General features: G+C 41.1%; 7 protein-coding genes across 7 annotated transcripts; 4 read left to right on the forward strand and 3 right to left on the reverse strand.

The window, feature by feature from the left end:
• Positions 1-1,668: 1,668 nt before the first annotated feature.
• Positions 1,669-154,842, reverse strand: TTC6 (tetratricopeptide repeat domain 6). Its single transcript, XM_065403290.1, has 32 exons — positions 153,679-154,842; positions 140,755-140,770; positions 139,747-139,863; positions 136,068-136,213; positions 126,433-126,654; positions 125,149-125,291; positions 119,757-119,966; positions 94,307-94,466; positions 91,230-91,334; positions 88,327-88,431; positions 72,862-73,289; positions 70,866-71,358; positions 68,366-68,495; positions 60,494-60,669; positions 58,933-59,069; positions 48,094-48,263; positions 46,701-46,821; positions 40,598-40,748; positions 39,870-39,952; positions 37,918-37,994; positions 36,298-36,458; positions 30,995-31,129; positions 27,972-28,121; positions 22,013-22,153; positions 21,208-21,321; positions 19,220-19,339; positions 14,056-14,129; positions 7,577-7,787; positions 5,508-5,660; positions 5,119-5,289; positions 3,676-3,901; positions 1,669-1,805 (listed from the first exon to the last, which is right to left on the reverse strand). The coding sequence occupies exons 1-32, from the start codon at positions 154,840-154,842 to the stop codon at positions 1,669-1,671; spliced, it is 6,147 nt and encodes a 2,048-aa protein (XP_065259362.1).
• Positions 154,843-174,297: 19,455 nt separating this feature from the next.
• FOXA1 (forkhead box A1) lies at positions 174,298-178,187 on the forward strand. The gene is made up of 2 exons (XM_065403738.1): positions 174,298-174,372; positions 176,925-178,187. Exons 1-2 carry the CDS (start codon positions 174,298-174,300, stop codon positions 178,185-178,187), a joined length of 1,338 nt encoding a protein of 445 aa, XP_065259810.1.
• A 47,043-nt stretch (positions 178,188-225,230) lies between these two features.
• On the reverse strand, positions 225,231-501,257 carry MIPOL1 (mirror-image polydactyly 1). The gene is made up of 13 exons (XM_065403050.1): positions 501,180-501,257; positions 448,410-448,538; positions 446,954-447,033; positions 421,541-421,769; positions 418,320-418,452; positions 415,645-415,750; positions 393,613-393,742; positions 385,402-385,435; positions 384,971-385,141; positions 341,333-341,440; positions 290,794-290,888; positions 250,796-251,026; positions 225,231-225,348 (listed from the first exon to the last, which is right to left on the reverse strand). Exons 3-13 carry the CDS (start codon positions 446,970-446,972, stop codon positions 225,231-225,233), a joined length of 1,374 nt encoding a protein of 457 aa, XP_065259122.1. The 5' UTR covers positions 446,973-447,033; positions 448,410-448,538; positions 501,180-501,257.
• On the forward strand, positions 501,053-859,497 carry SLC25A21 (solute carrier family 25 member 21). The gene is made up of 10 exons (XM_065403051.1): positions 501,053-501,276; positions 725,071-725,119; positions 778,403-778,486; positions 827,432-827,498; positions 837,246-837,305; positions 840,407-840,514; positions 844,251-844,415; positions 853,804-853,985; positions 854,828-854,880; positions 857,843-859,497. The coding sequence occupies exons 1-10, from the start codon at positions 501,210-501,212 to the stop codon at positions 857,902-857,904; spliced, it is 897 nt and encodes a 298-aa protein (XP_065259123.1). The 5' UTR covers positions 501,053-501,209; the 3' UTR covers positions 857,905-859,497.
• Positions 859,498-863,788: 4,291 nt separating this feature from the next.
• PAX9 (paired box 9) lies at positions 863,789-885,201 on the reverse strand. Its single transcript, XM_065403291.1, has 5 exons — positions 885,198-885,201; positions 883,812-884,438; positions 882,232-882,234; positions 880,628-880,767; positions 863,789-864,043 (listed from the first exon to the last, which is right to left on the reverse strand). Exons 1-5 carry the CDS (start codon positions 885,199-885,201, stop codon positions 863,789-863,791), a joined length of 1,029 nt encoding a protein of 342 aa, XP_065259363.1.
• A 70,555-nt stretch (positions 885,202-955,756) lies between these two features.
• On the forward strand, positions 955,757-957,425 carry NKX2-8 (NK2 homeobox 8). The gene is made up of 2 exons (XM_065404375.1): positions 955,757-955,919; positions 956,887-957,425. Exons 1-2 carry the CDS (start codon positions 955,757-955,759, stop codon positions 957,423-957,425), a joined length of 702 nt encoding a protein of 233 aa, XP_065260447.1.
• Positions 957,426-1,032,262: 74,837 nt separating this feature from the next.
• Positions 1,032,263-1,034,470, forward strand: NKX2-1 (NK2 homeobox 1). Its single transcript, XM_065404137.1, has 2 exons — positions 1,032,263-1,032,629; positions 1,033,800-1,034,470. The coding sequence occupies exons 1-2, from the start codon at positions 1,032,263-1,032,265 to the stop codon at positions 1,034,468-1,034,470; spliced, it is 1,038 nt and encodes a 345-aa protein (XP_065260209.1).
• Positions 1,034,471-1,153,433: the final 118,963 nt, after the last annotated feature.

Raw genomic sequence — 1,153,433 nt, forward strand, 5'->3', positions numbered from 1 at the left:
GTGTTAAGTTTCTATTTTATTCTACACAGGTTCTTATCCCACCCACCTCACAGTAATATCCGAGCATCTAGCTGTATGGAACATAGCTGTACATTACAACTAGATATGGACCTAACTTGGCAACTTCAATGTATGAGGTTGGGGGTTGACATTTTTTTTTATTTCTGTTCATGTAGAATTATACCCTAAATTTCAAATCTGAATGAACATGATCAAAGCAAAATTCTGCTGAACTAACTTCTAAATCTCATTCTTAAGGCTCAAACCCCAAGATTGTGATCTATTATTTAATTCACTTTGAAGAAAAGTACAAAATACATGCTGAGTGTTCATGTCAATATTTTATTTTATGTACTTAAATCCTTTTCCTTAATCTGCTTTTCTATGACATCAACCTTTTCCAACATGGGAGTGTGGATAAGTGGACAAATTTCTGTGTTTCAGATTTAAATTTGGAATAATTAGGACACATTTATACCAATGGCCCCCATCCTCCATTCAGATAGGGGGATGTTTGAGCCAATTGGCAGGGGACAGACAAACTCCAGGTCCTAGGAAGAGGAGGAAGGGAGGGGCTGGCTTGGCTGCTCTGGAACTTTGCCCCACACCCTCCCTGCCCATAATGCACCTGGACACTGCTTGTGTAGAGATTGGGGAGGGCAGGGAAGGACAGATTTCTCTGCTTCCTCCTGCCGCCCATTTGCTGGACTGTAGGAGGAAGGGATAGCTGATTAGCACTCATACACCACCGTCTTCACTGGCATGCAGCGGGCATCCTATTGCTGTTGCTGCTTTGCTCCCCCATCCTCTAACTGAGGGAAATACAATTCAAACTATATACAAGACTGCAATGGGTCTGACTAGATCACCAGCAGCATCCTGGGGCCTGTTTTAGGTTAGTATAGAGAAAGAACAATAATTTACACATTGTAAATTTAACTAGTGGAGTTTGTAAATTTTGTTGCAATTTATAGCTGGTGTCCAGTGTAGGTAAGAACCTCAAAGGGGCCAGCTCTCGGGGCAAATGTGTAAGAGGTCCAGGATATGGCAGGTGGACCATATTAACCTAAAGTAGAAAGGAAGACCTGAAGTCAGCAAAGACTCAGGTACACCTTGTGTGTACGCTCATTCCCTATCACTGGGAGAGGGAGAGAGGAATCAGAGGTGGGCTGAATCCTAAGGGTTGGATGAAAGGGGGCCAAACTTAAATATTGGTTATTTTGCCATTTAACGTCACATTGGACCCAAGTAAATAAAGATGAGGCCTTCCCCGATATTTATTCCTTTGTCTGTGTTTCGTTCTCCAACTGCCATTTGGTGCCAATCAATAAAGAAAATCTAATGTTCGCTTTGTGAAATTACTTCTTTAATGCTAGCATTCTGTTCTTAAATAGTTCTGTTCCATTTTTGCACTGAATCAAGCAATTAAATTATTCAGGAAGATAACATGTGCAGAAGTTCATCTAAAAATGAAGATGGTTTATTACAGTATTAACAATTTTTTCTTGTATACAAAACTAACCTTTTGTGCCAAGCCTAGTGCTAACATAATACATTCTTCTAAATAGTATTTGAGATATAATTAAACAAATATCTCTCATTTAAATAAGGCAAATCTCTGTAAATAGACCTAACTTGTTATCATGTTTTGCAGGAACTAGAATCTTTTCACATTGCATTGATCATTTCTTGAATGCTGATTGCTTGCTTGTAATCAGCAATGGCTTCTTCACTGAATCCCATTTTACCACGAACATCAGCTCTAAGTTTATACATCAAAGCGTCATTAGGTTGAATTGACAATGCTGTAAAAATGAAAAATAAATGTTAAGGCATTTTTAAATTTCAAAAGATTGTTATGATTATTATTATAAAAAACAGCACATGCTAAAAGCCCATCTGAAAGTTGAGACAAAGTATATTTCAAAACCCACATGCTCTCAATAGGAAATACATATGTCCAATTCATATTATATTTATAGCAGGAGCTAAGTAATTTTGTTAAGATATTTACACTCTTACGGTCTCCCTTGGACTCTCCTTTTTCTCATCTTGATGTTAGATATCATCATGGCATGTTTATAAATCTGACTCTAGCAACTGCTGAAGCATCAGAAGCCACATTCTTCCTCCCAAATCAGGTTCAACACCAAAACAAAAATCAAGCAGTAGGAAACCATTATCAATCTATTCCTTGGTGCCAGCAATGCACATTGTCTCAGAGTCAGATTTCCTATTGTTCAAAGGTATTTAAATAACTAACTGTTGGCAAGTATTTAATCTGTTGTTTAAAGAGTCTAGTTCCCAGCAAACTCCCTATTTTACAGTAATCAATTCCGTAGACAAGATTTCATAGTTATTCTGTTCTGACATCATGAAAATCTACTTTTAATAGAAAAAATTCAGTGAAAATAAGGAATTTTATACATCTTTACCCAAGTCATGTTTTCATATAATTTAGACAAACTTATATTGTAAGCGTGTACCGGCTAACTTCTCAGTAAGACTTGATCATATTTATTGTTGGTGGAAAAATTATTGCACTTGCAATCAACTATTATTTGGTTCGAAGTACAGACAGTAGCATAACAATGGTACTCTAGTTTGCATAGGGCTGTGATTCAAGGACTTTGCTATCAAAATCCAATGAAATAACTTCATTTTAGGAACGGTCAAACAACCTGACCATGGCTTTGTTAGCTGAGATCGAAAGACAGGAATTGGTTAAAGATGGGTGGCAAACAGGGATGCACTTAGCTGGTTTGCACACACAAATGTGGGATTTGTGAAACTTAGCTCTATGTATACATTATAAAATTAATTTTAAAAAAATCTTTATCTTTAATTGGCTAAAGCAGTAGTGACTGAGTAGGTAATGAACTCAGATGCCCTCAGGGTTTGTGAGGGTAGCATGAGTGCACATCTTTCTGCTACAACTTTCTTTGAAAATCTGGCTCAGAGTTCAGCTGCTATGGTACATATTACATATGACACATTTTCTTCTAATCAGTAATTGGAAATAAACAGATAATGGAATTTTTTGGTTTCGTGGCTGAACTGAACCCTCCTCCCCCTCTCAAAAAAATCATTTTGGGTGAACCCATAATAGTTGTTTTAGGTTTTTTTTAACCAAAACAACCATCTCCCCCATCCAAAAAAAAAATAAATTACTCACACATTTAGGCTTTTTGGGTTATAATCCTTTTGGGGGATTTTAAATTAAATCTAGCTAAATTCAAAACATAGCTTTCTTTAAAAACAAAAAGTCAAAATGATTAATTTTGAAAACAGTGAAAGGAGACATTTAGACTTTTTCAGAAAAGTTTGTTTTCCGGCTAAAACCATTAGTCAAATTCAGCTCAAATTCACAAGTAGTTTCTGTTGACCCAAAACTGCATTTTTTGGCAAATAAAATTATTTGTCCAAAAAAAAATATTGCCCAGTTCTACTAGTTAATTTTCATTAGAAAAACAATAATAATTTTTAGCTGGCATTTTCATTACAACTCCCTTTTCAATCTCATAGCCACTCCTATAGAAGTTAAGAACTTAAATAAATATATTAAATACATAAACGGAAATAGTTGCTAATACTTTCTGAACTGTGAAATAGAGGCAAAATAATTTGTTCTTATTATTATAACTGAAACTATGCCAGGTACTGAACAAAAAGTACCTGTTGAAATATCCTCCTCAGCTAGCTCATATTGCTTTAATGTTCTATAGAGGTTTGCCCTGTTGAAGTACACTGCTGCAGAGAAAGGGCAGAGACAAATTGCCTTCTCAAAATCTTCTTTTGCTTCTTCGATATTTTGTAATAATGTATTTGTAATAGCTCGATTCAGGACTGCAGATTCATTTCGTGGGTCAAGCTGTAATGCCTTGGAATAGTAGGAATTGGCCTGTGAAATATATAAAATGAAGATATTATGTACCATGCAAACTTCTGAAATGCTGTATATATTTTTATATTGTATTAATAATCAAGGTAGCAGAAATCCACAGGATTTATGCAAGAATGACAAGGTTTTTGCAAGGATCTTTGAGAAGAAGAATTCAGCCACTCTTTCGCAACAGAATGATTTACTATTATTTATTAGTAGTACTATGGTAACACCCAGAGGCTTCAATCAGGATTGGGTTCCCATTTAGGGTTGCTACCTTTCGAATAGCTGGTAACTGGACTCCCCAAACCCCCTCCCCCTGCTCCTCCTCTTCCCCCAAGGCCCCGCCCCTGCTCCACCTCTTCCCCCAAGGCCCTGGCCCTGCTCTACCTCTTCCTTCAAGGCCCCACCCACTTCTCCACCTCTTCCCCCAAGTACCCACCCCTGCTACACCTTTTCCACCCCAGATTTTTAAAAAAACAGACATCGGGGTTTGTTAAATGGCACCCGGACACCCAAACTGTCCAGGTGAAAACCGGACGGGTGGCAACCCTATTCCCACTCTGTTAGAGGCTGTACAGAAAGTATGAAATGGTCCTTGCCTCCAAAGAGCTTACTAGGAAAATGCAAGGGGAACTTCGGTGTTTGATTACCTCAGGCCCTCCCCAGGCTATTTCTGCAGAAGGGAGTGATTCAGGACTCTGAGGGTACTACAACAGGGAGAAAACCTGGCTTAGTAGTTAAAGCATAGGCCTGTGAGACAGGAGATTTGGGTTCTACTCCTCACTCTGTCACTGAATTACTGTGTAAACTAGGACAATTACCTGACTTCTCTTTGCCATAGTCTCCAGGGCAAAAATTTCAGACGCACCTGGCTGATTCAGTAGCCTAAGTCTCATTGAAAGTCAGTGAGATTTAGGTTTCTAAATTACTTAGGAATTTTTGAAGATTTTGGCCCCCATCTATAAAATTTGTGAGTCTTTATTCATAAATATTTGTAAAGCACTTTGAGATCATCAGATAAAACGAACAGTAAAAGAACATAGTAGTATTATGTATTACTTATTACTATATATTAATTCATAACCTATCAGAGTGCAGCTAAATTATTAAATTAAATGTTAAAAGATTCAAGTAAAATCTTACATTTATACACTAATTTGTATCAATGACATTATTCCTTAGTCAAGGAAAAGTGTTCTAAGAATGGTATGAAAATAGAACATAAAACCTACCTGTGAAAATTGCCTGTGATGAAAGTAGATATTTGCTGCATTGAAATAGGCTAAAGCATAGCCAGGGTTGATGGAAATTGCTTGCTGATAATCTTTCATAGCACAGTTTAAGTAACCCATAAACTGGTTAATGACACCCCGGTTTGTAAGCAGCTGAGCAGTGGTAGTGAGCTGAAATGTAATAATATATGCACTCTTATTTGAACAAAGTCCACATTTCTACATTAATAACAAGACTCTTTCTTTAAAGGAAACGTATAAAAATAGAAAGCACCTCCTAATCTAAATCTACAATTATTCATACACATTTCTTCAAATTTATGTGCATTATTTAGTGGCCTAATAATAGCAGGTTCATATTTATAAATCAACTGAAAACCAACATTTACCTTTAGTGCTGCATTTGTATCTTGAAATGCAGCAAAAGTATCACCCATCTGAAGACAGATCACAGCTCGTCCGTCATAGGCAATATGGCATTTTGGATCAATGTCAATGGCAACTGTAAATTGATTCCAAGCTTTCTGAAACTTTCCAAAGGCCTAAAAAGAGTTTTAACATATGAATATTATTAAACATACCACATACCAATGGCCATATTTTCAAAAATTATAGGCATGTGGGAAAATTGCACATGCCCCTATGTTGCCACATTCAGTTATTTAATTTTGTGCACAAACTGGGAAAAGATGAATGCAAATAGCTAGTTAGATATCCACACACCCACTGCATTTACATGCTACCTTTGCAGGAACTGCACATGCGATTGCTGTTGTACCTGGGCTTCTATCCTCAAGTTTTAAATGTCTGGCCTTGTATGATAATATAATGAAGTGAAGACTCATTTCTATGCACCTGCCTTCCCACAATAACATCAGAATGTCTTGGTGTGACCCTCTCTCCCTGGAGATATTAAAATAATAACAGTAATAATCCTTGGGTTACACACTATCCAAAACTAAATAAGTTAGACCTAGTGAGAGCCACTCACTAAATACGAGAGAATAAAAATGAGAAACACCAGCATAATTGTTCAAACCAGTATATGAAGAAAGCACAGAAATTCTGTTAGACAGCAACAATATCTCACTTTCATTTACTTGTGAATATGAGCCTATAACCTTAAAATTGGGAGAGCTATGTTTTATTGTCATGTAGCCAAATTTGAGGTCTTAGCTGCCCATGGACAAGTGATCTGATATTTTATCCCCAGACTGGAAGCAGGCCCAGCCCCACTGGTTATGGAGGAGTAAGAAATGCGAGACTAAAAGGGGGATGGAAATATACATGGGGCAGGATGAGCTGTTGAGTGAGGGGGAATAGAAAGATGTGAGGGAAGTAAATGGCTAGACCCCACTTCTTCAAGTTCTGATGACTGATTCACTGGTTCACTAACATTCTACCTTGGAAGACCTGGATTTGAATTTTGACGGAGTACAAATAAGTTTGGTAATCTTATCTGATTCCCCAAGAAACAGTCACACAATTTGGATCCATTCAGCAGAACCAGCACTTTGTTGTTGAAAGAGACTTCCTTGTATGACTGAAAACAATGTCAGAAAGGCTGCTTTTTAAGACTGATGATAACACTCAGCACTTAGAGAGTACTTTATAAAGCACAGTGCGAACATTAATTAATTAGAATTAAAACATATTTGCAGAGCTGTGAGGAAATTTGCACATGGCCTACCCAAGTAAGCCTGATGCAGGCTGATAAAATTAGTCCCTCATTTACACAGGCACAAAATTAACTCACAACTTTGTTGGAAAGAGGGTTTTTTCAGACAAATGGGTATAACAACAAAGCACAGTAACAATGTTGTAAAATCATGGGAATTAGAGAGGAGAAAAAACACACGATATGTCAATTCATACATGACTTTGCTAATGCAGGATTGTTCTTTTTGGGGTATAGCTAAGTGGTTTTCAGATTTCATTATATATAAGCCCTTTTTGAAGGGGCTTAATACATTTGTTAACATTTTGTTTTGGATTGACTTAACATACAAGATTTTCCTTTTACATAGATTCACCAAAAATATCTGAGTCACTTTGTACGTAGCAGCCTGCTGTCTAGTGTTATTGATTACAATACCATTCAAGGTATCTGGGCATGATTACCAATACGACTCTATTTTTCTCTGGGCTGACTAAGGAGATCAAGTCTCTTGGTACTCAACAGTAAATCCACCAATCAAGTAAGATGCAGCACAGACAAATTTCAAAGGGAATTGCAGCCTATCTCTTTAGTTGAAAAGAATAGTTAAAGTGAGTAGGGGGAAAAATAGAGAGTAACAAAGAGTTCCATTAAGGATACAAGTTATTTTATCTGGCTGAACAGTGTTTAACTAGTTTGCAGTATTACTATGTATGGAGTACGGACTAAATTTTATATATGAAAAATAATGCTCCTCTCTTTGTCACAGGATATTACAGACTATGATCTTTGGTGTATTACCTGTAAATTGTATCCTAAGCAAATTCTGGCTTTCACACACTTTGGGTTAAGATGCAGTGCTTTCAGGAAGTCTTTCTGTGCGTGGGTGTTGCCAACTTCATGACCATATTCCATGTATGAATTTCCTCTTGCAACATAGGCATCCAGAGAAAAGGGATCTAGTTTAAGCACTTGGGTAAATGAATTCACAGCTTCTTCATACTGCTCAAGTCTAAAAATAAATATACACTTGACGGTCAGTGTTTTATTAATTTTTTTAAATCAGTGATTTTAATTGTTAATGAAAGGTGCCAGATTTACAGCTCTAGAAACTTAGGTTCTCATTTCATCCACTAAACAGAAAGCACTGGCAGTGCACACTTCCCCAGCCTGTCCTGAGAAAGTACATTAATCCTGGTTTTCAGGGACAATGGTTAAAGAAATATGACTATGATTAATTCTCCATGCACAGTCCTTTTCTTGATCATTACAGAGGCCAATGCTGTTAGTCTGTGAACTTGTAAAGACTTAGGGTGAAATCCTGTCCCCAATAAAGTCAATGGCAAAACTCCTGTTGACTTCAGTGGAGCCAGGATTACACTCAGCAGATTCCAATGTGGCTTGGTTTGTTCAGGTTCAGATTTCCAGCTGAACCATTCTCACAGCCCAATTTCAATACCAAACACACTTTGTGCCAGTCTGTTCAGACTCAGCTGTTTCAACCAAGCGTAGTTTACTTCTACCATAAACCTTCTTCTTCCTGTTTCCTCTTACTCCCTTCACTCCTCCAAGACTCACTCTCACCAATTCCTTTCATCTTTCTCCCAATCTCATCTCTGCCCCTTCTTCTTCATGTCAGCCTGTAAAATTTGGAACTGACTCCCTCTTTTTAGTCCTGATCCAATGCCCATTAAGACTCCCACTTATTCTGTTCCTCAGACTACCTTTTCTCCTTCAAATACACTTTATGCAAAGACTTTCAGCTATAACATCTGCACCACCTCAACAAATACAATTTCCCAGTGCATTAAAAATGTCTGAACTATTTGATCTATTTCTAAACTATACTGTAAACTCTTTGGGGTAAGTGCTGTGTCTTCTTATATGACTGCACAGCTCTGGGTGCGCACAAAGCTCTCAAATAATAAAAAGAGAGGAAGGATAGTATTGCATTTAAGGCACTGGGACTCGAGAACTGGGTTCAGTTCCTGGCTGTGCCACACATTTTTGTGCAACTGTCCTGGGCAGAGATCCATCAAAATGCTTGTTATGAACATATATATCCAAAAGTGCAGAATTTGATCTTCAGCATTCAAGAGTAAAACTCTTCAAGCATACTTTCCTATTTGTTTAAGAACGGTAATGTATATGATTGAAACATTTGATTTATTGTGCTTATAGAGGAGGACCTTTACTCGGTGCACAGAGCCACATGTATAGACGCTTGAAGATTTTTCATTTTCTATGATTTGTCAAAGTAACTTTATAATCACGTGTATAACAAGCCTATTGCTTTGCCAGATCTGGCACCAGTCACACCATAGGCAACATGGGCGGGGAGATGGGGGGTCAAGTGCCACCCCAGATTTCTGCTTGGCCTGCCAAGGGGGAGGCAGAGGGGCTCCCTTCTCCAGCTGCACCTATCCCCCAATACACTCGGCCTCTGTCCCTAGCAACCGGGCCTAGGCGGAGAGTGGAAGGGGTGGGGCCAGCCACTTCTCATGCCGGCCACTCCAGATCACTGCTCTGCGCTGTGTGGCGGCTGCCTGAGAAAGAGCCTGGCTGGGGCGGTGGCCCTGCCCTCTCTGCTCCCCGCCTGGGCCCAGCTGCTGGGGACAGGGGACAAGCAAGTCAGAAACATGCTGGGGGGTGGGGAGGCACCAGCTCGCTCAGCCCGTCTCCGGCAGCTGGGCCTGGGCAGGGAGCAGAGACGGTGGGGCAGGCTGCCGCCCCAGCCAGGCTCTTGCTCAGGAAGCCACCGCGCTGCACAGAGTCAGCAACCCAGAGTAGCCAGCTTCAGCTGTGTGAGAAGTGGCTCCATCCTGCTCTCCAGGCCCGGCTGCCAGAGAGAACGGCTGAATGTGCCAGGGTGTGTGGAGGGGGGGGGGAGAGGCGCAGTGGGAGAAGGACAGAGCTCCTCCCTTCCCTGCCCCCTGCAGGAAACTCTGGCGGAGCAGGTAGAGTGCGGCGGCCCCAGGCTGGGCACAGGGCAGGGGGGTCACTGGGCAGAAGAGACACATGGGGAGACACGTGTCCTCCCCTTTAGATTGTGCCCCCCCAGTATTATCAAGAGGCATGAGTTGTCTATGAGTCACATATGCTGCCTAAGGGATGTTGTCTCCTAGCAACCACAAGAAAATGACCAGAAACCACTACCGCCTAGTTCAAAGTCATGATTCCCAAAGTTCCAAGAACAAAAAATGTAAAGGGGAAATAAATGCAAGAAAACTTTTCATTTTATGATTACAAAAGATGTTTCAATGATTATACTGTCCTCACCCTTAACTCTTGTCCACTCTATGGAATATTTCCTTAAAATTCATTCTGCAGTGTTGGCACTAGAGTTTCAGCTCCACTAGTGCCATCAATAGTGGGAGCAATGGTATAGACAAAGCTCTGGTGTCAGCTAACATTTCAAAGCCCCGTGTTGCACAGACCTGCGCTGGGCAGGATTAGACAACACAATACTTAAAACATTGGTAGCCACCTGGAGCCCTGGCCTCCCCTTGGTGCTAATCCAGAGCTGAAACAGTATAAGCAACCATGGAAAATTTGGGGCCAAAAAAGCAAAGTGTAGACACCCCTTGAGGCAATACAAATATATTAATATTAGTAACTTTAAAGCAACCTTTTGGAGCTGTTGCTCAAAACCAACACTTGATGTCTTATGTGTTTCTTATTAGTATAGATGATGTGATGGGTTTGGAGCTTCTCTATGATAATTTATAAACACTGTATGTTGGCCTGGTTATTGGGTGTTTTGTAGTCATAGAGTTTAAGGCCAGAAGGGACCACCAGATCATCTTGTCTGACCTCCTGTATAACACAGGCCACTGACACCACCCGCACACTAAATCCAACAACCAAAATTAGCCTAAAGTATTACAGTCTACAGAAGACTAGACTATTATGTGCCAAAGGCAGAGAACAGGAGGGATTGAGGTGCACCAATGCCCAAGGCCCCAGCAATGGCATGGAAATGATTACGTGAGATATACCCACATAATATGGCAAGTGAGCCGCACCTAAATGGGGCAGAAGAAGATGAAAACCCACCTAGGTCACTGACCTGACCTGGAGGAACATTCCTTCCCAACTCCACATATGGTGATCAATTAGACTGGAGCATGTGAGCAAGAACTAGCTACCCAAGCACCTGAGAGAACAAGAATGCTTGGTGCCACCTCAGGGCCCTGACCCACCCAGTCCAGCATCCCATCTCCAGCGGTGGCCATCTCTGATGCTTCAAAGAAAGGCGAGAAAAGAGAAAAGAATACATTGGATTGGGGAATAAGAGGGAGAGTCCCTTCCTGACCCCACAGGTGGCTGGCTGAAAACCTGAAGCATGAGCTTTTGTGAACATAATATATAAACTGGAAGTGAGCCCCAGGGCTACTGGGCACTGCCCCCTACTATCACAAGCAACCCTGTCATAAAATTGCTCTCTCTTCACACTAATTAAGTTGTTTCCCCCCACAACTCTTACTGGGAGGTTGTTTAAGAATCTCACTCTACTGATGGGTTTCAAAGTAGCAACCGTGTTAGTCTGTATCTGCAAAAAGAACAGGAGTACTTGTGGCACCTTAGAGACTAACAGATTTATTTGAGCATAAGCTTTCGTGGGCTACAGCCCACTTTTTCAGATGCATAGAATAGAACACTGATGGTTATAAATCTTCTAATTTCCAGCCTGAATTTGTTCATGGCCAATTTATACCCATTTGTCTTGTGGCAACATTGTCTATTGTCTTAAATAGCTCCTGGTATTCTCCCACCCTGGTATTCCTTCCCCTCCCCACCCCCACGCCTGCTGTTGCATTTATAGAGATAAATCATATCCCCTCTCAGACTTCTTTTTGCTAAACTAAACAAGAAAGCTCTTCCAATCGCCACTCGTAAGATAGGTCTTCCATTTCCCTGATCATTCCAGTAGCTCGTCTCTGCACCTGTTCCATTTTGAATTCATCCCTCCTGAACATGGATTTTCTGTACGACTATATTGTTTTAATGCAACGGGAGTCTGGAAAAATATGCAGGAAAGAAAACAATGGCTCAAGATGCCACCTCTTGGCAAACATACACGAGTTGTTAAGGGGCAATGACAAAACTATTTGTGCTTTGATGATTCTGCCTCTGTCTTCAGCAAACCTACAAAGCTGGTTTTGATCACGGCAGGAAAAGGCCCACAAACAAAGAAGAACAAAAGAACAATAGCAGGAATAAAAAGAGTCACTCTCTCAAGAAAGAGGCGCTAGTTATTCAGGGAAGAAGAAGGGGGGGGGGGGGGGGAAACCAGACCTATTCAAAAGATCCCACTGAAAAAGATAGGCCTGCCTAGGTTACCAATAGGGATGGTAAGTCTTTAGATAAGATAGACATGTGTGTAGAGTGTTTATTGTTTTTTTAAAAAAAAAATCTTTAAAAGCTTTGTTGCCACTGCACAAAAAAACAATAAGGTTGTTTGGTCACAGATTCCAGAAGGGAAGAACTGCATAAGCCCTGAACTGTGTCGGACCTTCTGGGTAAGCACCGTAAACAAACAGGATACTGTAGCCCAGGGTCTGGGCTAAGAGTGGGAGAACTGCTGAATTCCACCCCAAGACAGGAAAAGGCAGGAGGCCTGACATCTGAGGAGGTGCACTGATAGAGACCAGAAAAGAGACAGAGGTGCAGCTAGCCCTTTAACAGTGACAGATGAATACAAAACATATTTACCCTATCTGCAAATGGCAAAAATGTGTATTCAGATGGTGACATAAATAAATGTATTTTAAAGGGATCAAGTCTGCAAACAATCTGTGCATGGAACTCTAATTTATGTCAAAAGCTCTTTTATGTATGGAGGTCAAGATTGTGCCTAAGTGTGTAGTCATTTTACCAAGGAGACGCTGAAAGATATTAGATGTCCATGTTCTACCTGAAGCATAGACTGAATTCTTTACTACACAGAAACAGCTCTAACAGATATGGCTAAAATGCAACTACAAGGATTCAGGACAAGGATTTTGTTATAAATCTAAATAATTTTTTAAAAGTAAAAAACTGTATTAAAACCATAGTGCCAATCTCTGAGATGGCCCTTTTTGCACTCATGTAAGCTCAAGGGAGGGGGATTCCCTGATTCTGGAGTTATAGGATCAACACCAAGACGTAATTTAGAACAGCTGATAATGGGCCCTGAGAAGCTCTTTTAGAAGTTGAGGATCTCTTAGTCATAGGGATACCCTCATCATAGGAACACCCCAGTCATACCCACAAACACAGTGCCACTGTGTCAGGTCTATGCCCTCTCAGGACTCCCCTGACAAAGGAGAATCAGGGAGCCAGTTATATCACCAGAGCAGCACAAATCAGCCATAGCCAGGCAAGACTCAGGATGACAGATCTTAAATATGCCCACCCAAAGACTGCCTAAGCAGCACTTATATAATACAGTGATAGGTGCTAGAGAAGACCCTAGAATACAATAGATAAGAGTAAATTAATACACAGTTCATCAACCAACATCACACTATAACCTACCTTCCTTTCCACATTAAAAAGTAGAGACTTACCATTTTTACTGATTATCACTGTGATAAAATAGAATAACTTAAGTGTACACTCTAATGCCTCTAAATTATATACTTTTTAAATGATTAATAGGTTTACTTCAAGCTTTCAGAATATATCTCTGCTAGCTGAGACTAAACATGAAAATTTTCAAGTTAAAAAGTCAAAGGTGGTTTTGTAAAAAGGAAGAGGCATAGGCTTAAAATGGAAATTGTGTCTCTACTAAAATTATGGAGATACTAACATGGTGCCATAATTACAAGCATTACTGGCTCTGTTCTACCTCCTCACCACCTTTCATTCTATTTCATCCCTCTTGGTTCTCTTCTTAGCTTTACTTTTTCTGTCATGCCTTTTTTTTTTTCTCTCTGCTGCTATAAACATCTTATTGGTAGATAATGGATGATCCCATGTGAGACCGGAACATCAATGGCAAATCTGACAAACACCTACCAGGGCCGGCTCCAGGCACCAGCCCAGCAAGCAGGTGCTTGGGGCGGCCAACGGAAAGGGAAGGACCTGCCACCGAACTGCTGCCGAAGAATGAAGCGGCAGCGGTAGAGCTGCCGGCCTTGACACCTACTCATCTCTCTCTTTTCTTTCCCTTCTTCCTTTTCTCTTATCCAGTCCTCACTCAGACTGTTATTAAAAGATACATTGGAACATTATCTAGCTCCCTCTCTATTTCTCTTCTCCTACCCTATGCCATACCGAACCACATATCATACCTGTGGTAGCAGATTCCAATAGCTTGATAGATCTCACTATTTCTTGGATTACGCAATGAAGCCTCTTTAAAGTCCTGAAAAAAAGATACTCAATTATATATGTTTGTATTGTTTTGTTTTGCTTCAATAACGTGGCCTTAGCAAATCAAATTTTTATCAACAAGGGGATGAAACCTAAACAAGAACACAGTATGTTTTCAGTAGAACTGGAGAGTTAATGACTAACTGTTTTCCATTCCATAATTAATGCTCAGGGTCTTGGGGGAACATAGCCTTTCTAGTCAGACAATATATTTGATATCTGGGTATTTCCTACAGAGCTGGATGCAATATTACTTCCAGTATTTTTTATAGAAACACCTATATAATTGCAATTAAATATACATATTAAAGGGTATGTTATTTTCTGATACACAATCTCATTACAAAATCCAGTAATAAAAACATAACCTTTTTTCATTCCCTTCTGCTAATGTATTTATAAACAAGTAAACTGAAGTAGTTTAAAAATAAATGATCGGATTAAACTGAGTGATTCTTTGGTTAGAGTATCCTGTTCATAATCTTCCAGCTAAAGATGTGTCAATATTTCCATTATAAATCACTAGTTTAGAGATTTCTAACTCTTCTTTTAACCAAAATTTGGAATACCTTGTCTGTGTGGTTTTGATATAAGAGATTTAAAAGGAAAATGCAGTTTGGATGTTTCTGATATGGGGAAAACATCTTTTAACTTTATAATAAGGAAGTAGTTTAAGTCCTTGCAAGGGAAAGTAGGCTTTATACAGTCTACAACACCTCCCGTCAACATATAGAGACAGGAACAGTTTGGCTTTGCAACAGCACTTGTACTGATGCACTCAATGGAAAAATAGTTTAGAGGGTATTTTCTAGCTCTTCAAATGGAAAAAATAAATATCTCACTCTCTATAGAGATTTAGCGTTCAAGAGACTATAACATTGGCCTGATATTGTAATGAGATGTACACATATGTACAGAAATGTCCTACAGTAACTCCTCATTTAACGTTGTAGTTATGTTCTTGAAAAATGCAACTTCAAGCGAAATGATGTTAAGTGAATCCAATTTCCCCATAAGAATTAATGTAAATGAGGGAGTTAGGTTCCAGGGAATTTTTTTTCACCAGACAAAAGACTATATTATATATATATACACACACACAGTAAAAGTTTTAAACAAACAATTAATACTGGTACACAGTGATGATGATTGTGAAGCTTGGTTGAGGTGGAGGAATCAGAGGGTGGGATATTTTCCAGGGAATGCCTTACTGCTAAATGATGAACTAACAATTGGCTGAGACCTCAAGGGTTAACTCTCACAGTCTACAAGGCAGCAGGAATGGAGGGAGGGGAGAGAGCATCGCAGACAGAGAGAGAGACACACACTGTGTGTATGAGAGAGAGAGATGCGCATTTCCCCTTTAAGTACACTGCCTTGTTAATTAGATCGGCTTGCTGAGACCGCAGCTGCTGCTGCCAGCAAGCTCCCTCTGTCCTGAGCCCTGTCATGTGTCCCCCCTGCTATATGGAGAATGGGGTAAGTTGGGTACAGGAGCAGGGGGACACCCTGACATTAGCCCCCCTCTTCCCTCTCTCCCTCCTGCACAGCAAGCAGGAGTCTTGGGGAGCAGCTCCAAGGCAGAGGGCAGGAGCAGCACATAGCAGTGGGGGGAGGGACAGCTGCAATTTTGCTAGCCTGTTGGGCAGCTGCTGCACAGGGAATTTAGGGGAGCGGGGAGCTGATGGGGGGCTGCCGGTCCACCCTGGTTCCAAGCTCCCACCAGCTAGCTGCAACGGACTGCTCTTCCTGCAAGCAGTGGACAAAGCAGGCGGCTGCCAAACGACATTAGAAGGGAGCATTGCACAACTTTAAACGAGCATGTTCCCTAATTGATCAGCAACGTAACAACGAAACAACGTTAACCGAGACGACTTTAAGTGAGGAGTTACTGTACTATGTTAGTACAAACCTCTCTTTTGTAGTGACAATTTTATTTTACTTGTGTAACTAAAATATTGTAAAATAAAGGCCCACTCCATACAGAGCTGGACAGTCTGTCCCAACCTACCAAAGCACTTAAACGTGTTTAGCTGTAAGCACACAAATAGTTCTAATGAAGTCAATGGCACTGCTCACATTGCGCACATGCTAACTGATTGCTGGATCACGACACTTACCTTCACAGATCCAGTAACCACTCCAAACACACCAAGAGACCTGTTATCTACAGCCAGGCACTCACATACCACAGATTGTGCTCCAAGAAGAGAGTCTGGGATACACACCTTAACACATTTAAAACTGCCTTCACCAAACAAGGACACTCCACCAGAGAAGTAGATGGCATCATGGAACAGGCCACCCAAATACCCCAAGACAACATGCCTCAAGACCGGGGGGGGGGGGAAACCTCCAACCACACACTCCTAGTTGTCACCTAGCAGCCCACACTGGAACCCATACAAGGTATCATTAAGCAATTACAATCCATACTCTATGGGGACCATATCCTAAAAGAAATCTTTCCTGAACCCCCCATCTTCTGGCCTTCAAACCACTCCCTTACCTTGCCAAATCCATCAAAAGAAGCAAGCTCCCCACAGACCAAGACACATCAACACAAAGCGGCATCAAACCCTGCCACAACACATGCAAAACCTGCAGACATATCTTCACTGCTACTATGATCAACACTCCCCACAACACACCTTTCAAGATGCCTGGGCCTACACATGCCTATCACAACCTGTGATGTACCTCATCTAGTTCACTAAATGCCACAATAACAACAACTATTTGGGTGAAACCAATCACAACGCCGTTGAATGAACTCACATAGAAAAATGATAAAAAGACCATATCAACTGTGGGCAAACACTTTTCAAAAACCATTACTCCATATCTGATCTAGCAGTCGTCATCCTCAAAAGAAACCTGCACAATACCTTCAAAAGATAGGCCTGAGAGCCTAAATTCATAACTTTGCTAGACACTAAAAATCATGGTCTTAATAAAGACACTGGATTTATGGCTTATTACAATAATCTGTAACCTATTAACTTCTCCTCCCCCTTTTTTGTCCTATGACTGCAGAGGTTTTAACGGCCACTTCACCTTGATTGGTCTCTTACAATATGTGTTAACTACTTATGATAAACAATCTGTTCCACAGTGTGTGTAGTTATGACACTCTGAGTACCTTTCCCAGACCTGAAGAAAAGATTTGTGTAGCTCAAAAGCTTCTCTCTTTCACTTTCACCAACAGAAGTTGCTCCAACAAAAAGTATTACCTCATCCACCTTGTCTCTCTTGCTAGATCATGGCAGAAAATATCTTCCAGAATTGAGCCCTAAAAGATTACCTCCTGACACAACAGCCATAGTACATATGGGTGCTCTGAAAGCTCCTCCCAGCAGCACACTAGCAAAACTGATTTGTACACCAGATTCTCTAAATTACATGTAGGAAGAACATAATCTTGTGAAAATATTTAGCTACATGGGATGCATTAGGATTTTGAGTCTCTAACGTTCAACTCTCATTTTGTAAATCAGTCTTCTCTAAAATTCATTCAGGAGTTAACACTTTTTCCTGATCATGTTGGTTCTACCCCATTACTATGAGTCCCTATTCTCCTTTCAGGAGCCCCTTCACATCAAAATATGTACCATCTGAGTCTCTCCATTGAGCCTCTCTGATGAATTACATTTTGTAGCATAAGACAGAGATCTATACAGTAATTGTTCTGTTTCAGCTATTTCTATGCAAGGTCTACCAAGTGTGAAGGGCTTTTTCCGTGCATTTCTAGTGGGACATTCCTGGGTCATCACAAAGGTAGCCGTCTTCATTCTTGCATCTACGTAGGATATCTATCTTTGAAACAAATAAACTACCCAATTTTGCAGCGTGCCCATGCTGAAATCATTGCTGTCACATGAACAAAAAATTCAAAGCCTAAAGTTACCCATCCAAAATAAAAACACAAACAATACTGAGAAAAGTATTCCTTCTAAGTCATAACAAATGACAGCTTTTGGGAAATTATACTTTAAGAATGAAAAATGGTATCTATGAGACTATTTAATATGTTTAAGCCTCAGTCCTGCTATTGTTTTGCAGGCAGAACTCCCAATGAATAAGAGGGGAGTCTGGATTATGGATCAATGACAAGATTGCAATCCTTTTTCTGAGAACCTGAAGAAAAAAACTCAGGGCCCGAGTCTCCTGTAACTTTAACCTTGGGTGGTCATTTCACCTTGTGCAAAGAGAATGTAAAACAAAACCAAATCAGAATCCTCCATTCACTTACACCTGTGGCATCAGCTTACACTCACCTTGTATAAACAGAAAATGATTATTCAAGGTGCAAGGCAGTGGAGGCAGGCATTCACTTTTTAACTTAATATACAACTTGCATATTTTGGTCCTGGTTCTTGTTTACACTGCGGCCATTTCACACAACTCTGGCAGTGTAAAGGTGCTACAAAAAGAGTGTAACTGTCATTTATGCCCATGCAACACTGACAGACCCCAGTCGTCGGCGGGCAGGATTGAACCTGGGACCTCCGGAGCTAAATGCATGAGTCTCTACTAGATGAGCTAAAAGACACATGGCTCTTAGCTAAGGCTGTAGCAGACTCATTAATCTCTAAGTGGTCTCGGTGCCACAAGATGGGACAGAACACCACAGCCAGAAGGTGTGTGGGTTGCACAAACGCTCTACACTGCCAGATTGTTGTAAAGAGGCCATAGTGTAAATGAGAAGTAGGCCTTTAGTACTTTAGGATTTATCCACACTAGAAATGCTACAGTGGAACAGACACTTACTACAGTGACGGAATAGGTTCTTCCATCACTGCAGTGAATCCACTTCTTCAAGAGATGGTAGCTAGGTTGATGAAAGAATTCTTCTGTCAACCTAGAAGTGTCTACACCAGGATTTAGGTCGGCTTAATTACATTGCACAGGGCGTGAAATTTTTCACAGCCCTGAGCAATGTAGTTAAGCCGACCGAATTTTGTAATGTAGACCTGCCCTTAGAAATACTCTAACTTTGCACATTATTCTTCATGTCAGCTATATGTGTCATAAAATAAACATGAAATGTGAAATTTTGTATGTACAAAGAGAATCTTATACCTCTAATGCATTAGAATAGTCTTCCAGTTCCACATAGAGTAGTGCACGGTTAATTAACACTGTCAAGACAATTTCCTTACTCGATTCAAGAAGAAGAAGAATTCCATAGTCTTTCAAAGCCTTAAAAAAAAAATTAAAAATATTTAATTTTACTGAGAAGCATACAATGATACTTAAGTTTACAATCTAAAGTTCCAGTCCTGCAAACACTTATGTCTTATTTTAAACACCTGAGTAGTCCTACTGATTTCAGTGTGACTACTCAGATGCTAAAAGTTAAGCACATACTGTACTTAAATGTTTGCAGGACTAGGGCCTAAATAATAAAGAGGAACACAATACAGCAATTATTTTCTTCTCACAGTGTTGCCTATTCCTCTCTGTACTTTACTCTGTACTTAGATATACCCCTGTCTGCAGAACACAATAGCAAAGAGACTAAGTCTGCATTGAGGCTACAAAAGTTTTATGTTTAGAAATAAAACTGCTATTCTTTCTGTATCTAATTTGGTCTTTCCCATATTCGTGTTTAAATTTTATTTTATTTTTTTAACTTCATTTTAGATGCATCAAGCATTTTTAATATAAAGTTAAGAAACTTCTGAAAATTAAATGTCTCAAAACCTAATTTAAGACTACTGGAAAGTCTTATTAGTCTAGTTTTATTAACTAAATCTCAGTCGAGAGCACAATGGCATGAATAAGTGGAATGGAAATGCAGGTATCAATTCACAAACTTATCAAAGTTGGACAGTATCTCACCAACCCTAAATCGGAAAATAAAGTAGATGCCTTAAGTCAAGTGATAACTAGTGTGGGAAAATTAGGACAGTTTAGGCCTTCATATCATGAAAGGCTTCCTGATAGTATTAGGCTGTACAATAGTCTCCCAGGGGAAGTCCTACTGCTAGTGATATTTAAAACTAGACTAAGCAAACATTGGATTCATCTAAAAGGTCTTTTCCATCCCTAACTCCTGTGAGTCTACGTGAGTTGATGGGTCAGCTCCACTCTCACCACTATTTCTGCCACTTCCTGATGCCTATTGGGATGGGCTTCAAGGACTGGAGTGGTGATTCAACAAGAAAAATTCTGTAGTCCCTTGGAGGTGAGGGATGGGGACTGAGGTGTCTTTGGGTAGCAAAGAGAATTGGGGGGAGAAGGCTAGACTGAAGACCTGTAGGCTGGAACAAGTATTGGGGAAGCCTTAAGAGGCAAATAAGTATTGCAGGGAGCTCAGGGTAGTAATGTTTTGGCACCTTTAGAAGCTATATAGGGGTAACACAGTTCCCTCTGGAGCGAAAAGATCTGCAGGGAGGAAGTAATCAAGCAAAAGGCTCTGTGGGGCTGTTGACACCCAAGTCCCACCTCTATGGTGATGAAGTCCCAACCCCACCTCTGTGGAGATGCCATCTGTCTTTTTCCCAAATGAAGTGGGTTTTGTGGAGCTTCTGTCCCAATCCTGCTCCTCTGAGCAGCGGATAAAGACAGGGCCACAGAGGACCAGGACTAGATCAATCCCACAAGATAGAGATGGGCTCAAATTTTTACAGTACCCATTACTGCCTTAATCTTGCCCTGTTCTGCTTCTATGCTCCCCTTCTTTCTTTCCCCTTTCTGAACTCCCCTGCAAGATTTTGGTGGGTGGGTGAGTGGGTGGGCGGGCGAGTGTGTGTGTGATACACATATCACAGCAGAAATGCATAAATCTGAACAACACTACATCCTGAAATAAGCACTGCAAATGTTAGTGATATAAAGGCCAGATTTTCAACCTGACCTTCACTGAGTAAATTTATTGTCATGTATACATCCAAGTACCTGATTTTACCCACAAAACAAGTACTTAGATCTTCAACTGACAGCAATGCAGTTGTAAAGGATTGTTGATGCAAAAAGGAAAGCTTGCTACTAATGTTCAGAAACAGTTTATTAGCATTTCTGAATAACTGCATAATCAAGTGCTCTTGAATAGAAGGATATAATACCTTTCTAAAGTCCTTTATTTGGTGATAACAGATTGCTCTGTTGTAATATGCCAAAATGCAGATTTTGTCCAAGTCAATAGTTTTGGTTAAGTCTTCAATGGCATTTTTGTATGTCTGCACATAAAAAACATTGCATATAAAAACACTGTATAATTCACAGCATCATATGTTCTGTCCTAAAGAACACAATAGTGTAAATTTTGACCATACAGTTTTACATTTCTTGTCTCTTCATCAGTACTGGAAGGCATTCTATCATATCAGTTTGTCAATATGGGCCAATTATTGCAGTCTTCCCTTAGGTAGGATTTCTACTGATATCTATGGGATTTTGACTGGACCAGGACTGCACAACTGAGCCTTATTACTTTATGTTTTTGTCATTGTCATGGTTGTATTACTTAGTCAATCATTAATGTTATCTAGCTATATTATTCTTTACCCTCTCTTTGACCCTTTCATGATCACTTTGTATCATCTCCTAACATGGATGGTAGTTTATTATGGAGTTGCAGTTGCTCCTGTGGCCAAATTCACTTATGGGAGCTTCCTCCATGGGTCCTGGAGAGGTAAAATCGAGATAAATCTAGCTAGCTTAGCCAACCCAATCCACTGCACCCTTTCCAGAACCACAGAGCCCCCCACAAAGTGGCTTCCAAGGCGCTGGGGAAACTGGAAGTATGCTATTTTGGTGGAATTCCCCACAAGCCGAGATAGCATTGGTCCCCCGACTTTTAGCTCTTTCTACAGGTGAATAACAAAAATATTTCATGTACTTCATCCAAAAGATAAAATACGTCTCTACCTTATTATGATATTTCAAAGTTCCTCTGTAGAGATAGGCTCTCACACTGTCAGGATGAATTTTGATAGCCTCATTACAATTCAGAATGGCCTTGGAGTATCTTCCCTTGCTACCATAGTAAGCAGCACGACTTAAATATGCCTTTATAGATGAAGATAGAAACATGCTGCAGTACAAGTACTAAAAAAACTTTGATAATACCTTGGACAACCACTGAGTAAAGGTAAGAAATGACTTTTTTCATAAAGAACTTAAAACTTCTAAGTATAGTGGTCATAAAACCAAGCAAATTAAATGAACACTGGGTACCTTGGTTATAATAATGGAAAACAACATGAATATTGAAACAAGAAATAACTTATATTCCATTAGACATAACAAAAATCAAATGCAGAAAAATGATCTTTGGAATTCAAAAAGAAAAAAACAAAAACAAAAGGAAGGACACAAATAAAACAGACTTTAACAAAACAATACTAATGATGTCCAACTCATCCCTTAAAGGGAAACTACTAAGCTGTTTAAGAACAAAAATGACCATTTAGAAATTGTTATTGTGGCTCAGGCAGACCAAGCACCAGCTCGTGCCAAGGTCCCCATGTCTCAAATGAACACTGACAGATAAATATCTGGAATCTCTCTGGCTCACTTGTGGGTTAATATTAATATGATAAATATTAGAATTATAAGGAAGTGCTTAGTGTTTGGACTCTGTCCAATGCTTATGAGTTGCTGCATGCACTGATCTTCCTTGTAATATCTGTATTCCATATTGTAATGTAGTATGTGAATGGGTGTAGTGGGAGCCTCTGTGACTCTATGAATCACCATACAGGAGAGGGACATTAATTAGTGTGAAGAGCTGCTCTTCTATAGAAATCATTATGCCCCTCCCAAAAGAGGAGCCCCATTGATACCAGACAGGCTACGATTGGCTCTTACAACTGGACACTCCCTATATCTGGATTGAGGAATCGTCAACAAAAGGACTAAAGATTTATTGTTGTTCTGTTCTCCTCCCTGTGAAGATGAGTCATGCAAGTGAACTCCTCCCACCAGCTGAGTTTTGCAGCTGAGAGCATATGGCAGGACAGGAATCAAAACCACAAGCAAAAGGAACTAAGAATCTCTATGTTGCTGGGACTCTGAGGGACAATGAGGTTTCTAGGCATAGAGATCATCAACCATTAGCATGGATTAACCCTAAAGGACAAAAAGAGCATGCTGATTAGAAGAGCCTCTATTACCTTTTAAAACCTACGACTGTAATTCATTTGTGTGTCTTGTGACAGACCCAGACCAGTGGGGTACAGGAGTCTGGTAGAGGGCAAATATACTGGTCACTGGATGAGTAGTTTTCTGTTCCCTGAGTGACCAGAGCAGGGGCTGCATTAGAGTAATCAGGAACCTGCTAGAACCAGTTAAGGCAGGCAGGCTAATTAGGACACCTGGAGCCAATTAAGAAGAAGCTGCTAGAATCAATTAAGGCAGGCTAATCAGGGCACCTGGGTTTTAAAAGGAGCTCACTTCAGTTTGTGGTGCGAGTGTGAGGACCTGGGAGCAAGAGGTGCAAGGAGCTGAGAGTGAGAGGGTGTGCTGCTGGAGGACTGAGGAGCACAAGCGTTATCAGACACCAGGAGGAAGGTCCTGTGGTGAGAATAAGGAAGGTGTTTGGAGGAGGCCATGGGGAAGTAGCCCAGGGAGTTGTAGCTGTCATGCAGCTGTTACAGGAGGCACTATAGACAGCTGCAGTCCACAGGGCCCTGGGCTGGAACCCGGAGTAGAGGGCGGGCCCAGGTTCCCCCCAAACCTCCCAATTGACCTGGACTGTGGGTTCTTCCAGAAGGGAAGGTCTCTGGGCTGGTCCCCAACCCACATGGTGAATCTTTGAGGCAAGAAAATCCGCCAGTAAGCGCAGGACCCACCAAGATAGAGGAGGAACTTTGTCACAGTCTATATTCACTTGCTTTAATCTTGTAAATAACACTCTAGTTACCTTTTTTCTATTTAATAAATCTACATATAGTTTATTATAGGATTGGTTACAAGCTTTGTCCTTTGTGTGAGATCTAAGGCACAAATGATCTGGGGTAAATGACTGGTTCTTTGGGACTAGGCATAACCTCAATATTGCTGTGATTCTTGGTCTTAAGAGCCATATATAACAGAAATAACAGGAGTACTTGTGGCACCTTAGAGACTAACAAATTTATTAGAGCATAAGCTTTAGAGCAACCCACTTCTTCGGATGTAGCCCACGAAAGCTTATGCTCTAATAAATTTGTTAGTCTCTAAGGTGCCACAAGTACTCCTGTTATTTTTGCGGATACAGACTAACACGGCTGCTACTCTGAAATATATAACAGAGATATGCTCAGCTGAGTGACAAGAGAGACCAGAGGACCCAAGGAGACTGTCTGTGACTTCATTTAAGGCTGTTAATATGCCTGAGGAGTTTGCACTTGGTGCAGTTGGTTGGTGAAATCTAAGTTTAGAATTAATGACCAATTTGGGGTTTGTGTCCTGGTTCTTTCACGGTTTGCCCTGAGTTTGGTACTCACGTTCTTGCACCTCCGTTGGGAGCATCACAGTTATAACCTGATGGAAAATGTACTCCAGATTTTTTAATATCCATCACCCTACTGCAACAAAACAATAACTGTTTTGTGCAACACAACAAAAAAATAATGTGTGAACTCCCTCTGCTACTTTGCTTCAAATAGTAAACTAAAACATACCGAGAGCACTACGTATTCTTATGGAAATTATGCTACTGGTGTATAGACAGAGAAGTAAACAAAATCCTCAAATCTTAATTATTTCTCCATCAGAAGCACAGCAGAAAAATAAATAAAAGTGATTAACACATGGAGGACATAACTGTCAGGAAAATACATAAAAGAGATCAACACTGTGTCTTTCACATATATCAGTATATGAAGAACTTCATAAGAATATAAGAATGGCCATACTGGCTGAGATCAATGGTCCATCTAGCCCAGTAGCCTGTCTTCTGACAGTGGCCAATGCCAGGAGCTTCAGAGGGAATGAACAGAACAGGTAATCATCAAGTGACCCATTCCCTGTCATCCATTCCCAGCTTCTGGCAAACAGAGGCTAGGGACACTTCAGAACATGGATTTGTATCCCTTCCCATCTTGGCTAATAGCCATTGATGGATCTATCCTCCATGAATTTATCTAGTTCTTTTTTGAACCCTGTTATAGTCTTGGGCTTCACAACATCCTCTGGCAAAGAGTTCCACAAGTTGACTGTGTGTTGTGTGAAGAAATACTTCATTTTGTTTGTTTTAAACCTGCTGCCTATTCATTTCATTTGGTGACCCCTAGTTCTTGTGTTATGAGAAGGAGTAAATAACACTTCCTTACTTACTTTCTGCACAGCAGTCATGATTTTATAGACCTCTATCATATCCCCCCTTAGTCATCTCTTTTCCAAGGTGAAAAGAGCCAGTCTTCAAATTCTTTTTTGGCCTTCCTAATTATATTTTTACACTTCACTTGCCAGAGTTTATACTCCTTTCTATTTTGCTCAATAGGATTTAACTTCCACTTTCTAAAGGTTGCCTTTTTGCCTCTGCTTCTTTTACTTTGTTGTTTATCCACGGTGACACTTTTTTGGTCCTCTTACTATGTTTTTTAATTTGGGCTATACATTTAAATTGAACCTTTATTATGGTGTCTTAAAAAAGTTTCCATGCAGCTTGTATGGATGTCACTTTTGGCACTGTACCTTTTAATTTCTGTTTAACTAACTTCCTCATTTTTGTGTAGTTCCCCTTTCTGAAATTAAATGCTACTGTGGTGGACTGCTTTGATGTTCTCCCTCCGGGATGTTAAATTTTATTATGTTATGGTCACTATTACCAAGCAGTTCAGCTATATTCATCTCTTGGAACAGATTCTGTGTTCCACTGAGGACTAAATCAAGAATTAGGGGGTAGCTGTGTTAGTCTGTTTCCACAAAAACAACAAAGAGTCTGGTGGCACCTTAAAGACTAACAGATTTATTTGGGCATAAGCTTTTGTGGGTTAAAAACCCACTTCTTCAGATGCATGGAGTGAAAATTACAGATGCCAGCATTATTATACATGAAGAGAAGGGAGTTACTTTACAAGTGGAGAACCAGTGTTGACAGGGCCAATTCAATCAGGGTGGATGGAGTCCCCTCCCAATAACTGATGAGGTGTCAATACCAAGAGAGGGAAAGTTGCTTTTGTAGTGAGCCAGCCACTCCCAGTCCCTATTCAAGCCCAAATTAATGGCGTTAAATTTGAGGAGGACCCAACCACATGAGCCACACCATCAGGGACTCATTCACCTGCACATCTACTAACGTGATATATATCATCATGTGCAAGCAATGCTCCTCTGCCATGTATATTGGCCAAACCAGGCAGTCTCTACATAAAAGAATAAATGGACACAAATCAGACATCAGGAATGGTAACATACAAAAGCCAGTAAGAGAATACTTCAATCTCCCTGGACATTCTATAACAGATTTTTAAAGTAGCCATACTTCAACAAAAAAACTTCAAAAACAGACTTCAAAGAGAAACTGCAAGAACTAAAATTTATTTGCAAATTTAACACCATTAATTTGGACTTGAATAGGGACTGGGAGTGGCTGACTCACTACAAAAGCAACTTTCCCTCTCTTGGTATTGACACCTCCTCATCAATTATTGGGAGTGGACTACATCCATCCTGATTGAATTGGTCCTGTCAACACTGGTTCTCCACTTGTAAGATAACTCCCTTCTCTTCATGTATAATAATGCCGGCATCTGTAATTTTCACTCCATGCATCTGAAGAAGTGGGTTTTTTACCCACAAAAGCTTATGCCCAAATAAATCTGTTAGGCTTTAAGATGCCACCAAAATCAAGAATTGCCTCTCCTCTTGTGGGTTCTAGGACTAGCTGCTCCAAGAAGCAGTCATTTAAGGTGTCAAGAAACTTTATCTCTGCATCCTGTCTCAGGTGATATGTACCCAGTCAATATGAGGATAGTTGAAATCACCCATTATTATTGAGTTTATTTTTATAGCTTCTCTAATCTCCCTGAGCATTTCACAATCACTATCACCATCCTGGTCAGGTGGTCGATAGTATATTCCTACTGCTATATTCTTATTATTCAAGCATGGAATTACTATCCATAGAGATACTATGGTACAGTTTGGTTCATTTAAGATTTTTACTTCATTTTACTCTATACTTTCTTTCACATAGAGTGCCACTCTCTCAGCAGTACGACCTATTCTGTCCTTCCAATATATTTTGTACTCTGGTATTATTACTGTGTCCCACTGATTATCCTCATTCCACCAAGTTTTTGTGATGCCTATTATATCAATATCCTCATTTAATATGAGGCACTCAAGTTCACCTATCTTGGTATTTAGATTTCTAGTATTTGTATATAAGCACTTTAAAAAATTGTCACTTTTTAGCTTTCTGCCATTATGTGATGTAATTGAATTGGACTCTTTTTCATTTTACTGTTTTTCATCAGATCCTACCCATATTTTATCATCTTCCATCCTCTCCTCCTTACTAGGATAAGGAGAATCTCCATTAATAGAGCCTCCCCTAAGGGATGTCTCTGTTGGAACTACGTGCTCCTCCAGACCTGTTGGCTTTCCCCCAGCCCTTAGTATAAAAACCGCACTAAGACCTTTTTAATTTTATGTGCCAGCAATCTGGTTCCATTTCGGTTTAGGTGGAGCCCATCCTTCCTGCATAGGCTCCCCTTTCCCAAAAGGTTCCCCGGTTTCTAATAATCTAAACCCCTCCTCCCTACACCAACATCTCATTCACGCATTGAGACCCTGCAGTTCTGCCTGCCTAACTGGCTTTGACTTCAGAATTCTTTAAAACTGCTCTCAAAACCTACCCAAAACAAAACCATCAGAATTGTAAATTCAGTATTACCTGAAAATGTTTTGGATTAATGGCAAGCGCTCGATTGAAATCTTGGATGCACTTAGCTTGGTTGAGTTGCATTCTGCACAGCCCTCGCTGATAAAAAGCATCAGAATAATTTGAGTATACCTTGACAGCAAGAGTAAAAGCTTCGTAGGCCTAAAAGATGACATAATGGTTTAAATTAATGTAATCCACTTGCACAATTGGAATCATAGACAGAATATCAACTTTTAAAACCCAGTAATATTTTTTCTTGTGTTTTCACTATTTTACTCCTACTTTTTTAAATTTTAATACAACATATGAGACAAACACAATAAGTGAAATTCTGCCCTCATTTCATACTTACCTTACTCCATTTTCTTCAGTGGGACTACACTGGTATAACCAAGGGCAGAATTTGGCCTTGTGACCGTAAATAATTAACATACTAAAATTATTTGCTACATTAGAGAACACCTAAAATGTGATTTCTTTAAGGTCCTTCTGCAAATTTTTTTTTTTTTCATACTGGAGTATAAAAACAGATTTTTCTGGGATCTGCTAATGTGGTGGCAGCCACATATTCTAAAGGGAAAGTAATCTATTCCTAGTGGTCAGGGTATGCCACATCAGGTATTTCAGCCACTCTTGACTATCATTTATAACTGTCTTGGAAAAGGAGGCTAACGGGGTTATAAAAATAATGATGTGATACTACTATGTTTGGTGAGTCTCTCAACATTGTAATACAGATATAAGCTCTTGTTCTCACAACTAAACATCAAGCCAGATGGGGAATTTAAAGTGGCTATGATCTGAAGATTTAGAGATAACCTGAGCTAACAGATCCATTTTGGAGGTAAACTACAAAACAGAAGGACCATTCAGCTCAAATATTACTCCCTTCTCTATCCAAAACAGAACAGTTAGTATGAGGGAAGTCCCTATTCCAGGTGACATTTCAAATTTTAGTCATATATAATAGTGACACTTTGAATATACTGTAGATATTATTCACTGGTCTTCTGTGACTAAAGAAATTATTAATGTTTATATTGTTATTGTTGAAATAATGCCTGAAGCATGCTAGGCACTATTCAAAAATAGGATTCCTACCTAAGGATATCAGTCTGAGATCCAGTCCTGTAAACACTTATACATTTGTTTAACTTTACTCATACGAGAGGAAGGTTGGCCTAATGCAGGGGTCGGCAACCGGCGGCACGCGTGCCAAAGGCGGCACGTGAGCTGATTTTTAGTGGCACTCTGCTGCCAGCCAGGGTCCCGGCCGCCGGCCCCGCTCAGCCCGCTGCTGGCCTGGATGGACAGAACCCCGGGCCGGCAGTGGGCTGAGCCGCTCAGTCCGCTGCCAGTCTGGGGCTCCGTCCGCCAGCCCCTGCCAGTCGGGGTCCTGGTCGCCGACCCCGCTCAGCCCGCTGCCGGCCTGGATGGACAGAACCCCGGGCCAGCAGCGGGCTGAGCGGGGCCGGCGGCCGGGACCCCACCTGGCAGGGGCTGGCGGACGGAACCCCAGACCGGCAGCGGACTGAGTGGCTCAGCCTGCTGCCGGTCTGGGGTTCCGTCTGCCGCCTGTGCTGCCAGTCTGGGGTTCCGTCTGCCTGCCCCTGTAAATGTAAAATGTATTACTGGCTCGCGAAACCTTAAATTAATGAAGACTTGGCACACCACTTCTCAAAGGTTGCCGACCCCTGGCCTAGTGGATAGGGTACCAAACTGGGACTCAGGAGCTCTGCATACATTTCTGGCTCTTCCATAGTCTTCTATGTGACCTTGGCAAGTAAATTTAGGCCCGGATGTAGCAAAGCAGGTAGGCATGAACTTTACTGTAAACATGCATAGGCCCATCTCTACTCAGCAAAACACTTAAGCACTTGCTTAGGTCCCACTGATGTCAATGGGACTTATGCATATGCTGAAGTGTTTTGCTGAATAGGAATGAACTTAACAAGTGCTTAAGTGCTTTCCTGAATCAAGGATTTAATTTTTCAGTTCTTCAGTTCCCCACATGTAAAATGAGCATAATAATTTTCCCTTTCACCCACGGTTGTCTCTCATGTTTACATAAGAGTGTAAGCTTTCCAGACTAGTGACTATCTCTTATTGTGTTTTGGAACAGTGACTAGCAATATACGCCGATCTTGCTTGGGACAGCTAGGTGCTACTGAAATACAAATACATAATGATAACTAATCCTACTGAGGTCAAAGACATTATAAATGTGCATAAATGTTTGCAGGACTAGGCTCTAAAAATAGAATATAGGAAAGAATGGTGAAAAGAGATGCAACAATAATCAAAAAGGCACTCTTAAAAAGATTTTCTAATGTCAATTTTGTAACGCTTCAAAATGAGGGGAAGGCTAGGGTTTATAAGCTTTTTGAAGTTGGCATTATTAATATATAAAATGGATCCTACTCATATAAGGCCTGATCCAAAGCCCACTGAAGGAGTCCCATTGATTGCAATAGACTTCGGATCAGACTGTTAATGAACAAGACTATAACTGTAGTTAAAATCATAGAAAGAACAAAAAAGTCCTTTAATATTAAAATGCACCTAGAAAAATGTATTAAATTACATAACAAAAAATACATAGTTTAAAAAAAGATTTATATCATGTGTAAAATAAATGCCAAAAACTGAACTAGTTTAGGATTGGTTGGCTGGGGGATTTTCTTAACCTCTGTAAAAGTACAGCAATCAGATAACTAAGATGCTATTCACAGCATGGCGTACTTTGCTTATAACAACAATAGTGAGAACATTAATGTACAGATAAGATATTCATGTTGATTTCACCACCATTAGAAACACAGCAAAAGGTATGCATAACTAATTAAATATGGTAATACTGGTATGGAAAAAAATTGTTCACACACTTGCAAGAAGGTCTGATAAAAACTAAAGAGTAAAAATATGTAAAAAGTAGTGGAAAGTAACCTTTAAAATATTTTAAATTTTTAGACAATCTTGTTTCCAGCTCTTAAAGTCACAATGCTAATATGTTCTAAATAATAAATACATACCTGTAATAAACTGACTTGCTCCATATAGCACAGGCCCAAGAAATAATAAATTTCTGCAGCCTCAAATGTATTAGGCAAGATTTTTGCTGAAGAAGTCAGTATCTTTAATGCTTGTTGAAAACTTTCCACAGCATCCTGTAATAACAAAGGATATTATTCTAATACAGGGGTCGGCAACGTTTGGCACGCGGCTCACCAGGGTAAGCACCCTGGCGGGCCGGGCTACTTTATTTACCTGCTGACGTGACAGGTTCAGCCGATCGCAGCCCCCACTGGCCTCAGTTCGCTGTCCCAGGCCAATGGGGACAGCGGGAAGCGGCGCGGGCGAGGGATGTGCTGGCCGCGGCTTCCCGCCGCCCCCATTGGCCCGGGACGGCGAACCGCGGCCAGTAGGGGCTGCGATCAGCCAAACCTGTTGCGTCAGCAGGTAAATAAACTGGCCCGGCGAGCCGCGTGCCAAACGTTGCCAACCCCTGTTCTAATATTTGTAAAACAGTTAGTAAAAAAAAAAAAAAGTCTGTGTTTTAAAAGCGACATACACCGAATTTTTTTAATTGGGTTTGTGCCCTTTTCGCTTCTTTATTATATGTAAAGAAGGCCTGGAAGGTACTTTTGGTTTTTTAGCCTTATACATTTAAGAAATGTGAAGGCTGCTCTTCCTTGGTTTTGCTGGAAGTTCTGAATTGCTGTAATTGAAGGTGTGGGCATGATTAAGTACAACTTTTTTTTCAAAATGTTCATTAGTCATTGGTTTAAATAAGTATTAATAAAAACAAAAAGTAGAACTTTAAGCAGTCTGACTAATAATCTTTTCCTGTTGCAGTTGCTTAGCAACTTTCAGCCTCTTGACTCTTTTGGAGGACTCTATCTTGGGAAGCAGCAACTCTGAAAAAGATTTGGAAATTCAGACCAGAAATAAGAAGTAATATTTTAACAGTGAGAATAATTAACCATTGGAACAATTTACCGAAGGTCATAGCTGGTTCTCCATCACCGGCAATTTTTAAAATCAAGATTGGATTTTTTTAATATATATACTAGTTCAACAGGCATTACTTTGAGGGAGTTCTATGGCCGGTGTTGTACAGAGGTCAGAGTAGATGATCACAATGGTCTTGTAGTGGGATGACTGCCCCACTCCTGCAGAACAGGGGTTAAAAGCAGCCAAGGCAGGCTGATTGGGGAAGCAGCCACAGCTGTGGCCAGCTCAATTAGGACCCAGCTGGCCCTGATAAGAGGGCTGTGGGCCAGAAGCTGGAGGAGTCTGTCTCCAGCCTTGGAGGGAGAAGGACGTGGCTGCCTGTGAGCTTAGGGTACAGGGACCAGAGCAGGGCTGGGGAAAGGCAAGAGGAGCTGGGGAGCTCCAGCCTGGCAACTCCCCAGGCTGCAGGCCTTGGGAAAAAGCCAAAACAGGTTCTGGGGTTGCAGAGGCTGCAGCCCGGGCTTAGGCAGAGGTCTGAACCCCTTGACAATGATGAGTGGACATTACAGACTGCAGTCTGCCCCAGTGAACGGGGGCTAGATGGTGACTGGCAGTAGCCACTGAGGCAAGGTGGGTGAGAGGGTTGGGGGCTCCCCTGGGAGGGGAGACCCAGAATGTGGTGGGGTATCGCTGGGGCAGAACCCCAAGGTAGGGGGCACCGCGGTCCGGGAGGGACATGGGGGGGCCTGAGGCAAGCGAGACATTGGCCAGCAGAGGGCGCGCCGAGTGCTGGATGAGCTAATTCCCAAGAAGACCAGCAGGAGGTGCTGCGCCAGTGAGTCATCGCTTCGCTACAGGTCCCTTCTCTACAGGTCCCTTCTGACCTTGGAATCTATTAATCTTTGATGTCATAACTTGACTAATGCTCCAGTCAGCGGAGAATCTTCCAGTGAGACATCACCTGAATTTCTAAAGCAAACAAGCAAAACAAGCCGACAACTTTAAAAAGCCAAACCTTTTAGGCCTTCTTTACATATCTGGCAGAGGCAAAAAAACCCAATGTGTCCCTTTCTTTTCAGGTCACATTTTAAATATTTGCTTTTGGGTTTTCTGTGCGAACAGTGATAAACTATGTATAATATTAAATTTATACCCATGAAACATCTCAGTTATAATACAATGGTTAAGGGCTAATCCCACAAATACACAGAGGTAATTTCACCCAAGTGAGTAATCTCACTCAATAAAGCTACACACATACATGTGTGATGGATGTGGAGCTATTCTGTAATAATTTATGAATACTGTATGTTGACTTTTAGTTATTGGAATGTTTACTGTCTGAAAATATTGGTTTAATTTAATGGGGGGCTACAAGGAGAAACAAACAGGAAGTTAAAGAACGGTACGAGATAAGCCAACCTAAGGGACAATGACAGAGCCACTGGTTTGGAAGACTGGCTCTATCTCCTGCTGAGCATACCGACTGGTTTGGTCCAGAAGGCAAGGCCAAAGCCTAGGTACTCAGAAGAACAAAAAGGGCTATAGCAGTTTTAAAAGGAAGACTTTCTCAAGAGAGTGAAGGAGTTGTTTGGAGGAACCAGACTGAGGAACCAGACCATCAGAGGATTGTAAGACAAGGTGGGTGAGATAATATCTTTTACTGGAGCAACTTCTGTTGGTGAGAGAGACAAGCTTTCAAGCTTATACAGAGCTCTATTCAGGTCTGGGAAAGTAAGGCTATGTACACACTACAGTTTACGTTGGTATAAGTTATGTTGCTCAGGGATGTCAATAAGCCACCCCCTGAGCAATGTAAGTTACACTGACCTAAGCGCCAGTGTGGACAGCGCTATCTTGGCGGGCGAGCTTCTCCCGCCAACATAACTACTGCCACTCGTGGGGCTGGAGTGATTAAGTTGATGGGAGACCTCTCTCCTGTGAGCTTAGAGTGTCTGCACTAACAGCGCTACAGCGGCCACTGTAAGCTCTGTAGTGCAGCCATAGCCTAACTCAAAGTGTCACTGCTAAATACAAGGCTTGAATAGATTATTTAGCATAAGTAATTAACACATATTTCATGGACCATTCAAGGTGAAGTAGCCTGTTAACACCCCTCCAGTCATAGTAAGGAAAGGAGGGGGAGAAAATGCAGCTGAGGGCAGTTGTTAGTGGGTTTATAGATTGTTGTAATAAACCATAAATCCAGTGTCTCTATTCAGTCCATGATTTTTAGTGACTAGCAAAACTATGAATTTAAGTTTCCTTGCTCATCTTTTGAAATTGTTTAGCTTTCCTTTGAGGATGAGGGCTGATAGGTCAAATATAGAGTGATCACTCTGTGAAAAGTGTTCACCCAGAGGTGATAGTGTTTTTGTCTTCTATCATTTTCCTGTGTGAGTTCACTCAAGAGTGTAGTGATAGCCTGGCGACACCCCCACATAGCTACTATTGGAGCATTTAATGCACCGAATGAGGTATACCACATGCTGTGATAGGCATGTTGTGGGGGGTGTTGATCATCATAGCAGTGAGATATGTCTGCAGGTTTTGCAGCTGTTGCTGTGGCAGTGTCTGGTACCACCTTGAGTTGATGTGTCCTGGTCTGAGGGAAGCTTGCTTCTAATGATGATCTTGGAGAGGTTGGGGGGGTGTTTGAAGGCCAGAAGGGGTTCAGAAAATATTTCTTTTGGAATGGGTTCCCATCAAGTATGGGTTGTAGTTGTTTGATGATACCCGGTATGGGTTCCAGTTTGAGGTGGGAGGTGACAACTGGGGTGTGCAGTCAGAGGGGATTTTATTTCTGAATTGAAGTAAGTTCTCTTGGGATATTTGTGTGGCCTGGTCCATGATGCAATCTACTTCTCTGGTGGAGTGTCCTTGTTTGGTGAAGGCAGTTGTAAGTGCATTAAGGTGTATATCCCGAACTTTCTCCTCAGAGCAAATTCTTTGGTATCCGAGTGGTAGGACAGACATGCATATAGACGGTTTGTTGTTTTAAAATCCTCTCTCTCTAAATGCTTTATTCCTACTGTTAAAATAAACAATACTTTGGTTTTAAGAAGACTGTTTGGTCACTGTATACCACTGGTCACATACACCCGAAGGTGCCAGAACTCAGTCAGACCTGATCAGCAAGCATGGTCGATACAAGGACCATTCTAAGAGTGGGAGAATTGCAGAATTCCACTCTGGGAGAGGTAAAGGCACAAGGCTTGACATCTGAGGTGGTGCACTCAGAGAGACCAGAAAGGGGATAATGGTACAGATAGACTGGCAACCATGACAGCATGTTTTCAGGATCTATCCCTAATGCCTAGAGTACGCTTATGCTGAAAGTTACTAATGGCTGCCATCAAGGGGCCGTTGATCCAAAAACTATCACGGCCATGGTTAAAGCCAATGGATGAGATAATCACCTTTCTCTCAGGTGCAGTATAAGGAAAAAGTTAAGCCCCTTTTCTGTGGTGAAATAGATGTAATAATGGAGGCTACTGCCTAAGGCACTAGGCTGTATGATGATATGGTTCAAGGGGTTTTGCCTAGTGGAAACATAGGATGTAAGTGTTTTGTTTCTGCAAGCTATGTGCATGTGTGTGCAATACAGGAGAAAGCCAGAGAAGCAGTTATGAGCATGATCCTGAGACGAAGCAGAGGGATGGAGCTTCTTGGACACAAAACTTGCTAGAGAGGCAGACTTGGGGATTTCTGAACAAAGAAACTGCCAGGTACAGTTTGTTTCTAGTGTGTTTGAGGAAACAGGGCTTGCTGTACATTCTTTGTAAATAAACAGGATTGCACCAAAAGAAATGCCTGACTTGTATCATCTATTCCTCCTCCTAATGAAAATATCCCTGCAAGGCCATGATTATTGTCTAACTGCTTGGGTCAAAGGAGCAACAGTATGATATTTCTACTGGTAACGCACAATGGGAAGCAAGTACTGTATTCACAAGGCTGAGGGACTAGTTATACAATAACCACTCTGAAAATTCTTGTACATTCGTTCTACAAATATGAAGCAACCAAACTTTTGTATTGCCTCTAGCTCAATTAGATATTACAGTATTTGCACACTGCTTTCTGTTTATGTTTTGAAAAAAGCAACATTATGAAATTTAACTGAACTCCAGCCTACATAATTATTTCTGTTAACTAAATTTTACATGGTTTTAAACAACACCGTGTAATACTTACTGAAACATTAGTGCAGGAGCATTAACCTGAAAAGAGTGTTACTATTCCCTTTTGTAATGTAAACATTGAAGTTCAGGGAATATTTGATCAAATGAGATACTCTGTAAAGCATCAAGGCTATAGAAACCAAGACATTGTATTGCTTGGCATTTTACTGTAAATAGTTTAAAAAGAATTTTCTAACCTTGGTTTTCTTGGCTTTCATTTGTATTTTTCCTAGCAGAACAAACATGGAAGGCGCAGGCTGATTTGCAATAACCTCAAGTAAGCACTCTATAGCTTTACTGTGATTTTGACAAAATGACCGAACGAGCGCTTGCTGAACAGGAGAGGTTTTAAAGGATACTGAAAATAAGAAAGACAAACAAACAATGGTCACAATATTATATTATTTCACACTGCATGTTCTAAATATAAGGTAGTTTCATAGGATAAACAAACTTTACATTGTTCAAAAATCCATGAGACTCCAAAGTTGTTTGCTTTAACTGCTAAACCAAAACACAAACGATTTTTTAAGAATTGAGTTTTAATCCTTTCACATCAAAGCCTGGAGTAGAAAACTTCAACTATAAGCAGCAAAGTTAGAGTCAAATCACGGGCATCTGCAAACTTCCCCTCTCCAAAGAAAGAAAGGAAAAAGACAACCCCAAACAATTACACAGGCATTGCTGAGGGGTCAACGGAACAACAGAATCATCCCCCCACTGAGGGCATGGGGCACTTGTTCTGCCACTCTGAGACCACTATTACAACCCACAAGGGTTACTATAGCCATTGTAGTATTTTACCTTACAGGTATGTTATGAAGTTTAATGTTTGTAAAGCCATTTGATATCTTAGTAAGCAACGTCCTAAGTAAATACAAAGTATAACCATAAATTCCACATAAAGTTCTATTACCAATAAGTAAGGCTGCAAATTTGTCATGGAGGCCCGTGACTTCTGCAGCGGCTGGTGTGGCTGGCCGCTGCTGGGGCAGTCTCGGGCCACCGCACCCCCTTCCCCAGCAGCAGCAGAAGTTTGGGTGTGGGAGGGGGCTCAGAGCTGGGGGTTAGGGTGCAGGAGGGGGTGAGGGCTCTGGGTGGTGCTTATCTCAGGAGGCTCCCCGGAAGACATCCCTCGGCACCTAGGCAAAGGCATAGCTAGGGGTCTCGGCATGCTGCCTCCGCTTGCAGGCACCGCCCCTGCAGCTCCCATTGGCCATGGTTCCCAGCTAATGGGAGCTGCGGAGTCGGCGCTCAGGGCAGAGGCAACACGCAGAGCTGCCTGGGCGTACCTCCATCTAGGAACTGAGGGAGGGGGATGTCACCGCTTCTGGGGAGGCGCAGAGCCAGGGAGGGAGCCTGCCAGCCCCACCAATCCTCCCCCTCAGCACCTGCGGGTTTCCTGGGCTGTGCACCGCTGCCCACCTACCCCCCCCCCCCCAGCAGCAGCAAGGGTCTCGGGCCACCCCCGAGCACCCGTGGCACCCCCCCCACGAGCAACCCTAGCACCCTCGGGCTGCCCCCACCCCAAGTTCTAGTCAGAGGTCTATAGTACATGTCATGGACAGGTCACGGGACGTGAATTTTTGTTTACTGTCCATGACTTTTACTAAAATGTTACTAAAAGGTAGCCTTATTTATAAGTCAAAATATAAACATAAACAGCACAAGTAAAGAAAGGTAAGTGGAAAAAACTGCAAGCAACATAAGGAAGTGTCACAGTTCCTTATAATAAATTACAGTAGTTAAATTACTCCTTACATTAGGGCTCAGATACTATGGTTAATAAGAACCTAGACAATTAAAACTGACTTTACCGTCGCCCATTTCTGCTACTTGAAGAATACAGAAGCTTGCAAGTTTATATTCCTTCATCTCAATTAAATATTGTCCCCTGTAACAAAAGAAATTTTTGTTGTATGTAATTTGCTCATTATGAAACCATTTTTTCAGGCTGAGATTTCTTATTTAAGCAGTATTTTAAAAGTACAAATAATGCAGGAGTAAGTAAAAGTCTAAAGTTTCTAGTAAGAATCACATCTTCAAAGGAATACCATCCAGGTTTTTCCTCTTGTTCCTTCTGCACATACTTTTTTAAAACACTATCACCAAGAAATTTTAAAAATGTATAGCTATTCAATTGCAAGGCTCACAAAAAACACATTTTCTGTGGGCTCCACAGCAAATAGAGCACACACACTATTTCTAAAATCAATGTTGTTTTGCCATAGAGTGGTTGTAGGTAAATTCAATCTGATTCTGAAGGCCATGCTAGGTTTCTTTCTTTCCCATGCATCACCATTAGTAGTAAATGTACTTGCAAGCCAAATCAGGCCTTCAGAGATACCGGCACAACCCCACTCTTGCTATTGGGGTAACAGAGGTGGGATTGACTGAAACTTAGTAAACAACTCTTTTGATGATGAACAAGAAGGACTAACTTTTTGCCCATTCCCTCTTAAGTTTGTTGCAGCTCTATAGTACTGATAAAAGTAAAAAGCAGTAAAAATTATTATTGTTCCTAAAGTAAGCAGAGAGGACTTGAAATGCACACAAGGAATATTGATTAAGACTACAATTTCATATATTTACTATTTAGAGTTCAGCCTCACTTTAAGTCCTTAATGTGAGTTTTAATTGATGCATAGAGCAGTGAGTGGGCCTTCTGCACTGAGATGAGATGACAATGAGATGTCCTCACTTTTTTAACATTTCCTACAGTTTATTTGGTTCCCCTCAGATGAAAACTGGCTTATCTGTTTGACTTAGCAAGGGCTGGTACCTTTCACTAATTTGGGAGGAGTGGAGTGAAGGAATTAGTTCATGATTAAAATTGTATTTTATGCATGCATTAGGAACCATATGGATTCATTAGTCAATACGTCAGTTTTCACAGAGTTTTGGAAATCCACACCAGCCAAAGGAGAGTTTCTCAAACTGCACATGCCTGTAGTGACAGGCAGGATTTAGATATGCCAAATGGTGCACTGGTTCTAGACAAGCCATAAGAAGCTTGTATAAAAACCACCAATTCTGCAGAAAATACTAAGGACATTCATGAACAGTCTGGGAAGCTCAGATTTGGCTTCTGAGACCAAATAAAGACCAGAAAAGGAAAAAAGAGCAAATGGTGGTAGAATCTTGAGATTCTCCGAGTATATAAAAAAGACTAGGAGAGGGAAGAGCTTTAGTAAAATTATTTTCTGTGAAGACAGAAACAGATTTACAGAGAAAATGAGTGAAGCTACACATAAATGGAGCTTTTAGGCTAAGCTGGAGAGAACAGCTAAATATCAGGTTTGAAATATTTACTCTCTCTGAACTCATAGGTTCAAGCCTAGGGGAAAGGCTGGACTCAGCACGTCACCCTTATTTTACTGTGTCGTTTCTTCAGATAGGACACTGAAATATTTATCCACTCTGAATGGACATTTAAATTATTAATTTAGAAGAGTATAGGTGTGCCCTGTTGTCACTGTTCATATTCACACTCCCCCTTCCCCATACCTTGCATGTACTTTGTCATGCAGCATCCTGTATATCATGCTGGATCCTTCTCTCCATACCAGAGGTAACACCAGTGAAGTGCTACTACATGGATATAATTTGTAAAGGATGAAAAGTGCTTTTAAATTTTATTACCATCTGATTATCATCATTAACTAGGCTTGTTTAGTAGATGTGTTAATATAGTTGATGTTTTTACTGTGTTTCAAACAACAGTTGTAAAGTGGAATACTTGTTAAGTTCTAAATGATAATTTTCCTACCTTATTATGCATAAATAGGATTCAGTTGGATAAAGATGAATGGCTCGATTTATATCTCTTAATGCACGCTGTAAATTGTGCACCTGTTATTTACAAAAAACAGTTCAGTTACTCGTACATACTCTTTAATCACTTTTTCTACCCCACTGAGTGTAAAACAAAATATTTGCTAATGAGCTTCTGCTTTACTTATCTACCAACACCCAATTTCAGGATTTTCTATTCTCCCTACATCTAATGGTGACACTAAAACAAATGCCTAAAACACCACAGAGATCCTTAATCCTGACAAAAGATACAAACATGCAAACTTCCTAAACTGTTTTTATAATATTTTACAAAAGCTTATCTATTAATCTTATCTCTTACTACTATTACTTTATCCATTCCACTGTTTGAGGATTGATTGATGGCAAGGTAAGGCCCTAAAAAGCCCATATAGCTCTAAATATTCAGCTCATGGAGGAAGGCTTTACAACTATAGTTACTACAGATAGGATTATCTGTTATTGCCTTTGATCCCAACCCTGCAAAGATTTACATATGTGCTTTTTATGCATTGCACATAATCCCATTGAAATCAATATGGGTACTTATTGTCCAAAAAGTTAAGCATGTAAGTCTTTGAAGGACCAGGGCATAAGTATCTATTAAAATGTTTTTCATAGCAACTATAAAATGTAAATGTAGTGTTATAATGATATAAAAGACCAAAAAGAATAAAATACCTGATGATATGCTTGAGCTCTACAAATATAAACTCTAATGTTTGTGGGATCAACTTCAATGGCTTTAGAGAACTGTCGAATAGCTTCATAGTAATGATCCAGATGTAACAGTAATATCAAGCCAATATTTATGTAAGCCAAGGCAATACCCCTAAAAAAGAATAAAGATTATCTTATTTTTCATTTTGTCATACAATATAAAATACTTTGTTGTATACATCAATGTCCAATACAACATGTTTCATCTAATTACTATAGTATTATAAAAACACATCTGTAGGCAGTCAAAAGGTAGGCTTTGAGTTCCACCTATTTGCTTGCATAACACACATCAAATGCTTTACTAATTCCCTTTTTAATTCCCTTGAACACTGGTAGCTGTATATATGCATGATTAGTGACTTCTCCAAAACATGGACTGCACATTTTTTTGGTGGATGTTTATTAGAAGGCTGAGATATGCAAGTCTAGTTTCATCAGCATTCCTCTGATTTCCTCCTAGATCCCTGTCTGTCTGGTTTCAAGGCTGAATTTAATACAGAGGGTTCATTAGTTTCTTTGGTTGTTGATTTTTTGCCACCACGTCTCCATTCTGATGTTATTCTATCAGCTGCCTTTGATGCTATAGACCATGAAGTGCCACTGCCCCCCTGGGGTATTGTGAAGGGGTTGACTCACCACTGGCACCACCTTGTGGCTGGGCATGGCATAGCAGCTCACTCCCCACTGGGCGTCTCCTGCCGATGGCTGCTCCGCCTCTGTGGTGGCCTGCTTCTTCCTGTGACTTGGCCTCCAGTCAGGTCACTTTAAAGTCTCTCTCTTTCCCAGGTAGTCCATGAACAAAAAGCAAGGGGAATTAATAAGAAATAGAGGGGAATGATTCCCTCTCAGGATGCGTCAGAATCTGGCCCTTCGTTCCCTCAGGGAGTGGCCTTCAGGCAAGTGGTCATCTGGGAAGCTCCTGCCTTCAGTCAGTCCTTTCCTCAGGAGCTGAAAAAGGCTGAAGGTCTACTGTCTTCCCTGGTCCGCCAACATGTGAGCTGCTCTGTTCCCCTTTTAAGCTCCTCCTCCAACCTATGCATGCCTTACAAGTGTGATAGGACTAAACTGTCTAGGCCCAGAGCAGCTCCTTAGCCCCTTGTTGTCCAGTATGGAGTTTGTATACCTCATCACATACCCTCCCCCTCCAGATGGTATCTGGAGAACCAGAGCCAGCAGACTGTCTCTGGTGCCCCCAACTCCAGGGGGACAAAAATCAGCATTTTGGTGAGCTCTTCTCACTCTGTGCTTGCAGTTCAGATAGAGTACAGGGTGTTCCTCTCCATTTATTTCCTGGGACAACATTTTGCTTAGTCTCACTTCTGAGGCATCGATTTGCAAAATGAATTCTTTTGAAGAAGTCAACACTGAGCAAGACAGGCTCTTTGAAGAGGTGGTTTTTCAACTTCTGAAAGGCTTTTTCACAGGCCTCAGACCAGTGAACGTTCTTGGGGCTACTGTCCTAATTAGGTCTGTGAGCTGGGCTGCTATCATCGAAAACTTGGTACAAATCGGCGGTAGTAACCTGACAGTGCCAAAAATCTTTGGACTTGTTTCTTCATGGTTGGGATAGGGCATGCTTTGAAGCCTGGACTTTGTCCAAGAGAGGCTGGATCTGGCCCTTCTCCAAAGTATATCCCAGGTAGGTTGTCTCTTCTTTTCCAATCTTAGACTTGGCTGGGTTTGCAGTTAGCCCAGCCTCCCATAGGAACCAAAGTACAGAGGCGACTTGAGCTAGATGCTCCTCCCAATCTCAGCTGTGGATGTCCACATCATCTAAATAGGCTACTACATATGAGCCAGGTGGTTGAAGAAGTTGATCCATGAGCAATTGAAACATTTTTGGGGCACCATAGCGGCCAAAAGCATAGTCCTAAAATCACTGAAGCCGAACAGCATAGCGAAGGCATTTTTGTCCCATGATTCTGGTGAAGTGGGATCTGCCACCTTCCCTTGGTTAGGTCTAACAAGGTGATATATCAGGCCTCACCCAGTTGGTCTATTATTTCATCAACTCAGGGCATAGAGTAGGCATCAAATTTGGAGACAGCATTGATCTTTCTAAAATCTATACAAAACCAGATAATGCTGTCCAGCATTCAAGCTTTGGTACAGCTGTTGAGGGATTCTTCAGTGATCCCTGGTTCCAACATTGCATGGACCTTTTGCCAAATGGCCTCATGTATTTTTGGGGAGAGTGGTCATGGGTTCTCCCAGAAAAGTTGCCCAGGCTCTGTCTCGATATGGTGCATGAAATGAATCCGCCCCAGCTGGGAGATTAAACACTGTCAAAGCTTTTACTAGGCTTCTTACTTGTACCCTCTGTTCCAGGCAGAGGTGTTTCCCCCATCTGTATAGGGTCTGGGATCAGTGAGGTGGACCACTTGGGGCCCCAGCTCAGGCTCAGGGGGTTAAGGAGTGATAAATAAGCTCTCCCGCTCCTTCCATGTCTTCAGAATATGGTATCCTCTTGTCAGGTTGCCTGATTTAGTAGTTAACTGGCCCAACTTGGTGGACTACTTCATATGGCCCTTCCCAGTTAGCAAGTAAGTTGGACTCTGCGTTTGGGAGTAGAAGTACCCAATCACCGAGATTAAATATGCATTCCTTTGTTATAGGCTTGCTCCTGGGTCCATTGAGCACTGAGGAGGTTTTCTTTTGCAAAGGTCCATTGTGTTTCAAGCCTCTCCCAGAGCTTCCAGTATGTACTATATAACATTCTCCATCCTAGCAGCCTGGACTAGGTCAAGAATTCCCAGAGGCTGTCTCCCATATAAGAGTTCAAATCCACCCAGTAGATGATTGTGGAACTTCTCAAACAGCAAATAACGGGAGAAATCAGCTGATCCTAGTGATGGGGGTCCTGAGCAAAAAACTTCTTTAACATCCTTTTCAGGATCTAGCTGAATCGTTCAACCAGCACTTGCGGATTGTAATCAGAGGTCCATAATCTTTATTTTTAGTAGACCACACACCTCCTTCTGAAGCTGAGATGTAAAATTGGTGCCTTGATCAATGAGGATCTTCTTAGATATCCCTTCTTTGGCAAAGACAATTAGCAGTTCCGCTGCATTAGTCTTTGCATTGGGGCTGTGCAGTGGGATTTCTTTGGGATAGTAGATGGCGTAATCAAATATAATTAATACGTGTTTATACCCAGCTCACTTTTTTCAAAGCACCCGCTGAGGTCCATCTTATCCTGTCGAACAGGATGCCTACTATGTGGTGTCAGGATGTGGTCTCAAACCCTGGTCCTGAACCTAGATCCACTGGGGAAGCGGTCTTGGCTGTTGCGCCATGCCAACTCATCCAATTATCAGGGAATTCGCAGACTTGGGTGGACCAGCTATCAGGATTCTGCAACCTGCTTCCTGACTGGCCACATCATCTTGACCCGGATTGGTTGGTGACCATATATAAACTTCCTGCTTCCTTTCTAGCCTTCTCTGACCAACAAGCCATTGTCCTCTAGTTGCTCCTTGGACTCTGCCTTTCTGCCTCACCTGATCCTGCCTTGCTGCATTGCCTGACCTGAGTGATCCCTATGCATGACACCCAGAGACCTAGCAATTGGAGTCATAATGCTGTGGTAGGTCCCCTGAAACTCTGGAGCAAGATGATAAAATCTTAGCTTTTCTGAAATCTTTCTAATGATGAGTAGATCCTTGCTACCAAGGTGTCTATTTCCATCCCCAGATGGGTTATTCTGGTGAATGGAACCAGGGAGCTTTTCTTGGCACTGATGATTAAGCCATGCTCCAGGAGGAGATTCAACATCCAAGATGTGACACAGTGTGTTGCTAATTACGATGGAGCTCTGATCAGAATGTCATCCAGGAAAGGGTACAGGTGGGTCTATCACCTGAGTCTGGCTACTATCTCTACAAACATCTTTCATAAAATAACCGGGGGAGCCAAGGACAGGCTGAATGGAAGTGTTCAGTACATTTCTTACCATAAGCAAACCTCAGAAGTATGAGGAGACATGATCTGATGGAGATATGCATCCGTTAGATCTACTGAAGTCAAGAAGTCCCACTGAGACAGGGATGACACCACAGAGGCCAGTGTCTTCATCTGAAACTTCATTTTCTTCATCCACTTGTTAAGCCTTTTGAGGTCAGCAATGGCTTTGATACTAGTCCCCTACCCCTGCCCCCATCCTGTGCATTTCTGCACAATTAAAAAGATGTAGTAGAACCCAGAGTATATAGCTGCCAGGGATGCTTGGAGAGTGGTGGAAGAGGCTTCAAAATCCTTTCTGAGAGTAGCCTCCATCTTTCTAACCATGGAGTCCTTAGAGTAGATCTCCTCTTCTGAGGGAATAACCATATCTCTGGTGAAGGATGCTACAGTGGCGTCCACCTTTGGTAAGTCAGCAACAGAGCCCTTTGGTTCTTGAATGTTCTATAGCCTGAGGTGACTCTTGTTAATGTCTTATCAGGCTTGTTCCACTCATCACTAATCACTTCCATGAAGAAGGAGTATTGCTGCTCAGGGGAAGATTTTGAGGGGAGACTCAGGTTGCATTTGAAGCCTGGAAACAATCTGATTGCACATAGTTTGAGATGTCTTGGGGGGGGGGGCGGGGGAAATCTTTCCTGCATTTCCCCCCCATCCTGTTTCAATTCAGAGTCAGACAGCTTACCTTCCTTGGTGGAGGATGAGGAGGAAGAGGAGCCAGAGGACTCATACTTCCTGACTTTCTGTGCTTTTTCTTTCCCTTTTGTTCCTTTTAAATTTTTTTTAACCTTTTTTGTGCGCTTTGGGATTATAGAAGCCCTGCTGCAGCTCTGATGAGGCCTTTTGCTGTTTGCCTTCCTTAGTGCCTGGAGCCCCTTCAAGAGGTCAGTCTCAGAATCCTCCCTATTGTGCCCAACCCCCCGGGAGGGGGAAACTCCTCAGTCAGAGCCTTCTGGGTCATCTTGGGAGGGAGTGGGGCTGATTAGAAGGCCTGCTTCTTTCCTCAGGGTGCTTGGGACCCACTTTACAACTTGAGGGATCTGTGGACCCACAGACTCCCCTCTTTGTTGTGCAGGGGTCTCTTGGGACTTACCCCCGTTGTTGAGTGGTCTGGGTCCTCCTTGCTTTTAGCGCTTCTCCCTGCTCTGCACTGGGGTTCCTGGTCCATTTTCCTTCAATGGAGTCATGGCTGCCTTGATGAGTTGGGGACCCTACCTGCCTGTCTGACTCGTAGCCCTGAATCCTAACAGAGATTAGGGACAGAAGGCTGGGTGCAGGCTGGGCACCACTCACCCTGGAGCCTGCCTTACAAACAGAGCACTGTTTGGATTTAACCCTGTGCTTTCTTGGCTGCTCGCCACACCTGCAAGGGACAGAGGAGCCAGCAGTGAGACACTGAAGCGGAGGCTCAGAAAGGGTTAAACCCCTCAGGGGTTAACTGACCCAGGGAGGGGAAGGAATGTTGGAGAGGGAGAATGCTGTCATCCCCGCCCAAAAGCTGGGTAGAAACAGCTCAAATTGCAAGGTAAGAGCAGGAGCAACAGAAACTGCCACTGTCTGTTGGCATGGAGCCAGAGACTCTAGCAGCAAGCAGGAGCAGAGGGATGTGGAGCCAAAACACTGATCTGTCTCTGTGAAGCTGCAGACTGAGGTGAGCAGCTCAGATGTCCAGAATTGTGGGAGATGGTGGGCTGCAGAAAATACGTATAGTTTTCCAACAAATAAGAGGAAGAATAATATTGCTTAAGGCACTGCACCGGGATGCAGGAGACCCTATTTCATTTCCAGCTGTGGCACAACATTCTCATGTGATCTCTGGCAAGTCAATGAGGGTGGAATTTTCAAAAGGTGCCCTTAAGTCACTTAGACACTTTTGAAAATCCCACTCTTAATCTCTCTGTTGCTCAGTTCCCTATCTCTAACATAGGAATAATAATGCTTTCCTGTTTCATAAAGGATAAATTCATAAATGTTTGTAAGTCTACATTGATAGGGGTCATAGCAGTACTTAGACAGACGGACATAGATTGATGGATATGAACATAAGTTTTCCCCCTTAGCTAATTCAAAGTGGTATACTCTATATTAAAAGTCCACTCACCTGTCCAGAGCCAGTGCATTTTCAAAGTCACAGATCGCTAGTGACCATTGACATTGTTCTGAGTATAAGATCCCACGGTGAATGAAAGAACTGAGATTTTCAAAAGAGTCATTGAGGAGCACTGGGGGGAAAAATATATTTTAATTGTAACTTTTTGATATTCACATTTAAATTTTAGTTATTATATAGCTTATCTGCATATTACTTTTATTCTAGCTTTCTTAGTGTTATATTTAATATCATAAGTGAAGTATAAACTAACTGGTGGGACCACCATGCAAAGAAACCAGTTTATGTACCATGGAAAATGGTATGTATAAAATGGAGCAAGTACATACAAATATATAATTATAATTCTTTATTACTTCTACTCTCAAATGATTAAAATAAAACAAAGGGGGAATTTGGAAACAGTGGGAAATAACTGAAAATGGCTAACAGCCAATATCCAATACTAACACTAAATTAATACAAATTAAAAGGGACAAAGTGCAGAGTGAATACAGCATCCCTGACCATCTTGGTTTACAGCCATTGATTGACCTATCCTCCAGGAACTTTTCTAATTCTTTTTTGAACCCAGTTATGCTTTTGGCCTTCACAACAACCCCTGGCAACAAGTTCCACAGGTTGACTGTGCATTGTATGAAGATGTACTTCATGTTTGTTTTAAACCTGCTGCTATTAATTTCATCGTGACCCCGAGTTCTTGTGTTATGTGAAGGAGAAAATAATACTTCCCTATTCTCTTTCTCCATACCATTCAAGTTTTTATAAATCTCTGTAATGTCACCCCTCGAGTCATCCCTGAAGCAGTTCCATACCCCTAATCATTTTTGTTGCCCTTCTCGGTACTTTTTCCAATTCTAACGTATCTTTTTTGAGATGGGGAAACCAGAACTGCACACAGTATTCAAGGTGTGGGCATACCATGGATTTACATAGTGGCAGTATGATATTTTCTGTCTTATTATCTATCCCTTTCCTAATGGTTCCTAACATTGTTAGCTTTTTTTGACTGCCACTTCACACTGAGCAGATATTTTCAGAAAACTATCCACGATAGCTCCAAGATCTTTCTTGAGTGGTAATGGCTAAATTTAGACCCCATCATTTTGTATGTTTAGTTGGGATTATTTTTCCCATATGCGTTACTTTGCACTTATCAACAGTGAATTTAATCTGCCATTTTCTTGCCCAGTCACCCAGTTTTGTGAGATGCCTTTGTAACTCTTTGCAGTTAGCTTTGGACTTAACTATTTTGACTAATGTCTGCAAATTTTGCCACTTCACTGTTCCCCCACTTTTCCAGCTCATTTATGAATATGTTGAACAGCACTGGTACCAGTACAGAACTTCTCTCCCTTTCAGTATTGACAGTAGGAAATAATACCAGAAACACTGAAGTCCTGCAGAGCTTTCTTTGGATCAATCTTTCGCAATATGCAACCTCTGCAATAGAATGCTAACCAATTAGAAGGATCTAGATGAACTGCAGCAGAAAAGTCTTCGGTTGCATTTTTATACTGCTGTCGTTTAGCATATGTTCTTCCTCGATATATCCTAGTATAGAGAAAATTAATTTTTTTTTATTTACAATTTTCCATACAAAAATTATACTTACAGAATGAAGCCATATGAAGCTATCTACTATATGAATATTTGGATCATCTTAGCATTAATAGTACTTAATGTGTTTCTTTGCTGCATAGTCTCAAAGTAATTATCTGAAGAAAAAGTCAAAGGAGAGAATAAGTGTTAATGGTAGTTTTAGTGGTAGTAAGAGTTTTCTTTCTTTTGTCAGAAGCATTTTCTTTCTTGTTTAAAACAGCAGCGACAAAACAACTCTGAAAGGTTCAAATCCTGCCTATGGATTCATATGGGCAGACTACTGCACCAGCACAAAGCCCCACTGAAGTCGATGGGTCTCTGCATAAAGGACCCTTGCACCTGCATGGAGCTTCACATGGGGCTCTGTGTGAGTGCAGGTGAACACTTGTGCAGAGCAATGTGCAGGATCAGACCCATACAGACTTACTCAGTTCACACTGATTTAAAAGAAAAGAAATGAAGCTCTGCTTACTACCACTAAAACTGCCTATAAACATTTATTGTCATTCAATATTTCCTTCAGGTAATCCAGTTTACAGAATTGGTACCCATCGATGCCTCGTAATTTCACAATATTACTACCTTAACTTCAATTAACTAGCAACATACTTAAGTAAACTGCAGGTTCAGATGAAACAGAGCTGACTGGAAAGCCCTGCAGTTAAGATTCTTTTGGGAAAGTTTTCCATTGCTATGTCATCCAGTTGGACTTATGCTGCATTTCATAAAACATAATAAAAGTACTTTACTTCTATTCAAAAAGGTCACTTAAAATATGTATTAACCCTGACCTACTAAAAAGACACACAAATTAAGACTGTGTTCCTTTAAAGATTTAACCATGTGTTTAACTTTACGTACATAGAGTGAGTTGTCCCACTGAAGTCAATGGGACTAGCCATAGGGCAAAAACTCATCTGCCTCTGAACTTCAGGGGCGGGCAGGGCCGCCGAGAGCAGGTTCAGGCCCGGTGGAAAAAAAATTTCGGGCCCCCCCCAGCAAGGGCGGACTGGCTAAACAGGGCCAATGGGGGGGGGGGGAAGCTGGGCCCCGGGCCCCCTTCCAGACCCCCAGGCCCCGGTAATTTGTACCGGCTTCCTCCCCCTCTCGTCGGCCCTGGCGGCGGGGGGAGGATTTCAAGGATCTTGTAGCTCTTGATCCTGCACAGTCTTACTCCAGTGTAAGTTAGAATTGCTGAAGAGCAACTGTAACTTACATCAGTGGCATAAGGTCTCTCAGTGACCATATGCCAGAGAAGTATTGGGTGTAGGGGACCCTACATGGACTCTACCATGTCCCCTATGTTGGGGGATGGGGAGTGGCTGGTGCAGGAGGCAGCTATGCCCCTTCCACCACTGGAGAACTCCCCTCTGCAGGTGGAGAATTCTCTGCTAGACATTTCTTGCCAGCGTATATCCACTTTGGAGAGTCCGCTCCAGAGTGTGATTGGTACCTAAAAGAGAGAGCAAACTCTATATTGGCAAAAACATATGGCTTATTCCTTAATCCACACAACTCAAACCTCAAATCACCACTACAACATAGAAACAAAGAAAAAACTTAATTCAGGTTTTGATGCTTCATAAAAAGAAATACTAAAGAACTAAGACCTTAATTCAGCAAAAGCACTAATGCTGGAATTTTCAACTTAACTTAAGGGAATTGAGAACCCAACTAAGCTGAAAGTACATCCTTAACTTTAACCAGGTGTTTAAATCCATCCCTATTCAGCACTTTAGCATGTGGTTAAATCCAGCTGACTCTGTAGTAACCTCTTCAACTAGATTTAAGCAGATGCTTATATGCTTTACTGAATCGGGATCCAAAGTCCATCAAATCAATGGACACACTCCCTAAGGAACATCTTAGCCTAGAAGACTTACTTTTCAACTTCCATGACAAATCTCTTTGGAAACTAAATTATTTGTATTATTTAATGCATATTTGTCAATCCTATATTATTATTTGTATTACTGTAAGACCCAGGAGCCACAGTCATGGACCAGGACCCCACTGTGGAAAGCACTGTACAAACATGAAACAAAAAAACAGTCCCTGCCCCACTGAGTTTACAATCTAAGTCTAAGATAAAAGACAACAGATGGATACAGATAGATGATGGAGTACAAGGAAACAATGAGACAATATGGTCAGCATGGTAGGCTATGGTCTCAGCACACCAGCAGTCAAACCATTGTCTATGTTTTCATAGGTCTCACGGCAAAGGAGAGAGTTAAGGAGGGTGTTGAAGGAGGATGATGAGGTTTTTTTGTGGATGTTTACAGTGAGCTTGTCTCAGGCATGAGATGCAGCATGGGTGAAAGCACAAATGTGCTTATTTGCAAATTTAGGCAATAGAGGCTAACTTCATGGGTCGATCAGAGGTGGGAGTAGACATTTAGATACTGAATGAGTGATGACAGGTAGGGTGGAGATAGCTCACTAAAGGTCTTGACAGTGAAGACAAGAAGCTTCTGTTTGAAACAATAAAGAAGAGGGAGGTGGTGAAGGGATTCAAAGAGGGGGGACATAAATAAAGTGATGGGCTTGGGAAATGATTTTGCAGCAGTATTCTAAATGGATATCAGTGGGGAAGACTGTATTTGTCATGGCCAGAAAAAAGGATGTTGCAGTAACTGAGACAAGACGATGAGAGCCGGGACAAGTTTTAGCTGTGTGGATGGACAGAAAAGGCCATATCTTAGAGAAGTTATTCAGAAAGAAAAAACTGTTACTCACATTTTCTTAACTGGTGTTTGAGATGTGTTGCATATGTCCATTACACTGTAGGTGTGTTTGTGTCCCATGTACCAGTGCCAGAGAATTTTCCCTATCAGTACCCATAGGATCAACCCCATGAACAGCTGAGCTCCTAGTGCTCCAAAGTGAGGATATAAAGGGCAGAACTGCCTCACCCTGCCCCTTCTTCAGATCCTTCACACTGGAAGCTGATGGTAGATGCTAGGGCTGTCAAGCGATTAAAAAAATTTATCGCGATTAATTGCACTGTTAAACAATAATAGAATACCATTTATTTAAATATTTTTGGATGTTTTCTACTTTTTAAAATATATTGATTTCAATTACAACACAGAATACGTTTACAGTGCTCACTTTATATTTATTTTTGATTATGAATATTTGCACTGTAAAAAAAAGAAATAGTATTTTTCAATTTACCTAATACAAGTACTGTAGTGCAATATCTTTATCATGAAAGTGGAACTTACAAATGTAGAATTATGTAAAAAAAACTGCATTCAAAATAAAACAATGTAAAATTTTAGAGCCTACAAGTCCACTCAGTCCTACTTCTTGTTCAGCCAATCGCTCAGAGAAACAAGTTTGTTTACATTTGCAGGCGATAATGCTGCCCGCTTCTTGTTTACAATGTCACCTGAAAGTGAGAACAGGGGTTCTCATGGCACTGTTGTAGTCGGCGTTGCAAGATATTTACATGCCAGATTTACTAAAGATTCATATGTCTCTTTATGCTTCAACCACCATTCCAGGGGCTATGCGTCCATGCTGATGACAAGTTCCCTTCAATAACGATCCAAAGCAGTGCGGACTAACGCATGTTCATTTTCATTATCTGAGTCAGATGCCACCAGCAGAAGGTGATTTTCTTTTTTGGTGGTTCGGGTTCAGTAGTTTCCGCATCGGAGTGTTGCTCTTTTAAGACTTCTGAAAGCATGCGCCACACCTCCTCCCTCTCAGATTTTGGAAGGCACTTCAGATTCTTAAAGCTTGGGTCGAGTGCTGTAACTATCTTTAGAAATTTCACATTGGTACCTTCTTTATGTTTTGTCAAATCTGCAGTGAAAGTGGTCTTAAAATGAACAACATGTGCTGGGTCATCATCCGAGACTGCTATAACATGAAATATATGGCAGAATGTGGTAAAACAGAACAGGGGACATATAATTTTCCCCCAAGGAGTTCAGTCACAAATTTAATTAATGAATTATTTTTTTAACAAGCGTCATCGTCCTAGAAACATGTCCTCTGGAATGGTGGCCGAAGCATGAAGGGGCATACAAATGTTTAGCATATCTGGCACCTAAATACCTTGCAATGCCGGCTACAAAAGTTCCATGCAAATGTTTCTTCTCACTTTGTAGTGACATTTTAAATAAGAAAAGGGCAGCATTATCTCCTGTAAATGTAAACAAACTTGTCTGTCTTAGCGATTGGCTGAACAAGAAGTAGGACTGAGTGGACTTGTAGGCTCTGAAGTTCTACATTGTTATGTTTTTGAGTGCAGTTATGTAACAAAAAAAAATCTACATTTGTAAGTTGCACTTTCACGACAAAGAGATTGCACTACAGTACTTGTATGAGGTGAACTGAAAAATACTATTTCTTTTGTTTACAAATATATGCACTGTAAAAATGATAATCAAAAATATACACTTTGATTTCAATTACAACACAGAATACAATACATGAAAATGTAGAAAAACATCCCAAATATTTAATACATTTCAATTGGTATCCTATTGTTTAACAGTGCGATTAAAACTGTGATTAATCATGATTAATTTTTTTGAGTTATTCATAGGAGTTAACTGCGATTAACAGAAAGCCCTAGCAGACTTCGATGCATTGGGAAAGGAAGGTAGGTCATGTAATGGAGATATGCAACGCATCTTTAAGAACAACAGGTACAAGAAGATGAGTAACCATTTTTTCTTCAAGTGCTTGCGTATGTCCATTACACTGTAATTGACACCCAAGCTGTTATTCCACGTGGCGGGACTCGGAGTCTCGTCACAGAAGGGAATGTAGGATTGCTTTCCCTACATTTGAATCTTCCTTTGATGCAGTGGACAGTGAATAATGTCTGGTAAATGTATGAATGGAAGACCACATCGCTACCCTGCAGACGTCCTGTAGTGAGTCAGTGTGGCTCCCCTCCTGCCCAGAAGAGGGAGCACCCTTGCAGGCACCCGAGTGGGCGGAGCCACCGCCGCCTGTTCCCACCCCCCGGAAGTCAAGGGGCGGGACAGGAAGTATAAAGGCCGGCCACCGGAGCTCAGTCAGGGCCTGGCCGCCGCAGGGAGCGGACGTGCCGCCGGGAGCTCGCGGCCGGGAGACCGCTGAGACCCAAGACCGTTGCCCTAACTGGCCGGAGCTCCCCCGAGCCCACTACGAGGAGGAGCCGCCGGAGCCCCCCCGCAACCGGTATTGGGAGGAGCCGTCGGACCTGCCCCACGCCAACTACGAAGGCGAGGAGCCCCCAGAGCCCCTCCGCCCCTGTTGTTACCCGGAGGAGCCACCGGAGCCCCAGTGGCCGGATTTCCCCGAGGAGCTGACGGACCTGCCCCCAAGCCCTGGACGAGAGGAACCGATGCTGGTGGACTGGCCCGGACCCGGCGGCACCAACGAGGTAGGCCCTGAGGGGGAACCAGGAAGTAGCCCGGGGGTAGCCGACCCCAGTCAGGCTACAGACGCATGTGAGCCAATGTCAGTGTGTTTCGGTCAGGACACCCCACTGACCCGCAGCGGCAGCGGCCGCTGCTAGGGCCCCGGGCTGGGACGCAGTGGAGTGGGTGGGCCTGCGTCCCCCCTGCCACCCCCGCTCACGGGTGGCAGGCTTCCCCCTCACCCAACGCTCAGTTGTAGGAGCCTGGGCTTACCCCAACTGTTATACTGTTGCTCAGCCCCTGCACCAGAGGGCCTGAGCTGTGACTGTTTGTGCCCCGCCCTGATCCAGGGCCTGGGCCTTCCTTATCTGCTTGTTTGCTCAGCCCCTGCACCAGAGGGCCTGGGCTCCTTAACTCCTTGTCTGCTCAGCCCCTGCACCAGAGGGCCTGAGCCCCTTAACTAACTGGTTGTCGTTCCACCAGTGGTGAGTCGGTGTGGCTCCCCTCCTGCCCAGGAGGGTCGAGCCCCGGCGCGAACCTCTTACACGTCCTTAATTGGAACATGTGCCACAAACACTGCCAAGGCCAAATGTCGTCTGGTCAAGTGTGCTGTGAGTCTGTCTGTAGGCGTGACCGCTTTGATAGCATAACATACTAAAATGCAGCTGGTGATCCATTTTGAGAGTCTCTGAATTGTGGTTGACTGCCCTTTCATACATTCTGCCTAAGAAACAAAGAGCTGGGAAGAAACTCATAAGGGCTTTGTCCCACTGAGGTAAAAAAAAAAAAAAAAAAAGAGTTCGACAAACATCCAGGTTGTGTAGCCTTCACTTGAACTTGCGTGTATGTGGCTTTGGGAAGAAAACTGGCGGGTGTATAGATTGATTCAGATGGAAATCAGATACCACTTTTGAGAGAAATTTAGGGTGCAGTCTAAGCTGAAGTTTGTCCTTGTAGAAAACTGTGTATGGTGGATCAGTGACCAAATATACTTAGTCCTCCCACTCTCACAGACACTAAGAAAGCTACCTTCAATAAATGGTTGTAGAAGTGAACGTGATATTAAAGGCTTGAAAGTAGAATCCATCAAGGCAGACTACACTAGAAGGAGTTGGGTCCCTGTTAGATGGAAAGAATCTATGTAGACCTTACAGGACTCTGCTCATGACATGATGAATAAAAAGTCTTACCATCTGTGCAAGGGTGGAATGCTGAAATGGCTGCAAGACACATCCTAATGGAGCTAATGGTTAGACCTGACTCCTTAAGATGCAAGAGACAGTCCAGTATTGTTTGAATATTAGTCTGAGTGGGGAGACGCATTAAGTAACTCCTGTGGAAGATTTTGTGCTGTTAAGAATATTCTGGACTGCCACTGAGAATGTGCCTCTTCTGCATTCAACTACTGACATGCAGCACTTCGGGACTTGGGTGCAGCACCCGACAACGGTTCTGTGTTATGAGGCTGGTTATCAGTAGCAGCATGGGCGCCTGAGTGGGCAGTTTGTGGAGCTCTGAATAGCAAATCTGTCTTGGCCAGGCTGGAGTTTTAAGGCTCATTCTGTCATGATCTTTCTTGAGCTTGAGAATTATGCTGCGAATCAGCAGTATTGTGGGGAATCAGAGGTGGGTATGCATACAGCAGACTCCTGTCCCATGGAAACAGAGAAGCATCTGATATTGATCCGGGGCTGTGACCTGCTTTGGAATAGAACCAGGGCACTTCCTGTTCTGCCAAGTCACAAACAAATCCACCAACAGAAAAAACCTTGTGTGGAACAACCAAGCTAGAATGTTCATGTTGAGAGACGATTTGTGGTCTAAACTGAAAGATCTGCTCCGACGATCCACTAGACCATTCTGAACCCCCAGCAAGCGAGATGCCCTGAGAGTGTCTGAGCTCCAAATGCACGTTACACAATTTTACCGCTTCCTGACAAAGGCTGTTTGAGCTGGCACCCCCTGGCTTGTTCACATAATACACTACTGTGGTGTTGTCAGTGAGCACTTGGACAGTTTTGCCCTGAATGTGAGGCAGGAACTGCTGATATGCAGGCAAATTTGTGTGCAACTCAAATATGCTTATGTAACCTGGCCTCGTGGGCAGCTCGTAAACCTTGAGCCTGATAAATGCCCAGATTTGCACCAAGCCCCATGGCTGAAGCATCTGTTACCAAAGTCTTGGAAGGGAAAGGAGGAGAGAAGGGGACTCCCTTGGCTCATCCACTGAGGTGACAACACCTTGTCAGGAACGCATACCAGCTTATCTAGATAGTGAATCTGAGGATAATAAACTGACTTGAGCCATGCCTGCAGTGCTCTGAGGGGGGTCACACATATACATGAAGCCATGTGACCTAAGAGCCTGAAGCAATTCCTCACAGGATGGTCCTTGAGGGATGCTCAGAGGTCCCATAGAGTCTGAAATCTGGAAAGAGACAGAAACACCTTGACAGAAGTCAAATCCAGGACTGCCCAATGAATTCTACCTTTGCAAAGACAATAATATCAACTTTTCTTTGTTTAATTTCAGGCCCAGGATGTTGAACAGACACAGAGTTTGATGGACCACAACATGCACCTGGCATCTGAAGCGATCCCAAATCAACAAGTTGTCCAGGTAAGGATAACAGTGATGTCTCTTCCATGAAGACAGTCTGCAACTACAGCCATGCATTTCGTAAAGACCCTCGATGCTGACGACAGGCTGAAGGGTAAGACAGTGAACTGGTAATGGTCATCTCCTACGACAAACTCAGAAACTTCCTGTGGTCAGGATGAATCTCCACATGGAAACAGGGATCCTGTAAGTCAAGGGCAGCATACCAGTCACCCAGATCTATGGAGGGGATAATCATAGCCAAGGATGCCATACAGAATCTTATCTTCCTGATGTATTTGTTGTGGTTTCAAAGGTCTAGGATGGGTCTGAGAGTTCTTTAGTGTGTGCAACACCTCATCTATATTAGGTGAGAACAATGCACATTCCTTCAAGAGGAGTCCTCAACTGTCTGTGGCACCTGCACGGGAATCCCCAAGGACTCCAGCCAGGAAGATCAGCACATAGTCACTGCTATAGCCCTGGCTGTGGAATCCGCCGCGTTCAAAGAAGCCTGAAGAGCTGATTGAGAGACAAAGTGGCCCTCAACAACAAGTGATTGAAATTGTTCTCTGGAATCTTCCAGCAGCTTGCTCACAAACTGAGATATTGCCTCCCAGTTAGAGAAGTCAGACCTCCACAACAGAGCATAGTGATTGACAATATCGAGGTGTGAACTTGCCATAAAATAAATTTTACTACCAAAAAGGTTGAGCTTTCTGGCATTTTTGTATTTGGGGGTAGCCTTGGCCTGGTCCTGCCAGTTCTTCTCATTCACCACAGCCACTACCAACGAGCCAAGTGTGGAATGTAACTAAAACTGTTCAAACCACTGGGTCAGAACCTGGTATTTACATTCCATTCATTTGGCCATGGGGGGAAAGGAGGAAGGGGTTTGCCAGAGTGTTTTAGCCAGCTGCATAATGTCCTCATTGATAGGCAAGCCTACCTTTAATACCACATCTTGGCAGCTGTGCCAGTGCTGGATGATGGATTTTGTCCTGAAGCAATGGTGACCGTGGTAGCAATGGACATAAGTCCCTGCTATGGCCTAAGCCTCTGGTGTAGTGAGTACAGACATGGGTTATTGTCCCGCAAAGAGCAGAAATGACTGCTCCATTGCAGCTGGAGAGGTAGCTAATCTCGGTGGTCCCTGGGAAGGCACAGGCGTTGATGGCTCAGGTCTTTCTATATGAGCCAGGACGAGGAAGCAGCGAGCCAAAGGGCAGACTCTATCACTAGTACCAGAACAATCTTCTTGTTGTGTTTTTTTTGAGGCCAGATCTGCTCTGAGTCTTGGACTTCAAAGAAGACAGTCGTGGAGACAGAACTGTCCTGCAGCTCCTGTCTGTGGGCATAGCTGCAGGAGCACTTTGGGAAGGAGTCATCGAAGAACTACCTTTGGGCAACCGAGGAAGTTCCAACACCAGTCTAAGAGCAGCCTTCAAGAGGATGTAATGGAGATGTTCCTTCCTCAGCTTCTCTGTCCTAGCCTTGAAATCAGGGCTTTGGAGCGGAGCCTGGAGCTGGAGCGCAGAGCAGCTCTGGAGCAGTAGAGCTCCAGGTTTTTGCCTGGAGCTGGAGCGGAGCCGGAGCATAGCTCCAAAGCCCTGCTTGAAACCACAACAAATAAAGCACTTATCTCTAACATGATCCTTGCCTAAGCACTTGAGACAATGCAAATGAGGGTCACTGACATATATAGGTTTCTGCAGCCTGAGCAAGGTTAAAAACCCAGGGATCTTGACACAGGCTCCCCTGGTCCCAAGCAGGGACTGGAGGCCCTGCTGACTGGAAAAAAACTATTAAGAACTAAACATTTTTGAAATGAAATAAAAAAATTTTAAAGCATCAAGTGACAAAAAGGAGTACCATTAGGTATTACAGAGTAGACTAAAAGTTTTTGTTAACAGGGAACACAAATACTCTGACCACCAACCATGGATGGTAAGAAGAAACTGCAGGAGCGGCGGGTTGGCTCCGCACTTTATACCCTCACTTCAAAGAATGAGGAGCTCAGCTGTGAGGGGGGCTGCCCCTATATGTACCACTACCGGAAAAATCTCCAGCACCTGTGCCTGGGACATGCACACACCTACAGTATAATCATCAATATACAAGCACTTGCAGAAGTATCTGCAAGAATTAGACTTAGCCTGGATGTGAGGACCTAGAGAGAGGCTAGAGTCAAAGATAACACCCAGATTACAGGCCTGAGCAATAGGTAGAATTGTGGTGTTCTCCACCGTGGTCAAGAAAGAAGGTAATGGAGAAGGCTTGGGAGTAGAGTTGCCAACTCTGGTTGGACAAATTCCTGGAGATTTCATAACATGACAATCTTTAATTAAAGATTAATCTTTAATTCCTGGAGACTCCAGGACAATCCTGGAGGGTTGGCAACCCTTGGGGGATTAAGAGCTCTGTTTTAGCCATGTTGAGTATAAACTGATGGCTAGACATCCACGAGGAGATGTCAGTGAGACAGGCTGAGATGTTAGTTTGGATAGACAGACAGGTCTGGAGTAGAGACAGAGATCTGTGAGTCACCTGCATAGAGATGGTAGTTTAATTTGTGTTTGCAGATGAGATGTTACTATATTATTTTTAAAGCTATTGTAATAATCGAATAATAATTGCAGACTATATATTTTACCTTGCTTGAACATTGCTGGGATCTTCCTTAATCACAGCTGTAAAATCTTGAAGAGCTATAGTCCAAATTGATTTCTCAAAGAAATGTATTCCATGTTTCATAAGTGCATCTGTTCTTTTTGGATTATACTGAAAACACTACATTGAAAAATTTAAGAAGCACAGAATATTTGCATAATAGTTATGCTTATTTTCCTATAAATTAAAAATCTGAAATGAAAAGGTACCAAAGAATATATACTATTTTTTTTAAAGTATAAACTATCTTCCATTCTTTTAAACATTTTCCTTGTCCTTTAATTTCCTTTGCCATTCTTTTCCCTTCAGCTGTAAAACTGGAACACATAACCAACTAGGCAAGCTTATAAACTGACTCTTAATTTAGCTATGAATCCTGTCCAGGATAAATTACAGAAAATATGTACTAACTCCATCACACGGAATGATTTGTTTGATTAAAAGGATATAGGTTTCTGAAAGCTATGTGCCAGATAAATCCAAATATTTGTACACTAACTCCTCACTTAAAGTCGTCCCAGTTAACGTTGTTTCGTTGTTACGTTGCTGATCAATTAGAGAACATGCTCGTTTAATGTTGCGCAATGCTCCCTTATAACGTCGTTTGGCAGCTGCCTGCTTTGTCCAATGCTTGCAGGAAGAGCAGCCCGTTGGAGCGAGCTGGTGGGGCTTGTAACCAGGGTGGACCGGCAGCCCCCATATCAGCTCCCCGCTCCCCTAAGTTCTCTGTGTGGCAGCAGCCCAGCAAGCTATCAATTGCCGGGCAGTTCAGCTGTCCCTCCCCACACCGCCATGTGCTGCTCCTGCCCTCTGGGAGCCTCCTGATTGCTGTGCAGGGAGGGGGAGTGGAAGAGGGCTAATGTCAGGGTTTCTCCCTCCCCCCTGCTCCTGCACCCCACTGAGCCCATCTCCATAGAGCGGCGGGGGAGAGGAGGGACACGACAGGGCTCAGGACGGAGGCAGCAGCTGCTGTCTCAATTTCCTGATCTACTTAAAAAGGCAGTGTACTTAGAGTGGGGTCAGCGTATTTAAAGGGGCAATGTGCATCTCTCTCTCACACGGTGTGTGTCTCTGTCTTGGTCTGCCATGCTGTCTCCCCTCCCTCCATTCATGCTGCCTTGTAGAGTGTGAGGCTACATTAACAACAATGGGTTAACCCTTGAGGGCTCAGCCAATTGCTAGTTCATCATTTAGCAGTAAGGCATTCCCTAGGAAATATCCCACCCTCTGACTTCACCACCTCAACCAAGCTTCACAATCATCATCACTGTGTACCAGTATTAAATTGTTTGTTTAAAACTTATACTGTGTGTGTATATAATATAGTCTTTTGTCTGGTCAAAAAATTTCCCTGGAACCTAACCCCCCCCCCCCACACACACACACACCATTTACATTAATTCTTATGTGGAAATTAGATTCGCTTAACATCGTTTCGCTTAAAGTCGCATTTTTCAGGAACATAACTACAACGTTAAGCGAGGAGTTGCTGTAATTCAGTGATGTTACTATAATAATGTTACACTACAAAAAGGAAAACCTACTTTGGCATAATCATCCATTGCCAATAATAAATCCTCTTCCTCTTCCAACAACTCAGCTCTCCTGAAATAAATGTCATCATCTGTAGGGTTGCATTTCACTGCTAAAGTGCAATTTATGATTGCCAATGCATTATTGCCTTGATTTCTGTAAATTTCAGCCTTTGACAGATATGCATCTAGAACCAATAAAATATAAAATACAACATTTAGCAGCACAAAATATTGACAATTCACCTGCCATCTGCAGAAAAATAATACAAGCATGAAAGTAAAGCATGACCAATTCTTTTTCACTCTGGGTGATGTACTGGAACTTCAGCTCTGTGCTCAGTCCTCTAACTCCGTAGACCTCCTGACAGGTAGCTTGTGTAAGATTTCTCAGTCTTTGCAAACTCAGATTAACGTAAAGCACTTCAAAGTGATCCAAATATTCAAAGCCATTTTAGCCTGAGTAAAATAACCTAACTGGCCTATTTTGAATGTTTCTTGACAACATTCTAATCTGTAGATTGAGCAAAAAGATCAAATAAAAAAACCTGTGCATGCACAAAAAACTTCCAGCAACTTCAAAATTACTACACCAATTTATTTCAAACACAGCATGTTTCCTTAGCTCTCCTTAGAATGTATTACTCAAAACAAAGCAAGTTTGAGCAAAATAATATCAGTCACAAGTTAGTTATGTTTGTGTAAAATTCCTGATTAAAACTTATGGCAGAGTGTTTACACACATATACACACACACACCTCAAAACATTGAACAGATTTTCTGGAACTTTGCAAAAACAATTTGCTTCAGGAAAAGTTCAAGCATTGAAAACTGCAACCTAAAATGAATTTGTCTGTTTAGAGCAGTTAAAAAAGGGAGTTAATAACCAAAATTACATTTTAACTGTAACATACAAGGGGACAAAATTAAGGGTGCATGAACAACCGTAAATTTGTTATTTTGTAACTTTCAAGTGCACCCTAAGTAACATTCTTTTCATGCAGGTTTTATTGTATGCAATCCCTTAGGTTTCTGTTTGTTTTTAATGGAAGATAAAAAATTACAACAATCTCACCTAGGGTTGCCAAGTGTCTGGTTTTCAACCAGAAAGTCCAGTTTTAAGGGGACCTGTACAGTCTCCAGTCAGAAGTACTGACTGGACACCAAAAGTCTGATTACCGCAATTTTCTATCTTCTTCTCCAGGAGGCAGCTGTGACCACGAGGTAAACTCCCCAGAGGGTTCAGCCATCGCCGCTGTGGGTCAGGGCGGAGGAATCACCCCCAAAGGTGGAGGAGGAGAAGCCATGTACCCCCAAGGCTGGGAGGATCGCAGCCACCACACCCAGGAGAAACGTAGGGCAGGTTGGTGAATCTCTTCTGTCGCTCTGACGTGGCATTCCGGAAGGTATGCTGCCTGTCAGGGGCCCGTATCCGAGATGTTACTGAGGGATTGTCGAGGATCATCCGGCCCTCTTACTACTACCCCATGCTACTCATCCATGTGGGCACTAATGATACTGCGAGGTATGACCCTTAGCAGATCATGAGTGACTACAGGGCTCTGGGAGCAAGGGTGAAAGAGTTGGGAGCACAGGTGGTGTTCTCTTTGATCCTTCCAGTCAAAGGTAGGGGCCCAGGAGGTGAATGCCTGGCTGAGAGGATGGTGTTGCCAGGAGGGCTTCGGGTTCCTTGACCATGGGATGCTATCCCAGAAAGAAGAATTGCTAAGCTGAGACGGGGTCCATCTATATAGGAAGGTGTCATAACTATAAAGGGAAGGGTAACAGCTCTCCTGTGTACAGTACTATAAAATCCCTCCTGGCCAGAGACTCCAAAATCCTTTTACCTGTAAAGGGTTAAGAAGCTCAGGTAACTTGGCTGACACCTGACCCAAAGGACCAATAAGGGGACAAGATATTTTCAAATCTTGGGGCAGGGGAAGGCTTTTGTTTGTGCTCTTTGTTTTGGGGGTTGTTCGCTCTTGGGACTGAGAGGGACCAGACATCAATCCAGGTTCTCCAAATCTTTCTGAACAAGTCTCTCATATTTCAAACTTGTAAGTAAACAGCCAGGCAAGGCGTGTTAGTTTATCTTTGTTTTCTCAACTTGTAAATGTACCTTTTGCTAGAGTGTTTATCTCTGTTTGCTGTACTTTGAACCTAAGGCTAGAGGGGGGTCCTCTGAGCTCTTTAAGTTTGATTACCCTGTAAAGTTATTTTCCATCCTGATTTTACAGAGATGATTTTTACCTTTTTCTTTAATTAAAAGCCTTCTTTTTAAGAACCTGATTGATTTTTCCTTGTTTTTAGATCCAAGGGGGTTGGATCTTGATCCACCAGGAGTTGGTGGGAGGAAGGAGGGGGGATGGTTAATTTCTCCTTGTTTTAAGATCCAAGGGGTTTGGATCTGTATTCACCAGGGAATTGGTGAAGAGTCTCTCAAGGCTACCCAGGGAAGGGAATTAGCTTTGGGAGTGGTGGCAGCGGACCAGATCTAAGCTGGTAGTTAAGCTTAGAAGTTTTCATGCAGGCCCCCACATTTGTACCCTAAAGTTCAAAGTGGGGAAGCAGCCTTGACAGAAGGCGAAGAGCATATTTGGATACAGACTGGCTAATCTCGTGAGGAGGGCTTTAAACTAGGTTCGAAGGGGGCAGGTGACCAAACCCCACAGGTAAGTAAAAAACATAGAGACCTGAGAGAAGGGTCAGAATGTGGGGAGGGAGTATGGGCTGTTATAGCAGGGATAAGGGAGAGACAAGACAGAACTCAGAGGGGAAATCAAATCAGTATCTTAGATGTCTGTATACTAATGTGAGAAGTATGGGGAATAAGATGGAAGAACTCGAAATGCTAGGACAGGCAGGGGGAAAGGGAGGAAGTGTTGCCTTGTATATTAAAAATGTACACTTGGACTGAGGTTGAGATGGAAATAGGAGACAGACTTGTTGAAAGTATCTGGGTAAATATAAAAGGGGTAAAAAACAAGGGTGCTGTCATAGTAGGGGTCTCCTACAGAGAACCTAACCAGGAAGAAGAGTTAGATGAGGCTTTTTTTAAGCAAATAACAAAATCATCCAAAGCATAGGACTTGGTGGTAATGGGGGACTTCAACTACCCAGACATCTGTTGGGAAAATAACACAGCAGGGCACAGATTATCCAACAACTTCTTGGAATGTATTGGAGACAATTTTTTATTTCAGAAGATGGAGAAAGCTACTAGGGGAGAGGCTGTTCTAGATTTGATTTTGACAAGTAGGGAGGAACTGGTTGAGATTTTGAAAGTGGAAGGCAGCTTGGGTGAAAGTGATCATGAAATGGTAAAGTTCATGATTTTAAGGAATGGTAGGAGGGAGAACAGCAAAATAAAGACAATGGATTTCAAGAAGGCAGACTTTAGCAAACTCAAAGAAGTTGGTAGATAAGATCCCATGGGAAGCAAGTCTAAGGGGAAAAACAATTGAAGACAGTTGGCAGTTTTTCAAAGAGACATTATTAAGGGCACAAGAGCAAACTATCCCACTGCATAGGAAAGATAGGATGTATGGCAAGAGACCACCCTGGCTTCACCAGAAGATCTTCAATGATCTGAAACTCAAAAAAGAGTCCTACAAAAAGTGGAATCTGGGTCAAATTACAAAGAATGAATATAAACAAATAACACAAGTATGTAGGGACAAAATTAGAAAGGCCAAGGCACAAAATGAAATCAAACTAGCTGGAGACATAAAGGGTAACAAGAAAACACTCTACAAATATATTAGAAGCAAGAGGAAGACCAAGGACAGGGTAGGCCAGTTACTCAATGAGGGGGGGAAAACAACAGAAAATGTGGAAAAGGCAGAGATGCTTAATGACTTCTTCGTTTCAGTTTTAACCAAGAAGGTTGGTGGACCTCTAACACAGTGAATGACAGTGAAAATGAGGTAGGATCAGAGGCTAAAATAGGGAAAGAACAAGTTAAAAATTACTTAGACATGTTAGATGTCTTCAAGTCACCAGGGCCTGATGAAATGCATCCTAGAATACTCAAGGAGCTGACTGAGGAAATATCAGAGCCATTAGCAATCATCTTTGAAAAGTCCTGGAATCTCCCGTCTTCCATAAGACTAGCACTATATTTGCCCTTTTCCAATCTATAAAAAGGGAAATAAGGACAATCCGGGGAATTACAGAGCAGTTTAACTTCTGTACCCAGAAAGATAATGGAGCAAATAATAAAGCAATCAATTTGCAAACATCTAGAAGATAATAAGGTGATAAATAACAGTCAGCTTGGATTTGTCAAGAACAAATCATGTCAAACCAATCTGATAGCGTTCTTTGACAGGGTAACAAGCCTTGTGGATAGAGGGGAAGCGATATATCTTGAATTTAATGAAGCTTTTGATACTGCCTCGCATGTCCTTTTCATAAATGTAAGCAGAGTCAGGATGAGCTCTACCCTGACATCTGGTGGTGAATTATGGTGAGTGTGGAAAAGAACTCCAGGGGCTAATCTTGTTTGCATAGGCACACCCACTTGCCTGGCATGAAACAACAGCAACTGAAAGTGGTTACTTTGGCTGGTGTGGGATCCCCAGTTTCTCTGTTATTGGGGCAGGAAGAATAAAGTTTTGTTACCCTGATTCTGTGAATCAAGGCCAGTGGAACTGTTGTATGACAGAAGGACTGAGTGAGTCCTTCACCATTACCTAAGTAGCACTTGCTTGACAAGGGGCATGGGTTACAAAACCCAGTGAATGGAGAGAGGATGGGGACAGGTATTTGTACCTAATGGTATGGGCCCCCTCTGAGGGTTTGAAACACCAATTGCACCACCTCCTCTCTCCACTGTTGAATGTCAGAGCTAACTTTGATTCTATTAGGAGTCTAGTTACAGACTGCTGAGCTGAATTCACTTTGGGCCAATGGTGCACCAGCACTGGGGCTCCCCTACTATACTATGAGCTGAAATCGCTAAGAGCTGAAATCACAAAAGAGCTAAAGTTATTAAGAACTGAGATCATTGAGTGCTGTGTTAACTAGTGGGGGAGCCTGAAGCTATATTGCTCAGCAGCTGGCGGAGCAATTTGTGGGGACGACTGGAGGAGCAGCGAGCGGTGTGGAGCCTTGTGGGGCCGGTTGGAGTGGCCCAAGGAAGGGCGAGCGGAGCTGTTTGCAGGGACGGCTGGAACGGCTCACAGGTCGGTGAGCGGAGCGGCTTGTAGAGCGGAGCAGTTCGTGGAATGGCAGGAAAGTGGACTGGCTTGTGGTGAAGGCTGCGGCGGAACCCCCATGGGGAAACAGACGGCTGGCCAGCCTCGGATCACGTAAGGTGCCCCTTAACACCCTGTGTGCCCCCCCCCTTTTACTCTGGGGCTGCACTGACCAGGGGCAGACTTTGGGGGTTGTTGGACTTTTGGGACTTTCGGTGGTTGCTGGACCCAAGAGACTTTCGGGGTGTTGGACTTTGGGGACTCTGGGTGATTTTTGGGTTGCTGGATTCAAGAACCAAAGGGAAAGGACACAGCCCAATTTGCTGGGGTGGGTGTTGCTCATGGTTTGTGTTATGAATCCTGTTTGTGGTGTTTTTCCAATTTTATGCTGATGTCGTTTACCTCATGTTATTAAACATTTTCTGTTACACTCAGACTCCGTGCTTGCGAGAGGGGAAGTATTGCCTCTTAGAGGTACCCAGGGGGTGGTATGTAATTGTCCCAGGTCACTGGGTGGGGGCTCAAGCCGGTTTTACATTGCGTTATTGAAACGGAACCCCTAGATACAGAACCCGGCCCTTGTTGCTGCCAACTTAGATGGGCAGAAGGGTTACATAAACAAACTAGGGAAATGCAACCTAGATGGAGTTACTATAAGGTGCGTGCATAACTGGTTGGAAAACCATTCCCAGAGAGTAGTTATCAGTGGCTCACAGTCATGCTGGAAGCATAATGAGTCCCGTTCTGTTCAATATCTTCATCAATGATTTAGATAATGGCACAGAGAGTACATTTATAAAGTTTGCGGAAATACCTAGATGGGAGGGGTTGCAAGTGCTTTGGAGGATAGGATTATAATTCAAAATCAGCTGGACAAACTGGAGAAATGGTCTGAAATAAATAGAATGAAATTCAATAAGGAGAAATGCAAAGTACTCCTCTTAGGAAGGAACAATCAGTTGCACACATACAAAATGGGAAATGACTGCCTAGGAAAGAGTACTGCAGAAAGGGATCTGTGAGGGGTCATAGTGGACCACAAGATAAATCTGAGTCAACACTGTAACACTGCTGCAAAAAAGCGAACATCTTTCTGGGATGTGTTAGCAGGAGTGTTGTAAACAAGACACGAGAAGTAATTCTTCCGCTCTACTCCATGCTGATTAGGGCTCAACTGGAGTATTGTGCCCAGTTCTGGGTGCCACATTTCAGGGAAAGATGTGGACAAATTGGAGAAAGTCCAGAGAAGAGTAACTCAAATGATTAAAGGTCTATAAAACATGACCTATGAGGGAAGACTGAAAAAATTGGGTGTGTTTAATCTGGAAAAGATAAGACTGAGAGGGGACACGATAACAGTTTTCAAATACATAAAAGGTTGTTACAAGGAGGAAGAAGAAAAATTGTTCTTCTAAACCTCTGAGGATAGGACAAGACGCAATGGGCTTAAATTGCAGCAAGGGAGGTTTAGGTTGGACATTAGGAAAAATTTTCCAACTGTCAGGGTGGTTAAGCACAGGAATAAATTGCCTAGGGAGGTTGTGGAATCTCCATCATTGGAGTTTTTTAAGAGCAGGTTAGACAAACGCCTATCAGATGGTCTAGATAATACTTAGTCCTGCCATGAGTGAGGGGACTGGACTAGATGACCTCTCGAGGTCCCTTCCAGTCCTACGATTCTATGCTTCTGACTTACTCTGAGCATGTTTGAACCCTGTACCTTCTGTACCACAGCATAGACTTCTACCATTTGCATTATAAGAATAACATTAGTTAGTGGAAGAAGAAGGCTGCAATCGCAGTTGGTGGGAGGGAACAAGCCACTGGAGCCAGCTACTGGAGCCAGGAGATGGTTTTGGGGAGCCTGGTCCACCTCCCTCTCTCTCTCTCTCTCTCTCTCCCCTACCCTTTGTGGGAGTTGGGGAGCTCCTGCCCCATGTGGAGCCCCCACAACAGGGAATGAACCTCTGGGACCATTTGCTGATCCAGATAATCACTAGGTGGAGTCTGGCTTATCTCTCTTCCACTTCCCACCCCAGAAGCGGGGAATCTCCTGCCCCATATTGTGCCCTGGGAGGACAGTGGATGGGTGGTTGGGGCCACATGCTGGATTCAGATGGCTAGTTGGGGAAGCCTGTGTTTCTTTGTTCCCCACCAAAGGAGTTGAGGAATTTCCTGCTGCATGTAGTGCCTGGGTCTAGAGGGAAGGCTGGGAGCAGAACACACACACCCCCAACCTCACCCATGCTGCTGCAGCTGCTTTGGGAGCTCCCAAGCACTTTGAGTAACATCCACTGCAGCTCCTTTCCTTTCCTTTCCTTCCACAAACAAAAAAAACAGGTTGAAAGAACACTTTATAATAGAAATCCTTAGGCAGGGTCATTACCAGCTTTCCCTGAAATATTAATGGATATAATGTCATGACAATTGTGTATGTATTGAAATAAAACATTTAGTTATTGTTTTAGAAATACTGATTTAGGCTCCAATCTTTCAAAGACTTATACTCATGCAAAACTTTACAAACTACAAGCAATCCTATTGAAGTAAATGGGACTACTCGGTGCATAAAGTTAGGCATGTCCATAAGTCTTTGCAATACTGGGGCCTAATACAACTGAAGAAACAGCATTTGTGAGAAAAAACTGTTTTAAAAAAATCAGTCATATTTCAATAGATACTTACCCGCATTATTTTTGTTCCATTTAATTATAACATTCAGGTCATCCAAGGCAGCTTGATTTTTTTCTTGAAAGAGGTAAATCAAATGCCTGTGCCAATAAGCATTAAGTAGAAGTGGTTCTAAGCTTATGGCCTACAAAAGAAAATAAGAAATAAATAGTCATTTATTATTTAGATAGTGATAGGAGTTTCTTAAATGAGCTAGGAGCTCCCTGAATACAGAGGATGTCAAAGACTCTGCTCTGCAGAGTATACAGTTCTATACATTTGAAATACAGATATTATGCCAGTAAAATGTGAAGTCCCAATATTGCAAACACTTATGTGCATATTTAACTTTAAGCATGAGTAACCCTATTGAAGTCACTCATGTTTCAAACTAAGTACGTGTTTAAATGTATGCAGGATTGTCCTGAATTTCAGAAATATTCAGTCTGAAATATATATTAGCCGGAGAAATCATCATAGTTTATCACTTTTTAACAAGTAAAACATACTTGAATTCTAGGGGATAAACACAAAATTGCACATTGCTGACCTGTCTGAAGGTGATAAATAATTGGCATTTCCCAGTTTATAAGAAAATGTCAGTGTTGGCCATATGTGAACTGTATTATTGCTATGAAAAACATTATTGATTCCTTAAAAGAAAGCATTTGACTGTGATCTTACTACATTAATTAGATCTCACCAAGCAAATAATTTCTTATGCATTTTATTCATGGTGCTCATAATATTAAGCTAACATAAGCATAGGGAAAATTTACATGAGTATACAAATCTGCCACTGCTCTGCTAGAGTCTGGCCTTGTAAACCTGCCAGACACACGGCAAGGTTCACCTGTTTTCTAAGGCTTTGGAGGATGATAAAGATGGGGAATTAAAAGGATAAACTGAATATCCTGTGCAGGTAATTTTAGACAGTCTAGAAGATATCTAAGAGATTATAGGTGATATTGTGTATTGTAATGTACTGTAAAGAGTAAGAGCTTGTAACAAGTATCAGGGGGTAGCCGTGTTAGTCTGTATCTACAAAAACAACAAGGAGTCTGGTGGCACCTTAAAGACTAACAGATTTATTTGGGCATAAGCTTTCGTGGGTAAAAACCGCACTTCTTCAGATGCAAACCAGGTGAAGAGATTTTTACCCACATGCTTTGGATCTATGCATAATGAGAACAGGTGATGTGAAAGATGAGCAATGTGGATATGGAATTTATAATTAGTGTACCTATCTAAAATAAACACTACACCTCTACCCCAATATAATGCGACCCGATATAACATGAATTTGGATATAACGCAGTAAAGCAGTGCTCCGGCGGGGCGGGGCTGCAAACTCCGGCGGATCAAAGCATGTTCGATATAACGTGGTTTCACCTATAACGCAGTAAGATTTTTTTGGCTCCCGAGGACAGCGTTATATTGGGGTAGAGGTGTATTACTGATCTGAAGACTATTTCATCAAGAAATGCCTTGGTGATAGGCACCTTAGAAATACCTAAAATAGATAAGTAAATTGAAGGAGCACTGCTTGGATAAATTTGAATTAATGAAGAATAAGATCCCCCAACAAAGACAGACTGAAGGGTAAACCTTTTTCACATTGTAGCTCTTGAGAGAGCAGGACAGCACAGATGATTAAAAAACATGTGTAAACAATTTATTTATACTGAGGGGGCTGGGATGAATTATCATCATCATAATCATGATTTAACATTTATATTCCAGTAGTGCATGGACACCAAGCAGGTTGGGGCCCCTACATGTTAGATGCTGTACAAACATATAGTAAAAGATAATTATAAATATGAAGAACTATGCTATTGGCTGTAAGTGAAGATTTTTGCGTTAAATACACCTTCTACCCTCAAGTAATGTACTTTAGATTTTATCTTTTTATTTTTGCTGTTTATAATTTATTTTAATCCTTTTTTTGTTATGCTTAGTTTAGATTGTGTAGTTTCTTGGGTGGAGGTGAAGAGTTTCTCTATGAAGTGGGTATCCTCTAAATTACTTATAGACTTAACAGTCGTCAAAAACAAACATACCAAATACCAATGTTAATTTATAAATATTAATTATTGTAAGAACATTTATTTTAATAATGCATAATAACTATACTGCACTTTATAGAAAATAAAGGCTTGATCATCAGCTGTGCCCAGAGTAGTGCTTGGAGCAGCTGGGAACAAAAAAATTTACTGCCAACTTTCTACACTCTCTCTTCCCAGCCAGGGACCAATTCAGAACTTCTCTAGCTTGAGACCGCTATTATGGACTCCAAAGAAACATTATGGTGCTAGAGCACAGGGTATTTTAGCCCTGCATCTCCATTCTCCGAATATGTACCTGGGACCATCCCATTCTGGGAGAGAGGCAAAAGAAGGTGGAATAGAGCTGGCTATCAGCTTTCTACCAGCCCTGGGAGAACTCAGATGCCCAACAAGGTAACAAAAACTACCTAGTTCTTGGTAGTAAACAAACTTTGTATTAAACTTACTTTTTCCAAATCATCCATGGCTGACTTTAACTTGCCTAATTTCCTGTTTATTGCTCCACGTCTACAATAGTGAAACGCTGAGGAATTTCCTTCATTTTCAATCAACAGTGTTAGTCTATTGATTTCTGTTTCCAAATCTTCAATATCAGCAAGATCTTCTACCAAAACAGGATTCGCTGAGTCCATTAGATCTATTTCTAGATCAGGTTTTCCTTGTTCTGCAGAGTCCACCTTCTTAGTGTCTGTTAGTACTTTAGCATCTTTTTCCTCAGTAGAAGCCCTACTAGGAGGGAAAGCCTCATCGAACCAGCTATTCCAGATTCCTCTGACCCACTCACGATCATCAAGGTCTTTTGGAATTCCACCTTTACTTTTTGCAAACTTCTCAAAATCTAACAAACAAGGGAGACTTGGACTTCGATAATGTTGGACTGCCGGAGATACTCTGATACTGAATTTATTCTGTATATGCAGTCTTCCAAGGGATACAGAGCTGAATCAGGAGGGGAAAAATGATTACGTTAACTACAGGTTCTTAGCTATATTGATGATACGGAGAATTTGGCGATCAATAAATATTCAATTAACCACTTTACTAGCTTAATTAATAACTCTAATATTTTTGGTCTAAGAGCCATTTATTACAATATAATTACAAATTAGTCACAAGTGAGCACAGGTATGATAAATGATGCTCACACACCAAAATAAATCAGTACCTGCTGCTCAGTTCCAAGCACACACACCTCCTCAGAAAGTTCTCAACAGAGGTATGTAAAGACAAAGCTAGACCTGAGAAAAGGACCAAATTCAAGAGCTGCATAATAATCTATAAGATTAGATAGATGGATGAGACACACTAATGGGATTCTGAGGAGGCCAGGGAATGTACATCTAGGTGCATCATCCAAATTGTAATGCATGGAACATGCTAATAATCGCCAAGGACAGTGCCAAAACCAAGCCCAGAGTGATAATTTCTTTGTCAAGTCAGTACATAGCCTCCAAGCTGAGTCTCGACAATGTTCAACATCAAAATCTGCTGATTGTGTCAGATTTAAGACCTATTTCAAGCCACTCAATGCCAAAGAAATATAGAAGTCTTTATCTGTAGCTGTAATATTCTCTGTGTCACCAAAATACAGAGTGCCAAAATGGAATGTTGAGATAATATTTTACATTTATCCAGACTCTTTCATCTTAAAAATCCCAATTAAAACAATATCTAATTATATACAAAACCACTGAAATGTAGCCACCTCTAGGGTGAAGGACACGCAGCACACTGTACAGAGGTAGAAAGCCCTGACTCTCAGCAAAAGTGCTATGAAAACTTCAGTCTCAACAAAAAGCACAGAGCATCTCTGTTTATAAGGTTATCCTGAAAACAAACCACCACTTCAATGTACCATCACAGTAAATCACACTGTACTCAATCACACTGTACTGTTAAGTAAGAGTATTAACTTTCTTTTACTGCATCTATGGCCTTTTAAATACTTGATTACTTCCTAAAGTCACATCTCTTCTATATCCTATATAATAAAATGAATAAAAATAAGCAATGATAATGAATATATTTAGAGTGATACATGAAGTCTGAAGAGTAAAAAGAGAACCCCTTCCCTTGGATGTAAACTGTGCAACCTCACAGAACACAAGAGGGTAATCCAGCCTAGGATTTCAATCTCCTGTAACCTCAGGATTTCTTTCTGTTCTTTCAGAGGAAAGAAATCTCAGTTTAAAGTGTGCTGTTATAACAACTAGACTAAGCTTTTGGCCACACTACTTTTTAAACTTCATTAATCACTGGCTATTGTTCTATAAATAAGTTAATTAATTAAAGTATAGGATTCCCTTTTTAATGAACTGAACATAATTCCTATGTTTCAGAGTAACACTTCACATTCAAAAAGATTAAATACAAAAATCAAAAATATGACCACAAATTTAAATAAATGGTTTACAAATGCAGTATGTATTAATTAAAGAAAACCTTTTAAGAATCTTCGAGGGTTGTTTTAATCCCTCAGCCATAGCTTCTAATTTTCCACGGTCTATCATTTTCTTTGATTTCTTTGTTTTCTTTTTTTTCGGGAAAATAATGTACTTAATCCCAGCTTTTCGAGCTCTCTCAGCAAGAACTATGTCATCATCACTATCCTCTTGTCCGGTCAAAATAGGTGTTCTTTCCATTGGTATGTCTACCAGTGTTGGTAAAGGCTCATCACAGCTTTTAGTCAATAGGTGCATAGTAGGGGAGCTTTTCTCAATCTCTGTCTCAACCTCTGGCTCAGATATCTTTTCCTTCATAACCTTCAACTCTTTCACGCTGGTTTTGAAATTAGCAGAAATCTTTAACACTGTTTTGTCTTTGAAGGCAGACATATCTGGTGCAGAGACTGATCTTTTAATAAAACTTATCTGTTAGAAAAAAGAAAGCTGAATTTATTTGATGTTCATTTGAAACAAGATTTATGTATTACATTTACAGAATTTTAGTAGATTGGATTTTAGTATTTAATTTAAAAATAATAAAAAGATACATAATTTCATAGAAGCTATACTATTCAAAACATTTTTAAAATAGTATTTAACCTAAAAAAAACCAACTACGTTATATCTACATTTGTCAACATGTTTTTGAAAATATGTAAGCCTATGCAGTAATACATCATTATTTGAAGCTGACAGAAGATGTTAATCTTAACAGCGAAGTATTACAAGGAACCAGAGATGAAGATGGAGCACTCATATCTTTTATTCAAGTTTAATTTTATTCAAACTAAAAGATTTACACCAGAGGAGCCACCTTCATAGAAACGTGTATTGAGACAGGCCTGGAATCAGCACTAGTGAGACACTGTTTAAACTAGACACATGGAAAGAGAGGCAAGATGAGAGGAATGTGGTTTAATAAGACCGAAAATTTATTACTTATCTGGGAACTACCTGGTGATAATTTGTACGATGTAGGCCATGATTCCTACCTTCATTATTTCTATCTGGTGGAGTGCTGCCATCAGCCACTGTACCCCTCCACAGCTAGTCTCAGCCCATTGCTGTGACCCCTATCACTGTCCCTTGTATGAGGATTAATGGGCTAGGGAAAGTGGGTTGTCTCCTCCCTGTACCAGACATTAGGAGTCCCAAGCCCATTCCCCAGCTACTTTAGGGAATGTGTTTGTAAAAGATATGGCAATTTCCTGCACTATCCTTGAAAAACCTTATTGAATCAAGTGTATGTATCTTTGGAGTACATTGTATTAATGCAAAGTTCATGTATTATTGTGGGTCTGGATGATCAAAGGACTATATTGAACAGTGTGGCAGACAAAAATAGTTTATTGCAGTGCTTCTCAAAGCCAGTCCGCCACTTGTTCAGGGAAAGCCCCTGGCGGTCCGGGCCAGTTTGTTTACCTGCCGCGTCTGCAGGTTCGGCCGATCGCGGCTCCCACTGGCCGCAGTTTGCCGCTCCAGGCCAATGGGGGCTGCAGGAAGGGCGGCCAGCACATCCCTCGGCCCACGCCGCTTCCTGCAGCCCCCATTGGCCTGGAGCGGCGATCCGCAGCCAGTGGGAGCCGCAATCGGCCGAACCTGTGGACGCGCCAGGTAAACAAACCGGCCCAGACTGCCGGGGCTTTACCTGGCCAAGCGGCGGCCCGACTTTGAGAAGCACTGGTCTATTGGGACATATGAAGTGAATTTTCTGGGAAGTATCTATGGGAGATGAATGCAAATTCCCCACCTCCAATTATGCAAATACCCAGCCTTTTGAAGCTACCCCATGAGGAGAGGGCCTTTATCTTCTGGTCACCTGTTACATGAGGCCAAGATCAAAGATCGATGCTGTATCAAGAAAAGACTCAACTATTCATGGTTGTTCTCATTCTGAGCCAAGGCTGGTATGAACTTGTAACCACAGAAAAACCCCTTTGAAGGACTCGCTCCTATCAGAGCCCTTGTTGCAGTTGGGCATGATCTCTGGTAAGCTTATTAGCATGCACATAGATTATTTTGTTGTTTGAATATGTTTTCTCTGTAATGCTTTCACTTTAAGATTAAATGTGCTTGCTTAGAAAAAGCTGTGTGGTAATTTGTAACTGCTGGCAATTACAGCATTTCATAACCTCTGGAAAGAAAACAAAGCACAGACCCTAGTCTGATAAGGCAATCTGGCTTGCTGGGGATATCACAGTATAGGCAGGGAACTGTACAGCCTGGAAAAACCCCAGTCAGGAGGAAGAGAGGTGATGGCTGAGGAACCGGGAGATTAGAGTGGGTGTCATCGAGGGACCACAGAGGGTGAATACAGGTGTAGTTGCGCTAAACTGTGACATCCTTCCCCTAAATCCATTTCCAATTCTGATTTATCAGGAAACTGGATGCTCTTTGAGATGAGTACCTGCACTGGACACCTTATACCTGCTAAGCTGTTGCAACTTGACCCATACCTCCTGGCCTACCCTGTTAGGTCTCTGAGTTGCTAGGGGAAGGTGAAAAAACCCACCCCATTCTAGCAACTCTGGCAGTGAGAGAAAAATCCCTTTCCTGTCCTCAAAAAGATGAAGAGCACAATGCTCACAGCAGACCAAAAATCCATTCCTCTGCTAATCCCAGGGATAGGAGGGTGGGGAGCTGCTAACTGGGCATGAGAGGGGGCTCAGACTGGATGGACAAGGTTTATATACCCTCCACTAGATGTGCAGAAGACAATGGTTTATCTTAGCCCTACTGGCCTGCCCACCATCTGAGGTGATGCCTTCTCCCCCCCACCCAAATCTGGAGGGGGGTACCCCTAAAGGAGCTACTACCCTTTCTTCCCCACCAGTCCAGACAAAGTCTCCCCACCTTGAGGTTGCAGGGATTGCAATTTGTGCTACAGGGAAACAGAGTCAAAGTGTAAGGGGAACTGTACACTGCTATACTTTGTGTAAACAGAAAAAACACAACCTGATTACATCCAGGGATACAGACCAGCTGTTTCGTGCTGGTGTTTCAACTGAATAATTATAAATCAAGTTTAATTTGCAATAATAAAAGTCTGCTTTGCCATAAGATTTTACATTGTTAATTCCAATTCACTGGTCTACTTTAAAAATGTACATAGACTGCAGGGTAGCCCTGCCATGCAGACTGACCTGGGGCCAGGTACCCCAGGTTTCCAGAGTCCACAGCTCAAGGGCAGCCCTGCTATGCCAGAGCTTCAAGGGGTTCAAGGCTTCCTGCTGCTAAGCTGGGAGCCTGGCAGTCCAGGAAACCTGACTCAAGCAGGGGTTCTCAGGATTTTCAGGGCTCCCAGCTCCACAGCAAGGAGCCCGGAAGCCCTGTTTCTAACCGGGGCTCAGTTCCTGGTTCTACAGCTGGAAGCCCTGAGAACCCCAATCTCATGGCCAGGTCATGGGCCAGACCTAGCAGTCAGAACTAAATTCTGCAGTCACGAGACAGAAGTGAAGAGCTGGGTCAGGATACCAGGAGGTAAGAAGCAGGAGACAAACTGGAGATCAGAACCATGAGTCAGAATACCAGAGTCAGACAGGGTCAGAATACCAGAGTGTCAGAGGCAGAAGCGAAACTGGAAGTCAAGAACCACAAGTCATATGCCAAGAAGCAAAATGGGTCAGGATGCCAGAAAAATCAAGCTGGGGGAGTGGGTAGCAGAGTGGAGCTCAATTGTTCAGACAGCTTCCTGTTCCTGCTGCTGACTTACGTGGGGCCAGCAGGCCTATCAGCCACTCTGGCATTCTGCCAGCTGGACCTCAGGGGTGGCACCTCACACTGGGGCTGGGATTTGTGGGTCCCAGGTAAGGAACTGTCAGCAGGCTGCTAGGTGGAGGGTTGAAGCATACCTGCTCCCATGAACCCTGTGGGCTGGACTCAAGAACCACAGGTCATATCACCATCCCTTCCCCTAGTGGCACTCTCCAGGTGACATGGGTTCAGGTTTCTCAGGGTGGCTCACATGGAAGGCCCGAACCAGGATCGGAGCATGAATGTTTTTAGCTGGCTCCGAAGTTCATTGTTCTGCGTCATAACCTTCTCAATCAGTTAAGTACCATAATTTGCCCCGCTCGATCTTAGAGTTGAGAACTTAATGAACAATGTATTCCTCCTGACCTGTACTTTCACCGGTGGGAGCAATGATTAGGTTCTATGGGGTGTATGGTTTTAGAAGTGAAACATGGAATATGGGGTGGACTCTAAGGGATCAAGGGAGCTGGAGCTCAAAGGTGACTGTGTTGATTTGTTGCCATATCCAGTACGAGCCAAGGAATCGGTGGCCTAGTTTCCGAGAGGATCTGTCCATGCAGATGTGTTCTGTAGAAATCCATACCTTTTGTCCTACAGATCATGCAGGGCCCTGTTGTCTACACTTGTCCACATGTTTTTTGTAGTCCTCCTTCACCTTTTTAAGGTGTCCCATCACTTCATCTTGTATGTGATAGATGTGTAGTACTAGGTCCAATGCAGAGTTGGCAGAAGATGTGGGTAGCTATGGTGACATCAAGGGTGCTACCCACAATTGATAAAGAAGGAGCTGCGGCCTGTGGATGCATGGTCTGCATTACTGTACAAGTACTCAGCACAGGGAAACAATGAAGACCAGTTATCCTAGTAATGGTTGATGTGGCATCATAAGTATTGTTCGAGGATCTGGTTGATTCTTTCTGTTTGGCTCTTAGACTGAGGATGGTAGGCAGAGGACAGGTGCATATGGACTCCTGTTTAATGAAGGGCTTCATGCCAGAAGAAGGCAGTAAACTGTGGTCCCCAGTCAGAAGTGATGTGATACTAGAGACTATGAAGGCAGATTACATAGTTTATGCAGTCAGGTGGTTTCCCCCACAGAGGGTAAACCCATGCAAAGAATGAAGTGAGCCCTCTTAGCAAAGCAATCTATCACTGTCAGAATGGTTGTGAAACCACTGGATTTTAGTAGTTGCACCACAAAGTCTAAGGAAATTTCCTTCCAGGGCCAAGATGAGGTATCCAGAGATTAGAGGAGACCACACAGTTTCTAGCATGGAATCTTGGTGTCGACGCACACCTGGCAGGAAGCTATAAAGGTCTCTATCCGGGGGCACATTCACGGCCACCAGAAGAAACAGGACATTAATCGTCAGGTTTTATATCGCCCTAAAGTGTCCTGCCAGGGTGGAGGCATGGCACAGTTGAAGAACCACCACTCTTTCAGGTCCTGGGGGAACACAGATGCAGTCACTTTTAAATGTGATCCCCGCCTGGATGTCATGTCATTTTCAGTTGATAATGGCTATCTGATGGGGTGAAATTCCAGAGACAGGCAAAGTGGATGAGTGCAAGCAGGTTCTGGCAGCAACTCGCATTGAAGAACTTATGGGACTTGAGAACGTTGGCTGGTTCTGGACTGAGGCCTTCCTGAGTCACAGCCACATCTTCAGGACAAGGCGTTGGCCTTGCCATTTCTAGTTCCGGGCTGGTAGGTCAAATTAAGTTGAACAAGGAGAAAAATAGGGCCCACCAGAGCTGTTGTTGGTTTAGGCAGGGCCTTGGCCCTGCACAGGTACTTCAGGTTCTTATGATCAGTAAACTCTTGGATCCGAAGACAGGCCCCTTCCAAGTAGTGTCCTCACTCTTCAAAGGCGGTCTTAATTGCCAGGAGCTCCTTGTCCAAGATTTTATAGTTTCACTCTGCAGGGGTAAGCTTCCTCAGCAGTAGGGGATGGGGTGCGGTATTTTTTCAGGTGCATGCCTTTGGGAGAGGACTGCCCTGATTGCCATACTAGAAATGGCTTCCACAATCAAAGCTTATATCATGTCCGGGAGGGCCAATACAGGAGCAGTAGTGATGGCAAGCTTCAACTGTTCAAATCCATGCTGGGCCTCTAGCAAACAATGGAACCAGGCATTTTTCCAGAGTAGGACAGTGAGGGACTTGGCTTGTTTTGAAAAATTCAAAATGAATCTCTAGTAAAAGTTCACAAAGCCTGAAAAATATTACAGGTCATGCACACATCAGGGGGCTAACGAGTCGCAGACAGCCTGGACCTTGCACGTATCCATCTTGATTCCTTCTGGAGACAGGATGAAATCCAGGAACTCGGAAGAAGTCTGATCGAATGTGCACTTGTCAAGTTTAGCATACAGTCTGTGTTGTTGTAGTCTCTCTAGGACTGTACAGACATGAGTGGTGTGTTGGTCCAGATCATCTAAGATCAATATATTATCTAAATATACTATTACAAACTGGTCCAGTAGGTCTTGTAGCACATTTTAAATAAAGTGCTGGAACACTGCTGGGGCACTAGTCAGTCCAAATGGCATACCTAAATATTCAAAATGGCCATAGCAGGTCTGAAAGGCAGTATTCCATATATCCCCTTCTCAGATACAGATGAGACTGTAAACTCTCTGGAGATCCAGTTTAGTGAATATGCGGGCAGCCTCCACATAGTCCAAGAACTCAGGGATCGGGGTAGTGGGTAATGGTTCTATATTGTTATCTTATTTAGGGCTCAGTAATTGTCCCAATGTGGAGAGAGGATTTCTGCATTGTTATTCTCAAAGACATATTTGTGGTGCTTGGGAGGGAAGTTCCATCATTCCCCCAGCAAGTGTTTCAATGCAGTCAACTACACCTACTTGAGTCTACTTGGGTTTGGATACAACATTCACTGGTCCCTGGCCATGCTGTCCACCAAATTCTGACAGGAAAATGACCTTCTGCTCTCGCCAGTGAATGAAGTTCAGCCAGGAGATGCCAAGGATCTGGGAAAATGCAGGGAATGGATCACATTGAATTGCATTATTTCTCTGTGTCCCTCAATAATGGCCTCCAGTGGGAGAGTATCTTCGACAACTGGACCTGAAGACAGTTTCATTAAGAGTTTCACTCATGTCAGGCATGGCCTTGCACAGCAGGAATCTGTAGGACCCAAGCTGTACCTGCATCCATTAAATTGTCCACTGCTCCCGAATTGATGTGGGCCTGTTTAGGGGCATCTGTTGTGGGTCCCCCAGGATGTGCAGCTGGATAGGTACCTGCGAATGAAAAGTCCCTGGATAGGGCTCTGGGTGTGTCTCAGTAAGGGACTAGGGTATGGGGAAGTTCTCTTCTCTAAAGGCCCAACTGGAGATCAGAACCACAAGTTGGGAACCAGAGTCACGCTGGGTCAGGATTCCTTGGCTTCAGAGACAGAAGACAAACTGGACATCAGAATCATGAGTCAGGAACTAGAGTCAGGCCGGGTCAGGATACCCGAAGGTCAGAGGCCGAAGAGAAACCGGAAGCCAGGAACCACAAAAATTGCCAAGTCAGATGCCTGGAGTCAAGCCAGGTCAGGATGCCAGGAAATCAAGCAAGTGGAGCAGTTGCAGGAAGCACAAGGCAGAAAGTCCAAAGAAAGGTGGAGCAGGCCAATCAGCAGCTCTGGGACTCCGCCAATCAACCTCAGGTTCCAAACCTCACACTGGGGATGAGCTTTATGGTTCCAGGTAAGCGATTGTCAGCAGACTGCTAGGTGGAAGGTTGAAACGTGGCTGCTACCATGAACCCTGCAGGCCTGGGTTTGAGAACCATGGGTCATAACACCCAAGAAATTTTAGCATTTCAATATTTGGTTTAATTCTGAATAACAAAACCAAATTTTTCAAAATTTCTTGCAAACCAGAAACCCTAAAAAATGTTTCAGAAACAGCAACATATTGTGTTTCTGAAATGAAATAAATTCCCAGGTCGAGCAGTAGTGCAGCAGTGAAACTGACAAGAATGTCAATTTCAGTAAGCAACTGCTGAGGCTCCTTGCCCCAGTGTTGGGTATCCTAGAGCACCAAGATTCCCAGGCCAGCTTGGGAGTTGACTTCCCAAGGAGGTGGGAAGCCCTACCTCTTGCCAGTTGCTTTCACATTCTCCTCCCCACCATACACACACACCCCTTTCAGGCACCATGTTACATCCCCTGCAATCTATTCACAATCCCTCCCGTGTTGAGTGCTGGCAGGAAAGGGTCATCTTAAATAGAGTCCACAAACTGATCTGCTTTAATAAAATATTACCCTTATAATGCTGTTAAGGTCAAAGTCTTGCATAGGTTGTATGATTGGTAAACAAAATATGCATAATTTATTGCTGTCTTATGCAATGTGAGAGGTTGCTAGAAATATTATTTATTCCTATAGTACCTTAAATGTGCATGGCACTTTACAGATAGAAAAAAACCCACAATGTTGCTATTCCAATCTGTTTAGAATCTAAGAAGCAAACCTTTACTCATAGATCTTGTCCAATTTATATGTGATTAAGTAGGTAAAGACTACTCACATGAATAAAGGCCCTAACCAATTCCCTCTGAAGTCAACAGGAGACTTTCAATACAGACCTCCAGCTTTCTGTTTTGATATTAAAAGATTCCAAGCAATCCACTTGAAAGAGAATTTTGATTTAATCTCATTTTTTTAATTAAGCAGAAAGGAAAACATTAGAAAAGCAACAAAGAGTCCTATGGCACCTTATAGACTAACAGACGTATTACTTATGCTCCAATACGTCTGTTAGTCTATAAGGTGCCATAGGACTCTTTGTCGCTTTTTACAGATTCAGACTAACACGGCTACCCCTCTGATATTAGAAAAGCAGTTAACTTTAAATATTTCTTATATAGTAGTATTATGCTGGAAGTATTCTTTCTTAAAATTTACTGCAGATTGAAACAATCAAGCACCAAAAGGATAAAAGTTGGTCTATAAAATCTAAAGGAAAAAATAAATAGAAGTGACTAAATTACAGTACCTTTAATTTTTCAGTGGCATAAAAATCTGGGCAGGAATGGCATCTTCTTAGTGTGCTTTTTGCCTACAAATAAATCAAAATGAAAATAGGTCTATCATAGTCCATGCCTAGTAAAAGTGGAGTCTTCATTTACTTTGTTCTTAATTACACAATTTTCAATAAGAATGATAGTTCTTCCTGACAAATTTTCTGTTTTAGAGCTGGTTTTATGCTATGAATTCATGCAAAAACTATTTTAACACAATGCTAGGATTACAAAGTTAAAATTAAAACAAAAGCAGGAAAACGTTAAGTGGCCGTGTTACACATATTTCTTATTATCAAATCTTGGTTTTCGTGTTAGATATGGAGCTTAATATAGCTCTAGTTATGTTATTAAGTACAGACCATAAAATATTACCAAAAACAAAAATTTAGTTAGTTTGACAGCTTAGGTTGCATGAGGACACACTCACCTCTCTTAAAGCTTGAAAGCATGTAAATAAGAAGCGAAAGGTAAAGTCTCTAAGGCCTGGTCTACACTAGGAGTTTATGTCGAATTTAGCGCCGTTACATCGAATTAACTCTGCACCCGTCCACACCACGAAGCTATTTAGTTCGACATAGAGGTCTCTTAAATTCGACTTCTGTACTCCTCCCCAACGAGGGGAGTAGCGCTAAATTCGACATGGCCATGTCGAATTAGGCTAGGTGTGGATGGAAATCGACGCTAATAGCTCCGGGAGCTATCCCACAGTGCACCACTCTGTTGACGCTCTGGACAGCAGTCCGAGCTCGGATGCTCTGACCAGCCACACAGGAAAAGCCCCGGGAAAATTTGAATTCCTTTTCCTGTCTGGGCAGTTTGAATCTCATTTCCTGTTTGGACATCGTGGCGAGCTCAGCAGCACTGGCAACGATGCAGAGCTCTCCAGCAGAGATGGCCGTGCAATCTCAGAATAGAAAGAGGGCCCCAGCATGGACTGATCGGGAAGTCTTGGATCTGATCGCTGTGTGGGGCGATGAGTCCGTGCTTTCCGAGCTGCGCTCCAAAAGACGGAATGCAAAGATCTATGAGAAGATCTCTAAAGCCATGGCAGAGAGAGGATACAGCCGGGATGCAACGCAGTGCCGCGTGAAAATCAAGGAGCTGAGACAAGGCTACCAGAAGACCAAAGAGGCAAACGGACGCTCCGGATCCCAGCCCCAGACATCCCGTTTCTACGAGGCACTGCATTCCATCTTAGGTGCGGCCGCCACCACTACCCCACCACTGACCGTGGACTCTGAGGATGGGATATTGTCGACGGCCGCTTCCTCGGACATGTTAGCGGACAGGGAAGATGAGGAAGAAGATGAGGAGGACGTGGCAGTCGACAGCGCTTACAAGGCTGATTTCCCCGACAGCCAGGATCTCTTCATCACCCTTACAGAGATCCCCTACCAACCGTCCCCAGCCGTTAACCCGGACACAGAATCAGGGGAAGGATCAGTCAGTAAGTGTTTAAAACATCTAAACATTTATTTTTTACAGAACAGGAATATTAACAATATTAACAATGGGTTTTGCATGATTACTTTGCCCTAGACGCTTAACGGTTCAGTCCCTGGCAGTGCAACTACTAAAAAAAATCTAACAATGTCCGGTTTAGCATGATTGTTCTGCCCAAGCCGCTCTACTGTTTAGTCCCTGCCAGTGCAGCTACAGTAAAATCCGGTCTATATGTCCGGGGATAGAGCAGAAATCCTCCATGGACATCTCCACAAAGCTCTCCTGGAGGTAATGGGAAAGCCTGTTCATCAGGTTCCTGGGGAGAGCGGCCTTATTGGGTCCTCCGTAGTAGCAAACATTTCCGCGCCAGGAGACAAGCAAGTACTCCGGGATCATTGCCCTGCAGAGCATGGCGGCATACGGCCCTGGTCTTTGCAGGCTTTCCCGAAGCATCCTTTCTTTTTCCGTCTCTGAAATCCTCATCAGAGTGATGTCGCTCATGGTGACCTGCTTTGAATTAGGTAGGGGAATGTTAGTATTGGGACTGCTTGCCTGTTCCTTTACAGAACTGTAACCGGTGGTTTACAGCCCGCGGTGGAGGCGGGAGAGGGGCAGCATACAGGGATCTTTCCCTGGGACAGCCGCGAGGGGGTGGGACAGGGGCAGAGCTCATGCTTGCCGGATTGCTGGCAGCAGGGACTGGCATTGCTTTCAATGTGAAAGGAGGCCAGTGCTACTATTAAAGTTTTAAGCAGCCACAAGTCTACGGCTTACCATGTCGGCCTGCTACACAAATTCCGGTGTCCTGCCCCGCTTCTCTGATCTGCACTGCAAGACCCCAGGCACTGAATGCGAAGGCCGAAAATTCGACCAAGTCCTGAGTGTGCATGTGATAGGTGCTGTGCATGGTCTTGTTCACAGAGAAAGACTATGTTCTTTGTTCACAACTAAATTTATCTTTCTGAGGAATTCACTCCCTTTTTCCCATTCCCACAGCTGCGACTGTCTCCCGACCCAGCCTGGCATCACACTCCCAGAGGCTAGCGCAGATTAGGCGTAGGAAGAAGAGGACACGGGAGGACATGTTCACGGAACTTATGGGCTGCTCCCGAGCCCAGGCAGCCCAGAAGACCCAGTGGAGGGATAACTTGTCCCAAATGCACCGATCACACATGGAACGGGAGGAGAGGTGGCGGCAGGAAGACCAGCAGGCGACTCAAACGCTGCTTGGACTAATGAGGGAGCAAACAGACACGCTCCGGCGCCTTGTGGATGTTCTGCAGGACCGGAGGCAGGAGGACAGAGCCCCGCTGCATTCTATCTGTAACCGCCCTCCCCCGCCACCAAGTCCCATACCCCCCTCACCCAAAGTCCCAAGAAGGAGGGGCGGCAGAGTCCGTGAAAACTCTCACTCCACCCCTGCAGACTGCTCTAGTACTAGAAGGCTCTCATTCCCCAAAATTTGACAAGTCCTTTCCTTCCCGCCTCACCCAAGCCCCCGTCCAAGTTTCACCCCCCAGTTTCATGTGTAGTTGCTAATAAAAAATACGTTTCTGTTAATTACTGTTTCCATCATGTTCTTTTAGAGGAGAGTCTGTCTGAAGAGGGGGAAGGGGGTTGGTAATTGGACAGGACAGTCACCTTTACCAGGGTACAGAGGCGGGGGCAGGTTCAGCAGCAGGGCATACACACAGTGCAGTCACTAGTTACCCTGGTCAGTCTGGGAGGTGGTTTTCATGTTCTGTGGTGGGGGGGGTGGGGGTTGCTCTGTGACTTTGTGGCGGGGGAGGGCAGTTAGAGATCTTATGCAGCGGTCCTTATCCTGGATCACAGAGCCACGCAGCAGGGGATCTGTAACCGTCCTCCCCCTGCCACAAAGTCACATAGCCCCCACACACACAGAGTCCCGAACAGGAGGGGTGGCAGGCTCCGTTGAAACAACCAGTCCACCACTGCGGAGCCTGTCATTCCTGGAGTTTAGAAGCGTCATTTGCATCACTACACTACACCCGCTCCCCACCACAGTCTGCGTCCCACGTTCAACACTTTCCCGCGAAAACAGTAATAAAGAAAACGGTGTTCATTAACAAAATTCAAGTGATTTTATTTTTAAACGTGTGTTGGAAGGGGGGAACGGGGTATGTAACTGGAGAGGATACTGAACATTTAGTGGGTAAAGAAACGGGGGCAGGTTCAGCTTCTCTGTACACAAACTTAAAAGTCACAGGTTACCCTGCTCGCTCAGGAACCTAGCTTTCAAAGCCTCCCGGATGCACAGCGCGTCCCGCTGGGCTCTTCTAATCGCCCGGCTGTCTGGCTGGGCGTAATCAGCAGCCAGGCTATTTGCCTCAACCTCCCACCCCCCCATAAAGGTCTCCCCCTTGCTCTCACAGAGATTGTGGAGCACACAGCAAGCTGCAATAACAATGGGGATATTGGTTTCGCTGAGATCAGAGCGAGTCAGTAAGCTTCTCCATCTCCCCTTGAGACGTCCAAAAGCACACTCCACCACCATTCTGCACTTGCTCAGCCGGTAGTTGAAGAGTTCTTTTTCAGTGTCCAGGGCGCCAGTATAGGGCTTCATGAGCCAGGGCATTAGCGGGTAGACTGGGTCCCCGAGGATGACTATAGGCATCTCCACATCCCCAAGAGTTACTTTGTGGTCCGGGAAGTAAATACCTTCCTGCAGCCGTCTAAACAGACCTGAGTTCCTGAAAACACGAGCGTCATGAACCTTGCCCGGCCATCCGACGTTGATGTTTGTAAAACGTCCCCTATGGTCCACCAGTGCTTGCAGCACCATTGAAAAGTAGCCCTTTCGGTTGATGTACTGGCTGGCCTGGTGGTCCGGTCCCAGGATAGGGATGTGAGTTCCATCTATAGCCCCACCGCAGTTTGGGAATCCCATCGCGGCGAAGCCATCTATGATGACCTGCGCATTTCCCAGGGTCACTACCTTTGAGAGCAGTACCTCAACGATTGCGTTGGCTACTTGCATGACAACAACCCCCACGGTAGATTTGCCCACGCCAAAGTGGTTCGCGACTGACCGGTAGCTGTCTGGCGTTGCAAGCTTCCAGAGGGCTATGGCTACTCGCTTCTGGACAGTCAGGGCTGCTCGCATCCGGGTGTCATTGCGCTTCAGGGCAGGGGACAGCAACTCACAAAGTTCCATGAAAGTCCGCTTCCGCATGCAAAAGTTTCGCAGCCACTGTGATTCATCCCAGACCTGCAGCACTATGCGGTCCCACCAGTCCGTGCTTGTTTCCCGGGCCCAGAATCGCCGTTCCACAACATCAACATGACCCGTTGCCACCGTGATGTCCTCGGCGCGGGGTCCCGTGCTTTCTGACAGATCTGTGCCACTCTCAGACTTCAGGCCCTCACCGCGCTGCCGTAGCCTCCTCGCCTGATTTCTCTGCATCTGCCTCTGGGAAAGGTGGATGATAAGCTGCGAGGTGTTGACAACGGCCATAACTGCAGCGATGGTCGCAGCGGGCTCCATGCTCGCAGTGCTGTGGCGTCCGCGCTGTCACTGACCAGAAAAGTGCGCGAACTGATTTCCCGCCGGCGCTTTCAGGGAGGGAGGGCGGTAGTGACGGACGGATGACGACAGTTACCCAAAAGCACCCTCGACACATTTTTTTACCCAGAAGGCATTGGCGGCTCGACCCAGAATTCCAATGGGCAGCGGGGACTGCGGGAACTGTGGGATAGCTGCCCACAGTGCACCGCTTCCAATGTCGACGCTTTCCCCGTTAGTCTGGACTCACAAAGTCGAATTACTGTCCTTAGTGTGGACATACACATTCGATTTTGTAATATCGATTCCACATATTCGATTTAAGTAAAATCGAACTACTCTCGTAGTGTAGACATACCCAAACATTCCTTCCTACCTTCACATTACCTACAAAGTGGTCAATGACACACTCCAATATTCTATAGGGTATTCACTTCATCTCCAACAGGTATAAAAAAGCAACTCCATCCAATTCATAATCTAATGCAAAAACTTAATAGTGACCTCATATGTTTTATATTTACAGATTAGCATATCTGACTATCACATAGTCCATTCATTTGGAAAGTTATTCTGCCTTAATTCTGCTGAGATTGCCATCACAGTTTTGCACGTGAGCATGAGTTGGATGAAGCTGAGGTATATACTCCTTTTCAGTAGGTGTGTTCCAATGAGCTAATGCAATTGTCCCAGAAGCAGTATGTATGACTGCTGGGCTCCTGGTAAGGCCAGAATGTGCAGTGATGTCATTAAAGGGCTATTCTTTACTTGAAAATTAAGTTAGAACATGCCTTTGAGGAGTTGTATTAGTTAACCTGATGTTAAATGCTGCTTTGCAGTAGACAGTAAAGACAGGGACAAGCCATGGTTAACATTGTGTCAGCTTGTCGTGGTTAAATATATAGTTCCAGTAGTTTACCCACAATCAGCTGACACAATGTTAAACACAGAGATCCTTGACTGCAAAGCCATGCTTAACAGCATGTTAGTTAACACGACTCAAAATTGTGTTCTAACACAACCTACTTTTCTAGTGAAGACAAACCTTGGAAGTTAAACTCCTTTCAGTTAAACTTCTTTCCAAAACAACTGTTAATTGCATTACAGAGAGTCCTACAGTATCATATAATACTTTTATAATAATGTGAAAGGGTGAACCAGGCCCTTTGAGGCTCCCTCCTGGAGGCCTCTCAGTCCTACCACACCTTGCCCCAGGAAAGGAGCAGTGAAGGTTGGTCCTCCAGGCCTGCCTAGAAGGGCTGCAGGGAAGAAGCCAATCAGAGCACAGCAGCCTCAGATAAAAGGAGCTGCAGGGGCTGAGCAGGGCAGTTCCTGGCTGGGACCAGAAGGGGGAAAAACATGGAAACAGTTAATTGACACAAAGTGTCCACAAGTACCTGGAATAAATTGCCTAGGGAGGTTGTGGAATCTCCATCTCTGGAGATATTTAAGAGTAGGTTAGATAAATGTCTATCAGGGATGGTCTAGACAGTATTTGGTCCTGCCATGCGGGCAGGGGACTGGACTCGATGACCTCTCGAGGTCCCTTCCAGTCCTAGAATCTATGAATCTATGAATCTTTGAGTATAACAAATTTATCCAAAGATTAAAAATGTTTTTGGTAAGCCCTTAACTCTTGAAAAGGAAGCAATTGGGAATAATTTAAATTGAAAGCTATCTTATTGAGATACATACATACCACCATATAACTGTAGATGTCAAGATCATCCTCAGACTCTGAGTCTTCTTCATCTTGAAGGTCAGCAGAAAAGTCTTCAGTTACAACACCCTCAATAACATTGCTCTGTAATATTAACATATTTAATATTAATTTTACGTTACTATTAAAATTTTAGTCAGCTACAGTAAATATAGCAATATGCCAATTACTAAAGAACATACTATAGCTAATCTAAAGTTTAGGGCTGTCAAGCAATTACAAAAATAAATTGCGATTAATCGCATGATTAAAATAATTAATTGTGATTAATTGCACTGTTGAACAATAATAGAATACAATTTATTTAAATATTTTTGGATATTTTCTACATTTTAAAACATATGTATTTCAGTTACAACACAGAATACAAGGTGTACAGTGCTCACTTTATATTATTTTTATTACAAATATTTGCACTGTAAAAAAACAAAATAAATAGCATTTTTCAATTCACCTAGTACAAGTACTTTAGTGCAATATCTTTATTGTGAAAGTTGAACTTACAAATGTAGAATTATGTACAAAAAAAACTTCACTCAAAAATAAAACAATGTAAAACTTTAGAGCCTTCAAGTCCACTCAGTCCTACATCTTCTTCAGCCAATCACTCAGACAAACAAGTTTGTTTACATTTGCAGGCGGTAATGCTGCCCGCTTCTTGTTTACAATGTCACCTGAAAGTAAGAACAGGTGTTCGCATGGCACTGTTGTAGCCGGCATCACAAGATATTTATGTGCCAGATGCACTAAAGATTCATATGTCCCTTCATGCTTCAACCACCATTCCAGAGGCCATGTGCCCATGCCAATGACGGGTTCTGCTCGACAATGATCCAAAGTGGTGTGGACCAATGAATGTTCATTTTCATTATCTGAGTCAGTTGCCACCAGCAGAAGGTTGATTTTCTTTTTTGGTGGTGTGTGTTCTGTAGTTTCCGCATCGGAGTGTTGCTCTTTTAACTCTTCTGAAAGCATGTTCCACACCTCCTCCCTCTCAGATTTTGGAAGACACTTCAGATTCTTAAACCTTGGGTCGAGTGCTGTAGCTATCTTTAGAAATCTCACATAGGTACCTTCTTTGTGTTTTGTCAAATCTGCAGTGAAAGTGTTCTTAAAATGACCAACATGTGCTGGGTCATCATCCGAGACTGCTATAACATGAAATATATGGCAGAATGTGGATAAAACAGAGCAGGAGACATGCAATTCTCCCCTAAGGAGTTCAGTCACATATTTAATTAACACTTTTTTTTTTAGCGAGCATCATCAGCATGGAAGCATGTCCTGTGGAATGGTGACTGAACCATGAAGGAGCATACGAATGTTTAGCATATCTGGCATTTAAATACCTTGCAATACCGGCTTCAAAAGTTCCATGTGAATGCCTCTTCTCACTTTCAGGTGACATTGTAAATAATAAGTGGGCAGCATTATCGCCTGAAAATGTAAACAAACTTGTTTGTCTGAGTGATTGGCTGAACAAAAAGGAGGACTGAGTGGACATGTAGGCTCTAAAGTTTTACATTGTTTTGGTTTTGAGTGCAGTTATGTAACAAAAAAAAAATCTACATTTGTAAGTTGCACTTGCATGATAAAGAGATTGCACTACAGTACTTGTATGAAGTGAACTGAAAAATACTATTTCTTTTGTTTATCATTTTTACAGTGCAACTATTTGTAATAAATAATATAAAGTGAGCACTGTACACTTTGTATTCTGTGTTGTAATTGAAATCAATATATTTGAAAATATAGAAAAACATTCAAAAATATTTAATAAATTTAAATTGGTATTCTATTGTTTAACAGTGCAATTGAAAGTGTGATTAATCACGATTACTTTTTTTTAGTTAATTACATGAGTTAACTGTGATTAATCGACAGCCCTACTAAAGTTCTTATAGAATAACTATTTAGTTCATATTTAAGATGCGCAGACACATCTGTCTGTTATGGTCAAAATCTATTTGGTGTGACAGCGAGTGAGGCTACCGCCAAGCTGGCTAGTGCTCCCTGATTCTCTAAACAGCTCCTCCATTGCCTCGGTAATTTATGCCAGCAGGCAATGGTAACAGTTACGGATAGCCAGAGCACAGCTCACTCTGGCTGTACCCCCTCATGATGAGGCTGAGAGGAGTGGCATTGGAGCTAACTATGCCAGGTTTGTTCCTGCTGTAGATTCCCCTATGCATAAGAAAGAATGTCTCTTTTTTTACTGCATCTCTTGCACTGGAGTATTTTATATGGATTGCTGGCTTCTCTATAGCCACTGGCCCCGGCACAGAGTAACGACTTTGAGTGCCAGCACCAGGCACTAGATATGTCCATTAGCTTGGATGGCATGTCAGCTGCCAAACATGTTTGCATTACGAAGATTTTATTGCACAACATTACAAAGTTTAAAAACACACTGACATTTTCTAAAATTGTTTTCTCTGTCTAAAATGCTGGGGGGTGGGGAGGAGGGGTTATCACATTTTAATAGGAACCAGTGATAGGATACCATACAAGAGACTTCATGTAAAGTAGCTTTATAAGTTTTTCTAAAAGAAAGAACACACATTTAAAAACAAAGTACTAGAATATAAAAGCATTAAGGGGGGAAAGTAGTATTTATTACTATGTAATTAAAATAAACACTATACGATATCAAACGCGGCCACTATAACATGTAGCATAATTACTACTGGAAATTCTATTATTCCAGAAACTGAACTTAAAACCACAGCAAATTATGCAATACATACAACAGATCATACATATTATCACCTATAGTTATTAATACAGAAACTCTAATAAAAATAGTAGTATAAATAACTACAGTAAGAGTGGTATGTATCTTCAAAAGGTAGCAATACACAAAAAACATTTAAAATATTTACCTCATACGTAGGAAATAAGGTTTCCTTCATGAAAGATAGTGGAGCAGAAAATTTTGGTGGAGCTGGAGCCCAAAACATTTTTAGAGTTCCCGGATAAACAGAAACCTTCAAAACCAACAAACTGCGGTTAGCTACTAAAACCGAGCCAAACATTAAATGTCTTTATATTATTATGATCTGAACATAACTGTTTGGTGACAAAATGCCAAAGTCCACTTCATATGCTTTTGAGGAAAGCTGCAACCAGAATAATGAAATTTCAAGAGATGAGACACACTTCTACGACAAAATAAACTATTCAGTGTCTCTCTCTAAATTTTTAATTCATTGTTAATTGGCATTTCTCAACCTAATGCTGGCGTTGGCTATCATGCAGAAAAGTGAGGTCATTTTTGGCACTAGAAACATGAAGGAACTACAAGTTTCTAACCTGTTTTACTAATCATTTAACAATTAAAAGAAACCCTAATACTCAAAACAAATATTTTCAAATGTAAATATTAAAAGTTTTCCTTCTTATTGCTAAATCAATATAATAAAGTAGATAAGAAACCAACTAGCAGATTCTTATGGCTCACACACTGCCAATATTACAAATGATATCATTTTCAGAAGATGGCAGGTTCCCCAGCATTTGGCTCAGACATGATCAATGTACTTAAAAACTTAGCTTTATAAAACCTTAAAGTAGGGCTGTCGATTAATCGTAGTTAACTCACGCGATTAACTCAAAAAAATTAATCGCAATTAATTGCACTGTTAAACAATAGAATACCAATTGAAATTTATTAAATATTTTGGATGTTTTTCTACATTTTCAAATATATTGATTTCTATTACAACACAGAATACGAAGTGTACTGTGCTCACTTTATATTATTTTTTATTACAAATATTGGCACTGTAAAAATGATAAACAAAAGAAACAGTATTTTTCAATTCACCAAGTACTGTAGTGCAATCTCTACCGTGAAAGTGTAACTTACAAATGTAGATTTTTTTTTTGTTACATAACTGCACTCAAAACCAAAACAATGTAAAACTTTAGACACTATACATCCACTCAGTCCTACTTCTTGTTCAGCCAATCACTAAGACAAACAAGTTTGTTTACATTTACGGGAGATACTGCTGCCTGCTTCTTGTTTACATTACCTGAAAGTCAGAACAGGCGTTTGCATGGCACTTTTGAAGCCGCCTTTGCAAGGTATTTACGTGCCAGATATACTAAATGTTTGTATGCCCCTTCACGCTTCAACCACCATTCTGGGGACATGCTTCCATGCTGATGATGATCGTTAAAAAAACAGTGTGTTAATTAAATTTGTGACTGAAGTCCTTGGGGGAGAATTGTATGTCTCCTGTTCTGTTTTACTCACATTCTGCCATATATTTCATGTTATAGCAGTCTCGGATGATGACCCAGCACATGTTGGTCATTTTAAGAACACTTTCACTGCAGATTTGACAAAACACAAAGAAAGTATCAATGTGAGATTTCTAAAAATAGCTACAGCACTCCACTCAAGGTTTAAGAATCTGCAGTGCCTTCCAAAATCTGAGAGGGACGAGATGTGGAGCATGCTTTCAGAAGTCTTAAAAGAGCAACACTCCGATGCGAAAACTACAGAACCACCAAAACCAAAAATCAACCTTCTGCTGGTGGCATCTGACTTAGATGATGAAAATGAACATGCATCGGTCTGCTCTGCTTTAGATAGTTATCGAGCAGAACCCGTCATCAGCATGGACACATCCTCTGGAATGGTGGTTGAAGCATGAAGGGACATATGAATTTTTAGTGCATCTGGCACGTAAGTATCTTGCAACGCCGGTTACAACAGTGCCATGCGAATCCCTGTTCTCACTTTCAGGTGACATTGTAAACAAGAAAAGCGGTCAGCATTATCTCCTGCAAATGTAACCAAACTTCAGCCATTGGCTGAAGTAGGACTGGGTGGACGTGTAGGCTCTAAAGTTTTACGTTGTTTTATTTTTGACTGCAGTTATTTTTTTGTACATAATTCTACATTTGTAAGTTCAGCTTTCATGATAAAGATATTGCACTAAAGTACTTGTATTAGGTTAATTGAAATATACTATTTCTTTTGTTTTTTACAGTGCAAATATCTGTAATCACAAATAAATATAAAGTGAGCACTGTACACCTTGTATTCTGTGTTGTAACTGAAATCAATATATTTGTAAATGTAGAAAACATCCAAAAATATTTAAATAAATGGTATTCTATTATTGTTTAACAGTGCAATTAATCAAGATTAATATTTTTAATCGCGTGATTAATCGAGATTGATATTTTTAATTGCTTGACAGCCCTACTTTAAAGCAAACATTTTGGTTTATCTATGGCCACAAATATTTCTTACCATCTTAAATATTTGTTGTTCAGTGCAACCAAAATCAGTGGAGTTTCCCTTTAAATAATAAGTTGGCAAATTTAAAACAGATATAAGGAATACTTTTTAGCAAAATGCACAAATAGCATCTGGAATTCATTGCCTCATGATATAATTGAGGCCAACAGCTTAGGAGGATTCAAAAAAGGTTTAGAAAAATGTATGGAGAACAATAATATCCAGAGTTATACTAGGATATTATATTTTTAAAATTAAGTGTTGGATGGGATACAAGTCCTCACACTTCAGAGCACAAGCCAACCTCTAATTATTGGTGGTTAAGAGGAAGCCTCTTTGGGGAAAGGTTATCCCAAAATCAGCTATTCCAAGGATTCTTGCCCCTTCCTATGAAGCATCTGGTACTAGCCACTGACTGCAACAGAATGCTAGGACCACATCTGATCGAGTAGGGAAATTCCTATGTTCCCATGTAATAATATTTCACATAAAAAACTGGGGATGAGCGTGATTTATTACAGCATATAAAAAACTGCATATTACAACATATAAATGACACATAAAATGTGGCATTAGTGCGTGTCATTTAATTCCTGAATGACACACACTAACAAAATAATTTAGGAATTTGTTTTCAGGCTATGTGTAATTATTTGTAAAACTGCACAAACAGTGTACATTTTTATCAAAATTAGTTCTTACTTTCTCTCCTAACAGTTCCAGTCGTGGCTTTTCAACATAATAGGCAGCTACTTTTTGCCATTCTGTTAGACTTTTTGATGTATGAGGAGGCAAAATATTAATTCCATCTTTCTGATTATCCTGGTATAGTTCTGAAACAGGAACTCCATAACAACAAATTCTAAAGTGGAACAAAACATGAATAAAACTACTCAAATGTCAGTTACTTGAAATATTAAGAAAAATAATGTAATGTTAGTTAATTCAAATTTTAAATTAATTTTCCTTGTGATTAAACCAAAGGTGAAGGAATAAATAAAATAAAATTACTCAAGTTCTTTCCTTAGAAGGGGAGAAGTCAAGAATAAAATGGTTACCTGCCTTTGGGTAACTGGTGTTCTTCAAGATGTGTTGCACATGTCAATTCCACTGTAGGTGTGTGCGCACTGTATGCACAGTTGTCGGAGAACTTTTTTCCTCAGTGGTATCTGTTGTGGCATCTTGAACTCCCTCTGTTGCATACACTACTGCGTGCTGGTATAAGAGAACGGAGCTGCCCCTAACCCCCTCAGTTCCTTCGTACCAGGTGATTCTAATAGAGAGGGGAAGGAGGGCAGGTCATGGAATGGACATGTGCAAAACAACTCGAAGAACAACAGTTACAGAAAGGTAGGTAACAATTTTTTCTTCTTTGAGTGCTTGCACATGTCCATTCCACTATAGGTGACTCACAAGCAGACAAACATGGAGGTGAGCTCGGAGTCTACCTGAATAGTGATTGAAGGACAATCTGTCCAAAATTGGTATTGTCTCTGGACTGATAGGAAATGGCATAATGAGAAGCGAAAGTGTAAACTGATTACCAAGTTTCTGATTTACAAATAGCTATGATCAGTACTTGTGCCAAGAAAGCCACCGGAGTTGCCTGTGCTTTAGTAGAATGCATCAATATTCTAGTAAGTGGTAGCATAAACAAATGCACAAAGAGATCCAGGATGAGATTCTCTAAGTGAAAACTTAACCCTGTCCATAACCGTAATAAACAGCTGCGTGGAGATTCTAAAGAACTAAAGTACTCTCCAGATAAAAAGCTAAAGCCCTTTTCACATCGAATAAATGAAGTCTTTCCTCATCTCTATGCACATGGGGTATCAGGAAGAATGTAGGCAAAAAGACTCCCTGGTTAGCATGAAAATTAAAGACTCCAGTAACTCCTTGCTTAACGTTGTAGTTATGTTTCTGAAAAATGCGACTTTAAGTGAAACGATGTTAAGTGAATCCAATTTCCCCATAAGAATTAATGTAAATGTGGGGGTTAGGTTCCAGGGAAATTTTTTTGACCAGACAAAAGACTATACTATATATATATATACACACACACACACACACACACACACACACAGTATAAGTTTTAAACAAACAATTTAATCAGTGATGATGATTGTGAAGCTTGGTTGAGGTGGTGAAGTCAGAGGGTGGGATATTTCCCAGGGAATAACTTACTGCTAAATGATGATCTAGCAATTGGCTGAGACCTCAAGGGTTAACACATTGTTGTTAATGTAGCCTCACACTCTACAAGGCAGCACGAATGGAGGGAGGGGAGACAGCATGGCAGACAGAGACACACATCGTGTGAGAGAGAGAGAGAGAGAGAGAGAGAGAGAGATACGCATTGCCCCTTTAAGTACGCTGACCCCACTCTAAATACACTGCCTTTTTAAACAGATCAGCAAACTTGAGACAGCAGCTCCTGCCAGCAAGCTCCCTCATTCTACAGGCCATTATCCTCTGATCCCACTGAGGATTACCTAAAGAAACTACACCATCTGCTAAAAAAACTCCCTGACAAAGCACAGGAACAAATCTGTACAGACACATGCCTAGAACCCCGACCAGGGACATTCTATTTGCTACCCAAGATCCATAAACCTGGAAATCCTGGACGCCCCATCATCTCAGGCATTGCCCCTTTAAGTACGCTGACCCCACTCTAAATACACTGCCTTTTTAAACAGATCAGCAAACTTGAGACAGCAGGTCCTGCCAGCAAGCTCCCTCATTCTACAGGCCATTATCCTCTGATCCCACTGAGGATTACCTAAAGAAACTACACCATCTGCTAAAAAAACTCCCTGACAAAGCACAGGAACAAATCTGTACAGACACATGCCTAGAACCCCGACCAGGGACATTCTATTTGCTACCCAAGATCCATAAACCTGGAAATCCTGGACGCCCCATCATCTCAGGCATTGGCACCCTAACATCAGGCTTGTCTGGTTATGTGGACTCTCTCCTCAGACCCTACGCTACCAGCACTCCTAGCTATCTTCGAGATACTACTGACTTCCTGAGGAAACTAGAATCCATCGGTGATCTTCCAGAAAACACCATCCTGGCCACTATGGACGTAGAAGCCCTCTACACCAATATTCCACACACAGATGGACTACAAGCTATCAGGAACAGTATCCCCGATAATGTCACAGCTAACCTGGTGGCTGAACTCTGTGACTTTGTCCTCACCCACAACTATTTCACATTTGGGGACAATATATACCTTCAAGTCAGCGGCACTGCTATGGGTACCCGCATGGCCCCGCAGTATGCCAACATTTTTATGGCTGACTTAGAACAACGCTTCCTTAGCTCTCGTCCCCTAACGCCCCTACTCTACTTGCGCTACATTGATGACATCTTCATCATCTGGACCCATGGAAAAGAAGCCCTTGAGGAATTCCACCATGATTTCAATAATTTCCATCCCACCATCAACCTCAGCCTAGATCAATCCACACAAGCGGTCCATTTCCTGGACACTACTGTGCTAATAAGCGATGGTCACATAAATACCACCCTGTACCGGAAACCTACTGACCGCTACACTTACCTACATGCCTCCAGCTTCCATCCAGGACACACCACACGATCCATTGTCTACAGCCAAGCTCTAAGATATAACCGCATTTGCTCCAATCCCTCAGATAGAGACAAGCACCTACAAGATCTCTATCAAGCATTCTTAAAACTACAATACCCACCTGCTGAAGTGAAAAAACAGATTGACAGAGCCAGACGAGTACCCAGAAGTCACCTCCTACAAGACAGGGCCAACAAAGAAAATAACAGAACACCACTAGCTGTCACCTTCAGCCCCCAACTAAAACCTCTCCAGCGCATCATCAGAGATCTACAACCTATCCTGAAAGATGATCCTTTACTCTCACAGATCTTGGGAGACAGACCTGTCCTCGCTTACAGACAACCCCCCAACCTAAAGCAAATACTCACCAGCAACCACACATCACTGAACAAAAACACTGACCCAGGAACCTATCCTTGTAACAAAGCCCGATGCCAACTCTGTCCACATATCTATTCAAGTGACACCATCATAGGGCCTAATCACATCAGCTATACCATCAGGGGCTCGTTCACCTGCACATCTACCAATGTGATATATGCCATCATGTGCCAGCAATGCCCCTCTGCCATGTACATTGGCCAAACCGGACAGTCTCTACGCAAAAGAATTAATGGACACAAATCTGACATCAGGAATCATAATACTCAAAAACCAGTGGGAGAACACTTTAACCTGTCTGGCCATTCTTTGACAGACCTGCGGGTGGCTATCTTAAAACAGAAAAACTTCAAAAACAGACTCCAACGAGAGACTGCTGAGCTGGAATTGATATGCAAACTAGACACAATCAACTCAGGGCTAAATAGGGATTGGGAATGGCTGAGCCATTACAAACATTGAATCTATCTCCCCTTGTAAGTATTTTCACACTTGCTTCTTATCAAACTGTCTGTACTGAGCCATCTTGATTATCACTTCAAAAGTTTTTTTTCTCTTACTTAATTGGCCTCTCAGAGTTGGTAAGACAACTCCCACCTGTTCATGCTCTCTGTATGTGTGTGTATATATATCTCCTCAATATATGATTCACTCTATATGCATCCGAAGAAGTGGGTTGTAGCCCACGAAAGCTTATGCTCTAATAAATTTGTTAGTCTCTAAGGTGCCACAAGTACTCCTGTTATTTTTGCCGGCAATTGATAGCCTGCTAGGCGGCTGCCACACAGGGAACTTAGGGGAGCAGGAGGCTGATAGGGGGGCTGCCAGTCCATCCTGGTTCCAAGCCCCCACCAGCTAGCTGCAATGGGCTGATCTTCCTGCAACCAGTGGACAAAGCAGGCGGCTGCCAAACAATCTGATCAAACTCTTTAGGAATCTGGTAACAATGGGTTGGAGAAAAGAGATTTATTATCCACCGAGATGTGGAAGGCTGAGATAGCTGCCAGATGTACTTTTACAGAGCTAATCTCCAAACTCTGATGTTTTAGGTATAGAAGACAGTCCAGTACGAGGTTCAGGGGTGCATGTTCTGGGGATATGCCTTTCTGACAGGATGAAATGGAGAAGCACTTCCATTTACTAAGGTACATGCCCCTAGTTGTGGGTTTTCTGCTATTCAGAAACACTTCAGGGACATCCTTAGAACAGGATCCTCCAAAGCTGTGTTAACAATGCATTAGCAATGAAGCCATCCATGCTGTCAGATGGGTGGCTGGGATGGAGCAGGCAGCTGCAAAATCACATCTAGATCCAATGGGAGAGACAGAGGCTTGACTGACAAGGTCAGTAGGGTCAAGAACCAGTATTGTTGAAGTCACGCTGGTGCTATAAGGATGAGATGAGCATGGTCTTGTTTGACTTTGAACGAATTCTGGACAGCAACAGAATCAGAAGGAAGGCATAGAGGAGGGGGTCCTTCCAGGGTAACCAAAAACACCTGGCAACGAGCCTGGTCTGACACCTCCCTGGAAACAAAACCAATGGCATTTTCTGTTGGACTTTGTTGCGCGCAGGTCCATGTGAGTACTCCCCCAGAGCTGGAAGATGGATCTGGTGATATCAGGGCATAAAGACCACTCATGATGATCAGAGAAGTCCTGTTCAATCAATCTATTAATGTATTCTGCTTCCCTGGAAGGTAAGCAGCCATGAGATTAACTGAATTGGTTATGCAAAAGTCCCAGAATTTCCTGGCATGACTGCGCTCCTCCCTGTCTGTTTATGTAAATCATAATCGCAGAATTGTCTGTTAAAATTAACAAGTTCTTTCCTTCTATATGTCAGAAGAAAGCTGAGCAGGCTAGTCGCACCACTTTTAACTCCGTGATACTTATATGAGCAAGCAGATCCCGAGGCATCCAGAGACTCACGTGAGCCCTGCAACCCAGAGCTGATGCATCTGTGACTAAAGTGAGGGCTGGTAGCAGAGGAATAAAAGGGACCTCCACACAGACTTTCAGAGGGTTCATCCACCAATCCAGAGACAACAAAACTGACACTGGCACATGAACCATCTAGTCCAAATGATGATTACTTGGGGCTTTCAACGACACTAGCCATGCATGCAGCTTTCTGAGATGCAGCCTGGTATGTTAACCCACATAGATACACCTTGACATGTGACCCAGGAGGCTGAGGCATCTGTGTGTCATGGCGAGAGCTTATGCTTTCAGTCAAAGCACCCCAACAGTCTTGTCTGGCAACAAGGAAAAGGACAGCACAGGATTCCAAGGTGGTAGCTGCTCCATGACTTGTGATGAGGAAGCCACCTTTGTGACCTCAGTGCTCAGTACCAGAGAATGATACTCTCGGTGCCGATGCCCCCAGAGTAATCTCAATGACAAAAGATAATATGGTTGCGGGGAGGTCCTTGCAGGATCAGGGACATCCCACGGTGTCCAAAACGACTGCTGATATGGGTCTGGAACCGCACCTTGACCGGGCCATTGCTCCATAGGAGAAGAAGACCAGTGCTGTGACTGTTGCATGACCCAAGGTCTGATGGAGGGTATGCCCTGTGTCTTGGATGGGACACAGAGGAATACACCTCTGAGTATGAAGAGGAAGAATCTGAAACGTCTGACACTGGGGGTGCACAACCAGTTGGGACTGTGGTTAGGTAGCCCAAGCTTGGAGATGATGGATGTGGTACATTGGAGGCTTGCCCTTTGACTGCACCAGTCTTTGTGGAAGCTTGGGAGGTAACAGTACTGTGAGTTCCTGACATGGAGAGGAAGGTGACGCAGGCATCAGTACTGATTGTAAACCTTCTTGCACCTCCGGGGACACCAGTACCAAAAGGCTAAGTAGGTCCCTTGTGACTGCTTATGCCTCTGGGATGGTTGGGAGCGGCAATGACTGATGGCTCTGCTGCAGAGATCTTTCAGGGGATGCCCTCAATGGACCTGGCACAGCTCTGGAGGTGGCAATTCCTTCTTCTTAGCTGAAGAGTGCTCCAGTGAGAGACTCTAACCTGACTGTGTCTTAAAGTCTCTACTTCTACTAGGCTTTGGCACCAACATCCCCAAGTGAGGTACCAAGCCTGAGGAGGGTGTAAGCCTTTTCTTCAGTACCAGCGAATGGGACTGAGGAGCTGCAGACACCTCCTGTGTGTTCCATACCGAGGCTGATGTACTTGGGGTTCTCTCTGCATGAGACAAGTCCGATAGGGGGCAAAGTGCTGCCTCCAAGAGCAACATATGAGCCTCACCACTCTAACTCTCCTTGAGCGGAGCTTAAATCCCTTACAAATGTGACTTTTGTCACTTATGTGGGATTCTCCCAGTCATTTCAAACAGGCGGCGTGTGGATCACTGACCAGCACAGGTTTAGCGCACGTGTGGCAGGATTTAAAACCCGGTAAATACGGCATCATTTCGGTACCGATCCCAGTACTGAAAGACGAAAACTAGTCCAAAAACACCTATGACTAAAATCTATCACTAAAACTAACAAACTTAACTAACTAACTACTTCCTAACAATAAAAGAGAGTATATATACAAAGGAGTGAGGGAAGCTTATGACAACAAGTCTGAGATTACTCTGACAACCATCACTGGCAGTAAGAAGGAACTGAGGGGGTTGGGGACAGCTCCGTGCTCTTATACCAGCATGCAGTGGTATATGGTGACAGGGGGCATTTGAGCCGCCACAGTGAGTACCATTGAGGGAAAAAGTTCCGACAACTGTGCATGCCCACACCCACAGTGGAATGGACATGTGCAAACACTCCAAGAAATGATTTCAGGAAAGCTTGTGAGATCAAACCCATGATGTGCATTATGTGAAGACACAAGAGGGCCACACTAGTGTTTCACATGCATGTTGGACCTACAGACCTGAGCCTGCAAACACTTATAAATATGCTTAACTTTAAGCATGTGAGTAGCCCCATTTATTTTAACCGAATTAAATTTAAGCATGTGTTTGCAGCATTGAGGCCTAACTTGTACATGCATAACTTTAAACATAAAGCGTAGTCCCACTGAAGTCAATGGAGTTACTCACATACTTTACATTACATTACATATTTAAGTTCAAAGTGCAGTAAAGTCAACAGGAGGGTTTCCGTTGACCTCAATGGGTTTTGGATTATACCCTAAGTGATTATCTTGTCATTTGGATTCTGATTTTGGGAGGGTTTTTTTATTTTTTATAAAATCACCTACTGCAAATGCCACACAAATGGAATATCTCACTTTAGAAAGTGACATTCTCAAGTATTTAAGATAAGAAGTAAAAAGCCATGTGTCTTGAAACATTTTGCACCTTTTATAATGTTTCAGATTAAAACTTACTAACCACTTCTTACATAATGTATATACAACTGTCAGATTGAATAACCATTTTTGCCATTCTCTACCTCTATTCACTTTGTGCCTGGTACCTCGCCAATAACAGATTTGGAGTGGGGATGATGGGGTTGCCCAAAAAACACTACTATTTTCATTCTTCCAGGTTTGATTAATATTTATCAGCTAAGTAGCTATTTTTAAAAGGCATTCGGCTTGATAAATGATAGAGAATTTATACTGATGGAGAATTTCTGCATCATATTTTTAAATATATTAACTTAATAGAAAGTAAGGATTATATTTATATTTTTGTTTTAATTTATATTTTTGTCATGATTTCATAACACACTGAATACTCAACCTTTTGGTTATAATTGGTCTTTATGAAAATAATATAATTACAAAAAATATATAACCAAATGGAAATGATGAAACATAGTATATATATACAGAAGAGAGAATTTATTGCTAAATATCTATGTATACACAAAAATATATATTATGTTTGACTCTTGATCATTCTAACCTCATTAGTACATGCTCAGAGTGACATCTGCTGGCTTTATACAGTTTTGTTTTTTGAAAAGACTAAACCAGTGGTTTTCAACCTTATTTCATTTGCGGACCCCTAAAAAGATTCAAATGGAGGTGTGGAACCCTTTGGAAATCTTAGACATAGTCTGCAAACCCCCAGGGTCTGCGGGCCACTGGTTGAAAACCATTGTTCTATGGTAACAGCAACCTTTCATGGACCCCTTAGACATAGTCTGCGAACCCAGAGGGGTCCACAGACCACAGATCGAAAACCACTGGACTAAACTAACAATGACATTTCTCTTTGTAGAGACATCGTGAATGAGGTAATATTTGTGTTAACTACTTATGCTAAACAATCTGTTCCACCTTGTATTTAGCTGTGCCACTCTGAGTACCTTTCCCAGACCTGAAGAAGAGCCGTGTGCAGCTTGAAAGCTTGTCTCTGACCAACAGAAGTTGGTCCAATAAAAGATATTACCTCACCCACCTTGTTGCTCTAATATCATGGGGCCAACACAGCTACAACAACGTTTCTCTTTGAATTCATAAATTAAGTTTCTATTATTTCATCTCATATTTCTTTGTAATCTAACTAACATACAGTATAGTTGGCCTGATTCTCATTTACATTATGTAATTTACTCCCATTTTAAGACCTCTTTACACTACCAGAGCAGTGTAAAGGGGCTTTAGCATACCTGAGCACAGGGCTGGCTCCAGGCACCAGCCCCCCAAGCACGTGCTTGGGGCGGCGCCTGGAGGGGGGCGGCGCGGCGGGGCGCTCCGGCCCGAGAGGGGCCGTGACTGGGCTCGCCGCCCTCCCCGCGGTGCTCCGGCCGCCGGGGAGAGCGGAGCCGCAGCGGGCTCGCCGCACTCCCCCAGCGCTCCGGCCGGTGAGGGAGAGCGGGGCCCCGGCCGGGCTCGCCGCCCTCCCCCCGGCGCTCCGGCCGGTCAGGGAGAGCGGAGAACCGCGGCGGGCTCGCCGCCGGGGAGAGTGGAGAGCCCCGGCCGGGCTCATCGCCCTCCCCCCGGCGCTCCAGCCGGTCGGGGATTGCGGGCCCGCAGCCGGGCTCTGCGCCCTCCCCTGCCGCAATGAGGGGGGGGGGCAGTGGCTTTTTTGCCTAGGGCGGCAAAAAAGTGAGAGCCGGCCCTGCCTGAGCATCAGTTTAAAACAAAGTGCCTTCTAATTTGGAGTGATTAATTTTTGAAAGGAGTCCTAAAAAAGTAACTTTGGGGCAAAAGAAGCTGCAATCCTTACTTAGGGACTCAGAGAGAAAGGCCTTGGACCTGAAAGTAATGTGATCTTGAACAGTCTCTGAAATATATCTGAGATTTCTCTTTCTTCAAATAGAAGTCTTAACTAAAGATCTGTTACTTAACTTGATGGGGGGAAAAACTAGCTTTTTGGCAAGTGTCTGGCCTTTCATCTGTTCAAGTTTCCGCTTTATTTCTAAGATTTTGCAGGTTCTGACTCCTGTTGAGAGTTTGTATAGAATGAATATAAATTAAAATGATAAAAGATATAAAACACCCTTGAGTAAAACACACTTTTAACACCTGAGTTAAAAAGTAATTGAAATGAGCAACAAAAACTGCACTTTTGATCAAAGTAGTTTTCAGATTAAGAAGTCAAACAATAAAAAGTTGATATAACCTGAAATGCCTGAGAGACTTGACCTTCTGGAGACAAAAACAAACTGAGGAAAGTGCTAGGAAGTAGTAATACTGATGTAACAGTATTGTGTTTCTATCTGCTTGCAAAAAAGTAAAATCTGCACTCCCAGAGAAGTACAGAAATTCTTACTGAAAGGAGTTTTATTAGGGTTACCATATTTCAGCAAGCAAAAAAGAGGACGGGAGGAGCCCTGCCCTAGCCCCGCCCCTGCCCCTCCCACTTCCCACCCCCCTCAGAACCCCCAACCCTCCCCCCGTTCCTTGTCCCCTGACTGCCCCCAACTGCCCCCCAGGACTCCACCCCCTACCTAAGCCTCCCTGCCTCTTGTCCCCTGACTGCCCCCTCCTGAGACCCTCCCCCCATCCTAACTGGCCCCCTAGGACCGTACCCCTTACCTGTACCCTGATTGCCCCAACCCTTATCCACACCCCCACCCCCAGACAGACCCCTGGGACTCCCACGCCCCATCCAACCACTCCCCACCCCCTGACAGCCCCCCCCAGAACTCCCGACCCATCTAAACCCCTCTGCTCCCTGTCCCCTGACTGCTCCGATCCCTCTCCCCACCCCTGCCCCCTGACAGCCCCGCCCCCAGAACTCCCAACCCCCCCGCCCCCCGCTCCTTGTCCCCTGACTGCCCCCTCCTGGGACCCCTGCTCCTAACTGCCCTCCAGAACCCCACCCCCTACCTAAGCCTCCCTGTTCCTTGTCCCCTAACTGCCCCCTCCTAAGACCCCCCCCAACTGCTCCGCAGGACCCTACCCCCTACCTGTACCCTGACTGCCCAAAACCTTATCCACACCCTCCCTCAGAAAGCCCCCCCCGAACTCCCGACCCCCCCCCCCCGTCTCTTGACTGCCCCCTCCAAAATCCCCCTGCCCCTTCTCCTGCCCCCTGGCCCCCTTACTCTGCCGCTCAGAACACGGTGTTGGGCTCTGTGCGGAGCCGGACACGTGGCTGCGCTCCCCAGCGCAACACACAACCCGGTCCCACCCCACCCAGTGCTGCCGGAGCGGGGCGCTGGGCAGCAGGGGAGGAGGAGCTGCCGAGGCCCGATGCGATTGGCCCGGCAGGCCGGCCGGCTCAGAATGCGGGGGAGGGGGGGCGGGGAGGAGGAGCTCTACAGCTGCTCCGGAGTCCAGCCCGGCAAGCTGCGGGGGAAGGGCTCTGGCTGCCAGAGCCCCATGCGAGCGGCTGAATTTCCTGCAGCCCTCCCAGCCGCGCCTCGCTCTGCATGGGGGGGAAATCCTGGACATTTTAGTGATTTACAAATTCCCCCCCGGACGCTATTTTTAACACAAAAAGCAGGACATGTCCGGGTAAATCCGGACGAATGGTAACCCTAGTTTTATAAAATACAATATCTATGACATTTTTTACAATTCTTGTAGGATATTTTTGCTGGAAATGGGGTGACAAAATACCTCTTTTAATATTTAAATTGAACATATTGGTGCATAAGATAAACAGAAGAATGAAATAAGCATTACTATCTTAGGCAAACTTGAAGCTATAGTTTTCTTGATCAGTCCCACTATAAAATTCTTTAATAGACCACTGCAGATTTCCTTGGTCTTTATTACAAGCAAACAAATGTCAATCTCAGTACTTAAAACTAGCACCAACACATGAAGAGAACTAAACTATTGTTATTGTAAGTGCAGACATCAGTATAATTTGAATTTGACTATCCATTGCACAGAAAAACATGTTTGCTCTAATTTGATTCTTTGTATTTGTAGAATTTGTCAAATGCAGGAGCTAGTCATGTCTCAGTAGTTTAGTGTGTGCAATTATATTCTGAAAGAAGCCTTATCTAGTGTAGGACAAATTGTACCTAAGAGATTGTAGGTTCATGTGACACGTAGATTTAAAAAGATTTAAAACCAGGCAACTTCAAAGCAGTAGTGCCACAAGATGGCAGTGCTCCAGAGGATTCAGTTTTCTATACTTCCTCAATTCAGCAAGGTCGGGCATATGCTTAAATATTTGAGCATGCAAGTAGTTCCATCAACATCAATGACATATAGATAAAACATAAACATAGAATATAATGGTCACTTCTATGCCTAGTAAATAAAATAGTGAAAAACTGAGGCTATAACACAAATTGAGTCGCATGAAATCTAGAAAACTAGCCAACTATTGAAAATATTAAAATCATCAAAAGTTGTTCTAGATTCTTGCATCCAAGATACAAAAGCATCATATGTTGATAAATATTTTTACTTAACATTCTCTGACTCACAAATCTTAAACTGTTGGGATCTTTCCAGAAGTCGCTAGAAAGAAAATGAGGGGGAGGAAGAGGAATTATAGCTAATGGTTTAGGAAACTCTGGCTTCTGCTTTTTAAGCTGCATGCCACATACACTGGGATAATGAGTCTTCTGAAACCAGATACTGATGTGAAAGCCTTTCTAAGTAAAGCATTTTCAACTCCTTTGCCTTCTGTACAGAGGTCTCCACCTGTTACCAAAGAAGTTCTCTATGAACTAGAATAGGTTTTTGAGATTTTTCTGAACCTCCCAGTGGAATGCAGAAGTTTGCAGCCAAGTGCACCTGCTGGCATCAAACTGAATCAATAATTTTCTGTACTGTATCACCCCCATCAAGGAGTGCCAATGCCTGGTGTCAGGCCAGGTCTGCACCTTCATGAACTAGCTTTTTAGGCTCCTGGTGCTTGTTCTGAGGGACCTTAATCTGCCTTTTAATCAGGAAGGCAAGACAGACCACAACAGGAAGGGCTGCAGCAGTAGTAAACCCCTTACTTCAAATGAATCCTATAACTCAAGTTTAGAGTTCTGAGGTGTAGTACCACATACTTAGCTGGCCTTTCCTTTGGCCACGGCCGTTTCAACCACTATCCTTTCATGCAAAAGGTAGGACCCATAGCTGGCAGCATCCTCAGGGAAGATCCTTGGAGACAATACAAGATGGCAGCCATAAATGCTTCACCAGCTGGTCCAACATACTTTGCAAAGTCACAGCAATCCTATTGCATGGCTCAGTTATCACTTGGCTACAACCCTTGTAGATTCCTGGCCCAGTGCTAACTGGGTGAGCCAACATAGCCAGCTTTTTAAAAAACTGGGGGAAAGTCAGACCCTCTGTCGCAGAGTTGCTATCCTCCTGCTTCTTTGCAGCAGAACCATATTTGGCAACAGATTAGAACATCAGCCCATTAGAGTACAAGTAGCAAACATCGTCTCCCTGGTCACCACTCTGCTCCAATTTGGGTACTGATTATGATGCAATGATGGAAGCTCTAGGAGAAATGAGCTCTTCAGTACACAAGGTACCAGCAGCACTGGTGACAAGGCCAATGCTCCATGCAGTGATGAATTGCCACTGGGCCAATGGGGCCCATGCCCAGGGGCCCCAGACAACTGGGGGACCCCAGGAAAATGGGCAGCCTTGTGCCCCGCTCCGCCTGCCCGGTGCTCCTGCCGGGGAGTGGTGTCAGGGTGCGGAGGCTTGCCCTGCTCCACCCAGCACTCCTGCTGGGGAGCAAAGGAAGTCCCCACACCCCAACACTGCTCCCCAGCAGGAGTGCCAGGCGGGTGGGGCAGGGCAAGCCCCAGCATCCTGACCCCACTCCCTGGCAGGAGCGCTGGGCGGGTGGTGCTGCCCCCGTGCCTCAACCCCATTTCCCCGGCAGGAGCGCCAGGCAGGGGAGGGGGGACTTCAGGCAGAAGGGGTGGAGCGGGGCCCTCACTTGCTCTGGCCCAAGGCCCCACAAACCCTTAATCCGTCTCCGGCTCCATGCATCAATTAAGCCATTAATTGGAGAAGGCCTTCTGATTATGGTCTGAAAGGAATTGACTGAATGGTTCCAAGGACAGAGTTTAGTTTATGGGTGTTATGCAGCCAACAGTCTACACTACGGGATTAATCCGAATTTATATAATTCGAATTTGGGAAACAGATTGTATAAAATCGAATGTATGCAGCCACACTAAGCACATTAATTCAGCGGTGTGCGTCCATGTACCGGGTCTAGCGTCGATTTCTGGAGCATTGCACTGTGGGTAGCTATCCCATAGCTATCCCATAGTTCCCGCAGTCTCCTCCGCCCATTGGAATTCTGGGTTGAGATCCCAATGCCTGATGGGGCCAAAAACATTGTCGCGGGTGGTTCTGGGTATATCCTCCCCCCTCTCCAGGGAAGCAATGGCAGACAACCGTTTCGCGCCTTTTTCCGGGGTGAACAGTGCAGATGCCATACCACGGCAAGCATGGAGCCCACTCAGCTCAAGACAGCAGTCATGAACATTGTAAATACCTCGCGCCTTATCGTGCAGTTTATGCTGAACCAGAACCTGCAAAACCAGGTGGCGAGGAGCAGGCTACGGCAGCGCGGCGGCGAGAGTGATGCGGATATGGACATGGAATTCTATCGAACCGCGGGACCCGGTGCTTTGGAGATCATGCTGTTAATGGGGCAGGTTATAGCCGTGGAACGCCGATTCTGGGCCCGGGAAACAAGCACAGACTGGTGGGACCGCATAGTGTTGCAGGTGTGGGACGATTCCCAGTGGCTGCAAAACTTTCGCATGCGTAAGGGCACTTCCTTGGAACTTTGTGACTTGCTTTCCCCTGCCCTGAAGCGCCAGAATACCAAGATGAGAGCAGCCCTCACAGTTGAGAAGCGAGTGGCGATAGCCCTGTGGAAGCTTGCAACGCCAGACAGCTACCGGTCAGTCGGGAATCAATTTGGAGTGGGCAAATCTACTGTGGGGGCTGCTGTGATGCAAGTAGCCAAAGCAATCACTGAGGTGCTGCTACGAAAGCTAGTGACTCTGGGAGATGTGCAGGTCATAGTGGATGGATTTGCTGCAATGGGATTCCCTAACTGTGGTGGGGCGATAGATGGAACCCACATCCCTATCTTGGCACCGGAGCACCAGGGTACCCAGTACATAAACCGCAAGGGTTACTTTTCAATGGTGCTGCAAGCACTTGTGGATCACAAGGGACGTTTCACCAACATCAACGTGGGCTGGCCGGGAAGGGTTCATGACGCTCGCGTCTTCAGGAACACTACTCTGTTTAAAGGGCTGCAGCAAGGGACTTACTTCCCGGACCAGAAAATAACAGTTGGGGATGTTGAAATGCCAATAGTTATTCTTGGGGACCCAGCCTACCCCTTAATGCCATGGCTCATGAAGCCATACACAGGCAGCCTGGACAGGAGTCAGGAGCTGTTCAACTACAGGCTGAGCAAGTGCAGAATGGTGGTAGAATGTGCATTTGGCCGTTTAAAAGGTCGCTGGCGATCGCTACTGACTCGCTCAGACCTCAGCCAAACCAATCTCCCCATTGTTATTTCTGCTTGCTGTGTGCTCCTCAATCTCTGTGAAAGTAAGGGGGAGACCTTTATGGCAGGGTGGGAGGCTGAGGCAAATCGCCTGGCTGCTGATTACGCGCAGCCAGACACCAGGGCGATTAGAAGAGCACACCAGGAAGCGCTGTGCATCAGAGAAGCTTTGAAAACCAGTTTCATGACTGGCCAGGCTACAGTGTGAAATTTCTGTTTGTTTCTCCTTCATGAAAACCCGCCCCCTTTATTGACTCATTCTCTGTAAGGAACCCACCCTCCCCCTTCCCCCAGCTTGCTTTCAAAGGAAATAAAGTCACTATCGTTTAAAAATCATGTATTCTTTATTAAGTGATTATAAACATAGGTAGAGAACCAACAAGGTAATCTGGGTGAGGTTTGGGAGGAGGATAGGAGGGAAGTAAAAGGCCACTGAAAAAATTCAATATAATGACAGCCTTTTGGTTGGGCTATCCACTGGGGTGGAGTGGGAGGGTGCACGGAGCCTCCCCCCCCCCGCGTTCTTACACGTCTGGGTGAGGAGGATATGGAACATGGTGAGGGGGGAGGAAGGTTACACAGCGGCTGCAGCGGCAGTCTGTTATCCTGCTGCCGTTCCTGAAGCTCCACCAGACGCCGGAGCATGTCCGTTTGCTCACGCAGCAGCCCCAGCGTTGCAGCCTGCCACCTCTCATCTCGAGCGTCCCTCATGACCTCACGTTCACTGGCATCTTTCCTAAATTTAGATACCGTGTCCTTCCACTCATTCAAATGAGCTCTTTCATTGCGGGTGCATTCCATTATTTCTGTGAACATGTCGTCTCGCGTCCTCTTTCTACGCCGCCTTATCTGAGATAGCCTTCGGGACGGAGGAGGGAGGCTTGAAAAATTTGCAGCTGCTGGAGGGAGGGTTGAAAAAAAGGAGAGAAGTTTTTAAAATGATACATTTTACAGAACAATGCTTATACTCTTTCACGGTGAACAAAACTATTCACATTACATAGCACATGTGATTTCAGTACAAGGTCGCATTTTCCATCTTAATATTGAGTGCCTGTGGCTTTGGTGTTAGAGATCACAGACGCAGGTCCGGGCAACAGAATTCAACTTGCATGCAGCCATGGTAAGCCATTGTCTTTCGGCTTCTGCGCGCTCCTTTCCCACATACCAAGCAAATCCCGTTGACTGCTGCGGTTTTCCTGTTAACCTTCAGCAGCAGAAAACAAACTAACCCCCCCCCCATCCAATTCTCTGGGATGATCGCTTTATCCCTCCCCCCACCGCGTGGCTGGTAACAGGGAAGATCCCTGCTAGCCAAACGCGAAAAGCTCAGGGCCAATTCCCCCCACCCTGCGCTTGGCTAACTGCGGGGAAGGATTTCTTTTCAGCCACAGGCAAACAGCCCAGTAGGAACGGCCACCTCTGTCCCCTTAATTAAATTCCCGTATTTCAACCAGGTTACCATGAGCGATATCACTCTCCTGAGGATTACACAGCGAGATAAAGAACGGATGTTGCTTGAATGCCAGCAAACACCGGGACCATACGCTGCCAGGCTTTGTCAGGCAATGATACCAGATTACTTGCTGCAAGCATGGCGTGGTCAAGTGTCCTACCATGGAGGACGGAATAAGGCTGCACTGCCCAGAAACCTTGTGGCAAGGCTTTTGGAGTACCTCCAGGAGAGCTTCATGGAGATGTCCCTGGAGGATTTCCGCTTCATCCCCAGACACGTTAACAGACTTTTCCAGTAGCTGTACTGGCCGCGAATGCATCCCAAGTCCTCAGGGCAAAGTAATCATTAAAAAACGCTTGCTTTTAAAACAAGTTTTATAGTTTAAAAGGTAAACTCACCTGAGGTCCCTTCCATGGGGTCATGGTCTTGGATACTGGCTTGGGAGGGTTGGGAGGGTACTTCAGTCAGGCTGAGAAAAAGATCCTGGCTGTTGGGGAAAACGGAGTGCTGGGTGCTCTCTGCAAGCTCGTCCTCCTCCTCCTCCTCTTCCTCAGGTGTAGCTGATGAGATTATCCCTGTCCCGGAATCCACGGTCACAGGTGGGGTAGTGGTGGCAGCCCCCCCTAGAACTGCATGCAGCTCGGCGTAGAAGCGGCATGTCCGCGGCTCTGACCCGGAGCGACCGTTTGCCTCCTTTGTTTTTTGATAGGCTTGTCTGAGCTCCTTGACTTTCACGTGGCACTGATCTGAGTCCCTATTGTGGCCTCTCTCCATCATGCCCTTGGAGATTTTTTCAAAAGTTTTGGCATTTCGTCTTTTCGAACGAAGTTCTGCTAGCACTGAATCCTCTCCCCATATAGCGATCAGATCCAGTACCTCCTGTACGGTCTATGCTGGTGCTCTTTTTCGATTATCGGCCTGCATGGTTACCTGTGCTGATGAGCTGAGCTATCTGTGGTCACCTGTGCTCTCCACGCTGGGCAAACAGGAAATGAAATTCAAATGTTCGTGGGGCTTTTCCTGTCTACCTGGCCAGTGCATGCGAGTTCAGATTGCTGTCCAGAGCGGTCACAATGGTGCACTCTGGGACAGCTCCCGGAGGCCAATACCATCGAATTGCGGCCACACTAACCCTAATTCGAAATGACAATATCGATTTTGGCGCTACTCCGCTCGTCGGGGAGGAGTACAGAAATCAATTTTAAGAGCCCTTTATTTCGAAATAAATGGCTTAGTTGTGTGGACGGGTGCAGGGTTAATTCGATTTAACGCTGCTAAATCCGAATTAAAGTCATAGTGTAGACCAGGCCTAAGGAGCATGACTTGTCTTCCCAGCCATGACCCTTAGGGGTCAAAAAAACTTTAGGGGCTTGGGAAGTTTCACCTGTCATGTGTTAGAGAGCTTACTTTACAGAAGATTTTTCCTCTTTCACCATTTACTTCACAAAGTTTCACCAGGTGGCATATTTCCAGGTATTTGATAGCCTGATAAATCCTAGCTGTCACCATTCAAAAACAGAGTCAGATATTTCACACTGTTAGGAACTTTTTATCTACTTTATGGAAATGATCAATTAGATTTGGAATGGGATGAACACATTAATTGGGGCAAATCCACATCTGGGAAAACAAACACAAAATCTCTGTTTTGCTTATTTTACTCACTGGGGTTCTAAGACAACTTCACCCCTGGTGAATACCCAAATTGAAAGGAGCAGTATTAGTCTGCTGGGAGGAAAAGAAGTCTGCATAGATCAAAATGAAAGAAAGGGCCTAACATAGTAGCCTGACAAAAATACTCAAGAAAAACTCCTGTCATCTTGATAGCTCAAGAGTTTTCATAGACTCACAGATTTTAAGGTTATAAGAGATCATTATGATCATCAAGTCTGACCTCTGGCATAATACAGGCCATAAAATGTCACCAAATGATTCTTGCATCAAGTCTATAATTTCTGGTTGAGCTCTAGCCTATATTTCAGAGATATTCAGGCTTGATTTAAACACTTCAAGTGACAGAGAATCTCACATTCCTTTGTTTGCTAAATTAAAGGCTCTCTTTAGAAACCTTCTCCCCATGCAGGTGCTTATAGACCATGATCAAGCCACTTCTTAACTTTCTCTTGGATAAACAGAATAGACTGAGCTTTGTTAATTTCTCACTATAAGGCAAGAGGTTTTCCAGACCTGGAATCATTCTTATAGCTCTTTTCTGAGCCAATTTGTCAACATCCTTTTTAAAAAGTGTGGACACCAGAACGGACTGCACCCAGGAGCCGGCAAACAGGGCTGCTAACAGGGGAGTTTAAGTGGGAGTTTACAGGGGGAGGTGGAAGGGGAGGCAGGAGGGCGCGGTGTTCGGTGTGCTCTGTTTCCCCAGAAGCAGTGGGCAGAGACCATAGCAGCCATGAGCCTAGCGGCAGGGGACACAATGCAGATGATTGCATGTGGCAGCTGTGGTATGTACATGGTTCTAGCAGGGGCGCCTGAACAGAGGTATGTCTGTATGAAATGCCGCCTAATAGACCTGCTAGAAGAAAAGATCCGAGGGTTGGAGATGCAGGTAGATACCCTGGTAGAGTTTAGAAGGGGGTTTGAGCAGCTAATGGAGCAAAGGCAAGGAGTGGCTGAAGGGGAATGCTCAGGGGCGCAGGTGGAAGCAGGGGCTATGGTCTGTGAGGGAGGAATGTCAGGGGGAGAACAAGAGCAGTGGAAGCATGTGACCGTGAGAAGCAGGCCAAGGAAAAGGAGGGCTAGTGAGGGGGAAATAGAACACAGGAACAGGTTTGGGTGTTTGGATAACGAGGAGGGGACGCAGCAGGCGGTAACTGATGCTGGGAGGCAGAGGAAAAAGAGAAGAGCAGCTAGTCCAATAGAGAGAGGGGAGGAGTTGATGGAGACAGCATCAATACTTAGGCCGGGGAGGATACAGGATGGCACTAGGGGGACTATATGGGAAAATAGAAACAGACAGGAGTTACGACTACAGGGAACAGGGGATAGATTAGTAGATCGCACTGTCACCAGGCAAAGGCAGGTTTATGTGATTGGAGACTCCTTACTGAGGAGGTTAGACAGGCCTGTGACCAGGGCGGACCCAGAAAACAGAAGGGTGTGCTGTCTACCGGGCGCTAAGATACGGGATGTGGACCTGCGGTTGAAAAGGATCCTAAAAGGAGCAGGTAAGAACCCCTTGATCATCCTTCACGTAGGAACGAATGACACGGCTAGGTTCTCGCTAGACAGAATCAAGGGAGATTATGCCAGGTTGGGGAAGACGCTTAAGGAAGTCGAGGCTCAGATTATCTTCAGTGGGATTCTGCCTGTTCCTAGAGAAGGACAGCAAAGGGCTGACAGAATTGTGAGGATAAATAGCTGGCTAAGGGAGTGGTGCTATAAGGAGGGCATTGGGATGTATGGCCACTGGGAGGCTTTCGGGGACAGACAGCTGTTCTCACGGGATGGACTTCACCTGAGTAGGGAAGGAAATAGACTTCTGGGAGGGAGGCTGGCTCATCTCATCAAAAGGGCTTTAAACTAGGAATTTGGGGGAGACGGTTGGGAGATGTCCAGTTAATCTCCACGCCAGATTCCAACTCTGAAAAGGAGGGTGAAGAGATAAGCACAGATATAAGTAGGGGAAAGGGATTGGACATAAGAAGGAGGGGGCAGATGGACAGTACGGGGTCCGTACCAAATTGCATAACTAATGGAAGAAAGGATAAACAGCATACAGTAAGATGTTTATACACCAATGCGAGAAGCCTAGGTAACAAAATGGAGGAATTGGAGCTCCTGGTCCAAGAAATAAAACCAGATATCGTAGGAATAACCGAAACGTGGTGGAACGGTAGTCATGACTGGAGTACAGGTATGGAAGGGTATGTGCTGTTTAGGAATGACCGGAAAAAAGGTAAAGGTGGGGGAGTGGCATTGTATGTCAATAATGAGGTAAACTGTAAAGAAATAGTAACTGATGGAATGGATAAGACGGAGTCTGTCTGGGCAATAATTACACTGGGTAAAAGAACTACTAGAGCCTCCCCTGGGATAGTGCTTGGGGTGTGCTATAGACCGCCAGGATCTAGCCTGGATGCGGACAGAGAACTATTTAATGTTTTTAGGGAAGTAAAAACTAATAAGAGTTGTGTAATCATGGGGGACTTTAACTTCCCAGATATAGATTGGGGAACAAATGCTAGTAACAATAATAGGGCTCAGATGTTCCTAGACGTGCTAGCAGATGAATTCCTTCATCAAGTAGTAACTGAACCGACGAGGGGGGATGCCATTTTAGATTTGGTGCTGGTGAGTAGTGAGGACCTCGTTGAGGAAATGGTTGTAGGGGACAACCTTGGCTCGAGTGACCATGAGCTAATTCAGTTTAAACTAAATGGAAGGATTAACAGAATTAAAACTGTGACTAAGGTTTACGATTTCAAAAAGGCCAACTTTAATAAATTAAGGCAACTACTTAAGGAAGTGGATTGGGCTAACATACTTAGGGATCTAAAGGCAGATGGCGCCTGGGATTATTTCAAATTGAAGTTGCACGAGCTGTCTGAGGCCTGTATCCCAAGAAAGGGAAAACGGTTAGTAGGCAGGAGATTTAGACCTAGCTTGACGAGTGAGCGTCTCAAAGGGGCGATTAAGAAAAAACAGAAAGCGTACAAAGAATGGAAGAGGGGAGGGATCAGCAAGGAAACCTACCTTATTGAGGTCAGAGCATGTAGAGATGCAGTGAGAAAGGCCAAAAGCCGTGTAGAGTTGGACCTTGCGAGGGGAATTAAAACCAATAGTAAGAGGTTTTATAGCCATATAAATAGGAAAAAAACAAAGAAAGAGGAAGTGGGACCGCTGAAGAATGTAGATGGAGTGGAGATTAAGGATAATCTAGGCATGGCACAATATCAAGATTAGGCTAGATAAGTTCATGGAGGGAATGGTTTGATGGGATAACGTGATTTTAGTCAATTAGGCAATAACGTGCCATCGCTGGTAAAATGAGGGTCCGGCTGGAGATTCTTGCCTGTATGCTCGGGGTTCTACTGATCGCCATATTTGGGGTCGGGAAGGAATTTTCCTCCAGGGTAGATTGGCAGAGGCCCTGGAGGTTTTTCGCCTTCCTCCGCAGCATAGGGCAGGGGTCGCAAGCTGGAGGATTCTCTGCGACTTGAAGTCTTTAAATCACGATCTGGAGACTTCAACAGCTGAGTTAAGGGAAAGTGGGTGGGTCAGCTTTTGTGGCCTGCATCATGCGGGAGGTCAGACTAGATGACCACAATGGTCCCTTCTGATCTTAAAGTCTATGAGTCTATCTAAATGAATATTTTGCATCAGTCTTTAATAAGGCTAATGAAGGGCTTAGGAATAGAGGGAGCAGGACAGAGGGGAATAAAGGAGGGGGGGTTGACATTGCCATATCAGAGGTGGAAGCCAAACTTGAACAGCTAAATGGGACTAAATCGGGCGGACCGGATGATCTTCATCCGAGAATATTGAAGGAACTGGCGCCAGAAATTGCAAGCCCCTTAGCGATAATTTTTAATGAATCTGTAAACTCGGGGGTGGTACCGTTGGACTGGAGGATAGCTAATGTGGTTCCTATTTTCAAGAAAGGGAAAAAAAGTGACCCGGGTAACTACAGGCCTGTTAGCTTAACATCTGTAGTATGCAAGGTCTTAGAAAAAATTTTGAAGGAGAAAGTAGTTAAGGACCTTGAGGTGAATGGCAATTGGGACAAATTACAACATGGGTTTACGAAAGGGAGATCGTGCCAAACCAACCTGATCTCCTTCTTTGAGAAAGTAACAGACTTTCTAGATAAAGGAAATGCGGTGGATCTAATATACCTCGATTTTAGTAAAGCATTTGATACGGTACCGCATGAGGAATTATTGGTTAAATTGGAAAAGATGGGGATCGATATGAAAATCCAGAGGTGGATAAAGAACTGGTTAAAGGGGAGACTGCAGCGGGTAGTACTGAAAGGTGAACTGTCAGGTTGGAGGGAGGTCACCAGTGGGGTTCCTCAAGATTCGGTTTTGGGTCCGATTTTATTTAATCTATTTATTACTGACCTCGGAACCAAATGTAGGAGTGGGCTGATAAAGTTTGCGGATGACACAAAGTTGGAAGATATTGCCAATTCGGAGAAGGATCGGGATATCCTGCAGGGAGACTTGGATGACCTTGTAAATTGGAGTAATAGTAATAGGATGAAATTTAATAGTGAGAAGTGCAAGGTGATGCATTTAGGGATGACTAACAAGAATTTTAGTTATAAGCTGGGGACGCATCGGTTGGAAGTAACGGAGGAGGAGAAGGACCTCGGAGTCCTGGTTGACCACAGGATGACTATGAGTCGGCAATGTGACGTGGCTGTGAAAAAAGCTAATGCGATCTTGGGATGCATTAGGCGAGGGATTTCTAGTAGGGACAAGGAGGTGTTGCTTCCGTTATACAAGGCGCTGGTGAGACCTCATTTGGAGTACTGTGTGCAGTTCTGGTCTCCTATGTTTAAAAAGGATGAACTCAAACTGGAACGGGTACAGAGAAGGGCCACTAGGATGATCCGAGGAATGGAAAACCTTTCCTACGAAAGGAGACTCGAGGAGCTTGGTTTGTTTAGCCTAACCAAAAGAAGGCTGAGGGGAGATATGATTGCTCTCTTTAAATATATCAGAGGGATAAATACCAGGGAGGGAGAGGAATTATTTCAGCTCAGTACCAATGTGGACACAAGAACAAATGGATATAAACTGGCCGTGGGGAAGTTTAGGCTTGAAATCAGACGAAGGTTTCTAACCGTCAGAGGGGTGAAATTTTGGAACAGCCTTCCGAGGGAAACGGTGGGGGCAAAAGACCTCTCTGGCTTCAAGATTAGGCTAGATAAGTTTATGGAGGGAATGGTTTGATGGGATAACATGATTTTAGTCAATTAGGCAATAACGTGCCATCGCTGGTAAAATGAGGGTCTGGCTGGAGAATCTTGCCTGTATGCTCGGGGTTCTACTGATCGCCATATTTGGGGTCGGGAAGGAATTTTCCTCCAGGGTAAATTGGCAGAGGCCCTGGAGGTTTTTCACCTTCCTCCGCAGCATGGGGCAGGGGTCACAAGCTGGAGGATTCTCTGCGACTTGAAGTCTTTAAATCACGATCTGGAGACTTCAACAGCTGAGTTAAGGGAAAGTGGGTGGGTCAGCTTTTGTGGCCTGCATCATGCGGGAGGTCAGACTAGATGACCATAATGGTCCCTTCTGACCTTAAAGTCTATGAGTCTATGAGTCTATAATAGTCTCTCTAATTCCATACACAGTGGTAATATCACCTCCCTACATCTATGCAATATACATCCAAGGATAATGTTTGCTGTCTTTGCCAGTGTATTCCTGTGGAGTTCATGTCCAGTTGATTATCTACCATGACTATTAAATCCCTTTCAGAGTTATTGCTTTCCAAAATATAGTCCCCCGTCCTGCAAGCATGACCTATATTCTTTATTCCTAGCAGTATAACCTTACATGTGCCTGTATTTTTAAAGATGCATGTTGTTCAAGTGAGCCCAGCTTAGAAAGCAATCCAGATTGCTGTGTAGAACTGACCTGTCGTCATTATTTACCATTCTAACAAATGTTTGAGTCATTTGCAAACTTATCAGAAATGATCTTATATTTTTGTAAGTCTGACTGGATCTGGGGATATAAACAGCCCATAAGAAGGAAACAACCAGTCTGAAAATTGTGAAGGAATATCTGAAAGTATTAGATGTGCAATCCTAAATCTCCTGAGCATCAACAGAACACAGTAAGTCAAAAATAAATACAGCAAAAATGTAACTAAAATAATCACTACACAATGAAGGTGAAAGATAATTCTCATTTATATTTAACTTTTTTTCAGTTAAGAGAAAGGAACTGCAAAAACCTGTATGAAAATCAGAAAGAGATTTAGGAACTAATCTGAATGACACTGGAAAGACATAAATTAGTGTTGTGACAACACTACAAAACATGAGTAGGCGGACAACAAAGCAGAGTACTGTTAACGTTTCATCACTGTTCCTTGTAAAACAAATTACCTGGTGACAGATCATCCTGTTATTTGGTATGTTGTACTATCATTGTTAACTTGGATTTTTTTTAAATATTTTACATAACAGTCACTTCATTTTAAATAAATTACTCACAAATTAAAGGTTAAAATCCTGCAACACATTCTCCCATGAGTAGCCCTTATTCATGTAAGTAATCCTGTTGAATCTGTGCTTAACTTTATGTACATGCTTAAAGGTAGACAGAAATGTAAGTGCTTCCAGAATCAGGACTTGTGTGAGTAAGGTCTTCTGTGAGTTAGGATTTGTGGGACTGAGCTTTAAAGTCCAAATTCGTATAGGCATGCTTAACTTGACTCCCTTAAGTAGTCCTATTGACAACAATGGGACTGCTCAAGTTTGTAAATTTAAGCACGAGCATAAGCATTTACAAGACTGAGGCCAAATCTGCGAAATATTCACTGAAAAAACAACTAAAAATTGATTTGTTTTAATAAGTCAAATGCAAAACAATATCTTTAATGTTCTGAGCAATATGAATTCTAGGTGTTTGTGGTTTAAAGATTAATATAAACAAGAATATTAAAATATGTCTATAGTACCAGCCTAATACAGAATCTATTAAGACATTTTGTTTCCAGAACATTTCTTTAATAATAAAATATTAAAATAATGAAGCCTTCAGAAAAGTTATTCTTTAACTAATATTCATTTAAACTAAATTATAATTACAAAGATAAAACTGAAAACAGATTATAGAGTCATACCTATTTCTTTCTATTTGTTCTTCAAAAGTAATATTTTCTGAGCAGAGTGATGCTTCCTCCTGGTGGTCCAGATCCTCTGCTGTAAATAAAAAATAATGCCCTTTTCTGTCGAAAGTATGATATACTCTTGAAGCCAGCTGTAGATCAGCAGGCAATGCATAACTAGGAGAAGCAGTACACAGGTGATGAATAACTGGATAATGTTGACCTCTGGGGGACAAAAACATAAAAATCAACTATTTTAGCATTTTCACTGACTTCTGACATCTAGATTTCACATACACGGATTACTCTACTACTGCATTAGAATCACACAGACTGTATTTAAAGTTTTAATACCTATAATTAGTAGAAATTATTGTACAGTTAACAGAAAAGAAGATGCTAAAATCCTTGACAATAGCTCTAAAATAGAAATTAATTACATAGGACAAAGTCTGACTCTCCTGATTCAAGCACAACTTTCATGAGCTTCATTGAGAGTTTCACTTGTGTAAGTACTTAGGATCAGACCCCTAAATTGTACACATATGTAAATATGCTGAAACTTTACACAAACTCATGAGTAAGACTATGGGTGTGTGTACCCAGGGTGGGTAGACAAACACATGCTAGTTCTGCTGGAGCTAGAGTGCTAAAAATAGCAGTGTAGCTGGGAGTAGTATGAACAGCAACTTGGGCTAGCCACCCAAGTATGTAACCAAGGAGTCAGGTGGGTTTGTCCTCAGGCAGCTAGCCCAAGCTGCTACCCATTCTACCCTCAGCCACACTACTATCTTGAGCAGAGCGAGTGTGTATCTGTCTACCTGGGAAGCACGCTCCCAGCTGCAGTATAGATGAACCCTAACTCTTTTGACAGAGTTCCTTGAAAATAATGTTTATAACGTTTTGCAGTTAATTATGTTAATGAGGTGCTATCTTCACTTGAACATTTTCCTAACTTCTTTCAGTTCATAAATCCAAAATAGTCTGGCACATAAACTACACATTCATTTTCATCTGTTAAAAGCAACAGAGTCTCCTGTGGCACCTTTCAGATGTATTGGAGCATAAGCTTTCATGGGTGAATGACGAAGTGGGTATTCACCCACGAAAGCTTATGCTCCAATACATCTGTTAGTCTTAAAGGTGCCACAGGACTCTCTGTTGCTTTTTACAGATCCAGACTAACACGGCTACCTCTGATACTTGATTTTCATCTGTTGGCTTTGTAAGACCTGATGCCGTTGATTAACTTTGGAAAGTTAAAATTATTTACTTCCACCATTTAAGATCCTGATCCAAAACCCCTTGAAGTCAATGAGACTCTTTCTACTAACTTAACTGGCAATGTGTCAGGACCTAAAAGACATTTCCATCCATTTTATGGGTTCCACAGAGTTAATAAATGTTCAGGATGCAGACAGCTATGATGCAGGGGGGCTGGCAGGCAGGAAACCTCCTGGGGAGAATGAGGATGGTCTGGGAAGTAAAGAGGATCCAAGTGATGATGCAGAGACTCCCACGTATCCACGTTACATGCACCCCATCATCTTCCAGATGCAACGAAGCCATCACCATGAAGAAAGAAAATGGGTAGCAGAGACCCATGAGGGGGTTAATAGGGAAGAGGCATTTGGTCAGAGAGTGAGTGAGAGAAAGGGTGGATTTTAGAGAGGGTGGATTTTTAGAAAGAAGCAGAATCCATCCCTGTGCAGGTTACAAATTCTACCAAAGGTCCTTTCACTGAATTGTTCTTACATATATTGTTTTTTTGTTTTCGTTTTAGGATCTAAGGAAATTAACAGGCAAACACAATTATTAAGTATTTAGAAACTTAATTCCAGATTATCAATTACTTAAGGGAAACATCTGTATGAAAATGCTGGAAATTCAAAGTTAAAGTTACACTGAGTAACTTTCTTGATACCTCACAGGGCTACTCCTGGCGTCATGAAGCTTACACATCACCCTCTTGCTCAGGGCTGTGCCTACCTCCACAAACTAGAATATAATGTTTTTTATTTTATGAAGGGGAAAAGCAGCACTAATGACAACAATGAAATCAGAAAAATACAGAGGTTAGTATAACCCAGAGCCATATTTGTCATGTTCTAAAATAATATTTTATATTTATGTTATAAAAATATTACAAAAAGAATTAAAGCAAAGAGAAAAGATAAAGAAGCCATAGAAAATGAAGACAAGGTGATATGCATAACATATAACACCACTCAGAAGAAAATAATACAACTCAAGAACCAGAAAATTGTTATCATACAGTCCAGCAATGACATCAATGGATTTTAAAGAAAACTGCAACACCCACTTTGTCAATATCTGAAAAACCTTAAACTACAGTTTAATTTTTATTTGGGAATATACTTCAATATGTTTTAATTAATTGTTATATGAAAGAGAAACCACTTCTGGTGGGAAACCAAACTATTTATGTCTATTCTATGCAAAAAGGTTAGGTTTAACTAAAGAAGTGTTTTTTAAAATGATTTAGTTAAATTAATGCAAAACCTTGTGTGGACACTCTTTTTCATTTTAAATCTGGTTCATACTGATTTAGCATGTGTCAGTAAACGTACAGGCACAAGTTAAACAAATATAAATATTTTTCAGCCAACACCCACAAAAGCGTTTGGACCAGTTTAACTAAAATAATTTAAAAACTGAATTTAGTTAAACAAGTGCAACTTTTGTGGTGTAGACAAGGCCTTAGTTCCCTCAACAATGCAAAATGCAACAATGCAAAATTTCACCACATCCTACAACCCAAGCAAAAGCTCACTGAACTCAGTAGGACCTTTTCCTGCATAAAGAGTACAGGATCAAGCCTTTGGGATAAAATTTAAAAGGATAAAAAAGAAAGGAGTATCCATGAAAGAAGGGGATTCACAGGCATGGCACACATGAGATGAATGGGCTAGTCTGGATTAAAGGATACCCCCTGGAAACCCAAGCAGTGGAGGGGACATTTTCAGGACAAGATTTCATAAGTTTTGCAGTATAGTAGGATTGAAAGCAGAGTCAGCTTAGATTCAGGAGAGTGAAATTGCAGACCAATATTTTAATGAGAAGCTTACACAGTGGTTTATTTTAGAGAAGAGAAGAAAGATTTCACACGGTATTTCTAAAAGGGGGAAATATTGTATATACTCCATAAATTTATGCAATAGCCTGGCTTATTTAAATCCATGCACTAAAACTACATTTTCCCCACAGTACAATTCACCTACAAATTAAAAAAATAACAGAGATAAGACTTCTAAGGGCAAAGAGTTTCTTAAATTTTCTTTAAAATATAATAGTTTCAGTAATTTCTGTAAATAAAGAAAAATGAAATAACTGAAAATTTGTCCCAGAACATTGATCAGAAATTCTCGTTTACTTATTTAAAATAGATAAAAACAGTCTGAGTATAAATTTAATTGGGTCATGTTCTTACTCTTCTAGTACAGAAGTTTATCATTTCCCTAGATGGACAAGCTGGAAGTATAAGCAATAAAAACTAAAATATTTGGGGCATGTTGCAGGTAAAGGTGTGTTTTTACAGCACACAGTCTCCCTTAAGAAGACTATTTATCATTCTTTGAAAAAGAGGACATGAAAAAACAATACTATGTGTGTGGCCTACATTACCTTCATCTAATGCACTAAATAAAGTTTTGTTAGAAAATCATGCAGTTTCTGCACCATTGATAATCTGACAATAACTATTTATTGAAGGTAAAATACTCATTGTCTGCAGTCACTATTTGTTTTAATATATAATCTTGCTAACCAAATGATCTTTAAGCCATGTAGATAAGCAATGGCATGCAGAGGGTCACTTAAATGCCAATTTGACTGTTTCATAAACTTAGGCATTCTTTTCCCATGAGTCTAGTCTCAGCTACTTAATTGAAAGTAATATCCATTTACAAACTTTAGGCCTGCCATAAAAAGGCTCTCTTCTGTGTCCAGCAAACCTTTCAGGGCCCTAAGCCCAACAAAAGCTAATAATTAAAGCCTTTTTTTTTCACCTCAATAAAGAGTGAAGTGGAGGCGCAACTTAAGGTACACCAAAACCAATCTGGCCATAAAGATCTAATTGACAGGGAAGACTGTAAAACCAGAGAATCTCACTTGTCATGAAGTGAATAGGATCAGACAAATTAGTGTACAAACTGTACTTCTTTCTATACCTGCACACATGCTACAGAACGACATATGCCACCTATGACAACAACAGGATAAATAGGAGCTGTCCTCAAATTACAGCTCTTCAACTAAAAACTGCTGAATAGAGCTGTGCGAACATCTGATTTTTTGGTTCGGTAGCTGAACCAAAAAAAAACAAAATTTTTTTTTTGTTTTGAGTCAACCCAAAACAAAAAAATTGTGGTGAATCAAAAAAGTCTACAAAATTTAGTTTTGGGTTGATAGAAATGTTTCATTTGACCCAAAATAAATCATTTCATTTTGCTTGAGGGTGGTGGATTTTTTCTGCCTTTTTAAAATAATTAAAATGCAAGTAAAATCTGAAATGAAAAATAATTTCCAATCAAAATATGAAGATGTGTTTCATTTCAAAAATATTGAAACAAAACATTTAGTCTTTTTCTGAATTTGTGTTTAATATGGCAAACTTGACATGAATTAAAGAAAGTTTCAGTCAACCTGAATCTACATTTTTTAACTAAAAATATTTCATCCAAAAAATGTCACCTGCCTCTACTGCTGAATCTGAAATAATAAGCACTGACTGTAATACAAATACAAGTCAATGAATTCTTAGTACATAAGTAAAGAAGATGGCTTAAATCTGGAATTGTTTACATTACATTTGTGGTATTTTCCATTGTTTGTTTTTTAGTATTTTAATTAGATTATGCTTGGGATTGTATGGACCAAGTTCTACCCCAGCATAAGTGCCTCCAACTCCTGCTGAGTCAATGCCAGGGCTGAGTTTGGCCCTGTGTTTAAAAAGTTGTAACTGAAAACTACACCTCTACCCCGATATAACGCTGTCCTCGGGAGCCAAAAAATCTTACCGCGTTATAGGTGAAACCGTGTTATATTGAACTTGCTTTGATCCGCCAGAGCGCGCAGCCCCACCCCCCCGAAGCACTGCTTTACCGCGTTATATCCGAATTCGTGTTATATCGGGTCACGTTATATCGGGGTAGAGGTGTATTTTAAGGAGATAAACAGCAAATTCAAACTACAGTTGATTCTGAGCTACAAAGTTTGGATCTGATCTTCCCCAAAGTTCTGGGTGTTCAGATCCAGGGTTTAGAAAATGGCCCTATGCCTACTTTAAACATGTACCATACTCATTTTTTCCAACAGTGTTTAAAATAACTGCAAAAATATTTTCCATAATATTCACTTCATAACAATGAAATGTTCTAAAAGGTACTTGATCTCTGGAGTCCATGTGGACAGCGAAGACAGTGATTGCTGTTGCTGGAGATCTTCTTCTGATAGCTTTTGCTGAACTTCAAATGGTTTAGCCTTTATGATTGCTTCTCCTTTCACCTGTAGTATGTCTGAGGATACAGCCTAAAAAGCAATAAAACTGAAGGGTAAAAACAATGTTATAAGAAACTAAATATTATATGCATTTTTTTTATCCATGTTGAAGTACTCTGAACTCTGGCAATTGTACACTTCAGAGCAAACCATAGCAGACAGTTAAGGTTGCTATAAATTAGAGTAGCCATAGTGACTGCTGTAACTTACTCCATTTGTTACATCAGCTCCAGGGGAAATCCAGAATCTGGGAGGCACAAATTTGCCATGCTCCTCCCCAGGCTTTACTTTATGAGGGTATATCTACACAGAGGGCTGGTCTACACTACACAGTTAGGTCAACATAAGCTGCCTTATGTCAGTGTCTTCACTACAGCCTTCCTCCCACCAATGTAAGTGCCCTACTACACTGACTCCACCTTCACGAAAGGCTTAAGACTTATGTCGGTCTACTTAGGGCGACGCAGTGTCTGTGTAGACACTGCATTCCTTACATCAGCTATCTTGACAATTTCACGGTGGGGAACGGGGAGGAGAGAAACCCCAGGCAGCTTCCCTCCCGCTCCTGGCGAGAAATGAAGGGACAAGAAACTCCAGGTGGTTTCCCCAGCTCCCTGCCAGGAACAGAGAGTAGGGGTGGGGGGGAGGGAGCCTGCCAGGAGCCCAGGAGCCTGTGGGGCAGCCAGGCTCCTGTCAGGCTCTCAGCTCTGCACACTGCCCCTCTTAGGTTAGTGGAAGCGCTCCTGGGAGGACATGCACCACCAACCCAAGGAGGGTAGTGTGGACATGCACCACCACAGTAATTACACAGTCAACCTAATATAGGTTTGTAGCACAGACATACTCTGAGATTGGAAGTGTGCTTCCCGACATGGGTAGACAAACATGCTAGCTCTGCTTGAGGTAGCGCACTACAAACAGCGGAGTATCTGGGGATTACATAGAATACGTATCTAAGAGGTCCAGGAAGGTCTGTACTCAATAGTCTGTCCCCAGATGCCTCAGCTATGCTGGCTATGCTGCTATTTTCAGCACAATAGCTCAAGCAGAACGAGCACATGCCAGTCTACCCACGTGGGAAGCAAGCTCCCAGCTGCAGTGTAGACATAACCAGAGAGGCACAACACAATCCACCTCTAAGACTATAATTAAGCAGATATACAAATGTTACCTCTAAAGGCAATGTTACAGTTGTCTGTGATTCTTGTTTTCTCTCTTCATCCTCTGAAATTTTAGGCACTGGAAAAACTGGTTCATATAAGGGTGAAATGTCTGAAGAAGAGAACTTTAATTTATATTCCTCAGTTTCTACAGAATTAGGCATATCCTCTGAAAGTGGATGTGAAGTTCCTGGTGCCTGAAAAGGAGTTGTTCCACTAAGTGATTCTTTGGTCTAAGAGAGGAAAACAGTTAAAATTTTATTTTTTGTAGACATGACATGTTAATACTTCTAATATGACTTTTCTGAAATATACAATGTAAACACAAAATCATCAAAAGATCATTAAAATCCTAAAATTAATTTTCAGAACAGTTCAAGGTATTTTAGCCATGAACATACCTATGATATCATGATGATTTTTTATGTACACAAGAAGGGAATTGGCGGGTTTAGGCTAAAAGTTCACGACTTCTCAGGAGTCTTCTTTTAGAGAGCTAGATCCTTCAGAACAATTATTTTAAGAATCCATGTTCTTGTGCTCTTTTCCCATTGCCCCTCACTATATGCTGACAGCAGAAGAAAAGTTGCAAAAGTCCTTACTAAAGCATTGATTAATGGTACTACAGACAATGAGGATTCTACTAAACTTCACTTAGATGCTTGCCCATGAAACGGTGGAGAGTGTAGAGAGGTAGTAGAGTCAAGAAACTGAAGAATGAAAGGAAAGAGGTAGCTAGTAAAACAGAGAAGAGAGGAACAATATCAAAATGGAGGAGGGGAAGAAAAAGACTCAAAAACCTTACTAAGGATCCAAAAACTCATCTCCTCACTTACATCCCTAGGACTTTCACAGGTGATCTTTGGTTCAGTCCTCACAGCCAGTTACCCCTGGGACCTGATCTTTGGCCTAGATGTCAAGATAGAAGACATAACAACCCAGTCACTGTCTTGGACAGACCATCACCTCATTAAAGTACTGGTCAGAGATCTTCCAGTGCCCAGGCAACCAGAAAGACCAATTATCCTGATTCAACCATGGATTCCAACAAATTACAAAGCCTGCTAAAGGATGACAGCACTCCAGCCATAAGATCAGGAGCTGAGGACCTGGTGAATCATTACCATTCTACACTAGCCTCAACAACTGACATGTCTGCCTGCAAATGGCACCTTTCTTCCCATCACTCACAGATCTCCTTGGTTTTCTGAGACCCTGCACCAGCTGAAGAGAGAAGAGCAGAAACTCGAGTGCTAATGGTGGGGGAGAAAGGCTCATTCTGACAAGATGAAACGCAATAATTCCTCAAAGCTGAGGCTGTATAACAAGCCAAAAGAACTTTTCTTTCAGCCTGCACTGAGGCTGCCAAATGCCACCCCAAGGAGCTATCAAGGGTGGTAAAGTGTTTTATCAATCCTGAATGCCCACAACCTGCATTAGAGCTGGGCATCAAGCACCACAAAGAGCTATCATCTTGCTTCTCTGAAAAGATTAGACAAATTCAGGAAGCCTTCTCAAACAGCCTGGATCCATGCTGCCTATACCCACTATCCAACAGCCCACCTGCATTCCCAGAGTTCAGAACATTCCCTCATCAAGAAGTTCTGGACACCCTAAAGGAGTCTCAACCCAAAACTTGGGAATCTGATCCATGCCCTTCCTGGCTTCTGAAAGAGAATCATAAACAACCGTTACCACTCCTGACTGAAATAGATAATCATCATTCAGAGAAGATATAAGAATGGCCATACTGAGTCCAACAAATTGTCCATCTAGCCCAGTATCCTGTCTTCCAACAGTGACCAGATGCTTCACAGGGAATGAAGAGAACAGAGCAATTTATCAAGAGATCCATCCCATCGTCCAGTCCCAGCTTCTGGCAGTTGGAGATTTAGGAACACTCAGAGCATGGGGTTGCATCCCTGAACATCTTGGCTAAAAGTCATTGATGGACCTATCCTCCAGGAACTTATCTAATTCTTTTTTGAACCCAGTTATACTTTTGGCCTTCACAACATCCCCTGGCAATGAGTTCCACGGGTTGACTGTGTGTTGTGTGAAAAAATACTTCCTTATACTAGTTGTAAACCTGCTGCCTATTAATTTCATTGGGTGACCCCTGGTTTTTGTGGTATGGGAAGGGATAAATAACACTTCCCTGTTCACTTTCTCCACACCATTCATGATTTTAGAGACCTCTATCATATCTCCCCTTACTAGTCTCTTTTCTAAGCATAACAGTGCCAGTCTTTTTAATCTCCCCTCATAAAGAAGCTCTTCCATACCCTTAATCATTTTTGTTGCCCTTTTCTGTACTTTTTACTTTACCAAGGGCTCTGTTCCTCTCCCTCACCCCATAGCAGGGCCCCCCATTCTCTGCACCATGCCAAGGGTACAGTCCCTCTCCCGCCATTTCCCCCTTCCCTCACACCAAGGTCCCCTCTTATCTGCACTGTGCTAAGGGCTTTGTGTCTCTCTCGTCCCTCTGCCCCCAAAGTACCTTTCATTCCCCTAGATTGGGAAGAGTGGATGCCAGGAGGGGCTCTCTCCCCACACCTGGTACAGGCTTTGAGGGGGCAGGACATTACAAAGCAAGGAAGAAAGATTTCTCTCTCCTCTCTCTCTGGCTTCCCCTACTGGCTGAATACCTGCTCAACAGCTCCAACCAGAGAGAGTAATTGTTTCTCTTTTGTCATTCAGGGTGTCAACATGTTGAACTCTATTGGGAGAATGATCAGAGGTATTGTTATGCTGCAAAGTATTAAACAGACGATAGCAACTCCAAGTGACCCCCATTTTTCTTTTTCTTTTTTCAATGTTCCCATTGCACCCAGAATCACCAGGGATTCTGGCCACAGATGCCTAGAACATGCCCCGAAATTTGGGAAATGATCAGGTTTGGAATTCAAAAGTTATTGTGTCACAGACAGACAGAGAAATGTCATCAAATTGAATATAATGCCTTCACAAGCGCAAGCAAAAATGGGTACCAGTTATATGGGCCTTTGGGCCAAGGCCCCACCAATATCCTGGGGGTGGATTAGAGCTGACACCACTTAGAGGGAAAAGGCCCATACCAGAGCTCAAGTTGTGCCAGAACACTGTGTAACAGCGTTCCAGCACTTTTTGGGGGGAACCAGAAAATAGTCTGGTACTTCTGACTCAGCTCACTGCTCCAGAAGTAGAGATGGTGGCTCATTTAATGAGCTGCCCTCACTCATAAGAACATAAGAGCTGGTCAGACCAAAGGTCCATCTAGCCCAGTATCCTGTCTTCTGACAGTGGCCAGTGCTAGGTGCCCCAGAGGGAATGAACAGAATAGGTAATCATCAAATGATCCATCCACTGTCGCCCATTCCCAGTTTCTGGCAAACAGAGTCTAGGGACATCATCCCTACCCATTCTGGCTAATAGCCATCGATGGACCTATACTCCATGAATTTATCTAGTTCTTTTTTGAACCCTGTTATAGTCTTGGCCTTCACACCACCCTCAAGCAAAGAGTTCCACAGGTTGACTGTGCGTTGTGTGAAGAAATACTTTCTTTTGTTTGTTTTAAACCTGCTGTCTATTAATTTCAGTGGGTGACCCCTAGTTCTTGTGTTATGAGAAGGAGTAAATAAAACTTCCTTACTTACTTTCTCCATACCAATCATGATTTTATAAACCTCTATCATATTCACCCCTCATCGTCTCTTTTCCAAGCTGAAAAGTCCCAATCTTATTAATCTCTCCTCATACGGAAGCCATTTCATACCCCTAATCATTCCTGAACCTTTTCCAAATCCAATATATCTATTTTGAGATGGGGCACAGTATTCAAGATGTAGGCGTACCATGGATTTATATAGAGGCAATATGATATTTTCTGTCTTATTATCTATCCCTTTCTTAATGATTCCCAACATTCTATTCGCTTTTTTGACTGCCGCTGCACATTGAGTGGATTTTTCAGAGAACTATCCACAATGACTCCAAGATCTCTTTCTTGAGTGGTAACAGTTAAATTACACCCCATCATTTTATATGTATCGTTGGGTTATGTTTTCCAATGTGCATTACTTTGCATTTATCAACATTAAATTTCATCTGCCATTTTGTTGCCCAGTCACCCAGTTTTGTGACCCTTCATTTGTAGCTCTTCACAGTCTTCTTTGAACTTAACTATCTTGAGTAGTTTTGTATCATCTGCCAATTTGATACAGCTGTCTACAGCTTCTTCCAGATCATTTACGAATAAGTTGAATAGTACAGTGGTCCCAGTACAGACCCCTGGGGGCACCACTATTTACCTCTCTCCATTCTAAAAACTGACCATTTATTCCTACCCTTTGCTTCCTATCTTTTACCAGTTATCGATCCATGAGAGGACCTTCCCTCTTATCCCATGACAGCTTATTTTGCTTAAAAGCCTTTGGTGAGGGACCTTGTCAAAGGCTTTCTGAAAATCTAAGTACACTATATCCCCTGGATCCCCCTTGTCGACATGCTTGTTGACCCCCTCAAAGAATTCTAGTAGATTAGTGAGTCATGATTTCCCATTACAAAAAACATGTTTACTCTTCCCCAACAAATTATGTTCATCTGTGTCTCACAATTCTGTTCTTTACTATAGTTTCAACCAGCTTGTCCAGTACTGAAGTCAGGCTTACTGGCCTGTAATTGCTGAGTAGGGAGCCAAATCCTGGGGATGCCCCTGGGTTGTCCTGGAGACTGCCCAGGTGACTGAGCTGCCATCTCTCCTTCCAGAGCGGGAAGCCAGGTCTGGGGGCCCCCCAGGGGTCTTCCCAGGTTACCAAGCCACCATCCTTCCACTTAGGAAGGAACAATCAGTTGTACACATACAAAATGGGAAATGACTGCCTAGGAAGGAGTACTCTGGAGAGGGATCTAGGGGTCATAGTGGACCACAAGCTAAATAGGAGTCAAAAGTGTAACACTGTTGCAAAAAAAGCAAACGTTATTCTGGGCTGTATTAGCAGCAGTGGTGTACGCAAGACACGAGAAGTAATTCTTCCACTTTATTCTGCACTGATTAGGCCTCAGCTGGACTACTGTATCCAGTTCTGGGTGCCACTTTTCAGGAAAGATGTGGACAAATTAGAGAAAATCCAGAGAAGAGCAACACAAATGATTAAAGGTCTAGAAAAAATGACCTCTGAGGGAAAACTGAAAAAATTGGGTTTGTTTAGTCTGGAGAAGAGAAGACTGAGGGGGGACATGATACCAGTTTTCAAGTACATACAAGGTTGTTACAAGGAGGACAGAGAAAAAAATTGTTCTCTTTAACATCTGAGATTAAGACAAGAAACAATGGTCTTAAATTGCAGCAAGAGCAGTTTAGGTTGGACATTAGGAAAAACTTTCTAAATGTCATGGTGGTTAAGCACTGGAATAAATTGCCTACGGAGGTTGTCATTGGAGATTTTTAAGAGCAAGTTAGACAATAACCTGTCAGGGATGGTCTAGATAATACTAACTCCTGCCTTGAATGCAGGGGACTGGACTAGAAGACCTCTCAAGTCCCTTCCAGTCCTACGATTCTATGACCTCTCCTTTTTTAGCTTGAGATGTATTTTGTGCTGAGACTGGAAAATTTCTAACAATAACTTCCTTTCTGCTAGGAGCATCTCCCACAATTCTGAACATTTGGGCTAAAATAGTCTCTCTGCAGCTCACAGAGGTGGATCGGTGTTTTGGCGCCACATGGTCTGACCACACCCACTCTGCTCCCACATGCTGCCAGATGAGTTATTCCCATGCTGTAAAACTTGCATAACACCATTATTAACAAATATTCCAGAGATAAGTAAATAACTATGTACATTAGAACAAGGAAGACTGTCATATGGTAATGGTTCCACCTAATATCTGGCCCTTTGTTCATGAGCCATCCAGGGTGGATAGAACTGTGGGAGACGCTACTAGCAGAAAGGAAATTATCAATAAGAAATTTTCCATTCTGAAGCCCAGCGTCTCCCACAATTCTCGATGACTGGTAAGTAGCGAGCAGTGAACAAATATAGGAAGGGTTATGAGACAAAAGTTTGGTAGGAAAGAAGTATCCCCTTTTTTATGAGGTCATGCAAAAGTTTGTATTATTTATGGGCTTCTTCCTGCAGCGTCTTCCTGCCAAAGAAGACCTTCTGTAGAAGACAGAAGGTCCACCTTTATGTGAATAATAAAGTTGTTAGCTGTAGACAAAGTGGCTGCTTTGCAAATTTCTGAAGTGCACACACCTGTTTGTTCTGCCCATGATGCTCCTAATGATCTCGTGTAGCGTGCCTTGATACCTTGCAAGACAGGAACCTCTGATTTGAAGGATTCCACAATACATAGTTGAATCCACATAGCAATGGAGGGCTTGGAATTTCGCATGAAAGGGCACAAATAGGGAACCTGATCCTCTCATGGATTCTGCTGCCTGAGATGGATTTTTCAACACTCATCTGATATTTAAGGTATGCCATGCCTTTTCAATTGTATCTTGTGGGTTTGGACATAATTAAGGAAGCACAACCACTTTGGAAGTGTGTAAGGAGAAATTTATCTTAGGAAGAAAGGATTCTGGTATTCTGAGCACCAGCTTGTCCTCATGGAACAAGCAGTAAGGCTCCTGTATAGATAAGGCTGCCAGCTCTTACACATGCCTCGTGAATGTGACAGCTACTAGGAAGCAAGTTTTAATGGATTTTTAAAAAAGGCTAACACTGGAAGGGATACCTTGGCTAGGCCCTCAAAACTAGTGGAAGGTCCCATTTTGGGAAGAGTGGCCTAACTAATCGGGGAGGAATAGCTCAGTGGTTTGAGCGTTGGCCTGCTAAACCCAGGGTTGTGAGTTCAATCTTTGAGGAGGCCATTTAGGGATCTGGGGCAAAAATCTGTCTGGGGATTAGTCCTGCTTTGAGCAGGGGGTTGGACTAGATGACCTCCTGAGGTCCCTTCCAACCCTGATAGTCTATGATTCTATGACTGCCAGTGCTCAAAGGAATCTGGCTACCTGTGGATTGTCTTGCCAGGGAGCCCAAGGATCCTGCAAATAGTATGCTACTAAGAGCAGACAGCTGATGTGCACTGGTACTGGGCTAATCTGTCTACAGCTTCTTGTAGAAAGTCCAAAACAGATGGAATTCCTGATTTTCTGGGATTTGCATTGTGCTCTTGGCACCAGTTGATGACTCTGGACCAGATAGAAGAGTACACTTTTAGTGTTGATACCCTCCTAGATTAAAGCAATATCTTAGTAACAGTGAAGGACAGACCAAGACCTTTTAGTACTTCCCTTTCAATAGCCAGGCTATTAGGTGAGCTGTTTCAGATCCAGATGAAGGAGAGGACCGACCTTGCAAGAAAATGTCCGGTCTCCATTGAACCTGGAGTGGGAGCTTTCATGTCAGCTCTATCAGGTCTTAGAACCACGGTCTCCTCAGCTAATGAGGAATTATCAGTATTACCATCTCCTATGCTCATTTTATTTTCTAGACCACCTTCCGCACTAGAGGAAAGGGTAAAACACATAAAATAGGCCCTGTGGCCAACTGTCATATAAGGCACTGTTCCCATGGCTCCGGCGTCTGCCTTGTACGTGAAATATTTTGGCCTCTTTTTCTGAACAGGTCAGTTGAAGGGAGGCCAAACACCTGAACAATGAGATAGAAAAATTGATTCAGGCACCACTCAGAGTTGTTGACCCTACACCTGCTGAGCCAGTCTGCTTTTTGGTTCAGGACCCCTACAATATGGATAGCTCTGAGGAAAAGGAGAAACTGTTCTGCCCACCTCATTATTTCTATTGCTTCTGCGTGTAGTGTCAGATTCTTTGTTCCCTTTTGACTGTTTAAATACATGACAGTAGTTGTATTGTCTGATTGAGCCAGAATGTAGTTCCCCTTAAGGGTGGCTAGAACCTTTTCAGTGCTAGCTTGACCTCTCTCAGCTCTAGGAAGTTTATCCTGTGAGACTTTTCCTCTTCCCTTCAAAGGCCAAGGATCTCCAAGTAAGCTCCCCAGCTCTCCACGCTAGCATTGGTTGTGAAGACTAAAAGATCTGGAAGGTAGATCAGCATGCCTTTACAGACCTTGTCATGGTCTGATCACCACTGTAAGAGTTGAACATCTATGTTGGGACCCATACTTGATCTTTCATGGGTTCTGTAGAGTGGTCCCAGACCTTTAGTATGAAGGCTTTTGATGTGTGACTGCCCATGGAGCAATCCCTATGCATAACAGTCCTAGCACTTGGAGATATAGTTCTATGGCGGGCCTCCTGCGAATCTGGAGCAAGAAAATAAATTCCTGGGTGGAACCAGAGAACTTTTCTTGGCACTGATGATGAAGCCATGCACCTGGAGGCAATTCAACATCCAACGTGGGGGCCTGTGCACTGCTGACTGTGATGGAGCTCTGATCAGATGTCATCCAGAAAGGGGTACAGGTGAGTTCCTTGCAACCTGAGTCTGGCTATTATCACCACTAATATCTTTATCAAAATCCTGGAGGCCAAGGACAGTACTGATGTCTCCTGACATAGGTGAATCTCAGAAGGCTGTAGTGGCATGGTGTGATTGGAATATGGAGATATGCACTGTTAGATCTACTGAAGTCAAGAAGTCTCCTCCCCTTACCATAGGTATGGGGGGGGGGGAGGTAGCACCATAGATGCCAGTATGAACATCCAAAACTTTCATATTTTTCATCCACTAATTGAGCCTTTTGAGGTGAGCTCTGATACCCCCCATGTATTTCTGTACAATGAAGAAGATGGAGTAGAACCCAGAGAACTTTTCTTCTGAGGGAACACTCTCTATTAGTCCGATATCCAGAAGATGAGATATTTAATTCTGGATCAGATTGTATTATATGGCATCGTTGTAGCTGGATGAAGAATGCATGGGGTGGAGCCTGTAACTCGGGGAGCATCCCTGGTTCACTATTTCCCTGGCCCACTTTTCTGTGGTCAATGAAAAATTCCTCTATGAAATGGGAAAACCTGCCCCATAGCGTCTGTTCTGGGCGGAGGCCTATGCGATTTTGTCATAAAGTGGATTTTTCTGGAGGGCTGAGGTCCCTCTGGATTTCCCTCCAAGACCTCGATTCCACTATTTTCCATTGGGGAATCTATTGTCCTCACAGAGATACCAGCAAAGGGACAAGGAGAGAAAGGAGTGCCTCCCGCTGAAGACTGGTCTATAGTCTCTCCTGAGGGCCGTTAGTGGGGAAGGGAGAGACTGTTTGGATATTGTTGTGTCGTCAGCCACCACCTTTTCCAGCTTTTCTCCAAAATGGAGGGAGCCTGTAAACTTGTCCAAGCATAGGACCTGTTTAAAGTGAGCATCCACCTTCAAGGGACAAAGCCATAGGTGTGCCCAGCTAGTGAGCTGGAAGCCACGGATCATGCTGAGCACCTCATGGCATCCATTGATGCGTCAGCTGCGAATACTGTTGCTAGGGAGACTTTATTTAAAGTGGAGCCAAAGTCAGGGTGATCTCTGCCCTTAAAGCTTTGAGATCGTTCAGCCAGGAACAAGATGCTCCTGCAAAGCAGGTAGTTGCCATGGACACTCAGAGGAGGCTTCAAAGTCCTTTTGAAAGTGGTCTCCATCTTCGTATCTGTGGGGTCCATAAGGTAGAACTCCCCGAGGGAATACCATATCCCTGGCAAAGGATGCTTCAGCGGCATCCACCTTCAGTGTGTCTGCAATAGAGTCCTTTGGTTCTTGAATATTATATAGCCTGAGGTCACTCTTGTTAATGTGGTTGCCCTTATCAGGCTCGTTCCATTCATTCCTAAACACTTCATTGAAGGCAGAGTGAAGGGGTATTGCCATCTCAGGGGAAGTTTTTGAGGGGAGAAATTTACTCTGGGGCTTATTCACAGGAACCTGCTCAGGTTTCAGAGGCAGACAGCTCACCTTCCTCAGAGAAGGAGGTGTGACAGACCCAGACCAGTGGGGTACAGGAGTCTGGTAGAGGGCAAATATACTGGTCACTGGATGAGTAGTTTTCTGTTTCCTGAGTGACCAGAGCAGGGGCTGCACTAAAGTAATCAGGAACCTTCTAGAACCAGTTAAGGCAGGCAGGCTAATTAGGACACCTGGAGCCAATTAAGAAGAAGCTGCTAGAATCAATTAAGGCAGGCTAATCAGGGCAGCTGGGTTTTAAAAGGAGCTCACTTCAGTCTGTGGTGCAAGTGTGAGGAGCTGGGAGCAAGAGGCGCAAGGAGCTGAGAGTGAGAGGGTGTGCTGCTGGAGGACTGAGAAGCACAAGCGTTATCAGACACCAGGAGGAAGGTCCTATGGTGAGAATAAGGAAGGTGTTTGGAGGAGGCCATGGGGAAGTAGCCCAGGGAGTTGTAGCTGTCATGCAGCTGTTACAGGAGGCACTATAGACAGCTGCAGTCCACAGGGCCCTGGGCTGGAACCCGGAGTAGAGGGCAGGCCCGGGTTCCCCCCAAACCTCCCAATTGACCTGGACTGTGGGTTCTTCCAGAGGGGAAGGTCTCTGGGCTGTTCCCCAACCCACATGGTGAATCTCTGAGGCAAGAAAATCCGCCAATAAGCGCAGGACCCACCAAGATAGAGGAGGAACTTTGTCACAGAGGAGTGAAGGAGTAAGAGGAGTCAGGGAACCTATATCACCTGGATTTTTTGAACTTTTTCTTTCCCTTTTTAGATTTTTTTGAAACCTTTTTGTGCCCTTTGGGAGCACAGAAGCTCAGAAGCTCTGCTGCAGATTTACATAAGAACATAAGAACGGCCGTACCGGGTCAGACCAAAGGTCCATCTAGCCCAGTATCCTGTCTACCGACAGTGGCCAATGCCAGGTGCCCCAGAGGGAGTGGACCAACAGGCAATGATCAAGTGATCTCTCTCCTGCCATCCATCTCCATCCTCTGACAAACAGAGGCTAGGGACACCATTCCTTACCCATCCATTAATGGACTTAACCACCATGAATTTATCCAGTTCTCTTTTAAACGCTGTTATAGTCCTAGCCTTCACAACCTCCTCAGGTAAGGAGTTCCACAAGTTGACTGTGCGCTGCGTGAAGAAGAACTTCCTTGTATTTGTTTTAAACCTGCTGCCTATTAATTTCAATTGGTGATCCCTAGTTCTTGTATTATGGGAATAAGTACATAACTTTTCCTTATCCACTTTCTCCACATCACTCATGATTTTATATACCTCTATCATATCCCCCCTTAGTCTCCTCTTTTCCAAGCTGAAGAGTCCTAGCCTCTTTAATCTCTCCTCATATGGGACCCGTTCCAAACCCCTAATCATTTTAGTTGCCCTTTTCTGAACCTTTTCTAGTGCCAGTATATCTTTTTTTTTAGATGAGGAGACCACATCTGTACGCAGTATTCGAGATGTGGGCGTACCATCAATTTATATAAGGGCAATAATATATTCTCAGTCTTATTCTCTATCCCCTTTTTAATGATCCCTAACATCTTGTTTGCTTTTTTGACCGCCTCTGCACACTGCGCGGACATCTTCAGAGAACTATCCACAATGGCTCCAAGATCTTTTTCCTGACTTGTTGTAGCTAAATTAGCCCCCATCATATTGTATGTACAGTTGGGGTTATTTTTTCCAATGTGCATTACTTTACATTTATCCACATTAAATTTCATTTGCCATTTTGTTGCCCAATCACTTAGTTTTGTGAGATCTTTTTGAAGTTCATCACAGTCTGCTTTGGTCTTAACGATCTTGAGCAGTTTAGTATCATCTGCAAACTTTGCCACCTCACTGTTTACCCCTTTCTCCAGATCATTTATAAATAAGTTGAATAGGATTGGTCCAAGGACTGACCCTTGGGGAACACCACTAGTTACCCCTCTCCATTCTGAGAATTTACCATTAATCCCTACCCTTTGTTCCCGGTCATTTAACCAGTTCTCAATCCATGAAAGGACCTTCCCTTTTATCCCTTGACAACTTAATTTACGTAAGAGCCTTTGGTGAGGAACCTTGTCAAAGGCTTTCTGGAAATCTAAGTACACTATGTCCACTGGATCCCCCTTGTCCACATGTTTGTTGACCCCTTCAAAGAACTCTAATAGATTAGTAAGACACGATTTCACTTTACAGAAACCATGTTGACTATTGCTCAACAGTTTATGTTTTTCTATGTGTCTGACAATTTTATTCTTAACTATTGTTTCGACTAATTTGCCCGGTACCGACGTTAGACTTACCGGTCTGTAATTGCCGGGATCACCTCTAGAGCCCTTTTTAAATATTGGCGTTACATTAGCTAACTTCCAGTCATTGGGTACAGAAGCCGATTTAAAGGACAGATTACAAACCTTAGTTAATAGTTCTGCAACTTCACATTTGAGTTCTTTCAGAACTCTTGGGTGAATGCCATCTGGTCCCAGTGACTTGTTAAGTTTATCAATTAATTCCAAAACCTCCTCTAGTGACACTTCAATCTGTGACAGTTCCTCAGATTGGTCACCTACAAAAGCCGGCTCAGGTTTGGGAATCTCCCTAACATCCTCAGCTGTGAAGACTGAAGCAAAGAATCCATTTAGTTTCTCCGTAATGACTTTATCGTCTTTAAGCGCTCCTTTTGTATCTCAATCATCAAGGGGTCCCACTGGTTGTTTAGCAGGCTTCCTGCTTCTGATATATTTAAAAAACATTTTGTTATTACCTTTGGAGTTTTTGGCTAGCCGTTCTTCAAACTCCTCTTTGGCTTTTCTTATTACATTCTTGCACTTAATGTGGCAGTGTTTATGCTCCTTTCTATTTGCCTCACTAGGATTTGACTTCCACTTTTTAAAGGAAGTCTTTTTATCTCTCACTGCTTCTTTTACATGGTTGTTAAGCCACGGTGGCTCTTTTTTAGTTCTTTTACTGTGTTTCTTAATTTGGTGAGGACTTTTGTGGCTTGTCTTCCTTAGAGCCTGGAATCCTCTCAAGAGGTCTGTCTCAGAATCTGCCTACTGGGTCCCATTTCCTCTCAGAGCAGGGAGAGAGAAACTCCTTGTCAGAGCCCTCCTGAGTTTGGGAGGGAGGGGGCTGATTAGAAGCCCTGCTTCTTTCCCCATGGTGCTCTGACCCACTTTAAGACTGCGGGGGACGGGACTTGTGGCCCTTTTTGTTCTGCAGTGGTCCCCTGGTATTTACCCCTGAGTCGAGTGGTCCGGGTCCTCCTCGCTTTTGGAGCCTCTCCCAGCTCTGCATTGGGGTTCCTCATCCATTTTTCCCCAATTGGAGTCATGGCTGCCTCGGTGACTGGGTGACCCTCGCCCGCATGTCTGACTCGTAGTCATGGGACTTAACAGAGGCTGGATGCAGGGTGAACACAACTCACTATCTTCCAAGCCTGAGAAGGCTGCCTCATATATAGATGACCACTTGGATTTGACCTGGTGCTTTCTTGGCTGCTCTGCCATGCCTGTAAGGGGCAGAGTAGCCAGCAGGGAAGACACTGTAGCGGAAACTCAGAGAGGGTTAAACCGGAGAAGTTAACCAACCCAGGGAGGAGGAGGAATACAGAGAAAGGAGAACGCTGCTCCCCACTGCCCAGAAAACCCAGCAGAAAAGTTAAAATAGAAGGAGTAAGGATGGAAGCAAACGAAACTGCTACTGTTTTCTGCTGCAGAGGCAGAGAATCTGGTGACAAGCAGAAGTACAGTGAGTTTGGCCAGACCAGGCAGTGCCACAACACTGATCAGCCTCCATGAGCTGCAGAGAGATGTAAGCCGCCCAGGCATCCAGAACTGCAGGAGACACTGGGCTACAGATATTTGTATCCTACAGGACAAATTTCTCAACATAATGTTTCCTGCTGTGCAATTTTTCCTTCATTGCCTATATTTATTTTATACAGCATCTGCAATATTTGATAAGTTAAGACTAAAAGCAATCAATTCCTCTATGGATAAATGGACTTACAAAGAAAGGTGGAATAGTAACCAAAAGGAACTACACTAAATATTAATACTAATGGGGATTTTTGCTCAAAAATTGATGGCATGGTCTGGTCTATGGTTCCTACAACGTGTGACCTGAAAAGTTGAAAAGAGATATACAACAAAGACATATAATACTCAATACATTATATATCTCTCAGCTGCTCAGTTTACAACTGTGAGCAACACTAAGAACTTGTCTAAGCTTAAATGTGTAACCATATACAGCTAGAATGTATGTTACAGAAAAACAAAATATACACACAAATATATAAGAACTTTTATTTACTCAAGGGCCCACTCAATACAAGCAGTTAACTTGAATAATTGATTAATCATGTTTATTATTTGTAGTGCTTAGGGACCAACCAAGAACAGGGCCCCCTTGTGCTAGGCACTGTACAAACAGAGTAGTGTAATGTCCTGGCCCTCAAAAGTACTTGCCATTGATTTCAGTGGGATTTTGCATATGTCCAGTAGTAGGAGAATCAGATCCAGGGGGAGACAGAGAAAAAAAGTAAGAAAAAGAACTGCATATTTGACTTTTATGCAGTATTATAAATGTTTTAAAACACTGTTTCGTTTCCTTTCACTTTTATCAGTTTGAAACATGAACTGCCTATCTGAGCAAGACAGCAAGCAAACACAAGCACAATAACTTATTATGTTTTAACATTCCTAGATAACACTGAACTTTACCAGGCTCGGTTGCTGAAAACTTGTCACTATTTCTTCATTAGCTTGAGATTCAGTCGTCTTTTCCTGAGATTCAGCTGATGTCTGCTTTGCAAACAAGAGAGAAAATTAAGTATGATTTTATGACTTACAGTATATTTTTATCCTACAGAACAAAACACCAATAAAGTGATATATTTTCATAAGCATGCGTTTTGTTTTTCACTGCAAATGCTGATTAATTAATTTGAAACTAATAAGTACATTTATGGACAAATGATCTTAGGCCCCTATCCTACAAACACTTTTGCACATGCTTAATTTTACTACCATGAGTAGTCCCTCAATGGATGGACTTATGGTAGTAAAGTGAAGCACATGCAAAAGCATTGCAGGATTGGGGCCCTCAAGAGCAGGATGTTGAGTAATTTCTTGACAAACCACCTCACATGCAGAATTCTGTAGGCAGAGCCAGCAAAAGAGTTACTACAGGGTTTAAAAGGGTGCTCAGCTCCTTGCAGAACTACTCATCCTCTTGTGAAGTTGGGGTGTGGAGTCATACCATGTCTGTGCTCAACATATGCCATTTTGTTTCTGGTGCACCAAACTAGAAGCACCAATTCACCATGTTAAGTAAGATGTGCATTTCTTTACTCCCCCACATGGTTGCTTCCTATGCATCTGCCAAGTATGTGCAGATAACTCACCAAGTGTGCATTTACTCTTTGTGACATATAGGGGCTTTGGGGGGTCAAGTCCTAAAGACAGCACTAGCTAGTGTGAGTTTTATAGCTAAAGCTATATTTTATTTCAGAACATTTCTTAAAAATGCTTTAAAAATCACAACAAAATTAGAAACATTTATAATCTAAACAATTCATAACCACAAGTAAATGCAAGAGCTCATTAAAGCCTTCAACAAAACATGTTAGAGAACAAAAATGGAAGAACAGATAAAAGAACCCATCAGCAACAAAACTCCTACTGGGATTGATACCACTTATTTTCAAGTTAAATGTACAATTTTTCAAGACAATGCAGTTTTCTCTTATTGGGTACATTTTCAATCTAGCATAGTGAAGATTTTAAAATATACACGCAAACAGTTTTTTGCATGCAATACTCAATTTAATTGTAATCCACCGAGTAACATTTCATTGAGAGTACATTAAAAATAAGCATCAGAGACCATGTATTTTCAAAATTGTGACTTATCAATGATGTTGAGTAAAAAAGCTGTCTGCTCCTATCCCACAAATTTAATCTGAAAAGCTATACAATGTTCTGAAAGGGACCCTGATGTATGTTTATTACAACAACCTTTATAATTCACCAATGACTTGCCACAACAAACAAAACTATGCTTTTCAAGGCATTAGATAGTTTTTCCCTGCTTCAAAGGCAAGGAACTGAACTGTGCAGATAATTTATTATAACTAAAATAAATTCCTCTGTTTAATCTCCCAGTTCTATTTTTATTTCCTAAAGTCATGCTCATGTTATCAACCTTTAATAAATGTATCTCACTATATATGAAAATTTTATAATTTACATAGCAGTTTTATTTTACCCAAGAGATCACATTTGTGCTTCAATAAGATAGAAAATGTTAAAATAAGTTTAAGGAAGAATCTATATTTATATTTAATCTATATTCTATTTATATGCACTAAATAGGCATGCCCTGAAAACCTAAAGACCAGCACTTCAGCTGTACTAAATCAGGATAGCTCCGCTGATTTACACACGCTGAATAACTGGCCCAAAACATGTTTGCATTCTGTGGGAGTCATAACATGGAACATACAACATGAAGATCCCACTAACACTTACATTTTGAGTAGTAGGTATGCTTAAAGCTTCAGGTTTCCAATAAAAGAATATAAAGAGGTTGCTATTCGTCCCACTAATGATCAAAAAGTGTATCTTAAAGCAGTGGAATGAGATAATAGCTCCTGACATATAAGAATAGGTAGAACACATTCAACATCATCTTCCCAAGCTGGAACACACAACCTTCTTCCATTTGCAACATCTGCACATATTTCAAGCACAGTCAATAATGGACTATCAATTACTGGCCACCATCAGTATGCTTAGTAGTATACAAAAATTTACCAAGACATAGTCATTTCCCCAAAGAGCTCACACAATCTAATTCAGAAAAACAAAATAGTAGTTATGCACCTTCTCATTCAACCACATTGATCAACTCATCCTCTAAACAACAATAGAATTTATACTTGCATATTTCCACTGTATATATTACTTTTGTTGCTTTATCAAAGTAAAAAATATATCTAACCAAACAATATCTTCAGTCCCAATAATATAATACATGTTTTCTGAGTGCCTTCTAGAGAGCAGCTCTCATCTTCTCCCAATAGGAAGAATTGTGGATATGGTGCAGCGCTGTTTTTTTAAAATAGATTATATGTACTATGTGTTTATATTACAGAAGGCAAGGTCAAAGAAGTGCACTTTGCATTTGGAATGGAAGATGATGAGGTTTGTTCTACAGTGTTCAACTGGCTCTGTTTTCTGCACAGAGGAACTTTAACTTTGTGATGGAAAGTTCCATTGTACCCAAGAAGCAATGTTGTCAACCACAGTCCTCTTTAGATGATCACTGAGGTATCCTGGACCCAGACCACTGAGTGCCTTGAAGATAAGGACCAAATCCTTGAATTTGGTATGTTATTTTATGAGAAACTGGTTTAGGACAAATCTGACGTGTTTACAATAGTCTGTGTTGCTGAACAGATGTACTGTAAGTATTGATGTTAAGGAAAAGACATTACTACATTATTAATTATACTAGAACTTACCTCACATTCAAGTATTTTCACCAGGTATTTTTGACTTCACTATTGACAGATATACATTCCCCGAAAATGCAGTTTTCACTTTAACTTTGATGATTGTTCTATCACACTGGTGATGGAGACTAAGTAGGTGACAAATGATACTAAGGGCTTGTCTGCACTTGCAAGTTTTGTGGCCAAAAACTGGCTTTTGACGACAAAACAGCGATAGCGTACATACTGCAAGGTCACTTTTTTCAGAAAAAAAAACACGCCTAGATTTGGTGACAAAAAACTTCCACTCCTGCGAGAGACTTTTGTCTTTTCCCTCCCTTTACTGTCGACAAACAGCCAGTATAGACACCACAGGTTTTTTTATTTTATTTTATTGGCCTCCAGAAAGTATCCCACAATTCCCATGCTGCCACTCTGGTCAGCAGTTTGAACTCCACTGCCCTGCAGCCAACCCGCCCCTCCCCCTTGCAAGCCCTGGGAATTTTAAATCTCATTTCCTGTTTGCTGACTTCCCAGAAGAGCATGGCTGGCTATCACACCAAACGTGCTCCCGCTTGGACCACTGCTGAGTTGTTGGATCTCATCAGTAAATCAGGAGAGGAATCTGTTCAGTCGCAGCTGCGAGTGACCCGTAGGAATCGGGACACATATGGGCAAATTTATTGGGGCTTGTGCGAAAAGGGATATGATCAGGACACGCAGCAATGCAGAGCGAAGATAAAGGAGCTGAGGCAGGCATACCATAAGGCGCGGTAGGCAAACCATCGCTCCAGTGGTGCACCTAAGACCTGCCGCTTCTATAAGGAGCTGAATGCTATCAACAGTGGTGACCCCCACCTCCATCGCCGATTGCCCCATGGATACTTCGCATGCAGCTGAAAGAGGGAGTAACCCAGAGGTTTAAATTGTGGATGAAGACGACGAGCTAGAAGAGGATGTGGTGCTCCCAGCGGGGTCAGCCAGTGGAGCAGGCAGCCAGGAACTTTTCTCCACTCCAGAAGTGCTCAATGGGGAGCAGGAAGCAGATGAGATTCCGCGTAAGTTGCTGTGGCTTGTGTAGGGAATCGAAAAGTGGGAGGCAGGCAGTGTTTTCTGTGATCTGGACATTACCCTGTGTAGCTAATCTGCATGGCCAAGCAGAGTGTTGATGGACATCGAGACCTGCAGGGAATCCTCCCGAGAGAGGCTCTGGAAAGTTTCCAAAAGGTACTTGTTAATCCTCTGCTGCAGATTCCAAGGGATTGCAGCCTTGTTAGTTCCCCCATTGTAGGAAACTGTACCATGCCATTTAGCAAGCACTGGAGCTGGGACCAAAGCAGCACATAGCTGAGCTGCATATAGACCGGGGTGAAAGCCGCAAGCATTCAGCAGCTGAGCCCTGGTTTCTCTGGTCACCCTCAGCAGCAAGATGTCAGCCAGCAGGTTGGCCGCCTGTGAAAAAGTGTGGGATAATTTTAGAATGAGATCCCTGCAAAGGTGCCCTGCAAGCCGTGACCTTTTTGTCCATACGCACAACAGCCTTCCCCCACTCCCGAAACTCACCATGACTGGAGTGCTCGCGGAGCTGTGTGCCTGCCTAGAGTCTCAGAGAGAAAGTGATTTCTACTAGCAAAATACCCTTTTTACCAAAATGTTTCAATAGTTTGCTGGAATGTAACAATCCCTTTTCTGTTCAGCACAGACCTTGAAGAACATGCCACGCACCCCCGCGGACTGGCTGCGGCACATAAGAAAAAAGCCTAGGCGTAGCAAAGAAGACATGTTCCGCGAGGTTATACAGCGCGATGAGAGACAGACCAGGGAATGGAAAGAGTGCTGGGAAGCCGAAAGGCAGGACAGAAAAGAGAATGCTGCTTCTGCTAGGCAAGCGACACAGCGGATGATAAAAGTTATGGAGGATCATACAGAGATGCTCAAGTCTCTGTTGGATCTGCTCAATCTGCAGCTGTGAGTTCAAGCGCCACTGCAGCAGATGTACAATTCTTTGCCAACCCCACCCCCCTCTATGCCCACACATTCCTTTTCACTTCACAGCACTCCTGAGTTTCCCCATCACTCCACCCACTCTCACAGCTTGCACAATGCTAGCTGGAGCTACACACAGTTGTGAGGTTTTACCCTTTTTAACAATAAATAAAGGCTAAGGTATTTAATGGTACAGTGTTTTTATTCTGTGTTCTACAAAAGCATATAGCAATCAATTCACTCTCGGGAACAGGTTCCTAAAGCATTGTGTTGCATGGATCTTGGGCCCCAAAATTGTACATGGATGCAACAGGGAAGCAACTCCAAAGCAGACATGTGTTACTACCCCTCATTGTCAAAGTTCCTCAAAGCCTCTCTGATGTTAATAGCAGCCCCCAGGGTCCTCTGACAGCCCTAGCATCTGGCTGTTCAAACTGTGCAGCCAAGTGCTCTGCCTCAGTGCTCCACATCTGAGCAAATATTTCACCCTTAGATTCACACAGATTATGCAAAGTGCAGCACGCGGCTGTGACCATGGGAATATTATCCTCGGTAAGGTCTAGCCTGCCATTTAAACACCTCAAGCGAGCTTTCAAACGGCCAAAGGCACATTCGACTACCATGCGGCACCTGCTCAGCCTGTTGTTAAAACGCTCCTTGCTGCTGTCCAGGTGCCCTGTGTAAGGTTTCATGAGCCAGGGCTGTTAGGGGTAAGCTGGGTCTCCCAGGATTACTATGGGCATTTCCACATCCCCCACTGCGAACTTGCGGTCTGGAAAGAAAGTCCCCGGCTGCAGCTTTCTGTCCAGGCCACTCTTCCTGACGATGCGTGCGTCATGCACCTTTCCAGACCAGCCTGCATTGATGTCCGTGAAAAGCCCCCGGTGATCCACAAGCACCTGCAACACCATGAGAAGTATCCCTTCCTACTGATGTATTCAGAGGCAAGGTGGTCTGGCACTAAAATTGGAATGTGTGTGCCATCAATCGCCCCGCCACAGTTAGGGAAACCCATCTCTGCAAAGCCATCCACTATTTCATGCACATTTCCCAGAGTCACGGTCCTATGCAGGAGGATGCAATTTATTGCCCTGCACACTTGGGGTATGTCTACACTATGAAATTAGGTCGAATTTATAGAAGTCGATTTTTTAGGAAGCGATTTTATACAGTTGATTGTGTGTGTCCCCACTAAGCGCATTAAGTCGGTGGAGTGCGTCCACAGTACCAAGGCTAGTGTCGACAGTCCCGAGGCTAGCGGAGCGTTGCACTGTGGGTAGCTATCCCACAGTTCCCGCAGTCTCTGCCACCCATTGGAATTCTGGGTTGAGCTCCCACTGCCTGATGGGGCAAAAACATTGTCACGGGTGGTTTTGGGTACATGTCGTCAGTCGCCCCTCCCTCCGTGAGAGCAACGGCAGACAATCATTTCACGCCTTTTTTCTGCGCAGACGCCATACCACGACAAGCGTGCAGGCCACTCAGCTCAGCTGCCACTGTTGTGTCCTGGGTTCTGCTGGCAGCAGAAGGTACAATAGGGCTGCAAACCATCGTCACGCTTGCGCTGCCACTCTGCTCTCCTGCAGACGCCATACCACGGCAAGCATGGAGCCCGCTCAAATCACCGCAGCAGTTATGAGCACTGTAAACACCTCGCGCATTATCCTGAAGTATATGCAGCACCAGAACCTGCAAAAGCAGGCGAGGCGGTGACAGCAGCGCGGTGAAGAGAAAGTGATGAGGACATGGACAGAGACTTCTCTCAAAGCACGGGCCCTGCCAATTTGGACATCATGATGGTAATGGGGCAGGTTCATGCCATGGAATGCCGATTCTGGGCCCGGGAAACAAGCACAGACTGGTGGGATCGCATAGTGTTGCAGGTCTGGGATGATTCCCAGTGGCTGCAAAACTTTCGCATGCGTAAGGGCACTTTCATGGAACTTTGTGACTTGCTTTCCCCTGCCCTGAAGCGCAAGAATACCAAGATGAGAACAGCCTCCACAGTTCACAAGCAAGTGGCGATAGCCCTCTGGAAGCTTGCAATGCCAGAAAGCTACCGGTCAGTCGGGAATCAATTTGGAGTGGGCAAATCTACTGTGGAGGGCTGCTGTGATCCAAGTAGCCAACGCAATCACTGAGCTGCTGCTATCAAGGGTAGTGACTCCGGGAAATGTGCAGGTCATAGTGGATGGCTTTGCTGCAATGGGATTCCCTAACTGTGGTGGGGCGATAGACGGAACGCATATCCCTATCTTGGGACCGGAGCACCAAGACAGCCAGTACATAAACCGAAAGGGGTACTTTTCAATGGTGCTGCAAGCACTTGTGGATCACAAAGGATGTGATCATTACAAAAGAATGACAGTTGGAAAAATGGCGTGAAAGGAAGCCAGAGACCTTTGGAGGGGTGGGACACAAAGCGGTGCACGACGGTACATTTTGCACATCCCAAGATGCGCTGCGCTCTGTTTCCGCATTCCCACAACACCTAACGACGGATGTTGTCGCCAGGCACTGTGGGATACATACCCACAGTCCAGTGCTCTCACTGTCGACAAAGCATAATGTGGACACGATCTGTCAACAGAGGGAGCAAATGTAGACACGCTTTGGCGACTTTGCTTTTGTTGATTTTTCCTTGGTGACATTAGTTGCATCGAAAAAACTTGCCAGTGTAGACAAGCCCAAAGAAGTCAAAGGTCTGAATCTGAGAACATGCCAAGATTTTAAAGCATTCCTGTCAACGCTAAAAATATTATTTATACAGCATCATAGGTAAACATGATGATTTATGGGTACCAATTATGACAAAGGTCCCACTCCTCAGGAGATTACATTTTAAGTTATTATGATTATTAATTATTTATTGTATTATATTGTATTGTATGTATATTACTGCAGCACTTGAGGGCCCCAGTCATGTTGTGCTAAACGCTGAGGTAAAAGTTGGTCCTTGCCCTGAAAAGCTTGCAGTCTAAGACAAGATGTAATAAGTGACTGTAACAATCAGAAGGAGCTGGAGAAGGAGTCATGGGGGGAATCTGGATGTACAAAGGCTCATTGGGGGGGTGTTTCCAGGTGCAAGGGCAATGGGACTCTGCAGAAGTTTCCAGGTGAAAGTGGTTGGGGCTCAGTGGAGGGGTCTGGGTGTGGGGGTCTCAGCAGGGAGGTCTGGGTGTTGGGGGAGCGAGACTTGGTGGGATGGGCAGTCTGGGTGTAGCTATTTGGGGGTCAGTGGGGTGGGGGTCTGGATGTAGGGGCTCAGGGTGGTGCAGGGGGTGGGGCATCAGAGGAGGGGTTTGAGTGCAGGGGGCTCAGTGGGCTGTGATCTGGGTGCAAGGGTGGGGGTCCGGAGGCAGGGGGTCTGGGTGCAGAGGGGCTTCAGATGCAGAGGTTGAGGTCCAATGGGGTGGGATTTGGGTATGGAGAGCTAGGGGATTCTGCGTGTATGGGGTGGGCTTGGTGGGGGTGTCTGGGTATGGGAGGTCTGGATGCACAGGGGTTGGGCGGATGAGGGAGCACCTCCCCAAACGGGGACGCCTCCTCCCCACAGCTGAGGAGCAATGGGGGCAAGAAGCAGGGGAGGATGCTGAGCTTCCTGCAGCTGGGGGAGGTTTCTGGGCGTGGGTCTGATGCAGCCCCAGCCACTCCTTGCAGGGGAAGAAGAAGTCCCGTCCTCTCCTGCCTCCAGCCCAGCCGGGATTAACACCTGATCCTGGCTCAGGGTAGGAGCCACTGGCTGGGATGTCCCCAGCCCTGTGTTGATTTACCTCTCCACTGGCTGCTCCAGGTGCCTGAAACGATGTACCTGCACAGCTAGGGAGTGGTGTGTGACTGCTCTTGCAGCTTCCCTTTGCTTCCCTGTCAAAAAGTCATTTTTCTACGGGGAAGCAAAGAAATCTTCAGGGGACATGAATTCTGCACAAATTCCCCCAAGAGTATATATCACAGACCACCAACAGCACATAGGACCCGCATACTAAGGATGAGGGAAACAGTAATAAGAACATGTGTTTATATAGAACATCTCTTTGCACAACTAGATTATTTTGAGCTGATTAGGGTTTTTGTTTTTGTTTTTTTGAAGATTTATGCAAATAAGTTAAACATCAGAGGTCCCTACCTCTAGGCCACCATCACCAGGCAATTTCCCATAGCATCATGACAGAAGTGTGTATTGAAGAGAAATTTGGAGGAAATTGAAGTGGCTTACCAGACTATTTCAGGGACAGTTTACCATGCATAAGGGTTGCATGGAAGATTGTGTGATGTTGCTTGTGAAGCAAGTGAATAATTGGGCAATGTAGTATAAAGAACAGCATTATTAGTAGAGCATAGGACATGAGGCGTTGACACAATAAAGTACAAGTACAGATAAGAAGGATGGGTCTAAATTGAGAAGGGCCTTAACAAGTCTGGAACAGACAGCTTCTGAAGGGGAAGCCAGTGGAAGGACTCAAAGAGCAGGGTGATGTGTTCAGACATACGGGTCAGGAAGATGACCTTAGCAGCAGTATTTTGAATATACCTCAGGGAAGCGAGGGTGAGTGTCAGGAAGACCAGAGAGAAGGAGGTTGCAATTGTCAAGACGGGCAAGAATAAGAGCTTAAACAACAGTGAAAAGACTGAATTTTAGAGATGTTATAGACATTTGGACACAGTCTGAAATGGATGCTCATATTTGCATTCCAAAATAATGTTACCATTCCTTTAGCATTTAAACTAAAACGCAGAAGCAGTAGAAGAATGAAGAAAAGGACGGACATCAGTTCCACGACAACAAATAGCCCTGGTAATCGCACTTGTAATGAAAAAAACATTATGTTTCTTTTACAGAAGAACAGTGAGGAGCCAAGTAGGAGCCGAGTCCACAAGTCTACTCTAACCAGAAAATAAAGAAGATGCAAAGAGTCTGACCTTCCTGCTTAAAGGCCTGATCCAAATCCAATTCATATCAATGAAAAGTCTCCCATTATCTTCAACGGGAGTTGAATTGGGCCTCAAGGAAACAGTGAAAAAGAGAAAGTTTAAAATATCTGCATATAGTCTCTGTCTGTATGAAACTGTTCTCACTTTACCAGCAAGCAATATATGAAAAGTGGTTAATTGATGGAAAATGCATGCTGTCAATTTCAGCATTGCCGCTTAAGCTTGCAGGTATAGCTATCTTAGTATTTATACATTCCACAAGAATTCCTTCTCAATTAATGGTGCACCATACATAGATCTATCCAAGAAGTATAAGCCAGTTATGTCTGAACTATAATTTAAACCTCAACTAGAACATAAAGAATGTAAATAGCAAACATTAAAATAACATAAATATCATGAATGGATGTAAATGTCAAAGGGAAACAGAGTTGGTCAACGGTGGCTAACCCTTATCAACCTACTTCTAAAGCACAGTAAGTGATTAGCCAAACTGTTAAGCATAATGGAGAAGATCTCAACAGGCCATCACTCTACCATGGACTCACAGTACCCAGAGACAGACAGAAACACACACACAATTTTAAAAGATAAAAGTATATTTGGTATTGGTTTGATACTGTTCATTACACAGTTCTTGTTCAATAACAATATTTGCATGCGCAATTTTTTGTGGTTATTTTACCATGATTTTTATTTTACTAACAAAACGGGTTTTCTTCCATCCATATACTCCAGAAGGTTATTTGGACTGCCAAAGAATTATTGTACTGTAAAAAATAAAGATGATCAGCTGCAGACTGTTAAATGCTGAACAAAAGAAATACATTTCTGCAATGAATATAAACTCCCTCTCATAGTAACTTGGTAACTCAGTATATTAAGAGTTAGCAAGCACTGACAATCAGATTAAAATTATTATTTAAATTCTACTTCTCAACAAAACATGGTGGGAACTATTATTCATAACTACTGTAGTTCCCCTTGAGGAATCCAAAGAAAACATGGTTGACGGGTCATGTCCCACTGCTGGGCTGGCATACCTTTCCCTGGATAACAACAGTCTTTTTAAGGCTGCTGGGTAAATTGTGGTCAACCTTGTAACATTATAATAAACTATCAACATTAAGTAGCCAATGCCAATCAAGGGGAAAATATGTAAAATAAATAAAATCTCATTTAATTACAACAGCTTGTTTTCATTTCAATAAATGTATTTCTTAGATATTTCCATTTCACCTAAAAGAACAAATTTCATACCTTGTTTGTAAAGGCAAGGACTGAAACTCAGCAATATATATTAGATAAGCTATGCATAACAGATTAAAAATAATTGCTAAATTCTTCATCCTATTTAAAAAGTCACTTCAGTTGAGAAAATACATGCAGCAACTGCCTTTAAATTTACATAACTTAATCAACAATTGTTAGAGCAGCATTCACCCTTGTTAAGGCTCAGATCTTCTAGATGATGAAAATGCTAAAGAACAACCAGACCTGCAAAGACTCTCCTCCATTTTAGATTTTTTTTTTAAACCTGCACCTGTCAATGAAAAGTTTAAGTGAAAGGAATTCAAGATCACTGTACAGATTTTAAAAAGTGCTCTCCGCCCAGCAACTCCCACTGAAAACAATGGAGAATCTCTCCGCCCCACCTCAAACTGGGGACTGAGCTTTTTTAAAAACCTGGCCACTTATTTAGGTGCCTAAATGGGAACTATAGGTTGTTGTGCCCTTTTGAAAATCGGGCCTACGACGTGTAGTTCTTATAAATAGGTGACAAAAAGTACTGTAGCATAAAACTAATAATAATTTGTAATGCAAATTGAACGGGAAATCACAATGGGATGTGCTCACATATATTACTGTTTAAAATTGAAGTTCAGTTAATGTACACAGTTATTGCTGCTGTCCTTCTAACTTTTGCATTTAATCAAACTACATGATGTTGGTTATCTCAAGTGAATGTAATGATCATAACTGCATTCCATAGGGAATGATGTTCTCTGCCTAGCCATAAAATGCATACAGTCACACAGCTCCACTAATTTGCCTCACCTTGTTCTAAAGCAACCACCTCTGGATGAAAGAGTAGTTCAGTCTCCCTGCCCATTTATTCCTGGGGTTCTCTGATGATATTACCAACATAGGTGGGTGCCAGTTGCAATAGCGGTTTTGGTGAGGGAGCTGGACTAGATGACCTCTGGAGGTTCCTTCCAGCCTGAATTTCAATGATTCTATGTGATCACCTGACCACTTGGAAATGGAATAAGATCTTCTTTCATCAACTTATTTCACACAGGCCTAAGAGCCATCTGACAGTAATATCTACTGTCCTGTTTAGGAACTGAATCAGTAATTGCCAAGTAAAAGGCTGTGTATACAATTAACAGTCTTCTGAAGCATTTTTGTAATGCTTGATGCCTTATTGTAGTCTTTTACTGTAAACACTACTACATTAGATGAGAGGAATCTCTAACGCCACATTAATAAATCTAACAGTAACATATTAACAATTTTACAGTGATTTCACAATACTAAGCAATAACTCAAAACTGACACCCTTAATATTGTTAGCTTATAAATACATTTAACACTTCTGTTAATTTGTCAATATCAAGCATAGCCCTTTAAAAGGGAAACAGAAAAACCATCTAGATTATAAGCAATGTAATATGACCAGTGTCCAAAAAGAGGCCCTTAAATGAAGTTATATTTTAACTGGTTTTAATATTGGCTTGATTTTACTTTTAAAGGACACTGCAAATTGACAGTAAGAAACAATGAAGGAAGTTCTATGACACATCAGTGTTTTTATCCATTTGTTTTGTCTGGCCTCTGTGTTATAACACATTGTAGGATCTGAAAAACAAATATACAACTTTTCTAAAAGTAATATTTACTCAACAGAAAATATTGCTCTTGTTCTGGTTCACCTACTTCCATTTTTATGCTGTAGTTCCGGCCAAGAACACTCTCCAGGAGTTCTTTGATCATCTGGTCTGAGGGAGACTGAAAAGTAGACTGCAGAGAAGCAATTATTTCATCAATAGACCTTGCAACCACTCTCACAGGCAACTTTGGTGTGGAAGTAAGCTCTTCTGGTTTGCTCTGCTGGAAGTTCTCCTCGTATATTTTTGAAGTGTCTGGTCTAGTTATGTCTCTAGCCTCTTCCAACTGCTCTGAAGCAGACCTCACACTTGGATGGCTGCAGGAGACACTGCTTCTTTTACTCAGTACTCTTCCCGGCTCAACAACTGAATCTTGTTGACTTGCTTTTGAAAGTTCTCTGCCTACTTTCTTATCTTTTTTCCTAATAACTTTTTTCTTTTTAGAAGCCTTTTCACTTGAATCAGAATCTGTAGAACTAGATTCATCACTTTCTTTACTGTCATTGCTAGCTTCTTTGGTTCTATTTGTTTTTACAGTCTGAATGTTTATCTTTAGAGAATGGGCTCTACTCTGCACTTTTCTAGTATCTTTGACTTTCTGTAACAGAATGGGGGTGTTATAAGTTACTAGTCTTGGACGAAGAATAAGTTTGCGATATTTAGGCTTCAGAGGTGGTGCTGGTTGTTTTAACATAGTGATTTTTTTAGTGGTCCCTGCTAAAGATGCTATTACTGGCATCTTTACACTTGTACTTTCATGACTACAACTACTATTTTCCATATTTATTTTTTCAGAGTAACTTTTCTGATTTTTGTCAGCACTGTCCTCTTTTACAGAAGATTTATTTCTTTGAGTCATCGTGCTGAGATCATGAGTTTGTTTTTTCATGTCTCTTACTTCAGGAGAGATCCTTACTTTTCTGTGAATTTCAGAACTGCCAATTAATTCATTAGGAACATTTTTATTTATATTAGTGATAGGCTTATGTGGACTCTCTGACCTCTGAAGATGATACTGCTCTAACTGATGTGACTGATCTGGTGTTAAATCTTCCAGGAAGGGCTGAGTGCTCATATTTGTATGAGCAGTAGCTACTGCTTGTTTGAATTTAAGAAAATCCTGCCGAGATTCTTTGCATATAATCTCACGCTCCTTAATCATATTTAGTTCTTCTAGATAACTTAGTCCAAAGTGCTCGTGTTTTCTAGCCATTTCCTCTTAATGTATGTGGCCTGTAAAGCAAAACAGAAATGTGTTTAAATATGTTATATACAAACATAGACCCCAATCCTGCAAAGACTTGTGCACATGTTTAACTTTATGCACTGTGAGTAGTTCCATTCATTTCAACAGGACTGCTGACAGTATGTACAGTTAAGCACGTCTGACCAGCCACTAGCACTTTATCTACACCAACTCCAGCCATTGCTACCACTGCTAGCAACTGCTGGAAATCTAGTGTAGAGAAGGCCTAAAAACGAGAGTGCTAAATGAAATGAGAAAAAAAAAACGGGTGGAGCCTTCACCTGCAATAATAAATGATCCCCTCCAAAAATATACTACTCTCTCCAATCAAAGAAAAAGATCCCCCTAAAGAAACTTCCCTTTAAAAAAGTATATGGAAAAGATACAGCCCCAAAGGAAACCAGCTACCCCCAAAAACAGATACAACCTGACCTCCCCAACATGAAATATACCACCCAAGTCCCCCAAATGGGACCCCTCCTAAGCACGCACCCAGCCCCAAATGTACCCCTGGCCCGCCCCAAGACACCCCCAAAAGATACCACCATACCCCGATCTCCCCCCAAAATAACGCGCCCCCAGGCTGAACGACAGCCTGTGGCGCGGAAGGGTCAGTGAGGCCCTAGACCGAGCTCTCTCACCTGCCCCCGGGGAGACAGCTGGGCACAGCTGGAGGGCAGGGAGAGCCACAGCCACAGCCCTTCCCGCGGGGCGGCGGCTCTGCCCAGACACTGGGCCGGGGGCGGGGGGACGCGCTCGGGAACCTAGCAACAGACCCGCTCGGCTCGGTGCGTGCGGCCCGGCGGGAGAAGAGAGGGGCCCGCGGGGCGCCTGCTTCTCGAGAGCGCCCCCTGCAGCCGGGGAGGGTCCAGCGCCGCGCGCCACACGGGGGCAATGGAGGGCGGAGGGGAGGATGCTCCAGCCCTGCCCGGATTAACCTCCCCCGGCCCCGGCTGCATTTCCCCGGCGGTAGCTGTGCTGGTCTCAGCGGGGATGCAAAAGGCGAGGCAGCTCGCGCTGATGAGATCCAAGCTTCAGCGAGTAGCGCGGGGCACCGGTGCCGGACTCACTGCGGAGTGGGTCCAGCTCCTCCAGCAGTCGGTGCAGCTGCACCCGCTTAGGCCAGCCGCCAATGTGGCCCCTGCTCTGCTAATCTCGGGGTCACCCGACGAAGGGGGACACTTGGCTTCCGAGGCAGGCGGAGCCATCTGGACACCGGGCTGTGTGAGGTGTGTGTCCTCCCCAGCCCCGCGTGGGGACGCAATGGGAAACCTTGTAGCTGCGATCCAGCTTGGGAACTGTGCCCTGAGGTTACCCGCTGGCTGAGGGGTCGGATGTCTCCCAGCCACGAGAGCAAGCAACCTTCAACCTGATCCTGGATTTTCCTTCAGCCTCTTTTCTTCTCTGTATAAAGAAAACTCTGTTGCGCGGTGGATGATGCTGTGCACTGGCTCCATGACATTTCTACTCTGAGACTGACTGTCAAAATGGCATTCATGGGGTTTCATATTTATTACGTCTCAGAGACTTCCAGATAAAGTCCAAATACGTCTTTCTAACGGTCAGCCCTGCAAACTCAGCCTGGAGCTGAAGGTCAAACTTGGCTCTTTCTGGCTCATTCATCAGCAGCAATAAAGTTTCGATCACTGGAATTTAACTAAAAAGGTGGCTGGGGACCCGTGGGACAGAACAGAATCCATTCCTGCTCCCAGAACTGTATCCACTTTGCAGTGCTAACGGGAGTCAAAAGTAGAGAAAACAGTTGTGAATGGAGCCTTCCTAGTGCCTGTGGTTGTGGATAATAACCTAGTTTCCTATCCAAGAGGGACCCACTATACCTGATATAGCTAAGATCTATAAGATCTATGAGAGTTCCATGTTAACACTAATCCTTTTGGAGATTTCTGATTTGGGAGGATGGGGGTCCCTTCCTTAAAATAATCACGCCCAATGCCATAGCAAAACCTTTTAGATACTTATCCAAACTGAACCTGGGTATCTCTGAGGCTGGCCCATCATTGATGTAAATGGTCTTCGCCACCAAGGTTTATATATCATTCAAAATGAAAGAAGAGCAATAATTCTCACAAGAGAACCCAAAAGACAGAACCCAGAGAAAGAACAGAGACAGATTAATGAATTTGAACACTTATGCCCTTCCATTGTTTCTTTTGATAATCCATCTAAGCCCAGAAAATGCCTTGTTATTTTCAGGAAGATGTTTACTCCCGAGATGGAAAATGATTCTCTCCTCTCTAAGAGGGTTTGTCATCATTCACTGCATTTAGCTTTAAGGTGGGAGGGGAAAGAATCCAACAAGAAGTGCCAAAGAAACTGCCTCAGCAAGTGTTGTATCTTTCAAGCTAGAAGAATCATAGATGAAACATTTCTGGTTCACAACATCCGGGAGACAGGCATCAGGTGCTTGGTGATGAATCCACTTAATTCAGAGACACTCAGACCCAAGTGACAGATACAAAGCAGAATCCCTGTCCTTCCAGTTTTTATGCTTATTCCTTCTATTTTCACTTAATGTGCAAACTATTTGGAAGGCTCTCAACCTAGTGGTTTTGCTATGTACCACAGCACTTACCCTTATTAATATTTATGTACAAAACAAACCAGGTTGCTGGGTAGCCCAGGGGTGAAGGCCAGTGTGTGTTACAGGTCCCCCCTGTGCTGGATCAACAAAGGATTTGAGTTTGCTAAGGCCCCAGCTACAGAGCTCTTTAGCCCAAGCTCTAGAGATTTGCACTTCCAGATCAGTTCAGTCTCTAGTGTTGGCCAAGATGGTGGCCATCACAAATGCATTAGAAAAATATACAAAGCAAAGCCCCACATAATTTACCATAATCTGAATTTAGGTGAAGGGTTTAGTACTCTCCACTCCCTTGAAAGGCAGCAATTCCATTGCACTCTAACAAGATTCTAATGACCTGACTTCTACCTTACTGTGTTGCTCCAAGCACCAAATTTCTGAAGTTCAGCTAATTCACTGGCTTGTATACCCTGCACCTGCTTTTCTATAGTCCTTTATTAATTTCTCCCTTTAAAATAATCTCCTTATATTAAACATACCAGATAATACCCCGGGAGGGGGGATCCACCGTCCAGTTATCCCGGGCCTCCTGGTGCTCTGCAGCATCAACATATAAGCAGGCAAGTGTCCCACTTTTGTGACATAGAGCCACAGTTGCAACTTGCCAGGAGCCTTGTGGCTGCAGCAAATTTGCATACCTGTTTGCATAATCTAGTCATGTCTGTGGATTGTCGCTATAAATGGATGCTTTTATTTCACCCGTCATGGTCCCCAAACAGCTGTCTGATAATAATGAACTTTTGTGATAAGTTACTTGCACCAGATTCAAACTAGTGACCCAAGTGGTGGAAAGGCAGTGAAAAGCACAGAACCAATATTATGATGGTTTTATATGGTAAGTATCTTTTCAGATTATTCTGCTTCTGACTGTATAGCCTTGAGAAGCCTTTTCTACCTATTTGTGTTCCTGCAGCTCAAGGGAGTAACAAATGTATTTCTTCCAAATAGTTCAGGTTAGACTAAGCAAGAAGATAGAATTTTACTTTTTTCAGGCAACAAAGGATGGGTGAAAGCACAGAGAACATGAGTCTGTCACATTACACCCAGGATTCCTGGAAGGGTTCCTTCTATTAGCAAGGTAAGTGATTAAAGCTTTAAGAACTTTTGCTTGCTCTGAGGAACATGACTTCAGCATGGAGTAGTCTATCAATGTAGGGTGCCCTCTGCAGCCCATTATTTTTCTATGTAATTTGTTTCCCCTTCTCCCCAATACACTCATTAATAAATAGCTATTTGTTTTATGTTGCAGTAACCTAGTTAATCATTCAAGCCATCATGCTACTATTCTGCACAATAGGAATGCAAGCAAAAGTTGATAGAGATTGCTTTCTTCGTAGAGGTAAGAATCATTAGCTGAGCCATATAGTTGGGATTCTAGGAAGCAGCTCAGTCCCAAACTAACCTAATGGTAAATAATAAATCAGCATCTCACTTTATCTTTGATAGATCTTCTCTGCAGGAGTCACTGTGGGGCATGGAAGAGAGGGCACTGAACATGAGGAGGTATTTGCATCAGGAAGTTTAGGAAGATGGCACTGAATGGAAAGAGGTATTTGCATCAGGAAGCTTCAGGAAGGAGGAAAAAACCTTAGCGATTGCTTCTTCCAGGTCACGGTTGTGATACAATGGTGGAGCACTGCAGGAAAATTAGCATTCTATGCTGCCCATCCTGTATCTGTTCTGTTCTCGGGACTGATTCAAGCAAAACTGGGATCCCCTTCAAAAGTATTCATTTGGGCTGCAAGAAAGACCCAAGATTTACTTTGCATATGTTTTCCCCTTATTCCACCTGGCCTCAATGCCATGCAAGCTAGCTGGGGTCAGCACCCATGCAGGGCCGGCTCCAGGGTTTTGGCCGCCCCAAGCAGCCAAAACATAACAAAACAAAACAAAAAAAAGCCGCGATCGCGATCTGCGGCGGCAATTCGACAGGAGGTCCTTCGCTCCCAGGCGGAGTGAGGGACCGTCCGCCGAATTGCCGCAGAATACCTGGACGTGCCGCCCCTCTCCGGAGCCGCCGCCCCAAGCACCTGCTTGAGAAGCTGGTGCCTGGAGCCGGCCCTGCACCCATGGCACCGAGGATGGAAAGATGAAAACGAGCATTGCAAAACATTTGTGGGGCTAATGTCAAGTTAAATAGCAAATATCATTTAGTTTCCTTTGTGAGTAGGGCTGTCCTCAGAGGCTAGTCCAAAAGGCAGCGCTGCCAATTTATCACCTAGTGATTTACTTGAATTCCAGATGCTACAGTGTCTGCATTTCATGGACTAACTCCAGAAGAAAGAGGGCTGTTGGGATGTCATCAGCATGATATTATGCACATATTGGGCTGTTATTTTCTATCTTCTGTTTCAGCTATATTAGGGTTGTCCCTTAGCCTCTAGGCAGATAGTGCCATTATCAAGGTGAAAAGCAGAAGGGACAGGGGACAACCCTGTGTTGACACTCTTCTAAGCTCTGTTTTTTATACCAGTGATTTTAATAGTATCAAAAGGTTCTGTCTACATAAATTCAATCCAATGTCTAAAACTAGATCTCAGTCTAAATTTAAGAGCTGTATATAGGCTCACTGAGCCTGGTTGAAAGCATCCAAAGGAGATTGTTCTGGGGAGGATCACTTATATATGACATAGATAAAAGTGAGGAAAAAAATACCATTCAAATAAAATGTTAAGAGAGATAAATTTGCAGGGAATGGGAAAACATATGCCAAGCTGTAAAAGAACAAGTAGTGTTACAACTAATTGATAACAGTGGGAGTTCTGCATGTGGAATGACAAGGATAGAAGCTGACCTACTGTGAGCAGTTTAGGAAAAATATGAACAGTCGGCTCTCAGCTGTCAACTGTGATTTCATCAGTTCCAGGTGTTTCCTCTAGGGTGACCAGAGGGCAAGTGTGAAAAATCAGGACAGGGGGTGGGGGGTAATAGGTGCCTATATAAGAAAAAGCCCCCAAAATCAGGACTGTCCCTATAAAATTGGGACATTTGGTCACCCTAGTTTCCTCTCACTTTCATTTCTGAGAGCACCTTGCCTTTCTTCGTCTGCTTAAGGGTGGCCATGATACCTTTGCTGTTTGCCAGTCTGAGATTATCCTGCAGTGCAAGCCCAACAAGATGATCACTGAAAGAACTCTACCAGAGAAAACATGTTCATGGACATGAAACAGTGAATAAGAATGAGCCCTAGAATAAAAAAAAATGGAAATGACTGGTAGGGGATTCAGAGCTGTCAGGAGCATCTTTAGAAATTTAGACACAATGAGACAAATAAGATTCTGCAGCATCTGACTTTCAGCTGAAGAGAAGGAATTTACCTAAGGAGCAGAGATATGAAAATTAACCAAATGCACTGAGCAGCAGATACAGATAGTGCTGAGACGCTTGATATAACAGATTCTAGGAACAGCTAAGAGAAAATGCAGAACAAATGCCTGGATTAAGAGCCCGGCAAAAGTCAGAGGTGTAATGGAAAAAAATCAGAAAAGTTAGTAATAGTATTGAGCAGGACATTTATCTTATGTCCACGACTGCAACTGGTGACTGAACTGATCCATTGATTCATTTTAAGGGGAATAAAGACAAAAGGCTATCAAAAGTACAGGTCTGTTGAAATAAAAACATATAAAACAATAACATGGATGAGTCTCGCTGAGACAGGGAGAAGTAAAATAATGCTGCAGATAGCTTTCTCCATGCCTTGGATTAATATAGCTGCTGAAGATATTGCAGTGAATTGTCTCCATGGTACTCATCCTAAGGACAATCACATCAAAAATTGTGAGTAGTTTTTTGTAGGAAAAGTATGACATACATATATTCTGGTAAGAAACTGATCTGTATTTCCTAGCCCTAGTGAGTTGACACAAGACAGAGTATACAATAGCCACTGTTACAATTTTCATTCCAAAAAATATCAAAGCACCAATTTGGGCCCAAACATATAATCCAAGCAGAACTTCCACTGTAGTCAGTGAGTTTTGCCTGCATGAGGACTACAGGACTTAGCCTTTTCTCATTAGGTATACTATAAAAGTTATACCTGAATGTACACCTCTACCTCGATATAACACTGTCCTCGGGAGCCAAAAAAGCTTACCACGTTATAGGTGAAACTGCATAATATCGAACTTGCTTTGATCCACCGGAGTGCGCAGCCCCACCCCCCAGAGCACTGCTTTACCGCGTTATATCTGAATTCGTGTTATATCGGGTCGCATTATATCAGGGTAGAGGTGTACTTAATGACATTCTCTGACACTCTGCATACTTGTTTCACATGCTATCTAGAAAAAGTGATGTGACTTATTTAGTACTGTAAGGTTATTCTTCATTTTGGGCAATAGGATAGAGGTAATTTATCATAAAGTTAGGCTGCAATAGGCACTAAGACACTTGATCCTGTTCCCAATGAAATCAATGGCAAAACTTATATTGATTTAAATGGGAGCAGCAGGGCAATTAGATAGGACTTAGTGAGAGTCTAATAGTCCCTTCTGCAGAAAATTCACAGGACAGGATTCTGGGGAGGAGGGGGAATGGTTTTTACCTCCTAACTCTCTGTTTTCCCTCAAGACCCATATAACTCTCAGAAGCCCAGGGCCGTCTGCACAGGAGGCTCTGGCTCTTAGGCCCTGGCTGCAGAAAATACAGAAAATACAGCTTCTGGAACCCCCTTCTTTCCCCAGACTTCCCTGCAGGGCTTGGGGGATGATGTGCATCCTGACAGCCCTCCCCCTTCTACCTCCACTCTACTCACACATCTGCCACCCCATGAAAGGCCTTTGTGGCGTCCGGGACAGAGGGTACAGTGTCATGGAGGCAGGAGCGCCACCAGCTTTTCTGCCGCCCTAGGCGGCAGAAGGTCCCGCCCCGAAATGCCGCCCCCCACAGAGGCGGCGGAAGGTCCCGCCGCCAAAATACCGCCGCGGTCGCCACCCCCCAAATTGTAGCGCCCTAGGCGACCGCGTAGGTCGCCTAATGGGTTGCGCCGGCCCTGCATGGAGGCAGCTGACACCCCTCCACCTCACCCCTAGATTGCAGTTTTGTGCATGGAGAGTCCTCTATACACATGGACACTAGGAGGGGGATATCCCCTCTTCCCAAGTGCTAGTGTGTGGCTTATGAACTTCTCTTAGCCATCCCAGTCATACCTGAAGCCTAGAGGAGGTTGTTGTTGTTTTTAGTGTAAGCCATTTAGTTGAACAGTTTATCCCTTGTCTCAATAGCCTGCTTAGTCAAGGATTTAATCAGTAGATGAATCTCAATACACGTAGCTGGATCTAGATCTGGAAAACCTTGTATAGTTTAGTCCCTGTGTACACACTATTATTTTTCTAAATTATACTTCACCATATCACTAAGCTTTCTAATTTCATATAAATTGTACCTTTTAGGTTAGCAGGCTACTACTATTACAAGGAAGGCTTTGTTCTTTTAAAAAGAAAAGTGATTTTTAAAAAGTGTTCAGTTGGCTGGAGAGAAAATGCAAATCAGTTTCCTTTGTTTCTAATTAACACAAGCTCTTTAAAGAAACATTCCTAGGAAAGCTAAAAAGTAATAATTTTAAAAGAAAAGAAATTGTCTGCTTTGTAGCAAAAAGCAGTAGGTTTGCACAGAACCACCTGTCTATCCAACTACTATAATAATTAATAATATTCTTTATCACTTGTATATTATTTTTCACTAAGAATCTCAGAGAAGGCTAAGTAACATTATCCCCATTGTAAAGATTGGAAAACTGAGATACAAAGTGATTACATGACTTTCCTAAGGCCACAAAGAGAGTCATTGTCAGACTCAATAATTGAATCCATGTCCCCTAACTTCTAGTACAGTGTTTCTCTTCTACATCCTCTATCCCAGATAAATAGGAAAACGTTATAAAATTACTCAGATTGTAATCCTATATTTGCTGTTTAAATAAACCAATAACTCTATTTTAATATTTCAGTTTTCTCATATATACAAATAAAATAAGCATAAGCATCCCAAAGACAACTTCTTATTATTAAATAAATACAGTGAGTATTAATTCTTGAAATACCATAATCCATATGTGTGGTAATTAGCTAAATAAATTCCAAAACAAACCACTATCCAGTTTAACCTTAGGAAACTGATCCGTTCCTAGTTGCTATAATTTAAGACTACCTCATCTGCAGTGTTTTAGTGAAGCCACTTGTGCTGTGCAAGGGAGTATCTGTGGTACTGGAAAAAGGGGCTGAGTTGGGCATCTGCCCTGCAATGAGACCTGCTCTGCCTCAAAATCATTGTCACCTGAAATGGGGTTTTATTATGACCATTCTACATAGCATTATATGGATTCCATGAATTCAAGCAAAAGTGCTCACTCATAAACTTGTAAGTTGCCTGATTTAGAACTAAATTATGTCTTCTGTGTGTTACCTTAATGGGAACTGCAAGTTCATAATCAATATTTGGCCTATAATCATTATTGTAGCAAGCCCCAAACTATCCTTGGAAAACAATGTTATTGTCATTGCTTGTGTATAGCTGCAACGACATTGCAGTTTTTAAATCATTGATGAATTACAAAAAGGTAGACTGTAAAATAATGCACTTTATATTACAGGCAAAAATACATAGTGGTATTCAAATTACCTGATTTAGGGCCCAATCCTGTAAATGCTACCTCTTGAGAGTAGTACTTACTATTATGAGTTGTCCCATTAACTACAAAAGCCTGATCCAGCTCCATTGAAGTATAAGGCATTGGTAGCTTTTCCAGTGTCAGGGTATGGGTATTTGATCAACCCCTATTGGAATTACCTATAGTGATACAAAGTAGTAAGTGTCTAACGTTTCAGTACCTTAAGTAGCTCAGTCCATCACCTTCTGAGAGTTATGGCACTTGGAAAACTGTAATTCTTCTAATCATTATATCGTATCTCTGACTCACAACAAATATTCACACTCTTCTTTGATAAGCTCCTCTGTGGTTCCACAATATCTGTGCTTGCCAACATTATACCAATAGAAATAGTTTTGTAAATAAATATCTCTTCCTCCTAAGTGATTAGGCTTTACTTTATTTGTTTGCCAATTTAAACATATTATTTAAACACTGGCATGTCCTTGACAGCAGCAGAGTTGCTTAAAAAGTTGGAAATTTGATGATGACCTTTAATTTTCAAGCAATATTTTTAATGAGACATTATGACCACTTTTAGTGAACACAAACCAAACATTTATATTTGGTAGATTTTAACTGTGCCATTCATAATCTAAGTAAGTGTCATATTATTACGCACCCTAAGAGACAATATCTGATTTACTTTTACAAGTTAGTCGTAATCTTTACAGTGAGAAGGGCAGAGCCTCTCCTGTTTTGATAGAAGTCAAAAGCAATAAGTAAAAATAAAGCATTTTCACTTAGGTAATATGCTATCCTATTTATCTATTAAGGCTCAGATCGTGCACTGATTCAATGAGACTATGCAGGAGTTTAAAGTTAAGCCCCTGCAGAAATCTTTGCTGGATATAGCCCTGAACTTTTAATTTAGATTTTAAAGGTTGACCTTATTACTGGCTGCTCTCCACTTCCTTGGCGTTATCCTGGCAAATTCTCCTGACTTCAGTCCCAGTCCATTTCATCTGCTCCCTAAAGGGTCACATTTCGACCTTGAATATATATGTGTGTGTAGTTCTCATTGACTTCATAGCTGAAAAGCTCAGTCTTTTGGGGCATACAAGCCCCATACGTGCAGACTATGCAATTAAAAGGTCAACCCTATGCATAGAGGGGATTAAATCTGCTGTGGCTCCAGCAGTACAGAAAGGTTGGAGAGTCCAGGGCCAAAGTTGCTAAAAAGAATTGTGGGGATTCTGTTTGTGAGCCTGCAGAGGCTGAGGTTTGGTATGAGAGCGACTCCCTGATAGTGATCCTGCAAAAGCTGTTGGGGAAAGGGCCTCTTGCCCCGACCCTAAGATGATAATAAGAAAAGATTCTGTCCACAATCCTGCAACTAGTGTGGGGGAGATAGTCCCTAATCACTGCTATTGGGAAGGGTTCTATCTGAGAAATTTGGGTTCCCTCCCCTCCATCACTGTTTTGGGAGCTTTCTCTCACGCATCATTTAAAGAGGAAGAAATCTGAAGCTGGGTAGATTCCAGAATCTCTCTTTAAAGAGAGCTAGCTCCCTTTGGAGCTGTCACCCTGGGGGAGGGTCTCGTGCTGCTTGACTCTTCACTGACTGCCTGTTAGCCAAGGAAGAACTGATGCCACATGAGGAGGTTAATTAGTGTGGTAAGTGCCTTTCCTGATGTGATTTCCTAGATCCTGAGTATCGTAAGAAGCTCCATCCCTTGGTTTGGGGAAGCTGTGTAAAGCCAAAATCTGCTTCACACAGCCAGCTACAGGGGAGAACTAACCTTCAGAATAGGGAACAGCTAACAGGGCTGTGGCGCTCAGGAGGTTCACAGAACTTGGGTGATCCCTGCAGTCACTGGGGCAATAATGAGCTGGATAGAACCCTAAGCAAAACCAGCCTCTGCATACTATGCCATGGAACCTCATTGGGACTCCTATTCTAAGGAAATATCACTGACATTCACTTCCCCTCAGTAAAGTCCTTTACTCCATGGACTCCACTGGGCATGCTCAAAGGGGGGCTACAGATGTTCCACTGCAGAGGCTAGTGGTGGTGGAGGGTGTTCCTCTGATAGATGAAATGTCACACCTGCTCCTGCATATGTGATCATACTGCCCCACAATCTACAGTGCATGAGCATTGCTAACTCAGCTCAAGGAGATTCATCTTTATCTCATTTGTGATAGGGCCCTGAATTTTTTGTAGCAGAAAGTCTTGTGTTTTATGAACTGTGAAATGCATGAGTAGCATTTCTGGTATCATTAGACAGGGAGGAACTTTAAATAAACCACCCCTGTGTTTTGTTATATTCAACTCTTCTATTACTGTGAATTCAAAATTGAAATCACTCCAGGACAACCATTTATGACAGCCATTGGTCTCTACCATTTATGACAGCCATTGGTCTCCATCCCTCTAATACTGATGGAGAGCTAGAGGCACACAGCTGAATTAAATCTGTCTTCCTAGCTGACTTAAAGAATAGGCCCCATCAGCCCAGGAAGAAAGGTCCAAACACAGTCCTGTGGGGTGGGAGAATTATCGGGTGAGGTGAGAGGGAAGAACCTTCCACAATCCCCATCACCCAAAATGTGAGCTACCAAACCCACCCTTCCCTCAAGAAGAGCCATTTCACCTAGAGTTAGTAGCATTTGCATAAGCACTGCCAGCCACAGTCAGTTCTGCAGCTTGTGCCTATAGTGGTACAGAATTATTTGATTTATTATGGCCTTTAAAGTTGAGCCAACCTTTCTCTAGGATAGGTAAACCTGCTGCAATTCTAGGAATCAACATTTTGCCTGGAAAACCACATATATTGCCTATTTAATAGGTCCTTTGTTAGGGCTAAAGGTCCAGTTCAATAACTGTGATTATTTTGCTTCCTTACCTCTCAGTTGAAAGCCCCACCTGAACCCTGAAACATCATGTTTGTTGTTTGAGTTGGATTCCACAATAGGAAACCATAGAGATTTGTGCATGTTTTACCCAAATTCACTCCTTAGCTACTGCTAGTATGTTATTATAACTCCAGAGACAAGGTGGGTAAGGTAATACCTTTTATTGACCAGCTTCTGTTGGTGAAAGAGACAAGCTTTCCAGCTCACACAGAGCTCTTCAGACTTGAAAAAGAGGTCTGTGTAAGCTTGAAATCTTGTCTCTTTCACCAACAGCTGGTCCAATAAAAGATATTACCTCACCCCCTTGTATCTAATATCCTGCCACCACCACAGCTACAGCAACACTGCAAACAATTATGACTCTATTAACTTTCATAATAAACAATGTGTTTTGAAAATTGGATTTGTGAGAATGGGTACAGGGCACCCAATATACAAGATAAACATTTATTTTTACAGTTCCATAAATTATAATATAAACATTACACCCAACATTCAAAATAAATGCTTATTTTTGACACTGGTGGGAAAAAAACGATGTATTTTAACAGGTCTGTTTCCATACTTAAAAGGATCCACCCCAGACCACATATAAATGTGGGCATCCTGACAATTTGAACTATCCAAATAACATGTATATATCTAGCAGCATTCACAAAAATTAACTTAAGGTATGTATTACATAGCTTGATTGGATGGTAAACTATTTAACAAAAAGTATGTTGCTTTAAACAAATAAGACATACAGTTCCTTATTATCCTATGGGTCTTCGTGTCCAATTGTAATGATTGGACAGGCACTATTTATTTGTAGTTTTAATTTTAAAGATTTGTTCCCCTCTGTAACTGGTTTAGTACACAGATATTCTCTGATCGGTTTTAGAGCAGGAATGTCGACGATGTAACCAAATGTATTCTGATACCTAAATTACACCGGAATTAAATCTAGAAAAAGAATGGATGCTAACACATCAATACAAATCATAGAATAAAAAAAAAATCCTGGCAGTACAGCATCGCTACAACAATGTGCAAAGCGATATCTCCTATGACTGTGAAAAAAAGAACTTTGTTACGTGACTAAATTGTCACAATCAAGTAATTAAAGAATCCGGAGTTGTTAGGGCCGGATCCTTAGCGGTGTTGTTGCGGATGCTCAACATCTTTCAGAAGCTGCTCAGCACCGATCAGGATCGGGACCAGAAGTGACTGTTTTCTAAACCAATGTCTTCTTTCATATCTTCCCCCCATCCCCATACTCCATGAATCTGATGGACCGGATCCTGTTCTCACCGACTGCAATGTCAGCAGGATCGAGCCCTGTGTAGGCGAATAACTTATCGGTGAACCTTCAACTTGCAAAGTTATCTGCTTCATTCAAAATAAAGAACTCGGGAACCCCTACTAGTACTTGGTGGGAAGAATTCTTGTGCACCTGCGCTACAAATTCTTTGCTTCCTCTATCAGGAAAGCATACTGTCTAGTTTGGGGTGTCAGAGAGAGAGGGAATACAAGAAAACAGGTTAAATGTTGGAGACTACTCTATTATCGGACAATCTGATCGGCGAGTCAGTCACCCAATTGGCGCGACAAAAATGGGGGTAGGAGAGGAGGATGGAGACGAAACACGCGAATTCCCTGGTGACATTTGTGTTGATTTCATTAATCAGACTTCCTGGCAATTCTCCAGAATCCTGATCAGGGTAATAGTTAATTACCCATTATTAATAACACGTGAATTCCAAAAATTGATAATTTTGCAGAATTTATCCTATAATTTGTCCCCTTGATACTTGTATATAGTTCCTCTTTAAAGGAGTGACTCTAGACTGTATATGTTGTCACCGTCTATATTTATAGGCGCCCATTCCATTTGGATTTATTGTAATATGGAAATAGCACTAATCCCTGGCGGTTGACAACAGTTCTTCTTTAATCCTGTATTTTACAATCATACCCCTTTATTTGCATGAGATTGAAATTAAAGGTAGAAAAATCGATTCATTTGAATAGCTTAATCGAGATTCATTTTTCAAATGCATTATTGTATTTGAAATGGGCTTTTGCCTGTAGACACCAGAGGAGATAAAGGATTCAATTCAGAACGAAAAAGGGTGTTGTCCGTGTGAGTGGAACCATGTAGTGTAGTTAAATGTCACTTGTACAAGTGATTCATCAGACATTTAAAATCTACTTCCCTGTATGTTCACTTTAAGGAGAAGAAAATTCTTTTTACAGTTTAGCAGAATAAACAAAACAAGCAGAAGCTAGGGGAAGAGACACTCCATTATTTCAAGGCACATCATTAGTTAAGGAAAAACTACTTAACTGACAAAATCCGAGGCAAGAAAAGTTCATGTGGAAAAGACTAAAAGAAACGGTTGACCCAATAAAGTGTTCTTACCTGTCTAGGCAGGTAAACTGATCCCAAAAGAGAGGAAAGTAAATGCAACCTTATCGCATCTCACCTGTTCGTGAACTCCTCCTGCTGAGCGACTCAGAGTTCAACCCTTAAATCAAAGACAGATTCGAAAATGGGTATCGTGTGAGTCTCAGGCATACTTTTAAAACAAAGAGATTTCATATGCTGCGCTGGCCTGGGAGGTGTTAAAATGCACGAAGCTATATTTGTCCCAAAATTGTTATGGTGAACCTTTTCATCACTGTTGACATTTCACTGCCGACGTGGTTTTATTCGGTCTAGGTCCTTGCATAAAATTGCATTTTGTCTTGGTATTTACCGGATTCTTCGTGGAATTCAGATGCTCTTTAAATCAATCGAAGTACGTTCTGGGAGTGAGAAAGGAGGATTCAGGCTTTCACAGTTTGTGTTGTCTCTGCCCAGTATTTAAAAGAAACACTTGCTACAGCCTGTGATCTGGCAACTTCAGGATTTTCGTTTTATTGCCATTCGTGTGCGTTTTGTATGAAATGGAAGTAATAGGATTTTCTTATTTCTGCTTCTTCTCTTCTGTAGAAAAGAAGTAAGCTGCTTTTTCCAGATAGATAGATAGATAGATAGATAGATAGATAGATAGATAGATAGATAGATAGATAGATAGATAGATACCATCACCAAGTTTAGACCAAACAACTTTAACCCATCCCCATAATACTCTAATAATATGGAAATCCTTTCTGATAATGACCAATTCTATGGTGCAGATCTGCAATTAAATTTATATACGGGAAAATGAAACGAAGTCTATACATTAACGTAGAAGAAAAATATCCTTAGCTGAATGGAAAGCGACAGATGATTGAAACAGCTGCACATGTTAGCGATGTGTCCCTTAACAGAACATTTGTTTAATGTCGATCAGACGATCTCATTTGGCTAAAACTAAGAAGCCACTTCAAATTAAATCTGAAGAATTACCTGCAGGTCCTGTCCATTTCAAACGCAAACTCTCTCCTAAATTAAGCGGCAAAGTTATTTTGTTCTAGGAAAAACAATTAAACAGCTTTTTCCTCTTTTTAAAAAAAAAATAACTCCTGATAATTTAAAGGTTTGTTTCTGGGTTAACAGGGTTTGTGAAGAAATGAAACTGTGGAGAGGTTGGAATATATAAATAACTTTTATATTTGGCAAGTTAGTGTGAATGTAAAACACTAATTTCCCCCAACTATATTCTTCAGTAAATGAGATGACAAATAGTCCAAAAATACGCCATTTCACCTTGTTCATTGTCATTTTTTCCCTACCTGAGGCCTGCCTGGAATACCCTTACTCAGAAATAGTGCACAAAACTGGCTTCAACAATTGTGTGTTTTCTGTAAAATAAGTAGGATAAATTGTGACTCGCTTATAAGAACAGCTTCCATTAACGTCTTTTCTAATTTTAATCCTGTTATTCTCTCCCCCCGCGCCCCCCCCCCCATCTGCAACATCCTCCGATTTCTGATGCGGAGAAATCACTGAAAGGAATTGAGACTCTGGCCCCCGTTAGACAATTCAAAGCAGAGTCCCTCCCTGTTCTGTATTATTACACTGCAAAACAAATTATCTTTGAACAAAATGATTTCAGTGATTCGTTATAAATAGGCATAATCCGCACTAGTTCGATAAGAGGGAAGGAACCCTATCACTTGAACCAGGGATACACTGTTATAGCCTAGCAAACACACTTCGGCAACTAGACTCATCCCAAGAGGTTTTATCTGGAGTCACCCACTCACATCTTAAGAAGTCTCCTTTCTTTCCTGCCTAAAGTGATTTAAAAGTATGCAGTTGACGTCCAGATCATCAGGCATGTTATTACATAGAGTTTCAACAGCTAGCTGGCTAGAGCGATCAATTGAAAAGTACTCTTTTTAAATACCCGCAAAAGATAACGCCCTGATCCTCAAGGTTAGATCCACCGCTACACTCAAAAAAGTATATTGGAAGCCAGTCTCTCAAACAGCAGGCTGCAGTGCAGTAAAGGGGAGTGGGCATTGCGGGAATTTCCAGTAGCGGCCGATTCTTTGCCTCAGGCAGTTGATTTGTAGAAGTGAAAACTGTTGTAAGAAGATTATAAACTGCACTTATTCATGTGCTATTATACCCAGTAGCTGTGTTTAAAACAGGTTTGTGAGTTTGACGTAGCAGCTGGACAACAGGAGGCGCTGTGACTTTGTTCAATCAAATAAGTCTCCTGTACACCTATAATTTCAGTGAAACAAAATTGTCTTACAGTTGCCTTTCAGTAGAGGAAACCTACTATTTAAAAGGGGGCTGATTCTTTAATCAGTTATGTGTGCTGATATCATTGCTTATGTTTTTTTAGATGGACGGAGAATGTAATTTTAAACAGGTTGACTTTTGAGCCAGCTAATATTTCTGCTACACTTTGCCTTGTGACTTTTCTATATATTTTTGCAAGTGTATCTAGCAAACATGTGGCGTCGACAGTCATCTTCTTTTCGTGGGTTTTCGCTGATCTCTTTTGGGAGCTAATATATTTAGGCAGTTGTTCACTAGAATTACATTGCTGCGGAAAATAGGATACTATCTTGCTTATCTCACACAAACGAAGAATAGTTTGTAGTATAGTCACCTGAAAAAGAGAGGACCTTTTGCTGCTGAAAACCCCGCCAGTTTCATAGTGCATTTGTGTGTACTTGTATGTTATCCAAACAGAACCAAAAATATTGAAATAAACAAATGACTCAAAAAGTACTAATTCATAGATTGGTTAGTACTCATATGATAGATAGATAGATAGATAGATAGATAGATAGATAGATAGATAGATAGATAGATAGATAGATAGATAGATAGATAGATACTGCATTGTTTAATGATATTGTCTCTTAGTACGTTCGATGTGGATTTTGTTTCAACCTAAATCTTTTATTTACAGTGGGGCCATTTTAAAAAGCGGATTGTAATCCAATGCCTTTATCTTTTCATTTCTTTAACGTCACATTTTCATCCCTTGTTCTCGCCTGCTGATTTCAGAGTTTTGTTTGTTTCAAGGATTTAATTTAATTCTGTTGCCAGATTTAAAGAAAAAAGGGAAAGAAAAAGAACAAAGAAAGGGATAACAACGCGTTTACTAGACAAGTTAAAACCTATTTCTTCAAAGCAGAGATATTATATATGAGACTATATATTAGAATGTTAATTTATTTTAGGTACTTCAATAAGAAAGTTGTTTAAGGTGTGATGCACGAGAATTTAGCACAGTGTTAGTAAAAAATACAAGGACAGTTAAATGTGGAGGCAACCAAAAGCCGTTGTACATGTCCCATCTGATAAACAACTGGTAAAGAAATTCAGATCACTTGTGTATTTTTAATCTGTTTGCTATGTTTCGTATATAATCGATTTTCAAACGCCCAGGAAATTGTAAGGTGGTTTATTCCCGGGCCCCTGACTTTCCCCGAAGGCTTTTTATTACAAAGTAATACAAGTTCTGTCATCGGGACAAACATAAAGGATGTTGCTAAGAAACCCAAGAAGAGTCTGTGATCTTGACATCAGATCAGAGAATCACAAAAGCTAGAAATTGATATCTTAGTTCACCCAGTTCACCCCCCTACAAGGGCTGGATGGATCGCTCACGTGCTTTTTCACCTTTTAGCCAAGTAAGCCCCTTATCAGGCAGGCACCCGCATTTCTTATGAGAAGTCAGAATAATGCACAATTTAAATTACTAATCCGCTACTCATTATTATCACTGTTACTGGGTGACTATTTCCAAGCAAGCTTCTGGGCTGAATGCTTTCTATAACAAAGATATAAAATGGTTTCAGTGACTCACCTGTTGTTTGTCAAATATAGGTTAATGTCAGTGGATCCGCATTCAAGACGGTGTTCGTGTTTATTGGGTGGCTTAGCGTCATGCCTCACCGCTGTGACTCACATGGCATGGTTTCTAAACGTGTGACACAGTAAAAGAGAATAATAACATATACAGCTACATAGAAACCTTGTATGAAGGACTGGACAGACTTTAGCCCATGAACATGTCAATAGAATTTTGGAAACATATGTTCTAGAACTTTGATTGAAATTGGAAGCACCAAAGTTATTTGCCTTGGTGAGTCGGGAGGCGAGGGGGTGGGGGTAGAAAGTATTGTGTGATGTGGTCATAAGACTAGTTCTCATTTCTTGGTGTGTGCTGGCTGCAGTGCTCAATCAGTACTTCGAAATATATGCCGGTCGCCAAGTTAAAGGAGCATCTACTGTACTTTAGTAAACACAGCCCGGTAATCTCCGGGTTTGGAGGATGGGTGGCCTTTTGTATTCTATTCAAACAGCGGGGGCTGCCCTTCCTTATCTACTTCGTGTAATTTCCAACGATCCCTGCTAGCATTTCTACTGGCCATTTGAAAGGAGGGTATTTTCCTTTCCTACTCTCCACTCCCCCCCCCCCCATCCCTCCTCCCACCTCTGTCTCTCCTTCTTTCCCCGTAGCTTAAACCAATTACACTGCTTTGCAAATAAAGTGACGCCCCGGGGGAGTTGCAAGCGAGTGGAACTGCCTTGTTTGCAGGTGCATCTCCGGCTTTGTAGGTGCGAACGTCTTTGTGCGGCGGACAAATGGGGAGAGGAGGAGGAGGAGGTGGGCACTTCTGCGACGTAAGATCCACATCAGCTCAACTCCACTCATATTCCAGCCGGCACTTCCTCACTTTCTCAAGTGTCTCGACCCACACCGCTCCCTGACTCCTTTTTGGCTTATTATAGACCAGATCTCAACCCCCTTCCTCCCCCACACCCCCTGAGTTGGCTTCTTGCTAGGCTGGGGCTGTGTCACGCTCCCTTTCCTGCTGCCTGTCTCTTGCAAAAAGGCTGGATGGTTACACCGGGCAGGTTGGCTCCATGATGTTAGGTGCTGTGAAAATGGAAGGGCATGAAACTAGCGACTGGAGCAGCTACTACACCGACAATCAGGAGGTGAGTGAATCATAAGAGCTCCTTGTTTGCTGCCCCTGAGCCACTGTAGCGGGCGAGGGGAGGAGGAGGGAGGGCTGGGGGGCTGGGGGTGTGTGTAACAATATGGGGAAGCGGTTTGCACTCTAGATCCTGCCAGTGCAAACGTGCCTTTTCCAACACTGAAGCCGGCCAAGCAATAAAGAAATCGCCACGCTTTCCAATAGCCCAATGGCGTTTCCGTGATAATGGGGCTGCTGCTTGTGCTTGTAGTGAGTGGGAGTGCAGGGGGGAGTTAGCGAGCTCGTTTAAGGGGCGTCGTTTGTACTTTTGCACACACAAAAGCGCCCCGTAAACTCTTGGCTCGGCGCATAGGACTGTGCCCGAGCTCTGAGCGCCCTCAGCCCTGGGCTTTCCAGATGGTGCAGTGTGAGGGCCACGAGTCGCAAAAACCCTTGAAAAAACACTAGCGCCTTCCGTCTCCGTGGACTAGCTTGAATTTTAAGGCCTTCTTTACCCACAGTTTTCAACGGCCTCACCTGTTAATTCTGGTGGTTTACTGGGCTAAATAATCAGTCGTTTGTACTTTGCAACAAGATTTTTGAAATGTGGGTGCGCTTCTGCCTGAGACCGGAGGGTGGCGTTGCTGAGAGTCGGATCAGGCTGGCACCGGGGAACCTGTCTCTTTCTCCATTCCCTTTGCATTTCCATGTTGTTCTTATTTTTACAATATGCTCAGAAGGAACAGAAAGAAAGGATCAAACATAAACAAATGAACAATGATAGAGGGCAAATAAAACACCATTACGGAGTGAATTACCTCCCCTTGGAATATGGATTAAAACACAACAGCGATTGCTGTTTGCACATTTGTGGATGTGGCCGTGTAGCTTTCACACTGGAATGTTTGTGAAAAACAACACACTTAGCATTAGACAAGTAACAGAGAATATCTAAAGTCATGCACAGATTAGTACATAAAAAGGAGACACTTCACAGTAGAATTGTAAATGTGTAGGGCTAAAATGCGGAATATACTAAATATTTGCACACACATATGAGTGTATATGTGTTCCCATACACTGATTTTTAATGTTGAAGGGGAAAATAAGAGTCATATTAAATACTTAGCTTTTCTGTATTCAATATTCACTACCATAAAGTTCTGGAAGCCTCCCTTTTACTATGTTAGTGACAATAGCTTATCCTTATTTGTTACTATAATAAACTCACTGTACAGATTTTTATAAGGGAAACGCATTCCTGTTTTAAACTGTTCTGGGAAATAATTATCTCAATATAAATTAAAATCAGGCTTGTAAGAGAAAAAGGCATGGTTGCTTATAATAAGTAGCTGCAGATATTACAGTCCATCAACAAAATAATTAAACATAGCTTTTACTTAACAGAATTGCATTTGTTCACTCTTAATTGTAAATGAACGAAAAAGGCCTTGACCCCATTTCTATTAAATTAGATTTAGCACCGGTTTATATACCTTTACTAATTCTGCCGATAGATTTTAACAGTTCTGAAATGTGTTAGAGTCGTAGTTATATTGCACATTAGAAGATTATAGAAAATCATAAGGAAACACAATATAGAATTCAGAGTATTTATACTTTGGGAAGTGTTTTTAGTGTTAAATAATGTGACACATTAGATATAAAACAAATAACTGTACACGCGATGTCTTTCAGAAATGTATAAATGAAATAATACGGTCTGAGCACGAACTGCTGAATTTCTTGTAATGGTATATTATTAGCTTGTTTATCAAAAAATTCAAATACATGGCAGCCATATATATGATGATTCTTTTGTAGCAAAAACCTAGGCAATTTAATTCAGCCTTGTCTAAAATTTAATCGGACAATGCACAAGTTTGTTCATTTTTATTAGTTGTATTAGTTTTATTAACTAATCAAAACATTAACAATATGGGAACATTCTAAGAGTAAAATCTGTCCTGTTTTAGCCAATTGTTTTGCCATTATTTGTAAGTATGGTGTGTGTTCGACTTGTTTTGGTAAAAAAAGGTGAGATTGTAGTTTAGCGTAACTTTGTAATATAACTTTATACTGCATCAGCCGTTGGGGATACAAATACAAGCGCTTTTTCCAAATAACAGAGTAAAAATATTTAGCCTTCTCACCCCACTACCTTGTGCACGGAACAGCTGGAAATAAAAATAGCATAGTTTCAGTATTACAGTAATGAAATGACACAATATTAAAGGCAAAAGGTATTCACGTTGGCTGGCCGTTTGTAAGACACGTCAGCTAATACTCGTTTTTATATATTATTACTTTTTATATGTAAATAGGCTGGAGGTACAGAAGCAAATCTGTTTCAATGAAGCCTGAGTGTCTTGTCTTGCCCCGGATAGTCAGATCGCCTCAAGAATCGCCGCGGTAACTTTCCTGGTGTTCGGCGGCGTTCTTGCTTTGTGTAAGGCCGGCAGGGAGACATTGCCCCGGCCCCTTGTGTAATGAACTCTTAGGGGGTCGCTTTCATAAAGTGTCCTGCCTTCTCTTCTGCTAACCGCCTCTCTTAATCTTGTGTCCCTGCTGTAGGCCTATTCCTCTGTTCCCGTCAGCAACATGAACTCCGGACTGGGATCCATGAACACCATGAACACCTACATGACCATGAACACTATGACTACCAGTGGCAACATGACATCCAGTTCCTTTAACATGTCCTACGCTAACACAGGGCTTGGGGCAGGACTGAGCCCAGGCGCCATGGCAGGCATGTCTGCTGGCTCCACAAGCGCCATGAACAGCATGACTGCCGGGGTGACGGCCATGGGGACAGCGCTTAGCCCGACCAGTATGAATGCCATGTCGGCTCAGCAAGCTTCAATGAACGGCCTGAGCCCTTATGCCAGCATGAACCCATGCATGAGTCCCATGGCGTACGCTCAGTCCAACCTCACCAGGACCAGAGACACCAAGACCTTTAAGCGAAGCTACCCCCATGCCAAACCCCCCTATTCCTACATATCTCTGATTACAATGGCTATCCAGCAGGCTCCCAGCAAGATGCTGACGCTGAGCGAAATCTACCAGTGGATCATGGATCTGTTCCCCTACTACCGGCAGAACCAGCAGCGGTGGCAGAATTCCATCCGGCATTCCCTCTCCTTCAACGACTGCTTCGTCAAAGTGGCCCGCTCGCCCGACAAACCCGGCAAAGGATCCTACTGGACCCTGCACCCCGATTCAGGCAACATGTTTGAAAACGGCTGCTACCTTCGCCGGCAGAAGCGCTTCAAATGCGAAAAGCAGGCGAACGGCAAAGCCAGTCAGGAGGGCAGGAAAGACCACTCCGGCGCCTCCAATTCCAGCTCCAATTCCCCTTTACACAGAGGTCACAATAAACCCGCCCAGCTGGAAACCGCAACCCCCGTTTCCAATCCCAACCCTTCCACCAGCCCCCCGTCTATGGACCACAATGGAGCAAGTACTGAGCTTAAGACCTCGGCTTCCGCGGCGTCCTCTACCATTAGCTCAGTCCCAGCCTTGGCGCCTATCCCTCACCCGCCGCACTCCCTAGCCCATGAGTCCCAGCTCCACATGAAAGGCGATCCCCATTATTCCTTCAACCACCCCTTTTCTATCAACAACCTCATGTCCTCCTCGGAACAGCAGCACAAGCTGGACTTTAAAGCCTACGAGCAGGCTCTGCAATATTCTTCTTACGGGGCGGGCATCCCAGGCGGGCTGCCCCTGAGCAGCGCCTCCATGGCCGGTAGGAGTAGTATTGAGCCCTCGGCACTGGAGCCTTCCTACTATCAAGGTGTGTATTCCAGACCTGTGCTAAACACGTCTTAGCTCTGCTCCGTCACCTCCCGCATGGCGAGCCTGATTCTCCCTCTCTCTAGCCCTGTAACAAAACTGTCAAGTCTCCGCACGCTCCGTGCAAAAGGACTGTTACTTTATTATTGTATTCAAACGCGTTGTGTATGTTATTATAAAACAGGCCCTCCTGCGAACTTGAGCGAACCCCCTATTGTACATACTCCCCGCCCCTCGCCTCTGCCCCTCCAAAGATCGCTGTAGCCTTTGCAGGGTGTTATTAACGTTAAAGAGAGAGAGAAAGAAAAGGTTGTTGAGCTTGTAAACTATTTGTTTGTGCTTTCCATCCCCACCCACTCCTCCCTTCTGTGCTCTATAATCTCATGCAAGTTTACAGGTATGTGGCAATACTTTTAACAATACGGAGATGAAGAAGCAAGCAAGTAGACATATAAGGTTCTTTTTTAATTAAAAAGGTTGAAGGACAATACTGCAGTGAAGTAGCAAAACACTAATCTCTAAGCAACAAGAAAACTATTTACTTTCTCAGATTATCCTTTTGATACTTGCAAAATACTCTTCGGGTAGCAGAACAGGCATCAGCACAGATGCCATGGGCCGGATCCTGCACTCTCATTGATGTCAATGGGCGCTTTGGAGCGCAGAATTTGGGCCAGATATTTCCAAGCGTTACCTGTCTTGGGATTTAATATAAAGTTACAGAGGTCACAGTCAGTTGGATTTTTTCTCTCCCAAGCTGTTACTGAAGATTCTCATTCATCAGGAACTCTCTTCAACATGTGGATGATATGATTATTTAATTTGAGTTTCTTCATTGTATACAGACTAGACCTATATATGTATAACAACGTTATTTTTTCCAGAAAATATTGAATATTAGCCCAACGCAAAGAAAGAGGAGAGAGAGAGCTCTCTCTCCTTATATCTGTTTCAGAATGACACATCCAGAATTTTTTATGGCCGTTTAATTATTGCCATTGTTAGCTTGTTTCATCCAGTGTTAATGCACTTTCCACAGTTTTACACGGTGTTAGCATAGACAGACGGGTCTTCTTATTATTCCTGTTCGCTTTCTCAATGTTCTTAATTTATTGCATGGTTTATATTTTCTTTCTTTACAGCTGAAATTGCTTTAAACAACAGTAAAAAATTACACATGAATTTTTTTTTAAAAATGTTAATTTTATAAATGTGATTGTAATTGAAAAATATTTTGATTTAAAATGATAACTGAGAATTTAAGCCGTGAAGTATGTTTTTGATCATTTGCAGTTAAGGACTTTAAATAAATCAAATGTTAACAATGAATGATTTCTGCTATTTTCTTTCAATTGCATATGTGCGAAGGATAGAATAGACTTACATAAAATATAAAAATAGAGGGTGGATATGAAGGCATAATAATTTTAAACGAAAAACTTATTAAATGTTGATAACTCTAACATTGTGAACCATAATGGGGATGCTAGCGTTAATAAGGTAAGCGATATCTGCTTTATTAGATAGATAGATAGATAGATAGATAGATAGATAGATAGATAGATAGATGTACCACACAAGCTCTCTATATATAGTAAATATATTAATGCATAAACAGCCACGTCAAATTTAAAATTCACTCGCTATGAAAAAAGTGCAATTAGATGAAAGTATAATATCCTTTTTCTTTAGAGTTTTAAGATTACAGAGTTTAGAAATTATCTTAACCGGTGCTTTGAATCTTTTGTCATTTTAGGGCGGGAAAGAAACTGAAAGTATATCTGTGTGTGTGTACTGTTTACTAGGAAAGTAAAACTAACATTTTACACAATATCCAAACGGTAAAAATCCACAACAGAGGATGCTTTTATTTTAAATGCCATTAGATGCCCCCTACTGTATATTTAATCTGTATTTATTGCAAAATATGCAGATGATTCCGAGTCCAGCTGTGGATAACTAATTTAACAAAATGTGCTTGTCCTTCTTAACGCTGTTCCTAAATATTAATTGGTCATAGCTAATATTGTTATGTATGCCAGCGTGCATTCCTCTCTGTATTGAAATGCAGCAGAACTGTTTGCAGTATAGAATGCAACACAGCTGTGTGGTTTTGTATAAACACATTTTGTACTTATTCTTCTAAAGATGCAGTTTCCAGGAATTAAGCTGTTGGTCATTGTTACACTTGAAGAAAATCTCTTAAATGCAACTTCACACCAACATGCTGCTCTAAGTCACAAAAATCATTAATCTCCTTAGATACTAGGCTCAGTTTCCAGTCCACCTACTTCTTTGTAGATCTTGCTCAGATTGACATCAATAACAACAACAACAGCTCTGGCAAACGCTGATCCCCAGCAAGCAGCACTTGTTTGTGAACAGCATCATCGCGAGGGGTATGAACTTGAACAGATTTTACTTTGATCAGCCTACTTCATACAAGAACACGAGATAAAAGAACTGTGTAATTCTCTTAATTATCACATAATTGCCCCCTGACTGGTCGGGGAAATTGAAGACAAACTAAATTGGGGGGGGGGGGCGGACCTCAGAAATCCCATAGCAAAACCAATTCTTCAAACCCTGCGGTCCAGCCAGGAAAGAAAGGAAAATATATAAAAGGCAAGCAGCTCTGGGCTTTTAAAAAATAGTTTGATCATTCCCTGAATGAAGCCCGTACTCTGACGGGGGTGTAAGGACATAGACACACACAGTGAAATAAATTCCACCTTTTGCTACATACTTCTATTTGATCAAATATAGATTTACAAAATGAGTTTTCCAAATGATATATCATGTATTCTAGAACCCTCTGAAATGCAAACCGACACCTGGTAGGCAACATGAGATGTTTAGCGGTGTATCTAGATGACATTACTTTGCAGCCCCTACGCATAAGCTCAGCACCACTGCAAATCAGGCCAGATGAGCCCTAGTCTGCCGTCCTAACTCACTCTGTCAAAGGGAGTTTTACCCCAGTAATTACTTACACAGTCTAGTCCATTTTAAGTAGAATGTAACTAGTCCTCCATAGACCAGTGCTATAAGATAATACTCTACTTCAAAATGAAAACCTGGATGTAGTGCTTTGGGACTTTGCACAGAAAACCTAAATTGACCCACAGCGGTTAAATATCAGGATTCAGACCTTAGCTGTGGAATACAGCCAGGATGTAATTGGCCTGGTAGAAATACTATGGGTGTGTATAGTAAAATGATTAACCAGACCATTCTGGTTCAAAATTATCTATCTGGCTGTCTAGGTATCTAGCTATAATTCAGTCTATACTATAAATAATATATATTTCCAGGATATGCATTAAATATTATAAACGTTAGAATCTCTGTTTTCTAGAATGGAGCAACAGTGACTACGATGGGGAAACCATATAAATGGAGTAGAGGGGAAATTATTCATTGCCAGCATGTAAAAAGTATATATATTTAAAATATAGCGAATACAGCTTTTGTGTTTAGTTCAAGACAGAGTCACCAAAAGGAAGGGAAGTCGTGTATTTTCTGCTCCATGCTCAGCTATCAAGTTCTGTGGTTCCTGCTTCTTCTGCTCTTTACACCTCTGCTCAAGAAGCCTTCAGTAATAACAGAAAAATAAACTCGAGACAGGACTGCATGGGAAGGAGTGCAATGCACCACTTTCGTGCTTTTATTTTCAGCCAATTCTATTGTTCTGCCAGGATCAAATTAATTCTATAGAGCATGATTTTACTATATTTCAACGCCTGGTGTTTTAGCCCTGTTGCCTTACAGGACGCCAAGGAAATGGGTGAATTCAGGATTAGTCGCGCTGTGACTTTCGGACATTATTCCAGTTTATCTGGGAATTTCTGCCTTTTAAAAATGCAGTTATCTTTAATCAACCACATGCTAGAAAGCTAAAACTATTGGCAACCATCAGGTTCATTTAACCTAATTAAATGCAAATAGGGAGTAATTCAGTATATATGGGAACCTCTTAAACGGTTTAAGTGGATTTTAGATGGTTTGAAAGATCCAAATCTGGAAATCGATCATGCTTTCCTTGAATGGGAATTTTTGAGTTCGCCAGGAATACAGGCTCGGATTCGTGTCTTGTGGCACAACCTAAGTAGTGCCAGTAATTTTTTTATTTCATCATTTAAAAAAACTAGGTAAATCGTACCTTTGGCAAGTTTTATAAGCAATGAGAAGAAACACACACGCCCAGATTTTCATAGGTCTAAAAGGAAATACGGATTTTTTTCCTCCATAAAGCAATGTGGGCCCAATCCTGCTCCCACGGAAGACGACTGGAGCTGTACTAGTAAACTGCAGCGAGATCAGGATCAGGCCCTAAATTTGCATCACTTTTTAAAATGGGGAAATCCTTATTTTTCTTTGAAGGGGAATGAAATCGTGAGAATCAACGAATGGGCAGGAAGAAAGACACATCGATATTAGGAAAGGAATATAACAATATCCCTTCGATTTTGTTTGATCTATAAGGTCAATATTGGTATGTGTAACAGCAAAACCATTGTAGGGTGGATATCTATTGAAAGAAATGAGTTAAAAACCGCTATATGGAATCATGAGAGAAATAGAATTTTCTGTTATTTTAGCTTTAAATTTTGCTGTATCAATAAAGTATAAATATGGTCAAATCCTAGAAAACACATCTCACTTTAACATATGCCCATGCCTGGTTTTAAAATGACTGGGGGGAGGGGTTGATTTTTTTTATTGGTCAATGATCAGTCAATACAAACCAATGCATCCTGCACTAAGTGAACTATCCCCGCTGTAACTATAACTAGCCTTTAAAATAATCAATTGAATGGGTGTTGATTTTGCAGCAATATTATATGTAAAAACACTTGATTGCAGTAGCAGTGTACATAATAACTGTTCCTTTTTGCTATGAAACAATAGTGGTTCTAGATTTTTAAAAAAATACTCAATTTGGAAACAGTTTCTTTAAAAACACACAAGAGAGGAAAGACACTTGTTAAAACACACTTGTTAGTGCACGTTCGGTTGTTAATTTTGACTTAATGTTGAGCCAAAATTACCCTCTTATATACCGAGAGCGGAATGTTCTCTGAGGATATAGGATTTATATGCATGCATTGCATGTAGTAACATATATATTTAATATGAATTTGTTTCCACTGGAAAAACACATGCAACGGAAACATATACAAATAAACAAAGTAGCATTACATGACAATAGCTTCTAGATACTGATTGGTGTGTGCAGTTAAGGCTAGATTTTCCATTCCTAAGGCAAAAACTCCCAATAAACTGGGAGTTATGGGGTATAGAATGTTTGATGCTGATCAATAACTTAAAAAATCAGTTAACTTGGTGACTAAATTTACAGGTGATGCTGTAAATCAGATAATTTCTCCTTAATCAAAGCACAGGAATCTAAATTTCCCAGCAAATACAGCGTAATAACTAATAACTATAGAATGAACAATTGTCTATAATTTCCAAGGTCTAAAGGTCAATTTTCAGGAGGCAAAAGATTGAAAAACGAGTTAAAAAGGAAGGGTGATAAGGAAAAATACTGCCTTTGTTCTGGCTGGTTATTTCCCACTAATTATTCTACCCTTTGTGACAGAGTAACAGTTAAAGACAGATTAGTCCAAATAACCTCACATTTCATTCTCAATATAGTGCAACTTTCTGGCCCAAGACATTCCATGCTGTTTGTGTTTCTCCTCTTCGCCTCAAATAGAAACTCATTGAGATTTCACATCTTTGAACTTTGGACAGTTTACACTACCAGCCCTCACCTTTGTTTTCAGTCTTTAGGGTTTAAAACACATGCAGTCTCCTGACAAAATCCAGCTGGGTTTGAGGTAAAAAAAAAAAAGGGGGAGGGGGACCTTCAGTCCCCTCACACTGCTCTCCCCCAAACTATGAAATGAAATTTAAATAATGTAAACACAATTTTCTTGTTATGGCACGACGGGGTCATTTTCACTTGTCAAATGGGCTTTGCAAAATTGAACAATTGAAGAGAGAGCTCGGTGCAATTGTTGACCATTATACAATTATTTTTTAATTTGTCAAATGAACATATGTAAAATGTCTCATCATTCTCAAATCTTCGCATTGCTCCAAAACAGCTTCTCGCAGATGGAGAATTGTTTTTTAAAAAGTGTTTCCCCCCTACGCACACACACACAGCGGGCGGGATACATTTTAAATAGTTACTCGTCCCAAATCTCAGCCTTGTACTATGTACTCTCCGCTGGAGCCCTGAAAGCATGATGCGGTGTGTGTGTGTGGGGGGGGGGGGGGGGGGAGGGAATCGCTAGCAAGCTAGACAGGCAAGAACATCAGTTTCTGGAAAACAGCTGCCTTGCAATGATGCATTGCAGCTCTCTTGCGCTACAGCGACTATAATCCGAATAGAACGCGCCGCAACTACAGCGCACTACGATTATATTCCAAGTACATAGGCAACTAGATCGAATGGCCAGAAACAAACCATGCCCAATTCAGGCAAAACTCCCCTAGAAGTCGAGCCTTTACATTGAAGCAATGTGATTTATCATCAGGTTGAAAACTGATTAGTTAAAGGCGATTCCCCCCTTCCCCCATTTTTAATCCCATTAGCTCTATATTTGATAGAGTTGATGACGCTGAGAATCATTTGCGGCGAAAGAGCTGAAATATCTGCCTTGTAAACTAGGCGCCAATAATTCCCAGAGACCTCCTGAGAACGCTTCCAGGTGACTTTAATTGAACTAATTTCTGCTTGCGGATTCTGTCCTGGATCAGCTACTTCATACCGATAAAATAAAGCAGAATTAGTCGTTATTTGAAATGAAATCACCCTCCTAAGCTGAAGGCAGAGGCATCTAGGCTCCCTTTTCTCTTCGAGGCGTTATAAATGAACATTTAAAATGTCCCTGCAGTGAGTGTTTACTTGGGTACCTCGTGACCCCGGAGGTCTGTCTCCGTTTATGCTGATTCAGGAGGCTTTATAAAGCCCGCACTGTAGTGGAATCAGAGCGGTGGCTCGCACATATTCTGTGCTTGTGAATCTGCGAATTCATGCGAGCAGCAATGCCCGACTGCCACGACAACACTGATACAAAAGTGCAGTTGGGAGCCTGACTCCCCCTGGGGCAGATCCTGCCCCCATTGAATTCAACTGCCAAACTCCCTTTCGGCTTCAATAGAAGCAGGATCTGGCCCAGACACTGCAGCACTATAGCCATTGTAAACATTGCCTTTGTGTGTTAGACTTTCAAATACTCGCCGGTTAATCATCTAAATCTGAAACGAACTGTGCAGTGGCTGACATACATCTTTCCCTTTATCCTCTCTATTCTCATAGCCAGCCATGCATTGACAGCGGACATACATTCCCTTCTGGTTATGACTGGCGAAAAATGTAAGCATATTGGTGACTAGGAGGTGGGGTTCCTCTTTATGAAAACTTGGATTTCTCCATAGTTACTCTCCATAGTAATAATGGACTCCGTTAGCATAAGAAACTCGCGGGGGCGAGGGATCTTTCCATGGCTGGAGGAGCGTGGGGCTTGGAATAAGAGACTGTATGAACTTAACTCAAATGTATGCAAAACGTTTTCTAGTGACGAGATTATCTGATGTGACTAAGATATTTTCCTTTTGTCCCTTGTCTGGCTGCTTTAGCTAAGGAGATACCTTACAGCCTGTAGTTGTGTAACCATGGCATATAAAACGAAGAAGGGACGCAATACACTAGCTGGCTCTACATTCAGTTTCATATCTATCTAAAATCAAATTCCACTCAAGAAACGCAGGCTCACCCTCGACATCAAACACACACCGCACAAGCCAAGCCCCCAACAAAAAAAGTGCTGGTCCCAAACTGATAACCAACCACCCGACAGCTAGGGGCAAATCTATGCGTTACAGCCGCCAAGGTGAGTTATATAATGTGCACTCGAGTCCTGCCTTGAAACAATACAATCTAGTTCTCATGTGTAAGAAACATTCTGCCCTTCCATACCAAAATAGCTGGCCAAGTAGAATGCTCGATTCAAAAACAACATGCAAGGCAGAACCTCATCAACTCTCCCCTCCAATAGCCATACTTAGTGGCACAGCGGTCCAGAGAAAAAGCCTTTAGCCGGTGTAAGCCAGGCTAGTATCCCCCCTGCCCAATTGTTCCCTTTGAGCCCCTATTAATGCGGGACATATGTTATCCACAGGCAGTAGGCAGCAGTAAGACACTGCCATCTAACTTGTTGCTCAACTTACGAGGCGGTTCTCATCTTCTCATCAAAAGCCGCCGGTCTTTCTTCAGCCTTATGGACAAAAATTTGAACAACAATGCTCGACCCCCTTCACTTCAAAAGCCGCTATCAGGGAGGCTACCCAGAGAATTTTCTCCCGGCCTTTCATTCCGAGTTTGAAAAAGCCACTACAGGGCCAAGGCGCTCCTAATACTCTTTGATGGGGATTGAATTCATTATCTCCAATAACACAATTGTGCTTGGCCAACGAAAAGAGCAAAGTAATACTCATCTAGAATTAGAGAGAGGGGGTGAGAAGAAAGGGAGGGGGGATGTGGAGACATTTCAAAGGCAAGGGGGGGGGCGGGAAGCAGAAAACACCTATATCGAAAATCGGCTTGGAAGTGGGTGTCCCCGGCAGTTTAAATTACAGAAGTGTATTAAGTGGCGTATTGTGCGGATCAGGGCGCGCTGGTGGTCTGACTGCGCATTCCTGCCTTTGCTGGCGGAGCCGACGCTAAACAAGTTGGGGTTCCTGACATTTCTCTCGTAGAGATAGGTAGGTAGCGTTGAGAGGTGCAGTCCGGATCTGGGACCCGCCTCATCTAAACCTTACAGCAATTCCTATGTAAACGGACCGCATTTCAGGCACTAGATGCTGCACTCCGGGATGGCTTGAGGCTGGAGGAGGGAGAAAGGATCCTATCCGGCTGAACCTGCCATTGCTAACCGCTCCTGATTTAAGTGCAATATGAATGTACCTACAGCTCACTGCACTGGATGGCCCGAAGACACCCAATCTTACCACCCCAACTTTACAGAAGAGCGTTAGAAGCAATAAACTGGACTCTGTAAAAATTGCTGCTCCATTGAGCAGAGCAAAACTCAGGAGTGTGCCCAGGAGAGATCAGGGCGGTGGGAATGTGCCTAAGCACAGAGCCTGACATCAAACATTATAGACCGTTAAATGCGGCACAGTTTGAGGCAAATGATTGTAAACAAACTCAATCAAACGTTAACACTTCCAGGGAAAACAGGAACAGCCAACCCTTGTTCTGATCAAATTCAGCTACCACTCCACTTGGTCATGGGCAAGACTAACGACTAGCTTAAAATGAGGGATTAAAAGAGTTCCCTGCTTCTTTGTTTACAGCGTGGCTGTTTTCTATCGGATGTTATTCAAGCAGGTTTCCTTTCAAAGCCAAGCAATATAGAGATGAATGTCTAAATAAATAGTGTGTGTGTGTATATATATATTTATATTTGTGAGGGGTTTGGCAGTGTGAACAGATTATATATATGTGTGTGTGTGTGTGTATATACACACACACACACAACTATTCACACTGCCAACCCCCCCCCCCATACATAAATATGTTTAAATAAGATTATGACTTTGTATAAGGTAAATATGTAATTAAAATATTTGAGGAATAAGTCAGGGAGACCAGCACATAGCGGATAATGGTAGGATAAAGAAGGGTTCAGAGTTCAAGACTCACCCTCAGGGCTATATGGTGTCATTGATTTCTAAGCAGAACTGACTGGAGTGGAATCCATGGGGAGTTCTGCATCCCCCCACTCCATTCCCCCTTAAATATGGATGGTACAATATACAAGACCCTCTCCTTAGCTCTAGGACTTGTTTCACTGCACAGGAGTCCCTTTATTCTACAGCTCTTTAGCACCCTTCTGGCTGTCTTTGGAGCAAGGTTCATATGAAGAACCATCACTCATTGGATGGACCAGACCTCAAAAGGTACTGAGTACTTTCAGCAAGGAGCCGAGCACCCCTGGGAAGTAATCGAGTTCCCACGGAAGTCAAGCCCATTAACTGCCATGGGATTTGGGGGTGATGAGTACCTTGGAGGACAGGACCCTAACAAGCCAGGCCTCACAATCTTTAGGGGACACCTTTATTCTAAATTTTAAAAACAAGGGGGGGAATGGGGGTGTGGGGGTTGGAGGGTTTGGAGGTGGGGAGAAGGGAAAGATCATTGCTAAAATTCTAGTGCCTTGGAAGTTAACACTTAAATAATTGTATAATTGTGTGGGCAATTCTCTCTAGTGTTAAGGGGAGTTACCTTCATGGTGGTGCTAGGGGGAAAATGTGAGTGTGTGTGTAGGGGGAAATCTAACTGATACTGGAGGGAAGGTCAACTGCTAAGGCACAGTTTAGAATCTTCTGGCTTCCATGTATTAGTCAGACTTTTAAAAAATTATTCATTTTCATGAGGGGAGTTATCTTTTATATTTTAAATCTTTCATGGAAGGTTATAAAACATGTATTAGTTAAACAGGAGACTGTCTCTTTAGGCTAATTTGTCCTTTAGATAAGACATAAAAACCAAGGTCTGACCACTTGCAGTCTATTAACGACCCCATGACACATTTCACAAGAGCAGGGGTCCCTGGCCAAATTCCACTTTAGGTCACCAAGACCTTCTTAAACCCCCCTGCTGTTCCAGTTGAATATGATAGAATCGGCCTTCAGTTCCTAGTCTAAACTAGGGCCAGATTCTGCATCCTTCTAGAAAAACAAAACAACCCCCCCCCCATAAAACCCTCTCCCACTCCAATTGACTTCTGTGGGAGTTTTGCCTAAGCAAGGACTGGTTTAGGTTACTTGGCTGGGTGGGGGAGAGGTCAGGGTCAGGGGAGAGATAGCTTCTTCCAAACCTGTGGGGATTTCCCCATGTGCAATAAAGCTGACCCTGTCATCTTTCCTTTCATGAAATAGGGCTGACCTTAACAGGATTATTTTATGTGGATTCCCACTCTGTGTTCTCAGGTATGCCCTGGAGGGTTGTTGTTGTTGTTGTTTTTTGGCCCAAGTGTGAGTGTGGAACCACACCTGCATTGACTTCAGAGGGGGTGCAGGGTATTCAGGGAGTTCAGTATCTTTCCCACAGTTTGCAAAGCACTTTAGTTTGCTTAGATATTTAAAAAACAAAACAAACAAACAAACAAAAAATGAGATAAATAGGAGCTCAATCTTTCTCCCATTGCGGGCAGTGGCAAAACTCCCCTTGTCCTCTATGGGAGCAGACCTCACATTCATAAGACTGAGGTAAGTATATATAGGCCAGCATGAATATATTTCATCTGGTAAAGTACAGATTTTACTGTGCATATGATTTGCCTCATTACGTATAATGACTCCTCCAAAATATATGAAATGACCACATACTTCATGTGCAAGAACTGTCTTTTTACAAGGCTAGTTACCCTGAATGTCAATATTCCACTACACATTTTCTAAATAGGCATTTACACAATAGATCTTAATTGCTACAAGGGAGCCCTTTGTCTATGAGAAATAATTTGTCTTATGCCACAGCACAAACCAAGGATTATGATTTTCAGGTGAGGAATAAGAAACAGGTACTAGTTAACTCCTAATTCAGATTCTGTTTTCATGCAACAGTTTGTACTAATAAAAAGCAGGAGGTGACCCCATTCTCACTTCCTGGATATCTGAAAGTAAAATTACAACACCAATGGCCCTGGTTTTTTTTAAACTGGCCCTGTTTTTCCATATTACTACAAGTTACCCAGAACACTATGCAGTGATAAGTGAAAATAAATAAGATAGCTTTATAGAAAGAGGGAAATCTATTACATTAAACATAATCACTATTTTAAAAAAATCACGAATCAGCAAAGAATGAGTGAAGCTGTGCTAGAAACTTGCTATTTTCAATTCATTCAATAAAAGGTGATTTATTTTTAAAATATTCTTTCCATTTTTTATTGATAGCTGAGTTTTTCAAGCACCAATACACACCAAATTTTATTAAACCACAATGTTTAAAACAGAAAGTTCCCTTCCTACTCCAGAGGCATGTAAAATAACTGCTACCAATCAATGGGATATTGTTAAGGGCCCAATCCTGCAAATACATATGCGTAGTCCTGCATTTTAGTGGGACTACCCATGTGAATAAGGGTTTTTGGGATGATGCCCTTACTCTTTAGGCTTCACATACTGTTGATTTTTAAATATGGAAATTGACATTGATAAATCACATTTGGTAGTTTGCCTGCATATTAGTGTCCAAAATATTTTCATCTAAAGATATAACCATCAAATGCAGTATGTATGAAAGCATTTTACGTATTTTCCCTTTTTCAAAAACAACCTGCCCAATCAACCTGTATTTAAATGACCATTAAGATTGTTTGTGACAACCTGATTAAAGCCAGATGATTCTAAATTAAGGGTCACATTATCTTTTCAGTTCCGTCCATTAAGAAAAATGAACAAAACCAGCAATACACAGTAAGGTATAATTTCCTTTTGAGGAACCTAATGGGAAATACCTGCCAGTACTGTACTTACAGACTAGATTTACCCCCTTCACCATTATATCCCTCAAATTTCCCCCTCTTAACATGGAATTTCTTTGTTTTGGTGTCTTTTGTTGCCAGGGTAATGTTAAAGATGGACATTGGTTCTTCTGGCATTTAAAAAGTAACTAAAGTTCAGTTCCTGCTAAATGGAGGGGGTGGGGGAGAGAAAAATAGGGAAACAAATCATATATGTATTTACACTGTATACTTTTGGGAGGGGCTCAGATACCACTGTGATGGGCACCATGTCTGGACCTAGATAGATAGGGAATCGATGGATAAGCTATACACAGAGAGCAAAATCTCCATGAATGAAAACACACTATCTTACTGCCTCTACCTCCTGGTTCAAAAGTTTTAAAATACCTTCCCCTACCCCTTAGAACAGTATGGGGAGAAAACCAATTACTGGGAGGAATATACTGGTCTCGCCTCTATAGGGCTAAAGTAGCCAAAGAGGTGCCTTAGGGTACTGAGAATGAGCAGGAGAGGGATTGTGATGCCACTAATTTCCACTCTCCACCTGCCAGCAGAGTAAATCAGAGGTTTATTTTTCCTTTTGCTGTTTTTAGGAAGCTAGGGCAATCTGAAAGGGTGGTGAGTTCCTTTCCTATCTTGTCCCATTGCCAAGGTGGAACCAGAGCAGCCCAGGAACTGCAAAATCTGCACAGAACCCTAAGTGTTCAGTTACATTGCTCATGCATAAGGCAGGCTCTGAGGATAAAGAACTATGGGTATCACAGGCTACCACTGAGGTCAAAGGGAGTTTTGCAAGAGATTTCAGTGAAAGTAGAATGGGCTTTATTAGGTGCTGTGTGCCTTCAAGTCCTATTGGAGACTGTAAACTCTTTAAGACAGGGACTGTCTCTTTACTATATGTTTGTACAGCATGTAGCACAATGGTCCAAATACAAGTACTACTGTAATATAAATGATAACATGAAATAAATAAACAATGCTGCTAAATACCTCTAGGAGTTGATCAACACCTTGCAGGATGGAGCCCTATACATATTGCTGTCAAAGTCACATATCAATAATTTGTAACAACTGCTTGGACTCCTGTACTATCTTAAACACTTCTGTTATGTATTGAATAGATTACTGAAGTTTCATCTTGATATGAAAATCATAAAAATCCAGTTTTGCACATAACATACAGGATTTAAAAAAGAAAAAGAAAAACAGAAGACTATCTCTTTCATGAGAGGCCGTAAAATGGGGATTATTTGCTCAAGAGTCCGGAACTCCTTGGCAAATACATATTTATCTGATAAACCAGAGCATTTACAGTTTGGTCTATTGAGTGTAAATATGTATGTAGGCAGTTTTTACAATGTCTCTTCTGTTCTGGATAGCCTGGCACACTTAAATATGTATTAATATACTTTTCTAAAGGATAAATTTGTATTCTTTTTGTGGAAATGCTTATCTAGAACAAAAGCTATGGGACAGAACGATAAGGAAAATCTTTGTGGAAAGTAGTTATTAGATATGAGCTAAGTTGCTTTGCAATCGATTTTAATTTTGAAAAGGAAGAGAGACATTCTACTTAATCAGGTAAATAACATACAACAAAACACTTTTTAACCAAATAGATTATACCTATTTCAGACTAAATATTTCTTACCTTTAGTTGCTGTGGAAATTATTATGTCATAAACTGTGGAGTCTGGCCCTATGCAATATGCAATAAGCAGCAGGATTAGATTAACTACTCATAAAATACAACAATCCTGTTTTCATGCAAATATCTTTAACAATAAATAAAAATGGAAATATAGACAATGTAATTAGCTTTTAAAAAAATATATTTTCCCAATATATTCAGCATTGAATTGCACCTGAAATCCTATAAAAGTGTATAAATATATATGCCCAGTAATATACAGATCTACATTAATATACATATACTCATCTACAAGATCCTGTGTTTTATTGATGATGTGGACTATGCATAGATATAACACACCTGAGACAATATCAGCTTAACAAGAAACTTGGAAAATTAAAGACCAATAATGAAAAAAGTGTTTTTTTAAAAATGCTACCCTCATTTTAATTGTAACATTATTTTTAAGATTATTGAACACTGGGGCTTCAAAATTATTCTATGAGAAATGAAATCACATTTCAAGCGTAATTTTTCATAAGGTCTAAAATAAATATTCAATATTACGTCTCTGTCAAAATATGAATTTGAAGCTTGGAAAGCGAAGGGTGTGGAAGGACAGCACTTAGTATGGGCCTGGCTCCTGGGTGGTGCTGAGTGTCACCAAATCCTACTGATCTCAATAGGGGCTGGAGCTGCTCAACATCTCACAGGATGGGTCTTTTAGAAAAGGCCAGAAAGAGAAAAAGAGAGAGATGAGTTAGCTTAGCAGCAGCAGGTGTGGGCTGAAGAGTAGATGGCTGGATGGACAGATTGAGGGGTTAATAGACAGATACACATGTGAATTAATGGCTGGAGAGGGCGAGATGGAGTGTGCTGGGGAAGACAAGGAGTGAAAAGATTTGGCGTAGTTATAGCAACCAGCTCAGCCCTGTCCGCTCCCCCCTCCTCTCTAAACCCCTTTCAGCTCGGGCTGCCGGAACACGTTTTTAATTAAAGCGTATAAAAAGTTGTTTTGTAAGGACTGCTCCTCATCCGATCGGTTTCAAAATGGTTAATCAGGCTTCATCTCCTTTTGATGCTCAGAGAAGCATAGGCCGCAGAGGGGGCTCACTGAAACTGCTGCTGAGAGAGTTATCTCTCAATCAGACTGGCCGGGAGGGTGAAACGAGCACATTGACTCGAGTAAGGACTGGAGGATTTGGCCCCTAGTTATTTATTAACACCGCACATGAGCACAGTGCTGCCTGTGGGCAAGTTGCTCTGAAATACAGAAGGGACATTAGGCAGCCTGTGCCTTTAGCACTATAGGAATTCCCCCAACTCCAATGTATGGGGGCTGCAATCTACAGCAGCAGGGATAATCTGCCCTGGAAAAATGAGGGTGGGAACTGGTCCGAAGGTTTTGGAGACTAGTGCCCTATAGATAGAGCCAAGGACGCAAAACAATGGGGGAGGGGAGGAGGCTACTCTAAGCTTGTCACACATTGAAACTTATTGTGATGAAGTCTCCTTCAATGGCACTCAACTTCCCAGCCACTTTTCCTCCTCCATTTCCTTAGGGCAAGTGTTTCCATAGAAAACATGGGGGCTCTAGTCCCCCCCCTCTGTCCTCGCCCCTCAGTCTCTGGATGCTGAGGCAGGTCTGGCTCATCTCTCCTGGTCCTGGAGACAGCAGCCTGCTCAGTTCTAGCAAAGGGAGGGAGGAGTTCCCCACTGGGTGTGTAAGGGCCACAGAACTGCACACTGAGTTATTTATTTACTCAAGGACTCCTGTAAAAATGAAACAAACAAACAAATAAATAAATAAAAGAGTATATAGTAAACACACACAGTTCTTCATCTCTGTTAATAACACCCTATTTGATTAAAACGGAAAGAATGTTTAGTACCCCTTACACTTCTTTGTGGTCACTTTTCGCATTTCCTGAAAATCGTTGAAGTCAGTTTCACGTTTCTTTGCAGTCAGTTTCACTTTCAGGTCCATAGTGCCCTAGTGTCTGAGTTGCAAGCTCTACAAGAAAGTATTCTGTTGTTTTTTTGTTTTTTAAAAAACCCTGTCATCAGTATAGGCTTTTTATCATGAAAAATATTTCTATTGATCTTCAATTTTGTCAAAAAATATTTTTACAAAACCTAACTTTTAGGCCAAATTTAAGCTAATCATTTGTAACAAGCATGAAACCAACTGAACTCTCCTTTTGAGTGTCCCTGAAAACTGCCAATCAAGTCTGGGGAGGGACTGGTTGTGAAACCTGATCTTGCTTCTGGTTCAGTTGAAAGCCCCAAATGTTTCATGCATGACAGTGTCTTTTAGATATTTCTTATTTAGACTTTTTTCCTTCTTCCTCCTTCCAATTTCCTTGTGATTAACAAGAAGCCCTTACAAATATAAACAGTGTAACAACTATGCTATAGGCAGCAGTATTCCCTTGAAAATTTGTATTACTGTTTTTTTTTCATTCAAAGACACAAGTGTTTGACATAATTGTTTATAAAACAAAAGCAGCCAGTTACAAGTAAAAAAACAACTGATACATTTTACAATTATCACAGCATTTTAGCATTGCTACCCATATTTGGCAACATTTCACAAGATTTTGCTTTTATTTTAAGCATTCTGATTAATTTCTGATTTCTGCCTTCAATGTTGCCCTTATCTAAAATGACTGCAATCTCCCATTACTCGCAATAGGACCAACACCTCCGGTTTCCCTCAGTGAGGTGGCCACCACTTTGCAGGTGAAGTCGACACTGCCCCCAGAAAAGATGGCCAAGTGGAGAGCCAGAAGCAAACAGAGAGGGCTAAATATAGGGAGCAAGGGGGAGACTGAGGAGGTACACAGGGCAATGTGCCATGGCAGACAGAGACTAAAATGAGTAGCACACTGGAAGGAAAAAAGGAAGGAAATACAGGAGGCAAGTGAATGTAGGGAGTAGGTGGGGACAGGAGTGGGGAGGGGGAGGACATGGAGACATGGAGACAGAATGTGAATGGGGCTGCTGCCTATCCTTTCCAGGAAGGGAAAGAGAGAGCACAGCAATAGAACAGCAGCTCCCCACACTCCAGAGGATAGCAGTAATTCAGTGGAATTCCCTGTGAATAGTGAACAGAGAAGCCTGCTTTTTGGGTGTGTATGTAAGGTTACATTTTGACGCTGCGATAACTGCACACAAAATGGGGGTTGGCTGCTTCCCCTAAAGATGAAAAAAAAATCAGAAGTCAGGCTAAAAACTTGATTTATTAAATATCTCCTGATTTGGGGGCTCTGACTCATGATTTTTGAGTACTTGTTGGCAAAACTATACTTTTAAAATATCACCTTTACCACAGGTCAGGAATTATTACTGTTCTTTATTATTTACTTGCAATAGTGCCCACTATGTACTAAGCACTTTCCAAACATTTAAGACAAACACTCCCCTGCTCCAAGGAGTTCACAATCTAAGGAATAGTTTAATAAAAGCAGGGTTAATAGGTTATTTCCAAATATGATATAGTCATGTTCTTTTCTAGAAGTCCATTTTAAAGCATGTAAGAGCATGCAAAGTTTACTACTGCAAAAGTTATAAAGCTATTGGTAATAGAGACTCAGGTTAGATAAGGGACTGTATGGGTGGAGCAAGTGAACAATGCACTCAGAAGTGCTTTTCTTTCACTGATCTTGGTTCAAATTAAGGTTACATTCCAAGGGGAGTGTCCTTTTCTTTTTCTTTTTTTTCTCCGGGAAGAGGATTTAAAATACATCATTTTTAGTTAAAAAACAACAAAAAACCCTATACATATTAATATGAATGAAGCATTCAGCAGTGGAAGGAATCAGATTAGTCTTCCTCCTCATTAAGGGTTGATCCTGCCAATTTTGAGCACCCTCAGATCCAAGTGCAGTCAAAGCAGGTTGAATAAACTCAGCACCTGGCAGGAATAGGCCTGATCCTGTGCCCCTTTTTGGTGTAAATAAGTCCTACCGAAGTCAATGGACTTCTCGTCCTGATCCTGCAAGATGCTGACAACCTGTCCTATAGGTGCTGTGTGTTCTCAACTTCCAAAGAAGTCAGCAGAAGTGACAGCAAGTAAATCATTACAGGTTCAAGCCCCACGTACTTCTGTCTATGCATTAGAATTACACTGGCTCCACTATATTCAGGGTGCTCTGTGATGATGTGATTGGACTTGCCCTGTAAGAAATAAAATATACATGCTGAGGTGACATAGGCAAACACTCACAGACATCTGCACTCAAGCACCCCCCATAATAAGTCCAGTTTGTTGTATATATACATATGTCAAACATTTGACATGTTTGTGAAAAATATTTCCTCTTTTCCCCCCATCAAAAGTCAACATTTGGGGTGAAAAACATTACAAAATAGGTTATTATTATTGTCACAAAATACCTATGGGGTCCATAGGACCATAACAAGACCTCATATGGGACATCTTCTTTTATGGATCCTGAAACCTTGGAGACATTACAGTCTGACATATCAATAAGTTCGAGAAGAGAAAAAGTGGGTGAGGCAATCTCTTTTATTGGACCAACTGCTGTAGGTGAGAGAGACAAGTTTTTGAACTTACACAGAGCTCTTCTTCAGGTCTGGGAAACTTACTCAGGGCTTGTCTTCATGTACAGCACTTTAGTGAAGACGCTAGTACGCAGACGGGAGAGTTTCTCCCGTTGGCATAGTTAATCCATCTCTCGAGAGGTGGTAGCTATGGCAGAAGGAGAAGCTCTCCCATCGACATAGCACTGTCTACACAGGCAGTTAGGTTGGTACAACTACATCACTCAGGGGTGTGGATTTTTCACATCCTGAGTGATGTAGTTATACTGATATAGGTCTGTAGTGTAGACCTGGCCTCACAGTGTCACAGCTAACTACAAGATGGAACAGATTGTTTAGCATAGGTAGTTAACATATATTTCAAGGGACCATTCAAGGTGAAGTGCCTGTTAACACCCCTCCTGTCATAGGGAGGAAAGGAAAGACCGGGGAAGGGGGAGGGGAGGACAACCGGGAGGTGGGGTTTAGTGGGTTATAGATTGTTTTAAGCCATAAATCCAGTGTCTCTATTCAGGCTCTTATGAAAGCGTTGTTCAAAAGACGAGCCTGGGAACTTAAATTCATAACTTTGCTAGTCACTCACATGGACTGAATAGAGTGTTCTTGGTCTGCAACACGTGGTACCAGGGACTCAGGACGTGGTGTGGGTGCAGCAGGAGCCTGAGCTCTGGAGGTCATAAGTGAAAGCAGCCTCTCAAACAGGTCTTTCTGCAGGCCTCTATCGCCTTACCTCAGCCAACATTCCTGCTCCAGAAACTGCAATGCAAGCCTCTCCCTGCATGCTGAAACTCTGTCCTCACTTTGCAGCTTCTCTGTGCCTTTCCACTTCCCTTAAATCCTTCTCCTTGTTGGCCACCATAAGTTCATCATGGAAATGCTTCCACTTGGATCGGTCTGTGACAGTTCTGAGTCCCAGGGAGCTGCTGGAATGGGCCCGTGCTGCTGAGGTGGAAGGATCAACAGAAGTTGAAAGGCCACCTCAAGTGAGGCTGTCGTGAAGTGCTGGTGGCTCAGTGCTTGGCACGGTACCCAAGCAAACTCCTCGTAAAAGGGACAGGATGATGGCGAGTGCCCAGAAATGTGGTTCTCATCCCTGGCTTTCTGGTAGTCAGTCTTGAGCCACAAAATCCTCTCTTTGCATTGTTCACTGGTCTGGTGAATTCCCAATGCTGCCTGCTTCTTTGCTATTAGCTGGTCCACATTATCTTCCTGGAACTGCTGCTAAAGTTGAACTGTTTGCTTGCCTTGCACCAGAGATTAACCAAAATCTGGCTGTGCTCCCGGGATCAGCTAGCAGTATGCTCGGTAAAGGACTTCTTCATATCGGTGGACATTACAAATGCAGGAGTAGGTTCACTCTGCTTGCAGCTCAGCAGTCAGAACAAAATGGAAGGGTTAAATGCCTCACAGCTGTTCTTGAACCAGGGGGGTGGCTTCCATTTCCTAAGAGTCGACTGGCCAGTCTTGGGATAGAAGGGACAAAGGACACTGGCCCATGGGATTGTTGCAATAGCATTGATGGACTCTCAGGACCCAAGTCTGGGGGTCCCGGGCCTGAACTGCATTCACACAGCAAAACAATGGAGTATGGGCCCTTGCCCCCACCGGATTCAGTCTCAAATCCCCCAGCCCTAAGGGTAGAGCCCTGCAAATCTGTGGATATCTGTGGACCATTTTTGCAGATATGGATCAGATGCAGATACAACTGTGCAGGGCTTTACTCACTGACGGTGCCTGGCCCACGACATCTGGCTCGGGCAGCCGGGGGGGACACACCATGCTTGGGGCTGGTGGTTAGCAGCCAGTGGCTGGGTGGCAGGCCGGAGTCAGAGCTGTCCAGCACCCACTCACTGTGCCGCTTCCTGTCCAGCAGTTCGGGCCCCTCGGGGAGCGCCAGCGTCCCCGCCAGGGAATGGTCTGTTAGCACTGGCTGAGCTCCTGGCCTGCCGGCTCCTGGGCAGCAGGGCCCGCCCCCAGCTGCGAAGATTGGAGTAGGCAGGGCCCCAGTGCCCCACACCTCCGCCCTGCTGTGATGCAACACACACTGCTGCTGCTGTCGCTTGCAAGCACCTGGGAGCAGCATGCGATGCAATGCCCCTTCCCCTCACCCCCGTGCCACCCCTTCTCCTCAAGACCCTACCCCCCTGCTTGCTCAGCTCTGTTCCCTCCGCCTTCCCCCCCTCGCTAGCCCTTGTGAGACGGCTTGCTGCTGTGGATGTGGATATATATAAAAGACGGCTAGTGGATTGCTGGTTGGATGCATGTTGATTCTGGCGCATGCGGACGTATATGTAACGCCAACAGATCCCGGTTGTCAGCAGGCGGGATCGAACCAGGGACTTCTGGAGCTTAGTGCATGAGCCTCTACAGCAGTGATTCTTAACCTGGGGTGAACGCACCCCCTGGGGGTGTGAGATGCCCTTTCTGGGGGTGTGAGACATGCCAGATTTTTTTAGAAGGTCTACAACATGAGGTCAAAACCAACTGGCTGTTAGCTAAGGCTGTAAAGCAGACTCATTTAACTCTCTCTCTTTAAGTGGTCTCGGTGCCACTAGAGGGGACAGAACACCCCACCCAGAAGGTGTGTGGGTTACATATAGATAGATGCAGCTTTGGGCTTGAGCCTGAGTATGAGCCCAGGCTTACACTGCAGTGTAAATATACCCTCTGCCTCTGATCTATCCCCATTCCAGCCCATTCAACACACTGCCATTACATTCCTTCGCAGTCACTCAGGTCATGTCCCTCCCCTACCTTTATGAGTCCCTCCACTGGCTTCCCTACTGGGTTCAACCTCAATTTCATGCTTCTTGACCTCACCCTTAGCGCTCTGTGCAGTGCTGCTCTTGCCTGCATCTTGGCTCTCCTCACTTACTACACCCCCATGATGCATTATGATCTGCCAACTCTGCCCGCCTCTCAGAAGCTTACATCTTCACACTTTTTTAACCCTGTTCTCTATGCCAAGAAGAGCCTCCCCCTCTCCTGAGAATGCCACGCAAACATCACTGTCCTCCTTCAGATCTCTCCCGAAAATCACTTCTTCCAGCTTGCCTTCCACTAGCAAGTGCCCACCCACTGATTTTACAATACGTCACCCAATAATCCTTTGCTTTAGCTCAGATTACAGTATAATTAAAATCACCATAATACAAAACCAAGCTAACAAGATTAACTGCTCAATCACTTAGCTTTTATGTTGCATCCTTTCTGTCCATCTCTCTGACTTTGGCTATTTAAACTGTAGGATCTTTGCAATCCTTACATGTTTGTGAAGCCCCATGGCACAGCAGCAGTGCTATAGAAATAAAAAAATCATCTGTAATAATTAATAAATACATAACATAAATAAATAAAACAAAGGTCATTAGGTTGTGGGTTGTTTTACTCCTATTTTGCCAATCCACCTTCCATCCTACTCTTTCATTAGTTATCTCCATTACTATTTTATTTTCCTTGTTTTCTATCTAATGTTTTCACATCTTTCCTTGTCTCTCCTTTCTCTCGGTTCTGTTTCTCTTTTCCCACTCCCAGCTTTCCGGTCTGATTGGTGTCTCCCTTTACATGCTCCCCCCTTCATCTGTTTTCTCTTTTTTTCATTGTAGCCTGTCTTGTTTGGCTCTTTTGCACCCTCTCCCCCATCTTTTTATATTCCCTCTCTCATTCCTTTGTGCTTTTTTCTGTCCCACCTTCCTTCCTATTCTGTTCATTGGCTGGTAACTGTACCTCTTGCTTCTCTTCTGAAAAGTCCTCCTTATCTTTTTCACCTTCCTTTCACCCATTGCCAAAAACCTCTACTTCCCCTTCAAGGCTCCCAATTTAGTTTTACTCTACCAATTATACAAAGCAATCTGGATCACTTAGCAAGGTGGGCTCATGTGAATGTGCGGTTTAGACAGACAAATGCAAGTGTAGACGTCTGGGAACAAAGATTGTATGTCACGTTTACGGGTGGGGGACTGTATCCTGGAATGCAGTGGCACTGAAAAGGAGTTGGAGGTCATGGTGGATAACAAGCCAAACATGAGCTTCAAGTGTGATGCTATGGCTAAGAGAGCTAATGCAATCCTTGGATATAGAAGCCTGGAAAAAATCAAATAGAAGGGAGTTGGCATTATCTCTGTATACAGCATTGATGAGGCCATTACTAGAATACTCTGTCCAGTTATCGTCTGCACCATATAGTATAGCACCGTGGGAGCTCCAGTGGGTGCTCAGCACCCACCAGCCACAGCTATTCGGTGGTGCCCCTGATGAGCTAATGGGGGGTGCCGCCAAACAGCCGTTTGGTAACATCGCCAAACAACTGATAGACGGCGGCTGCCGCCAAACAAACTGTTTGGTGGCTAGGGGAGGGACTTGGGGGAGAGCGGAGAGCAGCAAGCGATGGGCAGTTGGGGGGCCTAGGGAAGGAGGTGGAAGGGTGGGGTCTTGGGGGAAGGGGTGGAGTGGGGTCAGAGTGTCGGGGTGGAGGTGGAGTACACCCGGGGAAAACTAGAAGTCAGTGCCCATGGTGTTCACAATTCAAAAAGGATGTTGAAAAATTGTAACAGGTTCATAATGATTCCAGGTCTGGCCTGTGTTATGCAGGAGATCAGCTTAGATGATTATAATGGTCCCTTTGGCCTTAAAATCTATTAATCTGTTCCTTTTCCCAGAATTATTTTGAACTCTATTTTCTCCCCCAATGCTCAGAACAGCTTGAGAATGATGTTGATATCGCCACACCTGGGGAACAGACCTTTAACTAACACACATATTTATCTCCAGTCTGGCTTGGAACCCTCAGATCTCTACAAACATACAGCACCACATTTATCACTGGCTTCTTCCCAAAATGCATTTCACCTTCCATCTGTGGACCCCCACCCTTCCCCTACAGAAATGCACAAGCACACCTCCTATTTTGGTGCACTGATTCCCTCTTCTCTTGTTCCCTGGGTATCTCTACATTTTCTCTCACTCTCTCTTCTGTCATAGAATCATAGAAATGGAGGTCTAAGCCCAGGGCTGGATTTACACTTTACACACCCCCAGGCACAGCATCTTCAGCGCCCCCCCCGGCCCAGAGACCCCTCCACAGACCCCACCATCACAACTGCCTAGCACCCCAGACAGACCCCCCATTGCCCAGCGCCCCAACACAAACAGACCTCCCCAACCCCCACTGCCCAGCACCCCCCACAAACTCCCTACTGTCCAGCGCCTCCCCACCCCCTCACTGCCCACCGTGACCCCACAAACTTCCCCAGAGAGCCACTCCCCCACACCCTGCCCCCCGGCCGCACTCACCAGCCCTGCTGGGAGGTGACTGTGTCCTCTGGGCTGAGCTGGCAGCACAGCCGGGGCCAGTTGGGGATTCCTCTGGCCCCTCAGAAGCAGTGCGATCAGCCAGGCTGGAGCAGGAGCAGGTCCTGCCCAGGCTGGGCTCCTTCGGGACCCTCTTCCCCTGCCACAGGGGGCTGCTTCGCCTTCCCTGCTGGCAGGAGCGCTTCGGCAGGGCTGCGTGGCACCGTCTGCCCTCAGCCAGCACCGCCCCCTCTTGGGACCCAGGAGTGTAAAGCTTTGAATTTTTAGGCACCTCTAAGCACGTGCCTACTGGGCCTAATTGGAAATCCGGCCATGTCTAAGTCCCCTGCACTGAGGCAGGACCAACTATACCTAGACTAAGATAATTCTTTCCTGGGTGCTGGCTGGTGAGTCTTGCCCACATGCTCAGGGTTTAACTGATCGCCATATTTGGGGTCGGGAAGGAATTTTCCTCCAGGGTAGATTGGCAGAGGCCCTGGAGGTTTTTCGCCTTCCTCTGCAGTGTGGGGCACGGGTCACTTGCTGGAGGATTCTCTGCACCTTGAGGTCTTTAAACCACGATTTGAGGACTTCAATAACTCAGGCATAGGTTAGGGGTTTGTTACAGGAGTGGGTGGGTGAGATTCTGTGGCCTGCATTGTTCAGGAGGTCAGACTAGATGATCATAATGGTCCCTTCTGACCTTAAAGTCTATGAGTCTATCCCTCACAGGTGTTTGTCTAATTGGTTCTTAAAAACTTTCAATGATTGGTATTCCACAACCTCCCTTGGAAGTCTATTAAAGTGCCTAACTATCCTTATACTTGGAAAGATTTTCCTAATATCTAATTTAATTCTCCTTTGCTGCAGATTAAACCAATAACTCCTCATCCTACCTTCAGGGGACATGGAGAACAAATGGTCATTGTTCTCTTTATAACAGCCCTTAACATATTTTAAGATATTAAACAGGTTCTCCCTCAGGGCAGGTCTTCACTACGGGGGGGGGGGTCGATTTAAGATACGCAAATTCAGCTACGCGAATAACGTAGCTGAATTCGACGTATCGGAGCCGACTTACCCCGCTGTGAGGACGGCGGCAAAATCGACCTCCGCGGCTCCCAGTCGACGGCGCTTACTCCCACCTCCGCTGGTGGAGTAAGAGCGTCGATTTGGGGATCGATTGTCGCGTCCCAACGAGACGCGATAATTCGATCCCCGAGAGATTGATTTCTACCCGCCGATTCAGGCGGGTAATGTAGACCTAGCCTTAGTCTTTTAGGCACATTTAATCTGGAGGATCTGCCCCCTGTGGAACCAGCAGCAGTAACACAAAAGGAAGTAGTCGTCCCTGAGCTTGGTAAGTTTCTGGTACCATGTTTGTTGTTATTGATATAGGGATGGGAGCGATTTTCGGTTTATTACCCAATGCAAAATTTATTGCAAATCACAGGCAGTCGAGTGTAGCTGCTAATGGCAGATAGCAAGCCAGCACCTTATCACCCCTGCCACCACCATCCCATGGAATTCAAAATGGAAACCGGGAAGCGCAAACAAGTGAAAGAAGCATTCACAATTAAATTTTGACTAGAAACTCACACATTCTTACAGAGATGTGCCTATGTGTTTAAAGTAAGACTTTTATTGGCTTCCCTGTTAGTATTCATAGCCATACAAATCAGGCTACAACATAATAAGGCATCTGTAAAGAAAAAACTGTCCCGAGGTGGGGGTGGAGGGGTGGAAGGTTAAATGTAATTCCTGGGTGATTAAATCAATGTCCAGAGTGTGGCTGGGAGGTTGTATGCAATCCAGAAATGTACTGGGGGAGGGAGGATGGTTGGGTAGTTTTTGTAGAGTCCTTATTATCATGCATATTTGCATGTAGTCCCTGGGCAGATGCATTCAGAGCAGCCTACATTGAGAGCCATACAGAGCCACAGGGAGGCAATCATCCATGTGGATGTTAATGCAGCATCCTGTTGATGCCACCATGAATGTTGAGTCAATCCCAGGTGCCAATGTAGTAGGAACTCCAGAAGGTAGTCACATTTTGGGGAAGGGCATATTTCCAAGGCCATCCTCTGTAGGTCATCAGCCCACTCCACTCGAAGATGTGCTGCCCTATCACTGTAAGTTTCAAAACCTCTATGGTATACATGGTTGGCTTGTAATTTTTCAGGCCCCCTCCCCATCATCTAGTCCTCTGTTAAAGTCACTTTTTTATACCTACCTCTGGGCTTTTGTCACCTGCCTCCTTTAAGCCTAATTTAAAGCCCTTCTCATTAAGTTGCTGAGTTAGTGTGTGAAGATACTCCTCCACTTCTTGGTCAGGTGGACCCCATCTCTCTCCTGCAGTCCTCCTTCCTGTAACAGCATCTCATGGTTAAGGAAGCAACCCCCCTTCTTCTCTCTTCCATCATTTTTGTTTTCCCTCCTCTTTATCTCTCCTCCTGCCATCCATTCTCTCTCCCTTTTCTCTATGCTTCCCCAACTGGGTTTACAGGGTGGTGAGAGGGTTCTGCTGGCACATGGTGATAGTGAGTATGGCAGTGAAACACATCTCTTCCTGTTCCGCTCTGCACATGGGCTTCATTTCAGCTAGGAAATAGAGCAATCTGCTCCCTGCTAATTCTAAGCAAGTTGCTGGAAACAGAACATTGCTGGAGGGGAAGAGGAGGTCTTCAAAAACATTTGGTGGCCCTAGAGAGAGCAATAGAACCATCTGTTGGTTAAGACTGTCATAGGTGGATGTATATTGGAGCAGGAGGTGGAGTCAGTAGCTGGGGGAATGGAGAGGAACAGAAGAGCTTGATAGCTGGCCTCAGTCCTGTCCAGTTTTGTAACATCAACATTTTGCATTCATTGTATCCATTCCTCTCTGATAAGGAACTAGCCATTGTTATCTAGACTTACAGCACCTTCCAGTCAGAAAACTGCAACTCACTATATCTGATGACAACTGTGAAGGTCATACGGAAGCCCCAATTTGTGCAATGCAGCAGCCCTACCTTTCAGACCAACAAGAGGACATTATACCAGTATAGTTTGCTCTCCACTGCCTCTCCATTTAATTCTAGGTCAACATTAAGGTCCTCGACCTAATCTTTTGAGTTCCTTGTGGGCTGGGCGTAGCTATTTTAGAGACTCCCTTTCCAGCTACAACCCCCTGATATAGCTGCAAGGATGCTGTGATTATTGAAAACCTAGATGAAATTTTATTTGGTGTCTGGATTTCCCAGTGGTGAGTGAATTAGAAAAACACTTAAATGTAAAGAAAATGGATGCACTTCAAATGTTCTTTTCATTTTGAAAAATCCTACCAGATAGAGAAAGATTCCTTAAACTTAAAATGAGGAATAGCTCTGAAAGCAAAGAAACTTTTTAAGCGTACACACACACACACATTATAATAATTAATAATCAATCATAATAAATACATCTATATAACAGAAGAGGCACCAAAACCAAGGTTTATATTTTCTTCTAGCAGGAGATGATTTAGATAATATGAGCATAAAAATGTAAATACCCATGAAAATATTAGACACATAATAGGGGACAAAATAGCAGGTCCACATGATAACATACATTTTTAAAAGAAACGAGGATACAAATGAGTGAACTCTTAAATAAGAAATACCTTCACTGATAATGTTAGCAGTACTTTTCAGTTTCTCAATGACTGGATAATTACAAACATTATACCATTTTTCAAAAAGAGGCAGTTAGATATGTGAATGCATGGGAATATTGGAAACTATTCTGTGAGATTCTTGAAAACATATCGACAAAAGGCATAATTTGATTAGACAAAGCCAACATAGATTTACACGAGGGAAGGCTGGCGTTAGTAACTTGTTGGAGTTTTTAGAAGATAAAACTGTCATCGGTAGGCAAGCAAAACGAAGAGAAAGCAACACACATAGATTTTTGAAAAAATTTGATACAGATTTCCAAGGTGTGTGATCAAAGAACAGTGTAATTGTTAAGCTTTCTGGACTTTTTCCAGAGAACTTTATGATGACTGTCTCTGGCGGTTAATAAATGTTTGATAATGTGGAACAATATATGTATTATTCACACTAGTAAGAAGGTGCAAAAACCTGGAGTATAATCAAAGGTCAAATTCTGGCAGGATACTGTGCACAGACTTGTTAGGCTGAGTCATAGTCTGGCCTAGTAGTTCATTATAAGTCTATAATGAAATCAAATGAAACCAAGACCATTTTTCTTGCCCTGAGTGCGTGAAACTTACCAAGTTTTGATGTATATATGTTAATCCAATTGTATGGCTTGAGAAATATAAGAAGGAGAGGATGTATTAATTGCTTAGCAAATAAACACAGTATAGAATATAATAGATAATCAACAATGACAAAAGTAAGATCTATAGAGAGCTTTAATAATACAATATTTCTTTACTAACTAACACTAATGATGGAGTGAGGTAATTGTGAATGACTGAAGTTTGCAAACTAGTAATGGCCAGATTCTACGACCTTTCCTCATGCCCAGTCTCAGTGGGGCTACTCATGGAGTATGGTGTTACTCAACATCAAGAAAGATAGTAAAATCTGGCTCTAATCACCTAATTCTTGGCCAGTGGAATGACTCCCATTGACTTCAGTAGGTTTCAGTTAAGGCCCTACCTGAATAAACACAATAAGTAAGCAAGCAAATAGATCACCAAATGCACTTTTAGGATTTATTTTGCCAATTTGGGGATAATAATATTTACCACCCTTTGTAAAGTACTTTCAGATTTACTGAAGAAAATGCTATATAAGAACCAGATATTTTTAAAATTATAATTCAATGTTAATTATTTATGATAATACATCACAACATACTAGTGAGTGTTTTATAGGATGGAAGCCTTAATAATATAGTGACTCACTGCAACCCCCAGCTAGTCAATCTTTGAGAAGCTGTGGAGAGATTGACAGCTTTTTATACCAATTATGAAGTGCCTGAACCAGCAAAATGTGAATTAGCAAGGTACTACTCTATTATAAATATGGAACTGGGTTTGCCAGCTTCATCAAATAAGAAGTAAATCAAGACAATGAATACAGATAACCAACATTTTCAACCCGGGTGCGCCTGAAAATAGACTCCTACAGCCACATAAATATCTAAGTAAAAGAGTACCTGCAACTCTCTTTGACTTCAGTGGGGTTTGCCAGTTTGCTCGGCAGTTCTGAAAAGCTGGCCACTTTTATTTATGTCTCCAAACAACTGCTTTTCATCCCATTTTTAAGTTTTAAATAAAGTTTGCATACTCATGCACAAGTTGTGTGGTTAGCTGTGGGGTTGTTCTCCAGATGAAGTTTAATTTATGACTTGTACTTGCTGTATCAAGTGCATTTCCTCAGTGATAATGGGGTAGTTTTGCTATATGGATTAGCCCTTTGCTTGTCCATGGGAAAGAGTCCAGTTTCTGGAGATTCAAATTTTAAACTGCGGAATTCCTAACATTCTCCTCCCATTGAACTGAACTGACTGGGTGTTCCACTTGTTGATTGCTTGTAGGACTGGATCCAAAGAACACAACATGGTTCTTGTTCTCCCCAGACTGTTTGGACTACTGGCGAGGCTAGTGCCCACAGGGGCAGATATGGCCTGGCATGGAGCACAGATGATGCACCCTTTTCACTAATGGCATAACTTCCACACTCCCTGAAACTCCAGGACTTATTGTGCCTGCTTGAGGCACCAATTATACAGCACCCCAACACGACACTGTGCTTTGTTTTTTCCGACGTGCATGTAGTTGGGATATTGGCTCAAGACTTAGCACCATAAACCTTCATGAGTTATGAAATGTCACTTTTAGTGAGTTTTTTGATGTCCACATTTTCAACTGCTGCACTTTATGGTCATCTTTGCACAGAAAGTTGTCAGTTGGCAATAAAACTGTTCTCACGTTCTTTAACTTTACATTTCAATCTTTGTTCTATAGATATCATAATTACAACAGAATTAATGAACTTACATAAGCAGATGCTTTTGCAGAACACAAGACTACAAAAAAAGATAGTGCTCAGTCAATTAACTGAAAGAATGAACATGCCAGTTTCAATGTTTTAAATGATCCAAAAACCGACTTTGGTGAAAGAACTGCTTAAGTTTTTCCTCAACAAACTATTGTGTTAATCATGATTCTTATAACTGCCAAGTGGGGAAACCTGATGGTCAAAGTAATCTTCCCCAAGTTTTGCCAAACCTCTGGAATATCCTGTTTAGAGGACAAGACCCTCTAAAGCAAAATGGATGAACTGGTGATTGAACAAGGATTATAAACTATAAGACTGGGGGTATATCAGACATAGCAGAGAGTACAGACTCTGAAAGACTCATTATCACAACATTGGTTTCTTGCTAAAACTAATTTTGATTGATCAACTGTTTTGGCTTCAGAGGCTCCTTACCAAGAAGGCCTCTAGTGGTATACACTGCTCTGATGAGCAAACTGAAAAGTGAATTGAAAACAGGAAGAAAAATTACCCCAAATAAACAAAATAGGAGGATTTATAAAAGTCAGAGGAAGTGGTAATCTGACCTCCACAAACCTAATTTGCATGGCCAATACTTTATGTGCCAGATAACCACTCACTGATGTTGGCACTACTAGAGGAGAAATATTATTACAAGGATGAACAAGTAATGTTTCCAGTTTATTAAGTACCAACATGTTTTCTATCAATACCAGGCACAAACATATTCGTCTTTCACTCCTTTATTTTCAAACACACTGGAGTCATAGCATAAAATCCTCCACCCTCTGCATTTCATATTACTACAAACTGATGCAGCAATGCAGTAGTTGATCTTGCCTCAATCTCTGTCAGTTCTTGATCTTCTTCAATAGCTCAGTGCAACTGCTAGTCTTTAGTGATCTTCATTGATAATATTCCTGTTCTTCATCAGCTTTATTATGTTAGAATCTGAGGGTGAAAGTAAAATTTGCTCCAATGTGTGAAGTGGATGAAACAAAAATAATGATACTATTGGACATGTTAAGATATCAAGCATAGTGGTAATGCGAAATCTGAGCTGATGCAGTTTTCCCAGCATTAGTTACTCTCTTTTTGGTCCAGTATATTCTGATAGAAGTATACTCTGATACACTGCTGCTTTGATGGTTAATAAAGTATAAAGTGAATTCACCAAGTAAACTTAATGGCTACAATGAGAAATCAGTTGTTTTATTTTCTGAAAGGAAGGGGATTCTAACCTGTTGATAGCTGAAATCCTGCTTAGACATCAGTATGTGGCCTCATATTACAGAGATTGATTTTTATAAATAGCATACAGAGAACACACCCATTGGGCCACATAAAGAATTTGTGAAACAATAAAGCTACATCTGTGAAAGTCAAATACTGAAAAACAAAACTCTAGGTCTCCAATCTGCAAGTTAGAGCAGTTCCCAGGCAGTGGTTATTGATTTATTTATTTATTTGTTTTATCGTGCATTTTAATATATGGAAGTCTCTTTGAAAAGGTTTGCTTCAGAAATTTGGTCAGCTCATATCTGTCTGTGACAAATGCACCATATTAGAGTTTCTACCCTTCTGAACTCCTTGGGATAACAAGAGTTATTTCTTCAATTTTATCTGGGAATATAGTGTGCAAACTTACTTATAGTTTGGATAAGTATCAGTTGTTGAAAGTTCATGTAATTAATAAATGGATCTCCTCTCTTTGGACACTGTATATCACATGTTCTCCTTAGCACAACCTCTTGGAACTTGGGAGTGGCCTGTTCCATTAGACATATTGCTATTTTATCTCATGACAATGAAAACACCTGTATTATGTACAAAACCAATTTGAATGCATATGAACTTTTCTGAATGCAATGCAGTTAGCAGAGGTGCCGACTTCCTAAGTTCCCGAGGGGGACTCGACCCCCACTCTGCCCCAGGCCACGTCCCCACTCCTTCCCTTCACCCAACCCCTCACCCCACCTCTTGCCACCCCGTTCTGTCTCCTCTCCTTGCCTCTTCCTGCCCCGCTCCTCCCTCTCCCCCAGTGCCTCCTGCACACCGCGGAACAGCTGATCACCCGTGGGTGGGAGGTGCTGGGAGGGAGAGGAAGGAGCTGATCAGGGCCTGCTGGCGGGCGGGAGGTGCTGTGGGGAGGGGGAGGAGCTGATCCACGGGGCTGCTGGTGGTTGCTGAGCACCCACTATTTTTTTTCCATGGGTGCTCCAGCCCTGAAGCAGTCAGGGCCTATGGCAGTTAGAATCTCTGGGTCAAATTTAACCCTGAAGTAAGCATGCTAAATTCTACTTGAAGACAATGGGAGCTGTACTTGTTTCCCCAGAGTTCAATCTGACCATTTGCATTTGGGTTCTGATCCAGAAGAGCACTGAAACACATGCTTAACTTCAGTGCTTTGTTGATTTGGGGTCCTGGTAGGGTTTAAACAAAACAAAGGTATACTTCCATGTTCAATCATACAGAGGAAAAAACCCAACACAAGCCAACCAACTAGCCAAACAGAAGAGTCTTTCTACTTAATATTTAAGAGCAAAAATTAAGTTTTACCTCTAACTAGAGCCACATGAAAGATGGTAGTTTCAGTTTGCAGTAGTTTTCATCTCTTGAGTTTCACTATGAAGTTCAGGTTCAAACTAACCAGAAAATTCAAAGCAAGTTTAGTTTTTACTTTAAATTATAAAAAATTCCCTATCACATGTTGGAAACAGAAAAGAAGGATTTCTTTTTTCTGAAGTTATTCTACTTTATCAATAGACTACACAGCCAAACTGTCTGCTTATAGCCTGATCCTGCAAAGTAGTATGGGTAATGCTTACTAACCCACTGTAAGCATTACTCCTAAGAGGAAGGGTCTGTGGGATCACGCCCCTAATATATTTTATTCATTCTATGAGGAAGAAATCTGGGCCACTGACATGAAGCTTCAGATTCCAAAAGACATTTTTGAAATTGCATGTCTGCCATTGCAGTTAATTTTGACTCTCATTAGTTTAATGACAATATTTTGTGTTACTTCTTAAAAAAAACCTTTACAAAGACTATTTTAATGAAGGGATTAAAAATACAAAAAACAAAGAGACAGGTAACATGAGATGCAACTTTGGAATGTATAGGGCTAGTTCAAATGTGCAAGCTTGAACTTAACAAATGTTTAAAATATTTGAGTTTTTTAAACAGTGCCAAAATAAACCACATCTTTTCTAAAGACTACATATTTAGCTAGGCACTGGCAATGCAAATCTTTCAACCATTCCAAGTATTTGTTTAAAAGCCTCATAGAACACGTGCGCTCCCACAAAACTGAAGAATGAAATGTTTAGACCACTGAAGCCCAGCAGCTGACTTACGATCAAGCTAAAACAAGACAAACACTTTGTTTTTTGGATTTGTGAATCCATTTTTTATTGACCAGTGCAGTGGAAGAAAAAGGAATATTTTGCACAGACCTTATGTTAACTGGTGTAATGATAAAAGCCAGATGTACTTCATGTAATGCTGCAACTCTGTCCAGTATAGTACAAGAGGAACTGCCATTCATTTGTTGCAACAGTTTTCTCTGCCTCACAGTAAATTGTTTATTCTGATACATGGGGTACAGCACCCACAAAAAGCAGCTTTCAGATGGCATTATTTTAAACAAAGAAAACAAAGGCATGTAGAAACTGACATTTAGATAGCAACTTCCTTTTTGTGTGTGAATTAAAGCAATTACAATTCAAGGTCACCTAATAAGATTTTTTTATAAAACCATTTTAATTTGGAAACTAAAGTGAATGAAAATCTTATAAAATATCCTATAATTTGAAAAAAAAAAGGAATGTCTCTGTGACAACACATTGACATTGTTAAATTATTTCAATATGATAGCTTATTTGTAAAAGCAGTCTTAAAATTCTCATACATTAATAATTAACTAATGAGTCTACCTATCAGCTGAATATATTTAAAGAGGGTTATAACTGATTTCATCTATAGGGTTCCACTAACAAGACTGAGTGGGCTATGAACTTTTCAACTATCAGCAGCTTTCCTGACACCAATGTACAAAACTACACTATGAGATTTTGGCTGTGGGCTGAATGAAAAACAGTACTAAATGACTAAAGGGCCACAGTTCTGTTCTGTTAAAGTTGACTTGTCACAATATTGTTAATTAGTGAGGGCTTAGGGAAGGCTTACTATGAATATAATTACAGTGCTGAAAAGCATTAATAACATTCTTATCCGGTGACAACGTGACACTATTTACATATTTTATCATGGCATGCATCATGAATGGCTCCCAGTGCTGTCACTCGCTGCACGATCACATAGAGAAATGCACCAAATCTCATGAGGGATATGAAATGCACATATATCTCCATGCTACATCAAAGTAATGGTGACACTGCTTACACCAGTAATTACCATTGTCATAGTCTTTGCCTATGGAAGACAAGCCCTTACTCTGAACTGGTGGCAAAGGAACTACCTCTACCGGGATGTAATCTGACAGAGCCTCATCCTTTCCCCATAAATAAGGAGACTAAAAAAAAAGACTATTTTGCAGTTATATAGTATTTTACACCTTCCAAGTGCTGTACAGAGATTAACTAATCAATCCTCACAACACCTCCGTGAGGAAAAGCAAAAGCAAAATACTATTATCCCCATTTTACAGATGGGGAAACTTAAAAGGGTGAAATCCTGCCCCCCATTAAAGGTAATGGCAAAACTCCCCTTGATTTTAATGGGTCCAGGAATTCACCTACACTACAGAGATTAAAGGCCTGATCCCACACCACTGAAGTCACTGGGAAATGAACTGTTCATTTCAATGGGAGCAGGAGCATAAATCAATTTATTTCAATGGGAGTTTACCTAGGCACTTTTGAAAATCCCACTATGTGCCTATCTGCATCTTTAGGTGCCTAGATACCTTTAAAAATCTGGCCCTAAGTAACTTGCCCAAGGCCACACACCAAGCCAGTAGCAGGGCAGGATTAAAACTCAAGAGGTCCTTCACATTTAGATGAGCCTTCCCAAGCATTTTCCCAAAGAAGACAAATATTCGTAGCTGAATTTTTAAAAAGTGATGGATAATTTAACAATGAATAAAAGTCATTTGTAGTTGCACTACAAAGGTGCTAAAAATCCATGCTAAAAGGTAATCTGATCTCATGCTTCATGGTGTAAATGGTAAAACAGAGTCAGGAAGGAATTTTCCCTCATATACAACATGGCACAATTGTATTATGGACGGTTAGCATCTTGCTCTGAAGAATCAGCTATTGGCCACAACCAGAAAGAGTATATTTGACTCAATGACTGCTGATCTGATCTTGTATGATCTATCCTACTTTCCTGGATAAAAGGGTAGGATGGAAGCATGATTATGTAAAGTCTGCATGTAAAGGACTAGGAGCTCTTTCATTAGGGAGTCTGTTTTTCATTTTGGGGGGTTTATTTTTAGCAATTTTTTTTTTAGTTTTATGTAGCTGTCCAAAAACCAGGGTAGATTTTTTTTGTGGGCTGTCTCTTTATATACACTGCAATGAGTGATGTATATTATATATATTACTCATTTACAGTATATACTACTGTATATACTGTATATACTGTAATGAGTAATTTCTTTATAATTTTCCCTGGTGAACTTGAACACAGTACTGTTTCAAACAGCATTATGTCATAGCGCACTAGGGAACCTTTTGTGCACGCCAGCTGCGTCTACATGGACCAATTAATGTGCAATACATTATTAGTGCGCTTTAGAAATCACACCCCACAGTCCACATTATTGCTCCATGTCGGCAAGTCCTTAGATACAAGTAACCATTTCCGGTGTTCATTGGATAAACACCAGTTTCATTTTTTGTACTAAGAGCGCTGTACCAGTTAAAACTGAAAATCAGAAGCCCTACCCTTAAGAGTGAATCAAGGGGAAAATTCTAGATACACCTAGATAAATGTGAAAGTGACAGCTAGGTCACTCAAGCATGGACAACAACGACTTCCTTCCTTATTTGGCCATTTCCCTCAAGCAGAATTGGGACAAGGGTGTCCACAGCATGTGGCACGCCACTCAGTACACCACTGGGGGTACAGTAAGGGTATTAGAATAGGGCAGTAGTTGCTTCCAATCTAGTGAGAGCAGCATCCTCAAGACAGTAATTACAGGCTCACTTTGAGCACAAGAGGAACTAGAGCCTGGTGCAGCAGTCATAGGTTCCTCTAGGCAGGGGCAGCTCTAGCTTTTTTGCCGCCCCAAGCACAGCAGTCAGGCAGCCTTCGGTGGCGCACCTGCGGGAGGTCCCCAGTCCCGCAGATTCGGCGGCATTTCTGCGGGAGGACCGCCAGTCACGCAGCTTCTGCGTACCCACTGCCGATTGCCGCCGAATCCGTGGGACCGGCGGACCTCCCTCAGGCGCGCCACTGAAGGCTGCCTGACTGCCACCTCGCAGGGCCAGCAGGGCGCCCCCCGCGGTTTGCCGCCCCAGGCACGCGCTTGCTGCGCTGGTGCCTGGAGCCGCCACTGCCTCTAGGGTTTTACCAGCTCCCAGATCTGGAAGCATGAAAGGGTCATCTGTGGTTTAATGACTATGGAGGTTCAGAAGCAATAATCACAGTCTGACTTGGGGCAGAGTGGGTGGTTAGGAATCACTCACAGAGTCTCCTGGGGCATAACAAGTACTATGCACTGCAGGTAAATCTACCTTCCCCTGCAAGTGGCCTAGTTGGGAGACTGAAACCAAAAGGAGCCTAGGTCTGCAGACAAAGAATGCAGAGTACTGCAGTGGCTGACCAGAAAGACGGACCCTGAGTCTGATTCTTCACATTAAATGGCATATTGCAGATTTCTTTCCTTCATTCTTCTATTCTCTTCTTTCATTGCATCTATAAAAACAGTCACTAAAGAAAGAAGACAGCAGAAACACACAAAAGCCAGACGAGGGGGGCTGAGCAGAATGTTCAGTGCTTCCATTTCAAAGGAGGAGGCAAGAAGATTGATATAGAAGAGCTGAGGCTGTGCCTTACACAGTGGAGGTGAACGGCAGTTCCTTTGCCCCAGCAAGGTGGAGTATTAACCCCGCAGAGATTTTCTTTCGTAGGAGAGGGAAGAAGAGCGACATATAACAATCAGAATAATCGTCTCTACAGCTTCAATACTGATCAATGTAACTACATTTTTACAAATTAACGAATCTACTCTTTTAGTGAAATCTAACTGTACATACATGTTTATAAGGAGCTGAAATGGATCTGGAGTAGGATTCTGTGCTAGCTATAGAAAGTCTTTTTAAAGCCATGTGTCTACCTTCCCCATGATGCATGTACATAATTCTGATTAACAATTACAATACAGAGGGATTATGAGTGTGCATTATGAGGAAAACATCTCCATGATATTAACATAGATAGAACATTGAATCTGAACCTCTATTATCAGTAAGAAATACATTCAACATTAAAATATTCAATTGTTTGCGGATTGATAAATAGCATTGTAGCTTTACACTTTGCAGGACTGGCCCCTGAAGCAGGCCGTATGTAACATGGCCGGGCTATGCCTTGCAGCACACTATAGTCCGACAATGTTAACTGCGTGAAGAGACTATTGTTAAAACAGCACACAAATGATTTCCACAATACTCACTGACCATACCACAATACAGCTGCTTAAAGCAAATACATGTTTGCAGAGATACAGTTTGACAAATAACACAACTCAGCAGCAAAGTGGTTAAACATTTATGATTTGATTTTATCTCAGTCTGGAATGTCATTGGAGTGTCCCACTTCTAACAACTGTTTGCTAAGTTAAGGCTTTAGTGTTTACACAGTGCTGAATGAAGCAGCCTGGTCACCAGATGTGAATACTTCCCTAGGCTGGAGCTTTCAATCAGATCACAGTCCTAATGGTCCCTGCTCCAACCTTCTTCCTCAGGACGTCCACCAGCCTTTCCAACCTGAGATGGGAGCAATGGGGGGAAGGGAGGGAAGAAAATAAAAAGGAAGCTAACATTAGGAATGTTCTGGCTGAAAGAGACAGTGTTTGCACTGAACCAAGCTGTCCTGGTGGTGGTCATGCTAAGAAACAAAGCATTACTGTAAAAGACAGACACTAGGGCAGAATGCAGACAACTTGAGAGAAACTTTTAACCTACAGCCCAACCCAGTCACAGTCAGAGGTGTATATCAACTCATCTTCCCTCTGTGTAGTACATACAGTATCTGAGACCCCCATGACACACTAGTTTACACAGGACTATGAATAAATCTTGCTGCAGATATGCCGCAATACATGGGCAGCACATTCAATTCCTGGAGGAAAACAACAACCCTATTCTGTGGCTGTTGACTTCACTAAACACAATACTAATTGTCTTATTTTCTTTTAGCATTTGGTACTAAAGCTATGTGTACACTACAAGTGGTACAGTGGCAAGTCTGCAGCACCCCAGCTATGCTGATGTAGCACAGGTGCTTCCTACATTGACAGAAGGGTTTTTTCTGTCACTGTAGTTAATGCACCTCTCCGAGAGGCGGTAGCCAGGTCAACAGAAGAATCCTCAGCTGCACCTACAGTGGGGGTTAGGTTGACCTAACTAAGGTGCTGAGTGTGCCAAATTTTTCACAGCCCTGAGCACCGTAGCTAGGTCGATCTAATTTTTAAGGGTAGACCAAGCCTTAGCTCAATTGTGCAATGTGCCTTGCACATACTGTATGTTTACCTCTAAAAATCCCATATGTGTTTATATCAAAATCTCTTTTCAAAATACATGATAAGTCAAGTTTCTGAGTTGAGAGTGTATAAGATGTTATGTCTACACTGGTTCATATGTTTTGAATTGATGATACAAACAAGAGCATACAATAATTTAGGGTCAAATCCTGCAAAATGCTCAGAGTCCTCAATTCCCATAGACTTCAATGCAGTGGGAGTGAGGGTGCTCAGTGCCTCACAAGATCAGACTCTTCCTGGCACATAACCAAACCCAAATTCTAAATTTGTCCAGGAGTTCTCAGTCACATGCATTTTTCTTAAGCACTCCAATGAAAGTGTATTTAGCTATTTCCTCGGTTTATCTATTTTTTTATGTAATCCTCCAATGAAGGTTCTCCCACAAATAAACACAGAGCATAAAGCTGGACTTTGAGGGAAAGGGAATATTTTCAGTGCCTATGCCAGTTAACAAGAGTTGTGACTTGTGAGTCCAATTAGCTGCACACAACACTGAAAGTTCACCATCTTTTCTGGTCTGAGATGATTTTGTGTGTATATGTGTTGTATACTGCACAACATTGGTAACATAAATACATATATACACATATATACTGCACAGCACTGGAACATAAATTCAATATAAAAGTAATTCAACCCCTTTAAAGCTGAAAAATGCATTTGACCTAATGGATGCATTAGTGACTTCAGTGCAAAAGGATTAGTTCGTGCTTCTTGGATTTACGGCCACAAGTTATAACATCTGATACGCACTAATGTGTACAATTAGGTACTGAAACACTCACATTTTCCAGGAACCTTTGAGCACCATGAAACTACACCTTTTATTGTGCTATTCAGATGGCTTAAATCCTGAAACTAGATTAGGAATTCACTACCCAAAAGCAATTGAGGGGAAGATTATCAACAGGCACCAGGAAATGACACATGGAAAATTTAGATGGTACTAGTTGCATTTTCCACAGTGAAGGTACTGGAGATGCAGTTTTTATGTCTGTGTAGTTTCACATTTTAAGTATTAGCATAGGTAGTATCATTATAGGTTAACTATTCCTCCTCCTCCTCTTCCCCCTTGTCTATATATCTTTGTCATTTTTTCTTTTGTCTTTTATTTTCTATAATTTCCATTATTTGTCATAACACATGCATCTACAGGAGTTCATCAAACTTTTGGGGGTGAGGGTCAGGCAGGAAACAACTTACCCACCATGATCAACACAACTCTCATAAGTCAGTTCTTATGTAGTTTACCCTAACCAGAAATACTTTTCCAGGCTGGCTAAGTGAGTGGCTTTTAGGTCCTAGAAGATCTAAGGATTTTACCTCATAGCTACATGATGGGCCATATTTTTCTTCCCTGTTACTTAGAAGTTCATATATTTTATCGTTTCCTATTTCAGGGACAATACTTAAAATAATTTGGAATATAGCTGTGAAAATTTTATGATGTAATGCTTTTCTTTTGGAAAATGCTGATTTGACAAAATCAAAACATTTCATGGCAGTGCATCTATTTTGTTGAAATTTTTGATGGGAAATTATTGAAACATTTCATAGGGATGAAACAGTCCATTCAGACTTCATCATTTTGATAACAAATATGTTATTAATGAAATCTTTCAACTTTTATAACAGTAAAAATAATAAAATTATAAAAGTCAAAATGATAAAGTTGAAACAAAACGATTTGACCTTATTGAAATTAAATCTTTTAATAAAGTCCAAATGAAATATTTTGTTTCACAAACAAATTCCAAGATTTCTACTCTTCGTCCGAATTCAGGATGAAACACAATTTCAAAATCTTTTCCCATGGGACGGGAATTCCATTTTTCAACCAGTTCTAATTTGAACAATTGAAGTCAATGGAGTGATACCAATTCACATCAGCTGAGGATTAGACCCACTGTATCTTTTCTGCTTTCCATCTGCAGGAGATATCCCCTCTTTCATTGAATAGACATCAGTTCCCTATCCTTCACCAACCAGGAATCGCCTAATGTCTCTGCAAAAGATCTGGGAGATATCCAAGAAGAGCAGCTTTCCTTTGATGGCTTTTTTAGGTTAAGGGTTAAGATGACATTTTAAATCTTCACGAATGGGGGCTGTAGGCAGGGCCAGTTCTGGGCAAGCAGGGTGGTTGTCCTGGGTGCCAACTTCCAGGGGTGCTGAAGTGCTGTGCTGTTTTTTCCCCGACTCTGATCCTGACTGGCTGGTTGTGTTTTCTCCCACTTTCAGCTGCTGTTGGGGAGCATGGTCCTAAAACATTTTCTGTCCTGGCTGGCAAAATGGCTAGGGCTGCTGCTGGCTCTAGACCTGTTCAGGCCCACAAAGCTCAGTGTTATAGGAATATGAAAAGGGAAGGAGGCCAGGCCTGATTTAGATGTCATCATTCACCTCCCTTTACTTTCAGCAGCTGCTAGGACCTTTGGATGTCACAGATATCTTATTTATTATGTTCAATAGCATCATAACAACCTTCTCAGCCACTTTAAGCACCTATGAAAATCTCTCTCATACTAGTACTTGTCCCCAGGATAATACAATCCCTGCTATGGAACAAGAGGGATGAAGAAACTAATCTGACACACTGAAAGTCTGAGATTTGAGGGTTCATTATTTTTTGGAAAACAGAAACACTTGATAGCGTGATTATTTAAATCACTGTTGTATTAAAAGCAATGCTATGCAGCTGCACACCTGGGGGGAAAACTACAATGGTTTCAGTTATTTAAGTACCTTTAAGCTCAGACGGTAAATATGGAATAGAGATCAATGTTTAAACTTTCTCCTGCAAGCGTGCTTAGCTACGTAGATATTGTCACAATTTTGTGATCAACCAATGGCAATGGACACCAAAGTAGACAAGTTAGTGAAGAGTTGCCCATATTTGAAAAGAAATACCAGTAGGATGAAAGTTGCTGTCTTCTGTTTAACCTTGCAACTGTCAGGCCTCATTGAAAATAATGAGGCTTAACAATCATAGCTTCTGCTCTTCAGATGAATGATGACTGCAATCATCAAAATGAGGTATCCAGCACCAAGTACAAACTATGCAGAGCTTATGTGTCTTTTATTTCAGTCCTGTATGGATTTGCATTTATGTATTGATTATTAGAAAAAATGATTATTAATAGTAGGAGATTAAGAAACCACATCTCTAACATGGATCTAAACAATTCTGTGAAATAAAAAATAACAGCTAATTATGAATTAAATCACAAAGAGGGTGAAATTCACCTTTGTGCAGAGAGCCAGCAAAATGCCTACTTGTACCCCTAAAAGCCCTCTTAATCCCATAAAATAGTGCTATGGCCTAAATCAGTGGTTAACAACCCCTGGTACAAGCCTCAGGACTCACTTTTGGGAACTATAATTCTATGTCCCTGTTGTCCATCACAGAACCCAATTCTGCCACCCTTACTTACAGAGTAGCACCTTTCTCTGTGAATAGTCAACTAAAGTTAATGAGACTACCTGTGTAGTAAGGTATTACCCAGAGTGAGTAAAGGTGACAAAATTGGGCTGCTGCAGATTTCCTGGTTGTGCCGTCTAATCCACGGTGGAGCTTGTTGCTCCAAATGCCATTCTTATGACAGAGATAGTAGCCTAAATTCCATTGTGCATGCATAGCTGAATGGGAGGTGTAGGAAACTAGTTGGTACACCAGATCTCTTAATTTAGGTAATTTTTTATAAAAAGGATGGAGGCCAATAACCTATAGGAAGTAATATTAAGAACATAAGAATGGCCATACTGGGTCATACCAATGGTCTATCTAGCCCAGTATCCTGTTGTCCAACAGTGGCCGGTGCCAGATGCTTCAGAAGAAATTAACAGAACAGGGCAATTTATTGAGGGATCCATCCCCTGTCATCTAGTCCCAGCTTCTGGCAGTCAGAAATGTAGGGACATCCAGAGCATGGGGTTGTGTCCTTGACCATCTTGGCTAATAGCCATCGATGGACCTATCCTCCCTGAACTTACTTAATTCTTTTTTGAACCCAGTTATAAAGTTTTGGCCTTCACAACATCCCCTAGCAATGAGTTTCAGTGGTGACTGGGTGTTTTGTGATGAAGTACTTCCTTATGTTTGTTTTAAACCTGTGGCCTATTAATTTCATTGGGTGAACCCTAGTTCTTGTGTTATGTGAGGGGGTAAATTACACTTCCTTATTCACTTTCTCCTCAACATTCATTATATACCTCTATACTATCCCCCCCCTTAGTCACCTCTTTTCTAAGATGAACAGTCCCAGTCTTTTTGCTCTCTTCTCATATGGAAGCTGTTCCATACCCCTAATCATTTTTGTTGTCCATCTCTGTAGTTTTTCCAATTAGTATATATTTTTTGAGATGGGGTGACAAGAACTGTATGCAGTATTCAAGGTGGGGGCATACCATGGATTTATATAGTGACACTATGATATTTTCTGTCTTATTATCTATCACTTTCCTAATGGTTCCTAACAGTGTTAGCTTTTTTGACTGCCGCTGCACATTGAGCCGATGTTTTCAGAGAACTATCCATGATGACTCCCAGATCTCTTCTTGACTGGTAACAGATAATTTAGATCCCATCATTTTGTACATATTAGGGCTGTCAATTAATTGCAGTTAACTCACGCGATTAACTAAAAAAAAAATTAATCGCGATTAATAGCACTGTTAAACAATAGAATACCAGTTGAAATGTATTAAATATTTTTGGATGTTTTTCTACATTTTAAAATATATTGATTTCTATTAAAACACAGAATACAAAGTGTACAGTGCTCACTTTATATTATTATTTTATTACAAATATTTGCACAGTAAAAATGAAAAAATGATAAAAGAAATAGTATTTTTCAATTCACCTCATACAAGTACTGTAGTGCAATCTCTTTATCATGAAAGTGCAACTTACAAATGTAGATTTTTTTTTTTATATAACTACTCTCTCTCTCTCTCTCTCTCAAAAAATGTAAAACTTTAGAACCTACACGTCCACTCAGTCCTACTTCTTGTTCAGCCAATCACTAAGACAAACAAGTTTGTTTACATTTACAGGAGATGCTGTTGCCTGCTTCTTATTTACAATGTCACCTGAAAGTGAGAACAGGCATTTTGCATGGCACTTCTGTAGCCAGCGTTGCAAGGTATTTATGTGACAGATATGCTAAATATTCATATGCCCCTTCATGCTTCGGTCACCATTCCAGAGGATATGCTTCCATGCTGATGATGCTCATTAAAAAATAATGCATTAATTACATTTGTGACTGAACTCCTGGGGGATGAACTGTATGTCTCTGGCTCTGTTTTACCTGCATTCTGCCATATATTTCATGTTATAGCAATCTTGGATGATAACCCAGCACATTTGTTTTAAGAACACTTTCACAGCAGATTTGACAAAACGCAAAGAAGATACCAATGTGAGATTTCTAAAAATAGCTACAGCACTTGACCCAAGGTTTAAGAATCAGAACTGCCTTCCAAAATCTGAGAGGGACAAGGTGTGGAGCATGCTTTCAGAAGTCTTAAAAGAGCAACACTCAGATGCAGAAACCACAGAACCCAAGCCACCAAAAAAGAAAATCGACCTTCTGCTGGTGGCCTCTGACTCAGATGATGAAAATGAACGTGCATCGGTCTGCTCTGCTTTGGCCGTTATCGAGCAGAACCCATCATCAGCATGGACGCATGTCCTATGGAATGGTGGTTGAAGATGAAGGGACATATGAATCTTTAGCACATCTGGCACATAAATATCTTGCGACGCCTGCTACAGCAGTGCCATGCAAACGCCTGTTCTCACTTTCAGGTGACATTATAAACAAGAAGCAGGCAGCTTTATCTCCTGCAAATTGTAACCAAGTTTGTTTGTCTGAGCGATTGGCTGAAGTAGGACTGAGTGGACTTGTAGGCTCTAAAGTTTTACATTGTTTTATTTTTCAATGCAGTTATTTTTTGTACATAATTCTACATCTGTAAGCTCAACTTTCATGATAAAGAGATTGCACTACAGTACTTGTATAAGGTGAATTGAAAAATACTATTTATTTTGTTTTTTACAGTGCAAATATTTGTAATAAAAATAAATATAAAGTGAGCACTGTACACTTTGTATTCTGTGTAGAAATTGAAATCAATATATTTGAAAATGTAGACAACATCCAAAAATAATTAAATACATGGTATTCCATTATTGTTTAACAACACGATTAATCGCGATTAATTTTTTTAATCGCTTGACAGCCCTAGTACATATGTATTCATTTTTATTCATTTTGTATATTTGTTTTGATATATTTTAGGTAAGTTGCAAACATATTTATTACGTTTGTCTATGATCTTGCAAAACAGGATGAATTAATCTTTTCACTGCTGTGAGTCTTATTCTGTGAAGAAATACCTTGTGGAGGAGGTGCTCTTCTGAGGATAACTGAAATGTATAAGACAACGCTTATCCCAAAGAATAAGCATGGATCATGACCCAATTTGCTTCACCTCTTGAAGCTACCCAAAGAGGACACTCAGGAAAAAGAGATTTTTCTGACCTTTTAGTGAAGATTGAACATGCATGACTGCCTGGTGGAAAAAAAATCAGCTCTAGTGACCAAGGTCCAGATGTTTAAAGATATTTAGGGCCCTGAAGATAACAGATAGGCTCATAGTGGAGTTCTCAAAAGTGCCTAATCTTGTTAGGCACCTAACTCGCATTGATTTCAATAGGACAGGCACCTAACCTGCTTAGGTACTTTTAGAAATTCCACAAGGCACCTATCTGCATCGTTAGATGCCTAAATGCCTTTGAAAATCTAGCTCTAAGAGATTAATTCACCTTACAAATATCACTTTACTGGTGTGCAATTTCTTTTTGCTATATTGTATCTATGTATTCAAAGACCTATGTTAAAAGAAAAAAAACCATTGGGCCAAATTATGTCCTCATATGGATATGTACTGCTCCACCTTTAGTCATATTGAGCTGCACATTCCAAGGGCAATAAATTCCATTCTTAAAGGATGGATAAAATTTGCCATATTTGAAGAGCATAAAAAGGAGTGAGAAATATTCTTTATCTTATTTCTATAGTGCCTACCTAATAACCCTGCACAATAAGAAAAGTCCTACAGTTTAAAGGCAAAGACATCTGCAAAGCTGGTACATGAGTATTTCTTACTTTAGCAAGAGATGTATTGCCTTTAAGACTCTTGAGTTGTGCTAGACTAATCATGCTCTTTTTTTATATGAAGTTGGAGTTAATTCTAGGCCAAAAGCAAGGAAATCTGTGGCTGAATGTAGTAGCAAATAGCTTTACTGGTGGGGTCTGCTACTGTGATGTTACCAGGTGGAATAAATTCTTCATGAAATGTTCATAATCTTTGAGAAGAAGGTCCCATCTACAGAAGCAGACTGCCTAAGCAGTCAGGGATTTCTTTTCCAAGACATAGTCTGCTTGCTTGCTTATGCAGTTACTTTAGGTTTGTGCTCTCTTGTCCCTTATGTATGCTGTTCTGGTTTGAATACTGGATGTGGTTAGACAGTTCTAAGTGCTTGACTGATTTGATTTTTAGTAGATTTATGGATTTTCCTTCATTGATGTTTCCTTTTGGGTTGCCATACATTGGAGGTGGGCTCCAGATTTCCAGAGGCTGATGTCTACTCTGATTATGAATAATTCTGAATTATATAGAAGTTTCCTTATTAAAATAAATTTAAAAATTCTTGATGACAGAAACTTTAATATTAGCTATAGGGCTCTAGTCACTGCTCTGTCAGTTCACCCCTCCTACAGGAGATCAGATAAGGGAATACAGCTTTAAACTGGGGTTTGGACTTACTATAAGATCTACTGACGAAGGCTGAGAGATGTGCTGAATCAGCGCATTCCCCCCTGTGCCCCTTCTCTGGCCTGAGCTGCCCATTTTATGGTGGACAGTGACATTTAGCCACAAACCTTGAGTAAGGGCTTGTGTAGAGCTGCACTGCTCCAAGGGGATCACTGGGGAGATTACAGCTCAGGTCTACCTAAAATTTACCTCTACTAGAGAATAGCATCCTTCAATTAGCCTTATGTGCTATCTGCACAGCAATACATAGACTAGGGCAAAACAATAGCTTCTACCTGCAGATGGATGATAAAAGCAATAAAAACAAAACCCTTGTGGATTTTGAAATACTATATAAAGGCTTATAAAACTACACTCTAACCTTTGGTTATCTGTCCAACAGATTAGATTAGGCTCAGGCCATGAAGATGGCCTTACTTGGGTGCTTGATGGTTTCTTGTGGAATGTATTTTGCTGACATTAATGCCTCTCCCAAACCCAACAGTTCTGACACATTCCATGATGAGTAAGAGGCAGTAGACAGAAAGAGCGGGAGATGTCAGTGTTCAACAGATCAAGTGGCAGATCTTTTACAATCCTGTAATAGATTATTTATTGGATAAAGTCTTGATATGGTTTAGAGGCATCATGCGGCTTTCCTCACACTTAACAAATATTCTTCTACATCATGCTGTTTGATGTCTTTCTGAACAAAACACTGGGCTCAGTCAGAAATTATGAACTGGATGCAGGAATTACTGGGTGACATTCTAGGGCCCGTGTTATGTTGGAGGTCAGACAGGATGAATAAAATGGTCCCTTTTGGCCTTAAAACATAAGAATCTAAGAGACTGATTGAGCAGAGCCTGTTAGCTCTAAATCACATTACACCACCGTGATGAATTAACCTACTCCAGGAACTGCCACCAACTACTGACTGGCCAACACTGTTTGTTATGTCCCTCCAGTAAATATGTTCCAATGAGCTCCCGGGCTTAAATTTGGCAGTGGAAGTTATTGTCTCACAGTTACACAGTGACCTAAAAACAAGCATTTCTAATAAAACTCCTTCAGCGGTTTCTCTACCAGAAAGAATAATTTTGTACTGGATTAAATTTAGAGGTAAATACAGCCAGTTGGGCTCCTTTCAAAATAAATCTGGTTTACATGGGCCTTGGCTAAAATATTAAATATTGTTCTGTGGCCCACAATAGCTAATCTTGCCAAATAGTTTCCCCCTATACCTTCTGTCTCAAAGATTATGAGCCTGACATCAGCATTGCCATGTACCTTCTACCATCACTTACATCAAGGAAAAGTGAGTGTAAAACACTACCATTCTGTTTTGATAGTATTTTACTCCCAATGGAGAATTAGGCCCTGTATCCGTATTTGGGACTTAAGTCATTCTTGCTAAGGGTACAGCTGTTCCCCTATTTTAGAGTACTTACGAAGAAGTGCATTTACAACTGGGTTTCAGTACAACCAGCCTCCCATGTGTTTATCTTTTGGAATGCATGCTCTTTGGAGCAAGGACTGTCTTTATTTGCTGTACTGTACCATTCTGTGCAAGTTGTTGACACTAAACAAATAATAATAATTAGAATAAATGATAGATTCACATATTTAAAGGCCAGAAGAGACCATTAGATCCTCCTGGCCACAGAATTTCATTGAGTTATCCCTTTATGGAGCCCAATAACTTGTATGGTAGCTTCATTAGTGGCCTACTGATCCCACATGTATATTAGAAACCACTTTTTAAATTCTTTCTATACGTATGACTTATTTTATACTGGTTTCTCCATGACAGTTTGTCACTGACAATTATTGCTTCAGGTCATTTTGTTCCATAGTTTGTTCTCTTCCTTGTAGAGTTCATATAAAAAATCCTGGCATCAGAACATGTGTCTTGGAATGACCACATTTTCACAGCTTTTTTGCTTACATTAACTGGGAGTTTATTTGATTTACATACCAAATATTTACTGGAACAATTCTCTCTGTCACATGCATAAGAAAAACTAGCAGTTTTGCCTTTCAGGTCAGATAGCTTTACCATAGAAAGCCTTTGTGCCAAAGTATTTATTGGTTTGAAGGGAGGAGAAATCACTACTTCCTATCAAGCACAGAAGAATACTAGCCTTTCATTTTGGTAGTGCTGTTTGATGTTATTAAAAAGTCATGAACTCCTGAAAGGCTCAGTCTCTCTCCTAACAGCTCCCCACCCTTCTCTCAAGAGCATTCCTTCCAGAGAAAAGCTGCATGTGTATCTAGCTGTGATATTCACGTGCCGCACGGCATTTAAGGGCAGATTCTCAGCTGGCATAATCAGCATATTGACTCCAACAGAACTAGGACGATTTACATCAGCTGAGGAGTTGTTTCAATAATACTTCTGATAGGGTCACTTATTTTCTGCAGTGTCCTGTTATATACAATCCATTTAGCAAGACAACCAACATTCTTCTTAGGAGTTGTATTTACTGCTGCTAAAGCAGGCCAGCTGACAGGTGTCATAAGATACCCACACAGACAAAAGGCAAGTTACTGGCAATATGGAAGAACAGTGTGGGATACCAGTAGCTCTGTGGGATCTTTCAAATCTAAGATAGGACCCTGGGGTGGTTGCAAGGTCCCAGATGAGGGTTTTTTTGTTTGTATGGCTGTTTTAAAGAACTATTCTTTGGATCCTCTAGTATTTCTACAGGTTACAGAACAGATAGTACTTATCTGCAATGGCACCAAAGGTAAGCCCTTGCTTAGCCTGCTGGGCAATGCCCCAAATCCATTTCTCTTTCTTTTTAAAATCAAAACTGACTACCACAGCCTGCTGTGGCTATTGTCACCATGTAGAGTATTCATAAACTCTAGGTTGAAGTATGTGATCATGGAACAATCATGGAACAGTATGTGGATGTTTTTCTTTCCATAAGAGATGAGGTTTGTGATCACAGAGATTGAGACTGATAGTGAGAAAGCTTGCCTGCTAACCAATAAACTGAACCAGTACGAAGCTGAGAAAGCTAATAAAGCCATACACATATTGTAAAGTAATAAGATCAAGAATACGAGGGGCTCATTTTTTGTTTTGTTTTTAAACCACTGAAAAAGAATAAGATGATCAAAGCAACAAGATCAGGGTTTGAAATTTTCTCTGTTTCTAAGTCTGGTAGTTGCTATATTCAGTCTTGGATCAGTGCCTGCTAGACTGAGGGACAGTGACCGATTTTAATGGCCCACTGTCTCCCAAACACCAGGGTTGGAAAAGAATGTGAGTACAATTATAGCGAGCTGAGAATTCTGCCCTTTCAGTGCAGGGCTAGCTCTAGGGCTTCTTATGAGGAATAGGCAAACGTCCTGCAGTGACCCACACTAGCAGATACTTAAAGTTTTGTTGGGCCAGGAAATTATTCTGTACGGGACAGCAATCACTATTCCAAAACACCTGTCCCTCCAGGGATGCATGTTAGCCCCCCACTAGTAGTGGGGAGGGCTTCTAATAATAAAATACTAAGGCTAAGATTTTGTCATGGTTATTTTTATAAAAGTCACGGACAGATCACAGGCAATAAACAAAAATTCGCAGAAGCTATGACCTGTCTGTGACTTTTGCTGCTCCATGGTTTCCCCCGCCACCGTGGGAGCTGTGGGGATCCCCCTCCGCCTCAGAAGCTGGAAGCTGAAGGGTGGGCTGGGAGCTGCAGGGTGGTCATATTTCCCAAAGAAAAAACAGGACACCCCCAGCTGCTTGCCCAAGGTGCCCCCTCATTCTCCCCCCACAAGAGGCTGTCGCCCGTCGCTGGAACCCTGAGGAGGGACCCCCTCAGGAGTCGGTCACCTGTAGCTGGAACTTTGCAGGGGTTGCTGCTGTCGCCGGTTGCTGCTGTCGCCTGTCACTGAAACCCTGCCAGGGTTCCACTGATTGCCAGCTCCAGAGTCCCGCAGTCCCTGGGGCTGAAGCAGAGGATGTCACGGAGGTCTCTGGAAGTCATGGCTTCTGTGACTTCCATGACTTCCGTGACATAAACGTATCCTTAACTATTACCACTACTTAGCACTTAGAGTGCATTTTACCATAAAACTTACCAAAAAAAAGTGCTTCACAAAGGCAAGTGAGTAACATTAGCTCTATTTCTCAGATGGGAAAATGGTTGAGCAGAGAAGTTACCGGTAAGTGACTTGCTCAAGCTCAAACAATAAACCAGTATGGCCCCAATCCTGCAAACACTTAATGCATGTGTTTATTCACAAGTAGTCTCATTGAGTAGGATTGCTCATGCGTGCAAAGTTAAGCACATGCATAAGCATTTGCAGGATCAGGACTGAAGAAAGCTGGGAATAGACCCCCTCTCTCTTGGCTCCCAGTCCCATGGCCCATCCATTGGACCACGTTCATACTTGGGGATCTAGAATGCTTCCAAGTTTTGAGAACTCTCTTAATGATATGTATCAGAGGGTATGTGCTGCAGGAATTGGAATTAATAAAATAATATCTTCTGTTGGAGATTTTTGCCCTCTTTAGAAATACTCAAAAATGACCTCAAAAAATCTGACAACTGTAAAAACTTTTTTAAGCATATAAATCAGTTCTATAGTATTTTGTGTTAGTTACACAGTAAGCCAAATGGTGTATTTTTAAAAGTCTCTAGGGAAGCTGTGATTATCTTTAAACTTTAAATGTTAATGCCATCATTCTAATGCCTCTCTGCACGCTTCAGACAAGTCCTCCTTGTAAGACCAGATCTGACCTTCTTGTCTGTCTATTTCATGTCAGCTCCACCTCTTTTATGTGTGCCCTAGTCAAATCTTGTTTACAATGAGGTTTGCAAAATTGCAAATACTGTTACACTGCCCAGGTTTGTGTTTCTCAAGCGCATCCCACCAAGACATAGTTTTGGCGGTCTCTGCTTAAAACACTAAACACCCTCTTGACACTGTAAACAATGAAGACAAGATCATGTTCTTTCTTGATTCTGTGCATATTTTACAAACACTGAGGCAGACTCTTGGGCTCTAGACAGCTCTTATTTTTCTTCTCCCTTCTCGTAGGTACCATTATGACTGAGAGCAATGGGGAGTCTATGGAGCAAATTCTTCCTGTCCTCTCACCCCAAACCACCATCAATTTCCCTTCAATATACTTTTAGAAAAAACCTTTTTTTTAGTACAGGCGTGATGTATTTTAGTTGATTTTCCCTCCTGGCATAACTGAGGTGATGTTGCCCAAGCTGAAATGGCAGAGATGGTGCCATAGAGAGATCAAATGACAGTGGGAAAGGGTTTGGAGGCACAGGAGCATAGTTAGTTAAGCTCTCACTTGTGATAACTCCCTCATGACAGACAATAGATGAGTAGCCCAAACTGCCCAACCTTCTGGCAGAATCCAGTGGCATATTCCGAGCCATACATCTTGCCCATAGACCTTTCAGTACCTCTGGATTTGGAGGCATTCACATTTGGTCAAATCCTGCAAACCATTTCTTGAAAAAACAACCGCAGACTATTTATTACTAATCTCTCAATAATGTAAGGAAAATGCTGTGGATGAGCCATTTCTCTACCTACGTTATCTATTTCTTGTAATGTTTTAAAAATATTTTGGATGGGCATTATTAATGGAGAATTAATGACAACTGGGGCCCCATAGTGCTGGGTGCTGTACAAACACAGACAAGAATACAGAGGTGATCACTTGCACACAATAGAAAAAAAGATCGCAAAGGCACTGTTTGAGGATTAACATTACTCAGCAAAATGTGCCATCTGCACATGCATGGAATTCTCCCTCAAATTATGCTGCAGACATGCTGCCTCTCCACATACATTCCTTGTTTAGAATATTAGAACCTGCTCAAAGTCTTGTGGGAAAAGCTGGCTGTTAGTTTAGTCATTTAATATTGGGTTAGAAATATGAAAAACTACCTTTTCTTCCTAGAATTGGGTAGGTTCCACCTTCACAAAGCACTTACACCCCTGGTTAACTTTAAGCAAGTGAGTAGTCCCATTAATTTCAAGTCTGTTTAAAGTTAAGCATGGGCTGAAGTGCTTTGCTGGATTGGGGCAATAGTTATTTCCATTGGCATTGTAAAAAACAAGAGTGACTAGCCCAGCCATTCAGTAAAACTTTATAAGTAATTCATAAGCCTCCAAAAAGTCTGAATTTTTGCTGAGTTTTTGCAATTACAGTTTTATCTGGCTACAACGTTCAAGTTTTTGCATATTTTCAGAAACAATTTCAATATTATTAAAAAATACCCTTATTTATATTCCAACAGCCAAGTCACAAATAAATTATTTTTTACCTTTTTTGATAAATGGCTTTGGCAAGACAATTAAATATCATTTAGTAACAGCAATATAAATGCCATGGGCATATTTTATTTGGATAGAAATTATTAAAGCTAATGGTTATTTACTGAGACACTTACTTTTTCACCTGGGAAAAAAAGCAAGTTCCACGAAAAAGTTTTCTTACTTGTCTTCAAGGGGTATTTAGCGTGTTTTCAAAAAGGTAATTTAATAGTTTGTCATAGAACAGTTGACTATATGCTTTAAAATGCTATGTAAATATGCTTCTTGGTACTGGACAAAGTGTACAACTCCAAGATCTAATTTGTTTGTGTTATTGGTCTTACTAAATATTAGTCTTTGCTGGTCTGGTTTACACCATTTATCTTGACTATGCCAACATTCTGATTTTGTTCTGAAGTATTCCACAACAAGCTGATGTTATACAATACTAGCCTTAGAGCTAGCTTTTCCAGTTTACTGAGTATACTTAGTATATTTTGTTACTGATAAATCAATAGAACCACATTGTAATGTACAAACTTCCATCTCTGTGAAGCAGCTATAAGCAAACTGTAAATGAACACAGGTCAAAAAATGGGATGCTGTGATTATGTTGACTCTGAAAACATTTGATTTTCATACATTTTACTGTATAGGAAAAATAAATTGTAGCACTGCCTGCATTTTCTTGAACATTAAAGTGATAAATATTCAAATGATGATAAATATGTGTTTTTAGATCCTAGTTATTCATGTTTAAAAACAATTATTGTGAGGATGTGTGTTGCAGGCCATATTTTATAGTAGACAAGTAAAATAAATGTACAAGTAAGTAGATAAATACCTGACTTAGGCTATGTCTATACTTAAAATTGTACAGCTGTAGCAGTCAGTGTAGTAGACACTTACTACAGTGATGGGAGGAGCTCACCCATCACTGTGGGTAATCTACCACCCCTAGAGGTAGTTGCTAGGTCAACGGAAGAATTCTTTCATTGACCTAGCAATGTCTACACTAGGGGTTAGGTCGGCTTAACTACGTCTCTTAGGGGTGTGGATTTTTCACATCCCCAAGACACGTAGCTATGACACATGTAACTTTTCAATGTAGACTAACCCTTACATTCTGAGCTTGATTCTGCATCCCATATGCACCCGAAATTCCATGAAGGCTACGTAAGTTTGGGCTGTGCAAGGAATGCAGAAATATCTCTGTAAATATCTTGAGGACAGAGTCTCTTGACTTCATTCTTATGTAGATCACTGAACATAAGGTTGCCATTCAACACAAGCCATCAGATGCCAGAAATCTCACTTCAACCCATGGCATCGGGGATCTCAAGAGAAAGATATCCCAGAATGTATCACTCTCTGACACCCCAGAGACTAGGCTTGCTTGCAATGAGACTTTTGGTATTTGATTTCAAAGACAGATGCATTATGAGTAAGTGGGGAAATGGGATACCGGGAGGAAGCACGAGCAGGAGAGTGCAAGAAGGGAGGACTCCTGTCTCAGACTGAGAAAGCGGGACAATCAGCGAGTTATCTTAAGTGCCTATACACAAATGCAAGAAGCCTGGGAAACAAGCAGGGAGAACTGGAAGTCCTGGCACAGTCAAGGAACTATGATGTGATTGTAATAACAGAGACTTGGTGGGATAACTCACATGACTGGAGTACTGTCATGGATGGATATAAACTGTTTAGGAAGGACAGGCAGGGCAGACAAGGTGGAGGAGTTGCATTGTATGTAAGAGAGGAGTATGACTGCTCAGAGCTCCGGTATGAAACTGCAGAAAAACCTGAGAGTCTCTGGATTAAGTTTAGAAGTGTGAGCAACAAGGGTGATGTCGTGGTGGGAGTCTGCTGTAGACCACCAGACCAGGGGGATGAGGTGGATGAGGCTTTCTTCCGGCAACTAGCAGAAGTTACTAGATCACAGGCCCTGGTTCTCATGGGAGACTTTAATCACCCTGATATCTGCTGGGAGAGCAATACAGCGGTGCACAGACAATCCAGGAAGTTTTTGGAAAGTGTAGGGGACAATTTCCTGGTGCAAGTGCTGGAGGAACCAACTAGGGGCAGAGCTCTTCTAGACCTACTGCTCACAAACCGGGAAGAATTAGTAGGGGAGGCAAAAGTGGATGGGAAGCTGGGAGGCAGTGACCATGAGATGGTCGAGTTCAGGATCCTGACACAAGGAAGAAAGGAGAGCAGCAGAATACGGACCCTGGACTTCAGAAAAGCAGACTTTGACTCCCTCAGGGAACTGATGGGAAGGATCCCCTGGGAGAACAACATGAGGGGGAAAGGAGTCCAGGAAAGCTGGCTGTATTTTAAAGAATCCTTATTGAGGTTGCAGGAAAAAACCATCCTGATGTGTAGAAAGAATAGTAAATATGGCAAGCGACCAGCTTGGCTAAACAGTGAAATCCTTGCTGATCTTAAACACAAAAAAGAAGCTTACAAGAAGTGGAAGATTGGACAAATGACATGGGAGGAGTATAAAAATATTGCTCAGGCATGCAGGAGTGAAATCAGGAAGGCCAAATCTCACTTGGCGTTGCAGCTAGCAAGAGATGTTAAGAGTAACAAGAAGGGTTTCTTCAGGTATGTTAGCAACAAGAAGAAAGTCAAGGAAAGTATGGGCCCCTTACTGAATGCGGGAGGCAACCTAGTGACAGAGGATGTGGAAAAAGCTAATGTACTCAATGATTTTTTTGCCTCTGTCCTCACGAACAAGGTCAGCTCCCAGACTGCTGCACTGGGCAGCACAGTATGGGGAGAAGGTGACCAGCCCTCTGTGGAGAAAGAAGTGGTTCGGGACTATTTAGAAAAACTGGACGAGCACAAGTCCATGGGGCCGGATGCGCTGCATCCGAGGGTGCTAAAGGAGTTGGCGGATGTGATTGCAGAGCCATTGGCCATTATCTTTGAAAACTCATGGCGATCGGGGGAGGTCCCGGATGACTGGAAAAAGGCTAATGTAGTGCCCATCTTTAAAAAAGGGAAGAAGGAGGATCCAGGGAACTACAGGCCAGTCAGCCTCACCTCAATCCCTGGAAAAATCGTGGAGCAGGTCCTCAAGGAATCAATTCTGAAGCACTTAGAGGAGAGGAAAGTGATCAGGAACAGTCAGCATGGATTCACCAAGGGCAAGTCATGCCTGACTAACCTAATTGCCTTCTATGAGGAGATAACTGGGTCTGTGGATGAGGGGAAAGCAGTGGATGTGTTATTCCTTGACTTTAGCAAAGCTTTTGATACGGTCTCCCACAGTATTCTTGCTAGCAAGTTAAAGAAGTATGGGCTGGATGAATGGACTATAAGGTGGATAGAAAGCTGGCTAGATTGTCGGGCTCAACGGGTAGTGATCAACGGCTCCATGTCTAGTTGGCAGCCGGTTTCAAGCGGAGTGCCCCAAGGGTCGGTCCTGGGGCCGGTTTTGTTCAATATCTTCATTAATGATCTGGAGGATGGCGTGGACTGCACTCTGAGCAAGTTTGCAGATGACACTAAACTGGGAGGAGTGGTAGATACGCTGGAGGGTAGGGATAGGATACAGAGGGACCTAGACAAATTAGAGGATTGGGCCAAAAGAAACCTGATGAGGTTCAACAAGGAGTCCTGCACTTAGGACGGAAGAATCCCATTCACTGTTACAGACTAGGGACCGAGTGGCTAGGCAGCAGTTCTGCAGAAAAGGACCTAGGGGTTACAGTGGACGAGAAGCTGGATATGAGTCAACAGTGTGCCCTTGTTGCCAAGAAGGCTAACGGCATTTTGGGCTGTATAAGTAGGGGCATTGCCAGCAGATCGAGGGACGTGATCGTTCCCCTCTATTCGACATTGGCGAGGCCTCACCTGGAATACTGTGTCCAGTTTTGGGCCCCACACTACAAGAAGGATGTGGAAAAATTGGAAAGAGTCCAGCGGAGGGCAACAAAAATGATTAGGGGGCTGGAGCACATGAGTTATGAGGAGAGGGTGAGGGAACTGGGATTGTTTAGTCTGCAGAAGAGAAGAATGAGGGGGGATTTGATAGCTGCTTTCAACTACCTGAAAGGGGGTTCCAAAGAGGATGGATCTAGACTGTTCTCAGTGGTACCAGATGACAGAACAAGGAGTAATGGTCTGAAGTTGCAGTGGGGGAGGTTTAGGATGGATATTAGGAAAAACCTTTTCACTAGGAGGGTGGTGAAGCACTGGAATGGGTTACCTAGGGAGGTGGTGGAATCTCCTTCCTTAGAGGTTTTTAAGGTCAGGCTTGACAAAGCCCTGGCTGGGATGATTTATTTGGGATTAGGTCCTGCTTTGAGCAGGGGGTTGGACTAGATGACCTCCTGAGGTCCCTTCCAACCCTGATATTCTATGATTCTATGATCCTCAAAGAAGCAGGAAGTGTCAGGAGGGATTCAGAGATGGGAAATAGATTAGATAAAATTTATTTCTGTGCTGAAGGGTCTCCACAATCTGGCTAGTAGATGGTGGGGGAGGCATTCAGCACATGCATCAGTTTTCATTTTACCTTAGTTCATATTTAAATATTTTGTATTGATGTATTGACTTAGATATCAAGGTGATGTAGCAGACTCTACCTAGTTAATTTTAATCAGTATGTATCAAATTGTATTAACACTGAAGATAGGCCAGGGCTGAGACATACTACTTATTGAATAGTAACATAGATAGTCTGCCATCAGAAGTGCTGCTTTATTCTTGGAACACTAAGGCATTATTCCTGGACCACTAAGACATTTCAGGTGTTGGAGAAAGATCCTGAATTGTGTCTTTTACATCAGCTGTAGAATCCACCTCCGTGAATTCCTCTGTATATGTATGTTTCAGAGTCCACAGGAACCTTCAATATGTTTTCCAAATTATTTCTGAACTCATGTCCACTGTGTAGTTGTACTGTACAGGATCTGGGAGTATTTTCTCTGACCAATTGAGAAGGTTTCAATTTACCTCCTGAAGGTATCTCTTCTGAACACCAGCATTTACTGGAGGGCAGTAGCTTTATCATCCTGCTGTATTAATTTTTCAGCATCTATTTATGAACTATCAACTTCTTTCTTTTAGTACAGTCTCTCTTGCTTATTTTAAATAAGCTAATTGCAACTGGAAGTCTTGTTTTCAGATATCTACCCATTCATAATTGGACAGATGATTCTGATTATTCTCTTTTCTTGAGTATATTTTTTGACCATTTTTTTCTGCTAATCCTTTTGACGTTGGATATTTTGAACTGGGTGTAACATGCACAGAAGCCCACTACTCTACAAATGCTATGCATTTTGTACTAGTACGTAGCAGACCATTATCTGAACACATTTGATCAAGAATTTCATGCTTTGCAAAGATAGATTTTCAGGTGACTAATTACTGTTTTACTCAGCTCAAAGTAGCCTGAATATGAGTGATATATGGGAAGAAAATCTAAGCGAAAAAGGAATTCAGGAGAGCAGGCAGTTTCCCAAAGAGACAATATTAAAGGCACAACAGAAAACTATCCCAATGCAAAGGAAAGGCAGGAAGAATAATAAGAGGCCAAAAATGATTCCATTAGGAGCTCTCTAAACCTGAAAATCAAAAAGGAATCCTACAAAAAAGTGGAAACATAGACAAATTGCTATGGATGAGTATGAAAGACTAGCACAAGCATGTAGAGACAACATCCAAAAGGCTTAGGCACAAAATGAGTTATATCTAGCAAGGGACATAAAAGGCAATACGTTTTATAAACACATTAGGAGCAAGAGAAAGATGAAGGACAGTGTAGGTTCTCTACTTAGTGGGGAAGGAGAGCTAATAATGGGATGACATTAAGAAAGCTGAGGTATTTTTTGCTTTAGTCTTCACTAAAAAGAGCAATTGTGACCAGATACTTAACATTAACAAGGGGAAAGGAAAAGAAACCAAAATAGGAAAAGAACAGGTTAAAGACTATTTAGATACGTTAGCTGTATTCAAGTCAACATTGCATTTCAAAATATACAAAGTATATATTCATAAATCAAATGCTAATATGTTCTCAAGCAGCATTTTTCTTACTTTGACTATTGGTAAATTTTTATTATTATTATTGATGGGGAAAAAATTTCATCAGTTTGTGTCTGGTGAAATAGCCAATTACCAATACAAATCTAATCCTACCAACTCTACCTGTGAGGAAAATTTAAAAATCGGGTCACCTTTAGTCTTGAGAAAAGAAGACTGTGGGGGGCCCTGATAATAGTCGTCAAATATGTTAAGGGTTGTTATAAAGGGAACGGTGATCAATTTTTCTCCATGTCCACTGATAGTAGGACAAGAAGTAATTGGCTTAATCTGCAGCAAGGGAGATTTAGGTTGGATATTAGGAAAAACTTTCCCACTATAAGAGTAGTTAAGCACTGGAATAAGCTTCCAAGGGAGGCTGTGGAAGCTCTGTCATTAGGGGTTTTAAAAACAGGTTCTACAAACACCTGTTAGGGATGGTCTAGGTTTACTTGGTCCTGCCTTAGTGCAGGGGGCCGGACTAGATGATCTCTTGCAGTCTGTGATGGGGTTTGCATATGCCACACTAGGTGAGATAGGGTTAACCCCATGTTAGGAGCCTCAGTATATAAGGGAGCCGCCCAGCTCATTCTGGGCTGACCGCCGGGGAGGAAGGATGCTCGGTGGAGGCTCCAGCCCAGGAGCCACTTCAGCTCCTGACTGCAGGAACCAGAAACCCTGAAGCCCAGACAGGAGACTGATTGCCTACTGCCAGCCGACAGGAGTCCCAACAAGCTACCAGCACCGGGGAACTCGAAGACCCCAGTGATGAATGGACCCCAACTCCAGGACTCATGGCAGGAAGTGGCCCAGGGAGGTGGGGTGAGTGGTATCTTCCATCCGAGGAAAGTTGGCATGTTGTGGTAGGATCTCCACTGACTGGGTGGTGACCACACTCACTGCCGATAGGGCCCTGGACTGGGACCCGGTGGAGAGAGAGGGCCCAGGTCCTCCTACCCCAGCTGCCACCCACCCCTAGGTGGCAGCCCACTTCACTTATTCTGCCGCACAGCCCTGAGCCCAAGGGCAGCTGTACTGACTCTGGCCACTAGGCTGCGCAGCCCTGAGCCCAAGGGCAGCTGTATAGACTCCAAATATTAGGCTGCCCGGCCTTTAGCCCAAGGGCAGCCATTTTGGCCCTGACCACTGAGCCATGCTGCCTTCAGCCTAAGGATCGTCTGATAAGATGGTAGTTGCGGTGATATCACAACCCCACCTCACCCTGAAATAGGACGGGGTGTGCATACTCCGCGACACAGTCCCTTCCAGCCCTACATTTCTATGAGTCTATAAAACAGGTCTTGCCTTCAAAGGCAAAATGTATCAGCTTTACCAAGTTTTTCTCGTATATAATGAGGATAAAATGGTTCTTTAGGTTTTTCTGATAACAACATTTGATGAAAGCAACAGAGAGTCCTGTGGCACCTTTAAGACTAACAGATGTATTGGAGCATAAGCTTTTGTGGGTGAATGCCCACTTCGTCGGATGCATTCACCCACAAAAGCTTATGCTCCAATACATCTGTTAGTCTTAAAGGTGCCACAGGACTCTCTGTTGCTTTTTACAGATCCAGACTAACACGGCTACCCCTCTGATACTTAACATTTGATGAGTATGATTTTCAAACCGTAACAACCATTAGTTTGTTCATACCAGGCCAGTAAATGTTTTCTCTGGTGCTTCTTTTACATAATTCCATAACCATATGTTCTTCAATAAGGTTCTTTCCCCAGTCTGCATGAGATCACTCATTTTTCTCCTGAAAATTACATCACTAACAGCAGTTACTGCATTACAGACAAATCGGCGAAGAAGGGATGAGCCATTTCTCTTTGCCACTAGTCATGCCTCAAGTATCATTCTGTTCAGAACATGTTTTGCAGCCACACAAGTTTCTTGCATCTACCAGTAGAGACTTGAAGGTGCGTTAACTTGTACTGCTGTGTCGTGGTCCATGGTAAAGGTAAACGACTGTGGTAATAAATTTGAGGTCTGGTAATTGTGCCATAAATAGTGCACATGTTGCAGCCAAGATGTCACTTAGCACATGGTTTAGGTTAAACAGATACCTTTGCAAGCTCAACCATATATACTGTACTTTATTCAACGTTTTTAAACAAAAGCCTCTAAGGTATTATGCTCAGTTTATACCAGGAATTCATTTCCATAAATGTATTGTTGGAATCTCTCGGACAAAAATACTATAGCAAGTTATCTTTTTTCTATGACTGGGAGGTTTTTTGCTCCTCTTTGAATCATTGGTATGGAAGCAAAGGGAAATGGAGCAACAATCAGCATTATCCACTTTGTTAGGCAGCACCTGCCAGTCCATTTGTTTTGATATAAATATTGCAAAATAAGGGCTTTTATTTACGATTTCTTCACTATTTTAGTGTGTTTCAATTTCCATAGTTATTCACAGTACTTCCTTAATAATTCTTTAAGTGGCAGAGTTGCTGTGGAACTTGGTAGCACGAATTTGGGAAAGTACATAATCATTCCAATCTGTCGTTCCTATTTATTTTAAAGTTAATAGAAGTTTAGTGATAGACACTACTTTAGTGTCACCCTGCTTAGTGACGTTTCTAGTTAATACAGATGGAAATGTTTTACCCCTATTGCTGGCTTTGCAGCATTTGCCTTTATTTATTAAATCTAAAGCCCTATTTCCTTGCCACAATTTCTAATATTGTATTCCTTTCTTGGGCCACAAAATCAACAGCATCAGTGATACCATCAACTACTCCTAACACAGACTACAAAATTCTACCTGGACACTCACCTGGGGTAAGCAATTTATTTTTATAGGCAAGTAAAATATTTTTAAATTATCCTCAGTCAACACGGGAAAGGATGGGTGATTAGATTTTATGCCTGGGCTAGTCAATTTTAATGAGAATTTTGCAAGAATGGCCTCTACTTTTTATGGAACATGAATAGTACACTAGATATACTGAGAGAAAAAAATATATACCAAGAGATGTTGGAAATGTATTATACCCAGAACATTCTCTAACTATTTGTGATGAGTGACTGCATGCATCTAACACAAATTAATATTCAGCTCCAGTCCAGTCTATTACTTATTTCTTCAATAGCTAAGAGAGGAAATTGCTTTCACTTTATAGCTTTATTAAGTTCCTTTAGATCTAGGCATACCCTCACCAACTTGTTTGGTTTTTCTACCACTACAATTAGACATACCTAGATAGTTGGTTCACTGATTTTCTTTATAAGTTGTAATTTCACCATGCATGTTAGTTCCTGCATTCCGCTATCAGTGTAAATGGAATTTTGCTGAGTGGAGTAATAATGGGGATTAGTTTAGGGTTTAAAACAACTGTGATGTGTGCAATTAGTTTTAAACATCTAAATAAATTCTGTTAGTACTGTAAATTGCTTTCAGTTAGATGACACATGAACTTCTTTATATATTTCAATTACTCTTCATTCTTCACAAGTCTTAAACACTAAAGCAGACAGAGTTTCCATACCCACTGTCACAAAATCTAGTGACTTTACACTCCCTCTATTCAAACCTTACTTTTGTTTTCTATTTCAGACTTCCTCATGTACATATCCATGCCACGCAGGCCTAAGAAAGCTTGCATTAGCTGTGCCACACTTTGTAGAGTTCCTTTGGGGTGCACTGTACTTTTGTGCATTTGTAAATCTTACTACTGACTGGTGTTGCCTTCCCAAACTATAAAAGCCAGCAAGGGGAGATTATACACTTCATGGGGCCCATATATATTGTAATACTCACTTGTAGAAAACAATAGATTTTTCTATTGGGACACTGCAAGTAACAACTCCATCACACACAGGCGGGACTGAAAACTTCCTCAAACCTCCCCTTCCCCAAAAAGATACATCATAATTTCAAAACAAAACAACTTGCCTCTAAGTTACATCACCACCTATTGGTGGAGGTGCTATCTACACTGATCATACAATATACATAATCTGCTTTTAACAACTGCATTCTTTCAGGACACCAGTCCTCACCTAGCATTTTCTCCCTAGCAGATCCTACCTAATAACTTTTGATCCAATTATGAAACTCCATAAAGTTGTTAATTTTCATCACTGTCAGTATTACACTAGTCTTATCAATCATAGACCTTCCACAGAGCCAGACACTACTGACACCGGACATCAACTCTATTATCTTTGAAAACAGTGGAAAGTTCGTAGAACCTCTCCAGATTCAGCCTTTACTCAGTCATCTATTTTAGCTAGTTTTTTGAGTATAGACTATCTGTTTAACTATAAACTATGGGTCAGATCCTCAGTTGGGTAAATCAGCATAGCTCAACTTAATAAAGCTACGCCTGTTTACACCAGCTGGCCCTATATTTATATTCTTCCATAAAATAGCAGAGCTTACTTTATGTTCCAGAACACCAGAACTCATTACAATTACTCTCACAATAATGTTTAAAAAACTATCAATTATTCAGCACCAGTACAAACTTTCACTAACACAGAATTATAGCATTCTTCTTTAAGATCAAACCCACTTTTGACATTATGGGCCAAATTCTTTGCTGACATAAATGGGTGAAACTCCATTAAAATGAATGGAGCTGCACCCATTTACTCCATTAGATAATTTGGTCCTATCATCCCCCAAATTCTGTTTTCTAATTAAAGGGAAGAATCCAGTCTAAATGTAATAAAAGACTTTGAACATGTAATCATTAAACATATTACTAAACTAACAAGAACAAACTAAATGTTGTGAAAGCCGCAAAACAGAGAAAATTATTGGTGATATTTAAAGTAAAGCCAGCTGAGTTCTCTAATACTGGGTGATTTCTCCAAAACAAATAGCTTTTATTCTCCATGAATGTACAACTTGTTTCTTTTGCGCAGTGCTTCTGCTTGTAATTTTTAATTAACTAGAGCCATCCTTATCTTTGAAGAATGACTGAAGACGTACATGCCACCCCATATTCTTCAACTAAATATATTTAGGTATGATTTTTATAAGGAGATAACTAGTTAATAGCATTTACATGGAAGAAAAAGACTCAATCAGCATAATAATCGTGAAGTCTAGTTTTTATCTGTTTCCTGTTTAACTGAAGTTGTAGTCTACAGAATATAATCTGTACATTAAAGATATCATGCTTGCAGTTAAAAATCTCAAAAGACTTTAGACCTACAAATAAAAGATACCCATTTTATCCTTTTCTGAGACACTGACCTGTATCCTCATTTAAAAATGAACACCACATCTTTATGTTATTAAATCTTTGTTTTGATCTGTTAGTATTCACCAAAGTGCCATTTTATAAAACCCCACACTGAATAGGCAAGGCTGGAGGTAACCATCTGCAGCTTTAGAGTCTGCGTTTGAATTGATGAAAAGAGCTTTGTGTTTTCATTGCCAAGTTTGATTCTTCCAGTCATTAGGCATTCCCCTCAGATCGCATCAATGAAGCGGACTCTCTTACACCCATGTGTTAAATTCTCTTCTCCTCATGGTTTCCTTTGCCAGCTATACTCCAGAAAGACTACTGGGTCTTAGCCACATTCTTCTCACAGCTGTGTTAAAAAAGAGCATCAGAGCGTCTTCCCAAAACCCATATGTGTATCTGGTCAGTCCCCTGTCTGGGGGTCACCTCACATTGTGGTGTGATTATTCAAAGATTCATTCTTGTTCTTGAACTGCACTGCTCAGATCATTCTGAGAAAGATTAGACCCTCCAGTGGGCACTAGAGAACGTCTTGGACATTGATGTGAAATGCACACAACTCCTATACTCAGAAGGAAGATTAGTTTTACTTTCAGAGGCAGAGGAGTCTACTGTTTATTAAATGTTCAGTACTCATTTCTTTTCAGTTTCACATTCTTTTCACGTGTCAAATGCCAGTATAAAATGAAAAGAGAAATATTCATTTTTGTGTGTCTCATTAATGGATATATTTGTCATGCAAAGCAAAGAAACAAAACAAAGTTGTATAGTAAAATACCTGAAAGCATAAAGAGCTTGCACACCAGAAATGCAATGGGAAAATGCAGGACTGTGCAAAATGGGATATGTTCCATTAACAGTAAGGGTTATGCTGGCAAGGAACATGCAGGAATTTTCATTCTATTTTACACTAAAAAAAAATCACCAAAAAATTAGGCAAATCACTGGTAAGATTAAATACATCTTGTGTAGGGTATTGTAAGTCCCTTTGCTGAAATTACCTAATTATATATGATGTACTTTAATTTTGTCTTGCATTTTTTTCCAATTTAAAAGCAGAAACAGGTTTGGATTTTTTTTAGAAAAGAACTGAGCTTCAATAAACAATTACAGATAAAACAAATAAGAGTGTTATCACTTTTATATTTTCTTAGTCCATTAAGAAAACTAACTTGGCAAAATGTATGTACAAGCATTTATCACGGTTTGTGTTTATTTTCTTAGATTTATATTTTAACAGCCAACGTGAATGTCCATTCTACTTGTACGTATGTCATTTCAGTTGTATGTGTAGAAATATTTTGTGTGCACGCACACACACGCGCACACCCACACACAGAGTCAGACCTTACTGATCTATCCAGTGTCATTAAATTACTCTTTTACCAATAAAACCCCATAACTAAAATCTCATACACTTAAATTCACATTATCCTCAAAACTAATGTTATAGAAATGGAGATCTTCTTAGGGAAAATACATCATAACCACATCAGTCTTTACTGATAAATTATTAACATTGATTTGGCACTATATTAGGACCTCTTCCTGCTTTTAGTGAACTCGACTGCCACTGCCAATCCCCAGCAGTTCCACCAGGGAGGACCACTTTAAAATCCACCCTCGGCTTCATATGATCCAGGTTGGCAGGGGCACTAATTAATTCACAGCATCTTCCAGCTGGCTTGGCCCCACCTCCTCCAAGTCAACCCCACTTTCCTTTTGGGGCTGCAACAGCTGGGCCCACCAGCAGAGCAAATTTGTACGGGCCTTCTGCCTATGTGCCACCACTTCAGGTGGATTTATGCCACTGCCCCAAATGCTTTGTTGATCAAAATGAAATAAAAAATTTATTTATAGAAAATTATATTTATTTTTACAGTCTGGTAATTACATATATTGTTGCAGACAGTTTTAAATATTATTTAAGTCCCTAAGCAGAGCAGGGCAAATAACAAATTTGTTGGTTTGCTGGCTATTCCAAAAAATTGGTAAAAATTCATTTGGGGTTGAACCAAAAACAATTTTTTTTAAATAGTTGGCAACACCAAAAGCTGAATTTTTTGCTTTGTTTTGGATCAAATGAAACCTTTAGTTCTACCCAGAAATAAAATGCTTCATTTAGAAAATTTAACATTTTTAATTAAAGAAAATTAAAGGATGTTTTGAAATGAAAAGACGTTTGAATTAAAAAATGAAACCTTTTTGTTTTGAAAATGTCAAAATTAAACAGAATTTTTAAAAAAGGTTTTTCCTCCCCAATGGAAACAATTTGGAGAAATTGACACAAATTCGCAAAATGTTTCGGTGTTGCCAAATCTGTTTTTTTGACCAAAAACAATTTTGATCAAAAAATTCTGCCCAGCTCTCTACATAATAGATCTTATCTATTAAGTTAATATTTACTCTATTTCATATTATATATATGTGTGTGTATATATATTGCTATTTATATATTGCAATGCATTGGGGGGGAAAAGTGAGAATTTCATTCTACCTAAGTATAAAACTGTACTTTTGCTATATCCAAGTTTGCTATAAGCAAATTCCACTGTATCCCCCTTCTGGCTCACAGCTGCTGCTTCACATGGGGTGGAATCCAGGAACTTTTTAGATGCTTTGTGTCCTTATGCCAAAGGACAGAGCACTAATTTATGTGGGATACTAAATTTAAAGAACAACAATTACAGGTAAGTAACTTAATATATACACAAATGAATTAAACCCAATAGTGCCACCTTCGATGGAGAAATGAAAGCTATGTGTTTTCTAAACTGCTGACATAACATATATCGTAAGAATTAAGATTTATTTTAAAATCTTAATTTCTTTATACAATGTCAAAGAACCGGTCATCTAAAGTGTGGTATATGGCAGTAAAGGACATTAAGAAAGAAAGATTTGCTTGCCAGACTTGATTTTGACTTCTATTAATGACGTGACCCTCTGAATTACATTCTTCCTTAATCAAGCTCATGATTATTTCCCTTTTTAACTGTAAGTCCATTACTAATGTACATTATTAAATAACACTGAAAAATATAAAATAACTTAGCACATCACCAGAAAATACTTCACTCACAAATCAGAATTACACGTTTTTTGTTGGCAGTTTTTTAGGATGTTATGGAGAAGAAAAGGTAAGCCTATACTTTGAATTCTCAATTGGGCTATGAAGTTTAGTTTCATATTTTAAATAAAAATCTCTATAGGATAATGATAAAAAATAAAGACTAATATAGCAAAAAGCCTTCCAGCTGGTTTTAAAACTGTCAGTCCTTTTTGAAATGTAGAACATCCTACATCTTAAAAAAAAAAAAATGTAAAGCTAACAAACTAGTTCCTGCCTAATTGCCAAACACCGATTTGAATGAAGCAGTTGAGGTTACAAAGAAATTGTGAATTCTCAGCCTGGTTTCCCTGCTGATGAGCAGGAACTGTCTGTGTAGTTCTCCCAGAGGTGTCAGTGGAATCTCTATAGTGTCACACAAGGGTTCTTAGCTCAGAGTAAACACACTTTCCACAAACTCAGCTGCTTAATCTGTTTGCAGGTTGAATTATAGGATGGGGGTGGATGACTGGGTGCTGGGAAGATGCACTGAGCATTTCCACAGTTTCTTGATAAAAAGGGCATGCTATTGTCATCAAAAGACTTCAACCAACTGTTTAATTTTGCTAGAGGACTGATTTTAGCAATAATGAAACTAACCTGACAGAGATTTTCCCAAGTAGTTATGCATGTTAAATTGAATGAATTCTTTTCATTATGGCAGTGCATTGGACCACTATAGTTCAAGTTGTGTCTGCACTTCTATAATAACCAGTCTGGTTTCAGGGGATTAAAACATGACTGAAAAATATTATCTGGGACAAATATTGGCCTATAAATTCCTAACTTACAAATAGCAAGTGTTTTTTTTTTTTTAACTAAAATGAAAAACAATAACATGACTGCTTTAAAATTATACTAGTGCAAAGGAAGATTTAATAGATGTCAGGACATGGACTATGAGTGCTCCAAGTTCTATACAGCACTGAGCACAGTGTTGGCACTGAACAAATAATATAAATAGTTTATATTAATTTGTCAAAAATGATATTAAAAAGCAACTCCTGCATATGCACTATATCTATTTTTCGTAAGTTTATTTTAATTATGCATGTTTTATATATATAAAAAGATTAACCCAACAGGGAAAAAAACGTATTGGGTGCCTGAAATGAATTATGGACTAATTTCTGGTTGCTATGTGAGTATATTACACACACTAGGAAACTTGTTGGCAGATGTGGAACAAACAGGGGGAAATGTTGCCCTGATTCAGGCACCACCACCTAAAAACGTGTAGGGAGTTAATTTCATTTTGGAGCCCCCAGGTGTCATAGAGGTGCAAGTAGGGCCAAGAAATGAAGGGGTATGGGCTGCACGTTTGCCCTGATCCAGCAATGAGAATTATGGACAAAGAACTTACAGGTATAATAAATAAAAAGACAACTCTTAGGATTTTGTCTGTATATACAATATATAACACTAGACCTATGTTTTGACCTCAGGACATTAATATTGATCAAGAAAGTAACAAGACGGAACAAAATAGATCACATCTTTCTTCAGAAGACGTGGGTGAGTGTACTTCACTGAGAAATAACAATACCTTCAGAGAACAACAGTTGAATCCCCTTTGATTTCAATGAGAGCAAGACTAAATTTGGAGTCTTCACATTGGAGACTATAAAGTCAGAAATTTAGAATTAACATGCACACATTCCTCTTAACAGTAAACTGTATTATTTCTGTCTGTGTGATTTATTTCTCACAAGGTTGAAAGAGTCTGTTAGAGGAGCATTTATGGCAACAGGCTAGGTAGTATATAATCTTGCAACTTGTGAAACATATACTAAAGCAAATATTAGGAGTATATACAAATAGTCTAATTTAAATTCACAAGTTGAGTTTGACTTGCAGTGGCTATAATAATTCTATGTAAATTACTTTAAAGCAGACTACAAAGTCATATCTTTGTTTTATCATCTAGTTATTAACCAATATTCAACTATTGCTCGTAATTATCCAGATAACTGTCATTATGACTGTAAGATCTCATGTGTGAAATCCTGGCTCCATTGAAGCCAAAGGGAGGCTTGCCATTGACTTCAGTGGAGCCAGGTTTTCATCTAGATCAATTTTTCCTAAACTTAGGAGTCGCTTGTGTAGGGAAAGCCCCTGGCGGGCCAGGCCAGTTTGTTTACCTGCCGCGTCCGCAGGTTCGGCTGATCGCGGCTCCCACTGGCCGCGGTTCACTGCTCCAGGCCAATGGGAGATGCTGGAAGTGGCGCGGGCTGAGGGACGTACTGGCCACCGCTTCCAGCAGCTCCCATTGGCCTGGAGCAGCGAACCACAGCCAGCGGGAGCCGCGAACCGCAGCCAGTGGGAGCCACGATCGGCCGAACCTGCGGACGTGGCAGGTAAACAAACCGGCCTGGGCTGCCAGGGGCTTTCCCTATACAAGCGGCGTCCCAAGTTTGGGAAACACTGATCTAGAGTGTTGTACACTGACTAAAACAACAAGGAGTCTGGTGGCACCTTAAAGACTAACAGATTTATTTGGGCATAAGCTTTCGTGGGTAAAAACCTCACTTCTTCGGATGCATAGAGTGAAAGTTACAGATGCAGGCATTATATACTGACACATGGAGAGCTTTAAGGTGCCACCAGACTCCTTGTTTTTGTAGATACAGACTAACACGGCTACCCCCTGATACTTGTACACTGACTGTCACTAAGATATATTTCATATTCAACTTTCACTATATAAAATTGTTTGATCGATTATGCTGTGTTTCCTCTCTAAAAACCTGCTACATGGAGCAAAGAACTGTATGTGTACTAACTAGTACATTGTTAAAAGGAAACTTATAATGGACTTTAACACAGCTGAACTCCCGGCTCAGAGTTTAGGAGCCTTCTAACAAGAAGTCTTACGTTACGGAGCACTGTCATTTACCTGAACATAGGGTCCAATCCAATGCCCACTGAAGTCAACAAGAGTCTTCCCATTCATTTCAGTGGGATTTGGATCAGACTCGAACACCTGGCCTGAAACATATCAGGTATGAACCAGACAAAAACTGATATATATGTACATTGCAAATATTCTTACATGTAACTATAAATTGTTGTAGGCAGTGTTGTTGTAGCCACGTTGGTCCCAGGATATTAGAGAGACAAGGAGGATGAGGTAATATCTTTTATGGGACCAACTTCTGTTGGTGAAGAGCTCTGTGGAAGCTCAAAAGCTTGTCTCTCTCACCAACAGAAGTTGATCCCATAAAAGATATTACCTCACCCACGTTGTCTCATGTAGCTATGAAGGCAAATATAATACTGCAGCAGGGATTCCATGTGTTCCAAGAACACTGAAAACCATTCCAGCCTAACAGAAAATACTTTAAAGACTCTTGGGTATGTATAAAAGCAGTGTCCATATGACATTAAGGGAAAGCACATCATGAATCCTACTATTTCCTTACAATGCTGTTGAAATAATCAGCATCTAGAAACCTTTAACACTTGTAGCCATGGATGTCAGAGTTCTGGCATGAGAGGATTTAATTTTGCTCAGTCACTTATCCAAAATGATCTGTCCCAAACTGAAGAGTAGTTTTACAAAACTCAAAGATAAGTTGCTTAGAATCTAGAGAGCATAAAAAACTATGGGCCTGATCAGTGGCTGCTGGATCTGGGCCAATTGGAGCAGGCAAATCCCATTCAGCTCAACATCCCAGTTTCTTTTAAAACACTGTCATATTTTGAAAAGTGACTATGTAAAATTGGCTTTGTGAGTTTCCATGTTCATTGTCTCTTATTGACTTTCATATACATCTGCTAAATTTAGAAGTGATGTTGCCCTGGATAACTCTGTACACTCACTCTGCGATCTGAAAGCCAAGTTGTGTTCACCTTTCTAGTTTGCGCCACAGCACCATAAAAATACTACATGCAGGGCCATCCCTAGGGGGGTGTGGGGCCCAGCACAAATCAGCCTCCCCAATAGTCTCCTTGCTGTCCGCCCGGCGCCGCTTGCCTCCTCACTCGCCTGCCTGCTGCTCTACTCCCTGGCTGCCTGCCTTCTCACTCCACTCCCGCCTGCTGCTCAGCTCCCTGTTCGCCTCCTCACCCCACTCACCTGCCTGCCTCCTGCCTCACCTCCCCATCCACCTCTTCACTTGAATATTGGGACAAATGGCGTCCCGATCGTACATTGGTTGGGACACGGGACAAAGGGCTAAATATCGGGACAGTCCTGATTTTATCGAAGTGCGGGGCCCTCCAAAGCGCAGGGCCCGGGGCGGTCACCCCAATTCGCCCTACCCAAGGGATGGCTCTGACTACATGAACTCTGACTCTAGCTCGTTGTCTGGCTATGCTGGTAGAAGGACAGAAGACACTGGATGTGGTTCAATTAGGCCGCAACTTTATTCTTAAATGTCTGGGAGTACCTGGCAGATAGAAGTGTACAGTACAGGTAATTCCATAATCATTTCAATATATACCCAGGGAGCTTCTGTCAGCCTTCCCTCTTACCCATTCTGGTCCCCAGCCAACCCGCTGCTGGGACATCACCATCCCCCCCATTCAAATGCAGATTAAGGGGGGGCTATTAAAAAGGGGGCTGGCTCTCTGCTGTACCAGTAATAGGAGCTCCGAATCGCCCCAGTTTCTGCTCCCTTAAAGAATAGCACTTTAAATCCTTTACCAATCCATTTTATCTGATCACTATATCCCTTCCCTATGTAGTACCTGCACTGGACATCCGTCCCACATTTACATAATGATTTGCAACATCATAGTCTAGCTCCCATTTCATGTTTGCTCCCAAATAAGCCACTCCCCCCCCGAACCCGCTGTGGGGGAAGGCAAAAACCCCCAATCTGGCGGTGAGGGAAAAATTCATTCCCAGCCCCCGAGAAAGGAGAACTAGCACAGTGCCTATAGAGAATCTCAACAAAACCCAGTATTTCACCACTTCCATGGGTGGGAGGGTGGGTGCTGCTCTGTCTGGTCCAGGTAAAAGAGGGCTTTTTCTGCACTGGCATGGACTTATATAGTCCCCCCTCTCTTCTGGTCACATGGGGGTGGTTGGGTCAGTGCCCCCATGCTGACTTGGCCTGCAGCTGCCGCAGAAAGTCACTCCCTGGCTCTCTAGCCCTTAAAGGGGCACACACATTTTCCAACAAGCCAAACAACAACCCCCACCCCTTAATGTGCAGTGAGGTCATTCTCCCAGAGGCGGGTTGGTTATACAGCGCTAAGGCAGTAGTAGTGTTTTGTCACTAAAGCAGCAGAAGTGACTCTTGACTATACAACAAGAAGCCAATCTGTGAGTAAGACGAAGCCACTTTTAAACAGCCACTTTTGTGACAACCACACTGTAAACATCAGGGGGAATAATGTCTCATTCGGCTGTCAAATGACATTCTTCCAAATGTAAAGACAACTGACTTACGTTTGAACTTTTTCGTTGGCCTCTTGTGACGCTTCTAAAGCTTGCTGAAGCTTTAATTCCATGTTTGTTCGCTCTGTTTGGGCTTGCTGCAGTTGGGTAGCTAGCTGCTCATTTTGGCGATGTGTGATGGTTACAATATCCTCGCTGCTTTTCAGTGCATCTTCATATGTACTAAGAGTACACTTAAACTGATCCTTAAGACTCACTTCTTGGGACAGAGATTTGTGTAAACTGGGAAAACAAAAATATACATTTTATTGACTCACAGTATAAGCTTTGAGTTTGAACTGCAAGAATACCACACTTAAATTATATTAATGTATTTAAAAATATTACACTTATATCAATATAAACTAATTCTGGAGCAAGATCTTTATTATATAACAAAATAAGAAGACTGGAAATGCAGAGATGTAACACTGAGCTGGAAAATCTCTTGAAGGAACCTATAAACTAAAAACAACATATAATTTTTAAAAGCTTATTTTCAAGCGTACAGAAGATATTTAAAAATTCCAAAAGAAAACAAGAGTGAAAAACTCAGATTAAAAAAAAAATAGAATACATCCCAAAATTAACTCTTTAAAAATAAAAACTGTGCCACATTTAAGCATAATTTTTCTATGGGTTGTATGATAAAGTTGGATGTGTGATTTACAAGAAATTGAATTAATCACCATGAATTATTGAGTGTGCAATAGAAGATTCAGCTGTTTTCTCATTAAATATTGAAATAAGTGAGTAGAATGAAACAGAGGGATAGATTCTGATGCCCTTAACTCATTTTGGACAGCATGAGTTGCCCCATTGTCTTCAATGGGATCACTTGTGAAGTAATTACTCAACATGGGTAAGGATATCAGAATATGGTCCAAAGGGAGTAAAAATACAACTGACTAAAATAAATTCATGAAATTAACGTACTTTTCTGAAATATAGTTTGCATAGGCTAGCCCAACTCCAAACAACCTCAGTCAACTTTTCAGTGTCAGAAATCTCAAATCCTTCCTGATTCTGGTATAAATAAGGATAAACTGTTCTTAAATAAGTTTCTCTATATTAGGTAGAAATAAATATGTTACTTATCACTATCAAATGGCTATCACTGGGCCACTTCCATATCCATAGCTCTTTGCATCATGGTAATCACAATTTCTTGCCAAGCCACGCACAGCCACCATTTTGAATTCATTTATATAACAAGTAAACCACCTTTAGCAACTATTTCACATAGAAAAGCCTCTATCAGCCGTGGCTATGCATTCACCCACTGTATTCTATATGACTTTGGGGCTGTATTCATGGAGACATCAAGTCATGGAGCATGGAGGTAATAATCCTTCACTGCAAGATCTGGAATACAGTATTCAGCTCCTCAGTACCAGGAAGCTATGGACAGAGTTAAAAAACAGCAACAAAAGTGACTATATGTACACAGCAAAGAAAAACCTGCAGCTGGCCCGTGCCAGCTGACTTGGGCTTGCAGGGCTGTTTCATTGTTGTATAGACTTCTGGGCTCGGGCTGGAGCCCAAGCTCTGGGACCCTCCTACCTCACAGGGTCCTAGAGCCCAGGCACTAGCCAGAGTCCAGAAAACTACACAGCAATGAAACAGCCCTGCAGCCTGAGCCCAGCGAGCCTGAGTTGGCTGACACGGGTCAGCTGCGGGTTTCTAATTGCCGCATAGACTTACCTAATGGGGTTGAAGGGACTGATTTACGAGAAAAGATTAAAAGAACAACATATGTGTAGAGTGATTAATAACTAAGGGCTTGTCTACGTAGCGATTTAGTGTGCAGCAAGCCAGGGCGTGAATCTACAGTGCACTAGCTTGCTGAGCACTAACTGGCCATGTGAACCCTGCAACCATGTACTAAAAGTTCCGTAGTATGCTTTGATGTACTCCCATTGATGAACATCCCCGCACTGACCAGGTGATGGACTAGACAGTAGGTCTGCTCCATTTCTATTTTCCATTATTTTATCATTTACCTGTGTGTGAAATGGGACCAAAAGTAGAAGAAATTCAGGGAGCACATTTACAACGAAGGTGGGAGAAATAAAAACCTTATAATGAGTAGGCAGTTTATATCATAGTTTAGGGTACTTCAGAACTACTGCCTGTATACTAGAAACTGATGAAAGCTGTTACCATATTGATGAATATGACTTGAAGTCATGTCTGAATGATAACTATGAAAATATCAACCGTTCTTTAAAGTGTATTGTCCTAATCTCCTATCCGAAACGCAGAGTGAATAAAACATGCCAGCCAAACTTTGCATCCAGGGTGTTGGTATGCAGTGGCATATTTATATTCCTTTCCTTTTGTTAAAACATTTATACAGAAAACATCCCCCCGTCAAGCTATATAGGGAAATCACATACAAATTAAAATATAATATACATGCATAAGTAAAATATGGATGAATTAATAGAAATCTAAAAGTTAAAGGTTAGAACATAGGTATGTCATTACACCTAGCACCTGAGGTTGTTTGAAAATGGTGTGAAGCACCTATTCAATTAAATCACGACATTTTGAATATATCCATAATTCACGAAGGGACATGACAAATCCACAGAGGAGAGGCATTAAAAAAATAAAATCATATTAGTAGCTGCATATAAAATATATTGTCTGATGTTTTATTCTAGTGGGCAACTACTGAGAACTACTAGAAAAAGTAAACATCAACATTTGGAAGTAGTGCTAAAAGCTGCAAATTGAGGATGCTATTGCTCATTTTTATACTCCTCAGCCAAGATTTTCACAAATGGGAGCCTAAAGTTAAGCCCCTCAGGGTATGTCTACACTGCAATTAGACACCTGCGGCTAGCCTGTGCCAGGTGACTCGGGCTCGCAGGGCTCACATTAAGGGGCTGTGATGTAGATGTTTTGGCTTGAGTTGCAGCCCAAGCTCTAGGACCCGCCGACCTTCCAGGGTCCTAGAGCCCAGGCTCCAGCACAAACTTCGATGTCCACACTGCAATTAAACTGCCCCTTTGCTGGCATGGGCCAGACGCGGGTTTTTAATTGCACTGTAGACATACCTTAAGTCAGTATTTAAGTACCTAAACAAGTGACCTGATTTCAAAAAGTGCTGAACATTCAACCTTCCCCATCACCTTAAATGGGAGGGAATGGGTTTTTCAGCACTCGTGAAAATCAAGCCATTTATTTACATACTTGAATATAGACTTGGGAGCCTAATTTTAGACACCCATTTTGAAAATATTGGCCCTGAGCAATACTGTGTCTAATGTTCACTGTTACACGTTTCACTGCAGAGGTGATTGCATTTCAGTCATGGATAAAGTGATTCTGACGCGCTATGTACTGTAAGCCAGTCTAAGATCCTTCTAGATGAAGGCCCTATTGTGTATAAATGTAAGTTATTTTCATTACCCCCATATTTTTCAGACAAACATGATCACAAAATTTCTGTCTATATGTGTTTTGTTAAAACCTCTTCTCCTTAGGACAATGTGTCAGGAGTAAGGCCCTGCAGCTGTGCCTGCTCAGTACTCCTGACGCCCTAACAAGCCACCTAGGCTGCCTGATGTACCAAGCTGCCTGATTAGCTGAGGAAGCTAGCATGTCAGTTCTTAAGCCCAGAAGCAGCAGTAGCTTGCTGGCTGCTCACTGCACACACCCACGGACTCCCTATGCTCATGTCTCTGTAATCCCTGCTCCTGCTTTGCTTCTCCCCGGCTCCAGCCCAGATCCTGCCCTGCACCTAGTCTTATTCCTGTCCTGGCCCAGCCTTGCTCCTGCCTGAGAACCAGCCCTGCTCTTGCCTTCCTTGATTCCTGTAATCCGGTCCCAACCCTCAGCTCTGACTCTTGACTTCGATTCTGGCATTCAGCCTCTGATTTCAGCTCTGACCCTCAGCCTTGGTTCCTGGTTCTGACCCTGTCTCGACCCGTGGCTCTGACTTTCGGACTCCAACTACGAGGCCTGACTTCCGCTCTGACCACTAGGCTTGATCACCTGCGACCTGGTCCACTGACACAATGGCACGTGCTCATCCTCTTCCAGCAATTATGTATTTATTGATAGAAATATTTATTTCTTTATAATTTTAGAGGAAAATGAATCCCAAGTAAACCATTTTGATGGTATGGACCCATGATATATGGGAGGCCTAGGTTGAAGAACAATCCATTTCAACACCCAAATTATTTGAGGGTGAGGAAGGTTCAAAGGTTTCTGCCTCTTGGGTTGCTGTAGTACATACACCTATCAATTTCCTGGCTGATCTTGGATGTGATGGCTTCAAATAATAGACCTGTCTGAACTGTGTCCAGGTAGGGAGAGTTGTGTGTCAAAAGCAGTTGTATGCCACCTATGTACTCCCCCAACCACCTACACAGCTGAGGGTCATTCAGCCCTCAGTGTTACAGCATCATCATGACTATTCTAACTTACACCAGCTAAAACAGTCTCCAAGAGGCTCTTACATTGGCGGGGACCACTGGAGTACAGCAGTGCTCTGGTCATGCCCCTTCCCATCTCACCAAGCATACCTCTGTCACACTCCCTATTTGTTTATAGAGTGCCTTGCACAAAGGGGTTCTGATCTATGTCTGGCCCTCCTAGATGTTATCATCATCATCATCATCACTCCCATAACCACATTGGTCATTGGGGCACCATCACTAATGAGCAATCAACCAATTGTCTCCACCACTTGAGTCTCCGCAAAGTCCATTCCCATCCACTCTTTTGTGTGTCAATCCATCTCTTCTTCTGTCTACCTCTTCTTCTCTTCCCCTGTACTGTCCTTTGGAGGATGATCTTGGAAGGCCAGATGATCTTGTTACATGGCTGTACCACTTCAGCTTGCACTTCTTCACGGTCGTCAGGAGGTCTTCATATGACCCAGAGCATTGGGTGATGATGTTGCGGACCTCTTCATTAGTAACATTGTCGAAGTAGGAGATGCCCAGGATTTTACGGAAGCATCTCATCTCTACTACCTGTATTTTCCATTCAAGTTCTGCCATAAGGGTCCATGTCTCGCACACATACAGAAAAATGGAGATGACCAATGCATGCAACAGTTTCAGTCTGGATTCCACAGAGATGTTCTTATTCCTCCCAAATTGGCTTTAGCTTTGCCACTGCTGCTGCTGTTTGTGCAGTTTTTGCCAGAATTTCTGCCTTGGATCCTTCATCAGTGATGATTGCCCCCAAATACTTGAACTGTTTCACTGTCTCCAGCTCGTGTCCACTGACAGTGATATGTGAGCTGATCCCATCACGTTTGTTTGTCATCAGCTTGGTTTTCTCTGCACTGATTTCCATGCCATATTTTGTGGAGGTTTCATCCAATCGTTTCACAAGGTTGGCAAGTTCATCTTTGCTGCCTGCCAGGCCATCAATGTCATCAGCGAACTGAAGATTTGAGATTGTTTGTCCCCCAATGCTGACTTCTAGGGCATCAGTCATGATGCGCTCCAAGTAGATGTTGAACAGTGTGGGTGAAAGAAGGCAGCCTTGCCAGACTCCAACAGTGTTGCGAATCCACTCTCCTATTGTGCCATTGACGAGAACTGCACTGCTGGCCTTGGCATACAGTTGTTTAATGTTATCATAATATAAATAAAATAAAATAAAACAAAAACGACATTTGGGGGAATCCTCACCTGCCCATACAGGGGAGATTTAGGGCACTTTTGCACTGCTGTTTTATGGCCAACTATCTAGCCCTATATCTATGCTACATCAATGCATTACCTTTGTCTTATTGGTTGCTCTATTTGGCTACATTCATGAGACCTGAGATCTCAGTATGTTCTTTAGTCTTGATAACATTTTTGCATTTTGAACTTTGTGAAGAGAGTCCTGAATCACTTGAGATAACAAGTGATTAGGTAAGGTAGGATCTGAGGAGCTGATGGAATAGTATCCCAAAGGGAGTAAGTCTCTCTGATAACTTCTTTGTGACATATTTCTTCAGGCCTACGAGGCCTACAAGGCACATGCATCTGAGCTATTTTTGCTGCAAAAGAGGGTGCAAAAATGGTCAAATTTGGATTATTAAATGTAAGCACGTTTAATTGAAAGTCCAGCAGCCATTAAACAACCACTAGAATGGACTCCTCTGCCACAGGTGAGTATCTTGGAGTCTGCTATTGTACGGTTTCCTCCACAATTACATGAGTTAAGGTCACATTAACAGTCTGACCAACACTGAAAAGAACACCTTGGATACACTGGTTCTAGTCAACTGCTCTTCAGTGGGCCAAACCTTCTGTTCCTGAGCAAGCTCACAAAAGAAGCTAGCCAACAGCTATTTTCAAGCTTATCTAATTGAAGCGAATATCCTAGACCTGGCATAATCTGAATTCAGGCCAGGACATGGAATCAAAACTGCGTTAGTGGTACTGGTGGATGATCTGCTATCAATGGATAGATGGCAGATAACCAGTCTCGTCCTTCTGGACCTCTCTGCAGCATTCAACACTGTCAACAGAGAGGTGGCAGGGGTCCACAGTAATGCACTAAAAATTATTTGATTCCTTCTTAGAGGGCCGCATCCAATGAGTCATGATGAGAAAAATGCACCTCCAGTACTAGACCCCTTACTCGTGGAGTTCCACTAAGAATTCTCTCTCCGGTCCTAATCAACATCCATAGGCAGCTACTAGGTGAAATAGTGAAATGAGAGACTCAGGTGCCAGCAATATGGAGATAAGATACAGCTCTATCTATCTTTCACCACATACAACCACACGATTACCACCAAGATCACTCTGTGCTTGGAAAAGATCAGCTCATGGATAAAGAACAGCTGACTGAAATTGAATCTGATGAAGATGGAGGTGATGCTGATCGGCAGAGGAAAGCATCTGAAGAGTTTACAAACCATGGTTCAGTCTTCTTCGGTTGAAGGTACACAGCCACAACTGGTAAGTTCTGTCCACAGTTTGGGTGTGCTCCTGGATTCCTCATTGACACTAAGTTTTCACACAGAAGTAATTGCTAGTGATGCTTTCTACCACCTCCACTTGGCTAGGAGACTCCATCCAATCCTGGAAAACTACCTTTATTCATGCCTGACTACCGCAATGCAATATATCTGTACATGACTCCTTCAGCACTTAGGAAATTCCAACTAGTACAGAATGCTGCAGCACAACTCCTCAGCAACTTACTGCAAGCTCATCAAACCTGTCCTTTGCTCCCCCTACAGTGGCTTCCTGTAGGATATCAAAGGTTTTGGTCCTTATCGTCAAGGCGCTCAATGGCCTGGGTCCAGGGTATTTAAAAGATTGGTTAAGGTTCTGGGATGAAGACTGTGGTCAACAACTTCACTCCTTTGTCACATGGGAACTTTCTACAATAGAGGCAAAGCTTGCCTGTGAAGGAGACAAAGCCTTCTCAAAGGGGCTAACTGCACACTATGGAATGAACCCCACAAGAACAGAGCATTATCACAAACCTCACCACCTACTGTTCTAAGTGCTAGGCACATTTCTTTGACCTTGCCTTTTCCAGTAATATATACACATTCATCTGTTGCAATATATTATATAAAAAAATCCAAAACAAAATGCTTGACTGAACACACTTCTAACTCTGGGAACAGGACAAGAGAACAAACACGTGACAGATGTTGGTCACGTTGCTTAATACACTACTTGGAGACGCTCAGATACTATGGTGATGAGTGCAGTATAAGCACCTATATAGAACAGAACAGGATATTCTGGATTTGCTGCCTTAATTCTGAATTTTCGTGTGTGTGTGTGTGTGTGTGTGTGTGTGTGTGTGTGTTTAGATTACTGATATATTTTTTAAAGATATCCAAATACGTGTACCTGTTATTTGCAATGCACACTCATTCATATGTTCTAATGTTTCTTTGCTTCCACATTTGTGGATTTTGTTTTCAAATTAGTGCAACTGCAATTGTTGTGAGTGCCCATTGTTACTTATTACATTATACACCTACATATTTCTGTGAGTAAACTGAATGTTTCTGTTGAGCTTTGATATAGAACTGGCTGTTCATAACGTTCATAAGAAACAAAGTATACAGGGTTTTGTACAGAGACAAGGTGGGTGAGTTAATGTTGTTTATTGGACCAACTTCTGTTGGTGATAAGAGACAAGCTTTTGAGCTTACACAGAGCTCTTCACCAACAAAAATGTGTCCAATAAAAGATATTACCTCACCCACCTTGTTTCTCTAATATCCTGGGACCAACATAGGTACAACAACAGTAGGGTAGCTGCATACAGGGTTTGGTATAGGCATTCACAAATCTCTGCATCCTTAAAACTCAGACAATCCTAGCATGTTGCAGTCTTGCACCAACTGAGAACAAGACAATTGCAGTGGTGGAGTCATGCCCAACCTACAGAGGAAGGCACACTTCTTTAGAAAGTTTATAGAGTTGAGGCTGAAGGAACAAAGAGCATGAGGCCGACCATGAATGAGGTTGGAAGATGCAATTTTGAGGGATTTAAGAAACCTAATTCCTTCCATACTGACTTTTGCCACTGGAAAAAGACTTGCAAGAGACTGTTCAAGATGGAAGTTCATGCTATGTGCCACCGAGGCTACATCATAGCCATGTGACTCCGCTGCTGCTGCTGCATCTTTGAAATATCCCTTCTGACTAGGTAAAATTGATCTTAAATTTGCAGAATGGCTGCATTTTGAATTGTGCCGTCTTTGTTTTATCCCACCATTAAAAGTTATAGAAAAGATTTTACCTATCTTTTATCTGCTATTTATTGTCAATTCATGTAGTCTAGTCACCCTTAAATACTTACCAACTGCTTTTGGTAACTAAATATCTTTAACTTAGTATTTGCAATAATCTAATTGTTTAGCTAATGCATCAAATACTGAGGTAACCTTTTCTATTAATCAAAGGTAGAACTGGCAAGTCGTTAAGAGTGACCTCAATATTTAAAGAAAAAAGATGTTTAAGATGTTTTCACGTATAAAATCTATCAGAGAAAGCTGATTATTTTACACATAAAGGGCTAAGTTAACAGCTGCACCAGACCAGAGCTTAGGCTGACTGGGGTCAAATGGACCTCTAAGTGCAAGTTAACTTCTGTTGGCTTGTGGAGGCCACTACATTAACTAGAACTGTTAGAGGCCAACATAGTGAGGTACTGCCCCCTACATAGGGAAGTCTATATGGATGGGTGGAGTAAAGCCAGCTACACTGGCTTTATGTCAACTGAGAAGTTGCCTTTGTCAAGGGTTTACAGCAGCACAAATGGGTCTGAGGATGGGTCTGAGGATCTACTCCAAGGGTTTAAAAAGGTTAATTTTTTATACTTAGTGTGTGTTTCTAACTACACTAGTTTCAAAAGCAGCGCATAGTTTTGCTAAAAACTGAGCACAATTTTTTTAAAAACCCTGGTTATATATTAAAATATTGCAGCTATTTTTATGCAAATTAAACTTGGTAGAAAATAAAAAGTAGTAGATATTATCTTCCTTTATTTATCCTTATTATGAGTCTGATTCTGCAAACTGTTTCTAGCTCATGTGAGGATCAAGCCCCAGAGCTGCATCCTATGAGGTGTTGAATGTGTTCTGGGGGTGCAAAGCCCCCCTCAATTCTTACTGACTTCACTGGATGTTGAGAGTGCTCAGGAAACTGCATGTTTGGACCTTGATTCCCCTGCGGGGTCAGGGCCCAGCACCATGACATATGTGGTCGAAGGCTTTAATAATCTGTGCTGTTATGGTTGCTTGACTTTACATCAGCACACATACCTAAGAATACCAAATTGAGAATATATACATGGAAAATAAGATTTGCTTTTTGTTAGGAGTTGCATATAAAAAAAATAAAGGGCACAAACAAAACCAACCCTAGCCAGGGCCGGCTCCAGGCACCAGCGAAGGAAGCAGGTGCCTGGGGCGGCCAATAGAAAGGGGCGGGGGGTCCTTCACTCCCTCTCTTCCTCTTCGGCGGCACTTCGGCGACAGCTCAATGGGGTTTTTCTTTTTTCTCTTTTTTTTTTCCCTGCCGCTTGGGGCGGCAAAAAAACTGGAGCCGGCCCTGACCCTAGCTTCATGAATAGTTTTAAAGATTTATTTTTTAAATAGGAAAAGCCCTCCCTGGAAAAGAGTTGTCTGTCTATAGTAGCATATCACTTTGCTCTATTTGATAAACTGCAAGAATAATAAAGATGAAAGGAATAAGAATACTGCCTCTGAAAACTGAAGTACCCAGTAAAGTGTTCACTCAGTTAAAAGCGATACTTATGATATATCAGCAGTCTGATAACACTGGAACGTATTATAACACAGGCAGAATAGCCTAAAAAACAAGTTCAACTTAATGACCATCCTGTGCTATTTACTTTTATTTTCGTCTCCAGGGAATACTGTTTACCTTGCTTTAAAATTTATATGAGTCATTGTTATGTGCCTTTTTTAATTAGTTTGAAGGAAATAGTCATTTGGGAGAGACAGCGGAAATCAATTCTGATTCGATATTGGTAGCTACTGTGCAATGTAAACCGTGTGTCCTCTCTAATTAAATGTAAACATGTTCAGTTCTAAAGTCCAACAGCGATGACAACAACCACTAGAAAGGATTGCTTAAGCACTGATCAACTGATTCTCCTGAACCTTTTGTTCATACCGTAGGTGCGCTTGTGCAATCTGTGGCAGGGTGAATGCCAGTTGTAACTGACTTTATTTTAGGTCATCTTCAGAGAAAAGAATTGACAAGAATGTGGAGTGTTCTGTAATACCTCAAGTTACTCATTAACTATGTCCTTCTGATAGCTAATCAATAGCATCGCATGGAGCCAAAAACACTGCACTGAACTGCCCCTCTTCCAAAAGCCAAGTCTTGGTAAATATTTAATGGCAGTAAAGGTGTTTTGACTGTTATCAAACTGATATGTTAAAGAACTCTTAAAAGAAACTTTATCTTGCTTCTCTCTGCATAAATAATTTGTTCTGTCACCCTACAGTCCTGATGCAAAAGCACTTACATTAATTCATTTAAATCAGTGCTTTGGAGAGAGAATACTGAGTTTCACTCTGTGTGGTGAAATAATGAAAATAGCTTTGTTGTCACAAAATAACAATGAAAAATCAAAAAGTTTACTTCCTTGGCAAAATGCCAGCTCCAAATACACAGCAAGCAGCCCAGCCCTTTATACTTCAGTAGTGAATACTGCACCAGACTTGTTCAAAACCTGTTATACAAGTGCATGCTTGAGGTTCTCTGACAAGGTTTCTCTTGTTATAGAATCTCCACGACCCTCTAGAATCAGAACGGGCCTGGATTTTCATCCCTTATCCAATACAGGGGACAAAAAAAAATCCAGTTTTAAACAGTTGCCTTAGTTCCTGCATATTTTTATTTCCCATGACCATCCCATACAGACAATGGATATGTCCCCCCCGAACTGGAAACATCCTTAGCCACTGAATCTTATTAGGAGGTCTTCCATTTGTCATGTTTTTCTCTATACAAGCAGCACATATGGAATTTTCAAGCATTTAAGCCTTGATACATCAAAATATAGTATGTGGGCTGACTGGTACACCTTACCCACTACCCAATTGATTTCAAAGGGGTTGGTACAGGCACACCAATGATATATGTTGCAGGATCCAGGACTTAGATACACCTCTACCCTGATATAACGCGACCCGATATAACACGAATTCGGATATAACGCGGTAAAGCAGCAGTCCTGGGAGGGGGGCCTGCGCGCTCTGGCGGATCAAAGCAAGTTCAATATAACGCGGTTTCACCTATAACGCGGTAAGATTTTTTGGCTCCTGAGGACAGCGTTATATCGGGGTAGAGGTGTATTTGCCCATTAGAGGATCAGATCATCAGGTAAAACCTATGTGTTTTGAAGACATTGATTCATCAACAAACTAGTTTTTTTTTCTTAGAAAATAACTGGGGAACATAATATTGAAAGTGCTTCAGCCTCTGAAATTTAAAACACTAACACTGAAGAAGTATAAGCCCTTATATTTATATTTGTAAAGGACCTCTTCACTGCTCCAGGAGCTAGCTGTCCAACAGATAAAACTATTGATTCATTATATTTTGGAATTATTCCAATATACACAGGTAAATCAGCCACCCAGGAGTTTCCAAATCAATAATAATCATCTTAGAAGAAAACAATATTAATAAAATAATAAAAAATATAAATCAATCAAACAATAACAAAGTGCAGGGCATTATATGGGAATGAATGACCAGTTGAAGAAAGGAAATCATTGTCATTAAATGCTTTGCACTTAACACATTATTATTGTTATAAATCAAGTTTCAGAAAATATTTGTCAATGGTGAAATTATGGGTCTCATGGTTTGGGCATAGCAGAGGGGTGGCTAAATGTGACCCTGAACCAGAGCAGAAAGGAATTCATGGATTGGATTGGAAACCAGCCCTGCCTTCCATCAACATCAAGCCTGAAAGGGGGAAGGTAGGAGTCTCTCCAGATGGAGAGAATAAAAAAGATGGAAACGTACTTTAAAGCTGGGCTGCCCAAATAGATACTGAGTTTGAGCAGAGAGGACCTAGTGGGTGGATTGAGTAGCCCAGAAACAGCGACTCCAGTGGTAGCCAAGCTTGGGTGGAAGACTTGCACTGAACTATGCTATCTTATTATTCATTTATTAATAAATACAAGTGGTCAAAACTTTTTGAAATTAAGTATTAAAATTTAAAAATGCTCTATTTGACAATTAAATTTTTCACAAAAAATTGTCAGTTTTAAAAAAAATGTGCATGACATTTCATCAAAAGTGCTATTGAAGATATTATAGGAATTTACAGAAAACCCTTTGATAACAATTTTGATGTTTTCAGTAAAAAACACCCCAACAATAAGGGTCTGTTTTGAATCCCGCAAAATAAAAATAACTTTGAAATTTTGGTATTTTTCACAATTTCCTCCTGCCATTTTTCACCCAGCTCTATCAGTAAAGTCAAGTCCCAGGAATGGAGCAAGTTCTGATGCTAACCAGGTTGTGTGGACTGCGTCTGAGGGCTTGTCTTCACTACCATGCTACAGCGGCGCAGGTGCACTGATGCAGGTGCATCAGTAGCATGATGTAGCGGGTCTGATGAAGACGCACTATGTTGATGGGAGAGCACTCTCCCGTCGATGTAATTACTCCACCTCAATGAGAGGCAGAAGCTATGTTGGTGGGAGAGCGCGGTGTACACACCGGTGTAGACACCGCTTTAAGTCGACGTAACTTACGTCGCTCAGGGGGTGGTTTTTTCACACCCCTGCACAACATAAATTACATGAACTTAAGTGGTAGTGTAGACCAGCCCTTAGAAAAATCACCTGCTCAAAGGCATGCAATGAAGATCAGCTGCACTTTAATCCTTATATTTTACTTAGGGCCTGCTCCTGCCAAACCCTTGCTCATAGAAGCCACTTTGTTAAGTGGACATATAGATCTGGGAAACAAAAGACAGTTGAAATGCCAGCTCAAAATGATGAAAGGGAGGGGGAATGCCTGGGAAATCTAATTTGTTGAAAGTCTATTCACCAACATACCAACCATTACTGAGACAATTGGCAGACTTGTCTGGGCCATCCCCCTGAACACTAAGGCATTATTCGAAGACTTGGGAGTGGGAGAATGATCTTGTGGTTGAGGCATTGGACTAGGATTCAGAGATCTGGGTTTAATTCCTGGTTCTGCCACATGCCTTCTATGTGACCTTGGGCAAGCTACAGCCTCTTTGTGGCTGAGTTTCCCTTCTTCAAATGGGGAATAAGACTTCCTTTCTCCCATACTTGGTCTGTCTGGTTTATTTAGATTATAACTCTCTGAGTCAAGGACTGTCTCTTACTGTGTATATGTACAGCACCTAACATATGGGGGCCCTGACTGTGGCTGGGGCCTTTAGGAGCCATTGTAATACAATTTATTACTAACGACGAGAAGACTTGAGTAAACAAATTCACTGTAGGATCGGGGCCCAAGTGACTCACATGTAGCTTATAGGATATGGACTCAACCTGCCATTTCTAGAGAAAATCAGAGAAGCAGCAGCAGAAGACTCCAGGAAGTAAGAGTTGGAAGGGGGCTGAAAACAGATCTTGTATCCTGGAGCTTATAAGTCAGTTTCTCTCATTTCTTTTCTCTTCCTTTTTTCCTGCTGAGTCTGACTGCTGAGTGATTTAAATGATGTGGGGAAAAACCTATGCTGTCATGTACTGTAAGTGAGTCTGAGTTAAGAGGAAGACATATTATATATACTTAATGAGGCAAGAATTCTGATGAAAAACTGCAGGTTGCTTCTCCGTAACTTGTAGGTAAAATATAAATACAAGGAAGTGTGTTCATTGCATTAAACCAAATGGTTAATTATTTCTGAGACCATGACAAGGAAGCTGAATATAGGATCCATCTGAAAACTAGCCAATGCAGTGTGCACTGCAGTTCTTTTGGGAGAGGACAAGGGAATAAGCTAAGTATGAACATGACCTAGAATATGTTTTGAATCAGGATTTTGCTTTTTTCTTATTGGAATTATAAAACTGCTCAAAAAGTAGAATTGAAACCATATCACAGGCCACTTGTTTTACCATTATAGCTAAAATGGAAGTAGGAAGATGGGCTTCTTATCAGGCTCATTTTTGGTTAGATAGAGTTAGAGTTCTCCCTTTTTAAAGGGGAGAACATGCGTCCTCTGCATCTCTATCAAAAAACTGAGGAACCAGCTTTAGCTTGTGGAACTCACTGTTGCAAAATATTCCTGAGGCACATAGCATCTGAAGTCAGACGCGCGTGGATAAAATTACAATCCGTTCAGTCTTGAAGGTCCAGGGGTTAAAATAAGGGGAAGCAGGAGGAATGGGACAGGCAATGGGGAGAGGGGTTGAGCACAACTCCCCATCTTTGCTAAAAGCTCTCTTCTTCCCCTTGGCTTGCAATCACCAACATCTCTCCTTTCTCCTTGCCTACTGGGATGAGAGCGCCCCATCCTGTTTCAAGCTACTGTAACCACTGTGTAGGTCATTAGTGGATCTCCTTCTGAAATCAAAGAAAAAGTTTCCCAGCATTATATTATTATTTATTTGTATTCCCATGGTGGCTAAAAGCCATAGTCAGGATTAGGGGCTCTTTTTGCTGGGCTCTGTGTATAATACAATTAGATGCATTATGGAAAATTCTACTCCTTCCTCTTAATCTTTCATGAATGGCCACACTTAGAACGAGGATACCGGACTAAAAGGAACAATTCGGATACTTCTAAAAGCATTTTAAAAAATCGAAAAAGAGGGACAATATGAAAAAGTTCTTTCAAGAATAAGAAGAATTACTAAAAGTCTAGATGCTTGGAGTTTGACATTAACCTCATTTGCCCCCTAATAGCCAAGAGATGGCTATGACACAATTCCTCGAGGGCATATTTTGTACTCTATGTGCAGGCCTCTTACATTAATGGGAGGTGCACAGTTCAGAGCCCATGAATCAAGTTGATAATATGCCCCTAAGTTATTGTTTCATGGATAGTGGGTGAACTGATGTCATTCCTCTGTTCAGTCAGGAGTTAAAACATGTACAGCAATTCCTTATTTTCACAATATTCCTTCTGACAAAGATAACCATGAGAACAGCTCCCAGCTGGCTAAACCTGACATACAGGTTTTGTTAATAAAAAAATGCATGACTTAATTAATGAAATGGATCTATTAAGACTGTCCCCCAACCCACTATGGCTGCCCCACCTACAGCTGAACTTCATATGACCTATCTTATGCAAAAAGAATTGTAATAACTTGTACTAAAAGCTATTACAGAGGAAAGGGTGCCATGAAGATAAAATATGACTCAGAAATGCATACAATGCCCCTAGAGGAGAAAGCTAAGTAAATTCACGTTTAAGCAAGGTTTACTTTTACAGTGAATAGATAGTTGACATAATTTTGTTAAACTGCATAATATTATTTCATCAGCTGCAATTATATTTGGTTCTATAAGTACTTGATTATACTGATTGTGCATTCAATCCACAAATAAATGTCCATAAATAAATCTCAATAGTATTAAAATAAAGTCAATTACTAAGGCATTAGTGGAATAAATATTTTTTAAGAATTCTACATTTTTATAAACTCCTCCACAATAATACCCAAAAGAGAGACCATGACACTGATAGCTTTTTGTTTTCAAACTGTACATCTTTACTTAAATCTATAAGTTCAAGATCTTTAAACCCAAGAACAATTTGCCTGTTTTGCCTCAGCAAGCATAACTCTGCAGTAACCTACTCATTTTACAAGTTTCTCTGTTCTTGTCTAGCGATCCCACGCTAAACTGGTTTTCAAATCCACCTCCATCAACACTGGCAGGTTCAACCCCTCCTTCTCTCAACCAGTATTCCCCCAGTAATGCACTGCCACATTACTTGGCAAAGAAAAAGAACTCAGCTCTATTTACATAAACCAAGTACTACATATGTTCATGGACTGACCATGAACATTTTCCAAACCCGCACTTATACAATAATAGGGCTCGCCTATTCGGAGTGCAGATGTTCTTTCTCTGTCTCAGAACAACATCGTCTTTCAAATGAGGCTGTTCCAAACAACCCTTGTCCATACGTAGAAGAAATGTTAAATATATCTGGGAATAAATTCTCACTCCAATTGATGGATGCTACAGGCCCCACCCATATGCATGATGGTGAGCTGACACCTCGCTCCCCTTTATTGTAACTTGTATCTTGAGAGTAATCTAGAGAAACCAGATGGAACTGTTGGTCATTAAGTATCGCATATAATAACTAGTCATTCACAATGCATCATTTGCCTGAAAAATGCAGATTAGTGTTCTCTAGTCTTGGAAAACTGGATGCAAAGCAACAGCTGCCACAGAATACTTTTTTACCCCACCTAAATTGTAGCAGAGAGTCTAATAACGAATACTTAAATTTATATAGCCCTCACAGTACTTTCCAATGATGAATGTGTCATTATTCCCATTTTACAGATAGGAAAACTGAGATGCAAAGAGATAAAGAACAACATTTTCAAAGGTTGCCTCTGATTCTGGATGCCCAACCTGAGATTTCCCGGCTGTGATTTTCAGAGGTGCTGAGCACCTACAGCTCAATTTAAGTCACTGGGAGATGAGGGTACTCAGCAACTCTGAACAAAGGCCTAATGTCTCTCTAGTTGAGAACTGCCAATCACTCAGAAGCATGTAGGAAACACACACCTCTGAGTTTATGCCATCCCTGAAGACCTGCTTGGTTCTCCTGGAGACCTCAGATCCTGGGGCACTAGTTGAGTGTCATGTGACATCCTCTCAGTAAGTGGTAAGTTTAGGAATCGCGTTTCAGTAGAAGCGCAGCCTCAATGAGCTTTGCTTACAGTGCACAGCCTAAGCAAAGATTCTCTTGGTGCTTTTAAAGTTACATATACCACTATATACAAACTCTCTAGAAATGAAATGTTATTTCAAAGAATTTGTCTCTGACTAGGCCAAGGTATGCCTAGTAAACCATCTATATTTTGCCTGGTCTGATGAACTGATGATTAATTTAAAGTATGCTATCTTGGGAGCCACCAGAGAAATTAATGCTATACACCAATGGAAAGCTGGGAATCCTTTTATTTTTCCCTAGCCTTAGTTATTCATGATATATCATGTCTTAAAATGACAACATTGTGATAATCATCTTGACTTTTCCCCTCCTGCTTCAATTGTGACTTTAGTTAGGTGGCTGCTATCTCAAATTGTCCCCGAGTCCTATGAGCCTTACATATTGTCAAATAGTTGTAGTGCTGAAAAGTTCATTGAAGTCAGTGGAAAGACCCCTTCAGACTTCAATAGACTTTGGATATAGTCTAAGGTGATGATATTCATTCATAGGGGAAGGAAAGGATGGTTGTATACTGGCACTAATAGGAGGCATGTTGCTTGTGCCCTGTGCTTTCATCATAGCCTTGTGGTCTGTGACCCAGGCAGCCCACTCCAGGAAAAATACAAAGTTGAGTCTTTAGCACCATCTAAAACTTTGGAAAAGAAAACAGTTCACAGACAGAATCCAAAGAGCAGAGAGTGAACAACCAATGTGCCTAGAGCTATATGTTTTCCAGGATGAAAGTAACCTGGTTCAGGAGTCATCTGTCACAGCAGAGCAGATGACAGGATTGTTTATATGGTATACAAAAGACGTGGTGTACACAATGCACAGATACTATACAGCAGATGAAAAATATCAGTCAGATCTCTTAAACAATCATTCTGGCTGAAAGAATCTAGAGTCTCAAAAATGTAAATTTGCAAAAATAAGAGTAATATGTTGCCTATTTCTACAATAAGTAAAAGTGGTTGGCTGTTAAATTTGGGGCACGATACTGAAAAACCTTAACAAGGAGATAAAGGAAAAGAGAAGCAGAGTATGTAATTCTCAAAGTAACTATGGTGTGGAGAAGAATTTCAGCAGCCTGCCTCATCAAGTACTGACAAATGGAATGTGAGAACTATCCCTTAGATGAAAGAAGGCAGACTGAACAATCCAGCTAATGGGATCGCATTGAGATAATGGGATCACTCTGACTTTTTTTGCTTCTGTTGGTGTATGTCAAAACTTTAATGTTATTTTAAGGTTGTTCCTTTTATTTTTATATTCATTAGCAGCGGGCCAGAACTGGCTTAAAAAAAATTGAAGGGATTGGGAGAATAAACACATCCAGACACTGTAAAAATTCTGGGGAATACTGAGCCTTCTGCAACAAGGCTGCACTGCAAACTTCTGCTGTTTTAACATGGTGAGAACAAATTTCTGTAGCACTGTTACTGAAGACAAAACAGAAACCTTGAGGTCTTTAATATCACATTAAACAGATGTTTACTGCTACTACAATCACTTTGAGATGAGAAGGTTACAGATTGTTTGCATTCAAATAAGCCCGCAACTGATTTCTTATGTAACTCTCAGGTAGGCAAGAGAAGGGTGAATAAAATCAAACTGTCCTTCGGACACGGCATAGCACCATGTAGATTTGGTGTTCAACATTATTTGCATAATCTAGACATTATGGCTCCAATTCTGCTTCTGCTGAAGTCAATAACAGAAGTTCAGTTGACTTCCGTGTGTGTACTGGGCTCTATGGTTAATAGCTGTGTGACTCCTGAAGATGTAAATGAGTTATGTAGTTAAATCTCTGTGCACTGCAGATCTGTACATCTAGCACATTTGTGGGCACTATAAAATAATATGATGATAATGATTGCTAGAAGTTCTGGACTACTTGTATGACATGCCAGCATGAAGGGGGTAAGCACGCAGTATGAATTTTGGATGTTTACACTCAACTAATTCATGAGGCTTTTTTAACAAAAGTAAGATGAGATCAAAATGTTCAAACCTAGGAGCCTAATGTTTGGTACCTAAATGAGCAGCCGGCTTTTCAGAGGTGCACTTGCAGTTCCCACTTAAGTCAGCACCTTTGAAAATCAGGCCACAGGCTACTTACTAAGAATATTTCTACACTACAAGTGCTAGAGTGGCACAGCTGCAGTTACACTGCTGTAGTACTGTAGTGCAAACACTTGCTACAGCGACTGAAAGGGTTTTCCCATCACTGTAATACATCCAACCCCTTGAGAGGTGGTATGTAGGTTGACTGACAAATTCTTCTGTCAATCTAGTGAAATCTACACTGGGGCTTTGGTCAGCTTACCTACATCTCTCAGGGTATGAATTTTTGACCTAAATTTTACATGTAGACCAGGCCTTCGTCCCTAATAGAGTTAGGTGCCTAACTTTATGTATCCAAGTTTGAAAATTTTGGTTTTATGGTCAGATCTGCTTGTAAACAGATCTTTAAAAAAAAGCCTTAAAATACATTGGATTCTGTGCTATCAAATCTAAAGAGACTGTTCAGAGCAAGCTACATCCTCATTGGCTTCCAAAGTTATGATTTTCCACCTCGTGAACTTTTATTGACTAATGGCAGGTTGAGTACCCAAATCAAGTCTTGTTTGGAACATATATTAATCATTTTGGAGTGCTAGCAGCTATCTGTCTAAAAAGCTGTGGGCAGAATAAAAGCATTCCAAATTGTAGTTGTCTATGACTTCAAGACTGATTCCTAAAGTCACAGGAAACCTATGGACATGACAACTCTGACACACTGTTCACTGAAAAACTGGGGTCAGTGAACCCCTGCTTATTAAACCTGGAGATCTGCTAAGATTACTTTTATTATCTACCACATCATTAGTTTTAATGATACTAGTGATTACACATAGATAAGCTTAAGAGATACTATTGTTGTCTCCTATCTTGTAACAGTAGGTATCCTATTGTGACTTCACACTGGTCAGCCCCTAAACCACACTTTTCTTTCTTACTATTCTACCTTAAAAGAATAGGCTAATGAAATAAAAATAGCTTTTCTGATGCAAGCCACTGAAATACAAAAGCAAAACAGTATGAACAAAATACTAGGAATAAATACTCCACAGTATGTTTTCTCTTGGTTTTCCACAAACACAGAAAAAACACAGAAAAAACAAACAAAGAACAATCCCAAATAAGCTACTGTATTTGTAGTTTAGTCTAATGTTAATTGAATCTTATTTGAGCATACTGGCCCAAACCCAACAACATGGAATTCAAATATAAGGAACAGATTAAAAAGGGAGAGTTTGCTGTAGTTGTATGATTGCCACTAAGAAGTCAACATTTGCCAACAAATTTTACACAACTGTCACAGTTATTTCCTAACTCAAGTATAAAGAAAAAATCTGGTATCAAAGATTTTGCTGTGTGTAATGTGTGGCAAACACTATTGGCCACTACTGAGAGGTGTGGACATAAGTTGACCCCTGTTGCAAGTCTGGAAACAGCCAAGAAGCCAGACATTACACAACGGTATTTAAATTCCTAGGCACAAAAAAATAACCCCCACATGAAAAATTAAACCTTAAAGATAGTAGGCTGTGGGGGTGGTGGTAAGCATAATTCCCTTCTTGGTTTTGGTGCAGACATACAATCCCACCTGGAATGCAGGCTCAAGAATTGTGGAAAGAAAAAGAATACATTGTATACTGAGTTTAGTCATCTGTTTAAGGCTACAAAAAATTTGAGGCTGATATATTTGAGAGTTTTAATGAGAGATGATGCTACGTAAGCCTGTTGGTGTGGTGTGTTCTTTTAGGTGTCATCAAAGCAGGAGTGGGTGAAATCCAAGACTTGTGAAATATTTTGGGGCTACCACAAAAAAGAAATCTTTTCAGTTTTGACAGAAATATCATCATAATTTTCAGCCATTTTTGGTGCTATTTTACTGCTCAAGAACTATCTTTCTCACAGACAGGTGTGGCAAAAGGTGCAAAGTCTCACTTATTTGATTTCAGTGATTTTTCCACTTGGAACAAATAACCAAGAACTCATGTGATGAGTGATATCATCTTATAACTGTCATAGACTGTGAGCAAGGAGGCATTGTGTTTACAAACCAAGGAAGTAGAAGTGGAAGATTTTCTTCTTTTTAATTGCATGCCAAAGCTGAAGCTCCAATGGGGTTCACACGGGCCAGTCAGTGTGCAACACACTAGTGGGCACTAGAACGTACACTCCTCTAGTGTAGGCTTATGCACCATGTAGACAAGCCCTCAGAAACCAAAGAAAAGTCTATAATGGAAAAGCTGATTAAGAACAAAGTCAATAATGGAAAATCACAGAGAGAAAAAGGAAGAGAATTCCCTTAGACGTAGAACAGAAAGTTGGTATGAAGGGAGAAATAGAACCATGAAACCACATCAACATCCAATTGCAAACAATTCCTTTGTCAGGTCAACTAATGACCCAAGACAGCTCTTAGATGACCACCCGAAAGAAATCTACAACAGCAAAACTGGCAAAAAATCATTCTTCTAGTTAGATTTACTAAAAAGCAAAACATCTGACATTTTCCCTTGAATAGTTCAGTCTGATGAAAGACAGCATATTACAGATGGAGACTGCCTTTTGCCTTTGTGTTGACTGGAAGATAAATGGTAGGTTCCTGCCTTGCAGATTTTATAGACCTGACATTTTTCAGAGGATTTAAAAGTAGGTGAGGAAGCAGAATACAAGGTATAAAATGTAACGTCTCTAGAATACAGAATATTCAGTAAGCAATTAAAATTGCATTATACAACAATTAAGATCTGCATTGAATTGAAAGGTTTCAGAGTAGCAGCCGTGTTAGTCTGTATCCGCAAAAATAACAGGAGTACTTGTGGCACCTTAGAGACTAACAAATTTATTAGAGCATAAGCTTTCGTGGGCTACAACCCACTTCTTCGGTTTAAAACTGAGTCTGCAGCAAAGGTAACCAGGAAGTGGACTACAGCTTTCATTTGATTAAGTCTTTGCTACATGAATGTCATGAGGCAACTCATTATTCCATCAAGAAGTTGGAAATTTATGAAACACCTTCAGGAAATTGTGAGTGCCCGCTCTTGCTCAATGTTTCTATAATTGCTTTAGTGACGCATCAGGTAAAAATAGTGTATTTTTAACAAAGTGAGGACCGAAGCTTACATTCCTTGCATTGCCCAAAATTCCCACTGAAATCAATGGGACTTTACAGATTGAGAATAAACCAAGACACATCACATGGTATCCTGCATAGGTGGTACCTGCGATTTTTAAAAATAATGAAAGACAAACAAAAAACTCAGCATTTCCTTACACTTCCATTGTTCTATATGAGTTGTGTTGTATCACACTGCAGTGGGTTAGGCTCCTTCACAGGAAGAGAATAACTCATAAGACATATCACATCGTGTCCCACTGCATAATGCATGTAAACAAATACCTCCTCTTCACTTTGGTAGAGCAGAAAAAGAATCCTTCCCTCCTGTGCCCTGAAACTATAAGCACAAGAAGAATATTTGGAGGCAGCATGTCTGTACTTTATGGAAAACTAGTCAAGAAAGGAAGTCTTTATAGTACTGAAAAGAACTCCCACAAAATCAGAATGAAAAATAAGAACAGTATTATTTATCAGTATAACTGTTGAACTAAAACGCTTTTAAAGCCATTGAGACTGATCTGTAGGGGAGAGGAGAGAAAGGGCAGGAGGGTGGGAAGGAGGAGGAAAGAGAGTCAACCCTTTTTTTTTTTTAAAGCCACTATAGTTTTTTAGTTACGATTTTTAAATTTTGACATTTTTCCACATCAGTTTAAAGGAGTGAGAAGCCGAGGAAGCATCTTTGTTGCAGGCAAAAAAATCTTGAAAAATCTAAATACAGGAGCCAGTCAGAGCTGAGTTGGACAGTTGGACAGATCTGCATATTCACAATACTACTGAGAAATAACCATACATTAATTATGCAAATCACTGTATTCTGAATGGCTAATACAATTAAAATACAGTCAGGATATGATTATTGAAAAATTGCACACAACTATATACCACCACAGTCCCCACAATCAATGTGTAGGGAATTGTGTAACTGGGCACAAAATCATGCAATAATGTATCAATTGGTGCACAGAATCCAAGTACTATGATGGGCTGAGGTAATCTTATTTCAGTGTAATAATCCATAATTTGGACCATGAAGCCATAAAATGTAAGTAAGTTAAACATGTACCATAGTACACAGAGCCTGAATTTTGTGAAAAGTGCAAATACTACCCTGCAAAGCATCTTTCTTCTTTTACTTTTCCTGTTACAGTGTGTTTCAGTGCTAATATTTAAAAAAAAATCTAGTATGTCTCCTTTACACTACACTTCTACTTTTGTCACTGGAAGAAATTGACAAAAATTTTGATTCCCTTGTTTTTCAAGTCTATCAATTTTAATCTTTAGGAAGATCAACCTTCATGTCACTGTACAGTTTGCAGAAAAAATATGCAAAAATCCATAAAATTAATTGTTTTTGAGACTGTTTGCTCATGCCACTTAAACTATGAATTCTAGCTTAACTGAAGCATCAGAAACTGACTTTATAGAAATGCCCTTGGAGTAACTACATCACAAAACTAGGTTAAGGAAATACAATAGCAGGAGAAAATTTAAGGCAAAAAAGAAAGCCATTCAAGTGTGGAAATAGTACCTCCAGCTGCTTTTGGATTAAAATTTTAATAAATCTCTTCAGCAGTACTTAACTCTTAAAAGTAACAGGACTGGTTAAAGAGTTGCTTTGCAACAATTCACATGAGGAAGCCACCTGTACTAATTAAGGGGCTGATTCTATTAATATTTACTACAGGCCCTACAGCTATTATATAGTGAGTTGTTCCACTGAGGTTATCACTGTGTGGTTTTTGAAAACAACCACACAGATGAGTCAAGGTATCTTCTCTGCTCTCTGCCTGGCTATCAATAGCACAATGTTTTCAATGACTGTGCAGTATGTAAATCCCTTACTACTGCCCTCAGGACTCCCCGTCTATATGCCAACAACCAACATGGCTGCCTCAGCTTTTCATTTCACATTGGTGACAGAATTATATTTTAAAAAAATCCGATTCTAGAGGAACATTAGTTGTAATGCAGTTGTACCACCCAGGGCCGCCCAGAGGATTCAGGGGGCCTGGGGTCTTCGGCGGCGGGTCCCGGGGCAGAAGGACGGCTTCAGGGCACTTCGGCGGCGGGTCCCGGAGCAGAAGGACCCCCCCCCCGCCGCTGAAGACCCGGAGCAGAAGAAGCTCCGGGGCTCTGGGCCCCACGAGAGTTTTCCGGGGCCCCCGGAGCGAGTGAAGGACCCCGTTCCAGGGGCGCCGAAAAACTCTCGTGGGGACCCCTGCGGAGCCCGGGGCAAATTGCCCCACCCTCTGGGCGGTCCTGGTACCACCTGAAAAATGTCTGCTCCTTAGCTAATTTAATAAAATCTGTTCATTAGAGCCGGTCAGAATGTTTTGGATATTTTGAAATTTCAGTTATAAGTGGCAAGAAAATTTTGATAGACAAGATGGGGGAGGTAATATCTTTTATTGGACCAGCTTCTGTTGGTGAAAGAGACAAGCATTCAAGCTTTCACAGAGCTCTTTTCAGGAAGAGGTCACATGAAGAAGAGCTCTGTGTAGGGTTGCCAACTTTCTATTTGCATAAAACAGAACACCCTTGTCCCGCCCCTTTGAGGCCCTGCCCTTTCCCCGCCCCTGCTCACTCCATCCCCCTTCCCTCCGTCGCTTGCTCTCCCCCACCCTCGCTCATTTTCACTGAACTGGGGCCTGGGGTTGCTGTGTGGAAGGGGGTACGGGCTCCAGAGTGGGGTCAGAAATTAGGGGTTCAGGGTGCAAGAGGGGGCTCAGGGCTGGGGCAGGGGGGCAGGGTGTGGGCTCCGAGTGGGGCTCATCTCAGGCAGCTCCCGGAAGCGGCCGGCATGTTCAGCTCCTAGACACAGGGGCGGCAAGGGAGGCTCTGCAGGCTGTCCCCGTCCGCAGACACCACCCCCACAGCTCCCATTGGCCGCATTCCCAGCCAATGGGAGCTGGCTCTTGGGGATAGCGCGTGGAGCCTCCCTGATCACCCCGTGCCTAGGAGCCAAACATGCCAGCTGCTTCCGGGAGCTGCACGAAACCAGACAGGCTGCCTGCCTGCCCCGCTGAGCCACCAACCGGACTTGTAATGCCCATCAGCCATGCTGACTGGAGCCGCCGGGGTCCCTTTTCGACAGGTGTTCCGGTCGAAAACCGGACACCTGGCAACCCTAACTCTGTGTAAGCTTGAAAGCTTGTCATTTCACCAACAGAAGTTGGTCCAATAAAATACAGTACCTCACCCACTTTGTCTCTCTAATACCCTGGGACCAACATGGCTACAACAATACTATTAACAGAATTTTTTAATAACATTTTTGGTAAAAAGTTTTTTTATTGTAGCACCCTTAAATTATTGTTAAGTTACTGCTGGTGCATTTAAGAAAACAAAACAAACTAAAACACTAAATCCTACATTAGGGCCCAGCCTTGTATTTATTTCTTGGAATTGTACTTACTGCCATGAGTAGCCTCATTGCAAGGTAACGTATACTAATATGAGTTTATATATACTTTATATAGTGTGTACAGTTAACAGTAATGTTAACCTCCATATGTTGGGACTGCATGATATGATTATGGAGTGTTACAGTTTCTGATCACAATGTAACTTTTGAAATATGTAATAATATGTTAATATAATAACCCCCTAATGTTTCATAACTTTGCTTTACCTGTTTATTTTTACACTGGTTTTCTGGTTTTGCAGTCCCTGTCTTCAATTTCTGTTTGAAAACAGGGATGAGAGGTGCAGCTTTGATCTCATGTCATCTGAGGAGGAGCCATCATATTAACACCAGGGCACAAACAGGCAGAACCTTAGGCGTGAGGCGCTCTATCACCACCTATCAACAGTGCAATCTTTCCTCTAACCTCACCCAGCATCCACACATGCTCTGTTGCTGTAACCCCACCATCTCCTTGTAACCATTGCCACCCAGCTGCTTACTCCCTAGCCAGAAACTCTTTCATCAACACATAGGGAAACTCAGCAGCCTGCCATCTCCTCCATGAGATGTGGTGAGTGTTAAGAGCTGCCTTCAGGAAGCTATTTATACTGCATAACAACAACGTCATTGATCCTACAAACTTATCAACAATGCTGCATATTCTTATATCCCAAGAGATGGAACTCTTTTTATTACCCTCCTTTCTGCAGGCATGTGTAGATCTTTTATTATATCAAAGAAAACCACAATAAAGAAGAGTTAAAGTTACAAAGTGAAGCACTCAAAATTTCGGAAATGCCAAAATAATCTAGTCCCTTTATGTATATACGTTATGATAGCGTTACAGATCCCAGTGAGCACTCCCTCCCGGCCACCCACTAGGACTGCTGTAAAGAGAATGCAAGCCTCTGTGCTCTGGATCCTCCCATATGTGTTACGTTTCTGGCGCCTCAGCAGGTTGCAGCACTGGTTTCTCCTGTGGGCTCTCTGGCACATTTTCTGGGCACTGACTCAGTCTGCTACTATTTCTCAGAAATGGGGCTCCTCAGCCCACCTACTCTAGCCCCCCAGGACCAGTACTGATTCCAGAGATACCTCAGTTATTTAAATACACCCCATCCCAGAACTCCATCCCAAAGGTGTGAAGCTTCTAATTTATTGTTCAAGTCTCTCAGGGCACACAATAGGTGTAAAGCAGTCATCAGACGTAATTTGCTCAGTCTAACACCTTTATGCTCCTTTATACTTAATCATGCAAAACAAAGGAGAGCACAGAGCATACCAAACACTAAACACATGTCCTTGCCTCAATTTTCTCAACACTCCAGGCATTCTTTGGGCTTGGAACTGAGTGTCTTGGGGTGCCCAGAATCCTTGAGGCTATCTTGGCTCAAGAAAGCAAGTAGGGCCTTGTGCCCCATGCTAGTGCCCTCTTCTTTCTGGACCCCTTACCCAGTTTCTGTGACCTTGCTCCCTCTTGCCCCATTTTGCTATTCCTCTGTAGCTCCCCGCATTCCTCCATGTTTCTTTATTTAACACCCACCCCCTCGCCCCCCGGTCAACTGGTCTCTTTTGTTCTAGTCCTGGTAAATTTCCACTACTCTTACCTTCCCCCCAGCCCTTGGGGGGGGAGGGGGAAAGGGGGAGAAAGAGGGGTTAACTTAAAACTGGATTTCAAAGCCTAGTGCTGCTTTTTAGCTTTATGAGGTCTAAATATTGTCGCTAACCTTAAGTATTTCCTACTGTTCCTGTCAGGTGTGTATCTGCTTCAGCAATGGTGGATCCACATACATAATAATAACACACTCATAATACAGCAGTTTTTTCATAATACAACTTTCCTATATCAATCAGAATTCATAACTTGTACTGATATAGCCCCAGTTCATTACAGATGATCTTTAATTATATGATCACATACTATTTTTTCTACAGAACTTCAAACTGGTAGTAGTACAAGCTGTTATCCTCGATGGGGACTGGCAGTTAGAGGGGTAAGAGAGACACATTTTGCCAGCGAGATCACAGCTATATGCTGACTACAGAGAAATATGAGCCTCATCCCCTCCATTGAGCCTATTCTCCTTCCCCGGCTTTTGTTCCTGTGTCCCTCAACTTTAGGTTTTACTTGAAAACAACAATTCCATTTTGCAAAAAATTTCAAGGTTCTGAAATTTGTTTTCAATCCAATGCAGAGAGCACAAATGAGACCTTGTAAAAGTTTTTGTGAAACAAAGAAAGGCTCTGATTTACACCAGGGATTTGAACCTAGGTTTCCCACAATCCAGGCCAGTGCCAAAGCATAGGGCTAGAGAGAGAAAGCGTCACTTGCTCTTGTTTTGACCAGAGTGATCCTAGACCTTAGAAACCTTCCTGATGACATTGTCCTAGAAACTGATATCTTTCTATGAAACATTTCAGTTTTGACAAAACAAAATTTTTAGACTGGAAAAAGTTCTCAAAAATATTCTGACCAGCCCTATTCAGTCCCTATCCTCTGATCCGCCTGTCCCTGTCCCCCTTGTACCTATTACTCCCAGCCTGCAACTATTCCTCCTCCTCATTCCTTTGCACTTCTCTCTCCTTATTGATGCCTACAAACTAGTAAGAGAACAGTGAGAGCACAAGAGAGAGAGAGAGTCTTCCTATTTGGTTCTGGTGCCACAACAGCCCTAGAAGACAGGAGGAGCAATGCAACCCTTGCAGCCCTGAGGTGGAGCATGCTCAGTCACTCTCTGGGGATGCAGCATACTCAGTGCAGATGAAAACTTAATTGAATAATACTGACAGCCTCTATCAAACTTCTATTGAGTATGTACAAACTGCAGTTTTTCAGAGGCTTATAACTTGGGCAATTTTTTACAGGGACAGCAAATGGTACACTTCTGACATCAGGGTGACCACCCCACCAAATTTGAAGTCCCTGCTCCAAAGCATGGAGGTGCTAACGCTTCTCAGTGAAATGATTGTAAGAAATTTTTTAACTTTGAAAAAAATAGCATATGTTTCCTTAACCTCTTTCTCAGAAATGGCTGAACTGTTTTAGCTGAAACTTTAAATAAATGTCCGTCTGAGGCAGACAGACAGCATGGAAAATTTCAGCTCCAACAGTCTGAGTTCGGCAAAGTTATAACCAACTGAAAACAGGATCTTATCATAGGACATGTCCTGCAACCTTAACTATGGGGGTCACTTTGGGCACCTTCTATAGCATAGAACTGTGTGGAGGTGGAGCTCATCAGCAGCAGGATCTCTCATTCTCTGGGCCCAGAAAAGTCAGGGGTAAGTCCAGCAGCAGATTTTTCACTCCTCCCTTCCCCCACACTACCAGAGCAGTGAGAAAGTAGGGCTGGTGGGCATTTTATCTTTCCATTCCCTAGAAGGCCAAAGAATTGGGGACTAGGGCCAAGGGCTGTCTTAATTTTCATTTCTCGATTCTCAGAGATTAGGGACTAACATAGGATAGGGAAGCAGGACCAACAAGGGAAATCCTGGGTTGTCTGGTGGCCCAGTTTAAGCTGGTGGGGAGAAAAATGGACTTGGCAACTGTTCAGCAGCTCTTACAGAACTTACATCCTGTAGTTTCAGCTGTAAAAAGCCCCCCAAGATCAGCCAGCGCTTCAGCTCCGAAGTCCAAAACTTGAAATCTGGCATTTTTAGACTTACTCACATTCTTGTGGAAGTTAAATAGAAAGCCCCGACAACAATTCTGTAGTAAAATGTGACATGCTATTTTGATTTATATAGACTTTTAAATAAAAATAAAATTAAAAACTGCTTGTACAAAACTGATATAGATCATGCAATTAAAAATTATGCAAATGAAAGAAAAATATACTTGATAAATTCAAACAGTGGAACAACCTGAGAGGATGGACAGTAATGTAACCCTTCTACACAGTGCAAAACTGATTATTCTAACACATCCTTCATCACGTCATTCAAGTTTCTATGATTTGCATTAATCCTCAGCCTAAAGGATACAGTTCTGAAAGAATTAGAATAACTCAGCTGGGAACACTAACTCATAACTGTTATGCAAATTTTATTTTAGATTCACATTTCCAGGTTATGCATCAGAAACTGCGATTTTGCTTCTGAGCTACAATACAAGAAAAATAAACAGAGAGACAAAGAACTTGCCTAACTTCATTCTGAGCCAACTTTCTTCTGGCTTGTATGATTGAATTTGATTCCCGATATATATTTTTTCTCATTTCTCTTTCCTTTTAAAGCATGACGGAATCAATTTTTGCTCACCCTCAGTTTTCAGAAAACTGAAATTCAAATTGAAATATATTATCAACTTTGGTCTTTCCAAAAAATTTCATTTTATTTCCTTTCTGAAACTCTCATTCCTTCTAGGAGTTGCTCTCCATGTTCTTTGCATGGGAGCATGGCCTGCAACAGTGGCTTCTGGCAGAGAAACAAATAATAGTTTCAAAACAGCAGCAGCCTGATCACATGATATACACAGGGAAGAAAAAAGGAAGCACTGCCAGGGGCTCAAACATTCAGATATTTAGAAGGGTGGAAAGGAGGGCAGATAGCATTTGTGGCCCAACACATTGGGGATCTGGGAAAGTTGGGAGAGAAATACGTCCCCAGTAAACTAAATAGAAAGCTGATCTGGGAGGGAGCAGGAGATGCATTGCTATTGGAGAGTCGGGGAGGGTGCATAAGGAAATATCGCTGCTAGGGAAAGGGGCAGTACTCTACCCGAGGTCAGTGCCAGTTAGGTTATAAAGCCACCCAGGAGAAGTGAAGTAACTCCTCTCTTTCATACCACATGGACTGGCTGCCTCTGTCCTCCTCCCTTGCCAGTGAAAGGACAGGGGTTTCTGCCAGGAAGGGTATGTCAACACTGCAAAAAAACACAAAAACAAAACAAACCACAGCAGTGAATCTCAGAGACCATGTCTGCAGATTCGGGCTTGCGCTCTGGATCTAAAAAATAGCCATGTAGATGTTCTGGCTCAGGCTCTGAAGCCCAGCCTACACCCTGGACTTCCTAGCCCAAGCTCCAGCCTGAGCTGGAATGTTTACACAGCTATTTTTTAGTGCTGGAGTGTGAGCCCTAGTCTGCAGACCTGGCTGCTGAGATTTGCTGTCTGTTCCTAGGCCCCTGTCTGCTAGCATAGCCCATTCAGGACTCCCTATCTTCTGTGAATTTGCTGGGGATGGGGGGAAGCAGTGAAGGAGGGGAGGGGGGGAAAATCACAATCATAGGCAGATTTCCTTCTAGGACTATGTCCTCTGGCTTCCAGACATCTTAGAGGTGCAGGAGCAATCTTTTCCTCTGGCAAAACCAGACTTTTGATTTTCAAAAGTGCTTCAGCTCCTCCCCCACTTAGTAGGCGAATGTACACATACACACACACACCTGACCTCCTTCCACATCAATTTTATATCATTATAACATGACTGTGATGAAACTACTTCATCAGTTAGAGAATGTAAATTAGAGAAGAATCAGGCCGTATATATTTATAAGTAAGCATATACACATATACTCACTCACCACTAGATATGTATACATACAGTCACTACACTCCCCAGCCCCACAATGCTGCGGCTCTCTAACTGGGGGCCTGGTTGTTCTGCTCGTGCACGGCTCTCTGCTTTGGCAGCCCTTGCTCCCTGCCCTAAGGCTCTGAGTGCCAAGAGGTGCTTTCCTGGCTACAGTGCATGAGGGAATCTCTTGGCAGGGGCACTGCTGCTCTTTAAGTGCCTTCATATTACGCTGCCTGCATTTTTTTAATATCCTTTTGCACTCAGTGCACGCCCCTGGAGTGGGTAATGGTGTTTCTGATGCTCTCTCAATTTCAGGATGACAGATTCCGGGAACTTGACCCACTGGCCAGCAGGGATTCACAGGTGATGTCCCAACAACTGGCTGAAGCTATTCACATCCAGAGGAGACATGCAGTGGGATCAGCTCATACCACTTTTGCACTCACTGACAGGCAAGGGCTGGGAGCCCACGTGGACAAGGCTAGAAAGAAAGTAAACAGGGAGGTCACCAAGCTATTCCTGGAGACCCGGAGTTCAGTGAGACAGCATAGGGACATCTGTTTACAATCAGCTGGAAGTTCTCAGGGATGATGGCGTACATTTGTCAGATGGAGGTATATATTGGGCAGGTGTTACCATAGATACCATGCAGGGTGGTTGGGTGTGGGAGCGGCCAAGCTAGTCACTGGCACCCCCTGTGGCCAGTTTCCAGTGAAGTTAAGGGAATAAAATGAGCAGATCCTAGAGAGAAAAGATCTGGGATTTTGGTGATGGACCGTGGGTGAGACCTTGTGGCCTTTGTGGGCCCAGGTCCCCACCCTGATACACCCTCTATCCCTCTTGCATGGGAGAGGGTGCTAGGACTCAGAGAGAGAGATGAGTCCTGGAGAGTAGGCTGAGGAGAGTCTATTCCAAGTTATGGGTTATGTGGTAAGGAGTCCTGTAACCCCTGCACTGGTTTCAATTAAATGCCTGGTATAGGAGAGTATGGGTGATGGACGGGTAGCGCCCGCCCGCCCGCCCACGCTGTATTAATGTTTAATAAAAGTTGAGGCCTTCCACTTAATTCCATGCATGTGTCTGTCCTCATTTTGCTGCTGTGTCCACATCAAATGTGTTTGTATAAATACACCTCTACCCCGATATAACGCGACCTGATATAACAAGAATTTGGATATAACGTGGTAAAGCAGTGCTCCGGGGGGGCGGGGCTGAGCACTCCAGCGGATCAAAGCAAGTTCGATACAACACGGTTTCATCTATAACACGGTAAGATTTTTTGGCTCCCGAGGATAGCGTTATATCGAGGTAGAGGTGTATATACACACACATACACCATATATGGTGTTCATGTTATAGATCATTGAGCCATACATTTATACTGCTCCCAGTGTTCATTATTTTCATGAGTCTCATGGTATTTGTTTTTTTTAAATCCCCAGTTCCTGGAGTCAAATGATTATGTGAAAATCTCAACTTCCTTTTAAAAAACGAGTAAGTTTCCTTCACGGTTGCAGAAGAAAGTTTGAAAACGTGAACCAAGTACATTCTAAAAGCTCTGATACCAGAATACAAATAACTAGAGGGTTGCACACTTTGTTGCTTCTGTAGGGTAAGTGCAGTAACCACACCAGGACCCCCTTGCATTCCTCCATTCCTCTCCCAAGCTCCCTGTGTGCCAATCCTCCAACCCCCGCTATTTCAGGGACTCCTTGCAATCACCCACTCATTCCAGGGGCTCCGTGTGCCCCTCATCTCCACCTTCCACCCTCATGACAGGGGTTGTGTGTGCCCCTCATTTCTCCACCATGCCAGGGGCTCTATGTGCCCCCCCCTCCACCACATGCCAAGGATGCTGTGTCCCCCATGTCCCCCATCCCCATATCATTATGCCTTCTTTCTCCCCATGCCAGGTGCTCTGTGTGCATCCCATTCCTTTTCTGTCTGGGAGAGAAGTCTTCCAGGGTGTCAACATTTTTAAACTGTATTCAGAAGATGGGCAGAGCTGAGATGGGGGGGGCGTTATGTTGAAGGTACTAATGGCCATCATCAACCGCTTCGTTGACCACTAGATAATTACAGACCTCATTAAAGCTGGAGGGTCTGTTAACCAGATGCCAGGGGCTCTGTGTGTCCCTCATTTTCACCTTTCAGTTTTTCCAATTTTCACCAAAATCGGTAGGGTTCTGCCCATAAATACCTAGAACATTTCCTGAAATTTTCAAATTGATCAGATTCAGGGTTCAATTACATTGCAGGCAAATAAAGAAGCAGACAGTCAGAAATCCACTTAGCTGCGTGCCCTTGTTCGCTTGGCCAGAAAGAACCCCAAAATGTATTATATTTTTAAAAATCTCATTATTTTGAGCCAACATTGTGATTTTTTTGAGGCTTGACTCATGATGTTTGAATGCTTGGAGTTGCCACATATCTTGGACAGCCTCATCTGCACTCTGTTTGCTAATCCATCCCCCACTTGGGAGATGTGTAACATTTCAAACTTTGAACAGCTTTAGACAGTTGACATTAAAATAAAACCAACCTGCCACAAACGCATTTTCTATTTTCTCCCCACAGGTGGGATTCTTTCTACACTCCTTCCCTTAAGAAAAGCCCAATTTCCAGAATGAATATTTTAGTCCTGGACTAGTTATACAATCTCTCATGACCCTTCAAGGAAAGAAATAGCAACCATATATACACCACTGGAGAGAGGAGATCTCCAGCTTTTCAGTGGAACACAAAGCACTTGCTAGTTGTAGCCCTGGTAGGTCATAAGATAAAATGTATTACTTTCAGTTTAATTATGTATCTAAAAGCTTTTTATGTACTCCCCCCCCCCCCCCAGCAAAACTTATTAGTTATACTTTTTCTTCCTCAGAGGCCTATGCTGGATTTATGTTAATTAGCCTGGTTTTACAGTAGGAGAGAGAAAAAAATTCAACCCAATAAATATTTTAAAAACTCAAACATTTCTTAAATATGTTGCACACCCAGAATACATGATAGTGCCCTATAAAGATTTTATTCCCACTCTGGTACTCATTTGGGATGACCCCAAAATCGAATCCTAGAATATCACTCACACATATGGTGGCCATCCCAAACTCATGCTGATACTTCTTTCAGTGTTTGCACATATTATATATTTGCATATCTTCAGAATCTGGTCACTTTCTCTCAGTGTTTAATGGCAACAGAGAGATACAATTTGTTATTCCACAAAACTTTCTAGATTCAGCCCCCACTCTGTGAGCACCTTCAGACCATTTACTGTACTGTTTACATTGCACTGAATGTAACCTATTTTGTCTTGAGTTTGTATTTGTAAGCTCCTTGGGCATAGATCTTGTTCTTTGTCTGGCACACTTGCCAGTTTGTAAAGCATGACACACAATCTGGGAACGCTATATAAAATGACAGTCATAAGGCTAATATGTTTCTAATTATTATCACACTAACACAAGTCATTTCTGACGCAGGCAGAAATAAGATGAAGGCTTCTAAAAAGGCAAAGAAGGATTTTCAGGGACAAGAGGGGAATATCCATAAAGAATATTTTTAAAATGTTTTTCGTGTACTTTTCCCATCTGGCAAGTAAGCAGTCAACTCCACTAACTGAGAGGTTCTGTGGAAAGTACTCAAGTGGTAAGGTTTTAGCAGCAGGCTGATTCAAATACAGCAGAATCTGTAGTGTATAGCATAGCTTGGCGTGCAGTGAGAATCAGTAGTGAGCTGACTAAGTGGTTTGAAATGAAATCCAGAGTCAAACAGGGATGCATACTCAGTTCAATACGTTTTGCTTTATATTTAGAAACATCTTGTCCAACTCCCTAAGTAACATTGATGGAGGCTGCATGATATTGGGGCAAATTATCTATCATCTTGACTTCACAGAAAATATCATCATGATAATGTCTACAGAGGAATACAACCAAAAAGGATTGGACAATCTGTATACAACAGCCAAACAATGGGGATTAAAACTGGATGAACAAAAGATAAGAATAACAGAAATATCAAAAATCAAGAAACAGGCTAAGTTAGTCATTTATGATGTAGATGTCGAACAAGTAGACAGCTTCTGCTTATTTGGGTTCCATCATAACACATGGCAGCCAGTGTGACGAAGATATCATCAAGTTGAAAGTTATTGCAGCAGAATGTTTGTGTGCTTGAATAAAAATGTTTGGAACTTCAAATCAGTGTCCATGACACCTAAAACCAGATGATATATTACATTAATTTATGGTTGTGAAACATGGGTGCCTACAAAGCATCTGGAGCAAAAGCTGCAAACATTTGAAATGAAGTGCCATGCCGTATTCTAGGCATGACAAGGCTAGATAGACTAAGAAATGACAATATCCGTAAAAGACAAAGTGTAGTGTGTGACTACAATCATCAAAAGCCGCCAACTGCAATGGTTTGGCCATGTTGCTAGAATGACTCCTGGGGGAATTCTGCACCATTGCACAAGCACAGAATTAATGTCCCCCACAGATTCCCCCCCCCCCCGACACAGAATAATTTATTCTGACAGGTAGGCAAAGGGAAACTGAAATTACACCTTTCTCCCACCAAGGGCTGATGTGGTGCCAGAAGAGAGGGAAGCTGGCTCACAGGCCAGAGCAGCTAGCTGCAGAGAGGTAGGGGGCAGAGGCTGCCTTCCTCACAGTGTCCTGCCTGCAGGGCTAGGTGAGGAGGCATGGGATATGGGGGGGGGGGGGGGATGGACAGACCGGGGCACACAGGGCTGGTGGTGGGGGGTTGCACATACTGGGGTTCAGAAGGGCTAGTGAGGGTACAGACTGGGGTGGGGACACAGGAACTAGTGGGATGACAACATTGAGCCAGGGGCTGAATGGGAGTCGGGGTGCAGGGCCACATGGGGACAGGGGGTGGGAGGGTGCAGGGCCACATGGGGACAGGGGGAATGGGGGTGACTGAGAAGGGGTTCAGGAACACATGGGGACATGTGCAGATATCCCTGGCTGAATGGGGAGTGGTGGCGCAGGGACACACAGGAACAGGGGCAGATGTGCTTGACTGAATGGGAGAGGCTAGGGGTCAGCCAGGATCTGCATGGGGGAGGCTCCCCAATTCCCTAACAATCCCCCCCAAAAAACACCTGTTCCATACTTGTCCCACTCACACCCAACAACCCTCCAGGTTCACGTCCAGGTTCCTTCCCAGCAATTATTTCCCTCTCCCTCAGCTCCTCTGTTACCCCTGACTCCCCCAAGTCTTTGCACTGCTTCTGAGGGGTGTGGGAAATACAGTTCTGTGATGTAGTTTAAATGAATTATTACTCAAAAGTTCTGTATTAATATGCCTAGTAAGGAATCTATTTGTCAAAAAACATTTCCTGAATCTTTTTTTGTTGTCTGTACTGTTACAGAGATACTTGAGGACAGGTATTTTGAAATAAACTACCAAAATAATTGAAACTGGCATGATTATATGGTGTTATTTTGACAGGTAAAATATGCAGAATTTTAAAATACTGTGTTCAGAATTTTTAATTTCTTGGCAGAGAATTTTCCCAGGAGTAAAGAGCATGGTGAGAGAGACCGTGGACATCAAAGGAGACAGTGGTATAACAGAATATAAAACCATCCAGGGAACCCCCACAACTTGCTCAAATGGTGGCTCAGAATAGATGCAGACGGAATCTGCTCATAACTTTGGCCCTACCCAACCTCGGTGTTGGAAAAAGGAGATGAGGATGATGAATGGAAGTGGGACAGAGTAGGGGTTTGTCACTTGTACTATTTTTGCTAGTGAAAATAATGAAATTTCATGTTGTGTCAAGTTTGTACATTCTTTTATATAGACCTTTCTCATTTTACCACTAAAATATGGGAAGCAAAAAGGGAAGATATCATACCCTCTCTTCACCCTCTAATGAACTTGTGTCCAACGTGTCAACAGAAAACTTCATATGTGAGATTACTACTAAAGGTAGCACACTGTGCACTGGGAAAACTAGACACACCCTCTAAAAAGGTTTAAAGAACACTGAACTACTAGTATCACTGTTATTACTTAACACAATAAATCTTGTTCTGATGGCAGCAAACAATAGGATTTGGTTAGTGTTTGATTATTTCAGTTTGCCTCTTTTCTCAACAATAGGAAATATAAGGAAGCACTACAAATCAGCAAAGAGACTTAGGCGTACTCTGTATTACAGAAGAGGATGTCATTATTATACTGGCTGAGTCTTGGAATGTAGTGCTACTAGTTTGTGATAAAAAAAATATATATCATGTACTGAACATGACTCTGACCCCTTTAAGTTTTATATTCTCTTCCTCAGTGAATTTGTTCAGGCCCAAACTAGGACAAGTGGCTATCCACGGCTATTATAAGCCGATTTATTCCCCAATGATAAACAGAGGTGAAACCGCAGAAATGTTCAATTTAACTTTTGGGAGTAAACTTAATCCCTTTTTAGTCTTTATTATTATATTGACTTTTACAAAAGTTATGGAGGTAATATTAAAAGCTGCATTGTAGCTTTTCTTGATGACATGTATGTATACACACAGGACTGAATTCTAAATGTGCTAGAAAAAAGCAACCACTTAAGACATCAAGGGAGAAATGGCATTTACTGGTCAAAAGTTCTCTATTTCTAACCTTATAAAGGACTCTATAACCTAGTTACTAGTTGGTACTGAAAACTCTAAGGTCAGAGGATATTATTTTAATTCAGTTTATAATTTCATATATAAATTCATATGAAATATATATATATATTTATTTTAATTCAGTTTATAATGATACCATACCATAATCATCATAGATTATCAAATACCATAATCAAATTAGCACTAAAGTGAAATTAAAGGTCAGAACTTAGTTAACTATGTGGTATATTCAGATATGAATGCTGGCAAGTAGGTAATATTCATGTGACTGGAAGTTAAGTATTTGCATCAACAGACTATAGTCTATTGTCTGCTTTAATGTCTGCTGCAGTGGAACTTTTTAATGTTAGAATAAAAGTGTACTCTGAGTCTTCATGCTTAGAGACCAACTCAAATTCTGAGCTTGAATTTTTGAAGTAGCATGATAAAAAAGTAAATCAAATTATTTTTAGTTACTTAGAAAGGACTTGGAAAATAGTAATGTTGTTTTGTAATGCATTATTTCTAGTTTACTATAGTGTATCAAGGAATTGCTAAACAAATTAGTTAAAAGAAATACTATCAGATTCCGTGGAGTTTCTATTGACTAATAACCAAAGGCAAGGCTTTCAAAAATGCCGATGAGATTTAGGAATACAAGTTGCTTTTGAAAATCTTCCCCCAAGTTTTTAATAAACATAAGGAACATGGGAAGCATTAACGGCTACTAGAAACCTGCAAATGGAATCTCCATCTCAACTGAAACATTGTGTGGAAATACAGAAGACAAGAAAAATACTGTGTAGTTGCAAGTTATTTTTTTTATCTGTAACCAACTAGTCCCCTTCTGTTTTAAATGAACACAGCATTCATGTATCACTGTATTATTTCTACATACCATGTCCCTTGTAATAGCTATACATTCAACATTCAGATTTTCTTCTTGTACTGATGTCAAGACTTCTGCATCTAATCTGTTGCCAGTATTGTAGGCTGATAAACTAGGAGGTCAGAATGAAGAGAAATAGTAATACAACTGCTCCCCCATAAAACAACCTAACTTCTTCACTGGACCACACAGCAGTTCCCTTAGAGACTAAACAAATCCAGTGATCCATGGAGAAGTTTTTCACAGGCCTCCGAAATTAATGAGAGAATGGCTGTCCCCTCCACTAACTAATGTAGAATATAAAGGCAATACAAATTCTGCATTACATAGGAGTCTAGAAAAGAAAACACAGTTCTAGAATTTAACAGATTTTGTGTTTCCTAAATTAATGCAGCTAAAGCTAGTTAAGTGCAGATAATCAAGAAAGAAATAGTCTCCGTCCAGGGGTGCTGGAACAAATGGTATAGTGGAGGTGCCGAGAGCCACTGAACCACGACGGAAACCACTTCAAGCCATGCGGTGCGGCAGCACCCCCAGCATCCCTAGTTCCAGCACCTATGGGTCTGTCTGTTTTTTGGTGAATGCATTGCTGCATCACAACTTTTTGAATTTCATCAAGAACACTGAATGAGAATTACTATACAGAAACCCCCCCCCCAAGCAATAAAGAGCAGGACTATTGAAACAAAACCATATTAGCCATGCAACCATCTTTATTAAAAGATACTTCATGGCACTGAGTCATTGTTAAAAAACAAACAATCGCAGGAGATGACACCTTGCATTTTGGAATAGGGCTTGGAGATCAGAAAGGTGGGAAATCTAGAAAAGAAATCTGCTAGCTTCATACTGTTTGGAATTTAAGGCCCATGGAACATGTATAACCCAAGGCAGTTATACATGTTCCTAACAAATACCTAAGCAGTAAGGCCATTTCCTCACTTACAGTTATAAAGCTCTGCAGAAAATTTCCCCTATGAGTCATCACATATACAATAATATAAATGATTTTACCTGTAATAAACACGTAGCGTCTGAATTTCTTCTTCTAGTTTTTTATTCTGTTGAACAGCAGTCTCTCTCTCTTGTTGTATAGCTAGCAACTTTGCCTGCAAATAGATAGGTGATAATTATTTAAGAGAAGACTTGCTGTTTTAAGCACAATGAAAAAATACAGCAATCCTTTATGAATGTTAATTTCAGCTCTATTGTAGGTTTGATTATACAGAAAATGGTAGTCCTCTGTAATACTACCCATTTGTTCATTACAAAGACATTCTTAGTTAGTTGGTATACTATTGTAATTGTTTGTAAGTATTGACATCTTTCAGTCGGTAATGTTCTAAACAAATTTCCCTATTGCTTTTCTATATTCCCAGTTCCCATATTAATTTCTTCTTCAATTTTATCCAGCTGTTTGTCAACAAATATATTTACATGGTATTCAGAATGCTAAATCTTGAACTAAAATACTGTTTTTAGAGTGCTAAGTAAGGGTATTGACCAGTTCCTGTGATTGTCTGAGAAGAGGTCTGGAGAAATAAGTGCACGTATGTTTCATATAGCACCATAGCTTAATCACTTTGAATATTTAAAAATCTAGTACTAACAGTGATTTAGGACTCCCCAGAGTACTCAGGTTTTATATCATTTATTTAATATCTCACAGGATGATTAGCGGATTTAACTACAAATTATGACTGGGCTTGCATTGCATTTCTATCATACATGTAAGTCTGAGCACTAGGTAGGCTTCCCTACCATTCAATATATTTTTTCTTATTTTGAACATTATACAGCTACTGCGGATCAACCAATTACCAGAAGTCATAGGACATAAAACCAAAAAGGGTGTGTGCAACTCCTTAGTGTATTACCATGTGTGAATTCTGTCAACGTCCCTGGCTTTGCACCCACCAACTCCCTGAGGCTGCAAAAAAAAGGTCTCAGTGAATTCTAGACACGATAGATGAGCTGTGCATACATGGAGTCGAAGGATATGCTTCAGGCATTGGATTGGGACTCAGTAGATCTAGGTCTGCCAGACTCACTGTATGTCCTTGAGCAACTCAATCCCTCTGTGCCTCAATTTCCCCATCTGTAAAAATGGAGATAATAATACTTCCTTTCATCCACCTTTCTTTTGTGTATTTAGACTGTAGCTCTTCAGGGCAGGGACTGTCTTTTACTATTTATATGTACAGTGCCCAGCAGAGAGAGGCCCTGATATCAGTTGGACCTCTAGGTGCTACTATAATATAAACAAATGATAATAAGCTGTTAAGGGAATAACAAGCACAGACTATTTTACTACATGCACAGTCTCTTTTAGCCTTGAAAGTGAAGGGTGTTAATGCTTAACCTCTCAGTAACACTGATTTAGAGCTCCTGATCCTGAACGGCAATGCACTTTGCATTAGCACTTGACGCTGGCAAGCCCTAACTCGTGGCACTAAGAGGTTAAACTACTCTCCAGGTGAGCTGTTTAAGTCCTGAGCCTGGTGCTGCTTACAGCTCTGCAAACAGAACTCACAGAACACAAGAATGTTAGCCAAACCAAGCTATTTTCTATAATTATACCGTATTGTCGGTGAAACAACATACTTAAAAATTGGAAAAAACATGCTTGAATCAAAGTAGGTGGTTTGTTCTAGAGGCCAATAATTAACATCCTTGCCAATTTTCAGCATACTGTGAAGTGTGATTGAAATGGTAGACTGGAAGGAAATGTTTGCAGCAGACACACCTACGCACAGAGAGATTAACGGCTAGTCTCTTTAGGGAAGTATACAAAAAAAGTACACCTAGCATTCAATTCACACTTTTCAGGACAAAGTTCAGAAGACATTGGGGCCTGAGACTCTTATTTATGCCAACTTTGTACCGGTCTAACTCCACTGATTTCATTGGAGTTTCACCTGATTTACACCAGCATAAGTGAGAGGAGAATCCAGCTCACTAGACTCAATATAGTCAAAAACAACAAAAACAGAAAAGTAATAGGCATGTTGCCAATCTTCTCAGCATGTGATTGGTGGGGGTGGATAACAAAACATTTCAGCTTGGGTATGTGATCACGACAGGGCAGGGGGACTTAGCTGGGAGTGGGGTGAGAGAGAGAGCAAGAGCAAGCACCAAGCAGTGAGGGTACTTATCTGGGATGTGGAAGACAGGTTCAAGTTCTTGCTCCAGCTATTCTAGGGTGGTCTTTCTCCTCAGTTGCGTCTGGTGGAGCTATTCCACTTGTATAAGTAATCATAGCTCTGTGGTTATAGAACTCACGTAGGAGATCTGGATTCAAGTCCTTGTTCTGACTGATTTGGAGATTAAATAGAGGAAGAGAAAGCCCTGAAGATTGTTTCAGTAGTGGATAGGCTCAATGGTTTACACTTGGTACAGCTGTGGGGTGATGAGGACATATGAATCTAAGCTTTCTTTCTACTCCCTCAATCCTGGAGTTAAATGAAAACTGGCAGCACTTAGCCAGCAGAGAATTGCCCTGCATTACAGATACTCCCTTCTGGCCTAGGTGTGCTGGCTCCATACCCTACACCCGATGTCCCCCTCTAAGATGTGGGAAGGGGTGCACTGCATTTATACTCCACTAGCAGAAGGTCCATTAAGGGCCCAAAGCTAGTGGTGGAATTTAGACCTCTCTCACAACAGATCTAAGCAGAAATGGAGTTAGAGCTGGCCTGAGAATCAGGATATTGTAACTGGCTCCCTGACACAACTCTCCTGTGCCCAGCAGAGATCTGGTGTCCATAAACTTAAGTATGTGCATGACTTAAAAAATTGCTGAAATGTTTGAACACGATGGAAGGTTGTTACTGTGCTCCAGCAACAGAATTTTGATTAAACTGAGGAGAGAAGCGGGCATGGAAAATCAATGTTAATTTGACCTAGGCGGCAAATTTTACAGAGTTCTGATCTTTCCTCCTAAATTTTGAAAGTGGTACCAAGATTCATCTATGTATATCCTAATGATCGAAGTGATAGTCACAAAATAAAGGACCCTGCACACTGCATTATCTGGGGATGCTTTCTAATTATTTTAAAAATGATCAACATACTGAATAAAATTCTGACCCCTTATCTGCACTATGGGACATCTATGGCATGTTACACACATGTATCACATGATGAACTCCTCTTGACATCAAGGAAAGCTTCTCATGGGGAATAAGGCTCCAAAGTAAAGTACTTAAGTATGTGCATAACTTTAAGCCCTTGAGTAGTCCCATACATGCTTAAGTACCTGGCTGAACCGGGGCCTAATTGCAGAGCATATAATAGAAATCCCAAGTGGTGAGGACAACTGTGACTTTATATTGCCCACACAGGCACAATTTCTGAAGAGTACAAGGAAAGAGGTGTAACCAGCCCTCAAGTGGTTGCATATCTAGGGTTAAATCCTCAGAGCTGCCTTTGGTTGCTTTGCATTGCTGAGGTAGATCAAAGCAGCCAGAAAGCTATCCTAAAGGGGCAGCTGATGAGTCCCCCTGGCCTGGGTGGAACAAAGTTGGTGTAGCTGGCTTATGCCACCTGTGCCCCCACTTGCTGGAGGAGGCATGGCAGGATTTAGGGGGTGGTTCAGATCCATTGACTGTCTGACATTCCTCAGGGGCACAAACGGGCTAGGTCTCAATAGAAAATATGACTCTTATTAGTTTGTATCTAGAAATTGTAATCAGCAGGAACAGCAAATTAAACTGTTTTACTCTGCAATCTAAGACCATGCTCCCCAACCCAATCCTTACTCTGTTATTTAATACTGTTCAGGGATATTTGCAGCAGACATGTAAATGACAACACTGGTAGGGGTCTGTGTTTTGCATTAGTCTTAAGGTTGCAGACAACAAATCCTGCATTAGAATTCCCTGTCTGTCCCACATGCAGGGCCGGTGCTACCATTTAGGCAAACTAGGCGGTTGCCTAGGGCGCCAAGATTTGGGGGCAAAAAAAGTGGTGCCCCCAATTTTTTTTTTGACAGCGTTCCTACGTCCCCTCCCCGAACGCGCGGTCGCCACTCCACTTCTCCCGCTTCCCAGGCTTGCAGCGCCAATCAGCTGTTTGGTGCCGCAAGCCTGGGAGGGGAGGAGAATTAGAGCGGGGGTGGCGTGCTCGGGGAGGAGGCGGAGCAGGGGTGAGCTGGGGTGGGGAGCTGCCGCATGGCTCCCCGGGGGGGGGGGGGGGGAGCTGCCATGGGGGGGCGCCTCAGGGCAGGGGGGGGGGGCGGGGAGCTGCCGCAGGGCGGGGGGGGGCGCGCAAGGTGGAAGTTTCGCCTAGGGCGCGAAACTTCGTTGCACCGACCCTGCCCATATGAATATTACTGCTACATCATATGATCATTCATTTCCGAAAAGTTTGGTCCTGATTCAGTGTTATGGAAATAGGCCAGAACAAACATTTTCCAGATAGTACAGTCAAGGAAGAATATGGCTTTTATTGCTCTACCAAAGAAAAGGAAAGGGCTGAACAGCAATTTTGAGCAGGTAGTGCACACATATGATTTGTTTCATTGTAATAAAAGCAAATTGAGTCTGATGCTAGTTAACCCAAGCAAAGAAAGATGTTTTGCAACATTTTGTTTATGACTTTAGCCCCACAGTCTTCCCTTATATGATCACCTCACACTGGGGAGTGTGGCATAAATTATTATTATAGCAAATATTTTACATGTAGGAGCTAACTATATGCCCATAAAAATACTACATGCTAATTCTAGTATGTTATCACATTATGGAGGCAAACTGATATATGAAAAGTTCACATTATTCTGAACAACAGTTACCTTAAGAACCTGCCTATTTTATCTTAGATACATTGATAACGTTTCCTCAGTATCTGCAGTAACATTTTTTAATATCCTATACTTTAGGAAATACCTGAAATATTGCAAATACAGAGGTAAAATGAGTTAGTTATCTCAAGTGCAATCCAAGGCAAATACGCGTGATTAATACATGGAATGTACCACCCAGAAATATTTTATTGCATACGGTATTTCTGAAAAACTAAAGGACCATTTTAATCACACAGTGAAGTGACATAGGGTGAAATCTTGGCCCTACCGAAGTCAATGGAAGACTCCTACGGACTTCAGTAAAGCCAGGATTTCACCCTTAGTTTCTGTGGATTTAAGCACATAATCTCTAAAACCCAAAAGTCACACGTAATCTATTCAGCACATATGGATTATTACATATGCAAACTAGATAGTTTATTTCAGGCAGAAGCCCATGTTGGTTTCAACAAAAGTGCTTCAAGTGTCACAGCATCAAGTAGTGCATTCAAAACCAGATGTCAGATTGGTTTCTGCAGGCAGGTAATGTTATATGCAGAGATGATAACTGATTCCAGGTAGAAATAGTTTTATTATGAAATCTGGCTGCAGGCAATTTTTTAAAACAACAAGAATCCTGTATATGGAGGCCTAGCAAGTAGTTTCTTGTATCACCAATCATAACACAAACTGTGAAAAGGTGAGAATACCACAGACTCCATTTGCATATATCAGCAAACAGTTATTCAAAACTGTAAGGTCTAACTGATTTAGAAGCCCGTGTCTCTATTAGGCTCCTCAGTGCATGAGCCACTTTTGAAAACAAGACTTGGGCTCCTAAGTCAGTTAGGCCTTGCAGTGCTGAGTGAAGCACCACTTAAACACCTTTTAAAGTCTGGACCTTTGTGCTTGTGACAGGTGCTAGCTTGATATCGCAGGTGACAAAGTGGTGCGGGAAAGTCAATGTTGATACCTGTTGTCCAAAGAAAGGGCTTCAGTAACCTGTGATATCAAGTTAGCACCTGTCACAAGCACAAAGACCAAGACTTTAAAAGGTAGTTAAGTGTAGCTCCCCACAGCTATTCAAGGTCTAACTGACTTGGGAGCCTAAGTCTCATTTTCAAAAGTAAATTAAGCACTGAAAGTCAGTGGGACTTAGGCTCCTCAGTGCTTTTGAAAATGAGACTTGGGCTCTTAAGTCAGTTAGACGTCGCAGTGCTGAGCAAAGCAATGCCTAAATACTTTTATAAATCTGGGCCTAAGTTTGTTCATCATTCCCTGTTCCAAAATACACCACCACACATCTCTCTTGGAAATCTTAAGAGTGACCAAGGACCGAATGGCCATATAAAATAAGTGAACAATCCCTCTAGCATCCAGATCAGGGTTGAAGTACATTGATGGGGGGACCTACAGAAGCTAACACTGCTGCTGTTATAGGTTATATTTAGGCTTGGATTTCACCGTACACGCACAAACAGAGGAAAAATATTTCCATCAATAATCAAAATTTACAGTTATGCAAAGTAAGAAAAATGCTGTTTGAGAACTTGTTAGAGTTTGATTTAAGCAGGTTTAATTTGTGTATTTTGATGTGATGTTGATAATTTGTGTTTTAATGGTTATAAAGCTTTCACTTGTAAAATCTCAGTGTCTGTCATTAAATACTTAGGGTCTGACCCCCTCATAATTTCCCACAGCTGTGAACATTTAAATTGATAATCTAAAAAAATGCTTAAAAATAAACTGATACTATCTTTCAAAATTATAAAAAAATAAAAATCAAATTCTGCCAACTCTAGTTATATTTGTGTTGTAGAGAAAGTATCAGTTTTCAGAGCTGTTAGTCCAATATTTTTCACAATCACTAAATTTCCCTTTGAAAGGAAAAATACTCACATTTAAATTCTTCACTCCTCATTCAAGTAAAAAAAAGTCAATTCAGGTAATTAAGCAAAATACTGTACTCAACGAAACGTTTATGCTAAATGGTAAAACATAGTTTTTGCTAATTCCATTGAGCAAACAAATAATTCGTATATCCCAAAGTAGTACTTTTTCATTCATATGGCCAAAATCATATAGACCATTCTGTTGTTCTCAGCAGAAGTACCAGTGTCAGAGTTTTGTTGTTGTTGTTGATATTGACTATTTGAAACTATTAAATGAGACCATACCAAAAAATTCAGTTACATCATGAACAGTTCACAAAGATCACAAACCTGCAAAGAATCACAAACATGAGTAGGCCTGTTGACTTCAGTGGCACTGCTCATGTGAGTAATTTTTTTGCAGGATTTGGGTAGGCAAGGAGGGGGAGTTTGGGTTAATGTCTATTTGTATATACATGCCCTGTGTCCGTGAAAGGGAAATTGAGCTATTAGTATGCATAGGCACACAAAAAAAAATCTAATTAGATATCATCTTCTATACATAATGCAGAATCAAAATGCTGAGTTTAATACTAAGACGTTAGACAAATATGTCACTCTTAAGAAAAGAGCAAAGAAATTATCAACACAGAATCAATATATCTGTGATTAGGAAAATTAGGATTAGTAAAGAATCAATGTTTATATCTCAAATAAACAACAGAGGTGAGCATGCTGCAAGTATCAAGACACTTATCACTATAGGAGCTTCTTTTGCAATGGACTTGTATAGGAGCCCATTTTGTACGTGTGTTCTCCTTTGATATTTGAGGCTCCAATCAGACCACCTAGCCAAACATTTTGAGCTCGGTCCCCAGCTGGGCCAAGCTCTTGCTTGGCATATTTGGAAAGGGAAGGAAAAAGTAGATTTAAGCCATCTTTCCGCTTTCCCAAACCTGTGACTGCCTGGGGGTTGAACTTCTCCCTGGCTCAGTTTAGAGCAGCCTAAGGGCTGCATTAACTTGATCCATCTCATAATGACACTGGTGAAGACTGCTGAGACACAATGTATGCAGGCCCCTGGAATGTCTTGTATGCTGGAGGAATCCTCAACAGACAATTTATGGTAGCTTTAGGGTTCCTTGCACCATTCCAATGATACAAAAGGACCAATCAGAGTGGGGTTATGGATCTGTCCTTTATGATTTATCATAACCTGTTCTGAATATAAATATCATCAAAATCTTTATTCTGAATTATGCTTTTTTCTCACCCAAATACAAGTCCAGCCAGAGATTCTGATTAAGATATACCTTTTAAAACATTATGGGAGCCCTCCAAAAAACATGTAGCTGTTGCAGAAGATGCTACTGAGGATTCAATAGGTGACACTCTTCCTCCTGAATCCACATGGGACAAACACCTCCATATGGGGTTCTGGAGCACTATACTGCAGGAAATGCAGACATACAAACAAGCTTCTGATGCTAAAGATTCCTGGCACTTTTTGTGAGAATGGTGGATATGTCCTTAATTAAATTTCAGTTGAGGTAACTGCATTCTTCCTTACTAAATTTCCATGTAGCTTCAATTGGAAACAATCTTCTTTTTCAATTGCTGTCCTAAGCTGTGGTGTGTAGTTGCTGTGCACTGTTAAACCTCTGTCACATTTCAACGCATGGCTACATTTCAGCAATGAAAGAAGGAATCCCTGCGTATTTGATAACACTTATAAGCATTTGAAATTTGGAAGGGGAAAAGAACTACAACAAAATGTTAATATATTTTATTTAAAATTACAGTTTTGCAAAGCCAAGCAAAACACATTTGGAAAAATAAATCCTTTTATTAACGAACTGTCAAATGCTCTGACACATTTCCATATCTATAATCCAGTGCAGAAGGCATAATTTTTGCATTATACTTGTGAAATGCTATTGAGCCCATTTCAGTCACCACAGACAAAATTATAGTGTGCAAAAGTCATGTCTTGTTAAACCCACACAGTAAACATTTCCCTATATAACAGTGTCCTTCTACAGTTAGAATTTTAGCCAACAGTTTTGTTTTTGTTTGTTCAAAGGATCTCTTATACTTTCTCACTGCACCTACTGTACCCTTCATCACCTGAACACCTGCAACTAAACTGGTCTCGCCAACTAAATTTTTTAAAATTATGCAATCTGTATTCTGTCAATGGCAAGCACTTGGGTAGAATTTCCTCTATACCTTTCAACATAACTAACAGACAATTAAATAACTGAATGTATAGAAATATTTGCCAACTGAAAAGTTAGGGAAACAAGTTTAATCAAGTGATCTTCACTGACATTTTAACAGTGTTTTTGAGCATTAGCTGAATGTTTTAAATATAACGTATGAGGGTTAACTTTAAATACTGGTTCATGGAAAATATTTTATTGCCTAACTCAGGCTATAGAATCTGTCGTATGGATCTGACTTTCTTAATACTTGAGGCACAAGATCCATTAATATTTGAGAACCTTCTTTGCATGTGTGAAGCATGCAAATAGCATGCAAATAGCCTCAACTTTAAGAAAATTAGGTTCTTAGAGAGGAATCCTGCCCCATATAAGTCAATGGGAGTTTTGCCATTAACTTATGTGTGTATTCAAACAACATCTATTTAGACATAGATGTATCAAGTAAATATACAAATGCTGTATTGTATGAAGGGAAAAATATATAGGATAGGTATGTGTGCGTGCTCTCTTTCTTTCTCTGATTTTATGTTTACTGACAGATGCTATAAATGTAAAGACTGTAGAATTATTTCCAAACCTATACTATGAAAGCTGAGGTGCTATCTATTCCACAGTGGTAAAGGATTTTCACTTTTAAAGTGACCAACGCACATAGATTTTTTGGAGCAATGAAAAGATCCTGGTTCCATTTGCACAACCCAACTTATGAAAGACCTGGACTGCAACAGTAAAATTCTTCAGATAACCAGCCCTTTAGAATGACAACATTGGGGTGGGGGGTGGGGGGAGGAAGGGGTCCAATGATATAAAACATATATAGAAAAGGTGACACCCACCATCCTCTTTTGGAGTTGGCAGCCCAATTGCCTAGGCACACTGCTGTGGATTTCAGCCGTTGTATGGAACTCTACAAAATGCTTTTGATCCATTTTATCTCGCAACTTAGCAAAGAAATGTTGCAATAAGAAACACCAAAGATCTGAAAAACCTAAGCTCTGGATTACCATATTGTGTTCTCCTGCCATTCAATGCGTCAGACAGAGGCAGTGGTGTTCAAAGTAGAAAAAGAAAAAAGAAACTGGTCACAGAAAGTGCAGAGCACAAAGTAAATAATATTCCTCCACATCCCCACTCTTTCATAGATTGGTTGTTAAAAGAGTTGCAGCAATTAGGCTTTTGTTAATTACCAGCTGTTGAAACAGATGTGTTGACTGTGCTTATTAGCCAACAGCTGGGACAGGAGAACAATTGATGCTCCCTAAAACCAACAGCCAGCTGCTTTGCAGTAATTATCTCCAATCAATAATACAGGTGATAAAGGCAGTAAAAAGCTTATATCTATGAATTTCAATAACTAAGGCACTGTTCATATATATTACTGGAATCTATGGTTATTCTTAGAAAATGAGAAAAATAGTAACTTGCTATGGCTGCCATCTGCATTATTTCATTTAAGGGGCAAGTGTCATGCAAACACTAACTGAGGAATACCCAGCAGAAACAGACACTTTAAATTCTTCTAACTAGCTTGCCATATTTCAAATGTCTGCCTATCTTTAAGGTCTGTCCCCTCTCTCTCAGCTGGTTCTGCGACTGATTTTTATTTACATTTAAACGGACATCCTTGCCATATGCCTTTTTCCTAACTTCACTGCACATCACTTGATTAAAAAAAAAAAAATTATATAACACTAATTCTAGCGGTTAGGAAACGTCATTATACAACATATAATGAAAATGGTATGGTCTAGTGGTTAGGGCAGTGGTTTGGTTCTCAGGAGAGCTGGCCATACCACTGCCTCCTGAGGCAAATAATTTACTTTGTGCTCAGTTTCTTCAGCTGTAAAATGGGATAATAATGCTTGCCCACTTTAGTATACTATTTTAAGATTCTTGGCTACCAGCTGCTATATAAATGCAAAGTATTACAGTATCCTATTGTGAAGGGACATTATAATTTTCTCTACTATTCAAGTAGGTCAAAAGGATCAAAATGCATAACACCATTCAGATCTACACTGGTGGTGGCCACCTGCATAATAGAAAATATCCAAATGGATCATACTACATCAGCATAGTCAGTCATATGGGTTTTATTTCATTTTGTTCCTGCTTTGTTTTACATTTTCTCATCTCCATGGCCTATTAAAGTGCATTAAAAAAAGAAAAGCAATGGAAAATAAGAGTTTTTAGACCATTTATATTAGCCAGGCAGTTCATCTCAGGCCAACAAAAGACATGTCTACAACAGTCTACAACCATGTCTATTCACTAATTAGTCTGTACTTAAAGACACTGCCTTACTGAAAACAAGGATTAAGGCTGGTTGAATACTTGCCCTTTCATAGACCTCCCTTATGTTTCTGTTGGGTCATCATAAGCAGCTTGTTCACTCAGCTTTAAGTAGAGAAGCTTGACAATCAGTTCTGCCCTCATCAGTAGGCACTGGTGCAATTTATAGGAACTAGAGAAACTTTAAGAAACCTATAAAGAAATCAGCCAACCAAAAGTGTTTCATCTAAATGTATTTGTAAAACTGCAAATGCTTTATATGTAGTTAATATGGAATTAATGTAAGAAGCATTGTAAACTACATGGTACAGAATCCTAAAGTAAAAACAAAGTCTTTCCTACTCCAAAAGAAAAAGAAGTGCTTTTAATGGAATCAAGAGTCATGGAAACAGATCTCTGCACATACACCTTTACATCCATTAATATGATTTCAGTTCATACTGTAAAAGAAACACCCGACCAAGCATGAGTATAAATGTCAGTTTTCTGTTTTTAGAAGAATGCCTAAATCAAATTAACGCCCTCTCTTCAGCTACTTTAATTTCCATTAGGAACAACTGTACAGTGTTAAGAGAGTAGACAAACAACACAACAATATGCCACAACAAGGTGTTTTTCAACCATCCAAGAATTGTGTCAATAGCTTAATAATACTAATACATATTGATGGGACATTGCTATTAGATTTTAAATGTAATTGAAGTTAAAAAACCAAAACAAAACCCTTCCAGTACAAAACATGATTCGTGGCAGAAATAGAACAGAAAAAAGTCAGGAAAAAGTGCACTCTGTCTTTACTATTTTGGAGCTTACACAGATCTCTTCTCTAGTGTATTCTTACTTTTCTTTCTTTGTACTCCCCAAACTGCCTAGACTATTTGGACTCCTCCTCTTGTACCTATTCCCCATGATTCCTGCTGACCTTTAAGATGCAGTTTGTTTCTCCATATTTCTATTGTAGAAATTAAATTAGGAATATTAAATATCTTCCAAGTTAGATTTTAGAGTAGGAAATTACATCTGAAAATGGCACAATGGTCACAAACTGCTACCTAAAGGTTCCTGAGGGTGGGGTGGAAGGGTGAATAAGCAGTTTTAAACCACCACTTTTCATTCTCTTTTCTCCTCCCTCTGAATAGATGCCTCTCCCCTACAGTACCCATCCCTGCAGTTTCTGGTCCGTCACACAGCTTTCCCCCTCAGAAGGCATGGTTTGGCTCCCTATATTCTCTTTTATATCCATGAATGATTTGAGGGGAACAAGGAGAGGGAAAGAGTGCAAGTTGTGGCCTTTCTCCACTCTGCTAAGAAATGACTAAAATCTAGATTATACTGGAAGGGGATATCTGGCGGAGTAGTGGACAGCATGGTACTACTCTTCCCTAGGGAGAGCTCAGGGAAGGATTATACCTAAAACTGAAATACTTTTAGTTAAATTAGGTTAGATCTGCAGCTGTCAGGACATTTTTCGAGTTTTATCAGTTTTAATGGATTTTTTTAATTGACTGATGCAGCAGCAACAGCAATAGTAAGTGGGAGCGGAAAGACGAGGAATTCACTATTAGCATTAGGAGTTGACACACCCCAGCAGGGACAAAACTCATGACCTCTGGCTGTAGATGAATACCCTTTGGGGTTGGGGAGGCCTTACCTGCCTAACACTCTAAAGTTCTCAGAAGCTGGGATGACCAAACCAACTGCATGAATTTATTATAACCAACACTTTACCTCTATAGAAAAAATTACTGGAACATAATCTAACAGTAACAAGCTACTTTATAGTGTGTACTGTTTGGCCTTTAGCATACTACTGGGACACTTGAAGGCACCTAGACTTAGAGGCCTCATAGCTTGCAACAGTCCCACAGTGAGCACGAATAGTCTAGGAACGCACACCCTAACTTGGCACAATTAAGACAACATTGCACAATTAAGACAAACCTTCTTAGCCTTAAGAATTACATGAAAAGCAAACTAAAGAACTGGATGAAATTAGGATAAAGTGGGTGCACAACTGATTGAAAGAGTGTACTCAGAGTAGTTATCAATGGTTCGCCGTCAAGCTAGGAGGGAATATCTAGTGGAGTCATGCAGCAGTCAGTCCTGGATCTGGTACTATTCAATATTTTCATTAGTGACTTGGATAATGGAATTGAGAGTATGCTTATAAAATCTGTGGATGACACCACACTAGGAGGGGTTGCAAGCACTCTGGAGGACAGGGTTAGAATTCAAAACTACCTTGACAAATTGGAGAATTGGTCTGAAATCAATGAGATGAAATTCAGTAAAAACAAGTGCACACTACTATACTTAGTAAGAAAAAATCAAATGCACCACTACATGGGGAATAACTGATTAGGCAATACTGAAAAGGATCGGGGGATTATAGTGGATCACAAATTAAATATGGGCCAATAATGTGATGCAGTTGAGAAAAAGGCTAAAGTCATTCTGGGGTGTGTTAACAGTTGTGCCATTCGTAAGATGCTGAAAGTCACTGTGCCGCTCCAATATGCACTGCTGAGGCCTCAGATGCTGAAATGTGTCCAGTTTTAGGTACCACACTTTAAGAAAGATGTTGACAAACTGGAGAGAGTCCAGGAGGAGAGCAATAAAAATGATAAAAAGTTTAGAAAACCTGACCTGTGAGGATATGTTACAAAAACAAAAAAACCTGGGCATGTTTGGTCTTGAGAAAGGAGTGGGGGGGGGGGGGGGGGAGGGGACCTGATAGTCTTCAAATGTGTTGAGGACTGTTATAAAGAGGGTGGTGATCAACTGAACTCAGCTGAAGGTAGGACAAGTAGTAACTGGCTTAATCTGCAGTAAGGGAGATTTAAGTTAGATATTATGAGAAACTTTCTGACTATAAGGATAGTTAAGCTCTGGAAGAGGTTTCCAAGGGAGATTGTGGAATCCCCATCAATAGAGGTTTTAAAGAACAGGTTGGACAAACACCTGTCAGGGATGGTCTTGGTCGTTCCTCAGCATGGGGGACTGGATTAGATGACCTCTCATGGTCCCTTCCAGACCAACATTTCTATGATATGCTCTGAATTCATACTCAACAGGACCACATTCTGTCTTCTGCTACAGTCATGCAATCCCACTGAATAAGGCTCCAATGCATTTTTATATTTCTTAATCTTTACTTTGCTAATGAAACACGTTTACGTCAGCACTGAACACACTATGGGGGTATCCTATTTATCCAAGTCTATAGTATGTCATAAACAATAAGAACAGTTCCCTAATAAAACGTTAAACTGATGCTTGTGACTATAACAAATCCTTTTTGATATCTCATAAAATGTTGGTAAATGTTCCAATCAACCAAGCTCTCAACAAATTTTACCAGGCAACAGCTGCATTGAAACAAAGTTACTGCAGCAACAGGTAACGTCACAATGTTAATAATTGACATGCAAAGAATGAAAAGGTGAGCAAGGGATAAAGAGGACAAAGGAGAGATTTTAGTATGAATTTATCCTGCTATGTAATCAATCAAAATTAAGATTCAAAGTATCTGCATTCAGCATTATGTTAAAGGCTGAAGTAAATTTGATGTTTTGGACACTTTTTTTTTTTAATCAATATATGATAGAAGTTGATTTGCAAAATGTGACAAGCAAATCCTTCACTGATTTGAATCTTCCTTCATTTGATTCTTTCAAGACACTAAAGAGAATGACATACTGTAGCTCCGAATGTTTACTGTACCTAAGAAAAGTGTGGTTCAATTCCTGGTTCTACAGGTTAAAACAGGAATTAGTACTGTGGTGGTAATAAATGAGCTTCTAGATTTACATATATCTATCAAGAGGTCACACCCCTCTGAGGGAGGAACTAGATCCTAGTGACACTGTTTAGATGAAGCTGATTCGCATGACTAAATTATCAACAGCCTTGGGTGAATTCTGCTATTGTATTAACATCCATGACTACTGTTGCTAGAGGCACTGCAGCAAAGAAGCCTTAAAGAAAATAAATTAAAAAAAGAACAAAAATAGTGAACTATGGATCCTTCAACACCACATTTTTTTTCTTACATGCACAATATGATTGACTCAGTTCATATATAAAAGTTTTAAAATGTCAATTTCCATGCTTCCAGTTAAGGCTATGCAGTTTTACACTGCTACAGTGACATTGGTAGAAGTTACATTTACTATGCACTATAACTGCATTCAGAATATTCTACAAAACATGCAAACTAAACATAATTCAAGTATTGTACTTAATAAAGTAAGAAAACGTACATTGAAGTTAATTACTACAAAGGTTCTTGCAAAAGTAAGGGTTTTGTAAGATCAGACCCCTAAATTGTTTCCCCCTGAAATTATACATAAGCTACTGAAATTCTGTCAATTCTATTCAAAAAGATTCTGCCTTTTAGATGGATTCTTTGACTACATTAGAACCTTGCTATTTATTCCACACTTTTCGGAGTGCACACAAAATACTGGTCATTTTCCCCTGTCAGCAAAGATTTATTAGTAGATAGAGGCTATAGTTCCATTTTATAAAATATACTACAGATTTAATTCTACTTCATGAAATGTTGACATAAGTAATTAAAGTTGAACTGTGATTGTCAAAATAAGTTAGCCCCCAAGTATATTTGCTCTTTTGCAGGGGTTATTAACTTAGGGCCTGATTCTATTCCCACTCAGGTCAGTGCAAGTCTTCCCAATGACTTTAGTGGGAGCAGGATTGGGCCCTTCCTAGCTAGTTCACAATGGTCTTCACAAAATTAGAGAAACAAGGTAGGTGAGAGAATATTTTTGTTGGGCCAACTTCTATTGGTGAGAGATACAAGCTTTCGAGTCACACAGAGCTCTTCTTCAGACCGTGGTTGCTCGAAGGCTTGTCTCTCTCACACCATAAAAGTTGGTCCAATCAAAGATATTACCTCATCCACCTTGTCTCTCTAATATCCTGGGACCAACATGGCTACAATTACACTGCATACATTCCCAAAATTAGACTTAATAAGGGTCTTCTACATTAGTAGAAATTTTCTACAAGGCTTCATTAATATTTCATATTAAAAGGAAACCATACTTTTCCAGCCACAGCAATATTATTTTAATACTAATATCTCTTATGGCTCCAGTCTCTAAAATGCCCTCTTGTAACAACTCATTAGCTTTCTTTTTAATCTGCTTCACTGTGGTACTCTTTAAACAGGGGGGAATTTGTAAAGTAAGTATCTGATTAAGAATCTTCCACAACCCTTCCCACCCCCATCTTTATAGCATCAAGACTCCAGGAAAATGAGTGATTTCACTGAACACATCCACTTACAGAATAAAGAATTTACATTTCTACTGGAAAAATGTCCACCTCAAGAAACTGATAATAGGTAGAAATCTTTCACCTCCAGGTAACCACTCATCTGACTGAGCTCCCAGCAGCTCCCACTGCTTTTACTGTCTCTCAGCAACTTTAATATTTTAAGGTAGCTTAATTTTTGGACATGCTGTGCAATCTTCCCTCAAAATGTCTTTGGATATCAACAGACTGACAATGTTCGCTAAAAACCATCACCACCACCATTTAAGATTTAGGTTGAGAGAGTTGTTGCTGCAAACTGGCAGTTAGCTTCTACAACAAACTTTACCACTAAGGGCAAACCACAGAAAATATACATTAATTACTTTATGATACAATGATCTTATAGAGTTGTTGCTTCAGCAGTCGGTCAAGGTGACTACCAAAAACACAGGATTTTTCATTTTACAATGAGGTTTTCAAAAGCTCCTCAAATGATTTCATCTAAACTTCAGTTTTAGCTGATCTCACACCAACTCTTTCATCCTACACACAAACCTTAAGAGACAAATTGTTTTGCAGAACAAAAAGATCAACATCTTTTGCTAGAGCCACAAAATTGTCTCATTAATTCTTGTACAGTATATAGATTTGAAAAAGCCCACATCACTACATATTTTTAGCCTCACAGTTTAGATGTTAATTATGGTTAGGAAGACCATTTTGTTAAGAAAAGTATTAATGCTTTTTGTACCTAACATTTATAATTACAAGAAAAAGAGAGCACAATGCTATATAAACCTGTTTCAAGGTTAGGCTAGTCCGCTAAACATGTGTCTTATAAAAGTGGATAGATTTGGCAACTGATTAAGGTAAAAATAAACATACTACTGGATTTCCAGAGAGCACATCTTACCATATTGTCTTTGTTTCATTTTAAACAATGAAGGACAGAAATCAGACATTCCTTGATTGTTTAACAAGTCAGTCTTCAGATATAAACCCATTAAACACAACTCACTTGAAACTCCTGGGCTCATTCAAAGTGAAATACTATTCTTTATCAACCAGGATAATCTCTTTATCAGTGTTATAACCATATCACATTATTGAGACTATCTGGGGGACAGAAGTGGTTCTCTCCAAACACTAAGGAAGCAGATTAAGACTTAGGCTACATTCTACAGTTCAATACAGGATGACTGAAGCACTATTTCTGAGGCCTGATTTGAAATATACTTCAACTACAACTAGGAAAATCACGATTAGTATAAACTATAGAAATAGGTTAACACACTACATATGTATGTAGATGAATATATACATGTGTGCATATACACACAGACATATATTACACACAAAAAATAATGGTTAAAAAAGCATTGTTAAGATTGCAATATCAAGCACTGAAATGTTAGGAAATGCCACAATTAAGGTTGTCTCTGCAATCTTAATTCAGTCCCCTTGTCCGTTTACATTATGGCACAGTCTTTAATTATATGATTGCATACTATTTTTTCCACAAGACCCTTGCCTTATTCTGTGCACAGGCTTAACAGACTTTCTATGTGATGTCACTTAAACCAAACTTTTCACAGGTGGGCACTCAGTTTCTGGATGCCTGATATAAGACCCTGAAGTCTGATTTTCAGAAGTGCTGAAAACTCACAGTTGCAACTGAAGTCAGTAGGAGCTGTGCTTTGAACATACAAAGTGCTATATAATGCTAAGCATTCTGAAAAATCAGGTCTAACATGTCTCAAATTGGGCACTTAAAATTAGTGGCTACTTTTGACCCTACTCCCTCTTTTCTTCAGTTCCCCACTTGTAAAATGGACATTTTAGTGCACCCTGATCTCACAGGGGTGTTGGGAAAATAAATTCATGAATATTTATGAAGGACCCAGATACTATAGTGATGAACAGGATAGACATATGAGGAAATTAATAATTCTGTCTTCAGAGCATGATTTGAATAGTGAACAGTAAAATAAGGCCTGGGCCCACACACTGAACAAGGATAAAACAAAATATTGAATAGCTGCTCACTAAATGAGCATCGTCCATCCTGTGCACTGAATGAATCATGTGTTGTGTGGAAAAAGAGTATGTAATCATGTAATTAAAAACTATAATAATGTACAGGGACATGGTATGAGGCAAACCAGCAACTAGACTTGGATTGCTCACTCGGTTGGCATGACTCATCCCTCCAGCACAGCCTGCGGTGACTCAGCCCTTAGGCATGCTGCAGCAGCCTATCCCTGAGCAGACCCTAGGTCAGATGACCCCCCAGGCACAGGTATTACACTGACTCTCCCAGAGCTGAAAGTTAGTCTGTGCAACAGCACTACATGGCCAGGAATCCTCCTGCTACCTTGCAGTGTTACAGACTCCTAGGTTTCCAATCTGCTCTCGATCCAGTTCCTGTTCCTGCCCCCTGCCTCGCCCGAGCCTTGTTCCAGCTCATTTCAGCTTTGTTCGTACCTTACCCTAACCCTGATCCTGACCTGTTCCAGCCACGCACCCACCTTCTGAACCCCAGGTCTTTGGACCAACCCAGCTTCAACCTTTGCCTTGCTTCCTGACTCTTGACTACAATCCTGATTTGGCTTGTCCATGGACTCTGACCGCAGTTCTGACCCACAGCCTGACCCTGGATCCCAATTTCAGCACTGCCCTTGGCCCAGTCCCAACTCTGGCTGGCTTCGACCACCACTCCAACCACCAGTCCTGATCATCTAGAACCCAGAGCCTGACACAAGGGGGCCTAAGGTTGAACAGGCAACCTTAATTGTGGCATTTCCTAATCTATGAGTGCTTGACTTTGCAACCATAACAACATTCTTTCAACATAGTTTTTACTCACACATGCACGCATGCAGGATAGTCATAATCTGACCAGATAACCTGCTTTCCTGAGAATGAGGAACTGTGTGACCAATTCTACTACACTTTGAGATCTATGGATGAAAAATACTATATAAGAGCTAGGTATTATAATTACTGAAACCAAGAACATTTGGCCATCCTGTCTTATGCTGCTCAAGTCCCCTGCAGTTTCTGCACTGTGAATATAGCACAACAGTGTGTCCAGTGGATACCAGAAGGTTTTTCTCATCCTGCCCACTGCCAGCCACTTTCCAGTTGCTCAGTGTGGACTTAAAGTGATCTTTGTGCTTCACAGCTCAGCTAAGAGGAACAAAAAATACCAATGTCTTAGCTGCTGCTCCCAGCAGGGAAGAAAGGTCTTCAGGGCTGTTGAGGCTGGCCCAATATTTGGGTAGGCTGTGGATGAGGAAGATGGGGGGAGGGGGAGAGAGAGCATGAGAACCTGAGGAAAGGAAGAACAAAGGAGGAAACCTACAAAGAAGGAAAGTGGGAGGGAACACTTCAAGGAGGACCATAAAGGAGACCTGAGAGGTGCCAAGCAGATGATGTGAAGGTTTAGGGCAAAGAGAGAGAGGGAGGAGTAAACAGCACTACCTTCCTTTCAAAGCCGGGCAGATTTAAATTTGCAGGCCCACTACAAGATCCTGAATGTCAAGACATAGAGGAAAAAATAAAGGAAGAATCAACAAAGGCAGCGACTCCTAGGGAAAGGGGCATCCCTGTGGGGCAAGGATCTCCCTGAATGGCAGTATATACATCATAAAACCACTGTATAGTACATGCTTTATGCTTTTTTTCAGTTACTTTATTCAAAATAAATAAACACAAAAACATGGAAGTCATGTTCTCTTTAAAAAGAATTGCATTTCCCTTCTCTCATCTAAGGAGTGGCGATGTGTCCTAGTCTCATAGGAAGAAAGACATAATGAAGGAAGGATAACCTACTGATTCTGATGAAAATCAAGAGGGCCCTTGTGCACTAAGGATGGAACAGTATGCAGAACAACTTTATCCGCATGGAAAATTTAGATAGTTTCTTACCAAAACAAAACAAAAACAAAAGACCTATGTTTGTAGAAAAGGGGTGTGTTATAGCAGGTCCTTACCAGATTGCTCCCTTCCCATGTTGTGTGGTGCCTCAGCTCACCTGGTCCCTGCTCTGCACCACCTCCAATGCCTTCTGGGTTGTAGAAACTTAGTCCTCCAGCTAGGTCACTTACAGTTCTAACCCTGCTGGGATACTCAAAATCCACAAGTATGAAGCAACATAAAAACTCTTCCTATTCCTCTGGGAGATCTTCTAGGCATCAGTCTTCCACCAGTCCGTGACCTTAGCCAGCCTTTTCTCCCGTAGTGAGAAATCCACATCAGCTCCCCTCCTACTGCACAGGGCTCTTCTATTTAAGCCACTCCCTGGAAGCCTACCTTCTATTCCAGGTATCTCAATTTGAGCTGATTGGACCTTCTGTAGCCCATTAACCCCTTCCTGCCTTGAATGGTTGCTTGCATGCTGCATTGCAGGCTGCCATCTCAAAAACCCAGTGAGCACAAACAAATTCAACTCAAAACAGGACCTTAAGGGTTAAACATTTTAGAGGCTCTCCAAATGAGGAATGCAAAGAACATATACTAGATTCAGCCTCCAGACTGGAACCAGCTGGTTCACAGGAGGCTTAAATTGAACTAGGGCTTCTAAACAACTGTTTCACAGAGGGTATTGATTACCAATATATAGTTGAGCAGTGTCCCTATTCATCCCCAAAGCTGATGCCTGATGCCTCAGGGAGCAGATTAAATTATCTTCATAAAAACCCTGTTGGGAAAAAGTCTGGGACTTTACTGAGAGAGGGTTTGGTAGGTTTAATGGATCTCTTCTTACCTCTATACTAGAATCTCTTCCAGACTCTTTAATAGGAAAAGAACGTAGAACAGCACCTGAGATCTTAACAGGGTCTCAATGAATCTTCTTCAGAATTAGAGATACATTGAATCATAGAATATCAGGGACCTCAGGAGGTCATCTAATCCAATCCCCTGCTCAAAGCAGGACCAATCCCCAGACAGATTTTTGCCCCAGATCCCTAAATGGCCCCCTCAAGGATTGAACTCACAACCCTGGGTTTAACAGGCCAATGCTCAAACCACTGAGCTTATGTGCTGGGCTGTCAGAGATAGTCACTGAAAGTTCATGTGAAAAACCACCTCTTGCTGTTTAAGTTATGCTATTTCAGATATATTCTCTGTCCAGACTAACATTGGCCTGTCTGATACAATTTCCATGAGGCACCGTCTTTTTTAGCTCATATCTCAAAGAACATGTATCTGGAACCTTGCTTCCAAGCAGAATGATTTTCTCTAAGTCATTTTGCCTACAATTGGTCAGACTTGCATCTATTGCAATAAAAGTCCTTCGAAGACTTAATAGAAGTCCCAGAACCAATCAAACAAATTTTAAACAGAAAATGCAGTTTTGTTGAAACTGAAACGTTTTGTGGGAATGTGCTGATTTTGAGAAAATTCTTTTGACTTCCTTGTTTCATTAATTTCAATCATTTTAATTTCAATGTCAAAACATTTTGTTTCAATGAGGTTAAAATATTTCATTTCAACTTTATCATTTTGATTAATTTTGTTTCAACTTTATATTCTATTAAATATTAATTTAAATTGTACAGTACATTTATATATGATATTTAATATTAAATATAATTTATACACATATATTTAAAAGTCAAAACAAAGTAAAGTGAAATAAGGTAAAATATTTCATTTGGACTTCATGAAAATGACATCTATACCTTATTGAAATGCCACATTTTTACCTTATTGAAATGAAACTTCTTGATGGTCCCAAATAAAATAAATCAAAATGTTCACTTAATGGGAAATTTCAGCTTTTTGTTCTGATTCAGAATCCTCCCCCCACCAATGTCAGGTTTCTCCATGGAATAGAAATTCTGATTCCTGGCTGTCTCTACTTTTAATGGATTGAAGTCTTGGATCCACCATGAGAACATTTTATCCAGAGATATTTTATCTATTTGTCCAACTGCGGCTCCTAATTCATTCTAGCTCATAGACAAAACAACTGTTGAGGTCAGAGCTGCACGCAAGTTCAGAGGATTACTTTGAGCAGGATACATGTAAATGAAGACAGGATACATTGTCTGATGACGTGAACAATGCTGTAGAGAGCACAGAACTTCTGGATGTCAGACTTTAATTGTCTTTTCTTCAATAGAAGAATTCCTTCAACAGTGATATGATCATGGTGGAAAAGAGTCAGTAAGGTTTGAGAGGAAGAGATCCCAAAAAATCGTTTTACAGGCCCACCACAAATGCTAAGGCTGCCTCTGTGTTGAACTGGATTCCCAGGTGAAAATTCTTGATGAGATTTAAAACTAGGAACCAGAACAGACAAAGCCTGGATACTGCTGGCTGCATCTCATGCAAAGAGTTGCACAACAGACAGTCATCTAAGACTTCAGGAAGTCTAATGTAGAGTCAGCAAAGTTGTGCTTTTTCTTAAAAGACTGACTGCTTCTCTCTTAAAATTATCACGCATTTGTAAAGACACTGGGGCGAAAGAGAAGCCAAAGGAAGGATCTCACGTGGTAACCAATTCAGTATTTAACTTTCCTAGTAGTTAGAAAATGTTTCCTAATATCGAACCTAAATTTCCCTTGCTGCAGATTAAGCCCATTTCTTCTTGTCCTACTGCCAGTGGAAATGGAAAACAATTGACGACTGTCCTCTTTAAAACAGATTAAGCCCATTTCTTCTTGTCCTACTGCCAGTGGAAATGGAAAACAATTGACGACTGTCCTCTTTAAAACAGCCCTTAACATATTAAAAGACTTATCCGGTTTCCCCCCTCAGTCTTCTTTACTCAAGACTAAACATTCCCAGTTTTTTTTAACCTTTCCTCATATGTGAGGTTTTTAAAAATATGTTATCATTTTTGTATCTCCTCTGAACTCTCTCCAGTTTGTCCACATCTTTCTTGAAGTATGGCACCCAAAACTGAAAACAATACTCCAGCTAAGGCCTCACCAGTGCAGAATACAGCAGGACAATTACCTCCTATGTCTTACATATAAGACTCCTGTTAATACACTCCAGAATGATATTAGCCTTTTTCTCAACTGTATCAAAATATTGACTCAGATTCAATGTATGATCCACTATAATCCTCAGACCCTTTTCAGAAGAACTACTGCCTAACTAGTTACTCCCCATTTTCTATTCATACATTTCATTTTTCTTTCCTAAACATAGTACTTTGCATTTGTCTTTATTGAATTTCATCTTGCAGCTTTCAGACCAATTCTCCAATTTATCAAGGTCATTTTGAATTTTAACCCTGCCCTCCAAAGTGCTTGCAACCCCTCCCAGCTTGGTGTCATCCACAAATTTTATAAGCATACCCTCCACTTCATTGTCCAAGTCATTAATAAAAATACTGAATAGTATTCTTTGAGTATGTTTTTTCAACCAGTTGTGTACAGATACCTTACAGTAATCTCATATAGACCACATCTTCTTAGTTTGCTTATGAGAATGTTATGTGGGATTGTGTCAAAAGCCTTACTAAAATCAAGATACATCACGTCTACAGCTCCCCCCTGACTCACTAAGCCAGTAACCATGTCAAAGAAGCAGGGCTGCCAATTAACTGCAGTTAACTCACGTGATTAATCACACTTATAACAATAGAATACCAATTGAAATTTATTAAATATTTTTGGATGTTTTTCTACATTTTCAATATCGATTTCAATTACAACACAGAATACAAAGTTCACAGTGCTCACTTTATATTATTTTTGATTAAAAATATATATACTGTAAAAATGATAAAAGAAATAGTATTTTTCAATTCACCTCATACAAGTACTGAAGTGCAATCTCTTTATCGTGAAAGTGTAACTGACAAATGCAGATTTTTTGGGGTTATATAACTGCACTCAAAACCAAAACAGTGTAGTCTCTAAAGTTTTACAAGTCCACTCAGTCCTACTTCTTATTCTGCCAATCGCTAAGACAAACAAGTTTGTTTACATTAACGGGAGATACTGCTGCCTGCTTCTTATTTACAATGTCACCTGAAAGTGAGAACAGGTGTTCGCATGGCACTTTTGTAGCTGGCGTTGCAAGGTATTTACATGCCAGATATGCTAAACATTTGTATGACCCTTCATTCTTCAGCCACCATTCCAGAGGACATGCTTCCACGCTGATGATGCTCGTTAAAAAAACAATGCGTCAATTAAATTTGTGACTGTACTCCTTAGAGGGGAGAACTGTATGTCTCCTGCTCTGTTTTACCCGAGTTCTGCATATATTTCATGATATAGCAGTCTCGGATGATGACCCAGCACATGTTCGTTTTAAGAACACTTTCACAGCAGATTTGACAAAACGCAAAGAAGGTACCGATGTGAGATTTCTAAAAATAGCTACAACACTCGACCCAAGGTTTAAGAATCTGAAGTGCCGTCCAAAATCTGAGAGGGACGAGGTGTGAAGCATGCTTTCAGAAGTCTTACAGGAGCAACACTCTAATGTGGAAACTACAGAACCCAAACCACCAAAAAAGAAAATCAACCTTCTGCTGCTGGCATCTGACTCAGATGATGAAAATGAACATGCGTCAGTCCGCACTGCTTTTGGATTGTTATCAAGCAGAACCCATCATCCGCACGGAAGCATGTCCTCTGGAATGGTGGTTGAAGCATGAAGGGACATATCAATCTTTAGCACATCTGGCATGTAAATATCTTGCAACGCCAGTTACAACAGTGCCATGCAAACGCCTGTTCTCACTTTCAGGTGACACTGTAAACAAAAAGGAGGCAGCATTCTCTCCTGAAAATTGTAACCAACCTTGTTTGTCTGAATGATTGGCTGACCAAGTAGCAGCACTGAGTGGACTTGTAGGCTCTAAAGTTTTACATTGTTTTATTTTTGAATGCAGTTTTTTTGTACATAATTCTACATTTGTAAGTTCAACTTTCATGATAAAGAGATTGCACTACAGTACTTGTAAGATGTGAATTGAAAACTAATGGTTTCTGTTTTTTTTACAGTGCAAATATTTGTAAAAAAAATAAATATAAAGTGAGCACTGTACACTTTGTATTCTGTGTTGTAATTGAAATTAATATATTTGAAAAGGTAGTAAACTTCCAAAAATATTTAAAATAAATGGTATTCGATTTTTGTTTAACAGCACGATTAATCATGATTAATTTTTTTAATCGCTTGACAGCCCTACAAAGAAGGAGATTAGGTTGGTTTGGCAAGATTTGTTCTTGACAAATCCATGTTGGCTATTGCTTATAACCCTATTATCCTCAAGTGCTTACAAAAGGTTTAATATGTTGTTTCAGAATCTTTCCAGTTATCAGACTTAGGCTCATTGGTCTATAAATACTCAGGTCCTTTTTGTTCCTCTTTTTAAAGACAGGTTCTATGTTTGCCCTTCTCCAGTCCTCTGGGACCTCACCTGTCCTCCATGTATTCTTGAAGATATGGTTCCAGTATTGCTTCAGCTAGTTCTTTAAGTATGGTAGGTTGAATTTCATCAGGCCATGTCAACTTGAATTCATCTAATTTCTCTAAATATTCTTTAATTTGTCTTTTTCCCTAATCTGGCTTGTGTTCCTTCCTCCCTATTGTTAATATTAAATTGTGTTAAGCATCTGGTCACAATTTACCTTTTTAGGGAAGACTGACGCAAACCAGGCATTAAACAGCTCAGCCTTCTTGGTATCATCTATTATTTAGCTCTCCTTCCCCACTAAGTAGGGGACTTTCCTTTGTCTTTCTCTTGTTCTTTTGCTGACCCCACCTCAAAGAATTCTTTCACAGCAAAGATGACGCCACCACAACTACCACACTCCCATGGTCAGTCAGAAGAAAAAAAGAATCATTTGACTTGACACCCCACATTGGACGAAACCACCCACTTGATCATTACATTGATTGCTTAAGGGGGGGAAAAATGACGGTGAAATCCTTAATAAACAACTTCCTTCAGAAACTCTGCAGCATTAACAACCTCCCTCAGAATACCATCTTTGCCATCATAGATGTCACCTCCCTGTACCCCAACATCCCTCACAATGACAGAATCACTGTCTGCATCACATGTCTACAAGACAACGGACAACACTCAGATATCCACCCCAAACACATTGCCAAACTCATCCATTTCATCCACCCCCGTAACAATTTTACATTCAACAACAAACATTTTGTCTAAACCATGTGAACAGTTCTGGGGACTAGAATGGCTCCCCAGTATGCCAACCTCTTCATAGGCCACCTCAAGGAAGAATTTCTGGACAAATGCATCACAAAAGCAATGAAATCTCTCAGATACACTGATATTTTCATCCTTTGGACAGACAATCTAAAATCCATCACAGATTTCCAGAACTTCAACCACCACCATCCATCCATCAAACTCTCTCTCTAGAACACTCCAACAACAGCATCAACTTTATATACACCACAAAATGCTCTTCAACAATGGAACCCTACAGACAAATATATACAAGAAACTCACTGATCACCACATTTACTTTCACAGATCCAGTAACCACCCCACACAAACTAAGAAATGAATTATCTGTAGCCAGGCACTCAAATACCAAAGAATGTCCTCTGAGGAGAAAGTCTGGGATACACATCTTAACACACTTAAAACCACCTTCACCAAACAGAGGACCCTCCACTAGAGAAGTAGATTGCATCATGGAATGGGCCACCCAAATATTCCAAGAGAACCTGCTTCAATACAGAAAACATAAAAACGTCTGACAACACCCCCCTAGTTGTCACCGAGCACCCTACACTGGAGCCCATACAGGGTATCATTAAGCAATTACAAACCATACTTGTTGGGGCCGACATCCTGAAATAAATCTTTCCTGTACCCAGTAGCAGATTAGCCACTGGGCCAACGGGGCCCATGCCCAGGGGCCACGGCCAATTGGGGGCCCCCAGAAAAATGGGTGCCCACGTGCCCCGATCCACTCCGCCCACCCAATGCTCCTGCCAGGGACCAGGGTTGGGGCACAGGGGCTTGCCCTGCTCCACCCACCTGGTGCTCCTAATGGGGAGTGGGGCAAGCCCCTGCACCCCAACCCCATTTCCCCAGCAAGAGCATGTGTGTGTGTGTGTGGGGAAATGCAGGCAGAAGGGATGGTGAGGGGCCCCACAAAAGCTTAATCTACCTCTGCCTGTACACCCTCTTGGGGCCTTCAAACAACTCCAAACCTCACCAAGCTCATAATCAGAGGTAAGCTCCCTACAGACCAGAACACACCAACTCGAAGTGGCACCAGACCCTGCCAAGACAACGGATGCAAATCTACAGACATATCTTCACTGCTATGATAATCAATATCCCCCATAACACACCTTTCAAGATTTATGGGTCTTACATATGCCTATTACTACATGTGGTGTACCTTATAGAGTGTACTAAATGCCCCAATAACAACTATGTGGGTGAAACCAGACATCACTACGCTTTCAAATGAACTCAAATAGGAAAATGATAAAAGACAAAAAACACCATATGACGTGTGGGTGACACTTCTCACAAAATGATAATTCCATATATGACCTTTCAGTCTTCATCCTCAAAGGAAACCTGCACAATGTTTTCAGAAGACAAGCAAGGGAGCTTAAATTCATAACTTTGCTAAACTCTAAAAATCAGGGAATCAATAAAGACACTAAATTTATGGCAATTACAACAATCTGTAACACACTAACCCTCCTTTGTCCTATGACTGTAGAGATGTTATCTGCCCACTTCCCCTAAAATGTTCTCTTTTCTGTTAACTGCTTATGCTAAACCATCTGTGCCACCTTGTATTTAGCTGTGACATTCTGAGTTCCTTTCCCAGACCTATGTAAGCTTGAAAGCTTGACTCTTTGACCAATTGAAGTTGGTCCAATAAAAGATATTACTTCACCCACCTTGTCTCTCTTGCTCTTAATGTATTTATAGAGCCTCTTCTTATTGCTTTTTATGTCCCTTGCTAGGTGTAACTCATTTTGTGCCTTTTTGATTTTGTCCCTTTGTGCTTGTGCTCTTCTTTTGTACTCATCCTTTAACAATTTTTCCACGTTTCCATTTTCTGAAGGATTCCTTTTTAATTTTCAGGCCATTTAATTTCAAGAGCTCCTGATGAAGTCACATTGGCGATGACGATGATGACGACTTCTTCTCCTTCTTCTCTTTCCTTCTCATTGGGATAATTTGCATTTGTGCCTTTAATATTGTCTCTGAGAAACCGCCAGCTCTCCTGAACAACTATTTCCCTTAGATTTTCTTCCCATGGGATGCTACCTACCAGTTGCTTGAGTTTGTTAAATGCTGTTTTTTAAAAAAAGTGCATTGTCCTAATGTTCTCACTCCTTTCTTTCCTTAGAATCACAAAAATCTATCATTTCAGGATCACTTTTACCTAAATTGCCTTCTACTTTCAGATTTTCAACCAATTCCTTGCAGTTAGTCAGAATCAATTCTAAAATGGCTGCCCACCTGTTTATTTCCTCCCCCTTCTGAAATATGTTGTCCTTAACACATTCTAAGAACTTATTGGACATTTTGTGTTTTGTCATATTACTTTTCCAAGAGATATCTGGGTAGTTAAAGTTCCCCATTACCACTAGCTCTTGTGTTTTGGATATTTCTGTTTGTTCTAGAAATGCTTCACTCACTTCATCCTACTGATTTGGAGATCTGTGGTAAACCCCTACCATGACATCACCTTTGTTATTTTCCCCTTTTTATTTCACCCCGAGACTTTCACCTGGTCTGCCTGTTATCACCTTCAGGACCTCCAAACAATGGTATATATTTTTGATGTACAATGCAACACCTCCCTTCTTATCCTGCCTGTCCTTTCTGAAACAAGCTATAATCTTTTATACCAATATTCCAGTCATGAGATTTATCTCACCGAGTCATCTGAGATACCAATTAAGTCATAATCTAGCTTGTGTACCAAGACTTCCAGTTATTCATGTTTATTCCACATACTCCTTTGCATTTGTGAATAGATATCTAAGATGTTCAGCAGATTCCTCTACTGTTATCCCATTAAGACGTCAGACCAACAATATTACAATAACTGTGTTCTGGCCGATAGGTTTTGATCAAGGGTTTCATGTTGTTCTTTCCCCTACACTGACTCTGAAACTGTCAAGCAAACACAAAATTCTAAGGAGAACAAAAAGTAAGAGGGATATAGAGCATAGTGCTAAGGCCAACAGAGTAACTTTTTCTTTCACTCTCCTTCAAAAGCACAGAAGTTGATCTAGATTGAATAGTTCTTAAGGAAGAACTATTGCTACAATTATGAGACAAATTCTATAGTCAAGAATACCAGGCATTGTAGAAAGGCAAAATAGAGGTCTAATTAATTAGAAAATATTAAAGAAAGCAATTTTAAAAAAACAATAGTATCAAAACACACCAGCAACATTTAAAGGGAACAATAAATGGAAACTGGAAGCAGCAGTAGACAAAAATTTCATCCCATCACAATATGAATTTCTAAATAGTAAGCCAAAACAAAATATTTCAGAGCTCCAGCAACACTATTAAAAATACTTGTTGAATTTCCATTTTTAAAAAGAGTGTGCAGGCTACTGTAGTTAATTTTAAAGAGATAAATCAATCCAGATGGCACTGAGCTTAATTCTCTGATTGACAACAGAAGGATAGAAAAAATATCATCTACATGATAAAATAGAGGCAGACATATTACCCATTTTTTAAAAAAATGTTTCTTTAAAATAAAACTCTCCATTCTAAAAAGAGTTCTAGATTAATTTTTTTACTGGAGGATAATGTGTACAATAAACCTTTTAAAAATACGATGATATGATGTTCAACATTCAACAAAAAGCCAAGTTTAGATATTTTCTTATTTCACCTCTAAAAAATAAAATTGACAAAGATACAGATAATTCTTACCACACAATTCTGTAAGGTACTAAAAAACAAAACAAAAAAACAAAACCAGGGTTTGATGGTTTGTCCCCAACTTTCTCTATGCAATAAAATTTCAAATAGAGACATAAAATGTTACTAAAAAGAATAAAATATTGGTAAGACTAAAATTAGCTACATAGATAGATATGATCTGGTATCCTACTAAATGTAAGAAAAAAATCCTAGTGTTTTCAACTTGGGGTTAATGATTAGCTGCATAAAGAGGTCTGATGTCTCTCTCTCTCTCTCTTTTTTTTTTTTTTGGTATTGCAAAGGCAACACAGACATCATGCAGGTCTGTCTGTGTCATTCTTAGGCCACTTTCAGGCAGATTGAGAAAAGCTGGAAAGTAAACACAGGTGTTTTAAAACTGGAGCCGCTGTCAGGGACAACCACAAACACCCTCAACTCTGGTGTGGCAACGCCTCTTTCCCGCCCTCTCCTTTTTTAAAGCAATGCCCAAAAAGAAAATGTCAAATGTTTCACCTTTCACCACCTCAAAATAACTTGGAGCTTAAAGCATTGTTTGGCAAATCTCAAACAAATAGATCATTTTTTTCATTTCTTTTCAAATGTAGCCAAATAAAAATTATCCACATAAAAATAAAGAGTCATTTTATTTCTATTTTATTTTCAAGATAAGTTTGCTAGTTTAACTGCAAGCACTGTGTTGCAAATTGAATATTTTTTCCCACAAAATCTAGTTTAGATTGCTTGCTTCAGTTTCAGCTAGAAAATATGAGAGGGAATTTTGCAATGCCTAACAGATAGACTTAATCCAAAGGATAAGAAGATAAAAAAAAAATCCATGGCTTTTTGGTCATTGTGCAAGAACAGATGCAACACTGTAAAAGTACTAACTTGTTGTAAGTCAGCTATCCCAGGAATCTGCACATCCTGTTTAACAGCCACAAAGAAGTATTGGCACTAGATAGCAAAAAATATGGTAAGTAAAAGTAGAACAATTCACCACCAATTATGTAATTAGTCTCCACTTAGGCAGCCAAGGTGTTTAAAAAATCATTTAAAAATGTAATAGCTATAAAGAGACTTAATATTTCACCTTCAAAAACAGGCAAACTAAACAAATGTGGTTAACCCTGGACCAAAACCATCAACACTCCTCACAAAGTCTATAATTGGTTCATAACTTAAATATGAAAAGATATGGCAGATAAACCAAGAAATCCTTAAATGTTATATTCAAAGTTGAATGAAACTTCCTCTCCTCCTCCTTGCATAAGCAGTTGACATACTTCAAAAATTAGTGTTGTTAAAAAAACAATGCCTATCAAAACCAGGTAGAATATTACTTATCTTAAAGGATGGTTTTTCTTGTCAGTCTCCACATCAGGACTCCAGAACAATTTTCTTTTGGAAATAGATGCTTACACACCCTGAACGGTTTTAAAAACCAGACACCAGACTTACTGTGTGTTCTGTGTTCTAAGTTAAACAAACATGTGCAGTACTTCATGAGCTAGACAGTGCTCATGCATACATTTATTTATGTTAGAACACAAGCAGTTTGGGGTTGGGTTTTTTGAATTTCTCAGTATGGTGAAGGGAACATATTGCTTTCAAAAGATCTGGCTGAGTGATCCTTAGCACCCTCCCATTCAGTTAACCTAACTGGGAATTCAAAGGTGCTCAGCATGTCACACATCAAGCCTTAAACAAGCATCACTAGGTAACTCCTGAAATTTAAATTATACAAGACAAATCAGTTGTCACATTTAGTCATTTTTAGGCCATGTTAGATTGATATTGATTCTTCATGGAAACCTGGATTCACAAAACCTATGAATTATTTTCTAATGTGGTATTAGAAGCCTGAAGGGGTAGTATTTTCAAAGCTGCATTCTGTCAGGAACAAGAGGCAACAGAATGTAAATGAGAGTAAAACAGATATCAAAATTCCATCATCTTGCAGGGAAGCATCCATGTCTTGCATCACCTCACACATACAGGGTGTTAACAGACAAAACATATGCAATGTTAAAATTGTGACCTAATACATAAAGAGCAAATAAATTAATCATTTAGCATTAATTGTCCTTAACTCCGCCCCCTGCACCAAGCATAATACACATGGACCGTAATATCACACACTACCCTGAAACCGCTGCACATAATGGGGCAAAAGTTAGGGAGAACATGTCAAGTTTATACATATATGTTAGCTTGTTTTACTGGTTGGTGTTAAACTTAATTTTTCATAAACATAAGAAGGATTTATGCCTTCACAACCTCCCTTTCATGGTAGTTTTTAATAAAAAAACAACAACATGTTTTTTTCAGGCGTCTTTGTTTTTTTTAATTCACACCATAGAACTACAAGATGCAATGTGAATTTTGCGTCACATCTCTCATATGCATACTTGACACTAAAGAGAAAAAAACTCTAATTTAAAACATTTGGATTATGTACAAGAGAATTTACAAATGATTGTTTAATAGTGGTTTTAAACTGTGTGATATTTACCTAGGGGAGAGAAGCAGCAATTATGGTCCATTACTTACCTGTATGTCTGAAAACATTTAAAAAGTGTATTTTTAATCCTATAGACTGGAGTCGGTTTAGTTTACCAAGTCACTGGCTACCATTAAATAATGAATGATTATCTTTCATGCACCATGCAGCCGTCCTGGATGAAAACTAAGTCCTTCCAAGCCTTTGTGCTCAAAGTTATTACCCGTGCACAAAAGGAACCAATTTCCTAAGCAAAAAAACCTCATGCCCTGCTCATTTGCAGTGCTGAGCACTCACAACTGCCACTAACTTTTATAGCAGTTGGAGATACTCAGCACATCTGATTAATTACTGGATATACCTGCAAATTATTTTTGGGCAGACTTGTCATTTTCTGTGTGTCTTTAAAGCACAGTACTGTGGTGCTGAATAAAGAAAGATATAATAAATTTTAATCAATTTTTGTTACAGAAAACAAAACTGTTTTTAATAAATAGTAGTAGATGCTTGGCTCATTTTATCTTTTAATAAACAAGAAAAAATATCAAACTGATTTTTAAAACTAAGGCCCTGGTCCTACAAGTCTTATTCATGTGAGTAATACTTATTCACATAAGTAATCCCATGAGTGAAATTTACTGAATTAGGCCCCAGTTTGTGAAAATGTTGTTTCTGGACTTGGACGTGCTATTCTAAGTTTCAGTCTGGAATGAAGTTTTTACTGTTGAGTTCTTAAACCCAAAAGATAGGAGCTTAGAATGGAAACAATTTAGTAATGTGAATTATGCTGCTGCTAGAATGTCAACTCTGCTGGGCAATTTTTTCAAGTCACTAAAGAGAGGAAACGAAGTCTGATGTCATTTTCTTACAAACATAAACAAATCCCAGCAAGACTGCAAGTCTCTTTTTTTTTTTCCTGAAGAATAACAGAAAAAACAAAACTATGAGAGGCAGACATTCCTTTGTAAGGTTAAAGCTAATAAAGCATTTTATGTTGGAAAGTAGACATGACACAATTTGAGTTTAAAGGTGCATTCAGCTTTGTCCTAATATTTTAAATTTGACAACACTACATGTCAAAAGATGTTAACGTTGTTTTGTGGTCCGACAAGTCACTCTGCAAGAATAATTTTTAAGCAGCTTTTCTTTTTGTTTCAGTTAAAATTAAAATCCATGCTGTCTAATCCTTGGAGTCAATCTGTAATTAAGGGGATTTGAAGAGAGACCATGCACTGCATTAATGATAAAATTTAATATCTGTTTTAATACTCCAGCATAAGAAAAAAACTAAGCAACACACAAAAACAATCATCTCTCTGTTATGTGTGAATACATAGTATATGCACCATTTCTATGTGTAGTAGCAATGCTATATTTGATGTCAGCTTTTTTGTTTCTAGAGTGAATATTTCAGGATTTAGTATCTACGCAGCTTAAAACTGCATCTGGTTGAAAGTTGGCACACAGCTCTAGTAGGCTAGATAAACAGATTTTATTTTATCTAGTATAGAGAATTATTGTTGGATGTATAACTGCTTCTACTTGGAATTCCTAACAATCACACTCTCAAGATTTCAGACACTTCCCCCCACACCTTCAACATCTAAGACAAGTATAGCTCAAAGGTGAGAGATAAGAATAGACAAGCAACTGAAGTTGACCAATTTTATTTGGTATTTTGATTTTTTTAATAGGTCAATAAGTACTTTTATAAATTCTATTAAACATACTGCAAAAATTGTTTTTCATAATGTTTTTAATGTAAATCCATATTCTATACTATGTATCATACAGCACTGTACCGCCCAGGATAGAGTTTGATATCTTAACTATTTAAAACTGCAGTAGGTTGACACCTATTATAGTATTCAAGCTGCCACTCAACTGTACACCTTTAAATGAAAACATGATTGTTTTTAGACCGAAACTGATTTTAAGTAGTCATACTTTATTTTTGTACAGAACTAGGGAGTAAAAGATCTAATTGAACAAAGAGTGCCGTTGGTACTTAGAGTGGTTCCTAATTACATTTTGGATGGGAAGGTTTGAAGTGATACAATATTTATATTTGAGAAATGGATACTGACTTGGATCAGTAATTTTACTTTGGAATCAAGCATTTTCCTCAATAAAATGCCTACTTCTCCTGAGCCTTTCTGAAAATTGTATAGAACCACAACTTATTCTAGCAACAACTAATAGTACTGTACAACATACATATGTACTTGACTACACAGATCTACACATAGCTTCTAATTATGTCACTGAATATTAAATGGTTTATTTTTCTACGCCAGTATAAGTGTGCATGGCACTTCCCTGAAGACCTTACAAGCTCTGGGCCCACGCCTACAAACAATTAAGTGTGTAAGTAACTTTAATACTCCAAAGCAAGTAGAAAAAAAATAAGGTCCCAATCCTGCCAAAGCTTATGCCTAGGGCCTTACCAAATTCACAGTCAATTTTGGTCGATTTCATGATCATAGGATTTTAAAAATCGTAAATTTCATGATTTCAGATTTTTAAATCTGAATTTTCATAGTGTTGTAATTGTAGGGTTCCTGAACCAAAAAGGAGCTGTGGGAGGTGGGGGTCACAAGGTTATTGTATGGGGGGGGGTTTGCGGTACTGCTACATTTACTTCTGAACTACTGGTGGCGGTGGCGCTGCCTTCAGAGCTGGGCAGCTGGAGAGCATGGGCTGCTGGCCGGTAGCCCAGCTCTGAAGGCACAGCCGCCACCAGCAGCAGCAGCGCAGAAGTAAAGATGGCCTGGCATGGTATCGCCACCCTTAGTTCTGAGCTGCTGTTGGCGGGGTGCTGCCTTCAGAGTGAGCACCTGCCAACAGCTGCCACTCTCTGGCTGCCCAGCTCTGAAGGCAGCGCAGAAGTAAGGGTGGCAATACTATGACACCTCCCCAAAAATAACCTTGTGACCCCACTGCAACTCCCTTTTGGGTCAGGACCCCCAATTTGAGAAATGCTGGTCTCCCATGTGAAATCTGTACAGTATAGAGTAAAAGAACAGATTTCACGGGGGAGACCAGATTTCATGGTCCGTGATGTGCTTTTCATGGCCGTGAATTTGGTAGGGCCGTATTCATGCCTTTGAATTGTGCCAGTAAACTCACATGCACAGTCACTCACTTGAATGTTTACAGGATCAAGGCCTAAGTCAATAGGAGTACTGCATTCATAAAGTTACTCACTGGCGTTGTGCAAATCAATTTTTCAGTTTGCTGGCCAAACCAAAAATATCAAAAACAAATTTTGTCTTGGATTGACCCAAAACAATTTTTTTCAGTTTTCTCAGTGACACAAAAAGTCAGCAAATAATTCATTTTAGGTCAAACAAAACAAATAGTTTCAGCCAAAGAAATTTTTTTCCAATAGATTCACAAAGGTGCTCTTCACAAAACTGGTGGAGGTGGTCGAGCCTCCCCCATTATATCCCATAGCCCCAGGTTTAGAGCAGTCACCTGGGATGTGAGAGATCCAGAGAGGTCGGAGTGAGAGAGTGAAAACTTAACAGCTTGGTGGTTATGGGACTCACCCGGGATCCAGTCCTTGCTCTGATGAACACTTAATTATACAAAGAGGTTCAGCTCATCTAAAATGCAAGAGACCCAAGTTTAAGTCCTGCTCCAAATCAAGCAGCATGGGGAGTTGTACACAGGTGTCCCACATCCCAGGTGAGTGCGCTAACCACAGGACTATAGGGCAATACTAACCATCATAGCTTCCTTGAACAGTGCCTAAGGCCCGTTGTGAATTGAGCCCCACCCAATTTTTTTTTTGGCTGAAATTATTCGGCAAACTCATGTTGAATTCGTGAATAGTTTTGGTTGACTCAAAACTGCATTTTTTGGCAAATAAACTATTTGTTTGAAAAATTTCACCCAGCTCAATTACTTGCATTCTTAAATGTATATTATTCTAAAGCTCACGGTTAGGAGCAAAGCTAGAGTCTAGCACCCAGACCTAGAATCTTGGTGGAGATGAAGGAGAAGGCCATTGGTAGAGGGGACAGGAATATTCCACTTCATGGAGGCCCCCTCCATGGGGGAAAAACCAAAGGATCAACTCAGAGGCCAATCAACTAGCCCCACTCCACCCCTCACCCAGTCCCACACATCCTGTGTGCTTCTGTGAAGGAAGAACCTATAAAACAGGACTTCATAGCCTTCAGGGTGTGCATGTCCCCCATGTAGCACCCTCAAACACTTACAGAGTAGAACTGCACCCCTCCCACACACCCACAAAGGTAAAGGTGGGATTTAACCCTTAGTTATGATCAAATGGGTGGGATTTTCAGAAGTGCCTTGGTGATTTGGGAGCACAAGTTCCATTTTATCCAATGTTGCACAATACATGGGACAAACAGACTGGGAATTAAACAGATGAGGTAACTAGGGTCTCCAGAAGTTATTTCTGCAAATAAGTGACAACCGGGAACCAAACTGCAAGTTCTGATGTAGCCCTTCTGACTTGATCTATGTACGCAAACCAAAAGGAGCTTCCCCACTCACAACAGCAGAACAGACAAGATCTTCAGATTAGGGGAGAAAGAAAGATGGGTAGGAGCAGATATATAGTATCTTGTGGCTTCTGAGGCAAGACTGATCAGCAGCCTTGAGACTGCATTAGGGGCCCGTGCTTTAGTGTCATTGCTGCCACCTCCCCCTCTTCTACTCAAACTCACTCATTATTGGTTCTTAAACCACAATCAAAAGCCTATCCAATGGTGCATAAGACTGAGACAAACTGGGCAGATTTTCAGATACAGGGGCCCCAGAAGCCATTTTAGCAAATGTGTAAGACTCAGAAATATTTAGATTGATACCCCACCCCCACGTCTCCTCAGTGTCTACCTCAGACCTAAAGTGGATTCTATTAACTCTGAGAGCCTTTTCAGATAAGGAGGTCATGGGTGGGTCAGAGCAAGACCTTTGCTATTTAACGCTCCTTCTGGGTGAGGGCTTAGGTTACTACTACCTTTTATACATTTTATTGTAGGACAAATAACCAATGTGTCATCATGCACTCAGGCTCCAGATGCTGTTTACAGTTACTGCTCAAATAAAAGTTGTTTTCTCTGTGCATCCTACAAGCTGATGATGTAAAGTAGGCCATGAGAAGAGTGCATGAACACGGAAATTGGGATCCACTGCACTGTCAGGGGTGGATGGAAACAAGACTTACATACAAAATTAAGTTTTATGTACCAGATAAAGTAATACTTAATAGCAACGTATTATTTGCCATAGCCATTCACATAGGTCTGGTACCTTGCCTCCAGGAGAAGCCTCAGAGAAAGGGAAAATAAAGACTTTGTTTGTTTGTTTGTGATGGAGCTATTCAATTAAAAAAAAAAGAAGAAGTAAAGCCAACACATTACAGCAACAGAAAAAAAAGGAACAGTAAGGAAAAATGCTCTATAAAGTTTTAGTACAAGGTCTGACTCAAAGCCAGATGGCCACAGCCACCTGCTCCCACCTGGCAATCATAGCTCATATAAACGGGGAAAATCCCCAAAGTGATTACAGTTATCCAAATTCCAGTATAAGGAAATTACTTCAGGATCAGATCATGAAAGAGCAGAAATAAAACAGAATCAATGCAAAAAGAGTCCAGAGTTCAACAATATTCAAAAGCTTCACAGTACCTATAATATTCAGAGTGAAGAACTGCAAGCAGCTGCACACCACGTTGCTCTCACTAATCCAACAAGATTCTATCATCCTGACTAAGATATGGTGGGGGTGGTTGATTCATGCCCTTCAGTCTTCTCTCTTCCATGCTGTCTCAAACCCATATCAAATCAGGACCCCTACACCAGGACATTTAAATCCCCATTTTAGTGTGTGTGTGTGTGTGTGTGTGTGTGTGTGTGTGTGTGTGTGTGTGTGTGTGTGTGTGTGTGTGTGTGTGTGTGTGTGTGTGTGTGTGACAAGTATCTCAAGCAGTCAATGATGCACCAAATAAAAAATGTCTGACAGCCACAGCATCGTCTGGGACCAGAGTGACATTACAATTGTTTCATTGCTGCAATCACCAATTTACCACTGCTTTTAAAGTTAAGTCCTCAGCCTTCAGAATGATCAGATGTTATCAAATACTGGCTCCAGACTCATCAAATTGGCTTTTGTCATGAAGGTTCACACCATGCCTAGGAATAAAAACAAAAAACCCCAAAGAACAAAGACAGAGGGAAAAGTTTTCAAAACACCTAAATGGTCTAGGAGTGTGAAGACACTTAGGTACTTTTGAATATTATATCCAGATAAAGCTCTAAAATTTGATATTGGGAAAATTTCTTGTACTCCTTCCCACATAAAGCAAGTCTGTCTTAGTTAGTATGAGTCCAACTGTACAGCCTTCTGAAGGCCAGGAATAAGTTAACTGATACATTTTAGACTCCTCTAAAAATCACACAGAACAGTAACTATTCCGTGCTTAATAATGAGACCGTTTTAAGGTCTAATATCTTATAATCTACTAGTGCTGGAAACATGCCTACACTACTGAAAAAGGTGTGAGTGGGGGAGAAACCCCGGGTATAAAGAACCTATTTCTAGTCCTGAAACTTCAAGAAATATTAGACTTTAACCTACCCCTGGCTGAAGACTGAAAATTGCATGACCTGTACCTCAGATCAGCATAATTTTTAAATGCAATTCTACATTTGGGGGAAGGGAAGAAACATTTTTGTAGTAGGTTTTGATTTGTATTGCACTGCAGCTAATTGAAAACTGCTTGGAGGATTGGAATGTCCAGAGTATATCCCACTGATGATGGATTACTGGGCAGAATGAAGTGAGATGGTCAAATGTGTATGCTAAATTAGTTAGCGCATAGATAACATCATTATATATGGGACAGACATAAACAAGTGTTGTTCCAGACATATGTATATGACAATGGATTGGGACAGAAGACACTGGCTGAGCGTCTCAGGAGTAGAACTGACCAGGGAGCCGGGCCAAGGAAACTGGAGAGCAGGTGAATGGTATCTGATGTGTTTAAAACTTTACACTACTGGCAGAAGAAGCTCTAACTGATGCTCAAACTTTCTCCACTCAGTGATCCACATAGACAGAGAATTCCCTGAAGCTGTGTGGTTATCTGTGGTCTTTTCTGCCCCACTGTGTATGATGATGCACGGGCTGGTTGCCAAAAGTCTATGACATATCTTTAATGGGACTTATAGGACAGTAAGAAGAAAACACACTCAATTCACATTGGACTTGAACATGAATCCAATTTGTTACGTCAGTAATTGTAGATTGCACAGTTTTAAAGTTCCACTAGTGTATAACACAGCTGCTTACACAGAGTCCAACTCTGCAACCCTTAGTCATGTTGACTAGTACTTAATGCCATTTAACTCAGTAAGACTGATCATGTAAGCACTATTCAAGTTGAGTGAGGGTTGCAGAATTGGGCCTAGATGTAGTGACATCCCACACAGACACAGAGCACATGTCAATACAACTTAGTCTACTAACAAACAAACATTATATTTAGTCACAGTTAAGGTTCTGGCAGGACACACCCCATCCACCCCAAACCTTAAAACATGGAAATAAAAAGTTAAGGGAAAAGGCAAGTGTATTCCTTTCCACCTTCGTATTCCTTCAACATCGTCAATAACACACTCCCATGCTCTATGAGGCTTTAACTTCCATCTGCAGCAGATACCCAAAAGCAATATGCATCCCTGCTTCAACAAACTTACACTATAATGCAAAACCTTAACACTGATCTCATATGCTTTTACATTAATTATATCAACAGATCAGCACATCTGACTGTCACACATTCCATGCATTTTGAAGTTATTTTGCCTTAACTCTGTTGAGATCACTGTTGCACTTGTACTCAAATGGCAAAGTCTTAAACTAGGGTACATACTGCTTTTGGGTAACTGTTTGAGATGGAAGTGAAAGCCTTCCATAGTTTCGGTGTACCTCACTGGACAGCTCCCCTGAGTCAGGGAGAAGAGAAGCTGCACCTGTCTGGGAATCAGAGGGAGAAACTGAAGCTGCTGCTATGTCAATCCTGCTGAAGAGCATGAGAGGTTGTAACATGTCTCAGTGAATTCTGTGTCTATAACATTCCATCCCCACTGAAAAGTTCCTCAGCATAAGTACAGCAAGAGCAATCCTCCATGATGGGCAATGACAACCTAACTGTTCACAGAGGAAACTTCCATGAAAAAGTCTATGTAAACACTCACTTCCCAAAACACTCTGTCACCTCTCATAGACTTCTAGAAATTGGATACAGCCAGGTGCAGCTGCACCAGCAGGATGTGCATTCCTACATTGCACCAGCAGATCTGCCTATTTCCCTCCCCCTTCCATGGCAGTATGAAGCATACATCTCAACCTCCAAAGCGAACAGAACGTTGGGAATCATTAAGAAAGGAATAGATAATAAGACTGAAAATATCACATTGCCTCTATATAAATCCATGGTATGCCCACATCTTGAATACAGCATGCAGATGTGGTCACCCCATCTCAAAAAAAAAAAAAAAAATTGGATCAGATCCTTAGCTTTAACCCTTACTATTTGAGGTGAAGGAGTAATTGTCAGCCCTTTCGTAGAACAGCTACTTGAGGAAGACTTGACACTCAACTTCTCAGAGGGTTACACAACTATTTACCTGTCAGCAGGTGATTGGAAACCCTGGATTCAATACGGGGTTTGTCATGGAACAGACCTGGGATGTGGGCCTGCAGCAGCCTTACATAAGCTCTCTGCTAACTAGGGTGACCAGACGTCCTGATATCCGCCGGCAGCACTGTTTTTTTTTTTTTTCCCCCCTCCCCCTCAGCTGGCAGGACTCAGCTTTTTCTTTTTTTGCTCAGCAGGGGCAGGACTCGGCCTTTTTTTTTTTTTTTTTGCTCTGCCGGTGGGCACCCCCCCCCCCACATGTGTCCTGATATTTTCTTCCCCTCATCTGGTCACCCTACTGCTAACTTATTTTTAAAAAGTGGATAAGGGAGTGTTCAGCAGCTCTTCCATAACTATTTTCTAGGTTAGGGTTATTGGCTATAGTCAATGGGAATTTGAACAGCAGTTACGAGACCAGAAGTTCAAATCTCACCTTTTCTTTTTCCCAGCTCAGGGAACTTTCACCTAGGCTACAGGGATCAGAGTCACTCTCTCTCTCTCTCTCTCTCTCTCTCTCTCTCTCTCACACACACACACACACACACACACACACACTCTTCACTGATATCAGTTCAGCTGCTTTGCAGTAACAACCCAGTTTCGGACACTTTAAAAGTGAAGCTTTGCTGGCCATGTGTGCCCACAGTGTTACTGTAGTCATTTTTTTAAAAAGGTAGAAGCAGGCAATACAATCTCTCTCTTCAGAAACACGCATCATATTCCACATTGTATATTACCTAACATTACAATAATTCCAATAAGGGTTAGCATATTAAAGTCTATGTTACAGCTGATGCTTCAGATTCATTATAAAGTCAAGGGTTATGTGCTTCACATGACTGGCTGAATACTCAGCTGTGATGCTCATGTGATTGGCACACCTTCCCACTCCAAAAATCTTGGGATGCGGGGGGCCAAAATGGACTCTGACACAACTTAGGGAAGCCTAAGGGGTGCTCTAAATTGCCCCACCTGGAGTGGGCCTCCTGCCACTGCCACATACCACATGCAGAGAGAAGGAAGAAGGAGGCGTAGAGCCAGGCAGTGTAGGATTTACCTACTCCAGGGGAATCCTTGACTGAACCTTTAGGGCAGCTTTCGGGCCCCCTTATGCAGCAGGACCAGGAGCTGAGGATCTGGCCTGAATGTATTAAGTTCTTAATAAAATCATGAAAGTGTATAGGATGAATTCTACATAAAATTACAACTAGAGAGATGGCCAGGCAATAAAATACAATAAAACAATCACAGCCAAATATTAGCATTCTAACAGCTTTGAAGGAGATGTATAACCTTTAGAAAGTGTACTGACATCATACTTGGCTGGAATAAACTCATTAAGTCATTAAAGGTCACCTGATTTGTGTATCATTGTGAAACAGTCTCCCTTTCCCCATTTTAAGGGTTTAGCTTAAAAGTAAATTAGTGTGTCTCTTTGGTGTTTAAAGCAGATTAATAGCAGCTTTACAAAGAATGTGCCACCTAATTAAAATTTGCAACATAAATCATAGGCCTTTGAAAAAAAATCACCTCTCCAAACTTCGTATTCAAATCCAGTTAAATATGTTCCATGAGTTTTCACATGAAGTTTACAATTTCACGAGATGACCTCTCTATTTTTTCTTTAGCAGAGCAAAGAGGATATTCACATAAAAAATACAGTAATGTTATGCTGATGGTGACTGAGGTATGGCAGAAACATTTCCTTTTCTTTTTTTGAACATATTCTCCACAGCTACCAATTACAAAATCAACAACAACAAAATAACTCAAGGTGGTATTCTAATACTGATGAAGAAAACTGTGATTCCTGAACACTGCACAGTTTAATTGAGTCAAGTATTTCAGTGTAATGTGGGAATACATTTATCAGAATCAGTATAGACCAAATGTTAATTACGAAGGCCAAGCACAAATGAATAATCTTATATATAGACCCTGACATATTAGTCCCGTAAAGCACTTTGCTGATCTTATTTTATGAAAATGTACTAAGGGTCTATATACATTTGTGCTCTTAGGAAGCAATTATTCCTAAAAGATTTAGACAGAATTCAATCTGGAATATTGTAAGAAATTTTTTTTAAAATGGTTTCAGATAGAGGAGGATTATATTACTTTAAAATGAAAACACTGATCCAAAGTCTCCTCAGAGTGACATCAGCACAACTCTGGGTGTCACTATGAGAAGGATTTGGGACCGACATTTTAATTCAAATGAGTGTAATCCTCTAGTATGGTGGGGGGGGGGGGGGGGAGAAATGTAAAACAAAATTCAGAGCACAAATTTGGCATCAGTGGGATTGGATCACTGTCACCATGAGGAGCATTTGGACCATTACACTAATTAGTCACATAAATCCTAAACCCCATAAACTGATCTGCATGAGAGAGACTGGTTTAAACCAACTATCTTACCAAAAGAGTGACGATAAGATGAACTGTACGGTAAGCTAATACAAATGACTGATATGGAACTAGAGCAGTGGTTCCCAAACTGGGGTTCGTGAATCCCTGGGGGTTCTCGGGAAAAAATTCCCTAATGGCGGACAGAGCTGTCCCTAGAGACCCCGGGCAGCACGGGGCCAGCAGTCCGGAGCCCCTGGACTTCCAAGAGCTAAGCAAATCAAAGCAAGCATCTCTATCACACTGAGGAGATTTAAACTTCAAGCCTCCTTATAAGAAATGGAAAGGAAGGTGGATATTTTTTGCTGTTTTTAAAATTAAATAGGCTGCTAGTATTGTTTTTAAAATCATTATGAAGAACAAGTTTAAGCTTTGTTGTAACGTGCGTTGTTTGCCTGGACTGCTCAAGACCTGAATGCTTGTGTAGGAGGAAACACAGGAGCCTTGTCTTATAACAGGCTTAATAAAAATGATACAAGCTACGAAAGTGAGATCTTGGAAGAGTGTTGCCATTTTCATAATTAATAAAAATACTGTAATGATAAATAATAATTAATAATAAATAGTGTGTAATAAGCATGTCATAAAAACACATTTTATATTTCCATGATCACTGCTTTTATAATTTATACTCATGTAAAGGAGAAAATCCCTGGAAATATTCATTTTTATGAGGGGGTTCGCGAGACTAGACATTTTAGTTAAAGGGGTTCGCGGGTTGTTAAAGTTTGGGAATCACTGAACTAGAGGAAAGCTGTATACATGTAATAGCGTCACACTTCATACATGAGGCATGATCCTCAGGTATGGCTCACAAGGGTGGCTTTACTTCACCTTAGTGCCCCTCTGATCTGGGTGCTGGTTAGGGCATGGTTCAGCCCTAGCACAACTTATAGCAGCCTTCTGCCCAATTCAATTCCTTTGCTATGATCCTAGGAAGTGCTGAAAGTCCTCAAAACCCACTCCAGCACATGAGGGTAATTAGCACCTTACTGAAGGTGGCCTGTGCCCCCAACATCTTACAGAAACAACCATTTCACAAGAGACCCACATTACAAAGCGTATTCAGCAGCTATTAGTGAAGGAGAATACATTCATTTTAAATTATGTACTCCTGTCTCATTTATGAAGTTAGTCATTACACGACATTTCATATTACTTTTTTTTTAAGCCAGAGAGAATTGTAAGGCATGGGAGCGTTTCTGGGAAGCATTAAAGCACTCTGCAATTCCCTGTCTGTCTTCCCCGCTTTGCAATTTGCAGAGATAGTGTGAAAGGTTCTTTAGCTCATCCATAAGAAGAAAAACCCCCATTAATCCTTTATACTGTACATTCACTTTCTTAATCCCCCACTTCTTTACTTTAGCAATAACACACTAGAGGCCTCGTAGCCCTTCTCTGAGACTAACTCAGCACCTTTATATAAACTATTACCATTAATTACCATTCATTTGTAAGGAAAGTCATATGCTCCAATCATATAGACATTTATGCACGTGAGTAACTTTACTTCCATAAATGAGTTGGTGGGATCATTCATTTGAAGAGTCAATTGCGTGAGAGCGTCTGCAGGATCATGGCCTTAATGTTATTTTTCAGCTTTTCTCCTTTCATTTTATGAAGGAAAGAGTTGCTCAATTACAAAACAAGTATTCGCTTACTCAAAGGTAGAGTTATGATTGCTGCCACACAACACTGCTTGCTGCTTCCCATACCCTGGCATCCCAAATCAGAGCACCTTCCCCTAGGCTAAGAAGCTCTTTCCTTATCTCTTTCCCCTTATCATCCTCCCCTTCAGTCAGTCCCTGCACACTGCTGGTGCTCCATGTAAGGATTGCAGCAGTCCTGTACACTACTCTGGAAATAAAGTTGAATGATTATTTATGAAGTTTGGCAGCTTGTTTTAGGTATCAGCCACTAAATCTCAACAATCCAGTGTTGTATGTTTAGTGGGGACCATTGCTCATGGATTTTTCCCTTTCTTTGAACAACAAAGTGTAAGGAAACTGATATTTTAAAAACAGGTAATTATTTGAGGAGTTGTATCTCAGAAACCCTGTGAGCAAATGAGCTCAACTTTGTATCACAAACTCTACCTCAGGCCCTGAATTGTCATAGCAATTTTCAACCCAATCTGACTATGCATGTGGACTACAAAGAGTCAATTGGAAGATAGCAAAATTAATTACAAAAGTTCAATAAGTAACCTTAACTCTAATCCTATATTCCTGCTCTCTCCATCCTTTCTATACTTAAGGGTGCAAATATCTTTCTATTGTCACCCTGATTTTGATCCCTCCTTTATTTTTTTTTAAAGAAAAATCCAAAAGGCATGAAGCTTCTCATTTTTTTTTGACTCTCACCATAATAGTTTATTTTGGCAAATTTGAGGTGAATTGGACAAGAAGAGTTTAATTTATGGGAGTTAGAAAAATACGAAAAATTTCACTTTTTTTTTTTAACAATTGGTGCAGAGTGGACAGAGTAAAGGTGGACATCAGCCTTGTTTCTGCAGTGTGAGGTCTTACAGCCATATTTGGAGGATGGATTAAATATACACATGGTGGTTTATATATGGGGTGCGTGTGATGTGGCAGACCAGATGCCAGCTCTTCCCAAGGTTGTAGATGTCAGCTGAGCATTGACAAATTCATAGCTGGAAACCAGACCAGCTCACCTGTATGTTAGTATTGTTCAAGATCGATATTAGACTTACAGGAATGTGTTTAGACGCTATGGAATGCCTGTAAGTCGCTGCATGCATTGATTTCACTTGTCATGTCTGTATCCTATGCTATAAGGTGATATGTAAGTTTTGCTTTATAACTGTAAAAATGTTTGCTCTGAACCTGTGAACCCAGTCAGGAGGAATGGTCCATCACCCATCAGGAAGGACTATCAAAACGAAATAGGCCATTGTGGTACATCATGATACAAAAACTTGGTTAACAGCCCTCTCACACCCATGAAGCTGCTACGTGCAAGAAAGGCTGTCCCATCAGCTTGAATTCCGGAAGAAGGGGATAAAACAGGGACAAGAAAATTCTCTCTCTCTTTTTACTGTTTGGCCTCTTATAGCACTGGAGCTAGGAAACAGAAGCAGAGATCCCCAGGGTCAACCTGGGTTAGCCTTAAAAGACATTCAGTGCTGGCAGATTACTACAACTCTGTCACCATTTGGAACCATAGACTGTAACTCATTTGTGTATATATGTTGCCTAGTTTAACCTGTAAATAACTCTCTTATTTCTTCTTCTTAGTTAATAAACATTTAGTTTGTTTACTATAGGATTGGCTACAAGTGTTGTCTTTGGTGTGAGATCTGAGGTACAAAATTGATCTAGGGCTAGTGACTGGTCTCTTGGGACTGGAAGCAACCTGAATCTTTTGTGATCTTTGGCATATGACAATCAACTATCACCAAGTCCAACTTGCCTGGGTGGCTAGATAGAGTGGAGTGCCCAAATGGACTATCGGTGACTCCATGGTAAGACTGTTATAGTGCTTCAGGAGTTCACATTTGTTATTAGGTTGGTGAAATCTAATCACACAAGATACCAGTTTGGGGTGTCAGCTCTGCTTTTTGACAATCTGCCCTGGGGTTGGCACTCTCAGTCATGAACCTCTCCAGACCGCGTGACAGGGTGGATTAAGTAAATTTGTTTCCCTGGATCAGAGTGGGACAGTAGGAGTTGGGAAGATGTTGCTTTTGCGCTGTACATTGTATGGATAAAAGATATGGCATGTTTCCATGAAAACAGTCAGGTGACCTAGAGGATGTTCTGTGGCTGATGTGAGGGGGCTCCTAGATTTGTAACTACTACTGTGTAGTGAAGGTTTATGGTCACTGTTAGAAGCATACCAGAGGTGAGACCTGGTGGTTGGGAATGAGAAGGGGGGGAGAAGTGTGTGTACGTGCATATTTTCAGTCATGCTCTCTCTCCCAGTAGGGTGTGTGTGAAAATTCTGTCACAGTGAGCTCTTGTGCTAACAGTCATAGGGGCAGGTGGTCCAGATTGCAATGACAAGAGGAGGACAGCTGCAGGAGAATAATGTGTGATTTTTAAGCAAAATCACGGATATAAACTTTTACATCTAGTGACTGGTTTACATTTTCTAGGCTATTTTTACAACAAAAAGGGCTGATTAGCTTTGTGTTCTAAATGAAAGCTTAGTTACATATAAAAGATTACAAGCACTCCTGATGGGAGTTTTCAAAGGTTTTAAGTCCCTAACTCAAATTAACCACCCAATCTTTCAAAAAGTATTCAAAAGTGACTAGTTCTCTCTGGAGACAACAAAATACAACAAATCTGGGACTCACTAGATTCCCGGAGGTATAATATTAAAAAACTCTAAATGCAGCTTTTCCAAAAGTGAAAAGCCTTCCACATTTCATATCTCCAAAACAACTTGACCAATTAACCTCTAACTTTGCAAAATGAAATATGCCCGAGAAAGGCCAGGCAGAATTTAGATTCTTTGAGGACTGGATACATGGACGGCAATAGCAGGATTAAAAATAAAATCTAGTTTCAATTTGAACTATTAGGTCATACTTATGGCTCTGAAAATAAAATTATACAGTAAGCATTATTTCAGATAATATTAAAAGGAAAAATTGTAATTTCAATAAAACATTATTGTTTTCTGATGGAAAGAATCTCTCCAACAACCAAGAGTGCTGGAACAATTTTTATAGTGAGGGTTCTAAGAGCCATTGAACAAAACTGTAAACTATGCACATAATGGAATTCACTTCAAACCAGGGGGTGAGGCAGCATCTCCAGCACTCCTAGTTCCAGCACCCATGTGAGCAACTATTCAATGACATTAAATAACTAACTTAGAACAATTATGGGAAATTACTTAAAATCTTTTAAACATTTACTATTTGCAATCAACAGAATATCTGCCAAACACTAGCTTTTGGTGACTCCAGATTCAAGGCACCTGCATTACTGTGATCATAAATGATTCCAGGGTCTATAGTTTTTCTCTCTGATGTCCATCAGTTATCTTGAAGAAGGCTGTACTACTTTTGATAGCATAGACTTCATTTTGCAATATTCAGCAAACATTTCACTGGCAACCTTAAACTCATGCAACACTTGATATTTATGTGGCAGAGAGTCTTTTCTAGTTTATTCAATAAAAAGCTGTTTCCAAAAATGGCCTCAAAAATTGCACAGCAATTTTCGGCTACTAAATTTATGTGCATGCGGTTTTAGATGGCCAAGTTTCTGCTCAAGCAAAAAGTTGGATTTGCGTATGCAACCTCTATTCTCATTCTTATGTGCAAATGTTCAGATCTGCATGTACAAATATATATGTATGCAAAATTAAGTCCATAATTTTAGAAACTAAGTGGAGTCTGCTCTGAAAATTCAGCCCTCTACATCCACAGTGATAAAGTGCTGTACCTTCTTTTTGTAATTAGTGAAGGAATAACTAAACAAGAGGTATATAAGTCAGCTGATAGTCACCATGATCTACTTGAGAACTTGTCTCAAATTTCTTCACACTCAAGTGCCTTTTGCGCATTCCATAGTAACCAACCGTGGATCAGCTTTATTGTCAACAGAAAGGCCAACTTTTAATTTCTTTGTTGCAGCATGAAGGTTGCACATGTCACTGTATTCTGAAAGTGACCCAGGGTAAAAGAGAGAAACCCATCTGACTAAGAGGAGTTGTCTTGAATTGTCTTGCGCTGACCAAATCTACCAAACAAGAATGACAATTCTCTCAAGAGTAACAAAAGAGGCTGGGCAACATTTGACTATAAATGAGATATGTTCATTTCCTCCTGCCTAAATAAAACACAATTTTAAAGTGACAAGATTAAAGAGATAGAGGAATACTGGCTTCTACTGAAGATTTATTTTCATTCCTTCGCACATAAACAGGAAATAGGTTTCTGAACATTTTATTGGTTGAACACACAAGTTTTTGCACCTTCACCGGGCAATTTCTCTTATGCTGGCAAGTAATGGTGCCTGCAGTTAGGTAGCTACTACTTTCAACAACATCACAATGCCACTTTCTCAAATCAAAATAGAAAAACCCTATCAAATCTTTTCATTGTCTTTGCTCTGTCCCCCTCCTCCTACTCTCTTAATTTTTATCCTTATTGACAAGGCTTATTATTCTTCCACCCAATTCCAACTGAAATAAGCTACCATTTTGCAAATAGTAGTCTCAACTATGTGGTCACTAGTAGTATAGGTCAATAATGTTATTAATATAGCACATGCTGCTGAGAGCAGATCAAACAGCCATGCTTTAAAATGTTAGTTTTGTGCAATTGAGACAAACAGCATCAGGTTTCTACACATTATAAAAATGTAATATTGCAAGGACAGAACCAAAACCAAATCTAGTGCTATTTACCACAACACAGCCCATTGATTTGGAGAATATATTATTTCTTTCTTGTTGTTTTCACACAACACACAAAATAAAATAATACCATAACAGAAGGGTGCTGTATCTGTGTTTAAAGAAGGGGTTGTTGGCAAACACCACAGCTCACTTCTGCCGAAATGTACACAACTGATATATGCAGCACGGAAAGCTGGCACCATGGGCTTACAACCTTAATTTGCCTGCAAGAAGGAACGGAGATTTACCTTCAGAGCACGTTCTTGATTGTTTTCAGCAGTCAGATGTCTCGTGTTGTTTGCTGAAGTCTGGTTCTGCTCTTTCAGATGATGAAGCTCCTGCACCAGCCGTTTGCACTGCAACGAGGAAAGAATTCCATTAAGTACAGGAGATGGGGCATATTTTTTTCCCCAAGAAGCCAAATGAATTAATGTAAATAACACCATCACCATTTTTGCAGCGGAAAAAGCTTCCAACAAAAGCAAGTTGTAATCAAAGAGATGAAATCATTAGATCTATATACTACACAAACACGTAAATCAATCTTTTATTCATTGTCTTGTTCAGATCCAATTGTTTGAAGGAAAAACTCATATCAAGTATAGTATATCAAGAAACTCTGCCAAATAATATTTAAATATATTTTACAAATTAATACGACACTGAGCCAAATTCTGGTCTCAGCTGCCCCAGTGTAACAGAGCAGAATTTGCCCCATTATATATTTAAATATAATTGAATATGAGAAAAGTAAGTATGTACCTTTACAAAAACCCTCACTTTTTAATAAGGAAATATATGTATAGATTTATACAGTACATATTAATAAAACTCAGAGACTGCATTCATTCCCAAATGTATATCAGATCTTGGACGACAACTAGTTTTTTAAAAAAATGTTTGTTTTTTAATAATCAACTTTTTAAAATAATCAAGAACGGGATAGAAAATTTTAGTTTTTCCTATTCTGAGTGTGTACATACAAACACTTAAAGGAGTTAACTTGAATAAGTATTTTAAAGGCCCAGGTATTTAGGATATTCAAATTGGCACCCAAAGCAGATTTAACTGGTTTTCAAGATAGCAATGAGGGCCAAAACCCAACTAGCCTGGCTTACCATAGTAATTAACAATTAGCAGAAAAAACTCTTATAAAAACAGGGAAAGGGGAACTAGAGATGAAGATTCAATGTCTTACTATGGGCATGTAAGAGGAATTGCTAAAGCAAAAATAAGAGAAGAGAACATATTAGCTGAAAACATTAGCAAAAACAAAATATATTTAGCATACACCATATTACTGGGAAGCAGAAGGAAGTAGTTATGATAGCACCATTGAAAACCAAAGCATGGAGGAGCTTGACGGCACAGCATCTGAATATTCAAAGATGAGGAACATGTTCTGCTGAATACTCAGAGTAGGCATAGAGGGAAGGGAGAAAATCAAAGATGTAATGGCCACTAGCACTGTGATCTCAAAACTAAAAATATAAACTCAAATAATATTACTATGGACAGATAGCTTCCAAAATAATCCAGGGTCATAAGCTATGTAAGGAATCAAATTTCCTATCAAATTTATAATCTGTCATGATGCAGGACTAGCGAGCAAGGAAGGATGGCTCACGTTAGCCCCAATGTTTAAAAAGGGTAAATGGTTCTGAACCAGAAGACTACAGGCTAGTGAGTCTATCTACAGTCCCAAATAAAATTTTAAAGCTATATCCAAAAATGCATTTTCCAACACAAGTTTAGATAACAGTGTTTTATTTCCTTCTTTAAACTCTTAACCACAAATAATGGACTCTGGGCCCCATTACCAAACACTGGCACCTAAACTGGATGCCAAATCCCAAGGCTTGCATGGGTATCCAAATAATGGCTGTTGCTCAAAATGGGCAAATAAGGGCTGATCTGAGCACCCAAATGAAGTATCTGGGTCTCTATTTTATGTATTTGCATATGAAACCTGAGCTCAGAAAAGTTACCAGCTCTAGTGAATTTCTCCTTTTTAAAAAGAGGGAATATTTCTGGAACTAGTATATTCTCTCAAACTGGTGGCAGTGTGCACGTGTGCTAACTGTATCGCAGCTATTTCATTTTTATAGTGAATAACAAAGGAGAAAAAAGGGAAAAGACAAAAAAAATCTGTTAAAATGTACCATGATGGATGGTGGTTGTGGATTTTTTTCCCCTTGTTAAAGCCTAAGGCTAAGATGATATATTAATACATTTGATTTGTGTATGTCTGTGTTTATTTGTATAAAGCAATGGTTCAAGTACTGAATATAATTGTAATGCTCATTTTTACAGAAAACAGCAATCATAAATCATGCCCCTAAAATGCCTTTTCATAACAAATTTGCGAGAAGTAAGGTGGTATGAAAATAACGCCAACTACTCTGAATCAGTTCTAATTAAATCCATGTATATGTGGGTACAGTTTCTCTGGCATGCAGACTCATAACACCAGAGTTTTCAAATCAGTTAGTTAATTCATTATCACATATCATGAGTTTTCGGTTTCAACTTAACATCAGCAAAATTGCCATTTCAACCTTTCAAAAATGCCTTCCTTTAAAAAAAAAAAAATCTTTTGTATTGAAATCTCTTAACGTTATACTAATTGTACCAATGACTCTTAAAACAGACTGGGGTAACATAAGGAAATGGGTCAAAAATTTAATCCACCTGAAAAATATCATGCATTTTTATTCACACTGCCCTCCTGGCTCCAAAAATAACACTGGTACACAGATAATATTAAAACTAGTTATTGGATAATTCAATAACAAACCTCACGTGCCTGATGTTTTGCACAACTGCAGGCCTCTGTGTGCACTTCATAATATTATTCTACTCTATTTGTTCCACTCTTGTGAAGACAGGATATTGACAAACAGAAACAGCAAGATTCTTGCACTATCCTAGCTACTCACAGGGCAAGCAGGCAAGTCAAAGAGAAGCAGCACAAAGCATGCATGCCCATACATCAAAGCAGCTGGTAGAATTAAAGGTATGTCACCCTCAACAGTGTCTAAGTTGATTTAAATATGCTAGATGTGCACTTTCCCATCTTAAGTGAATAAAATGATCTCATTTTCACTAAAAACATTGACAATAGAAAATCAGGACTAGTGTTGCTAGAATCCATTTTAGGGGCATCACAAAAAAAAATAAAATAAAAACCAAACCAAGTTAGTGACTTAATTTACTTATCACAGGAGAAAAAGTGTATAATTAATTAAGTCTATGATAGTGTCACCCAAGTAGAAGGCACAAGTCCCCTAATTCATTTAAAATAATTCATTAACCAAACCTGTCGCAGGTACATCGCAAATCAAATTTATTTTCACCAGTCCAGGAAATAGCACCTAGCTATGCCTTGTCTATGAAGAACTGTTGTTATGGTGACAATTTTTTATTTATATGTTAATGGTATTTTTATGCTATATACAATAACTTCACAAAAATGTACAGTTAGAATATTTTTAGCATTAACAATACTGTACTAAAAGTACACGCCTTTCTCACAAGGGCAAGAGTATCTGGAATTTCTGTGCAGACAATATTTTTGCTGTTCGGAAGGAATATTAAGAACAGTTTTAGACAATATGGGGCTTCTACTCATTTCAGCCAACATTTTTTGACTTCTGTGTTGTTGATTGTTAGCAGGGTCCAATAAAAATAGATGTTCTTTAAAAGAACATGTGTTTTTATTGGTTCCCCACTTTGCTGAAAGATGCCAACAGCTGCAAGGATGAAACTGGATTTCCTTCTAAAAACATGTATAAAAATCTTTTTGGAGTAGGGCAGAGAGAAGACATGGCCCAGTTTAATACTGACAAGGAAGCATCAGATGTTTGCTTTTAAGGCCTAAAGGAGGAAGTCTTTTATTTTTAGTATTATAAATGCGAATTTCTAAACCCTGCTATATCAAATGTGTGAAGATATTTATTTGTGAAACATTCAAGCTATATCCTAGCAATATCAGAGATGTGTGAAACTATTTTAAAATGATATATCAACTTAAGTAGATTTTGGACTATCTACAGATTCTTATTTGAAAGAAAACTGCTCATGTAGAGGAAATCCTGAATTAAGCATTATATTATGTAAAAGGCAATAATCATTTAGCAATCTGTTTCTTTCCTAGATTGAATATCTTACATACTTTGGACACAATCATGGCACATATGCACAGTGTCATTGCAGGTCAAGGGGGGGATAAGCATGGAGTAGAGTCCTGGAGACGTAGCTAGGAAGGGGTCATTAGAGCCTTGGTGAAGGAATGTGTCGTTTCATGGAGATTCACACAAGTAACCCATTGCAGATCAGCTCACTCATGTCAATGGATTTTACCATCAAGAAAAGCTGTGTAGTCAAGATAAGATATGCATCGCCTATGCAGAGCTCCGGTGTGTAATGTCAAAAAAGGGTGAAAGGATTTGATAGAAAACAGGAGACATTTTCCTAAAGAACAAATTATTATAACATCTGGATGTACACATTAGCTCTAAAATTACCAAGCTTAAGTCGGCTTTGCCCATGTCACCAACAGCCTCTAACCCAAACTGCTCCTCTTTAAACCCACCCCCCAGCTCTGCTCCCTTAGCAATAAGTCTTTCCATTTTGTACAGCAGTTGCCAGTAAAACATCAACATTTCCCAACACTTGCCACTCACCGTTGTACTAGTTTTCTTCTATAATTAAAATAGGAAACAACTGCAGTGTCTAGAGAACCACTGCATGGTAAGTGTTGGCATATGGTGACACTTTAATGGTGATCACCACACAATCATTCAAAATGTAATCACTTTGGACTTGATTTTTATATTCCTCCTACTGAATTACGTATGTATAGAGGGCTTTAGTTTTACACCCATGAATTTCAGAGAGGTAGTGAGAAAGGGACAGATATGATGGGCAACATAATTAACATTTGCTAACCAAAGGGCTGATGCACTCCCACCCAGCTCAGCCAGTCTTCTTCCCTCCTGCTAGGCCTGAGAGCAGGGCAGTGCAAAAGGATCCTCCAAAGAGCTTTTCACCACTAAGCCTTGAAGGGAAAAGAAACTCCTAGGTCTTTCCCTCTATCAGGCCTGAGGCAGGTGAAAATACTCCTGCTGTGTACCCACCCCCAGACTCGGAGCTTGGGGAAGAGCGGTCATTCTAGATTAGTCCCTCACTCAGGAGGGGGATGAAAGCTGGAGTGAGGGGGTTGGGTGGGGGTGTGCATGTGTCTCCATCCTCTGGAGGCTGTATCCCATCCCACACCTGGAGGGTTTGAGGATCTTCCTTGTGGTGGTAATCAGCATCACAGGGGTAAAGGAAGAGTAAGGAAGTCAACTGTGTGTGAGAGAGAACAGTAAATGTGAGCAAGTATGAGAAAGAAACTGGTATGTGCCTGAGAGTGAGACAGCTCAGAGGGGGAGGGGAGGAAATGTGGGGATCTGAGATGCACAAAGACAGAAGAAAAGACGTTGAGACCCCACCTCCCAAGGGGACAGATTCAAAGTGGGGAGAATGGAATAGACAGAAGTATGTTTTAAAAAACTTATTCTTCCTCCGCTTACTTGAAACCCACGCAGGTGCCTGGGGTGCTGGAACAATTTGTATAGTGGGGGGCTAAGAGCCATTGAATCAAACTGTAAACCCTGTCTATAATAAAAACCACTTCAAGAAAGGGGGTGCAGTGCAGTAGCACCCACAGCACCTCTTGTTCCAGCACTTATGCAGGTGCTAAAGGCCCATCACAGATCAATTGCTCTTTCTGTGCACCTGACAGCATCTGATGTGAGATTCAGCAGAGTGAGGTAGGTCTAATGAGGAAAGGTAGATTTGAGAGTCATCACAGAGGAGGTAATTGGAGCCACACAAACCAATGAGGACACAGTGACAAAAAACAGAGGGAAAACATGAGAAAGCTAAGAACAGAGCCTGGAAGACCCCTACAGAGGTGGGGAACAGGACAGAGGAGGAACTGCTCAAGGTGGACATTGAGGGAACAGTCAGGGATAGGAAGAAAACCAGGTAAGGACAGTGTCAAATGCTCAGGAAGGAAAGCCTGACAGCATCAGAATGTTAAGGAGGATAAGCATGGAGTAGAGTCCTAGATACTAGGAAGAAATTATTAGAGCCACGGTAATGACAGTTCCAGTGGCATGGAGGGGGTGGAAATGGATTGGAGTAGGTTCAGAGGTGAGTTAGAGGAGAGGCATTCAAAGGAACCATCTCATCATGTTTGTCTTCACTGGAAAATGAGGTTGTATTAACATGATAGTCAGTACAGACTTTATAGTCAGTACAGACAAGTCATGCTTAACACATTGTATCAGCTGATCAGAGGTAAGCCCCCAGCATTCTCTTTCCCAGGGTTTATCTACAACTAGCTAACATGTTGTTACACACCACTTTCTTTTGTCTACACTAACTACTAAGTTTCTTCTATCACATTACTGTATGAGTCTTCAAAGTTGGTTATAACATAACTTTATTTTCTAGTGAAGACAAGACCAACAAGGTTACAGACAAAGGGAAGAAGAGAAATGTGAAAGTAATTGGAGAAACAGCTAAAGTCACTAGTTGTTTTAAGTGTGGAGGAAACAAGGCAATGCTAATACAGGATTAAGAGCCATACTGTCACCCTCCTGTGCAATGTACACACAGCTCTATAGCTTTGATTCAGCAAAACATTGAAGTATGAGTAGTCCCATTGACTTTAATGGGATTAGTCATATACTTAAAAATAAGCATGTGTCCAAGTGCTTTGCTGGATGAGGACCTGTGTCTCTATTTCATCAAACCAGATGCAGCAGTTGACCAAATTACTAATTTCTTATCTGAATGCAGGGGTTGAATGACAACTAAGATTAGCTAAGCGCAACCCAGAGACGACCCAGGTTTTATTGACTGGAGCAGCAACCCAACAATATGGCAGGCTGAGCAGAGTAGGAGGGGGTTGTGGCAAGAAAACTGTATTTGTAGTGTGAGGGGAAATATAATTTTTAGGGCTATTTGAGCCTGCTAACTTTTGTTTATGTTTTTTATATTGCTGCACAACACCTTTGTACAGAGTGGGGCTTTTATTAAAATGAAAAGAACAGTTATGGCAAGATGCTCCAAAAGAAGAAAATGCATTGTACTTTTCACATGCTACACAAATTATGAGTAGATTTGTACTTTTCACCACAGGTTTGAGGTTAAAATTTGACACCTGTTTACAATGTCATTTGTTTGAATAAATTGCACCAGGTGTAAACCAGGGCAGAACTTGGCCCAGAGTTCTTTATTGAGATCTAGAATTCAGCAGAAATACCAATTGCATTATGAATCTAATCTAAAAACAAAACAATTTTATTTAGCTCTTCTATGAAAATATATCATATTCATGGAGCAGATCCTGCAGTCCTTGTCTGAACCGGCACTGTTGATAATTCTGGGACTAGTTCTGCATTAGCAGTCCCATCTCGATGTAGACCCTATATTTGAATAGTGGTTCTCTTGATGTATTTGATAAAAACAGTATTTATTAACCTTAAAGATAAAAAGTGAGTCACTAACCCAAGCCATTTTACTGAATTATACTAATGCACCTACAGGGATAATTATCTACATGAATTTATTTAAATTTGATAACTTAAAAAAATCCAGTTTGATAGAATACACCTAGTTGTATGTCCTGACATATAAAACAATTGCTTAAAAAAAAAAAAAGCCCTGTGGATCTTTTTTCCCCCCAACAAGTGAGACTCTAAATTCCCAATCTTGCACTGACCTCATTGAAGCTCCATATAGGTACAGGATACATTCTGATGCAGCATCTAGGTCAAAATCACTACGGTCCAGTCCAGCAAGGTATTTAAGCATGTACCCAACTTTAAGCATGCAAGTAGTTCCATGAAACTCAACGGGATTACGCCAGTGCTTTATGTTAGGCCTGTTCTTAAATACCTTGCTGAAATACAAGTGAAGTAGTGAAATTGACAAGAACCAGGTTGCAGCCAATACACAAAGTAAATACATGTAAGGGGAGAGAAATATTTCCCTCTCTGTCTTTCAGTTATGGTCAACTTAGGTGTTCATTTTAACAATCGTATGTACAACATTTTGACAGAAATGCATTTATCCCCTTATGCAGAGTCAAGAGAATGTTACTGTTTTGCTGAGTGAAAAGAAATTTAATGAAAAATAAATTTTGATGTATTTCAATAGAAATATACAAGAGAAATTAAACAGACCTTTGAATATCATGTTCCTACTGGCCAGAGTAGTATTTCTGCAAGTGATAAATACTAGGTACATTTACAATAGCAATCACTTCATCAGTGGCATAAGCAACTCACATACAATCTGTACATGGAGCACTAGAATTTTTTATTTTTAATTATGGCTATTTTTTACGTGTGATTTTTTTTCTCAGTCATCTATAGACATGAGTGAATACAATAATATGAAGCAGACAAACAGTTTAGCTGATTTTACTCTTGTTTTATTATTCTATTATCCTTTTCTTTATTTTCTTTTTAAAGATCTTCACATGAAAATAGCACCCAACTCAAAGAGTCCTAATGGAATGCAAGCATTCTTAGTTTTTGACAGTTTTTTTTCTTTTTTGAACAGTCTGCTCCTTGTCCCAAATTCATCATGATTGCTTGAGAGGCAAACATCTTGCCACTTGGATGCTACACAACTCTTTCCTTTGCAGACAAAAATAATACAAAACTCTTCCAGTCAAAACACAAACCAACCTTTGGTGTCAATGTGAATTATGTACATTGAACTGCAGATGTTTGGAAGCACTTATATTTATATAAATAGATAATATCTTTTTTCATGTAGAAGAATTATTTTTGTTCAAAAATAAATGAGTTTCTATACAATAATCACTAGAAGGATTTTTCCATTAAACTATAATTTTAAATTAAAATTTTCTACTGTCTGAAAGAAAAGGTTTTCTTCAAAGTCCTGGCAAACACTCAACAAATGTGTTTAAATGATTATTTATACAATGCCTAGCAGCTTAAAACTACCGGAATTTCAAGAAAGAGAAGTACTTTTATAGCGCTTAGGCCTCAGAAACATCTGCCTCTTAAAAAAAAATTATATTCGATTAGTAAGAGAAACATTTCAAGCTAGAAACATTTTTTGCAATTGTGCATTGGGGTCTTGCTCACTCAGAAGCCATCAAAAGAAACATTAAAAAAACAAATGAAACACTCTGTATCTGCATTGCTACTGTGAGCCAATTGGAGCCTGGAGGATTAAAGGAACCAGATAATACACAATGTACATCACAAATTGTGCATTTATGAACATGACAAACAGCAGCAAATCAAGAGTTCATTTATTTTCTTTGGAATACTTTAAGGAACCATAAAACTAGACAGGTACAACCAAATAGTGCCACCAGCCACACCTGTGCAATTTCGTTTAGCCTCGAGTGTAATTTAGCTGTAACTTTTATGTAGTTATACAGCTTTTTTTCCCTTTCAGGATGAAGCTTGGAAGATCCATGGCAAGATCAATTTCCTCTTCAGTAAGCTCTCAATGTACATTTCTACCATATCATAACGAGCCCTCAACATTTGGCAATGTGGGGAGAGAGTCAAACCTATGATGTAGGACCACAATCATAGCCTAGAAATGATCAAAACTATCTTTGTCCTTGCAAAGGGCAAAGACTGGTAATGGCTGAACCTAAAGAGATATGGTGGTTTGATTTGAATAAGCAGTCTACAGCTTGGATTGCTTAACCAAACCTGTTAAGTTCTGGAAATCAGAATGGAAGTCTTGCAAGCACAGGCTATTTCAGAAGATTTTTATTGCCATGAGTGAAAACTTTCATTAAGTAGGCCTGTTACAGGTGTCAGGCCCCAATTTTCGGTGTTGCTCCATTTATTGTTGCAAGGTCCAAGTGACCTAGTAGTGTTAAGTTTCACTTTCAAAAGTGAATTTGGCATTTAGGAGTCTAAGTCCCATTGATTTTCAATGAAAAGGAGAGAAAAAATAATTTAAAAATGTAATATCTCTAGAAATTACCTAAAATAGCCTTTTGTAGGTCTAAAAAGGCCACGCAATTAGAGGCCATCATATCCTGGCCTTTCAGGAATAGAATCACAGAATCACAGAAATGTAGGACTGGAAGGGGTCTTCAGGGGTCATTAAGTCCAGCCCCCTGCACTGAGGCAGGATCAAGTAAACCTAGACCAGGGGTCAGCAACCTTTGGCATGCGGCTCATCAGGGTAATCTGCTGGCAGGCCGCAAGACATTTTGTTTACATTGACCATCTGCAGGCACAGCCCCCCGCAGCTCCCAGTGATTGCGGTTCGCGGTTCCTGGCCAGTGGGAGCTGTGGGAAACTGGACACAATTCTCCAGTTTGGAGAACTCACCAGTGCTGAATAGAGCAGGACAGTTACCTCCCCTGACTTACATACAACACTGCTGTTAATACACCCTGGAAAGTTATTAGCCTTTTTTGCAACTGCATCATATTGTTGGCTCATATTCAATTTGTAATCCACTATAACCCCCAGTTCCTTCTCTGCAGGACTATTTCATAACCAGTTATTCCCCATGTTGTGTTTGTGCATTTGGTTTTTCCTTCCTAAGTGTAGTACTTTGCACTTGCTTTATTGAGTTTCACAGTGTTGATTTAAGACCAATTCTCCAATTTATCAAAATCATTTTGAATTCTCACCCTGTCCTCCAAAGAGCTAGCAACCCCTCCCAGCTTGATGTCACCGACAAATTTTCATTATCCAAGTCATTAATGAAAATATTGAATAGTACCAAACCCAGAACCGACCTGTGGGGACCTCACCACATACATCCTCCTACTTTGACAGCAAAACGATTGATTATTAAGCCCAATAGATTTAATATGGATTTCTACAGGGATACAGACAGAGCATAATTCGACCCACAATATTTTTAGCCATGCTCTGGACAAAAAACCCAAACCAAACCAAAAAATCCCCCCACTGTATATGCTAGATAGAATTAGATGTAGCTTTTTATTCAATTAACAATATAAGCATAGATCACAGTCTCCTGCTAAGACTAGTGGGAGGGAAATTCAAACCTGGCATAAAGGCATAGAGCTTCTGTCTCAGGGGGCATGTCAAGGCTGTGGCAGAGTATAACAGCTAGGAGGGTATGGAGTCAAACTCCACAGCTCTTATGCTGCTCTAAATTATCTAGAAGCTGTTTTGGCCCCAAGATCCTGGAAGCAGAACGATGGTTTAGAGCTCGGTCCACTTGAGCATCTGATCCATTATAGACAAGTCTACAGGCCTTTTGTTAGATGTTCTCAGGTCATACACCACCACCTTCACAGCAGGTGTATTACTTTTGTCTGTTTTCTTGCACTGATAGCATGCATACAAAAGTATACATTGTATCACAAGACATAAAATAACTGCATCAGTATCCACTGGAAGAGAAAAGAGTGCTCTCACATTTTGTTGCAAGTAATAGATCAGAAAACTGGTGTGCTGGGTCCCAAGGGAAAATCTCATTCTCAATGGGGTACTGCTTCTATTTCTAGCCCCACAAGGCCAGGAAGTATCTGACTTTCAAGTGATGTCATTTTTAGGTCTAGAAAAACTGCCACTGGCCCACATTTGAATCTTATTAATTGGGGACCTAGGTAATTTGGAGGGAAATTCCACATTTGGTGGAAAGACAACATTTTCGTTGCAAATTAATTGCTGTTGTTTGAAGCCACTCAGTGGTCTGGAATGGTGAAGTCCCAGAAGATGGATTAGGCCTCAGTCTTTCAAAGATTTATGCATGTGCTTAATCTCAGACAATGTGAGCACTTCCACTCCTAGAAAGTTAAGCACATGCATTAGTCTTTGTGGGACTGGGGTCTTAGTGGGCAGGTAATGAGATCACAGGTATAACACTTTTCATATGCATGTGCAGTTTATCACAGGACTTTTCCATTTATCACATGGATCTCACATCTGCATACATGATATATAACTATCAATGTAATTCTTCTCAATTCCCTGGCATTTTGGGCTTGGTTACAAGATGTAACCCAGTGTTCTCTCTTCACACAGTATATAGAAATGGTCGGTATAAGGAATGAGTAAACTCAGTGAAGTTCTAGGTTTTGCAACCTCTCAAACTGCTTTTAGGGGTTGCAAAACTCATTTGAGTGTGTGACCCTTGCAATTTACCTAAGAAGATTCAATTAAAAGACAAAAAGCAATAAGTTTTTTCTAGCAAAAGAGAATTCTATACTGTGTACTGGAAAAAGACAAACTCCCTTCAACTAATGCTGGAATAAGTGGGTGCCTTGTACTTGGCACGTATATTGCATATCTTTTCTCTGGATTATATTCCTCTCTTACCTTTTATCCCCCCAGTGGAGCTTTTTCTTTGCCCTCCCTCTGCTACTTTCTTCATAGTCCTTTCTAGGCAGAATGCAAAATGTAATAATTCCAGAATCTGAGTGAAACTTTTACACACAATACTGTACTGGGTTTGAAATTAAGCAAAAATATGTTCACCCATCTTTAGGGTTTTTAAATGCATCTCATATATAAATAAGAGACTTCTGTTTTACATGGAGGTCACATTATTCATTCAATTTTCTAATTTCAGACCTATAATTCTAATAAATAATGTATCAACTAAACATGTAAGCTGATAAGTAGTACTCATGGTAATAGGTTAGTGAGCTCATGCACGGGAAACCAATATAGTACAATCAACTTTAAATAGTTCATACTTCTGTGCATTGTACATATCAAAACAAAAAACATTACCAATGATCCCAAATAGTTCAGCTAATTGCACATTTTAATTAAGAGTTCATCGTGGGAGAAAAAAGGTGCAATAATTTAAAAATCAAAGCTTTTTATTTATCACTGTCACTGATAATGAAACACAAACATTTATTCTACCAAACAATTTGTGGATCTCTGTTAGCAAAAATCATTATCAAAGGATAGAGGTCTAGAAGTACAATATATTTGCTGGGGGATTCTTTATTACATTCAATCCATAGTAGCAACTTCAAAAAAAGAATTTCAGAATGAACAAAGAAACAATTCCAATGTAATTAGTTTGGAATATTAAACAGCACTGTTTAAAATGTTTAAAGAATATAATGATAAAAATACACCTAACATACCAATTAATTCTTAGAGTAAATCATGTGTTTCTGGACACTGGCATGTGTATCAGTATTGATGCTCTAAAAATCCACTGACTACTCAAAGCCCACTTCTGCTACCCTTACTCCATTAGTCTCATTGCAAGGGGCTACTTGCAGAGTAAAATACAATGCACATTGAGACTGGGTATCAGAATCAGGTACTTAGGGTACATCATCTACACTGCAGCTGGGAGCTTGCTAAAAATAGCCAAGGATAGCACAGGCAGCAGATCAGGTTAGCCGCCTGATACAAACCCACACAGATGCCCTGGGTATGTATTCAACAGCTAGCTTGATCCACCTCTCATGCTACCTCTGGCTATACTGCTATTTTTATCACACTAGCTGGGCAGAGCTAGCGCGTTTCTGTCCACCCAAGCCAAGAAGCACACTCCCAGCTTCAGTGTAGACATACCCTTAGTGAAAATTCTATTTGCTACGTATCAGTGACCCCCATTTAGTTGTCGGTAAACTATTTTGAAATTCAGTTATGGCTGCTGCAAATGTCACTCCTTGTGTTGGGATGTTAGGTAGCCATAATATTTTGGAATGGACCTACAAAACTACTTCCTAACCTCCTGAAAACTTAACTCACTTTGGTTCATCATGATCAAAGCACCATACAAAAGACCAGCCTTAGGACTTCAGGGAGCATGTTTTGAGTCCCCCTAAACATAAATTATTCTTTTTCTATAAGAGAGAGGTGAGGATCTTCAGGCTGCTAGCAGTCTCCTCTGCTGCAGGAAAAAGTGGAGCCCAACTGTTTGTTCCGAGTTCTGTTCACATCTGCTAATGTTTTTAAAAGTTTCAAGGGACAATTCTTCAAATAACCTATGGGTTGAAGGGCTATTGCAGTACAAACAACTGGATGTGTGTACATACAAACTAGTACATTTTAGATTGTCTTTTTCCTCCAATTATTTAACTACACACACCAGAATAGCCAGCAATATTAATATAACAGACCTGATCGAAGTAGTCATTCCATCCTATTCCCTCAAATTCACAGAGATTTCTGACAGAGAACAGAAAGGAGCATAAATTCATCTAAATTCACCACCCTACAAATTGTGTACATTTTTACTTGCTCTTTCCCTTCTATTTTATCTCATTTTTCTCTCCTTCCATATGTGAATCACAGATGCCCCATTTTTTCTTCACAATTTTGTGTCTCTTTTTGTGTCTCTTCCTTTGAAAAGCAGCATCTTCTTTCCTCTCGTACTCACCCTGTCCTGTGTTGTCCACCCTACTCTGCACCCCCTGCCCCTCCACATTACAATGTCTGTTCCCCTTTGGTCTCTCTAATCTGTTCTCCCTATCCCCACAGATGTTCTCTGTATTATGTCTTCCCTCATAAGTCTCTCTCATTATAACAACAGTACGCAGCAATGTTATAGCAGCTGACTATCATAAACTAATAAGCCGTTACAACAGCTTTCTGAGGTTGGCAGATAGGGCCAGCAATACTTGCCCGTTTTATGGGATGGGAAGTTAAAAGAGAAAGTTCAAGCCGCTAAATCAAAAGGAGCCCATGTTAGAGCTAAAATTAGACCCTTGCTTTCACTACTATGCTAGCCCATTAGACAACATGATATTTAGCTATTGCTTCTGGTGGCCACATGTTGTGCTGCCTGTTCAGCAGAGAAGCTGGTTCCACTGCAATCAGATGGCTTACAGCCAGAAGGCAGCTTGTCAACCATTTGGCACAGCACCTCCCCTTACAGACAGCTGCTAATTGTTCTGCTTTACCTCTTCTCTCCCCCCCCCCCCAAAAAAAAGTTAAGCAAGCCACACCAGCATTGTTCACAGGTATATATACAACTGAATGGAGGCAGAGGACACAGTCTGGTACACCTGAGTTCCAGCCTTGTAAACTGGGGAAGCTGCTGGAAAAGGATAACCACAGTTTAAAATGGTTGGCTAGAGCAACACATTTCCAGACTAGCCTTTTCTCTACAGACATTTCAGTGCTGTAGAAGCAAACATCCAGCGTACTCCATCCTTTTTTCCACCTATTTCCAGTCATGAGGAATCTGATTCTCAGGCTAATGCAGAGTATTCAGCTGTTGATATAGGTATGTTTTTGTACAACTGTAACCTTGTTTCATTGAATGCAACTACTGTAAGTTGACGGACAAGAAAACAAAATTCTGAAAACAATCTGTCATTCTAATGAGCTGGTTTTCAAATAAGCTTCAATGGATTTTCCTGAAATCCATATGCAAACAAGACTATTGCCTAAATGTTAAGTTGGCAGTTATTGCACAAAAGGACAAGAATGCTTCTTGTCCTTTTTTAAATACCATCACATTAGTTCAGGAAACAAGTATCAGGGATCACTGTGCAATAGCCATAGTTTATTAATTTCCTTGTTCGGTTATTATAATCATGGGATTACATGTGCTTCCTCATGGTACACAAACTAGCTGTTTGCCATGATGATAAGTACTATACTCTCAATTGAGCTGTCAATTGCTTAAGTGCCTGGTCTTGATTTTCTCGCTGAAAAGGTGTGTTCCCCAAACATCTTTAAACCCTATCAAAAGCGACTTTAACCTAGACAGGCTATGGGAATCTAAAGGAAGATAACTAACTAGGTACACCTCTACCTCAATATAACGCTGTCCTCGGGAGCCAAAAAAATCTTACCGCATTATAGGTGAAATCGCGTTATATCGAACTTGCTTTGATCCACCCTGAGCACTGCTCCTGCCCTGCCCTGCCCCCCCAGAGCACTGCTTTACCGCGTTATATCCGAATTCATGTTATATCGAGTCACGTTATATTGGGGTAGAGGTGTATATTAGAAGGGAAAGTTTCAACAGCTCTAACCGTGGCAACAGGTACTTTCTCAACAATCAAAGAGTAGTTTCTCTTTTCTCCTTGGAATGAGGAATGGAGATATAGGACATGTTGCTTTCATTGTTCTCACTGAAAACAGCCCCTATCCCCCGACACACACATGCTACATAATGCTACATAAAGGCCAAGAACTTAAATTATACAGAAGAAAAGGTGCTCTGCATGCATAAACACACAACTATAAACCTTCAAACTTTAAAATTATCATTTTTTCTCCAAAACATTACTGCAGTTCTTCCTTACTGAGAGCTGAACAAGGACAGAATTGAAAACGTAAATTTCAGATATTTTTGTCAAATGTGATCAAATGCAGCCAAAAATATTTTTTTCCAGTACAAGCAAAGGCCAATTTTGCTCAAACTTTTCAAAATGAATGACATATGGAGAGACTAATCCTGTGATGTTACATCAAATGAGGAAAATATTTAAAAAAATTATATAAAACAGAAAAGATAGCTACACATTCTAAACCTTTCTCAGCTTCAACTATAGTGTATGCTATCAAAATGAGATTTATTATACGTGTGTGTGTATATATATATAGTGTGTGTGTGTGTGTGTGTGTGTGTGTGTGTGTGTGTGTGTGTGTGTGTATATATATATCTTGTTTCATTATATAAAATCTTGTTTCATTAACATTATATCTGGGGGGATGGAACTAGCTACCCAAGCTGATGGGGGCTTCTGAGAGCATCAGCTCTGAATGGAAATTTGCTGTTATTTCAGAAAAGCCACCTAAAAGCTTTCAGACCACTAACTGAGAGGCAGAAAGGCCTAAAACTAAACACTGTGGTTCCCTCAAGACCTCTTCACTTGTTTCCCCAAGAACTCAGTTCAACTTCAGCCTCATCACTCAGGTTCCTTTATTTGGAGACAGCAAAGCTATGCTGAGTTGGTCAGACTCAAGCATAGGCATGGGAAGTACAGGTGCGGGGGATGCAGCAGTACACCCAGGTTTTACGTGGGGTCCCGCTGCTGCCCGCCTCCAGCTGTGGCCCCAGCCTTGGCCCCTGTACCTCTGTCCAGGTTCCCTCTCCCAGAGACACAGCCCTGCTCCCGGTCCCCACTATTAAAAATGTTCCAGTGCCACTGAGCGTAGGGGGTGAGCATAGGGCGTATGACACATCCAAGGTTACACAGCAAACTTCTTCCTCCATATACATTTACGCATTACATTGCATATACTATACTTGCATCATTGGGATTGGCTTGGTTAATCTATAGGAACCAATCCCTGAACAGCATGCTCTGTCCACACACTGGCCATGTACAATTTACTCTTTGCCTTATCTTTACATTTCTGACTTATCCATTGCTATCTTGTTCATTGTAAATAGTTCCCTGGGTGTTCCCCTTTATCTTAGCTAGTACAGATATTCTGTTTCCAGCCTGCTGATTCGTTTACCTCCCTAATCCCAAAAAATGATGCCTCACCCACGTCCAGTTATTCATGTCAAGCCAGGTCTACACTAAAAAGCAGCAGAGAGAATTTCTCTGAAGTGCAGCCTGCTATATGTGTAACCCCATCACCCACACCCAATTCAAAGTCTCCAGGCAATTCCATCATTCACATTTACAGGGAAAGACACCCTAAGTAGAGGGAGATCTGAGGAAATTTTAAGCAAAACAGAAAGCTTACAGAATGTTATGACATCTCTTGAAAGCAATGGGGTGGATCCATCTGCCAAAACAAACAAAATGAATAAATGTCTCACAACGGTTCAGAAGCGTCTGTATACCATGGAGGACAGTATGCAGCACATAAAAGAGAAAGTGTAATGAGACACACAGCAGCTGTCTAAGTAAGAATTTGGCCCCAGCATGGAAAGCAGAATGGCCCGAGTATTGGTTACAAGTGAAGAATAAAGATCTGGAGTTTCTTCTAAGAAGAGGCTGCTAGATGCCATTAGTTTCATCAAGAGATTTATTAGGCTGGTTTTGCTGACTGGTTTAAATTAAGGTTCCTATCCCCATGCAAAGTCCTAACATGTTCTAGTTGTCATTGGGACTTTCAGAAGTGGGGTTATAACCAGTGCTTTTAGACTGAGAAAGAATAGTTGGGCTCAGAGGAGTATAGAAGGTAAAGGAAGCAACCTACAAAGGGATAAAGATTTTCACTTCCTGACCAGAGCTCCCCAAACCAGGCTTGATAGCATGAGGCCAGAGATATCCAAATTGCTTCAGGATAGGCAGAGTGGAAGCCTTCCTCTTCTACCCAACACCAGTTTGCACTGTGCACTGTAATCCCCTTTTAGGATACAAAATCAGCTCACCACCTTCTGAAGATTACTTGGAAAGAACACTTGACCAGTAACAACTTAGAACCTTTCCAATGAGACTGTAGCATGAATAAAACAACTGATCTCATTCATTCAACGTAATTCTTTTACCCTTACTTTCTAGTTCTGTGTGAACTTTAGTAATAATGAGACATGAATGCCTAAGGCTCAACTGCTTTGCAGAAGACGGTGGAAATCAAAATCAAAATTACCTGAGAAAATAGAAACTTTGTGTAAGGTCTTGAGGGAACCACAGTGTTTAGTAAGAAGAATCACGAGTCAAACACTAATTCCAGTAAAACTTTTGGTTAATATATTTATTATGTTTACTAATATATTGTATTTAATTTGTTAATTCTGGGGCAAAAAATTTATTATGGTTGAATTTTTCTTCCAAAGAGACACTCTATATTATCAATGGCATAGAAAATTAGAAGTAAATATTATTGATATTTATCCAGTACTACAGTATTAGGTCTATGCTACAGTATTTTAATTTAGCTACAGCAGACATTAAATATTTATGATCATTGTTATGACTGTGAAAAGCAATTATAGTAGTTACATGTCAAATCAATAATGAGCCTAAACATACAAGATTTAACAGATGACTGTTCAGTTATTTTTGCTTAAAGTTTAAAATATCCTTTATTGCTTTCTAAATATTAATGTCATGAGGATGTTACTTTTCAAATTTACCTTTTGTTAAGAATCTTTCAAATACCTTTGTCCATTAAAATTTGGCAATTTTTTTTACTATAGTGACCAAAATATAAATTTGAATACAAAAAACTTTTCAAAAAAGATTGTTTTTACTGTACCAACAGCGTACACCATGCTAAATGTGCCAAAACACACTACAGAAAAGAATGGCGATAAAAACTGCATAGAGCACTGTGATGTTGCACTCTATATGATTTTATGAAAATATGCTAATGTAACTGGAATATGCTTCATGCAAAAGGTCTCTTGTAAGGTATCATTACAAAGCTTATAACCTACTGAGTGTGATAATCCTATTTGTATAAGTGTACCGCTCTTGTATGTAAACCTAGAAATATGAAATATGACTCTGAGGGCCTATTGTAATTATGCAAAGTGTGGGCAATTAATGGTGGTTTGGAATCTTGATGGCTCCCATCAACCAGGACAACTGACTGTGGATGGCTCTGTTTGCAGGCAAGAATTTCCTGTGAGTCAGGCTGGGAGAAATAAAGGTTTGGGGTCTTACAGTGACATGTGATCATGTCACCTGAACTGGAATCCATCTATAACCTGGTGCTTTTCCAGTGAGGAGAGGTGGGAACCCAGAGGGACAAAGGATTCCCACCTTATGCAAAAGATATATAAAAGTGGGTGGAACAGAACAAAGGAGCAGCCATCATGAGGAATCCCCTAACTACCACCTGAGCTGGAACAAGAGTTGTACCAAGGGAAAGGATTGTGCCCAGACTAGGAAGGTGTCCAGTCTGAGAAAGAAAAAAAAACAATTTATTGAAACATCTCGAAGGGTGAGATTTTACCTGTATTCAGTTGTATTACTGTATTAGGTTTAGATTTGCGTGTTTTATTTTATTTTACTTGGTAATTCACTTTGTTCTGTCAGTCACTACTTGGAACCACTTAAATCCTACTTTCTGTATTTAATAAAATCACTTTTTACTTATTAATTAACCCAGAGTATGTATTAATAGCTGGGGGGGGGGGGCAAACAGCTGTGCATCTCTCTCTATCAGCGTTACAGAGGGTGAACAATTTAGGAGTTTACCCTGTATAAGCTTTATACAGGGTAAAACGGATTTATTTGGGTTTTAGACTCCATTGGGAGTTGGGCATCTGAGTGTTAAAGACAAGAACACTTCTGTAAGCTGCTTTCAGTTAAGTCTGCAGCTTTGGGGCAAGTAATTCAGACCCTGGGTCTGTGTTGGAGCAAACAGGCATGTCTGGTTCAGCAAGACAGGGGTCCAAAGCTGGCAGGGAAAGCAGGGGCAAAAGTAATCTTGGCACATCAGCTAGCAGCTCCCAAGGGGGGTTCTGTGATTCAACCCGTCACAGCACCACGTCCAAAATCTCTTAGACAGTAATATCTCACAATTACATGCTTCCTCCTTTCAGTTTTTCCAGTGGATACCTGGCAGAGACAGTATCCCCTCAAGAATTAAAAAAAAAAAAAAGATGATTACACATGACTCAAGACTTCCCAGGACAACATTGATAAATTCACAGAAGTTAGAGGAAAATAAATATTAGTTCATGTAGGTTTGTCCTTTTGCCAGTGTAGAATTGTTCCCTAAAATTGAGTCTTTATTGCTGTGACCTATTTAATTTTAAATGACTAAAATAATGGGGCTTCCATGGGTTCTCAAGGGAGATTAGTCAATGGCCTAATATTCTTCCCAGTCTGGAATTACTCATGATATTCAACTTAACTTTACTTTTGCTCAGTTTTATTCCATCACAATTATATTCCCCTCCCTTTTTTACCACCTTAAACACTTCCTCTTCTTCCTTACTGTTTATATCCTTCAAATAGTTTAGGTAGCTTGCCTTTTCTCATAAGTCACCATTAACCTTAGATGTCCATTTAACCAGTAAATCATTTTCTTGTAGTTTCCAATGTTTCTCCAACTTGTTGATGTCCCAGAAATAGGACATAAAATCAAGTGTTCATTGTGTAGGGGTTTCTATAATTGCTGTAAAGAGAACTGATACTGTATTGATATTTTAGGTAAAAAATGCACAATACAGGGCAGGATGGCAACTGCTTCTAATAAAGTTGTGCAAGCTTTCTTTTAAATTAAACCTAGCCAAAAAGGAATGGGGAAGGTGGGCCAGTATTTGCAGATAGGATTGGGTATTCATCTCAACCAATTCCACCAATCCACCTCCTCAAGTGGGAAACTTGTTGGGGCTAGTGGTGATTAGAATACCCCAGTTGAACGGAGGGGGAGAACATATGCTGAGGGAGATGTGGGGGTGGCCCCCTCCTCGAGCAGAATCTCTAGCCACTCATTGGCCAGCTGAAGGAAGGGAGCAGATTGGTCCCTCAGCCTCCCCTTTCATTAATTTCAAACTCTATCTCAGGCCACATGAAGCCCCTTTTTGCTGTTTTTCAGCCACCCCACCCTGTGCTGGTAGCTTCAGAGTTGTGTTTTGTAGATACTGTTGGTGTGACTGATTGACTGTTTTGGGGACAGGAAGAAATCTTTTTTTCTTCCCATAAGGGCAAAATTGGCAGAGGCCTGAGGAGGTTGTTGCTTTCCTCACAGCATCCTGGAGGCACAGTTAAGTTGAATAGGATTTAGTAGTTAGTTGTAGTACTTGGTGAGAATGTTAGTTCATCACAATTTACAGTCAGTTTCCACTATGGTTAAGAGGAACAGTAGCCAGAAGTAAAACACCTGGGATTTTGCTGATGGGCCTTGTTCTTATGGTATAGAGGGAGAGCTTGAGGCCTTCCTGGGCCGAGATCCCCCTTTTAGTTACCCTCTGTCCCCCTCGCAAAGTGAGATGGAGATGGTAGAAGAACAAGTTGAGTCCTAGGGGTAGTCTATCCTGGGTTGTGGGTTATATGTTAGTAGACCTGTAACCCACACACTAGAACCACTTAAAATGGTATGTGAGAATATGGGTAAGGGCAGGTAGCACTCCTCCCCTGGGTTAAGTTTAATAAACTTGCTGCCTGCCACTTGAAATCCATCCTTGTGTTTATCCTCATTCACTGCCATGTCCAGATCAATTCAGGTCATTTTGGACCAAGGGAAAGGGAATTCAATTCTCAGAATTATGAACGACCTCCATTCCCGAGGTGTTCATAAATGAGTTGGAGATCTAAACTTAGTTGCCACCAACATACTAAAGGCATTTAATCGTCTTTTAATTCTTCTGCGCTCACAATCTTTATAGGCTCACAGGCATGTTGAAGAGCAAGTATGGCTAAGGAGAACCCTGCAGCAACACTGGGACATCACTACACTTTGGGAGCTCTCAAAAGAAACAACATCGCTACCAGAAAATATCTCTACCCATTTCTGCTTTGATCTGTAGACAAATCAACTCCACGCCTCCCCCCCACACACACCCATGATCCATATAAAAGATAGCAGATAGATGTAACAGCATGTAGCAGCATGAACAAAGATATATTTGGCCACTATTATTTGAAGGTGCCTCCATCCATTGCTCACTTTGTTATTAGTTCAGAAAAACTATGAGTCACTGAAATCAATATAATGTCTCTGATTTACACCTGCTGAGGATATAGCCCTAAATCTCAACCAGAAAGATAATTTTGACCACAAAAGCAGCCTCTTATACAAGTCATAGATTTCAAAATAAAAGCGGCAAACACAGAATTTTTTAGGATTCATTCTTAGAATAAACAGTGGTAGCTTAAAACAAAGAGGAGAGAATAGGAAAAAAACCATTACAACAAAAGGAAATAAAAATTATCTCCCACCTTCTCTTTCCTAATTTCATTTAGACAGGACTGGTAGAACTCTTGATATAATTAGCTAATTTTCTGTCTTCATAAACTAAATTGATTGAGTTTTCATTGCTATAATAATAAATAATGATGCTTTATACTTCTAAAAGTGTGCTCATATGCAATACTAAATTGAGAAATGTATAATCAATTACTCTTTAAATAGACTCATCAGGATTTATGGAGGCTGAATATAAAGATGCAAATTTTTTTTTACATTCAGAAATCTTATGGGGTAATAGAAAGACAGACAGACAATCTAGGTACCAATTTTTTCATATAAATGCTTATACAGGATTCCACTTATGTTATTAAGAAATAAAGTCAAGCCAATCTTTTTTATAATTTCTTTTTTTAAACAAAGAGACCATTCAAATGTATGACAATGTATTTCTAAGCAATCTAACCCTAAAATTTCATAAGCATGTTGCCTGTGCATACTACAATTTAATAGGAAAGCCTCCCCAACAGTTTGGATAATGTATATTTTTAAAGGTAATACCCACTGAGCCAAATCCTCACTCAAGGAAAGTTTTCATTAAAGTCAATGTGATTTTTACTTGCTCAGTAAGCAAATCAGATTTTGGCCTAACACTTAGGAAGTGTACAGCACTTTACATCTTCAAAGTACTGTAGAAACATTACTTAAAAAATATCTAAGCATATAATTTCAGGCACCTATCCGACTTATTTCAAGCACAGTGAGTACAATTCTGCTCTCGGACTAAGTACTGTATACTCTCCATTACTTATAACACAGTGGGAATTTCCTCTACAGGTTGTTAATGAAACAGGCCACCAGTGATAAACCATTTTTTCCTGTTTCATCCTAAGGTTTTGACATTAAATATTTAAATTAATTCTAGAAAGTGGTTTGGGAGTCTGAGCTATGTGATCCTAGAGCTTAGCACTATGATAGATGAGTCAAACAGCAATTAATCAAACAAGCTTGTATGCAAATTTATGGGCACTACCTACTGTCATTTTCAAAAAGGGAAGGTGTTCTTATGTACTGAATAGAAGATGAATGTTCCAGCTGAAAATTTATTAAAGCTTATAATTAAAGATACAAGGCTTAATCATGCCCTCAAATACTATGTAGATATGTATCTTGTAAATTCTACACAACATATTGTTTGCGTAAGCACAACAGGTGATTTAACAATACAAATAGTGATGTGTCTCAGGGCAGAATTCAGCCAAAAGTTTGTGACATTAAATGGAGAAAATGCAATATTAATTAAAATTTTGCTTCAGAAGTTCAAAAAGACAAATTTTAATCCCTCTTTTCAAGGAAGTTATGCATTCAAATTTACATATTTACTCATATTTAGCATTCAGACTAGATACAGGCATCTATTATAAGAACTTCTTGAAGGAAGATTAGAAAATCCTTCCGAATCCTCTATTTTCACTCCCTCCATGTCCTAGAGGCTGACCTGTCCTTCCAGCTGAGGAACACAGTTCCCAATGGCATCAATCAATGCCATACCTGTAGTCAAACTAAGAGGATCGCTTCAGAGAGAGTGTGACAGATTCACTCTCATAGGGTGAAATCCTAGCTCCAATGAAGTCAATGGGAGTTTGGCTACTGAGTTCAACATGGCCAGGGTTTCATGCAGAGGCACAAAAAATTTGCCAGTACAGAAATCACAGCCTCTGCCATGTCGAAGTGAGGAAACTAGTTGAGATTCTAAACATATAGATCTCTAAATCTTCTCAAACTGCCCTATTAGGGTATAAGAACAGCCATACTGGGTCAGACCAAAGTATCTGTCTTCCGACAGTGGCCAATGCCAGGTGCCCTAGAGGGAATGAACAGAACAGTAATCATGAAGTGATCCATCCCCTGTCGCCCATTCCCAGCTTCTGACAAACAGAGGCTAGGGACACCATCCTGGCTATCCTCCATGAACTTATCTAGTTCTTTTTTGAACCCTGTTATGGTCTTGGCCTTCACAACGTTCTCTAGCAAAGAGTTCCACAGCCTGACTGTGCGTTGTGTGAAAAAATACTTCATTTTGGAAGTATTAAGGATCTTTTATTCCCTCTGGACAGTCTCAGCTTTCCTCCCTTTATGCAACAACAACATATAAACTCAGACTATAGAACTATATGCAATGATTGAACCCATTACTAAAATGAAAACTGAAGTGAATATTATTTTCTCTGGGGGTGGGGGTATTACAAGTGAGCATACCCAACCCACCATCTAGAGAGGATTAAGTTTGGCGAGTTCACTTAGTACAAGACTCCAGAGGACTATAGTTCACATTAAAAACAACAATCCCCCCCCCCACCACCACCACTTTACACATTTTCTCAGTGTGAGCTAATACAATGTCACTCAAAATTCAGGAAAGAGCAAGGGGTGAGCTAACATAAAGGTTTAATTGCACGTCACTCCATGAAATACTCATACAGCAGAAAACCACACTGACAAGTACCATAATCACATATGTTTTGGCTTGTTTATCAGAGACCATTTCTGATTTTGTTTTTGTTTTTTTGGTACCTGAATAAAAACCCCGCTATTTATTGAAGAACAGACTGACATACAGTCAGGTAGGAAAGAACCTGACCTTTGGTAAGAGGTTGGGGAACAGGGCAACTCCCCGATGCCATTCCCAGTACCTCAAATACCATGAGGGAAGTGGGTATTCTGTGCTTCACAGCCACGGAGGCTATTGCCACTTCTGAGGAACCCAGCCAGTTTGGAGCTTCTGTAAACTCTGCATCAAAGAGGCTCATTTTACCTATTTCACTCCCTAAGGGAAGTAGCACAGAATATAAGCATCAAAGACATGACCAGGAAATGGGTGGTTTGGCCTAAAGGTTGGAGCCTTGGGGGCAGCTAGGCCAGGAGGTTAGAGTGGAGCTGAGCTGAAGTCAAGAATCAGGGCCATGTAGTTGAGAGCAGAGCTGAGGGTCAGAACCAGTGATCAGAAGCCAAAATGCCAGGGCCACTGGGAGAGCTGGAGACTTGGTTGGGAAGCAGAGCCAGGGATGTCAAGGATGGAGAATGATAGGAACTGAAGCAGGCACAAGAGCAGGTGGGGCAGGATCAGGCACAAGAAGCAGGACCAAATGAAGCTGCGAGCAGGGAATGTGTTGAGCAGCCAGCAAGCTCCAGCTGTTGCTGGGTTAAATAGTTGTTGGCACCACCCCGCCACCAATCAAGAAGTGCAAACACGCAGCCCCTGTCAGAATCAGCTGTCCAGTAGGTCGCTAAGAGATTGCCCTGCTGTACAGGGCTCCCCATACAGTACCACCCCTCTCCCCACAAAGACAACTTTTAAGGGCCATAAGGCCCAGTTTTTTTGGTGAAAGGCATGTACAAGCTCAGGCATTCCCTTCTGGTTCCCAAGATCGTTCTTCCAAGCCATAACATTCCCAGTGCACCAGGTAGTAAAGTCGACTTCTGATTCACTTAGAATTCAGGATTTCTCGGACTTCCTGACCTTGAAGGAAAGTGATGGAGCAGAGCAGTCAGGGAAGTGATTTTCTGTGTTGGGCTTCAGGAGGGACACAAAAAACTGGATGGACATTCAGGAATTCAGGCAGCTGTAGTGGGACTACTGAACAAGTCAACCCAGTAGCAATCTCAAATGGATCCAGGTATTGGCGGTCTAATTTGACAGATGGGTGGTAGGATTTGACATGGTTAGAGGGCAGCCAGACCTTATCCTCCGCACTGAGTGTCAGTGTAAGTGGGCGGTTTTGGTTGGAATGACACTTATGTTTCCTTGGCAGACTCCAGATGCTGTATACATTCCTGGTGAACTTGAAGGTGGGTAATGAGATCTGTCACAGCAGTAACTTGCGAGTGTGACTAGATGGAAATGAGGGTGAAAACCATAATTGGCATAAAATGGACTGTGTTGGATGCAGATATGGATGTAATTATTTTAAGCAAATTTGGCATATGGCAGGAGAGAGTGACCCAATCCTCTTGGCAGTAGTTAAGGAAGCACTGAAGGCATTGCTTGAGCATTTGATGTACGTGTTCTGTTTGCCTGTTGGTCTGCAGGTGACAGGATGAGGTGGTAAAGAGTTCAATTCCTAGAGTTTACAGAGCTCACACCACAACTGGGAAGTGAATAATGGGCCCTGATCAGGCACTATTCTGGCCGGAAATCTGTGGAACCAAAAAACAGTTTAGGAAAAGGCAAGCTGTTTCCTGAGTGGTGGGGAGAGAGTGAAAAGAAATAAAGAGCGCCATCTTAGTGAAACGATCAACTGCTAGGATGATGGCACAAACTTGGGAACAAGATAGTTCTATAGTAAAATCCAGGGTTCAGGTGGAATGGGATGAGCCTGGAGTTAACTGAACGGTTTAGCATATGGGCACTTGTTCCGACAGCACAGGTCATTGGAGCGGACGTATTTTTTTCATGTCAGTACTTGCCCCTGGCCACCAGTGAATTTTGTACCACCAAGTCTGGAGTCTTATGGCAGCCAAAATGGCTGGCCATCAGCATATCGTGGCACATTCTCAACACTTCAAATCTGGGCTGACCTTTTAGCATATAAAGACACTTCCCATGATACAGAAGACCATTGTGCAAATAGAAAGCTGAGCTGGCCAGCGTGTTGGAGGAATCAAGTGCCTGCAGATTTTGGTCACTTGCAGGTCTTTTGGGAGTTGTGTCAGAATAAGGAACACCAAATCCCAGGCTATGGCTCCACAAATAAAATTAGCTGGGCATAGCACAGTATCTTGGGGAGCTGTGTTTGTTTTGGCCCATTCATCCTTGCAGGAAAGGGTGTCTACCCTGGGTCATGAAACAGGAAAGCCGTCGGTAATGAGGAAATCAAATTTGGTAAAGAAAAGTGACCAATGGATCTGCTGTTGTTTAAAATGATGGGCTGTTCAAAGATTCTTTAAGTTCTTGTGATAAGTAAGGACCTGGACTGGGAACTGAGTCTCCTCCTAAAAATGTCTCTATTCTTCAATTGCAGTTTTGATTGCCAGCAGCTCCTTGTCCCAGACATCACAGTTTTTCCACAGCAGGTGTTACTTTACAGGTATAATACACACAAGGATGGAGTTGGTTATGGGGGCCTACATTTTTCAGAAGTACAGCCCCCATTGCAAAGTTCAAAGCATCTGCTTCCACAGTAAGAGATTTAGCAGGGCCTAGCACGAGAACAGGAATTGAAGTGAAAGCTTTCTTTGGCTGACTGAAGGCTGATTTCCTCCTCTGACCAGACAAAACGAACCTGTTATTGGAGGAGTACAGTTATTAGTGCCACTAGCTGGGAGAATCATTTAATGAAGCGTGGATAAAAACTGGTAAATCCAAGAAAATGCTGAACTCCCTTAATATCTTTTGGGGCACTCCACCTAGTGATGGCAGACACTTTCCATAGATCATTTGCTAGGCTCTTTGGGAGAACTGATGTAACTGAGGAACTCAATAGTATCATTGTCAAATTCACATTTCTTCAGTTAAGCATAGAGGCGAGACTGGTGAAGCCTGTCAAGGACAAAGAGAATGTGTGTATGATGTTGCACTCCATATGCTTATGGAAATATGCTAATGAGTGTGAATATAATGTAACAAATATGCTTCATGAAAAAGGTCTCTTGTAAGGTATCATTACAAAGCTTATAATCTACTGAGTGTGTTCATCTTATTTGTATGAATGTATCATTCTTGTATCTAAAGCTAGAAATATGAAGTATTACTCTGAAGTCCTAGTGTAATTATGCAAAGTGTGGGCCATTAATGGTGGCTTAGAATCTTGATGGCTCCCACTAACTAGAACAATTGGTTGTAAATGACTCTGTTTTCTTGTAAGCCTTTCTGTGTTTGTGGGAGTCAGGTCAGAAAGAATGAAGGCTTGGGGTCTCACAGGACACGTGACCATGTCACCTGGTACTGGAATCCATCTTAAACCTGGTGCTTTTCTATTTAGAAGGAGGGGTGGGAACCCAGAGAGACAAAAGATTCCTGCCTTGTACCACAGTTCTAAAAGGGGGTGGAACAGAACAAAGGGGGCTGCCAGTCATGAGAATTCCCCTGGTTACCGTCTGATCTGGAACTGTAAGGAGTCTAGTCTGTGAAAGAAGCTTAATGGAACATCTCTGAGGGTGAGATTTACCTGTATTCAGTTTCTTAATGTAGTAGGCTTAGACTTGTGTGGTTTGTTTTATTTTGCTTGGTAACTTACTTTGTTCTGTTTGTTATTACTTGAAACCACTTAAATCCTACTTTTTATACTTAATAAAATCACTTTTGTTTATTAACTAACCCAGAGTAAGTGATTAATACCCGGGGGAACAAATAACTGTGTATATCTCTCTATCAGTGTTCTAGAGGGTGGATAATTCATGAGTTTACCCTGTATAAGCTTTATACAGAGTAAAACAGATTTATTTGGGGTTTGGATCCCATTGGGAAATGGGTGTCTGGGTGCTGGAGACTGAAAGCCACTCAGCAGGTTAGCTGTTAAAGCCTGCAGCTTTGGGGACGTGGCTCAGACCTGGGTCTGTATTGCAGCAGGCTAGCATGTCTGGCTCAACAGGGCAGGGTTCTGGAGTCCCGAGCCATCAGGGAAAATAGGCTCAGAGGTAATTTCAGCACATCAGGTGACAGTACTAAGGGGGTCTCTGTGACCGAAGCACGTCACAGTGTGCTCATGTAGCTTCTGGTTTTCAGAGAACACAACGATTATCTAAATAGATAACAAATTGGTCCATCATGTCCCAGAAAACGTTGTTCACAAAATGCTGAAACATAACTGGAGCATTACATAGCTCAAATGGCATAACTAAGTACTCAAAATGTCCCTGTCAAGTGTGGAACACTGTCTTCCACCCATCACCTTTCTTCACACAAACCAGCCCATAGGCTGTGTGAAGGTCCAGTGGGCTGCAGGTCAATGGGGCAATCATAACTGTAAAGTGGTGGCAAAACATCTGCCCTCCTTTTGTCAAAGACATCAGCAGTCTTGATATTTCTCTAAATATCTGAAGGGAACAAAGGGGTGACAGAGATTGTGGCATCTACTTTTAAAGTCCCCCCTTCATCAATTGCATTGCAAGAGGATTCAGGACTAACACCTAACCTTGGAAGACATGACTGGCAGCAGAATCTCGAGGTAAAGGGTATTGTGACTCAGCTCCACTGGATGTGTGGGTCATGGGCAACCAGCCAAGGAATACTGAGGATGATAGAGGAATGAGGGGGCAGATTAGTTGACATTTCTGAACCTCCCAGTGGCCCTGGAGGGTGATCACAGTCAGCAGTGTTGTCTGATTAGTAACTGGGCCAGAGGAGAGCGGGGACCCATCAATGGATTCTACCAAACCGGGGATGCTGCTACATCGAGTGGGGATGTTATGGGTCCAAGCAAAATCTAGGTCCATGAAGTTGTCTGAGGACCTTGAATCCACCAGCATTCTCAGCCCAATCTCAGACCTGGCAAGTTATCGTAACCAAAGAGGAAGCTGGAGGCTTGCTGGCCAGCCATCGCCAGGAAGTACAGAAGGGGCTTTCCTGACTGGGACAGGAGTCTTACCGGGGCACCCCTGGACCTACTTTAAGGCTTATTGCTGGCTCCTTTCTGCATCAGTAAGGCAGGGTTGAATTTGGTTGGCTTGTGGGGAATCAAAAACTGGACTCCTTTTGTAGTCATTGTTCAGCCAGGCGATCACCGATGCTCATGAACAGCTTGACCAGGGGATCTAAGTCAGATGGTGGCTTTACCCATCCTGGCTCTTCATTCAAGCCATGCTGAAAATGGTAGCTCTGTTGGCCAGTAAGCACTGGAATTCCCCAGTGAACCTGGTGACTGGTCTATTTCCCTGCATACATTCTGAAGCATGCTTTCGGCAGAATAGGAATGGTTCAGGTCATCCAATACAATTGCTGTGGCTCAACTGAATTCCTCCAGTTGCCTCAGCAAGGGACTGGAAGTCTCCAGGAGGTGGGATGACCAGGCCAGGGCCTCCCCGGTTAATGGGATGATAATGAGCTCCACTCAGGCCTGGTCAGTGGGAAATGACAGGGATGTAGCATGAACAGGAGTTGGCATCGATTCACAAATCTGCATTTCCCGTGGTCACTATCAAACTGGGCTGGCAGCAGATCTTCAGGTCCTGAGGGATCTGGGTCCCAGATAGCAAGATCTATGCCTACAGGGCTGAGATCTGGGACTGTAGCCTCTGCAAGGTGTTCATTACATCCGTCGGAAAAAGGGAGGCCTTAACAGGTGTCAAACCCACAGCCGAAGAAAGTCTGAAGACTCTCTCTCTTGCACTAATCAAACTGTCAAGTACATGACCAGATGTTGGCAGTCAGGCCTAATGGTGAGATCCATGGGGGAGGGGAGTCGCCAGGCCTGGAGGCTAGAGCAGAGCCAAGCTGGAGTCAAGAATCAGGGCCTTGGGACACCTGGGGACATAGTCGAGAGCAGAGCTGAGAGTTAGAACCAGTGATCAGAAGCCAAATGCCAGAGGCAATGGGCAAGCCAGAGACTTGGTCAGGAAACAGAGCCCAGGGTGTCAAGAATGGAGAAGGATAGGGGCTACAGTAGACACAAGAGCAGGACGCAGCAGCAGGCTGGACAAAGAGCATCTGCAGGCTAGGAACGTGTTAAGCAGCCAGCCAGTTCTGGCTGTTGCTGGGTTAAATAGTAGTTAGCTCCACCCCTCCACCAATCAGAAAGTACAATCAAATAGGCAGGCCGTTAGGATCAGCTGTGTACAGTGTGTCCCTACTAGATTGCCCCTGCTGCAGATGGCTCCCTGACAATAAATCAGTTGATCTACTCACCTTTCCCAAAAATAAAGGTTTTGATTAATCTTTGTAAGGAAAAACTCTTAAAAATCATTAGAATTGCAGTGTAATCAAAGTATTTGCCCCCATTAACTCTGTGGAACAGAACCAAATGGAAAACTGAGCCAATAAAAATAATTGTTTGCGTGACCGGACTTTGTTTTTTGGTGAATTTCTTAAAAGGGTGCCTGTTGCCCAGCATCACTGGCTTGGACTTCAGAGTGAGGGGGCAGGGATGTATCCCTACAGACACCTGTGAGAAAGATGACTCCGGTCTAGTAGCCATTTCCCTGTTTTACCCTCCCAGAGTGTTATTTTTTGAGTTAAATGCCATCTTTTAAATTAGCACTTTCATTTTGTATTCCATCTTCCCCCAGCTCTTATCCCTCTCTAACTGAAAGCAGAGCTCACTCCAACATGAACTGCACAACATGGGCATCTTGCAGGCAGAGTCTTTGAGCCTATATTGACTCTCTTGTGCTTACTGCATTAACTCCCTTTGCTCACTCTTCCTGCTGGTAGTTTCCTCCTCCCATCCACTTGTCTGCTACCAGCTAGAGAAAAAGCACAGGAAATGCGTGGGTGTAGGGATCTTGCTGTTGCTGGCACAAGAGGGGAAATGAACCAAGATAGTCCTAGGGTTAATCAAGTTGCAATCACACTCCACACAAGCCAGTGAGTTTGAAAATCACCACTACCCCCACAGCTGTCTGCTTCACAGTGTGAATCATTCTAAGAATCTGGTGCTCTCCTCCCACCCTTAGTATTAGAGGCAGCAAAAGAGGGGTAGAAGGAGCAGTGTCCTAGCACAGTAGCTAGATCATTGTCAGATGCTCCTTCTGGTGTGCTAGTGCCAACACCAGCAAAGTGAACTCAGCAAGTGTTGACAAAGGCTAGAATAAGCACCACAGTGTAAAACAGAGATGCTAATTAGAAAGGTTTAGTGTAAAAAGGTAATTTCATTGCAAAAAGGAGTTTCCTCTGTTCTAACAGTGTGGTCATGCACTATTGCCCCCTCAACATGAGGATACAGATTCCCTAGTTTAGATTGCAGCCCTAACCTATTTTTCAAATAACCACTTTTTTGTGGTTTTTAAAGTTATTGCAGCTCACAGGTGTATTTCTTAAATGAGAAATGTTCACTGATGTGTGGTGAGAAATCTTGAATGATCTAGGAACCACAGAAAAAACACTGAGCTCTAGACATTATTTGGTGTAAAACCAGAAGAACTGTTTGAGAACAGCCTCAGAAAGGTTAATAAGAAGTTGGCCCACTGAGACTATTGACATTTATTAGTTATTAGCTGAAATTGATAATGGTGGGCAGGGAAGCGTACTGCTTCTAATCTTTGTTCTCAGTTACCATTAAACACTGTCTGATGCCAAACAGTGCCTTGAAATGGAGAAAGGCACTTTAACTTGTTTCAGATGAGCAACTGGGAGTGTGCCAGTTTTGTACATGAACAGTCATAAGCATGTTCCTGCACAGCAGGATGTGATCAAACTATTCAGAACAGTAAAACCAGGGTTGCTTGCCAATTACGTTACTGCTTCAATCCAGGGTATTAAAAACAGACAATGCTATACTGGCCATGAAACTATTGCTTTTCTTCTACAACAAATTCTACACCTTTAATATTAAACTTTGCATAGCAACTCGCTGTACCTTGATTACAAAATATCTACTCAATGGAAGTTAGGGCTGAAAACACAATAAATACATGATCCTTCTGTAGTATGATCCATGCTCTTGGTTTACTTCCTTTAAAAGCACCTTCAAGCTGTACCGATGAAAATCATTTCTTTTCTTTCCTCAAAAGGGAAGAAATTTTTTTTTGCAATGCCTTACTGAGTGCCCCAGTTTCAGCTGCCAAACCTTTAATCATATTAACATTCCTGTCCAGAAGGTGTAAAATGGCTTATAGCCAGTTGCTACTTTGAGGCATTACACCATATTGCCTCCTGCTGGTAACTATTTCCTTTAAAGTATTTAATGAAGATTACCAAATTGTGACTAGAGTGTGTTGTATTTGTATTAAATGTTAATCACAAATATATTTGATTACTCAATAAACAAGCAAGACTTGCGAAGAAAAACAAGAACTACATTACAAACATTTGAATGGACAGGATATTTCCATGAATGGGTTAAGGTTAAACTGAATATAAACCAAGAAACTGAAAAGAAAACAGATAGATGCTGACTGCCATGAGAATGAAGAAATTGAAGAGCAGCCATAAAACAGGCAAGTTCTACACCATAACATAGTATCTGTTCACTAACAAATATATCTTGGCAGATACAACGGAATGGTTGTGTTTGTTTGTTTTTTTTAAATGGGGTTGACATTGGTGTGTGTAGTGGGGGTGGGAAGGGATGGATGTCAATGTTTAGCCATACTTTAGTTGTTTGTTTTTTATTCACTTGAAAATACATACTAAAAGTAGTATCAAATATTTGAGTTTATACCATTTTATTTGTTTTCACACATACAAAATGTAGTTTGTGTATTTGCTCAGCAATCTAGTGAATGATCTAAGATTGCGGACACGTGTGCCGCTCGATATGGTGATAATAGTGTCCATCTTTCTGTTAAGACATGGTGATCACATTTAAAATCTCAAAACAAACAGGGGGATCTAGATATTTTTTTTTAAAAAAAACCTTTGAATCACAACCACATTTCCTAAAAATTAGTGAGCATTTCTAGTTTGTGCAGCAGTGAAAAATTCAAGTACAATTCAAAGTCACAAAATATAACTAGTTAATTATTGTTAAGCATGTGTACAATAGCAGTCTAATTAAATACAGTAATCTAATACAATAGAGCCACCACAATGTACTGCAAAAAAACCACCACACCACACACCTGAAAGACTACTTCAAGACAGCCTATATTTACATGCTCATAGAGGGCACCCAATTTATTACAGTGCATCCATTATTTAAGAATATTAAATATTGTCCAACTGAAACATAACTGATAAGTTAAAGTTGCATGGCCTTCTGTGTTACAGTTTCTGAATCAGAAAAATCTGAAAACCTATAAATAATACCAGACGAGCTGGATGCTGTTCAGGTAAATTGTAGTTAACAGTCAAGTGTCAGGCTGCGAAGGGACTCATTCAGAAGGTTAATGGATTAGCTTAATTAAACATAGCCCCTGTAAAACCCTGAAAGCAGGGAGGAAGTGAAATCAGTTATGCTGGTAACTTAAGTGGCACTGTTGCTCCTTCACCAGATACTAACAAATTGTATAGGAGGATGTAGTTTTCACAGAGCCTCACAAATTTTGAACTCTTAAATGCTGTGCTCCAGAGGACAGCCACAGACTACAAATGTCTCCCTATGGGTGTGACTGATTGTAACCCCTGTTTTGGCTCAATTTTTATGATGTGCCTGTGTGTGAACGTGATTTTATGTCCACTGAAAATTGAGAGATCTCATCTTGCAGATGCTACCAACACCTGTGGCAAGGCCAGATCTAAATGACAATAATTTGGGTTAATTATAGTATAACTATAGATATCCCCTGAGTTACCTTCAGTCCCCTTGTGGTCTAATGCAAGATTCCCTCTCCTATTCTTCTTGCTAATAAATAGTAATAACTGTTGTTACAATCTTAACAAAAGACCAGTAATTTGTATATTGCAAAAGTACCCAAGCCCTTATCAATTAAGAAATGTGGTTTGAAATGGTGGCCACAGTTCCAAGACTTATAACTAATATTCTAGAATGTGTAAGATAAGAGCTTCTTACGTGTAAAAATATAAGTTAGATTTTCCATCAGTAAATTTCATAGAGTTCTATTCATAATAATTATTTACAATTCATAGTAGTAGGATTTTTTAAATGAACATCAAGTGGAGCAGTACTGCTTGGCATCAAATGTTGGTAGCACAATATAATTCAGATCACAATGTTTTTTTATGACCAGCACTATCTACTTAAAACTACCTATGTATTATGCTGACAGATGTGTAAATTGGCTGTGATGCTCTTGGCACCTAAGCCATTATTATATGGAATAACTGACCTTTTATTAATGCTTGGTTTAATTATTTGGGAAAGCAATGTATTATACAGGATTCTTCGAGATTATTTAAACAAGCTGTTTTAAAAAAAAACGTCTCTCTTTCTGTGTGCATGCGCACACCATCTCACTCAAATGGTGATATTCAAGAGTTTATAGGTTTTACTGACAAAGATTATAATTCCTATTTGACCAAAAAAAAAACCCACCCCAAAAAAACCCAAACTAAGGGCAGGTCTACACTTACTTCTTGGTCCGGCCATAAGCAATCGATCTTCTGGGATTGATTTATCGTGTCTTGTCTAGACGCGATAAATCGATCCCGGATCGATCCCGGAAGTGCTCGCCGTCGACGCCGGTACTCCAGCTCGGCGAGAGGAGTACGTGGCATCGACGGGGGAGCCTGCCTGCCACGTCTGGACCCACGGTAAGTTCGAACTAAGGTACTTCGAATTCAGCTATGTTATTAACGTAGCTGAATTTGCGTACCTTAGTTTGAAGTGGGGGGTTAGTGTGGACCAGGCCTAAAAATACCAAACATTCTCCTCCTTTGCCAAAATCTGTTCTCATACTGGTTGCCCAACTTTCAATGTCCTACGTAAGGAAAGCCAATAATAATTAAAAAAAACCAGCATAAAATGTTCACAGGACTGTTGGGTGTTTCACTAGTAACCATGCTGCTAATAAGCTTTTTTTTTTTTTTTTAAATAAAAATATAATCAAATACATTCTGGAATGGCAAATGAATGGAGGAGACAGAAAGTAGCCAAAGATGAACTGAGGAGAAAGAAATGACTAAGGGTATGTCTACACTACGAGAGTAGTTCGATTTTACTTAAATCGAATTAGTGGAACCGATATTACAAAGTCGAACGTGTGTATCCACACTAAGAACAGTAATTCGACTTTGTGAGTCCACACTAACGGGGCAAGCGTCGACATTGGAAGCGGTGCACTGTGGGCAGCTATCCCACAGTTCCCGCAGTCCCCGCTGCCCATTGGAATTCTGGGTCGAGCCCCCAATGCCTGCTGGGGAAAAAAATGTGTCGAGGGTGGTTTTGGGTAACTGCCGTCATTCAACCGTCATTCCCGCCCTCCCTCCCTGAAAACGCCGGCGGGCAATCAGTTCGCGCACTTTTCTGGTGAGTGACAGCGCGGACGCCACAGCACTGCGAGCATGGAGCCCGCTGCGACCATCGCTGCAGTTATGGCCGTTGTCAACACCTCGCACCTTATCATCCACCTTTTTCAGAGGCAGATGCTGAGAAATCGGGCGAGGAGGCTACGGCAGCGCGGTGAGGACATTAAGTCTGAGAGCGGCACAGACCTCTCGCAAAGCACGGGACCCCGCGCCGTGGATATCATGGTGGCAATGGGTCATGTTGATGCTGTGGAACAGCGATTCTGGGCCCGGGAAACAAGCACGGACTGGTGGGACCGCATAGTGCTGCAGGTCTGGGATGAATCACAGTGGCTGCGAAACTTTCGCATGCGTAAGGGAACTTTCCTGGAATTTTGTGAGTTGCTGTCCCCTGCCCTGAAGCGCAAGGACACCCGGATGCGAGCAGCCCTGACTGTCCAGAAGCGAGTGGCCATAGCCCTCTGGAAGCTTGCAACACCAGACAGCTACCGGTCAGTCGCGAACCACTTTGGTGTGGGCAAATCTACCGTGGGGGTTGCTGTGATGCAAGTAGCCAACGCAATCGTTGAGCTACTGCTCTCAAAGGTAGTGACCCTGGGAAACGTGCAGGTCATCATAGATGGCTTCGCCGCGATGGGATTCCCAAACTGCAGTGGGGCTATAGATGGAACTCACATCCCTATCCTGGGACCGGACCACCAGGCCAGCCAGTACATTAACAGAAAGGGCTACTTTTCAATGGTGCTGCAAGCACTGGTGGACCATAGGGGACGTTTTACCAACATCAATGTCGGATGGCCAGGCAAGGTTCATGACGCTCGTGTTTTCAGGAACTCTGGTTTGTTTAGACGGCTGCAGGAAGGTATTTACTTCCCGGACCACAAAATAACTGTTGGGGATGTGGAGATGCCTATAGTGATCCTCGGGGACCCAGCCTACCCGCTAATGCCCTGGCTCATGAAGCCCTATACAGGCGCCCTGGTCAGTGATAAAGAATTCTTCAACTACTGGCTGAGCAAGTGCAGAATGGTGGAGGAGTGTGCTTTTGGACGTCTCAAGGGGAGATGGAGAAGCTTACTGACTCACTCTGATCTCAGCAAAACCAATATCCCCATTGTTATTGCAGCTTGCTGTGTGCTCCACAATCTCTGTGAGAGCAAGGGGGAGACGTTTATGGCGGGGTGGGAGGTTGAGGCACATCGCCTGGCTGCTGATTACGCCCAGCCAGACAGCCGGGTGATTAGAAGAGCCCAGCGGGACGCGCTGTGCATCCGGGAGGCTTTGAAAGCTAGGTTCCACAGTGAGCAGGGTAACCTGTGACTATTAAGTTTGTTTAAAGAGAAGCTGAACCTGCCCCCGTTTCTTTACCCAGTTAATGTTGACTATCCTCTCCAGTTACATCCCCCTTCACCCCGTTTCCCCCCTTCCAACACACCTTTAAAAATAAAATAAATGGAACTTTGTTCATTAACACCGTTTTCTTTATTAAGGGTTTCGTGGTAAAGGGTTGAAACTGGGACGCAGACTGTGGTGGGGAGCGGGTGTAGTGATGGAAAGGATGCTTCTAAACTCGAGGAATGACAGGCTCCTGCTCCTAGAGCGGTCCGCAGTGGTGGACTGGTTGTTTCAACAGAGCCTGCCACCCCTCCTTTTCAGGACTCTGTGTGTGGGGGCTATGTGACTTTGTGGCGGGGAGGACGGTTACAGATCCCCTGCTGCGTGGCTTTGTCATCCAGACTAAGGACCGCTGCATAAGATCTGTAACCGCCCTCCCCCGCCACAAACTCACATAGCCCCCCCACACAGAACATGAAAACCACCTCCCAGACTGACCAGGGTGCCTAGTGACTGCAATGTGTGTGTGACCTGCTGCTGAACCTGCCCCCGTGTCTGTACCCTGGTAAAGGTGACTGTCCTCTCCAATTACCAACCCCCTTTCCCCCCTTCAAACACACTCTCCTCTAAAAGAACCTGACGGAAACAGTAATTAAAAGAAATGTATTTTTTATTAAGAACTACACAGGTAGGGGATGACACTGGGATGGGGGCTTGGGTGAGGTGCTTTTGGAGTGAAGGAAAGGACTTATCAAAACTTTGGGAATGAGAGCCGTCTGGTACTTGAGCAGTCTGCAGGGGTGGAGTGACTGTTTTCACGGCCCCTGCCGCCCCTCCTTCTTGGGACTTTGGGTGAGGGGGGGATGGGACTTTGTGGCGGGGGAGGGCGGTTAGAGATAGACTGCAGCGGGGCTCTGTCCTCCTGCCTCCGGTCCTGCAGAACATCTACAAGGCGCCGGAGCGTGTCCGTTTGCTCCCTCATTAGTCCAAGCAGTGTTTGAGTCACCTGCTGGTCTTCCTGCCGCCACCTGTCCTCCCGTTCGCTGTGTGATCGCTGGTATTGCGACATGTTCTCCCTCCACTGGGTCTGCTGTGCCGCCTCGGCTCGGGAGCAGCCCATAAGTTTGGAGAACATCTCGTCCCGTGTCCTTCTCTTTCGGCGCCTAATCTGCGCCAGCCTCTGGGAGGGGGATGCCAGGGTAGGCTGGGAGACACTCGCAGCTGTGGGATGGGAAAAAGGGAGTGAATTCCTCACAAAGATACATTTTTGTGAACCATCGACATAGTCTTTCTCTGTGAACAAGACCATGCACAGCACCTATCACATGCGCACTCAGGACAAGGTCGAATTTTCGGCCTTCCCATTCAGTGCCTGGGGTCTTGGAGTACAGATCACACAAGCGGGGCAGGACAGCGGAATTCGGGTAGCAGGCGGACATGGTAAGCCGTAGACTTTTGGCTGCTGAAAGCTTAATTTATAGCAGTGCCCTCCTTTCACGTTCAAAGCAATGCCCCTAGCGTTGGCCAGTTCCTGCTGCCGGCAATCCGGCCAGCATGAACTCTGCCCCTGTCCCACCCTCCTCGCGGCTGTCCCCGGGAAAGATCCCTGTATGCTGCCCCTGACCCGCCTCCACCGCGTGGCTGTAAACCGCCGGTTACAGTTATGTAAAGGAACAGGCAATCAGTCCCAATACTAACATTCCCCTAATTTAAAGCAGGTCACCATGAGTGATATCACTCTGATGAGGATTTCGGACACTGAGAAAGACCGCATGCTGCGTGAATGCCAGCAAAAACCAGGGCCGTATGCGGCCATGCTGTGCGAGGCACTGATCCCAGAGTACTTGCTGCTAGCCTGGCGCGGAAAAGTTTCCTACCATGGAGGACGCAATAAGGCCGCTCTCCCCAGGAACCTGATGCAAAGGCTTTCAAATTACCTCCAGGAGAGCTTCGTGGAGATGTCCCAGGAGGATTTCTGCTCTATCCCCGGACATATTGACATAATTTTCCAGTAGCTGCACTGGCAAGGACTAAAAAGTAGAGCGCCTAGGGCAAACTAATCATGAAAAACCAGACATTTTGAGATACTTTTGCAGTAGTTGCACTGGCAAGGATTAAAAAGTTAAGCGCCTAGGGCAAAGTAATCATGAAAAACCCATTGTTAATATTCCATTCCTGTTCTGTTCAAAATAAATGTTTACATGTTTAAAACACTTACCGACTGATCCTTCCCCTGATTCAGGGTCACGGTTAACGCCTTGGGAGGGTTGGTAGGGGATCTCCATGAGGGTGATGAAGAGATCCTGGCTGTCGGGGAAATCAGCGTTGTAAGCGCTGTCGACTGCCTCGTCCTCCTCATCTCCTTCCTCATCTTCCCCGTCCGCGAACATCTCCGAGGAAGCGGCCGTCGACAATACCCCATCGTCAGAGTCCACGGTCAGTGGTGGGGTAGTGGTGGCGGCCGCACCTAGAATGGAATGCAGTGCCTCGTAGAAACGGCATGTCTGGGGCTGGGATCCGGAGCGTCCGTTTGCCGCTTTGGTCTTCTGGTAGCCTTGTCTCAGCTCCTTGATTTTCACGCGGCACTGCGTTGCATCCCGGCTGTATCCTCTCTCCGTCATGGCTTTTGAGATCTTCTCGTAGATCTTCGCATTGTTTTTTCGATCGCAGCTCTGAAAGCACGGACTCATCGCCCCACACAGCGATCAGATCCAAGACTTCCCGATCAGTCCATGCTGGGGCCCTCTTTCTATTCTGTGATTGCATGGTCACCTCTGCTGGAGAGCTCTGCATCGTTGCCAGTGCTGCTGAGCTCGCCACAATGTCCAAACAGGAAATGAGATTCAAACTGGCCAGACAGGAAAAGGAATTCAAATTTTCCCAGGGCATTTCCTGTGTGGCAGGTCAGAACATCCGAGCTCGGACTGCTGTCCAGAGCGTCAACAGAGTGGTGCACTGTGGGATAGCTCCCAGAGCTATTAGCGTCAAATTCCATCCACACCTACCCTAGTTCGACACGGCCATGTCGAATTTAGCGCTACTCCCCACGTCGGGGAGGAGTACAGAAATCAATTTAAAGAGACCTCTATGTCGAACTAAATAGCTTCGTTGTGTGGATGGGTGCAGGGTTAATTCGATTTAACGCTACTAAATACGACATAACCTCCTAGTGTAGACCAGGCCTAATAGAAGTAGGTCCTCTGACTCCACCCCTTTCCCTGCTGCAGGAGCCCTCTCTTTGCATTGTGTATGCACCCCCTGCACAGTGAGAACAGAATTTGTCTCTAAATGCCTATTGTTTATTCAATATGTACATTAAGATGCAGATCCTACTCCCTTTGAAACTAAAAAATGAAAAACTTCACACCATCTGATGCTGCAAAGCAACTGTGCCAACACATGTCCTCAGAAATTCTCTCTTTTTAATATATCTGTCCTGAGCAAAGAATGAACCAACAGAGGAAGGAAGTGTAGTGAAAAAAAAAATCTCTGAACAGTTTCTTAATCACCCAGCTCATTCATGGCATTTCATGAAATACAACTTTCCAGATTCCCAGAGATATTATTTCATCTTAAAGAAAACTTACTTATTTTGTAATGTTTGTCTTCTGTGTTTGGAATGCGGTGGGGGGAAAATGCAGAAAAACAAAAAATAAAGGAACCCAACATTAATGCCTGTTGCAATTCCATAACTACATGAACATTACATGGTTGCATGCCAAGTAGAGGTGGCTGGCCAGGGTAAAATAGGGTAGAACGTAAGAACAGAAGTGACCGCAGAAGAGGAGGAAGTTTCAGGGTTTGGAGAGGACACTCTCCTACCTGGTAGTTTCTTGGTGCAATGTAAATTCAACAACAAAGACCATAAAACGACTTTAAAAACTAGTTAATCCCCAGATGGATGCTACTTGGAGACTGTATAATTTAGATAATTAAGGTTCAGGGAGGATGTTGGGTTTCTGGCCCTCTGAGAGGCAGAGCCAGATCACAGCTCTTGCATGGGGTGAGTGCTTAATGGCTGTACGTACCCCCATCTGAAGTCTTCTTATTCTCCCCCAGCTGCACTCCCAACGTGATCTGACTATCCCTATGACCTGATCCCAAAGGACAGAACCCAGGAATGTGGAAACAGGTCATATCAGGTGTTAAGTGTAGGAGCAGCCAAGTTTGGGCACAGAACCCAAAGCGATTCTATGGTGAGGTACGACTCGTAGCCCATGGAAGCAACTGAGGAGCAGGAGGGCTCTCTGCCTGCTTCAGGGAAGGGGCACTGTGTTTTTTGGTGAAGCTAGGGAGATGGAAGGGGCCACGTGTTCAGAGGTATCAGGAGCAGGAAGGGACATCAAACATCTGTTGATTATAGTAAAATGGTAAAGACACTGAAAACCAGAACAGTATATCAAGGACCTGATTTTCAGCTCTTGAATGCAGAACCCTAGGGAAGAATTTGCTTGTCTTAAAGAGTAGTTATGTGAGACAGGATTTCTCTGCCATTTATAATGGTTATCCCTTTACAAATATTGAGGGCCAAGTGCACTGTTGCCCTGCACCTTGTGTGCCCATTTACACCATCACAATGACTGCCCTGCACCTTTAAGTGTGTGTGTGGGGGGGGAGTAATTTGGCTGGATGGCCGAGTGAACAGAACAGTGCTTTATGGCTTGGGGAGGGAATGAAAACTGTTGCAAAAAGGTCAGCATGGTCACTGATTCATCCCCTAGGAATGCAGAATTTAAGAGAGGCAGCTCTGGGCCTGAAGCCTCCCTTTTACACAGAGCAGTCTGAAGCAGGACCCATCCTCCCTCCCCTTTAGGTGGTAAAATACCAGGTTTGGTTTATACCCGCTGTGAACATCACACTAGCCGCCCCTTTTTTAGGGGGGCTGGGAAGGAATTTTTCCCTTACCACTATATTGGTCTGGGTGCAGTTGGGTTTTTGTTTTTTCTTTTAAACCTTCCCAACAGCAGGTTCAGCCAGGGCTCTGTTCATGCATGGCATGATGAGCGGTAGGCTACATGTCGTAACTCATTATTTAAGTGTAGGGTGGATGTCCAGTGCAGGTACTCCATTAGAAAGCTATACAGTGACCAGATAAATGGCTTGGAAAAGGACTTAAAAAGAGGTGCTCATTAAAGGAATGAACGAGGAGTGGTTGGGGACTCCTATGATTGGTACAGCAGGGAGCCAACCCCCATTAGCTCACCTTAACCCTCCATGAGGGGGATGGATGGTAAGTTCCTAGCAATGGATTTACTGGAGGGACCTGGATGGATAAAGAGGGGGAGCTGGTAAAGCCCCCCAGGTAATTACAGAATAAACATGGGGTTACCTGCACTGTACACTTTTATCTGCTGGGTAGTTCCAGATATCTAATAATAAAGTTGCAGCCTGATTAAATCCATGTCAAATGTCTTCTGTCCTTCTTTCGGCATAGCCAGACAATGAGCTGCACAACTGAGCTCTTAGCAGTTCTATAAAGGTTAGTACTTTGGAAGCTATACTTAAAAAAAGAAAACACAGAGAAGCATCTTTTGTAACCAGAAGTATTAGATGCAAAAAAATAATCTTTTCTCTTTGAACAGTGGCTTGCAAACATTGTTAAGGCCATTTTAAATAGCATTCCTATGGTACTACAATAATTGCATAGTGTTCAGGAGTTCTCTATGTGGAAGGACTTTTTAAAAAGCGAACTGTGAACAGGAAACATGCATGGAAGACTTTGTTTCCCCAAAGATGAGGGAGAGAGAGAATTTGGCATTGAATGTTTTTATAGACTAGTAGGGACTTACTTGAGACAAAGCAGCATCCCGTTCTTCAATCACTGCATTCATTTCCTCAGCTGTTATTTTCTTTCTACGCTCCTTGGTCCTGTGTATTCGATCCACAATTATAGCTCCATTCTTCTGAATAGCTATCCCTGTGTCTGCATTGTTTATTCTGTTCAGTAATTCCTGTAATGTCTACCACCAGCATTATATGTTAGTCAGACATGAAGTTTTAATATATTTTATTTAATATAGGGTTTTAATTAATAGGCACATGTGAATTGTAAATTGACTGAGTGAAGTTATTGAATTTTCATATTGCAGCAAAGATGTACATTATTAGTGTGTCAATTCTTCTTTTTTCCCACATCTTAGTTCTTGAAACCCACTCAATTGAACTTAAGCCTCTAAGATATAAGACTGACATCAAGAAATCTCCTCAGAGAATGGCTTACCATGTCATTTTCTTCAGGGTTAATATTTTCTAGCCTAGAAAAAAGGGACACAGAAAGCCTGATCAGTAGCATTTCCTTAGTGCAGCAAAATGAGTTCGCTTTTTAAATCTTTAGAACCTCAAGTAATTTCATTCTACTAGTCTTTAGAGTCAACCATGACACTGAACATATTAAAGTGCCACCTGCTCGACTCCATCTTTCAATAATGCTCCATATCTTCAGCACTGACTTCAGACTGTTAAGTTATTAATGTTTACTGCTATATATGACTACAAGGATCAATTGTTCATATGTGCTTAGATGAAGAAAGTTCCCTAGTGATAGAAAGCACTGGTGCTCTTATTTTATTTATTTCTGGACTTACAACTTTAACCTGAAATTATATTCTTGTTGTCTTTATTGCACCCCAAAATGAAATGGGACAGTAGGTTGGGGGGGGGGGGGAAGAAAGGGTTGTTTTAACAAAATGTAGTTCTTCCCCTCCACCTAGGAGGACAAACATTATAGTTAAACCTCACTTAGAAATTTTGTTTTATCCCATCATAAAATATAGGAGTTAATTTAAGCCTCCGGTGGTGCGCTTCCTTAATTCTGGAACAAAAATATTGAACTCTTTCTTTCCTTGTTTCGCTGGCACATTTACTCACATGTAAAGAAACAATAAACAGTTTTGCTGAACAACTACAATTGTGCTCTGCAACAGCAATGAGTAATAGCACAAATTTCTGCATACAGAGGTGATTAAACAGGAAATTACACTTTTTTCTATAATAATTAAAAAGTTAATTATAATTAATATCTAAACATCTGATTATTTACGGAACATTTGGGGGTCCAAAATACAGAGATTAACACCTTGTTAAAAATAAGCTTAAACATTAAAGAAGTGCAGCCTCACCCAGTTCATAGATACTTAAGCAAGTGGTGGATCCAGCACATACTAAGTAGCTTAAGAAAAAGCAGTTCTGGCAGAGGCTGTAATGTAACATTTCAAAAACAGATACTGTAATCATCAAACTTCCAGTGTCTGCCAAAGAACTAGGTGTAATTTGTACTGTGATGCTGTTGTCAGAGATCACCCTTCAAACATCCCTCTGCCACACAGCAATTGACAGTGTACTAACCCTGTGCCTTTGAATGCACTAGTCTTCGTGACCCTAAATATGGTATAGCCTCTTATGCACACGAGGCTAGGAAATCAACCCATTCTTGCCATCTGACCTTTGACATTTAATACTAGTGCAGTTACCTAGTATGGTGATTAGTGAATTTCCTCTGTGCTTTTTGATCAATTTGTACAAGTTCATAGTCAGACAAAGCCACCTGAATTCTTGTAATCAAGGGAAGCAACTCAGAAAGGAATGCTCTATTGCTGCTGTATAGTGGAACACATTTATTTGGGAGGTTCTGAGCAGATGGTATTCCCAGCATACCCCAAAACAGTAAATATGTGGTGAGTAGGTTTGAACCTTACCTCTTTGATGAGATTTGACCTTATTAACAAGTTTACACACAAAATGTAAACTCCAGCCTGAACTCTCACTCCTAGCTTGGTTATCCCTAGAGTTCCTCCTTTAAAACAGATCAGTCCAAGTCCCTAGATTCCTCTGACTAATGGGGCCATCATCATTTCAAGAGCAGGCAAATGATCTACACCTGCTACTGTGAGTCAGCAGGGTTCAACTGGCATTTCCCTATGCATTTCCAACACTGCTAACAGGGTGGGGTCAACAGTAGAACCCAGCCAACTAGAAGGAAAAATGAGTATTATTACCCTTTGTGGATAAGGCTATCTCCTAGATCTGATTTTGGGCCAGAGTTATGGGCAGTGATACTTAAGAAACTTGTAAAACTCAATTGACTAACAGCACACATTAAAGGCAGCCATACTATTGCAAAGGGATCTAGTTTTATTTTAACCCATTGGCAAGTGGCATTTCTCAGCTTTATTCTCTAATACAATCATCAAGTATAAACAACAAAGCATGAATGCAAATTGCCAACTCTCAGTACCAAGAGGTTGAATACAAATGTAGAACAATAATGGGGGCATTTCTGTCTGGAAAAATGCAGGTTGTTTACTGTGTAAAAATCAGCAGCTCCACCAAGAAAAAAATCTGTAAGGGAAGCTTCATGAGAATAGTTTTTCTAATTAAGTCTTTCCTACCAGTTATCTCTGATACAGAAACCACATTTACTCTAGGGGATTAGAGTAAGAAAAAATGCCTATTGCTTCAGCTAATAAAAATACCCACAGAGAGGCAGATATCCATTTTGCCCCAGAGAAAAGAAACAGTTAATGAGGTTTCCTACTAAAGTCAAATATTTAAAAAGTAGCAACTAAGTACAATGCAAAATCGATTGTATTTACTTTATGTGGTACAACACTTACAGATACTATACTTGCTACTGTGAAATACTGTCTGTTCTCAGTGATACAACATATTATGGGGATGAACTCAAGTTGCAGCACAATTTCCAGAATTGTGAACATTTGGAACAATACACAATTCTCATTCTGCAAAGAAGGACCAATCCTAGGGCTCAGAGTGGGGAAATAGAGTCAGATATATCATCTTGATATTCTTTACCTGCCTGATACATGGAGCCCTTTAGTGGCTTCATACAAACAGACATGCTTAGGGCTCTCTCTAGCTCCCTGGAGCAGTGGTTCCCAACCTTTTTCTGTTAGAACACCTCTCTACTGCCAGTTCAGCAGATGTCATCTTTCCTTTCTCTCTGGCTATTTTCTCTCACTTCTCCTTTCTCAGGTGCTTCCCCCCCCCCTTCTTATCTCTCTTTTCTGTATACTTTTTCTTTATTTCCCTTTTTAACTTATTGCTCTTTTATATGTGCTTTGCTGGCTCTTCTTCCCTTATGCCCCCATACTCTCCTCCTTTCTAGTACTCTGTTCCCCTTCCCCATATCCCCTCGCACCAGTAGGGTGACCAGACAGCAAGTGTGAAAAATCGGGACAGGGTGTGTGTGGTAATAGAAGCCTATATAAAAAAAAGACCCAAAAATTGGGACTGTTCCTATAAAATCAGGACATCTGGTCACCCTACACACCAGAAGCCTTTATGCTGCTGTTGTGAGAGTTGTCTGTTGGTGAAACCCAGGGCTGAACAAGAGCCATGAAAGGAGTAAAGCTGCTGCCTGAGCCTGACACTTGGAACTGTACACAAGCTGCTCTTGCAGCGTGCTCCATTGGAGTCCACAACAAAAGCAAAGAGGGAAGGGGAATGGCTTATAAGAAGCTAACTATTGTTTCATCTTCAGATGCAGCAGCACATTTGCAGAGAGAGAGAGAGGAAGAGTGAGTGTGTATTGGGGGGTATCTGGGTCCTGCATCTTTCTCCACCCACACTAGACCTCTGCATTCATAACAATGTAAGAATGGTAACACTGCATCAGACCAATGGTCCACTGATCCCACTCTCCCATCTTCTGCCAGTGGCCAGTGCCAGATGCTTCGGGGGAATGAAAGAACAGGGCAATTTATTGAGGGATCCATCCCCTACCATCGTGTCCCAGCTTCTGGCAGTCGAGGTTCAGGGACATCCTGAGCATGGTGTTGTGCCTTTAGTTTGAACCTCTATTATGGTGTTTTAAAGAAGTTTCCATACAGCTTGCAGGGATTTCATTCATGACTGTTCCTTTAATTTCCTCCTCATTTTTGTGTAGTTCCTCTTTTTGAAGTTAAATGCTACTGTGGTGGGTTTCTTTGGTATTTTCCACCCTACAGGGAGGTTAAGTTTAATTACATTATATTTGCTATTACTAAGCGATTCAGCTACACTCACCTCTTGGACCAGATCTTGTGTGCCTCTTAGGACTAACTCAAGAATTGTTTCTCCCCTGTGGGTTCCAAGTCTAGCTGCTCCAAGAAGCAGTCATTAATGGTGTCTGGAAATTTTATCTCTACATCCTGTCCTGAGGTGACATGTACCCAGTCAATATACGGATAGTTGAAATCCCCCATTATGATTGAGTTTTCTGTTTTTGTAGCCTCTCTGATCTCCCTAAGCATTTCCCAAACGCTGTCACCATCCTGGTCAGGTGGTCGATAGTATCTTTCTACTGCTATACTCATATTAATCCAGCATGGAATTGAGATTCTATGGAATAGTTTGATTCATTTAAGATTTTTACTATGTTTGTCTGTATGCTTTCCTTCACATATAACACCATTCGTCTAAATGTATCGGTTTCAATAAAACTTTTGTTGGGATGGGTCCTCAGGTCCAGAATGCAGTTTCTGGTCTCTCTCTCTTCCCCCCCTCCTCCTCCCCCCCCCCCCCAGCACTCTCCTGGGATGCAGGAGACTCAGATTCAAGTCCCTGTTCTGCCTCTGGCAGTCTTTCCCACATCTCAAGTGAGTGCCCTAATCGCTAGGCCTTAGATCCAGTCTCTCAATTTGTCCTGTTGGAGCTGTTCCATCTTATATAAATATTTAAATATTCATTGGACAAGAATGTATCACAGCCTCTCTCATGTTCTGATTCATTCCTATGTCGACCAAAAACCAAGTTAAAAACCATGAACATTTTCATGAAATAGAAGTCTTGTTTTCCAGCCAACCCTAGCGCTCATACTCTGATGCTAGGTTGTCTTCTCAGAAAGACAGAGGCCCCAGGGGCAGTGGCGATATAGGACCCTAAGAAACCCTTAAAAAAACCCTGGCTTTTGGAGTCTAGCCTGGGGGTCAGCAGTAGTGGGAGAGGAATCTATATGAACATAACATAAGAACATAAGAATGGCCATACTGGGTCAGACCAAAGGTCCATCCAGCCCAGTATCCTGTCTACCGACAGTGACCAATGCCAGGTGTCCCAGAGGGAGTGAACCTAACAGGTAATGATCAAGTGCTCTCTCTCCTGCCATCCATCTCCACCCTCTGACAGACAGAGGCTAGGGACACCATTCCTTACCCATCCTAGCTAATAGCCATTAATGAACTTAACCTTCATGAATTTATATAGTTCTCTTTTAAACCCTGTTATAGTCCTAGCCTTCACAACCTCCTCAGGCAAGGTGTTCCACAGGTTGACTGTGCACTGTGTGAAGAAGAACTTTCTTTTATTTGTTTTAAACCTGCTGCCCATTAATTTCATTTGGTGGCCCCTAGTTCTTATATTATGGGAACAAGTAAATAACTTTTCCTTATTCACTTTCTCCTCACCACTCATGATTTTATATACCTCTATCATATCCCCCCTTAGTCTCCTCTTTTCCAAGCTGAAAAGTCCTAGCCTCTTTAATCTCAATCCCTTTTTGAATGATTCCTAACATCCTGTTTGCTTTTTTGACTGCTGCTGCACACTGCGTGGATGTCTTCAGAGAACTATCCATGATGACTCCAAGATCTCTTTCCTGATTTGTTGTAGCTAAATTAGCCCCCATCATATTGCATGTATAGTTGGGGTTATGTTTTCCAATGTGCATTACTTTCCATTTATCCACATTAAATTTCATTTGCCATTTTGTTGCCCAATCACTTAGTTTTGTGAGATCTTTTTGAAGTTCTTCACAGTCTGCTTTGGTCTTAACTATCTTGAGCAGTTTAGTATCATCTGCAAACTTTGCCACCTCACTGTTTACCCCTTTCTCAAGATCATTTATGAATAAGTTGAATAGGATTGTTCCTAGGACTGACCCTTGGGGAACACCACTAGTTACTCCTCTCCATTCTGAAAATTTACCATTTATTCCTACCCTTTGTTCCCTGTCTTTTAACCAGTTCTCAATCCATGAAAGGATCTCCCCTCTTATCCCATGACAACTTAATTTACGTAAGAGCCTTTGGTGAGGGACCTTGTCAAAGGCTTTCTGGAAATCTAAGTACACTATGTCCACTGGATCCCCCTTGTCCACGTTTGTTGACTCCTTCAAAGAACTCTAATAGATTATTAAGACATGATTTCTCTTTACAGAAACCATGTTGACTTCTGCCCAACAATTTATGTTCTTTTATGTGTCTGACAATTTTATTCTTTACCATTGTTTCAACTAATTTGCCCGGTACGGACGTTAGACTTACCGGTCTGTAATTGCCGGGATCACCTCTAGAGCCCTTTTTAAATATTGGCATTATATTAGCTATCTTCCAGTCATTGGGTACAGAAGCTGATTTAAAGGACAGGTTACAAACCATAGTTAATAGTTCCACAATTTCACATTTGAGTTCTTTCAGAACTCTTGGGTGAATGCCATCTGGTCCTGGTGATTTGTTACTGTTAAGTTTATCAATTAATTCCAAAATCTCCTCTAGTGACACTTCAATCTGTGACAATTCCTCAGATTTGTCACCTACAAAGGACAGATCGGGTTTGGGAATCTCCCTAACATCCTCAGCCGTGAAGACTGAAGCAAAGAATTCATTTAGTTTCTCCGCAATGACTTTATCGTCTTTAAGTGCTCCTTTTGTATTTCGATCGTCCAGGGGCCCCACTGGTTGTTTAGCAGGCTTCCTGTTTCTGATGCACTTAAAAAGCATTTTGTTATTACCTTTTGAGTTTTTGGCTAGCTGTTCTTCAAACTCCTTTTTGGCTTTTCTTATTACATTCTTGGCACTGTTTATGCTCCTTTCTATTTACCTCACTAGGATCTGACTTCCACTTTTTAAAAGATGCCTTTTTATCTCTCACTGCTTCTTTTACATGGTTGTTAAGCCACGGTGGCTCTTTTTTAGTTCTTTTACTGTGTTTTTTTAATTTGGGGTATACATTTAAGTTGGGCCTCTATTATGGTGTCTTTGAAAAGTGTCCATTCAGCTTGCAGGGATTTCACTCTAGTCACTGTACCTTTTAATTTCTGTTTAACTAATCTCCTCATTTTTGCATAGTTCCCCTTTCTGAAATTAAATGCTACAGTGTTGGGCTGTTGAGGTGTTCTTCCCACCACAGAAATGTTAAATGTTATTATATTATGGTCACTATTTCCAAACGGTCCTGTTATAGTTACCTCTTGGACCAGACCCTGCGCTCCACTAAGGACTAAATCAAGAATTGCCTCTCCCCTTGTGGATTCCTGTATCCATTTTCATTTAAAGTATCGAGAAATTTTGTTTCTGCATTTCGTCCTGAGGTGACATGTATCCAGTCAATATGGGGATAATTGAAATCCCTCACTACTATTGAGTTCTTTATTTTGATAGCCTCTCTAATCTCCCTTAGCATTTCATCGTCACTATCACTGTCCTGGTCAGGTGGTCGATAATAGATCCCTACTGTTATATTCTTATTAGAGCATGGAATTACTATCCATAGAGATTCTATGGAACATGTGGATTCATTTAAGATTTTTACTTCATTTGATCTAGTCTTGTAACCAACGAGTTTGTGCTTGACAGACCAGTCTGAGACAAACAAAACCGAAGGAGATGAGAACAATAATTATGAAGAAACAGCATTCTGGGTTCTGGTCTATCCTGGAATGGGAGTAGTTAAGAGTGTGTGTGTGGGTGCGTGCACGAGAGCATGCATATTTGGGTGGGAGGAAGGTGGAAATTGTTGGGCAAATGAGAAATAAAGGGCAAGCTAGAGAGGATGTACTGGGGAAACAGGGAAAAGGAGAAAATTAGGGGTGGGCAAGAAAGTGAGGAGAGGAAACAGTAGAGGAAGAGAGAAAGAGAAAAGAGAACAAAAAGGATAAAAAAAATAAAGGAAAAGAGAAATAGAAATGAGAAATTGAAATAGTTCTTCCTAAATTAAGAATGACTTTTGCATAAAAGAGAAGGAGTAGGAGGGTAATGCACATAATTTTTTCCACACTTCCACTGTAATTAGTAGATATTTTGCTAAAAGAAATGTCTAGTGGGCTCAAAGATTCAATTGATTTCCTATAGAGTGCAACTTCTGACTGACAACCTTGTACTCCATGTGAAGAAACCCCTGTATGAAATGTCACACTTCCCTGATTTATCTCTGAATAAATCAATAGTGGATCTTTTTCTTTCTTTCTTTCTGCAACCAGAATCATTCACCTCGTTCTCCATCTGGGGAGAAAAACATGACCTCGTTTGATCATGTTTTTTTTTTTTTAAACCTACACATACAGCTGGAATATTGAGACTATTGCTGTCCTCTTACATTCTATCACACTGAAATTCATGTTAAGATTTACCACATGTTCACTTTTGAGTTCTATTAGGTTTCCCTTGGCTTCCAATAACAGTCATCTTTTTACACATAGCAGAAAAAACATACATACTCTTTAAGAGACTGCTCCAAATGCTTGGCTCGAAGAAGTGCTTCATCTCGCTCTTCATTGGCTAACTTAAGTCTAGCCATGACAGCTTCATCACGTTCTCGTTGAGCAGTATAAACTTCTTCCACGAGTGCTGCAAAAATGACCAGCGTGTTTAGCACAGCTTTAGTTGTATCCTCACATGGGGCCCTATCTAATGTCTATTGAAATCAATGGTTTTTCCACTCACTTCAGTGTCCTTTGGATCAGGTCTTGACTGTACTTCCTATACATAACATTTGCTAATGTGAAGATACCATAACAAGATTTTGCTTTACAGTTTTGAGAATATCAAAGTGCTATTGCTAGTTAACATACCTAGAGGAACAAGGAAGGGACAAGGTTTCAAGATTGACCTTCAAACTCATCACACAGAACAAGGAAACCATCCCTTGTGTGAAACAGTGACTCTGAATATAAAGCTAATTCCTGATGCTCACATTCATATCAGATATAACTAGACCCCTTCTCTTACAGCAAGACATCAGATTAAGAGAAAGGATCTCCTGAAGTTGCTTTTAACACCACACTTTAACCAGCCCCAAAGTGGTGCACAATTTAGCTCTTGCATGGTGCCTCTCTGGTATTACAAAGATAACATGGTCAGCACCCCTCTCTCCCTGTCAAGCCTTTACTTTATTGTTAATATATCATTCTATTATCTGTTAAAGCATTCAGGGACCTTTGAGCATTAGGTGCCAATAAACTAAGATTTACTGTTAGTTTGCTCCCAAGGACAGAAACCTTCAAGTCATTCTTCACACTGGGCTTACTTTTTCTTCCTACATCTCTCTTGTCAACATGGCTAACACCATCTCTGGTACACCGTCAGAATCCCTACCTCAACCCTGCTTCTGCTAAAATCTTTATTCACACACCTTCATCATTCCCCCTCTCTAATATTGCAGATCTCTCTTTGCAGTCATCCTAAATCCCTATTCTCAACTTCAGGGCACTCAGGATGCTGCAGTGAGACTACTTTTATTCCAAGAAGAAGGACTATATCCTCTACCATTGGCACTGGAATTGAATCTCCAAATTCAAATCAAAATTGTTTCCCCTGGGTTTCAAAGTTCTCCGTGGGCCCCTTTCACTCTAATGAACTAATCTTTAATTCACATAGTTCCCCTGCACCCAATTCTGACGCCTCCAAATGCTGGCATGTTTTCCAGTATTCTCAAGATTCTGCTGAGTCAAAGGCTATTGCATTTGTACTTCCCCCTCTATCTGGAATTCCCTCCCATTCTCTGAATCATGGATGAGTCATTTCCTTTCTTCAAGACTCACCTTCAATAGATCCTGTTCACTTTAACCTAGAGCCAACTCTGCTGCTTTTTCTATTTTAGTTTCTTTTTTCCTGCTTCACCTTTGTGCATTATTATGATGTCTGTATTAAAGTGGCTCTATCCAATTTAGTATAAAGCTCTTTACCATACTTCATGGGAATGGCACTATATAAAATTGTAATTGTATTTTATAATACACTTTTTGCTTACTACTGTACTTATATCATTGATACCAAATAAATACATTTAAAATATTTACAGAAAATATTCAAAAGACAAACTAGCAATAAAATGTCACTGCAGTCAAAAGTACCAAAACAAACTGTTGCTCATGACTAAATTTTGTTGAGAAAATACCCCATGATGAAATGTCATTTTTTTAGTTATTTTTCAGAAGTTTTAATTTTATCCATACAGATATATTCAAATACAATGACAAGTAAAACAGCAAGACTATGGATTTAACAATATCACCGCATGAAATATTCATACATAAATACTCCTGAGTGTTACAAGATAAATGATTCCTTAACAACCTCCCACCGCAAAACTAAAAAAGGGGAGAAGCATCAGATGCCTAATCTACCTGGATTCAATTGTAATACTCTCATGAAAGACCAAACATCTTCATAGTTGGATCTTATGTCTCCATAGATTAATGTCAGTTTTTCCAAGAGGGTGGTGTTGGTTTGATCAGTTAGCCAATCAAAGAATGCAAGGGGAAGAAGCTGATATCCATTTTCAGAAAATGACTCTTTTGGTCACTATAAGTGCTGCAGCAATTCATTTCCTAGCATTACTCGAACAGGGAATATCTAGAACGCCCAAAACACAGAGACTTGACATAGGGGAAACTCCTACCCTGGTCACCTTAGATAGAGTATCACAAATGCCACGCTTTCTATAGTTCTGCCTACTGTGACATTAGGACTGTTCAATAAATGATGTCATTTGAAGGGTTAACCACAAGAATATCAAAACATTTGGATGAAAATGTAGTCTATACAGTGAATATCCTTTAGCTTGCAGATTCCTTAACTCCTTCCTCGAGCAGCTTTGGCAGCTGAGAGATGTAGTTCACTGGGGGAAGGTGTGGAAGAATGAATCCTGACAGATCATAAAGAAAGGAATTCTGGGTATGAAATACTTCTGTCACCCCGTAGCAGAACCAGAAGCATTACGGGAAAGTGGATGAAAGGAGGAAGAAAGATGTGATTTTTGTGCTTCTGAGGGTAGGGCGAGAGGGCCAATCTAATAGGCTGGATGAAGGAGAATGGGGACAGCTACACAAATTGCTTCTCGGGGTATGGTCTACCCTCTTGTTCACTGTTGAAGAGGAGCCCTCTACTCAGTCACATTAGAGAGGTCACAGAAGATATGCCAAATTGTGTTTCTCGCAGGAAAATAATTTTTGTGTCATAAGAAAAAACACACCTGATTGTCCAAGAATATTCTGCCCAGATTTGGCGCATCCATCAAATACTCATTTAGATATCTTCAACCTGAATATTGTTTGGTGGCGAGAGGAAAAGAATTTTTCTGCTGCAGATGGATGTAGAGTTTGGGAGGGACACAACACCAGAAGCTACCTACCTCTTTGTGAGACGATATCCTTGCTACTATGCAAGGAATAAAGTTAGGTGGATGGGCAGAGCATGCAGCTCCAGAACTACACACATGATCTGGAGATAAAAGAATTAGTAGCACATGCAGAGAATGATTCTGACATCTGGACAGCTGTCTGGCGCAGATAAGCACTGTGTCCTTACACCTATCAGGTTCCCAAAGGGACATAAGATTTCTGAAATTTGTGATGGCATCATGGTGCCAACTGAAGAGGCCTACATAAGAGCCTCTGTGTCTCAGCAGTGCCTGGGTAAACTGCAACAAAACTGCTATGTCCCAGATAGATCTGGGATATACAGGTTGGTTAGTTTGACATGGTAAGTATTATCTGTCTGTACCATAATGTGTCTGTTTATCCTGGAGTGGAATTCCACAATTCTCCCACTTTTAGCCCAGGCCCTGGCCCACAGTATCCTGTGTATCAACTGTGCTAACTCAGCAGTCTGATTGGCTTCAGCATCTGCTGTTCTTCCCTTTGGGGGTCTCTGACCAGTGGTATATAGTGACCAGATAGACTTCTTAAACCAAAATACTGGTTATTTTAACAGTAGGAACAAAGCATTTATATAAAAAAGATTTTAAAACAACAAACAGAATCCGCATGCCTATCTTACCTAAAGGCTTACCATCCCATGATGGTAACCTTGGCAGGCCTAACTTCTTCAGACCCGCCAGCAGGGTCCATGTGTTTCAGTCAGGTTCCTCCAAAGAACTTTCCCCCGTCCCTCCTCCCCCCGAGAGAGAGACCCTTTTAAACTGTCATACTTCTTTTCATCTCCAGTATTCCTGGGCCTTTTTCTGTCCTGGTATTGTCTCTTAACAATCCTCAAATGTTTGTGTAGATGTGGCTTATCTTGAACCATTTTTTCCCTTTCAGATCCCTATTAAACTAAACCAATATATTCATACAGTAAACATCCCAATAACCATGTCAACATACAGTATTAATAAATTATTACAAAGCAACTCCAAATCTGTCACAACAGTGCTTTTTTAAAGTAATACAACGTTTTAACTTTTTCTTATTAAAAGAAAAGTTATTTGGAAAGTCAAAGAAAAAGCATGTATAAGGCTGGCTAGCCTATCCAAGCTAAAACAGAGATGGACTCTTAGCAGCAGGCACCCTCAGAAACCGGAAAAAAATGTGTTACAAGGTAAATCCTTGAAATCAGCAGAGTTCTTGCTGAACTCACTTGGCCGGTTGTAGAAGCCTTATCTGCCATCTGCCAGATTCCTCTGCTGGCCAGATCATCTACTGATTCTACATACATATTTTCATGTTCAACATGTACATTCATTTCTGACAGTATCTGACCATTTTTAGTATTTTAGTATCTGACCATTTTGTACATGTAAAAAGTTCTAAAATTATATCAATATTTCTTTTTAAAAATCCTTTCATTTCATACAGGGTGCAATTATTACAGTAGCTAAATGGGCTGAGAAATTTATTTTCACAGCAATAGTCAACATTTTAAAGAGTTATTGATATGTCATGTATAGAAGTACAGTCCCACTCCTACAAGCTACTTGGCAAAGGCAACAGAGGGTCCTGTGGCACCTTTAAGACTAACAGAAGTATTGGGAACATAAGCTTTCGTGGGTAAGAACCTCACTTCTTCAGATGCAAGTAATGGAAATCTCCAGAGGCAGATATAAATCAGTATGGAGATAACGAGGTTAGTTCAATCAGGGAGGGTGAGGTGCTCTGCTAGCAGTTGAGGTGTGAACACCAAGGGAGGAGAAACTGCTTCTGTAGTTGGATAGCCATTCACAGTCTTTGTTTAATCCTGATCTGATGGTGTCAAATTTGCAAATGAACTGGAGCTCAGCAGTTTCTCTTTGGAATCTGGTCCTGAAGTTTTTTTGCTGTAAGATGGCTACCTTTACATCTGCTATTGTGTGGCCAGGGAGGTTGAAGTGTTCTCCTACAGGTTTTTGTATATTGCCATTCCTGATATCTGACTTGTGTCCATTTATCCTCTTGCGTAGTGACTGTCCAGTTTGGCCAATGTACATAGCAGAGGGGCATTGCTGGCACATGATGGCATATATAACATTGGTGGACGTGCAGGTGAATGAGTCGGTGATGTTGTAGCTGATCTGGTTAGGTCCTGTGATGGTGTTGCTGGTGTAGATATGTGGGCAGAGTTGGCATCGAGGTTTGTTGCATGGGTTGGCTCCTGAGTTAGAGTTGTTATGGTGCGGTGCGTGGTTGCTGGTGAGAATATGCTTAAGGTTGGCGGGTTGTCTGTGGGCGAGGACTGGCCTGCCTCCCAAGGTCTGTGAAAGTGAGGGATCATTGTCCAGGATGGGTTGTAGATCACTGATGATGCGTTGGAGAGGTTTAAGCTGAGGACTGTAGGTGATGGCCAGTGGAGTTCTGTTGGTTTCTTTTTTGGGCCTGTCTTGTAGCAGGAGGCTTCTGGGTACACGTCTGGCTCTGTTGATTTGTTTCTTTATTTCCTTGTGTGGGTATCGTAGTTTTGAGAATGCTTGGTGAAAATCTTGTAGGTGTTGGTCTCTGTCTGAGGGGTTGGAGCAGATGCAATTGTACCTCAGTGCTTGGCTATAGACGATGGATCGTGTGGTGTGTCCGGGGTGGAAGCTGGAGGCATGAAGGTAGGCGTAGCGGTCGGTGGGTTTTCGGTATAGGGTGGTGTTAACGTGGCCATCGCTTATTTGTACGGTGGTGTCTAGGAAGTGGATCTCCCGTGTAGATTGGTCCAGGCTGAGGTTGATGGTGGGGTGGAAGCTGTTGAAATCATGGTGGAATTCTTCCAGGGTCTCCTTCCCATGGGTCCAGATGATGAAGATGTCATCAATGTAGCGTAGGTAGAGAAGGGGCGTGAGTGGACGAGAGCTGAGGAAGCGTTGTTCCAGGTCAGCCATAAAAATGTTGGCATATTGTGGGGCCATGCGGGTGCCCATAGCGGTGCCACTGGTCTGGAGGTATATATTGTCACCAAATTTGAAATAATTGTGCGTGAGGATAAAATCACAGAGCTCAGCAATAAGTTGTGCTGTGTCATCATCAGGGATACTGTTCCTGACAGCTTGTATTCCATCTGTGTGTGGGATGTTTGTGTAGAGAGCCTCTACATCCATGGTGGCTAGGATGGTGTTTTCTGGGAGGTCACCAATGCATTGTAGTTTTCTCAGGAAATCTGTGGTGTCACGGAGATAGCTGGGAGTGCTGGTGGCGTAGGGTCTGATCTAACTAACCTCGTTATCTCCATACTGATTTATACCTGCCTCTGGAGATTTCCATTACTTGCATCTGAAGAAGTGAGGTTCTTACCCACGAAAGCTTATGCTCCCAATACTTCTGTTAGTCTTAAAGGTGCCACAGGACCCTCTGTTGCTTTTTACAGATTCAGACTAACACAGCTACCCCTCTGATACTTGGCAAAGGCAGACGTCTGCAGCTGCATAGAGCCCTACTGAGTTCAGGAGAGCTGTAGGACTGGAGCATAAGACTAATTCTTCAAAGTTAATAACGAAAAGAAACACCCAACTGCAAAAAAATATGATTATCTCCCACCCAGTATCAAGCTCATATTTGAAGATAAATAAGCAAAAAAGGATTTTCCCTAGAGCTATCCCTGCATGAATGTGCAAGGAGTGTGGAGCAGGGGACAAGGTATGCCTTCCCTCCCCCCAACTCCAATGGAGGGGTTGAGCTAATCTCAGTCCTTGTGATCCTATGGGGACTAGGACTGAATGACACTAGTCACCCCAAGGATGGCCAAGAGTAGCCATGGCCACACCCACTCCAGGGGCAAGGCACACTGAACCCTCATATGCTGTTGCGGTGGCCATGCTACCCATGTCCACTGGAGAATTCTGGGAAGCATTATGTCATTAGTGAGCACTGACACATATCTAAGTGGCTTATACTTATCACCTTCCTTTATCGAAAACAGCTCTATAAATAAGGACCAAAAGAGTGAACCGAAAAAGAGAGTATTATTATATAATTTAGCATTCTGTTACAGAAAAATACCACACCTTTACTTTTCTATATAGCATCTTTCAACCGGAAGGATCTCAAAATGCTTTACAAACTTTATAAAGAAATCATCACCCACTGAAACGCAGCCACCTCTGGAGTGAAACAGAACATCTGTTTAACAGTGCAACATTTTTATGCTATATTTAGGACAGGATCTGAAGCATGAGAGTCCAAATAAAACACCATGGGAGATATTTTGATAAAAAGAATGCAGTTATCCAGGTTGGAACATCAGGATCGACAGCCCTATCTATGCTTATGAAAAGTGTCATGGGATCGTGAATAAACATAATCAGGTTCTTATGTCCACTACAAAAGATGGCACCTCCAGCAGCACAATAGCTCATAGTTTCATGTTAGCACACTAATTCAGTGCCTGACTCTAAGAAATGAGAACCAGCTACTTAATCACCAATTCCACCCTCCTGGGTTTTCCTTGGAAGCCTGCCATCGAAGTACCAACCAACCCTCCCCTGTTTATCTCGAGAGCTGACCAACAAGAATAAAATTTTGTATACAATTTCCCCCACCTTGAAATATGACACATGAACTGAATATGTATATTCAGGCATTAAGTTAAAACAAAGACTTGTTTTTTAGCAATAGCACGTATATCTCAGGACATGCAAGAGTTAATAGAGGTTATTCCTACAATGTTAGATAAAATTCACCTAATGAAAAAAACACCCCAGACTGTTATCCAATGCTTACTAAAAGTGTACTTGAAATCTATTTATATATTACATTGAATAGCTAAATTTTATCTGCTCTGGAATAATTTAATAACATCTTCATCTTTGTAACCAAAAACCTATTATACTGGAGCTCTTTATTTCAAAATGATCATTATGCTAAGCCCATCGACTCTAAAACATTTTTAGTTTTTAGTAAAGAAAACAACTGTAAACAGACAGCTTTGGTGAGGTAGATAGCTATTACAAAGTTCACTTAGAAAATCAATATAGCATTTTAGTTGGAATTTGCTCATTAAACACCCACAGCTCTAATGCAAATTATGATGGAATGAATAAAGCAAATACATATGCTTCTTTCTTTTTATTAAATGTAAAATCTGCTGTTAATTGCTTCTGGTATGTCATATAAACTTTTCTCCTTAACTATTAAACAGAAGCTTTTACAAAAGTCATTAGAGAATCTTTTTCTTTGACTTGTATAAATTTCAATATTTGTTCAGTAAAGGTTCACAGCAGTTAAATTACATTAACAAATATTATTAGCTACTATGTAAGCCAACTAAGTAAAATACTTATATTGCAGGTAAAACAAATCATTGGGTGTTTACAATAATATTTGGATATGCCCATTTTTAAACAAGCTTATCAAATATCCTGTAATTCTTAGTCAAATGAGAAAGACTCAAAGTAGATTTTTCCCCCAAATACTCAAATTTGTTTAGTAAGCTAATTGTTTTCTAATATGGGTGAAAGTAAATATGAAGAAGATGAACCATACCAAGTATGAGTTTACTGAGTCAAAGTAGTGTACATATTTTCTTAGTTAAACCTGATTCTGTTGGCAAACCTGCCTTCCACACTTTTTAAACTACCTTTAAAATACAGTAGTAGCAAGAGAGCGTGTTGGAAATCATTCTAGTTTAAACATTAGTTCATGATTCTCCAAACAACAGAACTTTGGGGGAAGGGAGGGAGTACGTTTCCCAGGAAAGAAGACTGTTTGCTGATTTCCTAGAGGTCATCTGTGTAAATAGAAAAGCTGAATAGGAAAGGCAAGAAAGAAGAAATTGTTAGGATTTAAAACATCTACCTCAGCAGAAATCACTTAACATTATTCCTATCAAAAAATGAAAAAGCCAGAATAAAGGCAAGACCTTACAACAAAAAGATGAGATCACTATCCACAGTACTATCTCAGAAGATATAATAAATATTACAGCACTGTAAGGATTGACTTTCAGAATAATTCCCTGTTACGAAATATACCAATATTTTGTAACTTTATAAGGTGTTTTATAAACTAAGTAATAAAATTCTGCCTTATGCATATAGATGTATATATATGTGTGTGTGTGTATGTCTCTCTCAGAACAAAAGCCAAAAGCTCTAAGAAGTACTGCAAGGTTTTATTTGTTTGTTAGTATTTTGTTACTAACTCTAGTTGTGATTGTTTATTGGGCATTTTCATGGAATAAGAGTGGCAAAAGTAACTTGCTGTTAATAATATATTGGTGGATGATATGAGGGTTCTTTTGGTTTTGGATTTAGTATTCAAGATTAGTGGTTGTTGAACTCTGCATGACCTGGGCTTTTCTTTAGAGTTGGTTTTGGAATTATCACAGTACTTGTAATGGTTATGCATAGTATGTATTTTTAATGTTGTGGTCAATGCTGGGGGTAACGGTTCATTTTTATGAAGAAATGCTTGGAATTTCCTTAGTTAAAATTTTTCAGAACTGAAAATAAAATATTTCTAAATCTTTTTTACTATATGATTTGACTAATACTTCATATAGCTCTATAGAGAGTTAAGATTTAGTTTGTGGGAAAACAAAGTAAATGACGTATTTTCTATTTCCCCCTCCCCACCGAACATATATTAAAGTGAAAGTAAAATACAAGAAACACCACACTTGGTAAAGTCATACTTTGAATGTAAGAATTCTGTAATGGGTCTCTTGTTTATTCTGCTTAGTTGTTTCTATGAAGGATCTGTCAGCTGAAATTTATCCCGTGGAATAGGTGTAAATGGTTTGGGTTTTTTTTGTTTGCGCTTGTTTTTGGAAGGAGGGCAAGCGTGGGGAAAGAAAGGAGAAAAACAGGGAAGAGGTTCACTAAGAACCACCTTCCTTTTCACCTTTGCAGCCTCCTTCAGCATTGGGGTGCCCTGTCCTTCTGGGCAGAGAAGACTTTGGAACCTGTCTATGCCATTTCTAGATAGGCCAGTACTATTGATATTTGTTTAAAAACACCTGCCAAAACTCAATTTCCATTAAAAAACATCTTTTCTTTATTCATTTATTTTAGAAATCAAAATAAACTGACAGACTTTTTTCAAGTTTGGGTCTAGTCATTAACACCCAGTTCTTATTTTAGAAATTGAACTTATAATAGTCAAATAAGCTGAAACAGAGTAATTACATTACTGTGAATGTCATTAAAATGTACTATTAATCTGCCTCCACACACACATTGCAAAATGCTGATAATCCCTGGAAACGTTCTAAACGTAAAGGCCCTGTTCTGCTCTCACTGAACTCAATGGCAAAACTCCCATGTCTTACTACTACTTCTTTTTTTTCTAAATGATGAGTAATGTTCTGCTATGAAACGGACACCTGACCAGGTTCTTCATTGCGATTTTGAAAATGACCATTCATTTATTTTAAATTTTGTCATGTAACTAAAAATTAGAAGCACATTGCTGATGAACAAAAATTGCAAAGCATTTTTGACTGGTCTATACTAGGAGTTACCGACTACACGCTATTTACATATAAATGTGACTCTGTAGATAAAGCAATCTGTACAAACACAGATAGATGCACTGACACTTTTATTGCTTTGTGTTTGCTATATGTATTTAGTTTGTTGTATTCATCTGCTCCTAAATTTCCAATGCTGTAAACACACTGATTTAACTAAATGGCTAAAACGGTTTAGTTGGCAGTTATCAAATGTGGCTCTGTACTGTGGTTTCACTGTGTACTCAGATCCAATTCAGTGAAAAAAGAAAAAGAATTTTTGTGGGTTTAGATACCGACTCTCCACAGGACTTGCCTAACCTGGCTCTTGTGAAAGCTAATCCTTGTACAACTTTAACCCCTCTGCTTTCAACATACTGAATTCCACACAGCTGACTTCAAAAACTGCACAGCAATCTTGTTCAGCCTTTTTCTGTGAATAACTGTTGATTCCTGAATAGCTTTATTTAATTATTTTAATGGAAAAAGGATTGGTAAGTAACATGGGTACGTATACAAATGTAAAGCACATTATGGTCATGTTTGTGTGTTATACTTCAACAGCTATAGCGGGTTTAGTCCATGCTATTCCTTAAAAAGAAGATGATTTGAAGTCCTTTCTTTTGTGTATAAAGGAAAAACAGCTCTTGTATTTACGGTTTACTTGGCATCATGGAGCAAAAACTCACTAACAGGGCCTTATCTGAAATAAATGCTGGATTTATTTTTACATAAAAGCAAAACTGTACATGGCTTAATAACTAAAATACTGAACTTGTTCCATCCAATCAAATTTTATACTTTAGATAGTTGTGACCTCTATATTGTTTTTGTACTATTGACATTTCTGATCATTTCAAAGTAAACTTTAAAGTGAAACATTCATGATGTTGCCAACGGTTCTTCATCAGAGTTGCAAAGAAAAATCTACATTGTCTGTTCTTTCAACAGCTCAGTGTACTTTCCCATCCTCATAACTCCCACACTATTGTCTTTTTAAAGATTTTACTATTTATAAAGACACATTTTGATAAAACATTTAGAAAGTGGGTTTGCATAATGCAACATTAATGACAAGAAAACCAAGAAATAATTATGTATACTGTATACACAGTGAATAATTATACACAGAGAGCTGAATAATTAGTGAAAGTATATGCATTACATACTTTTTAAAAACGTAGAATGTCATACGTATTTAGGTTTATAAACACAAGGGTTGGGAACTAGTGAGTTCTTTTGGCTAAAGCCCAATATTGGCCTTATTTCAGTTTAATTGGAAGAGGATCTTGAATTCATCTTCTCCATGAGTTATCAGGAACCTGGATTTCTCTTTGTACCAAAGGTTAATAAGAAATGTGTCTGCAAAAGTCAAACAGCATTAAATACCAAAAACTGATTATTATTCCACAGGAGTTGTTCTGTCATTCATAATCTCTCCATGCTCCAACCTTCCTCAGCTAATCTTTAATGGATGACATGCAAGAAAGAAAAATAACTAACATCTAAAAAGGGGACTCTACAGCAAGCTTTTAAAGAAATGGAAAATACTTTTCTCAGTGCTAGAAATAACCCCCACTGGCACTTAATTAGTGAAAAGACCACTTAAGTAAGAGGAAATAAGTAATGTTAAATTAAACTTTAACTCCAGCCTGGCATCCTATTGGATGTTTTGTTTTCTTCAATTTTGCTGTTTGAACTGTTGCACATTTATTCAGTAATTATAATTTTTTCAAGTAAATTTAGGACATTTTAAATAATGCTCTCCACTTCATTATGTTCATCCTCTATACCACGTCTGAGTATTCTAGAGAACTGCACAAACTTTAATACATAATATTAAGTACTTGAACAGACTAAAAGAAAAAAAGTTTTACTGTACTATAGTTCCATTGCTACTTTTTTTTTTTCTGAGACAGAGAGAGAGACTGACAAACATATAAAGCTGCAAAACAGGTATAACTGTAAGTGATATGGAACTCAAACAGCAGATAATAGATTGAGAAAAAGGTGGGACTTTTCCTTTTTTATTTTTAAAAACAGAGAAAGATAGGAAGAACCTCCAAAAGAGTTCACAATTTGCATAAAACATAGCAATATAACTGGGTGACTTTTCTATAATATTTTAAACATTCATATAGCAAAATTCACCGACCAATCTTTTTCCAATACATTCATATATAAACACAAAAACAAATGTTCCTTAATTATCTACTGGATTTTTAATAACAAAATAATATCCCGCTTCAAATTCAGGGATCTCAAAGCACTTGTCTCACAACTTACAGTGCTCTAGAGCTGTGAAAAATTTTACCTTCACAGTATGAGTCTCATATTTTAAGAACACTACTACTGTCAAAAACTTGATGTAAGCATGAAATACTTGCCAAGCTATTTTATTTTTGTATCAGAATCTGAATGCGTTTTTTTAAACTCATAAGCACTGTCCAAGTAATGACCAAGGTTGGGACTTTCAAAGGCTTCTTTGAAAATCCCAGCCTAACATTAGTTTTCTGTCCCAGCCAGTACACTGGATATGGATCTCTTTACTACGCTCCTTTTCCTCTCCTCTCACCACCAACTTTCTCTCCCGTAAGGTTGGTACAAATTATTTTCTGCTGCTGTTTCACAATTTCTGAATTCATGATGATAACTGAGGGCAGGTCTACACTAGAAGCGCTACATCGGCGCAGCTGCTGTAGGGCGTCTGGTGAGGACACTCTATGCCGACAGGAGTGCGCTCTCCCTTCGGCATAATTATTCCACCTCCATGAGAGGCGGAAGCTATATTGGCAGAAGAGCATCTCCCACTGACATAGGGCTGGTGCGGATAGTGCTTACGTTGCTGTAACTTCTCAGGGGGTATCTTTTTCACACTCTGGGCGACGTAATTAAATTGACTTAAGTGGTAGTGTAGACCTGCCCTTAGTTTGGATTGTGCATGGTGGTGGGAGGGGAAGGGAAAAGATTTTCCACACAATAAAAACTAACCAAAAAAGAGAATTACATTACTGCAAATTTTGTCAATTAATAGCAATTCTAGTGCAATTGTCATTTAAAAGGTATATAGAGCAATTTTTTCCAGTGGCAACATAGCTAAATGAAATATAGTGGGTGAAATCCTGAGCCCACAGAAATCAATAGAATTATAGAATCAGAGACTTTAAGGTCAGAAGAGACCATTATGATCGTCTGATCTCCTGCACAACGCGGGCCACAGAATCTCACCCACCCACTCCTGTAACAAACCCCTAACCTATGTCTGAGCTACTGAAGTCCTCAAATCATGGTTTAAAGACTTCAAGGTGCAGAGAATCCTCCAGCAAGTGACCCGTGCCTCATGCTGCAGAGGAAGGTGAAAAACCCCCAGGGCCTCTGCCAATCTTCCCTGGAGGAAAATTCCTTCCCAACCCCAAATATGGCAATCAGCTAAACCCTGAGCATGTGGGCAAGACTCACCAGCCAGACACCCAGGAAAGAATTCTCTGCAGTAACTCAGATCCCACCCCATCTAACATCCCATCACAGGCCATTGGGCATATTTACCGCTAATAGTCAAAGATCAATTAATTGCCAAAATTAGGCTATCCCATCATACCATCCCCTCCATAAACTTATCAAGCTTAGTCTTGAAGCCAGATATGTCTTTTGCCCCCACAGCTCATCTTGGAAGGCTGTTCCAGAACTTCACTCCTCTGATGGTTAGAAACCTTTGTCTAATTTCAAGTCTAAACTTCCTGATGGCCAGTTTATATCCATTTGTTCTTGTGTCCACATTGGTACTGAGCTTAAATAATTCCTCTCCCTCCCTGGTATTTATCCCTCTGATATATTTATAGAGAGCAATCATATCTCCCCTCAGCCTTCTTTTGGTTAGGAGTGTTCTAGGAGTTTTGCCATTGACTTAAATTAGGCCAAGATTTCAACAATTAACTGTAACGGGCTGGCAGTGTTTATCTGAAGCACTTCACCACGTTAGCCAGTGTTAATACAGCTGGGAAAGAGATAAGTGGGTTTGGCTGATTCACTGAGGCATGTGTCTAGTTACCCTATGTAGATATAAGAGAGGGGGAGTGGCTCTGAGAGATAGAGGGTCTTCTAAGGTGATGACGGAGGAACCCTCACAGCAACCAAGGTTTCATCAGCTCTTTAATTGTATCTTCTTGTTTTGTTTGTTAATAAAGCTGAGCTCCATGAAGGGGGTGACTTTAGACTTTACAAGTTCGTAGAGTAGGTTGGGAATGCTGCCTGCTAATGTTAACCAAGTGAGGCAACGTGTCCACGTAAACAGCTAAAACCAGAACAAAGTAAAAACACAGCCAGCCATGCCTCACACATCCACCAGTAGTTAATTCCTTCATCAGTAACTCTTAAAAAAACCCCAATAAATAAACATTTTCAAAAGAAGTTTGTCTTCACAAAATCTAAAATTGTGCATCAAAGCTGTAGTTATATTGCAAGGTTTTGATGACGTATTAAAACACAAAAGAAAGGCTAGTGGTAATTTCCTAACTGTTTATCGTATTTCTCCATGTCCTTCCTTATAGCCATTGTTTGAGGTGACATACAAGTCCTTCTACAAGCAAAATGATTGCGATGTCACTCCCTTAGTAAAGCTGAGTAACCCTGCTTTGTTGACCTACCATGATATTTCATTAATTCACATTTCAGAAAAACAGTTCCAACCCTATCAACACAACAAATACAGGTTGCAATGTTTCAGGTTGCATAGTCAGGACTTGGAGAAACTAGGTTACCAAGTAAGAAGTTCCCAGTCTACATCCTCCTCCTTTGCCAACCTAGATAACAGGAACGCCAAAGTGGCACCCAAGAAATGTGTTGGCCTATTTCTTTGAGAGGGAGGGAAAATTATTTATATGATCTAAAAGAATGTAGGAACAGACCATTCCTTGTCCAAGATGCACTGGATACAGCAGATAACCTGAAAGCCTTCTTACAGCTGGTCAAAATAGCCAGAGTCATTTTTTAGAATCAGTATGCTGACCACTTGCTTAATCAGCATGGTTGGATTGCCCCTTTTGGAAAGTACGCGTTCAGAGATGTGACTTTTCCACCTCTCCTCACCCTGAAGGAATTTTCTCCTCTTCAGGGTCATTGATCCACATCTCATCTCTGATATCCAAGTGGGGAGGCTAATCTACTGTGAGAGAAAAAGTATTTTTGTGCTTGAGAGAGACTGTATTGGCCATGAGATTGTATTGAGCAACCCTGAGATGCAATGAGCCTGAAGCTCAGACCTTCTAGAGAGACTTGAGAACAGACATCACTGGTGCCATTCTTGGTCATCAGTCTCATTCTACATGTTTCGCCCCCTTCTATTGCAGCGTGACATTGTGTCACTAAGTAACACTTTGTGGCAGTGACATAGCCCTACTAAAATAAAGAGCCTGCAAGACTCTACTTTCTATATAGCAAATATACCTAGAGCACAAAACCAGTGAAGGAGCAACCCTCAAAGGTCTGGTGCTTTAGGAAGTTTTTACAAACCAATGGGGGCTTCAACTAGACCCTGCAACTCTCCCTTACACACAACTGCTCCTTCCTGTTAGCAGACACTTGTTGCTCCCTATATATCTATTTGTTTCTTCTTGGGGAAGGTCTAGTGGGCTATCATCCTCATTCAGACTGAGATCCATTCCCTCCTCTCACACCTTTGAAGGGATATTCACCTTCTGTTTCCCCATCTCTTCTTTGTAGTGTCTCCACCCTTACTTTCCACTCTCCCTTTACCTTTTTGGTGTGGTCCCCCCTTTTCCCACCCCTGGGGGGGGGCAACTTTCCTTTCTTCTTTTCCACCTTTGGTGTCCATCCCTTCCTCTGTCCCCTTTGAGAGGTTTCTCCTTCCTCTTCACTGCCCCTCCTGTGAGGTTTCCTCCTTCCTCTCCCACAACCTTCTCTCCCACAGAGTTCCCTGTTTCCCTCTCCATCATGCTACTCTCAATCCCTATATGGCTCTCTCTTCCTCTGCCTTCACCTGATGCCTCTTCACTTACTGCCTCCTCCAGAGGAATAATTAAGTTAACAATACCTCCACAGATGATGGCTTAGATGAGAGAGAATCAGGCAGGGGAAGTAGTAAAGAATAAGGAGAGAGAGAGAGAGAGTCTATGGCAAGCAGCAGCAGCAGGAATAACAACCTCTAGTGGCCAAAGAACTGCAACAACAACAAAATTCTCCCCTATTCCCAGTCCCAGTTACTTGGGGCAGAGACGGGAACCCAAGACAGAGGTTGAAACTCGCTGTCTGTGCTGTAAACAGGAATGATAAAGACTATATTTGACAGTACGTTATTTCTTATATCTATGACTACAAACACACACCTTGTGTTTCTTTCCTCACTCTTTTTTACTTCATCTTTTGTTATTCTCCCATCAACCCCTCAGATATTTCTGCTTTTCCTCTTTAGAAGCTCTAGAAATGAAAAGTATAAAGTGACAAGCTTTGGGTTATTTGCTGCTGAACTCTATGGCAATTTCCATTTAAAAATGAGCTCTCTTTTTAGCAACAGTGGCAGTCCCAAGTGTAGATAAAAAAGGAGGCTTCTGCAGTTGGGTTTACAACCCACTCAGATGAAGCATTACAGTAACAGAAACAGTTCTCTTAAACCAGGGGTGGGCAAACTTTTTGGTCCGAGGGCCACATCTGGGTATGCAAAATGTATGGCAGGCCATGAATGCTCATGAAATTGGCGTTGGGGTAGAGGAGGGGGTGAGGGCTCTGTCTGGGGGTGCAGGCTCTGGGGTGGGACCAGAAATGAGGAGTTCAGGGTGCAGGAGGGAGCTCCAGGCTGGGGCAGGGGGTTAGGGTGTGTGTGGGGGGTGAGGGCTCCAGCTGGAGGTGTGGGCTCTGGGGTGGGGCTGGGGATGAGGGGTTTGGGGTGCAGGAGGGTGCTCCAGGCTAGGACCAAGGGGTTTGGAGTATGGAAGGGGGCTCCGGGCTGGGGCAGGGGATTGGGGCACGGGGAGGGCGGGGAGGGCTCCAGCTGGGTGTGCAGACTTTGTGGTGGGGCTGGGGATGAGGGGTTTGGGGTGTAGGAGGGTGCTCCGTGCTGGGACTGAGGGGTTCGGAGGGTGGGAGCGGGATCAAGGCTGGAGCAGGGGGTTGGGCCACCAGAGGGGCTCAGGGGTGCAGGCTCCGGGTGGCACTTACCTCAAGCAGCTCCCAGAAGCAGCAGCATGTCTCCTACGCAAAGGTGCGGCCAGGCGGCTCTGCGTGTTGCCCTGTCTGCAGGTGCTGCCCCTACAGCTCCCATTGGCCACAGTTCCCGGCCAATGGGAGCTCCGGGGGTGGCGCTTGGGGCAGGGACAGCTTGCGGAGCCCCCTGGCTACCCCTATGCATAGGAGCCGGATGGGGGACATGCCACTACTTCCGGGAGCTGCACAGAGCCACGGCACATGTGCACAGAGAGGCCCCTGATCCTGCTTCCTGGCTGGAGTGCAGGAGCAGGGCAAGCCCCAGACCCCGCTCCCCAGTGGGAGCTCAAGGGCCAGATTAAATCTGCTAGTGAGCTGGATGTGGCCCACGGGCTGTAGTTTGCCCATCCCTGTCTTAAACCAAAAACCGAGGATGGTAGATGCAAATGGAGCTTAAAACCCAAATATGACAGATATCAATGAAAGCCAAAAGGAAGCTAGAATCAAGACATCGAATCCTGATAACCAAATTTATCACAAGAACAGGCATGTGGAATTATGAACTTTGTATAGTACAGAAAAACTAGAACAAGTTACATAAGAAACGAGAAAATACCATATGAACATACTTAATATCAGTGAAATGAGATGGGCAGGAAGTGGCAGATGGTGTTTGATAGTACTACAATCTTATACTCAGGTGTAGGAATTATGCTGGATAAAAATCACAGCAAACACTCTGCTGACTTGGGAGGCAGTGAATGACAGAATAACGACAGCCATGCTGCAAACAAGACATTACACCTGTACAAGTATATGCACCAACAAACACAGCAGGCCACAGTGAAATAGATACATTCTATGAGCAGGTGCAGCAAGAACTGGATGATGTGCCTAGCCACAAAATCAAGTTGATGATAGGTGACTTCTATGCACAAATTGGTAACAACTCTACTGGCTGGGAACAGGGCCGGCTCTAGGATTTTTGCCGCCCTAGGCAAAAACAATTTTGGCCGCCCCCCGTTTTTTAATTACCCCACCCCCAGCCCCGCCTCAACTCCGCCCCTTCCCCAAATCCCCAGCCCTGCCTCCTCCCCCCAGGCTCTCAAGCCTGGGAGGGAGGGGGAGCAGCGGCGCGCGAAACGGCCGCTCGGGATCTCCCCCTCCCTCCCACCCAGGTTTGAGAGCCTGGGAGGGAGAGACTCCGAGTGGCCGCGGTGCGGGCGCCGCTTCTCCCCCTCCCTCCCAGGCTCTCAAGTCTGGGAGGGAGGGGGAGCAGCGGCGCGCGAAACGGCCGCTCGGGATCTCCCCCTCCCTCCCAGGCAGCAGTAGCGGAGGTGAGCTAGGGCGCCCGCAGCACATTTTTAGGGGCGGCATTCTGGCGCCGGCCATGCCGCCCCTAAAAATGTGCCGCCCCAAGCACCAGCTTGTTTTGCTGGTGCCTAGAGCCGGCCCTGGCTGGGAAGTAGTCACAGGCAGGGCAGCAGAAGGCATCCAAACTGATAATGACGAATAACTCTCGATTCTCAGTGGCACAAACACCCTAAAGATAGGAGGACAAGAGGATTCACAAGGTCACACGGAGATCACGAGACAATGCAACTATCCACCAGACAGACCACATGTGTGTATCAAAAATGGGCTATATTCTTTGAGGGATGTCAGAGTCAGCAGAGAAGCAGATGTTGGCTCAGATTATTATATTTTAGTGTCCACATTACAACTTAAACTCAAAGATCATGACGACAGACAGACAGTGTTCTAGCAAGAGAAAAGTTCAAGGACAAAGAAACGTAGATCTGATTCCAGATTGCACTTAGTAACCGTTCCAGGATTTTAAAGGACCAGGCTGATGACAGAGCAGGACATGTTAGAAAAGAAAGAAGGCTCAGGTGGTTGGGACGTGAACACCATATGGCAGATGGGAAATGTGCTAAGCAAACACTGAATTGCATACCCAAAAGAGGAAAGAGAAAGCAAGGAAGGCAAAGGAAGAACTGGCATAAGAAGTGACAGAGAATACTGAATACATTGCCATCACGTGGGAAGAAGTACCACAACTAGCAAGTTACCATAATCAATGCAGAAACTGGACTGCCCGATATGTCAGCAGCACAGGAGGAACTTAGGTATAAGGTATCTTTTTCTGCCTTTCTGACACAGGTTTTAAATCAGCAAGGCCTTATATAAATGGGAAGGTTCATTTTTAAAAAGTGAATTGTAATCCCTCCCAAAGAAGATGGTAAATGTTTTTATTATGTCTTTATGTGATGCTTTTTACAATGTACTTTTCTGGAGTAATTTTCTTATCACAAAGTCAGTACTAAGCAATAGGAAGAATGCAAACACCCATATTTATAAGCTTCACTCTCCATGTGTTATATACAGTAGCAATTAAACATTAACTAGTTACATGAAATCATAACACCATGTGTTCCCCTTTTCTCAACGAACTTAACAAAATGAAAAATATCATTTGTCTAAATACACTAAATCTTCATTACTATGCTCTTTAATGATAAAGTAGGTCTGCCCCTGAAGTTTTTATTAGACAGATCGGCAAACCTCCACAAGTTCAGTTTGGTTCAGATAACTTGGATAAGCACTCCAAATTTAGGAGTTATCTGAAACCAAGCAGGATGCAAACACTCGAGAGATATTGGAGGCTTTCTCCTTCCAGTCAGGCTAGAAATAAAAGGACACCCAGTCTCCCAGCAATTAGAGACTTCTGCTCTTACAGACCAGGAGATGCAGAAACAAAGAAAAGATGAGAGGGGGGAAATTTATTAAAAAGTTGCCCTAATATCCTTAAAACTTCAAAGCTTTGATTCACATTCGGGTTTGCATGGTTTACTGCTATGTCCATATCTAGTTATCATATCATGTCATATCCTTCTGGAGAGGATATCATTAATACGTTTACTAAAGTAAACAGAAAATTAAAAACTTAAGGTGGGAACTGATTGCCAACAGCTGTTTCTTCCTATCCTTACAGGAAACTGATTAGGATTTTGACAATGTATTTTATATCTACAGGGGCTTTTTCCCTATAGGCTTTAATGAGCAATGAAGGTTTACTTTAAATAGAATATTTCTGTATTATATACACATAGGTAAGACCCTATGCAAACATCCAGAAAACAAACAGATAACTTGGAATTTAGTGCAAACAAAAGATGTTATCATGTTATCATGACACATACAGAAGATTTATGTTTCTTCTGAATATACACAAGAGGGTTCATTCAAAAAAAGAAACTAGCAGAGTTTAATAATATCCAGAATTTCTCTTATTTTGTTTCACACTATCTAGCTCCTCACCCCCATAAACCTCCTCTTCCATCTGTGATACACACACAAAGAATATCGTATTCTTAGGAGCTTGACATTAAACAGATAGTCAGCCATCTGATTTTTCAGCTGAAGAGTTACTTATATTCTTTTCCACTATTTTTCTGGTGATGATTAATCTCCCTTTCAGTACCAATATCTTGGGGACAGGTCATTAGACACATAATTTTACACCTTGCACCTAACTTAAACCTAATAAAATATGGCCGAGAATAAATTGTGTGAAGCATTTTATAAAATTCTTGTGCAATTAACTGTTTAAATCACACAGAGAAAGATCTCAAAAGAACATTGTCATCTTTCTTTAAGGTACTAAACATCGTCTCTCTATAATATTATAGCCTCACGGTGTACTGGCTCTATATAACACATAGCAGCCTACATAATAAGAAATCACTTGTCAAATGTAAAAATATTCTACTTAAAATATAACTTTTTGCAACTTAACAAAGTAACTGTTTTTTTTTATATACCTACCCAGAGAACAATGGTTAAATATACGCACATCTGTATTGTTCTTAAAATTTCTTTTAAAGTAGTCACTTTCAACTGTAAACTTTTAAACCCTTTCACTCTGGAAATCTTTTATAAACCTCATCCTCTGGGGACATACCATCATCAATGTCATGAGATGAAAATTCATTAACTACCAGAAGAACAGATTTTTCAAGTAAAGTGCAGGTCTCCAGTTGAGGTGAATGTGTGACTATCTCCATACAAAGGGGGGGCGGGTGGGGTAGTATTGCTCTGAACAAGCTAAAACAATAAGTGGTATTTGAACTGCTGGTTGAAAGGTAGAGGCACTGGTAATCATTATTTCTTCTTGTTTGTTCAGGACCTTCCAACAAAACAAACAACCTTTTTGTGATTGGATTGACATGGTGTTAACAATGCATTTAATGCCCAAATCAGTATGAATACAGGTAAAGCTCTCACTAATACCAGTACCAGGATGTTAAAGCCACCTATTTTCTAAGCAACTCTAAACAGCCACACATAAAAAAAAAAAATCAAACCTTCCCTCCTTTAGCAAACATAGCTAACAGTCACTAGGCCACGTCATATAGCAACCGTGGGTACTGTATGATCCATAGGGCCATCTGTTAAATGCTTGTCTACTGTACCTGCAGTCTTTTCTGCAATCTTAGCTTCTGTAGCTCTCTCTTGCAGTTCTAAGTCCAGCTTTATTGTCTTCAGCTCCTTGTCTTTTTCAGACAGCTTATCCTGAAGCTGAATTGAAAAAATGGACAATAAGATTCTTATCTGACAAATATACCCTGTCCATTAATCTTCAGCAAAATATAAATTTCCCTCTTATAAAATGATTCCTCTCCTCCCAAAGAAAACAAATATTAAGCAACACAGGTGTTTAACGTGCTTCTATTTATTTAAAACACTAAAGCAGAAAATACCATCTGTTTTCAACCCCCTTGTTTTCATCTACTCTGTACAACAGACAGCACTGTTTTTATTTGGGATACTCCATCTCAGAAACTACTAGCTGTAACAGTGTTGCATAAAGAAATTCAGAAGCAGTGTGGGATGAAGGATGCATCTTATTCCCTGGAATATTCTTTCAGCTCACAGCCCTTTCATAGCAATGGTGTTACTTCAGTTCAGATAAACAGAAAGGTTTTGGTAAGTTTGTAGGTGCAATGCATTCTTTTCTGTATTCTTTTCAAGCCAGAATTTTGACTCTTTCTCCCCATACTGAGGCCTTCTTGTATTTGGGAATTAATTGAATCTACTTGAGAAACAGTTAAGTGTGGCTGTCATTTAACTGTAAAAAATGTACCCGTAGAAACGTCAGACTCTGCCATTTGGTTATGAACATGTGACTCCCACTGACAATGGAAACCTCTGCAGCGTGTAACCAATGACAGAAATTATCCCAAATCTTACATTAAAACAACCAAGTGACATTACGGCCTGCCTATCAGTTGGACTATATGCATACAACAAGAGCTCCAGTTTACAAATTATTGCTCTTATTTATAAGCTTCTAGCCACTGTTCATGCCAGTTGATAATAGCGTCATGAAATGCTTGAGCTGTCTGAGAATGGGGGAAAAGCCATGTGGATACATTGTTTAATAGAACTAGAGTGACCAGATGTCCCGATTTTACAGGGACAGTCCTGATTTTTGGGTCTTTTTCTTATATAGGCTTCTATTATCCCCCACCCCTGTCCCGATTTTTCACATTTGCTGTCTGGCCACCCTAAATTGAACAGATTAAATGAAAGCCATTCTGGAAAGTAGGTTTCAAACTTTTCATAAAAACATGGAAGCACCATCATTCAAAATCTCCACCATCGACATTATATTAGCAGGCTGAAGTCTAGTCTAGAACACATGAAAAAAACAAAACAAAACCCAAGACAAGGTGGTGATGGAGGCTGAGGGAATTAAAGTAACACTAATAAAACATGGACTGGGGCTCATTTGGTAGACAGAATAACTTTGGAACCAAGAACTCTCAGAGTCTCAAACTCTTCCAAATTCCAGAAAGAAAAATCCAATGGAGATTACAGTACACAAAGAGAGGGATGCAGAAGTTATATTAAAATGACCAATGCTTAAGAATTTGTACAATCTCTAGGGTTTCCCTCTAAATTTAGTACATGTGGGGATAGGGGGAAGATCTCAAATGTTTTCTATCTAAAATGAGAGAAATTTGGAAAAATATATGTAGAGATTGCAATTGTTATTTTGATATTAGTCTAATTAAAGGTGGAATTAAGCAAACAGGAGAGGGAATGTGAGAGAGTAGATAATTAAAGCATGAGATGGAAAAATGTGGTCAGCATTAAACAAACAGAGTTGCTGTTAAAGGCCAGGTACAGTAACAGACCTGAAGAGGCATTGCTGCTAAATAAATCAAGTTCAGTCAATCAGCTGCAATGCAGAAATTAATTAATTAAATGACAATAGGGAAATGCTAATAAAAAGGGAAAATAAATACAGTGGAACTTACTAAGCCGTCAAATCTGCAAACATTTCTGTACTTGTTTTCAAAAGCACAACCAAAATGAGTGGGATTGGGGCCTGAAACAATTTGCTATGTCTAATTATTTGCATTCTGCTTTTAAAACATTGGTCTCTTCCCTCTTCTCAGAAAAGTTTTAATAGGAGTGCACTGTTGTGAGATTTCATGTTACTAAATATCATTACTTCTGCAAAATATTGTATGATACCTTTACTACTATTTTGCTATGAAATATCAAATTATTAAAGCTAAATAGGTATTGTAAAAATAAATAGACAAAGCACATTTTGAGACACATTATTCTTGCTTTTGTACTGTGCTTACTTAATCACTTGTTTGCAAAATTCTGTTATTTGTACTGGATCTCCCAGTCATTAACGTGAATGACTGACATGAAACTAGCCCAGTGTGGGTCCTGATCCAAAGCTCATAGAAGACCATGGGAGTCTTCCCTTTAATTTCAATAGGTTTCAGATTAGCCCTTCTGTTTCTAAATTTCCCCAGTCTCCACAAGTCTGTCTGAAACCTAGAAAAATGTTAATGAATGGTCCTACGATATGCTTATTTTGCATCTATATCTATGATATCTGAGTTGATGTCACTGATTAAAAAGGTTAAAGAATAAAAGATCATTCACTTCCTTGGAAACATTCATTAAGCAAATAGTAAGAGTAGAAATGACAAGAGATCTATTGATTATTAATGCAATAAAATAAAATAATTAGTAAAACTAAATTAGCTAAGGTTAAAATGAAGGTTTAATGGACAACAATAAAACAGCAAGTACTGTAATCTGAATATCTCTATTGTACCTTTTTATTCTTTGCCCTTACAGCATCCAATTCTTTCAAAAGGAATGCGATATTCATCTCTTTATCTAGGTCTCCAGTCTCCTTCCAAGAAGTCATAAAGTCAGAGAGCATTCTCCCTTGTTTTTCTGTAATACTATGATTTTTTAAAAAAGATTAAAAAATTCATCAATCAATAGAACAGAGATTCTCTCATTCAGCAAGACATCCACTACCTGCATGTGAAGTTTACAAAATCTGATAGTTAACTATCACAGATTTAGGATTTATAAATTAGCCATAGAGCTGGACAATGCCTATTTCTCATCTTTTAAACCTACAAGAGCAGCAGTATTTGAAACAATAAATGTATTAAAATGCTAGTATATAAAATAAACTAAGCTAAATAAGCTATGAAGTCTATACATTGGAAATGATTAAAGGAAGTAAATATCAAAAAATATAAGCTTAATCTGGAGTGATAAAGTAAGGAAAATATTGGGGGATCAAATTTATGCTCAGGCTAAAATATATATTTCAAGAGACTGGGCCACTCAACGAAAATAAATGTAATTATTCAAAAGATATGAGACAAAGGAAAACATCTTTTTGGAATTCTAGAAAATGATTTTATGTTATTCCAAATATTATATCAGACCACAGAATGTCCCCACTTTATACCAACCAATTCCAAGAGCATTTATTTAGTGGTGGAAAGAAGAGCGATAAGGTGGAGTTGGAAAGGGTAATTTTTGGAATACAATGTGGTGAAATTTACTGCTGAACCTTTGTAGTAGCTATTTTGCTACTAAGGTCTGGTACCAGCTACTGTAGGGAGCTGATAACAAGGGGTGAAATCCTTTCCTGGTTAAAAACTGAATTGGGCACTCTTGCTATACAAATCAGACCAAAATTCAGGCTACATTAACAGTATACCAATGTCTACAAAATATTGTCTTGTAGTCTACCTTTCTAGGACCCAACTCAAAGTAAGATTTTAAAAATTCCTTTTACTCTGTCACCTGTTATTTACAGTTAACTCAGATTTTAGTAGCTCTAATGCAGAACCAATGTAGACATGTTCATGGATTAAGGGAGAAATTCTTGGATTATAAGTAACAGGCACAGAAAACTTAAGTTTTATACAATATAACTCATTACCTTTGACATACCAACTCTGCAACTTTTCTTGTGTGCGCTATCTTCAAATACAATACATGTCCCAAAAATAAAGAGGAGAAAACCAAGGGTGATCTTTCCCAGACCGCTGAAGACCTAGCAAAATATTTTCAAATGTGCCTAAGTGTCTTTGGAGCCGAAATCCCATTTTCAAAAATTTACTTAGACGTTACAGTCCCATTGACTTTGGCACTACAGTCCCACTGACTTTCAATGAGACTTCCTAAGTCAATGGCTCCTGATTGCCTAAGTCACTTTTGAAAATGGGATTCAGGCTCCAAAGTCATGAGGGTGCATTTGAAAATTTAACCCCTAGTAAATAAATCAGAGTTTCTCATAAGTACATACACACATGATTACATGAAGGTATATTTTACATTCTAATCATAATGAAAATGCAATACAGATTATCACAGGACTCAAAACAGGTCAAGATAAAGAATGGAAAATAATATGGATAAGTCTACTAAAGGCCTTACAGAATATCTGCATTAAGATAACAAGTGATTAACATATATAGACCCCAGAAATTTTTATTGTGCATAAACATGAATAGATCAAGGATGAAACTATGGATCCTGTCTCCAGCACACAAAGAAACAAATCTTGGATCCATAGAGCCATGGTGAGATCAGCTGCCCCCTGGAATGTGTTGAGAGGACCATGAATGGAATTCTAGGGCTACCGCAGTTGATTCTTGGGCTCGTTCACCACTTTCTATCAGAGACATCCATATTGAGTAGCATGTTAGCACAATTATGTCAAACAAGGGTAGCCTGCACTGAAGCAAGAGGCAAGCTGTGCAAGTGGTAGGACCAGATATCAGTTCAACTGGACTCTTCAACGTAAGAAGTTGTTATTATGAAGGCGAACACAGGAAGCATTATTAGCACAGGAAAAAGATATGAGGGAATCTACATGGAAGGCAGAAAGATGTAAATACATATCAACTTGCCCCTCCTTTCACCTTTGCTACTGACAATTTACTCACTTGCCCATTTCACATCTAAGAGTTGCATTTGACTCTTTCACTTCTCTCTCCTCTCACATCCCAGCATTCATCACTTCTAAAACCATCCTTTCTTTTCAGTCCCCATTGCTAACACCCTGGCTCACATACCATGCCTCTCTCTGACCTGAACTATAATATAACCACCTCATCCCCAGCCTCCCTGATCCTCCCCTCTTCAATCTATCCACAATTTTGTAGCCATGTTATAATCTCTCTCTCACTCCACGGACCATTCCTCCCTCTCCCATAGCCCCCTAGATTCCTTCTGTGGGTGCTTTCCACAAAGTGTCCTCCTCATCCTCACTTTTAAGGCTTTGCCTACATCTCACCTCCCATCTGCCTTTGTTCCCCTAATTCATGCCAGGTGGTCTGCTCACTCCTCACCCCCATTGCTCCCTTGGTTTCTCCTCTTCCTACACTTGTCTTCATTCCCATCAACTCAATTCACTCGTGAATGAAAGCCCCTCTTCCAGTGCACCCAGCCTCACTCTCCTCCTTCAAGCCCCGTTTTCAAGACCCATTTCTTTTGCCTTGGTTTTCTTAAGTGGCCTACACTGCTGTGCTCTCTCTCCTGTTGCCCAGCCCGATACCAATTGTAATTAGTGTCAGAACTTCATTTGTGACATAAAGAGACTTTGTTTTAACCATTGCCCCTCATTTTGCTACCCCTTCTTTTCTACAGTTAGCTTCATTTTCAATGTTTGTCTGATGCAGATTTTAACTTTTTTGGGGCAGTGACCATGCCTTGATTAAATTTCAATAGTGTTTTGTATGGGTTTATTATAGCCCTATGTAAATATTTATCAGCACCACAATAACTTTGGATTAGTGCTTGAGGAGAAACGGCTGAAAGGAGTGGGAGACACACTGGATTCCAGAAGGAGACTTGGCCTAGGGGTGGGAGAACATGGCGACCATTTTTATGAATCCAACACACGAGCAGCCTTATATTCATTCTAAATTACACAGAAATGCTCCATATTTTTGGAATTTTACCCATAATAGTGAAATATTCTCAATCCAGGAAAAACATATAAAAGAAGCTTGTATTTACCTTGATTCTTCAGCAGTACAAGGGGCAATAACATGATCTAGACACACATTCTGGGTGCTAGTACTCTGAATGCTGAGTGAGATGGCTGTTGGCAAATCTGACAGGTTCATTGCTTCAACATTGCCTTGGATGACCAATTCATTTTGTGGTTGTAGGCTTCTTGAAGAACTTGGATAAAGCTGAAATTTCGGACAAAAGTCTTCTCTTTGCTGTTCCAGATTACAGATTTCTATTTGAAGATAAAAATTAACAAAAAGTTCTCCTTGAACTACTTTTTAAATTGAAGGAAAGCATACACTTAAAATAATTGATGAAGTTTTAAAACCCACTCACACTTTTCTTTGTAACAGAAGGAGGAAACATACCAATTTAGGCCCATTGCTCCCTCATCCTATTGATGAAAGGAGAGGAGTGTTATCCAAAGCACTGACTCAGGAGATCAGTCCATATACAGGAGTTACTGATTTCTACTGGATATTTCACAGGCAAGTCAAAAATTTCTCCCCATTTCCTGATTTCTCTTCCCCCTCAATTACTTATTAACAGGATAGATCATTGGCCCTTACAGATGACCTGCAATAGCCAGGGTAAGCCTGTATTATAGCACATTATGAACCTGATTCTCGTTTACACTAAGGCCTCTTGACTTCAGAGCTTACGTTAATTTTCCTCTTAGCTCCCAAAGCACCTGGCTCCACTCAGCTCTCCAGCTTCCACAGTAATATGATACTTTAGCATGTGCTATGATCGTTTTGCCACCACAATTTGTGGAAGTCTACTGGAATATGCAGCCAGTGCATGTTGGTGCGTCATTCACCCAGAGAGTTTAACAATATTTGCAAATCTTCAGAAGCAGGTATACTCTTAGCTATCTGTTTTATGTAGATTAAATAGAGACTACTAAGAGTTTTATTTCTAAAACTTCTTGAGGAGTGTTTTTTGTTTTGTGTCATTGTTTATTATGATAGCTTTTATTCTATACATTCTTGGATCAGACTGATTATTTTCCCTCAAAACGGATAGAAGAAAACACTGTCTATGCCCTGTTACTGTTCTATGAATAGCCTTAAAATACCCATTAAGCAAACCCAGGGTACTGTACTGCATATAAAATAGAGAAGCAGAGACTTTAATCCAAGAATACTCAAATGAAGTAATTCCCTAAAATCTGTTGAAATTGTGGGAATCTCTCTTTCCTGAGGGAGGAATAGCAATGACACACAATCACTTGCTGCAAACTCTGCCTCAGCACTGGGACTGAAGCTTGCTCCCTCAGGTCAGGCTATCGCAGTGCTATTATGGAACTTAAGCAGGACAGGCAGGACTCCTGAATCAGGTGTGCACTACTGCTCATTGTCCCATGCACCCCTGGTTTCTGACTGGCCATTCATTGAAACTGCTGCTGGATTTATGAGCTATTGGGGGAAAGTGGTTCAGCCTCTTGCTCCCTGCTACAGTACACAGCAAAGGAAGACCTCGCTGTAATGAACAAGGCAGAGCAGAGACACTGAGTACAGATCTTGCCCCCACTAGGGTGTGGGACATTCTGGGTATATTCAGTCACTATTAGCTAGAGAACTAAGGTAATGGGAGTTTTTATTGCCTTTAAACCCTTGTTGGGGGGGGGGGGGCATCCCTTTTGGTTGTGTAACCACTAAAGCGAGTTCTCCTTGAACTACCTTTAATTGCTTCCCTATCTACCAAAGTACACATTGAAGAATCTTGTCTGCAAATGCATTGTCTCCTCCACTTCTCCCACTTTAGATACCCTTTGTGTTGCATACAAAGTAATACAAACCACCCTCCTGCACATTGTAGGATGGGTGCTGCATTACTGAAATTGGTACTTGCTCTCAATAGTTTGGTTTAATCTCGGGAAATTTTTTTCTTTCTGTATCGTAGCAATAGTCTCTATAACTAGTATTTATTTGAAGCACCTCAGGCAGGGATGGATTAGTGACTGCGAGGAACTCTCCAACCACCACACACCTACTATTTATTATTTGTATTACTTTTGGGCCTCGAAGCCCCAGTCATGGACCAGGGCCCCCTAGGATTAGGAACTGTACAAACACAGGACAAAAATATGGTTCCTGCCCTAAAGAGTTTATCATCCAAGTATATAACAAGCTATCAGCCTTTGTAGTTACACTGGGACAGATCAAAATTTCAAGAGATCTCAGCCCTCATGATCCAGGGCATAAGGAGATCAATAACAGGGGGTTTCCTTTTCCTATTTTTCAAATCTGCCCCCTTTAAACCTCACCAACGTATGTACTGAGTTCTTGCAGGAGGGTGAGCTGAACTGTACTGTTTAGGGCACTAGTAGGGTGGTGCTCTCTGATTCCCTATCTACGTGTGGTTAGGACTTGGAAATCTATGTCTCCTTTGAGTCACCAGCAAAGCCAGTCATCATTGCGATGGTTTCAAATTTGCATGGGACAGGGGCCAATCTCAGCACACACTGCCGGCAGCAAAGAGCTTTACAAAAGCAAGCAATTTTGCAGGGCATTTTTCAGCAGGATGTTTCAATTAGCTGGTCTTAGGGCCTGTAATTGATCTGGCTTGGGGGATGCTATTTTGACCTGGTCCTTTCTTGCTGGTTTTATAAGACAGAGAGGAAAGGTGGCAGCCTCCCCCCTCAGAATTGGAAGGACTATCTTCCCAGGGGCATTAAGGTTGAAGTTGTTGCTTGTTCAATAAAGCTGCATCCTTTCTTTGCCAAGGCACTACATCTGTGTCATTGTCCTCATTTGTGCATGTCTGGACCAGAGTGCTTTGAGGAAAACTTTGTAAATGCGGTCAGATTTACTGTGTATAGTGACTTTTATCAATTTCAGATATATTTTATTCACCAAATAAACATGACCATTTGTCCTAGCTACAGAACCACCCTCAACTCCCTAACTGGGCTGATGCAAGATGATAACTTGGCTTATTGCTAAATTATGCAACAATATGGATCATTGCCCACCTTGGGTGTGTTGCTTCATGCCTCCTATGAACCCAAAAGTGTGCATTAATCAGCACTAGTGCACAGACACAATAGACACTGAAAGTATATGGATAATCAGGCTGCCTGAAAAGTGCCACGGATGGGACTCGCAGCATCTTTTCAGACATTCTGGAATATATTTTCATTGAAGTGGTACCACAACATGGATTTTGATTCTTCTTGCATGGGCCAACCAACCTTTTTTCTATATAAACTCCATATTAATATTTCACTGCAAAGGTGAAACTAAACAGCTGATCATCAATTTATCTTGAATGAATTGCTCATTCATGTTGAGGGAAGGGGAGGCAAATGTTAAGAAGGGATATAAAGACACTAGAATTGAAGCTGGCAGGTGTGTGGGGTGGAGAAAGTTAAAGGTGAATTGGTTTGTGTTGAGAATAAGATGGAGGGAAATTTAGAATGTTTAACTTGGGAGTGATGGAAACTGAAACAAGTAGTAAACATGTAACCAATAAAATATGAGCCTACCATATAAATGCATCCTTCCCCCTAGTCCTCCTCTGTCTTTGTCTTTTTAAACTGTACACTCTTTGAGGAAAGGACCACGACTTCCTCTGTGCATGGAAAACACCTAGCAGTTTTTGAGCACTGCCACAGTCTAAGTTACAGCAGTCATTACTATTTCTATCATCACAGAAATGTCAGAGATGTTGGGGCGGGGAAGCGGACTACTGGAGAATCCTGTAGCTACACAGACAGTAAAGAAAAGGGGAGATATACTGGTTTAAAACGGGTGATGCATAGCCCTCTGGGATTTCCCAACACTCCACTTGCTATACTCAGCTAATCAGCACTTAGTTTGTCAGGAAATATCTGGGGACCTACATATATGTAAAGGGAAAGGAAAGAACTGATCAGACAGTATGATAGGTAAGATAGGAGTTATCTGCAGAGGACAGAGATGGCCAAGAGGGATGGTACTTGAAAATAGACAAAGGAAGGAAGAGAGAAGACAGAGAGAAAGACAAAGAGCAATATACATTCTGGAAAATGAACTAAGCTTTTTGGAAAGCAGATTACTAAATTACAAGCTCATGGGCCCATGCTGTCATTGTTAAAGGGACATTCAGGTTGAAAATCACATTAAAAACCCCATACTTAAAAAAAAACACCAAATTTCCATACTTATGGTAGCAACAGCAAGCTTAGATCATTAAAAAAAGAACATTAACAAAATCTATATTAACTTTTCATTATTTATTCTGTTTACGCCCTCTTCCCCCCCAGTTTGAACAACAAGAAGTCTAGTTTCACCCAGACCTGGCTTACACTTAATATGTAGGCCGACATAGATATGTAACTCAGCAATGTGAAAAATCCAAGCCTCCGAGCAATGTAGCTATGCTGACCTAGACCCCACTGTAGATGGAGCTAGACCGATGGAAGAATGCTTCCAGTGACCTAGCTACTGTCGCTCAGGAAAACCCCTTCCATGAGTGCAGGCTGCAGCTATGCTATGGGGTTATGTCAGCAGAACTATAACACCATATAGTCCCTATAGTAAAGAAATACCCCCAATCTGTTTCTAGTTTGCATACACTAGCACAAAGCTACAATGTTTGGGTTACAAACATTGAGCAAATGTTCATTTAAATAGAAATATAAAATCTATTCCCACCGGAATTAAAAAAAAAAAAGAAAGAAAGAAACCTTTATAATGGTATTACAAATACTTATTCCACCACCACTGACCACAATACACATATCTGATCAAATTTAAAAGTCCAGATATTTATGTCAAACCAAAGACCACCAATCTATCCAATGTCAAGGTGCTAATATCAGGCAACAAACCATCACCTAAAAGCTTCACTGCAATCCTTCCCTCTCATTTTTGCGGCAGTGATTGATCTTGTTACTTTTATTACTGATTTGTCAAAAAAGTCCAAACCAAGTTTAACTTTCGTGGAATGGGGGGGGAAAATTCTAAAAATTTCCCATGACCTGCAACAATTCAGATGTTCCTGCTTCAGAAATTCCACCAGCGGTGTACATTTGGGTTAAAACAAGATGTTTGTTCTGACAAAACAATTGCCATCATCATCTTCAAGCAATAGCTAACCATTTCAGCTGAAAATAGACTAAAGTGTTTGTGACGTGTCATTCCATATTCTTTATGAAAATACGGTTATGATATGAATATGACATAACTTTATGCAAGATGACTCATGTGAGATATCATTGGAAAGGTTATGATTTACTAAATGTGATTATCCAATTTGTATGCTTGTATCATTTCTGTATCTGAAGTTAGGAATATTGAATATGTATCTGTATTTCAACTATGCTACTTTGGATGACGCCTACTGCTAAGAACTTCAGGTACAACAATGAAAAAGCCTGACAGTGTTGCTGGCCCGTCAGCAAGAGACAATGGACTGTAAAAGAGCTTAGTCTTCCTGTGAACATGTGAAGAACGTGTGAAGAATGGCTACAGGGGCCCTACAGAGGCATGTGACCATGTCACCTGATACTGGAACCCATCTTGAATTCTGTACTTTTCCACGAGAAGCTAGGGGGGTCAAACTAGGAAACTCCTGCCTTATGCAAATCCTAGTTAAGGGTGGGGAGTGAGGTAATCCAGGTCATCAATTCTCCCCTGCTACTCCACCCAAGATGACTGCTGGAAACAACTAAGACTGAACTGGGAGAAAGAACTGGACCCAGGCTGGAAAGGCATCTGGCCTGTTAAGAAGATTCTTAGAACCATATTTAGGGGGAGAACTTACATGTAACCAGTTTCTTTAGTGTATTAAGCTTAGTTTGCATGCTCTGTTTTATTTTCTTAGTAATCTGCCTTGTTCTGTCTGCTACCTCCTTAAACTACCTACAATACACCTGTTATAGTTAATACATTTATTTCTGGTTCATATAACATAATATATAATATAACCCAGATTTCTAATGCGGGGGGTGGGGGTGGGGTTGTGCATACCCTTCTCCACGTTGATTGAGGGGGTGAATTTCATAATATATCTTTTAGTCTGTACTCCAAGGGAGGTGGACATCTGAGTGCTGGAGCAAGTCACTTAAGCTGAGTCTTCCCAGAGCTGATCTGCAGCTGGGTGTGGCCCTGCCTGTGTGTGTGTTAGAGGAGGTTTTAAGGGCCTGGCTCAGCAAAACAAGTTAAAGGGGGCCCATGCCAGTAGAACAGGTAGACTCAGTGGTATCTCAGGACATCAGGTGGCTTCCCAAGGGGTCCAACTCGTCACAGTGTTATCTTAAATTCAGAACATCTAATGCAATTTGACTGCACATTATTGCACTTCTACTATACAATATATTAAGTCTTATGGAAAAGACAACACTTCAGTTTGAATCTTGTAACTAACCCATTTTTAACTGATGCAAAAGAAATCAGTACCATGGCTGGTTAACTTAAGGATCAGAAAGAAATGAATCAGCATTTTTTGTCATGGCCAACATATACACATATTACCTCTGAAACTTCTGCCAAACAGAATGTCTGCAAGAGAAAAAATGGTTACCTACCTTTCGTAACTGTTGTTCTTCGAGATGTGTTGTTAACATCCATTCCACATTAGGCGTGCGCGCGTCGCGTGCACGGACATCGGAAACTTTTCCCCTTAGCAGCTCCCGTCGGGTCAGCAGGGGAGCCCACCAGAGCAGCGCCTCCACGCCGGTGCATATATACCCCTGCCGACCTGACCCCCCCCCCCTTCAGTTCCTTCTTGCTGGAGACTCCAACAGAGGGGAAGGAGGGTGGGAAGTGTAATGGACGTGAACAACACATCTTGAAGAACAACAGTTATGAAAGGTAGGTAACCATTTTTTCTTCTTTGAGTGCTTGTTCATGTCCATTCCAAATTAGGGGACTCACAAGCTTACCATAGGAGGAGGGTAGGAATCATGGAGCAATTGATTGAAGAACAGCCCTGCCAACCACCACATCATCTCTGCCTTGCTGGTTGACTGCGTAGTGGGCTGTGAAAGTGTGCACTGATGACCAGGTGGCTGCTTTACGGATCTCCTGGATCGGGACGTGCGCCAGGAAAGCTGTTGAGGACACCTGTGCCCTCGTCGAATGAGCCGTGATCGCCGGAGCTGGAACCTTGGCAAGCTCGTAGCAAGCACGGATGCAGTCCGCAATCCACGATGAAATGCGTTGCGCCGAGACCGGAAGCCCTTTCATTCTACCAGCTATGGCGACAAACAACTGCGTTGACTTGCAGAAAGATTTAGTTCGCTCCAAATAGAATGCCAGGGCCCTTCGGACATCCAGAGTGTGCAGGCTACGGTGACTCAGGTCCGTGTGTGGTTTAGGAAAGATCACTGGTAAACAAATGTCCTGGCCCATATGGAATTGCGAGACTACCTTAGGGAGGAATTTTGGGTGTGGCCTGAGTTGCACTTTGTCCCTATAGAAAACTGTATAAGGAGGCTCCGAGGTTAGGGCTCGTAACTTGGACACCCCCCTAGTCGATGTAATGGCCATCAGGAATGCCACTTTCCAGGAGAGGTGCAGGAGAGAGCAAGAGGCCAGGGGCTCAAACGGGGGCCCCATAAGCTTGGAAAGGACCAGATTAAGGTTCCAGGGAGGGACCGGTGGGCGCAAGTAGGGGAACACTCTCTCCAGTCCCTTGAGGAACTGCACCACCATGGGGTTAGAGAACACAGAGCATCCGGATTCCCCCGGGCAGAATCCTGAAATGGTAACTAGATGCACCCTGATTGAGGAAGGAGCAAGACCCTGCTGTCAGAGGTGCAGGAGGTATTCTAGGACAACTGGAATAGTGGCCTGGAGTGGCTGTATCTGCTTAGGCTCACACCAGCAGGAAAATCTTTTCCACTCAGCTAGGTAGGCCGCCCTAGTGGAAGGTTTCCTACTGCTAAGGAGAATTTGTCGTACCGGAAGAGAGCACTGGCTCTCCATAGCGTTTAGCCAGAGAACGTCCCCACCATGAGGTACAGAGACTGCAGATCCGGGTGGAGCAGGCACCCTCTGTCCTGTGTGATGAGGTCCCGGTGTAGGGGCAGGGCAATCGGAGTGGCCACTGACAGCTCTAGCAGGATTGTAAACCAGTGCTGCCGGGGCCAGGCTGAGGCGATCAAAATTATCATCGCCTGGTTCCTGTGAACTCTGAGGAGGACTCTGTGGATGAGTGGGAGCGGAGGGAAGGCGTACTTCAGACTCCTGCTCCAAGGGATCACGAAAGCGTCTGCGACTGAGTCCGGACTGTGGTTCTGGAACGAGCAAAACCGCGGACATTGGCTGTTGTCCTTGGGGCAAAGAGGTCCATTTGGGGAAACCCCCACTCGTGCATTCGGTATTCATAGATTCATAGATTCTAGGACTGGAAGGGACCTCGAGAGGTCATCGAGTCCAGTCCCCTGCCCGCATGGCAGGACCAAATACTGTCTAGACCATCCCTGATAGACATTTATCTAACCTACTCTTAAATATCTCCAGAGATGGAGATTCCACAACCTCCCTAGGCAATTTATTCCAGTGTTTAACCACCCTGACAGTTAGGAACTTTTTCCTAATGTCCAACCTAGACCTCCCTTGCTGCAGTTTAAGCCCATTGCTTCTTGTTCTATCCTTAGAGGCTAAGGTGAACAAGTTTTCTCCCTCCTCCTTATGACACCCTTTTAGATACCTGAAAACTGCTATCATGTCCCCTTTCAGTCTTCTCTTTTCCAAACTAAACAAACCCAATTCTTTCAGCCTTCCTTCATAGGTCATGTTCTCAAGACCTTTAATCATTCTTGTTGCTCTTCTCTGGACCCTCTCCAATTTCTCCACATCTTTCTTGAAATGCGGTGCCCAGAACTGGACACAATACTCCAGCTGAGGCCTAGCCAGCGCAGAGTAGAGCGGAAGAATGACTTCTCGTGTCTTGCTCACAACACACCTGTTAATACATCCCAGAATCATGGTTGCTTTTTTTGCAACAGCATCACACTGTTGACTCATATTTAGCTTGTGGTCCACTATAACCCCTAGATCCCTTTCTGCAGTGCTCCTTCCTAGACAGTCTCTTCCCATTCTGTATGTGTGAAACTGATTTTTTCTTCCTAAGTGGAGCACTTTGCACTGTTGTTATGACCTGCTGAGGCTGTCCGCTAGTTTGTTCTGTTCTCCCGAGAGATATGACGCTATGAGATGGATGGAGCGGGCTATACATGAACTTTCAGTGACTAGCTCTGACAGCCCAGCACATAAGAGGTTAATGGGGGGAGGGGTAGCTCAGTGGTTTGTGCATTGGCCTGCTAAACCCAGGGTTGTGAGTTCAATCCTCGAGGGGGCCATTTAGGGATCTGGGGCAAAAATCTGTCTGGGGATTGGTCCTGCTTTGAGCAGCGGGTTGGACTAGATGACCTCCTGAGATCCCTTCCAACCCTGAAATTCTATGATTCTGTGGTGAAAAGTCCCACAGAAGAAGGGCCTCTCAGCAGAGGGGAGAGGAGCAGGCTCTGCCCTGCTTGTTTATATAAAACATGGTGGTAGTGTTGTCTGTCAGAACTGTCACGCTGTGACCTTCCAGAGTAGTGTGAAAGGTTTGGCAGGCTAGATGAACCGCCCTGAGCTCCTTCACATTGATGTGGAGCGACATCTCGGACTCGGACCACAACCCCTGCGTCCTTAGGTCCCCTAAGTGAGCTCCCCAGCCAAGGTCTGACGCATCTGTCACCAGCATCAGAGCAGGCTGCAGTGCGGTGAAGGGGATACCCTCGCATACTACCGGCCGATTGAGCCACCAGCGCAGGGAGTCCAACACCTGGGCCGGAACCGTCACAACAAGGTCTCTGCCCAGGCGATACGATTGGGCAAGCCACGCATGTAAAGTCCTGAGCCGCAGTCGAGCGTATTTGACTACGTGGGTGCACACTGCCATGTGCCCTAGGAGCTGGAGGCAGCATCTGGCCATGGTAGTGAGGAATCTTAGCATCGAGTCTATGACCCGCTGGATGGCCAGGAACCTGGATTCCGCAAGGATGGCCAGGAACCTGGATTCCGCAAGGCTCGCTCGGGCCTGCACCGAGTCCAACACTGCCCCGATGAACTCCAGCTTTTGGGTTGGTATCAGGGAAGACTTGGGCACATTGACGAGAAGACTCAGCTTGCGGAATGCATCTAGGGCCACCATCACATGGGAGCAGACCTCCTCTTTGGACCGACCCACGAGAGGAGCCAATCGTCTAGGTATGGGATGGGTATACCTGTATTCTCGTCTTTCACAGGAAGGCTGCCACTACTGACATGCACTTTGTGAAGATGTGGGGGGCTGCCGCCAGGCCGAACGGGAGGACTGTGAACTGGTAATGGTGCTGGTTTATGGTGAATCGTAGGAACCGCCGGTGAGCGGGGTGAATAGCGATGTGAAAGTAGGCATCTTTCATATCGAGGGCAGCATACCAATCCCCCGGATCCAGGAACGGGATAATAGTGCCTAGGGAGACCATACAGAAGCGGACCTTGACTAAGAACTTGTTGAGCCTGCGAAGGTCTAAAATGGGCCGAAGGCCCCCCTTTGCCTTTGGGATGAGAAAGTAGAGGGAGTAAAACCCCTTTCCCCTTAGTTGCCAAGGGACTTCCTCCACTGCCCCCGCCTCTAGGAACAACTGTACCTCCTGCATAAGGAGTTGCTCGTGAGAAGGGTCCCTGAAGAGGGAGGGGGAAGGGGGGTGGGAAGGAGGAGAACTGCAGCATGTAACCCATTTGTAACGTGCGTAAGACCCAACGGTCCGACATTATACGGGACCACGCCTGGTAGAGGTGGGACAAGCGGTCCGAGAAACATGGGAAAGGATCCGGGAGCTGGGTTGGTACGCTGTCCTCGACCGCACCTTCAAAACCCGCTTGCTGCCAGGCTGGGGCTTGCCTTGGCCCTGGCCTTGACTAGGTGTGTTATTCCACCTGCGCCTGTTGTCTCTGCCCCTCCTGTGGTAAGGCTCTTGCCTAGGGTGGGGCTGGTACTGCCGTTGTTGCGACAGTTGGGGCCTGAATGGCTTCCTCTGAGTTGCCTGGGTGTGCATGCCTAACGACTTGAGGGTTGCCCGAGAGTCTTTAAGGCTATGCAGCCTGGCATCCATCTGGTCGGAAAAGAGGCCAGACCCTTTGAAGGGGAGGTCCTGGATGGTGTTCTGGACCTCCGGCGGAAGGCCCGAAGCCTGAAGCCACGCCGAACGCCTCATCACCACACCTGAGGCGATTGTTCTGGCTGCTGCGTCTGCCGAGTCCAGAGAGGCTTGTAAAGAGGTCTTGGTGACTGCTTTTCCCTCTTCTACGAGGGCCGTGAACTCAGGCTGAGAGCCCTGGGGCAATGCGTCTTTAAATTTGGAAACTGCTGCCCAGGAATTAAAATTGTGCCTGTTTAGGATCGCCTGCTGATTCACAATCCATAATTGGAGGCCCCCAGAGGAGTAGACCTTCCTGACTAAGAGGTCCAAACATTTAGCGTCCTTGGCCTTGGGGGCCGGGGCTTACTGGCCATGACGCTCCCGTTCGTTCACGGCTGAGATGACCAGGATGATAAAAAGGAAGTTGTATCCCTTGGAAGGGGCGAAGTACTTCCTCTCCACCCCCTTTGCCTTCGGTGCGCTGGAGGCTGGGGTTTGCCAGACCGTCTTGTAGTTAGACTGGATGGTCTTTATGAGCGTGAGCACAATTCTGGAGGGACGTTCAGGGCTTAGTATGTCCACCATAGGATCCTCCTGCTCCACCATTTCCTCCGCCTGTAGGCCCAAATTTTGTGCGACCCTGTGGAGCAGCTCCTGAACTACCCTGTGGTCGATCAGGGGAGGCCCCGACACTGCCATGCCCGCCACAGCCTCGTGTGGGGATGATGAGGCGGTGAGGGCCTGCTGAGCCTCTTCCGTTTGTTCTTCCTGCCCTTCATCATATGTCGGGGGTATATCCGAGCCCTGCCTGGTATATTGTCCCCGGGACGGCCCCAGGCTTGGTGCCGCTTCCGCTCGCCGGTGTTCTGGAGAAGTGTCTGGCGGCCTGGATACCCTAGTCTCCTTGGGCACGGAGGGGTGTCTGCGTGGGGACTGGGACTAGTGCACCAAATAGCCGGACCTCGAAGCTCTGGAGGAGGTCCCCTGCTGCTGATGATAGGGCCAGGGTGTCTAAAAGGGCCATTGTCTCGGCGGTCCCCACTGGGGATGCCACGCGGTCTGGGGCTCCCTGCTAGCTGGTGCTCTGTGGGCGTAGCTGGAGTAGCCTGAGTTGACCTCGGATTCCGAGGAGGCCAATCTCGAAGGCCAAGGCGGTGCCGTGGCACGGTGCTGTCAGGGGGCTGGAGAGCGGCTTCTCCCTGACCGGGACCGGGATCGGTACTGATGCTCTCGGAACCGGGATCGCTGCCTTCTACCCGGGGCTGGGGATTGCGGCCTTATGTCCCCTTGGTGCCGGCTTAGTGGTGGTGCAGGGGAGCAGTGCACCGGGGAAGCCGGTGCCGTGCGCTGGCTCGGTTCCAGTGCCATCGAGTCCCGCTGAGTCAAAGGTAGCTGGGAGTCCACAGAGGCTGAGCTCGACCGGGACCGGGACCGGTGCCAGGAGCGGTGCCGGGGAGGTGACCTCGAGCGGCGCACCGTTGCCAGCTTGCCTCTGGACGGCACCCTTGGCGATGGTGCCGGAGGCTGCTCCTTGCCAGGGCGGGGGCTTGCCGCCGACAGCTCGATGAAGTCTTTTGCCACCTCAAAGGTGTCTGGCGGAGGGCTGTTCTAAGATGTCCTCCAGCCCTTCTTCTGCGCTCGACCCACTTAGCCCAGGCGGCTCGACGGCTCTGCGGCGCCGGAGCCACCGGTGCATGTCCTGGGGCCGCACTGCCCTTTTGAGTGCTCTGTCCCTTGGGAGGCACCGCCTGCTTATGTTGGGAGTGCCCTCTATCTCCTTTCGGCTGCCCCTTCGACCGTACTGGAGAGGTCGCGCGCTGCCTGGGCTTGTCCTGTTGTTGCGGTGCCCCACTGGTACCAGATCATGGATTGATGCCGGGGCACTCTGCACCAAGGACGCCGGCACCGAAACCGGCTGGTCCAAGGCCGCAGGTTGTAGCGCGGCCTCCATGAGCAACTGCTTGAGGCAAAAGTCTCTCTCTTTCTTAGTTTTTGGCTTAAAGGCCTTACAGATCTTGCAGCACCCAGTCTGGTGCGCTTCCCCCAAACAACGGAGATACGAGTCATGGGGATCACTGATCGGCATAGGCTTGTGGCAAGTGGCACAAGCCGTAAACCCTTGGGCCTGCGGCATGCCCTGCAGCCCAGGGCTGGTGCTGGAAACAACTTCCAGACACCTAAAACAAAGGAAACTTAACTATCTACTATTAAGAAGTGCTAACTACTGATATCTGTTACAACTGTGCTAAGGGATTACTCACAAGCGAGAGAAGAGTTCTCCCAACATCGCCACGGACGGTAAGAAGGAACTGAAGGGGGGTCGGGTTGGCAGGGGTATATATATGCACCAGCGTGGAGGTGCCACTCTGGCGGGCTCCCCTGCCGACCCAAAGGGAGCCGCTAAGGGAAAAAGTTTCTGACGTCCCTGCACGTGGGACGCGCACACCTAATGTGGAATGGACGTGAACAACACATCTCGAAGAAGAACCAGGTTGCTAAACTGCTCACCCCTTTCCCCACTAGAGGTCCTATATCCTGAAAAGGAGGGCAAAGCCCATATAAAAGGGTTTTACTTGAATAAACATGCAGTGAAACAAAATGACACTGAGGGAAGGAATCTACTCATGTTGCTTGGTGTAGGTGGGGAGGGGCGGGATTGTTTGGGCTGTATGCAAGGATCTACATATGCCTGCTTTCTCCTCCCTCATTCCCATTAGGGTCATCACAAATGCAGCATGTATGAGGTTGCAAAGTACCTTGGCAAAGAGCTTCTACTACTTTTTGACCTCCTCTACTCAGTTGACATGCATATTTCTCACTGATGTTGTCCTTTACGTGTCTGCAAACCAGAAGTCTTCAAGATTTAGCCCAAATAAATTAGTGAGAAGATGGAGAAGGACTTGGGAAATTCAGTGCAAGTAGATAATGGAAGTAATTCCAACTTCTGTTTGGCAAAATTGTAACAGCTGGCTCAAGCATTTAATACAGAACATTGCTACAGGATCAACAGCTCCCATTTTCAAAATAAAAGCCTCAGGTTACCTCAGCCTGGGGGTTTTAACATAGACTGACCTAAGTTGATCGTTTTATTGACCTAATAGTCATAGTATTGAGTGTCTAAACTTGGCATTTGTCTAGGAGCATCAGGCTATTATCTTGCAACTGTCCTTCATTGACACTCTCTTTTAATTAGGCCCTATTACGTATTTTCCTTGTGTCAGGACTATCTGAATGGATCTTAATATGCTTTTTACTAGGACTCCATATAAGGCCTAATAGCATCACCTGTGCAGAGTTCAGAGCAGCTCCCTGGGGTGGCTGGGATCTGCATCCACAGAAGTTTAGGGACATCCGGGGGCTCAGATCACACTCAATGTAACACTTAATTGAATCCCTTCCCCTTTCTGTAACTCCACCTAGCCTGACTTCCACAAATGACAGCCAGGCCCTTGAGAATTACATCAGGGAAAGTGCAGCGCAGGTGCAGTATATCCCAATTCCCTCATCTGTCCCTAATTGTCAGCCTAGTAAAGACTGAACAGGCCACAAGGCCTGAAGACAGTCACCTGATTCACAACAGTTGCAAGACACGGAGAAGAGAGCCCCATTAGGCTGAAGACCCTAAAATCTCTGGCAATTAACTGGGACAGGCGAGGGTCTCTTAAGGAATTCCTCCAAACACAATGCAAGGCAGATTTAGTGTGGTGTTTGTTTTCTTTTGAAAAACACACACGTTTAAGAAGCTGTAGGTTGATGGCCTGTCATCTCTGCCCATGGAGGACTAAGGGCCACACGTAGGGTCTTTATTCAAGCATAGTTTTATTCTCCAAAAATACAACTTAGGCAAAACCTTCAACACAGATACAAGATTTTTCCTCTTTATCTCTCTTAGTCCATCTCGCTTCAGAGTCGACCATAATCTCCCTCTTGTTGCTACTCATTCCTCCTCCAAGCCATCTGCTTAGGAGTTGCCCTTCTCCAGGGTCTGCCAGAGGAGCCAGCTCCCCTCACTAACTGAGCTCTATCTCACTCTTTGTAGATTCCTCATTCCTCTGACTCCTTCCCAGCTGGGTCACTAATTGAACAGGGTCATTTGATCCTTAGCCCATCAGGATCAGCTGGGCGGATCACAAGTGAGGCTGGCCCTGACTCCCCTGAAAGGGTGAGTCACTCTGTGACAGAGACCCATTAATAATAATGCCACCTAGCTCTTAGCACTTTTCATCAGTAGAAATCAAAGCCCTTGCATTAAAGAAGGTCAGTCTCATCCCCATTTCCAGATGTGTTAACTGGGTCACAAAGACATGAAGTGAGACTTGCCCACTGTTACCCACACGCCCGTGGCAAAAATGGGCATAGAACCCAGGTCTTTTGAATTCCACTCCAGTGCTCTATCCACTACCTCATTACTGGCCCTTCTCTTTGCCCCCTTCTAATCTGGTGCCATATAGAGATTACTCCCGCCCTAAGTTTCTCTTTTCTTTTTCATTGGCTTCATTAGGACCCTAAGAGAAACAACAAAATGGAGTCAAAGAATAATGATTTTTTTTAAACAGTGAATGTGGAATAATGTTTCCCGATCAAGGAATAAAGAGGAAATTCAAATAATTATAGTGGTATTCTTCCAAAACTCAGGATGGCCATAACTTTCATTAACATGTCAGATCACAATATGATCTCACACAAAAAACCCTAGAGACACATTTACAAACTTTTTTTATAATTTTTAATGGTTTGTGTAAAAATAATTGTCCTCTTAATTAAAATGAAATTGTAATTCTCAAACGTATAACTTTTCAACTACGAAAACTGCTTTGACAGACAGTTGCATTAGTACAGCACTGCAGTTTAAGGGCTGGGGCTTTTCTGGTTTTGGTTTGCATTTTCAAAGAGTCCAAAATGGTGATGAAATGGACAGAAATTCTTGTTAATGGAAATTAAGCAAGAAAGTTTTTTGCTAATAGTTCACAGAGCAAAACTTGTATAAGTTTTATTCCGAAATGTCACTTATTTCACATGATTAAAAAAACTTTAAAAATTACTTTTGAAAAAGTCAGATGTCCTTTGTCTGCTAGAATATAGACAAAACTCAAAGTTTAATGGTTCATTTCTTTAAATCTTGATGGAATCTAAAGAGAACACTGAATTCCTTCTCTGTAAGCAATTTAAAGAAGGACATCTGTGTTACTTTGAATGCTTCTTTATTTCACCTGTACTTGTTTGGAAGCCAGGCAACATCCTTTAGAAAGAAAGAAATTGAGAGAGCCTAAGAGTTGGAGTTATTCTGGCAGAATGGCAATTTTTACAGTTCTCTAAGGACACTGGTTATTTTTGCTATTATTTTCTCTCTCTCTCTCTCTCTCTCTCTCTCATTATTAGCCTTTTACTATCTTTCTTTGCATCCAAAATGCTAAAATAAATGTGAAGCCTTAAATATTTACAAGATTGAGCATTTATTTTAAAGATGTATCAAAATTACACTATCATTATTTGGTATTCACTGCAGGTAATCATGATGCAATTATTAATGGGTAAATATGACATACTTCATTCCATTCTCATTTTGCAATTAACATTTTTTAAAAAAAATACTAACATTTGAGAAGAAACACGATTTTTGTTGGATTGGTTTCTTTCTTACTCTAAAAGCATTTTTAGATTCTGAACACATCAAAATAGCAGAATCTCTAGTCAGACACTAAGTGGGATTCACTGAAACACAATGTTAGTTCTAATGGATGGATGATTGTGTTTGGTCTTTTGAAACTTTGAAGTATAGGTAAGTCTTGATCACACAAATTAATAAATCCTAAAGCTGGAGTTAACAATAACCATTACACCCAAATTCTGCAGCTTAGCCCAGCCAATTTTTCAAAAGGTCAGGTTGTGAACTGGAGAAGATCAGGGAGGTCCACCGCATAGCTTTGTTGCCAGGCATCTCTCGTCTGGATTGTTGCAGGCATTTATTAGTATTCGTCAGCAGACTCAACAAAGCAAACAAGAAATTCAAGCACGAATAATAAAATGAAATGCTGCTATATAACCCTTTGTCATTCAGCAAATATGGGACTTTTTAGCTACATTGTTCCTAAACCTGGGTTACTACTTTAATTTTTCTCCACAGTGCTGACTGAATGAGTATGCATGTGTGTTAAATGCAGAGCTCCCTTAACAACTGCAGGACTGCCATTTAATCTGTTGGTAGATGGACCATTTCCTGTGGGAACTCTAGCTATGACTTCCAGATCCACCAAATAAATCTCAGATTAAGATTCCAAATGAAACCTGCCTTTGGCAGATAAAAAATGTCAAGATGGATATAAACAGTAAAATTATAAATTATCTAGGTGTTGCACGATGACTTTATGTGCGTTTTTTGTTTACACTTTCCCCGATATCACAACTATACAAGGCATTCATCAAATGTCACACTTTCATAATATTGGAGGCATCATTAAAACTGTTTGGCTAAGGACCTTGAAGTGTTTAAGCAGTAGCTCAAAAGTATATTTGTGCAAAGTAGAAGAATAAATTTACATATCAGCAGCAGCTCATAAGGGATGGGTAAATATTCTGTTTATCTCTCATTGTAATTCAGGTTAGTTTAAATACAGGGTTTCAGGATATCATTACAGACTATACCGAGTTATTACATAATTTCCAAACACAGTGACTGGCAGAGTTTTATTCATGCACACTAGTATTTATGTTTTCTAGAACAACTGAAAACATAAATGGGATAAAGTAAACCTTCCCATCTCCTTTTCCTGCTGTTATTGTGATACCAGACAATTACAATTTATATATGACCAACTCAATTAGCTAAATCTTGATTATTCACAATTCCCTTTTATCTACAGCAGGGTCATTAAGTACACTGAAAATTCTCTGTATTAACCAATATATTCAACATTCCCCATCACATTTGGATAATTAAAGTTCTATTGTATTTAAAATTCTGAACAAAACAAAAACAAACTACTCTTTAAATGATTTTTCCTTTAAAGATTTCTTTTAATTTTAGGTGTCCACCATTAAAAAAAAAAGAAAGGAAAGGTCACTTTTGGCAATAAAATGCCAATAAAAATCATTCAGAGCAAATGGTCTATTAAAGATGCAGGTGAAGTCTCTGACGCTAGTCTCCAATGCACTCCCCAGAGAACAAGGGCTGTTTTTTAATGAAATTTTTTGTTATGTCTTTGCTCATCTTACCTGTGCTAATGCAGGCCTGTTCTGGATTTAAGCCTCATACTAGTTGATAATAAAATACTAGCAATGAAGGTTTCTAAAGAAGGAAACAACCAATTCTTCTTGTACCTGTGATAGTTCTTCTAAAGCTGATTCTGAGGCATAGTATAAAAGATGGCGTGGTAATAACTGTCACTACCGTGAACGCACATTTAAAGTCTTTTTAAAGTTAGCGGTACCCCCAATTTTACAGACCAAAATGATAGAAAGTGAAATATTTTAAGGGGTGCATTCACCCACCCTTTAACCAAATAATAAATGCGTGGTACTTATAAAGCACTGAGTTTTCAATTCATTGTATAATCATTAACAACAATCTTCACAACATTGCTCTGAGAGTTAGGTAAATGTTGCAGAGCTTTAACTTTGTGTTTGGTGGGGAGCAGTTAGGGAGACTCTTACAGCCCCCATGCTCCATCCAACACACATGCAAACAGTTTCCAATTTAGTGATTTAAAGTTTACGGGGTGGGGACTGAGTGGCTGAAGGGGAGGGAAGGTTGTTTTTGGAGGGCAGATCAGATAATATGTGAGTTCAGTCAGACAGACAGTCATTTAGTGTGGCTAGAAGTCTAACAATCAAAGAGAACAAAACAACTCCCTCACAACATTAAATTCACTTTCATTTTTAGATCTCTCAAACTTCAGATCCCTTCTCTCTTCCCAGGGTTCTTTTGTGGTGTCCTGTTCCACATTCCTCAACCTGAAATTTTTGTGTCTCCCTCCTTATGTCCACTGTTGCCCCATTGTTTCTACCCCCTCCACCTGTGATGTTTTCTCTTGACCCTTGTGCCTCTTCTGCTTCCAACATCAAGCTGCTTATCCTGCTCCCCCTGTGCTCGCTCTTTGGGGGTCCCTTTATCTTGATGTAAGCACTAGAGTGGGTTTCCCTTCCCTGAAGGCAGAAGGAGAGGAGGAGGCAAAAGGAGGCTGCGGTTTCTCCTGCTGCAGCATTTGAAGGGCGAAGAACTGAGCCAAGCATGTTGAATGTGGTTCCACTCTGCCCCCACACATCCACTGTACTCTTGGAGTGAGGGGCATCAGTCACCACCTCCCCACAACAGCTGCAGCAGCACTGTGTCTTTCAAAGAAAGAAGAAGCATCACCTCAAGTCTGTACCCAGTCAACTCTTGAGCCAATTAGGGCATTGGCTGAAGATGAGAAGCCATGTCTTACCCCCAGAGCTTCATTGAGGAAATTAGAAGGCTAAAGTGCTAAGTGGCAGTGGAGCAGAAGCTCACCATCCCAAACAGCAGAGACTTCAGCCACATAGAAGTCTCTTTAATTGCATGGCCAACTTAGAGCTTTAGAGAGGGGAACAGACACAGAGAAGTTAAGAGAAGATCAAGGTGACTCTGCAAATCAATAGCAGATGTGGGATTGGATTCAGCAGTTCCTGGCTCCCAGACCCACATTCAGTCTGTTGGACAATTTACAGCTAACTATATATGTAACTAATGCAATGGGAGTTTCAGGAACATAAGGAGAATAGCACAGACTTCCCTCAGTGGCTTAGTATTTCTTTTCAGTGTTATATCAGGACTTCATGTTACATTTCATTTAGAAAGAAATAAATCATAGTAAAATCTTTATGCTACAAAATCACCACAATCGGACAGAGAGCCTTACTAACATGGTCTATATATTTCATGGAAATGGAGGGTTTTGCTTGTTTGCTTTTAATAAAAACATCAACAACAAATGTGTCTTGGCTAACTTTTTATCCCATTTTACGTCTACGTTCCAAATGTGTGTAGCTGTACATATCAGTTACAATGAATTTATCTGGGATTGTTGATAACTAATGGAAGTAATTTGCAAGTGAAGTAAATGCAATAAATACATGATATATATTTCTAAAGAGGTTTCATTTCTTAATACATTTTCAGTATGCTATAAAATGGAACAACATATTTATAAATATACTGAAATATATATCATAATTTTGCTGACATAAGGAAAAAGAGACAGATTTTCAAAGCTAGGTACCAAAATTTGCAGGTACCTAACCAACATGTGTATAACTCACATGCATGTACAAATACCTGAAGCAAATACACAGACATCACATATGTGCACACACAAGGCAGCTGTACACGAACACTAAGTATTTAAATGCATAAACCAGGCACCTGCAAATATATCTGAGGAACTGTATATATCTAACTATGGTAATCTGGCCCACATGTCTATTACTTCCCCCCACCCTGCTTCTGTTTTTCCTGGGGATGAAGGGGGAAATTCTTGAACATGATAGTAAGTTAGAATCAGCATAGCACACAGTAAATTCTATGGCAATTTCCACACGCTGCTATGCCAATGCAACTCAAATCCAATCTACATCATCACAACCTGATTAAACTGTGGGCCTCTCAACAGTCAGTGACATGCATGCGAAATTTGGTACAAATTAAAGTGCTTTTTATGAAGCAGACAAATGTCCTCTAGGAACTAAGATGAAACCAGTGTATTCATTTTAATTGTCACCACACTAGAATTTGAAACACTGGTTCGTTAGCTCACTATGCAATCTACCCCTAACATGTAAAATGAGAGGGAACTATATTACTGATCTTATTCTGCGATATTTATATAACTATGGTTGAAGGTTTTGATTAAAAACTCCTATTTTCAGGACTTATAAACTTTGTGCTAATAACTCCTTCTCCAGAAAGAAACTGGGCATGCAAGATTCCAGCTGGGATCATAATTTGTTTTAAAATAAAGTTTTAAATACAAATAGTCAGAATCTGAATATAGAAAATATAGAAAACAGCAGTGAAAACTTTGGATACTTTTTGGGCACTCTCACAAATAAAATAAATGAGTGAGTTATTATTTACTTTATAGTAGCACCTACACGTCCAAATCAGGGATCAGGCCCTCATTATGCTGAATACTGTACACACACTTACTAAAAGACAATTCCTTCCCCTAAAGAGTTTAAACTCCAGGGTTGTTTGATTAACACAATGCTGGTAACTCGACTCTCATACTAATTTTTTTTTTACTATGTAATCATATGGGGCAAAAGAAGTTGTTGGTCTGGTGACTATTTGTGCCTATTTGAAATTCAGTTCTTCCAATAATAAAATGTAATCTAAAAAAAAAAAAAAAATCCAAACTAAAAAACAAAAGCAAAAACCACAGGCTTTGTAAGTATTTGGCCCATTAAGTGAACAAACCATTTTGCCACTTTTAAAAGCAACAAAAAAAGGACAAATTAAGTTACCTACTTTTACAAAGTTAGTAATTCTAGATGCACAGCAATCAGATCGTCATGATCATTTTCTCCAGTTTGGACTCAGTGACAGAATATCTCTTGTCATTTTTGGTTAAGAGATCAAAATTTACCTTAGGTATCCAAGACGGATTGTCTCCCTCCTTTCCTTAAATCAAATAAATTCACACACAAAAACACAACATAGACAAAAAGATCACAACTGCAAAAAGTATAACAAATGCAAACATATTTGTAGTTAGCAATGAAACATCCCCTTAACCCTTCAAGTACACCTTTCAAATATAGCTCTTCACATTGGACATCACTCAGTTCAAACACAAATTTACCTCCAAGTAAATTTACCTGCCATTTTTCCAAATCCTGCTATTTCCTGTGAGTTGGTATAAAAATATTGAATCTTGAAGTTTAGTTCATAGAAACCTATATACCTAAAAAGAGCCCATGCTGTTCCAAGCCTCCTCATCTGCTTTTATTTATTTATATTTGTGTGTTCTCCATATTTTGGTGCTTTGCCACACATTTAGGCCATCACCAGATAAAAGTTTTACATCCCAATTTCCAACTTCTTTTAATTTTCATGCAAACTTTATACATACATTAGTCAGATTAAATTTCTTTTTAGAATAGACCTTAGTCCCATGCTTTCGGGCTTGGAATCTGAGCATTTCATCTGGAAATGAAACAGTTTTCACTGGCCATCTGCCAATGATCCTAAACCATTCCATCTAAGAATACTTGAGAGAAATATGTGAGAAACCACTATCCCCCTATTAAAAACAAGGTCCTGTGGACATAAACAGTAAATTTAAATTAGACCCAAGACCAAAATGGTAATCCTTACACACAGACTAGTTTTTAACCCTTTCTAATACCTACGAACAGAGGCAAAAGCATGTCTTCAATTCATGAAGACATTTATAATCCAAACAGTATGGAGGTTTCAAAGACTGACTGAATTCCAAAACAAATTTAAAATACAGTGTCCTTCTTAAACTGCTCTCTCAAATGTTTTATTTTCTGGAATACATAAACAAATTACCCAATGTACCATGTAATTATTAAAACTGCTATTTCTCCAGAGGTAATAACTTATCTTTCCAATCTCTTTGTTTGGTTGAGTTTCTTCTGACCACATGAATTTAACCTCAGCCATGCCTAATGGTATTTGCTTATGCTGTAAAACAGGTTCTGAATCAGAAATAGTCATTAGGAGCTATTTCTAGAAGCAACCTATGTGGAGGGGAATATTGGAGGCAGTATAGTATCCAATGCAGAAAGGAAAAACAGCTAAGAGGACAGCATGGAGGATTGAGGGACACAAACAATGGCAAGTTTCTACTTTAATTATTCAGGGAGAACACTTGAAGTCATTTTGGATGTAGTGGGTCATCCAAAAAAATCAGATGTTCACCTTGGTTACATAAAAGGCCTTTACCTGTTACCAAGATGGCAACCAGGCCAATTACACCAGAAAAGTATCTAGGCTCTTAGTACTGGAAAACAGTTTCAGTGAGTTATTTGTTTGAAATAATATTGTTTTTCAATTTAAACCAAAGTGATAACAAGGAGCTCTGTATGCCCAACAGATCTCAGTAAATCACAACATCAAAACTATTAACACTGTTAATAGCAAGTACCTCTTTCTTAACTTTCCTATGGATACAAGTGAATAAGAATCATACGATTTGTAAATTACTAATTACAACTTAATTCTATGTTATGCTATGCATGCTTTCATCTTCAATATTTCATAAAGTTAGATAATATCTTTTATTGGACCCACAAATACATAAACATTTGCATGAAATAATGTCCTTTCCTAAGCAATATAAAACTTTGAAATCCTTTCATCAGAAGTGATTTCAAATAAATGGAACTCATTAAATAGCCAGCAGGTTTTTTAAAGATTCTGTAAACTATGAAATTAATACCATTTCTTGAAATTTGACAGGAAATGTTTAATACACAGTGAATTTAAGGTACTCATTGTTAGCTCCTTTGGAACAGTTAACCTTTTGAACCTTTCTTAGGGTATGCTGACCCCTAAAGGTCTAAAGGTACTACATTTGAATTAGCTACATAAAATTGAAAACATAGTATAGTGAAAGACCAGTTCTCCAGTTTTCCACTTAGCTACTGCACTGAGATTATTTCGTAAGTATTTGATTCAGAAATATTTTTCATCTACCTCAGCAGGCATTCTACATTATGGGGATTAAAATATGCCTGTAGATTGTTTTTACATACACTATCACTCCTAGAAAATTATGAATCTCCAAACCAGTAAGAAGCAAGTCCCCTCCCCCAAAAGAAAACGAATGCTTTCTCTGCCTTGCCTTGCAAATGCAAGACTGGTTTTATGGCATATTTGAAATTTATTCTCTTTGGAGAAACAGTGGGGAGGTGAAAATTTGGGTCACAGATACATGAGGTGCCACTAGGGGCTATCATAGCAGAGTTCTTTGTGGTTGAGGCCATTAGCGACCTGATTCTTCTCTGCCCCACTCTTCCCAACCCTATCTCTATGCCCATAGTAATGGTCATTTCCCTGTGAGCACCTTTCTTCCATGAGACACTTGGACTCTACCTCCCACATCCTTTCCTTTCTTCAAGATATATGGGCCACCTCATGACTTACCATCTCTTCATTAGACCCCTTAGGCATTCTATTCCTACAAAGGATCTAGCCCATTCATGTGATACCACCTTAGACACTTAATTCTCATGCAGTTCCCCCATGAGATACCCCTCTCCCACAGAACTCTCTATCACCACTGAAAAGACATACCTGAGAACTCCTTTGGTTCTTTCCAATATAAGATGACTCTTCCCCATCCCAATCAGGATGTCAACGTTGCAGCTGGAAGACTTGCACTACCTCAGCTAGAACTAACATGCTAGAAATAGCAGTGTGGACGTTGCGGCAATGGCAGTGGCTTGTGCTAGCCCCTGGAGTTCAAGACCGCCCGACCCCTTGGGACCAAGCTTGGTCGGTGAGCCCAAGCCCCTCCCAGCGTAGCAACATCCACCCTGCTATTTTTAGCATGCTAATTTAAGCTGAACTATTGCAAGTCTGGCTATCTGTGCTGGGACTCATACCTCACAGCTGTAGTGTAGACATATTCTAAGAGCCCCAACCCCTAACAAGGTGCCAAGTGCCCTCAAACCCCCATTGAAGTCAACAGGGGAGACACCGCACATTGCTGGATCAAATGCTATACTGTCATGAGATTTGAACTAAGGTAATATTAAGAAATTATTTAATATTAATAACAAGATTTTGATTCCCACCACGAGGGTCTGAATAACAGAAAAAATACCATGACTCTTAATTTTAAGATAAATTTTTTTTATTACATTCGTGAAAAAACTAAGTTAGAAAGTAATGGCACTTTGGGGGCGAGGACTATCTTTTTGTTCTGTGTTTGCACAGTGCCTGGCACAATGAGGTCCCAGTCCATGACTAGGACTCCTTAACACTACAGTAATACACATAAGTCATAATAATGCTGAATATCACAACTGAGAGTTTAACTGAAGTCCCTTAACATTGCAAAATGCAGAAAAGCTACAGTAATCTACAAAAAACTACACTGGTTGAAGATTTACACATTTTTTCTTTCATGGAAGTTTTAAAATTCGATTTTAAAAGATGTAAAGCTGCTTTTCTTTCACCCCAAATGTTTCCAAGAGGCAGAGCAAAATGATTGGGAAAAAAAAGTCACTTCAATATATCGGCAAGAACAAATACATTCCAGTCAGTACCTAGCACTGGTACACCACCTGGGGTTACGCATTAACACCTTAAAAGTCCTTACCTTTTGACCAGTCCTCCATTTGTACTTCTGAACTTGTTTGATCTGGCACTCACTCTGGTTTTTGCTCCAAGATTGCAGAGCTAAAATAAAGCCAACTCTAGATAAATAAACTTGAAACAATATATTAGAACACACCTATACCTACCCTTTATTTGACAGAGAATTTACAAGACAAATGATTTTAAAAATATTTATAGTAGAACAATAAACTCTGTGTATTTTAACAGTTAATGCTAAGCTACGTTTCTCAGTAAAAGATTTTTTTCTTCACACATTTAGTTTATATAATGGTTTATTCAGCTTTCTGCTGTGTTTAATGCCTTTGTTGAAGTATTTATTAGTTTGCCTCCTTCTTCAAGTCTTGATCTTGCAAACACATGCTACCAAGTGCAGCATTTACTATAGCAAGTAGTTCCATTGAAGGCAAAGGCATTGTTCACCACTGTGGCAAGTGCTACTCGTGGTAGTAAGTACTTGCGGAATTGAGTCCTTGGGCTGTTTATAATATGCTTGTCTTTGTGAATTTCATGAGAAACACACAAAATAACCATGCACATTTTCAACTTGTACTTTAAGCTTGTATTTAGGAAGACAATTCAAACCTCTATAATAAAAAAACTGCACTTTATATATATACTGTTCCGTATTATATATTGTAATATAAAACTAAACTTTTCAACTAGTCACGACAATATTTAATTACAGTTTATGGTAATCTTACTGTACTGAAAAGACCTTTTATTTCTTTAGATTTTCATTAACTATTTAATATGATGGATTTAATTTCATTTTTACATACAGCATATTATCTTATGATACTTTGTCTAAACATTTCACCATACACTTTATTTGTGAGCTTTGTTTTTTGTTTGACATCTAAGTTTACCATAAACTTTAATATTTACTCTAGCATCGCTTTTTAAATTATCTATAGCAACAGCAATTTTTTACCCTTCAAGCACAGGTGTTGGTGAAACACCCAAAAATAAACAGGATATTGTATACTGCATTTGTCTAAAAATACAGTGTGAAGAGGTAATGTATGGGCTAATGAAAATGCACAGGGAATTACCATCTCTGCAAATAAATCTGATGTAGTGTGAAAAATCTTAAAAGTGAATGTATAAAATCCAGTAAATGATACCGAGATAAAGGTTTCTCTTCCCTCCTTCCCCCCTTACTAGTGAAGAAGCAGGGGGCGGGGGGGAGTTTTCCTTCTATGCTACATCAAAAACTGAAGGGCCTGTCATTTTTAAGTTGAGATTATAAAAAATTAATTCTGAAGACCACTGATAAACTTTATTGAGACTAACAGTTACTGTAAACATTCAGGAATTAGTAGTATCTCTAGCTCATATTTGTCCTAAGTGTAAGTGTACATGATGAAAGCAGTGCAAGTGTTTATTTGATGTGCTTGCTTCTTAAGAGTGAAAGAAAAGATAACTTTACTGCATACCTAGAACAGTGAGTGCCTTACAAAAGTCCTCAAATGAAGCTGTAAGCTTCTTCTTTTTTGATTCTGTATAACTGTGTTGATTTGGAGTTGGCAACCTTTTTCTAAGTTCCTCATTTACTTTTGGATTAGCTGAAAATATAGAAGGTTATTAATACCAAAGAAATATGTTTCAGTCAATGAAGCCATTTCCCTACATATTGCACAAAAAGATTCATAATAATTGCAGTCTTTTAATAAGATATTCATATAGCAAGACATGAAGAAAATACAGTCTTTAATAACCTCCAGAGTATTTTAAAACATGTCTTAGAGCCTTAATGCGCCTAGTAATATACTATTTAAAACCATAATTTTATCCCTGTACAATATACAGTCATTCTTCCTCGCGATTTACCCAGCTAATGAATGCCAGCAATTAGTAAAATGTAATCCCATTGCACAATCATTTTAATGCTTTTAGCACTCAGAAAAGTAAACATCAAATTAATACTGCTCAAGCCATATCAGATCCTAGCTGGAAGCAAGCAATTATAGTTCAGCTCCTCAGGTGTAATTAAATGATTGGAATGATTTAGTTCCATAAATGCAAGTTAATTCATAAGCAAGCAACAAATATACTGGGAGTAATTACAAGAAACATTGACAGTCTAAGCAGGGCATGTTCTTTTATGTACCTGTTGTAGGAAAAGGCTGCCCTCTCCTGGAGATAATAGTGAATAAAAAATCTACTGAATAATCAGCGCCATAACTTGGAGAATGGCATAACTTTTAGAGGTTGTAGCTCCTCTCATATGTTACACAAACACCCATAATTAATTAATAGAAACTGTTTTGTTTTACACAGAAAGAAAGTCAACTATGGTGATCAAACTAGGCTGAGTGACTTACTGGTAAAAGTCAACTAATACAATTTTTTCAGGCAGTTGGGTTTTTTAATTTGTTTTTTTCCCCTCTGTTATCAACAAAATATTACTTTTCAAAATATCTCACTATTCAGTTTTGCTAAGTAAGTGTCCAGGCTTATTCTTAAAAAAATCCACAATAAAACGTAGCTTATACGCAATATTTGCAAGCAAGACAACATATGTTTCCATGAGGTATTTAAGTAACATTGAGTAACAAAACTAATTACAATGCTACCATTCTGACAGCACTGAATAACTCATACAAATCAACAAAAAGTTGGACATGGTCATAAAAGTTTCTTTGTGAATGAATCACTAAAGAATTGGAATGCCTTATTCTACTTAAATTCCCTTTTAAAAGGAAATAAAAGGTTTGTAACTGATTTATTACCACAGGCATCACTCAGTGCTTTTATTAAGAAAACAGTCTTCTGCTTAACCTAATGAAGGTGATAATCAAAATAAATGAAAATTTAAGAAACAACAGAAGAATATATAGGAAACAGGGTGTTAAACTTAGAAGTGAAGGGTAAGAGAAGGGTTGGAAGACGCAAAACTAGATGGATGGATGTCACACAAAAGGATTTGATAAGCTGCAGAGTTTCCAAGGAACTGCTGCAAGACAGACTGGAATGAAGAAGAAGGACTCAAAGAGCATCGATCCCATATAGATGGGTCTAAGGCGAGAAGAAGGTGACCGTATACCACTGGGGAAAAGGTTAAATAAAATTATAAAAATGGTAAGAGGAAATTAAGGCCACAAAACAACATATTTCAATGACACAATTCAAGTTTGATTTAAAATGCTCTTTCCTTATTCACAATTCTTCAATTGAAGACGGTACCAATTATACAGATCCTGTTTTGATATAATCTTAACATCCTATTACAGCTTCCGTCCTGTACACATCAGCAACTAACCAGGACATTAAGCAAGGAAAACTATGAATTGACATAGCATGCCACATCCAATAACTGTGCAAAAATAAGGCTTTGCAAATTTAAGTGAAAAGTTACTTATGTACCTGAATATAAATTTACTAATAACTTCCCAGTTTTTAAATTAGTTCCAGCCCTAACTTGTCTTTACATATTGCTTTCTAGTAAAGTGTACAAAGAATATGTAAGCAGTATTTGCAAATGTCCTGTATATGGTCATTTCCACAAACGCTGAACTTACAAAAAGTACATTCATAAACATGGTTATTGCTCTTTAAGACATTGAATAGTTCCTTGCTAATAAGATTTCCTGTGAGCAAAATAAGTTTATGTTATTGATCTTTAGACACCTAAAAACAAGCAGAGGCCATGGACAAATATCTGCAGACAATACACTCATTGTCGAGATGAAATAAATCAAATTATTTTAAGAAGTCACATTTCCAAGTTTAAAATGTACAGCACATTTGCTTTGCCCTTTCATGTCACAGTCTTATTTTTCTATTCAAATCTTGTACACTGTAAGTTAATTGCTTTTGGAAACTACTTATTATTCATGTAAAAATTAATGTGCCAATGTGTTTAAATCCTTTTAAATGACCATTCATGCATCTTTCTTCTTTAAGTACCGATGAAATCTGTCAAAGATATCAATGCAAGATCGTCTTAAAGAAAGTTCTAATAAAGATTCTTTTCTGCTAACATAAGATTTTCATTTTTGCCAACTTTACTTAAATTCCATTAATTTTTTAAGCTGCTTTTAATAAATTCACCAAGTAAAAATTTTTAGGCCCCATAGTCTGTCATTTGTGTTCCAGCTGACTTTATGAATATTAATAACAGTGTTATCCTGATTAAATAGGCTTCATATGAAATCCCTGCGAATCCTATAGCTCAGACATCTCATTTTTCCAACTCTTTATGAATTTGGATTCAGATATTAAACTGGAAAAAAATCTTAAAAAACAGATTTAATGGTACATTTGCGTATTCTTAAGCAAAAATTAGATGTTCTAATGATTCAAATAATTAAAACGGATAGCCTGAAATCTTAATATGTGGACCTTTCTGTAAACATGCAACATATTTTAACTCTAATGAAAACTTCAACACTTTCCAGAACAAAGGATTAAGAATCTATTATAAAATACTAATGTCTGTCCTTACACTCACCTTAAACAACAGACAATATAGTCTTAACTCATGTATATGAGTTTTAGAGTTGCAAAAAGGATTTCTAAAGTTTCCCTAAAGGAAAATAACTATTGATGGATCTTTGGTTATGTAAGTTTAAATACCAAATACATGCACACAGTGTATTATTACAGCTTAAGTACAATGATTTTAATCTTTTTAATACATATAAAATCATATTCATATCAGACACCCAAATTTAACTAAACAACATTAACATTTACCTGGTGTACTTCTGTTCTCATGCAAAAATGGACTACGTTTTCTAGCAGGGTCACGCCAAAGTACACACATGCTCTCAACTAACAAATCCTTAGCTACATGCACGGGCAACTCTGACTTATGCACATACATGCACTAGAGCAGTGGTCTCCAAAGTGGGGGTGCGCGGCAGGAGGAGCGGCTTTGCTTTGTTTTGTTTTGTTTTTTTTTGCTTCAGCAGTTCAGGCGGGAGTCCGAGCGGCTTTTTTTTTTTTTTTTTTTTTTTGGCTTTGGCTTTGGCAAAAATGGTAGAGCCAGCGCGGCAGGGGGTGTGTGCTCAAATTTTTTTTACTGATGGGGTGCGCGATCAAAAAAAATTGGAGACCACTGCACTAGAGGTTCTGTACAGCTTTGTCAGACAACAGATTGAAAATTTGGGACAAACTGTCCTGTGTTATAGCCAGTACAAAAAGTTACTTTATTTTCATCATGCAATATGAAATAGAAGCATCGCTTACCTCATTCAGTTAGGGCCCAATCCTGCAAAGGGACCCCTGCAATCTTTAGCCCTAGGTATAAATGTTTGTTTAGATGGATTCCATTGCAAGAACAGGGCCTTAATTATTGGATTTATTAATCACCAAGATCATTTAATTCACTCATTATCAGAAGAAGTTATATGTTAGAAGGAATATTTTAAAACGTTTAAACTTTCAGAGTAAATAACTTCTGAGGATGATTTATTTTTAGACTTCAGTCACTTTCTACAATGTGTGAACAAATTAATTTTCCAGCTAATGAGGATTTTCTACAGCCTGCATACACTGTATGTGTATCGCTGTCCTTCACTGTAGTATGCATTTTTATTGGTTCGGTGCCCACAACATGCTAGGTGCTTTGCAGACTTGTTAAATGATTGAGCTGGTTCCTTATCTGTTTTCCCTCCTGTATGAATTAGCAGAGTACTCTTTTAGTTCACTTAGGAGAGATATATGTTTTTGGCAGTATCAGTATAAGGTTAGGGCTGGTCTCTTCATGTACCATTACATAATTATATAATTACATATTGGGCACTGAGCTCTTAGAATGCACTTTGGTGAACCACCAATACCCTGCAAAGCACTGTTTTGAGTGAAGGTTGGTGTGTGAAGGGAAATGGGAGAGGTGTGTGATCTACTGATTTCTGCACAGTTGTTCTACTCTCCTTTACTAGAAGGAATACAGTCAAATTCATTTCGGATGTGTGTGGGCTGACCAAGCAATTTGACAAAACCCATTTACCTAAACCAAACTGACTACTTCTGAAAGATGCATGCCAGGGGTTCTTAAACCTTAGAAGTAAACAAAGTCTTAAGAGAGTGTGTCTCATGGACACCTCCTCTGCCATTCAGAACTGAATAGCACCCCAGGGCAACCACAGCAATCATTTACATGGAAAATATTCAGAAAGCCTTTAATTTATCTATAACTACCTTGCCTGTGATTTAGCCACATTAATAAAGGAGGAGCTGGAGGCAGCACCTTGTGACCAGCCAGCTCTCCACACACCCACAGCAAGTGCTCCATCAACCACACTTTGGATACCACAGATTTGTGCTATTGCTTAAGATTTAAAAAAAAACCCCACAACAAATAATTTTCTTTGAACATTTTCTGTACCAGATTCTGCTTCTCTCTTTGAAGAGTATTAAGTCCATTCTTCTTATTACTGTTCATATGGCAGTAACATCCAAACATCCAATCAGGATCAGGGCCCCACTGTGCCAGGCACCGTACAAACCCACAATAAAACATGGTCCCTATCTTGAAGAGCTTATCACCTAACTTGAAACAAGCTATAGGTGACCCAAGTCACCATGTGATCTTATGTGCACATATTTATGGTCCTGAATTGTGTTTTTGTTTGTTTGTTTTGAGTTGTTTTTTATATATTTATATTGGCTGTCCTGCAAGTGCTGCTCAGCCTGTCGTTATTTGTCTGATTTTTTTTTAGCTGTCACACCAGATGTGGGTCTTGAACAGGGGTGCTAGAACAATTTGTATAATGGGGGTGCTGAGAGCCATTGAACCAAACTGCAAACCCTGTCTATGATAGAAATCACTTCAAGCCAGGAGGTGTGGCAGCACCTACGGTCTTGAGGAGTGGTTTGAAGGAAAGAGTGGATGGATTAACTGATGGATTAACTCAGGAAGTGTATTACATGTGCAAGAGGCAGGGCCGGCTCCAGGCACCAGCTTACCAAGCAGGTGCTTGGGGCGGCCACTTCAGAGAGGGGCGGTGCGTCCAGCTATTCGGCGGCAATTCGGCGGACGGTCCCTCACTCCCGCTCGGAGCAAAGGACCTCCCGCTGAATTGCCGCCGCAGATCGCGATCGCGGCTTTTTTTTTATTTTTTTGGCTGCTTGGGGCGGCCAAAACCCTGGAGCCGGCCCTGGCAAGAGGTGGCATGGAAGCATGGAGAGAGTTGTAGGAAAAGTGCAAATGGGCATTCACTTGCAACTTCCATCTCTATCATCTCTACCACAGGGAAACCCAATGTCCCCTTCCCAAATGACAAAGGCAGACAGTCTACAACTGTGCTCTCTTGAATAACTATCTCAATCAGCTATTCTCTACGGAGTGCTCCTTTCCTCCTCTCTCCTTGATAGTGGGCTCCAACTCCTTTCACAAGTCACAAAACATTCCTCGTGTAATGAAAAGTCTGAAATTACATACAGAGAGTGGCCTCATGTCATATTACCTTCCTTGATAGAGTAAGGCTGAATAGGATTTCACTCAAAGCTCACCAAAACTTATCCTACTGTGGTTACCAGTTGTCTCCAGACAGCAACATAAGTGCTCCATCCCTCCACCCCAAGTCTAAATGAGCTGCCTTCCCATGCCAGCCCATGAAGCAAGAAAGAGGACCTTGGACTCAATCTAGTGATTCTCAAATCATCTTAAAAGGCTTTGACTGAAATCAAGTCTTTATCCTTTTTCTAAAATGAACTAGTAGAATTGCTCCATTATCTGAACAAGTAGAGTGTGTTTGGAGCCAAAAGGCTGTGAACTGAATTCCTAATGTTGTGTATACTTAGCTAGCTGACAAATATTCCCTCTATATACCTGACCAGACATTGTTTCTTACACTAGGTCAGGGGTGGAGAATCTACAGCACATGGGCTGGATCCGGCCTCCTGCTTCATTTCATCTGGCCCATGGCAAGTCTCTGCGCCATGGGCCGGAATCCCCAAGCCTCGGAGCCCCCCCGCAGGGCTGGAGCCGTGAGCACCGGCTCACCCCACTGCGGAAGAAGCTGGGGTTGCCAGGTCATTAAAAATCCGGTCGGCTCTGCACAGCTCCTGGAAGCAACCGGCATGTCCCTGCGGCCCCTAGGTGGAGGGGCAATCAGGGAAGCTCTGCGCACTGCCCTCACCCCCAGCTCCGCAGCTCCCAATGACTGTGGCCAATGGGAGCTGCGGGCGTGGGCAGCGCGCATTGTGCAGAACCCCCTGACAACTCTGCCTAGGGGCCGGACATGGTGGCCACTTCTGAGAACAGCCAAGAGCCAGGGCAGGCAGGGAGCCTCCCTTAGCCCCACTGCACCGCTGACCTGGAGCTGCCTGAGGTAAGTGCCGCCCGGCCGGAGCCGGCACCCCAAACCCCCTGCCCCAGGTCAAAACCCCCTCCTGCACCCTAACTCCCTCCCGGAACCTGCACCCCGAACATCCTCCCGCACCCCAACCCCCTACACCAGCCCTGAGCCTGTCCTGCACTCCAAATCCCTTGGCCCCAGCCCAGAGTCCCCTCCCCACATCCCAACCCCCTGCCCCAGCCCCCTCCCACACCCTGAACCCCTCATTTCTGGCCCCACCTGGAGCCTAGGGGAAGCCCCGAGCCTCCCCGCCCCCCACGGGGCTGTCTAGTCCGCGACTGATTTTTGATGTAGGTCAGTGGCCCCTGATAGAAAAAAAGATTCCCTACCCCTGCACTAGCTAAATTCTGCTGTTTCTACACAAACATTCTCTTGGGATTACATCTTTGATAGAAATGCAGTATGCGCTAGGAAAATACCATATACAGCTCAATAGATCTGGTTAAAACATGCAATAGTATAAAAGCAATAGATGTCAACATTCTTCAGAGGTGTGAAATTCTAAGCAGTTTGTACTTAAAAGAAAAAAATGGATATAGGTCAACATTAGAACTACAAATTGGTCATGAAAACATGGATCATATGGCAACACTAGATGGAAGAAGATATTTGCATTAAAAGGGCAAAATACAAAGTTTACTTAATTTGTGCATTCCATATTTAGCTTGATAACCACATATTACAAACACCTTTTCATCTTCAGCCACTCCTCCCTGGCTTTATTGTCTTTCAAGCAAACAACTCCTGTTTAAGTGACAGGAAACTGAGCTGGCACTCATATAGTTTCCAGAGCATTTTTCGCTTGGTGAAGAAGGGATAAGAGGAATGCAGATTTTGAGTTGGAAGGGGCTGGAATTCTGTCCCTAAACTCAGCAGATTTCTGGGGATTCAACCAATGCTAGTACCATCCACACTGAGGCATAGGGTAAGTTTCACAAGGGGAACGTAGATGCCTAAGTCCAACAGTTAGCCACAACTGGCATTGAGAAAATCCCTGCTCAGCTGCTGCCTAACCCTGCCTAACCTAAGGTGCCTAAGTTTCCACCATTAGAGGGTCCTGAGGCCCTAAATGTTGGCATCTGGGCATGCACATAGCCACTAAGTCCTGACACTGCCCAGTAGCTCAGCACTTAACTCATGCTTAAGCCCCAGTAGGATTCACAAATCAGGAATTCTTCACTTATCTTGCCTTCGGGGCCCAGTTCAGTAGGTATGCTTACAGCATGCCCAAACCCACGGAAGAGGAAGAGGTGTTAGTGGTGCCCTTATGACTTTTAGCCTACTGGTTAGAGCACTCACCCAGGATGTCCAAGAGCTGGATTCAAATTCTCCATCTGCTTAATGTGGAACAGGGATCTGAAATTAGTCTTCCACCTCCCAGGTGAGTGCTCTAACCACTGGGCAATAGAGTCACTCTCTCTCTTTGGCCCAAGGGATATTTAAGTATTTCTACACAATGGAACAGCTTCAACACAAGGGACAGAGAAACCCACCCCACCATATCCCACAGCACAGTGATTAGGGCACTCTCCTGAGAAGAATACCCAAGTTCAAATCCCTCCTCCGCATCAGGCAGAGGGGGGATTTGAACCCAGGTCTCCTACATCCTGGGTGAGTGCTTCAGCCACTGGTTTTAAAGTGATAAGGAGGGGGCAACCTCCACCTTCTCATTTTTTCTTGGAAAAGAACTGACCTGGATTAGGCACCAAACTCCAGGAGGGATTCACAGTGGTGAACCTTTACGTGGAGATGGACACTTCCTTCTGGCCTGAACTTGGGCACCTAAGTCCCTTTCAGAGGCAAGGGCTAGGCTGCACCCCTCCCCTCAGCATTTGCTCCTGGCTAGCTTAGGTGGCTCCTGAGTCAGCACGCTGGCTTTTGTGAATCCCATTCTTAGGCATCTAACTCTCCCCTAGGCATTGTTTAGGGAGCCTGGACGCCTAACTCAGGTTTGTGAATTCCACTAGGCAGCAGGACACTTAAAATGTAGACACTGTGTGTATGTCTACACTACAATTAGACACCCGCAGCTCACCTACTGCCAGCTGACTGGGGCTCGCAAGGCTTGGGCTGCAGGGCTGTTTAACTGCAGTGTAGACATCTGGGCTCAAGCTAGAGCCTGGGCTCTAGGACCCTGCAAGGTGGGAGGGTCCCAGAGCTTGGGCGGTAGCCCCAGCCGGAATGTGTACACTGCAATTAAACAGCCCCACAGCCTGAGTCAGCTGGCACGGGCCAGCCATGGGTGTCTAATTGCAGTGTAGACAGACAGTGCAATGCTGAGCAATGCAGCCCTCAAGCCCTTTCCCACCTGTGGTGCCTTCAAGCCCCACTCTTGCTCCTTGGCAGCATAGTTTCTGAACAGCCTTGGAGTAGAGACTCCTCCTGATAGCTGCTACTGCTGCCCCCTGAATCACCCCCAGGGGACTGGGTGTAAGTTAATGCTGATAGAGTTAGCACTATCTGACCAGCAAAAGTTCTGTAGGCTGGGGGTGGGGGCTGCCACAGAGCTTGAATGACCATCCTCCCCCCAGCTCTGCCTTCTCCCAAACTGCAGAGACTGATCAATTCCTCTTGGAGATCTTTCCGTGGGCCTGTGAAAAGGTGGCAGTATCTGATGCTAAAGTGGATAGCACTCCCTCCTTACATGCTCCCTTACCTAGAACTCCTCATTTTTCACATCATCCACCCATAAAAGCAAAGGCTCAGTGTGCTTTCACCAGCCACAGTTTTGCTACTTGCCATGTTGGAAAGATCTTGTAGATATGTCTAGATATAGCACAGTAAAGGAAGAGTTTACACAGACTTAAAAAAAAAAAACTGCCTCATCAGGCCACTATACATTTGGAATAGTTCCAAGCCAATATTTGTCCTGTACACTGGATGTAAGTGACAGTTACCATTGACACATTAGAGGGTGCAGGGAGGGAGCCGTACAGCAGAGGGAAGATTGTATGCTCTATTGATAAGGAAGTAAAGTTTGAAATTTAGGACTATTTTCATAGGGTTAATTAGATACCAGGATCTTCTAAAATATCCTGAAACGTTTTGCCCCAGGCCAAGCTAAACTAAATCACTTAATCTAGGAGGGTACAGCATATAAAAACAAAAGTTAGCTTATAGAATAGTTTCCCCAGGGAACAAACAGCCTGTTTTGTTTTGTTTTTTTGTATTCACATGGAAGCCAAGTTTTGATGAAGTGACACACTCCTCCACAAAAGGCTTATATTTCCATAGAACCAACAAAACTTACCAGAAAATCAAAAGTCTATAAGCACCCAGAGCAAGTTCAGATCAATCTATGAAGACAGCTGGTATGAAAAGTCCCTACTATTTAAAAGAAAAAGATTACCAGAAAGAATTATAATAATTACTTTACATACATAGCAAACATATAATAAAAAACACCAGACTCAAGTTTTCATTTACATACAGTAGAACTGTTTTACTATTTTATTGATATATTAAAATCAGTGCCCCTCATGTCCCTGGTAGGTTTTTTTAGGTGGGGGGGAAAGCATTTTTTAAAAAGACCTTATACACAATAAACACGCTCTGTCTCCTTCCTGCCCTCTAACCCCCATAACAAACTCCATTTGCACCTTTATTTATTAATCCTCTTTTGTCCATATGTTCTGCCCTCTTTCTCCTGAATTTTCTTTTGTTTCCTATTTCATTTCTTTTTCTCACTTTGTCTTCTGCTCTTTGTTCCTCGCTCCTCCTCCCTCCAAACCAGAGTCGGAGACCTCCTGGACTATGACCAGGGAGACTGGCTGGATTCCCTGACGCTCGCTCAGTGCATGGGGCTCTCCAGACCTTGTACTCCCCGGCGCGTACTTCAGGAGGTGAGGGCCGCTTTACCGCCCACTGCTTGGGTCTTCCTTGACCGGTCCTGCGAGAGGGCACGCCCCGCCCACCCTCCACCCCAGGCCCTCCAGACCTTTTCATCTGGCCCCTGCCCGGTAGACCTGCCAGGCCATCCCACCCTTTTACCGCGAGCCGGCTGCACGAGTTGCCGGTTCGGTTCCAGACCGCGCCACGAAAACATCTGTACACGCTCGTGCTCCACACCCTTCGTGTCCTCACCTTCGCGTCCCGCCCCGACAGAAAAACAAACAAGCACTGTCCTGAGGTTTTGAAAGAGGTGTCTATGCTGTTTCCTTTCACTCTCTTTCTCCCTACTTTAAATTCCATCTTCTCTCTCCCTATACTTTCCCCCTCAAGTATATTTTTCCTGCTAGGCCTCATCATCTCCACTCTCCACATTTCCAATCTGGCCAAGTAGTAGCCCAAAGAGCTTTCTGGCATCCGAGCTTGGATAAACCCCCAAATCATCCATGCCAGGGCAGTGTGGAAAACCACTGCTGAAGTCATAACCTGCTTTGATCAAGCATGAAATAGTCCATTTTAGCATCTAAATGGCCATCATTAGGCTTCAATGCAAAACACCCCTTGAGATGAAGATGGGCAGCTGGAAATTCTCAAAGCTATTGTTTCAGCCATGCAGTAAGACAGGCCTCAGTGCATCAGTCTCCACTGTCCCCACAACCGGACAATCGTCTCTGCAGCCTTGAAGGTTTAAAAGACCATTTTTAAACATTAAATGTTTTGGTTTCCCTTCATATAATAACAGGTGTACCATAACAATTCCAGTTGGTAACAATTAACAAGCACAATGATACAATATAAAGCCATATTCCTGACATACAACAATAACACATATTTGTTTTCTGTTGTAAGACTGTAGAGGAAAAGAATCATAGGAAATGATGGGAGGATGGAACATGGCATGGCAGACACTCTTCCACCTGTGCGTGATATTTCTTTTATCATGAAACAAGAGCATCAGTCTGTAACTGTTTCCAGCACTGTTTTAGCAGGCCCATCAACAGAGTTCCCAATAAATATCAGCTTCTCACAGTGATCTGTCAGCTTAGTTTCTGAGTAATGAGACCAGACCCCAAGAATACTGGTTTGCAGGGCAGCCATGAACTAGCCCAATTTGATCTCTGATACAGATAGAACTGAAATATTGACTAGACTTTCTGAAACTATTTGATTAAAGTAAAAGACCAGAGATATTTCCCATTTACTGTATCGTAGGAAAGGACTGAAATGAAAGCAGGTAAAAAATGTTGATATGATTAAAGTGAAACTCCAAAACAAACTTTAGAAATGGTTTAGGAGACATCTGATAATATAGATATATTATCTTCTCTTCACAAAATCCACTGTACAATAGATCACAAGAGAATCTAAAATTTCCTAATTCTCTAAATTACAACTTCCACTACCAAAAAAACAAGTCAATACTGTTTTATTCCCCCCCTCTCACTCCCCAATGTACTGAAAGAATGAAACTAAAGCAATAGGATGGCATCATAGCATGGTATCATGTCCCACACAAGCATGCAAAGGAGTGTCTCAGTGCTGGTATCATAACAAACATGTCTACATACATGTGGCCCATAATTTTAAACACAACCTATATTTCACAATCAAAACAACAGACATTTTCAGTAGTTTTGAGAGACACAAGAAAGTTTGGAGGAGACGTGGGGAGGGGGGAGATGACAAATTTAGAAATGAAGTCGAGGAGCTGCAAATCTACTGGCTAAACTGACAGTATCCAAATTTTCTTCAGCCATAATCTACTCTTTACAAATAATCTTCCATTTTTCTGATAGCCAAATTATTAAAAACATAAAACAAACACGCAGTTCTTGAACTGTCTCTAATTTCTGCACTATATTTAGGGTATCAGGTGTCCAGTTTTCGACTGGAACGCCCAGTTGAAAAGGGACCCTGGCAGCTTTGGTCAGCACTGCTGAGTGAGCCGTCAAAAGTCTGGTCAGCAGCACAGCGGGGTTAAGGCAGGCTCCCTGCCTGCTTTGACTCTGTGTGGCTCCTGGAAGCAGCAGCATGTCCCCCCTCCGGCTTCTATGCATGGGGGCAGCCAGGGGGCTCCGCACGCTGTCCCCACCCCAAGCGCTAACTCTGCAGCTCCCATTGGCCAGAAACCACGACCAATGGGAGCTGTGGGGGTGGCGCCTGCGGACAGGGCAGCACACAGAGCCGCCTGGTCATGCCTCTGTGTTGGAGCTGGAGGGGGGATGTGCCGCTGCTTCCGGGAGCTGCCTGAGGTAAGCGCAGCCCAGAGCCTTCACCCCTGACCACCACCCCCTGTACCCCAACCCCTTGTCCCAGCTCTGATCCCCCTCCCGCGCTCCGAACTCCTAGGTCCTTGCCCGAAGCACCCTCCTGCACCACAAATCACCAGCCCCACCCCAGAGTCTGCACCCCCAGCCGGAGCCCTCACTCCTCTCCGTGCCCCAACCCCCTGCCCCAGCCCTGATCCCCCTCTCACCCTCTGAACCCCTCGGTCCCAGACCAGAGCACCCTCCTACACCCCAAACTCCTCATCCCCAGCTCCATCCCAGAGCCCGCACCCCCAGCCAGAGCTCTAACCCTCCCAATGCCTCAATCTGCTGTCCCAGCCCTGATCCCCCTCCCACCCACCGAACCCCTTGGTCCCAGCCTGGAGCACCCTTCTACACCCAAAATCCCTCATCCCCAGACCCACCCCAGAGTCTGCACCCCCAGCTGGAGCTCTCACACACCCCTGCACCCCAACCCCCTGCCCTAGCCCAGAGCCCCCTCCCTCACTCTGAACCCCTCATTCCTGGCACCACCCCAGAATCCGCACCCCCAGCCCAGAGCCCATACCCCCTCCCACACTCCAACTCCCTGCCTCAGCCCAGAGCCCCCTCTCATACTCTGAACCCCTCGGCTCCACCCCCCAGCCTGGAGCCCCCTCCCACACCCTGCACTCCTCATTTCTGGTCCCACCCCAGAGCCCGCACCCCCAGCCAGAGCCCGCACCCCCTCCCACACCTCAACCTCCTGCCCCAGCACAGTGAAAATGAGCGAGTGAGGCTGGGGCGAGTGAGGGACAGATGAAGTGAGCGGGGGTGGGGCCTTGGAGAAGGGGTGGGGCTTCAGAGGAGGGGCGGGGTGGGGCAGGGGTGTTTGATTTTGTGTGAGTAGAAAGTTGGCAACCCTAACTATATTGCCAGTAACTGTAAACACATACAGTCCTGTTACATGCACTCAATCCATTCTAGACATAGAACAGAAAAGCTGGAAGCCCTTTTGCATCCCTTACAATCAGCACAACAGTATTTCTCATGTGCCTGACAGGTGGTTTTTCCAAATAAGAATGCACTTCCTTTTTTATCATAAACTGCTGGATGTGCAGTGGACAAATCCAGAATGGTTGATCCTCTCCATTTCTGTGGCATACTACACTTACAGAGGCCAGCCACACCAGAGTCAAAACAATCCTTCGAAATCTATAGAGGGAATGAGGAGCAGGCAAATAAAAAAAGACACTACTACTGGACTGGACTGGCTTTGTGAGGAGAATTAACTTGGACTTCATATTTGAACTAAATGCTTGAGGAGAAAAAAAATCCAGAGACTTAAGTGCCAAATTCTTCCCCCACTTACACGCTACTTCTGACTCATTGAAGCCAATAGGAGTGCACTGGTGTAAATGAAAGCATATGTTTGTCTGCAGATCTGTAAAGCTCCAATAGCAATTATTGGGCTCCTCTCTTCAATTTAAGATGCTTGATAAGTACTGTAAACACATCCAGCAAGTAAATGCTTCCCCCACCCACTACAAAAATAGCCCAACATTTTAAAATTGGCAAGAAAAAACAAATCTATGAAAAGCATAATGCATTTCAGGGTCCATGTGTTATACTCCATTAACAATACTTCACAGGTGTTGAAAACACTCTACATTAGCCTTGTGCCTTATATCACACCTAAGGCAAAGGATATAACACATGCCCTATCATGTGCTGTTGCTTATTTAGCTATGATAAGCAGACTAGTGTTTTTTTGTAAATGTAACACAGATGTTTCTCACAGACTATACATACCACCAAAGAGAGCTAACAGGGAAAAGGGGAAAAGTACTTAGATAAGAACACCTGGGGGGGGGGGGGCAGTCTGGGACCATCCCAGGAGAATAAGATATTTTAAAGCAAGCTAGAGCCTAATGAAAACAGCAGATAAGTGCTGGATCTCTTCAGGAATTAAATATGATGAAAACAGTGTTCAGAATTTAAATGGATGATGAAAATGAAAAGGACCCAACCCTGCAAATGCATATTGCCATGAGTTGTCCCACAGCAGCTACAGCAAAAGGTGAGGTGAAACTTAAGGTTTACATCTACTAGCCGGAAGCCAATACAAAAGAAGAACCTCCCATGAATTGTGCTTGAGTGGCTAATAGGCTGGTGGTGTCAGGGAGCTGACACCCAGTTAAGTACAAAGCAAAGTACTCATGCTGGAGGCAGGGAGTAGCAAGGTGATTCTCAGTCCTGGCTATCCTGAGAACTATCACTCCTCCTCCTTCCCCACTGGTCAGGGCCCAGAGACAACACCTTGATAGAAATCCCAACATCCAGCTGGGAAAGGCAGGCTTATCACCAGGGAGTTTCTGCTGGACCTCTCTGTGAGGCCACTGACCTCTCTGGGTGTGTCTACACTTCAGTTAAAAACCGGCAACTGGCCCATGCCACCTGACTCGGGCTAAGGGCTGTTAAACTGTGGTGCAGGCATTTGGGCTTGAGCAGGAGGCCAGGTTCTAGACACTGCAAGGTGGGAGGGTCCCAGAGTTTGGACTGCAGCCTGAGCCCAAACATCTACACCACAATTAAACAGCCTCTTAGCTTGAGCCCATGGATGTCTAATTGCAGTGTAAACATACCCCTCTCTCTCCTGGATAGTAGGTTTTTGAAAAGTTTTTCAAGACCTGCATTGCACTTTTTATAATAATATTATATTCATACAGACACCAGCCTAGCACAATCCTACTCACCCACTTGCAAGCAATACTTTTTTGATAGTCAAAGTAAATGTTAGGGGCTTTCTGCCAGTATAGAGTAGGTGAATAAATATTTGGCTGGGCTGGTAAATTTTCATGCCAATTTTATTTACATATATATTAACTTAAAGGAATTTCAAATACACAGTATATGAGATACACATATTGTAGGGGTATCTCTCTTTCAGACTGTGTACAGAAGAAATTTTTAAAAAAAGACTCCACAACATTCTGCAATTTCACACACCTTGCCTTTAGTAGGGTTAAACCTAGAAGTATATCAGATGTCTTTTTACAAGGCTGAATTTCTTGATGAAAAGAGAATGATAAAGAAAACCTGAATCTGGAAATCACCATCATTGCCACCAAGACTTCAGACTCACAAGGTAATTATTGTATTTTAAAACACAAAGAAGCAAAAGGTCCGTGCAGTAGGTGAATGCAGTTGGCTACAAAGCCAACATATTGGTACATGATGAAGTTCTACTTTCTACCCTCTCAGCCCAATACTTTGTCTATATACTTTACTACTACATAAAAATGCACTAACAAAACATTAAGATACAAAGTCAAGCAAGGAAGTGCCAGAATTAAAGTTCCCTCTGCAACATTAATCTGGCACCCTTGTCAGCATATGCATTATGATATAGTCTTTAATTAAATGATCATATATATTTTTTTCCACAGGACCCCTGCCTCAGTGCTCTGGGAATGAACCAGAATTGTCTCATGAATGACTACTCATTCACTGAATAAGGCAGGGGTCCTTAATTCTGGCATTTCGTAGCTTTGGAGTGCTTGACTTGACAAACTTCACATTTGTTTAACATTGAGAAAAACAACAATGTGATTTCCTAAAAAAATTGAAAAAATAAATTCCATCATGTTAAATCATATTGATCCCCAGTTGATCAACAGGGTTCTGATCTTCATTTCTACAGCATAGACCTCAACTATGCAGTTAGATTAACCAGTAGCAGTAGTAGGCTGTTATTCTCTATAATGTGAACTAGAACAGGATGAGACATACACTTTACTAGTGGATTTCACCAGTATTTGCTGATAACAGACAAATGGAGAGACGAAGGACTCCTGGATTCAGGCTTTACAGGGGAGTGTTCTCTAGCGGTTATAGACCATTCTGTCCCTTGGCTCCGTAACCCCTTCTCCTTCTGCTCATATCCAAGCCCCATCCCTTGGTTCTTGCCCCCCCTACAGCTAGAGTGCCCCACCAAACCTCCTTTGCTCCAATCCACCAACTCGTGTCCCTTCTCTGCTGCTCCCACATCCTCAGCTTCTACAATCCCCTATTCTCTACCCATTTCTCACCTCTCTGCATTCCAGTGTGTCTTCTTCTTTGTCCCCACTGCCAGGGCACCAGGAAGGGGAGCAGAGAGCAAAGAAAAGACAATCTACCTCATTTCCGGTACCTGGAAGATGAGAGGAGCAATTGCAGGGAAAGCCATGCTCATCCCCTGCAGTCCTAAAATGGAGCATGCTCAGTGCAGACGGAATCTTCAGATAATTTAGCTGCAAAACTCAAACAAGCCTCTACTGAGCATGTGTGAACTGAGATTTTTTTTCAAAGGCTTATAACTTGACCAAATTTAGGAAGACTTTCACAGGGACAGCAAGAGGTGCGTCCTGAAGACTAGAGTGATCTCTGTGCCAAATTTCATCCCCTTCTGAAAAACATGAAGGTGCTAGAACTTCTCAATGAAATACGTGTAATCATTTTTTAAAATGTGAGAAACAATGGATTTTTCCCTAATCTTGTACTTGGAAAAAGATACACCTTTTCAGCTGAAGGTTTTTTAAAAAAACATCTACTGGAGACAGACAACCAGAATGGAAAATTTCAGCCTAAATTGTTAAAGTTTGTCAGAGTTATAAGCAACTAAATAGAGTCTTATAATGTGAACCAGTGGGCAACCGTAACTATCGGTGACATTACCAGCACCACCTATCACAGAACTATTTATTCATCTCATGATTTCTGTATTTTCTTTTTATCCTCAATTAAATTATATTATTTAAATCTTATTTGCAATACATAGTGTGAATAAATGGAACATTCTAGTTACATGATCCTTCCATCATTTATAAAGTTATACAACCTAGGTCATGAAGAAGCTGAACAGACCTGCTTTGTTAAAACATTCCTTTATTGTAACTTGAATAAAGATCAATTGCAAGCCTTTATATGGTGCATATGACACACACATGACAAGCATATTTCCTGGGCCAGAAATGTGAATAGAAAATCATGATTCACACATAATGAATAAAAACCCCCTTAAAGTATTCTCCTGAGGTCATTTACCTGAGGGTGGAGTACAGATAAGTTTTAGGTTACACCAGGGATTGTCAACCTTTGGCACGTGGCCCATCAGGGAAAGCCGCTGGCGGGCCAGGACAGTTTGTTTACCTGCAGCGTCCGCAGGTTCGGCGAATCGCAGCTCCCACTGGCCGTGGTTCGCCGCTCCAGATCAGTGGGGGCTGCGGGAAGTGGTGCGGGCCGAGGGATGTGCTGGCTGTCGCATCCCACGGTCCCCATTGGCCTGGAGCGGCGAATCGCGGCCAGTGGGAGCTGCGATCGGCCGAACCTGTGGACACTGCAGGTAAACAAACCATCCCTGCCCGCCAGCGGCTTTCCCTGATGGGCCGTGTGCCAAAGGTTGCCAATCCCTGGGTTACAGCATTGCCAGAGAAATTTCTATCTATGGTTCAGATCCTCAAACCCAAACAAAATAGGTTTTTGCTACCAATATGTTATGGCAAACAATCAAACGTACGCAAACATTTTTCTTGTTGAGACATGGACAACCTAGCTTGTTTCAGCAAGAGTCTCTACTTGAAATTTACCTAGAAAAGAGAAGTTGGACAATCTCTTCTCTCCTATAACTATAGTGTCAGCTTAGCAAGCTGCATATTGATTAATCATAGAAGCCCAGTTTACAAATAGAGATTGTCCTTTTCATCAAGCTACAATAATATGTTTTCACTAGCAGCGCCCTAGGTATCATGGGGAAAGGGAGAAATTAAGTATCGATGGATTGAGGATTTGGACTACTAAATCAGTATCAAAGCACCTTCACACAATTACTCTTTGTGGAGCAAGAGTACATTCTTGGGGAGGAGAGAGCTGCACATCTGCTTATTCTCCACTGTGACAGACCCAGACCAGTGGGGTACAGGAGTCTGGTAGAGGGCAAATATACTGGTCACTGGATGAGTAGTTTTCTGTTCCCTGAGTGACCAGAGCAGAGGCTGCACTAGAGTAATCAGGAACCTGCTAGAACCAGTTAAGGCAGGCAGGCTAATTAGGACACCTGGAGCCAATTAAGAAGAAGCTGCTAGAATCAATTAAGGCAGGCTAATCAGGGCACCTGGGTTTTAAAAGGAGCTCACTTCAGTTTGTGGTGTGGGTGTGAGGAGCTGGGAGCAAGAGGTGCAAAGAGCTGAGAGGGTGTGCTGCTGGAGGACTGAGGAGCACAAGCGTTATCAGACACCAGGAGGAAGGTCCTGTGGTGAGAATAAGGAAGGTGTTTGGAGGAGGCCATGGGGAAGTAGCCCAGGGAGTTGTAGCTGTCATGCAGCTGTTACAGGAGGCACTATAGACAGCTGCAGTCCATAGGGCCCTGGGCTGGTACCCGGAGTAGAGGGCGGGCCCGGGTTCCCCCGCAAACCTCCCAATTGACCTGGACTGTGGGTTCTTCCAGAGGGGAAGGTCTCTAGGCTGTTCCCCAACCCACATGGTGAATCTCTGAGGCAAGAAAATCCGCCAATAAGCGCAGGACCCACCAAGATAGAGGAGGAACTTTGTCACACCACCTGCACATAGATCCTTGCTCAGCTCACAGTTCTGAAACCCTCACTCATGCTGAGGATTATTTATCCATGTGAGTAGTCTTGCTGAACCTTGTTAGTCATTAGGAGCCTGTTTTTCAGAGGTTTTGTGCATTCACCACTCCCTTTGCTCAGTATCTCTAAAAAACAGGCCTACAGCACTAGAAATATTACCTTATAGGACAGAAATGCAAGGAAAATCATAGCTTACAGGCCAAATACTTAAGAAACATATTGATATTTTGCATTGTCAGTGTCTGCTGGACTCTAGGTTTGATCTTACCAACCATCCTGAAGAAGCACAAGAGACTATATACAACATTCACCAATAATGGTCTCAAATGGATGCGAGGACAAGTCTTAGCATGATGAAAGACTTCCAGATCAACACACACACCCTAAGTTCACAATAAAACTGGAGGAGGGGAGGCAGGGAGATAAATTCTTAAATCACTTATCCAGGGAGTCAACATTTCTTTAAAAAGTTTCACTTCCATGAACCAAACTGTCAAGCTGTTAGCACAAATCTTATCTGATTATCAAAAACTAAACCTTAAAGCAAAGGAACTTGAGTTGTCTGAGAGAAGATCTGTGGATATGTGTAAGCCCATCCAAGCTGTTATGGATCTTAGCCCCATTCTTTGAATTTCTTCAGGACTTTGAGGACAGTATCATCTAATAAATGGTTTGGCCTTGTAAGAAAATATGCCAGTGCCCTTTCTTTGGCTATCTACAAAAAAAGTATTCTTTGTTGAACTCCCAGATTGTGAACCTGCTCAGCAGGCTGGCTTGAGAATGGAGGACACTGTAACAAGCTGGCAGCTTTTGCCTAAAATGCTTCACCCTGTCAGAAGATGATCCTACTGGAAAAGGGTTAAGCGAGCTCAGTTTCCTCACTGAAGCAAGTGGCTTATTACTGAAGTAAATGTAAGGAAGAGGAGAGTGGCTATCAGAAAGAGGATCTTTTCCTGGGCTGAGCATTCCTGATGTAGGCACTTCAGGAATAGCCAAGCCTGGGGAGAAGTCTTGAGCTGAATTTTATTAAAGAAATTCACTAAAAATACAGCCAAGTCAGAGGAAATGGGTACGCTTTTGATACTACGCATTGTCAGAATTTTGTTTTATAGCAGGTTGAGAAAGGCACCTGCTCCCAGATGCCCACTGCTAGATGCATCAGTTACATATTACACACACCTATTTTTTCAATTAGAAGAAAACTGCTGCATTGGTTTTATGAATGAGCTTGAAAACATTTCAGAGGATCACAAAGAATAAAAACTTAATTAACACACAGCTAAGATTGAAAGCATGTTTGAATGGAGCCCAATTAACAACCCAAACCAATTATACTGTCTTTACAAAAATGCCATCTTTTTTAATGCAAGGTGAATTACAATGTGTAGCTTTGAATTCCTGTAAAACAGACAATCTTTTTCTATAGTACAAGTAGAATTTTAAAACTGCAGTTCTGTAGACAAGTTCTTTAACTTTCATTCCACCCTCTGAATGGGTGGGATGGTAATATTATTGCTGGATACTAGTGAGAGAAATTCATGTAATTTTTAAAACTTTCATATAAATAGTGAAAGTATAGATAAATCCTTCCATTTCTTTAAGCAGTTAAGATATGATTCCCAACTGTATAATATCAAACAAAAAAACAAGTACCAGCAGGCAAAGTCATGATGGCTCCCTTAGCATCAAGTAAAATTTCCTACTAAATATTCAATTATAATTTTGTGGTCTATTTGTGAAACCGACATCTAAAGTTACATATGAAAAAACAGTGAATGTTTACCAGGAACATTTTACACACACCAACTTTTTTTGGAATGTGAAATAGATACTTTCAAAATATGAACAGAATTAATTCCCCCCCCCTAATATTTAGTAACCTTCACTTACTGTAATTCCACTTCAAATCCTGGAAAACAGTCTAGAGACAAATATTAGCCTAGCATAGGATAACAAAGAGGAGGAACAAAATTACATTTCAAGGCGAAACTGTATTTTAATTAGTGTTACCTAGTACACCCACACAGCAGTCACCTTCAGTGTAATGAGAGAAAAACTGTTACACTCCACAAATGTCTTTGGCTACCACTGCAAAGCACAGAAGTTGGAGCCCCAGCTAGAAGTGGGCAGGAAGATGAAATTGGCTTCCAGTCACTTCAGTGCTACCCTAGTTCTAGGACAGCAAACAAACTTACAACACCTTTATATAACTGCCCGTTGGCTGCTCTGCAGCCCAGAATAACCAGAGTGCTCTCCACTCCCTTTTCCATCCCAATAAACCCCCATGGCAACCCCTGCACTGAAAAAAATCTCCAGGGGGCTATTCCATCCCCCTTTTTGCTGCCACAGTGGCATCAAGAGGCTGGTGCAGTGGATAAAGTCTGTCCCAGGGTGGCCTTAAAGCAACTGTATTCCATCATAGAAACTCTCTTTTGAGATCCTGATGATGAAGTAAATTCCACTATACCATGGAAGTGTGGTGCTGACCCAGTAATCACACAGAACTGCATTTGCCCAACAATCCAGGAAGGTGATGAGGTTGCTGGCTCAGCAACACCACCAAAGTCTGTGCATTTGTGTCATCTAAGCAAGTGAGACTTATTGAGCCACAAACATCACAGAGGCCTGAACTGTACATCAGCCCAGCATGCTAAAACTCCTGAGCTAGTGACATCACAGAGGCCCGTGTATTGACATCAAACCACAATCTACAGCTGTTGAGCTGCCTCAGAAAGAAACCCAAACCTTGAAATTTACCCAGCAAATTAGAGATCCTCAGCCCAAGAGCTCACAGAACCCTGTCCCCTGATGTCAGACCAACAAGCTACCAGGTCCCAAGTCAGCAAGACTCCTCCTGCCTTGACATCAGACCAGCTACCTAAAAGAGCTGAACCAGTGGACCCCCACCAAGGCCTATATCTTTAACCCAGTGCAGCAAGCTGTGGCCGCTCTGCTAGTAAACTTCACAGAGGTCTGCGTGTAGACATCAGATTTGCATGCTAGAGTTGCCGAGCCACAGGTCTCACAGTCACCATCTCCTGACTTCTGCCAAGCAAGCTAGATGTGGCAAGTGACTGACCTCACAGAAGCTCATACCTTGACATCAGTCCAGAAAACGAGAGGTTCTGAGCCAGTAATGATCATAGAGGGCTGTGCCTTGTCATCAGCCCAGCAAGCTAGAAGTGCGGAACCAGAGAGCTTACAAAGGCATGAACCAGACAACTCAGTCAAGCATCCTGGGCTAGAACTGGTTGGGGCTGGGGCATGGATGGGGGTAAAGTGGCCAAAGCTCTACCCGGGCATATGAGCACGGTGGGGCTTTGGAGGGAGATGAAGTATACTGTGCAAATTTAAAATTACTGACTAGTGCATTTGATTTTATTGTGTGTAGGTTTATGTTATGCTGCTGTGTGTATTATGATTTTCAAAAAGGACTGTGGAGAGGACTTTTCTGTATTTAAATTGAAACAAATTAATTATATATACAGTAGAGCTGTCGATTAATCGCAGTTAACTCAAGCGATATAACTGAAAAAAATTAATTGTGATTAAAAAAATTAATCACAATTTTAATCACATTGTTAAACAATAGAATACCAATTTAAATTTATTACATATTTTTGGATGTTTTTCTACATTTTCAAATATATTGATTTCAATTACAACACAGAATACAAAGTGTCCACTTCTCACTTTATATTATTATTTTTTATTACAAATTGTATGTCTCTGGATCTATTTTACCCGCATTCTGTCATATATTTCATGTTACATAGTCTTGGATGATGACTCTGCACATGTTCATTTTAAGAACACTTTCACTGCAGATTTGTCAAAATGCAAAGAAGGTACAAATGTGAGATTTCTAAAGATAGCTACAGTACTCGATCTGAGATTTAAGAATCTGAAGTGCCTTCCAAAATCTGAGAGAGACAAGGTGTGGAGCATGCTTTCAGAAAGTCTTAAAAGAGCAACACTCCAATGCGGAAACTATAGAACCTGAACCACCAAAAAGGAAAATCAACCTTCTGCTGGTGGCATCTGACTCAGATAATGAAAATGAACATGCGTCGGTCCACACTGCTTCGGATTGTTATCGAGCAGAACCAATCATCAGCATGGACGCATAGCCCCTGGAATGGTGGTTGAAGAATGAAGGGACATATGAATCTTTAGCGCATCTGGCATGTAAATATCTTGCAACACCGGCTACAACAGTGTCATGAGAACGCCTGTTCTCACTTTCAGGTGACATTGTAAACAAGAATGAGGCAGCATTATCTCCTGCAAATGTAAACAAATTTGTTTATCTGAGCTATTGTCTGAACAAGAAGTAGGACTGAGTGGACTTGTAGGCTCTAAAGTTTTACATTGTTTGTTTTATTTTTAATGCAGTTTTTTTGTACATAATTCTACATTTGTAAGTTCAACTTTCATGATAAAGAGATTGCACTACAGTACTTGTATTAGGTGAATTGAAAAATACTATTTCTTTTGTTTTTGTTTTACAGTGCAAATACTTGTAATCAAAAATAAATATAAAGCGAGCACTGTACACTTTGTATTCTGTGCTATAACTGAAATCAATATATTTGAAAATGTAGAAAACATCCAAAAATATTTAAATAAATGGTATTCTCTTATTGTTTAACAGTGCGATTAATCACGATTAATTTTTTTAATTCTGCAATTAATCACAATTAATTTTTTTAATTGCTTGACAGCCCTAATCGCAATTACTTTTTTAAATTGCTTGATAGCCTTAATATACAGTAAACTAGACTCAGAAATCAAGCAGGTAGGTGGCCTTTCCCAGCTTACTTAATCCAAACTCATCCTTTCCCTGAGGTTGAGTTTTATTAATATGGAGATAGCTGTGATATGGGGTATGGCAGAGGAAGAGAAGGTATATGATAAGCTGTCCGTGATTGCTGGAACATCCCACCCCATTACTATGTGTGGATCCTACTGCCAAATGTTAAGTGGGTTCCACTGACTTACTGAGGCACTACCCCAGCTCACGTGGTGACAGATGAAAGGGTCTCTGCTATCTGGTATGGACGGGGAGAAGACAGGACTTCAGTATCATAAGTATCCTTCCAGTGTCATAAGAGTACAGGCTGGGCCTGCACAATGGAAAGTAAAGTGGGCTGCAGTGGTTATGGGACACATCCACTTAGTGCAGTGCAGGCTTTGTTCCGTCTCCTCTCCTCTTGCTGGCTATGCAATGTGAGAGGGGCTGTGGAAGGGCAGTACTAGCAGAATTATATGATTGAATATCCTTAATTCATTCCTAGAGGTACCAGACAGGGATTGAAGAAACAAGTTACATTTGCAGCAACTGTTGCAGTCACAGAAGTAGCAAATGCTTTATATTTTCACAGGCTGGGTTGGTTGCAAAGCAATTTTTGCTGTCTACCCCACAAATGTAAGCTATTTCAGTCCATGACTGTCACACTATTGTGCACAGTGCCAACCCAAGGACTGTGTGAAGGGTGAGAGAGGTGACTCTGGAATCTACCTCAAACTTAACTGCCTTCTTTGACCAAAATGGTACATGCAGAGTGGATCTTTAGTCCCCACAGCTTCCTGCTGCAGAAGTAGAGCAGAGCTGCAAATTCTTTTCAATCTTAACCATCAGTTTGCACTGGTTTATGTTTTCAAGGCTCTCTCTATCAGACCCAACTGATTCTCTTTTACCAGGCTTACAGGTAAGATCTATTAATAAAGGTTCTTTGTGAGTTCCTGTGAATCCTCTCATATCATTGCTTCTACCAAAAAGATGGCACAAACTTTTGTCATTCTCAATAGTTGTTCTATATTTATCAAGAAAGAAATACATCACTTCATTTTTTAGTTAAAAGTAATTTACCAAAATGCCACAGCAAAATATGTAAATATGTAGGCAGCTGGATTACAAGTAGCATGTGAACCAACATGTCTCTCTCCAATTTTTGACAAAATAAAGACAAAGGATCATTTCCCAGGAACCTGTGCTTACGTGCCACATGTGTTACCTGAAATCACACTCCTCGTAAAATAATGTTCATTGAGCTATACTGATAGACAACTTCACAGAGCCGTCTGCCTCCAGGTAATGTTAATTTGGCAACTTGTAAAGAAGGCTGAGAATGTGGCAATGGTGTATATATAAAAGGGATTTATTAAAGGGGTACAGTAACAGTATACAGGAACACTTTAAAAATATTAATGAGTATATAACTATTATTGAAGGGAATATATAAATTACAGGTGATCAGATTTAGTTTTCGGGAAGCCTACCTGATGCTATTGTCTTCTGGCATCAGCTGCTTATAGTTTTATTTTTTTGGCAGAATTTGGTTCACTTGAACTATTTCCAAAGAGAAGTAGTTGTATTGCAACTTCAAATCTGGTGTATGGTGAGAGAGATGATATTCTCCCAAAACTCAAACTTGTAATTAGCAATGCTACCCTCTCTGTAAGAAAGGTTGTGATATATTTACAGCAGCAGTCTCTCTTAAATCAGAGGTTGCACTTGCCCATACTAGATTTGGTCCAGTCAACAGCAGTTTCTGATCCTGACTGACCCTGTACAAGTAGCCTATCTGATTTTCTCTAGGTGGTCCTGGCCAAGTGTCCCCCCACAGCCTTAGTGCTGCATCAAAATTTACATTAATCTCTTTTTAATAAAGATACTTTATTTTTGGCTACAAATAATATGTGGGATGACACTAGGGGCATTAATACATCTCCACTCCCTTATAACACTGAAAATACCTGACTCTGTAACATTATAATGAATGTGGAGTGTATATAATAACAAGGGCAATGTATTTCAATCTCATTTTATTCACTTTATATTTCTAACAAAACAAATGTATTTTGCAAATGAAAGTGCTTCTATCTACTGACCTTGGCATTCATCGGGACCATACTGTGATTTATATTGAGAATTCCAAGACTTTATCTAATCTTATAAATAAATGTAAAATAAATAAAACAATTATCCTAGAGTAAAATTGAATTTTATCTCTCTGTAATCAGCTTTTGTCTATGCTACACATTTCTATATTTGAATACAATTCAAAATTAATAACAGCTATAATTTATTTTCTGACTTTTCATTATCTTGACATTTTAACAATCTTTTTTTATATACATAGGCTTTACTTTATCTAGGGCTTCAACCCCACAGTTGATTTTTAGCCATGTACAACGTACTCTTCCAGAATACCTGTTCAAGGAATAAGCCTGTTAAAAGAATACATTTCCAATCTAGCAAACCAAAATATACAGTATCAAGAAATAAAAGGACTTCATTGTAAAGGAAAAATCAGAGTAAAGAAGACTTTGTAGTGCTGCATGTCAATGATCCGAATACTGTGTGTACTTCAACATCTGCCTACAGCAAGCTGAATTAAAGAGAGAAACTGGCTTTGATTGATTTCCTCGCTTTTAGAAGTTTCCCGAATTGGGAACATAAGATTAGCCAGTGCTCCATATAATAACAATACTTAGCTCCTATCAGTAGATCTCAAAGAGCTTTACAAAGGGAGGTGAGTGTCATGCATCCACATTTTACAGATCAGGAAAGTGGGCAATAACTTTCCCAATATCACCCAGCAAGCAAGTGGCAGAGCCAGAGCCAGGAACAGAACCTAGATCTGCTGAATCCTAGTCCAGTGCTCTATCCACTAGAGCATACTGCCTCCTCTGTCTAGTATACTGCCTCTGACAACAGCCAGTACCAGATGCTTCTGAAGAAGGTACTCATACATGAAATACCAAAATAGAGCACTATGGAATAAGCTGCCAACAAAAGTTTCTTCCCTCTCAGTTAGAGGCTGACTTATGTCCTGAAGCATGAGGGTTTATATTCCTTCCACATTTTCTCTACATATTTCTAAATAAAATATTTTCATCAGAAGCTAGTAAAAAGAACCTTTAATGATGTAAAAAATGTCCTTGGCAATTTTTTACCAAAAAAAAAAAAAAAAAAAAAAAGGAAAAATCTTGTTAATCCACCCCTCCCCCCCCCAGTTTTTGCAAAAATATCATGGCCCTTTTCAAACTTGTATTACATGACTGTATATACATGTTATGATTACATAATTATATATAGGACTCTACAAGAACACAGCACTCATCACAGGAGACATGGTACTTGTCCAGGAAGCTTACAGTTTAGCTCTGGTATTAACAGTGGTTAACACTTGAGGTACATGGGTGGCATTGGGACGATCAGTGTGGAAAATCCACCATTGGAAGGCTTCACCAAAGAAGTATTGTTCAAAGAATGATATGAAAGAGGAAGGGGGGGGGGTCAGTTGGCGATTGATTCAAGATGCCAAATACATTCTACTCCCACTAACTTCAGATGAAGCTGGGGGTGTTCAGAATCCTGACATGATTTCTCAGCACCCTGAAGGATCCAGTCCTTAGTGAGTATGTCGTAAAGGGAAGTTTGAGGCATAAAAGTTAGCATAAAAGAAAGTTCATAGCCCATAGCAGGAGGAGACATCAAAAAGGAGAAGTTAGGAGAAAAAATTGAAAGAGGGAAGGTAGGCTAAAGCAGAGCTGAGTAGAGCCTTAAAAGTGAAGGCAAGGAGCTTGATCTTTAACCCCACTCAGGCACACCCTTCGATCACACAAAAATACAGTGCTGATGTCATAGAAAGTCCTCAAACAGCATGGACAAAAACACAAAAAAATCTTGAGTAAATAAAAATGAAGAACAGATCTGGCTCGGCTGCAATGTTGTGTGTCATGAAACTGGACAAGTATTGCTCAGGCAGCATTCTGTAGGGCAGGGGTTCTCAAACTTCATTGCATCGCGACCCCCTTCTGACAACAAAAATTACTACACGACCCCAGGAGGGGGGACCAAAGCCTGAGTTTGCCTGATTCCCACTACCCCAGGTGGGGAAGCCAAAGCCCGAGTCCCACTGCCCAGGGCAGGGAAAGGGTCAAAGCCAAAGCCTCAGGGCTTCAGCCCCAGCCAAGGGGCCTGTGACCTGAGGGCTGAATCCCTCAGGCTTCGGCCCCAGGTGGTGGGGCTTGGGATTCAGCCCCAAACCCCAGCAAGTCTAAGCCAGCCCTGGCAACCCCATTAAAATGGGGTTGTGACCCACTTTGGGGTCCCAACTCACCGTTTGAGAACCGCTGCTGTAGGGCATTAAAATGGATAAGGGAAGGGAGTAAGGAAGGAAGCTGGCTGTGTAAATGCCACCTGTGCACCAATGGTGGATTGGTAATTGCATTAGTATCAAAGGAGGCTGCTCACCTTGCCTCCCTGGTTGCAGGAGGAATGTCATAACCATGGTGGTCTAGACTGTTGAATAAAAACAGCACTCCCAAGAATGAGTGACCTTGAGTCTGAAGTGGCCCTGGGTCAGAGTGAGGCATGGTTAGGAAGAAGCCCATTGAATTCCTTAGTGGTAAACCCAGCAAGGAGAGAGAGAAATAGTATGAAAGAACACTATAGTTAACTAAAGAAAAGGTTAAAAAAAATAAACAATATTTTTGCAGCTTAGCATTTATTTGTGAACTGCTGGTGCAACTCTATGTTCGATGGTAAAGCTATGACGCTCTTGGTTGCTTGACAAGACAAGCTACAAGCTTGAATGAAATGTTCAGCTTAAAGAATTAGAATAAATCTGATGACTGATGTGTTACTGAATGTGACGGGCTGTCATCCGTTTTAAACAGGATCTTTGCTAGGATGTACTGAAAGCAGTTTTTCCATTACCCTGAACATACTAAAGCTTTTTCCAATGACATCTGACTTCAGACTATTAAGAGAAAAGACCCGCTCAAACTGTTGCTATTTAAATAAAACAATGAAACAGGAATTGAGCTAATTTGAATAATTAATCATTCAAACCAGAACTGTATATTTGTGATTAATTCACACCCAATCCACAAAAACATACAAACCAAAATTGTACACTCATTTTCTAATTACCTCTAAAATTACAAGATACAAGCTATTTTAATCATTTATTTGCCCACCCAAGCCCTACTGATATAGGTGATTCCATATTTTGAAATATCCGATTATTGCATCAGACAGTATTATAAACAATGAAATACAGTATTAACTGATGCGGGAATGCATCTGGTACTACCCGTTCTTAGTATTACTGTTAGACTATGCATAAAAGATAGTGATACAGAGGTTCTGCAATTTTCTTTTCAAATTAAGAAAGATTCATTAAAGAAAGTCATGGAGTGGAATTGTGTAATAACATAAACGAGACAAGAAATCAACCTGCATTTCTCTGGCCTGGCTAAACTAAATTTGGACTTAAGTTTAACCTTTGTCTGGGGTGATTAGAGCATACATATTGATGCTCATTTTTAGGATGTGCATATAAATCTAAAATAAATAATTAATTAGAGTTGCCTCTGGGCAGTGCCTTATACCAGTACTTTACAAAAACTGTAGCCTAGCCACAGGTAGTTTTGGCACAGAAAATACCTGGCCTACAAATGCTGGCAATTCCTTAAGTAAGAACTCCCTTTCCCCATTAGATTGTACGTACGTACATTGCGTGAGGAATTAGGTGGTGATGATATTTTAGGTGATCTTTTCACACAAGATCAATGTTAAAGACAAATGAAAAATGAGTTTTGTGGCCTGATCCAGGGTCTCTACATCACAGAACTTCCACATGTAGAAAATTGGCACAACTGATCACTGCAGTAACACCAACAATATAGGTCAGAACTCAAGTACATTAGCAGAGCTAAGAGGGAAAGCTTGCCCAGCATCTCTGCAATTTGCTTACGCCAAGCCATGGTAGTTAGTGAATCCAATTTTAAGAACATTAAATTCACTTGCAACTTTCAGGACAATAAAGTCAAATAATATATTACAGCCTTGAAGATGTCATAATAAGGTTCAGATTGTTCTTTCCTCTAGTTATTGGGCAGCCCTCTGCATACAGTTAGTAGATTAACATCTGACTTAAATTTCATACCATATTATTGTGGAAAAAGAGCAGTATGTGCGAGTAGAAAAACAGTCCGAGTAGAAAAACAGTCATTTTGAATCCTGTTTGGTTTTAAATCAGGTAAGTGAATCTGTTAGAATGAATGCTACATTAGAGATTTTTAAAGCTCAATCTTGCCCTAAGATATATGGCACTAGATATTTAGCAATATACATCTATACCTATATGTCTGAGGGGAAGAGCTGCATACTTACATTGCAAAAGTATTTGCACCTGCATGAAAATAATTAAATGTAAGTCACAATAAAAACAATCAGAAGTGGCAAAATAATTAGAACTAACAGTTTAATAATTAATTGCCATACATTTCTTTAATACCTTTAGTCTCAAAGAATCCCTAATGCTCAAATATAAAAAAAAAATACATAAAATTCTACCACTAAGATGCAACCACCTCTGTGGTGAAATAGAGCAACTTTTCAACAGCAGCAATACACCTCAGTTTAAAACAGGAAGTGAAGTTTATTTAAAGTTGAAAGTGTAGGTAGAAAGGAACCTGGCCAGATACTAAGACCTCTGTTTTAGACCTTGTCGGAAGGATGGCACATCCTGCTATCACAGTGCCTCTAGTCACCACACTATAGCTTTGGTTAGGTAATGGGTCTGTGAACAGTTCCATCTGCTGAGCCACACAGCCACTACTCAAGACTCTGTGGGTGGAGGCCAGTTTCTTCATAGCTCTGGTTACTTTAATTTTTCTTTTTTAAAAACATTTTTATTAAAAAAAGACAATCATCAGTTCCAGACACTGACGAAATATCCCTTTGGAAAAGTCCTATACAGTGTTTCTCTCCTCCCATTGCCAGATTTTGCTCCACAAAACACCTGTTGGTGGGCACCAGCCAAATCATTTTAAAAGAAGCTTAAATACTTTCCTAATATTTTTCAGTGTAAGCAATTGCTACAGTTTACTACAAGGTTATGCAAACAGGTGGGGAGGTGTCCACAAGACACTTTCTCTATTAAGATCTAAGTCCATGCTATAAAAAGTTTGAGAACTCCTATCTAAGAATATAAGCATGTAGGGTGGAATTTTCAATCTAAGTTTGCTCCCAGTGACTTCAATGGAAACTAGAAAAATATAATTAAGGCCCCGGTTAAACCTTCAAACTCTATTTGACCAGGAAATCTCACTTAGGTGACAAATTACTGGGTATGAGTCTTTTGTTATTTTCACAAAATACAAAAAACATTTAACCAGAGGTAGTAATGTTATGACAAAGGTAAGCCAGAAATAATGGAAGAAAATCCTTATACTTCGTTTTCATTCTAAGATAAGCTTCTCTCTAAGCAAAGATGCATATGCAACAAAAAATTCTAAAATCACTTTTCTAAGTTCTGAAAAGCTTTTCAGAATGCTTTCTAGAAAAAACTTCTCTGTATTGTCACTCCTAGAAAAATGTTAAATGTCATTTTTCAATTCCACTTGCCCGCTGACTGGCTAATGCTGCTGTGCAATAGCATTGAATTGTGCTATGAAAAAAATCCCATAAAGTTAGTCTGCAAAACCATAATATGTGAGTAAAAGCAAGTGTGCTTCAATCATCAAAGAACACAAACCAAAGATGGTGTTCTGAGGAAACTAACTTGTTCTGTTAAATTTCTTTTTGACAAATGCCAAAACATTACCTTTCCCTGTCTCATGTGTAACATCATGCCTTGAATGTATTTGTTTTACTTGCATAAATAGCAGTGTGCAGACTCACTTTCTGACACTACTTCAGCTTGCAATTCAGTATTACTGCACAGTAGTAACCCAAATCTGTAACATTTGGGCATAAATTAATCCCTTATTTTTGGGATATCAGATATTGCACAAAAGTGTTATTGTACTATAATATTATTCAGATGTAGGACAGTTGGGACTCAATCAATTTCCAGATTTTCTGAGACAAATATGAATGACCATGAGCATCAAATAAGAGATGCACTGTATTTAATTTCTTTTCAAACAACACCAAAACAGTCCAAATTTAATAGTTTTAAACACTGATCTTTAGGCTGACAGATTTTTTTTTTCAATCAATACTATATATTTACACTGTTTCAGACAGTAATTTCAAGAAAACCTCAGTTCTCCCCACAGTAAAAATATAACAGAACTGTAGCATTACTGTAATCACTTCATCCTGCTCTTTAGATGCTGTTTCATTCTCATAGCTAGTGTCAACACACAGAAATGGCGCCATTTTAACTAAATTGGTTTCAAAATGTTTTTTGTTAAATTAGTGTAACTCCCCTTGTGTGGTTTCAGAGTAGTAGCCGTGTTAGTCTGTATCAGCAAAAAGAATAGGAGTACTTACTCCTGTTCTTTTTCTCCTTGTGTGGACACTCTTAAATCAATTTAAGAGTGGCCAATATGGATTTAGCTTCATTTGGTAACAAACCAAATTGATTTGAGCCCATTCACACTACTTATTTTTTAAGTTGAGGGTATGAATATGCATCAGGCACAACAAAGTGCGCAGTTTTTTGCTGACCTATTTTCTGTAGTTGCATTCTGCATTTTTAGTGAAAAACTCAAAGGCTAAATGGATACCAGAGCCTTACTGTCTCAGTGCAGGATCAGTGTCCTTGACTTGTACAATACATTTCAAACAAAGTTTTAATACTTCATTCATTTTTTGAACATGTAACACAAAAATCATAGGCACGAAATCACTCTCAATTATATATATGGGGGTTTTGGGAGGGTGAATAGCCAGTATTCTCACCTGTTATTTTAAAGATCCACTGTTGGCACATAGCTCCATCTAGTGTTTAAAGATACTAAAGAAACTCTCAAAAAAGCTGTATTTGCTGAAAGATGTTTTAACAGTTCAGCATGTCAAACGTGGTAATGAGGGCACGGCCCTCAGAAAAACTACTGACGAAAAGAAAATAGTTAAATGACAATCTTCATTAGTGTATGATCTCCTTTATTGTTTCCAATAAATGTACTCTCAAAATGTATTTCAAGAAGCTCCTAAACTATCACCATTAGACTAACCGGTACCCAAATCAAGACATGAGAACCAGTATAAAGTATTCATTCCTGATGCACATGTAAAGTTTAATGTGCCCTAGAAAAATACATACCGCAGATAACTATTATTAGCACAGTAGCATTATTCTAGACACATATGGACTTCATTTCTTGAAATTTACAGAAATGTAAATGTTTCTATAACATGCATTTACCTTTTAGAACAGTAAATATGATCCCAATTTAATATTTTTCCTCATATACAGGTAAAAAGTGTGCTACACTTGTTTTCTCCCCCTTGCTTATGCTCAACACATTAGTAATCTGCTGTTTGGTAGCAGACAGTAAATCAGAGAATTGGGGTGGGAGGTAGACGAGCAGTATCAGATCACAGGTTACGAAACTTGCAGTTTGTTTTGGGTTTTTTTGGGGGGGGAGGATTAAGTTAAAGACAAACAAATATCTCAACACTGATGTTGGCATTTCTAAATTACTGTAGTATGTTCTAAAAAGTATTTTTAAAATGTGAGAAGCAATAATCGTAAGGTTGTTATTTTATGTACTGTTCCTTTAAGGAACACAGTGAAATTAGGAAGGATTCAACTGGACAAGGATATAGGTGTGGAACTATATCCTTTTTCACTATATGTAGTCAGGTGCAAACATAAAAGCTTAACTTTAAAGTTCCTGTGGTCTAATAAAAACAAACAGTTTTAGAGACAGAGCCAAGAATGCAGATTTATAAAATTTTGTATGTTTGCTTTTCTTTAAAGATAATCATGCAAACTGAAATGTTCAACTTCATCTTTATATTTTATTTTTTAACTAATCTTAATTTAGAATGTCAACAAGCTCATGAAATCTTGACATAACAAGCAACAAAAAACAACTATGAATTAACATGTTTGAAAACAGATTAAAATCAAATAGCTAAATATTTGAATGTTTTACTTTGATACTATAAAGCAATGTATCCAATAGGATATTACTTTATGACAAAGATAATATTTGTTAGAACAAAAGCAATTTAACCTGAGAAAATAACTGTTTATAGATACACCTGATAGGATTATTTTACCAGGATTTAAAGTATACTTCATAGTGTACCATCATTTTTACCATTACACAATGACAAGTTACACAAGTTTATTAGTGTTTTCTGAAATGTACATATTTACATATTAATATGCCCATAGGGTGTGAAAGAGTGTGCACACACAAAAAATAGCACACTTAAGTACACAGACCTTCTTTAGTTACCAAACAATGTCTAAATAACATAGAGTGTCTGAATTATTCCCACAAAAGCAAGAAATCCTGGGTTTACACTGCATAATTCACAAAGGGCCTATTTCAAAACCCACTGAAGTCAATGCGAGTTTTTCTGCTGACTTCAATGGACTTTGGGTCAGGCCATAAGACTGTTATTTTAAAAAGGCACATCTTCATTTAAGTACATATTTACTCTAAGTTTTCTTTCATTTGTAGCATTAACATTGTTCCTTCACCAAAGTATTGTACTGTTGTAGAGTTTAATTTTCTTTTTTATTTCAAAGTACAAAAACAAAATCAACACTTTTCCAAAAAAAATCTAAATAGGAACAAGTGAACTTTGTAAAAATTTCCAACTATTTTTCCAAGAGTTCTGTTTTTTACAAAGTAAGTCTGTGTTTTTGGAAATCCAAAGCTTTCAAACCATTCCCATAGTCCCCATCATCAGGCAGGGAAGAACTGCGCTACACCCTCAGTCATGCTGGAGAAAAGAAGAGAGAATATATCACAACCCTATGCCCAAAGTCCCTAAGCTTCTCATACACTATGAATTGCCTCGGTCTCTTGGAGCTTTATATAGCACTGTGGAACATGGTCTACATTATTTTCCCTGGTTTTGCTGCTGCTAGATGAGGTGTTGAACAACCAGTCTTCCTCCCCTCCCTGCTCACCAGAACAGTCTCCCTTTGATGGTGGGGTGTAGCAGACTTTTTGCCAGGCTACTTGAAGACAGAAAATGGGGTGTAAAGCAATTTGCCTCCTATAGGAAGTGCTAGAGGGGAACATAAAATGCTAACCACACCCAACCCATCAAACAACATTTGTAAGGAAGTGGGTATGGCACCTGGAGCCTTTTGGGGTGGGTGAGTGCAGATGGACATGGATCTCAAGGGTTGTGAGAACTTCACTCCCTGCTCCCTTGAATGATAGAAAGCGGTTATGGATCTCCACCATCTCTTCCTGACAAAGGGCAGGGGAAAGGGTTGCATTTCATCTATCATCCTACCCAAAGGTCATGGAGATGTGTCTCTTCCCCTTTTTAACTATGTGATGGGATGAAAGTTAGTGCCCTGGCAGATGTAGAAATCCATGCATCTTAGCCCAGGGCAGCTACTGATAGCAAAAAGACAGGAATTGGCAAAATGCCGAACAGAATGCAAGCCTCAGAAAGTTCAAGTTCTGTTCTCAGTTTCAAACTTGTGATAGTTGAGTGGGTTTGAAATTAGGCAAATTGTATTGAATATATGTTGAAATTATTGCTGATATTTTATGTTCTTTTCTTCATTCACAATATCTTAATTACAATACAAATTGCCACAAAGCAAGCAGCTCATATGATGTTTGTATCAGAGATTTCTCTCTCTAGGGAAAACATGTCCCAATATTTAGTTGCAACAGAGAATGGCATTTATGTATAACAAGCCAGGAAAAATTGTGATATAAATGCAATACACATAATGCTGAAAAATAAAAACAAAACAGAGGAGATAAATACATATATACAAAATAAACAGGATGAGAAATATTGCTACTTTCACTCACTGGGACTGCATCTAAAACCAGCCAACCAATTTCTCTGTAGGTCCACCACTGCTGAACACCCAATACTGCAAGGCCCTGAACAACCTCAAAATTTCTATTGACCTGAATGTGAGTTGCAGTTCTGTACCTTGAAGAATTGAACTCTAAAAAATCCAACTACAGATCAAGAACCTTGGAGAAGGAGAATTGTATTTATGGGAAACTAGTGCCACTTACTTTGAAGCCCAGCATTCATATCAGCATTAGTAAATTTTATTATAGTTACATACATTATCTACACACTCAAATAATTAATATAATCTATATGAAAGTACACATCATATAAAGGGTAAAGACTCCTATTGAACTGAAAACTCTGATGTAATGTTGCCTATAGTCTAGCTACTGCTCCACCATAATATAATACATGCATATGCTATTTACACTGTTGCCAGTTTTGCTTGGATGTATTCCCGGAGTTTTCATCACATGACAATCTTCAATTAAAGATTAATCTTTAATTCCTGGAGACTCCAGGACAACCGTAGCTGTGTATTGTGCTGATATGAAGGCAATAAATGGCATCACCATGTGCACCTTGCTTGCGCTCTACCCTCTAATCCACCTCAGACAGAACTATTTTCTCTCTTCTTTTCTTTTTTTAAAAATGTATAAAATAAACCATTCCACGTTGCATACATGCTTACATTGTAAACTTCTAAACAGTTTTCAGGTAAAATAACACCATTTAGGAAAATAAATGTATTTTTTAGAAAATGACATACTACAAAATTACTTCTTTCCATCCAAAAATATGATATCCAGTTCTGGGTAAGAAAAATATTTAATATTCAGTACCTTGTGAACCATCTGGTCTGGAAATAAATATACAATATGTAACATGCAGACTAATCATGTCAATCCCCCTCTAGTGACTAGAGTAGAACCTACTATTGCTACCAGATACTGTACTGTTACAGAGTTACTCCTTTTGCTCAAATAGTAGAGGCCTGTGCTTTTCGTGCTGATGGCCTCATGTTGAATCCCGAGTGACAATCCATGGGAAAGTCATTTCAAATAGGAGAGCTGGTTCACCTCTTTCCTATGGGCTATAGCACTTGTTTCTTGCCCTGACAAGATCCTGGATTTTAACATCACAACATTATGATTTTATTGTAATGTACCTAAGAGATATGAGCAAATATTTTGTATTATTATTTTTATCTTCTTCCAAATCCTATGTTATTCACAGTATGCACGCTAGCTTTACAGGTCAAGAGATACACCATATTTCTTTAAAAATAGTGTCTAAAACATTTGTAAAATAGTTTTTTGTATTAAAAATGTGGCAAGAAAAAAACATATAGGATGAGGTGTAGGATAAGTGCGTTAGTACTAATTTGATACAAGACAAAGGCCTATGTTGTAACTAAATCTTCAGGAATAAGACTTCCAACACATACACTTTTGTACAGCAGGATATTATCACCCATGCCTCTAAGTAAATTCTTATGTTGCAAACTGCTCAACCACACAATCAGAATAAAATTAATTAAAATAATAACATGTATTCCAAACCAAATAAAGTTACTTGAGCAAGTAACACTTTCTGCATGTAACATATGGAGGGCGGCTGGTAAGCAATTCCTACTTCTGAAATGTTTAGATACGCATCCTGCTGCAATGAACTGAAAGGCCACTGAGTGGTGTGCTTGCACCAGTGAAACAACACATGAATGCAAGGCTTCCACAATGTTATTTTAATCCATTCCAACTCTGCTGGAAACAGCCACTTCTCTGTATATAAACTTGTATTTCTGCCAATCAAACAAGCTCGTAAAATTAAGCTAATCTATAATGCACAGGGGAAAATTGTCAAAAAAACCAAAGTATGTGCCAAGATATTTTATTCTTATATCAGAAGTATTTTTAGTACGTCCAAGAATGGAGCAATCTACTCACTAGCTGATGGAGTGGAATACAAAGAAGGGGTTCAAATCTGAATCCTGCACTTAGTATGTACCGCTGAATGTAGTACTGCAAGAAAATTGAAGTGGAACTCAATTCTCCTAAAGAAAATAAACTGATGTAACTACAAAAACATGAATTAAGACCCCAGTCCTGAAAAGATTTATGCATTGAAAATTGGAATGGAACACGATAATTTTTTTAGTTGTACAAATTCAGTGACAGATTTTAAAAATTGAAATTCACACATATCCACTAGCATGCTTGAAAGAGCCTTATACTGCTTCTCCCAAGCCAGTCTAAGTTTGGTACCACTTGCTAAATCGGTATCTGTAAAATATTTAAGTAATCGATTCCATGCAGAAATTTGATCAATAAGATTTTCAGTGCTAAATGCATCTTTTCCTCATAAAGTTAAAATACAGAGCAAGTAGAAATCACCAGAAAACCTCCATATTTTCTAAATACTATTAAAAACTCAGCTAATGTACTTTAAGTACACAATTCTGGACCACAGAAGAAGCTTTCTATTAAGCTCTCTTACATTTGGATACAAACTCAGACCAGACACCAAAAAAACCCTGTGCTTTTACTCAGTACTGAACTTTGTAAGTGGCATTCATTATCAAGGAATTAAACTTTTTCCCCATTCTATTAATACGTTAATTATTTTTACATTCCAAAAGCATCACATTTTGTACTAGCAGTAGAGAATCTACTGGAAGAGATTTCGATTTTGCCTTTTTGCCTGTTAGAAATGCATATCATTTAATTTACTGCAGATTTTAATCCAATATTGCTATTCAAATGAACATATTACACCAAGTCAAAATTCTGCCTTCAGTGGAGTTACCCAGGATGAAAGTAAGGGTTGAATTTGGCCATTATGATGTTAAGTGGAGCTCCTCAGCTAATTTTGGTAAATTCGGAATCATTAAAAACATACTGACAGCAAGGAGATTAACTCATTACCAATTATTTCTTCCATACCTAGGACCCAATCCCACAATATCAAAATTGATGGGAGTTTTGCCACTGAATTCAAAAAGAAGATCAGCCCTTAATTGGCTAGTTCAATTACTATAAATTATGATGTATGAGTATCAGTTTTCCTCACTAGGAAGAAGTCATCAAACCGAAATCTATAATATCAGTCTAGTAAATTTATTCTGTACTAAAACCAGAGAACAACATTTTAACAATACTTGCATCTACTCCTGTAAATAAAGTCACAACAAAATTCTGTGACCCTTTTCAATACTGAATTTTTTAAATGAAGTCCGGAAACAAGAAAGGCAATTACTGCTCATACTGTTTTTCAGCATGTCTTTTTCTTCTACTTTTAAACAGAGATTTAAAAGCGGGATAATGAACTACATATTAAAAGTAAAGCCCTACATGTAACCATTACCTTTTTGATGCCAATAAAACTATAAGTCTCTTCTTTTTTAAATAGAATATTTTCATTAATTTACACAAACCAAAGAAAGAGTACAGCTGGTTCCAACCTCAGAATCAATTCAATTGTGCATTACCCTCCCCCCCATCGTTCTGAAATGAAAATTGAATACTGGAGGGAAGAAATGAGAATGAGCTAAAGGAAGATTTTAGGGGTGTGAATTAATTGCAGTTAACTCAAGAGATTAACGCAAAACAAATTAACTAGATTTTAAAAATAGTCACGATTAATCACAGTTTTAATCACACTGTTAAGCAATAATAGAATACCAATTTAAATTTATGATAAATATTTTTGGATTTTTTTCTACATTTTCAAATATATTGGTTTCAATTACAACACAGAATACAAAGTGTACAGTGCTCACTTTATATTATTATTTTGGATTACAAATATTTGCACTCTAAAAGAGAAAAAGGAAATAATATTTTTCACTTCACCTGATACAAGTACTGTAGTGCAATCTCTTTATTATGAAAGTGCAATATACAAATGTAGAATTTTTTTCAACATAACTGCACTCAAAAACAAAACAATGTAAAACATTAGAGCCTACAAGTCCACTCAGTCCTATTTCTTGTTCAGCCAATTGCTAAGAGAAACAAGTTTGTTTACATTTACGGGAGATAATGCTGCCCGCTTCTTATTTACGTCACCTGAAAGTGAGAACAGGCATTAGCATGGCACTGTTGTAGCCGGCGTTGCAAGGTATTTATGTGCCAGATATGCTAAACATTTGTATGCCCCGTCATACTTCGACTTCTAGATTTACAGTGCAAATATTTGTAATAAAAATAATATACAGTGAGCACTGTACACTTTGTATTCTCTGTTGTAATTGAAATCAATATATTTTAAAATGTAGAAAAATATCAAAAACATTTATCATAAATTTAAATTGGTATTCTATTATTGTTTAACAGTGCGATTAAAACTGCAATTAATTGTGACTATTTTTTTAATCTCACAATTAATTGCAATTTTTAAAATCACTTGACAGCCCTAGAAGATTTCAAACAATCATTTCTGCTTTCTTTCAAAAGTGTCCCAGGAACGAAGTCACTATTTGTTTGCATGCAGAATAACTTGTTTTCATTCATGGTAGTATAATAGTTTGCTACAGGCATTATAAATAAGGCTGCGTGTCTGTCATGGAGGTCACAGAAGTCACAAATTCCGTGACTTTTTGTGACTTCTGCAGTGGCCGGTGCGGCTGGATCCAGGGCTGCCCGAGCAGCTCAGGCAGCCCCTGGGCCACCCACACCGGCCGCTGCTGGGGCAGTCTTGGGCCATCATCCGCCCCCCACCCCCACCCCCCAGCAGCAGCAGTGGTTTGGGTGTGGGAGGGGGCTTAGAGCTGGTGCAGGGGGCTGCGCTTACCTCGGGAGGCGGGGGCTGCCCGGAAGTGACCAGCATGTCCCTGCAGCTCCTAGGCGGAGAGGCCAGGGGGCTCTGCGCTGCCCCTGCCTGCAGGCACTGCCCCCACAGATCCCATTGGCTGTGGTTCCCGGCCAAGGGAGCTGCGGAGCCAGTGCTCATGGTTAGGGCAGCATGCGGAGCCCCCTAGCCCTCCCTCTTCCTAGGAGCTGCAGGGACATGCCAGCTGCTTCTGGGGAGCTGCACAGAGCTGGGTAGGGAGCCTGCCAGTCCCACCAATCCTCCCCCCCCCCCGGCATCAAGGGGGGACCCAGGTCGCCCCCTAGCACCTGCAGCCCCCTGGCCCAAGTTTTAGTTAGGGGTATATAGTACAAGTCATGGACATGTCACTGGCCGTGAATATTTGTTTACTGCCTGTCCATGACTTTTACTAAAAATACCTGTGACTAAAACATAGCCTTAATTATAAACAGTAGCCTCTGTCAGACAAATGACAGTATTACCTACATAATTTCAGCTAAGATTCATTTCCTCTAAAAATAAAAATAAATCTGGCAATCTGTTCAGTGAGATTCAGCCAACTTCAGTGACACACAATATTATGCAAGTTATTTGTATATGCAGTTGACATTTTGTCATACTGTTTATTGCTACACACACCTTTTGGAAATGTAAGGCTGACCTAAGATTGCTGTGTGCTGACTAAAATTAAATCCTACATATTAGTCTTGCCAGGTGGCAATCAATACTATAATTAAGGTTATGAAAGCATTTTCATCCCAAATACCTGGTTTTAAGAAATGTTATTAGCAACTGAAAAGTTATCCTTATACACTAAAAATACATTTATTCTAAATTCAAAGGTAATTTTTTAAAATTTTGAGTAAAACACCTTCAATCATGTTGTAAATAGTTGGTGCAATTAAAAAATTTATGTTTACCATCCACCATAATTAAATTTACTTCAACGTCAGTGTTATTTCCCATTCTAAGTATAAAGAAAGCCACAAACAGCTCTGTAATACATATCCACTGGTATTCAGTGTATGTGGCCATATGTCTTCTTAAGTGTTTGTATAGCACCTACTACAAGGGAGACAGAAAAGCTATAGTAAAAAACTCTCAAGCAATTGTTAACTTGTCTCTGTTCTATGGAATTGCACAAATCAGCACATACTAAAACTTTAACCAATATTGTTTAGCTCATTAATATCAGTGCGGATAATCAAATATCACCTGCTGCCATCTTCAAGTTCATAATATTCTTTTTGCCATTCTAATTTTAAGCTATCTAGCTATATCCATATAATTTCTATAACATATCTAAGCCAGTCCACTGAAGATATTACTAATATTTCCATTACAAACACGCATTTTCCTGTTGAGTTCCTAGTGCATAGGAGTCCACAACAAATAACCACAATCAAATTTGGTAGCGATAGGCACCCTTGGTGGTAGTTTGTACAAATCAGTATTTATAAAGTGGTTTAACTACAAAAAGTGGATATATTGTACATGCTAAGGAATACTATGTCAGCCGACAGCATGGCTACTGCCCTCTCATGCTTAAGAGTTGGTAGACCCACGGCAGCATTGAGGCATACTGATGGAGAAGCATGAAGGAGATTACACTGATGCTTTCCATGCTGTATCTGTTCTGTGAATAAACAGAACTTCTCAATCTCCACTGGGGATGTTTACATGACATTTCACAAACAGTTTACTTTTAGAGAGAAGGGAAAAGGCAAAACCAGAAACCCTCATTTCAACAGTATTTAGTTGCTGAAATATTGCTGTAAGATGAAATTTACTAAAATAAGCTTTAGTCTGGGAGCAAGTTTTTAAAATAAATTTTAAACTATTCACTAATCCACACAAGTGAAAGGAAGCCGCAGCACAGATTTGAGAGGTTTGAGCTAACAAGTTACAGGCTATTCTTTTATATTTTTGGGTGCTCCTGCAAAATATATTTTACCATTGGCCTCCTTCCACAAATGTAACTGATTCCTGCCTACACTACTATGCACAAGGATGGCCTAATGATTTGGGGAAGGGTTAGCCAGAGGACTCTTGGGGATATACCTCAAAAGCAATTGACTCATTTTACATAAAATTGTGGGTCACACAGGTGAGACAAATCTTTAAGCCCTCAGCCTCCTGCAGCAGAAGTTGAGCCCAGCTGTAGCTTCCTTCCTTCCTTTCAACTCTGGTAACCAGTTTACATTTTCAAGGCTATCTGCACATGGGGAGGGGAAAGAAAAGATAATATATTTAACGGAAAGCTGAGCTTCTCCTTTAATTTTTCACCAAATTAGAGGAGTGAGCAGTTGAGAGCTTCACAAGAACAGAGCTGACTTTTGGACCCTTATAGAAGCAACATCACACACTCTCCTTTAGGGCAATAACAGTGTGCTACACCATCGCCTACACCAGGGGTAGGCAACCTATGGCATGCGTGCCAAAGGCGGCACGCGAGCTGATTTTCAGTGGCACTCACACTGCCCGGGTCCTGGCCACCGGTCCAGGGGGCTCTGCATTTTAATTTAATTTTAAATGAAGCTTCTTAAACATTTTAAAAACCTTATTTACTTTACATACAACAATAGTTTAGTTATATATTATAGACTTATAGAAAGAGACCTTCTAAAAACGTTAAAATGTATTACTGGCACATGAAACCTTAAATTAGAGAGAATAAATGAAGACTCGGCACACCACTTCTGAAAGGTTGTCGACCCCTGCCATACACTATCATATTAATGGTAAGATTGAACTGATTTAATATGCTCATTAATGATTGGGAAAAAGGAGTAAATACCACAAGAGTGAAATTTTCAGATGGTACTGAACTGGGAAGGGTACCAAATAGCAGTGAGAATAGAGAATGGCACAAAGACCCAGAGAAGCTAGAAATATGGACCAAAAATGGCAAGCTAATAACTCAGAACAGAAATAAAGTGAAACAGTGAATGAGAAAGAGAGAGCTGATTAGATGTCAAGGGGAAGCACTGGGTGATAGAAAAATCATATCTCATTTGCTATCCCCTAGGCAGCAGAGCAGCAAAAAAAAAAAAAAAAAAAAAAAGCTCCATGTGAAGAGGCTTCATCAGCAGGGAGATGGTAGTTCCTTTCTGGTGAAATATATGCGCGCCCACAGCCCCACTCTGCCACCTCCACGCTCGTCAGCCCCAGCCCACCAACAAACTAACAAAGCCCAAGCGCAGGCAGAGGAGGACAGCAGGCACGCCCTTGAGACACCAATGGGGAGGGGGGGACGGCACGCAGCTCTCTGGAGCGCGCAAAGCGAGCCCCAGCAGGGAAAGAGGAGCAGGAGCGCAGCTGGGGATGGAAGGTGGCGCTAGCGTAGGAGGGTAGGATTCGATCAGCTGTTCACTGAAGCTGACAAGGAAGTAGGGGCTGGGGTCTTCAGTGGATGTTTTTACTGGGAGCTGTGGGTGATTGCTGGTGGCTTGTTGCTTTGGAGAGTGCTGTGGTGGCGGGCCTGCAGGGGATTTTTGGGGAAGGGATGCAAAGGCTAGGTATTTCTGAGAGATGGCTAATGGGAAAGGGCTGGAGCACACTGGGGTTTTGTGTGTGTGGGGAGGGGACAAAGTTCCTGTGTTTGTTTGCTTGGTGTTTGTTGTTGTGTTGCTAATGTTGTTTGTTTTGTTAAGAAAGTTGTGGGACCTGAGGAATCTGATGTGTGTTTCTTGCTGATGGCATGGGAGGAAATGTCCTTGTTTCTGAACAGGAATGTAGGCCCTGACAGGTGGCTGGTTTCAAGAGTAAAGTTGGTTGAAGTGTGTGTGTGTGTGTATAGAGGGGGGATCATTCACTAATAATTTGACACCTAGGGTGATCATACATTGTGTTTTGGCCGGGACAGTCCCCTTTTTAAACCCTGTCTCAGACGTCTTGACTTTTTTTTGGCAAAAGTGGGCATTTGTCCTGTTTGATGATCAGTTGGCAAGAGCAAATGGGACAAATGCCCAGTTCTGCCAGAAAAGTGGAGTGTGCCCCCCCAACAGGGTGTGGGCGGGGAGCAAGAGGAGACACCACCCGTGCACTTTGCACCCTCGATAATCTGTATGTTATTCCCTGATAACCAGAAACTTCTATGCTCAAACTCTGTTCACTATTTTTTTTTAACATCATCTTCATAAAATTTTTAAATCTGGGCTTGGGCTAACGGTGACACCAGCGGCTTGGGTGTCCTGTTTTAACTTTGAGAAATATGGTCACCCATGATACCTTACAAGGTGGAAATCATCAAATAAACTATATTTTTATAATAATATTACTTAACTAGTTCTTTTAAAGAGGAGAATGCTGTGCTCTAGGTAAACACAGGTGATGCAGTGTTTGGGAAAGGGAGGAGAAGAAAAGGCTCAGGGGAACACAGGATTAAACCTTGTAGTGCTTTGGGAAATCTGTCCAGTGGGGATGCAGCCATTAGTATTTTGAGAGTGTCAGCAGATAGATGCCAAATGAGAAAAGGTATATGTTATAAGTTAAAGTAACCTGCAGGGGTGTTTAACCATGTTTGTTTGGGGTATATGACACCTAGTACTACAGTGATAATGGATTTGTTTTTATTTTAATATTGTAGATCCTCTTTAAGGTTTCCTAAAGTAGTAGTTAATGTTTTATATAAGAGAATGATATTATGGGGATATGTATCCACAACAGACACATCTCAATGTTAATTAGACACCTAGACACCTTGGCTATTTTATTTTGAAGTTTAACTTTATTCTGTAGACATACACAAATTCCTGTTTTGCTGCAATGGTATTTATTGCTGAACAAAGATCTGATCAACTGTAGACCCTCCCCTGGCTGATACTGTTAGGCCAGTGGTTCCCAAACTGGGGTTCGTGAACCCCTGGGGGTTTGTGAAATGTTACAGGGGATTCTCGGGAAAAAATTCCCTAATGACGGACAGAGCTGTCCCTAGGAACCCTGGGCAGCACGGGGCCAGCAGCCCGGAGCCACTGGACTTCCAAGAACTAAGCAGATCAAAGCAAGCATATCTATCACACTGAGGAGATTTAAACTTCAAGGACTCCTTATAAGAAATGGAAAGGGAGGTGGATATATTTTGCTGTTTTTAAAATTAAATAGGCAGCTAAGCTTGGTTGTAATGTGCGTTGTTTGCCTGGACTGCTCACGACTTGAATGCTTGTGTAGGAGGAAGTCTTTGAGTTGGCTTCTTAAATACCTTCATGCTGTTTCACATTTGATATTCCTTGATGAAACATAGGAGCCTTGTCTTATAACAGGCTTATTCGAAGTGATACAAGCTACGAAAGTGAGATCTTAGAAGAGTGTTGCTGTTTTCATAATGTAATAAAAATACTGTAATGATAAATAATAATTAATAATAAAGTGTGTAATAAGCATGTCATAAAAACAAATTTTATATTTCCAATATCACTGCTTTTATAATTTATACTCAGGTAAAGGAGAAAATCCCTGGAAATATTCATTTTTAGGAGGGGGTTCACGAGATGACATTTTAGCGAAAGGGGTTCATAGGTTGTTAAAGTTTGGGAACCACTGTGTTAGGCTGAACTGCTACAGTTGGTTCATCCTAATTCTATTTCTGTTCTTTGTATCAAAGGGGATCTTGTACAGTAGATTCTCCATGTCTGGATAAGCAGTGATGCTCAAGTAGTTTTTTGACAACCTAGAACACTGGGGGGCTTGATGATCCTGCAGTATTTATCAAGCAATGTTCTGAGAAAAACCAAGGGAACTAATGCAAATGTTAATGAAACATTAATGTTGAGATTTTAATTACTTGATGGTCACTACATACAAAGTTTATTATCTTAGGGGAGTTACTCTAGATTCCCATCACAATGATTACTCAGTCTTTATAACATGCATATATTAAAGAATTCACGTTACTATTTGTTTCCTGATATGTGCAAGGGGGACGAACTATGTTTGCTGTGGGAACAATAATTTTGAATTTCCTGATTTTTTACAATTAAAATCTCAAGCTTTAATGCTGCATTAATTTTTTTACATGTAATTAATGCTCTCAGTGTTCATATACTGTATAGTGACAATCACAGGTTTTGCAGAATCTTTGCTGTAAGCAATTAACAGCTACATTTTCTTACAGCACTGGAATATCTACTTAGTCAGCAGAACTTGCTGGTAATACTTTATCACAAGAAGAGAGGCTCAGCAAATGAACTTATCAGAATTGTACTGTAGCTTGGTGAAAATATCTTTCTAACAACAAAATATTTTCAGGTCTTGGCTTCTGAGTAATAACACACTGGCTATTCATTTTCCAAGTAGCAGAACACATTTGGGAGAGATTTGACAAATTCTCAGAAAGACCTGCTTCTGGGGGGGAAATGTGCTTTATCTCAAAAGTTCATGCACAATAACTACCTACAGCCAACTAAAGTATCTTCTTCAACATGCCACTTGTCTAAAAATTATTGCTTTTTTGCTAGTAGAGGACCTGCTTTTTCTGCCACATAAATGGGCTGAAATGGTAAAATTAGATGAATTTTGGTTTCTAATGGTTTAATAGTCTAACTTGATTTCCCTTTCTGTTCCCTCTGTAAATCTAAGACTAGCCTCTTCACAGTCCTTCCATACAATCTCTCCATGAGTAGTGTAAGAACCTTCTCTGCAACTCCTGCCTCATGAAACAACTTTCCTTTATCTCTATTGCATTTTGCCATTATTGTGACACTTTAATCCTAGCTCAAAATATATTTTCCCTTTCCAGTAACTTCCTCAGTTACTAATTATTTAACTCAGTGAAGGCATTAACTCTGTAAAACATTTTGGGGTGCGGTTAGTAGGAAAAATACCATACAAAATTAAGTTGTGCTGTAATCTTACTATCTGGTTTAGGTACTTATATTGCCCTATTGCCACAGTTTCTGGGCACCTCACAGTCTTTAAAGTATTCATCCTCACAACACCCCTATGAGGTAGAGAAATAGTTATTATTAAAAATATTACACTTTTCACTTTAAATATATTTATCAGATTGTACACCCAAAGAATCATTCCAGATAAGAAGGGAGAAGAAAAGTTATTTATTTTCTCCAAAGCCACCAGATTTCATTTAACCCCAGACTTGGGCCCATATTCTTAGCAGCAGACTGATCCTAACTCTCACATTTTAAAGTAGTCTAATGTCATTATCTCCTGCAAGAGTGTCACATGCTACCACAGCCCATGGCAACTCCCAAATATCTCCAATCATCAGTTCTTTATTTTCTGTTGGGTGACTACATTGTTTATTGTTACACACTTCTTATTCACACTTACTCAATGAAGTTTTGGTGCCTTAGTCCTCTTATGTGAACGTTTTCTCTTTAAAATAATCTAGTTTTCCCTAAAACTTGGCTAAGGAATTATACATAAGACATGTCTTCCAAAATCCTGCTAAAAAGGAAGAGAAGAAACATCACAGTGACTTCAAAAACTCCTCCATGTGTGGTGACATTCACTGCAGGCTAAAAGGACCAGTGTTTGGCTCAGTGTATCAAAGGAGGCTGCAGTGACTGGACCTAAATGCTTTGGATGAAAGACTGGCCTTACTGAAATCAATGGCATTGACTTCACACAGAGTTTCACCCTATAAGTCACTGCAGCCTGGCAGATCTCTGGGCAAGCACCTGAAAGCTCCCTTGCCCTTTTATTAGTGTGTCACATAATTATGACAAGAAATTGGTTTGTAAGGCCTTAAAGTCAAAAGACCTGAATGAACATATCAGAGGCACCAGGAGGTAAATGAAACACTGTATTAGTACCACCCACTTTGACACCAATCTATTGAGTTATACAAGAGTAAATACCAGTTCAGAATACGGAAAACAGCTCACAAATTCACTGAATTCTACCCAAAAAGAAAGCAGGCAGAATTTAAAAATATGATCTGTTTTGGCTTGGAGATGACTTGGCGCTAAGGTTCAGATGGTCTTTGGTGGCTGGGATGCAAGAGCATTCAGACACACATGGCTACAAATATTTTCTGTTGTCAAGAGGTTCAGCAGAAGCTAGGGTTCCTGTTGTATGATGGCGAGCATCTTTTGAGGGAGAAGTTAAGAGCTTCAAAGTGAAGGAGACAAAAGCCATCCTTCATTCCCTCATGTCTGTCATCTAGTCCTTTCACCGGAAGCCACCAGCCAACCTAGACCTCTGTATTCAGGACACTCATGTTTAAAGTGTTCATCAACCCTTTCAGATAATCCAAAAGGGCCTCCTAAATCCCTAATTCCAAGAAACAAAAACCTCTGGCTTTTTAAAGGGTAAAGAATAAATAGCCAGTTGGTATCCAGTTTGGAGGGTATCCCTCATGGAAGGAAAATAAGAAGCTTTTTATCCCAGATGGTTCCTAGTCACCTTGGATAAATGGTCCCTCAGCTTTACCAAGGGAGGTTACAGAATTCAGTTAAAAGAAATTCCACCAAATTCACCATCTGAGCTATGTTCAAGAGTGCCTTTGAGATCAACAGAATCAGTAAGAAATTTCAGGAAATCCAATCCCTCCTGGAAAAGAAAGGGATCAAGTCTATGAATATGTACTTCCTGATCCTTAAAAAAATTAGAGGGCTGAGGCCTATCATGGTGGACAGACAGCTCAATTTCCATGTGGCAAAAGAAAATTCTCAGTGTCTGTAAGGATAATCATACATTTGTTTTTTGTTTCTTTTGTTCTGTTTTTTGGAAGAGAGTGACTGGATATATGCAGTTTGGACCTTGCAGATGCGTGTATGCTGAAATAACTGAATTTCATTTAAAACTACCTGAAGGTGCAACTTGTGTATCTGAAACAAGTACAGGATATAGGAGCCCTGCCAGGCCTGACTCCTGAGCTGGTAGAGACTAGAGGAAGAGGTTTGGTATCACCTAGCTGAAGGATGGAAACGGGAGGTTAGACAGACATTCCCAGAAAACAAAAGCCACTGCCTCTCCCTTCTGAAGAGTCAAAGGTGCATAAGAAATTGGGTCAAGGGTCATCAGGAGGAAATTAGGTGTTGGTTGGCTTGTGTGGCTCTGTGGGTATGAAAGCCTGAGGGGTCCATGTCTAGCCCAGGAGAGGGGAGCTATGGGATGTGGGCAAGATAAGGGAACTGTAGGAGGGTTATAAGAAGCATGGGGGTCAACTGGAGGAGAAAGGGGGTGAGGCAGCCAGATGTGGGTGTCGGGGGGTGGGCAGATTGTTGGGGGCAGCCAGGGAGCAGGGAGTTATTTGGGGATTAGAGATCTGAGGAGGGTGCTGGGGATAGCAAGGGAGTTGGCACAGTGGGGTGGGATGGGTAAGAAGAGCAGGGGAGCTGGCTCAGTTGATGGGGTTTGAGAGATGAGCAACCTGGAGGCCCTTTCTGTTTTCTCCTCCACTGGCTACTAGGATGCTCTGTCCTATCACCATCCCTGGGGCTGCTGCCTATACAGTAACTCCTTGCTTAACGTTATAGTTACGTTCCTGAAAAATGCTACTTTAAGCGAAACAATGTTAAGCGAATCCAATTTCCCCATAAGAATTAATGTAAAGCAGGGGAGGGGTGTTTAAGTTCCAGGAAAAAAAATTTCACCAGACAAAAGACATTTATATATGGAGTCAGAGGATGGAAGAGGGTGTGATATTTTCCAGGGAATGCCTTGCTGCTAAATGATGAACAAGCACTCGGCTGGGCCCTCAAGGGTTAACTTGTTGTTAATGTAGCCTCACACGCTACAAGGCAGCACTAATGAAGGGAGGAGACAGAATAGATGCATGGCAGTGGCTGCACACATTCCCAGCGGAAACAACAGTGATGATGAACCCATTCTATCCCACTGGAGCGCACCACTCCCTCCACTTTCCAAAGTGCCGGGGTGTGTGTGTGTGTGTATGCGTCTGAAAGAGAGAGAGAGATGCACATTATCCCTTTAAGTATGCTGACCCCACTCTAAATACACCTCTACCCCGATATAACGCTGTCCTCGGAAGCCAAAAAATCTTACCGCGTTATAAGTGAAACCGCGTTATATCGAACTTGCTTTGATCCGCTGGAGCGCACAGCCCCCCTCCCCCCCCCGAGGGCTGCTTTACCGCATTATATCTGAATTCGTGTTATTTTGGGTCGCGTTATATCGGGTATATCGGGGTAGAGGTGTACATTGACTTTTTAAGTAGATCAGCAAGTTGAAACAGCAGCTGCTGCCAGCAAGCTCCCTTTGTCCTGAGCCCTATAGTGTCCGTCTGCCCGCTCCGGGGAGATGAGATATAGGACGGCAGAAGGAGGGGGACACCCTGACATCAGCACCCCTCTTCCAGGGCCGGCTTTAGGAAGTGCGGGGCCCGATTCGAACACTTTCGACGGGGCCCCAACAGGGATGACTAAAAAAAAAATACGTAAAAAAAACACGTGGGGCTTGTACTCACCGGTTCGCGCTCCTAGTCTTTGGCAGCAAGTCCTTCACTTGCTCCAGGTCTTCGGCGGCACTGAAGGACCCGCCGCCAAAGTGCCGCCAAAGACCCGGAGCGAGTGAAGGACCCACCGCCAAAGTGCCGCCAAAGACCCGGAGTGAGTGAAGGACCCGCCGCCAAAGTGCCGCCAAAGACCCGGAGCGCCGCCGGGTGAGTAAAAATTAAAAAGGCGCCTCTAGCCAGGGAAGGGATTCTCTGCCACTTGCCCCCCACTCTGGGCAGCCCTGGCCCTGGGCGCGGGGCCCGATTCGGGGGAATTGGTGGAATTGGCCTAAAGCCGGTCCTGCCCTCTTCCCCTTCACCCCCTGCACAGCAAGCAGAAGGCTCCCAGGAGCAGCTCCAAGGCAGAGGGCAAAAGCAGCAAAGGGCAGTGGGGGGGGGGGGAGGGACACCTGAACTACCCCACAATTGATAGCCTGCTGGGCAGCTGCCCCACAGTAAACTTAGGGGAGCTGATAGGAGGGCTGCCGGTGTCCCACCCTGGTTCCAAGCCCCCACCAGCTCGCTCCAACGGGCTGCTCTTCCTGCAAGCAGTGGACAAAGCAGGCAGCTGCCAAACGACGTTATAAGGGAGCACTGCACAACTTTAAACCGGCATGTTCTCTAATTGATCAGTGATGTAACAAGTTAACCAGGACCACATTCAGTAGGAGTTACTGTACCTCCTGCTTCCCTGCCCCTTGTGACAGGGCTTCCCCCTTTCCACTCTCCAAACTTGCTTCCTCTCAGTCTACCCGCAGGGCCTGAATTACAGACTGCAAAGCAACAGGGGACCTGCCTTTTGGGGCAGGGCAGCGGCTCTAGGCCCAGGATCTGGCCCGTAGCTGCCCCAACCTCCCGCCCACTGGGTATAAAGGTTGCGGGGGAGGGGGGGCGCGCACGCAATAGGCAGGTCTCTGCACGTGCAGCTGGGTTCTTTCTTCGCTCTCACGCCCTCTGCCTCTTCCTCCTCCCGCCCAGCCACAGTCCCAGGGTGGAGGGGCGCTCGCGCTTCGCCCTACCAGCTGCCACTCTCTGCCAGGGGCTGGTCTCCACTCCCCCCCGTCTCGGGCTCTTTCCCCTCACTGGGGCCGGCGCTAGTTCTGCCCCAAGGCCGCCTCTGCCGGGTACTTCGGGACTGACCGCTCTGCTGCTTTCCCAGCGCAGCTGAAGATGTCCAGGAAGCCGGGTGGCTTTTTGCAGGAGGCTTCTCACCAGATCACGGCCGGCGGCTCAGCGGGTAAGTCAGACATTTTCCTCCCAGGCACTCTGCGCTGCCTGCTCTCTGATTATTATGTATTGGAGAGTGTGATTCAGTTCACCAACATTTCCTGACTTTGCCTAGCCGTGGGCACAACCTCCCCTGGTGAATGCGCTGCGAAGCTGAGCCTGGGCACGTGAAAATCCACTCTGCGCCCCCTCCCCCCAAATGTGTCCTGGGCATGGAGTCCAAAAAGCCTTGATCAAGTGCCCACTCTCGTCCCACTCCCTGGCTGTTGGCTGCTCCTCCCCCTGTGTGTGCGTGCAGTCAGTTGCACTGACTAAAGGAGATGAGGTGACAGCCTGCTCTTTGGTTCCCTGCTTCAACAGTTCCCCTGTCTGGGAACTTTAAACCAGCCTCCTTGGCGTTTTGATTCAGCTCTCTTAACCCAGAAGAACCGAATGGGTTTCCCCTCCTTTGATTTTACAAATAAACTGAATGGGTGTAGAAATTAGCATGTGTAGTTCTTCTGTCAGTGTTTGTTGCAATATATAGCAGTGGACTGTAGGTTGCTGATAAAATACAGTAACTCCTCACTTAATATCCTCCCAGTTAGGCAGTTGCCTACTTTGTCCACTGCTTGCAGGAAGAGCAGCCAGTTGGAGCCAGCTGGTGGGGGCTTGGAACCAGGGTGGACCGGCAGCCCCCCTATCAGCTCCCCTAAGTTCCCTGTGCAGCAACTGCCCAGCAGGCTATCAATTGCTGGGCAGTTCAGCTGTCCCTTCCCCCCCACCCTGTGTTGCTCTTGCCCTCTGCCTTGGAGCTGTTCCTGGGAGCCTCCTGCTTGCTGTGCAGGGAGGGGGGGGAAGAGGGGTGCTGATGTCAGGGTGTCCCCCTCCCCCTGCTCCTCCTCCTGTACCCCATCTCCCCAGAGCAGGGGGAGATACTACAGGGCTCAGAGTAAGCTTGCTGGCAGCAGCTGCTGTTTCAACTTGCTGATCTACTTAAAAAGTCAATGTACTTAGAGTAGTGTCAGCATACTTAAAGGGGCTGTGCATGTCTCTCTCTCACACACTGTGTGTGTCTCTGTCTCTCACACACATGCATCCCCCAGGCACTTAGGAAAGTGGAGGGAATGGTGTGCTCCAGTGGGATAGAATGGGTTCATCATCACATTCAGTTTCCACAGGGAATGTTTGCAGCCACTGCCGTGCATCTATTGTCACCTCCCTCCATTAGTGCTGCCTTGTAGAGTGTGAGGCTACATTAACAGTTCATCATTTAGCAGCAAGGCATTCTCTGGGAAATATCCCACCCTCTGATTCCACCACCAACCAAGCTTCACAATCATCATTGCTGTGTACAGTATTAAATTGTTTGTTTATATATATATATATACACACACAGTACAAGTTTTAAAGTCTTTTGTCTGGCAAAAACAATTTCCCTGGAACCTCCCCTCCCCATTTACATTAATTCTTATGGGGAAACTGGATTCGCTTAACATTGTTTCGTTTAAAATAGCATTTTTCAGGAACATAACTACAACATTAAGCGAGGAATTACAGTATTCTCTCTGAGGCCCCAAAAGCTACAATTTACAATAGTGTTACAACAGTATTTTAGGCCATTATGGAATAATGGTGAAATATTTAAAACATAGGAATGGCCATACTGGTTCAGGCCAATGGTCCATTGCCTTCCAACATTGGCTGATGCCCGATGCTTCAGAGGGAATGAACAGAACAGGGCAATTTGGGGAGTGATCTATCCCCTGTCCTCCTGTCCCAATTTCTGGCACTCAGAGGTTTTGATGACTCTGCTGTACTTTGGACTAAGCTTGTATATAGCGTAGCGTGATTATTTTTTAAAGGCTGCGATGATTTAGATTGGTTTACTGTTTAACAATAATGGTGCTACTGGCCCACTGTGACTGCTTTATCTTTTCCTTGCAGAAGCATGGACTTAATTTAATATATTTTCCATATTTGCATACTATGATCCTCTATAAATCCTTATTGGAGTGTTCATACCATATAGAAAGCAGTGTTAAACTTCGGAAACTTATCTAGCATTTTTGTAACACATTTTATGTAGCACATTTGATATCATTAAGTTAAAATAGATGCTGAATTGTTATTACTGATGTAGAATATTATGTCCCATTGTTAATAGTACTTGAAGGTATGTCGTTCGGGGTTTACAATTCTGCAATATTAATAGTAAAAATTGCACTGCATTGAAACTGTAACTATTTAAAATGGAAGCACACTGTATTGCTCTTTGTACTTTAGCAGTAATCTTTAAAATCAGATATACTGTTGCATCTCCAGGAAAAAATGAAAGTACCTAACATCTTACACTTTTCTAAGATAAATATAGCATTAAACTAACAAAATCAACTTATAATAATCAATGACATTATTTTAAAAAATGTACCTGTCACTAATTGATTAGATTATTAAAACTGTAAACTTTAAATATCACAAATTTATGATATTCAGTTTTTGCATTTAATTCAGCTTGGACAATGACAGTATTTCTAGTTTCTGATTGTCATGTAGTAGAATATTTCAGTGTTTGGGTTGCAAGTAGTGCAGAGTGCGCTCATGTCTAAAGAAAATATTACTTTTTTAGTTAGATTATTTAAATCATGTAAGCATTTTAACTAGGCGGTGTAAAATATTTTTTATTAGACTTAAACTAGTAGACAGTATCTCTTTTGGCTTAAAATACTTAACACTCAGTCTGTCATTGAGGTACTATAGTCTATTACATTGGTTTTCAAACTTTTTTTCTGGCAACCCAATTGAAGAAAATTGTTGATGCCTGCGACCCAACAGAGCTGGGGATGAGGGGTTTGGGGTGCAGAAGGGGGCTCTGGGTTTGGGGGGGCTCAGGGCTGGGGCAGGGGGTTGGGGTGTGGGAGGGGGTCAGGGCTCTGGGCTGCGGGTATAGGCTCTAGGGTCCAGCCAGGGATGAGGGATTTGGGGTGCAGGAAGGGGCTCAGGGCAGGGGATTGGGGTGCAGGGTTGGGGCACGGGCTTACCTCAGCCCACTCCTGGTCATACAGCAGGGTTGCTAAGGCAGGCTTCCTGCCTGTCCTGGCACCGTGGACTGCGCTGTGCCCCAGAAGCGGCCAGTAGCAGGTTCGGCTCCTAGGTGGAGGTGCGCAAGCGGTTCCACGTGGCTCTTATCTGCAGGCACACGTGCACACACACACAGCTCCCATTGGTTGGTTCCCGGCCAATGGGAGCGCAGAGTTGGTGCTTGGGATGGGGGCAGCACGCGGAGCCTGTGCCTCCCCTTCTCCCCCCACTGGTCCGCCTAGGAGCCGGACCTGCTGCTGGCCACTTCCGGGGCACAGCATGGTGTCAGAACAGATAGGGATTAGCCTACCTTAGCCGGGCAGCATCACTGACAGGACTTTTAACAGCCCAGTCAGCGGTGCTGACCAGAGCCGCCGCGACTCAGTGACTAGGGTTACCATACGTCCGGATTTTCCCGGACATATCTGGCTTTTTGGTCCTCAAATCCCCATCCGGGAGGAATTTCCAAAAAGCCGGACATGTCCGGGAAAATAGGGAGGCATGGTAAGGGGACCGCCTCCTCCCCGGGCTCCAACTTTCCCGGCTCCCGCCGCTCTCCACCGTGCACCGGGGCTGAAGCAACTTCCCCAGTGCAGCAGCAGCCGGAGCCCGGGGAGGAGGCGGCTGCGCGCTCGGATGCTGCCCGCCGCCTCTTTGCCCCCGCAGATCGGGAGGGTTGTTAGTTTTGCTGCAGCCACTCGCACTTGGGCAAAAGACGCTCGGGGGACACCGAGTGCGAATGGAGTGGCTGCAGCAAAACTAACAACTCCCCCGATCAGGGCCGGCTTTAGCAAGAGCGGGGCCCGATTTTCCCCCAGGAGCTCCGGCTGGGGTCATGGGGTTTAAGTCCAGGCTGGAGCCGCTGGGGCCGGGGGTGCTCGGCCACCGGCCGGCGCTGCTTGGCCGAAACTGGGGCCCGAGCCGAGCCGGGCCGGAGCTGCTGGGACCGGGGCTGGGGGTGCTCGGCCGCTGGCCGGCACCACTCGGGCCGGGCCGGAGCCGCTCGGCCGGGGCCAGTGCCCTGGGGCCCGAGCCGAGCTGGAGTCACTAGGGCTGGGGCTGGAGCTGCCGGGGCCGGGGATGCTGGGCCGGGGCCGGGCCGGAGCCGCTCGGCCGGGGCCGGCGCACTCGGCTGGAACCAGGGCCGGCGCCCCAGGGCCCGGGCCGGAGCCAGAGCCTCTTGGCCGGGGCTGGCCGCCGGAGGGAGCCACTTGGCCGGATTGGGCCGCGCCTCCTCACGCACACACACCCCCCGCCGCCGCCACCTCAGCTTACCTGCTGCCTGCCTGTTTCAGGCTTCCCGCGAACATTTGATTCGCGAGGAGCAGGGGGGTGGAGCGTTCAGGGGAGGGGAGGAGGGGGAATGTGGGGTGCTCAGGGGAGGGGGCGGGGACTTTGGGGAAGGGGCAGAGTTGGGGAAGGGGAAGGGCCGGAGTTGGGGCAGGGCCGGGGCCCCTTGGAGTGTCCTCTTTTTCCATTATTGCAATATGGTAACCCTATCAGTGCCTTACATTCCATGACCCCCAGTTGGAAAACCACTGGTCTATTAGGCCTTGATACAGTAAAGAGTATAAATGTGTTTAATTTCAAATCCCACAATATACAGTATAAACCTGACAAATATAAATACCGGTAAATAAAGCAAACAGAGTCAAAAACAAAGCCACGTAAACACAACAAACATTAGTTAGTCTGGAATAGCAGATTTTCCATCACAGATCATTATCCAAATCTAATGGGTTTTTCTCTTCTTGACTGTCACTTTTTTGTTTAATTTTGCTTTTAATCTTTGCTACAAGCAGATAACACTCATTTACCATCCTTGATTTGCAAAAATAAATACATGCAGTGATTCTTAGACAGAATTAATAGTTTGGCAGAAAAATAATAAATCCATGTCATGCCTAGAGCTATGATATGCACTTTACCACCATAAACACGAGTAAATATCTAACCCTAAATGACTGGCTGAGGACCGAGGCCCCCTGCTCAGCTAAGGCCTTAGATAATTTTTCCAGCTGTTCTACCTCTGTCTATCCCCCCTATGCCACCCCTTGAAGGCAACCCTGACTCCTTTGTGGACACCTCAAACCTGAAAAATGTAATCTAATTGGGCAGAACATTGTGAAAAGAAAACAACATGATTTAAACTAAATATGCAATTTGGCAAGTGACAAGTTGGGGAGTAAAAAAACGGGGAGTCCTTGTGGAACCTTAGAGACTAACACATTTATTTGGGCATAAGCTTTCATGGGCTAAAACCCACTTCATCAGATGTATGAAGTAAAAAATACAGGAGCAAGTATAAATACATGAAAGAATGGGGGTGCTTTACCAAGTGTTAGGTCAGTCTAACGAAATATTATCAGCAAGCCCACACTTTCCCAAAGATTATTTCCTTCACCTTGTGTCCAGTCTGTCTCCTACTTCAAGCTCCTCACATCAAGTTCCAACAGACAGCAAAAGTTCCTTTAACCACTTGTTCAAGAAACCTTTCCCTGAGCTTCCTCAGAGCCACCAAATGCTTCCCTCATCTCCAGGGTTCTTTACCCAGTTCAGATCACTTTAGCTTTTCTGATTGCTGCCCACAGGAACTCCTGCTTCTTCTGAACATTTCTTTCTTACTAGAGAAAAAGTATCACAGCAATTCCTTCTCCCTGTCTATCTATAAGGAAAAGAAGGATGCTTTTATGCCATTTCTCTTCCTAGAGTGCCTTGCTATCAAGCCTTCAGTTCCCAAGTACCCTGGGAACAACTGTTCCTCACAATGTCTGTGCTCTGGGTAAAACTTGGAATAGGGCAGAGCTGGAAATTGATCCCCTCTTAAAGGGCCAGCTTTGCTCTATCATACCATGTGAGTGGATTATGTTGTCCAAGAAGCCATATCAAGGGAAGGAGCCAAGGAATGAGAAGGAAAACAGGATGGTTTGACAATTGGGCACTGGAGCAGTTGGTTAGAAAGGCACATGAGGGTGCGGGTTTATACCTGTGAGGGAAGTGTGTATGAAATGGAAAGTGTGACTCTTGTATATGGTGGTGGAGTGAAAAACAGGATGGAGACTAGGAACTGTATTTAGAAGGTGAGGGATTGCGTGCAGGTTTTACAACTGGGGGATGAGGTGGAAATCAGTACTGGGCATTGGTTACTGGAGCAGATAAGCAGTGGACAGAGTTTACATCTAGGAGAAAAATCGGGTGTAGATGTTTGTTAGTGGAATAAGAGTTTGGTAGCTGAGAGAGGGACTGGGATGCTTGTGGAGGTTAGGAGGATGGTCAGCAAAGAGGAAGGGGGAACAGTCTGGCTAATTGGTGAAAGGAGGTTAATGAGAGGATTAAAAAATGTGTAGTTTGGGTTCATTGCCTGTGTGGGCAGGTTATAATTATGAGCAGGAGTTTGGATTGGATGACTGAAGTTGGACCATTACATAAGTAAGTGTATTTTTTCAGTACAGTGAATTGAAGTGTGCTCTTTTTTTTCAGTGCTGTAATAGCTAAACAGTGAGTCAAGGCATGAAATATTATGTCTGGAATTAACAGGAAAACATGAGTTTTCTTTAGTGTTAAACAGAACAAAAATAGATTACAAGGATTTCATTAAAAAGAAAATCTTAGTGCAGCTTCAGCTGTGGAGCTGCTATCAGCACATCCATAATCCATCTAAGGATGGCTGGTTGGAAACCATTATTTGAATAGTCCAATAGAAGATAAAGTGGCCCCGCTGTATTGGCTCTCCAATTCAAAAGGATCATAAAATCCCTTTGCTTATTCTGTCACTGCAAAGAATCCAGACCAAGAGGTAGCCCTGCCCACGGAGTAAGTGCAGACCTGACTCAAGGTAGAGGAAGAGTTGTAGGATTCTGTTGATCACCATCCATGAGTTGACTGACTCCCAGATAGACTTGCCACAGTATCTTGCTGATTGTCAGTCTTCCAAACCAGTTCCTAACGGACTGAGTATAAACATCATCTTACATAATCACATCCTGGCCTGAGTCAAATAGTGTGCTGAACTGCCAGCTTAATATTCCTAAAACACTGTAACTTGACACCTTTCCATCTGCAGACCCTTGATGCTAACTGTAAACTCACAAGTAATCATTAGAGGTGACTACCTAACTTCTACCTTTTTGAGTTTATATATCCACTTGCTTAGGACATATACATGTGCCAATAATAGAATTATAACCATATTTTGAAGTTGAAATTCTGAAATGTTGACTTACTGTTTGTCAATAATAAATACAAGGGAGGATTTCAAATCCAATGTGCTGATTGGATCATACCCTTCTGCTGTGATTCATGGTTTTCTTTTTCTTCTATTTACCCTGTTTAATAAATAGTATTGTACTAGAATCAGCACTCATGTCTTCTAGTCTTTGAAAAGAATACTGGAAATTGGAATTTCATATGTAATAAAACATCCTTCTTTTAAAAACTTTCATTTTAAACTGAAATAGTTGTGACCTTTTTGCCTTTGTTTTTTCATAGAATAATATGGTTATTGGTTGGCTGAACTTTTTGGCTCAGATTTTTTGAAAGAGGCTACAGGAGTTAGGTACCCAGTCACTGAAATTCAATTGAATTTAGGAGCCTCGCTCTATTAGGCTCCCTTGGAAATTCCAGCCTCTGTCTTTTGAGAGGTTTCAGAGTAGCAACCGTGTAGTCTGTATCCACAAAAAGAACAGGAGTACTTGTGGCACTTTAGAGACTAACAAATTTATTTGAGCATAAGCTTTTGTGGGCTACAGCCCACTTCATCAGATGCATAAAATGGAACATAGTAAGAAGATAATATACATACAGAGAACATGAAAAAGTGGAAGTAGCCTTACCAACTGTAAGAGGCTAATTAATTAAGATGAGCTATTATTGGACCCCGCGCCCCTAACTGCCCCCCACCGCCCCATCCAACCCCCCCCTTCCTTCCTGACTGCTCCCCGGACACCCCCTGCCACATCCAACCACCTCTTCTCCCTAACTGCCCCCCACCACCCCATCCAACTCCCCCCCACCCCTGACTGCCCCCTGCTGCTCCATCCAATCCCTCCTCATTCCTGACAGCCCCCCCGGGACCCCTGCTCCATCCACCCTGTCTGCTCCCTGACCATCCCCAGAACCCCCTGCCCCTGACTGCCCCCCACCGCCCCATCCAACCCCTCCTCTCCTTCCTGACTTGCACCCTCCCCGGGACCCCTGCCTCATGCAACCACCCCTTCTCCCTGACTGCCCCCGGAACTCCCACCCCCATTTAGCCTCCCTGCCCCCTGACCGCCCCCACCCCTATCCATACCCACAGCCCCTGACCACTCCCCTGCCCTCTATCCAACCCCGTTCCCTGCCCCCTTACCGCACTGCCTGGAGCCAGCCACGCACTGTGCAGCACAGAGCACCGGGTCAGGCCAGGCTCTGCAGCTGCGCTACCCCAGGAGCTCGCAGCCCCGCTGCCCAGAGCACTGTGGCCACGGTGCTAATGATGCCAGTATTTCTTGGGCATCTCCTTGGCCAGGATCTGCAGGAGCATTTGTCCCTAAAATTTTATACCTGTAGTCCGACCTACATGTTAAAACATCAGAGAGGTAGTATGATTCTCTCAAGTGGGTTGGGGTTTCTTCCTAATTAAGGACTCTAATTATATTGAAGATAATTGTTCTTTTTTTAAAAAAAAACAGACAATAAGCTTGGGTATATAGCAAAAGGAATCTTAAAATTAAAGGGTTAAGATATATATTAAAACAAAAAACTGCTTTTACTTTTGCCACTCATTTTCTGTGTTATCCACAAGATGGCAGTGTAAGACTTTAAGTTGTATACTCAGCCTTTGCAGGTGAGACAAAATTTCAATATGTCAATCTAGATGAAAAATGTTTGAAAAATTAATGTAAAGATAGAGGCAGGAAAAATGCATATACATAATCAATAGGGTCTGAAAACAAACATACTACATAATTTTCTGTGTATATATGCATACATTAATTTAGTAAAGTTAAACATTCTGTTATATTAGGAATTCTACAGTCTAAGAAACAGCAGTATCTTTTCCCCCAAAAGTTAATACTGTGAAGATAAGTGACATCAAATTTTCTGTTTTACAACAAATCTACAGTAAAGATCACATAACATGGTAATATATAAGTGGCCAGAAGGGGGAGGATGGTCTTGTGATGAATATACTATGTTATAAATCAGGATCCCTGGGGTGAAATCCTGGTTCCATTGATATCAATGGCTGTTTTGCATTGACTTCAACAGAGTAGGATTTCATCCTTGGATTCTATACCCAGTTCTGCCACAGACTTCATGTGACCTTGCAAAAATCACTTAATCTCTCTCTCTCAGTGGCCCTCAACCTTTCCAGACTACTGTACCCCTTTCAGGAGTCTGATTTGTCTTGCGTACCACCCCAAGTTTAAACTCACTTAAAAACTACTTGCTTACAAAATCAGACATAAAAATAAGTGTCACAGCACACTATTACAGAAAAATTGCTTTGTCATTTTTACCACATAATTATAAAATCAATTGGAATATAAATATTGTACCTACATTTCAGTGTATAATATATATAGAGCAGTATAAACAAGTCATTTTGTATGAAATTTTAGTTTGTACTGACTTTGCTAGTGCTTATGTAGCCTGTTGTAAAACTAGGCAAATATCTAGATGAGTTGCTCTACCCCCTTGAAGACCTCTGCTACCCCCCAGGAGTACACATACCCCTTTTTGAGAACCACTGTTCTAGGTCACCCACCAATGGATAGGCAGCATAGCCTGGTGGTCAGAGCAGGAAGCTGACTCAGTGGTCAGAGCAGAATCAGAGGCCAAAACCAGAGGCATGGTCAGGAGACAAGCCAATAGTTGGTCAGGAGTCAGAACAAGACCAAAAGGTAGGGTCAGAAGACAAGCCAGAAGTCAGAATCAGGAGTTCTGAGGCTGGCAGGGACTAGGGCTAGAGCAGAGCAGGCAAGGGTGTGGGGAGCAAGGGCTGGACAGGAAGCAATCAGGTACAGCTGCAGGCCTGGAACCCGTTGAGCACCCCCACTTAAATGGTGGTCACTTGGCTCTTCTGGCCAGTCAAGAGCACAGTCACTTAGTACGGGTTTATTGGGCCTACCTGAACTAGGGTTGCCAACTTTCTAATCCCACAAAACCGAACACCCTTGCCCCTTCCCTGAGGCCCCGCCCCTTCCCCGAAGCCCTGCCCCCTCTCACTCCATCTCACCTCCCTCCATCACTCACTCTCCCCCACCCTCACTCACTTTCACCTAGCTAGGGGCTGCTCCCATTGGCCGTGGTTCCTGGTCAATTGGAGCTGCGGAGCCGGCGCTCGGGGTGGGGGCAATGCACGGCGCTCCCATAGCCGCCCCTGCGCCTAGGAGCCGGACATGCTGGCTACTTCCAGGAGCCGCGCGGAGCAAGGACAGGCAGGGAGCCTGCCTTAGCCCCGCTGCACTGCCAACTGGACTTTTAGTGGCCTTGTCAGCGGTGCTGACCGGAGCCGCCAGGGTCCCTTATCAACCAGGCATTCCAGTAGAAAATTGGATGCCTGACAACCTTAAGCTGAACTCATTGGGTTGCTAGGCGACTGAGCCTAGAGGCAGCTGAGTTCCTGATGCTTTATGCCTCAATTTTCTGAATCTGCTTTAAAAAACAAAGGGGGGCGGGGAAGCATGGACCAGTTTGTGAGCAATAGTGCCACTAAAGCCTGGTCAACGTAGCTACAGCACACTCACACTCCTGAATGCTGTAGTTGGGCTGAGATAACTCCTAGTATAAATGTAGCTAGGTCAATGGAAGGAATGCTTCAGTCAATGTAGCTACCATTGCTCAGGGAGGTAAAATTCCTAAAGTGATGGGAAAAACCCCTTCTGTCGATGTAGGCTGTGTTTGCACTATACGGCTATGCTGCTATACTTCCAGTAGTGTAGACATGGTCTTAGTCTGCTTTTGATTGCACCTATAGCTGAGCCAGTTCCTCTAAGCATCTAGCATGCTGTAAAATGCCATTAATGTAAATGCTAAATTTCACCACTGTAAACACCAGACTCTCCAATAACTGAATGTCTAGTGGCCTGCACATCCCAGTTTTAGTGGATTGTCCCTTGGACTTTTTTTTTTTTTTTAAGCTGGCAGCTATACAAAGATTGCAATGCAAGCATGGGGCCTTCTTTTTCCTGCAGTTGAAGACCGTTAAGAAAGGTGATGCCCCCAAAGATCGTTGATATTCCAAAGCCCTAGGGACAACCTGTGTATAGTGGTGTAGTCCTGGTGGACAAATGTTGTTGTCTGGGGGTGCCTGAAAATTGTTTTGTAGGATTAGAATTCAGATGTTCTTGGCTCTTAGACTTGTGTTCAATCCATTAGACTACATGGTTGCTGCTATTTTTGTTTTTGTTCTCTAGACTCTCAATTTTAATTTTGGTCGGAAATTTAATTTACAGGTCACTTTTCATCCTTCGGTTAATAGATCATTTCCCAGTTAGGACATGCTTTTCATGGTTTCCTGGGCATTACGTTGTTTGTGTTACACTGAAATGTGTTGATGACTGATTTCCTCCAGGACCCCCCAGACAAAAACAAAATGTGATGCTTTCCTAGTGCTCAAACTTTTTTTTTTTTTTAAAGTCTTCATATTTAACTTGTACTCAAATGCTAATTCTGTAAATATTATCACAGAACTGGGAAACTTCCCTGTTCTCTTATAAACACAACTTTGAATGCAAATCTTAACTTTTGTTTGTTAAAATGCATGTAATGTTACATATACATTTTGCAAATGTAAGTATTTGTAAGATACTCATAAAACTGAAGAGTAGCTTGACTTTCGTCTTTCAGTTGACATCAGGTACCATCCTTGGTTGACTGATCTTGCATGAGAGAATGCTTATTACACCTGTTCTGGTTCTACTACCACAGTATAGAATCATAGAATATCAGGGTTGGAAGGGACCTCAGGAGGTCATCTAGTCCAACCCCCTGCTCAAAGCAGGACCAATCCCCAGACAGATTTTTGCCCCAGATCCTTAAAGGGCCCCCTCAAGGATTGAACTCACAACCCTGGGTTTAGCAGGCCAATGCTCAAACCACTGAGCTATCCCTCCCTCCACAGTGGCAGTGTTCCTGACTTTGGTGATTTTTATCATGAGTTTCATGGTATTTGGTGTTTTCCTCAGCCGCTAGAGTCATGTGACTATGTAAGAATCTTATCTTTTAAAAAAAAAAAAAAAAAAAGCTAAATTTTTAGTCCTCATGGCTGTGGACAAAAGCTTGAAAGTGTGCACCCTAAAGTCTCAAAAACCAAAAGACAAATAGAATCCCAACATTTATTTATCTATTTATTAAAAATCTCATAATTAAGTCAGTCTGATACAAAAAACCACACACCCCACTCTGTCATGATTTTTGACTGGTTGGGTTGGTAATATTTTATGGCCTTAATTAGCAGCCGCTATGAAGATGTAATCTACCGGCAAAGCTTAGAATGCTGGCTTGGAGCTAGTGGAAATACAGATACACTATAAAGGAAATAACTGTCTCATGGAGGCCAATAGAGCCCTTGTGAAATAACCATCCTATTGCTTATTGAAACTATTCCCAAGCAGGGGCGGCTCTATGTATTTTGCTGCCCCAAGTACAGCAGTCAGGCGGCTTTCGGCGGCATGCCTACGGGATGTCCGCCGGTCCCGCGCCTTCGGCATACCCGCCACCGAATTGCCGCCAAAGCCACAGGACCGGCGGACCTCCCGCAGGCATGCCGCCGAAGGCAGCCTGACTGCCATCCTCATTGGGACTGGCAGGCTGCCGCCCCAGGCACGCGCTTGGTGCGCTGGTGCCTGGAGCCGCCCCTGTTCCCAAGTGTCTGGTACACAAGATGCTACTTCACTGTGAAATCTGACAAATACTGGCACAAAAATGAAAAAAGTGTATATTTTAAAATACACAAAATAGTGCTAATTACTAATTTATTAAATGTGGCAATGAGAATGTGAAATACACAATACTTAAACTGGGTAGATATATGCGTTAGTGTTGGGATAATTTAGTCTCTTAAATATCTGGTAGCATGCTCTGGGTACCAGAAACTCCTCTCAGAGCTATGCTACCTACCCTGATTACATCTGCCTTTTGGTACAGTCCCCTACCAAAGAGGCAACCTAAAGAGGGGAGAGGAAAGTAGTACAAGTTAACATAGCCTCGTAATGTATTTATTTGTGCAGAGAGGAAAGGGTTTTAGAAGACTCAGAGGAACTCATCTACTTTTCATTGTCCCAATTCCCCCCTCTCATTGCTTGGTTTGTAAAGCCTGAACCATGCAGGGAGACTTTGTGGGATTGGGGGAGTATGTTGCAGAGGCGATCACTTCCTTCCCTGCGTCCTTGCTCATGGATGAAAGCAGGGCTGCAAGTGAGTGAGGAACAAACAGCAATTTATTTAACTCCTATCTGTTCTTAAAATGATCATATATCAAAGTTGGGATGTAAATGGGGATATGAGATGGTCCTTCGTTGAGACAACCTTTACAATATTTTGTTTCTTTGTGAATGGTTAAGGTAATACCCACTCCACTCCACCCCCTGCATCTTCACTTCTTTCCCAGAGGAAGAAAATGGAGATGGATAACTAAATTTGAGATCTCTGTAGTGTTGACAAAGAATTTTTTCTTTTTCTTTCGTGTAGTAGTTGCCCAAAGGGAAGGAAAATTCAGAGGGAGCTTGTAAGCAAGTAGCTGGGCCAGCACACAGTATTTGTGATAGACAATTTTAATATTTCTCTAGTCTCTGAGCAGCTGTTCACTACATATCTATAAAGGGGAGGAGAAGAATGGTATTTGAGGAAACAGGCACAAGGCTTTTTTTTCTCCAAATATTACACATTGAATATTACTAAAGATCAGAGGAAATGGAAAAAAAGGTCTTCTTTAGGGTATGAAACTATTTTACCGTAATGTCAATACATTTAAATTGGTTCAGACTTTTCTTATTAGAATAAATGTTTCCTCTTAAAATGCATGATAATCATAATCAAGACTAAATTTGTTCTGTTATTTATTTTCAAAATGATTGTACATGTTTAGCAGACTTTTGATTTAAATCCCTTGGGATATATTGGAGACAGATGTTTAGATGACCTCATGTTTAAAGTAATGTTGTATTTGGACAGCAGATTAAATTTTGCTTAAAATCTTTCCTTATATGTTCGAGTGATTTGGGATGCACAAAGTAATCAATAATTTATATTGGAAAGATACTACTATATTTCTTTAAAACAGAGGGTTTTTTTCCAGGAGTCTATATGCTACAAAAGATCTCATTATGAAACAGCTTGTTTACAAATGAAAATATTGTTTCTGGCTGGAGGGCTAAATCTGAAACAGATTTTTAAAGTTCCATGAATTTAAATGCAAATTTACCATGTCATTTATACCTTCCCTAAAAAGCTGGTAAAAGCCTGCAACAGGATTTATAATGTAATATCACTTGAAGACTGCTTTGTAAACCTTAATGAGAGCAAATATTTTATCATTTGCTTTCTTTGAACAATGTTGTCTACCTGGTTACAAACAAGATAATACTAGGTAAGTATGATTGTTCTACATGGAAGGCAGTTCAGTGGCCCATAATAAAATCCCCAGTATTTCAACAAAGAGTAATTATCAAAATTGGCCCATTGAAAATATATGGACGTGTATTAATTGATAAAACAGTAATCTTCAAAAGCTTGAAGTGACTTACTACTTGCATTAGGCAACACTTTGCCTTTAATGTGTTTTGTTAGATAAAGAGAAGTTATTTAATAAATGGCATGCAGCCATTTGCAGTTGTAACTGAAGTTACTGTATAGCTATCCTTGTCACTTAACTGTAAAACAAATTAATATTTTACTGGAATAATAAAACATTCAGGTTTTTTCCTCTGTAAGCTAAAAAAAATTACCTGAAAACATTAGTGATGTTACAATTCTTGGGGCTAACCCCCCTCTTTCACTTAAAGGCATATTTGGGTCTAAAACAGCATAAAAGCTGTATGTCTGTTGCACCAGAAACCCAAACCAGAGGGAATTTGCACCCTCTGTACATCATGTTTCTGTGGCTCACTACAGGTGTGTGAAATATAGGTGCATCAAATATGGCCAGTAGGTTCCTCCAGAACATGGATCCATGTAGTGCTTGGAGGGGGTGTGTGAACGTAGTGTCTACCTACTGTTGTTTCTGTGGGCAAAGAGATTTTGCTCAGGCTTTTCCTGTGTAGGGTGACCAGACAGCAAATATAAAAAAATCCGGACGGAAGTGTGTGTGTGGGGGGGTAATAGGAGCCGAAGACCCAAAAATCGGGACTGTCCCTATAAAATCGGGACATCTGGTCACCCTATTCCTGTGGGAATCAAGAGTTGGGACTTAGATGCTGATACCTGCTGAAAAATATTGGCAAACATTCTGTTTACAAATAATTTACTAATATTTACCCTAATTTCTTATTAATAGCTTTGCATGGAAATCAGGATCTGTAGTGTCCTAAGAGTTCATCTGTTCCTGCTTTTCCCATAAAAAGCATAGGGCCAAATACAGTGTCTAAATTTGACTCTTATATTAGTAAGTGTAAGGAAGTTTAAGATGCATGTCTTGATTTGGAAAAAGGTATAAATAACACCAGTTTAGAGTCTCCTCTGAATTTGTTCCATAATCTTTGCTGACATCTAGCAACTAACATATTACAAATGTAACTTCAGGTGAGAAATAAGCAACAGGAGCACACAAACTAAACAAAAGTTAAATTTTATTTTTTTCATGGAAATTCAATCAGAAATAAAAGGACAAAGAAGTTAGTTAAATTCTGTTTCAGCAGAATTTTATCTTCCAAAGTTTTCAGAGAAGCATTCATAACTTTAAGTAACAGCCACACTTTCAAAAAACACACAAAAATATTTTAACGAGTCACTTATCAGGATTGTTACCAAGAGGAACAAACTTCAATACAGAGAAATTAGATTATATTGACACCCAATCTTGAGGAATCAGTAGAATCTAAATATTAACATCCAGATAGATTTACATTCAGAAATATCTGACAGTTACAGTACAGCAAAATATTGATAAATTGCTATGACTCTTTAAATTGGGCTGCTCATTGTTTTGCTGTTTATCGAAAGTGGTTAATTTTAATGGATAGTACTGGCTTTTTTCTGCTCAACTTTTTTCAGGGCTTGTGAAAACTGTTTATTACTTGGGGGGGAACAACAACCCCCAACTTGGAACACTGTACTAAAATAATCTTACGGTTGCAAAGTCAAGCATTCAAAAGTTAGGAAATGCCAGAATTGAAGATGCCCTAACTTTAATTCTGCCTTCTTGTGTGTATGTATTATGGTACATTCTTTATTACATTTTCACAGACTACTTCTTCCGCAGCACACTTGCCTCATTTGGTGCACAGGATTGATCATGCCCACTAAATGGCTAGCTAGTCAACAGTTTTTATCCTTGTCATTCAATATTTAGCTCGGTGTCATCTTTACTGCACACCGTTCAAACCCTGCACTGAACAAAGATTATTAACTGTCATGTATTTTTCTATAAAGTTTAGGGTTGCCAGCCCTCCAGGATTGGCCTGGAGTCTCCAGGAATTAAAGAGTAAACTTTAATTAAAGATTGTCATGTGATGAAATCTCCCGGAATACATCCAACCAAGATTGGCAACCCTAATTAGAACTTATTGCCATAATATCTGAGGCCCAGTCCCGCAAAGGTACAGTAACTCCTCACTTAGTCGTCCCAGTTAACGTTTCATTGTTACATTGCTGATCAATTAGGGAACATGCTCATTTAAAGTTGTGCAATGCTCCCTTCTAACGTCGTTTGGCAGCCGCCTGCTTTGTCCACTGCTTGCAGAAAGAGCAGCCCTTTGCAGCTAGCTGGTGGGGGCTTGTAACCAGGGTGAACCGGCAGCCCCCCTATCAGCTCCCCGCTCCTTTAAGTTCCCTGTGCTGCAGCCACCCAGCAGGCTAGCAATCGGCAGTTCAGCTGTCCCTCCCCCCACTGCCATGTGCTGCTCCTGCCCTCTGCCTTGGAGCTGCTCCCAGAGACTCGTGCTTGTTGTGCAGGAAGGGAAGGGTGTGTGTGACAGGGTTGGGACTCACCACCGTGGCGCCGCCCACTGGTTGTTCCAGGAATTAGCTCAGTCCATGGGGAGTGCCCTCTGCTGGTGGTGTCCCGTCTGTCCTCTGCTCCACAGTTGTGGTCTGGATCCGTGTTGCTCCCTATTCGGCGGCGTCCTCTTCACCTAGTCCATCCTCACCCCCTTCTGGGGAGCGTTGTTCAGCAGTCCTTGCATTGGCCTCAGTGGCCAACCACAACCTCCAAAATCTAGTCCCTTGTCTCAAGGGCCAGTTCCAGTTTGTCTCAGCCACCCTACTGCATGGCCAGGTGCAGTACAAACGGGAAGAGGGGGACCCAGGCCCACCCACTATTCTGGGTCCCAACCCAGGGACCCTCTAGTGGCAGCCGCCCTGCCCTCCTTCTCTCCCCTTGTCCAACTGTCCCTGGGCCACTTCCCCTCTGGCCCCTCACACCCACTAGGCTCTTTCTCTCAGGGCCCGCAGTCTGGCAGGTTTTGGGCCGGAGCCCTACTGAGCTCCCCCTGAGCCTGCCCAGCACTGCTCTGTCCAAGGTGCTGGTCTCCTGCTCTGGAGACAGACCTTCCCCCATGAAGGTCTGGGACAGACTGACTGCTCTCTCCCTGAGCAGCCTTCTTATAGGGCTGAGCCTGGCCCTGATTGGCTCCCAATAAGCCCTCTTTCTATTGGCTGTTCGTCTGCGCAGGCCCACTGGCCTGCTGCAGCCCCCTCTAGCATGGGGGTGGGGCAGCCATCCCACCACAAGGGGCTAATGTCAGGGTGTCCCCCTCCCCTCTACTCCTTCACCCCACTTACCCCTTCTCCATATAGAGCAGGGAGGGGACACGGACGGAGAGAGAGCTCGGGGCAGCAGCTGCTGTCTCAACTTCCTGATCCATTTAAAAAGACAATGCATTTAAGAGTGGGTCAGCTTACTTAAAGGGGCAGTGTGCATTTCTCTCTCTCTCTCTCTCTCTCTCTCTCACACACACACACACACACACACACACACACACACACACACACACACAAGGTGTGTGTCTGTCTCTGTCTGCTATGCTGTCTCCCCTCCCTCGTGTTCGTGCTGCCTTGTGTGAGAGGCTACATTAACATCAATGTGTTAACCCTTGAGGGCTCAGCCGAGTGCTAGTTCATTTAGCAGTAAGGCATTCCCTGGGAAATATCCCACCTTCTAACTTCACCACCTCAACCAAGCTTCACAATCATCATAGCTGTGAACAGTATTAAATTGTTTGTTTTAAAAGTATACTGTGTGTATATCTATATAATATATAGTTTTTTGTCTGGTGAAAAAAATTTCCCTGGAACCTAACCCCCTCTATTTACATTAATTCTTATGGGGAAATTGGATTCACTTAACATCGTTTCTCTTAAAGTTGGATTTTTCAGGAATAACTACCACGTTAAGCAAGAAGTTACTGTACTTAAGTGCCTAAAACTCATACTTAGGTGCCTAATTCCCAGTGTTAGGCTCCACTGTGATCCACAAAATCCCTGCTCAGACATTGCCTTACCCGGTAGGTGCCTAAATTCACTCCACAAACCCGGGGAAGATAGGCAGGGGAATGTATATCTCACCCAGGGGCCCCAATCCAGTAGGCATGGTCAGAGGCCGCCTAGCAGATCAGGTCCCTTTCAGGACGTATTAGTAGTGCCTGCCTTAACTTTTATCTCATTGTTTAGAGTACTCTCCTGGGATGGGATGGGATCAAGGTTCAATTCCCCGCCTCTGCCAGATGGGGAGAAAGGATTTGAACAAGGGTATCCCACACCTCTCAGGTGCGTGCTCTAACCACTCAGCTATGGGATATTCTCACTGGGGCTCCCTCGGTCTCCCTCTCTGCTTTTTCTAACATCTTGAAATTTATAAAAGAGACTGAAAAAAAGAAATTCCATAATGAAGAACTGTATGGATTTCTCCCTCTTCCTCCTCCTCTCTCGCCTCCCCCCGCCCGGCTCATTATCCTGATTGGAACCTTTAGATTTACAGTACAACCCTATACCTACCGAGATAATGGAGAAACTTAGCAGCAGTAATAGGCTGTTATCCACTGTGTGGCCAACCAATTGAGGGAAAAGAGACCCATACTTTGTCAGTGGATTTCACAGCTATTTGCTGGACAGCAGAGACATGTTGAGATTGTTATTCCTGGATTCTATTCTAAATTCTGGAGGGGAGTATGCACTAGTAAATACAGATGTTTGTTCCTTTAGCCTGAACAGCTAAATTTCTCTGTCTACTGTTGCAATGGAGGAACAAAAGAGTTTACAATTGACTACTATTCATGGTATGAAACTATATTTCAAAAGCAGTGCAGTTAAAAGAAAAAATTCTATACTTAATTCCACTCTTTGAATTAAGGCGACCTCAGTGTAACTTGAAATTCTTTCCCATCCCCTCTGATTGCATGAGACAGTCCAGTGAGTCTGAGAACTGATAGTATTTCATTCACTCTTCATATTCCTTTTTCACAGGAATTTGCTGCTCTGCTAAAGCACCTTTCTGCATCTGTAATGTATAAACTACTACTGTGTTTGCACTAAGAATCACTTTCTTCCAGATTAAGGGACAGAAGCATCAATGATTATATGAAATTCACTTTGAAGAATGTAAACTTAAGCTCTGGAAGAGCTCTTCCAGGACTCCCAGGGTATTTTTTTATTGGAAAGAAAAGATTTACTAAGAGGTCTCTGTGTACAATGAAACTGAACAAAAGAGATGTCCTTTAGATTCTCTGCACTATTTCCGCAAATTAGGGACTTCTTAAGTACTTGTAATGCTTAATTTCCATATACAGAGCTTTGACTGGCTGCCCAAGCTCTGCTTCCTTTGTGGCTTTGCATTTCTGATGCAATTTCATTTGGCAATTTACTTTAGAGTCGGACTAGATTACTTTCCAACTCATAAAAGTTACAATCTTTTGAAAATAAGTTATTTTAAAGAGGGGGTGGTAAGCTCTTGAACCACAGTGTCGCACACTTCTCAACTATAAGAGCTGTGCAGCTTGTTATGAAACAGCAAAATCATTTCACTGGGATGATATTACAGTAAGTCTCCAGAAAGTTGAACACTGTTTATTTATTTTTAATATCCATGTAAGCCCTGAAGTCCTGGATACTAGGGAAGTCACTCTTGGCACCTGTTGGTGAATAGTGAAAAGTGCAGCCCAGAGCTGTTTGAGAACTCCAGATGGACAGAGGCTCCATAGAGGAGGGAGCTCCATGCCAACATTTGTTGATGAGCAAGGGGAAATGACTGAATGGGCCATTTGCATTTAAGTTATATGACCATTTGGGGCAGTTTTGAGTTTGGGAGCAATCAAATGCTATTGCCCCTGTTGAGAAATGAACTGACAAGAGAACTACACCAAATGTACCCGGGGTGAGGGTTCACCCTGACCAAAACAACAGTTTGGCATAGTTGGGTAGCGATACCAGTGGACAGAGGGGAAACGGCTTCCCACTATCTTCTGGGAGTGATCTGCTGCTGGTGAGGATGCTGTAAGGACTCTTTATAGAAAGAGTCAGCATAGCAGCAGCTTCAAGGTAGTGGATGGCATTACGGCAGCAGGCTGAGCTGCGGTAGCTTTGGAGTAACTAAGTCAGTGGGCTGAGCTGGCTGTGAGATAGCACACAACACAGAAGTCGTCCTGCGTGGCTTGGGCTGAAGCTATGAAGAGCAGTAGCCTACAAGCTGAACTCGAGTTTGGGCCTCCCTATCCAGGAATCAAAGCTGAAATCACTTCAGCTGGGTCAAGTGCTGGGCCTCCTGGAGCAGCCCAGGCAGCACTCCTCAAGGGCAGGAGATGGACTGCAAGAACCTTGGACAACAGACTGAGTGGGGAGCTGGGGTGGCAGGAAGTGCCTAGAACACATTAGCCACTCACAACTGCAAGAGGAGGCCAGTGCACTGAGTTTGGGACTACTAATGATAAGATGCGGGAGGGAGGAGTTTTACCTAATAGATAATGTTAATTTATTAATTGTTGTCTTTCCCAAGTTCATTCTGTTGTCTCTGTTCCTCCTTTTCTTCCCCTCAAGTAAAATTCTTTGTTTTAAACACCTGGACCTGGTGCTGCAAGTGGGGAAGTATCGCTTATCAAGGGTGCCTATGGTATTCTATATCGTTTGCCAGGTTTCTGGGTGGGGGTTCAAACTGGTGTTTAAGTTTTCAGGAGGAACTCCTAGGAAATTGAACCTGGCCCTTTTTGTTGGTGACAACATCTGGCAGAAGGGTTACATCCGGAAGAACCCAGTCTAATACTGGACATAATAGACTTGCAAAAGTTACCATAAGAATAATGTGAGCATAAATATAGCTTATTGAATTGCACCACAATACAGTTCTTGATAACTACTCTTTGAAGTTCTGTAAGTTTCTACCGAGGAACATTTATAGAAGAAGTTTATGTAAATGTGTAGTAATTCTCCATTTTGCAAAAATTTTCTTCAGCACAGATGGCTAGTGGTTGTGGGCTTGCTTTGTCTATATCTTGCCTACAGACTATTTGATTAGGAAACTAAATTCAGACAGAATAACAAATCATTTTTGTTTATTTTATTGGATTTTATAGTTTGGTTGGAACTATTTGTATAATTTGATTTTTTTTTTTTTTTTTTTTTTTTTTTTTTTACTATTTATGTATTTGCTAATTGCTTTTGTAAATATTTCAGTATTTAAACTTGTAATATAAGATGTTCTGACTAAGTAAGTCAAAACTTTCAGATTTGGGGTTTAAAATTAGGCCCCTAAAGCCGTATTTAGATATTTAAGTATGAAGTTTGATTTTCACCCACAACCCTTACTGAAGTCCATAGGAGTTGTAGGTGCCTGACATTTATGAAAATAGACAGCTTTTATATAAATGGATTTAAGTGCCTATGTTTAGATTCCCAAGTTTGAAAGTTTCAAGAGATAGACACTGAGCTCGGGGCTTCTAACCTGAATTCTCATTTCTCTCCTAAGCACAGGCCCAGGTGCATAGCCATGGATTACTTATAGCACCCAGGCTACACATCTCCCCGAAATCACTGTGTGGTAGGCATCCCTGCTGAATGCATGGTGGCCCATGCCTGTGAGCCAGAAACTTATACACACACACACACACACACACACACACACACACACACACACACACCATCCCTATATTCTGTGGTTTCCTTCCCCTCACAAAATGAGGAATGGTGCCATGGGAAGTACCAAGTGGTGAATGACATGAATAACCAACCTCAGCTGCTAGCCCCAGGTTGTACTGTACTGTACTGTAGACAATGTATTACATTGCTCACTTTGTTTGTTTTGTGAGAATCTCTCTTCTCCCTCTGCTCCGGTAGCAGAAATCTATTGCTACATCTGGTTATCAGGAGTTGGAATCATGCAGGAAACTGCAGATAAAGAAATTGGGGGAGGGAGAAGCTAGTGTGTGGTTCTGTCCATCCCACAGACAACTCATGCCTCCCCATGCTGGGTGGGGCACAATCTAAAAGGAAGGACACATGACCACCCCACATGTCTCCTCTGCCCAGTGACCTCTCCATCCTGTGTCCAGCCCAAGGCCCCCGTCCTCTCCCCACCCCACGTTACCTGTTGTGTGTGGCGGTGCTCTGTCCGTCTCCCTCCCCACTATATGTTTGGCCACTTTCCCCGACAGCCAAGTGGGGATGAGGATGGAGCTGCTTCTGCCTGACGGTCTGGCTGGGAAGCAGTGGTGGCACGCTCTCTGACCAGGCTCAACTGCCAGGGACAGAAAAAGAATGAGAAAAATACAAATAATCAGCTTTGTAGTTGAGGACAAAAGAAAGGGTGGTGTTGGTTGTGCTGATGGTGGTTCATTAGACTGAAGGTTCTCTTAGGCTTACTCAGTGATTAAAACACACAAAAATTAGGGCTGTCAATTAAAACTGTGACCACAATTTTTTTAATCGCAATTAATTTTTTTGAGTTAATCGCGTGAGTTAACTGAGATTAATTGCACTGTTAAACAATAGAATACCAATTGAAATTTATTAAATATTTTTGGATGTTTTCTACATTTTCAAATATATTGATTTCAATTACAACACAGAATACAAAGTGTACACTGCTCACTTTATATTATTATTTTTGATTACAAATATTTACACTCTAAAAATGATAAAGAAAAGAAATAATATTTTTCAATTCACCTCATACAGGTACTGTAGTGCAATCTCTTTATCGTGAAAGTGCAACTTACAAATGTAGATTTTATTTGTTATGTAACTGCACTCAAAACAAAACAATGCAAAACTTTAGAGCCTACAAGTCCACTCAGTCCTACTTCTTGTTCATCCAATCGACAAGACAAACAAGTTTGTTTACATTTATGGGAGATAACGCTGCCCACTTCTTATTTACAACGTCACCAGAAAGTGAGAACAGGCATTCGCATGGGACTTTTCTAGCCAGCATTGCAAGGTATTTACATGCCAGATACACTAAACATTCATATGCCCCTTCATGCTTCGGCCACCATTCCACAGGACATGCTTCCATGCTGATGACGTTCATTAAAAAAAAAATGCGTTAATTAAATTTGTGAATGAACTCCTTGGGGGAGAATTGTATGTCTCCGGCTCTGTTTTACTGCATTCTGCCATATATTTCATGTTATAGTAGTCTCAGATGATGACTCAACACATGCTCTTTTTAAGAATACTTTTGCTGCAGATTTGACAAAATGCAACGAAGGTACCAATGTGAGATTTCTAAAGATTGCTACAGCGCTCGACCCAACATTTAAGAATCTGAAGTGCCTTCCAAAATCGGAGAGGGATGAGGTGTGGAGCATACTTTCAGAAATCTTAAAAGAGCAACTCTCTGATCCGGAAACTATAGAACCCAAACCACCAAAAAAGAAAATCAGCCTTCTGCTGGTGGCATCTGACTCAGAGGATGAAAATGAACATGCATCGGTCCGCACTGCTTTGGATTATCAAGCAGAACCCGTCATCAGCATGGACGCATGTCCTCTGGAATTGTGGTTGAAGCATCAAGGGACATTATGAATCTTTAGAGCATCTGGCATGTAAATCTCTTGCAACGCCGGCTACAACAGTGCCAGGCGAATGCTTGTTCTCACTTTCAGGTGACATTGTGAACAAGAAGCGAGCAGCATTATCTCCTGCAAATGTAAACAAACTTGTTTGTCTTGTCAATTGTCAGAACAAGAAGTAGGACTGAGTGGACTTGTAGGCTCAAAAGTTTTACATTGTTTTATTTTTGAATGCAGTTTTTTTGTACATAATTCTATATTTGTAAGTTCAACTTTCATAATAAAGCGATTGCACTACAGTACTTGTATTAGGTGAATTGAAAAATACTATTTCTTTTGTTTTTTACAATGCAAATATTTGTAATCTGAAATAAACAGAAAGTGAGTACTGTATACTTTGTATTCTGTGTTGTAATTGAAATCAATGTATTGGAAAATGTAGAAAACATCCAAAAATATTTAAATAAATGGTATTCTAGTATTGTTTAACAGTGTGATTAATCACGATTAATTTTTTAGTCATGCAATTAATTGCAAATTTTTTAATCGCTTGACAGCCCTAATAAAAATTGGAGGAGCTCTCCAAATCTGGTGATTGTATGTCATTATTGGTTTTAATGTCACATGGTGAGGTGACATTTCAGAGAGAAGAGAATGGGGACAAGGGAATAAACATTTTGTAAGTAGTTCATGTCCCTATGTATACCCTCAGATTACAAAGTGTGTGTGTGTGTGTTCACAAAATAACTTTTTAAAATGAAAACTGTGGTATAGCTCATCCAGTGCACTAAATGCCCCAATTACAATTATGTGGGTGAAACCAATCACTATGCTCTTGATTGAACTCACATGGGAAAATAAGACAAAAACACTTTTTATCACCTCTTGGTGAACACTTCACAGAGCAATCACTTTGTCTGACCTCTCAGTCCCCTCCCAGAGCCCCCTCCCACACTCTGAATCCCCCAGCCCGGAGCCCCCTCTGCACCCCAAAACCCTCATCCCTGGCCCCACCCCAGAATCCACATCCCCAGCCGGAGCCCTCACGCCCTCTGGCACCCCAACCACCTGCCCCAGCCTGGTGAAAATGAGCGAGGGTGGGGGAGAGCTAGCGACAGAGGGAGGGGGGATGGAGTGAACAGGGGTGAGGCTTTGGGGCAGGGGTGGGGCAAGGGTATTTGGTTTTCTGCAGTTAGGAAGTTGGCAACCCTAGCACAACAACAAACAGCTTTACTGGACCTACAAAATCCAGGAACAAAGTTGCATATTCTTGGGCACCATGTATAGTCACATTATCTATTAACTAATTGCATATATAGACACCTCTTTTATAGAGCACTGTCATAACAGTCTCTAACATAGCCAGATGATTCTCCAGATCATTAAAGGAAGTGCCAACAGTTTTGCTCCCAAGACTCTGACCTTGAGCCCCAAAAACACAGCTGGGGACCATAGGACATCATGTTAAAAATATCATCATGTTATTCTGATACCCTGCCACACATGCCATGTTTATTGCCTTTAAAATGCCTAGTTTTAGAAAGGAACACATTAAAAGGGAAAAAACTGTTTATGGATTACAGTTCTTTAAAACTCAAATATATAGCTTTCTCCCCAAAACTTTGCTTTGTAACTGTGAATACAGTGTTGAAAGATAGAAAATGACTGGGAAATGTTATCAGCACATCAATATATAAAATGCCATGAAACATGAGCTAAGGGGAAAAAAATTATATTGGAAATGGCTATTTCAGTGTTTAATAAATTATCCATGACCTCTGACATTGTTTACTAGGATTTTTCTTTCAAGTTATTTGTATAACGTTACCACTTTGCCTGTTTAATGGCATCTCCATGTATATATGCAGATAAGGCAAAATTTGTCGGCAAATGCTCGACAATAAATAATAAAAATTCCATGAATTTCTCCCCAAAGTAAATTTCTTGAAGTCAGCTTTCCCACATACCATAAATTTGCAGTAATTTACTTTCCATTTTAAAATTGTTCTATTTATTACATATCTAATTTATATTTCTGTGGTGAAATAATTAGCCTCTGAGGACATTGTCTTAGAAATCTTATGTGAGAATGTGTACTGTTTCTTTAAATCTGTAGCAGGAAGAGAGACTGGAGCGGATGGGGAAAAGTTCTAGGCAAAACCTATAAAGTGAAGCAGACAGAAAGCAAGAACAACAGTGTGTATATATGTGTGAGGGAGAAATTTCAGGTTTAGAATAATACTGGGTTTTTTTAATCTAAAGAAGTTTCTTGTTCAGAATTAGAAGAAAATGCCCCTTTACCATGGCCACGTGACATAGTGTCAGAAGCTAATGCTTTGGTTTTGGACCAGCATAAATTAGAGGAAAAGAAAATGCCAAAGTTCAACAGTCCCTTTTCAGCTGGGTAACTCCATATAAAGGTCTGAGTGGTAGGAGTACTTCCCCAGATTCTGAACCTCAGTGAAGCTTAACACAGACAGCCGCGAAGTATAGGTTGGCTCATTAATTTATGCAATGGGGTGGGAAACTGAAAATATTTAGCAATCATTTGCCATCTAGTTGCTGACATTGTGGAATGTGTTGGTGGTTTCATCTTGCTTCGCAATGCATAAGCATCTGTATCACAAAAGCCACCATCACAGTCAGCACTAATCTGCAATATCAGCAGAGAAGCCAAGGAAGGAAAGCACACTGAGACTGAACACTCCTCTTCTTCCTTACTGACCCCATTTTCTCCAGGGCAGTTGGGAGTGTGAGGAGATTTGAGTTGCCTGTATTGAACCTACTCTGTTAACCCCAGTCTGTTAATCTGGCATTTGTCAAGAGCATTCCATTCAAACACTTTCAAAAAATTTTTTGATTAAACTGTTTTTACCTGCCATTGCTATTTTTACCTTAAATGATGCATACAAGAAAAGTTAGCATTCTGAAGGTGCTTTGTGTTGTTGCCAGAACATTCCAACTTAAAATATTCACTATTCTTTTTATGCTATGATACTTGTACTTCAGCATTTAAAATGGAGATGGCAGTGTTGTCTGTTCACTATCTTTGTGTTTTCCTGAGACGTAAAGGCAAGTAACATACCAGTTGGCTAAAGATCTGTCTTACCTCTTGGGACTGTCTTTGGCAACTGCTGTTGCTGAATTCATGTGTGCAAACAGAAGCTTCAACACTTGGAGGTGGTTGCTATAGGTAGTCTATACTATAAAATATATTGAGTATCATTTAATTTTCTGGCAATAAATGTAAGATTATTAAATTATTACAAGTGTGAAAATAGTTCTTTAAAAGTTAACACCACTCTGCGGCCCGGGTGTGGAAGGAGAATAATTCATTAATTGAAATGGTTTCTGTAAGGATTTGTCAAGAAAGGTTAACTTTCTTTCCTTTATAAAAATCTTTTGAGATCTGTTTATATTACATGTATAATAATTTAAAATATTTCAAGAAGACTTAGTATTAATTTTATTCCATATAAATTTTCCTTTTGGTAGTTCTAAACACACAGGAAAGCTCTGGGTTTCAACGTGTTCATAGCCTAGTAACCTAAAGTGTCTATAATAGTTTTAGTTGTCTTTTTTAAAAAAAGTTTCCCCTTATGATTAATGTGGGTGATCAGTGCAAAAAACAACTTGAATATCTACTATATTAAATTCTGAGCCAACTATGGGAGACCCAAGCTGAAAATACAGCCTGTCTTAAATAGAGCTGGGGGGAAATTTTGTCCAAAACTTTTTTGGGGCAAAAAATACAGATTTGGGGATGCCAAAAAGTTTAGTGACTTTGTGGCAGTTTCACCAAATTGTTTATTTCAGGGCCGGGGGGTAAAATAATAATATTGGAAAAAATTGAACCATTACATTTTGACTGTTTTGAAATGGTTTTTGATTTTTCAATTTTAAATGACTTGGTTTGAAGTTTCCTTCCATATTATTTAAAAAATTAACCTTAAAAAGGCTCAAAATAACATTTCATTTTGGGTTGGACAAAACATTTTGTTTGACCTGAAATGAAAATTTTTAACTTTTTGGTTTGCTGAAAATTAAAAAAAAAAAAAAAAAATTCAGAACAGCCTACAAACAAAGTGATTTTTGCTTCTTTTTTAATTTTTGAAACTGCCAGCAAACTGAAAAATCAGTTATTCATACAACTCTTTGTCTTAAGTGAAACTTTATAGAACCACGTTAATAGTAATTGTCATTTGAAATGTTGACCTCCCATATTGAAATATATCAGACCACAGTCTTGCAACGTGCTCTGCACCTGCTGACCCCTGCACCCACCTGGAGTCCCATTGACAAGAGGGGGGTCTGAACTAGGGGTCTGCTTACGTGGAGCCTCAATTGGCTTTTTAATGCTATTGATTATGACTGCCTCTGAAATTAAAGGCTAACAAATCATATGGTAGAAGTACTATATTTGTTTAGTTTTGCAGTTTTTGAAAGTAGGGCTTTTTCTCTACATCAGATTTGATGAGCTGTTAAATTGTTGCTACATATGACCAATAATTAATGCAGCTAATAGGCAACGCTGTTTGAATTCTCTCATATGGTAGTGGTAATGACATCTTCATTTCAAGTTGTTCTGGGATATATTTAATGATTGTTTTTAACCCATAAGAAAATTTATTCTCAGCTGGATTCTTTCATTGTAGGTATTACTCTTTTAACTTTGTGGGTTTATTTATAATTATTATTGAAAGGATATAGTCTAGTGACTTTGAAAGGTATCCATTAAAAGACTTCAATAACAAGTGCATGACTTTGAAAGTCATGTTAGACCATGCGTAACATAACAACATCAAATATTTTACAAATAGTATGATATGCATACAGTATGCAAGATTAATGTATTGTATATCAGTAGTGGTGCGTGCATTTTTAGAACTATCTATTCCTCTTGAATCTGCCATTGACATAAATGGTAGTTGCAAGAGCGTAACCCTTAATATACACAGGCAGGGTTTGTACTACTGCCAAAACTGACCTATTTTATCTTACAAGTGAAGTCTTTGATACTTAGACATTTGAAGATCCAGAAATACGTGAGAAGAGTTGGAAAGGCTTGAGTATGATACATTTATGTTCTGTATATACTATTCGTTTCTTTAATAGCTGTAACTGTATTTACAAGGGCAGGTCTGTCTGCAGTTAATGTACCTTAATAAATTTGGTTGGTATTTAAGGGGTGACATCATTCAGATTTTTTAGTCCTGATTCTTTGTAACCTATTCAAGCTCTGTTTTACTTTTTTCCATTCTCTTCTGCTGAAGCAGGAATTTCCTGACAACTGGCTTCAGCCAATTAGGAAACAAGATGTAGCACTATTTTCAAAACATAAATAATGTGAAATATATTCCGATGAGACTGTTTGCTTTTCTTTCAGATTAGATGATATCCTTATGATAGTCTAGTCTATACAGGTGGAAATAAGTAATCTGATGTTATCAGCATTTTAAGATTTTAACAATTACTAGAACTTTCTATTACAACTGAAATAACTGACCGTTTTCTTTGCTATTTATTTTCTTAAATTGAAGTTATCTTACTGTCATGGCAATATTAGTTCTGCTTTTTAAAAAAAATCATGTGTTGGTTGCAAAGAATATATTAATTTTAAAACCAGAAATACTATTTTTTTTCAGGTTATTATAGTTGCAACAGCTGCTTATGGGTATAATTCATACATTTTTAAACATGGCCTTTAGAAATATTTGCATTTCCTTGTTGTTGAAACAGCTGGAAAATGTTCCCCTCCAAATCTAATGAATCAGAACAGGGGGTTCCTAAAGTGTAGGGGCCAAAGGACTGACCAGGGAGGTATGGACAAACCTCAACTTTTCTTTCTTCTTAAAGAAAAATAAAAGTCAGTCTCTAGTTGTTATGGATGCAAAGAAAACTTTCAAAATCTGAAGTGATTATAGCCAGTGCAGTGATGTCTGCCTGAGTTTGCAGAGAACTGGAAACTTGCTCTGGGTTGTGAACTGCCCGTTCATTTCAATAAGTGCTGACTCGTATGTCAATGTTAATACTTTAAATGTTAACTATTTTGCTGCTCATCAAAGCATGTAAGAAAGGAGAGGAAGTATCATATTATGAAGATCTACACCAGCATTTCCTAAAGTGTGTTGGGGTAGAGGGAGGGAGCACGTGGGGGGCGGGTTGTCTTAAAGGACTTGCTAGAGGGGAGGTGGGAAGATGTCTAAAATAAGATGGTTAGGCCTTTAACAATATATGCGGGGATTTCAGGATGGCATGACTAGTTTTGTTCTTCTAAATGGATTCTCAACTTTCACAAGGTTGGGAAATACTTCATCATTATTTTCACAACATGAACACCTCGATCCTTAGGGATATTGGGTCATAGTCTGACCTAGTGTCAGCAGTTGCAACTCCATTGACTTAAATTTCTGAATTTGGCCTAATCTATAGATTTTCAGGGCTGCGATATCTACACAATAGTCAATAATTTTACTCTTGAGAAGCTGTTATTATGAGGTAAAAATTAGCTGGCTTTCTCTCCTTCCTGCCTTTCCTGTGCCTCGGACTTAAGCAGTGCTTAACTGTGCTCTCTGCTGGCTTTTGCTTGAGCTTTTTGTTCATTCAGTATGCATTGCCAGATTTCTCTGTAGCACTGTAGTAACTAGGAGGAGGAGTACTATAAGAAAGGACACACACTCTGAAGCCATGCATCATGGGAACCTTTAGCAGCACTGCTTGTCTAGACTCACAACTCGTTATGTATCCTGAGCCTCCTCTCCTGGTTTCCAAGGAAGAAAAGAATTCAAGAATCTGTGTGAGATCAGCTGGTCCCTACAGCACACATTGCCTGTTTTGGTTTGGTAGTAGGCTTGATACAATATTTAGCGGTTGGGTTGATGATATATGCAGGATGGCCATGCCCCAGTGTTTGGACCAGTATGTTAATGTTTTCATCTCAGACTGTCAAGAACAATTGCTACTCTTCAGCTGAATTGGTGTACTGTTCCCTGGGTGAGAAGTCCACCTTTAGTATATACGCGGTTGCACAGCTGTGGCAGTTGGGGTAAGTAATGCACAATCTGTTCAGTCTCCCTCATCCAACCAATAAAATTACTGCATGCAAATTAATGGTAGAGTAAGGGTTGTGATTGGTTGAGTTACCTCTAATATCTCAATGGTCTTCCTAGGACTCTTGGAATTGCATAGATGCAGGACTAACTGTAGCTGTACACTACATGGCTGTAATTTATAAAGTCAAAATAGCTGAGAACATAAAAGTATATGTTTCCCAGAGTTTGTGAACAGAGCTGTCCCTTTGTTGGAGGCACAACCACCTAATTGTTACCCCACATAGGTGTTACTCTCACCATCTCTGATCAACTGTCATAACTGGAACAAATTATTAAACAATCCATTTGTAAGCACCTAGAATATAATAGGGTTATAAGGAATAGGCAACATGTATCTTTCAAGAACAAATTATGCCAAACCAACCTAATTTCCTTCTTTGACAGCGTTACTGGATAGGGGAGAAGCTGCAGATGTGATATACCTTGATTTCAGTAAGGCTTTTGACATAGTCCCACATGACATTCTCATCAGCAAACTAGGGAAATGTGGTCTAGATGAAATTACTATAAGGTGAGTACACATTTGGTTGAAAGACCATACCCAAAGGGTATTTATCAATGAATCTCTGTCAAACTGGAAAGATGTATCTAGTGGGGTCCAGCAAGGGTCAATCCTAGGTCTGGTACTATTCAATATTTTCATTAGTGACTTCGATAATGAAGTGGACAGTGTGCTTATAAAATTTGTGGATGACACCAAGCTAGGTGGGGTTGCAAGCACTTTGGAGGACAGGATTAGAATTCAAAACAACCTTGACAAATTAGAGAAGTGTATGAAACCAATAAGTTGAAAGTCAATAAAGACAAGTGCAGAGTACTACACTTAGGAAGGGGAAAAAAATCAAATGCACAACTGCAAAATGGGGAATAACTAACTAGGCAGTAGTTCTTCTGAAAAGGATCTGTGGTTTATAGTGAATCACAAATTGAATGAGTCAACTTGACGTAGTTGCACAAAAGGCTAATAACATTCTGGGGTATGTTAATAGGAGTTTCATATATAAGATATGGGAGGCAACTGTCCCACTCTACTCAGCACTGGTAAGGCCTCACCTTGAGTTCTGTGTCCAGTTCTGGGCATTATCATGCTTTAGGAAAGATGTGAATAAACTAGAGAGAGTTCAGAGGAGAACAACAAAAATGATAAATGGTTTAGAAAACCTGACCTATGAGGAAAGCATGATAAAATCTAGGCATGTTTAGTCTTGAGAACAGAAGACTGAGGAGGACCTGATAACAGTCTTAAAATATGTTAAGGGCTGTTATAAAGAGGATGACGCTCAATTGTTCTCCATGTTCACTGAGGGCAGAACAAGAAGTAAAGGCTTAATCTGCAGTAAGGGAGATTTAGGTTACATATTAGGAAAAACTCTCTAACTACCAGGATAGTTAAGTACTGGAACAGGCTTTCAAGGAAGGCTGTGGAATCCCCATCACTGGAGGTTTTTTTGTTTTTGTTCTCTTCCCCTACCCCCCCACCCCCCGTAGAATAAGTTAGACAAATATAGTCCGGTATGGTGTAGGTTTACTTGGTCCTGCCTCTGCAAAAGGGGGTGGACTTGCAGGGCTGGAAGGCAGCTTGAGAGGTCATCATTTCTATGATTCAAACTGCCACAGAGCCTTTGGACTCCAACATTTCTTCTGGTTCTCACAGACAATATGAGTGAGTGAGAAAGACAAATGTGTGTGTTGTGCTGGGAGAGTTGTTGATTAGTGTGGGGTGTGTTCTGTAATGAAGGTCTGTGTGAGTTTTGGGTTGTGTGCACAGTTTTAGGGGGGGTTGTGCTGGTTCTGTTGATTTGTGTAGGTGGCAATGAGGTGCATGGATGTGGCAGTTGGGCCAAGTATCCACCACCGGTGCTCTCTCTCTCATACAACCAATTAAACTGGTGCATGCAAATTACCTGTAGAGTAAGGGTGGTGATTGGTTGAGTTACCTCTGATAGCATGGCATAGATCTATGCCTTACTTTAGCAGTATGCTGCCTGGGTGTAATTTGTAAAGTCACTTAACATTTAAAAAATGGATATTAATAGACCACAAAAGCCAATGATGGTTGATCCTGGGATAGTCTGAACAAAAAGAGCTCTCAACCATGCTTCTAGCTGCTTCTGTCACTTCACACTGAGGGCAGGTCTATACTACAGCCAGGATTGACGCTCTGAGATCAATCCACTGGTGGTCGATTTAGCGGGTTTAGTAAAGACCCGCCAAATCAACTGCAGATCGCTCTCCAGTCGACCCCTGTACTCTACCCCCGATGAGAAGAGTAAGGTAAGTCAACGGGAGATTTTCTCCTGTTGACTCTCCATGGTGTAGACCCCATGGTAACTCGACCTAAGGTATGTTGACTCCAGCTACATTATTCATGTAGCTGGAGTTGCATAGCGTAGGTCGACTTACCACGGTAGTGTAGATATAGCCTGTCTCTACAGATATTTTAGGCTTTTGAGTGACACAGAGTGACATTCTTGTTTGAATGGTTTTGTGTTGTAAACAAAGATGCAACATTTTCATCTATATTAGTAAACTACTGAGTTATTAGCAGATCAAGGAAAGGTGTGGGATTAGCGCACATAATGTGGTATGCGTAACCTTGGTTGTTTAAAGTTCTTTCCGTTTTAAGATACTGTGCCTGTTTAGATCACTAATGTATTTTAATTGTTTCCATCTTTCAAAATATGTCTAGCAAGTTCAGTTTTTAGTTGTTGTTAGACAAATAAACTGGTATTAGATGCAGTGCTTTCTTCCTTTCAAACATAGTTTCAAATTAGTGCTTAATGTGGTTTGAAGATTTTTGCCAGAATATTCCCCCAGATCCTACTTTTGTATGAGGGTGGTTGATTACATCTTTTTTTTTTTTTTTTTTTTTTTTTTTTTTTTTAATTTCAGTTTACAAATGCCAATATATTCAGAAGAATGCAAACCATGGGACCATTTGTCATCACACTTTGATTGTAGTTCATTTAATTATTGAATGTAGGAGGAAAAGCAAACAATTAAATGTCTGAGGGGGGATACATTGGAGTGTCAGGGCATGCTAAGCATAATTATTGCATCACATAGTTGTACAACCTTCGATTTTTTTTGCACTGCCTTTAACACTTACCTGCCTGGATTTGGAAGATACACATCTGCAAAAAGACTTTGTTTAAAATATGTTTTAACATAAATATGAAAATACTGCTGAAACAAAAGTAAATTAACAATAGTTCTGGGCTTTTGGAAGGGGAGGAGGGAGAGAATTAGAGCCCTTCCATGGGGGATGGGATAGTAGTAATTGCATCCTCCTTAAATAATAATAAAAGTCAGAGGAAAATCAGGGTACAAAATAAAGAACACCAAACTCTCTCCCAGCAATATTCAGATAAGACAATTGAAACTCCAATTTAGAAGCACTTTGGTGTCTTTGACTTTGTTCTAGAGCCTACCCTAGAAAGCAAAATAGTGATACTCAGACTGAGGGTCGCGAGAGCCACAAGTGACTCTTTAGTGTTTCTCCTGCGGCTCTTTGCAGCACGTGATATTAAAACACTGTGTGATTTCATTATTAACCAATCAGGATGCTTTTACTATGTTATTAACCAATTATAGTTGATAAAATAATAATACTTGGCCAGTCATTTTGCTATGAGAATAATAATATATATATAGTAAATGAAACAATGAATTCACACTACTGTGGCTCTTTTGGGTAATGCTGATCACTAATTTGGCACCTGAACCACTGAGATCTGAGTATATCTGCTTAGAACATGACAATTCTATCTAGGTAGGGCAATATACCTCCATGTCTGATACTGGAGGAAGAGAAGACATGGAGGGTTAAGTGAAAAGAGAAGGGCTAGAGGAGAGTGGTGAGGTGACCTCTACTCATCCACAAAGGAAACCTACACAACACCTTCTAAAGACGAGCCTGGGAGCTTAAATTCATAATTTGCCCAGACACTAAAAATCATGGACTGAATAGTCACACTGGATTTATGGCTTATTACGACAAACTATAACCCACTATATCTCCATTCCCCTGGCTTTTTTTTTCTTCTCCTCCCCTCTCTCCCCACCCCCAACCTTTGACTGCAGAAATACTAACTGCCCATTTCACCTTGAATAGTCTCTCTTGCAAAATGTGTTAATTTCAGATGCTAAACCATCTGTTCCACCTTGCATTTAGCTGTGCCACTCTGAGTACATTTCCCAGACTGAAGAAGAAGTCTGTGTAAGCTCAAAAGCTTGTCTCTCTCACCAACAGAAGCTGTTCCAATAAAACATATTACCTCCCCCACTTTGCTTCCAATGGGCATTTTCAACTAATTCTTTGACAGTGGTGTGAGCCTGGAGAATAGTGAAATTGGAGCCACTTCAGTTGACCATGGTGTCAATTCTTGAAGAAAATGAGAACCAGTGAAGCAGAAGAATCTTGAATCACAGGTAGTGACTAATGGATGCTATGCATGCATCAGAATTGATGACCCAACTGCTACTTAGAAGATATGGGTGTTGAGATAATTTGCAGATCATTTGGTAGTGGTTGCAAGTCATGACTGCTCATAGTTAAGGCTGGAGTTTGGTGGTGGCCTCTTCTGCAAAAATCCAGTTCAGCTGGTAGCTGGGACCATTACCAGAGGTTCTATCCTTGTCCCTTGTAGCTCTGCCAAAGCTCCTTTGCTTTGACATAGCACTGTGCCATTTCCTGGAAATATCCCTTCTTCACTAGCTCTGCAATCCACTTGTAGATCTTGACATTCTGGTGACTGTTGTTCAGATGGGACTGGACGGGCTCCTTTCCTCAGAGGAAAAGGAAGTTAAGGACCTCCTGATGGGATCACACAGAAGCACAGGGCATGGCTGCTATAATCTGTATGCTACTCCGGGTTTGGGACCTTGCCACAAACTGGAATTGCAAATGTACACATTTGTCTGTATGCCAGCAGTTAAATGGGGGAGGTGACATTTGCTCAGGATAACCCTGGATCAGTAGAGGGCATGCAGGCCAATCCAGAAGTGAAGCAATGTACTGTTGGATAATAGTGAGAGGACTGCCAGAAGCAGCATAGTTAGTCTGAAATAGAGATGTGTCCACTAGAACTTCATACTGTATAACTATTCTGGAATATTTATGTCACTTCCAAAGCAAATTAAAGTGGGATAAGATAAACTGAAAAAAGAACTTGTGTGTGTAGAGGTGAATACCATCTGGTCCTGGTGACTTATTACTGTTTAGCTTATCAATTTGTTCCAAAACAACCTCTAATGATACCTCAATTTGCGACAGTTCCTCAGATTTGTCACCTAAAAAGAATGGCTCAGGTTTGGGAATCTCCCTCACATCCTCAGCCATAAAGAAGTCAAAGAATGCAAATAATTCATTTAGTTTCTCCACAATGGCTTTATCATCCTTGAGTGCTCCTTTAGCATCTTGATTGTCCAGAGGCCCCACTGGTTGTAGCAGGCTTCCTGCTTCTGATGTACTTAAAAATTTTTTTGCTATTACTTTTTGAGTCTTTGGCTAGCTGTTCTTCGCATTCTTTTTTGGCCTTCCTAATTATATTTTTACATTTCATTTGCCAGAGTTTATTCTCCTTTCTATTTTCCTCACTAGGATTTAACTTCCACTTTTTAAAGGATGCCTTTTTGTCTCTCATTGCTTCTTTTACTTTGTTGTTTAGCCAGGGTGGCATTGGCATATCTACATTGTGATGGGGTTCCATTAAAATTTAAAAACATGCACACAAATTTTATTTTGTTTTAACTTTTAAAACTATGAAATTCATTTCAGGTAGGCATCCTGGAAGGAGGAGGGTTTTTAGAAGACACTTTCATGACTATAGTGATAGCTTCTATCAGCATGTCCAGGCACTTAAAATGAATCTGTGTGGAAAGTTTACCTAGAGTGACTATTAGATTTCTCCTGGTTAATAGTCAAGATTTCTTAAAATATTTCTAGATACTTGTGTGTTTGGTGGGAGGTCAGGAGAGGTAGGAGAAAAAATGGTTTTCTCCTCTCCAGACATGTTAGATGTTTTACTGGATGGTGATGGATATTTTTCTGGTGTACACTAGCTATCTAGAACCTACTGCTTTGGATACACGTGTCACAGATCTGGACAGGCACTCCTTTCTAGCCACTCACTGGACTGCTCTGAAAGGAATCCAAGCTTCTGTGTTCCCTGGATTCCTGGGTGTGTTAAGTTTGTGGAGCATCAGCAGGCTGCAGGCTCTCTTTCTTTCCTTGGCTTCTCTGGCATATTTCTTACGCACTGACTCTGTCTGCGACCCTGTCATGGAAACAGAGTCCTGCAGCCCATGTACCTTAAGCTCCTAGGACCGATGGTGAACCCAAAGACACCCCCGTTGCTTAAATGCACCCTGTCCCAGAACTGTACCCCAAGGTATGAAGCTTGTGGTTACAATTTAACTTTCTCCAGACACATGCAGCAGAAGTGAAGTATTTAACAGAGAGGGAGAAAGGCACTTTGCAGAGTCCAACATCTTAATGCTGTTTTACTTAATCATATAAAGCTCAAGAGTACAGATGATACAAAACAATAAACATCTAACAGCATTGTACCTCACTAGCTCACCCTTTCCTTGTAAGACCATCTGGGTCCAGGCATGAAGGCAGGCTCCCCTGCCTCATGAGATGCTACATGCTGGGTGGTTTCTCCTTCATGGATTGGCAAAAATGGCCCTGGAGCAGAACAGTTTCTGTCCTTTGAAAACCTTTTAGCCACTTCTGTCAGGTGATATCCTTGCCACCTACCTGTATGACCCCTGCCGGGTGACTTTGTTGCCAAGGCGACCTCTCCCCTGCTAAACCTGTTCCCCTGGTTGGGAGCCAGTCTGTTGTCTAGAGCAGTTACATTTCAATAGTCAAAGCATTTTAAGTCAATGACTCTTTTGTTATTCTTTTGCCGCCAGCCTTTGGATCTCAACCCAACGTGGAGGAAAACAGACCATAAAGAAAGCAAAAGGCTGCACATTCAGAATGGAGTTTGAAGCTTGGTAAAAATACATAGAATTAATAATCTCACACAGAATTCATACATTGTACAGACAGATTCCCAAATAGTCACAACATGTAAGTCAGTGCAGAGAAGTTCTGGCTTGATTCAACTGAAAGGCTCCACCATGTTGACTGGTGGTCAACAGAAACTCCAAGAACTTCCTGTGCTTGCCAGCCATGCAGGCCATTGTTCTATTTTAAAAGGTAAGCCCCTCACCTCTAGCACCCACAGAATGCCAGAGAAGACATTTTATAGTCACACTTTTCCCAGGCCAATCACCTCTGCTGAAAAGCCTTTTTCTTACTATACCAATCTCAATCCATCTGTCTTGTATTTTTGAGATTCTGGACACACAATCTTGTTGGCCTCACTTGCACAATTCCCGTTAGCTTCAGTGGGAGTCTTGTGAGAGGAAGGTGAGCAAGTTTTAACCTTGTATCTTGCAGGGTATGGTCTGGATCTAATGTAGGCCCTGATCCTGCAGTCCCTGCAGAAACCTGCAATTACATGGGCATACGCTTATGTCCAGACAAGTCCCACTGAAGTGAATGACGCTGCTTATGGATGCAAGAGTCTGACTGCACAAATCTAATTGCAGGATTGGGGGCTTGAATTGTACGACCCTCAGAGCTGGGGCTGTGTCCTCTTCTACATACCTGGCAAGCTTTAGGCACTAAGCAAATAGTTGTTAATATGGGAATTGTAAACTTGGGAATAATGTTCATTGAGATCCTGACATGTTCAGGCCTGATCCAGCATTCATTAAAGCAAATGGGAAGCCTTCCATTCACTTTAGTGGAGGTTAGATCAGCTCTTCAGTGCATGAGTGGTATTTTCCCTGGTTCAAGAAACATCTGTCAGCTGGGATGGAATTGTAAACATGCCATGGCTTGAACCCATCTTCCCTGCACTTATCCCAAGTGATGGGTATTTTGTTTTGTTTTTTTAAAAGACAAATAAAAGCAATCTCTGTCCAGAAGCTGACCCAGAACATGTCTCCCCAGTCATGGCTTTTCAGAGGTATTATGCTTGCAAAGGCTGTGTAACCCCAATTGAGGAAATGGCCTGCCCTGGGAATCATGACTTTCATAGCATGGGAGGTATTTGCATAAGCTGTCATTTTCCATCTCTGCCCCCTGCTTTTGAGAACTGCACAGCTCCTGACCAAGGAGCAGGAATACTTTAGCAGTTTTGGGGCTTTCCCCTAGAGCTTCTGTTAGCTATAAAGCTTGCATCTGTTGTCTTCTGAGGCCTGTGCAGCCTGGAAGGCATGGATATTTAGTTCTGGATCAGGTCACTAATTTGAGGGATAGAACCATTTTGAACATTACTTTTAAACTTTGAAGAAACTTGTGTCTAGTTTGTATTTTGTTGTTGTTATGGTAGTGAGAAGCTCTGGACTCAGCCAGGCCAAAGAAAAGATGGAGGGAAAACCTAGATAAAGATCTATTTCATGTTGCCTTTAAAGTTCCCTAGGAAAGAATATGTATAAATTTGCACAGATCTTGGTCCATGTCCTTCAGCAGCTAAGAAGAATTGCCAAGAGATAAATGTAAACTTAATCTTGAGGGAGCAAAGCATACTTCTGTACAGTTGCATCAAATATACTATGCTCTTTCCCCAGAACTTTAATATTTAAAATTAAAAATAAAGAAGTTTCCTTCTTTTGTGCAGGCATGTTTGTTTTTGCTGTCCACCATTCACACATATCTCCTTTGAAACTGCATTTATTTCCCTAACAGTTTTTTTCTTCTCCCTATTAGGAAAACATTTTGTTTTGCTGCAGTTCTAATGCTGCCATAGCCAAAGTGGCTGCCTTTCATGACTTCTGTTTCTCAACTATTATTGTGACACTTTTTGGCAGTCTTAAATAAAAATTCTGGAAATTTAATTGTGTTAGCAAACTGCCTTGCACTCCAGAAATTGCTGCTTCTTTGCTTGAGGACATACTAACATGTTTGAACGCTAGGAAGAGCTCATATGAGATACACATTGAGTCTGTTGCTGATCTCAGTTACACTTGTTTCAGTGTAATTTCCTTGGTGTTACTGAAGATTATTCCTGTGTAAATGACATCCGATTCAGATCCATGATGTTTTAGTATGATTATTGCAAAATAGCAGCAGCTGGTTACTGTTTTAAATATTTATATGAGTGAAGGATTTAAATTATCTTTTTTGTGTGTCTGCATATAATGTCATTTGTTAGCGATGGGCAAAATCTAAACCCCATAGATCCAAACATCCTCAAACTTTCAGGAAGTTCAAATCTAAACTTTCTGTCTGAGAGGGAGCTATCAACTAACTGTAGACTTGGCAGAATTCAGTTTTTATTTTTTTATAATTTTGATGGATAATATTGATTTTCATTTTTAAATTTTATCAATTTAAATTTTCACAGTTGTGGGAAATTGGGGAGGGGGCAGACTAATTATTGAATGACAGCAGACATTCAATAATTCAAAAAATTAAAGCTTTATAATCGTTAAAAGACAAAATAAATATCCTTAAATCAAATTCTAATAAGTTCTCAAGTAGCATTTTTCTTACTTTGCCTATCTATACATTTTGATTATCATAGATGGAAATATTTTTTCCTAGGTTCATGTGTACTGTGAAATCAACACTTCCCAGTAAAAATCTAAACCTTCCAAGCTTAACTGTATCTCTGCTGTATGATGTGCCTTAAAACCTGGATAAACTTCTTCACATAAGATTATCTATTTTTTTTAAATTATATCAAATATGGGGATGTAAACAGGAGAACAATTCCTTTAATACTCTAATTAGCATTTCTAGATTCATATGGAGGAATGGGAAACCTATAGTTTTGTAGTGAGACATCTCTTTCCTTTGAGTTTTTGTGGATTGATAGTGCAACAGGACTATGAAAATTCCTACACATGTATTTGTGTGAAACCACTCCTTTGCACATGTAAAGATTCCTGCATGCATATGGTCAGTTAGGTGCACATTTAAACATGCAATTCTGTGTGCGCAGTAGGTGTGTGTGTGTGTGTGTGTGTCTTTGTGGTTTTACTTGCTGTATCTCCAGCTGAAAATATGACTAATTTTAAACAGTCTTGTAAAACTATGGTGATACTAACAGCTTTTAAGACTAACTAAAAATTACCTATATGTAAATTCCTTACATATGTAAGATTTTTATCATTCTGTATATTAAACAGGAAAACATTAAGATACGTTATTTTTTATTGCTAAATGCATATAGAATAAACTTGTAATGCTCAAGGCTAAGTTTCTAGTTTTCAGTGTGAGTTGTTCCTTCACGTTTCTGTTGCTTCCGTTTTTTCTTTGCATTTTTAAATGTTTTTTGTAGTTCAGAAGTTGCTTTTTGCCTCATTGCAGTGCTTTCTTAGGACACAGCATCAAGTAATAGGAGTAGACAGGAAATGTGTTGTTGCTCTCTAGAGGATGATTAAACAAGTCTGAAGAAGTAACCTGATGTTCCCACAAAAAGGCTCTTATATAACAATATGGGATTTTTACTTGGGAAAAACATAGTTATTGAAGAGATTTAGAAAACATGGTCTAACATTAAATCAGACGTAATTCAAGAAATAATCATGATACACACAATAAAGAAGCATAATAAATTAAATCAATTATTACATTCTTAAAGCCCTATCACAATTGGTTTTTGTTTAAATTCTTCAAAAATAACTTTACAATCCTCCACCTATCTTTGGAGTACACTTATAAACAAAGGACTCTTATCCTGCAGCCCCTTACTCAACTGACTAAAGGGTTACAGATTGAGTCCTAAAGACACTATGAGACAAATTTTGGGACAAATCCTACTCTATTTCTTATGCAAGTAGTCCAGTTTACTTCAGGGGGCTGCTTTATTAAGTAAAGTAAAAAGGATTTGGCCCTCTGCTCTCAGTTACACTCGGGCAGTCCTATTGTAGGGGCAGAATTTGATTCACAGCTTTTAAAAACATAATTTTTATTCTTTCCTTCTCTGCCTTTTGCTTCTCTGCTGTTTCCCCTGAATATGATCTTAAAAATATATACTAGCATTAGACTGGGTTATTATAGTTATTGATAGTCTGAGCCATTAACATTTGCAAGTATATCTTCTTGAGAAACTTGTTTTGTGTGCATTTTTTATTTTCTTTAGTGAAAGGTGTATATATAATTATAGAACACTACTAGTTTTTCTTCTCCATATTATGTGAAAAATGGAATACTTACTTTATTTTGATGGTTCTAAATAAAATTCTAGTCAATGTGATTTTACAACAAGAATTTTATCTTTAGAGCTGTAAAATAGATTATTTGAAGTCAGACGGGGGGGAAATAGATCCAGCATAGTACATTGTGTCTACTAGAGTGTAATTTATAATGTATGTTTGTTTCCATTGGCAAGGACATACAATAAATGTATTTTATTTAAAATAAAGACTATTTTATGGTGCAATTAGGTTAGAGTTGTATTTTTTCCATGCGTTTAAGAAAACTTCATAGTAGAAATACTACTTATGGTTTTTATTGTATAAATTATAAAAATTTGAAACTGTACGGGGTAGAGATGGAGTTGTGACCACTTGTGAAATTTGACTATGTACAACTTACAAATTCTCATTGATGTTATGAAGTCATTGTGAAATTATTGTGTCACAGATTCCACCATTTGCTCAGAGGGGCAGTAGCACATATGTCCCAGACCAGGGACAATGGAGAGTCGTTAACCTTAATGACTGTGCTGTGACCAAACAATGAATATGCTAAGGCGGTTAGCTGGAGCTGGAGTTGGAGTTCCTCCAACTTGTCTTCAGAGAGGGAGAATTGGAGAGTGGAACAGTCCCAGGACAGAGGTGGGAAATCAGGGGTTTAAAAAGGACTCCAAAGGAACAATGGGGAAGGCTTTTGGAGGGACAGGAAGCTTTGAACAGGAACAAGGAAGAGGCAGGCATACTCTTGTAGCAAGGGGGTTCAGTTTAACTGCATGACTAGCCAAGATCAGAGAAAACTAGCAGACCTAGAAAAGGCTCCATCGTTGCGAGGAGAAGCTGAAGCTGCAGGGGAAGGATCCAGGACACACCAGTGGGATCTGCCCAAGCCCAAAGATCCTCCAGATTGGTGAGGAACCTAAGACAGGAAAATACGTATGGATGTATCTCTTGTTAACTAAGTAAAGAGTAATGATGATTTAGAATCTTGTAAAAGTCTGTTTTGTTGGCTCTCTATGATGTGGTCCTGAAGATAAAGTGCAAACCAAGAGTGTCTACAGTTCTGGGAGAGGGTGTGTTTACGCTATGGGGAAGTCTGGGGTTAAAACTGGTTGAAGGGATAGGCAGTTGCACCATGGGGTCCCAGCTCTCTGGAGGGGTGATATATAGAAGATCTGCACCTCAAAAGTTTGCCTAGAGACCCCAGCCACTAGGACCCTGTTCTGACACAAAAGGCTTAAATAGCACTTGGGGCCCAGTGAGGGGGACCCCTAATACAATAGTTTGGGGAGTGTTCAGCCAAAGAGAGCTCTACTAGAGCTATATGTGCTTGTATGGCCGTGGCCAGGAACTCCAAATCTGAGTATGCTAACACTGAGAATAATAAAAGACTGAACCCCAAACTAGATGTGAATTTTCCAGCTCAAGCCTACCTCCAGTAGAAGGCCTTGAATGCTCTAAAAGCTCCTTAGGTCTTACAATAGTAAAGCTGGCTTCTATAAACTATGTCATGTAAAGTATTTCTCCATAATCCAGAGACAAAGCTTCATATTCTCTTTGTTAAAAGATACAGAAAATAGGAAAAGGTTGTCCAAAAGCTTTATTCATATTTTCATAATCATGAAGATTAATACGTCACTCAACAATTACCCTTTACACAGCAATAGTAAGTGTCTTTAACTGGCTGGATAGTCTGTATATTGAGCTTTGTAATTACAGCCTCTTGTATGATGATGATGATACAAATAATTTTAAATTATTTTGTGTAACTATTTGTCCCAATAAGTGGAAGAGAGATATTACACAGGAGATCCCTCCACCAGAAGGGAGCAGGAGGTAGAAGAGACTACATGCAGACTGTAGTGTATTGCTGCCCTTGTGAAAGCTAGATAACCCTAGGAAAGTTTCTGATAGCTCTGCTCCCCTCCTGGTACGTGAAGACTACTATTGACCTATTCTTTGTCTTGCGTCAGCACCATACTGGAAAACTCTAGTGCTTTTTTTTCTAATGCAATTTATAATCCATTTGATATTTTCTTCTTGTGGCATAGGTAGCCCAATGGACCATTTGCCTTCCTTATGCTCCAAGAAGAACTTCTCTAGTCCGTATGTTTTGTTCTTTCAGTGTCCAAGTGATTTAAAACAAAAGTACTTTGTATGCTTCTCTATTCGACTTTAGCTGATGGTTTGATGTCTTGGTGTGTGACTGTGACTAATGTTAAAAAACCCTTATTAAAAAGAGTGGTAGTGAACTTTTTAATAGTACTATTCAGTCATAGAAGATAGAGATGGAAATGACCTATTAGTCCATATCCCTGCCCATGCAGAATTGTTCCTTTTAGTACATTTTCTAAAGTGTGTTTTTTAAATGTCCCAAGTAGTGAGGCTTTCACCACTTCCTTGTGAGCCTATTTCACAGACTATAGATTTAACTGTTAGGAAGTTGTTACTTACATTTAGCCAGGCTTTCCAACTTGGAGTGTTTTTTGCTTAGCTTCCTACTAATGAATGGTACTGTTACTCCAAATCAAATTATTAAATGGTACCAAATGATGGTCAAACTAGACATGTTAGGATTAGAGTAATGAGAAGTCAAAAGCTATTGCAGTGCAAATGTTTCATTATCAAATGCTTCTGGTCTTGCAAAAATAATCCTGGTCAAAGAATAAGTTGATTTTAAAACTATGATTTTTTTTTTCTTTTTTTACAATTTAATCTAATAATTATTCTAAATATTAAGCAGGAAGGAAAATCTTCCTTGCTTCCAGTGAAAATAAATTGAAATGATGCTTTAACTACAATAGTCCACCCTACTAAAAATACATAATCCATCCCCATCTTGGAAAATTATGCCTTTGGCTTTTTATCTTCTGTTGTATGACTTTCCCTTTCTAGGACATGCCCACTAATTAACTACTGCAGGGTAGTATCCTTACTGTGAGACTGGAGTAACTCCAATGGTTTTTCAGAAACTTCTGCTTCTGTCGTGCTGTCTGGAGTGGTTCACTCATTGTGGCTAATCTTTAACCTTTAAAAACTCTCAATATATAATTTAAACTTTTAACAGTGCTGGGGTTATAATCTATAAACCCAGTTGACCCGTGGCATGTGAATCCTCCCAACTACGCCAGTTGTCAGTGTCTGGAGTGGTTCACAACTGTGAGTGCAAACCTCAGGGCAGATTGTCAAAAGGCAGGGCAGATACCTCAAACTGGTTGTGTGTTCTATAATTAGATTTCACCAACCTGGTAGCAAATGTGACCTCCTGAAGCACTATAAAAGTCTTACCATGGAGTCACAGACAGACTGGAATGCCCATGGGGACTATCTTGGCACCCAGGCAAGCTGAATGTATTGCTAGTTGGTTGCCATACAAGAAAGATCACAAAAAATTCTAGTCACTTCCAGTCCTAGGTGACAGCCATTGAACCTCTGTGTGGAGCATTCCCATCTCATTACATAGAGTGGAAAAGATTCTGGAATTCAAGAGTTGAGCTTTAATAAAGCTTACCATCTTCACAGCATTGTCCAACACCTTCAAGTTGGTGGGCATGCTTTTGGCAGCAAGTGCTTCCCTATGTATACTGCAGTGCACCCACATCGCGTTGGGAGTGACTGCTCTGATATGTGTCACTACTCCACTATTCCTACCAGTCATTGGCTTTACTCCATTGGTGCAGATGCCAATACATCATGACCAGATGACCTCAGCTGTTGTTCTGGTAGGCAGTGACTGGCAAAACAAAAAATGTCTTCCTGTATTGTACCTTCGTAAATGTACTGAACGTACACCAGAAGGTGAGCTAGGCCAGCCACGTCCATGGATTCGTCCAGCTGCAGAGAAAAGTACTGGCTGCTAGTGACATGGTTCACTAACTGAGTTAGGACATCATTGGCCAGGTCATCAATTTGATGTGACACTGTGTTGTTTGATAACGACTGAATTAATTTTTGGGCCTTGTCTCCAAGCATAGTGCTTACTATGTCTGCAGCCACAGGTAGTATTAGTTCCTCTGCTATGGTGGGAGGTTTTCCTGACTTTCCAACTCTGTAACTCACTAAGTATGATGCTTCAAGGGCCTTAATATTGTCAGCAATAGAACACAAAACTTTCTTGCTCACCATTATCTGCATCTACATCTGCTTGAAAAATTCTGGTGGTTTGTCCTTGTGGGGTTCATGTTTTTTTTCCCAAGTGTCTGCATAGAATTTTTGTTGTACTTTTCATCATATTTATGTCTCTTTGATATAGATCCTGTTTTGTCCCCGGTGTCAACGTTTCGCTTCATAGGCTAAGAGCCGCATGTTGAGTCAATAGTCTTTGTTTCACCAGCGATTTCAGCAAGTGCACTGGCATTGACAAGACAAATTTCATCACTTCGCTTCTCATCACTGATACTTTGTGTGTTCTTAACACTACCTGTCTTTAGTCCATATTTCACTGTTATGTAAAGATATAGTGCGAAGTGTACAACCAAGAAAAGACCCCTAAGTTCTGAGCTCAGTTAGACTGGACAATTGCTGGGTAACTGAACCTGAGCTGTATAGTGATTGGACGTGAGGGTGCTGTACGTCAGAATCTGTGTGCTCATTGGTCCATCCAAAAGTAAATTAACTACCATATTTTATATAACAAATTACCACTGAGCCTAGTATGAAAATGCAATAAATAAAATTTTTAATAAATCCACCATTACATAATTTCTCCCATGTAGCCCCCTGGAGATGTCTTATGTACCCCCAAAGGTTCGCATACAACAGTTTGAGAACCCCGGCAGTATAGTATGTTATATACAGACTTGCAGTCTTTTGATTTTTACAAATAATACCTTTTCATTCAAGGCATCATAAAAGACTACTAACATATTTCATTAAAGAAAACATTTTTTGAGCAAATATTCAGTTAATTTGGAAGAGTTTCAATTTAATCTTGTTTCATCAACTGGTTGGCAGAGCAAAGCAATATCTAACACTCAACTCAATGGGATTTCTCTGTCCGTTCTTCTGTAATGCAATAACTTGCATGCCATATAAGATCAACTACCAAATTTAAAGGAATGTTCTAGGCACCAGTGGGCAGAACCCTACTGATTGATGGACAAAAATGAAAAGAGGGATTTGGAGGACACGTAGCCCCTGACATCTGGTTACCAGAGCCAGCAATTCCATCTGCCTGTGTAATTTTGTATAGATCAAAGAACAACTTATTGGAGTCATTAACACCTTCAGGGTAAAAATATCCATATCTCAGCTGTGCCCATCCTTCCAGTACAGTTTTAAGATGTTGACACCCTGAAAGACTTCTCTCCCAGACAGAGAAGAAATGAGAATGATGGGAAGGATGGGGGGCACACAGAATCCCTGGCATGATCGAGGGAATGCTGGAGTTGGAGGGAGTCCCGGAAATAGAGGGGGATGAGAGGGTGGTATGCAGAGTGCTGTTTGGGAGGAGGTGGAAAGAAGGAATGCAATGAGCTCCTGGTATGCAATGTACTTGGCCTACAGAATCAACAAAGCGTGCAACCCTCTAGTATTCTTAGTATGAACTATTTCATAGGATTGTGCTGGTATAATTGTCTCAGATCCAGATCCCTTGACAGGTTAGTTATGTGAGTATTTGTGTATAAGAAACCTAGTAGCAGTGCAGTTGTATATACGGAACGAAGTCATAAGCATCATCTTGCTGCGTGTAGCTGAGGCAGCCAACCTGGATTCATATCAGGTATCTGTCTAATCACATGAGGTGCATAGGGGCAACCTACCCTATTCTGTGCTGGGCATCTGCAGAGGTTTAAAAAAAAAATACAGAGAAGAACCACAGTCATTTAAAAAAAAAAAAAAAAAAAAGGTAGGAAAACTTTAAACAATGCTGATAGTGCACAATCCGGAGACCAGTGAAAGAACAGAACTGAATTTTAAGATAAACATATTTTGCAAATGGAAGGGAGCCAATGAGGAACAAACATTAGAACTTGTGGCTCAGTGGCCATGTCTTATTAAAACTGCCTTTAGGAGTTGTTTTGATGTCATAAATCTGTCCTGGCATGAATGAAGGGGCAGCCGCAGCATCTCTGGGCTATCACTGGCCTCTCCCACTTTAACCCATCTTTTCTTTGATTGAATCCAGAGTATTTTAACATGTTCCAGGATTAACCAGCTAACTTAAACTTAAATCTCTATTCAGTCCACATAAGACACTAGACAAAAACGTCCCAAAAACGTGTTACAAAGGCTCTGGCCTTGCAAATCCAACATCCTTTTGACACACAAGGTAGATTGGTGCCTAATTTTCAGGAAAGGGTGATACCCTCAGCAGTTGACCTTTGCATGTTCTGAGATTCCAGTAGGCATCCACAATAATTCTATCCCTTTGAAGGGAAATTAACCCTCTGGACAGGGCCCACTGCCTAAAATGCTGATACTGTGTGTGATGGGCAGTACTCACTGGCAGCATCACCTAATTATTAGGCTAGTAGGTCTCTACTTGTCCCACCTCCAATGTCTCTCACTGGCCACTGTAACACTGTGGCAGCCTGCCTTTTGGTGGGTATTGACTCAATCCTCTGGTCAGGTAATCAGTTATCCTTAATCCTCTCTGGAGTAACAGAATCCCCAGGAACATGTGGAGTCCCACACCCTGACCATGTGGGGGGAGGGCAGGGCAGGGCAGGGCCGGCTCTACCATTTTTGCCGCTCCCAGGCAAAAAAAAAAAAAAAAAAAAGCCACTCGGACTGCCGCCCAAACTGCCAAAGCAAAAAAAAATTTAAAAATAGCCGCTCGGACTGTGCCGCCCCAAGAATGGCCAGAATGCCGCCCCTTAGGAATGCTTCCTCCGCTGGTGCCTGGAGCCAGCCCTGGGGGAGAGGGGAACTATCAGTCCATCTATTGACCCCTGCAGATGTCCAGTCCCAGCCATGCAGTTTTCAAAATCTTTACCCTGCCCTTGCTTCACCAAGGAGAAGTCTGGAAGTGAGGGGTTTCAGGTTCTTCATAACTAGGGGGGTTGGTAGGGTAGCCTAGGCCCTCCCACTCTACTGGGCTCCAGTCCAGGACCCTGTAAGAGGCAACAATGTCCAGCACCCAGGAATGTCTTAAGGCTGCTTCCCTTGGCCACTTTCTACTACCCACTCTCCTGCCAAAGTCTTACAGTTTGATACAAAGTAGTAAAGAAAAAGAGTAACTGAACCTTCAGCCCCTCTGGGCTCAGCAGGCAGAATCTCGCAGGGTAGGTCTCTCTCTTTCTGTGCCCTAGCTGATTCCCTTTAAGCTTGACCTACAGCTCGAGCATTCTCTGCAGGTGTGGATGGGAGGATTGGCCTTGACCCAGAGTTTCTCCTTTGAACCCCTTCAGTTCCAGTGTGGGGTTTATATACCCCATCACACTGTGAAATAAATACTAAAAAGTGAATCGTGAAACGTGCTTTTTGGCTAATTGATTGTGCCCATGTAGTACAAACCATACCACTGTTTCCAAAGCCAGATGTACCCACAGAAACTGATGGCCAAAATCATGTGTGACGGTGCACGCTCACCTCCTGTCGACTGTTGCCCTTGTTAGGCGGGTCTTCAGTGGTGCAGGCCTCCAGCTAAGTCACACAGTCAAATGCATGAACGAACCCCTTCTGGGGTAAAAGGTCCAACAGGGCCTGGCCCTGTGTCCTTGGTAATGTCTTTAGCCTTGTCTCTGGGCTCAGTCCTTAGCCTCTTCTGGGCTAGCTTTAAGTCCATGCCTGCCCTGGTACAGAGCAGTGCCCCTAGGGCTTTCTCCCTGTGGACTCCTTGCCTTCATCAATTCTTATTACCCCAGCTGTCCAGCCAGGTCACTCCTTCAAGTTCAGTCCCCTTCTGGGGGTAACAGTTCAACAAATGGTTTGCCCTCTGCATGGTCTTCAGCCCCGTCCTTGAACCCCTTTAAATTCTAGCACCTTTCTTGGGCTTCTAAACAACACTCTTCCCCTTCTCAGGGTTTTGGCCATTCTGTTAGTGGGGGGACCCAGGCCTGTCCACTTCTCCAGGTCCCAACCCAGGGACCCTACAAATAGCAACCATGAGCTGTCAGTAGATGCTGAACATTGGGTGGGAAGGGGAGTTGAAGGTGTTCTGAACCTGCTGGGAGGAGGGGGTTGGGGTTGGAGGGTTTGAGTTGTGTTGGGTTGGCAGAGTTAACTGTAGGTGAATGTGTGTGTGTGTGTGGGGGTGGGGTGTTGGTAGAATGGGCTGTGCGTGTTCATGAATTTTGGTGGTATATATAGGTAAGGAGGAAAAAGGAACGTAAGAGTTACATTGGAAGGGGGAGAGTGAGTGGGAGGGGCTTTGGTTTGGAGGAAAAAGTAACTATTTTCTTCCATCCTGTTTACAGTAATGTGTCCCAGGTTTTCATTATGGAAGGGGGAGTATGGTGGCAGAGGGAGTGTATGTATCCTTTTCTTCCCCTTTAACTACTAGCTTTCCTGTACCTCTATCAAAACCCTTCTCCAAGACACTCCCACCAAAGCAGACCGTCCAGCAATTCACTGGAACAATTCAGAACAAAACAGAGTTAGTCCCATGAAGAAGTAGCAAAGCAGAAAGTTCAAAGGAGAAGTGATGGAAGAGTCTCTCCTCTTAATTCTCAGTTTTCCAGTTGCATATATAACCACCCCAGGGAAGAAGGATACAGCAGAAGAAAAGACTTCCAGTAGGATAAAGAAACAAACAAAAACAACCCTGTTGAAAATAGCGCCTGTAGCTATTACATATTTAAGGTGATATTGGAAGTTCCCCCTTTCTATGCTTGCTCTCATGCATGCAACAGTTAATGCTGTTCCCAGTAAAGCCTCTCTCCACATAAACTGTTATTGGATTTGAAAAGAACTATTACACTGCCTTTACACACAATCCTAGCATTCTGAGGTAGAAAAAAGGTCATTTCATTCTTCCTTCTGCAGGATTTGGAACCATTTTCTTTACTGAAATAATGAAGAATTTCTTAGTTAAAGGATTGAATATAAAGGCTTGTAGTCAGATGGAGGAGGAATCCACATTTAATTACTCATGCACTTGAATAAATTAAAAAAAATATTTTCAGTATCCTTTTAAGATTGGCGGTAGCGCTGGGATTTTTTTAACAGTTAGGAAGAATTCTAAGTGTTAAGATTCCTCTTTTGCTCTTCCTCCTGAAAAGCTAGCACATATGGAGAAGTCTAGCTAGAATGCAGGAGAGCCAAAGCTGCTCCCTTGTCTGGCCCCTTCAGAGCATAGCCTCTGTTTCTGCTTGATCCAAATTGACAGGCTAGTGTCTTAGGCCCGTCGCCTATGAAATGAGTGCTAAAACTATCTTTATATTAAGCAGAAAACAGAACATGAAATTTATAACCCAAAAAATCCAAGATTTGAGCTCTACCGAAAAAATCAATACTTGCATTTATAGATGCAGAATGTTAATTACCTAGTTTCAATACTACAGTAAATGAGCATGCATCATTTAGATCTATTGTTGCATCATTTAATTTAAATATGTAGTACATTACCAGCAGCCAGTATGCTGACTGAAAACTGTCACAACAGTGATCACTACAATCTGGGAGTTAGGTTTGACTAAAACATATGTCTTCAATTTTAATAGCTCAGCTTCCCAGATGCCCTAGAGGAGAATATTGCCTGAGAAGGAGCTTTTCATGTAAGAATAATTTGTGTTAAGTAGCTCAGTGATCTGTTTGTTAGGTTAGAGCTGACAGTTTGTTTATATTTCTAAAGGGGTATGATGAATGGGAGAGAAGTTGATGCTAATTAGCCTAAATTGTTCCTAAGAATGCAGAGAACTTTGCCAGTTTCATTGTTTCTGTTTCTTTGCACATTTTCAATAATTGAATGGAGCTCAGACCATTCATCATAATTTCAGGCAAGAAGGAAATAAATGAATATAGCACGGGCCAGCCTGTGCAATGGAAGATGTCACTTTAGAGGTCAATTAGGTAAGACATCAACCGGGGACTGATGCAGTATTTTCTAATCCATTTTGTATAAATATAGCAAACATGAGCATTTTCATCTAAGAAATTTATTCTCTCTGTCATTACACTAGTATACAATATTACTACTTGGAAAGCTGTTTTTTTCTTATTAACATGATGTTTCTTTGTTTTTGGAGCTTAACTATAATGCCACGATGTGGACCTGTGAGACAACTTGCTACTTTTCAGTATACTGTTTATCAGTTACAATAAAGTTAACAAATCTGCTGTTGGGAAAACTAAAGCATGGTATGGTCAAGTGTGATTTGCAGGAGATGTTTGCAAAAAGGCCTGAAAATAATCAGTTGTCTGGCATAGTTAATAATGAAGAACCATTTAATACTGCTCAGTGTGTTTATTTTCTACATATTGTACTATGTATCAATATTACCCTTTGTTTTAGATTTGGGAAACATAACTTTTTCAGCTCAAATTCAGAACATCCTTTACATACATAAACAGATAATTTTATAAGAACATATAATTGAGTACTTTCCCTAGTAAACTAAATCTAAATTTAGAAAAACCTACCAATGTCAAGTTTTTAGGCTTTATTTAATACCATTCTTTTTTAATTTATGCACATATTATACCACAGGAAGAGATGGTATAAATTTGTGGACTGTGGAGAATGAGTGAACATTTTTGAATCAGGAGCTTTAAAAGGGGTGAAATTTGAGTATGATTAAGTTAGGGAAAAGGCTCGCTTACGGCGGAAGTCAGAGACTCTGTATACATTATAGGCATGTCATGGCTTTTAAAAAGTTATGTTAGACTTCTATACAAATTGTGAAAGAATTTGTATAACCCCAAACAAAATTCTGTGTGGTTCTGAACTCTTACAACAGCACAAAATAAAGTAAAATAAAAAGGAGTGAAATGATAATAGTAGTTAGTATTCAGATCAGGAGTGAGCCTTGCTGTAGGGCAGTCTGGTAGTTTACACTGCATGGGTGTTTTGCTGGTCACTAATTTTCTCGGAAGGAAATGATCCCATGGCTTATGCTATCCACGTTTGTGCATATTTGCCCTATAATTGGCATTTATTAAGGAGACTTTTGGTTTGATGGATGACTGTCAGGTTATAGCCTGCTAGCTTTGATGCGGATTGCTTTTGCATGAGGTGTGGTTTTTTTTTTTTTTTTTTTTTTTTACATTAACTCATTAGAACTCTGGTCTGCTTCAACATGCTCTTTATTTATCTCCTGATAATTAAGATTTTTGAACCATAGGTTTCAAGAGACTTAGCAGAGTTTTAGTCAAGTACTGGTATTTCTAATTTTGAGGGAAAGAAAAGCATGTAGCAGAAAAAATAGATGAACTGTGAACTCAAAAGTTTTAAAATTATAAATTGTAATATGACCTTAATTAGATGCCAGCTTAATTAGTTGCCTTTGAAATGTTAAGCCACTTGCTAAATATCTTAAAATTATAGCATTAACTTCCTTGTACCTAAGCTTCCTTTTAAAAAAACAAACAAAACAAAACCAAAACAGCCTCATAAAATCAGCAGGTATAGTAATATTTTCACAGCAGGTTGATATAAAATGAGCATTCAGCAAATCTTAATTTGGATGTCTGAGGCACATTAGCAGTTTCTTTAGTGCTGACTTAGTAGCCTCTCTTGTAATATATTTGGAATACAGTAGTTAAGATAATTAGCTACAACATTATTGGTAAAATGGTTAAAACAAAATTATATGGATTTTTAAATGTTTTCTGGTTAACAGCCTTTATAGTCCCATAAGCAATTTTTGTTTTGACACACAGAGAAAAGCATATAAAAGAAATAGAAGTTTTCTGCATTAAGAATCTCAGGCTGAGGTGCATAATTATCTGTTTTTGCATTAAAATGATAAATGGATGTTTCAAAAAAATCAATAAAATATGCTCTTGAGAATAACAGTGGACCAATCCATGGCTCCTCTGTTGCACAAAGTAAAATCTCAAGCTTTAATATGAAAAATAATTGGAAAATTCAGCATATTGAATGCTCTTTGTGGAGTTACATTTATCGATGCTTTATAACAATCAACTGGAGCAAGAAAAATGCTATTTTTAAGAACTTGTGTTATCAGTTTTATATGATCTACATTCTGGTTTGGTTTTTGTATTAATTAATGTTCTTGAATATTGAACATATATGTGGATCAAATTATTTTGCCAGTAGTTGAATGTTGTGTTTTTATGATGCTTTTTAGACAAGGGCCTAATATATTGTGTTACAAGTTGCTTTTCATAAGACACACGCAACTGTAGAAACAACTACATTCAAATACAAAAATGGATCACGATTTTGAAAACATTCAGGATTGTTCAGATTTTTGGTTTCACTCAGTCAATTGCACAACCACAAAATTTGGATCTTTATTCCCTGTAATTCAGAAAGGTTTGCTTGGATCTGAAATTTCTGTTTGGATCCATCACAAAGAAAAAATATTATTTTGGTCCCAATCTTGCAAATGATTACAATGCTTAACTTTACTCATTTGAGTAACTTTACTGAAGTCAATGGAATGAAGTTAAGTATGTGTTAAGAGTTTTCAGGATTATAGCCTTTGTTGCTTGCATGTTAGCTATCTGATTCCATATGATGTCTGTTTGTGAGTAATGCTGATCAAATTATTTGTTGCAAATAAATTCTCTGACAAATGCAACACTTTTGTCAATGAAATGTTTACAAACAGATTGATTTTTTTTTCTTAATAAATGTATTTTCTCTTCATAATTGTTTAAACAATTTGTGAATAATTTTCAGCCTTTGGATTGCTTAAGATGATTACTTTGACTCTTCAGTATTCCTACTGTGTGACTGGTCACCTCAGGCATGTGGTATTGTTTTTGCTTTTAATTAGATGTTTCTGCTCCTAACTCGATGACTGAGATGTCTTAAAGGAGAATGGTGACAAACAAATGGCAAATACTCTTTGTGTGGGGATATTGGTATTTACATGAAGAACAGCCATGTTCACCAAACATAATTCTGTTCACATGAATGTTTATAAATAATATTAAAAGGTGTAGAAAATGACACTAACCAACTCTAATAATTTGATTCAGTTAATGTAGGAGTGAACTCACTGTGATCCTTGCCCAGAAGTAGCGGTGGATAGGGAAGAATGGATTTGGCCGGAGTATGTTTACCCATAGGTTCCAGTGTTAAAGATCTTTTGTTCTTGATTTTAACTTTGACAAAGACCTTTGTGTGAATTCATACTGTCTAACTTTTGCAAGGGAAAGTAAACTATGGGTTGTTTATTCCATACATCCTCCTAGGTTAAAGTTTTCAGTGTTGTTATATAATAAAATAAACTGTAAGAACCCAGAACCAAAAGTACTTGCTGTTCAGTGAGCATGTTGTATTCCAAAGGGGTGCTATCAAATAGCTAATGCCCCGAATCTGACCAACTTTAAGCAGTGTTGCAATCTGGTGACGGCAGTGGACAGATATGCCCCTCCCCATGCCCAAAGTCTGCAACTCAGCTGGAAAAAAATGTATTCTAATTGTACTAACTGTTTTCCCATGCTAATTTTTCCCCCTACTGTTACTCACACCTTCTTGTCAACGATTGGAAATGGGCCATCCTGATTATCACTACATAAGGTTTTTTTCTTCTGCTGATAATCGCTCACCTTAATTAATTACCCTCGTCACAGTTGGTATGGCAACACCCATTTTTTCATGTTTTTAGTGTATATATATATTTTCCTACTGTATCTTCCACTGCATGCATCTAATAAAGTGGGTTTTAGCCCACGAAAGCTTATGCTCAAATAGATTTGTTAGTCTCTAAGGTGCCACAAGTACTCCTTGTTCTTTTTACTTCAGTAGAAAATACTGAAGATTTGGGGGCATATAATGGGCTGCAAGCCATGTGCTTTGGCATTTCTGCATGACTCCCCCCAAGTACATGAATAATGAGGTAATAGAATTAGGATAAACCAAGAATGTATTGTCCGGCTATACCGAAAGAAGGACAGGAGACTTTTGACATCGGTTTAATCATTCCACAACTTTATTATTAGATGTCTTGGACTACTCGGCAGATAAAAGTGTACAGTGTCGGTAACCCCCATTTTTATTCTGTAATTATCCAGGGGGCTTCTATCAGCCCCCCTCTTTTTCCATCCAGGACCCTCCAGCAAATCCATTGCCGGGAACTTATCATCCACGCCCCCTCATAGGAGGGTTAAGATGGGCTATAAGAATGGGGGGTTGGCTCCCTGCCATACCAATCATAGGAGTCCCCAACCACTCCTTGTTCATTCCTTTAACAAACACCTCTTTTTAAGTCCTTTTCCAAGCCATTTATCCAGTCACTGTATACCTTTCCTATGGAGTACCTGCACTGGACATCCACCCTACACTTAAATAATGAGTTGCGACATATAGCCTACCACCCGTCATGCCATGCATGAACAGAGCCCTTGCTGAACCTGCTGTGGGGAAGGCAGTAAAATCCCAACTGTACCAAGGCCAATATGGTTGTAAGGGAAAAATTCCTTCCCAGCCCCCCTAAAAAATGGGCGGCTAGCGTAATGCCCACAGCAGGTCTAGACCAAACCTGGTATTTTACCACTTAAAGGGGAGGGAGGATGGGTCCTGCTTCAGACTGCTCTGTGAAAAAGGGAGGCTTCAGGCCCAGGGCTGCCCCTTTTAAACTCTGCACTCCTGGGGGATGAGTCAGAGATAAAGGTATTGCCACATTACCTGAGAAATTATTTTTTTAAAATAGACGCTATTTTTATGCGAGAGTAAGAAAACAAATATGTTAACTGCTTTTCCACTCAGCCACAAACAGTTAAGTAACAAACTCTACTCCAAGGGCTGTGGACATGTCTGATGACATTGTTGATGATGCTGGTACATTGTATAAATGGAAGTTGTAAACTGAGCTAATTTGGCTTCTCTGGGCTTCTGTTCCATTGGACATGTAGGAAAGTGAACTAAAAAGAAAGGAAACAAGCAAATTAAGTTTAAAAAGTTGAATTTGTTTATTTAGCATGGGAGACCCATCTAGTGGTCAAAGCGCAGGACTGGAAGTCAGGAATTCTGGATTCTATTCCCAGCTTTGCCATTGCCTTTCTCTGTGGCAGCCGGAGTGCATGGAGGGCCAGTAGTATGGTGAGTTGTAAGGAAGATCTGAGGAAGTGGGGCTTATTAAAGGTTCTTGGAGTGCAAGAACTGGCTGATAGTTTATTTCCACTCTGATAAACCTTTCAAGGCTCATGTGTGAGGATCTGAGGATTGATGAGTCAGAGAAAATGTTTCACACAGATGGTCCGTCAGATGACCTTTTCATGGGTACATCTGTTCTCTGTTCTTTTATGAACCACCATTGGTTCATCAGAGCAGAGATAATTGGTACTCCACTTCTCATACTTCATCTGCCCTACCTTTTCACACCTCTCTTCTCCCCTTCTTTCCACATCTGTTCTTTTCCTTTTGTCCCCCATGTGTTCTGTAGACTCCCAGTTCCTGCCTCAGCTTCCCTCAGCGTTCTCATCTCTGAACCCCCATTCCTTCAGCCCTCATCCTCATAAAGCAGGGGTTGTAGGCTGGTTCTGAAGGACAAGTGGGGATCTGGAATGAGAGGGAACAGGGCTCTGTGGATGGTGGGATGCCTGAGATGAGGGATCCAGAGATCTTTGTGGAGACTGCAGCTGGACAATTCTGAGCCTGTGCATGGCACTAGGGGAGCCCTTGATGTATACCAGACCTGGGCTGTCCTAACTGTAGCCTCTCCAGTGACGTTAGAACTTCCTGGCTTATGCCCCCACAATCCCAAACTACTGTAGAACTCCATTCCATCCAGGTCCAATCCTGCAATACAATCCACTTGCCCAGGGAGGCTTAGAGTCCGTCAGTCATTTGAGGGACAAGGAGAGGGGAAATGCATTATAGGGGATTAGATACACAGTGGAGGATCAGAGGAGCCCCCACACACGCTCACTCCACAAAACAGGCCCCTGTCACATACTTTCTGCAGCAGCTGAGATTAGATGCTGAATTCCAGCACATTCTGTTGTTTCTCTCTTCAAAGAACGGACACTGTCTAACTCCTGTGGAAGTGTTACTGCCCTCAAAAAAATAAAGCACTCAGGCCCAGATCCTCAAAGATACTTAGGCTCCTAATTTCCAGTGAAATCAATGGAAGTTAGGAGCCTAAATACCTTTGAGGATCTGGGTCTCAGATCACAAGAGACTCCATGTTTCATTTTCTCCAACATACCTGTGTGATCCACTGTAAGAGCACCGGAACTTCCCATTACAGTGCAACTTCCAATACAACCTTAACTGCTGGCCCAGCTCCATAACAATAATACATTATCAAAAAATAGGAAATTCCCTGACACTCAGCTTAAAATTTTAGTTTGCAAGTAACCTAATCATTGAAAACTACATGCCAAGAATATTAAACATTCTCTCAAACATCTAAATGTGTGAAAATTCATGTTAGATATTCCCAGTCTTCTTAATTCAATCCGCCAAGTTACAGATAGCAACAAACCTATCATTCTATGGATTGAGTTATACTAAGTCATTTAAAAGAAACAAACAAAAAACCCTTTCACTTTTAGCTAGCCATGAGTCAGAAGAGGTCCACACCTTTTCAAAATTTTAGGGGTCATGAGCCCAGTATGTTCATTCAGCTACAATTAAAAGTGATGGACTGAAGGGAGAACTTTGGATATGAATCTGAATTTGGATGAAAAATCTGCTTTCTCACACACATTCAGGCTGAGGGGGTCCAGTCCAGAAGTTTGGTTCCACCTCATTTCTCCTTTCAACACATAAGTCACCTATTCCAATTATATCTATACGCCTTACTGAAAACCATATAAAACAATACACTTCATAGTCTATTCCACATATACCTATGAAGAATATTAAGAGGAATGTTACAGTTAAAACTAAAAATTTACAATATGGAAATAAAAAGTTAAAGGAAGGGAGATATGTATTCAGATACATCAAGCTGTTCATTTGTACATTTATTTAAGAGATTGAGTATAAAATATGATTTTGCATATTCAAGAGCTCCACAGGAAACTTTACCTCCTTCACCGTCTTGGGCCGTCAGGCATACACAGCAACAGTGGATACTGATACTCTTGTATGCCAGCATCTAAGCTTGTAGAGGGAAAGAGCATATGATGTTACAATGTATTTATCAAATAGTATGTTATCTTGTAATTAAAGACTTTGGACCTGATTTCTCACTCTGTTATTCTGGTTTAAAGTCTTTTTGGACACACACATTTAACCTTTTAACTTTAAATAGATTTTGTTCTCTGATATATACTGTAATGTGTTTATAGTTAAGTATTCAAACTGTTCATAGTTACCTGTTTGAATAGTGATACGCACATGAATTTGTTGCTTTCTATTTGTGTTAATTTCCTAAGATTACATAGCATTTAAGTTTCTAGTATTTGTAATCAAAAATAGAAGTTGATTATGGGTAGACTAATCATGCAGCAACCTGGAAATTACTGTGGAAGGGAAAAACCTTAAAGAAAGAAATTCATGGCTTTGGAACTTTAGCTTGGCTTGGGTAATGGCGAACACTAAAAAGAAGTCCATTTGTAGAAAAGGATGCTTCCTCTAATAGAAATGGATGTGGGTTATACATACTTGGGAAAGGGAATATGTGTAAACAGTCCAATATTTAGCTTAAAAATATCTGTGCTAATGTTACATATGTGCATGCGGAAAATATAAGGATTTAGTAACTTTAGCCTTCTGAGGAAAATAACTTTTATTATGTTTCTAGTGTGCTTGCTTAAAACATTTATGCTAACTAGTGGTCACCATTGCTAAAAAGCATCAGAGATTTTCCTGTGGTTGCATACACATGATCTTCTGAGTAACATAATGTGAAGATATTCAAATACAGGAGTAGACAAAAGAAAAAAGTTATCCATTCAAAATGCAGAGAACTTTACAATGCTTCAAGTAAGTAAAAGCAGATGTTGAAAAGTTTAGAAAATCAAGACATTATTTTCCTGTTTCCATTGAATTTTCCTAAACACATTAAAAATAAGCTTTGAAGTAATACAAAATACCCTGTTTGTTTTATTGATAGCATCTTTTTGTAAAAAACTTTATCAATGTTTGTTTAAGTTATAGACTAAATGATATCTGTGTGGCTAAACAACCAACTGTATCTCTTTGCAAACACAATGCTGAAGGACACACAGTGTCTGAATCCTTCAAAAGCCTATCTGATTAGACCTTTTGAGATTAATTTTAAACAGTTTAAATATTTTGTATGTTTTCAGAATGTAAAAATTAAACCTAATTTTTTTATATTACCTCAAAATAAAGTGACTTTGCATTGCTCCAGAAAATTCATTTTAAACCTGTAAATAATTATTCTAAAATGTTGGTTTTCTAAAGGCTTTTAAAATAGAGATTTTTTTACAGCCTTGATAATCTTTTCTAGTGTTATACTTTACTTTCAACAAATATAAGTCCTTAATAAATATATAAACTGATGATGATCTATATGTGAGAGGTTCTAAAATGCATCCTGAAAAGGTGTTATGTGAATTAAATGCTTATGAAGTGATAGAATATCAGGTTTTGGACTATCTCCCCAGAGCAAGCATAACAAAGGCAGTCACGGCATTGGCACTTAGCACTGTTTATGTGATTCCATAAAGAAGGGGCCAACTGAATAATAAATTTGCCAAATGGCAAGAATTATACCTGTTTCGTGAGGCAAGTGTTTCCAGATAGCAAACAGATATTTGGGAGCATGTTCATTCAACTAGCAATAAGGGTTAAAGGGAAACTTTCAAGTCTTACATTCAAGTATATTCTGTCTAGTTAGTAGCTAGATGTAGAATGTATCATCATGTAGAACAGCCATTTTCCAGTCATTTCTCACTCATTTTGGATGCTGGCATGTCTGGAAGGTGGAAGCAGAGAGGAAAAAAACCTCACTGTCTCTCAAACTTCCACATGCCCCTTTATTGTGTGGGAGGAGGAATATTATAAAACACTCTTGGGTTTTTGTTTTTTGTATAGCACAGGATGAGGATTTGAGGAAAGAGGACACTTTCTCAGTCTCTGTTGCTGGCAGTAGTGCTAGTGCACTGGTGGGCAGTATTAGCACTAGCTAGACAGATACAAAAACTTTAGACGGCACTACACCTACATGCCAGGAATCTCTGCATCTTGCTCTCCGGGTTTTGGTGGTTGCTCTTTTGAGAGTTGGGTGAAGTTCAGCTGCTCTATTAGTCTGCTTGGCTTAGTTTACAAGTTATTGTTTTAGACCCTGAGGTTGCAGAAAGGGACTCTTTTATTAGGTTTAGTCCAGAGGGTCATATGTCTTTAATTATAAGACAAAATTCTTCTGCCTTTTAATCTGCTGACCTGTAACTGGGCCTCTAATTTTGCATGGGCAATTTTTGCATGCACAGTTGGTGCATTTGCACACTTAATTGCCATAAGTGCAAAAATCAAATTTGCATTCACACATAGATGCACGTACATGTTTATGATGCACAGAATCCACAGTTTGAAAATTTGGTTCCATATACAGTAACTCGTACAATTTCAACTTTCCTATACTCTTTATCTTATAATTCCTACTTCTTATGTAGGAAAATAAAGAATTGAGGCCTACAAAAGTTAATAAAATATTTCAATAAATAAAAATCTGTCATAACAGAGCCCCCCAGCAGAATGACATGTGGCAGACACATTGTAACACTAGGCTCCAGGATCTGAGACTATTTAGTTCCCTGGGAGCCAGTGCAGCTGTGCATTGTATTTGCCATTACCAATGGTGTTTTGATATATATCTTTGGGACGGATGTTGCATCATGCCTGGTCACATAATTGACAGTGTAATGCTTGGATCATTAAAAGAAAAAACTAAAATCTTGGTCTGCTTTTTTGCTGCTGATGCTCATCTTACTTTCCTTTTAAATCTGCCTTTTTCTCTTCTCTCTAGGGTGACCAGACAGCAAGTGCGAAAAATCGGGACGGGGGTGGAGGGGTAATAGGAGCCTGTATAAGAAAAAGACCTAAAAATCGGAACTGTCCCTATAAAATCGGGACATCCGGTCACCCTACTTCTCTCTCACTGCTGCCATGACTATCTCATGAAAGATACAGAAAACTATAATATATATTTGAAATCTCAGTTTGTCTCTCCCCTCAGGATGACTCTTGTGATGTGTCTGCTGACTTCATTGCCCTACCCAGCATTGTTCATGTTTTACCCCATTATTTTGATTTCTATATTTTTTTTCATTTCTACAAAATGAATGCAAAAAAAGCTTAGTCTGAATACTGTTGCTACTGTTCTTTAATTAGTTATGGTATCATAGAGGAACAACATATCTTTCTTCTTTTCCTAATAACTTTGATCATGATTGTATAGTCAAATTTCCTTTTTATGTATGTGATATAGACAGTAACTTTCTTAACGTTTATGCAGACATTAAAATTAGCAAAAATGTCTTACGCTTTTTTAACTTGTGTCAGTCGCAGGGTGTGTGTTTCTTGTTGTCAGAATATTCTAAGTTTCTTTTCAGAGTTCACCACGTAATTCACTGATATAATGGTATAAAACAAGGCAATGCATCAGCCTTTTCTGCGACAGGGCCAAGTTACAGCTGACCGTTTTCCCATGGAAGCATTTGCCAGTCTAACATAACCCTTTTGTTTATGATGATATTTCCAAAGTCTGCATTAGGGAAGGGCATTTCAAGAACCTGAAATGCTGCCACTGGAGAGCTTCCCCAAAGGAAAACTGAATCATGATTTCTGAAATGCAGAGGACTTTCTGCTAGATGTATGATGTATGTTTACATTCTATGATGTGTTTTTCATTTTTACAAAAATGTAAGCCTCATCAAATGATAGTTACTGCATGTTCTTAATGAATTTACTCTATCTCTGCTCTTGTTCTTTTTCTTCCACTTTTCTGTCACTATTAGCAGTGAAAAGATTAATTATTGCTGCTAGTTTAAAACATCGCTTCTTAATTCCTAGCTTTCTTTTCTTCTCCTCCTTTAATATTTTCCTTCCTCACTCATACTCTCATGGTGTATTTTTGTTTGCCAGATATAGTAATGTAACACTGGGCAATGTCGTGCCATAATTTCACAAATAGAACTCTCATTTGTCAGTGGGAAGCTTCCGTTTAAAAAAAAAAAGTGATGACAAGATGCACTTATGGCCTGCAATTATCAAAGACTACTATAGTAACTTGTTTTGGGGAGAGTGCCTAGCAAAGAGGTGAGTGTGTATATAAGTGGGAAGGGACTACTGAAAAGAGTAAAGACAAGGTTATTTTATTTGGAGATAGGTGGACTTTAAAGAATGGAAATTGCACATTATGATGAAAATAAACTGCCAAGTGAAAGTACAGTTTATTTTCCTCAATGTGCAATTTCCATTCTTTAAAGTGTTCATGCCCTTTATTTTATATATTTAGATTTATGCAAATGCTACAAATAGGGCTCCCATATACATGGCCTAGGCACCCTTAACATCACTTAGGGTATTATTTGTGATGTATTTTTAAGAGTAGTAGTGCAATTTAAAACAAACAGCTGCCAATAAGCCAGGCAATTTAAAAACTCATTTTCCTCTTCCTCTCCAGCAATACCCCACCCTTACAATTCCCCTAGGAAAATAAAGATGAGCTTTGCAATGTGCCATGAAGGTCATCACATTTGAGCTATTTCAGACCAAAACAGGGAGTGAGTTTCAAAGGCCCATAAGGCTCTCTCCAAGAACACCCTGCCAGTAGCTCCTTCCTGTTTATACCAATTGAGCTGCAGTTTGAGTGGCTCTTCTGATCTCAACTGTAGCATTATGGCATACAGAAAGAGGCATTCTCTCTTTAGACCCTTTCTACACTTAAGGTTAAACCATGCTTGGACATTCTTGAAATTAAGGTGCTAACATGGTTGTCCTGGCCAATATAAAGAAACCTACTGGGACCATCTACATTAACAAAACGGTTCTGTCATGATGATGTCTTACAAAAACATATTGTATTGTATGTGTACGTGGAATAAACCTTGTTATAATCATGTTACTGCAGAGTCAGGATCTTTATACTGATTTGTAAAATAGCTTACAACCAGTGACATGCTGGACGGGGGCTTTTACAAGCTCCCGGGATTTCCTTGTTAAAATGTCACTGCCAAATTCAGTTCATATTCTTTACAAAAGGAAAATTATCTGAGTAGTATGGTGTTCTGTTTTGGTGGGTATCATAAAAGTTATACGTACACTGTTCTGTGTGTTTACATTAGAGAAGGCAGGGTTAAAGACGTGCATCTTGTATTTGGAATAGGAGATGATAATGTCTGGTGGTTCTTAGTTCCTGTCAGAGTTCATTCCATACTTGTATATCTGCCCCCCAAAAGGCTTTTTCTGCTGTACAGATGTGGCAGTTCCAGTGTTCCTGAGGAGATGAATTATTGACTAGAGCTCTTGTTCCAAAACTTTAGGCAACCTTTTAGGTATCCTGGGCCCACGCCATTTGAGCACCTTGAAGCTAAGAACCATGACCTTGAATATGGCTCAATATTCTGTGGGAAGCCAGAGTAGAGAGCAGAGGACAGATTTGATGTGTTTGTGATAGCCTGTTTGCTGAGGAAATGTGCTATGGCTTTTTGTACTAGGGCTGATGGTTTCGTGCCCAGGTATAGTGCCTTGTTGTAGTGTGTGTGTGTGTGTGTGTGTGTGTGTGAGTGAGAGAGAGGTGTATAACTGAGGCCAGGTCGGATCATTATCCATCAGAGTGGGATGGCATTTCCTAGCCAACTTGAAATGGTAAAAAGCTTTTTTTGAGGACACTGCTTTGTGAGAGCTTAGTGTCAGTGAGGAATCCAGGAGTTCTAAACTATGGACTGAATTGATCAATAGTGGGTGAATAGTGACTTATCCCGGGTCTTGAAAGTATGTTGTTGCTTTTGGAATGGCCCAGATGGCATCAGATGCTAGAATTTTCAAAAATGCTTCTGGGGAGCTGTAATCAGGGGCGGCTCTAGCTTTTTTCCCGCCCCAAGCACGGCAGGCAGGCTGCCTTCGGCGGCCTGCCTGCGGGAGGTCCGCCAGTCCCGCGGCTTCAGCGTACCCGCCACCGAATTGCCGCCGAATCCGCGGGACCGGCCGACCTCCCGCAGGCATGCTGCCCTCGCAGGGACTGGCAGGGCGCCCCCTGTGGCTTGCCGCCCCAGGTAGGCTTGGAACGCTGGTGCCTGGAGCCGCCGCTGACTGTAATGGACTTCACCATCCCAGAACACCCCCTCATGGCATTGTTGCCACTCACCATCCCAGAGCACCATCTTCTGGCATTGCTGTCTATCTCATGTAGTGGGGTACATAGCCCTTTGCCCAGGTCCCTCTAGAGTCCTGCCCCTTTCGGGGCATTATTGTCCTACATAATGCCCTTCACCAATATTTAAAACATAAGTAGCAAACCATAAAGACTTCTGCCCCACATTGGGTCTTCAGTTCCAGTATCTTCACTGGCTGTCATCAAAATGATAACACCAACTCATTTCTACCCCTGTAGCTTTGGGATTTCAGTCTCTCTTCTGATTCCTCTTTATCCTCTGTCCTATTGTCAGGACACTGACCAGCAGGGCCATTTCCCTTGGGTCCTGTCCCACTTTCTAGGGCCCCACCATAGAAACTAATCCTGGTTCCTATAGCTTATTCCTCTCTTCCCTCCTCACCAATATCTGAGTCCTTCTTCAGTCTCTTCACCCAGGAGAGGACTTCCACCCTGCCTCTTCTTCAGGCCTTCTCAAGAGAGAACCCAGGGCCTTCCCACCCTGGGTATCCTCCTAATGTTGTTCTAAATGTCTTCCTTATGGTAACTACCCAGCTCGTTCCCATCTAGGTGTGTTCCTAAATTGAGCCTGACAGCCTCCAGGTAGAACAAGGTGAGCTAATTGGGCTCTCAGGCTCCTGTTTACCCTTCATTGGTCTGTGTTGGGTTTATACACCCCATCACAGGAGAATACCCCTAAAGGCTGCCAACAAGGGTCCTCATCCCTGAGGACTTTGGTACTGCATACTATCAGTATACTTTTCAGGCAGTATAAATAGTTTCCAAAAAAGTACACTTCACCTAAGTTTGTTTGCCAACTTCCATGGTTGGGAAAGAGTGTTTTTTTGTTTAAATGGGAAAACAAATTAGTAAATTCCACTGTCTCTTATCCTCCCTCTCTGCAAGGATATGCACTTTAGGACACAGACTTATCATAAGCTAAGAAGGAATTTTCCTTGTTTAAAATTCTGGTACCACATCACTGGTTTACTGTGTAATTCATCCTTGAGCACACTGGCCACAAAAACTGTTAGCTCTTTGCTGGAAAGAACTAGTATATATGCCACATATGGGGTGGTGATGCCAATGTGACAAATTGCAGAGTCATCTGATAAATTGTATTTACATCCACCTTTGACCACCTCACCTGCTCTCTGCCCACTAATCCATTTCCACTGGGATTTATTCTAACATTCCAACCCTTGGAGCAGCTTCAAACATCTGCTATTTTAAAAAAAATCAACCTGTCAGAAAAAAATTTCCTTCTCGCCTCCCAGCGAAGAATTACCCGCGCCTCAAAAATTATACTGGCCTAAGTTGGGCCCCACAATGGGCAATAATCAACTCTAGACCAGTGATACCTTGCAATCCACTAGTTCTAGGAATGGGAATGTTATACATTTTGGAAAGAGATTTTCAGCTTTCCAATGAGATCATAGAATATCAGGGTTGGAAGGGACCTCAGGAGGTCATCTAGTCCAACCCCCTGCTCAAAGCAGGACCAATTCCCAACTAAATCATCCCAGCCAGGGCTTTGTCAAGCCTGACCTTAAAAACCTCTAAGGAAGGAGATTCCACCACCTCCCTAGGTAACCCATTCCAGTGCTTCATCACCCTCCTAGTGAAAAAGTTTTTCCTAATATCCAACCTAAACCTCCCCCACTGCAACTTCAGACCATTACTCCTTGTTCTGTCATCAGGTATCACTGAGAACAGTTTAGATCCATCCTCTTTGGAACCCCCTTTCAGGTAGTTGAAAGCAGCTATCAAATCCCCCCTCATTCTTGTCTTCTGCAGACTAAACAATCCCAGTTCCCTCAGCCTCTCCTCATAAGTCATGTGCTCCAGCTCCCTAATCATTTTTGTTGCCCTCCGCTGGACTCTTTTTCCAATTTTTCCACATCCTTCTTGTAGTGTGGGGCCCAAAACTAGACAACATACTCCAGATGAGGCCTCGCCAGTGCCGAATAGAGGGGAATGATCACGTCCCTCGATCTGCTGGCAATGCTCCTACTTATACAGCCCAAAATGCCATTAGCCTTCTTGGCAACAAGGGCACACTATTGACTCATATCCAGCTTCTTGTACACCATAACCCCTAGGTCCTTTTCTGCAGAACTGCTGCCTAGCCACTCGGTCCCTAGTCTGTAGCAGCGCATGGGATTCTTCCTTCCTAAGTGCAGGACTCTGCACTTGTCCTTGTTGAACCTCATCAGGTTTCTTTTTGCCCAATCCTCTAATGTGTCTAGGTCCCTCTGTATCCTATCCCTACCCTCCAGTGTATCTACCACTCCTCCCAGTTTAGTGTCATCTGCAAACTTGCTGAGAGTGCAGTCCACGCCATCCTCCAGATCATTAATGAAGATATTGAACAAAACCGGCCCCAGGACCGACCCTTGGGGCACTCCGCTTGAAACCGGCTGCCAACTAGACATGGAGCCGTTGATCACAACCCGTTGAGCCCGACGATCTAGCCAGCTTTCTATCCACCTTATAGTCCATTCATCCAGCTCATACTTCTTTAACTTGCTGGCAAGAATACTGTGGGAGACCATATCAAAAGCTTTGCCAAAGTCAAGGAATAACACATCCACTGCTTTCCCCTCATCCAAAGACCCAGTTATCTCCTCATAGAAGGCAATTAGGTTAGTCAGGCATGACTTGCCCTTGGTGAATCCATGTTGACTGTTCCTGATCACTTTCCTCTCCTCTAAGTGCTTCAGAATTGATTCCTTGAGGATCTGCTCCATGATTTTTCCAGGGACTGAGGTGAGGCTGACTGGCCTGTAGTTCCCTGGATCCTCCTTCCCTTTTTTAAAGATGGGCACTACATTAGCCTTTTTCCAGTCATCTGGGACCTCCCCCGATCGCCATGAGTTTTCAAAGATAATGGCCAATGGCTCTGCAATCACATCCGCCAACTCCTTTAGCACCCTTGGATGCAGCGCATCCGGCCCCATGGACTTGTGCTCGTCCAGTTTTTCTAAATAGTCCCGAACCACTTCTTTCTCCACAGAGGGCTGGTCACCTCCTCCCCATGCTGTGCTGCCCAGTGCAGCAGTCTGGGAGCTGACCTTTTTTGTGAAGACAGAGGCAAAAAAAGCGTTGAGTACATTAACTTTTTCCACATCCTCTATCACTAGGTTGCCTCCTCATTCAGTAAGGGGCCCATACTTTCCTTGACTTTCTTCTTGTTGCTAACATACCTGAAGAAACCCTTCTTGTTACTCTTAACATCTCTTGCTAGCTGCAACTCCAAGTGTGATTTGGCCTTCCTGATTTCACTCCTGCATATCTGAGCAATATTTTTATACTCCTCCCTGGTCATTTGTCCAATCTTGCACTTCTTGTAAGCTGCTTTTTTGCATTTAAGATCAGCAAGGATTTCACTGTTAAGCCAAGCTGGTCGCCTGCCATATTTACTATTCTTTCTACACATTGGGATGGTTTTTTCCTGCAACCTCAATAAGGATTCTTTAAAATACAGCCAGCTTTCCTGGACTCCTTTTCCCCTCATGTTATTCTCCCAGGGGATCCTGCCCATCAGTTCCCTGAGGGAGTCAAAGTCTGCTTTTCTGAAGTCCAGGGTCCGTATTCTGCTGCTCTCCTTTCTTCCTTTTGTCAGGATCCTGAACTCGACCATCTCATGGTCACTGCCGCCTAGGTTCCCATCCACTTTTGCTTCCCCTACTAATTCTTCCCGGTTTGTGAGCAGTAGGTCTAGAAGAGCTCTGCCCCTAGTTGGTTCCTCCAGCACTTGCACCAGGAAATTGTCCCCTACACTTTCCAAAACCTTCCTGGATTGTCTGTGCACCGCTATATTGCTCTCCCAGCAGATATCAGGGTGATTAAAGTCTCCCATGAGAACCAGGGCCTGTGATCTAGTAACTTCTGCTAGTTGCTGGAAGAAAGCCTCGTCCACCTCATCCCCCTGGTCTGGTGGTCTATAGCAGACTCCCACCACGACATCACCCTTGTTGCTCACACTTCTAAACTTAATCCAGAGACTCTCAGGTTTTTCTGCAGTTTCATACCGGAGCTCTGAGTAGTCATACTCCTCTCTTACATACAATGCAACTCCCCCACCTTTTCTGCCCTGCCTGTCCTTCCTGAACAGTTTATATCCATCCATGACAGTACTCCAGTCATGTGAGTTATCCCACCAAGTCTCTGTTATTCCAATCACATCATAGTTCCTTGACTGTGCCAGGACTTCCAGTTCTCCCTGCTTGTTTCCCAGGCTTCTTGCATTTGTGTATAGGCACTTAAGATAACTCACTGATCGTCCTGCTTTCTCAGTATGAGACAGGAGTCCCCCCTTCTTGCCCTTTCCTGCTCGTGCTTCCTCCCGGTATCCCATTTCCCCACTTACCTCAGGGCTTTGGTCTCCTTGCCCCGGTGAACCTAGTTTAAAGCCCTCCTCACTAGGTTAGGAGGCTTCGCCAGCCTGCCTGCGAAGATGCTCTTCCCTCTCTTCGTTAGGTGGAGCCCGTCTCTGCCTAGCACTCCTCCTTCTTGGAACACCATCCCATGGTCGAAGAATCCAAAGCCTTCTCTCCAACACCACCTGCGTAGCCATTCGTTGACTTCCACAATTTGACGGACTTTACCCAGGCCTTTTCCTTGCACAGGGAGGATGGACGAGAACACCACATGCGCCTCAAACTCTTTTATCCTTCTTCCCAGAGCCACGTAGTCTGCAGTGATCCACTCAAGGTCATTCTTGGCAGTATCATTGGTGCCCACGTGGAGAAGCAGGAAGGGGTAGCGATCCGAGGGCTTGATGAGTCTCAGCAGTCTCTCCGTCACATCATGATGCACAACTCTTGCGTCTAGCTCTGGGAGTTCTTAAGATATTAGACTTTAAAATTATGACATTTATAGGTATAAAACAATCTATTTTAGGTCACTTAGAGAAATTTCTCCCTCTTATGTGGCACTTATGGTACTAAAGGAGCCAGAGTTTACAGGAGACGGGATTGCCTTGAGTGGGAGAAGAGTTAAGCCAACATTGAGCCCACTTGAAAATGCCACTCAGAGAATACACGATAATGTGGTATAGCTGTTTTATTGGTATGAAAGGGGGGTGCATTAAACATGAGTTGTGACGCCATTAGCGAGTTATGCATATCATCTCAAACAAATTCCAATAAAACCTCGATAACACTCCACAACACCATATGCGTACGTGCACACGCAAACACTCTGTCTCCCCCACCCCCACCTGCATTGCCATTAATGTCAATGGGAGCAGCGTTAGGCGAACACAGAGCACTTTTGAAAATCTCACCTTCTAGTTATAGCCTGTTTTAAACAGACAGCACCTTAACCCGCAGTGCACACTCCTATACTGTTGTAGACTGATTTCTGGATTCACTCTTGATATTTCAATATATCAACAATTATTTGTTGTTGTTAAATATTATCCAAAGACTGTGATTTTTAGAAAAAAGTAATTAGTAAATATCTGGATGACTAAAATTTAATTCATTTCCAGTAAGACAAATTTATTTATGGATGGTGCACTTAAGCCTCAGTTCAGCAAAGTGCTTAAACACATGCCTATATTTAATCTTGAAGTTAGGTATGTGCTTAAGTGCCTTGCTGAATCAAGATCCTACTTAGGATCCCACTGGCTTTTGAGCAAGTTTTTCAACATAAGATACAGACCATCCAGAAATAATTGTCTTGCCTAGCCCTGTTATGGCAAAAGGCTGGTCTTAAGGGGAGCATGAAACAAATGGCTGGGTGAAGCAAAAATGGATGTTTACAGCTACATTTGAAAACTGACTTTATGAATTGTTTGCTTATTGCTACTGAGGAAACCTGCTAAATACAGGACTTCTAATATGAAAACATAAGAGCACCAGCAAATATGTGCAGTGCTTTGGGAAGGAAGCCCGACATCTGCTGTATGAAGAGCTGGCCAAGGAATAGGCTGCAATAAGCTTTGCTTTACAATTACAGTATTTTTGGCTCCAGTATCTTATTTGACAGTAAAAATTAATGTGATATCAGTATGGAAATATTAAATGACACTTTGCAAATACACCTCTACCCCGATATAACGCTGTCCTCGGGAGCCAAAAAATCTTACCGCGTTATAGGTGAAACCGCGTTATATCAAACTTGTTTTGATCCGCCGGAGTGCGCAGCCCCGTCCCCCCCGGAGCGCTGCTTTACCACGTTATAGCCGAATTCGTGTTATATAGGGGTAGAGGTGTATATAATATGCTTTTAAAATGTATATACCATAGACCTACTTTAAACCTAAATTAGAGTTGTTCATCTAGTAGGGAATGTACTTGAATTCTAAATAATTATTTTCTCAGGAAAATAACCAGCTCAGATCCTCATAGAGAATTTTGAAAAGGCATGATCACCTGGATCATGAGCTGGAGCTTGAACTGTTCATAATAGTGTCAGTTGACCCGCACGTGTGTCGGCCACGTGGCTCATCTGAGGCTTTAAGAGGCTGTGCGAGTCGACGCTGCTCCAGTTCCCTCTTAGCACCGCATGGCCAGAGTTGGAATCCCTGTTCCTCAGTGCTCTTAGCTTGCTAAGAAAAGTGCTTCTGTTTGTTCATGTTTTTTTTCTAGTTTTAGATGTTTGTTGTCCATTTGTTCATTGTCAGTTAGTTAGTTTATACTGTTGCGGCACAGAAAGCTTGTAAAGGACACATGGGCCTCTTCAGAGAGAGACTATCATCATTTGTGAATCTAGGTTTTCTCGAAAGTTACCAACCAATGGTGAAATTCTTGTTAGTGAAAAAATCTTGCTCCAAGTCTTCCCTATTATTTAAACCAGTCTTTCTCAACCTTTTTGATATCCGGGAGAGTCAGTATGGGAAGGTCACTTCTACCCTCAAGATTTCACTGACCAGACATACTGGTTAAAATCACGTGTGAGGTTAGTTCATAAACCTTAGCTTCAATGAGCATTGTCACAAGAGAATGTTTCAACCTGTTTATCAGCAGCATTTAATTTCTCCTGTTTTGAGATGGGTTTGGGGGTGGGAGGAGAATGGGAGATGAGAGGAGGGAAATAACTTTTATATACTGAGGAAAAATTGTAACATAAAATTACAAAATATTTCCATTTATTTAAATTGTACAGGACATTTTTTTTTCCTGCACTCCTGCTTGCTTCAATAAACTGACTGTACCTTTTCTCCGTAGTGAGTTGCATTTCATTATAGGGGGGGGGTTTCCAAGGACAGGATTTTCTTAATACTGACAAAACCAGGGTGTAATTAACATGTATAGAAGATAATTTTCATAAACAAAGTGAAGCCTTATTATTTTTTTGCTGTATTTGTCAAGGTGTTTTGTGTTTCTTTGCAACTGTTCTCTAATCTTTGCTCTGCTCCTTTCGTTAAGTAAGAAAACATCTGGGGAAGTGGTGAGAAAAAGGTATTTCGACTCTTAATGTAGCCTGCTTAGCTGTTTTCTACTTAATTATTAACTTTGGGAGGTATATATATTTTATACTGTTCCATTATATTGAAAATTGGCAGTTCATAGCACTGTTGCATTTGAATATATAAGTTTATTTTGTTCCCAAACACAAGAAATAGGTATTTTTGTAACAGTTTTTGATAATATCAAGGGGTAATTTGTTGAGTTGGTTTTCTTCTTTTTCTTTCAGTATAACCTAAAACTTCTGCTGTTCTTGGAAATCAGGAGAGACATTTAGCTATTCACTTAATTGTGTTTTTAATCTGTCATGTGGCTCCAGAAGCAAGGAAACTTCACATTCTGCACTTTGCTAGTCAGCTTTAAAAACACATCAACAAGTACAGAGTATCAAATTCACATGTCTGTTTTTCCATGGCAAATAAGGGTTACTCAGAGTATATTTTGAAAGGGAAAACAGGGAGGAAGAACTGTTTTGAAAAGCAGTTACTTTAGCATTGAAGTTGCTGTGAATTTTTTTTTAATCACACCTTCTCTTGTTGATGTGGGCTACAGGAATGAAAAGTTACTTAGTGAAGGCTTCCTGTCCTACTTTAAAACCGACAGCTAAAGTGAATTTAATTTAACTTTACTATAGGCTATTGACCAGCTCATTCATCTGGAGTTGCCTTTGTCCCCTATCCTGTTGTTTAATATAGTGTATTATGAAGGGTATGATAATTATTCTGTGTCTGAGGGACATGCAAAATGTTATTCTCTAACTCTGATTTCAAGGTCATTTTGCAGATCATGTGCTGAAAAAGCAAGACTAGCCCTGTTCCTACATATAGTCATCTAGTTTGCAACTGCATGTCTTTTTTTTTTTTTTTCCTGTTTGTGAATCACTTGCAAGACATAACTTGTTTTACTGGAAAACCAGGGGGAAATTGAGAAAGGACAAGAAAGAAAAACAGAATAAGTAGTGGACAACAAATGGAGAAAAGGAAACAGAGTGGAACAAATAAAAAAATAAATAAAATAAAAACAGACAGAGGACTGAGAATTATTTTATTTACTTAGCTTAGGACCTGATCAAACTTCCACTGAAATCAATGTGAATCTTTTCATTTACTTTTGCTGGAGTGGGACCCCGCTCTTGCGTCCTAAATTGTATTTACCTTTAAACAGCTCAAATCTCTATTAATGAAGGAGAGTGAAGTGGAAGGTAATGGCAGAATATATTTACTGATGGAAGTTGGATCAAATTGTGCGGATATGTCAAGTTCAAAAAATCCTCCTTTAAACAAACATCCTTGGTGGTAATCTGTTAACTAATTACAACTTTAAAAAATTAAAATCCAATTTAGTTTTTCGCTGTTTATACTGCTTGGTCATTTTTTGACATTTCTCTCAACTTCAGCAGGGAGTACCAATGAATCTGGTTTCACTGTTCTTTATAATCTGTTTCACTTTCCGGTTCTCAATGCTGGAATGCTTGGGTTAGAAACCCTGCAGGAGGTACATTTATGTAAACTGCTTTTTCCAGTGCATTTTGAAAGAAAGTATAGTATGTTGCTCTTTGGTTTTGGAAGAGCTTGTTTTTACAAGATCTAAATTTCGGGCCACTTCTAATATGACCAGATAGCAAGTGTGAAAAATAGGGGTGGGGAGTTATAAGAGCCCATATAAAAAAAAGCCCAAAATATCGGGACTGTCCCTATAAAATCGGGACATCTGGTCACCCTAGCCACTTCTGAGGAGTTCCCCTTTAATGATTTGGCATGTTAATAGGATAGACATTTAAAAATATTTATGCCACAATAAGAAATTTCCCCCCCTGAATTTTAAGTCATGCTCAGTTACAAAGCGTATGCTATGGTATTTAAAAAAAATTTCAGCCAGAAGTTGCTTCTTGAGTGTTGCATAGTGTGGCCCTGGCAGAAGAGAATTGAGAGCTGTCTTGACAACTATATCTGGCATTTCCTGTTGGTTGAAATGTTGTTTTGCTTACTATGTTAATATTTAGTGTTATCATTGGCAAGGCAAACTTATCTAGAAAAATGTTGGTGTGAATTTTACTGGTGAGATGGGATTACAGGCCATATAAATTCTCAGTTTCCTTTTTAAAAACTTAATCCATTTGTCCAACAGGAATGAATACAGCAGGACTAGAGGTTTTGCACTTCCCTCACATCTGGGTATAGCAATGTATTTTGACTCCAAGCACAATAAAACAACCCTACTTGCTGGTGGTATATGACATAATGACCCAAATATGTTTTTAAAAAATCATTTATTGCTGTACATAAACAGCTAAGTTAGCACAAGGGATGATAAAATAACACTGGTAATTCTTCCTTTAGCTGGGAACCATTGGTGGCCCATTAGGATTCCAGATGTAGCCATGTGTGCTTTTTCCATTTGTTTTCCAATGTCTAGTGCTTGGACCCTTGGTACCTTGGCTGTGGTTGTCAGGCATGTTGGCTTTTCAGCTTGAGGTCTTCCTGGAGAAACACACTGGCCTAGCTAATAGCTATAAAGCAGCTTATTGTCTTGGTCCTGGTTTGTTGGGAATAGCCGGACTGAGGGCAGCCTCTTGTCAAAGGTCAAACACCAGCTTGACCAAGTTTTCTATAGTAAACACTTTCAACTGGACCTCAACCTCTCCTTAATTTTAACATAAAAGGTAAGAATGCAAAGTTAAAATTGCTTTTCAAAAGTACTGGATCCTGCAATAATTCCCAACTCTTCAGAATACATTTGATTGTATTCAGGTGCATTATATTATAGAATATATTCTAATTATTTTATAAGAAAAAATATAAAACACTGAATAGAATACCAAGAGAAAAAAGAACAATTCAATAGAGAAGCTATTACTGTAATAATGGTGTATGTTTCATTGTGAAACCTTCAGTTTGTTTCATAGCTGTTAGGAAGCAGCAGTTATATTTGCCATCATGTATGTGAATCAAAACTGTTTTTTTAAGGTATTGGTATTATGGTAGGGGTGTTAATTAAAAAAATCGGCACAAGCCTCAATCTTCTTCTAAGTAAAGAAAGAAATACTGAAAAAAAGAACTGTTGCAAATTTAAGGACACATTCTTTAATCTTTTATGTTGGGTAGTGTGACATTACGCCCCATATTCTTTATAGAAATATTATGATATGAATATGGCATAACTAAGATGTGTTTTATGCAAGATGGGTCATGTGAGACATCATTGGAAAGGTTATGATTTACTGAATATGATTGTCCTATTTGTATGCATGTATCATTTCTGTACCTGAAGTTAGGAACATTGATTATGTAACAATTACAACTGTGTTTTCACCTGGGGAATGCCCACCAGACACTATGCAATCAGCCTGGAATGGACCATTAGGGAGAACAATAGGATTTTGAAGATACTAATTTCCCTCCTTCCTGAAAAGTTTGCTGGGATGCAGCTTTAATGTTGCAGGGTCATGTGATCATGTCATTTGGTATTGGACACTATCTTGGACTGCTGGTATTTTTCCATTAAGAAGGGTTGGGGGTCAAACTGGGAAACAAAGGATTCCTACCATATGCAAATCCTATTTAAGGCTGGGAAGTGAGTTAATCTTGGTTCTTCTTCACTGCCTCCCCACCCGAGAAGGAAGATTGCTGAAAACAAGAGTCAAAGGGAACTAAGCTAGGGGGGACAGGGGCTGAGCCCAGGCGAGAAAGGTCTAGCCTGCGAAAGGAATACGTGGAGATTTAAGCTGCAAGCAGTGCAGTTTACCTTCAAGAAACTCTGCAACCTGCACAAATTAACATTTAGGGTGAGAATATTTTACTATTTACCAGTCAATTTAGTGTATTATGCTTAGATTGCGTGTTTTGCTTTATTTGCTCAGTAATCTGTTTTGATCTGTTTGCTAGCCCTTATAATCACTTAAAATTTACCTTTTGTAGTTAATTAACTACACTTATTTTTTGTTTATTCTAAAACCAGTTTGTGTAATTCATAACCTGTGGGGGCAAAAAGCTGTGCATATCTTCCTCCACATTGAGGGAGGGGTTGGATTTCATGCGCTTACGCTGTATAGATTTCTGTGCAGCGCAAGACAATATAATTTTGGGTTTACACTTGAGAGGGTGTGTGCACCTGAGTGCTGGGTAATTCCCTAGCTGAAAGCCTTCCCATGCAGCACCGATTTCCGTATCAGTGTTATTGTGCAGCTGGGTGTGTCCCTACCTGTGTGTGTGTGTGTGTGTGTGTGTGTGTGTGTGTGTGTGTGTGTGTGTGCAGCAAGACAGGGTTAGGGAGCCCAGGCTGGTGGAATGGGTGGGCTCAGTGGAACCCCAGTACATTAGTTGGCACTCTGGAATGGGGGACAAACTGTCACAGGTAGAACTTGCTTAATTAGGGCCAGATTGTGAGCCGTTTTACTCCCACTAGAGACCAGTTACTCACTTGAGTCACTAGGATTACTTGTACAAATAATTGTTTGCCTATGGGAGTAAGGGCTGGACAATCAAGTCCACATTAACTTCAGTGGCACTGCTTATGTAATTGCTATTCAGCCTAAGTAACAGTTGCAGAATCTAAATAGAATGTGGCCCTTAGTATGTTCAGTTGCCACCTAAAATGTATGTTTTCAATAGGGTGGGTGGGTCTGAGTCTTTTAATGAATATGCACACTTCAATAGAACTGAGCCAAAACTAAACCCTTTCATGTAGACAACCCTGAACTTTTTATATACTGTAGTGGATCTGAATTTATTAACCGAGGTCCATCTCTAATTCATGTAGTGTGTGTTTCAAAGTTTTAGTGCATCATTGTATTACAGTACATTTATTGGTATTGAGGATCTTTGGCTCTCCTCAGACGAGGGTTTTCTGGAGTTTGAACAAATGATGACCGGGCTGGGCCCAAGCTTTCCCATTACACTTGGAGTTAATGGGCCTGTTCTCCTCTTACTGAAGTCAATGGAGTTATGTTGGTGAAAGTAAAAGAAGATAAAAGGAGAATCAGGCCCCAGATATTCAGCAATAGTTGGACACTTCCTAAAGAACTCGTTGTTTTTACTCCTGGTGAGTCTGCCCTGTGGACCTTATCCAGTGACAAGAAACCTTGTTACCGTTTACATCCTTTAAAATGCTCATCTAAGTTTGGTTTAAAGGAAGCAAATCGTTTCCTTTACAGATTGCTAGATATCATGGAGTTATATTCTGTTATGTCTATCAAAGTTCAAAAATAAAAATAACTCTCGTTTTTTATAACTATATATTTGTGTGTGTGTGTGTGTGTGTATGTGTATATATATATATATATAGTTATGGTTATAGTTATAGTTAGTTAGTTGTATAGTTTTTTACATGTACATAATACTTGGCACAAATAGCAGAGGGTATAATTCTTCATAGCATGGATACATTGAGAGTGTGTCAGAGAGAAAATATGGGCTAATTGGTGGATGAAGTGACCCTTTTCTTTAGAGCTTTGTGGCTTAAACTGTGTCTTAGTAGAGGAGATAGCTTATTGACCTATACAATTGCTCCCGAGTGAACACTTTAGAAACAAAATGGAGTTGCAAGGGGATGAGCAGAGGGGAAACCAGTGGTGGGAGGAGCAGAGATGGAGAAGTAAAAGACCCAAACAGATGAGAATGTGGTCCAGGACCATGACCCCTGTATTACACTCACTTTCATACCTGTCTAACCTTGCGCACAAGTAGCCCCATTGAACTCAATGGGACTATTTGTGTAAAGTTACTCACAAGCATAAGTGATTGCAGGATTAGGGTTCATATCTGTACAGTCAGTCAGCACACTTTATTTTTGCCCAAAGCATTACTGTACTTTCAAACTGTATATCAAGCTGCTGACCCGTGGCCCCATTTCATTTGAAATATGAAAACAGAGGATGGCCAGATTTGAAGTAAATTAGTGTTACTCCACAGAAATCAATTTACATCAGCTGAGGATCTTGCCCAGAATATAGTTATAAGTGCTTTGGAAGCAAAGAGTTAACTGGAGACCAATTAGTGTATTGTAATGATAACAGAATCTTTGTAGATAACAGGAAAAACCTGGAGAAGGAAAAATTGACCGTAATTCAATATATTTTGAAATGGGTGACTGCAAGGTTGTAAACTGAGTGTGAAGAGTTGTTCAGGTGACTTCTGTGAATACTGGCTGTTGCAATTTATTATCATTATTGTTATTTTATTAGTTTTTTCTGTAACCCTTTAGAGTACAGATATCCATACACATTCTTCTAAATATGTGTTTGTCATAAAAAATGCCATTGTTCTAAAATAAAATGTCTTAAGCTGTAAACGCAGACATAATGAACCCATTGTTAGCTGGGTTTTATATACAATCCTGCTTCATTGACAATTTTATTAGGGCTGTCAAGTGATTAAAAAAATTAATTGCGATTAATCGCACTGTTAAACAATAATAGAATACCATTTATTTAAATATTTTTAGATGTTTTCTACATTTTCAAATATATTGATTTCAATTACAACACAGAATACAAAGTGTACATTGCTCAATTTATATTTATTTTTATTACAAATATTTGTACTGTAAAAAACAAAAGAAATAGTGTATTTCAATTCACCCAATACAAGTACTGTAGTGCAATCTCTTTTATAATGAAAGTTGAACTTACAAATGTAGATTTATGTACAAAAAATAACTGCATTCAAAAATAAAACAATGTAAAACTTTAGAACCTACAAGTCCACTCAGTCCTACTTCAGCCAATCGCTCAGACAAATAAGTTTGGCTACAATTTGCAGGAGACAATGCTGCCCATGTCTTGTTTACAATGTCACCTGAAAGTGAGAACAGGCATTTGCATGGCACTGTTATAGCTGGCATCGCAAGATATTTATGTGCCAGATGCGCTAAAGATTCATATCTCCCTTCGTGCTTCAACCATTATTCCAGAAGACATGAGTCCATGCTGATGACAGGTTCTGCTTGATAATGATCCAAAGCAGAGCAGATTGATGCATGTTCATTTTCATCATCTGAGTAAGATGCCACTAGCAGAAGGTTGATTTTCTTTTTTGGTGGTTCGGGTTCTGTAGTTTCCGCATCAGCGTTTTGCTCTTTTAAGACATCTGAAAGCATTCTCCACACCTCGTCCCTCTCAGATTTTGGAAGGCACTTCAGATTCTTAAACCTTGGGTTGAGTACTATATCTATCCTTAGAAATCTCACATTGGTACCTTCTTTGCATTTTGTCAAATCTACTGTGAAAGTGTTCTTAAAACGAACATAAGCTGGGTGGTCATCTGAGACTGCTATAACATGAGATATATGGCAGAATGCAGGTAAAACAGAACAGAAGACATACAATTCTCCCCCAAGGAGTTCAGTCACAAATTTAATTAATGCATTATTTTTTTAACAAGCATCATCAGCATGGAAGCATGTCCTCTGGATTGGTGGCCGAAGCATGAAGGGGCATATGAATGTTTAGCCTATCTGGCATGTATATACCTTGCAACACTGGCTACAAAAGTGCCATGAAAACGCCTGTTCTCACTTTCTGGTGACATTGTCAATAAGAAGACGTCAGCATTATCTCCCATAAATGTAAACAAATTTGTTTGTCTTAGCGATTAGCTGAACAAGAAGTAGGACTGAGTGGTCTTGTAGGCTCTAAAGTTTTACATTGTTTTGTTTTTGAGTGCAGTTATGTAACAACAACAAAAATCTACATTTGTAAGTTACACTTTCACAATAAAGAAATTGCACTACAGTACTTGTATGAGGTGAATTGAAAAATACTATTTCTTTTATCATTTTTAGAGTGCAAATATTTGTAATAAAAAATAATGTAAAGTGAGCAATGTACACTTTGTATTCCGTGTTGTAATAGAAATAAATATATTTGAAAATGTAGAAAAACATCCAAAAATATTTAATAAATTTCAATTGGTATTCTATTGTTTAACAGTGCAATTAATCGCTATTACTTTATTAGTCGCAGTTAATTTTTTTGAGTTAATCGCGTGAGTTAACTGCAATTAATCGACAGCCCTAAATTTTATTGATTTTTTTTTATGTTTATAAAATTTGTGTTTTCATGATTGAAAAATTTAAATAATATGTCAGACTTAAATAAAAATACCATGGCTCTCGTTCTATCATCATACACATGGGAACAACTCCTGTTGGCATCCCATATGTGCAATACTGTGTTAGTTCAGTGGGATGGCCTACAGCTAGTATCATGTGCTGCTGTTATTCTGTCTGCTCTCATATGCTATACAGGATTATGCTAGTCAGATTGGAGACCTGCAGGTAAATACCATCTGGTTCATAAAGTGATTCTGGTGATTTAGTAAGTAGCAAGCTTCCCCTGAGGCTGTACTGAATCAGCCAATGCTTACTATGGTGTTAGAGGCGCTCTGCTACTAGTAGTACCATCCTTCAGGTAAGATGAAACACTGAGGCCTATCATAGGTTCTTTTCTGAGCCCACCTCTATATTATCTGATCACTGCAAAAGTAAATTAGATTTGCATAGTGAGGTAGATAGTGGACTTGATGGAGTTTTCTGTTTTCACCCTTCCCAGATTCCAGGAAGCTCTGCTTGGGGCATATTTATCATCTTTCAAAAAAAAAATACAGAAAACATTTTTATTTAAAAAAAAAAAAAAGAGGTTCTTGCACTGTGTGTAAAAGTGGTCAGTTTTGGGTAAGTCTCATCCCCTTTGCTAACTCATTCCGTACCTGAGCTCCTTCAACCAAGAACCCTTTGTCTTCAGTCTTGTGCTTCATCCTGTTCTGGTAACTATATTGTGCCAGAGGAACAAATCTGTCTTAGCATGTCCTGGCCTGAAGTCTTTCTGGGTCCTGATGGTGTTGGAAAGTAGGATTGAGGCTACTTCCAATTGGCAATTAAAGTAGTCCGGGAGCCAGTGGAGGTTGCAGGGTGCATCAGGGTGATCTGTCTCTGTAGGTGCTAAGATGATCCTTGAGGAGGTGGGCTGCTGAAATCTACCCAAGCCGGAGCCTCTCTCTGCCTTACTTCTGCCCCAGACACGGTGAATTACAGTGACCAGTCTGGAGCGGGTGAACGTGTGGATCATTGTGGTCAGCTTCTCATGTGAGACAAAAGAGCTAAGTCACCTAGGTAATTGAAGGTGGAAGAAGGCATATTTGCCAGTCTGCACTGTCGGCTCATCTAGGGTTGGTGATGAGACCCCCCAAGACCTTGAGGATTCATACCACTCTAAAGCATTTCCCTCTCTTGACTAGCATTGCTTTTGCCTTGCCAGAGTTGAGTCTGAGCCAACTGCTCTTCATCCAGATATTGTTCTGTAGTAGACTTTGGGACATTTCAATGACTGCGTTGGCTGCATCTTTAGAAACTGAGGTTGACATTGGCAAATTGTGTGTATAATTTTGTATATTAGTATGTGTAAAAACAAAACCCAACAAACAAACAATCCCCACGTGATCCTTCAAGTTGAAAGGCACCACATAAATATAACAACAAAAATATTAACTGTACATTATATTATTAGCAGTTAAAGCAATTATTCTTGCTTTTTATTACATCTGTGTTTCTATTCACTTCAAATTTGAATATCCTAATCTTATAAAGGAATCAGAAATATCTAGGGATATAACAGTGGCTTGACTTCCTCTGAATTAGTTTGGCACTACGTTAGTTTCCTTGAGGAAAGATGTATTTTAAAGAGCTAACATGGCCACTTTATTTTTATTAGTGGTAGCATAAGCCAAAACCACCTTGATTCAGTTTATGTATATTGCCAATCAATTTCTAAGCAAAAGTGAAATATATTTATTAATTGATGTGTAATGCAAAAGTAGTGTTTTTAAAAGCAATAGAGATGAGTTTCTATGTAAAATATTGCATAAAGGAGCATGTTTACTGCAGACTCTGCTAGCTGTTCATTATATAGATTCTACAACATTTCTGCACAAACCTGATTTTAGATATTTTCATGCACAGCAGAATATTATTGTTGGACCCAATCCTTGTCCAAGGAGCTGCCCTAGATACAGGGCCTTGGAGTATAGAGGGGCAAAGATGTCTATAATCCACCTTTTATGTGCCCTTCCTCCTGATTCTGAGGTCAGTTTGGCCCTCAGCACAATGTAGAATATCTTGAAGGCTGCTCTAAATTACACTCAGCTGCAGTGGTCCCAAAGGGCCATTTAAAGAGCTCAGAATTGCCAGACCACAGCAGTGCTCCAGCCATGCCCCATTACTCTAGGCTGTGAGAGGGATGGCATCAGGTTGGCTGAGTCAGCTCTTCATAACTGAAATATTCTCCTATGTAGAAGAATCCTCATCTGGCAACTTAGACCAGCTTTGGCTGCTTTGTCATGCCAGTCATGCAAAGCAGATTGAAAAGAGGCAGGATGTAGCCCATTGGCACAAGGGCCACAGTTGATATATGGCCAATTTTGCCTTTCCATAGATATGGTTGCCTCAATATTTGCAGTAGTCCTATAGTATATCTGTTGAGGCATCTTGATTTGAGGTGCATGGAGTGTTTCTTTTGGCAGCGGGGACTAGGTGGTGGGATAGAATAGTCCCTGCCGCAAAGACCCTAGGACAGTGAAGCTTGGGGAGAAACCTTAGGCTGAAGTTTGTTTTGTTGTTTATTAAGTGACTAATAAAGCCAAACTATAAAAATGGCTACGTCTAGATTATATTCAGTGTGTGAAGTAGCTGGAAAGCTGCTCCTGAGGGGTAGCTGAGGATTCTCCTGATGCATGGGAATCTCTCAAGCAGCATGAAGCTGAAAGAACCAGCTGTATGTCATCTGCCTTTAATTCCTGTGTCCGGGCATGTTAGGGGCAGGGTTGGAGCTCACTGTGTTCTGGCTGATTCTCTGCTGGTAGAGATGTCTCTTAGGTTGCCTAAGTGATATTCGTGTAATTTTCAGGATCAGGAGATAGGAAAGATGGCTTACAGTCATATTTTCATCTTTCCCTTCCCCTTTGCCTCAGCTGCATCAAGAATGAGGCCCAACCCTGCTTTGAACTGAGGAACGTAACCTGTTTCCAGTGGGTTTGTCTATATCCATTCAGGGTGTTTCTTTGGCTGGGGGCTCCTGCCCATTACAGTTTATACTCCGGGCACCTCTTTGGCCCTCATCCTACATATATTTAAACAGCCTGGATCTGGGAATCATGCAGAAAGGGTTTCAGATTGATTGATTACCATTCTCCTCCTTGTGCTTGCATATTAAAAAAAATAAATAAAAAAGAGTACAATGCAGCCCTGTATATTTTAAAAAGCAAGATAATGGCTCACTTTAATGCTGTTTTAGCTTGAATTTGTGTCTAATCCTTTTCAGATTCTGTTGTTCATTGGGATGTTTGCATGGAACAATTTACTGCAACTGAATGTGTACAATGTATGAATGATTTTTCCTTTGTTGTCTGCAGGTACACACTAATTACCAGAATTATTAGACTGCAACATTTGTATATGAAAATTGTACTTTTCTTCTATTTTGTTTGGTTTGAGCAGGATTATTAGCATTTATCAAAGTTAAGAAAATATTGCAATACTGGAAATAAAACAGCATTATCTGCGGGGCATGGTAAACATACTCCTAATATGTGCATTCATAATCAGTCCTCTGACCATTTCAGCCTCCAAGTCAGATTTCTGTATATTAATTTACTGATATTGATTCACTGTTTGCCAAGAGCTGACCTGAAATCACCCAAATAATTTTATTTGAAACTTTTGGTTGGTCTTAAACTGAAGCCTCAGAAAGATAAGCACTTCAATTTGTAGCACTTTACTGGGATTATATTATAGTTATTAAAATATTTCTTGGTGTTATTTTCTTGGGCTTTAAATTAAAGATTCAGTCTAGCAACGTACAGTAATTGTTACTGACTCAGAAATTGCAGCCAATATGAGAATGGGAGCCAATTTTTTTTGTTGACTTTCCAGAATTGAAATGGTAGTACAGTGCACTTAGAATACACATGATGTCTCTTTACCATTCAGTCATTTAAAAATGATGCTTCAGCCATTTAAACATTTTCATATACTTGTGCACTGTATGGTGTCCAACAGGCGAGTCAATAAAATAAAGTAAAATAGTAATTTAATTACCAGCACAGCCAGAATATTGATTGTAGGTAATAAAGGTGCTAAAGCAACTAATCATACTGTAGTAACTCCTGAAACAAAGATGGAGTTTGGAATTATTTGAATGACTTAATTTACTTTAAATTGCTCTAACATTTAACATATTTTCTTTAAAGAATGGTTCTCTAACTCTGAACATTTAAGTTTAGCACCTCTTTATTTTTTATTACTGTTGGCACGCAAAGCCTGTAAAAGAAACTTTCGAGTGTATAAATGACATATTGTAAGAATGATAGTGTTGTTTTTCTTCAAAATTAAGGTTGAAAGTAGCTATTCAATGACTAGGTGACTAAGCCCAGATAGTGTATCATTGGCTACATTTCTTTAAAATGTTATTGTTTATATATATTGCTTAAAAACAAAATTTGAATGACTTAGCAGTTTAGAATCAAAATATCATTTCCTCAGTATAGATACATAACAATTACATTGTTATAATAAGTTAGAGTAATTATGTGTTGGAATACTAAAGAAATTGACATTTTAAAAAGTTTAGAGGTACGTTTTTAGAAGATTGCGTTTCTGGAATTTTTTTATGCAGTGGAATTTCTGATGCTACAGTAAATAAAGAAGTTGGATGATTTTCATATGATATCATATTTCACTAATACAGAACAACCTTGAACCACACTAGGGCAATAATTACCTAACCTAAATCAGAAACAAACTCAGCCAAACAGCTGTTTTCAGTTTGTTAGGAGATCCATTTGATTTACTCTCTTGGTCAACTTTCATTACTGTAGAATACAAAATTTTACTTGAGTTTTTAACCCTGAATTCCCAGTCTTGTTTGCTGCCTGCTATAAAATTGTATGCTTGAACTGTCACAGTCATTCAACATGCTAGGGAGCTACTGCTGAGTTTTATGTCAATGCTATTTTCATGAGAGGTAGAAGTTTCAGTGCAGGTAGATTGAAATCCCAAACCCATTTCCACATCCACCTTTTCCCTCCCCCTCTGAAAACTAAGAAAAAGAAAAGAAAATCAGTATCCAGAGTGTGAGGCATCATCTCATCATCACCTGCCCTTAGTATGAAGCTGTCTGTCTTATCTGTGCCTGCTGTGGATCAGCTCCCTGAAATCACCAGCCTCTGGCAACTAGCTTCCAGGCCTCTGCAGGTCTCATTGTCTCTGTACAGTTTAGTGATAGGCACACACCAACCCCAGAGTCCTTCAAGCATTCCCTGTAGTGCCCAGCCCCATATCCACTGAACACTCATAGAATTACCAAGCCCGCTGTTCCCAAGGCAACAGTATACTGCAACTTATTAGTTATACCTAAGAACACAGCTCTGTTGAACACACAGCACTTAGATATATTTATAGTGAAAAGAAGAATAAGTTCATTACCAAAGAAAAGAGATTCAAGTAATAGTGAGAAAGAATATTGGAAAGAAAGGTTACACATTAAACAAAATCATAACACACTTTCTAGAGACTAAATTTAGGAGAATACCTTGTTAGTTATCTCCTACAAGAAATCTTACCCAAAGGTCTTTCCTCAGCATTTTCAGTTAGCTTGTTTGAGACCCCTTCTCATAAGATCAAGCCTGCTGACAGCTTGTGCTCACAGATTGAAGGTGTACCTAGTGGGTCATTTGTAACCCAAATACAGTTCCAAAATTCATTTCATTTATTATGTTACCCCTAAACAGGATAACTGCTACTGTTTACCTCTTCCTGTTAATTTCCTGTTTGAAGATTTCACAATCCTTCATTAGCATTTGGCTCACACTTGTGAGTGGAGGCTCATTGTGAACCCTACAATACTTAATTAACATGTAAAAAGACAGATAAACATTTCTTGTCTGAAGGAAAACCTGCTTTTCACCTTTGCTGATGACCAGACCCTATATACAGACCCTATGAACATATTTTTGTCAGTGTCTATACATAACTTTTTACACAATATCCATACATGCGTTTTGCAGTGGTATCGATGACCAGTGTGACACAGGCTTTTATTAGAGACCTCATATGATACTTTTTGGTGAACCAGAATGTACGTACCAGATCCGAAGCGTTTTTGTAACCCTCATGCACCCTTTATTCCCTCTACCACTTGACGTTAAGAGGTCCTTGGATCATAGGAGTGTTCAAATTTAGCTGCTCAGATTTGAACCTATTCTTGGGGTTTTCAACCCACAACCATAATGGGTCAACATTCTAATTTCAGTTTGGATGCAGCCAAAAATCTTACAAGATTACCATAAAAGATCAACAGATATCATGAACTTTCCACCATCTTTAACTGAAATTTCACAAGAATTTGGTGCTGTCAAATATGACCCTGAACATTGACCCTTATTCAGCCTCTAAACCAAACCTTAACCTAAACAAGATCTGGATCCAAACATGGCCTCTTTTGCCTTTTGATAATCTACCACAAAATCAAAATGACCACTGCACTGTGGCATTCCTAGTGAACTATCTTTATTTGAATTAAGTGTTGTTGGTAGGAGAATAAAAAGAAGTAAAACATTCTGTTATTGTTTTTACTTTGGGTTTTATGAACATGATTCCTGACTGTTATGGATTCCAAGATTATATGTAATGATAACCAGAATCTCTAGATCATTGTTGTTGTACTTATAGTGTAATGTAGTGATGCATAACCTTATTACCCAGTATCAGAGGGGTAGCCGTGTTAGTCTGAATCTGTAAAAAGCAACAGAGGGTCCTGTGGCACCTTTAAGACTAACAGAAGTATTGGGAGCATAAGCTTTCGTGGGTAAGAACCTCACTTCTTCAGATGCAAGTAATGGAAATCTCCAGAGGCAGGTATAAATCAGTATGGAGATAATGAGGTTAGTTCAGTCAGGGAGGGTGAGGTGCTCTGCTAGCAGTTGAGGTGTGAACACCAAGGGAGGAGAAACTGCTTCTGTAGTTGGATAGCCATTCACAGTCTTTGTTTAATCCTGATCTGATGGTGTCAAATTTGCAAATGAACTGGAGCTCAGCAGTTTCTCTTTGGAGTCTGGTCCTGAAGTTTTTTTGCTGTAGGATGGCTACCTTTACATCTGCTATTGTGTGTCCAGGGAGGTTGAAGTGTTCTCCTACAGGTTTTTGTATATTGCCATTCCTGATATCTGACTTGTGTCCATTAATCCTCTTGCGTAGTGACTGTCCAGTTTGGCCAATGTACATAGCAGAGGGGCATTGCTGGCACATGATGGCATATATAACATTGGTGGACGTGCAGGTGAATGAGCCGGTGATGTTGTAGCTGATCTGGTTAGGTCCTGTGATGGTGTAGCCACTCTAGTAGGGGCTCCGGAATTGAGTTTTGCAGGGGGCCACCACAGGACAAACACTGCCACTGAAAAGCAGAACATTCCATAGGGTTTCTTCCAGTTAGCTACACACCCCACTTTGCACATGTAACATGGAAGTTCAGTAAACATCTTAGTTCTAATATGGAAAAAAAATGGACATTCTAGGAAGTAAAAAGAATTCTAGGTCTCAGGTTTGGAAGCAAAATAAATTTTGTCATTGTACTTTGTTTCTGAAGCTAGTGTTTCAGTCTGCAGAGTCAAGATGACTTCTGATTAGGTGGTGATTATTATTATAATAGTGCTTCTGTTGTTTTAATCTGCTTTCTGTTATAATATTCTAAATGCATCCACTAGGAAGGCAGACATAGTAAAGGGAAACTGCCAAGTACATCTCTTCGAATAGTTTTTTAATTTGGTTTTACACTCCATTGTTTATAATATACTTAAAAACTTGAAAATAGCATTTCCCTGCTTTCTGATTTTCACTTTTCCATTTGGTAAATGTGGATTGCATGTGTTCCTTTATGGAGCACACCCAGCAAGGCTGTACTCTGTTTACTTCCTTATTTGTGTTCCAGCATACTGGGTGAAGTCAGCACCTCTTCAGGAAGAGGAGCATTTTAACTTGTGCTCACTCTCTTGGCAGCTTGTCTTTGCAGCTGTGAAGCACTAAATATCAATACTGTAACACTTACATAACACTTCTCAGCTTCAAAGTTCTTTCCGAGCATTAATTAATTAAATTTTGTAATGCCCTACTGAGATACCTAAGCACTGTCCCAGGTCATCGAAATGTAGCTATAGCCCCTGTAATACATCTGACCTACTTTTATCAGATATGAAAATGCTAGTTATGGACATCAAAATTACCAACTTATCAACATCAGGACTTTTCAACCAATGGGGCTGGTAAAAGTATAATTAGGCAGGCCAAAAGGGAGTTTGAAGAGCTATTAGCAAAAAAACACAAAAACTAAGAGCAAACATTTATTTAATTTTTTTAATCCCTGGACAATTGAGGGGTTAAAGGAGGAACTCAAGGAAGACAAAGCTGTTGTAGAGAAGCTAAATGAATTATTTGCATCAGTCTTCACTGTCAGGGAGATTCCCACACATGAGCCCTTCCTTTTAGGTGACAAATCTGGAAAACAATCTTGGACTGAAATGTCAATAGAAGAGGTTTTGGAACAAACTGATAAATGAAACAGTAATAACTCACCAGGGTCAGATGGTATTCACCCAAGAGTTCTGAAGGAACTCAGATATGAAATTGCAAAAGTACTAAGTCCAAAGCAGACTGTGAAGAGCTATAAAGGGATGTTACAAAACTGGGTGACTGGGAAACAAAATGTCAGATAAATGCAAAGTAATGCACATTGAAAAACATAATCCTAACTATACATACAAAATGATTAGTTCTAAATTAGCTGTTACTACTCAAGAAAGAGATCTTGGAGTCATTGTGGATAGTTCTCTGAAAACACCGGCTCAATGTTCAGGAGCAGTCAAAAAAACTAACAATGTTAGGAACCATTAGGAAAGGGAGAGAAAATAAGACAAAATCTCATAATGCCACTATATAAATCCATGGTATGCCCATGCCTTGAATACTGTGTGCAGTTCTGGTCACCCCATCTCAAAAAAGATATATTAGAATTGGAAAAAGTACAAAGGCAGCATGTTTAAAACAAATATAAGGAAGTACTACTTCACACAACACATAGTCAACCTGTGGAATTTGTTGCATGGAGATGTTGTGAAGGCCAAAAGGTATAACTGGGTTAAAAAAAGAATTAGATAATTTTATGAAGGATCAATGGGTATTGATCCAGATGCTCTGGGTCAGGGCTGGCTCTAGGATTTTTGCCGCCCTAGGCAAAAACAATTTTGGCCACCCCCCCCCGTTTTTTAATTACCCCACCCCCAGCCCCGCCTCAACTCCGCCCCTTCCCCAAATCCCCAGCCCTGCCTCCTCCCCCCAGGCTCTCAAGCCTGGGAGGGAGGGGGAGCAGCGGCGCGCGAAACAGCTGTTTTGCGCGCCGCGGCCGCTCGGGATCTCCTGGGAGGGAGGGGGAGACTCCGAGTGGCCGCGGCGCGGGCGCCGCTTCTCCCCCTCCCTCCCAGGCTCTCAAGTCTGAGAGGGAGGGGGAGCAGCGGCGCGCGAAACGGCCGCTCGGGATCTCCCCCTCCCTCCCAGGTTTGAGAGCCTGGGAGGGAGGGGGAGACTCCGAGTGGCCGCGGCGCGGGCGCCGCTTCTCCCCCTCCCTCCCAGGCTCTCAAGTCTGAGAGGGAGGGGGAGCAGCGGCGCGCGAAACGGCCGCTCGGGATCTCCCCCTCCCACCCAGGCAGCAGTAGCGGAGGTGAGCTAGGGCGGCCGCAGCACATTTTTAGGGGCGGCATTCTGGCGCCGGCCATGCCGCCCCTAAAAATGTGCCGCCCCAAGCACCAGCTTGTTTTGCTGGTGCCTAGAGCCGGCCCTGCTCTGGGTGTCACTAAACCTCTGACTGCTAGAAGCTGAGACTGGACAGTGAATGGATCGCTCGATAAATTGCCCTGTTCTGTTCATTCCTTCTGAAGCATCTGGCACCAGCCACTGTCAGAAGAGAGGCTACTGGGCTGGATGGACCGTTGGTGTGACCCAGTATGGCCATTTTTATATTCTTAGAGGAATAACTCATTTCTGAGTTCAAGTGGCCAGCTCAAAACTTCCTCATGAAAGCCATCAATATGAAAAAGGTGTAACTGGTTCTTAGACCCTATTTTCTCACAAAGTATATGGAGCTGACTTGATTTGATAAAATGTACCAGTTTTACAGCATCTGATTATGTGACAAATCTGAAAAACATCTGATTATGCTGTGCTTAATTGAAGAGGCAATTACTTTGCTGCAAGTGCTTTTTGTGCATAATGTAATGATCCCACTAAATTTGAGGATGGACAGTTTCAATTCGAGTGATAAGGCCTTTCTCTCCCTCCGCCCCCATCTTCTGCACTATTAGTACAGATAAACTAATACCATTCCCAGTGGCTTTTAGTTTCCTTTTTAAAAAAATCAAAATTTAAATCCTTGCTTCCAGGAAAATTTGAAGGGATTGGTCTACATGATAAAAATACTATAATTTATTAACAAAAAACAAAGCAATAAGTTCTGCTTGTACAGCAACATCAGGAGATTCATCATGGTGCAGTGGACATTGCAGTGGACATTTCTTTACTTGACCTTGAACAGCAAGAACTATTTCATCTGGCATATGACAGTGATCTTGAAAATTGGGAACATTTTCACTATATCAATTTTTTTTTTCTTTTGTGAATGTGTGTGTGACATAATTTCAGCAGCTTCAGTAATGGATGGTAAGATTAGCTCCTCAGCTATTGTAAGGTTTCCTTACTTCAACAATTCTTATAGACAGCAAACTTTGAGTATGTTTCCTGGACCTGAGGAAGAGCTCAGGTGTAGCTCAAAAGCTTGTCCCTCTCACCAACAGAAGTTGGTCCAATAAAACAGGAGTTCTCAACCTTTTTTTTTTTTTCTGAACTCTTCCCCCCCACACACACACACATGCTATAAAAATTCCGTGGTCCACCTCTGGCACAACAACTGTTTTTCTGCATATAAAAGCCAGGGCAGGCATCATGGGGGAGCAAGCAGGGCAATTGCCCGGGTCCCCACGCCACAGGGGGCACCGCAAAGCTAAATTGCTCAGGCTTCGGCTTCAGCCCCAGCTGGTGGGGCTTCGGCTTTCTGCTCTGGGTCCTAGTGAGTCTAATTCCAGCGCTGCTTGGTGGACCCCCTGAAACCTGCTTGCAGCCCCCCAGGAGGCCTCGGACCCCTGGTTGAGAACTGCTGCAATAAAAGATATTACCTCACCCACCTTCCTTTTAATTTCCTTTTAATTTGCTTCATTATTTTTGTGTAGTTCCCCTTTTTGAAGTTAAATTCTGCTATGATGGTTTTCTTTGGTATTTTCCCCTCTTCAAGGATTAAATTTAATTACATTATGGTTGCTATTACCAAGTGGTTCAGTTATAGTCACCTCTTCGACCAGATCCTGTGTGCCACTTAGCACTAAATGAAGAATTTCCTCTCCCCTGTGAGTTCCAGGACTAGCTGCTCCAAGAAGCTGTCATTAATTGTGTCTAGTAATTTTATCTCTGCACCCCTGTCCTGAGGGGACACATTCCCAATCAATATGGAGATAGTTGTAATCCACCATTATTATTGGGTTTTCTGTTCTTGTAGCCTCTTTAATCTCCCAGAGCATTTCACAATCACCATCCTGGTTTGGTGCTCAGAAGTATATTCCTACTGCTATAGTCTTATTTATTCAAGCATGGAATTTCTATTCATAGAATTTCTATGGTACTGTTTAATTCATTTAAGATTTTTACTATATTTGACTATGCTTTCTTTTTGCATATAATGGCACTCCCCCACCAGCGAGACCTACTCTGTCATTCCTGTATATTTTGTATGCTGGTATTATCATGTCCAATTGATTATCATAATTGCACCAAATTTCTGTGATGCCTCCTATATCAATATCCCTATTAAATACCAGACATTCAAGTTCACCCATTTTAGTATTTAGATGTCTTGCATTTGTATACAAGCACTTATAAAGTTTGTCAATATTTAGTTGTCTGCCTTCATGTGATGTAATTGAATGGGACTCTTTTTTCATTTGACTGTTTCTCTTCAGTACCTACCTGTATTTTATCAACTTCTATCCTCTCCTCTTTATTAGAATATAGAATATCACTTTTAATAAATCCTCCCCTAAGGAATGTCTCTGTCTAAAGTGTGTGTTCCTGTGCATCTGTTGGCTTTCCCCCATCCCTTTATTTTAAAAAACTCCTCTATGACCTTTTTAATTTTACAAGCCAGCAGTCTGGTTCTGTTTTGTTATAGGTGGAGCCCATGCTTCCTGTATAGGCTTTTCCAAAAGATTCCCCAGTTCTTAATAAACTTAAATCCACTGAGCACCATCATCTGATCCACACATTGAGATCCTATAGTTCTGCTTGTCTAACTGGCCCTGTGCATAGAACTGGAAGCATTTCAGAGAATGTTACCATGGATGTTCTGGACTTTAATCTCTTTTCTAGGAGCCTAAATTTGGCATCCAGAACCCATCTCCTAACTTTCCCTATGTCAATGGTACTTGCATGTACCATGACCACTGGCTCCTTCCCAGCATTGCACATAGGTCTATCTAGATGTCTCGAGAGGTCCTCAACCTTCACACCTGGCAGGGAATTCACTAGGTGGTTCTCCTGGTCATCACATACCCAACTATCTATATTTATAATAATCAAGTCCCTCATTACTATTATCTGTCTCTTCCTAATAACTGGGATCTCCTTCCCTGGAAGAATATTCTCTGTGTGAGAGGATACCATGATATCATCAGAAAGGAGGGTCCCAACTATGGGATCATTTCCCTGAACTCCAGCTTGATGTTCTTCTTCCTCAAGACTTTCGTCTTCTCAACAGCATAAAGGCTATCCGGCTTGGGGAGGGCCTGCTCTGCTGTGTCCCGGAAAGTCTTGTCTATGTACCTCTCTGTCTCGCTCAGTTCCTTCAGTTCAGCCACTCTGGTTTCAAGAGCCCCCACTCAGTCTCTGATGACCATGAGTTACTTGCACTAAATGCACACATACACCAACTGTCCACAAAGCAGGTAGTTATACATTCTGCATTTGGTGCAATAAACTGGATAGCCCCCACTCTGCTGCTGGACTTCAGGCTGCATTATTTTTACTCTGTGGCTCACTCTGCAACAGCTCACCCCCTCTGACAGGCAGGATGATAACCAATTACAATGAAGAAGTTTCATGCTGTCAAGAGCTCCCTCTTCTTTTCTGCTCTTTCTGTTTCTGTTGATAGCATGTGATTTTTTCCCCATATCATTCAGGACAGTTTTCCAGATAATTGACAGAAACACTTAACAGGAAATACCTGGGGTTTTGGGGCTAAATTCATCCCCCTAGCTCCCTCTGTGCTAAGTGTCCTGGAGATGAAGGAACAGTGAGATCTTCCTCTGCTGTCCCATTTCCTGAAGGCACTTTTCTCCACTGTCCAGTGAGCTCCCTAATGCTTCTAGGAGGCTGAACCCAGTCCTCCTCAGGTTTTGTGAACCTCTCTTCAAGATTCTCTGCTTGGTAGCTTTGCAATTCATTACTGTGAAGATAGTTTCTAGATAGCACCCACGTTTATGCGTGCTCTCTTTGCTGTCCTATAGTCCTTCATATTTGGTTGTCCATAGCCACAAGATAGCCCTTAGCATCTCTCCCAGGGTTTGTTTGTTTTTTAAAGTCCTGTTCTGCTTTCACCAAACCAGGACACCTCCTTTGAACTTTGGTCTTCACTACCTGCCCGGATCGGCGGGTAGAATTCGATCTCTCGGGGATCGATATATCGCGTCTCGTCGGGACGCGATATTTGATCCCCGAATCGACGCGCGTACTCCACCAGCCCAGGTAGGAATAAGCGCCGGGGGAGCCGCGGCGGTTGATTTGTCGCCGTCCTCACAGCGGGGTAAGTCGGATCAGATACATCGAATTCAGCTACGCTATTCCCGTAGCTGAATTTGCGTATCTGAAATCGATCCCCTCCCCCCCCCGTAGTGTAGACGTAGCCTCCGTGTTTCTGTCTCAATCTTAAACCAAGAAAGAAAAAACCTAGTCCTCGCTGGAACCCAGAAAGGCCATCATGGTGTACCCAGATAAGAAACCTTCAGGCAAATTGATCCCCCTTTTTGCTCCATTCAATTGCCCTTCAGTTAAACATTTGGCAGGAATGCTTCCATCCTCCTGCACAAAAAGATCAGAAAAAATAGCATTACCTTGGGAATCAATACAGATGGTTTGGGAGAAAAAAAATGAACTACATGTGCATGATGTTCTAATGATGATTGCAGATTGCCTTACCTCAGAGCCTCATGTCTTATGAAACAAATGATGGCATTCAGAAAAATCTCAGGCTTTAAAGTCAATTATATCAAATCCCAAGTAATAGCATTTGGAATAAACCAAGATACCTAAAAGTCAGTGCAAGAAAAACTTATATTCCACTAGGCAAAAACCTTGATAAAGTTTGTAAGTGTCCATATTACCTCCGATCTGAAAAAATTCTGCAATTCATGTTACATATCTCTATTGAAAAAAGTAGAATGATTGAATAAAATGGGACAAGCTAATAATATCATGGACATTTGAATAATATCAGTAAAAATTATTCTTTTCCCAAAGATTGTCTTTATTTCACATAGTTCCAACTTAAATAGCTACCAAAGTGTTAGAAGAGTTACAGGTTGTTTGTTGGTATTTTTGGTTTGAGAGAGAGAGAGAGAGTGACTATTTCAGTGGACCTGACACACTACAAGTTAATGGAAATCTGTGAAGTGATGGCTGGAGAGTCTGGAATAAGCCTAACATTTTATCCATATTTGTGGGAGTGATCCAAAGCACAGGATTATTGACCAAGGATTTTAAACCTCAACCTGGACATAAGAAAAGTGAAAATACAAGTGGATGTATTGAAAGTACTTTTGGATCTCCCAAATTAAAGAGGCCTAGCTACTCTAGAATACAGAAGTGCCCTTGCACTGTCTAATAGCCTTAATGTGCGCTCTTCAGAATGTTGAAAGAAGAGAGATCCTGGTGATAACAACTTGAGGTCAGAAAGGTGTGGTGTTTTCTCGTAATGGAAAATCTCAAAAATTATCTGAAACAGGAGTAAACAGTTGTTTCTTATAGATCAGGCTACCATTTCTAAACTATGAGAAGAAATAAGACAAGAAAAACAAAGACCTGAGAAATTTTGATTTACAATAAAATATTTACAGTCTGTAGGCTCTGTTTTCTATTAATAAAATGGATGGATATTAAACTTCTTATCTTTTATTAGCTTTGGTTCCAAAAACTTGCCATTGTGCTTTATTGTAATTTGAAATTTCATAATGATTTTTCCTTGTATCTGCCTAAAGTCTGCAAAATAACATTTTAAGAAATCTGTTACTGAACTCTGAATGTTTATGTACAGAGTGTGATTTCCAAAGAAGAATCTGTAATTGTAAAGAGAATATGTGTGCCAGAGATTTTATGTGAATAATTCTATATTATAGAATATAATGCAAATGACAAATAATGCTTACTATAAAAAAGCAAATAGCATTGATCATAGCAAACAATTGCAAGTCTTTCTGGCTCCTAACCTGAGTAAAATTCCTATTTAAGTCCAGGTAAGTTTTTCTCAGGTAAAGGCCAAGAGATCTTACCATTTCTTTCTTCTAACGTCTAACTCCAAGGTAAGCACAGAAGAGCTTTAGTTGTCTTAAAGAAAAAGGAAGTCAATTGTCACTAGTACAAATAATTTCATAATAAATAGGCTGTATTCATTATGCCATCACTTCAGTAAGGGATACTAGATGTGTATTGTTAATAGCTGCTTTTAATAAATCAAAGTTCTTCTTTTCTTCTGTTGTTCCTACTCCTATAGTAATGGCTGTCTTTTAGTCTGTTATACTTTACTACAATTTCTTTGTAGGGCTAGTGGATTCATCAACAGTCTTCACAAATAATCAGCACATGTAACAGAGAACAGACTATAATTGACTAAAACAGCAAAGGCAATTCTAGTTGATAATTATATCACACAAGGCATATTAATCATGAGTTCTAAGTGGAAATAGCTTCTCAATATAAAGGCAGTTATAGTGGCCAATAGAGAAATAGATGACCTCAAAAAATGTCTGGTTTAACAAATGTATATCTTTAAATTGAAAATCTAATTATTTGCCTTAGAGTTTCACTGCTGGGAACTTAATGCAAGACCATGTTAAGTAAACTTATTATTTCCGTTTTTCGTTTAACCTGTGGGTTATAGTATGACCAATCTGTTTTATATCCTCAATCAACAGATGATTGTATTTGGTAATAATTTATCAAGAATAAAAATCTGTTTTTGAAACTAATCACCTCATCTTAGGTCTGCCCTTTTTCAAAACCACCATCTGATATTCATTTTGTCTGCAAGACAAACATACTGATGAAAATGCATCTACCACAGGATATAGCCAGTGGAATAAAGCAGTTCCTTTCTTTGTATATATTCAGAATATTTTGTTTTCTCAACAGATGGACCAAATTTCAGTATTAAAGAAAAAATCAATTTTACATAGTACATAAACAATTTTGAACAATTATATTTTGCATTTCTGTAGCAAAATGTCCAATGGAATTCGAGGTCAGCTCGGGCCATATCCGAGATGTGAGATTTGAAAAAAATTACTTTTTTTTTTTTTTTTTTTACTGAATTTTCTCTAATGAAAATTATGAAGCTCTGTGTTTAAAACCTGTGTTCTAGTTCTGCTATGGATGTGTGGGCAGGTCTCCTATTAAAGTCAGTGGGAGCAATGTGTGCATGCATTTGAAGACTGAATTTGGCCCATAGTGTTTAAATATCTACTTTTTAAAATATTTCTTGTCTTCAGAAAATATTCTCCAGTAATGGGAAGTGAAGTCCTTTTAAAAAGAAGTGCAGAAGACAGATATATCTGTGTACAGATGTTGCAGTATGAACCTCCCACACTGCTCTCCCAGTTATCTGACTGGCCAGATCCCCCTTCGGAATATGAAGTATCTAAATCTTCCAAATATCCATTTCTTGCACCTTTCCAGAATAGAATTGCCGTTAATACTAAAGTATAGGCTTGCTACAGAAAGCACTCCACATGCAGAGCACCTGCAAATGGGTTTCCTGTTTGCTGAGCACTGACAGGATCATGCCCATGTAATTTTCTGAAATAAAATTTTGTCCCCTGAAGACTGAATTGAGAACACCAAACTCATTTTAATTTGGAGCTCAGACTAGATTTAGACTCTCTTTTCTGGAAGAGCTGGATGGGAATTTTTATGAAACTTTTTTTTGTCAAAAATGCCGATTAATCAAAACCGAAACTTTTTGTGAAAAGATATTTGTTTTGACTAAACTTTTGTCAGGAAGGATTCTTGGGGCCATGGTGGAATTTCTGGTGAGAGAAAAACCCACCCCAGAATAGCCAGTAGCCTAGTGATTAGGACTATAGTTCTCTCTCTGACCAATGAATATTTAATTATTTTATGAAAAATGACTGCACCGCACCTTTAAGTGGGGGGGGGGGGGCGGGGAATTTGGCTGGCTGGCTGGCCTAATGAAGGAAACAGTGCTTTTTGGCTGGGGACCTGAGTGGACGAAAACTGCTGCAAAAGGAGACTAGGGGCCAGCGTGGCAACACTAACTCATACCCTGGGAACCGGATGGGCGGAAGGGTTTAAAGGGGGCAGCCCTGTGCATGAAGCCCCCTTTTACATGGAGCAGGCTGAGGCAGCACCCACCCTCCCTCCCCTTTAGGTGATGAAATACCAGGTTCGGTCAAGACCTGCTGTGAGCATTATGCTACCTGCCCCTTTTTAGGGGGGCTAGGAAGGAATTTTACCTTTGCCACCAGATTGGCCTGGGTGCAGTTGAGTTTTTTTCACCTTCCTCACAGCAGGCTCAGGAAGGGCTCTGTTCATGCAGTAGGCTATATGTTGCAACTCATTATGTAAGTATGTGGCAGATGTCCAGTGAAGGTACTCCATAGGAAAGGTATACAGTGACCGGATAAATGGATTGGAAATGGACTTGAAAGGAGGGTTTGTTAAAAGAGACTCCTATGATTGTTCCAGCAAGGAGACAACCCCCCCACCTTAACCCTCCTATGGGGTTGAGGGGGGGGGTGGATAGTAAGTTCCCAGCAATGGATTGGTGGGGGGGAGGGGAGGAGAAGGACCTGGATGGAAAAAGAGAGAGATCTGGCAGAAGCCCCCCCAGGTAATTATGGAATAAACATGGTGTTACCTGCACTATACACTTTCATCTGCTGAGTGGTCTCCGACATCTAATAATAAAGTTGCGGCCTGATTAAATCTTATCTCAAATGTCTCCTGTGCTTTTGGTATAGCTGGACAAAGGAACAACTCCAAAGGAGAGATTGACTGGGCTGTTCTGAGGTGTCTCTGTCTTACTTTTGCAAAAGATTTCAAAAAGACTCTGTTTTGTTATGCATTGGAATGAAAACAAATTCCAAATCTCAGAATTTTTCATGAAACAGAAATGTTGTTTTCCAGCCAGTCCTTACTCACTGTCCTACAGATGAAATGCTATCCAGATCTTTATAGGGTAATAAACTCTAAGGTAAATCTCAAAAGGGGAAATAAACCTTTAAAGAAATATAATATATGTCATTAGTTTTAGTTTTTAAGAAGCACATGTAAAGTAATTGGAGTTCTTCCAGTGTTCAATCTTTCCCAACTTTAAAAAAAAAAAAAAAAATCCGAACTTTTCCCCATGGCAGTAATGAAATACAGTCAAAATTAGGAAGCTGGGGCCTTTTTTTTCCCCCCCCCAAGGTACCAAGTCTGTATGTATTTGACATGTTATATCACAGACTATCTAGGTAGCAGTAGTAATGTATTATTCAATATTGACTGGAGCAATATTGCAGTAACCAGTGTTTCGCAACAATTTTCAAAATCAGTTTGTTTCAACTATTGTTATTTTCGCTAGATTTTTTTTTTAACAAAACCTCAACTAAAGGACTTTTTCCCCCTAATTTTACTTGTGTGTTGGCCATGATACCAACTATATTTTATCTGACGAGAAGTTTAAAAAAAGAAAAAGCTTTGGAAAACAAAGAAGCTGAAAAATGAAATACAGCTGTTTGCACACAAATAAAAAACAGGAGGCCTAAAATCCTTACCACGGATTGGGTGGATTACTTGAAATGTGGCTCATTGTTTTGTAATAATCACCATTTATTTTTATCCATTACAACGAACACTGACAAACTATTGGAAACAGCTTTAGCAATCCACTTCTGTAAGGAACTGGGAATGTGAACATACCTTTAACTTTTATTTTTACAACTTATATGTCAGGGGCCCTGTGAAAACAAAACTGCAAATGTTCAAAAAAGCCATTTTATAGATTTATATACACAATATTTTGTTTTATATACTATTTTTCAAATCTCAGAGATCCCAAAGTCTTTTACAAAGCAACATGCTGGCTATTGGTAGTGCAGTGGGTAGGCAAATGTGGCACCCAGCTTGAGCTCAGCAATAGGCTCTCACACAGCTTTGGACATATTTAGGTCCTTTTTTATTGAGAGAGGAAATGTTGGCCAAGACATTGGGATTATTTCCTCCCTCCTCCTCCCCCCCCCCCAAAAAGACAAGGCATGAGATCAATTTCCACTTGGACAGCAACCAAACATAGGCAAGGATTTACAACTCTGCCATATATCACAGCACAGCAGGCTAAAATCTGGAGTTACAGTTCTCACCTCAGAATATTTGTTTTGAGTCTGTATAACAAGTAGTTCAGCCATTTTTTGTTATAAGGCAACAAAAGTAAATACTTTCCCTGTTTCTTTTAACTAATAATATTTTAGCATCAGGCTATCCAAATGAATGGTGTAAGGCCACATTGTTGAAAATAAAAAACTTCAACCAACTTTAATGCAGCCAGAGCCTTCACACAAAAGTGCCTATCTTCCCTAGAGCTGGCAACAGGTGGTGGCACCCCCCAAAATATGCCAAACCTATGCACAACCCAGCTAGTGAGGATGGGGGAATCCCATTACAATATCTATATTAAACTACATTTTGCTCTATATAATCTATGAAGTTGTATGGCCCCATTACTGTATTATCTATTGAGCTATAATGATTTGACCCTTATATTCATACAGCTTAATTATTTAAATTATTTGTAGAAGGCAGTTCCCATTGCAACCACACTTGCAGCTCCTGGTATACAGGGCAGGAATGGATGTGGCTGAAAAATACTGTATTCCTTCAATTCCCAGCTAGTGGCTATTCCCAGTATTAGAATGGAAGTCGGTGAAGGAATTGGGGCAGCAGGAGTTCAAAGCAGCTTGTTCAAACGAGCCTATTTCATGACAGCAAGCTAATTCAGTGTTGTAAGGACTGGTGGCTAGAACATATGAACAAGAGAGAGAAATATTTTTTTCTTGAAACTGTGGTGTTCGTCAATCTGTTGTAACCTAGAATATTTAAATATTGACTCGTAATTATTTTTGCACATAAATATAATGTATTTGAAAACTTTTTTTCTTCATACAATTCAGTGTGCAAAATATATATGGCCAATTTTTTGACATCTAAATTATACATGCAAAACTGGGAACCTGGGGGTAAAAAACTCAAATAATTTCCTTTTCATACCTCAACATGTGTATTCCCTATAAACAATTTAGGCCCTTTTTAAAAAATAATGTGACTCTTAATGGTTTTAGTTTTGATTATATTAAGATTTTATTCCAAATTTTTAAATAAAATCTCTTCTGTTGGTTCACACAGCGACACAGGACTCTGAGTCACAGCTCTCAGATATGTTCCTTGTCTCATTAAGGAAATCTTAAGGGATAAGGACTGGTAGATGTGATAATTTTGAGAAAGTAAAGAAACAAAAGGTGCACAAGTATTTTGAAGTTTTGATGTCCTTTATTTAGTATATGGAGAAGTCAAACTCTTCAGCTTATAAGTTTGTGGGACATGTCTTTGTTAACTGTTGCACTAGACTGTTGCCCAACATTTATAACCTCTCAGCACAGTTCAGTAGCTGTTCAACATTTGAAGGCTAGAGCCATAAAAGGACTTCGGTGCCTAACTCCAAAACTTATGTATCACTGAGAGCCTCAAAACTACCACTCAGCTGACGGTTAACTCTGTAAGTACCTACATTTCCACTATAAAGTCCCCTAGGCATCTAAGTTTCTGGTGGTGGACATGCATACAGCCACCTCATTTAGGCACCCAAGCACCCCTGTGGGATCCTCACACTAGGCATTGCTCCTCTTTTTTTCACCTGCAGGGCCTGATCCAATAGGCCTTCTGAGAGCACACCAAACCCCCCACAAAATAGATGGCAGTGACAGCAGTGCCCCCTGTTTGTAACTTTTAGTCTAGTGGTTAGAGCACTCACCCAGGATGTGCAAGACATAGGTTCAATTCCCCCCTCTGCCTGATGTGGAGACGGGATTTGCACTTGGGTCTCTCATGTCTCAGGAGAATGCCCTAACCACTGGATTATGGGATATTGTGGGTAAGTCTCTCTGTCTTTGTTGTTGAAGCTGTGCCATTTTGGTCCATTGTCTATTTAATGTAAGAGAGTATATGAATATAAGCATATAACCCGGTGGTTAGAGCATTCAGCTAGCAGGTGGGAAATCCAGGTTTCAGTCCCCCTTGTCCATGCATATTTAAAAAGATTTAAGGGGCACCACCATCTCCTCAGGAGTTTCATTGCAAGAAATGCCTTAGGGTGCATAATTCCAGGTGAGTACTCATAACTAAGAATCTCAAGCAGAGATAAGCACCTTCCTATGACCTAAATCCCTCTCCTCAGCACTTCCTACTGGTTAGCTTAGAGGGCTCACTGCTCAGCATACTGACTCTTCTGGGTCCCCTTCTTAGACACCTAACTCTTCTCATGCATTGTATAGGGAGCTTAGGCTCCCGACTCAGGGCTGTGGATTCCACTGGGTGGCAAGGTGCCTAAAAATTAGGTGCTGCAATGCTCCGTGTTGCAGCACCCAGGCAACTTGGAAGATTGTCTTCATTATATTGTAATACAACAACTTTTCTGTATCTGGAAAAACAAACAACTAAAAAAATCCTAATACAGTACAAATGTGTTTAATAATATTTCTATTGTGTATTGATGCACTGAGTTGTTATGATTTATATTGTTATAGATTAATGTTGCTGAGCTTCAATGATGAGCTGATTTGCAGTGTGCTTTGGTACACATCTCATCTCCTAATAAAGTGTGCTCAAAGCATCCTAAAGCAGCCTTAAGTGCAAGTATGTATTTTGTGTGTGTGTGTTGATCTATATAGGTTTAGTGGTATACAGATATATATATGAACATTTAGTGGAAAAAATCCCACCTGTTGTGTTGAGAGTGGAGTTTTGCTAATGGAGTTTTGGGGGCATTTTTGTGGGGGAGGTGTGGAGATGCTGGTTTTGCTTTTGTTGTATTGTTGTTTTAACTAATGTCACATACTACCATAATAGTGGATGGATATATTTTTATATTTTATAAATCACAAGAAGTAAAAATAAATTTAAAAATAAATATACATGTGTGCACATTTGTATGCATGTATATATTATTCTTATTAATGAAATGTTGACTTTATATGTATCTCTTCTTTTTTTAAAACCAAAGCATAAAAAGAATGGTTCATAGGTTTCCTTTAATTCTCTCCCCTCCTCCTGCCCCCCCCACCCCCCACATTTAATCTGGCAGTTAGAATACATATTATATGTGAAATCAAATACTGGTTTAAGGTTGTTCAGTGTGTAGGCACCAAGCAGCTGATCTTGCAGAAACTTATGTGTGTGAGTAGGCACACTGATATCAATAGGCCTACTCATGTGTTTAATGTTAAGCACATGCATGTGTCTTTGCAGGACCAGGGCCCAGGGAGATAAAGATGAAAACAGAGCTGAATCTTAATTATTTTAAGGTAATTTTGATATACATGCTGTGTGCTCATTAAGCTGCTAAGTATCATGTCACAATTTTTGGAAAAGGAGGTGGTACTGACAATATTTTTTATGCTGATCAGAACTTTTTGTGCTGAACAAACATAATGGATGATAATTTCTCTAGTCATTTTTGGATGAACTGTCAGAAATATGAATGAAGAATTGCACTTCCATGAGGTGTAAAAAAACCCCCCAAAACTGATAAAGTTAACAAGAGCCTATTGTGGTGGTGTGATTGCAGGACTAGGAGCTAATGATCCTAAGTTTTAAACCTAGCTCAGACACTAATTTCTTCTGTGGGAAAGCCACATAACATCTCATACTCTGCCTTTCCATCCAGTCAGGATAATGTATACTACCTACTTCTCACAGATACTGCTTGTATCTTTATATAAGTTTGTTAGTACTCAGTTACCACAGTGATGAGCTCATTTCAACTACCTAAATAGCTAGAAAGATAAGAGAGGTTGAGGATCTTCAACTGTCATTAAAGTTCATGGGAATTGAGGGCTCTCATCCTTACTGCCTCTATGAAAGTCCCTTTTAAATCATATTTGTCAGTTGAAATTTTTTTCTAGACACAGTTGAAATTATATACGAATACATAATTACCTCATCAGTTACTTCATCTGTGTGTTTACAGTTTCAGTTATCGCATTTTAATATACCTTGGCATTTACTGTATTAATGGATAAATATTCACATTTAGGCTAATTCATAAGAAAATATGACTTTATAATGAACCCCAGTAATGAATCCTTATGAGAGGAGTAGGTGTTTTAAGAGGCCCATGTGACATGGAAAGAGTGGTGCATTGAATATATGGCCAAGTAAGTGAATAGGACAGCAGTGGAGGAAAAAATGTCTCTGGGAGCAATGTTTTTATGAGCACTGGTGGAAAAACAATCTGGCAAAGAAGAGTGAAGCTCCTATGCCAAGTTGAATGCAAAGCCACTAAAGAAACTTTTGGAACTCCAATACGTGTTTTGTGGAGTTTCCTTTGCAGTGTGTTTGCATATCTTTGGGACCAGCTTGTCACAACTGGAATGGAGTCCCTCTGTACTTGACCTCTTGCACTATAACTATTGTACATATTTACCTCAGGAGTAGACAGCGGGTTAGGTAAGCTCATACTGTGTATGGTCATTCAGCATATACCACTGTTACCACCAAATATTTTTCCTTCCCCCAAACAGTGTCTAGCAAACCTTGCAGTTGCACAGAAAATGTTCCCATTCACTCCACACTAATAGAGAAACAATCTTAGTATAGGCTTAAACTACCCAAACTGTTAAAAGTGCCTGAAAAATACCTACCATGGCCCAAATCCTGCTCTCCTTATACAAACAGCCCCATTGCAATCAGCCCTATGATTAAGCTACGCATGTGAGTAAGGCAAGCAGGCTTTTTAAGATCTGAACACCAAGGAGGGAGAAGAATTTTTAAGATAGTGATAAGTAAAGAGATGAGATGAAATTAAGAAAGAGAATACATGGACTGAGAATTAGGAAAATCTTTCACCTAGTAAGATCAACAAAGTGCAATAATGTCCCATGTGTAATGAAAGAAGAAAGATTAGGACAATAGGAAATAATCCCTTATTGACAAAGGAGCTAGACCTTCATAGGTGTCTGCCAGCTCTATCTATGATGATATGCCACCTCATCTTTCAGCTTAACTTTTGGCACCTATAGCAATACAGATTAGAATTTTTTTTAAAGCAGTAACATCTAGCTTCTTGGTGGATCCCACAGGCTGGTCTCCTGATGACTTTGAATTGCCTTTGGGTCTCTCATGTAATTATATGACTGTAGGACTGGCTAGACAACACTTCCTCTGGGAGCAATTTAACCTTTAATTTTGAGGAATTTGTGCTAGTTACATATCTATGTACATCAGTAATGTGTTGTGGTTTGTGCTTTGCATATGTATTATCTGTTTCTACATACATTTTAAATTGAATCTGTGTTATATGAAATCGGCATATTGCCTTCAAAGACCACCTACAATCAAGATTCTGACATCATGTTTTTCTTGAAAGTCAGTGTGATAAATTGCACAAATCATGCTTTCCAGCCCTTTACTGTTCTTACTAGTGAGCAGTTTACTAATCAGACAGAAGAGTAATAATTGCAACAGTGCTCCCTGGATGCAAAAACATATACGTTTTACATATGTTGTATTCATTCTTTTATTTTGTATGAACAGTTGGGATTTTTCACTGTTCTTTCTTAATGCTCTCAATCCCCACCTGGCTTCTTGACTTCATAATGACTTAAAGATTTTAAGGATTTAAATTTTTCTAGACCTTTTCCTTTACACTATTTTCATTTCTACTTTGATTTTAATGTTGTCTCAAGAAAAATGAATGATCAATAGCTACTTCTAATAAAGATTGTAGTTTTATTTCTTTTGCACATGTTTTGCAGTACAGAGGATTTTTAAGGATTAATTAATACTACTTTGTGTATTACTGTAGCTATTGGTCCTAATTAAATTCATTAAAATCTCTAAGTATTAGTGTGTGCCATAAAAACAGGATTCCGATTCAGCTATTTTAGTAATGCCTTAACAATGACAATATCATCATAGAATACAGGGATGTAATGTTGTGTTTTGGATTGTATTTTTTAGGTTGCATTGTATTTTCTTCTAAACTTTTAACAAGCTTAAACCAGACAATTTTCCAAGTATTTATAATTTTGGGACAGGACTGACATTTATTTCATAATTCAAAGTAATCTTTATCCTTGAATAAATAATAGCCTTATTAATGGTTTTCACACATTAAATTTTATAATCTAAAAAGTTTTATGTATTTATGAGTTTCCAGATACAGTATCTGTTTCACTGCCCTGGGAGATACAGATTCTTAAGAAGACAAAAGAAAATAGAGGAGCAAACAAAACAGATAGATATCTTGCATTGCTCAAGCTAGATGTAGGTGGGGTTTTTTGTGACCTATTTTAGGCTCTGATTATTATTTTTTATTTGTATTTTAGTAACAACCAGAGGCCCAAACCAAGATACATTGTGATGGGTGCTACACCGACACATAGCAAGAGACAATCCCTGCCCTGAAGAGTTTACAAGCTAAATAAACAAGATAAACTAAAGGTGGGAGGGAAAACTGAAGTGAAGTAATACACACACAGCCAGGAATAGAACCTAGATCTTCTAATGCCAAGTCCAGTGCTCTGTCCACTAAATCATACTGCTTCTGATGGTTCAACCACTTGAATTCAGTGGGACCACTCTTATGGTTGAATTACTCAGACATTGCAGGATTGGCGCTTTAATATGTAGCAAACTCCATCATAAAATGATGCACTTGTTATTTGTTACCAATAAAGTAAGATATTATGGCCAGATTCGGATACCTATGGTCAGGCTGAGCAGTTCCTTACTCCACAATAAGTCCTATTGACTTCAATGGATGTACTCATGGTGTAGGATAGTATTCAACATGAGCAAGATTATCCCAAACTATTTATGCTAAGTGTTGAAATGTATTATTATTCATATTGTCCAAATAATATTCTCTCTGAAGTTTGGGTTATAGATAGTGGGCCTGATTCTGTTTCTCTGCCAGTCAAACGCTCATTGACTGTAACGGGAACCTTGTTTTCTTTGTTCAAGACAGGCCCATTATGGCCAAGGCACATAAACATGTTTATTTTAAGGTTTTGCTAAGGAACTGAATGGACTGTACACTTCATATGTTTCACAATAGCTATTCCTATCCTTTTGTGACTCTAATTGTGATCTTTAGTCCAAGTCCCTGTATGTTCTGTGTTTAAATGAAAGGCCTTTAATGGTTAGAGCACTCTCCTGTGCTTCTTGTGTGGTGATATGAAATTCATTTTTTTTTTTCATAATAGGAACTCTGAATCTCTGAATGCTTTTTGAGGTTAAGAACTTCTCATAATATCAATTTCCTGGCAGGAACAAGGCCTGGTCAGGAACTGAAAATGCTGATTTGTTAAAACTGAAATGGTTCATGGGAAAAGGTTGGTTTTGACAAATCTCCCAATTCAAACAAATTTTTAAAAGAAAGTTTCAAAATTATCAAAATGTCCAGTTTTGATATTTTCTAAATGAAGTTTTATCCTTTGGTTTCAAATGGTTTTTTTGTTTTGCAATTTTAATTAATTTATATTAAAACATTTTTCAAAAAAAGTTAAAATGTTGAAATCAATCTGAAACATTTTTGAAATTACCAAAACCAAACATTGATTTGATTGATTTGATCAGAAATTTTCTTTGGGTTATCAATTCACAAAAAATGTTATGATTTTGACTTTTTGGATTAAGTCTGGATGGGGAAATTTTTCAAAATCTGAAAAATTTTTATGGGGCAGGAAAACCATTTCCCATCCAGCAAAAAAAGTGAATGATTCACGTCATGTGAACGTTTGAACAAGATCTCCATGGTCATTTTTACGTTATATAAAGGTTAAAAACCACACTGCCCCATTTTAAACAGTCGCCAAGTGTCCATTCAGATTAAAGTGTAAAGTATTTAAATAGTCAGCACTGAGGCATATGTCCAGAATTAAATTTAAAAATCTTGATTGGATAATACAGCAATGAGTGATTGTTACTAGCCCAGAACTCAGTTTTGCTCATTTTGGAATTAAATAAAAAATAAATAAAAATAAATAAATAAAAAATATTGTGGAGTAAGGAATTCTGGCATGGGTGATTTTTGTGGATAAACTACATGGAGGTGGGGGAGGGAGGAGGAAATATATCTCTGTTAGATTAATATTTATTAATGGCAGGTGTTTGTAATTGCTCAGGGGGGTTGGAATGATAGAATATCTCCCCGGAGAGATGGATTAGTGGGCAGGTGATGCAGTCATGAGTATCAAATTCCTCTTCAATTTTTCACCTGGATACCACCTCCATATATATATGGGGTGTGAGCCTGTGCTACATCCATATATCCTGCAAAAACCCCAGACAGCTGTATTTTTGTTGATTATATGAAAAAGCACTGTAGTTAGTTAGGTATGGAGGAAAATAGAACATTTAATGAATTATGAAATATTGTTTAGGCATCCAAGTACATCCTAATTATGTCAACATAGCTCTGACATTACTTATTATTTGTAAAATAAGCTTTTACCTAAAACTGACTAAGTAAGAAAAAACTAAGAAACTTTAAAAGTAAGAAACAGAAGAATGTTCACAGCATTTTAATTAGAAGGACTACAGTCTTTATGTTAATCAAGATCAACTGTATGATGAACAGCAGTTCGTATCTCTGTTGTCCCAACTGTCCTGGGACCAGGAATTAAAGCTAGGTCTGCTGTGTGCCAGTGAAGAGCATTACTATTAAGCTTTCCCAGACTGCTTGTGTATGTGTGTGCTTTAAAGCCGCTGTACATGTAAGTGAGCATGCTTTCCTACACGGGGGATAATGTGATCATAATTCTAAAAGCATGGCCTGGCAAGTTGAAAAAGTTAGTTATTGCAGCCTGACATATATGCTTCATTTGGGGGACTTTTTCTACTTTTGTTTTCTTGAATGTTCATTTATCTTACTCCTTTTACTCCTCCTGTTTAAAACAATTAATCAAAATCCCCAATAGCTTTTAAACAGTCTTTGTTGCTAAAGCGCATAATGTGCCTTTAAAAAAATACTGGAAAATTTTATTTTCACAATGGGCTTAATCTAAACCTGGCCAGTGCAGTGAGAAGGAGAAAAGATGCTCTCCAGTCAGATCTCTGTTAGAGAAATTCTACAGGCCAGGGCAAGATTTCTCTGAGCTGGCTGGGGAAGACAACAATAGCTAACAATTTCTGTGGGGGAGAGAGGGGCTCTATAATACAGACCATACCACCTTGTGGAAAGTGGGCTGGCATATTAGCCTTCCCTTTTTCCTGGTGCTCTCAAATGCTATGGAGAGATCCTGCCCAATTGCTTATGGGTCAATCCAAAGCCATTGAAGTCAATGGGGGTTTTCAGTTGTCTTCAATGCACTTTTGATCAGGCCTTAAGGGAGGGAAAGAAGCTCTTTATGCCCTCTTTGCCCATTTGGTATAGCAGTGTCACACAGAACAGGATTTATCCTTATCTCCCTGCATCCATCTCATTTACATAGTAGGTGTATAGATACTACTTACAGAAATGATTGATGTGAAGATCAGAGAGGTGATATAATATTGTATTTTGTAGGTAGGATATCTCCCAAGTGGCCCAACCAGACAGTCATATTCCAGCATTACAATCAGTCTCCGAAGTCATGTTGATAATTAGCTTTGATAGTAGCAAAGATGTTTGCACACTGGGGGAATAAATATTATGGCCTAAATTTTCCCGAAGTGATCGGTTATTTTGGGTACCTCAGTTTCTGGGTGCACACCTTGAGATATCTTAAAGCAGCCTCAGTTTCAGAGCACAGGTTTTCACCAATTCTGAAAATCCAAGTACTTTAAAGCAACTCAGGTTGGGCACCTGAAAATAAAGGCATCCAAAATCGTTAGTCACTTTTGAAAATTTAGGCTACATCAATACATCTTAATTTCAAGGATTACATATTGTATATTAAGGTCAATGAAAATACATTTTAATACAAGGATAATTGTCACTATAGTTAATATAAAAGCAACCAAACACTTTGAAACAAAATAAAGATATTACCCTTGCTAAACAAAGCATTAACAAGTGAGACATTTTCTGTCTTCTGAGGAATACAGTTTACCAGCGTTTCATATATACAGTAATCTCTGTACTTTATTGTAGCGCCTATCAATATGAAATTAATCATGGCTGATAGGTTCAGTTACTCTAAAATTCTCTTTTAATGAGAGATGCCACTAATTTATATAAACACACAATACAGACCACCTGTGGTGTTGAGCATCTTGATTTGAGGGATTTGTTTAAAGAACAAATCAGGACATGCGGGATATGTATTTTTTTTTTAAAAAGATCCTGTAAAATTACTCTCCGAGTTGAGCCCAATCTTTTCTGTAATATTTTTAAATAAAAAAAAATTAATGAATTTACAAAGATCTAAACGTTTCCTATGTGGGTTCCCATATGGGTCCAATCTTGCAAATCCTTACTCGTATGAGTGTTTTCTAAATCTGGGCTGTGTTTGTAATTTATTTGCTATATTTTGTTATCTTTTGTAGTAATAGCATATTTTTAAAAGGATCCCCAAGCTACTATACACTTTCTAGACACAGCCTCATACTATTTATATGGTGATCTGCACTTTTTTGGGGGGGGGGGTAGAAAATAACAGCAAAATGAATTAGGGACAGCACAAAAAGAGAACTATAAAAAAAGTTTGATTGTTGCTTAAAGCCAGACAGACATATGTAAAAACAATAATAAATATGTATCCAGCCAATCTAATATGCTGGTTTGGGCAATTTTTGGCTGGAAAAGCATAAGTGAGTAATTAGATAGTTGCTGCCTTGATTGAGCTTAATAGGAAACATTTCAATTAGGGTAAAACTACATAGAGAGGAAGTAGGCTTTATAAAGGGAAACATTCCTTGTCATGCAACTGTCAGCTTTTGCCCACACTAAGAGATGGGATTAAGTGGATCTATGCAAAGGAAGCAAAAAAAGAAATGATTGCAGTAATTAGACTTATACTTAAACACTGTGTCTTCTGATATTTCTTGATGATTCCAGCTTCGATAACATAGCTCTTATAACCTCTTCCATGGATTTAAGGCCATAATTTGTTACAGGCAAGGGGTTTAAGTTTCTGCTCTTAAAAAAAGAGACATTTTCTCATTCTGTATAATCTAACATTCTTCTGTTTGCCCCAAGCTACCTACACTGTAAAGAGTGATCAGAAGAGCCATTTGGGACAAGTTTATATAGTCGGTGTTTTTATAGTATATCTAAGGTTAAAATGTCCATGTAGGACACTCTTTCTAGATTAAAACAGTTTCCATGAAGGGCAGAGATTGTGGAGAAGACTCCTCCTTCAGGAAGTTGTTTCTCCATCAGTAGCAGATGTGTAATACCTAAATTGGTATTGCATGGCTTTCTATGCCTGTTCTTACAGGGGTGGAGTCACAGACACCATATATGGCAATCCGGCTCACGGGAATTTTGTCAATGCTGAGGCCATCCCTAGCCTCCCAACAACAATTAGGGGAGCAAGTACTTCCATGACTGACTGATACATTAAAACAAAATTGACCAGATGTTGTCTGTTTCCCTCTGCCCTCACCCCCCATGATGGGGTCACCTACAGGGTTATATTAGTCGTAGTTCTGTCATAACTCCTGCAGGTTGCATAGCTTGAGTAGTGGAGAATGGAAAGACAGAGACAGACAGATGACTGCAGCATAGGGAGTTGCAGTTGTGCAGGAGGTAGGAAGCTCATTTACAGTACGTGGGCTCTGCTCCATAACTACCTGCTGTGGAAATCGGGTTCTTTTCCTTTTATTGGCCTGCTGCAATGTGCTGAACTTTCCCCTGGATAAATTAGTTGCTGAACAGCCATTTGCAGCCTTGAAAATAGAAAATATTTCCAGCTGGATAGACCCTGAAATGAGTAAAAATGGCTGTCTTTTATTTACTACCACATTGTTAGACTACCCTAGTTCTGTACAATGTTACCAGTAAGTTATGACAGATATTCTCTTTCATGTAGCAGCAATGTGCTACGCTAAGCAGGATCATGCTGGGTTAATACTGTAATTAATTACTTTCAAGGGACACGTGGGTGCTGCAAGAAGTGCTGTTGGTGATTCAGAAGGTGGTAGTCTGCCCTCTGAGTATTGGATCAATACTCCAGCATGAATCAACACTCTGAAACATTCTGATAGCCTCACAGTAAAGGTGCTAAAATAATTATTTTTGTATTAAGAAAATAATTTTAAAATACACTTCAGAAGCATTTAACTTTCTGACACCAACTTCAAGGGAAACCTGAAGCTGTCTAATAGAATGACCCCTGCCAGTTTGTATTCAGGTTTTGGGAGGTGCAGAGGGCACTCAGTCCGTTGAGCATGAAATTGCAGAACTCAGGGGAAGGCTCACTTTACCTGCTTAAAATCAGAATGAAATAAGTGTTGATGTGACCTCACCAACTGAGACAAGACAATAGCCATTTTCAGTTGCATGTATTAAAGCTTACTGTACAGGCTAGGGTAAAGAGGTTAATTAATGTAAACAGAGAATAATATTGATTGGGTTTTATCTTTTTTCTGTGTAAAAGTTTAACAAAAATAAAATTTCATTTTGGCATACATGGAAAACTAGGTAGAATTTGCATAGTACAGCAGCTAACTCCTATTGAGATCATTGTGGGATTGTTGCTGTTGCTGTTTAAGCCTGGTGTCGAGTTTGTTTAGCCTGGAAATACTTGGCCTGAGGTAAAGAATCATTGGAGGTTTGCACATCCGCAGTTATAATTTAGTAATTTGTGTTTGCATGATGTATGACAAATTGACTAATGAGTGCCCTAAAGAGAAATGCCAGCCTGGCATTTCATAGGCAGCAATCTTATGGTAATACTCAGGTGTACTGTCTACCCTAAAGGACAGAAATTACTCCACTGCTCCATTACATTTTGTATTTCACTTAGGTTTGAAGTATATGTATAGTCTTTTTTTCCAGGAGCTGCTTTTAGATGGAGTTCTGTGTTATGACAGAAGCTTGACTTTCTGCCAGAAAAGTTGGAAATGGAGGCAACTTAAAATAAATACTGATGGTATTTCTCTCTCTCTCTCTCTCTCTCTCTCTCTTTTTTTTTTTTTTTTTTTTTTTTTTTTTTTTTTAAGGAAAGGCATATGTTCATATCCTAACTTTTCCCAATAGAGGGTCAATTACAACCAGTTGGCTGCAAATCCAATCCAAGAAAAATACTGAGTAAAGAAACTGCAGCAGCAGGTACCAAGGGCCTCTAGTAGTCATTCACTCTCAGTACATGTGAAATGTGAACATAAAGCCTACGGGTAAGAAACACAGTGTTTCCCAAGATGGCCCAAAATGAATCAATACGTTAAGCAGACATTTTTGCATAGTTAGGTATTTTCCTGGATAGCCTTTTAAATGTCCACAATGGTATGAGCTCTTTTATGTGAATTGTAAGAATAAAACAATATCTTATTTAGAAAAAATCCACCTGGCCAAGTGCTCACATATAGGCACATAGTCTGCAACATGTGTTTATAGGGCTGAAACATCTAACCTTTGCAGCCAAATTTTAAAAAATAAATGAATAAGAATGCATCCACAATGGTACACATGAATGGGATTACATTTTATGTTTACAGAAGTGGTCCATTTTCTGGATTTTGTTCTGGAATTCCCAGAAATGAAGACTGGCATGTACATATTAGGATACACACATAAACACTTCCCCTCCCATCACAATGTCCCCGTTATCTGAGGTCACACGCTTAAGTGGATCCAGTCCATATTTATCGGCTGTACAAACTGGGGGAGGCAAAGGACTATATACAAAATATGTTGTTGTTTTTTTTTAATACTGCACATACACAGCCTGGCATCATGCTGGTGCTACCAAGATGATTCTCTTTCTCCTTGTCTAACTTTTTGTGCCAGACCAGATTCTCATATTGTGTCAGATCTACCTTGCTGAAATGATGGTGAGGAGAATTGTAATGCCCTCCAAGTCAACAAAGGTAAGCATAAATAAATTGTGTTGCCAGCATTTTTGTCAGACTGGCATTAAAACGATGGTCACGGGTCAGATAGAGTAGAATTTAGATCAGGTCAAGCAAGCTGGACACAGATCAGCAGTATCTCTCCACACATAACATTCACACCTGAACTTTGCCTACTGTTTTAATGAACTGTCATACAGACCAGCTGCAGGAGTAGAGAGAGAAGTTTCACCTCTCTATAAGTCTAAGCATTTACTGACTCTGACCTGTTTATGAGGCCAGTAAACTGGTTTGAAGTGGGTTCCCCTCCATCCCCAGCTTCACCCAGACCACTTTTCATCAGTACGTACTACTTCTCATTGTCACTTGTGCTCCATGGATGCATGCTCATCTGTTTCCAAATAAACAACTAGAGATGATCAAAAAAATTTTGATGGAACAGTTTTCCATTAAAAAAAAATGTGGTTATGTTGGAATTGAAACATGTCATGGGAATTATGATAATTTTTTTGCTGGGAAAAACTGAAAATGAATTGTTTTGTTTTGATAAGCTAATAGCATGTCATTTTGATAAGATAAAAGTGTTTCATTTTCACTTATTTAGATTAACTTTGTTTCAATGTTTATATTATCATGACAGTAATATATTATTATATTTAATATGATATGTAGTATTATATGCAAAATACATCAAGAGAACATTATTAAGCTCCCAAAGTCAAGCACTCAAAAATTCAGAAATGACAGAATTAAGACTGCCTGGGCAACCTTAATCGGGCCCCTGGGTGCTTATGCATGGTCTTTAATTACATGGACACATACTTGGCCCAGGCAGTCCTATCTCTATGGGGATGGGCCATATGCAGTCCAGTCAAATGTAGGAGCTGTGAAGAGATGGCACATGCTCATTTGCTCAGTGGAGATAGCACATGCACAGACTGGTCAGTGCTAGGAACTGTGGGGACCTAACCTTCAGAAATTTTAGCTATTAATTTCTAGTAAGTCTCTACTGAGTTTGTGTAAATGCTATTTTTTAAAGACTTATAGCTTGGAAAAATTCAGGTGAATTTTCACAGAGACAGCACAAGGCACGTTCCTGACACAAATGACACTTTCTTTCCTATTTCAAGTCCAGGGCCGGCTCCAGACACCAGCGCAGGAAGCAGGTGTTTGGGGCGACCAAGGGAAAGGCACGTCTGGGTCTTCGGCGGCAATTCGGTGGCAGGTCCCTCAGTCCCTCTCAGAGGGAAGGACCGGCCGCTGAATTGCCGCTGAAGAATGAAGCAGCGCGGTAGAGCTGCTGCTGAAGTGCCGCGGATCGCGGCTTTATCTTTTTTTTTTCTTTGCCGCTTGGGGCGGCAAAAAAGCTGGAGCCGGCCCTGTTCAAGTCCATGTTCTAAATCACAGGTGTGAGGGAGACGTGGGGGGGAGAGGGGGTTTACATTGAAAAACAATTTATTTTTCCCTAACCACATTCTCAGAAATGGTTCAACTGTTTTGGCTGAAATTTTCCGAAAGTATACAACCTGAGGCAGATACCCAGAATGGAAAATTTCAGCCCAAATGGTTGAAGTTTGGCAAAGTTATAAGCAACTCAAAACAAGGTCTTATCATGGGTAACCGTAATAGTAGGTGGTGCTACCAGCCCCACTAGAGGATATTGTATTTAACATTTTAATATAATTTTAAAGTTGAAACAAAATGAATTGAAATGATAAAGTCAAAATGAAATGTTTTTGCCTGTCGAGACAAAATTATTCAATGTTATCAAAACAAAATGATTCAATGGTCCGAAATTGAAATTTTTTTAGAATTTTAGTTTTGTGGAACATTTGAAACTTTGGTTTTTGTTATAATTTGAAATTCAATTTTTTCCAAAATATCAAATTTTCCACAGAATGAAAATTCCAGTTTCCAATCACATCTCAAATGAACACACAGGAAGAATCCTCCCCTTCTAAAAATTCAGTGGTATCAGTAGCAGGTTTATGCTTGCTGTTAAAAATTTGCTCTTGAGCCTCTAGCTCTGACTTGAGCCTCTCTGACTGATTGGGCCTCCCTTGTGTTGCCAATACTTTGGAGGAAAGAGCTAAAATTCAGCGGGATCTTGATAAATTGGATAACTGGGCTATAGGCAACAAAATGAACTTCAACAAAGACAAATGCTAGACTTAGGCAATAAAAACCAAATGCACAAATATAGAATAGGGAAAAACTGGCTTGGCAGACGCACTGCTGAAAAGGATCTGGGAGTTGTGGTAGATCACAACCTCAAATGAGTCAGAATGCAATTCTGTTGCAAAAAAAGCTAATGCAGTTGTAGGTTGCATTAACAGAGGCATAGCACGCAAGTCACAGGAGGTGATAGTATTGCTCTACTTGGCACTGATTAGGCCTCAGATGGAGTACTGTGTCCAATTTTGGTCACCAATGTATAGAAAGGATGTAGAGAAACTGGAAAGGATCCAGAGGTGAGCGACAAAGATGATCAGAAAGATGGAATGCAAGCCATATGAGCAAAGGCTGAAGGAACTGAGTATGTTTAGTTTGGAAAAGAGGAGATTAAGGGGGGGATATGATAGAGGTCTTCAGATAATTGAAAGGCTGCCATTAAAAAGATGGAGAACAGTTGTTCTCTTTTGCCACAGTGGGCAGGACAAGAAGCAATGGGTTCAAACTAGGGAAAGCAGATTTAGATTAAATCTCAGGAAAAACTTTCTGTAAGAACAGTAGGACAATGGAACAGACTGCCTCAGGAGGTTGTGGAAGCTTCTTCACTGGAGGTTTTCAAATGGCGGCTGGATAGCCATTTGTCTTGGATGATTTAGACACAACAAATCCTGCATCTTGCCCTGGGACTAAACTAATGACCCTTGTGGTCCCTTCTAACCCTATGGTTCTATGTGGTATATTAAACTTAAGCTTTTGGGCATCAGCTCTCTAAGGTCAGTGGGCAGAGCTACCTGGCTGGGAGGTGGCCATCATTGAAGAAGCCACCGTGTCACCTCTGAGCCTCACTGTGGCCATTTGGTTATAATAAGGTCTCTCTTTGTAGAAATGTTTGGGAGGGGGGGTTGTGCTCCTCTGCTATTGCTTCTGTTCCTGACTTTCTTCATGTGGGTTGCCTTGGGTCCCACAGCAGAAGGTTCTTATCTAACATCTACAGCACTGTAGGGATGCAGAGCACTTTACATACAAATGATGAGAAGCTCATCCTGAGTACTGTCATTTTCAGCCTAAATAAGAGAGATGACAGCAAGGCTGACAGTTAACTGAAAGTGGATGAAATAGCTTGGGAGGATGAGGGTTTAAGTAGTGAAAGATGATGCGATGTATATGGAACAAGATGTATATCTTGTTTTTTAAACTTAAAAATTTAGGGACAATGTTTGAAATTAAGACCTGGCTGCAGATAGGCGATATAATGGTATCTGAAAAGTGAGGAGGATTGAAGTTGCAGATGCACAGGCACAAGGAGGATGTTCAGGTACATGGGATTGCATGATTGGGAAAAGGAGAATCATCAGGTGAGCTGAACTTGCAAAGTGTTAGGAATAGGATAGGAAACTCTGATTATCTCCAGAGTCTGTGATCACCTTAGAGGCAGTTATTACTAACAATAAAGACGATGCTTTGAAACTATAGAGGGGCTTCTTCAAAACCATAGATTTCCTGAAACACATCCTTTATTGAAATATACTTGAATTTTTGTTTTTGTTGTTCCTTTCATGATCCACGCTTTTAAATTAAATTTGAAAATGATCCAAAAGAAGGATAAAACCATCTGTGTCACTTTCTAATATGACTATTATTCAAAGTGGTGGTGTGTACATAATTGGCTCAGAGTTCTATAACATCCAGTGTCAGGTTAGAATGTAGCACATCTTCCCCTTCCTAAAGATAAGCAACAGCTGCAATTTAAAAACAAATTGGAGATGTTGGATGGGGTTTGCTGAGCTGATAGGAATCTAGCTAATTCAGTTAATTTCTTGCAGCAAAATCAAAATTTTACTAACTGTGGATAGAGGTATATTCTGACCTTCCATCACTTAGTAGACTAACCATATATACTAAAGAATTTGGTTTTTGTTATGGTTGATATGATTGACTCATATATTTGTCAAACATGTCTCTTTTGGGCATGCCCCTTTTTGAAACTTTTTTTGTGTGTGTGTGTGGTAAGTTGGTGCTTCCTGGACAAACCAAGTTTGCAGTAACTATGCCATTCAGAATAGACTTTAGACCAATTCTAAGGCTGTCAGTCACTTGCATTGTTTCATGTTGCATTACTATTTGTTGTTCAGTAACCAATAATCAACAATTAGATATGTATGTTTTCAAATTTAGTTGCATGCCAGTGTTCTTGTCTTCTGTTCTAATTTCACACAGAGTATTGCAAAGACAGGCCCGTTTCTCCTTTTGCTAGGATCTTGGAATTTGTAACACTCTGTTCATTTTAACTCTGAGTTGCTAGAAGACCAGCTGAATGTCCCCATGTAAGAGGAGTGAGGCCTCTAATTGTGGAGTTGCTTTGTCCTTTTCAGCCTAAGGTACCAATACATGCTAAGAGCTTTCCTTTAAGGATAATATTAGATAATTCCAATTTGTTATATTTTGCCTCAGTGGAAAGGCAGCTAATTTATAGAGTGCTAGGAATAAGGTTTTTTTCCTTTTGGGTGACACATGTCCTCTTCTTGTAAGAACTTAGTTTGTAAAGAAGGCAGTCATTGCTATCCAGTTTACATATCAGTGTACTATCTGATGAAATGTGGGACCTCAGTTGTAACTTCTATATGTCTTTCAAACTAGATACTCTAAATGGGGCTCAATCAGAGAGGACTTGTGTAAGAGAATAGTTCATTTTATTGAAATAGATTAGTTACTTTTAATATGTATTGTCCAAGGAGAAAACAAAAAACATATACAACTCTCCCAGCACTCTTTCCTGTTTAGTTAAATCATTCCTGGCTTTGATTTGGCCTAATCTGGCTGTTGAGCATTTAACAATGAAGATACTGTTTAGGAACTTTACAAGAACCCCTGAAGGGAGTTGTTTCTTCTAAAGGAAGCATTTATCTTTCAAATAGATGTAGTATCTGTGGCCTGTCTTTCAGGAAAGGGCAGCTTGTTATGGACAGCAGGTAAATATTGCTTTACTGGTTTAGCAGATTTCTAAATAAGGTTATTATTCAAACACGTTTGCTTCTGCTGTATGTTTGAAAAGAAGTCTTTGGGAACGCAGTACAATAGAAATATCCATTTTGAGCTCATGAAATAATTAAACAGATTCACGAATAAACTCTTCCAAAAGATTGAAGTCTATTTATGTTGTCATAATAGTTATTTGCAAGTATTCTGATGATCACTTGTATTCAGGCAGATACAAATATTCATGAATCTCAAACATAGGTGCTAGAACTAGGGGGTGCTGCAGCACACTGTGGCTTGAAGTGGTTTCTCCATTATATGCAGGATTTACAGTTTGGTTCAATGGCTCTCACCACCCCCACAATAAAAATTGTTCCAGCGCCCCTGATCTCAAAAGTGTATAGCATTTGTCAATCAGGTGCACTATTTGCTATTCTTCTTTAAGTGTTGTTATTCATTATCTTCCCATTGAAAAGTTTGACATCCAATCAGGGAGCAGAATATATAGCACATGACCAACCACACACTATGAATTGAGAATGGCAAACAATGTATTTAAAGGGAACAATTCCCAAGAACCCATAATTAGAAAACTATTTGTCTAAACTATTATGTGAATAATGATCAATATCTAATTAATTGTCAGACAGCTGGAATAGTTTGTTAATGATTTGCGAACCAAAACAGTCTAAATTCATTGAATTTTTGATTTGATGAACACTGTTCAATAACAATATGGAATAAAATTGACAGTCAATGGGACTTAGGCTCCCAAGTGCCTAAACCACTTTGAAAATGAAATTTATGCTCTTAAATCACATAGGTGCTCTTGAAAATTGTATTCTACAACTAGAACTATTTGTTTTTCTATTTAATTCTTATTTATTATAAAGTAATATGATTATTTAAAGATTCTTATCTACCAACAAGTGTTTCAGTTATTTCCTATCTTAAGCATAGGCAAAAGTATATCTCAGGTACATTGTTTCTGTGATAACTGTTGACAAATTACTTTTTATTGCCTACTGTTGTATATGTTGTTATTTTTATTGCACCATAATTACATATATGCATGTTTATCTATACATACTACGGGTTTGACTACTGTGTTTCCCTCGTCTAACATCTAAAATGCATTATACCATGCCATTTTTGATTGTTTATTCAGTGGAGTTCACATACATGATATAATGAAGAATTTAATGAGACCTCAGTAGAATCACAGAGTTTTTTTGCTATGTGATGTGTTGAGAACAAACAGAGTTTAAGCTAAATGGAATTTAAATACCATCCAATATTGTAAAGCTTATAAAGAAATCTTAAACCTTTATTTCCCTATAGCATTAGGAACTGAAAACGTGCTCAAACATTTCAGGACTTGTTTCTTAAATCTCTAAGTAGTCTCTGTGTTGGACTTTCATTGTGAGAAAAGTACATCTCTTGTTCACAGTGTAGTCTTTCTGGACTATTGTCTCTTATGTGGTCCTGTATGATTAATAATCTTATGTGCGAAACAGCATGTAACATACATGTAATTCAGTTCCACCCAAATGATTCACTGCAACCTCCTGAATCAGGAGGAAAGGAAAGACCTCAAGCAATTTTACGTGCCAGACTGTAACCCACTAATCTTCCTTTGTCCTTGTGGGGTTTCAGAGCCCGAACATCTATGCTGCAATTTTTAGCCCCGCAACCTGAGCCCTGTGAGCCCAAGTCAGCAGATCTGGACAAGCCAGAGCCATACTGCAGGTCTTCTATTGCAGTGTAGCCATAGCCTTAGGCTTTTGACCATGGAATAAGACTCCCCAGTGAGAGAATCTTCAAAATACCTTGTCTCAGCAGGTGTTTCCTTTGAAGCTGCTGCTCCTTCAGGTTCCAATATAGAGACTGCACATCAGGAAGAAGCTATTGCTGTCTTTCCTGAGAATTGGAAGGCCAAATCTAGGAGTCTTCTCTGGAAACCCATTCAACTCCAAATGCTTATCTTGATTCTTAGGTTTCCCAAGTCTGGGTCTAGGGTTTCCCAAGTCTGATTCTCTTCCTATAACTCCCCAGTCTTATAATGGGTGCTTCAGAGTGGGCCCTCACCTAGGAATGAACGATCTGAGAAAACGGGTGCTTGAGATAATCAGGAAAGGATATTCAATAGAATTCACTCATTGTTCCAGGGACAAATTTATCTTTTCACCAAAGTAAATTAAAGTAAATCAACACTATTGGTGAGAACTTTGTAGCATCAAAAGATGAAAGGTGCAGTAATCTATCTCTTGCACATTGGAATGACAGAACCGGTTCTGTGGCGAGAGAGATATTTTGGAAAGAGTTCTTCGCAGAATAATCGCATGCATCCCATTTTTTATATCAGGTCTCTGAGCAAGTCCCTAAGATCATCAATATTCCAGGTGAAAATACTGAAATGCATTATTGCAGCTTTATCTTCCCAAAACTTCAGAATATGAAAATAAAACTCCTGGAGATCTACTGAAGATACAATAGAGGAGAGTCATCTAGAGATACTTTAGCTTTTGCTACAAGAAACATTTTCAATAGCAGAGTATTTCCTTTGTGGACTCATAACTTCTCCACATGTATTCATAAATGCCATATCATCCTTCCCTTCAGGTGAAAGGGATACATATCTACACTGGACAATCTGATCTTATCAATCTGTTATAGGGGGCCCAGCAGCTATTGCTAAAAGCTTTCAGAAATATGGCTTTGAGCAAACAAGAGGAAGGGCCAATTACAGCTCTTACAAAACTCCAGCATCTAAGGTATTGCCCAAGACAATCTTTGTTTCAGAAGAGAGATGGAAGAAGATGGTGTCTGATTGGCCAAACATTAGCACACTCCCCAATGATAAAATCTCTCACTCAGCTCCTGAGCTAGCTGCTCTCTTGTGTGAGTACTCTGGATAATTCTTGCTTTGCTTCGAGAGAGCAATTGTAGCAAATCAGTATGTAAAGGTCCTGTCCAGATAAGTCTGTATGACAACCTCTTGGTGAATTCATTCTTAATATTATATAACAGCTACCTGGTGTTGAGTCCAGGGAAGCTGGTCATAGGTAGAATTTGTCTCACATGCATTCTGTATTAAGGTTCATTTTGAGCATGCTCCAAGAACAAAATGATCCCCGACAGCGCTTACACAGGGACTAGAAGGAGTGCCTTACTCGTGGTTATTTCATATATGTTAGAAGTTGTTGGGAACTGATATTTTCAGGTTCAGCACAATGATAAACTCTGTTGAACTGAAATATTAACAGGTCTTGATGCCATTTTATATCCAGAGAACAATTTATACCTTGAAATTTAATTTCTTACAAAATTATACATTTACCTCACTCAAATAATAGTGATAGGGTAAGTGTATGAATATGATGGAGTACATAACAATGTAGGGTTTGTAATGATTTTATAATAACTTCATTATCTGTAGCAGACCATTCTTTAGTCAGATCTTGATCTAATGGGTATCCTTTTTTGTGTCTCTGCTGATTTTTCAACAGCTTAAACTTTTAAATTAAAACATTTATTTGGCCACATAAACTCAGATGTCTGATTATTGAATTTACAATCCTATTAATTAGTGTACAGTCTAGTATTCTATTCTATTCTATTCTATTCTATTCTCTATTTTCAGTTCAGCCACAATAGTAGGATGTCAGATCCAGCTATTAGTTTTCATTCTACTATAGTATCGTTAATCAGGTGGTTGTGGAAGCATATTTTCAAGTGTTACAAGAAAGTTGATGCTTCCTGTGTAAACTCTGTAATCAAAATTAGTGTCAAGGATATATGCTATTCTTTAGTTACAAGACTTGGAGGGGAGAGGGGTTATGGAACCAGATGGGACTTCTTAAATGGCTAGACGCATTCATCATGTGCTCTTAATTGCATTGGCTTTTTATTTTGCTTCATCATCTCTGATTTGCTTATAGGCCTTAGACTCATGCCATTCTTCAAACATAAATTTTCCTGAACTTAAGGTTCTGGGTATGGTCCAGTTCTTTCTACCCCCTTTTGTGGCTCCCAAGGATAAGCAAAAAAAAAAAAAAAGAACAATCTTTGGCCAGTTTAAACTGAACTGAAATTAAGGAATTGCGTTTTAGTGTCTGGTATATCATGAATGTTTTGGTAAATTATTGCTTGGAAACAGTAACTGTGGTCAGAGATCCTACGTGAAATCAACAATTTAAATTATCTTTTGACATCTGTGTGCAAGTGTAAGCATGGATAATTCTTCATTCTAAATATATTATTCTCCCCTGGGAGAATAACCCCTGGGGGTTCCACGACCACCACTCCCAAGAGGAGGAGGAGGGTGGTGGTGGTCGGGGACTCCCTCCTCAGGGGGACTGAGTCATCTATCTGCCGCCCCGACCGGGAAAACCGAGAGGTCTGCTGCTTGCCAGGAGCTAGGATACACGATGTGACAGAGAGACTGCCGAGACTCATCAAGCCCTCGGATCGCTACCCCTTCCTGCTTCTCCATGTGGGCACCAATGATACTGCCAAGAATGACCTTGAGCGGATCACTGCAGACTACGTGGCTCTGGGAAGAAGGATAAAGGAGTTTGAGGCGCAAGTGGTGTTCTCGTCCATCCTCCCTGTGCAAGGAAAAGGCCTGGGTAGAGACCGTCGAATCGTGGAAGTCAATGAATGGCTACGCAGGTGGTGTCGGAGAGAAGGCTTTGGATTCTTCGACCATGGGATGGTGTTCCAAGAAGGAGGAGTGCTGGGCAGAGACGGGCTCCACCTAACGAAGAGAGGGAAGAGCATCTTCGCCAGCAGGCTGGCTAACCTAGTGAGGAGGGCTTTAAACTAGGTTCACCGGGGGAAGGAGACCAAAGCCCTGAGGTAAGTGGGGAAATGGGATCCTGGGAGGAAGCACAAGCAGGAGAGCGCAAGAGGGGAGGACTCCTGTCTCATGCTGAGAAAGAGGGACGATCGATGAGTTATCTTAAGTGCCTATACACAAATGCAAGAAGCCTGGGAAACAAGCAGGGAGAACTGGAAGTCCTGGCACAATCAGGGAACTATGATGCGATTGGAATAACAGAGACTTGGTGGGATAACTCACATGACTGGAGTACTGTCATGGATGGATATAAACTGTTCAGGAAGGACAGGCAGGGCAGAAAAGGTGGGGGAGTTGCGTTGTATGTAAGAGAGGAGTATGACTGCTCAGAGCTCCGATATGAAACTGCAGAAAAACCTGAGAGTCTCTGGATAAAGTTGAGAAGTGTGAGCAACAAGGGTGATGTCGTGGTTGGAGTCTGCTATAGACCACCAGACCAGGGGGATGAGGTGGATGAGGCTTTCTTCTGGCAACTAGCAGAAGTTGCTAGATCGCAGGCCCTGGTTCTCATGGGAGACTTTAATCACCCTGATATCTGCTGGGAGAGCAATACAGCGGTGCACAGACAATCCAGGAAGTTTTTGGAAAGTGTAGGGGACAATTTCCTGGTGCAAGTGCTGGAGGAACCAACTAGGGGCAGAGCTTTTCTTGACCTGCTGCTCACAAACAGGGAAGAATTAGTAGGGGAAGCAAAAGTGGATGGGAACCTGGGAGGCAGTGACCATGAGATGGTCGAGTTCAGGATCCTGACACAAGGAAGAAAGGAGAGCAGTAGAATACGGACCCTGGACTTCAGAAAAGCAGACTTTGACTCCCTCAGGGAACAGATGGGCAGGATCCCCTGGGAGAATAACATGAAGGGCAAAGGGGTCCAGGAGAGCTGGCTGTATTTTAAAGAATCCTTATTGCGGTTGCAGGAAAAAAACATCCCGATGTGTAGAAAGAATAGTAAATATGGCAGGCGACCAGCTTGGCTAAACAGTGAAATCCTTGCTGAACTTAAACGCAAAAAAGAAGCTTACAAGAAGTGGAAGATTGGACAAATGACCAGGGAGGAGTATAAAACTATTGCTCAGGCATGCAGGAATGAAATCAGGAAGGCCAAATCACACTTGGAGTTGCAGCTAGCAAGAGATGTTAAGAGTAACAAGAAGGGTTTCTTCAGGTATGTTAGCAACAAGAAGAAAGTCAAGGAAAGTGTGGGCCCCTTACTGAATGTGGGAGGCAACCTAGTGACCGAGGATGTGGAAAAAGCTAATGTACTCAATGCTTTTTTTGCCTCTGTCTTCACAAACAAGGTCAGCTCCCAGACTGCTGCACTGGGCAGCACAATATGGGGAGAAGGTGACCAGCCCTATGTGGAGAAAGAAGTGGTTCGGGACTATTTAGAAAAACTGGATGTGCACAAGTCCATGGGGCCGGATGCGCTGCATCCGAGGGTGCTAAAGGAGTTGGCGGATGAGATTGCAGAGCCATTAGCCATTATTTTTGAAAACTCATGGCGATCGGGGGAGGTCCCGGATGACTGGAAAAAGGCTAATGTAGTGCCCATCTTTAAAAAAGGGAAGAAGGAGGATCCGGGGAACTACAGGCCAGTCAGCCTCACCTCAGTCCCTGGAAAAATCATGGAACAGGTCCTCAAGGAATCAATTATGAAACACTTAGAGGAGAGGAAAGTGATCAGGAACAGTCAGCATGGATTCACCAAAGGGAAGTCGTGCCTGACTAACCTAATTGCCTTCTATGATGAGATAACTGGCTCTGTGGATGAGGGGAAAGCAGTGGATGTGTTATTCCTTGACTTTAGCAAAGCTTTTGATACAGTCTCCCACAGTATTCTTGCCGCCAAGTTAAAGAAATATGGGCTGGATGAATGGACTGTAAGGTGGATAGAAAGCTGGCTAGATCGTCGGGCTCAACGGGTAGTGATCAATGGCTCCATGTCTAGTTGGCAGCCGGTTTCAAGCGGAGTGCCCCAAGGGTCGGTCCTGGGGCCGGTTTTGTTTAATATCTTTATTAATGATCTGGAGGATGGTGTGGACTGCACTCTCAGCAAGTTTGCAGATGACACTAAACTAGGAGGCGTGGTAGATACACTAGAGGGTAGGGATCGGATACAGAGGGACCTAGACAAATTAGAGGATTGGGCCAAAAAAAACCTGATGAGGTTCAACAAGGATAAGTGCAGAGTCCTGCACTTAGGACGGAAGAATCCCATGCACTGCTACAGACTAGGGACCGAATGGCTAGGTAGCAGTTCTGCAGAAAAGGACCTAGGGGTCACAGTGGACGAGAAGCTGGATATGAGTCAACAGTGTGCTCTTGTTGCCAAGAAGGCTAACGGCATTTTGGGCTGTATAAGTAGGGGCATTGCCAGCAGATCGAGGAACGTGATCGTTCCCCTTTATTCGACATTGGTGAGGCCTCATCTGGAATACTGTGTCCAATTTTGGGCCCCACACTACAAGAAGGATGTGGAAAAATTGGAAAGAGTCCAGCGGAGGGCAACAAAAATGATTAGGGGTCTGGAGCACATGACTTATGAGGAGAGGCTGAGGGAACTGGGATTGTTTAGTCTCCAGAAGAGAAGAATGAGGGGGGATTTGATAGCAGCCTTCAACTACCTGAAGGGAGGTTCCAAAGAGGATGGAGCTCGGCTGTTCTCAGTGGTGGCAGATGACAGAACAAGGAGCAATGGTCTCAAGTTGCAGTGGGGGAGGTCCAGGTTGGATATTAGGAAACACTATTTCACTAGGAGGGTGGTGAAGCACTGGAATGCGTTACCTAGGGAGGTGGTGGAGTCTCCTTCCTTGGAGGTTTTTAAGGCCCGGCTTGACAAAGCCCTGGCTGGGATGATTTAGTTGGGAATTGGTCCTGCTTTAAGCAGGGGGTTGGACTAGATGACCTCTTGAGGTCCCTTCCAACCCTGATATTCTATGATTCTATGATTCTATACTAGTGTAATGGCATACTGCAGTCCCCATACAACCAATATTTTCCTTTTATGTGAATGGTTGGTAGTAGAGATTAAAACTAGTTGGAGAATGTTAAGTATTTTCTTTGTAATTTTTTGAAATAAAGATTTGTCATTTTCTTTTCTTTTTTTAATTTTTTTTTGTATAATTTTCTGTTCTTAAAGAGAAATATTTTTTTCAGTTTTTGGTTGTTTTGAAAACTGAAAACGTTTGGTTTCTGGTTTTCTTCCTGTTGCAAAAAATGGAAAATTTAAAAATAAATAAATCAAAATTAAATAATTCTAGGGAAAAAAATTGGTTTCCCCAAAGTGACCATTTTTAATTGAAAAAGTTTTTTGATCAAAATATTTAGACCAAATCTAAGAGAGTCGCTTTACCTACTGTATACATTCGCCAGACAGTGCTTCCAACTTTAACACAGTTGTTATAGGGCTGACGAGAACATGGTTGCACAATAGCAAAAATAAAGAAGCTGAGCAAACAATGGCACCAGTATTCATCCTGGCTAGTTTTCATTACCTTTAAAAGGATCAATGACATCTGCTTCACAGTTTGAAATCCCCAGCTGAGGCCCTTCAGATTAATGACTACAGGGAAGATCAAGGATATGTACCAGCATTTCTTGTAGATAGTAGGGAGAAGCAAATCAAATGTAGTTTGCCAAATACTGCAAATATTGGCAATGTTTTTCCATCAGAATGTGTGTGAATTCACATGGTAACATGTTTCACGTGCCCATGGTGCTGCCAGCAGCCGCTACTCTGTCTGTCCCCTTCCTGCCAGAATACAGCTTCAGATAACTGGAGGAAGAGGGGAAAGGAGGGTCCACATATAGAAAGGTATTTTGAGGAGGGTTTTGTATGTTCAGACTGATTCCAAATTGGATAATATTAGGATTGGAGTCAGACTGTAACCCAAGTATTAGAACTACTAACTCAAAATATCACCTGGAGTACCCCATTTCCTCATCAACAGTAATATATAGCATAGTATCAGTATCTTGTATATTATTTTTTTCATACTCTTCCAGTATATTCCCTTGTGACTAAGAAATGCCATGTGAGCAGCATGAACAGTAAGCATTAGAATGACATATTGTGCTAAAAGCCAGAGAAACAGAAAATGGTCTTTCTGCAATCTGTTGGTAGCTGTTTTGAGAGAAAAAATGAGAGCTCAGGATCAAGGTAATAAATAGAAAAAGGGAAAAGCTTTAGAAATCTGTTGAATGAGTAAAAGCAGAGTGCCATTTCATAATATGAAAGTCTGAGTGCAGCACTGCATAATACCAAAATGATACTAAATTTCATTTGTTATTGCTTGCCTTCTTTCTATACATTGAGAAACATCATCAATTTGTTGCTTAATACTTAATATCAGAGGGGTAGCCGTGTTAGTCTGAATCTGTAAAAAGCAACAGAGGGTCCTGTGGCACCTTTAAGACTAACAGAAGTATTGGGAGCATAAGCTTTCGTGGGTAAGAACCTCACTTCTTCAGATGCAAGAGAAGAATTGAAGAAGTGAGGTTCTTACCCACGAAAGCTTATGCTCCCAATACTTCTGTTAGTCTTAAAGGTGCCACAGGACCCTCTGTTGCTTAATACTTAATGAGACTCTTAAAGACTATGTGGATTTGTTGAAATCTGTGATTTTTGTCTGCCTATTGTTAACAAACTACACATATCTATTTATCTCCATTCCCAGAATCTCATTCTCAAAGATACATTTCAAACATCCCTACAGGACAAAAGGCCATCATTGATAGTGTGATAGCAATAATTGTCTACAGATGTGATTCCTTGAAATGGAGTTTGTCATTTTGGCATTCTATGTAAGCAAGAGTATCTTCTGGCACAAAAGGTGCCACTTTTTTTTTGGTCACTTATTCCCTTTTGAAACTGGCAAAATTCCTTGTTACTGGACAGATTGCAAGGTTAATAGGTGAGTGGAAGTGTTGTGGCTAGATCAATTAGGTGGGAAGACGTGTTTTATGGAGCTCAGAGTGTGGGCATTGGAACTTGCTCTGTCCTTCACTTGCCTTTGTGGCCTGAATACTTATCCATTGATGGAAATATAAATGTAATATACATATGTAATGTATCTAGTTGTTTGGTTTATGTAATGTATCTAGTTGTTTGGTTTATTTCATAAGGAGATAATGTGTGAGTACTTATTTTTTTAAATGTCTGAAAACCTGTCCAAAGTGTATGAGTATGAAAAGTATTTAAAAACTCTCTACATTCAGTAAACTAGCAAAATTATTGTATGCATTTGCCAAGGTTTGCTCTCTTTCCCCCATAATTACATAATAAAATACTGAATATACAATTTATATTATTTAGAAGCAATTAAAGTTGCATCCAGCTTTCATTTTAAAGTCTTGTTTTCTCCCCTCTTTAACTATGTATTGGAAAAATTACATTAGTAGTATTGGGCACCATGAACCAGATTTTTAAGAGTTCCCATTTAGGCATTAAAATAAATTACCAGGTTTTTCAAAAGAGCTCAGCATGTTGGTGTCACAATGGATGTTGATCTGTGCTGAGTTCTGTTGAGAATCTGGCCCCAGTTTTGGGTGCTGAGTATTTGAGTATCTGGTTCTGAACTCTTGAAAAGCTGGCCCTAAATGTGTGTGAGCAAGTCGCTTTATATGAGATGGCTGTATCTTAGAAAGATAACAATATTCAATTATTTTAGCTCAGGGAATAGTAGAGCCCTCTGTTTTGGGAGCTCTGAGGACCAGGCTTCCTGTTATGGCTGTGCAAGTGTGGGGTGGAGGGATGGGCTAGGGGTGTGTGTGTGTGTGAGACAGACCGAGAGAGAGATTAAGGAAAAGTGATCGCTTCTCAGTAATTACAGTAGTTACCATGGTCCAATGTGAAGCTGATTTTGATCTCCCTTGACTACTACAAGAAAGAAAGAAAGAATCTTCAGGACGGGTAATAAGGAAGGAAGAACAGCTAATGGAGAAGAGAGTGGGGATGGGTAGAGAGGGGAATGATGCAGGGAAGAAAGATGTACATGGTAGAATGGAAAGAGTATGATATCATACATCAGCGTATTCTTTTAAATTGATTGTATTTCCTTCTGTTTGCGTGGTCGTGTGTATACATGGTGTTCTGCCCTCTATTGTTACATGAAGAACTAGCTCATATATAATCCATATCTGCTCCTTGAGAGATTCATGAGTGATACTCCTCTGAAACATAATAGGTCAAATTCATCCCTGGACTTCAGTGAATCAGCTTTACACTTTCTGTAAATTGTGTGTCATATTCTATTGTTATGGGACATATTACATTTTTATTAACACTTGTGCTATAGCTGGTATTTATGCATATATGTGTGCACTGTGCACAAACTACTGCGAACAGTCAAAATCCCTAAGGAGAAAGTTAGGATATATTATCATTTCACATCTACAGGTTGTATCCTAGTAGTATGCAACTGATTATCTTGAAACTGTAATATCTTTATTTTCCCACTTCCAGTGTGTCTTCTGTTTGGGGTTTTTCTCCCTTTCCGTTTTAGATCAATTTCAAAATTAGAAATTCTTTCCTCGGTAAAGCACTGATCCAAAGACTGTGATTGCCATCATGGGGCTTTGGATCAGGCCCCAAATGAAACTGTATTAGTAGACTTGTTAGCCCAGGTTAGGTTTTCACTATATTGTTTCAAATGATGCTGTAAAAAGTTCTATGATGTGTATATGGCATTGGGACAAGCTGATACTTTGTTTAAAATATGGGTAGGGTAATTGTTCTCATTCCAAAACTAATTTCACCTGTAAAAAATTCAGTTGCCTATCTTCCACAAAGAGAGTCCCTATCATAATAATAATAATAATACTTGGAGATGGACTCTGCCTGCAAAGTTCAAACCCAGATCCAAAGAGTCCCCAAATTTGAGGTTGTTCACTTCTGGGGCTCTTTCTTGTACCTATTGCTAACAATAATATAATTTTAATTTATTTATATTGTACCACCTTTCAAGGGCACTGTTGAAATTATGCTAAGATTCTTAATGTGGTTCACGAATGGTTATGTTCATGAAACTCCCTCAACTGGGGACATAAACGAGTCCCTAATAATGACCCCCTACCAACAAGATTTCTTTGTCTTGCCAGGGTTGAAGAAGAGCTGATTCTGATAGATTTATTTGGCATATATATCCAGAGTAAAGAGTAGCACGTTGTTGTGCTGTCTCCGCAGCAGCCCTGTAGGGATATTGTGGCTCTCAATCTCCTTCCTGGTCTCCCTGGTGCTCCAGGAAGAGAATAAACTATGCCAGATCTACACCTGGCATAGCCACATTGTCAGGTGCATTAAAAGATGAAGCCAAGGTAGCAGTGAGAGACATAGCAGCTCTGCAAAGCTTGCTTCCCCTCCCATGCCATTAACCAGCACAAGGAAATAATGGAGAGTCTTATGTTCCCTATTCCCTTGTGTTGCCACACAAGCCAGACCGAATATGTCTTATAGCAAGTATGAGGAAGAGATGTATTGCTAGATAGATTATTGTGAAATATGTTTACTATTTTAAAATGTTATGAGGTGATAAGTTCAAGACAAGTAGTCAATCCACTCTGATGTCTCCACTGGGATTTACTACTCATCTTTTTATGTGGTTTGAAAAAAATGCTAACAAACGCACTTTTTCATGTGTCCCACTAAATACCAATTCAATGACATCTCAAAATCCTTTTTACTACATTTCATCACTTTGTGTGTGTCTTCTTTAGTAGAAATTATTTGCTGTCCCTTCACATGCTCTTCAGAATGTTCTTGCATGTTTTTTAATCAAGCAAATAGACAATCGATCTATCTAGTCTCAAGAATGTCCAGCATGCCTTTTGTTGTGGTATGTAATATGAGGCCAGTCTCCTCATTATTAATTAATTTTTGTGATAGTGGTGCACACACTTTCCTTAAGACTCCCCAGAACAATAAGATACAGAGTGACCTTCTTGTCCTCTTTCTGTAGCATCGCAAAGGTATCCATCCATCTGTGATGTTTATATGGTGTGAATCACCATAATATCTAGGTGCATGTAATTATTGAACGCCAAAGAATTATATAAGGATATAGAAGGTACTATATGAGCCAGCCTGCTGCTGATATATTACTCATCTGTGGAGGAATGATGTGACTCATGTTTGCATGCAGTGAGGAGACACCCTTCTACTTTCTTTTATCTACTTAAGATTTCACAAATTATTAAATGAAAGCAGTTTTTAAAATGCGGTGAGCAAATCAATTCCACATATATAATGACACAATAACATGTTTTTACTGTGCCAGAGGCAATGAACCCAGGTAGAAAGAGAGAGCAACGAATAAGTCTCTCTCAGGCCTTGTCATGCAGCTCCTTTAACACATTCTTTGTGGCGTTCAGTTTTCTAAACTGCACTCTAAGTGCCTTCCTGCCTACCATAGGTCGATGGGTGAGAAATCTGGCTTCCTCCTGGTGAGTAAGGAAAGGAAAAGACAACCAGTGAGTGGTAATACATATGTATACATTTGGAGGTTATGCCACTCAATGGGGAGCCTGTCCCTGAGCTAGTCTTAGACGTGCTTGAATTGTTCCAGTCCTGTCTCTCCTCCTCTCTTGGCTCTCCTTTGCTGCTCTACTGGTGGTCTGCTGTACAGGGTGCAGATGTTTCTCCCATGTTATTTCATGGTTATTTTTCAAGTGGCTTCTTTGTAGAAGGATGGAGACCCTCACATTGGAACATCTGCTCTAACAATTTTTCTAAGCAAACAGCAGATGGCATTGCTGCTGTCCTTTTGATCTAGAAAGAAAAATCCCATACCAGTGGTGTTGGTTTAAGTTTCAGGTTGCTTGGCTATGGTGTGTGTGAGCATGTCCCTCCCTCTCTTCCCTCAAGAGTAGCACTACATGCAGATGTTTCCTTTGTGACTTTCTTGTTTAGCCTGTTTCCCTCTGTGACCCTCACTCCTACTGGGTGCCTTGAACTTTGTTTTCTTCTAAGTCTCTCCCTCCTGGGACTTTGTAACAAATGCCATATCGTTATCATCAGATTCAATAATTTTCTCTTTGGTGTCGATGTGTATTAGTAATGAAACAGGACAGGTTGTACCTTGCTTGGGCTTCCACCATTGTTATGGTTCACCCTCTGTACATAGTGAACTGAAATACACAGTCATCTTTCCTATTTACTTTCCCTCCTTAAAAAAGAGAAAGGAAACTTTCTTTTTGTTAGCATGACTAAGTAAAGTTATGTATAGTTAATTAAACTTTTACCTTCAGATCTCAGTACTAAAATGTATGTGAAATTTATAAGCTTCCTTAAATATGTAGCCTCTGTTGTTGTTTTTGTCATATTTTCTGTAACGCTAATTTAATTTTTATCCACTATGCAGCACAGGATTTTTACTGACTCTGACATGAAAGTATTCATAATGCTCTCTTAAATACCTCTTAGTATAAGCTTGTTGTAAATAGGGCCTATTTATGGGGTCCTGTTATTGTTTTATTGTGAGAAATTGAATTTCTATACAGGAAATTACATAGAGTACTTTTGTAAGGAGAAGATAGGATTCTAGTGCAAGGAAACTGCAGTAGGATTTCTATGTGAGATGGGTAAGACAGAAACAGGAACAGTCTTGCAGGCAATATGTTGTCAGCACAGTGTAAAAGTTAGGAATATCATGCCCATTAGCAATCCTGAGAGTTTAAGGTAGAGCTTCTGAGCATTCAGCCCCGTTAGGTTTCCAAGGCTGTAACTGAGAGTAGAGTACAGCCCATTTTATCATGTTTCTAATTGGCACCATGTTGTACTTAGTCATTTAGTAGCCAGCATAGGAACAGGAAGAATCACAGACTGAAAATTCTGATGTAATTTTAAAGGGACCTATTTTCTTCTGCCTTCTTTTCACCAAACTTAAGTGTGCCTCTCCCTCGAGCATCCACCTCGTCCTGCTGTTGATGGGGCATAAAGAAATCAAACTTATCTTTGTACGTTCCTGGATTCTTTTTAAATAAAGTGTAGAAATTCTCTTTTGTGAATAAAGATTTTGTCCACAATTTATATCTTCAGATACATTTTCTGACGTAAGTAGGCTAGCTTGTTGCTGTTTATAACATTCTATAACTTTAATAGTAATTTAAGAATTATTGTATTTAATTTTTATTCTTTGAAGCACTGGATTAAACCAACTTTTACATGAAAGTATTTATAACACTGCATTCATTTGTGTCACTGGCAAAATGGATAACACATTGGCCTTGAACTTCTATGTTTTTTCTGTGGGTTGACATTAACTTGACATCATAATTGAAACCAAGTTTAGTCTTTTGATAGAGATTAATAAATAGAAAGCTTGTTTGTTTTCTACCCACAATTGCAAATGATTTTGGTGCTTTTTCATTCTCCATGAGTTGGCAGCTTTTAGGTTGGTTGGTTTGAGGTCTTTCATATTGTGGTAATTATAGATATACATGCAATAGAGACTGATCATTCGTATTGTATATAATTGATTACTAAACAGAGGTGAAAAACAAACACTGGTATCAAACAAAGATGCCGTTTTATCTTTGTCATAAAATTGTTGGAAAATCAACACAGGGTGTCTAAAAGGAAATTTCTGATTTGCCTACCCAATAAGGGCTTAAGACGAATTCTCCAAATGGGGATGCTAAATACATGAGTTAGTTTGCTGCTATCTGAACCAGCTCCATATAAGTCAAATTAATAGATTTAAGGGTCATTTTAAAATTTATTTATAACCTGTTCTCAGATTTCCTTCATAGTTCTTGCATCTGAGGTCCTTCCCATTTAATAAGAAAATAATAGCTTCCAAGTTCCTCAAGAGTAGATCATTGTGGTATATCAGGAACAAAAGTATCCTTTCCAAAGGACTAATTTTCAGCATGTTCTGAAATTTCTTTGTTTTTCAGCCTGAGGAAAGATGATGTGGTTACTGTGCCTACAGAAAGGTATGACCTTCAAAATGTGCTGAGAGAGGAGGTATTGCCAATGCCACCTCTAGGGGGCTGGCAGCAGAGCAGTCCTGTGGCTGTGTAGTACAGGTCAGGTTCCTTTGTAATTGTCATAGGTTGTTGATATTATTATTACTTGTTTCATGTTAGTGTCCAGAGGCTCCAATCAGGATCATAGACCCCCTTTGTACAAACACACTGGAAGGCATTGTTCCTGTCCCAAATTGTTTGCTCTTTAGTTTAAATAGATTGGACCCCTTGCTGCAAAACCTTGTCCAACATAAGGACTAGAGCTGGAGGAGTGTGTGGGCCTAGACACGTGAAGTGGATCAGCATTATCTTATGTGGTAAACTGCAGGCAATTCAGAGGTAGATGTTGCTTCTGAGAGCACTTCCACCCTGCCTGTGATCCCTCGAAATTCATGGCACTTTCCACCCAAAGTACACGCAGAGGAGATTCTGCAGATTCCCAGAGATAATACTGCTGCTACTTTACCTCATCTTTACTCTTCACCTCCAGCATGTACCAAGTCATTTTGTCTAGTATTTGCATAGGTTTCCTGCACAAGGACATTGACAGGATGATTCAGCCTAGAATAACTTGTGTAATTTGTCTGGGTCAGTTACCAGTGATGCTTATTTTTATCAGAATTTTCCTTAACTTTAGTGCATATTGAAGATATTACTGCTGTGTTTTGGGTCAACCCACTGCTTTCCCAAGACATTGTGTATCTACTTTGTTTTTCCACTTGCCTTTTATACAAATTCTTTTAAAGCTGAAAATTAGGCTTTCCTTTGAAAAATCTTGTAAAATCATCTTTTCAAAGTTTAATGGGTAGTTTTGCATTGCCAGATTTTCAGGGCAGTTAACAAAATGTGTACTTTTTATACACTGGAATAAAGGAACTTTATGGGGGCATAAGTCTACCCTTCGTAAATTCTTCCAGTTCTTTGTTATTGTTGTTCTGTGCTTTTAATTTCTTCAGTTCATTCAACCCTCTTCCAGAAGAAAAGATGGAGGAAGAACATTTCACATGTTTTATTTATTTAGAACTAGATTTTATCTTTACAGTGTGCACTGCATAAAGGGCAGCAGAAAGTTGCACTGCCTCAGGAACAGACAAGGCAATGAACTATGATTTTGAGTCACAGTTTGTTTCCACATCTTCGCCCTTGTTCAAGGAAGAAATGAACTGCTACTGGTCTATATTGGTAGCACTTTGCTTCCTTCTCTCCACCAGTCCCAGTATGTTGGCCAGTGTGTAATGGGGTGGAACCCATTCCCTGCCTACTTGGGAGGGAGGGTGAATGCTGCCTCTGTAGTGGCTACTCTTCACAAGGTGTGACCCATAATGTGGGTAGCCCACATAGGGTAGTAGGATGACACTTGACATCTCCTTACTCCGCTCTGTGTGTGTGTGTGTGTGTGTGTGTGTGTGTGTGTGTGTGTGAAGGGCAAATAATGATCTTGCCCCAAGTGTGCTGATCTTATACTCTTGGTGATATATGCAATTAAAAATAGAAATATTCAGTACAAACCCCTTAACCATTAGCATTAATTGAGTTGTCAATATTTCAACATTAGCATAAGCCTGCCAAACAATTATAATGGTCTAGATTCTGCATCCTCACACTAAATAATACTTTATTCTGTGATTAGTCCAAATGAAAATGAATAATTTAGAGGCAATCGCAGTAAAACTCAAATATTATTCAAGTGTGGAGGCTGCGAGTGGGAAAAACTTGCAAAATTCTGGACAGCAAAGCACATCGGAAACAAGTGCATATATTCATAAAAATCCCCAATTCTTACATTTCATTAAGAATTCAGCCTTTAGAACCTCATATTTACTCACAATTAACAAATTAGTATATATTCATTGATAGAAAATAGCAAGCATGTAATAGCTTGTTTACACTAGGAGGGAGCTGTGTGGTGTGTTGTGATATATAGGACATTTGTCAGGTTTAGTCAGATCCCTTTAAATATTCAAAACAAAAAGTAGATTAAGATGGAGTTAAGGTGAAGAGTAAAGATCTATATCTTGAGTTAAAAGCATTACAGGGGTATGGTAATTATCCTGAAAACAAACATTACAAACCCAGGATATTCAGAGTTAAGGTTCTATTTGAAAGAAATTCAAATGTGATAAAATGAGCAACTGCACAGTTATGTCACCCAAGCAGCTTTAACTCTGGCCTGTAACATTTGAAAGATGGGTGAGACCATAGCATGTTTATATTAAGAAGGGGAAGGAGGAAGCATGTATGAATGGCGTCAAGAGAGATCAGGAGGTGGGACGAGGATCAGGTCACTGGGACAGGTGGAGGCTTGGAAGAGGAAAGGAGACCAGAAACATCGGCATCTTTGACAGGGAGAAGTAGGATGTAGTGGGGGTGTCACATTGGATCTTGTCAATCTTTTTCACACAGTCAGGATAGGGGAGGGGACATAAGGAGTGAGTCAAAGGGAGTGAGTAGGTAGCCAGAAGTGAGGGCAAAAGAGTCAGAAAGAATGAAAAGTACAGGAATGCTGCTTGACCAGGAAGAAGGAATTAATGAATTAGTATTGTGAGGCTTAATTAATTGATGTTTTTAAAGCACTTTTATGATGCCTTGCATCTGAAGTTCTTAAAGTATTATTACACTTCACTTTATTTCTTCTGTTTGGTGCAAGCCCTTGATTTCAATTCTATGTTAACTTTTATGATGGATGGGAAGGGACAGAACACCTGGTATTGCCACAAATTACTGATTCCTGTATTACTGTATGCATTTTACATTTTCTAACAGTGAAAATGTGTACAATGAAATACCATCCTTTACTTTAAAGTTTCTTATTGAGCTCTGTCTCTGAGAGTGAATTCACTCTATTGGTAGATGTAATGGCATCAGGTCTCTCTGTTGGTGCTATATTGAAAAGACAACATCACTGAAAGCTTTAAATTCTCATATTGTTGGGGCGCCTTAGTTTTGTCAGGTGCTCTGACTTGGACCTAACACTGAGTTGTAGCTTGGGAGACAAAACAGTTGGAGAACTTGGAGAAAGGCTCTAAGGGTCAGTGAAATTTACTATGGGCAGCTGTGGCTTCAAAGCAACTCTCTGTGCAGAAGCCTATTAAGAAGTAGTAGGTTACTTTCCTGCAGTTTCCCCAGCATGATGGATGACATTCTGAAAAGTGAAAGGACTTCCTGTGCCAGGGAGGTTTTCCTTATGGTATGCTGTGAGTTCTTCTTTACCCAGTTTGGTTTCAAAATATTGATTACCCTTTGCTTGATTAATATTCTGAATTAAAAACAAAAGAAGTGGCTTCAGGTTTTATTATACCAAAATAGACAATGTGTGATTTTCATTGTGGTTTATGATAGGAACGTTAAATTAATAATTTATTGCTTGTCCTAATAGTATTCCAAATAAGCCACTTACAATTGAAAAGCAGCAATTACTTTTAACTAGAAACTGGTCTAAGGTCGGATCTCTATTTGAACTTTTCTAAAGTTTTCGTGTGTTTGGATTCAGAATTTTAATTTGGCTCATTAAAATGGTAAAGGATACCGCAGCAAAGTGTGGGTCCAGATCTGAGTTTCACCAATATTCAGTCAGTCTCTGAATCTGGGCTCATGTCTACTTTAAACCTATTGTAGAAGGTGTTATTCCTTGCTTTTTAATATTAGATAATGTTCTAAAGTATGCACTTACTTTTTAAAAAATATTAAAATTCCAACTAAGTTTGGAGGTCTTGTTATCTCTCATGAATGTTAATTCTCTGCCTAAATAAGGGATTGTGTTAGTTTATGTCTCATTTAAGAAGAAGCATTATTATTATTATTATTTTCAAAATTTTGTATTCTTCACAAAGTTCTGATGGAAAAGTTAAATGAGAATATTTTGTCTATTGATTTTCCTGAAAAATGTTTTTCCAGTTATTGTTTCTGCTTTGGATTTTTTGTTTTTTATGTTGCCAATTTTTTTGGTCTGCTGGTGGGTCGCTTTTAAAATTAAAACATTTTGTTTTCAGAATTTTTTATCTTCAAAATAAAAAACAATTTTGAAACCAAAAAGTGTTTAAAATATTCAGTAGAAAATTTTAAAAAATTAAAAAATCAATTTTTTATGAAATGAGCAAATAACACTTTAAAATGCTTTTGAATTTGCCAAAATTTCTGTATATAAAAAACATTTCTGTGGTTTTTTGTTTGTTTGTATGACTGGTTTTTTGTTTGTTTTTTGTTTGTTTTTTATCAGCCATAACATTTTATATATATATTTCAGAAATAGTTCTCAAAATAGGATGTATTCTTAAGGACTTCTGTAGTAAAAAGTGGTAATGATCTCCCATTAAAATGGCAGCATTTGCCAACAGTTACCCAGAGATACCTTCATTTTTAATCTATAACTAAAATAGGAAATAACTATATGATAAATGTTGACATTTTAGTACAGACGACTGCAATGCATACTCTGGATCTTTAGTTTATACATGTCACAGGAAACTATTGGAAAGATATCACTAAAATAAAACTAATTCTAAAATATACCTTTCCATGGGATTCTTGTCAGTAACTCCTCAAATACGTGAAGCTAATACAAAATTTTCTTTTAAGAACCTCACTGATTGCCCCAAAATTAATAATACTCCAAGATAAAAATTGTGGCCATGTCTACACTAGAAACTTTTGCTGGTATAGTACTGTCAGGTGGTATGATAGTTTTTCAGAATTTCAATAGCAGGAAAAACCTTAGTGTAGATGCAGCTATAATGGCATAAAAGTGCTTTTGCTAGTATAGCTTATTTCACTGATTGAACAAATATAAATTATACTGGCAAAAGCACTGTTTTTACCAGTATAAGCTGTCTACACTGGGGGAGAGGGGGTGTTTGCTGGTATAGCTATAGGAGTTTAGCTCTACTGGCTAAACTTTTAAGTGTAGACCAAGCCTGTGTTAAACTGGAGTTACCGTTGAGTATATTTTAGTAACTTCAGGGTAAAAAGAGAGTTATTGCAGTTATCCCCAAAATAAGTGATACAGCCCCTGGAAATTCAACGTTATGGTTAAACTTAAAAGAAATTCAAACATATTAAGGTCAGATTTATGATTACCACATAATAGAGTTTGTAGTTCCTAATTAAATTAAACTGATTATAAAGGATACATTACATTTTTTCCATTTTTCCTCTCTGTGTTAAGAACATAAGAATAGCCATATTGGGTCAGACCAATGGTCCATCTAGCCCAGTATCCTGTCTTTGGACAATAGCCAATGCCAGATGCTTCAGAGGAAATGAACTAGCCAGGATGGGCAGATGTCCCTAGCCCAGGGGTGAGCAAACTTTTTGGCCTGAGGGCCACATCTGGGTGGGGAAATTGCATGCAGGGCCATGAATGTAGGGCTGGGGCAGGGGGTTGGGGTGCGGGAGGGAGTGCGGTGTGCAAGAAGGGGTTCAGGGCAAGGGGTTGGGTGTAAGAGGGGTGCAGGGTGTATGAAGGGGTACAGGGCAGGGGGTGCAGGGTGTAGGAGGGGGTGCAGAGTGTGGCAGGGGGCTCAGGACAGGGGGTTGGGGTGCAGGAGGGATGCGGCAGGCGGCTCAGGGCAGGGGGTTGGGGTATGGGAAGGGTGTGGCAGGGGGTTGGAATGCCGGGTGCAGGAGGAGTTTGGGGTGTGGGCTCCGCCCGGTGCTGCTTACCTGGAGTGGCTCCGGGGTGGCAGTGGTGCGCAGCGGGGCTAAGACAGGCCCCTGCCTGTCCTGGCACCGCGCCATGCCGTTCCCGGAAGCGGCTGGCACCATGTCCCTGCGGCTCCATGGGGAGGGGGGATAGAGGGCTCCGTGCGCTGCCCTCACCTGTGGATACCTCCCTCAAAGCTCCCATTGGCTGTGGGTTCCCGGCCAATGGGAGCCGCGGGGGGTGGTGCCTGGAGGCGAGGGCACCTCACGGAGCCCTTTGCCTCCCCACCCGCAGGGGCCGCAGAGACGTGGTGCCGGCCGCTTCCAGCAGCGGTGTGGGGCCCGCGGCGCCACGGGGGTGGCAATCCCGTGGGCCGGATCCAAAGCCCTGATGGGCTGGATCCCGCCCGCGGGCCATAGTTTGCCCACCTCTGCCCTAGTCTCTATTTGCCAGTAGCTGGGAATGGGCAACAGGGGATGGATCACTTGGTGATCACTGTTCTGTTCATTCCCTTGGAAGGACCTCACATTGGCCACCGTCAGAAGACAAGGTACTGGGTTAGATGGACCTTTGGTCCGACACAGTCTGGACATTCTTATGTTCTTATGTAATAGAACGGGGCAATTATCAAGTGATCCATCCCGTCATCCAGTCCCAGCTTCTGGCAATTAGAGGCTTAGGACACCCAGAGCATGGGGTTGCATCCCTGACCATTTTAGCTAATAGCCATTGATGGACCTATCCTCCATGAACTTATTTCATTCTGTTTTGAATCCAGTTATACTTTTGGCCTTCACAACATCCCCTGACAACGAGTTCCAAAGGTTGTCTGTGAGTTATGTGAAGAAGTACTTCCTTGTGTTTGTTTTAAACCTGCTGCCTATTTATTTAATTGGGTAACTCCTGGTTCTTGTGTTATGTGAAGGGGTAAATAACATTTCCCTATTCACTTTCTCCACAACATTCATAATTTTATAGACCTCTATCATATTCCCCACTTAGTTGTCTCTTTTCCAAATTGAACAATCTCAGTCTTTTTAATCTCTCCTCATATGAAAGTATTCCATATCCCATATTCCATATCTCTCCATTCTGAAAACTGACCATTTAATCCTACCCTTTGTTTCCTATCTTTTAACCAGTTACTTATCCCTGAGAGGACCTTCCCTCTTATCCCATGACTGCTTACTTTGCTTAAGAGCCTTTGGTGAGGGACCTTGTCAAAGGCTTTCTGAAAGTCCAAGTACACTATATCCACTGGATCACCCTTGTCCACATATTTATTGACCCTCTCAAACAATTCTTATAGGTTAGTGAGGCACAATTTCCCTTTACAAAAGCTATGTTGACCCTTCCCCCAACAAATCATGTTTATCTTTGTGATTGATAATTTTGTTCTTTACTATAGTTTCAACCAATTTATCTGGTACTGAAGTTAGGCTTGCCTGCCTGTAATTACAGGATCACTTCTGGATCCTTTTTAAAAAAAATTGGTGTCACATCAGTTATCCTCCAGTCATCTAGTACAGAGACTGATTTAAGCAACAGGTTATATACCACTGTTAGTAATTCTGCAGTTTCATATTTGAGTTCCTTCAGAACACTTGAATGAATACCATCTGGTCCTGGTTACTTATTACTGTTTAATTTATAAAGTTGTTCCAAAACCTCCACTGTTGACACCTCAATCTGGGACAGTTCTTCGTATTTGTCACCTAAAAAGAATGGCTCAGCTCTGGGAATCTCCTTCACATCCTCTGCAGTGAAGACCAATACAAAGTATTCATTTAGCTTCTCCGCAATGGCTTTGTCTTCCTATAGTACTCCTTTAGCACCTCGATCATCCAGTGGCCACACTGATTGTTTGGCAGGCTTCTTCTGATGCACTTACAAATTTTTTATTTTTTTTTTGCTGTTAGTTTTTGTGTCTTTTGCTAGTTGGTTTTCAAATTCTTTTTTGGTTTGCCTAATTATACTTTTAAAGTTGACTTGCCAGAGTTTATGCTCCTTTCTAGTTTCCTCACTAGGATTTGACTTCCAATTTTTAAAGGATGCCATTGTGCCTCTAACCATTTCTGTTGTTTAGCCAGAGTGGCACTTGTTTGGTCCTCTTACGATGTTTTTAAATTTGGAGTATACATTTAATTTGAGACTCTGTTACGATGTTTTTTAAAAGTTTCCATGCAGCTTGCAGGCATGTCATTCTTGTGACAGCACCTTTTAATATCCATTTAACTTACTTCCTCATTTTTGTGTAGTTAAATGCTACTGTGGTGGGCTTCTTTGGTATTTTCCCTCTCACAAGGATGTTAAATTTAATTACATTATGGTTGCTATTACTGAATGATTCAGCTACATTCACCTCTTGGATCAGATCCTGTGCTCCACTTAAGACTAAATGAAGAATTGCTTCTCCCCTGGTGAGTTCCAGGATGAGCTGCTCCAAGAAGCAGTCATTAATGGTGTCTAGAAATTTTATCTCAGCATCCCATCATGAGGTGACATGTACCCAGTCAGTATTTAGACTTCTGGCATTTGTGTACAAGCACTCATAAAATTTGTCATTTTTTACTTGTCTGCCATTATGTGATGTAGTTGAATGGGACTCTTTCATTTGACTGTTTCTTTTTAAGTTCTTACGTGTACTCTATCAACTTCTATCCTTGCTGTCCTTCTATCCTTGCTACAGGACACATACACCACCCTCCATAAGTGCTAAAGAAACACTAGTAGCAGCCTTCTACCTAGGTTTTCTGAATGGATTTGCAATACATGGGGAAAGGTTCCTTGTCCCTCTCATCCCCTACCCACCAGCCCTCTGCAATTACTGAAATTTAGCCCTTAGAAGAAAACAATAGATGACTCACCATGCTTAAACACCCCGAGCCCTAATTGCACAGAATTTACATAGAAGAGGAAGCATGCAACACTTCTGCTGCATTCCCCTACACCTCCTAAATGCTCCCTATCACATATCCACATTAGTATTCTTCCCTCCACCCACATATGGTGAGGGCAGCATCCAGTCTCCAGTGAAAAATATTAAAAATGCTGCAACACATATGCTTCCAGGAACTGTGTCAAAATAAGCTGATTTAATACCAACATTCCTATCGTGTTAGGAAAGCAACTTCTAGTACAGTATCCGCTTGCAGATTTTTATCTAGCAGTATAACTACTGACTCTATTTTGAGATGTTTTCTTTCCGAACTTTCCGAACTGTGTCTACTCTTTCAGACAGATTACTCCATGAGGGGAATTTTCAACATGAAAACCAAGATTCAACAGCATTCCCACCTTTTATATTGGGGGAGGGGTGGACTTAATAAATTAATATTTATGTTTTACTGTTATCGCTGTGTTCGATGCCCCTTGGACCTGTGGACACCGTAACATAAATTAATTTAATATTAAATACTACACACACACACAGGCTAACAAGTATCACATAACTCCTGGAATGGGAGCACACAAAGCCACTACAACTACATATACAAAATTGCAATGGAAACAAAAACCCTTTGCCCTGATGAGGCAGAAGGTGAATCTTAGCAATAGAGATTTCCAGGACTGTGGGCCTTCAACAGAAAAGGATGTGCCCCTCATCCTCTTCAGTTGTCTCTCAGGAGAGTTAGTAGATCTGTGGCTGTAGGCCAGATGGGGTAGGCAGCCCCTCAGGTGTACTGATCTTAAATAATGTAAGACTTCAGTGCCTCAGAGCTTGCCCTTCTAATAAAAGGCAGCTAATGCAGTTCATGGAGTGCAGGCACCAGTGAGTTTCATGGACAAAGGCCTTCATCCACTTGTATTTCCATATTTTGCAAAAATTCCAGTCTACAGGTGGTTTTCAAAGGCAGTCTCACACAGAGCACATTACAATAATTCAGTCTGGAGGTCATCTGGTTGAACGAGCTATTGAAGTGGAAAATTTTCACTAGGGACAGGAAAACCAGTTCATTTAAAATCATACCCATCATTTCAATTGCACCTTTATTGTGAGATTAGAAAAAGTTCAGTATAAGGACCCTTTCTTTCCTTTCTTCTCCTGACCCAAGAAGAGAAGGGATCCTGTACTTCCTCCAGTTCCACTGTTTGTTAACTTATCTTGTTGGAATCCAAAATCTCAGAAGTCTTTCCACCCACCTTGGTTGCTGCAGTGTTAAGATTGTGCATGAACACAAACTAGTGTATATACAGCAGCATTTTGTTCACACATTTTGTTCACACAGAAAGGGGCCATCCTCATCTTCCACTCAACCCAAGCCCATTCATTGGAAGATGGGGGTCCCAATTATTGTCTGTTTAATTTTGCAAACATTTTAGTAGAAATGCTAGAAGCCAACATTGCATGTGAGTGATCTGAAACTGAGATTTGCAAGTGGAAGTCATAGCCTAGCCATAGTATTGGTGCACAGATTATTTGCAAATGTAACCTATTATTTTCACTTTAATTTGATGTGAGAGGCATGAGGGATGGATGAAAGAAATTACTTGTTTGATATTGTATTTACTGGTTCTAGTAAACTGTGATATGAAGCAGCCACAGGCAACAGAGTTAGTAACATAACCAACTAAAAGTCATTACTAACTGGCTCAGTCCCCGTTCAGTACATATGTCTATTTGGCATTTCTTTAGTGTCCTAAAATAGAGCAAATGAGGAGGCAGTTGGAGTGGGCTGGCTGAAGAAAGGAAGGAGGGAGAGGAAGTTGAACAAACGCTTTGTGTAAAACCTTCAATTCGCTTGTATTTACCTTTGGGTATGAGAATTGAGGGTTTTAAGAACTTCAGTCTGTGCTTGTGAAAATTCACAAAAAGCTTGAGGCTGTTCCCATTGCTGGAAAACCTGTAACTCCAATGCCCTGGTCAACCCCTTTATTCACCCAAGAAGCCTCTCAATCTCCTTTCTAATCTTAGATGTTTTAAGAGAATTTTTTCTGGCGGTGGAATCGAAGGGAGTCCTCGTGCTCTACCTGCTTTCTTGTGGTTGGATAGCTCCCTCAGCGAGGTTTTCAGGGAGCACCAGCTGGTCATTCCCCCCCTTCCCTTCAGGATCTGTGAATCGGTTGGGTTGGGATTGACTAGTATTGGTCACTCTGCCTACAAATCCATCAGATTCTGCTGATGAAACTGAATGTGTGTGGCCTTTAAACCCTCTCAACGGTACAGTGGGAGCAGGAGATCACTCCTGTTCCTCCTGCTTCCAATCAGCTCCTTAAGGAGCTCAAGGGCTGTGAAGACCTATAAATTATAATCCTTATAAATGCATCTGGGAAATGCCTGTGGGTTGCCTTGCATTCACACACTAGGAATTATGGGAGTGAACCTTGTAACACACAGTTGCTAAGAAATCAAGAGGTGACCAAGAGCTGGAATCTCTAAGTGAACAAAGAAGAGTTGGTTCCCTTCCAATCCTTGTGACTCAAACTGCAGGAGTTCATTTTGTGAAGTGAACCTGGCAGGATTCTCACAGCTGTAGAGAGAAACCTAACACATAGTCCAAGTGAAACAATTTCAAAATCCAGCAAAGAATTCCTAAACCGGATAAGTCATAAAGTTTGCTTTCAGAGGCATTGTTTTCTGTTTTTAATATACCTGCATTTTATCTATTTATTGTCCATTTCCTTGTCACTGAGTAAGTGACCTTTCTTCACGTTAGGCCAAATCCTAAAACCCTTACTAAGTTGTTCCTCAGGAAAACTCTTACTGAAGTCAATGGAATTTGGAAGTTTGCCTGAGTAAAAACTGAGTAAGAGTGTTAGGATCTGAGCCTTAAGGTATTTTACTGATTCTGTCAATGTAAAAAGATTAGTAGAGTTCAGATATAGATCACCATTCATTTGTCTAGGACTCTGCTTTCTCCATAATGAGGATTGTGTAGAGTACAAAATGAGGACTGAAGGAAGAATAGCCATTCAGTTGCTATAAATTTATGACTGCTATAGATTGCCCTAGTAGATTATTGAATTAGTAATGCAAGAGAAGGATCATGTAACACAAATAGAAAATCTATCCAGATTATAGGAAATTCAAATACTGTTAATAGATTTAACAGGCTTGCTTTCTAAATTTTTTTACATTGTATATATGGTGAGGAAGTGAGTAAGTACAGCATATATTTCAGGTAATCTGAGGAACATCTCAAGATGCACTGCTTGTGTTTTATGTAATAAAATCATAGCATAGGCCTCAGCAAGGGCCTAAGGGCTTGTCTACACTACCGCATAAATCGATGTAAATTATGTTGTTCAAGGGTGTGAAAAAGCCACGCCCCGAACAATGCAAGTTATATCGACCTAAGCCCTGTCCACACCAGCGCTAAATTGGCAGGAGACGTTCTCCTGCTGACATAGCTTCTGCCCCTCGCTGATGTGGAGTAATTATGCCGACGGGAGAGCACTCTCCCATCGGCAGAGTGTGACTGCACCAGATGTGCTACAGCAGCGCAGCTGCATTGGTGCAGCTGTGCCAATGTAGCAGGTGGTGTAGACTAGCCCTAAGTCATGTGTCTTACTTTAAGCATGTGAGTAGATACATTGAAATCAAAGGGATTATTCACATATTTAAAGTCAGGCACATGCTTATGTACCTCGCTGCATCAGGGCCTTAAATGGAAAACATTCACTTTTCTTTAAAATGGCATTGTCTCCCTCCCTTCCCCCCCCCCACTCATTTGTATCCTTTTCACTTCCAGCTAATTATTAGTAGTAACGTGTTCCTACTTATATACATATGTTATAGCTACAACAGATTAAATTATTATTCTTACATATCTGCATGCCACCAGTAACCTTTGGAAAATAAACATTAAAGGTCACGACTCACCCTAAACCTTGATGATAATGATTGGCAGTTTTAGAAAGTGTCATCTAGTTACTATTCTAGTAATTAATATTCTAACAATGCTAATTTCTTAAAACAAAAATGACACTAGATTCACAGAGTGAAATTTATACTTTAACAAATTGAGCTGTAAAGCTTTAATTTAAAAAATCCCCAAAACCATAAGATCCAAATAATAAAATAAATATAAATTCATAGATGATAAGGCCAGAAGGGACCATTGTGATCATCTTATTTCTAATCTGAATTTGTCTAGATTCAACTTCCAGCCATTGATTTTTGTTATAACTTTGTCTGCTAGACTGAATATCCCCCGTTATTATCAAATACACAGAATATATGTGTAGATTAAAAATTTATAAATATTTACCAGGTTAACTTTTGATATAGGCCCAGAACTGCTTTGACATTAACTGGCCTGTATTTTTTGTTAAAACCACATAACCAACTTTTTTACTCGTTAGAACCACAATGTAGAGCACAATGTGTACTTTACCTCATTTGAGCCTACAATAAACTCTACACTTTTCATATTTTTCCACAACAGCTTTTATTAGATTTACCATTGCTAGTGGGTTTTTTAAATTATTTTAGGGGTTTTTTTGTGCCAGCACATTTTCAACAAACTTTATGCAAATAATATTCTATTTTTGTGACTGTGTTCTAACAAAATAAACTGCACGTACAACCCATCTCTGCCAGACCTGGCATGGAAATGATATAAATGTGTCAGTATTACAGTAGGGAAAACACATGAATGCACATGGTGTCTCTCTTAACTCTTAGGCTCAGTGTGATACTAATTCATTTTTGACATTTGGAAAACTTCTAACATTAATTTATAAGTTTATTGTGAGGGATAATTCAGACAGACATAGTGTTGAAATAAAACTTGAAAGAATGCACATCAGATTTTACAGGTGCATAGAACATTAATTTACAATGACAACCTTTTTGTTAAAGGTTGACATAACATTGAATGGAATGTTTTGTTTATATATGGTGGTCTAGTTTACTGACCAATACCAAAATGTATGATCAAACTGGGACTTTGTACAGTCTGCATTTCTTCTACTTTTTCTGGAATCATTTTCTTTCTTTCTTTCTCTCCCCCGCCTCCCCTCTGATCATCAGTAGTTGCCTTAGAGTATTTTATTTGTATTATTTTCCATAATGTTTTTTTCCTTTAAAAAGAAAAGTATTTACCAAAGTCGACAATGTTAGATGTATAGTTCAGAACAAGTAATATTTCTAGAATGCATGCTAAGATTGACCTTTATGTCAGTTGTCACAGAACTTGATTTGTTTGTTTGAAGTGATATACATTTATACTGAAAGCAAAAATTACAGATATTAGCACTTAGTATAAATGGATATGCTTTCTTCACGGAGGACTTTTTCTTTTGAAATTTACTTAAGGAAAATGCTGAGAATGTATATCACTTAGTTATGTCAAATGGGAGAATTGGGAAGAGGGTGACAATGCATAGTAATGAAAATAGTTTTGTGTCTTTCATATGCCCACTTGAATGAATAGGATGAAATGTCATTATTTCCATTTAACATTTCATGGAATAAGCTGATCCCTTTGTGTACAAGAACAAGTCTTGGTAATTTTAGGACTAAACTCTGTCCTTGGATGTATGGGCAGGGATACTATGAAGTCAATATAAACCCTATGCTTGCATCAGGGGCCAGAATTTAGCCTGTGGTATTTTTTAATATGTTACTTGATGGTGATAATAGTAAAAAAAAAAAAAAAAAAAAAAAGACATATTTGATGGCAACAAGGGACAAATGACATCGAAAACTTAAATCTAGACAAAAAAGCTAATTTAAGGAGGGAAATGGAAATATGAAGACATTTAAAGTGCTTTTATCCATTTTTCTTTGGCTTAAGTTGTTCAGAGATCCTGGATACCAGGTCAAAACTCTGACATTACCCCTTTAAAAAAAAAAAAAAAAAAAAAAAAAAGTCTCTGAAAACAGGGCCGGCTCTAGGATTTTTGCCGCCCAAAGCAAAAACAATTTTGGCTGCCCCCCCCCCCCCCGTTTTTTAATTACCCCACCCCCGGCCCCGCCTCAACTCCGCCCCTTCCCTGCCTCCTCCCCCCAGGCTCTCAAGCCTGGGAGGGACGGGGAGAAGCGGCGCCCGCGCCGCGGCCACTCAGAGTGTCCCCCTCCCTCCCAAGGTTTGAGAGCCTGGGAGGGAGGGGGAGACCCCGAGCGGCCGTGGCGCGCAAAACAGTTGATTCGCGCGCCGCTGCTCCCCCTCCCTCCCAGGCTTGAGAGCCTGGGAGGGAGGGCGAGTAGCGGCGCGCGAGCGGCAGCAGCAGCGGAGGTGAGCTAGGGCGGCCGGGGCACATTTTTAGGGGCGGCATTCTGGCGCCGGCCATGCCGCCCCTAAAAATGTGCCGCCCCAAGCACCAGCTTGTTTTGCTGGTGCCTACAGCCGGCCCTGTCTGAAAAGAAAAACACATTCTTTACTCCAATCTGGGTAATGATCTTTCACTGCTCTCACTACTACCTCCTTCTCTGGAAGACTCTAGGTACACTGTAAAATCTGAAAATCTATCAAGACCCCCAAGATCCTAATACCAACTTTGTCCCTTAAGGTCAGCTGCAACCGATTCTGACTCTGTCTTCTCTGAGACTTCTGGGGTGAGCTTGCATTTATATCACAACATATGCCAGTCCCTTGGGCTAGAGAGTTCATTCCTCAATCAAGGTAAACCAATGGAATTATTTTTCCAGTAAGAGAACACTGAACATCAAGATTTTGCAGCTATAGGGCAATATGCCTGGCCTTTCTTTCTGAAACCTCTCTCGGCCACCAACATATTGTCATCAGGTCAGACAACTCAGCAGTCTCAGCATACTTGACCTGTCAGAGGAGTGGATGGAAAGGACCAAGAGCGAGTCACTTCTTAAAGAATCCTCCCCTTTGTTCAGGTGGTCCAGCAAAATCTGGAATCCATAACAACTTTTCATGTAGTAGGCTATTTAAGTAGATTAGCTCAGAGGAGCCCAGATATACTCAAGGAGATTGTCTGGCCACACAAGGAGGTATTCTAATGGATAAGTACCAATACACAAAGAGCATCGAGTGTCCACTTTGCATCTAACTCCTACCCAGATACTGTAAGGTATGCTGAAAATCCTAAAGCATAGGTCCAAGATATCTTCTTGGTTCACTGGACCAAGGAGATATTATTTACATTCCTTCTGCTTCCCCTGACCTGGGAAGTCCTCATAAAACAACAGAGATGCTAATAACCCCAGAATGTGCAAGAAGTTATTGGTCTGTGGGCCTCTTTTTTTGTACAGAGCACCCTTCCTGTATAAGGGTCCCATTCTTCATTCCAGACCTTATTCAGATTAAAAGCTTGTTTTATGAAGAGCCTTTAGAAAATACTGAGGAGCTCAGATTGTGTCCTCTCCACCATGCTTTATTCCCACAGGAAGGGAATTTCCTTTGTCTGCTGGTGTTTGGGTGACCATCTCTGTCTGGAGTAGGTTCCAGAAGCTTCAGCATGTAAGACTTCTTTCCTTACTATTCTTAGATTTATTGCAGATGTGGTTTATAATGGCCAGCTGTCTGTATGTGCCCACTTCAGCTCTTAGCTTTCTTAGTGTTAACATACCATTAATGGCTTTCCAGTTTGGTCTCACCCTTTGGCAATTAGATTCTTCCACGTGATCTTCTATCTAGTCTATACCCTCCTACCTAAGTCTTAATTTAATTCTGAAAGTTGTATACTTGGATTTCCTTTGAACCTACTGATTGCCATCCAGATGTCCATCAGGTTCTGATGGTTTTCATTCAGTTCATGCGGGAGCTTGTGATCCTAGTTTTCAAAGCTGCTTATCTGATTTTCCACAAGCAGAAACTGGTTCTCCATGGCTAAGTTTTTTTCAGTTTTCTCCTTCAAGTAGTGTCTTCTTTATTTCTTAACTAGGAAATCATTCTCCCTCCTAACCTCCCAACATATATCTAAAGCCAGGAGCTTAGAAAGAAATCCTGTGGCATTCTCTAGCCTCGTTCTCTACTCTCTGACATTGTCTGGTTTCTGCCCCTGTCTTACTACAACAGCCTTAGGAGGTGAGAGGATGGCTGCTGAATAGGGATGCAGATAACAGCTTTGTAGGGACAGTAAAAAAAAATCACTCCCTCTAAGATCCAAGCAGGGCCGGCTCCAGGGTTTTGGCCTCCCCAAGCAGCCAAAAAAAAAAAAGCTGCGATCGCGATCTGCGGTGGCATTCGGCGGGAGGTCCTTCGCTTCAAGCAGGAGTGAGGGACCGTCCGCCGAATTGCCGCCGAATAGCTGGACTTGCCGTCCCTCCCCGAAGTGACCGCCCCAATCACCTGCTTGCCAAGCTGGTGCCTGGAGCCGGCCCTGGATCCACGATACATCCTCCTCTTTGTGCAGTGGAGAGCTGGAGAGATTGGAGAGAATAGTGGAGATGGAGAAACAAAAAGGGAGAATTTGGGAGGGAAACTATTAAGTTGTGTGAATAGGGGATGGAGTAAGGGTTGGAGAGATAATGGGGGTAATACTCAACTTAAATCCCTGACAAAACTTTGGAATGGTTTATCTGTAAAAGTATTTTGGGAAAGGGGGTAAAAGCTATGTGCAGAATATATGGATACTGCATTTTTGCCTTTACAAAGGTAGGATTTTTAGAGCAAAACTCAGGTCATTGGTAGGACAGTATACCACATTTGTACTTACACCTTCCTTTAGAAAGTAACTATTTGGTTCATATTTACTGATAAATGTTGCCTGAAATTTTAAAATAGAAAATATAAATGTTCTGGGTAGTTTGTTTCTTAGCTAAGAGCCAAATTCAGTTTGTACTTGGAAGCAGAATCAATAAGTGTTAACTTTACGAAATATTAATAGAAAAATGGTGTGGGGATTAAAATAAAAGTATTGACATCCGAATTATTCAGTATGCTGCATAGATGTGAAACAGTGCATCTTTACATTGCTGAACATTCAATGGATGTTTCTTTTTGCTAACATTATATAATATTTAGTGTATCAAGTTCTAGTAAATTACTTTGTTAAATATTTTGAGTAGTGCTGTGTGGAACTCCCTAGTGTTGATCCATTTTGGCATTACTCAAGGGTTTTTTCCCTTCAATAAATTAGCTATTTTGGGGCTTTTTTTGTATGGATTGACATCTGTGGCATTCATGGGACCGAGAAGAACCAACACGTGATCAATTAGAAAATCAAAATGAGTCTACAGAATTTGCTCAAAAAATGTCTTTCTATTAAGAGATTACTATTTGAGACAGGTTTCAGAGTAGCAGCCGTGTTAGTCTGTATCCACAAAAAGAACAGGAGTATTTGTGGCACCTTAGAGACTAACAAATTTATTTGAGCATAAGCTTTCGTGGCTTATGCTCAAATAAATTAAGTAATTAAGCTTAATTACTTATCACTTCAAAAAAAAAATTTCTCTTACTTAATTGGCCTCTCAGAGTCGGTAAGACAACTCCCACCGTTTCATGCTCTCTGTATGTGTATATTTATCTCCTCAATATATGTTCCATTCTATGCATCCGAAGAAGTGGGCTGTAGCCCACGAAAGCTTATGCTCAAATAAATTTGTTAGTCTCTAAGGTGCCACAAGTACTCCTGTTCTATTTGAGACAGTTTGATATGAAAGGAGCTACTGTAGACAAAACCACTTTCTGTTTTATTCTGTAGTATTTCCTACCTCTTTATTAATATAGTTACACAGGGTTCTGATTTTTCTCTCTCTTTCTTCTCCCACCCCAATTTGTCAGAGACTACTTGGCAACATAGTGATCAGTTTTATTTTTCTAGATCCTAACTTTTCAATTCAGAGGATTATTAAAACAAGAGAGTGTATTTGCATTAGTTACATTTTTGGTTATATAGTATTGAAATTTTTTTTCTAGTGCCCTGTGTCCATCTTGGGTTATGTGTGATTTAAGCCATAACAAACAAAAACTACAAAGGTCTTTGAAATTAAAAGGTACTGTTGTCTTCCAATGCACTGATGAAAATTATTCTAACTGCAAAGAACAGTTACGCTATCATGCTGACAACTGTAAACTGTTGCCAGGGCAGTTAAGTTTCTCTTAGTTCTGTGATAGTCTGCCTGTGGGGAAAACTCTGATTTTAATTAGCAGTTGGTGCTCTTGCAAAACTATGTTTGGCACATCCTGGCAAGCTCAGGAATAACTATCTGCTGTCCTTGCAACTATTTATAAAATTATTATAGAGAAAACTACTAGTGTTGCTGATTCTTGACAAGGGAGTCACTACTATCTCTTACTTTAGCGTTAATGCACAAATGTATATCCAAATATTGTGCAAAGTTTGTACACTGTATAATTTTAAAATACTAGAACTGACACTTAGGACCAACACCAGATTTATTTCCATGATGTATGGAAGTTGTTATAGAGTACCACAAAGCACTGACTACATTTTAAAAGGAGAAAATGGGCCACATTTTCAAAAGGGCATTCACTCAGCTTAGATACACATGCCACCAACTTATTCATATCTATTGAGGTGTCTGGGAGCCCTAACTGGATGCATGCAGTTTGGTCCTGTGATGTTTAAAAAGGAGCCAGATGTCCAGTTTTCCAGTGGTCAGTTCTGGAAATTTGAAGTCTGAAAATGGGACACTTATATGTCCCATTTATGCTCAGCGGCTCTCCTTACCCATCCCAACAGGTGGTGCTGATGTGGGCTCTGGGAAGCGTTCTTCCCAACCCCAACCCTAGTCCCCGGGAGAGCACCAGCAGGAGCTCTTCTGGACAGAGAACAGCAGCAGTACCACCACTGGGGGCTGGCAGGTGTGGTGCCCAGGCAGTGGCAGCCCCAACCCAGGAGGTCAGGAGAGAGTATTAATGTAGAGAACAGGCTCCTCACTGGGTAAGGAGTGACAGGTATCTGTTTTTGTTTTTTTTGTTTTGTTTTTCTTTCATTTTGATAATATGGGCATCTTAGCTATAATACAGTTGTCGCTTTACTGACTTATCCAGAGCCCATTAAGGTCAATGGAAAGACTTCTATTGACTTCAGTGGACTTTAGATCAGGCAACAAGATTCTGGTCACAAACACATGATGTATTATATCCTGGATTGTAAAATCTTCAGGCCAGAGATTGACCTCGTCTTGTTTAATTTGTCTTCAAAGTGCCACACACACCTGTGGCGATAATAAATTACAATATCAGTTAAAGTATATGTTGTGAAGTCAGCTACTATCTGTGTGGATACATGTGAAAGAAATGATTTTAAAAGATGAACTGTGAAATGCCCTGGATATATGAGACCAGATTCTGGTGCTAAAAAGTACGATTTTTTATTATTATTATTTTATTTTAAAATAAATCTGACAGCACAAGTTTTTATGCTATCTGAAAATACTTCTTACATTAGCATTTTGCTTGTTAGAAGTTCTGTTTTCTTCTTTTACAAAAGAATAATATTTCAATAGATGCTCTAACTAATTTAAAAGTAGTTCCTGGCTGAAGGGGAAAATGTTATATTTGGCCAGTGATGACCCACAAAATTATTTGTGAAAAATATGACACTATTCTAAGTAATGTTATTTTAAATAATATCCCACAAAAATGTAGGGTGCCCAGATGTCCCCATTTTATAAGGACAGACCCAATATTCAGGGCTTTTTCTTATATAGGCACATATTACCCCCTACTCCCATCCCTATTTATCACACTTGCAATTTGGTCACCCTACAAAAATGTATATTGTATGTAATAGTTTGAGGGGAAAAATACATGTAGGTAGTTATCCACTTCTTTCTATACTGCAGAACTTAAAACATACGTTAAAAACATCATCGGGGTTTGCGTGCGTGTGTGTGTTAGACACTTTTGGAAAACTCTATGTCATGCATTTCAGACCGGACATGGTAAATCTATTCATCATGAGCTGAAGACCACCACTGTGTTTGCAGAGCAAAAAGCCAGCCTTTCTTTTCTGGATAATAAATGATCACAGGGCTGGAAATGAGTCAGACTTTTCAGACTAGCCAAAGACAAACTATCTTTGATTCCAGTCTTCTTGACTCACCTGTACATATTCCATGTTATTACTCAGGTGCTAAGCAGAAGTGCTTTTTGTCTTCAAGGCTGAAAGGCCCTTTAGTTTAAATTAGGGACGTTCACTGGTCTTCCCTGAGAAAGTAAAATAAATTCGCTAGTGGTTACTAGTTGTAAAAAGCTGTTAAAATACACAAGTTCTGCCTCATTTCCAGTGCAATGCTGTGACTTAAGAACACTTGTTTATTGTTACACAGTATGCTGCCAGACTGTCCAGGTAGATGAAATCGGATTCCCTTTCTTATTGCTTTAAGCATTTCATTATCACTTACAGGTTGTTTCAAAGGACAAGGAAAAATATAAGACTTCTTGGAGTAAAGTAGTGACTAACTTTCAGTAACTTGCAGCTGAGCACTTTTTTTTTTTTTTTTAAGAATAAATTGACTGTGTTTGACCTTTGACTCAAAAGAATCTTAAAGGTTTCTCTTACTGAGGAAATAGGTTCCTTAATGACTGTGTCATCAGAGGTGAGATGAGTAAAAGAAGCTGTTATATAATGAAACATGAAGAGACATACATGAAATATTAAAGGCTTGACTGGGCAAGTCAGCCTGCGCCAACAATATGCTAAGAACATCTATCATAACAGAGCCGGTGCCCGAACAACGATTCTCTGGCTGCATATTAGGTATGTAGTCAGATTGCTGAAGTGTAGCCCTCTTCCACTGACCTGTTGCACTGATATGAAGTGTAAATGTATCTCTAGATAAGCTGTCTGTTGGTTAGAGCTAGACCCTGGCCTGCTACTAATTGATTCCCACCATTGTTTTCCCAGAACACCTTTGGTGATTTCTAATGAATCCAGTATTGATGATACTCCTTTAAATTTCATCCCTGTGTTGTTTTTCATTCCTTTCATTAACACTAATAAAAATATGGCAAGAAAAATACAGAAAAACGAGATTGCAACTGCTTATTTGTGTTTAAATACATTTTAAACAATTGTTAAAATGTTTTGCATCTTAAGATGTTTGTCACTAATTAAATGGCTGATTTGTATATATGCAGCTAATTTTGTATCTTACTTGCAGTTGTGCAGTGTTTGAAAATGTCATCTTCTAAAATGATGATAGTTCTGTTACACAGGCTAATGCAAGTGTTTTTTAGGAAGTAGAAGAAAGCCTTGCAGGCATCAGCAGTTTATTAGATCCTGATTCTGTTTTAAAAGCTTTTAACACCAGTCTTTTATCACATTTGTGTCAGGGACAGAACTTATAAAAAAGCAAGCACATTTGAATAAATTACACTTAGTTCATTGTTAAAATTATTATAGGCTAAGTCCAGACTTAACACAGTTGCAAAAAGTAATTTTGCATTTACAACTTTCCTGGTCTCTGTGTTAGAAGTTTATATAATTATCAGCTTGTTAACAAGTTGTTAGTTAATTTTATTTATTTATTTATTGTACTAGAGATGGAAGATCTTAAAGATTCTGCAATTTCTGAATACCCCCACTTACAGAAGTTCTGATTTTTATTCTGAGCCTTATCAAACACTGCAACACTCATTCCCTACCGTCCCTAGATATCTGTCTACTCATATAGTATCTGATTGCCTCATAATCATTAATTAACTTCATCCCTATTATTTAGGCAACGAACTGCAATAAGGGATAGATTAAGTGACATGCCCAAGATCACACAGGAAGTTTCTGGTTGATCTGGGAACTGAACTTAGGTTTCTTGAGTCCCAGTATGGTGCTCTATGCACTGTTTATGTCCATAAATCAATCCTCTGGTTACTTTTTGTCCTCATCTGGTGCTTTTGTCAGGATACGTTTCTTTTTAAATAACTATAACGTTATATAAAATTTTAGGGTGGATTATCCACCAGTCTCTACCATATGATCCTGCTTGTCCTCTGCCATCACTTTGGAGGTAAGACAGAACACTTCAGGGTCAGCTCCACCTTAAAGATGAGTGAGTCCGTTTGAATAAAATAAGAGTCCTAAATCTTCATCCAAAACTCAGTCTAAACTGAAACTGGTTGGGTTTTTGGTGGTGATGGTTGTTTTTGGGGTGGAGGGCGCATTTGTTTTTGTTTCTTTCCTAAAGATTACTAAATGTCCCTTTTCTTTAACTTTCTTCTCCACATGCCTCTGCACTTCTTGGTTTGGCTGGGACAGTAGGTGGAAATACCATGAGAAAATTGCTCCTGTAATCTCTTCAGCCTTATTGAAATCAGCACTGACAGGAAATCTCACAGGGAAGTCTTTTCTTATGAGATTTTCAGCCCAATTTCTCAACCCTAGGCTTTTTAATCAGGTATGAGAGGAAAGAAACTAGGGATCTAAAACCCTGATCCCTGAGCAAAGTCTGAGTAAAAAAAATTTTACTCACAGAAACTGTGCAGGGATTGAAAGTTAAGGAATCCACTCCTAGGTGCCTCCACAACCCAGTCACAACCATTCCAACTTACTGAGAGGAACAGTGGACACAGTCAGATGGATATGTGCAGTGCAGAAACACATTGGGCACATTTGTCTGCTCTATACAGTGAACCTTGGAAATGGGTCTAATACCTCATCTTCCCCACTGATTTGGCCCTTCTTCACAGCAAACCTGCAGCTTTTATGCCATTTTGAGTCTTAGCATATGTGCTTCAGGGGGTCAGGATTTGGGCCTGAGTGAACTACTGTTCACATATCTCAGAAAAAGTAACCTCTCCAACTCCCAGTTCCTGACAATGTGCATCTGAGGCAACTAGCCAGTTCCATAGGAATTAAAGTTACACAAAATCTCTTTTCTCTATTTTCTATTAATTTCAGAAAAGTCTGCTGAATAAGTCATATCTGCGGCAGGTAATGTAACTTTCATTTGTTCTACTAGCATTTACTTAATGGATCAGTCCAGGACTCATTAACCTTAGCAGTCCAACATACTCAATTTCACTAGCAGATCAAAATTTATTTTCCTTCCACCCATTTGTTTCCAGGCCCACTTATTCAACCCTTAAAAGGATATCCAGCTCTATTGAATTATCTTGTGTATGCTGCAAAATATTGTAAAAATAGAAAATAAGACATTGTTTGCATTTACATTTTTTCTCCTTTTTTGGGGGTTGGAGGAACTATTAGTTGAGAGCAACTGTTAGCTCTCCTTATCTTTTTGTGGGCAAGAAGCAGAAACTGAAGAGGGAATTTTGTTCATCTTGAACTGTAAAGATCTAAAGTGTCCCAATTCTCTATATTGCCACCAATGACAGATTGCATTTAGTTGCAAAATAATACACAATACTTTTTAGATATATGAATTATCTACCCATGCAAACTACCTCTCTGTATTTTAATATAGTTTAAAATATATATTCTGTAGAATCCAGATGTGAGCTGGGTGAATGCTGCAAAAGAGAATGTGTGAGCACTTTTTCAAACTTTTCAACAAATTTGGTTTGGCTGATCATGCCTCATTGATGTTTGCTTTCCATGAATATTTTAGCAAACATGTTTACTTGTAGGAATATTCATTGAAAGAACAAATTGTAAGGACATACTGCTGACTACTTGGATAAAGTGGATTATGAATTTGTAACCACAAGCCCTTTTGCTAGCCACCTGATATAGGAGAAATACTCAACCAAGTAAATGCAAAGAAATATACCATGTGACTTATACTTCAAGCAAAACAGCACACATTTCCAATTGCAAATACAAATACATGCATGAACCAGTTGTGGTATCCATAGGCTGAAATATGCATGCATAAAACATTTATTAGCATTTGTTAAGTAATTCTGAACAATGAACAAATTAATAGGAATCGCTCTGTGTTCATGGACAATTAATTAATTAACAAGAAAATGCTCTAAATTCAATGACTAATGTGTTTGCTACTGGTAGTCTGTTCAGCTCTATTCCAAGTTGTGTATTTTGGATTTTCTATTGAAACAATTTCATTAAACTAACCATGTGTCCTACCATGTAGGAGATGCCCAGGGAATAAGAAATGCATGTCCACTACAAAAAAGAATTCTGATGGGACTAATATGATTGTTATGTCATAAATAAATTTGTGAACATTTCCCCATAAATTATGAAAAATGCTTTTAGTAAATTTATTTATATCTACGTTGAAAACTCACTTTTCTCTTCGGAGATGAGCCTGTACCAAAACACTGTTCCGAAAATCCCTAAATTATAGGATATGTCTAAATTGGAATCTGAGTCCAAAATTTGTATTTCAGGTCTCATTTGAATTTCCATTCCAGCTCGATTTTAAGGTTCTTTTTTTATGTTTAAAACAGAGATAGTGTGTATGAAGAGAAACCTATTTTTTAATTATTATTATTTTATTATTACTATTGCTTTTTACAGATTCAGACTAACACGGCTACCCCTCTGATACTATTTTTTTATTATTATTGTTGCATTTGGTGTTTTTCAGTTTTTGTCACTAGAAAGCTGTAGACTTCAAGTTTGAGGCTTCCAAAAAGTGTGTTATTGTCATTTATTCCAAACATGATCCTAGTTGATTGAATAAATACTCAGACAAAAGCATTAAAAAAAAAGTTTGTTTGCTTCACTTAAGGCAAACTGGCTGAAATGTTTTAATGGCAAGTAATACAACACCAAGGAGGCGTCCCTGAGAATGTTCTTGTGCACATGCCATTGTTTCTTATGACAATAATGGCTTGTGGTAACATGGTCCAATGTGAGTTCCCACAGAATTATATAACTGTTACAAAATGAATGTGGGTTTTCACTGTGTGATGCAGCAAGAACTTTATAAGAAATGATCATCTGGGGAAAGCAGCTCCAAAGCCCTTCCACTGCTTCTGTTACAGACCATTGTGTGCAATTATTAGACAATGACACATTTTATTAAACTTTCTGTGAAAAGACTTTGCCTTCTTTTTTTTTAATTAGTTCCACTAAGCATGGAATCAACAGCCATGCCCCCACCCCTGGACTGCTCCTAATATCACCTGCCTCCCTCCCACCACACTGAGCTATGTGGAGTGGAGCCCCCTTGCATACCTGTTCTGCAGCTTTTCACTATGGTTCTGTTGCACTGGAAGGTTTTTATGGCAGCAGCATCCTTAGGTGAATTTCATCCTTGGTCCCAAACCTGATGTCCTAATGTAAGCAAAATTTGCAAAGTTTCGATAGGATGGGAGTTTGTCCATCTACGACTACAGCAGCAGGTCCATGACATGTAACCAACTTCTTTGGCTGAAAATTCAAAATTTAGAAACTGACAGAAGCAATGGACTAATCCAGCCTTTTGTCTATGGAGATATGGATGCAGTTCTAAATTAGATAATAAGTGATTTGAGTTTGATTGCTTTAGTTTGTTAGTGTAGATGCATAACAGGGTTTTATAGGTCAGTGTAGAAGATGAAAAAAAGTAGGACTGCATCTCCTTACCTTATTCCTATCTCTAGTGTCATTCTCTCAATTCCATGATTACTTAGCTTCCTCCCTACAACCGCAGGCCCTTGAAAAATGGAAATATTACATTAATATTACTAAAGATTTCATAGTCAACAAAGGATCATTAAAATGTACATTAGAGGCCAAATTCTCTGCTGTTGTAACTCCAGAGCAGCCAGTCAAGCTTTGTTTGATCCTTGATGTTAAATTGTTTCCACTAGGAAATGAATATGTAAGCGTGTGCATGTGTTTTATTTTTCTTAAACACTGGAAATAGCTGTGGTAATATTCTAGGTGGACTCTTCTACTACCTTTATCCACTAGGTGACAGTACAACTCTTTTACCTTTTTTTATTATTCTCTATAGGTGATTGAAGCAAAAGAAAAAAGTTTAATTTAAACAATTTATGAGAATATATTCTTGGCAGTTGAAAATTAATACGTACTCTGTGTGAATTGTTTATAATTTTGGTATTGTGAGGAAATATTTCTCATAAGTTAGTTTACTTAATGCAAATAAAGGACTTATTTATTATTAAGCAAAGCTATTGTTTGTTTTTAACCAGAAGACCCCTTACAATGTATCTTAATTGTAGACTGATAAATAGCTATGGAAAACATAAATACTGAAAGTTACTAAAAATGAACCTGTTTTTAACAGCTGAAGGTAAAATATGCAAAATAAACCCTGAATCTTAGCAGTGATCTCTAAGAAAAAAGGTGACTTTTTAAAGCTACATTTTCATTAAAATAATATGTACAGTATCATTAACCCTTTTAATAAACAGTTACACTATGAATTAGATGACTTGTTATTTAAACTGTTTTTAAAAAGACCCCTTACAATGTATCTTAATTGTAGACTGATAAATAGCTATGGAAAACATAAATACTGAAAGTTACTAAAAATGAACCTGTTTTTAACAGCTGAAGGTAAAATATGCAAAATAAACCCTGAATCTTAGCAGTGATCTCTAAGAAGAAAGGTGACTTTTTAAAGCTACATTTTCATTAAAATAATATGTACAGTATCATTAACCCTTTTAATAAACAGTTACACTATGAATTAGATGACTTGTTATTTAAACTGTTTTTAAAAAGAATGAAAATAAATTACTAATTTGCAGCATTTCCATTGTACTCTGCCACATGGCTAATATTTAATTTATGCAAAATAAAACTAAATGTTTCTTTTTGTATTTATTTGAAAATTTTATAAAATCGAGTTCCCCTTTGCTACCCATTTTCATCTCCATACTTCCCAAGGCATTTTTATTTGGACAAATCCTAGAGGTAGGGTAGAGGAAAAAGGGTATATAGAAATGTGCTGAGTGTGACATGTATATTCTAAGGGCTGATTCTTCAAACATGCATTTCATTGACACTAGTCACATGAGTAAAGTTTCATGGCTAAATGTTTACAGGATCAGTCTTGCAGCCATTACCATGTACAAGATAAAACATACACTAAAAAAATCCTAGATGCTTCTCATATTGTGTGATTATATGAACATATAAAATTATCATTTAATAGTTACAATATTTTTTAAAATATTCCTCTGAGCCATGTAAAGTATTAAAAAAATCCCAAGAACTAAACGTTTGTGTTTGTAATCACAGTGAGATTTTAGAGTGAGTTTTAGAATGATATAGGTTTGCAGAGGCTATTTTAATTTATAATGCAATGCTGAAACCACTTGGAATATTGTTTGTAAATACTGACAAACCTCTGATTCCTATTAGAGGAAAGGACAAAACTATTCTCCTAGCATAACGGACTTATTTTTATCATGGTATTATTACATTCTGGAAACAAATGTCTCTGTATAATAAACAAAGTAATAGAATTTAAAAAATGGCTATCTACTTTCCAAAAGTTATAAAATATAATAAGCAAAATGAACATTTTTACAGTAGTAATAAAAGATACAATTTAATGACAAGTGAAAATTAAATAAACTAAAGATCTGATATACACACTACACACTTTCTTACAGAACACCTTCAAAATGTACCTTATAAAAAATCTATTTTAAACAGTTTAGCAAAAAACAATTATAATCACGAGCATACATAACTCAGAAAACATCATTCTTAAAAGAAAAAGAAAATTTTCATCGGTATGACTTATAGTAGCACTTGCTGGTCTAAATAGTGCTATGATTTACACTCTGTGTAATCCCCTGTTAGGGTGCAAGGTAGGGCAGAATTTGGCCCATTATGTTTAATGTTTGAGGACTACGAAAGCGTTACACATTTAAAATTTATGATAGAGCATTACAAAGGGTCACTTTGTACTTTGAGCTAGGATTTCTAGAGACATTAAATGCTGTTGCACATTTCAACACTTCTAGTAAAATGATTGTGGTTCATTTTTGAGACATCAATTTCTATATACATTTATTACATACTATATAATTCTGTTACTTGTGGTCCCATTACGACATGTAATGTGAAAGAGCATTTCATTAAAAAAAAAAATCCTTCTTAATCTTCAGCAGACTCTTCTGTTTAGTCTCAGAATATAGGAAAGATCAAATACAATGTATTATAGAATATAATGCCTAAGTGCTTGCCTTATTTTTTTCAATTTATTTTAGGCATGTGTCAAAATACTGCATCCTTTGTCTGCACCACATAATGTTGCGATAAAATTCTGCCTACCTTAGACACTCCTCTCTACTTTTTCATTTATTTGTAGACATGCTAAACAAAATACAAAGGCCTCAATATTGAATTTAACCCAAATCACAAAGTGATTACTTTGTTTTTGATTCATTAAAATGTAAGCTATTGTGTAACCATGATGTCTATAATTTCCCTATATTTTTAAAAGAAAAAAATGATTGCACTGTTAACGGTATAAGGGCTGCTAGGAGAATGTGAACAAAATATATTTACAATACATTAAATTATTCTCAGATTGATTTAGGCTTCAGTATAGTGACATTACCTTTATAGTTAAAATTGTCATTTCCACTATAAACCTCTATTTTGAGATGTTTATAATTCAACTCAGACATTTAAAAAATAAGCAAGCTAGGCTGTGAGGTCTTTATTTGGCAGCGAATTTTTTAGTACGCATTTGGAAAAAATAGCTCTGCTTTTTCAAGTTATAAGAAAACAAAAACAAAAGTTAGTGGTTTCAGACACATTTTTGGCCACCTTAACCTAAAGCCAGTTTAATTTTATTAAATGAAATTTTAGAAGCCATTAATTCTTAGCAAATACTGATGGTAACTAACTATTGACTATAATAATTGAGAAAAACTATCACGTTACTTTGCCAGTAATTTTTTTGTGAAGCAAAATTCAGTGAGCTATAGTGTGCCATCACTGAAGTCAGTAGGGAGTTCTCTAAAAGCTGCTTGTACAACATAGCCCCTTGTATGTATACTTTGGACCTGTTGCTTATCTTACTGGTTTTTCACCAATGTAATTCCATTCCTTTTAGTGGAATTACTTCTGATTTATACCACTTTGAGAGAGAATCAGATCAACTGTGCTTATGCCTAGCAGCAGAAATGACAAAATAGAGTATCCCTGTTCCAGATAGAGGCTCTTTAATCTATGTTCCACACAGGGCTGGTACTACCATTAAGGTAAACTAGGCGGTTGCCTAGGGCACCATGATTTGGGGGTGCCAAAAAGCGGTGCCCCCAATTTTATTTTTTTTACAGCGTTCCTACGCCCCCTCCCCGAGCGCGCGGTCGCCGCTCCACTTCTCCCGCCTCCCAGGCTTGCAGCGCCAATCAGCTGTTTGGCGCCGCAAGCCTGGGAGGGAAGGAGAATTAGAGCGGGGGCGGCGTGCTAGGGGAGGAGGCAGAGCAGAGGTGAGCTGGGGTGGGGAGCTGCCGCACGGCTCCCCGGGGGGGGGAGCTGCCGCGGGGGTGCCTCAGGGCGGGGGGTGGGAGCTGCCGCAGGTCTCCCCACCCCAGCTCACCTCTGCTACGCCCCCTCCCCGAGCACGCCGTCGCTGCTCCACTTCTCCCGCTTCCCAGGCTTGCGGCGCCAATTAGCTGTTTGGCACCGCAAGCCTGGGAGGGGAGGAGAATTAGAGCGGGGGTGGCGGAGCAGAGGTGAGCTAGAGGGGGGAGCTGCCGCTGGGGGGGGGGCGCCTCAGGGCGGGGGGGGGGGGCGGGGAGCTGCCGCTGTGGGTGGGGCGCGCAAGGTGCAAGTTTCACCTAGAGCGCGAAACTTCCTTGCACCGGCCCTGGTTCCACATTACAAACTATGTATCCTATGTCCATTGGAGTCAATGGAATTATTTCATCAACTTAAATGGGTGCTGAATAAGGCCCTAGATCCTCATCCTGTAAATACTTATACGCATACTCAACTCATGTGAGAAGTCCCATTAGCTTCACAGACGTGAAGTTTGGCATGTACTTAAGTCATCGTTGGATTGTGTTCTCATTCTGTGGAGTTATCTATTATTTTATTTATTTTCTGCACTTGTATTTCTAGATTAGGTTGCACTTTCATGCTGTTGAATCAACATCCATAGATTTCTATGCAATTTTATTTTTAAATAGATCTAATTATTTCTTATAATTATTTCTTCATTGCTAAAAACATAGCTGGATAAATGTTAATATTTACAGAAGAAAATTCTGTTCTGGCAGAAAAAGTTGAAGGAAATAGGATGAGTATTATTTGTGTCACATGAACTATTAAGAGTAACACAATACTCGGGTTGGGTGGGACAGTAGCAGCTGTTATGCCAAACCTATTCATCTGAGGTACATATATGGCCCCCATTACTGTAGTTTCTGAGAACCTGAGAGTCTTTAAGGTATTTATCCTCCCAGCACCCCAGAGAGGTAGGGAATTACTATTATCCCCTTTTACTGAGGCACAGGGAGGCTAAGTGACGGGTTATGCAGTCATGCCAGGAAGTCTGTGGTAAAGCAGGGACTCCCCAGTCCTTGACTGGAGTCCTAGCCACTGGACCATCTTTCTTCTACTCATCACTCTGCACCTCATTCCTGCCAAATGAAAAAAACGAGGGGAGGTGTGCCATGGCATCCCTTTTTGTGAAATAGGTAATCACATTTTAGTGGACATGCCCAGTACAAAGCAGTGGAGTGAAACATATGAAAGAGGTACAGTAAGGTGGGGCAGAAAATATATTTTCTATTTTAATATATAAATTTGAACATAGCCATCTGAAAATATTGTCTTAGGCACCCATTTGCTCTTTAACAGGTCATATTCAACCACATTATAGCTATACTTGCCACAAAAAGAAAAGGCAGAAAGCTCATATTCAAAAGAATTTAGTAGTGTAAAATTTACTTCAGTACTGTTACTACCAGTGGTGACTGGGGGAATGCTGGAAACAAAATCCAGTGACATGATAGCAACTGGGAAGTGTTTCACTTTTCATGGGGGGAAAAAGATAGATTTTCCACATATTTTTACTTAAAAGATTAGATCTATGTGTAAATTGCAGAGATAACACCGAGAATCAGGATGGCATAGATTCTGTCACATTTGAGATGGTCTTCTTATGCCACACCTTCCAGGCCCCACTCCATAAAGGATCAGCAGCTGATATGGCTTGTACTCAGACCCATTTCAACCTGTTAAGAGCGAGTAATATTACTAGTGTGACAATACAAACCTGTCACCCTAGGCAATGTTAATGTGTCATTTAATATTTTCCTATACCTACCTATTTTAATGTAACAATATTACTATAATATTTACCAGTGCCAGTTTTACCTATTTTTTATATTTTAAAAAATTGAAATTATTATCTTGACTCTCAGCCCTGGGACTTTGGCCATCAATAGGGTTCCATGATCAATTGAATGCCAGGTGCACCCTTACTCTGACCACATCCCTAGGGCCAGCCAGAAGAGTTAAATTAATGGTACTCCTGCTATGTATCTTTTTGGAGTCACTTAATTGGTCGTTAAACTTAGTACCATATGTTGATTATTTTATAATTGGGTCTACTGTGCATGAATCTGTTTGGCATTGTAATATGTGTGCCACCATTAGCTAGAAAGCAAAGGGAATAACTGTTGTTCAGACCCATCAATCCAGGGATGACTAGGTAAGGAATGTCCCCAAACAGCTCAACTGTGATATAAAAGCACACTTCATTTACAGGTGAAAAAAAATGATTCAAGTGTCCAGGTGCAAAATAAGCCCAGAAGCCAGAGAACGAAAATATAAACTGACAGTCCAAAAACAACCACAGCATTTCATTGGGTACACAATGAAACAGCCGTAGGCTTTCTGTAAGCCATGAAAAATAAATAAATAAATAAAATAAAAATGTGGTCAATGTACAGCACTCACAGCAGTGCTGCCTCAACAGGATTTCACCTTGCAGCTTCTGAATCTAAGGTCTCTTTATGCACTGGCTGCAGAAATTCTTTTCTGTAGCTCCCAGAGTTGATTTTTCACTTTCAGGTTATATGAATTTTGGTCAGATGAATTAACCACATTGAGACAAATTTTTGAAAAGGCCTCAACCCCGCCTTCAAGATTGCTCTTGCAATCATTTCCATCCAGATGTTGGGTATTTTTTTTTTTCAAATAAAAGGTACTTGTGCATGCAAAGCAGGCAACTATCTGCTCTTTTCCCCGCACTCCCACAAGTGCCACTTGTACATAAAAATGAAAGTTTTCTGAATGCACAAATTACTATGTTGTGGGTGCAAACGTGGGGAAATATTCTATTATGGAAAAATGTTTAAATCTCCGTTTCAGTTTAACAGTTCTCTCAATAGTAATTTGAGCCTTCAAAAGACGCCATTGCTTCTCTCTCACTTTCCTATCATATAATGCTGGAAGCTGTTTTGTAATAAGGGTCCAATCCGGCTTTGACTGGTGTTGGTAATGGAAGATTGGGCCCCAACTGCAACAGCTGTAGGGACGGAACCCATTTTTAGGTTATTTGCTACTTCATAGAAGAGCTGCTATACTAAAGTGTCCCAGATGAGTGTTCTATGCATTAGCTTCTCCCCCAGATTGATATTTTTACATCAAAGTTTTTATTCTCTCCTTCAGGCATATTAGTCAGTGGTCAGACAAGATACAGAGTGGTCAAAGTCAGATATAGAGATGGGAGGAGGGAGAAAGAGAGAGCGGAAGCTTTTCGTAGCAAAGGGAGAAAAGTTGGGGGAGCCAATTCTAATTTGAGGGGGGGGGAAGAGAAAAGTGCCTGTAAGGTGTTCTCTGTTCACATTTCTCTTTTGTGGTACAGTATGTTAATGTCTAATGCAATACACTTTTTAGTTTTCAGGAAGTTTAGGAGGCATGACCACATGCTGAAAAACAGCCTCTAAAGTTGCACCTGCAAAAAAAAAAAAAAAGACTCGATCTATGTATGCAAATGGCATATTAACTACAGTAGCTACAGTGAATTTCATCCCAAGTGCCGCTTCTACATACACTTTTTCTCTTGTGGACAGAAATGAACTTGCAAACAAAAATTTGGCTATAAATGTGTAGAGTCTTTGAGATTCCTATGTAAATTTGGCCCTATGTAAATTTGTAAGCTACTTGTGTATCAGAATTAGTTACAGCTCATTAAAAAATTCTACCAAGTAACGGATGGCTGGGACCACTCCATCATGCAACTCAGACACATTGTTAGTGAAGCCCATAATGAGTGCCATAAAATAGAAAAAGTTATTTTTAAATGTTATTGCCTTATTTTCTTCCTCAGATGGTATTTATCTACCCTTACTGAGTGAAAGAAAAAGATCTACCTAAGGCATACTAATATGATGAGAAAAATATATTTTTTCCTATTTATACAGAAATTCATTTTAAAATGTAGGACGCATCAGAATTAAGCATAAAATTAATGGGATGTGTCCTGTGGAACTACAAATTCACATATCTTACGTTTAAAATACATGTTTATGTTTTGATTATTGTTTACAGTATATTGAATGATAATTTAACTAAATTGATCACTTAGGTTTTCACCTGAAACATACTATTTGCCCACTAGGTATATGCATCTAGACTCTAGGGACCAGAGTTCTAAATATGCTCAGCACCTATAATTATGTCAGATTTTCAAGAATTCAGCACCCACGAAGGAAAATATGGACACTTTTTTAGGTGCTTACTTGGGAATTGCTAGGTTCTGAACTCTTTTGAAAATCTAGTCCTAGTTTCTTATTTAACATCATTAACAAATATATAGCAAATATATTTCCAAATTCCACTTGGAAAGCTAATACAGAGTACTGGTAATGGCTTAAAAAGCCTATCTGTTTAAAGGCCATGAAAACAGTAAGAGAAGGCAAACATCAGGACAAGCCTAGGTAATAGTTTATGGTAGATGAAGGAAGGGTCTCATTGAAAAGCATTCCAATCCATTTAGTTCCTTCACAAGTCCTAATGAGATAATAATTCAAGTCAAAACTATTTGTTACTTTCAGGAAGTGCACCTCAGGTAAATGAAGAAATTATTTGAAGAAGGATCATAGTGGGTGGGGACTGTTTGTGATTCAGCTTGGTAAAGGCAGATGCGGATTTACTTCTGATGTTTAGTGCCCCACTAGTATTGGTTCCCATTGATGTGACTATCTGGTCTTTATCTCGTGTGATTCATGGCTTGTGAATTGAGACGATGGAAAGCACTTAGAAACTGATACCGCTGAGGCTGTAGCAGATAAAAATGTAATACCAGTAGCAGAAGGAATCCTGGAATGTCTCTTTAGAATAAGCTGATGATAATGAACATTTGATGACTCCAAACTAAATAGCTCAATTCAGTGTTTAAAATACTTCAACTTATTTAAATCAGCATGATTCTGTTGTGTTGAACTTCCAAACATCCTAAAAAATGTAGTGGATGGGACAAACATATGTACTGCAATGTATAGTTCTTGTAAAGGTGAATGAAAACCAACTGGGAAATATACATTTTTTTTTTTAGCACAGAAGTTACAAAGCCCTACCATTCCCTACATAGGCGGCTACTCCCAAATTGTACTCATGGAGCTTGTGATGCATATATTTCTGTTGGGGGAAAGCAGCTGGGGTTCTGCCCATACAAAGGACTTGTGCCTTTGCACTAGCTCCTTGCTCTTTCTAACATTTGCAGAAATAATGAGAAACGACATTGCAGCCCACAGGCAATTAGGGCCAAATATTTGCCCTTTACTTAAATGGCAGCCACGTGCATGCATCTGAGGGCATTCTGTAATTCTGAGGGCATTCTGTAATTCGGCCCTTAGGAAGTATCTTTGCATGCATGCAAAGATACTTCCTAAGGGCCAAATTACAGATACTTGTAAAAACATCAGTTTGTCACATTTTTGTTGAAGTCGGTGTGCAAAAGGAAAACATTGAATTAAATCATGAAACTGCCAGCAGTGAAACAATGACATTACAAACAACTGAAATAATATTCAGAAAGAGAAATGTACCACATGGTATTTGGCAGAATAGCGAGTGTGTGAGGTTTTTATCCAATGATAAACACTGGGTTCAATTAACAAAGCCTGTTTTCCAGGCTTTTATTTTTAACACTCCTAGATAACTTTAATGGACCTGTTCCATTAAAAATACTATTACAGAGCCTCTACACATTAGGGGGCTTTCATGTGGATCTTATTGCACCTGAAAAAATAGTTTAGTTTTCAGTTCTAAATATAGAGAGAACAGCATCAATGTTCACAGTGAATTTCCACAGTTTAACATACCAGGTGAGAAAGCTGCTCTTCAGAATGGTTGTCATATTAGTTAAGGGGGTGGGAGAGAAGGGGGCCTTCTAAAGTTGAACATTGCTTAACCATAGTCAGGGTTGGCAGGGGGCCAGTATAAGAACAGTCTGAGGTAATGTAAAGGCCTGGGGTAATCTAATAAGTGGCACTATGCTCATATGCTGAGGATTAGGAATCTTGACGGATCAACTAGAATATGCATATTTTAAACAAATATGTTTTGGGGGAACCACACAGTGTCTCATCTAATAAATGAGAAAACATTTTTACTGCAAATGAGGAAAAATTATGCCTTAAACTACAAAGAAAAAAATAACAAATAGGGTACCAGATAGAGTGTAAAAGCTGAAATGGAGTAGTATTATTGTATGCAGTTGTTTGTAGCCGTGTGGGTCCAAAGATATTAGAGAGACAAGGTGGGTGAGTTCAAAAGCTTGTCTCTCTCACCAACAGAAGCTGGTCCAATAAAAGATAGTACGTCACACATCTTGTCTTTCTATTATTATAAACAATAATTACATTAATATCTAGAGACTCCAGTCAGAGATCAGTGACCCATTGTGTTAGATGATGCATATATGCAAAGAATCAGACCTTGGAGTAAAGAGCTTGCAATCTACAAAAAATGGCAAGATGCAGGAGGGGGATGGAAACACAATAAACAGGTTGGGGTGGGGAGGAAGGGAGGGTGGGGAGCGATGAGCCACCAGCAAGGAGAGTCTGAGGCAGAGACCGCTACCCAGGCCCCATGTTTTTGCATGGACTAGCTGTATGCACAATGTGGCTCACCATCTGTCTAGCCAAAAGCACCTGGATGAATTCTGCAGGCATCATGGTAGAAACCATCCTCACACATGTTTTGCGATGTCTGTCGCTCTTGAGTAGAAGGATTTTGTAGTGTACACATTATTTAGATTCTGGGGGGTCTGCTGAAGTGCCTCAAACCTAGGTCCACAGGAGCAGCCACACAACAACCCTCCACTTGGCTGCCTGCTGACAACTGCTGACCTATGAAGCCCAGCCCCAGTTTGAGGCTCCACCCCCAGTGCTCCATTGGCAGAGTCCCAGAGCAGCCAATTGGCCCGCTGGCCCTACTTAAGCCAGCAATGGGAACAGGAAGCTGTCTGAACAACTGGGATCCACCCTAGTCTGGACTGTGTACCTTGTAGCTCTCACTCCCCTGGCTTGACTTCCTGGCATTGTGAGTTCTGACTTGTAGTTCTGATCTCTGGTTTGTCTCCTGCCTCTGACCTCCTGGTTCTTGACCTGGCTGACTCCTGACTGTGGACTGCAGCTCTGACCACTAGGTCTGGCTGCCTGTGACCTGGCCCTGACATTTCAGGCAATTTTATTGAGCTGAAATACCTAACAGTAACTGGGAAGGAAGTGAAAGAACACGATAACCCCCTGGTCTGACACACTTAGGAGAGTCGACCACTTCATTTTAATTCTCAGTACATTTGCTTAAGGGTATTTTTAAAAATCCAACCTCTAATGTAATTGCATATCTGTCTGTACAGTATTACAGCTTTGTGATTGGTCTGAGGGAGAAGGAGAAATGGTGAGCAGAAGTCCAGCAGAGGTGGAGAAATATGCCAAAGCACGCCCTCACAGCAGGAAGCTCCTGCTGATGCAAGGAAGCTAAGACTAATTGGGAGGGTCTTTGAAAGCTGCTCTTTGCCCATATGCTTATTGTGGCTCCAATTCTGGCTGTAACAGTGACTGCAGGGAAGTACATATGGGAGAAAATCCCCCTTGTCTAGGGAACTCTGAGATAGCAGCAGTAGCCTGGTATAAATAGGCCGAGACATGGGATTTCAATTGATGTAAAAAAAAATCATCTCGGAAATAAGACCAAAGAATCCAGATGCATTAGAAAGTTCTGAGAAGAGCTGGTTGGGAAATTTCCATTACAATGAAATACAGTGGCGGGCACATATGCACATGTTCATGATGTTATATTCTGTTTTCCAGCCAGCTGTATAGCTGATGGGGAAATTTTCATTGACATGATATTTTGTCCAAAAAATGGAAAAGCTGTTGAGGAACCTTTCTTTCCATTTTCCAACCAACTCTAGTAATCAACATCTAAAAAGAAGTTGGAAGGGGATTATGATGAAAATAGCATTGCAACCTTATCTGCAGCACATGACCCTATTTATATACACCTCTACCCCGATATAACGCGACCCGATATAACACAAATTCAGATATAACGCGGTAAAGCAGTGCTCCGGGGCGGGGCTGCGCACTCCGACGGATCAAAGCAAGTTCGATATAACGCGGTTTCACCTATAACGCAGTAAGACTTTTTGGCTCCCGAGGACAGCGTTGTATCGGGGTAGAGGTGTATAAAAATGTAATAGTTTTATAACTTCTGGGGGACACTTTATTAACAATCCACCATTCTTTCATAAGTAGCTGTGGTGTCCATTCTTAGTCTGGAAAGTATTTGGCACAAGAGGGAATTGAAGGCAGAGGAGAGGATTTGGGGTAAGAGGGAATCAGTCTGGTTGAGTATGCAGGAGATGTACACAGGTGGGGGTGATATTAGTAGGTTCCCGGGTAGGTGCCATATTGCACTAGTTCAAACAGTGGCACACCATGCTAACACTTCTACTTTGGCCTCAAAAGTTTCTGTCGTATTTAAGCTTTCATTTAAAAAAAATGAAGGCCAAGATTTTCAAAAGTGACTGGTAATGTTGAGTACCTCAATTTTGGAGTGCTAAGCTTGAGACCCTAACAAAGGCCTGATTGAGGGCAGGTGCTCATCAATTTCTGAAAAGTCAGGTCTTTGAAGGAGTCTCAGATTGAACAATCAAAAATTGGGGCATCTAAAAATCACTAGTTACTTTTGAAAATCTTGGCTTATGTATCTAGCCCTTTAGGTTGCCAAATTACTGTTCTGGATGTGAACCAATACAGTGCTGGGCCTACAGCCAGATCAAAACAAAAGTAGAAGGCCTAAATATTGATTGGAATTGAAGACCTAACACGAGAACAGGCATGTTCCCATACCTCTCAATGTGGCGAGGCACAGATATGGGACACAATGTTTGACAAAGACCCAAAATGAGGAAGACAAAAAATTATTCATGCATGACATTTAATATGCTGTGGGATTCCTTCCCTTAGTGTAAGTAATTCTTTCTATAACCTCAGTTAAATGATTCTTTCTGAGGGAAATAATTTTCTACAATAAAAGTATGGGGCACCAAATGTGTGAAGAACATGGGTAACTGGGAATAAAATGAATAGCACTCCTCAAAATGAGGGATATCTGTGAGGTATGATGGTTCTGCTGTGCTGGGCATGGGGTTGGGGAGAATAGGCTTCTGAGAGGGATACCACATGGAGGAGTTTGGCATGATAGAAGCAGGGCACATGACTGGCTTATAGATCCACTGCTGCATGAATCCTCAGGCCTAAATTTTATAATGGATTCCAAGGAGTCCACTGCTGCTGAAGCAGTCGTAGAGGCAGAAGAGAGACTGTCCAAGTGGTCCATGCTTATCCACCAGTTCCGGGGATGGATTTTCCTTCAAAGCCTCTTAGTTCCTCCACAGAAATTGCATCTATTTACATGGGGTTCAGCACTGGTCCTGAGAGAGATTCTTCTCAATTGGACATTGACTCTGAAACCTAATAATGGTAATGTCAAGTCAGTGTTCTTAATTATCTCATGCAGAAACATCCAGCTGTGAGCAGAGTAAGAATTGTTGGGAGAGCTGAAAGGGAATATCACCATTTCGCTCTTCCCTCTGCTGGTCCTGGGTGAGGAAGGTGATGAGGAGAAGCAGAAAAAAGAACCTGTGCAGAAGTGTTGAAGCTGGAGATAGTTGTAAGGATTACAAAATGCACTTTACTTTAGGGGGGCAAAGGGGTTGTTTGGTTAAAAATAACATTTTTATTGGGTATTTAGCTACTTATTTTAACCCTCTTCTGGCTGAATGATGCTGATTATTCTTCATCACAGTACTAGTCTGTTCCTGCAGATAAATTCTTATTTGAACAGTTCAGAAAACTGTCACACTTTCCCCAGACCAATTTTTAATCAGAAAAGGGGTGCTTTCCAGAATAGGCGTCTTATTTGCATGAGTTGTACTCTGATTGACTAACCAGATGCAGAGTCACAGACATTAGTGTTTAGCAGAGCAGTTCAGTGTTCTCCATTGGGTTCCACAATAGGAAACCAAATAAAAATCACAATTTAACCGGGTGTGAATTAATGGTTCCACAACACACATCTACATGTACCTATAGATATACCTACATATCTGTGCATACAATAAAAAATGTCTGTAGGAACACATACAGATGTGTCCTATCAACTACAAGTCTCAAATTTCCAAGCTCTCCTACAACTCACTAATGCAATATTACCTCCTCATGGATTACGGTTCAGGAGGATAGGACTGTAATCTTCAAGAGGCCTTTTATGATTCCTGACAGAACTAATTCTCAGGGTCAACTAGAGAAACATGTTGTCACTTTGTGCTCACACGATGCACCAAAGGGTGAGAACTCATACCCTAAGGCTTAAACAAATTAAATGAACTGTTAATTATAGTTTCTGCAGTCTACTTTCCCTGAGAACTCCCCCTTTTCTCAACTCAGATTATTTCCTAAGTATTCTCTTAATTGTATTGAATAGCATAAAGCTGTTTCCAAATGAAAAGATGTTTTCCTTATTTTCCTCCTTTATGCCTTTTTAAGGATGTTTACAATGCTTCCATGTATCTGCCTTTATCTCTCCCTCTCTACCCTGTAATAATCTGGTTTTCTTTGCACCCATTTCCAGTGCAGAGGTAGAAGGACCTAGATACTACAATGGCAGGAAAAAACTCTCCTCCCTGGCTTCTACTCCCCAACTTTCCAGCTAAATCTGCCAGTTTGGGGTATTTTTCTTAAAATCCCAGGTGCTGTTGTCATTGGACTACATGAGAATCTCACCTTTCATTTTTTTTAAAAAAAGTATGTTTCTTGTCCTCATGATTGTACAGAAAAGATTGCAAACATGAACATTAGAGGCTCAAAGAGCATAAAGAATCGGAAAGTAGTAATTGCTATACTGAGTCAGGCTCAAATTCCATCTAATCCAGTATCCAGTCTCTGACAGTGGCCAATACCAGCTGCTTCAGAGGAAGGTATAAGAATCCCACAGTGGGTAGATGTGGGATAATCTTCCCCCCACACTGGGTCTCATCCTGATCTCTAATAATTAGAGACTGGCTGGATCCCTGAAGCACGAGGTTTAATATCCCTTCTAAAAACAGTGTTATCGTTAACTATAACTCTGGATTTTATTGTCATCCATATAAATGTGCAATCCCTTCCTTTTGCTTGCCAAGGGGGATATACTCCCTCTCCCTGTGTGTGGTGGAAAGTGGATCCAAATCCCAGAAAGCCTGTAGAAAACAGCGGAGGTAGGAGGGATAATGGCTGTTATGCAGCATCATCCTCCCCATCATGTAGCCATCTCTTGTTGGCAGCAGCTATTCTGGAACTCATCCTCTTGTGGCTGGAAGAAACATTGGGAGGGGAAGAGTCAGGGAAACACTTACTCAATATAAATGTTCCCCTTGAACTTCAGATCAACTTTTGATGCTTTTATCATCATTAGTTACTGCTGCCCCAAACAGCAGTAACTTCCCCTGTGGCGGCATGTGCCCAGAGTGGGGACCAGATACCAAAATGTTATCAGAAGATAGAAGTGTGGGCCAAGACAGTTGTAGAGTGAGGCTCCAGTCATGCAGAAGGCCAGGGATCTGTGAGGCTGTCTCTTACCAACTTGGACCTGCCTAAATTTTGCAGGCCAGTTCACTGCCATCTTGAGAACTGTATCGTTGCAGGCTCTGCCTCCTTGAGGATATAATAAAGATGAGGCCCAGAAACTATGCAACTGTTTTCTTGTCCATGTCTTTAATGAGATAATTTAGCCCTGACTTACTATGTTGATAAAGAATCTGTCCTGTGTTTGATTTTTTCTGCTAAGCAGCTTTTCATTTGTATGTGACTCATTTATTATAAGGAATCACGTATAATAATATGCAGCTGCTGATCAGTTCTAAATCTGTATGAATACTTTTGTATACCTGTTCTGCTCTCTGTATTCAGAGAGTACATCTACGCCTCAATAAAATACCTGATGCATGGCTGTGGTGGCCAGGGTCAGTGGACATGGGCTCGCAGGGCTCAGGCTGTGGGGCTAAATATTGCCGTATAGATGTTTGGGCTTGGGCTGAAGCCCAGGTGTCGAAACCTGGGTGGGTCTCAGAGCCCGGGGTCCAGCCCAAGCCCAATCATCTCTAGTGCCATTTTTAGCCCTGTATCCTGAGTCCAAGTCAATTGGCCCAGGTTCTGAGACTCAGCGCAGCAGATTTTTTATTGCAGCATAGACATACCCAGAGGCATTATCTTATGAAAAATGTTGATGCATGTTAATTATGGATAAAACTTTGACTAGTGTGGAGTAGTGAGAATCAAGGAGATGGTGGCAGCTTCCTGATTCCATGTGTCCCAGCCCCAGTGTAAATTAGAGTTGCTGAGGAGCACCTCTAACTTACAACACAGATATAAGGTCCCTCTGTGACGTTAAACCGATGAAAGATTGGGTTCGGAAGAGCTCCATTCTGCTCTGCCTCTCTTCACCCCAGTATGCCCTCACACAACATTTCCCTCCCCATACATCAAGGGAAGAGGGAACAGTTGGTGCAACCACCTCTACCAATGGGTGCAGGGGAACCTTGCTGGTGATTTGTGGGCAGTTTTGACCATTTTGCGCAGCTTAGGCAAATTTTGCTTAAGAATCTGGTCCTATATCTAGCATATTGACAGACACAAAGCCTGGTGATCTTTATTCTCACCACACATTGCCATGGGGGGTTGTGCCTATGCTGAGGTCCATTCATTAAAAAAAAATGGCAGAAGAGGAAGGTGTGGGCCAGGATAGGTCTAGAAGGAGGTATATTAAAATTGTTTTCAACCATATATCCTATACCACTTTTTTACCTGACTGAGTTCTAAAGAGAAAAAGTTGAAGTGAGCAATCAAGAAGGAAGTTCTGGAGACTCTACAATAGAAGTATTTATAGTGTATCTGTAATAACTGAAGATGACATTAAAATAGTTGTAATTTCACTTACTGAGAGGATTCTAGAGGCTTAAAGATTTGATGGTAGCTTTCTAGAAAGATGAACTTTTGGTTCATTATTTAACTTTTAAGTAATATATTATCTTTTAGGTAATCTCTACCTTATTCTAACTACATTATATTTTTATTTTCACTAATAAAATATAAGACTTCTTGGATGGAAATATATTTTCCATAAATGATATGTAAGTTTGTTATGATGATCTGTATGTTTGGAATCAAGTACCATCCACTTGAAAAGGTAATGAAACATATAAATCAATTGTTTCATCTAAAAATATTCTAGATAAATGAATTAATAGCTATTTTTGACATATTAAGTATTTTGGCATATTAGAAACTAAGTTAAATATGTTCTGCTTTCAAGCTGTCTGTGCAAAAGTTGTAAGAGGAAGTTTCAGATGAAGGGATAGAGGGAGGTTTTCATATCTGTCTTTCCATCTATCTGTCCTAGGCATTTGTACTGCGCTCACACTATATTAGCTGAAATGCAGACTTCTGTATATAGTTCCTTTCAGTATAAATTCCTTCATAAAGTGCTCGAGATACACCCACTATACTTTTCCTAATCCAAAAATGCTGCCATCTCGAGAATAGAATATAGCAGTCAAATGCACAGCTGACCCCTCACCACAGTGCAAAACAGTGGGTCGAGGAGAAGGTACATTTCACCCTGGGCAATCCATTGTTTGTATGGAGACAGCCATAGGATGTGTAATGTCCAGAAACAGCAGAAAAATCTTGGTTATCAGATACAAAATAAAGACTGTTTCTGCAACCTGCAAGAGCTATTCAATTTGTGTTTAGTTTTGGCTGGCTAGGTAAGAAAGATACATAGAATTGTTTCTGTTTTTTGACTAGATGAGAGAGAATTTCTGTTGCAGAGATTTAATGCATGTGAATCTAAAAACCAGTTTCTATGAATACTCACACATGCAACTTTTAGAAGTTGCATTCTACAAACCTTTATGCCAGTAAAGCTATTGTTTGAATGTTGGCAGAAGGTGAATCCAAAAAGACTAATTGTAACCACTGGTCAGTGTTCGCTGCGTGTTCGCCTCTGTGCCCAGTTTACAACCTCTAGCTAGAGAGGTTGGCTTTTTGGCTTAAGAGGTAGCCATTTGCACTTTTAGCTATAGAGGTCCCCATTCAGTGCCCAATATTGACCAAGGTGGCAATTGTCCCAAAAGTGGGGCTGGGCTGAGATTTGAACTAATTTGGTTAAAATAAGTATTTTATAGGTCTAAGCCTGTAGTTTTCTTGCATTTCAGCTTTAAACCTTAAACTATCAGGTATTAGGCACTTATATTCTGCTCTTATAACTAGGGCCCTACCGAATTCACAGTTCATTTTGGTAAATTTCACAGTCATAGCATTGAAAAAAATCTTGAATTTCACAGTCTGAGATATTTAAATCTTAAATTTCACAGTGTTGTAACCATGGGGGTCCTGACCCAAAAGAGGGTCAGGCCGGGAGTCACAAGATTATTGTAGGGGGCATCGCAGAATTGCCACCCTTGCTTCTGCACTGCTTTCAGAGCTGGGTGGCTGGAGAGTGGCAACTGCTGGCCAGGAACGCTGCTCTGAAGGCAGTGCCACTGCCAGTAGCAGCGAAGAAGTAAGGGTGGCAATACCATACCATGCCACCCTTACTTTTGCACTGCTGCTGGCGGCGGTGCTGCCTTCTGGGCTGGGTGCCTGGCCACCAGCCACCGCTATCTGGCTGCCCAGCTCTGAAGGCAGTGCAGAAGTAAGGGTGGCAATACTGTGGCCCCCTTCAATAGCCAGATTTCACAGGGGAGACCAGATTTCACGGTCCGTGATGTGTTTTTCACGGCTGTCAATTTAGTAGGGCCCTACTTATAACAGATTAATATATTAGTTGCAAGCTACAGTCTGCTACAACTAATGGCAACAGTGCCTACATGTTTAGCTCAAGCTGTGGTGACTCATGCTTTTAACTCTGGAGATCCCCAGTTCATACCCTGATGCCAGCCATCACATAAACATGGTTGAAACAAATTAACTTAAAAATTAAATATTGTTATTTAGTTAGTTTTGGGTAGTGTCCAAAATGTGCTAAGTACTTTCCAAAGACAAAGAAAGATATGGTCATTACACCCCAAAAACTGCAGTCTAAAAAGACAAAAAAGATGGACGTTTGCAGTGTTGTTGTAGCTGTGTTGGACTTAGGATATTAGCGAGAAGAGGTGGGTGAGGTAATAGCTTTTATTGGACCAACCTCTGTTGGTGAGAGGGACTAAGTCCTGAAGAAGAGCTCTGTGTAAGCTTGAAAGTTTGTCTCTTTCACCAACAGATGAAAGATATTATCTCACAACTTTGTCTCTCTGAATTAAGATGAAGGAAGGCAAAAGGGAGATATATAGAGGCAAAGTGATCAGGGTGGTGATAGCTATGCATCATATTGCATCATTTAAAATAAAACCTATCCTCGCTGCCTTTCTACATAATTGTTTGAGTTCTATTTATTTATAGTTCTATATACACAATCCCTAACTCCATTCTAGAGATACATGTGAATTCACACATGCAACTCTTCTATAAACCAATCCTTACCCTTTTTTATAGAGCTGTAGTAAGTTATGAGGATGGGAAAGTTTGCCTCAGCATTATTAGTTCCTTGATATTATCTCCTTAACAAGATTATTCCTCAGCTGTGTACTTAAGGAACTCACCTATATCTCTGTCTTTGATTTACCTTTACATGGATGGGCCCCAAAATCCTGTCAGTTTCACCAGGCTTAGTTACCATACTGTTGTTAGGGTGACCAGGCGTCCCGATTTTATAGGGACAGTCCTGATATTTGGGGCTTTTAATTATATAGGCACCTATTAGCCCCCCCCCCCCCCCCCCCCGCATCCCTGTCCCGATTTTTCACACTTGCTATCTGGTTACCCTAACTGTTGTTGAAAATAAAATCTTATGTCAAAGAAGGAGAGTTAAATAAATAAATAAATAGAATTATGTGTTTTACCCTTAAAAGGCAGATCTGAAAAAGATCTGTACAATATCCCTTGCAGAATGTTAACTGTTTTTCATTAAATCAGTAAAGCTATGTGATAGGTCAGTTTGTTTTCACAGTTTGTGTATCTGCTCTTTTAAAATGAATATAAGAATTATAAGAATATAAGATTTGGCTTATATAAACAGAATGCAGTTTCCATGAACTTTACAATGTTACTTATGACCTAAAATAGTTTTCTGCATAATATCACTTTAAAATATGGTATTCAGCCATGGTAATCCCCAGAATTAAATTTAAGGTTGAGCTAATCTTCATTAGATAATTTCCCAATCTAGAACTAAAGCCCTGTCTACACCATAAATTTTACATGCATTTGTAACCGTTTAGGGACGTGGCTCTAAAAATGATCCAGCATAGTTAATACACTTCTGTACCCTCTTTCCCCCTTGTGCGGGGGAGGATGCTAGGTCTCAGAGAGAGCTGAATCCTGAGGGGTAGGTTGAGGAGAGCGTACGCCGAGTTACAGGTTATCTGGTAAGAAGCCCCGCAACCCTTGGACTACTTATGGGTTATGTGGTAAGGAACCCCGTAATCCCTGCACTGGGACCCATTAAATGTCTGGTATAGGATAGTATGGATGATGGGTGGATAGTGCCCCTCCCCTATGCTAAAGTTTAATAAAAGTTGTGGCCTGCTGCTTAATTCCATGCGTGTGTCTATCCTCATTTCGCCACTGTGTCCGCATCAATTGTGTTTGTCATAATTGGTCAGATGAATATGCCATAAATCTAGTTACAATAATACAATTGTACTTACAGCGTAGATGGGGCCTAATGTTACTTTGATGTGTGGCACTGCCCATAGATACTGTGTTAGTACCTCCACAATAGGTGTTTCAGTGCTTGTATGAACTGCCCCATGCCTGGCAGTTCTGGTACCTCCTTTGTCACCACCAATGACTTGTGTGCCTTTCCATTGTTTGGCTACACTGTCAGTGGTGCAGGAGTGATAAATACAATGCTCTTTCTGCAATGTTTAGACCACTTCTCTTATGAGGTCCTCTGCCACTTCCAGAAGTGCTGGTCCATCTGGATCCTCTTCCTGAGGCACAAACAATGGTTGGGTTCTCTGAGTCTACCTCCTGGTCCCATGATGGAGTCTCAGATTCTGTGATGAGTGGTAGCCTGCCTCCTGATGCCACTATATTCATTGCAGTCTGATGACTGGATATCTCCCATAGGCTATCGTAAGGACCTGTAGCTTATTGCAAAATAAGTAGCTGGGAGACCATATAGCTGATGAAGGCACAGAAAGGAGGCTATGAGCACATTGAACATGTGATACGAAGCATGCAAGTAAGAGAGGAAGAAGGAATAGATGTTTCAGTGGAACAGGGAACCAAAAATCTGTCTACACTGGAAAATAGCCACCAGAGCCAACCCTAACTTTATGACCGGGTTTGGCCTAAGATGTGTTGAAGACCTGTGCTTCATATGGTGGACCAGGCACAAGCTCCTTAATTGATTTCTAGAAAATCAGTTTTGAGAATAGAATTGGTGCTCAAAATGCCAGAAAGTCTATACATACAGTGTTTTAATGTACCCAAAAATGATGCCTCTTTTCACTTGATTTGGTCAATTCTAATAAATACACTAGATAGCAGATTGATAATTTGTAGAATCAAGATCACATACAAAATAAGGAATATTAGAAGGTGCTCCTTAAAGACCTGATTGGGCCTTGTGCCTGTACGTAGGCACATGTATAAGTTTAAGCATATGAGTATTCCCATTGCCTTCAATATAACGATTCTCTTGCTTAGAATTATGCATGTTCTTGAAGGACCTTACTGAATCAGGGCCCATGGTTTCTGACATATGGCACTTTGACTTCAGTATTGATTAGCCATCGATCTATAGTAAAATTACTGATTTAAGGGGATTAATCCCTGGTAATTTCTGTTTATCCAAATCTAAATGTGAAAATCTGAAAGACTAATTTATGTCCAATTTTAAAGAATGCAATCAAATAGCAACCAGCAGTTGAATGAAAATAATTCATTCAGAAGCCTGGGAGTCAGAGTCTGAAGCTGCTTATACAAGTTTTTTAATGTCAAACCATTATATGATGACTTGGTAAACTCATAAGCTGTTGGTCATTACTAACTATAAAAGAGAACTTTACAAGAAATGTTAGATCAGCTATAAACGTCTATAATAGGTATGTGAAATTTGTTAAATCCAGATCCCTGGTAGGTTGGTTGCACAAATATGCATTTGATATTGTTTAGGGACTGAACTGTAATTAATTCATCATGCTTTTGGATTTGTAAAGTAGGAATATCATGGGCCTGTTCAAGTCTTACATTATTTTTAACTTATATTCATAGAGAAGTGACCCTATGGTATCCATAGATCTAAAACTGATTGGAAACTATAAATAATTATCCTCATATTCATATTTCTTTTACATTGGAATACACCAGGTTTTGTGCAGGTTTAATAAACTCTCAAATTTAGACGATGTTAATACTGGCCTCATTAGCATACACATGTTTGGCCCATCTCTAGTTTCTGAGTCTATTAGTCCAAATCAGGACAAAACATAGCACCTGTTTTTTAAAAGCATTTCTTTGGTTCCCTTTACAGGTCTCACATTCTCAAGTGGTCTGTGCCTAAAACCCTACAACTGATAATGCTTCCCTCAGCCAAAGCTCTGGATATTTTATAACCTCTGAATGCACATCAAGTGATACTTGCTGATTTTTGATCAGCTCTCAGTCCCCTCAAGTTCTCATTCTAGTCCTCTTGCTGAGTTTCCCTATTTTCTTTTATTCTCAAGTTACACAGAAAATGCTTTAGAAGCTCTGCAAACTTTTAAATGGGCAGTATATCTGGCTCTGTGAAAAATATAGCGGTAGGTTAACATGAAGGTCATGCAAAGTAGTAAGAAAATAAATAGAGGGCTCAATGATCCCTTTTAGGCACAATCTTGCATTTAATGGTGCAATGCTGAATTCCCATGTGCATGGAGAATACACCTGCTGCTGCTTTTTGCAGCCACTGTGATAGTCCTGCTCCATGGGCCCATGTAGACAGAGGAGTAGGGCCATGGCTCCCCCTGGTTCCTACTTTGGGGGAGTAAGGAGGGAATAATCTCTGCACACCCATGTCTGTAATTGTAACTGGCTTTTATGCTGGCCATATGGAGAGAAGGGAGGATGCTTATGAGTGCCCCACACCTTGTCTTTTACTCTCTGCACATTCATGTAAGAAGCAGGCACAATCTGGCCCAAAGACGTGAAATGTAGCGAGGTTCTGTGCTGAAGTATCATTAGCTGTGAGATGGGGATGTATCTCAGGGTTGCCACTTTTGAGAAATGGGAAATGACATTTTGAATTTGGATCTGCAAAATACTTCTGAGGTGCTGATCAAATTACATGGCCTGGCTATAGGGGATGTGGCCTTGTAAGGCATTATTGATCATTCCCGTGGTGGTTGGTAACCTGTATCACAAAATTAAGTGGAGGTGCCAGGAGGACCCTCACTATATGGCCTCATTTTGGTCTGGAAGTTGATCTCTTTATATAAAACACAAGGGAAGAAGGTCTTAGATGAGGAAGGTGACATTGCTTTCATCATGGCACAGCAGGAACATTTGGTGCCCCTTCAATGAAAGTCAGAAGAAGCTAGCACATCCATCACTACAGTGCAGAGTATTAAATCCCCTCACTTTTTTCAGTGGCATGTTATTTCCTTGGATGGTGATATTGCTATTCCTTGAAGAAGTTTGCTCCTTGGCAAGGTCGGCATTGTTAATCCCCGTTTCTGCTGTAATGTTAATGATTAATGAAGGATTACTGCTCTACATTTGTGTTATATAAAACAATGTCTCACTCCTCCCCCTCATGCTGCTGTGATGCTGGTGGAAGTTTCAGAAATGAGAGAGGGTGTGGGAGCCTACTAATGTTAAAGACAGGTTAATTCTAGACATGGCTTTGCATGTTGACATTTCCCAGTTAACACATAGCTCATAGTAGATTTCTGTTGAAACTCGGCCGTGATATACTGCCAGCAAATGGGAGTGGTGAAAAATACTAGGAAGACCAGTGACTGCTAAAATAACACAAAATAGTAGTGCTGTCATCACCTGTTGCCACAACACAGACTTAAGTAAAAAACACATGCAATGAGAAGACTGTTGCCTATTTGACGGCATTGTGTGTGCAAGTCATCATCAGGAAAATATTTTACCACTTTGTATTCAATCTACAATGGCGCAGTAGTTGTAAACTGTGTTTTTGTAACCTTAACACATAGGGCCAAATTCTCTGCTGGTATAAATGAGCGGAAATACCTCTGAAAGCAATGCAGCTGTGCCCATTTACACCAGCAGAGAATTGGCCCATAATACCTTCTCCTGCCCCCAAACTATTAATTTGAGCCTAATCATGCAAGTGGATCATATGTATGTATCTTATGCCCACAGTAAGTGTCATTAACATCAGTGGGACATTGGATGAGAATAAGGAACTGTGCATGCAGATCTATTTGCTGGACTGGGCTTCTGCATTCTAAATGTTTACACTCTTTTGTCTTTATTCACAGTTGCAGTCAGATTTTTTTTTTCTTTCATAGGTCAGTAATTTGGGATCTGATCCTGCACTCTGCAACAATGAAACTCCTACTGGCTTCAATGGGAGTTTTAGGTGTGCAAGCAATGCAAAGGAGGTTGTAGAATTCCTGTCATTGAAGGTTTTTAAGAACAGGTTAGACAAACATCTGTCAGGGATGGCCTAGGTATACTTAATCCTGCCTCAGTGTGGGGGGAATTGATTAGATGGCATCTTGAGATCCTTTCCAGCTTTACATTTCTATGATTCTAAGTTCAGGTCCTTTGTTCTGCAAAAGTAATCACTCTGTAATAGCCTCCGGGTCCTATACTATTTATATGCAACAACTGTGAAATCAGTGGGAGTTGCATGCAAAATCTGACCCAAAATCTCCCCTAAAATACCCATACCTATAAACAATGCTGTATTAACCCTAATTTTGATCTTAATAAATCTTTCCATCATAGGGCATGATAGTAATTAATGATGGTGGTGAAACCAAAACCCCATGTCTGAACATCTCCAAACTTCAGGACATTCAAACTCTGGGTCACAATCCAAACTGTTGTAGCTTGAGCCTTTCTACTTTTTGATAGAGTAAAATGTTTGCTGCAAGACATCACATTTCGAACACACTAGTGTTGGCTCTTTGTAAAAGATGGATTTTCTTCTTGTGTGCAAATACATTTTGGGGCAATTATATCTGATTTGTTGTCACTTTGTTTTTGCAGGAACTCTTTCCCCCCCCCCCCCCCAAATATCCAGTCTTTAATATCAAAGGTCAAATGGAATGAAGACAATACCATTGTAGTCTGGTGTTATGGCAATTGGACTGTGGAAAGAATGTTCCCCCAAATCTCTCTCTTATGTAATGTTCACTGTTAAAGAGCAGAAAGAGGCTGTTTGTGCTAAGTATCAAATCTTGCAGTATCCATCTGGAAATCAGCTATTGCATTTGTACTGCAAAAGCTTACCAACGTTTTATATCTTTAGATTGTAACAGAAATCTGTTTTCACTAGAGAGGGTAAACCAGACGTGGTTTTGGTTTTAGCTTAGTTTTTTCAAAACCTCATCAGCCGTTTTTGTTTTGCAAAGCTGATCCAAAACCAGGGGTGGTTTAAATCCAAGGGCCACTTTATGTTTCAATGGATGAGTGGAAGGGTTTGAAAACATTATTTCATCTCTCTTGGTTTGTACTATGTTTATTTCTAAATAGTTTGTTCCATTCAAAATACAGATGGGACAAAACTGTGGATGGTTTGGGGTTTGCAGAACTTGATTGGACAATGATTTGACATACTATGCCATGAGGATTATTCAGAACTAGATCCCATTTTGTAGCCAAACTCCCAAAGTTGTTGTTTTTGGTGGTGGTGGTGGTGATCTGAGGATAGGGAGCTCAGAAAAATGGTTCAGGTTTTCACCCCTCTTTAATTTTCACAAATTCTAAAAATGCATTAACAGAACCACATGTTATGTGATTTCATGTTGTCTCAATAAATCAGTATATTGAATATAAACATATATTTTTATGTTCACTAATTTTTAGTAAGATATATCTTTAAATGAGGCTGTTAATTTAATTTGTTGTTTTAGTTAAGTGAGTGGAACAGAACTCAGTGCTTCCCAAAAGCATAGCATGCACACACAAATATGGACAAACACACCCAATATCTACTGTGAATTTAAGAGTTAAAGGGTCAGATTTTGATCTGTGTTGTACTGGTATAAATCCAAAGTAATTCCATTGGCGTCAGGAGAGTTACTCTGGATTTACAGCAGTATAGCTGAGATCAGAATCTGACCCAAAGTACTTGGTGTTTTTAATGTAGGTTGGAACTGAAATGAAGGCAGTGTGGAGAGATGGTGCCCTCGCCTCTTCCACTTCTGAGTACGCTACCGAAGGAGAAATAGTGGCTTGGTGACCTGCTGAGTCGCCATCTTTCCTTCCGGAGTGGGTAGCCTAGTCAGAAATACCGGAATGCTGATCCAGTTCCCAGAAAAAGTTCCGGAACACCATTCTGGAGTGTTCTGGCATGATTCAAACGCTGCTGCAAACCCAGCTGCCCCACGCCCCCACCCCAGCCACATAGCTACCCTCTAGATGTCCCAGAAACCCTGCTTCCTTTAGAAGCAGAAACCTCCCTGGACACCCTCACACACGAAGTGCCTCCAACAACCCCCAGCTACCTTATAGTCCACCCAAACCTCCCCACAAACACAGCTGCTTTTACCTATCCTCATTTTCCCCTGCCACTCACCCAACTCCCCTGACAACCCTTAGCTTCCCAGGCTTTTTTCTCACTGCTGCCCCAAACAGCTCCCACCCAGCACCGACCCAGTCCTCAGACATCCACTCATCTGCCACAGCTGTCAATTTTTGTACAGCTCTATGCCCTATCCCACCCACCTCTTGGAGCAGGGTGTATTGACTTTAAATTTATGTTTATGGTGATTCACAAATTATTTGCAAATATGCCAATTATTTAATGTGCCTTATCTGCATATACTTTGCACAAAATCTCACACATGAAGCTGCACAAAACTTAGCAGTTATGTGTGTGACCCAAAAGGGCCATTATGATTCAGCCCTGAGAGTTAACATCCTTCCAATTTTTGCATAATCTTGAGAGCAAGTCTTGTTCTTCACTTGTTTAATAAACACTGTTTCTTAACCATACCACATACTGTGATGTATCAATACTTTACATTTATCTGTTACAAAAATGGAAAAAAAATCTTTTCAAGACTTGCCTAGTTTTCTTTATTTTTGGCAATATTCTATGTTATTGAATTTTTAATAGTCTATTCATTGGAATTTTTCAGTCATAAGAACAGTTTGTGCTCATACAAAAGAAGATAAATAAGTCTATCTTTGGGGTTTCCAATGCACTAAACTCTATAAACTTTCTGTAATGTTAATCTTGGCCTTGGACAAGATGTTTTTCTTAAGGTTTTTTTTTTTCTTGTGTATTGTTACTGTATTGAGTTGTACTAATATGAAAATTCCTGAGCCCTTTGGGATGTGCCAAACCAAGAACATATTAATTCTGTTAAACCTATCCCAGAACTGATTTACTTTTAGGCAAACTTAGAGAATGTACAATAAATTCCCATTACCTACATGACATGTCCTGCATTTACTATCCTCCTTTATGATTGCTTTCCTCAATCAAACTGGGGTTGAGCATATTCTGAAAATAACTTTCTGGTGACTTCACAATCATAAATCAGTTGCTGATTTGTAATTTCTGTAATGACTCCTTATCTTTTGGATAAACAATATTACCAGTGGCTTATATTCATTGTGGATCAATCTGTAATCCCTCACTGGTCAGTTTTTTTCCTAGAAACATTAATTCTTGCACTCTAAATGTACACGTATTTTTGTTAAATTTTGTCCTGTTTCTTTTGATCTAGTTAATGCTTTAGTTAATCTTATATCATGTTCTTATAGATTCATAGATTCATAGATTCTAGGACTGGAAGGGACCTCGAGAGGTCATCGAGTCCAGTCCCCTGCCCGCATGGCAGGACCAAATACTGTCTAGACCATCCCTGATAGACATTTATCTAACCTACTCTTAAATATCTCCAGAGATGGAGATTCCACAACCTCCCTAGGCAATTTATTCCAGTGTTTAACCACCCTGACAGTTAGGAACTTTTTCCTAATGTCCAACCTAGACCTCCCTTGCTGCAGTTTAAGCCCATTGCTTCTTGTTCTATCCTTAGAGGCTAAGGTGAACAAGTTTTCTCCCTCCTCCTTATGACACCCTTTTAGATACCTGAAAACTGCTATCATGTCCCCTCTCAGTCTTCTCTTTTCCAAACTAAACAAACCCAATTCTTTCAGTCTTCCTTCATAGGTCATGTTCTCAAGACCTTTAATCATTCTTGTTGCTCTTCTCTGGACCCTTTCCAATTTCTCCACATCTTTCTTGAAATGCGGTGCCCAAAACTGGACACAATACTCCAGCTGAGGCCTAACCAGAGCAGAGTAGAGCGGAAGAATGACTTCTCGTGTCTTGCTCACAACACACCTGTTAATACATCCCAGAATCATGTTTGCTTTTTTTGCAACAGCATCACACTGTTGACTCATATTTAGCTTGTGGTCCACTATAACCCCTAGATCCCTTTCTGCCGTACTCCTTCCTAGACAGTCTCTTCCCATTCTGTATGTGTGAAACTGATTTTTTCTTCCTAAGTGGAGCACTTTGCATTTGTCTTTGTTAAACTTCATCCTGTTTAACTCAGACCATTTCTCCAATTTGTCCAGATAATTTTGAATTATGACCCTGTCCTCCAAAGCAGTTGCAATCCCTCCCAGTTTGGTATCATCCGCAAACTTAATAAGCGTACTTTCTATGCCAATATCTAAGTCGTTAATGAAGATATTGAACAGAGACGGTCCCAAAACAGACCCCTGTGGAACCCCACTCGTTATGCCTTTCCAGCAGGATTGGGAACCATTAATAACAACTCTCTGAGTAGGGTTATCCAGCCAGTTATGCACCCACCTTATAGTAGCCCCATCTAAATTGTATTTGCCTAGTTTATCGATAAGAATATCATGCGAGACCGTATCAAATGCCTTACTAAAGTCTAGGTATACCACATCCACAGCTTCTCCCTTATCCACAAGACTCGTTATCCTATCGAAGAAAGCTATCAGATTGGTTTGACATGATTTGTTCTTTACAAATCCATGCTGGCTGTTCCCTATCACCTTACCACCTTCCAAGTGTTTGCAGATGATTTCCTTAATTACTTGCTCCATTATCTTCCCTGGCACAGAAGTTAAACTAACTGGTCTGTAGTTTCCTGGGTTGTTTTTATTTCCCTTTTTATAGATGGGCACTATATTTGCCCTTTTCCAGTCTTCTGGAATCTCTCCCGTCTCCCATGATTTTCCAAAGATAATAGCTAGAGGCTCAGATACCTCCTCTATTAGCTCCTTGAGTATTCTAGGATGCATTTCATCAGGCCCTGGTGACTTGCAGGCATCTAACTTTTCTAAGTGATTTTTAACTTGTTCTTTTTTTATTTTATCTGCTAAACCTACCCCCTTCCCATTAGCATTCACTATGTTAGGCATTCCTTCAGACTTCTCGGTGAAGACCGAAACAAAGAAGTCATTAAGCATCTCTGCCATTTCCAAGTTTCCTGTTACTGTTTCTCCCTCTTCACTAAGCAGTGGGCCTACCCTGTCTTTGGTCTTCCTCTTACTTCTAATGTATTGATAAAAAGTCTTCTTGTTTCCCTTTATTCCCGTAGCTAGTTTGAGCTCATTTTGTGCCCTTGCCTTTCTAATCTTGCCCCTGCATTCCTGTGTTGTTTGCCTATATTCATCCTTTGTAATCTGTCCTAGTTTCCATTTTTTATATGACTCCTTTTTATTTTTTAGATCATGCAAGATCTCGTGGTTAAGCCAAGGTGGTCTTTTGCCACATTTTCTATCTTTCCTAACCAGCGGAATAGCTTGCTTTTGGGCCCTTAATAGTGTCCCTTTGAAAAACTGCCAACTCTCCTCAGTTGTTTTTCCCCTCAGTCTTGATTCCCATGGGACCTTACCTATCAGCTCTCTGAGCTTACCAAAATCCGCCTTCCTGAAATCCATTGTCTCTATTTTGCTGTTCTCCCTTCTACCCTTCCTTAGAATTGCAAACTCTATGATTTTATGATCACTTTCACCCAAGCTGCCTTCTACTTTCAAATTCTCAACGAGTTCCTCCCTATTTGTTAAAATCAAGTCTAGAACAGCTTCCCCCCTAGTAGCTTTTTCAACCTTCTGAAATAAAAAGTTGTCTGCAATGCAGTCCAAGAATTTGTTGGATAGTCTGTGCCCCGCTGTGTTATTTTCCCAACATATATCCGGATAGTTGAAGTCCCCCATCACCACCAAATCTTGGGCTTTGGATGATTTTGTTAGTTGTTTAAAAAAAGCCTCATCCACCTCTTCCACCTGGTTAGGTGGCCTGTAGTAGACTCCTAGCATGACATCACCCTTTGTTTTTTACCCCTTTTAGCCTAACCCAGAGACTCTCAACACTTCCATCTCCTATGTCCATCTCTACCTCAGTCCAAGTGTGTACATTTTTAATAAATAAGGCAACACCTCCTCCCTTTCCCCCCTGTCTATCCTTCCTGAGCAAGCTGTATCCATCCACACCAACATTCCAATCATGTGTATTATCCCACCAAGTTTCAGTGGTGCCAACAATGTCATAGCTGTATTTATTTATTAGCACTTCCAGTTCTTCCTGCTTATTACCCATACTTCTCGCATTTGTATATAGGCATCTAAGATACTGGTTTGATCTTTCCTCCCAGTTTTGTCCTGACCCTCCTTTCTCTCTGCCAATATAGCCCACACTCCCGCTCGTTTCCGACCCATCTCCCAGGTCTCCATGTTCCCCACTTACCTGCGGGCTTTGCTCACCTGTCCCCGTCGAACCTAGTTTAAAGCCCTCCTCACTAGGTTAGCCAGTCTGTGTCCAAATAGGGTCTTTCCCCTCCTCGAAAGGTGAACGCCATCTCTGCCTAGCAGTCCTTCCTCAAATAGCATCCCGTGGTCTAGGAAGCCAAAGCCCTCCTGGCGACACCATCTTCGCAGCCAGGCATTCACCTCCAGGATGCATCTGTCTCTGCCCGGGCCCCTACCTTTGACAGGAAGAATCGAAGAGAATACCACCTGCGCTCCAAACTCCTTCACCCGTACTCCCAGAGCCCTGTAGTCACTCTTGATCCGCTCAGTGTCACACCGCGCAGTATCATTTGTGCCCACATGGATGAGTAGCATGGGGTAGTAGTCAGAGGGCTGGATAATCCTCGACAATGCCTCTGTAACGTCTCGGATACGGGCTCCCGGCAGGCAGCATACCTCCCGAGATGAAATGTCAGGGCGACAGATGGGCACCTCCGTCCCCCTCAGCAGAGAGTCTCCGACCACCACTACCCTACGTTTCCTATTCGCAGTGGTGGCAGCAGACCTCCCAGCCTTAGGGGTACGAGGCTTCTCCTCCTTTACTGTAGGGGGTGATGCCTTCTTTCCTGTATCAAGAAGAGCATAACGGTTACCTATTACCACAGCGGGAGGGTTCGGAGCAGGGGTGGAGCACTGCCTGCTGCCAGAAGAAACCAGCTGCCAGTGTCCACCCTGAGCCATCTCCTCCTCCACCAGTGGTGTGACAGCTACCTCAGCTGTCTCCACATGGACACTGTCCAGGAATTGCTCGTGGATTCGGATGCTTCTCAACCTAGCCACCTCCTCCTGTAGCTCTCCCACCTGCTGCCTGAGAGTTTCCACCAGCAGGCACCTTTCACATTGGATGGTCCCCCCAGCCTGGATATCAGTAAGTGGAAATTGCAAGTTACAGTCTCTGCAAAACCACACCAGGATCTGGGTAGAAGCATCCATGCTCAGGCGCTCTGTCTGGCTACAGGCGCAGGTGGAGGAGACAGAAGCAGTGCTGGCACAGGTGTTGCGGGTCTTCCTAACCATCGTAAGCCTCCCTCTGTCAAACTCCCGTCTGCAGCCCTCTGTCCGCTGAAAGGGTTGTTTAAGCAAGAAGTTTAAAGTTTTAAGGGGAATAAAGGGAAAACAGATAGAACCAGCAAGGGACCCTCGCCCCTTCCCACTCCCCTTCCAAACTCCCTTGCAAAACTCCCTGTTAGCAGCCCCTGTTCGCAAAAGCTCCCTGGTCGCTTGTGCGCTGCTTTATAAAGTTCTTCTAAAGTTCTTCCCCATATTATTGCATCATCTATGTGCTATTGTGTGCCATCTGTATTTTCAAAACAAATTTTGTATTGCTCTGTGAAATACCTCTGAAGCTGAACATAATGCAAAAGGTAATCTTTTAAAATGGCAATATCCAAAAAGTATGTTAAATGTACATAGCAATTGACTTTCTTGCTCCAGTGGTATATGCCAAAATCCATTTGAAGCATCTAAAGAAGAAATATATTTTGCTCCTGACATTTGTCCAAATATTTCTTCCCTCGGAAGTATTTTAAAATGTTCCCTTTTAACATACTTATTTAAATCTTTTGGATCTAAACATAAACATAAGGATCCAGCTTTCTTTTCTACTATTACTAATGAATTCACCCTCTCAGTTGGCTCTTCCACTCTATTAATTATATCTAAATTAACTAACCTTTCCAAACCCTTTTATATCCTCTTTCTTAAAGCCAAGGGTATTTTTACTAGCTACATATATAACTGGTTTCTTTGTTTCATTTAAGTCTATTTTATACTTTGTATCCAATTTACCAATTCCAGTGAATAATTCTGTAAATGGATGTTCAGAATCCTGAATACTCTGAATTATACCCATTAGATTTAGTGCTAAACACAGGTAAACCTCAAATAAGAAATACTTTGTCCCTTAACTACTACAAATCTTATGTTTTCTAAATTATCTTTAACTAGGACCTATAATTTACAAATACCCATAACAGGAATTTTTTCACCACTATAAGATTGTAAATTAACATGTATTTGTTCTCTTGCTGTAGGTTTTACTTTTAAACATTTTATAGTTTCTTCTGAAATTACATTAGCTTGTGAACCTGTATGTATTACATATATCATCTATTAAAGGAACATTTATTTTCTAACGCCAATCTTCCTTGTGGTACACAATGCGACTCTGTTTCAAAATACCCAGAAACAAATTTTCTCCAACTTTAATGTAATCTCTGTATTCCTTATTCAATATCTTCTCTGAGATTTTTGAATTTTGAACTAAATGTATATGCCTACGTTTTTTTCAGACGTCTCTGTTTACAAACTTTTGCAAAATGATTCTGTTTCTTACAGATATGACAGGTATGCCCATATGCTGGACATTGTCTAGGTTGGTGCCTCCTTCCACGTCTAGAACATCTTTTCAGCTGCTCATACATTTTAACTTTACTACTTTCCTTCTGTTTTCCTCCGCAGACTTGTTTTATATTTTCTTATTAAGTCTATATTCACATCCATTTGTTTTCTTTCTAAAATGTGCAATCGTTGTTGATTAAGTTCAGTCCTTTGGCAAATTCTCTCTGCTTTTTCCAGATTTAGATCTAGCTCTTCAAACAGTCTTTTTTTTGTACACTGATATCTTTTATATTAATCACAATTTGATCTCTTATTATTAGGGCTCCGTGTCTGGCACAGAGGTCATGGAAGTCACAGATTCCGTGACTTTCCGCCACCTCCGTGACTATTGCACCAGCCAGTGTGGCTGACCCCAGGGCCCAGGAGATAGCCACACTGGTCGCTGCTAAAGCAGCTCTGCGGCCAGCCGCTCGGGCGGCCCCGCAGCCAGCTGCACCGGCTGCTGCTCGGACAGCCCCTGGCAGCTGGCCCTTGGGCCACTCCAGCAGCCGCCAGTGTGGCTCGCCCCAGGGACAGCCTGAGCAGCCGTCCTGGGGGTGGTCGGAGCAGCCGCTGCTCGTTGGCCCCCAGCAGTGGTCCCAGAGTGGCTCCCGGCAACTGGTGCCAATGGCCTTGGCTCCCCCCCCCCCCAGCAGCAGCCCCCCCGATCCCCATCCTCAAGCAGCGGCCCCCCAGATCCCTGAAGCAGTGGCCCAGGGGGTGGCCGGAGCAGCTGTTGGCCAGCAGCCCCCGGCAGCAGTCCTGGGGAGGCCGGAGCAGCAGCTGCTCGGCGGCCCCTGGCAGCTGGTGCTGCTGGCCCCGAGCAGTGGCCTCCTCCCCAGCAGTGCTCCCACCCCTCAAGATTTAGTCATGGGTATTTTTAGTAAAAGTCATGGACAGGTCACGGGCCATGAATTTTTGCTTATTGCCTGTGACCTGTCCATGACTTCTACTAAAAATGCCCATGACTAAATTGTAGCCTTACTTACTATTGACTCAGATAGATTCTGGAAGTTACATGTCTGACTTCTTATCTTGAGATCTGTTCAAAAGTCTCTTCCTTCATTCAGTGGTGCTGGAACACTACAGTGGGGGTGCTGAAAGCCAGTGGTCCCCAAACATTTTGCTTTGCACCCCCCTTATCCTTGTCCACGCCCCCTCTCCCCAGAGCTGGGGCCAGCACCGGGCCATGGCTCCAGGAGGGTGGGGGGATGCAGACGGGGGTAAGGAGGCTGAGGCTGGGACCACAGCTGGGGCCAGGAGCAGAGCCCCGGGTGCGGGTCCTGCAGCCGGGACCTCGCATGCGGGGCTGGGAGCAGAGCCGTGGGCGCGGGACCCCCGGTCCAGGGCTGGGAGAGGAGCCTCGGGTGTGGGGCTGGTGGCAGCTGGGACCCCGGGCACGGGGCCAGGAGCAGAGCCCCAGGCATGGGTCCTGCAGCCGGGACCTCGCATGCGGGGCCGGGAGCAGAGCCCCGGGCATGGGTCCTGCAGCCCGGGACCTCGTGTGCGGGGCCGGGAGCAGAGCCCCGGGCATGGGTCCTGCAGCCGGGCCCCCGCGTGCGGGGTGGGAGCAGAGCCCTGGGCTCGGGAGAGGAGCCTCGGGTGTGGGGCTGGTGGCAGCCGGGACCCCGGGCACGGGGCTGGGACCGGAGCCCCGGGCATGGGTCCTGCAGCTGGGACCCCGCGTGTGGGGCCAGGAGCAGAGCCCTGGGCATGGGTCCCGCAGCCAGGACCCCAGGCGTGGGGCTGGGAGAGGAGCCTCAGGTGCGGGGCCGGCGGCAGACAGGACCCCAGACGCTGGGTGGGGAGCAGAGCCCTGGGCGCAGGGCCAGCACCACTGGGGCCCGGGGCGTGGGGTCAACAGCCAGGACCCCGCACAAAATCTGGGGGTTCCGCAGCACCCCCCATATCTGTAATTCCTGCGCCTATGCCTTCATTTGATTTCTTGAGTGAAACTGGAATCTTTCTGATGTTTCGTTTCTTTTTGGTAAACAGTGTTGTTGTTGTTGTTGTTTTTAAGACAAAACTCATAGTCAGCTCATTCTCTAGCATTAAGATCAAATGAATTATATAACGAAATTGCTTCAGTATTTGCAATATTCAAAAAAAGATGGCAACCTTTTGTCCATCTTCCTTATGAGTAGATCCTGATGCCCTCAAAAATAAATCAAATTCTTGTTTAAACCTTTCCAATTTTCTGCAGCATTTCTCGACATTTTTAGAAATGTGGGAACTATTCAATGATCCATCTTATTTCATTCAGATTTGTTTTTTCTCTTCTGAGTAAATTTTACCTCCATTTTTTTTAACTTCTTCTAGTTCTTTTTATCACTTCCTTCACTCCTGGTACCATGGCTTGTTTTATATTCAAGTGATCCATTCCTCTTAATAATAATTCATTGCTAGTAACTGGGAGCGCAGCTTCCAGTGCTGGTGCACTGTCTACACTGGCGCTTTACAGTGCTGAAACTCGCTGCGCTCGGGGAGGGGGGTGTTTTTTCACACCCCTGAGCCAGAAAGTTGCAGTGCTGTAAATTGCCAGTGTAGACAAGCCCACTCTTGCAGCATTGCCATCCCCCAGTTGGGTTTTTGACACTGTGAAAGTCAGATCTCTCCTACAGATCCCCAAATTCCAACACCTACGTTCTAAATACTTTCTCCTCAAACACTTTATTAACTCTGATAGCAAAATGGAATAAATTCCCCCCTACTCCCAATATACACCTGAATGACCAAAGTAATAGTTGCTTTGCAATCAGATGAAAGTGGACACTAAAGGCTTCCCAAGGCCTCACTACCCAAATAGGCTCCTTATGGGTTCCCTGCACCAGCTCTCAAAATCCACCCACTCCAGACTCTGAGTGACTTGAAGAACTGGATGTTACCACTGTGGACCCCTGCCTGAATCACTTCCCTTGCTCTTGGGAATGAGCTCCCCTAGGTTATGCTCCCATCCTTGCCCAGATCCAGTGAGCACCACTCCACTTTCAGCTCTCACTGTGGCACCCCAGCCTCCCTTCAAGGAAACTCTGTTGCCCGGACTAAGGAATTGTAAAAACCTCCATTTCTTAATTTTTCTTCAATAAATTGGGTCTGGCTGTGACTGAGGAGGCAGCCCACTGCCAAGTGTAAGACATTCACCCCAAGGGCACCACCTGCGGTGCGATATTGAAGATGGCCAAACTTTTCATTCATGCAAAGTAATCATTCATGCCTCAGCCCTCCTCTCCAACTCCCACGATCCTGCCAGCTTCTTAACAGTGAATAGAGAGATACCTGCCTTCTAACTTATCTCCAGACAAGCGAGCCTAGTGGGCAGGGGGTGTTCTATATTTCATTTGCCTGCAGTATTCCTAACCTACCAGCCAACATCCAATGAAGTCAATAGTCTTGTATCTGTGTAATCAACCTTTGCGACAAACAAAAGTGCATCCAAATGGTCCACTACATGCAAAGCTGGTCTTAAGTAAGCTGTAACACCCGGGCTTTAATTACCCAGTGTCAGGTGAGGAAGGGATTGATGCTCCCTCACCCCTCGCTATACCCTGCTTTTCTGGAGTTTTATCTCTACCCCGGGCTGTGTGTATATGAGGAAACCATCTCCCGTCTTTTGGGTTAATCCTATGTTCCTTCCCCAGGGACAGCTTTCTGTCTCTGCCTGGCCTGAGTGTGAGTGGTGAGTCATGGTCCCTTGACTGAGGTGTCCCCCAATATCCATGGCAATCCTCTGTAAACAATCATAGAATATTAGGATGGGAAGAGACCTCGGAAGTCACCTAGTCCAATCCCCTGCTCAAAGCAGGCCCAACACCAACTAAATCATCCCAGCCAGGGCTTTGTCAAGCCAGACCTTAAAAACTTCTAAGGATGGAGATTCCACCACCTCCCTAGGTAACCCATTCCAGTGCTTCACCACCCACCTAGTGAAATAGTGTGTCCTAATATCCAACCTAGACCTCCCCCAATGCAACTTGAGATCATTGCTTCTTGTTCAGTCATCTGCCACCACTGAGAACAGCCTAGCTCCATCCTCTTTGGAACCCCCTTCAGGTAGTTGAAGGCTGCTATCAAATCCACCCTCACTCTTCTCTTCTCCAGACTAAATAACCCCAGTTCCCTCAGCCACTCCTCGTAAGTCATGTGCCCCAGCCCCCTAATCATTTTCATTGCCATCTGCTGGACTCTCTCCAATTTGTCCACATCCCTTCTGTAGTGGGAGGACCAAAACTGGATGCAATACTCCAGGTATGGCCTCACCAGTGCTGAATAGAGGGGAGTAATCACTTCCCTTGATCTGCTGACAATGCTCCTACTAATACAGCCCAATACGCCTTTTGCCTTCTTGGCAACAAGGGCACACTTCTGACTCATATCCAACTTCTTGTCCACTGTAATCACCAGGTCCTTTTCTGCAGAACTGCTGCTTAGCCAGTTGGTCCCCAGCCTGTAGCGGTACATGGGATTCTTCCTTCCTAAGTGAAGGACTCTGCACTTGTCCTTATTGAACCTCATCAGATTTCTTTTGGCCCAATCCTCCAATTTGTCTAGGTCACTCTGGACCCTATCCCTACCCTTCAGCGTTTCTGCCTCTCCCCCCAGTTTAGTATCATCTGCAAACTTGCTGAGGGTGCAATTAATCCCATCATCCAGATCATTAATAAAGATGTTGAACAAAACCGGCCCCAGACCGACTCCTGGGGCACTCTGCTTGATACCGGCTGCCAACTAGACATTGAGCCGTTGGTCACTACCCGTTGAGCCCGACTATCTAGCCAGCTTTCTATCCACTTTATAGTCCATTCATCCAATCTATACTTCTTTAACTTGCTGGCAGAAATACTGTTATACGCCTCAGCCTCCTGGTTGCTTGACATGTAATGTGGAATCCATGCCTCAGTTTCACCAGGTTCGGCTGGGGTCTTAGCTGCAGCAATACTGGGCAGTGTCACAGTTTCCCCAATTTCCACATGAATATTGGACACAGCCATATTGGGCTGTTCCTCAGCTTCCCAAATTTCAGCTAGGATCTTGGTCACCCTGGGCAATATCTGCTGGCACGTTGGCTGCAGCCACCCTGTGTTCAGGGCTGGATTTCCAATTAGGCATAGCAGGCACATGCCAGGGGCACCTTATCTCTCTAAAACTGTGTGCAACACAAAGGTCAGCTGTAGGTGCTGGTGGGGGTGCTGAAAATGCTGTACCTAGGGGCGCATAAGGTGGAAATCTGGCCCTGCCTGTGTTGTTCCTGTTTCCCCAATTTTGGTCCCCAATCCCAGGGAGAGAGGTCTTCTCTGGAACTGCCTATGGTATAATTACCTCCCTCCTATGGTCATCTGGAAGGGCAATGCCCCTCCACCTGGCCCAGCCACTTCATGGTCCTTCCTGCTTTGTCCAGATAAACCCTTGCCTTCCTCCCACTCTGCCACCAACTACCTTATAATGGTAACAACTCTTTTTCTTCTGGCCTGCCGGACAAAGGACCCACCACTTACAGTTGCATGAGCATGTTCTCTATTCCAGATTTTTTATTATAACATTATGTTGATGGGTCAAAATGTGGTTGAAAGAATAAATATATTTATGGTTGCTGTTGACCTATTAGTAATGTTTGATAAAATATAAAGAAAGGTAAAAGTATGGAATGCTGTTTTGTAACACCACTATATTTTTATGCTTCTTGGATGTATATATACCTACACACAGTTTCCCTCTTAACTGTGACTGGTAGTACAGTTTATTCCTTTTCTTAGACAAAAACCTCTTTAACTGAAGTGGGAAGTATATATTCAGCTTGAAATAACCAATGGATAATTATAGCTTTCAACAATACAGTTTGGGCTAACTATTTTGTATCTTTTTAGAAAGGAGGATTGATTTCTGAAGAATAAAGTTTGTGTATTAGTAATGCTTCCTGGCTCTTAGTATAGAAGGAGGTTTACCATTCACATTGATTAGTGGGCATTCTTTGAAAGACGGAAGTCGGCTATTAGCCACAACCCTTTGCTAGTTACTGTACATACTCAATACTCAATGACAAGTAGTGGGCATGTCTACTTTTGGAATACTGTCTAGCTAAATGTTGTTACTGTTAGAAACTATGTTCTTAAACCCAGTTTAATGTTTGTAACCTACATTTTGAAGCAATTGTTCAAATTTGTTTTCTGTATTTTCACAAAAAATGGAATATTGGCATTAAGAAAAGATATTGGCTTGCAGCTTCCTCCATCTTTTCCTGATTTAAAGACTTGAACCATTAGCACAGTTTTAAATATTGTAGGAAATATTTTAAGTTCTAATGCTCACATACAATACAGTACAAGGAATTTTTTTTTCACTTTGTCATTAAGTCAATACCTTTAGCTAAAATTGTTTATCCAGACGTGCTGAGAGCTAATACAAGTAGAATCGCTGAATTCATCTATGGCCTTATACACAGTTAATCTTTTCTTGAGGGCAAATTATACCCACTGAGACATGTAGACACCTTCTATTGAGGCCAATAAGCTGAATTTGGCCCTAAGTGTGAAAGACAAAAATCAGTACATATTGGTTGCTTTTTAGTTTTGCTTTCTTTAGAATTAGGGTTGCCAGCTCTCCAGGATTGTTCTGGAGTCTCCAGGAACTGAAGATTAATCTTTAATTATAAAGATAATGTCATGTGATGGAACCTCCAGGAATTCATCCAACCAATGTTGGCAGCCCTATTTAGAATTCTTTAACTAACAAAACAAGATAGTCACCATAAAGTCTGAATCAAGAGAGCTTGCCAAATATTTTTTTAAACAAAAGGGTAAGTTATTCCCATTAAATTATAATGGTCCTTTAATAGGTTACCAGTTAATTTTTTCCAAGAATCTCTTGAGTAGTTTTTATGATATAGTAAAATGTCAATGAATTAAAATAAACCATTATAAAAAGGATCATGTTTATGTTTAGCAATGATACTTACCAGTATATACACATTTGCATGACTACCTTTGAAAGTGTATTAACTTGTTTAGAGATGTAATTGATTGGAACTTTGTTAGGAAAGGACTGAAAGATTGACAGTTGTGGGCAAGGCACTGGACTCGTGTTTGACAAAAAGATTACATAAGAACTGATTTATACAGAAAGACATCTAGGGACAGTTTAAGCTGCAGTATCAGCTTTCAAAGTCTCTCCTTTCGTTAATGTAACTTTTAGTTAATTTTATCTTTTTCAGTTAATGCTTTGGGAATAGGGGCCTAAACCAAAACACGGTGAATTCAAGGAGACTTTCCATTGACCTCAACAGGCTTTAGATCAGGCCCTATGTGGCTAATTATCAGTAACTATGTTAAATCATGTAGCAGAATATGTAATCTCAAAATGTCTCACTCAGCAGCTTCCTGAACTGATGAGAGCCCTAGAATGACAGTACAAGGATGTTGGAGGGAGGCAGTGCACTAAACCACTTATTAGCTACTGATGATGCACAAAACCCATTTATTGATGCTGCAGTGCTGGTTGGATTTATAGGGCATTATCTGCACAGACACCATCAGGAAGGATACCAGGCAGACTACTGAATGTTTGGGCACCTATACAAAAAAGTGAGTGGAAGAGCAGAGATATGAATCTTTCACAAAGTGCCTGATCCCTCAGACCTTGTGTAGGCAAAGTTTCCATTGGCGTCTGTGGGATTTATGCCTGCATGAGGGCTGCAGGAACTGTCCCCAGACAATTTTAGATAATCTTCCTTTGAACAGGCCCAGGGTTTGGAAACTTTTCTGGGTAGGTGGGGATAGGGAGGGGTTATACTGCAGCACGGCCATCCACACTAACAAATTATTATCATCACTACATTTTCCAAAAGCAAACTGCTGGTCTGGATGGAATAGAACTTCCTCTTTGGCTATCATTAGAGCCCTGCGCGGAAACACAAATGTGTATCTGCATGCGATCCGCTATCCGCAGAAATTATCTGTGGATTTGCAGGGCTCTCCACTGGGGGCCGGACTGAGGCTCTGAGGCATCCCCTCACCTCTTCCCCCCCCCCACTGGGGAGGGACGCATGGGCAGCTATAGGGCGCCCGCACGGAGTCGCAGACCCTCCACCTGCCCTCGGACGGGCTGGGAGCCTAGTGGGCGGGGACACGGCCAGGGACTGCTCTCAGGCCCCCACTCGCACCACGGGCAGGTGGAGGGTCTGCCACGGCTCCACGCTGGCCTGGCCGGAGAGAGGGGGGAGACCTGTGGATCTGCCCAAGGGCTGCTCAGGCCCCCCTCCCAGGGCAGATGGAGGGTCCTCTGCAGCTCCCCACAGCTGCCCCCCCAGCTCTTACCATGGCCAGGCTGCAGCTCCAAGCTGCCCCCCTCCCCAGCCAGAGCTGGGTCAGGGACAGCCATGCTGGCAGCTGTGGGGAGCCGTGGCAGACCCTCCACCTGCCCTGGGCATGGGGTTCGAGCAGCTCCTTCCCAGTGTCCCTCCCTTCCCCCGCCCAGGGCAGGTGGAGGGACCCAGGCTTCCCACAGCTGCCAGCACAGCTCTTCCTGACCCGGCTCCAGCTGGGGGGGCAGCATAGAGCCACAGCCCAGCCACGATAAGAGCCAGGTGGGCAGCTGTGTGGAGTCGCGGCGGACCTTCCTCCTGCCCTGGGCAGGGGGCCCGAGCAGCCCTGTCCTGTGTCCCTGCCCTCAGGCCCCCAGGCTCCCGCCCACCAAATGTTCCCCCCCACCACCTAGTGACCCTGCCCCCCAACCCCTCCGCCCAGGGCAGGTAGCGGGAACCAGGATCCCCACAGCTGTCAGCATGGCTCTCCCCAATCCAGCACTGGCCTTATTTGGATTCGTAAATTCCATTTCATAGTAGTAAGATGTCAGACCAAGCCAGTGTTGTGGTGGACTTACTTCTTTGATCTTTAAGAGCATTTTGATTTTAACCATAGAACCAGTGAGGGCAATCTTGAAACAAAGTCAAGTAGACCTGAACATAAAGATTCTTAGGGCCAGATCTTCAGCTAGTGTAAAGGGATGTAACTCTATTGTCTTCAGTAGAACGATGCCCTTTTACACCAGCTGAGGTTATGCCCCCTAGCCTTTATTGCCTGTAGAGGGGGTATTTGCCTTCCTAATCACCCTGTCAATAATTTGCTAGAATAATTTCAGGAGTGGTAAATAGAAACATATTACTCTCATCTATGTAATTGTATCAATTTTATGAATTATGTAACTCCCATCTCTGTCTATGCAGCTTGTTATGAAATCTATAACTATTTCAGTCCGTCTGCATCATTACAGTGAATCCCCATTTCCTGAAGCAGTCCCTCCTGTTGGTAACTGAAAAGGAGACGTTAGGAAGGATTCACCTTTCTGCTTGGCCCCTATTTGCCACTGAAGAGTAGTACAGGGACCATAAAAACTCCTTATCGTGCCAGAAGAGAATTTCCCCAACACCAGCAATGTGTATGATAGTCACAGGCAACCCTATGTAGACTCCCTCACAAGCCCCAGCAAAAGGAATATGTTGGGTACAGGAGGGGGCATGTTAGGGTTGGAGGGGGATTTTCAGCTGTGGTGGGCATAAGCAGCCCAATATGGAAGGGTATCATAAAGTAGAGAAGCTTCTAGAGGCTCTAGTTTACACTGAGGCTGAACTGGTCACCACAGCCATCAAGAATCTGAAGAGCATAAAGGTGGCTTAAAGCCACCTTTGGTCCTATTTCCCCAGGACTTTGTGCTGAGGCTCCAGCACAGAATCCCGGCCAGTATTTCCAGATATGGCCCTTGTCTTAAATCTGCTTTAGGCATCCCTGTTGTGTCATTTTTACTCATATTCTTCAGTGATAGGTAACATACAATGGCCGATAAATAAAACAGCTAGATAAAATGTAGACTCTAAATTCCAGAATCATCCAGTTTTGAAAGAATATTTTGACTCCCCAAACAACTGAGCAGCCTGTGATAGTTGCATATAAATCCAGAGTCAAGCCTTGTATTTCCTCAAACAGCAACCCCGTGGTGTGAGACCAAAGATTTCTTTCCTGTCCCACATTTAATATTTTTAGATTTATATTTCCTTGAAACTTGTGCAATGGTACAGTACTTAGGGACAGGTCATAAGGCTTATAGCTGTTGAATGTGTGACAAGGAGGTCATAAAGGATCGGGTCAGATGTAGTTAATTAACGGTAAATGAAGGACAGCTGCTCTTTATGTTCCCAGCACATCTTTGATCTGCTCTACTCTTCAGACCTCTGTGGACAAGGTAGTTAAACACAAACTAGGAGGCCTGTTTTAAAGACCTTAAAGACCTTGGGGCAATCGAGTGACAGTCCAAGCAGCCATAAACTGTTAGCTTTATTCATTAGAGAACTTTAAACATGTCAAGAATTAGAATAATGTCCCTACTCTTAGATCAGCCTGAGCAATGAAGATTACAACAGCTCTGGGACACATGAGTGGGCAAACTTCTTGTGAAAACACGTTTATTGAGAAGCATTTTACTATAATGGCAAAGAAAATATAGCTTGCACATTTTCATTGCAAGGATATTGGTTCAGTATGCATTGAAACAGCGAAAGCTGTCATGGCACAAATACAGTGTAACCCAGTGTTGACCTCACTGATCCCTTCAATCATGTTTTAAAAAACTTCCTTCTTAGTCACACATGATAGAAAGAATATGTCATCTGTGAGTAACAGAGCAGTATGTAATGCTTGCTGAAAAATGTATGGAGAATGTTACATGATAAATTGCAGTTCACTTGTGTGCAAAGACTCAGGTACTTAAATATGTTAAAATGCATATATTTATTTTGTAAGTCAAATCTTTAAGGCCAACACTGGCAGTCTCTAAAATGTATGTAAATACTGTCTAATTACTGGAGGAAAAAATATAAATATAAATTTGACATATAAATGCCTTTTTACCGCTATTGTTAATCACATTAGGAAACTTGTGATTTTTGCACATAAACAGTGTTCAAGTGTCAGCTGAATGTGATGCATGTTCTGAGATATTTTACTATTGCCAATTTTTTCATTTTATATCTCAGATTTGGCATTGACTATAAGACCAAACAAATTTTAAATGACATGTTAAGTAAAGACTTATGGAAGAGCATATAATGTCAGATCAACAATAGTCAGTAGAAAGTTAAGGCACTCTTGAGACATAGTCAAGTACAACTGAACATAAAGATTCTTAGGGCCAGATTGTCTCATCTGCTGTTAGTTAGTGTGGCTCAATTGACCTTAGTGGAGCTACACCAATTTACACTGGCTGAGGTTCTGACCTATTGTTAGTTTTTGAGATGTTGTTTTCTCCATAATCTTTTGTACAATTACCTACTTGTGCACTCTCTTCATAGTATTCTGTCCTGTACATGTACTTAATGTCTGGATCCGTAAGATCAAGGGGTAGGTTTCAGAAAAGTTGTGAAGAGGCAGGAATTTCAAATATGGCCATGGCTATTGCCTTCTTTTGACTACACCATAGACCAGGGTGGGCAAACTTTTTGGCCTGATGGCCACATCTGGGTATGCAAATTGTATGGCGGGCCATGAAGTTGGGGTGTGGGAAGGGGTGAGGGCTCTGGCAGGGGTGTGGGCTATGGGGTGGGGCCAGAAATGAGGAGTTGAGGGTGCGGGAGAGGGCTCCAGGCTGGAGCAGGGGGATGGGGTGCGGGCTCTGGGGTGGGGCTGGGGATGAGGGGTTGGGTGTGCAGGAGGTTGCTCCGGGCTGAGATGGACGGGTTCGGAGGGCGGGAGGGGGATCGGGGTGGGGCAGGGGGTTGGGGTGTGGGAGGGGGGCAGGGGGGCAGGCTCCAGGCAGCGCTTACCTCAAGCAGCTCCCAGAAGCAGCGGCATGTCCCCCCTCCTGCTCTGCATGCTGCCCTGTCAGCAGGCACCGCCCCTGCAGCTCCCGTTGACCGTGGTTCCTGGCCATTGGGAGCTGCAGGGACAGCACTTGGGGTGGGGGCAGCGTGCGGAGCCCCCTGGCTGCCCCTACATGTAGGAGCCAGAGGGGGGACATGCCACTGCTTCCGGATGCCACATGGATAAGTGATAGCAATATATTGTTACATCAATGCCAAATGATTATGGATAGCATGCTTGCACCTGTCACAGGTGCATTAAATCTACATATATTACCTTTACTGTGAAATAGCTAAAATAATGCTAATTACCTACAGTAGATCTAGTGTAGGAGGACGTCATAGTAGTCCAATAGGAACATTCCCCTCAGTTTTTAAGCAGGCTCAACAAAAATAAACCAAATCTGGCAGATGGGCAACAAGGGAATTAAAATGATGAAACGTAATATGATACAGAATTCCAGGGTAAAATGCAGCACTAAGCTTACATCATTCAAGAGATTCTTTGATTTATTTTCCTATTGCTTTCAAACCAAGTCTGATGTACATGCATCGTAAAGACCTTAGTCATATTTTTAATAACTCAAACATAGCAGTATAAATACTGGGTTACTCCTCTAACACCATCCAGATAATTTTATATGTATCACAAGCCAAATTCTCCCTTTCTGAAGATCCACTTGTAAGTGTGAGATTTCCATGGACGTGTGCAAAGTGCAATGCCAGCTTAGTGTGTGGTGCCTTGTAATCATGCCTTAGGTGTTTTGGAAGATCCATGTTGTGTTCTATATTTCTGCATTTCGCTGCAGTACTTCAACTGTCAAACATGGAACAGGAATTTTTACTCATGCTTTATTTGCAACAGAATTGACCAATTTACCAGCTGTTAATAATAATGGCTCTTATGCTTCCGTCTGCTTTGCTGGTAGGAAAAGGTGTGTGCCCCTTTAAGGGCTAGAGAACCAGCGAGTGACTTTCTGCTGCAGCTGCAGACCAGGTCAGCAGGAGATGCTGACCTATCCTCCCAAGGTGGGGGACTCTATAGGTCTGTGCTCTCACAGCCGCCATCTAGTAGATCCTGGGCTCGCCACCCTCCTGTAGAATAATGGATTCATCCCAGCCTTCCTGAGCCATCTTTGACCTCCTCAAGGTTAATAAGGTTAATAATCGCCCCTCCCACTGTATGTCCCTCAGTTCCAAAGCCCTTCCAGAAGGGTTCCTACAGGACCCAGGTACTAGCTCACTAATCCTAAAAGCTCAAAAAAAAAGTACCAGAAATGCTGCCCTGAACTAGGCCACCTTCTGCCCTCAATGACATATGGGTTCCAAGATCGACACCAGATCCCTGAGTGTATTAACAGTGATGGGATGACGTGTATCCTTTTTAGGGCTGGTACTTTGAGACCCCCCCGCTAGAAACCTTTGAACTACAAAACTGCTGCAAGGATGTGGGTAACCATTCAGCCTGCTGACAAACATAAGGGTCGATAGGCGAGTGGAGATGGTTGAGGATCCCAGTCGTCAGCTTGCTAACGACACCACGTACTGCAGCACATGTTCCTCTGTAATGGGTCATATCGGTGATAAGCCTTCCAGATCCTGAAATTGCATAAAATCATTAAAACTTCTCTCATAGCTCTGCAATGGAGATGTCTGGGAACCCAGGTAGCTGTGGAAGGGAGGCAGCCAAGCTAATTGCTGGCACCTCCTTGTGGCAGGTGTCCAGTGCAGGTCCTCCCTAGGGAAGGGATATGGTGATCAGATAAAATGGATTAGCAAAGGATTTAAAGGAGGTATTCTTTAAAGGAGCAGAAATGGGGTCATTCAGTGTTCCTATGACTGGTACAGCCGGGGGAATTGGTGAGGGCTCAGCAGTGGGTTGGCTGGGGACCAGGCTGGGTAAATGGGAGGGCTGACACAAGCCCCCTGATATATATTGAGTTGATTATGGAATTATCTGCACTGTAAACTTTTATCTGCCGGGTACTCCCAGACATTTAAGAATAAAGTTGTGGCCTGATTAAACCACATCCAATGTCTCCTGTCCTTCCAGCAAAGCCAGACAATAGAGCTTAAGCATGAACAATTTGCAGCTGCTGCTATGGGAATGTCAGAACGGAGGACCAGCCACACTAGATGACATGCTGCCCAGAGAAACTCTTTTCTTCTTCGAGTGATTGCTCCTGTGTATTCCACAGTAGGTGTGCGTGCTCGCCACGTGCACCCGGTGCCGGAAGTTTTTCCCTTAGCAGTACCCGTACTGGGGGAGCACTGCGGCGAGCCCTGGAGTGGCGCTTGTATATCGCGCTATAAGGGGAGCCACGGGCTCCCCCCACCCTCAATTCCTTCTTGCCGCCAGTGATCCCTTCTATGGTGGTCCTGCCCGAGCAATATGCTGCAAGGGGTTCCCTTCAGGGGGGCCAACCCATCCATAGACCTGATGTCTGATGCTTCGGATCTCGGCTTGGGAGCCCACATGGGAGATGTGCAAACCCAGGGAACGTGGTCGACCCTGGACTTGTCCCTGCACATAAATGTCAAGGAACTCAGGGCGATACGATTGGCCTGCGTGGCTTTCCTCACGCACCTCCGCAGTAGGGTGGTCAGAGTCCTCACGGACAACACCGCCGCCATGTACTATATCAACAGAGAAGGCGGTACTCGCTCCCTAGCCCTCTGCTGGGAAACCCTGAACCTATGGGAGTTCTGTATAGCCCACGATATCTCCCTGAGGGCGGCTCACCTCCCGGGCGTCCACAATACACAAGCGGACCGCCTCAGCAGGGTCTTCTCCCCCCAGTACAAGTGGTCGCTCCACTCGGAGGTCGCTCACCGGCTCTTCCGAGAGTGGGGAGCTCCCCAGATCGACCTGTTTGCAACCCGCCAGAACCGGCATTGCCCCCGGTTCTGCTCCGGGGGGTGGGGGGGAAGGCTCGATCTCCGACACATTCCTCCTGAGCTGGTCGGGCCAGCTCCTCTATGCCTTTCCCCCTTTCCCCCTCATCGCCAAGGTCCTTCAGAAGGTGAAAGTGGACAAGGCGAGAGTCATTCTCATAGCCCCCGGCGTGGGCCCACCAGTACTGGTACGGGCCCCTCCTACGCCTCTTGGCGGCCGCCCCAAGGCCGTTACCGCTCCGCCGGGACCTCCTCTCCCAGGATGGGGGGCGCTTCCTCCATCCCAATCTGTCCGCGCTCCACCTGACAGCGTGGCTACTCCATGGATGAATGAGGAGGAGAACAGGTGTTCAGAGCAGGTAAGGCGAGTCCTCCTGGAAAGCAGGAAGCCGTCCACGCATCAGACATACGTGGCGAAGTGGTCCAGATTTGCCAGGTGGGCGAGTGAGTGAGGAGCCTCCCCCTCTGCCGCACCTCTCCAGTTTGTCCTGGACTACCTTTTACCCCTTAGGGCCCAGGGTCTGGCACCTGCCTCAGTTAAGGTGCACCTCGCAGCCATATCGTCCTTTCACCCGCCAGTGCAGGGGCACTCGGTCTTCTCCCATTCGATGACGTCCCGTTTCCTGAAGGACCTTGACCGTTCGTTCCCGTATGCTAGGCCCCCCATGCCGCAATGGGACCTCAACCTGGTCTTGTCCCGTCTCACGGGGCCCCCTTCGAACCCCTGGCCACGTGTTCCTGGTCGCACCTCTCGTGGAAGGTGGCCTTCCTCATGGTGATCAAGTCGGCCCAACGTGTCTCGGAACTCAGGGCCTTAACCTCAGAACCCCCCTATACGGTTTTCCACAGGGATAAAGTCCATTTCTGCCCACACCCGGCGTTCCTCCCGAAGGTGGTCTCCACCTTCCATATGGAGGAGAGCATCTTTCTCCCCGTGCTCTGTCCTAAGCCCCACTCCTCTAACGAGGAACGCCGCCTCCACATGCTCGATGTGCATAGGGCGTTGGCTTTTTATCTGGATCGGACTAAGCCATTCCGGAAATCCTCTCAACTCTTTATTGCCTCGGCCGAACTGGCAAAAGGGCAGCCTATCTCCAGCCAGCGGCTCTCCCGCTGGATCACCTCGTGCTTACGCACGTGCTATGATCTGGCAGGGATTCCCCCGCCACCAATCATCAGGGCACACTCTACGAGGGCTCAGGCCTCATCAGCTGCCTATGTCGCCCATGTCCCCATCCAGGACATCTGTAGGGCAGCCACGTGGGCCTCAGTTCACACATTTACTTCGCATTACGCGATTGTCTCCCAGTCTAGGGATGACGCCAGGTTCGCAGGGCGGTACTTCGTCCCGAACTATTGTGAACTCCTACCCACCTCCAACAGATATTGCTTGGAATCACCTACTGTGCAATACACAGGAGCAATCACTCGAAGAAGAAAGGACAGTTACCTGTTCCGTAACTGGCGTTCTTCGAGATGTGTTGCTCCTGTCTATTCCACACCCCGCCCTCCTTCCCCTCTGTCGGAGTTGTCTGGCAAAAAGGAACCGAGGGTGGGGGGAGAGCACAGCTCCCCTTATAGCGCGATATAGAGGCGCCACTCCAAGGGTCGCAGCGGTGCTCCCCTCCTGCGGGTACTGCTAAGGGAAAAACTTCCAGCACCGGTGCACGTGGCGAGCATGCACACCTACTGTGGAATAGACAGGAGCAACACATCTCAAAGAATGCCAGTTACGGAACAGGTAACTGTCCTTTCCAGTTTTCAGTCATTTCCATGAGTCCACTCATTTGGAATGTCTGCTGTAAAATTCCCCAGAAGTTTGTGACCCCCTTATAATTGATTTACAGTCTATGTTTTAACCCCCCTTTTGGGGACTGAAGCGGGAGTGTACTGTACAGTCAAGGACCAGCGAGCCAATGGCAACACAGCCACAAAGTTGGCTGTCCTGCCATTGGAGTGAGAGGACCTAGTACATTGTGCAAAGGGACTGGCGCTCAGTGTGAATGGCCCAGGTGCTGAAGGTTTGAGGCCAGTATTTCCTACTGATCCTTGGGCTTGGTGTAGATAGGAGGCCAGGCCATCATCACTTTTCATGCAGAAACTACTCACTCTACTTTACTTTCTATAGTCATGTCTACATTGGTAAAATGTATCATAATGGTATTAGCACCTGTGTTAGCTAGCTGTGGTTAACCAAAGGTCTTTTTAGCTAATATTTTTAAACATAACCATCCTATCAAAATCCTAACAAGAATAGTTTGAATCAAGGGTCAGAGCTGGGTCAAACCTGAGACTAGTAGTAGTGAAGGAGTTTGTATTCCAGGCCAGGGTCGAAACCAAGGGTTAGAGTCCGAGTCAGGTTTCAGGGTCTGGGTCAGGAGGCAAATCAAGCCGAGGTTGAAGTCATGAGTTCAAGAGCAGGAATGGTTGTAGCAGCTACAGGAAATCCGCACTATAGCCAGGACACTTCCTGGAATGCCCTTTGGGATTATATAGGGTGGGGAGCCAATCAGGGGCCATAAGGCTGCTGTCTGTCTAACCCCCTAAGGCAGGACTTCCCATGGTCTGTGTCCACAGTGGGTCACAAATGGTGGAGCACAAGCTGCTTACAGCTGCCACTGGGTAGCAACATGGAGATGTCTGCTGCCTGGCAGCTCAACAGGCTCAGGTTGTAGACCAGCTGGGTCTTACATAACCCATGCCTTCCACCAGCCTGGATTTGCCTGGATGGGATGCATGGAAGGCTACCATGAGATCAGGGGCATGGACTAGGGAGATGGGCTCCCTGGATCACTCTTCTTGGCCATACCCTTCCAGCCTATAAGGTACCAGAGGGAGCTGTCTGATTTTCGAGTCCACGGACCTTGTACTCATTGTGTTCTTGGATCCATACCATAGGGGGCAGTGGCTGACCCTGGTGAGTGAAGGGGTTGTCAATGGAGGATTTTAGCAAGTATATGTGAAACACTAGTCTATTTTGAGAGAACTGGGTAACTGAAGCTTCATGGTCTCTGGGTTGATTAACTGGCTGACGGAATATGGCCCATGGTATGGTAGTCCCATTTACAACACAGCTTGTTGGTGCAGAAGTCTTGGGCTAATACCCACACTTTTTGCCCAGCAGTGAATGCTGGGTCTTCTAGGAGCTGGCAGTCAGCATACCACAGGGGTTCTCAAACTGGGGGTTGGGACCCCTCAGGGGGTCGCAAGATTATTACATGGGGGGTCGTGAGCTGTCAGCCTCCACCCCAAACCCCATTTTGCCTCCAGCATATATAATGATGGTAGATATATAAAAAAGCATTTTTAATTTATAAGGGGGGTCGCACTCAGAGGCTTGCTATGTGAAAGGGGTCACCAGTACAAAAGTTTGAGAACCACAGGCATACCACTTGTAGTTTTCCTTGGCCTTGTCTTCTATGTCACTGGCCCCAATGACAGGAGTGAGCCATCTGTTGTTTTCACTAGGTCAGAGAGATTGTTTGGTTAAACCTGAATACCCAGGACATGGGCCATATCAGCATCTATAAAGTTGTTCACTGCCCTGGAATGCACCAGTGCCCACTGTGGTGGGATTTGGTAAGGTTCCCCTGGAGCCCAGACACAGACCTGGACTTTGAGGTACGGGGAGAGCTCACCGTGAATTGGGTATGTCTCAGTGAAGAGTAGGGGGTCATTATCTCAGGGCTTATTCTGGCCAACCCCTTCTACTAGTCCTGGGTGTGGTAGTTTCCTGAAGTGCATCTTGCTAGAGCTCAAGGTGGGCAGTTGGCAAGACCATGGCCAGATCATTCCCAGTGGAAACATAGCCCATGGCAGCAGCAGCGCTCTTTTTCCTCAGGGGTCACATGGCGGTTGGCACTATCCAGCTGCATGGTCTGGGTCTGGTTTGGAGACAGGTACCAAGTAACACAGACCACTTCCTTTCCTCATGTTGCTCTCTGAGCCCTATTGTCGATGTGTATGACAAGGTTGATGAAGGCATCAGGGCCTCCACATGAGCTAACTCGTCCTTAATCTTCTTGTGTAGTCCCCAATGGAACTGGTAGAGCTGTGCCGCTTCGTTCCACTTGGTGTCAGAGACTAGTCGCCAAAGTGGGCTGTGTAGGAGGAAGCTGCTGCTTGCCCCTGCTGGAGTTGGCATAGGGCTGCCTCTGCCGAGCGGGTACAGTGGGGATCATCAAATATGGCAGAAAATGCCTAAAGGAATTGCATCTAACTCTCTCGTTTGAGTAGTAGTGAGGCCCAATCCAATGCATCTGCCACCGGGAGGATAATAATGAGTCCTACTTTTTGCTTGGTCAGTGGGGTAGGACTGGAGGTGGAGTAGAAACAGTAGGCAGCATTGGTTTATAAACACCCTCAATTTTTGGTGGTCCTCATTAAAAAATTCTGGGAGGAAGACTCGGTCCAGATATGTGGCCACACTGTGAAGGAGTTTGCAGTCAGGTTCCAGGCCAGGATCGATTTCAAGGGTCAGAGTTTGAGTCAGGTTTCAGGGTCTGGGTCAGGAGGCAAAGCCAAATCAAACTGAGGTCGAAGCCAGTTGTTCAGGAGAATGAATGGTGATGGCAGCAAGAAATCCACTCAGTTACCTGGATACTTCCTGGAAGGACCCTTGGGTTTATACAGGGCAGTGAGCAGGAGCCATGAGGCTGCTGCCTGTCAGACCTTCTGAGTGGGACTTCCCAGGGACCGTGTCCACAGTGGGTCATGAGTAGTGGAGCACAAGCTAGTTACAGCTGCTGCTGGCTGGCAGCATGGAGATGTTTGCTGCCTGGCAGCTCTCTAGGACTGGGTTTTAGACCTGCGGGGACTTACACATTCTTGTCCATGCTAAGGGCAAATTGTGTTCAATATCTTCTTAGCTGACATGTTTTCTAGCATGATGCATTATTTCAGTGTATTCAAGGTCTCTGGGGATAACATTCTACTTGAATGCTAACTGCCATTACGGAGCATTTTTTAAAAGAACTTTCCACTTTTACACATTTTTCTAAGGAAAGGATTGATTTGGCTTATTACCTAAAAGATTAATTAATGTTTGCCAGAAGCTCCAGGGTCCCATTAGCTAATCCCAAACCACACTGCTAACCAGAATAATGGGCAAGAGTTAAAGTAAATGTCATTTTTTAAAATGAAGGTGAATGTCATGTAAATCTTTTCCAACATGCTCAGAGCATCCCTGTACACTTTTCTTTTGAGCCTAATTAACACATATTACATCTGGGAAAGACACAATATGTGGATGGAGTGGGCTTTAACAGCCATATCTATAAAGCTGAAAATGGCATTTTATGGCTGCTTCTGAGAGGGAACAGGTTAAAGCTTTATGTGTCTGCACAGATGCAGTGGGCCAGCAGCCATGAAAAAAATGTAGTCTGGATAGAACTCATAATGGAAGATTGACTGCTGGGACCCTAGTGTTTCAGACATTGATTATTCTCCAAACAATGCTTTTTACAGTCAGTTAGAGGCTGCTGGAAGTATTTGTCTTGTCAGATAACTTGCATTAGCCAACAAGTAAGCTGATTTTAAGAAGGAAATATGTAACAGTTGTTTTTGTTTGTTTGTTTTTTGCTTCTTTTAGGAAAGAAAGATCAATACAATTCACACTTCCTTAGGATTGATTGATTGATTGATTGATTGATTTTTGAGTCAGACATATTTCATAGAAGGAAATATAAGGTACACAGTAAAATATTTATTATCATTTCTTATATCGTAACTGTATCTCTACGAAGGCCAAGATAAATACGTAGTGTTCCAGCTATACAGTGCCTGGCGTGTTTATTGCCACATTTTCTATGAGCAATCTCCATTCTGTTGTGTTTCCTTGGTGACTATGTTATTCCAGGAAAATGAGTAACACACGGTGAGGAGGAGGTGTAATGACTTCTGCACTAAACGGGGTGTCTGCACTAAAACACATGGATGATGCTCCCTGAACTCTCAGATCTGCACTAGAGCGTCCACTACAGAGTACAATGCACAGAAAGCCTGGGGAGGTTCAACTACAGTTTTTTGAGGAGCAAATATTAATGTGCATCAATTGTACCCCACACTTCCCTCCTGGCCACAGCTTTTAGAGTGTATGCAGAGTTCAGAGCCAGAGTTTGTCCCAAGAGAAGGTCCAAAAGCATAAAGAATTCCATTTTTGAAATGTGTACAATCCAGCTACTTCTGTTATCTATATTCCCCACTTATTTGTTTTTGTTTTTTCCCTACTCAATTAATATAATGGGTATAGGAGCATTTTGTTGTTGTAGTTCTACACTGATGAGGTTGTAACTTAGCGGTATTGGGAATTGGTATCCTACGTAAGTATGACATCATCCAAAAGACTGAGACAGCCAGTCAGATAATCACAATGTTCACAGCCCCTTTAATACAGCAATAAACCACTCCAGGTTGTGCATTATATGGGTGCTAGCTTCAGGTGTACTACAAAGCAGAAGGATATAGGCCAAGTGAATTCAATCATCCAAGTTGTACAACAGTCACTAAATAATGCACACCATGGAGTGACATACTGCCGTTGGAGTCTGTAGCTTGCTAATTTTAAATATAAATTACAAAACATCTTAACAGCCAATTTGGGAAAGGTATGTATCCTTCCAGAATGAAAACAGTTTTTAGTAGGGAAAAGGCATGTGCTATGTTGGAACTGGAGTGGAACCACATCTCTTCTTCAAGATGCGTTGCTCATGTCCCTTCCATATTAGGTGTGTGTGCTCGCCATATGCACCAGTGCCGGAAGTTTTTCCCTCAACAGTATCAGTAGGGGACCAGCTCTGGCGCCCTCTGGAGTGGTGCCCACCGGCTCTCCCCACTCTCAGTTCCTTCTTGCCGCCAGTGATGGTGCTGGAACGTCTGCTGCTTCGGCTAGCATTGATTCCTTCTCTGTTCTTGCAGACTTTGAAATCCTGTAAAATAATTATACATAGTTAGTAGTTTTCTTAGGTACACTTAGTAGTAGTTCTCGAACTCTTTGTTGGTCCCGAATGGGACCCAGCCGGGGGTCAGGGCATGCCCTGGTCCCCAGGCTATAAGCCCTGCGATCACTGCAAACAGCCTATGCCTGTCAGCAATCCCCATGCCAGCTGCCTAAGGTGCTTAGGCGAAGGGCACATAAGTGACAAGTGCCATATCTGCAAGACCTTCAAACCTAGGACGAAGACGGAGTGCGATATCCATCTAAGAGTGCTCCTAATGGAGTCGGCACTCACTCCAGCACCGGAGCAGCGGTCCGACTCTGCACCGAGCACCATAGCCTCCATGCGCAGTGCTTCCCCGGTGCCGTCCACAAGCCAGCACCGGTCTCCCTCCACGGCTCCAGTCAAGAAGCCGAAAAAGACTGTGAGGGGAAGATCTCCTACCTCCCACCAAGGAAAGGAGAGGGCAGGGGGTGAGCCAAGACCATGTCGGGCAGCTCAACATCCCCCTCGGGAAGTTGGGTCTCAGCTCAAGTCAAGCAGTGCAGCCCATCCCATGCCTTGCCTGCGACTCCAGATAGCAGTGCAGGCCCCGGCCAGCTTCAGGTGCAGTCAACGCCTGAAGCCTTTCAAGCAGCTCAGGAGATCCTGATGCTTCCGGTGCTGCTCTCACTGGCTCCTGCAGTACCCCAGTCTTGGGGAAAACCCACGTTGGGACCTATGCATTTGTCCCTGCCTCAGCGGTACCGTTCCCCATTGAGAGGGATGTCCCACCAGCATTCACCCGCCTGCAGCTGTCACACCTCAGGACGGGACAGGCAGGCTCAGCGGCGCCCTCTTCAGTCCCCGCACCGGGGGCACCAATCGAGGGACTCAAGGTGTACTTCATCGATAGATTGGCGCAGACCCTCTGAGGCACATGCCATCCAGCAAGAACTCCAGGACCAGCCCCGACCATCTTCAAGGACCCGGGACTGATCCCGGGACCGATCGGGCACCAGAGACCGCCGATTGCCAGGCTATCACCCATCTCCAAAAGGAAGGTCTCCCTACTCAGGACGATCCTCCCGGCAACTTGCTTGTAGTAGCTCCTGGTCCCATTCAAAGTCCCGGTACCGGTCGAGTAGCATGAGGCGTGGATTGCTGGGTATCTGATGCAGATCTGCCGAATGCCATCGATCCCTGAGAGCCCGACCAAGACAGTCTCGCTTGGACAAGTCGGCTTCGGGACGCAGCGACCGACACTGGTTGGACAAGAGCCACTGCTCGGCATGATCCTGGTCGCCCGGAACTGATTGCTCCGCTGGTACCAATGGTGCTGACTACATTATCAGCACTGAAACCTGTCCCATGGCCCCAAACATAGTGGCCAGTGCCATGGTACCAGTGGAACCCTGGGGGGTTCACCCAACCCTCCCAGGCTGCCCAATCGGTGTTGGGAGCCTTGGAGAGGCCAGCGGCCTCGGTATCCCGTCCCCATCCAGTGCTGGAGACTTCGGGGGGGTAAGGTCCCCTCCAGGAGGACCAGGGGAGCAAGCTGCTGGACCACCAATGGACGTGGAGGTTCCGGGGGCACCGGCATCGTCCTCATCGTCGCCAGACAAGGCTATCACAGGGTCCCCTCAGCCAGTTCCTCAGGATGATGCCAAGGCGCACCAGGAACTTTTGAAGAGAGTCGCTTCTAATCTTTAAAATAATCAGTAGGATGGTTTTAACACAATGGCTGTGTGGATTCCCCTTTATTTGCTGATGAGATTCCATTTGTGCACCACTGTTAATTGATGCATCTGACATCACTAAACTGTTCCCACGGGCCAATCAGAGCATGCTTTTGGAATATCTGTGTCCCTAGCAGTATTAAAATACCATCTTATCATAGAATCAGAATTGGTAAACAGCAGCTATCTAGTATGAATAGCTAGATTACATTGCAGCATGGGATTGCATATTTAGCAACTTTAGTTATTCATAGCACTGTCAGACTTTCTCCAGCTAATGTGCATGAGTTTTGTGACAAAGTGCAATATATTTTATTCCTATGCACATCTCAGATTGCTTGTAATTTAGTAGGGCCACCACAATTTCTGGGCAGGCTATCAAGTGAGATGTTGTAATGATTTGCATGACTACTATGGTAAATGGAAAAATGTAGCTTGTGTTTGTAGCTGTTCCATTGGAGTCTTGCAGTTTGCTCTCTTTTTAGTGCTTTTTAGAACACTATGTAACAATCCTTAGCTATTTTGCAGACTGCTGTCTGGTGAAATGGACTACCTATGCGCTGTTTAAAACTTAGTGCATAATAAAATGATGAGAACAAAGGAAAGATTTTTATCCTTTGAGAAACGCAGATAACTAATAGAATCTTGAAGTTATCAAAACATATTTCTTGCCAAAGAACTTGGAATTCATGTGATTCAATTGCTGGAAAAATGCCTGAATTAAAAATTGTCCTGTGAGGACCAAGAAAGTAGAGCCAAATTCTGGCACAGTACAGTTTTCTCCCAAAATGGACATGAATGTGTAAAAACAGTGTATGGTGAACAAATGCTTGGCCCCCTACCACCAAGCATTCCTGCCAGTGCAAGATGGAAGATCAAAAATTGGGGAAGGGTAGGAGGGAAAGAAAAGTCACAGGTCATACCCTTCCCGCCAATGCTAGACACTCTTCTGCAGCTCTACTTGTAAAGCACCTGTTGGCAGCTGTGGAGCAGTTTCTGTACAGGTGGTGGGACAGAATAACGACAGAAAACCTGGGTTCTCGGTTCCCCCATCTGACATGTAATTTGGTTCTTAGTTTAGTGCAATACAAGCCATGCATGAGCAATGAAAATTATAATAAGTGGGGAGTGGGGGGAATAAGCAACCTAGCTGATTTAGGAATAACATTGCGATTCTTGCTTTCCAGAAAAATATGATTAAAAACAACGTTGAACTGCTGCTACTCTTACTTCATGTCCCTGCCAGTATATATTAATGATCTGGGCATGTACTACTTGTGTTTCCTCCCTTTAATTCAGCCTGGAAAAATAAATTCTTATATGGTGGGGGAGGGGATGGAGAGGCGAGAAGAAAGTAGGAAAAAACAATAACTGAATATTAATTTCATGTAGACATTCAGATATATTGATGGCTGAGATAAAAATAGCTATCTAGCAAGTTTTGTATGTTCCATAAACTTTCCATAGAGCTATAGTTGAGAAGGGAGGAAACCTTGTTATTTTGTCAACATGTCCAAAAATTGGTGTAGGTATACAGACTTAAATACCTCCACAGCAGTATATAAAACAGCTGCTCTGAGATGTTTTGTTTAATACTTTGACCAAGATTTTGAACAAATGATATTTCATGGAAATATAACAAATACTTTTGTATCTTGAAATACGGAGTAATCACTATTCGAAGTAACAGTATAAAATAAAGTGTGTGCAGGTTTTTTAAAAGAAATCTAAAGTAAATAAAACGAGTCCACAAAATCTAGTTTAGAATCAGTGCAATGTAATTAAATTAGTCTTTTAACCACATGTTCCTATTACTCTTCCCCTTGTCTTAATTTCTTGTGTGCCTTCTCTGTTTTTTATTACACCAGTTGTCTCAACTTTTCTTTAATTAGGCCCTGATTCTGCAACCATTTATGTTCATAATAACTTTGAATACCTGCATAAATATGGGCAGGATTAAGCTCTTAATTTGTACAGCACCAGCATAGTGGAGATCTGATCCTGAAGGGGCCTCTGGATGCGAATGTGAAACAAATATGAGGATGGAAGTTCTAATCATATGAGGGTGTATAGGTGTGTCTGTGATTACATTTGGTTGATCCTCTTAGCTTTCTTTACTTCAGAATTATGGCTCAAGTCCTGCAACTGACTCAAAGGAACTACACATGTGCTTATAATTAAGTATATACTCAAGTCTTTGCAGGATTGGAGCCTAAATTATTAGCAGTATTATTATATAAATAGAAAATCTCTCATATTTTGAGACACATATACCAACAGAAAATACGAATTTTTTTTAGCTGAAATGGACAGAGAGGAATTGTTGGTCAGGTGTGTTATAAACAAAAGGTCACTTTTAAAAAATCACCCTTAATTTCATGGACAAGTCATACCATACCATAATACTGTACCGATATGCATTTTTTTTGTACTTCTATATTAACCACAAGGAAATTAGGATATCGTAGTGTAGCAGCTGACAAAATAATTGAAATGGAAAGAATTTCCTCCATGCTATTTGTTTAATAGTTTAAATGTTTTGCTCAGTTACATATCATATTGTATGTAGGAACTGCTATGCCTAGATTTTATGGGAAGTTTGAAAAAAATGTTTGGAGTTTGAATCCAATTTTATTTACTTAAGTGTGAAGAAAATACACTTTTCTGATTTGTTCTACTTGAAAGTTTGTATTTTAATAGCTCAGAAGTAGTTGAAGCTAGAAACATTGACTATAAGCCAAGCTTAGTTCAGTGTTTGGGGAAAAAAGAACTCAAGACCCTGATTCTACAATAGACTTCATGCAAGCAGATCTTTGCACCTGTAAAGAGCCCCACTGACAGGTCCAGCCATGCTGCGTCTGCTGCACCGTCATGGCCCAATGCTACATTAAATTGGTTTAATACTTCGAGTTGTGAACGCTGAAAAATTAAATTTTCACTCATAGATATTAGAACAATTTCTCTTTGTGTTTTGGAGAAAGTAAAAGTGGTTGAAAATGTCTGGCACACAATGAATTGCTTTAGGTTTCAGAGGCCAATAACTGTATAAGGACACCTTAATTGGGACCAGGTCCTATGCCACTGAAGTCAGTGGTAGCAGTATCTGGGCCTTAGACTTTACGGTGTCCAGGTCTTATTCAGGAAAGCACTTAAGTAGATACTTAAATTCCGTGGAATTAAGTGGGATTTAACCACATGCTTAAATGCTTTCCTGAATGAAGCAGGGCCTAAAAAATTAAGGTTGTTAAGGAGTTAATGATGCATCAGTGAAAGACACCCTGTGTGAACAACTTAACCAGGCTTTTTTCCCTTTCTAGTTTTTAAACAACAACACAACAAAGGAAAAATTAAATGCAAAATCAAATTTTAATGCAATTTTAAGGTGATAAATTCAAAAAGTAAAGTCTTTAGATTAATGTTAGCAAAGTATTAGCAAAGACGTAGTGATTGGAATCATGGCTCCATTTAAGTCAATAGCAAAACTCCCATTTCAACTCAGTATTTTTAATTTCGGATTTCCTTGGTAAAGAAGAATATATTCACAGGCTATTTGTTAAATGTATGCACAGTCTGAACTGCATGAATAGTGTAACAGAATAAAGGCTCCTGTAGAAAGCTTAACATTTGAATTTCCTGACACTTGTATGCTTGACTTTTCAGCTACAGCCTTAGACTGGTGGTTTTTCATTCAGCTTCCTGCTATACATTGCATACAGCATTACAGGTTGATTGCAAGTTGCTTGTCACTAAAATAGCAAATAGATGAAGCAGAGAAATTCAAATCATGTTAAAAATGAATAGTCCTGAAAATCCTTTCTTTGATTTTTTTTAACTTTAAAACATAAAAACTAGTTATTTTTGGTCAAACACGGGAAACTGTGGAAGCCAACAAAAAGAGACTCAATAAGACAGGACACCATAGTTCCCAAAAACATGTAATCACCTCATATCATGCATGTGAGCACACACTTTTACCCTTCCATTTTTTCATATTTTAAAAGAGCTTTTAAAGGGGACGTAGTGGCTTGGTATCAACCTTCTACACAAATCTGTTTCAAATCCCAGCAATGCACTTTTGTTGTGGACCGATCAGTACAGTTGTTTCTGGTACACCTCTACCCCTATATAATGTGACCCAATATAACATGAATTCAGATATAATGCAGTAAAGCAGTGCTCCGGGGGGGGGGGGGGGAGGGAGGGGGAGGCTGCGCACTCTGGCAGATCAAAGCAAGTTTGATATAACGCGGTTTCACCTATAATGCGGTAAGATTTTTTGGCTCCCGAAGACAGCGTTATATTGGGGTAGAGGTGTATGTTGGTGTTTGGAATGGGAGGCATATAGATGGACATGAAGCAGGTGAATGTAGAAAATGGCAAGAAGATGTCAAGGAGCTCTGATGTGTGCTAGAAGAGTAGAGTGTATAACAACTTGTAGATAAGAGAAGTGCTCTTACTTCAAGGGTCAGTAATTGCATCTGCACTGGGAATGACTACACGTGCCTGTGATGCACTGGGACTATCTTCTTCTCTACTTAAGCTTTATATTTTCCTTTAGAGGAAATTAATTTTCCTTCCAAGAAAAATGAGAATTCATTGAATTCTATTTGTCCATGATGCCAGTGGGTTTTTTCAGGTGTCCCAGTTATAGAATGGTGAGCAACAGGAATTAAAATGGAGCATATAGTTTGTATCCCCCACTTTCCCACTGTTATCATGAATAGCTCATCACCAAAACTTACTACCTCAAAATGTGTCTACGGTGACTGCTATCAACATCTTTGGTCTGCCCTCTGATCTAAGTGTTGCATTATATTGGCCAAAATGGTACAGAAAAAAACCCCTCACTTTTACAAATGATGAAACCGGTAATAGTCGATTTAAAAAATAATCAAAACTGTTACCACAGAATAAGTTTAGTTCTTGGGAATAATGGTTCAGTACATTGAGTTTTTAATACTAATAGTAATACTCAGCCCCTATATTTATGTATGTCTTCTTGTTATTGAGTGGTCATTGAAAGTTAATCTATTTAGTTGTTTGAGAGGAAAGAGCTTACTTTTCCATAAGTATTTTTTTTTAAATCTGTGTGGAATATATTTCAGAAGAGCACCTTTACTATGTAATATACGTTTTTGTACTTTGCCCTCAGCTTTTAGCTTAGTTTCCTTCATTGTACTGAGCTTTCTATTTTAACGTTCACACTTAGAAAACCATTGGGGTCAGTGCAACAAAGACTGCTGTTTTTACAAATGTTGATTGGGCCTCTCTTCTTTATCATCTTACAGGTCTTGTAGAAATTTGCCTCATGCACCCTCTTGATGTAGTGAAAACCAGGTAAGGTTCTGCTTGAACAAGTTTTATTGACACTGGAAAATGTCCAAATTGGGAGCTGTCAGAAAATTTAATGCTAGAACTTGTCCAAGTAAGATAACTTCTCCCTTTAATGGCATTTATGTTTACTTACTGTTTTTTACAGCACTTGATAGACAGAAATTGAGTAGCATGATGCATTTCTGGTTAGAGGTCATCTGAAGGTGTTAAATACTTTTTATGAAATACCGTCTTCAAATAATAGCAAAAGGAGATCCTATTAAATAAAAGTTGAACATTTAAATTTGCTTACTGTATTCATCATCTCAAGTAATGTTTTTATTTGAAACTAAAGTGCCATATTGCCTTAGAAATATTTTTGAGATCTGCTGCAATGGGTCATGCTTTCAAAAGTTAGTACAAAAGGATGTTCCCCAAATTAGCACGTGAAAATTGGGTTATTTCACACCAACTATACTTTGCCCCCATTTTCCTGCATTAGCCATACAAATTTGTGTTTTTGTGAGTACACATGGTGACCAATTTAAAAAAAAATTGTCCTAAAATTTCTGTTCTATCATATTGTTCATTTAGAAGAAAAAAAATCTGTGGTATTGGATTTCTGGCTATTGGAGCTTGACATCTGAATTCATAACGTAACAAATGTAGACATTACTAGTGCCAACTATTTGTTAAACTGACCGTAGTAAAGTGCTAGCATCGCCAGTTGAAAGGTGAGAATTGAAGGAGGTGCCTGAAGCAGGAAAAAGAGACAGCAGTTCTCTGGGATGCTTAAAGTGATATTGAAAGTTTGTAAAGATATTTTCTGCTTGTTTTTTATAATTACACTAAGGACTCTGGAGAAGGAAGTGATTCCATATTAGGAATTTTCTCTGAATTTTCCTCAGAACAGTATCCACAATTCTTGGTCTCTTCAGTGACATAGCCACTTCCAGTTACTACAACGTTTTTTCTCTTGACTGGATGGGAACATTATGTACATATAGAAACTGATGCAACTCTGCTATGTAGTGCATTTTTGTGGAGTTCTGCACTTTCTGCTCTATGTTTTTTACAAAGGGGACAATGTGACTTTTTAAGATTAGTGAATCTTTGGTTGAACTGGGTTAGCACTCCAGAGGAACATCAAGACAATGCCAGAGGCCCACATCTTGTGGATTTGTGGCTGTGCATACTTGCTTGATTCTTACGCATTTTCTGTTTGCTTGAATATTCTCTGGCACTCACCCAAAGGTCCCAGTCCAACCACAAAATTCAGACAGTTCACAGTCTGTATAGGGGCCTGTCTCTCACACTGGTAGCAGATAATTTCCCATCTCCCCAAAACAGTTCCTCTGTTCTCCATTTTCTTCTCTGCAGGCTTCACCCCAGGATAATAAATCTGAACTTCTTTTCTAGTTCAGGTTTATTAAATGGACAATGTACCTGTCAGGGAAAATCTGCTTCCTCAAACTCCTCTGTGAGTTTGACCTTCGCCTCCAGGGTTTTGAATTGAAGCCTCCTAACCAACCCAGACACTTACGTTCTCAGGAAGGCCTTGTAGAAATTGCTCCAGAATTCTGGAGTCCATAATTTCATCCACACTCTGCATATTAGGCTTTAACCAACCGTTAAGACAATCTGCTAATCTCTGGGCAAACATCTTGGGTCATACAGTTATGATTGCTCTGATAAGGAACAAGGTATGGTTTCCGTTCCCTGATAGGATGATACACAACCATATCCAAAGCAAATACTTGCACCCTAATCAAAAGTTCACAATTTCTGTGAATACTTTCACTTGCAACTTTGAAATTTGCTTTCCAGGAACACTGATGCCAGTAAAACTCAACTGCACAAATATTTGAGGGAGTGAACAAAAAGAGAGCAAGCATAGGGAATGTGAATTGAATTCACTTATAAATCCGAGCAAATATTAACATAATTTTTAATTTTTACTTATTTATTTATTTTGCATTGTTTACCCAGCTCTAGTCACAAACTCTGTGTCTTCTAATGTTGCAATGTTGTTTTTGGATGTACCTTTTCTTTAACATGGTATGTCTGAAAATGATGAAATTTCATGGTGGTGCCCCGTAGTTGGACGTTATTGGACCTAATTCACCACTTTTTACACGTCAGCTTTATGCTGACAGGATTCCATTGGAAGATCTGGAGTGGGGAAAGTGAAACTTTTGTGCAGGTATTTTACCCTTTCAAACCTGTTTGTGAGGATGAGCCAAAACTCTAACACTGGACATAAAGCTACTCAAACACTGATAAGTTTGGGCCTCCAGTTACAGCTTGGCCTAACTTTATATATTTGGCCCAAATCCTCGTGCCCCCAAACAATTTTCCATTAGCAGGTTTCCTTTTGTCTCCCCAAAATTCCCATAACTAGCTTAATTATCCCTCAAACAGTTTCTGTCAGTTGTTGCACAAGTGTTCATTTTCCCAACAATAAAACATTGTGAAGTTATGATATTGGTACATTTGTTTGAACTAACACATATACCAATCTGGCACAAACTGCAGCTTTCTAGTTGGAAAAACACTTTACTATATTTAGCTCAAAAATAATAAGTATTACAAAATCATTTCTGTGCCACACGTTGGTAAGTCTGATGGGTGAAAAGTATGATACCTCCCTTCAATCAAGGCTAAGCAGAAGGAGAAGCAAAAGTGATTATTCATTCAGACTAGGATACCCGTCAGTTCACCAGTCTTCCATTAAAGTGAGATCATCAAGGTTTTTTAGTTAAAAAAAAAAAAACTGACCTTCTGTATTTTGACAGGATCACTATCTAGAAGTTCTTAGCAACTGGAATCCTCACTCCCCACCCACCCACAGGATACAAGTAACTTTTATCAACGTTAATGAAAGTTTGTTGTAGCCATCAGAGAGACTATAGGGATCCAATACTTTATTTATTCTACTGACTGCTTTATCTTCCATAAGGATAATCCAATTAAGAAAAAAAAAGGTAACAAAAGATTTGCTGTGAGATTAACAAATGCACCATGGGCTGTTTAGGCCTTCTTTTGTTGGAAAGTACAGCAATAGTCTTCCAACTGGGTATATCATTTCATTTGGAAGAGGAAGTGGGATACACTGGGCTAAAATAACAAAGAGAGAGAGAGAACTTTCTGTTTCTTTCTATGTATAGTAACTTAGATGAATTCCTCAGATTTGAGATCTTCTTTGGTGTCCTAATGCAGAATGAAACAAAATTATTTTCAAATGTACATTTAGCAGGAAATAACTCCACTGAGCACGTTGCTTGTTTATAGTTTACAAGAACATATTTTTATATCTTGTCCCTTCTTCAAAACCTGCTACGGATAAATGATCATATTATTATTGCACAATAATAGAAAATTATTAAATACAGCAAACGTATTGCAAAATATTGTCACAAAAAATCCAAACCATTATCATAAGCGTTTCCTGAGATTCAAAATAATCTCAGGCGGGAACTTCCTTCTCCAACGTATTTATTAAAACAAAAGGCAACCATCTTGAGAGTGGCCAGGTGTTCATTGGCTAGGAAAGATGTGGTAAAGTCACACTGGATCCTATCAGGGAAAGGCTGAGTCTGGAGTGCATCCACGGGGAGAGAAGACTCTACCCAATGGCCAAGATATCCCTAGAGGTCCAGGTTAAGTTGAGATAGAAACAGCTTGGAGTTGTGGATAAGTTGCCCCATCTGTTGGTATTAGGGATGAACTGGAACTCCTTCCTGTTTAGGAACAAAGTAGGCATCTAGTGTCCATGGCAGAAGGGAACTGAGCCACCGAGGAAGATGAAGAAATGGCTTGAAGTAGGGGAACAGAAGAACCCTAGACAACAAGATACAAGCCAGGGGGTGAAAGAGGGAAATGAATGTTCCTGACGAGAAAATGGAAAAAGGGAAGAACTGGCCAAGCAGGCATTGCGGGGGGGGGCGGGGGAAGGAAGCCCAAAACTATAGAGGAGGATGGGCTGTCCACAGAATGTTTGCTACCATGGCCTTGAGAGGAGGAACTATGAGATATGTTGGTAGGACTAGGAGAACAAGAGACCATAGAGAAAGGAGATGAAGGGATTCACCCTGACCCAAAATGAAAAGGGTGAATGGGAGGAGATTAGACCTTCGAATTGCCCCTAGTATGAAGACCAGGGGGCTGAAACTGAATTATGGAGATGTTCCTCCTCTATGAAATATGACTTCTGTGGGTGTAGACGAGATGACTCCCCTGGAGGATAGTGCAGGAAACAGACACCTGGTGCCTCCTCTAAAGAAGGGAGGGCATGAGGGAAAGGGAACCTCAGCGTTCGACAACTGGGGAAGTGTGTGACAGAGGGCTGGAAGCTAACAGGTGAGCCAGCACTCTGATCTCTTAGGCACCAAACATCTCCCCTGGGGAAGGCTCATTGGGGAGATGCAGCTAATTAGCTGATCAGTCTGGGAGAACTGAGGAACCAATTAGCCATCAGCTGCGGGGTATAAAAGAAGACACAGGGAAGAAGTAAGGAGAGAGGACTAGGGCTGGCTGAGCCCAGTATGCTCTGAGATCTTGAGGAAGAGAGACCTCTGTTCTTCCCTGGCCCTGTGGGTAAGAGCTAAAGGACGAGAATCACTGTAAATACTTTGCTGCACAAGGCAACTGGTGTTGGTGATGGGAATATAAATCAATTCACACAAAGTTGCCACTGAGGGGTTTCTGTGGCATCAGAGGACAGTGAGAGAGGGTGCAGTGTTACAGTCACCTCAGTGTAAATGAGAAAATGCCATTCTGTCTCTTACATGCTCAAGAGTAGACAAAGGCCTGCATCAAAAACCTGAGACTGAAACTCCAGCCCACAAATTTTGGGAAAGTTTTGATCCATTTTGTGATTTAGATTTCATGGCTGACTGATATCTTTGTAACAAGCTAAACCAACACCCTGGATTCAAAACCCCCTGATCGTTGGAAAAGTTAAGAGAGGATCCAAGTCCAGATATGAACTTTCCTACTAGCCCCAGTCAGAAACTTATCTACTGGTGATTTCCTCCCCCTGCCTCTTGTTCCAATTTCTGTCATTTTTGCTCATATTAGAAGAGTTCAGCTTACTACATGTGTTTCCGATCTCATTCCATCTGTTGTTTTGCATGAGCTCCTTCCTTTTATATCATTAATTCCACTTTGATTTCTGGTCTTTTTCATTCAAGTGAGTAGTAGTGGAGCCTGTTCTGAAAAGCCTTGGCTTAGAGTAAAAGATTGATAACAATAGTCATCTGATTTCATTTCTTTCTAACATACCTGAGTGCATTGTCCTTACCCAATATTACTATCTGTACATGATCATAATTTACTTGGTTCATGTTGACCTGGGTTTAGTTCAGGTTATTTGACCAACCAGCTTTGATTAGGTTCTTAATCAACTTATTTCTGCCAGACCTCAAGGCTTTTCACTTGTATCTTACTTGATTTATCAGTGAACTTGGATATACTCACTCACGGGATCCTCATGCATGCTGTAGTTGATCTTCTGGTTTTGGCATTCAGGATTCAGCATTTAAATAGTTTGAATGTTTCCTTACAGATTCTTTGTGCCAGGTTTTATGTAATAAGAACTTATCTCAAGTTAACAATAATTTTGATGTGGATGTGCTCCAGAGCTCAGTGATTTGTGCTTTGTAAGAAGGAAAACAATCTGTTAGGAATTAATAAGGGCACATGGACTAATAGTTCCAACTATATTTGCTACTCCAATTTAAATCCTGCCCTGAACTGAAGAACAGTATTGATGTGCACTGTTAAACAGATGCTGCATTTTGCAGTGCTGGGCAAAGTGATTCCTGTTTGTATGCGCAGACATACCATGTATATAGTTTATACAAATGCTGGTTTCACGTCTGTTCATGTGATACTGGGGCATTTGTGGTCATTAAACAGAGGAGCTTTACAGTTGCATTTTTTAAACCAGGGTATTTTTGGTGAAGAGCCCTGTCACAGGGCACCTCCTTCGCTACCTGGAGAACCTCACTCCCTGGCCAGTTGAGATGGTTTCACAGTTACAAACGCACACTGGGTTCCCAAGCCCAGGCTCACACTCTGAGTTCCTCTTGTGCTGCCAGTTGCTTCCTGTTTCATCCCCTTATATTCCCCCAATGACCTTGTTAACCCAGTGATTGTCCCCCAGGTGCTCACAATCCCCCAACAGAAAGTGTATAATTGCCTTCAGCAATGTCAGCCATTAGGGTGCTGCTAATAGCACCCTGTCACAGGGTCTTGATTCTAGAATTTACTTCCCCCTGCTCTGAAAGAGCCTAGATTTGTTGTCCCTCAGTGCATGTTATTGGACCTGTTTTCCCAAGCCTTCCCTGACAGGGTGGGATGAGTGAGTTGGGATGGCTGGGGGAGACTTTTATTTTATTGGTGGGGGTCCTTATGTGGACAATGCTCAAATGTAGTGTTTTGTTTTGGAGTTTTATTGTTCAGTGTGTGGTTTTATCAATAATAGGTGCTTTTCTGAACAATTGAAATAAATCTAGCAAAATAATCACTTCCTTTTAGAGATAATGGGCTCACAAGACTCTGCTTTGGGTTTGGCAAATCCTCAATTGTTGTATTTTGCCATTACAACGGCCAAACAAAAACCACCCTTGGTTTTAGTTTCCTGATTCACCTATGACTTGCAGCAAATATCTGCCAAATATCCCTTGCACACATCTGACATGCGCAAAATAGAACAATAATCTCTATTTCCCCTTTAAAGGGTCCTTGCCATGTTTCTAGGGCTGTCAGGGGAATACCATAAAATAAATGAAAACTCCAGAATCCTCAATAGATATCTGCATATTAGAAATATACAGGTGGCCAGTCCCCTTGCACTGACAGGAAGGGAAGCCACTGAGGCTAGGTCTACACTGGGGGTGGGGGGGATTGATTTAAGATACGCAAATTCAGCTACACGAATAGCGTAGCTGAATTCGACGTATCCGAGCTGACTTACCCCGCTGTGAGGACGGCGGCAAATCGACCGCCGCGGCTCCCCCGTCGACGGCGCTTACTCCTACCTGCGCTGGTGGAGTACGCGCATCAATTCGGGGATCAATTGTCGTGTCCCGACAAGACGCGATAATTCAATCCCCGAGAGATCGATTTCTACCCGCCGATCCAGGCGGGTAGTGAAGACAAGCCCTGAGGGTAGGAAGCAAGTGAAGGGACCCCCTTGGGAGAAATGGAGAGAGAAGCATTAGCAGGTGGTGAAGTGAACTTTTTGGGAGGAAGGGAAGCAGATTAAAAGGCTTTCACAGTGGCAAGAAGAAAGGGATTCCTGAGCAGGCACTGGGACTAAGGGCAAGACATCAGCGATAGTTATTCTTATTTATTTCCTCCCCAGCACAGACCTGGATGTGGAGAAGTCCCCCGGCAGTTTTGGAATCTGGTTGAATCCAAAACCACAGGGAGTGGTCCAGATCTAGTGCTCTGAATCAAACCTGGCCATATTTGGATTTGGGGCATTTGTTTTGGTCTATCTCTGCCACCCTTTTCCTTTCATTTAAAATACCACAAGTGCCAGGTTTTTGCACACTTGGCCCATATCTGGAAGTACTCTTCACTGAAGATGATACGGGAACAGATTGAAAGCATGCTAAAAGGACACTTTTTCAAGACAAGTCAGTATTTTTTAAAATTCCTTACCTGGCTTACCATTAACGAGACTTTAGATTATGGACACTGGGAAAATTTTAAACATTGAATTTACTCCACAGGTTTATGCACTTTTTATCTCGCATTTCACCCTGAATGGACAATACAGCTAGAGTAGCACGTCACTTCCCTTTAAAGCATGTTTTGCTTTCAGTCTAATGCAATAGCACAATGCTCTTTGTATGTTTATCATTCCAATACTTGCAAAGATCGGGTACCCCTTTTGTATAAACATTTCTTGGCAATTACAACGGCAGCATTAGTAATTTGACAGGAGCCTGAGGGTTTCCCTTCTATAATCTGCATATATATATATATATATATATAAATGTATGTATAAAAAAGCACACAGGCACTTTTGCTTGCGTTGGTGGGTATCTTCCTTGATACAGAAGGGGAAATTGCTTGATGTTTGCATTCACTAGCAGTGGAAAAACCTGCAGTTGATTAGCTCTGTCCTCATGTTGCAGTTACAAGGAGAGGATGACCATGGACTGCACATTGTGTACTCCTGGTATACGTCCAAAAAATTCTGGTTTTCTTTTTTTTAATTTAATTTCATGAAAATATTTCCTTTCATTATGTAGCATACATAGCATCCTCTCCCATATATGACTGTGACAAAAATGGCCCAACATTGTGGTGGTAGTGAAGAGCTCTATCCTGAGTTCCAGACATGACAAAATCCCTTCATATGGCTCTGAGAGGGCAGATGCAGGAAAGAGAAAGAGCCAGAGACCAGGTGCTCTCCAAAACAAGCTCCTGTGGAGAATGGCTGCATTTCCAGTTAGAAATCTGCCCACAAGTAACAGGAATATCTCCACCTCCATACAGTTCGATCTCTGAAGAAGGTTTCGGTGCAGCTGCAGGCAGGGATCATCTGGGAGTGATGCTACCAAGGAAGAAAGGGAAAGGATGAAGTGTGGAGCCATGCGGATACTTGGACACTCCTTTCTGTAGTGTCTCAAGGTACAGACAGATCTCAGGAAATCCCTGGGTTGGTAAACCCATGGCAACCCCATGCTTGCACTGGTACAAAGTATCTTCCTTGATTCAGAAGGGGAAGTTGCTCTGAGTGTCCCTAAACCGCCAACTGCCAGAAGCTGGGACTGAACTACAGGGGATGGATCACTCGAAAATTGCCCTGTTCTGTTCATTTCCTCTGAAGCATCTGGCATCGGCCACTGTCAAAAGACAGAATAGTGGGCTAGATGGACCATTGGTCTGACCCAAAATGGCCGTTCTTATGGGAAACCACCTCTAGGGTTCAGAAGGGTGTTCAGTTTCTATAGTCTGTTTAGTCCTTGGCCTCTCTACTACAACTGTAACAGGTATGCCAGTTATAGTGGGGGTTCTAGAGTACCATCATTTCACTAGGAAATATATTGAGACTACCAAACTAATTTAAAGTGGAACACACAATAGCTGGCAGATGGTATATCAGTTTTTGATCACTATCTACCTGAGATAGGTTTTAACCAGTGAACTAGCTATGATCAAGCTCTATATCCCATTACAAATCCCCTGAGCCATTTACCTTTCAGTTCAAGATTTTTAAAAAAAAATAGATTTGGTTAGCAGTGTCTTATTTATTTGTGATTGTTCATTTGATTTGTGTATAGCACTTTGATCCAGATAAGTAGTTCTCGCTCTAAACAAATTAACATATGATGACAGTGTCATTAATGACCTTTACAGAGATGAATTCTTGCTGGTATTGAGTCACAAAACAATGCAAGTTTGATACAAGGGTTTGTCCAATGACAGAGAATGTGATCATGGAGGAAAAGAGAGGAATGGGAGTCTGATCAGAGGGGATGAGATTGAGCAGCTAGGTGGATTCATAGAGTCAAATTCAAAAGTGACGTGTAGGGTTGTATAAATTATATCCCATTTGACTCATTTAGACTCCTTCAGACCTGATGACACCCACTCTATCCCTGTGTAGCGGGGTCCAAACTGGTGTAACTTACACACCAAAGAACTGGAAGAAGGTGTAGGTAGAAGTAGTGTCAATTTCTTTAATTTACACCATTGTCAAACTCCTGTTGTGTAAATTAACCAATTTAGGCCCCCTTTAGGCAGAGTGGGTATCATTAGGTCTGAGGGAGCCTGAATGTAATGGAATCCAATGTAGACAACCTTATATATCATTTCTCAATTTGACCCATAGATTCTAGAGCTGGGAGATGCATATTAGATTGGCATGTCCATCCACCTGCTAGCACAGGATTGTTGTCAACTGTACAACTACTAGTGTTTTGTCCAGTCAAGTTTTAAATGTGCCAAATGACAGAGCTCCCACCATGTCCCTCAGGAGGCTATTATACAGTCTAATACATTTCTGCCAGAAAGCTTTTTCTTAATATTTGGGCTGAACTTTCCATGACATTTCATCCCATTACTGCTAGTTATTCCCCTTTTACTATGCTACATCACTCTTCTCCCACCTTTGTGTTGACATCCTCCAGATATGTGTAGACTATTAGCATGAGCCCATTTTCTTTCACCCAAGTCCATATGAAGGTGAGCTGATCAGATAAACAGGCTTTCCAAAAAATCTTCTCTGCATGTAAATCTTCTATTTAAAATATAAGTATTTAAAAGGAAACCATAGGGGATAGTTTTGAATGAGAGGAAGGCAGAAAGCACAGGGGTAGGGTTTGAGAAAGGACATGGGATTATATTAACAAGAAAAATATATGTTTAAAATAAGTATTTAAAATGGGAATTGGGGAGTGGAAATGAACAGATGTTGATGAAGATAGAATAGCAGGCTGGAGACAATGGAACAGGGAATGGTTTTTAAAATGTATCCTATTTTTTTAAAGGAATACTTAAAATGAGGATTTAGCAGCTGGGAAAGGTTAGATGGGCCATGGGTTGGAGACATCCATGCCATACATATGATTTAAAAAAAACGATTTAACAAAGCAGATGGGTGGGTTATTAACAGATGTTAATGATTTGTCAGTGGTATAAAACATTAAGATCACATTCAGGGTAGACCATGGTCATGCCTGATTTCTAACTCAAGGACAAAAATTTTGGGTTAGACCACTGTCATGCCTGATTTCTAACCATGGATGGAACATGCCTGAAATAAAGCAAGCAAGGAACCACTTTATTTTTTTAAAAACTCTATTTATTTTTATTGGTGTTTGGTCATGTGGCAATACTACTGAGATAATTTAAGGATAGAATACCACTACTTAACAACTTCATGCACAATAAACAGAAGGGCAATTATCTACTGCTAAACAATAGTATTGTTTTTAACTATTTGGTGAGCTGCCTTTTGGAAGCTACTGATCCAAAAGAAGAAAGCTGTTGGAAACACAATATAACCGTAGTGAGGCCAATAATTCTTTCAAAGTAGTTGGCCATTAATATTGTGTTTAAATACTGTATATCCCTAAAAATAACGACATTTGGCCAATGGGTGCCAAATAATTCTATAAATAAATAGAGATAATATCTTACTTAAGGAACCATGCTTTGTGTGTTTTTACTAGCAGATGTATCAGTGTGTATTCTAGGTCTAGAGGGGTTTTTGAGAAACAAGAGTCTTCATGGAAGTAAAAATACCATATCCAAAATAATCTTGGCAAGATAGAGTTCTATTTTTTTATTTATTTCTCAAGAGGTTGCAAAATATTTCTAAAGAAATATCTGCAAGTTTTTAACCTCTGTAATATGTTGTAGTAAGCGGATGGCTCTCTGGTTAAAAGTGCAGTGGGCTAGCTAGATTGTGCTTATAACAACCTATGCTGAGCAAGGGGCAATGTGTAGCTGCTCTACCCCAAGAGCAGGGAAATATGCCTCTCTGAGATACAAATTCCTCCCTTCATAATGAACATCTGGTCCATATCTGTATCAAATTACTTACACTAGCCAAGGCTCAGTCATTCTTCACCCTTCTCTGCCCACTCCCTGTGCACCTGGGCTGGGGGTGAAATAATAGATGAACATCCCCTGCTGACTTTCTGCTACACCCTGCAGTGGAAGTGTTGGGGGAGGACGGTGTCCTACTCCACACTATATCCTTGCACAACCACATATGCGGGGCCACGATCTGACCCAATATTTGTCATTGAGAAGAGTGAGACTCCTTTTAAATGGCTACCTCTTGTAATAACGATCTAGCATCTACACAAGTCTTATTCCATGTAGTGGCTTAATCCAGGCTGCTTTCTCCCAGGAGCTGATTCAAGTACTTCCTGGGTAAAACAACATTTCTTATTTTATTGCTTTTTAAAGAAAAACACTGCGATTCAGGCTGTGCTGTTCATTTGCACAGCATGAAGACCAGGACTTTTCTGCATGGGTTAAGACCTCTGTAACATTCTTGTGCTGGCAAATCTTCATTTTACAACCTGTGCTTTGGCCATGTGTCTTTCCTGGCTGGTATAGGCTAGCAGGCAAGTACAACATCCTTGGCTGGCGGAGAATGTTTAAGAAGGGCAGAGTGCCAACCACTCTTAAAGAAGCATGTGTGCGCTCAAGAAAGCATCATTTGACACTGGTAATCTGGCCAATTATCAACCTGGATCTAATCTGCAAAGGCAAAAAGGGGATTGTAACTCTTTCTTGCTTATTTATGTTGAATGTAGACAGTAGAAATGATTTATCTGAAAATGAAATTTCATATTTTCAATGTTTCTTACATTAGAAATCCTGGTCTTTTCAGCCTTGAAAGCAATATGGTCCTGTAGAGAACTGGCAAGATTATCATCTCAGCTACTCACTAAGTGAAAACTGATTAATTGAGTTAAAAATTAGGTTACATCCAGATTGTTTAAAACTCTTCACTTTTGTTTGTTTTTTATCAATGCCTATGTTACTCAAAAGCCTGAGGAATACTTGCGGGGGAAAGATCTCTATAGTTAAGATTCAACACTTCCCTTCCTTCGGTTAACAACTGAAAAAGATGACAAGATGCATCTCTGAGAATCCCAGTGAGGCTACTAGTAGAACCAAGAAAGACCAGACTAGACATTCCTGAGATTACTAAATTAAAAAAGGTTGAAAATACACTTTTCAACTCTTTCTTATAAATCATAAAGAAGCAAAAAAGGGTGAAACCTATTTTTCCTTTCCCTTTGCAGTTCCCCGGTAAGTGAATCAGTGCACACAAATGCTTGTATGGCATATAGCTCACTCCACCTCTGATTTGATTAAATAAGGACTCTAGTTTACATAACCGCCAATTTCTGTATCCTGCCTGATTGCCAATATTTCACAGCATTATACCTGCTCTTATTAAATCGCACCTTGAAAACACTGAAGTAATTCACTTGGACAAAAGTGTTCTTTCTCTAAGGACATTGTTTGAGTTCCACCCCCATTCCTTAAAGATGAGTAGCAAATAATTCCAGAATGTCAGTTGTGCTGGAAGGCTTTCTTAGCTTGGTCATGGGAAGGTGCATTGACTCCTAAAGGAACACCAAGATGTCATAGTGTATTTCCTTTTTGCCCCCTTTCCTCATTTTTTATTGCAACGCTGCTTTAATGTCTAAACAATTTGCTGACGTACCTAAAAACTGGAGCAGCTTGGAGTGTCTTAGTTCTACTCATAATGGCAGCCTGTAGCATGCAGAACAGCGTGTAGCACATAGCTCATGGATTCTAAGTATATACAGTACTGTAATGTCGCTAGAGACAGACCCGGATTTAGCAAAACATTTAAGCTCATGAGTAAATACATCCCTATTCAACAAAGCACTTAAGCACATGCTTAAAGTTAAATGTTGTAAACCTTAAAGCATATGCTTAAATACTTTGCTGAACTGGAAAACAAAAGAGAAGAAGACTCTCTTCAGTTACCTGCTAATCAAATAAACAGAATTGCACCCATGTTACTTCCTATTCATATCATGCAAAGTTATCACACACGGCAAGGGGCCGTTGATTTAGCTGTGAAACATGTAGTCACTTATGAGGAAAATAGGCCATATCCAGGCAATCTACCATTCATGCCCAGAAAGTGCAAATGGACACACAAGATAAGTACGGGCCTAAACATAAAAAACAAGTTCTTAGTAATAGGAAGGGAAAAATATGGGTGAATAATCTTCATACAAGTGATTGTAGTGAGAATGATGATAGCAGTGTTGCCACCTGGATAACCTTAGAAGTATAACGACAGCATGCACAGGGAAAGGAGATAATCTCCTTTAGATAGAGCAACCGAAGTAAAAGCTAATAGTTGTTAGAGTTCAGTGTGGTAAACAGGCTAAGTTCACCTTGCCAGGCAGAGCATGGCTTAAAAAAGAAACCAATATTTTGCAAGAGATCTAAGTCATTTGTTGAATGAACCAGTTGCTGTTGCAAGATACTAGTAACCATTAGTGAAAGACTGGACACTCTTTTGTTGAGACATTCACCATTGTTTAGAGATTAATTAGAATATATTAATGATACTACATGCAGAATGTTATCTATATGCTTTGCAACCTTTGAAGAAATGTATACATTGGGAATGCTAGGAGATGTGTTAAAGATAGAGGGCCCAATTCTTTGTTCTGTTACCCCTCTTTTATGCCATGCTGAAAGCACAAAGGGCCCATAAATGAAGGCGATTTAGCCCCTGGAGAATTTCCCCAGCTGAGGGGAATCCCAGGGTGATATGGAGATGGTTTAATAGCTCTACATCACCTTCCCCTCACAGGATTTGACATGGGGTAGGGGATTGCTGTGGGAAAAAGTCTACGGCAGGAACATCTCTATACTCTGACTAGTCCTGGCAGCCAGAACAGCCCTTTGTGACTAGGTTCAAGCTGGGCCCGTGACCAGCCCAAGAATGCAGAATTGCCACAGTAGCTTAAAAGTACGGCTTGGCTACAATGCAGAATCATCTGGACTGTCAAATCATAAAACTGGTAAAGTGCAACCCCATTTAGCCAATAGTCCCAGGAGATGTCAGATGCCTTCAATTCAGCATTTCTTGGAGCACAGCCTCTTGAAAGCTGCTTTATCTGAAAAACAGGCCAGCTTTCTTATCCAGGGTACAATACAAACCAGAAAGACGTAAACGAGCTTTGGTTAACAGAGTTTTGATGAGCCATGCTTTGAGTAAACAGGGATAGTAGTATACAACAGTGAAACGTTCGTTGAAATTAGGACACGAACTATTGAAACTTCCATAATAATTTTCAGGGGGCTCAAAACAATAGCGCTACCATTTGGGAAGTGTACGTCAAATTACAGAAATATTGAGAGAGACCAGGCGGCCAAGGTAATATCTTCTAATGGACATTTCTGTTAGTGAAAGAAAGCTTTGTGGAGCTTGAAAGCTTGTCTCTTTCACCAACCCCACAGGGTCCAATAAAAGATATTACCTCACATCTTGGGACCACCATAGCTACACGGACACTGCAAATAAGCAGAAAGAATTAGACTTACTATCTATTAAGCACTTCACATATTCAGAGGGTCGTGCAAACAATCTTTACAACACTCCTGAGAGCAGTAAATGTTAGCCTCATTTAACAAATGGGGAAAAGTGATGCAGAATGGTGACATGATTTGCCCACAGCCCGCAGTGGCAGAGCCAGGAGTGGAGCTCTCTCAATCTCAAACTCACGTGTCCAGACCAGCATGCCTGGCTGGGTAGGGTAGGGGTGCTGGAAATGTTTTCCACCCTGGGCAGCAATACACTGAGGGCTGGCCTTGCAGACCAGATAGCCTCCCATACAGTACTGAGAGATCAACTTTACTCGAGGAATCTTCTTAAAACCCATATTGTCCATATAAAAGTTCCAGTAGACTGAAACAGGTAACTTTCTTAAAAGACTGTGGGCTAAATTTGTGCCTGTTCAGGAAGCCAGCATAACAGTATGCAGCAACACTGAAAGCTCCTTTAAACCCCATTCCAAATGGGATTTTAATAGTGCATATGCCTTATGCTAGCCCTCTAAACACAGGTGAATATCACCTCATGTGGAGAAATTAATTTTTAATAAATGTAGCCATTTATATTCAGTGGAACCTTCCTCTTAAAATGAAGCTGTTTTTTTCTTAGAAAAACTTCAAACAGAACTGCAATTTGCACATTGCAATCTAGAGCTTTCATTTTGCTTTGCTACAAAGTTTCACGGTCTCAGAGTTCTCTACAGCAGTGTTTCCCAAACTGTGTTCCGTGGAACACTGGTGTTCTGCACGATGTGAATAGGTGTTCCGTGAAAGAATCGTAATTAAAAAAAAAAAGGGTCTTTAAATTTTTTTTAATTTTAAATTTGGCATATTTGAAGCGTAGTTTACAACTCTTTTTGAATGACTATAATTAACATAAAACTCTTTTTCCGGTTATTGATAGATCTCATATTCAATATCATGGCGTAAAGAGAACGTGGCACGCAAGCATGTTGACGTCTACCCCTTTCGGGCACGTTTCAGTTAGTGACGTCGTACCCCTTCCGCTCGAGGCTGCGCAAACTGCAATGGTATGCACACACCATTCTCTTTACGCCATGTTGAATATAACATATTCACTCAACACGTTCAAACCTGTGTGTCTTTACTGTGTGTGCGATAAACTAGCTTCGCTCGAAACAATATAAATATTTGTCACAAACAAAATTTGACAAAAATCAGTATTTCTAAATATTGTTACTAAACCTAATCACCATGGATTTGTGGCTAAAAGAAGGAACTTTGAAATGAAAAGCAAGTTCTTCTGGTACTCCAACTGTGGCCAAAATAAACGAGCAAAGTATTGTGACACTTCAAAGTGAGGATGAACAATCACAGTCTTTTGTTGCCGAAAAATCTGTTAGTACTAGTGAGTTATCCAAGGTGAAAGAATTTCCACCGAAGTATATCAAAAAACAAGAAGAAGCATGTGTTAAAAGACCGAAACGAAAGTATGATGAAAGTTATTTGTCTTTCGGTTTTACGTGTGTTGGAAATAAAGATGTTCCTGATGCGCAGTGCGTCGTGTGCAACAAAATACCAGCAAACAGTTCATTGGCTCCTGCTAAACTTTGTAGGCATTTGGAAACCAACCATGCTAAATACAAAGACAAAGATATAAGTTTTTTCAAGAGGAAGCGTGACTCACTTGGAAATTGTAAACTTTTGATGATTACAATTGCTAAAACATACAACGAAAGTGCAACAGAGGCATCTTATCGAGTAAGTTACCGTATAGCGCTTGCCGGAGAAGCTCACACTATTGGAGAAACACTTATCAAGCGTTGCGCGAAAGATATCGTAACGTGCATGTTGAGCGAGCAGTCTGGTAAAAAAATTGATGCTGTACAGTTGTCAAATAATACTGTTGCACGCCATATTAAAGATCTTGTTGATGACATAGAAAAAGAGCTAGTTTGCCAACTGAAAATTTGCCATGAGTATTCATTGCAGCTAGATGAGTCCACTGACGTTTCAGGACTTGCTGTGCTACTAGTAGTTCTCCGATACAGATTTAATAATATTATTGAAGAGGACCTGCTCTTATGTGAATCTCTGCAAAGCAACATGACTGGAGAAGAAATTTTCAACTGCATCAACAATTTTAACAGAAAGCATGAAATTAGTTGGGGAAATTGTATTGATGTATGTACTGACGGTGCTCGGGCAATGATCGGGAAGATGAAGGGAGCTGTAACGTGAATCATAAGTGTGGCACCAGAAAGCACTAAGAGCCATTGTGTTCTACACAGACAAGCACTTGCAGTTAAAAAAATACCAGCATATCTGAAAATTGTGCTCGATGAAGCAGTACAAATTATCAATTTTGTCAAATCTCAACCATTCAATCCAGGTTATTTAAAATTTTGTGCGAGGAAATGGGTAGTCAGCACAAAACGCTTCTTTTACATACTGAAGTGAGGTGGCTATTCAGAGGAAAAGTGCTTGTGAGGTTTTTTGAGCTTCGTAGTGAACTACTGGTATTCTTCACTTCAGATAATTCAGGACGAAAATTTAATGACTGTCTGACAAATTCCTCGTGGCTAATGAGACTTGCGTATCTTGCAGATATTTTTGCAAAATTAAATGAAATTAATCTGTCGCTGCAAGGAAAGAATGTGACTATTTTTACTACAATGGATAACATTTCGTCGTTAAAAAAGAAACTGGAATTCTGGGCATCTTCTGTAGAACAGAATAACTTCGACTGCTTCCCTACAGTACATGAATTTCTGACTGAAATAAATTCTACAGTCCATGAAGAAGTTTCCAGCACCATTTTACAGCACTTACGTGACTTGCAGGCCTCTTTATTAGAATATTTTCCTACAACTACTGATGATAATGCTTGGGTTCGAAATCCGTTTGTAATTACAGCCAAACCAGTCGGCTTTACTGCACATGATTATGAAAGCCTAATTGACTTAATTTCTGACTCTGATTTGAAACAAAGGTTTAAGGATCTTCCGCTGAATAATTTTTGGAGCAGCCTAATAGAAGAGTACCCTAATGTGGCTAAACGTGCAGTTCGAGTGCTCCTTCCTTTTGCTACAACTTATTTGTGTGAGACAGGATTTTCATATTATACTGCAACAAAAACCAAATATAGGAATAGACTTGATGCTGCGCCTGACATGAGGATTCAACTTTCCAGCATTATTCCTAATAGTAAGCGAATTTGTGATAGAAAAATGCAGAAACACCAATCCCATTAAATCCAAATTTGTATTTCTGTTTATAAAAATAGATTTTCCTAGTAAAAATCTAATTTGTTTGGTGTTTGTGTATATATAAAAACAGGTTTTTTTAAGTAGAACACTGTTTTTAATTTTGACTCTTGCACTTGATTTTTGTACTACTTTATACGTGCTTTCCAGTTAGAAATTGTTAGTTCAAGTTATTTTAAATTTGTATTTTTGCTTTGTTTTATAAAATAAAATATATTTGAGCATAAATTACGCAATTTTTTATTTGAAAATGAAAAAAGACTACAAAATAATATTATAAGTGTTCCGTAATAGGCTAAAAAGTGTTCCGTGTCCAAAAAAGTTTGGGAAACGCTGCTCTACAGGAAAGCTCCACTGATAATGCTTGTGGGTATGTCTTCACTGCAGAATTAATGCAGGCTCTTACTTGGATCTTGCCCCTAACCCAGCTACCTTCCACACACAAAAACCTCTGCTCCAAGTTTGGTGGTGGATATCAAGGTACAATTCAAACATATACAAATTGTATACATCATGTCCTGCTGTCTATTTAGGGTATGTGTACACGGAAAAGAAAAACTCATGGCACCCAGTGGCAGATTAGCCACTGGGCCAACAGGGCCCATGCCCTGGGGTCCCAGAAAAATGGGTGCGCCCCAACCCGCTCTGCCCACCCGGTGCGCCTGCCAGGGAGCGGGGTCGGGGCGCAAGGGCTTGCCCCACTCTGCCCACCCACCCGTCACTCCTGCTGGGGAGCTGGGGAAGCACCGGCGCCCCAACCCCGCTCCCCAGCAGGAGCGCTGGAAGAGGGCGGGGGGGACTGCAGGCAGAAGGGGTGAGGAGGGGCCCCCACTCGCTCTGGCCCAGGGCCACACAAACCCCTAATCTGCCTCTGATAGCACCAACTCTCAGAGCCCAGGTCAATTGACTCAGGCTCATGGGGCTTGGGCTATGGGTCTAAAAATAGCAGTGTAGACGTTTGGGCTCAGGCTGGAACTGAGGCTTTAAAATCTGTGGGGTGGGAGGGTCTCAGAGCCCGGGCTTGTGCCTAAGTGGGAATGTGTCTCCTATTTTTAGCTCCACACCTTGAGCTCCAGGAGTCTGAGTCAATTGACCAGGGCTCTGAGACTTGGTGCTGCATGTGTTTCTTTGCTGTGTGGGCGTACCTTAGAGGCCTAATTTAGAATACATATTTTCACTGTAATTATATTTCATTTCCTTGGAAACTTTATAGGTACACAGGAAGTTGTTGCATTATAATTGTTAGTATCTTGACAGACCATATTCTCGTCTTAAATGAATGTGATATAAATTTATGTATTTTTGGATTTAGACACTGAATTATACACAGGCTAACTTAAATATATTAATTTATAGTATGTTTTGCTTTTATGTATATTTATTTTCAATATATTTTCTTTCTATATTGACACCTTATAATACTTGTATGCTGAATGAGTTGAGTAGAGGTATTTAGTAGTGGTGAATTTAATTGCGCTTTCTGTTAAAAATAATAAAGTAATGCAAAAGAATTGCATTGACATTTTAATATGCTGTCACTTTAAGATACCACATGAAGTGTGAACAGAGCACAGGCACTTTAAACAGGTGTGTCTAATTGTTCGTTTGTTTCTTAAGAATAGCCATCATGTAATGTTTGATGAAACATGTAGATCCGGGGAAGGTGTTTGGATACCGCAACATGCTAACTAGGTTTTCCTTTGCCTGCTGGTAAAAACAAATTGGGCTGTGTAATTGATTTTTTTTGTAAGTAAGGCTTTTATGTTTGCTTTGAATTCAGATTCCATCTTTTTCTTGTTATATTTTGTCCCTTAGGAGGATTTGCACCATGGGCTTCTAGAAAAAAAGAATTTAGTATATTCATTTATATAGTGAATAGCACATTTCTATTACTTTCAGATTTTGCCAGTCTATTACTGCAAAAGTAATCGGGTAAAGGGTGAAAGAAAGGCACATCAGTTTCATTAAAAATGTGTGATACTGTTTTCATTAAATCTTCCAAATACTTAATATGTTTGGGAGGGTTCCAGAATGTCTTGTTTATATGAGATTTGAAAAAGCCTTTTAAAAGAAATAGATCCATCCAGGGGAAAAATCTATTATTGGACAAACAGTATTTATAAAGAAAGCATTGGCAGGAAAGCAAACATCAAAATATATACAGTTCTTTCAAATGCTTTGTGGGTTTCCACATCACCTACTTTAAAACAAAAGAGCATTATGAAAAGTGGGTAGCGAAAATTAGAAAACCTTAACCCTATTGCATAGAAATGAGTAATGAACATGTTTTACCTGTTGGTCCATGTGTTCAGTTAACAAGGTTTGATTATAAAACACTTAGTTTGTCTCTATGCCAAATGGGGGAAAGTATGTAACATGTTCTCCAAAGTTACATGCTCAACATTTAGTGAATACTTCAAGATTAAATGTTTCATTAATTTCTTAAATACATTTAGGCTGACTGCAGAAAATTATGAAAGTCAATGTATTAGTTAAGCTGTAGTTAAGGTAAAGGAATTCTGATCAATTTGCTAAGAATTGCCTCCAGCTGTGTTGGTTTCCGTCCTTTTGTTAAACAGAATCTGACCATAGTTTGCTCTATTTGTCCTTCTTCCTGATGGTCACTGAAATAAATTGGCCTACAAGCAGTCATGTGCTGCTTGACTACCGATCATATGTTTGCTGTTTGATAGTAAAAATAAAGGGAGGATAAATGGTCTCATACTTAAGGCACTGGTGTGGGACTGAAGAGACCTAGGTTCACTTTCCACCTCTGTTACAGATTTGCTAGGTGACCTTGGACAAATAACTTATCCTCTTAGTTCCTCATCTATAAAATAGGAATAATATTACTTGCTTTCTCCTGTCTTTTGCCTACTTTGATTCTTCCTTTGGAATTTAATTTCTGACATGGAAAATATGTACTTAAATTTCCTTACTAAAGAAGTTACAAAAGGAAACTCCTCCCAAAATAAGCAGAGGGAGACTGCCCCATTGCTGTTACATGAACCAGTGATGGGTGGTTTGTGGTGGGTCCTAGGTGTCAGGAGGAATGGTGTTCATGCTTTTGTACCCTGATCTAAAATATTTGACCAGAATCCTGGCATTGGTACCTCTATACTTGTGAAAAGTGCCTCCCCACCCCTTCAGCACTATGCTGGGGCATTGGTTCAATCACTGATGGAGGGCTGGCAGGGAGGAGTAAAGAGGATGTTGTGCTGATGGCAGTACGGCAACATCTTTCAGATGAAACATAAAAACCCATGTCGTGGCCACATGTGGTCAGTAAGAAGACAAAGATCCCATGGCACTTTTCACAAAAATAGGAGTGTTATACTCATTGCTCTGGTCACATATTAATTTGGGTAACATTCTATTCTGTGTTCCTATATTCCGCCTGGAATTTCAGCTGTATTAGCTATTGGTCACACTTTGAATTAAGGTTAAATTGTTATAGAATCCGGCAGGTCAATCAGTTTTTTTATCATGGTTTATAATCAGCTATAATAATGGCTTATAATCAGTTATACCGCCTTTGAGTGATGTGTCTTTAACCCTCTATAACACATACTACTGTGGTCTGTAATAACTGTGAATTATTTGTTAAACCTTTATAAATTATTAATGAATGTAGCCTTAATATAAAGTCTGGCCAAGTCATTTGTCTTCTCTTCCTGTCCTAAACTTTTATGTAATGCTGCTGTGCACTGTTAAACAGCTATTTTGCAAAGTATTTTTGGAGTCTTTGGGATAAAAGATACTTAGAAGGTCCAAGATCAGCAGTGCAGAATAGACGCAGCTCACAAGAGCTTTCGGTAAATGTTCTTTCCTGCGGTTTGCATGTACTATTTTGCTAGTGACTCAGATAAAAATATCAATGTTCTGAGTCACCCTTCCTTGTACAGCTAGCAAAACTTAACTCAAGCCAAAGGAATAAGTAGTTTAAACAGAGACCAACCAAGTTATAGGCAAGACTCCTACATGAGCTGGCTAATGTTCTAAGATCCTTTCCTTTTGAGATGAGACCAGTCTAAATCTGTTATCAGGGCAACCAGACCTGTAAGATAAGTCAGTCCTAAACACAGCTTCCCTTTCTCCCTAGCCAAGTTGAGGGAGGAATAATTTTCACCCACACCAGTCTACAGAAGTTCTGTGTTCAGACACCCACTGGACCCTGCTAGTTTCTTGACTGAAAGGCAAACCCAGTCTTCCCAGAGTCCCTGAAAGCAGTATTTGGCGTTTTCAACCATAAGTAGAAGCCTGAACATATCCCTGCATTCACACAGCTGACAGGAGTGTTCTCACAAAGAAGAAATTTGGATGGGATGATTCTGGCATCCTCCTGCTGCCCAAGGTTTCTCCTACTGACCCCCCAAAATCCCATGCACACATTACAGGTGCTATGTAAATGTAAGATTGCTATTAAATACTCAGAAACTGAACTGGAATGGAACACAATGTATATGATAGCTAATGCCCCATCATAAAAGTTGACCCAATAGCATCCTTTTAACTCCTTCTTTTAATTCTCCCAGCTTGCTTAAATCCAAGCAGTTAACATTGTTATTATCTTTTGAGTGATTATAAATCTAAATCCTGATAGTTATATCACTGGTTTTCTATTTTAACATCCTCTGCTCTGGGCTGCCAGTAAGCCAAGACTCAGCTAGTGGAAAATATAGCAGCATGTTTTCTCTTGCTCCCTTGAACCTGGTCTTCATTCTTATGTGATGGGTGCTGTCACAGGTTCAGGGTAACTGCACCTGTATTCCCCCTCCAGGGTCCAGGTTTCAAGCTTCTAGTTTTCACCTCTCTTGAGCAGAGACCCACATATCTCTTCCTCCTGACTGGGGTTTTAAGGGCACAGCCCCCTGCCATCCACTGTGATAGCCCCGGCAAACCAGTCTGCCTGAAGGCAGCCCCTGTACATTGCTTTCTTTCAAAGGACAATGACAGGGTTTTTACCAGTGACCAAACAGCTCTTCCAGGCAAGCACATTTATTTATAAGGCAAAAGCATTACTGAGTCAACATATTAAAAAAACAGATTTTAAGCCTCATACTAAACATACAGAAATCACCAGTTTTCCACATGGAGAGTCAGACAGGCCAATGTCCCTTCCAACCTTTCAGCAAGAGTTGGGGCCTCCCATTGGACAGAGAGTCATACATTTGTTGATCAAAATGAAGGCCACGAGTCAGTGCAAGCTCATCCTTTTATACCAAAAGCCCTTTCATTGTTTTCTAGTCTCTGGAAAGCCCAGCTTGAACCAGTATATGCAAACCACCCCATGGGTGGAACTTCTCTGGAGTTGTTTAATCTTAGTGACTCACCTTAATCATTCCCAGTGATTTTAGTTCCTGGAGGAATTGTGGTGACCTTCCCCCATGCAGTAGAACACAATCATACGTAAACCATTCATAAATTTAATACAATGGTTGCAATATCTGTCATAGGGGCTATTTTGGCTTCACCAGAATTGAACAAGGGACCTCCAGAGATAAGTCTAAGGCCATATCTACACGACAAACTTCAGTCGACACACGTTATGTTGTCTTGCAGCCACCATATTGCTCAGGTGCAGGCATATCTGTCTGAGCGCGTCAGTGCTGCACGTATTCACCGGAAGTGCTTGCATCAATGTAGAGTGCATTGAACCGTGAATAGGTATCCCATTGTGCCATGCCCCACTGTCCAGTGCAATGCTTTTGAGACATTTTCACAGTGTTTTGTGGGATCATAATGATTTGCTTAGCGATTTCTGGGAGCTAGGGGTCAATTTCCCTGCATGCATCCCATTATACATTCCACATCCCATAATTTTCACACCTTTTTTTGAAAATCCCACAAACCCATAAGATGCTTTTTGGTCTCTGACATCTCTGACAAAAGCATGGAGCCCACAGAGCTCAGCACTATTCTCACGAACATTGCAAATACAAGACACATGATTCTCCTATAATTGCACATCTTCAGGAAGTTCCACAACAGCTGGGATCACCATGAGGAAAATGAAGATATCTACTACGAGAGTTTGTTGATGGACATATAGGGAAAAATATTCTAAGGGTGCTGGGGACGTTCATGGGGTAGCTTCAGACAGTGGAGCGCCACTTGAAAAATGAGCAGTGACTGGAGGGAATGCATCATAATGCAGGTGTGGGACAATGAGCAGGGGCTACAGAAATTTTGACTGTGAAAGGTCATATTCCTGGATCTCTGTGCCAAGCTTGCTCCAGCCCTCCAATGTGAGAGCTGCACTGACACTTGAGAATAGTGTGTGGCGATCATGCTTTGGAAGCTGGCAATGGGAGATTGCTACCAGTCAGTGGAAATCATTTTGGGAAATCCATGGGGGAGGCTGTTGTCATGTAAGTATGTAGGGCTGTTAATCCTCTCCTGCTACACAGAACTGTGATTTTTGACAATGTGCAAGAAATAGTGATGGATTTTCAACAATGGGTTCCCAAACTGCAGTGGGGCAATAGATAGCATGCATATCCCTGTTTTGGCACCAGCCCACCTTGCTGCTGAGTACATCAACCATAGGCACCGACTCCGTGGGTGCTCCGGGGCTGGAGCACCCACAGGGAAAACATGGTGGGTGCTTAGCACCCACTGGCAGCTCCGTGGGTCAGCAGCATTGAATGCAAACAGACTGATAGTTTAATCGGACTGTTTTAGAAACATATTAGCTTAACCATCAGTCTACTATTCTTGTCAAGCTCTGAAGCGATATAAATCTTTGTTTTCAAAAAATAGACCAGAAAAAAATGTAACACATTAAAAATGAATTAGACATTGCATGCCACCCATAAACTGTATAATAAACAGATCATGGCCCTGTAGTAAGAGTTATGATTTCTGGCAAGTCACTGGAGAAGAGCTCATGGGCTTTCAGAATGACCTACATCATAAATCACCAAATTCTCATTTACATTGAGCACATGTATCTCATTTTTCAAGACTGGCTTCTGAAATGCTGATGAATGACTTCAGAACTGATCATTTGAATTTATGGGAAGTAGGGTCACTAGCATCTTTTGGGGGAAGACACAAGAGAGATTTTTTTGGAAATACAGCCCATAGAAATGGGAACCCTCCAAAACGTTAACATTCACCCCCCAAAAAGGAAAAGTTGAGACTATAAAAGCCTGCACCACTTTTCCTCAAGTTAATCAAACTAATATATTTTCAATGTAGAAAATAACTCTATGCACACACAAGTCCAGGGTAAACCTTTAATTTTTTTCCTGGCACATAGGCACCAGCACATTAATATATGGTTTAATGTTTTATACAGGATAATGTTCATGGCACTTAGTTCCTTACATGTTCAAAGCACTGTATAAACATCCAAGAATCTCAGAGCACTTTAAATATATTAATTAAACAAAAACACTGTGGGATTATGTATTTTCTACCCATTTTGGAGATGACTGAGATGAGGAACAGCGTTGAGGGTTCTCAGCGTCTTGTGGGATCCTGTCTTGAGTGACAGAGGCAGGATGAGAACCGACAAATTCAATGTCTTCATCCTTTGTGTAAAAGTCTCTTAATTTGTAAAGTACACTGGAAGATGATCTATACAGTATTTATATTCTGCTCATTATTAAATATTAGTGTCAAAAGTATAAAGTTTACAATACCTGAGAAGTTGTCCCCAAGTTTATTTTGCTAACTTTTATTGCTTTTTGTTCTAATATAGCTGCAAATAAGTTTTTTTATTTACATTTCTGAACACTTGTAATGCCTGAAAGCTGCAAGTGGACCTACATTGACTACATTACATGACTGTAGCATGTAGGTTCTGATTTGGTGTTGAAAGCAGGTCCTTAGGAGATAACTAATGAAATGATACACAAAACATGCCATCACCTAATAAAAACATCAGTTCATAAGAAACATTAACTACCCTTTTCAAAGACTTCCTTTTTTAATCGATATATTTGATTTTGGCATCAGATAATGAATTAATACCTTTTTAATGTAATGCTGGTTACAAGATAAAGAGATTTTATAAGGAAACTATTAGCCTTTGTTCAGGCTCTAGTTCCAAGATTCAGAATGACCAGCATTCATTAAACTTCATTACTGAGGTGCATGAAAGTTTCTTTGGATTAGGAAGGCATAACCTTCCGTCCAGGTTTTTAAATGGTGTTGCAGCTTTTCATTAACCTGAAAACCTCCTAGTTACATGGTTCACAGCCTGGTCTCAGCTCACTTGGAGGTAACAAAGGGTGTCGGGACAAGAGTACAGCAGGGGGCTCACTCCTCTAGGGTTGCCATCTGAATTTGATCAAATCAACTGTTTCAACTCCTGCCTCATTAGGCAAAATAAAATGGAGATTATGGTGTGTGGAAGGATCAAATTACAGAGAGCTGGCTCTGCCTCCTAGTACTCACTGTTGATTTTCATTTTGACAAGACCTTGCACACTCTGTTTTTCATTTTACACTGCAGCAAGCTTTAAATTATTTTGAAGACAAGATCATTTATATCCCTTTGACATGTCAGCACCTAGGCGAGGAGGAGTAAAGTAATAAGTGAAGACACATTAGTCTCAGAGGCAGTTTACCTACTGGAGAGATGTCACTGTGTAGCATGGGCTTAATGCTGACAGAGGCATTAATTCAGCTTGTCAAGTGATGCCTCGCTCTTTGCTAGGATGGCTCTACATTTGAAAACATGACAAAAAACAGGTTGCTGGGGAAATTATTTTTACCTGACACAGATAATTAAGTAATTTATTTTGATAAACTTTTAATTAACATGGTCTTGAGTCTATTTTGCTTCTGTCCAGTTACTGTTTTCAGTGTTTATGCGATATTGTAAATATTGCTTTAGCTTTAATGTATCAGTGGGTTATAGTGGCCATTAATCTGGAGATTAATAAGATTCTTAACCACCTGATTGTCCATTGAAAAACATTTTCTGTACATGGCCTACACTAATAGAAAGCTCATGGTCTATAAATGTCAAAAGTGGCTTTCCAAATTGATCAGATTGCAACAAACTGGCACAACCCATCACAGATTTCTTCCTAGGAAGGCTGTTCTTTTACCTCATACAACTCACCTGAGTATGACTTCTCTTTGAAAAAAAACATAGCTGGTAGTGAGTGATGGTTAAGCAAGTGGAAATTTTTCCTGATTCTCTTATTCCATTTCCTGGTAGGAAAAAACATGAATTTGATTTTCTTCAATTTACTACTGTTTGAGCTAAGGGCAACGCTTTTAACCAGTGCTGAGAAAGTAGAATGGTTCAACATGAAAAACACTTTTATTCTTTTGACATTGGAATAGGATTTGATACTCTAATAATGACCTGGACTCAGTAGTACACACAGTTGTCACCTCCTAGCTGGACTACAGCAGTGCAGTATACCTGAACATAAAGCCATCATCCCTCAGGAAATGCCAACTAGAACAAAAGTCAGCAATGAGTCTCAACAACACACGCTCTTGTGAGCACATCAAACTTTATCTTCTGCTCTTTACCTGGGCTTCATACAACCTCGTTCATGACACAACCCGGATTCATTTGCAGAGCACTGTCCACCCTGTGCACAGAGTGAGGCAGGGATCCCATAGAAAAAATAATATGTAGAACTGGTGGAATATTTGCAACTTTTTTTTCATCCAAAAATGCTGCTTCATCAAAACCAAATCATTTCACAGATATGTAGCAATTTTGACAAAGTTTTCTCCAGGGAAGGTTTCTGAGGTCCAGTATGGACTTGCTGGTCACTTCCAAAAAAAGAGTGAGAGCAAGAAAGATTGAAAAACTGACCTTTTGGACACAATTCTGTATCCTGAAAACATTTGAAAGGGTTTGTTTTCATTCTGTCTGCACAAATCAGACATTAAGAATTGTAACATTCAAAAACCAGTAGGAGAACATTTCAATCTCCCTGGACACTCAATAACAGACTTGAAAGTGTCAATTCTTCAACAAAAAAACTTCAAAAACAGACTTCAATGAGAAACTGCAGAACTGGAATTAATTTGCAAACTGGACACCATCAAATTAGTCCTGAATAAAGACTGGGAGTGGATGGGTCACTACAAAAAATTTGTGTCCATTTATTCTTTTGCGAAGAGACTGTCTGGTTTGGCCAATGTACATGGCAGAGGGGCGATGCTGGCACATGATGGCATATATCACATTGGTAGATGTGCAGGTGAACGAGCCCCTGATGGTGTGGCTGATATGGTTAGGTCCTATGATGGTGTCCCTTGAATAGATATGCAGACAGAGTTGGCAACGGGGTTTGTTGCAGGGATTGGTTCCTGGATTAGTGTTTTTGTTGTGTGTTGTGTAATTGCTGGTGAGAATTGCTTCAGGTTGGGGGGTTGTCTGTAAGCGAGGACTGGCCTGTCAAAAACAAAAAGAGAGTCCCTGCCCCCAAAGAATTCACAGTCAAGGTAGTATATATACACAGCGTCCACTGAGTTCAGTGTAAATGTACTGCAAGTGTCTGGAGACAGAGTTTTGACTGTAGTGTAATGTACATTTTAGTCACCTGAAAGATGTCACTCAAAAAAGTAAATTTGAAGAATAGAATAAATGTATTGGGGGAGCGGCACGGAGTGCACATCTGCTAATGCATTAGCATAGAAGGCATCTTAGTGCACAGGGCCTGCATGACACCCTATGAAACACTTAAACCTGTAACTCAGAGCTTAGATGGTGCATAGGACATTGGGAGGTCCTTTGCAAAAAGGTGAATTTCACCCCTCAAGAACAGAAGAAAACTGCATGTTTTTTATCTGTAGTTTTTAATTAATACAGGAAGAAGTGAAGATAGAGATGATGGTGATACTTTGGTTAGACTTTGGGAAAACTTAATGTCAACCATGTTCGTTCTATAAAAGGAAAAAAGGAAATCTCATTTGTTCCAGCCTGCTGGAGACCATGTGTCTTGTTAGTGTTTTTTACATTCTTTTCGTCGTCGGGGTCATGTCAACTGATTCCATATTTATTTGTGGTTTGTCAGTGTCTTGTATTGCATTAAAATACTGAACAGAAAGAGTTAGAGCTGTTTTGCGTTACTGTCTGTTTGATTATGCAGATTATGCAGTCTTATATTATTAAATAGGTAGATCCTTGAAAAATAGCATTTTCCTATGAACCTATTCTAGAAAAAAAGTGCCTTAAAATATAAAGTTGTCATGTTGACAGAACTTGGGGTGAGGCAGGCAAGTGCAGTGGAGAATAAATGTCAGTTGACTTTAATATATTTAAGCTGTGTCCAAAATAATCACCTTGATTGGCTTAAATGAAACATAATTGCTTCGGGACATGGTAATAGTTAATAATTAAGAGGGTGGCACGTTTTATGACTTTAAAGCTGTGAAAAGTGAAATGCTTTTGCATATCCATAATAACAATCGTATTTAATAATGCTAACATGCAAATAATGCATTTTTGCTTGAAGTAACTCGTAACTATGCTTTGTTAACCACTAATATATATTGCCTTCTAACCACATTTAAGGCCAAATTCTGGTCAAGGTTTTCAAAAGTGACTAGAGACTTTAGGTGCTTCAATTCTGGGGTATCCAACTTTAGACATTTTGAAGGGCCTTCCTGATTTTCAGAAAGTGTTCAGCACCCACCCTCTGAAAATCAGTCCCCTTTAAAGGGTCTTAACTTAGGCATCCAAAAACTGAGACACCCAGAATCACTAGGGTCACTTTTGAAAATCTTAGTCTCAGTTCTCAGATGTACATACTTGGCTGTCATTAATTATTTAGCAATGAATTATTTACCTGAATAGGAGCTATGCAGGTACCCAAGGGCAGAATTTGTCACCAGCATGAAGCAAGTATCAGTGGATTAGAAAAACCATAGATAGCATTAATTTCAAGTATAACTATATTAATTTCAATGGGAGTGAAATGTACATCAAACATCAGATTTTGACTTATGAATAATAAAAAGACTCATAAGACGTATGATCTGCAAAGCCTCAGATATAAACATTAGATATTGAAATCTCTGTAGTTGTTAAATTGTGTTTGCTTAAAACTGCACCTGTATATGTATTTTTAAAACTATGGCTGAGAACTGTAAACTGGAGCCCCAGGCAGCCCAGAGCAGTGCTCACAGCACACGAATGGGGGAGCTATAAGTGACCTTATTGCACCTTTCGGACTTCTTAATCCTGAGGGCTGCTTGGCCCTACCACCCCACCCTGGAGTACCTCCTATATTGGTGGTGAGCTGGCAGCATGACAGACTGCCATAGGCTTCACTCTTCCAACCAAGGATTCCCCTAATCTCTGGAAATCTGCTAGAGCTATGCAAAAAGACTTGAGGAGGGCAAGGATCTGGTCCTACTTATGTATGCATAATGATTTCATGTGGCATATTGGGCAAAAACTGGCCTGTCCTCTCTTTGGCCACATGAGGAGAGTGGAGGACACCAGCCATGTGGTGGGCCTGAGTCATATGGTACAGGGCTGGATTACTCAGGGTGGCTGAAAGTGGGGGACACATTCTATTCTCCCATAGTAGCAGTGTGTGCCCCCAGCCAGGAGCGGTGCCAGGGTTTTTGCCGCCCTAGGCAGCAGCGCTCCTCCTCAGTAATCGGCGGCAACTCCTCCTCTGAAGCGGCGTTCTCAGCAGCGGGGGTCCTTCCGCTCCGGGTCTTCAGGGCACTTCAGCGGCAGGTCCCGGAGCGAGTGAAGGACCCGCCACCGAATTTCCGCCGAAGACCCGGAGCGGAAAAAGCCCCTCTGAGCGGCCCTGGTTCTTGGCAGCGTTTCCACGGCCGCTTTTCTTCCCGCCCAGAGGAATCGCTGCCGAAATTCCGCCGAGGGCGGTGAAATGCCGCCCCCCACATCCTGCCGCCTAGGCGACCGCCTAGGGTCGCCTAGTGGAAGCACCGGCCCTGCCCCCAGCTAGCAAGAACTGCTCACTGAAGTATATAGATGCAGGGGCCTGGCCACATCTCCAGGCTGCTAAACTACAACCCTTGGGGCCAGGGACCACTGGTGAGTATTTTAGCCAGCGCCCCCTCCAGGTGTTAAAGAGGGCATTAGGCGAGTATATTGTCCCAGCTGCTGCAGAAGGGCACTGAGGGAGAAAACTCTGTGACACTTTTTCTCCCCATACAGAGAAGGATAAACCCCATTGCATTTTAACACATAGGGTCAGAATGTGGCTTTTAAGATACAGTCCTGAGTAAGAGGATAGTGCAGATCCACACCATTCCAGGACAAATGTTGCAAATAGTGTCCCTCAGACAAGGCTTCTCCTTGCAAGTGGGAAACACCAATCTGTTCCATCCAATAGGGTGAATTGTTTCCTCCCACTGTTGGCCCTGTTATGCAGGTCTGGAGTAGGGTGGTCACCCATCCTGAATTGGGCGGGACCAGGGCCGGCTCCAGGCACCAGCTTACCAAGCAGGTGCTTGGGGCGGCCACTTCGGAAAGGGGCGGCACGTCCAGCTGTTCGGCAGCAATTTGGCGGACGGTCCCTCACTCCTGCTCGGAGCGAAGGACCTCCCGCCGAATTGCCGCCGCAGATCGCGATCGCGGCTTTTTTTTTGTTTTTTGTTTGTTTGTTTGGCTGCTTGGGGCGGCCAAAACCCTGGAGCCAGCCCTGGGCGGGACAATCCCGAAATGCAGAGTTCAAGTCCCAGTCCCAGGCTGAATTACTTCGAGATAGCATTTGTCCCAGATTCCCTGCTGCACTGCTCCGTGCCGGCACAAGACTCAGGGACCAGCCTCTTCCTGGTTGGAGGAGGGGCTGAGGTGGGCCTTAGCTCCCAATCACCACAAGGCCCTGCCCCCTGGTCAGGCCAGAAGCCAGAGACAGGCAGTGGTAAGAACTGCCCAGGGAGCTTGGGCTGCTGTGGGGAGCCCCGGACCCTCCACCTGCCTTGAGCAGGGGACCGGGGTGCCTGAGAGCAGCCCCTGGCCAGGGGGTGGGGCCTCGGCAGGAAGAGGAGGAGCAAGGGGTGGGACCTCAGGGGAAGGGGGACAGGGGCAGGGCCTCAGGGGAAGAGGCTGGGTGAGGGCAGGACCATGGAGGGGATGTGACTCCTACATATGTCTTGCTTTTGCCTTTTGAAAAGGTGGTCACCCTAGTCTGGAGTAGGAGGAGCTGCAGGGCCATGGCTCCACCCTCTTTTGGCTCTGAGTCCCTGCTGTCCTCAGAATGCAGGCCTCACAGAGATGGCTGTTGTGAGCAGGCTTTGTACAGCTGCTTTGTGCAGCTTCTTTCTTGTCCCTCTGCCCCTTTGTGGTTGTGTAGGTGCCACTCACAATCTAGCCCATAATATCAGGTTAAGTCTAGTCTAATAATATAATGCACCTTCACTATCAGTGCATACCGACACAGAGCAGCACAGAGTGGCTGGAAAATCTGAAATGGCTTTACACAAGCTTTTTAAAAAAATAGGTGAAGCTTTTAAAGATTTTTGCTAAAAAGAAAGAAGGTTTGAATTTGGAAAAGGTCTGTATTTTCAATGCTAATGTTCCAATTAGTCTCAAAGTATAAAATAGTTTCTGATCACTCTGCTCATGCAAACTGCTGTAGGATATATATGATATATATTAGAAATTACTGTGTCTGATCTGTTCAGCATATCAGTTGCTTAAACAGTGATGCCAAGTCCTTAACTTCTTTGGTTAGATTAACTTAGACTGTTTAGGGTAGGTTAATTCTTCAAAAAAATCTCTATAGTTCCAATGTTATAGCTAATTCATTTGCATACATTTATTTTTAAGGCGTTTTAGATTGTGCCAGCTGACATACTGTAGACATATGTCTACATGTAAAATATTTCTGTGGCTCTTATAAAGTTCCAAAAAGATAAAATGTCTCATGTTTTCACTACAGGAGGTCTGGGTCTTTCAGACAAATTTAATAGCTATTTATGCATTGAGAAGATCTTATCTTATGTGCTATTGGTTCAGGGTCATTCACAGGCTCACATTATACTGAAACATGGACAGAGAGAGAGTAATTTGTTAATGCCATGTAGGATGAACTCGGTTAGAAAGGGAAGTGTATGCGCTTTATAACAACACAAGTGTTTCCTTGCTAATCCCTTGGCAGGTTCATTATCTGTAGAGCCCCAGGCAACAGTTGGCCTATCGTGAGAGTGAAATTTAACCCACAGCATGAAATTAATCCTCAAAGACTTGTGTCTGCTCATTCTAGAAATAATAAATTCTAAGTGATTTTATTATTCTCCTCTCTAAATTTATGCAGAGGTGTTAAATTGGTATCTAAGCTCTGTGGCACATGTCAATCTATTGATTTATGCTTATATGAGTAACATTAATGAGTAAGAAAACGGTGAGCCCAATTCAGAGGGTGGAGATTTGAATTGTAATATTAAAGTGGTAACATGTTCACCCAGCCACCACCCTTTTTCTATCCAAACCCCTAAAAACCGTTTCTTTTCTGATACGCCTTAAAACAGAGCTTATTGTGATTATGGGGAGAAAGGAAAGGAAAAAAATAAATAAAAGTACCCAAATTAACAGCATCTCTGAACCTGTCAGGGTTCCCTGTCTTTTATATTTGAAGCAATTTGTGGTTTATAGATTATACTGTGTTTTGCACAGCTTTCTGATATCCAGCATGAAAAAGGTTTGAAATGGTGAGATCAGAATGTGGGGAACTGATGACGTTAACGACTTGCAGGTTCTGCCTGTTCTGTGCAGTTTTCAGGGTGTACTTCTTCAGTCATAGCAAAAAACCTATAGCATTAGTGCAGTTAAATGCTGCTAGAGATTATTGAAAGCAATACTGTGGGTGATCTTTTTTTAAAGGGATGAATAATTTTAAGACTAACAAGACTTATATAGTTGCTTATGTGAAAACAAGAGCAATCAAACCTTCTGTGTTAGGAAACTAACCATAAAGTAGAGGTTTAGGGTTTATTCCCTTATACACAGTGTTGTTCAATTGGCTAGGTGCACTATGGGTTTTTTCACCTTCTACTGAAATTGTCTATAGACAGAGGCAGGATGCCAGATTTGGTTGGCCCTTATACATGGCCAGAACAACTCATATTGATCCATGCTGAAGGCCTATCCATTTGGAAGGCAGTAAGCGCTGCCTGTACCACACCATCCCTCTTTCCTGCAGAAAAGCCCTTCCACTGGAACTCCACACAGGAATACCTCTTAAGGGGTGGGGGCAAAGTGAGAAGGGGTGGAACTGCAAAGGTGCTGGTCTGGAGGGCAGCATCTTCTGCTTTATAATCCAATTTCAATGTCCTAGCCTTCTGTATCTGTTAATACTGAACAACAGCGGGGGGCATATTCTGCAGGAACTATGCTGACGGGACCAGTGAAGCAGCAGGAGCCAACTCTGCAGGCTGTCCCCACCTGGAGGAGGGTTCCCAATCTTGAGGACTCAGAGATCTGTAGTTTGAGCTGGGACACGCCTCCCAAATCTGCAGCCTCCCAAGCCTCTCTCACCAGAGAAGGCGGTGTGAAGAAAACGCATTAGGAATCTTGGTGTTTTCCTCCTCATGTGAGAGTGTAATGTGGGCCATAGTGTTTCCTTTGCAAATCCTGCTGAGAACTCATTGCAAACATTCTCATTTGACAGTATCCTTTTAAAAAAATTACTTTACTAGATCCTTTAAAAAAGCCTTTTGTGTTGGGGTGTTAGGAAGGGGAAAGTGGGATATGGGAGATTGTTAAAGAGGCTGATAAGCAAAAGATGTGACTTTGACCCCAAGAAATAATTTAAGATATACTAAAGCTGCCAGCTGATGTCATGTAAAGATCAGGGATGTACGGTAGATCTAGGTAGCTTCTGGAAACTACGGGTTGCATGCCATAATGTATTCTTTATTGCTCAGTATATGGAATCACACTAAAAATAGTGCATATGAAGTTTCAGTACACATGTATAATAGAGTTTACATGTAACTTTTATCTTTTATGAAAGCTGATGGTTTTGAGTATTGTAATCTGGGCAGTAATAACGTAGGAGGCCTATGACTGTTAGAAGCAATATAATACGCCAATACAAAGTATATTAATCCAAATGTCATATAGAGCCATATCATCCCCTTCCATGCAACAACATGGTGAAGAGGAAAATTTACTTTCAAAATTACAGTACTGCATTTCCCCCCCTTATGTGTTCAGGATTAGTGGTGGAACAGAAGATGGGGCAGTGACATGCTGCTTACATTTTGAAAAGAGTCTTCTACAAAGTTTTCCTTCATAGCGACACATATCATGTTCCTTGGGGAAACTGCTCTTTTCCCTCCGACCTCTAAAATGAATTATTGCCATACTCTTCCTCACACTCCCTAAATCCACCATATTTCCCACTCTCCAACACCTCACGGAGGCTTCTTTTGGTGACTCTCCTTGCTGAAAGCTGCTCCCGACATGTGGCAGCAAGGTGGTAGATGTGTGTCAGTGCAGGGCTGGCGCTTCCACTAGGCGACCCTAGGCGGTCGCCTAGGGCGGCAGGATTTGGGAGGCGGCATTTTGCCGTCCTCGGTGGCAATTCGGCAGTGGGGGTCCTTCCGCTCCGCGTCTTCGGGGCGCTTCAGTGGCGGGTCCTTCACTCGCTCCGGGACCCGCCGCCAAAGTGCCCCGAAGACGCAGAGCGGAAGGACCCCCGCTGCCAAATGCTCTGAGGAGGAGTGCTGCCGCCTCGGGCGGCAAAACCTCTGGCGCCGCTCCTGTGTCTGTGGTCTCTGCTGACAGCAGTGGTGACAGGTGAGCACCCTGCCTCATACCAGCAGGGCCGGTGCAACCACTAGGCGAACTAGGCAGTCGCCTAGGGCGCCTAGTGGTTGAAGGTGCCTAAAAGCCCGTTCAGGCGAGGAGGTGGAGTGGAGGTGAGCTGGGGAGGGGGGGGCGCGGGGAGGGCCGCCCGCAGTAATGGAGGGGGTGCACCCGGGAACCGCTCCCCGCCCCAGATCACCTCCACTCTGGCTCCTCCGCTGAGCACACAGCCCCCGCTCTAATTCTCCTCCAATCGGCACCGCAAGCCTGGGAGAGGAGGAGAATTAGAGCGGTGCCAGCGTGCTCAGCGGAGGAGGCAGAGCGGAGGTGAGCTGGGGCGGGCTCAGCTTCCGCGGGGGGGAGGGTCCCCGGGCAGGGTTAGCTGCCGTGGAGGGGGGCTCCCCGGCGGGGTTAGCTGCGGGGGGGTAGCTGCTGCAGGGGGGGGCTCCCTGGGTGGGGAGAGGTGGCGGGCGGGGTTAGCTGCCGCGGGGGGGGGGGGGCTCCTCTGGTGGGGGGTGTGGTTAGTTGCCACGGGGGGTGGGGTTAGCTTGGTGCTGGGGGTGGCGCAAGCGGGAAGTTTCGCCTAGGGCGCGAAACTTTCTTGCACCGGCCCTGCATACCAAGCCTCTGATACAAGGGCTTATGTCTCAGGCTCTCTTCCTACTACACCTGTGACCTCTGGTTATTGGTCAAGTGGGAATGGGATCTTCTTTGCTGGTGGGGCTGAGTGGTCATTTGGGGAATGTGTCCCCTTAAGTTTGTGAGGCTGATGATTAACTGTCTCCCATAACCAGTGTTGGGTGTTTGGTGGGGACTTAGAAAGAGCTCCCCAGGCTGGCATGGAATCCCTAGTGGGGAGGTAGGAGAAGAACCAAGTTTCATCTGGGTGGTGGTATAGGATCAGAGGAATGGAGTTTCAGGCTCCTCCCCAGTACCAGCTCTTCAAACTCCGGACTGGGGCTAGGCAGGCAGGGAGAGAGGCAAATGGCAGCAGCTCAGTACAGCTGCAGCTTGCCCCAACCTCCTCTCATCGTTCTGCTGGAGCAGCTTTTGGAGTGTGTGGGGGAAGGGAGAATCTATATGGTGCATCCCCTTTGTCCACCTTAATGGCATTAAGTGAAGGATGCAGGAGAGAAGTTCTTCTTGAAGTAGCTGCAGCAGCAATGTTAGACATATACCCATGGTGCTGCAGCTGCCTGAGGGCTAGGCTGTGCTTATTAGACACTGCCCTGCATATAAGAGTGTGTGTGTTTGTGGGGGTAACATGCCAACAAGTCACCACTCTCTTTCTTGTACACTTCTGAGCCATATTTTGTCCCCACTTGCATCATGCAGCAATGGGGAGTTTATGGCCCAAGGAAGGCAAAATCAAGCTTACTATAGCGTGATACCTACTAATCATGTAGGAACAAGTAGAAATATTTAGTTTTCAAATATCTCTTTTAAAATAAGTATGTGTCTTTTTAAGATAATCAGTTACTATCACTGAAGCTTTATCTGTGAAGCTTCAGTTTGCCATAGTTTGACCCACTTGACCCCACAGGGTTTGATCCACTGGGTTGATGGTACAAGTACTGAATGTGATGAAGAGCCAAAGCAGGAGAAACCATTAGTCCATCACAAATGTTACATGCCAACATCTGAATGAGCTTTGCATATATATATTCTTCGTGGACGGGACTAAACAATTGACAAGAGTGAACCATATTTGTGTGGGCTACCCACAGGAGAGGACTGAAGAACACGAACAAAGTGGTTTTAAAAGACTTCTGTGAATCTGAAAAAGGGGGAGATTGTGCTCAACTCCAGCTGATGGCTAAAATAACACATTTTGTTTTTTGAGGGTGAAAGAGGTATAAAACCATTGTGAATGGAGCCTTAAGATGTTTCTTTGATGTGAAGATTTTCATGAGGTTAGAAACAGTCACTTAACAGTGTTTAAAAAAAAATCTTAAAAAAGACATAAAGTTGCAAAGAGGCAGTAAACCCTGTTGCAAAGTATGTCCCTCGGAATACTGCAGTGGCTGCTTCCCACAAACATTTGGCTGTAATCCTTTCCCTTTTTCAAAAATTATCTTGCTTTGTACCTTTAAAATTATCAGCACTTTGAAAAATCTTGTTAAACCTAAAAGAAGTCCTTTATTTCTTTAGGTTTCACAATGTTTCAGATACTGATTACAAAGGGAACTCTCCTTTTATTCCTGGAGTCAGTAAGAAATATTATGGAAAATTGCGTTAACTCTTGCAAATCCCTCTACAACTATAAAAGTACAAATGAGATTGTCCCTGCTGTTTCAGTCAGGCCTATGAACCTCAGAGCAATAGGATATTTATAAGAAAATTCCAGACATAGCAGTGGTGCCGTGATCCATATGACCCAAACTTTCCAGTCTTTGTCTTTCCTCCTGTCTTTAAGGAAAAACAGAGGGGCATAAAATGAAAACTTGGAAGATCACAAATCATTGTTATGACTCATTATAATGAATGATTTGTGCATTACTTTATGGAGTAGTTAGGTTGACTTGGGGGGGAAAAAAACCTTCTTTTTTAATTTTCACCATTTTGTGCCAATTCTCAAGTAACTGTCTCTCTTAAAATAACAGGGCTCCTTTTTCAGCACTATCCTGGGTAACTGGCTAGTTTTTTCAGCTGGGAAAGTGTGTTGTGTTATAGAGGTGCAGGCTAGCTCTGCTGTTGTCAGGGGTCTGTTAGTGTTTCCATTACGATATTTAAGTCCTGTTTTCAGGAGTTTATAACTTGGCCGTAAAAAATATTAAAGGCTGAACTTTGGTAGTTTTCAAAATATATTTACAAATAACAAAAAATTCCATTTAGGTGAGGTTTTTTAAGTTCTGTTTGTGGAAAAAATAATATCCTGACACCTTTTTAGCAACTATGATTCAAACAGTTTTTGGTACTAAAACTGCAATTTTCTGGCCATTAGTGTGCAACCTGGACTGGATTATCTTGAGCTGTGTTTTTCTTTTGAGGGGGGGGGGGAAGGGAAGAAGAAGGGAAATTTTGAAAAAGCTCAATACAAGAAGAGCTACTGAAGTCTAAAAGTAGCTGGCCACTGCTCTGGCACAGTATCTCTTCCCCACTGTATTTATTAGTACACATCTACATTAACATTGTAATACCTTCATGCTATGGATTAATGTGATATTATCATGTATGATGCCAGAGGTTTGTTTAGTGGCTTTGTAGGAGAAAATTTAATCTGTTGCATCAAAAATTCCCTTAAAATGTGGCTACACATCTATCCATTCTAAATCAGACAGGCAATCTATTGTTTCAGCTCTAATAAAATGCCTTTAGAGGTTTTTTTAAGGTAGAGTAGAATTATATATAAGAGAACCTTTAAAACTGTTTGGATATTGTTAGTAATTTGACCAAAGTAATTCACCAAAGCAAAGAAAGTCATAGAGTTTCACCTGAAACTTTACCCTTAACTTGCCTTGTTATGCCCTACTGTATGGTAAGAATTGCAGGGGCTGCTAAGCACAAACTGATAATGAATACCATATAAGCTATAATATTGGTGCACAGCTGGGTGGGTGAGAATAGAATTTCAGGCTTTAATGCTAAATTTCCTAGCTTTAGGGGATTCATTTCAGAGTTATAATGTTATTTTAATTGTGTCTTTGGTGGTTCAGCTATCTACAGCTAATAATAAAAAACAAAGGTAATTTTTCTATGGAGTGAGTGAATATCTTCATATAAAAATGATTACTCTAGGCAACATGTAAGTTATGTAAAATACTGTATGTCACTTAAAATGGTTTGTCTCTTGATAACAATAGACACACAGGTAAAGATATGTGAAGCTGTGCATGGGATTTAGCTACTCATTTCAATATGTGGCTAAATCCCCTCTGCTGCTTTAACGAAACTGTCCCCCTTTTGAAATATATTTTTCAGTACAGCTGTTGAAAGCGGGATGAATACTCAAATTAACATTACTTACAGTACTTTACTTACTGCAGCTTGCTCTTGGCAATTTTCCACTTAAAATGCAATTCATATTTTATATTGTTTTCATATTTTAAAATGTCTTGACTTATTTCCTTTCTTTTGCAGGGGAAAAAAATCTTCAGGTGACTATACCACATTGGCAGTAGGGAGTGAATTTAATGTGTGCTGTGTTGTGGTGTACAACTTTTTCTTTGCCAATTCGTTACAATATGAAAAAATATAGTAATGCACCAGGGAATAGAGGGGTTGATCTCACAAAAGAACTCAGAATGTTAATGAAAACTGAAAAGGGATCTTAATTTCTCATTCAATAGCAGTTTAAAAAATCTCTTGCCAGAAAACCATAAAGTAGCAGCCATTTTCCTGTCATCCGGGTCAGATGGAAAGGTGATGTGTGATTACCAAAAGGGAAACTGAAACCTCATAAAGAAAAAGATTCAGAAATACATAGCCCTTTTTGTAAGAATTAAAATAAATCTGAAACCTTTCCTTGCTGGATATAAAACTTAATTAGGATTTACTAATTTAATATTTTGACTGATCTAATATTAGAGATCATTTCATAGTGAATCTCCTGCTTGAATGTACTAGCAAATAATTAGCAGTATGAACTCTAGAATAACTTATCAGCATTCTAGTGGTTCATCAAAGGCATGCTTTATTTTAGAAACCTACAAGTAGACCAGCCTTTGTTGGTAGCAGGCTTTTCAAAATAACTGAGGATAGCTTTGATTTTATTGATTGATTGATTGAGGCAACCAAAATTCTCAACATAATCTTTAGGTTAGTAAAGACCTGAAGAAGAGCACTGTGCAGCTTGAAAGCTTATCTCTTTGGCCAACAGAAGTTGGTCCAATAAAATATATTACCTCAGCTACCTTATCTCTCTCATGTCCTGGGTCCAATACGGCTAGGGTTCTTACAATACGTGCTTCCCACTTGATCTTACCTGCCATGACTCATAAACTTCAAGGTCAGAAGGGACCATTGTGATCATACAATCTGACTTCCTTCACATTGCAGGCCACAGAACCTCACCTACTCCTGAAATAGATCCCTAACCTCTGTCTGCAGTCTCTCAAGTATCCACATCTCAGACCATTCAGGGCATTAAAGATCATCCCCAACATCTTAAATTGCACCCAGATGCATACAGGACACCAATATAGAATCCCAAGCACATTATGTATTCATGCTGACCTCTCCCACCTCAGGAGGCAGACAGAGCTGTGTTCTGCGCTCAGGGCCAGCCCTAGACCAAATGGTACCCCAGGTGAGGAACTCCATTTGTTAAACTTTTGAATACCTTATATTTTATTGCATTTGTAGCCCATTTCACAACTTTGATGTACGATTTGTATGCATGATTTATCTCTGTCATATAAGACAATACATTTGCAGCTAGGATCTATAAATCTGCGAGTTCTGACAAAGTGGGTATTCACCCACGAAAGCTTATGCTCCAATACATCCGTTAGTCTTAAAGGTGCCACAGGACTCTCTGTTGCTTTTTACAGATCCAGACTAACACGGCTACCCCTCTGATACTTCATTTTGATGGTGCTGATACCACCTCTGTTCATTACTCTAAGGCTTGGTCTACACTTACCCCCCAATTCGAACTAAGGTACGCAACTTCAGCTACGTGAATAACGTAGCTGAAGTTCGAAGTACCTTAGTTCGAACTTACCTCGGTCCACATGCGGCAGGCAGGCTCCCCCGTCGACGCCGCGGTTCCCCCGTCGACGCCGCGGTACTCCTCTCGTCTAGCTGGAGTACCGCAGTCGACGGCGATCACTTCCTGGTTCGACTTATCGCGTCCAGACAAGACGCGATAAGTCGAACCCAGAACTTCGATTCCCAGCCGCCGAACTAGCGGCTGGGTGTAGACATACCCTAAATGTTTTTCTTTGCAAAGAAGGAAATTAGCATAAGAGGTTAGCTTTTCTTTGTAAGTGTAATACTGAACTTGGAAATAAGCAATAGTTCTATTCTTCATCAAAATCAGTAGATTCTTTGCTTTGCATGCAGGTTCAAGATTGTAATATGGTATCTTTTCTACTGTATAACCAGCACTGACTGAGTACTGAGCAATGTTCTCATTTCATTCCTCAAAATTAAAAATGTACTTGCACAACAGCATAGCTAGCAGCTTGCTTGATATTTTTCTGACCCATTTTTGATGTGGAATAAAATAGTGGTAACTTTGAATTATTTAGTTTTGAAAAACACAGTTCCTGAATTAGATTATTAAAAACATGTATGGTTTGAATCAGGGTTGTGCTGTATTTCTTTCTCAGGAAGATGATAAAATATTTGAGTGTCATGAACCGGTGAGACTGCTATAATTATTTTTTTTGTTAACCATCAGCATAATTACTGTAGCACATTTCCATGGAACTGTTCCATGGGCAAGTTAGGCCTGCTCCTGGGCAGGTTTAATTCATGCATCTCTGTTTTTGCCAAATATTCTAAGTGCCTTGTAATTATTTTTTTGAACAAAGTTCTTGGTTCTACCTTTTTAGCTACCATATGTTTTGACTTGCATTGTGCAACATAAAGGAGAAGTCACGTTAGTGTGTGGAGAAAAAAGACTTAATAATTCCTCAGAGCTTCACTCCTAATAAAAGGTCACTGCACTTTTTTGTCTCCCGGTGATCTCATATTGTTGTTTTGTATTTTAATGAATCAGGGTTATCCTAGGGTAACATCTAGGAGAAGACTTGGATTTGTAAATTTATCTTTGTATCTGAGGTATTTTTAGAGCCCTTATCCATATAGTATTGGAGCAGTAAATAAAATAACTGAAATTACCATGAGGTTGCCCAAGAGAACTTCATAATGGATTCTGCTCCTCACCTATCTCAGGTTGTCAGAAGATTTGTTTGTAACAGGTGTCTCCTCACGGCCCTTCAACTGGGAAGGAACAAGAGCAAAGTAATTGATCTGATTTATCATAATTTGGACAAGAAATGCTAGTGCTGGTTTCCTTCTCCCACCTGGATTTTTCACTGACTAGTAGACTTCTCAGCTGGAACACAAAGAATAAAAGAAAGGTGTTTTTAAAAGGAATGGGGAATATAAAAGGGATGAGGAACCTTCCTGAATAAGATTATTGCACCTAATTACAAAGGGTGAAATTCACCCCTATGCAGAGAGCCAACTCAAAGCACCGTTGAACCACTTAAAACTTCAGAAAAGGAGTTTGGTGGTGCAGAGGCCTTTTCTGCTTCTCTGCACAGGGATAAATTTCTCTCAGACAAAAAATTTTTTTTAAATTGTATGCACAAGTTAGAGCCAGACCTTGGAAGCTCTAATAACTTAAACTGCAATCAATCTTAGTAGCACTATGGGGACAGTCTTTACCAAAGAATGAGGTGTCCTTGAATGTTTCTTCCAGTGTGTTAAGCACAAGTATATTTTTCTCCCTTGTCAGGTATGAGTGCTGTCTGGCTTCACCTACATTTTTTTTCTTGCGTTGACATATTGCGGACAATGCAAAGAAAAATCACTTTCTAATTGTTTTACTTGCTTTGTCTTCCTCCTTCATTATTTGAAGCATCTTCACTAGTAAAGGGCAAATTACAAAATGTTTGGAGGGCTAGTTTGTATTTTAAAAAATGCTGCTTATTCAGTTGTAGAAAGCTCTCCCCCTCTTGTTTTCTCATTCACCGGGCAATCCATTTCTCTCCCCTGCCCTACTCCTACTCTGTTTCCATCAGAGGTAGGGTGCAAATAGCCGGAGAGCACTAAGTGCAGTGGAGTCCAACCAAGTAGGCTATCATGTAAATGTGTGGGGAGGGAGCAGCAATGGATTGGGACTGGAATGGGACATGGGTTTGGGGGGAACTGAATCGTGGGTTGGAGGTGGTCTTCTTATCCATGAATTTAGATGTAGGATGGGAGAATGTTTGGGCTGGTTATTATGTTGCCTTTGAGCTAGTACATCTGTCCTAGTGATGAGTAGTTTACTGATGGAGCACTCCCACTCAGCTATAAAGCTAAAAATTCCTGTGCAATATACAACAATACAAGAAGCTGCCTCCTTTATTGACGAACACCATGCAAAGTGACTGTTGGGCATTGATTTCACAATTCTCTTACAGTCTGAAAATAAAAGAGGAATCTCTGTGCCCTTGTTTTGAAATCTGAGACAAAGTTTGTGGTTTGACTAACTCCACACACATTCCAGGGCAGATTCAGATGTCTTAAGATGTTCTTTTCCTTGAATATGCAGGCACATATTCAAGCATGTATATGCAAAACTTACAATACACAATAGTTCAGTGAAACCTCCTGATGGTATATCAAGCCTCTACAGAATGCTCTAGTAATAGAATACAAGTTCTAAATCTTTTTTTGTTACTTCGGAGGAGACCTAATTGTGCTTGGTTTTATCCTGATATATTGTTAAATTTTTGCCATTTTACAGGAACTGGGTCTTCTTCTTTTTCTTCTTCTTCAGCCTCTTAACTTGTTTTCTGCATTGGGACTGACCACTGTGCGTTTCACTCAGGTCCCAGCAAGAGAATGTAATAATGGCAATTGTTTACTTGTATTGTTTGCATTTATACTTTACATGTCTCTAGTACCTTCCATATGGGTCTCTCAGAGTACTTATCAGGCCACAATACACTCCTGTGTGGAAAGAAAGCATTATGTGTGCTTTGCAAATAGGTAAATCAAGACACATTGATTGGCTTGCCTGAGGCTACACAGGAAGTCCATGGCAGAGGCGGGAATAGAACCTCTTGAGTCCCAGTCCTGGGCTTTAATTAGATCACCCTTCCTGTTTTCCAGGAAGAATCCTTCCACTCCTGATAGGTCTGAGGCAATCCTCCTGCCCCTTCCTCCATTTTTTACCATCCAGAATTCTGCCAGATCCATGCCACCTATCACTGTCCATTTTTTATTGAACATGAGAAGATCTGAACTGGGGCTGGGTGTTGTGACTTAGATTTATAAATCTTTTTGCCAGGTCATGTAGTTACTACCAGTCCTAGCTGGCTGTTCAAAGCAAAGAAAAAAACAAAAGCATTAAGTCTGCTGCTACTCCCCAGCCTAACCTCTTCTATCCTCCCATCTACCCTGAACACCATATGGGGCAGTTCTCTCTTTTAAGTTGTTTGTAACTCACCTAACTTTTACAATATCCTTTACCCAAGAATATGACTGCTACTTTTCCTTCATCTCACTGGCCTTTCCCCTAGTACATATCTTCGCATACCTCCTCCCTGCCCAGATAAAAAACACATGCACACCAGTTGGTGATAGTTACCATGCAATACTACTCAAACTGCTGAGCAACTGATGTGAGACAAAAGCTCTAAGAAGTGTAATAATACAAAAAGGTTACAATGAAGTGGGATCAACTTGTTTAGCATAAAGAAAATGTTCTGTAATCTCACTCTCATGACTGGAACTGGGTGAACTATTCACAGGGAACTACAGATTATTAGACTGAAATAGGAGTTAATTTATCTCTGAACCCACTTTGCTTTTTAAGTATTTGTTCATTTTTTAAATTATTCATTGACAAGAAATACTTCCGTCTGTGGATTGGTTGTGAACTCTACTACGAGTATTCACTACTGTATTTGTAATTTGCTATTCACACTCTGTGATTGGTCACCTAATCTGCATAGAATTAATCTTCCAAATTAGGTGATTCCCAAACCCACATAGAGCTTTCAAGATAGCTATACAAGTATGTCCATTGTGAATACTCATACGAATACATATTTGTGTACATAACAAAAAATTTGCCTTTCCACAAACAAATATTTGCTCCTCCAAATGTCACAGAAAGTAAATAAGAGGGATAATGAATCCAATCAAAGTAAATGAAGATTTTATTCAAATGAATGTTGGAATACACTTTTTTGCAGTATTTGTCTATCTGTACTAATAATTTATCATTTGTGAAGCAAGTAATTTACAGAAGAGAAAACTGAGATAGCTCTGTAGAGAGTCAAAAGTAAAGCTAGGTCTAAAATGCAATATGGTTTTAAAAAAAATTCTGCCCTTTGCCTGTTTCTATAATGTTACTGTTCTGCTATGTTTCTTTATGGCCTTGTACTTAAAATATCATCATTGCAGTACTATAATACTTAAAATATAACCGCATATATTGGCATAATTTATATCTATGGCTTAAAATAATTAGGTTTTTGTTCTGAAATGTAATGTTCATTTGTTCAACAGCTTGTGTGAATCGAAGGATTTACTGTTAAAATAAACGGCAGAATTATACTCTCAATTTAGTTATTATCCCATAAGTAATATAAACAACCTGAAGAACTTGTGCCAAATAGTAGAATAAACTACCTTATCAAGGTCCATTTTATAATATCAGGTTTCACATGAAATTTAAGCACTAGTAATGCCATATGCAGCATGTATAGTAGCTGTGCAAATCTGCATCCATATACAGCACTAACAAATGGCACCAGAGTAAATGTTTAAGTTAACAAATTTGATAGCTATTTAAATTGTGATCCAGTTATAGTTGAATATAAGCATGTAAACTGCTAAAAATATAGCCTCAGATTATCCATTTTCAAATCTAGTTATGCTTATAGGAGCAACTGCAATTAGGTACGTCTGGAATCACAGGAAATTAATTAAAGTATATGTTCTAGTTGTTGATCTTACATTTCAGAAAGCTATACAAGTTTAAAAGCTTTTTTAGAATTTACATTGCCCAGAAGATTTAATTTGCTTTTGTTACTATGCCAAATAATTTTTCATCCAGCAGTAATATCATCTAAATTGACTGAGTACCCAAAGTTATATATTTACATTATGCATATAAATGCTTTCACTACCTTGCAATCAGGGAAGGAAATATCAAGGATTTGATTTACATCTTAAAATTGCATGGTGCAGCTGTCATCTCAGTTAGATGTAATAAGGGTGTGTAAGTTAAAGGCGAGACAGAAGACACTTATTAACAAAGATCATGAATATGGTCCAAATGCTATTTTTTCTTGAGAGAGAGAAAGCACACATTTTTCTTTCCCTCAGATCTACTCAGCAGCAGAACTGGTATATTGGCAGCACAATACTGAGCACCAAGAATCTCTGGAATTCATGGGTGAAATTCTGGTCTCATTGAAGACAATGGGCAAAACTTCTATTGAGTTTAATGGAGCCAGGATTGACCCCATGAATCTGTGCTGTGTGGACTAGGTTTGATTGCTGACAGTATATTTAGATACAGATATCAAGTACTGATTTACCCCTTTTTGATTATAAGGAAATGATAGCAATTTTAACATGGATTGAAAAGCTTGTGACAAATATCTCCAACAGCCGGCGATGTGGCACTAGATGGAGAGGGTGCTGAGTTTCTACAGATAATTCTTTCCCAGATGTCTGGATGGTGGGTCTTGCCCACATGCTCAGGGTCTAACTGATTGCCATATTTGGCATCCGGAAGGAATTTTCCCCCGGATCAAATTGGCAGAGACCCTGGGGGAGGGAGGGTTCACCTTCCTTTGCAGCATGGGACATGAGTCACTTGCAGGTTTCAACTAGTGTAAATGATGGATTCTCTATAACCTGAAGTCTTTAAATCGTGTTTTGAGACTTCAGTAACTCAGCTGGAGGTTACAGGTCTATTACAAGAGTGGGTGGGTGAGGTTTTGTCACTTGAAATGTGCAAGGAAGTCATATTAGATGATCATGATGGTTCTTTCTCTCCTTAAAGTCCATGAGGCTATGAGAAAGTGTAGCGATGCGGCGACTCACCGGCACGGCACCTCCTGCTGGTCATCCAGGGAATTACTTTTCCAGCCTTGGAGCACCCTCTGCCAGCCGGTATCCCGCTTGCCTCAGGCCCCCATGTCCCTCCCGGACCCCAGTGCCCCTTTACCTTGGGTGTTGCCCCCTGGCAGTACCCCCACTCTCTGGGTCTCCACACCCAGGGGAACCCCCAACCCTCTACCCCCACCTTGGCTCAGTGGCTACTGCCAATCACCATCTAGCCCCTGCTCACTGGGGCAGACTGCAGTCTATACCACTCATCATCAGCAAGGGTGGGTTGGACCTGCTGCCTTTGCCTACCCTGGGCTGCACCTCCGCAACCCCAGTATCCTTCCCGGCCTTTACCAAGGCCTGCGGCCTGGAGGATTTCCAGCCTGGAGCTCCCCAGCTCCTCTGGCCTTTCCCCAGCCCTGCTCCACTCTAGGTACCCTGCTGAGGTCCCAAGCAGCCAGGCCCGTCTCTCTCCACAGCTAGAGAGAGACTGCCTGAGCTCCTGGCCCACAGCCTTTTATAGGGGCAGCTGTGGCCTGATTGGGGCGTGGCCCCAGCTGTGGCTGCCTTCCCCATCAGCCTAGTCTTTGGCTCGCAGCCCCAGTCCTCTCCCAGGGCTGGCTGTAACCCTTTCAGGGCCGGAGTGGGTGACCACCCCGCTACAGAAAGCCTTACATAGCACTTGGCATCAAATGGGGGAGAGTTAGTAAGAGCTGGGTGAACAGACTTTGAAAGCAAAAAAAAAAACTAAGGTACCTATGCTGTCAGGCACCCAGAAGACTATCTTGGTGAGGGATAGTAGAATTGACAACTTGTAGGAGGGAGAGAATACAAGCTATCTCTTCTCCTCAGCCAAGTAACACCTCAGCCTCTCTTTCCCCACTAGGGTGACCAGACGTCCCGATAAAATCGGGACCGTCCCGATATTCAGTCGTTTGTCCCGCGTCCCGATGGGTGTATGGTCAGGACGCCATTTGTCCCGATATTCTGGCTCGGGGCTTTTCTTTTTTTTTTTTTGCTTCGGCGGCGCTCCGGACCTGCCCCCCCCATGTGTCCCAATATTTTGTTCATGTAATCTGGTCACCCTATTCCCCACCATCCTGTGGATTTCACTGCATGCAGGATAAGACTGGCTTGCGGACTTTTGCAGAGGGAGGAGTCACTGGGAAGCATCATGGGAACAAAAACTGGGAGAAAACACTGGATTTTGTAAAACCAGCAAGGACAGTGGGACAGACCGTGGAAACAAATGTGTGATTTTTAGGGACATATGATCACCCTATGTAAGAGGGTATTGCACAGAAACTGCTTCATTGAATTATATAATGATTATTAATGGGAAATGGCTGACAGAGATGGCAAAAGAAAACGAGCATCCTTCATGTTGAAGAAGAGTTTATTTGTGCCTTACACATTAGAGGAGTCATTCCAGGGCAGTTTCTGTCCATATAGATTACCCCTTTCATGATGTCACGGTGAGAAGGACCTGGGATTATTTGTCCTACAAATGGCAGTTGTACAGCTGCACAAATGTGAGTCATTTAATTGTAGCTTCTTTGATTTTGGATCACAGAGGTTTACAGCTTGGAGTTTAGGTTTTGAATAAACACCAAAAATCTCAAAAAGAAAAGCATTTAAAATGGCCATTTTTACATGGCTTCCACCTGAAACCATAACCCTTCTTGGACCCATCCTTTCCTCTCCGTTTTCAGGCTCTTGTCCTCAGCTAGCTTGGGAATCTCTCCGTTTTTGTAATCTTCTGGGGTGGATTGAGGACAGTGGCTACTGCCTCCTCTTACAAACATCAGGAAGTCTTGTGGTAAACTTGGGAGGGAGAGGGAGATAATTATTGCTGCAGCATTTTGAACAGACTGGAGAATTAGCAAAGCTGGTGGAGAAGAGGTTACAGTTGAGGAAAATGTCAATTGTTTGAACCTTTTTCTAATGATAGGTTCAATAAACTTGCACCTTGTTGCAGTATCCACTGTCTATTGCTTCTTGTTGTGTGGCAACTTTGTTAATGCACTCTTAAGCCCCAGTGCTTCAAAGGGCTCTGCATGGGCAGATCCAGGTGCCCATGTGGAGCCCTAGAACAGGACTGAGGCCTTATCTTGTTAGTGTCCTTTCACTCTGTCTCTGAAAAATGTTTAGTTGCAGGTTTTGCTTCTTAGACTTCAGAATCTTAACCAGACCAGAAATGCATGATGCTTTCTGTTTAGTCAGGCGGGTTAGCTTCTGTAATTCTCACAAGGCCAATAATGTATAAGACACAGTCCTCCTGCTTTCAAAAATGCAAGAAATTCACTTGAATATGAGCATTTGGTTAATACTGTTTTCAGAGAGAAATAGATTTGAAGCAGAAAAAAAACCATTGTGTATCTCCAGGTTGTACTCAATCCCCTAGTCAATAATTTAAAACAGACCAGGTTGTTTTTGAAGTGAATGCTTTCACCCTTCTTTATTATTACTAGTACTACTACAGGGTGCTGCTGCGGCTGCTGCTGCTCCTCCCCCCAGCAAAACAAATAAACATCTTGTCAGTTCTTCCTCTAGCTCCTTATAACAAGTACGGGTGATCAGTTAGCTAGTCCATTAAAAAGTTAAACCTTCTTTTATTGAGGCAAGCAATTCCAAATCAAATAACCCAGTTCACAGATCTAGATTAGAGCACATAATTGGCATGTATTTTAGGATTGCTGTTAAAGCTATTAAAAAGATTTACTAGGGAAGGAATGGATCCAAAAACCCTAAAGGAAGGAATATGTTGTTTGTGTCAGTGTTACAAATGGACTCGCTTAATACTAAGATCTTCTCTCCCTTTAAAAAAGAAATTGAAATAAATGTAAAAAATAGTATTTAACATTTTTAGTAAGAAGTTATCCTTTTATCCCATAAACTGATACAAATAAATTAACTATTATTTTATTAAAGTGCTCATTCTGTCTCTGCATTTTACGAGCAGAAATATTAAGTATTAAGAAATATACAGTACAGTTGTATGTGGCTATAGGATAAAGCTAAAGTAAAATAATTTTAATATATATTATCTCTATTGGGGTAGCCCAGGATTAAGGCCCCAATCCAGCAAATACTTATGCATGTGCTTAAATTTATGCACATGAGTAGTCTTGTTGAATAATTTGTATGTGTACAGGTAGCACATGCATAAGTATTTACAGGATAGGGGCCTAAGTTTTTCCCAGAGTATTTTAGAAACAATCACCTTTATTCTAAATTTCTGCTTAGGACGAAAGTCTTAAAACTTTTGAAAAAAGTTTTATGGTTTAGGACTGTCTTTCTATGTAAATACTAGTCTACAATTTCTTTCAATTATTAGTGAATTTTTAAAAGGTTTCTTTTTACAACAAATGGAGCCCATCACTTTTGAATTTAAACTTTGAGGTATAAATGATCAAGGCTTAAACATACTAATATTAGTATAAATCCTACATGTCTGTGTGTGCTAAGATTTTTTTTTCAGTCTTGATTTCTTGGCTAGTATAATGTAACAACTTACAACATTCCGTTGCTGTTATTACTGTTGGACTTTGTGCGATGCCATTGAGGCATTTTCAGCTATTAACCTTCCCAAGGGTTCTTTTCAGACAAAATGTTATGCATCAACTCTCATATGAGTGTAAACCTCTAGAACAGCAGTCTCTACTTTGCCAACTTGGCAGCAAGTTCTCTCCCTAATAAAAGAGGTTACCTCAGATGGAGATCCCACATGTGCCTGAACTGCTTTTCTTAGGACTATGGAGCGATCCAACGTTTCCTTCTAAATGCATTCAAAAGAGGTGTGGGTTTGCCTTCATAATTGCCCAAAGAATTATATTACATCACTGGAAATTTGTCTCCCAGAGTGAAGAAAATGCTTAGATTTGTTAGTGCAAACAGCTTAGGAAACACTGATAGGCAAAACTAAGAATGCCTTTTGCTGAAATGTAAAAACCGTTTTTGATCCTGCTGAATCCAGTTAAGATGGAAGAGAAAATTGCTATTTAATATCATTTAACTAAAATTGTACTATTATTTGAATCTGATGGTGTCTAATCAGAATAAGAAGCCATATTTGTATGTTGGAGCACTGAAGGTCCGGTACCTATCTAAAACACTAATGTATACTATGTGTGAAGAACATAAGTAAAAAGGTAAACGTGCTTGTTTTGTCTTTTGCTTAGGACTTGCAGCAGTATTTGATTCTAATAATTAATGTCTGGATGATTCTTTGAAGCAGGCGTTATTTAATGCACAGGGTTGATGTTACATGAGTTATAATGGCAGTCTGTAGATTGCCTCACACAATGCTATTCTGAACTGAGATTACTAACATTTGTGTCTGTGTTGTTTTATACTGGATAGTAATTGAAAAAATCTAACAAGAAATTATGTTCTTCCAACTCTGTTTGAAGTTCCCTTGATGTGGAACTTGGCTAGGCTACTCAAGTGAGCATCTTTGCAGCTCTACAGTTTTAAAAATGAGATATTATGAAAGAGTGCACATTTTGGTTTTAGATGATAACTTTCTCTACAAAGTCCCCTTATTGTGTAGGATGTAGCCAAAGACTTCTAAGTGTAATCAAACTGTGAACAAAAGCACATTATATCCAAGGCTCGAACTGGAAAAAGATGTCATTATGAGCCCCCCCCCCCCCAACCCCCATCCCGCATACAAACTTTTAAAACAAAGGGTGGGGGGGATGGGAAATGTATACTCTAGCGTCTTTTTCCTTTTCTCTATTGGCAGCTTTGAGAAGTGGGTGTAACCCCATTTGGAGCACTCAGTAGATTAACACAGTGAGTTATGCTGACCACCTTTATCGAGAACTTGTAAATACTGGCATATATGTTTGCAGTCTTAAATCCTAATCTTGTTATTATTCTTAAGGCTGATGTGCTGCAAGTATTGTCAGCCCGCTGCTGAAAACCTCTGCATTATGTGTCAAAATATGAGCAGAAGAAAGATGACTTCATTAAAATATTGATAGCTGCATTTTATATTGTTCACCTCTGTGATAAATGTCCAAAAGTGACTATTAGGAGCCTGATCTAACTTCCAATAGAATCTCCTGATGATTTTAATTGGAGTTGGATCAGACACTAAAAATAAGAAATTGTATGGTAGGTTCATTTCACAGTGGTAAAACGCATTACAATATGCTACTTCAGATTTCTGAAAACAGGTTCTGATTCAAAGACCATTGAAAGACTCCTATGAACTTCCATGGACTTTGGATCAAGCCCATGATTAGCAGTTTATTTTTTACACAACAAGAAAGAGGAGTAAATTGTAAAAGTGCTGGCTATCTGAGTACTATGAACTATGAAAAAGTTACTTTTAGAGCTGTATTTCTCCTTTGTTTAATAACTCCTATGAAAGTAGTGTTAATAAGAATAAATATCAGGAACAGTCTATAATAATGAATAAGATATATCAATAAACCTTAAAATCCCTTTTATATAGAAATTGGAAAGCCGAAAGTGGCTTTTAAAATCCTTAACTTCACATGCTGTTATAAATTGTATTTTTTAGGTTCCAAATTCAAAGAGGGAAAACTGATCCAACCAGTTACAAGAGCTTGGGGGACAGTTTTAGGACTATTTTCCGGACTGAAGGGTAAGAATACATATGTTATATTTGTCAATTTTATGTGACTGTTTCTAATCACCCAGCTTTCCAGACATTAGAACACTGCTTTCAAATTAACCCTTTCTCCTGTGTTCAGAATTTGGCAAACATTTTATTTGACATAATAAACACAATCTGAAATGTTTTACACATCATTTAGATGCAGGATGCTTAATTATGCTCTTTGTTACACCAGTATGGACTCATTGAATTCAATAGTGTAATACAGGTGTGACTGATTTGGCCTAGAATCTATGCCATTAAAATCCTCTCTATTTAATATATAATAACACCAATCCAGTGCAGCACCAATTTCTGAACTCTGATTAACTGGCATTTCAAGTTAGCCAAGGTGGATAGCCAGCAGTTGCCCTAACTAATGCTCCACAGGAGCAGCTTCTCGGTTCTGTGGAGCATCTAAGATCTTCTCTAGGGCTCCTCCCCCTGATCCAACAGATCACTTAAGCATGTGCTTAACTTTAAATACATGAGCAGTCTCACTGATGCCAGTGAGTTCAGTGGGATTACTCACAAGTTTAAAGTTAAGTACATTAGCCACAGGACCTCTGCATGATTGATGCTCGCCTATAATAGAGGGGACTCAAATTAGCCAAATCCCAGTTTTATACAGCTTGCCGGCTTACCCCCAAGAACTTTGAAAGTACAATAGAAATCTGATTTTACAATGTATGGATTTTAAATACTTGACTTTACTATGGATGAAATAGAATTGTGCTTTTACGTAAGTACAGAGTAGCAGAACTAGTTGTTTTCAATTACTAAGTAAAGAAATCTTTACAAATGTTTCCATTAAGTTTGTGAGATAGAAGACTGCAAATCCCTCTGCAGTGATTATGTTGCTTTAAGTTACTTTTTGATTCCTGTTGAAGAACTACTGTGCATCACACCTATAAGGCATATGACATTTTAAAAAACATACAAGAGTTTGCAAAAAATAACAGGATTTCTGTTTTTTCTGATTTGTGTGGGTGTTATTCTTTATCCCTTCTGAAAGGAAAATGAATAATGTATAATTCCTTCATCTAGTTGTTTTAAAAAAGTATAAATCAGGTATAAATCACCAGTAATTCAGTATTTTGAATTCAATGGGCATTTGGGTGTGATATGAATGCAGGACTGGAGGCTTGATGTCTTTTGGGTCTGATCCAAAGCCTACTGAAGTCAATGGAAGTCTTTCTTGATTTTAGTGGGACAACTCACAGTGTGTAAAATTAAGCATGTGTGTGAGTCTCTGGAGGTTCAGGGATTAAGTGAATAGAATATTTCCTATTTAGCCAATTTTTGAGCCTTTTTTTTAACTCTTCTATCATTGGGTAGTTTTGTCCAGTCCAGGGGTGTAAAGTAATAGAGACAACATGAACTTGAATATACTATTGGAGGTACAAATCCTTCACCCTGTTCTATTTTTATTAGGAAAAGGAACAAATAATTTTCATTTCAATTAAGTTACATTAAAAAGGTAGACTTTTCCCCTCAGATTTATAACCTACCATAAATTTCAAGTAAACAGCCCTTTTTAATATTCTTTAGAATGAGGTTTTTTATATATATCTTTGTGGAGTTTCTCTTCAGCAGTAAGACTCAGACATGTTTGTTGTTGAGGAGTTTTCGTCACATAAATATTGTACTTTTCAATCATTTCTCAAAGACACAAAGACTACTTATCCAATTAATACGACTCAGTTAATGCTGATATTATTGCCATTTGCAAGGAAATGTGTGGTAAATTACCTCAGTCAGATTATATACCATACCTGTGATGCAGCTTGCCTTCAAAAACAAATTTACAAAATCTCTAGGTCCTGATATGAAATAGAAGGACAATAACCTGCAAAATGGATCTGCTCCTAGTCTTTCTCCCATCAGCAACATCACAGATAACTGACCGTAACACTTACATCCCTAATACGGCTGCCATAGCCTTTTGCTACCAAGCCTTTTCTTCTTTGTTGCATGTCCTTTGATGGGCTTAACTGATAACAAACAATAAGGGAAAACCTTGATAGTGGCATTATCTCAAGAGAACTGATTAGGGATCTGAGTTCTGTGGTGTTAACAGGAAGGAAATGTGGAGAATTTTTCTAATTTTGAAAGTGTGTTGACCTCAATCTGGAGTCAGAGCAGAATATTTCTGATCTTTTCAAGTGTTAATGTTCAAACCTGTCGGCAGAAGTAGAGGATGAGTACTGTACAGGGAAAGGTTCTAAATTAAGATTATAATCTACCAGTGCGTTGCATGGAGTTTCTAGTGGGTTCCAGCTAAAACTATGAAAGAAATTCTTGCCATCAGTGAAACACTGATTACATTCATCTCTAATATTTTGGCAGAAACAAAAGGTGATTTTCAGAGGCAGAAAAGTGAAATTTCTTTATGAATTTCACCTGATTCTTCTTTTGACCTTAAAGAAGCTAATAAAAGCTGAAAATGACCCAGGCAAGATTGTGGGATTTATTGTTTTAGAGGGATGTAGTACAAATATCTCTAATGTAGACAGGCCTTAAAATGGCATTGAAGACTCAAAGACATAAAGTCTGCCCCTCGGTGCCTTTGTCCCATCTTACATGATTAGACAAACAAGGGGTTTTACCATTGACTTCAGCGGAATTAAGATTTCATCCTGAGTCTTCAACAGTAGAACTGGGTGAATTTTTTCAGCTGACACTTTTTTTTGTGAAAAATTCAGACTCAGGTTGCCTGAAACATTTCATGAATTCATGTCGATTTCACTGAATTGTTTCATTAAAAAAAAATCTAAATATGATAAAATAAGATTGCGAAAAATCAAAACAATGATTTTTGTGTTTCTTAATTTCTTTCAGTTTTTTTTTTTAAGTTAAAGCTCAGACTCATAGGGTCAAACAAAACATTTCATTTGATCTGAAACAAAAATGTTCTTGACTTTTCGGTTTGTTGGAAATTTTGAAATGTTTTCCTGTTGAGTCAACCTAAAATGATTTGGGGGAGAGGGGAATGGGAGGGTTGCCAACAAACCAAAAAAAATCATTTATTCACACAGCTCTGTTCAACTATTAGTCTACTAGCCTGTCTCCATTAGGGATTTTTGCACTGGACATATACTAGTGCAAAAAACCCCTAATGTAGACAGATCATAAGAAGTAACAGTTTAAGTGCCACAAAGAAGAAGCTATTTCTGAGGGATGACAATGAATACTATGAGTTGTTCTATGGCACTGACGTATGGAAGAGGATATGGAGGGAGCAAATTTATAGAGTACGAAAAAGTAACTGAAGCAGCAGCATGTACAAAAAATAAATGTACTGCCCTGTGACAGAGGCTCTTTATAGTAATTAATGAACTGTAAAGTAATTACTCAGTTTTTCCAGGGGCATGGAGGGAGGCAGGAGGTCACATGGTGACAGTCATCTATCCATGAGTACCAGCTTAAAGGGGGAAGAGACTGAAAGAAGAAGGTGTAGAAAAGACAGTTTGATAGACACAGTCAGCGATTTTGGCTTAAAATAAACAGATATCAACAAATAACCCAGAAAAAAAATGTCTGAAATAGGAGCTGCTCTGTCAGTCCCAAGTCTGGAGGCAACTGCCCAAAGAGGAATTATGAGAGTGCTCGCTCAGCATGAGGGACAGAAATCATAAAGAGGAGACAGAGAAAGATTCATTCCAGAGTAAACTATTTGAGTTCATCCAGGGAGAAATTCACTTCTGTGAAGTGGGCCAACGAAAAGCTAAGGCACCACTTAAATCCCACGTGGGACCTATTCTGAAGACGCAAGTGGGACTTAAATGGTGCATGGGCCTTATGCTGGCCGTCTGCACAGGAGCAAATTTCACCCATGATAAGACAGTGGCTCAGCCAAGTTTAGATACACTGATCTGAACTCCCCAGTTGATTTTGTTCTAATCGTTAAACCATGTGATCTCCTGGCCTTATATTCTTGCCATATAAGGCTATTCTGACTGAATAATCACTGAGCTGAGATTTTAGAGAAAATGGTATCCTGCCATATATAATTGAAATATGTGTTTAAATATGTGGTCACAAAATCTTGACCAGATGCCGTAGTATGCAGCTGATTTTTTTTCTGGCTAATAAATACTATGTTGACAGTACTTCCCATCTGGCCCATCTCATAAAAAAGAAGCTGTGTACATAAATAAAATATAAATAACCAGTTTGTACAGTCTTTAAGGGTTTTCCTTGGTTTCAATACAGATTTGGTTTGTGGATTGGTAGGATCAAACAGCAAAAGACTAAGGGCTAGAATTCTCTGCTTGTGTAAATTGGTGCTGTTCAATTGAGAATTTGGCCCTGAGTGTGTATTTTTAAAAATGGCAGAGAACACCCCAAAAAAATGGTTTTGGAGTGCAGGTGAAACTATGCTTAGCTCATTGCACATTTCTTTGTAAGTCTAAACAATTAAAATACCATAAAGTTAAAAGGTATGTTGTGGCCTGGTTTTATTTTTTGTTTAAATGTCATTTTAATTGTTTCATATGCTAAATTTCATTATGTTTTGTTTCCAAAATAATAGTAAATACTGCCAGATTTTTTTTAATTGGGTAATGTTTTTACTTCCATTAACTAATAAGTAATTAAAAACTCATGCAAATGAATGTTTGTAACTGGCTGACCTTTAAAGGCATGTACTATATTTTTCTATCGTCTCCTAAAGTGTATAAAGTCCAAAGTTTTGTAATTAAGACACATGAGATTTTTTTTCCGAAATAAGAATTAATTGGAACTTCAAACAGTGGGTGTTGTGCAAGGCATTAGCTTGATTTATGCAATGCGAGCTACCCATTCAAAAAAAATCCCATTTCTTGGCTAGCCAGTTCTTCTCATTGTATTTATAGAACCTCTTTTATTGCATCTAGCACTGATCTGACATTGCCAGTTTTGGGTACAGTTTCTTCAGCTGCTCAATCTCCATGCCTTTTACCAATCCCCCTTATTTTCAATGACTTTTTAAAAAGTAAATGTGACAAGCTTTAGTAGCCAAAGCCTGTGAGTCATTCTACCTGTCTTTTTCTCTTCTGTATTCCAGCCACTGTCCTTATCAGTGCTTATTACTGCTTTTCAGTTTTGCTCGTATTAAGGAAGGCATTTCTTTCCAATACTCTTTGACAATGTAACCACACATAAGGTAGGTAAACATAGTGGATAAACCAAATGTGGAACAGGGAATAACAAGGTAAACAAAATGTTGTTACTAAGGGCCTGCTTCTACAAATGTTTTCTTCTGGCCACAATGCTTGCATCCTCAGTACTTATTTAAGCCAATGGGACTGCACAAGTAATTATCACCGTGAGCTAGAGTGGCACAGCCCTTACTTGCCTGTGCAGAGGATTAAGTGAGAGTAAGCTCCTCGTACTGCCCTGCTCGCTTGGCTGTGCTCAGATTGTGACACTAGAGATGGGAAGGAGAGCAGGGGCTCCTAACCCAGCATTCCCCACATCCCTAACACCACCAACCACCTCACCAATTGCTGACCAGAGTAGCTGCCTGTTCCCATAGGGGCAAGTAAGCTGTACCATGTAAAAGAGATAAAATAACTTTGCCCTGGGAAGGGAGTAACTGTGTGATCTGCTCCTGAGGCCATGTGCAGCTGCACACCATCTCTTACTCAGGACAGATTCAAAGGTTACGATCTACCCTGTGCCAAGAATTTGTGTTTTCAGGGTCAGTCCCTAAAATGCTGCTCAACGTTCTGAATATGTGTTTACATCTTTATTTACTGCCATGCCTGTTTAATGAAAAGTTACCCCTACTATGCTACTGCTGTATCATAATAGAAATGTCATGGTTGCACAGAACACTACCTCATCATAAACATTATCCATGGTCTCTTTAACCATTCACTTTTCATCATTCCACCCTTCTTCTCAAATAGAAGGAAGAGTCAGAGCAGCAGAAAAAGCATTTCAAATTTAGTCATTTGCAGAATACTGTCACTTTCAAAGGCCTTCAAGACTCTTTCCATCCAGAAAATAGTCTGACAACTACAAAAGTGGAAATAAAAAAATCTATGAGAGGCCTTCTAGGTGGAAATAAATTGTCCCCACAGGGAATTAAAATCTTCAAAGTAGGATCCATCCCTTGAACTTTTTTTTCTTGTCTTACAAGAAAACGGGAGCCACAAAACATAAAATTTAATTGAGATTTACTAAAGTAGGGCTCCGTCTGACAGAGCATTAAAGGTCACATAGCTTTCTATTAAAGAGAAGCTGGAGTATTAACTTCAGGGCTTTTGCTAACTTCTGCTGGAATCTTCCAATTGCTGCCTATTGCCACAGCTTCTTGAATCTTATCATGCCGTGAACAACTTTCTGTTCAGCTACTCTAATTAATGGTTGTACGTTTGGATTTCTCAGTTCGGGTTAGTTTCAGAGTTAGTGTGTATATTGACAGTTCTTTGACAGCAGAAGTAAAATGACCATGAGTATATCTGTTTATTGAGAACTGACAGGTTTATAGCCAACATAAAAATAATCTGATGTTTATTGGGGCAAATGTTTGGACAGAGGATTAACTGAAACTGCTGAGCAGAAAAAAAAATTTCATTCTTTTCAGACTCCAGATAGGAGGTTAGATCAAATTATATGAACTTTTTTTTGTCACTGTCTTCCTCACCAGTGCATCCATCTATGTTATTGATAGTGACTTCGATTTGAATATGAAATGTAAGAATAAACCAACAATCTATTAGAATATATATGTTACATTTATTTTAAACACACGTGGGATTATGTTTTATATTAAACATTGGAAATTATACTCATCTGCGCTGTCCTAATTTTGAGTTAAAAGTATTACAATTATAGATGCTATTGTTTAAGGTCTGTGAGCAACAACATTATTATAAACCTGGATTTTCATGGGCTTGTAACTTCATCAGTAAATATTGTTCTTGGCTATAATATCTTGAGAAATCTGTTACTTTGGTTGGTTGATTTGTCTGAAGAGAGCAAAGTAGAATTTTATGGGTTCCCAATTTAGTAAAACATTGAATGTAAAAAATTAAAATTTGACATGCAGTTTAGTCTTTCTTGAACTGGATGGTCTTTGGAGAGTACAAAATGAAATTGTTTCTCTTAGTCTATTTAAGACTGTATTACCTGGTGGCGACATTAGATGTTTAATCTATTTGGTTAAGGAATACTTTCTGAATCTGTTTTTAGTTTCATTAAGCTTTGAGCCATATTTATTGCTGGTCCAGCTCCACTGACTTCAGTAGAGTTACACTAGGACTAAGATTAGAGTTGTTTTTTTAAAAAAATAACTTGGGGGAGAGTGAATAGAAATAAAGTTTGCTTAGGGTTCAGTTGTCTTTTTACCAAAACGAATGATAACTTAGATGTGTTACTCTTGTAAAAGATGATAGCTTCTTGCAAAGTTGACTTATTGCATATTTGTATATTTGGTAGCTCATTTTAGAAGTGTATTTATATACAGTGTGTTGAGTGAGACAAATTTTGCTTACATTATACACAGAGGAACATGAATGCAACTGGCCTGGTCTACACTACAAACTTTTGCTGGCATAGTTATGTAGGTCAGGGTTGCGAAGAGGTGTGATCTCTAACTGACATAGCTGTACTGGCAAAAGCCTGCCATGTAGACGACAGTTATGCTGGCTGGTATAAGCTGTGTCGATACTAGGAGTGCTTTGCCAGTTTAGTATACAAGTGTACCTGTATTGGTAAAGCGCTTCAAGTGTAGACTGGAAACACAATTCTGATTTTATTTTCAGGATTAACAACTTCAAGGGAAAAAAATTATATATCGAGCACTACAGCTGAGATGAATTACGAACTGTGCTGACTCATTATAATTGCCTTTAATGATGATATTACATTCCTATTATATAACCCTGATAATTTTCCTATATTGTAAGATGTTAAAATAAACAAACTAAAAAAATTAAATTAAATTAATTTTAAAAGAAAGTAGTTACTGAGCTTTTGCAGGAACTATTTTTTCATAACATTTTATTGCACAGTGATATACTCTGATCTCAGTGGAAACACCATCTTGTCTTATGCTTTCTTATAGACTTCCATTGAGATCTCAATAAAACAAAATGATTTGAAACAGTGCACTGCCATAAAAAATGAAGACATAAGTACTAATTTTCCTTGCTTTTGGGTGCTTAAGTTAGATGCTAAACTCTTTACATTACTTTTAAGTTAAGCCAAAAACTACATCCTTTAAAGTGGTGTTAGAGAACAAGGACATTTTGGTATTACATATTTATTTACCAGCAATGACTTCCAGACCAAATTTTCACAGTCTGCAAGCCAAAACAAGCGCCTTCTAAACTCTTTTTTTTTGGGGGGGGGGGGGGGGGTAACTTTGTAAGTGTGCCATTGCCAAGCCTGTTTATCTGAAAATCAAGGTGTGTATTTTCTGCATTATACATGCTCCATGGACATCAATAGCAATAAAAACTCTGGAGCCAGAATTTATCTGGCAATTTTTTTTATGATACCTTCAGGCAGAAAACAATCCAGCTTGATCTTCTAGAGCTACTTACAACATTTTGGGTCTGCACAGTGCTGACTGTGTTAGTAAACTAAGCATATATGGCTCAGAAGATGCTCAAGGCTGTTCTGCTCAGAATTGCCTTCATGTCTGCAGAATCTGGTAGCCTTAGAACAATTTCTGCCTTGTTCTTGAGTCCATCAAGCCAGCCTGCTGTATATGGCAATTTGCATATGACCATAAACAGCCCCAGGCAGTGGCAGAGGTAGGACATAGAACTGCACAAATCTTGGCAGTTCTGGCTGGGGTAGGTAAGTGGGTGGGTGAATGCTGGAGGGTGTCTGGAGGTTCTGGGTAGGTAGGTGGGTGGGTGGTGGAGGATGGCTGGAACTGCTGGAGAGAGTCTGGGTTCTTGGACTAGATGCATGGTAGAAGTTGTAAGATAGCTGGGTGGGAAGTTGGGGGTGTCTGTCTGAGGAGAAACTGAAAGCTGTGTGTGGGAACTGGTTAGGCCGTCTGCAGGGTAAGGTGGGGGTTGGGCGGGCTGTATGTGGAGTAAGCTGAGTGTGGGTATAAAATGGAGGGTTGGGGTTGTTTGGGGAGCTGGGTTTAAACTGAGGGCTGGCTGTGGGGTTGTGTGTCTGGAAGATAGGGGTGATGATAGGAGATGGATTTGTGGCCCTCCCCACTGGCTGTGGCTGTTCCTCTCTTCTTCTTCCTCACTGTGATCCAGTAGGGGAGCAGAGAGAGGGGAAAGACAGAGTGATTGCCAGCCTGCTGGCAGCTGCCAGCAGTAATTGCTGCCCATTCCTGCAGCCCAGCTAGATGTGTGACATCTCAGCTGGGCTGTGGGAATTCATGACACAGCTGCCAGATGAGTGAGTGTCACACCAGATGCATGACACTTGGCTGCCCTATGCATGAAGCCCTAAATGGAGTTGCCAGTCAGGAGGAGGGGACATGGCAAAACCATGCCCCAAATCTAGGGTTACCATCCGTCCATATTTCCCCGGACATGTCCGGCTTTTGCGTCTCTAAATAGCCGTCCGGGAGGAATTGGTAACAAGGTTAAAATGTCCGGGGTTTTTTTCTCCCTTGCCTCCCTCCCTCTCTTCCATGCAGAGTGCGGCTGCTGATTCGGCGGCTGGGCCGATTGACCCGCTCCCATTGGCCTCCAGCAGCCAGAGCCCTCCCCTGCTCCCCCCTCCCTCTGTCTGCAGCCCTGTGTAACACACAAACCGACCCACCGGGCAGCGTGTTTTGCAAACACGTGGAGCCAGAATGGTAACGGGAGTCCGGGGGGGGGCAGTCAGGGAGCTGGGGAGTGTTGGATGTGTCCCCGGCCTCCACCTGCCACCCCCCCTCCGCACATCCCTCCCCCCCGTGGGCCCTCCCTCCCTGCCTGCCTCTCTCTTGTCTGCTTGTACTGCCAGAGCCAGCAGCAACTGCTGTCTGCTGCCCCCGGGTCCTAGTGCCCCCATCCACTAATGGGAAGACAGGCTGCCCTTACCCTGCCCTTCCACCCTAGCCCTGAGCCTCTCCAATGCCCCAAACCCCTCAGCCCCAGCCCTCATCCCCCCACACCCTAATCCTCTGCTCCATCCCTGAGTCCCCTCCTGCATCATGAACCCCTCATCCTCAGACCCACAGCCCTCACCCCTGCATCCCCTCCTATCCCCAAACTCCCTCCCAAACCCCCTCCCCCCTTCCCACACACCCCCTCCTGCCCTCAAACTCCCTCCCAAAGCCTGCACCCCCTCCCTTTGCACCGCCTCCCACCCCCAAACTCCATCCCAGCGCCTGCACCCCTCACCCCCTTCTGCACACCCACCCCTGCCCCAGCCCGGAGCCTGCACCCAGCACCCAAACTCTATCCCAGAACCTGCACCCTGCACCCCTCCTGCACTCTAATCCCCAGCCCAGGACCTGCACCCAGACCTCCTCCCCCCACCCACCCCCCCTCTCAGAGCCTTAGGCAGGTGAGGGGGATGGGTTCTGGGCACCACCAAAATTTCTACAACCCTGCCACCCATGCGAGTGGATAAGGGTCGGGGAAGTCAGGGGACAGGTAGGGTCCTGGGGGGGGGGGCAGTTAGGGTGGGGGGTTCTCAGCAGGGGGCAGTCAGGGGACAAGAAGTAGGGTGGGGTTGGGGTTCTGAGGGAGGCAGTCAGGGGGTGGGAAGTGGGAGGGAGTGGATGGGGGCGGGGCTAGGGCGGGGCTTCCCCCCCCCCCGTGTCCTCTTTTTTGATTGTGGAAATATGGTAACCCTACCCAAATCCTCTTCCCTCAATGGCTGTTGCAGAGTGGGGATTTACTTCCACTGAACAGGGTCAGGAGTTTCTCTGAAATCCTGAGACCAGACCAAGATCCATCCTTCCCCACTCCCTGTGGGTACACTTCACACCTAGCAACTTGTGCTACTTGTTTAACCCCAGCTGGTGTGAGAGGGACAGACCCAGAACTGGGAGGTGTGGCGCTGAGGAGGCCTGTAACCTGGCCTTGGATCCTCTCCGTATAGCTAATTTTCCCTCTCTTTGCCCTTGCACATTTGTTAACCTTCCTGTGTGTGCGTTGCCCACTGTATAGCCTGCACATGTATCCTTCTGCTATTCAGTTGTGTCTACTGCAGAAATGACAGACTTCATCGAAAGGAGTGTGATTTGAAATATTGGAAATGGCAACTATATTCATGTGTAAAATATTATCACCTGAAAATCTCCAGGTGTTTTTCAAACAACTAATTAAACCTCAGAACACCCCTGTGAGGTAAGTAAATATAACAGGAAGTGTAAAGGGCAGAATGTCAGCTTTAACTATGAACCTTGTGCTTTTGTGGTTTTAACTTCGACTCTTAGGGCTAAATTTTCAAAACCTTGTGCTTGCTTTGCATGTCTTTAAAGAGGTAGTGCACAGGATTAGATGAGTGTTTGCATATTTTCAGTGAGCATGAATTTATTGACAGGAAATTTATGCTTGCAAAATCTAGGTAGGGACATAGAGAGTTATTTTATGCATAATGAAAATGTTCAGCTGTGTTTAAACTAACCACTAGGAAATGAAGATCTCTATTTGTTTCTCCAGTTCTCCTTTCAACATTAAGACCCCCATATTACAATTGGATTTCAGTAGGGCGCCACATGGAATGAAGGCATCCACCCATGTGGATCCCATCTCAGGACTGGGGCCTGTATCATGTGCTTTCACAATGAAAGGAAAATAGATGCCATAGCATGGATTTTAACTTTTTGGTGTCATTTTATGGAAGAAATTGCAGCTTTCCTGATGGAAGATTAATAATAATTGTTGCCCTTTTAAAAATAGCTCACAATGTTTCTGCATATGTTTGCAATGTGATGTAATTTTTCTCAGTACACTCCCCAATGTCCTTGCACTCACTATATCTGCATCCCTGCTTTAAATAGACTCCTGTGCAATATGGTGAACAGATGATATTCCTGTTTTCCATTTTGGCTGGTTGTTTATCTCTCTTTTAGAATTGTGTGTTCCCCATGTCATTTACATTTTCTGCTTCAATGAATGTCAAACTCTTAGATTAGAACCACTCTATAGCATTGCATAGAGTCTATGAGGGTATTAAAATTAGGTTTAACTTTTGGGGGAAGGAGGTGGAAAGATTCTGTGATTTTTAAAATTTTCGTTATGTATTTTGAGACTGCTATTTATATTTTGCTTGAAAAAATTAGAGCAAATATAGCTAGCATGAGGAACAAATTCTTAGATTACGTGTAGGCTTAGAAAGATTTGATTTTTTGGTAGTCGGTAAATGTCAATTTCACTGTACACACACATGAAAATATATTTCCATCAACAATAATAGAAATTTACAGAAAAGCAAAGTAAGAAAAATGCTGCTTGACAACTTATTAGACTTTGATTTAACGATACACCTCTACCTCGATCTAATGCTGTCCTCGGGAGCCATAAAATCTTACTGCGTTATAGGTGAAACCGCGTTATATTGAACTTGTTTTGCTCCACCAGAGTTCGCAGCCCCGCCCCCCCGGAACACTGCTTTACCGCGTTATATCCGAATTCGTGTTATATCGGGTAGCGTTATATCGAGGTAGAGGTGTATTATTTTTTCTATTTTGTCCTATGAAATTGAAAATTTGTGTTTTAACAGTCATAAAACTTTAATTTTTTGAACTTCAGCATTTTCTGTCATTAAATAATTGTCTGAACTTCCCATAATTTCCCGCAACTGTGAAAATCAAAATTGATAAAAATAGAAAATTCTTTAAAATAAACATTGATATAGTCTGTTGAAATTATACATTCTGCCAAGCTAGTTATGTAGGTGAAATACATCATGCTTTCTTATGAAAATTCATACTCACATTTTATGTAGAAATTTTGTCTCTTATTTCCACACACAGATATTACAAACCTCAAAAAAATCTTGACTTATTTTTCTGTTGTTTGAAAATAAAAAAGTATGTTCCATCGTGTGTGTGTGTGTGTTTTAGTTATACAGGAGGTCAAACTGAATGATCACAGTGATCCCTTCTGACTTTATAATCCATTCATCTATAAAATATTCATGCAAGTTAGTGTTGGTCTGTTACTGAAAAAAGGAAAGGAAAGAAAAAAGAATTTATAATCAAGAGAAGCTCAGCTAACAAACCCAGAGTAGTTGGTTGTCTCTGCTAAAATGATCAGTAGTGAAACAATAATAATGAAACCTACCTCTTCTATAGTTCTTTTCATCTGTAGACCTCAGAACACTTTGCTACAGGAGTAGGGTGACCAGATAGCAACTGTGAAAAAACGGGACAAAATACATCAGTGCTCCTTTCAATATGCTCATTTGTTTTTCCACTGGAACAGAATGCAGTGAAATTATATATATCTATGTATATTTATTAGGACCATACGGGCCAGATCCTCAGCTGGTGTAAATTGGTGTAACTACATTGCATTCACTGGAGATATGCCAAGTTAGTGTAAATCAGTTTCACAACAACAAAGTCTCTGGAGATATGCCGGGTTAGTGTAAGTCTGTGTAATGACAACTCGCTGGAGACATGTGAGTTCAGTGTAAATCAGTGTAACAACAGTTAAGTCACTGGAGATATACCTGTTTACACCAGCTATCTGGCTCATATGTTTTTTTAGTTTCATATCAGATCTTTTAAAATCTGTTAAATATTGCTGATGTTCTGACTATTTCTATGCAAGCCCTCCACAAGTGCATCAGTAGAACATATATCAGACCTACATTTATTAGTATTGCCTTGTGATAACTCCTAGAAGCCCCAATTAGAGATCAGCCCCGTTGTGTACACACATAATAAAAAGATGGTGCTTGCCTTAAATAGCTTACAAGGTAGTTTACCCATCTATTGTATTTAGTAAAACATCAGCAGCACTTAATTTACACTCCTTGCTTATAATTTTGCTATATGAAGACATTTATATTTTTATCCACACAGTGTTAATTAATCTGTCTCAGCTACACAGTATTTGCCATCTTATTTAAATGGGTTCATTCTATAATTCTGCTTTCAAAACCGCCTTTGAACCAGGCATAGAAATGATTTACAACATTATTTTATCTGTTTATAGGCCTACCTGTGCTATTTTTTTTTGAAGTATGAATTTTCTTTTTTCAGAGAAACAATATAATTAGCACTTTATGTGTATGTGTTATAATCAATGAGTTTAAGCTTGGTTTGCAAACAAAACGTACAGCACTAATTAAGCTCTGTATTCTGGAAGCCTGGCTGTAGAATACAAGCTAAAGATCCTAACATCTATGGTCCTGGGTGCAAGTGGATAACTTATGGATGCGTTCAGTGAGTCTACTCACATGTGTGAGGTTACTCACATGCATAAAGGTTTGCAGGATCGGTCTGTGTCATCATAGAGTTAGAGTGACCATACATCCCATTTTGGGCGGGACAGGCCCTATTATAGGCTCTGTCCTGGCTGTCCTGACACCTTTTTTTCCAAAAGGAGACATTTGTCAAGTTTGTTCTTCCTGACATGATCAGTTGGCAAGAGCAAACAGGACTGCCAACTTTTGTCAAAAAAGTGGGTTGCAGTGCGGAGGGGTCGAGCAGAGATGCCAGCCCCCCACAGGGGGAAGGAGGGCTGGGGGGAAGAAGTGTTTCAGCATGTGGGGGCCCCGCAGGGTTCCAGTGACTGGGCAACAGCCTCCTGCGGGGGGGGCCCCATAGGGTTGCAGCAACCAGACAACAGCCTCATATCAGGGGGGAGAAACAGGGTTCCAGCAACCAGGCAATAGCATGGGGGGGCCCTCAGGCAAGTGGCTGGGGTGTCCTGTTTTCTCTTTGGGAAATATGGTCACCCTACATAGAGTCATAGCGTTTAAGATCACCAGATCATCTAGTCTGACCTCCTCTATATCAACGCCACCCAGCACCGGCACAGTAACCCCTACAACTGACATTACACCAACGTATTACAACCCACAGGGGCAAGATTATTATGTGCCCCAGGCAGAGAATAGGTGGGGACCAAGGTGCACCAATGCCAGACCCCCCACCCTCTCTCTTTCACCCCAGTGGCGGGAAACTGATTAAGTGAGATAGACCCAAGTAATCCTGGCAAGTGAACCGCACCCACATGCCGCAGAGGAAGGTGAAAAAAAACCCAAGATCACTTCCAATCTGACCTGGGGGAAAATTCCTTCTTGACCTCACATTTGGTGACCAGTTAGACCCGGAGCATGTGAGCAAGAACCAGCCAGCCAAGAAGCTGAGAGAGAGCATGCTTGGTGCCACCTCAGAACCCCCATCTCGCCCCATCCAATGTTCCGGCTCCAACTGTAGACATCACTGATGCGTCAGAAGAAGGAGATTTCAAAAACAAAACAGAATGCATGGGGGTGGGAGGGAATCCCTTCCTGACCTCTGCAGGTGGCTCATGTATTTTATGCTTCAGTTCATTATGGATAATAGAGGGTACTGTGTATTCTAATAGATGTACATAATTTTGATTTTTTTCTCTATACTATGTGGGTTTTTTGTTTTTAACCTGGCATATTTACAGAATACAGTGAATTTGCTTTACTTTTAATACATACTAGAGGTTTTATTTGCCAAAATGGTATAAAATTTTAGACTAAAAGTTGCCTTTCTTATTTAATAAAATAGTCTTAGTGTGTTCTAAAGAGCTGCTGTTTGCACTGCTGCATGTGACAGATGCATGCAAATTAAGAACAAGAGAAAGCACACATTCCATGAACACTGGAAAAGATTTTTGACCATTATCAGACATGTTTTTAAATGCTTTCATTTTACAGTGGTGTAAATCTGGAGATAGTCCCTAAGGCTTGATTGAATCTGGTGATTCTTGACCCTGCCAGTCCTAAACTTCCCAGATAGATCAGGCCAATGTCCCTGAGTTTCTATCACCCCCTACCCCTGGTTCCACAGAGGGAAGTGCATGCTTTCCAAGTGTGGTACAGTGACAACACTCCCTCTATTCTTCAATTGGCATAATACTCCTGACTGGAGTTCCCACATGGGGCAGGTCACTTCCAAACTATTCTCTACTTCAGGCTGTGGCACAATACCTCAGTTGAGCCCTGAAAACAAAATGATTAAATGTCTTCTGTTGTTTTGAAACTGCATACATCTGTGCATCTCTGGTGCTGCAGACAGTTTCCATGGGTTGTACACTTACATTTAAAAGTAAAGGAAACTGGATCTAGCCCTAATGGTTATGAAGATATCCTCTCAAATTTGAACCAATGCAATGTTGCTTCTGAGTAGTTTGTAGATTGCTGAACCAATAGTTCTAAAAACTGTATACTGCCTTTTTCCTCTCACTGGGGTGGTAACTCTGAAACCTAATGATGAGGCCATTATCCATATTGTTAATTATCTAAGTGTAATTACACCAGTGTAAAATTGGAACTTAATGTTTAATATTTTCCAAACATAATTGCAATAGAAAATACATAATGGAAAGCAATATTTATTTCAAATCTGTATTATGTTATTTTTTAAAAAGAAGCAATGTTATTTATTCCTCTGTTGTTTTGGGTTTTGCTAGCTCTTAATAATTAACTTTTCCTTTAAAAAAAATCTTCCATTGTGTCAGAGGAAAAAAAATCAGTACACACAGAACATGTACTGTAAATCACTTTTATGTCTTTTAAAACAGCTGACTTTGCATTTTTATTACATTGTTTGAAAAAGTATCTTTTCATCTGGAAAGAATCAGTTTAAATGTGATTGTCAACACAACTAAGCCAATTTTCTGTTTAAAATGGCTGCTTGTGAAGCTTAGAACTATAATTATGCCAGGATTTTCTTCACAGACGTTAGTTACTAGGGCCAGGAGAATTTAGGTGGGATGTGCACAGGAAATACCTGGCAGACAGTGTAGAATGTACTTTGAACATAAAGTAAAGCACTTTTATTTAGCTTACAGGAAGCATATAAATAACTATGAGCAACAATCATTGCTTTTAGGTGAAGAGCCTTCCTTTTAAGTTATGAAGGGATGTTTGGCAATGTTTTGTGAAATTCAATTAAAACTTCATAGATGTGTTTGTAAAAGGGTGCGGAATACAAATATTTTTATTTGGTGGGGGAAATTATTTGCTGATCAATTTTTTATATATTTTGATCAAATTAATCAGGAGATATAATTTTAGCATATTTCTTTCATTTTCAGACTTACAGTATATTTGTTTGTAACAGATCTACTACAATTCCCTCTAGTCAGTCTCTGTGTATCCACCATCTCAGTTTCTTTACACAGCTTTCCCCTTACCTATAATAACTTTTAATTTGTCATTTCATCGCTTATTTAATTCAGTATAGTAATTGATTATTTAACTCTAAAATGCATTTTGGGATTAAATGTATATGAATGATCCTATGCAAAATGTAGTATTGTATTCATTGATCACACTTTCACATTAACAGATGTACTTGAGATTTACATTTTATAAAAAACTTTGTTCCCTGTTTTAAGTAGTACATTGTAAAGAATTTCATAATACTGAAAATTAGACCAGCACCTTTCAATACATATTCTTGGTACACTTCATTTTTCAATTTTCAGAAGGCGTAAAATACTTTATTAATGAACCGTTGCCTTTGGATTATGAAATATACAATGAAAACATATGTATCATCTTGTTTTGTTCTAATAAATAGGCTAGTTGTTTTATTAATGTTTAGAGTTTAATCCATATATTAGACACTTCTAAGATATTGTTTTAAAGGAAAGAGTTTTTGTCCATCAAATATTCTCATGCAGATTTTTTTTTCCTTTGAGAGATAGAGCACTCACTGCAGCAATGACTATTAAAAGTGTGCTAATCTTTCATCTCTGACCAGATTTCCAAAATGCTGTTTGTAATTTTCTTTACACAAGTTGGGCAGCATTTGAAGACTTTATATATCTCATCCCTCAGGTGCTATAGGAATCTTAGTGAACTAGATGCCCCAAAAATATTCATGCTTGACCATTGAAGGAGGACTATTAATCTAAATCAGAAGACAGTGACATTAATACAATGTGGGTGCAATTAGTAATAAATCCATGACAATCACATAGGTTTTCAATGGAATTTACTCTAAACAAACGGGCATAAAATGGGGAGTTCACATTTCATGGAGGGTTTGTTGGTGGGGTTTTTTCCCTACTTATAGAAGCACTTTTCTTCCATGTACAACTAAATCATTCTCCAAAGCACACTGAGATTGTGCATTCTAAATAATTGGAGTCAAATTGTGAAAAATAAGGCATTAGCCTGTTTGAAATGGCTAAAATACCTCAACACTCAAAAATGATCATTAGAAATATTTTTAATGGGGCTCCGTTTTGCTGTAGTCACTATTTTATTTTATTCTGTATTTCTAATTTTTTCCCTTTTGTTATTGTTATTATTTATATGATAAACACTGTAACAGTTTCCGCAACACATTTATGTGAAACACACTGCATCTTCTCCCAGGAACACATACTCAGAAACACAAAATTAAACAATGTTGTCAACTTCTGTCACGCTAATCTTGTTTTGAACATTCTCTTTCACAGTAAACCAGAACATATTTTTTTCTAAAGTTCTTATGTATCATGTGAGGCAGAAACTGTTACTAAAAGTCCCAGACTCTGGCTATGCACATGGGATCTGTTCCCATGTGGGCAAAAATAGGTGTTCTTTAAAGCCTGTCTTCCACCTTTATGCATGTGGCATACTTCGTTTTTGCCTGAACCTGCCTATGTGTTGTTCTTTGGCTGAGTGACATTCAGGTTTTTTTGTTTAGAATATTTTGTATGATAAATGGACTTTTCAATAATAACCTGCCTCTTCTGCGTAGTAGGAATTCAGTAGCCAAAACCAAAATACTTAATCACTGTTTTCCTGTAGCAGTTGCACGCTCTGGCACAGACAAATACCTTCATGTTCCTGATGCCTCTTGATCCAATCATAGGGCCTGATCCTGTAACTACTTATTGTCGAGGGTAGCGCTTAACACTGTGAACAGGTGAGGGGACTAGTCAGGAAGTAAGTATAGCTGGTCAAAAAATACTTCACAAAAAATGTTGACATTGCTCCATTTTCAAGGGTTCAAAAAAAGAACCCTCCATAATTATTTATTTTTCAACAGTTTTAAATAATTTTTAATGGAAAATATTATAAAACAGTATTAAAATAGTCATCCAACATTTTCATGATCCAAAAGCCATTTTTCAACAAACTAAACTTTTTCATTGATCAAAATCCAGGTTTTTTGTGGACAATAAATTTTGATGATGTGTTCCATCAAAATATCAATTCAAAAAATCTTTTGTGAAAAACATTGTTATAATGTCAACAGTTTTTCATAAAAATATGTGTGTTAAAAGATTGTTTTTCACAACAAGAAGAAAAAATTGTTTGAAAAATTGTGACCAGCTCTATTAGCCTGGTAGCAAAAGTTTGCAGGGTGCAACCTGTATTTATACCCCTCCCCCCCTTTTTAAAAACATTTTACTTAAAATGATCAAACAATATTATAGATAAAATAAAAGTATCAACTAATGGATAGGGATTTTTGTTTCTAGCAGAGTTCTACATTATATCTATATCTAAAAATTTTAAAAGTATGTATTCCATATATTTACTCATACTTTGCACTTTTATTGGATCACAGCTAAAGCTGGTTCAAAAATTATCATCAGAACTTTTTTCAGCCAAAAATGGCTTTTTGATTAAATGGATATTTTCACCCAAAAATAAATTTTCATCCAAAATGTTTGAGTTTTCATAAAAAAAATCACCCTGAAAACCTATAAAATAAAAAATTGTCATTTTAAAAAGTGTTCAAAGAAAAACATTGCCAAAAATGTAAACTTTCCATTATTGTGAAAAATTTTCACAGGAACAAAAATCATTTCTCCACCAGTTCTACTCAGAACTTAGGTTAATAAACTATAAATAATGAAATGCTGTTATATAGTTACAATAATGTTATGTGCTGTTGCATAAGAGGGCAATGAAAATAATAGTACATATTTATAAAATGCCATGTTTCTCTGGCTTTCTCAGAAATACCATAGAAATTAATCAGTTCTTTTAATGTTACAGTAGGGAAATTATGGAAAAGGTGACTTACTTTTCATGAGGGATAGTGATGAAAACTTAATTCTAAGTGAGGGAAGCTGAAGACCTCTTCATGGAAAAATAAGTGTTTTAATATTGGTAAAATGCAACACTCTTTGGGAAATTCTAAGATGTGGTATGTTAGATTTATCCTCAATACTATGCTAAATGATTGGGGAAAATGCAATTTCAGTAGTATATCTTTCATAGTTATCATGAGGGAATGTTTGGTATTTTGTCTTTCTACCACATGAGATCAGTTTTCTCATGATTGTCATCATTTTGTTAGGTTGTCTTGCTATTTAAGCTATTAAAGATTGGTGTGCTGCTTGGTCTCAGGTGATCCATAAAGAGGAATGAAGCTTTGGGAAGGTAAACCACCATCAGACTGATTCGGTGTATCAACCTTCCATGACAGGAGCTCTTTGTTGAGAATTGTTGGCAATTGCAGAAGTTTCCAACTTAAGATAAGAGCCAGCGTTCTCAGGTAATGCCCTCGATCACACACCTGATGACAGACTCCTGCTTGCAAGTTTTTTCAGGTGCTGTGTTTGCTCAGTAATCCTTCAATGACAAACTTTTCTAAATAGCAAGCAGGTCCCATCAGTAATGGACATCAGCCATTAAGCTTGTAATATTTGTCATATATCGGGTTACGGCTTTGTTACTCCAATGTGATGAATGAATGCTGCTATGCTTTAAGAAAATAAAGAAGTGCAATAAATTTAGCAGTACTGAAAAAGGTTTTGTTTTAGGACCTGATACAAAGGCCGCTGAAGTCAATGGAAAGTCCTCCACTGACTTTAATGGCCTATGGATCAAGCCCTTATTCTCCTCTCTTTTGAGGAACAGAACCCTAGTATGTAATTAAAATACATTTTCCCCTTTCTCACTATGCACATATTTTATACCTATTAATAATCTTTACAAAATTCTACTCCTAATGCACCTATTGTTTTATTTTAACTCCTTGGTTTTCATGTTTTTCACAACTGTTTTGATTAAAAGAGGGAGGCTTGCACGGAGGTGATCACAGAACTTGATTGTTCATGCATGAAAGAACTGAAAGGGGTAATTTAGGTATTAAAAATGGGCTATAGTATTCCTCATTGTAATCTTTTTCTCAATCCCAATTATTCCTGAACCAAGATCTGAGGTTCTTAATCTGTTTTTACTCATTGCTTGCTTGGGCATATTGATATATTGAAGTCAATGGGTGTTTGCCTGAATAAAAGACAGAGTAATACTAAGAAAGGACCTTAGGATCCATCCATCTCTATGTTTTTAGCTACAAATATTTTCCCAACAAACCTGCACTGCTTTTCATGGGGTGCTGTTTGCTCATCTGGCATGCAAAGTGTATGGTTTTACCAAAAACATTTATTATTCATTAAAATCCTTCCAGACATACACAGATGATTAACTCCTCCTTATAACTTATGACATAAGCAAGATAAAAAGTCAGTGTGTGTGTGTGTGTGTGTGTGTGTGTGTGTGTGTGTGTGTGTGTGTGTGTGTGTGTGTGTGTAAATATTAGGATCTATTTTAAAGTACAAGCTATGAAAGTATTAGACTTTTTTTCTGACTAGGCTTTTGTGAACAATAAATTTAAGCTGCACAGTGACTGATTCAATGTTCACTCTGGCCACATCCATACAAGTTTTGTACAACTGTTTAGCTTAGTAGTTGCTATGTTTGCCATAACAGCTCCTGCTTCAAGTGATATAATATATATCCCACATCTGGGATGCTGTATATCATTTTAATATAATACAGCCAACAATATATACAGGCTAAATTTACAACTTTATATTTTAATTGACAAGTAATTTGTCCTCATAAATTGAACTGGTAATTGTCATACTGCCCCACTGCTTTTGGAAAAACTGATAGTAGTACTATTTAAGGATTTATTCTTTTCTAGTTATTTATTAAATGCCAGTTGTGTGCTCTGTGCTAGACTGAGCTGACCTAGAGCAAAACACAGACCCTTCTCTAAGCAGCTAACATATAAATCAAATCTAGACAATAGAGCGTGTGGGGGAAATGCACATAAAATTTGGACAGTTTGATGAGTTAATGCTAAGACCTCATGGAAGAAGTTTTGTGGAGGCATATATGACTGAGTAGAGAGCTAATGATTGGCACTTAAGGACAGGCAGAGAGTTCCAGGCATGAGGAATGGCATGAAACCAATAGTTGGAGAAGGCTAGAAATAAGATTTTCAGGAAGTGGACTTGAAAGGAACATAAGAAGCGAGAATAGGAGGAAAGGTGAACAGAGATGTATGCTGGAGCAGAGATGTGATTCAGGATTCTCTATGAATCATGTAAACAAGTATTATTAGGTCTTTTTCAGCAAAGGAAAACAGTCAATACAGTATATACTCAAGATGTGAAAGTGCTAATAATGTTTTATATTCAACTGCTTAGGCTATGGTAATGCTTTTCAATTAATTTTTCCAATAAGAAAATCTAACAGCTTTGAATTGTACAAACTTTTGCTGCTTATCTTCTGTCTAGAACCTACTTTGATTCTTCCCATCCTGGATAATTCATTTGGCTCAAAATGAAACTCTATTACCTTATAAAACACTGCATCGCTGCAATGTGAATTTGCTTTCTATCTCCCAGATGGTCATTGTGGTCTATAATGTCATGGGCTACCTCAGCACACTTTATAGACTGTACTCCTTTTCTGCATCCACTAATGACGTGCAAAAATACATATTATTTGCTAAAATCATCTGAATTACTCTTTCACAGTTTTTCATGGCATATTATCTAAATCTTTGTTTAAGAAGACTTTAAATGGCAGATGTCTTGACTTTGGTGGAATTACTCTGAATTTACGATGACATAATGGAAAGCAGAATTTAGACATATAGAATTCTCTCCCATAAATACTATACATATATTATGCTAAGCTGATGTCTGTTTAATGTGCAGTTCTGCAGATGATGGTGTGCCACAGGTCCATTGGTAGTTCACTATTCTGTGTCAGCAACTCTTGTCAGACCTGACTTACTCACTGCACCTCACACACTGGTGTCATGATATTTATTTGAAAGATGACATGTAATATATTGTTTGAGATCTAATAACACGCTGGTCATTAATGTCACTGTGAAATGTTTATAGCAACACTGTAGATGAAATTATGGATACCCTCTGATAGTTTGTTTTTGAAACTGAACAGACAAAGGTGACAAAACAGGTTTCCTCTATGTAAAGGAAAAAGAAAATATGGTGGCAGATGCCTTGTGCCGGAAAGAGGGCTCTGACCTGCTGCCTGTTAGCCAGTGACTAACCCTCCTGAAGCTTTGTAAGAGGGGAGGTGTGATCTTAAGAGCATCCCAGTGCCATGGGACAAGGGTCTCACTGGTGTCAGGTAATGAGTTTCGGCTTGCCTGACCAATTCAGTATACCCCCCCAACTCACTGTGGCTATTATCTGTATCTAAAAGGTGTCATGTAATATGTCATTGGAAAGCTCATAACTCACTGATCATTAATATTCTTGTGTGATGGATGTATGCAGTGTGTATTAAGAGTTATGGATATATGCTGGAATGATGACTAAAATATGTTTAAGCCAGGCATGTCATTGTGAGTTGGTAAACAGGTGGGTCTAGACAAATGAATGTGTATTTACTTCTCTGACCAGCCCAGTCATCAGGCAAAGACAATGAAAGTCCATTTACATATTAGGTAAACAAAGTTATCAAGCTAACAAGTGGGAGAGGAAACAAACAGGGAAGAGAAACTTTATCAGGGCTATAAAGGTGGGGGTCTGAATCTCAAGTGACAAGCAATTGAAACAACTAATTGTATACAATATTACTGTACTATAAAAGTTTATCAAGTGAGATGTTTTATGAACACCTATGACACACTGGTGATTAATATTGTAAAATGTATGTATTACCACTATATAACGAATTATGGATACTTATTGATATTAGACTTTACAGTCTGTATTCAAACAAAGGGAGAAACAGGTCTCTCCCAGACTGGAGAGATGTCAGAGCTATTTACCTGTCTCCTATGTAAATTAAGCATGGTGGAATCAAAACAAAATAAGCCCTACTTACATACAGGGGGATTGGAAGCCCACAGGAAGGGAAAAACAGTATGAGGGCATCCTACCTCTTGAAACAAGGTCACTGAACTTTGGAAGATATAAGCAAAGACAGGAGCCATCTTTGGCATCCATCACTAGAAAGACACAAGGAAACATAACTCTTGCAAGCTGAGAAAGATAGGTCCCTCAACCAAGGGGCAAGGGGAGTTGAAGTCTCTGGGAACTGAATATAGGTGAGGAACCTGCTTAGGCAAAGATCTTTTGATTAGGAAGACAAGGGAAGCCAGCATCTTGTGCTTCTGTGAAGGTCCTGATTGAGGGGAAAGTCAGCCGTGGCTGGGAAGAAGGAAGATTGGTGAGATAAACCATCTTGAATAAAGCCTGTACCTTGCTAGATTAAGTTTTAGACTTTTAGATTTGTGTCTTCACTTTTATTTGCTTTTATTTATAGAAAGGGTTATTTCTAACTGTAATCCTTTTACTTGGCATCACTTAACCTATGTCCCATTGTTAATAATTTGTTTTATTTTTACTATAAACCGACTCAGGGCTGTGTTTGAAGGGAAGGGTATTTGCTTCAGTTAAGTTAGTAAACTGTGATGTGATTTTGTCTCTTCAAAGGAGCAAAGCAACTTATTATTTCTTTGAGCTATCCAGGAGAGGAGTGGACACCAGGGCACATGGTTTTGGGGAAATTCAGGACTGGGAGTGTGTTGGGGTCAGCTTGATGGTTGTAACCAAGGCTAGTGGAAGCCAGAATGGAACGGTAGGGCTGTACACAAGCTGCTGGGGTCAGAGCTGCTGAACTAGGGCTGTCTAGCACGCAGACACTCAAGGGGTGACCTGCATACTTGTGGGTTAGCTGTGAGCAGCCCAGGCTGGGAGCTACAGCACCAAAGCATTGTAAGGGCAAGTGGTGACACAACCCCTAGCTGGTCTGGATTGTACACTCGGAATCACAACAGATGTAAAATACATGAAGTCTGAGTCCAAATAAAACCACATAGAAACTAATTGAAACATTTGAACTAATCATAATTTTCTATTTACTATCTTACATGATCATTTCTTTTAAAACCCTTCAATTCCTATTTCTCATTAAAGGCCCTCAGCCTGCCTACTCATTAGTAAGATTTCCATTGTGTTTGCTATTTAAAATATTTTCAACAATGATGGGAAATGAGCATGCTTAGCAAAATTCCAGTTAACCTTGCCTGGCTTCATTTCCAATTTTAACTGATGCATGACCAGAGCTTCTGTTTCTGTGATTCATCTGAGATGACTTTATAAACACCCGTGAATAGGAAATCTCTCAGAGGAAAAAGTTAATTATAAAACACTTAGACAGATATATTTTTGTTGCAGTAATATATATACTTAAATGACACTGGCTTCACCATCAGCTGAATACCAGCTGAACTGAGTTCTGGTTGCCTACAAGGTTTGCTACCAACTTTGTAATGTGTACCTGATAATCATTTCAGCAGAAAAGAAAAGAAAAGAAGCAGCAATTTTCTGTTCAGTGGAACACAGAAAGCATCCTTAAACATATGGGACAAAATCCTGCCTTGTCTATGGAAGGGCAAAGAGGCCTCAAAGCTGTCCTAGCTGTCCTCCTGAGAATCCCCCTATGTAGGGGAAAGGTTTGAGTGGTCTAGAATTTGCGTAGCGTTGTGGGGGAAAAGGAGAGCTACTGTACTCTGATGATCCCCAGTTGCAGAAACAGTCCCTTGAGGCCGCAGGCAGCATGTTGCAATCTACAGCAAGCCTAAAACTGCTCTAAATTTCACTCTGAACCAAAATAGCCCCTGGATTGGGGAGCTGCAAAGGTGGCATAAAGCCACCCAAAACCCCAGCCCTGCAGACAGCACAGGTCAACCAATCAGAAAATACTTTCATGTAGAATTTATACACCACTATTTTCACAGACTGTCAACCACTATTCTTCCAAGCTGTCATTATAATCCCTTTCATCCAAACAGAAGTTAGAATTAACCCAAATCAAGCTGTTCTTTCCAAACAATAGCTGACATTTCAAAATAATAATAATTAATAATAATTCAGAGGAAAAAAATCTCATGAAGATTATGTTACTTTAATGGGAACGTGCAGTGTTTTCTATTAAATTCAGAGTTCTCCAAAACAGGAACTTTCCCTCCACTCGCTAATATAGTGTCATTCAGATTTCATCAGTTCTTTGTCAGATTTCCTACCTTCTAATAAATCCCCCCTGCAGGGAATTTCACTTTTCTACTCCCACAACCCCGGGTGTGGTATAAGATCCCGAATGGAACAGAATATTTGAAGTGTACTGCAGCACGTACAGCTTAATGAATAGTTGTTCCCATTCCAATGATAGTGAAATTTTGCATTTGTCAGTGGTAAGACAAAGTCCCTCAGACGTAAAGATAAATCCCCTCTAACAATAGATCCCCTCAAAGTAAACTGAGTCTCTACTATTCATGGCCCAGGGATCTGCCTGCTGGCTTCCACAGCTGCAAAGTCCTGCTCCGAAAGGGATGAATATGAATATTGTAATGCCACAACTCTAGGTGTATTGTCAGTACCAGGGATCGAATCTAGGATTTCTGTATCTTAAAGCATGAACCTCTACTATCTGACCTAAAAGAACCAGGTCTATTAACCAAGGTTGCAACAGCGTCATCAACCTCTCTATGTCAGCCAGCCACAGCCAAAAGGGGACAGAGCACCACACTGAATAGATATAGATTACAATACCTTCTTTATACGCAGTGTAGTTGTAGCCATGTCGGTCCCAGAACATTAGAGAGACAAGGTGGGTGAAGTAATAGAATCATAGAATCATAGAATATCAGGGTTGGAAGGGACCTCAGGAGGTCATCTAGTCCAACCCCCTGCTCAAAGCAGGACCAATTCGCAACTAAATCATCCCAGCCAGGGCTTTGTCAAGCCGGGCCTTAAAAACCTCCAAGGAAGGAGATTCCACCACCTCCCTAGGTAAAGCATTCCAGTGCTTCACCACCCTCCTAGTGAAATAGTGTTTCCTAATATCCAACCTAGACCTCCCCCACTGCAACTTGAGACCATTGCTCCTTGTTCTGTCATCTGCCACCACTGAGAACAGCCGAGCTCCATCCTCTTTGGAACCCCCCCTCAGGTAGTTGAAAGCAGCTATCAAATCCCCCCTCATTCTTCTCTTCTGGAGACTAAACAATCCCAGTTCCCTCAGCCTCTCCTCATAAGTCATGTGCTCCAGACCACTAATCATTTTTGTTGCCCTCCGCTGGACTCTTTCCAATATTTCCACATCTTTCTTGTAGTGTGGGGCCCAAAACTGGACACAGTACTCCAGATGAGGCCTCACCAGTGTTGAATAAAGGGGAACGATCACGTTCCTCGATCTGCTGGCAATGCCCCTACTTATACAGCCCAAAATGCCATTAGCCTTCTTGGCAACAAGAGCACACTGTTGACTCATATCCAGCTTCTCGTCCACTGTGACCCCTAGGTCCTTTTCTGCAGAACTGCTGCCTAGCCATTCGGTCCCTAGTCTGTAGCAGTGCATAGGATTCTTCCGTCCTAAGTGCAGAACTCTGCACTTGTCCTTGTTGAACCTCATCAGGTTTTTTTGGCCCAATCCTCTAATTTGTCTAGGTCCCTCTGTATCTGATCCCTACCCTCCAGCGTATCTACCACGCCTCCCAGTTTAGTGTCATCTGCAAACTTGCTGAGAGTGCAGTCCACACCATCCTCCAGATCATTTGTTCAATTGATATTAAACAAAACTAGCCCCAGGACCGACCCTTGGGGCACTCCGCTTGAAACCGGCTGCCAACTAGACATGGAGCCATTGATCACTACCCGTTGAGCCTGACGATCTAGCCAGCTTTCTATCCACCTTACAGTCCATTCATCCAGCCCATACTTCTTTAACTTGGCGGCAAGAATACTGTGGGAGACCGTATCAAAAGTAATATCTTTTTGTTTTACCAACAGAAGTTGGTCCAATAAAAGATACTACCTCACCCACCTTGTCCCTCTAATACCTTCTTCAGCAGTCACAGAATGCCCAATTAGACATTCTATGCTGTACTCTGCAATTCAGCCCATGTGGTAGCAAGCACTTTAACAACTGTCAGAAGGCATCCAGCTACTTCTGCCAAGGTTTTCCTGTGCCCAGATACCTTCTGCCTGTTTCTCCCATTAATGTACACCCTTCTGGACCCTAAACACACAGGTGCTGAATCCATTGTGTGCTGAAGATATGTGTCTTAAAGAATAAAGGACTTAAAGTCTTTATACGCTGAATCATAGCATTTTAGATGCTGAGTCATAAAGCCTTTGAACAGCAGAGTCTTTGGGCAAGTTATGGTTGCTCCAACACAAGTGCACTGGTTGGGGGTGAGGGTGTAGGGAGCAATTTGTCCCACCAAGCCCACCAGCAAAGGGTGCAATCCTGACTGGGTTTCAAAGAGCTGGGACCACTGTAATACTGGCAGCATTTGCAGCCTCGGGAGAGGAGATTCTGCGTGACATCACCATGAAAGTAGACAAGTTCCAGAGTGGTAGCCGTGTTAGTCTGTATCAGCAAAAAGAACAAGGAGTCCTTGTGGCACCTTAGAGACTAAAATTTTATTTGAGCATAAGCTTTCATGGGCTAAAACCCACTTTGCCCATGAAAGCTTATGCTCAAATAAATTTGTTAGTCTCTAAGGTGCCACAAGGACTCCTGTTCTTTTTTCATGAAAGTAGAGTTGCACTGTGGGGAGCAGCACTAGCTAACGAAGTAGCAAGGGGTTCCTCTGTCCAGGTTTCTTTAGGCAGTGCAGCTGTGGCAGTGTATCACCTTCTTTCCCCCTATATAGCTCAGATCTAAATGAGTACTTGACTGCCAACTCATTACCAAGAATCACATGTGGTATTCAGCAAAATTTCTAGTGTAATATTTTCTTGAGTGTTCTAAAAATGGAATCATCATATCTTTATTTCTTATGAAAAATAGGCTCAAATTCAATGGCATCCTTTAGACTCTGAATGGGAATGCAAAGGAAAACAATGTTTTCCTAGTTAATTTCTGTTTCCTGTTTTGTCATGTATGACTTGATCTATACAGAAAAATTAGGATAAAATTTAAGCCAGAGGTGATTCTCATCAATCTAATCTAATTGTAAAGGCTTTTTTCAGAACAGTTTTGTCTCTCTTGTCTAGTAACTTGCTGATATTTATATTTTTGTTTTGCTTGAGATGATGCCACATTATTGGAAAAAGGAAGAGGAAAAAGTTGCAACAAACAAGCATTGGAGAGCAGAATTTGACCTTTACTGTTTTGGGTATTCTCAGGGGGAAAAAACATTGATTAATGGAAAAAGAGGAACATGGGGATTTAGAACATTCCTGATAATTGATTATGTATGCATTTTCCTTATTTTGAGCAGCATCTTTGCTCAAAAGTATTTTATCTATGAGTATTATATTTACTGAGCTGTAGAATATCCTTGGACATCTAGATTTATACTGAACTTTTGAACCTCTTCTTTAATAAATAACTGTATCTTCAGTCACATGACTAGTGCAGTTACTGTGGTATCCACTAACTTTTATAAGACTGACCACCAGAGAAAATTAGCCACTGCTGATTCCTGTTTTAAGCATTATTTCTCAAAACATCAATCATCAAACTGATCAGGAGGTTTATTTGCAAGAGGCCCAATCCTGAGGGTGGTGTTCACCTCCTGGCAGGTAATAATTTCAATTGATGTTGAGGGCACTCAGTATCTTCCAGGATCAAGCCCTAGCAGCAAAAATATTTTAGCTAAAAGTAAGCACTCACTAGTGGGTCACTGGTATTTGTAAAAAGACAGTCTCTGTCCACCTCACTAAAACAGTGTGTTTCTAGTTCAGTTGTACACAGTCAATGGCCCTGGTCATGCAAACAGTTACACATGTGCTTAACTTTAAGCAAGAGATTAATCCCACTGCACTCACTGGAATTACTCAAATGTTTAAAATTAAGCATGGTGAGATTAAGTCTTTGTGAGATTGGGGCCTGTGCTAGTTTCTTATCAATCGCACAAAGAAGAAGCACAAAACTGACAGACGAAGGTAGTAAAAATGGGAACAACTTAGATGCATGTTTGGTAACATTTAATAGGGCTAATGGAGATGTCAGAAGTGCCCACTGAGTTTGTATTTTTTCTCTTTACTGAAAATAAGAAATCCCATTTACTTTGTACTTCATTAGAGCCCATTTTGAGATAAGTGACTGTACTGAGGACACCTTTCCTATAGCAGTTCCACTTACTGAGGTACTCATATGTATTAGTCTTTTAATTGCTTGGTCTCTTACCCCAGCCTATCCAGACCACTTCCCTATGTACAATGACTGCAGATAATAGCCAGCTGAATACAAGTCCCTAGGCTTTTCACCCATACCTCATTTTTCTCAGGATTACTTTTAACTTTCCTCTACACCACAATGTTGTATTTCCCCCATAAGCAGCCTCTTCTCATGCTGCAAATTTTCATAGGCAGTTTATACCTGCCAGTTTCCCTATTGTCAGCTAGTGAAAGTCTAATTTGTTGTATTTCAACCTTTGTCATGTTTTAAATCTGCTTTAGAATTGATTATGAATGTGAAAACATGAAAAATGAGCTCAGCTCATATTGATTTTTTAATTTAGTTTTCTCTTAGTTCACTTTGTTGATATTGCCATGTGTGACCTTGGGTGGCAATATCATGGTATTACCATGATGTACTGTATGATGTTCCTCCCACTGGGAGGAATCTGTGTTTTACTGTATAAAAATAATTGTTACTAGGAAGTGCTAAAAGAGGTATGAACTGCACCAGTTTGTGAGTGGTTAGTACTTAAGTGGCTGGAGACCAGGAGGATATTAATATCCAATAGAGATTCTTCTTTACAATCCAAAGATTTCCTGTTGCAGTCCCAGCAAGGAAAGATTCCTCATATATTCCCAGTGGACTAGGAACATTATCTCTGTAAGACTCCCAAACTCCAATAGCTGGAGTGGCAAGAGTCCTGAGGTCATACCTGAACCAGGGTTTCTTGTATAACAGTATGTTGCATTACCAATTGAGTCACTGGTGCCAGCTGTGTTTACGTATCTTGAACCATTCAAAGTCAGTGATCTTTGTTCTGATAACAATGGAGCATGCTGTACTTTGAATTCACAGGTAACATTGAAAAATCCATTGTTTGGCTCTCATCCAAAAATGGCAATGAGAAGCATATGACTGAATGGTGGTTTGCCTTCAACAGTTTTTGTAAGACTCTTGCTCTTTAACTTCTGTGATTTACAAATTAATGGAAATATTAGGCAATAATCAAGTATAGGGAATTGAAGATTTCCCTATACTTAGGGAGTCTTCAAAAACATAGCAGTGTCAGACTTGGGATCAGATAGTCTGTCAGATAATGAAGTATTAGCTGGCAAGAGATTATTCTTGAAAGCCCACATCCTCACCTATTTATCACTGTGGAATGTTGACATATCAGTTACCACATTCAGGAGGAGGTATGTGTGTTGTACTTTACAAGAAATCCCTAGAAGAGGCTTTTTCATTCAAAATTACTGCTAGATGAGAGAGTAAAAATGCTATTGTTATGGCACAGCTGGATGGATATAACATACAGCAAGAAGTGAACACATCAGAAAATCAACTGAAGAAGGAAGACATAGCAGGCTACATACTGATTTATGTCCAGCTAAGTATAGCGTAAAATATAATGCAAAACGAAAAAACTGCATTTGGCAAATGGGTAGAAAATATATCAAAGAACCGAACAGTAGAAATAATAATGGATGTTGTCAGCTTGAAGTTTGTATATTGTAAACAAACCATTTTATTTACCTTTATTATTAGTAACATCTTAGATGATTGGTTCCAAACTTTGACCCTGGATCATAGTCCACAGAGATCTTGCTGGTGATCTTCAATGAGCCGGCAGTCACATAGGCTGGCTCTTCTATTCATTTCCAGCAGCTGCGCTAAAAATTTATTCCTAATGTTATGTGTCCATGTAAGCATTTACAGTACTGTTGTCACCACAGGGATGTTATTTGTTCACAAGTCGGAAGGGAAGTGGTTCATGTCACCATGAAATGGAGAGAAGGTGGTCTATGTTATAATCTTTCTCTCTAGGTATAATTCAGATTATGAAAATGTTTGATAGCCACTGCCTTGGATTATGAAAAGTGAAGGCATTTTACCACTCTTTATGCCCATTGTTCACTTACTGCACCTAGACAATGAAAATCAGTGAAGATTTGGAGCTCACTATATGTGACAATCTTTGTGTTGGAGCTGTCATGTTGGAACCACATCTGACATGCAGCTCACTGTGGATTAACCCTTATAAGGAAATCCCCACGTGTGTGATATTTGAATTGAGAGAGGCTGCCAAAGCTGCTGGATCCTGCAGGTTTATAAATTAAAAATAAGTGGTGGTGTACTGGGAGCACATGTGGTGAGAGGGGCAGACGGAGAAGAGAAGGAAAAAGAGCAGCAAGGCGAAGGGGGAGTTTTGACTTCAGCTGAGTCAGTTTGCCCATCCCTGCGCATAAAACAGGGATTGCTAGTGACTCAACAAATAACCAAACATGCTGGGCTGGTTCATCTAAATGGCTCAGTCAGTGGTGTGTCATACACCTGAAAAAGAAACCTAGGTCTAGGAATGACCTTGAGCCAGGGCCGGCTCCAGGCACCAGCTGAGCAAGCTGGTGCTTGGGGCGGCAGATTGTTGGAGGTGGCATTCTGCCCAATCCTAGGGCGGCACAGCCGCTTTTTTTGTTGTTGTTGTTGTTCCGCTCCGGCCGCCCTGTAGGGGGCGGCGGCGCGGAGAACCAGAGCGCCCTGCAGGGCAGTCCTCTTCCTTCCCTCCCCGCCGACCGGAGCGGAGCCCTCGCGGCAGGCGGCAGGAGGCGGCGCAGTAGGAGGAGCCGCGTAGCAGCGCCCCTGCTGTAGCCCTGGCCACCCCCTTCTCTCTCTCTCCCGCCCGCTCCCTCCCCCTCCCCCCCTCTCCAGCCGGTCCCCCTGCACCCGCGCTCCGGCCGCGCCGCAGGTTTTTTTTTTTGTTTTTGTTTTTGCTTGGGGCGGCCAAAAAGCCAGAGCCGGCCCTGCCTTGAGCGCAACAGAGATTTGGACCAAATCCAGCCTAATGTAAATTGGTGAACTTCAATGATTTCATCTTAATCACATGGCAGAGATACTTCAGAATCCATGACTACTTTATCGGTAGACCCTCAGTGCCTGTGGGATTTGGGGATGTGTCACAATTATGCTTGCACTTTATGCTACCATTTTAATGCAAATAACTAAAACTCAGCTTGTGCATTGAAACTACTGAAGGGATGTTAATACATTAGTTGCAATGCAGAACCAACTTTAGCAAATGCAAAGTAACACCCCACATTTTTGAAGTTATTTTTACCTTAGATGATGGGGAAATGTCACCACTCAGAGAAGAATTAAAGATCATTAGTCTGGTCCAGTGTTGATGCAGTATGTTGGTGAGTTATTGTTACTCTTAGTTTCTCATGCAGCCGAAGGATTGATTTGGCAGCTCTCAAGATTGTCAGTGAAAATGGACAACTGTTACCATCACATCAATCCACCCATATGCAAAAATCCCCAAATGCCATGGGTATTTTTAAAAACATAAGGCTTGTGGAATCCTTTATTTCCTTGACAACAGTGACAAAAATGCAATCTTAGCTATTTAATTTTCCAATTTAGGCCTAATTTGGGGGTTTTCTATGCTGCCATTCTATAAAGATGACAATGTACTAAAAAGGTTGTCCATTATCTGTGGGTGATTACATGGCCACTGAAATGTAAAAAGCCCAAGAATATTGTAAAATCTACCTGGGGATTCTGTACACATGGAACTGCACACAGCTGAAGATGTTTCCAGTGATACAAAATTCACTAAAGTCTGCTACAGAATTTGGTCCTGATATGCTATTACAGTGACCCTGGTAATAAGGAAACTTTAAGCAGCAAGCACCAGATGTCCATAAAAAGGTTAAAACTGAGATCCAAAGCATGTTTGTTGATTGGTTTGGTGTTTTGGGGGGGTTCTTTTGTTGTTGTTTTTTACTATATCATCACAAACAAATATGGAGAGACAAAGGGATGCGGAAAATTCTTGAGTTCAATTAATTATTAATCATCTCAGAGCAGATTTTATGTGCTTGGTTTGCTGTGGTGTAATACCATTTGGGTATAAGTTTTGTATGAAGGCTGTGTACCTAGAGTCTTAAATAATTTTGAAAAGGTGAGTAATCAGATGGAAATAGAGATGTAACTTACAGTGAGGGTTGTATTTTTTTCCCAATTTCCTCTCAATATGGGTTTCAGAATAGAATCATTTGCTGGCTTTGTGTGCAAGTGTGTGGTGTTGCCTTCTAGTGGTTTGCCCACAGAGAGAGCAAAGGAACTGCTATTACTATCAGGTAATGGAGTTCTCCTTCAGTTCAAACAGTAGAGGACTTCAGTTGAAGTGCTAGGGTTCCACAAGCTGCTACATTCTCTCTCTGTAATAAGTGTGTCTATTGTATGAAGCACATATATTCATTATAGTGTGGAACACTGCTTTATACTTTGTGGTCTCTCAGAGCTCCAACTGCAGAAGTAACCCCACTGACCATGGAAAGAATCACATTTCCCAGTCTGCTCTCCATTGGTTGCATACGGCTTTTTACATTATCATGTCTAAGTTTTACATATTCATGATCAGAATTTCACTTTAACTCACAACTCAACAAAGAAAGTGTATTTCTATTTTATACTCCAGTCTAAACCATGATTACACTTTACTCTTCACAGATGTATGTGGTACACTTTGCTTAGTGCTTGATTGCACTAGCCTACTCTGCTTTATGTTCTGTATCTGGGTAACTATGGACATCAGAAAAGCCCTGTTTCTATTTCTGGACATTTTATTTACCTAGAGTTGGGGGTCACAAGCTTTCTCGAGAAGCTGAACAAAAATAAGAAGAAATGATCAGATATACAAACAACTGGAAGGAACTTGGACAACCTAGTGGAACCTATGCTGCTAAAGAGAGCATGTGGCCAGAAAAGGGAAGGGGGTTTTAAACTTTCCCTAAAACTCATTTCAAGGTTCCGCTAAAAGTTTGAATTTCTCTCTAAAGGGCTCATCTGAAGCCCACTGAAGTAAAGAGAAAGGCTCTCATTGATGTTAGTGGGTGGTGAATCATGCCGTACGAATGTGAAACTCAGTTATTGATTTTTCACATATGAAGAAGTAAGAAGTATTGCTGCCCAAGAACTATACTTCCTGTCATGCCAGTCATCAGCTAGACAAGTGGATGAGCTACTTAACGTGTTACTCAGGGACTAAAGATCAGAACTGTGGTAAATTTTGCAATTATAGCTCAGAGAGTCAATGTGAGTATTTAGTTCAGTTTCAGTCCATGTGAGTTCACACCATCCTCTGAGTTTCCTGAACCCAAAACACAGTGTGAAACTCTATCAGAACTGTTAAGTTTCACCTGGTTTCCATAAAAAATCATAAGTGATCCAGATTCTTCTGAAACTGCACAGGTGTTCTGAAGGCTCACAAACATTTGCCGACCTTTCAACAGATAGGAGCTGTTTCAAGCTCATAACAAAACACATCACTTAAATGAGTCTTTCATGGTGTGTTTCACTAAGAACATTTCACATGTTTCCTTGGGAAGGTCCAGTGGGAACCCCTAGTGTGCAGCCCTCAAGTTGCTTGTAACCTTGTCCTTCAAGATCAGTTTTAAATATGGTAGAAAACATAGCATTTTGAACTATGGACACACCCTTGCCATACAAGGCTGTGAAGAGCCTGTGTTTGTTTTTCACTCCACTAGTTTTGAAAGGCCTGGGCTTGCAAGGAAATTGCAGCTATAACTGCTTGTTACTTTGGTGAAATGATGCAAAAGTGTTCTTGCAGCATCTCTAGTTTTACTGTTGGTGGAGAAACTTTTTGCTTGTCTCTAAATCAACATTGTAAAATAACAGGTAATCATTTAGTCATGCCTAGTGAAATACTATTCATATTGGCTTTGTAATGGTCTGTGATGATGCCAAACAAGGAAACAGCATTGTGGTTACTAACAGCAGTTACACTTGCAGTCTATGAGACCATTTCATATGCTGTTTAGAAAGATAATCTGCTGCTAACCTAGCTTTGCTATAAATCAGGGGTCGGCAACGTTCGGCACGTGGCTCGCCAGGGTAAGCACCCTGGCAGGCCGGGCCAGTTTTATTTACCTGCTGACGCGGCAGGTTCGGCCGATCGCGGGCCCCACTGGCCGCGGTTTGCCGTCCCGGGCCAATGGGGGCGGCGAGAAGCCTCGGCCAGCACATCGCTCGCCCGCGCCGCTTCTCGCCGCCCCCATTGGCCCGGGACGGCAATGCAGAGTTGATTACTAAGTAAGTTTAGTCAGATGTTTGTGAAATGTCAGGATAATTGATATTAAGGAACAGATAAATTGTTCCTTCACACACACAGAAAAAAATAGATATGACTCAAATAGACTTGAATTTGAAATATTCTTGCTTTTTAAAGTGTGTTATCAATTTAGATATTAAAATATAAAAGAAAGACGTGAATAAAAATGCATGATGTACATGTCAGAAGAGATTGTCGTGAGTTTACATGGTTTGCTATGTGAAACATTTTCAGTTGTTGTTTGTTGAGTAAAGTACTGTATGCTCATTTAAGATTAATTTAAGTTGTTTTATTGCATGCTGAGGTGGCAACATTTCTTTTCCACAAAAGAGGTTGAGTTGGAAAGGACACCTGATCAAAAAAGTATATTCAGGAAGAAAAGAAAATATTTCAAAAGGGATGTTCAAGTTAGACCTGCCAAGGCAGGTTTGCAACTCAAAGAAAACATTGCAGGGTTTTGTTTTGTTTTTTTAAATAAAGAATTCATTAAGGACTGCCACATCACATGGTATGATGTGTCACCACTGAGATACAAACTGCATTACTTTCTGAAAAAAACATGCAAAGGGAAGCTCTGTACTTTACAATTGAAGGGGCAATGGGGCGGGGGAGGCTTACATCAAAAATATCAGTAGATCTTTTAATTAGGGCCACCAAACTTCTACAGATTTTTCCTTTCACAAACTTGCATCTCAGCTGGTAAATCTGGCTGCAGAAGGCATTTGCAGACCTGTAACGCAGAGTTATATACTCAATGCTCAGCTAATATCTAGAGTAACAAATATAGGTTAGTAGTCTATTTTGCATTGCAAATATGATATGGTTAAGTTCCTCTTCTAACAGCTTGACAGAGAACTTTAGTTGGTATTCTTTGGTAAACACTGAATTAATTGCAGGCCAAGGATGGGCTTAGTCATAGATTACATAAGAAACACCATACAACATCTATTTTTCAGAGGCACCTCTAGCCCAGTTTTTCCTCTCCCACCCCACCAGCTGGCAGACACTAATGTAGAGAGGGCACAAGGCTTTTATTACTGCTGTGTCATCTAAATCTGCTCTGGCTGTTTTCTTCCTCTTTGAGAAATTCAGCCCAAAAGATTATCAAAAAGCCCAGGGGAAAGCCATGTCATGGGAAATAGTGGGTGTCTTTACCTTACAAACTGTGTGAGAAGGAAACAAAAGGGAAGTATAACCAAATTGTGGGAGGGATTGGAAGTGGAAAGAATTCAAAACTGTGGAATGTTCTAGAAGTCCCTCAGAAGCATTTTTGGCTATTGCCTGAAAATGAGGCTGCTTGACTAGCAATGTATCATAATTAAAAAGTTAAAATAAGTGTAATTCTAATAACTGTCCATCTACTCTGTTTGCACCTTAGGTTTAACTAGAATTAAGCAAAATTATTAGCAAATGTGTGCTCCATTTTTTGACCTTTCTGTAATGTGTGCATCCATGAAACTCAGTGCATAATGAGCCCTTTCATGTGACATAATTGTTAAACTTTTTAACTCTGAACCAAGTCAGGTGAGTAGGGCCAGGAATTTAAGTTCATTCTTGTACCAGCGCTTCTATATATCATGCCATTATTACATAGTGCGATTCTAGCCCTAGATCTGAGACGACATTGTAAGAACTTTTTGTTCATTCAAAGTCATGTTCTTTCCTCAGGGCACACAACACTCCTCCTAGTAATTTTTCTGATCTGAAAATACATTAATCATTTTCCTTATGAAGAACTGCACTATCTAAGACACATTTATATTTTTAATATGGTGATCAAAGACTCATATTAGAATCTGATTTCATTGACATGCATAGCAGATGCCACAAATATCCATCTCACATTTTAGATATACATTTTCCATTACTGTGGGTTTCCTTACCCATCTGTATAGTAACAGGCTTTGCTCCCGCAATATCCCTATGTACCGCAGCCCTCTGGTAGTTGGAAATTTTAATGTGTGTGTACATGTGTGTGCGTGATCATATTGCCCTCTATTGGCTACATACTACTACACAGCCTACAATACTGTAATCCCTAAGCATATATGACCATGTCACCCTCTATGGAACGCAGATGTTGAGGGCAATACTACTACAAAATCATGAATCTTTCATAATTTACAGCTAGAGATGCTGTACAAAAATTAAGAGAAAACAGTACCCAAAAGTACAAACTTTGAAAAGATGGCACCAAATTAATTATCATATGCATATTTAGTTTGTTCAGACCAAAAGGCACTTCTTTCTTTTGCAATTTAAAAGTGAAGGAAATAAGTAGTTTTCTTGACCTAACATGAAAAATACTGAAGCAAGATAATTTTTGTTATAGATGCAATTACTAAGGGTCCAATTTTAATTCTGAACCCAGGCAGGTCTGTGTGTCTGAAAGTGAAAATAACTGCAGGCACAATTTTGCACCTGCAGTTCTGTTTGCCTGCAGTTGAGATTATTTAGACATCTACATCAATGATTGCACCTGCAAATTGGAGACATCTAAATAACTTAAATTACAGGCACAAATAATTGCTGGTGCAAAGCTGTGCCCACAAAAATGGAGGCTGATGTCTGAAAATCCGGCTTTATATCTCATGGTAAATTATTCACTGCATTATGGAACCAGTATCCTCCTGGGAGTGTCACAGATCCGTATAATGACTCCAAGTGCCTTTTAGATCTTTGATTTATCAGGCAGATGGGAAAGAACACATGTAGCCAGAGAACTCCCTAGTGACTACACATGTGGATACTGAAGAATGTGAGTTATTCCAATGAAGATTAGAATTAACTTGCAATCACAGTTTTCCTTCCTGATCCACACTTTTCTAATGATTTAAAACAGCTTAATGTTGTATTTTTATTATCTCACTATTGGTTTGAACAGGTGGTGCTGCTAATGCAAATAGGGAAATTGTGCAAATAAGAACTACCTTTTATAGAAGATGGCATTAGAGATTAGGAGAGACAAAATGTTGTCAGCTTCTTAAAATGCATAAATAGTGCTAAATTTCAGACTGCAGTGAAGTGTCAGACTGCAATGAAGACAGTCTGACACTTCAAAATGTAAATTTATTTGCTATCATTTTTCATGGAAAGTGACAAACGAAAATCTTTTTTAGATAACTGTAGAACTTTCCCCCTTATCTTTAAACATTCTGGAAAACAAATCTGCAGCTACTCTCAGTGTTGAATTATTTTGCTGTCAGAGACATAGATACACAGCTATGAATGTAACTATTAGCACCTACATTTCCTTTGGCAACAAAAAGTAATAATGAAAGTATGTTTGTACATTCTTTGGTTTAAATAGATCTAGGTGTGGTGCAGCTTTATAACAGTGACTGTTTCCTGTTGTACCTGTTATTCAAAAGGCAGTACTGTTAGCAAAAGGGTGAAAGAAATTAATTTAAATTCTCTTCTAGTGTTTGAACAGCTAAAAGTCATAGTGAACAAATGAAACATTCTGCCAGTTTTGACAAACTGAACAATAAAGAAGCATTTTTCTGTTTTAGAAGCTTTAGGCAAAATTGTTTTGGCATGTCTATAACTTGTTCCTACTGAAAACAGAAGGGCAGTTGGACAAATGTCTATTGTGGGAACAAAACTCTGTACATTAAAAGAAGTGAGGCATTTCAGCCCATTCTACAGCCTAGTCAGTGCTTTTATCCAGACAAGAGATCTGTAAAAACTCAATGTAACTCCTAGTGAAATGAATGGAAAGATTACCATTGATTTCAGCGGGAGCTGCACCAGGCCCTATGGCCAGATCCTTAGCTAGTGTAAATTAGTGTAGCTCTATTGAAAGAAATAGAACTATGCTGATTTATGCCAGCTGAACATCTGGCCTCTAGCCTTGCCAAGTCTCAGCAGTCATGGAAAGTCATGGCTTTCAGATCCATGATAGACTGACCTATTTATTAGAAAAATCATCTGCCTTGTGATAGTCATTTATTTAAATTTATCACACTTTCAAACTTAACTCTTTTTAAAGCAAGTATTTACAAATATTTTTGAATATAGAATACATTTAAAATACACGGAAGCTTCTACTTTAACAATGTATGCTACTGTATTGTTTAGTTAAGTTTTAAGCAAAAAATATAAGTAACCTAGAAACAAAAAGCCAGAATAGGATCTTCATTTTGAACACTAGTGAATGTCTTGGGTGTGTTGTGAGGTACAGACTAGAGATCATGAGACTTTTTCCCCACTGGATTTTTTTTATAAGCACTCAAGTATGGCAAAACAGGGAAAACATATGAAAGTAATATATGGTGTGAGAAGAATTGACTTTAATATGAACATTGCCCAGATTTTAATATAGATCTCCTTTTTCCATTCTCACTTTCTGCTGTACTAGATAAAAGAGAGGAATGGACAGGTTTCTCATCTTTCCATCTCGTTGGGGGTTTATTTATGGGTGAGTCCTCTAGCTCTTTTAAATTCAGTGTACAGTATAGAAAGCCAAAAATTAACAAGGGTTTTGAGCTAGATATTGAGAGGTGATTAAAATTCAGGGAGAAAGGACTTATTTCTCTTCAAGAATAAAAAAAAGTCACATGGATGATGGCTCTCAACAACTTCATAATCTTACCTACATGCAGAAAATATACTGATGACTCTCATTCTGAATGAATTAAATAGATTGATGTTGATTATTAATCTGTTTGCTGGCCAATCCAATGGTTTCTGAGCCACTTCCTCCAATGTTCTGTATTTTTCTGAAGTGCTTTAAGAATACATTTCATTGATATTCTCTCCTTCTTTGATTGCTTATTTCATACTGTACATTGTCCCTATTTCTTTCTCTTTGGCTTCTTTCACTGATTGCCTTGCTTCTTATATCATGGACATTTGTGTTGTGGTGGACATATAACACAACATCAATACTACTACAAATATTAGGCCAGCTGTCCGGGAAATGGGCTTTCAGGCACCTCCTATATTATACAGACCTCTGAACTGTATTTCTGGAATGAAAAAAATGTCACACAAATAAACTGTGTTCTTTTTTGTAAGCTTCTTTATAGCACTGTGTTCACAATATTAAGATTAGGATTGTGTTAACACATATTATAATTCCTTATAAATATGTTGTGGATATTTTTTTTAAATCTTCTGTCCTGAAACTGATACTGATTTGGCTGCATAAAAGCTTGTATAGTACAGTGGTTCTCAACCAGGGAGAACCCCTGGGGGTATGCAGAGATCTTCCAGGGGGTTCATCAGCTCATCAAGATATTTGCCTAGTTTTACAACAGGCTATGTAAAAAGCACTAGTGAAGTCAGTACAAATTAAAATTTCATACAGACAATGCCTTGTTTATACTGCTCTATGTACTGTACACTGAAGTGTAAGTACTGTGATGTGTTGGACCCCCCCCATCCAGGATGCCACCTGATATACTGGGGTCCCACTGACCATGCCGTTCCACCAGCTTGGGTTTCCTCCGCCTGTTCTTGCTGTGCCAGGCCCTCAAGCCTTCTCTGGCACACACACGAGTAAAGCCACACCCAGCTGCAGACACAGACTGAAATCAGCTCTGTGTGGGAGGATTCAGCTATATAGAGAGATCTGTACTGTGCAAGTTCATAAAAATCACCCCCTCCCTCAATGTGGAGGGAGATATGCACAGCTTTCCCTTCCCTCCCTCCCCTCCCCCCCAGATATGAATTGCACAAACTGGGTTTTGGAATAAACAAAAACAAGTTTCTTAACTACAAAAGATAAATTTTAAGTGATTTTAAGGGATAGCAAACAGAACAAAGCAGATTACTGAGCAAATATAACAAAATACACAACTTAAACTTAATTCACTAAAGAAACAGGTTACAAATAGCAATTTCTCACCCTAAATGTTGTTTTAGGCAGGTTGCAGAGGAATATGGGAGCATCTTCAAAGACCCATTCCTTTGTCTTTCCTAATGGCCCATTTAGGTTGATTGCCTATTGTCTGGTGGGGGTTGTCTGGTGGGGGTTCCCCAAGTACACATACAGTTGTAATTGTTACATAGTCAATATTCCTAACTTCAGATACAGAACAGATACATGCATACAAATTGGATAACCACATTCAGCAAGTCATAACCTTTCCAATGATACCTCACATGACCCATCTTGCATAAAACATATCTTAGTTATGCCATATTCATACTCTAACCATATTTTATGAATAATATGTGGTGCAGCATCACAAGTACAATATTAATATTCTAATTGATTTATTTTATCATTATATGGTAAAAATGAGAAAGTCAGCCATTTTTCAGGAATAGTGTGCTGTGACACTTTTGTAATTTTGTGTCTGATTTCGTAAGCAGGTAGTTTTTAAATGAGGTGAAACTTGGTAGTACGCAAGACAAATCAGACTCCTGAAAGGGTTATAGTAGTCTGGAAAGGTTGAGAGTACTGGTATAGTAAACTAAATGATGTCTTAAAGGCAAATAAATGCAATGTAACTGAAAGTACATAAGAAAGAAAAATATGACTTGTCATGTCGTTTACAGGTATCTAAAATTGTGGCTGTCTTGATTGTGGAATTATGAGGTAGATCTAAGAGAACTAACTCTGGGCTCCATGTGTCAATGAAAGCTTTTTAACTGATATACCTCTATTAAAATGGTTTCAATAGGATAATTTATGTAACTTGCTGGTTTAGGATGCTAATGTGGTAACATATAACATGTATTTTTCATACATGTTTGCAAGTTGAGGTAGAGATTGGGGGGCAGAGGAGAACCTCTAGAGCTTACCTCAATCTGCTAACACATGTTAAAAGTACAACTGCCTTATCATCAATAGTATTCTACCTTGTGTTAGTTGTAAATTTACAATGTTTTAACTAACTCAAGATAAGAACACACTTTGTTTCCTAGCAAAGACTCAGGCAACTTTCACCACATTTGGAAATGATTCCCTCCTTTGTTGAAGGACATCCATCTGCTTCCCACCTAAATGACTATCTCCTCAAGATGCCTGAGATTTTGTGAATTCACATTGCAGATGCTGCCGACCTTAAATGACAGAGCCATGAAATCCATCTCTTTCATTTAAATTCTGAGATTGGTGCAGTGTAAGTGAAGGCAGAATAGGACCCTAAAGGTATTTTGTGTCGTTGTTTCAATTATAGAACTATCTGGGTAAAAGACTTGGATTTGACAGCAACAGAAGAAAGAGGATATTGTATGCATGATATAATCAGCTTTTTATTAGATCCTTAAAAGGAAAATTATGTGAAAGAGGGGAAGAAAACAACAAATGAAGCAAGATCCCTATTTCAATATAATTTGGAGAAAATAACTGATTTGGGTTGGTCATGTTGCCAGGATAGATGACTCAAGACTTCCAAACAAGAAATGGAAACCAGAAGGATGCCTAAAGCCTGAAAGAAGAACAAATTGAGAAGATATGATTGACTGTAATGTTTCAAAATCAACTATTCCAAAGATGAGTTTGGGCTGTTGCCCAGAATACAATTGAATGGTGATGTTCATTTAGATCCTTAATGCTGAAACAAAATAAAACTGTAGTCGTGTTTCTGTTAGACATTTACTTGTTAATTCTTTCCAATTTTCCCAAATTTGGGATCTGATGTCACTTCCTCTCTTTTCTACTACATGTTGCAATGATTGTTGCTCCTGCTCTGTAATTTTTCTGAATACCAGTTTTCTGATGAAGGCCTGCATCTAAGGCCTTGTCTACACTACAGAGTTTTGTCAACAAAAGTTATGCCACTTTAATTAAACCGCTGTGGTCGAGGTATACTCCTTGTGTCGACAGTGTGCATCCACACTAGCAGCTCTTGCATTGACACAGAGAGCAGTGCACTGTGGGTAGCTATCTCCCTGTCCAACTGGCTGCAAGATGCTTTGGGAAGGGTTTGCAATGCCTCATGGGACAAGTACAGTGTCACATGATGCAGGTTTCTCAATCAATCATTCCATGGGCATCCTACTAGATTGCCAGCTGCTTTTCAACTGAAGTGGCGGGGGGGGGAGGGGAGAGTGTGTGACAGGGAGTGTGTATGTGTGGTGGGGAGAGACAGAGATAGAAGTGTCGGGGGGAAGTGTGCGTGAGATTGTGTGGCGTGGGAGTGTATATGTGAGAGAGACAGAGTGTGTGTTGGGGAACTGTATGCAGGGCCAGCTTTAGCAAGAGCGGGGCCCGATTCCTGGGGGCGGGGCTTGCGGCAAGTCCCGCCCCCAGGAATCGAGCCGCGCTCCGGCCGGGGTCGCCAGGCTTGGGTCCGGCCCAGAGCCGCTCGGCGGCTGGAGCCGAGCAGAGCCGCGGGGGCCGGAGCCACGCCGCGCCGCGGGGGCCGGGCCGGACCTGACCCGAGCCGCGCCACGGGGGCCGGGCCAGACCCGAGCCGCAGGGGCCGGGCCGGACCCGAGCCATGCCGCGGGGGCCGGGCTGGAGCCAAGCCGGGCCGGAGTCGCTGGGGCCGGCGCGCTTGGCCGGAACCGGGGCCGGACTGGGCCGCGCACCCCCGGAGCCCTTCTCGCGCCCCCCCGGAGCCCTTCTCGTGCCCCCCCGCCACCCCAGCTTACCTGGTGCTGCCTGCCCGCCCCTGCTTCTTTTCAGACTTCCCGCGAACCTCTGATTCGCGGGAAGCAGGAGAGGGGGAGGAGCAGGGGGCGGAGCATTCAGGGGAGGAGAGGAGGGGGAAGTGAGCTGGGGGCCGGGTGGAGAGCTGCGGCGCGGGGCCCTCTTAGCGCGGGGCCCAATTCAGCCGAATCGGCTGAATCAGCCTAAAGCCGGCCCTGACTGTATGTGTTGGGGGAGAGTGTGTTGGCATGCTGTCTCTTTAAGTTCAGACAGCAACCTGAGCAACCAATCCTGAGGTATGGGGAGAGGGACAGCCCCACCACATCAGCCCCTGCCTCCCTCCCTGGCTCTGTACACTACAGCAGTCCCCCCTCACACTTCCCCACAGCAGCAGCCTGCCTGCCGCTGTGTTCCTAGTGCAGGGGAGAGCAGGAGGATTCCATGTTAATGATTTGCTCCTTGCTGCTAGAGCTGATCGGCATGCTCGGCTGTCAGAACTTCCCGGAGCTCTGAAAGGGGAGGAGCACAGCCGAATTAAAAACAGTGAGCAGAGCGGTCACAGCAGGCATTGTGGGATACTAGAGGAGGCTAGCTACGTCGACATAACTAATGGCAGCATCTACACTGACGCTTTGTCGCTTTAACTTTGCTGCAAAAAGCTCTATGCCTCTTGTTGAGGTGATTTTATTTTGTCAGCAAAACAGCAGAGTTTGTAAAAGTAGCTTTGTAGTGTGTACACCTCCACTGTTTTGTTAGCAAAAGCTGCCTTTTGCCAACAAAACTATGTAGTGTAGACAAGACCTAAATGATACTATAATGATAATGGTTCATGTCACCATTCAATAGGTGACTTTGAAGAATGTCCCACATCATGTGTAAGTGATCTGATACAGTGTTGTTGATCAACCAAAAGGACAAGAGGGATAAAAAAGAAAATCCTAGCATCCAAATGTATATATAGGGTTTTGCTGGCCTTAGAAACACCCATATTTCCATGATCATCACACTAGTGCGTTGAATGTTTATGACTAGATAGATAGTTGCCTCTACAAAGGTTTTACATAACTATATCTTTTAAGTGTATTGCTTGTAAAGCGTTACGTTGAAAATGTGGCCTGTTTCTTTACCCTCTTCTCAGGCACACGCGTTTCTAAGACAGATTCTACATCATGCAAAACCCTCCCAGCTGACTATAGCCCAGCAAGGGATGAGATGTGATTCTCTCTCTTCCAGTTCCTCCTTCTCTTATTTCCTTAATCTCACTAACTCCACCACTCCTGCCATTCACTCTCATTCTGTTTCTACCCCACAATAGATAAGTAACAAAATTGTGCCAGTCCTTACCATGTTCATTTACTTGGATACCTTATAGCCATCCCCAACCCTAATCTATTCATGTGTCTTTAAATGGTAAACATTATGGGACAGGAATGTCTCTTTCTCTGTAAGTACAGAGCTCAACACAGCTGGGCTCTACTTAAAATTGCTTGTTTCATAGCAGAACATTGTTTTCCTAACCTTGTGCCAGACCATGCCCTCCCAGAAGAGGGAAGCAGGGTGGAAGGTAACTAATCCCTTCCCATCAGGGTTCCTCTTGCAGAATTTCTTCCAGATTTTTTTTTTATCGAGGTGGAGAGTGTAAACTGATGGGCTATTGCACCAGGCTAGGAAAAAACCAATGCTGCTCCTGAGTTCATTTCAGGCCCTTGCCTAAGAGAACAATTTATTGTTCAAACACAAGAAGACTCATAAGTAACCCAAAAACAAAGCAATTCCCGTGACCAGTGCAGACTCCAGTCCCCAGAGGTTTTTCCCTCCAGATGGAAGACGTACCTTTTTCCTTATATCCCCTTGTGAGTCATGTGAGAGGCAGGTAGCTCTTAATGCTTTCCTCTGGCATTTTATCCTGTCACAGTGAGATTTACCCTTACGGAAGAAACAAGGGGCAAGGCTTGGAATCTGGTTGTGTGTCCCTTGAGAGCTGTAGGAATCATAGGGCCAGGACCAGATGTGGGTGCCCTGCAGCTTCCACTGGATCCCGGGCACTGCAGCACCAATGGAGTGTCCTCAGAGTGGATGGAACTCAGTTGGGAAAAGTTTTGTTTTCCTGTGGAATTTTTGATCATTGCTAAGGGGACAAATGCATTTCCCTTCAACTCTACTTCAACGTCCTCCTCACTCAAATTCCCCACATGATTATCCCTAGGCCTACAAAGAGCAGGGGAGTGTGATGGGATTTATCTATAAAACGGTATAACTGTATATATGTGATTATATGAAACTAGTTCATAGAAGGAGCACCATCTACTGGCATGTAAGAATATGTAACATTGTTCATAAGTTTTTAAGACCAATAAAGTTGTTGTTGTCCATTGCAAATGGCTACCTGATTACACAGTTCTTAACAAAGAGGGCCTATGGCAGAGATGGCACTCCTCCCTTCTCTATGGTGGAGGCAGATCTGGGAATGGATCTGTGGAGAACTCTCTCTCCTTTAGTGCTGTGTCTTCACACTGCACTGGAAACCCATAAAGTCTGTGCTGGTGAATTAATTTTAATTATAAACATACTTTAAATATTTTAGTATAAACTGAAAACTCATGTATTAAAACCAGTAAGAACAACAGTATTTATATAGGTATATGTAGTTGTAACTGAGCCCACTTGGGCTTACAGTGAGGTTTGAACCTGTGTCTTCAGCATGAAGGACAAAATTCAGCAAGGTACTTAAGCATGTGCTTAATTTTAAGCATGTGAGTAGTACCATGGAAAGCAATGAGACTAATAACATGCTTTAAATTATGAATGTGTATAAGTGCCTTGCTAAATTGGGGGCAAAAAGCAGAAACCTCTATCACTTAAACTGGGACTACGTCCCAAACCTAGCTGTACAATTCATTAACCTCTTATGGGGACCAGCCACTAGATGGGGACAAAGATCCACATTAAGAGAGTTACATTATATCACCCAAACAAATTTTCAAGATGAAAAACTTGCATTCAGTCAATTCTATATGACTAGGTAACTTGGTTATGCTTTTTTGAAGTAGATACAAATTTTATGTTTAAAATTAAGTTGTCAAATAACATGTCCTTCATACATTTCAATGAACATTTAGACCAAATTTTAAAAGGGGCCTTAATCCAGCCTCTGAACAGGTGCCTGCAGTTTTCTGTGTGCAACTTTCTGAATATGCTTTTTGCCCCTCATATCCACATTTTTGGCCCTAACTTTTCTAGTTTCATCATTACTGTGGAAAGAAGGGGTAGCTAAGAAGTTCAGAAAGAATGATTAAAGTACAGGAGTACTTGTGGCACCTTAGAGACTAACAAATTTATTAGAGCATAAGCTTTCGTGGGCTACAACCCACTTCTTGTTAGTCTCTAAGGTGCCACAAGTACTCCTGTTCTTTTTGCGGATACAGACTAACACGGCTGCTACTCTGGAACCAATGATTAAAGTGATTGTTCTTCATTATCAAGAAATTTCTTCTTTTCTTTTAAATAGGTTTCTAATCTGTACAGGCTGTGTGGATTGCATTTTTGTTTACTAATTGCTGTGTTGCTTCTGGTTGTATAGTGGAAATGGTAGCATGTTAGTTACATAATAAGCAAGAAAACAGAGCTTCACTATTCACAGTGAGGGTTCTTCTGAATAATTGGGAATGCTCTGAGATTAGTTGCTTTATTCTGAAATGAAAATAGAATTCCCTGTTGGCTAATGCTCTTTCATACATGTGTACAAAAAATCCTTTTTTTGTTTCTCCAATAGATTGTTTGGTTTCTACAAAGGCATACTCCCTCCTATCATGGCCGAAACACCCAAAAGGGCAGTGAAGGTAAAGCACTATATTTCCTCCTTTTAAAAATAAGTGTTACAGTAACTAACATTGGTAACAGTAAAATGTCCTATTTGTCCTTCACCAAAGAAATGTGCTGATTGATGTTAGAATTAAGACATGATCCTCTAGTCTTTACTTAGAAAAAACTCTTACTGATGACAGAATGGAAATTTTGCCTGATTAAGGACTGAAGCATCAAACTCTTAATTACTAAGTATATAGTTAAGCAAGATGCATGACAAATTATGACTTCAAAGTAATATTTTATCCTAATATGTTTTGCTTTTTATAGATGTTTTACTTCATTATGAATCCTCAGCAATATGCAAATGAACTAATCCTAGGAATATGTGTGTGTATGAATGCAAACATAAAGGAAACTCTTCAAAGTAAACATTTATTAAGCATTATGTCAGTGCAGTTCAAGTGCCCTCTTCCTGCAAACAGTTATTATGCCCTTTAGCTCTGTTACAGTAGAAATAAATGAATACTGCCCTATCAAATTGCCTTCACTATTAAATGATAACTTTATTTGTTCTGATATGCTTCCCTCATTCTCTACATTGATTCTTACAACTTTACTTTTATTAAAAAAAGAACAGGAGTACTTGTGGCACCTTAGAGACTAACAAATTTATTAGAGCATAAGCTTTCGTGGGCTACAACCCACTTTATTAGGATGACTTAAAACCTTTCACCACATAATTGTGGAATTTTCTGCATTAATATTTTTTGGTTCTTCAGTTGAATGTGTACGTGTGGGAGGACCTCCTGTGCATAATGTTGATCATTGGATTTCTCTCTTTTTTGTTTTATTTTCCCCAAAGACTCCAGATCAATCTGGGCCTTAGCCTGCCATCAATCATTACACAATGTTCCCATTCACTTATGTAGGTATTACGTGTGTGTAAAATGATAGAATGTAGCCCCATCACATAATCCTAAAGAAGATCTCTTGGTAGTGTCCTGCTGTTATCATCTTTGTGGATAGAAATGAGACAATCACTGTCTCTTAAAATTATTGAATATAACAAAGAAAAACTATGGCTGTATTTAATTTGGAGCTGCAGTACAGAGTCTAAGGTTGAAATGTTGAAACCTTCCTAATGGCCCTGGAGGTTTTTCGCCTTCCTCCGCAGCATAGGGCAGGGCTCGCAGGCTGGAATATTCTGTTGTGGGTGGGTCAGCTTTTGTGGCCTGCATCATGCGGGAGGTCAGACTAGATGACCATATTGGTCCCTTCTGACCTTAAAGTCTATGAGACTTGGATCATGTGCTTTTTTTTCTTCACATCAACTTGATAAAAGGTGAGAAAGTCAGTCTGATGGTTGCTTCTGAGCACAGGTATATAATTAGTAAAAGGGTAGTTTAGGCTTTGGGCTAGATTCCAGTACTGCCAATCCCAATCATTCAAAAGTCATGAGTCAGGCCGGGCCCAAATGATGAGATTGTCTTAAAAATCATTAGAAGTTAAAGAATAATAAATGTGAGGATCTCTCTGCTCTCTGGTTTTTGAGCTGTTAGGATTCATATTTTCTACATACTTTTGATAATCATGAGAGCTAAAACTTACACCTTTTTGTTTTTGCTAAATGAAGGCTGAGATGCTCACATAATAACATGATTCTTGGTGCTGAGGCTTTAAGAAAAACACCAAATATTACAAGAATCTCAGTAAAATTGCGAGAATTGGCAAAGCTGAGATCCTTGGCTTCCCTTAAGTTCCTTTGCACAGCTCCTGTGGGCATAAAAAGGATCTAAAGCTGTCTTCATGCAGCAGTAGTATTCCACAGAAGGGGCATTTCAGTGGCAGGAGGGGTCAGGATAGGAGTGCAATGTGCTCCAGAGATCCTGGATGATGGAGCAACTTCCTGCAAGCTGTTACAAGACAGCACAAGTTATAGCATCCTGCTTAGAGCTCTGTGAAACCCATGGACATTGGGCTAAAAAGAATCTAAGTAGATTCAAAATTCCTTTAGCTTTTCTTGGATATGAACATGAAACACCAAGGAAGATCACTGGTTTTTTAGATTCATTTCTCTCCTTCCCTTCCTCAGTAGCCCTCACTCACTCTAACAGGCCTCAGGTTACATCCATCCCATTTAGGTATGCTGTGTTGTGAAACTGTTGGTGATCTGGACCCAACGTCCATGCAAAAGACTTTGAGGCTTGAGCAGTAACTAGGGAAACTCCAGCTTTTCCCTTTCACCATCAGGGAGGGAGCCTCAACAGGGGGAAGGGCATTTTCTAGTTTCTGGCAGTCTGGTTTCTGGTTTGGTGGTGAATATTTTTCACAGCTCCAATTGTACAGGAAGGGTGACTTGAATTATGAAACTACTGCACTGAATAAAGATCACCAAGATAAACAAACAAGGCAGAGTTCCTGCTGAGAAGAAATGTAGCATTGTCCGCATGGAATAATGTATTAGCTGGATACAACTATTTGCATGTAAAAATAAAGCCATTAAAACCAAGGTGTTCTGATGCAATAGTTTACTTTAAAGCTAGGTGTCAGAGACCTGGGTTCACCTTTGAAGAGATTTGATCCTTTGTCTGTTTGTCTGTCTTTTTGTCTCTTTCTCTCCATCTCTCTTTTTTTCCTTTCTAAAAAGAAAGCTGGTATTTCTGAAGGTTGAAAACGTTATAACCCTGAGTTAGCTTGGGCTTGGAGAACAGAAATCAGTGGTGCCAGTACAATGGTTAACAGATGAACTTTTTGGGCAAATGTATATTGTGCATCTGTTCCCAAACATCTTGTTTCAAGCATATTTTTACCTTAAAGTTATTGAGACATATGGTAAGTACTTTGGCTTTTTTCTGTGTAACGTGGATTTAAGTGTATCTTTGCCAGATGGGCAGTATTGGTTATTAGATATATGAATGCATATATTTTAAATATATGTTTCTTTGGATTTTGTGAGGATAGCTATTAACTTAATATAATTGTATAGTAAAATAAATGACTTCACTCTATGTTATTAAAGGCACTTCGGATGCTCATCCCCTTCAATGATTGGGGACATAGAAGCCTGTCTATCTAGGTGGAGCCTTTTGACAAAATTATTGACACACAGAGTCATTTTGTTATGTCCAACTAAATTTTATATTAAGTTTTTACTGGCATTGATTATTTTTCTTTTAAAAAAAAAAACCCCTATTCACATAATGTGAAACAGGGTTACTATTAAGCAGTTCTTTTATTTAGGACTTTAGGACGCTATCAGTACTTTAAGGTAAAAAATTTTAAGACCAACATTTCTAGGTAGTATATTTCTTCTCTTTTTATGGCCATTTCACAGATCTGGGAGACTATGGAAAACATTAAGGAATAGCAGAAATTCTATGAAAGGTGGGAAGGGTAGCACTCTACAGAAAGACATTGGAGAGAGAATAAAGCAACTTTACAACAATAAGAAATGAATTTAATTCAGTATCATAATGGACCCTGCTGTACTTAACATTTTTCCGGAGATTTTCTTTTATCATACAGGTAAAATTGACTCTGGAAATTATGGCATACTGTATAAGAGAGGTGTATTTCACGGTTATTTAACTTAGGCATAAACCTATAACTATCTTTATTGCTAACACTTTTATCTTGTTTGATTATTGACAGACCTATTGCATTGATCTTAAACATATTTGCACTAACTATGTGCTGTAGATTGCTGTTAAGTCAATACAGTGTCTGGAAAGCAATTACATTCTTGGAGCTGAATTCTCCTGCTGGGGTATAGGAGTCATTCCTGCTGAATACAGAGGAAGCTATTTGTATCCTGTGGCTGGAGTATCAAGCTCTAAGATTTCACAGATTCAACAGTGTGCAACACCAACAGATCCCGGTCATCGTCGGGCGAGATTGAACCTGGGTCTCTGGAGCTTAGTGCATGAGCATCTACTACATGAGCTAAAAGCCAACTGGCTATTAGCTAAGGCTGTAGAACAGACTCATTAATCTCTAAGTGGTCTCGGTGCCACTAGAAGGGACAGAACACCATGCCCAGGAGATGTGTGGGTTACATTTGCATCATAGATATGTAATATGCATTTTCTTCTAGCTTTAAGTTTAGCATTGTTACATTAGCCCATTCATGTCCGGTCCTTTGTTGTACCTGATGTGGTTCTAGTAACTTTTCTAGAAACTGGAAAACAGATCTGGTTCAGAAAACACTACCAAATTTGCTGCAGCACAGGACCCTGAGTCATAGAAGTCCACACCTCACCAGGAACAAGTTGAAATGCAAGTGTGGTATTTACTGCTCATGCTCCAGTGACGTGTTGTAGAGTAAGAGCTGTTTTATATGCAGAGCTCTGTGATAAACTAAGTCCTTGGAGAATCAGGTTCTCTCCCTTGGCTGGGGCATATTACAGGTGAAGTACCTCCTTGTGTTTAACAGGAAAATTCCATTCCCTGTGTCTCTCAAGAAACATACATCAGTTCTGGACACATTTCCCATTGCTTCCCTTGACATGGCAGAACAGTTTGATTGCAAGTGAAGGGGTAGGAGAAGATTCCATACAGAATCTTGGCCTTGTAGTTGTAATCCAATTGAATAGCTGTCCAAGAGATACCACGTTGGCTTGAATCAGCTTCATAAAAATAATGGAATGCTAGGGCACATTCAGCACTGCAGCAGGAACATTGGGCAGCGGTCCAGAAGATAAGAGGTTGTTGGTTACTCACTTTTTAGAGGTGGGTAGGTGGTAATTTTTGCCCCATGTTTCTGCTAAATGTTCAGAATTTCCCAGAATACATCTGTGGTAAAGCCCTGAGAACCTCCATTTTTCGTTGCTTTATTCTTCCCCCAGTACTGAAAGCCTCATGTCAAAATCACCATTCTTTGACAGAGAAGTACTGGACACTTGTCTGATAATTATGAGAGTCTCAAGTCTGGTGAGCTTTATAGTCCTTCTAAGCCTTGCATATTCTCATCTCTCTCAAAAATATAAAACCATGAAACTTACATGGAATATTACTTGTAATCAGGACCGGCACAACCCATTAGGCGACCTAGGCGGTCGCCTAGGGCACTAACATTTGAGGGGCGGCAACCGCGGCGGCCGGATCTTCGGGGGCAGCATTTCGGGGGCGGGACCTTCCGCCACCTCGGGCGGCAAAAAAGCTGGTGGTGCTCCTGCTTGTAATATTTTTAGGTTCTGCCTGAAACTTGGACCCCCCTCCTGCCCTCTCTATCCCCGAAAGTTCTCTCCTGTCCTAGCTCATCATTCTGGCAGGAGTTTACAGTTCTTAAAGTAGTTACTTTGGATGGCATCAACAGCAGTGATCATGAGATAGTTGAGTTCAGGATCCTGACAAAAAGAAGAAAGGAAAGCAGCAGAATACGGACCCTGGACTTCAGAAAAGTAGAGTTTGACTCCTTCAGGGAACTGATGAGCAGGATCCCCTGGGAGGCTAATATGAGGGGGAAAGGAGTCCAGGAGAGCTGGCTGTATTTTAAAGAAGCCTTTTTGTGGGCGCAGGAACAAACCATCCCAATGTGCAGAAAGAATAGCAAATATGGCAGTCCACCACCTTGGCTTAACAGAGAAATCTTCGGTGAGCTTAAACACAAAAAGGAAGCTTACAAGAAGTAGAAACTTGGACAGATGACTAGGGAAGAGTATAAAAATATTGCTCAGGCATGCAGGGGTGTAATCAGGAAGGCCAAAGCACAACTGGAGTTGCAGCTAGCAAGGGATGTGAAGGGTAACAAGAAGGGTTTCTACAGGTATGTTAGCAACAAGAAGAAGGTTAGGTTAAGTGTGGGACCCTTACTGAATGAGGGAGAAAACCTAGTAAGAGATGATGTGGAAAAAGCTGAAGTACTCAATGCGTTTTTTGCCTCGGTCTTCACAGACAAGGTCAGCTCCCAGACTGCTGCACTGTGCAGCACAGTATGAGGAGGAGGTAAGCAGCCCTCAGTGGTGAAAGAACAGGTTAAGGACTATTTAGAAAAGCTGGACATGCGCGAATCCATGGGGCTGGATCCAGTGCATCAGAGGGTGCTGAGGAAGTTGGCTGATGTGCTTGCAGAGCCATTAGCCATTATCTTTGAAAACTCATGGCGATCGGGAGAGGTCCCGGACGATTGGAAAAAGGCAAATATAGTGCCCATCTTTAAAAAAGGGAAGAAGGAGAATCTGGGGAACTACAGACTGGTCAGCCTCACCTCAGTCCCTGGAAAAATCATGGAGATGTCCTCAAGGAAACCATTTTGAAGCACTTGGAGGAGAGGAAGGTGATCAGGAACAGTCAACATGGATTCACCAAGGGCAAGTCATGCCTGACCAACCTGATTGCCTTCTGTGATGAGATAACTGGCTCTGTGGATATGGGGAAAGCGGTGGACATGATATATCTTGACTTTAGCAAAGCTTTTCATAGAATCAGAGAACTGGAAAGGACCTCGAGAGTTCATCTAATCCAGTCCCCTGCACTCAAGGCAGGACTAAGTATTATCTAGACCATCCCTGACAGGTGTTTGTCCACCCTGCTCTTAAAAATCCCCAATGATGGAGATTCCACCACCTTCCTAGGCAATTTATTCCAGTGCTTAACCACTCTGAGAGTTAGGAAGTTTTCCTAATGTCCAATCTAAACCGCCCTTGCTGCAACTTAAGCCCATTGCTTCTTGTCCTATAGTCAGAGGTTAAAAAGAACTATTTTTCTCCCTCCTCCTTGTAACAACCTTTTATGTACTTGAAAACTGTTATCATGTCCCCTCTCAGTCTTCTCTTCTCCAGACTAAACAAATCCAATTTTTTCAATCTTCCCTCATAGGTCATGTTTTCTATACCTTTAACCATTTTTGTTGCTCTTCTCTTGACTTTCTCCAATTTGTCCACATCTTTCCTGAAATGTGGTGCCCAGAACTGGACACAATACTCCAGTTGAGGCCTAATCAGCGTGGAGTAGAGCAGAAGAATTACTTCTCGTGTCTTGCTTACAATACATCCCAGAATGATGGTGGGGGTTTTTTGTGGTTTTTTTTTTTTTGCAACAGCGTTACACTGTTGACTCATATTTAGCTTGTGATCCACTATGACCCCCAGATCCCTTTCTATGGTACTCCTTCCTAGGCAGTCATTTCTCATTTTGTATGTGTGCAACTGATTGTTCCTTCCTAAGTGGAGTACTTTGCATTTCTCCTTATTGAATTTCATCCTATTTACTTCAAACCATTTCTCCAGTTTGTCCAGATCATTCTGAATTTTAATCCTATCTTCAAAAAGCACTTGCAATCCCTCCCAGCTTGGTATCATCCGCAAACTTTTTAAGTGTACTCTCTATGCCATTATCTAAATCATTGATGAAGATATTGAACAGAACTGGACCCAGAACCGATCCCTGCAGGACCCCACTTGTTATGTCCTTCCAACATGACTGTGAACCACTGATAACTACTCTCTGGGAACGATTTTCCAACCAGTTATGCACCCACCTTATAGTAGCTCCATCTAGGTTGTATTTCCCTAGTTTGTTTATGAAAAGGTCATGCGAGATAGTATCAAAAGCCTGACTAAAGTGAAGATATACCACATCTACCGCTTTTGATATGGTCTCCCACAGTATTTTTGCCAGCAAGGTAAAAAAGTATGGATTGGATGAATAGACTATACGGTGGATAGAAAGCTGCCTAGATTGTCAGGCTCAACAGGCATCAATGGCTCGATGTCTAGTTGGCAGCCAGTATCAAGCAGAGTGCTCCAGGGGTCTGTCCTGTGGCCGGTTTTGTTCAACATCTTCATTAATGATCTGGATGATGGGATGGATTGCACCCTCAGCAAGTTTGCAGATGACACTAAGCTGGGGGGAGAGGTAGATACGCTGGAGGATAGGGATAGGGTCCAGAGTGACCTAGAGAAATTGGAGGATTGGGCTAAAAAAAATCTGATGAGGTTCAACAAGGACAAGTGCAGAGTCCTGCACTTAGGACGGAAGAATCCCATGCATTGCTACAGGCTGGGGACCGACTGGCTAAGCAGCAGTTCTGCAGAATAGGACCTGGGGATTACAGTCGATGAGAAGCTGAATATGAATCAACAGTGTGCCCCTGTTGCCAAGAAGGCTAACGGCATATTGGGCTGCATTAGTAGGAGCATTGCCAGCAGATCGAGGGAAGTGATTATTCCCTTCTATTTGGCACTGGTGAGGCCACATCTGGAGTACTGCGTCCAGTTTTGCACCCCTACCCGCCCCCCCCCACACACACACAGAAAGGATGTGGACAAATTGTAGAGAGTCCAGCAGAGGGCAACAAAAATGATTAAGGGATTGGGGCACATGACTTATGAGGAGAGGCTGAGGGAACTGGGCTTATTTAGTCTGCAGAAGAGAAGAGTGAGGGGGGATTTGATAGTAGCCTTTAACTACCTGAAGGGAGGTTCCAAAGAGGATGGAGCTAGGCTGTTCTCAGTGGTGGCAGATGATAGAACAAGGAATAATGGTCTCAAGTTGCAGTGAGGGAGGTCTAGGTTGGCTATTAGGAAAAACTATTTCACTAGGAGGGTGGTGAAGCACTGGAATGAATTACCTAGGGAGGTGATGGAATCTCCATCCTTAGACATTTTTAAGGACCGGCTTGACAAAGCCCTGGCTGGGATGATTTAGTTGGGGTTGGTCCTGCTTTGAGCAGGGGGTTGGACTAGATGACCTCCTGAGGTCTCTTCCAACCCTAATTTTCTATGATTCTATGAAACATTATTTCAGCAGTACATTTGCAAATGTAACAATATGGGGAAATTTAGATGATTTGGAACTTTCTGAATTTACACCCAAGGAGTTGGGAACTGTGACTGAAATCCTGTCTCCATTAAAGTCAATAGGAACTTTGTCAATGACTTCAGTGGGGTCAGGGTTTCACCCTGTGTATTCTTCTTCCAAGAACAAGGCCCTCCAGTTGTTCTGTCTTTGAATCTGAGAACACTGAATAGTTGATGTGCTGAAACATCCAAGGAAAGTTTTAGGAGGCAATGGCTATCACTCAGTCCTGGATTGCTCGTTACATGGAGGTGCAGGAAAAACTAAATTTCCCATCTCTCCCCTCAAGTTACAATACAAAAGGGCACTGATTGTGAAACTGATCCTCAGAGGAGTTGCAGATGCTCAGCACTTCTGAGGACCAGGCCCTTAAGCAAAAGTAGACAGTTCTGTGTGAGACTTATTTTTAAAGGCGGGTAGAAATTGGAAGAAAAATATCAGTTCATGGTGGAAGACTACAGAAAGATACACAAACTTCCATTCTGCAATTCTATCAGTTTGCATCTCTCTGATGAGAAGTGTACTAATATCAGACAAAATGGAAATAGTGTGGTTAATTTATTACAAAAAAGATTACATTAGCTATTCTATAACTTACATAAAAACGTCTGAAAATGAGCTGTTAGAGCAAAGGTTAGTAAATTGAAAGCAAGAACTATGTATTGGAAATCTTCTCTTGTGTACAATAGCTCATTGTCTTTAATTCCATTTGTGTTAACATTATGCCTTATTTACTAATAAAATCATTTGAAGGGCCTGATTCTCCACTACCTTGTAGCTTAGGTAGTCATTTACACTTGTGCAAAGTGTGTGCAATGGTAGTGTTTTGCACTCCCTTTCCACAGGTATACATGACTACAGAGGGTATGAGACAGTGGAGAATCAGGCCTTCATTGTCTCTTTTTTCTAAATCAGATAAATAACTTATAATAAAATCTTCTAAACATTGCCGAGTTTTAAATGTAATTGTATTTAATTTATAGTTTTTCACCTTTGAACAATACAAGAAATTACTAGGACATGCTTCACTATCACCAGGATTGGTAAGTGTAAATACATAATTAGGGTTTTTGTTCATTTAAGGAAATATTGGATGTCCCTCTACCCCTCCCCAAAAGTAAAAGGACCAAGATACTTAGTGTGATGCCACAGTGAAATACAACAGAAAAAACATGCCAGGTATCTGAGCTGCAGATAGCAGATAGCAGGGCCGGCTCCAGGCACCAGCCCACCAAGCAGGTGCTTGGGGCGGCCAAGGGGAAGGGGCGGCACGTCGGGCTGTTCGGCGGCAATTCGGCGGCGGGTCCCTCTCGGAAGGAAGCACCTGCCGCCAAATTCCCGCCGAAGAAGAAAGCGGCGCGGTGGAGCTGCCGCCGGAGTGCCGCCAATCGCAATGGTGATCGCGGCTTTTTTTTTTTTTTTTACCGCCACTTGGGGCAGCAAAAACCCTGGAGCCGATCCTGGCAGATATGAAGGTGTGGCCTTGGAAAACATGGGAAGAGTCCAAAAGCTAAAGTATAATGTGTGATATCCTGGAAACATCAATAAGTTACCATAGTAAATACATTTCAGTTGCAGCTGGTCAAAAAATGGAAAAACTCATTTTGTAAAAAAAATTTCAAAGTTCAAAATTTTCAAGTTTCAAAGTTTTCATTTTGAAGTGGTCAAAACATTGTTTATTTTTAGATATTTTGGGAAATGTATTTATTAGAGGCACCATTGAAAATGTTATTGAAATGGTTATTGACATTTTTTGTTTATCAAAACCCAGCTTTTCATTAAATGAAAATGTTGCTAACCTTTTCAGTAACTTTTTTTGGTAAACAAAAAATGTCAACAGCCATTTTTATATCATTTTCTATAATATTTTCAATAACAAATGTGAAAAAGGGCACAATGCTGTTTTCTGGGGAAAACAAAGAATGTCAACAATTTTCATGTGGTTTTTTTTAAAAAAGGCTATTTTTAATAGAAAAGTTTTTGTCTGAAAAATATCAACCAGATTTCATTTAAATGTTTCTACTTTTAATCTCTTGCCTCCTGTCTACTCCCTTTTTTTAAATACTGGCATGCATAAAACACCTCACACTTTGTAGAGACACCTGTGTTCTGTTTATAATAATCCATGTATCTGAGTTTTAAGCAAGACTAAAAATATTTGAATTACTTGGAAAAGGTCATGTAATAAATAATAAAATCCTGAACATCTGGATTATAGATTTTGTGGTCAGGTGAGTTTGGGATTAGAATTCTTTTTACAGTTTTGGTTCCTGGGATGGAAGTTTGTGATAGACAAAGAAAATATATGGTCACTTGTCTTGTAAGAATACGTGCCTGTATTAGACTATACTGTGCCTGCTAAAGGGTGTAAAAAATAGAGAGGAAACCTTTAGTTTATCATTACCCCTGGTACTGTCTGTGTGACACCACATGCTGCTGCCCTTCTCATGCAGGACGGTAAACTCTTCACATGAAACTTCCTCCTCTTAAGTACTCCATTGGTGCTATGGTTGTTTACAGTCCCCTCATGTTGTCAGCAGACTCCCTCTTTCTTAATGTGCAATGGAGAAGCTGTCATTCGCATCCCTGGCAAGTGGAAAGAGCAGGTTTCAGGTTTTTTGGTGTATTGCCACCCTTTCCCAAGAACAGCATGCTGAAAACTAGTAAACATACAGCATACGTTCTTAACAAAGAGCAGCTTTGATTCGTATAGCAGCTGTACTGGGCAACAAACATCCCAATAATTTTTTTAATGAATAATGCCGCTTTCATTACATTGCTATCGTTTTCAGTTACACTTAGGGCTCTCTTGTGGCTTAAATGCCATAGCCAGGGTGGGGGGTGAGGGACAAGGATCTTAGAGGTTTTCTATGTACCTCCAGGCTGAGACAGGCGGAATACCTCCAGGTCTTCTGGCAGAGCTCATGTCAAGGAAGCATGTCCCTTTGAAAGGGAGAAACAAGTGTTTCCACCCTCTTCCCCTTGGCTTCAGACCGACAACTGATAATGAAGGAGTGGGGCCATGCTCCCATCCCATGAGGGGAATATAGTCCTACTGGCAGCATTGCCAGTGTTCTGGGTGCAGAATGGCTGGGATTGAGACTGCCCCTGTATAAGTGAACAAAGAGTTAAAGGCTCCTGCCACCCTCTACCTTCTTGAATACTCATTCAGAGTCAGCCACAGTCTGGCCCCATGTGAGCTGAATGGAATGTTTTCCTGACTATCGCTTTCCTCCCACCATGGTTCTTTTCCTATTTCAGCCAGTATACTCCATATACTATGCTGTGGGTTTAAGGTGGTAGAGGAGCAGGAGGGTCCTTATAAGTGGCTGGCACTGGAGACTAAAACAAAGAAACAAACAGCCCAAGATTAATTATTTTGAATTTTCTTAACTGCTCTGAATATTTAGCTGTTGTTTATCTTTTATGAACAAAGTAAACCATTTTTTATCTTTCTAAATATGGCGTATTCTACCTGAGTGCAAAGCACAGGCCTTACTCAGGGCCATACTGTGCCATCGATTTTTGAGCAGATGGGGTGAATTCACCCCAGTGAAGGGGGCCAGCACCAGCCCTCTGCACCACTTAAGTCTTCTCAGGGTTGAAATTTACCCATGGAGAATTTTCCTTCTAAGTGGTCATTTAGCTTGAGTAAGTGCTTCACAGTTTAGCCCGGAATATTCGTTACTTTTACTATATTTTAAGTGCATTTGATTTAATGCTGAATACACAGAAGTTTTTTAAAGTATTACATAGCTACATTTATATTTTAAAAAACCAAAATTATTATTCATTGCGTTCAAACTCCACCCAAATATAACATGGGAACATTATTTTTCCATGTATGCATCTTAAATCAGTAACACAGCTTTCCTTCCAGCTAGAGAGAATTCGTTGTTGATAGGACTTTGACGTTTTATTTTGAATTTTTGGAATGTGGTTTTGGTTTTTGTAATTTCTTCTTCATCAACTGTCAACATCTAATCAAGGGCTAAAGCTGTTTAGTAATGGTATACTGCTGCTTTAGTGTAGGTCTCTCCATTTTCATCATATCATTCAGCTTCATCATGTGATGTATGGGACATTTTACCACAGTGCTCATGAAAACTTGATTTTTAAGTATTGATTGATTTAATTTCCCTAGACGTTTGCTGTTGCTGGTCTGGGATCTGGATTAACAGAAGCGGTTGTGGTTAACCCTTTTGAAGTAGTAAAGGTTAGCTTACAGGCAAATCGGAATGCTTTCACAGAGGTATGGTAACTGTTCCATTCTTTTTTCAAAACTTTGTTAAATATAAGAAATACTTTAAAGTTAATTTTAATATTTAATCAGAATCTCTATGCTCATTGTAGAAAACTTTCTCTGAGGCTGTTTGGATGAAATAATGATATTCCCTCTAAGCAATGCTGTTTTAACAAAGGTGGAATAGGAAACTTTGCTGACAAAATATATATATATCTATATAGGGAAAGTACTTAGTTGCACATTAGGAGCCAGATGTTTTACTTCTCTTTGTGATGCTCTTACAACACCCATATGAGATACAAAAATACTGTTATCACCTTTTTACAGATGGGGAACTGGGGCATAGAAAGAGGTTAAGTGACTTACCTAAGGTTACACAGAAAGTGTGACAGAGCAGGGACTTGAACCTATGTCTCCTGTAGCCTAGGTTAACACTCTAACCACTGGACCCTCCTTCCTCCATGGTCAATAGGGCCACAGAGAATACTGTAGGGAAAGTAAAGTGATTGGGGCACTGGAAAGATGATCCATGAGACGATCTTTCTCTCTTATGACATGGTGGGTAATATGAAAAAATTGTGAACCAGTATTACAATCTGTCAGTTCCGTGAACAAATAATCAGACCTTCTTTATACCTCTGCAGATACAATTGGCCTGCCTCAATACAAACTTTTCCTTTTGAGTATAAATGTATTAATACCACATTGTGAGCAAACTAGTTCCAGCAGCACTAAATGGGAACACAACATCCTCTCCGCACATAAATTCCAGAGACTTTATTCTCCCTCGCAGGGTTTTTAATCCACCTCACTGCTTTTTTTTGCAGTGAGTTATAATTAATTATTCCCCCCAAATGAAACCTATATCCTCTACGCTTTTCTCCTCTGATCTTAAAAAAAAAAAAAATCAGTGATATTCCTCATTGCAATTTTTCTAGAAAATCAAAGCTTCAATTTTTGAAATCAAAGCTCTTTGAGTTTAAAAAAAGGGAATCAAAATACACTTATGCTTAATGAAAATGCTAACAACACCCTTATTGCAGTACTATGGTTATGTCATAGTCATTCATGTAAAATTTTCAAAAGCACCTAAGTGAGACCTAATTGACCACCTAGGGACCTAATTCCCATTGAAAATCAAATATGTTTTTATTTGTCCTATTGAAAAAAAAAGTCAATGAGACTGAGTCACTTAGGTACTTTGTAAATTTTACTAACATTTTATGTAACTAAAAATATAATGCCAGATAATTCACTGATGTAAATTGGCTGAACTCTATGGACTTCAATAGAGCTGTGTTGATTTCTACCAGCTGAGGATCTGTCTCAGTCCTGTTTAAATATGCTAAAGAATATTCTAAGCTAAAGGAGATGTCAGAAATATAAGACATTATATTTTTTCTTTTAAAAAATCTTAACTTACCAAAATTCCAGACCTACTTCCTCATGAGTAGCATGTGCTTGTTACTACCTTCTATATGATGTATCCTCACTCTGTAACAATGCAGTGTTTTTCTAATAGGATTAAGCAGTGTCTGCACTTATCCCATTGTGTAGTTCATGCCATGTGATGAACCTTAATGCAAACATATTATGTTGGCTGTTACCTTTAAATAAGAAATATAGCCTATTTCAAGGAACAAGGGAGACTGCACACCAATAGTGTGCTGACCATTGGATTGTTCTGTGATATCTGAGCATCTTTCTAGGGTTGATTGGTTTAAAGAGGAAGGCCCCCAGATTTGACACAGCAGCACTCTGACATCATGGAATTCCCCTAATAAAAACATTGCAGTGGGTATTTATCAATGGCCAAATGCTAGCAGCCGTACCACATTGGATCTTTTCAGGTTTCAAAAGCTAACCAAGGTCAGACCTGTGTTTTGCCAAGGAAAATCATCTGCTGCCCAAACTGGCATCAGGTGTTCAGCAGCTGGCATCCCTTCCCCTCTGAGTCATTAGTAAATCAGTAATCCAGCTTAATGCCAGTGGGCACTGTATTGTTGAAGTTGCCTTCTTTAGCAGAGACTTGAAACTGAGTTCATGACTGCTGGTTATCTTTAAAGATCCAATCTTAATTTTTCCAAGAGCAAAGACATTAATCCTTGTGTCCTGATCAAATTCTAGTTTGAATATCTGCATTCAGTGTATAGATGCTCATCTACAGTAAAGAGCTTTGATATCTTTGCGTGTAGCTAGAAAAGTAAATCATGATGATAAAATAGGGTTTGTTTTCTATTTCTACGGACAGAGATGGATAGCAGAGCATCAGCAGGTCAATATTAGTTACTAAATATGCAAAGGACAAATGAACCTAAATAGTAAAAGAAAAGAAAACTTGGCTGTAACCTAAATAAGCAGTAACCTGTTGTGTTGGATATAATTGGGATCATTTGGCTGATGATATTGATCTGCCAGAGTGATATTTTCAAATGGAAGCCCATTAAACAAATAAGTATATTGAAATCAGCAGTGTTTACAGAGTTCTAGTCAAAATTGTTCTACATTTTCCTGTTTAAGCATACTAGTGGAAGTAATGTTTTGCCTTTCTAATTAAATATTTGGTTATACAAAGGTGGCATTATGTTTTAGTGAAAACCAAGGACAAGTCAGCAAACAGGCTTTTTAAATGACCTTTTTAATACTTGTAACTTAAAGCAAAGAGCTAAAATGTCAATGTTGACCTGTGAAAGTAATTCACTGTACCAAATCTAATACAACACATTTGGGAACATGGGACTTGCCATGTGGCATCAAATGTGCATCTATTCTGATGGCCTGTCAAACAGCAGCCAATACCAGATGCCTCAAAGGAAGGTGCTAGAATCTTTGTAATGGATAATTAGGTAATAACCTGCCCATAGAGGAAATTTCTTCTTAGCGTTCATTAGTTAGTGGTTGTCTTATGCCCTGAAGTAAGAGGGTTTCTATCCCTTGTGGCCAGGATTTTCAGAACAGGATATCTTAAATGAGATTCCTAAATCTAGATTAGGGAATTTAAATAAGTGGCCTGATTTTCAAAATCCAACAGCTCCCAATAGAGTAAAGTATTTCATTAGAGAGGCAAACCATGATTTCCATTAGGACGTGTAAGCAGGAAAATGGAGAACCATTTTGACTAGATCTCAAACACTAATTTCAATATACTTATAATAAATATAGACCAAGATTTTCAAAATTATTTGCCTAAAGTTAGGCTCTTAAATCCATACTGAGGCATTTTCAAATACACTTTGTATGTGGCTTTTCATCTACTGCAACCTTAGCAACACAGCGTCTCTGCTGATAACAGTATTGCCAACCCCACGCATTCAAAAATTATGAGTTGGACAACAAAAATTCATGAGATTGGTAGAAGGATCATGAGATTTCAAAACATACGAATTTTTCTTCACCTGCTGGTTTTTGAGCCCTTAGGATACATTTGGGTCATGGATTCAAGCTTTTCTCTGAAACCATGAGGGTTAGAAACCATTTTTTGTTTGTTTGTTTGTTTGTTTGTTTGTTTGTTTGTTTGTTTGTTTGTTTGTTTTTAATGAAAATTGTGATTCTCACATAACCTCAAGATTCCAGGGGCTGGAGCTTTAAGAAAACCCACCAAATATTTTGAGACTCATGATAAAATCACAAGAGTAGGTAACACCTTGATAGTTGTCTGGTTTGAAATGAGGCTCTGTGGATAATTTACTACACTTACTGTTTGTAAAGATGATTTCTTCTTTCTTTTGTTTTACATGTACAGCAATCATCAACCTTTGTCCAAGCACGGCGAATTATTACAACTGAGGGCTTAGGATTCCGTGGACTCAACAAAGGCCTCACTGCAACATTGGGCCGCCATGGAGTTTTTAATATGGTTTACTTTGGATTCTACTTCAACGTCAAAAACATTATTCCAGTCAATGAGGTAAGTGCTTTGTACTGTATAAAAGACAAAAAGATAGTCATAAACAGGGCAATGTAATTGACATTCTACCTTTCCTTGCAATGCTGTGGTCTTTTCAGAGAGACATTTTGCTCTAGTTGTCTATTTTTGGAAGTCCTACAAAGTTTTATTTTCTGTAGCAAAACAAGAATTTGCAATTCTCATTTTTTAAGCAAAGTGAGCTACAAGCAATTCTGTAAAATATGCATGTCCTGAATTCTCATTTACACAAAGGCCATTTTGTACCGTTCTGGCAGCGTAAAGATGCTAGGAAATGGGAGTAAATTACATTTATATTTACATTAGGCATCTTAGTTTGAAAAGCTTGTCCTAAGTGCTTATCTGTGGTAGTCAATAGATATTAGTGCTACATGAAGTAACATCCAAAATGGCTCAGAAGGGTAAAAATTAAATTCTGTAGAACATCTACCTTCAGTATGAAAAGCAGAGTGAAACAAAGTATTAAGAGAAAACTAAACTAGATTGTCACCTAAGTAAGCAGTAACATGCTGTACTGGATTTAATTGGGATCCTTTGGATGAAGCTGTTAATCTGCCAGGATGATATTTTGAAATGAAAGTCCATTAAGCAAATTAAGTATTTTGGATATAGCAGTGTTTACAGAGTTCAGGGGGCTCAGCTTTCTGTGGTGCAGAAGCTTCAAGAGATTGTGTCTGCTAGCTGTACACTGGACCTACTTATTCCAGACACAGATCAGCCGGTGCTCAAGGATAACAAGATAAATTCACCTGTGTATAGAAGGCCAGTCTCGCAATAGTATTTAAATGGGACTTTAAGTGGTGTATAGACCTTGTGTTATCTACATCGAGGGTGAATTTCACCATGATGAGTAAATTAAACAGAAAGCCTTTGTAGCTGGAATGGCACATAAAACAATTTTATTAAAATAGGCTTACAGACTTCTGTATTATATAACAAAGAGAAAATTCACTAATGTAAAGAATTATTGTACCAGCAACTTCCTAAAGAATTGTATGAGCAACAACTAATGATTTATTAATAGCTTCAGTGTTGTACTTAATGAACTGTGTTTTCACTAATGCAAAACTAAAGCTATGATGACAATTTAAACAACCACAGGTGTAATATCTGGTGATATTCATATAAGAAACTGTAATTTACATCAAAAGGTACCTGTTTCGATTCCCATATAAAGCAGCACCCGTTTTTCTGCACTTTTAAGTAGCCTGGTATTTTTGTAGTCGAATGAGGAAAAGATCAATTTACTTATTTGCAAATTCTTACTGTAAATTGAATTGTTCAAGAGCAACTAACATGCAAGTTTCCACAGGTTTCTTTTAGTATGTTTAAACATAATCTAACAATACACATTCAGAATGTATTCCAAAAGCTCTAAGCACATGCATACCTTGACATTAATTTAGAAGTATTTTCCTTGCCAAGAAGATTAAAAAATTCTGTGTAACTAGTGAATGTTTTCATGTATATTTTTCATGATACCTATCACCAGTTTACATATTTTTAGAGTATTGTAAATTTCAAAATATGAAAAGTCAGATACTCTTAAGGACATGGAGGGTCAGGCATATCTTCTAGGAAATAACAAAGAGTTCCTGCCTGCTAATCAAGGGATAGTGATAGGGTTTGGCTTAACAACTATTTGCTAATCTTTTAGAGTAAAATAAAATGTCATAAGAAGCTGTTATTGCATTATGAGGGAGAGGAGAGTTCAGAGTTTATATAGATTTTGTATGATGCAATAGATTATTCAGATCTGGAGACATACATTTTATGTATGATTTTAAATCTAAGGGGAGTGAGTTTGGTGGCCAGAATCCACCTACTTGTCCTCGGTGTACAAGTACACCACAATCAGAAGACAGATTTCTTCAAGGGTGTAGCCAGTTACAGGATTAGATTGCATTAACTGCAATTGTGTAGAGAAGTTTGCACAGGGCCTGACAACAATAGGTCTGACCCAACTCTCATTGAAGTCAGTGAGAATCTTTCCACTGATTTTAATGGGAGTTGGATCAGGCCTCAAATGCCAGCTGTACGTCTAATATGCAAGCATTATGTCTCACATATTCGTGAACACAGAACTCCACTTCAGCATTTGGAGAACAGAAAAAATCAATAATTCTTTGTAATCTGTAATCTAATCCTTTTTCATCAGTGGGAAAGCAATATAGATGCCAACAATTATCAAATATCTGGCTTGGGCTTGGTAGAATAAGCTGTTTCTCAGTAGGAGCAGAAAAGATTAGACTGTTTCAGCTTTTCAATTATTCTCAAGTATTTCATCACGAAAACCAATTTTTTCATTTCATATGCTTCCCAAGAAGAAAAACTCAAAGTAAGTCTTGTAATGCTGACAAGCATATAAAAACTGTGAAATAAAAATGGTACACTTTTTAAATAGCTCTGGCTCTTTACTATATATCTGCTGCTTACCATCTGTAACACAAGTGGAAAAATGTATCGAAATGTCCATATGAGCCTTTTAGCTGTCAACAGTGTTAAACTATGCATTAAATTTGCATCCCAATTAAGGATGTTTGCAGCTTATTTTGCCAAAAACAATAAACCTTTTGTGTTGAGTGCCTGGATGATATAAATGACATGTGTGGGTTGTAAGTCTTCAAAGTGAATAATTTTTCATATGTCCGGTCTATTTTGCTAAACAAACCATTTACAATCAACCTCCTGCTCTGTTTACTAAAAACAGAATAAACCAGACTTGTTCTATGTACCACTTACGTATAAACCACAGAGTATTAGCTTCTATACATCTGCACTAGCAATTGAATTGGTCTGTAATTTCTTTCACCTTGATTTTATAGCAGTTTGTTTATGCTACGCATTTCATAGACTTCCAATAGATTTCCCTTTGCTATTTTTATCATAGTTAGATTTGTTGGTAAATGTTAATTTCAAAATAACAAGTAAAATATTTGCTCACGACCACCTCTAAGTGGCAGTCACCCACCTTAACACTGCATTCCTAACACTTTCATAATAAGTCCTAAAAAATGGCCACCAAAAAAATTCAATTCTGGGCACAAATTGATCTATCCAGCTGCTGCAGATGTATGCTGTGTCACCTGTTAAAGGGGCTTTTGCACTCAGATGTGGGAGCTGATGAGTCAGTTGCTATGTCACAGAAAAGGCTCCCATATCTATTCTATTCTATTCTATTCTATTCTATTCTATTGTATATAGGTTCTTATACTGTGCTCGTCACTGTGGTATCTGAGCACCTTCCAATAGTGCATTAAGCAATGTGATTACACATCTGTCACATGGCATTTTTTCTCTCATTGGCTTTCCAGAGGGAGAAGTGTGTTCAGGAGTGTGTCTTGTTTTGATAGTGTGTGTGGGGTTCTTTGTAATATAAATATACCTGTCGCAATGTGTTTAAATTAGAGAAGGCAAGGTCAAACAAATGTGCCTTGCACTTGAAGCAGAAAGTGGTGAAGTTTGTGATGATCCTTAGTTTTGAGGGAGTTCATTCCACAGTCTCAGCCCACCCCCAGAGAAAGTTCTTTCTTCTACACAGACAAACTTTACCATTATTGTTGAGAGTTCCATTGTGGCCGAGAAGCGTAGTTGTTGACCACAATCTTCATCCCAGATCTTTTAAATTCCCCAGACCATGGAGCACTTTGAAGATAAGGACTGATACCTTGAACTTGATTCAAAATTCTATGGAAGGCCAGTATAGAGGGCAGAGGACAGGTCTGATGCACTCACAGTAGCCTGTGTTGCTGAGGAAACACTCTGCAGCATTCTATATTAGTTGGAGTTTCCTAAATGCTGAAGGTTTGATGACCAGATATATTGCTTTGCTGTAGTCCAGCTGGGAGGTGACAAAGGGATGAATGACTGAGGCCACGTCTTTGTCCTCCAGGATGGGACGGAGTCTCTTAGCCAAGTGAAGAAGATAGTAAGCAATACTTGTGGGTGCTGCTACGCGAAAGCTCAGTGCCAGCAAGGAATCCAAGAATATTCCTAGTCAATTGACTAAATTGATCATTTGTGGGTGTGTGTCATCAATCAACGGAGCCACAAGCTCTGCAAAATGCTTTCCTCTGACCACCAGTATCAGCTCTGTCTTGCTCAGGTTCAGCTCCAGTTTCAGCCAGCAAAGAAGAAAGAAGAGGCAGCAAAACCTGAGTGCTAAATTTGAAAAACAATAAAAGTCATCCAAGAATATGAGAGCAGAAGAATTTTCTTTTAGTTGTACACTACCCGGGACATTTTAAGAAACAGAGAAGCCCTATGTGGGGGGAAATTCTTGTTGGTGCAAGGTGCTGTAAAAAAATGGAGGCAGAGGATGATTATAAGGCACATTGGAGAAGACTGGGAAGCCAAGGAATGGTATTTCTCAAAGTTACAGTTCAACCTGAAATTTCAACACAAGATGTGAATTAGCAAGATAGTTACCCACCATCCCATTTGTCCAGGACCGTCCCAGCCTGTATGTCCTGCGAGCTGTGACAGCTGCAGCCTGGGTTGCTTTAAGTCTGCAAACATGTCCTCCCCCACCAGGAGATGCTATACTGAAAGGGAAGAGAGTCTGGCTAGTGAGTGCTTCTGCCTCAGTTACTCCAGTTCTGATGTCTCAGCACAGAGTTACTTAGGCAAGGAGCATAGCAAAGCAGAAGAATCAGGCCCACATCCAGATGGGGGAAGGAGGGGACAAAGCACAGCTGGGGATACAGGAGAGAGAAATTTTGACAAAATAAAAATTTGATGCAAACCAGACCCTTTTAAAAAATGTTGTCTCTGTTTTCTGACCAGCTGCACAAGGGGGACATTTGAGACAGAGGGCACAGACAGGGACATAGGATGTAGGGTGATGAGGTGGAAAAACCAGGACATTTTTTCTAGTGGAGGGGACTCACGGTGATTGGTTTTGATGGGCCCAGGGAGCAGGGCACCAAGAGGGTTTTGATGGCTGTGAGAGGAAGAGGTTGCCCACACCTGCTTTTTATATTTTCTACGCTCCCTTCTTCTATTTTTCCTTTTCATTACTTCCTACAAAAACTTGACAATGGTCCTGCTGCTGGTGCGTTGATACCACTGCCTACCCATGCTGACCAGTATTGCTTCCTTGTAATACCTCATCTGTCTGTCTGTATCCATTTCTTGTCTCATCTTATACTTAGATTGTAAGCACTTTGGGGCAGGGACAATTTTTTTGGTCTGTGTTTGTACAGCACCTAACACAATGGGGTCCTTGGTTCATGACTAGGGCTCCCAGGGCTCTACAGTGATACAAATAATAAACTGAATTCATACCGAATCTAGATTAAAAAGAAAGGAGTTTTGTATTTCACTGGGAGTTTGCACTGTGGGAAACTCCCAAGGCTGAAAAACAACTCACTCTGAGTGGATTGCCAGCAAGCTGCAGCTGTCCGCCACAGGAGCAAGTAGAAATGTTACTCTCAGGATTGTGACAACAGCTTTATGTCTGCAGTACATTCATCCCCCAAGGCTGTTGTGCATCTGCTTATACAATTAGTCATTTTTGTGGTCATTTTAGAGTATTTAAATGAGCAACTTTAGCAATGAGACTTTCAAAGAAGGGTTCTGAAGTGGCACAAATGTAGCCAGGGCATTCATTGCAAATAGAAGTGCAGTAGTGAGCATTGTAGGAGACCTTGTGCTACCAAGTCTCTTCCATGATGCTTTTACTTATTATATTCCACTAGTTCCTAGAGGCTCTGACTAAACACATAGTAAGATATAGCTTGTACCTCAAAGAGGTTACAGTGTAAATAGACAAGACAGACAAAGGGTGTGAAGGGAACCAAGATGCAGAGACTTGCCCAGGTGCAATGCTCTTTCCACTAGATTACGCTACCTCCCTATTATTTAGGATGTTATAGGGTGGGCACGGTAGGGACCTGAGAGACTAAAGAAAAACTTTTTTTTTCAGAGTTGATCAAATGTTTCCCAACCTAATTCGTTCATTTCTTGGTTGAATTTTGTAACATATAGTACATGTTTAAAACTTTGAAGAGTTGTTTGAGCACATTCTGCACTGATCACACCTCTGCAATCCCTTGGAACTCAATGGAAATGTTTGTGTGTAAGCCAATGCAGAATTTGGTCTCCTCCATTTGTATTTAAAAAAATCAGAAAATATCCTTCTTTTATACCAATAATTCCCTTAAATGGTGGGTTCAATTTGACATGCTGCCACAGCTGTTCCCTTCAAAGTCAGGCAACAGCGATTAGATGGTGCAGGGTCAGTGTACTGATATTGCAGCTCTAGAAACTTTGATTCAAATCCTGATCAGGTCACAAGTGAAAATTAATTTGATGGCCTCATCCTGGTCCGTAGTAGAGTCATAGCACCAAGTCACAAATATATAGAGAGAGGCAGTGTAGTCCTATGTATAGAGCAGAGAATGGGGGGGTCTGGCCTCTATATTCTATTCCTGGATTCTCCACTGACCCACTCAGTGACCTGGGGCAAATTTATTTAGTGTATGTATTTATTTCTTATGACTTATTTCAAATCACTTAACCCTTTTGTGTCTTACTTAACTCTTGAATATTCTGACTAGAATTTTCAAAGAAGTCTAAGAGACTTAGATGCCCAAATCCCATTGAAAATCACTGGGTTTGCTATATTATTCCTTTAGGCTCCTTTGAAAACACCAGGCTGTAATACTAATCTAGTCTTATTATTTATTCATCATGTATATTGTCATAAATGTACATAGTTCTTTACAGCAGAAGACCCATTCTTCCACAGTTAAATCAAGAGGGGTTACAAATTATTAATTAAAGCTTGGAAAGCATGTTGACATCCTTGCATATGAGGTACTATGTAAATGCAAAGTATTATTTATTCTAAGCTGTTTATCCTCAGCACCTCAGAAAATCAGCGAGGTGTCTCAAGAGGAACACCGTAAAATTAAATAAAAAAATCAGCGACAATTTTAAAAATATTGGCAGCAATTTGATAGGTAATAACAAAATAACACTTCCCACAGTTACAGTAAGGTCCATGTCCTTTGCCTAGAAACAGGATTTGATTATAATTAAAGATTCTTTGGCACAGATTCTGCCATCTTTACCTACACTGAGTAGGACCTTTCTCCACAAGTAGTCAGCATGGATGGAGAATCAGAGTCTCTGAATGTAATACTGCTGAATGCCCATGATGTTCAGGTTTCCACACCGGTTTCTGAACACCATTATACATGTGACTTTTAGTATTCATTGTAAAACAGGCAAATATAGTCTAATGTGATTTTTCAGTTACTCCATTGGTACATCCAGAAGTGCTGCATTTTGAATTAGATGTCTCCCTCCATAGTTTGGATCATCTCAGTCAAGGAGTTCTCTTATTTTGAAATAAAAGTGTCATATTTCAATTAGATTTGCATTGTTTTAACACTCTGGTGCATCATGGCATCTGTGATACTATTAATCCCAAAGCATATTACCCTGAAATTCAAAGCACCCCAATACACATGAGAACGCTCAACATTTCGAAAAGAGCTGACCTGCCAGGACATAGTACAAATGCAGTTGGCCCCAGGTTCAACATTTAATATTTAATAATTATTGCTTAACATTTGTATTACAGTAACACCTAGAATAGCAATTCACTGTGCTAGGTGCAGTGCAGACATGTAGTGAATGACACTACCTGCCCTAAAGAGCTTACTTCCCCAAAGGGGGATTCAGACTGTTTTACAGCCCTGAATATCAATGTGCCACTTGTCACCTCCTAGCTACAGTTGGTTTTAAAAGTTTTGTAAAACCTGAAATGTTGCAGGGTTCCCCAGCCTTAATTGTAATTGCACGCACACAGCTTGGATTTGTACAGATAGTCTGGACAATAATTTGCTGCTAAGCATTCTGGTGAGAACTTTGTGTAACGTTTAATTATAACAAAAGCTGTTTTACTCTTAGTTTAAAAGGGATTATCCAAGTAAATGCCCTCTATTGTGAAATTATATAGTTACTTTTTCTGTAACTAAATATAAGCACCCTGTTGATTTAAAAGCCTCTCTTTAAACTTACAACACACCTGCATGGAAGTCCAATGAATATTATGAAGTTGTAACTAATTTTCCTAGCTGCAAATCTGCGAAGGAAAACCTATTGACTGTTCCTACATTCAGTAACAAATGTAAGGCCACTATGTACCTCCTTTTTAGAATTCTTTTCATTAGGAATATGTATGGCTCAAATAACACCTTTAAAAGAAACCTTTGTTACTATTATTTTATTATTACATTTTTAATATTAAGCTGAATGTATGACATGGCATGATCCTATATTGTTTTACTATTGATTTGCTGTATGTTGAGTGCCTTCTTGCAAGACATGAAGGATGCATGAATGCAGTGCATGGTATGATATAAAAGGATTTTTGCTCTGTTGGCATAGAATGGAAGAACAGGGGCATAAAAAGTTATACGGACAGCCTAGGAAATTCATTATGACAGAGTTCACTGTGACTAACACTGTTCACAGAAATGGGATTAGACTTTGTTAAAGAAAATTTGACTCTCAAATAAACTGAGTACTTTGATGTCATAGAGAATGCCAAGGTAGAAAGATTTTCTAAGGGAATCCAGTAAAGCACAATTGGATCATTTAGTTTCAAACAGAGAAAGAACAAAATGTTTTAAGGTCTGCTTTATAATCTGTTTCTATCTTTTATCATGAAAGAATAGTAGGGTTTAAAAACAATGAGTTGTAAATTCTTCAGCCAATTAGTTTAGTGAGTTACTACTGTTTATAATGCACAGAACGTTGAAGGCTGTTTTGCAGTTGCACCAAGTTGGATTGTTAATAACAGGAAACTAGCACTTCTCAGTACAGTGGATCAGCTACATGTGAAAATAAATGTAAAAAACCTGGAGGGGAATGGCAGCAGACTGAGATTAGCCTTTATTTAATTTAACATTTGGGGGTCCAACACACAAATGAGCATTTTAGTAGGCTTCATGGTGGAAGTTGCTGTCATTTGTAAAATATTCTGGCCAATTAGCTAATAGTGTGCTTGGATTTCTCCTGTTTTGATACAGTAATACTAAGTACATTGTGAAGCCCAATTATACAAATCATCCCCATATGCCATACCAGTCTTTCTTTATGAACTGTGTTTATAAATCCTGTGTGAGGAAATGTGTACTTCAGCAATTTAGACCATGTGTAAAAACATAGCCAATAGGATTGTCAAGAAAACAAGTTCCAGCCTAGGAAATCCTAATGTGTTCCGCTAGAATAACATGAGTGTGTCGTGTTGTGCAAGTTTTCTGATTAAATGCATATTACTTTGTAGTGTTTAACCTATTTAGGTGCTTCCGTTTCCTTTTTCATTCATTCTTTCTTTCTTTTTCTTTCTTTTTAGGAGCCAACTTTGGAGTTCTTGAGAAAATTTGGAATTGGGCTAGTCTCAGGGACAATAGCCTCAATTATTAATATCCCTTTTGATGTTGCAAAAAGTAGGATTCAAGGGCCACAGCCAGAGCCTGGAGAGATCAAGTATAAAACCTGTTTTAAAACTATGGCAACAGTCTATAAAGAAGAAGGGTAAAACATTCTTATTTTAATAAAATGTCCAGGCCGCTGTTTTAGTGCATATGGGTCCACAAAACTGTGTTGTAATATGTCAGATTTGATGAGGGACATGAAACCACCTTGCATGTATGTGTCGAGAGAGTGCAATGTAACATTTTAGAGATGTATTTTAAATGTAAAAAGAAACCTCTTCCTATTTCAGCTGTAGGATTTTTCTTTTTTAATATTTGCAAAAATATTGTTATGTTTTTGAAATTTATGTCCCACAAATAAATGCCTAATAAATTTCAAGCACAGCATTTTTGCTTGGTAACAATAAAACTGACTCTTCACTTTGCAGATGCAAAATATCAGTAGAACAACAGAACACTTCACAGTTAAAAACTCTACTTGCAATTTCTGCATACAGTTATACATTGAGAATGATTGCTGAAATGCATGAATGGAGGACAGAACCTTTTGGCAATAACTTTCTCCAACTTTTTAAATATTTCTCAAGTGAGCAATGAGTTGTGGCTTTGATATTCAATTATAGCAGTCATTTTATCCATGTAATGCAGCTGTTGTTAACAGACTTGTCTTGAAAGTAAAAACCATCTCACTGATTAAAGTCATGTTTCTGATTGGATGGGATCACGGCATAGCTTTTGTACTGAACATTGATTAACTTTTTCTCTTCATCTGATCTGCCTCTGTAAAATGTTAAAATCCAGATACTGTCTGCTATTGGACATGTGTCATTCCAAATAATTGCTTAAAAGTGCTATGTCAGCATCTTAGCAAACATAAGATAAAATTCCATTCTGTTTGTAGAAAAATAATATTGTTTGAAACTTTTTTTCTTTCTGCTACAGGTTTTTGGCTTTGTACAAAGGGTTGGTTCCCAAGATCATGAGGCTTGGCCCAGGTAATTTTGCCTCCATTATTTTTGTCTCTTCTTTATTCTTGGTTTCTATTTCCTGTTTCCATTTAAATTTAAGACCCAACAGATAACAGTTAAACAAATGAAATACTGTACATAAATCTGTCGCTTAATATTTAAATTATTTATTTATTTTGATAAAAAAAACATTTGGATTTGTTGGGCTAAATTTCCCCTCAAAAAAGCACATTTGCATGTCTAAATTGGAATCCTGTGCACCCAACTACCTACTGGTGCATGCAGATGCCTGATCTGTGAACAAATCATGAGGCAAGAGGGGGTTTGGTTGTATGTGCGAATGGATGTATCCGCATATTTTTCAGGCACACTTTTGAAGATCTTTGAAGGATATGCTTATAGGAACAGTTAGTGTTAGTCCCCCACCCCTTGGGCCTGATTCTGTTACACTAAGGCTACTTCATGTTCTTTGGTAGTGTAAAGGTGCCTTAAAGTTGGCATAAGTGGCTCCCTGAGAACACCCTTTGTGCAGGGAGCCTCCCTAGCCAGGGCAGTATGGGCATAAGGGCTCTACACCAGCCTACTATGGGGGGGTGAAGCAGAGGCATGTAGAGGAAGAGCCAAAGTGCACTGTCCTCTAGTTATTTTCTGCTTCCAATGCCTGTAAGGGACAATGGGAAACAGAGTGTAAGTTTGAACAGACCTGGGGCCTTTTGAGTTTTGCCATTCCAAGCGGGCACTGCATGGCTGAGAGTGCAGGTACCGCAAATAGACCAGAATCTTATTCTCATGTAAATAAGTGTTTCCAGTTGGAGTAGGTGGTTTAATAGGCAAGGTTACACAGATTTAAAAGCCAATAGGTAACTGTGTCTGTTAACAGGATCTCTTCTGCCTGTGTTTCATGTTTTTCATTATAAAAAAGTATGAAATTTTCCTGTAAATGCTTGCGTGTTCCTGTAAATGATTTTCTCCAGCCAAAAGCTAGACGGTGCCTGGCCTTTGTGCAGTTTCAGAGAAGGGTGGGGCACAGGGAATCCAGATACAATCCAGGGAGCACATAGCCTTCTCCTTCCTAATACACCCACGATGGGCAGGGAGGAGGAAGATCCCCGCTTTCCTTGTCCCAGCCAGCACAGCTAAGTTTGTAATGAAGGACTTGATTCCAGAAGGTGCTGGCCACTCTGCCCCAGATCCAGCAAAGCAATTAAGCATGTGCTTAACTTTAAGCCCATGAGTAGTCCCATTGACTAATATATAGATTTTGCTGTCTGAATGAAATAAGAAAACAATTTTAATTGTGGCTGAAAAGGTAAGTCCATCTGTCTACAGCATAAATAGTTTGAGTAAGAGAGCTGTACAAAAAAACTCACACTATCTAAGTACTTGAAATCAGCCCTGTGTGAGTTCAAACTGTATCTGCAAATGAGTATGGCTTTGCCAAACTGTCTGCGAAAGCCTTTTGCAATTCTATCTCTCCCCCCCCCCCTCCAAATCTGGCTATCTGTGAACTTTATTAGGCTGCTATTTGTAGTGTATTTCAAGTCTGAGCATGGTTTGCTGGAATAAGTCACATGGCATTTCTATGTCCCTGATTGTCTGAGCCTATCCCATGGGAACAGAAAGGTCAGTTCAGTTCATTAGAAGATGTTTTTATTTGGTTTTTCAGAGATGCTGCATTCTAATTAAGCTATCTGATCCAACAGGCAAAATTAGGGAAAAAAGAAAAGCTTTGGGCCCTACTCGGTTATTACAATCGAGGTTGGGCTACATTTACTTGTATTGGGTAGAGCCTTTCAATTATCTTTCATCATTTCCCCAATGTATAGGCCTCTTCATATGCTATGCAGAGGCCTATATATGCCTTCTGAAAATCCACCTTGTTAGAAACTGTCAGGTCTTTTTATTTAACTTGCATAATAATTATAGCCCAGTCTTAGAATGGCATACTTGTTTCTCTCAGATCAGAGTTCCCTCATTGCATTAGTGCTGAAGCTTAATCACACTTTTGATTCTACCAGTATCAATCCATTAACCCCACATTTTGCCTGTGGATTCACGAGATATAACTGTGGGAAGACTAGATTCAATTCCGGTATAATGATTTTCAAATTACAGGTCCTGTAAAACCATCCAACCCAATTTTCAAACAAAACATTTGATAAGCCTTTTCAAATCTTACTTGCAAGGATTTTCATAATTCTGGTGAAGAATTTGTGTCTTTTCATTCAATTCTTTTCATGTCCAAATCTTTCTCCCTCTCTCTATATATATTTTGCAGATCAAGAGTTTTGTCTGTACCATAGCTAAAAAAATAAAATAAACATCTGCTGAAAATTTTTAGAAAAAAGTATGAAAAATATGTAAGAAAATTGCATTTAAAAGCAAGGGTGCTCTTGATTTAATTTACAAGCTTTTCACATTGACTTTGTGTTGCAGTGTTAGGTAAATTTTGTATAGTTTAAGAACTGTTTTTAATAGGCAGCAGGTTTAAAACAAATACAAGGAAGTTCTTCTTCATGCAGCGCACAGTCAACTTGTGGAACTCCTTACCTGAGGAGGTTGTGAAGGCTAGGACTATAACAGCGTTTAAAAGAGAACTGGATAAATTCATGGTGGTTAAGTCCATTAATGGCTATTAGCCAGGATGGGTAAGGAATGGTGTCCCTAGACTCTGTTTGTCAGAGGGTGGAGATGGATGGCAGAAGAGAGATCACTTGATCATTGCCTGTTAGGTCCACTCCCTCTGGGGCACCTGGCATTGGCCACTGTCGGTAGACAGGATTCTGGGCTAGATGGACCTTTGGTCTGACCCGGTACGGCCATTCTTATGTTCTAACTGGTGATTGGGTAGAATCCAGAGAGTTTTTGCTAATACAGTTTCATTATATTTCAATTTACAATTTCAGTACAGGAGAAATGACACAATATATGTCCTGCAAAATGTCGAAGGGATCTAATTTGATACTTAAGATAATGTCCTCTTTTCTAGGTGGTGCAGTGATGCTTTTGGTTTATGAATATGCTTATGCATGGCTTCAGGAGAACTGGTGATCAGAAGTACTGCTTCTAAAACAATGTACTGTTTGAAATTATGTACCTGATAAATGTAACATGTTATGATATAAAGGACATGAGTAAAGCAAAATATAAGAGGCACTCATGCTACAGTTCTCTTTGATATGAATGAGAGTTGAAGGCACTCATCAGTTTGCAGGATTGGGCCCTATGGCCCTGATCCAGCAGCGCATTTTGGCACAGGCTTAGCTTTAAGCACTGATGTGCTCCTTTGCTTTGCTGGATCAGGGCCGTAGTGATCAAGAAAAAATGGTAACACGGGAACAAGTTAATTTCTCAAGAACAAACTAAATGTAATGGACAGTAAATTATGTCATTTAGTAAATGCATCAATTTTTTAACTAGTGGTTGTTAAAATGTCAGGTTAAGTTTCTTGATAGGTGAACTCAGCAGGAAAAGTTCATTAATCATGAGGATGCCAAATCCTACGCTGGTATAAATTGTCATGGCACCATTGACTTTCAAGTTGAGGACCTGGCCCATGCTTTGCAAATCTGAAGTAAATCCTGGGTCTGATCATACAGTTCTAACACAGTATGGGAGCAATGCTTGGAAAAGGATGGCTGGATTGCCCCCATACCTCAAATAATACCTACTGCCAAACATTCTGCATAGTCTCAGTTATACATTGAATATTATCCTTATTTCAAACATGTCATAGAAAGATGATGAGCATAATTCAATTTACCTAAATTCTGTCCTCACATAAAAGTGTACAACAACCATAGAAGTCAGTGAAGTAGACAATAAATAAACAAACAGGCAATTTAATTCATTTTGGACGTATAAGGCCAGATTGTGAACCCACATTGTGAGTAGTTATTCACATGAGTAGTCCCATTGACTCCTGCCCAACAGTAATCATTTGAAAACTACACAAAAATGTTCAGAGGTGAGATCCTAGCCCCACTGAAGTCATGCAAAATTCCCATTGATTTCAATGGGGCCAACATTTCACCCTAAGTGTTTTTATTTCCAGATTTAAAAAAACAAATAAAAAGATACAAGAGAAAAATGTATGAACACCCTTTTATTTGCTGTTAATGTGAGAATAAAAAATATATCAGTAAGCCTATATAATTCATTTCAGTGTATATGTGTGTGTGTGTGTTTCGAGAAGTTGACAGAGAATACTTGACCTTGAAGGGTAAAGGTGGGTGAGGAGTGGGTAGCAAGGTTTTCTTTTCTTTAGATTGTAATACATTTTTCAACACCTCACGACCACCCTGACTGCCTATCGTGACCCCCTTGGGGTTAAGAAACAGTGTTCTATACTGATATCCCATATGCAGTCTTAATTAGATAACCATAAGCCTTTCTGAAAAATAAATACTGAACATTGTTATGAAGTTAAACATGTTTGCTTTCCCAGATATTCAGTATAACTTAGCTCATTTTTCAAATACATTTTCCTACTTTTTTCTGTTTTAAATTGCCGTTTGAAATGGGATATACTAAATTTCTGTCATGTTTATTGAAGACAAAGTCTAACTTCATGTACTGTACCACCTTTCTATTGATGTTCAAGTGCTGTCTTCTTAAATACTCGAAGAGCTGTATTTCTTTCACAATAAACAATTACCTTTATCTAGTCCTGTTTTGCTGACTATTGCCTATATATTTTTAAATGGCTGGAAATATTTATGTTATCACCGTACACATTATTTGTACTGGCTAACATTAGATGTTCTTCCTCCTAGATAATTACAAAACTTTCTCTTCAGAAATCCTAGAAGAATATCTTTCCAGATCATTTTTTTAATGACAACTCAGGTGTGAAGTCTGGTGTCTGCAATGTTTTAAAAAAATGCACTTATAAAAGGAAAATAGTTAGAATAGAAATGCATTCTCAGCATTTTCAAACATTCTTGTACTGACATGCACACAGAAAATGTCTCTTTTGTCTGGATTTGACCACACTGACATCTCAAAGCTGTGTTACTTCAGTAGCTAAAGCCAACAAAATAAGATATGTTCCTTTTTGTACTTTTATTACAATTCCTAGGCAAGTATTCCTCATTTGATCATTTTATTATCAACCCTTACGCAGTGTAAGAGAGAGTGCTTGGAACATTTTGAAAAAAGAAAAACAAAATACATTATAATTATTCTTTTATTAATTTAGAGCATTCAAAATATAAAAATAAAAGGCTTTTAACATTCAGTATATACATACACAGCCTTCTGTTGTACATCCTTTTCAACATGATTTATTAGTTTTACTTATAGTTCAGCCTGATCTTTTGATAAAACGAGGACCATTCGCAGAAAACATGGAATCTTTTTTTTTCAAATGTGTCTTTTTAACCTCTTCAAGCCCACGCTATTCACTATTCCTGGTGCTCCACTAGGCTTCTCATTTATACTAAGGACATTTTACACCACCACTCTGGAAACATAGTATAAACAAGTATTAAGTCTCATTGATTTTTGAAAGATTTGGGTACTCTGAGAATGCAAGATTGGGCCCTTCATGTGCACAGTGTGGGGAAATATTGTTGACTATTAGAGGACTAAATTCTGCTCTCATTTATGCTGGTGTAAATCCAAATTAACTCCACCTGGATTACTCCAGATTTACATCTGTGCAATTGAGAACAGACTTTGACCCATTTATCATTAAAATAAAAATGGGGATTTAGTTTTTAAAAGTGATTTAAAGGTGTTATGTCATTAAGCTAATATGTACCGTCTTTCAGTTTAACCAATATGTATATTCTGTAAGAAAAGTCCTTGGACAAAGAAAAATTCTGCATGGTAATTTTACATTAAAAAACATGTTAACCTCCCTCCCACCCCAAGAAGCAATTATAAATAGCTCAATAAGGATCAACATCAGATATCTTTACTCACCTTGAGTAGCACCTTACTCCACATATAGTCCTACTGACTTCCCACTCACAGAGTAAGGTATTATTCATTGTGAGTAAATGTATCGAGATCTGGCCCTAAACAAAGGAATGCAGATACAGGGGGAAAAGTTTGTCATTAAGTTGCATTTCCACACAAGGAATAATTACTTTGGGCCATATCCTCAACTGAAGTCAACAGAGCTTAGACCAGGATCTGAGGATCTGACCCTTTAAGTATAATTTAAAGACACACTCATGCCTCATGAGAGTCACAGGAAAGCAGATTCTTATTTCAACTGGGGCACCATCTTGGACTCTATGGATCAGAAAAGGAAGAGAATCAGCCTTTTGAAACAAGGGCATTTTTATCACAGACCTGTTAATGCTTTGGGATGGAAAATCTGTAGTTCAGGAAGGCTTATCCTCTTTTTGTCTTCCTTTCTTGGACGTTGTTTTTGTTAGTATGTTGCTGATTACAGATGGGCTTCTTAATTCAATGTTTATAGTATCTTGTCTAAGAATTAGTTTAAAAGTTAAAAAACTTGGAAAATATGACATGTTGCCAAGAAAATCTTTTATTAATCATTTTCTCCTATTTTTTTCTTCTCCCTTTTAGTTTTTTAATAGGGAGTTTGCCTGTAATTAAGATGCCATTATCTTTAGCATGGAATTAAGGATCTCTGAGCCAGATTCTGACCTGAGCTGCAATGGCATAAATATGGAATAACTCCATTTAAGTCACTAGAGTTTTACCAATGTAAAAATGGAACAAATGAGAGCAGAATCAAGCCCTCTCAATTCAACAAAGCACTTACGAATATGTTTAAATCACATTGCCTTCAGTGGACCTTAAGCATGTGCTTAAAATTAAGTGCATGTTCAAATGCTTTTCTGAATAGAGATGGATTTAAGCACATTGTTAAAGATAAACTGCTGAAGTCCTTTGCTGAATTGGGGCCTAACTCAGTGGACGTTTTGCTGAATTCCAGGATCTTTGTTTCTTTAGGGCCAGGTTATATCTGTGTTCTGTGTGTAGAAGTCCTAATGATTCAACTGGCTTTTTATGCAAAGATCAAAGCTAAATACAGCCCTTAGAGTCCATCTGCCCTGCTGATTCTTCCTAATCTGTAGTCCTCATTCTGTTTATGAAATTACAAATGGTTACTGTGGAAATATGTTTTTCTGAAAGCTTTCCACAAAGTTTCAAGCTGCTTGTTAGGCCCCAATCCTGCAAAGACCTAAACACTGTGAACAATCCCATTGATGTTAATGAACTACTCAGAGTATGTACCTCTGTGTAGGATTGCTGATCATAAGGCATATGTAACTATTTACTCATTATTTCCTTTACAGTGCCATGGAAATCTGCCTATGGCCATCTGAGTTATAAATAAAGCTTGAAATTCCCATAGTAGGTACTGGATTTTATTGTGCCATTGAAACAATGTCTAATATAGATAAGAAGAAATCAAGATGATGTAATTAATGCAGTCTTTTAAAGTCTATATCTAGTGATGTTCTTTTAAGTTATTGCACAAGAATTCTAAAAGTACACAATATATTAATATTCTATTAAGGATATGAAATGTCACACCAATTTTCAAATCTTTCTCTTTCATGCATGTGTTCCACACGTGTCTGGAAGCATGTGGAAGACTTATTGGAGTAATATTCAGAACTTTATTATTGCCCTTGGAAAACAGGTAAGTTTGAAAAGACCAAAATATTAGCTGTTGGGGGGTTAATGTCGGGTAGAAAAATTTAAAGCAAAATTATTGGGACAGAATGCTTGCCAGTAGATACAGAAATGCCAAAAGGGAGTTTAACATTAAATAAATTTGTATTTGTCGGACCACCACCAGTATACCTACGAGTGAGACGTGTTTATGTACAACAATGTAAACTTTACCGGGAGCCATTTTTACATTCATTAAAGCAGAAATTTTAAGACAGCTTTTTCTGTTAAAAAAGTTACAACATAATCTTGGGGCTGAAATTGCTGAACACAGGGAAGCCAACAATGACAGTACAGTTTTGTTTCACAGTGGTTTTGTTAACTTAAATTTCACATTAAACTTAAGCTTCTAAATCACTTTCCTCTACAGTTCTTGGTTTTGTTCAGCTATTTTCCACCTGCTTCTCTTTTGTACACTTGGCACATGTGTGGTTGTGTCATGACTCTGGGAGATGGGTATGACTTGGGAGAGTTATTTGGTCAATTGCCTTTGAGTCCTCTGCAGAAGAAACAAAATGTCTTTCTTAAGATGTTGAAGCCTCCACTGTATGCACAAAACATACAAAAAGAACTGTCTCAACCTCAGCTACCCGAGGCTCTTGCCACCACCAAGCAAGAAACAGAAACGACCTAGAAAGTCACTTTTTAACATCAAAAAAGAAGCAGAAATGTACTGTGGAATGGAAACACAAATGCTGTCCAAAGCTTATATTTACAAATAGATAGAAAATACAAACACCTTACTGTTTTTGTAACAGGATGAAATACAGGAAGAATGTGAGAGCCACATATTGCCTTGATAAACAAACAGAAAATAGCAATATCTTAACAATAACAGTGGATCACTTAACCTCGTCGATAAAGGATTTGTTCTCTAGAGACGGATCATCAGCAAATAACTTCTGTTTGGCCACTTTTGTTGATTAGAGGCATAGCATATCTTTCCCAATTGATTTTTCTTTATTGATTTTTACACAATCTCAATGACAATTGCACATTTAAAGAGTTTTTGTTGACTTAGAATAAATATGGGTGGTTTTACCAATGAAAGTCCCAGGAGCCCTTTGAGGGATGTAAGATCTTCTTTACTTAAAACAGTGCAAGGGCAACAACCCATGGATCAGTTTCTTATGTTGTTTTGGCTAGTTCAATCCAAAAATTTTGTGGGAGAAAGGTCGGGGGAGAAATCTGTAAATGTCACCAACACAAAAGATCAGTCTCTGAGCCAGGGAGGGGAGGAAAAAGGTTGAGTTGTTCTAGAATGAATTTCATATCAGAGAGCAGAGGCTGTGACAGAGTGACTACCTTCTCGGGCTGTCTGCATGCCCTTGAATGCCAGCGACGCAGAAATATCACAGTTGTGAGGGGAGAGCGGAGTGCCTCCAGCATGCTGCCAACCATGGCCTGTCACATAACCAGAAGGGGCAGCACTGTATGTCATGTAAGGTGACACCTGGGCTGGTGTAGGGTAAGGCGCCATAGTTGGTGCTGAGACAAAACCGCTGACAGTTGGAAGACCATTTGGTGCCTGAAAGGGGAAGAGGGAAAAAAAGTTTCTAAAATATAAAGATACGTTTTTTTCTGCTTCAGAAAGAATGAACTCCTAATAATCATGAATTTGTACACATGTCTATATAGCCAGTGGGCAGGATACTGGACTGAGAGAATAAGGAGATTTTGGTTCTATACCTACCTGATTCTACCACTGACTTGCTGTGTGACTTTAGACAATTCACTTCAGCTTGCTTTGGGTGAACTCCTGGTCCCATTCAAGTCAATAGCAAAATTCCCATTGAATTTAGATTTCACCCTTTGTGCCTCAGTTTTCTCATCTGGAACATGGGGATAATTATACTTACCCGCCTTTGTAAAGTATGTTTAGATATATGGCTGAAAAGTGATATCTATGTGCATAGTATTATTATTCATGGTGTCTTTTTAAGCCTGCTTCTACATCTTTGGGATCTGCTCTTGCAAATGATCTTTACTCATAACTCCCATGAACTTCAATGGGACTTTTGTGAGCAGAACAATTACAGGGCACTTGCAAGAGCCTTACCATTTTTTCCTAGGTGTTTATATAGGCTGATGGCAGGGGGGCTGGAACAACTTTTATAGTGGGAGTGCCGAAAGCCATTGAACCAAACTGTAAACCATGTGTATGCTGGAAATCACTCAAGCCCGGGGGTGTGACAGCTCCCTTAGTTCCAGCACTTATGGCTGATGGTAAGAATTTCTATTTAAAATAAAAAGGGAGAGACATTCAGTCTGTCACAGGAGGAATTCACAAGGGAATGCCACGCTTTTTAAATGAAAAAATGGTCAATGTTTTAATTCACACACTGCAGATCCCTCCTTATCAGAGTACATGCAAAGCAAAGTCATTTATCCTGCTCAGGTTTTGATTCATGTAGTACTATTTTATGTGTCAGTGTTATTTTTTTCAGGAAGGAAGTTTTCTATTCGAATATAAGGGCACTGCAGATAGAGTCCTGATTCAGCAAAGCACGTAAGCATGTGTTGTTTTTCAATTCACTGCAATTAGATTTAAGCACAGGCTTAAAGTTAAGCTCCTTTGCAGAATTAGGGCCAAGCTGTGTAACATAGAGATGTAAGAAAGGGGGCAGACTTTTGTTTTGGATAAAACTTCACATAATGTTAAAATTTTCTACTTTGCCTATTTTTCTCTTCTCTGGATTTCATCTGGCCAAATTTCAGATTTATATCCACATTTTAGGTCTTTCTAAATTGTAAAGGTCTGGTTATGATCTCACATATATATATTTTGCACCAGTGTAACTCCATTAGGACTGATTTTCCTGCCTTTTACACTAATCAAATTCAGGAGTGAATCCACTGAAGTCAAATTAAAGTTTTACAGCAGTAAAACCAGCATGAGAGAGAGGAATCCAGCCTTGTGTATTTAACAGGCATATTAACACAAATTATACAGCTGTGGAAATAACATATTGTTTTTTTTCAAATTTATAAATGTTTAACTGAAACTGAATTTGCCATTTTTTTCCAAATCTAAATTTTGATCTGAAATTCAGCCCCAGTTAATGTTCTGGTATCTGAGGGCTCCCATGCCTGCTCTGGTGTTATAAAAATCTCTTCTGTACCAGGTTCTTGGGCTTTTCCTAAAGGTAACAGAAAGCACTTCACCATGCCAGAGTGACACAGGCAAGGGAGCCCTTAGATACGTATTATAAAGCTCTGAAACACAAAGATACATAATGTGACTATAAAATGGGGGAAGGAAATTGTGCCTGACAGGGATCCAGGGGGTAGAAGAGCTCTGGGAATTGTCCCTCATGGAGTTTCCTCTGAATTCTTCTGATGAGCGTGTGGGGCTTGCCCACCACATGGAAAAACCAGGTCATCCATCCCTCAACTCCCATGAAACCACAAACCATGGATATCCTATGCCTCTGTACTGGCTCAGGAACCCAGTGAGCCCCTCACAAGTCCCCAGTCAGTACAGCTGAAGCTGCACTGCTATGGAATGCTATGGAAGTCCAGGGGGCTTCCTCTGGAACTCTCCCCTTTAAAAGTATGAGTGGCTCTGTGCAGAAGTTATACCACCAAAGTCTATATTACCTTTTCAAGGATTCCCCACAGATTTTGGAGGGTGACGGGTGTCTCCCACCAATCCCCCACTTCACTCCCCTCCCCCACCTTCTGCACAAGCCAAGGCAGATTCCCAATAGTGTGCAGGTCTGGGGGAACAACTGGGCTCCAATTTTGTGAAGGAAGGAAGACAATAGAATGTTTATCATCTGCTGTACAGAATATCATTCTATAGAATGTTCTCAGAGAATGTCTCAAACACTGGCTGCTTCTCTTTGTGCCTCTTAAAATATGTTGAAGATTCTACAGCATGAGGCATTATCTTACTTGGGGGGGGGGGGGGAGAGGTGATTAGAATTCAAAGGTGTCATTCAAAGATGTGCTCTGATACTTTGTCATTTCCATATTAATGCGCTGTTTGATTTATAATTACAATGATTCTTTTTACACCACTCACACACCATTAAAATAATTATGCTTGGTAGCAGTGTAACTTTTGGTCTTCAAGAACCACTGTCTGTTGGGTCTAGTCCTACAGGCTTTGCCTAGGCAAAATTGTAATTGAAGTCAGTGAGAATTTTGTCTGGACTGGCACTCCAGAACTGAATACTGTGTATTGTGTGAGGCAAATCTGGCATTGTAAGTAGAATTGGAACCAAATAAAATATGCCACATGTCATTAAAATAAGTTTGTCAGGCATTATTCAAGGATAGGTGACTGCATGTCTTTTTGATAAATGCTTAGGCCCAAATTCACACATTTCATTTTCTTACATATCCTTTACATTGGCCTTCCCTAGCATGATACCATGCCAGTGAATAAAACAGACAGCCACGGATTTTAATTATTGGAAGGGTTCCAGCCTTTTATTGAATTACACTGCATATTTTACCTGGGTGGTTCAGTAACAAAATTTAACTACAGATTCATTCATTTTTATAAAAGATAAATAATAAAAATATACCCTGATTTTGTATATGTCAAATTAATCCTGCATGCCCCCACCCCTTTTCTTAAACCCCACCACTGATGATTTGATATATTTTAATATTACCCAAATACATTGCTTTGGGATTTAAAATGTAATTGCAGTAGTGACTTGTAGTCCAATATGGAGCCTTTCACCTGTTGGTCACCAGTTCAAATCTTTCCTAGGGGTTGATAATGACTGAAAAACTGTTATCATCTGATGACTCTTTGATTAAATGAATTGGCCTCATTTTAGTTCCTAACTAACCAGTCTTTATCTCACAAAACCATCATCACAGTAGGCACTAATTGGCACTCTAATCCGAAGTTTCAGCAAAGACACCAAGGACCAAACTGTCATGGAAACAGGTCTACCCTCCAAATTAGGTTTGAGGCACATAGGTGGGGCAGTGAGCGGAAGCTTTCATTGATGCTGCCTGTATTCTGCATTGTATGGGTTAACAGAGAGCTTGAACCTCCATCTGTCAATCCGGCACGTCTTACAAGCCCTACATTCACTTACAAATAAATGGAAGAGATTACATTCCATAACCCTGTATGCATTGGACGAAGAATTCAACCTGTGTATTTCAATAGGAGGAAATGAACACCAAAATCCAAACCTATATAATTAGGAGTCAGAGAACCCAGTGGTGTTTATGGGTTTGCAAAACCTTTAGAACTTTGTTTAAGGACTGAGTTTCGTGAAACGTTTTTAAGTTTCAAAAATATTTTTCTCTTAATTTAAACCATTGTTTTTCAAGGGAAATTTAATTTTAAAAACAAATAAATGTATTTCTAACCGAATGGAAACCTGTGCTATACAAATAATAAAGAATCTCGTTGGAAGGTAATTACTGTTCTGTTTCTAGGAAGACCCGGGGAAAACATTTGCTTTCCAATGTTGCATCTGCCCAGAACTCCTGTTTTGCAAGAGTGAAATGAAACTAGAACCTCAGCAGTTCTGAGTTATGTTCAAAATATAGAACCCGCGATTTTCTAGTGGTTTGTAAATTTAGCAAAACAAGTTCTCTCAACTGTGCTTGTAAGATTCAGGGCCTGATTCTGTTCTGGCTTCCACCAAATTTACACAGGTCTAGCTCCACTGAGTTACACCTGATTTACACCAGTGTAACTGAAAGGAGAATCAGGTCCATAATTTAAAAATAGTTGGCCACATAGCACTTCAGCTGTTGCAATTCAGAATTTCTCCACTGAAGTCAATGGAGCTGCACTTATTTTTGCCAGCTGAGGATTTGGCCCAATCATTTTATTTGATTATATATATATTTGAGATTACATTGGGGCGGGCCAATGACTGACACTTGACTCTCAATAATCTTTGGAACAAGTAGCTTACATTGGCCATCTGGCCACTTAGGGTATGCCTACATTGCAACTAAAAACTCGCAGCTGGCCCGTGTCAACTGACTTGGGCTCATGGGGTTCAGACTAAAGGGCTGTTTAATTAACAACGTGGGGCAGTCCCAGAGCTCGGGCTCCAGCCTGAGTCGAATGTCTACACTGCAATTAAACAGCCCCTCGCTTAACCCAAGCTCTGCGAGCCTAAATTGGCTGGCCTGGGCCAGCTGCAGGTGTCTAATTGCAGTGTAGACATACCCTTAAGAATCAACCCTATTCCTACTGAAGTCAATGACAAAACTCCATTAACTTCAGTGAGGTGGGGTTGGCCTCTAGCTTGTGTTTTCTAAGGAGACAAGGAACAAACACCTCGGACAATCTCTCCTCTTTACCTCACAGTCTCCACCATCTCCATTTGATGGGTTTCATTTGATGGGTTTCATTTTTTCCAGTCTTGGCCTTGAGCCAAATTCTGCTCTGAGTTACCCCAGTATAAATCCAGAGTTCCACCAGTGAATGATTCCTATCACTTTTACTTGATTTAATCCTTATCCCTTCTCCTCTTACCTCCTTGTTTGTCTGTTACACCTATGTTTTATGGGTGCCTGCTTTATTGCCTGATCCTGCAAAACCTTCCTCATTGAATTCTATGATTGTAAGCTTTTTAGAGCAGGAACTGTGTCTATTTAAAATTTATGCAAAATACCATGCAAAGTTATGGCAGTACATTCATGTCTGTTACTGTAAATCATAATATTCTGGATGGACAATGTAAGTGGTTATTATTTTGATAGAGTTGCCTCCATTATTCTGTCTCATCAACCCATTGTTCTGGTGCTTGCTGTGATATTTCATTAGGCTAAGGTGTTTTTGGAGCTTTCATTCTGAAGAGGTGTTTTAAACATCTATGAAAAACAAATTGTAACTTCCTTGAGAAACAACATTTTTCATGGGCAAACAGTGCCTTCCTCAACTACCTCAACACTAATGAGCTCGATCCAGTAGTCTTGCTTCAAACCAAATTTCCCCGCTGGAATCAGTTGGAGTTTTGCCTGTATCAGGTCAATAGGAATGGACCTCTGGTAAACAGTGCTGCTATTTCTCAACTGTAATATCAGTGTGGATGTAACGCCTCTCTTTGGAGCAGCAAACTTCACATATTAACATTATCCTCCAGTGCAGAGCCATCTCCCAAAAGCAAACTAAACAAACTATCAAAGGTTTCACACTAGTGTTACTAAGAGCAGCAGTTAGCCTTTAGAATGGAGTGTTGCCAGCAGCCTTAATTATAGGCACGCTACCGTAACTCCACAAGTAAGACATTTTCTCACTGCTCATTTTTCAAAATGAAAAGCTGGAGCAATTTCTGCAAACTGGAAATGTGCATCCAATGTGCTGAAAACACATTTGCAAAGTAGCTGCTGAACGAGTAAATTTTTCCACAGCAAAGGAAAACTACAGCAGAGAGCACGGCTGCATATCTAGTCTTCCGACAGTAAGAGTAAATCATCTTAAATGCCCCCAATATGTTTAACGTACTTCGTGATGTACATATAACTAGTCAGAGAGGTTACAGGAATATGACTAGAAGCAATCAAAAGCAAACTGTAAATATAAAGGAAGCAAACATGCTAAATCACTCCCTTTAATTGGATGGTAAATATGATTTATAAATCAAGCAAACATAAGGGATCCCAAGGGTTGGGTAAACAAATTTTCCAAGTAAAACATCAGCAGCAGGTATGTAATGGAAATCTCTTTTAGGAAAGTGGATTGCCTAAAGATGCAATTAATACACATACATTTCTTCTAACCTTTTAAAATAAATAACATAAAATAATATTTTGGTTGTGATTGTAGTTAATAGAATTAGGGCTAAATTCTGCAGTCATTACTAAGGCCTTTGGCATCAGTGGGAGAAATTACATGATCCTACAAACGCTCACGAACGTTCCATTGATGTTAATGGGGATACTCATGTGAGTCAGAATTATTTGCAGGAGTAAGAGTTTATAGAGCTGAGCTCTAAGTAAGGACTGCAGTACTTGGCCTTTTTACGATAAAGCTCTTCATAAAAGAATGTTTCTGAAAAATAATTTTGACCACATGTTGTGTCCAGATATACATGAGTAGATATGTATAGCCAGATATACATGAGTAGTCTAGTTAGAGTGGATTCTGCAACCCCATATTTGCTGAGTTTTCAGTACTATGCGTGATTCAAAAATCTATGTGTATTTTATAATGTAGTGTATCCAGCATACTGGAAATAGTTACCTTTACTAGACACGCTCCTGTTTCCAACTGAAATCAAAGGTCATTAATTTCACTGGGAGCCGGATAAGATTTATTTTAAAAACTGGGGAAGGAAATTTTCATTAAACAACTTCAATGTTCAAAAGAAAATTTCAACCTGAAGAGAATGTGGATTATCTAGTAGGAGGTAGAACACTGTCTTCAAATATATTACCTCAATTTCAGCATAGTAAATATATTAGACTGCAATACATTTGAAATTATATTATTTAAAAATTCTAACAGTGTAAGTGTGGTAGCTTTATACTTGGTTTATTGCTCCGGAGAAATGTAAGTGCACTGATTTCCAAATTATCTGGCTGTGAAACTGAAGAGAACTCTTCAGGAGCTGGGATTTAGCTGGTTTACTCTTTATATATAAATGACATGGAGCAGGGTTAACAATCCTACATTTGAATTGAACAGGATTATGCTCATGAATAAAATTATGCACATGCTTAAATGTTTGCAGGGCAGGGTCCAAATATTTAAATAACTAGCTGTCCACAGACAGTGGATCTCTCTGAAGTGAGGTCATTTTTTTCACCGAACTTTACTGTCAGTTTAGGTTCACAGTAACTAGAATTCAATATGCAGTGTTTTGTAATGAAACTCCAAGAGACATTCACGCTACTTCATTATAAAATGTGGTCCACTCTCTTAATAATGAGCAGGTTCTACCCTCTATATTTAATGCACTTTTTTATTAACTTAAAGTTGTTTCCCTTTTTTCATAGACAGCTCCAGCTGCACCAAATAACACATAAAGTTGGATCAGACTAATTGAATTTTGTAACTGCAGTTGTAATATTCATCAAGACATATCTTAATTATGTTTGGTTATCAAATTCCAAGTCTGAGTCTCTTTAGGGGAGCAAAAAGCTGCTCTCGGAAACAGTAATAATAAATTTGATTTGCACACCAACAACAGCCCCCTCCCAAAGGTTCCAGGGGCACTGCACAAAATCACCAAAACAAAATATAACAGAAATAAAAGTGAAAACACCTTCTTTAAAAGCCAAACACATTAAAAACAGACCCAAGGAGTCCATGACAACAACAGTGTAGTAAAAGAGAAATAAAGGAGAAAAGGGTAACACATATGGGACCCAATAATGGTCATATAAACAAAATAAAACTTATTTTTTTGGAGGCAAGAGAAAGGGGATTTAATACTGTCAGGGTGTTTTGTGTTTTGTTTTTTTCTAGAAGAGAAATGTGGATTTCATTGTGGAGTGGAGTCCACACTTATAGTCCACCACAGCTAAGGTCAATCATAGAAATGTATGACTGGAAGGGACCTCAGTCGCTCATCAAGTCCAGTCCTGTGCACTGAGGCAGGACAAAGTATTATTTAGACCTGAGCGGAGTGTGTCTAATCTGTTCAGAAAAACTTCCAGAGACAGAGATTCCACAACCTCCCTAGCTAATTTGTTTCACTGCTTAACTACCCTTACAGTTAGGAAGTTTTTCCTAATGTCTAACCTAAATCTCCCTTGCTGCAATCTAAGCCCATTACTTCTTGTCCTGTCCTCTGTGGTTAAGGAGAACAATTTATTACCCTCCTCTTTATAACAACCTTTTCCATACTGGAAGACTGTTATCATGTTGCCCCTCCGTCATCTCTTTTCTGGACTAATCAAACCCCATTTTTGTTCAACTTTTCATTGTAGGTCATGTTTTTAGACCTTTAATCATTTGGACCTGTTGCTCTCCTCTGGTCTTTCTCCAATTTGTCCACGTTTCCTGAAGTGTCGTGCCCAGAACTGGACACAATACTCCAATTTAAGCCTTATCAGTGCTGAGTAGAATGAAAGAATTACTTTTCATGTCTTTCTTCCAACACTCCTGTTAATACATCCCAGAATGATATTTGTTTTTTTGCAACAGTATTACATTGTTGACTCATATTTAGTTTGTGATCCACTATAACCCTCAGATCCTTTTCTCCAGTACTCCTTCCTAGGCAGTCATTTGTATTTGTGCAATTGATTATTCCTTTCCTTGCATTTGTCCTTATTGAATTTCATCCTATTTATTTCAGACCATTTCCCCAGTTTGTCAAGATCATTTTGAATTCTAATTCTCTGTCCTGAATCATATGCTAACATAGGACATGACAGTGGCATTCTTAAAAGGCAGGTGACATATGAGCATTGTACATTCGCTCCAATGTGCATTTTCAGTTCAAAATCAAATTTACAGAACATGATACAATATTTTTGCGGATACAGACTAACACGGCTGCTACTCTGAAATATAAGTGGAGGTCATTCTCCTTTGAAACTATGGTGAGTGCTCTACCAATACCTAAGATGGATCTAGTAAACCTACAGACCCCCTTTGATGCAAAGTTATATAAAATTTTCTAAAGAAATTCTATATGCTTTAAGTTTAAAACTCCAGCCTCAACTATGGAACTCCAACTGGCACCTCAATGAAATCTATATAATATATGGCAAGGAATTAATGTTTTTCTTGTCTACATTGATAGATAAAAGTGTATTGTTCTCACAAGTTCTATAGAAAATATCTACCTAACATAGTATATTTAACAATATAGTCAGACCACGCTGGGGTCAGCAGGATGGAGAAAATAAGGGAGTAGGGGCTCCCTCAAGACTTGCTGGCTCATAGAAGTGGTGGGAGAGCTACTAATAGTGCTAGTAATTTGCCCTCCCAGTGGAGACCCGTCACCCAAAGACAGCATTCTCATTGTCCAGCAAGGCTCCAAGCTTGCAGGGGAAATTATCAGGTGCTGGCAAACTGATGAGGTTGACATCAGAGCCCATTGCCTGTGACTGGGAATACAGGCAATCCCCATTGGCTACCCAATTGCCATGGCAGCTGTAAAGCACAAGGTATAGATTCCTGTCTCCATTCTCCTGCACTCCAAACACAGGAAGGCTTATGGGATGGGTTTCTAACAAATTCCCATGTTTCTAAGGATCTGGTCCTGATGAGGATCCCTCAACACTCAAGCTCCTCATTCCTTCAGAATAGGTGCCATGATCTTGACTACCGTGACTGAGTTCCCAGACAGTGATGTCCAGGCAATAAGTAGCTGGCACTCAGGAGCCAACCTGGGCGCCAACCATTCACTCACCTCTCTGACTTTCTTTATTAGTTTCATCCCGGTGGAGTGCCCTGAAGCCATGTGGATTGTTGGGCAGGGCACTGTGTTTTGGGCGTGGAAGCAGGTGGCAAGTAAGAGGCAGGTCTCACAAATAGGATTCGAATGGGGTGCGATCCAGATCACCTGGGAAGGAATCAGGTGTATGTAGTGGGATCAGCTCATGCCGCTCATCCACAAAATGCAATGACATGGATGCCTAGACCTCATCATCATCCACCTTGGTGACAATGTCTTGATGGTGTGAACCAGTGTAGAGCAATTAATCAGAGTACAGCAGGACTGGTCATTCCCCAGGCCAGACTGTTCTGGTCTAAATTCCTCCCTTTTCAGGTGTAGTAGGCAGCATAATCCCTTCAGCTAACTGGGCAATTAGGAATTTTACTTGGCATCTTGGCAAGGAAGCCAACGGGAACATGTCCTAAGTGCCCAGGACACTTGATGCCTGGAGAAAGTGCATTTCCATGATATTAGCAGAGACTTGTTTATCCCTGGACCTTCACTTATGAATCCAACTGTTCAGCGTCTGATTAGGAGTGGAGGATGCCAGCTAACTAATTTGGTAGTGGCAGTTTGTGGCAAGTAATCCTTGTAAGAGGGTTAGATAATATGCCAAAACATTTAGGGCTAAATATTCAGCTCACTCTTACTAGGGTCACCATTTTTTGTGGGTGCAAATAATTGTGGATGAAAATAATTAGTGGTGCTGTACCCACTGCACCCACAATACCTTGTCCGCTGTAACCAAAGAGTAGGATCTTAGATATTTACATGGCCTAAACTGTTGGTGCAAGTAATTCTGGATGCAGAATTGCACCTGCAGTTATTTGCCCTCTATTGCCCTAAAATGGAGGCCTGGATATGAAAGTCTCTCCAGTGTGATATAAGAGGTTGGAGTTCATGACCTCCCAATCTCAGTGCAATTGGGAGGAAGGAACCAGTTAAGTCTGAAAATTCCAAAAGTGAATGTTCAGCAGCTGATAAAGGTTTGGCTGTGGAAGTGAACACTCAATAGCTGATAAAAGGTTTGGTTGTGGGTGAGTGAAGCTCTCAGGATGAGAGCAGGGCTTCTTACATATTAGTATGCGTAAGCTCTAGCCATTAATAATGTCTCTGATTTGCTAGAGTGGGGCCTCATTCAGGGCTGATCCAAAGCCCATTTAAGTTAGTGGGAGTCTTTTTGCTAACTGCAGTGGGTTTTGAATCAGATCTTAGAACAGAATTAACTTGCAGGATACCTGTACTTAGACACTAGTTCTTAATGTTGGCCTGTTAAGAAAGTAGCAGTCATTCTAGTCAAATGTGCATGTCTTCTTCCTGCAATATCCACGACAATAAATTCTGAGAAAAGTATTGTGATAATATTTGCCTAACATTCCACTACTTATATGTACACATAATCCAAATCCTTGCATTAATTATAGAAATGCAAATACAAACTTCAGTACTATTCAATTTGTGCTTCCATAAAATTAGTCTATTCAAGACTTAGTCCTTTGAACATTGCAGTTTACAAACTGTTCATGCTTATAAAACATCTTCATTTCAAATGCAATGTACAAATGGAATTCTATTTATTTTAGCTCCACAAGGATTTCAATTAGTTTCCCTAAAACTGTGTATACAAGCGGCTTAACTCTGAAATCACTTTTCTTTAAATGCATGGTATAGTCACTTTTTCATATCAATGTCCACAGACTAATGACTCTCACAAGTATCCCCAACACTTAATAAAGTATGTTTTCAGGCATATATGTGATTGTGTTGCTGAGTTTGAAGATGGGAAGCATTTGTGAACCAAAACTGTCATGTTCCCAGAAAAATCTAATTTCCGCTTCAGGTTCCTCTTTACTCAGACTGCGCTGTCTGTAAAGCTGCTTTGGCTACAAAAGTGTGTAAAATGATGCACTGGGAAAATATAATTCAAGTGCTTGCATACAATTTAAGACTGGAGGTATCTGTTAATTAAAAATCAATAGGAGCATTACAAGACATCTCTGTGATTTCCTACGGAACTTTTGATGCAAAATCAGAATGTGCCAGCCAAAGTTTTCAAGCTGTCAAAGTTCAAATATAGGACAAAGTTTTGGGCTCCAAAGACACAAGAAAATTATTAATGTGGGGAGCTTAAAATGTTGTACATGTGAAAGGTAGATTTTGTGTCAAGTGCATGTGACAGCATATTGCAAAGACAAAAAATCTGGAGATTTTTGGCCTGATTCTTTAGTCCTTACTCAGGCAAAATTCCCATTGATGTGCGGCAAGTGTGGAGTGAAGGGCAGTATGCAAAGGAGTCTCTGCACCACCTACATGTTGCAAAGGGGCACTGCCGGTGCAAAAGACTGATACAGGAGTCAATGAGAGTGTTGCCTGCATGATCTGGCCCATTAAAATGACTGTGTTGCTTATACAAGGATGGAACGAGTAAATATAGCAGAACTGTATAAAAAAAAAAAACTTATTTACGGCTCAATTCTGCCACCCTTTCTCATGTGGAGTGACTTTCCTTTGGGCTACTTGTGAATGAAGAAGCACTCCACATGAGTAAGGGTAGCCGAATCAGACCGAGGCATCTGTGTGCAGCATTCCCCACAGTGCAAGTGGTGGAAAGCGGAACCACAGCCTGTCTTGCACATTGCTGGTGCATAACAAATTATAAATAATGATGATCAGTAATAGCTGTATTCTCATCTCCCACTAAACCCTTGTTCGAAGTGCAGTGTGGCACATTCTCCGCACTCTTGTTCTGCAATTAGAACTCTCATTAGAGGCACAGAGCCTGATTCCCCACTGTTTTACTCTAATCTTAGGCCAGTGAAGCGCTATTGACTTTAGTTATGTTGGCATAAAACTGGAGCACAGGGTTGAATCTATTATTTTAGACCAATCTCTTCTGTTCTATGGGTGAAATTCCACATTCATCCCCCTCTGGATAGAGTTTCAATAAACAAGATTTGTGCAGGGAACCCCTTGGAATGGCATTCACCGAGTAGCCCACAGGCAGCGCACGTATTTCACTGTAGGCTCTGTGCATATGAATACCGGCTGAAACGTCTTACTCCATTGATTCTAGATACTTTGACCCTAGATCCACAAAAGTGCAGACCCAAGGGTCTCTCCTCCTGCCTATGCCAGTCTACTCAGGCAGTTCCCCCTTTTGCAACAGGTGTGGAGACACCTCACAGTCTTGCTGACTGATTTAACTGCCTCAGAATGTTTACCACAGACGCATCATGCTAGGATGAATTTCAACCCAAATGAACAAACTGATAAGAAAATTGCCTGTACATTGAGCATTCAATCTGAAATCCATTTTGTACCTTGTTGGGAAAGCTCTATTCAAACCACAAATCTTGTCAAAACTGCAAAAAAATTCACATTCTTCTTGGGCATTTATTTCCTTTTGAGAATATTCTGGGTCACAGAAGTAGCCAATGTATGAATTAAGACAGTTATATACATTTTAATGAATACTATGGTACACAAGCAAGAACACTATACTGTAAGTAGCCCAGAATATAAATTAGAGCTTCCCAGAGACAGATTTAATCTACACATACTATTCTGGAAAAAAGATGTTTTTAAAAGTACTCAGCAGTACTTTTTATTTTATTTTATTTTTGAACATGCACAGCTCTGAAAATGACATTTTCCACAACTGCTAACTATTTTTTGGCCTTTCTATCTTGTGGACAATATACATGTGTTAAGTGAACACAATTTTACTAATAGTGTAGAATTTGCCCCCATTTTTTTCCTACATTTTAAAAGTAATTTTTGTAGTCAACTTTTTAGGTTGTATGTAATGTTTAAATAATACTAGTGTTGCCACAAGAACATTTATATGCATATAAAACACATATATATTGAAAGGATGAGATGTAAAATACAATTTCCTATGCTCGTGTGGAAAACAATTGTAAGGTTCAATTTATGTTACACTGTTCTTTAGCTCATCTGTTAAGGTGACTGAAAACCTATCAGAAGCAGCAGTTTACAAGGCAAGGGTCTAATCCTGCAAATACTTCTCTGGATTTAGTCACATGATAAAGTTACCCATGTGCATAAGTGTTTGAAGGATCGGGGGCTTAAGCGATTATATACTGGGCTGTTCTTAAAAGGACAATGGCAAGGTATTTTTTGGTAACTTGTTTGCATATGCACTATTTAATAAAACTAGAAGCTTGGAAATTAAATTAATTCATTAGTTGTTTTTATTAATTGCAACTCTTAGTTGGGCTGCTAGCATTATTTGTGATTGGGGAAAATAGGCTAGTTTTAAGAAAAGCATGACATAGTCAGGAGTGTTGGAACAATTTTTATATTGAGGGTGCTGATGATGGAAAGCATTGAAACCATTTATTTGGTGTTTGTTGTTACTATGTCAAGCCAGGGAGTGCAGCAGCACCCTTAGTTCCAGCACCACTGTAGATAGTGTTAGCAAACATAATGAAAAGGTTGCTCACATCTGGGGCCTACCACGTTTTCCATTACATCTATACAGCTATGTTTTCAGAAGTGTTCATTCATTTTGTGAGCACTGGATTTCAGGTGCCCAACTCTAGACACACCTTGTGCTTGATTTTAAACAGGGCAGAGGACTCTCAGCTCTGAAAATCAGGCAAAAAGTGACTCAAATTAGACACTCAAAAATTAAGCCATACAAATTTACTGAACACTTCTGAAAATGCTGCCCTCCAACAATAACAAAATTTGAATATAGGACATGAATTTCCCAAAACAAAGTAGAACCACCCCCTGAATGAATTTCAGACTCTGCATAGAGAGCAGAATTAACGTGTTTTGGGAAATATGCTATGGTTTTGAAATATATTTTTACTGTGTGTTAAAAATGTGCTACATGAGTCTGTTACATCTTATCCCTGGGGGCACGATTTGATCCCTTATCAGCAAATGTAAGTTAGACAACTGTTTCTAATATTGTTCAGTAAAAAATTCGTAGGAATTAAACAGAATATTTAGGAGTAAAATTGCTTAACAATATAAAAAAGCAATGTATATACCCTGTTTCCAAGCTATTCAATCACCTGCTGAATATGGTGTGAATTTTCCATGTGTTTAAATGCATATTGGGAATGATTCTTTTTAAAGCAGTGAGTCTGAATTTTAACCAAGCTACCCTTAAAATACCTGGGGTCAGAAATCTAGCTCTGTTCTCTAGGTAAATCCACTTAGTGAACATCTAAATGTGAGGTGTATTTCTAGATGGACAGTAGGAAATCGGCCTCTGTCACTGCTGCTATCTGTTCAGTGACCGTATGCAAGTTCAGGTAACTGACTTGCTGCTGAGAAAGCATCTCCCCCAAACCAGCTCTCACATCCTGTGTGGGGAAGCCGTTGGTCGCTATACAAATGCCCAAAAGCTGATCTGGCTACTCCTAGCTTCCCTGGGGACTGCCTGTGGGTGGCTTTCCCACGTTCCCAGCAAGCTTTGGGACGGCTATTTCTTTTTGATTCCTTGCAAGGCCAGGTCCTTGCTGCAGTGCCCCGGGTACAAGCAGGCTCCCGCGCTATGGGGGCCGCAGTGGAGAGGGGCAAAGGGAGCGTGCGGCTGGGAAGCGGATAAAACGGGTCTCGGGTGTTTGCCGTGAATACGGAGCGGGGCTGGAGAACCCCCGTGCCCTGCTTGGCGCGAGCTCGGCCTGTTCGCTGCGTGGCAAAGCGGGGGCGGTGCGCAAAAGAGAGCGGGGACCTTTGTCCCAAAGGCAGGAGGAGGGGAGTTAAGATGTGTCTGGTTTCTTTCGGTAAAGGGCCTGTAAGCGCTGTAAAGGGCCCGCGGCGGTCCCCCAGCTGCCCAGGACTGGGGGGCAGGAGAGGGAAGCAGCTGGAGGCCGCCTGCTTAACACCATCCCCGAGATGTGTCAGGTCAGCATCACCCAGGAGCTCAGAAAGGCTCCCGGGATTTGCGCGCTCTCAGGCCCGACCCTGTGCCCGGGGGAGATTTCCCGGGGGCTTCGCTGGAAGCAGGATCGGGCCCTAGGCCAGCTGGGTATTTCAGCCCGGCGCCGAGGAGTGTCATCATGAGGTTCTGCCAGCAGCGAGAACGGGCCCTTCCCCAGGGCTCCCTGTGAGGGAGGCAGAGTCCGCATCGCCCGTGCAGTTTATTTCCCCCCCCCCCCCCCCCACAGATTTGAGCGGGCCTTGGATTTGAGATTAAATCTGAAAAGTGCAGACGCCTGGGCAAAGGCACCTTGTTCATTATTATTATTTATTATTGCAGCGATCGGCTCCTCCCGACAGAGTCTAGCCTGTGCCACATACAGCTCGACACCCCGGGGCCATGATCCACTGGGAATCCCGCACGTGGTAACGAGGCGGATTGGGAAGCAGTGCGACTCTAGTCCAGGCTCTGTCAGCTGGGTTACGGTTTGTTTGTGGAGGAGAAGGGGGTCCTTGTTCCTGTACAGATCGTTATAATTGTTCTTTACCGACTTTTTATGCACATTTAAGCAAAGCAGCGCCTAACATGGCAGGGTACAAAGGAGGGATCGTACCAAAACCCAGGGCAGCAGCCCAGCCAGTCCTGGGAACCGGCCCAGTACAGAACCCAGCAGTGAATAAGGAGAGAGCAGCACAGTGCTGAGATCTGGGACTTGAGACTGTAGCCAGGCTGAACCCAGAAGCCTGTGGAGAGTTTGGGCCCCTCTGCAGCCAGCCATTAGAAATCCAGCCGGGCAACCTTCTCGCAGACAGAAAGGAGGAAAGCTCCCCCCACAGTGCCGCCCTCCCGCCTGAGGTTAACAAGCGCTGTCTCTCTTTACCTGGCTGTACTTGGCCTCCTGCTCCAGGGAGCTCTTCTCGAGTCCATTCACAGCATGCTGGGCTGAAGGGGGGAAGCTATTTCTGCTCAGGCTGCTCCATTCTTCCACTTTGGGGCTGTGATAGGGCGAGCTGTCACTCACTGTTGGGAGACACGGGCACGGCTCGTTAGAGATTCCGAAAATGAGCTGGGAAGTGCCAAGGCAGTGTGCTTGTGGCAGGAATTGCTATGTGTGATTACAGGCTGTGCCTTCCCCCTCACCACCAACACACACACACACAGACACAGACACACACACACCAGACATCTCTAGGAAACCACTGGTTTCCATCATAGACAAGGTTTACACTTTGGTACAATGGCTCTCAGCACCCTCACTATAAAAACTGTTCCAGCACCCCTGCTCCTAGCAGGACCGGCTCAGCTGAGTGACAAATCCTCCCTATTTCTATCCCCGCAATCAAGAAAAACAACCGATGACTCCTGAATGACACCACCGGACACCTATTTATAATATTTACAACAGCTTGATTTCCTTCTTCTCCCAGAATAAAAAACTGTGGAGAAAACTGAGATCCATGTATGCATGTCTCCTGCTTTATGAAGTTAAACCTCAAAAACATTTTAATAGCATTTCGCTTTCTGTACTAAATAGACTGTACTCATCTTCCCCAAATGGCCAGAAACTGAGTTACCGCTTTCGGTAATTTGAAGGAGACTTCAGTTGCTTGTTTGAAAAACTGAGTAAGTCCCTATAAAATTTTATTTTAAAAATACTTGATGTGTAAATTATATATCATGTCGGTAATTTACATATCTTTTTACATACATATCATCGCTGTACGTGTAAATTGGTGTGTGTGTGTGTGTGTGTGTGTGTGTACACCTCCATGTGTGTACACCCCCACCCTGCCACCTCACTCTCTATAGAAAATCTGTTGGATTTCTCTTTGGAGGTAGGGGTTGAAGACTGACAGACAGGAGAGACAGAGGGAAAGGAAGACAATAGGAGAAAAGATCAATCATAAGTTAGAGGAGCGAAACCTTCAACGTTTCCTTTCCGTATGGAATCGAAATACAAAGAAACTCACATAGTATATACCGATTAGCACAAGCCCCGGGGTTGTTTCGAATCATTCATCATCACCTTTCCCTGACACCAGGTAATTTAGAGGAGAAAATTGCGTAAGAATAACTATGTGCTTGACATAATTATTTCCAAGGTAGATTTAACGGAACAATGTAACTTTTTTTCAAAGGGAAAAGATAGCCGTGTTGTTCGCAACTCTAGCACTGCAGAATTATGAACACACACACCCCAGTAAAAAACGTTTAAAAATCATTGATTTTAAACGCGTATGACTCTGCTAGGGATTCGTGGGGCTGTAACATTTACAGGCAACGAAAATTGTTCGGCGTGAACCGGAGTACTGAGGCGAGAATGGTTTCTCCTAAGCCACCTCGACCCCGAGCTGGGAAGTGTGCTTGCTGGGATCCCGAGCCTGTTCCCGCTGAAATCAAAAGCAACCCCTCTGATTGACTTGAGTGGGAGCAGGATCGAACTCTCGTGTTAAACTGTTTCTGTTCAGAAGCTACTTCTCTAACCTCCTTGCAAGGGAAAATGCAGTCCATGGCATAAGCCTGAAGTTGTCTTAAGAAACTGAGCTCTCTCTGCGAGCCCCCTTTTCTGCTGATCTCACACTTTCCCATGAATAGGGGCTTCCTTTAAATGTCAGCAAGGTCAATTTATCCTACAAATCAAGCGCAAACAACCCTCGTATGCAGTTTCTGCTGTTCAGCAGCCCAAACCTTGGTTTGGGGGAGAGGAGAATGTATATTGTAGTAAATCTTGTAAATCCCAAAGTCTGAGATAGAGGAGGAAAGAAATCTAAACACTCAATGGTACCTTAAGAGGCCCTGTTGCCAATATGATGTTAATAAAGGAGGAATTCATTAAAACCCTCTCAATTTCTAATTTAATTTTCCCTGTAATGTTCATTTCAGACATTCCACCCACCGTGAATGAACATACTCTAGCATGTATATTTGCCAAATCTAGCTCCACACGCACATACGTCTGGTTTGTTTTTTTGTTTATGGGGGTTATACTTTGAATTTAACATGGAGGGGCTGCCTTTGCTTGTAAAAGCCTTCTAACACCAATGCATTTGGAGTGTTTGTTATACTGATATCTTGTGTAGTTGAAAACATGCAATGAAACAACGTGTGTAGTTGAAAACAAGCAATGAAAATAGAAAGCCAAACTCCAGTTCCAAGATTAGGACCCAGAGAGAGCTACAGCCCAGAGTTATTTGTAAAATATGCTCTTTTCATCACATTTAATGTTTGTTACTTGGCAAAAACTAAATTTGAAAATGTTCTTTTTTTGCTGCAAATGGCAGAGACTTGTTCAGCTACCGTTTCTAGCCAAAACAAAAGAAGGAGCGTAGAAGAAAAGCAGTCACTTGGAAAGGAACAAATACAAGTTAAGTATCAGTGGTTTCGTTTTTCTGGACCACCACTTCGGAGGAAAACAAAGTAAAACATAAGAATGAAAGCAATTAGGTGACATTTGAACTTCCTGTCTGAGCAAATTTGGCCTGATTGCGAAAACTAGAGAAACTGAATTTCTCTATAATTTCAAGATGCTTTCACTTATGAATGCCTGATTTGGTAACAAATATACGTAATACACAGAAGGCATGCGAGATCATTATATCATTAATGACTGATAAGGAAGACATAGATGAGATATATGATACTGAGAAAGGGAGTTAATGTGGACGTGCCATATTTTTTAGCCCATGCTGCCTGTTCTTCAGCTAAATTATCATTGCTAAAGTCAACATTTGCCATTGCATTATGTATTATACGTCCAAAAAGCATAAGCCCATAGAAAATGTAGTAAAATGAGGCCTTGAAACATAAACCCTTATCATTATTTAATATGTTCCTGATCTTTAGTGTGTGCTGGAGAAAACAGCTCTATAATTTACAAACTATGGAGATAAATAAATGAAATTATCACTAAACTTTGAAAGAATTGGAGACTTCCTGCTCTGAAACAGAAAAGTCGAAATTGTCTAAGAAAAATACTCAGAAATTAGGCGTTAAGGGACCCCGCTTTTGCTATCAACATAGTAGTCCTATGTGATAAGAAGTGTCTTCTTTGGCTCTTTTCTTACCTTGGTCTGTTATGGACCTGATCCCCAGGATATCCGTGACCGAATGGGAAGAGGGCCAGGTCCTAGGCATAGCCATTGTGTTGGGGATTGCTGGCACTCCCGGCGGGGTTGGCACTTTGGCTCCCGCAGCAGTGATGGGGCTGGGATAGGAGTATATGTGGTTGTAAGGCAGAGCAGGCTGTGGAGGGGGTTGATGCTGTTTGTAAGATTCGTAGTGACCCTGCTGAGAGAGATTTCCAATTTTGTTCCGGAGGATCCGGCTGATGGAGCTGACCGAAGGCACATTGTACTTGTCACACACGCCATCTGCCAGCAGTCGGTCTCGGATCTCCCAGGCAAAGATGCCCGGATCTCTTTGTTTGTAGGTCCGGATATGTTTCACCACCGTGGGGGTGGTTACCCGAGGCTTGCTGCCTCCGATCGCCCCTGGTAGGATGGAGCCAGTCTCATTGTAGCGCGCCAGGATTTTGCTCACACAGCCATGGGAAACCCGCAGTTGTCGGCTGATGTCACAGGGTCTGATGCCCAGTTGGGCCAATTCCACAATCCGGAGCCGGATGGCATTGGGCAAGGGTCTCCCATTCACAAACACCCCTCCGAGCTGGTTCACTTCCCCAAAAGCAGGTTCTGCAAGCAAACACACACACACAAACACATTTGACACGGCAAACGGTTCACGGGGGGCCGTTTGAACCCACCCAACTATTAATCATCAAAACGCAGATGTCACCGGTTAGAGGGAACGCACCACGGTCACTTCATTTACAATGGTTTTAATCTAATGCGGCTGAATTTTTTAAAAACAAACAAACATGGCAACATTTTCAAAGCTCATTGATTTGTGCCATTAAAAAATAGTCCAGGATGTACATTCCAGAGGTGAAAAGTGAGATCACACAAGCAGACAAGTCTCTTTATTTCCCCCCCAAAAGAGAGGGGAAAGCCAGCAAAATTGGTGGAGTGAATTCTGCAAAAACATGAGAGGTGAGGGAAACTGAAAGTAGTAATTAAAGAAAAAGATCAATTCTAGTGCTGTTTGCGCCTGTTCATGCTTCTTTGTTAGCAGCACCACTAGCCCCACATTGCGAAGCAAACGTGTTAATTTTTAAACTGCTGCGCTATCGATGTCAGCAACAATATACAATGTGCCACACAGGCTCAAATCATCTGTTAGGCTCCAATCCTCCAGTACTCTCATAATAACATTAATAATAAACCAACCAGTCATTAGCTTGCTCCATTCTGTGCTGCTGACCCTTAACATGTTCCTACAACTTGTAGGAACACGAACAAAGTCAATAAGCAAATTGCGGCTGCACATGATCTCACACTGGTGCTCTCTCTTTTGACAGCCCTTGAACCCTCCTGCAGCTTCCAGCCACTTACCCATTGCGCTGAGCAGGACACCAATGAGACTAAGCTTCCAAAAGGGAATTTAACAACAGATTCAGTCTCCCGGCCTCCTGCAATCCCGGCTGGAAAAGTCCACGGGTCCCTCTGATTTCCACTCTAGGAGATAGCAAGAACGTAAGGAAAAAGGCTAAAAGGAAGTCTGTTTCCCGATGAAAGAGACTTGAGTTCTGCATTTCAATCTCACAGCAACGTGGGCTGGGCTGGGCTGGGCCGGGCGTCTCAGTCTATCAGTCACCAGAGGTACACCCGCCCCCGAAGGGCGGACCCAAGGAAACGGGGCCTCCCAATTGGTGCTCGATGATGATAGACAGCATAATCCAGGAAGGCTCTTCCGCTTTCTTTTGCAGGCATGCTCAGCACCTGGATTCCTAATACAATAGAGCCGAATATTAAATACCTACGTAGTGGTAAGTCGCACAGAGAGTGCAATTAATATAGGAAATATGCGGAATAGTTTAATGATAGCGCTGTAGTAAGGCATTATTTTGTAGAAAAATCAATTGATCCTGTCTCTACCTGTGAATGAGATCTATTAGTTCAAGTTTACATACTTTCAGGGTTGGTAATACTTTTACTAGGCTATTGTCAACGGCGCCAATATTTTGGTCATATCGCTTTAGAGAAAGCAATCTGTTCAAAGTTTGTAGATACGCCTGCCTTTTAGTTCATTCAAGTTTTCTCTGGCTATTGCTGTTTGCACAATAAATGACCAGACAGAAAAATATGTTGACGTTTATAGCCAATAACTGGAGTCAGCAGTTTCACAGAGGAATAACAGCAACGTCTTGAAAAATGCAGAGTTCTTTATCATTTATTTTGCAGATAATGGAGATTTGTGTGTCTTTACGTGATCCTGCTGTAATTTTAAAATAAAAACGTTTTAACCAGTGAATATATTATTTAGCATACGTCCCAGAGAGTTGTGATTGTTAAAAGTAAGTTTATTTTTTGTTATGAACTAAAAGCATGTACGAAAGCCAAATGAATCTGTGAGTTGTATAGATGAAACGTGGATGCAACTGTCTGTGTTTAGATGGGGGAATCATTGTGTCTGACCTCCATACATTCGTGCTCCGTGATCAAAAAACAAGACAATTTATATTTTTCATTCCTGTTTTAAGTGTTACATTATGTTTAATTATAAGATGTAAATGCCTGATTTTGACTTTCACAAAAACACTAATACTGGTATTAATAGAAGAAAATCATCAGAAAAAGTTGGTAGGCTCTGAAGTGCTTGCGTTTCATGCGATGTTTGTGTGTGTGTGTGCGAATGTGTTTTGTTTGGCATCGTTGCCTGTATCATTCACTAGATATGTTTGTGTACATACTTACATACACTCCACACATATGTCATACTAAACACATAGATTATACACTCCAATTCCAGCCAGGATTTTCTAATATTTTTCTTTCAAATTTATGTTTAAAAGTAGAATCTGCAGGAATAGGATATGTAAATGCTATATAATCGAGAAAGAATACAATACATTAATTAGAATGAAGTATAAACTCGGAAAATAAAAAAAAATCTGATCGGCCCAGAAGGGAGTGAGTTGGAACTGTTTCCAAATATCATTTTCAAATGAAATATTAAACGACGAGGATTTTTTAAGGAGGCAGGTTGTTAGAAGACAGAATTGAATTTCTATGGATATTAGGTCTTCCTTTACAGTATTATTTTAGACCCTAGTGAATCTGCACAATCAGGAATGAGTAGGATACTACCGGAAACAAGACCGGAATCAATTGTATGTTGAAACTATTTCTTGATGGAGGGAAGGCGATCATGGTCATTTTGTGGGCTTTTCCAAAAGATTCGGAATATTGATACATTTGATCTCTGATATGTATTTTGCACTGCGTTTCTGTGCCAGCAACGTGATTTGGACGTTCAAAATATCTTAGTTGTAAACTGTGGGATTTCCTCACTTTGTAAAAGTTCACCGATACCTCACAATACAATTCTCACACATTTACCATCGCCGGGTAACTACTGCAAGCTGTTAAATTGATCTTTCTAGAGGCTTTGGTGTGAATCAAAAGTCCTTTTGCCACTGTATGTTGATGTGCTCTGTGTATTTTTTTAAAAGAGAAGGCAATGATGTGTGGAACACTTATACAGCATTAATCAAGGCTAATTATGTAATTTAACAATACACTGGAGTGCATGTACAGAAAACTTCCGATCTGAATTAATTACTTAATCCCTTCCGAAATCTAATATATAGACTAATCCATTACAAGACTGGCTTTTGCTTCAAATACAGTTTTCATTTTAACCAACCGAATGTATTTTAAATATGTTAGATCGTTGCTAAATGACGGTAAGTAATGACCTAACTAGGGCCTTGCACAATGTATGTCTAAGTGCACAAATGATCTTCAGGTTTCCTCGCATGTATGATCTTTTTCTGTATTATTGCCCATTAGTTCTTGGTGTCTTTTCTTATTCTAATTATAAAGACAATGAAGAATGGCAGACTGAGTTGTCCTAGCAGTTAGCGTTGCGATTTGGGGCCCAATCCTGCATTCCTTGAGCACCAAAAAACTCCCATTGACTTCATTAGAGTGTTCTCCCCAACTCTGCCCGTCTCTCTCCCAATCTATGCCTGTGTGTGGACTATTCTATCCGCATTGTGCCTTTTTCTCTCAGTGTCTTCCAACCTGTCTAACCCCGCTCCCCTCTGACCCCGCCTCTGATCCCTTGGATATTCGGTTTCTTTTCCTTTCTCAATGTGTGTTCCTGATGTGGTCCTGTCGGAAAAGCTCGTTTACTCTGCTTGGGTCTCCAGTGGTTTAAGGATAATGTTTATCAGCAGTGAACGTGCTCAACTTGTTTCCATTTAACTGCTGAGTGTGGGCTGAAATAACAAAGGTCACAGCCACAGCTAGTCAGTAGAGGGCAGGGGGAACCGAGAGGAATAGGAAAACATGATCATATACAACAGCCTGTTGATCCCTGCCTGGCAAAAAGATTAATTTCAGGTACAAAATAATTAAATAATTAAAGGAAGGGGGCTTCCTTCCGAGCAGGCCGGCCCCGGCAGCGGATACAACCGCTGCTCGCTTGGGAAGTTTCCCCGGCAGTTGTGCGGCGCGGCAGTGGGGCTGAGAAGAGCAGGCTGCCCACGGGAAAGCAAACAGGACAAGTGGTTCTTGCTCGAGTCAGATCAGTCCGTGGGGCGCCTGGGGGGAAGCGCAGGGAGCTTCCAAGCGGAATAACTGTGAATGTAGGGGGCCGTTACACCCAAAAAGCGGATAGAGCCCATTGTTCCCAGTGGAGTTGTGCAAACCTGCATCGGTGCAACACCCCATTGCACCAGGTTAAGAGCAGAGCAGATTCCAGGGATCGTACTGGGAATAGTTAACAGGGAGGGGGGGTACAAAAGCAGCCAGCACACGCACTTAATAACAAGGGAAACGCCAAGTGGGTGCATGTGCGGGGCTGACACACCAAAGCCCTGCGATTAATGCAAGAAATCTGTTTCTTTTTAACTGCTCCGCTCTGTAGCAAAGTGCGGACCTGATCTTGTCCCCGTTTCAAGTCCAGGGGAGTTTGGCTTAGCTCAGGCCCGAGCTGTTGTATATTATATCTGCAGATGACTTTAGACTGACCACTGGTTTTCTTTGCATCCCACCCGCAGGTTGTTGACGGGATCCCTGCGTTTAAATGGATGGTTTTCCCTGAAAGGTCAGCGTCTGTGCATATATTATACTAATATCATACTGTAAAGGCTTCCATGGGTCTGCTCTGTTGAGCGCTTGAGCTACAGGCTGTCTGGGGTGGTCTTGTCTAGCTACACATGTGGTGTCCAGTTCTCAATATCTATTTTAATGTATTTCCGATAGGAAATGGGTTATACAGAATTAGCACTAGTGCGTGTCTGACAATATTTCTTACCATCTTTTCCCGTGCACCGTGGCCGGTGGATTAACTCCATGGTGCTGCTATGTATCTGATTTTGCCTATTTTACCAAAATGATTTTTCCCTCTGTCTGTCTTATGTCTGATCCTTCTCAGTTAAAAATTTAGGATCTAGTCCTGCTATCCGAACTCGGGCAAAACTCCAGTGGGAGTCAATGGGCGTTTGGAGGGCACAGGGAATGCAGGATCTGGCCTCCTGGTTGGATCCATCTTTCAGTAAGAGGGACGGATATGGGCAGCCATAGAGTCACTGGCGGCCAGTGCCTTTGGGAAGGACCTTCATCGATATCTTTGGTACCGAGAAGCAATCCAGGAGTCCTTACTCACCTAAACTCCGGTGGCTTAGAACAGGATCCAATCACTGAAGTAAATGGCACATCTCCCCGTGATTTCAATGGGAGTTCGATCAGGCCTTTAGTGAATGCATTTTCCTCCTGTTTTCACTCGAGATCCTTCCTCCACCTGGAATTGCGCGAAGAATTTGCTCTGGCTACTAAAGACCAAATGCACATCAATCCCTAATATTAGATGGTTGGGGCTTGCTGAGTTTTGAATGGCAACCCAGACGCATTTGACAAAAGACACATCCACACTCACGCACTCCGTCTATCATTTTCTGTAGAGATCTCAACAGGAATCTACGTGCATTGCTTTAAAAAGATACTTTTCTCCGCCATGACATTTCAACAGAGGCTCAATGAGATTTAAATCCCAAACTTTTCAACCATATTAAAAATTAAGCAAAATAAAACAAACCCCCCCCCCCGCGACCCACTTAAAATTGCTTTTAATCGTTCATTATGTGTTGGTTGACTTTTGACGGAAACTAACCCTTCCCCCACCACCACCCCCATAAACGTAGCGATTGAAAAGCACGCCTTCAAATAGGGATAATTGGATGGTAAGTAGAACATTTTTGTACATAAAATGTCTAAATCTGACCCTTCAGCAAGGACAAAGCCCCCTGTATGTGTGTTTTAACGGCTGGATGTCATGGGGCCTCAGAGAAAAAGTGTGGCATGTGGTGTCATTCCGCTAATACCGAACCTCCTGGAGCGTATATAGACACATAGATATTATATTCATGCCGGGGAGTGAGGTTATTCCAGTGAAATGCTACTCAGGACGATTGATTTACACAATCAAAAGGGCACACTTCACCCAGCCACTGCTCGATGAAACTAACAAGGATGCGTGTGTATTTGAGATCTCCTAACAGACATTTTCCTAGAGCTGCCCCGGCAGCAATGTTATTACAAACGCCACAAAAACAAGCAACCTTGGGGGAAGGTCTGGAGGAGCGTTTGTGGAGTCTTTCGACACGGTTGGTGCCGGGGGAAAGGAAAGGCAAACCTGTGCTCAGGTTAGCTTTCTCAGGTGCAGGGGGAGAGCCACACCTTAGGTTTTGTCATTGTCAGTCGGTGAGTGGTGTAAATATGCCCACAGTGTGCAGATGAATAAACAGGGCTGGTATTTTTAGCAAACAGGAATACAACAGTTATAACCCTTAAAAAAAAAAAGGTGTGTTGCCAACAAACTAGAAAAGCGACCGAGCCCTGAACGAATGGGACTATGTTGTATCAGGTCGCAGAGACAATGAAAAATATATCTACAGTGAGATATAAACAGGGGCTTTTCATTTAAATACCTGTGTAAACAGTGCCTCCCCCTCCCCTTAGGATCGGCATTTTCTGTTAGATATGGATTGTGATGAACTAATAGTGTGAACATTTGCTTCGCCAGTGACCAGTATGACTAGTGTATAAATGGCCTTTAATGTGTGTGTGTGTGTGTATGGGGGGGGGGGGGGGGTTAAAATCAGATATCTCACAGTATAGTCGCAGGATCTCGGGCACTGTACCTTGCTTGAGATACTGAGGAATCGATTTCAAGCGGAACCTCTCTGGATGCCCGCATGCTGAGTGCGCACATGCAGAGCAGATGACACCTTTCTAATCTGCACGATCTGATAAAAGGTGCTTCACAGGGAATCGCACAAGGCCTCTCTCGTCTTTCGGCTGCAGGCTGGAAACTCCCTGAGCTAGGTGTTTTTACAGAGTTCTCAGAGGTACTAATCCTCCTCTGCTGTCTTTAGAGAAAATGCACTTAAAGAAAGCCCCTGACAGAACCTTGCTGCTGAAAGTGGCTTTCAACATTGTGTAGAGCGAGAGATTTTCAAAACCGAGTTCCCCTCTTTGTCGGAACGCTGCAAACTAGGCATTTACTACAGTGATCACTCAGTTCCCACAAACCTCAAGTTCAGCGGCTCTGGTTAATACGGCACTGGGATCGCTTTCTATTCTTGTGGGGAGAGGCCTTCATGCTGGAAAAAAATTAATAGTAATCCTGGTTGCATGTCTCAGATAATTATTTGTGTTCTCTTGTTGGTTCTACTGTACACTACAGTAACCTTTATATTTTTGTAGCCCCCACCTTCGCATCAATGAGGACTACACATGTGTAGTTTCTTTGTTTTAAAATGAATACATGTGCACTCTCTGTATACACGTGCATAGAGGAAAGTAGTGTACATGGATAATATACACATATGACTCACTGAAAACAATTTAGTATTCAAATGTGTAAGCAAATATTTCCAAAGACTGGGGAGTACCAATTAATGAGCTTTAGATTTAACAGGTCCCTAAGCATCCTTTTAAAAGAAAAAGTACCTCCCCCCCCATTTAGGAATCGATTTGCTTTCAGGGCTAAGTCTCATAATGCGACTTAATATGATGAGCTTTTGCTGAGTGAAATCTCAAAAGGCACAAACCAGATCAGATCTGAGCAATAACCTTGCATTTTCCACCCTCGTGTTACAACGCGAAGGAAACTGGTTTGCATTCGGAGAATAATCAAAAGCAAATTGGATCTTAAACTCATCTATTTAGTCACAAAGTTCAAAATGGAGGGAAAAGTAACTGCCAATAAATGAGGAGTCTCTCTCCCTCTTGTCAAAGAGTTTATGGGTGTAAAGGTCTTTGGCTAATAAGCGCACTTTGCAAGCTCAGGGGGGGGTTGGTTGTTTTAAAAGAAAGCGGAGGATTTGTTCCGCTTTTTAAGAGTAAATTTGTTGCATATGATTCTCGTAGGATTTGTAGGGAGCCCTCAGCCTGTGCTTTCCTGAAGGCCATCTGTATGGGGCCAAATCCTTCCACCTTTGCTCGGGCAAAGCTCACATTGACTGCAGTGGGATGCTTGCCCGAGGAAGGGGCTGCAGGATTTGCAGGCTTGCGGGTGCGTTTGCTACCGAACGTGAATTTCGTCCCACCTCGGTGCAAGGACCGAAGTTTCTGATGTTGTGATTCACAGGAACATCGCCTAAACCTGAGTCCTGCCGTAATGTCCTTAAAGAGCGTTCCAAAGGGGATCTGGGTAGAATCGTGGCTGTAAGTAAGTGAGAAGGAAGTTTAAAAGCCCTCCTGGGAAGGCCAGTCCATATCGATTTGATAGGGGTTCGTTCATTTCAGCCGTGTTATTGTGTGTAATAGATCGCCTTGATCATTCCTCGGGGACACCGTTTGTAGGTATCATATAAACCTTGATGAAAGTTAAGGCTCCTTGTGGCGAACGTCTCCACGCAAGCACGTAGCGCTAGAAGAAGTTAATTGGTTTCATTCCCCATGAGTAAAGAGATGGGAAAATAAAGATGACGGGGGGAGGGGAGGAGAACTCACTTCGATCCATTCGGATTCGTTTTACATTAGAACTTCATCCTGACTCCACTGAAAGCAATGACAAATCTCCCTTCGATTTCAATGAGGACGCAACCAGGCTTTTCCACTGTAAATTGTCTTTATTTATTTAAGAAAAATAAGCGGGTAACATAAACCTAAAACATTTTTTTTTTCAATTGTAAATTGTCCATGCGGACGGAATGCCCCCCAAGCTTATCGATGCCACGTTCCCTTCCAGCTGCACAGACACCGTGGCTGGAGCTAAGGCCAAATCCAAAGCCATGGAAGTCATTGGTTGTCTTTCCAGTGATTTCTGTGGGCTTTGGATCAGGTTGTTGGTGCTTAAGGAGCGGCTATTGGAGGAGCTAGTTACTTGGTGTGATCCGGGATCTTACACAGCTCACGGCAAGGATATTACTGTCTCGCATTCTAGTTTGAATATCCAGATCAATTTGTCGGTTTGTCTTAATGATGTGTTAGTTTCTTTGGACCTTTTAATCACTTTGCCGCCACTTGTTCTTAGCAGACCCCGGAAACCAGACAGTGCCTCATTAGGGCTTTCCTTGTGAAAAAAACATTTGACTTAAATGCTCAGTGCTGCGATAATTTGTCTTTGCACTAGGATTTTTTGTTAAAGACACAAGGGGAAATAGGCAATTCTAACGGCTATAAAGCAGCAAAAAGACAGATTTTAAAAGCATATTCTTTTCTAATAAAGAAATCAGGTTTGCATTTGTCACGTTATATTAATTTAGAGTAAATGAAAATAAGCCCTCTATTGTTCTGTACCACATTACAGTAACCAATTGGGAATTTCTAGGTAATTTCCCCCCAACTAGAACAGGAGTACTTATGGCACCTTAGAGACTAACAAATTTCCCCCCCAACTCTACATTTGCTTCCAGAACACCTAGTAAGTGCGCCATCTACAGGAATACATATTTCAAGATGTTTTAAAAACAAAACTGAAACATTTCAGATGAGCGTTCTTGCAACATTCTTATTTCAGGGCATGATCCTATAAATTATCTTTCAGTTCTACACACACACACACACACACACACAGAGAGAGAGAGAGAGAGAGAGAGAGAGAGAGAGAGAGAGAGAGAGAGATGCTGATTCAGAACACTGATGCTGCAGAAAATGTTATCTTTGTAGCGTTCCTCCTGAGATTCTCCCTCACATTTGTGCCGTGACAGGTGGCCATTGACTAAGTCAAAGGCAAAAGGTAATTACTTTGCCTGAAGTACCTCACTTATATCCAGTGCACAAGGTATTCCAGAAAGGGAAGACACAACTATGCGGTGAGGTTTTGTGGGTAACGGGGATAGACAATCAGCTCTGACAATTCCAAATCCTAAATGAGTAGGCTACACCTTTAAAACGTGTGACAAAGACTCTAAAGGAAGAACCCAACAAAACCAGCTGAGCAGGGAAATATCTATGATGCAGAATTCAAACGTGTACATTTGTCTACATCTATTTTTCTATGTTTTACTTTAAAGGGGAACTGCAAGGAAAAAGTTTAAGAAGTTTTAGGCCTTTACTGCTTCTCTATGATATATAAAGAATGTCCCAAAATCCAGAGGAAAAAAAGCCTAGTGTGTCTTTTCAAGTCTTTAGTGGAGCAGGCCTTGGCTATGTGCAAAATTCTGCCTTTATTTACACCCAAGTAATCCCATGGACTCCAATGGGTTTGCCAGTAATTAGCAGACTTTAGCCATATATTCAAAATCCCTATACACTGAGAACACTAAACTTTTACGGATTTTATAGGGGGTAGGTATAGTGTTTTTCCCCCATGAGTTCCCATGGTGTGAAATTTCTCTTCCTGGACTTTTATCTCCGTTGATGCTTTCCAACTGTTGTATTTTGCACCTTAAAACTATTTTCAGCTGAGATGTTTGTTTATTATGATCATCGTTAGTCCATTATTTATTCTTATTTTCTTTTTCTTTTATTCTATTTTCTATTTCTCTAATTTTCTCTTTTATAGTAATCGGAGGGTTTTCAATAGTTTACATTATATTTATACGTTTTAAAATATAGATATATCATTGCATTTCAATTCTTACTGTACAGTCCCTCTGGAGGAAAGGCGTTTTTAAAACAAAATTATTAGTATCTTAGCCAGAAATCCATGATTCAGCATTTCTGGTGTTTATCTACAATGACTAGTGTGAAGTGAGATAGCACGAGGTATGTATGCACTCTGGGGAACAAGAGTACACGTGCATCTGAATAATGCTGCAGCGTATACAGATTGGTATTGTAGGGAAGAGTAGGAGACAGAGAAGGTCTGAAAAAAGAACAGGAGTACTTGTGGCACCTTAGAGACTAACAAATTTCTTTGAGAAGGTCTGAGTACTTCAACAGAAAGAGATTTGTAGTGGAAGGAAAGGCAGTAGGAAAGCAAGCAGCTTTCCTATCTTTGTCTTCCACCTATTATATGCACATTGTAGAGACTGTGCATATGTAAAGTGCTTCATTATTAAATCGAGATTAATGGCATATGATTTAGAAAGGTGAATTGCAAGCAATTTTTTGAAAGAACATTTTGGCCTGCAGGCCTGGACTTTTAACCACTGTAGTGTTTATTGGACTGCTACAATTTAAAGTTTTACAATTATCCCCGATTTAAGAGCTGGGTTAATTCTTTTTCTTTATGAGAAAAAAAAGTCCTTTTGAGAGCAAATAAAATCCTGTCTCTATCTATGTGGAATCATACTTGCCTTGCATGGTTTACCTGGTATGAAGAAGGCTCCATATCACCATTGCACTCACCTGAACTCCTGTGCTGTTGCTTTTTTAACCATATATTTACTCATTTGTCGTATAAAAGACCAAAGGTATCACTGGATGTGAATTCCAGTGTCAGTTATTGTTTTCTTAATAAACCAAGTGCCTGGATCCATATTTTGAAGAATTCCGAAGTTAGATTCACGGTGTTTTCCAAAGTTGCAGTGCAAAGTATATTTGTACTCCGATTTCACTGGGGGTTGGGGGGGGGGAATGAGCGCTTATTTATGGCATTACAGACAGATATTCTGTTTAATTTAAACTTGTAACCTGTTCGGTTGGTTTCTCAGAAAAAGTGCTATTGTCGAATTTACTTATCTAGGGTCTAATTGCTTAAGTGGCTTGTAATTACAAATACTCGAGAGGAAATCGGTTAGACAACCAGCTCGTGTAAAGTAACACATTTGGCCCAGCAAGGAGAAAACACTGATTTTAGTGCAGATTCTCACATCGGGTCACCCCATTCCATTTACAAAATACCTTTCGTCTCCATTTAAAGTACATCGTATGAAAGACTCTATGTCATAAATAATAATATAATGTAATTAATATAATCAATCAATTAATTATAATTACCATTATATGCATCCGAAGAAGTGGGTTGTAGCCCACGAAAGCTTATGCTCTAATAAATTTGTTAGTCTCTAAGGTGCCACAAGTACTCCTGTTCTTTTTGCGGATACAGACTAACACGGCTGCTACTCTGAAACCTGTCATTGAATTCAGGGTTCATTCCATTGCAAAAGATTGGCTATTGCCGGACGGATAAAAGAAACTAGCCCTTTTATGTTGATGGGGAAATTAATCTTTGCGTTAAGCTTAAATTTGTCCTCCTGAGAGTGTGTTACAGTTATAAAGAGAAAAGTAGTTTAAAATGGCAGCAAATTAAACCAACTATCTTATATGTGAGAGTCAATCTACTTCTTACAGCAAAAGAAGGAAATAACATCTACACTAATTCTTTTGAAAAGGACAGATCTCTCTGTGTCTAGCTACATCAGCGAACCTATTGATGAAACGTTTATTACAGCTGCATGTTTTTAATTACATAAAGTGATTTTTCATCAAATGTAAATAACTCCTGGGAGGTAGCATAATACTATATCGTTGCGAACACGAGTCAGCCATTGATTCAATATAGAGATTATTTGCTGCTCGGATTTCTAGTGGCTTCAGAAAACGACTTTTATTAGTGGCTTCTGTTTTATGTTTGCTTTATACAAAAGCGCAGGATATTCCCTTAAGGATAAATCATTACATGAAACGAAAAGACACGGAATGAAACCTTCACTTTGTCTGTCTAGGTCCAGGGACAAACAGCAATATATGTGTAGTGTTGGAAAATCGGTGTGACTACATGTAACGATTTCTGTAAAGTTTGACCCCCATTAACACCAGTATGAAATGCTTTTTTGTCTGACATCTTTCTTACTGTTTCACGCGATAGGATCTAAAGGCCGAGCTAAGCGGTATTTTGTCCTTTGTTACTTGCAGCCCGTGAGAATTCCACCCGTTCAGGGCTGCGTGTTGAAAACACCGGACAGAGATATTGAGTTCAACATCTTAGATCCACAATAGACACAGTATTTACAGTGAGTCCAGGTGCACTAGTTTCTAACTGAGGAGTAGAATCAGGCTAAAGCACAGGCTGCATTTTGAGTCTCAGGTAGAGAAGAGGGTCCCCGGCGAGGTACAATGTAAACAGAAATCCTCTGCTCCAGTCTCAGGTAGAAAATAATAGGCGCGCTGCATTCTGGCCCCAAGTGAATAGCCCCCACACAAGGGGTCTTTAAGTTCTAGTATTGGTGCCCGGCGACTACTGCTCAACCACTGGAGTGCTGTACACCACCAGTGGTCACAGAGGCTGAAACAACATTCCCCTCTCTGTTACGCAGAGAATCGGTGTAATTGCAGATCCCACCAGCTACCACCTCAACCCTTCCACCCTCAGTCCCTCCGACTCCATCGCAAATTGCTAGATGTGTTGCCACAGACAGAGCCATTCTGGAGCACAGTTCGGTGGCATGCAGCCAGTGGGCATGCAGTCGCAGTGCCATTGTCTGACCTCTTTGCCACCACCCCTTCCGTGCCTAGCAGCAGAACCAGGGTTTGCGGGGCCTTCTGTGCCCACCCAGGTGAGCCTTCCTGGCACACTCAAAGCTACCACGAGCTGCCAGACGAAGCGGGGGGGGGGGGGCTCGAGGGAGGCAGGATCGGGACCTTAATCTGAGCTCACTGCAGCTTTCCCTTTAGGGGTTCACGTTTTAAAGATCGTTTAAGTCAATTGATAGGCTGCTTCCTGCTTGTGAGCGGTAGGTATCCTGGGCTAAACAATCTGCAAGGCCCCATACATAGGCACATGATTGTCCCCGCACTAACAGAAAGAAATGCTCCTTCATTGTTTGTATATCGGCATATACATGTACACGTCCATTTCCCGTTTCACTCGCCCAAGCAATGCCTCCCCCCCCCCCCCGCCCCGGTAGGCTGATCTTGGGGCTTCTCCTCCTCCTGCCTCCCTATCTCTGCTTCGTAGCACAACTCAGTTGGGAGAAGAAGGTCTCTGTTTAGTCTGCAGTGCAGTTTAAGGCGCAATGCAGTGGGCTCAGCTCATCCTTTGCTGGTGTAGGAGAGTGCAGATAACACCGCCCTGTGACAGACAGGGTTACTGCCCAACCCCGTCAGCCAGTCCTGCAAGAAAGGGAGAAGATTGTCCCCTTGGAGACTAACTCCCGTACCCTAGTGTTGCAGTTCAGTGCCGCCACACTAGTAATGATCCAATGAGCTTCCTGTTGAAGGCAGACCCCTCACCATTGTCCTAGCACTAGCTCTGACACTGCAGTGGTGCTGGCTGACTTCCCCCCTTTCCCCCATGGGAATGCTCAGCAGCTTTGGATGTGCTTCTCCAGTCCTACTGCTGCTGCTTCCCAGGGAACTTGCCCTCACTCTGGAGGCTGAAAAATGCCCTTTCCCCAAAGCGTGGTGTAATGTAGGAAATCGCAGCCCAAAAAACGAGACAAAGGGCGGTTATGGGCACATCCGTGGGGCTGGAGGAACATATCCTGGACCTGCCACGCTCTAGCGGCCCGGGGAAGCTTCCTTGTATTATTGACTGAGGGGGATTTGAGGGGACGGAGATGGGAACTTTGTGCCAGGTGTGGTCCCATGTGGGGCAAGGACTCTGCTAGCTGGCCCTGCAGAGAGGAAGGGTGAAGGACTGGACCAGCAGCTTCCCTGAAGAGCGATGGTGAGTGTGTAATAGAAGGCCACCAGACAGCCCCTGAGCCCCACAGGAGTAGTCAAAAGTTAAGGCTGAACCTTGCCCAGAGGCTGTTGGCAAAGAGGACTTTTTGGAGCGGGGGTTCCTGCACACCTTGATGCCAAAATAACATCCCAAATCAGACAAAATTCACCTGGTTTCTGGGTTAGGGCATAGCCAAAAACCCACCCAAATCCATTGAACCTCAACAAACTACAGCACGTTTCAGGTCCAAGACACAACCCCTAAGCCGGGTGAGTAACTCGCAAACTGTAGGGAACAGCTCATTGCTGGGTAGTGACTGTGTAACGCTGTGATGTCACCCAGCGCTGTGTGTCCCAAGTACATATACTACTTTCCATATCAGATTTCACAGCTATTTAAGCAATTGGACTAAGGTACCCCTCGTAAATGAATTTAAATAAACTGCATAGTGAGTAGCTGATTTCTCTGTGGTGTCAAAATCCCACCATCCCCTAGTGCAAATAGCTCACAATTCGCTGGATATCATACTATGAGCCACGTAGCATTTTCCATCATCAAGTGCAAACATCTTGTGCGCAGAGCCAGGGTAATATATGGACGTACATTTTTAAAAAAATCTAAACAATGCCCTGCTGTTTTCCGTGTGGTCCCTAACAAACAGAATTTTTATACACACACACACGCAGGCTAGTACACAGGGTCAGTGTACTCAGGATTTTAATAGGTCATATTTTTCTGCTTAAAATCCTGTGGCAGCCTTCACAAGTAAATTGTGACCGTCAAAGAATATTATAAATGCCACTCCCTTCATGGTGGAGAAAGGTTGTGAAGTTATGCGTGTGAAGATTCAAAAAAGGAAGACTCAACCCATTACAGTCCAGAATTACCACTCACCTTCAATGATGAATGTGTTATTATGTATTAATAATATCGGATCACATTTTAGTTAGGCACCTGCTAATGGCCACTCTGTGGAGTCTGCAAAACACTGTCGGGAATATCTTCCTATGTAAACATGCTGACAACTTTCTAAAAGTCTTTGCCTTTGGAGACTGAATTTGTCCACACATTTTCAATTGCAAAAGATACCGTTTCCCCCCTGGAAATCTGGACAAAGTTCCTTCAAGACGTTTGGGGATTTCATATGGTGGGAAAAATACAGTTTCCCATTTAAAAACAAAAAGCTAAGAACACTATTTAGAGCTGGAATAAAAATGGCTGCTATTTTAGACTTGAAACTTCACGCGGATTTAGACTCGCTAAGAGGATGAGTGTCTGCTTGGCTAGAAAAAATGTTTTGATTTCACAGAGTTGATTAGAATTTCACACTCATCATGTCTAGTAGATATTTATTCTGTAAATCTACAGGTGCGCATTAAAACAGATGAATTGCATATGTATGTGCAGTTAGTTAGCTACGGGTTCACTTGGCTCAAAGAAATGGCAAATGTTGCTGGTAAAAATCACTGGAGCTTCAAGATGTGCAAGGTAAACAAGGAGACAGGAATTTACAAGCGTAGATGACTGTACCAGCAAATTGTTGAGGAGAAAGAAAATGACAAGTTAGGTTGGCCCAGCCTGCAGTTTGCAAGGTCGGCAAACCAGCTAGCTGAAGAGAAAGGGCCTTTCAAACTCCCCTGCCCTTGCGAATTACCACCAGATTCCCCTTTTCTTCTTTCCTTTAAACTTCCAGCAAGCCCATCCTCCTCCCTTAAACATTACACACAAACCCAAGCAGTAATGCAAAATTAAAGTGGCAAGATCAAACGCTCAAAAATAGGGACGTCACTTGGCCAGGTTGCACCCACTCTTTTCCCTTGTGTTAAATGTCAGCGTTGACATATTATTGTGTTGTTGGGCCGGTCCATAAAATAAACAGGATGCTAAAGGTGGGCCAGTTAACGTTGCGGGTGAAACCTTGGCTTCTGGCACTTCCTTATGCTGGATGGTAAAACTCTTCCAACAGGGAGGCCGTATGTCTGATACTCTGACACATAGCGAAGACTTCCTGTCAGTCCATCACAGATCTCCGTTGCAGTGTTATTGTAGCCATGGAGTGCTGGGATATTAACAGATCGCATTTTGGGGGGATTATATCACGGAAGATCTGAACCCCTCCCCCCGCCCTCACTGGCGCTGCCCTGCGGAGTCCTGGTTGGTGCTGAATTCCCACAACTGTTAGTTCAGCATCGGGCCCTTTGTGGGGGGCTTTTACTTTTAAAAATGCCCATTGCTGAACCGCGGACCAATCTATTCCGCATAGGTGTGCCGCCCCCCAAGGTTTTGTTTTTAACCCGCGGAGAAGCCCTTCAGCAATGCCTCTAACACCGTAACACGCTACCTTTGTGTCAACGTGGCTCGAAAGAACCTCCACAAAGCATCTGTTGCAAGGCACTGCTAAGGCAAAAGTAAAACCCGCCGTTGACTTGAGTGGGAGCAGGATGGGACTTAGTATCCCTTAGACGTCACAAAGGGTTGCCACTGGAGTAACTAGGGGCTATGTGAGGTCAATGAGTCCCCAAGGAGAAGAAACCTTTAGTGCATTTGCTCACATGTGTGTCACTGTGTGTTTGAAACCAGGTATTATATTGTTATATCGGAGTAGTTTCCTTTCCTGGTCAGAAAGGAAAAGAGAGCATTCCGTTGTACTGGAGAGGCCCAAAGCTGATCTATACGGTGTTGGATAGTTAATACAGAACATCTCCCCCCCCCCCCCGAATTTCTGTTTTGACTCTTCTCTGATATACGACAAAATGCTCACAGTATGAAGTCACAAAGGCTCATGACCTAGAGATGGTAACCATTAAGACTGTGTATTTGTTTATATTCAACAATTAAGACTATATGTTTATATATACCCTTGTGTGTGCACGCACACAATCATATACATAGATGTGTGTGAACAAAGGAAGCTTATCCATATTTAGCCAGACAAACCTGTCCCAATTACTTGAAGAGTTAGATGACTGTACATGAGACTCTTAATACAATTAAGCATTAAAATCGTCGTCAAGCCATGAATAAAATAGACGCCGGGCACCCTGACAAGAGGACTTAGTAGGCTTTCCTGTCTTACAAAATACTGGCTGCTCTTTCATTCTGAACACGCCAAGGGCCGCTCCCGCAGCCCATTCGCATCAGGGACCCCAGGTCCCCAGCCGCTTTTCAGCAGAACGCTCAGTGAAGGGTTTTATGGAATCAACTGATGGTGCGATGGCTAGTGATTTCAAGCGGAGTTTGGCCGAAGTAATTAGCGGAGCAGCGGCCCCTAATTCTACAGTTAGGAAGCTTTCCAGCTGTGCTTGCTAAAATCAAACAAACCAGAATTCAGTTGCTCTTGCGTCTTTGTTTTCTCGGCAAGTGATCGGCTTAGTGTATTTTTGGAGCCCACAAACAAGCTGTTCGTAGCACCGGAGCGCAGCAGCAAATGCACACGCGCATCCACCTCACTTGGGGCTCTCTCGTTTTCTGTGTGAACCTGTGCGCCAAAGAAAGGGCACCAAAGCCACCCGCGATGGGGAAGGCAGACATTTCTTCCTACGTTAGCCCGGGGAGCCCGGAAACCCCTGCGCATCCTTGGAGAAGAGTGGAAGCGGTGTGAAATCCGCGCTGGATGAGTGGTTCTTTGCTAACCCGGCCAGAGGTGAGTGTTTCACCGACGTTGGGGCCCAGCGTGCAGCCCTCATTCAGACAAAATTCCCTGTCAGTTCAGGGAAAGCCTTGCCCATTTAAGAGCCGCATCATCGTTTCCCCCACGGGCTTATTCGGACGGACACAGAGGATGCAGTTCCATCAGAAGATGTAATATTTCTACTGCATCCCGGAGCGCGAATCTAGCTCTTAATTCACTTGCATCAAGATTTAACAGACCCTTGAAATACCTGGAGAGTGCAACCACGTAAAATTAACCCAGCAAAATAGCCATATAGACAGTGTATTGACTTCAAGACAGCTTTCATTTGCTCTATTATCTGCTAAGAAAAACATACGGATCCAGCCCTGTAGAGAAAGGAAGGTGATGCGGGACACGTCCCAGGTTTTAGATTCCCGTGCTTGATATTTGTTTCTTCGGGAAAAGGGGATTCATCCCCCCGCTTAGAATAAGTCTTGGCCTAAGGGACGATGTAGGAATTTTATGCAAAAAAAAAAATCAAGTTCCCCATGGGTAAGCATTGCTCTAACACAGCCAGCTGTGCTTTACAATGAGGACATCAATTAGAAACTGCCATTTACCACGGCTGTCCACACTAATAGGTTAGAAACCGCCTCTAACAATGGATTGCTCCCAGGAGAAAACCATGGTATGTCCAGCTCAGAAAGACATATATACCCTGCCCGGTGGGGTAGATTTATGCGCCTGCACGTAAATGACCAGAGTTGTTAAAAAGGTCCCCCAGCATAGAAACAAACAAACACGCAGCGAATGAAGGGGTCCCTGTCTTTGCAATCAGTGGGTTGCCATTTAGAGCCGGACAGGAAAGAATCAGACCCAGTTTGGTAGTTGATTTTTTTTTTTATTCGTGGTCTGTTTTCCTGAAGCCGATTGCAAAAAGCGGCCGAGACGATGTGTGCATGTCTCTGATATACATGGGGTTGCGGGGAAGCTGTCGGGAGAGGCAGGGCAAGGGACTTCACCGTCCATCATCCTGACAGTGCGGCCGTCACCTGGAATGCATTACAGCAAACAGCGGCCACCCGGGGCTGCGGGGGGCAAGCCCCGGCCTCGCTGGAGAAGCCGCGAGCTGCCCCCGGTCTTGTTGCAAAGGTGAATTTCGAATGGGGCCCCGCGAGTGGGAAAGGCGAATGAGCGAAGCGAGCTTTTCCCTGCAGCTGCGTGCGTTCCCACTGTGTGTTCCTTTCGCTGTCCCCAAGGAAAGATCAGCGGGCTGGGGCGCCCTCTCTCGATGAAACACACAAAGGGAGGCTACGAGCTACTTCATTCTTCCCAGGAGTTAGAGCCCTTGTCACTTTCCTCCCTTCTGCTGACTTTCTGGAGATCTCATTGAATCAGGAGTCACAATCACACACACATCCACACAAACATAGACCCATAGATAAAGCTTGCAGACCTCTCTGACCTTTTCACTGCAATGCGGTGTGAACCCATTAACGGGCTATTCTGTTAATTACTTGTTTACATTATTAAAAATAGATCAGCGGCCGCTTTTCATTTTCCACCAGAAGCTCAGCTTGCCGGGCTGACTGAAAGCAAAGCTGTCTGCCAAGTAGCTCAGGACAGTAAAAAAAGGTAACGGGGTTTAATTACTCTGAACATGTTCCATCCTGGTAGCGATCATTGAATCCGGTTGGTTTAGATCAATCATCAACACGGAAAAATGTGTGTATACACATGTGGGTGCATGTGTGTGTCCTTGTAATTAAACTCATCCACAGCGTTCGTGGAGAAATGCCGGGATCAAGTCCAGGGCAGAATCGTAGCGCAGTGCGCAGTTTAATGCATGCGAAGCAAATGTCTAGGAACGGCTGCTCCCCAAACGGGTCCCTCTGTCACCGAGCAGACACTCGTGCGCTCGCTGTAGCGTTCGGAGCAGCGTCCGAGCCAACAGTCCCTCCAGCGCCGGAATCCGAGCCCCGGCGTTTTGAGAATAATAAATCCTGCGAGATCTCTCAGAGCGTTGTAATTCATCCCATTTACTCACAGCACCATCTGTGTAACAGAGTGTGAATCCCAGGATAATTGTGGTGACCGTGATTGCCTGGTCTATTTCCTTTAAAGCAAGACCACAGGAAACCAGAGCGATGCACATTGAAAGTAATGGCGAGGCTCTCTGACAGCAGACTTCTTTCCCTTCGTCGGCTCCTTTCCCGTGCCCAATCCTAGAACCGCAGCAATAGCCTTTTGCTCTTTTTTAATATCCTCACTGTACTGGAAACAGACTACTCCCAAATCAATAAGGGCACCTATGTTAGTGGGCTCTGTCCTGAAGCTCTTCCTTACCTTAGCAGTCTCATTGACTTTAGTGGGATTGCTCAGGAGCTCAGCGCCGCCCGAAGGGGTCCTGGCTGAAGGTCCAGCCAGTTCTTTGGAGTGATCTCTGGGCGTTTAGAAGAGCTATGTCTTCCCTCTGTTTCCAGTGAATTGTACGTGCCTGCACTTGTACCAGAGGGCACAAAATGTGGAAATCCAGCTTCCAATACATTGCAAGACAGCCCCTTTCAGCCGATCACAATGCACAGAACCAGGCACCGTCCTCAGACAAACTACTCACTGAAGTGATTTGCAGACATTTGGATGAAGTTCTTTCGGATACATCCCTCCCAAATTAAAAAAATATTTAGTGCAATCCGATGCAAAGGGCAAAAATTGTGTTTTGTCTAGAAATATCCGTATGACCCAAGGATAAAACATAAGAATGGCCATACTGGGTCAGTCAACTGTTACCCAATGGTCCATCTAGCCCACTACCCTGTCTTCTGAAGGTGGCAGGTGGCAGATACTTCAGAGGGAATAAACAGAAAAAGGCAATTTATCAAGTGATCTGTTCACGGTCATCCAGTCCCAGCTTTTGGTTAGGGACACCCAGAGCAGGGGGTTGCATGCCTAAAAGTGATCCGTCCCTGGAAGGGGTGGTTTAACAGCATGCAAAAGGAATTCCACTAGAATTCTGAGAAATTCCCCCATGCACCTCTCTGCTATGTACATTGGCCCAACCGGTCAGTCTCTATGCAAAAGAATAAATGGACACAAATCAGACGTCAAGAATTATAACATTCAAAAACCAGTCGGAGAACACATCAACCTCCCTGGACACTCAATTACAGACCTTAAAGTGGCAATTCTTCAAAAACAAAACAAAACTTCAAAACCAGACGCCAACAAGAAACTGCAGAACTGGAATTAATTTGCAAACTGGACATCATCAGATTAGGTCTGAATAAAGACTGGGAGTGGATGGGTCATTACACAAACTAAAAACTATTTCCCCATGCTAATTTCCCCCCTACTGTTACTCTCACCTTCTTGTCAACTGTTTGAAATGGACCATCCTGATTACCACTACAAAAGTTTTTTTCCCCTCCTGCTGATAATAATCCACCTTAATTGATTTGTCTCATTAGAGTTGGCAACCCCCATCTTTTCATGTTCTCTGTATATCTATCTATATATCTTCCTACTGTATTTTCCACTCCATGCACCTGATGAAGTGGGTTTTAGCCCACAAAAGCTTATGCCCAAATAAATTTGTTAGTCTCTAAGGTGCCACAAATACTCCTCGTTCTTTTTGAAAACACTATAGTATCTTTTTGCAGACACAGGGCCCAATCATGTGAAGTGGTGAGCATAGTCTCCAAATTGCTGAGTGCCCTCAGAGGGTGTTGCCGTCAATGGGTGTTGGGATGTACGGTCCATCTCCTGAGTTGCTCAGCACCTCAGATGATCATCCCTATAATTTCCAAAAATGAATTTCTATGGGCCCAATTCTGCCACCATTAGTCTTGGGGAGTAGTACCTTACTTAGCAAGGAGGTCCATTGTTAGTAAATTGCTCCAACGATTAATTACTCTCATTGTTAAAAATATGCCTGCTATTTCTAGTATTAATTTGTCTAGCTTCAGTTTCCAGCCATTGGATTTTGTTATGCCTTTGTCAGATAGATTAAAGAGCTATCTACTCTCTGATAGCAGGACTGGGCCTATGGTTACTATTCCTATATTATTTTGTTTTCATTTCTTTCTTTAGGATCTCTCTTTATTACTAATTTTGATCCTTAATATATTTTCTCAGAACACATTTTAGCTTAGGCTTCTTTGTGATTCCAAATATTAAAGGAAATACTGAGAGCCAGAGTGTGCTTTCTAGCCACTGACTTTGCATTACAAATATTCTGATTTCAGGATAAAGGCAACAGGCAGTTTATATAATAAACAAGACCAAATTAAACAGAATTTTTAAAACAAAAGCTCAAAACAGCATTCCTTATTCGCGTGGGTGGTCCGATTGACATGAGTGGGGGCTGCAGGATAGGCCCCAAATGACATACTTATGGAAAATATAATAGGCTTGTTTAACAAGGATACATAGAATATGTCTTATTTTTAAAACATTAAAAAAAAAAAAAAAAAAGAATAGCCAGGAGCCTAGAAGAGCCTTTCTGCTTTATTTAAAGGAAACAAGAGGATAACTCCTTTTGATGTTGATCTAACAGAAGAAAGTAATGTATGTTGGGATGTTTCATATTTACCTTCCCTGCAGATTTACCTAGGCTTTCAGAATACTGAAGTCAATGAAAGCTATATGTGAACATTTGGAGGTAGAGAGGGTGGTCTGTCTTGCAGCTGTTACCCATTGGAACTACTTGAGTGGGTTAGGATTGTAGGATTAGGTGCAAGGTCTGCAGGGTCAGGCATGTGTGCTTACAGGCATGAGTTTATATGACTACCATGTTACGTTCTCATGCAACAGCAGAATGATTATGATGTATAATTGGCCATTCAAATAGTAGTTTTTCCTCTGCTGTCTTACTTTCTGCACACAGTTCATCTTATTTCTATAGCCAGCAGTTGTAGATTTCTGTTTTCTCATTGTCCCCATTTCAGTCACACAGGGTCCTCATACTGCAAGATACTGAGTGCTGCTGGTACTCAGCACTGAATGAAACAATGAGTACAGGGTTTCCTTGCCTACATCTACAGGTGACTGTAGCTTTTCTGTAGAAATAGCATTTCAGCCCAGGTTTATCCAGGTATCAAACTGTCACATTCCATGGGGCCTCCACTGCAAACTTCCCTTTATATAGAATGTTTACAGTGACTATAAGGCAGCTGTGTTTAGACATTCAGTCCAGGTTATGTCTAGAAAATAATGAGCTAGATTCCCTTAACAAATGCTTGCCAAATAGCCAGGAAAGAGCTACCCCTCACCAACGAAAGCTGATGTTCATAATAGGTATTACGATTAAATGTGAGTAACAATACTGTAACTTAGTTTCCAACAACGGGACTGGGAACTCAAGGATATGTAATGTGTCACTCAATACGGTAGCTATTAGCTTGAACTCATATTTTAATAACCCTATAATCACTTGCAATTATAAATCAAGGCCTGAGCTTGCACTTTGAAAAGAGAACACTGGGCCTGATCCTGATCTCATTGACACCACTGGGAATAATGATTAGCCCTATTCAATAGCTTGTAACTCATATGATATCTGGCTGTGGGAGGGTTGTGCCCGTGGTATGTTTTGCACCAATCAGCAGCCTCAGATTTGGCTCTGGCTTCTAGTTTACTGGTTATGTGAGTATATACTGGCCAGACTTTCTGTATTGTAGACAGCGTGCCCTGTATTGTGTTAATTGATTGATAGCCCAAATATGGGTTCATAAACCCCACAAAATAGTCAGAAATTAGGGCCATATTGGTGGCAGGGAGCTATATCTCTGTGTGTGGTTTCCTTTTGTATGTCCTATCTTCCACTTCATGACCAGAACCTGAAGTACTAGGATCTCAGTAGAGACCTTGCTTCTACTTGAGAAGAGTAAGATTTTGCTATAAACAATGGTTACTACTCACATATACGTGCATCCCAGGATCTGGTGTAATCCAGTTCTTCCAAGTTCCAGCCACCCTTCTCTCCCGAGTCCTCCTCATTGCCATGTTATTTTTGTGGTAACAAAATCAACTAGCATTGGGCGTGGAAGAGGGGTGAATAAACAATGAGCAAGGATCTGAAGTTTACTTTGGGCATCAACAGAGCATGCTTGAGCACATACGCTGGAGTGTAATACATCAGAGTGTACTCACTCAAACACTGCTCAGCCTTGTGCAGGACTGGCCCTTTGATTGTACAGACAAGTACATTTTTTCTAGAGATGGAAGAATCTAGAAAAGTATGGGATTCCACTTAATATCTAGAGACTCTGATTTAGAATTTCTTTTAAATCTATTCTTCAAAGGTGAAACACTTTAAATCTTCTTAAATGGAACAAAACCTTTAAAAATTCTGATTAACTTTTAATGCTAGCACTTAGGATGTGTTACAGAAAGTTATAAATTTTACTTCTGGGTTCTCCCCTTGTCAATTTTTCATTGTCAATGCACTAATCATTGAGATTCTTTACTCCCCATTGCTTTATTTTGTTGTTGACTTTTCATTGTAACCCAAATATTTGTAAAGTAACTCAGTGGTAGTGCAGAACTGGTTAAACTAGATAGGATAGCTGGTATTCAGTCACTGAATGACATATGGAGCTGCATGCATAAACATATGAAGTAACTAAAGTATAAAGAGTTATTTTGTTTGCGTTGGAATTTGTGACTCTGATATGCAATATTTTGGAAGATATGGGGCAAGTTTATCCTAGGCTGTGTAACCTACAACTGTGTGTTTATTACAGCTCCCACTCTGTGTAGCTGTACCGAGGATATTGAGCCCTGCCCCCTCTCCGCCCCCTCCCCCAGTTAGGAAGCTGTGGTTCTTTTGTTACAGCTATAGGAACTGGTGCTTTTAGCTCTGGAGGTCCCTGGTTCAATCTCCACTGCATTAGTGAAGATGGTGTCACATGCACCTCTAGGGCTGTCATTGAAGCCAATGATAGCCAGGCACACACATATGAGGGAAGAATTTTGTCCCTTATGTGTTACTGCAGTGAATTTCTTTTCTTTTTTTTTTTAGTGTAACTTTAACATCTGAGGTGATAAAAATACTGAAAAAGCCGTACCAATAATTTTGTCCCAAGCTTTAGGTCTAGTTCAGATTTGGTTCCACTGGCATTTTTGTATAATGGAGGGGGGAGGGATAGCTCAGTGGTTTGAGCATTGGCCTGCTAAACCCAGGGTTGTGAGTTCAATCCTTGAGGGGGCCACTTGGGGATCTGGGGCAAAATCAGTATTTGGTCCTGCTAGTGAAGGCAGGGGGCTGGACTTGATGACCTTTCAAGGTCCCTTCCAGTTCTAGGAGATGGGATATCTCCATTAATTATTTAATTAAGTAAATAACTAAGAACATAAGAACGGCCATACTGGGTCAGATCAAAAGTCCATCTAGCCCAGTATCCTGTCTTATGACAGTGGCTAATGCCAGGTGCCCCAGAGGGAATGAACAGAACAGGTAATCATCAAGTGATCCATCCCCTGTCGCCCATTCCCAGCTTCTGGCAAATAGAGGCTAGGGACACCATCCCTGCCCATCCTGGATAATAAATTCATGGAGGATAGGTTCAATGGCTACCTAGTTCTTTTTTGAACCCTGTTATAGTCTTGGCCTTCACAACATCCCCTGGCAATGAGTTCCACAGATTGACTGTGCGTTGTGTGAAGAAATACTTCCTTTTGTTTGTTGTAAACCTGCTGCCTATTAATTTCATGTAATGGCCCCTAGTTCTTGTGTTATGAGAAGGAGTAAATAACACTTCCTTATTTACTTTCTCCACATCAGTCATGATTTTATAGACCTCTATCATATCCCCCCTTAGTCGTCTCTTTTCCAAGCTGAAAAGTCCAAGTCTTATTAATCTCTCCTTATACGGCAGCTGTTCCGTACCCATAATCTTTTTTTTTGCCCTTTTCTGAACCTTTTGCAATTCCAATATCTCTTTTTTGAGATGGGGCGACCACATCTGCACACAGTATTCAAGATGTGGGTATACCATGGATTTATATAGAGGCAACATGATATTTTCTGTCCTATTATCTATCCCTTTCTTAATTATTCCCAGCATTCTGTTCGCTTTTTTGATTGCCGCCGCACATTGAGTGTATGTTTTCAGAGAACTATCCACAATGACTCCAAGATCTCTTTCTTGAGTGGTAACAGCTAATTTAGACCCCATCATTTTATATGTATTGTTGGGATAATGCTTTTCCAACGTGCATTACTTTGCATTTGTCAACACTGAATTTCATCTGCCATTTTGTTGCCCAGTCACCCAGTTCTGAGAGATCCTTTTCTGGCTCTTCGCAGCCTGCCTTGGATTTAACTATCTTGAGTAGTTTTGTAACCTCTGCAAATTTTGCCACCTTACTGTTTACCCCTTTTTTCAGATCATTAATGAATATGTTGAATAGGACTGGGCCCAGTACAGACCCCTGGGGAACACCACTATTTACCTCTCTCCATTCTGAAAGCTGACCATTTATTCCTACCCTTTGTTTCCTATCTTTTAACCAGTTACCAATCCATGAGAGAACCTTCCCTCTCATCCCATGACTGCTTACTTTGCTTAAGAGCCTTTGGTGAGGGACCTTGTCAAAGGCTTTCTGAAAATCTAAATACACGATATCCACTGGATCCCCCTTGTCCACATGCTTGTTGACCCCCTCAAAGAATTCTAGTAGATTGGTGAGGCATGATTTCCCTTTACAAAAAGCATGTTGACCATTCCCCAACAAATTATGTTCATCTATGTGTCTGACAATTTTGTTCTTTACTATAGTTTCAAACTGTTTGCCCGGTACTGAAGTCAGGCTTACCGGCCTGTAATTGCTGGAGTCACCTCCGGAGCCCTGTTAAATTAAAAATTTAAAAATTAATTAAATTAATTAATTAAAAAATTAAAAATTAAAAATTGGCATCATATTAGCTATCCTCCAGTCACTTGGTACAGAAGCTGATTGAAATGATAGGTTACAGACGACAGTTTGTAGTCCTGCAATTTCACATTTGAGTTCCTACAGAACTCTTAGGTGAATGCAATCTGGTCCTGGTGACTTATTACTGTTTAGTTTATCAATTTGTTCCAAAACCTCCTCTAATGACACCTCAATCTGGGACAGTTCCTCAGATTTGTCACCTCAAAAGAATGGCTCAGGTTTGGGAATCTCCCTCACATCCTCAACCATGAAGACCGATGCAAAGAATTCATTTAGTTTCTCCACAATGGCCTATCGTCCTTCAGTGCTCCTTTAGCATCTTGATTGTTCAGTGGCCCCACTGATTGTTTAGCAGGCTTCCGGCTTCTGATGTACTTAAAAAAAAATTTTTTTTTTGCTATTACTTTTTGAGTCTATGGCTAGCTGTTCTTCAAATTATTTTTTGGCCTTCCTAATTATATTTTTACACTTCACTTGCCAGAGTTTATGCTCCTTTTTTATCTTCCTCATTAGGATTTAACTTCTGTTTTGAAAGGATGCCTTTTTTGCCTCTCACTGCTTCTTTTACTTTGTTGTTTAGCCATGGTGGCTCTTTTTTGGTTCTCTTACAATGTTTTTTAATTTGGAGTATACATTTAAGTTGAGTCTCTATTATGGTGTCTTTAAAAAGTTTCCATGCGGCTTGCAGGGATTTTACTTTTGGTGCTATATCTTTTAATTTCTGTTTAACTAACCTCATTTTTGTGTAGTTCCCCTTTCTGAAATTAAATGCTACAGTGTTCAGCCACTGTGGTGTTTTCCCCACCACAGAGATGTTAAATTTAATTATATTATGGTCACTATTACGAAGCGGTCCAGCTATATTCACCTCTTGGACTTGATCTTGTGCTCCACTTAAGACTAAATCAAGAATTGCCTCTCCTCTTGTGGGTTCCAGGACTAGCTGCTCCAAGAAGCAGTCATTTAAGGTGTCAAGAAACTTTATCTCTGCATTCCTTCCTGAGGTGAGATATACCCAGTCAATATGGGGATAGTTGAAATCCACCATTATTGTTTTTGAATTTTTTATTTTAATAGCCTCTCTAATCTCCCTTAGCATTTCACAGTCACTATCACCATACTGGTCAGGTGGTCTGTAATATATCCCTACTGCTATATTCTTATTAGTAGAACATGGAATTACTATCCATAGAGATTCTATGGTACAATTTGGTTCATTTAAGATTTTTACTGCATTTGATCCTACGCTTTCTTTCACATAGAGTGCCACTCCCCCACCAGCATGACCTGTTCTGTCCTTCCCATATATTTTGTACCCTAATATTACTGTGTCCCATAGATTATTCTCATTCCACCAAGTTTCTGTGTTGCCTGTTATATCAATATCCTCATTTAATATGAGGCACTCTAGTTCACCCATCTTATTATTTAGACTTCTAGCATTGGTATATAAGCACTTTAAAAACTTGCCACTTTTTTAGCTGTCTGCCATTACATGATATAATTGAATGGGACTTTTTTTCTTTTGACTGTTTCTCATCAGATCCTACCTGTATTTTATCATCTTCCATCCTCTCTTCCTTATTAGGACACAGGGAATCTCCATTTATAGATCCTCCCCTAAGGGATGTCCGAACCACGTGCTCCTCCATACCTGTCGGCTTTCCCCCAGCCTCTAGTTTAAAAACTGCTCTAAGACCTTTTTAATTTTAAGCGCCAACAATCTGGTTCCATTTTGGTTTAGGTGGAGCCCATCCTTCCTGCATAGGCTCACCCTTTCCCAAAAGTTTCCCCAGTTCCTAATAAATCTAAACCCCTCCTTCCTACACCATCGTCTCATCCACACATTGAGACCCTGCACTTCTGCCTGTCTAACTGGCCCTGCATGTGGAACTGGAAGCATTTCAGAGAATGCTACCATGGAGGTCCTGGACTTCAATCTCTTACCTAGCAGCCTACATTTGGCCTCCGGGACCTCTCACCTATCCTTCCCTATATCAATGGTACCTACATGTACCACGACCACCGGCTCCTCCCTAGCACTACACATAAGTCTATCTAGATGTCGAGAGATCTGCAAACTTTGCACCAGGCAGGCAAGTCCCCAGGCAGTTCTCCTGGTCATCGCAAACCCAGCTATCTATGTTTCTAATGATCAAATCACTCATTACTAATACCGGTCTCTTCCTAATGACTACTGTTCCCTCCATGGAGAGGTATCCTCAGTGCGAGAGGATACCACAACATCATCTGGAAGGGGGGTCCCAACTAGGGGATCGTTATAGCCCAGCCTTCTTCCTCACCTGTTGGGATGCTGTGTGCCCCTTGGGGGATATAGAGGAAATGCAGGGACTGCAAGTGTGCTGACGCTTACATGAGCCATGAGAGGGGGTAAAGACTCATTCAAATCTCCCCCCACAGCTGCATTCCCAAATAAAGGCCAGGTTCAGTCTGGCTTTGATAAAACAGGAGTTCATACGCAAACAAAGAAGTGAAGAGAGAAGAACAAATTTTGTTCTCAGTCAAACCAAGTACTGAGCTTTGAGCATGTGAGTAATTGAATGGGACTACTCATGTGCTTAAAGTTAAGCATATGCTTTTAACTTCTTTGCTGGACTGGGACCTAAACTGGCTTAATAAGAAATTTAAGAAAGAAAAGGGACAAAAGGAGTAGGGCAATATGTTATTTTCACATTTCAAATTGTAAAACCTGAGAGATAAGCATAAAGGCTTCCATGTGCTAGGAAACGATCATGCCCTGGGCTCTTTGATTCTATTTTCAAGGAAGACTTAGATTTGGAACCAAATTTTCAAAAAATGGCATCTAAATTTTCACTATACGTTTTCTGAATGCAAATTGGGTAGTTAAATATCTTACCGCCCAAACTCACTGTGCCATTTCTGTTTGCAGATTGAATGAATGTGGGTTTTTGTAAAATGAAGATAAGACTAACCCACCGGCAGAGCTTTGTGCAAATTAATTAATGTTTATAAGGCTCTTTGAGATCTTTGGAATCCAGTGGGGACTGCACAAATTCATTTGTGGGCAAAATTTAGCCCAACATAAGAAAATACGTTGTTGTATCACGTCAACATATTTTTCTTCTATAATGCTAAGATTGTCAATGAGATACAGTGCAAACATACATCTGGTTTGAGGAAATAAATGCTTCAAAGACTATGTGACAGACTAAAAATGTAATGGGATGAGGATTTATTATTAACAGAAGGGCTTAGAGGTCCCAACTGCAATCTGGGCCCCATTATGCTAAGCACTGTACCCATATATGTGTGTGAGAGAGAGAGAGATTATTTTGTACCATTCATCTCAATAGGTTGTTAACACGGAAGTCCAAACATGACAGGTTAGAAGTCATTATTGTTAACTGTGTAAATGCTGATAATTTTAGCAAAAGCAATCAACTGCTCTTGGATTGTGGGTGGAGTTTGGGATTGTTGAGATTGAGCAAAATTTACACAGAGTGCCAACACTTCCCCTCTCCCACCTACTTCTGATTAAATAATATATGCAATTGAAATAGACAATAAAAATTATGCATATCACCACCTCAGGTTGTGGCTACATACTTCAAAATTTCTAAACTAGGTGAGTTATTCTTTTTATTTTGTTTTGAGTTTTTGCTTATTCAAACATGCTCTTTATGTTTCAGCAGATCTGACTGCATGATGTTCTTCCCTTTGGTTAGACAAGATAAGTGGGCACATAATTGCTGGTAGGATGTGGATTTATGAGTACATACTGGAGAAACTCAACTGTGGCAAATGATTTCCTTTCACACAATCATATGTATCAGGCTAAACGTCTCCATACAGAATGTACAGTCATAGCTTATTTGCAACATAGACCCTTACAGATTTCAGGGTTAGATTAAAGAAGAATTCCTGGGACCTATGTCCCATGAATTGGTGGGGCCCAGGTGTGGCAATGAACTAGACCAGGAGAGGGATTGGCCTTCCCCTGGCTAGTCAGTGGCCAGAGAAAGTGAAACAAGGATCCTGTACAAGGTGGTCAGGGTGCAACTGGGCTGCCTGTGTGGAGGAAATCAAGAAATCTGTCTGGGTGGCTGGAAGGAAGAGTCTGTTTAAAGCCCAAGTGAGCTGGGAGGAAGCCCAGGAAACCCCAGGTGACTTGCAGGAAGATGACAAGAGCCTTTGAAAGAGTTAGATCTCAGAGTCCATCCAGGGTGGAGGATATGCTGTGTCGAAATGTCTGTCCAAGAGCCACAAGAGGGTGACAGTTATATTGACCAGCCTTTGTTTAGTCTTAATCTATCCCCAAGCATATATATGAGAAAAGGAACGTATAGAAAATCTTCATGTTGCAGAGGGCTTGCAGCTTGGGGGATACTGTACACTAAAGAAACATATTCGCCCTTATAATTTTTTTCTATTTTTTACAAGAACACCATTAAGATACACAGAGTCTTCCTACACTGCATGTAGGCCTGTGCTTGAGCCTGGGAACAAAGCTAACTCCTCTTGTGTCTACACTGAAATTGTTCTAACCTAGGGCTTGGACCCAAGGTCCCATGACCCTGCAGGGCTGGAGGGTCCAAGCTAGAGTTAAGCCAGGAGCCAGGGTCTGAGTCCTATTGCTTTGCAGTGTAATTGCACCCAGCTTGACTCAGGTCCCGGGAGTCATCCAGAAGCATCCCACAATTCCATAGGACCACTTCCTTAGTCCTCTCTATCCCAACAATCTGTAATCCACTCTATTGAAAATGGAAGCCCACCCCTTCCCCAAGAAACAGCAGCAGCTAAGGTCAGTGTTAACCCATTTTGTTCTGTTCACCGATCTGCAGCACATTATCAGAGAGCCTCCTGGGTTTGCCATGGAAAGAGAACTGATCAAGCCTTTTGCAAAGTGAGCCACTTCCTGGTAGTGCAGGGAGGGCAGTAAAGTTTTCCCCACAGTGCACCACGTTCCTAGAGCTAGAGTGGCCACATTTCGGGGGGGCGGGGAGGGCGTGCGCTAGTGACTCTGGGATATGCTACTTTGACTGGGGTCTGCACTCTGCAGTGTGGACACCAGAGCCCTAGGTTTGAACACAGGTCAGAAAATTCTTAACCTAGGGTTAAAATACAATGTAGATGCTCAGGGTTCCTTAACACAGGTCAGCTGACTTGAGTCCCACTAACCCTCAGCTTACATCGCAGTGTAGACATACCCAATGAAAATTATTAGAGCAAAACCTACAAAATTATCTACAGAGGCTGGGAAGTGCCCAGTTAGCAGAGACGGTGCTCAAGACTCTTCCATTTAAGGCTTCCTGCCAAACCACATATTCAACTCATTATGTGCTTACAATATCTTTTTTATATTTAATAACAGAAATAAAAAGGAATGAATATTTTCACAAAATTAAGTCATATTTTTTCCAGCACATTGAGTTGAATGGCGAAAACTCCCCAGTAAAGACAAAATTTAGAGCTACAAATATAAACAATAAAATATATAAAAATAATCAAAGCAATGGTATTTAAAAAAAATCACTTTTCCCATGGAAATCCAGTCTGGGGGCACAAGAAAAAATGTTCGAGACATTTTGAGCTATGGCTGTAAATATTTAACACTCAGGAACTATGCAGGTTGGTGATTCCATATTGCCCTTGCCTTCAGAGGGGTATCAGGTCGAGTCCCAAATCTGGAGACGCCCCAGCAGTAATCACTTTTGAAAATGTCTTTAGCCATTTACAAAATTTGAAGGAAGGAATCTAGGCACATAGAGCTGGTGGGTCGGTATTTTGACAGGGAATATTGAATCCAGGGAGGTGGACCCACAAAAACTCAGGAGTCTGAGCACGCAAGAGGCTGATTTTAGCAGTAAAGAAGAGGAGGGGGAAGAGCAAGTGTAAACAGAGAAAACACTACTTTGGAGCCAATCATACAGTTGACCAAAGATAACATGATCAATTGCAGCTGGGGTTTCAAAGGAACCTTAGTTAGCTACATGCCAAATTGCCACTGAAATTAGGCCGAGATTATTTGGCTTGTACCGCCACCTTGTTCCATCAGATTTAAAATAGAATTCCCCTTGAAATCAATGAGAGTTCTGCTTAAAGACCTACATCACAACATGACCCTTTAATTTTAAGCATCCCAATTTTTAAATGCATCTTCCTAATATTTTTAGACCTATTACAAGGAATGTTACCTCCTGAAGCTGCTATAAATTATTCAATGTGTCTTTTCATTCCCTTCCCTCGCTAAAAGAAATATTTAATAGTGTTTGATGTAATGGAAAATATAAGGGGAAAAGCAAAGCATCAATAGACTATTTCATCAGCAGAAACCATTTGGGACCTGCTTAGCCTACTAAGCTCTTCTCCAAATTTATTTTGAAAGAGGCACATAAACAGCTCATCACTTTCCACCTTTTTTTTTTTTAAATGTGGAGTTCATGAAATATTTTAGCTTTCTAATCAGTATCCAGGCTGAGCTCGAACTTGGGTTGAAGAAACTTGTGACCACTATTTTTTCCTTCTTTTGACAATTTTTGGAACATTTGGAAGACTAGTTAGGTTGTTCCTAGTCAACATGTTTCTTGATACTTGACTTTATTTATGAGCTCTCATGCTTTTATGAGCAACAGCCACACCCAGAATGCAGTTTTTAAAAAAAGATGATTGGCACAGAGTTTTTGATTTTCCTGTGCATATCATGGGAAACAGTGCAAAGTCTACAGTAAAATTAACTAATACCGAGTTTTTCGTGGCACCCCTGCAGTGATGACCCTGCAGCAATCTCTCAGAGAAAACGCCTATGGGTCCTGTATGTGTTGTTGCTAGCTTCTTGAGCCTCTAGAATCTGGTACACATAGGACTAAGGCAGGCAGCTCCAGGCACCAGCGCACCAAGCACGTGCCTGGGGTGGCAAGCCATGGGGGGCGGCCTGCCGGTCCCTGTGAGGGCAGCATGCCTGCGGGAGGTCTGCCGGTCCCGCGGTTTTGGTGGCAATTCGGCGGCGGGTACGCCAAAGCCACGGGACCAGCGGATCTCCCGCAGGCATGCCGCCGAATCCGCGTGACCAGCGGACCTCCTGCAGGCGCGCCGCCGAAAGCCGCCTGACTGCCGTGCTTGGGGCGGCAAAATATATAGAGCCGCCCCTGGACTAAGGACAATTCAACTCCCACTGAAGTCAATTAAAAGATTCTCATTGACTTAAGTGGAATTGGTCTTAGCCTTAAATGCTTTGGGGTCCAGTCTTGCACTCATTTCCATGCAACAAACCCATTAAAGACAGTAACAGTTTGGTCTGAGTGAAGAGTGCAGATCTGAAATCTGAATGAGTGTGTGTGCGTGCATCTTTGTATCACATCTAAAATGTAAAGGGTTATTCACAAACGAAGAAATATTTTAACAGTAAAATTAAAGACACATGTCCAACAAAACAGCAAAATGATCTGCCTCGTTTACCTGTACATTTCAAGTGTGGTAATCCCTCACAATGGGTAGGTGCTCTTCCTGCATTCTTCAGCAGCGGCTCAGAAATGAATCCAGCAGGAGTCTTCCTGGTCCTATATGAACTTACCCAGTGAAAGCCCACTAGAAAGCTGTAAATCACTAAAACAGAGGCATCATTAAGGCAGTTATAGACCCAAACACTTCTCCAGTCAGAGAAATATATTTCTAACACAGCAACCTGAGCTGGCCTGCCAAGATTATTATCCAAACGGAGTTGGGTAAGGTAAGGGCTGCCTGACATACTGTCTCCAGGAAGAGAAATTTACAGGTAAAGGTGACAAACTTCTTATTCTTGAGGGCAAGTGTGTCAGTAGACTCACACAATGAGATGTAACTAGCAATGTATGCAGAGGAACAGAGGGGGAAGAAGTGATAGATAATGGAAGGCAGTCACGGAGGTTTAAAACTGATAAGGAAAGATATAAAAACAACGAGGAGTCCTTGTGGCACCTTAGAGACTAACAAATTTAAAGCTATAATTTCCCTCCCAGGTAGAGGCATCTTTTTAAGCTTACTTCAGCACCTCTTGGGGGGCTCTGTTGCTGTCAGCAGCATCCTAGGAGGACTTGATCCAACTTGTAGCATTCATAAAGTCTGTACAGAAGATCAAGCCTTACCTTCTGCTTATCCCGTGTTCCTGGATATAGGATTCCACTATACAATTGGCCTTCTGGCAGTGGTGGATTGTTGTTTTTTGCTACTTTCTTGCTCTTACATCCGGAGTGATAAGCCACAAACAGGTACTGGGACTGCCTACGTGACTTAGCCCTTTTGATAACCTACTAAGGACTCAACATATGTTCAAGTTGTGCTATGTTCTCTCCAATGGATGGACCAGTTGGGACAGAAAGATAGTAGGACTAGTTCTTGCACTCAGTGGAGTGTGGAAGCTCTTTTCTTCTGGACAGCTTCTGGTATCATGAACACAACTTTGCTTCTGTGAATGATACAGAATTGCTTTACAATGGACATCCACCCAGAACCTGGCCTGGCCTTCAGTCTGAGTGTTGGGCTCTGATTATGGGCTTAAATGCGGTTTAAGTGAGGCACAGTCTCTTGTGTGGTCCTCAGCTGTGAGGTAAACTTTAGCATCTCTGAGGCTTCAAGTTAAAATCATATACAAGGTCTGTTCCTTATGTTTTGAACACAACACATTATCTCTGCTTCCTCTGTCTCCTCACTGGCGCACACCAATCTGGCCTCCATCCCAGGACACCTACATATATGCCATATACACACCTATGTACATATACATACACTTTCATTTCTCCTATTGCAGTCAGAAGAAGTGAATTTGTATCATATCTAAAATATAAAATACCCCCATCCCAGCTGTGCCCAGACAGTGTGGAAGAGGAAACGGCTTGATTTGAATGTAGAGGGGACAAGAGCCAGACTTGGTGTGGGGGCAGTAGATTTGGACAAGGACCTGGGGGCAGTGGAGAGAGGGAAACTGGGACTAGGAGTGGGGGTGGGAGAGGAGACTGGCACTGGCAGGAGATTGGGATGGGGGAGCTGGGATTGGGGTGGCTAGTCAATATTGTGTTTTCCCGTCATTGTTCAGTATTGCCCCCTGGCCTTATGTACTACAGCATACTATTCAAACCCTGCTCTGACTGCAGCTTTATTAATTTCCTCATGGGCTTCTCTGTGGCACTCATTATAGTTTCTGAGTGCTTCACAAACATGACATTATGTATTTTCAAAACACCCCTGTGAGATGAGGAGTTACTATTATCCCCATTTTACAGATGGGACATGGGGGCACAGAGAGATTAATTTCAAAAGTATCCATTAATTTTGTATGCCCAGTTAGAGATACCTAGGAGACCTGATGTTCCAGTGTACTTAGCATTACATAGCATTTAATATAGCTGCAGATCTGACCCCAGGGTCTAAAGTCAGGTACCCAGAAATGGAGGAACACAGGTAGTGACCACTTGTGAAAAGTTTGGTTTAAGTGGCTTATCATGCATCACACAGAAACACTGTGGCAGAGGCAAGCATAGAATCCAGTTGTCCATGGCATCATTCAACTGCCTTAAGCATGAGACCATCCGTTCTCTTTCCTACAGTCCCTTGTTTCATTCATTAAAACACCTTCCGACTTCTACAACAAATGAGGAAGGGGTCCTACAGACAGCAATCTCCTTCGGTGCACAGCCCTGATTTATCCCCAGAGCAGGATCCATGCTGCTCACTGAATGAGGGCCAGAGATCCTGTGGTAAAAATAGTACAAGATATATAATTAAAGACTGTATCAAACACATACATGCAAGGGAGCCAAATTAAGGCTGTACACACAACATTTATTCTGGCATTTCCTAATTTATGATTGCTTGAATTTGCAACCTTAGTAATGTTCTTCTAATATAGTTGTGTGTAATAGATAATATATTAATATATAATTGTCTTGCCTAGTTTGATTATGTTTTTCTAATTTCAACCAAACTCAGCAATGTGCAACTGTGTGCATGCATTCCATTAAAAAAAAAAAAAAAAAAAAAAGCCCTAATAGGACTCAGTGAGTAGTATGGGTATAGATTACAAAAACTTAATAGGAACTGGGTGACTGCCATCTATTACCTGGCACACTGAAACTGTACAGTCTGTTTTCACCATCAGAATATGACTTATCATCTGGAAGTGATCTAGTTGCATGGTTACCTTTGGTGTGTAGTTATTGTTGGTTCTTTACTAACAAGCAAAGAATGACCTAAAGTCATACTTTAACTCTATCAAGTAAACAAGTAATTGGCCTGAAGATATCAAAACCAGAAGTGAGAAGTGGATTTGAAGCTAGTCAATATTCTGCTGCTTTTATCCTCTCTGGTTGTTTTTATGAGCAGTTATAAAATCCAAATATCCCTCTCTCTAAGTGGTAAGCAAAGAGCACTGTTTGAAATATATGGCTGCTCAACCTTCCACAACCCATGTCCATAAAGTAAATTTGTTTTCTGAAGGGGTTAACAAAATATAGCTCCATATTCTCCACCAGTGCACACATGTAATTTCCATCAGCAGCTATAAGAGCTATTTGCACATAATGAGGGAGAAACATGTGCCACATTGTGCATGTCACAAGAGAATCTCTAAAATGGTTTGCATTACATCTGTCTGACTAAAAAGGCTATTAAAATTGCCTCAGATAAATTTTCCAAATCCAGTTGAATATAATAAACAGACCCCCAGTATTAACAGGGTATTTGTGCCTTATGCGCCTGTCATTTCTGAACTGATAAAATAAATTTCAAGAGCACAGAGGCATTAAATACAGCTTTATCTGGTAGCACATCTGTCATAGGAGTGTATCACAAAATGTTTTGCAGAATTAAATGCCCCACATTTCATTCAGCAACAAATAAAGGCAAAGGAAGGGAGAAATTAAGAGGTGAAGACAAGGGAGAAAAAACACGCTTGCTGAGCTTACTAGATGGAGCATCTGTTACCCTGACAGACCAGGTGCCAGCTCAGGCCAACGTCCCGATGCCTCAACTGAAATCAGTCTGGCTCACCTGGGTGTTAGTATTGTTAAAATAGGTTTTAGAATGATAAGAATGTGTTCAGTATTTAGACTTTATGGAACGCTTGTAAGTTGCTGCCTGCATTGATTTCATTTATAACATCTGTACCCCACGTTATAAGGTAATATTTGCATGTTTGCAGTGTAAGCCTTTGTAACTGGGTAAATCATCAGACAGCAGAGAAACATTAACTAGTGTGACATGCTGGTCTCCAACAGAAGTTATGATGTCCTGCCTGACAAGGAAGGCCCATTGATGCCAGACAGACTACAGTGGACCATTAAAAGGGACAAAAGACTGTTGTTTGCTCTTCCCCTCCCGATGAAGATGAGACTTGGATTGAATTCCTCATCAGCTGAGTTTAACATTTGACCACTGCAGCACCTCCTACTGGCTGTCTTGGGAATTAGCTCTGCACCCTCTTCTGATGATGTCTCACCTACCATCACCTCTGCTCCTGGACCCACATCACTCCCAGGACTGCAGCATCCTCTTCATGACACTACCCTCCAGCTTTGCCACTCTCTGTATTCCCCCTTCCAGGGGACTTGCAATCTCCACCCAGCCACTTCCCTCAGTGGCAACTGCAGTCCATTGTCCCAGGGCCACTTCCCATACAGCTCCAGCACCCTCTTCTGCCCTTACCTCAGGGCCTCAGCCTGCAGGCCTTAACAGCCCACCAGGAGCTCTATTTAGCTCCCTCAACCAGTCCCTGCTTGCAGCACTGAATTGTTCCAGGTGCTAGGGCTTCTTCCTTCTACTAGACACCTGGGCTTCTCCCTTCAAACTCCAGTCAGCTACTGAACTCTGCTCTGCCCTGCCCTGCAGCCCTTCTTATATGGGCCTGCTGGGCCATGATTGGGTACTTCTCTCAGCCCCTTTCTAATTGGCTGCCTCCAGCGCAGCCTCCCTCAGGCTGCTTTTAACCCCTTTTCTGCACGTGAGGGGCAGCCGCCCCATCACAGCATCTCAATCAGAAAGGGAATAAAAACTCTTACTAAGGAAGATTTGGATCATTATGCTGCTGGACTGTGAGGGGCCAGGATTACAAGGCATAAGCAAAAGATCCCCAGTGCTTAGCCTGGGTTAGCCCTAAAGGACATATAGAGTTTGCTTATTGTAGAAGGTTCTATTACCTTTTGAAATTTAAGATTAGAACTCATCTGTGTGTATATGTTTACCTGCTTTAACTTTGTAAATAACTCTCTTATTTCCTTTTCCTATATAATAAATCTTTAGATATTTTATTATAGGATTGGCTATAAGCATTGTTTTTGGTGTGAGATCTAAAGTGCAATTGACTGGGTAAGTGACTGATCCTTCTGGACTGGGAGTAACCTGAATATTGCTGTGATTCTTGGTGTAAGAGACCATCCATCACAAAGGTATGCTTACCTGGGTGGCAAGACAGATTTGGAGTACCCAAAATGATTGTCTGTGATGCTATGGTTATGCTGCTAATAATGCCTGAGGAGTTTACACTTATTAATTTGGTTGGTGAAATTTAAGTATAGAATTCACCACCAATTTGGGGTTTGTGCCCTGATTCTTAATGGCCTGCCCTGAGGTTAGTACTATGCTCTTGAGTCACTGTCAATGAGGCAGAAAGATACAGAAAGGCTGTTCCAGATGGCAGGACTTGCAGGGGAGAAGACTCTTGCACCAACAATAGCGAGATTGTGTGAAGGAAGAAAAAAGAGCCCAGTGTTAGATGAGCAGATGGACCAAATGTGGAGGGGAGGGAAAGAGTGAAGCTAAAGGTCTCTGAGGTAGGCTGGAGCAAGTCCATGGAGGGTATAAACATGATAGCAACATCATTATAGCTTTGGATTTGGGGGAATATTAAAAATTATGCTTATGTCTTAAGGACCTCATTCCCATATACCCACTAGAAAATACAGTATGCAATGTTGTACAGTATATAGTGTACAGTATAATGCTGCTGACTCTCATGATTTTGTCATGAGTCTCATGGTAATTATTGTTTTCCTTAAAGCCCCAGCTCTTGGAGTCAAGTGGATATGTGATGATTTCAGCCTTCATTCTTAAAGAAAAAGTAAGTGTCTAGCTGTGACGGGATGTGCCTAACCCATGACACTAGCCCTCGTGGCTGTGGGGAAAGCTTCCAAATGTGATCCCAGTGCACCCTAAAGGCTCAAAAGGCAGAAGGCAAATAAAAAGGATACCAGATCTATAATTTTTACACAATCTCATGATTTTTGGTGAGCCTCACTCATGATTTTTGAACATTTGGGGTTGGCAATACTGCTATCAGCAGCAGCATCGTCTATACTGGAGAAAGTAGGCATGCTGTACAGCAAAGCTTAAAAGAACCTACAGTTATTCTTAGTGCGATGATGATCATGATGAATAGGTAACCCCCAATTATCCAAATAGCATGGGGGAGATGGATTTTATTCGGCTAATCAGGAGTTCGGATAACTAAGAGGGCAGGAGCGGTATTGCGGGGAACCCTCACAGCTCTGCTGTCATGTCCCTGCTCAATCACTCCTGGGCTGCAGCTCCGTGCATTCCCATGCACAATTTGGTGGAGACAGGGAGAGGCTGTGGGCCAGAGCAGAGACTCCCCCCCCAGCCAGGACTCTGCTCTGCTAAGACTGCAGCCTTCCCTGCACCTTGCGCCTGCAAGGATTGGGTGTCACTGGCCCTGCAGCAGCACAGGGAGCCCTCTGCAGCCCCACTGTCATGGCCCCACTCACTCCTGTGACAGCGGGGTTGCAGGGGACTCTCTGCACTGCCTCGTAAGGCTAAGATTTAGTCATGGGTATTTTTAGTAAAAGTCATGGACAGGTCACAGGCAATAAACAAAAATTCGTGACCCATGACCTGTCCATGACTTTTACTATAAGCACCCCTGACTAAATCTTAGTTGCTCCTGGAGCCATGGGACACAGCTGCTCTGGGGAACCCTGGGGCTGCTTCTCTGGGGTGGGGCGGCCCAGGGCACCACTGCTGCTTGCGGGGAGGGGCGACCTGGGGGTCAGCCACAAGGGCCACTGCAGCTGCAGAAGTCATGGAGGTCCTGGAAAGGCACAGAATCCATGATGTCTGTGACCTCTGTGATAGACTCGCAGCCTTATTCAGGAGCCATTCAGCAGCAGGTTGGCCTCCCCCACAGCCAGGGGTTTCTGCTCTATTATCCAAACCTCTGCATTACCAAAACCCCATCCTTATCCAGCATGGGGACAAGGCGGGGATTTGGATAATGTGGAGGTTCCGATAATAGGGTTTCAGAAAATCAGGAGTATCCTGTATTACATTCGATGACTACCAGCAATAAACAAGAAGAAATGGTTTAGAACATGCACTATGCAGAAACTTCACAGGTCACGTAGAACGAGTTTGACATGGTTTCTGTTATACCGGTCGCCTTTGTTTGTTTGTTTGTTTTTAAATAACGACTAATTAATGATATGTAACATATCTTTGAAAACATCCATTTTTATTCTGATTTTTGAAAAATATTTATATTAGATGAACAGTTGTATGACTAATTTTTGCGCAAATCCTTGTAGGATAATTGTACATAAATGACATCTCCCTTTTAAAAAGGTGATGGCATTTTAAAAATCCCATTAGGCACCTATCTCCCTCTTTAGGCACCTAAATACCTTTAAAAATCTGGCCCTGAGCCTCACACATAATGGGATATAGGGCAGGACTTCACTACCCGCCGGATCGGCAGGTAGTGATCGATCTATTGGGGATCAATTTATCATGTCTAGTGTAGACGCGATAAAATCGATCCCCGATCACGCTCCGTGTCGACTCCGGAACTCCAACTTGCGAGAGGCAGAAGCGGAGTCAACGGGGGAGCGGCAGCGGTTGACTCGCCACCATCCTCACGGCCAGGTAAGTTGACCTAAGATACGCCGACTTTAGCTACGTTATTCACATAGCTGCCGTAACAACCCCCCCCCCCAGGCGCTGCGCCACCGAAATCCCTGCCCCCCCAGCGCTGCGCCGCCAAAACCCCTCCCCCCTGAGTGCCGTGCCACCAAGCCCCCCCAGCGCCGCCCAACCCCCCCCCCTAGCGCCGCGCCGCCCAAACCGCCGCCCCCCCCCGAGCGCCGCGCAGCCCAAACCCTGAGTGCTGCGCCGGGCCACCCAAACCCCCGCCCCCCCCCAGCGCCGCAACGCCCAAACCCCTGCCCCCCCCCGAGCGCTGGGCTGCGCCGTGCCGCCCAACCCCTCCCCCGAGCGCCGTGCCGTGCCGCCCAAACCCCCATCCCCCCCCAGCGCCGCGCCGTGCCGCCCAAACCCCCGCCCCCCACAGTGCCGCGCCGCTGAAACAAAAACAAACAAACAAAAAACTTCGAGCACCGCCCCACCGAACCAAAAAAACAAAAAACCCCGAGCGCCCCCCGCCACCCCAAGATTGGCTGCCCCTTCCAAGGTGCCGCCCCAAGGACGTGCTTGGTCGGCTGGTGCCTGGAGTCAGCCCTGATCAGAAACTGTGTCAAGAGTTAGCAGCTTGAGACATGTTACAGATTTTCTGTCTCTTGCTTCAGAGATAGGACTGGCATAAGTATGAAAGAGTTAAATACCAGTGCAGAGGACACTAACTTTGGTTGATTTTATCAATATCCTGAAATTAGCTTTTGATTAGGCAGTGGCAAAATTGGGTCAGCTTCATGGCCTTGCCTAAGGCTCCTTTGTGTGGCTTCAGGAACACAAAGAGGACTGACACCTGCCTCAAATAGGCAGCTGAAAATTCTCCCCACCTGCTTCCCCACCTTAGGGCCTGGGGGGGGGAGCTTGTTAGGGGCATGAGGAGACAAGCACCTTTGGACTGCTCCAAATTATGCTGGGAGCCATTTTATCCTCCAGCGCCCCCAGCTCAGGGGAATGGAAAGGTAATTTGTCACCTCCCTACCTCTTCAGCTGCAAAGGGTGTAAGCGTGGTTCAGTTAAGGAGATTGCACTGAATCTTTGGCATAAGAGCCAGTTGGCTTAGTAGGACTGTAGCTCCACTAATATATGGACTTAATTATTTCTCAGGAAAAATGCTTGAAGCTATTTCTTAAAAGCCTCAAACCTGTTCCTAGCCCTGCTATGTTTTATTGCTTCTTACATCCACACAGAGTACTGTGTGCTCACATACCAAGGAGGCATGTTAGATTATGATAAGTAAGAAATTTATTAAAAGAAATATATATATACTTGTCCTTCTTTTAGGAAGTGGGCAAAGAGGGTACATGCTGATTTTTGAGTCCACTAGCCTTGCCTTTGGGACTTTAATGTTATAGGAAACAGTATCTGCCAGTATGATATCTATGCCTCTTTCCCCACATTGACTGATGCAACAAAGAGACATGTAATAGTCTGAAATACTTATTCCCTCCCAGAAAGAAGCAAGTGGGGCAGTGGCCAGTACCACACGTTTTCTGACTACTTGTATGTTGCAAAGTTCTGCAATTTTAATAATCAGTGGAACTTCCACACTTGTCTGTTCTGCACTTTTTATTGGTTAAGTTCACAGAAAACCCACATAATTATTGCATAATGCCTTCATGAATCAAGCTCGTAGTGTGCAATTCAAGTAGCAGTAAAATAAGTGTGCTTCATATGTTAACAATTATGGGCTAGATTTATAAAAGCATTACACATTGTTTGCATTGGGGTTTCTAAGTATTTTATTCATAAGAGTGTTTAAGGCACCTAAAATAAATCCACCTTCCTTCTGAAACTCATCAAACTTTTGTCTCTCTGCACAGATTGTCATTATGTATCTTAGGAATGTATCACACACAACCAGGCTGGAGCTTCCTGCTCAGACTCTCATAATGTCAAGCATTTTGTTTTTCAAAAGAAAAAAGCAGGTATGTGAGTTAGAAACAGCTGAAGCCATGTCTAATTTGTATTCCATTTGCAGAGTTTCAAGCTACAATTGTAGGGGTCATCCAGTGCATGCCTGATCCGCCCCTAAGGCCAATGGATCTATATCCGCTAAAGATCTAGCTTACACTGTGTAAATCATGGCAGAATTTGTCCCAATGGGAGAATCACAAACATTAACTCAAGGCCTTAGTTAACATCAGTTCACACTTACTGTACCTCCATTGACGTCAATGGGCCTGATTCTCCTATTACTTATACAGTTGGCAAATCAGAAGTAGTAATTTCATTCAAGTCAGTGGAGTTACAGCAGTATAAAAGTGGTGTGAGATGAGAATCCAGCCCAATGTGTTTACATTTGCTATAAGTTAGGGCAGAATTTGGCCCCCTGACCTCAATAAAAGATGTACAATAGAAGGTGTACAAAGAATGAAGGACCAGACCCAGTACGTTTTTGGTATTATATATCATTGCCATAGTGTAGATAGGAACACATGATACAGTTCCTTTGTACTAGAGAACTCTTCTGTAAATTAATGTATTCTCAGACTAAAACAGGCATTTTTCACACTAGAATAGGACACAGCATACCTGCTTTCTAATAAATCATTTTCTCATTCCATTTTGTTGAGAAAATTAATTTAATTTTCCTTTAAAATAGTTTAATGTTTGATAGAAAATGTTTAAAAAATGCCACAGTGAAGGGTTCTATTTAGAGAACAAACGATGCTGTAAGGGGACCCTTGGCATAAGTCCAACATAATCTTCTTTCGTGTTAACCTTCCTCTGAGAATTCAGCAAAGTAGTAGAGTTTCTGAGAGAGGATCCTGTGAACTTCCTGATATGAACATACGATCAGTTTGAGAGAACTGCATGTTTTCATGCAATCATATTTCCTGGCCAGGTATAATGTTGCCTTTGAGTAACCTTGCACCACCAGTCAGAATCACTTAAACTTCCAGTCTTTCCTTTTAGAACCAGGCACTCTGCTTTCCTACATGAAAGTCTTTAATGCCACATGTGTGTGTCTAGGTGGGGAATGTTTTCCCATGTTCGTCACACTAATTAGCCCCTGTAGGTATATCTGAACCACATTTTCTAAAATAAGTGATAGAAAATATATTTTACCCTTTTTCTTTCTTTGTTTTTGAGAGACCCCCTAGCTGTCTGAGCATAAGATTAGCCTTTGTAGCCTACTGCAATTTCATAACCCCACTCATACCTTGGAGTCTGGACTGACACCTCCTTTATCTTCTCCCTGTAGAAGAAATGCTGAAGGAAAGGATTCAAAGTAATCTTTCTGTATTAGAAAAGATATAAATTATTAAATGTGGAGTAGGGATGTTCCTTCTGATTGACCTAATCAAACAGAATTTGCTTCAATGGGCTTTGGCTCAGGCCCTGCAGTTCCAAATGCCTATCCCAACAACATGCACTGTGCTCAGTGTAAAACCCAAGGGCAGTCTCTTTGATTGTTCCAGTATCCTGGTCCAGGAACTTGGAGTAGGGCTAGCCCTATACTCAGGGAGTTTCTTCTGAAGGCTCTCTTCTGAGGGAAGCTCGGAGTCTAGGGATTCATGGGGAAATTAAGTTCTCATCAGAGCCAGTTCAGCAAAAGGAGCCCTCATCAGCAAAGGCACCAGCTGCAAGGCCCAAGATTCAGTGTGCAACCTCTCTCTCCTAAGGCGTACCTCAAACTGCCTTGCCACATCAACTGCTGTTATTTTGGTGACAGAGCAATAAGGAATGTGCCCTGAGAGAGAGAGAGTGTGTGTGTGGTTTGCTGGGGGGAGAAGGGGGCCTCTATATCAGTGATTATCACTGTGTACTCTATACTAGGAGGCATTGGAGAATGAGTGGTATTGATTAATTTATTATTATTGTTGTGGTTTGTTGTGGTAGTGCCCAGGAGCATTAGTCACAGACCAGGATCCCAGGCACTGTACAAATACAGAACAAAAAGACAGTCCCTGCCCCAAAGAGGTTACTGTTACACTAGGATTTCAGACTGTCAGCAGTGTGGTGCCGTCTCTATGATCAGGGGGTTCTCTTTCTGCCTTAGAGTTGGCTGCATTGTCTGAACCAGCTCTGGCTCAGAAACAAGGAGGGGCTATCCCACAATGCACCTTGCTGGGCTCTAGCTGTGGTTCTGTTTGTGCTATTGACTGGCCCCACCACAATGCACATGGGAGTTAATGCTGCTACAAGCTTTATCAGCACACTTAACTTCCTAAAGTCTACAAGCAGCATTAGCTTCCAACAGCTTCTAATATGTGACACAAACCATTTTAGCCTGAAAAGACATCACCATGAGCAGCTATTCACCAGCTCCTCACCTCTTCCTGGACACACATCTTTTTCTCTGCTGCCCATTGGCCATGCAGATCTTTTGCAGCTAGAAAGGGTGATACTGTCCCTGCTCTGCAAAGGCCTCCTATGTTTTTTTCCTGAGTGTTTGCTCCCCTTTGTACTGTACAGTGGGGAAAAGTATGAGGCGCTTTGTAAATTGTAATGGGTTTTTGAGCCCCCAGATTTTCATACTCCTTTAATGTGAATGCACATTATGGGCTTGATCCAAAGTCCACTGAAATCAATTGAAAGCTTATAAGTAATTTCAATAGGCTTTGGATGAAGACTTATGTGCCGCCATCTTGTGAAAAATCAGATCCCTAAAAATGGGAGAACTTTAAAAAGGTTCTAGGCCTGATTTTCTAAACTGTGGGATTGATTCTGGTCTTGATGACCCTGAGTTTATACCAGCTTTACTCTGTTGACTTAAGTAGAGTTCCTCATGAGCTCACTATAGGGAAGCTCACAATCAGGTCCTTTGTGCACAAAAATGAACAAATGTGATTCTATGTTCAGAACAGGCAATTAAACAGCCAGTGGCCAGTTGGGTGCATACCTGACCACTTACAGATTTAGTTGTCCAAATTAGGTATGCAGTTCTGCACACATTTTTTGCATATGCAATTTCATGTTTCCAGTTTAGAAAATCAGGCCCTCTGCATTCAAAACACTTTCCACCCAGGCCCTTCTAATCTTCCTAGCTATTGCTGTTTGCAGTTTGCTGCATATCTTTCTGAAACTAATGCCAAGCCTTGACCCTCCTCTGATTTGAGTGTATTTATTTGTTTTTACACACCTAAGGCCTGAGCCTATTCCCAACAGAAATCAAGGGCAAAATTCCCATTGACTTCAGTGGTGCAGGAAATCTAGCTGCCACAGAGGTCTCAGGAAAGATAATTATCAGCACACTTAACTCACTACTCTAATGTTTTTGGAGCCTTCAGCTCTTGTAAAAGAAAACCAAACATCCTCACTGACGCCATTTATATTTTAAAGGAGACATTTATAGACTATAATGTTTTACATTTGTTTATCCCACTAAAACTTCCAAGCCTATAAAGGTCAGTTGGGTTTGAGATTTGGTCACAAACTGCACATTTCCACAACCATAGTGATTTCATAGGGAAATCCAGACAACTGCAGATTGTTTGATTTAACTCTAGGGGGCACCAGAGACACTGTTTTGTTTTGTGATCGTATGTCACCTTACTTGTTTCTGTCTGATGGGATCCCCGGTGTCTATCATGTAGCATTAAGTGATTGTCCATATTTACTATGTATGTGATTAATGAATAAAAGAGCCAAGCATAGTAATGGTTCCTTTCAGGCAGAGGCAAACAGTGATATTAATTAGATTAACTCAAAAAAAGAAAATGATTATGAAATATGAAATATGAACAATTACTATTTATATAGAACATGACGTTTTCTAGTTAATGTACATTGTCCCTGATTGGGCCTGATTCACCACTGTTTTGCATCCTGTGTAATTCTTTACACTTGTGCAAAGTGAGTATATAAAATGCGACCAGAGCAGAATGATAGGCGTTTATACCCACTTTGTAAATGACTCTATAATGGGCAAGGCACTGGAGAATCAGCCTTGTTATTTCGGCAGTGAATAAATATGGACTGAGGCTGTTACTCATATTAGTATTGTAGCAGCTATCAAGATTTGTACCATCACAGTTGCTTCATGCAGTGGTGTTCTACCAGCGCAGGTCCCAGCATATTAGAGAGACAAGATGGTGAGGTATCATCTTTTATTGAGCCAACTTCTGTTGGTGAGAGGGACAAGCCTTCAAGCTTACCCAGAGCTCTTCTTCAGGTCTGGGAAACATGCTCACAGTATCACAGCTACATACAAGGTGGAACAGATTGTTTAGCATAAATAGACCAAGAAAGTGTTTGTATTCATGAGATGGATGCTTCAGACTTTCACCTCTAGAGGGGGATATATGACCTTTGTTCTATTTTTTACTTTATTCTACTATTTTTTTCTCAAGTTTCCTTTAAATAATAATTATTTACCCTGTCACTATAAATATGCTTTTGCCTTAGCTAGAAACAATGTATTATGACAATACATTATAGGGATCCTTTGCAAGGTATGCATTTAAGAAAAATAGTATTGTCTGTATTTTGAAAGGAATTGGGAACTCTTGTATCCCTCTAGATATTTTCTAAGCATGGCTGTGCCTTCAAATATGTACAAAATTGAAAAAGGTAGCTGCCATATTCCACTATGTATTTCAGTAGTGGAATTAACTAGCATGGTTATCAAATTTGGTACGAATGCCACATATATTTGTTTAAACATTCAATATATAACCTATTTCCTAAACAGATAGCTAAGATATAAGAAAAGGGTCAAATTCTTTACTAGTATAATCCTAATGAAGTCAATGGATTTCAATTCAGGGATGAATTTGGCCCACAGTGTTGCTTTTGAAGAGGCTTATTTTTAAGTGGATGAGTGTTTTTAAAATTTCAGAGAAACTTACTATCAGCTTCTTTAAATAAAATACGAGTGTCTAGATTAAGATACCTGCATTTTATTCTTCTGTGGTTCTTTAGACATGTGAGTCTCAGCAACTGGTGGAGAAAAGAACTTCTACTTCACAGCAGAAATGATCTCTCATTCTCTTTGTCTTGTAATTTACAGAGAGTTTGAAACTCTGGACCTGTGGAAGCTGCTTTGTAATTAATAGGAGTGAATAACTGTTTATGGCACAAAATACCAAGCACACGTCAGGAAATATTATTTTATTTAGAAATAATGTTTACATGCATTTCATGTCATTGGCTAATGGTTATTCCTATCTAGCAGCATATTATTGATTTAAAAATGAGTTACTCAGGCTAAAGTATTGGGCTCTGAGCTTTATGCATGTGGGACTATAAATGCTGCTTAAAATTAATCATGTGTGAGATTTGCAGGACCTGTGGCTTGGATTGAGCTAAAGTTAGAAGCATTCAGCAGTGCAATTGGTTGATAGGCAGGTAAATTACTGTTAACAATGAACCAATGCAAAACTTACAGAAGCCAAAAAAGCTGAAGTACATGGTACAAGTTATTGGTTAGTCCCACAATGATTGCCCGTGGAAGTAACAAGAATATCTTCTTTTAAAAAAAAATCTCCTAATATTTGTTTCATTTCTCTCAACATCTGTAGTAGAGGCAATCCTTTCTAGCTGCCAAATCCTGGACCTGATCTGATAGGCTGTTTCACACAGTGAGCTAGTGAACCATGTTTCATGCCTGAGATGTCACATTTATATGAGCTCTGTAAGCAATTACTTAATTGGGAAAAGTTTTGTTTCTTTTTGCCAGAGGTGAGGTTCAGATGGCCTAATGCTGGCCTCCTCTTTCATGGAGCCAGGGACAAAGATGCAGAAGAGAGAGTCTGAGCTCTGAAGAGTGTTTACAGCTCCACAGACCCCTGCCACAGGTGCTCTACAGGACCTGGGATCTGAAGGAATGAGGGGGAGGTGTCATAACAAGCAAAATAGTGCTGAAGTGATACCCACTCCCCATAGCAAACTCTGTCTCTCAATCACAGAGAGATTCTGGGTATAAATGATGCTGATCACATTGATGTATGCTGGTTTGCCTTGCCTTCCCCACTTCTGCTTGCTATCCATAGGAGATGAATGAGCAGCATGGAAGCCTATGCTGTTGTGTGGGGTGGAAGGGGGGAGGCAGGAGCTAGCAGATCTTTCTAGGGATGGCCCTGGCTCTGGTAGAGCAATTCTCAACCTTTAGTCACCCAGGACTCCCAACTGAGCCAGTTTTTGCTAGGTGCCTCCCCAGAGCCATGGGCTGTAATACTTTGATCTAACTTCGGGTTTTGGGTTTAGTGTGTGGGTGCTGGGTGGTGTTGGTGGCCTGTGATATATAGCAGGTCAGACTAGAAGAGCTGGTGGTCCCTTCTGGCCTTCAACTCTTTGACTCTATCCTTTGCAGGTGATATTTTTATGATAGTTAATATATATGTCACATTTACAATATATTTGTATATGTTTTCCAACAATGTCTTTGCAATGTGTTCTCTGCTCGGATCACCGCACATGCCAGGCAGTGCCAGGAGCTTTCCCCTAACTTGGGTCACTAAATAGAGCAAGTTATGTTAATGGTGGCAAATTTTGCTTCAGTTAATGGGGAATTTTTTTAGTCCCTTTTTCAGGCGTGTGCCATATCTAACTTAGTTCACTTTTTGCCTACTGGCCAAGTTTTTTCTACTGGTAGGGTTCGACCCTCTGTCATTAACTGGGGCAATCACGGCTGGGACTAGAAGACTGGCCTCTGGCTTCCAAATGTAGTTATTGAGACATGAACAGAAGTTATGAGGGTATCTCTTGTACTAATACAGAGGCTTTCACATTTAACAATTATATCACCTGAGAAGCATATTTTGTTGTTTTCCGACATAGGAGTAAGATTTGGAAACAATGGTTTCTAGTAGCAACACAAAGGATTCACCATTTTGTGGCAGGCATCTGGATTGATTCATTTGACAAAGGTCATGAACTGCCTCTAGGGATGTCAAGTCAGGTCCTTGGCTACCTTGGATCTCATTTTGCTGTGACGTGTCTTGGCCATAAAGAATGCTGTGGCTGCTGAGTTGCAGAAATCCTTCACAATATCTTTGTTAAATGTACTTTTGTGACCTTTAAAGGGCCATAAAGACAGATTGCCATAAGCAATGGCAAGAATTTTACAGACAATGTGGAAATTATGAATAGAAAATAAAGATGAATAGATAGAAATACCTGCTATATATTTCCAGATTCACCTTAGAATTATTTGTCTTTCGGTCATATGTCTTTGAAAAGTAAAGTATTTCCAAATGAATAGCAAGCTACCAAAGATCAATACAAGCTAATTCATTTTAAAGCAGTGATGGCTTTTATAGGAGATACAGTTAAGACTGCAAAACATTTTCCAGTATATTGTATTTTGCCAGCAACCTTGTTGAACTGTGTCACTAGGAAATTAGAAATGGGCAAACCAGCTTTAGAAAATGGATACCATCTTCTTCTTCCACCTACCCGTGCACAACTCTTCACCTGTTTCAAGAAACGAACCCAGATCAAATTGTTGCCAAGGCTCTGAAATAGTTTATGGACTATTGTTATGATCTGAGTTACCTTTTTCATTTAGCTAGAAGATAGTAGTGGAGCATCAAAACAAAACAAAATTTGTTTCAGAAATATTGAAACAACCTTATCAAAGGGCTTTATTTGATCTCTTCAACTATTCTATCCTATTCAAGTTGAAATCATAAAATACCAATGAAACACTTTGACCTTATTGTAATTAAATGTTTCAATAACTTTTCATTGAAAATTTCAACAGAACCAATACGTTCCTGTGAAATGTTTCTATTTTGTTGAATCAGCTTTTTCCAACAGAAACTAGTTCCACTGGAAATTGTCCAGTCAGGTCTAATATGTACAGAAAGAAGTATTCATAGCTGGCCAGAATGAGTCTGCTCTGGTTCAGGGGACTACAGACCATATCCAACAGTTAATTCATTAGCAGTGCAATCTCCAGCTCAGCACTTACGTTTGTGGCAGACAAGATAGGGTACATTTTTTACATCCTGGTAGCAGTGTTAATCTCAGTCCCTAATGCCACCAGTGTGAAAAGTCAGGATATTTCAATAAAGCATGCTGCAGTCCTCACTCCAGAAGTGAACTAGATATATTACTGGTCACTGATTATGGCCATTTGCCTTGCCTTGTTCATAAACCTCTTTGCTACACTGACATTGGCACTCCTGGAGGAGAGCTGCATTTCACTGAACTGCTACTAGATTGTGGTTCAGCTGTGGTCAGTGTGACTCTGCTTACCTGCAATGTTTTCAGACAGTACAGTTTACAGATCCTAAGTGATATTTAGAGCTGCTAAAATAATGCAAAAAATATAATTCTGTAAATAGTGGCAAGATTCAGCAAATACATCAGTTGTTGAATAATATTTAACCATTACTAGGAATTATCTAACTAGAGGATGGATAGAAAGTACACAAGCTGTTGAGCCCCATGTCTTAGTGTTTGTTTGCAGAGTCCACACCAGCAAGTAGGAACACCTGTCCCCATCCCCCTATCATCATCAGTGGGATTTGGCATCGCTACCCCCTGCTTAGCGAGTGAGGTTCAGTTTAGGGTGAGCCCCTCAGTCAGGGCATGCTAAGTACAGTGCTGCTGCCCTTTACTCATGTAATAAGGATAAGAACGTTTCATGCCCCCTGCATTCATTACTAATGTGAATTGTAACCTAGCACCAGCCAAAACTGAGCACTTTGGCAAAGCAGGTCCGTCTGCCAAACACCGAAGCAGAGTAGGTGCGTCTTTGCAAATAGTCTGCTCCGGAAGTCGTTTTGCCCAGTGTGTCACTAGATGTCAGGGAGAGATAATTCAGACCCTGCTTACACAAATCATTTGTTCAAAACAAAGGCTCAGAGATCTATCTTGGTAGCCAGGCATAGACCCACAGGTGGAGAGTGCAATAAAATCCTGTGTGATTTGCCAGATATATGCCAGGGAGTTTGGGGATGAGGTTGAGAGGATATTGATGCTAATGCTGAGGCACAGAACCTGCACACAGATAATTCTGGTCTTCCACAGGTCCCCCACAATTCACAAGATTCCGTGAGAAGCTGTTGGGTGTGGAGGTGTAACCATGACTTGTTCCATGTACAGGTAAACCCTGTGTCCCTGATCAAATGATTACTGATGGTCTCTGAAACAGGAAGTTTGTGGTGTAAGGGGGTGGCAGGCCCTGATTTGAAGATCTCGACTCTGGATTCATGACACTGCCTATTAGTTCCTCCAACTGACTCTAGGAGCAGTATTGGACTCCAGAAGGAGCTGAATTCTTTGCTAGATAGCGTTACAATGTTGTAGGGCTTTAAAAGGAAAATAAATAGAAAACTGGGGAGATCTTTCCAGCTCTAAGAAGGACTTAAAAGGACTTTGTGTGGTAACAAAAAAGATTAAGATGCTTTAAAACTAAAACTTTTTTAGAATAACATTTCTCTATAATTGTCTTTACTTACACAGCTACTAAACATTTTAATAGATTTTCATACAAAAAAAATCAATGTAACTAATGCAAGATTAGTACATGAGTCATTCAAAACAAATAAATGCAAAAATATGCTTTGGGTCTTGGACTATCTAGGTCTCATCTGTTTGCTTTCTTCCTGTTTTGTACAGAACTTAATTTCAGTGATCATGCCAGATAGACAGCCCTGGAAAATGCAGCACTCGCCTTATCCTCAAAACAAATACACTGCAGTTCAGTGGCACTGCAATCTTTCCTACACTGACTGGTAACGTGCCCAAGTGACATGAAGTGACTGTCTCTGTAAGTGAGAGGATGAACTGTTTACATGGCCCACTCCCTCTTTGAGTTCTCTGCTGAGGCTTCCAGTAAAAGGTGCTAATCAGTGGCAAATATACTGGTGGCTCTTGTGATGTCATCTTCAGTTCAGTGGGAAATGGATTGTTACCATCAGCTCATTCCACGTAGACTCCCACAACAGCCATGACATAGTAATGACTTTGAATCACTACCAATCTGGGCTGGATTTGAACCAGTGACCCAGGGATCAAAAGCATGGTATTCCATTAGCAGCACTATACATCTTCTAATACCCCATCATAGATTTCCTAGGTCCAGACTGTAGCTGGCCCCTATGTGGGTGTGATAAAGCAGGTGAGGGTTCAAGAAACTTTCCTCATCCCATGTCCGCAGGACCAGCCACAATCATAATCCATACATTTTCTTGAATGCAGGCACTTCTCTTTGCTAGCATACTTTGGGGCAACTAGTTACCTCAAAGGTAACTCACTGTGCATTGCTTATGTAGAAGCCAGTATCCTGTAATCCCAGAAGGCCTTGATGAGTCCTTCCTGAGGCATCATTCCAACATATAGTTTTAGGCACCTTTGAGGATCTATGCTTAACGACCATTGGTTTCTTAAATAGTGCTGGACAGAATATGAATTTCCTTCATATTCTACACAACACTACCCAAACATTGGCTGGGCACCTATATACAAAAAGGGGTTTTGAGTGGAAATCCTGAAACTGGAGATGGGCAGATTCAATGGGCCAGGTTAAAAGGAAACATTGGACATACTTCTTTTTAAAAAAAAAGATAGTCCTATTAGAATCAGATATCTGATAGCTCAGTCACCAAATATCTCTGTTGCCCCATAGTCTTTTAATCTGAACCCTGCCTGAAACAATCTTTACTGTTGATGCTGTACTAAACAATCTGAAAAAATACAAGGCCCCGTTCTCATTTACACAAAGGCCCCCCTCTCTGGCAGTAAAGGAGCCTTAGGGTGGATATAAATGTAATTTGCTCCAGCAGTATAAAGAGGCCTTAACAGGGTTGGCAACTCTCACAATTTTATCATGAGTCTAGCAATATTGGATGTTTTTCTTAATGCCCCAGTTCCTGGAATCATGAGGATATTTAAGAATCTCAGTTTTTGTTTTTTAAAAAGAGTAAGTTTCTAGCCTTTATGTTTGCAGCGAAAAACTTGTAAACATGACACATGCGTACCCTAAAGCAGTGGTCTCCAAAGTGGGGTGTGCGGCAGGAGGAGCGCCGCCGAAGCAGTGCCGCTTTTCCCCCCCTCCTTCGGCAGTTCGGCCGGGAGTCCGAGTGGCTTTTTTTTTTTTCCCCTCCCTCGGCAGTTCAGCCGGGAGCAGGGGGTGCGTGCTCAAAATTTTTTTACTGATGGGGTGCGTGATCAAAAAAGTTTGGAGACCACTGCCCTAAAGGTTCAAAAGTCAGGGAGTGAATAAAAAGAACCCAAAATGTATTTTTAAAAAACACATACGTGTTTTTAAGCCAATCTTATGATGATGGGAGAGGAAGAAGGGGTGAGCTCATGGCTTTTGAAAGCCAGGATAGAAGTACTGCTTTAGTGTAAATCAGACCTGCAGTATCCATTGATAGACCTTAGAATTTCTTGTGCTTGTATCTGGCACGTATCATAGAACCATTGCCACTTTTCACAAATTTACATTCATTGTGGCCAACATTTTCAAACCTGAGTGCTGAAAGTTAGGCTACTAAATCCAGAGGTAAGCCCCTAAATAATAGTTAGATACTTAATGATGGATATCAGAACCTCACTTTAGGCATCCAGGTTTGAAAATATTGGCCCAAAGCCACACCTGTTAGCAGCTTTGTATAAGTAAAGGCAATGATAAGGTATATTGTTTCCAATATAAACCCCATCTTGCAAGGATTTATAACTCCTCCATAACCATAGATGTTGACAGGTAGTATTAAACTACTCTGTATAGAAATGTTGGGCTTTACATTTTTCTTAATAGGTTAGATAGTGACTCAGACTATACTCACAGGCAAGGGAATAGGCAGTTGGGTCCAGGAGTATAGAAATAAGTGGGTCTATTTGCCCACTTACTGCCTTCCTGGAGTGGGGGAAGGGACAAGGAAAGGATGGGGAATAGCTGGCGCCTTAGGTCCATCCCCCTCTGCCTGCTGGTGTGGGGCTTGTTACCTACTGCTGGTATAGTTTAGAGCAGTGGTTTTCAACCTATGGACTGCAGACCCCTGGGGTCCACAGACTATGTCTAAGATTTCCAAAGGGGTCTGCACTTCCTTTCAAAATATTTTATGGTTGCAAATGAAAAAAGGTTGAAACCCACTAGTTTAGAGGTAAATTATTACCAGCAAGGACGGAGCGGAGGAGGAATTGTGTCTCAGGTGTGTCAATGAGGCTCAGTGCTTCCAGCTGCTACACCTGGATTGGTGCCTGAAATCACAATCTAGCACAATCTTTACCAGATAAATAGTATTCCTCTTTTTTAAAAAACAGATGAATTTACATGATAAAACAGCTCTTTCTGTGCAACAATGGTTATGAATGGGTAAATGATATGCCACTTTTTACCTAAATGCCTATTGGCAAATCTTACATATTTATACACTAGACTATAACAGCTCTAAACAGGTTTTTATGATCTGTGGTGCCGATTCTCATACAGTACATTTAGATAATGTTAAGGCCTAATTTATGCAGAGAAAGACAGGAAATTCAGAGTTCTGGATAAAAACCTATTTTAACTCAACCTTTCTAGGAACTGTAAAGCTCTTCAATCATTCTTCCATACCACATTACCAAGCCTGATTCTCCACTGCATTATCCCAGTTTTATGCTGGTATAACTCCATTGATTTATTGGTGTTACCTGATTCTCCACTCAGTTACATCAGTTTCTTATGTGCCAGAGTTCTAATACCTAGGCACAGTGGAGTGAGAGTCTGCTTTAACTCTTCACTTTCTTAGCATGTAATCCATTCTCATGACATTATCTGAATATGGTCAGAGAGGTTTAATACAGCATTTATTTTTATAGCAATCTTGTTGAAGCAATTGTCTTCCAACTAGCAGTTAAGGACCTTAATGCCCAAGGTTTAGCAATAGCCCATTTTTGTAAATCCATTTGTTTAGGATTTCCCTCATGTGTGCACGCTGAACATATTGTTTACCTCGTTGAGCCTTTAGACAGTTACACAGCACTGCAACATTTCAGATCTATGTCTAGAGCTACAAGCCTTCTTTCTCTGTGGATGTTCTGTAAACTTGGTGTGGGAAGGTGGTAAAGAAGGGGATAAAAATTTAGAGCCAGATCCTTAGGTAGTGTAAATCAGCGTATTTCACTGAAGTCAAAGGATCTATGCCAATTTACAACAGTTGTGGGTCTGTCCTTAACTTTAAAGCCCCCCTATCATTCAATATTCATTTTCTTCCACGGGATTATCAAGTCTTTCTTCACTCTTATTTTGTGCTGCTACTCCTTTTCCCTTTTAAAAAAAAGAAGTCAGTAAATTTCTTTCAAAGAATATGAGATAATGATGACTATTTGTCAATATTGATTTTTTTGTTTGCTTCAGTTAGTGTATGTTTCTTGAGTAAATGTGATTATCTTATTATAATAAAATATATGAGTGATCTTACTGGCACATGACTGTATATACTTACATTGGATAACATTCACTAAAAATTCTGGGCCTGATTCACTGCTGTGTTATGCTGATTTTACACTAATGTAACTCCGTTGATTTCAACAGAGTTGTACCAAGTTTAAAACCAAAGCAGTGATGAGACAGACCCCCTTTTTCTTAGGTGAGGTACCTAAAATGTAACTCTGCAATTCACATGCTAATATTAGGTGAATTCTGGCTCTCTACTGAGATTAGAAGAACAAGTGAAGTGGTGCTGTAATGGTATCACACAAGTGAAAATGTAAAAAGTGCTTGTGAGGGTCAAAAAGAGGCAGCCAGAGCTAGAACTGAACTGCTCCAGGCACATACATTAATTAAGTGAAATAAAAGCTTTTCCTAAATGCTTGGAGAACATAAATGCAGCACAGGATATGTTAGAAAAAGCTGCTGTTGACACAAAAGAAAGACAGAGGATATTGTGGTTGCAGCTGCAATACAGCTGCCACATACAAACAAATTAAAACCCTCTGAGGGCCAAAAAACACAATAAACTGTGACATAAATTAAGCGAATAAACATTTTTTTCTCAGCAGTCCAAGAACACTTGTTTAGAGTTTGGAAAAGCATGCAAGGATTGCCCAGCTGCACAAAGAGTCTTTACATGCCAAAGAAGCTTAAGATCCAGGTTTGTCTGTTAAAACAGCATATGCTCACTCTCCTGATGACAGTCTAATGTTTTCTCTCTATTTTTATCCATATTTTAAGGCTTCTGATCACACACACAGATCCACATGGAAACTCTTGCTATTGGTGTCAATACAATAGAAGCTGCACACATTAACTTTTAAAGTGACTGTTCGCTGCACTATGTATTGACATGGCAACATGGTTTGCAAATGGTACTGTATTAATAGAGAAGCTAGGCTTTGCTACGAGGAGGTTTGATCATGTGAAACCCCCCATCCATCCCACCCCAGTAGCACTTGGTTATCGAGAAAGTTTTGCATTAGTTATAAGGTGCTTATGCTGATTTACAAAACCATTCACAAGCAGGGCCCAAGTTACCTTTCTGAGTTAGTAACTCTTTCCTCTTCTGGTCAGCTGGGGTCAACTGATACAGGTCTCTGTGCATCTTCAATACCAAAATGTGTCACTTTGGGTGGTCGCTCTTTCAGCTATTGTGCACGTGGAGCTCATTGCCTATTGACATTAGCAATGTCGCTACCTTCCCTGTGTTTAAAGTCTAGTCTAAACTCAAGACACATTTGTTTTCATTGGCCATTAGCTGGTTGCAAATCATTATGAATTTTGAAGGATGAACTGTTTTTATTTATTTATTTTTTTTATCATTGCTGTGAAGTGTTTTGAAATGCATCTGCATGATAAGGCATTCAGAATTGTGGTTTTTCCCCCTTTCATTTTATTTTTATTTTCCATTTACAAATAGAATCTGCCAGAGATACAGCAACACAGAATATACAGTGGAATATTCAAGTACAGATAGACTATTTTCTCCCTAATGTAAAAATGTTGTAGACCTAAAAGCGGAAAGGCTCTACAAGGCAACCCTTTTGAGAAATACATAAAATAAAATGAAACAGTTACTGTTTTAAAACAAGCATCAAATATTGCACCAGTTGAAATAGCTATCAGTCCACCCTATACTGGACATTTAACCTTCTATAGCACTAAATCAAAATGCGGGGACTTTAGTCTATCAGTAAACAGCCTGTTCATAAGAGAGGAGTTAGCATTTTAAATAATTAATGATTGCTATTTTATTATTATTCATTAAGTGCTGCAGGCATGCTTGGTGTTGTACAAGATACAGAAGATGACACAGTCCCTGCCTGTAGGAGGTTACCTGTACTGTTTATCAACAGATTGGTTACCGATTGGCTGAAGAACTGAAAAATTCCATTTTAGAAAGACAACTGCAATGAATCAAATCTAACAATAGGAAAGTGGTTTAATATTCCTCTGCTAGAACCAATTCCATCAGACAAAAATGATTCCAAAAAGGTCAGTCATCATTAAAAGGCATACAAAAATAAATAAAAGTCATAGTAAGAGAATATTGCCACAGGGAAACATTCTCTCGCTCACTGGGAAATATTCTCAATAAATGCCTCTGTCACCTCAGCTTTCATTTAGCAACAGAAGGCCCCCCCAAGAATGTTTTGTTTTATTCTAGTGGAAATGAGTCAGAGGCTGTTCCCATTCATGTCATTGTGTATAGGCATCGCAATATGATACATAAGATCATGGAACTGTTCTCATATTAATCCAGTAAACAAGATGGAAGGTATGAATGGATGAGCCTAACCCTGGCTTTCATGACTTTTGGAGTATAAGTGAAAACCTTCATAGGCTGCATTATTACAGTAAGTATGTTAACTTGATATTAAGAGAAGAAACTTCAGGGGTTTTTAAGTGGCTAGCAACTGTGCTATGAAGTACAAAGAGATTATTAGTGAGAAGATGGAAAGAGATGAGAATTACAAGGATGGGTATTTGAATTTAGCAGGGATGGCAGCATACAAAACAATTAGCTAGAAGGCAACTCAGCTGAGTTTAGAGCTATATGGTATGAGCTTATGAAAACCCTAAAGAACACAGCTGATGTGCTAGGACACTTATTGACTGAATTCAGTGCACAGTGTGGCAAAGGAAGAGAGAGTGTGTGTGTGTGGGGGGGGGGGAAGGATAAATATCCATTTATTTGCTTTTAATTGTTACATGTGTTTTCTTCCCACTCCTCCTCTTCCTAGCCAATCAGTTTATTTATTTATTTAGGACTGATCATGAAGGCTTGCCATTCATGTCAACATGGGAAGGGTCAGGCCTAAATTCTGGGATTGTTTTACACCTCCAAAGATCAAAATTCAGCCTGTGTTGTCCACTTGCTCCTCCCCGGTGAAGCCAGTGTGATGACACAGCCGTGAGTCAATGCAGAATGTGCTCCAAAGTTCAAAAATAAAGAGACTGCTTTAGAAAATATTGTAGTGAGTCCAGGCATGAATGTTAACCTATCACAAATTAGTTCACATGTGTTAATCAGCTGAACAATTGTCCTGATCTGCAATTGGGGATAGACTTGTAGTGAAGTGCAATTGTCAGGCCTATAGGAGAGAAATTGACTTTTCATGTCCTATGTATTTCTATATGTTATCAGAAATTCTAATAAAACGTTATTTAAAAAACCACACACTTTTTGTATTTTATTTCCTTTTTTAATTGTTTTATTTCTTGACGGAAAACTATATGAGAACCGTCAGCCATCCTTGGATCACTGATCTGATCACCTAGAGGAACACGTTTAGGATTGCTACGTAATATTATATCCAGGGGTACCCAGGTATCTAACATCACAGAGTAGCCTTTAATTTTAAAAGTGCATATGGAAATTATTACTGCACATGTGTCATAGCTTTTCTGCATTAGAAACCGTGGCCATTTAAATTGCCTTTAAAAATAAACAAAGGCATTAGACTCAAATCCTTCTTCCAACGAAGTCAAAGGCAAACCTCCAATTGACTCCAATGGTGCAGGATCAGGTCTTTAGTCCATTATGAACCACTTGTCCACTCAAATGTGATTTTAATACTTATTTAGCATTTTTGCAGCATTTTATAAAGAGCACCGTACAAACATTAACTAATGAGTCCGCACAGCACCCAGGGAGCAGGCGAGTTAGTCTATTTCATAGGCAGGGAAACAGAGCCAGGAAAGTAGCATGAGTTGTTCAAGGCTACACAGTGAGTTAGTGACACAGAGCCAACATTAGAACTTAGGCCTGCCGTGCATCTCAACCCTGCGCCTCTGGATCCTGCAGCTTTGCCTTTTGGCAGTGAGGCTGTGTTTCAATAACTCAAACACCAACAACAGTTGAAATGAAAACTTTCAAGCTGTTTGCACTCTTGCCATTTAAAAGGTAACTGAATAGACTGGCTTTGAAATGGTTAAAATAAATAAATCTAAATATTCTCTCCTTACTCATACTAGGGATGTAACATTTCAGCTCACAAAATATATAATGGACAGACTGCCCAGTCTTTGAATATAACACCACTAAAGAGGAGGTCTCCTCTAGTGTTGTTTTGACTGGTCTGCTTATAATACAGAAAAACTTGTTCCTTACATCCTTTTATTGACTTCAGTGGGAGCAGGGTCGAGCCCATGATCAGTAGCAATAAAATTTGTTCAACACCTGATGTTTCCACAAGAAAGTAACCAAAATGAAGATTTAAATTTTAAAAGTTTTGGGGTGGAAGGAGGATGGAAGCAAAAATTTGTAGGGATAGAAGAGGAGAAAAGAAAGGCACAGGGTGTCTATGGGGAGACCTGAGATACAGAAAGAGGAAAGGAAGATGAAGCACTTACTATGAAATAAAATCTTTTAAATTATGCAATATGTTAAATCATATACCCCCAACATATATGCATAAATTAGGGCTGACGTTTGGTCAGGGTCATTTGTTACTTCTTAGTTTTAGAGTAAAATTAAATATAAAAATACACTACAGTAAATACTCAGCACCCATCTCAGCAACTTGAATTTCTAAGAACAAAACAAGAATGGCAAAAATAGAGTTGGGTCCAAGCCACAAAACTGAGATGCCTATTTTGAACTCTGCAGCTGCAGAAGGTCATTTGGACACAGGGTTTTGCTTTCTCTCAGCTATACTCAGAAGTAAAAAGGAGAGCTTTGTGGTTTAGATGTTTGTTTCTTCTGTAACCTCCCTACAAACATTAATAGCTTGAGTGGCATTTCTTTGCACAGTTAAGGATGCTGTTAATTATCATGGAGACTTCTGAGAATAACTTCTGCTGGAGAATCCTGCTGATGTCAGTGGTGTTACTTCTAATTTACTCCAGTGAAAATCACAGCAGAATCAGGCCCAGTGATTGCAACAAACCCCTGAACTTTGTGAAAACATCTTTTCAGCTACCGGTCAGAATCAAATCTTCCAATTGAGGGAATTTTTTTTAGGCTCACCAAACACCTCCTTCCCTAGTTTTTAACTTAGCAGCAATTAATATCTTTGTACTGCCTAGTATCTTATACTATAATGTAGAAAGGTTCTTGAATGTTTAGCCATGTCCTATGGCTCAATGTCCTGATGGAAATGAATTCTGAGTAATTTGAGAACCTTGAGATCAAAGCCTGGCTTATCCTTTAGAACACAGCAGCAGGCATTGTGCACGCAGCATGTGCAAAATATTATCAGAACTAAAGAGAAGGATTCGGTGTTAGTAAAAAATCTGTGAAATAAAAATTAGAGGAGAAAAAAATCTAACATATGTGTCCTGCTCTGAAGCTCCAAGTAAAGATATATACACAGTGGAGTCTTTTATACTGACATTCTACTTTTCATAGAAAAACTTCACCCCAAACAGAGGTTCCCTGTCAGAAATGAATCACATAATTAGACCTGAAATTTGCATGATGCGATCCATTAAACAGTTGGGGGTGGGGGGAGAGAGATTCATTCTACTTCAGCATAGAATGGAGTTTCACTACTCCCAAATTCACTCTAAGTGGCCTCCAATGTAATTTGTAGCGCAACAGGAAAAAGAGTAAATGTCAGTTCACTAGCACATAATTGGCTTCTAAAATCTTCATAACAAAATTAAGTAAGAGGTTTGGTTCTTTTTTGCCTTACTTGAATTGTGCACAATCTTCATTGATTTCATTCAACTCTTGTAATTTTACTGAGTCTTGCATTATTTGGTGTTTTCCTGAATGCCCTACCTCCCAGAGTCATTGCTTACGTGAGAATCTCATGTTTCATTTTACAAATAAGCAAATTTCTAGCACTTGTGGTTGCAGAGAAAAGCTTAAAAATGTAAACCCCAAAAGCTCAAAAAAACCCAGAAAGCAAATCAAAAGAACCCAAAATGTATCATTTTTAAAACTTGAGGTTCTACTGCTTTCTTCCAAGACACAATACTACATTTTCACCAAGAAACTCTTAATGAAACTATTCCAGTAGAGGCCAAACCCTGAAGTCCTTTCTCGGGTTTAACCCTTCCCCAGTCTTTCCTCAGACAGAAAATAAGAGTTCTTCACCTTCTGAACAGCTCTATACTTTTCAGGCACGGAGTGAGAGTTCACTGGGTTGGTTTTGCCCTTGTACACCAGGCCACCTTTATACATGCCCTTCTGGAGTCATTGGGGCAGAAGCAGGTATAGTTGGTCTGAGTCTTCTCTTGAGTTCCTTAGCCTTTTGGTGCTCCTGATGGAGGAGGTGAATGCCCCCAACCCCTTCCAAGACATGCCCCTTCTGGGGTGTTCAGTGCTACCAGCCGAGTTAGTGGTTAACTTTTATACTCCGGGATTGCTAGCTCAGCATTAAGCTGCCGCTTGTTTGGGAACATTGTGAGGGGGAAGAGGGTCCCTGCATACTCATGTTGCAACAGTTTTAATTTGGATTTATATCTCATCTTGCCCTTGATATCCTTTGCCCTTCATTTAGAATCATATCTGGAACTCTACGCACAGCCAGGCAAACTGGCTCTGAGCACAGAGTAAAGGGATTGGGTTGGGGGAGGGGGCGGGGGAGGTGGTGAAGGGATTTGGGATGCTGATAGAATATTTATTCCAGGCCATGGTAGTGGAGCCATTCTGCAGCTTCTACTGCGGCCTCAGGACTACAATAGTCCCCATGGCTGCTGCGCCCCACTCACTCAAGGAGTGCTGTTGACCATATAGTGTAAGAACCATCCACCACCATGCCCTGGATGCTGAGGCAAAGGGTCCCAGTGGAGCAGAGCACGAGGGGTTGTTTATCTCCTGCTCATGTCTTCACAATTCCCCTCTCCTCACACAGAGGAACGATACCAGTTCTGTTCTGCTCAGGGGCTTCCACGCCCACAGAGGGAGGCAGGGCAGGGAGGATTTGTCCCTTTGTACATTCCTTGAATTCAGTTTGCAAAATCATTCCTCCTAGTCAATTACACAGATTCATCAGAAAGCAAATAAAAAACCCAATCCTGCAGTCCTCACTCATGCAAGAGAATTGATTTCAGTGCAGAATCAGGTTCTACAACAGAAACTTGTGGGTTACAGAGCAAATGTGAGCCCAGAGACAAACCAGCTTTCTGCATATAGTCTTCATCTGATTTGTTCCCCAAGTGCCCAGCAACCCCAGTAGAAGGTCCTTAAATATGGCATGGATGTTGGAGGTAAAAGTAAAAGAAATTTAGAGCCTTTATAATTCACCATTATAGGAAGAAACCTTTGTCTTCAGGTTTGGCTTTTTGATTTTTTTTTATTCTGTTAAATTCAAGAAGTGTGTGTGTGTGTGTGAGAGAGAGCGAGAGAGAGCGAGAGAGAGAGAGTGTGTGTATGTAGATCTTTTTTTAAATACAAAACAAAAATAAAGGAGGAGCATAAAGAGGAAAGAGATAAACCTACTAAGGGACTGGGGGGAAACTACAATAAAATACCACTATTCCTCTAGGGGGAAAAGAGATATAGGCAAATACAATACACACTGGATATAAATGTCATCCTTCTGACATAGTATAATATACACTACAAAACAGCATCCTTATCACAAAACACTCCACAGAGAGTGTCAATCATCAAAGAGACACGGATGAGTTTAAGGTAAGATTTAAAGACAGGAAGTGAGTTAGGCGCTATGAGAGAAAGCAAGTTAAGCGATAGCAGAAGTAGGAAAGTTACCTGAAATGGGGGATTTCAGAGTAGCAGCTGTGTTAGTCTGTATCCGCAAAAAGAACAGGAGTACTTGTGGCACCTTAGGTGCCACAAGTACTCCTGTTCTTTTTTTTTTTAAATGAGGGAGATTCACAGAATGAGGACAACAAAGTGGAATACAATTTGGTTTCATACAGCACCTTTCATGCTGAAGGGGTGATATCTGGCCCCCTATAAATCAATGGCAAAATTCCCATTGACTTCAATGGGGCCAGGATTTCACCCAAAATTTCCTAAAGCACCTTAATAAAGAGCTGAACAGTGATAATAAATGGACTGTACAAGCAAAGGGAGCAGCCAATACACTCTGGATAATATATCATATACAGCTTTGAACATTAAAATCTGTCACAGCACAAGAGAAAGGATGGTTTATAGTTAAGGCTCTAACCAGGGAGTCAAAAGATCTTTGTTCATTTTTCTGGTTCTGCTCCAGACTTCCTTCATGATATTAAGCAAGTCATAACATCTCTATGCCCCAGCTCCCCAGCTGCCAAATGTGGTAATAATATTTACTTTCTCCTACTTTTTCTTATATATTTAAGCTGTAAATTCTTTGGGGCTGAGACTGTCCCTTGATATGTATATGTACAACATCTAGAACGATGGGACCATGACTTCAAATTGGTGTCTATAGACACTGCCATGACACAAATAAATGAAACAAATTAATATAGTCATAATAAAGAGAATATGGGGTCCAAGAACTCATCTCTGGCACTGAGAATACTAGCCATGGGACCTTTAACTCACTCCTGGAGAGCAATCAGAAGTGGGCAAGAACCTTGGATTATCATCTCAGCCCAATGAGGGCACCTCTGGCAGTGTAGCACTCCCAAATACTGCATTGCATTCAGAGATTCCAAGGCCAGAAGGGACCATTGTGAAAATTTAGTCTAACCCCCAGTATATCACAGGCCATAGAACTTCCCTGAAAAAAAAATCCTAGTGCATGTCTCTCAGAAATGGGAGTGAACCATTGAGAGGGAACCTCTTAAAGTTAGGTTCTCTCAGTCCAGATGCCTAACCAAACTTTCTCTAAAGTATGCCAGTGTATTTGGTCTGCAAAATTGACTGGGAACCTTACAAGAAGAGTGTTTCTTGTCACATTTCCAGTCCTGCCCATTTCTGTCTGAGCCAGGGCTGCGCCAGAATGTCATAATGAACAACGTGGATATTTCAGCCAGAACCAAAATAACATTTCTTTTTTAGTCCGAGGTGGAGACACAACTAACTACTTGAGAAAAAATGCTCATTTCAGCATCCCAGATGCATTGATTTACTCAGCCTGCTTTGCAATACTCCACTGAGCAAAATAAATGGCTTCTTTCAAAAAAGTAAAGCATCCCATATTTTCTCAGGTGGTATGAATAATTTTTAACATGGCCTTGGAAGATTGCAAGTTAGGTGCGTGGTCACGCCCAGTGCTACTTACTTGCCACTAGAACAGAGAAGAAAAGTGTGTGTGAGAGAGTATATAAATAGCACGTTGTCTCTCTCTTTTTTTAGCAGTTGAGGCGGCACCTGATTCTGCACACCAAAACGCCTAGGGGAGTCAATGGGGATTGACTGAATGCGGCAAAGACTCCTCTGAGCTCTCACAGCAAAAGCTTTACAGTACAAAGGGCGTTTCCCTTCGCCAGCATGGCTTCGTTTTTTGGAAAAATCATTATGGTTCGCCTTCCAAAACTGCATATTTTTATTTTTATTTTCTGATAGATTTTTCGTAAGCTATTTCATTTGAAGCCTGAGTAAAAATGGGTTCGAACAAATTGTCAGCTCTTGATCGAATTCACTAGCAGGAATATATAATGTTACCTCTTTTCCAATACAGTATGTAGGGAAGAGTATAACACAGTTGTAAGACACTGGTTTACCCGCAAACATTTTAAAATCCAGAATGCACACGCCTAGAGGAAATTCCCTTCAATTTAATATAGATTCCAACAGCTGTAATAGGATGCACAACTTTCATTTAGTTGGGACACATTCGTAATGGAATTTTCTGTGGATGTTCCTAAATCTTCTCAAACTGCATCAAGCAGTAATTACTTAAAAAGAGCTCGATACTTAAGTAAAGGCGCTTCTTAGACCCACAGGAAAACCATATTCTTGGAATAAGTGAACAATGGAAATAAGAATAAACAATACAAATAAACATCGCCTCAGGAAACATTATTTTAATTGAATTATGTGCACGAAAATTTACGATGATACCAAGTGGATTGCATGTTTTTTAGTGAAATGACTGCTCAGACAACTCAAAATGCGAATAGCTTTTTCATGAAGCCTGAGAGAGGAGTTGAGGAATTCATTCAAACTATAACCTAAATTTTGGGACTGATGCTACTCCTATTGGAGTCCATGTAAATTTAGCCATTGATTTTAATGAGAGCAGGATCTGGCTCTTTACCTGGACACCATGAAATGAATTAGACATCGATTCTGCAAAGAATATATGTGTTTTTATGTACACGTACACAGAGCGTGTAAACACACATAGGCATGATACTGTCTATATATACAGTGTGTGTGTACGTACCTAGAGAAATATAAATCCTATGTTCGTATTATAATGTGATACGATTATATAGTATTTTCTGTATATACGGGGCATACAAATTGTATATATGCGTTATGCAAGTTGCAGTTACAGAGACCTGGGAATTGGCAGTGTAACCTTACAGATAATAGCAACTATAAACAAAGTCACTTGTGCTTTATACGCAATAATTGAGTTATTAAGCGTATTACGCACTGTTCAACCTGCGTCTCTTCTTGAAAAACGTCCCACCTGATTCTGAAAGTGACTATTCGATACAATACCTCTTTATCAAAGAATTTGATCTCGCCATTTGCCAAATGACCACTGATTAGCAGCGTTGTTTAAGGGAACCGACACCTGAAGACATTAAGAACTTATAAATGGATATATATCTCGGTGGTTTAAATGCTCATAAAAAAGTATTCTAGCTGAAGGTGGAAATCTGAGATAGGAGACATTAAAACTAAGGGAGAGAGACGCAGAATTTAAAATGTATCCAAGTAGATCCCAATCAAAACAAGCCATAATACACTTGGGGTTATTACATTTTCCTTTGAAACCAAATATTCCGAAGAGATAACAAAAGGTAGGTATATTTAGACAGTTCAGCTGTTATAAGGAGACCGTTTCTTGTGCTATTTGAGAAAACTCTAAGAGTAAGAGCAAATATTTGATGCTGAAGAGCTCTTAAGGCTTGAAGAGTACCATTTACTTATTTCTACACATCAGTGTGGGCTTAGGATGTTAAATAGATTAAAAGGCTAAGAGAGGTCACTGAAGTAGAGACTTTCTTTCTCTCATCCTGACTTTTTTCCCTTACAAAGTTTTTTACACTTTCTTTAGAGGGTGCTTGGCAAACTTCATTTAAGAGCCACCTTGACTACAGTACAAATGTGTGCCTCTGTGAACTCCAAAAACCCCCAGCGCAGTAAGAATATATTTGCATTCGGGGGCGAGATATTAATAAATACTTTTCGGTGTCTTTTATTTGGGGGGGCCTTTACAACTCCAGTTCAACATATTGCCTCGCTTCATTGGTACTAGCACTACTGGTTGCCTCTGTATGGCCCCAGGGCCCGACATATTAAATATGCTTTTAGTATAATCTCATTGCTTTGTTTGCAGCGGGATCTGAATCCATTACAAACGACCAGTAAGCTGTTATCAGTCATAGCTCGGGAGCGCCGCAATACAATACACATTTTACTATACATACCTTGTCGAGTGCAGTTTATGGATCTCTGCTGGGATTAAATGATTAGGAGATACAGGGCCCCCTATCTAGGAATGAGCTGTTCCATGAAGGGAAAGCAAGGCATTTCAATTTAATCTCATTTAAAAAGACATAACTAATAAATTTGTATGGACTAGGCTGCAGTAGACGTAAAGCAGAGTCGATAGTGGTTCAAATCCCATTGAACCCTATTGAAAACCATGACAACAAGAAACAAGCTCCGATTTATCCCGGAGAGTTAAAGAACATTGTGAGGAGGCGTCAATCACCTATTATTCCAGATCTGAACAAATGCAAAATCTTGACTGGAACAAATGCTTCCAACAGGTCCAGGACATAGGGCTACATTTCCCCTTTGTTCACAGGCTAGCAGTTGGCATGTATTTGTGTTCCCCTCGGTCCGACCACCCAGGACGTTTGGGAGGCTGATCTTGGAACAGGGAAGATAACTACTGTCACCAGGCACGCTTGATAGGTGGCTCCAATAATCATGGCCTGGGAATCTTTTATATGGAGCCTGTCCAGTCTCCAAGAAATATGCAGGAAGTTGGCCAAAGGGAGCTTTGGGCCCTGTTCATCTAGCCCACAAATCTGTCAGATATAAATCTGTCTCGTTCCCTTGCCATTATCGCTCTATTTACATTTTCCCTATCTAGTGTAACTGGTTCCAGAAGCGATACCCGGAGCAGTGGGGTGGGGGGTTAATATCATGGGTAGTGGAGCATTTGTTTGGTGTGTATACAGGCACATTTGAAACATTACAAGCCAGATATTAAGCTAGTATGTAAATATGACCATGTATGTTTCACAGGCATAATCTGGAACTCACTTTTTAACCGATCTTGCTGCTTTGTTTGTACTTTTGACGCGGTCCAAATGAAAGGAGCGCTGCTTGGGAAAGGAAGTGTCGCCTTTCATAAAGGGCCCCTGTTGCCCTCTATTTACCAGGAGCCAGACTTGTACGTTTCTCCCCCTCCCTGGTGCGACACCAGCTCCAACGGGTGGGGATCGCTTGGAGATAAACTCGCCCTAGGCAGGGAGAGCGGTTTGTGACTCACAGCCACGTGGGATTGCTCTGGCTGGGGTGCGAGCCACCATCGCTTGGTTTGATGCATGGAAATACGGGGAATAATCCCACCGATTTAAACCAGAAGCGGGGGAAGGGGCTTGACCCCAGACTGGTGAGCATCGATTATTTATGGCTCGATCATGCAGTTCAGACTACAGGCTCAGGCCTGTCATATTGCTATTTAACGTATGAAAAACTGACTGGGCCTCTCTTTTGAACCTAAAGTCTCTATCAAAATACCAGTTTGCACAAAGTTAGACAATGCCCGCTGGCTTGATTGATACCTGCTAAGGGAATGTATATGTGACAAGGCTACATTGAACATTGAATGTATATGTGACAAGGCTACATTTGCCTCCTACACTGAAGCCTTTTCAAGGCCGATACATTGAAGTCGATTGAAAACACCCCCGATGACTTCAGCGTTGCAGGGTGGCGGCCAAAGAAAATTCCTAACGTACCACGAGTTTCACACACACCAGAAAGTCGATCTGTCAGATGAAACCGCCGCGTGTTAGTGCCTCGCCCGGCCGCGTGGTTCAGAACAGACCTGCTTCAGAGCGAGAGTTTGCTCCTGCGATTTACCTTGGCCCCGTCCCTTTTAAATTGCGTCCATCCGCAACAAACCAACCCCACCCTGCGCCTGCTCGCGTCTCTCGCTTTCCAGGCGGCGCGGGTTTCGGTCACTGCCATGCCTGGCGTGAGAGATCCGACCGTGGAGCGCTGCAATGTCACATGATGCTAAAAATAGCTCCTCGTTGTCTGAAATGGCCATTTCTCGGGCAAGGTTTTGCGCCCCCCCCCCCTCCCCAAGTTTACACGAGCCCCTGGAAAGGCAGGAGCAGACATCCTGACGGGAGTGAAGGTGTTTCCTAGAGCGGACCCATTTTTCTAGTGGAAACAAACGGCTCGAGGTGTGAAACAGCCCCGGTGGCTTAGCAAACCTGCCAGAGGCATGGGGGCTAGCTCCATGTGCTGCGGTGAACGAGCCAAATGAAGGCCAGGAATAAAACCAATAATGAATAAATTCCTGCCTGGGGCGGGCGGGCGGGGGGCTGGCCAAGCTCTGTGGATGTTCCTGCGCTAGCAGGGACGGTGGTGGTTTTGGTGGTGTATGGAGGGGGGCGGTTGTTGGTCACCACATACCACCCAAGATGTTATTCACTGCTAACAATTACCATTATCTGTCCCCACTTTGGGCTAATCAGACAGAATATGTAATGATGAAGCCCGTTTCCTGCTGTCTTTGGGAGGTAACGGGTTATTCTCTCGGCGGGGTTACACCTACTCCCATTAGAGCTTTAGCACTTGACTAATTCAGGTACTTAGCATCCCCTAGACAGGGACGGTTTGAAAGCGGGCAGTGTTTGCAGTGGGGAGGACTGTTTATATAAACAGGGCACCTCTGTAAACGACACTAATATTTGGGCTTCGGCTGGGATGGAGCGAGCATCCCCTTGAGTCCGCAGGTTCCCGAGTAGCTTGGCGCAGTTACTTTGTAGCTCGGGGAGAGTTTGTGGCAAAGGCGGCCGACCCTACAATGGCCACAGCTGGCAGGATCAGTTTTACGGTGAGGAGCATTTTGGATTTACCGGAGCAGGATGCTAACAACAGCAAGCCGGACTCGGATCGCCACCCGTCGGGGAAGTACGCCAGCTCGCCGTACGGGGAATGGATCGAAAGAGACAGAAACCATTATCTGTGTGAGTATGAAAGAAACAGGACCTCGCAAGCGTAAAATACCTTTTTACCGGGGCCAATTCAACACTCCGCAGGAGCCAGACTGGATTTCTTGGAGAACACTGATTGAATTGCAGCAATAAAACAGCAGGAAAATACTGACAACACGCTTAAGGGCATATAGGTAGATATAGAGAATTAGATCTAAAGATAGATATGCGTATAGGTGCACCTATATATGTATGTAAATGCTCACCTATATACACACTATAAGCTTTAAAGTTTATCAGAATTGTCCTTCTCTTTTCTTGTTGCAATTCTATATATAGTGGGGAGGTTCCAAATCTAATACACGTGCTCTGAGATTCAATCTATACCCACGTACAACATATAAACGGCGGGTAGCCTAATAGAATCCAAGTGTGGGTAGAAATAGGCATATACACAAGTATGCGTGTATTTATTATTAAGCTGTAACTTTTATAGATTATGATACGTGCATAGACGTTACACAAAAAATAACGTATCCCCCAGACCCATGCTTCATATTAAAGTAACGGAGCTGCAGACGAAGAGAGATACAGGAACAAAAATTATTGAAAGAAACAGGGTCGCTGTTATAATAACCTTACGGCATACCGATATACACATTATAGTAACCTCTGCAGGGTTTACATATTGTACATCCACAGAGATTCGATCTTGCACACAATACAGCTGCTATATGTGGATACACTAGGCAAGCCTGTCTTTTAGGTTTAATTTGTTCCCAAATCGGGATTTTAGATCGAATCTCCTGGTCTCTATTAGAATTCTTTCGGGCTTTTAAACAACGGTGGCTTTCACTGTTCCAATCAGAATGACCCAGGAGCACCTTGCTCACACCAGCATCCCTTCCCCATCTTATTTGTGGGGCTATCGGTACCCGAGCCTGGTGGCGGCGGCTCCTTGCTCTCCCTCTAACCGTGCCACTGTTATTGCTGTCCCCAGCTTCGGATGAGAGCGGTCCAGAAACGAGTTTACCCGATTCCACCCAAAGATCGCACCCGCCCCACGGCCCGGAAGCCGAGAAAAAGAAAAAGAGGCGAGTGCTCTTCTCCAAGGCACAGACCCTGGAGCTGGAGAGGCGGTTCCGGCAGCAGAGGTACCTCTCGGCCCCGGAACGGGAGCAGTTGGCCCATTTGCTCAGCCTGACCCCCACGCAAGTAAAGATCTGGTTCCAGAACCACAGGTACAAAATGAAAAGGGCTAAAACGGAGGGGTCCTGCAGCACCGAACTCAGCCAGCCCCCTCTGCTCCGGAGAGTCGTGGTGCCAGTGCTGGTCAGGGATGGCAAACCGTGCCAGAGCTGTACCACCAGCCCGGGAGCGGCAGCGGCAGCGGCGCAGGACAAGCTGGGCTGCCACACACAAACTGCTTTCACAATCCAAGGATACCAAGCCTTCCAGCCCAGCTCCGCCGCTGCCCTGAGCCTCTTCCCTGCCTACCAGCGCTTAGCACACCCTGCAATAGTCTCCTGGAATTGGTGATGCTGCCTAACCTTCCTGAGCTGAACTGAGAACAAAAAACAAACAAACAAACAAAATCAAGAATCAAGCGAATTCGTTGCCCCAAGCTCCTACATCAAGAATCTGGGATGAAACTGCAGGTGGATCCACAAGGGAGGCGAATCCACAGTGTAGACTGGTATTTGGGATGCAACCTAGGGCTGTTTTGTTTTATTCAAGCACATTGTGAGCATGGCTAGTCAGGGATGTGTTTTGTTTTCCTTTGGGGGCATCCGTTTTAGAGGATGGATGAGAAAACAATTATATTTTTAAATCCTATGCGACTCCTGTTTCCATTCGAAAGGCTATTTGTAAAATAAATACACAAAATAGTGGTTTGTACCTAAAATAGTTTATTTTAAAATAGATTATTCTTCCAGTGACTAATAAACCGATTTTTTTGGCAAATAAAATCCGCCAGGACAAGTGTCTTTTTGAACATTGGATCTCACCTTTAGCTTATCCGTTGTGTGATGAAGAGTAAGATTCTCTTAAATGTGCTAAATAAATTACATGTTTGTCATTGTACTTGACCCTCACGCTCCAGTAAAACACAAAGTTTGCTACAAACACCTAACTTTAAACCTGATGACGTTATTATACCTGCCCCCCCCCAAAAAAATCCCTTTTAAATTAGTCTATTGTACATTCACTTGGGGCTATGATTTTTGGAGTCTAATGAGGTCTCATGTTTCTTTAATGTACTAAATGCTTGTTATTTCCCGATTAGGTTTTACCTATCTCTGTTTCCAGCTACAGAGTATGATATCTATTGCAATTCAGTCTCATTTGCACAGACATATTTTCACCAATTTCTATCATTTTTTTTCCAAAACAGGATCCAGGCTATAGCGTCTCAGGATTTCAAGCAAATCTTCAGAATTATACTTACAGCTCACGGTATATTTGTAATATTTTTAGTATGAAAGGATTATCAAAAATAAGTGCGCTTTCCTTTGCTAACCACAGACTTGAAAATGTTTAAGGACAAACGAATACATCTTATTGTAACATACAAATGGCATTATGCCATTGGATTTATTCATTTCAAATGCAAGCAGTTGCCCTACCCAAAATCTTGGGAAAGATTCCTGAAATATTAGCCCAGTCCTGTTGTCCTGATTCAGACAAAACTCCCTTTTCGCTTCATCAGGAGCTTTGTCTGAGTAAATAGCCCAGAAGGGCCCCGTACATCTTGCATAGAAAATAGAGACATATTTGACGGAGCAAGATACACATCATCTACACAAGTTCGATGAGGGTAGCTGCAGAGTAAATGCTGCCGGAGAGAGGAGCTTCACATCAGAGCCGCGAGAGAAGTTAAAATGCGTGGCCATGTCTGCACTAAACCTTCACCCCTAAAACCTCTCCTCATTGCTCTGCCGATGGACAGTTGTAACAGGGTCAAGCTTAATTTTAAAAGAATCGGCACTGACAAGCTAAGGGGAAATTAAAGTGCAATTTACTTTGTCCAAGCAGAGAAGGATGGGTTTGTGGAAACAACTCCCCCTCCACACACACACACCCCTTAGCTATCTTTTTAAAACAATTGGCCCGTTTTCTCCTACGTGGATTTCGCTTACAATGATTTTAAACTGTATTAAATCCTATATAAAGGATACGTCATCATTTACACCAGTGAGGCTGCTCACTTAATACTACTCGAGCAATGGGCTATGGAGGGATTTACCAGTATTATTTCACTCGTTCATAGTTTTTCCACGAGCCTTAGTAGACAAGGGCAGGATCCCGCGGTCTTTAGGCTAAATACCCATTGAAATAACAAACCAACCAACCAAAAATCATTTGATTGATTTAAAAATGCTAGATGCGCCTTAAAATAGCTGCAGAACTGAACCACCTGCTGTTGATTTCGCTCTGAGTCTGCAGCCCTCCCAAATACCCATTTGCTCGCTCTGTGAGTGCAGTTAGCTGCATTAACCGCTGTATCGCGGTTAATTCTCCGCAAAGCAATGCGTTCCTAGAAAATGTGCGGGTTTCGCTCAGCGTGGGATTAATTTTGATCCTGTGTGTCTGCTTTGTCTAACCTAAGGAGCGTCCGGTGATGTACCCTATAGGGCCCTCATTCAACTCCAGTTTAAATCAATGGGGGCTACACCACTGACTTCGACTGAGTGGGATCAGGTCCCAGACTCGTTTTCTAGCCATAGCAGGCTTTGGATGAAGAAATTAGCCTCTCAGGAGATTTATTTTCTGATTTCCAAGCCGCGCCCGTCCCATTCTCTCCTGCCACTTTCCTGGTGAATTGGGCAGCGAACGCCCCCTTTCAATAATCAGATCAGCGGTTTGATCATCTCCAAGCCCCTCAAAAGATGCACCAAGAAAAGCCCATAGACACCGCTCTGGGCCCAGCCCGGAGGGAGGAACTGGGTGCGGGTGGTGATTTCAGGACGTGTGTCGTAGTGAGGTGCAGAGTGCAGTGCAGAAGAGGGCTCGTGTGTCCTGGATGGAGCACGTAGGATGGCCCTGTCTCGTCACCTGTTTCCCCCCTCTCTTCCCTCCCTTCTCCCCCCCACCCCCTTTTTTTTTGTCTCAGCTGCTGGCCACCTTGTCTTCCATATGGATGGGGTTATTTTAGAAGAATCTCCCAGAGAATGGCTCCTTAAACCTCCTTTTGTCTTGGGAGTTGAAAAGAGCATTGTTATGCTTGAAAAGGACCTAGACAAAATCCGCACTGTTTCGATTCAGGACTGTTTAATCAGTCCCTAGTGACAATTTTATGGGTTTTAGGCGGGACAATGGTATCTTTTAAAACCTTGTGGCCTTCATGAAAACAAAGGGCTCGAATTTTATGGGCTTACAACTCCAATTAGAACAGTGCCAATGTGTATGGGAGATTATCAAATTTGTATCATAAAACCCCTTTATAATAAATGATTGCTGGGGGGAGGGGAGAGGAGCAGAGGCTTCAAGCAATAGACTTTGTCAAAGGTATGTTTGAAACTGCACATGGTGTTTTACATTTTATCTCTCAGAGACACAATTCTCTAGCACGATCTGATGGGAAAATGGAACTATTTAGTTATTTGAAATGAAAAAACCCAGAGAGGGCACCATTGAAATAATCGATCCCCGAACCCATTCGCTTCACACCTAGAGCCTTCCCTTTACTTAGTTCCAAGTTCAATGTTCTTCTAAGGTGGACATCACACATGCATTAAAAAAGCTCCGATAAGTTTGCTGACCTTTATATTATCACTATTCATTAGAAAGCCTACCTTGGTTATTTTAGGACCAAATTCCTTTGGCAAAGTGGAAGGGCTGCTTTATTTATCTATCTCCCTTTGTGTCACAGACTGCAGTGGAGTCATTTAATTAAAGTATTGTCTTAAATAGGCACTGGTTGCATATAACAAGACACAGTTTTGAACGTTGCACAGCACCTATAAAAGTCTCAGATTTGTAGGGAAGGCATAATTCACAGATTATTAAGGGGGATGGCATAAGGTTGCATGATTTGTGGAAGTGAATGATGGTGATGGTTGCACAGTGAAAACTTTAACGGCAAAATGTAGTGTAATAAAACAGCATTTAATTGCTGCATCTAATTAAAAGCAGGAATAAATTACAAAAAATAGGCATCTGAAATGTAATAAAGAGGAATAATATATAAAAAAAGCCACCCAGGGAGCCATCAACTTGATAATAGGATAAGGTTGGAGACGGACAAGAAAGGAGTTTCCTCCTTAGAAAAAATTCTAAAATCAGAAATTTCGTAGTCACTGTAAGGAAAATTCTATATTGTGTTAATTGCTAACTTAACCAATGGTTAACCCATCTTTTATATATGTGGATAGCTGTAATTAGATGGAGAGAGGTATTTGATTTGAATCTCTCTCTGCCTTCCAGGGTTTTCTAATAGGAACGTTGATGATGCTTTCAGTCTTATTCTGCATCAAAGTTGTCATCTGCTGACAAGTAAAAATAAAATTCCACCTCTGCACGCAGAGAAAAACTAGTTGCCTATCTGCATCTTTTAATGGCTAAATTCTTTTAAAAATCTGGCCCCCAGAGATCGATTAATCTCTCACACATATCTGGAGTTCCACTGAAACAAATTAGTAAAGGTGGCAGAATCAGGCTTTAAATGGTGATACTGAATCCGTAATTGGTATTGCTAAAAACTTCAAAAATCCTTCTTGGATATTTATTCTTATTTAGCTATCTAAGGGCCTGATCCTGCTCCCATTGAAATCACTAGCAAAAGTTACTGACTCTGGACTAGCACCAGAGGTATTACAACAACTCACTAGAATTAACCTTCAGAGAATGTATAATAGTTTTAAATGTGCACATATATTATTTTGTGCATATTTATTGGTATGGTTTATTATAGCATAATGCATTTGTCTGTTTATATGTGTGGCTATTAATAATCTCTGGCTGCATTCACAGTACATTTAAAACACCACAAAAGATAAAAAATGACAATGGTCACCTCAAAAACAGAATTCCTCAACCCACAAAGGAAACTCACTACCTTTATCACTTACTCGGGGAAAGCTCCAGTGAATAAGTCTGTCTTGCAATATGTCTCGGTTAACAAACTCAGACTTTGTTATGAATGAAGCAAATTCCAGAGCTGAGGGCTCTCCACTAACTTCCCTGCCTCCTGCTCCCTAGAGCTGCAACCTGTTAGGGAGAATATCCCAGCTGATCACAATTGTTAAAATGGTGCTCAGGGAAACAGCAGTGCTTTGTATTGCATGCAGAAACAAACTGGTAACTATTGTAGTCTATAGAGGAATCCAAGTCTTAAATACTCCAAGTTAAGTTATTTTGCAACAGCTTAAATTTCTGTGTGGTCTACAGAGGAATCCCATTCCTCTAATCCAGTTTGGAGGTGATGAAACTGGGATAGCAGTGGTGAGAGCCACATCCCAGAGGTAGGGTAAAAACTCTTAACCAGACTCAAATTGGAAAAAGCATTCCTAGCTACTGCTGCTACTTGAAAATCCAGGAACAACTGAGGATCCCATCAATTCCAGACTGTGAGCCTTATTTAACAGTACTCTGACATATCCCTTAACCTAGAGGCTAGATATTCTGTTTTCCTTCTCTTCTAGATGTTTCTCCTCACTCACCAGCGTTACTTCCATTTCCATCTTAAATGTATTGAGCTTCAGTTAGAATGCTTTCTTCCAAGCTTCTGTCTTGATCAGACAATGGTAAAGCAAAGACAACATAATCTAGATCAGATGAAGGTCAGAGGTATAACCAAGTGCCATTGGAATCATTGATGCCATGTAGGGTCAAACAGCTTCACTTAATCACCTAGTGCCTTTACTCACATTTTGAACTTCATCTGAGAGCAAAGATATCAGCTGAGCAATCTCCCACAAAGGATGGAATGGGGCCCACTCAAAAACATGAAACTGTAGTAGTAGTAGTAGTAGTGTACTAGAGGAGAGTGGATGAACAACATTTCTGATCAATGGCATTATAAGCTGCTGACAGTTCACCAGGGACAGCTAGCCTTTGTCCATCACTAGGCAGAGATCATTGACCTATGGGAGCAGTGTACCTTCTTGCCATATCCATACCTATGCCTAGATTGACAGGGGACAAGAAAAATCAGAGGACTGTAGATAGATTACATCAATATTACTTTCCCACAGCCTTCTTAACCTTTTTTTCAAACAGCAGAAGATTATATACAGGACAGTAACTGGCAAAACTGTCAGTATCAAGAGATAGTATCTTGAGCAAGAGTTGGGAAAGCACTCATCTGAGTGAAGCCAGAACCTGGTCCTCCCATGAAGAGACAGTAACAATCTGATCCAACAAGAGTCCCCACACCTCTGTTTTCTTTTACTAGCAACATGGAGAATGACTCCATCTCTCAGAACATTTGAAACAGACAATCTTCATGAGCAAAACTAGGCAAAATCCATTTAGAAAAAAACCCACTGGGTTTTCTATTTCACCAGAAAGGTCTCTTCTCACTGGAGTTAGATGAGTTATCCAGAAACTGATTGATCTTATCTATGGACAAACAACTGTACAAATGAGTAAATTATTAGAAGAAAACAGAACAAAAGTAAAGAGAGGAAAGGAAGCATTAGGTAAGTAAAATAGTGTCATTCTCACTAATGTAGGAGGGGCTGGAAGCAGGAAGTCCATGGGATATCCTTATCTCTGGAGTTCCTCACAGTGAGAAAATATTGACTCTGCCTTTGACTGCAGGAGACCCAGATTAATCAAAACGTCCACTACTCAGAACATTTCCACTGACTGGGACTTCAACAATATAGTGGAGGATAAGAAATCTTTTTTGGCCTTTACAACAGCCATGGAATAGGATCCCAAAAATATTCCATGGCACTAGATGTTAGATGTTAGTCCATATGTGACTACTGTTCTTTTCTTCTCACTTAGTTTTTCTTCTGTTGCAGGTAACCTGTATACTAAGATGACGTGGGTACAAAGGGATGGAGTGGATGCTTAGGATCCACTATAGTTCTAATTTAGGAGAAACATTGATTGTAATATCCTAGAAAGCCAATAGACTGGACCTGTAGAATACCTGCAGAATTATTGTGCTCTTCCTTCTTATAGATGTGTAGTATCTACTTTTATGATGCCAGTCCTAGTAATGATTGGAAAAAGATATGACAAATATATGCAATGTACGTTTTTTTAATACAGAAAATAATCTGTCCATGACTTGAATATGTATTAAAGATGAATTTCTTCCCTTTCTGTAAACTATATTAATGTATGCAATTACATTATTTAATTTTGCTATATTGGACGTTAATTTTGGTACACAATATACTGTATGTAGCAAATTGAATAGTATCTTTCTTAGACTAAAAGAACATTTGAAGAAAAGGAATCTACCATTACGGTATTTATTTTTTTACTTTATGGTAGTGACCAAATATCCCAATCACTTTTCTTGTCTCTGTCTAAAAATTGTAATCAAAACATTTTGATTGCATTGTTATGAGACATATCTACTGTATCTTTCTGTAGAGACTTGCATGGATTTTTTATTCCCTTTTACTATTGCCAGTTTTCTATATGTATGAAATATCATCATAGCTACATCACATGCTCATACCTTTCCAAACATTCCCAGCAGAAGTGAAATTTCCCAAACAGGTTGCAACTTGGTTTGGAAAGATGCCCACAGCTAACAATATGCCCTTCTGGAAGGTGTTGATTTTTCTCTTGTGTTTGTTTGCATGCATTCATGTAGAGCTGCCAACTGAACACTTCTGCTGTCTGCAGGACACAATATCCTTCTATGATAGGTGGTCTATTGCTACTCTTCCAAAAACACATCTGCTGCTGCTGCTATTTTGGCAGAAATTGCCAGCTCTTTCTTGTTTTTTCTGTTTCCCAGCAGTTTCTCATAGATCATGTTGATGTTGTGTTTTCTAATGTCCCTACATACCCATTGCCTTTGGCACAACACTACGTATAATTGTAATAGTAACATTGGCAGAAAAGTTAAGAGACAGAAAGGATAGCAATCTCAGGGCATTTTTGTTAACTTTACTGTTTAATATATCTTTTATGTAACAATTTCTCCTCCCTCTTATTCCACTGCAAACATTTTCATGGGGTGTTTGTCTGTTTTTCTTCTGTTATAGGTAGATAATTGAAGTTATTTCATTCTTCCCCTTCATTTGAATCAGGATCTTATACCTTACTATATCTTTAATCCAACAGATTTAACACGCTAATGTCTTTGATATTGTCTGATGTGACAATCAGGAGGAATTCATGTCACCATTGAATAATCTGCAGGACCACTTCCACAAATAGCTCTTATAATAATTGTATGTTTACAATTATTTTAGCATTTGCTATTGAAGAAATTAATTTACTTTTTTCCTGTTTCAAAGTAATCTAACAGCTTGATTTTTTTTTTAAAGTTTTGGCATTAAAATTCAGTGATGATAGTGAAATGGTTCCCATTTGGTAATTTAATAGCTCATCTAGGTTTGTATATACTTCCAGCATTACTGGAATGCTGACTCAGTTGTGGTATCCACATTTCAAGAAGAATGTTGAGAAATTGTAGAGGGTTCAGAGAAGAGCCACGAGAATGATTAAGGGATTGGAAAACATCCCTTCTGGGGAAAGACTTGAGGAGCTCAATCTGCTTAGCTTGTCAAAGAGAAGGTTATAGACTGACAAAACACCCTCTAAATACCTACAAAAGGGAACATAAATTTGATACTAGAGGGCTCTTCAGCCTAGCAGAGAATGCTATAACCAAATCCAGTGGCTGGAAATTGAAATCAGACAAATTCAGACTAGAAGTACAGTGCAATTTCTAAAACACTGAGGGTAATTAACCATTTATCAAGGGTTGTGGTGGATGCTCCATCACTGGACATTTTAAAATCAAGATTGGATGTTTTGCTAAGAGACATTCCCTAGTTCAATCACTGTTGTTGGACTTGAAGTGGGAATTAATTCAGGAAAGTCCTATGGCTTGTGTTATGCAGGAAGTTAACTAGATGATCACAATGGTCCCTTCTGGCCCTTCATACACTCTCATGATCTCCGGGTATCAGAATGGTCCGTATTATCATCCACTTCAAATTATGACAGCCCCAAGGCTGCTCTAATTTATGCTGGGATTCAAACTGGTCACTATCTGGCCCCTGAATCAGAGAACCACAAAGGTGATTTAAAACTATGTTGGTCTTCCATCCACTCCTTCTGGGCTGCACTGAGTAAAGGCTGAAAGCAGCTCAGCATCAGGCCCAGAAACTACAAGCCACAGCTTAATTGCTTATTCATGAGAATTGCTGAGCACTCAACACCTATTTGGCTAAATTGTAACCCTTTAGCACTGGGAGAGTGGAGCCACCGATCATCAGGGGCCACTGAGCTGCTCTGCAGCTACTTATCCTCATCCTCTCCCCAGAGGAGTTGTCAATGACTATCACCAGTCCCTATTGTCATATATGGCAGTGGAGGATCTGGAGAGTAGGGGAAATGGTGTCTCCTCCAACATACGCATGTGTGCAAGTAGAATAAGGGGGAATTGAGCAGACTCAGTCTACAGAGCCAGATGACTCATCTGAAGTAGAAACAAGGCTGCCTTGTGGAAATAGGGTGAGGCCTTTGAGAGCAAAAGGAAACTCCCCTTCCAAGGCAGCCCACATGAAAAGGGGGCGCTTCAGAGTTCTCTCCATCCTTCAAGCCACCAGTTAACTTTTTTTTGAGAGGGTGTCTCTGGCTAGGCTTCCCCCCCACAGGCTTCTCCATGGGGATTACTGTATCTCCACAGGTGAGACAGGGAGTCAACATTCATGGAGAAAGAGGGATGTGTAGGTGATTTGTATTACCCCTCCAGCAGTTGTGGAGATCCAACAGCAGAGCTGCACTGAGCAGCTTTACCCCCTTTTCTGGGGCAGCCAGATCAGCCCTGCTAATGTAGATTTCTCCCTTAGAAAGTGCCTCTTATTCCCTCATAAAACAGGATAAAGATGTGGCCCACTGACTTTGTTGGGAATTGTGGGTGCTAAGCACATATCTGGATTCAGCCCTATAAAGGATCTTACAGCAGCTGGTAGAAATAACTGAACGATCAGGAGGCTGAGGAAGTGTATCTGCGGTTCTAGCTCTCTCTGCCTTCACATTCCCCCCCCCCCCACACACACACCCCAACTATGCTTGCTATAGCATTAGACCAATAGCTTCTCATAGCAGCAACACTTTGCATTTTTCACTATTGTCACTGTACAAGCCAATCATGTAAAAATAGTACATTGGCTTGGCAGGTGCTTCTGTTTTGAACATGAATTAAATAACTTTTTATTGTAGTCTTCAAAGCCTTTTTATGGTCATTTACTGAGTGAAAGGGGTTCTGATTTTGAGAGCGTCTGCCAGAATGTGTTTGATCCAGTCATCATTTCTTCAGAGAAATCATGCACCTGCAGCTAGAGTGCAAGACACAGTAAATTGTCCATCATGCACTGCACTTACAACACTGCCTTCCTTGTCAGTGATAACAACAGCAGGGGAGAGATCTTGGGAGTTAAGCTACACGTTGATTCAGTCTTGATGCTTTAGATGCTGTGCGAATCTCAGAGATGAAAAGTGCAGTTTCTTTGATACCATTTTTTTAAATTGATGTTTTAAATGATTTGTTATTTATAATTAGAGCTGGCCAGAAAAGGGAATTTCTGTTTTCCAGGAAATTCTGAGTTGTCCTTATTTTATTTAATTCCACACCGGAATTAAATGTCAACATTGTGGAAGTTCTGGTGAAACAAAACAATCTGTTTTGGTGCCCCCTTCACCCCCACTGCACAGCCAGCTAGATATCAGGCAAGCTGGGTTGCCAGCCAGCCTGCCTTGTTTCCATCAAAAGCTTAGATTGAATCAATAAGCTCCCATGGAATGTGTCAAGTCTGTCAAATCAGCATTGTTTGATGGAAGAGAGTTCAGTTGGAAAATTTTCCACCAGTTCTATGTATAATATAGTAGCACCTAGAGCAGAGGTTCCCAAACTTTTCTTATTGCATACCCCCTTCCAGATCTACCAGCTGCCTGCATACGCCTACCCTTCTCATCACTGATACTTTGTGTGTTCTTCTTAACACTGCCTGTCTTTAGCCATCTGTCCATATTGCACTAGTACATACAGCTATTGTTACAGTGGGACATATATAACTGAAAAAAGATCCTGACTAAGTTGTGAGCTCAGTTAGACTAGACAGTTGCTGGGCAACTGAATCCATACTGTACGGTGATTGGAGGTGAGGGCTCTGTACGTCTGCATCTCTGTGCATCTCTGTTCTCGTTGGTACATCTTGAAGTAAATTAACTTCAGTATTTTATATAAAATTCCCACAGAGTTTTAAAGCTTCATCTGAGTAGTCTATTATGAAAATACAATACATAAAATAATAAATAAAATCCATCATTACACAGTTTCTCCCAAATACCCCATAGAGATGTTTTGCATACAGTTTGGGACCCCTGGCCTACAGGACTCAGTCAGGCCATGGGGTCCGCTTGTGCTAAATGCTGTACGAATGAAGTAAAGAAACAGCTCTTGCCCTGAGGAACTAGATTAGTAACAAGAACCAATCAGTGGTTGAAGCATACCGATGGGAGAGTGGAGGTGTGTATGGGGGGGGGTGGGAATATCAGCACATTTTCATACAAACTGGCCCTTGCCTGTCAGTTATCAACTGGCAGTGTTGTTTAGGCATCACAGAAAGTGAAATTTAAGGAGGGATTTGGAGGAGGAGGAGAAGGTAGTAGCAGTATAATTTTCTTCAAGGTTTTTGTGCCACACATAAGGGATTCCACAGGAAATAGGGTATTAAAGGTCAGAGTGAATTTATAAACTTCCAATATGAAAGACACATGCAAGTATTTGGAATGTTCTCTTCTCAAAGGGTACGTTTTGACAGGTTTGTTTTAAGCAGCTAAAATATTATTTGCTTCATTAGCCCTTTCTGATGAAGCCTGCCATAGAGTGAGCAGATGAAATGGCAGAAAGTTGAAAAGCATTGTATGTGAAAGTGTCAATAGTTCCAGACACAATAAAAACTAAACTAGTTAACAGCAGAATCTTGACACTATAAGAGAGAAATTGACTAAATACTGCTGGGTCACTCTGTGCTGCAAGGGCCTGAAATATTGCTCTGCCATCTGTCTCTCTTCTGGGACATGGTGCCACCAAGAATCTTTCTCACCTCTGATATGCATTCCCATTTCCCCCACAAAACTATCAATGAAGTGATGGATTCATAAAAATCCATTTCACCATGGGGATTTGTGGAAGACAATCTGTGACAGAAGAGGTTTTTAACGATAACAGCCCTTGATACCTCAAGTCAAACAGTCGGTCACATGTTGTAAGTGAAACTGTTTTTTTAGTCAGGAACTTTAAGGATGGTGATTACATGAAACACGTGATATTCCTGTAAATGTATATTTGGGGAAGACACCTGGTTATATTAATATGCTCATGGTCTTACAAGGTCAGTGCCTCATTTTCAGTATCACCAAACCCAAGTGTTAAAAAAATCCAACACTCCCAAAACACCACATGAATCAAGCCTCAAAAGTCAGGGGATTGGTTTAAAAATCATGGCATTTTTTTTTTTTTTTTAAACTGAGGTTCTTTTTCTTTGCCTCTTGAGCCATTAGGGTACACTCAGGCCACTTTTCTCCATGACCACAAGGGATAGAAACTTTTTTTTTTTTTAAATGAAAGCTGAGAGTTTCATGTGATTACATGTTTCCAGGAGCTGGAGCTCTAAGGGGGAAAAAAAACAACAACCTAAATATTGTGAGAATGATAAAATCATGAGAGTTGGCAACACTACAGTTTCAAAGGGAGGGCCTAAGCTGCCTGCAAAATTTGTTCCTTGTGTGTTCAAAACCCTACCTGTGAATTCCAGTGGGCATGTAAACATGCCAGGCAGAGGTATGACTACCTAGCTACTGTGCACAAAGCAGTGCTTGCGCGCCCACACAGATTTTGCACACATACGATTTAAGTGTAAAGTTAGTCCAGAGGGAAAAAAGTTACTTAGAAATTTAATAGAAAAAACATTAGAGTCACTAGAGGCAGAGGGTACATCTGCACTGGAGATGGAGGTGTGATTCCCAGCTCAAGCAGACATCCCCACACTTGCTGTGATGGAGCAGTGTAGCTGGGCAGCATGAGCAGTGGGACAGGCTAGCCACTCACTCTGTGCCTCGGGTTTCATAGGGGATGTAGTAGAGTGGCTAGCCCATCCAGCTGCTCATGACACCGCAGCTATGCTACTATTTTTAGCATGCTAGCTCAGAGATAGTGCAGGTATGTCTCCCCGAGCTGGAAATTACACCTCCAGCTTCAGCAGACACATACCTAGACATGAATGGACATTAGTCATAATTTTGGACTAGCTTGTACAACCACAAGCCATGTGCTGTTAAGAAGCAGTATGTAAGGGAGTATGCACACTACTCCACTCCTTCCTGGGGTGCAGCATACTTCCCCAGGCAGGCACACAGTCGGCCAGCTTTGCTGGCCTGAACGTGAGGGATGTGGAGGGAAGACTCCAACTACTCCTCCATCACCTATTGGTATGTCCTGTTCTCCCAGGGGAGTAGGGAAGGCACAGTCCTGAACTCCCTTGGGTGGAGGGACTAGAATTCACCCTGCCCTTATGTAGGTCATACAAGGATGGGGAATGCTCCTTATTCCCTTCCACTATGACCTCCCACTATGAGCCAGGCAGAATCCAGCCCTTTATTACCTCTACCCCGATATAACGCTGTCCTCGGGAGCCAAAAAATCTTACCGCGTTATAGGTGAAACCGCGTTATATCGAACTTGCTTTGATCTGCCGGAGTGCGCAGCCCCGGCCCCCCCGGAGCACTGCTTTACATCCGAATTCATGTTATATCGGGTCGCGTTATATCGGGGTAGAGGTGTATTTAAAAACAAAAAAAAGACTATGTAAATTAAAAGTTTGTTGCAATGCTAACTTATATTATTTACTGTTATAAGTAGAGGAACACCTTCTGGAAATTCTTAATTGAATCTTATTTTATACTCTGGTTTGTTTCTTTTCCAGTTGACTTGGAAGCTGCAAACCAGTCTATTTACATGCTCCATTTTGTGCTTTATTTCTGTATATCGTTAATACACTATATTAAAAAATAAAACCACACCTCGTGGGCGCAAAGTTAGAGGCTGCTTGAGAACACTTTACAATGTTGGCCCATAAAGTCATAATCAAAGGGCTCAGGAAACTTTTTGAAGTTCCAAAGGAAACACTGCATCTGGTAAGCACAATTATTGAGAATGCAGATCAAAGGGAGCTATGGATTCCATAGCCAGCGTTTATATAATACATGCATTTGAGAACGGATTATGGTAAATGGCTTGCCTGAAGAATGTTTGCTCAGCAGTGCAGGAGGGAAAGTATTGTCCCATCAACGAGGACTTTCCTTTATCTGTTCTAAGGCAGAGTTCAGTTAAGAGAGCCAAAGTGTGTTAGCTCAGTAGAGACACAGAGACTGGCCTAAGTGAGGACAGCTTTGCCAACCTTTTGATTTGTGGGGTGCTGAAAATGCTCTTTATTCCACAGGCCAAAGATTAGCTGCCCAGGTGTGGGTGCCCTATGGGGATGGGAAATGAAGCAGGGAGCTTTTCCCTCACCACAGTTTCCATGGAGGAGGCACACATAATTTGGCACCCAGTGCTTCCTAAATACAAAGAGGACCACTTGTGTTCACCTCCCAGAGACAGGAATTCTGAGCACCAGAAAGCAACTAGAGGGCTGGGCTGGAGAGAGCATATAGTATGCCCATTATACAGATGTAGAAAAGACTGTTGGTGACAGGTTCCCCCCAAAAGCCTGTGGAGTTATTAGCTCTGCTTCTGGCCTTCATAGGCATAATGGGTCAGATCCTCAGCTCAGTGTAGCTCCATTAATGTTAGTATATCCTTGCTGAGGATGGGGCCCAATATATCCAACTCCTGCCTTTCAGGCAGTGCATCTCCTTTCCCTCCTCCTCATTTATACAGCTCTGGCCCATGCCTTGTTTGGATAGTTGTTACAAGGGGGAAAAATATGGAATCTGTCTAACATTCAAACACAGACAAGACTAGAAATAAACTTTTGAAAACAATTATGCGTAACCTGTTTATCTGCCCTGCTCTATGTCTATTTTGAAGGTGCACACTAAGCAAGTCTGAGAGAGAAGTTATTTAAACAAATTGGGATAAAAAGAAACACTTTGACTTGAAAGAGGATCTGACAGAGGGAGTTAACACAAAGTGTAGATAAGAACAGAAAAACGACTACCAAAAAATAGTCCCTTCTCATGCAGATCTTCTCTTTTTGTGTGTACCAAGTCAAATCTGCTTACCTTCCCGACACAAATAAGATGGTTTATTTCTTATAACCACACATTTGTCATCCTGATCAGCTGTAAATGATACCTTTTATAGGACTAGGTATTGGGAAACCAGACTGTTTTGCTTTTGGACTGTTCAGGCTTATGATAAATTATGATCTCAGACACACATCTGGAGTGGTCGAGTACAATATGCAGAATCAGAAGAGAAACATCCATTACCGGTGACTCTGGGGCATAAACTAGAACAGTACATGTCAGGAAAGATCTCAGATAATCTCTTAGTTTATAGTTTCTCAAACTGGCTAGTTTAGAGAGGGTTTAAAAAACAAAACAAAGAACACAAGCACAGGGCATCAGCAATTGGTGCCAGCATGGTAGCCTTCACCTCATTAGTGAAATATATTGATCCACTGATTGACTATACAGTCCCTTCCTTTTCTTCTACATTTGTGAAATATGCAAACCCACACCTCGAATTAGCCATTGTAGGGACGCTGCAAGTATTTTGGGCATGTTACTTAACTTCTGCCCTCACCAGACACTGCTTCCACCAACACAGGCACTTAGTATTTTGTAACTCAGTGACCCTGAGTGAGGTGAATTACTGCACTGCAGTTTTAAAATGACTAATTATGGCTTGGACAATGGCTGAGTACATGCAGCGCCAGAGTAAGACAATGACACCATAGCATCACAGCTTTTTTCTTTTTTTTCTTTTTTTCAAAGTTGAGTTTCTAGACTTCATTGTTTATAAATATATATATATAAAAAAAAACACTTGAAAATGTGAAAAGAGTATGTCACAGGATTGGTTATCTGCCCGCCTCTGCAGATTGCCTGAAACAATAGCTCTGAGTTGTGAATTGCATTTTAGAATCATAGAATTGTAGAACTGGAAGGGACCTCAGGAGGTCATCTAGTCCAGTCCCCTGCACTCATGGCAGGACTAAGTATTATCTAGACCATCCCTGACAGGTGTTTGTCTAACTTGCTCTTAAGAAACTCTAATGGAGATCCCACAAACTCCCTTGCAGCAATTTAAATACATTGCTTCGTGTCCTATCCTCAGAAGTTACGGAGAACAATTTTTCTCCCTTCTTTTTTTAAGCAACCTTTTATGTACTTGCAGGGCCGGCTCCAGGGTTTTTGCTGCCCCAGGCAGCAAAAAGAAAAAAGAAAAAAAAAAAAGCCGCGATCGCGATCTGCGGCACTTCCGTCGCCGCTTCAGTCTTCAGCGGCAATTCGGTGGCTGGTCCTTCGCTCCGAGAGGGACTGAGGGACCCACTGCCGAATTGCCACTGAAGAGCCGGACATGCCACCACTCTCCATTGGCCACCCCAAGTACCTGCTTGCTGGGCTGGTGCCTGGAGCCGGCCCTGTGTACTTGAAAACTGTTATTGTGTCCCCTCTCAGTCTTCTCTTCTCCAGACTAAACAAACCCAGTTTTTTCTATATTCCCTCATAGGTCATGTTTTCTAGACCTTTAATCATTGATGTTGCTCCTCTCTGGACTTTCCAAAATTTGTCCACATCCTTCCTGAAATGTGGCGCCCAGAACTGGACACAATATTCCAGTTAAAGCTAATCAGCATGGAGTAAAGCAGAAGAATTACTTCTTGTGTCTTCCTTACAACACTCCTGCTAATAAATGTTCACTTTTTTTTTTTTTTGGTGCAACAGTGCTACACTGTTGACTCATATTTAGCTTGTGCTCCACTATGAACCCCCAGATCCCTTTCTGCAGTACTGCTTTCTAGGCAGTCATTTCCCATTTTGTACATATGCAATTGATTGTTCCTTCTTAAGTGGAGTACTTTGCATTTGTTCTTATTGAATTTCATCCTATTTACTTCAGATCATTTCTCCAGTTTGTCCAGATCCTTTTGAATTTTAATCCTATCTTCCAAAGCACTTGCAGCCCCTCCCAGCTTGGTATCGTCTGCAAACTTTATTTAGAGAATGGCATAGCGAGTACACTTATAATTGATGAAGATATTGGAATAGAACCAGACCCTGAACGTATCCCTGCAGGACCCCACTCAGTATGCCCTTCCAGCTTGACTGTGAACCACTGATAACTACTCTCTGGGAATGGTTTTCCAACCATTTATGCACTCACCTTATAGGAGCTCCATTTAAGCTGTATTTCCCTAGTTTGTTTATGAGGTCATGTGAGACAGTATCAAAAGCCTTCCTAAAGTCAAGATGTACCACATCTACCGCTTGCCCCCTATCCACAAGGCTCATTACCATGTCAAAAAAAGCTATTAGGTTGGTTTGACACAATTTGTTCTTGACAAATCCATGCTGACTGGTACTTATATTATCTTCTAGGTGTTCACAAATTGATTGCTTAATGATTTGCTCCATTATCTTTCCAGGTACTGAAGTTAAGCTGACTGGTCTGTAATTCCCCGGATTGTCCTTATTTACCTTTTTATAGATGGGCAAATGTAGTGCCAATTTCCAGTCCTCTGGAATCTTTCCGGTTTTCCATGACTTTTCAAAGATAATTGCTAATGGCTCAGATATCTCCTCAGCCAGCTGACCTCAGACTGAGTATTCTAGGATGTATTTCATCAGGCCCTGGTGACTTGAAGACATCTGACTTGTCTAAGTCATTTTTAACTTGTTCTTTCCCTATTTTAGCCTCTGATCCTACCTCATTTTCACTGTCATTCACTATGTTATACGTCAAATCGCTACTAACCTTTTTGGTGAAAACTGAAACAAAAAAGGCATTTAGCACTTCTGCCATTTCCAAATTTTCTGTTATTGTATTCAATTTCTATTATGTATTCAATAGGTTGTTGTAACAGTGTCTTCTTGGGCAACAACTGAGAATGTCAAATTCAGGACAAACTGCTGAGAAATAGGGCAGATACACCCCAAGATTGGTGGCTAATCCCCCATAGGATATACCAAACCAGCAACAAAAGTAAACTTCTGTTTCACCACACTGGCTAACAAGAAGTCATAAAAGCAGTTTCTGTAGACATTCCAATCCTTGTATTACCACTGAAAACACTAGAGATGAGTGGTTCTTTAAAACCACTCTTCAAATAAAAGGTTCTTCTGATCCCAAAGGACCAGCCACACACCCAGGTCAATATCTTAGATCTTACCCAAAAAATCATGCTGATGCCAATCTTTTAGTATCTAAAATCTAAAGGTTTATTTATAAAAAGAAAGGTGAAAGTTACAATTGGTTAAAGGAATCAAATACAGAGAGTAATTGCAAAGTTCTTGGTTCAGGCTTGTAGCAGTGACGGAATAAACTGCTGGCTTATGTCAAATCTCTGGCTGCTTCCAAATCATTGGAAGGACCTCAGTCCCTTGGTTAGAAATGCTCCCATTAGTATAGTCCATATTACAGAGGTTTGAGCAGGAAAGAGGCAAAATGGAGGGGTTTCCAGGGCCTTTTATATCTTCTGCCATGTGGAGGGAAACCCATTGTTTCCAAACAAAGCCCTCAGCACAGCTAGTGGAAAATTACAGGTGACAAGATAGTGTTTTGGAATGACATGGGCAAGTCATATGTCCACGCATGAAGGTCTGGACACAGTAAAAGCCATTACCTATACCCCAAACAGCACGTTTGCAGGACAGGCCATTCACTGTAGATGGGCGTCTCCCATGGTCTATTGTCAGTTAAGTGTTTCTTGATGAGCCACATAATTTGAATAGTCCCTCCAAGATGTACTGGCTAACTTGTGAGTGTTACCCCAGGAGCAAACATTTGAAATCCAGGTATACAGCCAATATTCATAACTTCAAATACAAAAATTATAAATGCATACAGATAGCATAATCATAACCTTTTCATAGACATCTCACATGCCACATTTTCTACAAGATTTGTGGCAAATATACAACAGTGGTTGCAACAGTTATCTATATGGTCATATTTTAATCAGATAACGTCACAGGTGCTAACACACAGGGCTTGTCTTCACTACCAGAGAGATCAATGCTGCTGCAATCGATACAGTGGGTGGTGATTTAGTGGGTCTAGTGCTCTCTGGTCAACCCCAGTACTCCAGCTCTCCGAGAGCATCTCCCATCGACTCAGTGCAGTGAAGACACCGGGGTAAGACGACCTAAGCTATGTCAACTCCAGCTACGTTATTCACATAGCTGGAGTAGCGTAACTTAGGCGATTTACCCCCATAGTGAAGACAAGCTCTAAGACACAGTGCTCTGGGGGGCTCCCTACCAACACCACCCCAATTGTGTGTGGCAATTGGGGGAAAAGGCCAGTGAGCCAGGCTTGGTCCAATCAAGGAGATACACCTTGGTAGCTGACAGTAAGTACTGTTGGGCCCCTGCTGACACCCCTGCCAGTCTGGGGGGTGGGTAGAGAGGAACCCTGGTGGTTGCCCCTGTGGGATAGAGGGGCCCTGCTGTCTTTTCTGAGAGGAGAGAAGGGGGTCCTTGGCTACTCTTTCTATCTCTCTGGCTCTGCTCTGTGTCACTACCATTCCAAGTTGGGGGAATGTCACAGTGGGGGATTGCAGGGTGGAGCCATGGGAGGCCCTATGTCAGAGTGTGCCTAGGACCCTGGATTGCCTTAATCTGTCAGAGTACTGACTAACTTTTTTTTTTCCCCCTTCAGAAGCAAACAGTATTTTGGGCAGTGTCCTTTGCCTTGTGGTGTGAACATCCCACAGATGAGTGTCCCTGTCACACACCCCTCCCCTTTTCTGCCACTGACCCCACTCAGTTTGCTGATTGAGGTCAGCGAAGTCCCAGAATTCAAGGGTGCAATCACATGTGTTCACCTATAGCCCATGAAGGCAGGGGAGGGAGTTGAGCACTGACTGTGCTGCTCACTGCTGCCACGGTCTCTGCCTCTAGCTGCAATGGTTCCACCACTTGGCCCAGTTCTTAGAGATTTTAGCTCTTAGTGGTGTCACAGGGCAGTAGGGAATCTCACTGTGGCAGTATATTTTGTGGTGTCTTTCAATGCATTACTCTCCCCACAACAGGCCTAACATTCAGCCCCCTAAACCAGCTTATCAGTGATTTCAACTCTAGTGATCCCTGAGCGAAAACAAGGATTCTCCCTTGAGAGTCATCAGCTCTATCTTCAAACACTAGAAGGGAAAGGTCAAATAGTATCTAGAACTCTTTAAACAGAGTACACACTACCAGATAGGAATAGCTATCCCCACCTCCTCTGATTTTTACTTGGTTTTGGCATCACTATCTCCTGCTAAGTGAATGAGGTTCAAATCAGGCTGACACCATCACCCTCCTCAATTAGGACATATTATGTGCAGTTCTGCTGCCCTTTAGTCACAAAGATAACATGTTATTACCCTTGCATCCAAAACTAAAGTGAATTTTGACCCAAATTAGCCAAAATTGATCCCTTTGTGTAGGTGATCAGCAGACAGACTTGTTTTGACAAAGTAGGTGTGTCTATACAAATACCTTCTGCTCCTAAGTTCTCCCAGTTGATCAATAGATGGCAAGGGGGAGCTCATGGCTTACACCTGAATCAGGCACCCCCTCATCCTCTGCCAGACTACTTTGTCAGCTTCATCTTCCCTCTCCTCCGCCATCAGCTCACCAAATTCAGGTTCCTCCACATCCATAACTGTAATTGCATCTGTGGTCATCCTGGTTGTAAGAACCTGGTCCAGCTACTTGAATCAGTGAACAGTGTGCCTCCAGTTACCGGAGACCTGGGGTCTTAATTTTCATTGCCCTACATCAAATTTAGTCATTGAAGACCAAGTGCAAAGTGGGAGTAAACAGTCAGAATGAGGGCATTTGAGACCCACTTTGCACAGATGTGAAAGACTATACAAGGCGTAGGGCAGTATAAAACCAGGTCCATCATCTGGTCCTTCCATCAGTTATATTGAACCCTCATGGACTTTGTTTTCTCTCTGTACAGCATAGCAGTCGCCTGGCTCCCATTCTCTGCAAGGTGGCCCGAGATCCTGTGATGCTGGCAGACCAGGTGCCAGCTCCTGCTAAAGTCCCCACACCTCATTTGAATCCTGACAGATACATAGCTAGAATCAGTCTAGCTCATGTGTGTGTTAGTATTGTTAAAATAGGTATTAAAATGTAAGAATGTATTTAGTGTTTAGACTTCATGGAATGCTTGTAAGTTGCTGCCTGCATTAATCTCACTTATAACATCTGTATCTCATTATTCTGTAATATTTGACCATTTGCATTGTAAGCCTCTGTAATTGTGTAAATCACCAGATGGGAGAGAGACAGGAATTAGTGTCAAGTGCTGATCTCCAGCAGAAGGCGTTTACATCCTGGCGGAAGAAAAAGGCCCGTTGACACCAGACACACTAGACTGAAACATTAAAGACAAGATTTTGTTGTTCTCCCCCTCCAACCCCCCCCCCCCCACACACACACACAGAAGAGGAGTCTTGCAAGTGAATTACTCATATCAGCTCAGTTTGCACTCAAAGCAGAAGCGGGGAAGGGTATAAAACCCCCTAACAAAGATGAACTGGATCTTTATGTTGCTTGGACTCTGGGGGCACAGATTACAAGGCATAAGCAAAAGATCCCCAGTGCTTAGCCTGGATTAGCCCTAAAAGGCATATAGAGTTTTATTAGCGTAGAAGCTTTTATTAATTTGGAAACTTAAGAATGTAACTCATTTGTATATATTAGCCTGCTTTAACCTTGTAAATAACTTATTTCCTTTTCCTAGTTAATAAATCCTTAGATTGTTTATTATAGGATTGACTATAAGTGTTGTCTTTGGTGTGAGATCAAAAGTACAACTGACTGGGCAAGTAACTGGTCCTTCAGGACTGGGAGTAACCTGAATATTGCTGTGATCATTGGTGTAAGGGACCATCTATCACTCAGTAACGCTTACCTGGGTGACGAGACAGATCGGCGCGCTCAAGGTGACTGTCCGTGACTCCATATTAAGGCTGTTATAGTGCCTAAGGTGTTTACACTCGAAAATTAGTTGGGGAAATCCAAGTATAGCACTCACCATCAATTTCAGGGTTTTGTTCTGTTTCTCCCCAGACTTCCAAGAGCTTGGTACTCATGGGCTTGAGCCACTGGAGAAGAGCCTGACAGATCCATTGATTCCATTTGGTAGAATTCAAATTAGCACTTGCTCTCCTCACTCAAGAGCAAGCAAGGCTTCAACCGCCCCCTCACACCCGACACATTGTCGTGGCTTTTCCATGGTGAAGCAGTAGGACTGCGCTGCATCTCCCAGCATTCAGAAAGCTGGACAATGGTGAGAATGCCACACCATGGCAAAGCAAGCTGCAGACTGGTTTAAAATGAGTGTTCCTTCCAGGTGACATAGCCAGGGAAGCCTCCTGAGATAATTTACACAGGAGGAAGAGTCCCTGGAGGTTGGGCACACAGTAATATACCCATCATGTGGGAAAATGCATTGTCGGATGATTTATGGTGCAGAGTTATGCAATGAGGAAGGATTAGATTGACTTTTTACAGTGCCACTATAATGCTTACAGGTCCTGGTCATCAGCAGGCAGGACTGAACCTGGGACCTCTGAAGCTTAGTGCATGAGCCTCTATTGCATGAGCTAAAAATCACATGGCTCTTAGCTAAGGCTGTTACAGACTCATTAATCTCTAAGTGATCTCGGTACCACTAGAGAGAGACAGAACACCACACTCAGGAGGTGTGTAGGTTACACCACAACTTAGGGCGCCTATGAACACAGCAAAATAATCCAGTATCTAGTCACTTATAGGAAATGAACTGAATGCCAGGCAATGTAGTTTGCGGGAGCAGAACACAAGTACAAGTAACTGATTAATCAAATTACTGTGTGCTGTGTATGTGTGAACCAAATGTTTAGCCAATCATTCCCTCAGACTGGTTAGAGGCACAATATAAAGTTGCTGTGTGGGTGGGGTTTGGGTCTTATAAGTACATGGCTCAGAGGAAGAAAGAAATAAAGCTGATTTTAGCTAGAAATCTCTCTCTCAAAAGTCTAAAATAGCTTTAATTATGTTAAAAGAAAAAGTCCAGTATTTCAGAACCTTCCAAGGCTAGAAGCATACACCATACATCCTACATAAGAAGCTAGGGATCTTCCCTCACCAATGATCTATGGCTCTTATTTCTAGCTCTGATGGTCTGTCACATACTGGACTTTTGTTCTGCACCTAAGATAAATGCAGTTCTGAGGGTGGCATAGGGAACACATCTCAAGAGTTTCAATTTTTAAATTGGTGGCTGCCTGAATCTGTAGAGAGGGCTGAAATGCTAGCAGTAGCCCCAAAGGAAATGGCTTAGCGGGCAGAGTGCAGGTGAAATTATCAAACTCGCATGTTAAATGGAAGCCACTGTCATGTATGTAAATTAGTTCTTGTGTATCTCATAATAGAGAGGCAGTGATAAGCTGCTAATATTTTAGCAAGTGGCTCCTAAAAACGTTTCTCCCTTATCGTGTGTTCCAAGGTTGTTTGTGTGGCAGAGAGGATGGGTGAGGACTGCGGAATCTAGTTATTTGTTTTCCCAATTAAACAAAAGAGGTTATTCTGTAAATAAATCAAAGAAGGAAACAGGAGCTGGCAAACACTTTTATTGAATGCATTTGTTGGAAATATGTATACATTTCCCCCCTGACAACTATACTGACTATATTGATACAATAGCTCAGGGTTCAAATGGTGTTGTTTGAAATTGGAGTTGGAGATTAATATCCTGTTGAGATATCTGGGACATCCTCCCCAGGAAACATTTTGAAAATCCTACCCATTAAGTGCCATTGGATAAATTGTGAAGGCAAATATGTGCTCCTCATAAGTATTTTTATGATCCTGAGAGATAACTCAAACTGGGATGGGGCAGAGAAGAGCTACTAGACTTCTAACATAGCAAGATCAAGGCTGAGAGGGGATATCATTGCTCTCTATAAAATGATCAGGGAGGTAGAACACTAGAAAGGTGAAGAGCTATTAGAGCTAGAGAATAATGGTGGCACAAGGACAAATGGATATAAACTGGCTATGAACAAATTCAGGCTGGAAATTAGAAGGTTTCTAATCAGTGGAGTGAGGTTCCACAAAGCTTCCTAATAGAAGAAGTTGTTGGGGGGCAAACATCTTAGTTTTGAGAGAGAAAGACAAATGTATAGATGCGATTGTATGACAGGGTTGCTTGTGATGGTGGAGAGCAGGCCTTGGCAGCTGTGAAGATCTCTTCTGGTTTCTGCCTTATGTTCCTATTGTCTCATGCTTTAGGGCTGCAGCTGATCACCTGCAGGGGTCAGAAGGGAATTCCCCTGTCCCACTGTGTTTTATTGTATGTGTGTCTCTCTTCTCCCTCCCCCGCCCCCAGCTGCTTCAAATACAATCCTAGCAGAGGGAAGGGATCAGAAGGAGACCCCATTGACTGGAAGTAGGGTCATCCTTACCCATACGCAAAGTACGCAGCTGCGTAGTGCACCAGGAAATTTGGGACACCAATTTGTGCCCTATGCAGCTGTGTGCTGCTCTGGCAGCCAGCCTGATCCCTGGCTGGCTGACCTGCTCAGGAAAGCTGCCTCTACCCCTGCTCTGCCCCTGCCCTGCCTCTTCCTGCCCCTGCTCCCCCCAGCCCCACCCTTTCCCCACCTCCACCCTACTTCTTCCCCTGAGGACAGCAGCAGGGGTTGGGTGCGCCCTGCACTCACTGGGCAGTGGAGCGACCTGGCCCCAGCCCGCTCTACCCTGCCAGCTCCCAGCTGTGCCGCCAGTGAGTGCTGGGGGGGCGGTTCCCCCTGCCCCCCAGTCTCAAGGCTGGGAACCAGGGGAGTAGAGTGGAGCAGGCTGGGGCCAGTTCATTCCACTTCCCACCACCCCATGAGTGCAGGGTCAGTCCTGCCCTGCACTTACCGGGTGGCAGGAAGTGGAGTGACCTGGCCCCAACCTGCTCTGCCTGCTTGTGCTGGGAGGCGGTTTCCCCCTTCTGTTCCCCCCCCCCAAGCCTGCTCTGCCCCCCTGGAGAGGCCTGGGGCCACACACACCCCCCACAGAGGGGCTGCGTAAGGCACGAAAATAGATAGGAACAGCCCTGACTGGAAGACATAGGATGCATTGTCCTAGGGAGAAGGTTCTATGACCACCACTTTCAAGAGGAGGAGACGGGTGGTGGTGGTCGGGGACTCTGTCCTAAGGAGGATGGAGTCTTCCATCTGTTGTCCAGAAGTGTGCTGCTTGCCTGGGGATAGAATTCAGGACGTGATGGAGTGTCCGCCAAGACTGATCAAGCCCTGGGACTGCTATTCCTTCCTACTTCTCCACATGGGCACCAATGATACTGCCAAAAATGACCTTGAGTGGGTCACTGCACACTATGTGGCTGTGGGAAGGAGGATAAAGGAGTTGTAGGTGCAAGTCGTGTTCTTGTCCATCCTCTCTGTTGAAGGAAAAGGCCCAGGTAGGGACCATCGAGTTGTGGAGGTAAATGCGTGGTTGTGCAGGTGGTGTTGGAGAGAGGGCTCTGGATTCTTTGGCCATGGGATATTGTTGCAGCAAGAAGGATTGCTAGGAAGAGATGGGATCCACCTAATGGAGAGGGAAGAGCATCTTCACAGGCAGGCTTGCAGGTCTAGTGAGGAGGGTTTTAATTAGGTTCACCAGGAGATGGAGACCTGAGCCCTGAGGTAAGTGGGATACCAGGAGGAAACACAAGGAGGAGGGTGCAACGGGGAGGCCTCCTGATTCATACTGAGAAAGTAGGGCAATCAGCTAGTTATCTAAGGTGCCTGTACACAAACACAAGAAGTCTGGGAAACAAGCAGGAAGAATTGGAAGTCCTGGCACAGTCAAGGAACTACGATGTGCTTGGAATAACAGACTTGGTGGGGTAACTCACATGACTGGAGCACTGTCATGGATGGGTATAAATTGTTCAGGAAGGACAGGTGGGAGATAAAAGACTTGCACTGTATATAAGAGAGCAGTATGATTGCTCAAAGCTCCAGTATGAAACTGGGGGGGGGGGGGAGGGGGAAGCCTGTTGAGAGTCTTTGGGTTAAGTTTAGAGGCAAGAGGAACAAGGTGATGTTGTGGTGGGCATCTGCTATAGACCACCAGACCAGGAGGTGGAGGTAAATGAGGCTCTCTTTGGACAATTAACAGAAGTTTCCAAATCACAAGCCCTGGTTCTCATGGGGGACTTCCATCACCCTGACATCTGCTGGGAGAGCAATACAGCAGTGCACAGACAATCCAGGAAGCTGGCTGTATTTTAAAGAAGCATTATTGTGGGCACAGGAACAAATCAGCCCGTTGTGCAGAAACAATAGCAAATATGACAGGTGACCAGCTTGGCTTAACAGAGAAATCTTTGGTGAGCTTAAACACAGAATGGAAGCTTACAAGAAGTGGAAATTTGGACAGATGACTAGGAAGGAGTATAAAAATATTGCTCAGGCATGCAGGGGTGTAATCAGGAAGGCCAAATCACAATTGGAGTTGCAGCTAGCAAGGGATGTTAAGTGTAACAAGAAGGGTTTCTACAGGTATGTTAGCAACAAGAAGGTCAGGGAAAGCGTGGGCCCCTTACTGAATGGGGGAGGCAACCTAGTGATAGCTGATGTGGAAAAAGCTGAAGTACTCAATGCTTTTTTTGCCTCGATCTTCACAGACAAGGTCAGCTCCCAGACTGCTGCACTGGGCAGCACAGTATGGGGAGAAGGTAAGCTGCCCTCAGTGGTGAAAGAACAGGTTAAGGACTATTTAGAAAAGCTGGACATGCACAAGTCCATGGGGCCGGACGCAATGCATCTGAGAGTGCTGAGGGAGTTGGCTGATGTGATTGCAGAGCCATTGGCCATTATCTTTGAAAACTCGTGGCGATCAGGGGAGGCCCTGGACAATTGGAAAAAGGCAAATATAGTGCCCATCTTTAAAAAAGGGAAGAAAAAGAATCCAGGGAACTACCGACCAATCAGCCTCACCTCAGTTCCCAGAAAAATCATGAAGCAGGTCCTCAAGGAAACCATTTTGAAGCACGTGGAGGAGAGGAAGGTGATCAGGAACAGTCAACATGGATTCTCAAAGGGCAAATCATGCCTGACCAACCTGATTGCCTTCTATGATAAGATAACTGGCTCTGTGGATATGGGGAAAGCAGTGGACATGATATACCTTGACTTTAGCAAACCTTTTGATATAGTCTCCCACAGTATTCTTGCCAGCAAGTTAAAGTAGTATGGATTGGATGAATGGACTACAAGGTGGATAGAAAGCTGGCTAGATCATCGGGCTCAACAAGTAGTGATCAACAGCTCAATGTCTAGTTGGCAGCCGGTATCAAGCGGAGTGCTCTGGGGTTGGTCCTGTTCAAGCTCTTCATTAATGATCTGAATGATGGGATGGATTGCATCTTCAGCAAGTTTCCGGATGACACTAAGTTGGGGGCGGGGGATAGATAGATATGCTGGAGGGTTGGGATAGGGTCTAGAGTGACCTAGACAAATTGGAGGATTGGGCCAAAAGAAATCTGATCAGGTTCAACAAGGACAAGTGCAAAGTCCTGCACTTAGGATGGAAGAATCCTATGCACTGCTACAGGCTGGGGACCAACGATTCTGCAGAAAATGACCTAGGAATTACAGTTGAAGAGAAGCTGGATATGAGTTAACAGCATTCTTGGAACAAGGGCACACTCACGGCTGCATTAGTAGGAGCATTGCCAGCAGATCGAGGGAAGTGATTATTCCCCTCTATTTGGCACTGGTGAGGCCACATCTGGAGTACTGCATCCAGTTTTGGGGCCCCCACTACAGAAAGGATGTGGACAAATTGGAGAGAGTCCAGCAGAGGGCAATGAAAATGATTAGGGGGCTGGGGCACATGATTGAGGAGAGGCTGAGGGAACTTGGCTTTTTTAGTCTGCAGAAAAGAGTGAGGGGGGATTTGATAGCAGCCTTCAACTGCCTGAAAGGGGGGGGAGTTCCAAAAAGGATGGAGCTAGGCTGTTCAGTGGTGGCAGATGACAGAACAAGGAGCAATGGTCTCAAGTTGCAGTGGGGAAGGTCTAGGTTGGATATTACGAGAACTATTTCACTAGGAGGGTGGTGAAGCACTGGAATGGGTTACCTAGGGAGGTGATGGAATCTCCATCCTTAGAGGTTTTTAAGGCCTGGATTGACAAAGCTCTGGCTGGGATGATTTAACTGGGGTTGGTCCTGCTTTGAGCAGGGGGTTGGACTAGATGACCTCCTGGAGGTCTCTTCCAGCCCTAATCTTCTATAATTCTATGATTCTATCTGAAGCCATGGGTGTATATATGGGACAGCTAGCCTGTTCCCCACCCCTGCAGCTACACTGCTATTTTTAGCTTGCTGGCTCAGTTAACGCTAGCACACTTAGGTCTATCTGAGCAGGAAGTTATACCTCCAACTCAAGTGTAGACATACCCATGGAGGACAGTCTCTTTGGTTTTGAGAAGCTCTTTTCAGAAGTCTGGGGTAATATTCTCAGAACATTAGAGCAGATAGATAGGGTAGTGGGAGAAAGAGAGGTTTATACACCACTGTTGTGGCCTAAAGATTCTGGACCATCTGGGGACTGGATTATTTCCTAGTAAAAAAATAGAGCAACACAGAGTGCTCTAACTTGTGCCTGGCTGCACTCCACAAGCCAGGAACAGCAGGGGCCATTATTCCTCTTTCTGCTGGGATTGCCTTTAATTCCCCTGTTAAGCAGGCTTTCTGGTGGGTTTGAAGAGACAGAGCAGCACAAAACAACTGGGAAGGGATGGGGGTGGAGAAATCTGGCCCAGCATGTTTGCTGGGGATTTATCTTTAACTGCTAAATATTGTACAAACTTAGAAAGGTTGGGATTTTTTCCACCTCACTAATCAAGAAAGAGGTAGATCTTAGAAATGAGACAATTATGAAAATCAGGAAGCAATTTAATTGTCTGAAAACAGCTTAATTAGAATGAATATCATTTTCTTAAATTATAGTAATCATTCTACTGGGGGTTAAAGAATTGCAAACCTTGTCTTTAAGTAAAGTGTCTTTTGCTATCAAAACCAAATGAATGAGACACACTGGCTAATATAATGGGAATAAATTAGTCCTGTTTCACCAAGTTCTGTGAAACAATCACATGGAGATTGAAAATCTAATTGCATTTGTTTGCTGTGTGGATATTACTACTATTATTTGTTTGTATCATAGCAGCATCCAAAGTCCCCAGTTATGAGCTTGAGTAGTACTATCAGAATCTGACTGTAGCACCTTATCCATTTTAAGTAGTACCTTACTCATAAGCAGCCCTTTGTTTTAGGGGAACCACTCAGTAGAGTAACACGCAATGCAAGACCATTTTATCTTGCCTGGGTTACATTTAAAATGATTCCACTTTATTTAAAGCTTCTTACCTTGCCATGAGCAAGATATTGGATATTTTTGTTTTTCTCTCCTTTGATTTTTATCTTCCATGGGCCAAATTGTTGCCTAGGTAGCACAATGGCACAGGGACATAATGGGCTCCTGTGATAGCTACCCACATCACAGGCAGCAGTACAGGAGGCTCTTCAGAACCATTCTTTCCTACTCCCTGTGCAGGTGGACAGGAAGAGATGGAAAGAAGGTGAGGAGCTCTGGCTCCATCTCCTGCTTCCCCTCTTGGGCTGGTTAGTGTATGTTATGCCTGGTATAGACCTGGCACATCTTACTCCCTCCTCAGGGGTGGGGGGAACCATGAGGGAGACAATTTCCCTCCTGGACTGCTCCTGAGGCAAAGTAACAATGCACTGGGCCTTGCTCTGGGCTCATGGCAAAGCTCTGATTGAGCCCTATGTTTATTGATGAATCTTGTGATTATTCACATTACTGTCTATGGAAAATGCTGTTAAATTTCATAATTATTTTTACATTCCAAAACTGTGTTTACTTCAATAAGTGTTTTGCCTGAGCAAAAACTACAGGATTGCATTGTTTTAAATTATACTACCAAAAATGCACGTGTCATAAGTTCATTATAAATATGCAACATGAACCTGGGATACTTGCACTGCTTATAAGTGGAAGCTACAGAAAGTGCTTTTTAAATTTTTACCCAACATCGTATTGGTGTTCAATATGACTCATCTGCTAAATTACTTTTGAAAATGAGGCTTAGAGCCTTAGTCACTTTTGACAATTTTACCCATCATCATGTATTTTGCATGTGCCACAATAATAATAAATAAACCATTCTGTAAAACATTCCTAAAATATTTTACAGAATGGTTTATTTATTATTATTATTTCTTTATTAAATTTAAAAAGTTGATACAGAGAAAAATCAGAAGGGAATACAAAGAGGTCAGCCAGAGAAACAGTAAATGACACTGTCAGGTAATAATGAGTGATGTGATTTTCTCCTGTAGGAATGACAGTGGAAAGAAAGTCTGGAAGAGAAAAAGCAAGCACCAAAAGAGAAAAGGTCTTCGTTACAGTGGCACAGAAACAAGGGAGGGAGGGGGTAAGGAACAGAGATAGGGGTCAGACAAATATATGTAGTAAGTGCATCCCTCACTAGCCAACCTTTTATTTTGTAAATGTTCAAAAATTTTACATACAAGTTATGATTAGTCTGTAACTAAGACCTGAAGAAGAGCTCTGTGGAGCTCAAAATCTTGTCTCTCAGTAGCAGAAATAAGTCCAATAAGCAGGGCCGGCGCTTCCACTAGGTCGCCTAGGGTGGCAGGATTTTATATGCTAAAAATTTTTAGCATTTTGCCGTCCTCGGCCGAGGGTCCTTCCACTCCGGGTCTTCGGCAGAAATTCGGTGGCGGGTCCTTCACTCGCTCCGGGACCTGCCGCTGAAGTGCCCCGAAGACGCGGAGCGGAAGGACCCCCCGCTGCCGAATGCTCAGAGGAGCGCTGCTGCCTAGGGCGGCAAAAACCCTGGCACCGCTCCTGCCAATAAGATAAGATGTTATCTCACCCACCTTTTCTCCAAGAGAAATAAAGACCATTTGTCCTGACACTCTGATGCTTTAGAGAAACAAGTTATTGGGCTGATTAAAGGGGCAACTGGGTGAATTTCTGTGGCCAGTGTTATACAAGAGGTCAGACTAGATAATCTAATGGTCCCATCTGGCCTTCAAAATCTGAATTTTTCAGTTCTTGTTGCCATTCACACAAGTCTTTCAATGGCTGCTGTTTCAGATTTTATTGCCTGCTTGAATTAGCTGGGATACACTTAGAACTAGATGACAAAGTGGGTATTCACTTGACGAAGTGGGTATTCACCCACGAAAGCTTATGCTCCAATATTTCTGTTAGTCTATAAGGTGCCACAGGACTCTGTCACTTAGAACTAGAGTTAGTTACAAAAATAAAAACAGATTTTAAAGTTTCATTTCATCCCAAATTGGACAAAAGGTAGAAATCTCTTTTTCCCCCCCCCCACAAAACAAAACATTCTGAAATATTTTGATCAGACCTTTTCAAAACATTTTATTTTTACTTTAGGATTTTGACTTTAATAAATGTTTTGAGAAGGCTGTTTTAAAACTAAACATTTTGATAATTTCTCATTGCATTTTTCAACAAGATTGGTATGTTCCCACAAAACATTTTGATTTCACCAAATCAGCATTTTTTGACAGGAAAACATTCTTTCAGAACACTTTTGACCAGGTCTACTTAGTACTCTTTGCTCTCTTTCTACAGCATTGATTTATTTTCGATAAGGAAGGATGATCTCTCTCATAAGGAATGAAGTCATATAGCAAGGATATGATCGTATTTATTAGTGGCTACTATTACCTGAATCTTTGCTCTAGCAGGTAAAGCCAACCCAATGGGGTGGGAGAAGGCAACAAGGGGAGCATTAATTATCATTCTACATGTACCTAAATGAGAGTGCTGCCATCTACCTCATTATACCACAATGCTGCTTGTGGCAAACTAATGCATGAGGAAAGCTGAGGCCACCCCCTCCAAGTTGAAATGACCATTTGCTAATGGGACTCTTGCTGGTTTCCCTCCTCCCCACTGAAAAGTCTTATGCATTTTGGGCAGGATTTTCAAAAGCACTTAGCACTGGCCTAGCTGCTTCCACTGAGTAAGTGCTTAAGTCCCCTTGGCTTCACTGGGAGCAGAGAGTTGGGTCAGTCTCCAAAACACAGGGCTGGCAGTTAGCTACCTTTCCCTCCTCTTATTTCTCACCTACCCCCAATCTCTCTCACAATCATTTCTGTTATTCCAGATTTAAACAAGCAAACCACCCAAGCTAAATATTTTCTTGTATTCACTCTTCACCCAGTAAATAAATCAATCCTCACTCCCTTTCCCCCACCCCCAATAGCTCCTCTGCTGTAATTCCCACCACTGCAACTCCTGCGGGGGGAACCCAAGAAAGAAAGAAAACAAACAAACAGGTAGCTCTGTTCTGTGCCTTAGCTCCCCACCACTCACCAGATCACAGGCTCCCTGTAACAAGCTAGCCTTCTCCCCAGCTCACAAAGGACTCTCTGCCACATCCAGAACCTCTTTCCAGGTAGTTCTATTCTCCTAAACATAAGCAACAAAAAACACAATTCCTAAAATCATCTTAGGCTACAGATCCCAGAATTTCTTTCCCCTCTTTACCTCTCAGGAACTTCCAGCTGATCCTGCTTCTTGCAGCTCTTTAACTTACCAAGTCTAGCTCTTCCCTAGTCCCAGGTGCCCTCTTTTAAACCTAATTGGGGTCATCTGACAAGCCATGGGTGCATTGGCCCTGCTCCCTCTTAAAGGGCCAGTGTCATCCTGTGACATTCCCTCTGGCACATCCCTCTCCAGCTCATAGGACTTCGACGCCTTGGTAATAGGCCCCTCTCTACCTGCTGCCTCACTCAGATCAGAGACTGGTTATCTCCTCTCCCTTGGCTTTCCCCCAGTAGTGCCCCTTGTGCTGCTTCTGTGGTGGGGCAGGAGCTTGCAGAGGGGCTGAGTTACTCTTAAATTCTGGGGATAACCTGACACTGTGTCTCAAACAGCGCTGACGAGTAGAACGGGGGTGCAGACCGCTGATTCCATTTTGTGGAGGATTTCAATATCCTGACATTTGATTTCATTCCAATTCGGAACAAAAGGCAACATGGACTGGTGGGTCCATTGCAGTCTGCCTGGTGGGCTGCCCCAGAGCTGTGGGACCTGGAAGCCCTGATTCTGAGGCAGTCTGTATAGCGGGGCTGCCAAAGAGCCATGTAGGCTGGCAGGAAACCAGACAGGTTTTTGGTGGGTTCCACTGGAACTCTGTGAAAATTGAACCATCTCCTCAGAAGGCTTCATTTTCAGTGAATCTGTAATGTCCAATGAAAAAATGTTTAGTCAGCATTTATCTGACTTTGCTGTAAGTTTAGAACATGCTCTGATCTCAGTGCTCTAAACTTACAGTGGAGGGAGGGACCTTCTTATATCTACACAGCCAGTGGGAGGTGGGTGGGCTTCAGAGCCTGAGCTCCAGCCCAAGCCGCACATCTACACAGCTATTTTTAGCATGGCAGCATGAGTCCCTGAGGCCAAGGCTATTGACCCAGGCTTGGAGGCTTGCTGCTGCTGGCTGAGTTGACATATCTGGGGCTAGACTCTTTCTAGTTCTACTTGCCTCTCCCTCTCCTCACTGCACCGTATGGTGCTGGAGTATTGAAGGTGCTAGATGCTGCTAGTCCCTTTGTCTCCTGACTGTATTCTATGGCATTATTTAGACTAAGATAATAGATCTATTTCTGAAATGTGTTAGCAAAAATTTTGTAACTAACACATTTTACAATTCATAGCTAGACAGGGCCAGTTATATTTTAATGTGTGATAGCTAATCATGGAGACCCCTAGGGGGCAGTAACCCTAATATGTTAGCTAAAACTGATCTAGAGGATACTCCCCAGCTGCACACTCTATCCCAATTTATTTGGAGCTGCTGTGAAAGCCTCCTAGTGGATGTGGAGGCCACTCCACCACCCCTACATGGGGCATACCATAATCCCTCATCCCAAACCCACAGTAGATCCCTAAGGCACACATGGTGTGAAGTGCCTTGCACAGGTCCTCTGCACTGAAGCTAATTTCCCCCAGGTAAATACTTTCAAAAAGTAATGAGAGGTTCAAAATAAAACTTTAGTTAATTCAGGCATGTATGTCATTTGCACTAGGACTGTGATGCTAAAGCACTATCTGCAAGTCAGAAACGGAGAACTGGAATTCCAGGTAAAAATTCCAGATTGCCTAAGAGATTGAGGCTATGTCTACACTGCCCCACAGTTCAGTTTATGGGGGTGTGAATAGCAGCATTGTAACTCCCCCTTGTGGATACTGTGGGCACAAACAAAAAGGTTCCTAGTTCGGTTCGTGCCCACAGTGTCCACACAAGGGAGTTACAGTGCAGCACTTTGGCGTGCACTGCTACTCACACCCCTGTAGTCTGAACTGCTGGGCAATCCCTGAGAAGCCTAACATCCATTGATTTTTCAATGGGACTTAAACACCAAAGTGCACGTCACTCATTATTTAGTTGGTTTATTTTTATTTGGAATACAAGAAATGATTTGGGGCAGAGGGTGGTGGTAGTAGTGTCATTTTTTTCAAAGAGGTATCTAAGGGCCAGATTTTTCAAATTTTTAGATGCATAAAGATGTAGGCAAGTGTCTAATAGGATTTTCAAAAGTGCCTAGGTGCCTAACTTTTATTGATTCCTATTGAAAATCTGGCCCTAAATCGCTTTTGAAAATAAGATTTGGGCTCCTAAGTCACTTAGGTGCTTTTGAAAATGTTAGCCTATCTCCTTAACAAAAGTTGTCTCCTATGAAAAAGCATTTGTATTTACCAGCCCATTTAGTGGTTACAAATCTTTCCCCTTCCTTCTTCCCTCTCTTTTCATTTTCTTCTTCCTTTTCTTATTCTACCTTTTTTATTCCATCTTTAAAAGTCCCCATGCTTGTTGATATTTCGAATAATCTGCATTTGATTCTATTTTAAACATTTTGGCATGATAAAAATATACTGTAGACTGGGATTCTCTGTACATCTGAAAAAGCAATAAATACACATTAAATATATTCTACCGTGGTTTTATAAAATGTGATAAACGCATTAGTATAGATGACTTGCATTTGCTTCTGACTGCATGCATAGTATTTGCTATAGCCAGAAGATCCACTTTTTAAAAACTTGAACATCTAAATTCCACATTTTGATGCTCAGACATTAAAGTATGTAAATGATCTTATGAGCCTGATCCAACACCCATTGAAGTCAATGGAAAAATTCCCATTTATTTCAGTAGGCTTTGAATTGGATCCTATACGAGCATTCTAATGTGAGATTGTGGACACATTTGAAGCGTGGTCCCTGTATGTGTACAGTTGTGACTATGTGCTAATTATTAAGAATGTTTCTAGGGAAATAATGCAAATAATACTTAAAATAATTATTTGTGAAATTGTCAAATAATATTTGGCAATATTTCTACTGCAGTACAAAGGAAGTATCCCCTTTTTTCTTGAAGTAAGAAAGTCTGAATTAGGAAAATTGTATATGCAAAAAACACTCGGTTATATGCTTAATCCCCTAGAGGGCAGTATGACCTAAAAATAAATTAAACTGAGCCATGCAATTAGAATGTTTTCAATAGTTGTCTATGTTAAATAAGATTCTGTTTCTTACTTGCCCTTACAAATTCTCATGAAGATGCATATGATTTTAGGTATATTTTTAATCTCCAGTGACTGCAACAAAAATTGTAGTTTCATTTATAACAAGATGAACAATAGTAATCTATATATAACTTACTTAAGCAACACCAAAGTATGTCCTATTTGCTAACTAACACAGTCAAATTTACTACATGTAAGAACTTTATCAGCAAGCTTCTTAAACTAATACTGATGATTATGAATTACCATGGGATCATTTATGAACCTCCAAACTTCAACATTAACCTCTGTGGAAAGAATAGATAGGAATCTCCCACTGGATACACTCATAATTAATCATTTTTCAGGTTCTTTGCCCTATCCAGAGCAGAATCAGAAGAGCAAAAAAACATCTTCAGAACAAAAAAAGAGGGATTGGTTCTAATGCTGAGAGATGGAATGGGATTTTCCAAACTGGTATACCCATTCCTAATTTCAACTTCCTCAGCATACAATGTTTTAATGCAAGTTTTCTCTGTCTGTCAGAGAATTTGTGTGCAATGTACTGCAAAATTAAACAGGAACTAGTGGTAGAGATACACTAGCTGTCAATCTCATGGAATACTATTTTCAGAAGAAAATATGTTTGAAGAATTATCTGGCAAGTGTATAAACAATTATATTGATAGGTGTAACTGTCGGGTGTGATGACATGTTTTACATTAACTAGTTTAGATTTCTTTTTATGTGAATTTCTTAACAACAATGTTTGTGTTATTCTCCTGCTTCATTAACGCCTGTTTAGAGTACATTGCTTAATGCAGTTTTTAACCTGGAGTAAAGCCACATACAGATAATTTAAAATGATCATATCAACTAACAAACACGTAATCAAGAAGCTCTTAAAATGCATTAAAATTCAGGTCTCTCACTGTTAGCAAAACCGCTTCATTAAGATATTAAGACAATGTTCCTTTTATAATTAGCTTGTGTTTTCTTTGCATCCTTGCAGTTAAAATAATTCCAGTGAGGACTGATGGGAAAGTTCATGTTTTTCTCTGCAGAGGACCTGTGTGAGGGCTAGGTTCACAGCTCATCATTTATAATCAGCTTTCCTTGCTGTACTTGTTCTGCAATACAGCCTACTGTGCAGGCCCAACTAACCTTCTGTGGTGGAGATAGGACAGACTTTGAACTTAAATGTTCAGCAAAAGAAGGACTATGGGCTGGATTCTGCCCCACTCTCCCTCATAATGTAAAGCCCATGGAAAGCCAGTTTGGAAATGTTTTGCTCACACACTCTGTGACATCCTTGCTCCCAACCTTAAGCTCAGAATCTGGGATTATATGTGTGGCAGAGAAGGAAAACTGACTTGCCAAAAGCCATGGGGGTTGTGGGAGAGGAGGTGTCACTCAGAGCTGGGAATAGTACCTTGTTCTCTGTCCTTTGCGTAGTCAACTAGCTCATGCTGCTTCTCACATATTGAGCTGCCCCTCTTCGTGGCCATATTAAAGTCATGCTTGTTGCTCAGCATAGGATCTGCCTCAGCTGCACATAGCTGACTGGGCGGGAGCTTGTCCTCATACCATCATCATTAACCCCAGGACTGACCTCCACAGCTGCGAGCTTCATTTTCTTCCAAAATATCAAGAGTCTGATTATGCTGTTTTTTCTGGGCTCCAGATCCTGGCCCCATGTGTAGATGAAGGGATCTTAAGAATAAAATCAGTGACAAGTTCTCAACCCTAGTAATGGGTTTGCCCCAGTTTTATATTCAAAGTTATCTTTGCAAGGAAAAGACAAGGAAGCTATTTTAAAAAAATGAAAACTGAGCTTTTCCTGTACTCCTCAGAAGGGGTGGCTTGTGGTTCTAGATGTTGCAGAACCTGAGAAGTCAGCTGTGTTCACTGAGGCATCACAGACCCATACATCTGTACTGTCCAACAAGTGGCACACGTGTTTGCTGCCATGGCGGCTATAACCAATGGGGATAGTTTATTTTTAGTGCAGATATCTTGGGAGCTATAGGGATCAAACCTTCATATTTGAAGCCTGACATTAAATATGCAAATTAGGCCAACCAATTAAGATTACCCTATTATGCCTTAATTTGCATATTTTAAAAGTTGAAGTTAAGTAGTAAGCAACTACAAGTTCCACTTGTTGAAACAACATATGCTGAAGGCTCCACATATAAGTGCTAAAAGGTGCTGGATGTAATGCCAATGTTCCAAAGGTTCCTTAGAACTTTCACAAGTGCCAGGCACTTTCAGTAAGAAACTCAAAGGCTCTACAGGGTTAATAAAAAATAAAGTGATGCTGATTCTCCTTTTGGCTTCAGTGGGGGAGAATAACTTAGCATGTTTGACTCATGACATCCCCTAACAGCCTTACTCTTTTGCAGTTGCATAAAAGGAGGGGATGACAGGACTGAGCCCTCTTGGATGTCACAAGCCCACTGGGAGGTATAGTTGCTTATTGCCACCCTCCGGGACTCATAAGGAATGAGGATGTCAATGAAGTGTAGCCAGCATGTGGAGAAAACAGCTCCCTGCAATAGAGTAAACATTCAATAGTGGATGTTCTTATTGAGTTCAAGAGCCGTTGTGTTGACTCCCTCTGTGTATGGTGTAACGATGATCATACTAGGTCTTTTAACGTGAATAATTGGCTACTAATAGAGGTGATTTAAAAAAATATTTAATAACTTTAATGTTTTAAAATAACAAATAGAATTGTACAAAACACACGTTCTATATGCCATGCCATTCATTAACAGTGATGCTCTTACTGTAATAGTAAGCAATACACTGTATTTTTACATATGTATACCAGATTCTAAGTCAGCTGTAAGACAGAGACAGAAGTGTTAAATAGTCAATTCATAGTCCATATATTTTGTGTCAGTGGTGTACTAATTCTTTGTTTAGATATCAGTATTATAACAGCTGCTGGCATGAATAGTCATTGCACTTGTATATCTTGTTCAGAGACTTAATTATATTGCTGACAAAATGACAATGACCAAGAAAAAGACACAGAAGAGGATGAAAGAAAAAAGAATAAAAAAGAATAAGGAACATCACTACCCAAGATTACTGAATTAGAGGTTCCAAGGAGATAATTTACACTGGGTTTACACGACTTAAGTAGGCATGCCATTACACTGGAATGTAGCAATATCTTTCTGCTCATTCTTCGGATAAGTCTCAGAGGATGACAATAGGCAACTATACATCCCCATAGGCTCTCTCCTGTGAAGTCCCAGGGGTTCCAACCTCCCTGTCTGTTATGACACTGCAAGAGAGTAAGACTGTTAGGGGAGGTCATGCATCATCATGGATTACAGTGTCATCAATATGCTGATGACATCCAGCTCTACATCTTTTTCAGATCTAACGGAGACAATGCTATTGTCCAACTGCCTCAGTGTCTGAAGGAGACTGGGTCCTGGATGACAGAAAGCTGGCTCAAGCTAACCCCATGCAGATGGAGGTAAAGTTATTAGGAAGAGGAAAGCACTTTGAGGAAATGACAAAAGCAATGATCACAATGTATATTGAGGGCATCTGCCTTCCAATGGTCAAAACAGTATGCTGTCGTGGGCTTTTATGGAATACAGTGCTGCTCCAGCTCACCCAAATATTGATGGTTGGCTAGGAATTCCTTTTCTCATCTTTGGTTAGCCCCTAGAAAAAATTAAATTAGATTCCATTAGTATTCAGATAGCCACAGTATTTTATTACTACTTCAAGTTTTTGGAGCGACTTTTGACAATTTCAGCTGACATTCAGAATTCAATAGGAGAACAAACAGATCTTCCCACACCTAAAATGTAAAATACTTGACCTTGGTTTTAACACAGCTTCACCAGATGCAATGCTACATTTAACCTTCACTTTCAGAGTTTAAAAGACATAAATCTGGAGGTGTTAAAAACCATCTCTTTATTTTTTAATGAAAAGTGAACACTAATAGGCAGATCAGCCATAGATGAAGCACTGTCGAAAGCTGCAGCTGCATCAGTGCAAGGGAAAGGAACAAAAATGTTTTTAAAACAGAAACTGCTGATATGGCTTTTGGTGAAGCCTCGGCGACAGCTGTGATGCCTTTTAACTTTTATTTTTCATTTGGAAAAAATGTTATTTCTTATACTATCATTTTTATTAATAACACTGAAAAGTTAGAAATTGTTAGGCCAGGCTGAGGAGCAGGGATAGACAAAGTTAAATGTGACGTGGCTTGACAAAAATATCAGAGCCCAAAACAATTATGCTGGGGGGACAATCCTCCAGCCAATGGCTGCGCTTAAATACAAGCAAGTGTTGGGCAGAAGCCACCTTGATGGAGAGGAAATACATGGATACCTTCCTGAGGGGCACAAAGGGAAGTCGAATCAGGTCTTTAAGAACCAAATTGAGGACCATGGCAGTGCCTAATGAATCTTAGGAAGATGAAGTAAAGGTGTGGCTGTGAGGAAATGCTTGATATGCCAGTAAAAGAGATCCACTTCCTGCCTGTGGAGGAAAGTATGTTGATAGTGCAGCCACTAGACATTTTAGTTTGTGAAGCCCTTGATCAGACACTCCGGTAAGAATTCCAAAATCTGCAATATAGCAAGTGAAGAAGGAGAGAAGCTACATTTCTTGCACCACTGTTTAACTTCCATCATGTTCTAGAATAGGAAAGATTTTTGGAAACTTATATACATGCCAATAGCACAGATTATACCTTCTGAATATTTTCTCTTCTTCATGCAAAATCGTTCAAAGACCAGGCAGTTCATCTTAGATACTCTGGCTCTGGGTTACAAATTGGTCCCTGAGAGAGCAGATCCTGTCTTAAAGGGAAGACACTGGGGTCAACTGAGCCATGTTGGGGAGCCTAGAGAACCAGGACCTCCTTGGCCCATACAGAGCCACTAATATTACCACAGCCATCTTCCTACTAATCTTCTGGATAGTTCTGGGTAGCAGGAGGTAAGGAGGCAAGGTGTACATAAGGCCTATTGGCCACCTCTGGGAGACAGCATCTGTGCCCAATGCCCTTGGATCCATCTTTCAGGAGAAAAAGGAGAGTATCTTTCAGTTCCAGTGTGATCCATCAGTAGGACCCTGAATTTCCTCACTAGAAACTGAAACACTTCAGGATGAAGACCCTTTTCCACCGAATCTATATTTAGCTGTTCCTGGCATAGCCTGTTAGCTGTCATATTTTTCTTTCCTTGAATATGTAGAGCTTGATTTAATGGAATAGGGTCTCCACCCTTTTCTCCTGAAAGATGGATCCAAGGGCATTAGACACAGATGCATGTTGTCTCCCAGAGGTGGCCACTAGGAATGTAAATTGACAGCAACAGTTTGCAAAATTAACCTGTGAAATTAGACACTGATATTTTAGGATGATATTCACTCAAATCTTTTTCTTTGCAAAATTTTCAGGCAGTAAATCTCCCACCATCGGTTCATCTCTGCAAAGGTGCTAGTGGAACCATTTTTCAATCAATTAGGACTTTTAATGCTCAGAAGATTGAACTGGAATTCCTTGGGAGTTTTGGGAACTATTTTACAAGAGCTGAAGAAGGTTATGAGTTCATCAGGTTCATTGCTTTTGAATTCTGTCCTCCTCCACACCAAATTGTTGTTGATTGGACATGGATTTGCACATCCATTTTCATATATTTTGTGTTATAAACATGATGTTCCTCCTGGGTTTTACTCTTCATTCCACATCTTTAAGGCCACATGTTGTGGTGAACTTCCTTGAGCAAGGAAAACTGGATAAAATTCTTGTCAGAATCCCTCAAAACAACTCCGAGTTTGGTCACTATATAGTGGGACGTTTGCCATACACAAAGAGCAACTATATACTTTCAATATTGCCAATCCCATGTGTTCAAAACTCATGTGCCAGGCCCCTCAAAATCATGAGATTGGCTTAAAAGTCATGAGATTTTAAATAATATGTTTTGGGTTCTTTGGTCAACATCTAGTTTTTGAGCCTTAAGGAATTCACATTTCCAAGCTTTTCTTCACAACCATAAGAGTGATAAATTTGCTTTTAAAACAATTGAAAAAGGAAAGGAAAGGAAAAAAAGATGAGATTGTCACAGAATCGCATGATTCCAGGAGCTGGTGCCTTAAGAAAACCATGAGTTGGCAATACTGTATTTTCAGTCTGAATTATTTATTTTAGATTAAAAGAAACAACAAAAATAAGAAAAAACGAAAGTAAAGTCTCCACGAACGAGCACCATGTTTTTCTCCTTTGTGACTCTCTGTATCTGAACTCGACACAAAAGAGTTGCTGCCTCCAATAGACTCTCAGAAATTTAAGGGGAAGTACAAAGAAGACAAGAATCAAAGCAGATTTTTGTGTGTGTGTGTGAGAGAGTGTGTGTGTTGTGTATCCCAATGTGTATGTGAAAAACATTATTGAAGGGAAGCTAAGTGGAAGAACTGAGTTTTGCATTTAGTTCTGAAAATGATGAGGTCTGTGGTCATTTTTATCTCTCATGAGAGCAAGTTCCATAGCCTTGGTCCAGCTCCGGTGAAAGTGAAAGTTCTGTCTCCTACACTCATAAGCCTCCCCAAATCAGTCAATAGCTTGAGTTGTTTTGGTGGAATGTAGCTGTGGTGACAGGTCAGGATCATGGAGGAAGAGGTGATCGCTCAGGTAGCTGGGCCCCAAACCTCATAGAAGAATTTGAATATGAGGACAGAGACCTTGAACTGGCCCCTGTCTTCAATAGGGAGCGGGTGCAGAGAGCAGATCCCTGGGATGCTGGGTTGTGGTAACCTGTGTTGCCAAGCAGACAGGCTGAAGCACTTTGTATCAGGGTGTGTGGCTTCAATCCTAATTTCTCTTTTCCTTTTCACTTCCTTGATTTACCTCTTCTCTCCATTGTTTCTGTGCCCCCTTTCTCCCCTCCAAATTCACTCTGATACATACTCTTCCTCCTGTATCCTCTACACCTATTCTCTCTCACAGGCACACTGAGCCTATTCAGTGAGCCAATTCAGTGAGGTGGAGGCCATGTACTGCTTGCTTGAGGCATCCCTGTAACAAGGAAAGATGAGGTACCACAATGTGAGGTTCACTTTGCTGATCCTCTCAGAAGGAGGAGTAAAGTCCTCACTCACATTCTGGAACAGAATTAACAAATGGGCACAGGATGTCACATATTCTGCCAATGCTCCTATCTCTCCTACATCCACGTCATCATCATGCTAGCAGATGAAACATCTATGTTTCCTGATGGTTCATTGTCCCTGGTCTAGGATGAGTCAATCTAAAGACCAAGGAGAAAATAAAATAAAATAACCTTAAAGACTGAAAACATAAAGAACTTGGGAGCTCTCAACATCAAAAATGTTCCATTCTTGGTGAGCAATAGAGGTTGGTGTGAATATTTTAATAAAGGCATGTTCTTCCTCCTCCAGCTACCCTTCCAGTCCCGTGTCCCCCCCTTCCCCCCCCCCCACACACACCCCTTTCCTTTCTTTCTCTTTCAGTATGACATTTTCAGGGAAAGAGGATACCATGAAAAAAATTATTTTAAAGGGGGGAAATCAGAAAACAGAGGGCAGAGACTCCGTGAAGTCCAACAAGAGGCAAAGGGTTTGCATTTAAAGAGATATAGATGGAAACAAGTTGGTATATTTTAGGGGCATATTGTCCCATCTATGAGTTATTTCCTTATAAGGAACTGAAAACTTCACAGGTTTTGCATCTGCAGTTTTCACCAGCTGGTTGTCTTGGGAAGGTGGATGAAGAAAAAGGGAGGGCAGGGAAATTGTTCCCATTTCCCTCCCTCCACCATAGAATGGGCTAGGGATTCAATCCCTTAAACAGCTCCCCTGATGTGTGCAAGAGGAACTGTGCCACAACACTGCCTCTAGAAGCCTCCCACACCCGGGAGGAGTGCTGGAGGGAAAAAAACATCATATTTGTTTGTACAGGAACTTGTAGCAAGTTACACTGCTAAGTGTGCTTCTCCCAGCAATCCCAGGGGCATCCTAGCTTAAGCTAGCAGAATGGCTCCTTCAACCACTTTGTGGGCACTATAACTGCTCATAACTGCCCTGGCCCATCTCTTTCACCTGAGGCTCACTGGCTCCCAGGGCCATAATTTAGCCCTCAATGAGATAAATTAATTTAGTGCTTTTTAAAAAATAGCTTTCATTTTGTCATGATCTCACATGAACTTGCTGACTGCATGTGACAGCAGGAGTACATAAGACGCATCACAAGGATAGATCAGTATCAGCTCAGTCCAATACATAGCATCTTGCCTTGTTTATGAATGCCCAAATATCCTGAAAGTAAAGGCACCAAGCAAAGCAGCAAACCAAAAAAAAAAGAGGGAAGGGAATAAAAGGGCACGCGAGGAGTGCTGTTTGTTTCGAAAACCCAACTCCAAGTGACCACAACTACACAAAGAACAAGCAAGAGGGCAGGTGGTTACCCCTAACACCTGTATTTACAAAACAAATCTAGCTTCCAACTGAGGTCAAAATAATTAAGTGATACTTTTTAAGTGTCTCAGTAATACACCACAAACAAAAATGCTTCAGATTTCAGTCAGAGGTAAATGTAAATGATTTCTGGGTACCGCTGTCTTTCAAGAAGTAATATTTAATTCAACATTTTCTTTCATAGGAGAGTTAATTGGTTGAGCAAAGTGAGGGCCTACCTTCAGCTTGATGGTTCTTCTCTGTTTGGGTGTTATGCAATATCTTTTGACTGATTAATTCCAAAATTTCAGGGAATATTCTAGGCATCAATGGGCAGAACCCTGTTGATTCTGGGGGAAATCAGAATGCTTTAAAGGGGAAATGGGGGGCACATACTCCCCCTTGAATCAAGTTAGCAGACCCCTCAGCTTTATTCAAGACTGCAATTATCTATAGATCGGAGACCAGCTTGATGGCAGCCATTCCTGTATAGCAACACCCCACGCCCTGCTCTGCCTGTCCTCTCAGCTGAGTTTAAAATGTTGACCTCCTGAATGATTTATCTTCCAAACAGAAACAAAATAAATAATAATGTGTGGGGAAAGGGCAAAATGGGTAGGCATGAGGTGAAAGGGGGAATAAGAATGCACAGAGCCACTGGCAGTGGGGGAAGAGGTAGGAGGACTCTGGTATGTGGGTGGGGGGAATAGGGAGCACACTGAGTTCCTGGCATGAGGAGAGAATGGGACACAGTGGTATGGGGGAGGGGGGAAAGGGGAACACAGGTCCTTACATGGGGTAGAGGGAGGTATGCAGGTCACAACACAGCCCTTCGCATGGGGGGAAGGGAGAAATGGGGGGCACACAGAGCCCCTGGCATGGAGGAAGAGAATGGCAGACTTTGGTATGGGGAGTGATAATGGGGTGCACATAGAAATTTTGGCAGGGAGGTAGAATGGGATACATTAGTATGGGGGGAATGGAGAACGGGGATCACACAGAACCCCTGGCATGAGTGGGAGAATGGGGGACCCTGATATGGGGGAAGGAGGGGTGGGGCCCACACAGAACCCTTGGCATGAGGGGGGCATTGCAGGGAGTCCCTGAAATAGAGGGGAGTGGGCACAAAGGGAGCTTATGGGGGAAATGGAGGGATGCAAGCAGCCCCTCGTGTGTGTGATGAGTTTGACTGACAGAAGCAATGAAATGTGCAACCTTCTGGTTACGTATTTTTGGTTTCAGAGCTGCCTACATGATGGTGAAATGCCAATAAAACACACTAAGCTGAAGAAAAAAGATAAAATTTATAATTATTTATGTTTTTACCAAGGGACTCAGAAATAAATTGCTCTGGCCTTAAGCATCAGCCTTAAATTGCCTTTTGAGATTGTTTATAATAGCCCTGCTGCTTGAATACCTAACCATATCAAATAGAGGTTATTTGTGCCTCTCTGTTCTCTCAGGAAATCTTGACCTTGAAATAGAATAACTACATATCATGCTCATTACTAACACCACTAGTGCTAGGTAGGGTGACCAGCTGTCCCAATTTTATATGGACAGTTTCAATATTTGGGGCTTTGCGTTATATAGGCACCTATTCCCCTCCCCTTACCCCCCTCCCTCCTCCTGTCCCGATTTTTCACACTTGCTTTCTGGTCACCCTAGTGCTAGGTTTCATGGATAACAAACAAAAACTTGCAAGAATGGGCTTATTCCGTGCTATTTGAGTCATTATTACAAAACTGAGATATCGGAACGTAAATGCTTAGTACAGTCCATGAATGACGACACACTGTGACGGGTTGGATCACAGAAACCCCCTTGGGAGCTGCCACCCAATGTGCAAAGACTACCCCTGCTTCTGTTTTCCCTGCCAGCTCAGGACTCCAGCACCCTGTCTTGCTGAGCCAGACACTCCAGTCTGCTCTAACAAAGACTCAGGGTCTGAATCACTTGCCCCAAAGCTGCAAGTTTACCTGAAAACAGCGTACAGGAGTGTGCTTGTCTTTAGCACTCAGATGCCCAACTCCCAATGGGGTCTAAACCCAAATAAATCCGTTTTACCCTGCATAAAGCTTATGCAGAGTAAACTCATAAATTGTTCGCCCTCTATAACACTGATAGAGAGATATGCACAGTTGTTTGCATACATTGGTAACTGACTCAACAGATGGTGATTTTACAATGGATGAGGTATGGAACTTTTTATGGTCTGGTCCTGCTCTGGGGTCTTGCTTTTGTCACTCTACGGGGAACCAAGTGAACAGAGCTTGAGGATGGCTGGTTATTAAGGCTGAGATTTTCGAAGCTGCCTAAGGCATTCTGTTCTTATTTAACACGGTTAGTATGCTAATAACACATAAAATGAAATCTGTAAATGATCTCATTAAAATGAATGGAAATTGGATGTCTAAATCTTCTAGGCAGCTTTGAAAATCCCACCTAAATGTTTTTATTTATACACACACACATATATATACACACACACAGGGCAACTTCAATCACTGTGGTACCTATGTGCCAAGGAAAGGTGCTGAGGGTCTCAGCCAGTGGCACCATGACTTCAGCTGCACAGAGGGGCCAGTACGGCTGCATAGACGGCTACCTATGCAGCCTCATGGCTCTTGCCCTCCTGAATCTCAGAGCCTGTCCCTGTAAACTCCAGGATCCACAAGACTGGGAAGCCTCACCCACTGTCTGCTCTGCACCTTCCTGCAAAAGAACTCTTCCCACTGGAAAGAATGATTTCCTGAAAGCTCAGTGAGAAGTTTTCAGTCCCTTGGGCAGTGGAGGGAGGGGGGTGGGGTGGAGGAGTGATCTAGCCCTTGACTGACGTGAACAGTCACAGGGAACTGGTGAAATATTGGATGACTGGGAAAAAACAATTATGGAACCAATCTTCAAAACAGGAAAACTGACTGTTTGATAAATTAAACCTCAATCCCGAGTAATATCAAATATATAGAGAAATGAGTTATCATTATATGGGGCCAAATTGATCACTGGTGCAAGTGGGTGAAACGCTATAGACTTAATAGAATTGCACCTACTTAAACACTGTTGGATTTGGCCCATGGAGGATAACAGACCCTGAGTGAAAAATAGCATGGATTTGTAAAGAGCAATCATTCCATAATAAATTAATAGCTGAAAGGAATGCCATAGATTTAATACAGTTGGATTCTACTTAGAGCTTTGCCTACACATGGAGTTATTCCTGACCGGATATTACTGAATAACTCCATGTGTGGACATGCTTATGCTGTAATAAAAATGCCTTATTCCTGTTTAGTTTAATCCATTTAACAAGGCATTTTTATTCCAGAATAATAAATGGTATTATTCAGGAATAGCTATTGCACTTTAAATTCATACCCTCTGTTAATCCAAATTAACTTTCAAGTGTAGACAAGCCCAGAAACATTATATGCAGTATTACATGATGAAGCTTACTTGCAATACTAATTCAAATTGGCTTGGGTATGAGCACTATAATATGGATTGTAAATTGGCTGATGGACTGCAAAGGCTAATGATAATCAGTCATGTAATAAATTGGATCGGTATTGGCTCAGGTTTTATTTAATATCTTTCAGGAAAAAGAGGTTAATAAGACATGAATGAAATTTGCAGAGGATACCAAACTGGGAGATCTTGCAAACCTCATTGAGGCCGCAGTTATAATACAAAGGGAGCAGGGGGCAATAATATAAAGGGAGTCTGAAACTATAGGTAGAAAATAACAAAATGAGATTCATCTGGAGAAAATGCAAGCTGGGAAATCTGGGGTGGGGGGAATTCAACCCAGAAATAATCAGTTGGAAGGAAAACCCCATTAAGCAGTAATGCTAAAAGAGACTTAGGGGTAACAGTGAACAGCAAAATAGAGATACATCTTCAATGTGACACTGCAGCAAGTGAGGCCAATCTTACTGAACATATATTGATGTCATGTCACAGGGCAGGGAAATGACACATCCTCTCTAGAGGCCTAACCCTGCAACCATTAAAGCCAATAGGAGTCTGCTAATAATGTCAATTGGAACAGGATTCGGGTCTTTCTAAGCTTGGTGAGACCATACCCATAGGTGCTGGAACTACGGGTGCAGGAGTGCTGCAGCACCCCCTGACTTGAAGTGGTTTCCATTATATACAGGGTTTACAGTTTGGTTCAATGGCTCTCAGCTTCCCCACTATACAAATTGTTCCAGCACCCCTGACCACACCTGGAATAGTGTGTTTACTTCTGGGTACCTCAGTACCTGAAAGATGTAAACAGATTAAAGGGAGTTCAGAGAAGAGAATCACAAATGATCAGTGAGCTGGATGAATGGATTTATGATGAAAGATTAAAAGAAATAAATATGTATATCCTGGTTAAGCAAAAATGTTTCAATTTTTGAAGATCAGGATAAACTCTGATGTCATGCCACAGTGTTACAATGGGACAATGGAATGAGGTGGGCATCAAAATTATTTCTCAAAGGACTTTGAATTGAAAAAGACTATTGGGTCATCTATTTAATCACCCTGCCAGCATAGGATTATTCCCTATGATGTATTTTCTAGTGCCTTGTCCAATCTTATTGGGCCTTTCATCTCTTCCCTTGGGAGATTATTCCACAATATTTCTGAACATTAAGACTGTTTTCTTTTTTGAAATTTCATCCTGTTATTCTTAATCTGACATTTTGTCATCCTGTTACTTTTAGTTATAGATGCTTTCTTTCTATCCTGTCTTTCAACCCTTCACTATCTGTAGATGTTTATCATAACCCTTCAATAGCCAAGTTGCACATGGTAGTGAGTAAAGAGTGGACTTCCAGCTTTAATTCTGAGTCTTCTTGCGTCTCCTTGTTTCATTCAGAATCCCTAGCTCACAACATTACCGTGACTATTTGGAAACAACAGAGTTTAAATTTGGTTTCTCTTGGTCATGGACAGATCCGTGTATTGATCTATAAGCAAATAAACAAATTAGGCAGGGCCAGCAGAACCAGCAGAGCTACCAAATCCATTTGATTTGAAAGAATTGGACCCTGTTAAATGCAATGGAATCACAGAGGAACTTCTTAGCCAGAAATAATGGAGACAGAAATTGCAAGGACCAGATGACTAACTGAAGAGAAGGAGAAATCCAAAAAGTTAGTAGATCACCAACCTGGTAATAGGCTGCAGTGAAAAGGAAAGAATCTAGTTAAAGTTGTTAATTTTCTATGCATTTTCCAACCCGTGCCGAAAAGCTTTTAAACAATAGCAAAATTAAATTGTACTGTAATTAGAAATATTCTGGCCCTTGTTCTGCTGGCAGGCACACTAGTGAAAATCAGGAATAACTATTGAAACCAGTGGAGTTACAGACCAGTAAAGTACTTGTGGGAGCTCAGACTCAAGCCCTCCAACCCTAATTTATGCTATGATTTCATCTAAGGAAAACATGCAGCTCAATGAAGAAAAATGTGAAGGGTGTGATATTAAAAATAAAAGCGAGGAATCTGATATAACTAGAGGAAAAAATAATTTTAAGAACAGGTAACCATCAAATTGATTCTTGAATGAGACAAGCAATTGTAAATACATTTAAAGTACATCCAAATGTGTGTTCTATAAAGCCTCTATGTGCCTCTCTCGCATAAAAATGAGTGGAAGGGAACAAATTAATCAATGCACATGGATTTTGGAGGACAGCTGTTGGGGCACATTTTCCGTTTTGTTCCTTGGGATGCAGGCAAATCAGAAAGCAGGGTCAGGAAAAGCACTAAAGACATGAGGAGACATCCTGGCTCCACTGAAGTCAATGGCAAAACTCCCATTGCCTTTAAGGGTTCCAGGATTTCACCCCATGGCTCTATTACAAAACCCTCTGGTACCAAATTCCTGGATCCCTGGCCAAGCATGCAGAGGGATATTCCTTCCCCATGTCTTCTAGGCCTCTCCCATCTCCAGGTATAGCTGGTTCCTAGACCTGTCTACCAAGCTATGGGCTGCACTCCTTCCATGGGAATTGCAGAGTACAGAGAAGTAGTTAATGTTCCTAGAATCTGCACTAACTGATCATTTTAACCTATGTAGGATGGAGAACATCACATGTAGGGCTCAATTCTCCATTCTGTCCTAGCAGAACTCAAACGGAGTGAAGATGTGAGGCTACAGATTGTAGCTCCCTCATCTGGAGTCAACTGCCTCCAGGTCAAGATAGAGCTGTAAAGGAGCAGCTCAAATTTACGATACAGGGACCTTATACCAGCAGAGGATTAGATGTGGAGTCTTGCTCTGCCATGCCCACTCCGTTCTCCATCCTGCTTCCATCCTGCTTCTGCCTGTGGAATGCCCTCATACCTCTCCTTACTCTGGGGGTGAGGGGTGGCTTGAGCGAGAGGCAGCACTGCTTTCTCCAGCAGAGTTCTCCTGAATGGGGGAAAGTCCCTTCTGGACACCTCCCATTGTTTTAAGGCCACTTTGCACTGCTTATGCAAAGTGGCCTTAGCAGACTGGAGAATCTGGCCTATTAAATAGTCTGTTCCCATCTTCCCTGACTCTCTTTCCTATATGGGTGATCAGCTATGTGGCATGAGGAGTGGTAGATGGGTGGCACGGGAGGGAACAGGACATATAGCTGTGTTTCCCCTCCTCACAGCCATCCTACTGCTTTTTATGGAATTCCTGGTATTTTGCTCCCCTCTGCAACGTGACTTGGGGGCATATAGGCTTAGCCAACAATTAAATTGCTGCAGAAAATAATGAATACAACTAAAGGAGGCACTAGTGGATATTAAAATCCTAACATCTATGAGTCACATTCAAATTTAAAGAAAGAAGCAAGAAATTTTGTTGTGTGTTGCCAATTGCTATGGTGACAATCACTGGGGCTCTAGTCTCCTCTTCTTATGTGTACGCAACTCTCAATGATATCAGTAGAAGTTATGCATGCACACAAAGAGAGTGGAATTTGCAAGTGAAGAGGTTTACCTTCTATTCAGTTGGAAGATTGTTCTTAAGAGAGATTTAAAGCAGTCTTGGTGGACTAAGAAAGACTTTTATAGTAGGCTAAAGGAATAATGCCTATTGTGAAACTTGGTGAAAAACATTTGCTATGTTGGAAAACAAGGCTAAGAAACCCTCACCTATGCTCCACGGGACCTTTTGACCTGAAATCAAGAAACAAAGGGGCTTTATAATGTCATTGTAAAACTTACATTAATGTATGTTTTATGGCAGTAAACTGTGAGTATATGGGGCTGAATCATGCAAGGTACCAATGGAGTGTTCTGCTTAAAAAGTAATGGTACAATAAGGCCCACAGTTTGTAAAATAAAAAGATACTGAATATGTCTCTTATGGATTTGCAGGATGTTGGTTTCCCATGAGAACCCATAACAATTAAAGCATCTACTTTCCCTACTGAAGGGCTGTGTGTGTTGAACAGCATATTTTAAAATGTAAATAAAATAAAACATGCAGCAAAAGTAAAAAAAAAAAATGATGGGAGAGAGGAATAACAACATGGAGCTGGCAGTGGTTAAAAAACCACTTTGAAGGGGAAACAAGTTTTATGGATTTGCTTATTTTTAAGATAGAATGAGGCATATGTCAAAGGAAAGCAAGTTCCATGCCATATCTGCAACACTGCAAAGTCATGAGAACCTTCCAGCCTGGACCTGAAATGCCATGATCTAATCTCTAAATATTGTGCAATGTGTGGCCACAGACTTCTACCCATGTAGAAGAAGCAGAATTTGTCCTTTTGACATAGCTGTCAGTAATGACACAATAGCCACATTATTTGCTTTATGTAACCAAGATGGTGAAGGGACATGACCACAAGTGGTGGATCTCAGGGAACCCAGAAGACAGTGGACACCCTCCTCAGAAACCAAGACAGCCCCAAATATGGGAACACAATCCCCCAGAAGCCCAGGGCTCTGAAAAACACAAGGCATAATGAGACCAACTCCGACCAGTTCTGCTATATCTATAAAGAGCATAACAAACTCACCATAATGATCAGCTGAATGAACTGCTAATACGATGAAACAATATGGATTAATCAGAATCTGCTATCCCCAAAAGTGTTCATCTGGTAGGGTGACCAGATAGCAAGTGTAAAAAATCGGGACGGGGTGGGGGATAATAGGTGCCTATATAAGAAAAAGCCCCCAAAATCGGGACTGTCCCTATAAAATCGGGACATCTGGTCACCCTATCATCTGGACAACTGCTCATGGTGTCTATGTCAAAAGACTGGTAGCATCTCTTGGTTTCACTCATAGCTATTCTGTACATCCACATAAAATCTGTGTACAGATAAATAATCTGATTCCAGGTGGCTCCCCAGACACCTCCTTTCCAAACTGTACACCGTCTGCCTCATCTCATGGAAATGGGGAGTGAAACCACACTGGCCTCTGGGCACAAGAAGTTGCTAGGGTACAGCGAAGGGCGTCACAATTGAGGACCTCTCCTCAACCAACAGGCAATATTAGGTGTCGGTAGGGTGACCAGACAGCAAGTGTGAAAAATCAGGATGGGGTGAGGAGTAATAAGAGCCTATATAAGACAAAGCCCCAAATATCGGAACTGATTTCAGACATGTCAGGAGACCACAGAAATTCATGATGCAAAAGGAAACTGAGTTACACATTCAACATAGGCAATATGAATATTTTTCAATGGTCACTCCATTGATCAAAAATAGAAAGCAAAATTTGTACAAATAGAAAATGTTTGTGTCAGGGTGCTGGATCATGCTAGAAGGTTCACATCCAAGACCAACTGTTTTTCTCAACTCTATGTCTTTTGGAAGAAAATCCTAACTACTCTAACCTACTGGGTTGTTAATTACAACTAGAGATGGTTGAAAATTGAAATTTCTATCCTGCAGAAAATTCCAATATTTTGAAATTTGTTTAAGTCTCAAATCAGGACAAAAAGTATCATTTTTTTCATGGGATGGAAAGTTCAGAAGAATTTCCATTTGAAACATTTAATTTAATCTAGTCCACTTGAAACAAAATGTTTTTATATTCCCAAATTGAAATACTGTATCTCATTTTGTTGAACTATATTGAAACATTTCAGTTTAGGTTGGTTTGAAATTAACCTGTGTCCCCCTGAGCTGCTGTGATGCCTCATGGGAGTTGTAGCTCAAATGCCTCATGCCCCCTTTATCCTCTATGAACTGGGGTCCCTAGCTGGACTATGTCTTCAATGATGTGGTATGGTCATTTGACTCCCATGTCGTACCAAGTCAGTTCAACCAGAGATGAGACCACAGTACATCATGGGTAGGGTTGCCAAGTGTCTGGTTTTTGACCGGAATGCCTGGTTGTAAAGGGACCCTAGCAGCTCTGGTCAGCACTGCTGACTGGGCTGTTAAAAGTCTGGTCGGCGGTGCGGCAGGGCTAAGGCAGGCTTCCTGCCTGCCTTGGCTCTGCATGAATCCCGGAAGTGGCTGGCGTGTCCCTGCAGTCTCTATGCACAGGCAGGGCCGGCTCCAGCGTTTTTGCCGCCCCAAGAGGCGAAAAAAGAAAAGAAAAAAAAGCCGCGCTCGGCGGCAGTTCGGCGGCAGCTCTACCGCTGCCGCTTCATTCTTCGGCCGCAATTCGGTGGCAGGTCCTTCACTCTGAGAAGACCCGAACGTGCCGCCCCTTTGCGTTTGCCACCCCAAGCACCTGCTTGCTGCGCTGGTGCCTGGAGCCGGCCCTGGGCACAGGGGCAATCAAGGAAATTCTGCACTCTGCCCCTGTCCCAAGCGCTGGCTCCAAAGCTTCCCTTGGATGGGAACCATGGCCAAATGGGAGCTGCGGGGGTGGTGCCTGTGGATGTGGAGCTGCCTGGCCGCCCCTGCACCTAGGAGCTGGGCCGGACATGTCAGTCGCTTCCAAGAGCCGCGCGGAGCCAGGGCAGGCAGGGAGCCTGCCTTAGCCCTGCTGCACCACCGACTGGGAGCCGCCTGATGTAAGTGCCGCCCGGCTGGAGCCCACACCCTGAATCCCCTCCCGCACCCCAACCCTCAGCCCTAGGTTGGAACTCCCTCCCGCACCCTAACTCCCTCACAGATCCTGCACCCCAACCTCCTGCCTCAGCCCTGAACCCCCTCCCGGAGCCCACACCCTGCACCCTGCACCCCCTCCTGCACCCTAACTACCTGCCCCAGACCTGAGCCCCCTTCTGCATCCCAACCCCCTGCCCCAGCCCACAGTCCCCTCCCACACCCTGAATCCCTCATTTCTGGCCCCACCCCAGAGCCCACAGCCCCAGCTGTAACCCTCACCCCAACCCCCTGCCCCAGCCCAGTGAAAGTGAGTGAGGGTGGGGGAGAGCGAGCGACGGAGGGAGGGGGGATGGAGTGAGTGGGGTGGGGCCTCGGAGACGGGGTGGGGGAGGGGCTGGGCCTTGGGGAAGGGGCGGGGATGGGGGCAGGGCAAGGGTGTTCAGTTTTGTGCGATTAGAAAGTTGGCAACCCTAATCATGGGAGATGTAGTCTGGCCAGGAAGCCTAGCCCATAGAAAAGAACTGACAGCCGAATTACAACTCCCATGATGTTCTGCTGCAGCTCAAGCAGACAGAGATTAATATCAAATTAACATGAGTCAATACATTTCAATTCAGTTCTACAAACCAAAATGTTTTGATTCAAGTCAACCCAACTCAAAACAAAATATTTAGTTTTGATTTTCCTGTCAGAAAATTTTTTAAAACGGCAAAACTACTTTTTTTTTATCAAAAAGGTTTGTGGAAAATTCCCACCTAGCTCTAATGTCCACAAACAATTCTTTAGTCAAGAGGCCTAGGCTCCATTTTCCTACAGTGAACCTATGGAAAGGCTAACTAACTCACAGCAGCAGAACAAAGGGGATGAAAGAAATATACTCGGTGAGTGAAAGTTCACCTCAGCCCTGTGGCCTGTTCACAGGTTGGGGGGTCTGAGTTTTAGGCCCTCTGCAGCCACTTTTCTATAGACTGCAGTAGCAGTCACTGCCTCTCCACAATCCCTCCGTGGAGTTTCTGGGCCACTGGATCCTAAAGACCCTGGCTCCTGTCATACTACCCCTGGCTTGTCACCAGCCCACTTATACAATAGCTTGTTCAGGATCCATGGCTGCACGGTACAGAGCATTTGTCTGCAGTTTCCACTGCACAGCCCCACCTTGGGCTTTTCAAGTGGTGTGAAGAGCCAACCTAAAGAGTCAGAGGTGCATTAACTCTAATCACTATTGTAAGTTAAGGTGCAATAAGACTATGAAGTGCACGGCATGTCAGAATTTAAAGTCTATCTCAAATGGAATTGGAACACAATGCAATCAGCTGAGTGAGCATAAGAAAACATTGTAGTCAGTGTTAGTATCCATTTGGAAATGTTTTACACAACCAGTGTTTAGTCCAATATGAAAAACCTGCAAAAGGAGAGGTGCATTAGCCTGAAGTGTTAGAAGCACAAATACGGGAATATTTACTTGATGAATAAGCCTAAGTGATCATTTAAAATAAATAGCTCCATAACCAGGAAAAGAGCAGTCTAAGCAAAACATTTACATGACATTTCTCCAGAGGAGAAAAATTAACTAGATGAACCTGCAGCACCTGGTTGTCTGCCCCCATCGACCATTGCCGAAACTGAAATGGCACTGGAAAAATATAATTACATCCATTCTTGATTTTAAGATATACTTCATTCAGCAAAAATAATTTATTCTGAGCCTGTTGGGCTCTAGTGAAGTGGAGTTAATAATATTTACCTACCTTTAGAAAGTGCTTTGAGCTCTATGGATGAAAAATGCTAATTAGTTTTATTAGTGTATTATTATATGTGTGAACAGTACATCACCTGATCAGGATAGTGATGGTGATTGTGAAATGCTCTGGGGGGATTAGAGAGGCTACAAAAACAGAAACCCCAATAATAATGGGGAATTTCCACTATTTCCATATTGATGGGGCACATGTCACCTCAGGATGCAATGCAGAGATAAAATTTCTAGACACCATTAATTATTGCTTCTTGGAACAGCTAGTCCTGGACTCCACAGGGGGTCATTCTTGATTTAGTTCTAAGTGATGCACAGGTTCTTGTCCAAGGGGTGAATAGAGCTGACCCACTCTGTAATCGCCACCATAATCTAATTAAATTTAACATCCTTATAGGGGAGGAAATACCAAAGAAACCCACCACAGTAGCATTTAACTTAAAAAAGAGGAACTAAATAAAAATGACGAGGATAGTTAAATGGAAATTAAAAAGAACAGTCACAAGCGTGAAATGCCTACAAGCTGCATGGAAACATTTTAAACACATGACAATGGGTTATCCCAAATAAAAAAACAGTGGGTGGACCAAAAAAAATGCCTTCATGGCTAAACAACAGAGTAAAAAAGGTGGTTAGAGACAAAAAGACATCTTTTAAAAATTGGAATCAAATCTTAGCGAGGAAACTAGAAAGGAGTATAAACTCTAGCAAGTCCAGGGCCAGCTCCAGGCACCAGCGAAGGAAGCAGGTGCTTGGGGCAGCCAATACAAAGGGGCGGCACTCCGTCCGGTATAGGGCGGCATCTCCGGGTCTTCAGTGGGAATTCGGCGGTGGGTCCCTCAGTCCCTCTCTTCCTCTTTGAGCTGCCGCCGCAGAGGAAGAGAGGGAGTGAAGGACCCGCTGAAGAATGAAGCGGCGCGATTGAGCTGCCACCGATTGGCTTTATTTTTTTAGTTTTTTTGCCGCTTGGGGCGGCAGAAAAGCTGGAGCCAGCCCTGAGCAAGTCAAGTATAAATGTGTAATTAGGCAGGCCAAAAATGACTTTGTATCGGTCTTCACTGCAAAGGATGTGAGGGAGATTCCCACACCTGAGACAATCTTTTAAGTGACAATATGAGCAACTGTCACAGATTGAAGTATCAATAGAGGAGGTTTTGGAACAAACTGATAAATTAAATAGTAATAACTCACCAGGACCAGATGGTATTCACCCAAGAGTTCTGAAGGAACTCAAATATGAAATTGCAGAACTACTACCTGTGTTATGTAACCTAACACTTAAATCAGCCTCTGTACCACATGACTGGTGGACAGCTAATGTAATACTGATTTTTAAAAAAGGCTCCAGAGGGGATCCTGGCGATTACAGGCTGGTAACCCTAACTTCAGTACTAGGCAAATTGGTTGAAACTATAATAAAGAACAGAATTATCAGACACATAGATGAACACAATATGCTGGGGAAGAGTCAACACAGCTTTCATGCCTCACCAATCTGTTAGAATTCTTTGAGGAGGTCAACAAACATGTGGACCAGAGTGATCCAGTAGATGCAGTATACTTGGACTTTCAAAATGTCTTTGAAATGGTCCCTCACCAAATGCTCTTAAGTAAAGTAGGCAGTCATGGGATAAGAGGGAAGGTTCTCTCATAGATCAGTAACTGGTTAAAAGATAGAAAACAAAAGGTAGGAATAAATAGTCAGTTTTCACAGTGGTGAAAGGTGAATAGTGAGTCCCCCAAGGATCTGTACTTGGACCAGTGCTGATCAACATATTCACAAATGATCTACAGAAAGGGGAAAACAGTGATGTGGCAGTGTTTGCAGCTGATACAAACTATCTTGAGTAATTTAAGTCCAAAGCTGACTGTGAAGAGTTACAGAGGCAACTCACAAAACTGAGTGAGTGGGCAACAAAATGGCAGATTAAATTCAATAAATGCAAAGTAATGTACATTGGAAAACATAATCCCAACTGTACATACAAAATGATGGGGCCTAAATTAGCTGTTACTACTCAAGAAAGATCTTGAAGTCATTGCAGTTAGTTCTCAGAAAACATCTGCTCAATGTGCAGTGATAGTCAAAAAAGCTAACAGAATGTTAGGAACTATTGGGAAAGGGATAGATAAGATATAAAATCTCATAATGCCACTATATACATCCATGATACGTCCACACCTTGAATACTGTGTGCAGTTCTGGTCGCTCCATCTCAAAAAGATATAATAGAATTGGAAAAAGTACAGAGAAAGGCAATAAAAATTATTAGGAGTATGGAACAGCTTCCATACGAGGAGAAATTAAAATGACTGGGACTGTTCAGCTTAGAAAAAAGATGACTAAGGGGGGGATATAATAGAGATCTATAAAACCATGAATGGTGGAGAAAGTGAATAGGGAAGTGTTATTTACCCCTTCACATAACGCAAGAACCAGGAGTCATGCAATGAAATTAATAGGAAGCAAGTTTAAAACAAACACAAGGAAGTACTTCTTCACACAACGCACAGTCAACCTGTGGAACTCATTGCCAGGGGATGTTGAAAAGGCCAGACATATTTCTGGGTTCAGAAAAGAATTAGATAAGTTCATGGAGGATAGGGGCCATCAATGGCTATTAGCCTAGATGGTCAGGTATGCAACCCCATGCTCTAGGTATCCCTAAACCTCTATCAGAAGCTGGGGCTGGACAACGGGATGGATCACTAGATAAATTACCCTGTTCTGTGCATTACCTCTGAAGCATCTGGCACCAGCCACTGTTGGAAGACAGGATGCTGAGCTAGATGGGCCATTGGTCTGACTCAGTATGGCCATTCTTATTTTCTTATGAATTTTTTCTTATTTTCTTAATAAGATGTATAAATACATATAAATGCATTGTGTTCTGGAGGATAAATAGTACTGAATGCTAATTAGAAAAATCATCCACCAGACCACAGTGCTTTTTTTAAACAGGCGCAACAGCAGCCTCTTTAAAAGGGAAGGAAGCAATTCTTGCAAATAGCGAGTTCACCATCTGCACAGAAGAGGGCTGAAAACTGAACATTATTTCCTAGGTAGCCAAGAAAACAAATCATATATAAGAATTCAGACCTCTGACCACCTCTGAAGGGGAAAGCTAATGGAAACAACACCTCATCGGGGACATTACTGCATATCATAACCCATCAGTGACCCTGAGGGAAATGAAACTGAACAGAAACAGAGCTGCATGCAAGACAGGCACTGCCATTTTCATCTCTGAGCCATCACGAAAACAGTCTAATTGGATATAAAGAAAAGCAAAATAAATAAACATCATAGGGAAATATTTTCAACCTGCATAAAGAAATCATGAGTAAAGAGAGACAAAGGGAAAGTCATTTGTTTATGGCCATTTGCAATAAATACAGTGTGTTCTATGAATAATTCAGACAAAGAAAAATGAGAGAAATCAACTCAAAGGACTGCATATTCAGCTAGGTGTCGTCCTTTGGAAGGAACAAGTCACAGAAAGCATTGTATCAAAAGTTCATTAAACAGTTCCTCCAGAAGTCAGAGTTCTCAAGCAACTAACTGGTATAGCCTTCCAATCTTCTTTCTTGCCCATTTTGTCTTGTCTGGACTGTATTTGTCTGAAATGGCTGGTCATTCTAATTCATGGTTGTGTATGATCCTCTATGGCATGTTTCTTTTGTAGTGAGGTGGGGTGGGGATGTATGTAATATTTGTCTGCTACCTCAATGTGATGTTTCTGGGTGGTACTTTTGGTGGTCCCTAACAGGATGGAGTATTCGTATTCCACAAATACACATTTTATTATAACAGAACCGAAATGCATTTTTTAAAAAAACATATGAATACATTATGGGTTTTTTTCAGGGCAAGCATCAGAGGCTGGGTGCAAAACCTTGCTTTCTTTGAAGTCACATGCCCTGCCCAGGGCCGGCTCCAGCATTTCTGCCGCCCCAAGCAAAAAAAAAAAAAAAAAGCTGCGATCGCGATCGGCGGCGGCAATTGGAAAAAAAAAAAAAAAGCTGCGATTGGCGGCGGCAGTTCAGCGGCAGGTCCTTCGCTCCTAGAGGGAGTGAGGGACCTGCCACCCCCGAATTGCTGCAGGTGCCGCCCCTCTCCCTTGGCCGCCCCAAGCACCTGCTTGTTAAGCTGGTGCCTGGAGCCGGCCCTGGCCCTGCCCATTGCCCGTTCTAGTTGAGCCCTGGACAGATTGCAGAGAAAGGCAAATCTTTGCAGGCCAAAACGTGGCTTCATAGTAATTCTGTGATGACTATGCTAATACTGGAGTAGGTTCCCAACCCTATAAGCAGCCTCCATGGGAAGGAGGATGGAAAGATTCATGCAGATGTGGATCCCTTGGCTCACCCTGCCCCTTCTCACCTATGTCCCTTTTCCATCAGCCCCCTATGCACTGCAGGCAGGAGGCTCTCAGAGACTGATCTGTATGTAACATGGAGTTGCGCTCTCTATCCACATTATACCCCGCAAAATCCTGCTTCTACAGGCAGCAAAACTGCACTGGTTCTGCTGTTAAGGGAGTACATCAACCAAATAGGCAGGGGAAAGGCTTGCCCCTAAGGGCATAAGCTTGTTCATCCTTTCAACAAAATATCTGTTTTCAGAGGGGAGCCATAGAAAAATGAGACCTGACCCACATAGGTCTTAATACAAACATTTGAAGGGGGTCCACCAAACTGAACTTTGGGGGAGGGAAGATCTCATGATTAAGAGGTAGGAGCAATACTTCAGAGAGCAGGATTTACTCTATTCTTCTCCAACATATTTCTCAGATGACCTTGGGCAAGTCACTTATATCGCTACCTCACAGGGGTGCTGTGAAACTAAATTCATTAATACTTGTAAAGTGCTCTCAGATCCTGGACTAGAAGGTGATATGTATAAGTGCAAAGTACCCTCCCAAAATTATGCCAGAGGTTGAACCAGCTGCAGGATCAGGGGAGTGGAAAAGGGGCTTAGAGAAATCTTTCCCTTTTCTTAGGCCCTGTGCCAAGTGCAGCTTGACTTGACACAGGGATCTGGTACAATGATCAAATGTGTCTCAACAGACATAAGCACTGTTAGCTCAGGTTTCTACCCTATCTGTTCATCCAGTGATAATAGGTAAACAAGTTCACCTAAGGTACTTGCTTGCTTCTGAAGACAATGTTATTCCAAGGCAATGTTGTAAATGATTTATTCTGGATCCAATTGTGGAAACCAATGCATATATAATTACTGATGTAGGTGGTAGTCAATCTTGTCCTTCCATACTCCAATGCAGGTCATTATATCATTGTATTACCTCAGCAGCCTTCTTTGCCTGGAATCTGAAACAAGCAAGACACATAAAATAGTGGGGAAGCAAGTAATTACAGGATAAAGAAACTTAAAAACTATACAATAGTAAAAAAAATACATTAATGGGCTATTACAATAGGTAAACTGGCTCTATAAAGATAGCTAACCTTCTTCAGGATAAAAATTTCTACACTGAACTTGTAACTTGAATGAACCCAACTATACAATTAGCTATTTTTTTAAATACGTATTATATGCTTTCATTTATTACAGGGCATAGCTGAGTAAAATTTTTCATTTTATTATCTCCAACATCCAAAGTAATTAAAAAGGTAGTCCTGCAACATGGAGCCTTTTTTAACTGAAATGCTAATAATGACTACTATCTGGGTGTAAAAAATATATACCTGTCAATGAAGGCATGTTGTAATTCTAATGGATTTTCCCCAAAAATTCTAAAGTGTTATTCTACTTGGAAGGGTGATATTTATTTCCCTCAGTGACTTCTAGTTTGCATTTGTTCAGTTTTCTATAAAAATATGCTTTTTTTTAACTGCCAATCCTTCAAACTCAGTTTGAGGTTGGAAAGCCAAGCTGCAACTTTCTTTCCTGCTCATCAACACCAGTAAAAAAGATTCTGCAAGCCATAATCTGTCTTCCATTACATCTATGAAATACCTTTGTCAACACTCAGTTGGAAGGGATTGGCGCTACAATTAGAACTCAGTTAACAATTCTGTTGTGATGCACAAGCTGGAAAAGAATCCAGCACACTCTCTCAGACGGTATCTGTTTTCTGTACTGATAGCAGGAGTAAAAACTTATTTTTGCCACTAAAATAAGTAGATAGGTCTCTGGATGGGGAGCAGATTTATGGAGTAAGATGATGATGCTAGTTTACAAAATCATTTTTCAGAGTAGAACTGTACTTTGACTAAGAAAAAAATCTAACTCCTTGTCTTGGGGCCCCAGAAGGAAATAGGCTTTACAACAGAGTTTTGCAGTATTAGGTGATTTCTCTTCCCAGGGATTTATCTGAACATTTGCTCCAGCTTCCATTTATGTGGGGTTCACACCTGGAATTTCACTTCATAGTACTCTATTTTGGCATGTTTTCTTTGTCTTCTCAATGTCTGAGTTCATTTAGTCCATTTGTTCAGTTGAATACTTTTTTAAATGTTCGCTTCATTTTTTTCTCTGTCCATTCTTCTTACATCTCAGACACCATGCTCACCCACCCTAGTAATAAGCATTGCACAAATGCCTACAAAGATAGACAGACATCTCTCCTTTCTCTTCAAACCACTTTTCTGATTCTACCTTGGTCTTCAGTGTATCTCTTTTCCCTTCAGTATTCTCTCTCTTCAGCACAGCTGGTGCTTGCATCTCTGAAAGTCTGACAACATTCATTCAGGTGCCTAAACACAGATGTAGATGTCTAACTTTAGGCATACACATTTGAAAATATTGGCCTTTAATTTTTAGCTAATTGAAAGCCTGTAATCTCTAGGTATGAACAGCTGTTTTGGTCTTCCAAATTTATCTACTGAAACTGAGGACAACCGGCATGATCAGTGCTGATTTCTAACCAGGAAGGTAGCTGGGTGTATCCCAAACAGATATCCTGAGCACAAGTTTCCTCTTTTACAAAGTTATAGATGGCAGCAAGTAGTGTTTAGCAAATGGAGCTTTCCATAGTTCCCCTAATTCCATTTCCTTCTTTGGTAGAAGCAGATTAATTTGTTTTTCTGTCAATTACTTAAATCAACACTAAGACAGCAGAAATAGCCAAGAAATAAAAACAAACACCATATATGCAGAAATTGATTTGATATGCAAAATAACCACAACTAACTCATGAATTATGGATTGTGTGCTATTGTAGGATGGACCCTCAGGTGGATGAATATAATGTGTATAACTGTATTACAAGATACTGGTAAAAAACTGAAGGCCACAGCTAGTTAAATGGCATGTGTATTTTTGCTTATGACTAGTACCTACCTACTTATATGAGTGGAATGTAGCTAAACCTACCAGCACTGTTTCAGGAAATCAGAACTAGTTGGTTCAGTTCACTGGATTTGCAACCCCTGAATTTCTAATTTATTCAAACCTAAAGGATCCAAGTACAATGTCACACAAACACTGTAATGTAATATATGCCAATTTCATAATGCTGCATGTGACAGATTCTCACACTGTTGGCCTGCAACCAGCTAATTGAGAGAGTGATCTGGAAGGGGAAAAGGGAGAAGATTCAACACGGGCAGGGGAGAAGGCAGTACCAACCATGAAGAGGCAGAAAAGCTGTGGAAGAGAAAAACAACTGAAAATGGAGCAGATGGGACTAACACAAACCACAGAGAGGGACAAAGAGTAAGGGAAAGAGGTGAGAAGACAATAGAAAAGAGGGATGAAGGAAAAACAGAACATGGAGATTTAAAGGATGAAGAAAAAAGGGACAGAGAGAAGAACAAAGTGGGCAGAGACAGTGGAATAAACAGAGGAACCAGGGCAGATACTAGTGTGACAACAAAGACCAAGCGGAAAGGAGATGTTAGTTCAGTCTATGTATAGAAACAGGGGGAAAGAGAACAGGGTTCATTTCAGAGATATGTTGAAGCAGGACAGCATCCCATTTTTGCCCCTTACCTTAGGTCAAATCAGTTGATTTTCTCCCACCAGTCTTGTCATTCTCCAATGCCTTCATTCCTGGAGGCAGTGTTTCTTGTCAGAGGCCACTAAGAGACACTGTGTCTCATGGAATACATTTTCTTTGTCATTCTGTTCTTGTGTCTCCACTGCTTGGATTTTCTGTTTTCTCTTCCTTCTATATTGTCTTTGATCTCTTCTCTCCCTATTTTCATAGTAAATTTTAAATAATGTAGAGGAACTAGGGTAACAGTGTCACAAGTCATTGAAAGTGTGGCAAAAATTATGAATATTCATTGTAGGGTGACCAGGTGTCCCGATTTTATAGGGACAGTCCTGATATTTGGGGCTTTTTCTTATATAGTCTCCTATTACCCCCCCACCCTCTGTCCCGATTTTTCACACTTGGTCTCTGGTCACCCTAATTCATTGTTATCTCTTATTTTCTTTCAGCTAGTTGCCAAGTACTACCTTGGAGGTCTATTATGTAGGGCTCCAGTATGACTCCACCTGTCCAAATCTTTGAGTCTGACCACATCCCCCACTCATTCCTCTCTAGACTCTCCATCTGTGAGAAGAGATGTCCCTGTGGTATGAGATAGAGAAGACAACAGGAGATAAGTTAAGACATGAAGCGGCAGATTCACCAAAACACTCTAGACTACTTTGCATCACTTTGACAATGCAAAGCAGCTGTAAACCCATGTTTATCAGCCAGTTAAGCCAGGTTTATGGCTGTTTTCTGTCTTTGGATATGCGCAAAGAAGCCAAAGTGTACCAGTGATTTTAGCCCTAAATCTTTATTTGACTAAAAGTCCACAGAAGGAGTTGCTTTCTTTGTAGACAATGTCTGCTCTGCACCCTAAAACTCTACCCAGGATTTCTAATCAAAGTTCATCCGACTGGCATCCATTCCATTATGCCACCTGTTCCCTCACTCACTACTAGCACAATGAAACTCTAAAAATGTCAAAAGTCATAGACATTTTTTAAATAAAACATCATAATTCTGGAATCCATGACTCCATCCTTATTCATCATGCTCTCCTCAAACACTCAAACAATCCCACCAGCCCCCTAAGTCAATATTTAACATTTACTTTTACTCAGCATGAGTCATGCTAATATTGTTTTTGCAATGAATTTCCTGTTTTAAAATGAGAAAACAAAACAAAGGTGGTATTTGGAGAGAGAGGTGAGATCTTTCTAAAAATTCTACAATATAGAATATAACCTATAACAATCTCAATGTATTAAACTTCTGAGACATTCAAGCAGGAGAAAGCTATACATCAGGGGTAGGCAACCTATGGCACACGTGCCGAAGGTGGCACACGAGCTGATTTTCAGTGGCACTCACACTGCCCGGGTCCTGGCTACTGGTCCAGGGGGCTCTGCATTTTAATTTAATTTTAAATGAAGCTTCTTAACATTTTAAAAACCTTATTTACTTTATATACAACAATAGTTTAGTTACATATTATAGACTTATAGAATGAGACCTTCTAAAAATGTTAAAATGTATTACTAGCATGCAAAACCTTAAATTAGAGTGAATAAATGAAGACTCAGCACACCACTTCTGAAAGGTTGCCGACCCCTGCTATACATAGTGACTTAGCAGAAAATCAAGCTTCAGGACAGTCTTCCACGGAGAATCCAAAACTAATAATAAAATGCCTCTATACTAGGGCGATGGGAATTTGCCCACAGGGAGAAGAACTCACGGAAATGAGCTCATACGAAGATTACACAATGTTAAGAGGTTACTGCTTAACATTACTTAATTTACTAAGAAGGGAGATTAACAGGTGACAAGACGAACTACTACAAATAACCTGCTTTGGGAGCACGCCTGTCCTTCACTCAATTGCTAGAGTAAAATAGTGGTTGGAGGAGACTTTTCCTCTCCAGGCCCATCCCCTGCCAGATTATTGTTTCTTGGGAATGGGAGTGAGATAAAAGGAAAAATTTCAGTTCAGTTGGCCATATTCTTCTTCTTATCCGGCAGAGCCAGTATATTTGGGTCATACAACCACTTTATAAATTTGCTCTGATTAACTGAATGTCAGCCAGCTGGAAAATGTCAATGCTTGTGCTAGGATGTTGGAGGATACGCAGAGTAACAGAGAAAAATGGCCACCATATTACTCATATGAGTAGATCCCTATTACAGGGTACTCGTGAGAGGAGCTGGGAGGGTCATATTTTACAATTCACCCACCTCTATTTATAGTATAAACTAAAGAGGTTCTGCTCTCATATAAGCTTGCAATGACTTGACCACATGTACATCCCATTAGCATTATGTCACTTAGCCATATGATCTTGTCACATATCAATAGAAGAATAACCTTGAAAATATATTGTATGATCTAAATCCCTTGGAAAACTGGGACTTAAAATTAGGGCCATTAGTGTACAAGCAGCGGAACTACTGGCAAGAGGAATTTGTTTGTTACCAGAGTGTTGTGTCTCTCTCTATATATCAATAGTCAGTTAACAGAAAACATGCCAGGAGATGGCTCTCAAGAATATTTAGCATTGTTTAGGGGCCAGGTAGTAGGACCAAAAAAAGTTCATTCTTGTTGGACACTGCAAATGGCTTCCTTTTGTGGAAGCACTATACGTTAGCTTTGAACAGTACCCACTAGTTCCTCTAGCCAGAGCAAGGGCATAATCTTTCCTGGAGAGAGGACCTCTTCAAGAGAAAGAGGACCTCTGAAGCTTCCCCAAAAGATCTTCTGGGCCTCTGAAATGGGTCTGTTTGCCCATGAGACCAGCATCTCCCACTTCTCCATTAATTGAACAGCAGAAGATCCTAGCATATGGCTGTCTCTGATTATATCATATGTACATTAAAACATGATATTTCTGAAACAGGAAAACTAAACAAAAAAGCCTTTTTTGTATTAATTCTCACTTGAGTAATAAGCCCTCCCCATAGTGGCCCACATTGCCAACTCAGTGAGGATGGGCAGTGACTCAGGCAGGTCTCAATCCTTACCAAGCCTTATCCCACTGGTAAGGACTACTGTGAAAAGTGTTATAAGGCCTGACACTTAGGAAGGGGGAGATGCATTCCGTCGTGTCATGTGGTGGGAACAGCAGCACGTATGCTTGGCGGTATGTGTAGGGAGCAAAGGGGAAAGCAAGGAAATCCACTCCTAGGCAGGAGAGGTTTTAAACAGTATATTTTTGCCACATGGATTTACCAAGAGCACATTTTGAGAATATTTTACTGGTTTGCAGAAGTGAACTGTGGAAACAAAGTATAAATGGTCATAGGTTAACAACCTCCTCCTTCTCTTGATCCCTGAGCTGGTCTGTACCAGATATTTGGGGAGGAAAAGACTTATCTCTGGTTTGGAGATTGAGCTATTTGAATGAAAGAGAGTTGAAAATAGAAAATTAAGGCCAGCCAAATTAAAAGGAGCTAAACCTTTCCTATAGATCAGGAGAAATAGCCAGATGGCGCAATGCAGAGTGTAGACCATTATCACAATTATACATGAGAACTGGTCAAAATTGCTTCACGGTTTTTATCTTGAGCCACGATTTGTTTAAGGAGAATTTAAATAAAAAATCATCCCCAGTGAAAGAGTGGTGCTGAAACAATGTTTCTAGTGGGGGTGCTGAGAGCCATTGAACCAAACTGTAAATCCTGTATATAATGGAGAAACCACTTCAAGCCACAGTGTGCTGCAGCACCCCCTAGTTCTAGCACCTATGCAATGAAATGTATTTGAATAATGGTCAAGCAAGGCCTCTGCCTTCCTGTCCCCGGAGTGCTGCGGTTCTCGCGGTGGCCAGTAGAGGCTGTTGTAGATCGCATCAATTCGAAGCACCCAAGGGAAGCAGATAGTCCTACTACATCTTTCTCTGGGCAGGTCGGAAAATCCCAGCATCCTCCAAATCGCACTGAATCCTCTTGAGCACAAATGCAGCATCCGTCCTTAACACGTCTGTACTTACCACAAAAACTACTTTCAGATACAAGGGTGCAGAGGGAGATCTCTGAGCTTTCCCTCTGAACTAAAGCTCCCTGAGGATCATAGCCCAAGCAACTCTTTGGTGGAGATGGAAGGGAAGAATTCAGGGCAAATTACTGGAGAGCTAAAGCTTGGTTGTTCCGAAGGAAATTATAACACGGCAACAGTGAATGAGTCCTAAGGTCGGCTTCAGCATTCTTTTCGACTGCGATGACAAGTTTCGCAGGGGATCCATGTAAGACTGTTGGGGAGTCTCAGATCTGATCAATGTAATTAACGCTTTAGCTAGAAGCGTTCTTTGAAACAAAGCAAGGAGTTCAGTGTGATGACAAATCAGCAGGTAACAGCTCTGAAGGTGGATCACAATATGTAAACGACAGGTGTTTGAAGGAACATTGGTAGGTCTAATGTGGCCTCCGTTTTAGTTTGTGTAAAAAAAAATCAAGTTCTGCAACCACAAGATCAATAGAAATATTCCTATTATCGGATTACAAAATGTCAATGGAAAGAGATTTTTTTTAATGATCAAACATTCCCGTTTCTGAGAGCGCTTTCCACCCAACCAGTGCAGCAGCCAACTAGTGCACGCCAGCTGGGGAGGGAAATTAGCTAAACACACAAATAATACTGAAAAGTGACATCTGACTGAAAATAAAAAGTAGTTTGCGTTGTCCCCGCTGAGTAAAGTGCGAAGCGGAAACTGTGCAGCGCCCAGTGACAACAGACATCGGATTTTCATTCTTTTCGTTTTAAATAGGCTAAGATGTTATTGGTAATACAAGGAAGGCACTTTCTGTTAATGCAGACTTTTAAACCTCAGCATCCGTGCAATAAATGCAGAACGTATTGTCTAGTTTTTAAACTTAATCATATCTGAAGTTAAATACTTTCGGTAACGGAAGAGAAGAAAATATATTTTTAAATTATAAAATCAAAACCTGCTCACATTATAACCAATGGGACTATTTGCCGAAGCAAGGCGAATAAGTTTAGCCACTGAGTCTTGGAAAAAAACAGTCAAACAGACAAGGTCTCTTTTTCCCCTCCCCCACTTCCCTCCATATTCACAAGCTTGATTAAAATAAACGGAGAACTGTAACCAAAAAACAGACACACAAATACACAAATAAATTATTTTGGTCCTGCGCCTTCTCTCTTTCATTCACCCACTTCTTAAAGCAAATATATACCTATTGGTAACTTTCTCCCTTGGTTTTCATCCTAAACCTAACTGCTGAAACATAATCCATTTGGGAGCTTTATCCCAGCGGGCCTGGGAGGTTTTGTATACCAGAGTTTTAATCCACAGCGGCTCTAAAATGTTTAGTGGCCTAACAAATCTAATTAACATTACTATTCGGCGGGGGTTGGGGGAGGCTCTCCCTCACTCTCTACTCAAGCTATATACCACTCCAGACTAGGGGCTGCAGGATGGCTCCCCAGAATTGCTGGCATTTGAAATGATTAACGTGGAAATAGTTTAGGGTGGCAGTTGTAGGATTGGGGGAAATACTGATTTTTTTTTTCTGAGATGAGTTCCTAAATATAGTTGTTGTTGTTTTTAATAAAATCCTTCACAAATGCGGCCAACAGCCCCCTCCTCTAGGGTAATAATCCCCCTCGGATCCTAATGTGCCAAAGCTGTCCATAAAGAACTGATCTGTCCAGACTGCAAGGGGCTTCCACTCAGCCCCTGATTCTGGGCTGGCATTTCTCCCTTCCCCCTCATCGCGTGAAGTTCTTCCCCGCTCAGCAAAGTGCGTTTTAGGTAAACGGGATGTTAGTGTCTCCTGGGGACAATCCATAACGGCACAGCAATGCGGCACCAGCACCCCGGCCAAATCTGTCCTAAAACAGAGGAGACTCTCGCCTATAAGTGCTGCCCTCTGCATAAAATAATGGTCCCTTACAGCGGCCTCTGGGCAAATGACATAGCAGGAGAGGAGTCCGAGCCCTGGGCTTTAGGGCAGAGGATGGGCACTGAATGATAGGATAAGCGTTCTGAGGCCGAGGTGGGGAGCTCATGGAATTCTGTACGAACACTGAGAGCGCGGCGCAAGATGAGCCTGCAGGATGGAGCCAAAGGGGACTCTCCATTTGGCCAGAGCAGCTCTTGGAAAGCCACAGGTTATCTTCGGAACCTGCACCCAAGAGGCACTATAGAGTCCAGGCTCCAAAAGGCTCATTTTCATCCGCAGCCTCAGCTCCTGAGACGATGAAGTGAAGGTTTCCCTTTCATTTCCTCCGAACTCAAAACCCGAGGAAATTTGGACTCATTCACTTCAACCCGCCAGATTTTCTCAGGGCTCATTGAAGTAACCAGTGGAGTGAGACTTTACGACAGAGGGAAATATGTAGATTTTTCCGATGATTCCTAAAGACAGTTCCTCCCATCAGGGCAATAGATTTCAAGGGAGTATTTACAAGGTGTGTTTGTGGAAAATAACCTTTACTTACACGGACACCCATTCATCTTACCTCTCAGGAGTAGCTGACTGCAACGTGTGTTAAAGTGTTCTAGCAGTGTTCAGTTATACTGTTTAAACCGCTCTATTACGGTTTCTTTTTTTCTGCTGTCCATATTTAATTTCCTCAGACATCTGGGCTGTGGGAGGAGAAGCGGATTATTCAATGAGCGGGCAATATATTAATAGGGAGTCGCCTCTAAAGACTGGATCTGAATTTTCCCGTTATTATTAACTCTTTTAAACTAAACAAAGCTCGTTTAATGGCACTAAATTATTAGCGTGAAAGGTAACACTACACTGTAATGATCCTTATATAGATAACATAACATTCCATTACACTGCACAGCGCGTTATGTTGGCAGTGGTTTCATATTTCCACCCACTCTGTATGCTCTAAGAGTAATTATTTTTATTCTTCTTATCGAATGTTACCTATGAGGGCAAAACAAGCTTATTCACTGTTCTACTTGCTCATGCATTGACTTGGGGCTATCCCATCAAAGTTAATCACGTCCAAGCAATGAATCTCGCTATAACTGAAAAACGTCAAGCGCCTTTCCTCCCAAAGGCAAAGGAAACTTCCCGGAAGACACTGACATCTATCTTTCACTAACAGGTCGGGAAATTGGCTAACGTATGTCTGTTGCTTTGTAAATCAAAGGGTAAACTGTACCGACCTTACACAGCCAGCAATTTTGTGGAGCCTACACAGCTGGGACTTAAGGAGGCGCCTTTGACTTTTTCAAGTTATGATTTCAAAACCCGTTGTGGAGAAACAAGCACCCTATCTGGAAATTCTTCGACACCCTTTTGTTGTAAGTGGGGTACTCGTTTGAGCCTGATCCACCAAAGCATTTGAGCACGTGCTTAATGTTAAGCACGCGAGGAGTCCCATTGAAACTTGAACAACAAGGAGTCTGGTGGCACCTTTAAGGTGCCACCAGACTCCTTGTTGTTTTTGTAGATACAGACTAACACGGCTACCCCCTGATAATTGAAACTTGAGTGCTTTGCTGAATCGGCTCCTTAGTTTTCGCTGCTTCTACGTTGGCTCCGCTTGCACATGAAAAACACCTGCAGAGCGATACATTTTCGTTTTAAATGTTAAAAAAGTGAGAGACACCCTTCTTGATTTGACATCAAACAACGTTAAATTTGTTAAACCAGACGCCGAAACGCGCAGAAATCTTTCCCCTTCCCATACAGAGAAATGTATGGAAATTCTGCTTTTTTCTAGCCCCTGGATTGACTCTGCCTAGACTAGCTCATCTGATCCCCATTTGGGAGGCACGCTAGCGCGTATTTAAAAAGACACTGTTAAATTTGGAGAGCCCTGGGCGCACTTTAAAAAGCTGCTCCTTGAGTTCCCAGCCCCTGCAATCCAGCTGATGAGGAAAGGCGCTGTGGTTTTGGTGGCACCGTTTGCATTGGGATTGGCATCATTTGATTGACAAAGTCTCCCATTCTTCCACATCTTGAGTGTTATCAAACGGATTGTGTGGGGTCACAAGCTCTTGAAGAACCGTCCGTGTAGCCGCAGAGAAGAGAATAAAGCATTCTGCAAACACAGGGTGCAGACAGTGGCATTCTCATGAATATGCTTCCAACAGGCGAAATGCATTTCATCTTTCTTCTTCCTCCTCCTCCTTAGCATTTCCTTTTAACTCAAGCGCTTTAGTAGACCGCATCACCAGGTAAAAGAACACACCGCTGCCAGGCAGTGAGGTAGGATCAAACCAGGGAGTTCGGAAAGGCTGGATTTCAATTGCTCTGAAGGCAGCTCTTTCAAAACAAGGTCGGAAAGGCGGTTTAAAAACAAAAAACAAACTTTCCTGATAGTTGCACAGGAGACTGAACTACCCTGCTGTAATTAACTTGGGTGGCTCAGTGATAGCATTCCACTAGGATAACTCATTTTGCTAAAAAGTGTATGCAAGTCATATGATTTGCAATAAACAATCCGTGTGTGTGTGTGTGTGTGTGTGTGTGTGTGTGTGTGTGTGTGTGTGTAAGCTAAATGACAATGACAAAAAGCGAGTTTTACCTTCATACATATCAGAGACGCAGGACACATATAACAATCACATCAACTTTCCTTTCCATGATCCAGCACAAAGCACTGATCGGGTTAATCTATTTTGAGGCCATTTGACGTGCATTCGTTCGAACAGCAGGACAAATAAGAATGATTAACCAGAAAAGTTTTGAAAAAGGAATAATTTCAACACATTAAAAAGGCACATCTGCACCAAGACCCACTACTATAGTGTATGTGCAGAATTATCGTCAGATAGGAAGCCCGCGCTATATTAAACGGGCAATTAGACATTACTCGGAAAGATACAGGTTCCAGTGATATTTCGTAGGAAAGGCAAAATACGGAGGATTTTTAGACGTGCCATATACATAGCTAATATCCTGAATAGAAAACATCCCTTTTCCTTACCACTAACAATAACTTTTTGCAATAATTAAATTGAGATTAATAATTGAGTGGTTTTGGAATTAGGTATAATGTAATGTAAACTCCTTTCAAAAATATATTATTCTTGCCTGCATAGGCTGCAGAATTAGTATTTTTCCATATACTTTTATGTCCTGTTCCTTTGCTAACGTAATAAAATACGGACGAGATTTATGTGGAAAATCCGGGAAAAAGCTTCGAATTTTTAACTGAATAGTCTCATCAACGAGAGCATTGAAATAAATGTGTAAAAAATGACAGATTAATGCAATTATCCCTTGGCAAAGCCAACGAAGGAAATGTTCTACGTAATTAGAAAGACGAACTAAAGACGAGAAAAAGAAAACAGGACGCCTCCAAAGCAGACGCACTTCTAACCAAAAGTTGTCCTTCCCGGATATGCTATAGGCGACACAACAGACTCACAACAAACCCTCTTTTCGGTATTAAGGCTGGAGATAACCTGGTGCCTAAAGAGGCAGTTGAACTAATGCAGAGGAACTGAGGGCCTGACTGAAAAAAAGTTCCACCGATTATATTTGTGTGGAAAAGCTCACCTCTTGCAGAGCTCTAAAGTATAATCAAGGCGCAGGCTTATACTTGAAGGGTGTTAATTCTCATACGGGAACCTACTTTCTCCTAAACCGTTTCTTGCCTACTGAATGAGAGCCTCCCAATTGAAGTAAAATGATCCTTATGTCTAATATCAAGCACAGTCACAAAGCGACTGGCCATTTATGCTGCCACTTTAGACAAAGATATTTAGTTATTCCCGGGTAGCAAGTGCACTTTTGCATTTTTAAGCAGGAACAAGTAGAGTACAAACATATTTACAAGTGCAATTATTAAATAGTTATTTGATGCTTTAAAGTCACTAGGTTAACTGCACCTTTGCTGCAATTTTCTTAATATTCAGATAATCCCTTTATTAAATTAGATCCCAATCCTTTGGGCCAGTGTGTTAAAGAGGTTTTTCGTTGTGTTCAGGAGAGACACTGAAATGTGTGATTTGTAGTTACTGTAAAAGTTGGAAGATTCCTTCAAAGTCTTGGCAATAATCTGAGTCACATTAACTATTCGAGACATATATATGTATTAATATGAATGGACTCTACATTTACTTAAAACTAGATTGGGCAAAATACAGTATCACACATTTCAAGAAACCAAACCTTCATTGGCAGGATGATGGACCAGATGACCAAATAGGTCTTTTCCATCCCTAACTTCCTTGATTCATAAATAACCTTAGAAACCATCTTTAGCGGTGCCATAGAAAGCCTCTGACACTGCTCCTACTAGAAAATGACGAATGACATTTTGTTTTAAGATATTTTTCAACAATCTGGCACCTATCATTACTTTACATATTTGCAAGCAAGCTTCCATCTCTCTCAAAGTAAAAAGTAGGCAAAACGATCTGATGATTTAATGTACAGGAACCAGACGCTGATTGTGGCGTTGCATTTGAAGACTTATTATAATATATGCTATAGAGAAACCTCCTCTGCAAGGTTGTTAAAATGCAGGTGCTGTTCACTAGTCAGCCTTTATACCTGACAATCTTTTGGGCATCTCTAGGACCCTTGGTATTGTGCAATGCACAGTGTTGGAAACGGTACCTCAGATATGAACGTTAGATTCTCAAACTATTCTAGGACAGATTTCTCCCTTCAATGTTTCTTTAAAGTCTAACTTAGTGGGGAAGAAGGGAGGGAGGGGGGAAGAGAGGGGAAATAAATCCCTTTGTTCCATAATGTTAAACTCTATCTAGCCATCCCTCACAAAAGCTGAGGCTATAATGTTAGGAGTCGGAATAGAATTGTAAGTCATTTCTCTTTAACTCAGCAAATTTGTCTTTACAAATGACATGAAATTCCCCACCCATAATGCTGCCACCCCAGAAGAATAAAATAAAATTACTTGTGCTCACGGGGTCTTTAAAAAAAAAAGACATTAAAAATCCTGACAAGTAAAACTTAAAGGTGTTTACCTTGTCATCAGCATGTAAGCTAATTATCTTGGGCAAGATGTAGGCTTCTATTGTCTTGTTGCTTTAGTGCCTATGCCCCGCCTCTGGTGGCAGCCTAAAACCTGGCGTCTGGCTAAAACAAACGAAAGGCAGCCCTGAGCCTCCACTCAATCCAATTAAGGCGGACTTCGTCCACTCGGTTACGTGTACATCCAACAAGATCGGCGTTAAGGCAACACCAGAATATTTGGCAAAAAAGATTTGCCTCCCCTTCCCCCTTTTTTTTTCAGCCGCCGAATCATGTCGATGAGCCCAAAGCATACGACTCCTTTCTCAGTGTCTGACATCTTGAGTCCCTTGGAGGAAAGCTACAAGAAAGTGGGCATGGAGGGTAGCAACTTGGGGGCTCCCTTGGCAGCCTACAGGCAGTCTCAGGTTTCTCAGCCAGCAATGCAGCAGCACCCCATGGGCCACAACGGGACAGTGACTGCTGCCTACCATATGACAGCGGCAGGCGTCCCCCAACTCTCCCATACCACTATGGGGGGCTACTGCAACGGCAACCTAGGCAACATGGGCGAGCTTCCACCTTACCAGGAGACCATGAGGAACAGTGCTTCAGCCACAGGATGGTACGGGGCCAACCCGGACCCGCGCTTCTCTACAAGTAAGTGAGCCCCGTAACCAGCGGGCAAAACTTTACGCACAGCTCCAATGTAGCGACTTGGAGAAACCATGTCGGTTGCGGTACAGTGCGGGTTTTGGAGCGGGAGAAGTGGGGGGGGGCGGAAAACAAGGGGGGAAAGTGGCTTGAAGTCGAAACCAGGTCAGCCCAAAGAGCTGGATCGCGGCAGGGCTGTCTAGGATTGATACGATCGGTATTTTCCCCCCGGCTTCCTGTCCTGTTTTAGCTCTTTCTCGGTATCCCCTGTCTCTCGCTTTCCATTTCACCCCCGGCTCGTGGGTTGCTTCACTGAGAGGAAGGTGTTGTCCGGCCCCAGTGAGCCAGCGCTCCCTTGCCGAAGGAGAACCGACGGGGGATAGTAGCGATTTCATTGTAGGCGAGGAAACGTTTGGGTGGCCGTGTCCTTAGGGGGGTCTCTTCCCAAGCCTCCTGCAATAAACAACCGTGCAGATAAGGGCGACAGAGAACGGAAACGCGGGAAACATTGTCATTAGGGCAAGAGACTCGTTTAAATACAAACACCTTCCAACCTAAATTCCAAATAATTCGCAACTAAATCGACCCCTCAAGCTACTTATTGACCTATCCTGTCTCAGCCCCCCACATGCCTGCTTAACACAGAAGGTGGTGGAAGGGGGAACTCGCGTGTATTCGTTTAATAAGGCTAGATGTTTTCTTCTTACGGAGAGTGGTTCGAAAGGGGTGTGAGACCCGTTTGAAGGTGGAAACTTGCACCAGCTATTGTATGTTCCTAGCACTGCTTTTGTTGTGTCCTCTTTCCAGCTCTCGGATAGCCCGTGTTTGTACATACTCAGTTATTGGTGAAGGTTTTGCTCCGTATGACCCTAAGTGTTTGGAATAGCACAGACTGAGACAGGTTGGGGGGGGGGGGGGAGAGAAGCGCAAATCGTTATCAAACTGTTTCCCTGCTAGTAACACAGCGTGCAGCGGTATACAGCCCTGCCTGGCTCGGTGGTGGGCTAGTACCAATGCAACCGGCTTAGGTGGGTTTCGAATAGATTTTGACTGGGAAGGTGATTAATCGGGGAGAGGATCTTGGCTTTGGAGTCAGTATTCGAAAAGCGTTTCTCGCCCAGGCAGTCCCGTGCAGCTAACCGTGTTGCTTAAAATGTGTGATCTTCTTGATTTTAGTATCCCGCTTTATGGGGCCGTCTTCTGGAATGAACATGGGCGGCATGGGGAGCTTGAGCTCGCTGGGAGACGTTAGCAAGAGCATGGCACCTCTCCAGAGCACTCCACGGAGGAAACGCAGGGTCCTTTTCTCCCAGGCCCAGGTTTACGAGCTGGAGAGACGTTTCAAGCAGCAGAAATACCTCTCGGCTCCGGAGAGAGAGCATTTAGCCAGCATGATACATCTCACTCCGACTCAGGTCAAAATCTGGTTTCAGAACCACCGCTACAAGATGAAACGCCAGGCCAAAGACAAAGCTGCGCAGCAGCAGATGCAACAGGACAACAGCTCTTGCCAACAGCAGCAGTCTCCCAGAAGAGTGGCGGTGCCCGTGCTTGTCAAGGATGGCAAGCCATGTCAAGCCGGCTCCAACACACCGACGGCAGCTATCCAGACCCATCAGCAGCAGGCAGCTGCAGCAATCACAGTGGCTACCAATGGCAACAGCCTTGGACAGCATCAGAACCACCAGCCAAACAGTGCAGGGCAGTCTCCAGACCTGGGACAGCACTCAGCCAGCCCTTCGTCTCTCCAGAGCCAGGTCTCCAGTTTGTCTCACTTAAACTCTTCTAGTTCTGACTATGGCACTGCCATGTCTTGCTCTACCTTGCTCTACGGTAGGACCTGGTGAAAGGATTTTTTTTTTTTAAAGAAAGCTCAGAGGCGCCCAGTCACACAAATCTCTGTCCTGTTCAAACTATTTTTTTTATTTTTATTTTTTAACGAGCGGTTCTTTGAGGAACCCCTAACACAGAGAGACAGAGAGTGACTTTTAGGTTGTTAAATGGGTATTTAATAAAAAAAAATCATGGAGCAGTTGCAGAATGGAGCCCATGAGTGGTCATGGTCTGAAGGCTTGGATTTCAAATGTACACTTTGCCAGCGAATAGACCTTGCATGTAAATATAGAGATTTTCGGAGGGGGGGGGTGGGCGTTTCCCCCCAAAAAACCATTAGTATCACCCAGACAAAAGGAAAGGTCCCCTTTCTACTCCCCCAGCCCAGCCGCCAGGGCCCGCGGATGGAGATATTGATTCGTCACAGCTTGGCATTTTTTTCTTCCCTTACTTTTGATGTGAACCTGTAGCTGTATAATGCTGTCAAAAGTTGGGCTAAACCCATAGTTTTTAGTAACCTGTATATTTTGTTGTAAAGAAAAAAAAATACAATCAACCAAATCAAACCAAAACACACACCCGACCTTTTTTATGGACATTGGACGATCCGTGTAAATCCTTTGGCAGTTTGTTATTTCCGCACGTCTCCTCTTTCTGTTGTAAACTTATGTAGATATTTGGCTTAAATATAGTTCCTAAGAAGCTTCTAATAAATTATACACATTACAAATATTCTTTTTATTATTATTATTATTATTTCCCTTTGCTTTCCCCCGTAGATCTCTCTCCCCACCCTCGAAAACAAATGGGGATGCTAATAAATACTGACACTAAAAGCAAAAAGGCCCAAATCTTGCACCCATTGAAGTCAATGGGGAGTTCGGCCCATTGGTTTAATGGGAAGCAGGATCAGGCCCAGGGTCTGGCGAAGTGATAAGCAAATATACGTGATAACAATATTCCTGTTTTATCTAATGAAGGAATCGAGTCCGAATTGATTAGCTAAATATCAGGCTAGGGAGCCCACAGCAGATGGTTATTCATAGAGAAAGGAAAGTATTGCAGAAGCAGCCACTGAAATTCCAAAAGGCATTTAAATAAGAGAAGTTAAATGTCTGAGGTTATTAGAAACAAACTAATGAGTAGCCCACTGACAGGCTAGCAAATGCAACCGTTTTAAAGCGTGTCCAGTTTTAATAACTTGTACAAAGCTCATTTCTACCAGGTTTTATGTACTTGTATTTTAAAGAAAGTACAGTCACCTTATTTATAATCAAAATAAAATGGTAGTTTATTGTGTCCGGCGTGTAGTTTGAATTAACTTTCTTTATAAAAATGTCTTTCATTTTATACACACACAGGCGCAAACGCATCACTTCAGTTTGTCCTGCAGCTTTCATCCTTACAAAACAGGCAGGGGAACCTACTTTGCTGCGGGCGCGTTTCGTTTTAACGCAGATTGCGTTTGCTTCGGTGTCTGGACTAGGCTGTAAAGAAACAGGTGAAGAGAAGGGGGGGGGGTATGTGTGTAGCTGAGAAACAGAGGTGCATGTGTTAGTGATGTAAACACTATAGGGATTCAAGAGAGATATGTGTTAACTTCGGTGTAAATAGACAAAGTAGATATTGTGAAATAGCTTTTAACTGGACTATCAACAAATACATTAAATTCACAAGCCTTTTGGCCCATCACATCCCTTTTGTGAGTGTAACTGAAAATCCAAAGTGCCCAGTGTTAACCTATCCTATCAAGGACCTCAGACCCTAATTTCCTCCAAATCGCCTCCTTAGTTGTAATTTTCCCTCCGATTTTTAAATTAAAACGCGGAAATAAATCTCATAATTCAAAGATTTCTGAAATGCTGAAGAATCACGAACCAGTGCCTGTTACTTGAGACGGAGCGAGAAAGGAGTTAGCCAGCAGTGGAAACAAACAAACAAATCTACAGTTTTTGTAGCAGCGCCGGAGGTCTCTATCATCTTCGATACCCTTGTGTTACAGAGAGCTTGGATAAGAAAAAGGAAATAGAGTAAAAAGATTATCGGATCCTTCTGTTAAACTGGAGGACATCACGTGTGTCAGCGGGAATTTTTATAGTATTCTGTAGGTTGATAGAGGAAGATTATCAAATGGGCTAGAACATATTTTAACGTTACTTTTTTCTCTATTAAGGATATTAATTTCAAATTTAGAAGTATACGTCAAAACTAGCATCCAGAGAGCCTAAACTGAGTGCTCGGTGCTGTCATTTAAAATAGAAATACACAGGAAAATTGGTTGGAATTTCTTTGAAGTGTTAAACTTCTGTTCTTAGGTCCTGGCCCAAGGGGAGATCTGTGCATATTTAATGCTATACATTTTAAGTAGGTCTAGTTCCTCTTTCCCAATTTTAAAGAAATGCTATGCTTAAATTGACATTTGCCCTTTCTTGGGATTTCTTTTAGAATCCTTCCAAAAACTGGTAATTTTCGAACTCGAGGGGAACTAGCAATAATTGGAAAATCCTAGAACTATTTTCATGGAACGGAGAATTAAAGTTGGCATGTTTAGTGTGGAACCAGCTAGCGACTTAACATAATAGACTTTGGGCAATAAATGAATTTTATTGTATCTAGACAACCTCATAAACACATATTTGGTGGTGGGTGTAATTACTGTAATGGATTATTATGTACACTGGCTTATCTTTCTTAAACTAAATTTAGTTTCGATTAAATAAACTCGTTTCCACTTTGTCTGATGTCGGCTTAGTTTAAAGTCTGTTTACTTGTTCCACAGAAAGGTGAATTCATCTCTTTATAAAGCACTAGAGACCAAGCAAACACAATTCAAACTGTATTTACATATCAATCAGGAGAAATGCAAACAAACTGCCTCTTTAACAAATTTATAGAGTTTTTTTTATGACACCGTATTATTAGCCTTTTATCATAGACTTCTTTGTACAGCCAGTTATGTCTTCCATTACGATCAAGATATTCCAACGACTTTTAAAACATTTTAATCTAAAATATCCCTTGAGCAGACTCGCGGGAATTTACCCACTGTATAGCTTTCCTAAATTAAAATATATGCTACTATGTAAACCCTTGCCTCTTCCCATGCCACTGATTTTCAGTCGCTTGTTAATCAATGCAGAACTCGAATAATGGGAAGTTAAAAAGGCGGGGGCGGGGGGAGCTAGAACAGTGATTAAAATCTTTGAAATGATGGAAGAGAAATACATTTCCAAATGTCTCCGATCACATATACAAATCAGACCACGGGCACCATATATATATATATTTTTGTAGTTAAAGAGATCTAATAAAGAATGGCTGTTTCCTCCTTCCGCTCCCCCCTGGCACTGCCTATAGATGTACGAGATTTGCTGAGGGCATTTTTTCCCTGCTGTAAATAGGAGTTCATGCTTGAGTGCCATGAAGTGTGTGGATGTAGTGGCACAGCAGGCTGGAGGGGAAAAAAATCAGGGCTTCGCCATATTTGCTGTTCGGTATGAACGCAGTTTTGTTTCAAACCAACGTCCTTTTACCACCAGTAGCTGAGGAGTCTCGGAAAGAAACACAATCAGAAGGATCTCCAATCTTGGGGTCTGAGCCAAGATGATATTTCTGTTCCCTGCAGTCAGAATAAGAAGCAGTGCAGGGATTATTATACACACTAGAAAACCAATCGGGATGCTAATCTAGATGTGTATTGCCTGCATTTTAGTTCAAAAGGCAGTTCAATATCCTAATACAGTTAGTTGTTTAAACAATGCAGGTCCCAAACAATGTAATCTGAGACAGTTCTAAAATGACACCAAGGGAAGTTGCCACAGAAAAAAAGTATATTAGCAGTTTTATTGCAGACAGCAGGTAAAAGGGCCTCGCTGGGGAGTGAGCTCTATTCTAACTACTCATGGCGACTGCTTTTACAAAGGGAACTTGGAGGTAAACACTGAATGGTTCCTGAAGAATTTCAATCCTTTTATGGCAATGTTTGGCGCAAAGTTGACACTATCTTTCTATCTGACCAGCTGTTCCTCTTATGATACCCATCGAAACTGCCCCCTCCCCCAACAAGTAAATGGTAATATTGTATATATGTATCAAATGGGTACAAAGATAGAAATATTGTCTTCTATGGCAAATTGATGATTAACACGAAATGAGATCTGGTTGTCTCTGGCTGCAAGCACATTAGGGATCAGGTAAGGTCAAAGCTTTATATATTATGTCTTTTTCTCTAAGGCTTCTGGTCAGTTTCGGATAAAGAAAGTGAGTAAGATGTGTTGTCATAAAATTAAATTAAAATACTTTTTAATGCTTAAAGTAAATGAGCATGCCGAAAACTGCTTCGAAAACCTAAAGTGGAAAAAGTTAGTTGTGAGATTCAAGCTTAGATTTAAAGGTTTGGGTTTTTTTAAAAAAACTTGATCATTTTTATAATAATAGCGAAGATATGAAAACCAGTTTTATGAGTATGACTTCATTGACCCGAGCTGCCATATATAAACTTTTCTAAAGTAGTATGTTTAATTTTTAAAAATATTTACAATGTAATTAGTAATATTTAAGCCGTTTTAATAATTACGTCCATATCTCACATTAACATCAAGATGTGAAATTGAGTAATATACTTTTAAAAAATATTTTTCTATTTGATAAACACACTGGGGCTATTCATGTGATTTTTAATCAACGTGTGGGTTGCATCTCCCTAGCAAATGAATTTACATAATTATCTTGCTACACTTAAAAAGTTTTCTTGTATTCGATTGATCAGAACTGCTAATATCTTTCCATACATTGCTTTATCATTGCAATGGTTCTTTAAAGTGTTTCTCGGGGAAGCACTTAATTGATTAGATATTCAGAAAATGTGTATATAAGAGATTAAGACAACATAGTTTCAATACAGAAAACTAAAGAAAGAGTAAGATCTAGTGGCCTTTTTCTTTGAGAAAGTGAATTTTCCCAAGTAATGCTGTGCTAAAAGCATCCAAACATGCGCACACCTGAGAACTTTGAAGGAACAAACTTTCTGTTTCATATTAAAGGTGCAGCTGAAGTGGCTGAGTTCATTTCAGTTTGTTAGTGACCTAATAATGTAACTCCAGGACGCCGCTCTTTTGGAGTTTCTCTCAGTGCTTTTGTTTGGCAAACTTGTTTTGTTTCTCAGAAGCACTTATAAATAATATACTTTTGTGTCCATTTTTGTTTTGATCATTTATTCCCAACGTGCCGATTTCTTAAGATATGTATTATTGTTATTAAAACAGAGAATACAATCAATCATGATAGTAATAAAATATAGCCACCTTAGCGTTCTCCTCTTTCTGCATCAGTTTCTCTTATTGAAAGAAAGAAAAAAAGAGTATTTAACATGGACATTAAAAAAAATATAAATACTAGGCACAACCTGCATAGATGCTGCTCTGACAAGCTGATTTATCTCTGGACCATTCAGAACCCAAGCAGGCTCAGTTGAAGAAAATGTTACATTGAAACAAAACTGAATAGTTAAGTGAAGGTGGGGTGTTGGGGTTGTTGTTTTTTTAATTCGTTTTTTTCTTCATTTTTTCTCTTCTTCCCTCCAACATCTATTGATAATTATTTAAACTGTTAAAATTATTTTGTCATTTCTAGCTCCTAAGAACATTTTTATATATTTTTAAAAGGTTTGTCCTTAAAACACCTCAAGACTGGGTGTGTGCTTGGAAAAATTGACTTGATTTCTCCTGACAGGTAATCGTTTCCCGAGATTTATCTCCCAAATAAAAACAGAATGGAGCATAAAATGAAAGGTCTTCAAGATCAGCTAAAACATAGTATGCCAAAGTGTTCTATATGTTTTAAAAACATATCCCTCAGTATGGAATAGAGGGCCTGATTTTACTCCCATTTAAACCCAGGGGAGCTTTGTCATTGACTGCAATGGAAATAGGAGCCGGTTTAAAATGATCATCATTTATAATTTCACTAAAGTGAGAAATAACTCTTCTGAAAGAGTCTTTGCTCATTTAATGTAGTGATCAGGCAGATTTCGGGAGTAGTGGATGGTAACAAATTTCAGTATAGTTCAATTTATTGTGACCTACACGCAGCCTCAAAATAAATAACAAAGGAGTTTTGTATGTAAGGTGTTTAGCTCGTTAATTTAATTTATTTGTTTGTTTATTTGTTTGTTTAATTATTTATGGAGTACGGAAAAAAGCCCAATAATTCTAGACTGGACTGCAGGTACTACAATGGAAAATACCAAAGTATAAATTGAGAGCTTCTTTTACTCCTTATCATATATGGCTATATGGTAATGTGGAGGGGGGATGGAGGGGGCAGAGGGGGAGAGAGAGAATTAAAAACACCAAACTGATCATTTGTTTTACTCAAATGCAAATGCTAACCCTAAGTCCAATTAATAATTTCTTCTAATTGTGATGCTTTATATTATTTTACGGCTAATAACATGGTATCCTATTTAAGTATGCTTATGACTAATGTAATCAAAAGTATATGGACCAGCATATACAACAATTGCTTAGTACTGAAGTTATAGAGAGAAAGGTTTATGAAGAACACTGCCCATTAACTAAACAGACTTTCCCTTTCCTAGCTAGTGTGCTAAAAAAGAGAAGGAAGTGGTACACCCGAATAAACACACCAGCTGTGCCTCCTAAAAAAAAAGTGTGTGTGAATTCTCTTGTCGAAGCAATGTGGGCAGGTTAGAACTACCCCAGCACTGTCGTCTGTTAAACGTTAATAGCTGACAAATGTTTCGATTTGAATACTTTTTCATGGAACTAAAATGTGCTCAGGTACATTGATAACAGTACAGTCCTGCCTAAATCCCGCTGGCTTGACTCATGGAAGTAATCCAATTTAACTCAGTGGGATTAGGTGCGTGAGTAAAACCATCACAACCTGGCCCGTTTCTAGCTATTTTAATTCTATCCGGACAGCTACTAAGACGCAAAGGTGCTACCAGCATTTTGCTACATACGCCTTATCTTGTAATTGCTTATTTACGCCCTGCCGTGTATTTCTGTCTTTTAAAAGAAAACCACACTTTAAAAATGAATATGCTTGAGATTTTTGTTAAAAATTAGGACCTAGGCGTGGCCTCTACCGCTTCATATCAGAACGTGAATCATTTTATATTTATAGTATGTGTGTGATACAAAGTATCTTGTTTCTGAATTTGTGTGTGTGTATGTGTGGGGGGGCATTAAAATATCTATCACATGCACAAGGCATTTAGATTACTGGGAATTGAATGCTTTCTGCCAATTCCAGCTATTTTCAATCTTTTAATCATTCTGTATTTTAATTGGTTATTCTCTGGAAAATATAACTTGTCTGAAAGCTGCCACTGCGTATCACTGGAAGGATCCTTCGAATGGAAACCATCGTCAATATTCAGTGTGTGAGCACACACACGCGTGTGTGTGTTGTCCTGGAATAATGTAGAGTAACGTAGGTCGAGAAGCAGAACCCAGGCTGAAAAGCTGGGCACCGCATTCTGTGTGTGGAGTTTAGGGGAAGGGGTGATGGAATAGTGTGTGCTTTGCGAGTTTGTTTGGGGGAGGAGGACCGGGGCGGTGGTGGTGTGCTAGAGCTATTGTGGTGGAGTCCGCATTTGTGTGGCCGTTGTGCGGTCGGGGTGCAGCCTGTGTGTTTGTGATGGCGTTGGGGAGGTTAGGGGTAGAAGTGGAACGGGTGTGTTGTGGCAGATGGAGGGGGGGGGGAGAGGTGGCAGCTGAAGGTGTGATGAGTGTATGTCGGTGTTGGGGAGGTTGGGGGTGGTGCTGGATGGGTGGGGGTGTTGTGGGGGTTAGGGTTGAGGAGGGTAGTTGAAGGGGTGTATGAGTTGGTAGTGGGGGAGGAGGGTTGGGGGTATTTGTGTGACAGCGTACCGCCCTTATACAATAATAACGCAATTATCTAGCTGAAACATTCTCAGATGGCAAAAAGTTGCAAAATAGATCGACCTCCCTGAGATGAGAAGGAGCTGGTTACAGAGGTCTGCAGCCATCATCCTTTTTTCAATACATTTTAAACAAGAGGATCTAGTGAGTGATTCCGATTCAATACACATAATCAGTTTGGAAGTCCTATTTCCATTTGAAAACAGGCCTATTTGCAATCATGAGAGCCGGACACGCTGAAAGATACAGAATGCATTCAGAGTAGATGGTAGGTGATAGAAGCTGTAGACAAGCACTAAATATTTTCTTCCAGTTTCAGACCTTTTACATTATATTTTAATCATGATGCATTTTTAATCTAATATTCCTTTTGAAAATATGACTTAATTGGTTTAGAAAGCAAAGCTCTGACCCACAGCGAGACTCCCTGGTGAAAAAAAAAAGAGGGGGGGGGGGAACCCAAGAAAGAATGGTGATTGAAAAAGCATGTTGATTGTCCTACTAGTCTCTTAGGGTTAACAGTCATTTAATCAAGAGTACACTGGGTAAATGATTTTGTGGAAAATGCTAACTTGTTTTTAAAGTAAGGACTGGATGAAGAACATTTGCACAGGGCTATAAATAGAAGCTACTATACACAAATGTAAAAGTATAAAGGACACATCGTGCTGAAACTAGACTGATACAGACAGGAAGTTCTCTTCAGAAACAAAATCTTCTGAAACACTCAGCGCCAGTAGCTAAGTGTTCTCGCAGTGAATCTCAGGGCCTGAATAAGTGCACAGGGTCCAACTGTTGGAAATAGCTGAGATGCAGTTGCGAGAGACAGGTCATTTTTATTATTGTGTTTGTGCCAAGCCTCTGAAAACAAACTCATACACCTTACAGTTGTTCGCTACAAGGTGAAAAGTTTAGCAATTTAAAGCAATATATTTTGTTTCTTAACAAACAAACAATTTTTTTTTGACCTGAAAGTAAAAACCAGACAGACATAACACCCTAATATGGCATCACTGATTCAATTGCATATTACAATCCACAGCCCCTCCAGGCTTACCCATCCCACCACCAACACTTCTTAAGAGAGGCATTTTACAAGCCTGATAATATTTTCTGTTCTGCATTCTGTAAAGCTTTTTTTCTCATTATTCAAGTGGCAGAAGATAAGAGGCCTACAGGACCTCAGTAATCATCATAATTTATGACGGGAGTGGTGATGGGAGTTGAGGATTGTCTGCATATAACCAATAGAAAATTAAACGTTTTCATAATTGAAAAGATAACACACCTTATTTTTTCTGGGTTCTTTTTTGGCAGGGGGCACTGAATAATATTTACTGTAGTCAGGTATCTTGGCTCTGAATTGAGTTGATCATAGCCCTTAACTATTCCTGCGATAAGTTTTATGGGAGACACTTGCTAATTGCAGCTAAAATACAGTACTAAGTTCTGGACTCAGCACCCCTGCTTTCTTCAAACTCCCACCCTCTTTGATATATACACAATTTTATTCTCCACCACTAGGAAGTGAAAAATCAGCCCTGAAAATGTAACCTTCTAAGAAGCTGATTTAGTATGGAAAAGGTAAATACTGTTATTACCTACTTTCAAAATATTACACACAAATTTCACTTGATGATGGATGGGTTTACATAGTTGCTTAACACAGAGCCCAGTCATCTTCAACAATTATTGATTTTATCTTTTACTATCACCTCTGTTTCCTGTCAAAGCCGGAGCAGTGATAAATACATGGACCGATGCAATAAAAGCAAGAGCGCTGTATTCAGATGTTTTTGTATTTCCCTCTGATACTAAATTTAAACCATCTACCAAGAATAAGTAGAGAAAAGGGATTCAAGTGTGGACAGGAAGGACAGCTTCACAAATTGCTATTGGAGTTAATTTGGTTGCCTTTTCACTTCTCAGACTCTACACACCAAAACCTACCATAGTATCTTTAGAAACAGTTCTCCTCTGTTTTTACTCCGACCTACAAAAACACATTTCTGACATTAGTTGTATTTTAAGTACTTTATTTTAAAGTTTCATTGTAGGTGATGCTGTAAATGTGAGCAGATGTTTTCATTTTAGCCACTGAAGAGAAGTAAGCTTCCCTCAAATATTATTTCATACTTATCCATTCCAATCTGCAGAGAGTAAGCTTCCTAATTAGGATCAGATCCTGCATTTTTCACTCAGGCCAAACGCCCTTTGAAATGAATGGGTGGAGGCCCCATAAAACTGAATTTGTTGTTCTGGACACCCTGCAAGCTATGAATCATTTTATTCAAATATCCTGTACGAAATATTAGCGTGACGAACCTCTTCTTTATTCCAGGAGTCTAGACTTCTAGGCATTGATTCAAAATGATACCTAACATCCTCTTCTAAATTCAGACAAACGTACGATGTAATTGGAGAGAGGTTACCTCAGGGCAGGGTCAGCTTTGCAGTTTATGGATAAGCTTACTCTCCTTGTTATTGTGGATGCAGGGGCCAAATGGTGTCCCCAATGTATTTAGGTCAGCTCGTTCTTAATTACGTAGAGTTTAATTCTGAAGAACTGTCCAAAGTCACAATTAAGAACATTCCCAGGCTCTCCAAATACAAATTAAAAGGAATTTGAGCCGAGAACTTCCTACAGCGATTGGAAGGAACGTTTAAAACTAAAAGCCTTTCATACTTCAGTAGCTCTTGGTGTTATTTGTATACAGTCAATACAATAAGAAAAGTAGTGGGCCGGAGGTGTGTGGGCAAATGAGAATGTGCAGTAGCAGCAAAACGCAGTAAAAGTAAAGTTGCCTGTGCAAGACAGGTGCCATTTACCAGCTTTGCGCACACAGTTGGGACGACACCATTTAATTTTATTATTAATTTTTGAGTTACGGATTTTTTTTCACAAGAGCCAGATGAAAGTTACATGGTATAAATTCGTAAGAGCAATTTGTACACCTCAAAATGTGGGCGGGCACCTCATCTATTCGCTCCAACTGCAATAGAGAGAAAAGACAAGAAAAGCCACCATTCTGCTCAGGAAAAGTCAGTTTATGGTCCAGACCCAGCTCCTTTTTATTCTCGGGAGTTGTCCCATGGAAATCCAAAGAGTTACTCAAGTGAGTAAAGGGAGCAGGATTTGGCTCTAATTGTTTCTTGTAGAATTCATACTTTTTCTGTTTTGTTTCTTTTCCTTTAGGGTTCATTGTACATTTTTTATGGCACATTTTAAATCTATCCCATCCCCAAATCGAAGAATAGGTAGGAAAAGGAAATTGACACTGATCCGAGTTGCCTTCATATAACGATTCCTAGACGGTTGTTCATTTATTATTACGGTTATGGAGCTATCTTAGCTGAATATTGTTCAAAGCCAAATTTTAAATTAGGTACTGAAAACTGGGTTCTGATCAAAACGGTCAGACTTAGCTTTCAGAGACAACACCTATTGTGTGTAACATGCACTATTCCACACTTATTTCTTTAAACACATATAGCGCGTCAACTCCCTTTATGAGTATTATACTATGTTTTATATATCCACGTGCAATCCATCAACAAGTGAATATTACTAATTTATAAAAACGACACTGATTTTTTTTCAAGGAGTAATATAAGACGCCATCCTGTAGTCCTTGCATAGGCAACAATCCCAGTTAATCCAAAGGGAGTGTTGCTTATGCACTGCAGGACTGACATCTCATTTACTTACATACTAGATTTTATCATGGTTTATTGAGAGTCATTGTTAGCCAGAGGAATACAGAAAGGTCTTACAAAAGAAAAACACTGAACTTTTAAAATACTGTCTAGAAAGCTGAACAAGCAAAGCAAAACAAAACAAAAAACAAAATAAAAACCCTTCCATGATCATACAGATTTTCTGGAAACAAGATGAAAACATATATTATATTGATATATGATTATATTTGTGTGTGAGCTTATTTGCATGGTTTAAAACATGACATAGTGATTCATATTCAATCAATATAAGATTTGTCAGGCGATAATAAGTAATTCTATAAAGAGAGAAAGTGAGAGCGCTAAGAATCTATTTAATTAGAAACAAAACTTTTCAAGTGAAAGGGTACTGAAAAAGATTTTGTTGTTGTCGATATACGTCTTTCAGTCACACAGCCGATTCGCTTTATTCAGCTCGACTTTGGACTTGTTTTAAAAATCCACTCCTATGTCGCTTTTCTTATATTATTCCGGGTATTAATCAAAATACCAATTTAGCGATGATTTTCTCCAGGTATTTTGACTGCAATGAATTCCTATTGTAGTGGTAATGTCCATGAACTCTGGATCTGGATGTCTTTTTAAAATAAAATGTTCTTTTTAAACCCCTTCCGTATTTCTCTATCATATGAAATTTTTTTCTACCTTTGTATTCAATGTATTTAAGATCGATGAAAATAATAATTCCTTTGTCCAATGAATACAAACTAAAATATCAAAGCATGTTTAGGAATAAAATAAGTAGATAATTGATAGGTTTTGTTAAATATTTCACAGGAACATTTTTATACCTTTTATATGTACTTGTCCTTAACCTTTAAAAGCAACTGCTGTAAATACAAGATCTGTACTTTCTCTAATAGATTTTACTAGGAGCTGGTGACAGAGAACTGATTTCTTTTCTATTAGGCTTTAGCACATCTTTGTTGAAGGCCTGTAGAATGACCAAGGATTAGATTTGCATCTCTTAGACTCCCTGTGTGGTCTTTGTAAGAAGCTTGTAACTGTTAAAAATGACTTGTTAGGAAGCGTGTGGGCTCTCATCTCTTTGCTTTTGACAGAATGATTGTGAAATTCAGATTGGTCCTATAGGCTTTAGCCTGCAGATTCCACCTGAACCTTAAGCAATTAGAGCCTAATCTCAATGCAATCATATTTGAGTTAGGATTTGTTGCACTTTGTTTACTTCAATTAAAAAGCTACAGAATATTTTGGGGCATTTTAAAAGTGATATCCCTAAGGCGTTACAGAATTTTTTTAAACCTTGAATTTGATAATCATTGCTCCTTTATTCGACTCTTTACACTGCAAACCACTTGTCGACTTTTGTGTGCAGAATTTAATAGGAAAACGCAGGGGGGGAAAAACCAAGGCGAAGTAACAGTACGACCCATCGGGGGAATGTATTTTGTATTTTCACCATTTCTAAACCAAGCATTCAAACTTCAGTTCAGTTCTGCACGTTATATCACTATAACCAAAAGTATCTGGTACAAGCCTAAGAAGGAAAATCTCAGGGCAAATATACGTGTCCGATACTTCTATCCTTAGGGAGGCAAAACAGCATACGGATTGCAGGATTGGGTCCACGATCTGTTTTTGTTAAAATTATTATTTGCTGAAGTTTATGATCGGTTTGTAAGAGACAGGCAGAAAATACTGTTAAACTATCACATTTGTGGTTTGTGGTTTGTTATCACATTTGTCCCTGGTTGTTTACTGCTATTGCCTGAGACATGATGGGACAGTTTACCTTTTTAAAGTTAGATATTAGTTTAAATACTATAGTTCTTGTGACTTACCTAAAAAACAAACCCACAAACCGAGGCACTGGTTTGTGATTGTCCAAAAAAGCGTGTGGCTGGGTCGGAAGGGGAGGGCTGCTGCAAAATTACACTTGTGAGTATTCTTTTACCTTGGTGACAATTTCTTTGTGTTTAGGTTCCGGTTTTGCACCGCTAGCCTGTGAATGGTGCTTTTTAATAATAATCATGATTATAATTATCGTTTTTAAATAGCCTCTGCTCCTAACATTAACATAGCCCTTAAACTGAAGCGGTTCCTATTCTCTTGATCAAGTCGAGATCATTTCAGAAACCCTTTACCAGTTAATACTCTGAATAAACAAAAGGGATCCCGCAAAGATGTGTTACTCCTCTTAAATACTGCGATCCCTCCCTTGACCCACTGGGATTGTTTTCCGTTGGTGTCATTTGCCCCGTAGCAAAGGGGCTTTGGGCCCGATCCTGCTCCCACTTAAGTCAGTGGTAAAACGCCTATTGATTTGAAGCGCCCTTTGACGTTAATGTAAGTTTCCTGCATCACAATTGGCCCAACACCCATTACCAGCACTGCACAGCCGGCCCCCAACCCCCCCCCCCCCTTTGATGGACTTCCCTCACTCTCTTCCCTCCTCTCTTGATAGTGGCAGGAACCTGGCCTCTTGATAGTGGCCCTTGATAGTGGCAGGAACCTGTCACACCTGGAGCTTCCCAGAATAACTGGCAGGCAGCGATTTCAATGCTCCAGTTCTGCACACCATCGCGTCAGTTCCCCAGTGTAGTCTACAATAAATGACAACAACGTGCGTAGTACTGAGGCCCATTAAACTGTGCTGAGAGGGACATTTAAGCCTGGGCTCCAGTGCTGGGGACAAGATGATAGGATTTAAAAGCTGCTATTGATTTGCAATCACTCTCCTGACCCAGGAGTGCGGGACCGAGCCCTACGGTGGGAAATCAAAAGACCCCACATTTTGCTCATCAACTTTGCCTCCTAGGCCTCCCACTGTTGGTCTGATAAAGTCCTTTCCGGTGTGTGCTGAGAACTCCAGCTCTGCCGCTTTGAAGCCTGTGAGGGTGATATTCCCTTGGCGATTGTTCATTCTTTGCAGAAATCATAACCTGGAGCCAGGCTTGCCGGATTATTTGTAATAGATTTATTCTTTCATTTATTTCCTGCACCTGGAATGACCCCCAGTTTGTATTTTTCCTCTTTGGTTCATAAACACAGACACAATTTCCCTTTAATGAGGGAGTTTCACCTGGACTCACCCTGATATCTCTGCAGGATAAACTCCTCTTCAGTCTTCTCAGATAATGATGTGTGTGTAGATCATTTACCCCACAATGTCTATCAGACAGGAAAATAAAACGGTGCGACCCAAGCATATTCTCTGCTGAAAATGGGGTGCCCCAAATCTACTCATTTTGATGCCAAGAAAACTGTTCTTATTAAAATAGTGGAAAATGCAGGGAAATGTCTTCTCTTTGTGCGATCTCAAAAGAATGGACAATTTTTCTTCCCTGTAAATGATATTTCTTAGCTGAAAGCAGCTGAGTCCATAGCTTAATGAGTTTCATGCCAGGCTTCAATAGGCATGAGTGAGCAATGGAATGGAGGGATCTCTTGGGGTGCAAATCAAAGCATCTTCCAGTGTCCGTAGCCCCCTTCCCTTCCCAGCCTCACAAGCAGCTGCCATAGTACTTTAGATGGAATATTCACAGATTGCAAAATAAAGCAACAGCTGAAGAGAAGGCAAAGATAGCAAAGCAAAAGCTCCACAGTGACAAAGGGAAATTGAAACTTATGGCATTGCAAGTTAATAACAGCAAGATTAAATCCAGGGGCAGGACAAGTGTTAACCAAGAGACTACAGCAAGCTAGATAATGTTAATGACAATATTTTCCAACAAATTTTGCATTATTTTTAAAATAACATATTAGATTTCTCCCCTATTATTTGCCCAGCTTTACAAGAGACATAATACAAAGAAGGATACTTTGCATAGTTGGGACAGTTGCAACAAGAAGGGCATCAAACACAAATCAATAGCACAACAAGGTGTGTGTGTGTGGTGGGAGGGGAGTTTAAAGTGGACAAAACTTATGTCATCAGAGAAATAGCATTACAGGTAAAAAAAAAAAAAAAAAAAAAAAAAAAAAAGTCTGTTCCCTGGGTTCTTGTTCAATTTCCATTAGAGTTAAAGGGCAATGCATCAGGCCCCATGTGAGCAAGCTCAGTCCACAATTTACTTTGATCTTTATAGCAGTCCCTCATCCATAGAGAGGCATTATTTTTTTCAAATACAGTAAAGCTGAACAATAGTCCTACTGTGAAATGTGTGGGTTACCTCTTCATTGTGTAAGGAGGGTAATAAGTCAAGTTAATTTGGACAACTAGTGAGCAGAAGGTGGACATTTTTGTCTGTGGACAGCCAAGCACAATCGGCACACAGGGGCTTCATGCACAAGGCTTGACACTTGTCCTTTCTGACCAGAATTTTTGTTGTTGTTGTTGCTACCTTTGGAATGGAGAGGGAGGTTATGTAGTACAAAACCCCAAAGACTATGTGATTAAAAATATGTCCATTGAAGAAGGGTGAGGATGGAATTTTTAAAAAATGCTCAGTTTTGGCCTAACTCTGCTTTCATTGGAGTCAATGACAAAACTCATGATGGCAGAGCTAGGCCATCTCAAGTGTATTTGAAAATCCCACCCTGAATGTCTGAGTACCAGGTGTAGAATTTCAGGATTAATCAGGAATGTGAACAGCTCTATTCATGGTAGACACTGCTGTGTCACTCAGAGAAGTTTTACCCCACACTCTAGACAGTACTTCATGGTGCTTAATATGATTTACCTTTCCTTTGAGGCAACAGGCCCTAGGGTTATAAGATAGCTTTCAGCCTAGTGATATAGAAGCAGATCTGCCAAGTCTACTGCTTTTCCCAGTAGACTACTGCTTTTTTTGTGTAATGTGAAATGTGACCAATCTATTGCTTTTACTAGTGCTGGGTTTATAGACCCAGTGCAGGGCATTTCACATGAAATAGAGAATGATTTGTTCGTATTAAGCAACAGCCCTGGAACTAAAGTGTTTTAAAGCTATCTTCTGCTTCTCTGATTTCTATAATAATTTATCTGAGCTAAATACAGATGCCCAAAACTTTCTCACAAGACATACATCTCAGAGGCATCACACTCTTTTGCTATACAAATAATGGAAATACATTTTTTTAAATCTTTGACTTCCCAATGTACAGCCTTAAGATGTCATTACCAGTTGTTCTAAGCCCACCAATAGAGAGCTGTAAAAATGGTTTTATATTTCTACATTTACTTTTGATGTTAATCTAGTTTAAGTGAGCACTAAATTAGGGTTAATGTTAACATGCCCCAATTCTCCCACTCTCTTAGGATATGTCACTATGAAAAAGACATGAGAATGAGACGGGAAAAATTCATGGAAATGCATGCAGATCTCTCTCCATGCCTGGGTTTTGTTATCATAAAACTTTAGAAGTGGGAAGGCACATGCTTCTAATGGGTTTTGCCTGAATTTATGTATATACAATTACAATCTATCCTTTTTTGCTACAGAATGTTGGCAGGCGTGCAGAAGCCTGGATTCAGACAGGAGGCAAGGGCTCCTTGTTCTCCCTTGTTAGTTCAGGTAGGTTACACATGTTGTGTTGTCTGTCTGGACTAGGACTGGCTTGCCTGAGAGAACTCCCCTGGGGGTAAACAGGGCTCTTCATATGGCTTTTAGTTTTAGAAGGATGGGATGGAGCTTTGACTCTGGCTAGGATCATTTCTCCTAAACTGTGTGGCATGCTGTATGAATGCCACAACCAGAGAGATTTGTATCTGTGGTCAACATCACCCACTGGAGACTAGATAGAGAAGCTCCATTTAGTCAGTTTGAGTACCACAGCCACCATAACAAGCAAAGCAATGTCCAGTGGATTCTATTTTATCAGGAACATATGCTGGGTTCAGAAGGGTACTTGCCTTGAGACAGGACACCAGAAAGACAAGCAGCTTCAGACACACCAGAGTAGTGCTGAAGACTTTGGATCTCCTCTACAGCTTGTTTCACTTTGGCTGCCCTTTCTTCAGACAGGAAAGCTCTTCCCACCTCATTCTGGAAGATAAATCCCAGGTGGATTCGTTTCTGTGTCAGTACAAGAGAACTTTTGGTGGAATTCACACTAGTCCTAGCGATGGGAGGAATACTAGGATGCTATCAGAGTATTCGGAACATTCTTTCCCCAGACTAGCTAGTTGTTAAAACTACAAAAAACTGCTAGCTCTTGCTTCGAAAGATGGGCCACAGTAAAAGACATCAGCTTCAAAACCTATAGTGCAGATGTCAGGTCAGAGGGAACAGCAGGGTATTATAAATAAAGGTTTCTAAGACAAAAATGCAGGTACTATAGGTGCTGCAGAAGAAGCATGGGAGTGATGGAAGTGTGCAGATAAGCATCTTGGCAAGTTTATAAGAAAATTTATCCCCAGGGCAATGGCTAGGCTTAATGAATAGGTCATACAGAAAATGCAAGGTCAGATCAGACCAGTGGTCCATATAGTCCAGTATCCTTCTCTCTGACAATGGTTAGTACCTGTTGCTTCAATGGAAGGTGCAAGAAACCCCAGAGTTGACAATTATGGAATAATCTGCCTAGAGGGGAAATCTTTATCCATATGGATGTCGAGTACTTTTTTGAATCCCACTGAGTTCATGGCCTCAGTGATATCTTGTGGTAATCAGTTCTTCAGCTTCAATGTGCATATCCCCTTTCAGCCCACTTTTGGTAATTGGCAGCATACAGTAAGGGCATGTCTACTATGCAATTAAACATTTGCAGCTGGTCTGTGTTAGCTGACTCAAGCTCACAGGGCTCGGGCTACAGGGCTGTTTAGTTGCAGTGTACATGTTTGGGCTTGGGCTGGAGCCCAGGCACTGGGACCTTCCCCCCTCCATGCAATTATACAAAAATAAGATTGTATGTGAGAATCTTAAATGAAAAGTCATTGCCCCAAGCCTCATTTTCAGTGTTATGGAAAACCTGAGTTAGCTTTTTGGGATTACCATAAATTATTCATACACTCGAGGACAAAATATTCCCCTGACAATCTCATTGGCTTGACTGTAAATCAGGTAGAATTTGGGCCTCAAACTTTAATGGTTCTTAGAAGGGCAGAGTGGAGTCCACTCTGCTTGGAAAATCTTCTGTGATAAAACCCTGACTATACTATGTTCCCTTTGTGCTGCTCCAGTGGCACAAAAGGGACTTAAAGGTGCTCTAAGCACAGAAAATTCCTGAATGGTATAAAGCTGGCATAGTCAGAGCACACTGTATTCTAGCAATCCTCCCTGTAGTAATGGTGCTAGGTGGTTGTTACAAGCAAGTGCAATTTACAGCTGCCCTGGGAGTGCTCTAAATTGTCTCTGGACTGAACTGGCCCTAGCAGCCCCATGGATTAGGGGACAAAAGGTGCTGGAAAGCTACCTTTGTCCCATCCTCTCAGGTACAATGAGCAGTGCTGAGGTGCACCTGAGGGTCCAGCAGTCCATATCCAATCCCTTCACAGCTGTAATCGGTATCTTCTTCTAAACCTACAGTATGCATTTTCAATCATTCAAATTTTCATCAGAATTATACAAGTATTCTAGGTAGTGGATGCATAACTTGGAGGAATATAAAAATACAAAGGATGCGCCCAAGTCCAGAGAAGAGCAACAAAAATGATTAAAGGTCTAGAAAACATGACCTATGAGGGAAGATTGAAAAAATTGGGTTTGTTTAGTCTGGAAAAGAAAAGACTGAGAGGGGACATGATAACAGTTTTCAAGTACATAAAAGGTGGTTACGAGGAGGAGGGAGAAAAATTGTTCTTCTTAACCGCTGAGGATAGGACAAGAAGCAATGGGCTTAAATTGCAGCAAGGGAGGTTTAGGTTGGACATTAGAAAAAACTTCCTAACTGTCAGGGTGGTTAAGCACTGGAATAAATTGCCTAGGGAGGTTCTGGAATCTCCATCATTGGAGATTTTTAAGAGCAGGTTAGACAAACATCTGTCAGGAATGGTCTCGATAATATAGTCCTGCCATGAGTGTAGGGGACTGGACTAGATGACCTCTCGAGATCCCTTCCAGTCCTATGATTCTATGATGCTATGAAATCTTCCCATAGTATGAGGAACTTCTTCCTGTGTACTTCACCTGCTATCTGGGAACAAAACCACCCTATGTTTGACACAATTAAAACTCTTTTTTGCTACCTGCTACCTTTAAAACACTGTATTTTACTCTAGTCACTGAAAGTACAACCAGCATCGCAGCTATTGTAATGCCCTCTGTTTTGTTGTCTCTTGTACAATCCACCTCTGTCCTAGTCAAGCAGCAAAACATATATTAAATTTACTAAAGGAATATGAAAGGCTTTTAAAATATGTATTGTCATTTAAACATGTTTTTACAGTACAATTGAAAGTAATGTTTATAACAAATCATACTGGGGTTCCACTTTTAGCACCCATTGACAAAGACAATAAGTTAATATTTCGATATGTTTTGATTCCCAAGGCTTTCCCAATGTTCAGTGGAGAAAAATGTCTAGCTTGTTTAGACTGAAATGCAATAGACACATCTAATCCTAGAATGCAGTGACACTGAAAAGGATTAGGGGTCATGGTAAATAACCAATTGAATATGATCTCCCAATGCAATGCTGTAGCTAAGAGGATGAGTGTGATCCTTGGATGTATAAACAGGAGTAGGGAGGTGGTATTACCTCTGTATACAGCTTTAATGAGATCGTTACTGGAATACTGTGTTCAGTTCTGGTGTCCACACTTCATACAGGATGTTGAAAAAATGGAAGAAGCTCAGAAAAGAGCTACAAGAATGATTTAAGGTCTGGAAAACATGTCTTATAGTGAAAGACATATGAAGCTCAATCAATTTAGTTTAGTCTCCTGTCTCACTGATAGTCAATTAGTTTAGACTTTACTATGCAGAAGAAAAATGCTGCTTTTAACCATCTTAATTTAAATGAAACAAGCACAGAAACAGTTTCCTTATCTTGTCAAATCTTTTTTTTAAACTTTCCCTTTTTTTTAGTTGTTTACGTTTTACATAGTACTGTACTGTATTTGCTTTTTTGGGGTGGAGGGGGGGGGTGTCCTCTGGTGCTGTCTGATTGGGTACTTCTGGTTCCAATGAGGTGTGTGGTTGACTGATCAGTTCGTAACTCTGAGGTTCTACTGTATCAGCAACTGACATTAACTGATATTTGAAAGTACTAAAATGCCACCAACAGTCACAAAAATGTCCATACAACAATATCCACAATACCTCTTAAAATGTGCTGTCTCCGAGTTAAATCAAAATACCCTCTCATCTTGTTATCTGTCAGACTAACTCTATTGCAGGATGTAGATATATCATGGAAACACATAGGCAGATTCTCTGCCCCAGCTCCTGTACAAGCTAGAGTTAGCCTGGAAGCTGCTCTAACTTGCAACAGTTGGGCAGAGTCCACCAGAGACTATACACCAACTGGGGATTTCTGAAGGGCATTGTTTTCTGGCCTTTTCCCAACCCACCTCTTGCCACCCCCAACAAGCTTCTTGCTGCTCCCAACCTAACCTTGTGGACGGGGCTGCAGAGAAGGAGGCACAAGAACCAGCTCTGCTGACTTGATGTGCCACATACGTGGTGCAAAGAGAGCGGACTGGAGCAGAGAATCAGTTCATACTTTACATGACTGGTGAGGAGAAATTCTTAAAATCAGGCATGGTAAGCTGGAAAAGCAGAACCCGCAAGTGATTAGAAAGAAACATAGCTTTAGGTTAGCTAGGAGCTATTTCCCAGAATCAAATTGCCCCTCCTTATCAATAGACCTTAGTCTGGAATAAAGGGTCTTGGAGATGATTTTTGAAGTAGGAATAGGAAATGGGTTTTGTTTCCCCTTGTCAAGTAATAATACTGCAGATTAATGAGCTTTCTTTTGGGGGGTGGAGGGGGTGACGTTGCACTCCATATGTTTTATGGAAATATGCTTATGAGTGTGAATATGCTGTAACTGGGATATGCTTTATGCAAAAGGTCTCTTTTAAGGTATCGTAACAAAGCTTATAATCTACCTAATATATTCCTCCTATTTGTATGCATGTATCATTCTTGTATCTGAAGCTAGAAATATGAAGTATAACTCTGAGGTCCTATTGTAATTATGCAAAGTCTGGGCCATTAATGGTGATTTAGAATCTTGATGGTTCCCATTGACTAGGACAATTGGTTGAAAATGGTTTATTTACCTGCAAGCCTTTCTGTGTATGTGTGGGCCAACCCAGGAAGAATGGAGACTAGGGGTCTTACAGTGACATGTGACCATGTCACATGATACTGGAATCCATCTTAATCCTTGTACTTTTCCATTGATGAGGCGGGGGTGGGGACAAGCACAGACAAAAGATTCCTGCCTTGTGCCAAAGCTATAAAAGGGGGTGGAGCAGGACAAAAGAGGTTGCCAGTCTGCTTACCACCTGAAATGTCTTCTGGAACTAACAAAGACTGTACCAGGGGAAAGGATTGGGCCCAGAGTAGGAAGGAGTCTAGTCTGTGAAAGAAGATTATTGGAACATCTTTGAGGGTGAGAGATTACCTGTAATCAATTTCTTAATGTATTAGGCTTAGACTTGTGTGTTTTTGCTTTATTTTGCTTGCTGACTTACTTTGTTCGGTCTGTTATTACTTGAAACCACTTAAATCCTACTTTTTATACTTAATAAAACCACTTTTGTTTATTAATAAACCCAGAGTAAGTGATTAATACCTGGGGGAGCAAACAGCTGTGCATATCTCTCTATCAGTATTATAGAGAGAAGACAATTTATGAGTTTACCCTGTATAAGCTTTATACAGAGTAAAACAGATTTATTTGGGGTTCAGGCTCCCAGAAAGGCTGAACACTGGGAAAGTCCCTGTTAACTGAGAAGTCCCTGGGCTGAGTGAATCTCAGTTTCAGTGAACTGCAGAGAGGCTTGGCCCAACCTGTGGGTCTGTGCTGGAGCTGACTGGAGTGTCTAACTCAGCAGAAAGAGGGTTGTTCTCAGTGGTATCCCAGCTCATCGAGTGACAGTCTCGAGGGGAGTCTCTGTGACCGAACCTGTCACAAGAGGAGGTACTTCAAATGGAAAAGGTATGCTCTGCTTTGAAGTACTTCAAGACAGAGCAGTTCTAGACTTGTGTTAGTCTGGGATACTTTGGTTAGTTTGGAGAACAGAAGGGTGTCAAACAAGTGACCTGCGAGCCAGATCTGGCTCACTTGATGTATTTATGTGACCCACAAGACATATACAGATTGTACAGAATCTTATATTTATATTTTACAGAATTAGGCTGTTTCTAGTTCTCATGGATGTGAAGCAAACTTTCTAAAAGTGAAATGAGTATAAATCTATGCAGAGAGCCTGAATCAATGACTATAGGAAACGTGAACTTCATTGCAGTATTAACGCTAAAGCCTGATGTCACCACTATGTCAACGTTATACTTTGCTGCTGATAATTTTAACAGACAGAGTAGGGGAAGGAAGCGGGAAGAAAGCGATCCGGGGAATGGTACGGGGAATTGGGAGTTACTACAGAAAAGAAAAAGAGGAAAAAACTGAGGAAACCAAAGAGATAGGAAAGAGGGAGAGAAACAGAGAAAGGAGCATGGGGAAGGAAGAGGAATGAAAGGGCAGAAATAAAGGTGTTCATAAAGGTAAGAACATTTTGTTACTGAATGATGAACTAAAAGTTTAATTACTACCTAACAGCCATATTCTACCCTGATCTTCATGCGAACCTCCCATTGAGTTCAGCAGGCATTCTGCTAAGGACACAGAGGTATATGTATCCTAAACTGACACACTGGCCCACTGATCCTAATTGAAAATGAAATTCTACCCTCTCCATGGAATGAGTTTGACATCCCACTGTCACATTTACAGCTATAGGATGTTCTGCACTGTGATGTGAACGGAAGTAAATTAAGTAAAAATTATCCATATAACAGTAGCACCGAGAGGCACTGAACATACGCAGTGAGAAACAGCTCCCACCCAACATAACAACCAGTGGGAGAAAAGGAGTATTACTATTTCCATTGTACAGGTGGGGAACCGAATCACAGAGTGATTAAGTGACTTAAGGTCTAACAGGAAATCGACAGCAGAACTGGGGAATGAACCCAGATCTCCTGAGTCCCATCAATGCTTTAATCACAAGATTATCCCTCCTCTCTTGGATCCAAAAAGCCCTGAAAGCATCAGAAGCAGGGAAACAGAAAGAAAGAAAGAAAGAAAGAAAGAAAAAAGAAAGAAAGAAAGAAAGAAAGAAAGAAAGAGCACACTGCTACTGATGCTGAGCCTGAAAAGGTCCCTCAGCTCTAATTCTACTTTATGGAGGCATGATTTCATAGGGATGCAGGGTATGCATGGTTGGCTGAGAGGCATGATGGTGGAAGAAGGAGATTGATCAAGGAGACCCAAGTTCTGTCCAGGCTAGCGTATGTAGTACTTTGACTTTGTCCTGACTCCTCCCACAATTCATAAGTGCATAGCCTCCATTTTGGAGTTTGCAGCTTTTTCGTGACTTCTTGGTGAAGACTATTTTTGTGTTGTACATTGGAATGGCTGCACACCATACAGGCAGTTTTACCTTGTGTGTGCAGGGCCAGTGCAAGGAAGTTTCGCGCCCTAGGCGAAACTTCCACCTTGCGCCCCCCCCTCAGCCCTGCGGCAGCTCCCCCCCCCCGCCCTGAGGCACCCCCCCTCCCCGCGGCAGCTCCCCGCCCCGGGGAGCCGTGTGGCAGCTCCCCACCCCAGCTCACCTCTGCTCCACCTCCTCCCCGAGCACGCCGCCCCTGCTCTAATTCTCCTCCCCTCCCAGGCTTGCGGCGCCAAACAGCTGATTGGCGCTGCAAGCCTGGGAGGTGGGAGAAGTGGAGCAGCAATGGTGTGCTCGGGGAGAGGGCGTAGCAGAGGTGAGCTGGGGTGGGGAGCCCTGCGGCAGCTCCCCTCCCCGCCCTGAGGCACCCCCCCCCCGCAGCAGCTCCCCCACTGCTCCACTTCTCCCGCCTCCCAGGCTTGTGGCACCAATCAGCTGTTTGGCGCCGCAAGCCTGGGAGGGAAGGAGAATTAGAGCGGGGGCGGCGTGCTCGGGGAGGAGGCGGAGCAGAGGTGAACTGGGGTGGGGAGCTGCCGCACGGCTCCCCGGGCCGGGGGGGTGGGGAGCTGCTGCAGGGGGGAAATTGGGGGCACCGCTTTTTGGCGTCCCCAAATCTTGGCGCCCTAGGCAACTGCCTAGTTTGCCTAAATGGTAGCACTGGCCCTGTGTATGTGGAATTTGGAGACAGGTTTTGTAGTAGACATCTACTGTATGTGAGCAAGCCAGATGAACATATATAACCACCAGTGTATAGAACTCACTGGCAGTGACAGTGTTGTGTGCAGATTAATGACAGTATAAGCCCTCAAAAGCTACAGATTTAAGGTGTGAGCAGCTCTCATTGATGTAAATGGAAAGACTCCTATGTCATCCCTTAATGTCACAGAAGCTGAACTGTTACTGTATTTTAAAGTCCCATTGTTGTTATGGTTTCTGGTTTTCAATGTCTTGCCCCATCTCTGCTTCTAACAGTTTTCATGTGTGGCAATGTAGGAACAGGGTAGAAATTAAATTGCAGTTCTGAGACAGATAAAACCTTGGAAAGTGGCACCTTGAAATTGATGCTTAAATTTGCAGCTGGTCAGTGGATGTATAAATATCAAAGAGCCTTTCTCTATGCATCTGTTTTAAAAAAAATTGTTGCTTTTTATTCATATTATTTAATGTTATTTTTCCTTAAGAATGTATACATACGTATATCTTTGTCTCTATGTATATGTGTTCCTAAGGTAAAAAGAGCATTAAATATGATTGAAAAAAAGCAGTATAAACAGTAAAGAGTTTAGAGTCTATGATTAATTTCCTACCTTTCTCACTTAAGAAGCTAAACTCAATACACAAATATCTTATGACATCAGACTCCAAAAATTCATTGTACTTACCTTTCTCTGGTGATTTAAAATTCAGCAACATTGGCAAAAATAAATCGTGAACTTTCATGCACTTCACAGGTCAGAGATTAAAAACAATCTGATTTAAAAGTGAAAAACTGCCTGTCTCTAAAGCATTGAAACCACACTACAATATTCCAACTCCCAACACCCTGAATTTATCTATATCTTCTTATTTACAGAATCAAGTGTTTTAGGAGATGTGTATGTATTTCTGACTCAAGATTAGCTTGATATGGGAGAAGAAAGAAATGTAACACCACAGAATCTATGGGGAGAGGGTGTAATTGCAAGCTCTCACATTATCTCTGACGCATAACTTTTAAAGAGGAATTTAGTTGTAGTTTGGAAATGCAATCATGAACTGTAGAATGTGCAAGATACTTATGAAATGATACAACAATATAGTTAATTTAACTGATTTACCACTCTGTTTAAGCATAAATTGTAATGTGTTCTATAAAAAAATCAAAGAAAAATTTCCAGAAAATTTGTAAAGAAAAAAAAAGAAGATTCAAAACACCAAAACTAAAACCAAAAAACCCCACAGATATTGAATTCATCTGTTTTTAAGCAAAATCTATTGAAAAGCAAAAGAAAAGGTATAGTGTAGTGTTCTCCTGCTTAAAAATGAGAACAACACTGGAGCACTGAAGTTAATTAGCTCCAGTCAGCACTGGATGCTTTGCAACATTTCTCACATCAATGCTCCATCTGAGCTTTAGAATAAACATTTCCCACACTCTTGATGCAGAAATTAACTAGAAAATATACAGTTTAGTCATTCAAAATATGGAGGTCTTTTAGTTAATCTTTCCATCAACTAGTTAAAAGAGATTTGAAACCATCACTATAAAAACAAAAATAACAGGAGTACTTGTGGCACCTTAGAGACTAACAAAGAAGAAGTGGGTTGTAGCCCACGAAAGCTTATGCTCTAATAAATTTGTTAGTCTCTAAGGTGCCACAAGTACTCCTGTTATTTTTGCGGATACAGACTAACACGGCTGCTACTCTGAAAACTATAAAAACAGAGATTAAAACCACTGAACATTGTATTTCACATTTCTGTTTGTTTAGCATTTTGTGCATTAATATCTAGTCTTAATCATCAAATCACATTTATTGCTTTGAATAAAGATCTGTAATTTTAATATACTTTTTCTATTTACTATACAAGAGATAACTGTCTTTCTGTTCTGCGAAGTCATCTGTAAAATGCTCCATTTAATGCATTACAAATAATGAAGTGCAACATTATAATAATTATTTTCGTATTAACTGAATCCTGAGCTAAGTTAACACTTTGCTTAATGCCTTTAAATAGCATCTGATTCCCTCCTCCTATTTCAGCTATTCAACCAATGTTCTGGTCCAGAGGAGATTGAAGAGTTTACTTGTTACAGGTTTAGGCAAGGGCAGTTACTTTTCAGTGGGAAGCATCATATTTCATGAACAATTTTTATTTCGATGGAGTTTATCATTAATCTGTAGTGTACAAGGTGGTTATCTTAATTATTCATACTCTTTGCATCATATACTTCAAACAGGTATGCAACATTTATTATTTTGTACAGGTTCTTTAATAAAAAAATGATACCGCAAATGTCTTCACATTGCAGTTCACTGGGGCAATGAACTGTCAAAAAAGCTTCTTTAAAGGGTTGATTACGATCAAAGTTTGTGGCAAAAACATAAAGCCTGCCAACAGTTTACTATTAACAATCTTCTCAGACATATATTTGTTTTTAAAATGTATTAATTTTAAAATTTTGGACTGTCCATTTACTGTTCATTGTGGGAAAATAATTTGAACATATTTGTAAATTTATAAAATGTTGAGAACACAGATTTCCAGTTTCAGATTTTTTTTTTTTTTAATCGGAACATTACAGGATGTATCAGACAAAAATCTTGTGCTAAAAATGCTTAAAGGGTGTATCTTTTTTTTTCTTGAGCTTTAAAAAACCTGATATGTATTCTTCAGTCTAAGCTAAGTGATTCTTTATTATCTGCTTGCTGTTTACTGCTCTTCATCTCTGGGACAATAAAATAAATAATGTTAAGAAAATTTCTACCCTTCAGTTGTAAATGTATCTAACCATTATGAATGGAGCCAACTTTATTGCAAAAAGTGAATGGAATTTGGGGATGGGATTAATTAGAGAGAGAGAGTATAAGGGCTTCTGCTTTAAGAGGCAAAGTACTTTGTTTCATTAGTCTGCTTGTTTGGGGGGGAAAAACACAATAAAAATCAAAAGTAGAATAAAGTACATTTTTGAATGGCTGCCCTTTAACCCCTCTAATGCTTCAGTTTGTATTTAAGCAAACAAGTAACTATGATAGTTAATAGGTTGAAACACTGCGGTTCTTTAATATCTTGCTCTGTTAATATAGAATGTATACCTTGATGAAAATTATTGAATGTTCCTATTAAAGGAGATAGTAACAACAGACTGTAATACAATTGTGCCCCTCATGTTCATATTTAAATTAAACATTTATGAATTGATATTGCTTGCCTGTAATGATGCAAATATTCAAAATACTAACCACAGTTTTTATCAACAGCACTTAGCTACAAATTATATTGTTTTTAATATTTTAATATTTTTAATAAATAAACGTCAATGCTCTAATGCCAACTACGAATATTAAAATAGTCACAAACATTGTCTTTGTAGCCATTACTTCTTAGAGCTCTAGATAGGAAAGAAAACTGTTTTGGGTAAAAAATATTTCTTATCTTCATATGGACAAATTAAAGTTATAGAAGTACAAATTAAATTTCTTAAAATGAGGTAACAGATAAAAAATTGGCCCAGTAGGCTATATTGTATGGTCAGTTTTTAAGCAGAAGTATGCTATTTTTAACAGGCCAATTTTCTTCTCAGCTATACCAATAAAACTGACAGCAGAATTTGGTCAAATGTTTATAATTTCAAATGAAAAATGTTTGAAAAATGTATACAAATTCACAAACTGAATACAGGCATTCTATCACACTTCTATACAGAAAGTATTGCTCTTTAATTTAATCTTTCTAACGCTAGTGGGCCAAATAGTGCAATACTTATGAAGGCAAAATTCTCACAGCTGACTCTCCCCAGCATTTTGCCCAAGTAAAGACTAGAGCAATGTCTCTCAGCCTTTCCAAACTACTGTAACCCTTTCAGGAGTCTGATTTGTCTCACATACCCCAAATTTCACCTCACTTAAAAAGAACTTGCTTACAAAATCAGACATAAAAATACAAAAGTGTCCCAGCACAGTATTACTGAAAAATTGCTTACTTTCTCATTTTACTATATAATTATAAATCAATTGTAATATAAATATTGTACTTACATTTCAGTATATAATGTATAGAACAGTATAAACAAGTCATTGTCTGTATGAAATTTTAGTTTGTATTGACTTCACTAGTGCTTTTTACATAGCCTGTTGTAAAACTAAACAAATATCTAGAGGAGTTGATGTACCCTCTGGACGATTTCTGCGTACCCCCAGGGGTACATGTACCCCTGGTTGAGAATCACTGAACTAGAGGAATTGGCAATTATACTGAGCCTGATTTTCCTCTCGCTTACATGAGTTTTATGTCAGTGTAATACCATTGACTTCAGATGAATTGCTTTGTATACAATGGTGTGAGTGAAGAATCAGATCTCTTGTGTTATTTATTTTATTTCCATATTTTAAATGTCATAGTAAATATTAACGTTAATAAAGCTTATTAACATTTGTCAATGGGTTGGTGAAATCTCTTTCCCTTATGCTTCTATTTGCCTCCTTTGTGTGTTATTTAATTTAATAGAACTAGTAAAACAACAGAAGCCAAAAACAGGAGCTGAAGTACAAGAAACAAAAGCCCGAGTTGCAGGAAAGTTTATTTTTCCATTATTGGCTAAGCATGCAGGCATTAAAACACAAAAGGCAGCAGGGTGGGAGGAATAAGGCACATAGAATCGTACAAGTCAGAATGAAATAAATGAGAAATATGAAATCATTATATTAATGGGAAAGCTGAAGTAGAAAGAGAATTGTTTTTGTTAAGTATTCTGCATGTGATTATCAAGAGAAAAATCTCCTCCTGAGCATCTATGAATAAAACATGCATTTGAACATTATGTAAACAAACAATAAATGAATGAGTTTAATTGTGACATAATATCATTATATTTAGAAAACATATGTAATCATGGGCCTGATCCAGCAGTCTTCATTAGGCAAAATTTCCATCAACGTAAATCGGAGTTTTGCCTAAGTAAAGACTGCAGGATTAGGTCCAACATTTTTATCTGAAATTCACAACTGAAAGTCCTTCCTTCAGGCCAAACTGCAATACCTCACCTTGGGTATTTTCTTAAAGCGCAGCAGTGGTTTTGTCATAACAAATTATTTCCTTTTCGGGAAGAGGCCTCTCTTTTAGGTCCCTGTTTGACAACAATTAGGATCTAAACAAACAAGTGTGATTTCTTATGCAACTCTGTGTGTGTGTGTGTGTGTGTGTTTGTGTGTGTGTGTGTGTGTGCATGCACATGTGTGTATTAACACGATGGGGACCTAAAGAGAGAGGGCTGATAAAATATAGAGCCGCATTTGTCTTACTTGAACAACTGATATTTTTTAGTTAAAAGTCTATGGAAATATGAGCCAATCCTTGCTTGTTTGGCCAATTGGCTTCAATGGAACTACTTGTGGCACTAAGGTAAGCAGCATTTTCATCAAAGGTAGGGCCAGGCCTCACCGTGGAAAAACCTGTAGAATGGTGCCAGGGGGAGAATCTTGTGTTTTCCCCAGATTGCCCTATGGAATGATAGTTTCACCCCCTCCTCCACACACACAGAATGTACAGGGGGTTCAGCACACCACACCCATGGATCTTAGGGAATCTGCTGGACAACAAAGGTTATCTGCAGAGGAGTGCCTCTACACAGTATTTGACTGGTTGCGGGGATGATGTTCCCCACCCCATATGTGGATCCTCAACTCTATGGAGGACCCTCTGTAGGTTCCATAATGAGGTGGTACCATAGAGATGGATGATTCCCAACCTTAGTGCTTAAAGGATCCACTCTGTGTGTGAATCTTGGTTGGAGGAAGGCACAATCTGGCCCTTAGTTATATACTTAAAGCCCAATATTGCTGCCTTTGAATTCAAGGGGAGTAGAAATGGGCCCTAAATACATCTGGTATATAATAGTGTATAATTAGCTGTAGTAGGAAACTGACCATAATTCTTTCATTCAGATGGAATTTTATTCCATAAAATATGAATGAGGAATGACATTGAAATCAGGAAAATAAAATAACCAAATGATTCTCATCTGTTGTTATTTTTATAGCGTAGTTAAACAGAAAATGGTGGGTAGAACTCTCTTTAGATGATATCACTTAATTAAGTAAAGCATCCTAATCAGATTCCCCTCCAATTGTAATGACTGTAGGGAGTCAAGTACATTTCTCTATCAGAGTAGCTAGCTACACTGGTGTATTGATATTTGTATTTCAAAAATATGACACAAAAGCAATAGAAGAGAGGACATAGGCACTGAGAAGGAAACCATATATTGTTTATGGTCTGGGATTCCAGGACTGCCTTTAAGAACTGCTTTTAAAAACTGTTGGATTTCCTAGCTTGCATCTGAAGTTCTGTTTACTAAAATAATGTTAAGATCAGTGCTTGCATATTTGGGGCTTGACTTCATCTGCAGCAAGAGTGAGAGACAAGGTACAAGGAGTCTCCCCACTTGTGGCCCTGTGCAGGGACCAAAGATAATCCCAGTCCTCATGCTTCCCTGAGCACAAGTGCTACTTGGATCTAGCTTGGCCACCACTGCTAGCCTCCCCAGAGAGGGGAAGAGATAGAGGTCTGGGAAGGGAATGTAGCTGTAGTCTTCCCCATAGCAGAAGAGCTAGCCCCACATGGGTAGCTGTGCTTCCTTGGGGCTCCTGGAGCTACATGTCTCAGGAACTCCCACTGATTCAGTGTAACTGCCAAGCCCCTTCTCAAGGACTGTGGACTAAATGCTACAATTAAGACCTTTATATTTATAAATAATCCTTATAGCTTTTCTCTACCCATTTATCTACTTGGCTGATTAGTAATTTAAATTATAGGCTCATCACCCCATTTCTTCCACAGGGAAAGTGACTTCATCTTAGAGTGGGTGACATTCACGACTCTGCACAGAGCCAGTGCAAGACCTATAAACCACTTAAATTACACCCAAGACCTCAAAATAGGGCGTAAGTGTGATTTAAGTGGTGCATAGGCCTTGTGTTGGCCCTCTGCACAGGGGTGAATTTCGCCCTACGTAAGCATGGATCTGATAAACATGCACTGGATAATAGGTCAAATTTGTGCTGTTTGTTTTTAAATACTTAAAACTCCCTCCTGATTTCAAAGGAAGTTTTGTGTGCTTGGAACAAATATAGCATGTGGCCCACTGGCATCGGCTTCAAATGAGGCATCTTCTCCCTTTTCCTTGCCAGACTGAATCATAGCTATCTTTAACCTAGTAGCTACATAGACACCTTGTTGTCCCTACATTATTAGCCAATAAGTGCAGTTAACCATATTGCCAACCCAAAGCATTCAAAAATCATGAGTCAGGCCCCCCCAAAACACAAGATTGGCTTTAAAATCATGAACATTTTAAAAATAATGAATGTGGTGTTCTTTTTGTGTGTCTTCTGGTGTTGCATTTCTAGGGTTCACATTTGCGAACTTTTCTCTGTAATCACAAGGGTTAGAAACTTAAGCTGATAGTCTCATGTGATCCCAGCAGCTGGGGTTTAAACCCTTCCACTCCCACAATAAACATTGTGAGACTCATGATAAAATCACAAGAGCTGGCAATATGAGAAAATCCTGACCCCCTGCACACAGCCAGAGTAGGTGAGATTTGTGCCAGGGACAACATGAAGCTCGAAGGGATGTAATTTAACTGCCAACTTGCAGGCAGGCCAGATGGTTGCAGCGCTACTCTCCTGTAGCTGCTACTCAAGCCTATGGAATTAAATAGTGGCTGTTAGCCTCCACCAAGTATACATGGACCCAGTGGTCCTTCCAGGTCAGCCAAATCACAGCTGGAAGAGAGCACTCTAATCTATTACATAGGGTGCACAGAGACTCCTCTATGTGGCCACTACCCACACTCACTGTACATCCATACTGTGAGGTTTAAGTGGTGAAGAATGTTGTGCCCTGTAGTGCACTGTTAGAGCATATCAATGTGGTTGTCGTAGTTCTCCTGTTAAAAGTGATCCCCTCCGTATTTCATATGCTATCTGGAAATGTACATTACAACACACAGAAAAATGGATATTTTTACTCTTTATAATTAAGGAGAAAAATCTACAACTGAATCCAAATCTTGTTAGTCTCACAGCCAAGTTACTTTATTTATCTTGAACATATATTCTGCCTCTGCTTTTTGACACATTTGAAACATTGTATTATGAAGCTGTGCCCCTAGAATATCTTTGAGGTATTATATTTAGATAAATAGTCATTTCCATACTCGTTTACCCATGAGCACCCCTTTCTTTGATCACTTGTAAATTCTAAGACTGTCATTAAAGACTTGTGCACTGTTACTTTTGGTGATGGTTTTTTTTAATATAACACTTCTAGATCAAGCTTCTTGAGTATTTTCATGCTGTACTCAACAGTTAAAAAGAAAAACATGACACCACAAATAATGAAATACTTTGGAACCACATCTCAGTCAATACATTTACTAGATTTTATGAAGTTACCAGTAAGTCTTTATTTGATTTTATCTGATTATCACATAAATGCAAGCACATTAAGTGGGCTGATGTCAGCAATCAGGACTGCTTGTTACACAACATCAATAACAGGGACTCAGGTGCGAAACAACTGTAATTATAGGTATTTAGTCAAAATGTACGTCAGTTATAACTGATTAGCTGTGTAAGTCTTTATAGCTAATTGAAATACTTTATCAATGAAAGTCTCAACTAAGCAGTGCTACCAACAACATAGACATGATGAAGTTCAGTTGACAATATAATGCTTTTTAATTGTTGATACCTTTTTCTTCTCTCTTTTTCCTTGATTTATACTGTCTCTCAATTTCCTTTTTGGATGTTTCTTGTTTTCTTACTATTTCTTTTTTTAGCTATTTTAAAAAATATTGTGTGTAACTAACTGCATGTTAAGTTTCTTTAGAGATTCATATAATAGATAATTAAAGACAAGTTGTTCAGATGATTCATGGCTACTTGTGATAGTCTATGGCTTTAATCCCCCTTGAACTGTCATTAAAGTAGTCATTCTAATGTGGCAGACATAACAGGTGTCTTGATGATAAGATTCCATGCAGATTCCTCAAGCTCTAGGGTTTACTCATGCTTTTGAAGCCCTCCAACCTGTTTCCAATGAACTTTTTACCATGTGCATTATTGCTGTCAAGTTTAGCATTGCTAATAACATCCCTCCACTCCACATGCTGTTGCCAACTGGAGCATCCAGATGCTGTGTCAATCAACGTTTGTTTGTATTTAGTGAAGTTCATCTCTTTTCCAGGAAAGAAAGTGGCCATGTTGTTTTTAAATCATGGATCCAAGAATGTAGACAAAATTTTATGAGGTGCATGTCATACTTTAGTGACGTGTATAACTCCACTGCATATTGTGCACCAATGCCGGCAATACCTGATCAGCTGCCCGGTCATATTAACTGACCTTAGAGAAGGTTTTTCTTTAGCAGGCATATTAAGAGTATGATTTGGTTGCTGTCAGCATCTCAGTTCATTACCTTAGCTGCATCAATTGGCTATAAAATGGCACACAGACTCCCAATCAGGAGCCATGCTGCAGGTTCACACTGGACCAGATGTCAAAATCTTGAATTGTTATGAGCTGCTCATTCAGACTTTCCAGCACATGCAGCAGAGTGGAATTCCACCATCTCACCACTGTTTGCTTCAGCTGGTGGAGGAGAGAATTCACTGTGCACCTGGAACAATCTGAGTAAATACTATGCTGAGCACAACTGGCTAAAAAGGCTGCAGAGCTTATGGCCACAGCGACCATCTTATCAATTCCTTCCCCCTGCTCGCTCCCCAGGAAACCCTTTATAACTAAAGTGCTGTGTGACACACGGTACACAGAGAAACCCTTCAGGCCCACAGGCACCATCATCTGATATCACAGGCCTGGGAGGAGAGGATGCCTAGTCACCAAATATGCTATGCCTGCCTCTATTATGTCTGTTTACAGCTTGTTCAGAAGATTTAATGGCAGTATGAAGCTGTACATACACAGCATGGCATGCAGCCAGGTATTGCTGCTCCTGCCAAAGTTGACCCACTGGCCACTCACATACAAGTATACAGTGGCCTGACCATTGTGATGAAGTGAGCGGTCTTATCTTCCCATGTGACCAAAGTATGCCTCACTGCTGTGTGCACTGCTCTGAAAATCCCTGGCACTGCCTTAGTAGAGAAAAACATATGACTTTGCACCTGCCAATGTAGAGGTACAGCTGTCATTAGCACTCCAAAGCCCTCTATCTTCACATGTAAAAAGGGGAATACAACAGAGGGGGACAATCATACCAGCTCTTTGATCACAAATGCACTAACATTTCAAAATATGTTCTTTATATTGAAAAATATATTTGTTCTTCATGTGGCTCAGCATTACAGAAGTGCCCAGGCATTTCACACCAATACTTTGGATAATCCTCAGTCAGTAATATGATGTAAACTATTTATATTGTGACCAGCATATGACTGCTGGTACATGGGACTGCAAATCAGATGGTATGAGGATTTGTCTATTAAAATAAGTATCCATTACAACTATGCTGCTTAACAGTATGAAGATGGTACACTAAGTTCTTCTGAATATAACCACTAGTTTACATTAGCATTTGCACTGCTGAATGGTGATTTGACCATGCTGGGCCTTCCAATGCAGCATGAAATACTAGTCATGCTAACTTTTTAGGGGCAGCATGAAAATGACTTGTATCATCAATCACCCTACTGCTCACTGCTGCGGGATCCAAAACTATATAAATGCTTCATCTGTACTGCAAGAGAAACCAGGATGTTAAAGTGAGAGTTTCTCTTCCATAGAATCAGCCTGTTGTTTCTCTTTGCCAGGTATATACTAAAAGATGTTAGGCCTCTCATTTCCCTTATAAAATTAAAAAAGGGCAGATATGAGAAAAAATAACCAACTAATATAGTTCCTGCTAACTGGGGAATGATAAGAATGCAAAAGTTATTAAGCCACTTTAGGCAAAGTCTAGCAGACCCAGGTTTAGAAGTTTTTCAGACTAAATTTACAGGGCTCACTAAGAAAACACATATTGTGGGATTTCCAGTGAAAGACCAATCCAGTGCAAAACTCAACATCCTTCATGGAAAACTTCTTCAACATTTCACTGACATCCAGATATAATACATGAAACTGTGTTTCTACCTGCAAGGAAAGTTTCACAAATACAAAAATAAAAATTTGAGCAGAACACCATGTTAGTGAGAAAAATTCAGACACGGGGGGAGGATGTTTTCTAGTACTTATGAGCTGTAAAATTCACAGAGTTGTAACTGATTTATCTTCCTGCCAAAAGTTGTTAGTATAGTATACCAGCACTAACCAGTCCAGTTTCAAGCCCTGGATCCATCCATACATCTGAAAGGGGATGCAAGTGAGATATTTTTGTGGGATATATGCTTGTTCTGTTGATCTGCTATATTCTGTCATTCTCCCAAATATGCTCAGATCTAGATCTACAAGCCATTGACCACCCTTAATGCACATGAGGAACTCCCACTGACCTCCATGAAAGTTATGAGGGTAGTTCTTTAGATCCCCCATGTTTCTGAAGCTGAAGCCTCAAAAGGTGAAACATCATATATCAAAAATGGGCATTTTTAGTATACTACCTGGCAACCATGCTTTTTAGAAAAATAAGTTATTCCTTCACTTATGTGGTATACCACTCCCTTCAGTCTCCTTACATGCCAAAGGGCTCAAAAGGGAGCTCACTTAAAAATCAATGGCCCTGTATTTTTGGACCTGGATTTGGTAGCATAACCAACCCCTGTTTCAGCTAAAAAGAGCAGTATATGGATTTGGGACACATCCTGCAGATTTTGATTTCATAAACAAAAACAAATAAAAAGAATACATTTAGAAAGATATTTTAAATAATATTGCATTAACATTTTACATTACAGATGTGTGATATTAGCAAAATGGATATAACAGCAGTTAGATGTTTCACAATATTTGTTTCACCTGATTACATCATAGTTCAAATGGCTAAAACATCTTTTTGAGATTACATATTTTCATTGAGCCAGATCCTTTGGTCTTTATTCAGTCCTTACTCAGGCAAACACCCATTGAAGGCATTCACCTCTGCCAGTTGTGCTGTCATTGAATCTAACTGAAATTAGTGGCAAAGCTTCCATTGTGTTCAATGGGACTAAGACCAGGCCATTGGGGGCAGCAAGGCAAGAACAGAGGCAATGGAGACTCTGTATGCAAAGACAAAGTCACACAGTGAAAGTCGAGGCGTACTTGTGGCACCTTAGAGACTAACAAATTTATCTGAGCATAAGCTTTCGTGGGCTACAGCCTACTTCATTGGATGCATGTAGTGGAAAATACAGTAGGAAGATCTATATATACACAGAGAACATGAAACAATGTAACACTTGGAATACTATAAAGCAATTTATTAAATACTATAGATTTCAGTAGTGAAGTACACTATAGTCTTTGCACTACTGGCACAAAGCAATCCTAAAACTGGTGTAGCTGAACATGAGATTATCACCACACTGTCGGGGAAGTACCAGCATAATACTTCATATGACAGCATCAGCCCAATTGCTAATGTAGGGTACCAGGCTGGGGAAAAGAATATGACCAGGGCTTCCATCACCTTTGGGGCAATTAACAGCTGGTGCAAATTAAAGCAGCCGTTAGAGATGACCCAGCACACAGCTAGCCCAGGATTGAGGGATTGCAAAGCTTGTTTTAAAGCCTTCTGAGCTGCAGAACCACCTTGCCTGCAGCCAAAGATCTGGATCATTAGGTTGATAGGGGAAAATATTGTCTGTCTATCCTAAACAGCCATGGACATAAAAATTTTGGAGCTAGTGTTGCGATGGCTATTCAGATCAAAGCTAAAATCCATTATTGGTTACATAACCTGTATATTTTCACCTGTATTTATGTCCTATTTTAAAATCTGAATGATCTGAACTAGCTAGGCTGGAGCCCAGACTAGCAATTAAATACTACTTAAACCTTCACAATCAATGTACTTGTCATGCTCAAGATGCATACCTAATCCAATAAAACATTACTGTTAGGCTTGGAAGGATTAGATTTTTATTGGTAAACATCCATTTTACCATACACACATGAACCAGTGAAAAAATGTTTCCATAGGAAATAATTGACATTTACACATAAGCAAAGTAAGAAAAATGCTGCTTTAGAACTTATTACAGTTTGATTTAAGGATATTTCCTTTGTATATTTTGAAATGGATGTTGACAATTTGTTGTTTAGTGGTTATAGAGCTTTAACAGTTTGAATCTCAACATCTACTATCATGAAGTATGCATCCGAAGAAGTGGGCTGTAGCCCACGAAAGCTTATGCTCTAATAAATTTGTTAGTCTCTAAGGTGCCACAAGTACTCCTGTTCTTTTTGCGGATACAGACTAACACGGCTGCTACTCTGAAACCTATCATGAAGTAATTATTCTCTGACCTCCCATAATTTCCCACAACTGTGAACATTTAAATAGAGAAAAAAATGTTTAAAACCCATAATTTTGTGCAACAGTGAAAATTTAAATAGATAAAAATTGAAAAAAAAAATGCTTAAAACAAACATCAATATTATCCATCAAAATTATAAAAAATTGATTTCTGTCAAACTTAATTATTGTTGCTATTTTTAAATCTTACTAATAAAAGCAGTCATTTTACCTATGTCAGTTAGCAGTTAAAATGATCCTTTTATCTTTCTATATAAAATATTAAATATAATAGATGCCTTAAGAACAAGTGTGTCCTGAAACCCAGTCAGCCTTATAGGACTCATAAAGACTAAGTTTTGAAAGTTAGTTAGAAATCCTCAATAATTATTGGGGGATAAAATGTGGTGAGTAGGTAATTAAGGTAGATTTAATGAACCCCATTATTGCATCAAAGCTTAGTACTTTCGAACTAGAATTCAGTGACAAGGGTTGAGTGTCACAGCTCTTTTACAAAAGGCATCAGGCACTTTTTCCTCCCCGTAGAAAGATTGCATTTCTGGGGAGTTTTTACACTTCCCTCTGCACACCCCTAAAAGAAGGGCTTTGGACTGAAGAAGGGAACTTGGCTTCTAATGTAGCAGCTGCATGTGCCACCGAAGCACATTAACATTTCAACATTTACAAAATGAAAGCGATGGAATCGACCGTTTGCACCTCTCGGGAGAGCTAACGTATGAGCCACTGACTTCGAGAGATTTCCCGACTGGGTCATTACAGCAAAAGGGGCATACACATACAATTCTCTTTGTCATGGCACGGGAACCTCTGTACATTTAAAGGGGAAACATAATCTAGTTCATTGTTATTATCATTATCGATCCACTTGTTATTTTAAGCTCTCCAGCCCCCAACTTTTTCTGATTTCATGCCACCTCTTTTGTTGAATTTTACTTTCTTCCTATAAAGAGGGGATACACGTAGGCAACATTTTTAGGGCGTGCAATCAGCATTTGAATTCAAAATTAACCCATTAGATTTACACTATTTTTAATATAAGAAATTCAGGTGCTAAAACAATGTGGGCGTGGATTTCACGTTTTAATTTAATGAAACGCTTTCCCGCGATCTGGTTTAATTTCGTATCTACGTCCTGTCACATGCTATTTACAGGATAGTTCATCTCTTAAAATGATTTGATTATGTGAGCGCCCTTCAATACTATTTTGTATAGAAAGGTTAAATGGAGCATTGCTTTGATAGTGCTATCAGATAACAGGGCATAATTTTAAGTTACACAGAGATACAAGGGGGGGGGAAGGTAATATCTCTTATTGGACCAACTTCTGTTGGTGAGAGAGACAAGTTTAGGAGCTACACAACATGTCTCTCCCACCAACAGAAGTTGGTCCAATAAACGATATTCCCTCATCCACCTTGTCTCGATAATATCCTGGGACCAACACAGCTACAACACTGCATATACCAATTAAAGTACAAAGGACTCTCCTGCAAGGCAGTTGTTATGGAAGATGTTACTTTTTAAAGGCACTTAAAGGATATGTTAAAACTTTTTAAAATATACTTTTAAAGGGCCAACCCATTAACATACTTTTATTACGAACTGGAAATTAGAAATCTAAAATGTACAGGGCAACAAGGTTCTTTTGTCCCCCTCCCCCCAGTAAAAATGGTTGTTCTCCTGAATTTCCATGTATGGATGTGGGTAAGTGAAATCACTGAAAGGCAAGTTCAGAGCTGAACACTAATGGAGGGTTCTGTTTGTTTCCAAGATTACAGGTATAAGCAATAAAACAATTTTTGGTGTTTTCGTTCTCATATGTTCTTGTCGGTTTCATTTTATTGTGAGATGTTTACAGTAGTTTTCCTTTAAACCACCCTCAAGCCCTCCCATGCGAGGGCAATGTGTACACTGCAGTCTGTGCAAATTACAACCGTGAGGGTGCTCCCCTCTCTTACCTAGTGGAGTGTGAAATAAGCCTATCTGGAGGGCATATTAAGGCAGACTGAAATGGATATTAACAAGGTTTGTAATTAGGAACATTGAAAGCCAGTCGAACACGTTACAGGTTTGTAATGTTGTTGATGATTATTACCTTGATACAATAACCCAAAACCTCAGCTCAATGATTTAAGTATAAAGCAGAAGCCAGTGCCTGCAGGGACTTCTGTACCAAAGGGGGTGCGATGATTTTTTTATTATTATTTCACAATTATCTATCGTTGAAAGCAAGGCTCTTACTTACTCCTTTTTTTAGTGGGCTTGAACTAGGTGGGGGTCTGTGCTGCATACATTGCTGCCTTCGTTCAGGGTGACCAAATGAACCACTGACAAATACAAAACACGGAGCTCTTGGAACTTGCCCAGCTCAACTCATCACTCACATGAATATTCATCCAGCCACATGAACTTGTAGCTCGGAACAAAGCAAACAACCCTCCTCCTCTTCCTAGTTACATCCACTACCATAGGTGACTGGACCAGATTATGTGGTCATAATAGGCACGTCTCTCAGCCCCGCAGAGAACTTCCTCTTTTTCTCTCATCCTGAACTTCTCATTAAATGTAGCAGTTTCAAGAGTTTAAACTCCATCCTTTTTTGATCGCGCCCTACTTTGTACTCGCTGATGCACAAGCCTGAAAATGGATATTACAGCTTTTTATGATATAATATCCCCCTAATTGGTGCTTCATAGGGCCGTGCCTGAATTCTTTTCAATTAAGCCTAAACTACAGTAACTCTTTCCCTCTGTACATGCTGGAAAAGCCATTCAGGAAAGAGAGGACTGGTACTGCACAATTCCAAAGTACCTTAATGTGTCAAAAATGTTTTTTGAAGAAAGCAACACTGTAAATGCAATCACCTACATTGGTGTCCTCATTGTTAACCGGGAGCCAAAGTATTGCTAATTGTCCTGCGTTTTAGCTGGATTTTTAAAGCATTATGTAGTAAGTACACCGAAGGGTCAATTTGTGAAGTGAAATACTTAGCATGCAAAGCGTAATACAAGATGCTGTGTAATACTTGACCTCTCAGCATAATAAATGTAGCAGTGAAACGCTGTGCATTCAAGATTCACTGAATAGAGCCTTCGCAGAGGAACAAAACCAGAAAATGTTCTCTTCATTCCTTTTTTTCCCCCACTAAGCGAAAATTATTCTTTATAATGGCCATTGCAGCAATTAGCCAGCATTTGGGGAGAATAAACGTGCAGAAATAGCAATTTATTATTTTAAATGAGATTTTTGTGTGGAGCCTGCAAATTACTTGGAGGTATATGAATAATTGTTGCCTTAGCTTTATGCTACAGAATAGGGTGTGGGTGGGTATAAAGATTTCCTATTTGCAGTTAAATGTTTGGACATTTTATAATTTTAATTTCACTCACAGTCTGTCTCGATTGACCCTGCTTTCCCCATTGATCACTTCATGTATGCCTGGAAACAAGTGTGCAGATGATGGGAGCTTTCCAATTAGAGGGTTTAAAAAAAAAAAAAAAACCCAACCCTACGAATGTGACAAGTGCAATCAAGTTTTACTCTGGAAGTTACAACAGGGTGTTTTGAATTTAGCTTCCCCCCCTCCAAATCAATATCTTTAAATAATTCAACATGTTTGGTGGACAGTTATCTTTATTCTCTACATCTGGAAGCCTAATTGGGATTTTAGATACACATTTAACATGTTTTATTCTCGCAGAAATAAACTCTGCCAGGCCTTTCGGATTCATGTAATTAATCCGCAGTAGAGTGAAAGTGCTGCACTTAACTTTATCATTATAAAGTGGACAAAGTTTTGTGAAGATGAAATTAAGAATTTTGCAGAGGAAGTTTGGTAAATTCTAGCTTCTGGTGTGGTATTGTGGAGTCCTTTTATGTCAGTGAAATTAAAGGCACTTCATTGAGAATAGCTGAGACACAAGGCAGTGCAGAGTTCTAGAGACACAGAGTAGTTTTACTCTGAACAGTGGATCTTCCTGCACTGGTCTCTGTAAGCTTTTGTCCTGCAGAAAAATCTGGAGAGTGAATTTAAAATGTATAACTAGAAACTTGCCTGCACCAGTGTTCCTCCTCACCCTTCGCCCCTAACTCCTCCCGTCCACCCCTTCTTCCCTACATCCAACTGTTCTGCTCCTGAACAAAACTGCCTCTGATATTGTGGTTTCTTGGGCAGCCAAATAGGATATTGTGAAGAGAGGCACCTAGTTTGAAGACCTGCATAACTTCAGAAATTAAGACTCCCTTCACTCTAACTCCTCATGTTTGTATAATTTAAATTGTGACAAGTATTTCCTACATCTTTTATGCTACAACAAGGGAGAGGCTCCTCTGTAAATAAAGTTAGTTTCCTCTCTTAATTGTTTATATATGATAATAAACTATAATGAATAATAAAATACCTGCACCCCTTAGGGATCTGACCCTGCATACCCCAAACCTCCATCAACTTTACAGTATACAAGTTCAACTTGAGCCCCCTACTTAAAACTGTGCAATCAGGTTTTCTCAAACCCTGAGATATAGAAAGAGTCACCTCCACCCCACATTCCAGAAGACATTGCTGATCACAGTGAACCAAAATATATTATAAACATACCCTAGTAAGGGGTAGTGCACATTTTAATAATTTCTTCATGTTTATCGTATAACCCCTATTTTCAGTGGGTGCATCTGGCAGAAAATAAAGCAAGCTTCACACTAGTCAACAAAATGAACAGAAGTAGGTAACTGTGAACAAGTGTAGAAAGATATAATGCACATAGCTGTATTTTTAGATGCTTAGAGGTCTTACAGTATGGGTGTCCTAGTAAACAAAAAGAAATTGCTATTGTTATTGATGGAAATTGAGTTTCTCCTGATTTAGCGTGAGATCAGAATTAGGCTCAGTGAGTCTGGGCTCTAGTATACACACTCTCTCTCTCTTCCCACATAAGTTGTGGTAATATCCATGTGATATATTGCAGAATCAAGGGATAAGTTTCACTTAACATGAACACTTAATAACTTCACTTGCACTCTGCCCACTAATCCATTTCCTCTGAAACTTCACACAACCCTTTTCCCTTTTAAAAGAAATTTAGCAGCCACAAAAGTTTCATTCTCACCCTCTCTTCTCGGAAGTGCAGCAGGAGCATAGTCAGTCCTTTACAGGTGACAACTCCACATCTCCTGATCGTGCCGAACTAGAAATAGCTTGGGTCAGATTTTCCAGTGAATTTGTACCAGCAGAGAATTTGGCTTAGGAGCTTTATACCCCTGGAAAAGGGAAAGTATAAGCTTCCCAGTGTAACACATTGATATTTGCTTCTAGTCTTCAGAAGTCCCAAGATATCAGATGAATTTAGGTAAATTTTACATGCTTTAAGACCATATTAGCAATATTTTTTCCTCTTCTTCAGAGGTCCATACAGTTGGATTCATGGCAATAAGTGAGCCAGTTCTAACAGGAGAAGGCGTACAAAAATCAGTCCCAATAAAATTATGAAAAACTCTCGAGAAACTTTTAAAAATGGTTTTTCTGTAAAATACATGGCACAAAATAAATAATATATTTGTCCCACACCATGTAAACTCATTTAGGATAACTTATATAATTCACTCATGGCTTCACCCATTGTTGAATAATGTGGCCATACCAAACTCCTGCTGAGAGCACCCTTATACCATGCCATTGCATTTTGTATGCCAAATATTATATTTAAGTGCCAACCCAGTGCCACTGCAGTGCTTAAGAGCTCATTATTGGTTTGAGCATTGGCCTGCTAAACCCAGAGTTGTGAGTTCAATCCTTGAGGGGGCCATTTAGGGATCTGGGGCAAAAATCTGTCTGGGGATTGGTCCTGCTTTGAGCAGGGGGTTAGACTAGATGACCTCCTGAGGTCCCTTCCAACCCTGATATTCTATGATTATGTGACAAATCAACTTTACCCATGCAGTCATGATTGGCACCTCCAGACTATAAAAATGCAAAATAAAAGAGGATTCAACAGTATTTTCTATAATTTTTGTTAGTTGCATGTAAAAATGTTTCTTGGCAGTATATTTTTAATACATTTTAAAAAGACATGATGAAAAAAAGAAGCATGTCATGGTTTTGTGTTTCTGCTGGGTTACAAAGAGCAGATCTTAGAGTCACTGGAATAGTAGACAAACCTGCTTGTGTTTTGGTTCTCAGAAATCTTTGCTATGTTTGTATCTTGTCTTGGGGTGTGCAAGAGCAAACAGCCAGGGATTATTAAAATACTCCCATATTTATATTCATGAAAACTAATGGCTTAAAATAAATCCCAAAAGCTATCTGCAATACTACTTAGTAAAAAATCAGTAGGCTAGAAGTCTAGAAAAATAAGACTTTCTTTTTCTGCTTTAAAAAAAAAAAAAAAGTATTCATTTCTGTGCCTCAGTGGCTACTTCTTTTTACACCCCAAAGTAGTGCAAGCTCTAAATTCAGTGAAGTTACCAAAAACACTTAAAAAGAGGTAAGTGCTCCAAGCTGTTTGTGTCAAAACATTTCTTAATTCAACACCAAATTAAAATATAATGCTATTTTTCTATACTACTACAACACCAGAGAAGGTGTAACTTTTGCACTAAGGATTGCTTATATGTTTGTTTTAGAGATGCTAAGGTACCCTTCAAAGACAAGTATCTCTGAACTGGTAAGGGTTAACCAATACATCTAAAACAAACATAGGGCCAACATTTTCAAATAAACTTTGGCACCTTAATTAATATTTAGGCATTTAAATCAGAGGCCACAATTCCCACGACTTATGAAAATCAGAGCATTTTAATTTAGCCCCCTAAATATGGATTTAGGAGCCTAACTTTAGGCAATTATATTTTTAAAAATTGTCTATTTGTATATCTACCCACCAGTTTCCAGAGATGTCGAATCGAGTCCCTTGCTGTGATGAATGTCGTTGCTGGAAATACCATCTCTGCAGACATAATGAGCCAGACCAACTCCTGGTGTAACTAAGTTGCAAGTTCATTAACTTCAATGAGTTTCCTCATGAATTTGGCCAACCATTTCTGGACAGAGTCAGCGGTATATCAATCCACCCATTCCTGAGCAGGCTCATAAAGAAGCTAGCAAAAAGGCCAACTGCAAGCTCATCTAACTGACACTAACATTCTAGATCTGGCCCAGTCTGAATTCAGGCCAGGACTCAGAACCGAAACTGCCCTAGTGGCACTGATGAATATTTTCCTTTTGTCAATGGATAGAAGACAAACATTTCATCCTTCTTGAGCTCTCTGCAGCATTCAACACTACTGACCATGAGAGTCTGCTGTCTCACCTGAAAGAGGTGGCAGGGGTCCAAGGTAATATGCTAAAATGGTTTGAGTTCTTCCTGGAGGGATATACCCAATGAGTATTGATGGGAAACAGCACCTCCACCGCTAGACCCATCACCTATGGAGTTCCATAAGGATCAATACTCTCTCCAATCCTTCTCAATATCTACATGAAACCATTAGGTGAACTCGACAGATGATGTGGACTCAACTGCCAGCAGTATGCATATGATACACAGCTCTACCTATCCTTCACCACATACAGCCATGCCACTACCACCAATATGGCCATTGGGTGAAATCAACTCTTGGATGAAGAACAGCTGATTGAAGTTGAACTCACGCAAGACAGAGGTTGATGATAATACACTCACAACTGGCCAATTCAGTGCATAGTCTGAGTACACTTGGATTCCTTATTGACATTGATTTTTTACATAGCAGCATCTGCAAATAACACTCTCTACAGACTCGGCTTGGTTAGGAAGTTCTGTTGCATTCTGGCAGATGAAGACCCTGCCTCATTTATTCACACCTTTGCCACCTCTTGTCTGGATTACAGCAATGCAATATACCTGGGCATGAAGCCTTCAGCATTTAGGAAACTCCAACTAGTACAGAATGCTGCAGCACATCTCCTCAGCAACACAGCCTACCACAAACATATCAGACCTGTCCTCTGCTCTCTACACTGACTTCCTTTAGAATTTTTAATCAAGTTCCAGGTCTCAGACCTTCTCTTCAAAGCGCTCCATGGCTTCAGCATCTAAAAGCTCTGGGACAAAGACTGGTTGACAACTAGGTTCCACTGGCACAATGGAACTTTCAACAATAAAAGTAAAGCTCCTCTGTGTGAGACACAGAATCTTCCCCAGGGGTGGTCTGAGACTGTGGAATGAAATCTCACAGGAACCGTGAACCTCACCAATTTCTGCTCCAAGTACAAGGTGCATTTCTTTGACCTTCCCTTCTCTAATATAAACACACACACACACATTATATATATATATATATATATATATATATATATATATATATATATATATATATATATATATATATATATATATATATATATTTAAAAAGACACACTACTAAATCAAGACACTCCACAACATATGCTTCTCCCTCTGGGGAGAGGATGAGAGAAAAAACACGCAATAGATATGTAGTCATGTTGCTTAATGCACTACCGGAAGGAGCTTAGATACTACAGTAATGAGTCAGATAAATGCATCTTCCATGACAAGTTGGGGCAGAAGATCGGGAATGTACCAGGATGGTGCAAGATAAGGAAGATACCCTGTCCTATCTTATATCTTTTCCTGCTACACTTTCCTCCCATCTTTTGTTTCAGCATGTAAATTACACTCATTTTGCACAGTCACGGAATGCCAGATCAAAGCAAGTTACTTTACTTTGTCTCTTAATCCTATTTCCTTACCAATTACCACCATTTATCGCATTTCCATCACTGTTTCTGCCACCACAAAACCAGGTTCAGACAATAGCATAAGAATTGCAACAGCTTCCAGTAGGGGCGGATTTTGCTCCAGTTATACAGTTGCAAACGGGAGATGCACCTCTACAACCTCTACAACCGAATAGAATTTAGCCTCAAATCTGGATTTTGTCCTGGATGTATGATAAAAGTAAAGGTAACGCTGCACTTCCTTATGTATGAGAAAAAGAGTAGAGAACAGGGACATGAAGTATAAATGAGCAATCACTCTTTTAAAAGAAAAAGTGAAAGTAAAATGATATTAAACAAAATGAGCAAAGCAACAAACAGGAGTAATATAAGATAAACCCACAGAAGGAAAAAGGCAAAAGCAAACAAAAGAAATAATATAAACGCAACAAGAACAAACAGTCACTACAACACAAAGAGCTAACCTTATTTGTCACATTATATTAAGTAGAGTGAGGTGGAACATGGCAGTTTCAAAGGTTCAAGAATTTTTTTTCTTGGTTGCAATTCATGAAGGCATTTATCCAGAGTTTCCATTTAAATTTTAGATTCAATGAACTCTAAAATTACAAATTAAAAAAACTTCTGAGTGCCACCTGGTTTCATGTTGAAACTTGAAATCATTAGGGTTAGGGTTAGGGTTATTGAAATCATTAATTTGATATGGATTTCAATACAAAACTACAAATCAGGACAGGTTTGCTCACAAATAGCCTTAGGGTCATGGATCTTAGACTTTCCAGAGTTTTGAATTTTTCACGAGATCTAACCTGGGCAAGTTTTATATGGTTTCAGGGTTCACAGTGAACATTTCACACAGCTCTAATATGAAGATGCTTAACCTATAAATTAATATATCTCACTGATAATCCTGAATCAGTGAAAGGGGTTCTATGTAAAACTAAAAGGAAATAAATCAATTTTCTAATATAGGCAACATTTGTACATGTAATGTTGTCATTTTAAATATATTAACTGAATGGAGTTATGAAACTCATCACTAGGTTCAAAGGACAAAGTAATAGGTTGGGCTTTAGTCTTAAAGATGTAATTCCCCCCCCCCATTTTGAAAAATAACAAATATAATTATCAGTTAGATTAGCATGAAATTTTGGCCTGCTGCAGTAGGATACAAAGCTTTATTACACTTGCAAAGCTATAAAAAAAAGGCTTGAACTTTAAGATTCCCATAAATTATATTTTGCTAACAGATATCAGTGTGGAAAGTAAGACTTAAGGAACATCAAAAATTAATTAGCTCTGTACAAATTATGAAGAAAATGTTTAGGCAAGTGTTTTCTTGGTAATTCATAACTATATTTAGATATTGTAATGATTAGAACTTAAAAGAAACAAGATAATTATAAACTTCATCCAAAGTCACATATAGATCACAAATGACAGCTATAGTATATTAAATGAAGAGACTAAATATCTGCTACTCTGTAAATGTGATTGTATGTAGTAGTAAGAATGTGGTACAGTAAGGCTAACAGTCTTTTCCTGTTCAATGAGTTGGAATTAAACATGTTAATCTGAGGTCTCTTTCAAGTATTTTATTAAACTACTTTGGCCTTTAATTCCTTTAGCTTGCATCATTTAATGTAATGTTATTTATATATATATGAAGTATGTTACACTTATTAACCAATGTGCAAAAATCTAAAGTACAGATTTTATGTAATGGGCTAATTACAGGACTTTAAAGCCACCTACTGAGTTTTGCTAAGCTTAACAACAGGTTCACTGAACTGGATAAATTTATTCAAACTTGTGGAAATGAACCCCATTCTATGTGCAACCGTACTGGGAAAACACACAAATTATACCTCAATACCAGTTTAATGGGTCAAACAGTGAACCTGAATACTGAACTTATCTACATCTTGCAACAGCGAGAAGCTATAGGCCCATTCATTGTTTCTTCTTTATGTTTGTAAATAACTAAAATATGGTACATGGGATAAGCATAAAGTTTTCAATATCTATAAAACTGGAATAATTTTTCTTACATTGATCTTTGCAACCATCTTGGTACATATAGCAAATGCAACTTTTCTAAACACATAGTTCAAATATATCATCCTTTACTTTAGAAGAATATCTTCCTATTACTCCTATTGGGTGTAGTTTTTATTTATTTACTTATCTGCACATACTTTTCAGAACCATCTTCTTTCAACCTTCTCATTTAACATCTATTAAGTAGGTCCAATTTTCATTTTGCTGATGCTGGTGTAAATCAGGACTAACTTCATTGAAGCTAATGGAGTTGTACCTATGTAAAATCTGTGTGAGATCAAAATCAGGCCCAGTAGCTTTATTAAGAAAGTATATTACACAGAGTTGAGTTTTAGGTCATCATATATGACTACTGCAGGAGTTGTTTAGCTCTGTAACTTATTAAAACTGCCACAGAGCCCAATTCTACTTTCATTTATATCAATGTAAATCTAGAGTAACTCCTTTGACTTCCATTGACTTATTCTAGATTTACACAGCGAAACAACACAAAATTTGTCTCACAGTTTTCCCTTCCTTCAACTTTGAAATCTATTTGTAATAAAAAGTTGAAGACAATGTCCAACTCAAATATATTGGCTGTGACCTGTCCTTCAAAAATTATAAGTAGAAGGAGACTTTAAATACTACTATAGTTCAGGTCCATATGTTAACCTTGGTGGGGATTTTTTTTGGCTGTTCAGGGATAGCTGGTAAATTATGTAATAAAATCTTTTTTAATCAAAAGGGGAACATGCTATTGCTGATTTACAAGATTTTATTGTTTATCTGTACACTGTTCTCAAAAACTATGCATAATCTATTCAGTGGCTGACATTTGGGTCTTGATGGATACATTCAAGCATGTATTTTCCGAGATAATAACCCTAGTACACTGCTCTACAATGCGTTCAATGAAGATACGCCTTATAATGCTCATAATTGTTGCTTAAGTTACAAAAATGAATTTTTCAGTAAATGAGGAACAAGACACAATCTTCTGCCCAGAGAAGAAGAGTTTAAATAAGAAATGCAGAAAATTTAGCCGACTGCTGTAACAAATGAAATGGTGTTGCATTGAAAAACATTTGAGGCAATTAATCAATGCTGTGTTTGCACATATCATTAAATATATTATACTAAGTTTAGATTTGACTTCTATGCTTCTTTTATAAAGAGTTAAAAGAAAATACATTTGAATTCATGCTGATACTGAAAACATGCTCCTAGCTCCTAGTTTCTTGGATTTCAAATCATTTCCATTAACAAACAGCTATTTGCCCTCTAATAAAATATGTCATTATGCTTTATTCACATCACACAAAAGAATCACTGAAAAATCGCCCCAATGATGGCCAATAATTACACATTTTGCTCCTGCACGAGCAATGAAGAAATCTGTTCATTGGAGAAAGCAGGTGCTGGGGCATCATGCTAATAGTCAATGTGTGCCACAGTAATTAGCCATTGCAATTGCTAAAATTAACAATTAGCTAACATGCAATTCTCTTTTTGCAGGCTGCAGTTTACTTTGTATAATCCTCGTATGTTCTTAGTAATTATTCTGACAGCTTATTATTTTTATTTTTTCTGGTTTGAACACAGCTTTAACATTTGAATCAGTCTACCCAAATGTTCAACAGGCAGTATGAAACAAATGCTTCACTAGGCAATTTCAAAGGAACACATTTGTTTTTATTCTCAACTTTGTATTGTTCAAGAAATACATGATTCTTTTATAGACTAAGAACTCTTCATCTCATTTGTGTGCTGGGGACCATTGTAGGAGGCTTTAGGTCATTTTTACAATGGTAGTAGATACAGTCATTCCAAGATTATGAGAATAATTGTAATTAAGTTTTCATGATATCTATAGCAGTGGTTTAAGGTTCTCAAACTGTGGTCCAGGACCACTGGTGGTCTATGGAGTCCTTGCCAATAGTCCATGGAAACCCAACTGGTCAAATGGTTCTAACTCTCCTCCTTGTTTCTGTCAGCTAAATAACATGAAAAGAAGCCCAAATACATCAACTACTTTCCTATTATTACTTTTACATGTAAGCAATTGCTGCAGTTGCCACAGCAGATGTTATACTATTGTGAAGGTGTCCACAATCACAAATAGAAGATGAGACGATCCATGAGAGTCTTCTCTGTTAAGATGTAGTCCACGTTATGAAAGTTTGGGAATGACATACCACAGTAAAGCTTGTTAAGATTTTTTCTTGTCTATACATTAAGGTTCAGATCTTCAGCTAGCATAAATCAGTATAACTCATTTGAAGTCAATGAAGATTCATTGATTTACACAAGCTACAGACGCGGCCCTACATTTTTTTATTTTACTTTTTGTGTTACTTAGCAGTCCTGGAAGTCCCAACAGCTTATCAGTCTGTGGGTCAGATTGTCCTCTCCCCTTTTCCGTGTAACTCCACTGATGTTGGTAAAACTCCTCTTGCTTTACACAGGTGTAAATGAGAGGGTAATGAGGCTCAGGGAGCTTACATACTCTGCTGAACTCAGGATGGCCTGTGTAGCAGGAGCCAAACCATGCCAGAACAGTTTTAAAATAACATTTCCATCGTTTTTAACTCTGTTCTAAAAGTTGTTTGATCCTGTGTACATTAATCAGCAAAACCATGTTTGAAAACAGTTCAGCAGACTCTGTGCACATCATGTTCTAACATTCTTTTAGAATAGCTCCATCCTCAGCATAGATGGAGCCAAAAAGAAACAATGAATCATAGAATATTAGGGTTGGAAGAAATCTCAGGAGGTCATCTAGTCCAACCCCCTGCTCAAAGCAGGGCCAACACCAACTAAAGGTGACAAGATCCTCTGACTTCAATGTGAAATTCCTAAAGCAGATGGGAGAGAGAAGACACACAAGGATTCCAAACCAGTGGTCTGAAAACAGTCTGTATTAACACAAGATGCAATCATGCAACCTTTACTCAAATGAGCAACTTCAGAAGGACTTCTTGCATGAATAAGGACTGCAGAAATGTTTGTACAGCAACTAGCACAACAGGCTTCTGGACACTATTACAATATGAATAAATGAAATAATAATGGAGCATGAAAAAGTATATTCCCTGGATGGGAAATTGTTTACTATTTAGGGCCGTATCCTCAGCCGGTGTAAATGGATGTAGTTCCATTGACTTTAATGGAACCATGCACATATACACCAGTTGAGGATATGGACCTTAATGTTTAGAACCTAGGAACAAATAATTTAAGGGATGAAAGAATTGTCCTGATTTCCCCCTATAAATGGGGGGAAAAAATCACTAAGATCTTCCATGTGCACAATAATGAGAACATATACCCACCCAGACCATTCTTTCGCACTTACTTGCATTTTGATCTCTTTGATACAGCATGTGATGCTGGGTATCTTTCAAGCGGGTCTATTATTTGTAACATATTAGCATATTATTCAGCCTTTGCCTGATGGCAATCACTGTAGTTAAGATTGAAAAATGATCCTATTATAGAGCCGTTTCAAAATACCTGATACTTTCTAAAAGCATCCAATTGTACATGTTGGAGAAAGAAATAATTATTTTATGGGAGTTTCTCTGTTTCTTTTCTAAGTATCAGCTCTTTGAAAGTTGCTCATGTATTTGGGATGTTAGAAAGAGGCAGAGATCTGAAATGGAACCCCAAACCCAAACGCCGATCTTTAGAGGGTGATTTCTGAAATCCAGACCCCAAACTATATCTGAAGTTTGTGATTAGAACTCACCTTTATAAGAGGCCAAACTGGAGCCAAAGCCAGACACCCCCAAATATCACTGTCTGAGTATTTCAAAATCTAGACCTGACCCAGATTAGAATTTTGCATCCTGGGCCCATATCTTGTTCATAGTAGCCTACGTGATGTATAAATGGCCAATCCTGCAAAATATGACTCTGGATGACCCAGAACATCTAACTCAGAATCAATTTGAATCTTGGAAAAGCTAAAGTTCTGGACCATTTCAAATTCTGAGCTATCTAGGCTGACTCAAGCTCTGTGGTATTTCTGTAGTAGCCTTTTATATGTAATGTTTTACTGTTTATATTACTTAATCTATTAATGTACAGGCTAATTTATTTGCATGAAATACTTAAAAATGTGGTTCTACTCAGAACAGAAGTTTTGTAAAAATGGAATTGTGGGGTTCCACATTTATTGTCTCTCAATAATTTCCACACCAAATTTGCTAAGTTTACAAGTAAAAATATGGTGTTTTAACTGCCAGCCTTGCAAACTCAACATGGGATCTGAAAGTCAAGCTGTGTTCTTTCAGGCTTATTCATCATCTCTTTGGACTAAAGATTCTTTAGGACAAATTATGTCCTCAGGTATTCCTCAGCAATTTAATTATCTTCAAATCCTGTCCAGATATAAAACTTCAAACAAGGCTGACAAAGCACAAGGAAATATACTATACGGAACAATTCTTTATTGGCAGCTGAAGGGACAAGATAACTCAATATTGCAACTGACTGCTTGGGCACACCCTGAGCCCTTGCAGAGTCCAAATTAAGTTAATGGGATTCTGTGCACATGCAAAAATATGCCTGCACAGAGTCAACTGCAGCACTGGGGCTATGGTGAGTTACCTTGGGCCTATGTGATCTGTTATTTTCATGTCTATTCTAAGTTTCTGAGTTAACAGAGTAAGATTTTATATGTAAATGCATGCAAAAATCGAATTGCCTTCTATGATGAGATAACTGGCTCTGTGGATGAGGGGAAAGCAGTGGATGTGTTATTTCTTGACTTTAGCAAAGCTTTTGATATGGTCTCCCACAGTATTCTTGCCATCAAGTTAAAGAAGTATGGGCTGGATGAATGGACTATAAGGTGGATAGAAAGCTGGCTAGATTGTCGGGCTCAATGGGTAGTGATCAATGGCTCCATGTCTAGTTGGCAGCCGGTATCAAGTGGAGTGCCCCAAGGGTCGGTCCTGGGGCTGGTTTTGTTCAATATCTTCATTAATGATCTGGAGGATGGCGTGGACTGCACCCTCAGCAAGTTTGCAGATGACAGTAAACTGGGAGGAGTGGTAGATATGCTGGAGGGTAGGGATAGGATACAGAGGGACCTAGACAAATTAGAGGACTGGGCCAAAAGAAATCTGATGAGGTTCAACAAGGACAAGTGCAGAGTCCTGCACTTAGGACAGAAGAATCCCATGCACTGCTACAGACTAGGGACCAAATATCTAGGCAGCAGTTCTGCAGAAAAGGACCTAGGGGTTACAGTGGACAAGAATCTGGATAGGAGTCAACAGTGTGCCCTTGTTGCCACGAAGGCTAACGGCATTTTGGGCTGTATAAGTAGGGGCATTGCCAGCAGATCAAGGGACATGATCATTCCCCTCTATTCAACATTGGTGAGGCCTCATCTGGATTACTGTGTCCAGTTTTGGGCCCCACACTACAAGAAGGATGTGGAAAAATTGGAAAGAGTCCAGCGGAGGGCAACAAAAAGGGGGCTGGAGCACATGACTTATGAGGAGAGGCTGAGGGAACTGGGATTATTTAGACTGCAGAAGAGAAGAATGAGGGGAGATTTGATAGCTGCTTTCAACTACCTGAAAGGGGGTTCCAAAGAAGATGGATCTAGACTGTTCTCAGTGGTAGCAGATGACAGAACAAGGAGTAATGGTCTCAAGTTGCAGTGGGGGAGGTTTAGGTTAGATATTAGGAAAAACTTTTTCACTAGGAGGGTGGTGAAGCACTGGAATGGGTTACCTAGGGAGGTGGTGGAATCTCCTTCCTTAAAGGTTTTTAAGGTCAGGCTTGACAAAGCCCTGGCTGGGATGATTTAGTTGGGGATTGGTCCTGCTTTGAGCAGGGGGTTGGACTAGATGACCTCCCGAGGTCCCTTCCAACCCTGATATTCTATGATCTTTACAACTCGATTTAGCAGGACAGATTAATTATGCAACCAGGGTATTTAAGACTTTTAAACACAGTATTTTTTATATATAGTAATGAAGATTTTACCATTTATGTTTTAAAATTAATATGTCAGCTGGTTTAACTACTGCTGTACAACATAGTGTACTGAGTGCTATACTCTGAATTTATGAACTGCCAAGAAAATACATATACAGTGACTAACTAATAAGTTTGATGGTGAGGAGAAACAGATACAGTATGCAATTCAGAACACTTACCAAGGACCTCAGACAGCATCAAAATGGAGCAATTTAGAACTACTTACTCTATTACTGCTGAGAAGGAAAGAAGTGAATGACTTTCATTTAAAAGCACTGCTTACTTCACATAGGAGTAATTTCCATATTTTCTTAACTGAAATGAAGCTCCCTTACATAACATTTTTTTCAACTGATTTAATAACATTCAGATATAAATAATATATTGATAACAATACCCCTAATAAGCCAAGCAAAAATTCATTTACAAATAAGGAAATTCAAAATCCTAACAAGTGGGACAAAAACTAGATTCATGAGGTCGCCTGATGACTTGGGTAGCTCTGCTGTGTGGAAGCATTCAGCGGAGACCTTAAAATTCTCATATTGTCATTTTCAAAGTGGCACTGATGTCTGAGTGTCATAACATCCACTGGCTTTAAGGGAGTCAAGTGGCTAAAACCTAAAGCAACAAGTTTTGAGGTAACTCATGTGATCAATGAAGCTTAGCCCAGTTGTAGAAATGATGAGCTTTTCTTCAAGAGACAAGCAGCATGATGGGCATGCCGATACCATCTGTGGACAATTCACAAAAGCCCCACTCACCCAGGATTGAATCAGAGGCCACTGAAATCAGTGAAAGAGCTCACGCTGACTTCACTGGGATCAGGCCCATATAGAAGTGTTCAGATGGGAGGAGGGATAGATCAGTGGTTTGAGCATTGGCCTGCTAAACCCAGGGTTGTGAGTTCAATCCTTGAGGGGGCCACTTAGGGATATGGGGCAAAATCAGTACTTGGTCCCTGCTAGTGAAGGCAGGGGGCTGGACTCGATGACTTTCAAGGTCCCTTCCAGTTCTAGGAGATAGGATATCTCCATTAATTAAATTAAATTTTTAGATAAATTAGGGGAAGCTATGGCAGCCGTCTCTGATAGAGGGAGGAGTATGAGAGATGCAGAAAAATGTGATTCCTTTGATTAAACAGATTACATAAAAACCAGGGATCCCATCTGTGGGGCCAAATGTGGAAAGGCAGAACCTGAAGTCAGATGAGCTACAAAGCCACAAGCAATTTAAAAACAATGAAGTCCACTTTACTTGACCAGCAAACTTATTAAGTGAATAAATGTGCTAATATATTTCCAAGAAGACTTAAATACACAATGGAAAGTTGACCTGTTAAAGGAGTAGAGTTGTTAACTGAATCCATTTTTTTCTTTACCAAACCAAAATACACCTCTACCCCGACATAACGCTGTCCTCGGGAGCCAAAAAATCTTACCGCGTTATAGGTGAAACCGCGTTATATCGAATTTGCTTTGATCTGCCAGAGCACGCAGCCCCGCCCCCCTGGAGCGCTGCTTTACCGTGTTATATCCAAATTCGTGTTATATCGGGTCGCATTATATCGGGGTAGAGGTGTATACTTAATATGTGGAATGGCATCCTCTTAAATGGACGTGTATTGGGGGAATAAACCTGCTAAAACAAAACTAAAAGCACTGTAAGGATCTCCATTTAAGATGCTTCTGCTATACTTTAAACAATGCAGTAATGGCATTAAAGTTGACACATGTTCCTCGCATTTATTTTAAACATAAGAAATGATTTGGATGATCCTAGTGACATTACCTTGGGTGGATTGCAAGCAAAATGCCAGTTTACAAGTTTCCATTAAAGATTGTGTGATGTTAATTTCCTTTTTCTTCTATTTCTATTTCTTATACATATGTTAAAAGCAAAACTATAGCATATTTCCATACATATACACATAATATATAATCAAATAACACAAGAAGAAATCTACCACCAGCTGCTTCATACCCATGTTGTGCTTTGACTGTGAAGGAAAGCCAAGTTTCGAGCCTGGGTCGAGCCTGACTCAGGCCATAACTTGTGAGTCCTGCTATTCTAACCCTTTCTCTTGATCTGCTTTTCAGCATGTCTTAGAGTACACAGCTCAAAGCAGCAGGGGAGTTTCTTAGCAAAGGGCCACCCACTTGCATATTATTCCTTCCTTGCCTGTGACATGACACAAGAACAAAGTAGACATTAACCGCTACATTAAACCCAGAAGGAAAGTAATCAGTAACCTGTTATTCCCTTAATAAAGGGAAACACATGCAGTGTGAAATCCAGAAGACTAATCAATAGCCCCAGACAATGCAACGTGCCAAACAAATTGCAAATCAATTAGAATCCTTGTTTTCTTTGAAATGGTTCACTATACCTAAAGCAATTACTCGTTCATTAGACCTAATTTAACAGCATGACTGCCCTAGCAACAACTGGCAGCGTCTGGCTATCAAATGGAAGAATGGCAGCTTATTTCTGTCTGTCTGTGAGTCTAGCGCCAATCAAAAAATTGAATTCCTTTATATAAGACAACTTTTAATGAATGGGTAAAATATTTTCTGCAAGGAATGCATCAAGTCATCCATTTGTTTTTTTCGGGGGGGAGGGAGTTGGGGGGGGAGGTTTAAGTTAAACAAGAGAACGGACTTAAGTTGTTGTGTGAAGAAACCCAGGATTTCTTTAAAACATTTTGATAAGTAGTAATAGCAAGACATGATCTGAGGATGGGAAGTTGCAGATCTGAAATACTCTTTGGGACTTTAAATAAAATAAAGTACTACATACGCTTGCATCAGCAGTACTTTTACTACTATTAGACTGATACAATAAGATTAGCGTGGCCCAGCACAGGATGACACAAATTTGAGAAATGGTCCATGATCCCTTTGATAGGCACAGAGGGCTTTTAGAGTTTGATCCAAATCCCATCCATTGTCTTCAATTGGCACTGGATCAGGCCCTTAATTCTCTAGCTACTGTTTAAAGGTAATGTTTCTATCATTTGTTTCCTGCTTTATTCAGTGATATTGTGATGTACATAACCACATATGCCTAACAAGATTTTTTTACAATAATAATAATACCTGGTTCCTATATAGCTCTTTCATCAGTAGATCTCAAAGCATTATACAAAGGAGACCAGTATCATTATATCTGACAAGTTTTTACTATATATTCAGTTTTATTCTGTAATTCTCTCATATTCATAAGAGCACTTTTCCTTCCTATATTGTTTTGTATCACAGCATTACAATAAAAAGGATGTGGCTGGAATGAGCTCAATTGGCAGGAAGCCACTCCAGTGGGAGTGGGATAGCTGGCTCTGTTGTTCCTTTAACATGGGATATTTCCAGCTCTTTCAATCAATAAAAAGCATATTCATGTGATATGTCAGTTAAAATAATATATAGGAGTGTCACACTTTCAATGTCTGGTATCTTGGGCCCTCCCAGGACTTGAAGAAAATGCCATATTTCCTATTGAGAAGCTGGAAATCTCCTCTTTCCAGTGTCATAAAGCTTTGATTTAAATCTCTGCAGGGTCAAGATATTGAGCCATCAACCTGTCACTGGCACAGGAATGAATGCTGAATACTGCCTATCTTGCACTTCAGACCTCTGTAATTTTGGTGGGAAAACTCTAAATATGCAGCAAATAAGGAAACCTTTCTCTAGCAGGTTGATTTTTTTTAATGACTAGTATTTGAAATGCCTGAAGAGTTTGTAATGTTAGACTTTAAATATATGACACCCTTCTGCAAAAGGCCTGTATAATTTCATAAGTATGTATTTAACTAGCGGTTCAGACATTAATTCAGTTTTTTAGTCACTGGGGTAATTTCTAGTGCTGGAAGCTTCCAAAACACCTTCAGAAATAATGTAAAAAGTATTTAAAAGTAATTGGGACTATTTTTAGCATTCAGTTGACTTAGTTACTATGAGTTCAAATAAAAACAACAAGGATTCCTGTGGCACCTTAAAGACTAACAGATTTATTTGGGCATAAGCTTTCGTGGGTAAAAAACCCACTTCTTCATATGGTTTTTTACCCACAAAAGCTTATGCCCAAATAAATCTGTTAGTCTTTAAGGTGCCACCGGACTCCTCGTTTTTGTTGATACAGACTAACACGGCTATCCCTCTGATATGAGTTCAAATGTGGTTATAGTGAGTCATAACTTCTAAAAGTGAGCGACAATAGTTTCTTTACCTAAAAACATCACATCTTTAATGTCCAATCTTTCAGGACTTTACAGAATTGAGTCCTGGATCCTATCAGGAAGCTGAGACTTGCTCTTTTCCAATGCTCTGAAGTTCCCATTTCTAGCTGTGCAGGGCAGTGAGATAACATAACAAGTCATAATGTTTTCATGTGTAGAAATCCTGCATTGATAATATTTCCCCCCTCAGCCTCAGGTAGGGGGAGAAAGGAGAAAGAGGCAACATTTCTCTGGCAAGCTGGGTTGTTGATTTGTTTGGGGACTTTTTGGACGGGGGGAGGGTTAAGTGGCAGTTTGAGGCTGCTGAGGGGGTAAGAATATGAGAATGAGGCATTCATAGATGCATAATAAACTCACATAGCTCCACATTTTACCATGTGTTTATCACCTCCACTTGTACACACACACAAACATACACACTGTTCTAACTTGAGATGAAACTCATCTCCCCACACCTCTTGCACAAACCCTGAGTAACTGACTTCATCTGATGGCACTGCATCCAGTCTCCCAGCCAGAGGTCCAGCTCTGGGTTGCAATGCAGCCCTCTGTGACCACTAGGGTGACCAGATGTCCCGATTTTATAGGGACAGTCCCGATATTTGGATCTTTGTCTTATATAGGTGCCTATTACCCCCCCACTCCCTGTCCCGATTTTTCACACTTGCTATCTGGTCACCCTAGTGACCAGTATTCCAGCTAGTGGCCAGAACGACTCTGAGTCCTTATTCAAAGAGTTCAGGCCACTAGATCCCGGTATTAAAGGGTCTTTTGGCGACTCCACAGCCTACTCTTCATCCCATAATACAGATAAGAAGCCATGAACCGTAAATTGCTGAGAATGAGAGTCTATAAAGCATGATGTTAATACTTTCTTCTTAAATACCTTTTAAAATATCTTTTACAGTTGGCACATAAATGTCATAAGACACACAAGTAGTTACGGCTATTAATATGATAAATAATTATTTGGTTGTTGGAAAAAAATCACTAAATCGGTTAGACAATTAAACATATAGCTCATACTGTTCATTTTGAGGGTTCCCTCTCTTGCAGTGCAAAACTATGTGTCATTAAAATTTATATTCCGACCTGTTTTAAGCACTGATCTAGGCTGTAACTAAAGTCAGTTCTGAGCAGCTGTTGTTTTCTTCTTTCTGCATAGCTGGGACATGCAAGAGTTTCTTTGTTGTGAAATATGGCATGTATTAAAAGTAATTTCGAGATGAAGAAAACGGTTACATATTTAGCATCTGAGGCATCATGGAGTGGGGACGATGAATTTGCTTGCAAGCCTAGGGCTGGGTCCCATTGCTAAAGGTGCCATGGCCCATCCAGTAGCAAACTCTGAGTGAACCAACTGTGGCTCACAGAAACCCCTCATATCTGATCACGTGCGCGTGCTTGTATATGCATTGCCCTTGAATCTAGTACTAACTGCTGGGTAGGTGCTACTTCGGTGTCTCACTTTATAATGCATGTAAAGGCAGAGTGGCACAGAGCCAATTTAACATTTGAACCATGTAAGATGAATGTCCAGCTGGATATAAATATTTGGTAAAGTATCAGACTGCAGTCTGCACATGGAAATCTACACACTGTTCCTGGCATTTGGAAAGATATGGAATTGGTGTTGGTTGTGTGTGTTAGGTGTTTGTTGTTTTCTGTAAAGAGTGTGGTAACTAATCTCAGGCTGGCATGGCACCTATATCTTTTTTTCTTTTAAACCATATATTTGGTCAGTGTGTCTAATGCTAGCTGAGAACTAACACACTATTTGCCCTACTTTTAAAGAGTGGAATACCTGTCATTTGGCAACTGTTTGTCTGACTGATGGATGCACATTTACACAGAGAACTTAGTAGCACCAGCTAAGTACCATTTCACTAACTCATGCTTTACCAATGCAGGTAGGATGACCAGATAGCAAGAGTGAAAAATCGGGACAGGGGGTGGGGGGTAATAGGTGCCTATATAAGAAAAAGCCCTCAACATCGGGACTGTCCCTATAAAATCAGGTCACCCTAAATGCAGGGCACCCAAATACACATGGATGGAAATTGTAATTATTTGTTTCCTCCTTATTACAAGGGGAGTATGAAGTTGATTTTGCACTGAGAATCAGTCTGTGTTTTGGGTCTCAGTAATGCAATGCTTTATAAAGATGTGATTGTAGCTGGTAATGTCCATACATATACAAGCGTGGGCTATGCTGAGGAATATCCCTATGGCCTAACCCCACAGCACAAGAAAGAATCTGACCTAGTGGCCCTGCAGCTGAAACATAATTAATTATATTGATAATGCAAGAGCTGGAAAAGGATCCAGCTCACACTCTCGCAGCTATATTGGTTCTACAGGAATGACGATAGTAAGAACTTATTTTAGCCTAAGGGTCTGTCTACACTGCAATCAGGACGTGTGACTACAGCGCATGTAGGCATACCCAAGCTAGCTTTGATTGAGCTAGCTCATTAAAAATAGCAGCGTAGTTGCAGCAACACAGGTGGCAGCATGGGCTAGCCACCTGAGCATAAAACTGCCCAGGACCCTGGTGTCACCAGTGTTGCCACCCAGGGCCATCCCTAGGAGGGTTTGGGGCCCGGGATGGAAGTGATGAATCCGTCCCTTGGGTACGGTGAATCGGGGTGACCGTGCTGGCCAATCACACCAGCCCATGAGGCCCTCCAAAGCACAGGGCCTGGAGTGGTTGCCCCGATTCACCGTACCCAAGGGACAGCTCTGTTGCCACCTGTGCCCCCACAGCTGGATTGCAATTTTTAGTGAGCTGGCTCAATCAAAGCTTGCTCAGGTATGCCTATGTGTGTTGCAATCGCACCTAGTGTAGATACACCCCAGTGAGCAGACATGACAGAGGAACCAGATCTACTGAATAAAAAGATAGTCACTTTTCACGTTAAAGGTTTCTATATATCCTCACCCAATGTACACTTATCTGTGCTACCTCCAGACTAGTGCCATGATGATCACCCAAACTACTCAGCATTGCTCCTTAACTAAACGTCCTACACCACACTAGTGCTGTACAAATTACTTCCTGCTATGCAACTGTGGCTCCTTCTGCCTGGTTCTCCTTTTGCTGCCTTTCGGTCAGTCTTTTTAAAAGCTGATTAACTGATTGGGGGAATGAACAACCATTCAACCTCCCTCCCTTTGGCTAGTGTTTGAATTTCTAATATAACTTGATTTTTGAAAAGTTCAGATCCTTCAAAAGTTTTTAGTCCATGGTTCCTTCCATCTCTGCTGATGTCTGTACATGCACCTGTTATCCTTCTATTAAATGCAAACTATTGATAGCACACAAAGCTGTACTGTTATTGGATTAAGGTGGTATTCAGGTTTCACTAATGATCAGCTGAAGCCCTTGCTTTTCCTTGGGGCTGGTATAGTAAATATTTGTCTCGGAACAACCATTGCACAACTTCAATTAACTTGCTATGTAAAACCACAATTAATAAATTTCTAAGTAAAGTTCCTGATCCTGCAATGTGCAGAGCACCTTAAACTCCCACTGAAGCTCTTGCCATATCTTCTGATTGCTTTCTCCAACCTACCAGCATCACCTCAATCTCATCTGGATGGAGCTTCAGCCAACTAATTCTCACTCATGCTCGTCACACTGGGTAAGGCATTCAACCTTAATGGAGGGGAGGGGGAACACGGCCACTGCTGTCAAATAATTAAAAGACCATCCTTTAACAAATAAAATCAATTATGGAGGTCTGAATAAAAGCCAAAAGGGAGGAAAGGGGGTGAGGAAGGGAAAGGTACTAATCAGTGGCCATACTAAAAGAACACCTTTGGATTAATAAGGGTTTAAAACTATTTTTGAAATAATTGGCTAAGAATAAAAATTTGAACTGAAGTACAGGGAAACATGCATTGACACAAATGTCAAGGTTAGTTACCTTTGATCCAGCAACAGCAAATTTACAGTCAGTTGCCCACTTAAAGCGCTATGAACCTCGATCTTGTAAGGTGCCAACTTCTTCCTGAAAGCCCTGAATGCCTTTAAATCTCATTGAAGTCTGTGGGAATTGAGGACACTCAGTAACTCTTAGGAGGTACCCAGCAATTTACAGGATTGGGATCATACACCTATTCCCTAAAAGATGGGAGATATCTGCACACAGATCCTTATCAGAACAAGGCTCATGACTGAGAACTCAAATACAGCCAGGGGCTAGATCCATTAATGCAATGGATATTTATAAGATAAATGCCAAGCACACACAATGCACACACAGTCAAAAATATTACTCTGTTTTTGAAAAAAAAAATAAACAAAGATGAACTGCTCCTTGGGTCAGGGACCATCTTTTTCTTGTGTAATTGCAAAGTTTCTAGCACAGTGGGACCTTGATCCTTGATTGGGGCCCTAGACAATACTACAATACAAATAAAAGCAATAATATTTCTGGATGCTTACAAATGAACTGATCTGTGATTCAGGCTATAATTAACATAGTTCCTAAAATACAGAATATGTGTTAGAACCACGGATTAAAAAAAAGCTTGTGGTAACAGTCTAATGCAGATAAAGAAAAACTGTTTTAGAGATACCTTGCATTTGGGCTTGTATCAGCAAACAGATCTACTGTCTTTCATTGAAGTGTGTGTGTGTGTGTGTGCGTGTGTGTGTCTGAGAGAGATGTCTGTTAATAAGGGCCCTCAATCCAGCTGGTAAACTTGCAGGTACAATTTTCCACAGCTAAGTTTCCTGTGAGCGAAACACCCACATTTGTGCATGCATATTGATGACTAGATTATCTGGTTTTTACAAAAAAATGCAATTTGTACACATAAGTCTGACGTTTTGAGTGTGCAAATAAACTTGTGAGTGCAAAATTGTGTTTGGAGAAACTTAAGCAAACAACAAAGGACCTGTAGTTTTAGGGGACAGTTTTGCGGCTATTTACAAGAGAGTTTATTTCAAACATTTAGACTTTGTGCAATAGCCTGCATTTCCTTATACCAGTAACATTACAACAATAGCACTACGAGTCTGAAAAATTCAGACTATGATCTAAGACAATTATCAGAGAATGAACACATACTTTTGGAGATTGTCCTATGCACTGAATGAAAAGAAAAGGTTCCGTTTGAGCTTTTGGTGAAAATTCAGAACCAGAGAGACAGCACAATTTGGGTTTCTATGGAGGTGATAGCAATGAGCTTTTATTCGTATTAATCAGTATTCACTCTCACTGGGGAATTGCTTACATCATCTTCCAGATTTTTAGCCTTTCCTTTAGCAAAGAGAAGTAAAATTACCTAGAATACTATTAATAATGTTCAGAGATCCTTTCTAATTAAAAAATAAATAGATTGTGATTCTGCACACACTGTCACATTCATTATTTAATATTCATGACTAATAGCATTTATGGAACCTATTAAAATGTTTTATATGGTTCAGCCAAGCAAAAGACCTGTGAAAAATTATAAGTGAGATTTTCTATATGCGATATAATTCCCTTTATTATGGCAATAGCTCAGAGGCTTGATTACTGTTAGTGCACAGATAAAAGCTATAACAGAATGGTGACCAAACAAGTGGAGCCTATAAAGTATGCACTCCTCTTTTGTTTGCTGCTATACAGAAAGTGAATAGACAAGCCCCTTTGCAAACTTGCAGAGGACCAACTTTTTCCCTACCCCCCATTCCTGGGAATAAGCCATTTTAATTATTGAAGTTTTTTTGTTTAATCTTCCACCGACCATTAATATGAATATTTTATACAACCCTGATGAATGCTTAACTAATACAGTTCTTCATACAAATGCAAACTTCCTTTTTACTGGCCTCTGGTGACTATGCATCTAGTGCCAGAGTGGCATCATTCAGCTCCAGTTGCTATAGCATTTTCAAGAACCTCTCTGTTCTTGTCATAAATTATCTTTAAGTGAAAAAAGCTCAAAGGAGGTCTGCAGCAAACTGTATCAAATAATGAATTTGTAAGCGGTGGTAGAAAACACTTATCTTACTTATACTCTTCTACCATCGATTGTTTAGTGACCCTTCTTTGGGATATATAGATGAGCATAACCCTGAAAAATGTTTGTGTTGTCTTTCTTTTGCTGGCAGCCTACAGGCTGCATGATCTAATAAATATTGGCAGGGCCAAATGAAATAATATAGAAGAGCTTCTCTTCTTTAAAGTCCATAGACCAAGAGACTCTTGTCACTTGTTAATATCTCCATCAAACACTGAAGTGTTAACATATGTGATACGACCACGCAATCAAGTAAGGACCGATTTGTTGACTAATTAAACCAACACAACAAGCTCTTTAGCACCTACAAGTGACAAGTTTAGAGCAGGCAAGTGGAAACTCTCAATTGAGTCCCCTTTTATGAGACTATCATGCCAAATTCAATTCTGACTGAGTAGTATTTGAATGTACTTGACTTCCACTATGTGCTGACATGCTTACAATAATTCATCATGTGTGACAATAGCCCAATATTAGAGATTTATGATATATACAAAACAGTTACAAATGAAATGTAGCCCTAACATGTGTCTGCTTTACTTATCCACAGCCTATTGATATTATAATTAATGGTCAATTACTTGGGGATAGAGAATAGAAAATAGTCATTACCAGTTTCAGTCATCATCTGTTTTTGGCAAATTCTGGAAGTAAATGAAACCATTTTCATAGTGTTTGGCGGTTGCTAGAAAGTAAACTGTTGCTCATTAGAAAAAACAACCACAAGAGCTGGTTCAATATCTATTCTACTGATAAGAATGATTTGAGGAATAGTATTTAATTTAAGACTAACAGTATGCAGATGAGCATAAATGAACTTTTCTGAGAAGCAAGAAAATAGCCTGGAACTTTGGATCAATATTTTCTGACTAAGGCAAATACCCCAAAAATATTTAACTTACATTTCAAAACCCTTTTGTACGAAAAAATATAAAGTGAGCACTAGCTGCTGATCTCCATCTAGTATGCAAGAGGCTCATTTTTAAAATTAAGAATGTCGGCAATTTACGCTATTAGGGGATGAAGGGATAGCATGCCTTAAACTTTCATGTTCCTATGCCCTTATTCTGTCAACATGCTTAATATTAAGCATGCAAGTAGTTCCACTGAAGTCAGTGGGACTAGTCACACGCTTAAAGTTAAATATATGCAAAACATGGTTGCAAGATCAGGGCCCTAGTGTCTAGTCCACAGCAGTTTTAGTCACAAAAGAGCCAATCTGCCCCTCTCCAACATATAGGGCAGCTACTGCAGCTGTTGCTTAGTCACAAAATGAATGAGATTAGGCAGAGGAAAACGGAAACTCAGAATGAAGAGGAAGGTGAACAAATAATATTCCCATTTTACAGACTAATATCCTTAATTACTAACCTGATGAGGAGAGAACCTCCCTGGCATATGATCATGATGATGTAGGTGGATGGTGAGGAGCATATAGGCTTGGATGCTAGTATCTCTTTGCTCCTAAAAAAAAGAAAAGAAAAGAAAAGAAACAACTATAGATTTAATTACAGTAAATTACATTCATATTAATTTCAGTCATTAATGTTTGCACAGTTCTTTGAGATCATTGATTGGAAAAACTGTGGAATAATTATTCTCTCAGAATAAGCCTGTATCTTGGAAGCCAGCAACAGCAAAAAGAGTTCTTGTTAACTTCAGACTAATAATTACAGTAACCTCATTTATATTTTAGTGTTAAGGTTCCATTATGATCCAAAAATTAATATGATTTTTTAGGCTTTTTAAGCACTTGCCATTTTTTGTTCTTACATAGAAACGTACTGTTTTTTAAATAATTCAAATTAAATTTCAAATTTTATACATGTATTATATAAATAAATAACCATAATTAATCAAATATATCAGAGTGAATTGCCAAGGTTTAATATATAATGACCTGGAAATCTGTACCTTCTACCTCACAAGCACAACCATTTATATCTGCAAAAGGAGAAGGCACAGATTCTCCTCTCACTAATACCAGTATAAATCTGGAGTAATAATATAATTTTAGTTACACACACACACACACACACACACACACACACACACACACACACACACACACACACACACACACATTATAAACACTCTTTCCATTCCACTAGTATCTCAGGCGAATGTTTAAAAACAGCAAGCCAGATAACTTGATTCCAAGAGTTTTAAAAGAGTTGCCTGAGGAGCTCACTGAACTGTTAATGTTGATTTTCACTAAGTCTTGGAATCTGGGGAAGTTCCAGAAGATAGAAGAAAGCTACCGTTGTGCCAAGATTTAAATGGAGTAAATGAAATTATTCAGGTAATTATAGGTCTGTCTATCTGACATTGACATCCTCTCAAACTTATCTGATATCTTTCTTTGATGAGATTACAAGTTTGGCTGATAAAGGTAATAGTGTTGATGTAATACACTTACATTTCTGTAAGACATTTGACTTGTTATGACATTTGTCATAACATTTTAACATAACATAACATCATGACATTTTGATTAAAAAAATAGAACAATACAAAATTTATATGGCACATACTAAATGGATTAAAACCTGGCTAACTGATAGGTCTCAAAATGTAACTGTAAGTAGGGAATAATCATTAGGTGGGTTCGGCAGGGATCAGTTCTTAGCTCCACGCTATTTAATATTTCTATCAATGACCTGGAAGAAAACATGAAATAATCACTGAAAAATTTGCAGATGACACAAATAGGGGAGTGGTAAATAATGAAAAGGACAGGTTACTGATACAGAGCAAGCAAACAATGTGAGTTTTAATACAGCTAAATGTTAATGTATACATCTAGGAAGAAAGAAAGAATGTAGGCCAAACTTAACGAATGGGAGACTCTTTCCTGGGAAGCAGGGACACTGGAAAAAATTTGGGAGTCGGGGTGGATAATCAGCTGAACATGAGCTCCTAATGTGATGTTGTGTCCAAAAGGGTTAACATGATCCTTGGATGCATAAACAGGGGAATATCGAATAGGAGTACAGAGTTTATTTTACCTCTGAATTTGGCACTAGTGCAACCACTGCTGAAATACTATATCTAGTTGTGATGTCCACAATTCAAGAGGCATGTTGAAAAATTGGAGAGGGTTCAGAGAAGAACCATAAGAATGACTAAAGAATTAGAAAACATGCTTTATAGTGATAGGCTCAAGGAGTTCAGTCTATTTAGTTGAACAAAGAAAAGGTTAGGGGGTGACTTTATTACCGTCCTTAAGTATCTATAGGGGGAATAAATGTTTGATACCGGGCTCTTCAATCTAGCATAGAAAGGTATAATACAACACAATGGCTGGAAGCTGAAGCTAGATAAATTCAGACTGGAAATAAGGAGTAAGTTTTTAACAGTGAGAGTAATTAACCATTGGACCAATTTACCAAACAGTAGTGGTGGATTCTCCCTCAATGACAATTTTAAAATCAAGAATGGTTGTTTTTCTATATCATCTAGGAATTATTTTGGTGAAGGTCTATGGCTTGTGTTATACAGGAGGTCAGACTAGATGATCACAAGGGTCCTTCTGGCCTTGGAATCTATGAATCTATGAATGTATGCAGTACACATGTATTTTAACTTCAGATTTTATATAAAAATTAGATTACATATTTTAAAACCTAAAAAGTTGAAGGCCTAAAATAAAATTACTATTAATTTAGTTATTTTAAAGGAGAAGAGATTCTATATAGCCATCAACTGAGATCGGTCTACAAAGCAATCAATATAATTTCACCAGAAGAACTGTGCCATATTGGTTGTTTCATATAAAGTCATTGAAATGAAATTGGCTCACAAGGATTGATTAAATCTAAAGGGAAGAACTACATTGGGCCAGATTTATTTCTGGTCTAGTTCTACTGGGTTTAGTAGTTATACCATGCCCGTGATAGCCTGGTTTCTCATGCACTTCCACTGCAGCTGAATTAGCTGAATGAAAATCCTTTCAAATGTGAAAAAACATACAAATCAAATTCAATTAAAGAAAACTTCATTGAGAGAGTATTAAGAGGCTAATTTATAAGAACAAGGGCATATAAAGTGGAAACTTCATCATTAACATGCACTATTATCAATATTGATACTGTAGATCTCATCAAAACTGTTTTATATGGATCTAAATGTATGATATGCACTGTACTAACAGCACTTAAAATCAGACAAGTTAGCTTTAAATTTCTTTTCTTTTCTTTTTTTTGGGGGGGGGGAGGGTGTGGGGCAGGATTCTAATTGGATTATATGGGCCCGATTTTAAACACCATTCTTTAAGAGATACTAGAAGTCAATGGGAGTTGCAGATGCTCAGCACTTCTCAGGATCAGGCACTTAATTTTGCTCCCACAATTTAGCCCATGCAAAACCCAGCATTTGTGTATGTGTGCATGGGTAACTGAACAGCTAACTACCTGTCTGCATAAGCAAATGCAGACTTATGTTTACAAAAGACTGAAACCACTTTGTAAATGTGGCTCTCAATGGAGTTTATTATTTAATTTCAACTTGACTTGTACTTAATATGAAAATGAAGCCATCTATTCCCCCACCAAACACATGTGAAATATATTTTAAAAAATCTAATCTGATCTCTCTCTCATGTTAGCTGAGAAAGAATGAAATACATTACTGGTGTGTTATTCTCCCACTGTTTCCATCAGCCTGGAGTTTTGGAAATAAAACTGTTGCATGGGAATATAATTATTTACAGACTTCAGTGGGGAGGTCCTAGAAGCTTCCAAAGGAAGTGAGAGAGATTGGGGGAAAATCCACACCATTTTTTAAAACAAAATCTCTCCAAAATTTCTTACCCAATGGCGAGTTTAATTAGAGTCTCCAATAGAATGGAATGGAATGGAAAGGACTCCAAGAAAGAGACTTAAAGAATTAAGTGTGCTATTTTTGTTGTGAATTCAAAAAATCTATTTCTTTCTCTGTTTAGTCTCTTTCTTTCAAATTAATCAAATGTATCAGTATTGGCATCTTTCAGTATGATTTTCATTTCTAAATCTAATGAGGGACTAATACATTTAGAAAACTTATTAGCTAAATTCTGAATCTCCAGTACATGTTTTCCTTATGGAATACATGAGAAATATTTTGTTGTTATTTAATGATTATCTCCAGCAAAACGAGATTAGAGTAAATAAGGCTTCCACCCTTTTAATTCAAGATTTATCTGGAATTTTGCATTTACAGTGAGATTTTCAAATTCTTATACCATCAGTCCAGGGACATGTCCCATCAAGGAACAGAGAAATATACACATACGACTATGGTTCAAAAGGCATATTTACACCCAGAATTTTGCAGGTACAATAAAATGCACCTGCAAAAGATAGAGCATACAATTCTAATCTCACTTGTGTGTGTAAATCAAGAGTAGTTGCACTGAAGTAATATCAGGCCATGTCTACACTACAAAGTTAAGTCAACTTTATGTACGTCAACATTGAGCCTCCTATTTAAGCAAGTTGATCTTGCATGTTCACACTACGCTTGTTGTGTCGGCGGAGTGCATCCTCACTAGCAGGGCTTGCATCGACGCACAGAGCACTGCGCTGTGGGTAACTATCCCACAGTGCACGTAGCTGAGTGGAATTTTGGGTTGGGCTTACAATGCCTTATGGGACCAAAACATTGGCAAGGGTGGTTATAGAAAAATGGTGGTAGCTTCCCATGATGCACTTACCTCCCTCCCTCCCGCCCTGAAATCAATGGCAAACAAAACAAGCCTTTTTCATGCCTTTTTTCATAAGTTTGGGTTACCTGCACGGAAGCCATAGCACGATAAGCATGGACCCCACTCAGCTGTACAGTATTGTGAGCTTTACAAACACCTCGTGCCTTATCCTGCAGTATTTACACAGCCGATACTGGAGTTGCTGCACGGAACAATGTGATGCCATACTAGCAGCCTTGCTGGAAGACACAGAGCGACTGATCACCTCACTTGTCTTCTGGTATGCTTCATGAAGCTCCTTTATTTCCACGCAGCACTGCTCCCTTGTGTAGCCCTTCTCCCCCATGCCCCGCGCGATCTTGGCATAGATGTCAGCATTTCTTCTGCTGAATCAGAGCTCTGCCTGCACAGACTCTGCTCCCCACATCGCAATAAGATCCACCACGTCCTGTGTGCTCCATGCTGGACCACATTTGTGGCCTGGAATCTCCATGATCAGCTGTGCTGGTGAGCTCTCCACACTGATCAAACTGGAAATGAAAATTCAAAAGTTCCCTGGGCTTTAACAGGGGAGCAGCTGTTTCCTGTGTACCTGGCTGATGTGCAGTGGAGTTGAACGTGCTCTCCAGAGTGGTCACAGTGGAGCACTGTGGGACACCTCCCAGAGGCCAATTCATTCGAATTACACAATGCAGTGTCTACACTATCCCCATGTCGACCTGTGGATGTCGAATCAAGGGCTACACCTCTTGTGGAGGTCGAGTACAGAAGTCAACTTTAAAGGCCATTTAGGTGGGTGGAAGGGACTCGGTAGTGTAAACACATACATTATTAGATCAACTTAATGTGACTTCTGTCAACCTAAGTTTGTAGTATAAACGAGGCCTCAGTGTAAAACCTGTGTGAGATCAGAATCAGACATTATATTTTAACCCCACATACTTCAAGACATTAGACAATCTGCTTTACTTATTCACGGTTTTAAAATGTTTAAAATATTGAATACACTGCACTCTTCTAAACATGTACTGTAGTACATTCTATTGGCAGAGTTTCTTTATTCTGATCTCACTTACATTAGTTTTACATTTGTGTAACTCCATTAATTTCAATTAAATTACTCCTGCACTACCAATATATGGCAAGTTGTGGACTGAACACAGGACCAGTAAGTGGGAACTACTGATTTCTAATCCCAGTTCTCAAACTAAATTCCTCTTTGGCCTTATAGAAGTCACAATCTTTCTGCCTCAGTTTCTCCATATGTAAAATGGGAGAAATAATATCAGCTAATTCATAGGAGTGTTACGAGGAATGATCACACAGGATCACTGCACTGACTTTAAAAGGTTTTTGAGAGGCCACCAGGTTCCTCCTGCATGGAACAGCTTGCAGGCTCAGATCCCACAAAGACTTACACATACTTAACTTTACACAGTGTGAACAACCCCACTGAAGTCAATGGGAATGTCACTGAACATAAGCAAGTTAACATTAACAAGAAACAAAATTAATTCATTTAATAAAACTATCAAGTTGTGTAACACAACGAATTACCACCTGATTTCATTATTGCAAGCTTTGTTCTACATCTTCTCTCACCCTCCCCAACCTTTTGTCCATTTATTATCCTCACATGTGTCATCTCTGAACATGGGTCTATGAGGACTAGCTTGCAAGACTGGGACATAAATTCAGGTGGGGGGCAGGGAAGAGGTAAGATACCTGGCAACTCAGAAAGGCATATACATAGCTTGGTGGTTCTGTTAAATTAGTTTTTAGTTTTGTTTAACTATTAACTCAAATTTTGTTAACACTGAGTGACTTCAATGGGTCTATGTCTGGGTATATGGGTCCACCTGTGCAAAGCAGCTTCCAGAATCGGATCCCGCAAAGACTTACACAATGCGTAACCTTCTGCACTGTGGGTAGCCCACTGGGGCTAAATGGAACTATAGCAGGGTGAAATCCTGGCCCTATTGAACTCAATGACAAAACTTTCATTAACTTCAATGGGGCCTGGATTTCACTCTGTGAGTAGTCCCACTTAGCTCCATTGGGCCAAACCATAAGTCACTGTAGAGCCACTGATTTCAGTGATGCTATGGCACTTTACATCAGCTGAGGATCTGGCCCAGTAACATCAATGGGACTACTCACAGTATGTAAAGTTAAGCATGTGCACAAACTTTCAAGGATCAGAGCCTTAGCTTACAAATGCTTTGGAATAGGCACCATGGGCCTCATTCTCCTTTCATTAATCATTACTAAATCAGGTGTAACTCTATTTAAAAATCAACAGAGCTACACCACTGTAAGACTGGTGAAAGTAAGATTACTTCCATTTTTAGTGCACTAGCTCGATCAAAGCTAGTGCATGTATCTCTATCAGAACTGGAAATTACACTTCCAGCCTGAAGTGTAGACATCTTCAAAGAAAACGATTGTGCGCTGTGTCGTTCCTTGATTTCATGAAGCACCTAGCACACTTTTGGGTGCTCACAAATAATACATAACACTCATTTTATTGTTAATTAATTAATTAATAATAATGAGAATTTTTTTAATGGGAGCTAATTTGATTTAACAGAAATTTGAAATAAACTTTATAGAAGATAGAAATCCAATAGCCAAGTCTTTTTTAGTACAGCAGATCTTGAACTTATTGATACCTCCACTCTTCACCCCTGGACTCTTGAGCTGAAATACTATTTATGTCACAAGTGAAAATGAGTAAGGTGATGTGACTCTATCCCCTTGCAGACTCGCGTTACAAAGCCATCAAACACTTCAATAGCTTTGGTAGTTTCTGTTTAGCAGAGGCCAAGGATTTGAATAGCAGGGATGCTACAGCTCAGGTCTGAGGTTCATTAGCACAACTGCATGAAAAAAATTGCCCACCATCTCCCATCTCTAGACAGTGCTACAGATGTTCATGAAGTTGAGAAACTAAGTTAGGGCTCAGTCCTGCAAAGGAATGAGCACTCTGACCTCAGTGTAGCAAAGTACTTAAGCCTCAGGGCTGGAACTTGAGGTGCTGGGGCTGCTGTCATACCCCCTCGCTTTAAGTGGCTTTTCATCATCTACAGTTTGGTTCAATGACTCTCAGCACCCTGACTACACAAATTGTTCCAGCACCCCTGAGAACATCTGTCTAAGATACTTATGTGGCCCCCACTGCATCTGAGCACCCCACACTCTTTTAATGTGTGTATTTAGCCCAACAACCCCGCTGTGCAGTAGAGAAGTACTATTGCCTCCATTTTACATATGGGGAACTGAGGTACAGAGACCCAGGGGTATGTTTACCCTTCAAGCTGGGGGTCTGATTCTCAGTTTGAGGAGACATACCTGCACTAGCGCTGATCAAGTTACTGTGCTAAAACTAGAGTGTAGCCATAGAGATGCGTGGGGCTAGCTGCCCTGAGCATGTGCCTACAATTGCATGGGTATGCACTTGGGGTAGCTAGCCCCTCTCACCACCATGGCTACACTCTACTATGCTAGGGACTAGCATCCTAACCACTGGGCCATCCTTCCTCTCCAAGTCGTCCTTTTTACATTGAAGAGACTACTCACGGGCTTAAAGTTAAGCATACAATAGAACCTCAGAGTTACAAACACCTCGGGAATGTAGGTTGTTCATAACTCTGAAATGTTCGTAACTGAACAAAACGTTATGATTGTTCTTTCAAAAGTTTTCAACTGAACATTGACTTAATACAGCTTTGAAACTTTACTATACAGAAGAAAAATGTTGTTTTTAATAATTTTAATTTAAATGAAACAAGCACAGAAATAGTTTCCTTACCTTGTCAAATCATTTTTAAAAAAAACTTTCCCTTTATTTTTTCAGTAGTTTATGTTTAACACAGTACTATGCTGTATTTGGGTTTTTTTTATTTTTGTTTTTGTCTCTGCTGCTGCCTGAGTGCGTACTTCTAGTTCCAAATGAGGTGTGTGGTTGACTGGTCAGTTTGCAACTCTGAGGTTCTTCTGTATGTTTAAATGCTTTGCTGGATTATGGCAAGAGCCTTGCAGAATCAAGATCTTAATCCCTAAAATTTAGATGGAAAAACAGCACAAGCATATTTTTCATCTTTATAAAATTAGTATCAGCATTGCTATTAGCACTGGTATACAATGCAAACTATGCCCATAAACCTGCAAAGTTACTCACCTACAGAAATGTTTTCAGGGTCACTGCTTAAATGCTGCCATGCTGATCATGGTGTCCAAAGTAAAGAAAAAGAAAAACAGTACATCTTACTTGAAGTCACTATGTTTAGGAGAGAATTATAGAACAAATGGAAATGAGAGCATGCAATATCCACTCCTTGGCAAGACTGAGGTGATGGAAGCAAACCAATACAGTTTTACCATCTGGAAAGTGATCTTAGGACATTTATGGTATTTTGACACTCAGTCCAAACTCTTTAGGAAAGATGACATCGGATAAAGAACTATGTTTAGTCATATACTTAAAGGTATGACCTAAAGGTGGAAAGTAAAATAGAAAGAAAAAGATGTTTCCAGGTGTTTAAAAAAATGCAGGATGAAACAGAGTATAAAGCTCAAGACAGGCCCAACACCCAACTCCGGTTGAACTGTCATTCTCTAGTGGGTTTCAAACATCTGCATTACTTTGAGTGAGATTTCATGAATAATTTATAATAGAATAAAGAATTTAAGAAATGTCGGAGTTTTTTTAATTTAATACCTCAGAGTAATTACATGGCTTCATATCAATTAGTGAGGTGCATTTTGGGAGAAAACATCACTGATTTTATGAACCTTTTGGGAGTTTCTTTTTTTTAAAAAAAGAAAAAATTATCATTTCAGCTTGATATTATTTTAGTATTTACCACTCTGTATTGTCTTAGATGTCATCTTGGCAAAGGGCTCCTAAACAACTGCCACTTTTAGCACTGCTGCCAAAAGGCCCCCTTTCACAATAAAGCATGCTGTGCTTTGGCAGGAAATCAATAAAGTGAAAATCTGTTCTCATCATCCATACATTTACCATCACAATCAACAATCAAAGGCAAGACCTGGGTTCTTTATCCACAGGCTCCAGCCTCCCAATTTTCTGCTATGAAAGGCAGCATAAATTAGAACCCTTGGTTCCTGTTAGCTGGGCTTAATGGGTATGATTTATGAACCATTAAATGAGGTTATGTAAATTGATCCTTAGCAGAATGCTAGCACACAGGTGACAGGTGCAGTACATTCGAATGATGAGTCCACAAGGGTTCTGCACAAATCAGATTTCAGTGACATTCAGTTTTAGGAAGGAGAAATATGTTGTCAACAAGGAAGTGATTTAAATAGTGCCCTGGGTTTGTCAGCAATTATGCTTTTCTTCTTAATTGCTGCAAACTATATAAATTCTAATAGAAATAAATTAGTGATTTACCAGCTAATGACAAGGGGTACAGACAAGAATGGCTTAAATATTTTAAAAAGCATTTGACTACTGAGGCCATATTCTGTGATATTTCACTTATGCTGTTAAAGATAACAAATCCTTTAAATACACAACATAAACTTTGACATGAGATAAGTAAAATTGTTTTCACTGCTATGTTAAAGAAAAGTGGTTTATGTAAAAGAGGCAGGCATTCTTAAAATGATCAGATCACCTATTTGCACAGTAACGAGAATGATTTTGCTCTATTTTTTTGGTGATCATAACCTTTCCCAAAATCCATTACCTTATATAAGGCATTGCAAGATCTTTTTACTGATAATAAAAATGATCAAATCTAATGATCTGATGTTTGACTCATTTTCCCCCCTCATTGCTACCAAAAGGGATCATTAGAATATGGTTGCCTTCTGACAAGGTTTTCTAATGTGAAAAACAGGTTTTCTATTGTAATGCATTGTTCTTTGAAGCCATGACTACTGTGTCTATTTTCACTATATTGGTCTGGGTGGGAGGATAGCTGGGAGACTAGACATATTTGAGTGATATTTAAGTTCCAGCTTTCTCTAGCCTAGCCAATAAAATATGCTAAAGAGTGGCCTGATACACCTCTTTTTAATGAAAGTTTGTATCATGCAGTAGTAGGAAATACCACATTCAAGACTGCATGTGACTCAATGCTGTAAGTATTTCTGGGGTAATGGTCAAATAGCTGTACTGGATGCTCCAAGGGGAGCAGGATAAAAGACCAACCTGGAAGTACAATCAAAGTTCTGGGAACAGTAGTGTCTTTTACCTGTGGAAGGGAGACACAGAACAGGGAAGGGAAAAAGGGTTATAGGGAGACAGAGAATAACACTAGAAAGCTAGGAATTCAAGTAAGGATTTTTAGGTAAGCTAAACAAACTGAGATATTTCTATTCTGCTTTCTTTCTTTTTGACAACCAGCTCATTGGCTCTGTATTTCCTGTTTTTGCAAAACTCAGTGAGGTTTCTTCAAGCAACAGGCATCAGTTGCTAATTGAATTAGCCTCTCCTATTGTATTTTAATTCAATGGAGATTCCCTTCAAGGTTCAGCTGCTTACTCGTGGCATTGTTCTGCTCAGTGCTCACATATAGCTCACTGCAATACTTCCCCCTTCACAGAAGCTGTCACTTTCATTTTGTGAAGAGGATCAACAGGAGTGAGTCCAGAGTGAGTATTGCTGTTGGTTGTAATGCATGCAAATTAAAGGACTAGCAAGATTCAAATATGGAAAGTTCAGAAAAAGTTGTTGGAGTTTGTTTGACTTATGTAGTGATCGAGTAAAGGTTTTACACAAGGTGCTAAGGAATATTTGCCTACTTATCAATATTATATTAAAATACTCCACTTACAGAATGTTGCTGTTGCGAAGTGAAGCACTCAAAAGTTGTGAAATGCCAGGATTAAAATTGTCTGAGAAACCTTAATTCAGCCCCCTCGTGTGTATTAATTATGATACCGTCTTTAATTATGTCACATACTATTTTTTTTCCACTGGCCCCTGTCTCACTCAGTGCATAGGAGGTATGATACTCAGTGAATGGGTAGCTATTCAATATTTCTTTTTAACCTCATCATTCAGTGGGTGGCCCCAGGCATTGTTTATTATATGCATAGGTGCTGGAACTAGGGGTACTGGGGGTGCAGCACCACCCCCTGGCTTGAAGTGGTTTCCATCATATACAGGATTTACAGTTTGGTTCAGTGGCTTTCAGTACTCCCACTACACAAATTGTTCCGGCACCCCTGACTCTATGTCATCCAAACTATGCACTGAATACAGAATTACTTAAATTCTTCATGGGCTTTTCTATGGTGCTATCATCATGGTATCTTAATTCTTTACAAGCATTCCTGAATTTATCTTCAGAACACCTCTGGGCGGTGAGGTGGTATTATTATTCCCATTTTACAGATGGGGAATTGAGATGCAGAGATTAAAGCCACCGCTGTCAGAAATGTCAACTCATTTTGGGTGTTCAATTTGAAAAACCTAGGGCCTGATTACTGGTACCTCGCATTTTCTAGCACTTGACATGTTCAAAGCAAAGCTCACACTGACCTCAGTTGCAGATATGGATGCTCAGCACTTCTGCAAATCATACCCTGCTACATGCCTCAAATAGAGTACCCAGAAAACGAGGAACACAGTGGCAAACTGTGAAAACGTTGGTTTATGTGACTTGCCCAGCATCACATAAGAACTCTGTGGTAGAGGCAGGGATACAATCCAGTTCTCCAAGGCAGTATTCAACTGCCTTCACCACGAGACTGTCCTTTTTGTGTTACTGCAGTGCTCTGCCTCATTTACTACACACCTTCCAACTTCTGCAACAAAAGAGGCAGGGGTCCTACAGACAACAGCCTAATTTACAATAGCACCCTGATGCATCCCCAGAGCAGGCCCACCCTGTGCACTGAAGAAGCTAGGGGTCTTGTGGAAAAAATAGTACGCAATCATGTAATTAAAGACTATATCATAATGTATACACACAAGGGAGACAAATTAAGTTTACTCAGACAACCTTAATTCTGGCATTTCCAACTTTTAATTTAACTACCTTAAAGTTCTTTTAACAGTTTTTTTAGTATAATTTTCTAGGCTTTTAAAAAAAATTTAAAAACCAAAAATTTTATCATGTGGAACCACATTGACCGCTCCACATACATGAGTCATTAGCAGGACTGGATTCTTTATCCACAGCATACTGCTTTACCACTTGAGTTAACTGAGTGATGGGAAGCAGTAGAAGTCTGCTTTTTTCTAAGTGGACCTGTCACAAGAGAGCGACAGAGACACACACTTTGCCAGTGGGTTTCACAGCTATTTGCTAGCAACACATGAATGTTGAGACTTGGGAATAATGGATTCGGTTACAGGTTCTGTAGGAGAGTGGCTATAGACCCTTCCACTACTGTCCTCCTCAGCCTCTCCCTGTCCCCTTCTGCTCCTATCCCACAACTTCTCCCTCCCCTTCTGCTATTGTCTGGTTCTTATCCCTGTCACCCCACAGCCCCAGCTCCTGTCCCTCTCTCTTCTCCTGCCCTTGTCCTCAGCTCTAGCCCATATCTCCCCCTTCCCACACCCCTTTCTTTTCCTATCCCTTCACCCCTCTCTTGTTTTGTGCCTTACTCTGCTCCTGCATCTGTTCCCTCGCCCTGGCTGGTTCCTGCTCCTAACCCCACTACTTCCCAAGCTCCTATCACCTCCCCCCATGCTCCTGTTTATGTCCCATTGCACTTCATCTGTCCCCTCACCCCCCAATTCCTTACCCCTCTGCATTTGGGTCAGGCAACTTGAACTTCCTCCTTTGGCTTCATTCTGCCTGGTTGGGCCAGCAGGGGGAGCACTGAGAACACAAAGTAGACGGACTCACTGCTCTTAGTTCCAGTGCCTGGTACCACAGTAGTCGCCCTATATGTGGGAGGTGTAATTGCAGGAAAGTCCTGTTCATCCCCTACCGCCCTCTATGTTCAGGTGCTCTTTGAGGATGGTGCAGGCAGAGTCCACTCCACACATAGGAGTTATGAGGGTATGCAGTATGCTCAATACAGGTGGAATCTTCACTGAATTTATCTGCCAACGCTTATCAAACCTCTACTGAGCATGTGCAAACTGAGATTTTTCAGAGGCTTATCACTTGTTTTCACCGTGATGGTAACAGGGTGACCTTCCTGCCAAATTTCAACTCCCTTTCAAAGCATGGAGCAATTATTTTTAATATGGCAAAACAATGTATTTTCCCCTAACCTTTTGTTCTGAGAAACAGCTGAACCATCTTAGCTGTAGCTTCCCCCACCCCAAAATCAGCACTATATATTCTCCACTATATATAAGTGCACTTGAGTAGTGAATTATTTGGACTTTAGTAAAGACTGAATATCTTTTGAGAAGAGAAAATAGATGGAAACAAGAAATGGAAGCAAAGAACTGAAGGCACAAGAACAGAAAAGGAAGAGAAATAAAATAGGATCGGTATGATTCAGGAACAGCTTTTTTTTAAAAAAATCCTTTTAAAAAACAGAAATACTGAGATTGCACATATAAGGTGCTGGACCATAACAAAATACCAAATTTAATATATGACTACCTCACTAGTTGTAATATTCCTTATTATTATAGGAAATACTCTGAATACTATACTTCAAATACTGAGGTTATTTTACTGTAAATAATTTGGCTATTTTAGGCAGCTGGCAAATTTTTAAGACTCACTACTCTAGTAATTGGGTTAAACATGGAAAAATGAGGGCGGAATGTTGCCCACTGTATGTATATAGTATTTTAAGAAAGTAACCAAAGCTAAATAATTGGTGCTCCTATGAAATGTAATCCTTTGTTATATGTTTTGGAGCTTGGGCTCCACCTACTTGGTTCTGAGCTGGGGTACCATCCCCTGGACAGCAGACCTCAGGCTTAAAGAAAGAGAAATGGATCTACTGGAAGCTGAGGATAGTCTCCAGGAAAAGAAATCTGGATACAGATTGACAAATGTGTAGTGCCTTCACTTAAACACTCTGCACACCCTGGGCGCATATGCACTGGAATTTCAGAGCACTTTTCCCATCATTAGTCTGGTACAGCTCCACTGGTGATAACAGTGGAGGAAATACAACTGTAGAGCAGTGCTTTTAATGTCATGTCTGCTACCAGTGGATCTCCATCAATGAAACGCTGTGGCCTTTATTATACAGGAGGTCAAACTTGATGATCATAATGGTCCCTTCTGGCCTTAAAACATATGAATCAGTGCTAGACAAGTAGTGAGAAAAGTGCTTGTGGAGACAGGGCAGGTTTTAGTCCCCTGAGAAAATCTCATAGGCAAATCAGAGTACATTGCCTACACTAATGGGAGTTATGCTTACAAAAAACAAAAATGCACACAAAAAAGCCACACAAATGGTCTGTAAAAAGACAAGGTGGACAATCCGCTCTGAGTAGACTTATTACAGAGGTGCTGGTTATGGCTCCATAGTTAAGTTGGGTTGTTTTGCATTTAAGGCAGGGATTTATTATTTATGAAAAACCGTGTATTCTCTTCACAATTATAGCTCTTACTCTGACTACAGAATGAATTTTCTGAGAATTTACAAGTAAACTTGTTAGTTTACAAAATAATATTAATTTTAAAATGGGCCCTTTAAAAAGTTTAACATCCTGTGTCAGACCTTTAATTAATCTATAATGATCTCAGTAACAAAATAACAGACTCTTCAGAGTTCCCATATATTAAAACTCACTGAAATCTTGTGCATAGTTTATATCTGAAAAGAAAAATATAATTAATGGTCATTTTTTGCCATTAGTCTTCATAACTGAAAGCTTTGTATTCAGCAGTGGCTAAAAAATTCTTTAGAGAATGTCATAACTGCCCTCTTTCAAAATGGCTACCATCTCCCATTGTTCTCAATGATTCTGAGGCCATAAACTGCCCTTAGCAAAGATGGCCACTGCTTCCATTCACTGGCTCCTCATGTTACTTCTCTATACTTCTTGAGTGTACAGACAGCACCATCTTCCCAGTGAGCAGTTTGACTTCACTCCCATTTGAAACATTTTGACAGAGGGCAATTCTTTGTGGAATTCTCTACTGTGGAACATTTTTCTTCAGCCCCAACCAGTGGGGTAGCTAGGAACGGAAATTTGGGTTGGCCTCAGCTCATGGTGGACAGGCAATGACAACAGAGCTTGCCTGGACCCCTTTCTGGCTCTGGAAACTTGGGTCCCATTTCCTAGCCCAGCCCCCATCACCTCTTGTGTAGTGCACTGTTCCCCACACCACAGTGGCCCTTGTTCCGTCCCCCCTGTTCAGGCACCTGTGTTCTCCCTAATAGTGCACCTCCTCCCTCCCTGTTGGGTGGGTGGTGGGATGTTACTGATGATCTATAACAGCCGGGGGGAGGAGAAGATGCTCCTGGGAGCAGAGGCTCTCTGTCTCCTTGCCCAGCCCCTGGAGCAATATGCCACTATCACTGTTGTTACAGGGGCGGGAATGGGGTTCACAAAGGCTCCGATTTGGTTGGGCTTGTGTGAGGCCTACCCTGGCCCCTATGGATAATATGAAAAAAGACCACTAATCAAATATTTCTTTTCAAAAACTATCTGTTGCAACAGATATATTCAACTCGGGAGGCAGATAGGAAGAGAAACTGGGTATGTGCTTGTGTTTGTGCAGGGGAATGTGGAGGGCAGGGTGGGAAAACTGGAGTGCCACAAACAAACAACCAGAGCATACTGATGAACCTGGCCCTAAAAGTTAAAATTAAAATAATGCTTTAAAGGTTGATATTTCATATCTTCCAATCATTAGAAATATAACATGGTAACTGTTACAACCTGGCCCTATCCCCCTTCAGGGCTGTCACCAGTATTTTTTAAGTGGACCCAAACACTGGATTTGCTTCTGTGCCAGTTGGTGCTGGGCTGAGTCTAGTTATGGTACTTATTTCTGGATCTCCAGGGCATGCTTCTGGGATTGGATCTCCAGGGCATGCTTCTGGGATGAGATCTCTTGTATGAGCCCTTCTCTGGGATGTGGGACCCAATAGATTAGCCACCCCAGACCCTGGAACCAATGCCTCAACCCTCCCCATCCTAGCTGCTTACACATGCTTCCCCAGAGTTGCACCTAGCTGTGGGTATTCTGACTTCTAGTTTAACCCCTTCAGGGAGAATGCAACAGGAAAGCAAGAAATAGACTCAGGAAAGGAATTTCTTAACCACAGTCAATTTACTCTTAAAAAGCACTAGACAGTTACAGTTCATTGCAAAACAACAAAAGTCCTGAAATGTCCCCTGCCCATGTCTGTTCGCATTCTGACTCCAAGCTCTTGTCAGTGTTTCATGCTCAGCAGAATCCCTCCTGCCCTCTCTCACTCCAGCCTGGTTATCTTACATGTAGCAATGTACAGCTTCCCTCAAAGAAGCATCCCCTCTTAAATACAGTCTCTCTCTCTTTGACCATGTGGTCAGGCTGAGAAGCTGCAGACCCACTAGTTGATAGTCTTAGATTGCTCTGTAATGACTTCTCAGTCATAGTCATCAAACTAGGTGACAAAAACTTTCCAAGGTGGTTGTCTGGAATAAATCATAAAACACCCTTGCCTTGGGCAAGGTTAGACATGAATCCAGCACAGACCACAAAATGCATGTCCTAATCCAAAATGAAGGTTACAATACAAAATGGAGTTCACAATTTGACTCAGACATATTCCACTTCCATAGTAACATTGTCTGAGGGGTATTTTGTTTAGTGTTCATGTAAAACATTTTTAATAAATGCTTAAAAAAGACAATGAAATTTCCAGACAAAAACTGTTAATAGAATGAAGGTTGAGAGTAAATATCAGTAATTTAGGGTAAAATACATTACAAAGATAGTGTACTTCTTTCAAAAAACAAGCATTATAAGACCAGGAAATTTATAGCTTATCCTTTAAGCTGTAATATATCCTTTAAGCTTTAAGATAAAAAGTATAGCTTTATAGCTTATCCTTTAAGTTATCCTTAAAAGAACTCCAAATATGTTAAGATACCGAAATGCACAATTAGAACCCCCCAAACAACCGTAACTCTGCTTCTATATTGAACCCATGTGGGAAAAAACCTTGTGTCTTTAAAAGTTATTGTAATCTAATCTGGATCCCAAAAACTAAAATCCCTTCAGAAACATAGCAAATTTGCGGATGACACTAAGCTGGGGGGAGAGGTAGATAAACTGGAGGGTAGGGATAGGGTCCAGAGTGACCTAGACAAACTGGAGGAGTGGGCTAAAAGAAATCTAATGAGATTCAACAAGGACAAGTACAGAGTCCTGCACTTCGGACGGAAGAATCCCAGGCACTGCTACAGGCTGGGGACTGACTGGCTAAGCGGCAGTTCTGCAGAAAATGACCTGGGGATTACAGTGGACAAGAAGCTGGATATGAGTCAACAGTGTGCCCTTGTTGTCAAGAAGGCTAATAGCATATTGGGCTGCATTAGTAGGAGTATTGCCAGCAGACTGAGGGAAGTGATTATTCCCCTCTATTCAGCACTGGTGAGGCCACATCTGGAGTATTGCATCCAGTTTTGGGCCCCCTACTAAGAAAGGATGTGGACAAATTGGAGAGAGTCCTGCAGAGGGCAACAAAAATAATTAGGGGCTTGAGGCACATGACTTATGAGGAGAGGCTGGGGGAACTGGGCTTATTTAGTCTTCAGAAGAGAAGAGTGAGAGGGAATTTGATAGCAGCCTTCAACTATCTGAAGGGAGGTTCCAAAGAGGATGGAGCTAGGCTGTTCTCAGTGGTGGCAGATGATAGAACAAGGAGCAATGGTCTCAAGTTGCAGTGGGGGAAGTCTAGGTTGGATATTAGGAAAACTATTTCACTAGGAGGGTGGTGAAGCACTGGAATGAGTTACCTAGGGAAGTGGTGGAATCTCCATCCTTAGAGGTTTTTAAGGCCCAGCTTGACAAAGCCCTGGCTGGGATGATTTAGTTGGGGTTAGTCCTCCTTTGAGCAGGGGGTTGGACTAGTTGACCTCCTGAGGTCTCTTCCAACCCTAATCTTCTATGAGTCTATATGATTATTAGGTAGTGTCACTACAGGGTAGAATTGAGAATGTTCAATTTGTATTCACAACCTTAACACCAGTTAAACTGAAAACCTCAGTCACAAACATTGACTGACTTGTAGATGGTAGGGCCCATTCTACATCATATGGCACTGTGGTCCAGTGGAATCCAAACGGAATCAAATATTTGGTGTGTTTTCTGCCTGATATAGAACTCACTATTTAGTTTAATATGAAGTTACTTATGAATAACTTAGTGCAATGTTCCACTGGTTGCCTTTAGCACCAGTCTGCTGGAGTTGACTGGAAAATATTGGAAATGACTTTTTCCTTTGCAATTTTGTATAAATGTTTTGGGCTAATTAATTTAATAGAGCTATACTGATTTAAAACAGCTAACGATCTGGCCTTTTTTCTCTTTTGAGCAATTTTATGGAACATGAGCATTAAGAAATAACACTGGTTTACAATTTTTGAGAAGTCGTCTGCTTCAGAGATAAAATGTGCTATTTATTATGTATTTTGATGTGCTGAATTCAAATATGACAATTAAAACAACTGATTGGCTACTGTTTCTAAGATATTTAAGTTTTTACATTTTATGTCTATGTATATTGTGTAGATAGTAGAGTTTTAATCAGAAATTGTAAACCTAGGTCTTTTCATGTGTTTATGGTTGCTTTACATGATATTTCACCTGTCCTGTTTATGTAACACTTTAAAAATCAGCAAAAGGGTTATAGAAATAAAATTTATTATGAAACAAAAGGCAAAAAACTATTATGTACATAGTTTAGTCCTATTCAGTGTCTACTCGGCGCTTCTTGGCTTGTCTCTTGTATTCATTAAATGGAGCATCTCTTGTCACTGTCCAGCAATAGTCTGCAAGCATTGATGGGCTCCATTTGCCCTGATAGCGTTTCTCCATTGTTGCAATGTCCTGGTGAAATCGCTCGCCGTGCTCGTCGCTCACTGCTCCGCAGTTCGGTGAGAAAAAAAGCTAGATGAGAGTGCAAAAAATGTATCTTTAGTGACATGTTGCAACCAAGGCTTTTGAATGCCTTGAGGAGGTTTTCCACCAACAACCTGTAGTTGTCTGCCTTGTTGTTTCCGAGAAAATTTATTGCCACTAACTGGAAGGCTTTCCATGCCGTGTTTTCATTGCCACGCAGTGCATGGTCAAATGCATCATCTCGAAGAAGTTCACGAATCTGAGGACCAACAAAGACACCTTCCTTTATCTTAGCTTCACTTAACTTTGGAAATTTTCCACAGAGGTACTTGAAAGCTGCTTGTCATTTTGTCAATGGCCTTGACAAAGTTCTTCATCAGACCCAGCTTGATGAGTAAGGGTGGTAACAAAATCTTCCTTGATTCAACAAGTGGTGGATGCTGAACACTTTTCCTCCCAGGCTCCAATGACTGTCGGAGTGGCCAATCTTTCTTGATGTAGTGGGAATCTCTTGCACGACTATCCCATTCGCAGAGAAAACAGCAGTACTTTGTGTATCCAGTCTGCAGACCAAGCAAGAGAGCAACAACCTTCAAATCGCCACAGAGCTGCCACTGATGTTGGTCATAGTTTATGCACCTCAAAAGTTGTTTCATGTTGTCATAGTTTTCCTTCATATGGACTGCATGACCAACTGGAATTGATGGCAAAACATTGCCATTATGCAGTAAAACAGCTTTAAGACTCATCTTCGATGAATCAATGAACAGTCTCCACTCATCTGGATCGTGAACGATGTTGAGGGCTGCCATCACACCATCGATGTTGTTGCAGGCTACAAGATCACCTTCCATGAAGAAGAATGGGACAAGATCCTTTTGACGGTCACGGAACATGGAAAGCCTAACATCACCTGCCAGGAGATTCCACTGCTGTAGTCTGGAGCCCAACAGCTCTGCCTTACTCTTGGGTAGTTCCAAATCCCTGACAAGGTCATTCAGTTCACCTTGTGTTATGAGGTGTGGTTCAGAGGAGGAGGATGGGAGAAAATGTGGGTCCTGTGACATCGATGGTTCAGGACCAGAAGTTTCATCCTCTTCCTCGTCTGACTCAAGTGAGAATGATTCTGGTGCATCAGGAACCGGCAGTCCTTCTCCGTGGGGTACTGGGCGTATAGCTGATGGAATGTTTGGATAATGCACAGTCCACTTTTTCTTCTTTGACACACCTTTCCCAACTGGAGGCACCATGCAGAAGTAACAATTGCTGGTATGATCTGTTGGCTCTCTCCAAACCATTGGCACTGCAAAAGGCATAGATTTCCTTTTCCTGTTCAACCACTGGCGAAGATTTGTTGCACAAGTGTTGCAGCATATGTGTGGGGCCCCACCTCTTCTCCTGATCTCCAATTTTGCAGCCAAAACAAAGGTGATAGGCTTTCTTAACCATAGTGGTTATACTGCGCTTTTGTGATGCAAAAGTCACTTCACCACAAACATAGCAGAAGTTAACTGCACTGTTCACACAAGTACGAGGCATCTCTGCTCACTTTGGCTAAACAGAAATGTGTCCCTTTGCAAAATCAAACACTGACAAATAAGAGAGCACGACACTGTATGATTTCTAGAGCTGATATAGGGCAATTTGTTCAGCAGAGTGATGTAAGCTTCATTATGATTGCATCATCCATGACTTCTAGGAATAACATGATGCAATTCATATCATGTATGATGCAATACCAGCTTCAGATTGCATCATTCATTGTTTTGCCTAAAAAGCAAGTACTGTCCAAACCCAGTCATAGATTTATTCATAGATCCAGTCAAAGATGTATTTTAGTCATTTCTGGTTTAAATTGAGATCCCTTCCCTTTATAACTCACTTATCCTCCACCATTCCCAAGTCAAGGGTCGTATATACTGACCCAATAGCATATCTTGAAAACTAGAGCCAATCAACAATTTTAAGCATCATTTTTGTTCTCAGTGACCCAGAATTAGTAACGTTTGACTACATTTATTTCAGAAGCATTTTGGCTGTAGAGCAGTGTAATTTGTAAATGTATGACAGGAGTACATTTCTGTAATATGCAATTAACGTTATATGCCATTCATGTTGAGTCTTGGGGTATGTATTGGTTGAAAGATGTCTGTGATTGGTTGAACTGACTGAAGAAGGGTTTTGAGGGAGTTGCCTTTTGCTAGCAATGGGAAAAATGCTTCTCAGATTTGATCCAAACTTCAGACTTTGTAAGGACAAATGTTCCCCAAACCCAATATCAGTAGAAATGTTTAGCAATATTAAAATATTTGTCGGACACCGGACAGTCTTTTGCAATAGTTGGAGCACAAATATTGCAGCACTGAGAACCTGAAAGTGAAGCTGATGATAAATAAAAAATAGAAAAAAAATAATCAGTGAAGTGGTTTTCATTTCTAATAGTTAAGCTGAGTGGAATGTAAAAAGTAAACACACAGTGTAAGTAATGAAAAATATCATAGATTTCTGAAATTCTTTCATTTTCAGTCATCTAAAGTAGGTACTAGTAATATAGATAAAGAAATTATTTTTTTCCTCCCACCATTTTGCACTGTGTAGTCCCCCCTGAGCAAAGTGATTATCAAAAGGGGGGTGCAAAACTGCCATTTTGATTTAGCAGCATTTTAAATCCCTAGATGCAAATAACTACATGAGCTGCAATGCAGTAGAAAATCAGGCCCATGATTTTTAAGTTAACAGTATCCCTGTAAACATTGCCAATGGATATGTTCAATATACTGACTTATTTCATTAACTTGCTCACTCCAATTAAATGCAGACATGTTAATCTCTTAATATTGAAGATACAATTGAACATTTATTGCTAACAATCTTGAGCTAGCTAGCTACTCTACAAATGTGTGTCTAATATAAAACCTGATTACATACTCCAATAGAAGTTTTGCATCTATCAAACTTCAGAAACCTTGTTGTAAAAATAATTTTGCATTCCGTGGCACAACACACTTATCTTAAACTGGTGTAAATGGCAATCAGAATCAGGCCAGTTGTCTGTACAAAATAAACTTTGGTTAACTAGGGTTGCCCTGTAATTGGGAAAAAATGTGACTGGTTCCTTTTGTGTGTGTTGTCATACTATGACATTAAAATTAAATTACATATCAATGAATAAGGTAATTACTATAGAATAGTTTTATTTGGTAATAGAGTTTTCCCTAGCTTTTTCCCTTTACATTTATCATGAGGTATAACTTTTAAATAATTAATCAAGTTGCAGTCTAGTTAGCTTAAGTAAAATGAGTTACAGACGTGTAAAATTGGGTGAGATAAAAATGCACCCTCAAGTACCCTGGCTGAGACTTCCGAATGGTTTGCCAAGCCAGCCAGCCTTCCCCAACCTGAATGTGGTCCCATTAAAGCCTGATGATCTATAAATCTGGTTGGGATTCTCTTCAGAGTGCTCTAAAAGGCTATACAGCCTGATTCTGCTCTCATCTACATCGGTAAAAAACAGCAGTCACTCCAGTGAGGCCAGGGGAGCCAAACTGGTTTAAGTGAAAGGAGAATCAGACCCCTATATCACAGGCTGACTTGTGACCCTTTGCTGCCCTACGAGGATTGCAGCCCATAAAATATTCTTTTCAAAACCTTCCAGCTTCAACCTTAACACTTTTATTCCAATGCCATATGGTTGGACATAGTTCTGGTCATCACATTATTATAGCATTCCCATTTCTAATAATAAATATTAAGTTTTCATTGCAGGTTAGCAGCAGAACTCTGCTTCCATGGTATATGTTTACTTAGGCCAGTGGATTTCCATAAATCTGGTTTATGGCAGACAAAATTAGATTCTGATATCCGTTATATATGCCTTATAAAAGTCATGACATATGCAATCGAACATGCCATACAAATATGACAAAAGCCACTACAAGAAAAAAATGAGTCTAAAGGGATAGGACTCTGACTTTCCCTTAAAATGCTTCCAAAACTTTAAGGCCTTCTCTGGAAAGGAGAAATGGAAGAAAACAAAGTTTATTGATAAATTATTTATAATTCCAGGGGATTTAGAACGTTAAAAAGAGGAATTTAAACAGAGTGATATAGAACTATTTTCAGCACAGATAATTGCTACTTTTCAGAAAGGATCTGGGGGACTCAGGAGAAAATAAAAATGGCACTTTCCCACATGCCTCTGGTGAGACCCTACAATCCATCAATATTAATCAAATTCAGGTCACCTGGGAAACAGATCTGGATAGTCTACTGGAAAATGAAGGAATATGAATAAAAACAATTTCATTAATGCGAGACATTATTTGTATTACAGTAGCACCTTAGGGCCCAATTAGGACTGGGGCACTACTTCCTAGCCAATGTTCAGACAGATAGGTAGACAAAGTCCTTGCAGACAACATATGAAGGGGTGGGGAGAGCAACAGACCAGTATGTATATACAAATAATTAAGTATAAATTAGAACTGGCTGGAAAATGTTTTGTCCCCAAACAAAATGCTGCTGAAAGTCAACAGGCTTTTGCTCTCGTGTAAATTTTTATTCAAATGTTTTCAGGTTTTCATACAAAAACACCTCACACCCATTTCCCCCCCCAAGTTTTGGTCAAAGTTTCTCTCTTCATTTGCGAAAGACAATCCCCCAACCCCCCACCCCAAAATTAGCTGAAAACTGATACCCCCCCCCTCAAGAAGTTTCCATTTTGGCCAAAAAAGCCATTTATCATTAAAAAAAAAACCCATGAAAACGTTGAAATTTAGCACTAGTATGCTTTTTCAAATTTCACAAATAAATATCAGTCATCCCTGTATGTTTAGAGCCTAACCTAGCCTGGCCAATTCATTGTATGCTTCATGGCAGAAATGGGCCTTGAGAAGAAGTTTGAGGGAGAAGAGGGTAGTAGTCTTGTGGATCAGTTCAGGGAAGGCATTCCACGTATAAGCCATGGATGTAATTTTTCCGATTATGTCTTATAACAGTCATATGTTTTACAATGTGTTATTGAGAAGGTATGCTTTTGTGGGTGCTATACATTATCACTGAGCTCACATCCTAAAGTATACCTCTTGCCCTATTAAAGAATGGATTCATAAAACAGCAGCAAAACTGCAGTACAAATAGAGGATCTCCAAGAACCAGGCAAGAGGAAAGCTAGTCATAATGCTAGCTCTTTACTTTGGAAACTCAGTTCTTCATCTTGTCACTGATCAGATTCAAGTACTTCATATTTACAGCTTAAAAGCCCAAAATGGATGAGTTTATCATAGCATAACATCATGACATTAGTACCTGGGTTCATGCTTAAGGGCTATAAGCTTTATGCTCTTGGAAGTAAGTAAAGGAAGCTTTTATTTTTAAATTTCTACCTACTCACTGCAATACATCACACAATCAGTTTTAATATATTTAGGGTTAAGTGCACTCTTGTAATTTAGAATTAAATGATTTTTATTAAGCACTTTTACTGAATATCTACATGGTGTACAACTCCACTGATTAAGGAACATAGTGACTGGTAAAACAGTAGCCCCACGAATTAGGAAAGCATTGGAGAAATGCATTTTGTCTATGGCTTAGGGCACATGCAATATTTCAAAGTATCTGAATTTCTGTAAAAAAAAAAAGGGGGGGGGGTTCATAAGAAAGCATTAGAAAGACATAAAATATAAGAAAACTGATGCCTGCATTACATTGTCTTTTAACAGGCTAAAGGCATCTCCCTATATTGAGGGGAAGCCCAATTAAAAACCAGAAGGGATGAAACTTCTGAAGCAAAAGGTTATGAAATATTGTTTGTTTGTGGTGCTGAAACTTTAAATGAAAATCCAGCTAGAAAGTGTCCAGTGTGGAATCAGAACCAGCATATCATTAGTGCCCTACATTTTGTAGGGAGGTATGTGGGGAAAAAAATTAAATGAGAAAGGAGTGGTCAAGTGATCTGACCATGGGACCAGGAATAAGGAACTCCCAAATTCTAGTCTGAGCACTGACACTGACTTCCTCTGTGGTCTTGGACCAGTAATTTACACCTGTAGCTCTCATTAACTTTAATGGTAGCATAGAGTGCACTGCCCCTCTGAAAATCAGGCTACTAAACTCATTACTGCAGTTTCCCTATCTATAAAATGAGGATAATACTTACTTCCTTATTTACCTCACAGAGCTGTTGTGAAGATTAATTAGATAATGACAGCAAAACGCTTTGAACATGAAAAGTGCTAAGAATTGTTAGATTGAGACTATTCTTTACTGCTGTCACAAATAATAATAAAGAGCTGTGTAAGGAAAGTAGAGGTGGGAAATAAAAGGCAATAATGGCTGCTTTTATTTGCGCATAGGATAGTGAATAATCTTTGCAAGAAGAAGCCAATCTTGTGAAAAAAGCCATCTTCAGTAATGGTGCTAAGGTTATTGACAGGTCTGGCTATAAGTGCAGGTTCCATTAGATACATCAGCCTCAATGTATTCGTGGCAGATCTCACTGATGATTGCCCTCCTGCAGAGGTAGAGATAAGACAAACTATGATTGAAGGAAAAATGTAAACAGTTAAGAGAGAAATAGAAGTTAACCACCATTCTCTCACCAGGGCAAAGAATAAGGACTGTCGCACCTGCAAAGCAATAATAATGTCAAATGTTGCAGTGTTGCAGTAGATATGTGATTGTAGTGCAAATACTGTTTAGAGCTGAAGGATTTATAGTTGAAGGATTTATATTGTTTAGTATTTTTCATATGTATATTCAGTGAAGTGCACTTCCTTAGTCTGAGCCAGTGCACAGACCGAAGGAGTTTCACATGAGCTCTGTGGCAATTTGAGTTAGTTTATACTTTCTGCAGGTCTCTGGTAAAAGTCTCTGAACAAGTGTTGACCCTCTTTATTTCAGGGCTCTGATAAGAAGTATGTGTGCTGCAATTTTCTAGTTTAGTTTATGCTGTGCCCGTCACTGTAACAATATGTATTACATAATACAGCGTAACAGATTTCTGTTCTGTACTGAGAAAGAAGTTGAATGATGTTTTCAGAAATTGAAGTAATAATGAAATGCTTTCTATTCCACAGTAAGCAGGGTGGAGGTTAAGCAGCAACCACTTAAGGTAAATAATTTTTAAATCTACAGGACCACATAATGTGCACCCAAGAGTTTCAAAAGAATTAGCTAAGGAGCTTTTTTAGATCACTGAGATTGAAACTGTGGAAGTTCCAGAGAACTGGGGGGAAAAAAACAATGTTGTGCCATATTTTAAACAAGTAAACGAGGTGACCAAAGCAATTATAGGCTGACATCAATCCTGGACAAAGCCATAGAAAGACTGATATGGCATGGCAAAGAATTACAGGATGGAAGCATAATTCATTCCAGTCAACAGGGTTTTATGGAAAATAAGTCTTGTCAAGCATACCTGATTTCGTTTTCGATGAGATAAGAAGTTTGGTTGATAAAGATAACCGTGTAGATGTAATAGTCTTATAAAACTCTAAGGTACTTAGTACCACGACATTCTGATTAAAAATTAGCACTATATAAAATCAATGTAGCACATTTTAATTGAATTAAAAATAATTAATAGATGTCAAAAAATAATTGTACATAGGGAATCATCATCCAATGGGGGTATTTCTAGTGGCAACACAGAGGGATCTGTTATTGGTCCAATGTTACTGAATACCTTTATCAGAGATCTAGAAGAAAATTAAAGATTATTGGTGGTAAAGTTTGCAAATGTTACATAAATTATTGGAGTAAGGACAGAGTAATAAATGGTTATACTGAATGATCAGGATAGTTTCACAAACTGCATTCATTTAAACAACGTGGTTTAATAGACAGTCAAATGCAAGGTCATACATCTAGAAACAAAGAACACAGGTCACACTTATAAGATTGGACACTGTATCTTGGAAAGCAGTGACTCTGTAAAGGACTTGGAGATTATGGTGAATAACCAACTGAGTGTGAGCTTCCAGTGCAATCCTGTGGTTAGGAGAGCGAAGGCAATTGTTGGATATATAAGCAGGGGGAAGGGAGGTGGAATTACCTCTGCATATAGCATTAGTGAGACTGTTACTGAAACACTGTGCCCAATTCTGATGTCCACAATTCAACAAGGAGGTTAAAACATTGGAAAGGGTTCAGAAAAAAAGGGTTCAAGGTCTGGAAAACCTGCCTTACAGAGAGAGACTTAAGAAGCTTAATCTATTTAGTTTAAGCAAGAGAAGTTGATTTGATCATGGTCTACTACCTATATGGGGAGAAGATTTCTGACAATTGTCCCTTATGGCCTTAAAAATCTATTAATCTACAAGCTCTGGACAGCTCCGGCTGAATTTAAGACCTGAGTGTGGCCAAGCCTCTTGCCACATGTCTACACTGAGAGCTGCAGTGGGGGTTCAGTGAGGACTCCTTAACTAGGATCCGGGATTTACTCACCTGGGATTTCTGGCAAGTTTACAGCTACTTTGCACCTCCAGAGCAAAGGGGTATTACTGTGGGAGATAATCTGTTCCTTTAAGTACAGCTGTCCTTTTTCCTTTATTTCTTACAGATTAAAATTAAAGGCCCAACTTTGCTTAACAATTTACTAAAAATTCCCATTTAATTCAACCAAATTTTCCCTGCATGAGGACCCATAACTAGGATTGGTTCTTTAAAAGCCAACACCCTCAAAACCTAATAGTTAAAACCAACCTGAGGTAAACATTGACTGAAATGGTACTCCCCTAACAAATGTACTATTAGTTTATAACAAAAATACTATATGTTAGGCTCATAAATAGTCATTTTAACTACATTTAATGAACACTCATCAACCCCAGTGTGAGTAGAATTGGGCCCTATTTTTTTAATTCAAAATAGTTCATTTCTATTTCAGCTAACATGGTTTTGTACCACCATGTAGTTCAAAACTTTAGCAAAGAATATAATTCTCACTAATAAAGGTAATTAATGGTTATCTTATCAAATTATAGCACAGAAAAAGTTTTTGCCATACAATAGCCTTCCTAATTGGAGATCCCTAGGATGACCATGTTCATTTTGTGCCTACAAAGTTTCCCACAGTGCATCACACTCTTAATATTGTCTGACAGCAGCTGATGATAGCTATACACATTTCAGCAAGAAAATTAATAATGCTTCAGCAATCATTACAAAAGACCCAATAATGCTAATTTATGTTTAGGAGGCACCATCTCATTAGTTATTGAAACAAGACCTTGCTGCCATTCTCATAGTATTGAGATTACAGAGTTGTAGGCCTTTGACAGTACCAAACAATAGTGAACAAATACAGATTAATACCAATTGATCCACACAGAAAAACACTGGGTCCAAATTCAGCTATGGAGTTGTGGCCCACTTACACCAGGGTGGAATTTGGTCCAAAATGTTTGAACTCATAGGAGACTTTGTATTCAAAGTCCTAATTTATCAATACATTTTTTTCAAAATTGTGTCCTTTTCATTTTTATTGGGGTTCTGTAAAGAAGGCAAAAAGATAGACTGGAGTTTTATATTTGATTTGCTGTGTGTCTTTAAGAATGTGTACAATTACCGAAAGAATATCAATCTTCCCCCTGAAAATCTACAGCCCTAGCATAATCATTACAATGTTGCTCTCTAAATTACTGTCCTCTGATGAAAACTGTTAGTTCTTCAATGAATGTAACCCTTTATTAATAGTATGTATACAAATGGTTCTTAAGTTCAGTTCTCAAATCAGTTATTCTCTATTTTTAATTGTTATTTTTATTTGCAGCAAATCTGTTTCTCTGACACATGAAACTCGATAACAACCTTAAAGGCAGCATTCAATTTGTATTATTTGATTTAGATCACTGTAGAGGTATGATGTAGTGATTAAGGAGTGGGCTCAAGTGTGGGAAAGCAGGAAATCTAGGGATTTAATTCTAGGTCTGGCACCGACTTCCCTCTGCAGCCTTGGACAAGTCACTTAGGCCAAAGTCATCCATTTTGATTGCCTACATATGCTCAGCACCTCTGGAAAAAAAACAGGTCACATCTCAGTTCCTAAATATGAATTTAGGTGTCTAATTTTACTGCTGAAATTTGAAAATCTTATCCTTAGCCTCCCTGTCTCTATTTCCCTATTTGCAAAGGGGAATACTAATCCTAAACTACCTTTCAAGGCCATTGTGATAATTAATGTTTGTAAAGCACTTTAAGGATGAAGAGTACATTATAAATTGCTAAGCGTGATAGAATTCAGTATGAATTAAGTGAAATCCAAAACTTTTATTACATGGTCTTAGATTTCAAAAAGTGAAATGCTGGAGGATATGTTGCATGAATCACCAAAAATTATGGTTTTGAAAAGGTTATTTGTAAAATCTACTCAACAATGGTTAGGCAGCTGCTAAGCTATGACCATTATCATCACACTGGTCATAGTAGTCTCACTGTTGCCTTGGGCTTCCCCACCCCTGTTGGTTTGTTGTATCCACCTGTTGTCTCTCATACTTCAATTGTAAGATCTTTGGGTTAGACACCATTTTATTGTTATATGTTTGTACAGAGCCTAGCACAATGGAGCCAAATTCCTGACTGAGCTTATTAGGTGTTATCACAATACAAACAAATAGTAATAATTGACTAATTAATCATACTTTAAAAGCAAAAGCCATGCTAGGGTGTGCATTAGTAGGCCATTGGTGAACTTCTTGGGTTATTAAGATATTTAGGGCTTGATTACTATGCCAATGGGAGAATGCCTCCTGTCAGCATAGATAGTGTCTACACTTGAAACGCTAAAGCAGCAACGCTTCAGTGTAGACACTACCTACATTGACAGGAGGGGCTCTCCCATCGGCATAGGTAATCCACCTCCAAGAGGCGGTAGCTAGGAATTCTTCCATTGACCTAACGCGGTCTACATAGGGACTTAGGTCAGTTTAACTATGTAGCTCATGGGTGTGGATTTTTCACATCGCTGAGCAACATAACTGGATAAATCTCATTTTCTAGTGTAGACTAGCCCTCGGCCTTCAGCCTTGCACTTCACAATGTTCTTGACGTGCGCACCAATGAATGTCTTATTGTGCCATATTGCTGCATGTATGAACCTACTTACCTGGTCTTCTCATTACCTTTAATTTTAGATTACTAAAAATTTAATAACAAGCTAATAGTATAATCAATAGCCAGGATGTGTAGATCACTTTTAGTTTTAAACTATTTTCCTTTTAAAAACTTTTCTGTGGGGACTTGTCCTTTAGTTAAAACAATGTACTTAACATTAAGTTTTTAATTTGTTTTATTCTCCTTAATATTGCACAAAGTAAAGGTGTACTTAGTTTTGAGTACATGCACCATACAGGATCCACATGCAGACAGATACAAAATTCAGGTATTCAGTTATAACATTTCAGTTGAGTAATTATGTCTTATCGGAGACAGCAGATTCTGTATTGTAAAAGGGGAGCTAACAATGCCACTATGATATGATATAAGAAGATTGCAATGATGTAGTCAGAATGGCATTGTATGGAGTATTGTTAGGTCACCTATATTCAAGATTTTTCTACTTTCTTCAGCAGACATTATAGAAGATCCTGAAGACATTTTTATAAAGTCACACCATTCAGGAAAGACCTGATGGCTGGAAAGTGGCCAACATAATGTCATTATTTAAGATAGGATCTGGGAACACTTCAGGAAATTACAGACCATTTAGTTTTGATTCCTTAGTGTGGTGGGGGAAGGAAGTCTTAAGAAGCATTTTAGGAGATTAAATGGAGAACATTTAGAAAAGCACAGCTTGATGAAGGACAGCCAATGTAGCCTCAGGAATGAAAGGTCATGCTTCACTAACTTCTGGATTTCTTTACGAATATAAAGAACAAGGGAAACAAATGTATGCAGCAGACTTATTACTTTATATTTTCAGAGAGTATTTGACAAAGTTTTAACTCTAAGATTAATATCTATGTATTATGTAAAATAAAGGAGTAAAACAAAGAATTATTCTAAGAGGAATAATTTGTTGTTCTGAAACAAAGATGAATAGAGCACCATATATCTCAATAACAAGACTTCATGTTTTAATTTTACATCTATTTAGCAATAGTGATACCAAACTCTGGATTTGTTACAGGTGATTTTAAATCTCTTATTCTGCAAAGTACTTAAGCAATGCGTGTAACTTTTAGCATGAGTAGTTCCATTTAAGTCAATGGGACTCCCCAGGCGCTTAAGTGCTTTGTAGGATCACAGCAAGAGTATTCAACCCTTTGCAGGATGAAACCCACAAATGAGGAAGAATGCAATCAGAATTTTAAAAAATGGATGGGAGTGCTTGGTCTAAAAGATGGTAAATTTAACTTGGCTCATCAGTTTAGAGTCACGAGTATGGGAGAGGTTAGGTGATAAAAGAAATGTTATCTGGCAAAAGGAACAATAATGCAACACATTCACCAGGAGAGGGATTTATAATTATAGGACAGTTTAACCCCTTTCCACCCAAAACTCCAGGTTTTCTTTCTGGGACACCTTAACCACCCAACCTCCTGCCCCCAAATCCTTGACTCTTTTGTGCCTCTATCTCAGAAACTTTTAGATTGGTTTAAATATAACCAAAATGCTGTACGGACAAAGCTTTCAGAAGTGATTAATGCTTCTTGGTGCCTCTATTTTTGGGTGCCCAAAGTGAGATACCTTAGAATGGTCTGCCTTTCAAAAAGTGCTGAGTGTCTAACCTTTGAAAATGAGGAGGCCCTTTTAAAGGGTTCTCAAGTTGAGCACCCAAAAAAGGAGACATCCAAAATTACTAAGTACTTTTGAAAATATTAGTTATGACACAAAAACTTTTTAAATTGTTTAAAGTTAATTGTTTCACATTTGATAATTTCACACACAGACACATGATATTATCACATGTATCACTATACTTTTTGGAAATATTGGATATATTAATACTGAAAACGTATTTGGTAGAATTTTAGATTTGGTAGAAAATTTCTCCTTCCTTCCCTACGGCCAGAAGACAGGTACATGTCTTACCAAATTAAGGTAGGGTAGATGGCATAGAGTTTTAAGTAAAGGGAAATTAGTAATCTAAAAACAGTATACAAAATGAATCACCCAATCCTCTCATGTTTCTAGACTCCATATTCTTCTACCTTTTTATTTAAAATCCCTCATTTGTGCTTTGGCTTATTCCAACCAATCAACCACCAAAAAAAACCAAAAACCCCCCAGCCCTATGAACTCATAATTTTAGATGCTTGTCATTTCAGTATTAATCAAACATGTTAACTAATTCAATTATTCAATACTGCAGATCTAAATATCAGTCTCTTTGGTTTAATTATATGACGTAATCTTGCATTCCCAATGTGAGATATCAAGAAATTAGATGCAAGACTAGAAGTGAACCGCTGGTTAGGTAAGTGGTGTAAGGGAAAAGCTTTGGTTTTGTGGAACATTGGTTCACTTTCTGAATGGAGGGAGGCGCTGTATAGTTTGGATGGCCTCCATCTAAACAGAAGGGGAACTAATTTCCTAGGAGGCAGGCTTGCTAAACTACTCAGGAGGGGAGGGTGAAAAGAGAAAACAAACTATCACTCATTTAGCACAAAATCAAGATGCTGAGGTTTAAATAAAGACACTAAAGGATGTGAAGAGAATAAATTTGTTAATTGTCTATACACCAATGCTAGAAGCCTGAGTAATAAACAAGAAGAATTAGAATTGTTCATTTATGAGTATAAATTTAGCCTACTTGGCATTACTGCAATCTGGTGGGAAGTTTAACATTCCAATCATGTAAATACCACTGGTGATAACCTATTTAGGAAAGATCAAGTGGGAAAAAGGGACGTGGCACTGTCAAAAATGACACTACCTGTTTTGGAGTCAGACAACTCAGAAGCAAATGATCCTGAATGCTTTTGAATCAGTTTTCTAACAGACAAAACACAAACTGGGGAATTAGCTGGTGTTTGCTACAGGCCATCAAATCACACTAGAGGACAGAATGACCAGCTCCTTAAGCACCTAGTTAAAATATGTAGGGGGGGAAAAAAACGTATAGGGAACTGTAGTCTGAGCGATATGTGCTGAAGGTCTCATGCTGTTAATACTAAAACATCCTGGAAATTTCTAACAATTATAGATGGCAATTTCCTAACACAGGAAGTGTTGCATCTAACACAAAAGAATTCTATATTAGACCACATTTTGACAGAAAAAAGAGGATCACAGAACTAAAAACTGGCAGTAGCTTCGATACAGATGATCAGGACTTTATCACATTTGTTACGTGCAAAAAGAATAAAGCCCAAACCAGTAATATATATAGTTGGTGCTTTAAAAGGGGCCAATTTCACAAAAAGCTGAAAACAATTATGAGCCAAATCAGATGGGAGAAAAATGTGAATAACTGGGAACTGTTTAAGAATATTTTACTGCATGCCCCAAAATTCAGTCTCATAATTGAGAAGTGGGCCACACTCTTTATAAAAACAATCTGGCTGAAAGGAATGAAAGCAGCTATAAAACATTATATATATTGTCAAAGGGTGACACTGGTCCTTTAAGAGGGAGCAGAGCCAGTGCACCTCTGCCACATCTACTGACACAGATTAGGCTTTAAAAGAGACACCCTGTGAGTCAGTTAAGAAGCTGAGCAAGCAGGACTGCCAGTATGTCTACATTGCAGATGGGAGCTATACCCTGGGTCTAAGCTTGGGTAGCCAGCCCAAGCCTCCACCAGTGCAGTAACGTCCACACAGCTATTTTTAATACACGAGTCCTGCCAGCACAAGTCTGTCTGACTGAGCTGGGAGGCTTGCTCCCAGCTGCAGTGTAGACCTACCTCCAGCGTCCCCTGGGAAGGGAGGCAATGAGAACCTGAGGAACTGTTTTGAAAAGGGGCCTCCTGGGAGAAAAGCCCTGGGTGGCGGTGCCCTAGGAACAAGACATAGATACAGAAAGCAAGAGTAGCAGGACTGGCTCAGGTCAGCTGATTTGGGATTATAGGGCTCAGGCTGCAGGGCTAAAAATTGCTGTGTAGACATTTGTGCTCCAGCCTGATCCCGACTTCTGGACCCTCCACTCTCACAGGGTCCCAGAATTCAGGTTCCAGCCTGAGCTCAAACATCTACACAGAAATTTTTAGCCCTGCAGCCTGAGTCCTACAGTCCCAAGTCGGCTGACCTGGGCCAGCTGCAGGGTTTTTTTTATCCCCATGTAAACATACGCCCAGAATCCCCTGGAAGAGGCAGCAATGGCAGCCTGAGAGGTAAAAGGGAAAAATCCCCTGGGGATTGTAGCCCACAGTGAGCTGAGGCAACAATAAAACTGCCAAAAAGACTATGGGTATGGCAGTGGATCCTTTGCAAGCTGGAGAAAACTCCAATTTTGTTATAGTATAGACAAATATCTGTATACAATACAAATGGAAGAAAGGAGAGTTGATAATAATGAAAATAAATCAGAAACTAAGAATTGTAGAAAGCTGATAAGGGAAGTAAAAAGATATGAGAAATCTATGGCCAGCATAACTAAGTACAATAGGAAGAAGTTTTTAAAGTGAAATAGGAACAAAAGGAATCCTAACAATAGTATTTGTCCATTACTAGATAGAAATGATAGAATTATTAAGAATGCAGAAAAGGCAGAAGTGTTCAATAAATATCTCTTTTCTATATTTGGGAAAAAGCCAGATGATGTATTTATATCATAGGATCATGGCTAGACTAAAGCTAGCTCAGGTATAGGTACTTGCACTGCAGTCACACCCCATGACTGAAGTATGTCTTTGTGACAGAGAAATTTCAATTAAGGTAAGTTTTTAGAAATTAAAGAATTGGAAATTAAGGCATTTTGGCTAACGTTCTATCCCTAGAATAAGAAATATTATTCAAATAAGTCATCAGTATTTGGCTTGTAACATCTCTCTGCCTTTTTTTATATTAGTTATAAATGCAACTACTGAATCAACCCTTTTGTTTTTTGAAAACACAGCATGTCTGAGCATGTGCAGGGACCTGTGAGGGGGTGCTTGACTCACTGCTAGGATGGCACCTCCTCCTGGCCATTTTGGGGATTAGCTTCATGAGGTAAACACACCTTCCCACAGTTGCATGCCATCTCTCCACCTCTCTTGCAGTCTGCAGCCCCTCTCTCGCTCCATGAGGTGCTGCTGCCTCTTCGTGACTCAACCCTCCATCCAGGTCACTATACACATTTTCCCCTTCTGGGGTATCAAAGTCTTTCCTCAGCAATCTTAACCAGCCTTCCCATTCACTGCCTTATTGCCACTTCCTAATTCTTAGGCAGTCTTCCCACTCACTGCCCCATGGTGCCACATCCACAGTGGCTGGCAGGGGAACACAGGCCTGCCCAGGGCCGTCCTTAGGATTTATGGGGCCCTATGCAGTATTATTAAACTGATGCCCCTATGCCCAACTTAGCAATACAAACATAAGCTTACAGTATTAGCAGGGCCGGCTCCAGGCACCAGCTAAAGAAGCAGGTGCTTGGGGCGGCCAGTACCAAGGGGCGGCACTCCGGCCGCTATTGGGGTGGCACGTCCGGGGTCTTCGGCGGCAATTCGGCAGCGGGTCCCTCAGTCCCTCTCGGAGCAAAGGACCTGCCGCCGAATTGCCGCTGAAGAGTGGAGCGGCGTGATCGCGCTGCCGCGGCTTTTTTTTTTTGCCACTTGGGGCGGCAGAAAACTTGGAGCCGGCCCTGAGAATTAGAACCCCCCCCGCCATTGCTAACACACACCAAGCTTTGTACACAGCAGACGCTGCAGCAGCCTGGGCTCATAGCCCGGGAACGGGGGAGGGACGAGGCAGCAAAGGATACTGAGCCACCCGGCCCGCCTCATGGCGGCGGAGAGTCACAGTTCCCTGCAGAGACCCCCGTACCCTTTCCCTCATGCAGAATGCAGGGCCGGCTCTAGCGTTTTTGCTGCCCCAAGCGCGCGCACACACACACACACACACACACACACACACACACACACACACACACACAAAGCTGTGATCACGATCGGCGGTAATTCGGCAGCAGGTCCTTTGCTCTGAGAGGGAGTGACGGCCCAGCCACCGAATTGCCGCCGAACGGCCAGATGTGCCGCCCCTCTCTTCATTAGCTGCCCCAGGCACCTGCTTGCTACGCTGGTGCCTGGAGCCAGCCCTGGCAGAATGCGCAGCAGTGGCGCATTCGGCTCTGTGAATATGGCCCCTGCCGAAGGAGACTGCAGCGTGCGCTGGGTGGGCAGGAGACGACCCGCTCTTACCTGCTATCCCGGTGGTGTCCCAAATTTTCAGTTGCTCTACGCAGCTGCGTATGCTATGTATGCCTAAGGATGGCCCTGGGCCTGCCCCCCTTTCCAGGGTTGCAGCTCAGGGACCCCCAGTGCTGCAAGTAGAAATCATTTCTTGCCGGTACTGCACCCATGGGAGGGACCCGAGGGGGGGGGCACGTGACCTTCCCATGCTCTCCCCATCCCCTCTGACACCCTCTTTACCTGTCTAAAATTTTACAACTGCATCTGTAAAACAGATGCAGTTGTAAAATGATGCCTTGGGCCCCTGGTGCCACCTGTACTTCCAGGTGTCATTGAGGATCCAGCAACACCCCAAATTGAAACTTCTTAAATGAAAGAAGGATAGGAAGGACAATCACCCCACTTTCCTTAACACACTATCAGTGCCTCCCTAATGTCCAAACTAAGCTTCTGCCAGCTTGCCTTTATCTAAGGGTACATCTTAGTCGTGGCACCAGTGCTCGGAGAGAGCTCTCCCAGCGCTGTTAAAAAAACCCACACCCGCGAGGGGAATAGCTACCAGTGCTGGGAGCACGGCTGCACTGTCTACACTGCCACTTTACAGCGCTGAAACTTGCATCACTCAGGGATGTGTTTTTTTCACACCCCTGAGCGAGAAAGTTTCAGCGCTGTAAAGTGGCAGTGTAGACAAGGCCTCAGTATTGCTCTCCGCCAGGCATTAGGAAAGCAAAGATGCTGCACCATCTGGGTTTGATGGAAAAGAGGCATAGAACTGTGTGTGCCATGTGCATCTTGATAGAACTACAGCCCAAATTGTTTTATTATTTTCCTCAGCATGACATGCAGGAGGGGCAATCAAAATCAGCCTGGCAGAACGTACATGAGAACTGTCTCTGGACAGATAAGCAATTGATCAAAATTACATTCTCTGTTTTCTTGGGGCCAAATCCTGTTCCCATTGAAATCAAAAGAAGTTTTGCTATGGAGTTCAATGGGAACAGGCTTTGACATTTGGAGAGGAAAGAAAAAAAACCACTCAAGCAAGGGCTATGTTGCTTATACCACAGGTATCAAAGGCTGCTGACTCATGTGAGAAAGTCAGCAGGCATCTGATCTTTGTCCATTGCAAGGGAGAAAAGACAGTTATCTTTTCCGTAACTGGTGTTGTTCAAGATGTTTTGGTCATGTCTATTCCACAATAGGTGTGTGTGCTCGCCACGTGCACCAGTGCTGGAAGTTTTTCCCCTAGCAGTACCCGTAGGGGAGCGCCCTAGCAACCCCTAGAGTGGCGCCTCCATGGCGTAGTATAAGGGGCACTGCGTGCTCCCCCCACCCTCAGTTCCTTCTTGCCAGATAACTCCGACAGAGGGGAAGCATGGCGGGATGTGGAATAGACATGACCAAAACATCTTGAACAACACCAGTTACGGAAAAGATAACTGTCTTTTCTTCTTCGAGTGATTGCTCATGTCTATTCCACAATAGGTGATTCCAAGCTATATCTGTTGGAGGTGGGAAGGAGTTCACAAACTCTCGGGACGGAGAACGGCCCTGCCGAACCCGGCGTCTTCCCTGGTCTGAGAGACAATCACATAATGCGAGGTGAACGTGTGAACTGAAGACCACGTGGCAGCCCTACAAATGTCCTGAATGGGGACATGGGCCAAAAAGGCAGCCGATGAGGCCTGAGCCCTAGTCGAGTGCGCCTTCACAATTGGTGGTGGAGGGATTCCCGCCAGGTCATAACAGGTACGGATGCACGAGGTGATCCAGTTGGAGAGCTGCTGAGTGGAGATCAGCCAACCTTTCATGTGCTCGGCCGAGGTGATGAACAGTTGCGAGGACTTTCTGAATGTCTTAGTCCGCTCCAGGTAAAAAGCCAGAGCCGATTTCACATCCAGCATGTGGAAGCGGCGCTCCTCACTGGACGCATGGGGCTTGGGGCAGAGGACCGGCAGAAAATGTCCTGACCCATGTGATAGGCGGAGATCACCTTTAGGAGGAACGAAGGGTGTGGGCGGAGCTGGACCTTATCTTTATGAAACACTGTGTATGGGGGCTCAGAGGTCAGGGCCCTGAGTTCCGAGACCCGCCTAGCCAACGTGATCGCAACCAGGAAGGCCACCTTCCATGAGAGGTGTGACCAGGAGCACGTGGCTAGCGGATCAAACGGGGGCCCCGAGAGATGAGCCAACACCAGGTTTAGGTCCCACTGCGGGACTGGAGGCCTAACATACGGGAAGAGACGATCCAACCCCCTTAAGGGATCGGCCAGTCATAGCATGGGAGAATACCATGTAGCCCTGCACTGGCGGATGGAAGGCTGATATGGCCGCCAGGTGCACCTTGACTGACGAGGGCACCAGGCCCTGGGCTCTAAGGTGAAGGAGGCAGTCCAGAATAAGCTGGATCTGGGCGGCCTCCGGGGAAAAGCCCCGCTTGTCCGCCCATCTGGAAAACCGAGACCACTTTGCCAAGTAGGCTCGGCGCGTGGAGGGCCGCCTGCTTTCTAGGAGGATGCACTGAACCCCTTCCGAGCACGTCCTTTCTTCCTTATCTAACATTGAGCAGCCACGCCGTGAGGTGGAGTGCCGCTAGGTTGGGGTGGAGGAGGTGGCTCTGGTCCTGGGAGAGCAGGTCCGGGCGGGATGGCAATGGCCACAGCGGGGCAACCGCCAGGCCTGTGAGGGTCCCGTACCAATGCTGCCTGGGCCATGCCGGGGCAATCAGAAGAACCCGGGCCTTGTCCGTCTTTATCTTTTCCAGGACCTTGCTGATCAGTGGGAACGGGGGAAAGGCATAGAGAAACTGGCTTGACCAGGACAGGAGGAAGGCATCGGGAATAGCACCCTCTCCCAGCCCCCGCCCGGAGCAGAACCAGGGACAGCGACGGTTCTGCTGAATCACGAACAGGTCCACCTGGGGAGTTCCCCACTCTTGGAAATGTCTGTGCACCACCTCTGGGTGGAGAGGCCACTCGTGCTGAGAGGAGAAGTCCCTGCTCAAGCAATCCGCCCGCACGTTCCGGGCGCCCGGCAGATGGAAGGCCTGTAGGCAGATGTCATGGGCTATACAAAAGTCCCACAGCCTGAGGGCTTCGCGGCAGAGGATCGGGCCCCACCTTGCCTGTTGAGGTAGAACATCGAGGCCGTGTTGTCCATGAGGACCCTGACCACCCGGCCCTCCAGGTGCGAGCGGAAGGCCATGCACGCCAGCCATACCACCCTGAGCTCCTTGACGTTTATGTGGAGGGTCAGATCCTGAGCCGACCACAGACCTTGGGTCTGAACGTTCCCCACATGGGCCCCCCATCCCAGGTCCGATGCGTCGGACACCAGTTCCAGCGACGGGGCCCTGCCCCTGAACGGGACCCCTTGGAGCATGTTTCTTGGGGAGGACCACCACCGTAGGGAGGTGATCACTGGCTCAGGCACCGTGAGGACTTTGTCCATCCTGTCCCTGGCCTGGGAGAACTCTGAGGCCAACTAGAGCTGGAGGGGCCTCATCCTGAGGCTGGTGTGACGGGCCACAAACGTGCACGCCGACATGTGACCCAAGAGCTGGAGGCACATTCTGGCTGTTGTCACCGGAAACCTTGTGACCATGTCGATGAGCCTCTTCAGGGTCTTGAACCTGTCTGGTGAGAGGGAGGCTCTGGCCGACGCGGCATCCAGGACCACCCTGATAAACCATATGCGTTGTACCGGGACTAACGTGGACTTGGTGTTGTTTACCAACAAGCCCAAAGTGGTGCACGTGGACAGAAGGAGTGCCACGTGATCCCACACCTGCGACTGGGAGCTGCCCTTGACCAACCAGTCATCCAGATAGGGGAAGTTCTGGACCCCCTGGCGCCTGAGGTAGGCCGCCACCACCGACATACATTTCGTGAATACTCTGGGGGCAGTGGACAGGCCAAACGGGACGACCGTAAATTGGTAGTGTTCCTGCCCCACCATGAAATAGAGGAAGCATCTGTGCCCCTCGAATATATGAATGTGGAAGTACGCATCCTGCAGATCAAGGGTGGCGTACCAGTCCCCAGGATTCAGGGAGGGGATGATGGAGGTCAGGGAGACCATGCGGAACTTGAGCTTCACGATGTACTGGTTCAGGACTTGCAGGTCCAAGATGGGCCTGAGTCCCCCTTTGGCCTTCGGGATAAGGAAATAGTGGGAGTAGTACCCCTTGCCTTTGAAATCCCCCGGTTCCGCTTCCACCACTCCTATGCCCAGGATCCGCCTCACCTCCTGCTAGAGCAGAGCCTCGTGCAAGGAGTCCCCCAGGAGGGATGGGGGTGAGGGGTGGTTGGGCGGGAAGGAAGTAAACTGGAGGGATGAGAACTGGCAGGGCGCCCCTGGGCATCCCGTCAAAACCGCCTTTTCCCTGCTTGCTCGCCCTTGGAGGACCCAGGCTGGGGGGCATGCCAAGACTGCCTCTGTGAGCACCTCTTATAGTCCTGCGACTTCCTATAAGCAGTCTCATATTTTGAATGGGTGGCCTGAGTGGAAGTCTGCTGTGGCTTGAACTTAGGTTTAGCCGGAGCCGGAACATAGAGACCCAGAGTCTGGAGAGTCGTGCGGGAGTCTTTCATGCAGCTTTGTATCAATTTGTTCCACAAACAGAGCTTTGCCGTCAAACGGGAGGTCCTGCGGGGAGGTCTGCACCTCACTGGACAGCCCAGAGAGCAGGAGCCATGACGCCCTTCTCATGGACACCGCACAGCCCTGGCAGCCGCTGTGCCCTCCTCCACCAGCGCTTTGAACTCCTTCCTGTCGTGCTCCCGGAGGGAGTCCTCGAACTTGGGCAGGGAGCCCCACAGATTGAACTAATACCAGCCCAGGAGAGCCTGGTGGTTCACCACCCATAACTGGAAGCTTGAGGATGAATAAATTTTTCTTCCAAATGAGTCCAGCCTCCTTGAATCTTTATTTTTTGGGGTAGGGGCTGGTTGGCCCTGCCGTTCCCTGTGGATAACCGACTCAACCATCAGGGAGTTAGGAGCAGGGTGGGTGTATAAGTATTCATGCCCCTTGGCAGGTACAAAATACTTGCGTTCTACTCTCTTAGAGATGGGGGCCAATGAGGCCAGGGTTTGCCACAGGGCATTTGAAATTTTCGCCACCCCGTCGCTGAGAGGCAATGCCACCCTGCCCGGTGCCAAGGAGGACAGTACATTAAACAGGGAGCCTGAGGGCTCCTCCATCTCCTCTGCTTGGAGGTGGAGGCTTGATGCCACCCTTTTTAAGAGTTCTTGGTGGCCCCTAAAGTCCTCCTGCGGGACGGAGGGAGGAGGGGCCATAATCACCTCATCCGGGGAGGGTGAGGAGACCAGCGCGGTACTTTGTGTGTCCACTGGCACTGGAGGGTCCACCACCTGGTCGGTCTCCGGGCACGGTGCCAAGGATGTACGTTCCACCGACTCCTTTCTTGGAGGTCTGGAGATGGAGGCTATTGGTCCTTCTGAGGCTCTGACCACTGAGCGAGTCCCCACCGGGAGCTGCATTGGGGGCCACGGTGCTCACTGGTACCATTGGGCTGGCCACAGGACCCGGTGCCACTGCACCTGCTGTGGCACCAGCGGAGACAGCTGTTCGGCCTGGCTGGCCTGGCCCATCGATGGACGACTACGAAGGGAGGCCAGGCTGACATACAACCTGCTGCTGTACCTGGACCAGGAGGAGTGGCAGCGCCGGGAGCGATCCCGACCACAGGACCATGATCCCGTTGTGGGCAGTCCTCGATCCCGGGTTTACTCCGATGCTGCAGTGAAGAAGGCCTCTTCCTAGCCTTCTTGGCGTGCCCCTTGGACAGGGAGCGGTGCCAACTAGTCAATGGCGCCAAAGGGTCGCCACGCACCGACACTGCTGTGCCTGGTGCCGACTTGGAGTGGTGCGCCGGAGCCAGGGTCAGCGCCGACTCCATCAGAATAGCCCGGAGCCTAATGTCCTTTTCTCTCTTGGTCCAAGGCTTAAAACGACTTGCAAATCTTACAGCGATCGCTGAGATGGGTTTCCCCCAAACAACGTAAACAGTCCGCGTGCAGATCACTCACTGGCATAGATCGCCTACAAGTGTCGCACGACTTAAAACCCGGGATACGGGGCATATCTTGGCCCAGGTGCTCTAGCTAAACTAAACTAACTAAACAGCAAACTAACTACAGGTATCATACACTGAACGAACAAGCAGTTTTGGGGACGAGCTACAGCAAAGCTGGAGCAGAGCAGTTCCAAAGCACCTTCACTGGCGGCTTCTGTCCCTCCCGCCCCTCCCCTCTTGAAGCCTTTGTTTAAGTTTGTTAGAATGTGTATTGTGCTGTTAAACCCATATAACGAATGAATGCCCTCCCTAGCCACGTTCTGCTTCTTTAAGGAGCAGAGTGCAGCTCCACCCCCTCTCCGGGGTCTCTAGCCTCCCCATGTCTTTCCGGTACCCCATACCTGCTAAAAATCTCTTGCCGGTACTGCGTACTGGAGCATACCACCCTACTTGCACTCTTGGGGCCCCCTCTAGTCAGCAGCCAAGGTCTGGTCCCTTCTAGACCTTACTGCCTTTTCATGAGCCCTTTTCTTACCATCTGGCACTCCCCTCACTCTAGGTTTGCCAGCCTCCCAATGAATAACTGTAGGCTACCTATCGCTGAAGCCTCCAAACACTCCTCCCTTCTCCCAGGAAGTGATAGCTGACTTTCCCAGCAACCCTCTTCTTCTTCCAATTTCCTGTCTTTATAAGTTCCTCCTCAGCTGCGCTCCCTCAGTCAAGGCATTGCTTAGCCACCTGATTCCTCTCAACTGTAGCCTGTCGGGTTAATTAGCACCCTTTTCAATCTACATTAACATCACAGGACCCTTTACCTTTTCTTGTGAAAAATGATAGGCTAATCTGTCCCTGGCCCTTAAACAGTTGTAGAGGCTGGGGAAGATACAAGGAGCCTTGCCCCTTGCAAACCTTGGTGCAATCTGTGGAGGGGACACGGAGGGGCAAGAGGGAGACCTGAAGCTAAAAATGTAGAGGAGCAGATAAATAGGTATTAGATAAAGACAGAAGTAGATTTAAAATTTAATTTCAAGGAGTGTTGAAAATCTTGTGCACGCACTGCATTTATTATACACGTGACAGTTTTTTAATAAAGTAGGTTATGCATATTATAATACTAATGGGACAAAACAAGCCTGAGCCTGTGCGTTTTAAACTCTGTTCGCTAGATGAAAATTATTGTGTTTTCTGTGGACAGATATAATTTCTTTATCAATGAATTGTGATTTTTAAATGCCTTTCTATGTTAACTATAGCATTTATGCACCTGAAACAGCGCTTGAATAGGAAAAATAAAAGTGCTTGTATTCTATCACTGAATGACCTTGAAAACCGCAACACAAATCAGAAAATATATTCTACATTTATTATAAATCCATTCTCCAAGGTATTATGAAAATTGGTTTTAAGATCATAATAATTTAACAATCCTTCACCCCCTCAAGTAACCTGGCTTTTGGTGACTTCCTGACCCTCACATGAGCATTACCAGCAAAAATTCTGTATGCATTTCTAATACACAAACTCTTTCCCCCCCCTCTTTGAGATACGTTTAAATATAAGTTGATTTTATAAAACACAAAATGTATCCATTTCATAGTGTTACAGAACAGAGATAAAATATAATGAAAATGTATATGTACACAGACTTATTATGTATTATATTGCCTTCACTTATCTGAAAATCCTGATTTAAAAAAATATTAAACTAAGAGGCAATTGCTGTACCTCTATAGATGCAATATCCTTGGCATAGAGCAATAACAGGCTTTGGTCCATACTCTGAAGGCACAGAGTTTAGAAATGAATTCTCAGTCCATGAGCGGGCTCCACTTGTGGCAGAAGAGCCAATGGAATTGTCCCATGGACACTATTACAGAGTAAGTCTTGGTGGGTGTAGCAGTCATGATCCTCGGTGACCTTGACAAGCCTTAGTGCACAAACCCTTCAGGGTACCCTTGGAGTAGGGTGACCAGACAGCAAGTGAGAAAAATCGAGATGGGGGCGGGGGGTAATAGGTGCCTATATAAGGCAAAGCCCCAAATATATGGACTGTCCCTGTAAAATCAGGACATCTGGTCACCCTACCTTGGAGAAAGCAGTTGTTAAGCTCTAAACATGCAGTACAAGGATCTATGGAGTCTCTCTGCTTGTCACTTCCACTTCCTCATTCCCCCATATATTCTGCTGCACACAAAGCCTTCCCCAGCATTCAGGAGGCCACAGGATTTCTGCCCAAAGAGATGGTATTTCTAGACATATAGCAGTGGTTCTCAATCTTTCCAGACTACTGTATCCCTTTCAGAGTCTGATTTGTCTTGTGTACCTCAAATTTCACCTCACTTAAAAACTACTTGCATACAAAATCAGACATAAAAATACAAAAGTGTCCCTGCACACTGTTACTGATAAGTTGCTGACTTTCTCATGTTTATCGTGTAATTATAAAATAAACTGACTGGAATATAAATATTGTACGTACATTTCAGTGTGATGCTTGAGCCTGTTTTTCACTTGTGAGCCTCGTGTAAAGCCAAAGCCCCAGGCAGTGGGGCTGAAGCATGTAAGTTAGCTTCGTGGAGCCCCGGGCAATTGCCCTGCCTGCCACCCCCTAATGCTGGCCCTGCACGGCCCCCTAAACCTGTCCCGTGATCTGCTGCAATCCCCAGGCTGAGAAACACTGATCTAGATGAGCTGAGTACCCCCTGAAAGACCTCTGCATACCCTCAGGGGTTCACGTACCCCTGGCTGAGAACCACTGACATATAGCATTCCATTCAGTTAGAAATGTTCATTGTAGACAGTGAAGTATTTTTGCCTATAAAGTTGTGGGGGGAACAATGCACTCTCACCCACAGTAGCACGAGGACACCTCCAAGAGGCTCAGTCCTGCCTTTCCCCTCTCTATTTCCCACCTGTCCACAAGGTAATCCAACTTGGTCTCTTCTGGTTCTCCAAGCTTCAATGTCTCCTTGGACTGCTCCCTGTACCAGCCACACAAGGTTCCTTACCCCTGCTCATCCTTCACTCCCCCACCACATTCCCTCCAAGGATCAACACCCACACCCCAAGTTCCTAACTTCTCGGTCACTTCCCAAAGTTCCTTTCCCCCTAAGAAGCTTATTTCCCCCCCTCCAGCCCAAAGCTTTTCCCCCTTAGATTCCTTCCCCTGCTCCCAAAGTTTCTGCCCCCCCCCCCTTTTACCTGTGTCCTAAGGGGGAGCTGCCAGGTCAGAGACTGGAGGACCATAGCTCTGCACAGGCTACAGCAAGTGGCCTCATTTTGGTGCCATGAATGGATGGTGTTTATGAGACAACAGCACTTTCCCCCCATGAATCTGACGGTGGATCCAAAAGGTCAGACAGCAGCAGAGCTCTTGGGTGCATTTGAAGCCTATCTAGGGAAACCAGTTGTAACACTGACAAACCCCAGTCATCCACGGGGCGGACTGATCCTAGGACCTCTGGAGCTTAGTGCCTGAGCCTGTATCGCATGAGCTAAAAGCCAACTGGCTATTAGCAAATGCTGTAGAGCAGACTCATTTTATCTCTCTCTCTCTAAGTGGTCTCAGTGCCACTAGATGGGACAGAACTCCACACCCAGAAGGTGTGTGAGTTACACAATCACACACAGTCCAGCATGCTATCCAAGCCCCACAACCAGTCAGCATCTCTTCCTCCCAGGCAGCAGGGATCAGATCTGCTCTGGTAGGGTGTGCAGGACAGGTGGCTTTTCCCCTGGCTCTCCTTGCTGCTCTCTCTCTCTCTGCTGGAGGCAGTCTGAAGACTCAGAGAGTCTCTCTGGAATGATGGGTATACATATCAGTGTGTAAGTTGCACTGACATTGGATCAGTGAACTGGGAGTCAAGATTTTTAAGCTGAACTCCTGTTTGCCACAAACTAACTAAATGCCCATGAGTAAGTTAGCTAACCTCTTTGTTCCTCAGTTTACACATAAAACTTTATAAAAACTTATGCACAGGGGTACTGAGGCTTAATTAATTAATGTTTATAAAATCCTCTAAGTTCTTTGAATGAAAGTTGCTGTATAAGTGCAAAGTTTTATTGTGATGGTGACAGTGGTGAGGATAACAACAGATTTCACAGCACTTTTTCTAACAGTAGGGGTGGGCCCAAGAGTCCCTGACCAAAATATCTCTTCACTCCACTACTGTGCAGTGTTGTGTATACTGACAGGTGGCCTCCATCCATGTCAGAAGTTGCTGCATGCCAGTGGTGCTGTATGTACTCTACATAATTTAAATGTGTTCTTGGATTCTTTGGGTTGAAAGCCTCTATATAAACATATAGTGTGAAATCCTGGCCCCTTTGTAGTCAGTGAGCCCAGGATTTTGCCCAGTTTCCCACAATTTTCCAGAGAATTACACCAATATTTAACTAATCTGGAGTGAATTCAAATCTAATATTGTCTTTCGGTATTTATGATGAAAAACAATTAACTAGTCTCATTACTTTAGTTTTAGATAAATATTTATACACTAAGCATAAAATTTTCCATGATTTTGCATCACCATATTTGTCCTTTGTAGCCACAATAAAAAGTGCAAATGGTATTTGTGCCTTCTAAACATTTACAAAGAAGGGTATAATTGGGCTTCCACTGAATTGTACTGGCCAAAAAACTTCACTTACTAAGAGAGGCATGGGCTGGAAATTCATCCAAGGAATTTCCAAAGAGACGCACAAGGGCATGACCTGGAACTGTAGCGCTAAATATTAGTGCCAGAACCTGGACCCTCCTCCAGCAGCACTGCATTGACTCATTAGACCAGCCATGTTATCCAGAGCAGGCAAAGACTGGCAGATTCAGCAACAGTCTGCACTATATACATTCTGCAGCAGCCTAACCTTTCTCCTAACACTCAGGATAACCTAAGGCTCTGACTGAAGGGGAAGGAGGAGGGACACCTATGGATAAAGTAGAGTCCAACAAGATCCCAACAACAGGATTTATAGTTCACTAGCTGGCTGACTTCACTTGCCAGAAGAACAATGGTGTCAGGAACACCCAAAACTATCCTGAACCTATCAGGTGTTAGAAGGATCTGGAGACTTATATGCACAGAAGCCATGTTATACCTATGGTGGTAAGAGTTACTACTGTCTGAGGCTGCCTGACAAATAGATGCCTGGCCAGGAATCCTCTGAAGAAATCACAGGAATTAGAAGCAATTCTGTTGTTGTCATCTGCAACAGCAGCAATTTCTGAGAGCCACTGGTGGGAGAGCTAGTTTTTACAATAACTTCCTTTAAAACAACACTGGGTGCTGCCAACAGCACTCATGTTCCCCTCAGGGAATCTTCTGCATGGAATGAGACTGCCTAAGGAAACAGGAAGGGAGTTCTATTTTACATAATACGCAACACTTTATCACAGAGGTAGTGGCACATTACCCAGCAATAAGTATATTCTCAGGAGTTCTGATCCAGCAGGGAGCTTAAGACAGGGGAGATTCTGGGTGCTGGACCCTGAAAATGCAGTAGGGTATAAATTGCAGCATAAATAATTTCTGTGCTTCTAATGGGACCAGTACTTTATAACTGAACAATATTTTCATGGTGTGAAAGAACTTGCTCATCCCTGGAAAATATTGCTTATTTCTCTTGGTCCTAATCTACACATTATTCCCAGGAAATACACAATGCCATAAACCAAGTCACCAAGATGTTTGTATCCTCCATTGGGAATGTGGGATTCATCCTGCACTTGCAGGATGCAGCCCAATTTGACAACATAGCGGTGGACAAAGAAATCATAGAAATGTAGGGCTGGAAGAGACCTTGAGAGGTTATCTAGTCCATCCCCCCACACACACTGAAGCAGGATTAAGTATACTTAGACCATCCCTGGTAGAAGTGTGTCTAACCTGTTCTTAAAAACCTCCAGTGGTCAGGATTCTACAACCTCCTTTGATAACCTGTTCCATTGCTTAACTAGCCTTAGAGTTAGATATTGGGGATACTTTCTAACTTAAATCACTGTCTTCTTTATAACCACCAAAGACTGTTATCATGTCCTCCCTTTGTCTTCTCTTCTGTAGACTAAATATGCCCAATTTTTTCAACCTTTCCACATAGGCGAGGTTTTCTAAACCTTTCATCATTTTTGTTGCTCTCCTCTGGACTTTCTCCAATTTGTTCACATCTTAAACTGTGGTTCCCAGAACCAGACAGAGTCATCCAGCTGAGGCTTCACTAGTGCTGAGTAGAGCAGAAGAATTACCTTCTATGTCTTGCATATAACACTCCAGTTAATAAATCCCAGAATGTGTGCTTTTTTTGCAACTGCATAAAACTGATCATTCATTCAATTTGTGATCATAAGCCCCAGATCCTTTTCTGCAGTACTACTGCCTAGCCAGTTATTCCCCATTTTGTATTTGTGCATCTGATTTTTCCTTCCTAGGTGTAGTACTTTGCATTTGTCTTTACTGAGTTTCATCTTATTGGGTTCAGAACAATTCTCCACTTTATAAAGATAATTTTTAATTCTAATTCTGTCTTCCTTTCTTGGTGTCCTCTGCAAAATTTATAAGTGTACTCTTCACTCCATCTTCCAAGTCATTAATGAAAATATTGAATAGTACTCTACACAAGATGGAACCCTGCAGGACCCCACTTGAAACGTCTTCCCAGTTTGACTGTGATCCACTGATAACTACTCTTTTAGTATGCTTTTTTTCAAACCAGTTGTGCACCCACATTATAGTAATTTCATCTAGACCAGTGGTTCTCAAAGCTGGTCCGCCGCTTGTTCAGGGAAAGCCCCTGGGCTGGCCGGGCCGGTTTGTTTACCTGCCGCGTCCGCAGGTTCGGCCAATTGCGGCTCCCACTGGCCGTGGTTTGCCGCTTCAGGCCAATGGGGGCTGCAGGAAAGGCGGCCAGCACATCCCTCGACATGTGCCGCTTCCCGCAGCCCCCATTGGCCTGGAGCGATGAACCGCGACCAGTGGGAGCCATGATCAGCCAAACCTGTGGACGCGGCAGGTAAACAAACCGTCCTGGCCTGCCAGGGCCTTTCCCTGAACAAGCGGCGGACCGGCTTTGAGAACCACTGATCTAGACCACATTTCTCTAGTTTGCCTATAGTTTTGTTTATATCCATAGGCAATTGAACCACTGAACACAAAGCTAGGTGCAAATAGGTTAAATATGACAGTGAGAGAATTACGTATGCTCCTAATCGGCATGCATCAGTAAGAAAATGAGAAAGGAGAATTAGCAAACTTTTGCCCACACAAAAAGCAGGAACACAAAAAGCAGGAGCACAAAGGCAAAACTGAAATGTTCTGGGCCTGCTGATTCCATACATTGTGGTCTCCTCAAATCATAAAGGCCTGCTATACTATCTCACACCAAAAGACATAACTAGTGCAAAGACAATTTCTGAGGTCCCTCTACCTCCCTCTTACCTTCCCCATGCTTTCCAGAATACCTCAGAGCGTTCCAGATTAAGATCAATATTACTATCAGTAGGTTTCAGAAGAGCTCAGGTGGAGTGAGAATTTGGATGGGATAAATTAGGAAATTCATCTGTACATGGGGATGGTGGCTAGTTAATATACTTGTGCTTTTGTAATTGTACTTACGTTCTCATATCTTTTCTTCTATCTTTTTCTTACAGCTAGATAGCTCACATCTCTGAGCTCCCCCTAAGGCAGTCCCCATAGATAGAGCAGAAAGCCAATGAGGGTTCAGCTGAGGGTTTTTTGTTTGTTTTTAACTTCCTTTTCTATTCTCTCTTTCTCTTGTTTTATTTGGCTAGGATGAAAGAAAGTGGGGATTGATTATGCTTGTTTAAACATTGTCAGTCTGCATATCTGTGTGTTTGTATTATGGTCACCTTCCCCCACTTCTCTCCTTTTGTTTGCTACAATCACCTATAGCATCTTCTCTTAAATTAGATTGTAAGCTCTTTAGGGTATGGACAGAGTATTCCAATGTGGTTGTATAGTGAGCATCCTGCACAATGAGGCCCTGATTACGACTGGGGCTCTTGGGCACTACCACAATAAATAAAATAATAATAATAATAATAATAATAATAATAATAGTTTTTGTAAGCTGGGTTCTTTTCTCTCAGAGAGGGTGCTGAGGAAACACCCCAATTTCTGTACCTCCATTTTGTTCTTGTTTCGGTTTCACTGTTTGTTGGTTTTTAATGAAAATTGTTTTCACTATATTAAAGAGTTATTACATTGGCTCTGTGTCCTCTGCATTTCTCCAAAGGTTTGTATGGCAGAGGCAAGAGAAGCCCAGCGTGTGATGCAATCTAGCCTGTTGAGATATAAAAATTGGTTATGTTGGAACTTACTGGCTACCTGGCTTGCTGCTGCTACCTGAGACTTGGTTCTCAGGAGATCTTGCTTTTTCATTACCTACCAATATTTCTCAACTCTGATTCTATATGCTGGGCACCTGCCTTTCCTTTATCTTTCCTTCCCAGTTAGCCCAACATTTGGCAGTGGTCTCTGGGAGGCCCCTCCCAACCATTGGCCATGATGAGGAACTATTCCTGTCAGATCCACTGTGGCCAGCAACACCATATCAGGTGCAAGAGAACCAGAAATATCTTGCTATTCTGTGCTGGAGCCCCTGTGACACTGGTAGACCAGGTGCCAGCTCATGCCAAAGTTGCCACGTCTCAACTGAACACTGACAAATACATAGCTGGAATCAGTCAGTTCAGCTGTGTGTTAGTGTTGTTAAAATAGGTATTAGAATTATATTTGTTTAGTGTTTAGACTAATGCTTTTATTAATTATTAACTGAATGCTTGTGAGTTGCTGCATGCATTAATCTCACTTATAACATCTGTATCCAATATTGTAGGTAATATTTGAGTGGTTCTATTGTGAGACTCTGTAACTATGTAAATCACCAGACAGGAAAGAGACATTAATTAGTGTGAGGTGCTGATCTACAACAGAAGGTGTTACATCCTTCCCAACAGAAAAGGTCCATCGACACCGCATGGACTATTGTGGGATGTTAAAAAGGACAAAAGACTTTCTTGTTCTGTTCTCCCCCCTTGGAGATGAACCATGCAAGTGGATTCCTCCCATCATCTGAGTTTGCAGCTCAGAGCACATGGCAGGAGGGGGCTAAAAACCCCAAACAAAAGGAACTAGTTATCTGTAGGATACTTGGACTCTGAGGGGTAAAGATTTTCTAGGCATAAGGAAGAGATCCCCAGCTGCTTAGCTCTAAAGAACATATAGAGCCTGCTTATTATAGAAGCTTCTATTACCTTTTGAAATTTAAGATTGTAACTCACTTGTGTGTATATGTTTACCCACTTTAACCTTGGAAATAACTCATTTCTTTTTCCTACTTAATAAATCTTTAGTTAGTTTATTATAGGATTTGCTACAAGCGTTGTCCTTAGTGTGAGATGCAAGCTGCAACTGGCCTGGTGTAAGTGACTGGTCCTTTGAGACTGGGAATACCTAAATATTGCTGTGATTCTTGGTGTAAGGGACTAGCTATCACAAAGACTATATTTACCTGCGGGGAAAGATAGATTGGAGTATTCAAAGGGACTGTCTGTGACTCCATGTTAAGGCTGTTATCAAGTGTAAACTACTTTGGCACTATAATTGGTTGGTGATAGGGTTGCCAACGCTGACTGAAGC

Source organism: Emys orbicularis, chromosome 4 (assembly GCF_028017835.1).
Source record: "Emys orbicularis isolate rEmyOrb1 chromosome 4, rEmyOrb1.hap1, whole genome shotgun sequence".
Taxonomy (NCBI): Eukaryota; Metazoa; Chordata; order Testudines; family Emydidae; genus Emys; species Emys orbicularis.

What these genes read in the sequence shown, in the direction of transcription:
- SLC25A21 (XM_065403051.1), top strand. Translation starts at nt 501,210, where the DNA reads ATGTCCAGGAAGCCGGGTGGCTTTTTGCAGGAGGCTTCTCACCAGATC. An exon ending in CACGGCCGGCGGCTCAGCGG is followed by an intron (nt 501,277 to 725,070) that starts GTAAGTCAGACA and finishes ATCATCTTACAG; the next exon opens with GTCTTGTAGAAATTTGCCTC. An exon ending in CTTGATGTAGTGAAAACCAG is followed by an intron (nt 725,120 to 778,402) that starts GTAAGGTTCTGC and finishes TGTATTTTTTAG; the next exon opens with GTTCCAAATTCAAAGAGGGA.
- TTC6 (XM_065403290.1), bottom strand. Translation starts at nt 154,842, where the DNA reads ATGGCTAGAAAACACGAGCACTTTGGACTAAGTTATCTAGAAGAACTA. An exon ending in TGAAAGCCAAGAAAACCAAG is followed by an intron (nt 31,130 to 36,297) that starts GTTAGAAAATTC and finishes TTGTTATTACAG; the next exon opens with GATGCTGTGGAAAGTTTTCA. An exon ending in ATACAAATGCAGCACTAAAG is followed by an intron (nt 5,290 to 5,507) that starts GTAAATGTTGGT and finishes ATTACATTTCAG; the next exon opens with CTCACTACCACTGCTCAGCT.
- PAX9 (XM_065403291.1), bottom strand. An exon ending in AGGAGGCCAAGTACAGCCAG is followed by an intron (nt 864,044 to 880,627) that starts GTAAAGAGAGAC and finishes TTCCCCTTTCAG; the next exon opens with GCACCAAATGGTCTTCCAAC.
- FOXA1 (XM_065403738.1), top strand. Translation starts at nt 174,298, where the DNA reads ATGATGTTAGGTGCTGTGAAAATGGAAGGGCATGAAACTAGCGACTGG. An exon ending in ACTACACCGACAATCAGGAG is followed by an intron (nt 174,373 to 176,924) that starts GTGAGTGAATCA and finishes TCCCTGCTGTAG; the next exon opens with GCCTATTCCTCTGTTCCCGT.
- MIPOL1 (XM_065403050.1), bottom strand. An exon ending in TGTACTGCTGAAGAATCAAG is followed by an intron (nt 418,453 to 421,540) that starts GTAAATACAAGC and finishes AAAAAATCATAG; the next exon opens with TATTACAGAAAAACAAGGGA. An exon ending in GCCAACGAAAAAGTTCAAAC is followed by an intron (nt 225,349 to 250,795) that starts GTAAGTCAGTTG and finishes AATCTATTACAG; the next exon opens with GATTGTAAAAGATCTGCCAC.
- NKX2-1 (XM_065404137.1), top strand. Translation starts at nt 1,032,263, where the DNA reads ATGTCGATGAGCCCAAAGCATACGACTCCTTTCTCAGTGTCTGACATC. An exon ending in GGACCCGCGCTTCTCTACAA is followed by an intron (nt 1,032,630 to 1,033,799) that starts GTAAGTGAGCCC and finishes TCTTGATTTTAG; the next exon opens with TATCCCGCTTTATGGGGCCG.
- NKX2-8 (XM_065404375.1), top strand. Translation starts at nt 955,757, where the DNA reads ATGGCCACAGCTGGCAGGATCAGTTTTACGGTGAGGAGCATTTTGGAT. An exon ending in AGACAGAAACCATTATCTGT is followed by an intron (nt 955,920 to 956,886) that starts GTGAGTATGAAA and finishes TGCTGTCCCCAG; the next exon opens with CTTCGGATGAGAGCGGTCCA.